At 43.8% G+C, this 838,345-nt stretch overlaps 1 protein-coding gene across 3 annotated transcripts; it reads right to left on the bottom strand.

The window, feature by feature from the left end:
• Positions 1-167,891: 167,891 nt before the first annotated feature.
• khdrbs2 (KH domain containing, RNA binding, signal transduction associated 2) lies at positions 167,892-713,390 on the bottom strand. 3 transcript variants are annotated; one of them, XR_011889050.1, is made up of 16 exons: positions 713,184-713,390; positions 564,080-564,204; positions 503,951-504,067; positions 422,920-423,066; positions 363,116-363,243; positions 359,601-359,787; positions 270,603-270,685; positions 230,830-230,888; positions 214,178-214,261; positions 212,123-212,174; positions 207,592-207,796; positions 207,306-207,485; positions 198,052-198,179; positions 193,040-193,277; positions 168,191-168,528; positions 167,892-167,942 (listed from the first exon to the last, which is right to left on the bottom strand). XR_011889050.1 is itself a non-coding variant. In XM_072278088.1 (11 exons), the coding sequence occupies exons 1-10, from the start codon at positions 713,272-713,274 to the stop codon at positions 212,164-212,166; spliced, it is 1,032 nt and encodes a 343-aa protein (XP_072134189.1). In that variant the 5' UTR covers positions 713,275-713,390; the 3' UTR covers positions 207,759-207,770; positions 212,123-212,163. The 3 variants fall into 3 exon arrangements, 2 of the variants coding, with proteins under 2 accessions (XP_072134189.1, XP_072134173.1); XM_072278088.1 differs by lacking the exons at positions 167,892-167,942; positions 168,191-168,528; positions 193,040-193,277; positions 198,052-198,179; positions 207,306-207,485 and having other exon boundaries at positions 207,759-207,770; XM_072278072.1 differs by lacking the exons at positions 167,892-167,942; positions 168,191-168,528; positions 193,040-193,277; ... (2 more) ...; positions 207,592-207,796; positions 212,123-212,174 and having other exon boundaries at positions 213,709-214,261.
• Positions 713,391-838,345: the final 124,955 nt, after the last annotated feature.

The raw sequence follows: 838,345 nt of genomic DNA, 5'->3' as shown, positions 1-838,345 counted from the left end.
ACATAGAACAGTACAGGCCATTGGGCCTACGATCTGTCAATCCTTTAATTTACTCAAAGATCAAACTAACCCTTCCCTTCCACGTAGACCTCAATTTCTCTTTCATTCATGTGCCTGTTTAAGAATCTCTTAAATGTACCTAAAAATACCCCTGGCAATGCATTCACGCACCTATCACTCTATTTTTAAAAAGCTACCTCTGATTCCCCCCCCCCACCCCCGCTGTACTTTACTCCAAATACCTGAAGGTTATGGCCTTCTTTATAGCCAATTCCACTCTGAGGAAGTCCCTGGCTGTCCACTCTTTGTCTCTTTAACATCTTTCTTCAGATATATAAAGAGTAAAAGATAGGTGAGAGTAGATATTGGACTGCTGGTAAATGACACTAGAGCAATAGTAACAGGACAAGGAGATGGCGGATGAACTGAAGAAGTATTTTGCATCAATCTTCATTATGGAGGACACTGGTAGTATGCTGGAAGTTCAAGTGTGTCAAGGAACAGAAGTGAATGCATTTGCTATTAGTAGGGCGATTGTGCTTTGAAAACGAAGGTCTGAAGGTAGATAAATCACCTGGACCAGATGGTTACACCCCAGGGTTCAGAATGAGGTAGCTGAAGAAATTGTGGAGGCATTAGTAAATATCTTTCAAGAATCAATAGATTCCAGCATGATTCCAGAGTCTGGAAAATTGCAAATGTCACTCCACACAGAAGAAGGGAAATTATAGGCCAATTAGGAAGGTGTTGGAGTCAATTGTTAAGGATGAAGTTTCCTTGCAGGCACATGACAAGATAGGCCATAGTCAGCATGGCTTCCTTAAGGAAAAATCTTGCCTGACGGATCTGTTGGAATTCTTTGAAGAAATAACAAGTAGGATAGGTAAAGGAGAATTGGTTGATGTTTTGTACTTGGATTTTCAGAAGACCTTTAACAAGGTGCTACACATGAGGCTGCTTAATAAGAGCCCAGGGTATTACAGGAAAGATTCTAGCATGGATGGAGCATTGGCTGATTGGCAGAAAGCAAAGAGTGGGAATAAAGTGATCCTTTTTGGATTAGTGCCAGTGATTTGTGGTGTTCCACAGGGGTCTGAGTTGGGACTGGTCTTTTTATGTTGTATATCAACAATTTGGATGATGAAATTGTGGCCAAGCTTGCAGATGGTACGAAGAGGAGCAGGTAGTGTTGAGGAGGCAGAGAGTCTGCAGAAGAACTTGGATAAATTAGGAAAATTGGCAAAGCGGTGGCAGATGGAATACAGTTTTGGGAAGTATATGCTCATGTACTTTGCTAGAAGGAATAAGAGCATTGACTATTCTTTAAATGGGAAGAAAATTTAAAAAACCAAGGTGCAAGATGATCTGGGAGTCCTCATGCAGGACTACCTAAAGGTTAATTTGCAGGTTCAATTGCTGGTGAGGAAGGCGAATGCAATGTTAGCATTCATTTCAAGAGGACCAGAATACTCAAAGATTCAAAGCACTTTTGTTATCAAAGAATGTACAAATTATACCTCTTGAAATTTGCCTGCTTGTAGGCAACCACAAAGCAAGAAACTCGAATAACTAATGAAAAAGTAAAAAAAACACTACTCAGAAAATGAGAGAGAGAAAAAAATGTGTTGTGTAAGAAGCAAGCCAATGGCATTCTGAACCAGAATGGGTCTCAGATCTCCAGGAGCAGCCAGAGTAGACCTAAAGGTAAGCCTTGGTGCCCAATTTTCACAGCAGCTGGATCAGTTCACATCTTCGTCACCGCAGAGAAAGGAATGAACATCCGTGGGAGAGCAAGCAAAATCAGCACGATCCTTGTCTCTGTACCTAACACTCGGGCTTCCAGTCTCTCTGGCTGACATTTAAATTGTCCAAGCACTGAGTAGTATCATGTTCCAGGACCCAAATCCAGGCGCCCCGATACGCCTGGGCCACTTCACCTGAATCTCACCAAACTGGTTCAGCGGTTGGAGCAATCCAACCTCGCACCTGTGTTAGGTGGAGGGGCATCGAAACTCCTCTTCATCAAATGCTCTGGAAATTGCTCACTCAATCTCCAGTAGCAATACAAATACTGTCTATGAACCAGTAGCTGGAACACATAGCACCTTGCAATGTCCCAGCACGCTCATCCCCTGAACCAGCCTCGCTTCTCCCTGTGGTGACAGTTCACCACAATTTGCTTCATGAAAGATATTATATGTAGTGTTTTTAGTTAATTCTCTTGCCTCATGATTTACCAGTAAGCTGTTGCACATCTTCAGTAGCGCCATCTTAAACTGGAAGGATGTAAAAACAGGCTTTATAAGGCACTGGTGAGGCCTCATTTCGAGTATTATGAACAGTTTTGGGCCGCTGATTTAAGAAATGATGTGCTGACATTGGAAAGGGTTCAGAGGAGGTTCATGAGAATGATTCTGGGAATAAAAGGGTTATCACATTAGTAATTGAAGTCTCTGGCCCTGTACTCGGTGGAATTTAGAAGAATAAGAGGATGGGAGGGGGATCTCATTGAAACCAATCAAATGTGAAAGGTGAAGATGAGTGGATGTTAAGAGAATATTTCTTCTTGTGGGGAGCTTAAGACCAGACAGCAGAGCCTCAAACTAGACAGATACCCATTTAGTACAGAGATGACAAGGTATTTCTTTAGCCAGAGGGTGGTGAATCTGTGGAATTTGTTGCCACAGACAGCTGTGGAGGCCAGGTCACTGGGTGCATTTAAGGTGGAGTTTGATAGATTCTTGATTAGTCAGTTCATGAAATGATATGGGGAGAAGGCAGGAGAATTGTGTTGAGAGGGAGATGATATAGTGGAGTAGACTTGATGAGTCTAATACTGCTCCTATCTCTTATGACCTTGTACATCTCTATCAAGTTTTTCATCCTCCTTCACTCCAAATAGAAAAACTCTAGTTCATTCAACCTATCTTCATGAGACATGCTCTCCAATCCAGGCAGCATTCAGTTAAATCTGCTCTGCACCCTCTATAAAGCTTTCATATCCTTCCTATAATGAGGTGATCAAAACTGAACACAATTCTCCAAGTGTGGGCCAACCAGAATTTTATGGAGCTGCAACATTAATCATAGCCCTTGAACGCAATCCTCTCAGTAATGAAAGTCAGCACACCATATGCTTTCATAACCACCCTAGCACTTGCAGACCCCAGTCAGTTTGGATTGGCAACAACATCGACTCCGCAATTTCCATCAGCACTGGTGCACCACAAGGCTGTGTGCTTAGCCCCCTGCTCTGCTCTCTTTAGACTTATGACTGTGTGGCTAAACGCAGCTCCAATGCCATATTCAAGTTTGCTGACAACACCACTGTTGGGAGCTGAATCAAAGGTGTTGACGAATGAGGATACAGGAGGGAGATTGAAAATCTGGCTGAGTGGTGCTACAACAATGATCTCTCACTCAATGCCAGCAAGACCAAGGAGCAGATAACTGGCTTTAGGGGGAAACCAGAGGTCCATGAGCCACTCCTCATCCAATGACCAGAGGTGGTGAGGGTCAGCAACTTTAAATTACTCAGTGTTATAATTTTGGAGGACTTGTCCTGGGCCCAGTATATAGGTGCAATTACAAAGACAGCACAGCAGCATCTCTACTTCCTTTAGGAGTTTATGAAGATTTAGCATACATCTAAAACTTTGACAAACTTCAAAAGATATGTGGTGAAGGGTATATTGACTGGCTGCATCACAACCTGGTATAGAAACACCAATGCCTTGCAATGGAAAATCCTACAAAAAGTGGATACGGCACAGTCTATCACAGGTAAAGCCCTCCCCACTATTGAACACATCTACATGAAGCATTGTTGCAGGAAGGCAGCTGCCATCATCAGAATCCCCACCTCCCGGGTCACTCTTTCATCTCACTGTTGCCATCGGGAAGAATGTACAGGTGCCTCAGGACCTACACCACCAGGTTTAGGAGCAGTTATTCCCCTCAACTATCAGGCTCTTGAACCAAAGGGGATAACTTCACTCAACTTCACTTGCCCTATTAAATTAATGACAAAATGATAGTAAAATTAGTTCGACCATGAATGGCTTACACTTATCTGCTCTAAGGAGAAATAAAGAATAGTAATATGGTGGTTTGCTGGGAGAATTAAGAGAATTTTCTGTCCAGGGAAACAGTAGAGACTGCCTCATGAAATATATTTGAGCACAGTGAGATTTTGTATAGCAGGGAAATAAAGGTGTGAAGGCGGGTATGTGGAGTTGAATCCACAACCAGATCAGCCATGATCTTATTGAATGGCAGAGCAGGTTCGATTGTCCAGCTGGCTGATTCCTTCTCCAATATGTGCAAGTTGAAAATGAAAACCGCAGCAGCTTTGTGGAGATACAAGAGATCAGCTCCACTGCCCGAGGATAAAAGGCGGCAGCGATAAAGAGCTTTAAATGGCTGTCAGTCCAGACATAGAAAGTTTGGAGAGGACGGGACTTCAGTCAGGTCCACTGCCTGAGGATAAATGCCAGCAGAGTGTCAAGACAGCGAGAAAGAGCTTTGACCAGTGACCAATCAGCATTTGCAATTGATTAGTAAAAGCAAATTAAAGGAAGGCAGGCCAAGCGCAGCGGCCATTGTTTGAGTGGACATAGAATGGCTTTCTTGAGGCTTTAGCTCTTCGAGGCTTCTACAAAGAGTGGCTACAGTCGGAGAAAGAAAGGAAAGACAAACTTTTTTTTCCATCTCTTCTTTATATTTGCTCAGCTAGGACAGTAGAGATGCCAAGCAGGACAGTGAAATGCTTCTCTTGCAGGATGTGGGAAGGCAAGGAGACCTCCAGTGTCTCTGACAACTACAACTGCAAGAAGTCCGTCCAGCTGCCGCTTCTAACAAACTGTTTAAGGAGTTGGAGCAGGAACTGGATGAACTCCAGATCATTCGAGAGGCTGAAGGGATGATAGATAGGACATATAGTGAGCTAGTTACACCCAAGGTGCAGGACACAGGAAACTGGGTGACAGTCAGGAAGGGAAAAGGCGTTAAGGAGCCAGTGGAGAGTACTCCTGTGGCCAACCCCATCAACAACAGGTATATCACTTTGGATACTGTCAAACTGGGGGGGGGGGGGGGAGGGAATGACCAAACAGAGGAAAGTCACAGCAGTTGGGTCTCTGGCACAGAGTCTGCCTCTGTGACTCAGGAGGGAAGGGGAGAGAAGAGGCACACTTTGGTGATAGGCAATTCGTTAGCTAAGGGAAAGGACAAGAGGTTTCATGGGCAAGAATGAGATGCCCAGATGGTACGTTGCCTCCTGGGTGCCCTGGTCTGGGATTTTTCAGATCGAGTCCCCTCAGCATTTTTAAGTGGGAGGGTGAACAGCCAGAAGTTGTTGTCCACATAGCTACCAATGACATGGGTAGGATGACTGATGAGGTTCTGCATAGGGAGTTCAGGGAGTTAGGTGCTAAGTTAAAGGGCAGGACCTCCAGGGTTGTGATCTCAGGATTGCTATAGAACTAAGAAGATTATACAGTTTAACGCAGCGGCCCCCAACCACCGGGCCGCGAGGAGGCGATATGAGTCCGCTGCACCTTTCCTCATTCCCGGTCACGGCCACTGTTGAGCCATTACGCATGCGAGGTCATTACCCACGCATCATCCGTGTCAGGGCGGGAAGGTGATCAACTCCTCGAGCTTGCAAATGACGGCGGGCTGAAAAGTGTGTTTGACATAACATCTCTGCCGGCATTCTGGATCAAAGTCAAGGCTAAATATCCTGAGATAGCCACTAAAGCACTGAAAACGTTGCTTCCATTTCCAACATATCTCTGCAATGAATGCAACGAAAACTAAACTGCGGAATAGACTGGACATAAGGAACCCCCTTCGAGTATCGCTGTCTCCCACCACCCTTCGATAGAACCGTCTCGTTGCAGGAAAACAAGCCCAGGGCTCCCACTGATTCAGCGATACTGGTGTGTTCCAATGGTTTTATATGTTCATACGGGGAAAATATGTGCTGTGCGTTTAATATCCAAACGTTACTTAAAATGTTATGATGCTATTGACTTATAAGTGACCTATATAACCATATAACAATTACAGCACGGAAACAGGCCATCTCTCCCCTTCTAGTCCGTGCCGAACGCTACTCTCACCTAGTCCCGCCGACCTGCACTCAGCCCATAACCCTCCATTCCTTTCCTGTCCATATATCTATCCAATTTTTCTTTAAATGATTATACCGAACCTGCTTCTGCCACTTCTACTGGAAGTTCGTTCAATGCTTACTTCAAGCTCCCCGATAATTGACTTATATTCATAAGAGGAAAATATGCGCTCGGTGTTTAATATTAAATTCGTTAGATAAACCTTATTAGAAACAAAATTGAGTGTATTACCCACTTATCACCTACATTCCGGTAGTGGTTAACACCCATCCCCACGAACAGAATCGCCAAAAAGGATTTGCTGGGGGGGGGGGGAGAAACGGCAGGTCACGACTCGCATGCGCATTGGTGCACGCGCAAGGCTTCATGATCATTGTAGTCTTTTGAGTAAACAACGCATTTGACTGCATTTGTCCGTTGGCACCCTACCTACCCGCCCGCCGCCCCCCCCCACCCCCCGGGTCGGCCGGTCCGCAGTGCAAAAAAGGTTGGGGACCCCTGGTTTAACGCATGGCCTAAGGAGTTGGTGTAGAAAGGAGGGCTGTCTTCCAGGGAAGGTGGGACCTGTACAGAAGGGACAGTTTTCACCTGAACTGGAGGGCAATTATTATCCTAGCGGGAAGGTTTATTTACGCTGCACAGTGGGGTTTAAACTAGAGTTGCAGGGAGATGGGAACCAGAGTGCCAGAACAGTTAGTGGAGAGGTTGTGGAGGCAGATGTTGGTAAGCCCTCTGGCAAAGTCAGGAATCAGAAGGTTGAGCATGGTATGACTAGTGCCTTAAGTTGTGTATATTACAATGCAAGAAGTATCATAGGAAAGGTGGAATATAATGCTGAAGATTAGGTAGCTGATTTACAAACAAAGGCAATGTGTAGAGAGGAGAGGCTGCTGAGAGGGCAAAATTGTAGTCAACAGGATGAGTTGCAACGTAAAAGGCGGACAAAATTGAGAAGAGTGAATACAGGACTGAAGGTGCTATATGTGAATACGCCCAGTACCTGTATATGGAATAAGGTAGATGACATTGCAGCACAGTTCTAGATTGGCACATATGATGTTGTAGGCATCAGTGAATCATGGCTGAAAGATTATAGCTGGGAGCTTTTTTTGTCCAAGGATACACATTGTATTGAAAGGATAGGCGGAGAGGGCAGCATTGCACTGTTGGTAAAAAAAAATAATGAAATCAAATCATTAGAAAGAGATGATTTGGAGGTGGAAGGTTGTGGATTGAGCTAAGGAACTGCAAGCGTAAAAAGACCCTGATGGGAGTTGTATACAGACCCCCAAACAGTAGTAAGGTTGTGACCTATAAATTACAACAGAAGATAGAAAATGAATGCCAAAAGGGCTATGTTACAATAGTCATGGGGGACTTCAATATGCAGGTAGATTGGGGAAAATCAGGTTGGTATCGGATTACAGGAGGGTGAATTTCTAGAGTGCCTACAAGATGGCTTTTTAGAGCAGCTCGTGATTGAGCCCACTTGAGGATTAACTGTTCTGGATTGGATGTTATGCAGAATTAATTAGAGAGCTTAAGGTAAAAGAACCCTTGGGGGAGGTGATTATAATATGATTAAATTAACTCTGAAATTTGAGAAGGAGAAGCTAAAGTCAGATGTATCAGTATTACAGTGGAGTAAAGGGAATTACAGAGCTATGAGAGAGGAGTTGGCCAGAATTGATTGGAAAAGAACACTGGCAGGGATAATGGCAGAGCAGCAATGGCTGGAACTTCTGAAAGCAATTTGGGAGGCACAGGATATATGCATCCCAAAGGGGAAGAAGTATTCTAAAGGAAAGGTGACATGACCATGGCTGGCAAGAGAAGTCAAAGCCAACATTAAAGCCAAAGAGAGGGCATTTAATAGAGCGAAGTGGGAAGTTAGACGATTGAGTAGCTTTTAAGAACTAATAGAAGGCAACTAAAAAAAGTAAAGAAGGTAAAGATGGGTTATGAAAGTAAGCTAACCAATAATATTAAAGAGGATACCAAAAGTTTCTTCCTATACTTAAAGTGTAAAAGGGAGGTGAGAATGGATGTCGGACCACTGGAGAACAATGGAGAGGTAGTAATGGGGGACAAGGAAATGGCAGGGAACTGAATAAGTAATTTGTATCAGTCTTCACTTTGGAAGACACTAGCAGTATGGTGGAAGTTCCAGGTGTCAGCAGGTTACAATATCTAGAGAAAAGGTTCTTGGGAAAGTGAAAAGTCTGAAGGTAGATAAGTCATCTGGACCAAATGGTGTACACCCTAGACTTCTAAAAGAGGTGGCTGAAGAGATCATAGAGGCATTAGTTATGATGTTTCAAGAATCACCAGATTCTGAAATAGTTCTGAAAGACTGGAAAATTGCAAATGTCATTCCTGTCTTCAAGAAGGGAGAGTGGCAGAAGAACAGAAACTATAGGCCAGTTTGTCTGACATCAGTGGTTGGGAGAATGTTGGAATCAATTAATAAGGATGAGGTCTCAGGGTACTTGGAGCCACATGATAAAATAGGCCCTAGTCAACATGGTTTCCTCAAGGGAATGTAATGCCTGACAAATCTGTTGGAACTCTTTGAAGAAATACCAAGTAGGACAGACGAAGAATTGGTTAATGTTGTGTATTTGGATTATCAGAAGCCCTTTAACAAGGTGCCACACATGAGGCTCCTTAACAAGCTGGAGCACATGGTATTACAGGAAAGATCCTAGCTTGGATAAAGCAGTGGTTGATTGGCAGGTGATAAAGAGTGGGAATAAAGGGAGCCTTCTCTGGCTGACTCCCTGTGACTAGTGGTGTTCCACTGGATTCAGTGTTGGGGCTGATTCACATTATATGTCAATGATTTGGATGATGGAATTGATGGTTTTGTTGCAAAGTTTACAGATGATATCAAGATTGATGGAGGGGCAGATAGTTTTGAGGAACTAGGGAGGCTACAGCAGGATTTAGACAGATTCGGAGAATGGGCCAAGGGTGGCAGATAGAATACAGTGCCAGGAAGTGTATGGTCATGCACTTTGGTGGAAGAGATGAAAGGATTGACTTTTCTAAATGGAGATAAAATACAAAAGACTGAGGTGCAAAGGGATTTGGGAGTTCTTGTGCAGGATTCCCTAAAAGTTCATTTGAAGAGTGAGTCTGTGATGAGGAAGGCAAATGCAATGTTAGCATTTATTTCAAAAGGACTAGAATATAAAAGTAATGCTGAAACTTTATAGAGCACTGGTAAAGCCTCACTTGGAGTATTGTGAGCAGGTTTGGGCCCCTTATCTTAGAACAAATGTGTTGATACTGGAGAAGGTTCAAAGGAGGTTGACGAAAATTATTTCAGAACTGAATGGCTTATCATATGAAGAAAGTTTGATGGCCCTGGGCCTGTATTCACCAGAATTCAGAAGAATGAGGGGTGACCTCATTGAAACCTATTGAATGGTGAAAGGCCTTGATAGAGTAGATGTGGAGAGCATGCTTCCTATGGTGGGAGGGTCGAAGACCAAAGGACTCAGCCTTTGAAGAATAGAGGGATGTCCTTTTAGAGCAGAGATGAGGAAGGTCAAGACTTTACATATGTTTAAGGCAGAGGTTGATAGATTCTTGATCGGTCAGGGCTGGACTGGTTACGGGGAGGGGTGGCGCAGGGGGAAGGCGGGAGAAAGGGGCTGAGAGGAAAATTGCATCAGCCATAATGACATGGCAGAGCAGACTCGATGGGCCAAATAGGCTAAATTCTGCTTTTACATCTTGTGGTCTTATGTCTGATTGCATGAACATGGAAGACCTATCTAAATTGTATAAACAAATGAGTAATCCAATTGTTAAACATACCTTACGTATATGGTTTCAATTTCGAAAATTTTTTGGGTTGAATCAATTTATTTTAGCAAGTCCTATTATGTCTAATTTCTTTTTTCAACCTTCCACTATGGATCAAGCTTATTTAGATTGGAAAATCAAAGGTATAGTACGTTTTTGTGATTTATTTTTGGATAATTGTTTTATGTCCCTTGATCAACTATCTAATAAATATAATTTACCTAGATCTCACTTTTTTAGGTATCTACAGATTAGAAACTTTTTAATTACTGTTTCTCCTAATTTTCCACACTCTTATCCAATGGATATTTTGGAAAAAAATTTAGATTTAAACCTCTCTCAGAAAGGTGTTGTAGCAATTACTTATAATATAATTATGAACTTATGCCCTGATGTATCTAATAAAATTAAAACTGATTGGGAAAGAGAACTTAAGATTATTATACCGATTGAAAAATGGGAAAAAATTCTTCAGTTAGTTAATTCATCCTCTATATGTGCTAAACATGCGTTGATACAGTTTAAAGTAGTGCACAGGGCTCATATGTCTAAAGATAAATTATCTCGTTATTAACTCATATAAATTCTATTGGTAATAGATGTCATTCAGAAATAACTTCTTTAACTCACGTGTTTTGGTCATGTCCTTTGTTGAAAAAATATTTGATATTATTTCAACGGTTTTGAATATAGACTTACAACCTTACCCAATTACTGCTATTTTTGGGCTACCAATGATAGAATTAAATCATTTAACCTCTTCAGCTCGTCGGATGATTGCATTTCTTACTTTAATGGCTAGAAGATCCATTTTGCTGAATTGGAAAGAGATTAACCCCTCTACTATATTTCACTGGTTCTCACAAACTCTGTTGTGCTTAAATTTGGAAAAAATTAGAAATGTGGTTTATGACCCTTCCATTAAATTCGAAAAGACTTGGAGGCCATTTATTCAGCATTTTCATATGATGTAATTTGACCATTTCCAAACTTATTTTTCTTCTCTGTAATATTGGTTAGGAGGAACGGAGTCGCCGACACAAAGGTTTTTCATTTCTCCCTTCTTTTGTGATGTTAATACAGCCCTGGTCTTTTTTTTTTAGTTTAGTTAATTAATTCTGGTTAGATTAGTTTTTTTGGGGGGTGGGGAGGGTTATCTTTTTTTCCTTTTCCATGATTTTTATCTTGTTATTTTTCTTTGATTTGTATTATTCATTGATATCGTTTATGATTGGGAGTTTTGTCAATCATTTCTTTAGTTTTATATCTACTCATAGTAGTCATAGTAGTTATAGTCATACTTTATTGATCCCGGGGGAAATTGGAAATTATAACAATGTATTCCCAATAACTTTGTATTACTACTATGTCACGTTTATATTTTGTGAAATTAATTAAAAGATTGAAAAAGAAAGGAAGGCCTGAGTGTGCAGACCTATGTTAGGCACTACGAGCTCTATTGTGGTTGCAAATTAAAAGAGATGGGATTTCAAGGCAGCAATTTGAACAATATGCCAATCAACCTTTAAGAAATAGCTTCATAAGTCAAAACACATACTTCAACAGGTCTATGACAGTTTGTAAAATGAAAAATTACTGTTATTAATTACATTGTAATATGTAATTTTATCAACTGGTAAATTTGCAAAAGTATGTGTTGGAGACAAAAAATCATTTGTATAAATACATTCCCATTTCAAAGAGCTTTCTAAAGTTGTGCTTAAAATATTGCAACTTGACGAAGAATTTCTTTATTATAAGATATATTTTCACCTTTTCAAGCCAGTAAAAACTATGTGGAATAGTTTATGAAACTGATTTGAAGGTCGCAGTTGAATCGGTGCAGGAGGCCTCATGCAGGCACTGGAGTGAGCAATTTAACAGAGAAGCTTTTGTGGGATTTTGGCTTTTTTTTGGCATCGCAGTCACAATTCATTAGCAAAGGCAAATGAAAATAATGCAGGGACAAGCAGAGCGGCCATTGTCGGAGTGGATCAGTGTTAGTGTGGGGAGGCTTTGTGTCATCAGGCTTGGGCAAGTTAAATATCTGTTTCTTTATTCTTCAATCTTCATCTGTTAGTGCATAGTTAGAGCAGTGAAAATGACTCCAAGTGCTCTATTGTGTTCCTTGTGTGAGATGTGGGAATTTTGGGAGAATTGAATGGGGTGAGATGGAAATCGATCAGCCATGAAGAATGTTGGAGCAGGCTTGATGGCCCGAGTGGCCTCATTCTGTCCCTGTACCTTATCGTCTTAATACATCTAGTTTTCTACATTTCTAGTTTTCATGAATATACTCCCCAGTAACATAAACCTCTGGATATATGAATAATTCTTAAAATATATTAAGGTCCCACTTCATAGTTTATGACTGAGCATTTATGACTGGTTTGTGAAGATACTGCAGACTCTGGCTGTATTGTGGACTGGGCTAGCAATTGAGACTGACAATATTGGGAGCAATGCTGGATGAGAATATAATGAATCTTGTTTGGCCCAGGATTCTGAGTCTTGGAGGCAATGAGAGAGGGGCCTTTGTTATTTGTTGTGTTGGTATCAATGATCATCATGATTGCCTTGCCATTGCTAACTCAGAAACCTTTAAATGTTGTGAAGTCACACTGTCCTTGATGTAGATTATGGTATTCTGAAATAATGGCTTACATCATTTGTTGGGGAAGGGTGGAAGGTGGGGGTAAGAAAATTACTAAACATGCTTTCAATTTTGCCAAAATTTCATGCCATTGTGGATTGTAATGTAACTTGAGCAAAAGCAAAATTGTGTTTATCCCTGCATTAACAAATTGAAAGTGTTCTCATTGACATTAGTAATTGAAGTATGGTCTTTGAAATATGGACAAATTAGTCATTGGAGCTTACATTTGTAGCCACCCTTATTTGAATAAAAGCCATCATTTTCAAATGTCCTTTGTGATTAAGGTTGACTTGCTTCCACTTCAGTGAATTCTAAGATAGCTGGAGATGGCTGTGGGAACCACAGACTGTATCACTAGAGGGAAAGAGGCAGGTGGTGGGCTGGGCAAGTAGCTTAGGAGGTTTTATTCACTACTGGGTGTCACTGCCTCAGGTTTTCAAAGCTATCCTGAATGCGCCTTCTCCATTTTGAATGTCACGGTCTGAGGTATCAGTGGAGCTGTTCCCCTTAGAAGAAGTTTCGGTAACATTTCTTCCCACAGCTCCCCAGATGGGCAGTCTGATTGGGAAGTTAGACAAGCACACAGTGTGAAAGTCACAAAATGCAGCTGCAGATGATGCACGGAATGTGTTGTTAGATCACAGAACATACAGAAGTACAGCACAGTACAGACTCTTCGGCCCAGTGATGTTGTGCTGACCCTTTAACCACCTTCAAGATCAATCTAACCCTTCCTTCCCATAATACCTCCATTTTCCTTTCATCTATGTGACCTCTAGACACCTCTATCAAGTCGTTTCTCATCCTCCTTTGCTCTAAAGAGAAAAGCCGTAGCTCATTCAACCTTTTGTTTTATTTGAGAAAGCATAAATAAACTTGCCTTTTAAGCTTGTATCTTAAATTTCTAATTACAGGGATCATAATGTTTACTCCACACTGAGTTTAAGCAGCCTCACTGCATCATTACATCATCCAGAGAGGTCACTTGGCCTGTTGCATCTGTTCCCGCTCTTTCTAAGATAAACTGGCTGTTTGCTGTTCCTCTGTGGACTGCTCATTGTCCTGTCCATGTGTCTATCCAGTTGCCTTTCTAGAGACTGGATTTCCCCAAACCCTTCTGAGCAATTAGCTCTATTCTTCTGCACAGGTTTTTTTTTGAAATAGACAATTATATACTTGGATTTTATAGGACTCGAGAGAAATGTGGGCAGTGCAGCAAAAAGTGCAGAGTTAAAAGATGAGCCATGATTTCAAAAGGTGAAGCAGACTTGAAGGGATGAATGATTTACCCTTGTTCCTAAGTTCTCATATCCCCTTGTTATCCCCTTGTGCCTTACTTCACATCCATCCTTGAACCATCTGTTAAAAGCATGGTATGGTAAAATCTAAGGCAGTGGCAAAGTAGCGTAATGGTGAGTGCAACACTTTACAGACTCAGAGATCACTGGGATTCAATTCCTGCCACTTCCTTCAAGGAATTTGTCCATTCTTCCCATGGCCACGTGGGTTTCCTCTGGGTGCTCTGGTTTCCCTCCCACATTCTAAAAGACGTACAGGGTAGGGTTACAGTAGGTTGTGGGCATGCTCTGTTAGCACCAGAAGCCATGGCAACACTGCCACCAGTACATCTTCAGACTGTGTTGGTCATTGGTGCAAAATGACATGTTTCACTGTATGTTTTCATGTACATGTGACAAATACTGCTAATCTTTTAACAGTTTTCCACCTATTACCCTCTCCTATCAGACTTACATAGAACCTCTCCTCAAATATTTCTCACAGAGGAACACACCCTTACGATAGCAGGGCGGTAGCATAGCAGTTAGCTTGATGCTTTACAGCAGCCAGCTGTAAGATTAGTAACTGATTCTCACCGCTGTCTGTGAGCAGTTTGCACATTCTTCCCGACTGTGTGGATTTCCTCCTGCATTCTACAGATGTATGGGTTAGGGTAGTAAGCTGTGGGCTTGCTATCTTAGCGCCAGAAGCATAGTGACACTTGTGTCCACCCACCATAATCTTCGCCCATTTGACTTAAAGCAAAACAATGCATTTCACTGTGTTTTCATGTACATGTAACAAACAAAGCTAATCACTTTCTGTTTACTCAGTGTCTCCACACTGACTTGTGACTGAAATTCTGTCAGCCCACAAGTCATTACACAAAATCATTTCTGCACCAACCAGTACACTTGTATCCTTCCATGTATGTTCAAACCAGAAATGGACCCATCACACCTACAGTGGACTAATTGATGTTTTTTCCAACATCTGAATGGCGTGCTCCCATGGAAGAACATAAGAAATAGGAGCAGGAGTAGGCCATCCTTCCCTTTGAGCCTGCCCTGTCATTTAATGAGATCGTGGCTGATTTGTCCGTAAACTCAGCTCCATTTTCTTCCTTTTCCCCATAATCCTTAATTCCCCTACTATGTAAAAATCTATCTAACTGTTTCTTAAATATATTTAGTGAAGAAGCCTCAACTGCTTCCCTGGGCAGAGAATTCCACAGATTCACCACTCTCCAGGAAAAACAGTTTCTCCTCATCTCCGTCCTAGATCTTCTCCCCTGAATCTTGAGGCAATGTTCCCTAGTTCTAGTCTCACCTACCAATGGAAATAACTTTCTTATTTCTATCTTATCTATCCCTTTCAAAATTTTGTATGTTTCTGTTAGATCCCCTCTCATTCTTCTGAATTCCAGAGAGCATAATCCCAGATGACTCAGTCTCTCAAAAAATCGTAAAAGATACAATTTTCACTCACGTAAACACAAGGAAATCTGCAGATGCAGATGTTTTTCGGATCTCCCCCTCCCCCTCCCAGTTTCAGATCTCTTACTAGCTCTTCTTTCAGTTAGTCCTGACGAAGGGTCTCGGCCCAAAACGTCGACTGTACCTCTTCCTAGAGAGGCTGCCTGGCCTGCTGTGTTCATCAGCAACTTTTATAATTTTCACTCACCTTAATTTTAACATGTCTTGCCAACTTCAAAATTGTATACATAGGTGTATCTGAACCTGTGCAACCTTCTTGTAACTGGCAACACTTGGATCCTTCTTGTTTATCGCAGTGTTTGACCTTTTATTTTTCTACTGTCACTCCAAAGCTGCTATGTTTAGAATGGCAGGGCACTCTTTTGCTGCTCTGACTGATATTATTGATTACAGTATTAAGTACAGGAGCATTGAGTACTCTGAGCGCAGGAATTGGAACGTTATGTTGAAGCTGTGTCAGACATTGCTGAGGACTAATTTGGAGCACTGGGTGCAGTTCTGGTCACCTACCTACAGGAACGATATCAATAAGATTGAAGGAGTCAGGGAATTTACGAGGATTTAGCTGGGACTTGAGGGCCTGAATTACAGGGAAAGGTTGAATTGGTTAGGACTGTATTCCCTGGAACATAGGAGAATAAGGGGAGGTTTGATAGAAATATATAAAATTATGAGGGGTTTAGATAGGATAAATGCAAGCAGGCTTTTGCCACTGAGGTTGGGTGAGATGAGAACTAGAGGTCATGTGTTAAGGGTGAAAGGTGAAATGTTTAAAAGGAACATGAAGGGGAACTACTTCACTCAGAGTGTGGTGAGAATGTGGAATAAACGGCCAGTGGAAGTGGTGGATGTAGGTTTAATTGTGGACACCCCCCCGACCCATCCCATCCATGTACTTATCCAAACTTCTCCTTAAATAAGTACATGGATGGGGTGTGGTGAAGGGTGTTCAGATGCAGGTCAATGGGACTAGGCAGAATAATCGTTCAGCATAGACTAGATGGGCTGAAGGACTGTTTCTGTGCTGTAGAGTTTTATGACTCTATTTATGCCTCACTTTGCATAGATTACCTGTTGTCTAAGGAAGCACGCTGTGTGCATTTGGCTGTCATGTTGCAGAGCAGGTGAGTACATTGAATTGAATTGACTTTATTACTTCCATCCTTCATATACATGAGTAAAAACCTTTACATCGCCATCTAAATGTGCAATGTGCAATTATAGTGATTTATAATAAATATTATGTATAACAGGATAGTCAATATAACATAGAAATATAGCTGCATCAGCATGAATTAAGCAGTCTGATGACCTGGTGGAAGAAGCTGTCCAGGAGCCTGTTGGTCCTGGCTTTTATGCTGCAGTACCACTTCCCGGATGGTAGCTGCTGGAACAGTTTGTAGTTGGGGTGACTCGGGTCCCCAGTGATCCTTCGGGCCCTTTTTACACACCTGTCTTTGTAAATGTCCTGAATAGTGGGAAGTTCACATCTACAGATGTGCTGGGCTGTCCGCACCACCCTCTGCAGAGTCCTGCGATTGAGGGAAGTACAGTTCCCATACCAGGCAGTGATGCAGCCAGTCAGGATGCTCTCAATCTTGCCCCTATAGGAAGTTCTTAGGATTTGGGGGACCATACCAGACTTCTTCAACTGTCTGAGGTGAAAGAGGCACTGTTGTGCCTTCGTCACCACACAGCTGGTGCGTACAGACCATGTGAGATCCTTGGTGATGTTTATGCCAAGGAACTTAAAGCTGTTCACCCTCTCAACCCCTGATCCAGTGTTGTCAATAGGGGTTAGCCTGTCTCCATTTCTCCTATAGTCCACAACCAGTTCCTTTATTTTTGTGACATTGAGGGAGAGGTTGTTTCCTTGACACCACTGTGTCGGGATGATGACTTCTTCTCTGTAGGCTGCCTTGTTATTATTTGAGATTAGGCCAATCAATGTAGTATCATCACCAAATTTAATTAGCAGATTGGAGCTGTGGGTGGCGACACAGTTATAGGTATACAGAGATTAAAGGAGCGGGCTTAGTACACAGCCTTGAGGGGCACCTGTTGAGGGTCTGAGGGCAGGGGTGAGGGAGCTCACTCTTGCCATCTGCTGATGATCTGACAGGAAGCCCAGGATCCAGCTGCACAAGGCAGGGTGAAAGCCGAGGTCTCTGAGCTTCTTGTTGAGCCTGGAGGGAATGCTGAGCTGTAGTCCAGGAACAGCATTCTCACATAGGCATCCATCTTCTCCAGATGTGTAAGGACGATATGGAGAGCAGTGGCTATTGCATCATCTGTCGATCGGTTATGTTGGTAGGCGAATTGTAGGGGGTCCATTGTAGGTGGTAGCAAGCTGCAGATGTAGTCCTTAACCAGCCTCTTAAAGTATTGGCTGAAAAGCAGTCCAATATACCTTTAGACAGTCATATATAGAGGCATAGATTTGTGAAAGACACTATTTTTTCCCCAAGTAATCACAAGGAGTAAACATGGTTGGTTGTCATCGAACATCTATTGATTACTATTAACCTCCCAGTCACAATGAAAGGTTATCAGCCTGAAACAGTAGCTCTGTTTCTGGGTCTACGGGTGTGGTGTGAACACATCAGTGCTCTCCAGCTCCAGCACCTTTACTGGGACTTTGACTTGCTGCTCTGAGGATTGAGGGGTCTGCTAATGCTATACAGTGATACTGTGGATGCTAGTCTGGTTGCTTTCATTTCTCCTTCTAGCACCTGTAGAGGTTTGGATTTGTGTGTTTGTGTTGGATGGTATTGGAGAATATTGCTAACATAATGAGGAAGAAATAGCCCGCTAAAGGGTCTCAGGACTTAGTATTGTTTAAAATCCTGACTTCTTTTTCACCTACTGTGCAAAGGTGTCAATGCACGAGACTTGTCCATACATTTGTCCTTGGGGATGGCATGATGGTGTAATGGTTAGCGTAACATTTAACAGTGCCAGTGACCCAGGTTCAATTCCCGCCTCTGCCAGTAAGCAGTTTGTATGTTCTCCCCACGACCATGTGGGTTACCTCTGGGTGCTCCAGTTTCCTCCCACATTCTAACGGTGTACAGGGTTGTCGGTTCATTGACGTGTACGCCAAAGCATACAATATAATTGCATTAACGATCAACACACCTGAGAACATGCCGGGGCAGCCCCCCAGTCATGCCCACGCCGCACATTCATGCCCACGATGCTCAGCAGAGTACCACAACCAGGAACAACAACGGCAAAATGAATCAGCAATAGTAAAAGAAGCCCTTTTTCCATCCCGCTCACATACACAGACGGGCCTCGAACTGCAGGACAGGCCACCTCCAGCCCTTGTCCCTGGATGCGCAGACTCGCAGGCATCGAGCCTCCAACCTCAGGGCCTTCGTGACTCCATCGGGCCTCTACCTCTGGAGTCCAGACTTAGGAAGATATTTCTGGCCAATTCTCGCAGAGTTTTTTTTATTTCAATGGGTTTATGTCACGTTCATCGTGTTTTTGTCTTATAGTTGGTCTGGCAGCTTCCCGGCAAAATACAGTTTAGTTGGTCTCCACGGTGCTTAGCTGCTACAAGGTTACTCTCTGTCTTCATCCGCTGTCCATTTAAGCCCAGTGTTCTGTAGTTTACAGTATTATTACCAGTTCACTGCTGTCAGGAATGACTGAAGACACCCAAGCCTAATTGAGATTACCCTGATTATACATTCTTCACCCCAGCAGAGTGCAAACCAGTCACCCCCCTCGCTCCCCATCAGTACCAGTGGTGAGGAAAGCTTTACTGCTGACTTATTCCTTGTGGATAATGTCTGATCGGAGTGATGGCTAAGAGAAAGGAGACTATGACTCAAGCCATCGGTACAGAGAAGAGTAATATTGGGTTGTGCTTTTATTGTACTGGGGAACTGGGGATAACAGAAGGAATAAAGGACTCATTCATCAGATTGTAATTCCTGTCTTAAATCCCCAAAATAATATTTGAAGTTCCATCTTAATACTTAGTTTATATTAAATGTTGCAAAATCAGATTCACAGTTTTGTGAGTGAGTGTCTTCTGGGAACTAGTGCACAGATTGATTTATCCCAGGGAGAAATTCCAACAAGGATTTCCTTTATATGAAAAAAAAGATATCAGAGCCATGAATGGTTCATGTAATTTGGGACTGGGTGTTTTAGTTGCTATCCCATTGTTTTTGTGCAAAATAAATTTTAATTTCTCACCTGTAGCCAGTTGAGGAAACTTCCCTCACCTCCCGCCAATATTGAAGTGACTCTACAAGTCATGAAGGTTCTCAGTCTAGTGTGGCTAAGCAGACATGAGATATTCTGCTTTTATAGTTCTGCCAATGGCACATCACTGTGGGGAACAGTCAGCATCAGAGCTGGAACTAAAACAAGGCATGGACTACTACAGAAAACAAATATGCATCATGTTCAATCAGGTTGAGACTGATAAGTAGCGTTGGACTTAGATGAAATACATGGGGAAAAATGAATGAGTGTCCAAGAGGACACATCTTAGAAGGTTTGGAGCCCTGCCCTTTAATTCAGCCTAATGAGTTTTCATTCCCCCCACCCCCATCATAGGAAAGGCATCATTAAACTGGAAAAAATGCCGAAAAGATTTACGAGGATGCAAACAGGACTTGAGAATTGGACAGGCTAGGACTTTATTCCTTGGAGTGTAGGAGACTGAGGGTTGAACTTACAGGGCCGTATAAAACCGTTCAGGGCAAGGATAGGATGAAAACGCAGTCTTTTCCTCAGGGAAGGGGAACTAGAAGCTAACGAGCATAATAGGTGAACGATTTGAAAGGGACCTGAGAAGGAACTTAACGCAAGAGGATCTTGTGGCTGTGGAATGAATGAACTGCCAGTGAAAGTAGTTGAGACGGCTACTATGACAACGTGTAAAAGACGTTTGGATAAGTACATGGATGGGGAGGGGGGCTGAGGGTTTAGAGGGATACGAGCGAAGCCCAGACAACTGGGAAAAACTTGGTGGATACCATGATCAGCATGGACAAGTTGGACTGAAGAGCCTGTTTCTATACAGTCCTAGTCATGGTTTTAGTTGTAATGATCATACAGCAATAGCAATGCTATGGAACTGTTTCATTTCACTGTTGACTGTTCCCATTCCAACTATTTTTAGGCAAATCTCTGTCGTCAAGACAAATGAAAAAAGAACACACTTGTTCTGCTGTCGCTATCGATGCATTTCCTTGCAGCTAAACATATTCCCCTGGCCTGCTCTATTGCCTGTCAGGAGATATTACTTCATTCCAAGGTTTAGTTGTTTGAGGATCAGCTTACATTATCTATAATAACGAGGAGGAGAAGATGGCGGCGCGAGGCAGCGTGCGCGGCTGCTCCGAAATGATATTGTATTTGTTAAGTAGGGGCCGTGCACAATCCTGATTTGATGGAGACAGACGTGAGAAGCACGGAGGAACATCAGGAGAAACTTCTGAAATGCCTGCTTCGCTGCCGCTGCTACTGTGCGATCGAGGATCTCCGGAGGGGAAGGCCCCAAATCCTCGGCTTTGCCTATTGCCTGTTGCTGGGGCTGGGGTCAAAGCGCTCGGCAGAGATAGTGCTCGGTGTTGGAGGGCTGGTCAGAGGCTCGAAGTTTTTGGACAGACTCAAGAGTTGGCTATGGTCAGGTGCTTCCAGGGTGCTGCATCAGCAAGTTTGAGGCGCTGGAGGTTCATGGCAGGGAGAGTTTCTCCCTTCTACCATCTGTGTGAGATGATGGGACTTTCGAGAGACTTTGAGACCTTTTTTTACCGTGCCCATGGTCTGTTCTTTATCAAATTATGGTATTGCTTTGCACTGTTGTAACTATATGTTATAATTATGTGGTTTGTGTCAGTTTTTTTAGTCTTGGTTTGTCTTATGCTTCTGTGATATCAATCTGGAGGAACATTGTATCATTTCTTAATGCATGCATTACTAAATGACAATAAAAGAGGACTGCGTGTCCTCATAATCTAATCTAATAAATTAGCTGTGTTTACCAGTGCTATGTGATTGACCAGCCTTTACACATATTAATAATATTGGCCAAACTTCTCATTAACAGGTTTGGATGGTCAGCACAGAAGCCACATGGAGATGGTTTGCTTTATCATTCATGTAGTTTTAATATCTTAAATTTTTATTACAAGACTTTTATCCCAGCAATTCATAATCACGAGAGATTCTGCAGGTACTGTAAATACACAGCAACACACACAAAATGCCTAAGGAACTCAGCAGGTCAGGCAGCATATATGGAAGGGACATTTTGGGCTGGGACTCTTCCTGATTCTTCCACTTTCACACACTTACTTTGCATGAGTGGAACAGTTTGGCTTCTTTCCCCCTTCCTTACCAGTCTTGATGAAAGGTATTGGCCCGAAATATCGACAGTTTGTTCCTCTCCATTGAATCTGCCTGAGTTGCCGATTCCTCCAGCATTTCCTGTGTGTTTCTTTGGATTTCCAGCAACTGCAGAATCTCTTGTGCTCCTCCAGCATTTTGTTTGTTGCTTTTTTTTAATCCCAGCAGATATTGTATATGAAGCCCTACATCTGAAATAAATATACAAGTCTTATCTCCCTACTGGAGTAATGATATGCTTGCAGTTGAGGAAGAGCAGCAAATGTTCCCTGGGACAGGCAGTGTTTGTCCTATGAAGAGATGCTAAGCAGAATGGATTTGTGCTCCCTTGAGTTCAGAAGAATGACAGGTAATCTCATTGAAATGTACAAATGTTCTGAAGGGACCTGACAGGGTAGATAGACAATTGACAATTCCTCACAGGAATCGGGAATCTGATTGCTTACTCCTCTGTGATCTCATTTTTTAATTGACCATTTTTTCTCTAAAGCAAAGACCATGTTAAGAACATGAAAAGCCTTCCAACCCAGCCCCTGTGGTTGATTCTTCTAGGTTTCTTGAACTTTTCTGATTCCCCAGGGGACGCAAAATCAGGTATTAGCCATTCAAGCAAGAGGTGAGGAAAAAATTGTTTAGCTAGAGAGTGTGAATCTTTGCCCACGGCAGCTCAGTCACAGAGAACGTTCAGAACAGAGGGCATCGTAAAAGTTTCTAACCCCAGGCAGCTGATCTAATCAATCATCCCAACCCATCCCCTCCATCTATTGCCCCTATCACTGTACTGCACTATAAACACCTTAGAACTATTTTATAATGCTGTTCACATTGTAAATACATTCTGGCATTTATTTATGCACATCTTATTTCATATCTGCCCTCTAACATCATATGTATATTTGAATGTTGTTGTTTTTTATTGCATGTCACACCTTGACCAACACACCACAGTAAATTCCTAATACATGTAATGTATATGGCGAATAAAGTTGATTCTTGATCCTTGATCGGAATTCGAGGGATCGAAGGATATAGATTAGTGCAGGAAAATAGCACGGATTTAATAAGTCGTGATCTTATTGAATGGTGGAACAGGACAGAGGGGCTAATTGCAGTTGCTTGTTCCTCCATAACCTCATATTTTTAAGTGACCTTTTTTTTCCTCATAACAAAGACCACGTCAGGAACTTGAAAGGCCTTCCAATCCAACCTAGTGCTTGATCCTTTGAGGTTTCCCTAACCCCTCTGATTCTATGGTCTTGCTTAACTGTACTTACTAACAATATCCGACACATAGAATCTCAGTGCTTTTAAGCCTCCCAACCCCTTAATATTGCCGCACGAAAATATGCAGGTACTTAGTTTAAGCAAACATATTCAAAATATGGAGGCCAGTCAGATATTCAGATAGAAACTTACTTGAGCTGCTGGTGTTTATAACTTCTGTTGGAAAATAACCAGCTTTTTATTAAAAGCACCAGCAGAGGTGATGTGCAGAACTAATTAAGACAACGCTAATTTGTGCTACGTATTGCTGGAGGTTCTGAGAGTTCCAACATCATTTTGCACTAAAATTTATTTGCAGAGATACAAAAATAGCGCTGACTTGATGCATTGCTGTACAAAATGTCACCATGCTATTTCTAAGAGATTCACAATTAAAGCTGTTTGTACCAATTGTTGAGATTCACAAATTTGTTATGGGTGACAACCAAGCTCCTTTGTAATATAGTGGTGGTAAATTGTTAAGAGCCTCTGTATGACGTCACTTAAATCCCAATGTCAATCAAAGTACAGCCATTACAGCCACGGCTGCAGCCTCTGCATCAGAAGGTTACAGATTCAGATTAAAGATAACAGCCTGCACCAGACACTTGAGCTCAGAATTCAGCCCACCTCTCAGAGGTACTGTTTTTCAGGAAAGACACGAAAATGAGGCATAAGGAAAGCAGATTATCTGATCATTGTTGTTTGCAGAAGGTTACCACGCACAAATCTGCTACGGGGCTTTCAAGATCAAGATTTGTTTGTAGCTATTGACTTGGGTTCAATTTCTCGTTGTTAGTGAGGAGTTTGTACGTTCTCCCCGTGACTACGTGCCTTTGCTCTGGGTGCTCCAGTTCCCTCCAGCATCCCAGAAATGTACAGGTTAGTAGGTTACGTGGGTGTAATGAGATGGTGCGGGCTCACTGGGCTGGAAGGGTCTGTTACTGTGCTCCATCTCTAAATAAAAAACAAAAACAATATCACACAATCACTACACTTCAATGGACTTTAAACATTTTGGAATGTCCTAAGAACATGAAAGGTGACACTTTCGAGAAGTTCTGTTTCCTCAATAAGGGGAACATGAGGGGAACTTCCTCACTGAGGGGGTAGTGACAGTGTTGAAAGAGCTGCCAGTACTAGTGGGTGTGAGTTTGAGTTCAACAGTTGGATGGGAGGGGCATGGAGGTCTATGGCCCAGATGCTGCTGGATGGGACAGGGCAGAATAATAGTTTGCCATGGACTAGAAGAGCCAAGGGCCTGTTTCTGTGCTGTATGACTCATACAACATAATGCTTGACATAGGAACAGTGAACCTGGTTGTGGGTGACCAACTAAAGGAGGTTTTCCTTTGATTCTAAACAAGCAGTTGTTATAAAATAGACCATTCGTTTTATGAAAATAGCCAGTTTACCTATTCAACTTCTGACAGTTTGACAATTTATCCAACAATTCCAAATTAGTAATTGGCAGACCAGCAGAGTGATGACACTTTGTAATTCTGCACAGACACAGAGGAGAACAAGAAGACACCAAGAGGGTTCTTAGTGCTGGGCTGTCTGTTTGAAAGGGCTGTCCAATTAATCTGACTCTACCTTGTGACCCTATACACAATCACTGTAATAACTGTGGAATGTGCAACATTTTATATATATATATATATATATATATATAAAATGTTGCACATTCAGTATATATATACCGTAGATACAACCAGTGGCTACTTTATTACTTACCTCCCGTATGTTCACGTTCTTCTGCTGCTGTAGCCCACTCACCCATCTGGCACCAACAATCATTCCATGGACAAAGTCACCTCGATCACATTTCTTCCCCATTCTGATGTTTGGTCTGAACAACAACTGAACCTCTTGGCCATGTCTGCATGCTTTTCTGCATTGAGTTGCTGCCACATGATTGGCCAATCAGATATTTGCATTAATGAGCAGGTGTTCCTAATAAAATGGCCACAGAGTGTATATTTCTTATTGTAATTTATAGTTTTTTAAAATATATTGCATGGTACTTCTGCCGCAAAACAACAAATTTCATGATATATGTCAGCGATATCAAACTGATTCTGACTGTGCTATTGAAGTACCCAAGACTGTTGCATCTCTAAATACAAGTACCAAACCGACCTGGTGGCTATAGGGTCAGGCAATCATCGAAGGCCACAATCAGTCCATGTTGGCAGCAGCATCTCGAGTTCCATCAAGCTGAGCACCAGTGACCCGCCCCCAGGGCAGTGTGCCCAGCCTGCCGCTGTTCACACCGAGCACCGGCGACCCGCCCTCAGGGCAGTGAGCCCAGCCCGCCGCTGTTCACACCGAGCACCGGCGACCCGCCCCCAGGGCAGTGAGCCCAGCCCGCCGCTGTTCACACCGAGCACCGTGACCCACCCCCAGGGCAGTGTGCCCAGCCCGCCCCAGGGCAGTGAGCCCAGCCCGCCGCTGTTCACACCGAGCACCGGCGACCCGCCCCCAGGGCAGTGAGCCCAGCCCGCCGCTGTTCACACCGAGCACCGGCGACCCGCCCCCAGGGCAGTGAGCCCAGCCCGCCGCTGTTCACACCGAGCACCGGCGACCCGCCCCCAGGGCAGTGAGCCCAGCCCGCCGCTGTTCACACCGAGCACCGGCGACCCGCCCCCAGGGCAGTGAGCCCAGCCCGCCGCTGTTCACACCGAGCACCGGCGACCCGCACCCAGGGCAGTGTGCCCAGCCCGCCGCTGTTCACACCGAGCACCGTGACCCACCCCCAGGGCAGTGTGCCCAGCCCGCCCCAGGGCAGTGAGCCCAGCCCGCCGCTGTTCACACCGAGCACCGGCGACCCGCCCCCAGGGCAGTGAGCCCAGCCCGCCGCTGTTCACACCGAGCACCGGCGACCCGCCCCCAGGGCAGTGAGCCCAGCCCGCCGCTGTTCACACCGAGCACCGGCGACCCGCCCCCAGGGCAGTGAGCCCAGCCCGCCGCTGTTCACACCGAGCACCGGCGACCCGCACCCAGGGCAGTGTGCCCAGCCCGCCGCTGTTCACACCGAGCACCGTGACCCACCCCCAGGGCAGTGTGCCCAGCCCGCCCCAGGGCAGTGAGCCCAGCCCGCCGCTGTTCACACTGAGCACCGTGACCCACCCCCAGGGGTGGTGATCCTGATGGCCCCGACCTTCCAGCCAGTAATTGAAAGAGTCCAGGACGTTGTGCCCGGCCGTCTGCTCCACCTGGTTGTGCGCCTGGATGGCGTACCATTGCATTTTATCAATGTGTATGCTCCCAGGCGCGGTGTGATGCAGACGCGCCTATTCTGCCAGCTGTCCACCCTGCTGAGCTCCATCGATCCTGGGGATTGCGTCATCCTCGGGGGAGATTTCAATTGTACCCTCGAGGCGGAGGACCGTTCGGGCCTCCAACGCGACCCAGCATCAGCAAAAAAGTTAAAGGAGCTAGCAGGCTCCTTTGACTTGGTGGACAGCTGGCGGAATCTTCACCCCAACTCTAGCGCCTTCTCGAGAAGGTCTAGAGAAGGAGGTTCCAGGATAGACCACATTTACATCTCTTGGGCCTACGTCTCCCGCGTGTCGGCGTCCTCCATGCGGCCAGTGTCGTGCTCGGATCATCACCTTGTGTGGATGGAATTTATTCCACTACACCCTCGGGTGGGATCCGGGTATTGGCATTTTAACAACCGGCTGCTGGAGGACAGCCGATTCCGGGATTCGTTCCGAGCGTTCTGGGTCTCCTGGAAGGAGAGGCGGAGAGAGTTCTGCTCCCTACGGCTATGGTGGGATGTGGGCAAAGCCCACATCCGGTTTTTATGTCGGGAGTTCACTAGGGGGTCGACAAAGAGGCGGAGCTCTGAGGTTGAGCGGCTTGAGAGAGCGTTGCTTGACCTGGAGTCCCGCCTCGGTCCGACCGCTGGAGACCAGCAGCTGTGGCAGGAATACCAGGAGAAGAAGGACGCACTAAGGAACCTGCAGCTCCAGCAGTCCCGAGGTGCGTACGTGAGGTCACGGATCCAATGCTGCAGGATTTGGACCGTGGCTCACCCTTCTTCTACTCGTTGGAAAGGTGGCGGGGAGTTCAAAAGCAGCTAGTGGAGCTGCTGGTTGCCGATGGCTCCTCCATCACGGACCCTGATGGAATTAACAACGGAGTCCGTTCATTCTATCGGTCCTTATTCTCGCCTGATCCGTCAAATGCGGAGGCGTGTAATGAGGTCTGGAAGGATTTGCCTAAGGTCAGCCCAGAGGACGCAGTGCGTCTGGATGCCCCCCTGACTCAGGAGGAGCTGTCCACTGCCCTTCGGCAACTCCGGAGGGGCAAGTCCCCTGGTTTGGATGGACTGAGTGTTGAGTTTTATCAGGCTTTTTGGGATGTCCTGGGGGATGATTACAGCCTTGTCCTAGGGGGGAGCCTAGCCACCGGAGAAATGCCGCTCTCATGGCGAAGAGCTGTTGTGGTCCTACTGCCCAAGAAGGGAGACCTCCGCCTGCTAAAGAACTGGCGGCCGGTCTCCCTCTTGTGCGCAGACTACAAGATCTTCGCCCGGGCAATGGCCAACCGTCTGGGTTCGGTAATTGGACAGGTGGTCCATCCTGACCAATCTTACACAGTCCCGGGCTGCTCCATCCAGGACAATGTCCACCTAGTACGGGACCTGATCCACCTACTCCAGGAGACTGGGACCCCGGCAGCGTTTCTTTCTCTTGACCAGGAGAAGGCTTTTGACCGGGTGGACCACAGTTTCCTGGTGGGCACCCTGCAGGCTTTTGGGCTCGGACCACACTTTGTGGCCCGAGTTCGGCTCCTGTACTCTGCCGCAGAGTGCCTAGTTAAGATTAACGGATCATTGACAGGACCTATCCACTTCCGAAGAGGAGTGCGTCAAGGGTGCCCCATGTCCGGTCAACTGTATGCGATCTGTGTCGAGCCATTCCTCAGCCTTCTTCGGCGAAGGCTGACAGGTCTGGTTCTGCGCAAACCGGACATGGGGGTCGTCCTCTCGGCCTACGCCGATGACGTACTCCTCATGATGACAGACCCCTGTGACCTGCGGAGGATGCGCGAGTGCCAAGATGTTTTCTCGGCGGCATCCTCCGCCAGGATCAACTGGGCAAAATGTTCCGGACTCTTAGTAGGCCAGTGGCAGGTGGACTCCCTGCCGGAGGAGATGAGAGCTTTTGAGTGGAGCACCAGACGTCTTCTCTATCTGGGAGTCTACCTGAGTCCTTCTGGGGAGACCTGGCTGGCGAACTGGCAGGACCTGGAGACAAAGGTCATGGTCCAGCTAGGGCACTGGTCAGGCCTTGTCAGGGTGCTTTCCTATCGAGGCAGGGTGGTGGTCATAAACCAGCTGGTGGCCTCCATGTTGTGGTACTGGATGGTCACCTTGGCCCCCCCTGCCCCTTTTGTCGCGAGAATGCAGAGGAAGCTAGTGGACTTCTTCTGGGGAAGCAGGAAACACTGGGTCTCTGCAGCGGTTCTGAGTCTCCCAGTAGGAGAGGGTGGACAGTTGCTGGTGTGTGTACACACACGACTGGCGGCTCTCCGCCTCAGGACTCTGCAGAGATTCCTGTACGCCGAGCACCCTCCCAGGTGGCACGTGTTGGCGACTTTCTTCCTCCGGAGGGGCTGCTGCCTTGCCGAAGATATGCAGCTACCGCCGGCGGGCGTCAGCCGTGCTGCTTTGCAGAGGCTGCCAGGCTTCTATCAGGACCTACTGAGAGTCTGGAACATGGTTGCCTCAGGCCGGGAATCCCCTCCTCTGGCAGAGGGCGGGGTCCTGGCCGACCCTTGCCCTGCCTCAACGGATGTCGGTACGGCTCAGGTGTGTGGATCGACTCAAGCTGAGCTGCTCGTCGGGCCCAGACCCCGCAGCCTTACCCGAGAGACGAATCTGCACAACTTGAGCCGTCTCTCATCGACACTCACAATCCCATTCAGGGATGCAGGCAGGAGGTACCTTTATGGGCTGTTGCTCCACACCCTCCACTTCCTAGCCCTTGTCCACCATCCCGACACGCCATGGCGGTCGGTCTTCCCACCTGGAGGTGAGGGGGGTCCCCAATGGAAGTCCCTTTACAAGGGAGTCCTCCCCATGCACCTTGGGGATCTCGGCTGGAGGGTGCTGCACAAAGCGGTGCCCTGCAATAAGTTCTTTAGTCTGTACACGGATCTCCCAGCCGCGTGTCACTTCTGCGGGCTGGAGGAGACCGTGTACCATATGTACGTGGAGTGTGTGAGGCTGCAGCCCCTTTTGGTGTATTTGCGTGGGCTGCTTCTCGCCTTCTGGTTGCATTTCAGTCCCACCCTATTCATATATGGTCATCCAGTAAGGAGGGGGGCACAGAGGGATGAGGATGTCCTTGTCAACTTGCTCCTGGGGCTGGCGAAAATTGCCATCCGTGGCTCCTGGAAAAGGGTGGCAGGAGGTTCTCCCCGGGCAGACTGCCTGGCTATGTTTAGGGGGTATGTTTGTGCCCGGGTGAACATTGAAAAGGAATACGCACAGTCCACGGCGACCGTAGAGGTGTTCCGGGACCGTTGGGCTCCACGGGGTGTAAATGCCATCATTGATGAGGATGGCAATATATTGGTTTAATATGTATTGTCTGTTTGTAGTGTAGTAAATATGTTAGTCACTGGTTTTGTAAATATTGTATAGTGCCGACATTTGTAATAAAGAATTTTGTATTAAAAAAAAAGGACAGTGACGGTAAGATACAGGGTGAAGCTCCCCCTACACTGTCCCATCACATGTACTCAAAATAAATAAATAAATAAATAAATTAAAAAGGGCAGTGAGCCCAGCCCGCCGCTGTTCACACTGAGCACCGGTGACCCACCCCCAGGGCAGTGTGCCCAGCCCGCTGCTGTTCACACTGTTGACACGTGACTGTACTGTTACTCAGTTCCAGCTAAATCATCAGGTTTGCAGATGACACAACAGTGGCTGGCCTCATCAGTTTGGCGGTGTACGTGTATATAGCTGAAATGACAATAAACCTGAATGTGATCACTTTCCACTCCAACCTGCTCTCTAAGCAACAAAGGCATTTTGAGAAGAAGTAACACACTCCAAAGTTGCTGGTGAATGCAGCAGGCCAGGCAGCATCTCTAGGAAGAGGTACAGTCGACGTTTCGGGCCGAGACCCTTCGTCGGGACTAATGAAGGAAGGTTAGTCCTGACGAAGGGTCTTGGCCCGGAACGTCGACTGTACCCCTTCCTAGAGATGCTGCCTGGCCTGCTGCATTCACCAGCAACTTTGATGTGTGTTACTTGAATTTTCAGCATCTGCAGAATTCCTCGTGTTTGAGAAGAAGTAGATGTTGCTTAATTCCCTTTGCACTCCCATGTCAGCCATGCTGCAGGATGTGAGTAAGGGGACGTGAGGAGCAGAGTAAGGAAAGTCACGGACTATTTATCATTCTACTGAAGGATTGGCCTCCCCTTTATCTGATGTGTCATGCTCCACTTCCATGAGAAATTTCACATATTAGCCAATAGGAAAATTACTACCTGTGGCATTGATAGATTCAGGCATCCAGCACTGCAGAAAAGGAACAGAAGCCACCTTATCAGCACCAGGATGTGACAACAAACGTTAACCAGTTCAGCCAGTCACTAGGTCTCAGGTTCTCATCACAAAGTTTTGGACACATTGCTGAAAGACAAATGGAGGCCTATGTGGGAGGGACGAGGATTGTGTGGACCATAGAGGCCAGAATGGATCTCTTGAGCAAGTGGACTATTCTGGTGCTACAATTTTACCTGATTCTTCTTCCGATCTTCAAACAATTCTAAGCATACATGCACAAATGAAAAAAAGTTAGGAACATTAAGAACTTTAAAGATGAAAGGATTCACCCTTTAAACTGTGGGGGAACTATTGATAGGCAAGTTCTTCTTAATGACATACTTCTGCACAAAGTAATTATTGCACAAAGCTAATTACTGTTCGCTGTGTCCATACAATCAACAGCAGTTAATCTACTTAACAATTCAACTATTAGCGCTGACCCTGCTTCATACACAACTTCACCCACCATGGAGAAAGATATTTAAATATTTTCACTTGTATTTCTTCACCTTGTTTCTGACATCTTTCAATAGTGGAAGGGAACACAGTTTAGACCTGTTCAACCCTCTTTTTTTCCATGAGCATTGAGAACATTTTCATAATCCGATGAAGGTCATCTTTCACTTGTGCAAAGTAAGTAATGCATAAATTATCATTATTAAATATATCCAAAGGGATTACAACAGGTTTATCCAAGTATGCAATTATACTTGAGATCATTGTGTGTTCAAGACCTCTAGTTTAGCTATCTATTAATTTAACAACCCGTGACTAAATAGTCCAATTAATACTAATGAAGATAATAACATGTGCTGCTCTGTTCATAGATGTCAGCACGAAGTGAATTTCGTTCTCCTGTATGTAAGCTTTCCCTGTAACTTTTAAGTCCTAGTCAGTTAATTCAAGGTTCAAGATTGTTTAATGTCATTTCTGGTACATAAGGAGAACAAAATAATTGTTACTCTGGATCTGATGTAGCACAGAAAAAACACATTAAGATTTAAAAAAACACAATAATGTAAAAACATAATAAATATAAACAGATAAGATAGCTTCTGCATGTATGTCCATAAAGTGATGCTGAGCACAGGAGTGACTTTGACCAGAAATGATAAAGTAGTGGTGGTGGTGGGGTGGATTAGTGGGTGGAGGCACTGTTCAGTCTTAATGCTTGGGGAAAGTAACTGTTTCTTGTGTCTTGGCTTAATTAGTGGCACCCTTGCCTTAAGATTGGAAACTGTAGTTTGAAGTACTTCTCTTGTGGACATAACCAAGGCTGGCACCTCACTTCTTTACTGTAGGAAGCTCACCTTGCACCCAATACTTCAAAGTCCAACTTTGAGTTTCTTATCATATGCACAATTATTCAGGTACAATGGAAGACTTACTTGTAACAGTATAATTTTAAAGTTGCAAAGTGCATTTATTATCAAAGAATGTGTAAATTATACAACCTTGAGATTTGTTTGCTTACAAGCAGTCACAAAGCATGGAACCCCAAAGAACCAAATTTTTAAAAGTAAGACAAATCCCCGGTGCCCACAGAGCAAGAGAGGAAAAAAAACATCATGCGAACAACAATAGTGTTCTGAACCAAATTGAGTCCTTCGATCCAAATCCCCAGAGCAGCCCAGAGCCCTTTTATAGTCTTAACCCACCATGGGCAATAGAAAAGTCACTGTTGCAAACAGTGCAGCGAGCAACACTGTCATTATTTTTGACCCCTATTAGGCAGGGGTACACTTTAGTGTAGTCTGGGGTGACGTACCTTTTCTTTTTTCTTTTTTTTGGAACACTCTGCCATGGCGCACTCTCGCTCTCTCTCTCATGGTCTCTCGCACTCTCGCTTGCTCTCAAAAAAATTGATTTCCGTGATATTGTATGTAATTTGCGGGCATCAGGGAGCCACTATTCATATGTGGGAGGCTCCCAGAACTTCCGGGAGAGTTGGGATGTCTGCCCCAGAGTATCTGGGCTTTTGGATATTAAGCGATTCAAAGGCTAGTGCAGTTAAATGATTCCCCATAGTGACTGTATCTGAAATAATGCTGAATCATAGTAGTGGAAGAGCTTAGTGAGCTGGTGTCATAACAACAACCTTTTCCTCAGTGTTACCAACACGCATGCTCCTGTCTATATCAAAGATGTTGAAGTTGAGAGGGATAAGAGCTTGAAGTTCCTAGGTGTGAACATCACCAAAAGCCTGTCTTGGTCCAACTATGTTAATGGCAAAGTTCAAAATTCAAAGTGCATTTATTATCAAATTATGTATACATTATACAATCTTGTGATTTGTCTCCTAACAGGCTGCCACAAAACAAAGACAGCAAAAAAACCCAATATATATAAAAGAGAAGACTATGTAACACCCATTGTGCTGAGAATAAAAACCACACCATGCCGATAAAAAAGAACCCATAAAAATGAATAAATAACACCCAATGTGCAGTAAAAAAACATCACGCAAAGTGTAATCACAAGCAAATAGCGTTTCTGAGCTGAAGTCCACAAAGGGAGTCCCCTAGTTCAGCACAGAACCTAGTAAACGCTGTAGAGCAGGGATCTGAACTGGCCTGTGCCTCACCTCGGGCACCGACACCCTGGCCTTTTCAATCTTAACTCATCATCTGATCAACAGTTCTGGCGCTTGGATACCCTGGACTTCGCTGCCTGGATTTGGTCTGTAAATCTCCATCTGAACAATGTGTTCAGTCACGCTGATACGCTCTGGGACCTTGACCCCGCGGCTTGGATTTGGCAGGTGCCTGACCTTTCATGCTCTTCCAAGGTCTCAGCGACAGGCCGCCGCCTCGCCTTGCCTCGGTTCTGCCACATCAGATTGCCTCCAAATCCAAAGGGGTGACACAGACTACTACTTACGATGATCATTTGTCATAAAAAGTGTGGTTAACAAAGTATTTAATTGCAATCTTTGTTTCATTAGCCACCAGCCAGAAGTCACTGAGGTTTGTCAGCACCATCTGAAACCGGAAGTCACAGTCAAGAAAATTCACCGGTGCCTTTACTTACTCTGGAGGTGAAAGAAATTCAGCATGTCCCCATCAACCCTTACCTGTGTTTCGGATGTACCATAAAAAGCATCCTATCTTTATGCATCATGGCTTGGCATGGTGGTTGCTTTTCTACAGAAAAACTACAGAGACTTGTGTAAACACAGCACAGCACATCACAAAAACTAGCCTCTCCTCTATGGACTCTCTCTATACTTCTCGCTGCTTCAACAATGCAGCCAGCATAATCATAGATCCCAAACAAATGGGCAAGCAGGTGTGAGGGGCTAAATGGCCTATTCCTGCTTCTATTTCTTATGCACCTTCTGGGCAGTCCTCCAAGGGTTATTCCTGCTAATTAATTGTTTGTATTAGGGTGGTTGGGGTTAGGGACAGGGTTGGGCTGGATATTATTATGTATTATCCATATATTATTATGGATGAAGTTGGGGTTGAAGCTATGGTTGAAGTTGGTTTGGGTTCTGACTGGAGATGGCATTCAGGTTGGAGCTGCTGTTGGGGGTTTGGGGTTATCGCTGTGCAGGGATTATGGTTGGAGTTTGGATTGAAGCTATGGTTGTGGTTGGTTTGGTTTACAGATGGTGTTGGCATTAGTGTTAGGATTATGATTGGCATTGCTGTTGGGGTGAGGGTTATCACTGGAGTTGCCACTGGAGTTAGGGTTATCATTGATGTTGGGATTATGGTTGGAGTTGGAGGTTGAGGCTATGGTTGTGATTGATCTAAGTTCCAACTGGAGTTGGCATTATTGTTGGGGTTGGGATTATCATTGCCATTGGGATTATGGTTGGAATTGGCCTTGAGGCTGTGGTTGTGGCTGGTTTGGGTTTCAGTTTAAATTACGGTTATGTTTGGATTGAAGTTGAGGTAAGTTTCCCACATGAGCAGGAAAAACTAGTCATCACCTCTGAATCTGCTTATCTCAACAGTTCAAATGTCATTTGAAAACCAGTTGCTTTGATCAGTAATCAGACCAGTGTAGGTCTGCAGTTTAGGAACTGATTATTGCTTTCAAGAATTGAAGATTGATATTTTCTACTGTACTCTTTTTTTTATTGTTGGCTTCTGAGAATGGACCTGGACTGACAATAGACCAGCATGCCATTGTTCATATTATCTGATATTCCACATAGTTCAGAGCTAGTAGCTTTTCAATAAGTCTATGAAAGGACACAATGGTGAAAATGGGGAGTTGTTGATTTGAAGAACTCGCAGTAGAGGAAGATCGACGTGGTAGCTCAGTTGTTAGTGCAAGGCTTTACAGCGTTAGCAGTTAGGGTCCAATTGCTGCCATTGTATGTAAGGGGTTTTTAATCTTCTCCCCTGACTGCATGGATTTCCACTGGGTGCTCCGGTTTGGCACTGGATATGTATTGCCACTTGTGGGCAGCACCTGCACATCCTCAGAATATGATAATCATTGATGCAAGATGACACATTTCACTTTATGTTTCTATGTGCATATGAGAAAAAAAGCTAATCTCTATCTTTATCTTTATCTTTGGTAGATTTGCCTTGCCCTTAGTTTGGCATCTTTATTTTTGATGGCCTTGACCTTAGCTAGTTCATGCTGGTTGGTGGGGTGGGGGGGGGGGTGAGGGTGTCTGGAACCCATGCCTCACCTGCAGCCTATTTTCTGCTAAGTGCTTTTCTTTCAACACATTTCCCTCCCCTTCCCCCTTTGCCTTCCCGAAGGCATTGCCTCCCCCATTATAAGTTTGCTCAGGGCCCTGCGTACCATCGTAACAAAGCCTTGTGGGGTGGTGACCATCGTCCTGTGAGCCTGGACAGTATAATTTTCTAATGCGCTACATTGGAAAAACACAGACAATCCTGATGGAACTATGGACTTGAAAGAAATCCTTGGCCAAGCTGCTGGTCATTCTTTCGGAGGGAGGAAAGGGGGTTGTTTTGCTGTTATTGTTTTATTGCTTGTTGTGCTCTGTGTTGTTCGGCCAAGCATTCTGGGTATGCTGTGTTGGCGCTGGAATGTGTGGTGACACCTGCGGGCTGCCCCAGCTCACCTTTTGGTTGTGTTGGTTGTTAATGTTAATGACGCATTTCGCTGTATGTTTTGATAAGTAAGTCTGAATCTATATCCACTGCATTCTTACTCCCCCTTCCCTCCCACTTTTCTGAGGTCCAGGCCCAATGTCACCCCATAACCAGACTCCATGTTGCCCTCTTAATTCCCTCCAGGCCTCTAAACAAAGGTTTATCCAATTTCAGGAACATGTGTACAAATATACCCATATGTATATATACTGTATAAATAAAAATTCAGGTACATGCAAAATTAATTCCACGAGCTGTGAAATAACGATGGGATGAAGATAAATATTTGACGCATGAATCATGAAGGAGATGAGAAAATTACTAATGCTTTCTCCCTTCAGAGAATCAGCTCTGCTGGTGACCCATTTGAAACACCTCCTGCATGCAAATCTGCCTCTGCCTGATTCACTGCGATCAATGATTCCACTTAATGGGCAGATGGGGCAGTATTTTTCTTCCTTGCAAATCTCGAAGAGAAATTAGGTATCAGCATACCGTGCAAGTGACAATGTTCTTCTTAACTGTAGCTGGGGCTGTACAAATGAAATGCACTTCTCTAGACCATTTTCTGACCCATATATTTTTATAACACATATAAAACAGATTTAGCATTGACCTTCAGAAGGGAATCAGATACATACTTTACAATGAATAATTTGCAAACCCTTGGAAGTAGAACAGGGAGGAACAGTGAATGGATAACTCCCTCAAAGATTCCGACTCAAATATTGTCTTCTCTGTGTGCTGTAAAATGCTGAAAGTCAAATATTAACTTTAAATATTTCACTAATTTTTTGTAGAGAGCTTATCATGTCACACAAAGAGAGGCAAACCACCATATGGGGTGGATTGAGTATCTCAAAAACTGATGATCTCCTGGGAATCTTCAAGCACAACAGGCTCCAGAACTAATGGAGAATGTTGCAAAAAACGAAAAAAACATCCAGTAAGTGGCTGTTCTGTGGGTGAAAACACCTTGTTAATGAGAGAAGTCAGAGGAGAATAGCTGATAGGAGGGCAACAGTAACTCAAGGCAACACACACTAAATACTGGAGGAATTCAGCAGGTCAGGCAGCATCTATGGAAATGAATAAATCAATGTTTTGGACCGAGACCCTTCTTCAGGACTGAGAAGGAAGGGTAAAGATGCCAGAATAAAAAGGTGAAGGTTGGGGAAGGAGGCTAGCTGGAAGGTTATAATTGAAACCAGGTGGGTGGGAAAGGTCAAGGGCTAGAGAAGAAAGGAATCTGATTGGAGTGGAGAGTGGACCATAGGAGAAAGGGAATGAAGAGTAGACCCAGGGGTAGGTGATAGGCAGGTGAGAAAGGTCAGTGTGGGGAATAAAGAAAGGGGGGGTGAGTTTTTACTAGAAGGAGAAATTGATATTCATGCCATCAGGTTGGAGGTTTCCCAGGTGGATATAATGTGTTGCTCAATAACCATGCTCTACAACAATCGGGTGCAGAAGGGCATCTCTGAAAACATAATATGTTAAAACTTGAGGTAGGTGAGCTACAGCAGTAAAAGAGTACGTACATACACTCAATGGGTGCCTACAGGAGGTACCTAATAAATTGGGCACTGGGTATAGATCCACTGTATAGAAGAGATGCTTTTTACTACTTCTCCTCCGTCAGCAGAACAGTCCATGAATGCATGAACTGCACCTTGTTATTCTTTTTTATTTTGCATTATTTATTTATTTTTGTAAATTATAGCAATTTTATGTCTTGCACTTTACTATTGACACAAAACAATATATTCATATCATATAAATCAGTGATAAGAATCCTTATTCTGATTCTGTATGATGTGCTCAGGAATACTTTCATGGTGGTTTTGGATAATGTGGAGATGGACTTTGTCACACGCTATTGAACAAAATGTGAGAAATCATGAACATAAGGGATTCTGCAGATGCTGGAAATCCAGAGCAATACACACAAAGTGCAGAAGGTACAGCAGCATCTATGGAAGGGAATAAATAGTCGATGTTTCGGGCCAAGGCACTTCAAGGGTTATCATTTTAAATAATGTCATGTAAAGTCAGTACTACTCCCTCCGATAACGCCCTACCCTGGGTGGTTTGGAAAGGGCCTTGCAATCATAAAGGTACGATGCCTTCTTAGACATCTGCAGGCCCTTATCGACCGCCGGGGACGGGGGGCAGCTGTAAGTACCAAGAAGAGTTGACCGGCTGATAGAAAGGAGAAAGCTGCTGGAGGCCACGAGGGATTATTAAGTGGCAGATTTCCTTTGGGTGGTGGTTTGTGAAATAGATGTACAAAGCTGGGAGGCTTGGAAAGATAGAGCTAACCCGAGACGTCGAGGGGTGGCAGCAGACTCCTATAGAGCAAGTACCAGATGGGACAAACAGGGTGTTCTGTACAATCAGTGCGACCTCACTTTGTACCCAGACTGTGTGGTTAGAACATTGAACAGTACAGACCCTTCGGCCCACCTTTTAACCTACTCCACATTCAATCTAACACTTTCCTCCTATGTAGCCCTCCATTTATCATCCATGTACTTATCTAAGAGTCTCTTAACCATCCTAATGTATCTGCCTCTACCACCATCCTGAGCAGGGTGTTTCATGCACACACCAGTCTTGGTGTGAAAAATGTGCCTTGTACATTTCCCCTATACTTCCCTCCTAGCTCCTTAAAATTCTGCCCTCTGGTATTAGCCATTTCTGCCTGGGAAAAAGTCACTCGAACTATAATCCTTTATCATCTTATACACCCCCGACAGCCCTAGAGTCCTGCTAGGGCTGTGCTTTAAGTCGCAAGGCAAGGAAGCATACAGGAGTGAGGGAGATCAGCTGGTTGAGTGGTGACACAACAACAACATTGCACTCAATCAAGGTAAGATCAAGGAACTGATCATGGAAGTTGGAGAACACACACCTCATCAAACACCTCATCAAGGAGTCAGCAGTGGAAAGGGTGAGCAGCTTCAAGCTCTTGGAATAAGGGGTATAAGCAGGCTTATTTCCCTCAGGTTGGGTGAGAGGTCATAGGTTTAGTGTGAGAGGTGAAATATTTAAGGGGGATCTGAAACAGAGTTACTTCACACAAATGGTGCTGTCGGTGTGGAATGGTGGAAGTGGTAGATGTGGGTTCAATTGCAACATTTATGAGGAGTTTGAATAGGTACACGGATGGGAGGGGTTTAAAGGGCTTTGGTCCAGGTGCATTCAGATGGCCAGGAGGCAGAAGACCAAGCTGGTATGGTTTAGAGGCCTCTTTATGTGCTGCGAGGGGTGGTGGAACAGTCGGATAGATCAGGGACATTTAAAAGACTCTGAGATAGGCACATGGATGAAAGAAAAGTGGGGGGCTGTGTGGGTGGGAAGGAAGTCTGATCTTAGAGTAAGTTAACTGGTCAACACAACAACGTGGGCCAAAGGGCCTATACTATGTGCTATGTCCTATGATCCCTGACTTTATTGTCACCCTGATCCTTTCCACTTATCCTAATTCTGTCTAATGTCACCTTCCAGTGCCAAATTTTCCCTGATTACGCCCCTGTGAAGTTGTACACCGCATTTAAATTTAATCCCCATATCATGTTAAAAAGGGCTTGTGAATACAGAGCTCCTGTGATTGAAGTTCAGGCTTGAATAGTTCATGATTTTGCAAGGACTAGATACATTTACACGTAATAACTTCTTCCAAGCCTTGCTCATTTTTGTTGCCACCACAACACATGGACCCAGATGAAATCAATGTAGGTTAAAGGAAAATAAAGGACAAAACCAGTCAGTTATCATCAATGTCACTAAGTACCAAAATGATTTTTGTATAGATTTCTTAGTTCTTATAGCACATCATATAAAATAATAAGTACTTAACATATTCAAAGTCATTTTGGAAGCCTGCATATCACAAAAAATTTCAAAGTTCAAAGTAAATTTATTATCAAAGTACATATATGTTGCCATATACAACCCTGAGGTTCATTTTTTGCAGGCATACATGGTAAATCCACAAAACGCAATAGAATCAATGAAAGACTGCACCCAACAGGACGGACAAACAACAAGTGTGCAAAAGACAACAAACTCTGCAGATACAAAAGAAAAATTACATAATAATAATGATGAAAAACAAGTAAATAAATATTGAGAACATCAGATGAAGAGTCCTTGAAAGTCATTCCATAGGTTGTAGGAAATAGTTCAAAGATAGGGCAAGTGAAGTCATCCAATCTGGTTCAGGAGCCTGATGGTTGAGGGGTAATAACTATTCCTGAACCTGGTGGTCTGGGTTCTGAGGCTCTTGTACCTATTTCCTGATGGCAGAAGCAAGAACAGAGTATGGCTTGAATGGTGGAGTTCCTTGATGATGGATGCTGCTTTCTTGTGACAGCGGTCCTTGTAAACATGCTCAGTGGTGGGTAGGGCTTTACCCGTGATGGACTGGGCCATATCCACTACTTCTGTAAGGTTTTCTGTTCAAGGACATTGGTTTTTTCGTACCCGATGCCCTGATGCAACCAGTCAATATACTCTCCACCACACATCTGTAGAAGTTTGTCAAAGATTTAGATGCCATGCTGAATCTTCACAAACTTCCAAGGAACTGAAGGTGCTGCTGTGTCTTATTCATAATTGCACTTACGTGTTGGACCCGGACAGATCCTCTGAAATGATAATAGCAAAGAATTTAAAGGTGCTGACCCTCTCCACATCTGATTCCCCAATGCGGACTGGCTCAAGGATCTCTGGTATCCTCCTTCTGAAGTCAATAATCGGCTCTTTGGCCATGCTGACACTGAGTGATAGGTTGTTGTGGTACCACTCAGCCAGATTTTGGCTTGTTAGGTCATTTATAGAGGAGATTTATTCTCATAAGCCTGCTGATGACTGTTGTCCCCCTGCGTCGATCATTCTGGTCAGTCAACTGTGGCAAGTCTTTAAAGAATAATTTTTCTGTTATGGAGGCAGAGAGGTTGTCATCAATAGTTGTCATTCTAGCTGTCAAGGACCGAGCAAGCCATTGAATCTTCTACTCTTCAGGCTCTTTGGAATAACCATCCAATTACACTCAGACTCTGCTTAACGCTGAGGATGCATTGCTGGAAGGTGGGGTGTTATGTAAATCAGTGCTCTGCGGGGTCATTATAACATTACATAAATGGACATGTGTACCTGATAGGAAAAAAATCAAACCCGGGATATATGATATATTATTTTGTGTATACACAGTAATTTGTGGAGTAACAAACACACAAATAAGCCTAACCTGTACATCCGTGGAGCAGCAACACACCACAGCAGCAGTGGAGGGATGGGAGTGGTGGGTGCATCTTAGAGGAGGGACCGGGCTGTGGGTCCTCCTTTAACCTGGACCTCTTCAAGTAGGCATCGACATTTGACTGCCTTTTCTTTAAGTTTCCTCTCATGAAACAGTTCTCGGTAGCAGGGAATCATGTCAAGAACACCTCTTTGTCTTATTGCTTTGTTCCCAGTCAGGGCCATTATTGATAAACTGGTCCATGATTGTGTGACCGTGGTGTTGCTAGCACTAAGGAATTTTGTGGTGATGTTTCTTGCTGGCGTTACCTCTTCTCCATCCGTGTCCTCAGATTCACCCCAGGATGTGTTGCTCTGCCAGTTCTCGAAGCTGTTCCATATTAAGGCTCTCACCATGAGGATGCAGTTTCACATCCATGCTGATGCTCTTCTTAGACACCTTAGATGTACTGCCCTCACTGTAAGTTTCAGGACATTTTCCAGACATTATGGGTGAGAAAAATGGAATAAATTGGCAAGGGAGATAGAATTTTTACAAATGCAGGAGAGGCAGAGTGTGAACTAATATGTGATTGGCTGTGAGTGGCTAGGAGCATATGTAAAGCACTCTTATTAGCTGATTGAATGTTTACTGTAATGTTGGCTGCTCTTGAGAGGTTTTAAGTGTTGTTTAGAAAAAATTTCTGTCATTTAAAAAAATTTCAATAAAGAATTGAATAACTGCGTTGTAGCAAATCAGCGCTATGAGGGGTAGTGTCATCCGGGGTCTGAGTGTATTACCCCACAGTTCTTCCTTTAGCAAGCCTTGTCAGTGATTCCCCTCGAGTATTTATCTAAGTTTCTTTCAAGATGAACTGCAGAATCCCCTTTCCCTTCAGAACATTGAAACATGGTGTGAATGTGTTGCTTGTGTTAACAACCAATACAATCTAATGATGTGATGGTGGCAGCCCACAAGTGTTGCTACACATTCTGGCACCAACGTAGCATGCTCACAATATTCAGCAGGACAACACAGAACATAATAAGCAACAAAACATCAGCCAAACAAGTCCCATTCCTCCCTAATGCACATACACGGTCCTCCAATCCCAGAGCACACCATATTCGGCCTCCAGGGGACTTTTGGTTTTGCAGACGTTGGGCTTTGACTTCCCCAGTGGACACACAGAGACTTGCAGACCCAGGCTTCCCTAGACTTTTGGATTTCTGATTGTCCTTCATGCTTCAATCTTTGGTATCAACCCCAGGACTCTGAGGACCCTGAAAACTAGGCATCAAATTCCAGCCTTGCTGATGACAGGACCCTGAACACCAGGCCTCAAACTCCAGCCTTGCTGATGACACGTACCTGAGGGAGTCACTGTCACTTGTACCTTCTGCCCACACCGAACTCTGAACCCAGAACCTATTGACGACTCACTGACCTGTTAGGGAGTTACCACACCTCATCCTCACTGGTCTGCTGGCCTAACCTCCAATTACGGGTGTTCGACATCCACGTCGCTGGCCTTCAAATGCGGAGTGGAGGCCTAGACTCTGGCCTGACTTCTAATTCCCCATAACCCTCTCCCCAACCCTAGTCTGATCCCTAACTCCCCTCTTTGTCCCCCAAACCATCCCTACAAATCTAAAAGCAACTAAATCTGAGCCGCAGCCTTGACAGAGACCCCACCTCAGTGCCATCTTGACCTTCAGCTACTACTTTGCAGGGCAAAAAGGTGCATTGAGATAAGAATTGTGCTGACCAGTGATCTTTGGCTCTTGTGCTAATTACCCCTAATCTGGTTACTAACCCTTCCACCACACAAAATAATTTCTCTTGATTTATTTCATCCAAACCTAACTGTAAAACTACTTTCTTTTTAATACCTTGATGCAATTATATATGGAATGATCTGTTTGGATGGCATGCAAAACAAAAGCTTTTCACTGTATTTTGATACGACAATGATATGGTACAGTAGTGTAGAGGTTAATATAATGCCAATCTCCTGGCTTCAATTCCACTATTGTCTGTGAAGAATTTGTTTGTTCTCTCCATGACTGCATGGGTTTCCTCAAGGTCCTCCCACATTCCAAAGATGAATGAGTTGGTAGGTTAATTGGTCACAAAGATGTAATTGGGCAGCACAGGCTAACTGGACGAGAAGGCCCAAGGAGAGGATTGCTCTCTACAGTCAGAGAGGAGGTACCAGAGCCTGACACTCAGTGTTTCAGGAACACCTTCTTCCCCTCCACCAGTGGATTTTTGAATGGAAAATGAATCAACCCATAAATGCTACCTTACAATTTTCACACACAAGATGCTGGAGAAACTCAGCAGGGCAGGCAGTATCTATGTAAAAGAGTATAATCGATGTTTCTGGCTGTGACCATCAGAACTGGAGAAAAAAGACTCTCCTGGCGCTTATGCTTGCAAACAGACGTGTGTCACACTGCCCCTATACCTCCTCCTTCACTACCATTCAGGGCTCCAAACAGTCCTTCCATGTGAGGCAACATTTCACCAGTGAGTCATGTTGGGGTCATCTACTGTACCTGGTGCTCCTGGTGTGGCCTCCTGTATATTGGTGAGATGCGATATAGGTTGGGAGACCTCTTCGTCGAGCACCTATGCTCTGTCCACCGGAAAAAAACAGGATTTCTCAGTGCCCATCCATTTTAATTCCACTTCCCATTTCCATTCTGACATGTCAGTCCATGCCCTTCTTCATTGTCATGATGAGGCCACTCTCAGGTTGGAGCAGCAACACCTTATATTCTGTCTGGTTAGCCTCCAACCTGATGGTATGAACATCGAGTTCTCAACCTTCTAGTAATGCCACCCCCCTTACCAGTCCCCATTCTCATCTTCCTCCCTCACCTTATCTCCTTACATGCCCATCACTCCCTCTGGTGCTCCTTGCATTTTTCTTTCTACCATGGCCTTCTGTCCTCTTCTATCAAATCCCCCCTTCTCCATCCCAGCATCTCTTTCATCAATCAACTTCCCAGCTCTATACTTCACCCCTCTCCCTCTCCTGGTTTTACGTCTCTTTGTGGTTCCTTCTCCCCTCCCCCCATCTTCTAACTTTGACTCCTCATCTTCTTTCCTCCAGTTCTGATAAAGGGTCTCGGCCTGTAACGTCGACTGTACTCTTTTCCATAGATGCTGCCCGGCCCGCTGAGTTCCTCCAGCATTTTGTGTGTGTTGCTAGGATTTCCAGCATCTGCAGATCTTCTCTTGTTTGTGACCTCGCAATTTTGCTCTCTTGTTGCAGTACTTTTTTAATTTACTTTAAAAATACACACTCCGTGGCCACTTTATTAGTGACCTTCTGTACATAATAAAGTGGTCACTGAGAGTATGGTCATGGTCTTTTGCTGCTGTAATCCATCCAGTTCAAGGTTCATCATGTTGTGGGTTCAGAGGTACTCTTCTGCACACCACAGTAATTATACGAGTTTATTAGAGTTACTATCACCTTCCTGTCAGCTTGAACCAGTCTGGCTATTCTCCTCTGGCCTCTCTCATTAACAAGGTATTTTCGCCAACAGAACTGCTGTTTACTGGATGTTTCTGTTTATCGCACCTTTCTCTAAACTCTGTTGTGTGTGAAAATCCTAGGAGATCAGCAGTGAATTAGCCTGTATGGTATCATGATTGAAAGCAGCACACAGAAATGCTGGAGAAGCCTAGCAGGTCAAGCAGCATCTATGGAAATGAATAAACAGTTGACGTTTTGGGCCAAGACCCTTCATCAGGACTGGAGAGGAAGTGGGTAGAAGGTGGGGGGAGGGGAAGGAGTACAAGCTAGAAGGTGGTAGGTGAAGACAGGTGAGGGGTAAGATAAGTAGTTGTGGGAGAGGGGATGAAGTGAGAAGCTGGGAGGTGATACTGAGATGGGTTGAAGCTGTCACTTTCTGAACTTTGACCAAGTATAAGTCACCTGTCTAAACAGCTCCTTCAGAAGCACAGTGAGAAATCTTTACCAGGTGTCTCAAGGCATTGCACAGGAGACAGAGGTAAAGATTAAACACAAGAAATTCTGCAGTTGCTGGAAGTCCAGAGCAACACACACAAAGTGCTGGAGGAACTCTGTAGATCAGGCAGCATCTGTGGAAATGAATAGACAGTGGACATTTTAGCCTGAGACCATTCTTAGGACTGGAAAGGAAGGGGGAGGATGCCAGAATAAAAAGGTGGGGGAGGGGAAGGAGGACAGCTGGAAGGTGACAGGTGAAGCCAGGTAGGTGGGACAGATAAAGGGCTGGAAAGGAAGGAATCTGATAGGAGGGGAGAGTGGGCCATAGGAAAAAAGTGGTTTTCTCATTTGGAGCAGCAGCAATTTGTTTTAAACTTTAGTCAAATGCACATTGCGTACATTCCTGCAAATTCGTTTACCAAGGGAAAAAGAAAAACTGCAGACAGAGCTGACAATGGAAGGGAGATGAAAGCCTTCTGATGCCCAACTCATTTGGGGAAGCCCAGCCCTCTTGTTCTTTTAAGCACATGTTATGATTTAATCAGAAGCTTCAGCTGTTTATCTCAGCAAGCTGAAATTGCTGCACGCTGTGGAGGTTTGTCATGCTAATAGTCATTGTGAAAGCACTTTATGAGTTTAGTGATTGCTTTAAAACTGCTGAACAATGAATAGATACAGCACTTAACACACTTGTCTTGCAATGAGTTTGCCCTCAGCGAAAGCTAATCTCTATGTTCTACATGCGATCCTTGGTTAGTATTTGAGAACAACAGAAGGGGACTAGCGCTAAACCCACCCTATTGCTGGTTATCCCTCTCTTTAACCAATCCATTAATTTGTTAACCAGATTACTGAGATCCTCATGGGAACCCTGGCCTCACTCTGTCAAAGATATTCATTTTATGCTCTCCAATCCCAACTACTGGTAAAACTCCAGATTCAGGGCTTTGATATGAAATGTTAACAATAAATGAGGACTGTGTGTCCTCATAATCTAATCTAATTCCTTCCCTCACACAGATGCTACTTGATTTACTGAGTCCTTCCAGCAGGCCCACTTCAGAAGTGAAAGACACAGGGATGAAAGGGAGATGAGGAAGGAAATAGAGGGTTCAGGTCAAAGAGGAGACCACAGATAGGAAGCACTCAGGGTGACAGGGCATAAACTTGTCCTGTTGCACAGAAGGAATGTAGATGTTTTGATTAAAGATTAGCTTTATTTGTCATATGTGTCATATGTATTGTTTGCGTCAATGACCAACGCACCAACGCAGTTTGAGGATGTGTGGGGGTCAGCCTGCAAGTGTCTTTATGCTTCCGATGCCAATTTAGCATGCCCACAACTGACTAACCCTGACCTGTATGTCCTTAGAATAAGCCTGGGGAAAATGTACTAACTCATTAAAGACAGCAGCAAGTGTTGAGCCCCGATTTTTCAGCTGGTGCTGTAGAGTTTTATGCTAACCGCTATGCCAATGTGTACTGGGGGACCGCTGTGCGCCATGTATTGGTATTGGTTTACTATTGTTACATGTACCAAGATACAATGAAAAGCTTGTCTTGTATACTGCTCATACAGACCAAATTAATACACAGTGCATTGAGCCAGTATAAGGTAAAACACTAACAATGCAGAGTAAATTGTGAAAGCCACCAAAAAAGAGCAGGATAGGTAAATGATATAGTGCAAGGTGATAATGAGGTAGATTGTGGGGTCAAGAGAACATCTTTTTGTACAAGAGTCTGACAACACTGGGATGAACGCTGTCCTTGAGCACATGCTTTCAGAGTTTTGTGTCGTCTGTCCAATGGGAGAATATTTGGGAAAGGTGAGGTCTTTGATTCTGTTGGCTACTTTACGAATGCATTGAAAACTATAGGCAGAGTCCATGGAGGGGAGGCTGGTTCCTGTGATGTGCTGAAGTGTGTCCACAACTCTCTGCAGTTTCTTCCTGTCACATTCAAAGCAGTTGCCAGGCCACGCCATTATACATTCAGACAAAATACTTTCTGTAGTGTATCGGTAGCAATTGGTAAGAGTCAACAGGGACATGCTGAATTTCTTTAGCCTCCTGAGGAAGTAGAGATGTTGGTGAGCTTTCTTAGCCATGACATCATTGCAAGTGGACCAGGAAAAGCTACTGGTAATATTCACACCTAAGAATATCACCATTTACATTCACTTTACTGACTGCACTAATCAAACTGAGAGCTTCTCTCAGGCTACGTCCACACTACGCCGGATAATTTTGAAAACGCCGGTTTCGAGTAAAAACGACAGGCGTCCACACTAAGTATTTTTCAAAATATCTCCGTCCACGTTAGGCGGGTATTTGGGCGAATCTCCTCCTACTGGGCACGTGCAGGACACACAGACAACAAGCGAAGAGGAAACAGTATACTTGGTGCGCGTTTGTCCAGTTACAGAGTAGAAAAACTTTAAAGGAATTGCTCTTGGCTCTCGCACAGGAGGACTTAAAACTAAAAAAAACAAATACTGGAGTGTATGGAGGCAACCGACAGGGAGTTCACGGACAGTATGACCCAGCTGACGACGAACATTGGAAAACTGACTAACTCTGTTGCATTAATAAGGCACCTTGTTAAATGTATAAAACGTCTGCATCAGTGTTATCTTGTATTTCCATACAATGTTACATTAGGCTGTTACACATCTATTGTCAGAGAAGTACTTGCATAAATAGGTAAACCACCTTCATACAAGCAAGGACAGAAAACAGGGCGAAGTGAGTATACTTATTTATTCAGTAAGCTATGGGTCAACTGGCTTCAGTCTCGTCCGTCTGTTCTGAAATTGTTAGGTGGTGGCGTTCAAGAAAACAACGAACATCTGTTCCGGCATGTCATGACAGCGTTTTTAAATAGTCAAAAAAGCTCACTTTACAATTTAACTCTCACGCCGTTCACACAGACTGCGCGTTATAACAGCCGTACGACAGTGCTTGCGCAGTACCGAGCAGAAGCAGAAAAAAACGTTGTTGTGGTGTTGTCATGACAGCGTTTTTAAATCTCTCCGTTTACCCCGTACACACTACGCTGGATATTAAGCGTTTTCAGATTTATTCACTCTGGAGAGTGTTTTCGGAAATCTCTGTTTTCGGGGGCTGAAATCGCCGGCTCAGTGTGGACGGGAGGGCAAAACGAAGAGAAAAAGCAACGTTTTCAAAATTATCCGGCGTAGTGTGGACGTACCCTCAATTTAGCAGATGGACCATTTCGTGACCTTGGTACATGTGACAAATTTTCTCAAAAATCAATTCCACTTCTGATTGATGGTCTGCATGGATATGGTGGGCTGAAAGGCCTGCTTCTGGCTCTATGATATTCTTGAATGCTTCTGATGTAAAAACCTCTTCAGGCCTACCTCACATTAACAAAGCTGTGAAGGGCCACCTGACCCACAAAATGGCACCAGAGTGTGGGATGCTCTCTCACAGCTTTGAGACTAGTTCTGACTAGTTAATGAACCAATGTCCATCCGCTTTCTCACCTGTGAGTGATCTCACAGAGCTGTCTCCCAGAGGAGCAACAGAGTTAAAACATGTGTATAACAGAACATGCTACCCAACACATCAATCAGCATCTGCAGAGAGAGAAACAGATCTTTCATTTCATGGCAATGACCCTTCAGCAGTTCCTCAACCTAAAACTTGAGCTGCTTACAAAAAATATGCTGGAGGAACTCAGCAATTAGGCAGCATCTATGGAGGGGAATAAATAGTCAACATTTCAGACCAAAACCCTTCATCAGGTCTGGAAAGGAAGAGGCAAGGTGCCGGAATGAGAAGTGAGTTGGTGGGGAGGAGAGAGTTCAAGCTAGCAGGTGATATATGAAATCAGATGAGGTAGATGGTGTGTGGGTGGGGGAGAGGATGAAGTAAAAAATAGTTTGTCTTCTTTTGTACATTGGTTGCTTGTCAATCTTTGTGTGTAGTTTTTCATTGATTCTATTGTATTTCTTTGTTCTATGTGAATGACTATAAGTAAATGAATCTCAGGATGGTATATGATGACATATACATACTTTGATAATAAACCTACTTTGAATTTGAATACCTTTTTGGATCATTATTTTCTGCTTTTTATTACCGATGATTACATTTCCAGATTTTGCCATCAGCAAGATGTTCCTCTCTCTGCTCTGAATAGATGCAGATCCAGATCCTTCTTTTTAAAACCGACCTGCATTCCTTCGGGGTCTTTCTGCACTGGAAAAGGCTATTGGCTGCCCTTTGGGAGGAGATGAGGAAATGCACTGGAAAAGGCTATTGGCTGCCCTTTGGGAGAAGATGAGGAAATGCACCGGAAAAGGCCATTGGCTGCCCTTTGGGAGGAGATGAGGAAATGCACCGGAAAAGGCCATTGGCTGCCCTTTGGGAGGAGATGAGGAAATGCACTGGAAAAGGCCATTAACTGCCCTTTGGGAGGAGATGAGGAAATGCACTGGAAAAGGCCATTGGCTGCCCTTTGGGAGGAGATGAGGAAATGCACTGGAAAAGGCCATTGCTGCCCTTTGGGAGGAGATGAGGAAATGCACTGGAAAAGGCCATTAACTGCCCTTTGGGAGGAGATGAGGAAGTGCACTGGAAAAGGCCATTAACTGCCCTTTGGGAGGAGATAAGGAAATGCACTGGAAAAGGCCATTAACTGCCCTTTGGGAGGAGATAAGACGATATTCCAACCTTTCCAAGGTGGTGGCTGTAAAGGATGTCGCTCTGTCTGCCCATTGCTCAGGTGGCCCCTCCAGCTTCTCAAAAAACACCATTCACCTGTGGGGGTGGTGAAATACATGAGGAACAGAAGAGAGAAATCAGAAGAAAAAAACATTTAAGCAAAGACCAGAGCAGTTAGGCACAAAAGGAGATTGGTGTTACATTGATTTTAGTGCTAAAAGGGAACAGGATGATGAAAAGAAGAAACATAAAGGAATAGCAAAAGAAGGCAGTGAAAGTGAAAGAAGGCGGTGATGAAAAGAAGAAACATAAAGGAATAGCAAAAGAAGGCAGTCAAAAGGAACTGTATAAAATCAGTACTGGGAGAGGCTTCAGCTTAGACGCTAATCTACTGTATATACACTCAGTGGCCACTTTATTAGGTACACCTGTACACCTGCTCATTAATGCAAATATCTAATCACCCAATCATAAGGCAGCAACACATTGCATAAAACCATGCAGGCATGGTCAAGAGGTTCATTTGCTGTTCAGACCAAACATCAGAAGGGAAAGAGATGTGATCTAAGTGCCTTTGACCATGGAATGATTGTTGGTGCCAGACAGGGTGGTTTGAGTATCTCAGAAACTGCTGATCTCCTGGGATTTTCACACACTACAGTCTCACAGAGAATGGTGTGAGAAATAAAAAGAGTAAGCAGCAGTTCCGTGGGTGAAAATGCCTTGTTGATGTTAAACGTCAGAGGAGAAAGGCCAGGCGGATAGGAAGGTGACACAATCACCATCAGCACAGGCTGTGTGCTTAACCCACTGCTCTACTGGCCTTATACTTATGACTGTGATGCTAAGTACAAATCTAATGCTGTGCTTAAGCTTGCTGATGGCTTGACCTTTGGGGCTGAATTAAATGTGGTGTCAAATCTACTTGACCTTTGGGGCTGAATTAAATGTGGTGTCAAATCTACTTGTAGGAGGGAAATTGAGAATCTGCCTGAATGATGCCACAACAACAACCTCTCACTCAATGTTCACAAAACCAGTTCTCATCAGGGGATCAGTGATGGTGGGAGTCAGCAACTTTAAATTCCCGGCCATTATTATTTCAGAGGATCTGAACTGAGTCCGGTTTAACTGCTGTTACAAAGGAAGCATATGAATGCCTCTACTTTTTTAGAAGTTTACGAAGATTTGGCATGTCATCTAAAATGTGGACAAACTTCCATACATTTGTGGTAGAGAGTATAATGACTGGTTACAGCCTGATATGGAAACAGTAATGCCCCTGAATGGAAAGGACTACAAAGAATAGTGGACACAGCCCAGTCCATCACAGGTAAAACCGTCCCCACCATTCAGCACATTTACAAGTGGCGCTGTCACAAGAAAGCAGAATCCATCATCAAGGACCCCCACCACCTAGGCCATGCTCTTTTCTCACTGCTGCTATCAGGAAGAAGGTACAGGAGCCTCAACACTCACATCACTAGGTTCAGGAAACAGCTATTACCCCTCAACCATCAGGCTCTTGAACCAGGAGGGATAGCTTCAATCTCCCCAGCACTGAACTGATTCCACAACATATAGATTCGCTTTTAAGCATGACAGCTCATGTTCTTGGTACTTATTTTTTATTTGTTTATTATTATTATTATTATTTTCTGTTTGTATTTGTATAGTCTGTTGACTTTTACACATTGGTTGTTTGTCCGTCTCTGTCATGTGCAATTTTTTATTGGTTCCATTGTGTTTACTGTGAATGACTGCTAGAAAATAAATCTCAGGGTTGTATATGGTGACATATACTGTATAATAAATACTGTATACTGATAATAACTTTACTTTGAACTTTGAAATCTCCCCTCATTCTCCTACACTCCAGTGAGTAAAGCTCTAACTTACTCAATCGTTCTCTATAACGCAGTTCCTCAAATCTGATTGATCTCTTTCAATCTGATTGATCTTTTTCCTGTAGGTAAGTGACCAGAACTGCACACATTACTCCAAGTAAGAGCAGACCCTTGCGGATGTGAGAGAGCAGAGCTGCAGGGGATGCAATGGGACTGATGGGCTGATTGGTCTCCTGCATAATAGTTCCCGGGTTATGAAGATGTTATTGAATCGTAAGTGTTACTGGTGGCTGAACTCAAGGTTAGCATTGGAGCAATCACACAAACACACACACTCACACACAGAGACTCTCTCTCTCTCTCTCTCTCACACACACACACACACACACACACACACACACACACTATCAGCATTGCCCTTGGCATTTTCCTCGTGAACCCCCCCCCCTCATATTTTTGCTATTCACTCTGCAGCACCCAGCATCAAACCAGTGTGCCCCTCTTTGAGGTTCCTCTGTTTTCTTTTGTCAGAAGGTGATGAGTCTGTGGTATTCATTGCCACAGATGGCTGTGAAGGCCATGCCATTGGGTATATTTAAAGCAGAGGCTGACTTGTTCTTGATTGGTAAGGGCATCAAAGGTTTCAGTGAGAATGCAGGAGAATGAGATAGAGAGGGAAAATAAATCAGCCATGATGAAATGATGGAGTACACTCGATGGGCCGAATGGCCTAATTCTGATCCCATGTCTTATTAAAGTGCAAAATAAATTTATTATGTGTTACCATATACTACCTTGAGATACATTTTCGTGCAGGCATTTACAGAAAAATAAATATGATAACATTTTCAAAAAAACTACATAAACAAATACTGACAAACAACTGCTGTGCAGAAGTATGTCTTGTGGTCTTACGGAATAGTGTTCACACTAAGAGTCAGAATACCAGTCACATGAGGGCAATACTATGGTAATGACAATTAAATACTCTGTGTACTTTCAATTTAAGTGGTGACTCCTCTCGATTTTTATTTCCTGTTATCCATGCCACTTGAGAGTAAGCAAATACATTCACTTTGTTGAGAATTAGAGACCAAACACCAGCCTCTAAAAATGATTTATTTGCTGCCATTTGGTAGTGGGTTCATTAATGATTTTATTTTATGACGATTCTCTGTTCATCTCTCCTGATTCATCAAGTCAACTGCGGGAGTTATGATCTTCATTTATACCTCACTGTGAGGCCTCTGCCCATAAAATCTGAAGTGTTATAATTACTCTTTGTGCTGGTTCCACAGTTTGCAAGTCTGATTTACACATTAGTGAGCAACAAGTGGTGGTTGGGTCAACCAGATTCGTGCCTGCTCTCACTCTGTGGATCATCCAGTTTGCTCATGTCACGGTCTAGTTCTGCCCACATAGTCAGCCCAATGGCATTGTTGCAGGGTCTGCAGCGACCTCTGACTCTGCCCCATTGCAGCTGAAACTACCCTCAGACTACTCTGCAAATGTGAGGTCCTATCTCACCTCAACCCTCAGCCACACCCCTCCCCCAACTCCCCTTGTTTGCTGTCCTAATCTGGGATTTTAAATGAAGTAATTTACAAGGACATTGCTGAGATTTAAGATAATGAGATCATGGGAGCAGAGTTACTCCATTTGGTCCACTGAGTCAGCTTCACCATGGCTGAATTATTTTCCTTCCCAACCCCATTCTCCTGGTAACCTTTGACAGCTTGATTAATCAAGAATCTATCAACCTCTGCTTTAAGTATAACCAATGACTTGGCCTCTACAGCTGACTGTGGTAATGAATTCCACAGATTCACCATGCTCTGGCGAAAGAAATTCCTTCTCATCTCTGTTCTAAAGGGACATCCTAGACTCGCCTACTATATGAAACATCCTCTCCAATATCGTTTCAATATTCATCAAAGTTGCTGGTGAACGCAGCAGGCCAGGCAGCATCTGTAGGAAGAGGTGCAGTCGACGTTTCAGGCCGAAACCCTTCGTCAGGACTAACTGAAGGAAGAGTGAGTAAGGGATTTGAGAGGGGGAGGGGGAGATCCAAAATGATAGGAGAAGACAGGAGGGGGAGGGATAGAGCCAAGAGCTGGACAGGTGATTGGCAAAAGGGGATACGAGAGGATCATGGGACAGGAGGTCCGGGAAGAAAGACAAGGGCGGGGGGGACCCAGAGGATGGGCAAGAGGTATATTCAGAGGGACAGAGGGAGAAAAAGGAGAGTGAGAGAAAGAATGTGTGCATAAAAATGAGTAACAGATGGGATACGAGGGGGAGGTGGGGCCTTAGCGGAAGTTAGAGAAGTCGATGTTCATGCCATCTGTTTGGAGGCTACCCAGACGGAATATAAGGTGTTGTTCCTCCAACCTAAGTGTGGCTTCATCTTTACAGTAGAGGAGGCCGTGGATGGACATGTCAGAATGGGAATGGGATGTGGAATTAAAATGTGTGGCCACTGGGAGATCCTGCTTTCCCTGGCGGACAGAGCGTAGATGTTCAGCAAAGCGGTCTCCCAGTCTGCGTCGGGTCTCGCCAATATATAAAAGGCCACATCGGGAGCACCGGATGCAGTATATCACCCCAGTCGACTCACAGGTGAAGTGTTGCCTCACCTGGAAGGACTGTTTGGGGCCCTGAATGGTGGTAAGGGAGGAAGTGTAAGGGCATGTGTAGCACTTGTTCCGCTTACACGGATAAGTGCCAGGAGGGAGATCAGTGGGGAGGGATGGGGGAGACGAGTGGACAAGGGAGTTGTGTAGGGAACGATCCCTGCGGAATGCAGGGCGGGGGGAGGGAAAGATGTGCTTAGTGGTGGGATCCCGTTGGAGGTGGCGGAAGTTACGGAGAATAATATGTTGGACCCGGAGGCTGGTGGGGTGGTAGGTGAGGACCAGGGGAACCCTATTCCTAGTGGTGTGGCGAGAGGATGGAGTGAGAGCAGATGTACGTGAAATGGGGGAGATGCGTTTAAGAGCAGAGTTGATAGTGGAGGAAGGGAAGCCCCTTTCTTTAAAAAAGGAAGACATCTCCCTCGTCCTAGAATGAAAAGCCTCATCCTGAGAGCAGATGCGGCGGAGACGGAGGAATTGCGAGAAGGGGATGGCGTTTTTGCAAGAGACAGGGTGAGAAGAGGAATAGTCCAGATAGCTGTGAGAGTCAGTAGGCTTATAGTAGACATCAGTGGATAAGCTGTCTCCAGAGACAGAGACAGAAAGATCTAGAAAGGGGAGGGAGGTGTCGGAAATGGACCAGGTAAACTTGAGGGCAGGGTGAAAGTTGGAGGCAAAGTTAATAAAGTCAACGAGTTCTGCATGCGTGCAGGAAGCAGCGCCAATGCAGTCGTCGATGTAGCGAAGGAAAAGTGGGGGACAGATACCAGAATAGGCACGGAACATAGATTGTTCCACAAACCCAACAAAAAGGCAGGCATAGCTAGGACCCATACGGGTGCCCATAGCTAGACCTTTAGTTTGGAGGAAGTGGGAGGAGCCAAAGGAGAAATTATTAAGAGTAAGGACTAATTCCGCTAGACGGAGCAGAGTGGTGGTAGAGGGGAACTGATTAGGTCTGGAATCCAAAAAGAAGCGTAGAGCTTTAAGACCTTCCTGATGGGGGATGGAAGTATATAAGGACTGGACATCCATGGTGAAAATAAAGCGGTGGGGACAGGGAACTTAAAATCATTGAAAAGTTTAAGAGCGTGAGAAGTGTCACGAACATAGGCCGGAAGGGATTGAACAAGGGGTGATAAAACAGTGTCGAGGTATGCAGAGATGAGTTCGGTGGGGCAGGAGCAAGCTGAGACAATAGGTCGGCCAGGACAGGCAGGTTTGTGGATCTTGGGTAGGAGGTAGATACGGGAAGTGCGGGGTGTGGGAACTATAAGGTTGGTAGCAGTGGATGGGAGATCCCCTGAGCGGATAAAGTCGGTGATGGCGTGGGAGACAATGGCCTGGTGCTCCTTAGTGGGGTCACGATCGAGGGGTAAATAAGAGGAGGTATCCGCGAGTTGTCGCTGTGCCTCGGCAAGGTAGAGGTCAGTACGCCAGACTACAACAGCACCCCCCTTATCGGCGGGTTTAATAATAAGGTTAGGATTAGTGCGGAGGGAGTGGAGAGCAGAGCATTTGGAAGGAGTGAGGTTGGAATGGGGACGAGGTGCGGTGAAGTCGAGACGGTTGATGTCCCGTTGGCAATTAGCGATAAAGAGATCCAGAGCAGGCAGAAGACCAGAGCGGGGTGTCCATGAAGAAGAGGAGGGTTGAAGACGGGAGAAGGGGTCATCGGTGGGGGTGGAAGAGTCCTTGCCGAAGAAGTAGGCTCGGAGACGGAGACAGCAGAAGAAAAGTTCCGCATCATGGCGAACATGGAACTCGCTGAGGTGTGGGCGAAGGGGGACAAACGTGAGGCCCTTACTAAGAACAGAGCGTTCTGCCTCCGACAGTTGAAGGTCGGAGGGGATGGTAAAGACCCGGCACGGATGAGAGCTGGGTCCCCCGCCCCCCCTTGTCTTTCTTCCCGGACCTCCTGTCCCATGATCCTCTCGTATCCCCTTTTGCCAATCACCTGTCCAGCTCTTGGCTCCATCCCTCCCCCTCCTGTCTTCTCCTATCATTTTGGATCTCCCCCTCCCCCTCCAACTTTCAAATCCCTTACTCACTCTTCCTTCAGTTAATCCTGATGAAGGGTCTCGGCCTGAAACGTCGACTGCACCTCTTCCTACAGATGCTGCCTGGCCTGCTGCGTTCACCAGCAACTTTGATGTGTGTTGCTTGAATTTCCAGCACCTGCAGAATTCCTGTTGTTTGCGTTTAAATTCACTACTGCGAAGCCTCTTCCGGTGATGCCTACACCGAAGAAGTTTAGATCCTCCCTTCGACGGGAGTTCAGTGAAACCATCTCTCACTGCTCCCCAACTGTAATTTCTTCGGCTCTTCAACTTTTCGACCACACTTTGACTCAGACTCGCTATCACAGCCATATATCCTTTCTTGGAACGTGCCTCCGTCGCCAACTCACTCCAGTTGGCTTTAGGATTCGTTTCCAAGCCTCTCAGTTTGGACCTTCTGAGGATCCCAGGTACTCACATTTTATTGACTCTGCCTCTCGCCGCTTCTCCCGTCAAGCTCTGAAGGCGACTGTCTCCGCCATGAGGAGGTACTTGGTGTCCCTATCCCAGACCCTTCCACACCTTCGGGACACTTTCTTCGCCGTCTGTAATGGTCCTACCCGTTATTTCATCCTCCGTCGGATTCACGCCTGCAATCGCCGTTTTTTTGACTTTGTCATGTTAGGCAAAGATCGCAAGATCCTACATCTACGGACTCCAGAGCCTGCCGGCCCCGACGCTAGCAGGCATGAACTTCAGATTGCGGCCCCTGCCACTGATCTCGGCGGCTCCAACACCTCAGGGCATATTCAAAACCCGGACTCCAGCAACGACCATGGACACCTTCACAGCGATTGCGCAACCACCAACTGCGACGCCAGCCTTGAACTCCAGGCCGGGTCTTTATGTTCCGCTGTTGTGACTCCCGTCTCCCCTTCCCCCACCAATACCCTGCAATCCCGTCTCCTTCAGATCCCACCGTCAGCTCCTGGGTACTCAGAGGCTCCATCTTCCTCTCACCCCAACCCTCCCCTCTCCATTGACACCCCCAGCCTCCCCCTTCCGCCTCTGATCCCAGCTCTCAAGATTCCAGCCTTGAATTCCAGGCCGGGTCTTTATGTGCTGCTGTTGTGACTCCCGTCTCCCCTTCCCCCACCACCACTCCGCAGCCCCGTCTTCCTCAGATCCCACCGTCAACTCCTGGGCCCTCAGAGGCTCCATCTTCCTCTCACCCCAACCCTCCCCTCTCCACTGACACCCCCAGCCCCCCTCCTCCCCCCCTCTGATCCCAGCTCTCATCCGTGCCGGGTCTTTACCATCCCCTCCGACCTTCAACTGTCGGAGGCAGAACGCTCTGTTCTTAGTAAGGGCCTCACGTTTGTCCCCCTTCGCCCACACCTCAGCGAGTTCCGTGTTCACCATGATGCGGAACTTTTCTTCTGCTGTCTCCGTCTCCGAGCCTACTTCTTCGGCAAGGACTCTTCCACCCCCACCGATGACCCCTTCTCCCGTCTTCAACCCTCCTCTTCTTCATGGACACCCCGCTCTGGTCTTCTGCCTGCTCTGGATCTCTTTATCGCTAATTGCCGACGGGACATCAACCATCTCGACTTCACCGCACCTTGTCCCCATTCCAACCTCACTCCTTTCGAACGCTCTGCTCTCCACTCCCTCCGCACTAATCCTAACCTTATTATTAAACCCGCCGATAAGGGGGGTGCTGTTGTAGTCTGGCGTACTGACCTCTACCTTGCCGAGGCACAGCGACAACTCGCGGATACCTCCTCTTATTTACCCCTCGATCGTGACCCCACTAAGGAGCACCAGGCCATTGTCTCCCACGCCATCACCGACTTTATCCGCTCAGGGGATCTCCCATCCACTGCTACCAACCTTATAGTTCCCACACCCCGCACTTCCTGTTTCTACCTCCTACCCAAGATCCACAAACCTGCCGGTCCTGGCCGACCTATTGCCTCAGCTTGCTCCTGCCCCACCGAAATCATCTCTGCATACCTCGACACTGTTTTATCACCCCTTGTTCAATCCCTTCCGACCTATGTTCGTGACACTTCTCACGCTCTTAAACTTTTCGATGATTTTAAGTTCCCTGGCCCCCACCGCTTTATTTTCACCATGGATGTCCAGTCCTTATATACTTCCATCCCCCATCAGGAAGGTCTTAAAGCTCTACGCTTCTTTTTGGATTCCAGACCTAATCAGTTCCCCTCTACCACCACTCTGCTCCGTCTAGCGGAATTAGTCCTTACTCTTAATAATTTCTCCTTTGGCTCCTCCCACTTCCTCCAAACTAAAGGTCTAGCTATGGGCACCCGTATGGGTCCTAGCTATGCCTGCCTTTTTGTTGGGTTTGTGGAACAATCTATGTTCCGTGCCTATTCTGGTATCTGTCCCCCACTTTTCCTTCGCTACATCGACGACTGCATTGGCGCTGCTTCCTGCACGCATGCAGAACTCGTTGACTTTATTAACTTTGCCTCCAACTTTCACCCTGCCCTCAAGTTTACCTGGTCCATTTCCGACACCTCCCTCCCCTTTCTAGATCTTTCTGTCTCTGTCTCTGGAGACAGCTTATCCACTGATGTCTACTATAAGCCTACCGACTCTCACAGCTATCTGGACTATTCCTCTTCTCACCCTGTCTCTTGCAAAAACGCCATCCCCTTCTCGCAAATCCTCCGTCTCCGCCGCATCTGCTCTCAGGATGAGGCTTTTCATTCTAGGACGAGGGAGATGTCTTCCTTTTTTAAAGAAAGGGGCTTCCCTTCCTCCACTATCAACTCTGCTCTTAAACGCGTCTCCCCCATTTCACGTACATCTGCTCTCACTCCATCCTCTCGCCACCCCACTAGGAATAGGGTTCCCCTGGTCCTCACCTACCACCCCACCAGCTTCCGGGTCCAACATATTATTCTCCGTAACTTCCGCCACCTCCAACAGGATCCCACCACTAAGCACATCTTTCCCTCCCCCCCCCCCCCGCATTCCGCAGGGATCGCTCCCTACACAACTCCCTTGTCCGCTCGTCTCCCCCATCCCTCCCCACTGATCTCCCTCCTGGCACTTATCCGTGTAAGCGGAACAAGTGCTACACATGCCCTTACACTTCCTCCCTTACCACCATTCAGGGCCCCAAACAGTCCTTCCAGGTGAGGCAACACTTCACCTGTGAGTCGACTGGGGTGATATACTGCGTCCGGTGCTCCCAACGCGGCCTTTTATATATTGGCGAGACCCGACGCAGACTGGGAGACCGCTTTGCTGAACATCTACGCTCTGTCCGCCAGAGAAAGCAGGATCTCCCAGTGGCCACACATTTTAATTCCATGTCCCATTCCCATTCTGATATGTCTATCCACGTCCTCCTTTACTGTCAAGGTGAAGCCACACTCAGGTTGGAGGAACAACACCTTATATTCTGTCTGGGTAGCCTCCAACCTGATGGCATGAACATTCACTTCTCTAACTTTCGTTAATGCCTCACCTCCCCTTCATACCCCATGCTTTATTTATTTATTTATTTCTCTTCCCCTTTTTTATTCTCTCTTTTCTCTCCCTCTGTCCCTCTCACTATAACTCCTTGCCCATCCGCTGTGCTCCCCCCCCCGCCACTTTCTCTGTCTCTAGGCCCCCCGTCCCATGATCCTCTCCCTTCTCCAGCCTCGTATCCCTTTTGCCTATCACCTGTCCAGCTCTTGGCTCCATCCCTCCCCCTCCTGTCTTCTCCTATCATTTTGGATCTCCCCCTCCCCCTCCCCCTCCCACTTTCAAATCCCTTACTAGCTCTTCTTTCAGTTAGTCCTGACGAAGGGTCTCAGCCCAAAACGTCGACTGTACGCCTTCCTAGAGATGCTGCCTGGCCTGCTGCGTTGACCAGCATTTTTTTGTGTGTGTTGCTAAAACAATTAATGCTTCGGGTCTGGGCCCTTTGATCAGATGCTTTCATCTCATAGAGTGTTATAGTTCATCTTCAGTTACTGAATCTTCACAAAGATTTAGCCCTGATTTGGATTTAGTATTTCTTACGCCATTTTGTAGCATCACTGTGTTATCATTATTAAATTTTGATTAAATTATTAATTCAGGTTAAATGTGTGAATTCTTAAAACATTCTAAGCTGTGTACACACTTCTGGGCCAAATCTGTTTTATTGTGATTTTGCCTTCCTGTTATTGAAATTCATGATATAATCCCGTATCTTGATAAATATATTTCGTTTTGATAGCCAGAAGGTTTATCCTGTTTGCTCATGATGAGACATCATCCAATCTAAATGCTCAAACCTTCATTTTATGTTTATCGGATCAAATGATTGCCTCAGTAACAAAAAGATTGCTTTGATGTTTATGATCACAATCATTTTGGGAGCAGCAATAGGTTGGTACCCAGGCACACTGAGTTAAAGTCACAGATGATTCTTTATCAGCTGAGCATGATAGATGTCCCCATTTACGGAGTGCTTGTATAACTTCTTGATCTGCCATGGTGTTGCTCATCCACGGGATTGCGAAGACTGGAATATGGTCCTATCAGGAAAGGCAGGAGAGTCCCACATCCTTGCTCAGAGAACAAAAGGCTATGGGATACAAGAGATTCTGCAGATTGAAAACCTTGAGTAACACACGCAAAATGGTGAAGAAACTCAACTGGTTAGGCAGTATCTAGGGAGGTAAATAAACAGTTGATGTTTCAGGCTGATAAAGTCTTGGTCCAAAAACATTGACTGTTTTATTTCCCTCCATAGATGCTGCCCGACCTACTGAGTTCCTCCACCATTTTGTGTGTGTTGCAAAAGGCTGATGGATGACCTGATTGATTCCCTTCAGATTCTGAAAGAGATCATTTAGGGTGACGTAGATATCAGAAACCTTTATACCACATATCAAAGATCAAGGATCAACTTTATTCACCATATGCATTGAAATGTTTAGGGAATTTACTGTGTTGTGTTGACGTGACATGCAACAAAAACATTCAACAATTATAAATAAAGAACTATATAAAAAATAAAGTTAGAGGTTAAAGTATGGATATGGAATAAAATTTGCATAAATACATAAATACCAGCAATGTAAACAACATTATAAAAAGTGGCTTGAAGTGTTTACAGCACAGTGGAGTGATTGAGGTAATAGATAGAAGGGGTGGGGGCAGCTAACTAGAATGGTGGATCAGATTAACTGCCTGGGGGAAGAAACTTTAACAAATAGTGCAGAATGTACATAAATTCAGTAAAATCTGATATTCTGCATTCTTCCGACATCCTGATGGTTCGGCGTACTCATTAGTCTGAAGAATGAGCTCAAGTTCCAGAATACAAAGCCAGGGAAGCAATTGGATATATATGAAAATGACGAAGGGAGTGACTCCAGCTAGCAAGCTGTAACAGCCTCAACTGATTGGAGCTGCCAGACTCACATCACCTCAATGATTCTGGAAAAAAGGGTTGAACTAATATATTTAAGACATTTAAATTTAAAGCACTTGGAGGAAAGTATAGAGCGGGAGTCCGAGGTCGTTTTTTTTTTACACGGGGAGTGGTGGGTGTGTGGAATGTATTGTCGGGGTGGTAGTAGAGGCAGATACATTAAGGACATTTAAGAGACCCTTAAATAGAAACATGGATGAAAGAAAAATGGAGGGCTATGTGGGAGGAAAGGGTGAAGTGATTTTAGAATAGATTGGTAGGTCAGCGGAACATCATGGGCTGAAGAGCCTGGACTGTTCTGTGTTCAGCTTCAGAGCTGCCAATTCCCAGATGTGAGATTTTATCTCCAGGCAGCCAGCCTACCTGGTCAAGCAGCCTCAGCCCCTTTGCAACATAATGTATTTTACTCTCCGGAAAGCTGCACACCTGCTTGACCTAAACAACCTCATGGCCCAGTTTCAAGGAAGAATTAACCTTTGCTAAGAAGGCAGCATCCATCACTAACGACCTTCAACTCATCACTACCATCAGGGAAGAGGTACAGGAGCCTCAAGACTCACACACTCAGCGATTCAGGAGCAGGTTCATGAACCCAAAAACACTGCCTTATTATTCTTCTTTGCACTATTTATTTATTTTAGTAACTTGTAGCGGTAATGAATCTGATTCTGCTTCTGCTTAAACTGTCTCAGTTCTGAAGCATTCTCCTCGCAGTCACTCAGTTTAAACAGCACCTCTCAGTTCAATCTCACGGATTTAACCAAATCATTCGGCATGAACCCAGGTTAATTGTTAAGTTACAATACTGTGGTTTGGTTGAAATTGTCCTGCAGGCATCCACGAGGAAACAGGAGAAATCAGGGAAGAGGCCACGCAGAACCACTAAACTCAAAAACAGTTATTTCCCCCAAGCCATCAGGCCGAGCAACATGTCCACCCATTAACCCACCCCACTGACCCCAGAACTACATACACATCACCTAGCATCACTTTATGTACATACAATCAGTCTGTGTATGTAACAGTTACTTGTACATTGTGTTTTATAGAATTGCTTTTATATTTATATTTACTGCTTTTTAGGGCTCTTTATGGTTATTGTGCTTTTTTTGCTGCAGATCTCTGAAGTGGCAATCAATTTGTTCTCCTTTACTCTCATGTACTGGAGAAAGACAGTAAACAGTCTTGAATCAAGTCTAGAATTAAATAACTACATTAAAAGTCAGCAAAAGCAGGAAGGCTAAAGGGCTCCCTCCGGTTGTTGTTTATTAATTTAATTTAGACGCTCTTCCGACGCAATGAGCCCACACTACCCAATTAAACCCTTGTGACCAATTAACCATATGACTCTGGAATGTGGGAGGAAACCAGAGCACCTGGAGGAAACCCATGTGGTCATGGGGAGAATGTACTGGAATGTACTTACAGACAGTGGCAGAACTGAACACGGGTCACGGGTGCTAACGCTGACCGCTGCGCTACTGTGCCATCCATTATTACAATGTTCCAACACTCAGCATCAAAACTAGGTATATTTCATAATTGATATTTGGAAGCAATTGATAAACTACATTCTGTGGCTTGCTCTCCATAGAAGTGAAATGAACTGGATTACGCTGTCTCTCTGCATCTGAAGGAAAAATAGAAAACAAAGAGACTGTAAGACTATACTGCCATCTTGTACTGTCTACTGCCAAAGGCAGGCTGCTAAGCATCTTATATTTGCTATGACACAGCAATATCGACTTCAGTTCTTTGGCACAATGCTACTGTAACTAGTAGCTACACAGGCCCCAGATTGTCATTTGAAGACCTTCAGCAAATGAGAAGTCAGCTGTGGCTCATTGGTTAGCATCATTATCAATGAGTCGAGGTGATGTGGATGCAAGAGCTGGAGATTTCAGCTGCAAATCCTGCTTAGCGTATTGAGTAACACAAACAACTCAGCAGCTCAGAGGGATAAGCAGTCAGTGTTGCGAGCCAAGGCATACTGGGTATAGAGCAAGTTCAGTTTGAGGTGGCAGTTTTTGACCGTAAGACCATAAGATATAGGAGCAGGATTAGCCGTTCGTCCATCGAGTCTGGTCCACCATTTAATCTTGGTTGATCCATTTTTCCTCTTAGCCCCAATCTCCTGCCTTCTTCCCATATCACTTCATGCCCTGACCAGTTAAGAATCTATCAACCTCTGCCTTAAATAAAGACTGGCCTCCATAGCTGCATGTGGTAATGAATTCCACAGATTCACCCCTCTCTGGCTAAAGAAATTCCTCCTCATCTCCATTCTAAAAGGACACATGTCTATTCTGAGGCTGTGTCCTCTGGTCCTAGACCCTTCCACCATAGGAAACATCTTTGCCACATCTACTCTGTCAAGGTCTTTCACCATTTCATCAGTTTCAATGAAGTCACCCCTCATTATTCTGAATTCTGGTGAATACAGGCCCAGAACCATCAAATGTTCTTCATATGACAAGCCATTCAATCCTAAAATCATTTTTGTTAAGTTCCTTTGAACCTTCTCCAGTTTCAGAATGCCCTTTCTAAGATATGGGGCCCAAAGCTGCACACAATACTCCAAGTGAACCTCACCAGTGCTTTATAAAGTCTCAACATTACATCCTTGCTTTTATACTCTAGTCCTCTTGAAATGCATGTTAACATAGCATTTGCCTTCCTCACCACAAACTTAACCTGCAAATTAACCTTCAGGAATCCTTCACAAGGACTCCCCAGTTCCCTTGTGCCTCAGAGTTTTGAATTTTCTCTCCATTTAGAAATAGTCTACACTTTTACTTCTACCAAGATGCATGACCATACACTTCCCGATACCATACTCCATCTGTCACTTCTTGGCCTATTCTCCTAAGTTCTTCTGTAGCCTATTTACTCAAAACTACTTGCTTCTTCACCTATCTCATATCATTCCCAAACTTTGCACAACAAAGCCATCAATTCCATCATCCAAGTCATTTTCATATAATGTAAAAAGAATCGGTCCCAACACAGACCCCTGTGGAACACCACTGGTCACTGGCAGCAAACCAGGAAAGGCTCCATATATTCCCTCTTTTTGTCTCCTGCCAATCAACCACAGCTTTATCCATGCTAGTATCAGTCCTGTAATACCATGGGCTCATAACTTGTTAAGCAGCCTCACATGTGGCACCTTGAAAATCCAAGTACATACCATCAACCAATTCTCCTTTGCCTATCCCACTTGTTATTTCTTCAAAGAATTCCAACAGATTTGTCTGGCTAGGTTTTTCCTTGAGGAAACAAGGCTGACTACAGCCTATTTTATTATATACCTCCAAGTACCCTGAAACTACTTCCTTAACAATCAGCTCCAACAAATTCTCAACCAATGAGTTCAGACTAACTGATCTATAATTTCCTTTCTTCAGCCTCTCTCTCTTCTTGAAGAGTGGAGTGACATTTGCAATTTTCCAGTCTTCTGAAATCATTCCAGAACCTAGTGATTCTTGAAAGATCATTACTAATGCCTCCACAATCTTTTCAGCCACCTCTTTCAGAACCCTGTGATACACACCATGTGGTCTAGGTGACTTATCTACCTTCAGACCTTTCAGTTTCCCAAGAACTTCTCCCTAATGTGTGTTTCACACTGCTTGTGTGTTCCACAGTGAAAACTGATGAAAAACATATATTCAATTTGCCCTCCATTTTCCTTGTCCCCATTACTACCTCTCTAGCATTGTTTCCCAGTAGTTCAATATCCATGCTTAGCCCTCTTTTACACTTGAAGAAACTTTTGGTATTCTCTTTAATATTATTGGCTAGCTTACTTTCCTATTCCATCTTTTTCTTCGTAATGACTTTTAATTGCCTTTTATTAGCTTTTAAAAGCTTCCTAATCCTCTAACTTCCCGTTAATTTTTGCTCTATTACATGCCCTCTCTTTGGCTTTTACGTTGACTTCGACTTCTCTTGTTAATCACAGTTGTGTCATCTTGCCTTTAGAATACTTCTTAGACTTTTAGGTGTACAGTGCCTATGAAAAGCATTCACACCCCCCCCCCCCGGGAAGTTTTCTTGTTTTATTGTTTTACAGCATTAAATCAGTGGATTTTAATTTGGCTTTTTTTGACACTGATCAACAGCAAAAGACTCTTTCGTGTCAAAGTGAAAATTGATTTTTAGAAAGTAATGTAAATTAACAAGATTTCAGGGTGAATTCTGTCATATTATGATCACTTACCCTGAAGGCTTTTTCACCTTAAGCTCTCTAATCAATTCTGGTTCATTGCACAACACAAAATCTAGCATAACTGATCCCCTGGAAAGCTCAACCACGAGCTGCTCGAAAAAGCCATCTCGTAAGCATTCTTGAAAATCCCCTTCTTGGGATCCAGCGCCAACCTGATTTTCCCAATATGCCTGAATATTGAAATCCCCCATGACTATTGTAATATTTTGCATGCATTTTCTATTCCCCACTGTAGTTTGTAGACTGCATCCTTACTACTGTTAGGGGTCTCTATACTACTCCCATCATGGTCTTTCTACCCTTGCAGTTCCTTAGCTCTATCCACAAGGATCCAACACCTTCCAACCCCATGTCACCTCTTTCTAATGGTTTAATTTCATTTTTTACCAATGCCTTGCCCTCTGTCTTCCTGCCTGTCCTTTGAATACAATGTGTATCCTTGGATGTTAAATCCACAGTTATAATCTTCTTTCAGCCATGATTCAGTGATGCCTACAACGTCATACCTGTCAATCTGTAACTGTGCTACAAGTTCATCTACCTTATTCCATTTACTGTGCGCATTCAAATATAACACTTTCAGTCCTGTATTCATCATTTTAGATTTTGTCCGCCTTTTACATTGCAACTTGTTGGCTGCAATTTTGCCCTCTCATCAGCCTCTCCTTGGTAGGAGTCTCACTACACATTGACTTTGTTTGTAAACTAGCTACCTCATCCCCCTGCCAAATTGGTTTAAACCTTGTCGAACAGCTCTAGCAATCCTGTCACTCAGCTGGGTCACTCAGTGGAGGCTCTGTCGATTGGGTGTAAAGGAAGCCACAGCATAGGGCTACAGGGGAGACACATTGGTACAGCACTTTGAGCTGTCTCCTTGTAGCTCCAGCAGGTCAAGTCAATCCTGACACCTGGTCCTGTCAGTGTGGAGTTTACATGCTCTCCCTTGACCACGTGGCTTTTCTAGGGTTCTCTGGTTTTCTCCCACGTCACAAAGATACGTGGGTTGATAGGTTAAAGGACTGCTGTGGATTGGTGGAGAGGATTCGGACTGGTTGCATCACCAATGCACAGGATGAAAAGATCAGCAGAGGGTTTGTAGGGTCAGCCAGCCCCATCATGGACACCAGCTTCTCCACCATCGAGGACATCAAGACGCAATGCTCAAGAAGGCAGCATCATTAAAGACCCTCCCTGTCCAGGACATGACCCTTTCTCATTATACCATTGGAGAGGAGGTACAGAAGCCTGAAAACTCTCATCCTTTCAGTATCTCCAGTTGAACTCTGTCTTTTTGTGTGTTTCCCCTGAGCTGTCAGTCTGTGGTTTTGTATTGCCACGTGCTCCTGCTGTACTCTGGCCCCTGTATTACTGAGTACTCCGTCTCTCATCTGCTTCTCATTATGCCACCTGTGTCTCTTTGGGCTCCACCTATCATCTGCCTCTCTGTGTATTGCTCAGTGTATCAGTCCTGTGTTTTCACCCATTTGTTGCCAGATTGTGCCAGTGAGTTTTCCTGAACCTTTCCAGCATTTGTATCTGAAATCTGTCCGTCCGAGTGGCGACTCTGCCTGCTTCCTGATTCTGGTTTTTGGATTTCTCTGGATGTTTTGATCTCTGCCTGAACTTTGACGCTGATTTTGTTTGCACCTTGGGATTTGTTACACAATTAATATCACTCTGTGCACAGTACTGGGTCTGTGATTGGATCCCTGCTCCAGCGTCCTGACAGTACAATCTGGCCAGAATGGATCCAGCGGACCCTGGTCATCTGAGGGCTGTCCTGGAACAATAGGGAGTGATGACGGTGAGACTCCAGGACCAGCTAGAGTCTGCATTCAGGGCAGCGGAGTTGCTTTATGCCGATGTAGCCGATCTTATGGCCCAGACTCAGTCACTCCAGCTGCCTCAGAGTGTCCATCAACATTCTGCAACTGCATCTTCCACCCCGCCCTCTGCGTCCTTGCATGCTCCTGCTGTCCAAGAGCCCTGTCTGCCTCTTCCAGAAAAGTACTCGGGTGAGCCCGGTACCTGCCGCTCTTTTGTTTCCCAGTGCACCCTCATTTTTGAAGTACCACAACCAACATTTCCAACTGATGGAGCCAAGGCGGCCTACGTCATCACCCAACTGTCCGGTCGGGTGAGAGAATGGGGAACAGCCGTCTGGGAGGCAGGCTCACCTTTCTGCAGTAGTTTTCAGTTATTTTCTGAGGAGATGAGAAGTGTTTGATCGCTCCAAACATGGGAGAGAGGCTGCCCGTGAAATGCTGCACATGTACCAGGGGTGCAGATCTGTCAGATTACGCCATAGAGTTCCGGACCCTAGCCATCTCCAGTGCTGGAACTCGGAGGCACAGTATGACATCTTCCTGAACGGCCTCTCCGAAGACATTAAAGATGAGCTGGTCACCCAGGACCTTCCTGCCACCTTTGAAGCCCCGGTGGATTTGTCATAGTCATAGTCATATTCATACTTTATTGATCCCGAGGGATCTGTATTGATGTTCACCTTCAGCAGCGCCGCAGAGGGAGGGGTTCCAGAGGATTCCTGGGGGCACTGGGTGAGTTCCAAGCTCCTCGTCAGTCTACATTGCCCGGCCGCTTGCCCCCGTCTACAATTCCCGTTCCAGAGCCCGAAGCTGTGAAGGTTGACTGTACTCACCTGACACTGACTGAAAGACAAAGGAGAATCAGCACCCGTTCCTGACTGTACTGTGGCCAACCAGACCACTTCATCTCCCCCAAGTGGCCGCGTGTATTCTCTGTCCGTACCTGAAACAGAAGCCATGAGTAAGTGAATTCAGGAGTCTCTGGCTGCAGGCATCATGCAGCCGTCTTCGTCCCCTGCTGGTGCCAGTTTTTTCTTTGTTGAAAAGATGGACGGCTCTTTGCATCCACGCGTTGATTACCGGGGACTGAATGAAGTCACTGTTAAGAACCGTTACCCTCTTCCGCTCATGACCTTGGCATTTGAACTACGACAAGGAGCCTCAGTTTTCACCAAGCTTAATCTCCCCAACACCTAACATCTTGCCGCATCCGCGAAGGGGACGAGTGGATGAGCGGAAGACAGACTTCAACCACCTCAGGCCATTACAAGTATCTGGTCGTGTCATTCGGTTTCACCAATGCCCCCGCTGTCTTCCAAGCCCTGGTAAATGACATTCTCAGGGACATGCTGAACTAATTTGTTTTTGTGTATCTCAACGACATTTTGATTTTTTTCTAAGTCCCCTGCTGAACACACAGGTCACGTCCGCAGAGTTCTCCAGTGCCTTCTGGAGAACCAGCTCTTTGTGAAGGCTGAGAGATGTGAGTTTCATCGCAATACCGTCTCCTTCCTGGGGTATGTAATTTCAGGTAGTTCCATTCAGCTGGACCAACGGAAGGTCAAGGTGGTGGTCAGATGGCCCCAACCTTCAACTTGGCGGGAGTTGCAACGCTTCTTGGGCTTTGCTAACTGCTATCGCGGCCTCATCAGAAATTACAGTACACTGTCTGCACCACTCACTGCTCTTACCTGATCTGCTGTCAGATTCTCCTGGTCCCCCGCTGCTGAAAAAGCATTCTCTGACCTGAAGGAACATTTCACCTCTGCCCCCATCCTGATTCAACCTGACAGCGACCGGCAGTCCATTGTGGAGGCGGATGCATCTGACATTGGTGTAGGAGCTGTTCTCTCGCGGCTCTCAGCCAAGGATGAGAAGGTACACTTCTGTGCTGCCTTCTCTTACCGCCTCACCCCCATGGAATGGAATTACGATATCGGAAATCGTGAGCTGCTGGCTGTGAAGCTAGCTCTGGAGGAGTGGAAGCATTGGCTGGAAGCAGCCAGGGTGCCAATCTTAGTCTGGACTGATCACAAGAATCTGGAATATATCCGTACAGCCAAGCGTCTCAACTCCCGTCAAGCTCATTGGTCCATTTTTCCCAAGATTCAGTTTTACTCTGTCCTTCCGCCCCGGTTCCAAGAATGGAAAACCTGATGCCCTCTCCTGGAGCTTTCCCTCCTCTGAGACCCCTGAGGTCCCCGATGACATCCTCCATGCTCACTGTCTCGTGGATACAGTGCAATAGGACATTGAATCCATTGTGCAAGCTGCTCAACAGAGCGAGGCAACCCCTAGTCAATGCCCCACTAACCATGTTTATGTTCCCAGCTCTGTCAGCTCACAGGTATTGTAGTGGGGTCATTCTTCCCGGTTATCCTGTCACCCTAGAACCAAGTGTACTCAGGCCTTCATTAGTCGGTGGTTCTGGTGGCCCTCCATGGGAGATAACATTCGCAACTTCATCTCAGCCTGCTCGGTCTGTGCTCAAGGCAAGAACTCTAACTGGTCACCCGCTGGTCTGTTACAACCCCTGTCTATCCCCAAGAGACCCTGGTCCCACAATGCCCTGGAATTTGTCACCGGTCTTCCCCCATCAGATGGTAACACCACTATTCTCACAGCAGTTGATCGTTTCTCCAAGTCTGTACACTTCGTTCCTTTACCGAAACTCCCCTCGGCCAAAGAAACAGCCAGATTACTAGTACTGCATGTTTTTAAATTACATGGTTTACCTGTAGATGTTGTGTCAGACAGGGGCTCTCAATTCACATCCAGCTACTGGAGGACACTCTGTAATCTTCTGGGTGCCTCTGAGTCTGTCTTCGGGATTCCACCCACAGACCAACGGCCCGACCGAGCGGGCCAACCAACAGTACTGCAGTGTCCAGTCTCCCAGACCCCTCTGCGTGGAGTCAGCAGCTACCCTGGGCCGAGTACGCCATAAACTCACATCCGTCCTCATCCACCGGTCTGTCCCCATTCCAGTGCTGCCTTGGCTACCACCCTCCACTGTCTCCTGCTCAGGAGGAGGAGGTTGGCGGTCCATCTGCCGAGGCATTCATCCACCGTTGTCAGTGGATGTGGAGACAAACTTGCTCTGCCCTTCTCCGTGCCTCTGCTAGGATCAAGCGTCTGCCATCACTCCGAGACCCCATGTTTCCGCCAGGGACAGCGTGTGTGGCTTTCAACCCGAGACCTGCCCCTAAGGGTGGATTCCCGCAAGCTTGTCCCCCCTGCTTCATCGGCCCCTTTCCCATTGCACAAGTTATCAGCCCTGCTGAAGTCCATCTCAAACTCCCCTCCACTCTCTGCCGCGTAAATTTCACCTTCCATGTGTCCCGCATCAAGCTTTTCATGAGCCACCCCCTGTGTCCTGTCCCCAAACACCCCTGTAAGGGGTTTCTGCTTTTATGTTACTGTGTAGGCTAATTAAAATGGCTTCTTTGTTATGTTAACTGCTGAGAAAGTCCTCCCACTAGCAGTTTGTTTGGATTATGTTATTGATAAGAGAATGAACGAACCAATTGGGATAGATGTTATTCTTTCTGTGTGTCTGTAAGTTATTGTGATGCGCGGGATTTTGGGCAGAAGGCACGACAGAGAGAGAGAATGGACAAGGTGCAGTGAGCTGGCTAATGGGGTCGGACCCTGAGCAGGAGTCCGAGGTCCAGGGTCTTCGGCGAGGAGAGGAGACGGAGACCAACTCGTGTGGAGTGTCTGGTGACCACTGTGGGTGGTCCCAGGCGGCAGGTCAAGGTGGTCATAGGGGATTGAATAGTGAAGAGAGGATCGTTACTAAAGCTCCAACTGTTTGTGCACGAAGAGATTGAACTTTGATAAGTGTGGCACCTTTTATTTTCCTTTTATATTTTATCTCTATTAATTATCTAGTTCCAGGAATATCTATAAACTGTAATTCATTTAATCGCATATGGTGTATTGTCTGTATTTGGCGGGGTGGGTACATCACACCGCATCCACACAAACTTGATTACCCAGTTTGGTGGGGCCAAGGGCTGTTTCCCTAGACGACAGTGAGTCGAGCTACACCCCCTCCCCCACGGCTCATTGATGGGTCAGAGGCCTTCACGGTGCATCAACTGCTGGACGTTCGTTGCCGGGGACGTGGCCTCCAGTACCTTGTGGACTGGGAGGGCTACGGTCCTGAGGAGAGGTGCTGGGTCCCTGCCGGTAACATCCTGAACCCCTCTCTCATCAGGGACTTCCATCACCAGCACCCAGCTCTGCCTGCCCTGACACCAGGAGCCATCTGTGGCCGGGGGCAGGGGGGGGTACTGTCAGTACTTCCAGTTGAACTCTGTCTTTTTGTGTGTTTTCCTCCCAGCTGTCAGTCTGTGGTTTTGTATTGCCATGTGCTCCAGTCCCCGCTCCTGCTCTACTCCGGCCCCTGTATTACTGAGTACTCCGTCTCTCATCTGTTTCTCATTATTACCTGTATTGCTGCCACCTGAGTCTCATTGTGCTCCACCTATCACCTGCCTCTGTTTGTTGCTTGGTGTTTTTCAGTCCTGCGTGTTCACCCATTTGTTGCCAGGTTGTGCCAGTGAATTTTCCTGAACCTTCCCAGCATTTGTATCTGAATTCTGTCTGTCTGAATATTGACTCTGCCTGTTTCCTGATTCTGGTTTTTGGATTTCTCTGGATGTTTTGATCTCTGCCTGAACTTTGAGCTGACTTTGTTTGCACCTCGAGATTTGTTACTCAACTAATATCACTGTGTGCACAATAGTGGGTCTGCGATTGGATCCCTGCTCCAACGTCCTGACACATTCAATGCTTTAGGAACAACTTTACCCACTGCTGTTGGATTCCTGAGTCGCCCATGAACCTGTGTAAGTTACCTCATTATTCTTTCACAATATCTATTGGTCTGTCTATTCATTGATTCATTCAGTTATTTATTTATTGTAACTTGTATTAATCTTTGTCTTGCACTGTACTGTGGCCACAGAACAACAAATTTCACAGACTATTGTTTGTGGTAACAAAGTATTCTGATTCAGACAGTTGATTGGAATGTGGAGATAATAAACTGGGATTAGGACTAGTCCTGTTGAAGGATTTTGGCCCAAAACATCAACTACACTTTTTTCCATAGATGCTGCCTGGCCTGCTGAGTTCCACTAGCATTTTGTGTGTGTTGCTCGGATTCCCAGCATGTGCAGATTTTCTCTTGTTAAGTGGTGTAAATGGATTCTTGGTGACTGGTAAGGATTCAATGGGCCGAAGGGCCTATTCCTGTGCTGTTTGACTATGTGGTGGTGAATACAGAATCTAGCCTGGTGTCCTATTCCCTAATGTCCTTCTCTGATCATCTCCTTGTTATAGTAGAGAGGTTTGTGAATTCCTGAGAGCCCAAGAGGTTAGAAGAGAATAGCCAAACTGGTTCAAGATGACAGGAAACATTAAAGACTCAAATAACCATGCATAACAACAGTAGTGTGCAGAAGAGCATTTCTAAATACACAAGACATCAAACATTGAAGTGGATAGACTACAGGAGCAGAAGACCTGAACATACACATAATGAATATATGGAGGTACCTAATAAAGTGGCAAATGAGTGTATATAAAGTATAATTTAAAAACTTCCAGCAGAACTCAATTAATTCAAGATCACCCAACACAGACTTGATCTCTTACAGCTGTTGATCCCTGAAGTCTCTCCAATTGAACTGCGGCCTCTGTTCCTGGGCCAGGCCTGAGTTGATGTCAGTCCAGTCAGCAGATTCTCCAGGATAAATGTTTGAGAATTGCCACAGCTTTCTGCTCTGTCACCAGATCTCACGACAAGCTTTTTGAAGTGTAGTGTGAAAATGAGTGCTGGAACAAGTGTCTGTGTGTGTTCCTGACCCATGGAGTTCTGCCAGCAGCTCATTTTATACACCTGAAGGTTCCAACATTTGCCATCTATTTTTTTTTAATCAAAATTAACTTTTATTCATAACTTTAACTTTAAAATTTATAAGAATAAACCATTTTCATTCTTGCCTTTTAATTTTTATTCCTAGACAATGCACTACGTAAATATAGACAATTCCATTTTAAAGCCCATAGGAGCCGAATGAGCCATTCAGCCCATTGAATCTGCTCAGCCATTCCATCTTGGCTGATTTCATTATCCCTCTTGACCCCATTCTTCTGCTGCCTTCCTATTACTTTTGACACCCTTACCTATCAACCTCCACTTTAAATATACACAGACTTGGCCTTCACAACTGTCTGTGGCAATGAATTCCACAGGTTACCACCTCTGTTCTAAAGGGATGTCCTTTAGTACAGCAAAGTACAGGCTCTTTGGCCCACAATGTTGTACCAACCCTTTAACCTTCTCTAAGAGATTCCTCCTTCTGCTCTTCTACAGGGATGTCTTTCTGGTTCATGGTAAAACACTTGCTTTTTATTTCTTAAAACCAATAGGACTACTACCACAGTGGCCGCCTGGTGCGGAAAACTACTACAATAATTCAGAAGCTTCCTCACCCAACCTGGCCCCTCCTACTCCAGTAGCAGAATTTATTATCAAATATATATGTCACCATACACTACCCTGAGACTCATTTTCTTGCAGGCATTCACAGTAGAAAAAAGAAATACAAAAGGAACAATGGAAATCTACACACAAAGACAAAACAACTAATGCGCAAAGGGCAAACTGTGCAAGTACAAATAGTAATAATAATGAAAACATAAACAGGAGCAGGAGTCGGCCATCTGGCCTGTCAAGCCTGCTCTGCCATTTAATAAGATCGTGGCTGAGCTGGGCATGGACTTATCTCCACCTACCTGCCTTTTTCCCCATAACCTTTAATTCCCTACTATGCAAAAATCTATCTAGTCTTGTCCTGAGTATATTTATTGAGGTAGCCTTCATTGAGCAGAGAATTCCGCAGATTGACCACTTGCTGGGAAAAGCAGTTCCTCCTCCTCTGTCCTGATAATAATGATAAATAAAACTGAGAACATGAGGAGTGGAGTCATTGAAAGCGAGTCCATAGGTTGTGGAGTCAGTTCAGTGTTGAGGGGAGTTGTATTATGCACGCCGGTTCAGGATCCTGATGGTTGAACCTGGTTGTGTGGGATATGGGGCTCCTGTATCTCCTCCCGATGGCTGTGGTGAGAAGAGAGCATAGCCTGGATGGGGGGAGGCCTTGATGATGGATGATTGTTTCCGGTGACAGTGCTTGCTCTTTGTAGATGTGGTGGGGAGGCCCTTGCAATGGCTGCACCAAGCTTCAGTACCCTGGAATGTGTCAGAGGGCGGCGTGCCTCAATGGACATCTCGATGAGCCGGCAGTTGTGTCTCTAACTTGAAGGGTATTACTGCTGTCAGGTTGGAAATGTGATTCGCAACTTGCACACAGTAAACCTAGAGTGACCAGACATTCCATAAACCTTGCATTCTCCCAACAGACACAATGAGGATTTTCCATATCTCTTATTGGAAGGATGGAAGATCTACTGGGATGGATGTTCCTTCTTATCCATAATCCGTATGCCTGGGAGACCCGTGTACACAAGGAGCAGGGACTTATCCATGAGCTCCTGTTAATTAATGAGATTGCTTTATAACTGAAATGGTTCTGTTTCTCAAGAGAATTAGGCTGATTTCAGCTTTTTGACTGTGCAAAGGAATAAAATTGCACAGAAAGAGAAGTCAACTTTTTAATTTAAAAAAAAAAATATTGATCTGGGAGTGGAATAGACAATCTAATATCATTGTGTCAAAACATAGCACGCAAATTACAAGCAGCTTGACTACTTAAGGGATATCAGCTTTTTTAAATTGCCAGTTTAAGAGTGGGCATGGTTTGCAAAATGTAAGAATAAGTTTTTTATTGCCTACTGTAGTTATCTATGACACTGGTTCCAAGCAAGCTGGAGCTGTGTTTTGTAGCATGCCCTGTTAATTAGACTTCCTTTGGTCTTTCCACTGCAGCTTGCAGAGAAAGTGAGCTGATAACAGGGCAACAGGGGCGGTGGGGCAACTGGTACCCTGGTGGGTGACAGCAACAGCAGAAATGCTCTCTGCCCATAACCAAACAACGGAGAAAGAAAACAGCAGGGGAGGAAACATGTTGCATTAAAATAAAATCTGGAGTTTTCTAGCTGGCTTCATCACTGACTGGCATGGAGGCTCCAATACACAGGATCATTAAAAGCTGCAGAGGGTGGAAAACTCAGCCAGTTCCATCATGGGCACTATACTCCATATAAAAAACACTGAGAACATGAGATGCAGAGTCCTTGAAAGTGAGTCATTGTGTTCAATGATCAGCTCAGTATTGAGGTGAGTGAAGATATCCAGTTCAGAAACCTGATGGTTGAAAGGTAATAACTGCTCCTGAACCTGGTGGTGTGGGACCTAAGTCTCCTGTAGCACCTTCCTGATGGTATCAGAGAGAGCGAACATGTCCTGGGTGGTGGGGATCATTGATGAAGGATGCTGTTTTCTTGTGGCAGCGTTCCTTGTAAATGTGCTCAATGGTGGGGAGGGCTTTTCCTGTGATGGACTGGGCTGTATTCACCATTTTGTAGGCTTTTCTGCTCTTGGGTATTGGTGTTTCCACACCAAGTTGTGATACAACCAGTCAGGATACTCTCCACGGTGTACCTATAGAAGTTTGTCAAAGTTTTGGATAACATGTCAAATCTGCGTAAACTTCTAAGAAAGTGGAGGCATGGCTTTGCTTTCTTTGAAATGGCATTTACCTGGTGCTAGTGATGCTCAGGAATTTAAAGTTACTGACCCTCTCCATCCCTGTCCCCTAATGAGCACTGGGTCATGGACCTAAAATTTCTTCCTCCTGTAGTCAATAATCAGCTCTTTGCTTTTTCTGATGTTGAGCGAGAGGTAGCTGTTATGGTATACGTGTATATCCACTATAAGAATATTGGTTTTGGTTAATCTGGCCATTGGTTAATCGGGACAGCTGTTTATTTGGTTCAACTCTTAAAGAACAAAAACTAATCGCAAAATTAGCCAAGATTCCCTTCACTTATTCAGGGCATTATGTCGCTTAAATGGGATGGGAGATTGTTGCCGAACAATTTCTTACTAGAGTCAGACAAGTGCATTTGTGTGGCCATTAGACACTACGCTATGCTTGGGCCATAGGATATGGGAGCAGAGTTAAGCCATTTGGCCCATTGAGTCTGCTCCGTCATTTCATTATGGCTGATCCAGTTTCCCTCTCAGCCCCACTATTATGCTGTCTCTATGTATCCATTCATGTCCTTTCAACCTCTGTTTTAAATATACATAAAGACTTGGCCTCCACAACTGCCTGTGGCAAAGAAGTTCACAGATTCACTACTCTCTGGCTAAAGAAATTCCTCCTCATCTCTGTTTTTTAAAAAGTACGCACCTCTATTCTGACAACACGCAAAATGCTGGTGGAACGCAGCAGGCCAGGCAGCATCTATAGGAAGAAGTACAGTTGACGTTTCAGGCTGAGACCCTTTGTCAGGACGTATGGAAAAAAGAGATGGTAAGAGATTTGAGAGGGGGAGACCCAAAATGATAGGAGAAGACAGGAGGGGGAGGGATGGAGCCAAGAGGTGGGAAGTTGATTGGCAAAAGGTATATAAGGCTGGAGAAAGAGTATCATAGGATGGAAGGCCTTGGAAGGAAGAAAGAAAGGAGGAGGGGAACACCAGAGGAAGATGGAGAACAGGCAAGGAGTTACTGTGAGTGAGAAAGGAGAAGAAAAAAAATAAAAATTAGGGATGGCATAAGAAGGGGAGGAGGGGCATTAATGGAAGTTAGAGAAATCAGTGTTCATGCCATCAGGTTGGAGGCTACCCAGACGGAATATAAGGTGTTGTTCCTCCAACCTGAGTGTGGATTCACCTTGACAGTAGAGGAGGCATAGACATAGCAGAATGAGACTGGGATGTGGAATTAAAATGTGTGGCCACTGGGAGATCCTGCTTTCTCTGGCAGACAGAGCGTAGATGTTCAGCGAAACGATCTCCCAGCTTGCGTCGGGTCTGGCCAATATATAGAAGGCCGCAGCAGGAGCACTGGATGCAGTATATCACCCCAGATGACTCTCAGGTGAAGTATCGCCTCACCTGGAAGGACTGTTTGGGGCCCTGAATGGTGGTGAGGGAGGAACTGTAAGGGCATGTGTAGCGCTTGTTCCACATACATGGAAAAAGTGCTGGGAGGGAGATCACTTGTTCCGCTTACAAGGTTAAGTGCCGGGAGGGAACAAGTGCTACACCTGCCCTTGCACTTGTGTACCAACTAACTGGAATCCACCTCTCCATCATAAGGGCATTTTTTAAAGGCAATATCTTGAGAAGGCATCATTAACGACCCTCCCCATTCAGAACATGCCCTCTTCTCATTATTATTGTTAGAATGAGCCTGGAGATCCCAGCTCTGTATTTTAGAAGTAGCCTCTTTCCCTCTGCAATCAAATTTCTGAATGGTTCATGAACCCATGACACCACTTTGTTATTCCTCTTTTGCACTATTTATATATTTCTTGTACCTTAATTATTGTAAAGTGTTATGCCTGCATTGTACCACTGCAACAAAATAACAGATTTCCAGTATGTGGTCTGGATGTATGTTTGGAGCCAGAATCAGAGTCTGGGGCCGGATCGGGGCGAAGGGCCAGTGGGGCATCTGGGGCCGGATCGGAGCGAGGGGCCAGCGGGGTGTCTGGGGCCGGATCGGAGTGTCTGGGGCTGGATTGGAGTGAGGAGCCATCGGGGTGTGTGTCTATAACTGGAGTCCGGAGTGTGTGGAAGAAGCTGGATTTGAAGAGCAGGTTGGGTGTGTGAATGGACCTGGAGTCTGAACTGTTGGTGTTATGTGGTTGATGTTGGATCCAGAATGCGGATCGGAGGTGCAGCTGGACCTGGATCTGGAGTGTGGACTCGGTGAGTGTGCAGAGCTGGAACGGGAATCTGGAGTGTGGGCTCGGTGAGTGTGCGGAGCTGGAACGGGAATCTGGAGTGTGGGCTTGGTGAGCGTGCGGAGCCGGAATCTGGAGTGTGGACTCGGCGAGCGTGCGGAGCCGGAATCTGGAGTGTGGACTCGGCGAGCGTGCGGAGCCGGAATCTGGAGTGTGGACTCGGCGAGCGTGCGGAGCTGGAATCTGGAGTGTGGGCTGATGTACAGTAGGAGTTGGAGCCGTTTTGTTGATTAGAGATGTAGCTGGTACTGGGCTCCAGAATGCCTGTTATGATGGACATCCAACTAAAAGTCACGAGCAATAACCTACCCATCCATGGGTAATTCAGATTTATTTATCACAGTGTGTGTCATGCGCATTGATAACCAACACTCCTAGGGATGAGCTGGGGGCAGCCAGCAAGTGTCGCTCTACACTCCAGTGCCAACATCTCTGTGGCCTGAGTAGCAATGCCAGCAGGTTGTATTGTTTTCCATGGGAAGTCTGTGGTCTTATCCCGTGTGGAAAATCAAGGACCTTAGTGTCAGCATTTCACTTTGTAACAGGGAATTTAGGACATTTGTGGAATCAGTTCAGGCTTAAGGGGTAATATGTTGTAGCTATTATAGCAAAATGTCTGGAAGCTAGTTGTGATTGGAAGTTAAGTACTCTTTCTGAAAAAAGAAAGGACAGGGAATTAACGGTAAAAGAGGGCTTCCCTTGGTGATTACTGTACTGTGTTACATTGAGTGTAAGAAGTGTGCCGAGGTTTCGAGAGGTGGATGGGATAATCAGCAGGGACTGACGGATCAGTGAAGTCATTAAACTTGAAGTTTTCTGCAAATCTGATGGTAAAAATAAAGCACAGATATGCACTGCACTTAGAGAGATGAGACAGAACAGTATACAAGGAAAATGTGCTTTCGAAAAAGACCATAATTTTCCCATAAATGAGTAAAGCAGAGGAGTTTAAAACAGGAAATTGCAACCCATATCCAAAGCAACCTTTTTGGAACTATCTATTTCAGAATCAACAATAACAGTTATTTCCAGATTGGGTATCAAATTTGTTTAGTAAACCTGATTGAGTTTAACTGCAGGGGCACATTTATCTAAAAGTGGTCATATCCTGATAAAATTTTATTTTGTATTCACACAGGGGAAGCTTCAAGCAGTTATTTTGATTCTAGATTTTGGCAAGGCTGAATTTATTGGGATGATTCAGAGAATGACAAAGAATTGAATGAAACTACTGTCAGATAAGATCAGCATAGGGAGTTGTTCAAAAAGTTTTATGCCCTGAGTTGCTGTCACATGATTGGTTGGTGGCTATTTACATTAACAAGCAGGTGTACGGGTGTACTTAATAAAGTGGCCACTGAGGGTGAATAGAATACAAAGGGAAAACATCAAATAGTAGGCATAGCTTTAAGGTGGGAGGAGATGAGATGTGTGGGTCGAGGTTTTTTTTTGATAGAGAGTGGAGGGTGCTTGAAGTGTGCGGCCAGGAGAAGTGGTGGAAGGACATATGATAATGTTTAAGGTACATGAATAGGCAGGGGGTATTGACCATTTGAAGCAGATGGGATTAGATTGAATGCACATCATGACTGGCACAGGCATCATGGGCCCAAGTGCGTGTTCCTGTTCCTGTGCTGCTTAATGTCTCCTGCTGATTCAAACACTCATTTTACTCACAGCAAGGTAACGGACCCTTATGGTGCAGTGAGTCTGCGCCACCCAATTACACCCATGTGGCCAGTTCACCAACTACCCTGTATGCCTTTGGAATACATACAGGGTCACAAGAACTTACAAAGTCCATACAGACTGCATCGGAACTGAACCCGGGTCACTGGCACTGAAGCATTATGCAAACTCTCCCCCTCCCCCTCCCCGCCCCCATACCTTTTAATGTTGTGAGAATATTTGTCACCACCACCCTCTCATGCAGTATACTCCAGATAATATTCATCATCTGGTTGAAAAAGAATTCTTCAAATCACCTCTAAACCTCCTACCCTCTACCTTAAGCTCACTGGGCCAGAAGGGCCTGTTACTGCACTGTAAATAAAATGTAAAAAAATTAAAATTTAACTAAAACACCAGAAACATGCTGAATTAAGAGGAAATTGAAAGCTTATGGAACACGAACAGGATATACATTGTTCCAATAGTGATATCTACAACTGGTATCATCCCAAAGTCACTACATAATAGCATTAAACAATTATGTCTGCACAGCAATTTTTTTGTAAATCTCCAGAAAGTCACAATATTGAACACCACTAGAGCAGACCGAAAGCTCCTAGCAATTGAGAAATAAGTGTGCTTGGCTGTGCCTGTACCTCCAGGTTTTACCAATAAATAATAAACAGTAAATAATTAACATTGAGTATATGAGTTTAGAGTCCTTGAAAATGAGTCTATGGGTTTTGGAATCAGTTCAGAGTCGAGTGATGTTATTCACTCCGGTTCAGGAGCCTGATGGTTGAAGGGTAATAACTGTTCCTGAACCTGGTGGAGTGGGACCTAAGGCTGCTGTATCTTCCTGATCCCAGCAGCGAGAGTAGGGTATGGCCTGGATGGTGAGCATTGTTGATAATGGATGCTGCTTTCTTATGGCAGTCCTCCTTGTACACGTGCTCAATGGTAGGGAAGGATTTTCCTGTGATGAATGTTCCTGGGTATTGGTGTTTTCATACCAGGCCCTGATGCAACCAGACAGGATACTCTCCATTGTGCATCGGTAGAAGTTCGTCACTGTTCCAGATGACATGCTGAATCTGTGCAAACGTCTAAAGTAGAGGTATAGCTGTGCCTTCGTTGTAATTGTATATACGTGCTGATTCCAGGACAGATCCTCTGAACTGGTAAATAAAAGTAAATACTTTTTGCCAGTCCTTTTAGAAGTTGAAGAGAACAAATGTATAGTTTTTCTGGGTATTTAAATGACACTGTTCAGTATTTGCAAGCTTTGAGTAAACAACCTGTGGTGTACAAGCCACCAACATCCAAACCCAAGGGGGCATTGATAACTATTCAAACAGCATCTCTGGACCTAAAGGAACCTTTTGAAGGATTAGAATCATAGAACACTACAGCACAGAAGCAGGGCTGCTAGTCCGTGCCAAACTTTTATTCTGCCGTGTCCTGTCAACCTACATCCGGACCACAGCCCTCCATATCCTTCCCTTCCATGTACCTATCTAAGTTTTTCTTGACTGTTGAAGTTTAACCCACATTCACCACTTCCACTGGCAGCTCATTCCACGCTCTCACCACCCTATCAGTGAAGAAGTTCCCACTTATGTTCTCCTTAAACATTTCACATTTCACCCTTAACCCATGACCTCCAGTTTGAGTCTCAGCCAACCTCAGTGGAAAAAGCCTGCTTGCATTTACGTTATCTATATTCCTCATAATTATGTATAACTCTAACAAATACCCCAACATTCTCCTGCGCTCCAGGGGATAAAGTCCTAACCATATAACCATATAACAATTACAGCACGGAAACAGGCCATCTCAGCCCTTCTAGTCCATGCCGAACTCTTACCCTCACCTAGTCCCACCGACCTGCACTCAGCCCATAACCCTCCCTTTCCTTTCCTGTCCACATAGCTGTCCAATTTAACTTTAAATGGCAACATCGAACCTGCCTCAACCACTTCTGCTGGAAGCTCGTTCCACACAGCTACCACTCTCTGAGAAAAGAAGCTCCCCCTCATGTTACCCCTAAACTTTTGCCCTTTAACTCTCAACTCATATCCTCTTGTTTGAATCTTCCCCCACTCTCCACGTCAACTCTATCCCTCTCATAAGTTTAAATACCTCTATCGTTTTCCACCCCCCCCCCCCCCCAACCTTTACGTTCCAACAAATAAAGACCCAACTTGTTCAACCTTTCTCTGTAACTCAGGTGATGAAACCCAGGTAACATTCTAGTAAACCTTCTCTGTACTCTATTTTGTTTACATCTTTCCTATAACATCTAACCTATTCGACTTTTCTCTATAATTCAGGTCTCTGCTTTCCTTCAATCTTATTGATATCTTTCCTGCCGGAAAATAACCACAACTGCACACAAAACTTCAAATTAGGCCTCACCGATGTCTTAAACAACTTGAACATAACATCTTGTACTTTTTTTTGAAGGGCATCCTCCTTCCCCACGTCAGTCTGAGCAACTGACTGATGGTTTATTCAATGCCTTCAGCATACAATGTATCATAGTTCAAAGTAAATGTATAATCCAGGCATGTAAATGTCCCCATTTACTACCTTGAGATTAATTTTCTTGCAGGCATTCACAATGGAATCAATGAAAATCCACACACAAACACAAATTGACAAACAACTGATGCGCAAAAGAAGACAAACCGTGCAAATACAAAAATCAATTACTAATTAAAATAAATCAATAATAAGTAAATAATACTGAGAACATAGTTATGGAAAGTTCTTAGAAGTGAGTCAATAGGTTGTGGAATCAGTTGAGGTGGTGAAGTTATCCACGTTGGTTCAGGAGTCCGATGGTCGTAGGGTAATAACTGTTCCTGAAAGTTGATGACACTTTGTCATGTGACAATCATGCAAACAATAATGCATCCCAATAACCAGGTTCCTGCCTTGGCATTTTATACAAATACAGGATCATTTAATCTGAATAGGAATCGTGAGATCTGGGGTTAGGTTGTTCCTCTGTCTGGAACGCACCAAACTATGACTTCACCAAATCCAAGTGCGTTCTGATACACCAACATTTAAATTTATTTATCATGTGTCCATCAAAACATGCAGTGAAATATGTCATTAACAACCAACTCACTGAGGATGACCACGATGTTTGGTAGCACGACACAGAACACAGCAAGCAAAAAAATGACAGCAGCCAAACAAGCCCCTTTCCTCCCTGCTGAGCTCCCTTAGCATTTTGTGTGCGTTGCTCCCCTTTCCTCCCTTCCACCCTGTCAGAAAGTATTCTGGAGTTACGTGAATATAGCAGATATTAATTCAAACAAGAACCGGTTTTCATTTTTTAATGTAAATTGCAAGCAGTAAATTAAAGTTAAAAGCACAGGGTGGCCCACAGACTTGGGATGTGGTTTGCTAAATGGTAACCATGAACTACATTTGCATATGCATCAACCAAATGTTAAGACAATGGATTTGTGTTAATTGCCTTGCAGCCACCATGGGCTTAAGGAATTTTCACTATTGTGAACATTGTGAATGTTGTCTAAACTCAGAGGTTTTCAATTAATTTGTACCAGCCAAGGTATTTGAACATTCAGAGGTATCACCCACTGTAGATATGCAATTCAAAGGATTCATTGTCAACACTAAGAATTGAAGTAAATGATGTCTTTGTAAATATTGAAACTGTATTGAATGTCCCATTGGTCTGGAGTAAAAATGTGATATACCTTTGAGTTTGTGAGACTCTGTAGAGCAGCGGTCCCCGACCACCGGGCCACAGAGCGTGTGCTACCAGGCCGCGGCAAAACGATATGATTTGGCGATATGAGTCAGCTGCACCTTTCCTCATTTCGTCACACCCACTGTTGAACTTGAATGCACACGAGATCATTACCCGCGCGTCATCCGTGTCAGCGCGGGAAGGAGATCAACTCCTCGAGTTTGCAAATGACAGCGGGCTGAAAAGTATGTTTGAATGTCTGCTGGCATTCTGGATCAAAGTCAAGGCTGAATATCCTGAGATAGCCACGAAGGCACTGAAAACGTTCCTTCCATTTCCAACATATCTCTGCAATGAATGCAACGAAAACTAAACTGCGGAATAGACTGGACATAAGGAACCTCCTTCGAGTATCGCTGTCTCCAATCACCCCTTGATAGGACCATCTTGTTGCAGGAAAACAAGTATTCAGCCCAGGGCTCCCACTGATTCAGCGACATTGGTGTGTTGCAATGATTTTATATGTTCATACAGGGAAAATATGTGCTGTGTTTAATATCCAAGCGTTACTTAAAATGTTATAATGCTATTGACTTATAAGTGACTTGTATAACCATATAACGATTCCAGCACGAAAACAGGCTATCCCTGCCCTGCTAGTCCGTGCCAAACTCTTACTCTCACCTAGTCCCACCGACCTGCACTCAGCCCATAATCCTCCATTACTTTCCAGTCCATATACCTGTCCAATTTTTCTTTAAATGATAATATCGAACCTGCCTCTACCACTTCTACTGGAAGTTCGTTCAACACTTACTTCAAGCTCCCCTGTCCTCCCCTGATAATTGACATCACTTTATTCATGTGAGGAAAATATGCACTGTGTTTAATATTAAATTCATTAGATAAATCCTTTTCAGAAACAAAATTGAGTGTATTAGCCACTTATCGCCGATATTCTGGTCGTGATTACCCCCCCCCCCCCAAACAGAATAATGAAAAATGATTTTCAGAGAAAAATCAGTACGTACACATGTGCACTGGTGCCGCACAAGGCTTCATGGTCTTTCTTGGGGTAAACACAATGTACTTGACTGCTACTCTTGTTCGTTGTCCTACCCCCCCCCCCCCCCCCCCCCCCCCCCGGTTGGCCTGTCCGCAAGAATATTGTCAATATTAAACCGGTCCACAGTGCAAAAAAGGTTGTGGACACCTGCCGTAGAGTGTCTGCAGAAGAATGCCTGCATGTTTCGATGAATAAGACTTCTATACCACCATCTTCAATGTCCCCAATGACTTGGGTCGTAGCCACAATGGCACCCACCCAACCGTGTACCTACACAGTCTGCCAACACTAGGTTTCTCCATTCTTAGAATCACAGACAGTGGATCTTTGACTTGTCCAACCAGGATTCTGGTCAATGGGCCTCAACTCCTGGACTCCAGATTGACCCTTGGACCCCGGCAATGTTAGCTTGCATATTTCATAATAAAATAACAAAATGTAACTTCTGTCATCTTTTTCAGTTCACCATGCACAGTCTGAACTGCCTTTTCCACCGGGCTGTTGGAAGCTGGATGTACACACTTGACTCCATTCTTTCTGATGAAGCTGCCTGCATAGTCCGCTGCATGCTGTATAACAATGGAAGATCGTGCATCAAGAAAATCTTTGGACTCATCCCTTGAGTGATAGAAATCTTCGAAAAGATTGCTCCTTTTCATTGCATCATGATAATTTGTCTCATAAATGTACCTGCAAAATGCACGTGCAGCTTTGACCAAGGATTGTTCAGGAAAGAGGCTACACAGCATTAACACCAGGACGACTAGACTCAGTTATCTCCCCCAAGCCATCAGGCTGATCAACATCTCCACCAGTAAATCTCATACCTACACTGACCCTGTCACTGCCAAAAGCTGCTAGCTAGAAGAGTTCCTCTTGAAGAGTCACTTTATCACTTTCTCACTTCCTGTCAGTCACCTTATGTACAGATATTCCTGCACCAACATCTCTATATGTACATACAATCAGTCTGTGTATATAAGCTAATTCTATGTATCTTCGGTTGTCCATTGAAATCCGATGACAATGTCCACTCCTTTAACGGTGAGATCGTTGATGACTATACAGTCCTATCCTGGACCCACAAGCTCTATTGCAGGTGGGACATGTATATGTGGTAGTGGTGGTGGTCATGGTGGCAACCATGGCTGCATTTCTCCTGGCTCTCTTCTGCTGTCTTCTGGTTGTTCTTTCCATCTCCAGAATACAAGCTCCGTCCCTACACAGCTGTCGCCAAGTGGTGCGGTCAGCAGCAACCTCCTCCAGGTCCTCGGGTCTGATCTTACACTTCCTTAAAGCATTATTCATCTGATCCTTATAGCGTTTCTTCGGCCCTCCAGCTGAGCGTCGACCATGGGCCGTATAACACTCTATGGGGTGGCCGACATGCGGGGATCCTTATCACGTGCCCCAGCCACTGCAGCTGATGCTGGGTGATGATGGCCTCAATACTCCTGCAGTTGGTCTTTACAAGTATTTCAGTGTGAGGCACCCGCTGACGCCAGGTAATTCCCAGGATGTTCTGGAGGCAGCTTATGTGGAAGCGCTCCAAGGACTTGATGTGGTAGCTGTAGGTTACCCAAGCTTCACAGCTATAAAGGAGGGTGGTGACACAGACCGCTTGGTATATGACAACCTTTGTGGAGGGATAAAAGCTCCTGTTCTGGAAGACTCTCCGCCAAAGTCTCCCAAAGGCAGCTGATGCCTGTTTAATGCGGCTCTGGATGTCGTTGTCAATGCCGCGATCCTTAGAGAATGCTCCCCAGATATTTGAAAGGTGGCACTACTGACAGCTTTTCATCACCAACAGTGAAGGCAGGTAGAGTGGGTGGGACACTGGTACTCCATTGGCAAACCACGTCTGTCTTGGTGGTATTGACAGTCAGCACCATCCTGCTGAAAGCTCTCACTGCCACAGCAAGGACAGTCTGAAGATCCTCTGGAGTATGGGCCACAAGAGTACAGTCGTCTGCATACTGCAGCTCCAGGACCCGCTCCCTACGGGGTTTGGTGGTTGTGTGGAACCTCCTGATGTCAAAGAGGTTGCCATCGAATGTGATGTCCACTGCCACACCGTTGCTGTCTTCGATCTCGTTGTGGAGGAACTTTGTAACACACGAGGAAGATGTTAAAGAGCACTGGTGCTAGCACACACCCCTGCCTCACCCCTGTGCGTACAAGGAAGTGCTCGGACTCCTGTCCTCCTATGGTCACCCGAGCAGTCATCCCATCATGGAACTGGCGGAGGATGTTAACAAATTTATTGGGACAGCCAAACCTGAGGAGGACATCCCACAACTACTCTCTTTGCACAGTGTCGAATGTTTTGGAGAGGTTGACAAGGGCCATAAACAGGTCCTGACGTTGCTCCCGGCACTTTTCCTGAAGCTTTCGGGCTGAGAAGATCACGTTGATCGTGCTCCTGTTCTTCCTAAATCCACACTGCGATTCAGGCAGCATTGACTCGGTGATGTTGCTGATGAGTCTCTGAAGCATCACCTTAGCCAGGACCTTTCCAGCAACAGAAAGGGGTGGTATGCCCCTACTATTGCCGCAGATGGCCTTGTCACCCTTGTTCTTATAAATGACAATGATGTTTGCATTTCTCCATTGTGGGATGTTCTGATCAGTCCAGGTCTTGGTGATGTACTGGTAGAGGGTGCGCATACACATGTACTGTCCGTTCTTCAGTAACTCAGCAGGGATATTGTCAGTGCCAGGGGACTTGTTCTTAAGGGAATGGACAGCTGATAGAACCTCCTGGAAGGTTGGTGGTAGATTGAAGTCGTGGATAGGAGAAGTTCAGGCAGTTTGTCCAGGATGGTGGGGTCTGTATCAGAGTCCTGATTAAGCAGGGTGTTAAAATGCTCAGCCCACCTCAGCAGAATGGTATTCTGATTCTTCAGAAGTATTAGATCATCTGCTGTTTTCAGGGGATTAACGCATCGATTTATTGGGCTGCAGATGGTTTTGACAGCATTGTAAAAATTATGCATGTCATTATTATCGGCAAAGGACTGGATTTCATGTGCCTTTTCAGTCCACCAAGCATTTTGTATGGCCCGTATTGCTTTTTACACTTTCCTCCTAGCTGCCTGCCAATGCTGTCTGATGCTGATGGATGAAGGGTTGTCTAAAGTTGCCCGGTGTGCTTTGTGCATGTCCTTAAGCAAGTTGAGGATGGTGTCTGAGTTATTGTCAAACCAGTCTTGGTGGTTCCTGCTCTTATGGCCAATGGATTGGGCTGCTGCCTCAGAGTGCAGAGCTGATATAGGTCCACTGTTGTTCCATGGTATTTACTGAGCTCAGACAAGGTTCCAACTCCCTTAGTTTCTCAGCTAGGATGTGTCGAAACTCACTTCTTGCTTCCATGTATATACAAGCATGTTCAAACAGTTACTTGTATACTATCACAGTGTGCACTGGCAAAGATGGAACCCAGGAGCAAAGGAAATACAGACCTCCATGTAGAGACGGCAGACAGAGTTTATACATAGGACAATAGAGCATAGGGCAATACACACCGCAAAATGAAACATTCTGAAAACTAGGACCCTGCGATAAGAGCTAAGGAATGTCTCCTCAAATAGTACAGGTGACTTAGAATCCCTGAGCTTATTAAAAATAGAATTAACAAGGTTATACAATTAACAATACTAATTAAACAAGAATTACCCAATTAATGTGCTTGAGAAACCTGGAGCCCAATGCTCTCTCGTTCCCCGCACAGGCCCAGGGAGCTCATTACAGTACCCCCCCCCCCCCCCCCCCATGGCCATTACCTAACAGCCCAGTGAGAACTCCAGATCCCTGCAGTATTTGAGGGTATGTCCACACTACGCCAGATAATTTTGAAAACTAAGCTTTTTCTCTTCGTTTTGACCCTCTGTCCACACTGAGCCGGTGTTTTCAGCCCCCGAAAACGGAGATTTTCAGAAACTGTCTCCAGAGTAAATAAATCTGAAAATGCCGTAATATCTGTTGTGTGTACAGGGTAACCGGAGAGATTTTAAAACGCTGTCATGACAGCACCTCAACAACAACGGTTTGCTGCTTCTGCTTGGTACTGCGCAAGCTGTTATAACGCACAGTCGGTGTGAATGGCGTGAGAGTTAAATTGTAAAGTGAGCTTCTTTGACTATTTAAAAACGCTGTCATGACGTGCCGGAACGTAACCTAACGAGACGGCAATGAGACTGAAGCCAGAAGAGTTAGAAACGTACTCACCAAATACTCTGACCCATAGCTTACTGAATAAATAAGTATACTCACTTGGCCCTGTTTTCTGTCCTTGCTTGTATGAAGGTGGTTTACCTATTTATGCAAGTACTTCTCTGGCAATAGATGTGTAACAGCCTAATGTAACATTGTATGGAAATACAAGATAAACCTGATGCAGACAATTAACAAGGTGCTTTATTATTGCAACAGAGTTAGTCAGTTTTTCAATGTTCGTCGTCAGCTGGGTCATACTGTCTATGAACTCCCTGTCGGTTGCCTCCATACGCTCCAGTATTTGTTTTTTTTAGTTTTAAGTCCTCCTGCGCGAGATCCAAGAGCAATTCCTTTAAAGTTTTTCTACTCTGTAACTGGACAAACGCGCACCAAGTATACCGTTTCCTCTTCGCCTGTTTTCTGTGTGTCCTGCGCATGCCCAGTAGGAGGAGATTCGCTCAAATATCCGTCTAATGTGGACGGAGATATTTTGAAAAATGCTTAGTGTGGACGCCTGTCGTTTTTACTCGAAACCGGCGTTTTCAAAATTATCTGGCGTAGTGTGGACGTAGTCCGAGACAGACCTTGGGATCTTGAGACAGGCCTGGGTAACTCATGACAGGGCATGTAAACTTAAGACAGTCTTAGTAAACTCGAAAGAGACCTGGTAACCTGGAGACAGGGCTGGTAAACTCGAGTCATTGAATAAACCTTGGAAGAAAGCCTTGAACGTAGACTAGAAAAGCTCTGAACATGGACCAGAGAAAAGATGGCATCCTTGCCTCCAGCCAAACAATGTCAAAGGCACTGTTCAAACTCCGCTGGGTCCATTACATCGCGGGGTCCTTCTGTCGTGGCATGTGCTGGCAAAGATGGAACCCAAGTGCGCAGGAAAGACTGTCTCTCACGTAGAGACAGCAAACAGAGTTTATACATAGGAATTCTAACAGAGCAGCATTGGCTCGAGCAAGTGACACTGCAAGATGAAACATTCTTAAAACTAGGACCCTGCGATTACCGCTAAGGAACTTCCACTTAAATAGTACAGGTGACCCAGAATCCCTGAGCCTATTTAAAAATAAACTTACCAAAGTTAAACAATTAATATTTGTTAACCAACAATTAATCAAAGTTAAGGTGCTCTGGAAACCTTGGAGTCCAATGCTCTCTGGCTCCCCACAGAGCTCATTACAGTACACCCCTTCCTACAGTATAGAATGTTTTATAGGATTGCTTTTATACAGTACATGCTGTATAAAATTCTACACCTGTGAGGGAGGATCACACCTCACCATGGTAACAAGCTTTAGGCTGTGACTGGAGGATTGACTGACCTGCGATGACACAACTTCAAATGGTCTCACCAGAGCTGCTTGTACCATCTAAGGATAACAGAGGAAATTGATAAAAGTAGAAGTGGTGGAATATCTAAAGGATCAGGTATAATCCAGCACTGGGACTTTCAAATCTTGTTTCATGAATGCTCAATGATTGTCACCCACCACTGGATTGACTATATAAATGTCCCCTATATAAATGACTGCATGTTGAGTGAGAGATACAGAAGTGAATCACATTTTCAGAACAGATCCTGCAACTGTGGTCTATTTATCTCCAGCTGGGCAACTTTCAGCTTCATATTGCTGAACGGAACCAATATTCCACAACGAATTGCTGGGTCAGTAATTAGAAAAAAAACCTTTCCATTATCCATGAGTTATTCCAGTGGGAATACACATTTTGTTACTTGTAAGTGAGCTTTTAATGGCATGGTAAGCCATGATTATTGCTTTCCCTACTCTCTGATCTTGAAGTCTAAATTTATATTTGGTTTGTAACAGCTTCAGACAAATGTTTGAAAATATAATGAAATTTACAGCAATAAAAGTTATTTCTATTTTTCAAACTGGTTATAATGTTTACTTTTTTAACATCTATTTATTAAATTTATTTATGCTTTGTATAATGTTTAAATTATTAACTAAAACATATAAAAAACAAGAAATTCTGCAGATGCTGGAAAGCCAGAGAAACACACACAAAATGCCGGAGGAAATCAAGGTGGTCAGGCAGCTTTATGAAAACGGATAAAAAGTTGCATTTTGGGCCGAGACCCTTCTAAACATACTTCTAAATATAGTAAAAAAACAAACAAAAAAAAATGTACTTTTCATTCCCAGTTTGTTGTCTTTGAAAATTCTTCAATCCGACTGGCTGTTGAACCTCTTTAGTGACATTAGCTAGGCGCTAGGGTTCCTGTTGAACAAACACTTAGAGGACCATCATCAGAAAAATCTAAACTGAAGAGTGCATCTAGACTGCATTTTTGAGGTCTATTTTCTTTGAGGTCACTGGAAACCAGCATTCATACTATTATAATAATTAGACTAAAGATTGGTCGGGTTTATAAGTAATGTAGATAGGAGCAAAAAACCACAAAGTCAAATTGAAAACAAAATGAGCTGCTATCTTGAACTGTCCTTCTGATGGATAGTTCTTCTGGAGAGCTCCATCAGACCCTACACTGCTGTTGTGTGGAGAGTTACTCAGAGATGTTGAAAGAATGGTAATATACCTCCGCATCAGGATGGTGTGAAGCTTGAAGGGGAGTCTGCAAAGGGACAGAGAGATTGCAGGCCTTTGAGCTGTTGTCAGTGTGGTCTGGACAAACAACTGCATTGCATTTCATTGCAGCTATGCATTGCAACCACCATGCGCTGCTGGTGGACAGATTTTAAGTTTGTGAGGTCATTTTTTTTAGGATTAAAAAGGGAAAGACCTGACTCTATCAGGCTACAACCATCTGGCTCCTGAACCAGTGGGGATAACTTCAACTCTGAACTGATTTCCCCAAACTATGGGCTCACTTTCAAGAACTCACCTCATGTTTTCAGTATTAGTTATCTACCTATTTGTTATTATTATTATTTCTGTTATTTGCATAGTCTGTCTTTGTCACACCTCGCTATCAGGTATGGGTAAGTGTGCCCAATGAGGGTCACCAGCTGGTGGGAAAAAAACAGCTGGTAAGCCACAACTTATGTCAGTGCCTGGGGTTTTATTTAGTGCCAGGTGGAGGAAAAAAAAGAGCAAAAGCTGCCTAAAAGTTGTGAAGACAAAGTATTTACAAATAGACAAATTTTCAAAAAAGGTACAAGAATTTACAAATATACTGGGGCTTTCTCCATGCCACACTGTTGTTAACTTTCCAATATAACTAATCACCACCCATCAAATCCGATCTGTCTGTGTGGGGTGTACTGCACCTGCTCCCACTAACCCAGGCATTATTTTACGACACCCCAAACTGTCCCTCATGTCTTCTGGGGCGGTTCTGCTGTCTACAGACCAATGTAACGGTGTGAGTGAAAATGAAACTGCTTGGAATGCCTCTGTCTAGAATCTTTATTTTTATAAACCAGTAGAGCACGTTAACTGAAGGGATTGTTTTGATTAGCCAAACTAGTGACTGTTTCACTGTGGGGAGGGGGAGGGGGAGAAGGGTGTGTAAATGGTGAACTCCCAAAATCCCAAGAACAGCACAATGGGAGGGCAAAGTGTGTGAACTACTGGGGAAACTAGACCAGGGACAGTACGAGGAGGAGTGACTAACCATGGCAAAGGGACAAGGTTAGTGGGAGACTGTGCCGACATGTTCTGTTACAGTCTTTTGCACGTTAGTTGTTTGTGTAGTTTTTCACTGATTCTATTGTATTTTTTGTTCTACAGTAAGTGCAAAAAAATTGAGTCTCAATGTAGTATTTGGAAACATATGTAGTTTATTTATTTGAACTTGAACATTAAATGGGGTAAAGTTAAGAAGAAAGGGGGTTCAATGAAATAAGGTTCCATGTACATGGGTCACTAAAATATTCAGATGCAAAGAATGGCAATCATAAATTATTACTGGATTGCAATGCTTTGTACTCCAGAAATCAGGACTATAAAGGGAGGGGGGAACCTTTGATGTAGTAGCTTAACATCTGACTCTGCAGAAGCTTTCCAGTCTTTATGAAGCACACAGCAACAACACACTGGAGTACTGGAAACCTGCCTGGACAAGGACAGATGCAACAACTCTCAAAGAGCATGACACTATCCAGCACAAAGCAACTGACTTAATTAGTTCTGTTTCAATGATCCAAGACTGCTTGGACAGTAAATCTGAGGCACATGATTGTATGGGAGTCCTTAACTTGCCAGCATTTCTAAGAGCCACTGTGGACAATTGCAGGGTGAACTGCAAACAAATCCAGCAAAATGCATGCCTCAGCATGAATCTCACCAAGTTTATCACTAGAATTACTTGGAACCATTCCAGAATCACTAGATTCTCTAGTGGTTCCGGAGAACTGGAAAATTGCAAATGTCACTCCACTCTGGAAGAAGGGAAGGAGGCAGAAGAAAGGAAATTATGGGCCGATTGCTCTCACTTCAGAATTGGGAAGATATTGGAGTTCATTAATAAGGATGAGGTTTAGAGGTACTTGGAGACATATGATAAAGTAGGCCAAAGTCAGCATGGTTTACTTAAGGGGAAATTTTGCCTGACAAATCAGTTGGAATTCTTTGAAGAAATAACAGGCAGGATAGATGAGGAGTCAGTGGATTTTGTTTACTTAGATTTTCACAAGGCATTTGACAAGATGCTACATGTGAGGCTGCTAAACAAGATAAGAGCCTATGGCATCACAGGAAAGATACTAGCATGGACAGAAGATTAGCTAACTGGTAGGACAGCGGTCCCCAACCACCAGGCTGCAGACTGGTACTGGGCCGCAAAGCATATGCTACTGGGCTGCGCGGAAACGATACGATTTGGCGATATGAGTCAGCTGTACCTTTCCTCATTCCCTGTCACACCCACTGTTGAGCTTGAATGCACGTGGGGTCATTACCCGCGCGTCATCCATGGCAGCGCGGGAAGGTGATCAACTCCTCGAGCATGCAAATTACGGCAGGCTGAAAATTATGTTTGACATGACATCTCTGCTGGCATTCTGGATCAAAGTCAAGGCTAAATATCCTGAGGTAGCCACGAAAGCACTGAAAACATTGCTTCCATTTCCAACATATTTCTGCAATGAATGCAACGAAAACTAAATTGCAGAATAGACTGGACGTAAGGAACCCCCTTCGAGTATCGCTGTCTCCCATCACCTCTCGATAGGAACGTCTTGTTGCAGGGAACAAGTATTCAGCCCAGGGCTCCCACTGATTCAGCGATATTGGTGTGTTGCAATGGTTTTATATGTTCATACGGGGAAAATATGTGCTGTGTGTTTAATATCCAAATGTTACTTAAAATGTTATGATGCTACTGACTTATAAGTGACTTATATAACCATATAACAATTACAGCACAGAAACAGGCGATCTTGGCCCTTCTAGTCCGTGCCGAACGCTTACTCTCACCTAGTCCCACCGACCTGCTCTCAGCCCACAACCCTCAATTCCTTTCCTGTCCATGTACTTATCCAATTTTTCTTTAAATGACAATATTGAACCTGCCTCTACCACTTCTACTGGAAGTTCGTTCAACACTTACTTCAAGCTCCCCGGTCCTCCCCTGATAATTGGCTTATCTCTATATTCATGCAAGGAAAATATGTGCTGTGAGTTTAATATTAAACCCGTTAGATAAACCCTTTTAGAAACGAAATTGAGTGTATTAGCCACTTATCACCTATGTTCTGGTTGTGATTAACACCCCCCCCACCCCCCGAACAGAATCGCCAAAAACGATTTGTAGAAAAAAAAATTGGCGCAAGGCTTCATGGTCATGGTAGTTTTTCCTCGGGGTAAACACAACGTATTTGACTGCTACTCTTGCCCGTTGGCAACCCTACCTGCCCCCCCCCCCCCCGGGGTCGACCGGTCTGCAAGAATATTGTCAATATTAAACCAGTCTGCAGTGCAAAGAAGGTTGGGGACCCCTGTGGTAGGAGACGGAGAGTAGGAATAAAGGAAGCCTTTTCTGGTTGGCTGCTGGTGACTAGTGGTGTGCTGCAGAAGTCAGTGTTGGGATTGCTTTTTTTTCCAAGCTTTATGTCAATGATTTAGATGATGGAATTGAAGGTTTTTTTGGCTGAGTTTTGCAAATGATACAAAACTAGGCACTAGGCGGAGGGGCAGGTGGTGTAGAGTCTGTGGAAGAATTTAGACAGTTTGGGAGAATGGAAAAAGGTTCTGCCTCATTCATTTCCAGTCTCAGCCCGAAATGTCCACTTTGTTCCCCTCTATACAAATGACCCGAGTTTCTCCAGCATTCTGTGTGTGTTGTTCAAGATTTCCAGCATCTGCAGAATCTCTTGTCTTAACACTTCATTAACAGCATCTCAGAACAGGTTGAAAGCTAGGCATGCAGACTGAGTAAAGGGTTTAGCTGTAGTAAAATAAATATATGAATAATTAAGCAACTTGCATATGAATAATTAAAATGACTCCGCGAGATATATCGATAAGCTGTTGCTAAATAGTCTAGCTGATTCTTAAACATGCTGGAAGCAGTCAGCAACACATCAAGAGTTGCAGTTCTGAATCACATTTAAATCACTCTGCTATTCCTTTCATTTCCAACAGATCTTGAAATATCCTTTAGTAAAGCTAGGTCCTAATAAGACCAACTCTCAAATTCTGTCATCAGGCTGAATTGAGAGCTCGACATCCATTTCCACAAGTAATAACCATTAGTCTTCCATTACCCTTTCCAGAAGTAATTACTGTTAAATGGGCACTTAATGCTTCCTTTCAGCAAGGGATCAAATCTGAGGTCCTGGGGGCACAGATGGAGAATGGATGGGCTATGCTGAAGACTTCCAATTTTGGAGAGAGCACACAGAACGATAGGAAGCACTGATCTCTCTTGTGGGATGTACTTCTAGCAAACAAAACAAAAAGGGAGAAAGGAGGTAGGATTAAGTTGTGTGCAATGCAGCTGAAAAATTGTGCAAGGCTGAATATCTGGATATAATTTTGTGTTGCATGTAGGATTACAATGCACAGTGCCGAAAAATGCCTATGAGTCTTCCCTTCCATGGTCCACTGGTCTCTCCAATCAGATTCCTCCTTCTTCAGCCCTTTACCTTTCTACCTATCTCCTTTCAGCTTCTTACTTCATCCCCCCTCCCCCAGCCACCCACCTTATCCCTCACCTGGTCTCTTATCACCTGCCAGTTTGTACTCCTCCCCGTACAAAATGGTGGAGGAGCTCAGCGACTCGGGCAGCATCTATGGAAAGGAATAAATATCTGATGATTTAGAATGAAACCTTTCATCAGGACTGATATTCAAATGTTTCTTCCTTCCCATAGATGCTGCCTGACCTGCTGAGTTCCTTCAGCCCTTTGTGTTTGTGACACCAGTTAGTCTGACTGCTCTACGATGGTGTTTCTCCTTCACACCAGTCCCCTCCTATCCCTCTTCATTTCACTCATTTCGTATACGTTCTAGAAAACAGAACGATACCACACAGGAACAAACCCTTTATTTCATGGTGACTGTGTTGAGCATGGTGCAAGATTAAAGCAATCCCATCCCCCAGCACATGAGCATACCACTCCATCTTGCATATTCATTTAACTTTATTGAACACCGCTGTTGTACCTGTACCCGATATTCTCCCGGGAGGGGGGAGAAGATGGCGGCGCGACGGCAGCGCGCGCAGCCACTTTGGTAATGAGTATCTGTGATCTGTCAAGTAGGGACCGTGCACAATTCCTGATTTGATGGAGACAGACGTGAGAGCACAGCGGAACATCTGGAAAACTTCTGAAATGCCTGCTTTGCTACCGCTGCTACTGTGTGGTAACCGGAATCTCCGGAGCTGAAGGCCCTGAAATCCTCGGCTTTGCGTGTTTCAGCAGCCGGGGAGAGGTCAAAGGCCCTCGGCAGAGGATGGCGCTCGGGAGCCCGTATCGGAGAGGCTGCTCGGAAGCTAGGAGTTTTCGGACGGATGGACTCAGGGTCGGCTGCTTCCAAGGTATTGGCAAGTTGACGGTGCCTGGAGGATTATGGCAGGGAGTTTCTCCCTTTTGCCACTTGCTATCCGGGACTCGGGGGGTCGATGACTCGGGACTTTGAGACTTTTTTTTACTGTGCCTATGGTCTGTTCTTTATCAAATTATGGTATTGCTTTGTACTGCTGTAACTGTGTGTTATAATTATGTGGTTCTGTCAGTGTTAGTCTTTGGTCCGTCTTGTTTTCTGTGATATCACTCCAGAGAAACATTGTATTATTTCTTAATGCATGTATGCATTTCTAAATGTCAATAAAAGAGGACTGAGTGTTCTCATAATCTAATCCATTTCCACTCCTGGCAATGCACTCCAGCCACCTCCCGATCAGCAACAACACACACACAATGCCAGGAGAGCTCAGCGGGTCAGAGTCGGGCAGGAAATTAGCAGTCAACGTTTTGGACCGAGACCCTTCATCAGCACCTTTCCTATTTACTCCAGCACCTCTACTTTCTTAGACGGTTGTGCAGGTTTAGCATGTCATCTAAAACATTGACAAACTTTGATACTTGTGGTCAAGATGGCACCTGTGTACAATGTTCCTTTGGTTGACATCTTCTGGATGGACCATGGAACCATATATTTCACTTCCTGTATGTTTTTTACCTTTTGTTTTGGATGTGAGTCTGGAACTGTTGCAGCCTACGAAGGAGTCCTTCATGCTGGAGTCCTGCCGAGGGGTTTCAGCCCGAAATATCAACTGTACTTTTTTCCATAGATGTTGCCTGTTCTGCTCCATTATAGAGCAAGAGGGGGAACGACAGTCACCAAACTGTGTATAATATTATGCAATTTCATTGTAGTAGCACTTTCTGCATGTTAATTAGTTAGTTAGTTTGGAGTGTCCTGCGTTTAGTGATACATAGAACAGCTCAGTTCCTCCTGTTTTGATTGATCAGGATGATGTTTTTACTGACTCTGACATAGAAGGAGAGCATTTCACCCATCAGCTTCAAGCTTGGTGTCCAGAGAGAAATTTTATCAGTCCTATTCCATCTTCTCTCCGTTTTCCTGTACCGCAGCACCCCGCCGAACTGCGTGGCCATTGAGCCGTGCCCACCTGTGCCTTGCCCCGTCTGCCAGCGGACATGGTGGACCAGAGCCTTTCCCCTGCTCAGTGCTCACTGCAGGGGCGGCAGGGCTGGGCGAGGAAGCCCATCAATTACTGTAGTAGGAACAGGAGTGGTAACGGTGCTACTGATCTGTGACGAAGAACATAAAGAATAAAAAGTTCAAAGTGCATATATGTCACCACATACAACCCTGAGATTCACTTTCTTGTGGGCATACTCAGTAAATCCTATAAACATAATATAATCAATGGTATTGCATGATTTATTGTTGTAAATTTTTTTTGTGATGAATAAAGTTTATCTTGTTTTTTTTAAAAAAAAAAGCACCTCAACAACTTATTCCCTCTCCACAGTATAGGGTTCAGCTACTGGAGAGGGAGGGGCTGGGTTTGGTGAGGAAGCCCCTCAATTATTGTAACAATATACCACCCCAGTGGTACCCCAGTAGGTAGTGGGTAGTGGCTCCATATGTCACTACTACAGGGCACAACGACCCTGCCTCACACGAGTCCCGGGCTCAGCTGGCTCCGGCTGACAGTACCTGGTATGGGCCCCTATCCAGGGTTACGGATCCCACTGCCTTGTGGGTATCTTCGGGAGAAGAGAAGGCCTAAGGAGTAAACCCTATGCAAATCCCGAGTGGAGCCCCTAAGCTGGTTGGATGACGTATCATGTCACCTCCCGGCAGCTCCTGCAGCAAAGCTGATGCCAAATGTACTGCTTCGCTTTCCTTTGGACCACATCCGCGAGGCTGAGAGGGGGATCTTGATGTCTGGGCAGCCCAGGATCTCCATATTCATTGCCCAGGTCTGTGCTCGGGGGGGGGGCATCCATTGTCTACTTAGACAGAGCCATTAATTAACTAACACCACCCCAGAGGGCCACACAAGTGACAGCAGTGCTATTGATGTGTAGGAATGGAACAGAGCGGTACAGAAAGCATTGACTGGGAATGTAAAGAAAGAAAAGGCACTGAACAATTTATTCTTGTAAATATTTTAAAATTATGAATAACATTTATTTTGATTTTAAAAACTTATTTCCTCTCTCTCGGTCCGTCAGCTCCCTTCCTATTTTTTTCCACTTGCTGAAACTAAGGGGTAAAATATTTAATCCACCAGCAAATACTCAGTAAGTGGGGGGAAATTGGACTATCCAAAGGAAAACATAGAGGTTGGGATCGAACTGGAGTGTGAAATAGCCACACTAACTCCTAACAAATGTGCCACTCATAAACTTCAGTGAATATAAGCCTAAACTGGCCAAACTTTCCTCAATTGTGCATCCTAGGTATCACCCTAGCAAGCTTTCTTTGAATTGCTTCCTGTGCATTAGTATCCTTAAATAAAGTGACCAATATCATACACTAATTATGGACTTCAGGAAGGCAAAGATGGGAGAACACACTCCAATCCTCATTGAGGGGCCAGCGGTGGAAAGGGTGTACAGATTCAAGTTCCCGTGTGTCAACCTTTCAGAGGATCTGTCCTGGGATGAACCCATTGATGCAATCACAAAGAAGGCATGCCAACAGTTATACTTTATCAGGAGCTTGAGAGGATGCCAGAAATTGATGTGTCAGGGGCAGAAGTGAGTGTATTTGCAGTTACTAAGGAGAAGGTGCTTGGGAAGCTGAGAAGTCTGAAGGTAGATAAGTCACCTGGACCAGATGGACTACACTCCAGGGTTCTGAAAGAGGTAGCTGAAATGACTTTGGAGGCATTGGTAATGATTTTTCAGGACTCACTAGATTCTGTAATGTTTCCGGAGTACTGAAAAAATTGAAAATATTACTCCATTCTTTAACAATGGAGGGAGACAGGAGAAAAAATTAAAGGCCAGTTAGCCTTGCTAGCAATACCCAGATCCTGAAAATGAACAGCAACGTGTCTGTTTTTTGTCTGCTCACTAAACTTATCTCTTCGTAGCCTCCTTACATCCTCTTTAAATGGACGTCTGTACTTAGGTACTGTAAGTGCCAGCATACACCCACTACTCTGCCAGGAATACTTGCAATGGCTTGGCCACGTTCATTGGATGGATAACATAGAGATTCCCAACGATATTCTGAACTGGCTGTTGCATCACCTCTTCAAAATCTTCTTTTATAAACGTACTTTTTATGATCGCCGTTGGCCTGATTTATACTTTTGTGTAGCCCTACACCGTAGCGAGCATACGTCGTTATGTCCGCGTTGCTCTGCAATTCACTGCCAAAACGCTAGTTGGTGGTGGGGTTTCTATGCCACCGGGTTGAGTTTCTTTGTGAGAGACATGGACGAGGAAATTCATTTCAAATATTTTTAGATATCGGCAGGTAGATTTTACGATTTGGTTCATCGTCTCCAACCATTTATTTCGCATCAGTGTACGGACATGGCGGAGAAAAGCCACCGGAAATGCGTAGGAGGAAATGCGATGCTACCAAGTGGACCAATCACAGTTGTTGCAGTCTGCGTCACCGCGATGCGTGAGTTACATTTTTGGGGAGGTGCATGTCACCTTATGGCGTAGGGTACACTGTACCTACGGCATACATTTGATGCACAAGTATAAATCAGCCTTAACAGTGAGTGATTAGGTTAGGACTTTATCCCCTGGAGCGTAGAAGAATGAGGGGAGATTTGATAGAGGTATATAAAATTATGGTGGGTATAGATAGAGTGAATGCAAGCAGGCTTTTTCCACTGAGGCAAGGGGAGAAAAAAACCAGAGGACATGGGTTAAGGGTGAGGGGGGAAAAGTTTAAAGGGAACATTAGGGTAGGCTTCTTCACACAGAGAGTGGTGGGAGTATGGAATGAGCTGCCAGACGAGGTGGTAAATGCAGGTTCTTTTTTAACATTTAAGAATAAATTGGACAGATACATGGATGGGAGGTGTATGGAGGGATATGGTCCGTGTGCAGGTCACTGGGACTAGGCAGAAAATGGTTCGGCACAGCCAAGAAGGGCCAAAGGGCCTATTTCTGTGCTGTAGTTTCTATGGTTTCTATGGTTCTATGATCCTCAGTCACTTTTCTTGACACTGTATTAATATGGAATGCTATGAGTCCGATTCACTGATTTATTGGCGGACAGCAGGGGCAGATGCAGGAGAGATACTTGGCCTTGGTTGCAATGAGAACTAGGCCTCTAGTCGCGGTGTCACTTTCCAGGAGAGGGGCATCAGAGTTGGTGTGCTCCATTGGAGGCTGTGTGGTTTGGCACCAAACTGGGGTTAGTGCTGCCCCCCCAGTGTTTGCTCAGCAGAAGGCAAGCTGTTTTGTGTTCGACTGCAGACAGATGCAACATTCGTGGAACACACACAAAATGCTGGTGGAACCAGGCAGCATCTACAGGAAGAAGTACAGTTGACGAAGGGTTTCGGCACGAAACATCGACTGTACTTCTTCCTATAGATGCTGCCCAGCCTGCTGCGTTCCACCAGCATTTTGTGTGTGTGGCTTGAACTTCCAGCATCTGCAGATTTTCTCATGTTTGCAACATTCGTGGAGTTATTTTTTTATTTGACTGTATTTTACTGATATCTTGTATGTGCTATACGTGCCTTGTGCTGTGTGTGACTGTTGCTACTGTGGTTTGTATCTTGGCCCTGGAGTAATCTGTTTAGTTTGGCTGTATTCATGGGTATTCACGTATGGTTGAATGACAATTAAACTTAAACTTGAACTTGAGAATGAGAATCAAGCTTATTATCACTGATATATGTCATGAAATTTGTTGTTTGAGGCAATATTCTTCTTATTGTGTCCACGGACAGTCAGAACTGGACACATTTTTGCACCTTGTTGTTGAATTTGGCAAGATCTGCAACAGTCCAGGGTTCCCGTAGCGATGGGCATTGCAGGAGATGTTGCATAGTTTGTGGCTCAGTTCCACATTCACAAGTTGTCGGGCTGGTTGTATATCCCCATTTGCTTAGTGACACCTTTGAACGACCTACACCAGTCCTAAGTCTATTCAGGCACTTCCAGGTTGCCCAGTTGCAATTAGCTCCTGGGAGAAGGCTTTCATCCGGTGGAATTCCCATCATTGGGCTTTGTTTGAGACTGGTGAGCCGGTCTTTCCACAAGGTGATGCAGGCTTCAGATGGGGTTGGTTGTAATGGAACAACACTGTTCATGAAGCTCTTCCTTGACTTTAGGCGGCTGGGTGTAGGTGTATGACCATGTAGAAGATGCCTCTCATCTGATGCTTGACGGAGTCATTCTTTCTTGCTGGCTGGCTACTGTTCTTCTTATATCAGGGGGAGCGATACCCGCCAGGATATATAGGCTGTTGGTTTTAAACAACCCGTGATAAGTCGGCAGCTTGCATTCAGAACGGCATCCATCTTCTTAGCATGAGTAGATCTTTCCCATGCAGGGCAGGCGTATTCGACAGTGGAATAGCAAAGAGCAAGTGCACTGGTTCGCAATGTTTTCAAGCTTGCTCCCCATTTTATGATAAGTTTGAGGCAATAGTATAGTATAAGACATAAAAATACTATAAGTTACAATTAACAATAAAGAAATAGTGCAAAAGTGAGGTGGCATTCATGGGTTCATGGACCTTTCAGAAATCTGATGGCAGAGGGGAAGAAGCTGTTTCTAAAACATTGAGTGTTGATTGTCAGGCTCCCCCGTAGCTCCCTGGTGATAGTCATGAGAAGAGGGCCTTACTGAACATCCATGCCTAGACAACCACGGCCATTGATTCAGACGATAGACAGAGAGCCATCGAGCGTGGCCTCCTCTGAAAGGCATCGGAAGAAGCATGAAGAAATAGCCAAAGGGAACAGGTTTAGAGAGAACAGAGCCCAACAAGTTCACACCTTGCTAGCACCATGGCTCTCCACTGCAATATCTGTGATAGGGATAACTAAGGTCCTTCGGTTATGCTGGTTGAAGAAGACCTGATGCTTATCGCCCTATCTTTTTGTACTTCTTACACTGTCAGTTATTGAGATGCACAGCACAGAAACAGGCCCTTCAGCCCAACTTGTTCATGCTGACCTTTCTGCCTATCTCCCCTAATTTCAGTCACCCACATAGGCCCTTCTGTACCTTTCCTATTGTTGTACCTTAATTACATTCAAAGCTAATCACCTCAAAGTCTATGATTTTAATGTATATTTCTGATACATTAGGTAATCCACAACTATGTGATTCAAGTTCCTTGGGAAAATTACTTTATTGCATTATACGGACTCTATGCAAAATTACTGCATATTCTGTTTCACGGTACGGAAGACAAGATTAATTCAAGCAATTTTAAAAATTATTCATGCAATATATTGTAGAAGAGATCACTTGGAAAAAATGAGTTATATCACACTTTATCTTGGAAGGTTAGGGTAAGCTTCTTGGAAAGATAGGAAATATGTTAAATGGTGCTCTACAGAATTCCAGATGCAGGTGAATTCCTGCTGAGTGTTACGGAGTCAATTTATGTTTGACTATCTGCCACTATTCTTTTGCTGATCTGTCTCTTGGCTTATTAGACAACTCCACCATCACACCATTATATACTGAGTGTGTGTTCATGGTCCTCTGCTGTTTTAAGCCCATCCACTTCGACATGTAGTGTTCAGAGATGCTCACCTGACACCACTGTTATAATGGTTATTGTCACCTTCCTGTCAGCTTGAACCAGTTTGGCCATTCTCCTCTGACTTCCCTCATTAACAAGGTAGAGTTACCATTCACTGTATGTAACACACGTAAAAGTTGCTGGTGAACGCCAGGCAGCATCTCTAGGAAGAGGTACAGTCGACGTTTCGGGCCAAGAATCTTCTGTTCTTTACATTATCCTCTATAAAATTCTAGGCACTATTGTGAGTGAAAATCCCAGCAGGTCAGCAGCTTCTGAGATTCTTGAACTACCCTGTCTGGTACCAACAATTATTCCATGGTTAAAGTCACTTAAATCACTTTTCTCCTCATTCTGATGTTTGGTTTGAACAACAACTGAACATCGTGACCATGTCTGCATGCTTTTTGCATTGAGTTGCTGTCACATGATTGGCTGATTAGATATTTACATTAATGAGCAGGTGCACAGGTGTACCTAATAAAGTGGCCACTCAGTGTAATTCTTACTTAAGTTGAAGACTGTGGTTTGATGTTCACCTTTCACTGAATGAGGTGTCCAAGGAGGTGTAGCCCCTCTGGTGAAGGGGCTTGTCGTGTCCATTCTGGCTCAGCTCACTCACAATTGGGCCTCATTGGACCGTCCGCTCTCTCCTGTGGTTCTGCATGGCTGTTTGCATGTGACAGCGGCCACACCCCAATACACCACTTGGACAGGCAGTTGAACCAGCTGAGGGTAGCCAGTGGACTCGTGCCTCGGTGAGATAGGGACATGCCTGGTGGGTGGGACAGATGAGATCAACACTGAGATCCAAAGGCAAGGGAGGCGGCTCTGTGATGCTTTGTGGAGGGTGAGCAGCAGGACAAGGCATAGAAGAAGTCATGGTCATCCATTGCAATGAAGGAAATCACCAGTTTGTGATGACTATTCGTACCACTGGACCCAGACTTCCAAGGTCAAGAGAGTGGAACTGCCCCAGTGCAATGGCTTTTCCGCTTTAAAATCTCTCCCACAAAGGCCTCTTGTCATCGTTGGCTATGACGGACAACTATCAGTGTTTACCTTTAACAGTATCTGGAGTTCTATCATATTGTGGTCACTACCTTCAAGGGAATCATGAACCACACCATCTCCCATTAATCTGAACTCATTACTCATGACCAAACCTGCCACACTGTTTGTGGGATCTTTCTGTGCATAATTTGGCTCCTGTGTCACACTACAACAGCGGCTACCTTTCAACTGCAGTTGTGTTCCAACATTGTTTCACCGACTGCAGGTAGCTGTGACGTAGACAGTCATTTCCCAACATATTCTCTGGCATTGTTCATCCCAGTATTGCTGTTAAAGGATAAAAATAATCTTACCGGAGATCTGCAAAATTCCTCTGCTGAATCTACTGTGTTCAGTTCTGGTCACCTCATTATAGAAAAGGATGTGGAAGCTTTAGAGAGTTGAGTTACCAGGATTGGAGGACATGTTTTATGTAGATAGGTGGAGTGAGCTTGAGCATTTTTCTTTGGAGTGAAGGAGGATGAGAAGTGACTTACTCGATAGAGGTTTACACGATGATAAGAGGCATAGGTTGAGTGGACAGCAGACTTTTTCCCAGGGCAGAATGCAGGAAGGTAACGGGGTGATGTCAGAGTTAAGTGTTTTACACAGGCGGGCAGTGGTAGAGGCAAATACACTGAGGGCATTTAAGACACTCTTTGAGAGGCACATAGATGATAGAAAAACAGAGGGAGTGTTTAGATTGATCTCAGATAAGGTTATAATGTTAGCACAGTATTGTGGGCTGAAGGGCCTATACTGTGCTGTAATGTTCTATGTTCCATGTCCAGATGTTTTGCTTTGCCTAGGGAGGCGACCAGAACTGAACACAATACTCCAAGTGTGGTCTAACCAGGGTTTTATAGAGCTGTAACATTACCTGATTATTCATCCAGATTAAACTCTATCTGCTGTTTCTCTGTCCAAATTTCTGAGAGATCTCCATCATGCTCTGACAAATTTCTCACTATCTATAATTCCACCAGTTTTTGTGTTGTCCGTGATCTTACTAATCTGACCTCCGTATATTTCCATCCAGAGCATATCATGAAATATATATGAAAGAGCAAAATAAAACCTGAAGGAACAACTGGGTCGCAGAATGATGATGTGCTGAAAGAGAGTTTGGTCTCTCCAGAGGGATGATTAAGTGAGCAATGACCAAGACTCAACCCAGCTACTGTGCCATAAATGTGTGTGTTGACCTCATAATTCTCGCTGATTAGAGTAAGTCTTCCTTTGGAGAATTCAGGGTGTTAATGTACACTGACTGATTGATGAGATGAGAATCATTTCTGATCATACCCTGGGTGAGCAGATAGTTTCACCTTCCAGTGACAATCTACACCAGATGCATTTATTCAGTGCACTAAAAAGTCCTCACGCTTTCCACAGGAGAGCCATAAATCAGAACTGAACACCAAGATACATAAGGAGATATTGGTCCCTGTGAACAAAAACTTGGTCGAAGAGACATCCTCACTGTAAATGAAAAGCATAGGAAAATATGGGTCAGTATGCTAGCGAGGCAGCAAGTGTAACGCTTTACAGTGCAGCGATTGGGGTTCCATTCCTGTCACTGGAGTTCATGCATTCTCCCTGTGCATGCATGGGATTCCTCTAGTTTCCTTCCACACCCCAAAGACATATGGGTTAGGATTCGCAAGTTATAGGGACAATATGTTAGTGCAGGAAGCATGGTGACACTTGCTGGCAGCCCTGAGCATATCCTCAGACTGCATTGGTCATTGATGCAAGCAACGCATTTCACTATATATTCTAATGTACAGATGATGAATAAAGCTAATCTTTTAAAAAACCCCTGATGGCAAAAATCACAGGTAACCTATGCCAGGGGCAGTACTTTGGGGGATTATTTTATTTTTATTTTGAGATACGGAATAGGCCCTCTGATCTAACAAGCCCAGGCTACCCAGTTACACCCAGGTGACAAATTAATCTTCGGAATGTGGGAGGGGCCTGAGCACCAGCAGGAAATCCACATGGTCATGGGGAAAACGTAGAAACTGTTTAAAGACAGCACTGGAATTGAACCCGGGCCATTGGCATTGTAATAGCCTTACAGTAACCATGCCACCCCAACTCGCATTGACTAGTTCACTAGGGTGAATATCACCTCCATTCTTTTTCTGAAACACCACTGCTCTGTGTGTGTGTGTGAGAGAGAGAGATAGAGATAGATTGAGATTGATAGATTGATTTAACATTACACTTACTCCAAAAAATGGCCCTTCTGCAGTAAAAGTCCAATAATCGGAATGTGACAGTGCAGGAGTAGCAGATTTTTTGGATTATTGGATGTTTCCCAATTCTCCATTAGTACCCAACATACACTGTTGTCTGTCTTATCATTTTATGTTAGACAGCATTGTAAGACATTTCATTACCAATGAGTTTAAAGAGAACAGGATTCTGGAATACAATCTGCCTTTTTTTTAAGATTAATTTTATTTTTGACATGTGCATTGAAACATACGGTAAAATGCACCAACACAGTTATATGAGCTGGGAGGAGCCCACAATTATTATCAGAGTACTGGCACCAACATAATATGTTCACAACCGCTGACTAACTCTAACCCATCCGCCTTTGGCATGTGGGAGAAAACCAGAGCACCTGGAGGAAACGGACACTGTCATGGGGAGAACAGGTAAACTCCCTACAGATGGCAGCAGGAACTGAAACACGAACACTGAGTGCTGCTGTTGTAATAGTGTCATGGTTAGCACAACTGCTGTACAGCAGCAGCTGTAAGGTCAAGGTTCGATTCCTGCCGCTGTCTGTAAGGAATTGTTGTTTCCTGTACGGGTATAAGAGCAAGGAAAATTTCTAACTGAGATATTTGCCTCTTTGCATGGGGTCTAAGAAGTTATCATGACAGTAGTTATGGCTATTATTAACCATTTTCCAATTAAGCGCAAAAGAAATGGGAAAGAAATTTTTGGTTGATTCACATTATCTTATCTTAGAAAGCCATTTTAAATATTGTGTAAATTGAGCAGTCTGTATGAGTAAATTTCTTTGCAAACTTTGCAAACAACCTATTGAATGTTGCTAAAGTACTCTGCATTTCATAATAACAAAAGGATCAGACATTAAAAATGAAATGGCCAAAAGAATTTATTCCATTGAAGATGGGATCTGCACACATAGGTTTCTGGATAATAGAATTTCTTAGCATACAGTAGGGCGGGTTTATTTGGGCTCCGCATGAATAAAAATATAGTTATTTTTATGTGGTGTTATTGTATTCAAAGTGCACAGAACAAGGAAAGGATTTCAACCCACCAGAAAGTCAATTTATTTCTCTCCGAACAAATTGTCAAATCTTCTAGGTAGATTACCATTGGTTATACTTGTAATACCCGGAAACTTTATGATTTTTTTCTTCCATCCCTGAGGATTGCCTCAGCCAAATTTCAGGGTATCAATCCATATTATAAGCACAAAAAGATACCAGAAAGCATTGGATCAATGAAGTGAAAATAATTCTCACAAGCTGTATCCTCCTTGATCAGATATTCATCTAGCTCTTCCTGAGGTGGTTTATGATGCGAACAGTATTGACAAACAGGCAGTGGAAGCAGCATAAGACCACAAGACATAGAAGCAGAATTAGGTCATTTGGCCCATCGACTCTACTCTGCCAGTCGATATTGTCCATCTCAACCACGCTCTCCCGACTTCTCCTCATAAACTTTGGTAATACTGTGTTGTTAATGCAACAGGACATCTACAGGGGGTTCTACAATTGAAATAAAATTAAAATTGTATTAGGGAGGTTAGGAGATTAAAATAAAGTCCGCCTGAATGGATAAATTTTAGGAGGAATTTCAAAGACGCAAATAGATGCTGGGATATACGGATGGCAGGAAATGGTGTCTGAGAATGGTGCTGAAGGTAGCTGGAGAATTTGCCTCCACTGTCAGGGAAAGAGAAATGAGTAGTAGTCCAGAAGGAATAGCATGAAGGAAATGTGGTTGGAAGAGACTGAAAAGCTAGAAAAGGATATGGATATATCTAATTAGTACGAAAATTCTGAATTGATGGCTGCATTTCATGTACAACTCAAACGCAGTGCATTTGTCAACTTCATTCACCCCAAAACTGAAAAGATTCCAAAACCTAAAGACTCTATAACTCATGTTCTCAATATTTATTGCTTATTTATTTATTATTTTTGTATTTGCATTTTGCTGTCTTCTGCACATTGAACCATCATTGATGTGTGTGGTTTTTCACTGATTCGATTGTGTTTCTTTATATTTACTCTAAATGCCCACAAGTGAGATATATATATATATATATATATACATACATACACTTCGATAATGAACTTACTTTAAACTTTGTGCTCCACTCTGAAGTTGCAAGCTTGACAAATTTCTGCATTTATCATTTCCTTTGCACCAGATATTTTAAATGGGGTTTGAAAGTTTGCAGTTCATTTCATGTTAATTGGCACCATGGCATAAGAGTAAATTCAGTCTGAAAACTTTATTTTTACCTGAGGCACTTCAGAGGGTTGTCGAGGTGCCTGAAGGTGCAATGAGGGAGTTAATGAACTGTGGACCAGATGGTCAATGGGTGGCCAGAAGAATCTGAGTAGTGGGTCAGCTGTATGGGAAAAATGACAAAAAGAGAGGACTGAATTTGCGGGTTGGAGGATCAGCGAGGAATGAGTAGGGCATGGGAAATGTGGCAGATGGAGTTCAGTCTGGAAAAGTGTGAAGTGATTCACTTTGGAAGGTTGAACTTGAAGGCAGAATGCAGGGTTAATGGCAGGATTCTTAACTGTGTGGAGGAACAGAGGAACCTTGGGGTTCACTGTTGTAGAGCCATAAAGTACCACACAGAAACAGGCCCTTTGGCCCATCTAGTCTGTGCCAAACCATTTAAACTGCCTACTCTCATTGACCTGCACAGGGTCCATTGCCCTCCATACCCCTACCATCCATGTACCTATCCAAATTTCTCTTAATTGTTGAAATCAAGCTTGCATGTACCACTTGTGCTGGCAACTTGTTCCACACGCTAACAACCTTCTGAGTGAAGAGGTTTTTCCTCATGTTCCCCTTAAGCTTTTCACCTTTCATCCTTAACCCATGAACTCTAGTTGTAGTCCCAACCAATCTCAGTGGAAAAAGATGGCTTGTATCTACCCTATCTATACCCCTCATAATTTTGTATACCTCTATCCAATCTCCTCTCACTCTTCTACGTTCCAAGGAATAAAGTTCCAACCTATTCATTCTTTCCTTATCGGTCATGTCCTCCAATCCTGGCAACATCATTGTAAATCTTCTCTGTACTCTTTCAACCTTATTTACATCTGTAGGTAGGTGACCAAAACTGCACACAATACTCCAAATCAGGCCTCACCAACCTTGTATACAACTTCAACATAACATCCCATCTTCTGTACTCAATACTTTGATTTACAAAGATCAATGTGCCAGAAGTGTTCTTTATGACACTTTCCACCTGTGCCGCCACTTTCAATGAATTATGGACCTCTATTCCCAGATCCCTTTGTTCTACCACACTCCTCAGTGCCCTACCATTTACAGTGTAAGACCTACCCTGGTTAATCCTACGGAAGTGCCAAACTCCACACTTACCAGCACTTGTTAGGTTTAGAAACTTCAAAAATTAATCAAAAGAAAAACACGGAAGTTGGGGTAATGGATCTACTTTGTTTTACTTGTACTGAGCCACGTGTATATGATGTGGTGGCGTTATGATATACTTTTACATATAACTCATAATGAATTAAGGAAACAGCAAAGATTGCTTAATCAAACAATATATTTACAGCATTATTCAAATACAGACATCCAAAACAGTAAATTTTAAATAGCCCCATTCAGGCCTAAAGAGTTAATCGCTGCGGAGGATTTCTTACTCTTGCGGGATAATGTCTTTCCTAACAAGGCAGGGTCACACTGCTTGGCAGGAGAAACTTGAGGCTATAAAGGAATCTCAGGTTCTGGGACCTCCTCCGTGGTGGTTGTAGGAGTTGACTCTGGGACTGCAGGAAGTGGTTTTGGCCGCTCTGGACATCTTTCTTCTCCAACAATTGACTCTGCTCTTCTCGACTGATTGATATGTTGTCTCCAGATCACATCGGACACAATCTCTACAGTGTAGGAGAGTGGCACAATTTCTGTCCTTAATCTTTTCAAGTTCCCACTTTTCACAATCTCTGTAGTTCCTTTGCCAGGACTGCTTGTCCAGGAGTGAAACTTTAGAACTCCTCAATCTGTCTCTGCTCTTTGTTCTGCAGACTCCTGAGATTGGGTTTGAGGAGATCCAAGCATCAGTAGGAAGGATGACCTAGGAACATATCTGGTGAGTTGTTGGTTGTGGAGTGTGCTGCATTGTGAAAGGCAAGGAGGAAATTGGTGAGCTTCTGATTCAATGTCAGGGTAGTGTGTTCTGCTGACGTTGCTTGCAGTGTGTTCTTTAGCCTCTGGACAAAGCTTTCCACCAAGCCATTTGTAGCTGGGTGGTATGGGGCAGGTGCAAAATGTCTTATTCTATTCATTTTACAGGAAAGACTGAAGCTGTTCTGCAACAAACCATTGTCACTGACTAAGTGTCTTAGAACACCACTCCTTGAAAAGAGGCTTCTGAACACAGCTCAGTGTGTGGAGCTGTACTGGAAGCTATTGGGAACACTTAGAATCTAGTGTTTAACAGGTTGGCAATTCTTTCTCAAATCTTAAAACACCTTCCCTTGGATCACTCTTCTTTATAAAATCATCTACTTGACGCAGTAGTTGACAGATTATAGCTCTTTGTGTGAGAATGACATTTTGAAACTCATTCAGAAGCCCAAGTTCATAGTAAATAATGTAAATTGGATCAATTATTTCATTAATGGATTTATATTAGATACTGATGAGCATGAATCTTTGAGAGCTCATAAAAAAGCTCTCTTCTGTGCATCATTTTTATCTGCTGTAATTATCAACCTGCTCTCTCTTACCATTGAGACACCAGCACTGATAGAAGATTTTAAATCAATGTGGAAGTCAGGACGGGGAAGATTTATGGAGTGGAAGTCTGAATCAGAATTAGAATGAGAATCATGTTTATTATCATGACATGCTCTCAGTGACCACTTTATTAGGTACCAGTAGTATATACCGGTATGACATATAATAAATATATATACATATCAAGCATATAATTACAGAAGGCCTCAAATCCCTCCACTTCTTTCTTGACAAAGGAACCAACCAACCCCCCTCCACCACCACCCTCCTCTGTCTGGCAGAACTGGTCTTCACCCTGAACAATATTTCCTTCGGCTCCTCCCACTTTTTCCCAACCTGGGCGGTGGCCATGGGCACTTGCATGGGCTCAAGCTATGCCTGCCTCTTTGTCCGCTATGCAGAGCGGTCTATGTTCGAAGCCTTCCGCTGTTATACTCCCCAACTCTTCCTCTGCTACACTGACGACTGCACTGGTGTTGCTTCATTCACTCATGCTGAGCTTCGTCAGTTTTATCAACTTTGTCTCTAACTTCCATCTTATCCTTAAATTCACTTGGTCCATCTCTGACACCTCCCTCCCCTTTCTTGATATTTCTGTCTCTATCTCTGGAGACAAGCTTCATTTCCACCACATCTGTTCCCATGGTGTGACTTTCCTTTCCAGGACATTACAGAGATCTTCCTTCTTTAAAGAACAGGGTTCCCCTCCCCTATACTATTGATGCTGCCCTCACCTGATCTCCTCCATTTCTCATATATCTACACTCACCCCATCTTCCTGCCACTGTCATAGAGCGATAGAGTCCCTTTTGTCCTTGCCTCATCAGCCTCCACATTCAACACGTTATCCTCTGCAATTTCTGCTATCTCCAAAGGGATCCTACCACTAAACATATCTCAACCTCCCCCCTCCACTTTTTCCACAGAGATTGATCTCTGGTGGCCAGACATTTCAATTCCCATTCCCATTCCCATTCCAACATGATGATCCATGGCCATGATAAGGCCACCCTTAGTGTTGTGGAGCAACACCTTATATCCCACCTGGGTAGCCTCCAACCTGGTGGCATGAATATTGATTTCTCCTTCTGGGGAACAAATTTCCTCCTCCCCCACCTTCCTCCATTACCCACTCTGACCTTTCTCACCTGCCTATTACTTCCCCTGGTTCCCCTTATTCCGTTTCTCCCATTGTCCACTCTCCACTCCTGTCAGATTCTTTCTTCTTCAGCCCTTGACCTTTCCCACCCACCTGGCTTCACCAATCACCTTCCAGCTAGCCTCTTTCCTCTTCCCCCACCTTTTTGTTCAGCCATCTTCCCCCTTCCTTCTCAGTCTTGAAGAAAAGTCTTGACCTAAAACATCAACTGTTTGCTCTTTTCCACAGTTGCTGCCTGACTCATTGAGTTCCTCCAGTATTTTGTGTATGCATATACATATATAGAATTCCATTTAATTAGGAGACATTGGGACAAGTAACTTTTGGCCCAATTAAGGGGCTGATCCAATTAAAAAGACAAACTGAGTAACAAATTATGTATTTAAATGAAATGCAGAACAAGCTCAAATACTACCAATAGCACCACAGTACCATAAAACTATAAAACTAATAGTTATTGACAGTTTGGTCCAAAACGTTGACTGTACTCTTTGTCTAGATGTGGCCTGGCCTGCTGAGTTCCTCCAGCATTCTGTGTGTGTTGCTCAGATTTCCAGCATCTGCAGATTTTCTCTTGTTTGCGATAGCTCCCAATCAGGGTCTTTTTACCCTTCAGTTTCTTAACTCTACCCACTAGGATTCTATATCTTCTGATCCTATGTCACCTCTAAGGATTTGCTTTCATTTTTTACCAACCAAGCCACCCCACCCCCGCTGCCTACCTGCCTGTCCTTTTAATACAATGTGTATTCTGGGAATATCCAGTTGTTCTGTAGAGGAAGGTGGAAACAGCTGGTGCTCTGGGCTTTATAAAAACAAATGATGAAGTTCTTGTTCCCTAATCAGCCACTGACCTCCCTCAAGAATGGGCATTGTTTATCATGCAGCTGGTGTCAGTTTATGTATGCTGTTGTTTCAATGAACATTGTAGCCAGAGTGAGCTGCTGGAAACATGGAAATGCATCATTAACATTGTTTTGACTGACTGAAAATGAGCAACGAGGGAAGTATAAAGGTCTTTATTCACACAGCAAACCATCAGGACCGAGAGAGTCCAAGAGGATCGGACTCTTCTGACACAATGTTCTATACTTCTTCAACACAAAGGTAACAATACATTTCAGTCCATGACCCATTAACCTCCTCGAAGTTCAATCTCCTACATAGCCCTCCACTTTTCTACCATCCATGTGACTATCTAAGGTGCTCTTCAACGTCCCTAACATGTCTGCCTTTACCAGCACCCTGAAGCACCATGCATTTATTGCTTCACTCTGAGTTCCGGACACAGGTCCTAGGTTGTACCTTCTACAGACAGTTTCTGTTGGTAAGCTTCTGCAGACTAGGTGAAAACACAAGATGTACTGGTGCGAAATGCCCAGGTCAACTTCCCAGTGATCACCAATTCACCTGGAGATGATCCCTAGTGTTATCTAATTACTGCACCTTAGACCTTGCATCTTGCTGTCTACCTGCACTGCTCTTTCTCTGTATCTGTATTGTAACAATTTATTCTGCACCCTGCTATTGTTCTCCTTCAGAACACCGTTATAATTAGTTCATTATTATAATGGTGGATGGGATACGAGGTTTTCATTGTACTTCAGTACAGCTAGTACAGGTCCTTCAGCCCATAATGCTGTACCAACTCATTATCCTACTCAAGATAAAGTTAAACGCTTCCTGCCTACATCACCCTCTATTTTTCTTTCATGTATGTGCCTATCTAAGAGTCTCTTAGATGTCCTGAATGTATCTGCCTCTACTGTCACTCCTAGCAGAGCATCCTACACCCCCACCACTCTCTCTGTAAAAATCTTGCCTCTGATGTTCTCGCTTTAATTTTTTCCATACACCTTAAAGTTATGGCTTCTTAATTTAGGCATTTCTGCCCTGCGAAAAAGTCTCTGACTGTCCTCGTGAGACAATAATAAATGTACATATAGCAACTGTAAATCAATTTACTGATGTTACTTCTGTATGCAAATCGAGCATAAAACACAGGTAAATTCATCTACTTCCTGTACATACACTGCGTGGCCACTTTATTAGGTACATCTGTACAACTGCTTGTTAATGCAAAGATCTAATAAGCCAATTACGTGCAGTAACTGAATGCATAACAGCATGCAGACATGGTCAAAAATTTCAGTTGTTGCTCAGACCAAACATCAGAATGGGGAAGAAATGTGATCTAAATGACTTTGACCCCAGATTGATTGTTGGTGCCAGATAGGGTGGTTTGAGTATCTCAGAAACTGCTATCTTCTGGGATTTTCATGCACCGCAGTCTCTAGAGTTTACAGAGAATGGTGCAAAAACAACATAAAAATATCTAACTCCCTCAAAGATTCTGACTCAAATATTGTCTTCATTATGTGCTCTAAAACTCTGAAAGTCAAATATTAACTTTAAATATTTCACTAATTTATTCTGTAACGTACTCTGTATGCTTATCATATCACAGAAAGAGAGGCAAAACACCGGATGGGGTGGTTTGAGCATCTCAAAAACTGATGATCTCCCAGGAATTTTCATGCACCACAGCCTCCAGAATTTACAGAGAATGGTGTGAAAAACAAACAAACATCCAGTAAGCTATAGTTCCATGTGCGAAAATGCCTTCTTAATAAGAGAAGTCAGAGGAGAGAATGGCCAGACTGGTTCAAGCTGACAGGAAGGTGACAGTAACTCAAATAACCACACGTTACAACAGTGGTGTGCAGAAGAGCATCTCTGAATGCACCACAAGTTGAACCTTGAAGTGGATGGGTTACAGCAGCAGAAGCTGATGAACATACTCTCAGTGGCCAGTTTATTGGTACAGGAGAGCCATAATAAAGTGGGCACCGAGTGTATGTTCTTTATTCAGGGTTTGTGCAGGAGTCTCAAGATGTTGGCTTAGGAAGCCAACAGCAAAATTTATTTCTATTTCAGACAGTTTGATTTTGCTTAACTTTATAATCATAGCTGCATTCTGGAGCAAGATTTTATTTACAATAACTATGTGATTTTCCAGCAAAACAATTGTGTGGTTCTGAGATGGGCCTTCCTTCCGAATTTGAACTTGTAAATTGCTGCAAGGGCTTGGCTCCTCAGGTTGAAAGTTGTATTTTAAATCATTGTCTAATAACCTTAGTCTAGCCATTATGGAGAGTGGGTTGGCTTGTGTAAATACTGTGCAACACACTTTAGCACATGAGCTGTGACTAGGTGCACTCCGACACGTTATTGATGCGTATTCATATTTACAGCAATTCATGTACTCGCAATGCCTATGGGAGCAGTAACACTTATGTAAACCAATACCGATGGGTTCGTAGCCAGGACCTATTACTGAGGGAGCTGAGCGGCTGTTTACTAGGACCAGGATGTCATCATCTACATTTTTCTACAAAACACTAAGCTGCAGCTGTTTCCGTTCCTCCACTGAATGAACATAGCTGGACAAGATTATGATTAGCTTTATTTGTCACATGTATATTGAAACATTGAAACAACTGGGAAGTATACAAAGTCTTTATTCTTAGAGTCATATAGTCATAGAACACTACAGAATCAGATTTAATATCAGTGACATATGTCATGAAATTTGTTAACTTTACAGCAGCAGTACAATGAAATACATGGTAAGTAAATATGGAGTATGTATATGTTTTTAAATAGTTAAGTTAAAATAAGCAGTCCAAAATAACAGAAATTAAGAAAGTGGTGAGGTAGTGTTCATGGGTTCAAAGTCCATTTAGAAATTGGATGGCAGAGGAAAAGGAGCTGTTCCCGAATCCCTGAGTGTGTGCCTTCAGACTTCTGTACCTCCTTCCTGATGGTAACAGTGTAAAGAGGGCATGTTCTAGGTGGTGGGGGTCCTCAGTGATGGGTGCCGCCTGCCTAAGGCACCAGTCGAAAGATGTCTTGGGTACTGCACAGGCTGGTACCCATGATAGAGCTGACTAATTTTACAGTTTCTCAACCTATTTTGATCTTGTGCAGTAGCCCCCTCCACCCTCCAAACCAGACAGTGATGCAGCCTGTCAGAATGCTCTCCACGGCACAATTGTAGAAGTCTTTGAGTGTTTCAGTTGAAAAACTAAACGTCCTCAGACTCCTAATGAAACATAGCCGCTGTTTTGCCTTCTTTATAGCTGCATCAATATGTGGTGTCCAGGTTAGGTACTAGAGCTATTGACACCCAGGAACTTGAAGTTGCTCACTCTCTCCACTTCTGTTCCCTCTATGAGGATTGGTTTGTGTTCCCTCGTTCTACTGTTCCTGAAGTCCACAAGCAGCTCTTTAATCTTTCTGATGTTGAGTACAAGGTTGTTGCTGTGACACCACTCAACTAGCTGGTATATCTCGCTCCTGTATGCCCTTTTTGTCACCATCTGAAATTCTGCCAACAATGGTTGTATCATCAGCAAATTTATAGACGCTCTTTGAGCTATGTCTCACCACACAGTCATGGGTGTAGAGAGAGTAGAGCAATGGGCTAAGCACACACCCCTGTGGAGCACCAGTACAGCACAGAGACATGCCCTTTGGCCCATCTAGTCTGTGTCAAACTATTATTCTATCTAGTCACATTGGCCTGCACCTCCTCCCACCCATGTACCTATCCAAATTACTCTTAAAAGCTGAAATCGATTCTAAATTCACCAGTTCCACTGGCAGCTCATTCCACACTCTCATCACTCACCCTTAACCTATGATCTCTAGATCTAGTCTCACACAACTTCAGTGGAAAAAGCCTGCTGGCATTTGCTCTAGCTATACCCCTCATAATTGTGTAATTCACCACATTATCAGCCATACAACAATGGACCCAGCACCGATCCCTGCAGCACATCACTGGTCACAGGCTTCCAGTCAGAGAAACAACCATCAACTACCACTCTGTGGCTTCTCCCAAAGAACAATATCTAATCCAATTTACTACATCATCCTGAATGCCAAGGGACTAACCCTTCTTAACCAACCCCACACGTGGGACTTTGTCAAAGGCCATGCTAAAGTCCATGTAGAGAACATCCGCTGGCTAGCCTTCATCAACTTTCCTGGTAACTTCCTGAACAAATCTATAATCTTCTCAACACAAAGGTAACAATTAACGACTAACTCCAGTTTTAATTGTAACAATCACCTACTTAAAATTAATATTTTGAATATAGTCAGGTAAATTTGTAGAATTGCATATTTACAATGGTAGAACATCCCATCGCAGAACCCTTTTGAATATTCAATACTGGTGACTGTTACAAAAGCCTCTGAGTACAAACTGCAAACACCCAAAATATAGCTATTTTGTTACAGAGTTGAAGGACAGATCCATGTGTATACAACTCACTAGAAGGTTTAGTGACAAAACAGACCTGTCTCGAGCTGTGCATTAAGTGGTTTGGATACACATTTAACAATGTGCTAATAGCAGGAAGATATTTCTCCTCATCCCAGCTGTAAAGGGACATTTCTTTATTCTGAGGCTGTGCCCTCAAATCTTAGACACTCCAATTAGTGGAAGCATCTTCTCCATGTCTACTCTATCCAGGCCTTTCAGTAATGGTAGGTTCCAACACAACCTGTCCCCATCCTCCTGAATGCCACTGAATAAAGGTTTGGAGGCATCGAGTGCTCCAAAATAAGTTTTGAAGGTGTGTGTATGATTGAAGCTCTGTGTGTGTTTGTGAACGTGCATCTGTAAGCTTGTCTTACAACACTGGTCGCCTCATTATAGGAAAGTTGTGGAAGCTTTAGAGGACATTTGCCAGGATGCTGCTTGGATTAGACAGCATGCCTTCTCAGGATGGACTGAATAAGCGGCTTTTCCCTTTGGAATGAAGGAGGATGAGAAGTGACTTGACTGAGGTGTGTAAGATGATAAAAGGCGCAGACAGAGTGGACAGCCAGAGAATATTTCCCAGGCTGAAAATGGCGAATAGAATTCAATAGGTACATTTAATGTCAGTGAAATGTATATAATATACATCCTGAAATTCTTTTTCTTTGCAAACATCTACAAAAACAGAGGAGTGCCCCAAAGAATGAATGACAGTTAAATGTTAGAACCCCAACACCCCCTCCCACATATAAAGCACCAGCATAGGAACAAACCCCCCCCACCCCCACCAGCAAAAAAACATTGGTGCCCCCCACCGAGCACTCAAGCGGCAGCAAAGTATCAATAAAGACACAGACTTGCAGTACTCCAGAGATGACTTGTTCACCCGGTATTCGACATACCAGAGTGTGTGTGTGTGTGTGTGTGTGTGTGTGTGTGTGTGTCTCTCTCTCTCTCTCTTTCCCCCCCCTCTCCCTAATAAGGGAAAAAGAGGTGTCCCCGTTTCACAGCGAGAAGGGAGACATAACAAAACAACTCGCTGTTTTAGGGTGTTAAAAGTCTGTTGTGTTGCTTTTTCCGAGATCTATGCCCAAAGAACTTGGGTTTTTGGGCACACAGCCAGCAGCCAGCTTGCTGCTTTCGATCTTCCGTGTACTCCCACAACATTTCAGGCGGTGGCACTGGCCTCAAATCTGTTCACCTCCAGAGCCACGAAAATCTGGGGCACCCTGAAGGCCAACAAGTCTTCTAGGCCGCGTCCTTGGCATATCGAAAAGCGGCCAGTTGTGAGGCCCTGAGAACAGATCCCATTTCCACAAAGAACCGAAGTCAGCTTGTAACTCCAGATCAGAGTCTTCAAAAGAACCCTGAAAGGGACTACTACTACTACTACTATGCCGACTCAGGCCTAGGGGGCTGGCGCCGGGCACGATGACGGACTCTCCACTTCTCCCTCTCCCTCATCAGTGTGTTCAGTTCATCTACATTAGTCACGCCACTGTCTTCTAGGAATGTGTTGACCATAGTCTTGGGAGGGTGCCCAGGGTTCATCCTCCGGTGCTTGGGCTCCCATAGGATGACTAGGCTGGCAGGTAGCTCGGGGTGGCGTAGACAGTGCCCCGCTAGTTGCAGTCTTCTCACCTCAATTTTAGTGGAGAGCATCCACTTGAAAGGGAAAAGGATAGAAATAGAGCTGTTTCCGAAGATGCAAGCAAAGGAATCGCCATTAGGTGCCATCATCTTAAGCTCCTAAGCTCCCCAAGGAAGCATAATCATAATTTTAAGGTGACTGGAAGAAAGTATAGGGAGGATGTCAGAGGTAGGTGTTTTACCGGAGTGGTGAGTGTGTATGTGGGACACAATGCCAGGATTAGTAGTAGAGGCAGATACCTTAGAAATAGAGAAGACTCTTATATATGTAGGCAGATGTTGGAATCTGGGAAAAAACTGTTGTACTGTTCTAAATTCCAAACTCACAGGAAAATTGATACCTTGGGTGAGGAAGTGCCCATGCAAATGAGTCGGTAATGATACCAGGACTGTGAGGGTTACAATGTGAGAACACATCGCCTGGGCAGAGCTTACTTTCCCTTCATGCTCATTAAAGGAATCCATATGACTGATAGAGATAACTTCTTTCCTGTCCCATGGCAGAGTTGAGGGGTGTGGAAGGGGACGGCTACAGAATTTTGCTAGATTTATGACTGTGTGGCTAAGCACAGCTCCAATACCATTTTTAAGTTTGCTGACACACCACTGTCGTAGGCTGAATCGAAGGTGATGATGAATCAGCATATAGGAGGAATGTTGAAAGCCTACCTAAGTGGCTGACTTCAGGAGGAAACAACGGGAGATCCATGAGCCAGTCCTCATTGGAGAGGGACAGCAACTTTAAATTCATCGGACTTGTCCTGGACCCTGCAGGTAAGTACAAATACGAAGAAAGCAAGGCAGTGCCTCTATTTCCTTAGGAGTTTCTGAAGGCCTGGCCTGACATCTAAGACTTTAACAAACTTCTACAGTTGTGTGGTGGAGAGTATATTGACTGGCTGCATCACAGCCTGGTATGGAAACACTAATGCCCTTCAATGGAAAATTTTTACAAAAAGTAGTGAATGTGGCCCAGTCCATCACAGGTTAAACACTCCCCACCATTGACCATATCTACATGGAGAACAGTTGCAGAAAAGCAGCATCCATCATCAGAGACCCCACCACCCACTGCTGTCATCAGGAAGAAGGTACAGGAGCCTTAGGACTCACACCACCAGTTTCAGGAACAGTTATTACCCCTCAACCAAAAGGCTCTTGAACCAGTAACTTCACTGAACTTCATGTGTCCCATCATTTAAATATTCCCACAACCCATGGACTCACTTTCAGGGACTTTTCATCTCATGTTCTCAATATGTATCACTTACTTGTTAGTTAGTTAGTTTATTTATTTATTTTTGTATTTACACAGTTGTCTTTTATGAGATCATTCTCATATGGACCCTCTGCAACGCAAGTACATCCTTGCTTGGATATAGGGCCCAAAACTATTCATAATACTCCAAGCACAGTCTGATCAATGCCTTATAAAGTCCTTGGTTTTACACTGTGTGCCCACTTTATCAGATAGGCCTGTACACCTGCTCGTTAATGCAAATATTTAATCAGCCAATCATGTGGCAGTAATTCAATGCATAAAAGCAAGTAGACGTGGCCAAGCTGTTCAGACCAAACATCAGAATGGGGATGAAACGTGATCTAAGTGACTTTGACTGTTGGTTGATTGTTGGTGCCACAGGGGGTGGTTTGAGTATGTCAGAAACTGCTGATCTCCTAGGATTTTCCTGTACAACAATCTCTAGAGTTTACAGAGAATTGCCTGAGAAACAAAATAAAAACATCCAGTGCATGGCAGTTTTGTGGGCAACAACACATTGTTAATGAGAGAGGTCAGAGGAGAATGGCCATACCAGTTGAAGTTGACAGGAAGGTGACAGTAAATCAGATAACCACATGTTACAACAGTGGTGCGCAGACGAGTACCTCTGAACACAAATATCGAACCCTGAAGTGAATGGGCTACTGTAGCAGAGGACCACAAACATACACTCAGTGTCTACTTTATTAGGTGCAGGAGGTACTTCATAAAGTGACCACTCTGCATACTTGCTGCCAAACATCTGATGCATTTTATAAAGCAAGAGATTTGGCATGAGAATAGGGAAAACCATGTTACCTTCTGCCTGCCTATCTTTCCTAGACATTCTTCTCACTGACTGACATGACAGACAAGTGGAAGACACTTGCCTCTTCATTCAGAATTGACCTACACCCTGGTCCTCAAAGTTCAAAGTAAATTTATTATCACTGTCACCATGTACAACCCTGAGATTCATTTTCTTGTGGGCATACTTAATAAATCCATAATAAAGTAAGAACTACAATAGAATTAATGGAAAACCACACCAACTTGGGCACCAACTGTGTAGAAGACAATGAACTGTGCAAATACAAAAAAGAAAAAAATAATTATAAGCAATAAATATTGAATAAATGAGATGATGAGTCCATAGGTTGTGGAAACAGTTCAGTGTTGGGGTGACAGAATTTAAGCACCAGAGCTCCAGAGCCTGATGGTTGAGGGGTAATAACTGTTTCTGAGCCTGGTGGTGAGAGTCCTCAGGCTCCTGTACCTTCTTCCTGATGGAAGAAGCCAGAAGGGAGCATGCCCTGGGTGGTGGGGGTCTCTGATGATGGATGTTGTTCTCCTGCAACAATGCTCTGTGTAGATGTGTTCAATGGTGGGGAGGGTTTTCCCTGTGATTAACTGGGCCGTACTCACTACTTTTTGCAGGATTTTCTGCCAGTATAATTGAAGACTGCTGAAGTGAGAGGTTAAACATCTCAGTGAACACTCCAGCCAGTTGATCAGCTCAAGTCTTTAGTATTTGGCCAGGTACCCCATGAGGGCCAGATGCTTTTCGTGGGTTCACCCTCCTGAAGCATATTGGTCTTAGAGACTGAAGTCACAGGATCACTGGGGGCTGTGGGAGTTCATGATGGTTCCTCCATGTTTTAACAGTCAAAATGGGCATAGAAGGCATTGAGAGCATCTGGAATTGAAGCAACGTTGTGGCCTGTCACTTGGTATAACTTTATAAGAGGGGACAGTATTCAAGTCCTGCCACAGCTGTTGAGCATCCTTCATTGATTCAGGTTTAGTCCAGAACTGCCACTTCACCCATGAGATGGCTTCCAGAGATTGTACCTGGTCCTCTTGCAACTTGCTTGACTATATTTCTTGAGGGCCTCTGATCTGGCCCTCAGCAGACTGTGGATCTCATGGTTTATCTCATGCTCCTGGTTGGGGAAGACTGAATGATTTGATGAGGACATACTTGTCTACAACTGTGTTCATAAAGTCTGTGACGACCATGGTGTATTCATTCAGATCCACAGATGAAACCTTGAACGTGGCCCAGTCCACCGACTAGAAGCAATCCCATAGCCACTCCTCTGCCTCACCCCTTAGTTTGCTCTTTCACCTCTGCCTGTAAGTAGGTAAGAGAGGGACAGCCAAGTGATCAGATTACCAAAATGCAGACTGCATGTGGAATGACAAGCTTTCCTTATCTTCCAACCCTATGTCACTTCTTTCTAAGGATTTGATTTGACTTTAACTGAACAGAGCCACCCCACCCCCTCTGCCTACCAGCCTATCCTTTCGATACAACGTGTGTCCACAGATGCTGAGCTCCCAATTATGATCTTCTTTGACTCAGTGATGCTCACAACATTACACCTGCTAATCTTTAACTGTGTTACAAGATCATCTACCTTTATTCCATATACTATGTGCATTCAAATACAACACCTTCAGTCTTGGGTTCACCACCTTTTTCAATTTTGGGCTCCTGTTGCACTTCAACTCATCCCACTGACTGCAATTTTGCTGAATCATCTGGCTGTCCTTCCTCACAGCCTCACTACACACTGCATGTAGCTGTACGCCAATTGCCCCATCTTCAGCCCTATCGCTCTGGTTAGTACTACAGTGGTCTAGTTTGCTGGGACCTCTGGTGTTACCGGTTATATGCTGATGGTAATTGGGCTTCTTCAAAACAAGCTTGGTTGAAGCTCCCGACTATGATTTGAAATGCATTGGGATGGATTATTTCTTGTTTGGAGGTGGCATCATGCAGTATCTCAAGCGCTTGATTATGGTCAGCCAATAGTGGTATGCAAATACTGGTGAGGATCATGAATGAGAACTTCCTGGGTAAACAGAATGGACAGCATTTGATCATTAGATGTTCAATGTTGGGGGAACACAAGCTCAACAAACCCACCACATCAGAGTATACGAGGAGTTATACAAGGAGTGCAGATGACAGAAGATGGGAACAGGTTTAACAGTCAAATTCAAAACAAAATTAGATAAATATTTGAAAGCTATAAATTAGCAAGGATGTGGAGAAAATGGTGGGATATTTTACGCTACTTGGATAGATCTCTCAAAGACTGGGCACCAGTACCATGGGGCGAAGAACTTTCTTCTGTGCTGTGCGATATAATAAACCCATAAATGCTGTTATAATCACCTCTGCCAATTAGCCGAGGAGAGAAGTCATTACTTGCCGATAGAAAACAATCAGCTTCTGAGCAGGGCATGATCTCTTGGTTGGAGACAGATATCCTGACTCAAGTATAAAGGAGCAAATTAAGTTTATTTAACAGAGTAAAAACAGAAAAGCTCTGGATGTTAGAACAAATGCTGGAAGCATTCCATTTGAAAGAATGTGATTACTCTTCAAAATGCAGTCCGGTCACACATTTGTCCTGAACCTACCGGCAACAGCTCTCCAGTTGTGTTCACTGCTCTTGTACCTACTCAACCCACACTTCCCACATGAGATGTATTTGTGTTGATGTTCTCTGAAATCCATTCCAGAGTGATGTCACCCGCGCAGAATTCTCTGTATGGAATATCATCACCCGAAGGTGCTGGACCAAGTCCCATTCACACAAACTTAAAACAAAATGCTTCATCAGGCAGATAAGCAATGCTTTTGGCTCAGCTGGTTGTCAAAAGTTCTGAGGTTCTCTGATATTCAAACGCACATAAAAATTAATCAGTTTTATTAAAACACTTAAAGCAATAAAACATTTAAGTGGTTAAACTATTGCTATTGGTTTATTAAATAAAGTATAAAGTATTATTGTCACATGTATCAAGATACAGTAAAAGGCGTGATGATATACTCTCTCCACATTTTGGTTTTGGAGATTGTTTTAAAGAGGAGCCTTAAAGGAGGAAGGAAAAATGGAGTGGTAGATACATTAGGGATATTTAAGAGGCTCTTAAGCACATAGACGAAAGAAAAATGAAGGGCCAGATAGGAGGTAACAGTTAGATTGATCTTAGAGTAGGTTAAAAAGGCCTATACTGTTCTATGTTCTAAAACAAAACTAAATCCATTGTAGTGCAAAATGATCATAGTTTTGCTATCCTGAGGTAGTGACTAATGATATGCAGGTGGGTTCAAGACCAAATGGTTGAAGGGAAATAGCTGTTCTTGAACCTGGTGTTGTAGGATTTAAGGATGCTGTAGCTCCTACTCGAAGGTTTTTGGAGCGGGAGGGAGAGCAGCCAGATGTCTTGGTACATATTGGTACCAACGATATAGGAAGGAAAAGTAAATAGGTCCTGAAAAGAGAATTTAAAGAGCTAGGCAGAAAGCTGAGAAGTAGGACGTCCAGGGGAGTAATCTCTGGATTGTTGTCTGTGCCATGTGCCAGTAAGGATAGAAGCAGGATGATTTGGCAGATTAATGCGCAGCTGAGAATCTGGTGCAGGGGGCAGGGCTTCAGGTTCTTGGATCATTAGGATCTCTTCTAGGGAAGGTCTGACCTGTACAAAAATGACGGATTGCACCTGAACCTGAGGGGGACCGATATTCTCGCGGGCAGGTTTGTTAGAGCTGTTGGGGAGGGTTTAAACTAATTTGGCAGTGGGTGGGAACCAGAGTGATGGGACTCAGGATAGGATCGATGGTAAAAAAGCCAAGATAGCATGCTGTCAGACTGCCAGGAAGGGCAGGCAGATGATGGGACAAAATTGCAGCCAATTGGGTGAGTGTCAGTGATTAGGGATGCAGAATCAAAAAGAGTAGCAAATACAGTATTCAAGGTGTTATATCTCAAAGGAGGAACTGTAAGAAATACGGTGGATGATCTTGTTGCAACACACATAAAAGTTGCTGGTGAACGCAGCAGGCCAAGCAGCATCTCTAGGAAGAGGTGCAGTCGACATTTCAGGCCGAGACCCTTCGTCAGGACTAACTGAAGGAAGAGTGAGTAAGGGATTTGAAAGTTGGAGGGGGAGGGGGAGATCCAAAATGATAGGAGAAGACAGGAGGGGGAGGGATGGAGCCAAGAGCTGGACAGGTGATTGGCAAAAGGGATGCAAGAGGATCATGGGACAGGAAGTCCGGGAAGAAAGATGGGGGGGGGAACCCAGAGGATGGGCAAGGGGTATATTCAGAGGGACAGAGGGAGAAAAAGAAGAGTGAGAGAAAGAACGTGTGTATAAAAATAAGTAACAGATGGGGTATGAGGGGGAGGTGGGGCATTAGCAGAAGTTAGAGAAGTCGATGTTCATGCCATCAGGTTGGAGGCTACCCAGATGGAATATAAGGTGTTGTTCCTCCAACCTGAGTGTGGCTTCATCTTTACAGTAGAGGAGGCTGTGGATAGACATGTCAGAATGGGATGTGGGATTAAAATGTGTGGCCACTGGGAGATCCTGCTTTCTCTGGCAGACAGAGCGTAGATGTTCAGCAAAGCGGTCTCCCAGTCTGCGTCGGGTCTCACCAATATATAAAAGGCCACATCAGGAGCACCGGACGCAGTATATCACCCCAGCCGACTTACAGGTGAAGTGTTGCCTCACCTGGAAGGACTGTTTGGGGCAAAAGGTACCGAAGCATTCAGGCTCTCACACCCAGACTATGTAACAGCTTCTTCCCCCAAGCCATCAAACTCCTCAATACCCAGAGCCTGGACTGACACCAACCTACTGCCCTCTACTGTGCTTATTGTCTTGTTTATTATTTATTGTAGTGCCTGCACTGTTTTGTGCACTTTATGCAGTCCTGGCTAGTTCTGTAGTCTAGTGTAGTCTTGTGTTGTTTTACGTAGTTCAGTGTAGTTTTTGTATTGTTTCATGTAGCACCATGGTCCTGAAAAACGTTGTCTCGTTTTTCCTGTGTACTGTACCAGCAGTTATGGTTGAAATGACAATAAAAAGTGACTTGACTTGACCTAACTTGTGTGTAGGTGAGGGGAAGAATCCAGGGTGAAATTGATGGGAATATGGGTGAATAAAAGATGGGACTAATAAAAGATCAGTACAAGTATGTGCTCGTTGGTACTACACAGTGGGGTGAAGAGCTCGAACTTGTGAGTACTTGCAGCAAGACCCAAGGATTTAAGGAGCATTGGGAGAAGGACTGGTGTCTAAGAACATTTTTTTTCATCCAGTGGCCACTTTATTAGGTACACTTGCTTGATAACAAAACTATCTAATCAGCTAATCATGTGGCAGCAACTCAGTGTGTATAAGCATGCAGACATAGTCAAGAGATTCAGTTGTTGTTCAGACCAAACATTAGTATGGGGAAGAAATCCAATCTAAGTGATTTTGACTGTGGAATGATTGTTGATGCCAAGTGGGGTGGTTTGAGTATCTCAGAAACTGTTTCTCCCTTGGGATTTCTATACACAACAGTCTCTAGAGTTGAAAGAGAATAGTGTGAAAAACAAAAAAAAAACATCCAGTGAGTGGCAGTTCTGTGGGGAAAATCACCTTGTTAATGTGAGAGGTTTGAAGAGAATGGCTAGACTGGTTCAAGCTGACAGGAAAACAACACTCAAATAACCATGAGTTACCACAGTGTTGAGCAGAGGAGCAGCTCTGAATGGACAAAATGTCCAACTTTGAAGTGGGTGGGCTACAGCAGCAGAAGAAAATGAACATACCCTCAGTGGCCACTTTATTAGGTACAGAATGTAGCTAATAAAATGGCCGCTGAGTGTAAGTTTGCATTGAAGATCTGACAGCTCCTGCCTGCAAATTCAGGCCAGCTGGTAGGAGAGTTTAAACAGAAAGACAGCTACTCTGTGCTTTTCATGACCTGTGAATATTTCGAAGTCCTTCAGAGACAATGAAATACCTTCTTAATGTGTCTTCTTTGTGGTATGTAGTAAATGCAACAGATACTTACAAGCATGGGATTGCGAGTGTGAATTGGGATGATGTTTTTGCAGGGAAATGTACTATGGGCATGTGGTCGATGTTTAGAGATCTCTTGCAGGATGTTAGTGATAAATTTTTCTCGGTGAGGAAGATAAAGAATGGTAGGGTGAAAGAACCATGGGTGACAAGTGAGGTGGAAGAAGGCAGCATACATGAAGTTTAGGAAACAAGGATCAGATGTGTCTATTGAGGAAAATAGGGAAGCAAGAAAGGAGCTTAAGAAGGGGCTGAGAAGAGCAAGAAGGGGGCATGAGAAGGCCTTGGCGAGTAGGGTAAAGGAAAACCTCAAAGCATTCTTCAATTATGTGAAGAACAAAAGGATGACAGGAGTGAAGATAGGACCGATTAGAGATAAAGGTGGGAAGATGTGCCTGGAGGCTCCGTTGATGTTGTCTGATCTTCTGAGTATTTCCAGCATTTTCTATTTTCATTTACGATAACCAGCATTGATGCCACTTTGGCAACATGGTAGCACAGTGGTTCAAAGCTCAGAGGAAATTTATTATCAAAGTACATATATGTCACCATACATAATCCTGAGATTCGTTTTCTTGCGGGCGTACGCAGTAAGTCCAAGAAATGTAATAGAATCAACAAAAGACTGCAGCCAACAGGACAGACAAACAACCAATGTTCAAAAAACAACTAACTGTGCAAGTAGAAAAGAAATAAATATTGAGAACACGAGATGAAGAGTCCTTGCAAGTGAGTCCATAGATTGGAGAAACAGTTCAGTGTTGTGGTGAGTGAAGTTGTCACCAATGATCCAAGAGCCTGATGTTTGAGGGATAATAACTGTTGCTGAATGCTTTACAGTGCCAACTATTAGGGCTCAATCCTACCACTCTCTATAAGGAATTTGTACGTTCTCCCTATGGTGTGAGCTTCCTCTGGGTGTTCCAGTTTCCTCCCACAATCCAAAGACATGAGAGTTAGGCTATTAAATTGTGAGCATACTACGTTGGCACTGGAGGCATGAAAGCACTTGCACATCCTTGGACTGTGTTGACCACTGACACAAACAATACATTTCACTGTATGTGAGAAATAAAATTCATCTTTTAACATTGGCACAGAATACAACTTCCTGAATTCTCTGAAGAGCAGCCACTGGTGTTGGGTTAATGTCCCATCAGAAGCAAATCACTGCAGCTCTCCCTCAATTATTCTGGAATAACAAGCCTGAATGATATATTGGGCCCTCTGCCCTGAAACTTCATAAACAGCCCCTAGGGTGCTTATGTGCCTGGATGTGGAAGTCTCTTTGTTAATGTGCAATAACAGGGGAGAACTGGATTATGACAGACAACGTGCATAGTAGAATGGAAGTGTTGGCGTGCATTTTCTGAAGACCATGTCAGAGTTATTTAGAAGCACAGAATTCAGGAGTATTACTGCAAAAAAAAATTGTTTCACGCACTTCAATTTTTATCAAAGATTGCCAAGATTAATTAATTTATTTTCAATACAAAATGAAGTTTATGAACAAAGTCAAAGCAGCAACACAGGCTAGAAATTGTGTTAACAGCTGATGATGACTTAATGCATTCATAAAGTGTTCCACTGTGTATTATTTTAATGAAGATGTCAACCTGTTTATTTTGATTGGATTAATGCCTCTGTTGGAAGAGAGAAAAATGTCAAACATTAAGTGTTCCATTTGTTACAGTCAGTAACTGTGTGTTAAGATTTTTGGTCACCAACAATATACCTCAAAAAGGTGAAAAATTGAACCTTCAAGTGCCTCTCTCTAGAGGAATACCCTTCATGGATACTTGCACCTCTTTTTAATGTTAGAGAGATTAAAACTGCCTATTCTGGCACAGGCTCTGAACCTGCCTCCAGGTTTTCAAGGAGTTTAGGAGACAGACTTAGCTTACGAAAGAGCACAGTTGGTTTCAGATGTCCCATTCCAGAGCCATTGTCACTAGTAACAAAGATGAGTCAGCATACAGAAGGTTACATGGTCGGTACAACATTGTGGGCTGAAGGGCCTGTAGGTTTCTATGTTCTATACAGAGAGGAGGTAGAGAGACTTGTCAAATTGTGCGAGAACAACCTGAGTTCAACACGGACAAGACAAAAGAGATGAATGTAGACTTCAGGAAGACATAGGTCAACCTCTCAATTGCACATCAATGGCTTTGCCGTGGAAAGAGTGAAGAGAACAAAGTTCCTTGTATGCACATGTGGATGACATAACCTGGAACCACAACACCTCACTAGCCAAGAAGGCACGGGAGCGCCTACACTTTCTGAGGAGACTGCGGTGCAAGGCTTCCCGCTCCAATTCTTACAACTTTGTATAGGAGTACCATTATGTGTCCTGTCTGCCTGCATCATTGTGTGAAAGCTGCAAGATGTTGGACTGCAAGACCCTACATAGAATAGTGAAAACTGGGCAGAGGATCACCAGGGTCTCTCTCCTCCCTATTTGTGACATTTACTGGGAGCATTGTAGATGAAGGGCCTGAAGGAACATTGACGATCCCTACCACCCATCCCACAATCTCTTTGACCCACCACCATCAGGACCAGGACTGCAAGAATGGGTAACAGCTTCTTTCCTCAGGCTGTGAGACTAATGAATACCCTGCCACCATCGCAGTCTCATCACTAGGGCAGTGAGTTGTATACTGTTTACCTGGGCTCTGCACTATATGCTGTTTAGAATTATATTTTACTGATTTATGGTAATATTTTGGCTTATGTGCTCTGTGTGATGGATCCTTTTCACTTGGTTATACAGTATATTCAAGGGATGATTGATAAGTTCGTGGCCTAAGGTAGAAGAAGTTAATTTTAGAAAACCTAGCACATTTATTTTTCAACATAGCCCCCTCCTACGTTTACACACTTAGTCCAGCGGTTGTGGAGCATACAGATCTTGGACCTCCAGAAGGTGTCCACAGCAGGGGTGATTGATAAGTTCGTGGCCTAAGGTAGAAGGAGATGAGTTATACAGCTCTCGTTACATGCACATGTAGTTCAACTCTGAATGATTATGCAGAAAGTTTGAAGTTAATAACTCATCTCCTTCTACCTTAGGGCACGAACTTATCAATCACCTCTGCTGTGGACACTTTCTGGAGGTCCAAGATCCGTACGTTCCACGATCGCTGGACTAAGTGTGTAAATGTAGGAGGGGACTAGGTTAAAAAATAAATGTTTTCTAAAATTGACACCTTCTACCTTAGGCCATGAACTTATCAATCACCCCTTGTATGTACAGCCAGATGACAATGGGATATCCAGGGAGATATACCACTTCTAGTGAAGAGCTTGTCATGTGCATTCTGGGGCAGCTTACTCACCTTCGCCCCCACTGGATACTCAGCTCTTACTCGTGTCTCCAAGTAGCTCTTTGCATGCGGCAGCAGCCCCACCTCGGGACACCGCTTCAATAGGCAGGTGAGGGCCGCCGGTATGATAGGGGCAAATCTGCTCCGGCAGACTGGGCAGATGAGATCTACAGTGAGGTACAATGGCCAGGAAAGTGGTTCTGCGACTCTCCGTGGAGAGCACTGGGCATGACCAGCCACAGAATGCACCATGGTCATCCACTGAAACCAAGGAAGACCCCAGTTTGCACCACTGGATCGGGAGTTCTGAGGTTGAGAGAGTGGGACTGCCCTTGTGCAACGGCTTTTCCGCTTTAAAAACTCTCCCAGGCAGGTTTCCTGTCATCACTGGACATGACAACCACCCACCACTACTACAATAAACTTGAACTTGAAAACCTACGATATCTGCTCTCTCCAGTTAGCACAATGCTGTTACAGCACCAGTGATATGCAGTTGGGGTTCATTTACTGCTGCTGTCTGTAAGGTGTCTGTATGTTCTCTCAATGTCCTCCCACATTCCAAACACATATGGTCGTGGTCAGTGAGTTAAGGGCGTGCCATGTTAGCGCTGAAAGCATGACACAGGCGGGCTGCCCAGCACTAACCTCGCTGATTTGATTTGACACCAATGATGTATTTCACTGTATGTTTCAATGCACATGTGACAAATAAAGCTGATCTTTGATCTTCTATAGCAGTATTGAGGGAATGCTGGACAATCAGAAGGCATTCTTTTTTTGGATAAGACATTAGACAAAGGTCAGTGTGCTCTCAAACGGCTGCTGCATTGTTATCAATTGTAGATGTAATGCGATCCTTTACCCATCACAATATAACATGAAAACTTTTATCTGATTAGTGATTCTAAATCCCAGGATTTCTGCTTTGAACTACCAGCACTTCTTTGCCCAGCAGGAAGGGCGAAAAGTAGCTCAAAATGAACACACAATGGCCACTTTATTAAGTACACCTGCTCGTTAACGCAAATATCTAATCAGCTATTCACGAGGCAGCATAAAGCACGCAGTCATGATCAAAGGTTCAGTTGTTGTTCAGACCAAACATCAGAATGGGAAAGAAATGTGATCTCAGTGATATTGACCGTGGAATGACTGTTGGTGCCAGACAGGGTGGTTTGAGTATCTCCTGGGATTGTCACACACACCCAGTCTCTAAAGTTTCTAAAGTTTACAGAGAATGGTGTGAAAAACACACAAACATCTGGTGAGCAGCAGTTTTGTGGGCAAAAACGCCTCGTTGTTGAGAGAGGTCAGAGGAGAGTAGCCAGACTGGTTCAGGCTGACAGGAAGACAAAAGTTTTGAAATAACCATGTGCTACAACAGTGGTATGCAGAAGAGCATCGCTAAATGCACAACATGTCAAGCTTTGAAGTGGATGGGCTACAGCAGCAGAAGTCCATGAACATACATTCAGTGCCACTTTATTAGGTACACGAGGTATCTAATAAAATGGCCATTGAATGTATGACCAACAGCATGAGATTACGTTTAACTATTACCAACTTGACCATATGCAAAGCCAATCAGCAATACAAAAAATTAGCTGGCACTGCCATATTTGGTGAGTTGGTGTCCAAGATGGTGGCTACGGTGTTTGGCATCCCATCTTGTGTTTTGTTCCTTACGCAGCCTGCTTCTCTGTGTTGTTGTGCTTGTAACATTGTAATATAGTAATAAAAGGCTTTCACATTCCTGCTTTCTTCTGGGAATGCCTTAGCTTCTCTACTCTCTGGATTCTTTGTTAGTTGTGCCTTTGTAGGTCTGTCTCCCACAACGGATTCGGTGCTTCAACTTCCCAATATATAATTGGCTGTTTTTCTTTTTCTCTCTGTCCCTCTTCCTCTACCATAGCTTCTCTCTTTCCCTACACCAATTAAACACAAAAGTCAGCTGAGCAAAGCAAGAAACAGCTTCAATTTGCCAACAAAGTGATTTCATTGAATTGCCCTTGTTGTAGTTACAGTATGAGAAAAAGCCCATGGAAAGCCAAAGTCATTGGTGTTGAATACACTGCCGTGCAACTCTTTCCCTGTTCTCCAAATGTTTAGGGGAGAAAGCTAAGAAGCAGTGGATAAAACCAACAATATTTATAATACATTCCCATGAACAGGAAGAAAATAACCTGGGTCATAATCAGTTTATAGCAAGTCTGTTTAAAGTGAAGAATGAGTTTAATACAGCAAACGGAACCGTGAACCAATAGAGTGCTGAAGTTTATGAAATTGTTTGATAAGATGAATGCAGGTGAGATATATCATACTGGGGCAGTGCGGTAGTGTAGCATTTAGCATTACAGTGCTAGCAATCGGACGATCAAGGTTCAATTCCTTCCGCTGTCTGTAAGGAGTTTATACATTTCCCCACTACCACGTGGGATTCCTCTGGGTGCTCCAGTTTCCTCCCACAGTCCAAAGGCATATGGGTTAGGGTAATAAGTTGTGGACATGCTATGTTGATGCTGGAAGCATGTCAATACTTGGGAATTGTGTTGGTCGTCGACACAAACAACACATTTCATTGAATGTTTCCATGCACATGTGACAAATAAAGCTAATCTGTAACCTTAAACATGAGAAAGTCTGCAGATGCTGGAAATCCAAAGCAACACCCACAAAATGTTGGAGGAACTCACCAGGTTAGCCAGCACCTATGGAAGTTAATAAACAGTTGACGTTTTGGCCGTGACTCTTCTACAAGATCTGTAACCTTTATCTTCAGGGGACACTTCGAAACTGACCAACATTAGAAAGCTCTGGGAAATAAACACCTAAGTAGGCAGCATTGAAAGACTAGATAAATGGGAAGAAGTATAAAACATTGTTATGCTGATGGAGTTAGATAAAGATTGTTGGGAAGGGCTCATGTGGAGCACATTCATCATTTTAGGCTCGAAGGACAAAATGACCTTTAACTGTGTTGTTTACTCATTATATAACTCAACCCATTTGTAGTGTTCCTTCTTCAAAAAGCTTCCCTGTAACAGCATATATTGTTACTATTATTATAGCCATCATCATAATTAATAACACAGAGTTCCTATTTACAAAGGACAAGGATTATTCTGCCCGAAGCTGCTGAGGGAGGGATGGGATTTTTTGGATCAGGGGACCAGAATCAGGTTTACTATCACTGACAAAGTGTCATGAAACTTGTTGCTTTGGGGCAGCAGTACAGTGCACTGAAGAAAACACTATAAATTACAAATGATACACACACAATTATATATATATAATAAAATTAAATAAATAATGCAAAAAGGGAGGGAAAAATAGTAAGGTAGTGTACATGGGTTCATTGTCCATTCAGAAATCTGATGGCAGACGGGAAGAATTATGGAGGGGTACAGACCCAGGATGCCATTAACTCTACCAGTGTCTAGGAATACCTGGTGTACCCATCCAAATTGGATATATTTTGCTGCTCTTTCATGATTATTGGTTGCAAATCCTGAGGTCCTACTTGTAGGAGAACCTTCACCAGAAGGAGAGAGAGGTAAAAAAGATGAGCTTTATTTGTCACCTGTAAGTTGAAACATACAGTGAATTGCACCATTTTGTGTCAACAACCACACAGTCCAAGAATTTGCTGGGGCCATCGGGCAAGTGTCGCCACACTTTTGGCGCCAATGTAGCATGCCCAAAACCTACTAACCCTAAGCCGCAAGTCTTTGGAAGGTGGGAGGAAACTGGAGCACCCGGAGAAAGCCCATGCAGTCACAGGAAGAATGTACAAAGCTTTACACTGACTACTGTGCTACCATGCTGACATCAACCCCAACCCCATCCAGCAGGCTGAGAAAACAGCTCACCAGACGATTAGGATGGGAAATAAGTGGTGACTTTGTCAGCAATGTCCATAATCAGTCATCTGGGAGAGCTGCACGCTCGTCTAATTCTACTACTCTGTCACTGGGATTTGCTCTCAAATGTTAAAAATTATGTTCACGTGCTTTTCCCTTTTCCCATAGTGGTAATGCCTAATATGAGAGGACACAATTTTAAGGTGATTGGAGTAAAGTATATGGTGGATGACAGAGATGGGTTTTATACACAGAGTGGTGGGTGTATGGCAGGCGCTGATGGTAGAGGCAGATAATTTAGGAACATTTAAAAGACTCTTACATAGGCACATGGATAAAAAAAAAATGTGGGAGGGAAACATTAGCTCAATCTTGGAGCAGGTTAAAAAGTCAGCGTAACATGGCAGGCTGAATGGCTTGTCCTGCTCTATGTTTCCTTGTCACCGAACCTCTACCACTGCCTATCCTATCCCGTTCCCATGCCATAAGTGCAAGAGTAGCCTTAGCCTCTTTTTCTGTCTTCCTGAACTACACCTGGAGTTACCTCAGGAATGGAGCAGCTGGACTAAGCAATCAGTGCTAACTACCCTGAGAAAACAGGGGTTTGCAACCCACTTACCTCCACCTATCATTCTGAACTCTGGTGGTAGTTTGCATGCCCTTTCAAGTGCATGTTATTCTCATCACCTGAGCCTTTCTGGCTAAATGCTATATCTTCATTCCATAAGACCATACCACATAAGAGCAGAATGAAGCCATTTGGCCCATCAAGTCTGCTCCTCCCGTCAATCATGGCTGATTTATCTTCCCTTCTGCTTTCTTTGATTCCCCCTACTAATGAAGTACCTGTCAGCCCCTGCATAAAGTATACCCAATGACTTGGCTTCCACTATCCACCACAGATTTGGGTTAAACTGTACCTGGGAGTTCAGACTAGATCACCTATTTCTTCAAAGGAGGGGAAATACTCTTGAAGGAGCTTCGTCACTTGAGGTAAACTTGGGAAGCTGGTGTAAATAATCCCTTGACTGAAGGTCCATGAACATTTGCCTTATAGATGCTATGTGCATGATTGCTTTTAGGCATTTGTGTTATTCTGAATTTTTAAAGGGCACATTGGCTCATTCAGTGTGGACTTGTTCAATAAACACTGTCAGAGGTGGAAAGTGAGAATGTGAGCGGGAGTTCAGATTTATTTATCACATGAACATTAAAGCTTACAGTGAAGTGTGTCATTTGTGTAAACAACCAACACACGGAGGGATGTGCTGGGGCAGCCCACACGTTCTGGCACCAACATAGCCAGAGTTGGGTGAGAAAAGCACTGAAGGGGAAGAATGCTGACAGAAGCAGAAACACGAGAGTTTCTGCACATTCTGGAAATCCAGAGCAACACACTCTCAAAATGCTGGAGGAACCCAGCAGGTCAGGCAGCAGCTGTGGAGAAAGAAATAGAGTTAATGTCTCAGGTTGAAGACCATTTGCTGTATTATAAGTTTTCAGTCTATATCATCAACCTTCTTTCTTTCCACCGATACTGTCTGACCATCTGAGTTCTAGTATTTTCTGGTTTTATTTCAGATTACCAGTATCTCCAGTTTTTTTTTTAAGATGCTCAGCTAGTAACAGCAGTGTGTCTGTTATTGAAATGAATAGAATAAATTCGATCCAAGCAGGCACAAAAAGAGATTCTGCAGAACCTGGAGATCTTGAGTAACACCCTCACACAATGCTGGTGAACTCAACAGGTTAGATAACACCTATGGAGGGAAATGAACTGTTGACCTTCTGCCCCCTTCCTTTCTAGTCCTGATGAAGGCCTCGGCCTGAAGTGTCAACTGTTTATTTCTCTCCATAGATGCTGCCTGAACGTCTGAGTTCCTCCAGCCTTTTGACTGTGTTGCTCTATCCTTGTAGGGGATATTTTTGTCACAACCGTGTCTGCAATTTATTTCCATTTCAAATGCCACATTTGAAGGTGGTAACAGAGAGGCTCCTAGGAGATCCAGGCACTCACCAGCTCCAATACCCACTGCTAACTCAAAATCTCACGGAGGGCCACAGCATGCAACGAGTGGGAGGAACCAACATAACAACAGCACCACCTTTCTTTCATTGTTCCATCTTTAACATTGGTAAATATCAGGAGGTTCCTTAGAGCAACACCAGCAGACAAAATCTGAGACAGGATTACTGAACAGTTCATCGCTGACGAGATGAGCAGAAGGGCCCATTTCTGTTCTGTATTGCTCTGTGACTAAGGGAGATTGTAAATGAGATGAGTCAATGCTTCATTAATGTGGAGCACAAAATGCTGGAAGAACTCAACAGATCAGGCAACACATCTATGAAGGAAATAACCACTGATATTTCTGGCCTCTGCCCCTTTCCCTTCCAGTCCTGATGAAAGTTCTCGGATATATTTACGGCAGAAGCTGATAGATTCTTGATTGGACAGGGCATGAAGGGATATGGGGAGAACGCTGGAGACTGGGGCTGAGAGGGAAATAGATCAGTCATGATGAAATTGCAGAGCAGACTCAATGGGCCAAATGGCCTAATTCTGCTCCTACATCTTATGGAAAAGCCAGCTGTTTCTTTTTGCCTTCATAGTTCCTCCACATTTTGTGTGTGTTGCTTATTTAATGAGGAAGCTTTTAAAGAATATGTTAAAGGTTGTCATTGTCATGGCTATCCCTCGAGGTTGAGGATGATGGTCTCCGTTCTGTTGATCTATTTATGGGCTCTCAAGTGGCTTATGAGTCCAATCTTGGCTTTGAAAGTTCTTCCGCATTCAGGACAGGTAGTTCCAGATGGCAGATCGGGTTTTGGTTGTTGCTGCCTCTCTTTCCATTTTCTTCTCTTTTCTTCTAATTCTGCACATCTGTTGGCTTCGAAAGTTGCTGTTCCTTCTTGGATGATGACTTGCCAGAGTTTCCTGTCCTTGGCATTGGTTTCCCAATTGTTGATGTTGATGTTACATTTCTTCATGTTGGCTTTTAAGACTTCTTTGAATCTCTTCTGTTGTCGGCCTCTTTTACGTTTGCCTTCTTTAAGCTGGGAGTAGAAGATGTGTTTCGGCAGATGTTTGTCTTTCATCTGAACAACATGACCGCTAGTTGGTTCTTGATGTCATAGGCTTCAATGCTTGTTGTTTTTGCTTCATTTAGCACACCGACGTTGGCTCTTCTATTTTCCCAGCTAATATTTAAGATGTTTCAAAGACAGCGTTGATGGAACTTTTCAAGTGCCTTCAAATGTCGTCGGTATGTTGTGCAGGTTTCTGATGCATACAGGAGTGTTGGGATCACCACTGCTTTGTACACTAACATTTTGTTGTCTGTTCAGATGTCACGATCATGAAAGACTCTTGTTCGGAGACGTCCAAAAGCTGTTCCAGTGCAGTTAAGACAATGTTGGATCTCGTCATTAAGGTCGACATTGGAGGAGAGGTGACTTCCAAGATATGAAAAGTGGTCCACGTTTTCCAGGGTTATTTCGCCAAGTCGAGTTGATGGTTCTATCCGATTTGTCTCAGTTGGTGACGGTTGGTAGATGATCTGAGTCTTCTTGGAATTGATGGCAAGTCTAAGTTTGGACAGTTGAAGGCAGTCAGAGTCTGTTGTAGGTGGTTTTCTGAGAGAGCTGCAACACTTGTCATCTGCATATTGGAACTTGATGAGGGAACTCATGGATGTCTTGTTTTTGGACTTGAGACGGGCAAGATTAAAAAGTCTGCCATCTGTTCTGTAGGCAATTTAACGGGAGATGATGGCGGCGTGACAGCAGCGCGCGCGGCCTCTCCAGTGATGAATATCTGTGATCTGTCAAGTAGGGGACCGTGCACATTCCTGATTTGATGGAGACAGATGTGAGTGCATAGCGGAATATCTGGAAAACTTCTGAAATGTCTGCTTTGCTACCGCTGCTACTGTGTGGTAACCGGAACCTCCGGAGCTGTAGGCCTCGAAATCCTCGGCTTTGCGTGTCTCAGCGGCCGGGGAGAGGTCGAAGGCGCTCGGGAGGCTGTAACGGAGAGGCTGCGCAGAAGCTCGGAGTTTTTGGACGGATGGACTCAGTGTCAGCTGGGGTCGGCTGCTTCCAAGGTATCGGCAAGTTGACGGTGCCTGGAGGTTTATGGCAGGGAGTTTTTCCCTTTTGCCGCCACTATTGGGGACTCAGGAGTCGATCAACTCGGGGACTTTGAGACTTTTTTTTACTGTGCCTATGGACAGTTCTTCATCAAATTATGGTATTGCTTTGCACTGCTGTAACTATATGTTATAATTATGTGGTTTTGTCAGTGTTAATCTTTGGTCTGTCTTGTTTTCTGTGATATCACGCCGGAGAAACATTGTATCATTTCTTATTGCATGTATGCATTTCTAAATGACAGTAAAAGAGGACTGAGTGTTCTCATAATCTAATCTAAAAAATTTTGATTCCTGGGGGTAGGTCATCCTTGATAATGTGGATGATTGTCGCAATGAAGATGGTGAATAAAGCTGGGGCAATCACGCATCCCTGTTTTACTCCTGATCTAACTTGAAAAGGCTCACAGTTACTGTTGCTGACCACGAGAGTCTCAGGATTCGAATGTACTTTTCAGGGCATCCATAGGTAGCTAGGACATCCCATAGGAGTTCCCTTGATACCGAGTCAAAGGCTTTGGTGAGGTCGATGAATGTCACATACAAAGGTTGAAGTTGTTCACGACATCGTTCTTGTAGTTGTCGTGTTGTGAAGATCATGCTGATTGCTCCATGTGATGGTCTAAAACCGGCTTGTGTCTCCGGAATGATCTTCTTGGCTAAAGGTTTGAGCCAATTGTTCATGATGCGGGTGAGGACCTTTCCTGCTGTTGCTAACAGGGAAATTCCACGATAGTTTCCGCATTCGGATCGATTGCCTTTCCTTTTGTAGATGGTGACGATTGCTGAGTTTCTAAAGTCTGCTGGTACGTCTTCATTTATCCAGATCTTGATGAGAAGTTGATGCAGTTGGTAATGAAGCGGGTTACCTCCAATTTTTTAGACCTTGGCTGGTATTCCATCGAGTCCAGCAGCCTTGTTGTTTTTCAAGGTTTTGATGGCTTCCTTGACTTCTTCAAGTGTTGGTATTTTGCTTAGGGAGTTGTCAATGGGCTGCTTTGGAATGTTGTTAATCAGATTCCTGTCAAATATGACGGTTTGATTTAGATCATCTTCAAAGTGCTCCCTCCATCTAGAATTGATGTCAGCATTGCTCTTCAAGATGGTTGAACCATCTTTGCTTTTGAGCGGGACTTGACTGTGAGTGGATGGGCCAAAAATAGCTTCAGTTGCGTTGAAAAAGCCTCGAGTGTCATTGGCGTCTACTAGTTGTTGGATTTCCTGAGCTTTCTTCCTCCACCATTGGTTTTTCAAGTTTCAGGTGCTCTTCTGGACTGCAGCCTTGCATTCCTTATAGCGTTTCCTTTTGGTAGCCGATTGTTGGTCATTTTGTAAGGTGTTGAAAGCTTTTCTCTTTTCGTCAATGAGTTGTTGGGGTAGTTTGTTGTTATTGTTGAACCAATCCTGATGTTTTTTTACCTTGAACCCAATTGTTTCTTTGCAGGAGGTGACGATAGTGTTCTTCAATTGATTCCAGTGTTCTTCTACAGTTGGTGGGATTTGTTGAGGCAGTTGTTTTTGAAGATTTTGTTGGAACTTCTGTACATGGTTGATGTCTTGAAGGATGTCAACATTGAATTTCTTAATATTGTTCTGATTTTGATGTTTTCTTTTGGGCCGAATCTTCATTCTCATGGTGGACGAGATGAGTCGATGGTCCATCTAGCACTTGTCGGCACCAGTAACAGCTCTTGTTATCAGTACATCTTGTTGGTTCCGAGATTGTACGATGATGTAGTCGATGAGGTGCCAGTGTTTGGAGCGTGGATGCTGCCAGGAGACTTTGTTAAACGTAGAGGGAATCAAAGAACTGCAGGTGCTGGGAATCTAACATAAAAGCAGAAAATGCAGAAAATATTCATCAGAGACTTTGTATGTTTTGTCTCCTAAGTTCTGACGATGGATCTTCAATTTGAAAAAGTTGTCTGTTTCACCCCTCATAGATGGTGTGTATGTGGAACGAGCTGCCAGGAGAAGTGAGTGACAGCAGGGGGTATAATGACAATGTTAGTAAGCCAGGTACATGGAGAGGTTTAGGGTTATGGTAAAAGGGCCAGTTCTGGTAGACACCTTGGTCAGCATGGATGAGTTGGGCCCAAGAGCCTGTTTCCATGTTGCATAACTCTGAGTGTCTGCCACCTCATCTGCAGAGTATTTCCTGCATTTTCTGGTTTTGAGGAAGAGACTGGTGTGAAGACAGAGCAGCTTATGGGGACAGAAGGGTCTTAGCAATGAGGGCACAGAAGAACGTGGAAAAACTGGTGGGATTGGAGAATTGTTGGAGTGGCGGAGGTCACAGATACAGTGTGAAGAGGCTGAGGAAGATTTGAAATTGAGAAGGATCATTTGCAAACAGAAATTTTGTTCGACTGGAGGCCAAGGCAGGGCAGGGATTCCCAGGGGTAATGGGTGGACCGGACACCCAACAATATAGACAACAGAAGGAAGGAGGGCAGATGGTGGGAGGGCATTTAGTGGAAGAGGAGGGGCACCCCTCATGTTCTGACCAATCCTTCAACATCTATCATTAAAACCTTTAATTACCATGTGCACTAACTGGCTGCCAGGTTCCCAACATTCCAATGATGGCCACACTTTAAAAACAGCTTATTAACTGTAAAGTATTTCAGAGTACAGATATGAAAAAGTGAATCGTAAACACAAGAAATTCTGCAAATGCAGGAAATCCAGAATAATACACAAAATGCTAGACGAACTCAGCAGGTCAGGCAGCATCTACGGAAAGGAATAAAGAGCCAATGTCTTGGGCTCAGACACTTCATCAGTCCTGATTCCTTTCCATAGAATGGTGCTAATAAGTTTGTGAACCCTTTAGAATTTTCTGTATATCTGCATAAATATGACCGAAGATATGAACAGATCTTCACCTAAGTGCTAAAACTATATAAAGAAAAAAAAATTAAATAACACAAAAACATTATACTTGTTCATTTATTTATTGAGAAAAATTATCCAATATTACAAATATTTTCTGGGGAAATCATGTAAACCTTTGCTTTCAGCAGCTGGAGTGACCCCCTTGTACAGCAATAACTTTAACCAAATATTTCTGGTAACTGTTGATCAGTCCTGCACATCGGCTTGGAGGAACTTTACGTCATTCCTCCTTACAAAATTGCTTCAACTGTGGGATGTAGGTTGGCTTCCTTACATGAACTGCTTGCTTCAGATCCTTCCACAACATTTCTATAGGATTAAGGTCAGGACTTTGATTCGGTCATTCCAAAAAACAAATTTTCTTCTTTTTAAACCATTCTGTAGTTGATTTACTCTTGCCTTTCAGGTCATTGTCTTGTTACATTATTCAGCTTCTATTAAGCTTCATGTGTTGGACACATGACACCCTGACATTCTCCTGTGAAATGTCGTGATACAATCTGAACTCATTGTTCCCTCAATAATTGCAAGCTGTCCAGGCTCTGAGACAGCAAAGCAGCCCCAAACCATGTAACACACATATAAGTTGCTGGTGAACGCAGCAGGCCAGGCAGTATCTCTAGGAACAGGTACAGTCGACGTTTTGGGCCGAGACCTTTCGTCAGGACTAACTGAAAGAAGAGCTAGTAAGAGATTTGAAAATGGGAGGGGAGATCCGAAATGATAGGAGAAGACAGGAGGGGGAGGGATGGAGCCAAGAGCTGGACAGTTGATTGGCAAAAGGGATACAAGAGGATCATGGGACAGGAGGCCTAGGGAGAAAGAAAAGGGGAAGGGGGGAAAAAGCCCAGAGGATGGGCAAGGGGTATAGTGAGAAGGACAGAGGGAGAAAAAGGAGAGAGAGAAAAATAATGTGTGTATATAAATAAATAACGGATGGGGTACGGGGGGAGGTGGGGCATTAGCAGAAGTTTGAGAAGTCAATGTTCATGCCATCAGGTTGGAGGCGACCCAGACGGATAAATAAGGTGTTGTTCCTCCAACCTGAGTGTGGCTTCATCTTTACAGTAGAGGAGGCCATGGATAGACATATCAGAATGGGAATGGGCCGTGGAATTAAAATATATGGCCACTGTAAGATCCTGCTTTCTCTGGCAGACAGAGCTTAGGTGTTCAGTGAAACGATCTCCCAGTCTGTGTCACGTCTTGCCAATATATAGAAGGCCACATCGGGAGCACCAGATGCAGTATATCACCCCAGCCGACTCACAGGTGAAGTGTTGCCTCACCTGGAAGGACTGTCTGGGGCCTTGAATGGTGGTGAGGGAGGAAGTGTAAGGGCATGTGTAGCACTTGTTCCGCTTACAAGGATAAGTGCCAGAGGGAGATCTGTGGGGAGGGAAGAGGGGGGATGAATGGAGAAGGGAGTCGCGTAGGGAGCGATCCCTGCGGAAAGCAGAGAGGGGGTGGAGGGAAGGATGTGCTTAGTGGTGGGATCCTGTTGGAGGTGGCGGAAGTTATTGCGAATTATATGTTGGACCCAGAGGCTGGTGGGGTGGTAGGTGAGGACAAGGGGAACCCTATTCCTAATGGGGTGGCGGGAGGATGGAGTGAGAGCAGATGTGCGTGAAATGGGGGAGATGCGTTTGAGAGCAGAGTTGATGGTGGAGGAAGGGAAGCCCCTTTCTTTAAAAAGGAGGACATCTCCTTCGTCCTGGAATGAAAAGCCTCATCCTGAGAGCAGATGTGGCGGAGATGGAGGAATTGCGAGAAGGGGATGGCATTTTTGCAAGAGACAAGGTGGGAAGAGGAATAGTCCAGATAGCTGTGAGAGTCAGTAGGCTTATAGTAGACATCAGTAGATAAGCTGTCTCCAGAGATAGAGACAGAAAGATCTAGAAAGGGGAGGGAGGTGTCGGAAATGGACCAAGCAAACTTGAGGGCAGGGTGAAAGTTGGAGGCAAAGTTAGTGAAGTCAACGAGCTCAGCATGCGCGCAGGTAGCAGCGCCAATGCAGTCGTCAATGTAGCGAAGGAAAAGTGGGAGACAGATACCAGAATAGGTTTGGAACATAGATTGTTGCACAAAGCCAACAAAAAGGCAGGCATAGCTAGGACCCATACGGGTGCCCATAGCTAGACCTTTAGTTTGGAGGAAGTGGGAGGAGCCAAAGGAGAAATTATTAAGAGTATGAACTAATTCCGCTAAACGGAGCAGAGTGGTGGTAGAGGGGAACTGATTAGGTCTGGAATCCAAAAAGAAGAGGAGAGCTTTGAGACCTTCCTGATGGGGGATGGAAGTATATAGGGAGTGGACATCCACGGTGAAAATAAAGCGGTGGGGGCCAGGGAACTTAAAATCATCGAAAAGTTTCACAGCCTGAGCCCAAACCATGTTGCTCCTTCCACTATGCTTCACATTTGCCATGAGGTTTTGGTGTTGGTGAGCAGTGCCCTTTTTCCTCCAAACATAGCAATGTTCACTTCTGCCAAGAAGTTGAACTTTTGTATCACCTGCCCACAGAACATTGTCCCAGAAACATTGTGGAATATCCAGGTAGTATTTTACAAACTTGAGGTGTGTAGCAATGTTTGTTTTTGAGTAGTGGTTTCCTCCATGGTGCCCTTCCAAAACTAAATGTTTTTCTTCTTGTGGACACATGAACAGAGACCTTAGCAAGTTCTAGAGATTTCTGCAGGTCTTTTGCTGTTACCCTTGGTTTCTTTTTCACTTTCTTCGGCATTACAAGTTGTGCTCTTGGTGTGATATTTGCAGGTTGCCCACTCCTAGGGATAGCAGCAACAGCATTGAATTTCCTCCATTTGTAGAAAATTTCTCTTACTGTAGACTGATGAACACTCGATCCTTAGAAATGCTTTTGTAGCCTTTTCCAGCTTCATGCATCTCTACAATTCTTCTTCCAAGGTCCTCTGAAAGTTGTTTTGAGGCATGAACAGATGTTTCCTGAGAGAAGCAGGCTGTTAGTAACCTGACTTTGTGTGTCTTTTTTATAGGGCAGGGCGCCTCTACAACCCACACCTCCAATCTCATCTCATTGATTGGAACACCTGACCCCAAATAGCTTTTGTAGAAGGCATTACCCCGGAGGTTCGCATACTTTTCCAACAAATACATGTAATATTGGATAATTTTTCTCAATAACTAAATGAACAAGCATAATGTTTTTGTGTTATTCATGTAACTGGGTTCTCTTTTATCTAGTTTTTGGACTTGCGTGAAGATCTGATTACATTTTAAGTCATATTTATGCAGAAATAGAGAAATTTCTACAGGGTTCACAAAATTTCCAGCACTACTCGGCCTGAGAAGTTGATTGTACACTGTATTCTTTTCCATAGATGCTGCCTGGACTGCTGAGTTCCTCCAGTATTTTGTGTGTGTTACTATGAAAAAAATGAGTCTTCCTGCATTTCACTGGGCACCTGGTCCAGCAGACAAGTTCTGCTCTTGATTCTGGATATTGCCTGTGAGATTTCTGCACTCCTCCAGTCTATAATCTGGCTTCTTCTTCCTTCCTTCCTTTCCAGTCCTGAAGAAGGGACTCAGCTGGAAACTTTGACTCACACAAAATGCTGGAGGAACTCAGCAGGCCAGGCAGATCTATGGAAAAGAGTGCAATTAACTTTTCAGGCCGAGACACTTCACCAGCCCTGCTGAAGGGTCTCAGCCCGAAATGTCGATTGTACTCTTTTCCATAGATCTGCCCGGCCTGCTGAGTTCCTCCAGCATTTTGTGTGTATTGTTCGGATTTCCAGCATCTGCAGATTTTCTTTTGTTCGTGGTTGGAAACTTTGACTGTTTATTTCTCTACATAAATGCTGCCAGTGTTTTGTGTGTGTTACCATGGATTTCCATCAACTGTAGAATCCCTTGTGTTCATGACTTGCTGCTCCACTGCAAAGTTTCTTCAAGGTGTGTCTACCCTGAAAAAGCTTATATCTCTTCGACTGGAGTTCAGTGAGGCCCTCTCACTGCTCCCCCTCTGTGAGCTGGCTTCTGCTCTCTTCCTTTCCAGTCCCGATGAACGGTCTCAACCCAAAACATCAACACTACATTCCTCTCCATAGACTCTGCCCTACCTGCTGAGTTCCTTGCAGCATTTTGTATTATATTATTCTGGATTTCAAATAGCTGTGGAATCTCTTGTTTCTGGTCTCCAGCTGCCTAAGTTGAGGAACTCCTCCCTGAGCCTCTCTACCTTCCCTGCATCCACTACAGCCTATCTCACAGTTCCAACTTTTTGTGTCATGTCTATCTCCTTATGTGATTTGATGGAACATCTTTCAGAAGGAACTACTACGCTTAAAATATAAAATCAAATTATTGTTCTTGAGCCTGTCTGCTTTGAAAACAGTTTATGAAGTTCCACATTGAAAGAAATTCCCTGAGAACTGTAGAGGAAGTAATGTGTGATGCTGTTGGCTGAAACCCAGGTAGAGCCTGATATCCTGTCCCTGTCAATCAAGTCAAAGCTGGAGGTGGGGCTACACCACTTATTTATGTACAGTGGCATGCAGAGGTTTGGGCACCCCAGTCAAAATTTCTGTTACTGTGAATAGCTAAGCGAGTAAAAGATGACCTGATTTCCAAAAGGCATAAAGTTAAAGATGACATATTTCTTTAATATTTTAAGCAAGATTACTTTTTTATTTCCATCTTTTAGTTTCAAAATAACAAAAAAGGAAAAGGGCCTGAAGCAAAAATTTGGGCACTCTGCATTGTCAGTACTTAGTAACACCCCCTTTGGCAAGTATCACAGCTTGAAAATGCTTTCTGTAGCCAGCTAAGAGTCTTTCAATTCTTGTTTGGGGGATTTTCACCCATTCTTCCTTGCAAAAGGCTTCTAGTTCTGTGAGATTCTTGGGCTGTCTTGCATGCACTGCTCTTTTGAAGTCGATCCACAGATTTTCGATGATGTTTAGGTTGGGGGACTGTGAGGGCCATGGCAAAACCTTCAGCTTGCGCCTCCTGAGGTAGTCCATTGTGGATTTTGAGGTGTGTTTAGGATCATTATCCTGTTGTAGAAGCCATCCTATTTTCATCTTCAGCGCTTTTTTTTTCACAGACGGTGTGATGTTTGCTTCTAGAATTTGCTGGTATTTAATTGAATTCATTCTTTCCTCTACCAGTAAATGTTCCGCGTGCCACTGGCTGCAACACAAGCCCAAAGCATGATCGATCCACCCCTGTGCTTAACAGTTGGAGAGGTGTTCTTTTCATGAAATTCTGCACCCTTTTTTCTCCAAACATACCTTTGCTCACTGCAGCCAAGAAGTTCTGTTTTAACTTCATCAGTCCACAGGACTTGATTCCAAAATGCATCAGGCTTGTTTAGATGTTACTTTGCAAACTTCTGACGCTGAATTTTGTGGTGAGGATGCAGGAAAGGTTTTCTTCTGATGACTCTTCCATGATATTTGTGCAGGTGTTGCTGCACAGTAGAACAGTGCACCACCACTCCAGAGTCTGCAAAATCTTCCTGAAGCTCTTTTGCAGTCAAATGGGGGTTTTGATTTGCCTTTCTAGCAATCCTACCAGCAATTCTCTCGGAAAGCTTTCTTGGTTTTCCAGACCTCAACTTGACCTTCACCATTCCTGTTAACTGCCATTGTTTTTTTTAATATAATTTTTATTGAGTTTTCAAAGTAAATACAAGAGAAAAAAGTATCTACCCTCCCCCCTTCCCCTTAACTCTCCCCCCCCCGATATATACTACTACCTAAAGAGAAAAGAAAAAAAAAGAACTGCCTGAATATTGGAAGGTTTCCGCATGCTGCATGGGATTAAAAATAAATTTTATATATATTTGTTACTTTCCCCAAGGAACCAAGATTTTTATCATATCTAAAACATTACTTAGCTTCTCAACTCTCATATTTCCCTGGGGAATCTCTTTGAACTTCACCATGTTGCTATGTTTTTCCCTCCCAATCATCCAGGCAAAAAAAAAAAGATGAGATACAAAAAAAGAAAAAACAAAATACCCCCCCCCCCCCACTAATGTTGTGAATGATAAGATACACAACACTACCCCCCTCCATTTTGTGGGTCGTGGCTATTGCCACGTTTGCACACATGAATAACGTAGCGATTGGTCAGTGTATCTTCCAGCTCCCCCGTAACAAAAAATCGTATATATATATATATATATATATATATAAAAAAGAAATTAATGTCATTATTCCCAGCTAGCATTCCTCAAATTTCAACCTTTCTTCCCCTCCCTCATATAATTAATTATATATTTATATACTCATCCACCTAAAAATCCAACAGGCCTATTCCTTAATCCATTCCTTATCTTCAATCCATCTCGCTCCCCTGGGTTTGTTCTTGTATCTGGTGAATATTCAAAGAATCTCGCACAAACTCCAAAATGATAGGAGAAGACAGGAGGGGGAGGGATGGAGCCAAGAGCTGGACAGGTGATAGGCAAAAGGGATATGAGAGGATCATGGGACAGGAGGCCTAGGGAGAAAGAAAAGGGGAAGGGGGGAAAAAGCCCAGAGGATGGGCAAGAGGTATAGTGAGAGGGACAGAGGGAGAAAAAGGAGAGTGAGAGAAAGAATGTGTGTATAAAAATAAGTAACAGATGAGGTATGAGGGGGAGGTGGGGCATTAGCGGAAGTTAGAGAAGTCGATGTTCATGCCATCAGGTTGGAGGCTACACAGACGGAATATAAGGTGTTGTTCCTCCAAACTGAGTGTGGCTTCATCTTTACAGTAGAGGAGGCCGTGGATAGACATGTCAGAATGGGAATGGGATGTGGAATTAAAATGTGTGGCCACTGGGAGATCCTGCTTTCTCTGGCGGACAGAGCGTAGATGTTCAGCAAAGCGGTCTCCCAGTCTGCGTCGGGTCTCGCCAATATATAAAAGGCCATATCGGGAGCACCGGACGCAGTATATCACCCCAGCCGACTCACAGGTGAAGTGTTGCCTCACCTGGAAGGACTGTTTGGGGCCCTGAATAGTGGTAAGGGAGGAGGTGTAAGGGGCATGTGTAGCACTTGTTCTGCTTACACGGATAAGTGCCAGGAGGGAGATCAGTGGGGAGGGATGGGGGAGACGAGTGGACAAGGGAGTCACGTAGGGAGCGATCCCTGCGGAATGCAGAGAGAGGGGGGGAGGGAAAGATGTGCTTAGTGGTGGGATCCCGTTGGAGGTGGCGGAAGTTACGGGGAATAATATGTTGGACCCGGAGGCTGGTGAGGTGGTAGGTGAGGACCAGGGGAACCCTATTCCTAGTGGGGTGGCGGGAGGATGGAGTGAGAGCAGATGTACGTGAAATGGGGGAGATGCGTTTAAGAGCAGAGTTGATAGTGGAGGAAGGGAAGCCCCTTTCTTTAAAAAAGGAAGACATCTCCCTCGTCCTAGAATGAAAAGCCTCATTCTGAGAGCAGATGCGGCGGAGACGGAGGAATTGCAAGAAGGGGATGGCGTTTTTGCAAGAGACAGGGTGAGAAGAGGAATAGTCCAGATAGCTGTGAGAGTCAGTAGGCTTATAGTAGACATCAGTGGATAAGCTGTCTCCAGAGGCAGAGACAGAAAGATCTAGAAAGGGGAGGGAGGTGTTGGAAATGGACCAGGTAAACTTGAGGGCAGGGTGAAACTTTTCCTTCGCTACATCGACGACTGCATTGGCGCTGCTTCCTGCACGCATGCAGAGCTCGTTGACTTTATTAACTTTGCCTCCAACTTTCACCCTGCCCTCAAGTTTACCTGGTCCAACCTCCAGGTCCAACATATTATTCTCCGTAACTTCCGCCACCTCCAATGGGATCCCACCACTAAGCACATCTTTCCCTCCCCCCCTCTCTCTGCATTCCGCAGGGATCGCTCCCTACGCGACTCCCTTGTCCATTCGTCCCCCCCATCCCTCCCCACTGATCTCCCTCCTGGCACTTATCCGTGTAAGCGGAACAAGTGCTACACGTGCCCTTACACTTCCTCCCTTACCACCATTCAGGGCCCCAAACAGTCCTTCCAGGTGAGGCAACACTTCACCTGTGAGTCGACTGGGGTGATATACTGCGTCCGGTGCTCCCGATGTGGCCTCTAATATTTTGGCGAGACCCGACGCAGACTGGGAGACCGCTTTGCTGAACACCTACGCTCTGTCCGCCAGAGAAAGCAGGATCTCCCAGTGGCCACACATTTTAATTCCACATCCCATTCCTATTCTGACATGTCTATCCACGGCCTCCTCTACTGTAAAGATGAAGCCACACTCAGGTTGGAGGAACAATACCTTATATTCCGTCTGGGTAGCCTCCAACCTGATGGCATGAACATCGACTTCTCTAACTTCCGCTAATGCCCCACCTCCCCCTCGTACCCCATCTGTTACTTATTTTTATACACACATTCTTTCTCTCACTCTCCTTTTTCTCCCTCTGTCCCTCTGAATATACCCCTTGCCCATCCTCTGGGTCCCCCCCCACTTGTCTTTTTTCCCGGACCTCCTGTCCCATGATCCTCTCGTATTCCTTTTGCCTATCACCTGTCCAGCTCTTGGCTCCATCCCTCCCCCTCCTGTCTGCTCCTATCATTTTGGATCTCCCCCTCCCCCTTCAACTTTCAAATCCCTTACTCACTATTCCTTCAGTTAGTCCTGACGAAGGGTCTCGACCTGAAGCGTCGACTGCACCGCTTCCTAGAGATGCTGCCTGGCCTGCTGCGTTCACCAGCAAGTTTGATGTGTGTTGCTTGAATTTCCAGCATCTGCAGAATTCCTGTTGTTCACACAAACTCCTCCGCTTTCCGGTAATGGTCAAAAAATCTTTTTTCTCCACCAGTCAAAAAAATCTTCAAGGTTGCAGGATAACGCAATATAAATTGATAACCGTGATCCCATAGGGCTTTTTTCACTGGATTAAATTTCTTCCTTTTCTTCAAAAGTTCATAACTTATGTCAGGGTAGAAAAAAATTTTCTTTCCTTCTATCATCAGTGGCCCTTTTCTCTTCTTGGCAGTTTGGGTAAGCCGCCTGTAGAATCCTTCCTTTGTCTTGAAATCTTAAGAATTTTATTAAAATTGATCGTGGATATTGGTCATCTTGTGGTTTTGGTTTTAGAGCTCTATGTACCCGCTCAATTTCAATTGATCGGTCTTCCTCTTTCATTTGCAAGGTTTTCGGGATCCATCTTTGAAAAAATTCTATTGGATTATCTCCCTCTATACCTTCTTTAAGACCAACAATTTTAATATTATTATGTCTACTAAAATTTTCCAACACGTCCACTTTCTCCAAGAGTCGATTTCTTTCCGTGTTCCAGACGAGCACATCATTTTCCGTTTATTCCAGTCTATCGTTAATATGCTCCATTGTTCTTTCCATCTTCCGAAGTTTCTTATCCATTTTATCCTGTCTTTTCATAGCTTTATCATAGCACATCTTCACTTCTCTAAGCTCTATTCTTAATTTTCTTAGTTCAGCCATTAATTGCAATAAAGCCTCTCTTATGTCTCCGTCGTCTCCTTTACTTCCAGTCTCTTCCAGTTCTTCCTCCTCTTCTTCATCTGTGTTCTCTGTGGAATCCAATTCTGACTCTGAGTCGCTTTCAATTGCAGTGGCCGTCGGTTCTTGTAGTTTGAGTTGTGTCGATTTGCGCATGCGTACTTCTTTGTGCATGTGCAATTCCGGCATCTTCTTCCCAGGGACCGCTACCGCCGCCATTTCTCCCTGTTCTTCTACGCCAGAGATAAAATGCGTCTCCTCTGAAGGAGATCCAACCTGAATCCGAGGCTCCATCGCTGCAGTTAGGCCCTTTTTCCTTCCCATCTCGCGGCGACTTCACAACAACAGACTTCTTCTGTTGCGGTTTACGAGGCATATCGTAGAGTAGTCTTACGAAGTTTATAAGTAGTTTTCCGAAAGTATTTATTAACTTTACTTTGTTTAAACGGTACTTTGTTGATTTTTTACGGGAGAGCTGGATTTACACGCCTCAATCCCAGGTCATCACGTGACGCCCCCCAACTGCCATTTCTTAATTACATTACGAACTGAGGAAACGGCTACCTGAAAATGCTTTATCTTCTTATAGCCTTCTCCTGCTTTGTGGGCATGATTTATTTTAATTTTCAGAGTGCTAGGCAGCTGCTTAAGAGGAGCCCATGGCTGCTGTTTGTTGGGACAAGGTTTGAAAAGTCAGGGTATTTATAAAGCTCTGAAATTTGCATCACCTGGTCTTTCCTAAGGATGACTGTGAACAAGCCATAGCCCTAACAAGCTAATTAAGGTCTGAAACCTTGGTAAAAGTTATCTGAGAGCACAAATCTCTTGGGGTACCCAAACTTTTGCATGGTGCTCCTTTCCTTTTTTTCACTCTAAAATTGTACAAAACAAAAATAATACACTAATCTTGCTTAAAATGTTGAAAAGAATGTGTCATCTTTAACTTTATGACTTTTGAAGATCAGTTCATCTTCTATTCACTTAACTATTTACAGTAACAGAAATTTTGACCAGGCATTCACAAACTTTGCATGCCCCTGTATTTAGAGATACAGTGTGGAATAAGCCCTTCTGGCCCTTGAAACTGTACCGCTCAGCAACCCCGGTAACCCTAACTTAATCACACTACAATATACAGTGACTAATTAACCTCTTCAGTACGTATTAGGACTGTGGGAGGAAACCAGAGGGGCCAGACAAAACCCACGCATTCCATGGGGAGGAGGTTGAGACTCCTACAGAAGATGCCAAGACTGGACTATGAGCTCTGATGCCCCGAGCTGTAATAGCATCGTATTAACGGCTAAGCTACCATGGTGCCCATGGACATATGATTAGTTCACAGACTAATGTCACTGTTCTATACCCTCCTTTGATTGAAGGTCATTCAATAAGCTTCCAGACATTTTCCAATCTCCCCTCTCCTATTAGGCAGAAGATACAAAAGCCTGAAAGGACGTACCACCAGCTCCAGGACAGCTTCCACCCCACTGTTAGGAGACTACTGACTGGTTCCTTAATAAAACGCGGACTCCTGACCTCACAATTTACCTTGTTATAATCTTGCACTGCACCTTCTCTGTACTGTTGCACTTTATTCTGTATTCTGTTATTGTCACTACCCAGTACACTGTACCCAGTACATTGATCTTTATGAACAATATGTAAACCAAGCTTTTTACTGTACCTGAGTACATGTGACAATAATAAACCAATTTCAGTCCTAACATTGCAGTGATCTGCGATGAGTACTCGATGGAATCCTTCATCCAGTGTGCAAGGTCACAGGGGTCCTCTAGCCTGGGTCATTATCTTGTGAAAAACCTACAAAGAAAAGGAAAATCAGCTGGGGAAAAAAACGTCCACCTTCAGCAGACAGAATCATAGAAAGCATTGTGTGTGATACAAATAAAAACTGAAAATGCTGGAAGCACTTAGATCAGATATAATCTGCACAGATTCAGACAATGAGCCTTTTGTATTCTGTTTTTCAATGATCATATGTGATATACACTCAGTGACCACTTTATTAGGAGCTCCTGCACCTAATAAAGTGGCTGCTGAGTACACGTTCGGGTATTCTTCTGCTGCTGTAGCTAATTCAAGGTTCAACATGTTGTGCATTTGGAATTGCTCTTCTGCAGGCCATTGTTGTATCACATAGTTATCTGAGTTACTATTGCCTTCCTGTCAGCTTGAACCAGACCGGCCATTCTCCTCTGACCTCTCTCATTAACAAGGCATTTTTGCCCATGGAACTGCGGCTCACTGGATTTTTTTGTTTCTCGCACCACTCTCTTTAAACTCTAGAGACTGTTGTGTGTGAATATCCCAGGAGATCAGCAGTTTCTGAGACACTCAAACCACCCCGTCTGGCACCAACTATCATTCCATGGTCACAGCATTGGGAATAAGGTAGGTGATCTTGCATGGCAGTTAAAGATTGGCAGGTACGATGTTGTGCACATTGCTGAGTCATGGCTGAAAGAAGATCATAATTGGGAGCTGAATGTCCAAGAGTACACAGTGTATCCAAAGGATAAGCAAGTAGGCAGAGAATTGCAGGGGCCAGAGTGGCTCTGTTCATAAAAAAATTAAATCAGAACCTTAGAAAGAGGTGAGATATGATCAGAAGATGTAGAATCTTTGTGGGTAGAGTTATGAAACTACAAGTGTAAAAAGGCCCCAATAAGAGTTATATATAGGGCTTCCAACAGTAGACAGAATGCGAGCTACAAATATAATGGGAGATAGAAAAGGTTTGTAAAAAGGGGAATATTTTGGATTTTAATATGCAGGTAGATTGGGAAAATCAGATTGGTGCTGCAGCCCAAGAGAGGAAATTTGCCTACAAGATGGCTTTTTAGAGCAGCTTGTGGTTGAGCCAACAAGGGGAACAGCAATTCTGGATTAGATGTTGTGTAATGAACCAAATTTGATTAGAGAGCTTAAGGTAAAGGAACCTTGGGGAAGCAGTGATCATAATAAGATAGAATTCATTCAACAATTTGAGAAGAAACTAAAATTGAATGTATCAGTATTACAGAGGAGCAAAGGGAATTGGAGGGACATGAGGGAGGAGCTGGCCAAATTGGATTGGAAGGGGACACTAGCAGGGATGATGGCAGAACAGCAATGGCTGGTGTTTCTGACAGCAATTCAGAAGGTGCAGGAAAGATACATCCCAAAGATGAATAAGTATTTTAAAAGGAGGATGAGGCAACCGTGGCTGGCAAGGGAAGTCAAAGACAGCATAAAGGCAAAAGAGAGGGTATATAATAAAACAAAAATTAGTGGCAAGGTAGAAGATTGGGAAGCTTTCAAAACCAACAGAAGACAACTAAAAAGCCATAAAGAGAAATGAAGAAATATGAAGGTAAGCTAGTCAATAATATAAAATAGGATACCAAAGTTTTTTCAGATACCTAATGAATGAAAGAGAGATGACAGTGGATATCTGACCATTGGAGAATAATGCTGGAGAGGTAGTAACGGTGAGCCAGAGAAATGGAGCAGGAATTTAGTAAGTATTTTGTAGCAGTCTTCACTGTGGAATACACTAGCAGAATGTCAGGATTGTGAGACTGTCTGGGGGGGGGGGGCGGGGGGGGCATAAGTGAGTGTGTTACTATTACTAAGGAGAAGGTGCTCCAGAAGCTGAAAGGTCTGGAGGTAGATAAGTCACCTGGACCAGATGGTCTACACCCCAAAGTTCTGAAAGAGGTAGCTAAGAGATTGTGGAGGCATTAGGAATGATCTTTCAAGAATCACTAGATTCTGGAATGGTTCTGGAGGACTGGAAAATTGCAAATATCACTCCCAAAAAAAAGGCCAGTTAGCCTGACTTCAGTAGTTTGAAAGATGTCAAAGTCTATTATTAACGATGAGGTTTCAGGGTACTTGGAGGTGACAAAATGGGCCAAAATCAGCATGGTTTCCTTAAGGGGAATATCTTGCCTGACAGATCTGTTTGAATTCTTTGAGGAAGTAATAGGCAGAATAGACAAAAGAAATTCAGTGGATGTTGTTTACTTGGATTTTCAGACAGCCTTTGATAAGGTTCTGCATGTGAGATAAGAGCCCATATAACACAGGAAAGTTACGAGCATGGATAGAAGATTGGCTGGAGGCAATGAGTGGGAACAAAAGGGCCTTTTTCTGGCTGGCTGCTGGTGACTAGTGGTGCTCCATAGGGGTTGGTCTTGGGACCGCATCTTTTCACGTTATATGTCAATGATTTGGATGAAAGAATTGGCGGCTTTATGGCCATGTTTGCGGATGATACAAAAATAGGTGGAGGGGCTAGTAATGCTGAAGAAGCAGGGTGTCTACAGAAGGACTGAAAAAAATTGGAGGAATGGGCAGAGAAGTGGCAGATGGAATTTAGTGTAGGAAAGCGCAAGGTCATGCCCTTTGGTAGAAGAAATAAAGGCGTGGATCCTTTTTGAAATGGGGTGAAAATTCAAAAATCAGAGATGCAGTGGGACTTGGGAGTCCTTGTGCAGGATTCCCTGAAGGTTAACTTGCAGTTTGAATTGGTGGTAAGGAAGGCAAAAGCAATGTTAGCATTCGTTTTGAGACAACTAGAATACAAAAGCAAAGGTGTAATGCCGAGCTTTACAAGGTATTGACCAGACTGCACTTAGAGTACTGTCAACAGTTTTGGGCCATTTATCTAAGAAAATATGTGCTGGTCTTGGAGAGGGTCCAGAGGAAGTTCAGAAGAATGATCCCAGGAAAGAAAGGGTTCACATATGAAGAGCATTTGATGGCTCTGAGCCTGGACCCGCAGGAGTTTAGAAAAATTGGGGGGGGAGGGGGGTGGGATATCATTGAAATCTATTGAATATTGAAAGGCTTAGAGTGGATATGGAGAACATGTTTCCAATAGTAGGGGGAAGTCTCGGATTAGAGGGTACAGCTTCAGAATAGACGAACGTCCATTTAGAATAGAGATGAGGAAATATTACTTTTGCCAGCGGGTGGTGAATCTGTGGAACTCATTGCCAAAAATGGCTCTGCAGACCAAGTCATGAGGTATACAGTGGCATGCAAAAGTTTGGGCACCCCTGGTCAAAAGAGTGCAGAATTTCATGAAAAGAACACCTCTCCAACTGTTAAGCATGGGGTGGATCGATCATGCTTTGGGCTTGTGTTGCAGCCAGTGGCACGGGGAACATTTACTGGTAGAGGGAAGAATGAATTCAATTAAATACCAGCAAATTCTGGAAGCAAACATCACACCATCTGTAAAAAAGCCAAAGATGAAAATAGGATGGCTTCTACAACAGGATAATGAACCTAAACACACCTCAAAATCCACAATGGACTACCTCAAGAGGCACAAGCTGAAGATTTTGCCATGGCCCTCACAATCCCCTGACCTAAACATCATCGAGGATCTGTGGATAGACCTCAAAAGAGCAGCGCATGCAAGACGGCCCAAGAATCTCACAGAACTGAAGGTTTTTGCAAGGAAGAATGGGAGAAAATCCCTCAAACAAGAATTGGAAGACTCTTAGCTGGCTACAAAAAGTATTTACAAGTTGTGATACTTGCCGATGGGGGTGTTACTAAGTACTGCCATGCAGGGTGCCCAAACTTTTGCTTCAGGGCCTTTTCCTTTTTTGTAATTTTGAAACTGCAAAAGATGGAAATAAAAAAGTTTTCTTGCTTAAAATATTAAAGAAATGTGTCATCTTTAACTTTATGTCTTTTAGAAATCAGTTCATGTTTTACTCGCTTAGCTATTCACAGTAACAGAAGTTTTGACCGGGTGCCCAAACTTTTGCATGCCACTGTATTTAAAGAGGAGGTTCTTGCGTAGTAAGAGTATCAAAGGTTAATGGATAACACAGCAGAATGGGATTGGGAGCATTAATAAATCAGCCATGATTGAATGGTGGAGCAGACTTGATTCTGCTCCTATGAACCTCTTGACCATGACTGCATGCTTTCATGCATTGAGTTGCTGCCACATGATTGGCTGATTGATATTTGCATTAATGAGCCGGTACAAAGGCGTGCCTAATAAAACGGCCACTGAGTGTAGCTGGTTAGTCATTATCATCCTTCTGTAGAAAGATACTCAGTGCCAGATATTCACTATTTCCAATATCCAATAAGACTCTAACCACAATCAAACATCAAAAAATACAAAGCCTGTAAATATGAAAAGATAATATAAATTCTGGAAACCAGCATCAGGTATCAGAAATGGAAACAATGTTAAAATTTCAGATCAAAGACTCTTGGTGAGAACCTCCAAAGATGCTGCCTGTCCTGCTAAGTCTTTCCAGCATTTTCTGTTTTTATTTAAGAGTCTAATTAGTTCTCCCTTGAGAATTAATGTTACTGTCATTTGCCAACTCCATTATTATCAACAGCATTTGGATCACTTAACTGGGAGAGTTACCATTATCACTCCAGAGCAGATCAAAGATTGTGATCCTGACACTACTCAGAATTTTCACCACGTGATAAGATTTACTCGTCCCTTTCCTGGATGAGTGCAATTCCAACATTACTCAATAACCTCCACATCAGCTTAAACAGCTGACTCGCCTGATGCCCCAAGCACTATCCTAAACACTAGAGATTCTGCAGAAGCTTGACACCCAGAGTAACATACACAAAATGCTGGAGGAACTCAGCAGGTCAGGCAGCCGTTATAAGAAGGTGGCAAGAACACTTCCACGAGCTGCTGAACAGGAACAATCACTGATGAAGCACTGGGCAGAGTACACTCTCGACCCATGCTATTCGAGGTAGATGCTCCCCCTACTCTTCATGAGGTCATTAAAGCCATCAAACAGCTAAAACCCAACAAAGCACCAGGGCCTGAATGTATTGCAGCCGAGATCTACCAGTATGGTGGTCACACACTAACTCATGCCTGCACCAGCTGTTCACAAAGTTGTGGGGAGCTACAGAACTACCACAAGATGTCAAAGACGCATCAATCGTGACCATCTACAAGAATAAGGGAGACAAGAGAGACTGCAACAATTACCGTGGCATCTCTCTTCTGTCAGTTGTGGGAAAATGCCTCACTAAGATCATCGTTAGACGCTTGATGTCCAACATCAGTGACAACATCCTTCCAGAAAGCCAGTGTGGTTTTCGAACAGGCCGTAGTACAGTGGACATGATCTTTTCACTGAGGCAGCTCCGAGAGAAATGTGTTGAGCAGCAGAGAAGTCTCTATGTCACATTTGTTGATCTAACCAAAGCGTTTGATACTGTTGGTAGGTTTGGCCTGTGGAAGCTCCTACCAAAATTTGGTTGCCCCCCATGCCTAACCAACATCATCCGTCAGTTCCATGAAGGCATGGAAGGATGCATCAGCATGTGTGGTGAGTTGTCAGACCCATTTCCCATCAGCAACAGCATAAAACAGGGTTGTGTTCTGGCTCCTACTCTGTTTGGACTATTCTTCACTGCTGTTCTTCAAGATACCACATCAGACCTGAAGTCAGGGGTCTTCCTACAAACGAGGGCTGATGGCGGGCTCCTCAACCTCACAAGATTAAGAACAAAAACAAAAGTCAGGGGCATTGTAGCGCATGAGCTACAGTTTGTTGATGACTGCCCACTCTCTCAAAGACTTGCAGGAGATCACCAGTTGCTTTGCCAGTGCAGCCAAAAGCTTCGGACTGACAATCAGCTTGAAAAAGACAGAAGTTTTGTACCAACTGGCTCCTGGCTCAAGCTACGAAGAACCAACTCTTCTCAATGTTGTCAACAAGTTTTGCTACTTGGGTAGCGTAATAACATCCTCAGCTTCTCTGGATGCAGAGATTGAGTTAAGAACTAGAAAAGCCTGCTTTGCCTTTGGTGAGCTGAAAGATGAGTTTGGTCACAGAACATCAGACTGGCCACCAAGTGCCAGGTATACAGGGCTGTTGTCATATCAACCTTGTTTTACGGATGTGAGACATGGTGCCCACATCAGAGACACTTATGCCAGCTTGACCAACTGCAGCAGAGTCACCTACGTTCTCTGATGAAGATCACCTGGCAAGACAAGGTCTCCAATACTGAGGTCCTCTCTTGAGCCGGAATGCCAGCAGTTTCAACCTCGGTGATGTCAGCCCAACTGTGCTGGGCAGGACATGTTCTCAGAATGCCTGATGCATGACTGCCCAAGGACACCTTGTATGGCCAACTGTCTAGTGGTACCCGAAAACGAGGAGACGAGTGACTACAGTACAAGGATGTTCTGCACAGGAGCCTAAAGAAAGCTGACATTACCCCATCAACATAGGAGGGTCTGGCTCAAGATCGCTCACAGTGGAAGGACGCCATCAGAAAAGCTGTGGGCGCTGCTGAGAACAAGCTCAACGAGGCAACAGAGGAAAGGCACAGGAAGCGCCACAACAGAGCTTCTGCCCCTGCTGCCGCTCCAGGCCTCACCTGCCAACTATGTGGCAAGCAGTGCCTGTCAAGGATCGGCCTGTACAGCCACTCCAGGACGCACATATCAAACCCCACTAACTGACTGAAAGGAACCATCATCATCCTATGGGATAGATAGCGAGAGAGATAGACAGAGAGAGAGCGATAGATAGATATGAGGGGAACAAACAGTCGACATTTCGGCCCATCAGGACTGGACAGGAAGGTCAGTATAAGAAGGTGGGGGTGGTGGAAGTAGTACAAGGTTGCAGTTGATAGGTGAGAACAGGTGAGAGGAAAGGAAGTGATAAGCTGGAACGGGATAGGTGAAGAAGGTAAAGGGCTGAAGAAAGAGGAATCTGATAGGAGAGGAAAGTGGACCAATGGAAAAAAGGGAAGGAAGAGGGGCACCAAAGGAAAGTGAGGAGAAGAGAAGGGGTAGGACGAGAGCCAGAATTGGGAATGGAAAACAGAGAAGAGCTAGGGGGTTGAAATTACCAAAGGTTAGAGAAATTAATGTTCATGCTGTCAAGTTGGAGGCTACCCACTCGGAATGCGAGGTGTTGCTCCTCCAACCTGAGTGTGGCCTCATTGTGGCAACAGAGGAAGCCATGAACCAAAATGTCACAACAGGGATGGGAAGTAGAATTAAAATGGATGGCAGAATTAAAATACTGGGAAATACTACCTGTTGTGAGGGAACAAAAGTGTTTAATGACTATCCCAAACACCTCTAAAGCAGCTACAATATGTAACAGCACCTCCCAAGCATAAGCCCTCTGAAGGGAGAAAACGGGAAGTGCCTCATTCCATAGGCTCCCCTCCAGGACTCACACCATCCCCACCTGAACACATGTCACTGGCCCTTTATTGTCATGGGATCTAAGTCCTGGAACCTCCTTTCCAGGAGCTCTGTGGGTGGACCTTCACCAGGACTGAATATGTTCATGTTGGCAGCTCTCCACCACCCTCAACTAGGAATAGAATTTAACACTGAGATTAGGGAGAGATTAAAGACCATCTTTATTTCTCTCATGTATATCAAAACATACAGTGAAATGCATTGTTTGCATCAAATTAGTGAGGACTGTGCCGGGGGCAGCCCGCAAATGTTGACACGCTTCCGGCTCCCAAATAGGATGCACACAACTCACTAACCCTAACCCGTATGTCTTTGGAAGGTGGAAAGAAAGAGATGCAGTCACAGGAAGAACGTACAAATTCATTACAAACAGTGGTGGAAATGAACCCCAATCAGCGATTACTGGCACTGCAAGGTGACGTGTTAACTGCCACGCTACTATGCCATCAGAGATCACGTCAATTACTCTCTCGTCCCACCAATGAACAAAAAAAAACCTGTCTAAAATCTGGTTTATTGTAGCGGCTTAATGTCCTTTTATCTCATTTCATCACCCTCCTAACAAGCAAAAGAGAAAGCTCAGCACTGGCTGAATAAAACAAAACAAGTGCCTGGATGCCTTAATGGGCAATTCTTTTAGATTTCACTCCCAACAGAAAGGTGAACTCTGTCTACACAGGGAGTAGAATGAGACCCCAAGCACCTTCAAAGTTCAGAGAGCAGAACTGCAGTATCAGCTATTAATCCTTAGCGTTGGAAGCACTGCTGAGATTTATAATGCACAGCCGTGGTGGGAGTACACTTTGTAGGCTTTGCAATATTGTTTTTAGTATGGCTCAGTTACTTTGCTGTCAATCAATAATTAATGGCGTGCTGAAAGGCCTCAGCATCATGGAATTTAATTGTTATCCCACCAGCGCAGTTGGCTGCATAACTACCCAGAAGTGAAGAATGGAGTGCCTGTGCTGCACAGATATTCCCGTAATGCTGCTTGTGTTACCTTACCCAGCATCATTTGATGGATTGTGCCTGTCTTGATGTGTGCACTCAGTGCACCAGAGCCCCACTTCTCTGTATTTTAAACCCCTTTGAAGTGATCCTGAGATCTCACCAACACTTGCTGCTCGGCAACACCGCCACGCTGTGCAGGACATGCCAAGGGAAGCAAAAACTCCCTCTCATCAGAATTCCCCAGCCAGCATTTGATATTGTTAATCAAGGCTACCAAGATCTGAAATATCTTTGCACATATTATGGATCTCAATGTGATGAACGGAATGATGAGCGAACATTAATGCTATAAGACAATAGAGCTGAAGTATCTTAAAGCAATTTTAATCAAAATCTCTCTCAGTTGGGACAGTTTATAATCTCTTTGAAGCTGATGATATATTACAAAACCCTACCTTGACAATGAGATACGAGGCTGTAATGTAGCCAAAGGGGTCAGGTGAAGAAATAGACAATACAAGGTTCATCATCTCCCAGTGTTCATTTAAGCTCAAAGGGTTTGCAATGTAGCCCTGTGCTCAAATAGAAGAATAGTGCACAGAGGCCATTTGGCCCATCGTGTCTGTGAAACAGCTATCAAAGTAGATCTGAACAACAAAAAGGTCTGTAACATCCACTGTCCATTTCCTCCCAAAGATGCAGAGTTAACAGAAAACAGTACGGCACAGACAGCCCTTCAGCCCATGATGTTGTGCCGATCTTTTAACCTACTCTTAAGATCAATCTAATCCTTCCCTCTTATAGAGCACTCAATTTTTCAATCATCCATGTGCCTATCTAAGATTTTCTTAAATACCTCTAATTTATCTCCCTAACTATTACCTCCGGCAGTGTGTTCCACCAGCATCTTGCATGTTGCTCCAGATTCCAGCATCTGCAGTCTCTTGTGGCTCCAGTTAGATCCCTTATGCTACAAATTCTTCCCCATATGGACTAAGGACATTTATTTGGTTATGAGTCATCATCATTGTCATTATGTGCTGTGTTGTATGATGTGAGGGATCATGGCCTTCCATCTGTATTTCACCTGAGAAGTTCAAATAAGCTCTTCAAAACTTTTGCTTGTCCAATGTTTTGCACACTGCTCAGATAGATCAATTCATTACACCAGTGCATTGAGGTAGTACAAGGTAAAAGGATGAAGAATTAACTGTTATAATTGTAGAGAAGATACAGTGTAGGTAGATCTGTGACTAGTGGTGTGCTACAGGGATCAGTGCAGGGTCCATTGTTATTTGTCATCTATATCGATGATCTGGTAATGTGGTAAATTGGATCAGCAAATTTGCTGATGATTCTAAAATTGGAGGTGTTGTGGACTGTGAGGAAGACTTTCAGAGCCTGCAGAGGGATTTGGACCAGCTGGAAAAATGGGCTGAAAAATGGCAGATGGAGTTTAATACAGACAAATGTGAGGTATTGCACGTTGGAAGGACAAACCAAGGTAGAACATACAAGGTAAATGGTAGGGCACTGAGGAGTGCAGTAGAACAGAGGGATCTGGGAATACAGATACAAAATTCCCTAAAAGTGGTGTCACAGGTAGATAGGGTCATAAAGCGAGCTTTTAGTACATTGGACTTTATAAATCAAAGTATTGTGTATAAGAGTTGGAATGTTATGGTGAGGTTGTATAAGGCATTGGTGAGGCTGAATTTGAAGTATTGTGTGCAGTTTTAGAAACATAGAAAATAGGTGCAGGAGTAGGCCATTCGGCCCTTCGAGCCTGCACCGCCATTTATTATGATCATGGCTGATCATCCAACTCAGAACCCCGCCCCAGCCTTCCCTCCATACCCCCTGACCCCCGTAGCCACAAGGGCCATATCTAACTCCCTCTTAAATATAGCCAATGAACTGGCCTCAACTGCTTCCTGTGGCAGAGAATTCCACAGATTCACCACTCTCTGTGTGAAGAAGTTTTTCCTAATCTCGGTCCTAAAAGGCTTCCCCTCTATCCTCAAACTGTGGCCCCTCGTTCTGGACTTCCCCAACATCGGGAACAATCTTCCTGCATCTAGCCTGTCCAATCCCTTTAGGATCTTATACGTTTCAATCAGATCCCCCCTCAATCTTCTAAATTCCAACGAGTACAAGCCCAGTTCATCCAGTCTTTCTTCATATGAAAGTCCTGCCATCCCAGGAATCAATCTGGTGAACCTTCTTTGTACTCCCTCTATGGCAAGGATGTCTTTCCTCAGATTAGGGGACCAAAACTGCACACAATACTCCAGGTGTGGTCTCACCAAGGCCTTGTACAACTGCAGTAGTACCTCCCTGCTCCTGTACTTGAATCCTCTCGCTATAAATGCCAGCATACCATTCACCTTTTTCACCGCCTGCTGTACCTGCATGCCCACTTTCAATGACTGGTGTATAATGTCACCCAGGTCTCGTTGCATCTCCCCTTTTCCTAATTGGCCACCATTCAGATAATAATCTGCCACCAAAGTGGATAACTTCACATTTATCCACATTAAATTGCATCTGCCATGAATTTGCCCACTCACTCAACCTACCCAAGTCACCCTGCATCCTCTTAGCATCCTCCTCACAGCTAACACTGCCCCCCAGCTTCGTGTCATCCGCAAACTTGGAGATGCTGCATTTAATTCCCTCATCCAAGTCATTAATTTATATTGTAAACAACTGGGGTCCCAGCACTGAGCCTTGCGGTACCCCACTAGTCACCGCCTGCCATTCTGAAAAGGTCCCGTTTATTCCCACTCTTTGCTTCCTATCTGCTAACCAACTCTCCACCCACACCAATACCTTACCCCCAATACCGTGTGCTTTAAGTTTGCACACTAATCTCCTGTGTGGGACCTTGTCAAAAGCCTTCTGAAAATCCAAATATACCACATCCACAGGTTCTCCCCTATCCACTCTACTAGTTACATTCTCAAAAAATTCTATGAGATTCGTCAGACATGATTTTCCTTTCACAAATCCATGCTGACTTTGTCCGATCATTTCACCGCTTTCCAAATGTGCTGTTATCACATCCTTGATAACTGACTCCAGCAGTTTCCCCACCACCGACGTTAGGCTAACCGGTCTATAATTCCCCGGTTTCTCTCTCCCTCCTTTCTTAAAAAGTGGAGTTACATTAGCCACCCTCCAATCCTCAGGAACTAGTCCAGAATCTAACGAGTTTTGAAAAATTATCACTAATGCATCCACTATTTCTTGGGCTACTTCCTTAAGCACTCTGGGATGCAGACCATCTGGCCCTGGGGATTTATCTGCCTTCAATCCCTTCAATTTACCTAACACCACTTCCCTACTAACATGTATTTCGCTCAGTTCCTCCATCTCACTGGACCCTCTGTCCCCTACTATTTCTGGAAGATTATTCATGTCCTCCTTAGTGAAGACAGAACCAAAGTAATTATTCAATTGGTCTGCCATGTCCTTGCTCCCCATAATCAATTCACCTGTTTCTGTCTGCAGGGGACCTACATTTGTCTTTACCAGTCTTTTCCTTTTTACATATCTATTAAAGCTTTTACAGTCAGTTTTTATGTTCCCTGCCAGTTTTCTCTCATAATCTTTTTTCCCCTTCCTAATTAAGCCCTTTGTCCTCCTCCGCTGAACTCTGAATTTCTCCCAGTCCTCAGGTGAGCCACTTTCTCTGGCTAATTTGTATGCTTCTTCTTTGGAATTGATACTATCCCTAATTTCTCTTGTTAGCCACGGGTGCACTACCTTCCTTGATTTATTCTTTTGCCAAACTGGGATGAACAATTGTTGTAGTTCATTCATGCAACCTTTAAATGCTTGCCATTGCATATCCACCGTCAATCCTTTAAGTATCATTTGCCAGTCTATCTTAGCTAATTCACGTCTCATACCTTCAAAGTTACCCCTCTTTAAGTTCAGAACCTTTGTTTCTGAATTAACTATGTCACTCTCCATCTTAATGAAGAATTCCACCATATTATGGTCACTCTTACCCAAGGGGCCTCTCACGACAAGATTGCTAAATAACCCTTCCTCATTGCTCAAAACCCAGTCCAGAATAGCCTGCTCTCTAGTTGGTTCCTCGACATGTTGGTTCAAAAATCCATCCCGCATACATTCCAAGAAATCCTCCTCCTCAGCACCTTTACCAATTTGGTTCACCCAATCTACATGTAGATTGAAGTCACCCATTATAACTGCTGTTCCTTTATTGCACGCATTTCTAATTTCCTGTTTAATACCATCTCCGACCTCACTACTACTGTTAGGTGGCCTGTACACAACTCCCACCAGCGTCTTCTGCCCCTTAGTGTTACGCAGCTCTACCCATATCGATTCCACATCTTCCCGGCTTATGTCCTTCCTTTCTATTGCGTTAATCTCTTCTTTAACCAGCAATGCCACCCCACCTCCCCTTCCTTCATGGTTTTGGTCACCAAATTACAGGAAGGATATTAATAAGGTTGAAAGAGTGCAGAGAAGGTTTACAAGGATGTTTCTGGGACTTGAGAAACTCAGTTACAGAGAAAGGTTGAATAGGTTAGGACTTTATTCCCTGGAGCGTAGAAGAATGAGGGGAGATTTGATAGAGGTATATAAAATTATGATGGGTATAGATAGAGCAAATGCAAGCAGGCTTTTTCCACTGAGGCTAGGGGAGAAAAAAAAATCAGAGGCCATGAGTTAAGTTTGAAGGGAACAATGGTGGGGTGGGCTTCTTCACACAGAGTGTGGTGGGAGTGTGGAATGAGCTGCCAGATGAAGTGGTAAATGCCGGCTCACTTTTAACATTTAAGAAAAACTTGGACAGGTACATGGATGAGAGGTGTCGGGAGGGATATGGTCCAGGTGCAGGTCAGTGGGATTAGGCAGAAAAATGGTTCAGCACAGCCAAGAAGGGCCAAAAGGCCTGTTTCTGTGCTGTAATGTTCAATGGTTCTGTAAGGTACAAGGTCATAATACGGCAGAAGTTGTCCTTGAACTGGGTGGTACATGCTTTCAGGCTTTTGTACCTTTACCTGATGGGAGGGAGGAGAAGAGAGGATGTCTGGGATGGGTGGGGTCTTTGATTACGCTGGCTGCTTACCAAGGCCATCAAGGAAAACAGACCCTTTGGTCCATCGCGTTCATGCTGACCACCAACCACACATTTGCACAAATACGTCAATCCCATTTTTAAATTCTCTCCATATTCTCATCAACTCCTCCTGGATTCAGCCACTGCCCTACACACTGGAGGCAATTGACAGTGGTCAACTAACCGACCAATTGCACCTATCTGTGGTCCTGGCGGAAGTGTGCAAACCCTCACAGTGATAGGGTGAATGTGAAGACTCCACACAGACTGTCCGTAAGGACTGAACCCAGGTCAGTCTCTCTGTGATGTAGCAGCTCTACTAACTAAATCTCTGTGCCACCATCTTGTGAGTCATGGTCATTGTCATGTGTTTAATGGGCAATGTAACAGTGGAAGGATCATTTTTAGCTGCTTCTCTTTTTAAAAACCATTTCAATAAGAGTCCAGGAGTGAGTTGCCAGTACACCACTTGTTTCTCTGCGCTAAATCTACACTGACCTTACTGCGTTTGCCCCAAATGGCATCCAGTGGTTGATTCTGGTGCAGCCTTCTCTCCATTGAGGAGACCCCAGATAGACTGGGGGGGGCAGCTCATCAAGCACATCATTACCACCCATGTTCGTTTGACTTCCCATTCCGACGTATTGGTTCATGGACTCTTCTAACTGCCACAAAGAGAACATACTCAGGTTGGAAGAGCAATACCTTGTATTTCATCTGGGTAGCCTTCGACCTGTCAGTATCAATTTCTTTAACTTCCGGAAATTTATTCCCCTTCCCGCTTCTTATTTTTTCCATTCCTATTCTGGCTCCCCTCTTGCCCCTTCTCTTCTCCCTCTTGTGCTCCTCTTCCTTCCCTCATTTGCCCTGTCCTAGTCCACTGTCGTCTCCAGTTACATTCCTTCTTCCTTACCTCTGCTGGCAGAATTTCAAATGGTGACGAGGAGGCATACAGGAGTGGGATAGATCAGCTGGTTGAGTGGTGCCACAACAACAACCTTCCACTTACTGACATTCAGACCAAGGAGTAATTGTGGACCTCAGGAAGGGGAAATCGAGGGAATGCACACCAATCCTCATTGAAGAATCAGCAGTGGAAAAGGTGAGCAGCTTCAAGTTCCTGTGTCTCAACTTGGTGTGTCTCCAAAGATACTCGCAAATTTCTGCAGGTGTACCATGGACAGCATTCTAGCTGGTTGCATCACTTGTCTGGTACGGAGGGGTGAATACACAGGATCAGAATGAGCTAACCTGTAATGAATTATTTAAACAAACAAGAATGCTTAATCAAAAACATGTTAACAAGCTTACTCAAATATTAAATACACAACAATTAAGGACCCCCATCACCCAGGATATGGCTCTTCTCATTGTTACCATCAAGGATGGGGTACAGGGGCTTGAAGACACACATACAGTGCTTCAGGAACAGCTTCTTCTCCTCTGCAATCAGACTTCAGAATGGACAATGAACCCATGAATACTACCTCAGTACTTTTCCCTCTCTTTTTGCACTACTTACTTAAATTAATTTTCTTTCTTTTTTTAATATATTTTGGGATGGTACGGTAGTGTAGTGGTTAGCACAATGTTTGACAGTACAGGCGACCCAGGTTCAATTCCCTCCACTGACTGTAAAGAGTTTATACATTCTCCCTGTGACCACATGGATTTCCTCCAGGTGCTCTGGTTTCCTCCCACAGTCCAAAGACTTACTGGTTAATAGGTTAGTTGGTCACTGTAAGTTGATTAGACAGGGGTTAAATTGGTGGGTTGCTGATGTGGTGTGGCTTGAGGGCCGGAAGGGCTTACTCAAGGCTGTATCTCAATAAATAAACAAACAAATATACTTCTTATTGTAATTTATAGCTTTTGTTGTTACGTAATGGATCGCTGCTGCAAAGCAACACATTTCATGACATATGCCAGTGATATTAAACCTGATTCTGAGCTTCTTACTTCACCAAACACCCACCTTCCCCTTCACTTTACTCTTACCCCTGCCTCCACCTTATTCCCGCTTCTTCCTGCTTCCTCTTAGCACCGACGAAGGGTCTAGGCCTGAAATGTTGGCTGTTTACTCTTCTCCATAGTGTTGCTTAAGATTTCCAACATCTGCAGAATCTTTTGCGTTTACAGTGGGTGACCATGCTCCCTGTGAACCTCCTTCTACCTTTCGTCATCTCACTCTGTTGTCATAAATATATCCTTTATTTCCTCATATAATTTCCTGCCATTTCCTTAAGCACTTCTGCAACCATAGCTTATCTCTACACTCCATATCCACTCTTAAATGTGTCAAAGATTCCCTGTATTGTAAGGGAACAAGAATAATCGATTACATTCTGTTATGACAGCTGATGATGCTTTACGAATGTGATGACACAACAAAAAGTTCACTTTGATACACAAGAGCTGCAATGTGACTGTCAGCTGCATGTCAGACCATATCTTTCCATCCATCTTTCAATTTATCTACTTCCTACTTTCCACCCATCTATCTTTTTATTTTTTCTACTTTTTATCCATCTATTTTTCTACATATTGTGGCAGCTCTGTGTACAAAAGAACATATGAAATACACGGAGAAGGTTATCCAGCCCCTTGGGTTTGCTCTGTTCCTCTGTAAGATCATGTCTAATCCTTGACATTTGCATTGCCTTCCTGCACATCCCTTCATTTCCTTAATGTTTAATAACTTAACACTCTCTGTCTTGAACATATTCACTGACTGAGCCCCTACAGCATTCCTGTGCGAAGCATTTCAAAGACCACTGAGTGGGGGAGAAAAACCCTATGATCCTTATTTTAAGACTGTGACCATTGGTTCTAGGCACCCTAACTTGTGAAAAATTGACCTGCATTACAACTTCCATCGGCAGCTCGTTCCATACTCTCACTACCGTGTGAATTTAAGAAGATCCCCCTCAGTTCTCTTAAATATTTCACTTGTCACCCTTAACCCATGACCTCTAGTTTTAGTCTTATCTAACCCCAGTGGGAAAAGCCAGCTTGCTTTACCCTATCTATTCCCCTTGTAATTTTATATACCTCTATCAAATGTCTATCAAATGTCCCTCATTCTCCCACACTCCAGGGAATAAGGCACTGGCCTATTCAACCTTTCCCTATAACTCAGGTTCTCAAGTCCTGAAAACATCCTTATAAAGTTTCTCTATAGTCTTTTCATCTTATTGATATTTTTCCTATAGGTTGGTGACCAGGTAGGTAGATATGGTCTCACCCGTGTCATATATAATTGGAGCAAATCACCCCTACTCTTGTGCTCAAAAACTTTTGCAACACTGCGTCTTTTTAATTAGCTACTGTACCTGTATGTTAACTTTCGGTGATTCATATTAAAAGGACAACTGGTTCCCTCTAAACCCCATCACCTTTGATTTCTCATTCTTTGATTTTTCTCCATTTTTTTCTTAAAACTTTCTATTTTTTTCTAACAAATTATTCCTTTCTCCCTCATGCTTTTATCTATCATTTCCTTAAATTCTCCATTACCCACTGCCTGGCTGTGCACTTGGTAACCAATCTTAAACAGAGGACAGTATTTTATTCCATGGAGTGTAGAAGAATTAGAGATTTGATAGAGCCACTGTATAGAAAATTATGAGGTGTATATATAGCAAGTTTTTTCCACTGAGGTTGAATGGGGCTAGAAGTAGAGGTCATAGGTTAAGGGTGAAAGGTGAAATAGTTAAGCACAACCTGACAGGGAACCTTACACGAAAGTGGTGGATGCAAGTTTGATTTCAATATTTAAGAAAAATTTGGATAGGTATGTGGATGAGAGGATTATGGATGGCTGTGGTCCATGTGTGGGTCAATGGGGATAGGCCAAATAATCGTTTGGCATGGACTGGATGGGCCAAAGGGCCCATTTCTGTTCTGAGGTGCTCTATGACTCTACATCACTTTTATTAAGCAATACAGTATACGTGAATGCCACCTCTCTTTCTGTTTATGCATTATAGTACCTACTCACCACTAAAAAACATCTCTATCTCAGACCTTCCCCTCGCTTGGTCTTAGTCATAGTCATAGTCATACTTTATTGATCCCGGGGGAAATTGGTTTTCGTTACAGTTGCACCATAAAGAGTTAAATAGTAATATGTAAATTATGCCAGGAAATAAGTCCAGGACCAGCCTATTGGCTCAGGGTGTCTGACCATCCAAGGGAGGAGTTGTAAAGTTTGATGGCCACAGGCAGGAATGACTTCCTATGACACTCTGTGTTGCATCTCAGTGGAATGCGTCGCTGGCTGAATGTACTCCTGTGCCTACCCAGTACATTATGTAGTGGATGGGAGACATTGTCCAAGATGGCATACAACTTGGACAGCATCCTCTTTTCAGACACCACCGTCAGAGAGTCCAGTTCCATCCCCACAACATCACTGGCCTTACGAATGAGTTTGTTGATTCTGTTGGTGTCTGCTACCCTCGGCCTGCTACCCCAGCACACAACAGCAAACATGATCACACTGGCCACCACAGGCTCGTAGAACATCCTCAGTATCGTCCGGCAGATGTTAAAGAACCTCAGTGTCCTCAGGAAATAGAGACGGCTCTGACCCTTCCTGTAGACAGCCTCAGTGTTTTTTGACCAGTCCAGTTTATTGTCAATTCGTATCCCCAGGTATTTGTAATCCTCCACCATGTCCACACTGACCCCCTGGATGGAAACAGGGGCCACCGGTACCTTAGCTCTCTTCAGGTCTACCACCAGCTCCTTAGTCTTTTTCACATTAAGCTGCAGATAATTCTGCTCACACCATGTGACAAAGTTTCCTACAGTAGCCCTGTACTCGACCTCATCTCCCTTGCTGATACATCCAACTATGGCAGAGTCATCCGAAAACTTCTGAAGATGACAAGACTCTGTGCAGTAGTTGAAGTCCGAGGTGTAAATGGTGAAGAGAAAGGGAGACAAGACAGTCCCCTGTGGAGCCCCAGTGCTGCTGATCACTCTTTCGGACACACAATGTTGCAAGCACACGTACTGTGGTCTGCCAGTCAGGTAATCAAGAATCCATGACACCAGAAAAGCATCCACCTGCATCGCTGTCAGCTTCTCCCCCAGCAGAGCAGGGCGGATGGTGTTGAACGCACTGGAGAAGTCAAAAAACATGACCCTCACCCTTACCTATCATCTGCCAGTTTGTACCCCTTTCCCTTCCCCCACCTTCTTATTCTCTTTCTTTCTTTTTAAATCTTTTTATTAATTTTACAGAAGTACAAACTCAATAACAAAGTTGGTACACAGAGATTAGAAAAATATTCATCAACATATATAAAAAGAATTTTAAGTAACATAGACATAAAAGACTTCCAAACTCATAATGAGATTAAACATTAAAAAAGAAATAAAAAGAAAAAAAATATATAAACAAAAAAAACCCCAAAAGAAAAAAAAAACAAAACAGGGCTAGACCAACAGCTTATATCGGACACGTTCAATAATGTCGTTAACTCCACTCTTCTCCTCATATAATTTAAGTTTAGAAGAAAGATTCGGAAAGGTCAGATTACATCATATGAAAATGTTGCATAAAAGGTTTCCAAGTTTCTTCAAATTTAACCGAAGGGTCAAAAATATCACTTCTAATTTTTTCCAAATTTAAACTTAATATGGTTTGAGAAAACCATTGGAATGTAGTTGGAGGATTAGTTTCCTTCCAGTTCAACAAAATAGATCTTCTCGCCATTAAAGTAACAAAAGCTATCATTCGACAGGCTGAAGAAGACAAAGATCTATGTTCTACCATTGGCAATCCAAAGATTGCCGTAATAGGATGGGGTTTTAAATCGAAGCATAGAACTATTGAAATAATATCAAAAATGTCTTTCCAATATTTTTCAAAAAGAGGACAGGACCAAAACATATGAGTTAAAGAAGCCACTTCAGAGTGACATCTATCACAAGTAGGGTTTATATGGGAATAAAAACAAACTAGTTTATCTTTGGACATATGAGCTCTGTGTACTACTTTAAATTGTATTAAAGTATGTTTAGCACATATAGAAGAAGTACTAACTAATTGAAAAATTTTATCCCATTTCTCTGTAGGTAGGGAAAGTTGAAGTTCCCTTTCCCATTCATTTTTAATTTTGTCAGATATATCTGGCTGTAATTTCATAATTATATCATAAATTATTGCTATTAATCCCTTCTGCAAAAGATTAAAGCCTAAAATTTTATCAAGAGTGCCAGAAGGATTGGAAGTCGGAAAGGTAGGCAACGTAATATTTAAAAAATTTCTTATTTGTAAGTATCTAAAAAAATGGGATCTAGGCAAATCAAATTTCTCAGATAACTGCTCAAAAGACATAAAGCAGTTATCCAAAAATAAATCACGAAAACATATTATGCCTTTCGTTTTCCATATCAAAAAGGCTTGGTCCATTACCGAAGGTTGGGATAAAAAATTAGATATAATAGGACTTGATAACATAAATTCACTCAGGCCAAAAAATTTACAAAATTGAAACCATATTCACAATGAATGTTTAACTATAGGGTTGAAAATTTGTTTATTCAATTTAGATAGTGCAAAAGGCAATGAAGTTCCTAAAATGGAGGCTAAAGAAAACCCTTGTACAGAATGGCCTTCAAGGTTTACCCAATGTGGGCTTGGAGTTATATTCCAAAACATTGACTGTTTCCGTAGAAGATGCCTGACCTGCTGAGTTCCCTCCAGCATATCGTGTGCGTTATCAGTCTCATATCTGAAGGGCTTGACTTGTTTGGCCAACAACTGAGATGGAGACAAGTGCACATATTACTGATAGAAACAGAATGTACCTGTACGTTTCCCCCTCACCCAATCCCCAGTGATATACCCTCAAGTTGGCACTTTATCAGGTACAGCCACACACCTGCTGACTAATGCAAATATCTAAATAGCCAATCACACAGCTGCCACTCAATACATAAAAGTATGCAGACATGGTCAAGTGGTTCAGCTGTTATTCAGACCAAACTTCAGAATGGGGAAGAAATGTGATGTAAGTAACTTTTACAGTGGAATGATTATTTTTATACCAGATAGGGTAGATTGAGTATCTCAGAAACTGCTGATCTCCTGGGATTTTCATGTATAACAGTCTCTAGGGTTTACTGGGAATGGTGTGAGAAAACCATCCAGTGAGCAGCAGTTCTGTGGATGAAAATACTTTGTTACTGAGCGAGATCAGGAGAACAGCCAGACTGGTTCAAGCTGAGAGGAAGGCGACAGTAACTCAATTAAGCACGCATTACAACAACAGTGTGCAGAAGAACATCTTTGAATGCAAAGCACGTAAAATTTTGAAATGGATGGGCTATAGCCGTAGAAAATAACGAACATGCACTCATTGACCACTTTATTAGATACAAGAGGTAACTAATACAGTGGCCACTACGTGTATAAGAATAATTAGTAAATGCTAACTGGGACTCCAGAGATTCATATGAATGTTATTAAGACCACCATCAGACTGAGATGTCTGCAGGAGAGGGAGTGGTCAAAATTATTTGAATCGGGGACAAAAGTGAATGCAGATCATTTCTGACCTCAAGCATCTCTTCTTCACTGAAGGGTAGATTAAATACCACTTCATGCACTCATGCATAATAAGATTTGGTAATAAGATTTGGTATTTTCCAGGTGATGCTGACTATGTGCTTACAAGTTGCAAAGTCTGCTTATGTTGGTTTTAAGTGGCTGATTATGCTTTTCCCAGAACTCTGTTTTGGCTTTACTATTTTTTATTTTTGGAATTTTAATCCTTCTTTCCAAAAAAATTTGGAGAAGCAATGAGCGATTTTCTGCTAAAGGGCAGAATGATGCAGCCAATAATTTAATGGTGGAGCAAATGCTATGAGTTATTGTTCCTGGCAGACTCTGCTAAGGAGAACCATCAATGCTCAGCGTATCGACTTATATGCTTTGCTTTGTCCTCTTTGCACTGACCGATGTTGGCCAGTGAGTCGGATTGAAAACCTGATGGTGAACTTAATGGATGGAATGGGTTCTGTCCCAGGAGCACTGGACTTCCCCCCCCCCCCAATAACCATTAAACATCAAAAAGCTGCATGTACACCCATCTCATTCAAACATCCTCCAAAACTTCATCCATTTAAAATTCCTCTGTGTATTCCTGACTGTGACTGGAATCTCAGGATTCTCCCATTGCTGGTTTAGGCTCTGGATGTTAATGAACTTTGGCAGAGAAGTGGTCAACGTGGACATTTACCACAACCTAGAGTCAGGAACAGTTATTACCCTACAACCATCAGGCTCCTGAACCAGTGTCGATAGCTTCAGACCACCACTACTCTGAACTGAATCTATGACCTGCACACTCACTTTCAAGGACCATTTACAACTCATGTTCTCAGTATTAGAAGATGGGGGTGGGGGTGGGGGTCTCATTGAAACCTGTCAAATATTGAAGGACCTAGATAGTGGCAGTGGAGAGGATGTTTCCAATAGTGGGAAGTAGCAGAGTTTAGTATTAAAGCTCACAGCTTCAGACTACAAGGACGTCCCCCTGTCTAAAGAAATTTCTCCTCATCTCTGTTTTAAGACCACCATCTCTGTTCTGAGGCTGTGCCCTCTAGTCCTTGATTCCCACTGCATGTCGATTCTACCTAGACCTTGCAATATTTGTGAGATGTTGGTTCCAGGCAACAGCCCTTCCAGCCTGCTCACCACTGACTGCAAGTAGCCTGATGACTTGGCTGAGGAGAGTGGTGTGGGGAGCGTCCAAGTAAATCCAGATTGGTGTCAAAAGTGATTCACCAGATGCTGGAAATTTAAGGCAACACACACAAAATGCTGGAGGAACTCCAGGTCAGGCATTATCTATGGAGGGGAATACTGTTTGAAGTTGCGAGTGAGGGAGTGACATCTTGAAGGGTGGGAGCCATTTGAAAACTGAGAGTCTCGTCAGGAGTGAGTCATTGTTTGAACCAATAAAAAGAAAGGAAGGGTTAGAATGGTCTGGCTTTGCCTCAATAGTCTTGGGCAAGAGCATTTGCAGGCTCTAAAAATGATTACAGTAATTTTTTTCTCTGTTGGTACACAGCTGAGAAAGGTCCAGAGTTAGTGGTATGTTCCTTGTGTAAGAAATGGGAACTTTGGGAAACCTCCATTTTCCCTGATAACTACCCCTGCATGAAATGCTCAAACTGCAGCTCCTTACAGACTACATTAAGGAACTTGAGCTACAGCTTGATGGACAGGGGAGATTGAGGAGGCGGTAGACAGGAGCTGCAGGGAGGTAGTCACCCCTGAGTTGCAGGAGGCAGTTAACTGAGTGACTATCAGGAGAAGGAAAAGGAATAGGCAGCCAGTGCAGAGTACCCCTGTGGCTGATCCTCTCAATAATAAGTACACTGCTTTGGATGCTGTTGGGAGGTTGGGATGATCTACCAGGGAGAAGCCACAGAGCAGGTGTCTGGCTCTGTGGCTCAGAAGGGGAGAAGAGGCAAACTGCAGTGATTTGTTAGGGGGACAGAAAGTAGTTTCTGTGGATGAGGACAAGCTTCCTAGATAGTTGGTTGCCTCCTGGGAGCCAAAGTCAGAGACATCCCAGATTGAGTTCACAGCATTCCTAAGTGAGAGGGTGAGCAGCCAGAGGTTGTAGTGCACGTTGGTACCAATGACGTGGGTAGGAAGAGTGCCAAAGTCCTGCAAAGTCAGTTCAGGGAGTTAGGTGCTAAAGGACAGGGCCTCCAGAGTAGTGATCTCAGAATTGCTACCCATGCCACGTTGCAATGAGGCCCGAAATACGAAGATCATACAGTTTAACATGTGGCAAAGGAATTAGTGCAGGATGGAGGACTTCAGGTTTTTGGATCATTGGGCTCTCATCCAGGGAAGGTAGGCCCTATACAGAAGGGATGCTTTGCACCTGAAGTGGACGGGGTTTAATATTCTAGAGGGAAGGTTTGCTAGTGCTGTGGTGGTGGTGGTGGGGGGGCGGGAATGTAGTTTAAACTAGAGTGGCAGGAGTGGAAACCAGCGTACCAGAACAGATAGTGGATAGAGGAGTGGTTGTGGACGAAGGTGCTGTTAAGCCTACATAAAAGGTTAGAAATTGAAATGCTGAGCATGGCGGGAGTAGTCTTCTGAGCTGCAAGATGTGTTTTGTAGAAAGACAGATGAGCACATAGCCGTTAGTGAGACTTGGTTTGCAGGAGGAGTAGGACTGTCAACCCAGTGGTCCAGGGTTCCGTTATTTTAGACATGATAGAGCAGGAAGGATTAAAGGGGGGAGAGGTGGTGGTACTCATCACAGAAAAAATCATGGCAGTGTTCAGTCAGGACAGACTGGAGAGCTCGTACAATGAGGTTTTATGGATAGAACTGAGGAATAAGAAAGGTATAACCATGTTAATAGGACCACCCAACTGTCTGGGGGAATTAGAAGAACAAATTTGTAGAGATATTGCAGGCTGTTGCAAGAAACATAGCTAGTGATTTTAACATTCCATATACTGACTGGGGCTCCCATAATGTAAAAGGGCTGGAAGGGAAAGAGTTTGTCAAATGTGTTCAGGAAAGTTTCCTTAATTAGTACACAGAAGTCACAAGTAGAGAAAGTGCGATGCTAGAGTTTTTATTAGGGAATGAGACAGGGCAGGTGACAGAAGTTTGTATAGGGGAACACTTTGCATCTATTAATCACAATGCCATTCATTTCAAGGTAATTATGGAAAACGATAGCTCTGGTCCCCAGGTTAAGATTCTAAATTGGAGAAAGATCAATTTTGATGGTATCCGAAAGGATCTGGCAAATGTCGGTTGGGACAGGGTGTTTTCTGCCACAGGTGTATTTGGTAAATGGGAAGCTTTCAAAAATGAATTTTGAGAGTAGCAAGTTTCTATATATCTGTCACAATGAATGGCAAGGATTACAGGTTTATAAAACCTTGGCGTTTGAGAAAGACTGAGGTGCTGGTTAAGAAAAAGGAGTGGGATAGCAGGTATAGGCAGGCAGGAAAAAAAATGAGGTACTGAGGAGTATAAGAAATGCAAGAGAAAACTTAAGAAGAAAATCAGGAGGGATAAAAGACATGATGTTGCTCTAGCAGACAAGTTGAAGAAGAATCCTAAGGGCTTTCACAGATATACTAAGAACAAAAGGATCGCAAGGGACAAAATTGGTCCTCTGGTAGATCAGGGCTGTAATCTATCCAAAGAGATTGGGGAGATGTGAAATGGATTTTTCTGTATCCATATTTACTTTGGAGATGAACAGATTCTGTAGATGTGAGGAAATGCAGCAGTGAATCACGGACCCTAGAGATTACAGAAGAGGTAGAGTTTACTGTCTTGAGGCAAATTAGTGTGGATAAATCTCTGACTCTGTGGGAGGCAAGTGCAGAATTGCAGGGGCCCTAACAGAGATATTTAAAACATCTTTAACCAGGGATGAGGTGCTGGAAGATTGGAGCATCGCTAAAGTTGTTCTATTGTTTAAGAAAGGCTCTAAGAATAAGCCAGGAAATTATAGGCCAGTGACTCTGACTTCAGTAATGGGAAAGTTACTGGAAAGTATTCTAGGGGATCAGATATATGAGTATTTGGATAGACATGGATTGATTAGGGATAGTCAACATGGTTTTGTGCGTGGTAGGTCGTGCCTAACCAATCTTACAGAATTTTTGATGATGTTACCAGGAAAGTTGATGAAGACAAGACAGTGAATGTTATCTGCATAGACTTTAGTAAGGCTTTTGACAAGGTCCCGAAAGGGAGATTGGTCAAGAAAGTTCAGTCTTTTGGTATTCAAGCTCAGGTAATAAAGTGGGTTGGTCATTGGCTTTGTGGAAGAAGCCAGAGTGGTTGTAGAGGGTTGCCTCTCTGACTGGAGGTCTGTGACTAGGGGTGTGCCACAGGGATTGTTTTTCGGTCCTTTGCTATTTGTCATCTGTATCAACGATCTAGTGATAATGTGGTAAACTGGATCAGTAAATTTGTGGATATCATGAAGATTGAGGGTGTAGTGAATAGTGAGAAAAACTATCAAAGCTTGCAGTGGGATCGGGATAGCTGGAAAAATGGCAGACAAGTGTGAGGTGTTTTACCTTGGGAGGACCAACCAGGGTACGTCTTACACAGTGTGTGGTAGAACAGAGGGATCTGGGAATACAGATCCATAATTTCATGAAACTAGCAACACAGATAAGATAGGTTGTAAATAATGTTTGTTGGCACATTGGTCTTCATAAATCAGTGTACTAAATACAGGAGTTGGGATGTTATGTTAAAATTGTATAAGATGGTGATGAGACCTAATTTGGAGTATTGTGTGCAGTTTTGGTCACCTCCCTACAGGAAAGATGTAAATAAATGGAAGGAGTGCAGAGAAAATTTACAAGGATGTTGTTGGGACTTGAGGACCTGAGTTATAGGGAAAGGTTGAAAAGGTTAGGAGTTATTCCCTAGAAGGTAGATTGAGGGGAGATTTGACAGGGGTATACACAATTATGAGAGGTATAGATAGGGTAAATGCAAGCAGGCTTTTTCTCTGAGGTTGGGTGAGATTATAACTAGAGGTCATGGGTTATGGATCAAAGAGGGGGGGAACCTTCACTCAGAGGGTAGTAAGATAGTGGAATGAGCTACCAGCACTACTGGGTGGACGCGTGGTCAATTTCAACATTTAATAGGAAATTAGTTAAGTACATAAGTAATAATGAGACAGCCTACAGAGAAGAAGTCATCACCCTGCCACAGTGGTGTCAAGAAAACAACCTCTCCCTCAATGTCGCAAAAGCAAAGGAGCTGATTGTAGACTACAGGAGGAATGGAGACAGGCAAACATGACATCAATGGATTAGGGGTTGAGAGGGTGAACTGCTTTAAGTTCCTTGGCATAAACATTGCTGAGGATCTCACGTGGTCTGTAGGCACAACAGCAGCACCTCTTTCACCTCAGACGGTTGAAGAAATTTGGTATGGGCATCAAAAGCCTGAGAACTTTGTACAGGGGCACAAATGAGAGCATCCTGACTGGCTGCATCACTGCCTGGTATGGGAACTGTACTTCCCTCAATTGCAGGACCCTGCAGAGAGTGGTGCGGACAGCCCAGTGCATCTGTAGATGTGAACTTCCCACTATTCAAGACACTTACAAAGACAGGTGTGTTAAAAAAGGCCCGAAGGATCATTGGGGACCTGAGCCACCCCAAACACAAACTACCATCTGGGAAATGGTACCGCAGCATAAAAGCCAGTACCAGCAAGCTCTGGGACAGCTACTTCCAGCAGGCCTTCAGACTGATTAATTCATGCTGACACAACTGTATTTCTATGTTATATTGTTGTACATACTATTTATTATAAACTACTATAAATTGCACATTGCAATTTAGATGGAGACGTAATGTGAAGATTTTTACAACTCACTTATATGAAGGATGTAAGTAATGAAGTCAAGTCAATTCAACGTGAGGGTTATGGAGGGCTATGGTTTGGTTGCAGGTTGATGGGACTAGGGAGATCAATGCACTTGGAACAGACTAGATGGACAAAGGGCCTGTTTCTGTGCTGTACTGTTCTAAGACTCTAAACCCTTTAGCGGGATTAAAAGGAAGCCAGCGTAAAAAAAGTGAGGAGACGGATGGAGTAAAAGCAGGCAGGTGATAGGTGAGTCCAGATGAGGGGGAAGCTGGGTGGGTGGAGGAGGGTGTTGATGTGAACAGCTGGGAGCTGATAGATGGAAGAAGTGAAGGGCTGAAGACGAAGGAATTTGATTGGAGAGGAGAGTGTCCATGAAATGAAGGGAAGTAGGAGGGGTCTGTGGCCAGAGAAGGTACAATTCAGTTCAGGTCACCTCATATAAGGATGAGGAAACCTTAGAGAAGGTGCACAGGAGATTTACCAAGATGCCGCCTGAATCAGAGAGCACGTCCCATGATGATAGGTTGAGTGAAGTAGGGGTTTTCTCTTTGGAGCAATGGAAGATGAGCGATGACTTGGTAGAGGGCTATAAGATGAGGAGGATAGATAGAGTGGACAGCTACTGACTTTTACTCAAGGCAGAAATGGCTGATATAAGAGTGCTGAATTTTAAAGTGATTGGAAAAACTGAATACAAGGGATGACAGAGAAGAGTTTCTTACACAAAGTGTGGTGGGTGCTTGGAATGTGCTGTCAGGGCTGGCGGTAGAGGCGATATGTTAAGGACATTTAAAATACTCCTAGATAGGAAAATGGATGAAAGAAAAATAAAGGGCTACATGGCAGGGAAGGGTTAGTTTGAACATGGAGTAGGCAAAAGTTCAGCATACCACTCTAGGCCAAAGGGCGTGGACTATGCTGTTATGCTTTGTGTACAGGGAAAGTACAGTGCAGGTAAACAATAAGGTGCAAAATCATAATGAGGTAGATTGTGAGGTCTAGAGTCCATCTTATCATACTAGTCTGATTCCCTGATACCGCCATTTGACCCATCATGTCTGTGAAACAGTTATCAAAGTAGATTCCGAAAACAAAAAGGTCAGAAGCACCCATTGTCTATTTCATCCCAAGGATGCAAAGTTAACGGAGAACAGTACTGCACAGTACAGGCCCTTCAGCCCGTGGTGTTGTGCTGACCTTTTCACCTACTCTAAGATTGATCTAACCCTTCCCTGATAACCCTTATAGGAGCCCTAATAACCCTTAAGGAGCCCGGATAATCAATGCTGTTTGTCGCTACAGAGATCTGTGCCCGCCAAAGGACATGCCCATAACTGTATTGCCCATGTGGTGGAGGATTATGCTCACTACCTGTTTCACAGCTTTGAGGCCATTCTGAGTCACCGTTGCTCCTTGCTATACCACCCAGTGAGCTGCTGCATTACAGAGGCCTCCCACACTCAAGGACAGAAGGCACTTTCTGCTTTTCCATCAACCCACAGGAGCTGGGAGGGCGCTTGATCTACTATCCCTTACAGATTTCCTCTGTAACTACCTGCTGTTGGAGGTAGCAGCCTTTCGTCCTTCTTGCACTTAGCACATGCCACCCATGGCCACTGAGTATCACCGACCCGAGCAGCCCCCGTCATCACTGCAGCATCCGTTCATTCAGTGAGACGCAACCAGAAATTGGATGAGCGAACACAGTCCAGTGTAGCACAGGAACAGGCTCTTTGGCCTATGGTGTTGTGCTGAACTAATTAAGCTAATGACACCCAATTAAACTAATTCCCTCTGCCTGCACAAAATCCGTATCACTACATATCTCTGTGCCTCGCTAGGAGGCTCTTCAACACCTCAATCGTATCTCTCCTTCAGCCCAGTCCTGGCAGCACATTCCAGGCATCCATCACTCTCTGTGTACAAAGCTTGCCCTGCATATCTCCTTTGAATTTTCCACCTCTCACCTTAAACGCATACCTAGAGTATTAGCCATGTGGACCTTGGGAAAAAGATACTATGCCTCCCATAATCTTACAAACTTCTACTGGGTCTCCTCTCAGTCTCCAAGTGCTACTTGTATTGTATGTCCCTTTAAGAGTTGGCTGCCCAAGCTCCAAGGCTGAACTTAGTTTCAGCAATAGAAATAGAGATTGATACAGCACAGAAACAGGCCCTTCGGCCCATCGAGTCAGCACCTACCATCAATCACCCAGTTACAGTAGTCCCACTGTACTCCCCAGATATCCCAAGCACCACTTTATGTTGCTAAATAAATCTGCCATTTTAGGGATGTATGAATCGGAATTGGTTTGTTTTGTCACATGTACTGAGATATAGTGAAAAGCATATAGATCAGATTATTACACAGCGCACTGAGGTAGAACAAGTTAAAGCAATAAAAATGCAGAATAAAGCATAATAGTTACAGTGCAGTGCAGATAAGTAAGATGCAAGAACATAACAAGGTAGATTGTGAGGGCAAGAATCTAGCTTATACTAGGGAACTACTTAATAGACTTGTACAGCTGTCCTTGAGAAAATGGAGCATCAGGAAGAAATTCTTGCATTTTCAGGGACAATATGCCAATTCCACACAGACAGTACTGGACAGCAGGATTGAACCAGTGTCTGTGGTGGTTCTACTAACTACACAATTCCGCTACGCATTATACTGAACCTGACATGGCACAACGGAATGGGGGAACAGGGGAACACTGATCATGAATCTTGCAATTGAACACTTTGATCTTTAAGGAACTTCCAGGAATAGCATTAGGGTATCACACAATGCCACTGAAAGGTTTACACAAGATACACAGAGCCTGGAATCTGGAGCAAGAGACAATGAAGATACACAGAGATCACCACCTCACCTATCCGGTTCTGGTGACAAATGCCTTTCACCTCTCCCCAGTGGTTCCCATTATTACCCCCTTTACTTATCAGAGTTCAGTACCCGTATCTCTTTGTATCACCCTTCAGCATCTGTCTCCCATCTTATCACCCTCTAGCATCTGTCTCCCATCTTCACATTCCTCTCCCCACCTTGCTCCATTTGCCTCTCATTCTCTTTCTCTGTCTGCCTCCATCTGCCAGTCCCTCAGCTTCAGCTCTGCTCCCCTCCCCTCCCCTACCTGCCTGTCATGTTTCACCCCTTCCTCAGGAGTCCACCAGTCACCTTGGGTTCCTGTCTCATCAATTCCCCATCACTTTATACTGGTCACGTCTCTTCCCACTCGGCCTTTCCTCTTGCAGATGCTGCTCCTCTAGCACATTGTTGCTACTGAAAGATGGCCATTTAGTTTCTAGACAAATTGTTTTCTGCTGTTATGTTTTTATGAAGTTCTCCTAAAACTTCAATATTATAATTTTGCAGTTTTATTTTGTTTCAGGGAATGCACATTCCTCTATTATGAGGAAAAGGTCCCAGGTAAAAAGTATAAGTTGCTGACCTTCAGATATGAACTGGCCCATTGGGCCAAGTTCACTTCCTGAGGACTACTGTTCACACTCCGCACTCTCCCGGTCTGAATACATAGCATCTATGTCATTGGCATCCTGGACTTCAGTGAGAAGCTTCTGAGCAACAATATTAAATAGGATATAATGGAGAAGGCCCACTCCCAAATCTACTCAGACAACCATGAAAGGCAGCTAAAGTCCAGCCACCAGCTGGCTGTCAAAGCAGACAGTATCTTTAAATGTCTCTGATATTCCAAAAACATTAAAAATACCATAAAAATGAAATAAAGAATATAAACACTTAAAATTGTTATTCTTCAAACAATAAGATCAACTAAAGCAGTTAAAATTTTTTACAAATAATTTAAAGTAATAGAATAGACAACGTTCATGCCACAAAATGGCATGTCATAAATGTTGCAGCATCTTAGCACCATACATTACCTTGAATGCAATCGAAAGGTTTGATATGTTAAAGTGCTTTAGATTTGCAATGACTATGTACAATAAATCTCAAGCAATTCAGTACACAATTTTTCCAAATACTTCCCCAATATCTCACTAATACTCATTGAAATTGGGGAGCCCACTGCCCAGCCAGATCCTACTCTATTGTTGGCTTCCTGACTGAGTTTGGGACTACAGGAGTCCCAGAGAGGAACACACCAACAATCCCATTCAGAAGTAACACTTCCCTCATATATCAGCTTTTGTATTACTCTCAGATTCACTTACACTCTCTAGTCAGCAGGCATCAAGAAATAAGTTTAATTAAAGTAATGTGGAGTCAAATCCGTCATGGGCACCAGCCTCCCCAGCATCCAGAACACCTTCAAGGAGCGATGCCTCAAAAAGTTGGCATCCATCACCCAGGCAATGCCCCCTTCTCATTGCTACCATCTGGGAGGAGGGACAGAAGCCTGAAGGCACACACTCAACAATTCAGGAGCAGCTTCTTCCCTTCTGCCATTCGATTTCTGAATGGACGTTGAACCCATTAACACTACCTCACTACTTCTTTTGTACTACCTGCTTACTTATAAATATATATACTTCTTACTGTAACTTACAGCTTTTATAATTATTTATTGCAATGTACTGCAGCTGCATAACAACAAATTTCACGACATATGCCGCTGATTGTAAGCCTGATCCTGACTCATGCAACACACACAAAATGCTGGTGAACGCAGCAGGCCTGGCAGCATCTCTAGGAAGAGGTACAGTCGACGTTTCAGGCCGAGACCCTTCGTCAGGACTAACTGAAAGAAGAGATAGTAAGAGATTTGAAAGTGGAAGGGGGAGGGGGAGATCCAAAATGATAGGAGAAGGCAGGAGGGGGAGGGATGGAGATAAGAGCTGGACAGGTGATTGGCAAGAAGATACAAAGCTGGAGAAGGGAGGCTCGAAAACGAATCCTGAAGCCCACTGGAGTAAGTTGGCGGTGGAGACACGTTCCAAGGAAGGATATATGGCTGTAGTAGCGAGTCTGGGTCAAAATGTGGTCGAAAAATTGAAGGGCCGAAGAAATTATAGATGGGGAGCTGTGATGGATGGTTTCACTGAACTCCCATTGAAGAGAAGATTTAAACTTCTTCAGTGTAGGCATCACTGGAAGAGGCTTCGCAGTAGTGAATTTAAAAACGCAAACACGAGGAAATCTGCAGATGCTGGAAATTCAAGCAACACACACAAAATGCAGGCCAGGCAGCATCTACAAGAAGAGATACTGCTGGTTTTTATTGTGCTAGACTCTGGTCTTCACTGTCATACCTGATGTTGTTCTCTCACCTGTGGCTGAAGAAGGATGAACAGTCCAAAGAGTATCCTGCAATACTCCCCATCTCTATCCACTCTGGTGAGCTTTCTTGTGGTTCTCAGTTCTCCAAGGCTCCTTTCCCTGGTGTATTCTACCCGGTTTGTAAAGGGAAATATCTACCCCATTTCTTTCCCTCTCATGGTTACCCATATAGATGCATTACAACGACAAATAATTTATCATTTATCATAGAAAGCATTCTACCTCGATGCATAACTTGATATGGCATCAGCTGTGCATGTGACCACAAAAAACTGCTGAGGTGTAGACACAGCTCAGCACACCATGGAAAACAGCTCCCCAGACTGTATAAGCAGCCAGCGTATTCCAAACCACCACCCACTGGGGACATACTCTGCTCTCCCCCTCCCATCGGGCAGAAGGAGAGCCTGAAAGCACATACCACCAGGCTCAAGACAGCTTCTGTCCCACTGTTACCCGACTCTTGAATGGATCTTTTGTATAATAAGATGGACTCTTGGTCTCACTATTTACCTTATTATAAATTTGCATTTCATTGTTTACATGCACTGCATTTTCTCTGTAGATTTTACACTTTATTCTGCATTGTTATCTTTTAACATGTTCTGCCTCAATGTAATAATTTGACTGTATGAACAGTATGCAAGACGAGCTTTTCATTGTATTGTGGTAACACTGATACCAACCTCCTCTGGAAAGAAAAGTTTTGACTTTTCAAGACTATTATCTAAAACTCTGGTGTTTACTAGGGCTGGGCTAATTTTGCTTTGGTGCGGTAGCATTAAATAGATGATATTAATTCAACCACTTGTCACCCACTGACGAAATACTTCTTCTCATTTTGATTTCTGCTGTGATTATTACAGCCCAATTGATATTCCCCTTTTACGCCATCACCTAAACTGGAAGAATTTGCAGCATTATTCACAAGATATCATTCTGTGCCAGACCATTTGTTGTTCTTACGCCTCAAAGCTGACTTTAAATAACAGTGATGAAATGGCTTCCCTGTTCTCCAATTAGTGTGTTGCATTTAACCTGGATAGTTAAAAATATCTCTCACCCCAAGTGCAAGATATCTTGTTCCAAGTTCATGAGAAAGGTGCCTCTATGCAATGAAATGCCTTGATTTTACAGGATACAGCAATTAAGGATCAACTTCACTTGCCATATACATTTACATGCAGGGGTGCAGTGCAGCCCGAGAGCGTCCGGCACCTCTTTAAGAAAAAAGCCAAAATAAACAAGCTAATTGATCAGGTGCCGCCCAGGGTGATTTGAGTATCTCAGAAACTGCTGATCTCCTGGGATTTTTACGTACAACAGACTCTGGAGTTTACAAAGAATGGTGCCAAATACAAAAAGAAAATCCAGTGAGTGGTTGTTCTGTGAGAGAAAACATCTTGCTAAATCCACTCGCTGGATTTTTTTTGTTTTTGACACCATTCTTTGTAAACTCCAGAGTCTGTTGTGCGTAAAAATCCCAGGAGATCAGCAGTTTCTGAGATACTCAAATCAGCCTGGGGGGCACCTAATTAATTAGCTTGTTTATTTCGGCTTTTCTGTTAGAGGTGCCGGACACGCTCCAGCTGGCACTGCCCCGCTGTTTACTTGTGTTAGGAATTTGGTGTGGTGTGTGTTGGTCAGGGTACGACATGAAACAGAAAACAACAATCAACAAAGAATAAATTATATATAAAATAAAATTATAGGCTAAAATACGGATATGGAGTAAACTGTGATTAAATACATAAATGCCAGCATATATTTACAATGTAAACAGCACTGTAAAATTGGTTTGAAGTGTTTACAGTGCAGTGCAGTAACTGGGGTAATAAATAGAGAAGGTATGGGGGACTAACTAGGATGGTTGACCAGATTAACTGCCTGGGGGAAGAAACTTTTAAGATAGCATGAAGTTTTTGTTTTAATAGATCTACAGCGCTTTCCAGAAGGAAGCTTTTGGAAAGGATGTTTGCAGGCTGGGTAGTGTCCACAGAGATTTTTCCTGCTCGCTGCTTTATCCTGGACCATACAGGTCCTATTGTGATGGTGGTCTGCAGCCTTTCCTGTTGACCTGACAGTTCACTGTGGTTTTTGTGTATAGTGAGAGGATGCTGCATCAGTGGACAGTAATGGCTGATGTGAGGGTGTTCTCTACGTTGGCAGTGTAGAATTAGAACATAGAACAGTACAGCACAGTACAGGCCCTTCGGCCCACAATGTTGTGCCGACCCTCAAACCCTGCCTCCCATATAAGCCCCCACCTTAGATTCCTCCATATACCTGTCTGGTAGTCTCTTAAACTTCACTAGTGTATCTGCCTCCACCACTGACTCAAAGCAGTGCATTCCATGCACCAACTACTCTCTGAGTAAAAAACCTTCCTCTAATATCCCCCTTGAACTTCCCACCCCTTACCTTAAAGCCATGTCCTCTTGTATTGAGCAGTGGTGCCCTGGGGAAGAGGCGTTGGCTATCCACTCTATCTATTCCTCTTATTATTTTGTACACCTCTATCATGTCTCCTCTCATCCTCCTTCTCTCCAAAGAGTAAAGCCCTAGCTCCCTTAATCTCTGATCATAATACATACTTTCTAAACCAGGCAGCATCCTGGTAAATCTTCTCTGTACCCTTTCCAATGCTTCCACATCCTTCCTATAGTGAGGTGACCAGAACTGGACACAATACTCCAAGTGTGGCCTAACCAGAGTCTTATAGAGCTGCATCATTACATCGCGACTCTTAAACTCTATCCCTCGACTTATGAAAGCTAACACCCCATAAGCTTTCTTAACTACCCTATCCACTTGTGAGGCAACTTTCAGGGATCTGTGGACATGTACCCCAAGATCCCCCTGCTCCTCCACACTACCAAGTATCCTGCCATTTACTTTGTACTCTGCCTTGGAGTTTGTCCTTCCAAAGTGTACCACCTCACACTTCTCCGGGTTGAACTCCATCTGCCACTTCTCAGCCCACTTCTGCATCCTATCAATGTCTCTCTGCAATCTTTGACAATCCTCTACACTATCTACAACACCACCAACCTTTGTGTCATCTGCAAACTTGCCAACCCACCCTTCTACTCCAACATCCAGGTCGTTAATAAAAATCACGAAAAGTAGAGGTCCCAGAACAGATCCTTGTGGGACACCACTAGTCACAATCCTCCAGTCTGAATGTACTCCCTCCACCACCACCCTCTGCCTTCTGCAGGCAAGCCAATTCTGAATCCTCCTGGCCAAACTTCCCTGGATCCCATGCCTTCTAACTTTCTGAATAAGCCTACCGTGTGGAACCATGTCAAATGCCTTACTAAAATCCATATAGATCACATCCACTGCACTACCCTCATCTATATGCCTGGTCACCTCCTCAAAGAACTCTATCAGGCTTGTTAGACACGATCTGCCCTTCACAAAGCCATGCTGACTGTCCCTGATCAGACCATGATTCTCTAAAAGCCTATAGATCCTATCTCTAAGAATCTTTTCCAACAGCTTTCCCACCACAGACGTAAGGCTCACTGGTCTATAATTACCCGGACTATCCCTACCACCTTTTTTGAACAAGGGAACAACATTCGCCTCCCTCCAATCCTCCGGTACCATTCCCGTGGACAACGAGGACATAAAGATCCAAGCCAGAGGCTCAGCAATCTCTTCCCTCACCTTGTGGAGCAGTCTGGGGAATATTCCGTCAGGCCCCGGGGACTTATCTGTCCTAATGTATTTTAACAACTCCAACACCTCCTCTCCCTTAATATCAGCATGCTCCAGAACATCAACCTCACTCATATTGTCCTCACCATCATCAAGTTCCCTCTCATTGGTGAATACCGAAGAGAAGTATTCATTGAGAACCTCGCTCACTTCCACAGCCTCCAGGCACATCTTCCCACCTTTATCTCTAATCGGTCCTACCTTCACTCCTGTCATCCTTTTTTTCTTCACATAATTGAAGAATGCCTTGGGGTTTTCCTTTACCCTACTCGCCAAGGCCTTCTCATGCCCCCTTCTTGCTCTTCTCAGCCCCTTCTTAAGTTCCTTTCTTGCTTCCCTATATTCCTCAATAGACCCATCTGATCCTTGCTTCCTAAACCTCATGTATGCTGCCTTCTTCCTCCTGACTAGATTTTCCACCTCACTTGTCACCCATGGTTCCTTCACCCTACCATTCTTTATCTTCCTCACCGGGACAAATTTATCCCTTACATCCCGCAAGAGATCTCTAAACATCGACCACATGTCCATAGTACATGTCCATAGTAACTGCAGCACTGTGGCCTGGGGAAGATGGAATTTTACCATCTAAACACAAAACTGCATCAGCCCATACAGAAGAGATCAACAAGACTCTCATGCTGCATAATTGAGCAGGTAGCACCTTGAAAATTCTTCCTTCGTACTAATGTTCCTTTTATGTTGTAACCTAACAAGATCAACTAAGCAAAAAGAAGTTTCAAAGTCAATGTCAGCTTCCAATGTAATTATATAGTTTTGCATAGACTGCACAACACGCCCTGAATCCTGGTCTGCCATGACTGCATTTCAAATTCAAATATTTTCTCTCTGATATTAAAGCACAGTGACAGCACATTATTCAGTGGTTCCCTCAAGCATATAGCAGCTTTTGTTGCCCAGTACTTTTTTTTATATATTTCAAGTGTGTTACATTCATTTTTCATCTTAACAATTCTGCACCCACCTCTCTTTGAAGTGAGGGTAGCTTTTCATCAGCTAAGCTTACAATTACCTGTGCAGGTTCCTGCTGAGTTCCCTGTTCTTAGTTAACTGCTGGCATCCAGCAAAAGAAATTGTGAAGGATTGCAGAGGTATTTCGATGACAATAACCAGTAATGAAAAGGAATGCTATTGATATATTGCAAACATTGTTTTGTAGAGTCATAGGACAATACAGCACAGAAGGAGGCTCTTTGGCCCACCTCGTTCCTGACAAACTATTGTTCTGCCCAGTTCCATCGACCTGACCCGGACCATAGCCACTCATAACCCTGCCATCCATGTCTTTTTCAAAACCTCTCTTAAGTGTTGCAATTGGACCTGCATCCATCACTTTCACTGGCAGCTCGTTCCACACTCTCACCACAGTGAAGAAGTACCCCCTCATGTCCCCTTAAATATTTCTCCTTTCACCCTTAACCTATGACCTCTAGTTCTGTTGTCATCCAACCTCAGTAGAAAAAGTCTGCAGGCATTTACCCTATCCACAGATTCACCACCCTCTAGCTAAAGAAATCCCTTTTCGTCTTTGTTCTAACGGGACATCCTTTTATTCTGAGGCTGTTCCACTCTCTCTTTCTCCTGTGCTGACAGGCTGTAAGGCAGTTTGCTATCCCCCCCCTAATTCTAGTCGCATTAATGATTTCCAAAATGTCTTAACAAATACTGATCCAATTTATTTAGCAACGTAGTGGAAAGTGATCCAAGTCCTGGGATGAAGTGCGAAGTTGGAGGCCCAATGTCTGTGAGTCTGATAATGCGGTGACAAGGACTGGAGGTCTGGAGGCGGCCTGTCTGGGTGTGTGAGTGGGGGGGAATGGGAAAGGAGCTTGTTTTGCTGTTGTTGTCATGTTTGTTCTGTTGTTGCTGCTGCCTGTGTTGTTCTGCTGAATGTTGTAGGCATGCTATGTTGGTGATGGAATGTGTGCGTGCTGCCCCCCACCACGGCCTTGGGTGTCTTGGTTTTAACATTTCACTGTATGTTTTGATGTACAGATGATAAATAAATCTGAATTGGACTGTGCCATCAGGATGCACCTCTTCCACGGAGCGTGTGGCTTACATACCTGTCTAGCTTCATTACGAACTGGTAGGATAATTACAATCCCAACACATTTAGCATCATAATGAAAACACAATATTGATTACAAAGCACTTACCTATCCTATACCACTCTCTTCTTTCAAATGTCTCAGTCTATTTTCATCCAATTTTATATTTCTCCCCTGCCAATAGAACTCACATTTGAATTTTAGAACAGGGACATCTACACAATTGAAATGTTTCCTCGACGTTGATTGAAAAATAAATCCTATTCCTAAATGGCTCAGCAAAGATTTATTAGAACTGTCTCATATTATTCTGTCAACAGTGTCAATATGCCAATGAAATTCCAGTGCCCTCATGTGAAGGCATCGGAATGGCGATGCCCAGAGTTTGTAGCGGGGACGACAGTGAGATGTAGTTCTGCCACAATCCTCCGTTGTGCCAAGCCTCACCAAGGTACACCTTCACATTTACAAGGGTTACACATCAAAGTTGCTGGGGAATGCAGCAGGCCAGGTAGCATCTCTAGGAAGAGGTGCAGTCGACGTTTCAGGCCGAGACTCTTCGTCAGGACTAACTGAAGGAAGAGTGAGTAAGGGATTTGAAAGACATTTACAAGGGTGTTGGTCAGTACCAAGCTCAGCTCTGGGGATCGGGGTGAGGGCTGAGTAGTTAAAGAGACAGGGGCAATGATCAGGCAAGTGTCCAGTTAGGGAATTATAAACAAGTAACAGACACAAAATGCTGCAGGAACTCAGAAGGCCAGGTAGCATCGATGGAAAAAGAGTACAGTCGATGTTTCGGGCTGAAACCCTTCGGCAGGACTGAAACGCCAACTGTACTCTTTTCCATAGATGCTGCCTGGCCTGCTGAGTTCCTCCAGTGTTTTGAGTGTTCAAAGGTCCAAGTTAATGTCAGAGAAATGTATACAATATACATGCAGAAATGTTTTTTCTTCGCAAACATCAACAAAAACAGAGAAATGCCCCAAAGAATTAATGACAGATAAACCTAAGTACCCCAAAGTCCCCCCCAGCTCCCCAGTGTAAGTGGCAGCAAAGCAACAATCCCCTCTCCCCCCACCGGAAAAAAAAAGCATCAGTACCACCACTGAGCACTCAGCGTGAGCAAAGCAATAGCCAAGACACAGACTTGCAGTTCGTTTCATCTGGTATTCAACATACCACAGGTTCTCTCTCTCCCTAATAAGCGAGCGGGGAGACATAACAAACAACTCACTGGTTGACGATGTTAAAAATCCGTTACATCTCTTTTTTTGAGCTCTGTACCTGATGATCGCAAATCCTGACTCCCCTGACGACACATGGGTCTCCTACCATGACACCGACCCTCGATTCACCTGTCTCCAGAGCCCCGAGATCTTAGGCTTTCGAATTCGAGCCGGACTCTCAGGCCGAACCCTTGGCATGCTGAACAACGGCCAGTCCTGAAACCCCGAGAACGGGTCCCATTCCAGCAAAGAACCGAAGTCAGCGTGTAACTCCAGGTCAGGGTCCTCGAAAGAACCTTGAAAGGGAAACAAATAGATATTAAAAATGGAAAGAGCTGTTTCCGAAGATGCAAGCAAAGGAGTCGCCATTTAGCACCATCTTAACTTCGAGTGTGTTGCTCGGATTTCCAGCATCTGCGGATTTTCTCCTGAGGGAATTGTAGATTGTAGATTTGGGGAGTAAGTGAGTCAGGGAACTGGAGAAATGGGCCAAATGTGGACAAATGGGATGAGCTTAGATGGGAATCTCGGTGGGCATCGATCAATTGGGCCGAAAGGCCTGTTTCTGTGCAGTATGACTTGATGATTGTATGGGATTTGTTGACAATGGTGGAGGGGAGCACACCGAAACGTTGGCGGGGCCTCGGAATGTGGGATTGGAAGGATCACACAGTTGGAGGGTGGGGGAAAGAGCCCAAGGGGAAGCATCATGTGACATTGGGAGGTAAAACACCTCGGCTGTGTACATCAAGGGAATACACACTCCAGTCCCATGTGACATTGCGAGGTATGCCGAGGGAATACACAAATCCGTGAGATTGGGACGGCTCTCCCACCCCAAAACCCAGTTTGTGTCGATGCCGTGTAATTTGCTACCCTGTAACAACTCAGTGCCAAGAAATAACAGACAGATTATAAGGAATTATATTTATGAATTGTTACTTAACTAAAGGGTTAGTAAAGAAAGAAAAACAAAAAGGGGCCATTATAATTAAACAGTCAAATGTGCATAAGTTGGAGTTCAACTCTTCCCAAAATTCATATTCACCAATCCTCAGTCGATCTTGGAACCTGGCTCCATCCACCGCTGGGTCGAATCCTACGGCTGGTCCTCTGCGGTGTCTCCTCTCTTCATTTCCCACTGAACAAAAGGACCCAGCTCACATTTCAAAGCACCCATTACTTCTAACCATAACCCAAACACTGCTTCTATAGAAAGACCATTAGGTCAGCAGTGAAACCTTTCCCAGGGTGTTACAGGGGTGCTGGCTTTATGCATAGCTGGGAAAGATTGTGGTGTAAGGAGAAGGACAATACCTCAGAGTTGTTGCAATTGAGTTTCCATTGCCCTGCAGATGACCAAAGCTGATCACTCCTGGAAATTCTTGATTTCAGTTCCCCTGCACTGTTGCATTATTTATTTATATTTTTATTTAGAGATACAGGCCCTTCCAGACCAACGTGGTGTCCAAGTACACTCATGTGACCAATTAAGCTACTAACCCCTATGTCTTAAGGTGGTGAGCCTTGTCTGGAGCAGGATTCCACTGGTACAGCAAGGACTCACTTCAGTTAAACCCCAAGGGATGAGCCAGGTCACGTTCGGCTCTGATGGAGTACTAGTCATGGAGCACAGAGGAACATCTTTTCGCTCTCCAAATATCTAGCATCTACTTAAAAGAATCCTGCACAAATCCCATCTTACTCTCCCCACATTCCTATCACATTCTCTCTGATTCAAAATTCAAAGTAAATTTATTATTAAAATACATATGTCACCATATATGACCATGAGGTTCATTTTCTTGTAGGCATACTCAGTAAATCCAAGAAACACAATAGAATCAATGAAATACCGCACCCAACAGGACAAACCACCAATATGCAAAAGACAACAAACCGTGTAAACTAATAAATAAATAAACAATAAACATAGCGAACATGAGATGAAGAGTCCTTGAAAGTAAGTCTATAGGTTGTGGGAACAGTTCTGTCGATGTGGGTCATGAGGCTCCTATACCTTCTTCATGATGGCAGCAGAGAGAAGAGAGCATGGTCTAGATGGTGGGGTTGTTGAGGATGGATGCTGCTTTTCTGCGACAGCGCTCCAAGTAAGTGTGCTCAGTGGTAGGGAGGACTTTACCCGTGATGGACTGGGCTGTATCCACTACTTTTTGTAGGATTTTCCATTCAAGGGCATTTGTGCTTCCATACTAGGCCATGATGCACCAGTCAGTGTTCTCTCCATCACACACCTACAGAAGCTTGCAAAAGTTTTGGATGTCATGCCAAATCTTTGCAAACTTCTGAGGAAGTAGAGGTGCTGCCATCCTTTCTTCATAAGGGCATTTATGTGCTGGGCTCAGGACAGATCCTCTGAAGTAATATCACCAACGAATTTTAAATTGCTGTCCCTCTCCACCTCTGATCCCCTGATGAGGACTGGCTCATAGGCCTCCAGTTTTCTCCTCCTAAAGTCAGTATCAGCTCCTTATGGTGCACCTCTGCTGATGGACTTTGTGGAGATTTCTGCTAATCAGAACTGACTGGGGACTGCAAGTGAGAAAACTGAGGATCCAACTGCACAAGGAGGTATTGAGGCCAAGGTCTTGAAGCTTATTGAGCTGTAGTCAATGTAGAGTATCTTGATGTATGTTATCTTCACTTTCCAGATGTTCCAGGTTTGAGCGAACAGCCAATGAAATGGCATTTGCTGTGGACCTGTTGTGATGGTAGGCAAATTGGAGTGGATCGAAATTGCTCCTCAGGCAGGAGTTGACATGTTACATCATCAACCTCTCAAAACACTGTATCACAGTGGATGCAAGTACCACAGAATGATAGTCATTGAGGTAGGTTACCACATTCTTCTTAAATTCTTATATTCTGCCTCTAACCTGCACACCAGGGTAACTTACAGTGGCTTCACATCCCCTTTACAGGCAAAGAGGCGTACTGCAAGGAATCTGGCCCTTTGGCTTGTTAAGTCTGTGTCAGCAATGAAGATTAGGTTCATGTTCAAGTTAATAGACAATAGACAATAGGTACAGGAGTAGGCCATTCAGCCCTTCGAGCCAGCACCGCCATTCACTGTGATCATGGCTGATCATCCACAATCAGTATCCAGTTCTTTGATTCCGCTATCTTTAAGAGCTCTACCCATCTCTTTCTTGAAAGCATCCAGAGACTTGGCCTCCACAGCCTTCTGGGGCAGAGCATTCCATATATCCACCACTCTCTGGGTGAAAAAGTTTTTCCTCAACTCCGTTCTAAATGGCCTACCCCTTATTCTTAAACTGTGGCCTCTAGTTCTGGACTCAACCATCAGCGGGAACAGTGGGAACGTGTTAAATAATCATCCAGCCATTCATGAAAATAACCAATTGAAACAGCGTTCCTCCAGGCCACGGTACAAAAGGTATTACCAACAGCATGCAGCACATAGCACATATGGCTATAGTAGCAGAAAACATAGTTACAAAAAAAAAAGCACAAATAATTAATGCTACACTACTTTGCCGTCCCCGCTTGCTCTCTTCATTGTCTGGACCAATTTGTGCTCCTTACTTGCCTGATGGTCCAGTTCTTTTTGATGTAAGGTGCCATGTGCTATTGTATTTGGAGCTGAGTGCTATATGATTGGAACCTGTTCTGCTGTTCTGTCAGCAGAAGTGCGAGATTTAAGGCTGCCTGTAAACCCCTGGGCACTTTATTCATTATTTCTGCTTTGGATGCTATTTATGTAGTTTCACACTGAATGTGGCACGGTTGGGTTACGTGGGTGTAAGAGATCATGACAATCACTGTGACACCGGTCCTGAAGGTTTTAGCGTCCTGTAGCTTGTCTCTCACAAGGTTAGCCTTGCTTCTGGAGATCGTTACTGCAAACGTGTCTTGCATAATTCATTTAGCAGAAAGGTGTTGAATGCAAAGTAGCTTTAGGAGAACAGACAACTATAAATGGAACCGTGTAAATGGTGGCTTAGTGGTAACACTCTGTCCTCTAGCTCAGCAGATCCAGACGTTCAAAAGATCAGAAGATTCTGCAAATCATAAATAGCAGAAATCCTGCAAATGCTGGAAATCCAAAGCAACACACAAAGTGCTGAAGGAACTCAGTAGGTCAGGCAGCATCCACAGAAATAAACAATCAACATTTCGGGTCAAGGACAGGAAAGGAAGGGACACCGGGGGGGGGGGGGGGAGGGGTGGAGAAGGAGGAGTAACTAGGTGATAGAGTGGGTGGGAAAGGTAAAGGGTTAGTTCCTCCAGCACTTTGTGTGTATATTAAACAATGCCAATGCTATGGGCATGCCATATGCATTGCCTCAGGGCCCAGGAGCGCATTTCTGACCACTCGACAGGGTGTGATACACTGGGAGTCTGTTGACATTGTGTGCTGGTAGGTACGTGAGCAAGGTCTGTGAAACAGTTGGAGCCATGTCCACCTCCCTGACAGGCTCAACAAGACCAGGGCGAGATCCCTGCCCACCCACAGTGCCAGGAAAATCTCACTGCACATGGCTAGTGATTCAATGCCAGGCAATGCCAAGGGAGCATCAGGCAGGAGGGGCAGGAGCCCGAAAACACACACTACATGTTTTAGGAACAGATTCTTCCCCTCCACTATCAGATTTCTGAGTGGACCATGAACACTACCTCACTCTTTGCTCTCACTTTTCCCTTTTTACATCATATTTTTATGTCCTTATAGTAACCAATAGCAATTTTTTAAGTATTGCACTGTACTACTGCCACAAAATAATGAGTTTCACCACAGTGATGTTAAACTTGATTCTGATTCTGGGAACATGATGGGGGCCGGGGGGGCGGTGGAACAGGTTTCTACTGCGCCCCAGTCCCAGGTCCCCAGAGATACGAGATTCTGCAGACAATGGAATCTGGAACAAACTGTTAGGGGAACTGGCTGCTGTCGCCACCTTTCGACCTCCACGCCCCGCCCCCCGCACCAGCTTTGCCTTTTTCTTTCCTTGTCTCCTTCCATCCATCACCCACGAACCTCTACCTCCCAAATCCACTCCGCCCCTTTCCCTACCTGTCTCAACCTACCCGTCATCCTTCATACTTCCTCAGTCCGCCAATCGTCTCCTGGATCCTGTCTCACCACTTCTTTCCTGCCTCTTCTCTATATTGGCACTCTTCCCCATCCACTTTCACTCCTGATGCAGGGTTTCAACCTAAAATTAAAGTGTGAGATCAAGATTAAGATTAAGAATAATTAAGATCCGTCCTGTTGGATGTGGTCTTTCATTATGTTCCTTGGATTTACTGAGTATGCCTGCAAGAATACAAATCTTGGAGTTCTATGGTGACATACATGTACTTTGAAAATAAATTTACTCTAAACCGTCAAAGACTAGGAGAAATGTGCGAGGCAAATTCATAAAAATCTGTGGAGGCTCAAGGTCAACTCAGTATTGGGAAACAGAGTCTGGGGTTCTGAATACCTTGTGCTATGTTCAGGAATTAAAGGCAATTGAGGCAGGTTGGATGAATAGGGTTCAGCTGGCAGAGCAGAACAGATGGCTTCTACCCAGACAGGTATTTCTTTTGAGAGTTGAAATGAAAGTTTGCAAAGAACCAATGCATAATTTTTATTAGTAGCAACTTGCAATGACACATTGATGAAATAGGAGGCATTTGATTCCTCATTTAGGACAAGATCTCAGTGAGTCCCAAACTACAGACTGCTGCTCTTTCCTGAAGTCCAGGAAGAGGTTCACAATGGGTTGATTCGAAGCACCATGGGCAAGTCTCCAGAGCCAAAGAAGTGTTGATAGATAGGGAGACGGGGAGCAAATTCAGCAGTACATTCATGAAGCTATACTTCATCAGCAATTTGAGGAGGTTCTGTATGTCAACAAAGACTTTTAGATGTACAGTGGGTAGCATTCTGACTGCTTGTATCATGAACTTGTATGAAAGCTCCAATGCGCAGGGTTGGAAAAGTCTCAGAGGGTTGTAGGCTCAGCCTGTCCCATTACGGGCACTAACCTCCCCACCACCGAGTACATCTTCAAAAGACCATGCCTTAAGAAGGTGGCATCTATCATTAAGGACCCCCACCAAGAGTCACTAGTTATAAATACAGTGGCATGCAAAAGTTTGGGCACCCCGATCAAAATTTCTGTTGCTGTGAATAGCTAAGTGAGTAAAAGATGACCTGATTTCCAAAAGGCATAAAGTTAAAGATGACACATTTCTTTAATATTTTAAGCAAGATTACCTTTTTATTTCCATCTTTTACAGTTTCAAAATAACAAAAAAGGAAAAAAGCCCAAAGCAAAAGTCTGTGCACCCTGCATGGTCAGTACTTAGTAACACCCCCTTTGGCAAGTATCACAGATAGTAAACGCTTTCTGTAGCCAGCTAAGAATCTTTCAATTCTTGTTTGGGGGATTTTCGCCCATTCTTCCTTGCAAAAGGCTTCTAGTTCTGTGAGATTCTTGGGCCGTCTTGCATGCACTGCTCTTTTGAGGTCAATCCACAGATTTTCGATGATGTTTAAGTCGGGGGACTGTGAGGGCCATGGCAAAACCTTCAGCTTGCGCCTCTTGAGGTAGTCCATTGTGGATTTTGAGGTGTGATTAGGATCATTATCCTGTCGTAGAAGCCATCCTCTTTTCATCTTCAGCTTTTTTTACAGACAGCGTGATGTTTGCTTCCAGAATTTGCTGATATTTAATTGAATTCATTCTTCCCTCTCCCAGTGAAATGTTCCCCGTGCCACTGGCTGCAACACAAGCCCAAAGCATGATCGATCCACCCCCGTGCTTAACAGTTGGAGAGGGGTTCTTTTCATGAAATTCTGCACCCTTTTTTCTCCAAACATACCTTTGCTCACTGCGGCCAAAAAGTTCTATTTTAACTTTATCAGTCCATAGGACTTGTTTCCAAAATGCATCAGGCTTGTTTAGATGTTCCTTTGCAAACTTCTGACGCTGAATTTTGTGGTGAGGACGCGGGAAAGGTTTTCTTCTGATGACTCTTCCATGAAGGTCATATTTGTGCAGGTGTCACTGCACAGTAGAACAGTGTACCACCACTCCAGAGCCTGCTAAATTTTCTTGAAGGTCTTTTGCAGTCAAAGGGTGGTTTTGATTTGCCTTTCTAGCAATCCTACGAGCAGTTCTCTTGGAAGTTTTCTTGGTCTTCCAGACCGCAACTTGACTTCCACCGTTCCTGTTAACTGCCATTTCTTAATTACATTACGAAGTAAGGAAACGGCTACCTGAAAATGCTTTTTTATCTTCTTATAACCTTCTCCTGCTTTATGGGCATTATTTATTTTAATTTTCAAAGTGCTAGGCAGCTGCTTAGAGGAGCCCATGGCTGCTGATTGTTGGGACAGGGTTTGCGGAGTCAGGGTATTTATAAAGCTTTAAAATTTGCATCACCTGGCCTTTCCTAACAATGACTGTGAACAAGCCATTGCCCGAACAAGCTAATTAAGGTCTGAGACCTTGGTAAAAGCTCAAATCTATTGGGGTGCCCAAACTTTTGCATGGTGTTCCTTTCCTTTTTTTTCCACTCTAAAATTGTACAAAACAAAAATAATACACTAATCTTGCTTAAAATGTTGAAAAGAATGTTTCATCTTTAACTTTATGACTTTTGGAGATCAGTTCATCTTCTACTCACTTAACTATTCACAGTAACAGAAATTTTGACCAGGGTGCCCAAACTTTTGCATGCCACTGTATAATTACTATGTGATTTATGTACAAGAAATATAAGCACTGGTACAGTACAATATCAGCCATAAATACAATGTCCAGCTGAAGCTAATTTATGCCTGTGGGTTAATAATGGGAATACATTCACGATATCAATGGGAATGTTGAGGAGCTCAGATCTCCCTTGGTCTCAAGCAAGTAATACAATCATGAGTATATTTTGAGGCTGAGGTCATTCAAATAAAGCTCATGTCCAATTAGACCTGGTAATGTTATTTATCACTGCATTTCCTTGCAGCGGCAAATTTTAAAAAAATGTCTAAAACCTAGCTAGAGCTGGATTTTTCTAACATTACTTTTGACACAGTTCTGTTTTAAAATTTATTATCGTGAGTTTTCTTTTGGTTATCACGTAAACTTCAGGGAAATGGATCGTTCTCCATAATGAACTCCATACATTCTCCATAATAAACTGCAACTGCACTGTGCTGTGACTGACTAACACTGAGCCACGTGGAAGCTGCAACTTGGGAAAATGAAGGTCTTTATTTGCATAGCAAACCTCCAGGAGAGAGAGTCCAAGAGAGTCTCATTCTCCTGACACGATGTGTTGCACTTCTTCAACACAAAGATAATAATAAACAATTAACTAGTTTCAATTGCTGTGATTACCTACTTAACTTTGACATTTCAAAAACAATCAGGTAAATTTACAGAATTATTTATTTTCAATGGTGCCATAACCCAACCAGCTGAACCCTTTGAACATTCAAGACCAGTATCGGCTCCAAATACTGCTAAATACAAAATATACCTCTTTTGTTACAGTGTTGAAGGATGTCTCCACGAATATACAACTAAACAGGTTAAGTGACAAAGCAGATCTGCCCTGAACTGTGCATTAAATGTCAGGGATACACCCGTAACAATACACTAATAACAGGAACACTCATCTAGTCTTCTCCTTTGTAGTTACAATGGGACAGAACCAGATTGGCCCACACCACAAAGTACCAGTTCGGAAGTTAAATTGTGTACAGGTTTTAATTCCTGCTTGCATATTCCATGTCTTCCATTTCTGCCTGAGTCTCTAATCTATGCACTAGTGATGCTGTTGCAATCAGGTTTTCATTGAAATCAATGCTAACATTTCATTTGCCTTCCTTACTAATGACTCAACCTGCAAGTTAATCTTCAAGGAATCCAGCATGAGGACTCCCAACTCCCTTTGCACCTCTGATTTCTGAATTTGATCCCCCATTTAGAAAATAGGCTACACCTTTATTCATTCTGCCAAAGTGCATAACCATACACTTCCCTACACTATATTCCATCTGCCACTTCTTTGCTCATTCTCCTAATCTGTCTAAATCCTTCTGTAGCCTCCCTGCTTCCTCAGCGCCATCTGCCCCTCCATCTATCTTTGCATCGTCTGCAAACTTGGCCACAAAGGTATCAGAGTTGAAGACAGTTTACAAATACTTGTTCATGTTAAGCCATGTGCAAAATGATGAGAGAGTTCTATTTGATATAATTAACTGAGATCAAGGTAGATTAAGGGGAGATTAGACTTGACATGTTAAGATAATTAGATGTTTTGATAAGATAAATACTGAGATATTATTTCCACTGTCTGAAGAATCAATACCATAGTCATACAACACAGCAGAACAGGAACAAGCCCTTCAGCCCCTCGAGCCTATTACTCTGTCTCAACCCATTGACCCTGCCCCTCTCATCCATGTACTCATCCAAATTTCTATTAAATTTTGCAATCAACCTTGCATCCACCACTTCTGCTGGCTTTTCTTTCCATACTCACATCACTCTGTGAAGAAGTTCCCTCTCAGATTTTCCTTAAGCACCTCACCTTTCATCCTGGGCCTAACACCTGAAGTTCTAGTGTTACCCGACCTGCTTGCGTTAACCAGTGGACAGAGACTGATGACATTTGAGCCAGAGGGGAAATGAGGAGAATGGTTATTTTGATCTTGAGGTAGGGTGAAGCAGAAACAAAATGTCATAGGAAACCTGCTTGAAAAGGAGAACAAAACACAAGAGGTTTATCAGAATAGGCCTGTGAAAGGAACTAATTGATCACACCCCTGCAAAGAGCTGGCGGGGCCATGGTGGTCTCTGGTTCTGCAGACCTCCTTGGTTTGCTTCTCAGCTAGCATGGGGTAAGATATAATTTGGCACCGTCATCCTCACCTTGGACCCTGGTCTTTATTCCTAATAAAAATTATTTACAAGAATGAACAGTGCACTGCTTCTTCATTCTTGCATTCCAAGTCAACGCTTTCAGTGCGGTTCTATTCCATTCCTTAACACCAATAAGGCTGTTACTACTCAAGTGCCTCTCCCCCCCCCCCCCCCCCACCGGATGGTACATTACTACAATAATTGTGGGGGCTTCCTTATCCAACTCCAGTGGCAGGAGAGCCCTACACTGTGGTTCTTCCCCACCGAGGCCTTGTGGTGGCTGCAACAAGCTTCAGTGCCTTCCTCAGCACATACTCTTGCAGCCTGAAAAGTGCCAGTCAGCAACATTCCTCCAAGGGGATCACAATGTTCAAAAGTTCATAGTAAATTTATTATCAAAGTCGTTATATGTCACCATATACTATCTTGAGATTAATTTTCCTGCAGGCATTCATAGTAGAACAGAGAAATACCATAGAACCAATCAAAATATACACAAATAAAAACTGACAACCAATGTGCAAACGAAGACAAACTGTGCAAACAAAATACTAATAAATAATACTGAGACGTACTGGCAGACCAACAAGCGTCTTTCACTGAGTTGATGACCTGCCAGCAGCACTTGATGTTGGCCTCTCTGTGTGACACCGGTGGCAAATTGCTCTGCTCCATTAGTGTACTGAAGAAGGTTAATTATCATCATTGGACCTGAACCATGTCCAAGTGATTAGAGAGACTGAAAACATTGAACTAAGCCACAGCTACAAAGGAAATGGCCCCTTTGATGCTTTTGACTATTGGGGTTATGTAATCACTATATATATAAAAAAAATTCCATTAACAAAGCAAAATGAAAGGATGTAAAACAACTGAAACTTGTACACCAACATTCCAATCAACAGAAAGACATCACTCACCGAGCAACATCCATTGTTCGATCCATCTAATAATGAAAGGCTTTGGTGAATTTCTGATGACCGACTCAAAGATTGCTCCTGTTGCCCCTTCTATATTTTAATCCATACAGAATAATAAATACTGTAAGGCTTTGATGAAGGGATTGCTCAAATGTATACATAACTTGCAGTCTCCAGAGGGTGAATAAAATTCTGGAAAGCACATTACAGAAGGCTTTGGTGACAAGCCTAAAAGTGATTAGAAAGAATTCTCTCATGGCTAATTTCAGAAACTGCTTTTGAATTCCCACAGATGAATATGAAATCAAGTGTAATTTGAATCTTTAGCACATATCCAATCATCTTCATTAGGCCAGCAGCAGCACCACCCAGGGGACACTCATTTACAAGTATTGTGTTTCAACACTCCTTTCCTCATTAATTAATTCAATTCAGTTTAGCTTTTCTGCCACTTAGGAAATAGAATGTGTATTTTTTTAACCTAAGATTTTAGCGATCTTTAATATTGAACGAGATTTAATATTACAAAGAGATTTTAGAGGGATATGGATTGTGGGGATAGTTTAGATGGGCATCTGGGTTAGCATGGCTGAGTTGGGCTGAAGGCCCGTTTCCCCACTGTTTTACTTTAATGAGGGGTAATCTGTCAGGACACTGGAGCAGGGATCCAATCGCAGACCCAGTACTGTGCACACAGTGATATTAGTTGAGTAACAAATCCCGAGGTGCAAACAAAGTCTGCGTCAAAGTTCAGGCAGAGATCAAAACATCCAGAGAAATCCAAAAACCAGAATCAGGAAACAGGCAGAATCAATATTCAGACGGACAGAATTCAGATACAAATGCTGGGAAGGTTCAGGAAAATTCACTGGCACAACCTGACAACAAATGGGTGCAAACACAGGACTGAAAAACACCAAGCAATAAACAGAGGCAGGTGATGGGTGGAGCACAGTGAGACTCAGGTGGGAGCAATACAGGTAATAATGAGAAACAGATGAGGGACGGAGTACTCAGTAATCCAGGGCCGGAGTAGAGCAGGAGCGGGGACAGGAGCACATGCCAATACAAAACCACAGACTGCCAGCTAGGGGGGAAAACACACAAAAAGACAGAGTTCAACTGGAAGTACTGACAGTGTTCTCTCCCAAAGTCAAAGTAAATTTATTTTCAAAGTATGTACATGTCACAGTGTACTATGTTGAAATTCATTTTCTTGCAGCTATTTACAGGAAAGAAGTACAATGTAATTTATGAAAAAATACACAAATAAAGACTGACAAACAACCAATGTGCAAAAGACACACTTCGAATAAAAAAAGTATTGAGAACGTAAGTTCTAGAGTCTGTGAAAGTGAGTCTAAGGTTGTGCAATCAGTTCAGAGTTGAGGTGAATGAAGTTATCTACAGTGATTCAGGAGCCTGATTTTTGTAACAGACTGTTAAATGTATCTGCCTCTACCACTATTCCTGGCAGCGTGTTCCAAACAGACACCACTCGCTGTGTAAAAAACCTACCTCTGACCCCTTATACTTTCCTCTAAACTTCTTGAACTTATATCCCCTCGTTTAAGCCATTTCTACTCCGGGAAAAAGTCTCTATTTGTACCTTTTATCATCTTGTACATCTCTTCTAAGTCACCTCTTATCTTCCTTCGCTCCAAAGAGAAAAGGCCTAGCTCGCTAACCTGTCCTCATAAGACATGCTCTCTAATCCAGGCACAATTCGATTAAATTTCCTCTCTAAAGCTTCCATTTACATCTTACAAGCCTTGTAACTATATTTCCCCATTACTAAACTCTAACCCACCTACAACAGGACTGGTGCACCATTTGCCTTCCTTCCCACTTGCCATACCTGCCTGCTAACTGTTGGCGACCGATGCACATGAACAGTGATGGCCTTCTGTACCCCACTCATCTGACATTACAGATGTTGGAGAAAACACAGAAACTTAACGTGTTGTCCCACAGATATCTATACTGAGCCCTGATTTTAACTATGGAATGATGGAATTAGTTTTTACGTTGCTGTGGCTGGACCATAAGACGCAGGAGAAGAATTAGCCATTCAGCCCATCAAGTCCACTCTGCTATTTGATCATGGCTGATTTATTTTCCCTCTCAATCCCTTTCTCCAGCCTACTCCCTGTGACCTTTGACACTCTTACTAATGAGGAACCTCCTCATTCTTCTAAATTCCAACAAGTACAGGTCCAGTGCCGTGAAATGCTCCTCGTTCATTAACCCTTCCATTCCTGGATCATTCTTGTAAATCTCCTCTGGATCCTTTCCAATGCCAGCACACTCTTTCTCAGATATAGGGCTCAAAATTATTCACAATACACCAATGACTTATAAAGCCTCAGCAAGCCTCAGGATTACTGTCTTGCTTTTATATCCTAGTCCTCAACCATCAGTCAAAAGTAGGACAAAGTATAAATACACTGTTTCTCCTTTTTGTATATATATTTTTTATATCATGAATAACTTTTGAAATTATAAAGAAGTATAAAGCCTTCTGTAAGATATTCATAAGGGAATGCTGCCAGCTGGCACAGTTAAGGCTGCAGGAGTACATTCTGCGAGATGCACTGAAACTCAGTGTGGCCAGTGGAAAGGCTTTATGGGGAAGGACTACACACGGAGGGGCGGAGTTGGCTGGGGAAGAACTCCAACCATTACACTGTTACACCATGGCCTGGTATTGAAACAGCAATGCCCTGGAATGGAAAAAGCTACAGAGAGTGGGGATACAGCTCAGTCCATTACAGGTAAAGCCCTCCAGACCATTGAATACATTTACATGAAGGGCTGCACAAGCAAACAGCATTCAGGTCATGCCTTCTTCTCACTATTACCATCGAACAGGAGGTTCAGGAACAGTTATCACCCTACAACCGTCCAACTCCTGAACCAGCGTGGTTAACTTTACTCACCACTACTCTGACCTGATTCTCTGACCTACAGACTCACTCTCAATGTCTCTTTAGAACTTATGTTCTCAGCACTAATTTTTATTTGCACATTGGTTGCTTGTTAGTCTTTGTTTATGTATAATTTTTCATAAATTCTATTGTATTTCTTTTTTCCTGCAAATGCCTGCAAGAAAGCCCAAGGTAGCATCAGGTAACAAATACATACATATATGTACTTTAACAATAAATGCCATCAGTCATCAAGGCCCAAATATCTGGAACTCCCTGCTTAAAGTTCCCCACCTCTCATGATCTCACTCCATCTGTCTCTGACTAATCTTTCAGTCACCTGCCTTAATCTGTGGCTCAGAGCCCGATTCTCTTTGAAAACTGCTCCTGAACATTCTGTAAAGGTACGGAAAAAATTACAAAAGCAAAGATTTAAAGATTAAGTAGTAGCTTTATTTGTCAAAATGTAATGAACTGCATCGTTTGCATCAGAGACCAACACAGACAAAGACGTGGGGACAACCCGCAAGTGTTACCACTCTTCCGATGCCAATAGAGCACACCCACGACTTACTAACCTTAACCATGTCTTTGGAATATGGGAGGAAACTGGAGCACCCAGAGGAAACCCACACCATCACAGGGAGAAGGTACAACTCCTTACGGACAGTGGCGAGAACTGAACACTGATTTTCTGATCATTGACGCTGTAAAGCATTAGGCTAACAGCTACACCATCATACCGCAGATTCTGGAAACTGGAAATAAATCATAAAACATTAGAAGTAGTCAGCAATTCAGGCAACTTCTGTGAGGAGAGAAATATTTAAAGTTTTAGATCAACATCCTTTTGTCAAAACTCACATGTTGTTATCAGTGCAAGTTGTTGTCAATCTGCCCATCCAGTTTCCTTCTCTCAACCAGCAAGATCTTTCTTTCACTGGCCGAATGGTGAAGAGCCGCACGTTTGTTTTCCCCTTAATCCCGGGATTTCCTGCCTCCACATACCAATCATGGCTCCCTGGACCATGTCTAGGATCAGACTGGAAGCAATCGGACAGGCAATGGCCTGTAAGCAAGTATATAGGAAGCAAAAAGAAGGATGAAGAGATAGGGATGTGAAGAATTAATCAAAACAAAATCTTAGAGAATTGGTTGAAGGAGAGTTATTAAATGACAAAATTAGTGAGAAAAAGATGGATTAAGACAAGCAAAGAAGTTAGAAAACATGTGTGTATGCATGTATATATAATTGGAATTTATAGTATTTTGTTACGTATTGCACTGCACTACTGCTACAAAGCAACACATTTCAGGATACATGTCACTGTTAATAACCCTGATTCTGATCATGACACCATTTGAATCACTGCCTGGTATGGAGACTCCAATGCACAGAAGAAGCTGCAAAGGTCTGGAGACCCAACCAGCTCCACCATGGGCACAAACCTCCCCACCACTGAGGACATCTTCAAAAGGCAGCATCCATTTACATTTTTTATTGTAACTAGTAGTGATTTTTTTATGTCTTGCACCATACTGCTGCCACAAAACATCAAATTTCATAATATATGTCAATGACAATAAACCTGATTCTAAATGGTGGCCGACCTGGCAGGGGAGAAGACTCTCCTCTTTAGCAGAGGTCTCTGGACAAATGTAGGCACATTACTCGAAATGTAGAGCAGTCAGTCCACTGTTACTACTGTCGAATGGCTTGCAGTTCTGGTTGTGCGTTGAAATGGTAACTGTTCCCTTCTCCACTGATGCTGCTCACCACCACCACCCCCACCACCCCCCGAGCTTTCTTGGCAACCTTGTTTCCTGATCTTCCATTAGCTTCAACTCCAGTATGAAGAACAGTATAAAGAACTGGGAGACGCTTCTATCTGTATTCTCTCAATCCACAACCCCCCACCCCCCGGCTAAAAGGAGAAGCTGTAGTTGATTAGATTCCAAGTACTGATTCCACATCTTGCAATTCTGTTTGCCAATTCTACCTCATTCTATTAACCCATGCTTGACCTGCCTATTAGAATGTTAAAGCTAAATTACTCACAGTTTAAGATCTGACACACATACAGTTAAACCTTCTATCAACAGGTAAGACAGCCAAATGAAGATAACAGGCCAGACGATCTGTAAAGGAGCAAGCTGCTTTTGTTGGTTTTGACTCACACCTTCATCTGAGGGGGGACTTCTTCACTCAGAGAGGGTGGGAGTGCGGAATGAGCTGCCAGCGCAGGTGGTGGATTGCAACGTCTAAGAGAAGTCTGAATAGGTATATCGATGGGAAAGGTATGGAGGGCTGTGGTCCGGGTACAGGTAGATGGGAGGAGGCAGAGAAAGAGATAGGCATGGACTGGTTGGGCAAGGACCTGTTTCTGTGCTGTGCTGCTCCATGACCTGATTCTGGCATGGTTCCAGAGGACTGGGAGATTGCAAATCACTCCACTCTTTAAGAAGGAAGGAAGGCAAAAGAAAGGAAATTATAGGCCAGTTCGTCTAACTTCTGTGGTCGGGAAAGTGTTGGAGTCTATTATTAAGGATGAGATTTCGAGGTACTTGGAGACGAATGATAAAATAAGTCAAAGTCAGCATGGTTTCTGTGAAGGGAAATCTTGCCTGACAAATCTGTTAAGAGTTCTTCGAGGAAGTAACAAGCAGGGTGGACAAAAGAGAGGCAGTAGATGTCATTTACTTGGATTTTCAGAAGGCGTTGAATAAGGTGCCACACATGAGGCTGCTTAACAAGATAAGATCCTATGGTGTTATATGAAAAATACTGGCATAGATAGTGGAATGGCTGACAGGCAGGAGGCAGCGACGGGGAATAAAAGGGGCCTTTTCTGGGTTGGCTGTGGTGACTAGTGGTGTTCCTCAGGGGTCAGTATTGGGTCCACTGCTTTTTAAATTGTTTGTCAAAGATTTAGATAATGGAATTGATCGCCTTGTGGCAAAGTTTGTGGATGATATGAAAATAGGAGGAGGGTAGGTAGTACTGAGGAAGCAATGCAATTGCAGCAGGACTTAGACAAATTGGAAGAATGGGCAAAGAAGTGGCAGATGGAATACAGTGTTGGGAAATGTATGATAATGCATTTTGGTAAATGGAACAATAGTGCAGACTATTATCTAAATGGGGAAAAGGTTCAAACATCAAGAGGTGCAGAGGGACTTAGGAGTCCTCATGCAAGACTCCCAGAAAGTTAATTCACAGCTTGAGTCTGTGGTAAAGAAGGCAAATGTTGCCATTTATTTCAAGGAGAATAGAATGAAAAAAACAAGAAGATAATGCTGAGCCTTTATAAGACACTAGTCAGATTGCACTTGGAGTACTGTCAACAGTTTTGGGCCCCTTATCTCAGAAAGGATGCATTGTCATTGGAGGGAGTCCAAAGGAGGTTCACGAGGATAATTCCAGGAATGAAGGGGTTAACATATGAGGACTGTTTGGCAGCTTTGGGCCTGTACTCACTGGAATTTAGAAGACTGCGCGGGGATCTTATCGAAACCTACTGAATGTTGAAAGAACTAGATAGGGTGGATGTGGAGAGAATGTTTCCCATGGTGGGGTATCCAGAACTAGAGAGCACAACCTCAAAATTGAGGGGTGACCCTTCGGAACAGAGGTAAGGAGGAATTTTTTTTAGCTGGAGAGTAGTAAATCTGTGGTATGCCCTGCCACAGACCGCAGTGGAGGCCAAGTCCGTGCGTATATTTAAGGTAGAAGTTTCCTGATTGGTCAGGGCATCAAAGGATTATGGTGAGGACACAGATGTTTGGGGTTGAGTGGGATCCGGGATCAGCCATGATGAAATGCTGGAGCAGACTTGATGGGCTGAATGGCCTTATTCTGGTCCTATGTCTTGTGGTCTTATGGACTTTCAAAGAGTGAGGGAAAATCTCATTGAATATGGAAAGGCCTAGATAGAGTAAATGAAGAGAGGATACTTCCTATAATGGGAGAGTCCAAGACCAGGGGGCACAGCCCCCGAACAGAAGGATATCCCTTTAGAATAGAGGTGAGGAGGAGTTTCTTTAGCCAGAGGATGCTGAATCTGTGGAATTCATTGCCACAAATGAACTGGCTGTGGAGGCCAAGTCATTGGCTATATTTAAAGTGGAGGTTTACAGGTTCCTGATTAGTAGGGGCATCAAAGGTTATGTGGTGAAGGCAGGAGAATGGAGTTCAGGAGGATAAAAAATTAGCCATGACGGAATAGCACAGCAGACTCGAATGAGCTGAGTGGCCTAACTCTGTTCCTATGTCTTAATGTCTTATGAGTCTATGACTAAGTGACCAAGCGGCACTCAATCCAACAAACAGTGGAAATGATTGGCTTGGATGTTTTTCTTGTAGTTGCAAGACCCTGTTGGACATTAGTAATATGGAATACTGGAAGTCAATGTTCACTGGTTCATTGGTGAGACTGACTTGGGCGGGGGGGGGGCACTGGGTTGACTTGGTTGCTGCACGGAGAAGGCCCCTGTGCCTTGGAGTTGCCTGTTGCGGTCACTGGTGAAAGACACTGAAGCTGGCTGGGTGCTGCTGGATTCCGTACTGGCCCCTCCTTTTGGTGTTGCCCTCCAGTGTTCGCTCCCAGGTAGACAAGTGGCATTGCATTCTTCTGTCGCTGCACGTATGCAAAATGAGGAACTGCTGCGGCTTGCAGAAACATGGCTCCAGGACACTATCCGTGCATCATCAATCTGCAGGCCACGATACTCGGGGATTTGGGCTATTTTATTATTTTTATATATATTTCTTGTAACTATGTTTTTCTGCTATCACAATTAGGTGTGCTATATGTGCTGTGTGCTGTATGTGACTGTTGGTACTGTGTTTTGTATCCTGGCCCCAGAGAAATATTGTTTCATTTGGCTGTATTCCTGTGTTTGGTTGAATGACAACTGAACTTGAACTAAGTACACATATTTGTTATTGGCCTTGTAGAGAAAAGTTCCTGCAAAATAGCTAGCATGTGCTGATGTTAATGCAGTTTCTTTAAAAACAAGATGAGTTTGCACGTTTTAACAGCAATGATGAACACACCGAAAATTCTGGGGAACTCAGCAGTTCAGGCAGCACCTATGGAGACGAACAAAGAGCCCAAGAAGAATTCTCGGCCCAAAACATTGGCTTTTTATTCCTCTTCATAGACGAAGCCTGACCTGTTGAGTTCCCCCAGCATTTTGTGCATGTGCATGTGTGTATGTGTGTGTGCGCGTGTGTGCGCTTGCGCGTGTGTGTGTGTGTGCGTGCGTGTGTGTGTTGATCTGGATTTCCAGTACCTGCAGAATCTCTTTTGTTTATGATCTGTTGCTGGAATTGTGTGATTGGATTGATCACAGGGTATATCTTTGAAACTTGATTTGGGGTTGCATTGCCTACCTGAAACTTAAAGCGTGTCCTGATTTTTCACGGTTAACCTACTACTGGACACCTAGAAAGGAACAGAAATAGAGAATAGGCTTCATCGATAGGAATAGACAATGGCTACAATATAAGCACTACAGACTTCAATACAGAGACCTCAAAGCATTAAAATTACACTACTAAATAAATCTTAGCATGCATCTCCAAGTGCAAGATCGTGGTCTGCACAAACTAAGTAATTTTGTTACTATGAAAAAAGTAAACCAATCGCAAGGACAAAAATGCCGTTGTTTCTATGTCTAATGACAGCTACAGTATATCACAATCAATAGTTCTTTGGCTTAGCCTGAGAAAAATGATTGGTCGGTAATTGTTTTCGGGTTTTTGGTTTTACAGTGCAGTTTACACAATTAAAGTTTTAGCAAGAGTTGCATTACAATTATTGGTCATTTTAGTTTTGTTTATAGGAAGCAGGGTTATATCAGGAAAGGAAACAATGATGTGATCATTAGTTATTGCTAATTAGCCATTTTAATAACCTAGAATTCCTACGTTTATCACATTTTGGAAGGTTTACTTTTTTAACTGACAGTAACTGCGTCATTTGTAAATATTTAAAATAACTGTTGCATATGCAGCAAAATTATAGAGTTACTATTAGTGTTACCTTGTATTTGCAGGGTGTTTAACGTTTAGTCATCCTTTGAGTCCTGCCGTATATTCTCTTAATAATCAGCCATCATGTCTGATTGCCTCTTAAAGATAAATCAGCCCCTCTAAACTGCTTTCACGAACGGTGAAATTCAGATACATTAGCACTGGAAATTGCAAATAAAGTTTTTTTAAATGTGAAGGTCAAACAATTGGGCAGTGACATTGATGATTTTCCTAGTAAAGACAACTATTATCACTCCGGTAATGCATTAAATGCCCTCTTGTGAGTGAAGACAAGAATGGGTTTCCATGTAAAATGCACATTATGATGGGATATTTAATGCGTAGGAAAGTTCAACGCACCGAGGGCTAGGCATTTAGACAGAATGTAGCGGGAAGAGATCTTACCTCATTAATCTCCGTTACATTGTCATGAGAGACATGCTAATACAAACAAGTCAATTAAGAGTTTTGCGTTTAGTAAGATAGTTTAAAATCCATTTATTGCTCTAACAGTTTCTGCATTAAAGTTTTCTAAAGATCAATCAAGTAAGCAGATTATCGTGTTAACTTCTTTTTAAAGTTATTTACATCCCAATGGGTGTTAAAACCGCTTTTATATCTTACACAATATAAAAACCAACTCTAAGAGTTAGGTTTGGTTTATAATTGTAGCAAACAGTTTAGGCATTCCTGCAGAACAAAAGAGGCAGACATTTAAGAACTAGAATGAAATAATTCCAAATTTTAGTTCTTTACAAAAGAGTTCAGCTTTATTGGCAAAATGTATTTGACAAATTAAAGTCACCTATTTAGATAAGCTTACACATGGAACTTTATGCACTTTTATTACCACATACAGGTAGAAACACTAAACAGATCACCTTAATAAAGTTAGCTCCATACATAGCTGATTGAGTTAAACTCCAATAAACATCATTTTTTTAAAATTAAATTTTACAAATTAAATATTGAACATCTTAAACTGACAAATATTAGAAGAAGACAGTTTAAAACAACTTATCTACAGCTTGTTTATCACCTATTTCAAAGAAAAAATCTTGTTACAGTCTTCTATTACCCCTAGACAAGCATTTATCTTTAACTGGTGAGCTTAGAAACTTAAAACTTGTCACCAGTTCATGCTAGTTGAACATTACTTCTACACATAGAACAATGAAAAATCATTTGAAAGGAACAGCATCCTTGTCGAATGATGTGGGGACTGACTTGTTCATTCTATAAGTTACTGTCATAAAATAATGACAACTTCCATTAAAGTTTTTTGGGAATAGGAGTGTATAAGGGTACCCGAGACAAGCTATCTCTAGGCAAGAAAATAAATGAATATTACTTGTCTTGCAGTTGTAATCACTGAGCTGAGGTCATAGGACAAGGGCAGCCTTCAATATCTACCATAGGGATGTTCTCTGTATGTCCCCCTTGACCGTGGGATCGGTGCTTTCAGACTCGGTCGGGAAGCCACCCATTCTTCTTTACCTTGCAAACAGAAAGGCAAATGCAAGTCCGAGTTGAAGGAACGAACATACAATGGAAGAGCATCATTTCCTAAACAAAATCTCTTTAAGAGCTAGTGGGTCAGATCTACATCTTCTGGGAAGAAGGGGAGCAAGTATTTCATCATCGTGGAGAATTGGACCTTCCGATTAATAAAGCCAATACAACAGACTGTTTAATGTTGAGTGCTACAAAAAGTGTGGTGTTCTAGCTCAGCGGTTAGTACAACACTATTACAGCCTCAGCTGTAAGATTGGGGCTAAATTCCTGCTGCTGTCTGAAAGGAGTTTGTTTGTTCTCCTTGTGACTGTGCGCGTTTCCTCCCACATTGCAAGGATGTAGGTTAGGGTTAGTGAGTTGTGGGTAAGCATCGCCCAGCAAAATCCTCACTGATTTGATTTGATGCAAGTGACGCATTTCACTGTCCGTTTCGAGGTACACGTGACAAATAAAGAAAATCTTTAAAAACACACCCAATGTATCTGGAGCATCTGTAACTTCTGTATTGGTTTAAAAAAAATGCTGCACATCCACTGAACTGGCCACAAAACTACTGTAAATAGCTGTCAATCGCATTTCTATTCTGGGTCTCTAAAAATTGTGCTGGATACTTTGCACGCACACCAAAAGCTTTACAGCATAACTTTCTTTGTTAGCACTTACTGAGGAAGTCTCTGCTGTATCCCAAAGGAACAACTGTTCTGCAAAGCCTCAGCTATTTTAGATCTGCTGCTTACCACAACTCCCTCAAAACATTTTTAGCTACATTGATAATCTGGTTAGAACTCAAACAATATTAAGGGATGCACAGAGTCACAGAGCACAGCAGCTCAGTAACAGGTCCTTCAGCTCAGCTGGTGGCTTTATGCCGAGTCCTGTCTACCTCCACCTTGACCATAACCCTCCATACCTCTTCCATCAGCTTTTCTTAAATGACACAATGGAATCCACATCTGTTGGCAGCTCATCCCACACTTGCACCACCCTCTGAGTGAAGAAGATCCCCCTCCAATTCCTCTTAAATATTTCACCTCTCACCCTAAATGCATGACCCCCTAGCTCTAGTTTCAGATAAACTGAGGGGAAAAAGCCTGGATGCATTCACCGTATAATTGAGTACACCTCATTGAGATCTCCCCCCACTCTCCTATGCTCCAGGGAATAAAGTACTAACCTGTAGGAGCAAACAGAAAGGGATCGTTAATGTACATAAAAGCTTTGAAATATCACTGAAAATGTGCTCCAGACTATTAAGGTGGACTGTAGGAGCAAACTAAAAGGCCACATGGAGTTGGCATTCAAAATAAGTGGTCAACTTATTAAAAACTAGCACGCACCAGTCGAAGCCGATCTACCTGAGCATGAATTCGATACAGCTTTGACATTCTCAGTTGATGATATTACCAGTAAAACTACATTTTGATAACAGAACGGTGGCTACAGGAAGACTTAATTAATTACAGACTAGGCCCTGATAATAGAATAAAATGAAATCCATTTTTCTGTTAGAACAATGGGTCCATGCTATTAACATAATCAGTGAAATTCCTGAAATTTGGGTGTCGTTGCTGCTGCATTCCATGTCTCTACCTTTGTCTGTGGTTCTCTGTTACTGCAGTAACACAATCCACGTCCCTATTTACTAATTATTGGCCCTCACTAATCTTTCCAAATTGAACATTTTCCTATAACTCAGGTCTTTCAGTCCTGGCAGCCTCCATTTACATTTTCTCGGCACTCTTTTAAGCTTTTTGATACCTTTCCTGTAGGTTGCTGACCAGAACGGCACACGTTACTCTAATGTACTTTAATCTGAAAACTACTTGAAAGCAAATATTTTCCAAAATGTTGTTTGATCAACCTGATTCATGAAATCAAAAGATTTGCCATTAGAACACAGCACCTAGAACACTCCAGCACAGTACCGGCCCATCGGCCCACAATGTTACGCCAACCTTATAACCTACTTATTGTATAACCCTACAACCAATAAGCAAAGCAGTTTGTAGAAAGAAATTTAAACACAAGAGATTCTGCAGTTGCTGGAAATCCTGAGCAACATACAAAATGTTGGAGACAATGGCGAATGATACTTCTCTGGATTGACACTTTGTACATGGGTCACCAACTATTCCAGGAGCTTAAACCTTACTCCACAATCCTGGTGATTTTGTGGAACTGACAGAACTCAGAAAGGAACAACATACTTTAGGAGGATGGGCAGTGAGGTGGAGCACAGCTTGCGGGGGTAGGGTGGACAGGGGAAGCTAAAGCGAACAGGAAGACAAGGGAGAAGAGGTGAGGGAAGGAAAAGCAGGAAAGGAGGGAAAGGAGATGTTGGCGCAGTAGCACTGCGGTTAATGCAACGCGTTACAGCACTGGCTGTAAGATTACAGCCGCTGTCTATACGTCCTCCCCGTGACTGTGAGGGTTTCCTCCACTTGCTCCAGTTTCCTCCCACATTCCAAAGATACACGGGTTAGGATATGAAGTTTTGGGCATGCTACATTGGCGCTGGAAACACGGCAAAACTTGCGGGTTGCCCCCAGCACAATCTTCGCGGATTTGATGCAAACAACACATTTCACTGCACGTTTTGATGTACTTGTGATAAATAAAACTAATCTTATGGAATGGGAGAGAAAGGGGGGAATGGATTGGGGGAGGGGAGAACAGGAGAGGGGTAGGAGAGGAAGTAGAATGGGAGATGGGGCAGAGAGGAGGTTGAGAACAGGAGAGGAGGCAGAGAAAAGAGGGGATAGAAAAAAGGGGAAGAAGAGGAAATGGAGACAGGACAATAGGAAGCATAAACAAAAGGAATGGGGTAAGTTGACATTTCAATCCTGATGAAGGATGTTGGCCCAATACATCCATAGATGCTGCCTGACGTGCTGAGTTCTTTCAGTATTTTGCGTGTTGCTGTGAATGGGAGAGGAGCTTAGAATGAACAGGAAAAATCCATGTCTCTGACCGTTTCAGCCTTTGTCTGTGCTCACAATCCATCTCCCTTTTCCCTCTATTTCTCCACCTCCTTCTCCCCCTTTCCCTATGCCCCCATCCCTCCCTCCTCTCTGGCTCTCACAATTACAAGATGCAGTAAAACTTGAATTTCCTGGTTTTACTTAAAGGCCATTTGAACAAAATGCAAATTGACCAAGAGTCTAGAATTAGTTCACAGCATTGATATTTTGATTTTGAATAAAACGAGCATTTGTTAATCATCTGTGTTTCATGTGGGAGCTGCTGAGAACAAACTGTATGGTCACCTTAAACTTGGTCTCACACTGTTAATGAGATATTCACATATGGAATTGTGAAGTGTGTTTGGGAATGGATCTAGAAATTAGTTCTAGGTTTAAAAGGTGCCTGCGCGTAAGACCATAAGACAATGAAGCATAATCAGGCCATTCGGCCCACTGAGTCTGCACTGCATTCCATCATGTCTGATTTATTATCCCCCTCATCCCCATTCTGCTGCCTTCTCCCTGTAATCTTTGATACCTCTAATAATCAAGAATCTATCAAATTTTGCTTTAAATATATCCAATGGCTTGGCCTCCACAGCTGTCTGTGGCAATGAATTCCAGAGATTCACCATCCTCTGGCTGAAGAAATTTCTCCTCATCTCTGTTCTAAAGGGTCATTCTTCCACTCTGAGGCTGTGCTCTCTGGTCCTAGAGCCCCCCTCTATAACCATAACCCTTTCAATATTCAATAGGTTTCAATGTCCAGTAACCCATATAATTGCGGATACAAGGGGGTCTTTTAAGAGCCTCTTAGATAGGTACATGAAGCTTAGAAAAATAGAGGGTTATGTGTGTAACGCCCTGGGAAAGGTTTCACTGTTAATTTAATGGTTGTTCTGTAGCAGCAGTGTTTGGGTTATGACTAGAGATAACGGGGGCTTTGGAACATTCTGACGTCCAATGAAGGGAGTGTTTTTTTTCTGGTTGTGTGCCTGAGAGCGAGTTGTTCAATTTCTGCCTACATCTTTTGGCTAGAGAGGCAGCTAAATTGTTTGTGGTGCAGAGGGGCCATTCAGGCTGCTGAGGTGGATCAGTTAAGAATGGACCAGATAGCAAGGGGCGCCCAGTCCCAGGACCTGATCGCTTGGGGTCTCCAAATGTCTCGTAAGATGCGCTCCCCCCCCCCATTGTTTGTTGAGCTGATCGGAGAAATACGAGAGGAGAATGCGTCGGAGGCATGGGAGGCCTCCATCAGCAGATTACAGTCCTCGGTAGTGGTTCCCTGCGGTGAAGTGACCACGGATAGCCTGCCCCAGGGAGTGGTAGAGGGGATTGTGACAGAGTTGAGAACTGGGATGTCCCAGTTGTAATCAACAGCACAGATTGGAGTTGAGTAACTGGATCCTATACCGGGTCACGTCACCTCCGGACCGACCTCGGCACTCCCAGCTGGTTCTGCCTGAGAAGTATCGGAGGATGGTGTTGAAGTCACTTTATGATGATTCTGGATATTTGGGGGTTGAAAACACCTATGGATTACTCAAAGATCGGTTTTACTGGCCTCGAGTGAAGCTCGAGGAATATAGCAAGTCATGCATTCGATGCATACGGAGGAAGACGCTGCTTATGAGGGCAGCTGCCTTGTCTCACTTGCAGAGTGCGGGGCCCCTGGACCTGGTGTGTATGGATTTCCTGTCAATACAGCCAGATGCCAGCAACATGGCAAATGTCCTAGTCATCACAGATCACCATACCAGATACGCGCAGGCTTTCCCTACCAAGGACCAAAAGGGGGTCCATGGTGGCCAAAGTGTAATGGGAGAAGTACTTAATTTATTATGGCCTCCCCAGGGGAATAAATAGTGATTAGGGACGGGATTTCAAGAGTAGGCTCATCCATGAGTTACTGAGCATGCTCAGAGTCGAGAAGTCAAGGACTACTCCCTATCACACACAGAGTGATCCCCAGCTCAAGAGGTTTAATCGGACCTTGCTAGACATGCTCGAAACCTTGGAGATCAGCAAGAAGAGCAGGTGGAGTCAACATATTGGACATCTGGTCCATTGCTACAACTGTACACGAAATGAAGCTACCAGGTACTTGCCATATTACCTGATGTTTGGGCACGAGGCGAGGTTGCCCAACGACCTTTGTTTTGGTACTGACGAGGACGACCTACTACCAAACACTCATCTGAAGTATGAGTCTGATGTGAGAAGGGAGCTGAAAAAGGCTTATGAATTAGCTGAGGTCGCAGCTGCCAAGCAGAATCAAGGAAATAAGAGGAGGTATGATCGAAAGGTGAGGTTCTCCCAACTCCTGCCAGGAGACTGAGTGCTCATAAGGAATTTGGGGCTACCTGGGAAACACAAGTTAGCTGACCACTGGGCGGCTACGCCCTATCTGGTGGAGAGTCAGATGCCAAATGTATGAGTTTTCCGGGTGAAACCAGAGGATGGGAATGGGCCTGTCAAGATTCTCCATCAGAACCACCTTCTGCCTCTGGGACAAGAGGTGCAGGTGGATCCAGAGCCCGACCTGGAGCCTACACCTAGTGAGAGGACTCTGCGGTGATGCTGGGCGACTGAAGGACCAAAAGCAGGTGAGATTAGACTGGCCCCTGCCTCTGAGTGGGGTACTGATTCAGAGGATGAGGAAATGGGGGTCTGGTATATGCTGCCTTTTGGTAACTCCCCACTGATTGAAGAAGAGATTCCCAACCCTTCTCCTGTTGAGTCAGATGAAATCAGGGGGGCTATCTGTGGACAGCTGGGGGTTCAGCGGGACCCTGCAAGGGGTGAAGTGGGACTCGGCCAAGGGACAGAGGGATCTGAGTTGCAGGAGGGAACGAGTGATAAACCGGGAAAGGCCTCACCAAGTATCCCCAGTAGTGTTGGAACATGAAGAAGTAGTTGAGGGGTTATGGAGGTCTCAAAGAATCAGAAGACCACTGGATAAGCTGGCCTTTATAGCACCAGGGGAACAGAGGGTGGCTCCTACCGCTTTGGGGAGCTATGTCACTGCCTTTTACACCTGGGTTGAACTTTGTGGTTTGCAGGAAGGGTTGGCAAATTATTTCAAAGTCATGAGGACATGATTAAATCTGGTGGGGGGGGGGGGGGAGAGTGTAACCCCCTGGGAAAAGAGTCCCTGTTAATGTAACGGTTGTTCTGTAGCAGTGGTGTTTGGGTTATGACTGGAGATAATGGGGGCTTTGGAACATGCGCACTCCAATGAGGGGAGTGTTTTTCTTTCTTGTGTGCCCGAGAGCGAGGGATTTGTGGGTTTTTTGTTCGGCGGAAGATGGAGAGAGAAGATGCTGGAATGGAGAGGTCGTAGGCTCCAGGACGGAGTGGACTTGGAGTGGGGCCGGGAGTCGACGACACTCGGAGGAAATCAATGGAGAACTAACAGTAATTGACAAAAATCACAGAAGAAAACATTAGTGTATGCAACCAAAAGCTTGTGAAGATGTGAAGGAAAAGCAAGAGAAGCTGATCCAGCCCCTCAGAAAGCCTGCACCCATTTCCAACTCTACTCGCTGTACCCCTTCATACCTTTGCTTGTTCAGGATCTATCCTTAGCTGCATTTAAAGACTCTGCTCCCAGTGAGGCAGAGAGTTCCAACACTCCAAGAGAGAAAAAAAAGAATGTTTCTTCATCTCTGCCTTGAGTACACAGCAGCTTATTTTTAAACGGTGACTTTGAGTTCTAGATTCTCCAACAAGAGGATATACTCCCTCCACGGCAAAACATACACAATGCAGGAGGAACTCAGTGGGTCAGGCAGCATCTATGGAGGGGAATAAACAGTCGAAGTTCAGGCCAAGGCCCTTCATCAGGACGTGATCTGCACATCTTGGTCATGGAGACTTTTTAAAGAAGAGCCTTAAAGGAGGAGGAAAAGATAGAGAGGTGGAGGTGGAGGTGGTCTGGGATGGGAACTTCAGAGCTTGGTGCCTTGGCTGATGAAGGCATAGAGCATCAATGTGTAGGATCAGTGATGGCTGTGCTACCCTGATTCCCAAACCACAGCAGTATGGCACTTTTTCAAGGTTTTATAACAAAGTCAAAGTCAAAGTAAATTTATTATCACAGTACATATACACTTAGTGGCCACTTTATTAAGTACACCTGTACACTTGCTTGTTAATACAAATATCTAATCAGCCAATCACGTGGTAGAATCACAATGCAAAAAAAGCATGGAGACATGGTCAAGAGGTTCAGTTATTGATCAGACCAAACATCACAGTGGGGAAGAAATGTGATCCAAGTGACTTTGACCGTGGAATGGTTGTTGGTGCCAGGTAGGGCGGTTCGAGTAACTGCTGATCTGCTGGGATTTTCATGCAGTATTCTCTAGGATTTACAAAGGATGATATGGAAAGCAAAATAAAAACCTTGTTAATGAGAGAGGTCAGAGAAGAATGTCCAGACTGGTTCAAGCTGACAAGAAGGAGACAGTAACTCAAATAACCATGTGTTACAACAGTGGTGTGCAGAACAGCATCTCTGAATGCACCACACATTTGACCTTGAAGTGAATGGGTTTGGAACATAAGATGCTGCCTGTGTACAACACTCCTTCGGTCGACATCTTCTGGACAGATCATGAAACCATATATTTTACTTTTATCTATTTTACGTTTTTTTTTGTCTTGGATGTGAGTCCGGAACTGTTGGGAGCCTGTGATTTGCTGTTTGGAGATCGTTTGGGTGTACCCGCGCTCTGCAGTCTCTGAGAGGATTTGGGGAGACAGAGGCAGTGGCAGCATGCGTGAACCTCATGGTGGGCAGGCTGCAGGACGGGGTGTGAGCCGACGTTCGACTCCATTTCACTGACTAAAGTTTCCATTGTTCGCCAATTAAAGCAACAAAGGAGATTGAAACATCGAGGCGAATGTGGAAGTTGCAGGCTGCCTACCTTTTGATCGCAGGGGATTGCTCTGCTACTAGAGAGGGGAGAGCTTGCCACTGTGCTCGGAGAATATTATCTGGGTCTTTTGTGTTTTGGATATGGGTTTGAACTATAGACTGTTTTTCAGTTTTATAGTTTTTTATAGTCTGTGTCTTTTGTCTGATCTTTCTTGTTTTTTGTACGGGGGAGGGGGATTTGGGGGTCGATGTGCCTGTTCGTTGTTCTGTGTGGGGAGGAAGGATTTGGGGTTTGATGATTGTGCTGCTTTTCTTTTCTTTCTTGGTTTTGTGGCTATCTGGAGAAGAAGAGATTCAGAGTTGTATACCTTCATAATAATAAATGAACCTTTGAACCTTTAACAGCAGCAGTAGACCATGAGCGTACACTCAGGAGGTACCTGATAAAGTGGGCAATGAGTGATGTCACCATATACTACTCTGAGATTTCTTTTCTTGCAGGCATTTACCAGAAAATAAAACAATAGAATTTATGAAAAATTATACATAAAAACTGAAGACTAACAATCCACATGGACATGAAGACATATTGTACAATTTTTAAAAAATAGCATTGAGGAAATGAGTTGCAGAGTCCTTGAAAGTGAGCCTGTAGGTTGTGGGATCAGTTCAGAGTTTAGGTGAGTGAAGTTATCCACACTGGTTCAGGAGCCTGATGGTTGCAGGGTAATAACTCTTCCTGAACCTGGTGATGTGGGACCTGCTGAAGGTGTGGTATAACTATAGAAGGTTAGAGCGAACGAGAGGCCAGAGGGTATGGAGAGATCTGTGAGAACTATAACCACACGTCTCAGACTGTTATATCAATTGTATTTACTTCTGTTGGCCTCATTGCTCAGTAACAGTAAAAAGGGTGAAGCTCATTTTTTGCTGGTGGATTAATAGCACTGGCCTACTTTTCCTGACCTGTGATCAAACTTTGTCAGAAAAATCCAGCTAGACTTCCACTATTTAAAGTGCTACAATCTATTGCATTACTGCAAATGAAGTTTATGGTACCAACAATGGCTCAGTGGTAGCACCATCGAAGAAGTCTGGGCCCAGCTGTTTTCAGAGACACCAGTCATGAATCCAGGCTGAAACACCTACTGGCACCTTGAGGGGGCAGTACCCTGGGAGACGGAGGGTGGGAGGAACGGTGGAGCTGCCTTCTTTTCAACGAGACATTACTCTGAGGCTAAGTCTGCTCCCTCAGATGAATGTAAAAGTTTACGTTATACTTTGGCAGAGTACAAGGTTAATGGCAGGGTTCTTGGCAGTATGAAGGTACATGGGGATCTTGAGGTCCATGCCCATAGATCTCTGAAAGATCCTGCGCAAGTTCATTAAGTGGTTAAGAAGGCACATGGAGCATTGTCCTTTGTTAGTTGGGGGATTGAGTTCAAAAGCCGTAGGGTAATGTTGCAGCTCTATAAAACCCAGGTTAGAACATACCTGGAATATTGTGGTAACACACACAAGATGCTGGAGGAACTCAGCAGGCCAGGCAGCATCTATGGAAAAGGTCACAGTCAATGCTTCGGGCCAAGGCCCTTCACCAGGACTCAGACTGTGAACATTGTGTTCATTTCTGGTTGTTTTGTTATAGGAAGGACGTAGAAACTTCACAGAGGGCACAGAGGCAATTTATCAGGATTCTGCCTGCATCAGACAGCATGTCTTTTGACGACAGTCTGAGAAGGCTAGGCTTTTCCCTTTGCAATGAAGGAGGATGAGATGTGACTTGATAGAGATGTACAAAATGATAAGAGGCATTGATTGAGTGGACAGCCAGAGACTTTTTCCTAGGATGGAAATGGCTAATGAGGGAGCACATTGTGAAAGTGATTGGAGGAAAGTATAGGAGTCAGAGGTAGATTTTTTTTGCCAGAAATTGTGGTGTGTGTGTAGAACGTTATTTTTAAACAGTTCTAGATTTTCCAACGAGAGGATATACTCTCCACATCTTGATCACGGGGATCGTTTTAAGGAGGTAAAGACAGAATTGTGGATTAATTAGAGACATTTAAGAGACTCAGATAGGCACGTGGATGAAAAAAAAATAGAGGGCTATGCGGGAGGCAAGATTTAGACTGCTTTTAAGAGTTTTATTTCTTTACTTATTTGGTGATACAGCTCTGAGTAGGCCATTCCAGCCCTTTGAGCCATGCTGTCCCAGCAACCCCCGACAAACCCAATTAACCCTAACCTAATCATAGGAGAATTTATAATGATCTGAACAAATTCTGAGCTCTGGTATGTTCTGAGCTGTAATAGCATGGCGCCCACTGCTACGCCACTGTGGTGCCCCGAAGTAGGTTAAAAGGTCAGCACAACATTGTGGGCTGAAGGGTCTGTACTGTGCTGCACTGTTCTATGTTCTATCTTTGTCAAAATTCAACCCTCACAAACCTATCTCACAGCCACTTGGAAGAGTTTCAGGAAATCAGTTGCATTGATCGCATTTTCAAAGGCACTCAATTGGCTATAGGAAGCTTTGGGATCTCCCGAGATGCAGGAAGGAGCTCAGAAATCTAAGTCATTCACTGCATGCCTTCTATAAAGAGTGTGCTGTGCGTGCATTTAAGCTGGGAGATGAGAAGGTGCTCAGAACCTGTGTGTGGAACAAAGGTACCTGGGCGTACAAGTGCACAGTTCCACTGAAAGTAGCCACACAACCAATTAGGGTGACTAAGAAGGCATTTAGCACACTGGACTTTCTTCAGTCTAGTTTTTGGGTTTAGGAGGAGGGACACGTTGCAGTTATACAGCATAAGTTATTGGTGAGACTGCATTGTGTACAGTTTTGATCACCCTATATAGGAAATGCATTGTTAAGCTGCAAAGGGTTCAGAAGAGATTTACGAGGGTGCTACCTGGACTAGAGAGCCTGAGTTATCGGGAGAGATTGGCTATGCAGGATCTATATTCTCAGATATACAGGAGAATGAGAGGCGATCTCATAGAAGTTTATAAATTCATGAAGGGTATGGCTAGGCGGATGGTCGTAGTCCTTTCCCCAGGGTTGACTAGTCCAAAACTAGAGGGTATAGTTACAAGGAACTCCACCTTCACTTTGTCCGTTGTAAAAGGCAGGATCTCCCACTGGCCACCCATTTCCATTTGAGTTCCTATTCGCACACTGACATGTCTATCCACAGTCTCCTTTACTGCCACTATGTGGCAGGTTGGAGGAGCAACACCTCATATTCCATCTGGGTAGTCTCAAACTGATGGCATGAACATCAATTTCTCTAACTTCCGGTAACTACTCCCCTTTGCTCCCCCCCCATTAATTTTTCCTCCTTTCTGGTGGCCGTCTCACCCCTTCTCTTCTCCTCCATCATGACCTGCTCACCACCTCCCCCTGATTCCCCACTCTCCCTGTTGTCTCCTATCAGATTCCTTCTTTCCTTCCTTCACTTTAGCTCTTCCAACCATCACCCACCAGCTTCTTACTTCATCTCCCCTCCCCACCCACACCTCTTCCACCTCACCCTCTTCCACCTATCACCTTCCAACTTCTTTCTTCAACCTCCCTCCCCACCCACACCTGGTTCCACCTGTCACCTCCCAGCTTCTTACTTCATCCCCCCTTCTCATCCTCACCCCTTCCACCTCACCCTCTTCCACCTATCACCTCCCAGCTTCTTACTTCAACGTCCCTCCCTACCCACACCCGGTTCCACCTGTCACCTCCCAGCTTCTTACTTCATCTCCCCTCCCCACCCACACTCCTTCCACCTCACCCGGTTCCACCTGTCACCCACCAGCTTGTACTCTTCCCATCCACTTTCTTATTCTGGCTTCTGCCCCCTTCCTTTCCAATCATGAGTCGCGGCCAGAAACGTCAACTGTTCATTCCCCTCCAAAGATGCTGCCAGACCTAGCGAGCTCCTCCAGCACTTTATGCGGGTTGGGCAACATTTTGCAGTCGAGATCCTGCACAAGGACTGTGTGTGTAAAGGGGAGAGGGAGGGGTGAAACGGACTGGAAGGTGCTGGGTGGAACCACTATGGGAGAACCATGATGGGGGAGGTGGAGAGGTGGAGTCAGGAAACTGTGACCCATGGGTGATAGTTAAGGAAAGAAGAGAAAAAGGGGGCACATTGAACCACGACGGAACTTCGTCGATGGGCTGAGGAACACAAATGGGTGGGTCAGGTGATAGGGTGTTTTTGCTGTTGCTGTCTGGTTGTTCTGCTAAATATGGCAGGCATGCAATGTTGGTGCCGAACGTGGCGACACTTGTGGGCTGCCCCCAGCACACCCTTGGCTGTGTTGGTTGTTAACACAAATGTCCCATTTCACTGATCGGTTCAACGTACAAGTAATAAATAAATCTGAATCAAATCTAACTGTAGAGGTGGAAGGAAAAGAGTCAGGAAGATGCTAAGTGGAGACACAGGAGGCTGGTAGGTAAGGAAGGTATAAAGTAAGTAAACATTACAATGTTTATTTTTCTACTTGTGTCATAAATGCAGCTTATTATTTGTTAATTTATTTGTGGCAATATTACTCTATGTGCTGTACTGTTTACTTCTTAACCTGTGTCGTAAATGCACCTTATTATTTCAAGATTCAAGATAGTTTAATGTCACTTCCTGTACACAAATGTAAGGGGAATGAAATAATTGTTATTCCAGATCCAATTCAGCACAGCACAAACCACAGGAGATAAAGAACACAATAATAATAATTATAAAAACACATGTGATAAATACAAATACATTATGTAGCTTATATATATAGGTTGATTGTATGTCCATAAAGTGACGTGAGGCTGTACATAAGGTGACTGACAGGAAATAATAAAGTAGTGGTGGTCTGGGTGTAGACCAATTGGACTTGGCAGTATAACAGTTCAGAATGAACCAGATGGGCTGAAGGGCCTGCTTCTGAGCTGTAAGGAAACGCTTTTGATGAAGACTGAAATAAAAAGAATAGAAGAAAGTGCCTCTGGGCTTATTCAGCCCACTTACTGCAGATTTTCATGGGAAGTGTGACACTGAGTGGATTTGCGTCAGTGTAAGTATAATTGCAAGTGGGATAATGGCAGGTTTTCAAGCTGATCTATTATTTCAGTAGTAAAGCAGCATGAGTTCTCTATGTCGTTGGGGCATTATACTCAGCCAACTTACATTTTCATAGCACCTCTACATGGCATGTTTTCTAAAATGGTCATAGAAACATCCAAAAGAAGTTGGCATTGTCGCAGAGCTGATTCTGCATTTTCTAGAAGTTTCTCAATTTCTCTGCAGCAGGTGCCACACCATTAGAATCTGGCTATTCACAGGTTACGTCTTATCATTGGAATGTGGTTTGTCTCTCGTCTGTGTATGAGATGATCACAATTTCTTTGTCTTCGTTCTTTGTTCTTGTAACAGTAAAATGGACCTAACCATTAAGTTTTATGCCTCATTCTTGACTTCCAAAGACTCTCTTGGTTTGTATCACCAGACCCAACATAGGGTATAGATAGGGTGAGAACACAGTCATTTTCCCATGGAAAGGGACGTAAAGACTAGAGGGCATAAGTTTAAGTTGAGAGGAGAAAGGTTTAGAAGGGATCTGAAGGGCAGTTTCTTCACATGTTGAGTGGTGTTTATATGGAACGAGCTGCCATAGGAAGTATTTGAGGCAGGTGCAATAGGAACATTTTAGGGATATTTGGACTTAAGGAAATGGATAGGTAATATTTAGAGAGAAATGGAAATGGGACGGGTGGTTACTTGGGCTGGCATGGACCAGTTGAGCTGAAGAGCCTGTTTTATTGCTGTTGTCATCTACGTGTCTCTGACACTGAGGGACTGAGCCCAGTGTAACTGCCTCACAAGCACCTCACAGCTACATTGTTTGGGGAAGCATAAGTGATGATGACCAATTGTAAGTGTACTGAACTGATGGTATAATGAATATTGAAAAAGACTTGCGCTGGTTATATTTGCTGCATAAATTATTAAAAAATACATTTCTGAAATTAAAAGTAAACAACCTTGTTTAAGAAACATCTTCATTAAGGAAAGATAGAGGTTCAGCCAAAGAATTCCAAGCTTGAACTTCAAGCTGGTCTGGTTGATGGTATAGGTGTCAAAAGTGGGCTGATAAAACCTGAGGTTGGACATGGAACAAATTTAACCAGGATTAAAGAGATTAGAAATTAAAGATTAGCTTTATTTATCACATGTATATTGAAACATACAGGGAAATGCATCATTTGCTTCAAATCAAATCAGCAAGACTGAGCTGAACAGCCTGCAAGTGTCGCTAACATAGCATGCCCACAACTCACCAAGGCTAACACATATGTCTTTGGAACATGGGAGGAATCCAGCGAACCAGGAGGAAACCCATGTGGTTATGGAGAGAAGATACAAACTCCTGACAATCAGCATGAGGAATCAAAGCCCAATCTGGCACCAGAATAGCATTACGCCAAATGCTATGCTACCGTAAGGTAGGAAAAAAGGTGAAATCTGAAGGGATTAGAAGGTGCATAAGATTTTTAATGGAAGGGATGCCTGTGTAGAAGTCACTGCAATTTAACATCGCAGGGGATGGGGAACAGGGTGAACTGGACTTGATGTGTGGTCAGACACAGCTGAGTTTTACGGATGGGTGTTGGAACTGAAAGAGAATTAAATAGGTGGGACTGGGAGCAAAGGCATGGATGAGTGGTTGGGTGCGATTGGAGGCAAAGGGAAAAATTACTGAGGGAAAGCTGGCAGACTTTTAACTGCTGATGAAAAAGGGTGCATGGCTCACAGGCAGCAAGCTGGCAAGGCTGTGGATTATCTGGCTCAACATTAATGTCTAGATGATGATGATGATGGCTACTGTCCTGGCACTGCTTTGACAAGGATGTGTTGGCATCTGTGGAATTCACTGCCACAGATGGCTGTGGAGACCAAGTCTTTGGGTATATTTAAAGCAGAGGTTGTTAGTTCCTGATTAGTCAGGCCGTCAAAGGATATGGGGAGAAGGCAGGCGAATGGGGTTGAGTGGGATAATAAATCAGTCATAATGGAATGGCAGAGCAGACTCAATGGTCTGAATAGTCTAATTTCTGCTCGTAATGTCTTATGGTGTTATGGAATGTTGGTTAGAGTCAACGGGCTGGCCAAAGGTGATTTTGTGCAGTCTGAAGCCATGTTTTGTTAAAGTAAGTCCAACTGTTAAACTGTAGAGAAGAAATGTCCTCCCCCTGAACCAGGATTATCAGGAGCAACACACAGAAAGACCATTAAGGCCCAACAGTTCACACAAACCTCTTGCTATCCCTTTTCACCTTACCCTATCAACACATCATTACACTCCTCTCTTCCTCAGTCAGTTCCCACAAGATGTCATTTCTGCATTATCAGTTCCCACAGAAAGCCATCTCTGCCATTGTCAGCTTCCACGGAAAGCCACTTCTGCATTGTCAGTTCTCACAGAAAGCCATCTATACATTGTCAACTCCCACAGAAAGCCATTTCTACATTGTCGACTCCCACAGAAAGCCATCTCTGCCATTGTCAACTCCCACAGAAAGCCATCTCTGCCATTGTCAACTCCCACAGAAAGCCATCTATACATTGTCAGCTCCCTCAGAAAGCCACTTCTGCATTGTCAACTCCTACAGAAAGCCATCTCTGCCATTTCCTCTTTGGTCTGATGTCATTGCCCTTCATTATTAGCAACATCTTAATTGAAAATAAACAGGCACACAAGAGAAAGATGATCATGCTAATAGTTCACCTCTTCTCCTTATAGTATTCCTCCAGCAATTTGTGTGTGTACTTTGTTGATGAACCAAACGCACAACACTAACCACCACTACTCTGTACCTACTGTGGTGGTGATGACTGTTGTGCTGGTTGGTAAACTGGCACAACGCTAAGAAAAGCTCAACACCATGATCACGTTAATCATTTTGCACTAAAACAAACTTTCATTTTGTTCTAATTGTGTTTTTTTATGTACAAATCATTTATAATTCATGGTAAAAACACAAACAACAGGAATTCTGCAGATGCTGGAAATTCAAGCAACCCACATCAAAGCTGCTGGTGAACACAGCAGGCTAGGCAGCATCTCTAGGAAGAGGTACAGTTGACGTTTCAGGCCGAGACCCTTCGTCAGGACTAACAAAGTCCTACGTTAGTCCTGACGAAGGGTCTCAGCCTGAAACGTCGACTGTACCTCTTCCTAGAGATGTTGCCTGGCCTGCTGCGCTCACCAGCAACTTTGATGTGGGTTGTTATAATTCATGTTTATGTTTTTCTTGTGAATGCTGTTTATCTGATGCTATGTGCCTGTGATGCTGATACAAGTAAGTTTTTCACTGCACTCGTTAATACATGTACTTATACATACGATAATTCAGTCAGCCTTGACTTTGACTTTGTTCAATCTCTAACCCCAGCCATAACCGAGATTAGAGGTACTCAACTAGTACGTGGACTTTTCAAAGCAGAAATGCAGCAGATCCTGCAGAAGCTGGAAATCCAGTGTATCACACACACAGTGCTGGAGGAACTCAGCAGGTCAGGCAGCATCTATGTAGAGGAGTAAAGAGCCAATGTTTCAGGCCAAAACCTTTCATCATGACCTAAAGCTTTGGAAGCATCCACTTCCTAATGCAGACTCAATCATTAACAAAGAGAAAATGGAACTGGGTTTACCATAACTGTTGTAGGTCTCTTCACTTGTTCCATGTCCATAGTCATAATATTCAGGGCCACTGCAATGTCAAAAACAGAGGATAAAGTGAAAAACAACTCCTTGGAAAACAGAAACTTGTATACTGATACATACATCATTATATATGTATGTATCAATTTAGTATTCTCTCTCAAAGTAAGTACCATTTTATTGACAGGACTGTTCTATAAGATGCAGTGCACTTATCACAGAAGTTGTCCATCTAAGGCACTGAAACTGTATTTTCTGCTCCTCTGGGTTAATGAGAACATGGACTGAGTCACGTGCAGCACTTACAACTTTAGATTCACCAAAAGAACTTTGTGGATGATACCAGCTGCTTCCTGACCTGGAAGCTTTTGACTGTCATCAGCAGAACAGTTTGAATTTGACAGCATGGAGGTTCAGCTGGTACAAGTTATGGCTCAGATAGGTACAGCCTTTCCTAACAGGTCATTCAACAGGGAAACAAACTTTCTTAATCCAAACCTTGAATCAACTGGACTCTACCATGTGGTGGAGAGCCACACAAGTTCACTCGCTGGTTCTATTTGCAAGTTAGTGACTGCATTGTTTTACCAGGAAGAATCTACCGTGTTGTACATATTTGTGAACTCCATTATTGGATAATAACTTCATAACTGTAAGTAAGAACATCTGACTAATGAATTAATATAAATCACTGATTAATTTTATTAGCGTATTTTTTATGGGTGGGGGGGTAGACAACTTGTGTAAATTGGTCTGTTTTTTCAGTCAGCAGAGCTCAGTCTCATTGTTCTATGATAAACTATTACCTGAATTTTGGGTTGTTTTTAAAGCCCTTTGGCCTGGATCTTTCTCAGTGAGGGTGGTTCTGTGGAGCGATCTCTGTCTAGTTTTGTTCAAAACTGCTGAAGGAGGAACAGTCGGACATAGACAGTGAGTATACCTGAACGGACAACGTCAGGACTTGTGTGCACAAATTCTGAAGTCATTCAGCAAATGCGATGAAGACTCTCAGCCTGAAATGCCAACTGTTTGTTCCCTCCGTAGATTCTGCCTGGCCTGCTGAGTTCATCCAGCATTTTGATAACACTTGTATATGTGTATATCCAGAGAACAGGAACCATTTGGGGTAGAGTAGGTCCTCCCGGCCCTTTGAGCCAAGCCGTCCCAGCAAGCCCCCACAAACCCAGTTAACCCTAACCTAATCATGGGACAACTTACAACAACCAATTAACCTACCCAGTATGTCTTTAGACTGTGGGAGGAAGCCAGAGGACCCGGGGAAAACCCACGTATTCCATGGAGAGAAGATACAGAGACTCCTTGCAGAAAGGCACCAGAAATGAACTCCAAACTCTGGAACGTGCCGAGCAGTAATAACGCCACACTACCACGGCACATCAACATTATCTCAGAGTCCACCTCCCAGAGACGGCAGGCGTGTCACAACGTTCATTATCATCTCTTTGAGGAAAAGTTAAAATGTTCAGCAGGCCATTCACAACCTTTGACACCAACTATCATTTCGGGACAATTCCGTTGAAGCTTGAAGCAAACTGGTGAGTGCTATAGTATATTAGAGAGAGATAGAGAGAGAGAGAGAGAGAGAGAGAGAGAGAGAGAGAGAGATGGAGATGGAGAGAGAGAGATGGAGAGGGAGAGTGAGAGGGAGGGAGGGAAGCATGCAGCGTTTGGAAAATAGAGCCACTTGGAGGATGGCTGCCGGTGGTGGTCTGATGTAGACGGGGTGTGTGAGGTCTCAGACTGGAGAAGAATCAATATCACCGTGCTACTGAGCTGGAGGTCGTCTCAGAGACTGAGGGGGGAAGCAGCATTTAAGGCCAAGGAAGGAGCTATTCAGAATGATCAAAACATACAAAAACATGGAACATTACAGCACAGTACAGGCCCTTCTGTCTATGATGTGCTGACCCTTTAACCTACTTTAAGATCAATCTAACCCTCCCCTCCCATACAGTCCTCCATTTTTCTAACATCCTTGCACCTATCTAAGAAACTCTTAAATATCCTCAATGCATCCGCCTCTACTACCACCCATGGCAGCAGGTTCCATGAACCCAGCACTCTCTATTTAAAAAAACTTAACTCTGACATCCCCGCCATACTTTCCTCTAATCTCACCTTAAAATTACACTCTCCTGTGGACCCCAAGATCCCTTGTTCCTCCATACTGCCTAACATCCTGCCATTAATCCTGAACTCTGCCTTCAAGTTCCAACATGCACAGTGTCAGCTGTATGCCTTATCATTGAACCAACAAGGGCATAGGGTTAAAAGTTGCAAGGTCATGTCCGAGATCAAACCACCAATACTGTGCCAGCTTTTTAAAAAAATTGATCTTAAAAAGCAAAATAAAGGCATGGTTCCAATTCCACTGCACATGATCGAGACACTGGATGAATCTGCCAAATTAATTGTATTTCTCAGAACTATTCCTTCCTTTCTGCAGTGGACACAAGAAGTTTGGACTCGCAGCAGGAGAGGGAAGCAGCTAGAACAATATGACAGGGAAGTTGAGCATGTATCAGTGTGACTATGAGGTTGACAAAGCTTCTCAGCTGTTGGTCACTACATTGGATATAGTCTATCAGTAGAACGGTAACCAGCAGGGCTGTTCGTGCCAGGCTCTGGTCAAACATATTAATGAAAACAGGAAGAAGGCAAGTCAATGACTATACTTCACCAGGAGTTTGAGGAGATTTGGTATGTTGCCAAAGACTCCAGCAAATTTCTACAGATGTACTGTGGACAGCATTCCGACCTGTGGTATCACCATTTGGTATGGGGGTCCAATGCAAAGGACTGAAAGGGGCTGCACAGATTTGTAGACTCAGCCAGTTCCATCATTTTCAAAAGGTAGTATTTTACAAAGGTGGCATCCGTTATTAAGAACCCTCATCATCTGGGACGTGTCTTCATTTCAGTGCTACCATCAGGGAGGAGGTACAGCAGCCTGAGGACACATTCAACATCTTCCGCGCCACCATCAGATTTCTGAAAGCGGTCCTCGCCCTTCCTCTTTTGCACTATTTATTTAAGTTATTTCTTATCGTGACGTATAATATTTGTTAAGTCTGGCACTGCACTGTTGCCACAAAATGTCAAATTTCACAAGATCTGTCAGTGCCAGTAAACACAATTCCAATTCTGAATGGCTGCAAATCACTCTCACAGCCTGATTACAGCTGAGACTGGGTCTTACTATTTGGTCCGCACACAACCCATCGCTTTCCTAGTGCTAGATGTCCACAAAGGCAGGCTGCCAACTGGCACTTTCCAGGACGCAGGAGCATGTGCTGAGGGATGCACTAAAGCTTGGTGCCCCACCTCAAAGGCTTTGTCAGGAGGGACCATGGTGAAGGGTCTGATCAGCATTGGATTGAGGCCTAGGTTCTGTCTCAAACACTTCATAAATTCATTCTGTTGGCTAGGCAGGGAAGGACCAGAATGCAGGGTTCTTCTGCTACTGGAGAGGTAGGGGCTAGGTTGGGTGAGGAAGCCCTCAATCATTGTGGAAGTGTACCACACCAGAGGGCAACATGAGTGGCAGCAGTACAGCAATAGAACAGCACTGAAAATATTACCATGAATGTAAGAATGCAAAGCAACTGCATGGTTAATTCTTGTAAATATTTTTATGATGAATAGAACTAGTTTTGATAAAAATGATGCATTCTGTAAGAGAAAACAAGAATTTGTATTCTGTTTATTGTCTGAAGCTACGTGTCTGTGATGCTGCTGCAAGTTTTTCACTGACCCTGTACCTCACCGTAGTTGGGCACATGACAATAAACTAGACTCGATGTTGCACACTGAACTTCATATTGGATTAATTTTTCAAATGCAGAGAAAGGCAAGTGCTGGTTGCATTTCCAGCACATACTATGGTGAATAAAGAATATTTATGGAATAAAAAGTTTAAGCCTGCCCTTCCCGTATGAGAGTGAACAGGGTCAACTCTTCACTGAACTTTCTGGGCTGTAGTGACCCAGTGACAGCTTGAGGCTCCTGCCCTGTCCCCCCCTCCCCATTTTCTAGCAATGCCAGTTTAGGAATTTCCACTAGCATCACAGTGAGGCAGTGGCTAACAGCCCCACTCCAGAACCAGAAACATTCAGTTGGGGCTGACTCTCCTGGCATTAGGGCTCTGCACTCACACAGTAGCTCAGTTCACATTTACTGTGACCTTAATTTAATGAATCTTCCCCGGCCAATATCTATCCGAAAGAGAATCAGAATTAGATAGGTTTATTATTTATTTATTGAGATTCAGCGCAGACTGGGCCCCTCGAGACATGTCGCCCAGCGATCCTCCAATTTAATCCTAGCCTAATCACAGGGCAAGTTACAATGACCAATTAACCTACCAACCAATAATCAAAATTATCACCCAGTGTAGCCTGGGTGAGTAACTGCAGTACGCTTTGTAGACAGTATCTCTACAAAGGCAGAATCAGTTTGTTATCACTGACAGATGTTGTGAAATTTGTAGTTAGTATATGTTTCTTATTGTAATTTATAGTATATTTTACGTATTGCATTGTACTGCTGATACAAAGCAATAAATTTGACGACTTACATGCGCACACATTTGCCGTACATAAATAAATAAGCAGTGCAGAGAGACAGCAAAGATAGCGAGGTTGTGTTCATGGGTTCATTGTCCACCTGACAGCAAAAGGGAAGAAGCTGTTCCTAAAACATTGAATGTGTGTCTTCAGGCTCCTGTACCACCTGACTGATGGTAGTAATGAGAAGAGGGCATGTCATGATTGGTGGGGGACCTTAATGATGGATGCCGCCTTTTTAAGGCCTTGATCCTTGATGGAGCGGAGGCCAGTGCCCACGATGGAGCCGGCTGAGTTTGCAGTTCTCTGCAGCTTTTTCCCAATCCTCTGCAGTGGTCCCTCCATACCAGATGGTGATGCAAGTCTGGTCACCATCAGCGGACCCTCAGTCAACACCACTGAAAAATGGATTATCAAGTGGTTACAGTATTGCACAAAAGTCTTTGGCACACACATGTATATGGTTAAGCGCCTAAGACTTTTGCATAGTACTGTAGTAAGTTTATGTATTGCACTGTGATGCGGCCGCAAAAAAAACAAATTTCATGACGTACGTGAGTGATAATAAACCTGATTCTGATATGGATTACTATTGCAGACTGAGAGTGGGGAAAAGGGGACAGAGAGAGAGGAATCGTGGTTGGGAAAAGGGGAAGGGAGAGGAGAGGGAATGGGAAGTACCAGAGAGACATTCTGTAATGATCAATAATTGGAATCAAATCATCATGCCTGGTGTCTCAGGGCTGGGTGTGTCTGCACCCACACCACCACACCTGCCCCTCCTGACACTCCTTCTCTGCCACCTGTCCCACCTCACTCCACCCTCACCATCCCACCACCCTTTGCTCCCTCCAGATTTACAGTCATTCTCCGCTCCAGGTTGACAAATACAGTACTGTGCAAAAGTCTTAGGTACCCTAGCTATATATATGTGCCTAAGACTTTTGCAGTGTTGTAACCGCATCACCTTTGATAGGATCTTGCTGTGCAGAAAATGTCAGCAGCGTTTCCTGATATAACGAGAATGATTCCACATTGTAAGCACTTCACTGGTTGAAAAATGCTTTGCCATTTCTAGGGGAGTCATTGCAAACATTAGAGAAACCATAAGTTCGTTTTCTTTTTTGTGGCCTTAAGAGCTCTTTTCATTTGAAAGCACTGAGAAGAATCAAGCCCTCCAAAGGGAGAAACTGAAAGCAAGAAGCTTTGCTCTTCACTGATGCAGTCTGTGAGAATAGGAGGAGTTTTCCTGGGAGCGGATAAGGAAGGAGATTGTTCTTTGAAAGGACTGACTTCAAAGGGTGTAGATAAGGTACTTTAGTACAACTACTTCAGCAGCATACATTCTGGTGCCATTGGTGAAGTGAAGAGCCACAGACAAAGTAAATAAGGAGGAACTGCTTCACTGACAGGGGTGCATAATGTGTAAATAGCATGAGCACCAGGTGAGAGAAGACACAGATTTCCACACAGTGAGTTATTATAACCCAGCATGTACCAATGGACATCAACCTCCAAGATTACCTTGAAAACTGCCTTTTCCAAAAGCTCCGTTCTGGAAAGCACATTGGAGCTCGGAATCAGGTTTACTATCACTGATATATGTCATGAAATTAGTTGTTTTGCCGTAGCAGTACAGTACAATACATTAAAAATACTATAAATTAAAATGAGAAATACAGAATACAGTACATAGAGAAGATAAATACGTAGTGCAAGAGGAGAGCAAAGGTAGTGTTCGTGGGTTCATTGTCCATTCAGAAACCTGACGACAAGGCGAAGAACCTATTAAAACAAAAACTTCACACCATCTTATAAATTTCTTACCCCAGACAGTTAATCTGATCAACCTTTCCAGTTAGCCCCTACCCCCACCCCACCCCCTCTGTCTATTAGCTCAGTCACTGTACTGCACTGAAAACACTTTAAACCACCTTTTAAAAATGTTTACATTGCTGGTATTTATGTATTTATGCACATTTGATTCCAAAACTGTACTTTAATTTCTAACTTTGTTTTTTAAATATAATTATTTATTCTTTATACCTGCTGAATCATGTTGCTTTTTTAGCATGTCATATCATTAATAATTTGCTGATGACACCATTGTTGTTGACCAAAACAAAGGTGGTGATAAATTGGCATACCGTATAGAAGTGAGATTGAAAACCTGGTTGAATCAGAATCAGATTTATTATCACCGGCGTGTGATGTGAAATTTGTTAACTTAGCAGCAGCAGTTCAATGCAATACATAATAAAGAAGAAAAAACAAATAAATAAATACATCTTATTCAGTATATGTATATTGAATAGAATAAAAATCGTGCAAAAACCAGAAATACTGTATATTAAAAAAAGTGAGGTAGTGTCCAGGGGTTCAACGTCCAATTAGGAATCGGGTGGCAGAGGGGAAGAAGCTGTTCCTGAATCACTGAGTGTGTGCCTTCAGGCTTCTGTACCTCCTACCTGATGAAAACAGTGAGAAAAGAACATGCTCTGGGCGCTGGAGGTCCTTAATAAAGGTCGCTGCCTTTCTGAGACACTGCTCCTTGAAGATGTCCTGGGTACTTTGTAGGCTAGAACCAAGATGGAGCTGTCTAAATTTACAACCCTCTGCAGCTTCTTTCGGTCCTGTGCAGTAGCCACCCCCCCCCCCCCATACCAGACAGTGATGCAGTCTGTCAGAATGCTCTCCACGGCACATCTATAGAAGTTTTCGACTGTATTTGTTGACATACCGAATCTCTTCAAATTCCTAATAAAGTATAGTCATGTCTTGCCTTCTTTATAACTGCATCGATATGCTGGGACCAGGTTAGATCCTCAGAGATCTTGACACCCAGGAACTTGAAGCTGCTCCCTCTCTCCACTTCTGATCCTCTTATGAGGATTGGTATGTGTTCTTTCGTCTTACCCTTCCTGAAGTCCACAATCGGCTCTTTCTTCTTACTGACGTTGAGTGCCAGGTTGTTGCTGCGACACCACTCCACTAGTTGGCATATCTCACTCCTGTACGCCCTCTCGTCACCACCTGAGATTCTACCAACAATGGTTGTATCATCAGCAAATTTATAGATGGTATTTGAGTTATGCCTAGCTACACAGTCATGGGTATGTAGAGAGTAGAGCAGTGGGTTAAGCACACAACCCTGAGGTGCACCAGTGTTGATCGTCAGCGAGGAAGATATGTTATCATCAATCCACACAGATCGTGGTTTTCCGGTTAGGAAGTTGAGGATCCAATTGCAGAGGGAGGTACAGAGGCCCAGGTTCTGCAAATTCTCAATCAGGATTGTGGGAATGATGGTATTAAATGCTGAGCTATAGTTGATGAACAGTATACTGACGTAGGTGTTTGTGTTGTCCAGGTGATCTAAAGCCGTGTGTAGAGCCATTGAGATTGCATCTGCCGTTGACCCATTGTGGCGACAGGCAAATTGCAAAAGGTCCATGTCCTTGCTGAGGCAGGAGTTCAGTCGAGTCATGACCAACCTCTCAAAGCATTTCATCATTATAGATGTGAATGCTACCGGGCGATAGTCATTAAGGCAGCTCACATTAATCTTCTTAGGCACTGATATAATTGTTGCCTTTTTGAAGCAAGTGGGAACTTCTGCCCGTAGCAGTGAGAGGTTGAAAATGTCCTTGAGTGCTTCTGCCAGTTGGTTGGCACAGGTTTTCAGAGCCTTACCAGCTATTCCATCAGGACCTTCTGCCTTGCGAGGGTTCACTCTCTTTAAAGACAGTCTAACATTGGACTCTGAGATGGAGATCACAGGGTCATCAGGTGCAGCAGGGATCTTCACAGCTGTAGTTGTGTTCTCCCTTTCAAAACGGACATGGAAGGCGAATACCTCCACACCAACAATCTCTCACTCGACATTAGCAAAACCAAAGAGCTACAGGAGGAGGAAACTGGAAGTCCATGAGCCAGTCAGCATGAGGGGATTGGATATGGAGAGAGTCAGCGACTTTAAATTCCTTGATGGTATCGTTTCAGGGAATCTGTCTTGGATGACGCCTTTAATCCAGGTCACGCTCGCTTCTCACTGCTGCTATTGGGAAGGAGGTGCAGTAGTCTTATGTCCAAAACCAGCAGGTTCAGGAACAGTTATTTCCCTTCAACCATCAGGCACCTGAACTGGCCTGGATAACTTCACCCACCTCAGCTCTGTACTGATACCACAACCTATGGACTCACTTTCAAGGACTCTACAACTCATGTTCTCAGTGTTATTTATTTATTTATCTATCTATCTATTTACTGTCATTTTCCTGTATTGCTTAGTTTGTTTTCTTTTCCATATTGGCTGCTTGTCTTTGCTTGTGTGTAGTTTTTCATTGAATCCATTGTGTTTCTTTGTATCAACTGTGAAAGCTCCCAGGAAAATGAATGTCAAGTTAGTATATGGTGACATATACGTACTTTGATAAGAAATCTACTTTTAACACATTGCAGCAAATTCCTTATATATCTAATTGTATATGACAAATGAAGTTGATTCTTGAGTCTTGAAACAGTTGTTTGTGGGGGTGATTAATAATTAAAAGATAGGTGGAGGGTAATGTTGAGGAAACAGAGAGCCTGCAGAGATACCTAGATAGTTTAGGGCAGTGGTTCCCAACCACCGGGCCGCAAAGCATGTGCTACCGGGCCGCGAGGAAATGATATGATTTGGCGATATGAGTCAACTGCACCTTTCCTCATTCCCTGTCACACCCACTGTTGAGCTTGAACGCACGCGAGGTCATTACCCACGCGTCATCCATGTCAGTGCGGGAACTTGCAAATGACAGCAGGCTAAAACATCTCTGCCGGCATTCTGGATCAAAGTCAAGGCTAAATATCCTGAGATAGCCACGAAAGCACTGAAAACATTGCTTCCATTTCTAACATATCTCTGCAATGAATGCAACAAAAACTAATTTGCGGAATAGACTGGACATAAGGAACCCCCTTCGAGTATCGCTGTCTCCCATCACCCCTCAATGGCACCGTCTTGTTGCAGGGAAACAAGCCCAGGGCTCCCACTGATTCAGCGATATTGGTGTGTTGCAATGATTTTATATGTTCATACTGGGAAAATATGTGGTGTGTTTAATATCAAAACGTTACTTAAAATGTTATGATGCTATTGACTTATAAGTGACTTATATAACCATATATCAATTACAGCACGGAAACAGGCCATCTCGGCCCTTCTAGTCCATGCCGAACGCTTACTCTCACCTAGTCCCACCGACCTGCACTCAGCCCACAACCCTCAATTCCTTTCCTGTCCATATACCTATCCAATTTTTCTTTAAATAGTAATATCGAACCTGCCTCTACCACTTCTACTGGAAGTTCATTCAACACTTACTTCAAGCTCCCCGGTCCTCCCCTGATAACTGGCTTATCCCTATATTCATGCGAGGAAAATATGTGCTGTGTGTTTATTATTAAACCCGTTAGATAAACCCTTTTAGAAACGAAATTGAGTGTATTAGCCACTTATCACCTATATTCTGGTTGTGATTAACACCGCACCCCCCCGAACAGAATCGGCAAAACGATTTGTAGAAAAAAATCAGCACGTACACGCTTGCGCAAGTCACGCATTGCACTGGTGCCTGCGCAAGGCTTTGTAGTAATTGTAGTCCTTTCGCGGTAAACACAACGTGTTTCACTGCTACTCTTGTCCGTTGGCAACCCTACTGCCCACCTCCCCCACCGGTCCGCAAGAATATTATCGATAACAAACCGGTCCATGTTGCAAAAAAGGTTGGGGACACCTGGTTTAGGGGAATGGGCAAAGAAGTGGCAAATGAAATACAATGTTGGAAAGTGTATGGTCATGCACTTTGGTGGAAGAAATAAACAGGCAGATTATTATTTAGATGGGGAGAGAATTCAAAATGCGGAGATGCAAAGGGATTTGGGAGTCCTTGTGCAAGATACCGTAATGGTTAACCTCCAGGTTGAGTCGGTTGTGAAGAAGTCCAATGCAGTGTTGGCATTCATTTCTAGAGGTATAGAATATAACAGCAGGGTTGTGATATTGAGGCTCTATAAGGCACTCGTGAGACGACATTTGGAGTATTGTGTGCAGTTTTGGGCTCCTTACTTTAGAAAGGATATACTGACATCGGAGAGGGTTCACAGAGGATTCACAAGAATGATTCCAGGAATGAAAGGGTTACCGTATGAGGAACATCTGGCAGCTCTTGGGCTGTATTCCCCAGAGTTCAGGAGAATGAGGGGGGATCGCACAGAAACATTCTGAATGTTAAAAGGCCTGAAAAGATTACTTACGGCAAAGTTACTTCCCATGGTGAGGGATTCTAGTACAAGAGGGCATGACTTCAGGATTAAAGGACGTCCATTTAGAACAGAGATGCGGAGAAATTACTTTAGTCAGAGGATGGTAAATCTGTGGAATTTGTTGCCATGAGCAGCTGTGGAGGCCAAGTCATTGGGTGTATTTAAGGCAGAGATAGATAGGTTCTTGATTAGCCAGAGCAACAAAGGGTATGGGGAGAAGACAGGGGAATGGGGAACACTGGAAGAATTGGATCAGCCCATGATTGAATGGCGGAGCAGACTCGGTGGGCCAAATGGCCTACTTCTGCTCCTATATCTTATGGTCTTATAGAAGACCTTATGGAAAACAAGAAAAAATCTGCAGATGCTGGAAATCCAAGCAACACACACAAAACACCACACACAAAATGCTGGTGAAACGCAGCAGGCAAGGCAGCATATATAGGAAGAGGCACAGTCGACGTTTCGGGCCGAGACCCTTCATCAGGACTAACTGAAAGAAGAGATAGTAAGAGATTTGAAAGTGGGAGGGGGGAGATCCGAAATGATAGGAGAAGACAGGAGGGGGAAGGATGGAGCTAAGAGCTGGAAAGTTGATTGGCAAAAGGGTACAAGGCTGGAGAAGGGAGAGGATCAAGGGACAGGAGGCCCAGGGAGAAAGAAAGGTGGGGGGAGCCCAAAGGATGGGCAAGGAGTATAGTGAGAGGGACAGAGGGAGAAAAAGGAGAGAGAAAAAAAATTAATAATAATAAAAAATAAATAACGGGTGGGGTATGAAGGGGAGGTGGGGCATTAACGGAAGTTAGAGAAGTCAATGTTCATGCCGTCAGGTTGGAGGCTGCCCAGACGGAATATAAGGTGTTGTTCCTCCAACCTGAGTGTGGCTTCATCTTGACAGTAGAGGAGGCCCTGGATAGACATATCAGAATGGGAATGGGACGTGGAATTAAAATGTGTGGCCACTGGGAGATCCTGCTTTCTCTGGCGGACAGAGCGTAGGTGTTCAGCGAAATGGTCTCCCAGCCTGCGTCAGGTCTTGCCAATACATAGAAGGCCACACCGGGAGCACCAGACGCAATATATCACCCCAGCCAATTCACAGGCGAAGTGTCGCCTCACCTGGAAGGACTGTCTGGGGCCCTGAATGGTGGTGAAGGAGGAAGTGTAAGGGCATGTGTAGCACTTGTTCCGCTTACAAGGATAAGTGCCGGGAGGGAGATCGGTGGGAAGGGATGGGGGGGACGAATGGACGAGTGAGTCGCGTAGGGAGCGATCCCTGCGGAAAGCAGAGGGGGGGGGAGGGAAAGATGTGCTTAGTGGTGGGATCCCGTTGGAGGTGGCGGAAGTTACGGAGAATAATATGTTGGACCTGGAGGCTGGTGGGGTGGTAGGTGAGGGCCAGGGGAACCCTATTCCTAGTGGGGTGGCGGAAGGATGGAGTGAGAGCAGATGTGCGTGAAATGGGAGAGATGCGTTTGAGAGCAGATTTGATGGTGGAGGAAGGGAAGCCCTTTTCTTTAAAAAAGGAGGACATCTCCCTCGTCCTGGAATGAAAAGCCTCATCCTGAGAGCAGATGCGGTGGAGACGGAGGAATTGCGAGAAGGGGATGGCATTTTTGCAAGAGACAGGGTGGGAAGAGGAATAGTCCAGGTAGCTGTGAGAGTCCGTAGGCTTATAGTAGACATCACTAGATAAGCTGTCTCCAGAGACAGAGACAGAAAAATCAAGAAAGGGGAGGGAGGTGTCAGAAATGGACCAGGTAAATTTGAGGGCAGGGTGAAAGTTGGAGGCAAAGTTAATAAAGTCAACGAGCTCAGCATGCGTGCAGGAAGCAGCGCCAATGCAGTCGTCGATGTAGCGAAGGAAAAGTGGGGGACAGATACCAGAATAGGTTTGGAACATTCCATAAAGCCAACAAAAAGACAGGCATAGCTGGGACCCACAGGGGTGCCCATGGCTACACCTTTAGTTTGGAGGAAGTGGGAGGAGCCACAGGAGATATTATTATGAGTTAAGGACTAATTCTGCTAGACGGAGCAGAGTGGTGGTAGAGGGGAACTGGTTTGGTCTGGAATCCAAAAAGAAGCGGACAGCTTTGAGACCTTCCTGGTGAGTGATGGCGGTATATAGGGACTCGACATCCATGGTGAAAATAAAACGGTGGGGGCCAGGGAACTTAAAATCATCGAACAAATTCAGAACATAGGTAGGAAGAGATCGAACAAGGGGGGATAAGACAGTGTTGAGGTATGCAGGAATGAGTTTGGTGGGGCAGGAGCAAGCTGCACACACAAAATGCTGGAGGAATTCAGCAGGCCATGCAGCATCTGTGGAAAAAAGTACAGTCGACATTTCGGATCGAGACCCTTTGGCAGGGCTTCATGGAGGTGTATGAAATCATGTGCGGCATAGATAAGGTGAATGCCCACACTGTCGGGGTAAGACAGGCTAAAACTGTAGGCGGCATGGTAGTGTAGTATAGTGTAGTGGTTTACAGTGCCAGTGTTTGGGATTCAATTCCTGCTGCTCTCTGTAAGGAGTTTTTACAGTCTCCCTGTGACCGTGTGGGTTTCCTACAGGTGCTCCAGTGTCCCCCCATATACAGGTGGGCATGCTGTGTTGGCTCTGGAAGCCTGGTGACACTGCGGGCTGGCCACCAGCACCGTCTTGGCCATTGACGCTAACGATGCATTTCACTGTATGTTTTGATGTACATATGACAAATAAAACTAATCTTTTAAATGGAGATTTGAATAAAACTGAACAAGTTTATCCTCCTTGAATAGCACTCTCGACTTCAATGAAGGCACAGGCAAGGTTGCAAAATTTCAAAGCACAAAGGGAGAATCACAAGGCTTCCAATAAGGAAGCTTTTCAAATATGGGAGAAGGTGGAATAACAAGATCAGCACTGAACACTTCGCACAAAGGTGGTGGATGTTAAGTTAATTTAAAAGTTTAAGTCTTTAGTGAGAGTTTGTCAAGCAAGTGTTATAGTCTGATAGACTAATACAGTACAGAGGCAGGCCCTTTAGCCCAATTGACCCAAGCCGACCACTGAATTCTCCTTGCCAGCCCCAGCTTCAGTTATAATCCTTCATGTACCTCTCCAAATGTATCTTAAATGTTGTAATTACTGCAACATTACCCACAGAAGTAGACCAGTAGAGTGCAAGAGCAGGCTCTTCAGCCCACAATGTTGTGCCAAAATGATGCCCAATTATACAGATCCCTTCTGCCTGCACAATGTCCTATCCTTCCATTCTCTGTGCCTATCTATGAGCCTCTATCATATCTGCCTATATCACCATCCATGGCAACAAATTCCAGGCACCCACCACTCACTGTGTAAAAAAACTAGTCCCGTACACCCTCTTTACAGTTATCCCCTCCCAGTTTAGATGCAAGCCCCCTAGTATTAGGGCCATGTTAGAGGACTCTGTCAAATGGTCAAGCTATAGCATCTGTAGTTCAACATCAGAAAGACAAAGGAGATGGTGATAGACTTTAGGAGGACTAAGCCTGCACTGCTCCCTGTTACTATTGACGGTGAGGAAGTAGATGTGGTGAGGACCTACAAGTACCTGGGGGTGCACCTGGATGACAGATTTGAGTGTAGCACCAACACAGAGGCTGTGTACAAGAAGGGCCAGAGCTGCCTCAGAGGCCCTTTGGAGTAAGCAGACCTCTCCTTCACATATTCTACTCCGTCTGTTGTCGCCAGTACAATCTTCTATGCAGTGGTGTACTGGGACAATAGCACCAACACGGATGATGCCAATAGGCTCAATAAACAGAATAGAAAGGCTGGCTCTGTTATAGGAGTCAAACTGGGCACCCTGGAGGCTGTGGGAGAACAAAGGATCCTTCGGAATATCCTGGCAATTCAGGACCATGTTTATCACCCTCTGCATACCACTTTGACTGAACAGAGGAGTACTTTTAGTAATTGACTAAGACAACTGCACTGCTCCAAAGTGTGCTATATGAGGTCATTCTTACCCTTGGTCATTATGCTCTATAATGAGTCAACCTATAGCCAGGGAAGTGATGACCCCCTCCTGTTAGACTGTTTCTGGTAACTTAATTTTTATTCTTTCTTACTTCTCTAGTATCTCTATATTTGTATATCTGCACATTTGTAATGCTACTGTGATACTGTAATTTCCTTTGGGATTAATAAAGTATCTACCTATTAGACAATAATTGTCACATGGCTTAATTGGGCACCCAGAGCTCAGAGTGACCAGATGGGCCTGCAACCGTGCTGTACCACTGAATAAATAAATAACTTCCAACCCCGGGAAAAAGATGCTGGCTGTCCAAGTACGCTTCACAGAATTATATACATTTTTGTCTGGTCTTACCGCAGCCCCTGCCTCTCCACAGAAAACTACCCTAATTTATCCTTCTCCTTATAGCTCATGTCCACTAATCCAGGCAGCATTCTGGTAAACCTCTTCTGTACCCTTCCCAAAGCCACATGGACTAGCTTACACTTAACTTTGCAAAACGTTCCTCATAAAAATAGAAAACAGTCGTGTTTACATGTCAAATGTGCACTGAAAAAGAAGCCATGAATAATTTAGTGCTTGAGTAATATCCACACATGAAAAGAGGATTCAAATGATACTGATCAGTTTTTAGAGTCCCTATATAATGAGAGTGGAAAATGAAGAATAGTCATTGCTGTAACAGTGTTATAAATATCTTTGCTTGGAAATTCAAGTCAGGATTCCTAATGTTCATCCAGAGGGAACCAATTGCCTCAGAATTTGAATAATAACATACTTTCTAACTTTTTAAAAATGTTCCAATATGTCAAATGTAATTCAAAGTAGCACTAAAGCATCAAGTAATGTGTCCACATTAATTGCCAGCACTCAAGTTATTTGCTTAGGATTGCAGGCGTTTCACAAAGCACAAGCATACAGCGGTACCTAAATCAAGAGCATCACATAGCACAACCCTCTAGGTATCACATTACTAAATGTTAAAGGTGTTCCAGATGGTAGGTACAGAGAAACTATTTCTTCAGATGAGAAAATCAAGGACGTACATTCAGTGGCCATTTCATTAGGCATACCAATACACCTGCTCATTCATGCAACTATGTAATCAGTCAATCATGTGGCAGGAACTCAATGCATAAAAACATGTAGACACAGTCACAAGGTTCAATTGTTGTTCACGCCAAACGTCAGAATAGGGAAAAAATATGATCTATATGATTTTTACCCATGGAATGAATGTTGGTGCCAGACATGCTGGTTTGAGTATCTCAGAAACTGCTGATCTCCTGAGATTTTCACACACAACAGCCTCCAGAGTTCACATTGAATGGTTTGAGAAACAAAAAAGAAATCCAGTTTGCGGCAGTTCTGTGGGCGAAACTGCCTTGTTAATGAGAGAGGTCAGAGGAGAATGGTCAGAGAGGTTCAAGCTGACAGGAAGGCAACAGTAACTCAAGTAACCACATGTTACAACAGTGATGTCCAGAACAGCGCCTCTGAATGCACAACATGTCAAACCTTGTAGTGGATGGTCTACAGCAGCAAAGATCACAAAACATACACTCAGTGGCCACTACACTATGTGCAGAAAGTACCTTAGAAAGTGGCGACCAAGTGCAAATCAAGAGCACCTCATTACAATGGATCCTGAGTGAGGATCGATTGGTCTTGCGCCACTGGTACGTTTTTGTTGGTCTTGAAGTCGAGGTGAGTGATTTTCGTGATGTTTCTCTGGGCTGTGCTATGAATATATTCTCTTAAGAGATTGGCTTTATTTGCAACATATACATTGAACTATTGAAACGTACAGTGAAATGGATTGCTTGTGTCAGGGATGTGCTGGGGTAGTCTTAAGTGTTGCTATGGTTGCGGTGCCAAAATAGGAAGCCCACAACTGACCAACTCTAACCCATTAGACACAGGAGCAGAATCAGGCCATTTGGTCCATCGACTCTATTCCGCCATTTGACCATGGCTGTTTTATTATCCCTCTCAACCCTATTCTCCTGCCTTCTCCCCATAATCTTAGGCATCCTGACTAATCAAAAACCTATCAACTTCCGCCTTAAGTATATTCAATGTCTCAGTCTCCACTGCCATCTGTGGCAATAAATTCCACAGATTTACTGTTCTCTAGTTAAAGAAATTTCTCATCTATTCCAAATGGATGTCCCTCTTTTCTGAGGCTATGTCCTCAGGTCCTATATCTTTGAATATAGGAGGAAATCGGAGCACTTGGAGGAAACCCACATGGTCACGAGGAGAAAATACAAACTCCTTACAGAAGGCAGCAGGAATCGAACCCCAATTGGTGATTGCTGTCACTGTAAAGCAATTGCGTTAACCGCTATGCTACCATGCTGGAACGTCTCCCATCTTGTAAAAGTGTAGTTTATTTTGAGTAACACTTGCAAGGCTGATGTTCCCTCTCCCATCTGTGAATGGATAACGGGGATAGTAATGGCTGCACGGAGCAATCACACTATTAACTAGGCAGAAGAACAACGACTTGCACTGCACTGCTCAGAGTAGAATAACAGCACCATCAAATTCCCACACCTGTGTTTTGGAGGCTGTTTCCCTCCCCTCCAGGCTGTTAACATAACAGATATTAACAACACAAGAGATTCTGTAGACGATGGAACCCTTCAGCAACACACACAAAAAATATTGGAGGAACTCAGCAAGTCAGGCAGCATCTACGGAGAGGAGCAAACAGTCAATGTTTCAGGCCAAGACCTTCCATCAGGACTGGACAGAACATAGACCAATGGAGCACAGGAAATGGCCCTTCAGCTCACAATGTTGTGACAACCCAATTAAATTAGCAATCTAATGGCCAACTAAAGTAATCCCTTCTGCCTACACAATGTCCATATTCTTCCAGTTCCCTCACATTCATGTGCCTATCTAAACGTCCCTGAAAAGCCTCTAATGTATCTGCCTCTACCACCACCCCAGGCACGCTCCACTCTCCGTGTAAAATAACTTGCGTCTCACATCTCCTTTGAACTTATTCCTCTCATGTTAAATGCACACTCTCTGGTATTAGACACTTCAACTCTGGGTCAAAGATCTGTCCATCTTTGCCTCTCATCACAGATATAAAGCTGCCTTGGAACTATTGACTTGTGACCATGGGCTCCAAGGAACCCAAACTGGAACTATGGAGCAGAGAGCCCATTACAAGCTGGGAACATTTCACGTAGATTAGACAAGATGCCACCCTCAAGCAGCATCCTGGACTGACTACACTCTTTGATATGTCACTGATAAATCGTGCCACAGGATCTATTAAAGACATACCTGCAGCTATAATCACTCAAATACTGCTTTAAAAAGAGATGTGGGAATAGTGGGCTTTGTCTGAATTGTTGCTGTCATAATCCAATTGTCAGCAGATTGTAACTGATGAGCCTACTTCCAATTGAGTATGGCATATTAATCTTCCATTTGCTTGACAAGTATCAGAACTCTGACGCATATCAATTCATTTAGGCTTTCTCAGGCAAAATATAAACATGCAAAATGCATGTAGAATGCAGCCCAAAGAAAGGGCAGGCTGATGTTAACCCAGTGTGCACTGTAGCTGATAGTAAAATAAGAATAAACATGGGATTCTGTAGATGCTGAAAACCCAGAGCAATGCATAAGAATTGCTGAAGGAACTCAACAGGACAGGCAGCATCAGTGAAGGGGAATAAACAGTCAATGTTAGGGGCTTAGACCTACCATTAGCAATGGAGAGGAAGGGGGAAGAAGCCAGAATAAGAAGTGGGGGGATAGAAAGGAGTACAAACTGATAGGTGATGAGGTAGGTGGGTTTCAAAATGCAGGTAGATTGGGAAAATCAGTTTGGTGCTGGATCCCGAGAGGGGGAGTTTTAGAATGCTTGTACTATGGCTTCTTATAGCAGCTTGTGGTTGAGCCCAGTAGGGGATTAGCTATTCTGGATTAGGTGTTGTGCGATGAACTGGAATTGATTAGAGGAACCCTTTGGGGAGAGTGATCATAATATAATTGAGAAGGAGAAGCTAAAGTCAGATGTATCAGTGTTACAGTGGAGTAAAGAGAATTACAGAGGCATGAGAAAGGAGCTGGCCAAAATTCATTGGAAGGGAACACTGGCAGGGATGAAGGCAGAGCAGCAATAGCTGGAATTTCTGCAAGCAATTCAAAAGGTGCAGGATAGATCCATCCCAAAGAAGAAGTATTTGAAAGGCAGGATTATGCAACTTCAAGAGAAGACAAAGCCAACATAAAAGCCAAAGAGAGGGCTTACAATGGAGCAAACATAAGTGAGAAGTTAAGAGAATTGGGAAGCTTTTAAAAACCAAAAGAAGGCAACTGTACAACTTTGAACTAAATAAAAGTCATAAAGAAGGAAAATGTGGAATACAAAGGTAAGCAAGCCAATAATATCAAAGAGGATACAAAAAGTTTCTTCAGTTATATAAAGTGTAAAAGAAAGGCAAGAGTAGATATAGAACCGCTGGAAAATGATGCCGGAGAGGAATAATGGAAGTCAAGGAAATGATGGATAAACTGAATAGGACTTTGCATCAGGCTTCACTGTGGAAGTGCTGACATTGGAACTGGTTCAAAGGGGGTTCATAAGAATTATTATGGGATTGAAAGGCTTATCATATGAGGAACATCTGAGGGCTCTGGGCCTGTACTCATTGGAATTCAGAAGAATGAGGGGAGACCTCACTGAAATCTATCGAATAGACTTAGGAGGGGGGAGGAGCTAAGATGGTGCAAGAGGGCATCTTCTTCGAGCTCATCCACGAAACAACTTAAATTCTTCTCTTTAATGTCTCATTTTTCCTTTTCAAGATGGCCGTGGTCCTGTCAGAGTCTGTGATCTACAGCTGCACTCAAAGCGCGGTTCTATATGGTGGTGAGTTCCTGCTTCTGGAGCTTGCTGCCTGGCCATTTTTGATATCTCCAGGAGTGGCCTGGAGACCACACGCCTTCAGGGTGTGTCCTCAGGCAGCCTTTGTGGATCGTTTGATTCCTTGCCAGTGTTGCCAACTAGAATGCTGCACAGATCAAAACATCATGACAGTGGGTGTGACTCTCAGAGGCCTCTGCAATCGGGTGATCGCTCTCTCTCTCTCTCTCTCTCGATGGCGGGAGTGGGGGAGAGAGTCTGAAGATCCTCAAGTTGGGTGAACTCGAATAAACATTGCTTCAGGTTGTAACATTGAAACAATGATCTATTGGTCTCTCTCTCTCTCGCTGTGGAAAGGTGACATCTCTCTGTCCCTTTAAGTGAGAAAGAACAAGCTGTGGCATGTTGAATTGTTGGATGAACAATAATTTTTGTGGGACTGTAGATCACAGTCTCCCTTTGGGGGCTTTGCTATTGCTTGCTTGGTGGGTGGTGGGCACTGTTGCTTCCTGCTTGAACAAGTGGGGGGAAGGGGGAGGGGGACAGTTGATGCTTTGCTGCTGTTTGCGCATGGGAGGGGGTGGGAGGGGCTTTGTGGTTCTAATGTTTTACTGTCATTCATTTTTTGGGTTTTCTTCCATTTCATGGATGGCTGCAAAGAACGAGAATTTCAGGTTGTATATTCTCTGATATTAAATGTTAAAGGATAGAGTGGATATGGAGAAGATGTTTCCTACAGTGAGGGAGTCTAAGACCAGAGGGCACAGCTTCAGAATAGAGTCTGTGTCCACTCAGAATGGAAATGAGGAATTTCTTTAGTCAGAGAGTGCTGAATCTGTGGATTTTGTTGCCATAGATGGCTGTTGAGGCCAAGTCATCGGGTATATTTATGGCAGAGGTTGATAGATTCTTGGTTAGTCAGTGCATGAAGGGATATGGGAAGAAGGCAGGAGATTAGGGCTGAGAGGGAAATGGATCAGCCTTGATGAAATGTTGGAGCAGAGTTGATGAGTCAAATGGCCTAAATTTACCCCTATATCGTATGGTCTTATGAGAGAAAAAACAATAGGAAAGCTCTTTCAAAGAGCTGGCAAAGTCATAATGGGCCAAATTGTCTACACCACAGATACAGGTGTTCCAGCCCGCCCACTCCACGCTGAAGTATTAGTCTGCCTACTCCCATCAACCTGGACTCAGGCCTCCACACACCATCTCATTTATGTACTTAATAGAGTCCTTTTCTGTGAATCACTAGACTGGGAAGCACCTTGCGTTATTATCTACATTAAATATATTTGTTGTTTTGATGTTGATTACACTCTGTAAATTCCTTCCTTTGCTGCATTCTAGCATTTTTTCCCAGCGTTAATTTGCTCTTCTGAGACATTGCACATGTGAGAACAAACATTCAAGCAGTATTTAGAAAGTCACAATTCCTTTTTTTAGCGCTTGAAATTCCTTGGTGTCCACATTTCCGAGGATCTCACCTGGTCCCTGAACTCCTCCATCCTGATCAAAAAGGCGCAACAGTGCCTTTATTTCCTGCGGAGCATCAAGAAAGCTCCGGATACTGACGGACTTTTACCGCTGTACCATTGAGAGCATACTCACCAACTGCATCACAGTGTGGTACGGCAATTGTCCCGTATCGGACCGCAAAGCAATCCAGCGTGGTGAAAACTGCCCAGCAGATTATCGACACCCAATTGCCCACCATTGAGAACATCTACCATAAACGCTGCCTGGGCAGGGTGAAAAGCATCATCAAGGATGTATCTCACGCTAACCAGGGACTTTTTACTCTCCTCCCGTCCGGTAGGTGCTACAGGAGCCTCCGCTCCCGCACCAGCAGGCACAGGAAGAGCTTCTTCCCTGAGGCTATGACCCTGCTGAACCTCACATCAGAGCGCTAAGCAGTATTGTACCCATATTGCACTGTCTCAGTACATTTATATTTGTGTGCTGTAGCACTTACTTTTTATTCGCAGTTATTTTGTAAATAACACTATTCTTTGCATTTTTGGTTAGATGCTAACTGCATTTCATTGGCTTTGTATCTTTACTCAGCACAATAACAATAAAGTTGAATCTAATCTAATCTAATCTAACTTTGATTCCAGCCAGGAACGTTGTCTGAGAGATGAAGTGCTCCCTTTATATTCTGATACCTTTACCTCAGTAAATTAACAAAAGACAATAATAAATCAAAAAAGTATAAGGGCCAGTTTTTCAAGATTTGCAGGTAGAAGGATATCTTCTTGCAAATTTTAACAAAAATAACTTTCTACAATATCAGAGTGCCTTAGAGTAATGAGCTACCTCTGAAATGTAGTCACAGTTGTGATGTGAGCGTCAAAGCAGCATTTCCCAGTGTACAAGTTCCTTGTGTGCGGATGATGCGCTGATGGTGGATCAGAGTTTGATATCAGCAAGGAGTCTGCGGAGAACCTTTGCTTCTCCCTGACAGGGAAGTCAGTACCTTCGTGTAGCCCATCTCCTGTGAGATGACACCACAAGCTAAGACAGTCCCTCCTTTGACAATAAATAAGAACTGCCTTTTTCTTATCAAGTGAAAAGTCTTTCAAACTTGACATTGTAAGCACCCATCATCTCTAAGTCAACGTTCCTGGCTGGTATTAAAGTGATCAGGAATCTCAAACACTAAATGTACTCAAGAGATGTATATGAAAATGCTGGAAATCCAAAGCAACACACACAAAACTCAGCAGGTCAGGCAGCATCTACAAAGAGGAAGAAACAGGGGACATTTTGGGCCAAGAACCTTCAACGGGACTGAAAGAAGGAATTATGACTTTCTAAGAATTTCTTGCATTTTTTGTTTCACTTATGGGTAATATCTCAGGAGAGCATTTTCAAATTGAAAAAGTGTTCAATTTATTATCAAAGTACATATAATATGCCACATACAACCCTGAGATTCATTTTCTTGCCGATATACACAGTAAATCCAAGAAACATAATCAAATCAATGAACGACCACGCTCAACAGGAGGGACAAACAGTGAACGTGCAAATGACAACAAACTGCAAATACAAAACCAAAGGAAAATAATAATAATGAATAAATAAGAAATAAATACTGAGAACTTGAGATGAAGAGTCCTTGAAAGCGAGTCCAAAGATTGTGGGAACAGTTAAGTGATGGAGCAAGCGAAGTTGAGTGAGGTTATCCACACTGGTTCAAGAGCCTGATGAATGAGGGGTAATACTGTTCCTGAACCTGGTGGTGTGGATCTTGAGGCTCCTGTTCCTTCTTACTAATAGCAGCAGCAAGAAGGCAACATGGCCTGGATGGTTGGGATCCCTGATGATGGATGCTGCTTTCCTGCAAAAGCAATCCGTGAAGATGCGCTCAATGGAGGGAAGGGATTTACCCGTGATGGACTACCTTTCTGTAGGATTTTCCATTCAGCTGATTGGTGTTTCCATACCAGGCTATGATGCAGCCAGTCAATATACTCTCCACCGCACATCTATAAAAGTTTGCTAAAGTTTTAAATATCATACTGAATTTTCACAAACTCCTAAGGAAGTAGAGGTGCTGTCGTGCTTTCTTCATAATTGCACATATGCTGACCCAGGGAAGGTCCTCTGAAATGATAACACTGAAGAATTTACAGTTGATGACTATCTCTACCTCTGATCCTCCAATCAAGACTGGATCGTGGACCTCTGGTTTCCTCCTCCTGAAGTCAATAATCAGCTCCTTGGTTTTGCTGACATTGACTGTTGTTCTGTCACCACTCAGCCAGATTTTCAATCTCCCTCCTATATGCTGATTTGTCACTGGCTTTGATTCGGCCAACGACAGTGGTGGCATCAGCAAGCTTAGATTTGGCAATGGAGCTATGCTTAGCCTCATAGTCAAAAGTGTAAAGCAAGTAGAACAGGGGGTCCAAGCACATAGCATTGGGGTGCACCTGTGCTGATGGAGGTTGTGGATAAGATGTTGTTGCTAATCCGATCTGACTGGAGTCTGTAAATGAGGAAATTGAGGATCCAATTTCACAAGGTGGTTTTGAGGCCTAGGTCTTAAAGCTTATTGACTAGTTTTGAAGGGATGATGATATTGATTGCCAAGCTGTAGTTGATAAAGAGCATCCTGATGAATTCATCTTTGCTGTCCGGATGTTCCAGAGTTGAGTGAAGAACCAATGAAATGGCATCTGCTGTTGACCTGTTGTGCCAGTAAGCAAATTGGAGTGGACTCAAGCTGCTCCTCAGGCAGAAATTGATCTATTTCATCACTAACTTCACGGAGCGCTTCATAACACTGGATGTAAGCGCTTGTGGATGATCGTCATTGAGGCAGGAAAATAGTAAAAGAAGGAAATCACAGAGTATAGTTGGTACCAAAAATATTATCTTTAATGTAGGAAAAAACTCAAGGCACCTTCTGGGTTGCTGATTCATAGATGGAAATATTGGGATTCATAAGACCCAGTGATATATAGAAGGAGATATAAGTAGCTGATGGTCAGTATGAACATGATGGTCTGAATAGCTATTACCATGCTGTATGACTCTACATTGAAAAAGATAGCCAGTGTCCAAGAAGGTAAGTATTGAGGAGTCTGAGTTGGATAGCCTATCCTGGTCCAAACACATTGATGCCGTGGCCAAGAAAGCACAGCAGTGCCTCTACTTCTTCAGGAAGCTAAATAAATTTGGCATGTCCCCTTTGACCCTCATCAATATTTATTGATGCACCATAGAATGTATCTTACCTAGATCATAGCTTGGTATGGCAACTGCTCTGCCTGTGACTACAAGAATCTGCAGAGTTGTGGACACAGCTCGGCACATCACAGGAACCAGCCTCCCTCCATGGACTCTCTCTATACTTCTCACGGCCTCAGTAAAGCTGCCAGAATAATCAAAGACACCACCCCACCCAGAACATTCTCTCTTCTCCCCTTTTCGAAAGGGCAGAAGTTATAAAAGCCTGAAAATACATACCACCAATCTCTGGGACAGCTCTAGCCCACTGTTATATGACTATTGAATGTTTCCTGATGTCAATAAGCTAAACTCTTGGCCTCACGATCTACATTGTAATAACCTCGCACTTCACTGGTTACCTGTACAGCAGTTCCTCTGTACTGTAACTTTATTCTGTATTCTGTTACTATTTACCTTGTACCATCTCTATGCACAGTTGTAATAATGAATTGATCTGTATGGAAGGAATATAAGACAAGTTTTCCAATGTACCTTGGTACATGTGACAATAATAAACCATTTATCAAGTGAAGAAGTGGAGTTTAGGTGAGTGTGTAGTGGGTGAATCCATACATAACAGTGCACTCGAAAGGGTCTAAGAGGGAAGTGAGCCGAGGTGGGATAGCTGGAAATTAATCAAGTAGAGACTTCTCTGTCGCTGTCAATCAGTAAAACTGATACCATCAACTTGGGACAAGTTGGCGGTAAGGAAGGCAAATGCAATGTTAGAGAACTAGAATATAAGAGCAAGGATATAATGATGAGGCTTTATAAGGCATTGGTCAGACTCCACTTGGAGTATCGTCAGTAGTTTTAGTGTCCCTTTTCTAAGAAAGGATGTGCTGGCATTGGAGAGGGACAAGTGGAGGCTCACAAGAATAATCCTGGGAATGAAAGGGTATGACAAGCGTTTGAAGGCTCCGGGCCTGTACTTGCTGGAGCGTAGGAGAATGAAGTAGGATCTCACTGAAACCTATCGAATATTGAAAGACATAGATTACACGTGAAGAGGATGTTCCTTATAGTGGGAGAGTCTAGGAACAGAGGACACAGCCTCATTGTACAAAGGTGACCCTTAAGAACAGAGATGTGGAGGAATTTCTTTAGCCAAAGGGTGGTGAATCTGTGGAATTCATTGCCACTGATAGCTGTGAAGGCCAAGTCATTGGGTATGTTTAAAACGGAGGTTGATAGGTTCTTAATTAATAAGGGCATCAAAGGTTGAGGAAAGAAGGCAGGAGAGTGAGATTGAAATGGATAATAATTCAGCCATGATGGGATGGTGGAACAGACATGATGGGCCATGTAGCCCAATCCTGCTCCTATACCTTACGGTCTTATCATTATTGTGATCATTATTGTTCACAGTTCTGCTTACTGCATTATAAAAGGATATGGAAGCTTTGGAGAGGGTGTAGAAGAAATCTGCAGGATGTTGCTTGTATTAGAGAGTATTAGTTATAACAAGAGGTTGGACAAACTTGGGCTGGAGGTTGAGAGGAAACCGGAGGGAAGTTTATAAATTTATTAGAGGAATTAATAGGGATGGTAGAGACTTTTTCTCAGGGAAGAAGAGCTTTAAGTTGAGAAAGGGCAAGTTAAAAAGAGACTTCTGAGGCAATTTTTGTTTTACCAGAGAGTGATGGGTGACTGGAAAGCACTGCCAGAGGTGCTGCAAGGAGACATGATAGTAACATTAAGAGGGATTTAGACAGACACGTGAACAGGCAGCAAGTGCAGGCATGTAGACCATGTGCAGACAGATGGGATTCAGTTTAATTTGGCACTGTGAACAGTACAGACATTGTGAGCTAAAAGATTGCTCCTGGGCTGTACTATTCTATGTTCAATCTCAACTCCAGCAACAAAGCTAGAAACTAGCCCTCTTTTCCAAAGTTCCCTAAATACTGACAAACTAGAAACTACCACCCTCCACATCCCCTTTCAATTTTCTTTTTTTTAATGAAATTGGCAAGTCCTGTTTATGTGTGAATTCTGTCCGGGGCCTTTGACCACCACATGAGTGATGTGTAAAAGTCAAAGCAGCACGACAATGAACACCACGAAGTTTTCTTGATCTGTACATGTTACAGAAGGTCTCTACAGTGTGGACATACAGGTAAACAATAGTTCTTTTTATATATAAACTATAGACGGTTGTTACAGAGTTGATGAAATTATAATGAACACCTGCTATATCCTGACATTTGTTTAAAATGATGAGGTAATTTGCTTTGTGGTGATATTGCTATCAATATCAGGAGATTTAGGAAGCTGTATATACAGCCTTAAATGTTGAAAATTCATGGGAGATGTACAGCAGCATACAAAAATGCTGGAGGAACTCAAGAAGCATCTATGAAATTGACATTTTGGGTTGAGACTCTACATCAGGACTGGCGAAGGATCCCGGCCCGAACTATTGACTGCTTGTTCCTGAATTGGAATACTATTTACTCTACCACCCACGTACTGGATGCTGGAGCTTTTTTTTTAACAAAAAGGCCATGTTCAGCCCGTGTTGGCAGCAATGTCTCTAGTCCCATCATGCTGAGCACTGGGGCTCCCCAGGGCTATGCTCAGCCCACTTACCCATGTCGCAGGACTCAGCTGAAACCATGTCATCAAGTTTGCAGATGATACAACAATGGTTGGAGTCATCAATAATGATGGATGAGAGGGAGTACAGAGAGGAAGTGGAGTGGCTGGTGGACCGGTGTGAGAAGAACAACCTACACCTGGATGTGGAGGAGGCCAAGGAAATCACTGTGGACATCAGGAAGGTGCAGATGAACCATTCTCCTCTGCGAGGCTCTTCCCCACCCCTCAACATCTTAAACTGAATTTTATAGGAGCACTATTGAGAGTGTCCTGGCAAGCTGCACGTCCATTTGATCTGGGAGCAGCCGAGCATTGGATTGCAAGTCCCTACAGCTGAGAGGATCATAGGGGTCTTCCTACCATCCATCGGGGGGCATTTATCAGGAGTGCTGCGTACACAGGTCCCTGTACCAGAAAACCATGTATGATCTGTGGTGGGCTATTTCAAGGGCAAAGGGACAATTTTGAACGAGGTTGGATGCGACATCGGATACACGGCAACTCTGGCAGGGTTTGCAAGACATTACTTCCAACAAAGCAAAACCCAATAGCATAAATGGCAGCGATACTTCACTACCAAATGAACTCAATGCCTTCTGTGCCCACTTTGAAAGTGAGATTACAACTACAGCTGTGAAGATCCCTGCTGCACCTGATGATCCTGTGATCTCTGTCTCAGAGGCTAACGTTAGGCTGTCTTTAAAGAGTAAACCCTTGCAAGGCAGAAGGTCCCGATGGAGTACCTGGTAAGGCTCCGAAAACTTATGCCAACCAACTGGCGGAAGTATTCAAGGACATTTTCAACCTCTCACTGCTACGGGCAGAAGTTCCCACTTGCTTCAAAAAGGCAACAATTATACCAGTGCCTAAGAAGAATAATGTGGGCTGCCTTAATGACTATCGCCCAGTAGCACTCACATCTACAGAGAGGTTGGTCATGACCAGAATGAGCTCCTGCCTCAGCAAGTACAGCGACCCATTACAATTTGCCTATCGCCACAATAGGTCAATGGCAGACACTATCTCATGGCTCTTTGCATGGCTTTAGACCACCTGGACAACACAAACGCCTATGTCAGGATGCTGTTCATCGAGGACATTTACAGTCCAGTTCATCGACTATAGCTCAGCATTTAATACCATCATTGCCACAATCCTGATTAAGAAGCTGCAGAACCTGGGCCTCTGTACCTCCCTCTGCAATTGGATCCTTGACTTCCTAACCGGAAAACCACAATCTGTGTGGATTAGTGATAACATATCCTCCTCACTGACGATCAACACTGATGCACCTCAGGGGTGTGTGTTAGCCCACTGCTCTAGTCTCTATATACACATGACTGTGTGGCTAGGCATAGCTCAAATACCATCCATAAATTTGTTGGTGATACAGTCACTGTTGGTAGAATCTCCGATGGTGACGAGAGGGCATACAGGAGTGAGAATGGTATCGCAGCAACAACCTGGCACTCAACATCAGTAAGATGAAAGAGATGATTGTGGACTTCAGGAAGGGTAAGACAAAGGAACACATACCAATCCTCATAGAAGGATCAGCAGTGGAGAGAGTGAGCAGTTTCAAGTTCCTGGGTGTCGAGATCTCTGAGGGTCTAACCTGGTCCTAACATATCGATGCAGTTATAAAGAAGGCAAGACAGCAACTGGACTTCATTAGCAGTATCAAGAGATTTGGTATGTCAACAAATACACTCAAAAACTTATGTAGATGTACTGTGGAGAGCATTCTGACAGGCTGCATCACTATCTGGTATGTGGGGGGGGGGGGGAGCTACTGCACAGGATTGATAGAAGCTGCGGAGGGTTGTAAATCTAGTCAGCTCCATCTTGGGTACTAGCCTACAAAGTACCCAGGACGTCTTCAGGGAGCGGTGTCTCAGAAAGGCTGCGTCCATTATTAAGGACCTCCTGCACCCAGGGCATGCCCTTTTCTCACTGTTACCATCAGTTAGGAGATACAGAAGCCTGAAGGCACACACTCAGTGATTCAGGAACAGCTTCTTCCCCTCTGCTAACCGATTCCTAAATGGATATTGAACCATTGGATACTACCTCACTTTTTTAACATATAGTATTTCTGTTTTTTTGCACAATTTTTAATCTATTCAATTTACATATACTGTAATTGATTTAGTTATTTATTAATTATTATTACTGTTTTTTTCTGTATTGTTTTAATGTATTGCATTGAACTGCTGCTAAGTTAACAAATTTCATGTCACATGACAGTGATAATAAACCTGATTCTGATTCTTTGTATTATTAAGGATTCTATCCATCCATCCAGCGTCCTCTTTGACTTTCTACCATCAGGCAGGAGACACCGAGGCGCAAGAACAATAAGAGTCAGGATGGGAAACAGTTTCTTCCCTCAGGCCATTATGTTTCTGAACTCCCTGCTGCATTGCATTCAAAATGTCACTGGTTAATCTGTTCTGTACCTTACAATAGTTAACTTATACACTTTAGTCTGTGTATTTATGTGTAATTCATCTGTATTTTTATCCTTACTTTCTTAAGTTATTGTCTGTTATGCTTTACACCCTAGTTTGGAGAACTATTGCCTTGTTTCACGGTACATGTGTACAGTATATAGCTGAATGACAATAAACTTGACTTGACTTATTCCTTTCTATAGATGCTACCTGATCTGCCTAGTTCCTCCAGCATTTTGTATGTTACTCTGAATACCCATGATCTGCAGTACTCTTCTGGTTGGGGGAGGGGTGATACACAATTTCTTTATGTGCAGTGAGCTGTTCTGACCTGGAATGAAAGGTTTGCAAGATTAGAGGAACCAGAATCCCACAGTTTCTCAGAATGGAAATGGGATACAGTATATGTTTAAAAATTAAGTACAATGGAGAAAGCAGACATGTGGGACTAATTGTCTAGCTCTTTTAAAGAGCTGGTGGTAAGATTGAATATTTACATTGCTATTACATCATTTGCTGTAGTAAGATTTGTCAAATGGGAATACTGAATAAACAATACGTTTCCCACCTGCTATTTATCTGGGGAAAGGTTTCATAAACAATGACGAACATTTAATTCCAGCACCAACATAAGGAACGCACAGAAAATCCCAGAGGAGCTCAGCAGGTCAGGCAGCATCCATGGAGAGGAATAAACAGTTGATGCTTTGGACTGAGGCAATTGATCAGGACTGAAAGGAATTTGGAAGAAGCCAGAATAAGAAGGTGGGGGGTGGGGGGAAGCGGTACAAGCCATAAGGTGACAGGTGAAGTCAGGTGAGGGGGAAGCTAGGTAAGGGGATGAAAGGGAATCTGATGTCACCACCCAGCAAGAATTTGATCACCTTTGCTCAAAAGGAGAAATCAAGATTCCACCCATCACCGACTCTTACTGACTCAGTCCTACTGGTCTAACAGCTGCTTGTGTCCTATCAGAATCTCATCTTAGAATGAGCTCAGAATTAGGGTTAGTACCACTGACATATGTCACGGAAGCTGTTGTTTTGTGGCAGCAGTACAGTGCAGGACAAAAAAAATATTACAAGTTACAAAAAAGTACAAAAGAGGAATAGCAAGGTGTTGTTCATGGGTTTACGGACTGCTCAGAAATCGAATGGAACTATTCAGAAAGCTGATGGAAGAGGGAGAGAAGCTGTTCCTAAAACAATGAGTGTGGATCTTTCAATTCACACTCTACATTCAACACACCCTTTCTTCCTTTCTCTCTCATCTGCTTTCCCTGAAAGTTATTTGTTCTCTTGCCCCGAACAACTCCATACAGTTCCTGAATTAAGTATGTCATTCACAACATAGCCAATCTCCCAAAAACCCCAGACATGGAAATGCTTTTTCATAACAATTGTCCAATAGTTATCTTGAATTTGCATTTCCTTCGATAGGCCATAAGATAGATCTCTGCCTCTTCAGATCGCTTCCAGTTATTGTCCCTGCTTTCACTTTGAATAAGAATTAATGATCTTGAAATGTTTAGAAAATGTTATCACATTTGGTGCAATCAGGCTTAATCAAGTCACTCTGTTTTACCATTAAATCAAACACATTCTTTCAATTGATTCATTTATACATTTCCATCAAACTATAATTAAGTATATGAGGAACATAAAAATTGAATTCTTTCCTTAATAAAATGCTGTCAGTAAATTGTTTTGGTTATATAATAGCATTTTAGCCTAAAAACATCCAAATTTTCTGTAATATTTCATTAAGGTCAATGGTAAAGGTTATTATTGAAGACTGATTTGTATTAATACAGTATCATACTGCTAAATTCAAACTTTCTGTAGTGATAATGTTTATGAATCATCCAATAATTTGAATTATGACATACCGCAAATTGAACAGCAAAGTTAATGGGAATTTTGTTTTAAAGGAAAATTGAACTTAAGGACATGATTTAAGCAGTGGCTTTGAAATAAGAGGAGCAGGTAAAATCCTTGCATTACTCTGGATCCTTTGCATAACTAACATCAAGGTTTGTTTCAGGGACACTTCCTGTGTTAGAGTGTCAACACCTCCAGTGGTGGCCTTCAATCATCATGAGCAGTCACTTTTTGGCTGTACAAGATTTAAAAAGAGCTCGGGGCCCCTGAGGACTTTTCAGTGCATTTCATTCACAGTGATCTGTGAGGGCACTTGGCAAAGGCCGGTAAAAAGAATTTAGGTTAAAGCAGAGTGGCCATTGTGGGAGCAGCCATTGTGTGAGAGGGCCAATGTTAGAGTGGCTAGGTTTTGGCTCAAGCGGCTTATACAAGAAGAGGTGAAGGCTCTAGGTAAACGTCTCTTTCTTTGTCTATTAGTTACATAGAAACATAGAAAATAGGTGCAGGAGTAGGCCATTCAGCCCTTCGAGGCTGCACCGCCATTTATTATGATCATGGCTGATCATCCAACTCAGAACCCTGCACCAGCCCTCCATACCCCCTGATCCCCGTAGCCACAAGGGCCATATCTAACTCCCTCTTAAATATAGCCAATGAACTGGCCTCAACTGTTTCCTGTGACAGAGAATTCCACAGATTCACCACTCTCTGTGTGAAGAAGTTTTTCCTAATCTCGGTCCTAAAAGGCTTCCCCTTTATCCTCAAACTGTGACCCCTCGTTCTGGACTTCCCCAACATCGGGAATAATCTTCCTGCATCTAGCCTGTCCAATCCCTTTAGGATTTTATACGTTTCAATCAGATCCCCCCTCAATCTTCTAAATTCCAACGAGTACAAGCCCAGTTCATCCAGTCTTTCTTCATATGAAAGTCCTGCCATCCCAGGAATCAATCTGGTGAACCTTCTTTGTACTCCCTCTATGGCAAGGATGTCTTTCCTCAGATTAGGGGACTAAAACTGCACACAATACTTCAGGTGTGGTCTCACCAAGGCCTTGTACAACTGCAGTAGTACCTCCCTGCTCCTGTACTCGAATCCTCTCGCTATAAATGCCAGCATACCATTTGCCTTTTTCACTGCCTGCTGTACCTGCATGCCCACTTTCAATGACTGGTGTATAATGACACCCAGGTCTCGTTTCACCTCCCCTTTTCCTAATCGGCCACCATTCAGATAATAATCTGTTTTTCTATTTTTGCCACCAAAGTGGATAACTTCACATTTATCCACATTAAATTGCATCTGCCATGAATTTGCCCACTCACCCAACCTATCCAAGTCACCCTGCATCCTCTTAGCATCCTCCTCACAGCTAACACTGCCGCCCAGCTTCGTGTCATCCGCAAACTTGGAGATGCTACATTTAATTCCCTCATCCAAGTCATTAATATATATTGTAAACAACTGGGGTCCCAGCACTGAGCCTTGCGGTACCTCACTAGTCACTGTCCGCCATTCTGAAAAGGTCCCATTTATTCCCACTCTTTGCTTCCTATCTGCTAACCAATTCTCTATCCACATCAATACCTTACCCCCAATACCGTGTGCTTTAAGTTTGCACACTAATCTCCTGTGTGGGATCTTGTCAAAAGCCTTTTGAAAATCCAAATATACCACATCCACTGGTTCTCCCCTATCCACTCTACTAGTTACATCCTCAAAAAATTCTATGAGATTCGTCAGACATGATTTTCCTTTCACAAATCCATGCTGACTTTGTCCGATCATTTCACCGCTTTCCAAATGTGCTGTTATCACATCTTTGATAACTGACTCCAGCAGTTTCCTCACCACCGACGTTAGGCTAACCGGTCTATAATTCCCCGGTTTCTCTCTCCCTCCTTTTTTTAAAAAGTGGGGTTACATTAGCCACCCTCCAATCCTCAGGAACTAGTCCAGAATCTAACGAGTTTTGAAAAATTATCACTAATGCATCCACTATTTCTTGGGCTACTTCCTTAAGCACTCTGGGATGCAGACCATCTGGCCCTGGGGATTTATCTGCCTTTAATCCCTTCAATTTACCCAACACCACTTCCCTACTACCATGTATTTCGCTCAGTTCCTCCATCTCACTGGACCCTCTGTCCCCTACTATTTCTGGAAGATTATTCATGTCCTCCTTAGTGAAGACAGAACCAAAGTAATTATTCAATTGGTCTGCCATGTCCTTGCTCCCCATAATCAATTCACCTGTTTCTGTCCGTAGGGGACCTACATTTGTCTTTACCAGTCTTTCCTTTTTACATATCTATAAAAGCTTTTACAGTCAGTTTTTATGTTCCCTGCCAGTTTTCTCTCATAATCTTTTTTCCCCTTCCTAATTAAGCCCTTTGTCCTCTGCTGAACTCTGAATTTCTCCCAGTCCTCAGGTGAGCCACTTTTGCTGGCTAATTTGTATGCTTCTTCTTTGGAATTGATACTATCCCTAATTTCTCTTGTCAGCCATGGGTGCACTACTTTCCCTGATTTATTCTTTTGCCAAACTGGGATGAACAATTGTTGTAGTTCATCCATGCAATCCTTAAATGCTTGCCATTGCATATCCACCATCAATCCTTTAAGTGTCATTTGCCAGTCTATCTTAGCTAATTCACGTCTCATACCTTCAAAGTTACCCCTCTTTGAACCTTTGTTTCTGAATTAACTATGTCACTCTCCATCTTAATGAAGAATTCCACCATATTATGGTCACTCTTACCCAAGGGGCCTCTCACGACAAGATTGCTAATTAATCCTTCCTCATTGCTCAAAACCCAGTCTAGAATAGCCTGCTCTCTAGTTGGATCCTCGACATGTTGGTTCAAAAAACCATCCCACATACATTCCAAGAAATCCTCTTCCTCAGCACCTTTACCAATTTGGTTCACCCAATCTACATGTAGATTGAAGTCACCCATTATAACTGCTGTTCCTTTATTGCACACATTTCCAATTTCCTGTTTAATACCATCTCCGACCTCACTACTACTTTAGGTGGCCTGTACACAACTCCCACCAGCGTTTTCTGCCCCTTAGTGTTATGCAGCTCTACCCATATCGATTCCACATCTTCCCGGCTTATGTCCTTCCTTTCTATTGCGTTAATCTCATCTTTAACCAGCAACGCCACCCACCTCCTGTTCTTTCATGTCTATCCCTCTTGAATATTGAATATCCCTGAACGTTGAGCTCCAATCCTTGGTCACCCTGGAGCCATGTCTCTGTGATCCCAACTATATCATAATCATTAATAACAATCTGCACTAGTTATAGCTAGTGTGGTGAGAATGGGTCTAGGGTTGGAGGTATGTTCTTTGTGTGAGAAGTGGAAGCTCCGGGAGACACCTGATGACTTTGCAGAGTACCTCTGTGGTCGTTCTTCTCCATAATAAGTACATGGCTTTGGAAACTGTTGGTGGGGATGACCTACCAGGGGAAAGCCACAGCGACCAGGTCTCTGGCACTGTGGCTCCGAAGCGTGGTGGGGAGAAGAGGAGTGCAGTAGGGATAGGGGATTCCATAGACAGAGGAGCAGACAGGAGATTCTATGGACATGAAAGAGACACCTGGATGATATGTTGTCTCCTAGGTACCAGGGTTTAGGGACATCTTGGATTGGGTCTATAGCATTCTAAAGGAGGGCGAACAGCCAGAAGTTGTGGTACATATTGTTACCTCCTTTAAACTTTCTCCCTTCACCTTAAAGCCATTTTCGAGTATACTTCTGGAAATTTCCCCCATTTCCATCCAGGGAAAAAGACTCCGATTATCTGAGTATTGAATACAGTTTAGTTGTTTCATTATAGGAAGGATGCTGAGGCTTTGCAGAAGGTGCAGAAGAGGTTTACCAAGATACTGCCTGGATTAGAGAGCATGTGCTGTAACTAGAGATTGGACAAACTTGGAGTTGTTTTCTGTGGGGTGGCGGAGGCTGAGTGGAGATCTGATAGAGGTTTATAAGATTATGAGAAGCATAGATAGACCAACAGTATCTTTTTCCCAGGTTTGAAATGCTTAATACCAGAGGGCATCAATTTAAGGTGAAAGGGGTAATTTCAAAGGAAATGTGAGGAGCAAGTTTTTTTACATAGCGAATGGTGGGCACTAGGAATGTGCTGTCTGGGATGGTGGTAGTGGTAGATACGCAAGGTCTCTTAAGAGATGCACATGAATATGAGGAAAATGGAAGGATGTGGACATTGTGTAGGCAGACAAGATTAGTTTAGCTGGCCATTTGATTACTAATTTAATTTGTCTGGCACAATATTGTGGGCCAAAAGGCCTGTTCCTGTGCTGTACTGTTCTACGTTCTTTCTACCCTATTTCTGCCATGAATAATTTTATACACTTCTGTCAGATTGTCTTTCAGCAGCCAACACACCAGAGTACACTCTCTAATCCAGACACCATGCTGGTGAACCTCTTGCACTGCCACACCCTTCTTGTAATGCAGTGACCAGAAGTACACACAATACTCCAAAAATAGCCTAATCAAAAATTTAAACAGCTGCAACATAACTTCCTGACTTTTATACACAGCACCCCGACTGATGAAAGTAACTATGGCATACACCTTCTTTACCACTTTATCTTCCTGCATTGTCACTTTGAGGGACCCATGGACTCCACTGTCTATAAGTAGATCCCAAAGATTGCTTGTTGTGGCACATTCTTTAAATAGACCATGACTGCTGAGTAAACACACTTCCTTTGCATTAAATTATACTGCTGTGAGCCCTGAAGCTAGTTCCCTTAATCCCCAACTCGCTACTAGCATAGCGGTGTCAGTCCACGACCTTTATTTGTCAGGTTAATGCACTGTTTAATATTTAGCACACTTTTTACCACTTTAGTTTTCCTCCTTTTCTTTTTTGTGTGACGAAGGACATCCATGGATGGGTGTTGGGCCAGCAAATGCTGTGGACAAGGACCAGTGAGGACGAGGACTGGTGGACTCCAGGTCAACCAATCCCCCCCAGGTCAGGGGAGCAAAAGCTGCTGACCTCCGAGGTAGGTGAGCCGATGAGTCTGGAGTTCGAGGTCCCGCCATCGGCGAGTGCTAGGGTTGATACTGAATATCGAAGCCTGAAGTTTGATTGGAAGTCCAGATGTTGAGGCCCAATGGCTGAAGCCCTGGGTCCAACAGTCTGAAAGTCCACTTGGGTTGTCAGAGGTCCACTGGCCACGAGTCCACTGGAGGCCCCAAGGCCTGTACTGGGTTTGGAATTCCGTCTGTATGAGAGTTGGTGGGATGGAGGGAAGGGGTTTGTTTTGCTTGTTGTGTTCTGTGTTGTTTTGCCAAGAATGTGGGCCTGGTAAGCTGGCGCCAGAATGTGTGGCAACACTAGCAGTTTGCCACCAGCACATCCTTAGGTTGCCAATGGAAATGACGCATCTTACTGTATGTTTCAGTATACATATGATAAAAATGACACCTCTTACTGTATGCTTCAATGTACATAAGATAAAACAAACTGAATCTTCTTGAGCATTTCCTCGGGATTGCTGTCACCTTGATTTTGCATGAGCTGGAGCCAATGTGGGAAATGCAGACTCTGCCACTAACAGGGCAGGATTTGGGTGGATAGTATGTGAGGTGGTCCATTCTATGCCGCCTACATGGGTGCCCTCTAACATTTACAATAGTAGGAGAGTCTAAGACCATAAGGCACAGCCTCAGAATACAAGGATATTCTTTTAGAACTGAGATGAGAAGGGATTTTGTTAGCCAGAGGGCAGTGAATCTGTGGAATTCATTGCCATGGACGGCTGTGGAGGTCAAGTCATTGGGTCTATGTAAAGCAGAGGTTGATAGATTGTTGATTAGAAAGGGCATCAAAGGTTATGGGGAGAAGGCAGGACTATAAAACCATAAGACATAGGAGCAGAATTAGGTCATTTGGCCCATCGAGTCTGCTCTGCCATTCCATCATGGCTGATTTATTATCCCTCTCAACCACATTCTCTTGACTTCTTCACATTAGGAGAATGGGATTGAGAGGGGAAATAAATCAGCCATGATTGAATAGTGGAGAAAACTCGATGGTACAGTGACCTAATTCTGCTGCCATGTGCTATGGCTTCTGTGCTCCCTATGCATGGATTCAAGGCTCTCAATGCTATCCTGAATGCTCATCTCTGCTTTGAACAGTCATGAGCCAGAGATCTCCAGGAGCTAGTGTGGATGAGGAGTCATGAGGGGCATAGGTAGGATGAATGCACTCAAGTCTTTGTTCAAAGGGCTGGGGACTCAAGAGCTAGAGGGCATAGGTTTAAGATGAGTGGGGAACGACCTAATAGGAACTTGAAGGGAAACCTTTTTATATAAAGGATGATTTGTATGAGGAGTGAGCAGCCAGAGAAAGTGGTTGAGGCAGATAAATTAACAATACTTAAACGACAGTTCGACGGGAGCATGGATTAGGTGGTTTAGAAGATTCACAGTGAGATTAGCTTGAGTGGAGATATTGGTTGACTTGAACCAATTGGGATTGCTACCACCATCAGACAGGAGGTATAGGAGTTTCAGGTCCCACACCACCAGGTTCAGGAACGGTTAGTACTCTTCAACCATCAGGCTCTTGAACTAGTGTGACAACTTCACCCACTGCAACTCAAAGTTCAAAGTAAAATTTATTATCAGAGTACATACATGTCACCACATACAACCCTGAGGTTCTTTTTCTGCGGGCATACTTAGCAAATCTATGGAACAGTAACTGTAAACTGCAAACATCAGGAACTGTAAACTGTAAACAAACTGTGAAAATGCAGATATAAGTAAACAACAAAAAATAACGAGCATGAAATAACAATGTAACAGAGTCCTTATATGAGTGTAGTCAGCCTGCTTCTGTTCAAGAGCCTGATGGTTGAGGTGTAGTAACTGTTCTTGAACCTGGGGCACTTGTACCTTTCACCTGATGGCAGCAGTAAGAAAAGAGGATGGCCAGGGAGGTGAGGATCTTTGATGATGGACGCTGCTTTTCTACGGCAACGTTTCATGCAGATGTGCTCAATGGTTGGGAGGGTTTTACCTGTGAAGTACTGGGCTGAATCCAGTCCCTTTTGCAGGATATTCCACTCAAAGGCATTGATGTTCTCATACCAAGCCGTAATGAAGGCCTTCAGCACACTTTCCACCACACATCTATAGAGGTTTGCCAAGGTTTTCGATGACACACCGAACTGAACTCCGAACTGATTCCAGAACCTAGACACTCCCTTTCAAGGGCTCTACTACTCATGTGCTCAATATTATTTATTTAATATTTTCTTTGCACTATTTATCTTCTTTCGCACATTGGTTGTTTCTCAATCTATGTGTTATGTATAGTTTTTCATAACTGTTATTGTATTTCTTTATTTTCCTGCAAATGCCTGCAAGTCAATGAATCTCAGGGTAGTGTGTGGTGATATCCAATGTACATACTTTGTTAATAGTTACTTTGACTTTGTTTCTGTGCTATGGATGTTACATTTCCTTAAGGAGGTTTTAAACACATCATTGAATCTGTGTACCTGGCGATCTCTTCCCGTGACAGCTCTGAATTGATTACTTTTGATACAAGTCAGATATCCCCCCTAATGACAAAGTACCACAGAGCTGAGTTCTTATATCCACCTGCATTTGGCAGATGCATCCATGTCATAACACTTAAGCATCTGCAGGACCTGCAATTTATAGCAAACTTGTTATTCTCTCCTTCACAGTTCTGACAAAAGGTCTTTGTCTTGAAATATTAATCTCCTTCTCCACAGATGCTGTCTGACCTGATGAGGGCTTTTAGCATTTTCTGTTTTTTTTCTTTCAGATTTCCAGCAATTTTAGTCTTTTTGAGTTTCACGCAGTTTAAAGATCATAGTGGGGGTCCTGGCCTTCTCCCCTCAGTTCTATTATTGTGTTCATTCCTGTACATGTTTCTTTTGAACTCGTATTCCTTCCTTCATCTCACTGCTTGACTTCTACTGCAGGGAAAGCCACGGGTAACAGACTTGCAGTGCATGGTTCATGGACTGGTGGTGCAGATCAGCAATGATTTATCCAATGGCAAAGCAGGAAAGAGGAACTGGATGACCTTCACCTGTTCCTAAACCGTTGACCATACTTGACCATGTGGATGATTTTGCACATTTTGAGCTGTTATTTTGTTCAATTCATTTTGAGTCTTCGTAACGTTGAGACAGAACATCAAATGTAATCAGAATGCAGATGGAACAGGATAGAATGAATTTTACTCACCTCTCCACTTGACTTGCATAACTATTGTCATAGGTATCATAGCTCTGGTCATCATAATCACCTCCATAGCCATCGTCATATCCCTGCAGAGGCAAAAATACATAAATCAATATGGTAGATGTTTCTTTGATTCGCTGTTTACAGTCGTAAAGCATTATGCTCTAATCCTTGCCAGCCTTGGCCCATCTAATTCTTGCCAGCCTTGTTTTCTGCCTGGTCCCATACACCTGCACCAAGACCACAGCACTCCACACCTCTTTTACCAACTTCTCTTAAATGCTCCAATGGAATCCACATCTACTGCTTTCTCTCGAGCTCATTCTACACTTGCCCTACCCTCTAAGTGAAAAAGCTGTCCATCAGATTACCGTTAAAGATCTCACCTTTCACACTAAATCTTTGACCTTTAGTTCTAGTCTCACCCAACCTTAGATTAGATTATGAGGACACTCAATCCTCGTTTATTGTCATTCAGTAATGCATGCATTAAGAAATGATACAATGTTCCTCCGGTATGATATCACAGAAAAACAAGACGGACCAAGACTAAAACTGACAAAAATCACATAATTATAACATATAGTTACAACAGTGCAAAGCAATACCGTAATTTGATAAGAGCAGACCATGGGCACGGTAAAAAAAAGTCTCAAAGTCCCGATAGCCCCAACATTTCACGTAGACGGTAAAAGGGAGAAACTCTCCCTGCCATGAACCTCCAGCGCCGCAAACTTGCCGATGCAGCACCCTGGAAGCACCCAACCACAGTCCGACTCTGAGTCCGTCCAAAAACTTCGAGCCTTCGACCAGCCCTCTGACACCGAACACCGAGCACCATCTCTGCCGAGCGCTTCAACCCTGCCCTGGCTGCCGAGCAACAAACAAAGCCGAGGATTCAGGGTCTTTCCCTCCGGAGATTTCGGATCACACAATAGCAGCAGCAGCAAAACGGGCATTTCAGAAGTTTCACTAGATGTTCCTCCGTGCTCTCACGTCTGCCTCCATCAAATTAGAATTGTGCACAGCATCCTATTTTACAGATAACAGATATCATCACTGGAGAGGCTGCACGCGCTGCGTCGTGCCGCCTTCTTCTCCTCCTCCTCCATTAATGGAAAAAGCCTGTCAATACCCCTCATGATTTTGTATATCTCTCTCAAATCTCCCCTCATTCTCCTATGCTCCAGGGAATATGGTCCTAACCTATTCAACCTTTCCCTTTAACTCAGGTCCTCATGTCTCAGCAACATCCTTGTAAATTTTCTCTGCACTCTTTTATGCTTATTGATTTGCTTCTTGTAGGTACGTGATCTGAACTGTACACGATACACTAAAACTGGCCTCACCAATATCTGTACAACTTCAGCATGATATCCCAACTCCTGTACACAACGCTCCGGTTTATGAAGATCAATGAGCCAAAAGCTCTCTTTACATCCCTATCTAACTGTAACACCTCTTTCAAGGAATTATCAGTCTGTATTCTAAAGTCCCTTTGTTTCACTGCACACCTCAATACCCTATAATTCACTGTGTAAGACTTACCCTGGCTTGTCCTCTCCCACCTGTTGCCCCCTCCTCCTTACTCTGGCTTCTTTCCCCCTTCCTCTCCAGTTCTGACGAAGAGTCTTGGCCAGAAAAGTCAACTGAAGAAGAAGCTTTTGGGATTCTACTGAGGGCCATATATAACCATCTAATGTATATAGAACTGAGATGATGTTTCTCCGAACAGGGTGTAAAACATGATAACACACAATAACTTATGAAGGTAAGGATAAAATCTACCAATGAATCACACATAAATAAGTGCATTAATATTAAATATTGTAAGGTACAGAACAGATTAACCAGTGACACTTCGAATACGATGTGGCAGGGAGTTCAGAAGCCTAATGGCCTGGGGAAAGAACCTGTTTCATATCTTGACTGTTATTGTTTTTATTCATCATTGTCTCCTGCCTGATGGCAGAAAGTCAAAGAGGATGCTGGATGGATGGGTGGGATCCTTTATAATACTAAGGGCCCTGTGTACGCAGCGCTCCAGATAAATGTCCCCAATGGATGTTAGGGAGCCCCTTATGATCCTTTCAGCTATTCTCGCAGTCCTTTGTAGGGACTTCTGGTCCAATGTTCAACTGCTCCCTTATCAGATGGAGATGCAACTTGTCAGGAGATTCTCAATGGTGCTCCTGTAGAACACAGTTAGGATGGGGATTGGGGGGGGGGGAGCTTTGCTTGCCTCAATCTTCTTAGGAAGTGGAGGTGCTGCTGTGCCTTCTTGTTCAGGCAAACAGTTATAGACAAGTGTGTCCTCACAAAATCATTTGGCCTTCCCCAACCAGAAGCTCTGGATAAACCAGGAGATGCACAATCTGCTGAGGGCTAGATCAGAGGCATTCAAGTGTCGTGACAAGAGAGTTACAAGAGTCTAGGTACGATCTCTGGAAAGCCATCTCATGGGCAAAGTGGCAGTTCCGAACTAAACGAATCAATGAAGGATGCTTGATAATTGTGACAGGGCTTGAATACTGTCAGCTCTTTTAACGTTAAATCAAGCAACATCGGTGGCAACAGGGCCTTGCTTCCAGATGAGCTCAATGCCTCCGATGCTTGCTCTGACCGTCAAAACATGGAGGCACCTTAACAAACGCCCATAGCCCCCAGTGATCCAATGATCTCAGTCTCTAAGGCCCATGTGCGAGCAGACTTTGCGAGAGTGAGCCACGGAAAGCATCTGGCCCAGATGGGGTATCTGGCCAAGTATTAAAGACCTGTGCTGATCAACAGGCTGGAGTCTTCACTGAGATCTTTAACCTCTCTTTTCAGCAGTCTGAGGTACCTACCTGCTTCAATTATAGCAGTGCCTAAGAAGAATGCAGTAACTTGCCTCAATGACTATCATCCAGTTTCACTTGCACCCACAGTGATGAAGTGCTTTGAGAGGGTGGTAATGAAGCATATCAATTCCTGCATGGGAAGCAACTTGCATCCACTTCAAATTGTCTACCAGAGCAACTAGTTCACAGCAGATGCTATTTCATTGGCTCTTCACTCAATCCCGAAACATCCAGACAGCAAAGATGCATACATCAGGATGCTCTTTATCAACTACAGCTTGGTATTCAATATCATCATCTCCTCAAAACTAATCAATAAGCTCCAAGACCTTGTCCTCAATACCTCCTTATGCAATTGGATCCTCAATTTCCTTACTTGCAGATGCAAATCAGTTCAGATTGGCAACATCACCTCCACAATCTCTGTCAGCACAGGTGCACCACAAGGCAGTGTGCTTAGACCCTGCTCTATTCGCATTACACTTATGACTGGGTGGCAAAGCACAGCTCCAAAACTATATTTAAGTTTGCTGACAACACCACTGTCGTTGACTGAATCAAAGGTGATGACAAATCAGCATAGAGGAGGGAGATTGAAAATCTGGCTGAGTGATGCATAACAACAATCTCTTATTCAATGTCAGCAAGACCAAGGAGCTGATTATTGACTTCAGGAGGAGGAAACTAATTGTCCACGAGCCTGTTCTCATCAGGGGATCAGGGTGGAGAGGGTCAGCAATTTTAAATTCCTCAGTGTTATCATTTCGGAAGACCTGTCCTGGGTCCAGGACTTAAGTGAAACTACAAAGAAAGCACGACAATGCCTCTACTTCCTTCGGAGTTTGTGAAGATTCAGCGTGACATCTAAAGCTTTGACAAACTTCTATACATGTGTGGTGGAGAGCATATTGACTGGCTGGAAACACCAATGGCCTTGAATGGAAAATTCACAAAAAGTAGTGGATATGGCCCGCTCCATCACAGGTAAAGCTGTCCACACCACTGAGCACATCTACACAGAGCAGCGTGGCAGGAAAGCGACATCCATCATCAGGGACCCCCACCACCCGGGTCACACTCTCTTCTCGCTGCTACCAGCAGAAAGAAGGTACAGGAGCCTCAGGATAATAGTTATTACCCCTCAACCACCTGGCTCTTGAACCAAAGGGGATAAGTTCATTCAACTTCACTTGCTCCATCACGAAAATGTTCCCACAACCTAACGACCCATTTTCAAGGACTCTTTAGCTCATGTCCTCCATATTTATTGCTTTCTTGTCTGTCTGCCTGCCTGTTTGTTTGTTTGTTTATTTTTGCTTTTAGTACTTGCACAGTTTGTTTTTTTGTACACAATTTGTAGGCCCAGTTGGTGCGACCTTTTATTGATTCCATTATGGTTATTGGATTTATTGAATATATCTGAAAGAAAATAAATCTTAAGGTTGTATATGGTGACATATACTGTAGGTACTTTGATAATAAATTTACTTTGAACTTTGAACCTTGAAATGCAATAGAATCAATGACAAGCTAGCTTTGATGATTATCCTCAGCACTCAAACAAAAATGACAAACCATCAATGTGCAAAATGAAGACTAACTATACAAATACCAAAAAAGCAAATAATAATAAGATTTTTGAATCTTGATATTAAATCCCTTGGACAATAGGCTGAAATATAGAGGAACACACATAATGCTAGAGGAACTCAGCAGGTCAGGCAGCATCTATGGGAAAGAGTAAACATTTGATATTTTGGGTCAAGACCCTTCTTTGGGACTGAAAGTTAAGGTAGGGGTGGGAGAGATGCCTGAATAAAAAGGTGGGAGAAAGAGTAAAATATACCAAGTTTACTGTTGTGACAAGTGAGACTTGTACAACACTGATTACCAGAATGGTAAACTCTGAATTGACCACAGTGACTAACTGGCAAATCTAAATCATAACAGAGTAACTCATCTTCCAATACTTATCAAAGTTGCACAATCTTAAATTAAAACTGATGTCCCTTTTTCTTTTTTAAGATTAATCATATTTGTTTGGTAGTACTGAATTAAATGTGAAACGATATAGATTTATAATTTATTTTGCATTAGCAGAATTTCCATCAAGCAATATTATGCTGATGTGTGCACATTTTGGTACTGAACACTTTCAATGTTAAACTTTAATTTTTGCTCCAAGCACCAAAAAATTACAGAGTGAATGTTGGCGGATCATTGTCAAACATTATGATTTGATTGATGTTATTGAGACTAATTTGTTACTGGAGATAAGACCTACAGATCGTAATCAGTAAGGATAGGCAGTAATATCTTTGCCTTGATTTTCCTCAACACTGGTGTTCTGAGAGCCCTACACTACTCCCTGTGCACTCCTGACTGCATGGTCAGATTCTGCTCCAACTTCATCTATGTTTACAGATGATACCATCGTAGTGTGCTGTATCTTAAACATTGATGAGTACCGGAAGCAGATAGAGAGCTTTGATATGAGAGCAGATATGACGTCATGACAACAACCTGTCCCTGAATGTCAGCAAATCAAAGAGCTTGGTCCTTGACTGGAGGAGGTGGTGGTGGGGGACGTGCATGCTCCTGTCTACATCAACAGTACTTAAGTTGAGAGCTTCAAGTTCCTAGGAGTGAACATCACCAGTACCGTGTCCTGGTCCAACCATGTTGATACTACAGCTAAGAAAGCTCACCCAGTGCCTCCCCTTCCCCGGGAGGCTACCTTACCAATTTTCATCACTGCACTGTAGAAAGCATCCTGTCTGGATGCAGCATGGCTTGGTATAGCACTGTGCAGCTCTGGACCACAGGAAATTGCAGAGAGTTGTGGTCGCAGTTCAGTATTTCATAGAAAGTAGTCCCTACTCCATGGACTCTGTAAATACCTCTTGCTGCCTCAGTAAAGCAAGCAAAATAGTCAAAGACTGCAGGCATCCTGGACATTCTTTCTTCTCCCCTCTCTCACTGGAACCTCGTTATAATCCTGCATCTTACTACCTGCCTGCACTGCACTTTCTCTGTAACACTTGCTCTGCTCTCTGTTACTGTTTTATCTGGTACTACTTCAATGCATAGGTATAATGAATTGATTTGTATGAATGATATGCAAGACATGATTTTCACTACACCTCAGAACCTGTAAAAAAAATGATTTACAAGCTGTTGGGAGACTTGAACCTTGGAACACTTGGGAGTACTAGACACACAGATGTACAGTAACTCCAGCAATCTCAGACCTCGATCTCATGTCAACAAAGCCTAGGCTTTAATAATGGTTTATGGTCAGCAAATTGCAGGGCAGCATCTACACCACAGAAATGCAATAAGGACAATCTTTCTATAAACACACGAGATTCTGCAGATGCTGGAAATCCATGGTAACCACACAAAATCTGGAGCAGCTCAGCAGGTCAGGCTGCCCCAATGGAGTGGAATAAATAAGCAACTGACATTTTGGGCTAAGACCCTTAATCAGGACTGAGGGGTCTGAGTCTGAAATATCCACTGTTTATTCCTTTCCATAGACAGTGCCCAACGATCTTTTCCAAGCCGGTATTACTGTTGCAAAAGGAGCTCCTTGGACCTTGTTCCACTTACCCAATCAGCGTAACTTTTATATTCATTTTTTCCTGCAGTATTTTTATCCAGCTGCCCTTTCAACTGCTCTTCTACAAGATGACTTTGGAGTAACGTCATTCCACTAATTTAAGTGACCTCCTGAAGCCCCTGGATTCTGCAACAGTTCTTGAAGAACAAATGGACATTCTATGTGTACATTGGTAACACCAAGTTTCACTCGATAGCTAGGAAAAGGTTCTAGAGAATGCTGAGCGGAGGGGTTTTTGTGACGGGCACTGGTGTAGGTCAAGGTCTTTTTGTTGGGAGCTGGGAGGAGACAGGAGAGAAGGCGGCTGAGGATGCTGTCCCTGTTGTACAAGGTGCTTTGTGTAGATGAATGGCTTCAAGGAGGAAGGACCAATATTCCCGTGGGGAGCCTGTTTGTTTGAGATAGATTTCGAGTGACATTTGGAAGGTGGTGTGTGCTTTCACGCACACCGAGGGTCCACCGCGTGAGTTAATTGGACCTTGGACTTCCTGACTAACAGACCCCAATCAGTTAAGTTAGACAACCTCTCCAACTCCACTCTCACCCTGAACACCGGCGTGCCTCAAGGCTGTGTGCTGAGCCCTCTTCTGTACTCCCTTTTCACCTATGACTGCGTTCCTGTACATGGTTCTAACTCCATAATCAAGATTGCAGATGACACCACGGTGGTTGGCCTGATCAGAGGGGATGATGAGACGGCCTACAGGGACGAGGTCCAGCACTTGGCTGCGTGGTGTGCCGACAACAACCTGGTCCTTAACACGCAGGAGAGCAAGGAGATCATTGTGGACTTCAGGCATGTTAGGAGCCACACTCACGTCCCCATCTACATCAACAAAGCTGTAGTGGACCGTGTACCAAGCTTCAAATTCCTTGGTGTCCACATTTCCGAGGATCTCACCTGGTCCCTGAACTCCTCCATCCTGATCAAAAAGGCGCAACAGCGCCTTTATTTTCTGTGGAGCATCAAGAAAGCTCCCCTCTGTCCCAGGATACTGACAGACTTTTACCACTGTACCATTGAGAGCATACTCACCAACTGCATCTCAGTGTGGTACGGCAATTGTCCCGCATCGGACCACAAAGCACTTCAGCGTGTGGTGAAAACTGCCCAGTGGGTTATCGGCACCCAATTGCCCACCATTGAGAACATTTACCATAAACACTGCCTGGGCAGGGCGAAAAGCATTATCAGGGATGCATCTTACCCTCCTCCCATCCGGTAGGCACTACAGGAGCCTCCGCTCCCACACCAGCAGGCACAGGAAGAGCTTTTTCCCTGAGGCTGTGACCCTGCTGAACCACACATCACAGTGCTAAGCAGTATTGCACCCATATTGTACTGTCTCAGTACTCTTATATTTGTGTGCTGTAGCACTTACTTTTTATTCGCATTTATTTTGTAACTAACACTATTCTTTGCATTTCTGGTCAGATACTAACTGCATTTCATTAGCTTTGTATCTGTACTCGGCACAATGATAATAAAGTTGGATCTAATCTAATGTAAAGACAACTTCAAGATGAACTCCAATTTATGTGCACATTTGACTGTTTAACTATGGTGGGCCCTTTTTATTTCTTTCTTGTCTTTAATAACTGCTTGGTTATGTTAACGTTCATAAATATTCTTTCTTTGTAATTGTATGCAGTGTACAGTCTGTTATTTCTTGCCAACGGGCAATTACATGGGGGCAGTAAATTACACAGTATTCACACAAACGCCTCAGGTGGGTGAGGCATCCCAGCCACACAGGTTTGTTGGGACCAAGATCATACCTACTCTGGAAGTATGGAGCCTGAGGAAGCTGGTGAGTCCGGTGGCTGTTAGCGAGGGGCTAATGAGCCGCATCTCTAGAGACGCCCAGTAAGAGGGGTTTCAGGCAAACCTGTACTCCTGCTTGTTAATGCAAATATTTAAACAGCCAATCATGTGGCAGCAACTCAATGCAGACATGGCCAAGAGGTTCAACTGTTGATTGGACCAAACATCAGAATGGGGAAGAAATGTGATCTAAGGGACTTTGACCATGGAAGGATTGTAGGCGCCAGGTGGGGTGGTTTCAGTATCTCAGAAACTGCTGATCTCCTGGGATTTTCACACACAGTCTCCAGGGTTTACAGTGAATGGTATGAAAAACAAAAAAAAACATCCAGTGGGTGGCAGTTCTGTGGGCAAAAATACCTTGTCAATGAGAGAGGTCAAAGGAGAATTACCAGGCTGGTTCAAGCTCACGGGAAGGTGACATTAATTCAAATAACCATGCGCTACAATAGTGGTGTGCAGAAGAGCATTCCTAAATGCACAACATGTCAAACCTTGAAGCGGATGGGCTCCAGAAGCAGAAGAATGCCCTGGATTCCACACGGGTATCTGATAAACACACACTGAGTGGAACTCACCCCCACCTCCACTGGCTCTAAACAGTCCTACTGCACGCCCTACAACTGGTTGGGCAGGAAGTTCAAGATTACTCATGGGGCATTCTAAGTCATTGCTTTGGGTCTCTGTCACAAACTTCGTTCTCTTTCCTTAGCAAATATCTGAAAATATATCAGACTGTGTGCAAACTTGGTGCCACTGTGATCCCTGATTTCCTGATTTTTAAAATTCATTTTCAGGATATGGGTATTGCTGGTCAAGCCAGACATTCTGTTCACTCATATCTGCCCTTAGAAAATAGGGCGGCCCTGTAGCATAGCAGTTAATGTAACTCCTTATGCGCCAGCATTCCGGGGTCATTTCCTGCCGCTGTCTCCAATGACTTGGTAATTTCTCCCAGAGACCATGTGGGTTACTCCAGCGGTACAGTGGGTTACTCCAGCGGTACAGGTGATGGAAGGAATGAATGTTTATGGTGGGAAGTGGGATGTTACACAATCAGGCTGTCCTGATAAAGGGTCTTCGGCTGAAACAGATGCCGAGTTCTTCCAGTATTTGTGTGTGTTGTTAGGCTGTGGGGAAGAACCCAGTCATAGGGCACAGGCCCTTTGGCCCATCCATTCCTGTTATTCTGCCCATTATGGTTCCGCACTTGAACCATAGCCCTCCATGGTGTTGTTCTCGTGTCCATGGTTTCACTACAATCACCTTTATTGAGCTTGGTAACATTGTCAGATTCTGTCCATGGCTCAGCATGTTTGCGGCTGACACTTGTATTCATACCTTTGGTTATCTCCAAGCCTAACAATTTCAATGTAGTCCTCTTTACATCTCAGTCTGTGTCAGCCTCAGATCATCTTAGTCTTTCCTATACCAATTATATTAACTACCCTGGGCCCCACTTAAGTGAGACTTTCATTTTAAAATTCTCTTATTATTCATCTATTCCTTTTTGATTAAGTGTTTTTGACCTGAAACATTAATTCATTTGCTCCCTGCTCGGCCGAGTTTAATCTCTTCCCATTGTAGAATTTTCCAAGATCTTTGCACTCCTCCAACGACAGCATCTGTTCACCTTAGAATGTGTTCATTCCATCAGTGCCTGGAGCAAGCCAGCTCCCAAGGCCCTCTGGTCTGGAACTTCTTCTAAGGAACATCCTCACCTCTCTCTCCCTTTCTGACTTCCTTAAAACTTATCTCTTTGGCTAAACTTAGGGAAAGTTTCAAAAGGTTAGGACTTTATTCCCTGGAGCATAGAAGAATAAGGGGAGATCTTAGAGAGGTGTACAAGACCACGAGAGGTAGAGATAGGGTGAATGCATGCAAGCTTTTTCCCTCGAAGGGAGAAGACATTCTTTCTTCTCCCCTCTCCCACTGGACAGAAGATACAAAAGCCTGAAAGCACATACTACCAGGCTCAAGGACACTGTTATCAGACTCCTGAACAGACCTCCAGTGTGATATAATGGACTCCTGACCTCACAATCCACCTTGTTATTGTTATGATCTTACACTTCGTCATTTACCTGAATGGCACTTTGTCTGTAGCTGTTACACTTTATTCTGCAATGTTATTTTTTTTACTTTATTGTAGCTCAATGCACTGTGTAGTGTAATGATTTGATCTGTATGAACAGTATGCAAGACAAGCACTTCACCGTTTCTGGATACACGTGACAATAGTAAATGAATACATTAACAGACAGCAAAAAATATACTGCCTGTAGAAGAAAAGACCTAATTTAGCTAGTGCTGGAACATTAAATACTAAAATAATGCCTTGTAAACATATTCAGCCCCCAACCCTTTGTTCACATAAATGAGTATTACAACCAGGGATTTTGATCAATTTAACAGAAAATTTTTATTTCTGAATCACATGCTCCTTTTTTTCACAGTAGAGCCCCAAAACAGGGAAAATTGTAAAGCGTGAAAAGCTAAAAAATCAAAAACTGAAATGTCAGTAGTTCAAAGCTATCCAACTCAATTTGCTCAGTGCTTAGTTGAACCACCTCTTGCAGCTATTACAACCAGTAGTCTTTTTGAAAAAGTCCCTATTAGCTTTGCACAATGTGATGGAGCAAGATGTGTCCATTCCTCCTTGCGAAATTGCTCAAAATGTGCCAGGTTAGTTAGGGAGTGGTGGGTGACAGCAATCTTTTGGTCTTGCCTGAGAAGTTTGATCAGGTTAAGGACAGGAGTCTAACTGGGCCACATCAGTTTTCTTCATTTGAGGCCACTCAACAGTTGCTCTGGCAGTGTGTTATGGGTCTTTGTCCTGCTGAAAGATGAACTTCCTCCCCAGTTTAAGCTTTCTGGCAGAAGCTAGCAGGTTCTCCAGGATCTCTCTGTATTTAGCAGCATTCATCCTCCCATCAATCTTAATCACATTTCTAGTCTCTGCTGCTAAAACGCATCCCATAGCATGATACTACCTCCACCATATGTTACAGTAGAGATAGTTTTGTCTGGCTGATGTGCAGCGTTAGATTTACGTTTAGTATTGAGGTCAAATAGTTTCACTTCAGTCTCATCTGAACATAAGATCTTCTTCCACATCTTTACACTATCTTCTAAGTGACTCTTTGCAAAGTGTCTGGGCAGGCATATGCTTTTTTTTAGCTAGGGCTTCTTTCTCACCACCCTTCATAAATACCCTTTTCGTGTGAGGTCTTAAAGATTGTGGAGCCATGAACTTCATCTCCACTTGGAACCAGTGACCTCTGCAGCTTACTCATAGTGACTGTTGGCATCACAATAGCCTGTCTTACAAATGCGCCGGTCGTGCATGCAGCCTGGTACAGCCGTTCCGATCTATTCTTACTTTCTTCTTCTTACTTTTTAATTTACGTTATTTTTTGTATTTTTTTTCTCACGGTAACACGTAGAAGCTGCACCCTCTCTAACATGCTGGTAGAGAGAGTTTTATTTGGGTTTTCTTTAGCGCTGGAAATGGTTACATCCCCACACGCGGGACAGAAGCAAGGTCGCATTGTGTATTCCACGGAGCAGCAAATACCGGCCGGTTTAGCGAGCAGAGCGGCGGACACCCCTGCTGAAATCCGGAGGAAAACACACAGAGGATACAGAGGGGGATCACAGAGTTGAGGAAAGAGGACCGGGTCGAGACAACAGAGACTTATGGAGAAGAGGAGTTCGGTGGGTAATACCATTCCAGCTGACCGGAAGTGCACTGAGAGCTGTAAGCGTAAAGGAGCTGGGTGCTTATTGTTCTGGCTAACAACAGATGGTGCAATCTAGGTCATATTACGATCAAGGAACGTGTTTGCAGACTGGATATTGAACTTTTTACTGTTGGACCGGCCACATTCCACCAAGATTCAACACTTGGCGGCACAGGAGGTTGTTCCTGCCCGTGGCCATCGAATGTGCAGCTCTTCCCGTGGAGGGTCAGACACCCTGAGCCAATAGACTGGTCCTGGACTTATTTTCCATCTGGCATAGTTTGCATTTTGTTGTTTGATTGTTGGTGGTTTTTGTATTGCTATATTTACGCTCTATTCTTGGTTGGTGCGGCTGTAATGAAACCAAGTTTCCCTCGGGATTAATAAAGTATATCTACCTATCTATCTAAATATCATTCTTCTCCAGTGACTAAGTTTAGAGAGGCTGCCTGATCTAGGCAGTGTGGCTGTAGTTTCATATGTTTTCCCTTTTTCATGATGGACTACACTGAGCTCCGAGTTCTGTTCAGTGCCTTTGAGATGGTCTTTCCCTAGATTTGTGCTTTTGTATTATCATTTCCCTGACTTGACTTGAATGCTCTTTTGTCTTCATTTTGGTTTGATTTGTTAAAAATCTACTATACTGTTGGACCTTACAGAGAGCATTTACAGTTTACAGCATTCTTATGAGCTCATTGAAAACAGATGATCCTCCAATTTTCTACATCAACAAGTTGGGTGAGTTGGTAAGGTAATATACAGTATTGCAACTGAGGGAAGTTAGCATAGTAATTACAAAGGGGAGGAATACTTTTTCAGCCTCACAATTTTGGTTTTTAATTTTTAGTAAATTGTTGACAGGCTTTGGAATTTTCTTTTGATTTGTCATGATGCACAATGTTGTGTAGATTAGGCTCAAAAAATCCTACTTCAATATAGTTTAAATTGAGAAAACGAGACAGTGAAAGGTGAAAATAACTGTGGCGGCTGAATACGTTTTCAAAGGCACTGTATACATGCTTTCACATGGCACATGTAACTAAAGGGGCTACTGATTATTTTCAAATTTTGATAAATTAATTAAACTTCAGAAGTGAACTTGGTAACCTATACTGAACAGAACACAGCACTGAGCACATAGCAATAAATAATGACAAAGTGGAAATGTAAAAATTTGACTCTCTGCAAAAGTCAATTGTATTCATTTCAGGAAGTTTTAGTTGACTCAGCAGTTTTGATGAATTATATAAAAAATAAAAAAAAGTTTCACTCTTTTTAAAGTACTTGCTGACTGTGACTTTTATGACACTTGCTGTTCCTAAAGATTGATCATGTTTAACTCCATTACCAAAATAGTTGATTTCTAATGAATCACTCTGGCAACAAAGCCCATAGAACACAGAGTTCTCAGTACTAATAATGGCAGTCAGTTGCCTCGACATTTATCAACTACTTTCATCCCAGGGATTGTCTACAACAGTTGCGTTCAGCTTTAAATCAGCTCAATCTATGACAGAATATTTGGCAAAAGACTACATTTCCTCAAACTTGCCAACTTTAATGTCATCTTTTTCTATTCTCTGAAACTTTACTCAAAGCAAATTTCCAATCTCCGACTCATTCTCCTCGTCCACAATTTCCCCACCCTCACCCAAAATCACAGAGGATGATATTGACTGTAAAATCGTCCAGCTGGGGAACTTAATGTGATTAAGAGATTTAGTAGAAGTTATGTTGGTAGCAGTGGAGATTCACCAGTTTCATCAGTAGAGGTGTTGTACTGTAAGGACAAGATGCATTGTCAAAGCTTGCACTGGATTCAGAAGACTTAAGTTGTGATATACTTAAGATACTTAAGGTGATGTACTAATGTGAGGAGGATAGGTAGAGAGAACATATTTCCTCTGCTAGGTGAGTTTAAAATGAGGAAGCATTATCTTAACATTACAGAAAAACTGTTCAGTGCTAATATGTCACAAAAAGAGCTGGTCCTTTCTCTCAGCTAGTTCTTCAAATCAAAACGGATAAATATTTGTTATAATTCAGGCTAACGGTTACAGAAACACGCCAGGTAGATGGAGTTCTATTCCTCTCTTTCCAGATTTGATCCACTCTATCACTGTTTGCTGGGGACTGCAGAGGCTGAACCTCAAGGTTTTCCATTTCCTTCTTAACCACCTGTCTCAATTATTCTCATCTCCAAGATCTGTCTAACCAAGGTTTGGGATGACCTTCCTAATGTTCGAATTCTAGTTCTCATTCTAGTTTGAGCTCTAGTCGGATATCAAGGCCTAGTGTTCAGAGTCCCATCATCAGCGGGTCTGGACTTCGGGGCCTAGTGTTCAGTGATCAGCTGGTCCTGGGTCCATGCCAAGGATTGCAGCCTGAAGTTTGCATTGAAAGTCCACAAGTCATGGCACGTTGTCTGGAACCTTGTGTCTGTGAATCTCCGTGAATCCACTGGGATAGTTGTCTGTGTGTCTGTGTCTGATTGCGCATCCGAATCTGGTTATGTTGGAGGCTGGAGGCCGAAGAATGCAGACCATCTTGGGGTTAGAGGACTACATACGTACGTGGGTGAGAGGGAGGATAGGGCTTGCTTTGCACTTGTGGTTTTGTTGCTTGTTGTGTTCTGTTCTGCTGAGCATTGTGGGCATGCTATGTTGGTGCAGAATGTGTGGCATTTCTTGCAGGCTCCTCAGTAGACCCTCTGGTGTGTTGGCGGTTAACACAAATTATTATTATGATTATGAAGACATGTAGTTCTCTTTTATTGTCATTTAGTAATGTATGCATTAAGAAATGATACATTATTTCCTCCGGTGTGATATCACAAAACACAGGACAAACCAAGACTGAAAAATCTGACAAAACCACATAATTATAACATATAGTTATAAACAGTGTAACAATACCACAACTTGATGAAGAAGTTCATGAGCACAGTAAAGTTCAAAGTTTCTCAAATGTCCCACGTCTCACGCAGACGGGAGAAGGAAGAAAAACTCTCCCTGCCATGCCGACGACAATCCGACTCTGAGTCATCCGAAAACTTAGAGCTCTGATCAGCTCTCTGACACCGAGTACTGAGCGCCACCTCTGTCCGAATGATTCGACCTCCTTCTCGGTCGCCAAAAGCAGGCAAGGCTGGGGATTTTGAGGCCTACCCTCCGAAAGATTCCTGATCGCGCAGTAACGACAGCAGCGAACGGGCGTTTCAGAAATTTCTCCAAATGTTCCTCTGTGCTTTCACGTCCAATCTCCATCAAATCAGAATTTACCTTCTTTGTAGATAGGTCGTTTGTCAGTGTCTATTTATGTACAGTTTTCATAAATTCTATTGTATTTCTTTATTTTCCTGTAAATGCCATCAAGAAAATGAATCTGAAAGGAGCATATTGTGGCATACTTGTACTACGATAATAAATTCATTTTGTATTTTGACATTGAGGACACTCAAAACACCTCACCTGGTCACTCAAGAAGACCTCTGGCTTACTGCTGGTGTTGTTGGCTCTGAGTTAGAAGATTATAGGGTTTCCATCTCTACACAACTGAATATAACCAAAGACCCACCCCCCCCTCCACTCGCGCCACCCCAGATGCAACAGCATGTACCACCAGGTTCAAGGACATCTTATATCTGGACCCAAAATATTAATGCAATTACGAAGGAGGCATGCTGGCAGCTATACTTCATTAGGAGCTTGAGAAGATTTGGTATCTCACCAAAGACTCTAGCAAATTTCTACAGAGGTTTAATGAAGAGCATCCTGACTAGTTGCGTTACTCTCTGGTGAGGAGGGGACAATGCATAGGATCAGAAAAAGTTGCAGAGGGTTGTAATCTCAGTCAGTTCTATGATGGGTACTAGCCTCCCCACCATCAAGACCAGCTTCAAAAGGCAATGACACAGATGCTGCCCGACCTGCTGAGAACCTCCAGCATTTTGTATGTGCTGCCCTGGATTTCCAGCATCTGCAGAACCTCTTTTGTGTTTAAACATTTAATTATCCAGTCTAAACCAATCAAAGCCTCACAATAATATGCAACTCAGTTTGGAAGGTGCAGGATAGATACATCCCAAAGAAGTGGTATTCTAAGGACACAACCATGGCTTACGAGGGAAGTCAAAGCCAACATGGATGCTTTCATGTCCATTCTCCATCAAATCAGAATTGTCCACGGCCCCTATTTAACAGATACAATATCATTTTTCACCGGAGGGCTGCGCACGCACAGGCGCGCTGCCATCTTCCCCTCCCGCAAATGATTCATTTCATGGTATGCTTCAATTTAGGTGTGCCAAATAAACGTGAATCTTAAATGTTTGGCTTTGTTGGACATTGGCTTTTCCAGAAAAGCATAAGACATAGGAGCAGAATTAGGCCATTTGGCCCATTGAATCTGTTCTACCTTGTGAATATGGCTGCTTTATTTTCCCATTTAGCCCAAATTCTCCTGCCTTCGCCCTGTAACCTTTGACACCCTTATTAACCACGAACCTATCAGCTTCTGCTTTAAATATACTCATTTTCTTCACAGCTTTGTTCACCAATGTGTATTTACATAATGGGGGCAGAAGAGACAGTGACAATGGAGTTTGTGCAAATACTCAGTACATCAGGCAGCATCTATGGAGGGAATTGTATGCTGTGGGTCACAACCCTTCCCCTGGACTCTATTTGTACAACTTCACCAACACAGCATAATATGGCCAATTCTTGGCTGATCCCTGACATGGCAGAACAAGGCCTCTTTTGAGGGGACAGTCAGTGATGGGCCGTAAGTGTTGATCATTCGAACAAAGATTTGCTCCAAGATGCATCACAGCAACATCACGAAAAATAAATCGAGTACTATGTCCGTAGAGTAAGTCAAGACAAGAATCAAAAACAAAAATGAAAAATACATTTTTCTTTACACAGCGGGGATATTAAGGTTTATGAGGAAAAGTGGATATGTAGAGCTGAGTCCATGGCCAGATCAGCTATGATCGTATTGAATGGCAGAGCAGGATTGACGGGCCTGCTACTGTTACCATTTCTTATGCGCTAATGACAATTAGTCACTGAGAGGCCACGGCCCTCCCAGGCACAGAATTTGAAAGATTCATGACTCCAGTGAAGAAATTTCTCCTCACCTTAATTCTGAATGGAATGCTCCATAATGTGAGATTATGATCCCAGATTCACCTCCACTAGCCATGTGAAACATTATCTCTGAACTATTCCTGTCAAGCCTTTCAGAGGCTTTGGATGTTTCAATAAGAACTTGCTTTGAGTGTACATTTTATTGAATGCATGGGTCTCCTGAGGATGTGTAACATTAAATAGCTGGGAGAGCCGTGGCCACTTAGAAGTTTGAGTAGAAGCGTGTACATTTTGTTACTGATGTGTGACCGAGATGAAAGCTCTCGGATTCATTACAACAGAAGATGCACTATGTAAAAGGCATTGTAGTTACATTAACCTGCCTCTCCTTCCTCAGATGCCATGGAATTCACTCATTCTTGCAGACTGATGTATCAGAGGGTTGTGTCAAGTTCAAGCCTAATTGTCATTCAACCATGCATGAAAACAGCCACACGAAACAACGTTCCTCCGGGACCAGGCTGTAAAACACAGCACCGACAATCACACACAGCACACGGCAGCTGTAAACAGTAAAGCATAACTCACACTAAAAAATCTATTATAGCCCAAGTCCCTGAGTGGCGCGTCCCGTAAATTGATGGTGCATCGGTATTATTGTCAAATAGAACATGGAAGGGTACAGCGCAGGAACAAACCCTTTTGCCCATGATATTGTGCCAAACTATTTAAACTAAGTAAAATGCCCAGTTAAACTAATCCTCTCTGCCTACACAACAGCCAAATCCCTCTATTCTCTGCATATACATGTGCCCATCCAAGGACGTCTTAACCGCTTCTATCATACTTGCCTCCACCACCCCCCCTGGTAGTACAGTCCAGGCACCCACCATTCTCTGTGTATTACCACCCCCCCCCACCCCCGCATCTCCTTTGAATCTAGTCCCTCTCAATTTACATGAATGCTCTCCACTATAACACATTTCAACCTTGAGAAAAAGAAACTAGCTATCTATCAACAGCTCTCATAATCTTACAAACCTCCATCAGATCTCCCCTCAGCCTCCGCTGCTCCAGAGGGAGTAACTCAAGATCGCACAACCTCTGCTTATAGCACATGCCTTCTAATCCAGCCAACATCCTGGTAAACCTGCTGAATAATCTGACCGAGCTTCTGCACTTGCTGCAAATCTTCAGCAACATGCACAAAACGCTGTACAACATTTTCAGCATGTTGCAGGAACTCAAGCAGCATCTATGGAAGGAAATGAACAGTTAGTGTTTCAGGCCAAAGATCTTGGCCTAAAATATTGATTCTTTATTTCCCTCCATAGATGCTGCCTGACCTGCTGAGTTCCTCCAACATTTTGTGTAAATAGTTTGACTACTATGATTAAAGGCAGAAGGGTGGATCTACATTGACAGTGATCAATGTAACTGGTGACAATATTAATATAAAAATTAGAGAAGGATTAGGATTGATTGCGGTTTGAAACTGTTGGAGCCTGTGATGTGCAATTTGGAGTTCAATTGAATGATTTAGCGCTCTGCTGTCCCAGGAGAGGACTGAGAGCACGAGCTGCATCGTGGCGAGGACCAGAGATGGGGCGCGGGGGTCATAAACGACTCCATTTTGAAGCACCGAGGAAGATTGTAGCATTGAGGCAAATGCAGAGGAAATCAGCGGCCACTCTCCATGGAGTCACCAGCAGTTGGTAGTCAAGTCAGCAGCATTCAGACCCGGCGTGTCAGTTGCTCTTCACGGAAGGACTGAGTACGTGCGGCCATTTTCCTCCATGCTGACGAGTGGATGTATTTGAAATTCTGAGATTTATGTATTATTGAACAGTAGTTTATATTGGTCTCCTTCAGCTTTCTGCGTTTTCTTTCTTGTTGCCGACTGGCGGATGGATGATACATTACATTTTGTGCGAGGGAGGGGTGAGAGAATAATGGTCTGATGTTCTTGTTGGTGCTTTTCTGAGTGGGCGATCTGTTAGTTTTTGTGTGTAAGAGAGGGGTTGGGGGTTTGATGCTATGGTTGCTGTTCTGTTTTGGGAGGGAGGTGATATGTTAGTTTTTTTGTGCAAAGGAGGGGGTGAGGTGTTTGGGGTTTGCAAGTTTTGTTTCTTTTACTTTTTTTTGTGCTGGGCGGGGGGTGGTGTTGATGTCTTTCCTTTCAACAACTCCCATGGTTTTTCTGTATTTCATGGCTATCTGGAGAAGATAAATATCAGAGTTGTTTTGTACATGCATATTTTGACAATAAAATCTGGAGTAACTTCTGAAATGCCTGCTTTGCTGCCATTGTTACTGTGCATATGAGAATCTCCAGAAACGAAGGCCCCAAATCCTCGGCTTTGCGTATCGCCTGTTGCCTGGGCCGGGGTCGAAGCGCTTGGCAGAGAGGGTACTCGGTGCTCGGTGTTGAAGAAGTGGGTCAGAGGCTCGGAGTTTTTCGGACAGACTCAGAGTCGGACTGTGGTCGGACGCTTCCAGTAAGCTGCACTGGCAAGTTGGCGGCGCTGGAGGTTTACCATCTGCGTGAGATGATGGGACTTTCGAGAGACTTTGAGACTTTTACTGTGCCATGGTCTGTTCTTATCAAATTACAGTATTGCTTTGCACTGTTGTAACTATATGTTATAATTATGTGGTTTTTGTTAGTTTTTAAGCCGGTTTGTCATGTGTTTTCGTGATATCATTCTGGAAAAACATTTTATCATTTCTTAATGCATGCATTACTAAATGACAACAAAAAGGGACTGTGTGTCCTCATAATCATAAATCAACCTTTCAACCTTCGATTATTGGCAAAATATTTGTGATTGGAGGGGTGATGGGGAGAAACATTTCCATGTAATGAGCTGTTCTGATCTGCAATACATTGTCAGGATCAGGGTAGATAAGTAATGAAGGTAGACTTCAGCAGGATAACTTGAAGTTGATGGATGAAGTAACACTCAGTTTATTGAAAATGTAATGATCCATAAATGCCTCCACAATTTTCTCATTAATACAATTAGCACTAATCAGAAATTAGTGTTCAGATTACTTTGTTCCTAGTTAGCCTTCGCCAGACAATCAAGAACAATAAAATAAACAGATAAATAAGGTAGCTAAAATAAATAATAATAAAATGCAATAAAATCTGGTCTTTGGAATATCTTAGCCGCTGCATGAATTTACTAAATATAAACTGTTCTTCAAACATAATGTAACATTCCACACTACATATAAGAGTTAATTTGCTCAAAGTCAATAGGTTAAAAGCCAAGGAAAGCAAAATACTAAACACTGTTTATCCATTGAATCTTTTCACAAGCTTATGAGGTCTTTTTACTTCAAAAATATACTTAATTCATGATAAAAATAGAAATAGAAAGAAGAAATAGTGGTCAGACATTTCGTAGTGTGAACTTCAAAGAGAGAAAGAAAAAGCACAAACATAACATTAATGTCATCATGTGGCCCTCTGGAGTGATACTTCTTCCACTGATCGAGGGCATATATATCCCCTCCTACCCCACCAAACTCCCGCTGCTTTGTTTGCAGTAGCGGAAGGTAGCTAGACTGTGGTCCTTTCCCTACAGAGTCTTAGTTTTGGCTGTACTGAGCTTCAGCGAATTTGAATTTGCATTTATTTAAATCTTACATCCACTCCACAACGTGAGGAGTAAAAATCTTTGCATTAATACTCAGACGCAATGTACAGTCATGTGAACTTATAAGTCTGATGGCTTGTAGAAAGAAGCTGTCCCGTAGCCTGTTGGTCCTGGCTTTAATGCTGCGGTACCATTTGCCAGATGGAAGCAGCTGAAACAGTTTATGGTTGGGGTGACTGGTGTCCCCGATGGTTTTCCAGGCCTTCTTTATGCACCTGCTGCTGTAAATGTCCTCAGTGGAGGGAAGTTCACATCCACAGATGTGCTGGGCCGTCCCTATCACTCTCTATAGTACCCAGCGATCAAGGTTGGTGCAGTTCCCGTAACAGGCCAGTCAGGATGCTTTCAGTGGTGCCCCTGTAGAAGGATTTGAGGGCTCATGCCGAACTTGTTCAGTCGCCTGAGGTGGAAGAGACGCTGTCCTTTTTTTTTGCCACACAGCCATGCGTACAGTCCAGGTGAGATCTTTGGTGATGTGTATACCCAGCAACTTGAAACTACTCACCCTCTCAACCGCAGTCCCATTGATGTTGATCGGGGTGAGCCTGTCTCCGTTCCTCCTGCAATCCACCATCAGCTCTTTTGTTTTTTGGACACTGAGGGACAGGTTGTTATCTTGGCACCACTGTGTCAAGGCGTTAATCTGTCCTCTGTAGGCTGTCTCGCCACCACTAGAAATAAGGTCAATTAATATCGTGTCATCTGCAAATTTGATCAGCAGATTGGAGCTGTGTGGCGTGGGTGTAAAGAGAGCAGAGGAGGAGACTCCGGACACAACCCTGGGGTGCACCTGTGTTGAGGGCCGAGGGGCAAAGATGAGGGAGCCCATCCTTACCACCTGTCGGCGATCTGACAGGAAATCCAGGATCCAGCTGCACGAGGCGGGGTGCAGGTCTCTGAGCTTCCTCTCAAGTCTAAAGGTAATTATGGTGTTGAATGCTGAACTGTAGTCCAGGAACAGCATTCTAATGTATGCATCCCTCTTCTCCAGGTGAGTGAGGACGGTTTGTAGTGTTGTGGCTATGGCGTCATCAGTAGAGCGGTTCCGTCGGTAGGCAAATAGGATTCCTCAGTAGATGTCTGTAAGGGAGTGCAGCCTGAAATGTTGCGTTCCCTTACAGATACCTGTGTTCCTGGGAGCTCAACAAGTCTCTGATACCCTCCCCACCCCCAAGCGCTCTGATTCCATTTAATACTTGAAGAGAACCTGCTATGCAGAATCTGTGAGAACCACAGAAACAGGCCCTTCAGCCTATTATTATTATTCTGCATAGTCCCTTCAACCTGCACCTGGACTATAGCCTTCCATACCCATCCCTTCCATGTACTTAGCCAAATAGTGTTGAGATCAAACTCACATCCAGCACTTCCACTGAATGCTCCCACCACCTCCTAAGAGTTCCCCTTCCTCTTCACGTTCCCTGTAAATATTTCACCTTTCACTTCTAAACAATGACCACTAGTCTCACCCAACTTCAGTGGAAAAAGCCTACTTGCATTTACGAATCTATAGTGCTAATAATTTTGCATACCTCTATCCAATGTCCCCTCATTCTGCTGCTCCTAATCTATTCAATCTTATCACTCAGGTCCTCAAGTCCCAGCAACATCTTTGTAAATTTTCTCTGTACTCTTTTAATCTTATTGACATTGTTCCTGTAGGTAGGTGACCAGAAATGCACATAATACTTCAAATTTGCCCTCACCAGCTTCTTATACAGCTAGGTAACCTATTTCAGAAAGGGGGAATGCAGGGTAGATCTTGTCTACTTAGTTGGAGAGAACTCCCATCTTTCTTGGAAAGGTGCCATGCAATGTATTTACCTGTAAGGGTGGATGGCTCTGGTAATAAAATTCAAACCTCCAAGGTTATTTGTGGCTCAGCATCAGAATCAGGGAGTCATCACTGGGATACAGTGAATGGCCACCTTATAAAGTGGCACCAGGAGTGGGTCCTGCTATGCTGCTATAGCCCACCCACTTCAAGATTCAACATGTTGTGTTCAGAGATGCTCTTCTGCACACCATTGTTGTAATGCATGGTTACGTGAGTTACTGTTACCCTCCTGTCAGCTTGAAGCAGTCTGGCCATTCTCTGACCTCTCTCATTAACAAGGCGGTTTCACCCACTGAACTTCCACTCACTAGATTTTTTTTCTTTTCCACTATTCTCTTTGAACTCAATCTAGAGACTGTTGTGTGTGAAAATTCCAGGAGATCACCAGTTTCTGAGACAGTCACACCACCCCAGCTGGCAACAACAATCATTCCACGGTCAGCCACTTGGATCACATTTCTTCCCCACTCTGGTGTTTGGTCTGAACAACAACTAAACCTCTTGACCGTGTCTGGATGCTTTTATGCACTGAGTTGCTGCCACCTGATTGGCTGGTTAGATGCCTGCATGAATGAGCAGGCGTACAGGTGTAGCGAATAAAATGGCCACTGAGTGTATGTCATGGAAATTTGTTATTTTGCAGCAGCAGTAGAGGGCGATACATAAAAGGTTACTGCAAGTTACAATAAGTAATGTATAAGAAAATAAATAAATAGTGCAAAAAAAGAGCAAAATAAGGAGGTTTAACCTGTAAAGATGATGTTGGCAATCACAGCCTTGGCATTAAGTAACAGTAGCCCAGAGGTAATAGAAATGACCTAATGACTTCCTAAATAACTGACACCAATTTCACTGTCTGCACTCTCACTGTTTGTTATCGACTGGAACTTTCCCAGAACTGTGCCTATGCATACCCTTGCTTTGTTATTTTCATTTTACCTTCCCTCCAGGGACAAGCACTGGATGCCCGGAGGCAGCCTGCCTTGGGGTTGGAAGAGTGTGTGTGTGTGTGTGTGTGTGTGTGTGTGTGTGTGTGTGTGAGAGAGAGTGTGTGTGTGTGTGAGAGAGACAGAGAGAGAAAGAGTGTGTGTGTGTGTGTGTGTGTGTGTGTGTGTGAGAGAGAGAGAGAGAGAGTGTGTGTGTGTGTGTATACGCGTTCCGGTTTCCTCCCAGATCTCAAATCAGGATTGTGCGTTAAATAGCCTCTGAAGATGTGTAGGTGAGCGGTGGAATCTGGGTGGAGTTTATGGGAGTATATGCACTAACATGGGATTAGTGTAAAGCAGGTGATTGATGACTGGCAAAGGCTTCACGCTGAAGGGTCTGCCTCACTGACAACACTGCACAGTGAAAGAACAAATTTTTACAGGTCCATACAGCAGAGCGTAAACCATGGAAGCGTTCCGATCTTTCGATCAAACTCAAGATATTACACTGTCTTTCTTTCTTTGCCTCAGTTTTCTGTCATATTTCATCAGTCCACTGAAACACTTAATTAAATCGGGAGATGGAAGTTATTCACTTGGAATTTTAGAAGCCATTTGATGACACTCTATTTATGAGGTTATGAGGTTGATTAAAAAGATTTAGTATGTGCAGAGTTAACGGCAAATTAATTTGACTGAGCAAGGAGGTGCTTATTGGCAGAGAGCCACTGACAAAATCCTGCAAGGCTGAGTTCTGGGTCCCTGCCCTTCCTTCACCTGGTAAGTAATATGTAGGAGGGCAAGTTAAGAGCCAGTATAAAATGTGATGATGACAGCTTTTATGGCCTGGAGGTGGGTGTGCTGGCGAGACTAGCATGTACTGCCCATCTCTATTTGTCCTAGAGAAGGTGAAGTTGGCTTGTGTTATCTGTGCAGCAAAGCAATCCCGTAGGGAAAAGTACTCCAGGACTTTGACCCCACCACAATGATATACTTACACAAAATGCTGGAGGAACTCAGAAGGTCAGGCAGCATCTATGGAAAAGAGTAAACAGTCGACATTTTGGGCAGAGACCCTTCATCAGGACTGAGAGGGAAGCTGGGAGATGTCTGAATTAAAAGATTAGGGGAAGGGAAGGAGGCTAGCTAGAAGATGATAGGTGAAGCCAGGTGGGTGGGAAAGGTCAAGGGCTGGAGAAGAAGGAATCTGATAGGAGAGGAGAGTAGATAATAGGAGAAAGGAAAGCTGCTCTGAAATCACCTCCCAATCTCCTTAAGTCCAGTGAGAGAAATCTCGACCTGTTTAACCTTTTCTCACAGGACAATCCCTCCACACCAAGGCTCGTTCAAGTGAACCTTCACTGAGCCACCTCCAATGAGATAATCTTTTTTCATGAAATAAGAGGATGAAATTATTCATGGTGCTCTGGGTGTAGTCTCCATGGTGCTTTGTTGCAGGAAGACTTCCCAACTGTTAAGACTCAAACCCTCTTGAAATAAGGGCCAACGTTCCATTAGCCTTCCTTATTACCTGCTGAAATTGTGTGCTGGCTTTTTGTGTTTCGTGCACAGGGCCCCTGCACATCCTTTTTCCCTTGTGAGTAAGGCTCTTTCTTTGCCTTCCTTCCAAAGTGGATGCCTTCATGTTTCCCTACAGTCTACTCCACATGCAGAATGCAGAACACGAATGCTAGCATAGTTTATTCTTTTGGCTAATTCTGAGTGCATATATTCTGTGCAATTTCTCAAAATCTTATTGTTTTCTCCCAAATTCCTGTTGCTTCACCTCATCTTTCTACTTTTCTGTGATTATGTGTAGCTTATAACCGATGCATCAAGATATTAAGATCTTCATTTTTATCTTCATTTCTGGTACTCATTTGGAAAACCAATTAAGTGGCCCCTTATTAACCAAATTAATGAGATATAAATCAGGCACTAATGTAGCTGAAGTGAACAGAATCCACGCATCTTGGCCTTTGAGCTATAAAATGCAAACTGCGACTGCTATAATCAGAGATAAAGTGATTAAGTGTGGCACTCTGGAGCAGTAGATAGTGTTGATGCCTCACAGCTTCAGTGATTCTCATTCAAACTTAAGCCCAGGAGTCAGCACACTCTCTCTGTGACTGCTTATGTTTCTCCTCATTTCCTCCCATATATATGATGACTGGTGGGTTAATTGCCCAATGTATCTTCCCACTAGAGTGGGGGGCTGGTATGAGAATCAGGGGGAAGCTGACTGGTAGGTGTGACAGGACAGGCCACGTGGAAATAAGTGGGGGAATGGGAATGATGGGACTGTTCCAAGAGCTAGCAGTGGCTTCATGGGCCAATTGGCCTCCTTCTCTGTTGCATGTAATATGCGACAAGTTTTCATGAACCAGTAAATGAGAGGAGATGAGGATCACATTGAAATCTACCTAATATTGAAAGGCCTAGATGGAATTCACGAGGAGGTGATGTATCCTATAGTGGAAACATCTTCTTCATGTGCCTAGATAGACGGGATTTGGAGAGGCCGCTTCCAATAGTGGGAGAGTCTAAAACCAGAGGGCACAGCCTCAGAATAAAAGAATGTCTCTAGACCAGAGAAGAGGAGGGGTTTCTTCAGCCACAGGGTGGTGAATCTGTGGAATTCACTGCCACAGATAGTTGTGGAGGGCAAGTCACTAGGTACACTTAAAGTGGAGGTTGACAGGTAAAGGCGTCAAGGTTACAACGCAGAAGACAGGAGAATGGGGTTGAGAGGGATAATAATAAATTGTGGACCATACTCGATGGACCAAATTGCCCAATTCTGCTCCTATGTCTTATCATCTTAAATGGGAAAAGGCAGCTAAGGTTTGGGGGAAAAGTGAGGTTCTATCCAAAGCGTTAGGTTCTGTCTGAGAAGATTTTAAGAAAAATAGTAGGAGTGAGAAACAAGCTACCATTTTGCTGGTAAACTAGCAGAGAAAATTTGAGAGCAACCAAGTTATTATATTTTCATTGTGATTTGCAATATAATCTTCATGCTGTGACTGTAATGGAACAACATTATCTATGGCATTGTACTTGAATGATTTCAAGTTTGTGACCCAAAATTAATAGGAGAATGGAACAGGCAACACATTGTATAGAACATAAAACCAGGTTAACTGGATGCTTACAGTCATTAGGGAAGTAAGTGTGCTCAGGATGTAGCTGGGAATGTGACAGATTAGTGCTGAATTTTAATCTCCTTGATCAGTAATAATCGGTTTAACAGTTCCTTTCTCTTGCTGGTGATGAGGAATCAATTATAATAATGGCAGGTTAGCTCCTGGTGGCCCTAGATCCTCAGTCCGTTTGCTTCCTGTAATTGGCCATACGCTCAGTGGCCACTTTATTAGGTACTCCTGTACACCAGTTTCTTAATGTAAGTATCTAATCAGCCAATCACATGGAACCAACTCAATTCATAAAAGCACGCAGGCATGGTCAAGAGATTCAGTTGTTGTTCACACCAAACGTTAGAACGGGGAAGAAATGTGATCTACGTGACTTTGACCATGAAATGATATTTGGCGCCAGACAGACTGGCTTGAGTATCTCAGTAACTGCTGATCCCGTGGGATATTCATGCATACCAGTCTCTAGTGTTTACAGAGAATGGTGCAAAAAAGCAAAAATCCAGCGAGGGGTAGTTCTGTGGGCAAAAATGCCTTGTTAATGAGAGGTCAGAGGAGAATGGGCAGACTAGTTTAAGTAAATAGGAAGGCAACAGAAACTCAAATAACCATGCAGTGGTGTGCAGAAAAGCATCTCTGAAAGCACAGCACGTCGAACCTTGAAGTGGATGGGCTACAAAAACAGAAAACCATGAACATAAACAACACACACAAAATGCTGGAGGAACTCAGCGGGCCAGGCAGCATCTATGGAAAAGGGTATAGCTGACACTGCAGGCCGAAACCCTTCACCAGAACTGAAGGAAAAAAAGAGAAGGCAAAGTAAGAAGGTGGGGGGAGGGAATGAAGAAATACAAGGTAGTAGGTGATAGGTGAAACTGGATGGGGGGAGGGGTGATGTAAAGAGCTGGGAGGTCGACTGGAGAAAGAGATAAAGGGCTGAAGAAGGGGGAATCTGATAGGAGAGCACAGAAGGCCATGGAAGAAAGGAAAAGGGGAGGAGCACCAGAGGGAGGTGATGGGCAGGTAAGGAGATAAAGTGAGAGAGGGAAAAGAGAATGGGGAATGGTGACGGAGAGGTTGGGGGTGGGGAACCATTACTGGAAGTTCGAGAAATTGATTTTCACGCCATCAGGTTAGCTACCCAGGCATAAGAACATAAGAAATAGGAGCAGGAGGAGGCCACCTGGCCCATTGAGCCTGCTCCACCACTCAGTAAGATCATGGCTGATCTGACCATGAACTCATCTTCACCTACCTTTTTTCCACAACCCTTAATTCACCCACTATGCAAAAATCTATCCAACCTTGTCTTAATTATATTTACTGAGGTAGCCTGCACTGTTTCATTGGGCAGAGAATTCCACAGATTCACCGCTCTCTGGGAAATGCAGTTCTTCCTCATCTCTGTCCTAAATCTACTCCCCCCAAATCTTGAGGCTATGTCTCCTAGTTCTTGTCTTACCTATTAGTGGAAACAACTTTCCTGCCTCTATCTTATCTATCCCTTTCATAAGTTAAGATGGAATAAAGGTGTTGCTCCTCCAGCTTGAGTGTGGCCTCATCGTGACAGTAGAAGAGGCCATGGACTAACATGTCAGAATGAGAAATGGGAAGTGGAATTAAAAAGGGTGGCCCTGGGAGATCAAATGTTTTCTGGCAGACAGAGCAAAGATACTCGGCGAAATGGTCCCAATCTATGTTGGTCTCACCAATATACAGGAGGCGCATCGGGAGCATCGGATACAGTAGATGACCCAACAGACTCACGGGTCAAGTTTCAGCTCACCTGAAAGTACTGTTTGGGGAACTCCCTGTTGACTTGGCCTGAAAACAGTTGACTGTTTACTCTTTTCCATAGATGCTGCCTGGCCTGCTGAGTTCCTCCAGTATTCTGTGTGTGTTGCTTGGATTTCCAGCATCTGCAGATTTACTCTTGTTTGTGATTAAACCATGAACATACACGCCGTGGCAACTTTATTAGGTGCAGGGTGCTGCCAAAAAAGGCAGCTTTGACTACCACTCCCTATGTAGGACATGAGCCACCACTCTGAATCCCTACCGCCATGTGACAAAGGTGCTGTCAATGCATGAATGGTGATACATCTGCTATTTGACCAAAATACTTGAACAGATAAAGTAGTGGCCTAGCAGGAACACTTTTAGGCAGTTTGACTGATCAGACTAGGATGGATTATCCAGACAGTTTGTCTGCAGGTGACCACAAGAGGCCACAACATCTTTGCCTGGAGTACACACAGAAGTATACAATAAGGTTCAGATTACGATAAGAGATTAAATTAAACGGTTTCAGTCTAATGGTTGGAGTTAGGTTACATGCATTATCATAGAAACACTCCGGAAAAAGTGACTCAATCAGTCACAGATTGAGGTGTGGAAGCAGAGTTACATGAAACCGGAACAGGTGAAAATATTCTTAAAGGTGTGGGGAAACAGGAAGGTTCTGGGTGGTGAACACACCTTAACAAGAAATTAATTTACAGTTTGGTCCTTCTGCAGGGTCTCAGTCTGAAACCTCGACTGTTTATTCCTCTCTGTAGAAGCTGCCTGACCCGCTGAATCCCTCCAGTATTTTGCAGCTGTCGCTCCAATTTTCAATCTGAAGGCTTTTGAAGAGTCCACTGGGAGTGTCAGGGATTAATTTGGTCAGAGGATCATACAGCATAGGAATATTGGCCGTGTATTCCCGAGGTAGCTCTGCAATAGATTGCTCCAATTAATTTGACTACCTCTGCTCTTCGTCCATGGCCCAGCAATGTTCTCCAGCATCCAATCCCTTTCAAAAGTTGCGACTCTCTGTTTTCACCACCCTCTCATTGCAGCTCCCAAAATTCTGACTTTAATTCTGCTTCTTTTACCAATTAATTTAAATCAGTATAGTTAGCACTCCGCTGTCATGAGAAACGCTTCACCTTACTTGTTTTTAAAGCTCTCAGTGGTCTGGGAATGAAGTACATCGTGAATTGCTTTGATTTTATAATCCTGCTCGAGCTCTCTGGTCTTCTTCTGCTGATCTCTTAAATTTAAACTATCTCCCTCAAAGGATAACTGGCAGGTGAACTTTTTTTCTAACTACACTCCTAAACAGTGGAATTCAAAACCTAAAACTATAAGGAATGTGGACTCAAATGGCACTTTTAACATTGGCTCAAAACCTATTTATTTAACTTTACTTCTAACTAATATAGTTTTGCCTTTTATTTTTACGCTCACACTTTATCCCATTGTAAAGCACTTTGAACTGCACCATTCGTATGAAAAGTGCTCTGTAAACAAGTTATTATTATTATTATTTACTCTACAAAATCCCTATGTAATCCTTTGTCTTCCTACTGAGATCTCCACCAGCACAGAAGCCGGTTTGAATCAGTCCATGTAATACCAAAGAGTGGCCCAGAGCATGAGATGCAGCAAAGGCTAGGAGACCGACTGTGAGGGATCATTTGGAGTTACGACATTATGGATAGCATAACTACGGATAGACTAAAATGAAAACCAGTCTTCAGGAAATAAAAGTTCTACACAATTTAACTACTAGGTGATACTTTGTGGCTACTGAAACCAACTATTGGTGTGGGACCTTCTGATTCTGTCCCATTGAAACTACTTAGGGCAAGACGATAGATAAATACACCCGATGAAGGGTCTCAACCTGAAAGGCTGACGGTTTATTCCTCTCCGTGGATGCTGCCTGACCTGCTCAGTTCACCTACCAGTTTGTGTTTGTTGCTCTGGATTTCCAACATCTACAGAATCCTGTGTAGGTGAATGTTCCTGCTTTTAGCACAGTGTTGACGGGGCATCCCTGCCACTCAATGAGTAGTTAGGACAGGTCTGTTTTGTGATTTAACCTTCGGTTAGATGTATATTCATGGAGATATCTTTCCACACTGTAATAAAAGGGGTATACTTTGAAGTACTGTATGTACTCTGGCTTTTGGAACAGACACCAGTATTGAATATTCAAAAGGGTTCTGCGAGTTGGGATGTGCTATCATTGGAAATATGGAATTCTTTAAATTTACCTGACTGTATATGACATGTCAAATTCAAGTAGGAGATTAAAACAATCAAAAATAGCAAATGAAATCACTTATTGTTATCTTTGTGTTGAAGAAGTATAAAACATCATGTCAGGAGAATGAAATTCTTGCCTGGAGGTTTGCTGTGTGAATAAAGACTTTCTATTTCTCAAGTACAGCTTCCATGTGGCTCAGCTTTAGTCAGTTACAAAATACAATGAAGACCTGAGCTTCAGAACAAGCCAGGCTGAACACTGACAACATCAAAAATTGCTCAGGGATGTCCTGTTCACAAAAGCAATCGAATCTGGTTACTCACTGATCAGTCAATCTACTCCCAGTCATAACCACCAATAACCAACTTCAAGATGCCCAATTCAGACCTTACCAAGACCATGTAGCTTCAAACTTCACCAAAGCTTTGATGAATACACTGAAAGCAAAGGGTGTTGGTTAAGTCCTGGCAATTTAAAAATAAACATGGTCACTACGGAATGAGGGTGTATAAATAAGAACTGTCCTTATTCAGACCACTAAGGTTGGAAAACTCACTACAGATACATTTCTGGGCATTCTAGTATGGGCACCATTTGAAGTGGGTTTTGCATCAGGAAGAGAAAAAATGCTTGGCGAACCACAATTCTCACTCACTCAGAAGTCAGCAGGGTTTGATCTCCTCCAAGAGGCACAGACTCCCAGAAATGTGTAAAGGCAAATACTAAAGGCAGAGGTTTAAGGTAAGAGTGGGCAAGTTTAAAGAACATTTATGTGGGACATTTTTTCATACTGAGAGTGGTAGGTGCCTGGAACACCCCACCAGGGAAGATATATAGTAGCAATGATTTAGAGGCGTCTTGTGGGCAGGGAATGGAAGGAAAGGTATACATGCAGAGGCAGATGCAAACAGATTAGTTTGGCACTCTGGTGGGCATAGAGGTGACGGGCCAAAGGGTCTCTCCCTGTGTAGTACTCCTCTTTGTTCCAAAATAACTGCTATCTAGACAACCTTGCTCTCCACCAAGCACAGTCAATTCTTTTGTCCTCTCCACCCCTCAGCTTCTCTACAGCTTAAAACCCTCATTTCTTTTCACTTTTACACGTCTGATGAAGGACGACAGATTTGAAATATCCATTTTGTTTCGCTCTCAACAGATGCTGCCTGACCCACTAAGCATTTCCAGCACTTGCTGCTTTCTTTCTATTTCCTGTATCTGCAGTTGTCTCGCAGTACAATCTTTCTTTGCACAGGAGGGCATGAGTGACTGATCGCAGGCAGTTCCAATAACCATTCCCTGTGAATCATCGCTAGGCTCTCGGCATTGATCTCACTACTAATTTGATGTTCTCTGCAAATCCTGTGTTCAAACCATGCATGTTAGCAAGCCTGAACTTCTATTACATTGCTTAACTGTAAAGCTAGAGTAATTTCTGAGGGATTTGAATGCAGTTTCTTGTTTACCAGTGTCAGAAGCCATGCTGCAAGATCTCTGCACTTCTTCCCTGCTTTGTGCTGTTGACAGGGCTCACTTTATTTCCTTTTTATTCTACAAGAGACTCATGCTTTTATTGATTTTTAAGAAAATGGTGTTGCTGTAAACTGATTTCTTTCCCTGTTTATGGAAGGAGTTTTAAAGGAGGCAATTATGGATTTTAGGATCCATAATTTCCTCTGTAAAACTCCTTGCAGAATACTCCACCTAAGTTGATGGTCATCTAACTTTGCTTTAGTCTTATTTGCAGCATCTATGGAGGGGAATAGACAGTGGATGTTTCGGGCCAAGACCTTGCATCAGAACAGCAACACATTTAAATAGCACCTATAACATGGCAGAGCATATAAAACCACTTCTCATGAGCATACATTCTGCATCACTTTATTAGGTGTCAAGGCTCAGATGAGCTCCTCTGTATACCACTGTTGCAATGCGTGGTTACTTGATTTACCATTGCCTTCCTGTCACCTTGAACCAGTCTGGTCATTCTGCTCTGACCTCTCTCATTAATGAGACGTTTTCACCCACAGAACTGCTACTCACTGGATTTGAAAAAAAACATTTTGCATCATTCTCTGTAAACACTAAAGACTTGTGCATGAGAACCCCAGGTAGATAAGTCACCTAGACCAGATGGACTACACCCCATAGTTCTGAAAGAGGTAATTGAAGAGATTCTGGAGGCACTAGTAATGATCTTTCAAGAATCACTAGATCCTGGAATGGTTCCGAGCACTCTGCAGTGTAAATTGTCACTCTGCTCTTTAAGAAGGGAGGGAGACAGGAGAAAGGAAATGATAGGCCAGTTAGCCTGACTTTAGTGGTTGGAAAGATGTTGGAGTCTATTATTAAGGATGAGGTTTCTGGGTACTTTGAGGCACATGATAAATAGGCTGGAGTCCGTATGGTTTATTAGGGGAAATCTTGCCTGACAAATCTGTTAGAATTCTTTGAGGAAGTAGCAGGCAGGATAGAGAAAGGAGTGTCAGTACATGCTGTTTATTTGGATTTTCAGAAGGTACCATACCTGAGTTGCTTAACAAGACAAGACCCACAGAGTTACAGGAAAGATACTAGCATGGATAGAAGATTGGCTGACTGGCAGAAGGCCTATTCTGGGTGTCTGCCAGTGACCAGTTGGTGTGCAGAAAGGGTCGGTGTTGGGATCACTTCCTCTCGTGTTATACATCGATGATTTGGATGAAGGATTTGATGGTTTGTGGCGAGAACGTGGATGATATGCAGATAGGTAAAGGGGCAGGTAGCACTGAGGAAGCAGGATGTCTGCAGATGGACTTAGACAGGTTGGGGCAAGTTGGAGATGGAATATAGAGTAGGGAAGTATATGGTCATGCACTTTGGCAGAAGGAATAAAGGTGTGGACTATTTTCTAAATGGGGAGAAAATTAAAAAATCAGATGTACAAAGGGAATTCTTGTGCAGGATTCCCTAAAGGTTAACTTGTAGGTTGAGTCGATGTTGAGGAAGTCAAATAAAATTTTAGCATTCATTTCAAGAAGACTAGAATACAAAATAGGATGTAGTGCTGAGGCTTTATAAGGCATTTGTCAGACCGCACATGGAATATTGTGAGCAGTTTTGGGCCCCTTATCTAAGAAAAGATGTGCTAACATTGGAGAGGATCCAGAGGAGGTTCATGGGAATGAATCCAGGAATGAAAGGGTTAACGTAGGAGGAGTGTTTGTTGGCTCTGGGCCTGAACTCACTGGAGTTTGGAAAAATGAGGGTGGGGGGGAGAATCTCATTGACACCTATCGAATATTGGAAGTCCCAGTTAGAGTGGATATGGAGAGGATGTTTCCTTCAGCAGGAGAGTCTAGGACTAAAGGGCACAGCCTCAAAATTGAGCAACAGCTATTTGAAACAGAGATGAGGAAATATTTCTTAACAGGGAGAGGGTAATGAATCTGTGGAATTCATTGCCACAGATGGCTCTGGAGGCCAAGTCCTGGGTGTATTTAAGGCGGAAGTTGATAGGTTCTTGATTAGTCAAGGCAAAAATAGTTACAGGGAGAAGGCAGGAGATTGGGGTTGAGAGGGATACTAAATCAGCCATGATGGAATGGTGGAGCAGACTCGATGGGCCAAACAGCCTAATTCTGCTCCTGTGTCTGATGGTGTTATGGGGATCAGCAGTTTCTGAGGTACTCAAAGCACCGACACAAACCATCATTCCATGGTCGAGTTCACTTAGATCACATTTCTTCCCCATTCTGATGTTTCATCTGAACAACAACTGAAGCTCTGACCATATCTGCATGCCTTTATGAACTAAGTTGATGCCATGTGATTGGATGATTATATATTTGCATTAATCAGCTGGTGCACAGGTGTACCTATAAAGTGGCCACTGAGTGTATTTGTTGGTTTGTGGCAATAGTACAGTGCAAATTATTAAAAAAACACTATTGGTTACAATAAAAAAAGCATGCAAAAGAGCAATATTAAGTTAGTGTTTATGGACAATTCAAGAATATGATAGAGGAGGGGAAGTAGCTGTTCCTAAAACGTTGAGAGTGGGTCTTTAGGCTCCTGTACCTCTTCCCTAATGGTAATAATGAGAAGAAGGTATGTCCCATATAGTGACTGTCCTTCACAATAGATTCGCCTTCGTGAGGCACTGCCGTCAGAAGATGCCGTCCACGGGGAGAGTTATGCCGGTGTTGGAGCTGGATAAATCTACAACCCCTTTTTCGATCCTATACATTGGAGGTTACATCCTAGCTGGTGTAGCAACCTGTCTGAATGCTCTGCACCCTACATCAGTAGAAATTTGCCAGGGTATTTGGTGACATATCAAACCACCTCAAGCTTGTAATAAGCACAGCAGCCAGCGTGCCTTCTTCATGATTACATCAATATCAACAGAACCTTGGAGATGTTGATGCCCAAGAACTTGAAACTGCTCACCCAATGCCCTTCTTTGCCCCAATCCCTACAATTTATTGACCTTTGTTCAACAAACTGAGTGATTGAGCTTCCAGAGTCCTGTTTGGTAGGGAATTCCCATGGTTCATCACCGTTTGGGTGAAGAGCCACCTTCTCCCTTCTGGTCCGGACTGGACAGCCTCTTTACCTGAGATTGTGAATCCTGGCTCTTGACACTCCAGCAATGGGAAGCAGTGACCACATACCTGGACAAAGCCATTCTGGATGCCTCCCAGGGGAAGAAGATATGGGAGGTGGGCAATGAGGATTTGAAAGGTGAGACGGGTGGAAACAAAAATATGGACTTGGACTCTGGTGGATGGAACGAAAACACAAATTTGGGCTCCAGTGAGCAGAATGAAAACACAGATTTGAGCAGTAGTGGCAACGGGCTTCTTTGCCTCTGCTGTTTCTGGAGCCTGCAGTTTCCAGGAAGCTTTGCAACCTTTCAGTGAATAGCTCCTCTGTCACATTCTCTGCCCACACCACTTCTGTTTAATGATCTTCCTCCATCAGTCACACGGTCACCAATTTGCAAGACGCAGCTCCACAGAGGTGCGCAGCACGCCACAGATTACACAGGGACACAGCTCTGACTCCAGAATCATTAATCATTGACAGGCACCTGGGAGATACAACCAACAGGACACAATTAGCCGCTACAAGGGCAAAGATTGTGGCAGGCACGCAGGTCTCAGGGAGAGAGAAAAAAATGAATTTTGCAACTAGGCACATGTGGTAAACCCATCAGGTTTAGTGTCTGGAAATTTATTCTGCCGCAGGAAGGAGAGATTGCTTTCCTCCTCGGCATGAAGCTGTTCTATTTGTTCGAGAAGCCGTGTTAACATGACCTTTACAAATCAGAATAAAAGACAGGGTTCAAGCAGCACACTTCCCTCTGCAGAAGAACATCGGGCTTTCCGTAAATAATATGCTACTGCTAGAAAAATGCAGCATCTGACTGCTCACTGGAGTTGTTTTTATTTCAGGGAGAGAATTGAATAAAGACAATTGTTCACGCGAGGCACGATACCATGCTTCTGGCAGAAATCTGAAATGGGGACTAAAAGATCTGAGACACACACAGTTCAGCCAAATGCCTATAATTAAGAATAACAGCATCTAACACTTAATTTGCATTCAATCCATGAGCACTTATATGTAATGATATATTTGTAACAGCACAGAGGGAGACAGTTTGAATCATTATAGTCCTGCCATCTTCCAGGTAACATCCCCATTCTTCTCATCCCCTTCTCCTTTATTTTTCTCTCACTCATGCCCACCAAATTTGGTTATTTTTCCACCTTCCCCAGAGCTACTGGTGCAATTCTACACCGCCATCACAGATAGCATCCTCACACTAGATATTACTGTCTGCTTTGATGCAGCGTCCTCTCACAATACACAAAAACTACAGTGAACTGTCAGGTCAACAGGAAAGGCCACTGGCTGCAGACCACCATCACTGCAGGACTTGGATGTGTCCAAGACAAAGAAGTGGGCAGGAAAAATCATTGCACACAGTACTCACCCAGCAAACTGCCTGTTCCAAAAGCGCCCTTCTGAAAAGCACCATAGGGCTATTAGAACACAAACTTCACACCATCTTTAAAGTTTCTTCACCCAGGCAGTTAGTCTGATCAGCCATTCCAGTTAGGCCTGCCACCCCCTTCACAGCACTGCACTGTAAACACCTTAAAGCACTCTTTATAACGCTGTTTACATTGCAAATAAATGCTGGCAGTTTTTTATTCATGTCCATTTGATTCCAAACCGGTGCTTCTAACTTTAATTTTATATAACTCTTTATTCTGTAAAAATGTCGAATGTTGCTTTTTTGTTGCACATCGCACCTACACACCACAACAATTTCCTAATTACCGTAGATTCTGGTTAATTGGGATACATAGGGACCAGTACATTTTGGCTCAATTAAGTAGCTGTCCTTATTAGCCAGTTCCATGGAAAAAGTTTAAAAGGTATATAAAAAACAAACTGCAATTTAACTGAGTAGCAAGTTATGAATTTAAATAAAGTACACAACAAATTAGAACGTTACCATTGCCTCGTACACGATGATGACAGGAAACCTGTGCAGGAGAATTTTTAAAGTGGAAAAGTTTTGCAGTTCCACTCTTATAACCTCAGAAGTATGGGTCCAATGGTATGAATAGTGGCCACAACTGGGGTCTTCCTTCGTTGCAATGGATGGCCATGACGTCTTCTGTGCTTTGTCATGCCCTTCGCTCTCCCAGTGTTGCAGAACCACCTGGTTGGCCATTGAAACTCACAAAAGATCTCATCCGTCCAGTCTACCAGAGCAGACTTCACATGCTAGAACAGACATGTCCCTATCTCACCGGGGTATGGGACTTGCCGGCTACCCTCATCTGGTGTAGTTTGCATGGTGAAGCAGTGTACTGGAGTGCGGCCACTGTTGCGAGCAAACAGCTACTGTATTTGGAGCCAAAGGTGAGAGTGGAGAGTCCGGTGGGGACCAAAGGTAATATTCAAGATGATTTTCAATACCTTCAAATTCTTCATAGTTCATAACTTGTTGAATTAGTGAAATCATTTCATTTTCAATCCTCGCAGTTTCTGGCATTTCCAAGCCTGAATGCTTGAAACTGCAGTGAAGTAGTTCCGAATTGTCTTATTGCTTATTTCTCACCATCTATCGGTGTCAACAATCACTACTTTTTGGACATAAACACACACAACTGACGCTATTTAAAAACTGTTCTCTCTAAGCACAGTGTAGTATCTAACGGCTGCACAAGTGTGCGTGATTGACGCTAGTTAGAAACTGTTCAGCAGCAGTCTCCTGTCCCAATTAAGTGGCATAGTGTCCCAATTAAACAAAGGGAATCCCAGCTATCTTTTCGATCAGCTTTTGTTCTTTAAGGGTTGCTCCAAATAAGCAGCTGCCCCGATTAACTGATGGTCCAATTAACCGGAATCCACTGTATATGTAAATGAATATGGTGAATAAAAGGAGGTACAAGAGGCTGAAGACACACACTCACATTTTAGGAACAACTTCATTCCCTCTTCCATCAGATTTCTGAATGCCCCCTGCACCCGTGAACACCACCTCATTATTTTGTTCTCCTTTTGCACCAATTATTTTTTATGTATTTCTTATTCTAATTAAAGTAATTTTTTATGTATTGCACTGCACTGCTGCTACAAAACTACACATTTCACAACATACGTCAGTGATTCTAATTCTGAATTCTGGGCATGGCACTTTCTCACTGGAATGAGGCTTGAGCTCAAAGGGAAGAGTGCTACCAGGTGAGCTTGGCTTAACGTGTTGTGGAAGTCAGTATCGGCACGAGGGTTCTAATGGGAGATAACTCTTGTGTCTTCCTCTGCGGAGGCTACCTACCCTGCTGAGTGCCTGCAGTACTTTCTGTTTTACCTCAGATTCAGAGCATCTGCAGGATTTTCTTTTGTTTTTGATGGTTTCTCTTACAGGATACGAGAGGATGTTATTAAAATGTGTGAACTGTTCTGTTTTGAGAAATCGTACATACACCATGCAAGTGCTGTGTGCTGCTACCGCAGAAAATACACAAAAAATATAACAACAGCCGCAGAGTGAGAAGAGGAATTATCATTCTTCCCACAGATGCAGTCTGATTGGCTGGGTACATATTTTTGCTGAGTATTTATTTCTATTTTTAGATTTTCAGCATCTGCAGTTAACTTTCATCTGCACATAGCCACTGGTTAAATTTTGATTAAGTTCTGAGATCTATAAACTACTTTGGCACAATGGCTATGAATGAAACCTTGCTATGATGTATGCCTGTATGTTGTACAATGACAAGTCACAGTGGACCGAGCGTGGACCAGTCAGTGAATTGAATCTCACTCCCTGTTGCTGTGGAACCAAGCAGATAACATTTCAGACTACAGACCCTAATCCTGACCACAGTTTGTTGTATTCTAAATGAGCAAGGCTGTACATTTTAAGCTCAAGAGATTCTGCAGAAACTAGAAATCTTGAGTGAGAAGATCACTCAAATGCTGGAGGAACTCAGCAGCCGGGCAGCATCTATGGAGGGGAATAAACCATCAGCACTTCCTGTGACCCTTCATCAGGACTGGAAAAGAAGGGGGCAGAAGCCAGAATAGGAAGGTGGGGGAGGGGAAGGAGTACAAGCAAACATGTGAGGTGAGACCAGGTGAGGGGAAAGGTAGGTGGATGGGAGAGGGAGGATGAAGTAAGAAGCTGGAAGGTGATAGGTGGAAGAGGTAAAGGACTGAAGAAGGAGGAATCTGATAGGAGTTGGCAGTGGACTATGGAAGAAAGCAAAGGAATCAGGGAACCAGAGGGACGTAATGGACTGGTGGGGAGAAGAGGTGAGAGGGAAACCTGAAAGAGAAACAGAAAATGAGAGACTGAGGAAAGGGGAAGAATTAGTGGAAAACAGAGAAATGAAAGCTCCTTCCATCAGGTTAGAGGTCACCTAGACAGAATATGTGTTACTCCTCCAACCTGAATTTTGCCTCATCCAAACTTCCAACTGCAGATTGTCTTGTATTTAAAATTTACAGCCTTGCTCACTTGGAATACAACAAAATGTAGTTAGCTGTTGAGAAGACACAGATAACTAGAAGAGAATAGTAAGTTGGACGACTGTATCAGGGAGAGTTGATGCAGGCATGTAGCTCAGGGTATAGGTCCTGGGGAGACATAAATCAAATCTGGCAGCATAACCACAGACACAAAGTGAAAGGTCGTGGACACAAACTGCTCCAGGAGTGACCTCTGATGTGATACAACTGCAAACTCCAAATGGAGTTAACAGACCATGACGGGACAGCAAAAGGTGTTGGATGTAAGACATGCCTCACCTGGTTAGATTCAGTGAAGGCAACACACTCAGGGCTTGTGGGACATGGTTCAGAGATAACATTTAGCCCAATGGACAAAGAAAGTTTCAGAAGAAAATTAACAAAAGCATTTTCTCAAATACCAGAGGGCTGGCAAAGATAAGACATGGGAGCAGAATTAGGCTATCTGGCCCATCAAGTCTACCCAGCCATTCTATCACAGCTGATTTATCATCCCTCTCAACCCCATTCTTCTGCTTTTCCCCATAGCCTTTGATGACCTGCTAATCAATGAGCTATCAACCTCCGCTTTAACTACCCCCAATGACTCGGCCTCCACAACAGAGTGTGGCAATGAGTTCCACAGATTCACTACCTTCTGGATAAAGAAATTCCTTCTCATCCTGTACTAAATGGACATTGCTCTATTCTGAGGCTGTGGCCTTTGGTCCAAGCTCCCCCACTACAGGAAGCAGCCTGGGTCCAGCATAATGAAGAAAGCTCAGCAGCACCTCTACTTCCTTAGAGGCTGTTGAAGGTTTGGCATGACATCTAGAACTTTGACAAACATATATAGATGTACAGAAGAGAGTATCCCAGCCTGGTACAGAAATGCCAACGCCCTTGAATGGAAAAGTAGTGAATACAGCCCAGTCCATCTAAAGTCCTCCCCACGATTGAGCTCACCTACACAGAGCACTGCCACAGGAAAGCAGCATCCACCATCAAGGGCCCCACCATCCAGGCCATGCTCACTTCCCAGAGCTGCAATCAGGTAGGAGGTTCAGAGAAGACTTAGGACCTACACCACCAGGTTCAGGAACAGTTACTATCTCTTAACCATCAGGTTCTTGAACCAGAGACGATAACTTCACTCACCCCAACACTGAAGTGTTCCTACAACCTCTGTGCTCACTTTCAAGGACACAACCTCATGTTCTCGGTACTTATTGCTAACTTCTTTATTATTATTATTTTCATTATCACTTTCTTTTTGTATTTGCACAGTCCATTGCCTTTTACACATTGGCTGTTTGTCCATCTTGATTGTGCTGCCTGTCATTGATTCATTGTGTTTCTTTGTACTGTATTTATTAATTTACTTTGAGCTTTGTATACCAACTGGCCCGTCCTCAGCCCTATCACTCTGGTTCCCACCCACCTCTTTCACCTCAGACGGTTGAAGAAGTTTGGTATGGGCCCCCAAATCCTGAGGACTTTCTATAGGTGCATGACTGAGAGCATCCTGACTGGCTGGTATGGAAACTGTACTTCCTTCAATCACAGGACTCTGCAGAGAGTGGTACGGACAGCCCAGCGCATCTGTAGATGTGAACTTCCCACTATTCAGGATAATTACAAAGACGGGTGTGTAAAAAGGGCCCAAAGGATCATTGGAGACCCAAGTCACCTCAACCACAAACTGTTCCTGCTGCCACCATCTGGGAAACAGTACCACAGCATAAAAACCAGGACCAACAGCCTCCAGGACAGCTTCTTCCACCAGGCCATCAAACTGCTAAATTTATGCTGACACAACAATTCTATGTTATATTGACTATCCTGTTGTACATAATATTTATTATAAATTACTGTAAGTTGCATATTCCACATTTAGACAGAGATGTAACGTAAATTTTTCCCCCTCATGTATATGAAGCATGTAAATAATAAAGTCAATTCAATTCAATTCAATCCACTCACCACAATGACCGCAGTGCCACACATGATATCACCTTAGTGACAGGACATATGCCAAGGGTGTGTTGTGATCTGTACAGTGAAGCTGCTGGATAAAGGGTAGCGTTGGTCTGTGGAAGGCAGTCTCAAGCAGGTAATGGGCAATGGGGGTGTAGGAAGTAGCAGTGATACCAAGGCCAGGTACCACACCATCAGGCCTTGGACAGCAGCTGTGTGTGTGTTATTGGTGACACTTTATATTCAGAAACAGTCCCTTATTAGGTCTGTTTCTGTAGAGTTCATTCACAGTGAAAGGAAACGCTAATGTGGTGCTTAATGGAATAGCTTGTATCTGTGTAATGAAGGTGCAGTCTGTGTCAAACATGATATACTGCAGTGTTTTCCCCTTGTTGGACATGGAAAAGTGTCAAGATATTTCCACTCGATTCTGAAGCAGCACCAAAGAGGCACAGGATATGATGGCAAGCATAGGGCCATAACACCGTGATCAGTTACTCAACGGAGGAGTGTGAGGCATGGGTTCAAATCCCCAATGTCAGCTGGCGAATACAAATTCAATTAAACAATCTGGAATAAAGTTCAGAATCAGAATCAGCTTTATTGTCACTGACTTAAGTTGTGAAATGTGTGGTTTTGTGGCAGCAGTACAGTGCAGGGATAGCAAATTATTACAAGCTACAAAAACTAAATATTGTGAAAGAGGAATAGCAAAGTAATGTTCGTAGTGCATTCAGAAATCTGATAACAGATGGGAAGAAGCTGTTCCTAAAATGTGGAATGTGCGTCTTCAAGCTCCTGTACCTCCACTCTGAAGGTAGCGATGGGAAAAGGGCATGACCTGGATGGTGAGGGTCTTTAACCATGGATGCTGCCTTCTTGAGGCACAATCTTTAGAAAACGTCCTCGATGGAGGGGAGGCTTGTGCCTGTGATAGAGCCAGTTGTAGTCTACAATCCTCTGGAGCCTCTGACGATCCTGTGCATTGGCACCTCCATACCAGACAGTGACGCAACCAGTCAGAATGCCCTCTGTGGTACTTCTGTAGAACTTACTAGTTTTTGGTGGCGTATCAGATCTCCTCAAACTCCTAATGAAGTATGGCTGCTGGCATGCCTTTGTCATGACTACATCAATATGATGGGCCCAGGATAGACCCTCTTAGATGCTGAGGCCTGGAACTTGAAACTGCTCCCCCCTTGCACTGTTGACCCCTCGATAAGCAGGTTTCAGTAACGATGACCATAAACCCGCTGGATTGATTCATTACCATTGTTTTAGTAATGGAAATTGTTTCCATGATCCCAGTATCTCATGTGACCCCAGTAGCACAGGACCAATAATGACTTCTACCTGTAAATTCCACTCATTTGCTATCTGCAATTGAACAATAAGGCTCGTTGTTTGAAGACTATTACAGATGGGTATTAAATGCTATCATTGTTAGGGACACAAATGGTATGAAATGCTGTCCTTGTCCTTGTCAGTGATATTCACATTCTATGAATAAAGAAGGAACTAAAGAAGGAAGTGAATTAAGAGTGTACTGTCAGTCAGTGCACTAATCCAGTTCACAAAGAGCAACGGAGCACTAACCAGGGTAATGTTCTCAGTTGACTATGGCTGAGGAATGAGAGTTCTTCTGCTCATCTTTCTAAAGCCAGCCACTGGGTCCTTCACAGCTGCCCGAAGAAGTGCTTAAAGTTTCATCTGAAGAACTATAACTCTAGAAGGCACGAGTTTATTGATTCCAGCCCGGTAGCAGATAGCCAAAGACAAGCTGGCCATGGGGAGGGAAAGGTCTCACTCCCTGCAGGTCCATATTGGGCTAAAACACTTCATTCTCTCGGCCAGAGCCTCTTTCAGCCATCTCCTGACCCTTATCTGTTGTCAACTACAGAGGGCTGCAACCTTCCACTTTCTATTCAAATACCTCCAACGATCCAGCACCCATAACCCTCTGGGTGGAGAATTCCAGAGGTTCAGCGGCATTGGTGAGGAGGAGGACTTTCCTCAGTCTACACTTCTAACTCCTTTAGGTCTTTGAGGGTCAGGCAGCATTTGTGGAAAGATGCTCAGGGTGAGAACCATTCATCAGAAGGGTCTTTCACCTGAAGCATTAGCATTAAATCAAAAGTAGGTTTTCTGTTTCGGTCAGCTTTCAATCTCGCTGTTACTTGTTCATCTTTACAGGCTGCCTGAGGCTGGAGAGGTCAGCGTTTATTCCCTGTCGTTAAATGCCCTTGAAATAAGTGGCTATGTTTAACAACAGGGCCAGTGTGAAGTCACATACAGGCCAAGTGGAGTAAGGACAGCAGACCATCACCCAAAAAAAAAGTAAAAATCCTAAACCAGATTTAGTCATTTTATGGTCAATAATTTCTTTTCATTCTATTACTGGATTTGATCACCACAGCAGCCAGGATTCTATGCTAAAGGCAGAAGAAGCCGAATCCTTGGAATTTAAATTCAGCTCGACCCTGCCTTGGTCCACCTGGACAACAGTAATACCTATGTCAGGCTGCTTACGGCTCAGCGCTCAACACCATCATCCCCTGACGATGGTGTTGCAAAGCAATAAGCCTCAAAACCTGGGCCTCTGTACCTCTCTGTGAAACTGGATCCTTCAGTTCCTCATCAGGAGACCACAGTCGGTGGATCAGAAATACCATTTCCACCTTGTTAATAATTACCACAGGCGCACCTCAGGGATGCGTGCTTTGCCTGTTGCTCTACTCTCTGTACACCTCTGACTATGTGGCTAGGTACAGCTCAAACACCATGTATATATTTGCTGATGACACAAGTGCTGTTGGCAGAATCTCAGACGCTGATGAACAGGTAAATAGGAGTGAGATATATCAGTGAGTTGATTGGCGTTGCATCAACAACCTAGCACTCAATGTCCGCAAGGCTAAGGAATTGATTGTGGACTTCAGGAGGGGAATACATCCCAGTCCTCATCACGGGGTCAGCAATAGAACATAGAACATAGAATAGTACAGCACAGTACAGGCCCTTCGGCCCACAATGTTGTGCCGACCCTCAAACCCTGCCTCCCATATAAGCCCCCACCTTAAATTCCTCCATATACCGGTCTAGTAGTCTCTTAAACTTCACTAGTGTATCTGCCTCCACCACTGACTCAGGCAGTGCATTCCACGCACGAACCACACTCTGAGTAAAAAACCTTCCTCTAATTTCCCCTTTGAACTTCCCACCGCTTACCTTAAAGCCATATCCTCTTGTATTGAGCAGTGGTGCCCTGGGGAAGAGGCGCTGGCTATCCACTCTATCTATTCCTCTTATTATCTTGTACACCTCTATCATGTCTCCTCTCATCCTCCTTCTCTCCAAAGAGTAAAGCCCTAGCTCCCTTAATCTCTTATCATAATGCATACTTTCTAAACCAGGCAGCATCCTGGTAAATCTCCTCTGTACTCTTTCCAATGCTTCCACATCCTTCCTATAGTGAGGTGACCAGAACTGGACACAGTAAGTGTGGCCTAAGCAGAGTTTTATAGAGCTGCATCATTACATCGTGACTCTTAAACTCTATCCCTCGACTTATGAAAGCTAACACCCCATAAGCTTTCTTAACTACTCTATCCACCTGTGTGGCAACTTTCAGGGATCTGTGGACATGTACCCCGAGATCCCTCTGCTCCTCCACACTACCAAGTATCCTGCCATTTACTTTGTACTCTGCCTTGGAGTTTGTCCTTCCAAAGTGTACCACCTCACACTTCTCCGGGTTGAACTCCATCTGCCACTTCTCAGCCCACTCCTGCATCTTATCAATGTCTCTCTGCAATCTTTGACAATCCTCTACACTATCTACACCACCACCAACTTTTGTGTCATCTGCAAACTTGCCAACCCACCCTTCTATCCCAACATCCAGGTCGTTAATAAAAATCACGAAAAGTAGAGGTCCCAGAACAGATCCTTGTGGGACACCACTAGTCACAATCCTCCAATCTGAATGTACTCCCTCCACCACCACCCTCTGCCTTCTGCAGGCAAGCCAATTCTGAATACATCTGGCCAAACCTCCCTGGATCCCATGCCTTCTAACTTTCTGAATAAGCCTACCGTGTGGAACCTTGTCAAATGCTTTACTAAAATCCATATAGATCACATCCACTGCACTACCCTCATCTATATGCCTGGTCACCTCCTCAAAGAACTCTATCAGGCTTGTTAGACATGATCTGCCCTTCACAAAGCCATGCTGACTGTCCCTGATCAGACCATGATTCTCTAAATGCCCAGAGATCCTATCTCTAAGAATCTTTTCCAACAGCTTTCCCACCACAGACATAAGGCTCACTCATCTATAATTACCCGGACTATCCCTACTACCTTTTTTGAACAAGGGGACAACATTCGCCTCCCTCCAATCCTCTGGTACCATTCCCGTGGACAACGAGGACATAAAGATCCTAGCCAGAGGCTCAGCAATCTCTTCTCTCACCTCGTGGAGCAGCCTGGGGAATATTCCGTCAGGCCCCGGGGACTTATCTGTCCTAATGTATTTTAACAACTTCAATACCTCCTCTCCCTTAATATCAACATGCTCCAGAACATCAACCTCACTCATATTGTCCTCACCATCATCAAGTTCCCTCTCATTGGTGAATACCGAAAAGAAGTATTCATTGAGAACCTCGCTCACTTCCACAGCCTCCAGGCACATCTTCCCACCTTTATCTCTAATCGGTCCTACCTTCACTCCTGTCATCCTTTTTTTCTTCACAGAATTGAAGAATGCCTTGGGGCCAAGGCCTTCTCATGTCCCCTTCTTGCTCTCCTCAGCCCCTTCTTAAGCTCCTTTCTTGCTTCCCTATATTCTTCAATAGACCCATCTGATCCTTGCTTCCTAAACCTCATGTATGCTGCCTTCTTCCACCTGACTAGATTTTCCACCTCACTTGTCACCCATGGTTCCTTCACCCTACCATTCTTTATCTTCCTCACCGGGACAAATTTATCCCTAATATCCCGCAAGAGATCTCTAAACAGCGACCACATGTCCATAGTACATTTCCCTGCAAAAACATCATCCCAATTCACACCCGCAAGTTCTAGCCTTACAGCCTCATAATTTGCCTTTCCCCAATTAAAAATTTTCCTGTCCTCTCTGATTCTATCCTTTTCCATGATAACGCTAAAGGCCAGGGAGCGGTGGTCACTGTCCCCCAGATGCTCACCCACTGAGAGATCTGTGAACTGACCCGGTTCATTACCTAGTACTAGATCTAGTATGGCATTCCCCCTGGTCGGCCTGTCCACATACTGTGACAGGAATCCGTCCTCGACACACTTAACAAACTCTGCCCCATCTAAACCCTTGGAACTAATCAGGTGCCAATCAATATTAGGGAAGTTAAAGTCACCCATGGTAACAACCCTGTTATTTTTGCACCTTTCCAAAATCTGCCTCCCAATCTGCTCCTCTGTATCTCTGCTGCTACCAGGGGGCCTATAGAATCCCCCAGTAGAGTAACTGCTCCCTTCCTGTTCCTGACTTCCACCCATATTGACTCAAAAGAGGATCTTGCTACATTACCCACCCTTTCTGTAGCTGTAATAGTATCCCTGACCAGTAATGCCACCCCTCCTCCCCTTTTTCTGCCCTCTCTATCCCTTTTAAAGCACTGAAATCCAGGAATATTGAGAATCCATTCCTGCCCTGGTGCCAGCCAAGTCTCTGTAATGGCCACTGCATCATAATTCCTTGTATGAATCCAAGCTCTCAGTTCATCACCTTTGTTCCTGATGCTCCTTGCATTGAGGTACACACATTTCAGCCCTTCTACCTTACTGTCTTTACACCATTTATTCTGCTTCTCTTTCCTCAAAGCCTCTCTGTATGTTAGATCTGGCTTTAGTCCATGCACTTCTTTCACTGCTCTATCGCTCTGGGTCCCATTCCCCTCGCAAATTAGTTTAAACCCTCCTGAACCATGCTAGCAAACCTACCTGCAAGGATATTGCTCCCCCTCGAGTTCAGGTGCAACCCATCCAATCTGTACAGGTCCCACATTCCCCAGAACAGATCCCAATGATCTAAAAATCTAAAACCCTGCTCCCTGCACCAACTCCTCAGCCATGCATTCAACTGCCATCTCCTCCAATTCTTACCATCTCTGTCACGTAGCACTGGCAGCAGTCCTGAGAACATCACCCTTGAGGTCCTGTTCTTCAGCCTTCTGCCTAGTTCCCGAAACTCACACTTCAGGACCTCATCCTTCTTCCTGCCTGTGTCATTGGTCCCAACATGTATCATGACTTCTGGTTGCTTTCCCTCTCGTACCAGGATGTTGTGCACCCGGTCAGAGACATCCCGGACCCTGGCACCCAGGAGGCAACAAACCATGCGGGTGTCCTTCTCACGTCCACAAAATCTCCTGTCTGCTCCCCTGAGTATAGAGTCTCCAATGACGACAGCTCTCCTCTTCTCCGTCCCACCCTTCTGCACCACAGGATCAGACTCAGTGCTGGAGACCATGTCGGTCGTCCCTGCCAACAGTATCCAGGACGGTAAACTTATTATTCAGGGGAATGGCTACAGGGGTGCTCTACACTACCTGTCTGCTCACCTTCGCTTTCCCCCCTCTGACGGTCACTCAACGACCTGCTTCCGACAGACTAGGTGTGACTACCTCCCTGTAGCTCTCATCTATGACTGCCTCATTCTCCCTTATGAGTCGAAGGTCATCCAGCTGCTGATCCAGATTCCTTACACGGCCTTCCAGATCGCCCAGCCGTATGCACTTTTGGCAGATGTGACTCTGCGGGAGAGGGGAGTTCCCCCAAGACTGCCACATCTCACATGAGAGGAATATCACCATCTCAGGAGACATTGTAAAAACTAACTGCGAGCTAGCTTGTCCTCCGCCTCTTCTCGTTGAAGCCCCTAGAAAGGGTGAGCAGTTTCATGTTCCTGGGTGTTAAGGATTTCTGAAGATCTATCCTGGGCCAAACATATTGATGAAGTTATGAAGAAGGTATGTCAGGAGCTACACTTCATTAGGGGTTTGAAGAGATTTGGTATGTCATGCCAGATTAGTAAAGGAAGGTAGGGGCAAGTGCAGCAGCCGTTGTCTGTGGACAGTGAAGAACGGTGATCTTAAGGCTGTAGCTCATCGAGGCTTCACTCCGAGAACGCAAAGGAAAGAAAAGCTCGTTTTTTCCTTTATATCTGCTCAGTTAGGACAGTAGGGATGACAGGTGGGATAGTGAAATGCTCCTCTTGTGGGATGTGGGAAGGCAGGGAGACCTCCAATGTCCCTGACCACTACAACTATGAGAAATGCATCCAGCTGTAGCTTCTAACAGACCGTGTTAAGGAGTTAGAGCTGGAACTGGACGAACTCCAGATCATTCGGGAGGCCGAGGGAGTGATAGATAGGACATATGGGGAGTTAGTTACACCCAAGGTGCAGGACACAGGAAACTGGGTGACAGTCAGAAAGGGGAAAGGGGTTAAGCAGCCAGTGAAGAGTACCCCTGTGGCCACCCCGCTCAACAACAGCACTTGGATACTGTCGGGGTGGAGGGAGGGGGGAATGACCTAACCAGAGGGAAGTCACAGTGGTTGGGTCCCTGGCACAGAGTCTGCCTCTGTGACTCAGCAGGGAAAGGGGGAGAAGAAGCAGGCTGTACTGGTAGGGGATTCGCTGGCTAGAAGAATGGACAGGAGGCTCTCTGGGGCATGAACGAGATACCCAGATGGTATGTTGTCTCTTGAGTTCCGGGGTCCAGGATATCTTGGATCGAGTCCTCAGCATTTTTAAGTGGGGGGGTGAACAGCCAAAGGTTGTGGTCCATGTAGGTACTAATGACATGGGTAGGATGAATGACGAGGTTCTGCATAGTGAGTTCAGGGAGTTAGGTGCTAAGTGAAAGGGCAATAATAAGCTCTAGGTTTGTGAGCTCGGGAATGTTATGCTGGCATTCATAGCAAGAGGATTCGAGTACAGGAGCAGGAAGGTACTACTGCAGTTGTACAAGGCCTTGGTGAGACCACACCTGGGGTATTGTGCGCAGTTTTGGTCCCTTAATCTGAGGAAAGATATTCTTGCCATAGAGGGAGTACAGTGAAGGTTCACCAGATTGATTCCTGGGATGGCAGGACTTTCATATGATGAAAGACTGGATCGACTAGGCTTATACTCTCTGGAATTTAGAAGATTGAGGGGGGATCTGATTGAAACGTATAAAATTCTAAAGAGATTGGACAGGCTAGATGCAGAAAGATTGTTCCCAATGTTGGGGAAGTCCAGAACGAGGGGGTCACAGTTTGAGGATAAAGGGGAAGCCTTTTAGGACCAAGATGAGGAATAACTTCTTCACACAGAGAGTGGTGAATCTGTGGAATTCTCTGCCACAGGAAACAGTTAAGGCCAGTTCATTGGCTACATTTAAGAGGGAGTTAGATATGGCCCTTGTGGCTAAAGGGATCGGGGGTATGGGGGGAAGGCTGGTACAGGGTTCGAGTTGGATGATCAGCCATGATCGTACTGAATGGCGGTGCAGGCTCAAAGGGCTGAATGGCCTACTCCTGCACCTACTTTCTATGTTTCTATGTTACCTGTGCCACATGTCAGTGAGGCAGAACTAGGAAGATCTTACAGTTTCATACATGGATAATGAGTTGGTGTAGGATGGAGGGCATAAGATTTTTGGATCATTGGGCTCTCTTCCAGGGAAGGGGGGCCTGTACAGAAGGGTCATCTTGCACCTGAACTGGAGCATGAAGGTTTTTTAATGCTGCAGATCAGGTTTAAACTAGAGCTACAGGGGAATGGGAACCAGAGTGCCAGAACAGTTAGTGGAGAGGTTGTTGAAGCAGATCTTGCTAAGACCTCAGATAACGTTAGGAATCAAAAGGTTGGGCATGGTGCTTCTTAATAACTGAATGCTTCTTTTTCCCCACACCATTCTTGAGCAACACACACAAAATGGTGGAGGAACTCAGCATCTATGGAGAGGAATGAATGGTTGACGTTTCAGGCCGAGACCCTTCATCAGAACTAAAAAGGAAGGAGACAGAAGCTAGAATAAGAAGGTGGGGGAGGGGAATGAGTACAAGCTGGCAGGTGACAGGTGAAACCAGGTGAGATGGAAAGTGGATGGGTGAAGAAGTGAGGAGTTGAGAGGTGATAGGTGGAAAGGTAAAGGGCTGAAGAAGAAGGGATTTAATAGGAGAGGAGAGTGATAGGGAAGGAGGAGTGGAACTAGAGCAGCGGTCCCCAACCACCGGGCCACAAAGCACATGCTACCGGGCCGTGAGGAAACGATATGAGTCAGCTGCACCTTTCCTCATTCCCTGTCACGCACTGTTGAACTTGAAAATAGGGTTGCCAACTGTCCCGTATTTGCCGGGACATCCCGTATATTGGGCTAAATTGGTTTGTCCCATACGGGACCGTCCTTGTCCTGTATTCCCCCCACTAAGGTACAGCGTTCCTATGAAACCCTTCATGCCAAAATGGCGCAAAGCGAAGAAGCAATTACCATTAATTTATATGGGGAAAATTTTTGAGCGTTCCCAGACCCAAAAAATAACCTACTAAATAACACATAAAACCTAAAATAACACTAACATATAGTAAAAGCAGGAATGATATGATAAATACACAGCCTGTATAAAATAGAAATAATGTATGTACAGCGTAGTCGGGAAGATTAAGCCAAAACCGATTTGTGGGAAAAAAAAATCGGCACCTACGTGCATGTGCACGTCATACATGCGCACACAGGTGCCCGCGCAAGGCTTCATGGTCATGGTAGTCTTTCTCCGGGTAAACGCAAGTGTCCCGTATTTGACTGCTACTTTTGTCCCTTATTTGGGAGTGAGAAAGTTGGCAACCCTAACTGTAAAAAAACATGTTGAAGTGAGTTTAACCCTACTTGAACACCCACCCCGGTCAGCCGGTCCGCAAGAATATTGTCAATATTAAACGGGTCCACGGTGCAAAATAGGTTGGGGACCCCTGAACTAGAGGGTGGTGATGGGCATGTGAAGAGAAGGGGTGATATGGGAAGTACAATGGGGAATGGAAAAAGTGAGAAGTGGGAAGGTGGAGAAAGTACAGGAAGCTAAGAGAAATCAACGTTCATGCCATCCAATTTGAGACTACCCAGACACTCGGGATGAGGTGTTATTCCTCCATCCTGAGTGTAGCTTCATTGTGCAGTAGAGGAAAGGGCGAAAGAATATGCTGAAAACCTTCCTGAAAAGGTTTACCTTTATTTGTACCACGTACACTGAAGCAGCGAAACATACAGTGAAATACGTCGTTTTGCATCAATGACCAACACAGTCCGAGGATTGTGCTGGGTAGCCCACAAGTATTGCCACACTCCCGGCACCAACATAGTATGCTCTCAACTTATTAACCCTGACTCGTACGACTTTGCAATGTGGGAGGAAACTGAAGCACCCAGAGAGACCCTTGCGGTCTTGGGCAGCATGTACAAACTCCTTACAGACAGTGGTGGGAATTGAACCCCAACTTTGCAGCAGGCACTGTAAAGTGACCAACCACTTGCAACCTCCAGCCTACTTCCAAGCTAAGTAAAGGAGGTGGAATAGCGATGGTATTGAGAATATTGGGAGAGGTCCTGTGTGAGTAGTAGTGGACAGAGAGGGCATCAGTTGCTTCCCTCTCCACCTGCTCCAGAGGCTGCTGTATGCACCTTGTCTTCAGAACTAGAGTGATTGCAGATCTTCTGTAATCGCTAGGGATGGCCTGAGAAGAAGGGTAAGCCTTTTGACGGCCCTTCAGTTCAGCTCCCAGGGACAGAGATTACATCCAGCCTGCTTCCGAGCACTGACATCCAGTGAGTGAGGCAGTGTGTACACTGTCCAGAACACTAATCATCACAGCTACCACCCCCTGCACTTGGCCAAGCACCCAGGTGTTGGCCGCACCTCGGCAAGCAGCTTGCCAGTCACAGTCCTAAAGCAAGTTGCAGAAGAGGGCTGTTAGATGGGGAACTTTAAATGGTGTCCCCACATTAGGCAGTGGTTGGGTGCATTCTCACCTCCTTTTACACTGGGCAGTCTGGTCTGTGTTTGAACATTTTTAGTACCTGTCACTGGTGGGTCTGCGATAAGGGAGATAGTGTAGAGGGAGTATCAGACTGCCCGACAGACAGTACTGGGCAGTGTAGCACTATCACTGTGATTAACACCAACCCTGCAGGATGTTGATGCCAGAAACCCTCCCTTGTACCCAGGGCCATGTTCAACTCACAGTCACAATGAGCCCAACCCAACCCCACCAGCAGCCCTCCCCATTGTCCCAACCATGACTTTCCAACCTCCAAAGGCTAGCTTGTCTCGATATTTAGACTGGGAAATCTGTGGATGTGGTATGCCACAGAAGCCTGTGAAAATAAGCCTTGAATCTCAAGGTTCCTTTTTGATGGAAGCATTAAATCCTTTGATCTATTATTTATATCCAAAGGCAGGCAAGGGGCTGTAGTCATGGCAACAGACAGCACCTCCAGCTTTCTCCAGTAATAAATCAGATCATAGATAGTTTGTATCTTCGTCCATCCTTCCTGTTTCCATACACTTGACCAGCTTAGGGAGACCAAAGGTGGGGTTCTGGTGGGACTAAGGAGAGCAGCCAATGTCAAGGACACGCCAGGAGGTGAGGGCTTTGACACAGAGGGACTGCAGTCAGCGTCAGGTGAGACACTTCAGTCAGGGATCGGGGGGTCAGCAAGAGATCAGGATTGTGATTTCAATCAGACATCGGGATTGGGGGTCAGTGAGGGATCGTAACTCAGTGAGACATCAGGGTCAGGAGCCTAACTGAGACCAGGAAGGGATGTGGTGTTTTAGATGGGGCAATCACTTGCAGTGGACCTGTGTTGTTTGCATGGGAGGTTCAGTGGGCAGAATGGAAGGGTATTCTTGGGGTCATAAACAGGTTACCTGGATGAACATCAGGACCTTGGCCTCGTATAATCAGAACCTTAATAAGTTCAAGACCTTGGGGCCTGGAGGGAAGTTTGGTCAGGGTCATCAAGTTCTGAGAGTGTCGGTGATTAGGGTCTTGACCTGTATCTCCAGGGCAAGGGTTACAGACAGGACTGGGTGTTGCGGTGATTGACAGCATATTGCCTGGGATCTCAAATGATCAAAGCAAAGTGTAGGACTTAACTCAAAGCGTCCAATCCCCCCCGTGTTCTAACAATCTGTCTGCTCAGAAAAGCATTAAAAAACTTCATAGTTCTATGTAAATTTGTTATCAAAGTACTTTTATGTTACCATATACTACCTTCAGATTCATTTTCTTGCAAGCATTTAAAGGAAAATAAAAGAAATATAATTTACAAAAAACTATACATAAACAGACAAAAACTGACAAACAACCACTATGCAAAAGACGAACTGTGTGAATAAAAAATAAAACTAAGAAAATGAATTGAACAGCCCTTGAAAGTGAGTCTGTAGGTCACAGTAACAGACGCCGATTTCCAGCATCAGCAGATTTTCTCGTGTTTGTGATTTTGCAGACCGTAGAATCAGTTCAGAGTTGTGGTGACTGACGTTTTCCAAGCTGGTTCAGGAGCCTGATGGCTACGGGGTATAACTGTTCTTGAGCTTGATCGTGTGGGACCTAACACTCCTGTAACTTGTCCCTGATGGTAATAGTGAGAAGAAGGCATTTCCTGGATGGCGGGGCTCTTTGATGGTGGATGCTGCTTTCTACAGGCAGTGCTCGATGTAAAAGTGCTAAGTGATGGGAGGGCTTTTCCTGTGATGGATTGGACCTCATCCACTACCCGCAATGCCTGGGCATTGGTGTTTCCATACGGTGCTGTGATGCAACCAGACAGTGCACTAACATGCTCTACTTTCCACTGCTGTGCTCCAACTGGAATACCAGACAGGAGACTGACTAGTTCGAAAGTACCACTGATGTATGCTTGGTTACAAACTCAGGGAAACTCTGGTAAATATCCAACCTGATTCGAGGCAGGCAATTCTGTGCTTCACTCTGGATAAAGTCAATGCTCAATAGTGTGAGGCTGCAGACAGAAGCATCAAATTTCAAAGTAAAATTATCAAAGTACATATATGTCACTATATACAACCCTTTGATTGATTTTCTTGTGGGCGTGCTCAATAGATCCATAATAGAATAATAACCATAATGAAAAAACTGTAACAACTTGGGCAGTCAACCAGTGTGCAAAAGGTAACAAAATGCAAATACAAAAAGAAAGAAATAATAATAATAAACAAATAAGCAATAAATATCACTAACATCAGCTGAAGAGTCCTTGAAAGTGAATCCCTAGGTTGTGGGAACTCTTCAATATTAGGGCAAGTGAAGTTGAGTGAATTTAGAAACATAGGAACATAGAAAACCTACAGCACAATACAGGCCCTTTGGTCCACAAAGCTGTGCCGAACATGTCCCTACCTTAGAACTACCTAGGCTTTACTCATAGCCCTCTATTTTTCTGAGCTCCATGTAGCCATCCAGGAGTCTCTTAAAAGACCCTATCGTTTCCGCCTCCACCACCACCGCCGGCAGCCCATTCCACATACTCACCACTCCCTGCGTGAAAAAACTTACCCCTGACATCTCCTCTGTACCTACTTCCAAGCACCTTAAAACTGTGCCCTCTCGTGCTAGCTACTTCAGCCCTAGGAAAAAGCCTTTTACTATCCATGGGATCAATGCCTCTCATTATCTTGTACACCTCTATCAGGTCACCTCTCCTCCTCCTTCGCTCCAAGGAGAAAAGGCCGAGTTCACTCAACCTATTCTCATAAGGCATGCTCCCCAATCCAGGCAACATCCTTGTAAATCTCCTCTGCACCCTTTCTATGGTTTCCACATCCTCCCTATAGTGAGGCGACCAGAATTGAGCACAGTACTCCAAGTGGGGTCTGACCAGGGTCCAATATAGCTGCAACATTACCTCTTGGCTCTTAAACTCAATCCCACAATTGATGAAGGCTAATACACCATATGCTTTCTTAACCACAGAATCAAGCTGCGTAGCAGCTTTGAGTGTCCTATGGACTCGGACCCCAAGATCCCTCTGATCCTCCACACTGCCAAGAGTCTTACTATTAATACTATATTTGATCTACCAAAATGCACCACCTCACACTTATCTGGGTTGAACTCCATCTGCCACTTCTCAGCCCAGTTTTGTATCCTATCAATGTCCCGTTGTAACCTCTGACAGCCCTTCACACTATCCACAACACCCCCAACCTTTGTGTCATTAGCAAATTTACTACCCCATCCCTCCACTTCCTCATCCAGGTCATTTATAAAAATCACAAAGAGTAGGGGTCCCAGAACAGATCCCTGAGGCACACCACTGGTCACCGATCTCCATGCAGAATATACCTGTCTACAACCACTCTTTGCCTTCTGTGCGCAAGCCAGTTCTGGATCCACAAAGCAATGTCTCCTTGGATCCCATTCCTTCTTACTTTCTCAATAAGCCTTGCATGGGGTACCTTATCAAATGCCTTGCTGAAATCCATATATACTACATCTACTGCTTTTCCTTCATCAATGAGTTTAGTCACATCCTCAAAAAATTCAATCAGACTCGTAAGGCACAATCTGCCCTTGACAAAGCCATGCTGACTATTCCTAATCATATTATACCTCTCCAAATGTTCATAAATCCTGCCTCTCAGGATCTTCTCCATCAATTTACCAACCACTGAAGAAAGACTCACTGATCTATAATTTCCTGGGCTACCTCTACTCCCTTTCTTGAATAAGGGAACAACATCCGCAACCCTCCAATACTCCGGAACCTCTCTTGTCCTCATTGATGATGCAAAGATCATCGCCAGAGGCTCAGCAATCTCCTCCCTCACCTCCCACAGTAGCCTGGGGTATATCTCATCCGGTCCCAGCGACTTATCCAACTTGATGCTTTCCAAAAACTCCAGCACATCCTCTTTCTTAATATCTACATGCTCAAGCTTTTCAGTCCACTGCAAGTCATCACTACAATCACCAAGACCCTTTTCTGTAGTGAATACTTAAGTAAAGTACTCATTAAGTACCTCTGCTATTTCCTCCGGTTCTATACACACTTCCCCACTGGCACACTTGATAGGTCCTATTCTTTCATGTCATATCCACTTGCTCTTCAGATACTTGTAGAATGCCTTGGAGTTTTCCTTAATCCTGCCCACCAAGGCCTTCTCATGGCTCCTTCTGGCTCTCCTAATTCCCTTAAGCTCCTTCCTATTAGCTTTATAATCTTCTAGATCTCTAACATTACCTTGCTCTCTGAACCTTTCATAAGCTTTTCTTTTCTTCTTGACTACATTTATTACAGCCTTTGTACACCACGGTTCCTGTACCCTACCATAACGTCCCTATCTCACTGGAACATACCTATGCAGAACTCCACACAAATATCCCCTGAACATTTGCCACATTTCTTCCTTACCTTTCCCTGAGAACATCTGTTCCCAATTTAGCTTCCAAGTTCCTGCCTGATAGCCTCATAATTCCCCTTACTCCAATTAAACGCTTTTCTAACTTGTCTGTTCCTATCTCTCTCCAATGCTATTGTAAAGGAGATAGAATTATTATCACTATCTCCAAAATGCTCTCCCACTGAGAGACCTAACACCTGACCAGGTTCATTTCCCAATACCAGATCAAGTACAGTCTCTCCTCTTGTAGGCTTATTTACATATTGTGTCAAGAATCCTTCCTGAACACACATAACAAACTCCACCCCATCTCACCCTCTTGCTCCAATCGATATTTGGGAAATTAAGATCTCCCACCACGACAACTCTGTTATTATCGTAAACACGAGGAATTCTGCAGATGCTGGAAATTCAAGCAACACACACCAAAGTTGCTGGTGAACGCAGCAGGCCAGGCAGCATCTCTAGGAAGAGGTACAGTCGACATTTCGGGCCGAGACTCTTCGTCAGGACTAACTGAAGGAAGAGCTAGTAAGAGATTTGAAAGTGGGAGGGGGAGGGGGAGATCCAAAATGATAGGAGAAGACAGGAGGGGGAGGGATGGAGCCAAGAGCTGGACAGGTGATTGGCAAAAGGGATATGAGAGGATCATGGGACAGGAGGCCCAGGGAGAAGGAAAAGGGGGGGGGGGGAACCCAGAGCATGGGCAAGGAGTATAGTCAGAGGGACAGAGGGAGAAAAAGGAGAGAGAGAGAAAGAATGTGTGTATATAAATAAATAACGGATGGGGTACAAGGGGGAGGTGGGGCATTAGCTGAAGTTAGAGAAGTCAATGTTCATGCCATCAGGTTGGAGGCTACCCAGACGGAATATAAGGTGTTGTTCCTCCAACCTGAGTGTGGCTTCATCTTTACAGTAGAGGAGGCCATGGATAGACATATCAGAATGGGAATGGGACGCGGAATTAAAATGTGTGGCCACTGGGAGATCCTGATTTCTCTGGCGGACAGAGCGTAGGTGTTCAGCAAAACAATCTCCTAGTCTGCGTCGGGTCTCGCCAATATTGGGAGCACCAGACGCAGTATATCACCCCAGTTGACTCACAGGTGAAGTGTTGCCTCACCTGGAAGGACTGTCTGGGGTCCTGAATGGTGGTAAGGGAGGAAGAGTAAGGGCATGTGTAGCACTTGTTCTGCTTACACGGATAAGTGCCAGGAGGGAGATCAGTGGGGAGGGATGGGGGGGACGACGAATGGACAAGGGAGTCGCGTAGGGAGCGATCCCTGTGGAAAACAGGGAGGGGTAGGGAAAGATGTGTTTAGTGGTGGGATCCCATTGGAGGTGGTGGAAGTTACGGAGAATAATATGTTGGACCCGGAGGCTGGTGGGGTGGTAGGTGAGGACCAGGGGAACCCTATTCCTAGTGGGGTGGCGAGAGGATGGAGTGAGAGCAGATGTGCGTGAAATGGGGGAGATGCGTTTGAGAGCAGAGTTGATGGTGGAGGAAGGGAAGCCCCTTTCTTTAAAAAAGGAGGACATCTCCCTCGTCCTGGAATGAAAAGCCTCATCCTGACAGCAGATGCGGTGGAGACGGAGGAATTACGAGAAGGAGATGGCATTTTTGCAAGAGACAGGCTGAGAAGAGGAATAGTCCAGATAGCTGTGAGAGTCAGTAGGCTTATAGTAGACATCAGTAGATAAGCTGTCTCCAGAGATAGAGACAGAAAGATCTAGAAAGGGGAGGGAGGTGTCGGAAATGGACCAGGTAAACTTGAGGGCAGGGTGAAAGTTGGAGGCTAAGTTAATGAAGTCAACGAGCTCAGCATGCGTGCAGGAAGCAGCGCCAACGCTGTCGTCGATGTAGCGAAGGAAAAGTGGAGGACAGATACCAGAATAGGTTTGGAACATATATTGTTCTACAAAGCCAACAAAAAGACAGGCATAGCTAGGACCCATACGGGTGCCCATAGCTACATCTTTAGTTTGGAGGAAGTGGGAGGAGCCAAAGGAGAAATTATTAAGAGTAAGGACTAATTCCGCTAGACGGAGCAGAGTGGTGGTAGAGGGGAACTGATTAGGTCTGGAATCCAAAAAGTAGCAGAGAGCTTTGAAACCTTCCTGATGGGGGATGGAAGTATATAGGAACTGGACATCCATGATGAAAATAAAGCGGTGGGGGCCAGGGAACTTAAAATCATCGAAAAGTTTAAGAGCGTGAGAAGTGTCACGAGCATAGGTAGGAAGGGATTGAACAAGGGGGGATAAAACCGTGTCGAGGTATACAGAAACGAGTTCGGTGGGGCAGGAGCAAGCTGAGACAATGGGTCTACCTGGACAGGCAGGTTTGTGGATCTTGGGTAGGAGGTAGAAACGGGAAGTGCGAGGTGTAGGAACTATAAGGTTGGTAGCAGTGGATGGGAGATCCCCTGAGCGGATAAAGTCGGTGATGGTGTGGGAGACAATGGCCTGATGCTCCTTAGTGGGGTCACGATCGAGGGGTAAATAAGAGGAGGTATCCGCGAGTTGTTGCTGTGCCTCGGCAAGGTAGAGGTCAGTACGCCAGACTACAACAGCACCCCCCCCTTATCGGCGGGTTTAATAGTAAGGTTAGGATTAGTGTGGAGGGAGTGGAGAGCAGAGCGTTCGGAAGGAGTAAGGCTGGAATGGGAACAAGGCGCGGTGAAGTCGAGATGGTTGATGTTCCATCGGCAGTTAGCAATAAAGAGATCCAGAGCAGGCATAAGACCAGAGCAGGGTGTCCATGAAGAGCAGGAGGGTTGAAGACGGGAGAAGGGGTCATCAGTGGGGGTGGAAGAGTCCTTGCCGAGTCCAAGTGAGGGGCCATAACTAGCCCTGAACATGGTGGTGTGAGTCCTGTAACTTCTTCCTGATGGCAGCAGCGAGGAGAGAGCATGTTCTGGGTGGTGGGGATCCCAGAAGATGGATGTTGTTTTCCTGCGACAGTGTTTTGTGCAGATGTGTTCAATGGTTGGGAGGGCTTTCCCATGATGAACTGGGCTATATCCACTAATTTTGTGGGATTTTCTGTACAAGGGCATTGGTGGTTCCATACCACTGCATATCTACAGAAGTTTGCCAAAGTTTCAGATGTCATGTCAAATCTTTGCAAACTCCTAAGAAAGTAGAGGCGCTGCTGTGTTTTCTGCATAATTGTACTTCGGTGCTGGGTCCAGGACAGGTTGCTGAAGCTCTCCAACTCTGATGCTCTGAAGAGGACTGGCCCATGGACCTCACCCGAATAGACTTCTTCACCACATCCTTCCTGACATCAATCTTCAGAGTCTATGGTTGGTTGGGCCTAAACACCACGAAACTCACTGGCTGGGGGCAGCATAGATAAAAATGGACAGCCAGCACCTTTATTTCAGGGAGGAAATGGCTAATACCAGACGACGTTCATTGAAGTTGCGTGGAGGAAAGCTTAGGGGAGATGTCAGAGGAAAGTATTTTACATATAAAGTGGTAGATGCCTAGAACACACTTGCAGGGATGGTAGTAGAGGCAGATTCGTTATGGATATTTTAGAGGCTCTTAGCTAGGCACATGGATGAAAGAAAAATGAAGGGTTATGGGTTATGTAGGATGGGAGGGTTAGATTGATCATGCAGTAGGTTTATCTACGTTGGCGGCACAGTAGCATAGCAGTTAGCACCATGCTTTACAGCAATACCTGTAAGATCAGGATTCGACTCCCACCACTGTCTGTAAAGGGTTCTCCCCGTCACCACGTGGGTTTCCCCCCACATTCTAAAGATGTATGGTTCGGGTGAGCGAGTCGCAGGCATGCTGTACTGGTGCTGAAAGTGCGGCGTGCAGTCCTCACTGATTTGGTTTAACGCAAATGATGTGCATCACTGCATGTTTCGACATACATGTGACAAATAAAGCTAATCCCTTTAGGTCAGCATAACATTTTGAAAGGAAAGGCCTGTGCTGTGCTGTACCATTCTATGTTCACTTGCACAGCATGGGTAAATGCAGTGGCCAACTAACATAATTACCCACACGTGCTGGAGCACCCGCCGGATATCTGGAGGACCAAGCAGGCCGTGACAAGACAAACAGAGACAGCACAAGAGGTCAGGATTGAACCCAGAGTCCATGGAGCTGCGAAACAGCGGCTCCATGATCTGTGCCACGCTATCACCCCCACACATTCAAAACTGTCAGTGCTCCTGAAACCTCTGGCATTGCTGTCCTATGTTGACTGATGCTGTGAGGAGGACAGAATGACAACCACTGCTACTCTGCAGTTCCCATGGCTGCTTCTGTCATTTAAAAATAACACCTTGAACTATTTTTTGTACCATAATTTGCAGAGAGGAACACAAACTCAGACCCAGTAACTACTCCCGCAGCTGTGTGCTACGGTTGTCATTTTAATTGCAAAAACAGGACTCACAACCATCAGGTGAGGCGCAAAGACACCAGATAAACCCTGTGGCTCCATTCCAAGGGCAATAACGCATAAGGTTCCACCAGGTTAGGCAGCGTGACTGGTGGGAGAACTTACAAGCAGGTAGCGTGGACAGTTCATCGTATGCCTGGCAGGAGAACCGATTGCTTATTCCCTGTTTACAACCCATCATACATTACAACAACCCGTCCTCTCTTCTGTCGGAGCGCAATTTGCATGTTTGCTCCGACAACTGATTTAATGGTACACTTTATGTCACATCTCATTACTCTTGGCCAAACATCATCGAATTTACTCCTTTTGTGGCTGTCTCTGAGGTGCTTTAAAAATGCTAAACAGCGCAAAATATAATTTGCTGCATTTTCTTTGTGTACGCGTGTGGTCGCATAGGTTATTCTGTCCTTTCTATGCTTAGCGCACAGAGTAAACAACATTTAGACCATCCCCTGTTTGCTTTGCTCCTGCACCATCTGCAATTTCTGCCACGGGCCGGTCTTGCTGAATTTAACCTCTAGCAATGTTTATCCAGCTTGCTGCTCTTGAGACCGCAAAGACGGCTTGTTCTGGTGGCAACATGACAAAATGAGGCTACGGTTTTGCATCCTTAATAACTTCTGTTCGGCTGCGGCAGCAATTCAGTCCCTGGCACATCCTGACGGTGCCAGCTCTCCTTCACCAGCAGGCTCAGTGCTTGTGCGCAGGTCACGGAATCAAAGAAAGTTTAATCAGATTCTGAATCAGATTTAATATCACCAGCATATGTCAGGATAGTTGCTGTTTTGTGGCAGCAGTACAGTGCAACAGATAAAATATACTATAAATTATAAGGTCAAAGTTCAAAGTAAATATATTATCAAAGCACATACTGTATATGCCACCAAATGCTGCCCTGAGATTTATTTTCATGGGGGCAGTCACAGTAGTACAAAGATACAATAGAATCAATGAAAATTTACAAAGACTGACAAGCGAACAATGTGCAAATAGACTGTGAAAATACAGAAAATAATAAATAATAGTAGTAATAATGAATAAGTAGTATTGAGAACGTGAGTTGCAAGGTTCTTGAAAGTAAGTCCACAGGTTGTAATCAGCAAAGAGTTTATTGTTGACGTGAGTGAAGTTATCCGTGCTGGTTCAGGAAGCTGACGGTCGAAGGTAATAGCTGACTTCTGAAACTGGTGGTGTGCAACCTAAGGCTCCTGTATCTCCATCCCCATGATACAGTCTTTCCTGATGGTGCGGTCTTTCATTTATTCTGTTATGTTTCTTTGTACTTACTGTGAACACCCGCAAGAAAATGAATCTAAGGTTTGTATACGGTGACATAGATGTAGTTTAATAATAAATTTACTTTGAACTTCGGCTTTGAATGGTAACAGTATGACGAGAGTACAGCCTGGATTGTTGGGTTGATACATATAAAGAAAATTAAATAAGATGTGCAAAACCAGAGGTGGGGTTCATGGATTCATTGTCCATACAGAGATCTGAAGGCAGAGGATTACAGTACAGGTAGAGACCACTTGGTCCCTTGTGTCGGCACCAGCTCTCCATTGGAGCCACCTCTGGTTCTGCCTCTGCCCCATTCTCGCTAACCCTCGCAGGTTTCTTCTCACCAGTAGTACAGCTACTAGGACTTGATGTTCCAATCCCTATGGTAAGTTGGCACTCTCGATGTTGGCAGTGGGCTTGGAGTGGTGACAAGGAGGGAGGGTAGGTACATCATCAAGGTCTTCAAGGTGGGCACCGTCCTTCTTTGATGTTTCGTTGATAAGCCCACGATGTCTCCAGAGGGTTCAACGGTGCTACCTGGCATCCCACATATACCCCTCTCAGTTCCATACCCTCATGTCTTCATCCTGTAGCCCAGTTGTTGTCTTTCCTTTTAATCCAAATCCAATTGCTGCTTTCTTCTGGACTATCCAGACAAATAACGCAGATCATTCTTTGCTTTTCATTTTTTTGGACACAGGCACGCAAAAGGTTCGTCACTCCTGGACTAGAAATAAACAGGCTTTTCACCACGAGTAAAACTAGAAGTGGGATGTGACCTATAGAAGTAGAAAGTGCACAGTGATTGAAGGAAACACCGTGAAGTACACTGATTCAGGACTACGTACCAGGCATTTAGCACAGGGAAGTAGAAGCTATTCATTTACACTGATGGCTCTTTAATGCACTACCTAACTTAATGACCGAAGGAGAAATGAAGCCAAATTTTAAGAATAGATGAGAAAGGTTTTTCAAGGAAATTGTGACATTACCTCACGGGATTTCACTAGCAATGTGATAATGACTTTGCCAACAAAAACAACTGTGGTTGAACACCAGCGATCTTGGGAAAAGGAACGTAGCAGCAGCAGTGACAGGAACAGTTTCACCTTCCATCAGACAGTGACACTCACTCCCAATCTCACTGTCCGTCTCAATTCAGGAACACTCAGCCCACCTCTGGCTTCTGCCGCTCCGTTTTGCTCTCCAGCCATCCCACACCCACACCCTCACCCTCCCCATTTGTTGAGCTGCTCTCCAAGTCAATATCAAAGCAAATTTATTATCCAGGTATGTCTATGTCACCATATACTACCCTGAGACGTAAGAGAGTTTGCAGAGGCTGGAAATCTAGAGCAACACATACAAAAATTCTAAAGGGATTGGACAGGCTAGTTGCAGGAAGATTGTTCCCGATGTTGGGGAAGTCCAGAACAAGGGGTCACAGTTTGAGGATAAAGGGGAAGCCTTTTAGGACCGAGATTAGGAAAAGCTTCTTCACACAGAGTGGTGAATCTGTGGAATTCTCTGCCACAGGAAACAGTTGAGGCCAGTTCATTGGCTATATTTAAGAGGGAGTTAGATAAGGCCCTTGTGGCTAAAGGGATCAGGGGGTATGGAGGGAAGGCTGGTACAGGGTTCTGAGTTGGATGATCAGCCATGATCATACTGAATGGCGGTGCAGGCTTGAAGGGCTGAATGGCCTACTCCTGCACCTATTTTCTATGTTTCTATGTTGGAGGAACTCAGCAGGTCAGGCAGCATATATTAGCATCTAGTGGATGCTTCAGCCAAGACATTTCATCAGCGGGAAGCAGCCGGAAGAAGGTGGAGGGGGTGTAGCTGTATCAGCCGGCAAGTGATAGATGAGACCAGGTGAGGCAGAGGGGGCGAAGAAGCTTTTACACTCTATTCTGCATTTTTATTGACTTTCCTCACTCTACCTCAATGCATTGTGTAATGATTTGATCTGTACGAACAGTATGCAAAACAAGCTTTACAATGTATCTTGGCATGTGACAATAGTAGACCAATACTAACATCACTCAAGTCATGAGTAGATCTAAACCCTAGGTGAGAACGTCATTACTGAATGTAACAACTGGAAGCTCTACTTCCTTAGAGGTTTGCAAAGATTCGGCATGTCATCTAAAACTTTGACAAACTTCTATAGAACCAACCTGGCTTGGTATAGAAACACCAATGCTCTTGAATGGAAACTCCTACAAGAAGTAGTGGATACAGCCCAGTCCATCACAACTAAAGCTCTCCCCAACATTGAGCATGTGCACATGGAGTGCTGTTGCAGGAAAGCAGCACCCAGCATCGAGGATCCCCACCACCCAGGCGATGCTCTCTTCTGACTGCGTCAGGAAGCCATCAGGAAGAAGATGCACAATGCCAGTTCAGGAGCAGTTGTCACCCCTCAAACATCAGGCTCTTGAATCTGAGAGGATGACTACACTCAACTTCACTCTCTCCGTCAGTGATCTGTTCCCGCAACCTATGGACTCATTTTCAAGAACTCTTCATCTCATGTTCTCAATATTTATTGCTTATTTAACTAATATTATTATTATTTTTTAAAATGCTTCTTAACTCAAACTGATAAAACCTGAGGTATGGGTATAGCCAAGCACATTCACTTCTCAACAGCTAGGAATGTTCGGACTATTCTAGTGGTGTTTAGTATTGTGGCTTTCTGGAGATTTACATAGATATTGCTATATAGGTCTAATTGGTTAATGCTATTGTGCACTGACTTTAGCATGATACCAGTTGTAGATTTTATCGGGACAATGCATACCTTGTTCATATTCCATAGTCTTTCAATTCAGCATATTTCTGTTGTTTTTCACTTATTGATTTCTGTATGTTATGTATGTTTGGAATGGCTAAATCTATTAAATAAGTTATTCTTGCTTGTTTATCGTGTAATATTCTATCCAGACGGTTATTAAGGATTGTCCTATCTGTAATAATGGATCAGTCAGAATATAATTTGTAGGACTCTGACTGTAAAACTGGATTAGACTTGTATTTACAGTAAGCTATGGGTGTCTTATGAGTTTGTATTTAAAGCAAGATTTTGATAAATGATATTTGCCACTCGGTTATTACTATAATAATTCTTCTTCCTCTTCCTTATTATATTTTTATTTTCTCTCAGCTCACTCTGGTAAAACCTGAGATATGGGCATAAACAAGCACACTCACTTCTCAATTGTGGAAACTTTCTGACTACTGTAGTGGTGTTCTGTAGAGTTACACAAATATATTGCTAAGTAGGTCTAATTGTTGAATGCTATTGTGTAGTGCCTTTGGGAAGACACCAGTTGTAGATATTACTATCAAGACAATGTATACCCTGTTCACGTTGCACAGTCTTTCAGGTTCCTCTTTTAATTCAACTTATTTCTGGTGTTTTTCACTTACTGATTCCTGGAAGTTATATGTGCTACTATATTGAGTAAGTTGTTCTTATTATTACTATTATTATTTCTTTTATTTTCTTCCTTTTTCTATTTGCACAGTTTGTTGCTTTTTGCACATTGGTTGTTTGTCCGTCCTGTTGGGTCCAATCTTTCATTGACTCTGTTGTGTTTCTTATATTTACAATGAATGCCCATAAAGAAAATGAATCTCATGTTGTATATAGTGACATATATGTACTTTGATAATAAATTTACTTTGAACTTTGAGAGCTATTTGGCGCTCTACCAAGTCCAATTACAAAGAGGCAGTGCTTGGAACAGAGTTAATGTTGCATGCATCTGGACAAGATTGCTTAGAGGAGTGAGGTGCGATAAAAAGTTAGCACAAGAGACTCTGTAGATGCTGGAAACCCAGGGCAACACACACAAAATGCTGGGGGAATTCAGGCAGCATCTAGGGAAATGAATAAACATTCAACATCTGGGCCAAGGCCCTTCTTCAAGTTCCTCCATCATTTTGTGTGAGATAAAGAGTTGTCCTGAATTCAACAAGCCCCAGATTCAAAGTGTGCACATACAGTATGTTTTCATTTTCTTTGCACAATCAGTGAACTAGTTCTTCATTTGCACCTGTTTCTATTTAACAGCACTGGTGTTTTTAATGAAGTCAGCTTCTTTCCTTTTAATGTGACCTTCTGAGCTACAACATCGACGGGAGCAACTGTGTCTTGTGCATCCATGCAGGGCTGTGGTGCCTAATTGGCTTACTTTCCTGCCCTCTAGTACTGCAAGTCAGCCCTTCAAGGGACGCTGTTCCACTGGACCCCAGGCTCACAGCTGAAGGTCTGTAGGTGATCTTGTCTGGTGCCTGCAGCTGTTCAGCTAATGGGGAAGGACATCCCTGTACAAAACTCACAAATCCCACTTTGGCAAACTGCATGTGAACAGCTTCAAGTTCCTGGTCGTCAACATCTCTGTAGATCAAAATATTGCGGTATTTACAAGGCACGCCAGCAGCTATATTTCATCAGGAGTTTGAGAAGGTTTGGTGGGTCACCGAGGAAGTTTTGACAGATGTACTTTGGAGAGCACTCTAACTGGTTGCATCACAGCCTGGTATGGAAGGGCCAATGCAGAGGTTTGGAAAAAGGCTGCAGAGCAGGTTGTAAACTCAGCCAGCTCCATCATAGGAACTTGCCACCTCACCACATAGGACATTTTCAAAAAGCTGATGTTTGAGAAGGTGGAAAGCATCATTAGGAGCTAGGATATAAACACAACAGATTCTACAGATGCTGGAAATCCAGAGCAACACACAAAACGCTGGAGGATCTCAGCAGGGCAGGCAGCATCTATGGAGAGGAATGAACAGTCGACAAGGGTCTGACCTGTTGAGCTCTCCCAGCAGTTTGTGTGCTGCTCCACCAGGACATGGCCTTCTCATTAATATCAACAAGGAAGAGGCACAGGAGCCTGAAGACACACACTAACCATTCCAGTAATAGCTTCCTTCCCTCTGAACAGACAGAAGGTGCAAGTACCTTGTTGACTTGTTCCCACACCTGCAGCAGGCTCCTGAGATGGGCTGCATGCTTGAACAGATGACGCCAATGCTGCTTGAAGGAAGCAGGAACCTTGATTCTGCTTGGTCATTCAATAAGACCAAGGCTGATTTTGGCTCCAGGTTCCTACCCCCTTCCCATAATAACGAGCGCTCATGTCTTTGGTGTTCTCCTCTAATTTTTTATTCAGTTCTGTGAATCAACTATTGCCTTATCTTAAAAATCATGTTAGCCTAAATTTAACTGAAGCTTCTTAAAGGGACTACTCCACAAAAACAATGTCCTAAAGTGCAGATATCCCAATTTAGCTATTATTTTCCATCTACTTCCAGCAACGCTGGAACAAGATGTGCATCTCTGTACTGAATATCTTCACCGAGCTTTGAACAGAGGGTAGTGACTCAGGAGGATGCTGTGGTTGGCATGAACCAGTTGGACCAAAGGGTCTGGTTTCTGGTCTGTGCTACTCTACGATCTGCTCTATGGTAAAGGGTCTCAAAGATTCACATCCTTTATGAGAATTAATTCCTCCTTAGCACAATCTAAAATAAGCAAGCATTTAGCTGTATCACATGGGAAACAGCTTGACATCATCTAGCCCATCATATTTCCTCAAGATCCCTAGAAGGTCAATAAGATCACCTCTCATTATTTTAAACAGATCCAAACCACTTAGGCTTTCCTGGTAATCCGACTCCTCCATCCCAGGAATGAAATCAACAAGACTTCCATAAGACCATAAGACGCAGGAGCAGAATTAGGCCATTCAGCCCATTGAGTCTGCTCCACCATTCCATCATGGCTGATCCCGGATCCCACACAATCCCATACACCTGCATTCTTGCCACACAGTTTGATGCCTGGACCGATCAGGGAACGATCAACTTCTGCCTTAAATATACCCATGGACTTGGCCTCCACCGCAGTCTGTGGCAGAGCATTCCACAGATTCACTACTCTCTGGCTAAAAAAAAATCCTCCTTATCTCTGTTCTAAAAGGTTGCCCCTCAGTTTTGAGGCAGTGCCTTCCAGTTTTGGATACACCCACCATAGGAAACTTCCTCTCCACATTCACCCTATCTAATCCTTTCAATATTTGGTTGGTTTCAATGAGATCTCCCCATATTCTTCTAAATTCCAGTGAGTATAGGCCCAAAGCTGCCAAACGCACCTCTATGTTAACCTTTCATTCTCCCAATCAACCTCACGAACCTCCTCTGGACTCTCTCCAATGACAACATATCCTTTCGGAGATAAGGGACCCAAAACTGTTGACAATACTCCAAGTGTGGTCTGACTAGTGTCTTATAAAGCCTCAGCATTATCTCCTTGCTTTTCTATTCTATTCCTCTTGAACTAAACGCCAACATTGTGTTTGCCTTCTTTACCACAGACTCACCTTGTAAATTAACCTTCTGGGAGTTCTGCACGAGGACTCCCCAAGTTCCTCCGCACTTCTGATGTTTGAAGCTTTCCCCATTTGGATAACAGTCTGAACTATTGATCCTTTTACCAAAATGCATTATCATACATTTCACAACACTGTATTCCACCTGCCACTTTTCGGCCCAATCTTCCAATTTGTCTAAATCCTGCTGCAATCGCATTGTTTCCTCAGCACTACCTCACCTCCATCTATCTTTGCATCATCTGCAAACTTTGCCACAAAGCCTTCAATTCCATTATCTAAATCTTTCACAAACAATGTGAAAAGTAGCGGTCTGAATACTGATCCCAGAGGAACACCACTAGTCACTGGCAGCCAACCAGAAAAGGCCCCTTTTATTCCCACTCACTGCCTCCTGCTGTCGGCCATTCCTATATCCATGCCAGTATCTTTCCTGCAACACCATGGAATTTTTTCTTGTTAAGCAGCCTCTTGTCTGGCACCTTCTGAAAATCCAAGTAAATGACATCCACCGCCTCTCCTTTGTCCACCCAGCTTGTTACTTCCTCAAAGAACTCTAACAGATTTGTCAGGCAAGATTTCCCTTTACAGAAACCATGCTGACTGACTTATTTTATCATTAGTCTCCAAGTACACCGAAACCTCATCCTTAATAATAGACTCCAACACTTTCCCGACCTTTGAGGTTAGGCGAACTGGCCAATAATTTCCTTCCTCCCTTCTTAAAGAGTGGAGTGACATTTGCAAAGCAGCAACATCTATCATTCAATAAACAGAACTATAATGTATAATAAACTATACATGTTACTCAGTGCCTGGCCTTGCTGGTCCCCTGTATTGGGAAAGCAAGACTTATTTACTCTGAAACTTTTGGTCTTTGCAGCAAGTGGGAGTGTTACAGTGAGGGAGATCAGTATTGAGGGAGTGTTACAGTGAGGGAGATCAGTACTGGGAGTGTTACAGTGAGGGATATCAGTACTGAGGGAGTGTGACAGTGAGGGAGATCAGTACTGAGGGAGTGTGACAGTGAGGGAGATCAGTACTGAGGGAGTGTTACAGTGAGGGAGATCAGTACTGAGGGAGTGTTACAGTGAGGGAGATCAGTACTGAGGGAGTGTTACAGTGAGGGAGATCAGTACTGAGGGAGTGTTACGGTGAGGGAGATCAGTACTGAGGGAGTGTTACGGTGAGGGAGATCAGTACTGAGGGAGTGTTACAGTGAGGGAGATCAGTACTGAGGGAGATCAGTACTGAGTGAGTGTTACAGTGAGGGAGATCAGTACTGGGAGTGTTACAGTGAGGGAGATCAGTACCGAGGGAGTGTTACAGTGAGGGAGATCAGTACTGAGGGAGTGTGACAGTGAGGGAGATCAGTACTGAGGGAGTGTTACGGTGAGGGAGAACAGTACTGAGGGAGTGTTACGGTGAGGGAGATCAGTACCGAGGGAGTGTGACGGTGAGGGAGATCAGTACCGAGGGAGTGTGACGGTGAGGGAGATCAGTACCGAGGGAGTGTGACGGTGAGGGAGATCAGTACCGAGGGAGGGTTACGGTGAGGGAGATCAGTACCGAGGGAGCGTTACGGTGAGGGAGATCAGTACCGAGGGAGCGTTACGGTGAGGGAGATCAGTACCGAGGGAGTGTTATAGTGAGGGAGATCAGTACCGAGGGAGTGTTATAGTGAGGGAGATCAGTACTGAGGGAGTGTTACAGTGAGGGAGATCAGTACCGAGGGAGGGTTACGGTGAGGGAGATCAGTACCGAGGGAGTGTTACGGTGAGGGAGATCAGTACCGAGGGAGTGTTACGGTGAGGGAGATCAGTACCGAGGGAGTGTTACGGTGAGGGAGATCAGTACCGAGGGAGTGATACAGTGAGGGAGATCAGTACCGAGGGAGTGTTACAGTGAGGGAGATCAGTACTGAGGGAGCGTTACGGTGAGGGAGATCAGTACCGAGGGAGTGTTATAGTGAGGGAGATCAGTACCGAGGGAGTGTTACAGTGAGGGAGATCAGTACTGAGGGAGTGTTACAGTGAGGGAGATCAGTACTGAGGGAGTGTTACAGTGAGGGAGTGTTACAGTGAGGAAGATCAGTACTGAGGGAGTGTAACGGTGAGGGAGAGCAGTACTGAGTGATTGTCACAGTGAGGGAGATCAGTACTGAGGGAGTGTTACGGTGAGGGAGATCAGTACTGAGAGAGTGTTACAGTGAGGGAGATCAGTACTGAGGGAGAATTACAGTGAGGGAGATCAGTACTGAGGGAGGATTACGGTGAGGGAGATCAGTACTGAGGGAGGATTACGGTGAGGGAGATCAGTACTGAGGGAGTGATACAGTGAGGGAGATCAGTACTGAGGGAGGATTGCAGTGAGGGAGATCAGTACTGAGGGAGTGTTACGGTGAGGGAGATCAGTACTGAGGGAGAGTTACGGTGAGGGAGATCAGTACTGAGGGAGTGTAACGGTGAGGGAGATCAGTACTGAGGGAGTGATACAGTGAGGGAGATCAGTACTGAGGGAGGATTACAGTGAGGGAGATCAGTACTGAGGGAGGATTACAGTGAGGGAGATCAGTACTGAGGGAGCGTTACAGTGAGGGAGATCAGTACTGAGGGAGTGTTACAGTGAGGGAGATCAGTACTGAGGGAGAATTACAGTGAGGGAGATCAGTACTGAGGGAGTGTAACGGTGAGGGAGAGCAGTACTGAGTGATTGTCACAGTGAGGGAGATCAGTACTGAGGGAGTGTTACGGTGAGGGAGATCAGTACTGAGGGAGTGTTACAGTGAGGGAGATCAGTACTGAGGGAGTGATACAGTGAGGGAGATCAGTACTGAGGGAGTGTTTCAGTGAGGGAGATCAGTACTGAGGGAGGATTACAGTGAGGGAGATCAGTACTGAGGGAGGATTACAGTGAGGGAGATCAGTACTGAGGGAGTGATACAGTGAGGGAGATCAGTACTGAGGGAGGATTATAGTGAGGGAGATCAGTACTGAGGGAGTGTTACGGTGAGGGAGATCAGTACTGAGGGAGAGTTACGGTGAGGGAGATCAGTACTGAGGGAGTGTAACGGTGAGGGAGATCAGTACTGAGGGAGTGATACAGTGAGGGAGATCAGTACTGAGGGAGGATTACAGTGAGGGAGAATTTGAGTGAGAGAGTGTTACATGAGGGAGTGTTACAGTGATAGAGTGTTACATTCGGGACTGCTCTGGTGAGAGAGTGATACAGCGTGCTAAGGAGAAGTACATGTCTGGTGCAGGGAGGGAGTTTTGCCTTTGGGACATCCTGAGGCTGTGGCAAGTGTTATCTTAATGCAATCCCTCACTCTTTCTCGACTGAGAATCTTCAATGCAACACTGCTACTTTTCTCAGATCTATTTACTGTCTAAGAGATCCGTCTGATAGTTTAATGAGATGATTATTCAGCCACCTCCTGAGGTTGTGTAAAATCACTTCAGGGCAAATGATAAAAGCAGCAGTAAAGAGGCACAAGAGATTCTGCAGATGCTGGAACCTCAAATGCTCTCTCTTCTTCCCTCTCCCACTGGGCAGAAGATACAGTATAAAAACCTGAAAACTATAAACTACCAAGCTCAAAGACAGCTCCTATCCCACCTTTAATTAGACTCATGAATGGACTTCTTGTTCAAAAGATGGACTCGTTGGCTTACAATCTACTTCCTAAGATCTTACCCTTAACTGCACTCTTCCAGTAGCTTTTACATTTTATTCTGCATTGTTATTGCTTGACCTTATTCTAGCTCAATGCACTGTGTAATGACATGATCTGCACAAACAGTATGCAAGACAAACTTTTCACTGTAGCTGACAATAATAAACCAAGACTGATACCACTAGCAAAATGCCGGTGGAACTCAGCAGGTCAAAGGTCCAAAGGTCCAATTTAACAGCATCTGTGGCAATGCTCAAACTTCAAAATACATTTATTATCAAAGTATGTATACTTTACACAACCTTGAGACTCATCTCCTTACTGGCAGCTATGAAACAAAGAGCCCCAAAAGAATCCATTAAAAACAAAAGTAGACCATCAAACACCCAGTGTGGGGATGTGGGCAGAGAGAAAGAGTGAAAGAGAGAAAGAAAAAGAGAAAGAGAAAGAAAGAGAGAGAGAAAGAGAGAGAAATAGAGAGAGAAGGAGAGGGAGAGGGCAAGGGAGAGGGAGAGGGAGAGGGAGAGAGAAAATCAAATTGTGCAAACAATAAAATAAAGCAAATAGCATTCAGAACTTACAAACATGAGAAAATCTGCAGATGCTGGAAATCTAGAGCAACACACACAAAATGCTGGAGGAACTCAGTCGGCCAGCAGCATCTATGGAAAAAAGTAAACAGCTGACTTTTCGGGCCGAGATGTTTAGTCTTTTCCAGAGATGCTGCCTGGCCTGCTGAGTCCCTGCAGCATTTTGTGTGGGCTCCTTAGCATTCAGAACTGAACTTCACAAGGCCAGGCATCACTGCACCCGATCCAGAAGTCCACGAGTTGCAGACCACAGCCTCAGTCGGGGCAGAGACGAGCAAACCCTGCCAGAAAGCCAGGCATCACTGCAGATGATCCAGAAGTCCACAGCTTCAGTCCAGCACAGAGTTGAGTAAACCTTGTGGAGCAGCGAGCTGAACCGGATTGCCAGTTGCCTCTGACCTGGTCACTCTGATTTCAATTTGCCTGATCTGCTGAGTTTCTTGAGCATTTTGTGTGTGTTGCAATAAAGGGAACTTTGTGGTTCAGAGCCCTGATACAGTATAGACATATTAAGCAGGTAATAAGCTGCTGGAGGAATTCAGCAGGTCAGGCAAACTGATGAAGAGAATTGAACGGTCGATATTTTGGGTTGAGACCCTTTATCTGTCACTCTCTTGTTTCTCTGTATTAACAGTCACATGATCTTGGAATTCACCCTTGGAAAAAGCCTGAATAATTGAATCCAAGCACGGGGCCTGTATGGTGCTATACAGCTCTATGTTTCACATTAAGAAGTCAAGGCCTGTGATGGGGAAAAAGTGGGGCAAAGCCCAAAGCTGGTCTCCAGATGTCTGCAAGTCTGAGAGTCCGGAGTCAAGAACAGGAGTCCCGGAGGAAGCCCGTACTCGGTTTGGAGGTCTGTCCCTGTGTGTGAGGTGGGGGGTAGAAATGGGGATTGTTTTGTTGTTGTTGTCTTGCTTTGTTTTTATGTTGTTCATGCTGCTTGGTTTGTCGTTCTGAATGCTGCAGACGTGCTATGCTGGCGCCGGATGTGGTGACACTTGCAGGCTGCCCTCGGCACATCCTTGTGAAGCGTTGGTTGCTAACAAAAATGAATATTTTCTCACCTTACGTTATGAGAAAATATGTGAACCTGAATCTGAATGATCAGCACCAATCCCTAAAAATCCTAATGCAAGACCCAGTGTTGACAAAAAGAGCATTAGCTTGGTTCAAACAAGAGTTATAGAACGAAACAATAGATAGCAGGATGAGGGCCTTCTATTTTCAGACCACTCTTCATGTGAGCTACTTCTACTCCATCCTTTCCTCTTAGCCTTGTCCTTTTCCTCTCAAGTATTTATTCACTACCTCCTTAAAAACACTTTTGACTCTACCTCCAGTACCCTTCCCCTCAGACTCTCAACTCTCCTATTAATGAAAACATTCTCTCCACGTCTATTCAGTCTAGGCCCTTCCATATTCGGCAGGTTTCAATGAGATTCCTCCCTCATCCACTGAGTACAGGCCGAGAGACATCAAATAGTCCTCATACGTTAAACCTTTCATTCCTGGTATCATTCTTGTGAATCTCTTCTGGACCTTCCCCGGTGCCAGTACACACACAACGCACTAAGATGCCACCTGACCTGCTGAGTTCCTCCAGTGTGTTGTGCGTGTTGCTTTGACCCCAGCATCTGCCGAGTATTTTGTGTTTCCGGTGCCAGTACATCCTTCCTTCAGTAAGAGGTTCAGAATTATTCACAATATTTCAAATGAGGTCTGACGAAACCCTCAGCAGTACATCCTTGATTTTATCTTCCTCTCGACATGATCTTCCTTGACGTCGTCACCATGGATACAAGAATCTCATGTTTCGTCTCCTGGTCCACCAAAGCCTTCCCACCACAGGCCAGGAGCATGAACGAATCACCCTCCACCTACCCTGGATGAGTGTGGGAAACAACAGCACACGGTAAACGGCATGCTACGGAGGGCAACGCAGGCCAGCTTCATCAGTGACCACCCTGACCGTTTTCCTCTCACCCCATCCATGCTACAACATGTTGGGGAGCAATGCGATCGTACTCCTGCCCCTCACTGCACACCCGGCATACAGAGGGATCAAGTTTGTTGAGTAAGAAATAACCTGAAGATTATCTGAACTGATTCTACGACATACAGAAACACTTTCAAGGACCCTGTACAACTTATGTTCTCAGTATTATTTTTATTTGTACACTTTCTTCTGCACTTTGGTTGTTTGTCTGTTTATGCATAGCATTTCTAAAATTCTACTGTATTCCTTTCTTCAAGATTTTTTATTGTCAGTACGAGTGTAATGGACAACAAAGTGTTACTCTGGATCTGATGCAACAAAAAAACAAACAATAAGCATAAAAACACAATAAATATAAATATAAAAGCAATCCTATAAAACACAATGTACAAGTAACTGTTATATACACAGACTGATTGTATGTACATAAAATGATTCTGGGTGAAGTGTACGTAGTGGTGGTGGGGTGGGTTAATGGGTGCAGGTGCTGACCAGCCTGACGGCTTGGGGAAGTAACTGCTTTTGAGTCTGGTGGTCCAGGCATGATGTTGCTTTGCCTCTCCCTTGATGGGTGTCAGACAAACAGTCCCTGAGCAAGGTGTGTCGGTTCCTTTGTGATATTTCTAGGTTTTTCTGGCACCTTTCTGTTTTCTGTAAATGCCTGCAAGAAAATTAATCTCAGGGTTGTAGGTGATAATAAATTTACTTTGAACTGAACTTTGAATTTTTTTTAAAGTGTGGGGGAATGGCTGGCCTTGTGTATTTTTGCATTTTGAGCCCTTACAATGTATAAAGTGCATGTTGTATTTGCTCACAAAATAGTCTGACTGCCAGGTGACATGCCAATGAGAATTGCTTTGGGATGTTACTGAGAAAAAAGAGAATAACTTTTCCTACGTGACTAAAATGTCCCCATAGTTTTGCTAATTGGCTGAATGCAAAAATCTCACAGAAAATAATGACCCAAGCATAAAGCCAAAGCTAAACAGGAATGGCTTAAAAACAACAAAGTTAATGTCCTTTAGTGGCCAAGTCAGAGTCCAGACCTCAATCCAATTGAGAATTTGTAGCTGGATTTGAAAAGGACTGTTTGCTCATGATCCCCATGTAATCTGACAAGAGTTTGAGCAGTTTTGTAAAGAATGGGGAAAAATTACAGTGTCCAGATGAGCAAAGATGATAGAGACCTATCCACACAGACTCAAAGCTGTAATTGCTGCCAAAGGCGCATCTACTAAACACTGACTTAAGGGAATGAGTAATTATGAAATCAATTATCTTGTGTTTAATAATAGTAAACATTTAGATCAATTCATAGAAATGTAGACCAATTTTCACTTTTACACGAGTCTTTTCTATTGATAAGTGCCCAAAAATAGCCAAATTAAATCCAATTAATTTAATACTGAATTCTCCAACTCCCGGTAATTCCCTCCCCCTCCCTTCCCCCATCCCAGTTTCACTCTGCCCCCTCCTCCAACTGCCTATCACCTCCCTCATGGTTCCGCCTCCTTCATCTACCTATTGTGCTTCCCCCTGTTCCTCCTTCACCTTTCCTGCCTATCACCTCCCTGCTTCCCCTCCCCCACCCCTTTATCTTTCCTTTTACTGGTTTTTCACCTGGCACCAACCAGCCTTCTCCTTCCCACCCTCCCCCCACCTTCTTTATACCCCCCTGCCCCTCCCCCTTCAGCCCTGACGAAGGGTCTTGGCCTGAAACGTTGACTGTTCGTTTCCACGGATGCTGCCCGCCCGACCTGCTAAATTCCTCCAGCGTGTTGTCCAAATTAAATCCATTGTGATTCAATATGGTAAAATAATTAAACATGAAAACTTCCGGGGGGGGGGGGGGGGAAGGTGAATACTTTTTATAGGCATTGTACACAGAGCAGCCTGTTTCAACAGCAACCATTCCCTCTACCCCAACCCCCCATCAGCATGCTACAATTTGAGGGGGAGTGATGTGACAGTCTGGAAGGACAAGGTTGGCAGGTGCATGAGGGACGCCTGCACCTTCCATGTAATTCACCATGACCATTAAGACTAGAAGACATAGGAGTAGAAGTAGTTCATTTGGCCTTAGGTATCTTGGCTGATTTATTTTCCCTCTAAACCCCATACTCCTGCCTTCTCCCCATAATCTTCAAAGCCCTTACTAATCAAGAACCTATCAACCACTTCAAATATACTCAGTGACTTGGCCCTGCAGCTGTCTGTGACAATGAATTTTGCAGATTCTTCAGCAGTTTGATCGGGGCACGAATGAGCAAGTGCATGGACGTCAGCAGGTGGGAACAGCGAGAAGCGTTTAAAAGGAGACAGCCTTACAGAGCTTTGGCTCAACAGGGCTTCAGCGTTAACGGGTCGAGGCGAGGTAGCTTGCCAGAGTAGAATACAGACAAGAAGTATGTTTGTGAGACCGGTGTACTGTACTGGGTTTAAGATGTGGGATGTCTGGGAGACTCCCGGCCTCCCAGATGGCCACATCTGCACCAGGTGCGTCAAGCTGCAGCTCCTTAGGGACCGTGTCAGGGAACTGGAGATGCAGCTCGATGACCTTTGTCTGGTCAGGGCAAGTGAGGAGGTGATAGAGAGGAGCTCTAGGCAAGTAGTCACACCGGGGCCTCGGGAGACAGATAAGCCAGTAACAGTCAGGAGAGGGAAGGGGAAGGGCAGGAGTCAGATACTAGAGAGCACCCCTGTGGCTATCCCCCTTGACAATAAGTACACCTGTTTGAGTACTGTTGGGGGGGACGGCCTACCTGGGAGAAGCAACAGTGGCTGCGCCTCTGGCACACAGTCTGACGCTGAAGGCAGTAGTGATAGGGGACTCTATAGTTAGAGGGTCAGACAGGTGATTCTGTGGACGCAGGAAAGAAACTCTGATGGTCATTTGCCTCCTAGGTGCCAGGGTCCGGGATGTTTCAGATCGCGTCCAAGATATCCTGAAGTGGGAAGGAGAACAGCCAGAGGTCGTGGCATCTATTGGTACCAATGACATAGGCAGAAAAAAGGAGGAGGTCCTGAAAACAGACTATAGGGAAGTTAGGAAGGAATTTGAGAAGCAGAACCACCAAGGTAGTAATCTCGGGATCACTGCCTGTGCCATGTGACAGTGAGTAGAGGAATAGAGTTAGGTGAAGGATAAATGTGTGGCTGAGGGACTGGAGCAGGGGGCAGGGAGTCAGATTTCTGGAACATTGGGACCTCTCTTGGGGCAGGAGTGACCCGTACAAAAAGGACGGGTTGCACTTGAATCCGAGGGGGACCAATATCCTAGCGGGGAGGTTTCCTAAGGCTATTGGGGAGAGTTTAAACTAGGATTGCTGGGGGGGTGGGAACCAAACTGAAGAGACAGGGGACGAGGCGGTTGGCTCACAAATAGGGAAAGCTTGGAGACAGTGCGAGAGGGAGAATACGCAGGTGATAGAGACCGATGGTATGAGGTGTGTCTATTTTATTGCAAGAAGTTTTATGAACAAAGCAGATGAGCTTAGAGTGTGGATCAGTACTTGGAGCTATGATGTTGTGGCCTTTACAGAGACTTGGGTGGCTCAGGGGCAGGAATGGTTACTTCAAGTACCAGGCTTTAGATGTCTCAGAAAGGACAGGGAGGGAGGCAAAAGAGGTGGGGCATGGCACTGTTGATCAGAGATATTGTTACAGCTGTAGAAAAGGACGAGGACATGGAGGGATTGTCTATGGAGTCTCTGTGGGTGTAAGCAGATAGGGAGGCAGGTTCTGGAAAGATGTAATAATAACAGGGTTGTTGTGATGGGAGATTTCAGTTTCCCAAATATCAATTGGCATGTCCATAGAGTGAGGGATTTAGATGGGATGGAGTTTGTTAGGTGTATTCAAGAAGGTTTCTTGACAGAATATGCAGATAAGCCTACAAGAGGAGAGGCTGTACTTGATCTGGTATTGGGAAATGAACCTGGTCAGGTGTCAGGTCTCTCAGTGGGAGAGCATTTTGGAGATAGTGATCACAACTCTATTTCCTTTACCATAGCATTGGAGAGGGATAGGAACAGATGTCAGGAAAACATTTAATTGGAGTGAGGGGAAATATGAGGCTATCAGGCAGGAGCTTGAAGCATAAATTGGGAACAGATGTTCTCAGGGAAATGTACAGAAGAAATGTGGCAAATGTTCAGGGGATATTTGCGTGGAGTTCTGCATAGGTACATTCCAATGAGACAGGGAAAGGATGGTAGGGTACATGAACCGTGGTGTACAAAGGCTGTTGTAAATCTAGTCAAGAAGAAAAGAGCTTATGAAAGGTTCAAAAAGGTAGGTAATGATAGAGATCTAGAGGATTATAAGACTAGCAGGAAGGAGCTCAAGAAAGAAATTAGGAGAGCCAGAAGGGGCTATGAGAAGGCCTTGGTGGACAGGATTAAGGAAAACCCTAAGTCATTCTACAAGTATATGAAGAGCAAGAGGATAAGATGTGAGAGAATAGGACCAATCAAATGTGACAGTGGAAAAGTGTGTATGGAACTGAAGGAGATAGCAGAGGTACTTAATGAGTACATTGCTTCAGTCTTCACTATGGAAAAGGATCTTGGCGATTGTGGGGATGACTTACAGCAGACTGAAAAGCTTGACCATGTGGATATTAAGAAAGAGGATGTGCTGGAGCTTTTGGAAAGCATCAAATTGGATATTAAGTCACAGGAACCAGGCGAGATGTACCCTACGCTACTGTGGGAGGTGTGGGAGGTGAGGGAGGAGATTGCTGAGCCTCTGACAATGATCTTTGCATCATCAATGAGGACAGGAGTGGTTCCGGAGGATTGGAGAGTTATGGATGTTGTTCCCTTATTCAAGAAAGGAGTAGAGATAGCCCAGGAAATTATAGATCAGTGAGTCTTAAGTTAATGGAGAAGATCCTGAGAGGCAGGATTTATGAACATTTGGAGAGGTATAATATGATTAGGAATAGTCAGCATGGCTTTGTCAAGGGCAGGTTGTGCCTTACGAGCCTGATTGAATTTTTTGAGGATGTGACTAAACACATCGATGAAGGAAGAACAGTAGATGTAATGTATATGGATTTCAGCAAGGCATTTGATAACGTACCCCGTGCAAGGCTTATTGAGAAAGTAAGGAGGTATGGGATCCAAGGGGACATTGCTTTGTGGATCCAGAACTGGCTTGCTCGCAGAAGGCAAAGAGTGGTTGTAGACGGGTCATATTCTGCATGGAGGTCAGTGACCAGTGGTGTACCTCAGGGATCTGTACTGGGACCCCTACTCTTCATGGTTTTTATATGGATGAGGAAGTGGAGGGATGGGTTAGTAAATATGCTGATGACACAAAGGTTGGGGGTGTTGTGGATAGTGTAGAGGGCTGACAGAGGTTACAGTGGGACATCGATAAGATGCAAAACTGGGCTGAGAAGTGGCAGATGGAGTTCAACCCAGATAAGTGTGAGGCGGTTCATTTTGGTAGGTCAAATATGATGGCAGAATATAGCATTAATGGTAAGACTCTTGACAGTGTGGAGGATCAGAGGGATCTTGGGGTCCTAGTCCACAGGACGCTCAAGGCTGCTGCGCAGGTTGACTCTGTGGCTAAGAAAGTATACGGTGCATTGGCCTTCATCAATCGTGGGATTGAGTTTAGGAGCTAAGAGGTAATGTTGCAGCTGTATAGGACCCTGGTCAGACCCCACTTGGAGTACTGTGCTCAGTTCTGGTCGCCTCACTATAGGAAGGACGTGGAAACCATAGAAAGGGTGCAGAGGAGATTTACAAGGATGTTGCCTGGATTGACGAGCATACCTTATGAGGATAGGTTGAGTGAACTCGGCCTTTTTTCCTTGGAGCGATGGAGGATGAGAGGTGACCTGATAGACGATAAGAAGTATTGATTGTGTGGATAGTCAGAGGTTTTTTCTCAGGGCTGAAATGGCTAGCACGAGAGGGCACAGTTTTAAGCTGCTTGGAAGTAGGTACAGAGGAGATATCAGGAGTAAGTTTTTTTATGCAGAGAGTGGTGAGTGCATGGAATGGACTGTCAGTGACGGTGGTGGAAGTGGATATGATAGGGTCTTTTAAGAGACTCCTGGACAGGTATATGGAGCTCAGAAGGATAGAGGGCTATGGGTAATCTTAGGTAATTTCTCAGGTAAGGACATGTTCGGCACAGCTTTGTGGGCCAAAGGGCCTGTATTGTCTTGTAGGTTTTCTATGTTTCTATGTTTCCTATCACTCCCTGGCTAAAGACATTCCTCCTCAGCTCTGTTCCAAAGGGATGTCCTTCTAGTCTGACGCTGTGCCCTGTGATCCTAGACACTCCCACTACTGGAAACATCCTTTTCATGTACAGTCAATATAGCTCTTTTAATATTTGTTAGGTGTAAAGTTCAAAAGTAAATTTATTTTCAATTTACACATATGTCACTATATTCTACCTTAAGATTCATTTCCTTGCAGGCATTCACAGTAAATACAACAGTCAATGAAAAACTTCAAAGACTGACAAACAACAACAACAGTGCAAAATAAGATAAACTATGCAGTAAGTAAATTGGTAAATAGGTAAACAGATAAATACGTAATTCTGAGAACCTAAATTGTAGAGCTTTTTAAAGTCCATATGTTGTGAAATCAGTTCAGAGTTGAGGTGATGCTGGAGGAACTCAGTAGACCAGGCAACATCTGTGGAAAAGAGTACAGCTGACGTTTCGGGCCGAGCCCCTTTGAGTTGAGGTGAGTGAAATTATTCACACTGGTTCAGGGATTTGATGGTTGAAGGTTTCAGTAAGATTCCCCGCCCCACCCCCAGTACAAAATCCACACGGGCAGCTGCCAAGGTCAGGGCTGAAGCCTGTCTCTGGAGCTGTTGGGCAGTGGTTCTACCAGCTGAGCCACTGCCTCCTCAGCAGCCGGCCAGCATCGAGGGAAAGGGCAGTTCAGTGCAACCTGTTCAATTGTACCCAGGAGCTCTTTCCAGTCTGTTTCTGGAGTCAAACAACACTTCAGTAGTGTGTTTTATATGGAAGGAGATCATTCTGGGTTAATTTGCTTCTAGCCATATGTTGCATCTGCCGAGACAAAGGAACTAACGAACCAGGGTTCACATTAATGAGCCAGTTTACATGTTAATGTGCCAGAGGAATTTATCAGTTAATGAGCCAAGGGTGTTTGCATATTAATGAGGTGTCATGAATATGTAGATCAGCCATTTTATATGTGAATGTACCAGAGGAGTTACATGTGATATGGTTACGAGCCAGAGGGATTTACTGACAAGGGATTTGGTTTGAGAGCAATGGTGTTTAAAATGATTTTAGGGAAATGTGTTCAGTGTTCTCTGTGCAAAAATCAAAGCAACACACACAAAGTCCTGGAGAAACATAGCAGGCCACGCAGCTTATATCGAAAAGAGAAAACAGTTAATGTTTTGGGCCAGGACCCTTTATCAGGACGTCTGAAATGTAAAGACTGGCTTTATTTGTCACATAAACATCAAACATATGGAGAAATGTATCGCTTGCATCAACGACCAAAAAGTCTGAGGATGTGCTGGGGGCAGCCTGCAAGTGTCACCATGTTTTTGGCGTCAACACAGCATGCCCCACCTTACCAACTAAGGTTTTCGGAATTTGGGAGGAAACCCACACAGTCACAGGGAGAATGACGAGGGTAAAGCAATGGATGTTGTCTATATGGACTTCAGTAAGACCTTTGGCAAGGTTCCATACGGAAGGTGAGTTAGGAAGGTTCAATCGTTAGGTATTAATATTGAAGTAGTAAAATGGACTCAGCAGTGGCTGGATGGGAGATGCCAGAGAGTAGTGGGGGATTACTGTTTGTCAGATTGGAGGCCAGTGACTAGTAGTGTGCCTCAGGGATCTGTACTGGGTCCAATGTTGTTTATCATACATATTAATGATCTGGATGATGGGGTGGTAAATTGGATTAGTACGTATGCATATGATACTAAGATAGGTGGAGTTGTGGATAATGAAATAGGTTTTCAAAGCTTGCAGAGAGATTTAGGTCGGTTAGAAGAGTGGGCTGAAAGATGGCAGATGGAGTTTAACGCTGATAAGTGTGAGGTGCTACATTTTGGTAGGACTAATCAAAATAGGACATACATGGTAAATGGTAGGGCACTGAAGAATGCAGTAGAACAGAGGAATAATAGTGCATAGTTCCCTGAAGGTGGAATCTCATGTGGATAGGGTGGTGAAGAAAGCTTTTGGTATGCTGGCCTTTATAAATCAGAGCATTGAGTATAGGAGTTGGGATGTAATGTTGAAATTGTGTAAGGCATTGGTAAGGCCAAATTTGGAGTATTGTGTACGGTTCTGGTCACCGAATTATAGGAAAGATGTCAACAAAATTGAGACAGTACAGAGAAGATTAACTAGAATGTTACCTGGGTTTCATCACCTAAGTTACAGAGAAAGGTTGAACAAGTTGGTCTTTATTCTTTGGAGCGTAGGTGGTTGATAGAGGTATTTAAAATTATGAGGGGGATTGATAAGAGTTGACGTGGATAGGCTTTTTCCATTGAGAGTGGGGGAAATTCAAACAAGAGGACATGAGTTGAGGGTTAAAGGGCAAAAATTTAGAGGTAACATGAGGGGGAACTTCTTTACTCAGAGAGTGGTAGCTGTGTGGAATGAGCTTCCAGCAGAAGTGGTTGAGGCAGGTGTCATTTAAAGTTAAATTGGATAGATATATGGACAGGAAAGGAACGGAGGGTTATGGGCTAAGTGCAGGTCCGTGGGACTAGGTGAGAGTAAGAGTTCGGCATGGACTAGAAGGGCCGAGATGGCCTGTTTCCGTGCTGTCATTGTTATATGGAATGTACAAACTCCTTACAGACAGTGGTTGCTGTAAAGTGTTCCTGTGACTGCTACACCACTGTGCTGCCCCATGTAGAACTTCAAGGGTCAGGGAAACATACAAACTGCAGTTAGAGAGTGACCCTTCAAGCTACGAAAGGGACGTGGTGAGGCGGACAGTGAGAGGCTATTTCCACTGCTGAGACTGGGTCAAAAAAATGGAGCTAGGATTTTGAGGGGTGGCTACAGGATGCTCTACAATCTGGTGGTTAACATAAATTTACAACTCTGTTTGGTAAACCACAATAGATGTGCGGCCATAAGGTGACCACAAGCTGTCTGAGGTGGTCGTGTGACTTACAAATGTGATAAACATTTTCTGTCTATCTTAATTCTGGTAGTGTAGTGGCTAGCATAACTGCTTATAGCATCAGTGATTTGCAGATTGTAATAACTGCTCCTGAACCTGGTGGTGTGGGACCCAAGGCTTTTGTACTTCCTGCCCAATGATAGTAGCGAGAAGAGAGCATGGCCTTGGTGGGAGGGGTTCTCGATGATGCATGCTGCTTTTTTCTGGCAGTGCTCCTTGTAAATGTGCTCAATGATGGAGAAGGGCTTTCCCTGTGACGGGCTGGGCAGTATTCACCACTCTCTGTAGATTTTTCCATTCCTGGGCATTGATGCTTCCATTACCAGGCCATGATGTAACCAGTCAGGACACTCCCCACTGTACATCTATAGAAGTTTGTCAAAGTTTTTGGTGCCATGCTGAAACTACATAAATTTCTGAGAAATTAGAGGTGTTTTAGCAGCTTCTGCAAGTAGATCTTATAAATTACAGCATTTTAAATATGAAGAAGAACACAATAAAGAACGGAATAAGTTAATCTTTTTTCGTCTTGGCCATGTTCAGCCATGCAATAGAATCAGTAAAATCTAACGCAGGGGTTGGCAACCTTTTTGTCTCTGTGGGCTGGATCATGCATTAATGAGCGGACGGTGGGCTAGATAAATGCCATAGAAAACTTGAAATACGGGAATTATCCATTTAAATACATCTAGTTATGTTTTGCCTCAAATTAATGAATAACATATGCTAGAAAATCACTTGTGCTTAAGGTTGCCTACCCTTGATCTAACATAGCTGTTCTGCCTGATCCCTGTATCCTCAGGCAAAATATCTATTGATCTCAGCATTGAATGCATTCAGTGAAATCACACCTAGTCTTCTGAGAATGAGATGTATAAAACATCACCTCCTCTTGGTAGTAGCAACAGTGCAATCACTCGAGTCGAGTAAGATGTTCTCCACAGGGGTTGTCTATGGGGGGGGGGTCCTCATATGGCTGTCAAGGCTGATCCAGGATCCACGTATTCTGGTGCAGTGTGGGCAAGAGTAAGTGGTGGCTGTGGTTAGTAGTTGGGTCTTTTGGTTCAGTCTCTCCTCTCACACATGCCGCTCGTTCTCTGTGGGACAGCAGATGTTGTTCCAATGTAGCACAGCTCCCCCTTGAACAAGATTTTCTCCAGGAGTATGTATTGATTGCAATGTCTTCCCAGTTTTTAGAAGTAATGTTGAATTTCTTCAGGCTAATTTTGATGTTATCTTTGGAGCATTTCCTATGCCCGCCAAATGAAACCCGCCTTCCTTCAACTGGGAGTAAAGGGTCTGATAAACATCCGGATGACGTGGCTTACCCACTGGAGTTGGTGTTGCTTTATCACGGTGCAGGTGCTTTTCCTATCGGCCTCCTCCACTATGCTGGTGTTAGTGCATCTGTCCTTTCAGCTGATCCTCAAAGTCTTTTGTAAGGAATTTGGGTGGCATTGTTCCCGGGCTTTCAGATGCCTACTGTAGGTGGTCCATTAATGCAGGAAGGACGATTGCTCTATTGACCAAAAAGTTTTGTTTGGACCTGTAGGTTGTGGTCTTCAAAGACTCTTAATGGAGCCTACGCAAGATTAAGGAAAAGACCACAACCACTCCTCTCAGTACCAAATAGATAACCCATCCCCCACCCCTTAAAGCCCCATTGCCAGTTCAGGATTTTCTAAACATAGGAAACTGCCTCTTGAAACAGATTTTATACAAATGGTTACTGTGGCTGTGTATATGTGGGGTTTACAATTACTTTATTAGACACTGGAGAGTTTGAATATAATCCCCAAAGTAAAGACTACTCACTGAATGAAATAGTACAATTTACAGCCATGGTTGTTAATCAATTTACCATTTGCAGCCCTTGTAGGCCTTCCATAAACTACCAACAGCTGTGCAAAACTCACTTATGGTTATCCCTGTGGCAGAGAGTTACTTGTCGGTAAATACAGATTCTCTGTACCTCACTGATCATTATTACAAGGGCTGATTCCTGTAACAATACAGTATACACTGCTTGTGATGTTCATATTTACATGTTCCTACTGTGCATGTGTGCCTTTCAGTTATATACGTTTGAAGAGCGGTACTAAGGAATGATTACTTTACTGGAAGCCAGGTTGATTTCCCAGCCATGTGACAATGAAACAAGTAGCCAAAGACCCCTCACATCTGTATCATTCTCTCTTCTCCCCTCTTTCATCAGAACACAAGAGCATAGACCCCCAGACTCAAGGGCAGCTTCTACCCTGCTGTTACCAGACTCTCGAATGGAGCTCTCTTACACTGAAAAAATAACTCTTAATCTCCGGGCTGTGCCCTTAACTGTGTATTGAATATTTCAATAATATTTGAGCAATCTTGTATTAGTTGATTATGCATTCTTGAATTTGAATTGTCTTTATTATTTACATCCTTCATATACATGAGGAGTAAAAATCCTTACGTTACGTCTCCATCTAAATGTGCAACTACAGTAATTTATAATAAATATTATGTACAACAGGATAGTCAATATAACATAGAAACACAGTTGTGTCAGCATGGATTAAACAGTCTGATGGCCTGCTGGAAGAAGCTGTCCCGGAGCCTGTTGGTCCTGGCTTTTATGCAGCGGTACCGTTTCCCGGAAGGTAGCAGCTAGAACAGTTTGTGGTTGGGGTGACTCGGGTCTCCAAAGATCCTTTGGGCCCTTTTTACACACCTGTCTTTGTAAATGTCCTGAATAGTGGGAAGTTCACATCTACAGATGCACTGGGCTGTCCGCACCACTCTCTGCAGAGTCCTGCGATTGAGGGAAGTACAGTTCCCATACCAGGCAGTGATGCAGCCAGTCATTGTGCCCCTATAGAAAGTTCTTAGGATTTGGGGCCCATACAAAACTTCTTCAACTGTCTGAGGTGAAACAGGCGCCGTTGTGCCTTTCTCACCACACAGCCGGTATGTACAGACCACGTGAAATCGTCGGTGATGTTTATGCTGAGGAATTTAAAGCCGTTCACCCTCTCAGTCCCAGATCCATTGATGTCAATAGGGGTTAGCCTGTCTCCATTCCACCTGTAATCCACAACCAGCTCCTTTGCTTTTGTGACACTGAGGGAGAGGTTGTTTTCTTGACACCACTGTGTCAGGGTGATGACTTCTTCTCGGTAGGCTGCCTCATTATTATTTGAGATTAGGCCAATCAGTGAAGTGTCATCAGAAAATTTAATTAGCAGATTGGAGCTGTGTGTTTGCTTAAATAATTAATTATGAGTTATATATAAAATACATTAACTGCTAATGTCATCACACTACCACATGATGCGATAAAAGTAAAAGTTACACCAGTATTTTTGCACTCCGGTCTCTTCCTGTGAATTAATTTAATGTTATGAAGTTACACAACACCCTTGAACTTTACTGTATATATCTACAAACGTTTGTACCTGCACTGCACTTTCTCCGTATTGGCAACAGTATATTCTGCATTCTCTTCTCCTTTTACTGCCTCAAAGTAATTATTTGGAACAATCGGTTGTAAGGAAAGAGTTAATTTTGATTCCACCTTGGTACATGTTAAAATGTGTAATGCAAAATGGAGGATTGTAAGACAAAATGGTGTCATCTTGGAATGCGGTATTGGTCCTTTTCCCCCTTACAGACCTATGTTCTGTCTCTACTTCGAACGCATATCGTTAAGATTTGATACCAGTGAAGAATATTTTCTCCATACACACCCGCTGTCTCCGTTTCTAAGTCGTGTGCGTTCAGGCTGAAGGCCACAAGAAATTAAAAAGGAGTCCTGAAGCATATAATTTCTTAGGCTGGGACTCTCCCTTAGGCTGGTTCGTGACTAATGCTAAGAGCTAAAGATAGAGACAAGGACATCAAGAGAGAGAAAGAGAATGAAAAAGCAGACAGTCACCTGCGCTTTCCTCGGGTAGTATATTGAGTGGTGTGAGTAAGTACGGTTTCTTTTACTATGTAACTTTAATAAGGTAACTTTCATACATATACAGTACCTCCTTTGTTAGCAAATAGCCTTTTGCTGTTGAGTCAGAAAAGAACTAGAAATGAAATTTTAAAAATAATTTTTGTTCAATGTAAAACAAGAAAGCTTTTTGTTGTATCTGGGTACATATGACAATAATAAACCAGTACCAATCTCCAATACACTGGCCCTTCTGATCTGCAGGGCCTGTTTTCCCAAAGGTCACTATTTGGTTTCAACACCCCAATGTCACCACTGAGTACTCACGTATTCGTCGTAGGCATCCTCTTCTGGTGGAGGAGGAGGTCGATAGCCCACAGCCCCTGGTCCTCCCCTTCCACGGGGTGCTATGGTGCTCCTGCCTGCATGGGGAGGCAGGGGAGCCCCCCGCACCGCTGGTGTAGCTCTGGGAACTGGAATTCCCCGTCCTGGAAGAAGTGCACTGGCACGTCCCCTGGAAAGAACATGGGAACAGTTTACATATGGGGGGGCGTTGGTGAGGCTGACATTAACTGGCCAAACCTACATTCTGGGAAAGTTAGTGTTGGTCCGCAGCTCAGAATCTGAATCACCGACTTTTCTTGTTTTGTGGCAGCAGTAAAATGCTGAAAGTTGCAAAATTAACCACATAACTAGCACAAAAGATGAATAGTGAGGTAGTGTTCATTGGGTCATGGACTGTTCAGAAATCTGAGCGGAGGGGAAGAAGCTAAAATATACAGTATATGCTTTTAGACTCCTGGACGCTGTTGGACACAAATTAGTTTAGGGAAGGAGGGAGGACAGAGAAATACAAACCCACTCACGGAAGGGGAAAGGAGCTGAACCATTTCAGAGGCAGGTCAGTATTTGAGGGTGTGGAGTCACATGGAGACCGGAGCAGATGAGGTGGCCAGGTTCCCTATACAGAAATTCTGCAGGGAACAGCGGGAATTTCAGTGATCACTTTTACTGAGCTCACCTTCATATGACCAGAAATGGTGTGGAAATAGAAAATGCTAGAAACGCTCAGAGAGTCAGGCAGTACCTGTTCAGAAAGTAAGAAGAAAATGTACTGAGGAAAGGTTTCGGACCTGAAAACTTAACTCATCTTCTTCCACACAGCCAGCCTGATCTATTGAATATTTCCAGATTTTCTATTTTTTTCAGATTTCCTAAATCTCCAATAAAATATTGTGGTGATGATTTTAACCAACTATGTCCCACTATTAACAGGTTAACAATTCCGGCAACATAATTGGTAATTTATTACACCCACATCAAGTATTAAAATTAACTTGAAATTTTATGTTCAATAAACGCCAAAAACACTCAATAGTAGCAACAAGCTCCAGTGCAGATACTGACACATATCAATTCAGAATCAGAATCAGGTTTAATATCACCTGCATATGCTATGAAATTTGTTAACTTTACAGTAGTAGTACAATGCAATAACATGATAAATATAGAAAAATGAAATTATAGTAATAATATATACATATATTAAATAGTTAAATTAAAATATGTAGTGCAAAAACAGAAATAAAAAAGTAGTGAGGTAGTGTTCATGGGTTCAATGTCCATTTAGGAATCGGATAGCAGAGGGGAAGAAGCTGTTCCTGAATTGCTGTGTGTGTGCCTTCAAGCCTTTGTGCCTCCTTCCTGACAGTAACAATGAGAAGAGGGCATAGGTTGGTGGGGATCCTTAATGATGGAAGCTGACTTCCTGAGGCACCAGTCCTTGAAGATGTTTTGGACACTACAAAGGCTGGTTCCCATGAAGGTGCTAATTGTACACTTTCTGCGACTATACTTCGATCTTGTGCAGTAACTGCCCCCCTCACATACCAGATGGTGATGCAGCCAGTCAGAATGCTCTCCACAGTAGAAGTTTTTGAGTGTTTTAGGTGACAAACCAAATCTCCTCAAACTCCTAATGAAATATAGCCGCAGTCTTGCCTTCTTCACAGCTGTATCAATATATTGTTACTACATTAGGTCCTTAGAGATACTGACACCCAGGAATTTGAAATTGCTCAGTCTCTTCCACTTCTGATCCCTCTATGAGCATTGGTATGTGTTCCCTTGTCTTACCCTTCCTGAAATCCACAATCAGCTGTTTGGTCTTGCTCATGCTGAGTGCAAAATTGTTGCTACGACACCACTCGACTAGTTCATATATCTCGCTCAGATATCTCAACCATAGAGGGTGACTGTGTGTGTGTAAAACTTTTCAACACACGGGCAAATGGGAGGGAAGAACTTGCTGCTTGTTTCAGTGTGAAAGAGTGAACACTGTGTTTACTAGTGTTTATGAACACGCTCATAAACACAGGCATGAGCATGCTCACACAAGTACACACTCACATGTACACACAAAAGATGTTCTCAATCACACACAAAGGCACAACTGGGCGAGTATGCACCCCGTATGCTTGCATACACATATGCACATGCGCAATTGCATATATACTGTACATATATGTATGCACACAAAAACAAGCACACCAATGTTCACATACAGGCTCACATAAACAAATACCGTGTAGAATCGAATGTCAGAAGCCAAATAAATTTATTCGTCGTAATAAAACACGCTTTTTCATCACTCTATCCTACAAACTTTTAAATGAATTCCTCTTTTCCTGATGAAATCTACACACAGATTTGTCATGGGGCTGTTGTGGACACTGGACCTCACTAAACACTGAACTATACTGTTCACTAGACCATTCTAGACTGACTATTCCAGACACTCAGTCATTCTGTTCACAGGGCCAATCTGTTCATTGAGCTATCCTAGATACTGGGCCATTCGAAATATTGAACTGTTCTGGGCACTGGGCTATGCTGGGCACTGGGCCATTCTGGGCACTGGGCTATGCTGGGCACTGGGCCATGCTGGGCACTGGGCCATCCTAGACAATGGGTCAGTCTGGTAACTGAGCCATTCTAGACACAGTCCATTCTGTTTCACTGGGTTATTGTAGACACTGGGACATTTTGACACTAGGCTATTCCAAACACTGGGCTTTACTGGACACTGTGCCATTCTGTTCACTGGGCCATTCTGGACACTGGAGCATTCTAGCCACTGGACCATTATGGACACTGGGTCACTCTAGACACTGGACCATTCTGGATATTACACCATCTAGACACTGGACTGTTCTAGATATTGGGCCCTTCTGAACACTGGGTCCTCCTCCTGCTCCGAGTATGCAGGGAGCCTGCTGCTGGGGCAGTGATTACACCCCTTCATGAGGCAGCAGGGACTATTACCCAACTAGGACAAAGACAGCATCATATGGAAGGATGGCATTGTGTAATATTCAGTGCGATCTTCTAGAGTATTCAATCGTTTGAGTAGGTCAAGTTTTCCAGATGCTTTTTCCTTAATGCTTTATTGTCTTTTCTAGGGCAGGGAGATGGGGGGTACCTGGGTAAATTAGAAACTGTGCGGGCAGCTTGAGGGACCAACTGGTCACTTTGCTTTTTCGAGGTTCTGCTTAAAACCTCCTCAGAAATGTGCAACACACCAACCGACTGCTAGGATTCCCTGGCCCACGACAGTTCAAAGGGGAGGAGAAACTTTTTGGATGGTACTGAGAATTAGGAGATGTCCATCAGGAGTACAAAGGGCCTGTCCAGGCAGTGGATGAACACACCTCCAGCCCCAATTGTGGAAGGAGTCTGCCTCCCAACTTTGGCTTCCTTGGCCACTTCAGAACCACAAAACCAGAGTGCAGGTCAGTCATCCCTGACACTGACAGACTGCCTGAGGAGACTGGCAGACTTACCTCACAGTGGGTGTGAGGGGTGCTCGGAGTCCTCGCCCACGAGCTCCCCGCCCTCGACTCGAATCTTCTGAACCATTTAGGTATGAGAGTTCCCTCAACTGCTCCTGGCGGATTTCATCATTATAATCCTGCAAACAGAAACAATAACTTTAACTTTCACCCTTGGCTGTTCATCTTGTATTCTTGTTTTGGCAATTTCAGCAAACAATGTTATTTTAGTTCAGGTTTCCTGAGGATTTGGATGGTTGCTGTTTGCAGCCGTTCCTGACCGGGTACTTCCCATTTCACAGTTTCGCTAGTATAACCGTCAGAAATGACATTAAATTACAAAGGTTTCCTTAATATTTAAAGACTATATCAAGACCAGTGCATGATTAGAAACACAAGAGATTCTTCAGATGCTGGAAATCCACAGTAACAGACATAAAAAGCTGAAGGAATTCAGCAGGTCAGAAAACATCTATGGAGAGGAACGTACACTTGACACTTAGGACCAAAATCCTTCATCAGAGTTGGAAAGGAAGTGGTAGAAGCCAGAATAAGTGTGACAAATCTTTCGGACTCATCGGGACTTTCCATAGATGCTGTCAGACCTGCTGAGATCCTCCACCATGTTGTGTGGGCATGATTAGAAAACAGTTTCTTGTTCATGAACAGGAGACTACAGTCCCACTATCCAAGATAAACAGGATATGCTATCTGAACAACTACTGCCCAGTGGCACTGACATTCACCATCATGAAGTGCTTTGAGAGGCTGGTCATGGAATACATTAACTCCAGCCTCCCAGGCAACATCAACCCACTAGAGTTCACCTGCCACTGAAAGATCTGTCTTGGGCCCAGCATACTGATGCAATTATGAAGAAGGCACGCCAGTGGCTATACTTTACTAAGAGTTTGAGGACATTTTGATATGTCACCGAAAACCAGCGGATTTCTACAGATGTACCACGGAGCGCGTTCTGGCTGGTTGCATCACTCTCAGGTATGGAGGCGCCAATGCAGAGGATTAGAAAAAGTTACAGAGGGTGGTGGCCTCAGCCAGTTCCATCATGAGCACTAGCTTCTTCACCATCAATGGCATCTTCAGAAGCGATGGTTCAAGAAGGTGGCATCCATCATTAAGCACCCTCACTATCCAGGACATGCTCTCTTCTCATTACTACTATCAAGGAAGAAGTACAGGAGCCTGAAGGCACACATTCAATGCTTTAAGGACAACTTCTTTCCTCTCCGCTATCAGATTTCTCAACGGTCCATTAAACCATCAACATTACCTCACTGTTTTGCACTCTTTTTGCACGATTTATTTTTTATACATGCTTACTGTAACGTATAATAATCTTTATATCTTGCATTGTACTGCTGCTGCAGAATGAATTCCTAGGAGGGAACATCACCAATAGCTTGTGCTGGTCTAAACATGCAGATGCCACAGCCACGAAAGCTCATCAATGCTTCAACGTTTTCAGGAGGTTAATGAAATTTGGCATGTTCCGTCAACCCTTATCAATGTTTATCGGTGCGCCATAGAAAACATCCTATCTGGATGCATCACAGTTTGGAATGGTAATAGCTCTGCCCATGACTACAGAGAGTTGTGGACATAATGGAAACTAGCCTCCCCTTCATGGACTCTGTCTATAGTTTTTCCTGCCGAAATAAAGCAGCTTGCAGAATCAAAGATCCCACCCACCCTGAATAACTTCTCTTCTTCCCTCGCCCACTGGGCAGAAGATACAAGAGCCTGAAAGATTATACCACCAGACTAAAGGATGGCTTCTATTCCACTGTTATGAGACTACTGAATGGTTCCCTTCTATAATAAGATGGACCATTGACCTCACAGTCTACCTCATGATCTTGCACCTTATTGCCTACCTGCACTGCACTTTCTCAGTAGCTGTTACACATTATCTGCATTCTGTTTTCACCTTGCTCTACCTCAATGCATTGTGTAATGATTTGATCTGTATGAACAGTATGCGACACAATCTTTTCACTGCGCCTTGGTAACTGTGACAATAATAAACCATCTAAAAGTGGAGGTTGATAGGTTCTTGATCAGTGGGGTGTGGGACAAAGGGTATGGGGAAATGGCAGAAGAACAGGATTCAGAAGGATAGTAACTCAGCCATGATTGAATGGCGAAGCAGGTTCAATGGGCTGAATGGCCTAATTCTGCTCCTATCTCTTCTGTGGTCATTTGAACTAAAAATGACCATTTAACCTATCTAGGTTATGCTTGTGATTCTGCTCTCAAAAATCTCTCTCTCATCTGTTTCATCTTGTTCTGACAACAAAACCTTTCATTCCTGTCCCTCTAATCCTCCCTTCAAATCAGGGGTTTCCAACCTTTTTATGCCATGGACCAAGACCATTAAAGAAGGGGTTTGTGGACCTCAGCTTGGGAACTACTGCCTTGGTGCTCATTTGCTTGAACTACTTCTTGTGGTTCTACATTCTAAGCATTTACTGGGAGAGAAGATTCTCTTGAATTTCCTAGAGAGAGAGAAAAAAGCTTCAATGCTGGAAATCTGTTAAGTAAAATGAAAAAGAAGGAAAATTGGCAGCATGTCTGAAAAGAAAAACAGAGTTGATGATTCAAGTCCATGGTCCCCAGTCCCAGACGTGAACATATATATGTACCCTTTGTCCGCCCACTACAGCTACATACTTTCAGGATTCCTGTCAGGTATCATAGAAGATTCTTGGGGTCACATTACAGTGATATTTGCTTCCAAAATACATTCAGTTGCCACTTTATTAGGTACACCTGTACACCTGCTCATTAATGCAAATATCTAATCAATCATGTGGCAGCAACTCAATGCATAAAAGACATGCAGACATGGTCGAGAGGGTCAGTTGTTGTACAAACCAAACATCAGAATGGAGAAGAAATGTCATCTACATGAATTTGACCATGGAATGATATTTGGTGCCAGACTGGGTGGTTTGAGTATCTCAGGAATTGCTGATCTCTTGGGATTTTCACGCAGAACAGTCTCTAGAGCTTATACAGAATGGTGCAAAAAACAAAAAAAAAATCCAGTGAGCAGCAGCTCTGTAGTGAAAACACCTTGTTCAGTGGAGAGATCAGAGGAGAGGATGGTCAGACTGGTTCAAGCTGACAGTTACTCAAATAACCATGCGTTACAATAGTGCTAGGTAAAAGCGCATCTCTGAACACACAACACAGAAATATAGAAAACCTACCGCACAATACAGGCCCTTCGGCCCACAGAGTTGTGCCTTAGAAATTACTAGGCTTACCTATAGCCCTCTAATTTACTAAGCTCCATGTACCTATCAAAAAGTCTCTTAGAAGACCCAATCGTATCCGCCTCCACCATCATTGCCAGTAGCCCATTCCACACACTCAGCACTCCCTGAGTAAAAAACTTACCCATGACATCTCCTCTGTACCTACTCCCCAGCACCTTAAACCTGTGTCCTCGCACCTTAAACCTGTGTCCTCTTGTGGCAACCATTTCAGCCCTGGGAAAAAGCCTCCGACTATCCACACGATCAATGCCTCTCATCATCTTACACACCACAACACATCAATCCTTGAAGTGGATGGGCTACAGCAACAGAAGATCATGAACATACACTTTATTGGGTACAGGAGGTGCTCATAATGTGGCCACTGAGAGTATAGTTCTATAAGCTCCTGAATCCTCCTTTCTTTTCTATGGTACAGTACAATCCACTTCACTTTATTTCCACTTTTCTCTTCACTTTAGGAGGCCATTCAGCCCACTGAGTCTATTCTGGCTCACAGAGCAATCCCATTCCCAGAGTTATTTTCTCTGAGATCTTTTTTCTATCAACAACCAATAACCCCTCTTCTCTTCCCTTCCCTGATACGTTTGGGCCTATTTTCAGTGGCCATCTAAGCTACCAACCCACACATCTTTAGGATGTTGGAAAAAAACCAGAGCATAGTGAACAATGGAGGTCGGGAATGGGTGATGCATGAAGCAGCACCCATTTTGATTTAACTTCCCATTCCAATATGTCGATCCACAGCCTTCCCTACTGCCACAATGAGACCTCTCTCAGGTTGGAAGCACAATACCTCATATTCTGTTTTGACAGCCTCCAACCTGATGGTATGAACATCGATTTCTCTAACTTCCAGTAATTTGTCCCCCCTCCCTCCTCTCTGTTTTCCCATTCCACAATCTGGCTACCTCTTCTTTTCTCCCTACCTGCCCATCACCTCCCTCTGCTGCCTCTCTTCCTTCCCTTTCTCATATGTTCCATTCTCCTCTCCGATTAGATTCCTTCTTCTTCTTTAGCCTTTTACCTCCTCCACCTATCACCTCCCAGCTTCTCACTTCATTCCCCCTCCTCCACCCACCCACCTTCCCCCTGGCTCCACCTCTCACCTCCCAGCTTCCCGCTTCATTCCCCCTCCTCCACCCACCCACCTTCCCCCTGGCTCCATCTGTCACCTACAAGCTTGCACTGGTTGCCCTGTCCACCCACCTTCTCCTTCTGGCTTCTTTGCCCTTGCTTTCCAGACCTGATGAATAGTTTCAGCTTGAAAGATCGAATGCTTATTCCCTTCCTCAGATGCTGCCTGACCTGCAGAGTTGCTCCAGCATTTTGTGTGTACAGCTCTACAATCAGTACTTCTGGGCTGCCCTATTTCAGCAGAACCCCATTTGCAGGCTGTTTGCTCCCAGAACCTCTTGTGAATAGATGATGCAGCCCAACACATCTCATATAATTTCTATTTATATTATATCATTATGCAGTCTTAACCCAAAATGCAGGCAAAAATAGACTGCTAAAGCTATTGGTTTAAAAAGCTACAATATTACAAAGCTATAGCTCTGATAATGAATGGATCTGGGATGCAAATGATTAAAAAAAATGCTTAAAGGGGGCTTCAAAATATTATTAATCATACAAATAAGGACATAATTTACAATACTAGGTTTGATAAGTATAAAATTAGTGAATGATCTATGGTTTGGAAGAAAGTGTACAATGTATGAGACCCAATTTAGCAATGTTTTAATCTTATGGAATGACACCAAAGGAGAATCTTTGAAAAAAACATAGACACAAGCGATTCTGCAGGTGCTGGAAATCTGGAGCAACACACAAAATGCTGAAGGAGCTCAGCAGGTCACACAGCATCTATGGAGAGGAATAGACAGTTGACGTTTCGGGAATGGAAAGGAAGGGGGAAGAAGCCAGAATGAGAAAGTGGGAGAAAGAGGAAGGAGTACAAGCTAGAAGGTGATAGGTGAAGCCAGGTGAGAGAGGGGGAAGAGGTGAGAAGCTGGGAGGTGATAGGTGGAAGGGCTGAAGGAGGAATTTGATAGGAGAGGAGAGTGAACCAAGGACAAAAAGGAAGAAGGAAGAGTGATGATAGACAGGTGAGGAGAGGAGGTAAGAGGGGAGTCAGAGTGGGGAATGAAGAAGAGGAGAGGAGGTTGGGTGAAAAATACCAGAAGTTAGAGAAATTGATGTTCATGCCATCAGGAGCACCGACAGAGGGGAATAAACAGTCGATATTTTGAATCGAGACCCTTCATCAGGACTTGAAAGGAAGGGACAGAAGTCAGAATCTTTTGAAACTGGAACTGTTAGGTGCTCTTGCCTGTTTTTTTTCCTTGCATGCTCAAACTATAGTTTCTGTTATTCCCTTTGGAATCAGCAGTTACAGCCCTTTCACTTTTCAGATTACACTGTACTTCAGGGAAAGAATTCTTTACCCCACTCATTTTGGCAAATAGTAAATCAGTGCTCGCTCTCTGGTTATCTTTCTAGTCTTCAGAGGCAGTTAATAATTTAGCCTGATTAAAAGTTTATTGCTTTAAAGATGTTCACAGAACAGAAAACAGAAGAGTTGGTAGAGGAAAGAAATCTGTAACCAGGAGGATCACATCTTGTTCCAGACAAAATCTGCGGAGTCCAAGCTGACTGCCAGATCAAGTAAACAAATAGAGTGAGGAAGTGTGAGGTGTTAGCTTTAACAATAATAGCTGAGCACAGATTAGTACAGAAAGATTACACACATCTCTCCAAGGGTATGTGCTATTGGACCCAATTACTGTACAGCAAGAATGACATGTTTTGAAATGACAATTAAACCTATCTAGCAATGAGATGTCACTGGTTTTGGTCATTGCTGCCCAAAAATATTACATCTCAAGCAGATATTCTTTATATTTTCAAAGTTCAAAGTAAATTTATTATCAGAGTACATATATGTAACCTATACTACCCTGAGATTAAATTTCTTGTGGGTATTCACAGTAAATACAGAGAAACACATGTAACGCCCTGGCAAAGATTTCACTGTTACCGTTGTAGAGTATTTCATGTAATGGTCTTTCTGTAGAAGCAGTGTTTGGGTTATAGAACACAGAACATAGAATAGTACAGCACAGTACAGGCCCTTCGGACCACAATGTTGTGCCAACCCTTAAACCCTGCCTCCCATATAAGCCCTCACCTTAAATTCCTCCATATACCTGTCTAGTAATCTCTTAAACTTCACGAGTGTATCTGCCTCCACCACTGACTCAGGCTGTGCATTCCACGCACCAATCACTCTCTGAGTAAAAAACCTTCCTCTAATATCCCCCTTGAACTTCCCACCCCTTACCTTAAAGCCATGTCCTCTTGTATTGAGCAGTGGTGCCCTGGGAAGAGGCACTGGCTGTCCACTCTATCTATTCCTCTTAATATCTTGTATACCTCTATCATGTCTCCTCTCATCCTCTTTCTTTCCAAAGAGTAAAGCCCGTGCTCCCTTAATCTCTATATCATAATGCATACTCTCTAAACCAGGCAGCATCCTGGTAAATCTCCTCTGTATTCTTTCCAATGCTTCCAAATCCTTACTATAGTGAGGCGACCAGAACTGGACACAGTACTCCAAGTATGGCCTAACCAGAGTTTTATAGAGCTGCATCATTTCCTCATGACTCTTAAACTCTATCCATTGACTTATGAAAACTAACACACCATAAGCTTTTTTAACTACCCTATCTACCTGTGAGGCAACTTTCAGGGATCTGTGGATATGTACTCCCAGATCTCTCTGCTCCTCCACACTACCAAGTATCCTGCCATTTACTTTGTACTCTGTCCTTCCAAAGTGTACCACCTCACACTTCTCCGGGTTGAACTCCATCTGCCACTTCTCAGCCCACTTCTGCATCCTATCAATGTCTCTCTGCAATCTTTGACAATCCTCTACACTATCTACAACACCACCAACCCTTGTGTCGTCTGCAAACTTGCCAACCCATCCTTCTACCCCCACATCCAGGTCATTAATAAAAATCACGAAAAGTAGAGGTCCCAGAACAGATCCTTGTGGGACACCACTAGTCACAATCCTCCAATCTGAATGTACTCCCTCCACCACCACCCTCTGCCTTCTGCAGGCAAGCCAATTCTGAATCCACCTGGCCAAACTTCCCTGGATCTCATGCCTTCTGACTTTCTGAATAAGCCTACTGTATGGCACCTTGTCAAATGCCTTATGGTTAGAGATAACGGGCGCTTCGGAATGTGAGCCATCCAATCAGGAGAAAAGGCTGGAGCAGCTGTTTTTTTTTTGTGCCGGACACCAGTGTGAGCTTTTGTCTTTGTGCGGCGGGAGATGAAGAGAAGATACTGGAGAGAACTGGTCGTAGAGTTCGATCCAGTGGGGACTATGATTCGATGGAGCAAGGTGTGGGAGTCTACTGAGGATCCGTGAATATGACTTTTGGAAGAGTTGAGCTTCAACTAGTGCACATTTGACTGTTTAATATTATAATGGGCCCTTTTTGTTTTTTTAATTTCTTTTCATTACTAACCCTTTAGTTAATATTTCAAAAAATACCTCCTTTGATTATATGCAGTGTGGTGTCTGTTATTTCCTGGCAACGAGTTGTAACAGGGCAGCAAATCACACAGCATTCACACAAACCGGGGCTTGGGTGGAAGAGACATCCCAATCTCACGGATTTGGCAGAACTGGAGTGTATACGTCCTAGATGTACATGGCAGGAGAATGGTGGGTCTTCCGGCGTTGAGTTGGGAGACTGCCAGCGAGGGCTAACAAGCCATTTCCTGAGATGCCCAAGAAGAAAGGGGGTTCACACAATAGAATCAATGAAAAAAGACGGACAAACAACCAACGTACAAAAGACGACAAATTGTGCAAATCCGTACAAATAGAAAAAAACTAAAAACTATAAATATTGAGAACATGAGTTGTTGGGCACTTGAAAGTAAGTCCATAGGTTGTGGATGTAGTTTAGTGTTGAATGAAATTATCCATGCTGGTTCAAGAGCTTAATGGTTGTAGGATAATAACTGTTCCTGACTGATGGTGTGGGACCTAAATGTTTTATTTTAGTTTCATTAAGGTTACTAAAGCATTAATCCAATGAGGTGCATCTCCCTCCTGATGACAGCTGCGAGAAGAGAGCATGCTAATATTAAATTATTTTCGTATCAATATTTGTTCTCATGCAATATTTTGAATGTAATGGTATGTTCCCTCAAATACTGTGTGAAATAAAATGTGTGGGATCTGATTTGTTTCAATACTGCCCAGTTTTTCGATCATTTAACTACTTTGCAATACATGTTTCAAAATTACAGATGCAGGTGAACTAATTTCACTTTGAGCAAAGGAGTTATTTTCCGGTGCAGGCACAATATAATGACAGAATATTGCTGAAGACTGGCAAAAGGCTCACTTGCCAGGATTTACTGGGGTCACGCATGTACAGTGCAGCTCATCCCTGGAATAAGGTGCCTGTTCAGGCTTTTTCCACTTCATTTCCTTAATCCATCAATTCAGAGTAACGGGGAAGTTTAAGTTTCTAAGCCTGAGCCAGTCAAAAGTGAGCTGTGGTGTGACTAATTGAAGACATTTATACCATTATACTAGAGATTAATGAGTTGGAAGAAGTTTAATGCAAGGGACTACAAATTTTCTTTTTTTTAATAAGTACACAATTCCATATCAAGGAATTAAGGAGGTACCAAGTTGCCTGCACTGGCATCATTAGAGGACAGTTTCTTATTGAGCATAGTCAGCTCCAGAGCACCTTACAATGTAGTCTACGCTGTAGATGCAGAGGATCAAAGAGCTCAGTGGCTCTGCATCTTAATGAGGACTTCTGTCCAGTGGTTGGAGGACTGCCTATGTTTGTGTGGGTGGGAGGGAGGAGAGGAGCTTGTTTGGCTGTTGTCTGGTGGGTGGATAAGCTGTAGAATCTGGGGTGGAGGAGGAAGTGGGCATCATGGAGAGAATAAAATGGCATTGGTAGGCTTAGTACTTGCTGGTGGGCCTGCACTCGGTGAGCTGAGAGGCCTGCTTTTGTGCTGTATGACCCCATCATTTTACACGCATTATACCTTTTGGAGTGTTGCCAGGAACTAGTCCGTGCTCTCCTGGGAATGCACCTCATCAGGTTAATGCTTTAGTAACATTAATAAAACTAAAATTAAGATGAACATATTTCACATCTGAAATAAAAACAGAAAATGCAATTCTGGGTTATGCTGCCTGACATGATATTGTGATGTTTCAAGTATATTTTGTTAGTAACAGAACCCAAGGCTAAAACCACAATTAAGTAAGTTCCAGTTCTTATCATCTCTCCACAATCAACCAGCCCAACTGGAGAAGCAAAGGCACCAGCCATCAGCTCTCCGAACTACACAGATACCCTGGTTTTTCCAGTGGCCCAGGACTCGGCCCTTCTCAAATCATGGAGTCCAACTCAATGATTGAGACCTTATCCCCACCTCTATCTTCTGAAAATCACCGCCACCCTGTCAAGCCCTGAAAAAGGTCCTCAAACTGAGTAACCTGAGCAGTAATTTCTTCAACACAAAATACTCTGCAGATGCTGGGGTCAAAGCAACACGCACAACATGCTGGAGGAACTCAGCAGGTCGGGCAGCATCCATGGAAACGAACAGTCAACGTTTCAGGCCGAGATCCCTCGTCAGGACTGTAGAGGGAAGGGGCAGAGGCCCTATAAAGAAAGTGGGGGGAGGGTGGGAAGGAGAAGGCTGGTAGGTTCCAGTGAAAAACCAGTAAGGGGAAAGATAAAGGGGTGGGGGAGGGGAGGCAGGGAGGTGATAGGCAGGAAAGGTGAAGGAGGAATAGGGGAAAACACAATGGGTAGTAGAAGGAGGCAGAACCATGAGGGAGGTAGTAGGCAGCTGGGGGAGGGGGCAGAGTGAAATAGGGATAGAGGAAGGGAGGGGGAGGGAATTACCAGAAGTTGGAGAATTCAATGTTCATACCAAGGGGCTGAAGACTACCTAGATGGTATATGAAGTGTTGCTCCTCCAACCTGAGTTTAGCCTCATCATGGCAGTAGAGGAGGCCATGTATGGACACATCCGAATGGGAATGGGAAGCAGAGCTGAAGTGGGTGGCAACCGGGAGATCTTGTCTGTTGTGGCGGAAGGAGCGGAGGTGCTCGATGAAGCGGTCCCCCAATCTGCGTCGGGTTTCACCGATGTACAGGAGGCCGCACCGGGAGCACCGGATGCAATAGATGACCCCAACAGACTCACAAGTGAAGTGTTGCCTCACCTGGCCCTGAATAGTGGTGAGAGAGGAGGTGTAGGGACAGGTGTAGCACTTACGCTTACAGGGATAAGTGCCGGGTGGGAGATCCGTGGGGAGGGACATGTGGATCAAGGAGTCGTGGAGGGACCGATCCCTGTGGAAAGCAGAAAAGGGTGGAGAGGGAAAGATGTGCTTAGTGGTGGGGTCCTGTTGAAGGCGGCGGAAGTTGCAGAGGATAATGTGCTGGATCCGGAGGCTGGTGGGGTGGTAGGTGAGGACAAGGGGAACTCTGTCCCTGTTATGGTGACGGGAGGATGGGGTGAGGGCCGAAGTGAGGGAAATGAGGAGATGCGGGTGAGGGCACCACTGATGACCGGGGCTCTCCTGAGGCTTTCAGTGAGGAGTCACTGAGCAAAGCAGTCACTAAGCACAGGGCAGCAGCATGTGCCCTCAACTGCAGTATATCCTTGCCAGTGTCTTTAACAGCTCTTAGTAACATTGCAAACCCCACGATTATTACCTATTGGAGGATCGTCACCTTGTCGTGGTGGAGAGTTTTGTCAGATCCTGAGATCCTGAGACAGATGCCACCAGGAGCTTAGCCACCTGGCGCTTAGCATCTACAAGGGTCACCCATGGTGGAAAGGTCAAGAGTGACGTTCCAGACAAAGCGTGATCCAACCAGGATCTCAATGGTGGAGCTGGTGGAAGATGATATCACATCACAACAGCAGTGAAGGTGGAGGATGACTGCAGCAGTGAAGGATTCCCAGTCGTCTTGCCTTACATGCCACTGAACCCTGACCCCAATCTGTCAAGGATCATGAGGTGTCTGCCCACACACCAGCCTCTCCACATTAAATAAAGTTACACACAGGCGTTCTCCATTAAGGAATCCAACCTACATCCCGAAGACCCCCCAGGAGAACATCATACACAGCTTGAGTGATTGCCCAACTGCACTACCATCTTGACTATTACCTACGCTATGGTTCCATTGTCTCTACATTCCTAAAATTCCATTGTGCTTGTGTCTCCTACAAACACTGTAGGCCATTCATGGAGATAGCAGGACTCCATAACACGGCTGCCTCCAATATTCCAAGTCAGTTATTGTTCCAAATTAGGACTACTACTCTGACCTCCCCTTTTAATGGTGAGTGGAGGAGGAGATGGTCACCCTCCAGCCTCGGCCAACACAGCTGGGAAGTTGTACTGACAATGTCTGCGTTCCAAAAAAATAAATAAGAAGCTGAGAGATTGGTTTAGGAAATTCTCTAATGCTCCTAAAATTCAAACACGTAGGGATATTATCTATTTATTTTGGTAGAAGTAGCCATTGTCAGTAACACCAAAGCATGGCGATAGACTACAGGGAGCAGGCTGGATATTGGTATTGGGTGTGGATTCATTTTTGCGGGAGTGTGGGGGCATTTGTTTTTGCCTATGAGCTCACAGTATCTTTCTAATTTCAGCTATCAATGAAGTTATTTTGGCAAAGGCTTGTATTTTTACTCTGAATTCATCTTCAGGCATAATGTTCGGGAGGTAGGCATGTTTTTGAATCTTACAGTTAGCATTGACTATAACAATCCTCTGCCCTTAAGGCTAAAGAATATTGTTTCAAAGGTGCTATTATTATGCTGCGATGCAATCCGTCAACTCTCTCAGTTCACTGCACCCTCTTCTAGATTAACTCTTTCCATGCCTACCAGGAAATCTATCTTCCCCAGAATCAAAATCCAAACTCTTTTCAACTTTTACTTGGTCAAAATCAGAGTCACAGAAAACTACAGTACAGAAACAGGCCCTTTGACCCATCTAGTTCATGCCTAATTATTAATCTGCCTCATCTCATCAACCTGCACTCTGACCATAACTCTCCATACTCCTCCCATCCATGTATCTATCCAAGTTTCTCTTATATGCTGATATCAAACCCACATCCACCACTTTCACCGGCAGCTCAAAGCACACTCTTACCACCCTCTGAACGAAGAAGTGCCCCCTCAGGATCCCCTTAAACCTTTCACCTTTTGTCCTTAAAGCCTGACCTCTATTTCTTGTCTCACCCAAACTCAATGGGAAAAACCTGCTGGCATTTACCCTATCTATACCCCTTATAATTTTGTGCACCTCTATTAAATCTCCCACCGTTCTCCACTGTTCTGCACTGACCATTGGACATCCATCATGTTCTTCTATGTAACATTGGGGTGTACAAAATCACGATTCAGATTTATTTCTCACATCCATATTAAAATAAAGGCCGGAGGAGAGAGAAGCAGCGCGCCACGCGTGCGCAGCCCTCCGGTGAAAAATGGTATCATATCCATTAAATAGGGGCCGTGGACAATTCTGATTGATGGAGATGGATGTGAAAGCACAGAGGAACATCTGGAAAAATTTCTGAAATGCTCGTTTGCTGCTGTCGTTACTGTGCGGGCAGGAATCTTTCGGAGGGAGGGCCTCAAAATCCCCGGCTTTGCCTGCTGTTGGCGACCGAGATGGAGGTTGAATCGTTCGGATAGAGATGGCGCTCAGTACTCGGTGTCGGAGAGCTGATCAGAGCTCGAAGTTTTCGGATGACTCAGAGTCGAACCGTGGTCGGGTATGGCAGGGAGAGTTTTTCTTCCTTCTCCCGTCTGCGTGAGATGTGGGACATTTGAGGGACTTTGAAATTTTACTGTGCTCATGGACTTCTTCATCAAGTTATGGTATTGTTGTAACTATATGTTATAATTATGTGGTTTTGGTAGTTTTTTTCAGTCCTGGTCTGTCCTGTGTTTTGTGGTATCACACCGGAGGAAATATTGTATCATTTCTTAATGCATGCATTACTAAGTGACAATAAAAGAGGACTGCACATCTTCATAATCTAAAAAAAAATACAGAGAAAAGCATCTTTTGCGTTAACAACCAACACCTTCAAGGATGTGCCGGGGGCAGCTTGCAGGTGTCAGCACACGTTCCAGTACCAACACAGCATGGGCACAATGCTTGGCAGAATGCAGAACAGAACAAGTGACAGAACAATGACAACAAAGCAAGCTCCAGTCCTCATTCCCACCCTCCCACCCACGCACATAGATTTCTCCAACATTCGGCCTCCAGCAGTCTCATCCCAACTATTCACAGTTTCACTTGCACCGTTAGACAACAGAATGCAAAACAACTCAAGCACAATGCTAGAGGAACTCATGCAACTCATCCAACACCTTGAATAGTCTGATGGGAAAGGCTTTGTTACCTTAGACTCCAATAACCTAACTTAAAAATTTCAACGTTTAAATGATCTGTGGCTTGCTCTATTTCAGTAAACTGCTCTGGTACAGTAACCCAAAGCCTTTTCCAGTTCTGTTCTCCTGTGCAATTGCAAGTTCCTTCATCCACTTGCATGAGTAACCAATTGGCCCATCGTGAAATTGTTTCATTATACTCAGAATCAGAATCACATTTATTATCACTGACATATGTAATTTGCAGCCATACAGTGCAAAACATAAAATATACCATACAATAAGAAATATACTAAAAAATAAACAAACAGTGTAAAGAGAGCAAATATTAGTGAGGCAATGTTCATGGGCTCATTGTCTGTTTGGATATCTGATGGTGGAGGGGATGAATCTGTTCCTAACATGTTATGATCCTGATAAGACCATAAGACATTGGAGTAGAATTAGGCCATTTGGACTATCGAGTCTCTCTGCCATTCCATGGGGGATGGTTATCAGAAGGTAGTAATCCTTAATGATGGATGCTGCCTTTTTGTGGCATCACCTTTTGAAGATGTTCTCGATAGCAGACTAAGAGTGCATTTTATTTAGATGAGCTTTTGGAGCGGGAAGAGGATATGGAGGCAGATAGAAAGATCTCGACCCAAAATGTCGATTGGCCATTTCCCTTCACAGAGGCTGCCTGACCTGCCGAGTTCCTCCAGCAGCTAGAGTTTTGCTGAGAGAGGAAGAGACACAAGAGGGAAGTGATATGATGGGGGGGGGGGGCTGATTGAGGAAAAAGAGAAAGATAGATGGAATGAAAAAGAAAGAAAGAGAGATAAATGTTTTGAAGGAGAGAAGTTGTAGGGAACTGAAAGGGTGAACGGAGTGAGAGGAAAAAGAAAGAGAAAAAGGATAAGAAAGAGGGGAAAGGAGAGGGAAAGATGGGGCAATGAGAGTGAGAAACAAATCCCAGGGTTAGCTCTCCTCCCTCTCACAAACAAACCTTTCTTTGCTAACTGGTATCTATAAATCCTTGGTTAAAACCTTGCTGACTACGATGTATTTAATGGAAAAATTGAAGAAATAAAAAAGTGCCCTTCGCGATGCTACTGTGCCTCATGAGATCATAAACTGCCCTTGTACTCTGTGTTGGAATTGGTCACATTGACTGTAATCGCAAGGAGTCAAGCTTGCAGTCTGACTAAAAGTCAGTCCAATGTACGTCACAAACCATTGTTTCCACCAAATGCTATGATTGGACTGACTGAAAGTATATCTTAAAGCTGGTCCACAGTTTTATAAGTCCTCAGAGCATTAGGCTCTTGAGTTTAATTGAATTGTCAGCTGCAAGGATAACATGATTTATGTGAATTTTTTTTAGACTTCAGTCAGCCATTTGCTGCTCGACCAGCTGTTGCGACACCGGGCTTGAGTGTCTTCATGTGATCGATTTTGATTCAAAGAGAAAGGTAGTTCCGTTCAGAGAAATGTCTGAATAATTGCAAAGATTCACCTGGCATCTAACACAAGCAGTGAACAAGTGGTTTGGTTCAGTGGCACAGAATGACTGAAGAAGACAGATTGCCCTTTCAACAAACCCGATGTCTAACCGACCAATTGCTACACTGTCATCAATGGGATTGGCACAGTGGTACAGATTATAGAGCTGCTTCCACACAGCTCCAGCAACCCTGGTTAAACTCTGAGCCCCAGTGCCCTCTGCATGGAACTCGCATGCTCTTTCTCTGACTGTGTGAACTAGCCTCACATCCCATAGTCACGTTAGTTGGTGGGTTAATTGGCTGATGTCAATTGCCTCTGATCTGTTGGTAAATGCTAGAATCTGCTAGGGTGAGGAGGGGGCTGGAGGTGGGAATTGATGCAAATGTAGCGAGAATGGGATTAAATGGGTGCTTGTTGGCCAGCATGGACTTTTTGCGCTGAAGGGCCAGTTTGGGTGTTGTAATGTAATTTACCTTACTAGCAAAATGATTTAAATTTTCATTGGTGCTAAATATAGTGGGCTCATACAGAAAGTCATGAGGCCTGGGATCCACGGAAACTTGGCTACATTGATTCAAAATTGGCTTGCCCACAGAAGACAGTGGATGGTAGTAGACAGAGCACATCTGGTCTAGAGGTTGGTGAGCAGTGGTGTTTCACAGTGACCTATTCTTGGGACACCCTGTCCTTTGTGATTTTTGTAAATGAGTTGGATGAGGAAGTAGAGGGGTGGGTTAGTAAATTTGTAGATGACATGAAGATTGATGGTATTGTGGAGAGTGTAGAAGATTATCATAGATTACAATGGGACATTGATAAGATGCAGTGTGAGGCAGAGAAGTGGCAGATGGAGTTCAATCCCGAAAAGTATGAAGTGGCACAATTCAGAAGATTGAACTTGAAGGCACAATACAAGATTAGTGGCAGAATTCTTAGCAGTGTAGAAGAACCGAGAGATCCTGGGGTTCAAGTCTATTGATCCCTCAAAGCTGCCATGCAAGTGGCTAGTGTGGCTAAGAAGGCATAGGGTGTTCTGGACTTCATTAGTCAGGGGATTGCGTTCAAGAGCAGTGAGGTAGAGTATGGTGCTCAGTTCTGGACGCCTCATTATAAATAGGATGTGGAAGCTTTAGAGAAGTTGCAGGAGAGATTTATCAGGATGCTGCCTGGATTACAGCATGTTTTATGAGGAGAAGTTAGGCTTTTTTCTCTTTGGAATAATGAAGGATGAGAGACAACTTGATAGAGGCATACATGATTATGGACAGACATAGATGGAGAGGACAGCCAGCACCCTATTCCCGGGAAGGCAGCGACCAATACAAGAGAAAATCTTCGATGGGAGGAAAGTTTAGAGGAGATGGCAGAGGATTTTTTTTGGTGAAGTGGTATGGATGCAGAGGTGGCCTCCATTTTTTAATAAAAAGATTAGTTTTATTGTCACTTCTACAATGAAACATACAGCAAATAGTGCTGCTGGTTTCAATGACTAATGCAGCTGAGGATGTGCTGGGGTTGGCCCAAAAAAGTCACCATTCTCTGATGCCAACATAGCATGCCCACCACTTAGTAATCTTAAATTTCCTGCAATATCGGCAGAAACTGGAGTATGCAGAGGAAACCCATGAGGTACAAACTCTCTACAGTTAGTGGCGGGAATTGAATCTTCATTGCTGGTGCTGTAAAGCGTTATGCTAACTGCTACTCTACAATGCTGCCCCCACCCTGATGCCATCTGTGGGTAGCATTCACCCTGCGAGAAACTGGAAGTTGTACATTGGTCAATGACTTGGGAGACCACCACAACCACACAGCCAACCCGAGGGGGTGGCTGCCACCTGGAGCCAAGTGGCAGCAATCGTGTTAAGTTCCCTGCCTTTCCCCTCACAGGGCAGACCTCGCTGCCAGTAACACTTGGCTGCTCGCCGGCCTGCCCATGTTGGCAGCTAATTCAGCCACGATTGTGTTATGCTGTGCAGCTGGTTCTGTTGGCTGGCTCCCAGCTGGCCAACGCAAGGCCCCTGTTCCTGCCCACCTACTGGTGAGCATTGAGGGATGTCAACTCTAGCTTTGTTCAGGGTGAAAACAGCACCCACCTAACTCCAGATTTACCCAAATAACCCAGGCCGACGCGAGAATGCAGCACGGAGGGGGTAACAGACCCTTCTGTCTCCAATAAGGCATCAAAATCAAGATCGCAGGTCTTCGGTTTCCAGCCTCCAAAGCACTCATCCCAACTATTTGCAGTTTGACTTGCACCATTAGACAACAGAAGGCGACACAACTCAAACACAATGCTGGATGGCAAAGGTTTTACTGTCATGGCTTCCAATAACCTCATTTTAAACTCCCAGTGCTCAAATGTTCTGTGGCTTTGTCTATTTCTATTTCTGTAATCTGTTCTGGTCCAGTAACACAAAGCCTTCTCCAGTTCTGTTCTCCTGTGCAAACGCAAATTCCTTCACCCACTACTATGACTAACCAATTGGCCCATCGTGAAATTGCTTCATTATACTCAGAATCAGAATCACGTTTATTATCACTGACATATGTTGCAAAATTTGTTGTTTGTAGCACCCGTACAGTGCAAAACATAAAATATAATAAGAAATATATTAAAAAAATAAATAAGTAGTGCATCAAGACTTCATCTTATGGAGAGTCCAAAGTTGCTATGTTTGGAAGATGAAGGATTATTGTGGAAATATCTTTCACCCAGCAAGCTCCTAGGAAACAGCAGTGATATAAAGCAGACCAACGGTTTTCTTTATCCTCTGCTGCCATTTGAAAGGGACAATGCACAGATGTAACACACATCAAAGTTGCTGGTGAACGCAGCAGGCCAGGCAGCATCTGTAGGAAGAGGTGCAGTCGACGTTTCAGGCCGAGACCCTTCGTCAGGACTAACTGAAGGAAGAGTGAGTAAGGGATTTGAAAGTTGGAGGGGGAGGGGGAGATCCAAAATGATAGGAGAAGACAGGAGCAGGAGGGATAGAGCCAAGAGCTGGACAGGTGATAGGCAAAAGGGGATATGAGAGGATCATAGGACAGGAGGTCTGGGAAGAAAGACAAGGTGGGGGGGGACCCAGAGGACGGGCAAGAGGTATATTCAGAGGGACAGAGGGAGAAAAAGGAGAGTGAGAGAAAGAATGTGTGCATAAATATAAGTAACAGATGGGGTACGAGGGGGAGGTGGGGCATTAGCGGAAGTTAGAGAAGTTGATGTTCATGCCATCAGGTTGGAGGCTACCCAGACGGAATATAAGGTGTTGTTCCTCCAACCTGAGTGTGGCTTCATCTTTACAGTAGAGGAGGCTGTGGATAGACATGTCAGAATGGGAATGGGATGTGGAATTAAAATGTGTGGCCACTGGGAGATACTGCTTTCTCTGGCGGACAGAGCGTAGATGTTCAGCAAAGCGGTCTCCCAGTCTGCGTCGGGTCTTGCCAATATATAAAAGGCCACATCGGGAGCACCGGACGCAGTATATCACCCCAGTCGACTCACAGGTGAAGTGTTGCCTCACCTGGAAGGACTGTTTGGGGCCCTGAATGGTGGTAAGGGAGGAAGTGTAAGGGCATGTGTAGCATTTGTTCCGCTTACACGGATAAGTGCCAGGAGGGAGATCAGTGGGGAGGGATGGGGGGGACGAATGGACAAGGGAGTTGTGTAGGGAGTGATCCCTGCGGAATGCAGAGAGGGGAGGGAGGGAAAGATGTGCTTAGTGGTGGGATCCCGTTGGAGGTGGCGGAAGCTACGGAGAATAATATGTTGGACCCGGAGGCTGGTGGGGTGGTAGGTGAGGACCAGGGGAACCCTATTCCTAGTGGGGTGGCGGGAGGATGTGTGAGGATAGTGAGAGCAGATGTACATGAAATGGGGGAGATGCGTTTAAGAGCAGAGTTGATAGTGGAGGAAGGGAAGCCCCTTTCTTTAAAAAATGAAGACATCTCCCTCGTCCTAGAATGAAAAGCCTCATCCTGAGAGCAGATGCGGCGGAGACGGAGGAATTGCGAGAAGGGGATGGCGTTTTTGCAAGAGACAAGGTGAGAAGAGGAATAGTCCAGATAGCTGTGAGAGTCAGTAGGCTTATAGTAGACATCAGTGGATAAGCTGTCTCCAGAGACAGAGACAGAAAGATCTAGAAAGGGGAGGGAGGTGTCGGAAATGGACCAGGTAAACTTGAGGGCAGGGTGAAAGTTGGAGGCAAAGTTAATAAAGTCAACGAGTTCTGCATGCGTGCAGGAAGCAGCGCCAATGCAGTCATCGATGTAGCGAAGGAAAAGTGGGGGACAGATACCAGAATAGGCACAGAACATAGATAGTTCCACAAACCCAACAAAAAGGCAGGCATAGCTAGGACCCATACGGGTGCCCACAGCTACACCTTTAGTTTGGAGGAAGTGGGAGGAGCCAAAGGAGAAATTATTAAGAGTAAGGACTAATTCCGCTAGACGGAGCAGAGTGGTGGTAGAGGGGAACTGATTAGGTCTGGAATCCAAAAAGAAGTGTAGAGCTTTGAAACCTTCCTGATGGGGGATGGAAGTATATAGGGACTGGACATCCATGGTGAAAATAAAGCGGTGGGGGCCAGGGAACTTAAAATCATCGAAAAGTTTAAGAGCGTGAGAAGTGTCACGAACATAGGTCGGAAGGGATTGAACAAGGGACAAGGCACAGATGTAAATGGGCAGAGATTTAAAAGAGATCTAAGAAGTACCATCTTTACACAGAGGGCAGTGACTACCTGGAATGAGCCGACAGAAGTAGTTCTCAAGGCGGGTACAAATGCAGCATTTATGAGGCACATCTGGAAAGGTACACGGAGGAGAGGGGCTTGCAGGGTTATGGCCTGAACATGGACAACTGGGCCTAGCAGGAGGTATGCTGTGGTTGGCATGGAGCAGTTAGCCTGAAGGGCTAAATCAGTCATGATCTTGTTGAATGCCTACATCAACGGTGTTGGGGTTGAAAGGGTTGAGAGCTTCAGGTTCCTTGGAGTGAACATCATTGCTTTGAGTGAGTCTGTTCGGCACCCCCAGCACTGCTCAGTTCCACCCAGCCCCTGGTTGTTGTGGTCTTGGAAGGGGGGATGGTGCTGGGAAGGTGTTGGTGTAGTGAAGAGGCACACAGAAATGCCCCATTCCCACTGAGCAGAAGATGCCTGCAGCCCCACAACAGCCGGCAGGTGTATGGGGTTGACTGGAATCCTGGATCAGCTATCATGGAATGGCACAGCAGAATCGATGGGCTGAATGGTCTAATTCTGTTCCTATGTCTTATGGTCTAAAACCTGTCCCTATCCATCCTACAGCATGCAAACAAAACGTTGGAAGAACTGAGCAGGTTGGGCAGGACCTATGGAAGAGAATGAACAGCCGATGTTTCAGTTTGAAACCCTTCATCAGGACTGGGGTCTGACAGGACTTCATCAGCCAGTCCCAATAATGGGTCTCGACCCGAAACATCAACTATTCATTCCACTCTATAGATATTGCCTGACGGACTGAGTTCTGAACTTTGAGTTTCTCTAGCACTTTGTGTTGTGTTGCTCCAGATTTCCAGCACCATCTCTTGTATCCAAACCATCTAGCCAGTTTCTCAAACACTCATTCGTATGTATAGCCTGTCCATTCATCAGGTATTCATAATCTGGGGGAGGACCGGGACTTTACAGAAAATCAGAAGCCGTTGTATTGCTGGTATTAAAACAAAGCTGACTGCAGAAGGTAGAGTTTTCCAGTCTGAAGATAAACATGCAAATCTCCCAGTTCCCTCCCAGCACCAGATGGTAGATTTAATGGCTGGTGATATAATGTTTGTGAGCCTACGTGCTGAGAAATTGGATCAAATGGCATTTCTTTTCCAGCACCAAAGGACTGAAAATTAATCTGACTCAGATGGAGATAAATTTGAGATCATCTTTGAATTAAGTAACACCTAGCATGAGCTCACAAGAATATATCTGATTTTAACCCCTCCACCTCCCCTCTTCTGAATGAAGGGCCAATGAAACTCTTCCCAGCAAGAAGCACGTCTGGCTTGATCGCAGCCAGACTGCCCACTGCCTAGTCCTTTTTGCAATCTCAAAAAGACTGCTTGAGCTGCTGCTCCCAACCGCAGGGTCTCAGAAACCCCCTCCTGATCACAGGAAGACTGAGCAGACCCTTTTACAGACTGATCAATTATCCTCCCAATCAGAGTCTCTCCTCCCACTCACGAGACTGACCAGTTACCCCACCCCAATCACAAGACCCCCTGAAACCGGCAGATGCTGGAAATCCAGAGCAACACACACAAAATGCTAGAGGAACTCAGGAGGGTAGGCAGCATCTATGGAAAAGAGTAAAGAGTCGACATTTGGGGTCAAGACCCTTTGATCCCTCCTCTAGCATTTTGTGTGTGCTCTCCTCCATGGACTCTGTCTATACTTCACACTGCCCCAGTCAAGCAGCTCGCCAGCCAATATCCATCCCCCCGAATATTCTCTTCTCCTATCATGCGAAAGATACAAAAGCCTGAAAGCACATACCACCAGGGTCAAGGACAGCTTCTATCCCATCGTTAATCAAACTCTTGAATGGACCTCTTGTAAGACAAGATGGACTCTCGGCCTCACAATCCACCTGCTTATGATTTTGCATCTTATTGACCACCTGCCTTCACTTTCTCTGTATCATTATTGCTTTCATTTGTTCTACCTGAATGAACGGTCTAATGACTTGACCTGTATGAACAGTATGCTTTTCCCAGCATCTTGTTTCATGTGACAATACTAAACCAATACCAATACAAACAAACCGCGCCCATTGAATGTGTGGACATACATGTACAGCGACAGGTTTGGCAGGAGATGTTGTGCGGTAGTCTACAACAACTGTAGCTAAGTGGTTGCATGGCAGGCATTCTGTCTCTGACTCTTCTGAGCAGGGCTGAGCTGTGAGCACAATCAGCTCTGTCAGCCAGATTTTTATCATCCATGCAATCCACCACCTTGGCACTCACTGCCCTAGAACACGGACAAAGTTTGGACCTCTACAATGCACTGTCTGTGAAGCAAGTCTGTAACAAGGAAGCACATGGATAGAGTTATAACAACCTCTGTGAGTCCTTACTCAATGCACATTCTACCCAACTTTTAATTAGCACTGTTTTCATTTCACTGAGGCTACAGTGAATATTAGAAAAATAATTATAGATAGTAGCCAAGTATAATGTTTCTCCCTCGTGGCCCTTGATGTTGTCTCAACTCACGACTGTAAATTAAACCATCCGTAATCCAATAAATCATTTCCACCTCAACCCCATGAGGATGATTGGCTCTGAAGGACGCTTTAATTATTTCTTGAGGTGATATGAAGTGCTTTTGCAAACACAGGTCACTGCCACAGGCAACAGCAATGCTGGAGAAGCGAGCATTTCATAGCCTGTACAATTCCAGCATTCGACGTGTGCTATCTACTCCCAGTGGCCACTTTATTAGGTACACCTGCTCGTTAATGCAGATAATTAATTCACCAATCATGGTGGCAGCAAATCAATACATGAAAGCATTTAGATGTGGTCAAGAGGTTCAGATGTCGTTAAGACCAAAGATCAGAATGGGGAAGAAATGTGATCTAAGTGACTTTAACCATGGAATAATTGTAAGTAGTGGAAGGGATGGTTTGAGTACCTCAGAATTCTGATCTCCTGGGAGTTTGAAGGGAATGGGATCCTGTTGAGGGTGAAGATAGAGTGGAAAATGATGTTCCTGTGATCTGAAAGGGAGTGCAGGAACTGAGGTTCTGGTAAGCGGGAATGGAATGTGGGAACTGAGATCCGGTGAGTGGGAAGGTAGTGTGGGAACTGGAGTCCCGGTACGTGGGAAGGGAGAATGGGAACTGGGGTCCCGGTGCGTGGGAAGGCAGTGTGGGAACTGGGGTCATGGTGAGTGGGAAGGGAGTGTGGGAACTGGGGTCATGGTGAGTGGGAAGGGAGTGTGGGAACTGGGGTCATGGTGAGTGGGAAGGGAGTGTGGGAACTGGGGTCATGGTGAGTGGGAAGGGAGTGTGGGAACTGGGGTCATGGTGAGTGGGAAGGGAGTGTGGGAACTGGGGTCATGGTGAGTGGGGAGGGCGTGTGGGAACTGGGATCCCAGTGAGTGGGAAGGGAGAGTGGGAACTGGGATCCCAGTGAGTGGGAAGGGAGTGTGGGAACTGAGGTGGTGGTGAGTGGGAAGGGAGTGTGGGAACTGGGGTCATGGTGAGTGGGGAGGGCGTCTGGGAACTGGGATTCCAGTGAGTGGGAAGGGAGTGTGGGAACTGGGATCCCGGTGAGTGGGAAGGGAGTGTGGGAACTGGGATCCCGGTGAGTGGGAAGGGAGTGTGGGAACTGGGATCCCGGTGAGTGGGAAGGGAGTGTGGGAACTGAGGTGGTGGTGAGTGGGAAGGGAGTGTGGGAACTGGGATCATGTGAGTGGGAAGGGAGTGTGGGAACTGGGGTCCCAGTGAGTGGGAAGGGAGAGTGGGAACTGGGATCCCGGTGAGTGGGAAGGGAGAGTGAGAATTGGGATCCTGGTGAGTGGGAAGGGAGAGTGAGAACTGGGATCCCGGTGAGTGGGAAGGGAGTGTGGGAACTGGGGTCCTGGTGTGTGGGAAGGGAGTGTGGGAACTGGGGTCATGGTGAGTGGGGAGGGCGTGTGGGAACTGGGATTCCAGTGAGTGGGAAGGGAGAGTGGGAACTGAGGTTGTGGTGAGTGGGGAGGGACAGTGGGAACTGGGATCCCAGTGAGTGGGAAGGGAGTGTGGGAACTGAGGTTGTGGTGAGTGGGGAGGGACAGTGGGAACCGCGGTCCCAGTGAGTGGGAACTGGGGTCCCAGTGAGTGGAAAGGGAATGTGGGAACTGGGATCCCGGTGAGTGGGAAGGGAGTGTGGGAACTGGGATCCCGGTGAGTGGGAAGGGAGAGTGGGAACTGGGATCCCGGTGAGTGGGAAGGGAGTGTGGGAACTGAGGTGGTGGTGAGTGGGAAGGGAGTGTGGGAACTGGGATCATGTGAGTGGGAAGGGAGTGTGGGAACTGGGATCCCAGTGAGTGGGAAGGGAGAGTGGGAACTGGGATCCCGGTGAGTGGGAAGGGAGAGTGAGAACTGGGATCCTGGTGAGTGGGAAGGGAGTGTGGAAATTGGGGTCCTGGTGTGTGGGAAGGGAGTGTGGGAACTGGGGTCCTGGTGTGTGGGAAGGGAGTGTGGGAACTGGGGTCATGGTGAGTGGGGAGGGCGTGTGGGAACTGGGATTCCAGTGAGTGGGAAGGGAGAGTGGGAACTGAGGTTGTGGTGAGTGGGGAGGGACAGTGGGAACTGGGATCCCAGTGAGTGGGAAGGGAGTGTGGGAACTGAGGTTGTGGTGAGTGGGGAGGGACAGTGGGAACTGGGATCCCAGTGAGTGGGAAGGGAGTGTGGGAACTGAGGTTGTGGTGAGTGGGGAGGGACAGTGGGAACCGCGGTCCCAGTGAGTGGGAACTGGGGTCCCAGTGAGTGGAAAGGGAATGTGGGAACTGGGATCCCGGTGAGTGGGAAGGGAGTGTGGAAACAGAGGCTCTCATGAATGGAAGAGAAGGAACCATTATCAGGTGATACAAAATGACCTGAATTATTTGAGTTTATTGGAATTTATACCTGCCTGTGACATTCTGACTTTTTTTAACAGCATTTCAGCTGACATCATTGGCTGAGGTTTCAGTGAGAAGAATACTGTGCCGGTGCCTCTGGGACTGAGTGCTTGACCCCAATCTCCAGAATCCTACTCACATCCAAAAGAAGAATAACTGACCATCTCTCTGTGACACCAGGACACTGACTCAGTTTACTGTGATATCACCCCTCATCTATCACCCACCTGCTCTTGCTCCAACCCTTCCACTTACCTTTTACACTGGCTATCTCCCCTCTTTTTCTCTTCAGATGAAAGGTTTGGATGCAAAGCATTGACTGTCTATTTCCTTCCAGTATGCTGCCTGACCTGACCGACTATATCCGTCCACTATTTTGTGTCATTCCTTGATGTGACATCTCCTACAATGGAACTACAGCAAATAGGAAAGACTGAGCCTCCATGCTAAGCACAGGAACAGCGGAGCTGGAAAGCCAAGTGCCCTGGCCGCTGGAAACTGAAACAGAGAACACTCAGGAGGTCAGGCAGTATCCTGGTGGAGAGAAACAACAGTAAATGGCCCAGGACAGTGTCTCTTCAACAGAATCTTCTAGGGCAGGGGCGGTGAACTTTTCTGGGAGCGTGCACCCAAATTGGTAATAATATTCTAAAGAACTCTCAGTGCAATTTTGAGCTGAATCTATCGTCAATTAATGAATTAGTAACAATAATAATGAACTTTTTTTTAAGAAAAAGAGATGAGTTCTGCTAGTTATTTATGTGCATTAATTGTTTTACTATTAATAAAAGTATAACCCAGACGGAATGAAACAAATGAAGCATTTTAGAAAATCTGTTCAAAAATTATTAATCTTTTAAAATGTCAATTGAAAAATAAATTCATAGATTGGTATCATTCCTCATATATAAGAAAAGTAAGAGTGAAATTATAAGCTTTGGTAGATATTAATAAAATAACAAGGAAAGGAAAATAATCTCACACCTAACACTGAGGGAACTCAGCAGGCCAGGCAGCATCTATGGAAGGGAATAAAGAGTTGACATTTTGGGCTGAGACATAAACACTTCAATCTCAGTAAGATTTTGCCAGATTGTTAAAAATCATTTGCTGCCTCGTTCAGCAATCAATATAATCATCATGTATCCTTTTATTCTACATGGAGTTTAAAGATTGAGGAACAGGCATCGCAAATTGGAGCCAATAAATTTTTTTGTGAGCTACCTTGGGCATGCGTACCCAAGGTTCGCCATCCTTGCCTAGGAAAGGCATTTCATATCTCCATAAGACCATAAGACAAAGAAGCAGAAGTCGGCCATTCAGCCCATCGAGTCTGCTCTGCCATTTTATCATGAGCTGATCCATTCTCTCATTTAGTCCCACTCCCCCACCTTCTCACCATAATCTTTGATGCCCTGGCTACTCAGATACCTATCAATCTCTGCCTTAAATACACCCAGTGACTTGGCCTCCACTGCCGCCCGTGGCAACAAATTCCATACATTCACCACCCTCTGGCTAAAAAATCTCTGGAGCTGCCTAACTGCAGGAAAGGAGGCAAGAGAGAAAATCTCTGAAAGATCCAGGCAACATTCCGATATCTTCCAGCCAGGCGCGATGTACTATGCTGAAGAATTGTTCAGACGAGAGTGTTAAGTGAGTGTGATCTCACTTATAATTTACTCTTCTAGTCAACTGGGTTGCTAAACAGTGAACAACAGATGTCAGTGCAGTATATCATGGAAATAAAGACTTTCACTTAAAAAAAATCTCTTCACAGATCTCTTTCAGATGTCTCCAAAGGTTTGCCAGTTAATAAAACCTTTCTGGATACAACCTGTGCAGTGAGGCCGGGCACACACAGGTTTCTTTATGTAGAAAGAGTGACGCCAACATTCGAGGCTTGGTTCATGGACACAATAGAGGCGACAGGCCCTTTTAGTTCAAGTATCTGAACCAATGCTCTCTTACTATATGGGCAAATTTTTGCATTTAAATAACATCTTTTATGTAGCAAAATGTGTTACGAACAAAATTTCAACACGTTGCTATGTAAGGTTAGGTAACTAAATTGAATTAACTTTATTTCTTACATCTTACATGAGGAGTAAAAATCTTTACATTATGTCCATCTAAATGTGCAATGTGCAATTTATAGTGATTTGTAATAAATAGTATGTACAACAGGACAGTCAATGTAGCATAGAAATACAATTGTATCAGCATGAATTAATCAGTCTGATGGCCTGGTGGAAGAAGCTGTCCTGGAGGCTGTTGGTTCTGGCTTTTATGCTGTGGTACTGTTTCCCAGATGGTAGCAGCTGGAACAGTTTGTGGTTGGGGTGACTTGGGTCCCCAATGATCCTTCGGGCCCTTTTTATGCACCTGTCTCTGTAAATGTCCTGAACAGTGAAAAGTTCACATCTACAGATGCACTGGGCTGTCCGCACCACTCTCTGCAGAGTCCTGCGGTTGAGGGAAGTACAGTTCCCATACCAGGCAGTGATGCAGCCAGTCAGGATGCTTGGTCACAAGCCTTAATATATGTTAAAGAAGAAAAGAGAAGCAGTGAGCTTGGAAGGAAGCCCGAGCTAGGGCTTTGTCAGCTGAAGGCAAGGTTACAAATGGTGGAAACCAGAAGTGCCTCCAGCATTGTCAAAGACCCCCTCCTGTCCTTCCCATAATCCATTTGACCTCCTGCTGTCAGACAGAAGTTACTGCAGCATAAGAACCAGAACTATCAGGCTGGGGAACAGCTTCTTCCCCCAGGCTGTTAGACTTCTTAACATTCTGCTGCCACCCAGCACACAAGTACTGTACACACTGTCTGAATGCCCTGCCTCACCCTCACTCCCCAACTCACAGACACACTAGCAACCCGCACTGGTCACGTTTCATCTTTTTATTGTTCTCATGCTCTCGATTTTCTCACTAACTTTCAATTCCCTGGTCCTGACTGCTTCATTTTCATCATGGATGTCCAATCCCTATACACTTCTATATCACATCAAGAAGGTGTTAAACCTCTCTACATCTTTCACAATAAAAACCAGCCAGGTTTCCTCTACCACCACACTCCTCCGTCTGGCAAAACTGGTCCTCACCCTCAACAATTTTTCCTTCAACTCCTTCCAATTTCTCCAGACTCGAGGAGTAGCTACAGGCACCCACATGGGCCCCAGCTATGCCTACCTCTTTGTTGACTATGTAGAACATTCCAAGATTCCCAACTCTTCCTGCGCTACATTGATGACTGCACTGGTGCTGCATCATGCACCCATGCTGAGCTCATCAATTTCATCAACGTTGCCTCTAACTTCCACTCTGCCCTTAAATTCATTTGGTCCATTTCTGACACCTCTCTGCCCTTTCTTCATCCCTCTGTCTCCACCTTCGGAGACAAACTGTCAACCAAAATCTTTTACAAACTTACCGATTCCCACAGCTGTCTTGACTATATCTCTTTCCATCCTGTCTCCTGTAAAAATGCTATTCCTTTTTCTCAGTTCCTTCTGCTCCACCCAGCTCCCAGGACGAGGCTTTCCTTTCCAGAACATCAGAGATATCCTCCTTCTTCAAAAACGGGGTTTCCCTTACTCCACCATTGACGATGCCCTCACTTGCATCTCCTCCATTTTCTGGGCATCTGCACTGACCCCATCTACCCACCGCCTTAACAGCGGTAGAGTTCCTCTTGTCCTTACCTCCCAGCCCACGAGTCTCCACATTCAACACGTCAATCTCCGCAACTTCTGCCATCGCCAAAGGGATCCTACCACCAAACATATCTTTTACCTTCTCATCCTCCGCCTTCTGCAGGTATCGCTCCCTCTGTGATTCCTTTGTTCATTCGTCCCTTCCCACTAATCTCCCTCTTGGCATGTATCCCTGCCACTGGCCTAAGTGCTACACCTGCTCATTTAGCTCCTCCATCATCTCTATTCAGGGCCCCAAACAGTCCTTCCAGGTGAGGCAACACTTCACCTGCCAATCTGCTGGAGTCATCTATTGTGTCCGTTGCTCCTGATGCGGCCTCCTCTACATTGGTAAGACCCATCATAAACTGGGGGACAACTTCATTGAGAACTTCCACTCCATGCCTCTGGCCAAACATTTTAATTCCCATTCCCAGCCTGACATGTCAGTCTACAGCCTCCTCTTGTGCCACAATGAGGCCACCCTCAGCATAGAGGAGCAATACCTTATATTCCATCTTAGTAGCCTCAAACCTGATGGCATGAATATCAATTTCTCCTTCCGATAAAATAAATTTCCTTGCCTCGCCTCCTTTTTCTGTTCTCCACTCTGACCTCTTACCTCTTCTCACCTGCCTATCACCTCCTCCTGTTTCCTCCCCTTTCTCCTGTGTTCCAGCAGAATCTGCTCTCCTATCAGATTCCTTCCTCTCCAGACCTTTGTCTTTCCCACCCACCTGGCTTCACCTATTACCTTCTTGCTATTCTCCATCCCCTCCCCCCCCACCTTTTTATTCTGGCATCTTCCCCCTTCCTTTCCAGTACTGATGAAGGGTCTTGTCCCAAAACATCAACTGTTTATTCATTTCCACAGATGCTGCCTGACTTGCTGAGTTCCTCCAGCATTTTGTGCGCGTGGCTTAGGATTTCCAGCATCTGTAGAATGTCTCATGTTTATCTTTTATTGCTACTATTTCACATATTTATACCACAGCTTGTTTTGTTAGAATAGTGCCAGTAACATTATAAAGTCTTACATAATCACTCACCTCGCACTTCCTATCAACCTGTCAATCTTCAGGCCACACCCTTTTTTAAAAACAGGTATAGAGTGTGGAAAAGGCCCCTCCGGCCCAACGAGGCACACTGCCCAGCAACCCACCTATCAGCCTTTACCTAATCACAGGTCAATTTACAATGACCAATTAACCTACTAACTGGTACGTCTTTGGCCTGTGAGAGAAAACCGGAGCACCCAGAGGAAAGCCACACGCTCATGGGAAAGACGTACAAATTTCTTACAGAGGACACCGGAATTGAACTCTGAACCCTGACGCCCTGAGCTGTAATAGCATCGCGCTAACTGCTACGCTACTGTGGCACCCTCAATGCTAAGTTATCTTACTCCTTCCCCTTCAACATGGTGAGCCACACATTCGTAATAAAGCTCAACACTTCCAAACTTTGGCCCACTTATTACATTGTAGCTTTACAATATTAACGAGTTCTTTATTTCTGACAGATTCTCTGAACCTTGCTGTCTTATCTCTGGTTTTACTCACGTTGCTGTCCTGCTAAGTGAGATTTCCAATTATAACTCCACACATTACCCTACTAATCTTCCACTTTCCAAAAATCACCAATCCTTCCGCAATACTTTTTATCAACCGACTAAAGAACTCTGCACTAAAGTGTCTTTTAATTAGGTTTATACACTTAAGTTCAACCTCACTTCAACAGTTCACCAGTCCAAATTGATTTATTCCTCCTTACTAATCAGGCAAAAGCTAAATGTTATTATCACGACAATATAAAGGGAAATCAATAGCAGTATATTATTAGGCCATAGGGTAATCTGATTTAATCTTCCCTTAGAGAAACATCTAGGGTCACCAACCATTCAAATTGCTCTGTAATTTCCAGGAATCAAAGGAACACAACCTAGACAGGATGACTAATCCCAGACGAAATAAAATCACTGTGCCATTATATAAAAATAAATGTTTTCAAGGCACCGACCATGGAAATATGACCTATGGTCAATTAATGATACCTGGAATGAAAGGGTTAATGTATGAGGAGCATTTGATAGCTTGGGCCCTGTACTCACTGCAGTTTAAAATAATGAGGGAGATCCGTTTGAAACGTATTAAATGCTGAAAGGTCGAGATAGAGCAGATGTGGAGAGGATGTTTCTTATAGTGGGGGATTCTAGGACCACAGAGCACAGCCTCTGAATAGAAGGATGTCCCTTTAGAAAAGAGATGGGGAGGAATTTCCTTTAGGCAGATGGGATGAAGCTGTGGAATTCATTGCCAGGTGGCTGCTGAGGCCAGGTCTGCTATTTAAAGTGGAAGTTGATAGGTTCTTGATTACTAAGGGTGTCCTAGATAATGGGGAGAAGGCAGTAGAATGGTGTTGAGAGGGATAATAAATCAACCATTATGGAATGACCTAATTCTACTCCTGCATCTTCTGGTCTAAGACTTTGCTGACCAATAGACATTAATTTACATTGATCTAATTTTATTCTTTTCAGATGATTTTAAAATTTTATTTACTTAGAGATAACCAACACCAAAGCTGTTTACAAGAAGGGGAGGAGCAGACTACAGTTTTTAAGGAAGCTGAGATCCTTCAACGTGTGCAGCAGGATGTTGGAGATCTTTTATCAGTCTTCTTTGCCGCTTTTTTTCCCCATCTGTGCTGGTGATGTAAAAATACTAAATAAACTTTTGAGTTAGTGGTGGAGAGGAGGTCACTAAAACAACCCATTATCCATCATGGACAATCGGGCATGTCCTCTCCATAGCCTACTGAATAAGCAGTGGAACACCCTCTCAAACAGGCTCATCCAGTGCCGCCATCACAAGGATCATTACAGGAAATCTTTCCTATCAAATGGAATAAACAGATACAACAGTTCATCTCTGTGCGACAGGAGAACACACTTCACAGTGCAATAGTCTCTCTTTTATTATTTCAGACATTATTATTGTGTATATTATTCTGTACTTTATTATTAATTAAGTCTGCACACTGCTAAGTGCGTTTTTAAATGTTGCTGCTGTAACAAAAGAATTTTCCACCCAGGATCAATAAGGTACTTAATATTATTATACAGCACGGTAACAGGCACTTCCGGCCCAAGAAGCACGTGCCACCCAATTACACCCATGCGACCAATTAATCCACTAACCCTTATGTCTTTTGAATGTGAGAGGAAACCATAGCATTCAGAGGAAATCCACACTGTCATGGGGAGAACATACAAACTTCTTATGGACTGCGTTGGGAACTGAACCCAGATTGCTGGTATGGTAATAGCATTACTCTAATGGTTGCACTTCTGTGCCACCTCATCCCTTCAACTTCTCTCAGATTCTACCACTCACCAACCTGTTCAGCGCAATTTACCCATCGATCTGCACGTAGAACATTACAGCACAGCACATGCCCTTCGGCCTGCAATGTTGTGCTGACACACCATTTCTAAAATTGATTAATTCATGAGGACAAATAAAGGTTGCTTGATTATATGTGTCAGCTAGCCTTGCAGATCAATCTTCAAGAATGACAGGTTGCCAAGCCAAGTTCAAGTTTACTGGCATTCAACCATACACATGTATACGCCTAAACAAAACATCGTTTCTCTGGGGCCGGGGCCAGCGTGCACAACACAGTGCATACAGTCACACACAGCACATATAGTTACAATCCAGCACACACAGGCACAAAATAGCATCAGCACAAGTCCCAGAGGGGCATGGCCTGAAGGCTGACAAGTTGACAGGAACTGCGAGGTGGAGGTATACAGTAATGTTACTGGCACAATCATAATAAAGCAAGCAGTCATATAAATATGTGAAACAGCAGTACAGTATTGAAAGACAGAAAGTGACCAGTGCAGGATGAGGGTGTGTCTGTGAGGTGGGGGGGGGGCGAGGGGGAAGGTCGGGTAGTGGCACTGCAGTTGGAAATGCAAGTTCCACCCTCAGTCAAGTCTTTCTCACTAGTGAAACCATCTCGATATGTACTACCTCAGCATGTTAGCTGCCTCGGTCAGGTCACTCCTCATTCTTCAAATCTCCAAAGAATCCAGACCTAAACTCTCTTGACAGGACAACACTCCCATCCAATGAGTGAGATTGGTGACTCTCCTTTGCACTGCCTCTAAATGCGACTATAACCTATTTGTTCAGGGATGGGGCAGGGAGCAAACTGCTTCACCAACACCATGTCCACACTAGGCATCTGTTCACTTCTGTTCAGTCCTGGATTGAGCCAATGCAAGAACTACAAAAATGTCCTCTCTCAGATGTAGCAAGAGAGGACTCTGAACTGAAATCCACTTCTTCCCACCTTTCTTCTACCTCATTCTTATAGAACATAGTAGCGCGACCACTCGAGTCGAGAATGTTGTACTCCCAATGGGTTGTCTGTAGGAGGGTCCTCAGGCGGCCGTACAGCTGATCTGGGATCCACATATTCTGGTTCAGTGTGGGCAAGAGGAAGTGGTGGCCGTGGTTAGTGGTCGGGTACTTTGGTTGTTCAGTCTCTCCTTTTGCACCGCTGCTTTGTTCTCTGGGGCACAGCAGAGCTCTTTCTCATGTAGCACAGCTCCCTCTTGAACAGATTACCTCCAGGTGTATCTATTTAGAATTTCTTTTAGAACTGGCTCTCACCTTCAATAATTTTTCTTTGAGCTGCTCCCACTTTCTCCAGACTCAAGGGGTAGCCATGGGCACCTATATGGGCCTCAGCTACACCTGCCTCTTGGTTGACTATGTGGAACTGGCCATGTTCCAAGCCTTCCTTGGTACTGCTCCCCAGATCTTCCTCTGCTATGGTGGCTGATGACTACATTGGTGCTGCTTCATGCACCCATGCTGAGCTCATCAATTCTATCAGCTTCAACCTGTCCTTAAATTCATTTGGTCCATTTCTGATACCTCCCTCCCCTTTCCAGATCTCTCTGTCTCCATTTCTAGAGACAGACTGTTTGCTGACATCATTTATAAACCTACTGATTCCCATGGTCATCTTAACTATAGCTCTTCTCACCCTATTTCCTGTAAAAATGCTGCTACTCCACTTTTGATGCTGCTCTCACCCGCTTCCCCTCCACTTCCCGAACATCCCTGCTCACCTCAGCCTCCTGTCATCTGAACAGCGATAGAGTTCGTCTTGTCATTACCCACCACCCCATGAGCCTCTGCATCCAACACATCACCCTCCACAACTTCTGCCATCTCCAAAGGGGTCCTACTACTAAACATATCTTTACCTCCCCACTCTCTGCTTTCTGGAGGTATTTCTCCCTCCATGATTCCCTTGTCCATTTGTCCCTCTTCATTAATTTCCATCTCGGCACTTATCCTTGCAAGCAGCCTAAATGCTAACCTGCCCATTCACCTATCCCTCACCTCCATTCAGGGCTCCAAGCATTTGTTCCAAGTGAGGTAACACTTCACCTGCGAATCTGCTGGGATTGTATACTGTCTCTGGTGCACCTAATGCGGCCTCCTTCACATTGATGTGTGTGTATGTGCCCTTAACTCCTGGTGGAGTTGTCGGGGCTCCGTCATGACAAGCTTTTGGTTTGCTCATCGTATGGAATATCTTGGGCATCTGAAACCTGGTGGAGCCCATCCCTCTCCAGGTTTTTTTTTTACGAGGTCGAGTTGTTAGCTCGACACTCAATCCAGGCATGGATGGAGAGCGTGCAAGGGAACCGGCCGGATTCGAACTCGGAACTTCTCGCCCCAAAGTCTGGCACTGATGCCACTATGCCACCAGCTGGTTAATGGCATCCCTGGGTGGGCATTGATGTGACCTGTTGTAAATTTGAGGACCCCCTTTTTTCAGCACCTCCACTGCATCTGCTAAAAGTGGAACTTCCTGATGGCCAAACATTTTAATTCCGATTTCTACTTCCATTCCAATTTGTCAATCCACGGCCTCGTCTTGTGCCAAGATGAGGCTATTCTCAGGGTGGAAAAGCAACACTTCATATATTTTGTCTGGATAGCTTCCAACCTGATGGCATGTATATTTAAACGCAAACAACAGGAATTCTGCAGATGCTGGAAATTCAAGGAACACACATAAAAGTTGCTGGTGAACGCAGCAGGCCAGGCAGCATCTGTAGGAAGAGGTGCAGTCGACGTTTCAGGCCGAGACCCTTCGTCAGGACTAACTGAAGGAAGAGTGAGTAAGGGATTTGAAAGTTGGAGGGGGAGGGGGAGATCCAAAATGATAGGAGAAGACAGGAGGGGGAGGGTTGGAGCCAAGAGCTGGACAGGTGATTGGCAAAAGGGATACGAGAGGATCATGGGACAGGAGGTCCAGGAAGAAAGACAAGGAGGGTGGGGGGGGGGGGACCCAGAGGATGGGCAAGGGGTATATTCAGAGGGACAGAGGGAGAAAAAGGAGAGTGAGAGAAAGAACGTGTGTATAAAAATAAGTAACAGATAGGGCACGAGGGGGAGGTGGGGCATTAGCGGAAGTTAGAGAAGTCGATGTTCATGCCATCAGGCTGGAGGCTACCCAGACGGAATATAAGGTGTTGTTCCTCCAACCTGAGTGTGGCTTCATCTTTACAGTAGAGGAGGCCGTGGATAGACATGTCAGAATGGGAATGGGATGTGGAATTAAAATGTGTGGCCACTGGGAGGTCCTGCTTTCTCTGGCAGACAGAGCGTAGATGTTCAGCAAAGCGGTCTCCCAGTCTGCGTCGGGTCTCACCAATATATAAAAGGCCACATCGGGAGCACCGGACGCAGTATATCACCCCAGTCGACTCACAGGTGAAGTGTTGCCTCACCTGGAAGGACTGATTGGGGCCCTGAATGGTGGTAAGGGAGGAAGTGTAAGGGCATGTGTAGCACTTGTTCCGCTTACACGGATAAGTGCCAGGAGGGAGATCAGTGGGGAGGGATGGGGGGGACGAATGGACAAGGGAGTTGTGTAGGGAGCGATCCCTGCGGAATGCAGAGAGAGTGGGGGAGGGAAAGATGTGCTTAGTGGTGGGATCCCGTTGGAGGTGGCGGAAGTTACGGAGAATAATATGTTGGACCCGGAGGCTGGTGGGGTGGTAGGTGAGGACCAGGGGAACCCTCTTCCTAGTGGGGTGGCGGGAGGATGGAGTGAGAGCAGATGTACGTGTGTCAATGTAGCGAAGGAAAAGTGGGGGACAGATACCAGAATAGGCACGGAACATAGACTGTTCCACAAAGCCAACAAAAAGGCAGGCATAGCTAGGACCCATATGGGTGCCCATAGCTACACCTTTAGTTTGGAGGAAATGGAAGGAGCCAAAGGAGAAATTATTAAGAGTAAGGACTAATTCCGCTAGACGGAGCAGAGTAGTGGTAGAGGGGAACTGATTAGGTCTGGAATCCAAAAAGAAGCATAGAGCTTTGAGACCTTCCTGATGGGGGATGGAAGTATATAGGGACTGGACATCCATGGTGAAAATAAAGCGGTGGGGGCCAGGGAACTTAAAATCATCGAAAAGTTTAAGAGCGTGAGAAGTGTCACGAACATAGGTCGGAAGGGATTGAACAAGGGGGGATAAAACACGCATGCAGAACTCGTTGACTTTATTAACTTTGCCTCCAACTTTCACCCTGCCCTCAAATTTACCTGTCCATTTCCGACACCTCCCTCCCCTTTCTAGATCTTTCTGTCTCTGTCTCTGGAGACAGTTTATCCACTGATGTCTAATATAAGCCTACTGACTCTCACAGCTATCTGGACTATTCCTCTTCTCACCCGGTCTCTTGCAAAAACGCCATCCCCTTTTCGCAATTCCTCCGTCTCCGCCGCATCTGCTCTCAGGATGAGGCTTTTCATTCTAGGATGAGGGAGATGTCTTCCTTTTTTAAAGAAAGGGGCTTCCCTTCCTCCACTATCAACTCTGCTCTTAAACGCATCTCCCCCATTTCACGTACATCTGCTCTCACTCCATCCTCCCGCCACCCCACTAGGAATAGGGTTCCCCTGGTCCTCACCTACCACCCCACCAGCCTCCGGGTCCAACATATTATTCTCCGTAACTTCCGCCACCTCCAACGGGATCCCACCACTAAGCACATCTTTCCCTCCCCGCCTCTGCTTTCCGCAGGGATCACTCCCTACGCAACTCCCTTGTCCATTCGTCCCCCCCATCCCTCCCCACTGATCTCCCTCCTGGCACTTATCCGTGTAAGCAGAACAAGTGCTACACATGCCCCTTACACCTCCTCCCTTACCACTATTCAGGGCCCCAAACAGTCCTTCCAGGTGAGGCAACACTTCACCTGTGAGTCGGCTGGGGTGATATACTGCGTCCGGTGCTCCCGATATGGCCTTTTATATATTGGCGAGACCGGACGCAGACTGGGAGACCGCTTTGCTGAACATCTACGCTCTGTCTGCCAGAGAAAGCAGGATCTCCCAGTGGCCACACATATTAATTCCACATCCCATTCCCATTCTGACATGTCTATCCATGGCCTCCTCTACTGTAAAGATGAAGCCACACTCAGGTTGGAGGAACAACACCTTATATTCTGTCTGGGTAGCCTCCAACCTGATGGCATGAACACCGACTTCTCTAACTTCCGCTAATGCCCCACCTCCCCCTCGTACCCCATCTGTTACTTATTTTTATACACACGTTCTTTCTCTCACTCTCCTTTTTCTCCCTCTGTCCCTCTGAATATACCCCTTGCCCACCCTCTGGGTCCCCCCCCACCCCATCTTTCTTCCCGGACCTCCTGTCCCATGATCCTCTCGTATCCCTTTTGCCTATCACCTGTCCAGCTCTTGGCTCCATCCCTCCCCCTCCTGTCTTCTCCTATCATTTTGGATCTCCCCCTCCCCCTCCAACTTTCAAATCCCTTACTCACTCTTCCTTCAGTTAGTCCTGACGAAGGGTCTCGGCCTGAAACATCGACTGCACCTCTTCCTAGAGATGCTGCCTGGCCTGCTGCGTTCACCAGCAACTTTTATGTGTGTGGCATGTATATTGATTTCTTTCCGTAAAAAAAAAATTCCTTCCCCCTCCCCTTTTCTTCTATTCCCCACTCTAGCCTCTCACCTACATCTGGGTCCCTCCTCTTTCCCTTCGTCCTATGGTCCTCTCCTATCAGATTCCTTCTTCTCAAGCCCTTTACCTTTCCTTCCCACCTTGCTTCACCTATCATCTTCTAGCCAGCCTCCTTCCCCTCCCCACACCTTTTTTATTCTGGTGTCTTTCCTCGTACTTCCAGTCCTGAACAAGTGTCTCGGCCCCTAACGTCAACTGTTCATTCATTTTCATAGATGCTGCCTGTCCTGCTGAGTTCCTCCAGCATTTTGTGTGTGCTGCTTTGGATTTCCAGCAACAGCAGACTTTCTCATGTTTATGATTTTGATGCTATCTTTGAAATGTTTCCTTTGCTCACCAGGGGCTTGCTGACTGTGCTTCAACTGGGAGTAAAATATTCACTTGGAGGCACAACAACTTGGCATCCGGATGTCATGACCTATCCATTGGAGTTGGTGTTGCTTTATCGTGGTGAAGATTCTGTCTGTGTTGGCCTCCTGCACCACACTGGTGTTAGCGCGTCTGTCCTATCAGCTGATCCTCAAAATCTTTATGAAAGATTTTTGCTGCTATTGTTTCAGGGTTTTCAGGTGCCAACTGTAGGTGGTCCATGACTCCTTTCCACACTGGGATCTGGGATGAATGTAGAACAGTACAGCACCAAACAAGCTCTTTGGCCACGATGCTGTGCTGACATTTTACCAACTCCAAGATCAATCTAACCCTGGCCTTTCACATAACTCTCCACTTCTCCTCAATCCATATGCCAGTCTAAGAGTCTCTTAAATATTTCTAACACACCTGCCCTGTGCTCTATCCTTAGCAGTGTGTTTCATGCACTTCCCATTCTCTGACACCCTCTCTATAGTTTCTTCCAATCACCTTAAAATTATGTCCTCTCGTATTAGCCACTGCTACCCAGGGAAAAAGCTGTTGGTTGTCCACTCTATCTATGCCTCCCGTCCGCCTTCATTATAAAGAGAAAAGCCCTGGCTCGCTGAACATTCCTACGTAAGGCATGTTCTTTAAACCAGTAAATCTCCTTTCCAAACCTCAACAACCTTCCTATAATGAGGTGCCCGGAACTTAATACGTTCAGAAGCTCTACAATCAGGAGGAAGCTGTTTGCTTTTTGTACGCTAGATGTCTTTAACCTGGTGATATTGACAACACTTCGCATGGGTTGCCTTCAATTGACTAATCCAGGGAATCTCTCCATAAATTAATTGGAACAATCACCACTCACTGTTGCTCTGCTGCCTATTGATTATTAATTGCATTATTAAGGGGCTAACGAGGGCAATCCCAACTGTTCTGCTGTGGACCACTTACCAACTGCAAGCAGACAGGCTAATTATTGAAAACAGACAGTGCGAGCTAATTGGATGTGAATCTGCATTCAGTGGCCACTTTATTAGGTATCACCTGTACCCAGTAAAGTGGCCACTGAGTGTATGTTTGTGGTCTTCTTGTGCTGTAGCCCATCCACGTCAAGGTTCGAGGTGCTGTGCTTTCAATGATGCTTTTCTACACATCACTGTTCTAATGTTTCATTATTTCAGGTTGAACTAGTTTGGCCATTTTCCTTTGATTTCTCTCATTAACAAGTCGTTTTTTTGCCCACAGAACTGCTACTCACTTGCTGTCTTTTTTGTTTTTCACACCATTCTCTGTAAACTCTAGAGACATGAAAGTCCCAGGAGATCAGCAGTTTCTGAGATACTCAAGCCATCTTTCCTGGCACCAACAATCCTTCCACGGTGAAAGTCATTTAAATGACATTTCTTCCCCATCGAGATGTTTGGTCTGAACAACAAATGAACCTCTTGACTGTGTCTATGTGCTTTTATGCAATGAGTTGCTGCCATGTGATTGGCCAATTAGATGCTTGCATTAACAGTCAAGTGTACAGGGGTCACTGAGTGTAAATGTTGAAGTCAAGGATTTGGGACAAGTTCAGTCTCTCCCTATTTGGCAGACCCTCAGAATCCAGGATAACCTTTTCCCAAAAAACAAACTGTTGGAGCAATTCAGCAGGTCAGTTAGCATCTGTGTCAAAGGAAGAATTGTCAAAATTTTCGGTCGAAACCCTGCAGCAGGACTTTTTCAAACTCTAGCCTATGACTTCTCGGGTGGCTGATGACCCCAGTGTGGGGACCAGACTGTTCCACAGGTGGGGTCTGAGGTGGCTGGTGGGACAGGTAGGTTGCTAGTTTGAGGTATTGGACTCTTTACACCACTTACAGTGGACTTCTGATACAAGATTAAATTAAAGATTAGCTTCATTTGTCCCATCTTGATTAAAATATACAGTGAAATGTATCATTTGCATCAAATGAAACCAGCAAGGATTGTGCTACAGGTATTGTCATGCTTCCTGTGCCAACATAGCATGCTGACGCATCCTAACCTGTATGTCTTTGAAATCTGGGAAGAAACTGGAGCACCAGAGGAAACCCACATGATCACAGGGAGAACATAAAGACTTGCCAGACAGCGGCAGGAATCGAACCCCAACTGGTAATCGATGGTGCTATTAGGCCATTGCACAACCGTGCCACCCCGTTCATGACTGTGAGATTCTAAATATCAACCAGAATAGTCAGAATCAGAATAAGGTTCACTATCATGGATGTACATTGCGAAATTTGTTGTTTTGCAGCAGCATTACAGTACATAAGAAATACCATGCTACAAAAATTAGTCAATAGTTCAAAAGAGGAATAGTGAGGTAATGTTCGTGGGTTTGTGGACTGTTCGGAAATCTGATGGCAGAGTGGAAGAAGCTGTTCCTAAAGTGTCGAGTGTGTGTGTTCAGGCTCCTGCACCGTCTTCCAGATGGTAGTAATGAAAACGGGGCATGTCCTGGATGGTCCTTAATGACGGGTGCCACCTTCTTGAGGCATCACTTTTTGAAGATGTCCTTGATGTGGTGGGGTGGTCAGCGATTCCCAGGGGATGATAACGATAAACATAGAAAACCTACAGCACAATACAGGCCCTTCACCCACAATGCTGTGCTGAACATGTACTTCAGAAATCACTTAAGAGTTACCCATAGCCCTCTATATTTCTAAGCTCCATGTACCTAACCAGGAGTCTCTTAAAAGATCCCATCATATCCACCTCCACCGTCGCCAGCAGCCCATTCCATACACTCCCTGCGTAAAAAAACTTACCCCTGACAGCTCCTCTGTATCTACTTCCAAGCACCTTAAAGCTGTGCCCTCTTGTATTAACCACTTCAACCCTGGGAAAAAGCATGATGTTGTGAATCTTCAAAGGGAGCCTTCAGCACATCCTTTAATCTTTTCCTTCTGTCTCCCTGATGATCATGAGCTTGTGCCTGTTATGTTGGACAGTGAGAGCCGATTGGCTGTGAATCTGTAACCATCAGGATAGTGGATTTCAGCTCAACTCCAGTTTTTAGTGATAGAAATATATGCTGAAGACAAGGATTTAGGACAAATTCAATCTTCTTCCTCAGTATTTCCTCAGGAATAAGAATAACTTGCTTCCAAAGTAAAGACTGTTCAAGAGCTTGCGTTTGATTTGGAAGTTTGGTGTTGGCCATTTGAACAGCTATGCTCGCCCAATCTAATGTACAAATGTGCTGTCACAAAACAGGCAGTTTTCTGGCTATGCCGTTGTACTTGTACAGAGTAAGCACTTTTTTTAACCTTACAAAAATCTGCCAACTTTTGGAACTCCTCCTCTTTGAAAATTGTGTGGGATATAGAGCAGTTGGCACTTTTTTTTGTTGCTTACATTGTTATTTGTGGAGTGTATGCCTTAACTTGTCCTGATGAAGGGTCTCATTCTGAAACATAAACTATTTTCCTGCCTAACCTGCTGAATTCCTTCAGCATTTTGTGTGTGAAGCCTTAATCAGTAGAGTCATAGAGTACTACAGCACAGCAGGCCCTTCAGCCCATCTAGTATATGGCGAACTATTATTCTGCTTAGTGCCATCGATCTGCACCTGGACGGATCATAGTCCTCCATAAACCCCTGCTTCATGCACTTATCCAAGATGTTGTATTTGAACCTGCATCCACCATTTCCGCTGGCAGCTTTCACCACCCTCTGGTTGAAGAAGTTCCCCTCAATGGAAAGTTATCAAAGGGTAAAAATAGTGCATTGTTTCCACTAGTCATCAGGTAGTTTGCCAGCTTCTTCCTATCAGTGGTACCAAAATAGGATAGTTCAGATTTGACCAAATAGGTCCAGGATTGCATTTTAACACATAATAAATTTCACTGCTAACCAAGCATATTTTTATTGGCAAAATAATTTAGAGCTTCAGACAATAGAGTAATAGAGGTTTGAATAAAATAGAAAAAACATTTATGACAAATGTCAGTTGCTGAATTCAATCAGAAACAGGCAGAATAGCCTTAAAATTCTCCTTAATGGAGACATCGATCATGGAACAACACCCTTTGCCAACTCACTTACTGAGTTTACAGTGGCATGCAAAAGTTTGGGCACCCATGGGCAAAATTTCTGTTACTGTGAATAGCTAAGTGAGTAAAAGATGAACTGATTTCCAAAAGGCATAAAGTTAAAGATGACACATTTCTTTAATATTTTTTATTTAAGATTACTTTTTTATTTCCATCTTTTATAGTTTCAAAATAACAATAAAGAAAAAGAGCCCGAAACAAAAGTTTGGGCACCCTGCGTGGTCAGTATTTAGTAACACCCCCTTTGGCAAGTATCACAGCTTGTAAACGCTTTCTGTAGCCAGGTAAGACACTTTCAATTCTTGTTTGAGGGAATTTCACCCATTCTTCCTTGCAAAAGGCTTCTAGTTGTGTGTGATTCTTGGGCCGTCTTGCATGCACTGCTCTTTTGAGGTCTATCCACAGATTCTCGATGATGTTTAGGTCGGGGGACTGTGAGGGCCATGGAAAAATCTTCAGCTTGCACCTCTTGTGGTAGTCCATTGTGGATTTTGAGGTGTGTTTAGGATCATTATCCTGTTGTAGAAGCCATCTTCTTTTTATCTTCAGCTTTTTTTTTACAGACTGTGTGATGTTTGCTTGCTGAATTTGCTGGTATTTAATTGAATTCACTCTTCCCTCTACCAGTGAAATGTTCCCCGTGCCACTGGCTGCAACACAAGCCCAAAGCATGATCGATCCACCCCCGTGCTTAACAGTTGGAGAGGGGTTCTTTTCATGAAATTCTGCACCCTTTTTTCTCCAAACATACCTTTGCTCACTGCGGCCAAAAAGTTCTATTTTAACTTAATCAGTCCACAGGACTTGTTTCCAAAATGCATCAGGCTTGTTTAGATGTTCCTTTGCAAACTTCTGACACTGAATTTTGTGGCGAGGACGCAGGAAAGGTTTTCTTCTGATGACTCTTCCATGAAGGTCATATTTGTGCAGGTGTTGCTGCACAATAGAACAGTGCACCACCACTCCAGAGTCTGCTAAATCTTTCTGAAGGTCTTTTGCAGTCAAACAGGGGTTCTGATTTGCCTTTCTAGCAATCCTATGAGCAGTTCTCTTGGAAAGTTTTCTTGGTCTTCCAGACCTCAACTTGACCTTCACCATTCCTGTTAACTGCCATTTCTTAATTACATTATGAACTGAGGAAACGGCTACCTGAAAACGCTTTGCTATCTTCTTATAGCCTTCTCCTGCTTTGTGGGCATCATTTATTTTAATTTTCAGAGTGCTAGGCAGCTGCTTAGAGGAGCCCATGGCTGCTGATTGTTGGAACAAGGTTTGAGGAGTCAGGGTATTTATAAAGCTTTGAAATTTGCATAACCTGGCCTTTCCTAATGATGATTTAGTGAACAAGCCATCGCCCTAACAAGCTAGTTAAGGTTTGAGACTTTGATAAAGGTTATCTGAGAGCTCAAATCTCTTGGGGTGCCCAAACTTTTGCATGATGCTCCTTTCCTTTTTTTCCATTCTAAAATTGTACAAAACAAAAATAATACACTAATCTTGCTTAAAATGTTGAAAAGAATGTGTCATCTTTAACTTTATGACCTTTGGAGATCAGTTCATCTTCTACTCACTTAACTATTCACAGGAACAAGAAATTTTGACCAGGGTGCCCGAACTTTTGCATGCCACTGTAGTCAGAAGCAGGCAGAATAGCCTGAGAATAACATTTTATACAGAAGTGTTTCATGGAGTTGCATTCTTCATGCTTATTGTGATTCAGAGAGCAATCATTTCATTCTCCTTTACAGTCGTGTAATAAGGAATGATAATGAACAATCAGCAAGCCTGAATCATTGACCGTGGAAACAACACCTTTAGCTGAGAGTCTGCAGAAACAGGCAGAACAGCCTTAAAATAATCTTCCAGAAAGTCATCGACCATGGAAACAATAGCCCACAGCCTGCGCTGAACAAGAGAACCCACAGTTACATTAATTCTATTTTATTCTTCTACCATTCCCATCAAGATACCACGTCCCCCCCGCCCCCCACACCCCAATTCCCTCAGAATAGTTTCATTAGCAAAGAACGTAAGACGGGCAAAAGTAAAGAGCAATGGACTGATATAAAAGAGAACTCCAAAATCCTGTCTGGGCAGATACAAAAGAACAGAACCAGTGGGCTAATTAGTACCATGGCTGCAAATTCTCTCACAGAGGGCAAAGGTGTTGAGCCAATGTCTTCTATCTGTCTTCCTAGAGAAAAGGAAGTTAATGGGCAGGACAGGGATGGTGGAAGTGGATATAAAAGACAAGATAAAAATAGACTGAAAAGGTGTGCTAACTAGGTCGCTATCAGTCAATGTTAACAAATCACCCCGGCGAGTGTGGCTCGGGAGACAAATTGGAATGAAGGTAATAAAAACTTTGCAAACCGGTAGTTATCCTTGGGATTATCAGGTTTAAACCCCTCCCCCACATCCACTACCAATTCTGCTGAAATGCCCAAAGTTGAGGGCAGTGCAGAGGGTGGTAAAATAAACCTAGTAATTCCAAACCAGTCAACCTAACCCCGGGGAGGGGGGGAGAATAAATGTGATCTGAAGTAGCAGAAGTCAATAAGATATGGATTTGTTAAAACTTTGACAACTTGGTGAACACGGACAAGTAGATGTTTCTGGCTTCTGCCCCCTTCCTTTCCAGACCTGATGAAGGGTCTCAGCCCGAAAATTGACCATTTATTCCCCTCCATAGATGCTGCCTGACCTGCTGTGTGTTGCTCTGGATGTCCAGCGTCTTGTGCTTATGAGCAGACGAATATAGGTATTGGTTTATTATTGTCCTAAGACACAGTGAGAAGCTTGCCTTGCATATTGTTTACACAGTGCATTCTGCTAGAATAAGTTGGAACAATAACAATGCAGAATAAAGTATAAAAGTTACCAGAAAAAGTGCAGGTAAATTAAACGATAAAAGTGCAAGATCAAAATGAGATAGATACTGAGGTCAGGAGCCCTTATGAAGCCTGTACAGCAGTCTGATAACAGTGGGATAGAAAATGTTCTTGAGCCTGCTGGTACGTGCTTTCGGGCATTTGTATATTTTGCTGAATGGGAGAGGAGAGAAGACAGAATCAGAATTATTATCACCAGCATGTGATGTGAAATTTTTTAACTTAGCAGCAGCAGTTCAATGCAATACATAATATAGAAGAGAAAAAAATAAATAAAATAAAAAAATAATAAATACATAAATCAATTACACTATACGTATATTGAATAGATTAAAAAACGTACAAAAAACAGAAATACTGTATATTAACAAAGTGAGGTATTGTCCAAAGATTCAATGTCCATTTAGGAATGGGATGGCAGAGGGGAAAAAGCTGTTCCTGAATTGCTGAGTGTGTGCCTTCAGGCTTCTGTACCTTTCACCTGATGGTAACAGTGAGAAAAGGGCATGCCCTGGGTGCTGGAGGTCCTTAGTAAAGGATTCTGCCTTTCTGAGACACCGCTCCCTGAAGATGTCCTGGGTACTTTGTAGGTTGGTGCCCAAGATGGAGCTGACTAGATTTACAACCCACTGCAGCTTCTCCTGGTCATGTGCAGTAGCCCCTCCATACCAGACAGTGATGCAGCCTGTCAGAATGCTCTCCACGGTACATCTATAGAAGTTTTTGAGTGTATTTGTTGACATACCAAATCTCTTCAAACTCCTAATGAAGTTCAGCCACTGTCTTGCCTTCTTTATACCTACATCGATGTGTTGGGACCAGGTTAGATCCTCAGAGATCTTGACACCCAGGAACTTGACACTGCTCACTCTCTCCACTTCTAATCCCTCTATGAGGATTGGTATGTGTTCCTTCGCCTTACCCTTCCTGAAGTCCACAATCAGCTCCTTCGACTTACTGACATTGAGTGCCAGGTTGTTGCTGCGACACCACTCCACTGGTTGGCATATCTCACTCCTGTATACCCTCTCGTCACCACCTGAGATTCTACCAACAATGGTTGTATTGCCAGCAGATATATAGATGGTATCTGAGCTATGCCTAGCCACACAGTCATGTGTATACAGAGAGCAGTATATAGGACTAAGCACACACCCCTGAGGTGCGCCAGTGTTGATCGTCAGCGATCACCAATCTGCACAGATTGTGGTCTTCTGGTTAGGAAGAGTGAATGTCCGGGGTTGTTGAGGTCTTTGACTATGCTGGCTGCTTTACTGACGCAGGGAGAAGTATAGTCAGAGTCTATGGGGGGGCGGGGAGAGGTGTGGTTTGGGGGTATACCAGAAATGTGCAGCAGAGATTGTATAAAAACCACCATATTGGTTGAATTATACTACACTTTGGTTTGGATGACACAGCCATGGGAACATTTTCCAATACACGCCCCAACAGTCAGTGTCTCCTTCATTGCTAACACTTGAGACAAGCCCAGGGGAAGTCTATGGCCAACTCAGTGGGGTGGTGGGCCACTTCCACCACAAACTCTTTGACGTCCACTTCTCCATTATGTCCTGTGCTGTTTTGGGGAACCTGAGAAATGAGATGAACACCAGATCTTTTTGTTTTACTGAATGCAGCCTTGGTGGAACTGATTCAGATTCTATTTATTTATCACATGTACATCAAAACATACAGTTAAATACACTGTTTCCACTGACTAATGCAACTGAAGAAAGAGCTTCTTCTGATGGTTTTCTATGCTGTCCTCTTCGATGTTTTAATTTGATTCTGGAGTTTACCAGTTTGTGCTGGAAGCAGTTATCCAACAGACATTGGCTACATCACCAAAGACAACTGGCAATGAGGTGAAGGTAGACAATCACTGGGGCAGATGTACAGTACACACATCATCTCTATCCATGGTGTCTTTCACCGAGAGCTTCCTGCAGGGCAGACGATGCACTGGAGATGAAGACCTAGAGTCCTTCATCAATGGATCACTGGATTCCGTGATGAACCCACTCCTACCATACCCACAGTCGGACTTCCTGTGAACCAGCCCATCGACATTCGCTGAGCCCACAGCTGGTATTCAGCCTGAAACCATTTTCACAGTTAATCTTCTTTTGTTCCACTTAGTGTCTTATTTTCTTCCTTTTAAGTCTGGAATGACTCTCCAAACTTTTGTAATCACAAAAGCATTCAGTTGCATCAGGCAGTCATTTGCAGTATAATATTTTGTGCATTTATGTAATGCTGTTCAGTGGAATAAAATCTTTATCTAGTGGGGACTATCTGAAAAAAAACATTCTCTTCCTTACTGTTTGATGCCAAGGTCTCACAAGCAGTCGAAGGAAGCAAACAAAAAAAAATGACAAAGTAAAGAGGGCACGAGTATTGTAGCAGGCAACACTGAAGGCTGAAGGTAACAGTGGCTGAGACAGCAACTGACTGAATGAATTAAAACAATGAAGGATTTAACAAGAGATAATGTATTCTGATGTTTCACTCCTTTGTGATTATATCTCGCCTTAGTTTACAATTTACAGTTCATCCTGCTGAATTATTTTTGGTACAAAAACAAGTTTATTACAGTTACTGCAAAAAAAATCACTATAAACTACAATAGCTAAACAGCAACTAAATGAAATATTCCCATCCTCAATCAGGATACAATATATCTCCCTCCTACCCCCAGTGCCCACCGCTCCTGGAACACCTCCAAGATGCCTGCAGACACTGTGTGTTCTTTTCCCGGGAATACGCTGGCTTAATTGCCAGACAGTCAGCTCGGGTGGAGCCCTCGGCTGCCCACCTCCATGACACACAGATAGATAGTTAACCAAGGCCCAGCAGCATGGCCACCGAGACACGCTCCTGTTGCCATGGCCTTCTCAGCACTGGCTGACCAAGTATGAAAGAGATGGTGCTTAAAATGGAACCTGAAGGTGAGGAAGTGCCCCGTCCTGCTGAATTACTGTGGTTCGAGTCCATGGCCCTGTTGTCAGCCCAGACTGCCACTGGGCCCCATCCCATCTCGATGTTACAGCAACTGCTCTGCCCGTGACTACAAAGGACTGCAGAGAATTATGGACACAGCTCAGCATATCATGGAAACTTCCCTTCCCACTCTGGATGAGGAAATCTGTGGATGCTGGAAATCCAAGCAACACACACAGAATGCCAGAGGAAAGCAGTAAACAGTCAAGGTTTTGGACCAAGACCCTTCATCAGGGCTAGTGAAGGTCTCAGCCCGATATGTCAATTGTTTATTCTTTTCCATAGATGCTGCCTGGCCTGCTGAGTTCCTCCAGCACTTTGTGTGTGTTGCTCCCCTCAATGGGCTCTGCATACACCTCACTGCTCGGTAAAACAGCCAGCATCATTAAAAACCCCACTCACCTTGGGCACTCTCTTTTCTCCCCTCTCTCACTGGGCAGAAAATACAAAGGAATTAAATCCCATACCACCAGGTTCAAGGTCACTGTTGTAAGATAACTGAATTATTCTTTAGATTCTTAACTTCACAATCTTTCCCTCAGACATCATTGTCTACCTGTATTGCACTCTCTCTGTGACTGTAACATTTTATTCTGCATTCTGTTACTGTTTGACACGCCACTACCTGAGTCCACCATTGTAATGAATTGATCTGTCATTATCAGTGTGCGAGACAGGTTTTTCATTGTACTTTGATAAATAAAACAATAACATATCAATTTACCAGTGTAGTGCATGGCCCTGATGTGAGTTTGGTTCAGTTTATAGCGCACAGCTCCATTGTTACGCCCACAGTCTTTCTTCAAAGCCAGAGGATGGTGCTTTTCAATCCTACTCCAGTGCCCTGATTCCAAGCTCTTAATAAACCCATTGCTTGCAATATTCAGGAATTATTCAATTGTGATTTAGTATTGTAATATTAGTGTTAACAATAATGCTTCAACCTCTTCAATGCACCTTATGCAACTTGCCTCTACCACCACACTGGCAGCATGTTCCACACATCCACCAGTCCATGTATTTAAAACAAAACTACCTCTGACATCCCCCTTGCACTCTCCTCCAATTACCCTCAAATTAAGCCCTCTCGTACTGGGCCAAATGTTGCAAGAGATAAGAAGGTACAGGCTGGTACCATAACAGGATGGAGAGGTACTGGGGTCAAAATTGTTATTTTTTTGAAAGGGTCTTAAAGGGCATTAAGAGGGCTACCTTCTCTGAGGCTGGTTTGCCACGTGGTAACAGTGGGAGGGAGGGAGAGACGGGGGGGGCAAGGGAGGGAGAAGGGGAAGGAGAGAGGGAGATGGGGAGAGGGAGTGAAGGAGTGAGGGGGTGGGGGAGAGGGGGGAGGGGGGAGGGGGGGAGGGGGGAGGGGGGAGGGGGGAGGGGGGAGGGGGAGGGGGGAGAGGGGCGAGAGGGGCGAGAGGGGGAGAGGGGGAGAGGGGAGAGGGGGAGAGGGGGAGAGGGGGAGAGGGGGAGAGGGGGAGAGGGGGAGAGGGGGAGAGGGGGAGAGGGGGGAGAGGGGGAGAAAGAGAAAAGAGAGAGGGAGAGAGAGAGGAAGAAGGAGGGAGCGAGAGACTGGAAAAGATGTCGGACACTTGCATTTCTCTCTGTCAGGATACTGTGTGGTGTAGCTTAGTGACTGGTTGATTAGTATTATTTTCTCTCTTTTACTACTTTATTAACTATTTTCTCTCTTACTGTACTTTATTCTTTATATAATCAGGCAATTTGTTATGATATTCAATACGTAATGCGTTTGAGGAAACCTCTTGCTGTTGAATTAGAAAAGAACAAATTTTAAGATACTTAAAATGTTCTGAAAATCTGATGGGCACCAAGACTAATAACTAATACATCTTCTAATTCCTCATTTATGCAATTAACAGAATTGAATTTCTCAGCCACTACGATGGGATTTAATTAATATGCTCTGGAGCATTACTGCAGGGCTGCAGATTATTGGTGCTCTGACATACCAGTATGTCAGCATACTCAGGAGGAGAGGGAGATAGATCTGTAATATTCTGCCAGTGAGGAGGTGGGGGTGTGTGTGGAGGGGCTTGTGAGAAGTGCTATTACCACCAAGCCCACACTGATTTAAGAATACTTGCAGCACAGAGATTTCGTTCTGTTTACCTTACCACATCTATTTTGTCTGAGAAATAAATTAAGGGGAGGGACAACACTGGGGGTGTTGTCAAGAATTAGATCAGCCACGAGTGCAAATTAGTAATTTCTCAGTGCAAGTTATTTCACTGTTTTACCTGCAAGTACACAAAGGTATACACTCAGTGTCCAGTTTATTAGGTACACTTGTACACTCGTTCAATAATGCAGAAATCTAATCAGCCAGTCGTGAAGCAGCAACTCAATGCATAAAAGCATGCAGACATGGTCAAGAGGTTCAGTTGTTGTTCAGACCAAACATCAGAATGGGGAAGAGATGTGATCTAAGTGATTTTGTCCATAGACTGATTGTTGGTGCCAGATAGGGTGGTTTGGGTATCTCAGCAACTGCTGATCTGGGATTTTCATGCACAACAGTCTCTAGAATTTACAGAGGAATGGTGTGAAAAACAAAAACAACCAGTCAGCAGCAATTCTGTGGGCAAAAACGCATTGTTAATACAGAGGAGAATGGTCAGACTGGTTCAAGCTGACAGGAAGGTGACAGTAACTCACATAACCACTTGTTACAACAGTGGTGTGCAGAAAAGCATGGCTGAATGAACAACTGTCAAACCTTGGAGTGAATCATCTATAGCAGCAAGAGACCACAAACGTGCACTCAGTAGCCACTCTGCATACAGCATAAAAAGAGACCATTCAGCCCAATGTCTCCATTCTGACCTTACTATACATCAGTCATAGCAACATTTCCTCTCCCTTCCATCAGGGTTGATTCCTGATGAAGGTGGCAGAGTTTGTCATCAAAACATCAATTATAATTGATACCTGTAACCGGCTGGAAGCCCAAGAAGAGTTTATTCGTCATATACGCCAGGACAGCACTAGGTCCTTTTTCATTTCCCCTCCCTCTTCTTATCCAGCTTCCTCTTGCTACCAGTCACCTCACCCATTCCACAGGGCGGCAGGTCTCACATGCACCTTATTGTTTTGCTGAACTTCACTTCCCCTATAGCTGTTACACTTTATTCTGCATTGTTATTGTTTCATCTTGTTCTGCCTCAACGCACTGTGCAGTGATTTGAGCAACACAAACAAAGATTTTCAACATCTGCAGCATCTCCTGTGTAATGATCTGATCTATATAAACAGTGTGCAAGGTAAGCTTTTAATTGTATTTTGGTACATTCGACATTAATAAAACAATTCCAATGCTCTCCGAGGAGAAGGAGTTTCACTCGAAGTGATTTGACTTATTAGAGACGATCCCATATTAATGGTCTGTGCTTTTGGTTTCTCCTAGAAGAGGAACTGTCACCTTCTGATTAATCTAACTGACACACCAAACTGTAAGTCCAGAGACATAAAGAGATGGTGCATGCAAACAGGCTCTTGTGCCCACATCAGGCTGTGCCGACCGTCAACCACCCAGTTACACTGATCCTATTTGTTAATTCTCCTCGCATCTCACTGCCACATTCTTTCACTCACCTACACACTACAGCAGCAAATTAACTCATTAACCAACATGCGAGGAACCAGAGAATCTGAAGGAAACCCAAGCGGTCACAATAAAAAGGTGCAAACTCCGCTCAGGTCAGAGCTGAACCTGTCTCTCTGGGACTGACAGGCCATGGTCCTGCTAGCTGCGCTGCCCACTTGTTTGATACGGATTCCTCTCGACACAGAGAATCTCGGAATTCTTCAGCAGGTCAGGCAGCATCAGTGGGGTGAGGCATAGAGATAATGCTTCAGGTCAAAGACACTTCATTAGAGATAAAGAACACAGAAGTAGAGCACAGTACAGGCCCTTCGGCCCACAATGTTGTGTTAACCCTTTAACCTACACCAAGATCAAACTAAACCTTCCCTCCTACATAGCCCCCCATTTAGCTATCATCCATGTGCCTACCTAAGAGTCCTTTAAATGTCCCTGATGTAACTACCTCTACGATCACCCCTGACAATGTGCTCCACGCACCCACCACTCTCTGTGTAAAAATACCTACCTCTGACATTCCCCCCCCCCCACCCAATACTTTCCTCCAATCATCTTAAAATTATCTTGTTTTGTATTAGCCATTTTGCTCTCGGAGAAGTTGGTGCAGTCCATTCTATCTATGCCTCACTGAGAAGTGCATTATCATTTTCCGCACTTCTATCTAGTCTCCTCTCATTCTCCTTCATTACAAAGATAAATGCCATAGCTTAACCTATCCTGATATGTTTTCTAATCCAGACAGCATCCTGGTAAATCTCCTCTGCACACTCTCTAAAGTTTCCACATCCTTCCTATAATGAGGCAATTAGAAATGAACACAATACTCCAAGTGTGGTCTAACCAGAGTTACCTCATGGCTGTTGAACTGAATTCTCCTGGCTAATGAAGGATAATACAGCGTACATCTTCTTAAAAACTCTATCAATTTGTGCAGCAACTTTGAGGGTGTGGGGGGGATTTATCTGGGAGAAGGAATGTGACACGGTGGAAGTAAAGGAAGAGTGACTAGCACAAGCACAATGCACAATGGTGGTGTTGGCTGAGAGAGGGTGGCGAATGGATGGCTGGAGGGATGTCAATAACGAAAGGATAATTATTTCTAAAATCCCAGGAAGGCGCCGAACACTAGCCTCCCTGCCATCGAAGACATCTTGAAAGGCAATGCCTCAGAAAGGTGGCTTCCATCCGAGAGGAAGGTACAGGAACTTGAAGACATACCCAGCGATTTAGAAACAGCTTCTTCCACTCCGCTATCAGATTTCTGAACAGACGGTGAACACTACAAGGGTCCTGACGAAGGGTCTCGGCCTGAAACGTCGACTGCACCTCTTCCTAGAGATGCTGCCTGGCCTGCTGCGTCAACCAGCAACTTTTATGTGTGTTGCTTGAATTTCCAGCATCTGCAGAATTCCTGTTGTGAACACTACTTCACTATTTTTGCACTACTTACTTACATTTTAAAATATATATTCCCTTTTTGTTATTTAATGTATTGCCTCAGAACGAGAAATTTCATGGCATATGTCAGTGATCATAAATCTGATTTTGATTCTGAAGTACTAAATACTCCTAATCATTTGACAGTAAATGCTCCGTACATGAGATGGTTAAATTCTGTGGTAAGCCTTGAAGGTTGTAGTGTACCAAGAAAATGAGAGGGTCTTACTTAAGTTTACATTGAGCTTCACTGGAACATTATGGGAGGTCAAAAAGAGGTAGGTGGGGAACTAAACTGACAGGCCCAGAGTAATGAACCTCAGGACCACCCCTGTAGACTGAATGTTCCACAATCAGGGCAAGCAATCTTCAATTGGCTTCTCCAATGTAGTAGGGAGCACATCGATAGCACCTGGATTTAATAGTCATTTGGAAGCAGTGCAAGTAAATTGCCTGAAAGTTCAAGGTAAACTCTTTATCAAAGTATGTATATACTACCTTGAGATACATTTTCTTTCAGACATTTACAGAAAAATAAGGAAATACAATAGATTTTTTGAAAAACTGTACATAAAGACTGACAAACATCTAAAGTGCAAATTGCAAACAAATTGTGCAAATAATAAATAAAAATAAATAACTAAATAATGCATGACTTGTAGAGTCTTTAAACTGAGTCTTTAGTTACACAGGTCTCTTCACCTGTACGGAATATTTATGTCCCTGGTCACTGGGAAAGCAGCAGGCAGAATGGCAGGTGTAAAAATCCCCTGTAGTTACACAGGAAGATGTCATGAGACAGGGAGTACATATGAGTGGAGATGGAACGGTTTCTCTCTGAAATGCTACCAGGGGAGAGGGGAGCGGGGAGCAAAAGGCAAGGTGTGTTTGATGCTGACGTCAGGTTGGACAAGTTGGAAATTGCTGAGGGTGGCCCACTGAATGTGAGAACTGTCTTTCTGCAGTGAGACGTGTTTGAAAGCAGGATTCTGAGGAGATCAAAGAGACATGGCTATCTACAGTGGAGGGGAAAGGATGGCTGAGGTAAATGACATCAGATGGACTGGAGTGGAAGCTGAGAAAGGAGGTTGCTTTTCTGCACTAATAATTCTGGCATCATCCTAAAGATTAGCTCTATCTGTCACGTGTACGTTAAACACACAGTGAAATGCGCTGTTTGCGTCAATGATCGCCACAGTCCAAACATGTGCTGGATAGCTCGCAAGTGTCAACACGCTTCCAGCGCCAAAACAGCATGGGCACAACTTACTAGCCCCTAATAGCCCGTATGACCTTGCAATGTGGGAGGAAACTCGAGCACCCGGAGGAAACCCACAGTCACAGGGAGAACGTACAAACTTGTTACAAACAACAGGGCGAATTAAACCCCAATCACTGGCACTGTAACGCATTAGACTAACCACTATGCCACCTATCCTGCTTATAATAATAGAGGTCTGAACTGTAAATGTGAACTAATTAACACGCTGCCCAAATTTGACATGAAAATTCAGCTTTTGAAACAAAAATGTGAGCAGTGCTTCATGACTTTGTTTCACAGTTAACTTCACGTTAAAAAATGTTGGTTTTGTATTCATTTCAGCAGCTCCAATGCCAGCACATCTTTCCTTTGATAACGGGCCCAGAACTGCTTGTTATATTCCAAGTGTGGTCTGACCAATGTCTTCTAAAGCCTCAGCATCACACCCTTGTTTCTATTTCTCTCGAAATGAATGCTAACATTGCATTTGCCTTCCTGACCACTAACCTAACCTGTAAGTTAGCCTTTAGGGAAACCTGCGCAAGGACTCCAAAGTAGCTTTGCAATTGTTTTTTGAATTTTCTCCCTGTTTAGAAAATAAGTCTATTCCTTTATTTCTTCCACCAAAGTGCAGGAAGCGCACTTCCCTACACTATATTCTAACTCAGCGGCCCCCAATCACCGGGCTGCAAAGCATGTGCTACCGGGCCACGAGGAAACAATATGATTTGGTGATAGTAATCAGCTGCACCTTTCCTCATTCCCTGTCACACCCACTGTTGAACTTGAACGTACGCGAGGTCATTACCCGCGCGTCATCCATGTCAGCGCGGGAAGGAGATCAACTCCTCGAGCTTGCAAATGACGACGGGCTGAAAAATATCTTTGACATAACATCTCTGCCGGCATTCCGGATCAAAGTCAAGGCTGAATATCCTGAGATAGCCACGAAAGCACTGAAAACGTTGCTTCCATTTCCAACATATCTCTGCAATGAATGCAACAAAAACTAAATTGCGGAATAGACTGGACATAAGGAACCCCCTTCGAGTATCACTGTCTCTCGTCACCCCTTGATGGCACCGTCTTGTTGCAGGGAAACAAGCCCAGGGCTCCCACTGATTCAGCAATATTGGTGTGTTGCAATGATTTTATATGTTCATACAAGGAAAATATATGCTGTGTTTAATACCCAAACGTTACTTAAAATGTTATGATGCTATTGACTTATATAACCATATAACAAATACAACATGGAAACAGGCCATCTCTGCCCTTCCGGTCCGTGCCGAACGCTACTCTCACCTAGTCCCACCGACCTGCACTCAGCCCAAAACCCTCCATTCCTTTCCCGTCCATATACCTATCCAATTTTTCTTTAAATGATAATATTGAACCTGCCTCTACCACTTCTACTGGAAGTTCGTTCAACACTTACTTCAAGCTCCCCTGTCCTCCCCTGATAATTGACCTATCACTGTATTCATGCGAGGAAAATATGCGCTGTGTGTTTAATATTAAATTCATTAGATAAACCCCTTTGGACACGAAATTGAGTGTATTAGCCACTTATCACCTATATTCCGGTCGTGATTAACACCCCCCCGCCCCGAACAGAATCGCCAAAAACGACTTGTAGAAAAACATCGGCATGTACACGCATGCGCAGGTGACGCATGCGCACTGGTGGCCGCACAAGGCTTCATGGTCATTGTAGTCTTTCTCAGGGTAAACACAATGTATTTGACTGCTACTCTTGTCTGTTGGCAACCTTACCCCCACTCCCGGGTCCGCCGGTCCGCAAGAATATTGTCAATAATAAACCGGCCTGCGTTGCAAAAAAGGTTGGGGACCACTGTTCTAACTGACACTTTTTTGCCAATTCTCCCAATCTAAGTCCATCTGTAGACTCCCTGCTTCCTCAACACTACCTGCCACTCCACCTATCTTGGTATTATCTGCAAACTTGGCCTCAAAGCCATTAATTCTATCATCCAAATTGTTGGCATATGACGTGGAAAGAAGTGGTCCCAATACCAACTGCAACAAAACACCACTAGTCACTGGCAGCCAACCAGAACAGGGCCTCTTTATTCCCACTCTTTGCCTTCTGCCAGTCAGACAATCTTCCATCCATGCTAGTATCTCTTCTGTAATACCATGGACTCTTTTCTTGTTAAGCAGCCTCATGTGTGGCACCTTGTCAAAGAATTTCTGAAAATCCAAGTAAACAACACTCAACACTCAAAGCTGCTGCGCGGGTTGACTCTGTGGTTAAGAAGGAATACAGTGTATTGGCATTCATCAATTGTGGGATTGAGTTTAGGAGCCGAGAGGTAATGTTGCAGCTATATAGGACCCTGGTCAGACCCCACTTGGAGTACTATGCTCAATTCTGGTTGCCTCACTATAGGAAGGACGTGGAAACCATAGAAAGGGTATAGGATGTTGCCTGGATTGGGGAGCATACCTTATGAGAATAGGTTGAGTGAACTTGGCCTTTGCTCCTTGGAGCGACGGAGGATGAGAGGTGACCTGATAGAGGTGCATAAAATAATTGTGTGGATAGTAAGAGGCTTTTTCCCAGGGCTGAAATGGCTAGCACGAGAGGGCACAGTTTTAAAGTGCTTGGAAGTTGGTACAAAGGAGATGTCAGGGGTAAGTTTTTTTTTACGCACAGAGTGGGAGTGCATGGAATGGGCTGCTGGCGACGGTGTTGGAGGCGAATACAATAGGGTCTTTTAAGAGACTCCTGGATAGGTACACGGAGCTTAGAAAAATAGAGGGCTACGGGTAACCCTAGGTAATTTTTCAGGTAAGGACATGTTCGGCACAGCTTTGTGGACCAAAGGGCCTGTATTGTGCTGTAGGTTTTCTATGTTTCTATCACTCCCTGGCTAAAGACATTCCTCCTCACCTCTGTTCTAACGGGATGTCCTTCTAGTCTGACACTGTGTCCTGTGATCCCAGACTCTCCCACTAATGGAAACATCCTTTTCATGTACAATCAATATAGGTTTTCTATGTTTCTAACATCCACTGACTCTCCTTTCTCTATTTTGCAAATTATTTCCTCAAAGAATTCCAACAGATTTTTCAGGCAAGGTTTTCCCTTAAGGAAATAATGCTGACTTTGGCCTACTTTATTATGCGCCCGCAAGTACCCCGAAACCTCATCCTTAATAATTGTCACACAGTCTACACACCGTCCTTACACATCTGAAGAAATGAAGGATGCTTATGTGAGAATGCTGTTCTTGCTCTACAGTTCCGCATTCAACACCATAACTCCCTCCAGGCTCAACAAGAAGCACAGAGACCTCAGCCTTCACCCTGTCTTGTGTAGCTGGATCCTGGACTTCCTGTCGGATTGCCGGCAGATGCTAAGAGTGGGCTCCCTCACCTCTGTCCTTCTGACACTCAACACTGGTGCCCCTCAGGGCTGTGTACTAAGCCCCCTCCTTTACTTCCTGTATATCCATGACTGTGTTGCCACCCACAGCACCAATCTGCTAATTAAATTTGCTGACGGCACTACACTGATTGGCCTAATCTCAAATAATAACGAGGCAGCCTACAGAGAAGAAGTCATCATCCTGACACAGTGGTGTCAAGAAAACAACTTCTCTCTTAATGTGGCAAAAACAAAGGAGCTGGTTGTGAACTACAGGAGGAGTGGAGACAGGCTAACCCCTATTGACATCAATGGATCTGGGTTTGAGAGGGTGAACAGCGTTAAGTTCCTCGGCATAAACGTCACTGATGATCTTGCGTGGTCTGTACATACCAGCTGTGTGGTGAGAAAGGCACAACGGCGCCTGTTTCACCTCAGACTGTTGAAGAAGTTTGGTATGGGCCCCCAAATCCTAAGAACTTTCTATAGGGGCACAATGACTGGCTGCATCACTGCCTGGTATAGGAACTGTACTTCCCTCAATCGCAGGACTCTGCAGAGAGTGGTGCAGACAGCCCAGTGCATCTGTAGATGTGAACTTCCCACTATTCAGGACATTTTCAAAGACAGGTGTGTAAAAAGGGCCCGGAGGATCATTGGGGACCGGAGTCACCCCAACCACAAACTGCTCCAGGTGCTACCATCCGGCAAACAGTACCGCAGCATAAAAGCCAGGACCAACAGACTCCAGGACAGCTTCTTCCATCAGGTCATCAGACTGTTTAATTCATGCTGACACAACTGTATTTCTGTTATATTGACTATCCTGTTGTACATACTATCTATTATAAATTACTACAAATTGTACATTGCACATTTAGACAGAGACATAATGTAAACCTTTTTATTCCTCATGTATATGAAGGATGTAAGAAATAAAGTCAATTCAATTCAATTCATCTTCTACACCTCTATCAAGTTATCCCTCTTCCTCCTTCGCTCCAAAGAGAAAAGGCCTGGCTCGCTCAACCTGTCCTCATAAGACATGCTCTCTAATCCAGGCAGCACTCCTGGTAGATCTCCCCTAACCTTCTCTAAGCAACCAACAAAATCACTAACAATGAGGTATGGCACAGTGGTGCAGCAGGTAGTTCAGCTGCTTTACAGCTTCAGTGACGCTAGTTTGATACTGACCCCACGTGCTTCAAGCTAACACATTCATTCTGTCACTGTGCGGGTTTCCTCCAATATTCCTAAGGTGTGTGGTCAGTAGATTAATAGCCACTCTAAGTTGATCCTAGTGGAAGAACTATTGGAGTGGTGTTGATGTTGGGGCGGCACTGTTAGTGTAACCCAGCAGTCAGGGTTCAATTCTCACCACTCCCTTGTAAGGAGTCTGTATATTCTCCCTGTGACCAGGTGCTCTGGTTTCCTCCCATATTGCAAAGGCATATGGATTAGGGTTAGTGACCTGCGGGCATGCTGTGTTGCTGCCAGAAGCATGGCACCACTTGAGGACCGCACCAGCACATATTCCGACTGCACTGGTCACTGATATTTCCATGTACCTGTGACAAATAAAGCTAATCTTCAAGCTTTTGAAGTTAATGGGAGTAGGTCACAGGGAAAATTCGTGGGGAGTGGCATTGCTCTGGGAGCTGGAAGGGACTCAATGGGCTGAGTGGTCTCCCTCTGTATGATTAAGTTAAACTCTACAGCACCGCAACATTGCTCCACCTCTTCAGTCTCCTGTGTGCAGCAACCCTTCTGCCACCCAGCCTCCCACATCACTGTTCATCACCTTGCCAAATTCCTGTGGCTCATTAAGTTCAAGGTAGCAACAGTGACTCCACGGGAGCACCCCGTAGGTGCCAGTTGGCGCATTAGCCCGCGATCACTAACAGAAAAGAACAACTACTTCAGAGATCTCTAATTTGCGTGTTGTCACTGCAGGAGGAGACACTACAGTGAGGCAGCGACAGAAGCGAGCGTGTTAAAGACCAGGGAACTTACTGGAACCAAGAACTTCTTCACCTCCTCCAGGGCGTGGCTCATGCGTGAATATGCCTCTCCAGCTGGGACAAAGACTTCAATCAGCACGTGGAGGTCATCCCCTAAATGTGCGTACTTGGCCTCTCCACTTTTCCTCAGTTCTTCTTCCTGCCCAAAGAACAAAAATGAATGAAGGTTTTTAACATAGAAAGGAAGCACATGTATTCACAGAACGCAGACCAGGAAGAATTCTCAGCCTACGTGTGGTGGCCAATTTGCAGGCAGGACCAATGGACAGCAATGATCATTGGCTCTTCAGGGGACTTCATGAGTTCAGGGATGTTCATCCCTCTCATCAGTCTGCTTGCTGCCAGCCACAGACATCCTCAGCCAGCTCGGTCAGTGGTGGTGTTACCGAGCCTCTTTTGGTAATGGACGGTGAAGTCCCCATCCAGAGTACATGCTGTGCCCTTTTGTGTCAATAAGATTGAAAGAGTGAGAGAAAATTGACAAGGATCTTGTTGGAACTTGAGGACCTGAGTTATAGGGAAAGGATGATTAGGTTAGGACTTCATTCTTTTGAATGTAGGCGAATAAGGGGAGATTTGATAGAGGTATACACAAATGTGAGGGTGTACATAGGGTAAGAGCAAACAGGCTTTTTTCATGGAGGTTGGGTGAGACACGAACTAGAGGTCATGGTTTAAGGCTGAAAGGTGAATTATTTAAGGGAACCATGAGGGGAATCTTCTTCACTCAGAAGACAGTGAGAGTATGGAACGAACTACCAGTAGAAATGGTATCACAGGTTTGATTTCAAGATTTAAGAGTAATTTAGATATCTACATGGATGGAAGGGTTTTGGAGGGCTATGGTCCAGGTGTGTGTGAATGGCATGAGGCAGAATAAGAGTCTGGCACAGACTAGATGGGCTGAAGAGCTTGTTTCTGTATTAAAGTGCTCTATGACTCTAATTTTAGTGTCCTTCTGAGGAGATAAACTGATTCACTAGCTGAAGGAGAGCAATAGGGATAATGAACAGGATTTAATTTGTGACAATCTGCAGTCCCTCGGTAGAACATGAGCTTGTATCCCTGGATTATTAACTCAAGACACTGGATTAGCAGATTTGCAGTGTAACTCTACAGTGCTTTACACAGACACACATCTCCTCTCTCCACAGATGCTGCCCGGCCTTCTATTTTGTTACATTTACAGTGGTTGGACAAAATCCCAAGTCCCAGTGATGTCTGACTCATGTCAAGGGAGTTCTGCATCATAGTTCATTAGGAATGAATGACTAGATCCAAATTTATTTCATCCCACTGAGATTATTTATTATGGTACACATTATCATTTATTATACACTCAGTATTATCTGTCTATGAACTTGCACAGTTTGTTTTCTTCTGCACGTTGGTTGTTTGTCAACCTTTGTGTGTAATTTTCATTGATTCTATTGGGATTCTTAGTTTACTCTGAATGCCTGCAGAAAATGAATCTCAGAGTAGTATATGGTGACATATACGTACTTATAATGAATTTAATTTCAACATTAAACTACAAGCTTTGTTTAGCATAGCTGCAGGGCAGGCATTAAAAACAAATGGTGACAATATTCTAGTTAGAGAAAAACATGTAGAGAACCAGAGTGGTGAGAGAGGCAGAGACATTAGGGCCATTTAAGAGACTGTTAGATAAGCACACGGACGATTGAAAAATGGAGGACTATATGGGAGGGAAGGATTAGATTAAATTTAGAGGAGGTGAAAAGGTCGGCACAACATGGTGGGCCAAAGAGCCTGTATTGTGTTGTAGTGTTCTGTGTTCTATATACAAAGTGCTGGAAACAGGCAACATCTGTGGGGAGAGAAACAGTTCACAGTTCAATTGCAGGATGCTTCTGATGGAGTCAGATCTGGAACACTATTTCTCTTTTCACAGATGCTGTCTGACCTATTGAGTGTTTCAAGCATTTTCTGCATTTTATAATTTCAGAATTCCATCATCTTTTAATTTTCATTAACAATTTTAGTTTGTTGGATTGTTAAGTACAGCACAGAAATGGGCCCACTGCCTTCTCACCGATTGTCAAAGACATATTTGTACTAATCTGTTTATTCTCCCCATCCTCTCACTCTCCTCCTGCAGGTTCTACCACTCGCCTGCACACTAGTATTGACTCACAGGCGTCAATTAGCCTGCAACTCTTACATGGTTGTCATGTGGGAGGAAACCAGAGTATCCGGAGGATATCCAAGTGGCCACAGGGAGAACTGTACTTTCACCAGACAGAGAGCCCCCCAGGTCAAGATCGAACTTGTGCTGCTGGAGTGGTGAGACAGCTGCAAGATCTACAGCACCACACTGTGCTGCCCTCACTGACCCACATTGGCCGCATTTTCACTTTAAATTTAAATAACTAGAACTAGAGGTCAAAGGTTAAGGGTGAAGGGGCAGCTTCTTCACTCTGAGGGCGGCGCGAGAGTGGAATGAGCTGCCAGCGAAGCGGTGAATGTGGTTTTGATTGGAATGTTTAAGAGAAGTTTGGATAAATACACAGAGGGGAAGGGCACAGAGGGCTATGACCTAGGTGCAGATCGGTGGGACGAGGGAGAACAATAGTTCGGCACGCACTAGACGGGCCAAAGGATCTGTTTCTGTGCTGTAGTGCTCTATGGCTCTGTGACTCCATGGCTCCAAACAATCTGGACATAACTCTGAGCAACTCTGTGTAAGGAATTTGCCAGGGAGGGATGAGGAAGACAAAACATGGCCCGTGTACAAAAGGGAATGTGAAGTGGATTGGTCCTCATTTTAAAACCTTCCGTAATTCTCTTCCTGGAATGATAATTGTGGTGTGCAGGAAGGGATGAGAGGATGAGATTTGATAATGGATCACTACTAAGTCAGCACAATGAACAGGAACATTTAACCTCATTTTACCAAAGTGTTCTGATGAAATCAGACTAAAAACATACACACAGTAACGAGTACCCTGACTGGTTGCATCACGGCCTGGCATGGAAACATCAATGCCCAGGAATGGACAAGTCTACAGAAAGTGGTGGACACGGCCTAGTCCATCACAGGCAAAGCCCTCCCTGCCACTGAGCACTTTTACACGGAGAGCTACCCCAGGAAAGCTGCGCCTATCATCAAAGACACCCACCATTCAGACCATACTCTCTTCTTGCTGCTGCCACACCAACAGGTTCAGAACAGTTATTAGCCTTCTACCATCAGGCTCTTGAACTGGCATGGATAACTTCACTCACCTCAACTCTGAACCGACTCAACACCCTAAAGGCTCACTTTCAAGGATTCTAGACAACTCACGTTCTCAGTATTATTTCTTATTTACACAATTTATCTTGTTTGTCAATCTCTGCTGATGCATAGTTTTTCATAAGCTCTATTGTATTTCTTTATTTTTCCTGTAAATGGTTGTTAAGAAAATGAATCTCAAGCTTTTATACGGTAACATATACATATTTTCATAGTAAATTTGCCTTGAACTTTGAATAGCTCGGAAAAGAGAACACCGCCTTAAACTATCTGAGTGAATGACACCACACCAAACCCTTCTCTGGACTTTAGCTGCCAGGAAATCTAATATTAAATGGTAAAAGAAAGGTCACACTGGAGCAGGAACACGTTTAAACAGAGCCTAATCTGAGTTAAATGTTTGTGGTTTAGAACTGCAGAACTTCCCAGAAAACCTGAGGACCTGAGTTATAGGGAATCGTAAACACAAAATAATCTGCAGATGCTGAGGTCAAAGCAACAATCACAACACGCTGGAGGAACTCAGCAGGTCGGGCAGCATCCGTGGAAAAGGTCGGTCGACGTTTCGGGCCGGAACTCTTCGTCAGGACTGAAGAGGGAAGGGGCAGAGGCCCTATAAAGAAGGTGGGGGGAGGGTGGGAAGGAGAAGGCTGGTAGGTTCCAGGTGAAAAACCAGTAAGGGGAAAGATAAGGGGGTGGGGGAGGGGAGGCAGGGAGGTGATAGGCAGGAAAGGTGAAGAAGGAACAGGGGAAAGTTTGAATAGGTTAGGACTTTATCCATGGAGTAGCAGAATGAGGGGAGATTTGATAAAAGTGTTTAAAATTATGAGGGGTATAGACAGGGTAAATACAATCAGGCTTTTTCTACTATGGTTGGGTGAAACTAGAACTAGCGGTAACACACATAAAGTGCTGGAGGAATTCAACAGGCCAGGCAGCATCTATGGAAAAGAGTACAGTTGACGTTTTGGGCCAAAGCCCTTCAGCATTTTGTGTGTGTTGCTTTGGCATCTGCAGATTTTCTTGTGTTTGTGCTAGAACTAGAGGTCATGGGTTAAGGGTGAAAGATGAAATGTTTAAGGGGAACGTGAGAAGGAACTTCACTCAGAGGGTGGTGAGTGTGGAAGAAGATGCCAGCAGAAAGTGGTGGATGTGGGTTCAATTTCAACATTTAAGAGAAAATTGGATAGTTACATGGACTGGTGGGGGAGGAGTGGCATCAAGAGCTACGGGTCCATGTGCAGATGGGATAGGCAGAATAATAGTCTGGCGCACACTAGGTGTGCTGTGGTGTTATATGACCTTCAGAACATTAGCAGTAAGTAAGGCTTCATCTTGAGAGTCAGAGTACTTCAGAAATGTTTTCTGCCTGGGTGTTATATAAGCTGGTGTGCAGGGACTGGAATAGGGAACTCCCTCATCTATGTTCATGAAGGCAAATTCTTTTCCCAGGTTTACAAGGATGTTGAACTCACACCTAGATGTAATGGCTGAGTTAAGGTAAGTAATCAAATTTACAATCAAAATCAGGTTTATTATCACTGATATGTGTTATGAAATTTATTGTTTTGTGGTGCAGTACATTGCAAAATGTAAAAAATTACTCTAAGCTAAAATAAATATCATGAATATATATATATATATATACAGTTACAAAACTTGAATAGTGAGGTAGAATTTATAGGTTGTTGTACCATTCAGAAATCGGATAGCAGAGGGGAAGAAAATGTTCCTAAATTGTTCATCTCTGGTGGTAGTAATGAGAAGAGGGCATATCCCAGCTGGTGAGGGTCCTTAATGATCAGGCACAGGGGAATTATGGCCTGCAGTAGATGTGTCTACATTAATATTTCTGACTGGTGACCATGCTCAAACCCTCTCTGAGGAAGCAAGTTACAGCGTAGGGAGAATCCACAGAGGACAGGCAGGGGCAGGAAAGGGAGAAATTAGCTGAGTGTACGTACGTGGGAGGATAGGGGCATTCCGGATTTCGGAGTTCACTTCCCGCGCCATCCGGAAGGCATACGTACATTCTCCCCGTGAGTTTCCTCCGTGTGCTCTGGTTTCCTCCCACAATCCGAAGATGTACCGGTTAGTAGATTAATTGGTTATTGTAAACTGCCCTGTGATTAGGCTTGTGCTAAATAGGTGGGTTGCTGAGCAGTGTGGCTTGTTGGGTAAAGGAAATGGTAACGTCAGACACTGCACTCACACTTTATGATGCACATCGATAAGTTGAGGAGAGCAACGTCAACTGCTGGAGAAGAAAGTTGTCCAGAGATGTCAGGACCACTTCCTGCAGTCCCAGAGCCAACTCCCACATCCACCACAGAGCAGGCCCCAGAACCTGAGATTGTCTCACAGACCCAAGTCTCACTGCTCAAGCAGAGCGATCCCCTAAGTCAGGAAAGACCTTACCTCGTAAGAGTAAGAAAGCCACCACAGTGATTGAAGCTTTAGACCTGAATGTGACAACTGAAATTTTATTATGCTGTGGATGTCTATCTGGCAGTTGTATTATACGGTATACTGTTGAGATACATTCTCTACTAAGTTGCAGTTTACCGCTAAGCAGGGAGTGTTGCGTATTTAACATTTCAGTAATATTTGAGTAATATTTAAATATTAAATATTCTTGTTCATTTACATAATATATTACAAGTTATATGTAAATTACATGAATGGGATACCTCATCATGCCACCATGTGATATGTGCACACCTCACTTAAAGTAAAAAACAAGGTTAGACTCGTATTCTGGGCTCTCCACATTTTTCTTTTAAATTAGTTTTATGTTTTGGAGTTACAAAACGTAACACTCAGGACCGAAACGCTGACTGAAATGATACTGGAAAGTACCAAAGAGATGTTCATACTCACACCACGGCTGCCTTCAGCCCCGGAACATATTTATTTACATTGAACTGTGCCAACTTCCTTATCTTCTTTTTGTTTGAATCTTCTTGAACCGATCATATATTTTACAAGTTAGACATTTGTGCGCTTGACTGATTTGCTGTCAGGTCAGAATATTTTTATACTTTATTACTGTCACTTTGAGCCCAGCACAGTTTAAATACTGTAATAGAAAAATAGATGAGCAGCAGAATGAAAAATCTGCAGAATTGTCTGTCCTATCAATAATATTTTATGGGCTGTCATCTTGGTGAAACCAAGGAACTATAAAGAGAGCAAACCGATTACTTAAAAAGCTACTTCTTTAGATCTTCTCTGACGGTCTTGGGTAGTAACTGCGCTGGCTGAAGAACAGACATAGAACAGTACACCACACTACAGGCCCTTCAGCCCGCCATATTGTGCCAACCTATTAAAGCACTCAAAGATCGATCTAACTCTTCCATCCCGCATAGCCCTCCACTTTTTCCTTAATCCATTTGCCTATCTAAGGGTGTTTTGAATCTCAGAATCAGGATTAATATCACTGACATATGTCCTGAAATTTGTTGTTTTGCAGCAGCAGTACAGTGCAATACATAACAATAAGATATAAATTACAATAAGAAGGCTATTCAACAAAAATAACTAAGTAGTGCAAAAAGAGAGGAAAAATATTGAGGTAAAGTTCATGGGTTCATTGTCCATTCAGAAATCTGATGGTGGAGGGGAAGAAGCTGTTCTTGAAATGTTGAGTGTGCATCTTCAGGTTCCTCTACCTCCTTACTAGATCAGGGGTTCCCAACTTCTTTATGCCATGGATCGATACCATTAAGTAGGGGTCCATGGACCCCATAGTGGGAACCCCTGTCCTAGATGGTAGCAATGAGAATAGGGCATGTGCTAGGTGATGTGGGTCCTTAATGACTGATGATGCCCTTTTGCGGCATTGTCTTGAGGTTTCTGGGAAGGCTAGTTCCCATGATAGGGATGCTGAGTTTACAACTTTCTGCAGGTTTTTCCTGTCCTGTGCAGTGACCCTCCAAAATATACAGTGCTACAACCAGTTAGAATGTTCTCCAAAGTACATCTGTAGAAATTTCAAATGACATTGGTGAAATACCATTTCTCCTCAGACTTGTAATGTTGAAGCTTTATAAAGCACTAGTGAGGCCTCACTTGGAGTATTATGAGCAGTTTTGAGCCCTTTATCTAAGAAAAGATGTGCTGACATTGGAGAGGGCTCAGAGGAGGTTCACGAAAATGATTACAGGAATGAAAGTGTTTTTGTATGAGGAGTTTCAATTGGCTCTGAGCCTGTACTCATGGAATTGACAAGAATAAAGAGGGAAATCTCACTGAAATGTATGGAATATTGAAAGGCCTAGATGGAGGTGGGGGGAATATAGAACCAGAAAAGAGGGATGTCCATTTAAAACGGTGATGAGGAGATATTTATTTAGCCAGAGGGTGGTGAATCTGGGGGATTTGTTACCACAGGCAGCTGTGGAAGCTAAGTCATTAGGTATATTTAAAGTGGAACTTGATAGATTCTCGATTATGCAGGGAAAGGTTACAGGGAGAAGGCAGAAGAATGGGGTTCAGAGGGAAAATGGATCAGCCATGATGAAATGGCAGAGCAGAGTTACTGGGCTGAATGGTCTAATTCTGTTCCAACAGTACTGTGAAAATGTCTTAGGCACATTTATATAGCTAGGGTGCCTAAGACCTTTGCACAGCACTGTATTTGTCAATGTAGAGCAGAGAGCAAGTCTGTAAAACTGGCAGGAGCAAAGCATGTTAGGATTGGTCAGGGTGGACTGCTGTGGGAGCGGTGTGGGGCAGGTGGCAGAGAAGTGGTGGGGGTGCAGTCACACCCAGCCCTGAGACACCAGGCAAGGTCACTTGATTCCAAACATTGGTTTATTGATCATTATAGAATGTCTCTCTGGTGCTTCCTACTCCCTTTCTCTCTTCCCAACTATGATTCCCCTCTCCCTGCCCTCTTCCCACTTTCAGTCCACAATAGACCCATATCAGAATTAGATTTTTCATCACTCACGGCTGTCATGAAATCTGTTTTTTTTACAGTAGGAGTACTGTTCAATACATATAATTACTAAGGAACTGTGCAAAGGTCTTTGGGATACTCACTGTATATATGCACCTAAGACTTTTGGAACAGTACTGTATGTCTTATGGTCTTATGATCTGAAAGAAATATAGCCACTATTATGCCTTCTTTGTAATTACATCAATATGTTGAGCCAGAGTAGATCCTCAGAGATATTGACTCAGGAACCTGAAACTGCTCACCCTCTCCACTGCTGGTCCCTCTATAATGACCTTACTGACGTGGAGTTGCAAGGATGTTGCTGTGGCACCACTCAACCAGCTGATTTATCTCGCTCCTGGATGCCTCCTCGTCACCATCTCAGGTTCTGCCAACAACAGTTGTGTCAAATTTATAGATGGCATTTCAACTGTGCCTACCCACACACAATTGTGGGTGTAGAGAGAGTAGAGCAGTAGGCTTTGCATGCATCTTGAAGTGCACCAGTGTTGATTGTCAGCGAGGAGGAGGTGTTATTTCCGATCTGCACAGATTGTGGTCTCACAGTGAGGGAGTCAAGAATCCAGTTGCAGAGGGAGGTACAGAGACCCAGGTTTTGGAGCTTGTTGATTAGAACTGAGGGGATGATTGTATTGAATACTGAGCTGAAGTCAATAAACAGCAGCCTGATGTATGTATTAATATTGTCCAGGTGATCCAAGGCCGAGCGGAGAGCCGGTGAGATTACATCCACTGTAGACCTACTGTGGCAATACTCAAACTGCAGTGGGTCCAGGTCCTTGCTTAGGCAGAAATTGATGACCAACCTCTCAAAGCACTTAATCATAGTAGAGAGTCATTGAGGCAGCTCACCCTGCTCTTCTTGGGCACAGGTATGGTTGTCACCCATTTGAAGCAGCTGGAAACCTCCAACTGCAGCAGTGAGAGATTGAAGATGTCCCTGAACACTCCCACCAGATGGTTCAGTTTGGTATGTAGGAGGCAATGGCCTGCAAACCCTGCCAGAGCTGAGATGCATATGATTCCATCTCTAGCCTCGACTGCAATTGTTTTCTTGCCCTTAAAATAGCCATCCATAGGTTGTACCTGGACTTCTTGTATAGTTCTGGATTACTGGTCTTGAATGCCACAGATATAGCCCTTAGCAAACTGCAAATTTCCTTGTTGATCCACAGCTTTTGGTTCGGCACACATTTATCCGCATGAGTCTTGATGAAGTCAGTGACAACTGTGGCATATTCATTCAGTCTCAAAGATCAATCTCTGAATATTGTACAGTCCACCAACTCAAAGTAGACACCTCCACCTCCCTTGACCACACCTTCTTGGTCCTTACCACTGATACTGTGGTTTTCAGTCTCTGCCTATATGCTGGGAGTAGAAGCACAACCGGGTGATTCGACTTTCCAAAGTGTAGTGTGGGACGGCATGGTTAGCATTCTTGATTGTAGTATAACCGTGGTCAAGTGTGTTGGCTCCTTTGGTTTGACAAGTGAAATATCGGTGGTAGTTGTTCAGAGACTTTGTCAAGTTGTCCTGGTTGAAATCTCTCACAGTGATAGGGAAGGCATCAGGGTGTGCAGCTTCCTACCTGCTGATTATGTTGCTCAGCTCCCTCAGTGCCTGCCTGATGTTAGCTTGAGGTGGAATGTACACCACTACCAGGATGATGGCAGAAAACTCCCAAGGAGGTAATATGGACAATATTTGACTGCTAGATGTTCCAGGTGGGTTGAGCTGGACTGAGACAGAACTGTCATGTTTTTGCACCATCATGAGTTAATCATAGAGCATACTCTACTTCCTCTGTCTTTAAAAACTTGAGCCATTCTGTCTTCGCGGAGAATTGAGCCATTGAGTTGCAGTGCTGTGTCTTAAATGGCTTGTTTCCATGAAGCAAAGCCCCAGCTTTCCCAGATGTCCATCTGGTACAGCAATCTTGCTCTGAGGTCTTTAATTTTATTTTCCAGAGACTGTACGTTCGCCAGCAGGATAGTCGGGAATGGAAGTCTAAGGCCTCTGCATTTCAATCATACCTGTAGACCAGTGCATTGCCCCCTCTTCTGTCTTCGTAAAGAGGACCTGTACCTGTGTTCCAAGTCTTCCATGCAAGGTTCATCAATTCTGAGTTATCAATAGATTTTTTACGTGTTAAAATGATGCTGCTTACTGAAGCATGGCTGTGAATCTTCCCAATGTATCTGTGTCTATCACCACCCCTTGCAGTGCGTTCCATGTATCAACCACTCTGTACAAAGAACATAGCTCTGATATTCCCCCAATACTTTCCTACAATCACCTTAAAATTAAGCCCTCTAATACCATTAATTTATTAACCATACGAAAAAGTCTTTGGCTGTCCACTCTATCTATGCCACTTATCATCTTATACACCTCTATCAAGACACCTCTGGCTCCCCTGTTGCTACAAAGAGAAAAGCCCTAGCCTATTCAATCACTGAACTGTTTCGAACATGGTTTTGCACAGGACTGACAGCAAAGGAATAGGGTGCTGGCTTGTGTAGGGTGCCACGATTTTACAGGGTTGTCTGATTCAGGCCCCCAGAACCCTTTGCTGAGACTGTTGGGGATGGCTTAAACTAATTTGGCAAGGGGATGGGAACCAGAGTGATAGGGCTGAGGATGGGGCAGTTGGTAATATGAGCAGATATAGTGTGTAGTTGCAGTGCAGCATGGGGACAAAGTCAGAAAGGGTGTTAAATACGGCCTGAAGGTTTTATATTTGAATGCACTCAGTATACTGAATAAGGTAGATGAACTTGTGGTGCAGTTAGAAATTGGTAGATATGATGTTGTAGGCATCACTGAGTCATTGCTGAAGGAAGATTAGAGTTGAGAGCTTAACATCCAAGGACACACATTGTACCAAAAGGACAGGCAGGTAGGCAGAAGGGGTGGGATAGCTCTGTTCACAAAAAAAATCTAATCCTTAGAAAGAGGTGACATAGAATCATAGAACATACAGCACAGTACAGGCCCTTCGGTCCACAATGTTGTGCCGACCCTTAAACCCTGCCTCCCATATAACCCCCCCACCTTAAATTCCTCCATAGACCTGTCTAGTAGTCTCTTAAATTTCACTAGTGTATCTGCATTCCATGCACCAACCGCTCTCTGAGTAAAAAACCTTCCTCTAATATCCCCCTTGAACTTCCCACCCCCTTACCTTAAAGCCATGTCCTCTTGTATTGAACAATGGTGCCCTGGGGAAGAGGGGCTGGCTGTCCACTCTATCTATTCCTCTTAATATCTTGTATACCTCTATCATGTCTCCTCTCATCCTCCTCCTCTCCAAAGAGTAAAGCCCTATCTCATTAATCCCTGATCATAATACATACTCTCTAAACCAGGCAGCATTCTGGTAAATCTCCTCTGTACCCTTTCCAATGCTTCCACATCCTTCCTATAGTGAGGTGACCAGAAATGGACACAGTACTCCAAGTGTGGCCTAACCAGAGTTAACCTAATCGAAAGATGTAGAATCATTGTAGGTAGAATTAAGGAACTGCAAGGATAAAAAGACCCTGATGCGAGTTATATACAGGCCTTTAAACAGTAGACAGGATACGGACTGCAAATTGCAATAAGAGATAGAAAATACATGTCAAAAGGGCAATGTTATGATAGTCAGGCGATTTCAATATGCAGATAGATTGGAAAAATCAGGTCGGTGCTGATCTCCGATCCCAAGAGAGAGAAATTCACTAAGGGACCAGCTACTCTGGATTAGGTATTGTGTAATAAACTGGAATTGATTAGGGAGCTTAAGGTAAAGGAACACGTAGGAGAGAGTGATCATAATATGATAGAATTCACCCTGTAATTTGCAAGGGAGAAACTATAGTGAGATGTATTATTACAGTGGAATAAGGGGTTGTTACAGCCAGGGATGGTAATGGAGACAAGCACCTACTACTTACTAAGTGGTCCCAATGGCGTGTGCCTCAAACAGCCTCTGACAACCAAGTCCAGCTCCTGGCCTTCACGTCTGGCTTAGCTACTAAGCCCGACAGAACCGATTCTACTGACAGGAGAGGGGGCAAATGCGGGTTACTGGCACCTTAAAACCAGTCACTTCAGGCGGATGGGGCTCATCAGCCGTGGTTAGCAGATCATCTTGGTTCTAGGAGAAGAAAAACTCTGATCTCAAACCTCCACTGCCTTGTGGTTATACCTACTCATGGAGAAGGCTTCGGAAGTAAATCTCGAGGAAAAAATCTGGAGTTGGAGTCTCTGAGGCAGTCCTACGTTGAGTTCAATGCTGACAGGCAACTCCTGTGATGCTGCTGGTACTAAATTGTATCAGTCTCTGCCGTTCCTTTGCACTTATCAGATGCGTAGAGAGGGGGAGCTTGCCATATGGGCAACAGCGTTCTCTCCATATCATACTAACCAGGCCTGCGTATCTAGACAACTAGGACTCAATATCCATAATCGACCCTGACTAATGGAAGCCCCACTCACTCACTTGCTCAAGAGGAATTACAGAGGCATGAGAGAGGAGCTGGCCAAAGTTGATTGGAAAGGAACACTACCAGGGATGATAGCAGAACAGCAATGGCTGGAGTTTCTGGGACCAATTCAGACAGTGCAGAATAGGTACATGCCAAAGACGACGAAGTGTTCTAAAGGCAGGATGATGCAACTGTGGCTGAAAAAGGAACTCAAAGGCAACAAAAAAGCAAAAGTGTGGGCATATAATAGAGAAAAATTTTTGGGAAGTTAGAAGATTGCGAAGCTTTTACAAACCAACAGAAGGTAACTAAAAAGTTTTTTTTAAGGGAAAAGATGAAATATGAAGGTAAGCTAACCAATAATATACGTAAAAGAGGATGCCAGAAGTTTTTTCAAATATACTGTATAAAGAGTAAAAGAGAGGTGAGAGTAGATATCAGACTGCTGGAAGATGACATTGCGGAGGTAGTAACAGGGGACAAAGAAATGGTGGACGAACTAGGTAAGTATTTTGCATCAGCCTTCATTGTGGAAGACATTCGCAGTATGCCGAAAGTTCAAGAGTGTCAGGGGGTAGCAGTGCAGTTGCTATACCTGGGAGAAGGTGGTTGGGAAGCTGAAAGGTCTGAATGTAGATAAGTCACTACCTTCCTGGATTCTGAAACCAGTAGCTGGAGAGATTGTGGAGGCATCAGTAATGATCTTTCAAGGATCAACAGACTCTGACATTGTTCTGGACTACTGGAAAATTGCAAATATCACTCCTTTCTTTAAGGAAGGGAGGCAGAATTAAGAAAATGCTAGCTCAGTTAACCAAGCTGACTCAGTGGTTGGGAAGATCTTGGAGTCAATTGTTGAGGATGAGCTCTCAGGGTACTTGGAGGCACATGATAAAATAGGCCAAAGTCAGCATGGTTTCTCAAGGGACAATCTTGCCTGACAAATCTGCTCTAATTATTTGAGCAAATAACAAGCAGGATAGACAAAGGAGAATCAGGGGATGTTGTGTACTTGAGTTTTCAGAAGGCCTTTGACAAGGTGATGCACATGAGGCTGCTAAACAAATTAAGAGCCCATGTTATTACAGGAAAAACACTAGCGTGGATAGAGGATTTAAACGTAAACAACAGGAATTCTGCAGATAGAGGATTGACTGATTGGCATGAGGCAAAGAGTGGACATAAAGGGAACCTTTTCTCGTTGCTGTTGGTGACTGGTTGTGCTCTGTAGTGGTTGCTGCTGGGACCAATTTTCTTTACGTCATATGTCAATGACCTGGATGAGAGAGTTGATGGCTTTGTGGCCAAGTCTACTGACGATACCAAGATGGGTTTTGGAGCAGATATTTTGAGGAAGCAGGTAGGCTGCAAAAGAACTCAAACAGATTAGGAGAATGGGCAAAGAAGTGGCAGACGGAATACAGTTTCAGGAAGCGTACAGTCATGTACTTTGGTAGAAGTAAGAAAAGTACAGATTATTTTCTAGATGCAGAGAAAATTCAAAAACATGAGGTGCAAAGATACTTGGGATATCTTGTGGAGGATTCACTGAAAGTTATCTTGTAGGTGGGGTCAGTGGTGAGGAAGGCAAATGCAATGTTAGCATTGCTTTCAAGAGGAACTAGAATGTAAAAGCAAGGATGTAATGCTGAGGCTTTATAAGGCACTGGAGAGGGCTCACGATGCATTGTGAGCAGTCTTGGGCCCTTATCTGAGAAAGAATGTGCTAACATTGGAGAGGGCTCAGAGGAGGTTTATGAGAATAATTACGAAAATGAAAGTTTTATCATATGAAGGACACTTGATGACTCTGGGCCTGTACTCAATATGTAGGTAAGCCTACAAGAGGAAAGGCTGTACTTGATCTGGTATTGGGAAATGAACCTGGTCAGGTGTCAGTCTCTCAGTGGGAGAGCATTTTGGAGACAGTGATCACAACTCTATCTCCTTTACCATAGCATAGGAACAGACAAGTTAGGAAAGTGTTTAATTGGAACAAGGGGAAATATGAAGCTATCAAGCAGAAACTTGGAAGCGTAAATTGGGAACATGTGTTCTCAGGGAAATGTACAGCAGAAATGTAGAAAATGTTCAGGGGATATTTGCGTGGCATTCTACATAGGTACATTCCAATGAGTAAGGGAAAGGATGGTAGGGTACAGGGACCGTGGTGTACAAAGGCTGTTGAAAATCTAGTCAAGAAGAAAAGCTATGAAAGATTCAAAAAACCAGGTAATGGTAGAGATACAGAAGAATATGCTAGCAGGAAGGAGTTTAAGAATGAAATTAGGAGAGCCAGAAGGGGCCATAAGAAGGCTTTGATGAGCAGGATTAAGGAAAACCCCAGGAATTCTACAAGTATGTGAAGAGCAAGAGGATAAATGTGAGAGAGTAGGACTTATCAAGTGTGACAGTGGAAAAGTGTGTATGGAACTGGAGGAGATAGCAGAGATATTTAATGAATACTTTGCTTCAGTATTTACTACGGAAAAGGATCTTGGCGATTATAGGAATGACACAGCAGATTGAAAAACTTGCGCATATAGACATTAAGAAAGAGGATGCGCTGGAACTTTTGGAAAGCAACAAGTGAGGTAAGTCTCTGGGACCGGATGAGGTGTACCCCAGGCTACTGTGGGAGGCGAGGGAGGAGATTGCTGAGCCTCTGGCAATGATCTTTGCATCATCAATGGGGATGGGAGAGGTTCCAGAGGATTGGAAGGCTGCAAATGTTGTTCCCTTATTCAAGAAAGGGAGTGGAGATAGCCCAAGAAATTATAGACCAGTGAGTCTTACTTTAATAGTTGGTAAGTTGATGGAGAAGATCCTGAGAGGCAGGATTTATGAACATTTGGAGAGGCATAATATGATTAGGAATAGTCAGCATGGCTTTGTCAAAGGCAGGGCGTGCCTTACAAGCCTGATTGAATTTTTTGAGGATGTGACTAAAGACATTGACAAAGGTAGAGCAGTAGATGTAGTGCATATGGATTTCAGCAAGGCATTTGATAAGGTACCCCATGCAAGACTTATTGAGAAAGTAAGGAGGCATGGGATCCAAGGGGACCTTGCCATGTGGATCCAGAATTGGTTTGCCCACAGAAGGCAAAGAGTGGTTGTAGACAGGTCATATTCTGCATGGAGGTCGGTGATCAGTGGTGTGCCTCAGATGCCTTTTCTGGGACCCCCTTCTCTTTGTGATTTTTATAAATGACCTGGATGAGGAAGTGGAAGGATGGGTTGGTAAATTTGCTGATGACAAAGGTTGGGGGTGTTGTGGATAGTGTGGAGGGCTGTCAGAGGTTACAGTGGGACATCGATAGGATGCAAAACTGGGCTGAGAAATGGCAGATGGAGTTCAACCCAGGTAAGTGTGAGGTGGTTTACTTTGGCAGGTCAAATATGATGGCAGAATATAGTATTAATGGTAAGGCTCATGGCAGTGTGGAGGATCAGAGGGATCTTGGGGTTCGAGTCCATAGGACACCCAAAGCTGCTGCGCAGGTTGACTCAGTGATTCAGAAAGAATATGGTGCATTGGCCTTCATCAACCATGGGATTGAGTTTAAGAGCTGAGAGGTAATGTTGCAGCTACATAGGACCCTTGTCAGGCCCCAGTTGGAGTACTGTGCTCAGTTCTGGTTACCTCACTACAGGAAGGATGTGGAAGCCATGGAAAGGGTGCAGAGGAGATTTTCAAGGACATTGCCTGGATTGGGGAGCATGCCTTATGAGAATAGGTTGAGTGAACTCGGCCTTTTCTCCTTGGAGCGACGGAAAATGAGAGGTGACCTGATAGAGGTGTATAAGATGATGAGAGGCAATGATCGTATGGATAGACAGAGGCTTTTTCCCAGGGCAGAAATGGTTGCCACAAGAGGACACAGGTTTAAGTTGCTGGGGGGTAGGTACAGAGGAGATGTCAGGGGTACGTTTTTAACTCAGAGAGTGGTGAGTGTGTGGAATGGGCTGCCAGCTACGGTGGTGGAGCCGGATACGATAGGGTCTTTTAAAAGACTTCTGGATTGGTACATGGAGCTTAGAAAAATAGAGGGCTATGGGTAACCTTAGGTAATTTCTAAATAAGTACATGTTTGGCACAGTATTGTGGGCCGAAGGGCCTGTATTGTGCTATAGGTTTTCTATGTTTCTACTCCCTGGAATTCAGAAGAATGAGTGGGGAACTCTTTGAAACATATCGAATGTTGAAAGGATGTAGAGACTCTACCCCAGAGGTCATTGCCTCAGAATAAAGGGACAATCATTTAGAATGGAGATAAGGAGGAATTTCTTTAGCTGGAGGACGGTGAATCTGAGGAATTCATTGTTATAGATGGCTATGAAGGCCAGGTTATTGGCTGTACTTACAGCTGAGGTTGATCGATTCTCGGTTAGTCAGGGCATGAAAAGTCATGGGAAAATAGATCAGCCATACAAAATGGCAAAGCAGACCCAATGGACTGAATGGCCTAATTCTGCTCCTCTGTCTTATGGTCTAACCCTGAGCACAAGGTGTGGCCGTACTCCTGAAATCGCAAGCAGTATACGGCGCCAACGATCAATGATCAGAACTGAACACCCACCACTGCCTGTAAGACGTTTGCATGTTCTTCCCACGACTGTGTGCTCCAGTTCCTTCCCACATTCAAAAGATGTACGGTTAGGGCTAGGGAGCTGTGGGCATGCTACGTTTACACTGGAAGTATGGCAACACCTGCAGGCTGCCCCCAGCACATCCTCGGACTGTGTTGGTCGTTGATGCAAGTGACACGTTTCACTCTATTTCAGTGTACATGTGACAAATAAAGCTAATCTTAATCTTATTTTAAAAAACTGAGGGCAGTAACATAACAGAGGGAAGAGGGAGGGCACATGAGGGAGAGGAATTTTTTTGCAAGGTACACTATAGTGAGACAGCTGCTGAAGTGAGAGTGTGACTTTTAAAGACTAGTGAATGTACAGGGGCCTGGAACTTCACCTCTTTCAGTGCTTGGCTCATGCAAGAATATAAACCCAATGCATTCTGAAAATGCTGGAAAACGTGAGCAATACACACAAAATGCTGGAGGAACTCAGCAAGTCAGGCAGCATCTATTGAGGAGAAAAAACAGTTGATATTTTAGGCCACGATGAAGGGTCTCAGCCTGAAACAGTGATTGTTTATTCCCCTCCATGGCCACTACCTGACCTCCAGAGCAACACACACAAAATGCTGGTGAAACTCAGCAAGTCAGGCAGCATCTCTGGAGGGGAATAAATAGTCGATGTTTCTGACCGAGACCATTCATCAGGATTGGAAAAGAAGGAGGAAGAAGCCAGAATAACAAAGTGAGGGGAGAGGAAGGAGTACAAGCTGGCAGGCAATAGGTGAAAGTCTGGGTGAGCACATGGTCAAAGAGTCAGAGAGCAGGGGAGATCAATTAGCACATGGAAGTTATCAACTAAATGTGTGCTTTTGGTTTTAAAATTCAGCAGGTATTATAATCAGGTTAAAATAAATTCTCATCCAGAAACATTCTCATCGAAAGGCCTTCAACAAAATGAGGCTGTCTATTCTCCATCAGGGACATTTAACTAAACCACCGTTAGTGAAAATCTGGTCAAGACTCCTGCCAATTCTAAACTGATTGAACACACATAGCATCAAACAAACAGCAACCTATTACCACCTGGCAGTATAAACACATTCAAAATTAGCTTCAAATTAAAGTGTTCCTTTTTGACCATGCACTTGGAAACACAAACATAGCGACCTATTCAACAGGGATGTCAGTGAATCAATAGAAGACAAATAGCAAGAAATCGTGTTAGACATCGTTTGCGTACAAAATAACAGCTTCAATCGGCAATTAAAAGAATTCCAAAGCAAATGCCAAAGGCATGTGGTTGCCTGTGCTTCGTTTTAACACAGATCCAAATTATGACATTATGTTTTTCACAGATGTGCTTCTGTTAATCCCAGTAAATTAAAAATGTGCATGCTTGGTATCTAAATCTAGTTTAAAATAGAGCGAGTATCAGTAGGGCAACGCTGTGTCCTCTGATACGGGGCATAGAACATTATGGGCCAGTAGAGGCCCTTTGGCCCAAGATGTTGTGCTGCTCTTCTAACATACTCTAAAATCAATCTAACCCTTCCCTCCCACATGTCCCTCCATTTTTCTTTTATCTATGTGCCTATTTAAGGGTTTTTAAAGACCCCTAATATATTTGCCTCTATACCACCCAAGCAATGCATTTCATGCACCTACCACACTCTGTGTGAAAAACTTACCTCTGATATCTCCCCATACTTTCCTCCAATCCCCTTCAAATTTCAACATCTTCTACTCCTCTATCAAGTCATCCTTCATCTTCCTTCACTCCAAAGAGAAAAACCCTAGCTCGATCAACTTATACTCATAGACATGTTATAGACAACTTATAGACATGTTCTCTAATCCAGACAGCAACCTGGTAAATCTCCTCTGTATCTTCTCTAAAGTTTCCACATCCTTCCATAATGATGCATCCAAAACTGAACACAATATTCCAAATGTGGTCTAACCAGGGTTTTATAGAGTTGTAACATTTCCTCAATGCTCGTGAACTCTAGCTATCCTGTGGTTAATGAAGACCAACACACCATATGTTTTCTTAACAACATTGTCATCTTGCGTAGCAACTTTGACAGTTTTATGGATGTGGACCCCAAGATCCCTCATGTGAAGCTTTGGTTTGTGACATGTGAAGTTTTTCTGAGAATCACTGGGATCTTCTGTCGGAAACAATGGAGACTATCACATTACTAATAGTGTGCTTTCATACAATGTGCCCAGTGCAGGATAACATCACCAGCCACCGTTTTGGAGTGTTATCAAACAATATTCTACATTGAACCATACGTAGAAAATGCAGAGGATACGATACCTGGTTTAGAGGACATGCCCTAAGAGGAAAGACTGAGTGAACTAGGCTTTTTCCTGTATGAAGCGAAGGAGGATGATAGGAAACTTGATAAAGGAGTACAAGACTGTGGAAGGCATATATAGAATAGGCAGATGCCACCTTTTTCTCAGAGTGACAATGGCCAATACCAGAGCATAAGGTGAGTGGAGGAAAGCTTAGGGAGAAGTCAGAGGTAGATTTTTTCAGAGAGCGTTGTGGATGCCTGGAACACACTGCCAGGGGTAGTGGCAGAAGCTGATCTCATGGGGAAATTTAAGTTACCCGCAGATAGGCACAGATACAAGAAAAATGGAGGGGCATATTTAGGAAGGAAAGGTTAGAATCTAACAGTTAGATTGATTGTAGAGTCAGCATGACAATGGGGGCCTAAGGGACCCACAGGGGGAGATATGAGGGCAGATCACTGTAGCCATGGGTTTGAAGAGAGAATTCCAGAGGACATGGCAGCCAAACCACAGCAGTGAAAATCAGCAATGTGAAAGAGGTCAGAATTGAAGGCACACAGAAGGCTGAGGGGCAGAATGGTGCAGCGGTTAAATTACTGGGCTGGTAATCCAGTAGACTTCAAGCTAGCAATCCAAGGATCTGAGTTTGAATCCCACCACTGACACTTGTGGGATTTAAATTCAGGTAATTAATTTGGAACAAGCAAAGACTAAACTCGTTACTAATGACAGATTGTTATAAACACCCAGTTGGTTCAATAACACGTTTCAGGGTAGGAAATCTCCTTCAAAAGGAGGAAATACCTTCTGAAATGGCCTAAAAAGATGATGGGATGCCTACAGTAGAGAGGGCATCTCACTACCTTCTGTACAGTAATAGGACAGAGCAATACCTTTATAGGTTTATTGCAAAAGAACACGTGCTTTTCTTCATTAGAATTGATCTGCTCTGTCCTTACTTATTTCCTTAATGTATCTGTATCTACCAGAGCAACACACACAAAATACTGGAGGAGCTCAGCAGGTCAGGCAGCATCTACTGAAATGAACAAAGAGTTGATGATTCAGGCCCACACCCTTCATGATGCTGCCTGACCTGCTGAGTTCCTCCAGCATTTTGTGTATATTGCTCTGGATTTCCAGCATCTGCAGAATCTCTTGTATGCATAATTCTACCACAAGCCTCTGTCCATCCTCCTCACAACCTCCCTTTATATCAACAGCAGACTTCGATATCTTACTGTTGATCATTTCTTTCCAAATACTGATTTAGATTGTAAACAGATGGGGCTCCATCACCAATGGCACCCAGCATCCCAAACCTAAGAATGACCTGTTTATTCTGAATTTCAGTTTCCGTTCTGGTAATCAATCTTCAGTCTACACTGGTTTCTTCAGATTTCTGAACAGTCCACACACCCATGAACCCTGCTATTCCTCTTCTGCACTCTATTTATTTGTTTAACTTATGTTATTTTTATGTCTTGCACTGTATTGCTACCACAAAGCCACAAATTTCGCAACATTCCTGAAGTGCAGGAGAATAAGAGGAAATTTGATAGAGATATACAAAATTCCCTTGAGGGGTACAGATAGGTTAAATGCAAGCAGATGTATTCCACTGAGGTTGGGTGCGACCAGAACAGGAGGTCATAGATTAAGTGTGAAAGGTGAAATATTTAATGGCAATCTGAGTCTTCACTCAGAGGGTGATGGGTGTATGGACCAGCCACCGGTGGAAGTGGTGGATAGGGGTTTGATTGCAACATTTAAGAGAAGCTTGGATATGTACATAGATGGGAGGGGTAAGGAGAGTTACGGTCTGGGTGCAGGTTGATGGGATGGGGAGAATAGCAGTTTGGCATGGACTAGCTTGAAGGGCCTATTTTTGTGCTGTAGTGTTCTGTGACCCTACATGTGAGTGATAATAAACCTGATTCTGATTCAGGTGTATTATCACTAATCCTATGTATTCAAACTTTCTTGGTAACCACTTGTGTAGTATCTTATTGAGGCCTACTAAACATCCTGATACACCACATCCACTGGTTCACCTCCTGTACTTTGTTTTCCTTGGATTAAAAACCCTGATTTCAAACTGAACTAAATCACCTTTCAGCCTTAATATAAAATTCTATGCGATTATGATCACTCTTCCCTAAAGGGTCCTTCACTGCAAAATTATTAATTAACTCTATTACTATCACAGTACCAAATCTTGTATTGCCTGTCCCCTTGCTAGCTCCTCAATATATTAATCTAGAAAATCAACTTGTGTACATACCATGAATTTCTTCTCCACACTGTTATTACTGAATTAGCTTGCCTAATCTAAATGTGCATTAAAGTTTCCCATGATTGCTGTGCTCCTTTTATTTCATGAACCTCTAATTTTCCAATGTATTATATATAATGCTCTATATTACCACTACTGTCTGGAGACAACTCACAGACATCCCACCACGGTATTCTGTTGGTGTTTCTAGGTAAACCCCTCCCTCCTTTACCATTTTGCCATACTTCCCAAAAGTTAAATATCCTAATTCCTAACCAACTTTGCAAACGTGTCTCCACAACGGTTATTGAAGAGCATCCACTTATCTTTCACATGTGGCATGAGTTTATCTGTGATGTAGAGAATGCTGCCTGCATTCAGATAAAGAGTTGTTCGTTTTGTCTTTCAATCATTTTATCTCTACTCCGACTCTAACAGGAGGTAAATTCTCATGTTTGCACACTCCGTCCATTCCTGCTAGACTCGAGCAGCAGGCACAGGAGCACAATTATGCCACTTGAGCTATAAGATTGCTCCTCCATTCAATCAGGGCTGATTTATTTCCTTCTCAATCCATCCATAACCATTGACAGCATTATTAATGAAAAACCTAAGAAACCCCTCTTTACATATACCAATGACTTGAACTCCACAGCCATCTGTGGCAATGCATTCCACAGGTTCACCATTCATCAGCTAAATAAGTACATCCTTATCTCTGTTCTAAACAGGTGCCCTTCTATTCTGAAGTTTGCCCTCTGGTCAGAGATTCTCCCACTAATGGAAACAGTCTCTCCATGTCCACTGTATTCTGGTCTATTAATATTCGATAGCTTTCAATGAGAACCATCCCCATTCTTCTAAATTACAGCGAGTACAGGCCCAGAGCCATTAAATACTCCTCATTGATTAATTAACCATTTAATTGCCAGGTTCATTCTTGTAAACCTCCTCTGGACCCTCTCCGATGCCAGCATATCCTTTCTTAGATTAAAAAGGGTTAAGTAGGCTGGTTGCTGGGCAGCGCGGCTCATTAGTCAGACTGTTCTGTGTCCTACCTCTACATATGGGGCCAAACCTGCTCACAATACTCCTTTCCCATTTCACTGATCACCTTGCAAGAGTCACAGAGAAACGTAGGACAGAGGAGGCCCTTCGATGTTGATCAAGAACCGTCCATTTTTACACATTCCGACCATCATCATCATCAGGTGTCAAGCCCAGTTTGAGCTTTGACTGCCATGGCCCACACACTCCTGTTTTGGGTCAAGTGGATCAATTCATTGGTATTCATTTCCAGTTCTCTGGCTGCTGTCTCCAACATCATTTGTCTTTGTCTTCCTCTTGCTTTCTTCTCTTTAATCTTTCCCATTCCCGTGCATTCTAACTCCTCTTTCCTAGTCACATGTCCAATGAAGTTACATTGCCTTTTCATGATCTCATACGTTATTTCTCTTTTTGTGTTTGCTCTGTTCATGACATTCTTGTTAGATATTTGCTTCGTCCATGATATTCTGACCATAACCCACTTCATTCTCTCCACATTCCCATCCACTCGCCTCCACACAAGGGGCAATTAATCTACCAACCCACACATTTTTGTGATGTGGGAGGAAACTGAACTAAATCCACATGGTTACAGGAAGGAATGTACAAATTCATTGCAGGCAGGCCCTGATATCTAGATCAGACCAGGGTCACTGGATCAGCGAGGCAGCAGCACTACCCGCTGTGCCACTGTTCCGTCCTTTAATGTTCAAAATTTCTCCTCACCAGAACCTCCTGAAAAAAGCCCGCCCTCCACTTCTTCTAGTTAGTTTAAATTCTTAATGGCAACCCTAGTTACTCAATTCCCTGATTAACAGAAAAACATCTCAAAGGAAAATCTCACATTCATAAATCACTCAAAAATGCCATGCAAGTTGTATGGTGATAGAGGCAGATGCCTTTGGGACATTTTGGGACTCTTAAATGACACATGGATGAAAGCAAAATAGAGGGTTACATAGGAAGGCAGATTTAGATTTTTCTTGGAGCAGGTTAAAAGGTTGGCGCAACATTGGAGGCCAAAGGGCCTGGACTGTGCTGTACTGTCTACAATATTTTCTAGATCATTAAAAACTCTCCCTTTGCCCAATACCAGTGCCATGACTTGAAACCCACAATAATCTTTGAAGCATTAATTTAAATCATGGATTTTGTTAATAATGTGTCAACTTGCACAGGGTTCATATTGTGCTGTTTAAAAGACCTCAGCTATTCATCGTCCTTCAGTATAACATCCTTCTTTGTCCCATCTATATCTTTAGTTCCCACTGGGGCCAACACTTCAATCTTTCTCCTCCCACTCCTGGAAGGCAACACAACCTTTGGGCTTTGGATTTGTGTATACAAAGAACAGAATCCATCAACCTGACGATGCAGTTCTATTTCATTCCAACATTCAGTTTGCCCTCACAGTTTGAACTGGATTCCTGTATTGAGTGGTGTGCCTGCTTATTCTCCAGCAACAAGCAATTGCTGGAGGAACTCAGCCGGTTAAGCAGCATTCTTAGGAAGGCAGGAATTGCTATCCCTGCCACAGTGCTGCTGCCTGTACTGCCAATAATTCCTTTGCTCCCACAGATGTTGCTTGACCTCTGAGTTTGTTGTTCCAGATTCAGGTTTCAGCAATCTGCTTACTCCCCAACTGGTTTTTGCTTTCAGCTAACTTCACATGAACCTTAAACAAATGCAAGAATGCAAGGACTAGGCTTCCCTAACACTGCCTCTGGATTCCAGTCTTTGTCCTTGCATCATCACAGCCTCCTGCCCTTGTCCACACACTAATTTAACAAATATATGTATCTAGCCATATTTGTCAAGGCAGTGTTGTGAGAGTTAATGGAAACCTACAAACACATCTGCAGTAACTGACTACAGCTCAGAGTTGCTGAGCTAGAGTCTGAGCTTTGAACACAGTGATACGTCAGAGACACCTAGTTCAAAGAGTCATGCCTGCTATATTAAGTACTGGAGATTCGATGTGCGGATAACGTGAGGCAAGAAAGGCGAAGAAGGGGTATACAAAACATAACGGATCACAGGTCCGCCCTGCGCATCAGTGACAGCGATGCCTCCCTTCCTGATAGGGTGAACGTCTGCTATGCACATTCTGACACATTGAATGACGTGGCATCATGGAAAGCCCCCTCTCCTTCTGAGGAACAGTCTGGTCACGGCCAAGGGGAGGAAGATCCTAGACAGGGTAAAGCTGCGGGGCATGCCTGGTCAGGTGCTGAGAGATTGTGTGGCCCAACTAATGGGCATCTTTGACACCCCTTTGCGAAAGTCCATTGTCCCTGCTGGCTGCTAGGCAGCCACCATCGTTCCAGCACCCAAAAGCACAATGGTAGCTGGCCTAAACAATTACCGCCCAAAAGAAACAATTGTTCCTTTTGGTTCTATATATGTATAGTCAGATGACAATAATCTTGAATTTGAACTCAAGAGAGGCAAAGAGGATGATCCAGAAGGCAATTTTAGAGAAATCTCAGTGCATGCATTTGTTTACCAGATATAATGTTCAGCTGAAAGTAGCTGAAAGCAAGAACCCCAATAGGACCACAACCTTGTAATGGTTTGGAAGCTTGTTTACCTCAATGACCCGGAGAGCTATGTTGGCTGCAGTTAGGAGTCTTATGCTTTGACTCTTGGTAGGTTCACCCATGCCAAACAGGTCAAAGGATAGAAGCTAGACTAACAGTAGTTTTGGGGGTTCAGTACAGGGATAACAACCCTGACTGGTCAAAGCAAAATTGTTACAGAAACAGCATCTATATGTGTGTGCAACGACATTCCTCAGTCTCCATCCAGGACTTGCATGATTGACAGTAGTGAAAACTGAGAGGAAGCAACTGGCATGAGGAAGGAAGCCCACAACACCGCCAAAACCAAGAGCAATATTGTTTTTTGGAATGTACGATCAAAGTACAATACTGGCAAGCTAACACAAACAACTGCAGAAATGCGTCGTGGCAACCCACCTGCACATATACCAGGTGTCAGTGAAAGCAGGTGGACAGGGTCTGGCAGACTAGAGGCAGCAACTGCCGAAACAGTTTTATACCTGGGAAGGGAAGGTGGTCAGCATCATGATGTCATTTTGTTGAAGCGCTTATTGGAGTAGAAACCAATCAACAGCAGGCTGATGACAGACCGTCTGAAAGGGAAGCAAGCGAACACGACTGTGACTCTGTGCTATACTCCAACTAACAATAATGACATTGAAGAAAAGGATGTCTTCTACAAACGGCTGCAATTGGAAAAGCAAGAACTAGTTGGAGAATAAGCAAGTGGAGACAAAAGAGACAAGACACATGTAAGTGAAGCTCCTCAGAGGGCTGTTAAAGGGGCCCTTGTAGACAACACAATGTCTCATAGGAAATTAGGCTCTGGCAGCTGAAGCTTTCGGTTAATCTGTGTCAGGAAATGTAGAGGAGGTTTGACCCAAGCACAGAGCAGCGGAGACAATTCAGCAGTGAACAATGACTTTAATAATAAACTGCAAAATAAGAAGCCACAAGAGGCCACAAAACAAGTCAGAACAGATAGTAAACTCACAGGCAACAAAGTAACTGAAGGCTAGAAGCAACTAGGCAACTGGTTGAGCCTGGCTGGTTTGAAGAGTAAATAAGGATTGTGGTTGAGAGCTGGGTTTAAGTAGACTGCAGGAGATGAGTTGGAACGGGGTGGCCGGTGACTCCAGTTAGCTGGACAGAGACTGGGAGCAGCCTGCCTGTGCGAGCCTGACAGGAACCTCCCGCACCTTCCTATGGCCAGAATTCAATGACTCAGAGCAATCTGCTAGAACTCCTCGATCAGCGATGGATCCAAAATGAAACTGAATGGCACCCAAGACCTATCCTCCAGGCAGTTTCCTTCCCAGTCGACCAGGTTCCGTACGCCTTGTCCATTATGAAGTGATCCATGTATACTGGACCACCTTCCACCATCCTTGGGACTTTGAGTGGGTTGAGTGCTCCATGAACAACTGGCTTGAGGCAGGACACGTGGAAGGTAGGTGTGATTCTGAGGGATGGTGATAGCTGGAGATGGTAAGTGACTGGGCTGATGAGATGGTCGATGTTAAAAGCCCAGTGAACCAGGCAGAGACCTCGTGGGAGTCGGTGCACAGGGGCAGATTTCGGGCAGACAGCCAGACACAGGCCCCAGGCTGGAGTAGTTGGCAGCCAGGATGGCTCTCAGTGCCTCTTCCAAGCACTCCAGCATCGGCTAATCAGGATCCTGGCTGCTGGCTCCTCCGCAGGAAGCAACAGGGTTTGGTACCAATGAAGTACCTCAAACAGTGATGTACCCGTGGCACAGGAGGTGTGTAGATTCTGAGACAGATCAGCCCAGTGCAGATACTTCTTCCACTAGGAAAGGTCGGAGGTGGTGAAACATCACAGAAGCTTCTCCTCTTGCTGCCTGGCCCTCTCTGAATTACCATTGGTTTACAGATGACAGCCAGAGGATAAACTCACTGAGGAGGGAGCAGGAGGGCTTGCCAGAAGCGGGAAATGAATTGTGGGTCTCGGTCTGACACAATATCAAGGGGGAAGCCATGGAGGCAAACCACGTATTGGGGGACCAGGTCCACTGTTTCAGCAGCTGACGGAAGTTTGGGCTGCCTGGAATCATGATCGCCATGGCTCCATTGGAGGGTGGCAAACCGGTGACGAAATCCATGGTGATGTTGGACCACCAGGGGCCACAGGAGCCCAGGTGGCTGCTGGTTGCAGGAATTGGACTGGGCACATTGAGGGCAAGCGGTAACAAACTGATGTACATCTGTGATCATGGTGGACCAGGAGAACTGGTGGCACAGATAATCCAGAGGCAGTTGTGCACCTTGATGGCCAGAGAGTGGTGAGGTGTGGGCCCACTGGAGTGCCTCAGAGTGCACGGTCGCAGCATGTACACGCAGTTGTCAGGTGTGTTTGCTGGAGCAGTTTCATGTTGTAGGACCTGGTGGAACTGGTTCTCAAGGTCCCAGATGATCAGGGTGAGGATCTGTGAGGATGGAATGATGGGCTGAGGGTTGATCTTTGTTTCAGTTGGGTCAAACTTTGTGACAGGGCATCCGCCTTAGTGTTTTTAAAACCAGGTCGCTAGGCAATGGTGAGATTGAATTGCTTGAAGAAGAGGGCCCAGTGTGGGTTGAGTTGGCAGGTCTGTTGAATAGATATGAGGTTCAGGTGGTCAGTGCTCGGTGTTTCCCAACAGCCAATGTTTCCACTTCTCCAAGGCTCATTTGATGGCGAGTACATGCAGTTGTCAATATCTCCTACTCCATAACGGCACTGTGTAGAGTTGAACTTGTGCGTGAACTTGCATCTGATCCTTGCTGGGAAGGATGGCCTTGGCGCCCATGTCAGATGCGTCCATTTCTACTACAAAAGGTCCGGGGTGGTTCAGATAGCAGAGAATGGGAGAGGTTGTGAAGCGTCTCTTAAGTTCCTCGGAAGCATGGTCTGTCGTAACAGACCAGGTTACCCGCAAAGTAGGTAACTTAGAGGGAGGTGAGAAGAGCAGCGATTTAGCTGCAGTTCCTGATGAAACAGCGGTAGAAGTTGAAGCAGCTCAAGGATCATGGTAGCTGTTTGAGTGAGTGTGGTCATGGCCAGTCATCGACAGAACACACTTTCTCTGTGTACATGGTTACGTCCTGGGGTGGAAGGACATAACCCAGGAAGGGTGTGGAACTGACTTGCAGTACAGCTGGTTCTTGAGGAGACACTGAAGGACTGAATGGATGTGACAGACATGCTCTTGGCAGTCCTTGAAGAAGACGAGGATGTCATCAAAATAGACAAACACATACCTGTGTAAGTTGTCTCGGAGGATCTCACTGATGATGGCTTGGAAAACAGCAGGATAGTTGGGAAGTCTGAAAGGCATCACCAAGTGGCCAGTGGACAAACGTTGTCTTCCACTCATTCCCCGACAAATGCTGATTAGGTTCCACGTGCTCTTTGGTGAAGATGTGGGCCCCGCGGATTGTTTCAAATGCACTATCCATCAAGGGGAGAGGGCAGCATTCTGAATGGTGATTCTGTTGAGACCGTGGTAGTTGATGCAGGGACAAAGGCCCCCATCTTTCTTTTAAACAAAGAATATTGAGCCGGCTGGGAACTGAGATGGTCAAATGAAGCTGTGCTGTAAAGCTTCGGTGATGTAGTCATTCATGGCTTAGGCCTCAGGAGGAGAGAGGGAGAAGAGATGACCTCCGGGAGGGGAGCTAACCAGGAGGAGGTCGAGTGCGCATTCATGTGGTCTGTGAGGTGGCAGGATGATGACTTCCCTTTTACTGAAAGCAATAGCGTCTTCCAGGGAAGGCAGCTAGTCTTTCAACTTGTGATGATAATGGGACAGCAGCACTTCCGTATTCAAGCCACACTCCGCCATGACGGTCCTGAATTCCGCGGTGTAATCCAGTACAGAGTATGAGCCTTGACGCAGGCAAAGCATCTGACCTGCTGCCTCCTTTCCAAATCTTGGATGGTCAAAAACCTGGCACGTGTCAGCGATAAAATCTTCATACGGATTGCAAATGGGAGTTTTATTTCCCCAGTTAGCGGCTGCCCAGGTCAGAGATTACCTAGTCAAGAGAGAAATGATGAAGGTAACCTTGGGTCAGTCTGTAACACACAGAGATGGCTGGGGCCTGAAATGTAAGGCACACCAGGGCAGGAAGTTGCAGCATCGCGTTGGGGATCCATTGAGGAACTCAGGCTCTGAGGGAGGAGCTTCACCGGCACGAGGTTGCTGTGATGGGATGGAGAGTTGATTGAGAGTGGTGAGCAGATGGTCAATGATTTCCTGCTGCTTCTGATCACGTGTTCCTGTCGATGGACACCTTCCTTTAGGCAAGCAAACTCCACTGGATTAATCATTGGTTCATTCAGTCTGCCAAGATCAAGTGGCAGGTGATTTCTGTTAGCTGGGCGGAGACTGGGAAGTGCATGCCCATGCAGGCCTGACAGTCTAGTACTCATTTGCCCAGAAAGGGAAAAACTGAAGCTGCTAAAAGGCAAAGCAGAAGTGAATCAGAATGCAAAAGGTGAATTGGAACAGGTCTCAACGTATGGACACCATTCAGACCCTGGCTGGTGGAGTAGAGCAGGTCTCAACATAGGGACACCATTCAGACCCCGGCTGGTGGAGTAGAGCAGGTCTCAACATATGGACACCATTCAGACTCTGGCTGGTAGAGTGGAGCAGATCTGAACACATGGGCACCATTCAGACCCCGGCTGGTGGAGTGGAACAGGTCTCAACATAGGGACACCATTCAGATCCCGGCTGGTAGAGTGGAGCAGATCTGAACACATGGACACCATTCAGACCCTGGCTGGTGGAGAGGAGCAGGTCTGAACACACGGACACCATTCAGACCCCGGCTGGTGGAGAGGAGCAGGTCTGAACACATGGACACCATTCAGACCCTTTTCCAGCTTTGGAAAAGGACATGAGGCTGAATTCAGCAACAGTTCTATAGTCAGCACCGATCCAGCCTCTGCGCTCGTGTCCTTGAGAAACAGGAAGTGACCCTCTCAAGGCTATGTTTGAGGATGTGAACTAAGGCTCATTACATCCCCAGTAATCCCCTGAGCCTGAAGGCAAATTTAGCCTGAACTGAGCAACTACCAGTTCAGTCTGGTCAATTCTAGCACAGGCAAACTTGAGAATCTCGTTGAGGAATTCATTAAACAACTTAATTAAAGACATAAATAAGCTGTCAGCCTGGGACTGTAATTGGCAAATGAATTTCAATATAGATAAGGGAGGTGGTACATTTTGATGGGATTTTTTTTTACTTAAGCATGGGATGCAGACTTCACTAGCAAGACCAGCATTTATTATCTGTGCCTGTGTATACTTGAGGAGCTGTTGATGATTGAACTTCTGTTAACATTGCTTCTGTGAGTGACGATACTCCCACAGTAATGCTGTGGAGGGAACTCCGGTACCAAAATGAAGGAACAGTGACATAGTTCCAAGTCAGGACAGTTTGAGAATGCGAGAGATTTGCAGCTGGGAGTTCCTGCTGAAAGAGTCTTTGAGAATAACTGCAGCGGATTTTGGAGATGGTACATAACTGCAGTTACTGTGTACTGGAGTGGTGGAAGGAATGAATGTTCAGAGTAGAGGGTGCTGTGCTGGTCAAACAGAATACTCAGGAATGTAAAGCAACAAAGAGTAGTGGACTCTGCCCAATACATCCCTCCCCACCGTTGGTAGTATCTAGGAGAGGCACTGCCTCAAGATAGCAAAATTTATGATCAAAGATCCCCACCATCCAGGCCACACCATCGTCTCACAGCTACCGTTGGACAGGGGGTACAGAAGCCTGAAGTCCCACACTGCTGGGTTCAAGAACAGTTACTTCACTTCAACCATTCATTTCTTTAATCAACACACACAACCTGAGTCACTAGCTCAGTATAGCAAAACATTGACAACGCTGCACGACAACGGACTTCATTATTTCTTTTGGTTTTAACTGTGTTCTTTCTTGTATTGTGTATAATTTATGCTTTTCTTTTAAATGTTGCTTATCTGATATTATGTGTCTGTGATGCTGTTGCAACTAAGTTTTTTATTGTACTTGTGCATGAGAATAAATTTGCCTTTGACTTTTGTTTCTTTCTCTGAATGGTGTTGAGCTTCTTGAGATGTTAAAGATGCACTCACCTAGATGAGAGGAAAGCATTCCGACAAATCCTAACTTGTGCCTTATAAATGGCAAACATACTTTGAGGGTGCCTGGAGTTGAATCACACACCACAGAATCCCCAACCTTTGACCTGGGCTTATTAGCCCAATATTTATGTGGATGATCCAGTTGAGCTTCTGTTCAATAGTGATATTGATGCTGCAAAACTAGTGACTTTAAATATCAAAAGAATGAGATTACATTTTCTCTTGATGGAGATATGACAGAGTACATTACCTGTGTCTCATAGACCCTCAGTGAAACAAAACACAAAAACACAGAAATCTACAGCACATTACAGGCCCTTTGCCCCACAATGTTGTACCGACCATATAACCTACTCTAGAAACTGCCTAGGATTTCCCTACTCCATAGCCCTCTATTTTTCTAAGCTCCATATACCTATTTAAGAGTCTCCTAAAAGACCCTATTGTATCTGCCTCTGACACCGTCGCTGGCAGTGCATTCCACTTTGTGAAAAACTTACCTCTGACATCCCCCTTGTACCTACTTCCAAGCACCTTAATACTATGCCCCTCGTGTTAGCCATTTCAGCTCTGGGAAAAAAGCCTCTCATAATTTTATACACCTCCAGCGGGTCACCTCTCATCTTCCATCGCTCCGAGGAGAAAAGGCCAAGTTCACTCAACCTATTCTCATAAGGCATACTCTCCAATCCAGGCAACATCCTTGTAAATCTCCTCTGCACTCTCTCTATAGTATCCATATCCTTCCTGTAATGAGGTGACCAGAACTGAACATAATACTCCAAGTGGGGTCCAACTAAGGTCTTATATAGCTGTAACATTACCTCACGGCTCTTGAACTCAATCCCACAGTTGATGAAGACCAACACAACACACATCTTCTTAACAATGTTGTCAACTTGCACGGCAGCTTTGTGTGTCCTAGGGACATGGACCCCAAGATCTCACTAATCCTCCACACTGCCAAGAGTCTTGCCATTAATATTATATTGTCTTCAAATTTGACCTACCAAAATGAACCACTTCACATTTATTTGGCTTGAACTCCATCTGCCACTTCTCAACCCAGTTCTGCATCCTATCGATGTCACGCTATAACCTCTGGCAACCCTACGGACTATCCACAACACCCCCAACTTTTGAGTCATCAGCAAACTTACTAACCTACCCTTCTACTTCCTTATCCAAGTCACTTATAAAAATCAAACAGAGGAGAGGTCCCAGAACAGATTCCTGTGAACACCACTGGTCACCCACCTCCATGCAGAATACGAACCATCTACAACCACCCTTTACCTTATGTAGTAAGCCAATTCTGGATCCACAAAGCAAAGTCCCCTTGGATCCCATGCCTCATTACATTCTGAATGAGCCTTGCATGGGGAACCTTATCAAATGCCTTAATGAAATCCATATACACTACATCCATTGCTCTACCTTCATCAATGTGTTTTGTTACATCCTCAAAGGATTCAATCAGGGTTGTAAGGCATGACCTGCCCTTAAAGCCATGCTGACTATCCCTAATCAGATTATGTCCCTCCAAATGGTCATAAATCCTGCCTCTCAGGATCTTCAACAACTTAATCACCACTGAAGTCAGACTCACTGGTCTGTAATTTCCTGGGTTATCTCTACTCCCTTTCTTGAATAAGGGAACAATGTTTGCAACCTTCCAATTATCTGGTACTTCTCCCATCCTTATTGATGCAAAGATCATCGCCAGAGACTCAGCAATCTCCCTCACAGTAGCCTGGGGTATATCTCATCCAGTCCTGGGGACTTATCTACCTTAATACCTTTCAAAAGCTCCAGCACATCTTCTTTCTTGATGTCTATACATTCAAGTGTTTCAGTCTGCTGTAAGTCATCCCCACAATTGACAAGGTCCTTTTCACTAGTGAATACTGAAGCAAAGTATTCATTCAGAGCCTCCGCTACCTCCTCTGGCTCCATGACATTTCCACTCTCGCTCCTGATTGGTCCTATTCTCACATGGCACATCCTCTTGCTCTTCACATATATGTAGAATGCCTTAGGGTTTTCCTCAATTCTGCTCACCAAGGCCTTCTCATGGCCCCTTCTAACTCTCCTACTTTCATTCTTGAGCTTCTTCTGGGCACCCTTGTAATTTTCTAGAGCTCTAATAGTACCTAGTTTCTCAGACCTTTCATAAGCTTTTTTTTCTTCTTAACTAGATTTTCTACATCCATTGTATACCATGGTTCTTTTACCCTGCCATCCTCTCCCTGCTTCAGTGAAACAGACCAATGCATGAACGCCTTGCAAATGTTCTCTGAACATTTGCCACATTTCTGCTGTGCATTTCCATTTGGCCCATTGACTCTGCTCCGCCATTCAATCAAGGCTGATCCAATTCTTCCAGTCATCACAACTCCCCTGCCTTCTCCCCATACCCTTTGATACCCTGGCTAATCAAGAACCTATCTATCCCTGCCTTAAATGCACCCAATGACATGGCCTCCACAGCTGCTCGTGGCAACAAATTCCACAGATTTACCACCTTCTGACTAAAATAATTTCTCCACATCTCTGCTCTAAATGGACGTCTTTCAATCCTCAAGTCGTGCCCTCTTGCCCTAGACTCCCCTACCATGGGAAATAACTTTGCCATATCTGATCTGTTCAGGCCTTTTAACACTTGCAATGTTTCTACGAGATCTCCCCTCACTCTCTTGAACTCCAGGGAATACAGCCCAACAGCTGCCAAACATTCCTCATACAGTAACCCTTTCATTCCTGGAATTATTCTCGTGAATCTTCTCTGAACCCTCTCCAATGTCAGTATATCTTTTCCAAATAAGGAGCCCAAAAATGCAGACAATAGTCCAAGTGTGGTCTCACGAGTGCCTTATAGAGCCCCAACATCGCATCCCTGCTTTTATATTCTATACCTTGAGAAATGAGTGCCAACATTGCATTTGCCCTCGACACCACTGACTCAACCTAAAGGTTAACCTTTAGGGTATCCTGCACAAGGACTTCCAAGTCCCTTTGCATCTCTGCATTTTGAATTCTCTACCCATCTAAATAATAGCCTGCCCATTTATTTCTTCCACCAAAGTGCATGACCATGCATTTTCCAACATTGTATTTCATTTGCCACTTCTTTGCCCATTCCTCTAAACTACCTCAGTCTCTCTGCAGACTCTGTTCCCTCAACACTACCCACTCCTCCACCTATCTCTGTATCATCAGCAAATTTAGCCACAAATCCATTAATCCCATAGTCCAAATCACTGACATACACCGTAAAAAGCAGTAGAACTCCACTGGTAACTAGCAGCCAGCCAGAATAGGATCCCTTTATTCCCACTCTCTGTTTTCTGCCAATCAGCCAATGCTCCACCCACGCTAGTAACTTCCCTGTAATTCCATGGGCTCTTATCTTGCTAAGCAGCCTCATGTACGGCACCTTGTCGAAGGCCTCTGAAAATCCAAGTACACCACATCTACTGCATCTCCTTTATCTACCCTGCTTGTAATTTCCTCAAAAAATTGTAGTAAGTTCGTCAGGCAGGATTTTCCTTTCAGAAAACCATGCTGGCTTTGGCCTATCTTATCATGTGCCTCCAGGTACTTCATAATCTCATCCCTAACAATTGATTCCAACAACTTCCCAACCACAGATGTCAGGCTAACAGGTCTATAATTTCCTTTCTGCTTCCTCCCACCCTTCTTAAATAGCGAAGTAACATTTGCAATTTTCCAGTCATCCGGTACAATGCCAGAATCTATTGCTTCTTGAAAGAAGATTGCTAACGCCTCCGCAGTCTCTCCAGATACTTCCTTCAGAACCTGAGGGTGCATTCCATCAGGTCCAGGAGATTTACCCACCCTCAGACCATTAAGCTTCCCGAGCATCTTCTCAGTTGTAATTTTCACTGCACAAACTTCACTTCCCTGACACTCTTGAATGTCTGGTATAGTGCAGGTGCCTTCCACTGTGAAGACTGATGCAAAATATGCATTCTGTTCCTCTGCCATCTCTGTATGTCTCATTACAATATCTCGTGTCATTTTCTATTGGTCCTATATCTACTCTCAACTCCCTTTTACCCTTTATATACAGTACTTTAAAAAGCTTTTGGTATCTTCTTTCATATTAGTCACCAGCTTCCTTTCATAATTCATCTTTTCCTTCTTAATGACCTTCTTAGTTTACTTTTGCAAGTTTTTAAAAGCTTCCCAATCCTCTATCTTCCCACTAGCTTTCACTTCCTTGTATGCCCTCTCTTTTGCTTTTATTTTGGCTCTGACTTCACTTATCAGCCAATCAGCCAATGCTCCACCCATGCTAGTAACTTCCCTGTAATTCCATGGGCTCTTATCTTGCTAAGTAGCCTCATGTATGGCACCTTGTCAAAGGCCTCTTTATCAGCCACGGTTGTCTCCTTTTTCCATTCAAAAATTTCTTCTTATTTGGAATATATCTGTCTTGCACTTCCTTCATTTTTCGCAGAAACTCCAGCCACTGCTGCTCTGCTGCCCTCCCTGCTAGTGCCCCTTTCCAGTCAACTTTTGCCAGTTCCCCTCTCATGCCATTGTAATTTCCTTTGTTCCACTGAAACACTGACACATTGGAACTTAGTTTCTCCTTCTCAAATTTCAAAGTGAATTCAATCATATTGTGATCACTGTTCCCTAAGGGTTCCTTAACCTTAAGCTCTCTTATCACCTCCGGATCATTGCACTACACCTAATCTACACAGCTGATCCTCTAGTGGGCTCAACAACAAGCAGTTCTAAAAAGCCATCTCTTAGACAGTCTACAAATTCTCTCTCTTGAGGTCCAGTACTGGCCTGTTTTCCCAATCCACTTTCATATTAAAATCCCCAACGATTATCATGACATTGCCCTTCTAACATGCCTTTTCTTACTCCTGCTGTAATCTGTAATCCACATCCCGGCTGCTGTTTGGATGCCTGTATAGAACTGCCATTAGGATCATTATACCCTTGCATTTTTTAACTCAACCCATAGAGACTCTACACCTTCCGATCCTATGTCATCCCTTTCTAATGATTTAATATTATTTCTTACACACAGGGCCACACCACCCCCTCTGCATACTAACCTATCTTTCCAATACACCGTATATCCTTGGACATTCAGCTCCCAATGGCAGCCATCCTTTAGCCAAGTTTCAGAGATGGCCACAATGTCATACTTGCCAATCTGAAGCTGAAGTTCAAGATTGCCCATTTTATTTCTTATGCTGCATGTATTAAAATATAACACTTTCAGATCAATATTTGTTGCTTTCTGTTTTAACTGCACCATACCTCTATTGCCCTGTAAATCATCCCATTGGCTGTGATTATGCCTTATCTCCTGCCTGTCCTTTCTAGCATCTCTGTTGCATGCTATCTTTGATTTATTTCTGTGAGAACATCTGCTCCCAATATATGTTTCCAAGTTCCTGACAAATAGCTTCATATTTCCCCCTCCCCCAAATAAAAGCTTTCCCATTTTGTCTGTTCCTATCCCTCTCTGATGGCACGGTACAGGAGATAGAGTTGTGATCACCTCCTCCAAAATGCTCTGCCACCAAAAGATCTGACAGTTGACCAGGTTCATTTCCCAATACCAGATCAAGTACAGCCTCTGCTCTAGTTGGCTTATCTACATATTGCATCAGGAAACCTTCCTGAACACACCTAACAAACTCCACCCTATCTAAACCCTTTGTTCTAAGGAGATGCCAGTCAATACTAGGAAAGTTAAAATTGCCCATCACAACACCCCTATTATTATTGCACCGTTCCAAAATCTGCTCCCCGATATCTCTGCTACTATTGGGGAGGGGTCTACAAAAAACACCCAGTAGAGTTATTGCCCCTTCTTATTCTGACTTCCACCCAGAATGACTCAGTAGACAATCGCTCCATGACTTCCTCCTTTTCTGCAGCCGTGATCTATCCCTGATTAGCAGTGCCACGCCCCCAGTTGTTTTGTCTTCCTCCCTGTCCTTTTTGAAACATCTAAAACCTGGCACACTCAGAAGTCATTCCTGCCCCAGAGACATCCAAGTCTCTGTAATGGCCACAACATCATAGTTCCATGTCTTGACCACGATCTAAGTTCATCCACCTTTCTCATGATATTCCTTGCATTAAAATAGACACATCTCAAACCATCTGTATGAGTGCTTCTTTGCTCTATCACCTGCCTATCCTTCTTCATAATCTCCCTACAAGCTGCACCACTTCCTTAGCCAGTCACTCATCTGCGCTATCTTCCTGTTCTGACCTTCATTAGCTTGTGGCCACTGGGAGTAATCCGGAGATCACCACCCTGGAGGTCTTACTCTTCAGCCTCCTCCCCAACTCCGTAAGTTTACTGCGCAGGACCTCTACCCCTCTCCTGCCTATGTCATTCATACTAACATGTTCCACAACCTCTGGCTACTCACTCTCCCCTTCAAGAATATTCTGCAACTGCTCAGAGACATCCTGGACTCTATCACCCCGGAGGCAACACACCATCCTGGCGTCTCTTTTGCTGCTGCAGAATCTCCTATCTGTCCCCCTATCGAGTCACCTATGACTACTGGTCCGCCTGACTTCACCCTACCCTTCCGAGGCTCAGTGCCAACCACAGAGCTATTGGTCTGGCTGCTGCTATCTTGCCCAGATAGGTCATCCCCCTCAGCAGTATCCAAAGGGGTATATCTGTTGCTGAGTGGAATGGCCACAGGGGGACCTTGCACTGACTTCTTTCTCCCTTTACCCCCCTTGGTGTTTACTCATCTGCTCCTTGAATTCTGCACTCTGGGTGTAACCACCTGCTCTACCTCCCAAATGATCCTAAGTTCATCCATCTCCAGCTCCTTAACGTGGCCTTTCATGAGCTGGTGTTGGCAGCACTTCCCACAGGTGTAGTCATCAGGGAGACCATCAGGTTCCATGAATCCCCACATCCTACAGGAGGAGCATTCCACCGCTGTATCTTCCATCCTACCTGCACAGTACAATGGGCACCCAAGACCAAATCTTCTAAACCGCGTCTTTGGCCTCAGCTTCTTCTTGTCGAAGGCTCTTGAGTTAAAGCCTGACACTCCTAATCTCACCACTGGCCTACACCGAACAATGGCCACCCCGCTTGCCCCTTCTGGACTTTTAATTAATTCGCCATGCTGTGTTCCCAATGCCGATTGGACCTCTGGAATGTCCGAACGCCTGCTACGCTCTCCTTTTGTACAAGCTTCACCGACCTGCGAGTAACCTCTTTGAAGTGTTCTGCTCCTGATGCTGACTGGAAGGCTGATCAAAACTTATTGTACGTAAAAATGGGAACAGAACATTGTGAATCAATAATGAACACTTTCTGACCTTATAACTCAGGGAAATTCATTGATTAAACCAATGAAAATGGTTGGGCCAAGGACTGGCTTGGGGACAAAGTGGATAGATCTTCAGAAAACAAAACCATATTCTCTTGCTCTGATATAAGTCCAGTCAGTGGAGAAAACACCCCTCAATGCCTATTGATTTCAGGGCTCCTTTATACCACACTCCATCGAATGCTGCTTTGCTGTCAAGGGCAATTACTCACAACTCCTTTGTCCCCTTCCAACCATGGTTGTAATGAGGTCAGGAGTGGACCAGTCCCACCAAATCTGAAAATGGGCATTGGTGAGCAGAATACCGATGAATACTTGATAGAACAGCCAATATATATTTCTCAGAGATATAGCACAGTAACAGGACCTTCCAGCCTCACAAGCCTACACCACTCAATTATAGTAGTAGTAGTAGTCATACTTTATTGATCACGGGGGAAATTGGTTTTCGTTACAATTGCACCATAAATAATAAATAGTAATAGGACCATAAATAGTTAAATAGTAATATGTAAATTATGCCAGGAAATAAGTTCAGGACCAGCCTATTGGCTCAGGATGTCTGACCCTCCAAGGGAGGAGTTGTAAAGTTTGATGGCCACAGGCAGGAATGACTTCCTATGACGCTCTGTGTTGCATCTCGGTGGAATGAGTCTCTGGCTGAATGTACTCCTGTGCCCACCCAGTACATTATGTAGAGGATGGGAGACATTGTCCAAGATGGCATGCAACTTAGACAGCATCCTCTTTTCAGACACCACCGTGAGAGAGTCCAGTTCCATCCCCACAACATCACTGGGCTTACGAATGAGTTTGTTGATTCTGTTGGTGTCTGCTACCCTCAGCCTGCTGCTCCAGCACACAATAGCAAACATGATAGCACTGGCCACCACAAACTCGTAGAACATCCTCAGCATCATCCAGCAGATGTTAAAGGACCTCAGTCTCCTCAGGAAATAGAAACAGCTCTGACCCTTCTTGTAGACAGCCTCAGTGTTCTTTGACCAGTCCAGTTTATTGTCAATTCATATCCCCAGGTATTTGTAATCCTCCACCATGTCCACACTGACCCCCTGGATGGAAACAGGGGTCACCGGTGCCTTAGCTCTCCTCAGGTCTACCACCAGCTCCTTAGTCTTTTTCACATTAAGCTGCTTTCACATTAATTATGCCCATGTGACCAATTAACTTGCTAACCCATACGTCTATAGAACGTGGAAGGAAACCGGATCACCCCAAGGAAACCCAAGCAGTCACGGGGAGAGCGTACAAACTCCTTACAGACAGTGGTGGAGTTGAACCTTGGTCGGTGGCACTATAATAGCAATACACTAACCGCTACACTACTTTTGATTTTGATTGAGGATTGAAAGTAGACTGGTTGGGCAGTCATTCATCAGGCAGGATTTGCCCTCGTAACTAGTAAGAATTTTCCACATTGTGGGGTACATGCCAAATTTAGTTTCAGATTTACTTATCACATGTATATCGGAACATACTGTGAAATGTGTCATTTGCATTAACAACCAAGTGACCAACACACCCAAGGATGTGCTGCAGGTAGCCCGCGAGTGTCGCCACACAACATAGCATGCCCACGATGTTCAACACAACACTGTACTGTACAAACCCGTAGGGTAACTGTGTTGGAACAGCTTGGCCCAAGGTGTGGCTAGCTCAGGAGTGCAGGTCTTCAGTACTATAGCCGGGATGCTGCAGATCCCACTGCTGTTGTAGTAGCCAGTGCTTAGCATTTCTTGATGTTATAAGGAGTGAATCAAATTGGCTGCAGACTGGCTTCTGAAGGCGGACATCTCAGGAGGAAGCCAAGAGAGATCACTGCTGGCTGAACACAGCCCTAAAGCCTTGTCTCTCATAATCGCATGCCATCATTGAGAACAGGGACATTTTTGGCTCTGCTTAATAATCCAAGACCATTTACAACAGAATGTGAAGGAGAGAAGAGGTTTGATCTGACCACAGGGTGTAGGACCACCCAGCCCTACTGAATACATTTTACTTCTGCAGTTCAGAACATGTGTAGCCTGAGGTGCTGCTTCACCAGGCTGGGACAACTCACACAACATGCCGGAGGAACCCAGCAGGCAGAGTACACTTTTAGGTATATATAATGATGCTCATAGCATGCTCTTCTACACTCCTCATCGACCAAGCTTTTTGCAAGTACACTTGCTAGTTAAGAGTTTGTGTAGGACAGTAGACCTTTAAAGGATATTTTTAAAAGTTGTAAGCCCTGGTAATAAATGAGACACAAGAGATTCTGCAGATGCTGGAAATCTTGAGCAACACACACGAAGTGCTGGAGGAACTCAGCAGGTCAGGAGGGGAATAAACAGTCAATGTTTCAAAGAGTCTCAGCCCAAAAAATTGACTCTATTTCCTTCCATAGATGCTGCCTGACCTGCTGGGTTCCTCCAGCATTTTCTGTGTGTTACTGTTTATAAAAGAATCAAGGACCACCACCAACCAGGACATGCTTTCTGCACACTGCTGCCTTCAGAAAGGAGGTACACGAGCCTCAGGTCCCACACCAATGCGTCCAGGAACAATTATTACCCAAATATCAGGCCCCTAAACCAGTGTGGATAACTTCACTCATCACTGAACTGATTATACACCCTATGGACTCACTTTCAAGGACTCTACAACTCATGTTCTAGGTATTATTTATTTATTACCTGGGGTATATGGGGTGTCAGGGAGGGGTAGCACCTCTGGTGGGGGAACATGTCGCGTCCTTTTCAGGGCGGTTAGTCCACCTTTGGTCCCCACCTGGCACTCAGCTCTCACCTGTGGCTCCTCATAGCTGTTTGCATGCGACAGCGGCCACACCCCGGGCAACGGCTTCGACAAGCCGGCTAAACCAGGTGAGGGTGGCCGACGGGTCTCAAACCCTCGGTGAGATAGGGAGTTGTCTATCCCAGCATGTGAAGACAGACTCCGGCGGATTGAGCGGACGAGACCAATGGAAGGTCCAACGGTCAAGAAGGTGGTCTCTGCAAGCGTCATGGAACGTGTAGAGCAGGACAAGACACAGAAGACGTCCTGGTCATCCACTGCGCCTAGTCCCATCTCCAGCCGTCTAGACTCTGTCTGGCCACTGGATCCAGATGGGAATTGGGAAGAGAGAGTGAGGCTGACGCTGCGCAACTCTCCCTCACTTAAATCCAAGTTACGCGCTACACGATGGACGAACAACTGAATTTATTACCATTTCTATTTCTTCATGTTTTTTATTTACACATTTGTCTTTTGCACATTGCCTGTTGTCAGTCTTTGTAGTTTTTCCTGTTGTATTTCTTTGTTCTTCTGTGAACTCGTACAAAGATGAATCTCATGGGAGTAACACTCTATATGTGCTTTGATAATAAACTGGGATTCACTCCTAGACTGGCAAACTTGGGAAGGAAGTAAGCTTTGGTTCCAGGCTCAGTTAGCCTGTTTTTGCCGCCATATGAACTGCTCTAGTTTCCTCAATATATAATCAAGATGCAGAGGCCGCAAAGACAAACTTTTACAACAATCATACCAAACTGAGGATTTAAAGATGGGTGAAGTCTGAAGCAGGTTGGAGTAACAGGTACACAAGAGATTCTGCAAATGCAGAACAAGACTCACACCAAATGCTGGAGAAACTCAGCAGGTCAGGCAGCATCTATGGTGAGGAATAAACAGTCGACATTTTGCGCCGAGAAACTTCTTCAGGAGCAACAGGTAGTTGTGCTGCAGTCTGATAAATGCTGTGGGGGGGGGGGGGCGGGGGTTGATAGTGTTGAAGTTCAGAAGGTGCTGGAAAAACCAAAAACTAGAGTCGTGGTAATCTAACAGGAAATTCAAGCGAGACTGCTGAGTAGGTGTAGGTTATGAACTGGTTAAGGAGATTATCTGAGTGAAACATAATGAATGGGACAGCAGGTTTAATGACAGAGTGAGAAGGCAAAGGCTGGTGGCAGCGTTGCAGGGAATGCAAACTCTGCCTGAATAGATTCAAAGTTAAAAATAAATTTATTATCAAAGTACATACATGTTTCCAAGTATTACCTTACAATTCATTGTCTTGGGGGCATTCGCAGTAAGTACAAAGAAACACAACAGAATCATTGAGAAACAACACACAAAGGCGGAAAAATAACCAATATGTAAGAGGAGACAAACTGCAACTACAAAAAATAATGCTAATAATAAATAAGTAATTAATAACATTGAGGTCTTGAGCTGTGGAGACCTTGAAAGTGAGCCCACAGTTTCTGGAATTGTTCAGTATTGAGGTGAGTGAAGCTATTGACTCTGATTCAGAAGCCCGATGGTTGTAGGGTAAAAACTGTTCCTGAACCTGGTAGGGTGGGGCTTAAGGCTCCTCAGCCTCCTTCCTAATGACAGCAGCAAAAAGAGAGAATGGCCTGGATGGTGGGGATGCTGCTTTCTCGTGGCAGTGCTCCTCATCAATGTGCTCAATGGTGGGGAGGGCTTTTCCCATAAGGGACTGGGCCATATCGACTACTTTTTGCCAGCTTTTCCAGTAGAGAGATTTGGTGTTTCCATACCAGACTGTGATGCAGCCAGTCAGGATACTCTCCACCCACAAAAAGTACAGAAGTAGCATATTTCCATGTAAATGCGTCAATTTACTATGGAGACCAGGAAAGTTGGCAGTGCTATACAGACCTGCAACTAACACAAAGACTAGGACATGTTGCATTTTGCTCTATTGTTATTCATGGTACAAAATACTGCAGTACTCCTCAGGGAGTTAGTTCATGAAGAATCACACTGCGCACTGCTCTGAAAATGACTAGGCTGAGGGTTGGTAAGGCCAATACCTGTACAGGCTTCACCCTGACTTAGACACAGCGCTCAGCTTTGGTTGAATTAATGCTCTACTACGTATCAACTATATTGCGAAGCTTTTTAATGGCATTCAGATTTTCACTGACTTAATAAACAGTTGTATAACAAAGCCCAGAAGGGTTAGCCTTTAAAAATCAATTTAAACAAAGCAGTATGATACTATTCCATTATAATTACTGTCAGAGTACAGTGTTTTATAAAGGGATTAAAAGAATAACAAATTAAATTTTGTCACCTTAATGCCCTTTGTAAAATTGGCAAATATATTCATTTCAAAAAATGAGTTCAATTTAATTTGAACTCTTAATAAACAAACATTGATTTCAACTTCTCTATTATTGAAACAACATTATTTCCTCTGAATAGACTGGAAGCAAATTATGGTGAATTCTGTCTAGAGATTGAAGCTCCCTCTCTTTTGATGCACAGTACAGGCTTAGAGCGTAGCACACAGCTAATAGCCAATTGGTGAGTAGCAATAAAACAGCAACTTTGATGGAAAAGTCGATTACAAAGTCCTTTAGATAGTGTCCAGACTGATTCACGTGCCAAAAAGCTCCCCAGGGGCAAGTGTCTGCAGGAATCTGGTGGGAAGGGAATCAGTGCTGAAAGGACTCTGCCCATGGCAACTACAGGGCAGAGGTAGGGAAGGCAGCCAGGGGAGAATACTGCGCATAATCCCTCATGCCTGGGCATCCCATGTGCATTGGACCATTGTGCCGAGAGTAAGCTAAGCAATCAAGAGACTATATTGGCCCAGGGAAACTTGGGAATTTGTCGGTGACTTTCAGAGTCGGAGTTCTATGTGGCCAAGAGGAGTGGATTCCAAAGGCATCACACCCCTCCCTCCTGGGATTTGTGAATCAGTGAGGGCACAGTCTGAGGCCTAGAGTTTGGGTACCAGTATCGCTGTCTGGTGTTCAAGGCCTGGTGTTTGGTGATTAGCATGTCCTGGGATCGCTGCTGAGTATGGAGGCCAGGGTCGAATCGGAAGTCCAAAAGTTGAGGCCCATTGGCCGAAGTTGAATTTGCAAAGCTCCGTGAGTCTGCTGGGGAGGTCGAAGACTAGTGCCTGCAGGCCCAAGTCCAAGTCTGCTGGAGGCTGGAGCCCAGAGCCCTGAGCCCTGACCTGAGGTTAAAGGACTGTGTATATGCATGGGACGGAGGGAGGGAGGAATGGGGCTTGTTTTGCTGTTGTTGCTTGTTATGTTCTGTGTTGTTTGGCCAGGCATTCTGGGTGTGCTATGTTGGTGCCAGAATGTGCGGCGACATTTGTAGGCTGCCCCCAGTACAACCTCAGGTGTGTTGGTTGCTAACACAAACGGTGCATTTTACTGTATGATTCCATGTACACGTGATAAATAAACTTGAATTCTGCACCACATTTGTAAACAATATTTTTCAAACACATTTTCTGAGCATCATGTTATCACTGAATGATACTGACATTTCTCCTCAAATTGTCTCCATACATCTTCCCTCCCTCCCCCAAACACCAATCTTTCTCTAGAATCTGCACCAGGCAGATGTCCTCAGTTTTTACTGTTATTACTACAAATCAGTGTGAAGCTCCTGTAACAGGAAGAGCAAACAATAAATACTAGTGCCCTCTGGCCTTGGAGGCTATGTAGAATCTCCCGCAGTCTACGATGGTACTCAGGTACGTAGCTCCAACAGTACAATGGAAAGCAATAGACACAAGAGATTCTGCAGATACTGGAAATCTTAAGCAACAGACATAAAATATTGGAGTAACTCAACAGGTCTGGTATGAAGGGGCCAGGAACCAGAATAAGAAGGTGGGATGAGAGGAGGGAGTACAAGCTGGCAAGGAATATGTGAGACCAGTTGAGGTGGTGGGTAGGGGGGGGAGGGGGAATTAAGTAAGAAACTGAGAAAAAGGTAAAGGGCAGAGGAAGAAGAAATCTAATAAGAGAGTTAACAGTGGGCCATGGAAGAAATGGAAGGAGTAGGGAAACCAGATGGAGATGTTGGACAGATGAGGAGAAAGGGTAACCAGAATAACGAACGGAAAACGAGAGAAGGGGGGGATTTAGAGAAATCAGTGTTCATGCCATCAGGTTGGAGGCTACACAGATGGAATATGAAGTGTTGCTCCTCTAACCTGAGAGTGACCTAATCGTGGCTGTAGTGGAGACCATGGACCAACATGTCAGAAACGAATGGGAATCAAAATTAAAATGGACGGCCACTGGGAAATCCCATCTTTAGTGCAGGACAGAGTGAAGTTGCTTGATGAAGTAGATGAGGAGCTCCAGGAACGCTGGATAAAGTAGATGGTCCTAAGAGCACTCAGTGTAGACCTAAGTGGTCATAAGGAATAAATGCAAACTGCACACAGACAACACCTGAGGTCAGGATTCAACCCAGGCTGCTGGGCGCTGTGTTAGCGTAGCAGTTAGTGTGATGTTATTACAGCTCAGGGTTCAAAGTTCAATTCCAGCACCATCTGTGAGGAGTTTGTATGTTCTCCCCATGAGCGTGTCGGTTTCCCTTGGGTACTCCAGTTCCCTCCCACAGTCCAGAGGCGTACCGGTTAGTAGGTTAATTGGTCATTGTCAATTGTCCTGTTATTATGCTAGTGTTAAATAGATGGGTTGCTGGGCGGTGTGGCTCAATGGGCTGGAAGGGCCTAATCCACACTGTATCTCTAAATAAAACAAAGTAAATAAAAACACCTCATATTCTGGCAACACACATCAAAGTTGCTGGTGAACGCAGCAGGCCAGGTAGCGTCTCTAGGAAGAGATATGTTCACCTCATATTCTGTCTGTGTAGACTCCACCTCTCTCCCTACTTTCTCCATTCCCCATTCCCCTCGTAACCCTTCTCTTCTCGTCACCTGCCCTTTAGTGCCCCTCCTCCTTCCCTTTCTCCCATGATTCTCCTCCTATCAATCTCCTTTTTCAGCCCTTTACCTTTTCATCCTGTCATCTCCTAGCTCTAACTTCATTCCCCACCCCCCCCCCACCGGCCACCCACCCACCTTCCTCCTCACCTGGTCTCACCTATCACCTGCCAGCTCGAAATTCTTCCCCTCCATCCACCTTGTTCTCCCTTCCTTTCCAATCCTGATGAAGGGTCTCGGCCAGAATCATCGACTTCTCATTCCCCCTCCATAGATGTTGCTAACCTGCTGAGTTCCTTGAGTATTTTGTGTATCTCCCAAAAATTTGTTTCTTAGTACCTAACTGAGCACCTGTGAATTGCCCCTAGGTGGTAGAACAATCAAGTGACGACAGGAAGAAAGGGTTGGAATGGTGTTTTCAGATGAAGGGCATATGGAAGAGAACAGACTATCCTGCTTCAAATGTAGTGCCTGTATTGTGACAACTCTCAAGTCTAACCAGTAACTTAGGGGAGTTCATTTAACTTCCATAAGCTTTGTCTCAGTTAGGGAAATCAGTAGAAATTAGGCAGTGTCTTTATTTTGTTTAGAGATATGGCATGGTAACAGGTCCTTCCAGACCAATGAGCCCACATTGCCTAATTACACCCATGTGGCTAATTAACGACTAACCCATTCTCCGTCCTTTGGAATGAAGGAGGTAACTAGGGCACCCAGAGGAAATCCACGTGGTCACGGGAAGAATGTACAACCTCCTTACAGACAGCAGCGGGAATTAAATCGGGGTCGCAGGTCCTGTAATAACATTATGCTAACAGCTATGCCACCGTGCCATCAAAAGGAGATGAGGTGGAGACCTTTCAGATGGGACGGGAATTCCAGATGGGAAGAGCCAGGCAGTTGAAAGCACAGCCATAAATGGGCGCTACGGTAACATAGCAGTTAGCATGACACTATTTCAGCTTGGGGCATTCTGAAGTTTGGAGTTCAGTTCCACTGTCCTCTGTAAGCAAGTCTGTATGTTGCTTCCTGTGCGCGTGTGGGTTTCCTCTGGGTGCTTCAGTTTCCTCCCACAGACAGACTGGATGGTAGGTTCATTGGTCATTGTAAATTGCGCCCTGATTCGGTGAGGTAAGTTGCTGAACGCGCAGCTCGAAGGGCCAGAAGGGTCTGTTCCACGCTGTATCTCTAAATGACTAAAGTAAATAAATGCTGGGGAGATGAAAAAGTCAAAGAGTGTAAAACTTTTTTTATTTATAATATTGGTACAGATGGGATCTCAGTCAAGATGACCCATTCTCAATGATCCATAAATCAGCAAAAAGGAAGAAAAATACCTCATTTAAAACTGTCTTGAGCAAGGGATGTTTCCAAATCAGTCTGCAACCAGCAAGGCCACATTCAAAGCGATGGGCTGAAGAATGGATGCCTTGGTATTTCACACTTTTATCTCTGCTGTTATTGTTCCAGCCACCCTGGAAACCACGAATGTCAGGACAGGTGTTGCTAGGCAACGCACGGTACATCAGAAGCAGCCAAGCTTCCGATTTGGCCCATTGATCGACAGCTAATGCAAGATGTAGGTTTCCGGCCTTTTTTTAAAATTCCACAGCAGAGAGAGATTTATCAGTAATAAAGACCACCGTGGTGTTGCTGGAGGCATCAGTGCCTGTGACAGCAATTAGCAGCCATTTTTGTTTCTTCCCTTCACCCAGCCTGCACACACTCCCTAGGTCAGGTAACCCCAGACAGTTCATCAGTCAGGTGTCTCCCCACTTGTGCTCTTAAGGCTGATACTGTTCTCCTCCATACAACAGGTGATCAACTTAATTTTGAACCCATTTTACATTCTTTCATCTCTTTTGCATCATCAGTGCCTTCTCCTAGGCCTGGCCAACTGGGCTATTCATTGATCCAGGCAGCTGGCAGTTGAGGGTTCTGCCTGAGCTGACTGCCTGCCCTCTCTGGGTCTCTGGGGCTACATGTTCCCAGAGGAGGAGCATGCGGTGTCCCCGGGTTTATCGGGAGCTTTCCAGGGCCAGTGGGTGCCACGGGGGCTCGAGTGTGCTCTGGATAGAGATGACCGTGTTATAGTTTGGAACTATTGGCTGTTCACAGTGTGAATGATGGAATATTGTAGACTGTAATGATGTGATACTGTAATCTCTGGATATATAATCGTGACATGGTAGCATAGCTTTACAACACCAGTGATCAGTAGAGAGTTTACATTCTCCCTCTCGGTGCTCCAATTTTCTCCCACATTCCAAGACATACAGGTTAGGGTTAGCACACTTTGGGCATGCTATGTCGGAGCCAGAAACATGGCGATACTTATGAACTGCCCCCAGCACATTCTTGGACCACGTTGGCTGTTGACGTAATTGGATTGGTGCATTTCACTGTACGTTTCGATGTACATGTGACAAATAAAGCTAATCCTTAACCAATCTAAACCTCTTGTGGAAAAGAAAAAAAATAATCAGGTGTTACTGGTCTGAGAAATGGAAAGCTCCAATCCAGCTTGTAGCCTTTAGGGTCTGAGTGGGGGAGGGGCAAGTTCCATATTTCCACAGAACTTCATGAGGGAAAAATTTCATCCTGAAACTCATGCCCCAGATCACAAAGGGTACCAGGGTAAATAAGGGGAGATTGGATAGCGGTACAGAAAATTATGAAAGGTATAGATTACCCGGAACGTAGCAGACTGAGAGGAGATTTGACAGAGGTATATCAAATTATGAGGGGTATAGTCAGGGTAACACAAGCAGACTTTTCCCACTGAGGTAGGGTGAGACTAGAACTAAAGGTCATGGGTTAAGGGTGAAAGGTGAAATATTTAAGAGAAACTCAATGGGGAAACTTCACTAAGAGGGTGGTGAGAGCATGGAACGAGCTGCTGGCGGAAGTGGTGAATGAAGAAATTTTGGACAGGTACTTGGATGTGAGGGGGTTTGGAGGGTTATGGCCCAGGTCAGATTGATAGGACCAGGCAGATTACTTTCTCAGCACAGACTAGATGGGCTGAAAGGCCTGTTTCTGTGCCGTAGATTCTACCCTTTACCAGAAAAATACACTTCTTTTCTGTCTGCTCTGGTACACTCTCATCCTTTATATGGAACTGAAACAGTGGGAAGAGAAATTCAAGATAAATTCTAGTGTACAATGTCAACATAACAAATAACTCATTCTCAGAAGCCAGGCTGATTTCTAATCTGTGTTCGGAATGTTATGACCAACTCTACACCATTTGTCAGATAATATTCCTGATACCACAACTTCCTTTCCAGCGACGGTGCTACAGAATCTCTTTACTGGTGAAGACTTTTGGGAGGTGGCATGGAAAATGCAAGAGTGTGAGTCTGCACTGCAGGCTGCCAGTGCCAATGGAACTCTGAAAGCTAGGATGAATTTCCTCAGCAACACACACAAAAATTGCTGGTGAACGCAGCAGGCCAGGCAGCATCTCTAGGAAGAGGTACAGTCGACATTTCGGGCTGAGACCCTTCGTCAGGACTAACTGAAAGAAGAGATAGTAAGAGATTTGAAAGTGGGAGGGGGGAGGGGGAGATCCGAAATGATAGGAGAAGACAGGAGGGGGAAGGATGGAGCTAAGAGCTGGAAAGCTGTTTGGCAAAAGGGATACAAGGCTGGAGAAGGGTGAGGATCATGGGACGGGAGGCCTAGGGAGAAAGAAAGCGGGGGGGGGGGGGAACAAATGGATAAGGGAGTTGCATAGGGAGCGATCCCTGCGGAAAGCAGAAAGGGGGGGAGGGAAAGATGTGCTTAGTGCTGGGATCCCGTTGGAGGTGGCGGAAGTTATGGAGAATTTCCTTAGAGTTACTTCACAAGCATCAGGAGCAAGTGTCCTCTGTAACTACACTACCAATATAAGCAATCCACAGAAGAGAGTAACACACCAAACACTGAGGGAACTCATCCGGTCAGGCAGCATCTGTGGAGAAACATGGATTGTCAACGTTTCAGTCCATGAGCTTTCATCTGGACTGGGAATCAAGACTTCAAACAACTTAGATGAAAGGTTTTGACCTGATATGTTGACTGTCCATTTCCCTCCCTCCATACGTTGCATGACTAGCTGAGTTCCTCCTGTGGTTAGTGTGTTGTTCCAGGTTCCAGCATCCACTGACTCTTGTGGATGCAGAGAAGATGCCTGAACAGGCATCAGCTCCGGTACAAAACTAAAACCCAACTAAACTTGCCCTGACTGTGGATCCGAACCCAGCCCACACCCTACTCAGAAGTATCTGTGGAAGAGTGGAAAGGATCTTGCTCAGATGCACCTTTCCTAGTTGTTGTCAGTGAGAGAGGACACGTGTGGTAAAGCTACATAGGGCATCTTATGCCAGGACCCTATAGGCTGACTCATGCCCAAAGCTTTCAGCAGAGACCTCACGTGTAGCAATGTCCCTATAACAGTGCCAGTAAAGGCCAGAGGTATATTGCCAATTAAATCACATTGTTCCCAGTGTCTACAGGCAAGATTTCTGGAGCAGTTTCCATTCTGTGAAAGCTCTCGGAAATAAAAATCCTATTGAATACTGGTCACACGTATTGATGGAATGCAGAGAGTAATTGGCACGAAGCCAGCTCTCTCAAGCAGTAACTGGCTTTTCTATGTGATCACAAAGGTATAATTAATTACTGGGCAGGACACTTAAAGGAACTCTGAAGTGAAGTTACAATACAGAACATAAAACGTTATGATGACGTATAAGCCCCTCGGCTTGTGTCAACATTTTAATATATTCTAAGATTAATCTAACCCTTCCTTCCACATAGCTTTCACACTTCTGGATTGAGCTCCATCTGCCTCTTCTCAGCCCAGCTCTGCATCCTACTAATTGTCCCATCGTAATCCTCAACAAACATCGTGCCATCTGCAAACTTAATGACCCACCCTTTCACTTTCTCATCCAAGTCATTTATAAAAGTCACAAAGAGCAAGGGATCCCAGAACACATCTTTGCTGAACACCACTGTTCACAGACTCCAGGGAGTATGTACCCCATCCATCACCACCCTCTGCCTTCTGAGGGCAAGCCAATTTTGAATTCAATATACTTGGATCTCCAATCTGTATATAGATAACAGAAAGGCTATAACAATGGACTCCAAAAGAAAACATCCATTTACAGGATCATCATCATGAAGCACATGGGCAAGATCTGGAGAAGACGAGTCAACCTCTTAGGCCGAATCTCCCTCCCACGTATTGGGTCACTTCCACATTTCCAGATGGGCCAAAATCTTTGGTTTCCCTCAAGTGATCATGATAGTAGAAGGAGAAAGACTTAATGGGAATTTTGACTGGCCATAGAAAATAGTGACAATGTAAAACCAAGAGCCATGAGTTACGGTGACAGGTCCCTAGAGAGTCCACATGAAGTGTATGATTTCTCATGAATATAATGTATGGCTCCTATTTCATCCCCACCCCACACGGACATGAGTACTCATTTAAACATAGAAGATACACACACACACACACACACACACACACACACACACACACACAGTACAGTTTTCTTTGCTATACTTTGAAAAATCCTCCTTTATAATCTAGAAGTAAAGCATCACTAAGAGCTATGCAGGGTGTTTTGATATCATTATGAGAAACTAAAATTAATGAAATCATCAGAGTTATACAATTATATTAAATTAGAAAAAAAACAGTGAACGAATCCATTAATATTCAGCTAAAATCAAAGAAGGACTTTGTAGAAGATGAGTGGGAACTGGTGATTATTGTTAATGGTGGCCGGAACACCTTAATGGAAACACCTGTTTTGGCAAGGAGAGTAATCCCTTAATATAGGTGTTAATATAAGGAATCTGTTCATTTCCTATACTGATTATTTTCCAATCTGTAATACCATACTCATCTATAACTATTACTGCATAATTAGATACTGGGAATAACTATTACTGTATAATTAGATATATGGACCTCTTCTAATGTCACTGCTGAACTCATGCCCACTCCACATGCTCTCCCCTCTGTACAGGTATTCTGTACCTGTCTGTGTCGTCACTGTTGGGCACACATGTAAGGTAACTGGTCGATACAGTTATAAGGTCGCAGTTACAAACACCAGAAGTCACTAACATACACATGATTGTACTGCCACAGCAAAGCTTAATGGTCCCTGTAACATGTGTATATGTTTTATGCCATGCTTGTGTGGTCTTGCCACTGTGTGGTGCGCAGCTGTTTGTAGATGCAGTGGTTTTGGATAGGCACACTGATACACCACAGAACAATACACTGTACAGGCCCTTTGGCCCACAATGTTTAACCTACAATAAGATTAATCTAAGCCTTCCCTCCCACATAGCCTTCCAGTTTTTTTGTCATCCACAAGCCTATCTAAGAGTCTCTTAAATATCCCTAAAGTATCTCCTTCTACCAACAACCCTACCACACACCCACCACTCTCTGTGTAAAAAAAACTATCTCCCTCCTACATTTTGTTCCAATAACCATAAAGTTATGCCCCCTTGTATTAGCTACTCTGTGATGGGAAAAAGTCTCTGGCTATCCACTCTGTCGATAACTCTCATCATCTTTTACGCCGATAGGAAGCACTGATAAACGTTCCAACTGGCAGTTCTTTACACATCTTTAAGATACAATTTATCCATTCATCGCAGGAAACAATTAAATATTTAATGCTCTGTGTGCTTATAGCTAGTTGGCCCATCAAGTCTGCTCCATCATTGCATCATGGCCGAACTATTATCAAACTTCGAAGTACATTTATTATCAATGCATTCTACTGTATATACAACCTTGAGATTTGTCTTCCTGCAGGCAGCCACAAAGCGAAGAGACACAATTGATCCCACACAACAAAGACCATCAAACACCCAATGCGCAAAGGAAGAACAAGGTGTGCAAACAATAAAAGAAGTAAACAGGTAACACCCAGAACATGAACTGCAGGGTCCCTGAAAGTGAGTCTACAGCCATGGAGCCAGTCCAGCACTGAGGCGAGTGGCAATGGTTGCAGGCCACAGTTACAGAGACTCTTCAGCACCGAGGTGAGTAAACCTCCTAGCGTAATGGTTCATCTTTCGCCCTCGGCCTTGACCTTTTTAATCGCTGAGCTGTGCTAAACTTGACCAAACATTGTTTTTTTTTCGCGTTCTTGGGCCAGGCCCCACTTCCTCATTCTGGCCCCAAGTCCACTCCAGCAATGGCCAAACATTGGTTCAGTTTCTGCTCTTGGGCCTTTGGGCCTCGCCATTTTGATCCGGCTCCAGGGCTACTCCGGCAATGGCTGCCATGGCTGTACCTGCACTCTTGAGAGGCCAGTTCCCAAACCCTTCAGGATTTCCCTCTCAACCCCATTCTTCTGCTTTCTCTCCGTAACCTTTGATGTCCTGAGTAATCAAGAACCTATCAACTTCCACTTTAAAGATACCCAATAATTTGGCCTCCACAACTGTCTGTGGCAAAGAATTCCACAGATTCACCACTCTCTGGCTAAAGAAATTGTTCCTCATCACTGTTCTAAAAGGGCAAGTTTGTATTCTAAGGCTGTGCCATCTGGTGCAACACTCCCCCAGTTCAGGAAACATCCTCTCCACATCCACTCTATCTGGGACTTTCAATATTCGATAGGTTTCAATGAGATCCCTGCTTATTCTTCTAAATACCAGTGGGTATAGGCCCCGAGCCATCAAACACTCCTCATACATTAACCCTGTCATTCCTGGGAACACTTTCATGAACCTCCTTTGGACCTCTCCAATGCCAGCACATCCTTTCTTGGATAAAGGGCCCAAAACTGCTTGTAATACTCCAAGTGTGATCTGACCAAAGCTTTATAATTCATCATCTGCTGAGCACATTTGGCAAATATTTGCTCTGTAGACTGCTGGAATGGACTGTTTTACACACGTAAAGGGATCTGGGCCAAACACAGGAAAATAGAACTAGCTTAGGTAGGCATGGACAAGTTAAGCAAAGGCCCTGTTCCATCCTGACTGTATGCCCATACCTTCTACACTACACACACCATACAGTTACTGCTGCATTTACCTGTGGAAGAATAGGTGTTCAACACTCCGTGGAGAAGAGCAGTATCTGGAGAACTCACTGCAGTTCTCATCAAGCATTATTTGTCACATCTACATCAAAACTTACAGTGAACTGCATCATTTGCCTCAAATCAAATCGGCGAAGAAAGGGTGAGCATCTTCAACTTCCTGAGCATGAAAATCTCAGAGGATCTATCCAGCGGCCAACATACAGTTGCAATCAAAAGAAGGAAATGCCAGTGGCTGGACTTCACTATGACTAGGACTTAGGTATGTCACCAAGGAGTCTAGCCAATTTCTACAGCTGTACTGTAGACAGCATTCTAACTGGTTGGACCACTGCCTGGTACAAGCACTCCAATGCACAGGATTAAAAATATTGCAGAGGTTACTGACTCACTGGCAACAGTCTGCCAACCTTCGAATACATTTTCCAGACCCTCTCCATGTCCTCTTCTGAATACTACCATCAGGGAGGAGGTACAGGAAAATGTACACTCAACGTTTTAGGAACAGGATTCTTCCCCTCTGCAATCAGACTTCTGATTGGTCCATGAGCCATGAACAGTACCTCACTATTTGCCTCTTTTGGCACAACTTTATTTTTAATACATATTTCTTATTGTAGCTCATATTTTAAGTATTGCACCATACTGCTGCCGCAAAACAACAAATCTAATGACGTATGTCAGTGCTAATAAACGTGATCTTGATTTAACAGTGGGTAGCATTTGCGTACAGGCAACAGATTTTGGTAGTTATGGAAAAAAATAAAAAAAGAGTTGAGTATTTAAAACAGTTTTGAAACTAAATAGTTGATGAGTCTTGTTTGAAACTACAGGATGAATCTATGAGTTGTTTAAACCTCATTAATCACAATTAGTTTATCTGTTTGGCAAAGTCTTTGGTGTGTTTTACCTTTTGCTACATTTCCTCATTACACCCCTACAGTAGGTTAATGTCAAATATAAAGAATAAAAGGTGCATGTTTGGGAGAGGATAAGCTGCAGGAGCAACAGGTAAACACAGTGAGGGAGAAATGGGAGTGATGGGGCTGGCATGGACATACTAGGCTGAATGGCCTCTTGTACTGTCATGACTGTAAGAAGGGATTGTACGGTAGCGCAATCTCTTTACATATGGTTACGGTTACTGAGTTGTGGGCATGCTATGCTGACGTCAGAAGCACGGTGACACTTGCGGGCAGCCCATCACAATCCTCGCCGATTTGGTTTGAAGCAAATGATGCAGTTCACTGTAAGCTCTGATGTATATGTGACAAATAATGCTAATTTATCTTTATAAAAAAGAATTAAGTATCAGATGAAGTGTTGGAGCAAGCAATTATGATTTTCAAAATTCCAACATTAATATGTTGGGCTACTCTCCTTTGGGGCAAAGAGAGACTTCACAACCCTTTAATCAAAGTTTTCAGGGCTTTACAAAACTAAGGCAAATAAATTGTCTGCTGTGGTTGAGAAATTCAAATACCAAAGGACACAAGTTAAAAATTAGCAATAAGAATGAGTTTTTTTTCCATCGGAAGGCAATTAACTTGTGAAATTAGGTAACAGGGGAAGCAAGTGCAAAGGACAGTTTAAATAGGCTAAAGAGAAATTCTGATTAATTTCCAGAGAGAAAGAGAATGAGGAATTCTAATAATATATCACCTTTTTACACATGGATGTCTCAGATGGGTTTGCAGAATAAATTATTTTTGATGCAAAGCTATTCTGTGTTAGTAACATTTTGTAGCCAGCAAATGAAATAAATAAATAGTCTGCTGCTGGAAGTGAAATTGCTGTCCACAGAGCACAGATGCTGAAGGAAGGCTTGATGGAGGTATTCAAGCATTATGAGGAGTAATAATGAAGCGGATTGGGAGAAATGGTATACAGTACTAGGACACTGATGGCCACTGAGTACGGATTTAAGGCAGACAGCTAATGAAGCTAAAGGGAGAGAAAGGGAGCTGAGGTAGTGCAGAACATTGTTCTCACCTGGAGTGCACTGCTTGAAAGAATGGTGGAAGATTAATTAGACACTTCCGAAAAAGAATTCAATAAATATTGGAATTTTTCAGAGCCAATGATAAAAGGAATTGAAAACCGCCAGATGAATAAGGCAGGGACTAACTGTTGAAACCCTAGGCCCCATTCTTCATAGACTTGACAGAAAGCTAAGCAATTCTCCCTGCATTTCTGGACATTCATAAGAAAATAAGAAACAGAAGCAGGAGTCAGCCATCTGTGGACTCAGCTCCACCTACCTGCCTTTTCCCTATTGCCCTTCATTCCCCAGCTGTGCAAGAATCTACCTAACAGCGCCTTAAATATATTGAACAAGGTAGCCTCTACTGCTTTCCCGGACAGTGAATTTCACAGATTCACTACTCTCTAGGAAGAGCAGTTTTCACCATTCAGCACACTTTTCATTACACACGTATAGAACTCCGCAAAGGTTTTTGATGACACGCTGAATCTCTGCAGAGTCCTGAGGAACTAGAAGCACTGTTGTGCTTTCTTCACAATTATATGATGGGTCCAGGACAGGCCTTCTGAGATAGTGACACCCAGGAATTTAAAGTTGCTAACCCTCTCCACCTCTGACGAGTACTGGCTCATGGAACTCAGGTTTCCCTCTCCTGCAGTCTCCAATCAGTTCCTTGGTCTTATTGACACCTGAGTGAGGGGTTGTTATTACACCAGTCAGCCAAATATTCAGTCTCTCTCCTGTATGCTGATTCATCACCCCCTTTGATACAGCCCACAACAATGGTGTCATCAGCAAACTTGTATATGGTGTTGGAGCTGGAGTCAGCAACACAGTCACAGGTGTGGGGTAAGTACAAACCCCTCTGGTGCTCTGGAGCTGATGGAGAATTTGGAGGAGATGCTTTTGCCAATCCAGACTGACGAAGTCTACAACTGAGGAAATCCAGGCTCCAGTTGCACAAGGGAGTACTGAAGGCAGGTCTTGGAGTTTTCTGATCAGTTTTGAGGGGATGATGGTGTTAAACACTGAGCTGTAATTGATAAAGAGCATCCTGATGTATGCAGCTTTGCTGTCCAGATGTTCCAGGGTTGTGTGAAGAGCCAATGAAATAGCATCTGCTGTGGACCTGTTGCTTCAGTAGGCGAATTGGAGCGGATTCAAGTCACCATTCAGACAGGGGTTGATTTGCTTCAACACCAACCTCTCGAAACACTTCATCACTGTGGATGGAAGTGCCACTGAGCAATAGTCATTTCGACAGGTTATTATGCAGTCTTTACCCAGTATCAGAGTCCATGGGGTTGGAAACTGGATCAGAAGTACAGGAGATACACCAAAACAAAAATGCGGCTAATTTAAGCTTAGGTTCCTGCCACAAGCCTATTACAGACCCACTTTCCTCATTCTGTGATAGTCCAGTTGGACACAAACATAGCTTAAGGGACTTAAAGATATGAAATTAAAATAAGCTGTTTGAGCATTCGAAGCCCAACATTGATTAATGTTTTATATTGGAGCTGCACATCCCTTTTTTCAGTAACGATGACTTTGCCAATTATCTGAAAGTTGTGCCCACCAGTTTCCAAGCCTGCTGCCAGTGAAAACAGTCCTTCCTTCCTTACTCTGGTAATGACCCCTGCGATTTGCTACCACAACTAAATGTTACTCCTGCTTTCTGTAAGGCAAACAATCCCAAGTTTTGTAGGCACTGCATGCAGTGGGCAGCACGGTAGCATAACACGATTCAGCACCAGCGACACTGGTTCGTTTCCCACTGCTGCCTACAGGAAGCTTCTGCATTCTCCCTGTGACCGTGTGGATTTCCTCGGCATGCTCCGGTTTCCTCCCACATTCCAAAGACGTACGGGTTAAAGATAGAGATTAGTTTCATTTAGCGTGCACCGTCGCACTCTCAGCACCAACACAGCATGCACACAACCCTTTAACCCTGTCTGTCTGTGTGTATTTTTGGGATGAGTGAGGAAACCGGAGCACCCAGAGGAAACTCACACGGTCATGGGGAGAACGTATACACTCCTTACAGACAGCAGTGGAATCGAACCCCAATCAGCGATTTAGCGCTGTCACGTGATTGCCCCAAGTGCTACACTGCTGTGCAGTAGGTTAGCAGCTTAACTGGTCACATGGATGTAACTGTGTGGCGCAGGCTCACTGTTACCATGCTGTAGCTCTGAAAAAAACTGCACTTCATGCTCAATTCTAAAACACTGTAGGAAGAAGGAATGGGAAATGAGATCAGCCAGATTTAAAATGAATAATCTCAAAGGATTCAATACCCTTCTCTTCTGTTCGTATCTCGGCAAATCTCCTCTGCGCCCTAGAAGAAAATTTTCCAAGCAGCAACAGGCAGTCAGTATCCTGGTACAGTTTCTCCCACGTTATCTACACTCGATTTATATACAGCCAGTACACAGGAATGAATGTTCGGAAGACCAGTGGAATGGTCAGACCACACTTGAAGTATTGTGAGTAGCTTTGGATCCCAGATCTAAGAAAGGACATGCTGGCATTGGAGAGGGTCCAGAGGCGGTTTAAGCGAATGATCCCAGAAATGAAAGGGTTAACGTAGGAGAAGCATTTGATGGCTCCGGATAGAGGTGTACACATTTATAGTTGCAGACAGGCTAAATGCAAGCAGGCTTCTTCCACTGAAGTTGGTGAGAACTAGAGGTTGTAAGTTAAAGGGGAGGTATTCAAGGGGAACCTGAGGGGGACCTTCTTCACTCAGTGGGTGGTGTGAGTTTGGAACAAGAATGAAGTTTGGATGGCAACATTTAAGAGGAGTTTTGAAGAGTATACGGATGGAGCAGTATGGAGGGCTACAATCCAGGTACAAGTCAATGCAGAACTACAGTTCGGCACAGATTAGATGGACTGAGGGGCATGTTTCTCTGATGTAGTACTCATCTACCGTATGACTTCTACTAGAAACCAACAACCAGCATCAGCCTTCCGGGTGGGAGTAACAATTCTCTCCTGGATTTAATGGTCCCAAATGCTTCTAACCTTGACTGGATGAAATTTCAAACTCACAACCTCTGGAACACCAAACTATCTTTGTCATCACAGGGAATTATCAAAAAGAGTTTTACTTTAATTTCTCCCAATTATCACCAGGGGCCTTGAAGTGCTTCTATTTTGAATTTTAAGTTGCTTCATCACTGCACACTTTCAATGTCATTATTAGCTTATAACAGCTATTGCTTGGAATGCATCACCACAGGCATTTGAATGAATTTCTTCTGTTAAGCAGTTTAGGAAGCTCATTAAACCTCATCTCTTTGAAATGAAGTTGTTCACGTTATTTTAATCGGTATGTATTGAGTTGCATTAAAAAGCCATCTGGTCCCCTGTGTTTCCTATTTTCAAATGTCAATACATACTTCTGACTGTTGTTAGGAGGACAGAATTCATGTCCCCGAGGGAATCTTTACTAACAGATTTTTGTTTTATCTTTTGTTTTTGGACACCAGTACTATTGACTTTAAATACATGCTAAATCTAAAATGTATTTTGTTTATCTTCACTTTTAGGATCAGCATTTCTCAAGATTAGGAGAGAGGTTAGTAGAGCTCAGCAGTTTATGTGAATTCTTAGGATTTTTCCTTGGTTCAATTACACACACTGAAGCCATTCAGCCTTTTATACATATACTAGCATTAACAAACTACTTAGTTAGTTCTGACACTCTACTCCTTCCTCAAAGCCCTGAAACTGTATTCCTTCACTACAAGAGCCAAATTCTGGTACGAAAATTATTATTAAGTATGTTTCCTGCGTTCCTTCTGCAACACATTTCGGATCAGCACCACTGAAAGTGGCCACTCACACACTGCAGGGAGGAGGGAGGGGCGGGAACATACTGCAGAGCGTGGAGGAACTCAGTCAGTCAGGCAGTACCTATGGGGACGGGAATAAACTGCTGTCATTTCTGGCTTCTGCCTCCTTCCTTTTCATTTCTGAAGTGTCCTGACTTGAAACACAACTGTTTATCCCATGGCCTGCTGAGTTCCTCCAGCGTTTTGCATGTACATCTGCAAAATCTCTTGTGTCTTTAAAAATGGTTCCTGGCTGCTCTGGCAATTACCTTGTTACATATCCTCCCTCCAAAGAAAACAGCTCCTTCCATCCACTCTGCTGGACGCAAGGGCTCTGGTGAACTGCGGGCGAGCTAACCAGCGTACAGATATTTTGTATCTGTTTCATTGTGGGAACAACCCTTCCTACCATTAAGGTCATCTTCAATGACATGCTTCAAGAAGGCAACATCTGTCAATAAAAACGCTTACCATATTGGTCATGTCCTCTTCTCATTACTACCATCAAGAAGGAGAAACAGGAACCTGAACTCCCACACCACACCTTAGAAGTAGGTTCTTCTCCTCTGCTATCAGATTTCTGAACCCAGGAACACTACCTCACTCTTCTACTTCCACACTTGTTATTTATTTTTGTAATTTAGAGTGATTTTTATGTCATGCACTGTACTATTTACACAAAACAACACGTTTAACGACAGATGTTGGTGATAATAAACCTGATTCATATTTTACCACTCTCCTGGTGGCGAGGGTGGTAAAATGACTCGACATCAAGTTTATTTCGATTTTAAATCACATACACTTACAGTCACACACTCTGTGAGGTATACAATAAGCCATCAAGAAGATGCATTTGCAGTATATAGTGCCTTCAATGAAGCAAAGGGGTCAGTTTCAATGCTTCCATTGATTTACAAGGCTGCTTCTCACCTTTCGCTCTCTTTTAAACCCGTATTCATCCAAAACTCCAAAGCCTTTCTCCATAAACTGATTGGGTCCAATCAATGGGTCACCTTTACCCCTACAACCTGCCGACAGCTTATTGTTCCTCCTGTTATGATGTCCTGTTCATCTCCACTGTTCTAGCTGTGCCTCTGGCAGCCATTCTTTTTACTGCCAAGACCCCTGGTATGGCATATTCATTTTTCTTTTCTCGCTCTCTCACACACACACACACTCACTCTTCTCTCTCTCTGTCCCTCCCTCACTCTCCCTCTCTCTCTTTCACTATCTCTCTCTAAAAATCTATGATGATCTCAAACCCTTGGGACTCTGTTAGTCTTAGGTTGTCAGATTCTCCAGACTACTGGATGTTACTCCTATTAATACCCAATACAGACATTTTTTAACCATGTGAGGCAGCACTGTACTTTTCAGTGAGGCTGGTGAATTTCAGGCAAGTAAGAAATATGACAAGTTGAGTTTCAGGTTGAATGCCCCAGACCACCCCAGCTCCACCCACATTCCATGCCCCCTTCAGGAGCACACATCCACCCCCCCTCACAGGTGAATCGGTGGAATTCACTGCCACAGACAGCTGTGGAGGCCAAGTCATTGGGTATATTTAAAGTGGAGGTTGATAGCTTATTGATTAGTCAGGGCCTCAAAGGTTATGGGGAGAAGATAGGAGAATGGGGTTGAGAGGAATGAATCAGCCATGATCATATGGCAGAGCAGAATCGATGGGGCCGAATGGCCTGATTCTGCTCCTGTGTTTTATGACCGGATTCTGGGTCTCAGCCTAAAACTGTGACTGTCTGCTTCTCTCCACAAATGCTGCCTGATCAGGTGAGCTCCTCCAGCATCTGGTTTCTTGCTGCTGATTGTCATTCCTCCTTTTGAGATTGGTTTAGCAAGTCCTTCAAGAACTGATGTTGATGACATACATCGTGCATCACAAAAGTAAACTGCATTTATGTGGCGACCTAATCACTGCAAAATAAGGGGTGGCATGGTAACACAGTGGTTAGCGCAATCGCTTTACAGCATTCAGCGATCAGCAGTAGGGGCTCGATTCCCCCTGCTGTCCATAAGGACTTTGTACGTTCTTCCTGTGACTGCATGGGCTACCTATGAGTGCTCCAGTTTCCTCTCAAATTCCACAGGTGTAAGGGTTAGGGCCAATTGTGGACCTGCTACATTGGCACTGGGACATAGCGACACTTGCTCACATCCTCAGATGGTTGTTGGTCACTGACACAAACCACACATTTCACTACATGTTTCAATGTACTTGCAACAAATAACACTGACCTTTTATCTCCTTAAAACGGGCTAACTTAGTGCTCAGGCATCACTTACAACAGACTCTTACTGCTTATGTGTGCCCTTGCTGTGCTTGTGTGTTTCCGAAGTTAAAAAACAGTGACCTCTCTTTAAAATTACCTCACTGGCTGTAGAGGACTTTGGTACATCCTGAACTTGTGAAATGTGCAGCAGAAATTTAGGCTTATTGATATTTCAAACATCAACATACTTATGACATGATTTCTCAATGATGAAATTCACTCCTGGACAAAATTAAATGGACAAGCAACAGTTCTACTGAGTAACTGACAATCTGTCTCACACTTTCCATTTCCTCCAGTTTAACAGACAACTATCCATTTTCTGCACCAAACATTATTCACGTTTCAATTTAGTTTGCCAAGCTGCATATCATTTTTTAAAGTTCTTCATCTCCCTACGAACTTTATCAGTCTTCTTGTGGCGCAAAACTGAACACATAGTCCGGTGTCCTCATTAAACCTAATGCGACTAGAGATCTCTATCCTTATATCATTTCATAACAGTGTAAACAGCACAGGCAACTTATCAGAACTCAAGAGCACTTACTAATCAGATAGACTTTTATCCATTTATCATCACTGTGATTTCTATTACCGGCCCAATCTCCAATTCAGCTGGTTGCTTTCCCATTAATTCTCAGCCTTTATCTCTTTAAAAGCCTAAGAAGCAGTAGCTTATCAACGTATTTTGAAAAGTACAAGTATATTCTGTTCTCCAGATATTATCTACCCACTAATTCAGTTAGTGATGTTAATAAATTTATGAAGCATGGCTTAGTGCTTTTAACATCAAGCTTTTTTTTATTGCTTCTGTGCTATTTTGTGGTCAGACTGAGGAGGACTTGAGTTTTCACTTCCAAGGATTAAAAAAATTTTCAACAACCTTTTGGCTTGTTGGAAGTATCTAGGCAATATGATGAGAGGAGTAAACTGTTATCACATGGGCGGCCTGGGATTAGACCGGTAACCAAGATGTTAATTTATGATTCAACACAAAAAGAATCTTAGCAAGTCAGGCAGCATCTACGGAGAGCAATGAAGTTGAAGTTTCTGTTTCAAGTATCTTCAGTTCAACAGACAATACCAGGCAGGCCAGATGAAGGGTCCCAAACACAAAACATCAAGGTCAGGTTAGGGTTCACAGACAGGGATATGGAAAAGCTAGAGGTCAGGCCTCCACTCCACACTCTGTGTTTTACATTTGAAGTCTTGCGAACCAGACAGGTGATGAAGGACATGCCTCCACTCTGTGCTTTAATGCCAATGACTAGGAGTTCATTTGAGCAGGAAGCATCAGGGCTGGTCAGTTGGGGGCCCAGAGTTTGAGCCTGGAGTTCAGGTCGATAACAAAGATCGGAGCCCAAAGCTGATCAGTTGTCCAAAAGTTGAATGGAGACTGGAGGCCCAGACGCCAGTCCTGGAGTTGGAGTTGGAGTTGGAGTTGGAGTCGGAGTCTAAACCGATTCTTGCTCTTGGAAAATCTAATCAGCAACTGAACGTGAACACAGGAAGCTTCAGGTAATGATCACCTAAACCTGAGACATTCTCAAACAGCACACATCAAAGTTGCTGGTGAACTCAGCAGGCCAGACAGCATCTCCAGGAAGAGGTACAGTCGACGTTCTCGGCCTGAAACCTCGACTGCACCTCTTCCGACAGATGCTACCTGGCCTGCTGCATTCACCAGCAACTTTGATGTGTGTTGCTTGAATTTCCAGCATCTGCAGAATTCCTGTTGTTTACATTCTCAAACAAATAGCCATTTGTTATGTAAAGGACATGGACTCTGAACTGATTCTTGACTCTGGGACAATCTAATCAGAGCAATTCTCAGAAATTGTTCTCAGAGGAGCAGCTACTTGTTATGTAAAATGCCAGACCTACCAAAGAAGCTATCTGTAATCTCGCAAACCCGAGGAAATCTGCAGATGCTGGAAATTCAAGCAATACACATCAAAGTTGCTGGTGAACACAGCAGGCCAGGCAGCATCTCTCGGAAGAGGTACAGTTGATGTTTCAGGCCGAGACCCTTCGTTAGGACTAACTGAAAGAAGAGCTAGTAAGAGATTTGAAAGTGGGAGGGGGAGGGGGAGATCCAAAATGATAGGAGAAGACAGGAGGGGAAGGGATGGAGCCAAGAGCTGGACAGTTGATTGGCAAAAGGGATGTGAGAGGATCATGGGACAGGAGGCCCAGGGAGAAAGAAAAGGGGGAGGGGGAGAAAACCCAGAGGATGGGCAAGGGGTATAGTGAGAGGGGCAGAGGGAGAAAAAGGAGAGAGAGAAAAAGAATCTGTGTATATAAATAAATAACAGATACCCTCTAGACCTCTTGAAATGAATGCGAACATTGCATTTGCCTTCCTCACCATCGACTCAACCTGCAAGTTAACCTTTAGGGCGTTCTACACAAGGACTCTCAAATCCCTTAGCATCTCAGATGTTTGGATTTTCTCCCCTTTTAGAAAATATTCTGCACATCTATTTCTGCTACCAAAGTGCATGACCATGCATTTTCCAACATCATATTTCATTTGCCACTCTCTTGCCCATTCTTCTAATCTGTTTAAGTCTTTCTGCAGTCTACCTGTTTCCTCAACACTACTTGCCCCTCTTCCAATCTTCATATCATCTGTAAGCTTGGCAACAAAGCCATCTATTCTATCATCTAAATCATTGAGAAAAAATAAGCGGTCCCAACACTGACCCCTGCGGAACACCACTAGTCACTGGCAGCCAACCAGAAAAGAATCCTTTTGTTCCCACTCGCTACCTCCTGCCAATCAGCCAATGCCCTAACCATGCCAGTAACTTTCCTTTAATGCCATGGGCTCTCAACTTGGTAAGCAGCCTCAAAAGGCCTTCTGAAAGTCCAAATATACAACATCACTGCATCCCCTTTATCTATTCTACATGTAATCTCCTCAAAGAATTCTAACAGGTTTATCAGGCAAGATTTTCCCTCAAGGAAACTATGCTGACTTTGTCCTATCTTGTCTTGTGTCACCAAGTACTCCATAACCTCATCCTTAACAATTGACTTCAACATCTTCCCAACCACTGAAGTCAGGCTAACTGGTCTATAATTTCCTTTCTGCTGCCTTCCTCCTTTCTAAAAGAGTGGAGAGACATTTGCAATTTTCAAGTCCTCTGGCACTATGCCAGAGTTCAATGATTTTTGGAAGATCATTACTAATGCCTCCATAGTCTCTGCCGCTACCTCCTTCAGAACCCTAGGGTACAGTTCATCCAGCCCTGGTGACTTATGCACCCTTAGGTTTTTCAGGTTTTTGAGCACCTTCTCCTTGTAATAGTAATGGCACTCACTTCTCTTCCTTCACATCCATCAACATCTGGCATACTGCTAGTGTCTTCCACAATGATGACTGATTCAAAATACTCATTTAGTTCATCTGCCATCTCTTTGCCCCTCATTATCATCTATTTGCCTCATTTTCTAGTGGACCTATATCCACTCTAATCTTCCTTTTTTTTTACAGACTTGAAAAAGCTTTTACTGTCCACTTTGATATTGCTTGCCAGCTTGCTTTCACATTTCATCTTTTCCCTCCTAATGATTCTTTCAGTTGCTTTCTGTAGGGTTTCAAAGGCTTTCCAGTCCTCTATCTTCCCACTAATTTTTGCTTTATTGTATGCCTTCTCTTTTGCTTTTACATTAGCTTTGACTCCCCTTGTCAGCCATGGTTGTACTATTTTGCCATTTGAGTATTTCTTTGTTTGTAGGATACATCTATCATGCATCTTCCTCATTTTTCCCAGAAACTCACACCATTGCTGCTCTGCTGTCACCCCTGCCAGCATCTCTTTCCACTTTACTTGGCCAACTCCTCTCTCATACCACTGTAATTTCCTTTACCCCACTGAAATATGCTACGCCAGACTTTACTCTCTCCCTATCAGATCTGGCAACTCAGGTTCAAACCTGACCGTGGGTGTTGTCCATTTAATGAACATATGCAAGAGCAGACGTTTCAGTCAAGTAAGAGGGGGAATTGGGTTGGGGAAGATGCTCTGATATCCAGCATAGACAACATGGGTTAAGTTTCATCTTTGTTCTACACAGAATAAACTCACGTTTTGCCAAACCATATAAACCTACTCCACAATCAATCTAATTATCCCACCCCCCGTCCAGCCCATAGCTCTCTGTTTCTTTCATCCATGTGCCTATCTAAGAGTCTCTTAAATCTCCCTCATGTATCGGGTTCTGGCAACACCCCCAGCAGTGCATTCCAGACACCCACTACTCTCTGGGTAAAACACCTACCTCTGATATCTCCCCTAAACATTTCTCCACTCACCTTGAAAGAACGTCCTCTGATATTGGCCTGGGAAAACAGCGTTAGCTGTCCACTCTATCCAATTTTTTAAAAATTAAGTTTAGAGATACAGCATAGTAACAGGACCTTCTGGCTCAATGAGCTCGCGCCACCCAATTACACACATGATCAGTTAACCTACTAACCTGTACATCTCTGGAATGGGGAAGGAAAATGGAGCACCCGCAGGAAACCCGTGGAGAGAACGTACAAACTCCCTACAAGGAATTGAATCTGGTTCACTGGCGCTGTAATAGTGTAATGCTAACTGCTACATTACCGTGCTGCCCCAGTAGTATAATTTCGTTACCACTTTACTAATTGTTAGCTAATTGGGGAGTGGGGCAGTGTACGAACTGTTATGTTTGAGCAATCGGCTCCCACTCTACAGTCTGAGCTGCTGGCAGCTGCTCAACTCACTAAAACATTCACACTTGCAAAAGCATGAGAACAAAACTTCACCACTGGATTACCAAGCCATGGCTAACACTTTAGAAAACATCCCCCGACCCCCAAGGACAAGCAATATTAATAACATTTTCTAAAGGCCGCATAAAATAGATCAGGCAGAAAGAAAAAGATATTTAGAACTGGGGTTGGTGTTCCAAATCAATTTACGACCAGGTGCCATTTTATCCTTTACATCTCATTAATATAAAATAAGATTAGCACGATACGTTAATACTAAACAGTCTTTTAACAGAGCTCAATAAAATAAATACAAGAGATCAATTCAAGTCACCTTTTATTGTCATTTCGACCATAACTGCTGGTACAGTACACAGTAAAAACGAGACAATGTTTTCCAGGACCATGGTGCTACATGAAACAATACAAAAACTACACTGAACTACGTAAAAAACAACACAAGACTACACTAGACTACAGACCTACCCAGGACTGCATAAAGTGCAGAAAACAGTGCAGGCATTACAATAAATAATAAACAAGACAGTAGGCACAGTAGAGGGCAGTAGGTTTATAATTATAAATAAATAGAGGTGTCAGTCCAGGCTTTGGGTATTCAGGAGTCTGATGACTTTGGGGAAGAAACTGTTACATAGTCTGGTCGTGAGAGCCTGAATACTTCGGTGCCTTTTGTCAGATGGCAGGAGGGAGAAGAGTTTGTATGAGGGGTGCATGGGGTCCTTCATAATGCTGTTTGCTTTACGGATGCAGCGTGTGGTGTAAATGTCTCTAACGGCAGGAAGAGAGACCCCGATGATCTTCTCAGCTGACCTCACGATCCGCTGCAGGATCTTGCGATCCAAGATGGTGCAATTTTCAGTTCAGTTCAGTTTTTGTTTATTGTCATTTAGAAATGCATGCATTAAAAAATGATACAACGTTCCTCCAGAATGATATCACAAGAAAACACAGGACAAACCAAGACTAAAACTGACAAAACCACATAATCATAACATATAGTTACAACAGTGCAGAGCAATACCATAATTTGATAAAGAACAAACCATGGACACGGTAAAAAGAAGTCTCAAAGCCCCGACAGACTCATCATCCCACACAGGCGGCAGAAGGGAAGAACTCTCCCTGCCATGAACCTCCAAGCGCCGCAAGCTTGCTGATGCCACACCACTGCCGCCTGTGTGGGATGATGCCACCCACGCCTGCGTGCACCCGACCGCAGTGGGCTCTCAGTCCATCCGAAAACTTCGAGCCTCCGACCAGCCCCTCCGACACAGCCTCTCCGAGCATCATCCTCTGCTGAGCACTTCGACCCTGCTCTGGCCGCCGAGCAACAAGCAAAGCCGAGGACTCAGGGCCTTCTCCTCCGGAGATTCTGGACCACAGAGCAGCAGCAACAGCAAAGCAGGCATTTCAGAAGTTTCACCAGATGTTCCTCCGTGCTCTCATGTCCGTCTCCATCAAATCAGGATTGTGCACGGCACCCTACTTGACAAATTGGAGTGGCTGTTGCGAGCTGCGTCGCGCCGCCATCTTCCCGCCAGATTTCCGAACCAGGCAGTGATGCAGCTGCTCAGGATGCTCTCAATACAACCTCTGTAGAATGTGGTGAGGATGGGGGGTGGGAGATGGACTTTCCTCAGCCTTCGCAGAAAGTAAAGACGCTGCTGGGCTTTTTTTTGCTATGGAGCTGGTGTTGAGGGACCAGGTGAGATTCTCCGCCAGGTGAACACCAAGAAATTGGTGCTCTTAATGATCTCTACGGAGGAGACACTGATGTTCAGCGGAGAGTGGTCGTTCTGTGTCCTCCTAAAGTCAACAACCATCTCTTTTGTTTTGTTCACATTCAGAGACAGGTTGTTGGCTCTGCACTAGTCCGTTAGCTGCTGCACCTCCTCTCTGTATGCTGACTCATCGTTCTTGCTGATGAGATTCTGTAGAGGCTGGAAGTTCAGACTAACACAGAGAAAATGCCAAAGGAACTCAGCATGTCAGGCAGCATCTACGTACAATCAATGTTTTGGCCTGAAGCCATTCATCAGAAGGGATGGTTTACACTGAACTGGAGGGAACGAATATCCTCGTAGGGAGATCTGCTAGTGCTGCACGCTGGGGTTTAAACTGAATTCACAGGGGGATGGGAAGCAGAGTGCCAGAACAAATAGTGGAGTGGTTGTGGAGAAACCTTACATATAAAATCAGGAATCAAAAGTTTGAGAACGATGGGACTAATATTCTGGATTCTGTACCGGATGCTGCGATTCAGATCGATGGGTTTACTATACACCATCAGGATAGATCTATAAAGTCTCCCAAAAGCAGAGGTGGAGGAGTATGCCTCATGATTGACTCTTCTTGGTGCACAAATACATCAATGCTGTCCCAATTCTGCTCATCAGACCTGGAATATCTAACAATTAAGTGCCATCCTTTTTACTTACCACAGGAGTCCCCCGGGGTCATTTTGGTAGCAGTATACATTCCAACTCAGGCCAATGTCAAGAAGGCTTTAGACAATCTGAGCAATGGGATCAACATGCACAAAACAGCGCACCTTAACGCCTTCACCATTGTTTTGGGAGATTTTAACCAGGCCAGTCTGAAAAAATCACTAACCAATTACCATCAACAGATCACTTGCAATATCAGAGGAAACAACACACTGGACCATTGCTACACCACCACCAAGAATGCCTACCATGCTATTTCACGCTCTCACTTTGGGAAGTCTGATCACCAAGCTGCACTTCTGCTCCCTGAGTACAGGCAGAGACTGAAGACTGCAGCACCAGTAGTGAGGACCAAGAAGGTATGGACAAGGGAAGCACAGGAGCGCCTACAGGATTGCTTTGAATCGGTGGACTGGACTGTATTCATGGATTCATCATTGAACCTGGATGAGTACTCTGCAGTTGTTACCGACCTCATGGCAGAAGGTCCCGATGTAAGGCTCTGACAACCTGTGCCAACCAACTAGCAGGAGTATTCAAGGACATTTTCAACCTCTCACTGCTACGGGCAGAATTTCCCACTTGCTTCAAAAAGGCAACAATTATACCAGTGCCTAAGAAGAATAATGTGAGCTGCCTTAGTGACTATCGCACGGTAGCACTCACATCAACAGTGATGAAATGCTTTCAGGGGTTGGTCATAATTAGACTGAGCTCCTGCCTCTGCAAGAACCTGGACCCATTGCAATTTGTCTATTGCCACAATAGGTCAACGGCAGGTGCTATCTCAATGGCTCTCCACACAGATTTAGACCACCTGGACAAAACAAGCACCTATGTCAGGATGTTGTTCATCGACTATAGCTCAGCATTTAATACCATCATTCCCACAATCCTGATTGAGACGTTGCAGAAACTCTGTACCTGTCTCTGCAATTGGATCCTCAACTTTTTAACCAGAAGACTACAAACTGTGCAGATTGGTGATAACACATCCTCCTCACTGAAGATCAACACTGGCGCACCTCCGAGGTGTGTGCTTAGCCCATTGCTCCACTCTCTATACACAGGTTCCCCCGCCATCCGAAGGTAGAGCGTTCCTATGAAACAGTTCGTAAGCCGGAATGTCGTAAAGTGAAGAAGCAATTACCATTTATTTATATGGGAAAAATATGTGAGCGTTCGCAGACCCAAAAATAACCTACCAAATCAATGCCAAATAACACATAAAACCTAAAATAACAGTAACATATAGTAAAAGAAGGAATGATATGATAAATACACAGCCTATATAAAGTAGAAATACTTTTCTACAATCATTGCTGCACTGTCCACCGTAGCGAAAAACTCACACAAGTGCTCTCGGTAGAAACACTCTCTCCAGTAACCTTTAAGCTATGAAGCTACCAAATCATACCAAGTAACACGTAAAAATACATAGCCTATATAAAGTAGAAATAATGTATGTACAGTGTAGTATGACTTACCGGAATCGGGAAGACAGCGCTGAGCACAGTGATGATGGTGTGTTAGGCTGAGTCATTGGAGGTTGGGGTGGTGCAGTGGTCCCCACCCTCCGGGCCGCCAACCGATACTGATCCGTGAAGCTTGCAGTGGTACAGCGGTAGCCGGAATGCACCCAGCACATCTTTTAAGAAAAAAGCTGAAATAAACAAGCTAATTAATTAGGTGCTGCTCGGCACGTAAATGTCGGCCCAGATTAGAGGCAATTTTCCATTGAGTCACCTCTTACCTGGGCCGACATTTACCTGCCGGGCGGCACCTAATCAATTAGCTTGTTTATTTCGGCTTTTTTCTTAAAGATGTGTTGGGTGCGTCCCGGCTACTGCTGCATTCTCCGCGGCAATGTATTGGTCCGCCGCCTGGGGGTTGGGGTGGTGGGACACTGGGGTGTCATCTCATCGTCGTCTGTTTCCATCAGGGCACGTAGGTTATCTTCTCCTATGTCTGCCTGCTTCGATGTCGAAGTTCGAGGTTTGTCGTCTTCTGTGGCTGATGTGGAAGGCTTGAAAAACAGTATGCTTCACTGCTTAGCCTTGTGCATTTTTCTATCATACAGTTCTTTGTAAGCACTCAAACCATCTTGCAAATATGCCCTAAACCGACGTACCCTTTCAAAATTAAAGTCGTACTTTTCTGCAATTATTGCAGTGAAAATCTCATGCAGTTGTTTCACATTCAGTTCCTGGACGACTTCACTTTTGGTCCATTCGCTACTGCATTCGGTTTCGATTGTTATCCTTTCCTCTTCCAATTGCATCAGCTCTTCATCTATCAGTTCTTGGTCATGGGATGCCAAAACCTCTTCAACATCATCTTCGTCAACTTTCACAAGCCAAACTCACTTTGTCCTTACTTCGTTCACCATGATCAAAACGCTTAATTATGTCTAGTTTTACACTAAGCGTAACACCCTTACGAGCTCTTTTAAGCTTTTCCGATACTTTAGAACTCATTTTGCTAACGGATGCTCACAAGCACGTATTTAAGCAATGCCGGTTAGAATGCAGTCCCGGGGAGGAGCTTGGCTGCTCGGGGCGCGCGTTGCTTTTTCCACGCACTGCCTTTTTCATAACAGTGAAAGCACCTTCTGTTAGCGAAAACGGGTAACTAATGTAGGTCTTTCGTAACAGCGAGGTTTCGTAAAGCAAACGCTCGAAAAGCGGGGGGCACCTGCACACATGACTGTGTGGCTAGGCATAGCTCAAATACCACCTATAAATTTGCTGACGATACAACCATCATTGGTAGAACCTCAGCTGGTGATGAGACAGCGTACAGGAGTGAGATATGCCAACTGATGGAGTTGTGCTGCAGCAACGACCTGGCACTCAACATCAGTAAGACAAAAGAGCTGATTGTGGACTTCAGGAAGGGTAAAACGAAGGAACACATACCAATCCTCATTGAGGGATCAGAAGTGGAGAGAGTGAGCAGTTTCAAATTCCTGGGTATCAAGATCTCTGAGGAACTAATCTGGTCCCATTGTATCGATGTAGTTATAAAGAAGGCAAGACAGTGGCTATACTTTATTAGGAGTTTGAAGAGACTTGGCATGACAACAAATACACTCAAAAACTTCTATAGATGTACCGTGGAGAGCATTCTGAGAGGCTGCATCACTGTCTGGTATGGAGGAGCTACTGCACAGGACCAAAAGAAGCTGCAGAAGGTTGTAAATCTAGTCAGCTCTATCTTGGGCACTAGCCTACAAAGTACCCAGGACTTTTTCAGAGAGTGGTGTCTCAGAAAGGCAGCATCCATAATTAAAAACTTCCAGCACCCAGGACATGCCCTTTTCTCACTGTTACCATCAGGTAGGGGATACAGACGCCTGAAGACACACACTCAGCGATTCAGGAACAGCTTCATCCCCTCTGCCATCCGATTCCTAAATGGACATTGAACCCTTGGACACTACATCACTTTTTAAAATATACAGTATTTCTGGTTTTTTTTGCACGTTTTTAAAATCTATTCAATATATGTATACTGTAATTGATTTACTTATTATTATTTTTTTTCTCTTCTAGATTATGTATTGCATTGAACTGCTGCTGCTAAGTTAACAAATTTCACCTCACATGCCGGTGATACTAAACCTGATTCTGATTTTAATGCAAGCAGCATTGTAGGAAAGGCAAATGAGCTTAAGGCATGAATCAACAAGTGAAATTATGATATTGTGGCCGTTGGTGAGACGGTTGCAATATGGGTAGGACTGGGCAGCTTAGTATTCTGGGTTCTGTTGTTTTAAACGTGATAGAACGGGAGGAATTAAAGCGGGGAGGGGTGGCATTAATAGTCAGGGAAAATATCACGGAGTGCTCAATCAGGACAGACTGAAGAACTTGCTTCCCAAGGCTATATGGGTGGAACTGAGGAATAAGAAACGGATAACCACATTAATGGGATTATATTATACACCACCCAATAGTCAGCAGGATTTAGGGAAGCAAACTTGTAGAGAGATCGCAGGCTGTTGTAAGAAACATAAGGTTGTGATAGTGGGTATTTTTAACTTTCCAAATATTGACTGGGATTCCCATACTGCAAAAGGGCTGGATGGGAAAGAGTTTGTCAAATGTGTTCAGGAAAGTTTCCTTAATCGGTACATAGAAGTCTCAATAAGAGTGAGTGCGAGATACTAGATCTCCTAATAGGGAATGAAACAAGGCAGATTACTGAAGTTTGTGTAGGGGACCACTTTGCACCTAGAGATCATAATACCATTAAGCTTCAAGCTAATTATGGAAAAGGATAGGCCTGGTCACCAGGTTGAGATTCAAAATGGGAGAAAGACGAATTTGAATGTATCAGAAAGGATGAGGCATAAGCATGCTCACAACTTAGTTAATTCTAACCCATATACGCCTTTGGAATGCCGGAGGATACCAGAGTACCTGGAGGAGACTCAAGGGGTCAGGGGAGAACGTGCATTCTCCTTAATGACAGCGATGCAAATTGAACCGATTGCCCCTGCTATAAGGCATAGCGCTAAACACTACGCTACTATGCCGCCCATTTAAAATGGGAACTGAACCAATAGCCATTTCCCTTGTGGGAAAGAGTGGGCTTTTTCTAATCTTCTCCAAGGTCATGACAGTAGATCAGGAGAATGCCAGAGAAATTCCAGTTGTATGTGTGGAAAGAAAAATAATACTCTAATTTCAAACTTTTTAGTTAAATGTCAGTATTTTAATTTAAAGGGTGATGAAAAGGACATTTAAGCCAATCTTACACAGACACACAAGTAACAGAAAAATGGAGGGTTATGTAGGTGGAAAAAGTTTGGTTGACCTTGGCAACGTACACAAAATGCTGGAGGAACTCAGCAGGCCAGGCAGCAACTATGGAAAAGAGTAAGCAGTCGACGTTTCAGGCCGAGACACTTCATCAGTGTTGGCACAACATCGCAGGCCCTGTACTGTGCTAAATTTCCATGTTCTAATATCTGGCATTCTCTACCTCAGAGAATTGTGGTTAGTGTAGTACCAGAAGTACTTAAAGTGGAGGTAGATGAATTTTGGAAGATCTGGGAACTAAGGACAAGGAGGATCTGGCACAGGAAGAGGAGTTGAGGCCTTGGGTAGATCAACCATTGAATGGCAGGCAGCCATTGAGGAGCTAGGTGAACTTCTGCTATTTTCTTGAGTAACTGGAGTTCGCAGGGCCAAATGAAACTTACCAAGTTCATTGCTTAGTTGACCGTCTTTGTCCTAGAATGTAAACACAAGACTCTACAAATGCTGGAAATCCAGAGTAACACACACAAAATACTGGAGGAATTCAGCAGGCCAGGCAGCACCCATGGAGAGGAATAGACAGTCGATGTTTCAGGCCAAAACTGATCCTGATGAATGGTCTTGGCTCAAAATGTCGACTGTTTACTCCTCTCAACAGATGATGCCTGACCTGCTGAGTTCCTCCAGCATTTTCTCTTTGATCTAGTACAACTAGGTTGAGAAGGCCACTGTTGATTACACCCCTCCATAGCAATCATGGTTGTTACATCTTTCCTTCTCTCTGTTGGAACCAACAGTCTTGATATAAAGTCAGAAAGAAAGGCACCTCTGACCGACAGAACCCCCTCAGTACTGCATTGGAATGAACACATGGATCTTTATCCAACTGTTTAGATTTATTCGGAGGTTAACTTTATTTGTCACATATACATTGAAACATACAGGGAAATGCATCATTTGCATTAACGACCAACACAGTTCAAGTATGTACTCGGGTAGCATGCTAATATCACCAAGTTTCCCACTTCTTTCTCAATCTACAAGACTCATTCACAATTCTAAACAGAGAATCACAAACCAGGAAATGCTGGAATGATGCAGCATGTCAGGTTTATCTAAACGAATATAAGCAAAGCTGAGGAGTTTCATGCTGTCATGATCTTATAATTACTGATTATTTAATTAACTGAATTCAATTTCTCTAATCTTTAATTTAATTCTCTGGATTACTTGCTGAGTGTCTTCACACCTGCACTCCCATTTCTGAAAGTAAATAAAAGATTAGGGGAAACAAATTAGGAATTCAAAGAAAGAAAAAGATTGATCTGTAATATATTGAAGACTTGTACAGTATCACTTGCTCTGGCAGCTCGTTCCACACTCACACCACCCTCTGAGAGAAGAAGAACTCCCTCAGATTCCCCTTAAATATTTCACCTTTCACTCTAAACCTATTACTTTTAGTTCTAGTCTTCCCCAACCCGAGGGGAAAAGCTGACTTGCATTTACCCGATCAATACCTTTCATAATTTTGAATACCTCTGAGATCTCCCCTCATCCTCCTAAACTTCAGAGAATAAAGTCCAAACTAATTCAACCGTTCCCTATAACTCAGGTCCTCAAGTCCTAACAACATCCTTGTAAATTTTCTCTGCACTCTTTTAAGTTTATTGATACCTTCACAGCAGGTAGGTGACTGGAGTGCAATGCATGTCCTCCTGGGGTTACAAACACCCAGCTAACAGACACCATATGTATCTGAATGGTGGACCAGTCAGACAGATGTGGATGGAATTCCTGGGCAGTGGCATTTCCTACTGGGCAAGAATGGAGCATTTCTGTGTTCTTTTCTGCCCACCAACACCCCTACCAACCACCCTGCCACAGTTGAGGGCTGGATGAAACCAAGCAGAACTGGAGGCACTGAGCAGATCCACTCACTGAGTCAGTGAGAAGGGCTGAAGGCCGCTCTTCCCTTGCCTGCCTGCTCTCCCATCACTCGCTCTTTCTGTATACTTACCCACACACTGCTCTTGTTCATTTTCGACTCCCAGTCAGTTCCAATTCTCAGGAATGGAACCCTGATCATAACCCGGTGACTGCCTGTACCATTATTCCCATTCTTCACTTGCTTCCACACCACCCCCTATGTGTCTCTCCTGCTACCAACCTACACAGAGGTCTAACTATTCACCTCATCTTTGGGATGGGCTTAGGAATCAGGAAAACCCATGTGATCAGAGGCAGAACATGCAAACCCCACACAGAGAGTGCCAGAGGTCAGGATTGAACCTGAGTTGCTGGAGCTATGAGGCAGAAACTCCACTTTAAACTGAGAAACAAGAGCAGCATGTTAATATAGTGGTTAACGCAATGCTTTATAGCACCAGCGTTTGGGGTTTAATTCCCACCAGTGTCTGCAGAAGTTTGCACATTCTCCCCATCACATCATAGGTTTCCTTTGGGTGCTCCAGTTTCATCCCATGTTCCAAAGACATTTCTGTTCTGTGGTGCTCTTTGACTATGACGTACAGTATGTAGCCATGCTATGTTGGGGCCAGAAGCATGGCGACACTTGAAGATTGGGTTGGTCATTGACGCAAGCATCACATTTCACTGCCAGTTTTGATGTTTCAATGTACATGTAACAACCAAAGTTAAACTTTTTCTTTATAAATGTTCCACCCCTGGAGCAATGGCTGGCACAGCTTGCGAGAAAGAGAGTGCCTCTCTTTGCCTAGGTCAGTCTGTAGTGCCAAGTCCACAGAAGACATTTTGAAAACAGCGTACTCCCGCTGTTTGGGTAACAGAAGTTAATTCTTATGAAGGTCACAAATCACTCACTGCCAACAAAACTGAGATACAGAATAAAGATTCACTCTTACAGAATTTATGTGAGGAAAAAGCTTACTAAATAAATACAAATTGAGAAAAAATAAATATTGAAAATAAGAGATTCTGCAGATGCTGCAAATCTAGAGTAACACACACAAAATGCTGGAGGAACTCAGCAGGTCAGCGAGCATCTATGGAGGGGAAAAAAGAGTCAATGTTTTGGGTTGAAGCCCTTCATCAGGCCCACAGCCACATGCCCTTCACGGCAACCCTGATGAAGGGTCTCAATCTGAACATCAACTCCTTATTTTTCACCACAGTTGACTCTTTATTCCTTTCCGTAGATGTTGCCTGACCTGCTAAGTCTCTCCAAGAAACAAATATTGTCAACTTCGTCAAGGGTTCGCTTTGTAGAAAATCATGACTTCATTGGAACACAATGCCTGCCTCGCATGGGGTGTACTGGACGAGTTTTCACAAATGTTTTCATGAATGACAACAGCTACACATGCAGCCAAAACAGGAGAGTAGCAGGATAAACCCAACATTTGTTCTCTTTGCCATCAACTATTCCCCCAGCCTGGCTGAGAATATACACTTGCCTGAGTTTTAGGACCTTAGTCTGGTGCCATAACACACTTTGGCACATTACAGCAAACAGTAATAGACTGGAACATTGTGTTGTCAAATCCGACTGATTGTCTGACTACTAGATTCATGGCATGCTTCGCCTGATCGTTAACTCTGTCTGGAAAATCTCCTTAATGAGAATTATATGAAGACGCTTACAAGGGGTGTAAAGATGATTAAACCCATAATTCCAAAAGTCAGATGCTTGCATTTCTCTTGGGCCATTATCTGAAAGCTGCCGTTTAACTGAGAACTGTTAAACTGTTTACCATCACTGCAAAGAGTTAATTGAAAAATGAAGAGGCTTTAGACATCTGTTTGCAAAGGGCTCTCCTGCAATGAATGGTTGCACTTCAGTGCCAAGCTTCTGAACTGCTCAACTTTTCCAATTCTGATCAGTCGGAAGCATCAGTTACGTGAAATTGTTGAATTCCACATTAGGTATAGAAGACTGCCTTGTGCCCAGAAGGAATGTTAGTTGTTGTTCCTCAAGCTTACGTTATATTGCACTAAAACCATGCAGGTCACAGAGACACAGGACAAAGCAACATTTGTAAGTTGAAGTGACAGGCAACTGGAAGCTCAGGATCGCCCTTGGGCAAGGGCAATACGGATGAGCAATAAACACTGGCCTTGTCAGTGATGCTCACTTCCTGAGAAACGAGGACCACAGGTTATAACCTATCTCTCCCACGTCAACACCAGATGCAGAGGACCCAGCGGAGAAGAGAGGTAAGCCAGAGCAGTGGGCCAGACTCTCAGATTTAACTGCAGTCCTGTTAGTGACATAAACAAAAAAAATGCTACGATCTCCATGAGATACACTGCTGAGTTTTACTAGGTAAACAGAACCAAAGACTGATAATGTTAGCTTAAATATTTGCTGTTCAGAGAATGTTTCCAAACAGCTCTTGTAGCTGAATTATTTTTGACAACTTAATGGCACAAGTTTAGATAGGTAATTTAACATCGGAATATTTATTCATTTGTGGAATAGTTCCACCTTACCTCATATAAACATTTCTCTTATGTTTGCAAACTATTCAACATTTCTCCCTCACTCTCTCCTCTCCTATCAGATTCATTCTTTTTTAGCTTTCCCACCTAATCACATCCCAGCTTCTCACTTCATCCCCCCTTCCCCCACCCAGTTCATTTCATCTATCACCTTTCAGCTTGGATTTTCCGCTACCCCCATGTTCTTATTCTGGCTTCCTCTCCCTTCCTTTCCAGTCGTGACGAAGGGTCTCATCGCAAAACGTTAACTGTCTTTCTCTAGATGTTGTCTGATCTGCAGTATTTTGTGTGTGCAACTCTTGATTTCCAGCATTGGTGGACTTTCATGCTTAAAAAAAATCACTCATCTGGAACAACCTATTGTTTGCTCCTGCTCCTCACATTCCTCCTCTCCTGTTTCGACTGGTTATCCTTTGTCTACCCTTTCTGTCCAGATGAAGGGTCTCAATCTGAAACATTCAAAGGTGCTGCCAGTCCTGCTGAGTTCCATATTTCTTACTTCAGATTCCAGCATCTGCAATCTATGGTTCCCACTGAAAACCTGGGCATACCAGAAAACTGTAAACACAAGAGATTCTGTAAATCTTGATTAACCTTCCATATCTTTATGTCTTTCTTCGAACTCATCATTCTTCACCCGAGGTACTTGTAGTCAAAGACTTTCTTAATGGTATCATTCTTTATGGTCTTGAGAGTACCTTTGTTGCAGTTAAATGCCACGTACTCTGTCTTTTTAGAGTTTAGGTGAAGTCCAACTTTATTGCACTCAATTTCCGATCAGTCGGAAACATCAGTTACGTGAAATTGTTGAATTCCACATTAGGTATTAGGTCGAACCTGACCAGAGGGCTTAAAAAGAGGATCTTCGTAGCAGTCATAGAGTCCATTCTCAAGTACGGATGCGAGATGTGGACACTCACCAAGACTATGCAAAAGTCTCTAGACGGTTGCTATACACGAATGCTCCGGATGGCTCTTGACGTGTGTTGGCAACAACACATGACGAACGTCGAGCTCTATAACGATCTGCGGATGCTCACCACTAAAATCGAGGCGAGAAGACTGCAACTAGCGGGGCACTGTCTACGCCACCCCGAGCTACCTGCCAGCCTAGTCATCATATGGGAGCCCAAGCACGGGAGGATGAACCCTGGGCGCCCTCCCAAGACTATGGTCAACACGTTCCTAGAAGACAGCCGCGCAGCTAATGTAGATGAACTGAACACACTGATGAGGGAGAGGGAGAAGCGGAGAGTCCGTCATCGTGCCCGACGCCGGCCCCCTAGGCCTGAGTCGACGTAGTAGCAGTAGTTAACACGCACAAAAAGCTGGGGTTGATTGGTTCTTAATTAGTAAGCGTGTTCAAGGTTACGCAGAGAAGGCAGGAGAATGGGGTTGAGAGGAACCCCATGATGGGATGGCGGAGCAGACTCAATGGGCCAAATGGCCTAATTCTGCTACTATATTTTATGGCCTAAAATGCTTGAAGAACAGCACATCAGGCAACGTCTATGGAGAGGAATAAATTGTCGACGTTTCGGGCTGAGACTATTATCAGGACTGAAAAATAGCCTGTTTTGGAAAGGGAAGGTCACATTCACGGAAAAGAACCATCGCACTAATTTGCCGTCAGATATGGCCTCACCTTGGCTTTATCCCTCATTGATCCTTTGCCCAGGATGGACATTTTTGCACCTGTTTCTTCCTGTAGCCTCTTCAGTGAATTGCCTCGAGGTCCCAGCAACTTCCCCACAAAATTAAACTGCAAAAAAAAGAGAAAAATCGTGTTTCACACATTGGAAGATCTCAGCTGAAAGGTTCTGGGCTTTGAGCTAGCACTCATATTGGCCCATGGATAACACAGTACAACCTTGATTGTCTGAAAATAGACTTCCACAGAACAAAACACAAAGACCATCATTTCAAAATCACTTCTGATAACTCCTGAAAATGGACCGGACACAATGGTCTGGCAGGTTGGACATGATCACTGAGCTGAATGCATGTGAAATTCCTTCACTGTTTCACTGGAAAAATTACAGTACTTTTGTACCAGCAGTCAACATTGTAGGCAATGTCAAGGTATTCACAAGGTACTTCCAAAGTTCAAACATTCAAAGTAAACATTATCAAAGTACACATTCGTCACAATATACTACCTTGAGATTCGTTTCTTGCAGGGATTTACAGGAAAATGCAATAGAATTTGTGAAAAACTATGAACAACAAAAACTGACAATCATTGTGCAAAAGAAGACAAATCGTGCAAATATTAAAAATAACATTAGAGACTCCCAGACTCACCTGACATTCTTCCATACAATCCCTGTAACCCATTCCCTTCCCAATACATCACACTGCCAAATCTTGCACACTCCTCCTCTGGTCTGCTCGCTCACTCCTGATCGACTGAGGTCGGCACCTTCCCTGGTCTGACCAATCAGCACAGAGGTACAGAGGCCTGTGCATCATGGTCCCAACAACCTGACCTTACACCAGCATCCCCAGCCACAGTCATCTCCTGAGGCAGAGGAGAGGTCTCAGGTGCTATATACATCACTGATGGCTGCTTTCTCTACCAAAGTGCAAAAAAAAACTTAATATTAAGGAAATGTCATGGTATGAGATTAAACTAGACAGAACTAATTAGAACTCCAGTAATCCAGCACCCATGGGACTTTGCTGGTGCTTGCCTAGCAATACTTCTGGACCATTAGATTTTATTCCTGTTAATACCCAACAAACATTTTTATTTCAGGTTATCTCATGTTTATGGTTTTTACCTACCTAAGCTTGAAAGTGTGCAGAGAAAATTTACAGTACGAGGATTTTTCTGGGATTTATGGACCTGAGTTATAGAGAAAGGTTGAATACAGTAGGCTAGGACTTTATTCCCTGAAATGCAGGGGAACAAGGGGAGACATTATAGAGGTGTACAGAATTATGAGGGATAAAGATAGGCTGAATATATGCAGGCCTCCTCCCCTCAGGTAGGATGAGCCTAAAACGAGAGGTTATAGGTTCAGGGTGAAAGGACTGGGGGTAAATAGAAGATTAGGCCAACATGGATTAAGTGAGCCAAAGAGTCTGTTTCTCTGCTATAGAAGTCTATGACTCTTCCATTGACAGCATGGGTTTCTTCTGGATGCCCCTTTATCCCAAAGGAGTGTGGGTTGGTAGGTTAATGGGTATGTTAACACTTACACTTATGACTGTGTGGCCATGCACAACTCCAATGCTATATTCAAGTCTGCTGACAGCAACAGTGTCGTTGGCCAAGTTAAAGGTGGTGACAAATCAGCATATAGGAGGGAGATTTAAAACCTGAGTGATCCCACAACAACAACTTTTCACTCAATGTCAGCAAGACCAAGGAGCTGATTATTGACTCAGGAGGAAGAAACCAGAGGTGGAGAGGGTCAGCAACTTTCAATTCCTGGATGTTAACATTCCGTTGGACCTGTTCTGGGCCCAGCATGTAAGTGTAATTATGAAGAAAGCACAGCAGCACCTCTACTTCCTTAGGAGTCTGTGAAGATTTGGCATGAAATCTAAAACTTTGACAGGCTTCTGTAGATGTGCAGCAACTGCATCACAACCTGGTATGGAAACTCTAATGCCCTTGAATGGAAAATCCTACAAAAAGTAGTGGGTACGGGTACGGCCCTGTCCAACATGGGTAAAGCCCTCCATTGAGCACATCTACATGGAGCGTCGTCACAGGGAAGTAGCATCCATCATCAAGGAATACTGTACCACCACCCAGGCCATGCTCTCTTCTCAATGTTGCCATTATGAAGGTCCAGGAGCCTCAAGACTTACACCACCAGGTTCAGAAAATGTTTTAGAGACTTGGGCTATTTTGAGGCTTTGGAATTTGGAGGAGTGGTGTGTGTGTGTGTGTGTGCGTGTGTGTGTGTGTGTTTTCATGTGATTGTGCATACATCTTTTGAGAGAGAATTAGACAACTGTTCAAAGAGCAATGTTCACACTATTGGAGGGTAAGAGGACCAGACAGTTCCAGTTATGGAACCAGGGTCCTTACAGTGCATGGAAAGTTGTAACCCATAATGCTTAAATGTTGGCATTTGCCGCAAGGGCAAAGTTAACTTGTATCTATGAGAAGCAGATCAATGTTTCATACAAACCACACCATTATTATACCACTCATTCTGTCTCTAAGTTCATCTGCTGCCAGCGATAAAACATAGACATAATAAGTTAAGGGTATGATTGATGGATCTCGAATAATCCTAACAAAGCTTGAGGCAAAAAACAAACCATTCCAACTTTTAAAATAGCCCAGCTCGCATATCACAAGAAAGCAACAATGAACTCAACTAAATCAATTTTGCACACTCACTATGCTGCTTTAGAGAGAAAAAAATACTGGCTTATCAAACGGAGAAGCAGGCTGGCTATTTTTTAACCTTGCAATTCAAAGGGTGTAACAATCCAGATCTTCCGATGAGAAACCAGCAGTTCTGCTTGGAGCAAAACACAAAATGCTGGAGGATCTCAGCAGGTCGGGCAGCATCTTTGGAGAGGAATGAATAGTTGATGGATCAGCTCAAGACCCTTCATCAGGACTGGAATAGAAGGAGGCAGAAGCCAGAATAAGAAGATAGGGTGAGGTGATGGAGTACAAGATAGCCAGAGATAAGTAAGATGAGGTGAGGTGGGTGGGTAGGAGAGGGGGGAATGAAGTAAGAAGCTGGGAGGTGACGGGTAGAAGAAGTAAATGACTGAAGAAGAAAGAATCTGACAGGAGATGAACCAGAAGGTGAAATAGAAAAAGAGAGGAGGAGAGAGGGCAGAGATATTACTGGAAGTTAAAGAAATCGATGTTCATGCCATCAAGTTGGAGGCTATTGAGAAGGAATATGAAGTGTTGCTCCTCCAACCTGAGTTTGGCCTCATCATACCAGTAGATGTCACAGCCAATGCACCCGAGGGACAGTCAACTGTGGTACTACAGGGAATGGGGGGGGGGGGGGGGGTCAGTCTCAGTATGCACAGTAAGATCCCACAGCAGCAATTCGAAAAAACCAAGGGATTGTTTACTCATGACACTAACCAGAGGCTAAGTCCTGGAACCGACTTTGGGATAAATCCTACACTCACCAAATTTGTGCCAAGTGATCTGCTCCACCTGCCACACGACACTATCACGGCACAGCCCTGACATCTGCCCTCAGGCTCCTGACTCCGTGGATTGGCAGTTCAGGGCTGGGAGAGGGTTAGTCACAGTTCAAGCAGGGACCATTGTCTGTGTTCAGTCCAATGGAATGCTCTATCTCCCTAGTAATCAGTGTGGGGCTCAGTGTAAGGGAATGGTTTGGCTTATAACAAGCACACCACCAAAATTCTACAGATGTGCTGTTCCAAGTAGCCTGACTGATTACATTATGGTCCGGTTCATCTATCTGAATGCACAGGAACCTAAGAAACTATGGTCAGTATTTAAATCAGCCCAATACTTCACTGGCACATCCTTCCCCACCATCTGCAGTATCTACAAGATACTGCCTCAAGAAAGAAACGTCCATGATCAAAGATCCCTACTACTTTAGCCAAGTTATCTTTCTGCAGCTACCAGCGGGCAGGAGGTTTGAAAGGGAGAATGAAACTACACCTGTATCCCTGCTGCATCTGATGAACCCTCACAAGGCGTCAGGCCCTGATAGGTCTCCGAAAACCTGTGCCAACCAACTGGCAGGTCTGAGCAAGAACATTTTCAATCTCTCACTGCTGTAGTTGGTGGTTCACACCTGAGTCAACAAGGCGACAATCACATCAGTGCCTAAGAAGAGCAGGGTGACTATTGCCCAGTGCCACTCACATCTACTGTGATGAAGCCCTTTGAGAGGATGGTCAGGGTCAGAATTAACTTCTGCCTAAGCAGGGACCTGAATGAGCTGCAATTTGCCTATTGCCACAATACATCTACAGCGGATGCCATCTCTCTGGCTCTCTACTCAATCCTGGATCACATTGTCAGTAGTAATTCCTACATCAGTCTGCTGCTTATTGCTTACAGCTCAGCATTCAACACAATCATATCCTCAGACCTAATCAACAAATTCCAAAACATGGGGCTCTGTTCCTCTCTCTAAAACTGCACCTTTGGCATGTTCACCGGGAGACAACAGTCTGTATGGATCAGAAATAATATCTCCTCCTTGCTGACAATCAACACTGGCGCACCTCAAGGATGTATGCTTAGCCCACTGCTCTACTCTCTCTACATCCATGTTTGTGTGGTTAGGCACAACTCAAACGGTACCCATCAATATGCAGATGCCACAATTATTGTTGGCAAAATTTCAGATGGTGACGAGGAGGTGTACAGGAACACGAAAGATCAGCTGGCTAAGTGGTGTTGCAACAATAAACTTGCACTCAACATCAGTAAGACCAAGAACCTCAGGAAGGGGAAGTCAAGGGAACACACATCAGTCCTATAGCGAGATCAGCAGTGGAAAGTATGAGCAGTTTCAAATTTCTGGGTGCTGGCATCTCTGAAGATCTATGCTGGGCTCAACATACTGATGCAATTACAAAGAAGGCATGACAGTGGCTATATTTCATGAGGATTTTGAGGAGAGTTGGTACATCACCAATGACACTGACAAATTTCTACAAATGTACTGTGGAGAGCATGCTAACTGGTGGCATCGCCATCTAGTATGGAGGGGACACTGCACGGGATTGGAAAAGCAGCAGAAAATTGTCAACTCAGCCAGCTCTGCCGTGGGCACTAGCCTCCCCAGCATCAAGGACACCTTCAAATGGCGATGGCTCAAAATCACAGGAGACTGCGAGCCAATGTTCAACTCCATTTCACCGGTTAAAGCTTCCATTGTTTGCTGACTGAAGCGACAAGGGAGGTTGCAACATGGAAGTGAATGAGGAAGCTTGGAGATTGTTTGGGTGCTTCAGCGCTCTGCAGTCTCTGACAGGAATTCAGGAGACAGAGGCAGCGTGTGCGAATTTAGTGGTGGGACGAGGGACAAGGTTTAAGCTGTTGTTCGACTCCATTTCACCGATCAAAGATTCCATTGTTTGCCGTTTGAAGTGAGAAGGGAGACAGAAGCATCGAGGCGAGTGTGGTGGGGTGAATGCCAGCTGCCTGTCTTTTGATGGCTCTGCTATGGATAGGGAAAGATCTACCCCTGGGCCCATACAGTTTTGCCCAGGTTTCCTGCGTTCTGGATATGGACTTGGGCTACAGACTTTTTTTCAGTCTTACATATTTTTTTATATTCTGTGTTTTTTGCAGGCTCTATCTTGGTTTTTTTTTGGTATCGGTACGGGGATTTGGGGGTCAATGTGCCTGTTCCATTGTTGTTCGTTTTTTGTGCAGGAGGGGGATTTTTGGGAGCTGATGAACGTGCTGCTTCTCTCGTCTTTCTTGGTTTCATAGCTACCCGGAGAAGAAGAACTTTGATAATAAATGAATCTTTGAAATTGGGGCCGAGTGGAAAAATGGATCAATCGTGATGAAATGGCGGAGCAGACTCAATGGGCCAAATGGTCTAAATCTGCTCCTGTATCTTACGGTCTTATCTATCATTAAGGATCCCCATCATCCAGGATATTTCCTCTTCTCATCAGGGAGTGGGTACAGGAGCCTGGAGACACACACTCAACATTTCAAGACAGTCCCATCAGATTTTTGAATGGACAATGAACACCGCCTCACCATTTTGCCTCTCTTTTTGCACAACTTATTTAATTCATTGTTTTATTTATATACTTACTGTAATTTATATTTTTTTATTATCTATTGCGATGTACTGCTGCTTCAAAGCAACAAATTTCACAATATTAAACCTGATTCTGAGGTTCAGAAGCCTCGTCCCACACCACCAGCTTCAAGAACAGCTACCTCCCTTCAAACATTCAGTTCTTGAATCAACCTGCCCCCCCCCCCCAGTAGAGCAATAATATGACCACTTGGCACTTCACTGCATTTCTTTTTACTCCAATTGTGTTCGTTCTTGTAAAAATTGTGTATAATTGATGTTTTTCTTGTGAATGTTACGTAGCTGATGCCATATGCCTTTGATGCTGTTGAATATAGGTTTATCATTGCACCTATGTACTTGTGATGTTAATAAATTCAACTTTGATATGGGGTAAAGGGCAGGTAAATGGACAGAGTCAAGGCAAGGGTAGGATGGCCTCTACAGATATCACTGAAACTTGCTCACTGGATGATTCCCGACACATAACGGCTTGATATGACTACTGCTCTGCACGTGACTGCATAAAACTGCAGAGTTGTGAACACAGCTCAACACATCACAGGAACGAGCCTCCCCTCTATGGACTCTGTCTATATGTCTCACTGCCTCAGTAAAGCAGCCAGCGTAATCAAACACCCCCACTCGTCTCATACATTCTCTCTTCTCCCCACTCCCATTGGGCTGAAGATACAAAAGGCTGAAAGCACGTACCAAATTCTCCAAGAACACTAGCCTTTTGTTTCTATCCCACTATTATCAGACTATTGAATGCACCTCTTGTACAGTAAGATGGACTCTTGGCTTCACAATCTATTCAAATGATCATGCACTTTGTTATTTACCTGCACTGTACTTTTTTGGTGGCTTTTACATTTTTAATCTGTATTGTTATTGTTTTACCTTATTCTACCTCACTGTACGGTGTAATGGTTTGATTTGTATAAAAAGCAAGCAAGACAAGCTTTTCACTGCAACTTGGTACATGTGACAATAATAAGCCAACACTAATAAACCAATACTAATGTACATTTTTGTCAAGGCAGCTAGAGAATAAAAGTTGCTCAAACAGAGACCAACAAAGGTTCAAAGGTTCAATTTAACGTCAGAAAAATGTATACAATATACATCCTGAAATGCTTTTTCTTCACAAACATCCACGAAAACAGAGGAGTGCCCCAAAGAAAGAACGAGAGTTAAACATAAGAACCCCAAAGTCCCCCCCAGCTCCCCTCCCTCGCATAAGTGGCAGCAAGCAATGATTCCCCTCCCTCCACCAGCAAAAAAAGCATCAGCACCCACCAGCAAGCACTCAAGCATGAGTAAAGCAATAGCAAAGACGCAGACTTGCAGTTACCCCAAAGACTTTGCACTTCACCCCGCATTCGACGTACCATAGACTCCCTCTCTCCCTAATAAGGGAGAAGGAGGAGTCTCCGTTTTCCTCCAGCGAGCGGGCAGACATAACAAACAACTCGCTGGTTTACGATGTTAGAAGTCCATTACGTCGCTTTTTCCGAGCTCTGTTCCCAAAGATCCCAACAGCATCAGGTATAAAATCTGTATGGTACAGTAGTGTAGTGGTTACCGTAATACTTTCCAGTGGCAGTGATTGGAAGAACTGTGTTCAGTTCCTGCCGCTGTTTGTAAGGAGCTTGTGCGTTCTCCTTAGTTTCCTCCTGGTGCTCCAGTTTCCTCCCACATTCTAACGACATACACGTTATGGTTAGTAACTTGTGTGGATGATATGTTGTCATGGGAAACATGGCATGGCATGGTAACAATTATGGGCTGCCCCCAGCATCTCCTTGGACTGTGTTGGCCCTTAACACAAACATTTTTACTGTATGCTTCGATGCACATGACAAGTAAAATTAATCTTTATCTATCTTCACAAAAACATATGATAGAATGAGGCTAACAGACATTGGCCAGATTGGTTCCTGGAATTTGGAGGGGATATCCAGTGAAGTGAATAAGGCAATGACAAACCACTTCTGTTGAAAATTTTGCTAAAATCAACCATGGTCAAAAGACCATGATCTGCCCTGTCACATGACACAGCGCATAATGATAATGTTAATTCAGTGCAGAGAGATGAGCAAATTGTATCTAAACTCTCTAAAGCTTAGAAGGACACAACGCAGTCTCACAGAAACACAAATCCTTACAGAGACAAACAAAGGAGATGCAGGGTAATGTTTCCCCTTGGCTGGAGTGTCTAGAAATTGGAAAGGGGGCGGGGGTGGGAGATATGTTGGAACTCATAGTCTCAGACTTGGAGGCCAGCCATTCAGGAATGAGATGAGGAAACATTTCTTCACAAAAAGGGCAGTGATTATTTACAATTCTCCTTGCAAGAGGTGGCTCAGGCACTGAGTATATTTAAGATAGGATGATGTATTTTCAGATATTAGAGAGTCAAAGGACATGAGGGAAGCACGGGGAAGTGGTGCTGTGCTGAAAGCTCAGTCATCATCTTACTGATTGGCAGGGCAGATACAGGGCCCGAATGCCTTCTCCAGCTTCAGTGTCTCTCGTTATGATGGGTAGCTCACAGCTCAGCTTGCCAGGAATTTAATTAATGTTGGTGCGAGGAACAGAAAATGGCTGGGAGGTTTGCTGATTGAGGGGAATTCTAATTGTGACTGGTGTCTGTGAGCAGTAGCATTGTACTCAGAGTGGAAAGAGCTGATAGGAAGTGAAAGCTGTTCAATTTAATGGTGAAGCAGAAACGACGATTGATCATAAACCACGTGCCCCTCTGCACCCGGTCCAGGGTTGCCGTCTCAGTACCTCAGGAGGACAAATCACACTCCTGAGGACTCCAGCTCAGAATCGGAATCAGGCTTATTATCACTGACACATTCTGTGTGTTGTTTTGCTCAGCAGTACAATGCAATACATAAAATAAATTACTGAGGGTCAATAAAAAAAACAAATAAATAAGTTTGCCATGCAAATGGAGAACAGAGTAGTGAGGTAACATTCATGCAGTTTCCTCTGGGATGAAAAGAAGTAGTTATCTATCGATGGGTTCACACACCATTCAGAAATCTGGTGGTGAGGATCCTGTGCAATGGCACCTCCAAACCTGATGGTGAAGCAAACAGTCAGAATGCTCTCCATGGGACATCTGTACAATTTTGCTGGAGACTTTGGTGACATACCAAATCTCCTCCAACTCCTAATAAAATATAGCCACTGTATAACCAGAAGTGGTATTGCTTGGCTAGAAAGTTAAATCCAAATCCCATGTGTCCTCTGAAATGACAGATCTGAGCATGGTTCCAAAGAAGTGCCTGGGTGTTATCCCTTAAATATGCCCCAATGTTGGCTACCCAGCAGAGTGTTATACGGCCAGCTACATCATGGTCGACGCTCAGCTGGAAGGCCGAAGAAGTGCTATAAGGATCAGATGAAGAATGCTTTAAGGAAGTGTAAGATCAGACCCAAGGACCTGCAGGAGGTTGCTGCTGACCGTACCACTTGGCGACAGCTGTGTAGGGGCGGGGTCCGTATTCTGGAGATGGAAGGAACAACCAGAAGACAGCAGAAGAGAGTCAGGAGAAATGCAGCCATGGTTGCTACCACTACCATATATACATACCTGCAATAGAGTTTGTGGGTCCAGGATAGGACTGTATAGTCAAAGATCTCACCGTTAAAGGAGTGGACGTTGTCATCGGATTTCGACGGACAACCAAAGAAGATGCCAGTGTTTATCCACTGATGGTGATGCTCTGAAAGTGTGCATTAGAGCAAAGGGTCCCGAGAACACAGTTCCATAATTCCTTGAAAGTGGCGTTATACAGTGGCATTCAAAAGTTTGGGAACCTCTGGTCAAAATTTCTGTTGCTGTGAATAGCTAAGCAAGTAAAAGATGACCTGATTTCCAAAAGGCATGAAGTTAAAGATGACACATTTCCTTAATATTTTAAGCAAGATTACTTTTTTATTTCCATCTTTTACAGTTTCAAAATAACAAAAAAGGAAAAGGGCCCGAAGCAAAAGTTTGGGCACCCTGCATGGTCAGTACTTAGTAACACCTCCTTTGGCAAGTATCACAGCTTGTAAATGCTTTCTGTAGCCAGCTAAGAGTCTTTCAATTCTTATTTGGGGGATTTTCACCCATTCTTCCTTGCAAAAGGCTTCCAGTTCCATGAGATTCTTAGGCCGTCTTGCATGCACTGCTCTTTTGAGGTCTATCCACAGATTTTCGATGATGCTTAGGTTGGGGCACTGTGAGGGCCATGGCAAAACCTTCAGCTTGTACCTCTTGAGGTAGGCCATTGTGGCTTTTGAGGTGTGTTTAGGATCATTATCCTGTTGTAGAAGCCATCCTCTTTTCATCTTCAGCTTTTTTTTACAGACGGTGTGATGTTTGCTTCCAGAATTTGCTGGTATTTGGTTGAATTCATTCTTCCCTCTATCAGTGAAATATTCGCCGTGCCACTGGCTGCAACACAAGCCCAAAGCATGATCGATCCACCCCCGTGCTTAACAGTTGGAGAGGGGTTCTTTTCATGAAATTCTGCACCCTTTTTTTTCTCCAAACATACCTTTGCTCATTGCGGCCAAAAAGTTCTATTTTGACTTCATCAGTCTACAGGAGTTGTTTCAAAATGCATCAGGCTTGTTTAGATGTCCTTTTGCAAACGTCTGACACTGAATTTTGTGGTGAGGACACAGGAAAGGTTTTCTTCTGATGACTCTTCCAAGAAGGTCATACTTGTGCAGGTGTTGCTGCACAGTGGAACAGTGCACCACCACTCCAGAGTCTGCTAAATCTTCCTGAAGGTCTTTTGCAGTCAAACGGGAGTTTTGATTTGCCTTTCTAGCAATCCTATGAGCAGTTCTCTCAGAAAGTATTCTTGGTCTTCCAGACCTCAACTTGACCTTCACCATTCCTGTTAACTGCCATTTCTTAATTACATTATGAACTGAGGAAACGGCTACCTGAAAACGCTTTGCTATCTTTTTATAGCCTTCTCCTGCCCTGTGGGCATCATTTATTTTAATTTTCAGAGTGCTAAGCAGCTGCTTAGAGGAGCCCATGGCTGCTGATTGTTGGGACAGGGTTTGCGGAGTCAGGGTATTTATAAAGCTTTGAAAATTGCATCACCTGGCCTTTCCTAAAGATGATTTAGTGAACAAGCCATAGCCCGAACAAGCTAATTAAGGTCTGAGACCTTGGTAAAAGTTATCTGAGAGCTCAAATCTCTTGGGGTGCCCAAACTTTTGCATGATGCTCCCCTCCTTTTTTTTTAAACTCTAAAATTGTACAAAACAAAAATAATACACTAATCTTGCTTAAAATGTTGAAAAGAATGTTTCATCTTTAACTTTATGTCTTTTGGAAATCAGTTCATCTTCTACTCACTTAACTATTCACAGTAATGGAAATTTTGACCGGGGTGCCCAAACTTTTGCATGCCACAGTAAGTAAAGAGGGCCATAAAGATAGTGCGTGACATATTGGGACACTGAGTAGAAGAGTTGGGATACTATGGTGAAGTTGTATAGATGTTGGTGAGGCTGAATTTGGACTATTCTGTGCATTTCTGCTCACCTATCAAGAGGAAAGATATCAATAAGCTTGAAAGAGTGCAAGGAGATTTTGCAAGGATGTTGCTAGGACTTGAGGACCTGAGTTAAGAGAAAGATGAATAGATCTGGACTTTATTCCTTAGAGCCTAGCAGAATGAGGGGAGATCTTATAGAGGTACACAAAATTATGAAGGATATTCATAGGGTGAATGCATGCAGCCACATTTCCCCCCTGAGATTGGAGGGAACTAGAAGTCATAAATTTAGAGCAGGGGTTCCCAACCTTTTTTATGCCATGGACCAATATCATTAAGCAAGGATCTATGGACCCCAGGTTGGGACCCCTGGTTTAGAGCAAAAGGTGAAATACTTAAGGGAAAAAAAGTGGTAACTACTTCACTCAGAGAGTGGTGCGAGTGTGGCATGAGCAGCCAGAGGAAATGGTAGATGTGGGTTCAATTGTAACATTTAAGAGAATTTTGGATAGGTACACAGAGAAGATGGATATGGAGCACTACGGTCCAGATGGAGGAAAATGCAGTGAGGCAGAAGACTTGGTTGGCATGGACTAGATGGGCTGAAGAGCCTGTTTCTGTGCTATAGTGCTCTATGACAAGCAAATTCTTTGGCCAATAATAGACTCACTTGTACAATCTTGCTCGGTGCAGACTGACAGTGGCCTTTCTTGCATTGCAAAAGTGACACGTCTCCAAAAGAAGCTGATTCGTTGCAAACATTTTGGAATGTCATTCAGTCATAAAAGAACACTTGCGAAATACAAACTCTTGTCTCCCTTTAATGGAGCATTTAACAAGCCAATGAATAAAGCAAACTCCTCCTGTTGAGATTTCTATTTCTATCTTACCTCGAGTATTCCTGCAGATTCTCCAAGTACACTGGCCTTTTGTTTTATGGTTAAGAAGTGTACTGTGCATTTCGTTCAAAGAGCCAGCACTGCATACAATGGACAAATGGAAACAGAATTGGTTTATGGGTTTGTCACATGTACTAAGGTAGAGCGAAAAGCTTGTCTGCAAACTCTTCATACAAATCCAATCATTTGTTTTGTTGCTTGTTATGCTCTGTTTTGTTGTGATCTGTGTCATTCTGCTGAGCACTGACGGTATGATATGCTGGTGCCGGAATGTGTGGCAACACTTGCAGCTGCCCCCAGCACACACTTGGGTATGTTGATTGTTAAACCAAACAACACATTTCACTGTGTGTTTCAATATACACGTGATAAATAAATTGGAATGCTGAATCTTGAATCGTTCATTACTCAGTGCATTGATCAAAGTAAAACATTAACAGCGTGCAGAATAATGTGCAACAGCTAGGAGAAAGTTCAGTGCAGGTAGACAGTAAGGTGCAAGATCATAACAAGGTAGATTCTGAGGTTTGCATGCTATTTACTGAACTAGGAAATGGGCCTCTTCTATGCTAAATGATCCTACAGAACAAAGGAAGATAAATTTGTGAAATATTGGATATAAAGATTATTGCATGGCCACAGCTTAGAGTACTAATCCTAACCCGTACGACTTTTTGGAATGCGGGAGGAAACCGAAGCATCTGGAGGAAACTCAGTCACGGGGAGAAGGTACAAACTCCTTTCAGCCAGTGGTGGGAATTGAACCCTGATCGCTAGCACTGCCAAGTGTTGTGCTAAGCATTTGGCTTCTGGCTATCTACAGTGCCATACTACCTGCGAATGGTACTTTGAACCTCAGTGTTTCTGCTCTGTCAGTCTGTGACAGATAACACCATCGTTGCCCAACACATATAACTTTTCAAAAACTTATTAGCTTTCAGTGACCTGTGGTCCCATAACAAAGAGAGAAGGGCACTGAACAAAGCATGGTTCTGAAGATGAAACATGATTTCATTAATCAAAGACCAAGGGTCAAGCTAGCTTAGAAGACAAGCTACTGAATAATTGAAACAGCCAATGTGGAAACCCGCACTACAGATGTGTTAGTTCTGGGGAGCCACACTAGTGTAGTGGCCATGACAGCTCAGGGCACCAGAGTTCCGAGTTCAATTCCATCTCTGTTTTTACGGAGTTTGTACTTCCTCCCTGTTTCTACACGGATTTCCACCGGGTACTCCAGTTTCCTCTCACAGTCTGAAGACTTACCAATTAGTTGGTCATCATAAATTCTCCTGTGCTTAGGCTAGGGTTAAATAAGTGGGTTGCTGGGTGGTACAGCTCATTGGACTGTAAAGGCCTGTTCTGCACTATATCTCGAAATAAATAAAATTAACACAGATTAGGGGTGCAGAAATCACCTAGCAGTACAGGACAAACAATTTTCACAGCCCTGCCAACTTAATTTCCCAAACCCCTTTCCCAAATTTCTCTGCCTCCATTCTGAAGTACAACTGCAATGATTCCTGAAATCTTCCACAGATTTTTTTTTCCCTAACCATCACACTTACGAGCTGCAAATATTAATGGAGACGTGAAGGTTTTCTTTCATGGTTTTTTCCACTAAATTAGAGACTGCAAAACTGCTAAGCTGCAGTTTATTTCAAATACTGTAGAACTTTAGCAAGTATTACATCCAGAACTAATGCGGGGTGGATATCTTTTAATTAGACCTGCTGTGAAGATGAGAATACTAATTGAAATCTTACAAAGAGTAAATGAAATAAAAGGAACTAAATTCTGTAAGTGAGCGTGTAAGCACTATCCAATGTTCTTCTGAGAGGATCGTCACCATGTCGTGGTGGAGAGGACTATGTGTTGCTGAAATTCTGAGAGGGATGCTGCCTGGAGTTTAGCTCCTGGGAGGATCACCCACGTTTCAGAGTAACTGCAGAAAGTTCCTGAGGGGGAGAGTGAACAGTCGCAATTGTACATGTTAGTACAAACAACACAGGTCGAGCGAGGGAGGGATGATGTCCTGCACTATGTATTTTGTGTGTGTTGCTCAATAGTTTGGGCTTCTGTAGCACATAATTAAGTAGGGACTACCACCCTTCCCTTCACCTGTTTTCACCCCTTTCAACCTTCTGGTTCCATCCACCCATTTCACATACAGGCTGCATTCCTCCTCACCAACCACACCTCCCCCCCCCCCCCCCCACCACGGTCTGGTTCCAACTGTTGTTCACTTCTACCCTAATGGCTCCACCTCTCCTCGGATCGTCACCTTGTCATGGTGGAGAGAGGTTTGTGAGCTCCTGAGATTTCAAGAGCAATGCTGTCTGAAGATTAGCTCCTAGGAGAGTCACCCATAGCGGTGAGGTCAGTGGGGAAGCTCCAGACAAAGAGGGAACCAACCAAGTCCTCAACAGAGGAGCAGGTGAAAGATGATTCACCAGAGGCTATGAAGGGACCCCAGTCATTTTGCACTCCATGTCACCGGACCCTGACACCAATCTGTCAAGAACTGTGTGGTGAATGAGCATGTACTGGCATCTCCACCACAGTTCTCCATTAAAGGAGACAATCCCTTTGGAGAACATCATAATTGACTCAAGTGATTTCTCTACCAGAGTCACTGAAAAGTACAGCACAGAAACAGGCCCTTTGGCCTATCTAGTCTGTGCTGAAACATTTAAATAACCTGCTCTCATCAACCTACAGCGAGACCATAGCCCTCCATACCCCTACCATCCAAGTACCTATCTAAACTTTTCTTAGAAGTTGAAATCAAGCTCGCATGCATCACTTGTGCTGGCAGCTCATTCCACATTCTCACGACCCTCTGAGTGAAGAAGTTAACCCCTCATATTACCCTTAAACTTCTCACCTTTCACCCTTAACCAATGACCTCTGTTGTAGTGCTACCCAACCTTAGTGGAAAAAGCCTGCTTGCATTTACCCTATTTATACCCCTCATAATTTTGTATACCTCTATCAAATCTCCCCTCCATCTTTTACATTCCAAGGAATAAAGTCCTAACCTATTCAGTCTTTCCTTATAATTCATGTCCCCCAGTCCTGGCAACATCCTTGTAAATTTTCTCTGTACTCTTTCAAACTTATTTATATCTTTCCTGTAGGTAGGTGACCAAAACTACATACAATACTCCAAATTAAGCCTCACCAATACCTTATACAACATCAACATAACAGACAATCTCCTGTACTAAATACTTTGATTTATGAAGTCCAATGTGCTGCAAGCTTTCTTTATAGCTATTACCACTATCCAATATCACACCACTCTACTAAGAAATGTACTTCGATATTGAAAAATATGATTTCAATTCATTGAGCATTCTCATTTATATGAAATTTATATCTGCTACCCTATTTATTTTTAAGCGGTCCAAGACTCTTATCTTACATAAACAACCTTTTGGCAAATGGCCTTTTTGCACATTAGGAACTCAGTAAAGATTCTCTAAGTTGACAGCAGCATCAGACAGTGTGATGCAGAATTTTATTTAATGATCAAACTAATATTTGTTCAAAGCTGAATGAGCACATAACGCAATGCAATGATATTCAATACTTTAAGAAACTTTATACGAGTGTGTACATGGACTGTAAATTCATTAAACATGCTAAAACACAAAACACAGCTCTAAGTCATTTGGTCTTTTAAAGAATTCTCCAATTAATCTTACAACTCATAGATGTTTGACCATGAAAAATATATCTAACTCTCCAAATAAAAGTTAACACTGAATCTGTTTTCACCATAAAATAAATTCTCATATGCTCTTTAGACCATTTGCCGATCAGGTTACATCATTGACTTGCCTACTGATCCCCTTTCATCTACTATCTCTCCCATGTCCATCTACTTTTCTTCAACCAACAATACAGAAAAATGCATAATGGACAATCAACCCATAAGCACGTCTTTGGGATCTGGGAGCACCCAAAGGAAGCCCATACACCACATGGAGAACATGCAAACTCCACACATGCAGCACCCAAGGTAAGAATTGGACCTTATTTCTATCTTTAGTATCCCTATTTTTCCCTTTCAGGGTCCTCCTGAAGACGCTGACCTGGAGTTACACACTGACTACAGTTCTTTTCAGGAATGAGACCCGCTCTTGAGGCTTCATGACTGGCCATTATTCAACATGCCAAGGCATGGCCTAAGAGCTTCGCTCACCTTCGGAGGTCCAAGATTTTGTGGCTCTGGAGATGGGGGGGGGGTCAAAGGTCAGTGTCCTGGCAGGAGATCGGTGTGTCATGGAAGTCGGAAGATCTAAGGCTGTGTACCCAGAGACCTGAGATCTTTGAGCACAGAACTTGGAAAAAGCGATGCAATGGACTTTTAACATCGTAAACCCGAGAGTTGTTTGTTATGTCTCCTCATGCTGGTGGGGAGGGGGGTGATCTTTGCTTGCTGCCGCTTACACACAGCAGGGAGGGGAGCTGGGGGGGGGGGACTTTGAGGTTCTAACATTTAACTTTCATTCTTTGGGGGCAGTCCTCTGTTTTCATGGATGGTTGCGAAGTATTTCAGGATGTATATTGTATACATCTCTCTGAAATTAAATGTACCTTTGAAACCTCTGATACCCTGCGAGGCAGCTGTGCTTACTGCTATTCCACAGAGCTGCACTACACCACAACACTGACAAGGCTTTATAAGGCAATAGTTAGATCACACTTGGCGCATTATGAGTAGTTTTGGGCCTCATAACTACGAAATGATATGCTGAGATTGGAGACAGTCCAGAGGAGGTTTATGAGAATTATCCTAGGAATGAAAAGGTTAATATTTGAAGTGCATTGACAGCTCTGGTCCAGTATTAACTGGACTACAGAAGAATGAGGGGAGATTGCATTGAAACCAACCAAACATTAAAAGGCTTGGTTAGATTCGACGTAGAGAGGATGTTTTAAATAGTGGGAGAGTCTGGGACAAGAGGGTACAGTTTTAGAATAGGACATCCCTTTAGAACAGAGGTGAGGAGGAATTTCTTTAGCCAGAAGGTGGTGAACCTGTGGAAATCATTATCACAGCAGCGGTGGAGGCCAAGTACTACATTTGGGTATATCTTACACAGAAGATGATATGTTCTTAATTACGGGGAGAAGGCAAGAAAATGGACCTGAGAGTGAAATACATCAGCCTTGATCAAATGGTGGAGCAGACTCGATGGGCCAGATGACCTAATTGCATTCCTGTACCTTATGCCTATTCTTGCTATTATTTTGACAAGGCCCAAGATTTTGGATACCAACTGAACGCATTGTTTGGTGTACTAAATGCACTCTGAGTATTCTACCAATTGACTAAACATACACTGAAAGCAGCACTGCTTTGCAGTATGCTGAGAAAAGTGCTCTAAAAGAGCCAGCTGGGAGTTGCACCTTTGTTACACTGACTCCTTGCAAGAGATCAGAAGGAAGTGCAGGAAATAGGATCCTGGTGAGTGGGAAGAGAGTAGCACAACAGTGTAACGCCAGCTGTAAAATTGGAGTTCAATTCCCACAGCAGTCAGTAAAGAGCTTGTACTTTCTCCCCGTGACCACACAGATTTCCTCCAGGTGCTCCAGTTTCCTCCCACATTCCAAAGACATACAGGTTAGTGTTAGTAAGTTGTGGCCATGCTATGTTGGCAGTGGAAGAGTGTTTCGATGCAGTACCATAAGACATAGAAGCAGAATTAGGTTGTTTGGTTCATTGAGTCTGATCTGCTGTTCCATCATGGCTGATTTATTATCCCTCTCAACCCTACTCTCCCGCCTTCTCTCCATAACCTTTCATAACCTTACCAATCACGAAGCTACCAACCTTCACTTTAATATACCCATTGACTTTTCTGCACAGCCATCTGTGGCAATGAATTTCAGTTACACTTCTCCCTGATTAAAGAAATTCCTCCTCATCTCTGTTCTAAATGGATATTCCTCCGTTCTGAGGCTGTGCCCTCTGGTCCTAGACTGCCCCACTACTGAAAACATCCTCTCTATTTATGCATGTGACAAACAAAGCTAATCTCTTACCTTTAAAAAAAAACAGGATTCCTGTGTGGGAATTGGGGTTCCCGTGTGGAAAGGAAGTGTGGGAATTAGGGTTATGGGAGGTGGGGAAGGAGCATGGGAGCTGGGGTCTCAATAAGTTCAAGAAGAGTGTAGCAAACTTGACCTGGTGAGCCAGATGCCAAACAGTCAGGCATTCCAAACAGCTGGATCACAGATTCAACTGCATTGCAATTGGTCACAGTACATACAGCACACACAGAAACTGTGGTCTCACTACTTGAAGCTGGTGTTGCTACGCTATGTAAGCCTCTGCCATCCCACCTCGCGTCACTCTTTCAAATTAAACTACCCCTTCAGAGACAAGTCACACCATAAAAATAAAAAGATGGAAACAATGGGAGCTGACATTTGATAACTCATGGCTTTGATGTAACACCCAGTGGCCACTTCATTAGGTATATCTGCTCGTTAGTACAGCTATCTAATCAGCCAATCATCTGGCAGCAACTCAATGCATAAAAGCATGCAGACATGTTCAACAGGTTCACTTGTTGTTCAGACCAAACATCTGAACGGGGAAGAAAGGTTATCTAAGGGACTTTAGTGCTACATGGGGTTTGAGTATCTTGGAAACTGCTCATCTCCTGGGATTTTCAAGCACAACAGTCTCTAGAGTTTATGGAGAGTGGTGTGAAAAATTAAGTAAAACATCCAGTGAGTGGCAGTTCTATGGGCGAATACGACTTTTTAATGAGAGAGGTTAGAGGAGAATGGCCAGACTGGTTCAAGTGACAGGAGTGCGACATTAATACAAATAAACACGCGTTACAACAGTGGTGTACAGACCAACACAGCTGAACGCACAACATGTTGAGCCTTGAACTGGATGAGCTACAGCAGCAGAAGACCACGAACATATACTCAGTGGCTACTTTATTAGGTACAGGAGCTACCTAGCAAAGTGGCCACTGGCTGTATGGTTCATAAACAATTACTCAAAGCAGGCAGCAGTTCTTTCTGAGGGGCACTGCAGAGCTTTGGTGATTTCCCTTTCTGCTCTTATTGCCAAACCAATGGCAATGAACCACAGTGCCTCATCTAAATGTGAGAAACTTGTGAAGAGAGAAAGGAATGGCATCAGTTTCTATTCATCAATTTAGTAAAGGGTGATCAGCAAAATGTAGAAAATTGACAGAATGAAGGATTGCTTAAGCAGAAATTTGCATATCTCTCATTCATACATTACTGCAAGATTCTGGAACCTCAGTCGCAGACCAGAACTACCTATATGCCCATGGCACCAGACTCTGCAGATGCCGGAAATTCAGAGCAACACACACAAAATTCTGGAGGAACTCAGCAGGTAGGCAGCATCAACGGAGAAGAATAAAACAGTCGACGTTTCGAGCTGAGACCCTTCATCAAGAGTGGATAGGAGGGGAGAAGAAGCTGGATTGAGAAGGTGGGGTGAAGGGGAAGAGTACAAGGGGGAGGGATGGAGCTAAGAATTGGAAAGTTGATTGGCAAAAGGGATACAAGGCTGGAGAAGGGAGAGGATCATGGGACAGGAGGCCTAGGGAGAAAGAAAGGGGGTCTGGGTAGCCTCCAACCTGATGGCACGAACACTGACTTCTCTAACTTCTGTTAATGCCCTTCCTCCCATTCTTACCCCCATCCCGTATTTATTTATTTATTTATTATTTATTTATTTTTTTTTCCTCTCTCTGTCCCTCTCACAATAACTCCTTGCCTGCTCTCCATCTTCCTCTGGTGCTCCCCTCCCCCTTTCTTTCTCCCTAGGCCTTCCGTCCCATGATCCCCTCCCTTCTCCAGCCTTGTATCCCTTTTGCCAATCAACTTTCCAGCTCTTGGCTCCATCCCTCCCCCTTCTGTCTTCTCCTATCATTTCGGATCTCTATCTCCCCCTCCCACTCCCAAATCTCTTACTATCTCTTCTTTCAGTTAGTCCTGACGAAGGGTCTCGGCCCGAAACGTCAACTGCGCTTCTTCCTATGGATGCTGTCTGGCCTGCTGCGTTTCACCAGCATTTGGTATGTGTTGCTTGGATTTCCAGCATCTGCAGATTTCCCTGTGTTTCTGTCTTACATTCTACTTTCTAAACTAGGATTACAGAGTATTAGCCATAGGGAGAGGAAGCACAAACTTCAGTAGTAAAGACAGCAAATGCATATTAGCATTTATATCAAGAGGACTAGAATACAAAAGTACGGATACAGTGCTGAGGCTTTACAAGGCATTGTTCAGACTGCATTTGGAGGATTGTGATCAACTTTGTACTCTTTTTCTAAGAGACAACATTCTGGCATTGGAGAGGCTCCAGAGAAGATTTCTGACAGTGATCCTGGAAATGAGGTGTGTTTGACGACACTGGCCCTGTACTCACTGGAGTTCATGAGGGGGGATCTCATTGAACATAAGGACATAAGAAATAGGAGCAGGAGTAGACCATCTGGCCTGTCAAGCATGCTCCGCCATTCAATAAGATCATAGCTGATCTGGCCATGGAGTCACCTCCACCTACCTGCCTTTTCCCCACCTTTAATTCCCTACTATGCAAAAATCTAGCACCAGGCCTTTCTACCAAAAATGATAGAAAGGCCTGGTGCATTGTGGGAGAATATTTGACTTGCTCTCCTCGCCACAGTATTTATCTAGCTGGTCCAGTGCTGGAACTGATGTCTACGGCAGGGTAATTACTGAAGATAATGTCTTAAATATATTTACTGAGGGAGCCCCCACTGCTTCATTGGGTAGAGAATTCCACAGATTCACTACTCTCTGGGAAAAGAAGCTCCCCCTCATCTCCATCCTAAATCTACTCCCCTGATCTTGAGGCTATGTCCCCTAGTTCTAGTTTCACCTACCAGTGGAAACAACTTTCCTGCCTCTATTTTATATGTTTCATAATTTTACATGTTTCTATAAGATCTCCTCACATTCTTCTGAATTCCAGCAAGTATAGTCACAGGCAACTCAATCTCTCCTCATAATCTAACCCCCTCATTACTGGAATCAACCTCCTCTGCACCTCCTCCAAGGCCTGTACATTGTTCCTCAAGTAAGGAGACCAGAACCGCAACTGTACCCTGTACATTTGCAGCATAACCTCCCTGCTCTTAAATTCAATCCCTCTAGCAATGAAGGCCAACATTCCATTTACCTTCTTGATAGCCTGCTGTACTTGCAAACCAACCTTTGTGATTCATACCCAAACACTCCCACTGTACAGTAGCAAGCTGCAATTTTTTATTATTTAAATAATAATCTGCTCTTCACTTTTCCTTCCAAAGTGGATGATCTCGCATTTATCAACATTGTACTCCATCTGCCAGACCCTTGCTCACTCACTTATCTATATCTCTGCAGACTCTCTGTATCTTCTGCACAATTTGCTTTTCCACTTGAAACTTGTTAAATATCAAAAGGCCTAGACTGAGTCGATGTGGGGAGGAGGTTTCCAAAAGTGGGAGAGGATGAAACCAGAGGGCATAGCCTCAAAATAGAAGGATGTTCCTTTTGAACAAGGATGAGGAGGAATTTCTTTATCCAGAAGGTGGTAAACCTGTGGAATTCATTGTCATAGATGGCAGTGGAGGCCAAATCAATGGGTATATTTAAAGTGGAGCTTGAAAGGTTCTTAATTAGTAAAGGCATCAAAGGTTATGGCGGGAAGGCAGGAGAATCGGGTAGAGAGGGATAACATAATCAGTTGTAATTGAATGGCAGAGCAGACTTGATGGGCCAAAAAGCCTAATTCTGCTCCCATCTCTTATGGTCTTATGTCTTAACGTGGATTGCTTTGTCTGGAGCTCTGGAAGTCGGGGTGGAAATGTCAAATATTAGATATAGCTTAAAGGTGAGTTTAAAGGAGATCTATGAGGCAAGATATCTTTACACAGAGAGTAGCAGGGGCCTGAAATCAAAGCCACAGCTTAAGATGAGCGATAGAAGTGTTTCTATTTTTCCACTCCACAGACGCATTTGTGGTTCTTTGGTGGGATAAAATTGAACTGATGCTCAATCTGTTTGCAAAATATGTTGGACATCCACTGAATGGCTTCACTGTATAGTACACGCGGGGGCTTTGCGTGTCCGGTGCACGAGGGGGCTTTGCACATGTAGTACATGAGGAGGCTTTGCGTGTCTAGTACATGTGAGGGCTTTGTGTGTTTTGAACACGAAAACACTTTGCGTGTCTAGTACACAAGGAGGCTTTGCATGTAAAAGCAGCCCTTAAGGAAATTGAAGAAGTGAAGAAAATTGTATCTAATGTAATTCATTTTATTTCTGGACATACTTTGGAAAAAGGACATTTTCAGAATTTAGTGAGGAAGATGAATTCACTGTACACGGGACTACATACCTTTTATTAGACACACCTGTACTCATTTGCCTATTAGTGCAAATATCAGTCAATAACGTGGCAGCAATTCAATGCATAAAAGCATGCAGACATGGTCAAGAGGTTCAGCTCTTGTTCAGACCAAACATCAGAATGGGGAAGAAATGTGACCTAAGTCAGCCAATTCTCAACGGGGGCCATGTGGCACATATGGCCCTGGCACATTTGAAGGGGGCCACCAACTGAAAACTGAGAGAAGGGGTGCCCCAAGGGTTTATGGGGACCCTGGTAACTGAACCGATGAAATACCCAAGCAGCAACCTTCATTGGAGTCAATAGTTTCCCTCCTATTTATAATGTGACACATCTCAAGAACATACACAAGGATATGCAAGACAGATTTAATGACCTGTTAAACCTCGGTATCCCGGATTGGATTTTGAATCCATTTGAAGTACAACCCACCCAAGTTGAGGCAGAAATTCAAGAGAGTTTGATTGATCTTCAGAGTGATATAACTGCAAGTCATCAGTTCAGTCAGTTTCAAAAAGATTTTTGGTTCAAGAGTGATATGCTGAATAAATTTACAACACTGTAGGAAAAAGCCCAAAGCTTTTTTATTGCCTTTCCCTCAACATATTTGGTTGAGAGCGGATTCTGCAAGGTAGTTTCCTTGACAAAATCCAGGAACAGAATTGATACCGCAATAAGAGGTGACCTCCGACTGTCATTGTCTAATTTGGAGCTCGATATCATGAAACTTGCAGAAAAGCACCAAGCTCAAGGATTGCATTAGGCCTGATAGATGTTTAATTTCACACAGCCTTTTTTAAAGTTTTGTCCAGTATGTCAGAATGTTCAAGTTTCCTTGGCGTTAACAAATGATTTTCTGTCTATCTGTTCGTGTTGTATCCCTGTTTGAAAGAAGGGCCCTGGAACCTGAGAAGAGCTCCTAAGGCTGTCGTGGCCAAAAAAAGGTTGAGAATCACTGATCTTTGACCATGGAATGATTACTGCTGCTAGACGGGGTGGTTTGAGTATCTCAGGCTACGTCCACACTAAACTGGATAATTTTGAAAACACCGGTTTCGAGTAAAAACGACAGGCGCCCACACTACGCATTTTTCAAAATATCTCTGTCCACATTAAAACGGATATTTGGGCGCATCTACTCCTACTGGGCATGCGCAGACACATCTACAGAAAACAAGTGAAGAGGAAACTGTATAATATTTACGTTTCCGCGCGGCATTGTGCTATTTCCATTGGTCAAAGACTAGAGTACCAACAACAAAAGTGAAAGAAAGTTTTCAACAATGTCTTTGAGGAATACAAAGAAAACCTCTGCTGGAAAAAGCAGACTAGACTTCTTCGTTTAGAAAGACAATGAAGACGAGCTGTTTCTGCGAGTTACGAACGACTAGAAATTCAGCAAAGGAGTGGAGAACGTGGAGACGTTTAACTCCAAACGAACTATTAACATAGACAATAAAGTAAACAACACATGCATGAAGCCGTCCTCTACCCACGATCAACAAGAGAGTGGAATCTTCTGCCGCCAGACCTGCGCAGTATTTCTGACATTAATATTTTTAAAGATAGACTCAATCAAATCAATTTAGGGGATCTAGTCAAAAAAGCTCACTTTACTATTTAACTCTCACGATGTTCATACCGACTGCGTGTTATAACAGCCGTCCGGCAATGCTTGTGCAGTACCAAGCAGAAGCAGAAAGCTCCGTTTTCAGGGGATGAAAACGCCCTTTCAATGTGCACAGAGGGTTAAAACGAAGAGAAAAAGCTTTATTTTCAAAATTATCCGGTATAGTGTGAACGTAGCCTCAGAAACAGCCTATCTCCTGGAATTTACTTTACACCGCAAGCTGTCAGAGCAGTGCAGCCAGGATAATCAAGGACACGACCCACCCAGCCACCACACTTTTCGTCCCTCTTCCCTCTGGGAGAAGGCTCAGGAGCTTGAAGACTCGTACGGCCAGATTTGGGAACAGCTTCTTTCCAACTGTGATAAGACTGCTGAACGGATCCTGACTCGGATCTGGGCCGTACCCTCCAAATATCCGGACCTGCCTCTCGGTTTTTTTGCACTACCTTACTTTCCATTTTTCTATTTTCTATTTATGATTTATAATTTAAAATTTTAATATTTACTATTTTAAATATTTTTAATATTTAATATTTGTAATCCAAGGAGCGGGAAGCGCAGAATCAAATATCGCTGTGATTATTGTACGTTCTAGTATCAATTGTTTGGCGACAATAAAGTATAAAGTATAATTTTCACACACAATGGTCACTAGAATTTACAGAGAATGGTGCGAAGAATAAAAAAAAATCAAGTGAGTAGCAGGCCTGTGGGTGAAAATGCCTTGTTAATGAGAGGAGTCAGAGGAGAATGGCCAGACTGGTTTAAGCTAACAAGAAGACACTGGTATCTCAATTAACCATGCATTGCAACAGTGGTATGCAGAACAATCTCTCTGAACACACAATATAATGAAACTTTAAGCGGAAGGGCTACAGCAGCAGAAGACTATGAACATATTAAAATACACTGAGTGGCCATTTTATTAGGTACCTCCTGTACCCAAGAAAATAGCCACTGTGTGTATGTACAATCTTGAACAGCAGAAATTCTGCAGATGCTAGAAATCCAAAGCAACACACGCACAATGCAGGAGGAGGTCAGCATTCTTCCAGCATTTTGTGTGTGCCATAGATGCTGCCTGGCCTGCTGAGTTCCTCTAATTTTTTTTTGTATTGCTATGTACAATATTGTTTGTTGCCTTTGTCAAGGTTCTGTTCTTAAATTATTTTTTTGAGTGTCTGGATGAAATTCATGTGTTATTGACGAATGAAGGCTTCCTTGTCAAGAGTTATATGACATTTTGAGGATTTGTATTTGATGCTTTTTTGCAAATTTCTCCTCACATTTAAATGACACCAAATTACAGGGATCTGGACATTTGATGTTATATTTGATAATATGAAAGCCTTTGAAATCAAACTGGAAGTATTTAAACATGATGCCGAAGATGGCACTTTAAAATATTTTCCAAACCTAAAACTGGTATTGAAATACCGGAAAGGACAGACATTCAAAGCCTTCCAGGGCAAGTTTTGAGCATTTTTCCAGAAGGGTCCTACAACAGAATGCCTGGTGAACATGTACATGACTTCACCTCACCTAACTGATTCTGATAACGATCTGGTCCATTACTGGCTCATGGTGTCTTCTCAGCTACTTGAGGTGCAGGGATACTGATATCCAGTGGGGCTGGCATGGTTGTGTAGCAGTTACCGTACACTAGGACAGCACCAGCGATCCAGGTTCAATTCTGCCCGTGTCTGTGAAGTGTTTATGTGTTTTCACAATGACCACGAGGGTTTCCTCAGAGTGATGAATCTCTAAAAAAAGAAATGGGTCCTCTCTGTCCAATTTTACAAGGGTAGTATTCCTACCCCAATGGATTCAAACAACAGTCACAGAACATCACTGATAGAAAAGGCTATTAAAGTCATTTAAGGTCAGGCAGTGTATATGGAGAGAGAAACAGAGCCAATATTTCACGTCAAAGGATCTTCATTAGGACTGAGGAAAGGTCTTCAGTCTGAAGTGTTAAGTGAGGAAGTCTTTGTTAGTTCTGGTCCTTTTTCCACAGATGTTGTCTGACCCGCTGAGTGCTTCTACTGTTTTCTGTTTTTATCTCAGGTTTTCAGCAGCTGCAGTTTTTTTTGTTTCTCCGTCTGCAATTAAAGTTATTTTTTGGATCTACTCCTTTTGATAATCACAAAAAGTCACCGTTTTGTGATGAGCTCACTGTGTTAGTTTCCCGCTGTTACTCCAGTGTCACTCACTATCTGGTTGCTCTTGTGTGCCAACATATCAAAGGTAACATCAATTATCATTTACTGTGTGTGCTTATAAAATAACACATTACCTTTCATCGTTCAGAAATAAGGCTGAACCAGGACCACAGTGGAAGTCAGTGCAACGGCTTGTAGGAGAAAACAGGTGAGAGAGTCAAGAGTAGCAGCATCTTACGGAGAGTGTCTATTACGACAGAGGCGTGAATAAACACGACTGTTGAGGACCACTATTCCTCCGTGTCTTTTAAACTATACCCTCCGTGTCCTGGGAGTATTAGACAGGGAGAGTGGAGGGACCTTTTCTCTGTTCCTATCCCATGCTTTCACTGTCCTGGGAGTGTGTGATAGGACAGTGTTGAGGGAGATTCACTCCATGTCTAACCTGTAATGTACCTATCCTGGAGGAGTATAATAGGACAATGTTGAGGGAGATTTACTCTGTATGCAACCTGTAATGTACCTGTCCTGGGAGTGTGTAATAGGACAGTGTTGAGGGAGATTCACTCCATGTCTAACTTGTAATGTACCTGCCCTGGGAGTGTGTGATAGGACAGTGTTGAGGGAGACTTTCTCCATGATAAATCTGTATTGTACCCATCCTGGGAGTGTGTGAAAAGCGACCATAAGACCATAAGATATAGGAGCAGAAGTAGGCCATTCGCCCCATCAGGTCTGCTCTGAATTCAATCACAGGATGATCCAATTTTTCCAGTCATCCCCACTCCCCTGTCTTCTCCCCACAACCATTGATGCCCTGGGTAATCAAGGACCTATCTATCTCTGCCTTAAATGTACCCAATGAATTGGCCTCCACAGCCGCTCGTGGCACAAATTCCACAGATTTACCAACCTCTGACTAAAGTAACTTCTCCGCATCTCTGTTTTAAATGGACGTCCTTCAATCCTGAAGTCGAGCCCTCTTGTCCTAGACTCCCCTAACTTTGCCATATCTAATCCGTTCAGGCCTGTTAACATTCAGAATGTTTCTATGAGATACCCTCTCATTCTCCTGAACTCCAGGGAATACAGCCCAAGAACTGCCAGATATTCCTCATACAGTAACCCTTTCATTCCTGAAATCATTCTCATGAATCTTCTCTGAGCCCTCTCTGAAGTCAGTATATCGTTTTTAAAATAAGGAGCCCAAAACTGCACACAATACTCCAAGTGTGGTCTCACGAGTGCCTTACAGAGTCTCAACATCACATTCCTGCTCTTATATTCTATACCTCTAGAAATGAATGCCAACATTGCATTCGCCTTCTTCACCACCGACTCAACCTGGGGGTTAACCCTTAGGGGATCCTGCACAAGGACTCCCAAATCCCATTGCACCTCTGCATTTTGAATTCTCTCTCCATCTAAATAATAGTCTGCTTGTTTATTTCTTCCACCAAAGTGCATGACTTTCCAACATTGCATTTCATTTGCTATTTTTTTGCCCATTCCCCTAAACTGTCTAAGTCACTCTACAGGCTCCCTGTTTTCTCAACACCACCCGCTCCTCCACCTATCTTTGTATCATCAGCAAATTTAGCCACAAATCCATTCAACCCATAGTCCAAATCATTGACATACATCATAAAAAGCAGCGGTCCCGACATCAACCCCTGTGGAACTCCACTGGTAACCAGCAGCCAGCCAGAATAGGATCTCTTTATTCCCACTCTCTGTTTTCTGCCAATCAGCCAATGCTCCACCCATGCTAGTAACTTCTCTGTAATTCCATGGGCTTTTATCTTGCTAAGCAGCCTCATGTGTGGCACCTTGTCAAAGGCCTTCTGAAAATCCAAGTACACCACATCTACTGCATCTCCTTTTTCTACCTTCTTGTAATTTCCTCAAAAAATTGCAGTAGGTTAGTCAAGCAGGATTTTCCTTTCAGGAAACCATGCTGGCTTTGGCCTATCTTGTCATGTGCCTCCAGGTACTCCATAATCTCATCTCTAACAATCGATTCCAACAACTTCCCAACCACTGATGTCAGGCTAACAGGTCTATAGTTTCCTTTCTGCTGCCTCCCAGCCTTCTTAAATAATGGAGTAACATTTGCAATTTTCCAGTCATCCAGATTCTTGATTCTTGAAAGATCATTGTTAATGCCTCCGCAATTTCTCCAGCTACTTCCCTCAGAACCCGAGGGTGCATTCTCTCAGACCACTAAGCTTCCTGATCACCTTCTCAAGTCGTAATTTTCACTGCACATACTTCACTTCCTTGACACTCTTGAATGTCCGGTATACTGCAGACGTCTTCCACTATGAAGACTGATGCAAAATATGCTTTCAGTTCCTCTGCCATCTCTGTGTCTCTCATTACAATATCTCCAGCATCGTTTTCTATTGTTCCTATATCTACCCTCAATTCTCTTTTAACCCTTATATACTTTAAAAAAAAAGTGTAGAGGGATACCTTTTCTGTGTCTCACCTGTAATGTACCTGTTCTGGGAGTGTGTAGTAGGACAGTACAAAGGGAGCTTTACCAATTCTCTCTATCTAATCTATTTCTTTTCAAATAACACAGCTTTGTTAATGTGTTTTTCCATGGCCAGGATGCATTCTTTCCTCTGCAGTGCACAGCAGTCCTGGTTTGCTGGTCTCCAGCAGATACCATGAGACCAGGAAACCAGGCTGTGATGCCACTTCCAACTAGAACAGACTCCCATGCATGCTTGCACTACAGTTCTCACAACCAACCTCAAGGCAACGTCGACTTTCAGTTTTGCGAGCCCAAGTGCCTGGCTCTGCCAGCAACAACACTGAAATCTCCGGATCCACATTATTCTTAAAGAAAAACAGAAATCACTCAGCAGGTCGGGCAGCATCTATAGGGAAAGAAGCAATGGTAATGCGTCAAGTCAACAATCTTTCCATCGTTCTGTCAAAAGGTGCTTGAAATGAAACATTAACTCGGTTTCTCGTTCCACAGAAGCTGCCTGATTTGCTACACTGAGTGTTTGTGGCTTCTGCTTTCATTTCAGATTCCCAGCATCTACAGTATTTTTTTGGCTTTTTCATTCCCCAATTTCATTTTGTTGTTATTATCAGACCTAGCTGCTGGGAGGGAGTGTATAATCATGGAAAAAGCTCTTAGACTATAAGACATAGGAGTAGAACTGAGCTATTCTGCCCATCGAATCTGCTCTGCGATTCGAAAATTTAATTTCCCTCTCAACACTACTCTCTCGCCTTCTACCCGTAACCTTTGATGCCCTGACCAATTAAGAACTTATCAATCTTTGCTTTTAATATACCAAATGACCTGGCCTCCAGAGCAGTCTGTGGCAATGAATTCCACAGATTAACAACCCTCTGGCTAAAGAAATTCCTCCTCATCTCTGTTTCAAAGGGACATCCTTGTATTCTGAGGCCGTGCCCTCAGGTCCTAGGCTCCCCCAATATCGGAAGCATATAGGAATGACCGGTCTGTCCTGGGGTCAGAGTGCCTATCTATGTACTTAGGTGGGTGGCTGGGAGTGTCGGAGGGAGGAATGGAGCTTGTTTTTCTATTGATATCTTGCTTCTGTCTGTTGTTGTTTAAAGATAAAGTTTAAGCTTTATTTGTCACATGTACATTGAAACATACAGCGAAATGCATCGTTTGCTTTAAACCAAATCAGCGAGGATCGTGCTGGCGTCAGTCTGCAAGCGTGTTGCCAAGCTTCCAGCACCAACCACTACACCACTGTGCTGCCCCATGTTTTTGTTGCTTGTGTTGTTCTGCTGAACACTGTGCGCATGATGTGTTGGCACCAGAATGTGTGTCAGCACTCGTAGGCTGCCCTCACCACATCCTCCACTGTGCTGGTTGTTAGTACAAATGACACATTTTACTATATGTTTCAAAGTACTTGTGATACATAAATCTGAATCTGAATGGGTCACAGTTACCTGCAATAAACAACAAACTTTGTCATTTCTCTACAGATCTGATTTTTTTATTATCAAAATAAACTTTATAAAAAAAATTACAAGAGTAAACCGTGTAATGTCTTTTCAAGTTCAAATTCAGTTTACTGACATTCAATCGTATGCATGTATACTGACAAATGAAACAATGTTCCTTCAGACCAAGGTGCACAACAAAGTACATATAACCACACACACAATACAAAGTAATATTACCACAAATAAATTAACAAATTATAAAGTCCATTTACGACACTTAAAAAGTAAACAGTGTAACACTACTGGCACTCCATGTGTTAATGAGACCTGGCTGCTGGCAGGGAGTTTGGCAGTGTCATGTCCTGGGGTAAGGTGCTATTTCCCATCCTAACAGTCCTGTATCTAATGCTATGGTAGAGGGTCAAAGAATCTGTTGGAAAGATAGGAGATATCACTGACGATGTTGAGGGACCTGCTTACACAGTGATCATGATAAATATCTCTGATGGAAGAGAGAGCCTGGTGATCCTTTCTTTCATTATTTACATTCATAGTCGATGCTTTCTGTCCTTTTCTATTACATTCCTAATAGGACAGCCCTGCTGCCACTCATCTGGTACCCTGGGATGCATTCCTCCACAGACATCTTGAAGTGCTGCCAGACCAACAACGCTCAGGCAGACCAAAGGGTGTCTTTCACCGGGTTGATGATTGGTTGGTTGTTAGGTAGGTGTTTGTCTGTTTGTGTGTGTGTGTGTGTGTGTGTGTGTGTGTGTGTGTGTGTGTGTGTGTGTGTCCGTGTGTGTGTCCATATGAGTGTGTGTGTCCGAGTGTGTGTCCGTCCCTGAGAGGAGCCCATAGATCAGCGAGTTCTCTGTCACGCAGCTGCCCAGGATGAACATCTTTCTCCACACCCTCTTTGCAAAGAGGTGAGCTCCAGTCATTTTCTTACTACAGTCCTACAGTTCAGATGCATTAAACAGGCAGGTGTAGGCTCCCAGAATAGCGCAAATCTGGATGAAAGCCATAAAAAAGAATCTTCATCTGAAAACCCCTTAAAGAAGAAACGAGAGGCATCCAACTGACTGGAGAATGAAGTTCACTGAAGTTGTCTGCCTGATGCATTTGAGACGGTGGTGCTATCTTTTACAATTAAAATCAAATGTCAGGTTACATTTTAAAAACAGATTTGAAATGAAATGAGTAGCATCAAATCTAAAACTCACTCTAAAGAATGGATTTAATAGACCAATCATCTCCCAATATAAACTCTGAGGGAGTGACAGCATAAAAACCAGACTAATTCATATACTGTTAATATTTTTGCAAATAAAATAAAATGGATGGTTGATCCAAGTTTTACCTGCTTGATTCTGTTTGATGAAATTCAAAGGCAGTATAGGCATTCTGGTGCATCTCTATCCTCCAGCAGCCATTCTAAACATCATCTTAACTTTACCAACTGTGGAGCCCTTACTCACCAGCCAGTATCAAGTTTGCTGCTTTCAGACCCTAAAATATAGGAGCAGAGTTAGATCATTGGACACATCGAGTCTGCTCTGTCATTCCATCATGGCTGATTTATTATCCCTTTCAATGCCACTCTGCTGCCTTTATCCCAGAACCTTCAACTCCTTGACTAATCAAGAATCTATCAACCTCCACTGTAAATATACCCAAGGAGTTGGCCTTCACAACCATCTGTGGCAATGAATTCTACAGACTTAATACACTTTGGCTGAAGAAATTCCTCTCCTCATAAGTTAACCCTTTCATTCCAAGAATCATTCTCATGAATTCGCACTGGACCCTCTCCAATGCCAGCATGTCTTTTCTTAGATAAGGGGCCCAAAGCTGCTCACAGCACTCCAAGAGCAGTCTGACCAAAGCCTTATAAAGCCTCAGCACTACATCCATGCTTTTATTTTCTAACCCTCTCGAAATGAATGCTAACACTGCATTTGGTTTCCTTACCATTGACTCAACCTGTAAGAGAACCTGTAAGTTAATCTGTAAGAGAACCCTGCACGAGGACTCCCAAGTCCCTTTGCACCTCTGATTTTAAAATTTTATTCCTGTTTAGAAAATAATCTACGCCTTTATTCATTCGACAAAAGTGTATGACCGTACACTTTCCTGCACTATATTCTATCTGTCACTTCTTTGTCTATTCTCCCAATCTAAGGCCTTCTGCAGACTCTCAGCTCCCTCAGTAGTCTGAATTCAAGGGGAGATGTTTCTAGATCTCTACAAGCCGTTGGGTGAAGAAGTCCCTATTCATGGCCTGCTTTGAATTTGCTTGGCCACCTTGCCCTGGATTCACCAGAGAAAATTGTTTTCCTCTATCTATACCAGGGGTTCCCAACTATTTTTTGTGTCATGGACCCCTACCATTAAGCAAGGGGTCCGTGGACTCCATGTTGGTAACCCCTGATCTATACTATCGCTTCCTTTAATCACCTTAATCTACCAAAGCAATGAATCCTTGACCTTTGATACTCAATGAACCAAAAGCATAGTCCCTACAGCCTCTCCTGTGTTATTTTGCTGAATTTGTGGCCTACCTCTCCAAGTGTGATATATCCTTCCTGAGATCTGAGGCTTGGATCTGAACACAATGGTTCATCCCAGAGCATTAAATATCCTACTACTATTTGCACCAATTTGGATTGCCATCCTCCAGAGATAAATACAAATGAAAATTACAAAACAATTGCAAGAGCCTGAATCGTGAAATAAAACATAAGATGTTCCAAACACTCAGCAGGTCAGGGAGCATCTGCACAGTTAATATTCCGGATCAAACTGAGCAGCATTTTGATCAGAGACACTAATTCTGTTTCTCTCTCCACAGATGCCACCTGACCTGCCAAGTGTTTCCAACATTTTCTGATTTAACTTAAGATAAAGGCAGTTACGGACCATGTCCACGACTTTCCTTCATCTGGTCCAGTTAAACAGCTTCTATTTTGTGTTATTCTGTATTTGCATTGTAGTAGATCTTGGTGCACCTGTTATACGGCCACATCATCTATGGTTGCTGTCAGTCACTATTACATCTTGATTGTTATATTCTTATCGTCAGAACTGGGAAAGAGAGGCTCAGAAATGGTGGGTTTAAGCTACAAAGAAGGTGAGCAGGAATGGATGGACAAAGGGAATATCAGTGATAGGGTGAGGTCAGATCAAAAGGATGAATTGGAATATGTTCAGCATGTCCCACAACCCTGCTAAAACCAGCACGTAACACAGAGTAATCATCCTCTAATTGTTCCCTTTAATCTACTTGGCCTGGTCTCACCTATCAAAGATATTCACTTTATTCGACCCGCTCCTACCCCACTGAATATGTTCTCTCTTTCCCCGTACTGGTGAAGGATCTTTGGCCATTTTCCTCTCCAGAGCTGCTGAGTATTTTCAGAGTTTTCTCACAATCATAGGCCAAAAAAACACAAAATTAGGCCCTTCGACCCACTGTCTGTCCTAAACTCCATAATCCATTTACAAATGGATAACGCCACTCACCTCAACACTGAACTGATTCCACAAACTCATTATTAAGGACTCTACAACTCATGTTTTCAGCATTATTTATTTATTTGCTTATTTACTTAGTTGTTTTTATTTGTATTTGCACAATTTGTTACCTTTTGTAACTGATTGTCTGTCAGTCTTTGTATGTAGTTTTTCATTGATTCTATCGCATTTCTTCCCCCAGATTCTACCACCCACCTATACACGTGGGGAGATTTACAGTGGCCAATCAACCTACTAACCTGAATATTTTTGAAATCTGAGGGGAAATCACAGAACCCAGGGTCAAAGGGAGAATGTGCAATCTCTACACAAGACTGAACTCCAGCACTTCCAGCTATGCTCAGTCAATTAATCCACAACTGAAGCAGCTGATGGCACAGTTTTTGAAAAAAAACACTGGGAAACCACATCATTCAATCTTTGGGGTAGACACCAAAAAATTCTGTAAGTAGATACAAAAGCAACCTAGCACAAGAAATAACACCGCAACTAACTACAGAAAATGCCAAGGATATTCTACAGGTTCGGCAGTATATTTAGAGAGAAAAAATAGTTTGAATATTTCAGGTTGAACACCAGTCTCTGTTCCTCCCTCTACAGATACTGCCTAACCTTTTAAATAGCCATAGAATTTCCTGATTTTATTTCTGAGAACCCGTGTCTGCATGGTTCTATTTTTCGTCAGTTATCTGAAGATGTCCATGGTCACTTTTCATAGGGTTGGTAGGAATGGAGTGGTGGAAGCAGGGAGATAGTCAGAGTCATACTTTATTGATCCCGAGGGAAACTGGTTTTCGTTACAGTTGCACCATAAATAATTAAATAGTAATAAAACCATACATAATTAAATAGTAATATGTAAATTATGCCAGGAAATAGGACCAGCCTATTGGCTCAGGGTGTCTGACCCTCCAAGGGAGGAGTTGTAGTTTGATGGCCACAGGCAGGAGTGACTTCCTATGACGCTCTGTGCTGCATCTCGGTGGGATGAGTCTCTGGCTGAATGTACTCCTGTGCCCAACCAGTACATTACGTAGTGAATGGGAGACATTGTCCAAGATGGCATGCAACTTAGACAGCATCCTGTTTTCAGACACCACCATCAGAGAGTCCATTTCCATCCCCACAACATCACTGGCCTTACGAATGAGTTTGTTGATTCTGTTGGTGTCTGCTACCCTCAGCCTACAGCCCCAGCACACAACAGCAAACATGACAGCACTGGCCACCACAGACTCGTAGAACATCCTCAGCATCGTCCGGCAGATGTGAAAGGACCTCAGTTTCCTCAGGAAATAGAGACGGCTCTGACCCTTCTTGTAGACAGCCTCAGTGTTCTTTGACCAGTCCAGTTTATCGTCAATTCGTATCCCCAGGTATTTGTAATCCTCCACCATGTCCACACTGACCCCCTGGATGGAAACAGGGGTCACCGGTACCTTAGCTCTCCTCAGGTCTACCACCAGCTCCTTAGTCTTTTTCACATTAAGCTGCAGATAATTCTGCTCACACCATGTGATGAAGTTTCCTACCGTAGCCCTGTACTCAGCCTCATCTCCCTTGCTGATGCATCCAACTTTGGCAGAGTCATCAGAAAACTTCTGAAGATGACAAGACTCTGTGCAGTAGTTGAAGTCCGAGGTGTAAATGGTGAAGAGAAAGGGAGACAAGACAGTCCCCTGTGGAGCCCCAGTGCTGCTGATCACTCTGTCGGACACACAGTGTTGCAAGCACATGTACTGTGGTCTGCCAGTCAGGTAATCAAGAATCCATGACACCAGGAAAGCATCCACCTGCATCGCTGTCAGCTTCTCCCCCAGCAGAGCAGGGCGGATGGTGTTGAATGCACTGGAGAAGTCAAAAAACATGACCGTCACAGCGCTCGCTGGCTTGTCCAGGTGGGCGTAGACACGGTTCAGCAGGTAGACGATGGCATCCTCAACTCCTAGTCGGGGCCGGTAGGCGAACTGGAGGGGATCTAAGTGTGGCCTGACCATCAGCCGGAGCAGCTCCAGAACAAGTCTCTCCAGGGTCTTCATGATGTGGGAGGTCAGTGCCACCAGTCTGTAGTCATTGAGGCCGCTGGGGCACGGCGTCTTCGGCACAGGGACGAGGCAGGACGTTTTCCACAGCACAGGAACCCTCTGGAGACTCAGGCTCAGGTTGAAGACATGGTGAAGTACTCCACGTAGCTGAGGGGCACAGGCTTTGAGCACCCTGGTACTGACACCATCCGGTCCTGCAGCCTTGCTTGGGTTGAGATGTTTCAGCTGTCTTCTCACCTGTTCAGCTGTGAAGCCCATCGTGGTGGTTTCGTGTGGGGAAGGGGTATAGTCATGAGAGCAGGGTGGGGGACTGTGAGGAAGGGTAGGAGGGGAGAGTGGAATATGTGTTGGTTGGGGGCCGACAACAGATGACTCATGGGGGGGATAGGCAGGGGCCACAATGTCAAATCTGTTAAAGAACAGGTTAAGTTCGTTGGCCCTGTTCACACTGCCTTCAGCTCCTCTGTTGTTAGTTTGCCGGAACCCAGTGATGGTCCTCATCCCACTCCAGACCTCTCTCGGGTTGTTCTGCTGGAGTTTCCGCTCAAGCTTCCTCCTGTACCTGTCTTTAGCCTCCCTGATCCTGGCTTTCAGGTCCCTCTGTATTGCCCTCAGCTCCTCCCTATTTCCATCTCTAAACGCCCTCTTTTTAGCGTTCAGGATGTCCTTAATGTCCTTTGTTACCCATGGCTTGTTATTTGAATAACAAAGGACAGTTCTTGTTGGAACATTGCAGTCCACACAGAAGTTGATGTAATCAGTGATGCACTCTGTGAGCCCATCAATATCCTCTCCATGTGGCTCACAGAGTCCCTGCCAGTCTATCACCTCAAAACAACCCTGGAGCGCCTCATAAGCCTCCTCCGACCATTTCCTCACTGTCCTCGAGGTTGCAGGTTTACTCTTCACCAGAGGCACGTAGCAGGGTTTTAGATGCACCAGGTTGTGATCTGACCTTCCCAATGGGAGGAGGGGAGAAGAGCTGTATGCATCCTTAACGTTAGCATACTCAAATCCAGAGTCCTCTCCCCTCTGGTTGTACAGCTCACATACTGCGTGAAGTTGGGCAGTGTTCTAGCCATGGTAACCTGGTTGAAGTCGCCCGAGATGGTAATGAGGGCACTCGGGTGCTAGGTTTGTAATCTGGCTATGACGGTGTAAGTGATGTTACACGCCGACGTCAGGTTGGCAGAGGGAGGGATGTACACAACAACCACAATTGCATGTGAGATTCCCCTTGGCAAATAATATGGCCGGAGTCCAACAGCAATAAGTTCAATATCTGGGCTACAAACACGTTACTTGATTGTAATATGGCCAGGATTGCACCATCTGTTGTTAACCAGCACAGCAAGCCCCCCTCTTTTACGCTTACTGCTCTCAGTGCAATTCCGGTCAGCTTGAACACTCTGGAAGCCCTTTATGGAAATGTTTTGGTTGGGTATGTCCTCATGCAGCCACGTTTCAGTAAAACACATAACACTGCACTCCTGACATGTTCTCTGACTCCTGGCTAGCGCCGTCAACTCGTCCATTTTATTACCCAGCGATCTCACATTGCCCATAATGAGAGAGGGGAGACATGGCTTATAACTCCTCGTCTCCATAAGTCTCTATTGTCTCGACCCGGTCCTCTTCCCTCGCCTTTTTGATCCCCCTCTGCATCCTGTGTGTGTTTTCCTCCAGATTTCAGCCAGGGTGTCTGTTGCTCTGTTCGCTAAACCGGCCGGCATAAGTGCAATCAGCTGGTCCCTGGAATAAACAATGCGACCATACTGCTGTCACGCTAATGAGACGTTTCTGAATGTAACTATTTCCAGCGCTAAAAACCCAAATAAAACTCCCTCCACCAGCATGTTAGAGAGGGTGCAGCTTCAACGTGTTACCGTGAAAAAAATACAACAAATAACGTAAGTTAAAAAAGTCTAAAAAGTAAGAAAACTAGACGGAGCGACTGTAACAGGCTGCATGCACGACCGGCACTTCCGCACACCGAGATGAACTGGGAAATTGGGTGGAAAAAATTCTTTCCATTTCAAACATTCTTAATGATCGTTGTTTGTGTCTGGCAGGTGATGGTTGAAAACGGTAGGACAGGCATCAGATGAGCATTACATTCTAATAAACGGCTCCCTATAACTTGCAAGCCCAATTACCTTCACTAAACTGGATGGAAGTACAATATTCAGAGTAGGGAGATAATGTAACACCTAAAGAAATGGTACTCCCCAACACCAACTTGTCCCATTATCTCCTGAAGAGGAGTATTAAAGACAAATATTAACTGTATTTATCGGACATACGTACTCCAAAACATACAGTGAAAAGTGTTGCTTGCATCCACAAGGATTGTGCTGGGTAGTCCGCAAGTGTCGCCATGATTCCAGTGCCTTTGGCATGTGCCAGGAAACTGGAGCACTTGGAGGAACACCAAAGAGAACAGGGAGAACATATAAACTCCTGACAGACAGCAGCAGAAATCAAACCCACATCTCACAGCTGGTGCTGTAAAGTGCTGCACTAACTACGCTACTGCAAAATTATTTTACTCTATTTCTCCTTTTTAAAATGCTCACTGGCCACTTTATTGGTACACCTTTACATCTGCTTGTAAATACAGATGTATGAATATTGTAACAGCAACTCAATACATAAAAGCAGGCACTCATGGTCAAGACATTCCATTGTTGTTCAGACCAAACATCAGAATGGGGAAGAAATGTGATCTAAGTGACTTTGACCGTGGAATGATTTGATTGCAGGTGCCATCCTGGGTGGTTTGAGTATCTCAGAAACTGCTGATCTTCTGGGATTTTCCACACAACAATCTCTAGGGTTTAGAGAATGGTGTGAAAAACAAAAACATCCATTGAGCAGGAGGACGATGGGCAAAGCCACCTCATTAATGAGAGAGATCAGAGGAAAATGGCCAGATTGGTTCAAACTGACTGGAAGGCAACAGTAACTCAACCCTTTCCCCCCACTGGTTTTTCACCTGGCACCTACCAGCTTTCTCCTTCCCACCCTCCCCCCACCTTCTTTATAGGGCCCCTGTCCCCTCCCTCTCCAGTCCCGACGAAGGGTCTCGGCCCAAAACGTTGACTGTTCATTTTCACGGATGCTGCCCGACCTGCTGAGTTCCTCCAGCGTTTTGTGCGAGTAACTCAAATAGCCACACAATAGTGTGCGAAAGAGGATTTCTGAAGGCACAACACGTACAACTTAAACTGGTTGGGCTTCAGTAGCAAATACTACGAACACTCAGTGACCACTTTATTAGGTACAGGAGATAGCTAATAAAGTGTCCACTGAGTATATAGTATGATATATAAACATTTAAAAAGGCAAGCTCTTTTAGTAATTACTACCAATAAAATTCAGTGTTTTCTTATCTGTATTTTGGTATCTACAGTATCTTTAATCTGTATTTTGGTACCAGGTTTAGGAAGAATTACCAGTCAAGCTCTTGAACTGAAGGGGATAACTTCATTCAAATTTACTTGCCCCATCACTGAAACATTCCCACAACCTATGGACTCACTTCATCCCACCTTCTCAATATTTATTGCTTATTTATTATTATTACTTTCTTTTTGTATTTACACAGTTTGTTGTCTTTTGCATGCTGTTTGAATGCCCACTTGGTGTGGTCTTTCAATAATTCTATTATGGTTATTATTCGAATATGAATTTATTGAGTATGCCAGCAAGAAAATGAATCTCAAAGATTGTATATCTAATAATATTTATATTGAACTTTGTACTATATTCCAAGAGTTGACATCAATAATTTAAATGACTTACTGCATTGCTTAGGTTTTCTCCCCAAATAGCTCCTTTGGGGCAAGGCTTTTGGAATAAATAACATTCACGGTTGAATGTTAAGAACAAACAAACCTGCCTCCTTTGATCTTAGAAAGGCCCCCAGTGCTTCACAGCAATCTGTGAAATGTAGACACTGCTCAAATATGTATAGGATGTATAGGATTAATGGACTCACCGGCGGTTCCACTGAACCAGAGAATTGTTAACAAATATGTAACATTGGGTCTATTGACCCAATTTTAGGGATCAGCAGCCCCTTTGACATTGGATAAAATAGTAACTGCAGATGGAGACAGCTCACTGTACTGAGGATTTTAACATCACCCAAAAGCAAGCATAAAACCTAAATTCAAGAGCAATCATCTGGAACAAGACTTCAGCCTGTCATTTTGCTTGTTATTTGTGGGCAGACATAATAATATCTTCTTAATATTTTGAGGCTAATGCATTCCCTTCTGCTCGAACTCATCCTGTTCACAGAAGCCACACTGCACTGTTTCTACCTCCTACCTAAGATCTACAAACCTGCCTGTCCTGGCAGACCTATTGTCTCAGCTTGCTCCTGCCCCACCGAACTCGTTTCTGCATACCTCGACACGGTTTTATCCCCCTTTGTTCAATCCCTTCCTACCTATGTTCGTGACACTTCTCACGCTCTTAAACTTTTCGATGATTTTAAGTTCCCTGGCCCCCACCGCTTTATTTTCACCATGGATGTCCAGTCCCTATATACTTCCATCCCCCATCAAGAAGGTCTCAAAGCTCTTCGCTTCTTTTTGGATTCCAGACCTAATCAGTTCCCCTCTACCACCACTCTGCTCTGTCTAGCGGAATTAGTCCTTACTCTTAATAATTTCTCTTTTGGCTCCTCCCACTTCCTCCAAACTAAAGGTGTAGCTATGGGCACCCGTATGGGTCCTAGCTATGCCTGTCTTTTTGTTGGCTTTGTGGAACAATCTATGTTCCGTGCCTATTCTGGTATCTGTCCCCCACTTTTCCTTCGCTACATCGACGACTGCTTCCTGCATGCATGCTGAGCTCACTGCATGTTGAGCTCATTGACTTCATTAACTTTGCCTCCAACTTTCACCCTGCCCTCAAATTTACCTGGTCCATTTTCGACACCTCCATCCCCTTTCTAGATCTTTCTGTCTCTGTCTCTGGAGACAGCTTATCTACTGATGTCTATTATAAGCCTACTGACTCTCACAGCTATCTGGACTATTCCTCTTCTCACCCGGTCTCTTGCAAAAACGCCATCCCCTTCTCGCAATTCCTCCGTCTCCGCCGCATCTGCTCTCAGGATGAGGTTTTTCATTCTAGGACGAGGGAGATGTCTTCATTTTTTAAAGAAAGGGGCTTCCCTTCCTCCACCATCAACTCTGCTCTCAAACGCATTTCCCCCATTTCACGCACATCTGCTCTCACCCCATCCTCCCGCCACCCCACTAGGAATAGGGTTCCCCTGGTCCTCACCTACCACCCCACCAGCCTCCGGGTCTAACATATTATTCTCCGTAACTTCCGTCACCTCCAACGGGATCCCACCACTAAGCACATCTTTCCCTCCCCACCTCTGCTTTCCGCAGGGATCGCTCCCTACGCGACTCCCTTGTCCATTTGTCCCCCCCATCCCTCCCCACTGATCTCCCTCCTGGCACTTATCCGTGTAAGCAGAACAAGTGCTACACCTGCCCTTACACTTGCTCCCTTACCACCATTCAGGGCCCCAAACAGTCCTTCCAGGTGAGGCGACACTTCATCTGTGAGTCGGCTGGGGTGATATACTGCGTCCGGTGCTCCCGATGTGGCCTTCTATATATAAGCCAGACCCGACGCAGACTGGGAGATTGTTTTGCTGAACACCTACGCTCTGTCCGCCAGAGAAAGCAGGATCTCCCAGTGGCCACACATTTTAATTCCACATCCCATTCCCATTCTGAAATGTCTATCCACAGCCTCCTCTACTGTCAAGATGAAGCTACACTCGGGTTGGAGGAACAACACCTTATATTCCGTCTGGGTAGCCTCCAACCTGATGGCATGAACATTGACTTCTCTAACTTCTGCTAATGCCCCACCTCCCCCCGTACCCCATCCGTTATTTATTTATTTACACACATTCTTTCTCTCTCTCTCTCCTTTTTTCTCTCTCTCCTTTTTCTCCCTCTGTCCCTCTGACTATACTCCTTGCCCATCCTCTGGGGTTTTTCCCCCCCTCCCCCTTTTCCTTCTCCCTGGGCCTCCTGTCCCATGATCCTCTCATATCCCTTTTGCCAATCACCTGTCCAGCTCTTGGCTCCATCCCTCCCCCTCCTGTCTTCTTTCATTTTGGATCTCTCCTTCCCCCTCCCACTTTCAAATCTCTTACTAGCTCTTCCTTCAGTTAGTCCTGACAAAGGGTCTCGGCCTGAAACGTCGACTGTACCTCTTTCCTAGAGATGCTGCCTGGCCTGCTGCGTTCACCAGCAACTTTGATGTGTGGTGCTTGAATTTCCAGCATCTGCAGAATTCCTCGTGTTTACTGCTCTGGGAGATTTCACACAGATCCGTTCTATATCTGGAAATCTCTCAATAAGGGGTCCTACTCAGAACTCACAGCTATGCATTTCCATCCAATGCTGCACCGAGGCGCACCTATTGAATGAGCTCTTTTTCTTCATTCTCTGCAAAGCACTCAGTGGCCACTCTTCTAGGTACTTCTAGTACCTAATACAGTGGCCACTGAATGCATATTAATGGTCTTTGCTGCTGTAGGCCATACACTTCAAGGTTCAATGTGTTGTGTGTTCAGAGATGCTCTTCAGCATACCACTGTTGTAACGCCCAATTATTTGAGTTGCTGTTGCCGTCCTTAGCTTGAACCAGTCTGGACATTCTCCTCTGACCTCTCTCATTAACAAGGCATTTTCACCCATATTACTTCCATTCAATGGATTTTTTTTTTGTGTTTTTGCACCATTCTCTGTAAACTTGCTGTGTTTAAAAATCCCAGAACAGTAGTTTCTAAGATATTCAAGCCATCCCATCTGGCACCAATCATTCCACAGACAAAATCACTTAGATTGCGTTTCTCCCCATTCTTATGTTTGGTCTGGGCAACAAATAAACCTCCTGACCATGTCTGTGTGCTTTCAACAGCCTGTCGATTATAGGGAATGGAGGAGAAGAGTGAGCACTACTGGGGTGCCTTGGCGCAGCACTGGATGAAAAATAGACAGCTCATGAATTTTGGATTCACTGAGTTAGCCTGGCCTCAGAGGTTGGGAAGATGTTGGAGGCAATTGTTAAGGATGAGGTGATGGAGCACTTGGTGACACAGGACAAGATAGGATAAAGTCAGCATGGTTTCATTAAAGGAAAATCTTGCCTGACGAACCTGATGGAATTCTTTGAGGAGATTACAAGCAGGATAGATAAAGGGGATGCAGTGGATGTTGTATATTTGGATTTTCAGAAGGCCTTTGACAAGGTGCCACACATGAGGCTGCTCACCAAGTTAAGAGCCCATTGTATTACAGGAAAGTTACTAACGTGGTTAAAGATTTGGCTAATTGGTTGGAGGCAGCGAGTGGGAATAAAAGGATCCTTTTCCAGTTGGCTGCCAGTGACTAGTGGTGTTCTGCAGGGGTTGATGTTGGGACTGCTTATTTTTATACCATATATCAATGATTTAGATGATGGAATAGATGGTTCGTTACCAAATTTGCAGATGATACGAAGAATGGCGGAAGGGCAGGTAGTGTTGAGGAAACAGGAAGACTGTGGAAGGACTTAGACAGATTCGGAGAATGAACAAGGAAGTGCAAATGAAATGTAGTGTTGGAAAATGTATGGTCATGCAGTTCGGTGGAAGAAAAAAATATATAGACTATTTTTTAAACATGCAGAAAATCCAAAAATCTGAAATGCAAATGGGCTTGGGAGACCTTGTGCAGAACACCCTGAACATTAATTTGCAGGTTCAACGGTGGTGAGGAAGGCGAATGCCATGCTAGGGTTCCTGTATTGTGGAAGACGTCCTGCCTCGTCCCTGTGCCGAAGACGCCGTACCCCAGCGGCCTCAATGACTACAGACCGGTGGCATTGACCTCCCACATCATGAAGACCCTGGAGAGACTTGTTCTGGAGCTGCTCCGGGCGATGGTCAGGCCACACTTAGATTCCCTCCAGTTCACCTACCAGCCTCGACTAGGAGTTGAGGATGCCATCGTCTTCCTGCTGAACTGTGTCTACGCCCATCTGGACAAGCCAGCGAGCACTGTGAGGGTCATGTTTTTTGACTTCTCCAGTGCTTTCAACACCATCCGCCCTGCTCTGCAGGGGGAGAAGCTGACAGCGATGCAGGTGGATGCTTCCCTGGTATCATGGATTCTTGATTACCTGACTGGCAGACCACAGTACGTGTGCTTGCAACACTGTGTGTCCGACAGAGTGATCAGCAGCACTGGGGCTCCACAGGGGACTGTCTTGTCTCCCTTTCTCTTCACCATTTACACCTCGGACTTCAACTACTGCACAGAGCCTTGTCATCTTCGGAAGTTTTCGGATGACTCTGCCATAGTTGGATGCATCAGCAAGGGAGATGAGGTCGAGTACAGGGCTACGGTAGGAAACTTTGTCACATGTTGTGAGCAGAATTATCTGCAGCTTAATGTGAAAAAGACTAAGGAGCTGGTGGTAGACCTGAGGAGAGCTAAGGTACCGGTGACCCCCGTTTCCATCCAGGGGCTCATGTGGACATGGTGGAGGATTACAAATACCTGGGGATACGAATTGACAATAAACTGGACTGGTCAAAGAACACTGAGGCTGTCTACAAGAAGGGTCAGAGCCGTCTCTATTTCCTGAGGAGACTGAGATCCTTTAACATCTGCCAGACGATGCTGAGGATGTTCTACGAGTCTGTGGTGGCCAGTGCTATCATGTTTGCTGTTGTGTGCTAGGGCAGCAAGCTGAGGGTGGCAGACACCAACAGAATCAACAAACTCATTCATAAGGCCAGTGATGTTGTGGGGATGGAACTGGACTCTCTCAAGGTGGTGTCTGAAAAGAGGATGCTGTCTAAGTTGCATGCCATCTTGGTCAATGTCTCCCATCCACTACATAATGTACTGGGTGGCACAGGAGTACATTCAGCCAGAGACTCATTCCACCGAGATGCAGCACTGAATGTCATAGGAAGTCATTCCTGCCTGTGGCCATCAAACTTTACAACTCCTCCCTTGGAGGGTCAGACATTCTGAGCCAATAGGCTGGTCCTGGATTTATTTCATAATTTACTGGCACAATTTACATATTACTATTTATTATTTATGGTGCAACTGTAACGAAAACCAACTTCCCCCGGGATTAATAAAGTATGACTATGACTATGAGCATTCATTTCAAGAGGTCTAGAATACAAGAGCAGGAATGTGATGCTGAGGCTTTATAAGACACTGGTGAAGCCTCACCTTGAGTATTGCGAACAGTTTTGGACTCATCTAATAAAAGATGTGCTGGCATTATGGAGGGTTCAGAGGAGGTTCACAAGGATGACTCTGGGAATGAAAGGGTTATCATATGAGGAACATTTGATGGCTCTGGATCTGTACTTGCTGGAACTTAGAAGGATGAGGGGGCATGTCATTGATACCTTTCGAGTGTTGAAAGGCCTAGACAGAGTAGATGTGGAAAGGACATTTCCCATGGTGGGGGAGTCTAGGACAAGAGGGCACAGCCTGAAGATAGCGGGGCATACATTTAAAACTGAGATGCGGAGAAATTTCTTTGGCCACGAGATGGTGAATTTGTGGAATTTGTTACCACAGGCAGCTATAGAGGCCAGGTCATTAAGGTGGAGACTGACAGGTTCTTGATTGGCCATGGTATCAAAGGTTATGGGGAGAAGGTTAAGGAGTGGAGAAAAAAAATCAGCCGTGACTGAATGACAGAGCAGACTTGATGGGTCAAATGTCCTAATTCTGTTCCTATGTCTTATGATCTTATGAGTTTCTGCCACAATTGGCTGATTAGATATTTACATTAACAAGCAGGTGTATAGGTGGACCTAATAAACTGGCCACTCAGTGCATTCAGAGTATCCAGAAGCCAGATACAGGCACTGTAATGCGTTATGCTACCATGCCACAGTACTGGCAATAGTCACCACTGAAATACAATGACTACAATGTCTCTTCCCAGTAGAACATGGGCAGTCTTTTGGAAGCAATCAGTAGCATTCCATTTGCAAGTCAGCTGACTTAGATTGCCAGTCCTTTAACATCCCTGGGCAAAAGGCCTTGAACTCTTGATCCGTCAACAGTGGGAGCATCCTCAAAACACTGACTGCAGTGGTTCAAGGCAGTTCATTGGCTTGTGTGATAGTAATTAAGAAAATGCAATTAATTTCCAATTAATTTCAAGGACTTCGAACCTCAATAGAACCTTGACAAAACCTACTTCTCACCATTTAGAAAAGTGAGAAGCTTCAGATTTCTCTTTGCACATCCTGCCGGTTTACTTCACGTTTGGTGCTGATGAGTTCAAATGATTAGCACGTGAGAGTTACAGTGATCAGTGCCCACGTTCACTTTTCCTCTTTGGGTGGTACAGTAGCGTACCGGTTCTCCTAACGCTACTCAGAGTGCCAGCGACGCTGTCTGCATGGAGTTTGTACGTTCTCCCCACGACCGCACGAGTCATTCCAAAGCTGTTTGGGTTATTAGGTTAATTGTTCACATGGGTGTCATTGGGTGACATGAGCTCATTGGGCCAGAATTGGGTGTTAATGTGCTGTATCTTTAAATAAGATAAATACATTTTCCTCATGGCCAAAAAAGGAGGGTATTCAGTCCAACACCCTATGCCAGTGTTAAGAGTAATCTCACCAACTCCATTGCTGATTTATTCCCTATAATTTATTTTCTCTGATTTGACTCATCAAGTCCTCCCTGACTTTCCCACCAGGGCTACTCACTACAGGCAACGTTGAAGTCACCAAACTTCACTCTTTGGGATGTGGGAAGAAACCGCCCAACCAGGGAAACCCATGGAGGTAGTGGAGAGAACATGCAAAATAAAAACAAAAGTATAATGCCAAGGCTTTAAAAGGTGTTGGTCAGACCACATTTGAATACTGTGAGCAGTCTTGGGACACATATCTACGAATGGGTGTACTGGCATTGGAAAGAGTCCAGAGGAGTTCACAAAAATGATCCCTGAAATGAAAAGGTTAGTGTATGAGGAATGTTTTACTGCTCTGGGCCTATACTTGCTGGAGTTTAAATGAATGGAGGGGCAGGGGGGCTGAATCTCACTGAAGTCTACTGATAATTGGAAGGCCTAGCTAGAGCAGACATAGAGAGGATATTTTAAATTGTGGGAGAGTCTAGGACCAGAGGGCACAGCCTCAGAACACAAGGAGATCTACCTCTGTTAGCCAGCCAACATATCCACACCTAGATATTAAGTCCTACACAATGAGTTTTTATTTTCTGCCATCCTCTTTGATCCAGCACATTGTTATATCCTTTTGAGGAATCTAACTGTAAGATATCCACCAGTTCCCTTAATCCATGTGTCCGTGAAGCACAGGTAACTTCCTAAAAGCTCTACATAGTTAGTCAAATGTCATTTCCCCTTCATTAAAGGTCACATGCACATCAAAACATACAGTGAAATGCGTTGCTTGCATCAACAACCAACACAGTCCGAGGATGTGCTAGGGGCACCTTCGAGTGTTGCCAAATGTCTGGTGCCAAAATAGAATGCCCACAATTTACTATCCATACATCTTTGAAATGTGGGAGGAAACTGGTATGCATGGAGGAAACACACATGCTCACCCATGAGAAAGTACAAAGTCCTATTGACAGTGGCGGAAACTGAACTCATGACGCTGGTGCTGTAAAATGTAGCACTATTGTGCCACCCTCACATTGACTTTCCCCATTATCTTCATTTTTTAAAAATATGACCTACTGTAATATCTCAGTCACAATAGCTACTAACATTTTCCCCATGACAGGTTCAGCTAACTGACCTGAAGACTCCTGCTTTCAAACAAAGGAGCTACCTTGCTATTTTCCAATCTAATGGACCCTTTCCAAATCTAGGGAGCTTTGGGAAGTTAAAACCAGTGCATTAACTATCTCACTATAAACACAAGAGATTCCACAAATGCTGAATATCCAGAGCAACACAAACGAAAATGCTGGAGGAATTCAGCAGGTCAGGCAGCATCTATGGAGAGGAATAAACCTGAATTGCCCGAAATGTTGGCTCTTTATTCCTCTCCGTAGATGCTGCCTAACCTGCTGAGTTCCTCCAGCATTTTGTGTGTGCTATTTTAGATCTCCAGCATCTGCAGAATTTTCTGTGTTTATGAATATTTATTCCTCTCCATGGAAATTATCTCACCAGCCACTTCAGTTAAAACTCTAGGAGGAAATCCATTAGGACCAAGAGACACAGTCCACAGCTCCCACAGCTTGCTTGATACCATGTCTTTCATGGCTACAACTTTGCTGAATTCCTCCCTCTCACCCAACCCTCCCAACTACTGATTTACAACTAGTTCAGGGTTGTTACTTGTACTATCTCTGGTGAAGACCAGTGCAAGACATGTCCCTAATTCATCAGCTGTCTCCTTTACCATCAATAACTTGCCTGGACACACTTTCTGTAGGACCAGTGCACACTTGGCTAACTTTGCTCTATTTTAACTGCGAGTGAGATGTGTGGGAAGAGCCAGAGTCCAGAGTGTTTGCAGCCTCAGCTGGGGTGGCTGGTAAGAGCTGGGGCCAGAAACATGGATAAATAGAACATAGAACATAGAATAGTACAGCACAGTACAGGCCCTTCAGCCCACAATGTTGTGCCGACCCTCAAACCCTGCCTCCCATATAAGCCCCCACCTTAAATTCCTCCATATACTTGTCTAGTAGTCTCTTAAACTTCACGAGTGTATCTGCCTCCACCACTGACTCAGGCAGTGCATTCCATGCACCAACCACTCTCTGACTAAAAAACCTTCCTCTAATATCCTCCTTGAACTTCCCACCCCTTACCTTAAAGCCATGTCCTCTTGTATTGAGCAATGGTGCCCTGGGGAAGAGGCGCTGACTATCCACTCTATCTATTCCTCTTATTATCTTGTACATCTCTATCATGTCTTCTCTCATCCTCCTTCTCTCCAAAGAGTAAAGCCCTAGCTCCCTTAATCTCTGATCGTAATGCATACTTTCTAAACCAGGAAGCATCCTGGTCAATCTCCTCTGTACCGTTTCCAATGCTTCCATATCCTTCCTATAGTGAGGTGACCAGAACTGGACATAGTACTCCAAGTGTGGCCTAACCAGAGTTTTACAGAGCTGCATCATTACATTGCAACCCTTAAACTCTATCCCTCGACTTATGAAATCTAACACCCCATAAGCTTTCTTAACTACCCTATCCATCTGTGAGGCAACTTTCAGGGATCTGTGGACATGTACCCCGAGATCCCTCTGCTCCTCCACACTACCAAGTATCCTGCCATTTACTTTGTACTCTGCCTTGGAGTTTGTCCTTCCAAAGTGTACCACCTCACACTTCTCCGGGTTGAACTCCATCTGCCACTTCTCAGCCCACTCCTGCAACCTATCAATGTCTCTCTGCAATCTTTGACAATCCTCTACACTATCTACAACACCACCAACCTTTGTGTCGTCTGCAAACTTGCCAACCCACCCTCTTACCCCCACATCCAGGTCGTTAATAAAAATCATGAAAAGTAGAGGTCCCAGAACAGATCCTTGTGGGACACCACTAGTCACAATCCTCCAATCTGAATGTACTCCCTCCACCACCACACTCTGCCTTCTGCAGGCAAGCCAATTCTGAATCCACCTGGCCAAACTTCCCTGGATCCCATGCCTTCTAACTTTCTGAATAAGTCTACCATGTGGAACCATGTCAAATGCCTTACTAAAATCCATATAGATCACGTCCACTGCACTACCCTCATCTATATGCCTGGTCACCTCCTCAAAGAAATCTATCAGGCTTGTTAGACACGATCTGCCCTTCACAAAGTCATGCTGACTGTCCCTGATCAGACCATGATTCTCTAAATGCCAATAGATCCTATCTTTAAGAATCTTTTCCAACAGCTTTCCCACTACAGACGTTAGGCTCACTGGTCTATAATTACCCAGACTATCCCTACTACCTTTTTTGAACAAGGGAACAACATTTGCCTCCTTCCAATCCTCCGGTACCATTCCCGTGGACAACAAGGACATAAAGATCCTAGCCAGAGGCTCAGCAATCTCTTCTCCCACCTCGTGGAGCAGCCTGGGGAATATTCTGTCAGGCCCCGGGAACTTATCTGTCCTAATGTATTTTAACAACTCCAACACCTCCTCTCCTTTAATATCAACATGCTCCAGAACATCAACCTCACTCATATTGTCCTCACCATCATCAAGTTCCCTCTCATTGGTGAATACCGAAGAGAAGTATTCATTGAGGACCTCGCTCACTTCCACAGCCTCCAGGCACATCTTCCCACCTTTATCTCTAATCGGTCCTACCTTCACTCCTGTCATCCTTTTTTTCTTCACAGAATTGAAGAATGCCTTGGGGTTTTCCTTTACCCTACTCGCCAAGGCCTTCTCATGCCCCCTTCTTGCTCTTCTCAGCCCCTTCTTAAGCTCATTTCTTGCTTCCCTATATTCCTCAATAGACCCATCTGATCCTTGCTTCCTAAATCTCATGTATGCTGCCTTCTTCCACCTGACTAGATTTTCCACCTCACTTGTCACCCATGGTTCCTTCACCCTACCATTCTTTATCTTCCTCACCGGGATAAATTCATCCCTAACATCCCGCAAGAGATCTCTAAACATCGACCACATGTTCATAGTACATTTCCCTGCAAAAACATCATCCCAATTCACACCCGCAAGTTCTAGCCTTATAGACTCATAATTTGCCTTTCCCCAATTAAAAATTTTCCTGTCCTCTCTGATTCTATCCTTTTCCATGATAGTGCTAAAGGCCAGGGAGCGGTGGTCACTGTCCCCCAGATGCTCACCCACTGAGAGATCTGTGACCTGACCCAGTTCATTACCTAGTACTAGATCTAGTATGGCATTCCCCCGGTTGGCCTGTCCACACACTGTGACAGGAATCCGTCCTGGACACAGTTAACAAACTCTGCCCCATCTAAACCCTTGGAACTAATCAGGTGCCAATCAATATCAGGGAAGTTAAAGTCACCCATGATAACAACCCTGTTATTTTTGCACCTTTCCAAAATCTGCCTCCCAATCTGATCCTCTGTATCTCTGCTGCTACCAGGGGGCCGATAGAATACCCCCAATAGAGTAACTGCTCCCTTCCTGTACCTGACTTCCACCCATACTGACTCAAAAGAGGATCTTGCTACATTACCCACCCTTTCTGTAGCTGTAATAGTATCCATAAGACCATAAGACAAAGGAGCAGAAGTAGGCCATTCGGCCCATCGAGTCTGCTCTGCCATTTTATCATGAGTTGATCCATTTTATTCTATTTAGTCCCACTGCCCCGCCTTCTCACCATAACCTTTGATGCCCTGGCTACTCAGATACCTATCAATCTCTGCCTTAAAGACACCCAATGACTTGGCCCCCACTGCTGCCCGTGGCAACAAATTCCATAGATTCACCACCCTAGCATGCCACTTTAATTGGGACAATTAGGGATGCGTTATGGGTAATAAATGCTGGTCTGGATAGCAATCCCCTAGTCCTAAAAATCAAATCACAAAAATGAGACACTTTTCCAACAAGATGAAGTAAGCTTATTCCTGCACAGAGGGATAAAATGAATTGAATGCCAATGTTAAAATCTTGAATCAATGTTTGGGTTAATTTGTACAACCAGCTGGACATCATCCTTTGAAAATCCAATTGCAGAACTTTGGATTAAAGACATTCTTTTGAGAGAAGTAATTGTGTAATTTCTCAGCCAGCCAGCAGAATATAACCGTTGCAAGATTTGTGCAGTCATATCTCGTGATCAAGACGTGCCTTATCTCTTTTGCCTCCAATCAGCAACAAACTCTGCTAACTAAAATTGGAACATTTATGTTCCTTTTCATTTTGACCTGGGAGCTTTTCTCTGCTGTCTGCCCTGGTCAGGTTTACAGAGTGCAAATTTACAATCACAAACTGGCCATCCTGTGAACTGAGAGTTGATACTTATCAAGCCAGAAATATTCTTGTAGGACTTTGACATTTCAAGAAATTGCAATTAAAATATTAGAATATTAGGAATCTTTACTTCAAACTGCAGCCCTTTTAATGGCCATTTTAAATATTAAAAGACTAAAATATTAATGTTTTATCAGTCCATCAATCAAAATGAGCTTCTTTACTGCACTGAAGATTTAGGTCATAGGAAATTGTGTGAAAAGGAAACCCGTCTTTTTAGAGGAACTAACATGAAGGGCCAGGATAGAGGGAATGATTCAGAACCTGGAACCGCACTGTGGTTAACAATGTGGCCCTGAAATGACCAGGAACAGACTGGCATCTGTATAAATGGGTGGCATGGTAGCGTAACGGTTAGCACATCGCTTTACAGTCCCAGGATCACAATCAGGGTCCAATCTCCACTGCTGTTTGTAAGGAGTTTGCGCATTCTCCCCATGACCCTGTGGATTTCCTCCAGGTGCACTGGTTTCCACACACATTACAAAGAGGTGCAGGTGAGGGTTAGTAAATTGTGGGCATACTACGTTGGTAGCAAAAGTATGGCAACACTTGCAGGCTTGATAAAGTTTAAGGGAATGGGGGATTCTCAGATCCCTGTAAACAATGAATTAAGTATTGACTACGTTTGTGACTGCAGTGTGTTTGAATAATGTCTCACAGCTGCCTTCTTTGGAGCAAGATGATTAAAGTTCGCCCAGATCCACATAGATGTCTCTGGGCTTTTCACACCTTTTGATCTTGACATAAAGCAGTACCTGATAGAAATTAGCCAGAACATTCCTTTCTTAATTAAAGCATAAATTTGACAGATGTTCTTATCTTAGTAATTAAGTTGTGGCTCCAGCAAACCAGGTAGGACATTCTTTTCTTTAATAAAGATGGCTGGAGTGTCTAACAAATTGATAGTACTTTTTTTTAATCAATAGTCCATTGACTTGGCCGGAATAGTTATCAAACTGATTGTTCTCTGTATTAATAATCCATTGACTTGACCGGAATGGTTATCAAACTGATTGTTCTTTTGTATCGGTGGCCTTGTAACTGCCGGGGAGATGAGAGGGGGTCTCTCCCTGATGTCGGGACTAAGTTCACTTGCCGGCTGAGCTCGAAGAAATAAACGGGTGAAAAGATAAGTAACTATCTTTTTGTGCTGTCGTTATTTGATCCAGCAAAGTTACAGGCTGCCCCCAGCACAATCTTCAGAGTGCACCGGCCACTGACACAAACAATGCACTTTATTGCATGTCTCGGTGTACAAGTGAAAAATAAAGCTAATCTTAAACTGACCTCAGAAAACACTGGCTGGAGCTGGAGCTTATTCTGGATTTGAACTGGGTTGGAGTGATCAAGCCTTGTGTTGGCCATAAGGAAGCGAGTGTACTAATTGGTCAAGTGGTTTTCTCAGGAGTCTCATTTAGTCACACCATTGCCTGTAATCCAACTTATACTGTGCCAATTGAGCCAGGTTCTGAGTGCTTGGTGATTGTGCAGAAGGATCAGTAGTGCCATTCTCTGAACAGAATCCAGCATTAATATCCAGACACTCAAATCAGTTTCATTAAAATGACAAGAGATCAACATTAACTCTCCTGGGACTTATGATTGAAAGTAATATAATCGTGGTGGAACACTCATTTACAGGATGTATACTTTTAGGCCTGATTTGAATCACAGCCAAATTTCAAAGCAATCTTGACTCAATTTTCTCCAGCTGTTTTAACTGGTATCTTTTACGTGCAGTCTCTTGTAATCCAAGACTACACACACAATTAGCATTTACACGCAATAGCCACTTTATGATATACTTTCTGTGTCTAATAAAGTGGCCACTGTGTGTATGCTCGTGGTCTTCTGTTGCTGAAGCCCATCCATTTCAAGGTGTGACATGTTGTGCATTCTGAGATGCTCTTCTGCTCACCACTGTTGTAACACGTTGTTATTTGAGTTACTGTCACCTTCCTGTCAGCTTGAACCAGTCTGGCCATTCTCCTCTGACCTCTCTCATTAACAAGGCGCTTTTGCCCACAGAACTGCCACTCACTGGATGTTTTTTGTTTTCACACCATTCTCTGTAAACTCTAGAGTCTGTTGTGTGAGAAAATTCCAGGAGATCAGCAGCCTCTGAGATACTCAAACCACCCCATCTGGCACCAACTATCGTTGAACTGAGATCACATTACTTCCCCATTTTGATATTTGGTCTGAACGGCAACTGAACTTCTTGACTATGTTTGCATGCTTTTATGCATTGAGTTGCTGCCACGTGATTTGGTGATTAGATATTTGCATTAAGGAGCAGGTGTACAAGTGTACCAAATAAAGTGGCCACTGCGTACTGTACTGCAGTATTTATAGTGCACTGCATTCAGTGTTCAGAGTCTGGTCGCCTCTTCATTAAGGGAAACCAAACATTTACTGGGTGAGTGCTTTTTGCAGGTCTGTATTCAGCCCACAGGGACGACTCTGAGCTTCCCATTGCCTGTCACTTTATTTCACCATCCCATTCCACTCTGACCTCTCTACTGTAACGCAACAACAAGGCCCAAAGCAAGCTTCAGGAACAACAGTGATCTCCCATCTGGGAATGCTGTAGCCTCTTAGACTTAATATTGGATACTATGATTTCATGTATCAGTTATCTATTGGCTCAGTTTATTTTCTTTTTTCTCTTTTTTATTTATTTCTCTCTTTCTCTGGAAGTGGAGTGTGTGCCCAGTCTGAACTGCCAGTTATGTCTTCCTGCTTTGAATTTCACCACCTCCACATTCAGCTGTTCTTCTGTCTTGTTCTCACCCACTAACTGCTCTCATTCACTCATTAACATGATTACCTTGCTTACAGCTTATCCAGTATCAACCTCAGTATTACCTAATCAGAAGTTTCCCCCTCCTCTAATCAGAATCCGGTTCATTGATTTATCACATATATATGCTATTTCAGAAATATAGTGAAGTGTGTCATTTGCGTGAACAACCAACACAACCTAAGAATTTACAAGTGTCGCTATACATTCCAGTGCCACATAGCATGCCTACAATGTTCAGCTGAACAACACAAGAGAATCTCTTCTCTTCTCTTTCTCCCACCCACCCACTCACACACAGACAGGCCTAAACTCCAGGATAGACCTCGTCCGAGCTTCCATCCTCCAATCCCTGGCCCAGACTCGCAGACATCGGGTCTTTGACTTTCAGAGCACCCCATCCATGAGGCTTGACCATCGGACTTCAACTTCTAAACTCACCAACTTCGGTCTTTGACCTCTGGGATTTAATCTTCAGTATCAACCCTAGGACTCAACGATCACAGGACTTTGAACTTCAAGCTTTGAATTCAGACTCACATGGACTAACAATCTCACGCATTCTCCATGCCAAATTAACAGCATTGTTTAGTCTCCTTCCCAGTTCTAACAAAGGGTCTCTGACATTAACTCATTTTCTCTTCTCATGGATGCAGCTGTCATGACTTGCAGAGTATTTCCAAAATTTTCTGTTTTTGATTTAGATTTCCAGCATCTGCAGTTTTCTTGATTAGCATTTATATTTATATATTTCACTGCAATAGAATTTGCCTTAGTGTTTCTCACAAAATACTAATGGAATGGGAAATATTAGGGCAAGCAACTAAGACAAATCCCTGCTGTGCCAGCTTTGCAATAACATTTTAAAGTGAACTTCAAAGTAAATTTTATCATCAAAGTACAAATTTGTCACTATATACAACCCTGAGATTCATTTTCCTGTGGGCATACTCAAAATCTATAGAATAATAACTAAAACAGAATCAATGAAAGATCAACCAGAGTGCAGAAGACAACCAACTGTGCAAATGCAAATGTAAATAAATATCAATAAATAACGAGAAAGTGAGATAACAAGATAAAAGGTCCTTAAAGTGAGATCACTGGTTGTGGGAACATCTCAATGGATGGACAAGTGAGTGTAGTTGTCCCCTTTTAATCAAGATGGTGTGGGTAAGTAACTGTTCCCTGAGCTTGATGGTGCGAGTCCTGAGGCTCTTGTACCTTCTACCTGATGGTAGCAGCGAGAAAAGAGCATGGTCTGGGTGGTGGGGATCCCTGATGAAGTGGAGAGGGAACGGATTCCAAATGTGAGGGGCTCAGCAGATGAAGTCACGATGGTTCAGCACGCGAACACCTGAGACACTGGGAGTGCGGCACCCTGGCCTTTTTGAAGGGTGGTGGGACTGTGGAAGGAATAGGGAGAGGAAAGTACACAGAGATATGCGGAAGACTGGGAATTTTAACATCAAACCTAGATCAGATATTTTACACAGGGGTGAAGGGTGAACCACTGATAAACAGGCTGGAACAAATCCAAAGGAGAACATTCAGAGGTGTGGAAAGGGCTGACTGATCACAACGGGTGGCCAGCTATACCAGCCACGGAAAGTAATGGATCCTTTAAAAAAATCAATAGTGAGAAAGAAGCTAAAGTGAAGGATGGTTGAAACAGTGACAAATCGTAGAGAGCACAAGTCAACAGGAGCATAGGCAACTCATGACAATGAAGTGAGTTATGGTGGGAGCTCAAACAATAAGCCAATGAAGCCTGTTATGAGTGGAGGGAGAAGCAGCAATTCCTTCCTAGGTCAATGTTCTTGAAATGGTCTGGCTGTATTTTTACTTGTATTAAATGACTGAAAAGCTGCTTCACCCAGAGGGGGTGAGAAGGTGGAAAGATGGCTGAGCAGATCAACTCAGATGCCCTTAAGAGTGAAGTGGACAGTGTCCGCTTCTACTTGCTGAAATACTATGTACTGTACACGTTATGACTTCCAATCCTGCAGCTGTACAGAAACTCCATTCATCCAGCACACTCAGGACAGAGGTAGTGCCAGACCAGCAGATTTTCCAGGCTATTGCCCACTCCTTTCTTAATATTCCAATACATGTTTCATTCACCTTTTGTTTATATGGATGTATCCCAGAAACATTCCATTGATGTATTTCAAGCGAGCATAGGTAACAGCACCTGGCATTAGAAAGAATCACCTTTCAATGAGCTGCCATAGACTTGATGGGCCAAATAGTCTCTTCCTATATCAGTGGTCCCCAACCTCCGGGCCGCGAAGAATGCAGGGGCGCAGTGGTAGCCGGAGCGCACCCAGCACATCTTTAAGAAAAAAGCCAAAATAAACAAGCTAATTAATTAGGTGCCGCCCAGAAGCCAGTCTTCATTAGAGGAACTGAGGTGGAGAGGGTCAATAACTTTAAATTCTTCGGCATTAAGGATCGACGTTTCTCTCTCTGAAAAGTGTCAAGAGGATCTGTCCTGGGACCAGCACGTAACCGTCATTACAAAGGGAGCACGGCAGCGCCTATACTTTATTAGAAGTTTGTGTAGATTCAGCATGTCACCTCGATCCTGACAGCCCAGTCTTTTCAATCTGTCTGGGCTGACGTTTAAATTGACCAAACAATGGAACAGCTAAAGGTTCCAGCGCCCTGGAAAGAGGAGTGAACATCGCGTTGAGCAAGTGAAATCGGCAATCACCTCTGATCTGGGCCGATATTTATGTGCCAGGCGGCACCTAATTAATTAGCTTGTTTATTTCGGCTTTTTTCTTAAAGATGTGCTGGGTGCGCTCTGGCTACCGCTGCACCCCTGCGTGCTTCGCGGCCTGGTATCGGTCTGCGGCCCAGAGGATGGAGACCACTGTCCTATATCATAAGAAGTTACCAGCAATGTGGTGACTATATAGTGCCTTCAGTGCCATTGACAATGGGTGGATTCTTAGATAGATGTTTCTGTTTGTGGAAGAGAACAAAACTAGAGGCCTTACTATATGCTTGTTAGTAATAACTCTGATACAGCAGACCGGAGGAGTACTGGTTAACAAGGAGTGGTTAGAAATGAGTGCCACAGGAAATAATTGAGGTGAACATTATAGAGACGTTGGAAAAATACAGTATTGCAAACAAATACCAGGTAGTTACAGGAGATAATCAGACTATTCTGCTGAATTACACACACTGCTTCTCAGAGTCAGTCAGTTTCCTATCTGACTTAGTCAGATCTGCCTGCCCTTCTGGTATCCCTCTAAAACTTTCCTATTCATGTAGCTGTCTAATTGTCTTGTAAAGTGCAGCCACCTCTACCAGCTCCTCTGGAAGCACATTCCATATCCCCACCACCCTCTGTGTGGGAAAAAAAAATCAGCCCTTCAGATTTCCTTTAAATCTGTCCTCTGTCACTTTAATTCTATGCCTTATAAGTTGAGACTCCCTGATCTTGGGAAAGAATATTGTGACCATTCACACAACATGCACTAAATGCTGGAGGAACCAGCAGGCCAGGCAGCATCCATGGGAAGGAGTAAACAGCCAACGTTTCAGGCCAAGACTCTTCATCAGGACTGGAAAAAAAGATGAGAAGTTAGAGCAACAAGGCAGGGGAGGGGAGGAAGAAGAACAAGGTGGTAGGTGACAGGTGAAACTGGGAGAGGGGGAATGGTAAGTAAAGATCTGGGAGGCTGACAGGTGAAAGAGATAGCTGAAGCAGCTTGTTGTGTCCTCGAGCAAGGCACTTAACCACACATTGCTCCGGCATGTTAATAGGCCAGGTTGGTGCAGTGTGGACAAGACAAGATAAAGGGCTGGAGAAGGAGGAATCTGATAGGAGAGCCGAGAAGACCATGGATGAAATGGAAGGGAGAACAGCACCATAGGGAGGTGATGGGTAGGTAAGGAGATGAGGTGAGAGAAGAAAATGGGAATGGTGAAGTGGGGGGGGGGAGAATCCTGTTTTTACTTATCATCTACCACCTTGTATATCTTCCTCCCTTCCCCCCACCTTCTTGCTCTAACCTCATCTTTTTTTTCCCAGTTTTGATGAAAGGTCTCGGCTTGAAACACTGACTGTTTACTCTTCTCCTTAGGCCTGCTGAGTTCCTCCAGCATTTTGTGCATGTTGCTTGAATTTCCAGCATCTGCAGATTTTGTCGTCTTTGTGCCCTTCATGGTCACCCTCAGGATTCTACACACCAGGGAAAAAAGTCCCAGCCATAAAACCAAGAGAGGTAGGAAGAGAATTAGGCCATTTGCCCCATCAAGACTGCTCCATCATTCCATCATGGCTGATTTATTATCCCTTCCAACCCCATTCTCTTGCCTTCTTCTGTTAGCCTTTGACACCCTGATTAATCAAGAACCTTTCAACCTCTGCTTTAAATATACCCACTCACCTGGCCTCCACAACTGTCTGGGCAATGAAATCCACAGACTCACCACTCTCTGGCTAAAGAAATTCCTCATCTCTTTTCATAAGGAACTCTGGGGTTGTGCCCTCTGGTCTAAGACTCTCCCAGTATTGGAAACATCCTCACCACATCCACTCTATCTAAGCAGTTTAATATTCGATGGGTTTCAATGAGATCTCCCCTCATTTTTTCTAAACTTTAGTGAGTACAGACCCAGTAGCAACCTTATGAATCTCTTCTGCATCCTTTCCATGTTAATAACATCCTTCCTATCCTCACCCCATTCTCCTTCATCTGATCTTCCCTCTTTTCTACCTGATGTGTTCATCCTACTCGCACGTGTGCCTTTTCTGTAGCCACTCCGTGTAACAGGCAGGAAAAGTGGGTCCTGTAATTGATGTTTGTTGAGAGAAAGTCAAAGGATAGCTTATATGAGCCATAATCCTGAAGTTTAGGCCCAAAAATGGGTCACTGCAATGCCATAAATTTCATATAATACATTAAGCAGTTATTATTGGTTAAGTGCGGAGGCAAGTATATGCCATAGGAAGAGATTATGCTGTTCGTACCTTTGGATATTGTTTCACTGGGATCAGCACCCGCTCAGCAAGTTTAATGTTTTTGTTGCTGATAATATCAAGGTATTGCTTCTCTTCTTCCTTCTTTGTGTCGCTATCCTGGAATTGTTCAATTTCTGCAAAGAGATCAAAATACATCAAATTTAATGAAGAGTTTGGTAAGACAATTAGAATGTCAAACAGACAAATAACTTGCTGCTTTATTCAATGGTCAGCTAGTTATGCACACCTTCCAACTTTAGGGTACTCATTTGTGGTCCAATTCGGGTGTTAAAAAGGCCCAAAGGGGTAGAGTGAAACCACTTCGCCTGGCAGAGGAATGATAGTCAATGGTGTGGTGATGTGTTGACAGAGCAGAAAAAGCCGGACTTCAGACCATTAACCTGAAATGGTGGGTTGGGTCAGACAATGTCTATGAATCCGCAAGTCTGCAGGAGGTGGTGGAGGCCCAAGGTGGCTGGACTCTCCTGGGGTTGAGAAATGTGTGTGCGTGCATGTGCGTGTACGGGTGGGTGGGAGGGAGGAACAGAGGCTTACTTTGCTGTTGTATTGTTGCTTGCGTTCGGTGTTACACTTACAACGCCACACATCCATAGGATGCGTTGGTTGTTAATGTATTTCGCTGTATGTTTCCACGTGATAAATAAATGAATCAGAATCTGAAACCCACACATTTCACTGTATGTTTTGATGTTTCGATGCACATGACAAATAACGCTAATCTTTACTCCCTGAAAGTCCAGCATACTCTTCATCAACCAATTTTATCTGGAAATAAATGCAACAGACAGCACAGATTTAGTCTATTCAACTCATATTACTATGCCTTTATTGATCAACCATACAAGTCTCCTCCCAGTCTATCTCATCTCAGTGGATCATTCTAAACCATTTCCTTTCTCTCTGTACATGCCTAGTCCTCTTCTGGAGGTACCTCCACTATCTGCCTCAACCACTTTCTGTGGTACAGCACCGCACATTGTAATTACTCTCCAACTAAAACACTTATTAATGGTCACCGGTTTTGGAATCCCCCCCCCCCCCCAAACATTTCTAAAGGAAATGGGTCCAATCCGTTCAGTCTTTCTCCGAGCTGGAATGTCTCTTTAAGAATCTCGATGGGGTATTTCCACCAGAGACACCATGTCTCATTGTTCATGTTGACTGCACAGAAATCTAATGGCTTATTCAAGTTTAATGCAACTTCACTTCTTCACAATTGTATAGCTTTTGTCAGCATCTGATCCGTCATGCTGATTTTAATGATTTATTTACCTGCATCCTGAGATCCCTTTCCTCTTTAATCTCATTCTAACATATTTACCTATATGAAGTCCAGCTGATCTCAATATTGCTCATTCTCCAAGTCTGCCACTATTGCCTTGTGCTGTTGCACATCTTCTCAGCACTAAGCACATTCTTCTGTTTATGAGCCTGCATAAGGTTACACTGGGAAGGCAGAAGAATGGGGTTGAGAGGGAATAATAGTCAGTTGTGATGGAATGGTGAAGCAGATTCGATAGGCTCGATGGCCTGGTGCAGCTCTGATGTTTTATGGTATTATATTAATCCCATCTTCTAGCAGTTAACCTGTAGCCCATAGCTAATTCATGTGTTTATTGAGACACCAATTAAATGCTGTCAGCATCTGTTCCCACCACTCTCTCTGGCAGTGCATTTCAGGTGCTCACAGAGCAGAAATAGTCCCCCTCACATCCCCTTGAAATCTCCTGCCCCTTACCATAGATCAACCTCTTCTAGTTTTATTCACCTCTGATGTAGTTGACAAGAACCCTCAGGAGAGATTTCCTGTGCAGTTTTATCAAAATGCTACCAGCATCAGACATACTGTAGGAGGAGAATTAGGATACTTGGCCTATTCAGTCTGCTCTGCTATTCAATCATGGCTGATTTATTGTCCCTCTCATCCCCTTTCTCCTGCCTTCCCCCATAACCTTTGATGCCCTTACTAATCAAGAACCTATTAACCTCCGCTTTAAATACACCCAGTGACTTGTCCTCCACAGCTGTCCGTGGCAACGAATTCCACAGATTCCCCACCCTTTGGCCAAAGAAATTCCTTCTTATCTCTGTTCTAAAGGGACATCCTTGTATTTTGAGGTTGTAGTCTCCACACCCCCTCTACCTAGACCTTTCAAAGTTCGATAGGTTGCAATGAGATCCCCCTCATTCTTTGAAACTCCAGTGAGTACAGGTGCAGAGCTATCAAATACTTACACATTAACCTGTTCATTCCTGGGATAATTTTCGTGAACCTCCTCTAGAGCCCCTCCAATTTCTTAGATAAGTCTATAAATGTTTATTATGTGTCTCTCATCTAAACCATCAGTGTAAATCATGTATGAGATGATCCCAGTGTAGACTGGAGAACATCTTCTTTCTACTTTGCTCCCATTTATTTCTCCAGCCAGAATAATTATCTGAGAAGTCAGTGGTGGAAAAGGTGAGCAGCTTCAATTTCCTGGGTGTCAACATCTCAGACACTACAACACATTGATGCAATCAGGAAGAAGTCACACCAACAACTCTACTTTGTTACGAGATTGAGGAGATTTGGTACAACAAAGATTCTTACAAATTCTATAGATGTACAGTGGAGAGCATTTTGACAGGTTGCATCACACCCTGGTATGGAACCTCCAATGCATAGGATCATAAGAGACTGCAGAAGGTTCCAGGCTCAGCCAGCTCCATCACGGGCACAACCCTCCCCATCATCGAGGACATCTCCAAGAGGCAGTGCCTCAAGGAGGCACCACCCATTATTAAGAACCTCCACCATCCAGGAGGTCTCTTCTTGTTACTACCATCCAGACAGGAGGTTCAGGTGTCTGAAGACACATACTCAACATCTTAGGAACACCGTGTTTCCCAATACCATCAGATTTCTGAATTGTCCACGAAGCCATGAATGCTACCTTATTAATCCTTTCTTAAGCTGCTTGTTAATTTTTATGATTTCAAGGTTTGAAGTTCAAAGTAAATTTATTATCAGAGTATGTCACCATATACTACATTGAGAATCATTTTTTTGCAAGCATTTACAGGCAAAAATAAATAGAATTGTATGAAAAAGTATTCATCAAATACTGACAAAGACCAATGTGCTAAAGGCAAACTGCCCAAATAAAAATAATACTGTGAACATGAGTAGGAAGGAGTCCTTGAAAGTGAGTCCATAGGTTGTACGATCAGTTTAGAGTTGAGGTGAGTGAAGTTATCCACACTGGTTCAGGAGCCTGATGGCTGTAGGGTAATAACATATTCCTAAATCTGTTAGTGTGAGATTTAAGGCTCCTGTACCTCCTGCCCAAGGACATTAGCAAGAATAGATCACGGCCTGGATGGCGGGAGTCTCTGATGATGGTTGCTGTTTCTTGTGGCAACAATCCATGTAAATATACCAAGTGGTGGGGAGGGCTTTGCTTTTGATGGTCTTATGTCTTTGCACTGTACTGCTTCCACAAAACAAGGTGGTTCACATCAGCTAAGCCATAGGTCAAAGAACACTACAGCACAGAAACAGGTCCTTCAACCCATCTAGTCCATGCTCAACTATTAATCCGCCTAGTCCCATCGACCTGCACCTCCACATCCCACCCATCCATGTACCTATCCAAATTACTCTTAAATGTCGAACTAGAATTTTCATCCACCACTTCTGCTGGCAGCTCGTTCCACACTCCCACAACCCTCAGAGTGAAGAAGATCCCCCTCATGCTCCCCATAAACATTTCATCTTTCACCCTTAACACATGACCTATAATTATAGTCTTACCCAACCTTAGCGGAAAAAGCCTGCTTGCATTTATCCCATCTATTACCGTCATAATTTTGTATACCTCAATCAAATCTCCCCTCATTCTCCTACATTCTAGAGAATAAAGTGCTAACTTACTCAACCTTTCACTACAAGTCTGGTGCTTAAATCCCAGCAACATCCTTGTAGATTTTCTCTGCACTCTTTCAATTTTACCGATATTTTTTCCTGTAGGTTGGTGACCAGAATTGCGCACGATATTTCAAATTAGGCCTCACCAAAGTTTTATACAGCTTCAATATAATATTCCACATCCTGTGACTAACCTCCTTTGTGGGGCCTTGCCAAAAGCTTTGCAAAATCCATGTGGACAACTTCCTGGTAACGTTGTCGAAAAACTCATAGATTAGTTAGACATGTCCTACTGTGCACAAAGCCATGTTAATTATCTCTAAATAGCTCTTATCTATCCAAATACTTATAATTCTGGCTCCTTAGAATACCTTCTGATAACTTACCCTCTACTGATGTTAGGCTCACCATCTTAATTTCTGCACTAGCCTGAAAACAACGTGTCCCAATCCACACTTGCCTGAACCTTTCTGATACCATCAAAATTGGCCTTGCTCTAATTTAGAATCTCAACCCATGGACCAGACCTATCTTTTTCCATATTTACTTTGAAACTAATGGTATTGGGATCACTAGATGCAAAGTGTTCCCCTACACAAACTTATGTCACCTGCCCTGTCTCATTCCCTAAAAGCAAATCAAGTATCACACTCTCTCCTTGGGAATTCTATGTACTGATTAAGGAACCTTTCCTGAACACATTAGACAAACCCTATTTCATCTGGTCCTATTACAGTATGGGAGACCCAGTCAATATGTGGAAAGTTAAAACCAACTACTATAATAATCTATGCTTCTTGCACCAGTCTGCAATCTCTCTGCAAATTTGATCCTCTAATTCCCATGGACTGTTCGGTAGCCTCTAATATAGTCCCATTAACATGGTTATACATTTCCTATTTCTCAGTTCCACTCAAAACACCTCACTAGACAAGTTCTCTGGTCTGTCCTGACTGAGCACTGCCATGACATTTTCCATGACTAGTAACACCACCCCTCCCCATTTAATCCCTCATACCCTTTTGTGTCTTAAACAATGGAACCCTGGAACATTGAGCTGCCAGTCCTGCCCTTCTGCAACTGTCTCACTAATGGCTACAACATCATAATTCCAGGTATTGACCCACGCCGAGCTCATCTGCTTTTTCTTGCATTGAACCTCAGAGCATTAGTCCCACCACGCTCAACTTTTCAATTCCTGACTTTGTATGTAGGTTTAACAACATGTTTCCCCATCACCACCTCACTATCTGCTCTGGTTCCCACTCCCCTGCAACTCTAGCTTAAATCACTTTCCCCCTCCCCCCACCCCACCCACGCAAAGCACTAGTAAACCTTCCCACAAGGATTTTAGATCCCAGCCTCCCCCCCCCCCCCCCCCCAGTTCAGGTTCCTTCTGTACTTTCCCTGGAAAAGAACATAACGTTCCAGAAATCTGAAGCCCTCCTTCCTGCATCATTTGCTTCGCCACGTGTTAAACCCTGGCACCGGGAGGCAACATACCATCCAGGAATCTCATTCTAATCCACAGAACATCCCGTCCATTCCCCTAGCTAACAAATCCCCTATCATCACAGTGCCTCTTCTAACCCACCCCCCCATCCCTTCTGAACCACAGAGCCAGACTCTGTGCCAGAGAACTGACCACTGTGGCTTTCCTCTGTTAGTTCAAACCCCCAACAGTACCCAAAGCTTTTACTGAGGGGGATGGCCACAGGCATTCTCTGAACTGGCTGCCTATCCCCTTAACCCTCTTGACAGTCACCCAGTTACCTTTGTTCAGCACCTCGGTTGTAACTACGTCCCTGTATGTCCTGTCGATCTACCCCTCAGCCTCCTGAATGATCCAGAGCTCATCCAGTTCCAGCTCCAACTCCTTAACACAGTCTGCAGCTGTTAATTGTCATTCAACCATACACAGGAATACAGCCAAACAAAACAGCATTCCTCTGAGACAAAAGGGCAATACACAGTAACAACAGTCACACACAGCACATATTACACAAATAGTTATGACAGCAGGAAAACATATAGTTACAACAATAATAATATAAATGATAATAAAAATACAGCCAAGTTCTTGAGTGTCACGGCCGGTAGAATGATGATGTATGAATGTTGTCCTGGAGCCATGTTTCTGCAAGAACAAGGCACAGTAGTTTCGCATTTTGTGCAAGTGCAACCACAGACGAACACAATCCAGCTCGTCTTCCCGGGAGCGAACACTGGAAAGCAGCACTGATGGAAAGAGCTAGGCCCCAACTCAGTGTGGAATCCAGCGACACATAGCCAGCCCTGGTGTACCCTTTGTTGGCAAGCCCGAGGCACAGGACCCTCATCCGCGCAACAACCGGAGCAACACAGCTCCCCCACCCTCAGTCTCTCCATTCAGACATACAGTATTCTACATTACCAATGTCCAAAAGGGTCTCGTGATCACAAGAGAAACATCCACCCCAAACACTTCGACTGTTTGTTGGCTCACGCACCACCCGAGTGGCTGAAACAGGCTGCAACATGGTGCACGAAAAGTCCAGCTCCATCATTATCTAGCAACTCGCTGGTGGGATACACATGCCATATTTGATGTTCTTGATGTCCAGCGGTGACTTGTAATCATAAAAAATACATAAAAGGATGAACAGTTGCACCTTTGTTTGGACCCAGAAAGGCCGCTGCGTCAAAACACACCCCCATCTTACCGGAAACTGAAGGCACTTCTTGCAGGTGTAGTAGTCAGGGACACTGGAGGTCCCCCTGCCTTCCCACACTCCAAAAGAGGAGCATGTCAGTGGTAATATTTCAGATACTGATTCCGATTTTTCTCTTTCTCCTCTGCCTCCTGTAGCTTTAGTTAATGTGACTCTTCATTCATCTAACTTTTCCACTCCACATAGCATAGTCATCACCACGAGCCTCTGACATGGTACTTTATCCAAGGGCTTTGATAAATCCAAGTGTATGACATCTGTCATAGTTGACTGCTACCACTTCAAAGAGTTCCCCAGGATTAGCTAGGCATAACATAGCCTTATAGGAATCATGCTCCCTATACAGTCATTACACTTCCTGCATCTACGTGGCCTTCAGTCACATATTCTGTAGAGATTACAATATCTTCCTACTATTGTGTGAGACCAATTGCTCTATCCCTCAGGTTTTCCTCGTCCTCCCTCGCTATACGCAACAGACTCGGAAGTAATGATCTCAAATTATTAGCAACACTTTTTTGTTGCCATGAGGCCACATACAGAGGGAAAATTTCCTCTGAAGGGGTGGCTTTCAAAATGAGAGGATGCTGCTTTAATGGGACATACTTACCATCCTCAATGCAGACAGGGACCATACCACTGAGTAGGGCAGCGTGTAGTTAGTTCTAAGTAACACATTAATTTAGTAACATTAGAAAACCTAATTTATCAAAAAAATCTAAAGGAATAAGGAGAGAGAGAGAGTGAGGAATAGACTAACAGAGATTAGAGTTACACTCTCAGTTATGTAAATTTCTTGACTATAAAGATATCAAGGTTCAAAGTAAACTTCTTATTAAAGTACATATCTGTCACCATATACAATCCCGAGATTCATTTTCTTGCAAGAAGTACAATGGAATCACAGAAAAGCTATTCACAAATACTGACAACCAACCAACCAACCTGCAAAAGGTTTACCCTTTTCCTAAAAAGGGGAGTGACAAACTAAAACATTTTAAACATGTCAACACACACAAAATGCTGGAGAAACCCAGCAGGTCAGCAGCATCTGTGGAGGTAAATGAATAGTTGATACAACAGCCTAAGACCCTTCATGATAACAGCCACTGATCAGCCAGTGCCCTTTTCCCAGGGCAGAACTGACTAACACCAAGGAGCATAACTTTAAGGTGATTGTAGGTAAGTTTAGGGGGACATCAGACATAGGCTTTGTACACCGAAAGTGGTGGGTGTATGGAACGCGTTGCCAGGGGTGATGGCAGAGGCAGATTCATTGAAGACTCTTAAAGGTCCCTTGGAAAGGCACATGGGCGAAAATAAAATGAAGGGCTATGGGGGAAGGAAGGGGTAGATTGGTCTTGGAGCAAGTTAAAATATTGGCACAATATTTGTGGGCCAATGGCCTGTATTGTGATATACTGTTCTACGAAACGTCGACTGTTCATTTCCCTCCATAGATGCTGCCTGTCGTGCTGAGTTCCTCTAGCTTTTTGTCTATGTTGATCCATATTTTCAGCATCTTTCTCCCTTGTATCTCCAGTGAATCACATGTGTATTGTTAGGATGAAGTTGAGGGTCAAAATGGATGTAGTAACTTGTCATAGAGCCATACTGCACAGGCACAGACTCCTTGGCCTGCCAAGTCCTTGCCAAATATCAACCAGCTATTTCCGTTAATCCCATTTATCTATTTATTCTCCCACATTCTCGTCAGTGGTTCAGACTCTACCACTCTCCTAACACGAGGAAGAGTTTACAGTGACCAGTTAACCTACCAACCTACGTATCGCCGGGATACAGGAGGAAACCAGAGCACCCAGAGCAATCCTGCACGCTCTCAGGGAGAACATACAAACTCCACACAGACAGCAGCTGAGGCCAGGACTGACCCAGGAATTGTGGTGCTGAGAGGCAGCGCCTCTATCAGCTGCGTCAGTTTTTATTTTATTCAGAGATACAGCACATTAACAGGCCCTTCTGGCCCAATGAGCCCGTGCCACCCAATTACACCCATGCGGCCAATTAACCGACTAACCCGCATGAGTTTGTAGTCACAGACACATGGAGCATGCCAGCGCAGAAACTAGCCATTCAGCACACTCAGTCCATGTTGGCCTGGTCCACCTGTACCCAGACCACAGCCCTCCATATCCCTTTCATCCATATACCCATCCAAACTCCTCTTAAATGGTATAATTGAAACCGCATCTACCATTTCCGCTGGCTGCTCGTTACACACTTGCACCATCCTCTAAGCAACCAAGTTTTCCCTCCAACTCCCCTTAAATATTTCACCTTTCACCCGAAACCTATGCCTCTAGTTCTCATTTCATCTGACCTCGAGGGAAAAAGGCCTGCTTGCATTCGCTCTACACGTGGCCGCAGGAAAAATGTACAAAATTCCTGATAGACAGCGGTGAATATTGAACCTGGGTCACTGGTGCTGTAATGGTGTTACACTAACTGCTACACTACCATGCCGCCCCTTTTAAACTATTTCAACATTAAAGGGGTGCCTTAAAATCATTGAATTCAATTAGCAAAGGAACGATGGATGATACAAAACATTTAGGAGGCAAAAGGGAAAGGAAGGGTGGGGGAGGGAGGAAATACCATTGCACAACAGAAGCATAATGGCAGCAATAAAGGCATCAAACCAGTAGTTCATGCAGATTGCAAGACAGTAAGGATCTGGAAACCTAATTGGATTTTATTGAAAATAGCTAAATAATGAACAGGAATTGGACGGAGAAATGTGTAGAGAAACAATACAAACATCAGGAACAGAATGATAATCATGCAGAAAGGTATTCAGGATAAGGATTAAAGATCTTTTAATGATGAGCTTTATTTGTCACCTGTACATTGAAACATACAGTGAAATGTGTCAAATCAAATCAAATCTGTGAGGATTGAGCTGGGGTATCCCTCAGGTGTCACCACGCTTCCAGCGTCAACGTAGCAGACAAGAGAAAATCTGCAGGCGCTGAAAATCTAAGCAACACAAGCAAAATGCTGGAGTCTGGCAGTATCTGTGGAAAAGAGTAAACAGTCGATATTTTGGGCTGAAACCTTTCATCAGGACTTCAGAAAAGAAAAATAGCATGCCCATAACTCACTGACCCGAACTTGTACGTCCTTGGAATGTAGCAAGAAACTGAAGCACCCAGAGGAAACTCAGACGGTTACGGGGAGAACATACAAACTCCTTACAGACAGCAGTGGATATTGAACCCCAGCTAAAGCAATGCACTCACTGCTATGTTACAGAGCCAGCTAGGCTAAATAAAGCTCCCAGGTAGTGATCGGCAGAGAGGTCTGCCCCTACTCATCTCAGATACATGAGTCAGAATGTTCTGTTCTGGTACAGGAACATCCCTCTCGACAAGTTCCTCCCCTCCATTTCTCCCTACTACCATACCAGCTGGACCAGTATCATCATTAATAAACAAAGGAAATAGCAGACTCCACAGTTACTCCACGTGTCAATTCTGTCCCTTCTTTGATGCACTATCAATTACTCCAAAAGACTGGAAGTAGAGCAAGTACTGGAAGACTTTTATTAACAGTAAAATGGATCCACGTCCATGCTGTATGTCTGTCCTGGACTGAGGGAGGAGCAGTGACACAATTGCCTTTATTCAGGGGTCTGTGGGAGGAGCCACAGGAGCAGTCAGCAGAGGGGCGTGTCCAGGTGTGTCCAGACGGGTAACCCAGTTACAACCTATATACATGGTTTACCACATTCACCCCTCCTTTTTAAAAAGAAGAGTCCCGCGGGGTGAAGTGGCTGACAATATTTACAAGAAGTATATTTACAGGTCAAGCCTATCAGGTGGTCGGGTCCGTCGCTGTGATCTACATAGCACCGGCGGTGATTGCACCGGCAACGGCGGTTGTGCTGGCTCCAGCCTGACTTGAGGTGTCAGCACGTTAGGCGTCGGTAATCCCTCGTGCGTGTGCGTTGTGCCTGGTATGGGAGTGTCATGTGGTGCCTGTGTAGGGCTTGGAGTGCGCGGTGTCTCATGGGTATATATATTGGTGGGTACGGGGTTAATAGTCACCACGGAGTGTTCAGGGTAGGGGCCCGGTGCTCCTGCAGGCGCCAGGTTGCGGATGGAGACAGTGTCCTCCCGCCCATCAGGTAAAACCACGTAGGCATACTGGGGGTTCGCGCAAAGTAAGTGAACCTTCTCGACCATCGGGGAGTACTTATTGCTCCTTGCATGTTTTCGGAGCAGCACTGGCCCCGGGGACGTCAGCCAAGTTGGTAGGGTGGTCCCAGTGGTCGACTTCCTGGGAAAAGAGTTGCTAATGAGGGGTGGCATTGGTGGCCATGCATAACAGAGAACGGATGGAGTGGAGTGCCTCAGGAAGGACCTCCTGCCAGCGAGAGACTGGCAGTCCCTTTGACCTGAGGGCTAAGAGTGTGGCTTTCCACACCATGGCATTCTCCTTCTCCACCTGTCCATTCCCCCGAGGATTATAGCTCGTGATCCTACTGGTTGCAATTCCCCTAGCCAGCAGGTATTGGTGCAGCTCGTCACTCATAAATGAGGACCCTCTGTCACTGTGGATATAGCATGGGTATCCAAACAGAGTGAACAGCTTGCGCAGGGCTCTTATGACTGACATGGTAGTGGTATCGGGGCAGGGGATAGTGAAGGGGAACTCCGAGTTCTCGTCGATTACGTTAAGAAAGTACACATTGCGGTCGGTGGAGGGGAGGGGGCCCTTAAAGTCAACACTCAGTCGCTCAAAGGGGCAGATGGCCTTGATGAGTTGTGCCTTTTTGGGTCGGTAGAAGTGTGGTTTGCACTCTGCGCAGACTTGGCAGTCCCTGGTCATCGTCCTGATCTCAAGGGAGTAGGGCAAGTTCCAGGCTTTCACAAAGTGGGAAAGCCGGGTGACCCCCGGGTGGCAAAAATGTAGGGCATATAGCCAGTTGATCTGCGTGCTGGCGCATGTTCCCCGGGATAGGGCATCGGAGGGCTCATTGAGCTTCCCAGGCCTGTACATGATGTCATAGTTGTAGGTGGAGAGTTCGATTCTCCACCTCAGAATTTTATCAATTTTTGATTTTACCCCGCTGTTGGTTGCTAAACATGAATGAGACTGAGCACTGGTCAGTCAGCAGGGTGAACTTTTTGCCAGCGAGATAGTGCCTCCAGTGTCTAATAGCTTCCACTATGGCCTGGGCCTCTTTCTCCACTGCGGAGTGCCGAATTTTAGGGCCTTGAAGAGTACAGGAGAAGAATGCCACTGGTCTTCCCGCCTGGCTGAGGGTAGCAGCCTCGGAGGCGTCACTCTCTACTTAGAAGGGAATGGCCTCATCCACCGCATGCATTGCTGCTTTGGCAATGTCCCCTTTAATGCGGCTGAAGGCCGCGCGGGCCTCAGCTGAGACGGGAAATGTGGTGGACTTGACCATGGGGCGGGCCTTGTCTGCTTAGTTAGAGACCCATTGGGCGTAATTTGAAAAGAAGCCCAGGCACCTTTTGAGGGCTCTGAGGGTGTTGGGAAGAGGGAGTTCCAACAGGGGGCGCATACGGTCTGGGTCAGGACCAATGACTCCGTTCTCCACGACACACCCAAGGATAGCAAGTCTGGTGGTTCCGAACACACACTTGTCCTTGTTATAGGTGAGATTGAAAGCTTTGGCTGCTTGGAAAAATTTTCGGAAGTTGTCATCATGATCCTGCCGGTCGTGACCGCAGATGGTGATGTTATCCAGATATGGATATGGGAACGTGGCCTTCAGTTGGCACTGGTCCACCATCCGGTCCATTTCCCTCTGGAAAACAGATACAGCATTCGTGACACTGAAGGGGACGCGCAGGAAGTGATAAGGCCTGCCGTCTGCCTCGAAGGCGGTGTAAGGGCGGTCTTCCCAGCAGATGGGGAGCTGATGGTAAGCGGATTTTAGGTCTATGGTCAAGTACACCTTGTACTGTGCTATCTGATTGACCACATCCGCGATGCGGGGCAGAGGGTACATGTCAAGCTGCATGAACCTATTGATGGTCTGGCTATTGTCCATGACCATCCTATTTTCCTCCCCGTTCCAAACAATGACCACTTGCGCCCTCCAAGGACTTGTGCTTGCCTCAATGACCCCCTCCCTGAGCAGCCGCTGCACCTCCGACTTAATAAAGGCTCTGTCCCCCGCGCTGTACCTCTTGCGTTTAGTTGCCACAGGTTTACAGTCAGGGGTCAGGTTGGCGAACAGCGGTGGGGGAGGGATCCTGAGGGTGGAGAGGCCGCAAGTGGTGTCGGTAGTGCGGCTGTTGGCATGGTGTTGGGTGGGATGTGCAGGTCGGTGTGTGTGTGTGTGGTCAGTAGTGGGGTAGGTGATGTATTCCTACAAAACTGGGGATTTACGACAGTAATTGGTGGGAGGGGCCCATCATACTCCATTGTCACGCTTTTCAGGTGGCTCTGGAGTCGAGCCCCAATAGCACAGGGGCACACAGTTGAGGCATAACCAGTAACGTAAAGTCTCGATATTCTGTGCCCTGCACCACTAGCGTCGTTACACAACCTCCCCCCCCGCCCCCAATGTCTGTTGTATGCGACCCGGAAGCCATGGTGACCCTATGACTTACCGGCCGTATCGCGAGTCCGCAACGCTGCACCATGACCCGGTGGATAAAACTCTCCGTGCTGCCCGTGTCAAACAGGCAGCTTGTCCTGTGCCCCTCCACCAGGATGTCCATCATTGACCTTGCGAGCTGGTGGGGAGTGCTTATGTCAAGGGTCATGGAGGTCAGGGTTGAGTCGCTGTCTTGGTCCGGTGCTGTGGGGTGCCTAGTGAGCACCCGTGGGTCGTAGGCGGTGCAAGGTGGCACCGACCAAGATGGCCGCCTCCATGTCTCGCACATGGTGGCGGCGTGCAGGCAAGATGGCGACAGCCAAGATGGCAACCCCCATGCCCCATACACGGCGCTGCTCGATCCCGCTCGCGGTTTGGACTTACAGGCCTTGGTGAAGTGGCCCTTCTTTCCGCAGCTGGAGTAGGTAGCTTCTCGGGCCGGGCAGCGTTTCTGGGGGTGCTTCTCGAGTCCACAGAAGTAGCACTTTGCAGACTCACGACTGGCAGCAGAGGTGGTCGATTTGCCGGAGGGTTGCAGGGTGTGCGGCGTCCACGAGGTCGTCAGGAGATTGCGTGCCGGGACAGCGTCAGAGTTGTGCAGAGCGGCCTCCAGCATGTCGACCAGCTCAATCGCCGAATATAAGGTAAGCTCAGCATGTTCCAGCAGCCGATGGCGCACATACACTGACCTGGTCCCCGTGACGAAGCATCTCTTACTAGGAGTTCCACATGCTCTTCGGTCGTCAGCCCCCGGCAATCGCAGGCCCGCACGAGTGTCTGTAGGGTCTGGACAAACTCAGCGCTCCACTCTCCGGGCCGCTGCTGCCGCGTCGCTAAGCAACGTTAGGGATAAATTTGTCCCGGTGAGGAAGATAAAGAATGGTAGGGTGAAGGAACCATGGGTGACAAGTGAGGTGGAAAATCTAGTCAGGTGGAAGAAGGCATCATACATGAGGTTTAGGAAGCAAGCATCAGGTGGGTCTATTGAGGAACATAGGGAAGCAAGAAAGGAGCTTAAGAAGGGGCTGAGAGGAGCAAGAAGGGGACATGAGAAAGCCTTGGCCAGCAGGGTAAAGGAAAACCCCAAGGCATTCTTCAATTATGTGAAGAAAAAAAGGATGACAGGAGTGAAGGTAGGACCGATTAGAGATAAAGGTGGGAAGATGTGCCTGGAGGCTGTGGAAGTGAGCGAGGTCCTCAATGAATACTTCTCTTCGGTATTCACCAATGAGAGGGAACTTGATGATGGTGAGGACAATATGAGTGACGTTGATGTTCTGGAGCATGTTGATATTAAGGGAGAGGAGGTGTTGGAGTTGTTAAAATACATTAGGACAGATAAGTCCCCGGGGCCTGACGGAATATTCCCCAGGCTGCTCCACGAGGCGAGAGAAGAGATTGCTGAGCCTCTGGCTAGGATCTTTATGTCCTCGTTGTCCACAGGAATGGTACCGGAGGATTGGAGGGAGGCGAATGTTGTCCCCTTATTCAAAAAAGATAGTAGGGATAGTCTGGGTAATTATAGACGAGTGAGCCTTACGTCTGCGGTGGGAAAGCTGTTGGAAAAGATTCTTAGAGATAGGATCTCTGGGCATTTAGAGAATCATGGTCGGATCAGGGACAGTCAGCATGGCTTTGTGAAGGGCAGATCATGTCTAACAATCCTGATAGAGTTCTTAGAGGAGGTGACCAGGCATATAGATGAGGGTAGTGCAGTGGATGTGATCTACATGGATTTTAGTAAGGCATTTGACAAGGTTCCACACGGTAGGTTTATTCAGAAAGTCACAGAAGGCATGGGATCCAGGGAGGTTTGGCCAGGTGGATTCAGAATTGGCTTGCCTGCAGAAGGCAGAGGGTGGTGGTGGAGGGAGTACATTCAGACTGGAGGATTGTGACTTGTGGTGTCCCACAAGGATCTGTTTTGGGACCTCTACTTTTCGTGATTTTAATTAACGACCTGGATGTGGGGGTAGAAGGGTGGGTTGGCAAGCTTGCAGACGACACAAAGGTTGGTGGTGTTGTAGATAGTGTAGAGGATTGTCAAAGATTGCAGAGAGACATTGACAGGATGCAGGAGTGGGCTGAGAAGTGGCAGATGGAGTTCAACCCGGAGAAGTGTGAGGTGGTACACTTTGGAAGGACAAACTCCAAGGCAGAGTACAAAGTAAATGGCAGGATACTTGGTAGTGTGGAGGAGCAGACGGATCTCGGGGTACATGTCCACAGATCCCTGAAAGTTGCCTCACAGGTGGATAGGGTAGTTAAGAAAGCTCATGGGGTGTTAGCTTTCATAAGTCGAGGGATAGAGTTTAAGAGTCGCGATGTAATGTTGCAGCTCTATAAAACTCTGGTTAGGCCACACTTGGAGTACTGTGTCCAGTTCTGGTTGCCTCACTATAGGAAGGATGTGGAAGCATTGGAAAGGGTACAGAGGAGACTTACCAGGATGCTTCCTGGTTTAGAGAGTATGCATTATGATCAGAGATTAAGGGAGCTAGGGCTTTACTCTTTGGAGAGGAGGAGAATGAGAGAAGACATGATAGAGGTGTACAAGATAATAAGAGGAATAGATAGAGTGGATAGCCAGCGCCTCTTTCCCAGGGCACCACTGCTCAATACAAGAGGACATGGCTTTAAGGTAAGGGGTGGGAAGTTCAAGGGGGATATTAGAGGAAGGTTTTTTACTCAGAGTGGTTGGTGCGTGGAATGCACTGCCTGAGTCAGTGGTGGAGGCAGACACACTAGTGAAGTTTAAGAGACTACTAGACAGGTAGATGGAGGAATCTAAGGTGGGGGCTTATATGGGAGGCAGTGTTTGAGGGTCGGCACATTGTGGGCTGAAGGGCCTGTACTGTGCTGTACTATTGTAAGTTCTATAGACTGTGTTTACCGGCCGCAGGTATTGTCTTCTGAGGGCGCTCATTGCGCTGCTGTAGCTTGGCTGGTCTCTAATCATTGAGTAGACCTGTGGACTGACCCTGGAGAGGAGAATTCTGCGCTTCACGGCAGACTCGGTCACTTCAATCTCCTTCAGGTATGATTCGAAGCAGGCTAGCCAGAGTTCGAAAGCGTTTTCGGCTTCAGGTGTTTGTTGGTCGAGGTCTAACTTGTCGGGTCTCATACCTTAAAAGGTTGCATGCCTTAAAATTACTGTTAATAAAATTGATGCACTATCAATTACTCCAAAAGACTGGAAGTAGAGTAAATACTGAAAGACTTTTATTAACAGTAAAATGGATCCATGTCCAAGCTGTATGTGTGTCCTGGACTGAGGGAGGAGCAGTGACACAATCGCCTTTATTCAGGGGTCTGTGGGAGGAGCCACAGGTGCAGTCAGCAGAGGGGCGTGTCCAGGTGTGTCCGGACAGGTAACCCAGTTACAACCTATATACATGGTTTACCACATTCTTTATCAGGCCATCACAGATCTCCCTAGTGTAGGTCATCCCTGGAGATCTCTATATATCAGAATAAAACTTTAGTCATAATAAAAATGTACATAAATAGACCATGAAATACCTTTTTATTCTTAAATACAGTCAATACGTTCATTACTGCTCTGTTATATTCCCTAATATCGATAGAACTGTTGCCGTTGTGGGTGGTACAACACTGCAATAACTGAGGGGCTTCCTCACCCAACCCGGCCCCTCTCTCTCCAGAAGCTGAGGTGCTCCCTCTTGCGGTGGCCGTCCTTGGATAACGAACAGGTTCCATTCTTACAGATGTCCATACATCAAATTTGTTTGCAAAATGGAAGATGCACAAAAATCGCTCGCTTTGGTAACCGTATCTCCACTTTATTGTAATGTATTGTAAAGTACATAAGACTGATAAGAAGGAACAATTACTAAAAATGGATAGGAGAGAGAGGAAGGGGGTGGAGAGAGGGGGGGGCGGAGAGAGAGGAGGAGAGGAGGAGAGGGGCGAGGGTGGGAAGAGTGGGTGGAGAGGGGGTGAAGGGGTGAGGGTAACAGGTAAGGGGGTGGAGGGGGGAAAGGGAGGGGAGACTAGCTTTACAATTGTAGGAATGAACACCTGTACATACTTTTGAATTAACAACATTACGGTAGCGCGTTCATATGTGTGTCAGTAATTCAGGTGTTCTTAACCCTGTATTGGACTCCAATAACATTTACACAAATTCTGTAGAATGGTGGGTGCCATATTTGGCACAACTAACTTTTCTGCTACCTCACAGCTTCAGTGACACAGGTTCAATCCTGACCTCCGGTGTTATCTGTGCGGAGTTTGCATGTTTTCTCTCTCACTGCCTGCATTTTAACTGAACGCGCAGGCGCCCTCCCGTATTTCAAAAATGTGCCAGTTGATAATTAGCCCTTGCAAGTTACCCCTGGTGTGTAACATTGCAATGCAACAGTGTACAATTCAAGCTTTTCACTGTGTCACGGTATATGTGACAATAATAAGACAATATTAACAACAATATAAAGCTGCACAGGCCAGCGGACAAACAGCATTTGGACATCTGAGGCTGACCAGTCTCACAGGTGGGTTTTTCTTAGATAGCTAGCTGAGACCTCTTTCCAAAACCCACTAACATTAAGTATCTGCATGCAGGACAGTCCATTAAATCTCAGGGGGCTTGTGGGATGTTTGGGACTAGTGGGGAAATGGGCATATTCTGTGAGGCAGATAGGGCTGAAACGGCATGTGGTAAGGAAATGTGCAATGTGATGATAATACATCAACTCTACTGAAACCTTTAACAGTACGCTATTAACGGGAAGCAACTGGAGCCAAGAATGGTTTCAATAAGTGAAAAGTCCTACGTGAGAAAAATCCTTCACAGGCTGCGACATAAATATTCATTATAGTTAATTGTTTAAAAGCAGGAATTGATGGATAAAAATTACTTCAAATTTAATCAAAAATGCTAATTAGTATTTTATCAGCTGGAGGAGCAGTAACTGATTTCTACTCTATTCCACCCTGAGTGCATCTTAATTTGAAAATGAAAGTGGGTGCAATTATACCGCAATTATTAAAAGAGGAAGTTACGACGCACAGCAACACAATACTGATAACCAGAAAGCAAAAAGAGAATTCTTTCTAAAGCTGTTGCCCCAGAATTTAGCTTTACAATTTTTAAGAAAATTATCTGCATGAATAAACACAATGACACAAATGCAAATCAGTATCACAACCTCCAGTCAACCATAATGTGTAAACGTCATTCTTCAGCCTTTGATCTGGATCAGATTACTTGACGTAATTTGTTGTCAGCAACACGACACAAAATAATTAATTTTCAAATGAATGAGCAATGCTATGGACGGTGGGATATTTTAAACTTGTTTATGCACCCAGTGGCCACTTTATTAGCTCATTGGTGCAGATAACTAATCAGCCAATCACGTTGCAGCAACCCAATGCATAAAAGCATGCAGACAAGTTCAAGAGGTTCAGTTGCTCAGGCCAAACATCAGAAAATGGAAAAATCAGAAACAAAAACCTCATTCAGTGAGCAGAAGTTCTTTGGGTGAAAATGCCTTGTAATGAGAGCGGTCAGAGAATGGCCAGATTGGTTCAAGCTGACAGACAAGAGTGGTGTGCAGAAGAGCATCTTTGCACACATGTTGAAACTTGAAATGGATGGGATACAGCAGCAGACCATGAGCATACACTCAGTGGCCACCTTATTAGGTACCTACTGTTTATATGCTATATACTGAGCATACATCTATGTAACTGATCTAGTGTAGAGCAGTGATTCCCAATCGGGGCAGTACCACCCCCCACCCCACCCAAGGAGGTGGTGACACATCCTAAAGGTGCATTAGGGGAAACAGGAAATAGAAGTTGTTGGGGGGGCTTCTTGTGAGGGGCAGTAAGCGGAACCCTAATTTGCACAAGACCTGACTGACCGTTAATAGAGCAGGCATTTATGAGGCACTGGAACACGGGAAGAACCATAGCTCTGCAGGTGGTCAGCACTCATTGTCACAACGCACCTGAAACTTGGCAAACTCATTCAACCGTAGCAACCAAACAGGCTTTATTGTGGAAGCATAAATTAGCAACCAGGGTGCCCAACAGTTCCCCTTGACTCGCAACATGGAACGAGTTCATGCAATTTAACAGTTGGTAAGTCAAGCACACCCTCTCAACTTTCCCTACAGAGCTATGAAAAACAGGTCACGCAACAACACAGTGCAGGCGGGAACCAAATGGAGAAATAGAGCCGATCACTGAGCTTACTGACCACCAGGATTCCTCCTGAGGTGCTCAGAGCAACCTCGGTTTCATATGCACGGTCAAGAACCATCTTTAGGGATTATGAAACCTTACATGATTTGTCAATCATGCTAACAGGAATACGGCCATACGATATAGGAGCAGAATTAGGCCATTTAGCCCATCGAGGCTGCTCCACTATTTCAAGGCTGATCCATTTCCCTCTCAGCCCCAATCTCTTGCCTTCTCTCTGTAACCCTTTAAGCCCTGAGAAATCTAGAACCATCAGCCTCTGCCTTAAATATACCCAAAGACTTGAACCATGATCCTATTAAATGGCAGGACAGCCGGCAGGACCTCGCCATGTTCCTAAAACCCTTGCAGATAAACATAATATTTTCACTGGAAATGTCTGAAGTGGCTGTGTAGAGGGAGCTTTATTCTGTACCAAATTGAATCTGGTCTACGTTAGGAGCATTTGATGGAATGGTGTAGAGCAAAATTTAATCTATGTCCAATCCATTCTGAATGCCCTGAGGATACTTGCTGGAAGGACATTGAGGGAGTTTTATTCTACACTCAGTAACTACTTTATTAGGTACATCTGCACACCTGCTTGTTAATGCAAATATCTAATCATCCAATTATGTGGCAGTAATTCAATGCATAAAAGCATGCTGATGTGGTCAAGAGGTTCAGCTATTGTTCAGACCAAACATCAGAATGTGGAAGAAATGTGATCCAAGTGACTTTGACCATGGACTAATTATGGTGCCAGTCAGGGTGGTTTGAGTATCTCAGAAATTGCTGACCTCTTGGGATTTTCATGCACAGCAGTCTCTAGAGTTTACAGAGAATGATGCGAAAAACAAAATAACATTCATTGAGCAGCAATTGTGTGGGCAAAAATGCTTTGTTAATAAGAGAGATCAGAGGAGAATGGTCAGACTGGTTCAAGCTGACAGTAAGGTGACAAGAGCTTGGAAACCATGCCTTAACACAGTGGTGTGCAGAACAGCATCTGAACATGCCTTGTTGAACATTGAAGCGTATGGACTATAGCAGCAGAAAACCATGAACATACACTCAGTGGCTACCTTATTAGGTAGCTTGCTGAACACCAGCTCTATCCCAACTAACATTCAGATTCCAATCTGAATCCTTGTCAACATAATTTTTGCTGTTGTGATCGTTTTCATCTTCGCCCTGCCATTCCTTTGCATGTCGCTACCATTGTTTCATCCATGTCAATTGCTGCCGTCGTCAAAATCCAATAGGCATTCCCAGTTTGTGTTAATTGTTTATTTTAATTTAGCCCCATTAATAATGGACAAATATGTATGGCGTGACCTCTATGAGTCTGAAGGCAGTGAAGTCTGGAATTCTAATCCCGCTCAGAAACAGAAACTACAGTAAGTGCGTCAATAGAATGTTACATGCATGCAGTATGGTTTTATTCTACTCCCGTCAGATCAGCAACTCCCCATGTGTCTTATTTGTAATACTGTACTGTCTAATGAAGCCCTGAAACTATCAAGATTGCAAGAACATTTCCGTAAAAGACACCCTGAAAAGGCTACTTATGGTATTACTCAGTTCCAGAAGATGAAAGAAACATTTGAAAAGTGTTGCACACTTAAGTCTTTTGCCAAGCTAAAAAATTACCTTGACAGTGATCTCACTGCTTTTTATAACATTTCCAAAATGATAGCAAAGTGTGGAAAGTCTCATACAATTGGTGAAAGATTAATGCCTGCTGCATCAGAAGTGCTCACCACTGTTCTCAAAATGGATACCAGTATTTTAAAATCAATTCTTCTGAGTAATAACTGTAGCTCATCGTATTGATGAAATGAGTGAAGACATTGAGTACCAACTATGCACAGAGCTACAGAATAATAGAATTTGATATACAACTGGATGAGTCAACTGTGTGAGACAATGAGGCATTGCTAATGGCATATATATTGTTTATCAAAAATGGAAAAGTTTATGAAGATTCCCTTTTGTAAAAAGTTAAAAACAAGTATCAACTGAGAATCAATCTATGATGAGCTCAAAATGTATAGAGGATAGAAGTATTCTGATTAGGAACGTGATTTCTTGTACAACAGATGAAGCACCATATATGACAGGTTGCATGCTGGTTTAGTAGCATTTATGAAAAAATAAATTCAAAGTTTGTTTGAGATCCATTGTGTAACTCATCATCACCTCGCAGCCAAAAACCTCAGTCAGCGACTTTTTTTAAGCATGACTCTTATAATGTCTATCAACAAAATTAAAGCTCATCGATTAAATGGCAGAGTATTTCATCAGTTATGTCAAGATAATGAAGAAGAGTTTGAATGCTTGCTTCTTCACACTGAAGTGTGTTAGTAGTTAAAAGGTGACTGCTTAAAACATTTCTTTGATCATTTTGACAAGAGCTTGGAAAGCAAGATTGAACTTCTATGTGGAGATGTGGCATACCTAGGTGATCTGTATGACAAAATGAACAACTGAAATATGAACCTGCAGGGTGAGAGTTTCAATTTAATACAGACAAAAAGAGCATTATCCACTTTAATTGGAAAATTGGAAATATATAAGCAAAACATTGGGAGAAGCATGTTTTCACAGTTTCCCCTGTATGGCAAGTATGGCACTCTCTTTTATAGATGGTTATTTGCAAGAGTACTGCTTACACCAGCAGTCAATGAAGGATTTTCAGAATCAATTCAAGGATTTGAAGGACCTGGAAATTCTGGACTGGATAATTAACCCATTTCTTTGCAAGGTGGAGGAACAGGAAGAAACTTACAAGAAGAAATGATCAAAATTCAGAATGATGAAGAAGCAAAAATGCTTTTCCAAAATGTTGGTTTTTGTACATACTTACACTGTCATACGTTTCTTGGCCTTTGGGAAGAGCCAAACTGCTCTTCATTGCATTTCCATCCTCCTACCTTGTTGAAAGAGGCCTTAGTACAGTGAACCACATACTCACAAAAAACAGAAACGACTTAGACATTGTTACATGTTGCAATTGAACCATTTCATTTTGATTCTGTGCTTGAAAATTATGATCTGTACTGAGAGCCAGTCACTGGGAGATACTATAGAGCAAATACAGATGCCTAAACCAATGGATCTCCACGGCAACTAACCTGCCTAGAGTTGTGCTCAGCCAGTTCAAACAAATGCTCACACGAAGACCCATGGGGAGATATTCAGGCAAGCAACTAACTGTGAGCTAAAACGGCCAAGTTTTCAAGATATTCTTAAAGAAGAAGAAAGAGCCTGAGATCTTTAGGGAGGGTTATAAGATTTCGGAAAGCAAAGGAGATAACAACCTAAGGTGTTATTGGAATGCTATTTCTACAAAAGGCCAGGAAAATGGAGGATACACATGTTGAACTTTGCTGTGCCATCTAGTGATCTGAAGGTCGTGAGTTTGAGCCTCAGCCGAGGAAGCGTGTTGTGTCCTTGAGCAAGGCACTTAACCACACATTATTCCTGCCCATTTATAGCCCAGTGGCAGCGGTTGGTGCAATATGGACAAGACAAGACAACAGTACAGGAAAAGGGTGCAAAGGTGCCAGGAACCAGGACACATCTGCATAAAGGACAGAAGGATACAACAACAAAGTTTTACAAGTACTTAACCATATAACAATTACAGCACGGAAACAGGCCATCTCGGCCCTTCTAGTGCGTGCCGAACTCTTACTCTCACCTAGTCCCACCGACCTGCACTCAGCCCATAACCCTTCATTCCTTTCCTGTCCATATATCTATCCAATTTTACTTTAAATGACAACATCAAACCTGCCTCAACCACTTCTGCTGGAAGCTCATTCCACCCAGCTACCACTCTCTGAGTAAAGAAGTTTCCCCTCATGTTATCCCTAAACTTTTGCCCTTTAACTCTCAACTCATGTCCTCTTGTTTGAATCTCCCCCATTCTCAATGAAAAAAGCCTATCCACGTCAACTCTATCTATCTCCTTCATAATTTTAAATACCTCTATCAAGTCCCCCCTCAACCTTCTACGCTCCAAAGAATAAAGACCCAACTTGTTCAACCTTTCTCTGTAACTTAGCAGATGAAACCCAGGCAACATTCTAGTAAATCTTCTCTGTACTCTCTCAATTTTACTGACATCTTTCCTATAATTCAGTGACCAGAACTGTACACAATACTCCAAAATATAAATGAACTACATTTATTTACAAGCGACCAAACACCTAACAACTTTAGAAAGACTCAACAATGAACTAGCTGAGTGAGCTTCAGTGAACAATGCTTGGTGTCTATTACCCTTTTGTTTTCAACTAACGGAGACATTAACATCAATTTGCCAATAATATTGCTTAGTTGCTACATTTGGCTAACAGGAAATCCAGATCTGCATTTCAGTTTTGGAGAACAAAATTTTAGAAAACAACACAGAGATTGAGTATGTGAGTTCAATGCTTAGCACAGGTGTACCTCCTGCAAAGGTAACAATATACCATGCAAGTAGGTCTTCAGTGTTTGATTCTAAACTTTGCTCCGTTGAAGCCTCAACTCTCACCATCTTAGATACTTGAAGTTCTGTATTACAACGGAAACATCCCGACAAGCATGTCAGAAGGAAATAATTATAAATTCTTACAAAAGTGAGCTCATTACCCACTAATCTCTATATAACTTAAAATACTCCCAGTAACCTTCCCCATTAACTTGTTTGTCAACAGCAAATCGCACCATAAACTCAATTGTGCATTGCTCCCTATCTTTCTTTCTATCTTTCTTATTTATCTTCAGTTCTCCATGCTGCTCTAACTCTAGTGTCTTAAGCATCCCAAATTTAATCACTCCACGATCAGGAGCAATAAATAGCTAAGTCATAAGACCATAAAACTTCTCTGCCCCAGAAGGCTGCGGAGGCCAAGTCCCTGGATGCTTTCAAGAAAGAGCTGGATAGAGCTCTTAAAGGTAGCGGAATCAAAGGTTATGGGGATAAGGCAGGAACTGGATACTGATTGTGGATGATCAGCCATGATCACAGTAAATGGCGGTGCTGGCTCGAAGGGCCGAATGGCCTACTCCTGCACCTATTGTCTAAAACATAGGAGCAGAATTAGACCATTCAGTGATCAAGCCTACTTTGCCATTCAATCATAGCTGAATGATTATCCTCATTCTCCTGCCTTTTCCCTGCAACTTTTGATGCCCTTTCAAATCAAGAACCTATCAACCTCCACTTTAAATATACCCAATTAAGGCTGGAAGTAATGCAGAAAACACAGGAAATACTCAGCAGGTCAGGCAGCAACTGTGGACAGGGAAATAGACTGAATGTTGCAGTCCGGAGCCCTTCCATCAGAGCTGCAGAACATTGCAGATAGGTTTGATGATGTGAAGCAGCAGAGAAGATAAGGGAATATCAAGGTAAAGTAGAAGGGAAGTGGGATTAAATGACAAAGAGACCGACAGGATAAGGTGACGGAGCTCAACCACCCTACTCACAGAGAATGATTCAGCTTTGCCACGTGCTCCTGCTCCCCACTTGTGTCCTGTGCTCATGTTTTCTCATGACCTGGATGGAAACTACTCAGCCCCTGACATCTATGCCATATCTCAGCAGTCATAGAGTCATAGCGAAGTACAGCACTGAAACAGGCCTTTTGATCCAACTAGTTCATGCCAAAGCCATTTAAACTGCCTACTCCCATCGACCTGCACCGGGAACATAGCCCTCCATACCCCTACCATCTATGTATCTATCCAAACTGTCCCATTTTCCTGTCCATTCCTTAAAGCCCCACTCACCTCTTCCCACTCCGCTCACATCCCTATCTGGTGAATTTGTGGAATTCGCTGCCACAGACAGCTGTGGAGGCCAAGTCATTGGGTATATCTATACCAGAAGTTGATGGGTTCTTATCAGTAAGGGTGTCATATGTTACGGGGAGAAGGCAGGAGAATGGGGTTGAGAGGGATAAAAAATCAATCCTGATAGAGTGGCAGAGAAAACTCAATGGGCTGAATGGCCTAATTGTGAGCTTATGTTTTATGGTATTATAAACAGCCCCCACCCCATACCAGTCTATTGGTCAGTGGCAGTCACACCTGACTTCAAGGTGAGTGGTCCCAGGTTCAATTCCAGCTGGCTTCTTGCACACTTTCCATCCGTGCTGGGCTGAGCATCAAGCTAGCAACGCAACCTCATAAACAGACAAATGCTAAAGAAATGTCAAGATGCCACAAGGCACAGAGAAGGAAAAAAATACCAGTTTATTAGCCAACCAGCATACCTTTGACAAGTAAAGGGAAATCAGAGCACTCGGGAGAAATGTACAAACTCCACACAGCTGGCACCCAAGGTCGGGATTGGACCTGGGTCTGTGGAGCCGTGAGGAACCAGTATGCCTTGTGGTGTTCCTGTGCCACTTATCCTGTTTCTGCGCCTCTTATCCGGTTCCTGCTTTGGCCTTAAAACAATATCCAAACCAATTTTCCAGTTAGAATGGGATTTACAGCACAGTGAAGTGCTTTACTCATTAACATCAAACTTCTTAAAATGCTGTGGAAGGCTTGTGAAGGTAGAGGATAAAATGAATGCAGCAAAATACAGGGAAATCCTGGAGGAAAACCTGATGCAGTCAGAGAACTGCAACTTGGGAGAAGATTTGTTTTCCAGCAAGACAATAGAAGTTATTGCCCAGCAATGGCCAAGTCAGAGTCCAGACCTCAATCCAATTGGGAATATGTGGCTGGACTTGAAAGGGCTGTTACTCATGATCCCCATGCAATCTAACAGAGCTTGAGCTGTTTTGTAAAGAAGAATGGGGAAAAATTGCAGAGACCAGATGTGCAAAGCTGATAGAGACCTATCTACACAAACTCAAGGCTGTAATTGCTGCCAAAGGTACATCTACTAAAGACTTGAGGTGGGGTGAATATTTATAATATTTATGTAATTATTTTGTGTTTTATATTTGTAATTAACTAGATCACTTTGTTGTGATCAGTTTTCACTTTGGCATGGAAGACTGATTTTTTTGTTGATCAGTGTCAAAAAAGCCAACTAAATCCACCGTGATACAATGTTGTAAAACAATAAAACATGAAAATTTCCAGGGGTGGGTAGGATGAATATTTTTATAGACGCTGTACATAGTAGTTACTTGTACATTGCTTTTTATAGGAGCTTTCATATTTATCTTCATTGGGTTCTTTCTGCTTATTGTGTTTTTATACTATATTGGATCCGGAGTAACAATCACTTGGTTCTTCATGACACTCATGCACAGAACAATGACAATACACAATTTTGAATCTTAACCATATAATTTCACAATCAAAGACCTCACAGACTACCTCGTAATGATCTTGCACCTTGTTGTTCATCTGCACTGCACTTTCTCTGTAGCTGTTACACTTCTGCATTCTGTTATTGTCTTACCTGTTCTACCTCAATTCACTGGGCAATGATCTGATCTGTACAAACAGTCTGCAAAACAAGCTTATAATGTCTGTGACGATAATAAGACAATATTAATACCAATATAAAGCTGCACAGGCCAGCAGCATTTGTGGATATCTGAGGCTGACCAGTCTCACAGGTGGGTTTGTTTCCCTTAGATAAGCAATAGATAGCTATCGGCGATCTCTTTCCAAAACCCAATGGCATTAAGTATCTGCATGCATAACAGTGCTTTCAAAATAAAAACAAGACTGACTCACTTAATACAGAACCAGATTGCCAAGCCCAGTACAATGACTGGTGACTTTGACTTGATGTGATCGATGCAATAACATACGAACTAGGCTATTCAGCCCCTCGTGTCAGCTTCACCATTCAATAGGATCACAATGATCTTTTACCTAGCCATTTAAACGCATCGGTTAGCAACTTAATTTATCATGAAAGGAGTCTGGTAAAATGTTTTTGTTCCAGTTATTCAGTATCATGGGAGAAGCATTCATAAAACAGAACAATTATCCACAACCTTCAATTCCAATGAACTCCAAGCCTCAGTCATGAGTGTAGATCCCAATTGCTCAAAGAGAGCGTAGAACAGTACTCCTTTCACAATAAATTAAGTTTCTAAGTAAATTAAATAATCTCATCATAGATTGATCCTCTGTTGATATTTTTAATTTTTTACAGAAGACAATCTCTTCGTAAACTTTTGCATTTTTGATAAACTGTACATATGTCATTAGCAATGCCCCATTGTCTCGCACAGTTGACTCATCTAGTTGTATCGCAAATTCTGTTTTTTGTAGCTCTGTGCATAGTTGATACTCAATGTCTTCTCTCATCTTATCAATACGATGAGCTACACAGTTATTACTCAAAAGAATTGATTTTAAAATACTGGTACCCATTTTGAGAACCGTGGCGAGCACTTCTGAAATAGCAGACATTATTAATCTTTCACCATTGTATGAGTTTTTCCACACTTTGCTATTATTTTGGAAATGTTTTAAGAAGCAATGAGAACACTATCAAGGTCATTTTTTTTTAGCTTTCTTAGCAAATGACTCGAGTGTGCAACACTTTTCAAATGCTTCTTTCAACTTCTAGAACTGAGTAATACCATAAGTAGCCTTTTCAGGGTGTCTTTCACAGAAGTGTTCCTGCAATCTTGATACAATGCAGTATTACAAATAAGACACACGGATTGTCGCTGATCTGACAGGAACAGAATAAAACTATACTCAAGGTATGTAACTTTCTGAAGTTTCCTTTTCTTAGCAGGATTAGAATTCAAGACTTCACTGCCTTCAGACTCACAGAGATCGCGCTGTACGTATTTATCCATCATTGATGGGGCTAAATTAAAATAAAAATGAACACAAACTGGGAATGCCAATCGGATGTTGATGACATCAAGTTGACATGGTTGGTCAGGTTTTGTGCCTCAAGCTAGGGTGCCGCTTACCCCAACCCCCTGACCCCCACAAGTACACCACAAGACAACTTCTATTTCCCTAATGCCCCCTTAGGATACGTAACTGGCCCCCTGGCGGGGTGGTGATACAGTCCCCATTGGGAATCACTGACCTAGTCTGAGATTAATCTAATCTTCTCCTCAAAACATCCGTGTACTGCGCTCTTCAGTTCTACTGGAATGGCTGTTGCACTGAGTCCACACCAACCATCAACACCAATCTGACAACTAACCCAGCTGTATTTCGTTCCCCACAAACTTATCAACTCCCTAAGGTTCTACAACCCACCCACACAGTGGCCAATTAGCCTACCAACCTAAATGCATTTGATAGGGGGGAGAAAACCCATGCAGGAGGTGCAGACTCGTCACATATGCCTTCTTCTCATTGCTACCATCAAAGTGAAGGCAGAGGAGCCTAAAGAAACACAATCAACTTTGTAGCAACATTTTCTTCCCACCATCAGATTTCTGAATGGTCCATGAACGCTACCTCACTTTTTATTCGCTTTTTGCACTTATTTTGTTATATTTCTTACTGTAACTCAGTATGTACTGCATAGTACTGCTGCCACAAAACAACAAATTTAACAGCATACGTCAGTGATAATAAACCCAATTCTGATTATGACTAACCACCCTACTGTGCTGCCTTTAAAGCAACATACAAATCAAGACATTCAGGCATTTAAGATTAGCTTTGTTTGTCACATGTACATTGGAGCATACAGTGAAATGTGTCATTTGTATCAAATCAAATCAGCAAGGATTGTGCTGGGTAACCCACGTGTCACCATGTTTCTGGTGCCAAAATAGCATGCCTACAACTCACTAACCCTAACAGTACACCTTTTGAAATAGAACATAGAACATAGAAATTTACAGCACATTACAGGCCCTTCGGTCCACAATTTGTACTGACCATGTAACCTGTTATAGAGACTGCCTAGAATTTCCCTACTGCATAGCCCTCTATTTTTCTCAGTTCCATGTACCTATCTAAGAATCTCTTAAAAGTACCTATTGTATCTGCTTCCACCACCACCACCGGCAGTGCATTCCACACACTCACCATTCTGTGTGAAAAACTTACCCCTGACATCCCCTCGGTACTTATTTCCAAGCACCTTAAAACTATGCCCCCTCATGTTAGCCATTTCAGACCTGGGAAAAATCCTCTGCCTATCCTCATGATCAATACTCGTCATCATCTTATGCATCTCTCATCCTTTGTCTCTCCAAGGAGAAAAGGCCAAGTACACTCAACCTATTCTCATAAGGTACGTCCTCCAATCCAGGCAACATCTTTGTAAATCTCCTCTGCACTCTCTCTATAGTATCCACATCCTTCCTGTAGTGAAGTGACCAGAACTGAACACAGTACTCCAAGTGGCGTCTGACCAGGGTCCTATATAGCTATAACATTACCTCACAGCTCTTATTCACACGGTTGATGAATGCCAACACACCATGCACCGTTAACCTGCCCAGCAGCTTTGAGTGTCCTATCAACACGAACCCCAAGATCTCTCAGATCCTCCACACTTCCTAGAGTCTTACCATCTATATTATATCCTGTCCTCAAACTGGACCCACCAAAATGAACCACTTCACACTTATCTGGGTTGAAGTCTATCTGCTACTTCTCAGCCTAGTTCTGCATCCTATCGATGTCCCGCTGTAACCTCTGACAACCCTCCAGATTATCCACAACACCTCCAACTTTTGTGGAAGGAAATCAGATTACCGAGGAGACCCAGAGCCCAGAGGAAGCACACATGGTCAGGGGAGACTGTAAAATTCCTTACAGTCAACAGGGAACATCGAACCCTGATCTTACGTCTGGCACTGTAAAGCTTTTCACTATCTACTACACTGCCATGCTGTGCAGGCCTGGTCAGTGGCAAGTGGCATTCCCTCCACAAAACTGCAAGGTAATGGCCGTCTCCAAGAAAGGAAGGCCCCCTTGCCCCTTATATTCAATGTCATTACCATTGCTGAGTCCCCCAACAGAAACATCGTGAGGGTTGTTACCAGCCCGATCCTCAAACAACACTGCTAAGCAGACATTACAGCCAGAAGGACAGGACAGTGACTCATAGAAATTGTGGACATTGTGCCTCGGATAGTGGTTTATTGAGTTCATAGGGACGGTTTTGGAGACAGAGAGGGGAGTTAGGGGTCATTTAGGGTTTAGAGATAGGAATATGTTGAAATTAAGAGTTCAGACCTCCAATTCTCTGCACTTAAAGGTCAGGTGACGAAGGATGTCTAGAGTCCAGGCCTCGGCTCCTTGTCCAGTAATGTGGATATGGCGACAAAAGGCTTCTGCAGCCTAGGCCTGTGCTTCACGCTCAAAGGCCAGCAACACGAAGTGGTGGCAAAGGACATCTGTGGATGCTGCACTGACCCAGGTCAGTAGGTCCCAGGATTGGATATCTGTGCGAGCAGGAGGCACGAGGGCCAGTCAGTTGGTGAACTTGGGAGTTCAGGGTCCCATTACTGGCTAGTCTTGCGGTTGATACCGAAGGCTGAAACCTGAAGGTCAATGTGAAGTCTGGAAGTCAAAGCCTGTTGGCCGAAGCCTGGAGATGGAGGACTGTCTGTATGTGTGTGGGTGAGTGGGGGACAGAGGAAAGGGGCTTGTTTAGATATTGTTTTGTTGCGTGCTGTGTTCTATGTTTTTCTGCCAAGCATTGTGAGGCTACGTTGGAGCCAGAATGTGTGGTAGCACTTGCAGTCTGCCGCCAGCACATCCTTGGGTGTGTTTGGTTTTTCAGTGTACTTGGATAAATAAATGATTCTGAATCTGAAGTAGTGACACCCCACAAGCCTGTCCATCATCTACAAGGCACAAACCAGAACATCTACCAAATACCTTCCACTGAACTGGACAAAAGGAACCCAACAAATGTCAGGAAGGTTGGCACCATCCAGGACAAATTAGTCCATTTGACTGCCGCGAACATACATTCCTCCACCACTGCAGTGTGTGCCATGTGTAACATGCAGCTGAGATACTCATTCAGACCACTCTGACAGCACCTTCCAAACCCACCACCACTGCTGGGACAAGGCAGCAGGTCCATGGGGAAGGTTCCTCTCCAAGTCACACATCATCCTGCCTTGGAAATGTCCTGCCAGACCTTCACTGTCACTGACTTTAAATCCAGGAACTCGCTCCCCACCTGCCCGAGCTACAGGGGTGAGGAGGTTGCGTTCCTGGAAAATGGTCCACACCACAATTCCCCTTTATGCAAAGCCGCACCATCTGCGAATGTGACAAGGAATGCGAGTTGAAAAACAAAGCTTTTTTGATGGAGTGTTATATAAATAAACCTTACGTTATACTCCATCGCAACAAGCCAAGAACCAGCACTGCATCCTCCACTCGCATGACATGCTTCTCTGCGATATTTACATAAAACTGAATATATTTGTGATATTTTTGGAAGAAGTTCCAGCAGAGAACAAAAGGTCAGAATTACTTCAGTAACACACAAAACAGGGATTATTCAAACAATGTGCATTTAGATGTTACGCATCCATTGCAGTCTGTTCAGTTGAAAAGTACCGTGGAGGTAAAAACAGCAGAGCCACACACTTCTTGTAAAGTTGCAGATGTCTGGTACAGGGCAGGAAGAAAGGAGGAATTAACTCTCGCAGTTCTGCAAACTATATTGCTACAGTTTCACAGAAGGACAGGATGCCTCCTGGGTATGCTAACTGCGAGATGAGGGAGCTCTATGCAACAAACCTCCACAGTGATATACTGAAGCACACAATCCCATCATCAATATTCATGCATTACAGCATGATCAACAAGACTGGCTGTTGCAATGTCAACCAAGAATACAAGGTCTGTTGCATTAAGGAAGGATTGATGGCTTTCCTTCTAATGATGAAATCAATGTAAAAGAAGCAGGACAAGGTCATTCAGTCTCCAGTGACTACTCTGCCACTCAATGTAGTCAGTGAAGTTTAGACGAATGGGGGAAGAATCTCATTGAATCCTAATGAATATTGAAAGAGCTAGATCGAGTGGACATAGAGAGAATGTTTCCAATAGTGGGAGAATATAGGACCAGAGGGCACAGCCTCAGAATAAAAGGATGTCCCTTTAGAACCGAGATAATCTTGAGAATTTCTTTAACCAGAGTGAGGTGAATCTGTGGAATTCATCGCCACATATGATTATGGAGAAAAGGTTATGGGAGGAAGGCAGGAGAATGGGGTTGAGAGGGATAATAAATCAGCCATGGTGGAATGGTGGAGCAGACATGAATGGCCAAATGACCCGATTCTGCTCCTACGTCTTATGGCCTTATGATCAATAAGATCATGTCTGATCTTTCATTTTTTAGTACGAACTCTGCAATAGCTAAATACCTTTCAGTCTCTATTTTGAATACACACTGGCTCAGCTTTCATAGACCTCTTAGGTAGAAAAATTCCAAAAATTCACCATCCTCATGGTCAGGAAGGGTCTTCTCATCTCAGTCTGAAATGGCCAACCTCTCTGTGAAACCCAAACAGGAAATCACTGTCCCTGCATCCAGCCTGCTAAACCCCACAAAGAAATGTTTCAATGAAACCTTCTAAACTTGAGGATTAGTCTAAACTCATGGGCCAACTCCATTCCTCCCAGTATCAGTCCATTAAGCCTTCATTCCACTTCCTCTGTTGTTAAGTATGTCCCTCCTTGGATAGGAAGACCAGGCTTGTGTACATACAATATTATGCAGGCAAGATGCATATGCATATTCAGGACAAGATGTTTTGTGCTCAAAACTCTTGCAAACATCATGTTTGCCTTCCTAAACACAGTAGTTTCTGCAGATACTGGAGATCCTGAGCAATACACACAAAATGCTGGAGCAGCACTGCAGGTCAGGCAGCATCCATGGAATAAATAGTCGATATTTCATTCTGAGACCCTTTGTCAGGACTGCACAGGACAGAAGCCAGAATAAAAAGGTTCCTTACTAGATCTGATGAAGGGTCTTGGTCTGAAACACCAACTTTTTATGCCCCTCCTTACATGCTGCCTGACTTGCTGAGTTCCTCCAGTATTTTATTGATCCTTGCCTTCATAACTACGTTCTTTTCCTGACTGTTAAATTTCAGAGATTTGTGTGCAAGGACACTCACGTCCTTTCCAATGCCTTCAATCTCCTGCCATTTATAAAATAGTCCACCTATCTATTTGTTCATGACCTCAAATGTTATGACATTATATTCCACCTGTCCTTGTACATACAGCCAATCTGTCTCTCCCTGCCCATAAAGTCCTCCTGCCTCCACCCTGTAAGCTCATGTTACCACTCTGCTCTGATTCACTAACGAACCCAGATATGACACACTTGATCTCCTCATTCATCTCACGGATTCAGATTGTAAGCAGCTGGGGTTCCCCTTAACAGCACCAAATTTGGCACTATCTCCAAATCTAAAACTTCCTGTGTTTCACCCACTAACCAGTTCTTGATCCATTACTGTGTATTACCCCTTCACCATACTCTGCCCTCAACTTTTATGCCATGAATCTTCTGTGGGAGCTTACAAAAGCCTCTCTAAAAGAACCAATACACCACATTAACAGGTTCCACCTTCTCCATCTTGCTGGTCACAACGTCAAAACAAAAACTGAGCAGTGAGATGTCCAGTCAAGATGGTACCAGCATACAACGCTCCTTGGTTGACATCTTCTAGATAGCTCATGAAAATGTCTATTTTTCACCTTAAGTGTGTTTCTAGGACTGTTAGAGCCTGCAACTTAGTTTGGAGATCATTTGAGTAATCCAGCACTTTGCTGTCTCTGAGAAGATTCCGGGAACCAAGCACGTACTAGGACAGCCTCGATGCGAAGGAACTTCAAGTCGATGTTTGACTCCACTTTGCCAGCTAAAGTGTTCATTAATTGTCAATTAAAGCATTGAGGAAAATTGCGACATTGAGGCAAATGTAGAAGGCGAGCAAGAGTTTAGTGCCAACCGCCTTCCTTGTGATTGCTGCCGGAGAAGGAATCTGTGAGCGGCCTATCGCTGCGTGGCTCACTGTGGCAGGAGAATAGGCCTCTCTGCCTCATGTGATGTTCCTCTCTTTCGATGAACATTGGTGATATCAGAGGATGGTATTGTGGTTCTGCATTTGATTGGACAATTGCGTTTATGGAATGTGGACCTTTTCAGCCATTTTTTTAAAATGCTTTTTTTTTATAAATTACCTATTCCTTTTCCATTTTGTTGTTCAAGGGGAGGGTGTGTGGTGGTTGAGGTTCTGCTTCTTTTTTGTGCGGGAGAGGGAGAAAGTGGGTTTCATATTTCTCTCTGAATGACTTTCCTGTTCTTCCTTTGTTTCATGCTATCTAGAGAAGACAAATTTCAAAGTTGTGTATATGTGCTTTGATGATAAATGACCCTTTGAAATGCCACATGTGAACAGATCTTCACACTCACTGACCAGTGAGGTACCACTGCCCTCACTGAGCAGTGAGACCCACTTGTGAACAGATCACTGTCCTCACAGATGCAGACTGCTGCTTACAATGGACACCTGGCTGTTCTCATTAGCTTCTCATGATTCTCCTCCGACAGCGAGATATCACAAGTTAGCAGATCGCTGCCTGATGGAGCCATGAACCTTCTCACACCATGATGCTCACCACTCCACAGAAAGATGACTCTAAAGGGAAGCATGAAAGCACCAGAGATCAGATTCCTGTGACTCAGGATTGTTCAGCTAAGTAAGCTCTGGGTCTGGAGGTGTCTTGATGTTTGAACATTAGACTCAGTGGTCACTTTATTAGGTACCTCCTGTACCTAATCGGGTGCTTGATAAAACACACCCAATTCCCACCAGACTCTGAATAATATTTCTCTTTCAAATATGAAAGCTCTGCTACACAAAATAGTTAGATTAATTTCATTTCTACCATGTTTGTCTTGCAAAGAGTGCAATTACTCTCCAGTGTCCAGCTGACTACAATTTCACAGAAGGATTCCTATTTGCTTTCACCTCAACAATACTGACCAGTCCATCTCTGCGGAACGGTCTCCTGTGAGAAGGGGGGCGGAATCTAAGCAAGGTTACCTGGTGAGATTAAACACTGGCTCCATGTTGCCCATTCTCCAGGAGCCCCTGTTTATGCAGGGGGACTGACAACAGCAGGATCAGGTGAGACCATACGACACAGGAGCAGAATTAGGTCATGCAGCCCATTGAGTCTGCTCTGCAATTCCATCACAGCTGATTTATTATCCCTCTCAATGCCACTCTCCTGACTTCCCCCGTGACCTTTAACACCCCTACTGATCAAAAACCATCAGCATCCACTTTAAGTATACCCAGTGATTTGGCCTCTACAGCCATATGCGGCAACGAATTCCACAGATTCACCACCCTCAGGACTCAGAAATTCCTCCTCAGCTCTGTTCTAAAGGGAGTCCTTCTATTCCTTTTGGGCACTTTTTCCACTATAGGAAACATCCTCTCCACCCACTCTATCCACTCCTTTCAATATTCAAAAACGCAAACAACAGGAATTCTGCAGATGCTGGAAATTCAGGAACACACATCAAAGTTGCTGGTGAATGCAGCAGGCCAGGCAGCATCTGTAGGAAGAGGTACAGTCGACGTTTCAGGCCGAGACCCTTAGTCCTGACGAAGGGTCTCGGCCTGAAACATCGACTACACCTCTTCCTAGAGATGCTGCCTGGCCTGCTGTGTTCACCAGCAACTTTGATGTGTGTTCCTTTCAATATTCAACTGGTTTCAATGAGATGCCCTCTCATTCTTCTAAACTCCAGAGAGTATGGGCCCAGAGCCATCAAATGCTCTTCATCTGTTAACCCTTCAATTCCCCGATCATTCTCGTGAGCCTCCTCAGGACCTGAGAGAACATATGAATAAGTATGGGTCACACAGTAAACTGTGAAAAATCAGTGAACTGAATCAAACACAAGGCCTTCAATGTTGATATTTCAACTGTCAGACTGTCAACAACTCAAAATGGTTTATTTATGGAACAATGGAGAGTGAACTCCATTTTATCCTCCTCAGGCATGCCTCACTGCTGAATGCTTGTGGATCCAATAACGTTGTCACTGACTATATGTTCGTGATCTTCTGTTGCTGTAGATCATCCACTTTGTTTTGCAATATACTGCTGCCACAAAACAACCTATTCCACGAGATACGCAGCTGATATTAAACCGGATTCCAATTGGTCTGAACAAGTGACCCTGTCTGCATGCTTGTGTGCATTGAGTAGCTGCCATGTGATTGGCTGATTAGACATTTGCATTAAGGAGCAGATGTACAGGTGTACCTAATGAAGTGGCCACTGAGTGTAGCCAGAAATGCAAGTCCCTCTATGCACCCCCAAGTCATCATGGTAATTCTGCTCTTACAGGCTTCGCTCTAGGTCATTATTGGTCCATGGGCTCAAGATCTTCAGAGTGCATTTTGTGCCAAGGCTGAAGGTCTTTAAACCATGTGCAATAAGTTGGAAGCCTGATTTAGTACAAATCCCAAGTCAAGGCTGCAAAGAATCATTAGTGCTTGTTTTGTGATGTAGTGTTTTGTGATCTTGCTGAGGAGAAGGGTGTGAGGGATTATTATGCATCACCTGGCTTCTCCTGGTTGACAAATGGATGAGTAGGTTGGTGTTAAATGTTGCAGTGCAGAGCCTCATTTAGCAGACCCATTACACTAAGAATCGTGCCTGATGAGGTCCCCTGAGCCCTTACAGATAATGCCTTCCTCTCTACTGGGAGAGAAGACTGATATACTTAGCAGGGACTTCCACCATCATCATCAAACCCCAAGTATCTAAAAGTAGGGAGGGGGAACAGGGTCAGAAAAATAGGTCACACATCTAAGACAGGTTATAAGAAGAATTACTTCTCTGAGAATCATGAATCTTTAGAATTCTGTAGACTAATGAGTTGTAGAGGCAGAGCGTTGTTAATATATTCCAGGTGGAGATTGACAAACATATGAACTACAAGGGATTCAGGGGTTGTGGAATCAGTTTAGACTTGAAGTGAGTGAAGTTGCACATGTTTGTTCAGGAGCATGATGGCTGAAGGGCAATAACAATTCCAGAACCTGGTGCTGTAGGACAAAAGGCTCCTGTATCTCTGGCCCAATGGTGGGGGTCCTCGATGACGGATGCTGCTTTCTTGTGGCAGCGCTCCTCTGAAGTGTAGTCACGGTGAGGAGGGCTTTGCTTGTGATGGACTAGAAAGCCTGGCATTTCTCCTCAGGACAGCAAATCATAGTCAACCAGAACAAATAGGACCAACACCAGCACGTAAACTTGCTTTTGTCTGGAGTTGCAAGAAGAAAACACAGTGAGGGAAAGGGAGAAATCAAACCTAAAGGTAGAGCTATCTTCATCCATCTATCCACAAAATCCCATACTTGCAAGCATTTCTGGTCTCCATATTTAAAGAAGGATATATTTGGTTTGGAGATACGACAGAGATTGGGTTAATTATAGACACAAGAAATTCTGCAGAAACTGAAAATCTTGAATAACACATAAAATACTAGTGGAACTCAGCAGGTCAGGTGGCATCTAGGGAGGGAACTAAACAGTCGACGATTCCAGTCCTGATGAAGGGTCTCGGCCTGAAATGCCGACTGTTTATTCCCCTCCATAGACGCTGCCTGACCTATTGAGTTCCTCCAGCATTTTGTGCGTGGTGCTTACTGGGTTAATCATTGGAATGAAGTCAGTGATGTATGAAGAAGGGAAGTTGAGCAGTCTGGAAGTCAAAAGAAGGAGAGGTGATCTTATGTAACAAATCACATTCTGAAGAGAAGTGACAGGGATGAAGCTGAGAGTATGATTTTTTCACTGAGAGTATCCAGAAGTGGGGGGGGGGGGGGGGGAAGGCAGGGTCAGAAAAGAGGGTCACGCATCTAAGACAAGATATAATAAGAATGGCTTGTCTTCGAGGATCATGAATTCTATACACTAGTGAGCAATGAAGGCAGAGCATTGGAATATATTCCAGGAGGTGATTGACAGATATATAAACTACAAAGGAGTTGGGGGTTTGGGGACACCAAGAGAAATTGGTATTGAGGCTGAGATGTGATTGAATGGTGCCGCATGTTTGTCTCCTCCTGCTGCAGTTTCAATTGTTCTTTTATCCTCAATTCAAATAAACCAACATTTCCTAGTGTTGACTACGTGCACCATTAAAAAAGTCTAACACAGAAGATGCGAGATTTCATTCCTGCCCATTGGGGTTACAGCTGATGGAAGAGACTAGAAAAGGCCAGGATTACACGTCTTCAACAGGCTACGCAATGTTTGACGGAAGTGAGTGCAACTGTGAAGGGTGGAATAGATGAAGCCAAAGCTGATTGGCCAGTGGTTGTAGGAGTCATTGAACGGAGGGTAGAAATCTAAAGAGTTCGCTAAACAAATGTAACGGTTGTAGGAGAAACCATTTCAGACAAGCGGCTATGATCCAGAATCAGGTTGTGGGTACAGATTTGACAATAATTTCAAAAAGGAAATGGCAAAACATACAAAGGAGAAAAAACTGCAGAGATGTGGGGAGAGAGGAACTAACTGGGTTGCTCTTTGGAAGAAGCAGCATAGACTCAGTGTTGTGATTGCTCATCCTTTGTCTCTTTATATATAATTATTTTTATATATATTTTGTTGCTCCATCGCTTTTGAAGATGGTTGTTTATTGTTGCATGTTGTTCCCTGACCCACACACTACTGCACATCAACGTATATGGCAAATAAAAGTTGATCCTTGATCCTACCACTGAAAACTTCTATGAAACTGAAGTTATGGCTCTGGAATAAAAGCACGAAATGCTACAAACACTCAGCAGATCAGGCTGTACCTGCAAAGACAGAACCAGGGTTAATGTTTCAGGCTGAAGAACCTGTGCCTCTGGGTTCTGCTATGGTACTTTGTTTCCCTGGAAGGTGGCTTTCCAAGATGACTTTCAGGGAAACAACAAAGTCCAAACCTCTACTGGACATCCATGGCACACCCCTAGTCACCAGGGAGAGTAAAGCAATCCAATAACAGTCCAAAATTACAGGCTTAAATCAAACACTGGAACCACTTGGAGTTAACAGTACCTGTAATGTTAGGGGTTTATGGGGTTAACTGCTGGAATCCCATCTCCCGGGTAATTGAGTTCAACACTCTGGTACTAGATTCCAGAAAAGGAGATTAGAGTCAAATCATTACAATTGTCGATCATGTAGAACCTAAAAGGACACCTGATACTGCAAGGGAATAAAGCAGGTGGGGGCAAGAATAACAACGAGACCTGCCATTAATCCTATACAAGGTAAAAGCAATGTCAATTTAGTACTCATTTGAAATATTCCACATGTAGATGACAAGTGATGGCAGGATCATTTCTCATATATAAGGCTAAACTCTGTTCTAATGCTTTTAAAAAAGCAGTAAATTTCAAGATTACCTGGGAAATCCCCATCTGACAGGACAAAGAAAAAATGCAATTTTGAAAATGCCAAATATCAAAAGAGATGATGAGAAAGTGCAAATAAAATCTAGGAATTATTACTGAGAAATTGAGCGATGCAAAAAAAAAAATGAATTGCTTATAGAAGCAAGATGTTGAATGCATACCGTAATGAAGTCTGAGGATAATAGGCTCTTTCAAGTGATCAGAGAAAGGAGGGAATGGAAACAAAGCTAAACTACATTAAGAGAAACAAGAAGCAAGAAGTCAAGGTCATTTGAAGATAGTTTCATTGAAGGAGTGTGAGGTGGGATGGTGAGACTTAGGAGAACTGCTGATTTGGATGAGACCACAAATGCAATAAAATCCCGATAATTTTCTCAACAAGCATATGGAAATCCTAATGGCTCAGTATCTACAGTGGAGAGGATTCTAACTGGTTGTGTCACTGTCTGGTATGGGGATGCCAACACACAGCATCAGGAAAAAGCTGCAGAGGCTTGTAAACTCTGCCTGCTCCATCACATGCACTAGCCTCCTCACTATGGAGATCATATGCGGGAGGAGAAGATGGCGGCGTGACGCAGCGCGCGCAGCTCTCCGGTGAAATGATATCGTATTTGTTAAATAGGGTACCGTGCACAATTCTGATTTGATGGAAACAGCCATGAGAAGCATGGAGGAACACCAGGAGAAACTTCTGAAATGCCCGGTTTGCTGCCGCTGCTACTGTGCGATCGAGAATCTCCAGAGGGAAGGCCCCAAAATCCTCGGCTTTGCCTGCTGCTGGCGGCTGGAGTCGAAGTGCTTGGCAGAGATGGTGCTCGGTGTTGGAAGGCTGGTCAGAGGCTCAAAGTTTTCGGACGACTCAGAGTTGGACTGTGGTCGGGCATGGCAGGGAGAGTTTTCTTCCTTCTCCCGTCTGCGCGAGATGTGGGACTTTCGAGAGACTTTGAACTTTTTTTTTTACCATGCCCATGGCCTGTTCTTCATCAAGTTATGGTATTGCTTGCACTATTGTAACTATATGTTATAATTATGTGGTTTTTGTCAGTTTTTCAGTCTTGGTCTGTCCTGTGTTTCTGTGATATCACACCGGAGGAATATTATATCATTTCTTAATGCATGCATTACTAAATGGCAATAAAAGAGGACTGGCGTGTCCTCATAATCTAATAATTCAATCTAATATGCAAAAAGAGATGCGTCAAGACATGAAGGAGCTTCGCCATCAGAGCATGCCCTCTTCCCATTACTACCATCAGGGCGGAGGTACGGGAACCTGAAATGCACTGAGCATATAGGAACAGCTCCTTTTCTTCCACCATCTGATTTCTGAATGGTCCAGGAACCCAGGAACTCTACCTCACTAGTTTTGCTCTCTTTCTGCACTATTTATTTATTTTTTTTATATTCCTTTTTGCAGTTTACAGAAATTTTATTTTGCATTGCAATGTACTGCTGCTACAAAACAACAAATTTCACAACATATGTCAGTGATAAACCTGATTCTGGTTTAGATTCCGGCTCTGATTCGGACCCACCAGGTACTATATTTAGAAATACAGCATGGTAACATGCCATTCTGGCCCAAAAAAACCCACATCCCCCATGGGACTAATTTAGCTACGTCGTTGGGGTGTGGGAGGAAACCAGAGCACCCAGAGGAAACCCACATGGTCACGGGGAGAATGTGCAAACGCCTTACAGACAGTGGCAGAATTGAACCTGGGTTGCTGCCACTCTAATAATGTTCTGCTAACCATTATGCTACTACACTGCCCTAGTCATGCTTATCATGCTTTACATTCACCAGAGCCTCAATTCCTGCACTCCCTTCCAACTCACTGTGCCTCAGTTCTTGCACTCCCTTTCAGTTCACTGGGATTCTAATTCTCATGCTGTTTTTTTATATTTGCTGGGTTCGCTGGAAGATTTATCATAGCGCGTGACATTTAACAAAGACGAATTGTAAATGAATTAAATTATTAAAGTTAATAACACCCAATAGTCTATCAAAGCTGCTAATCTGGCACCACCAATTCCCAATCATGCAGGATTACTGGACTTCTCCACTAAATATGGAAGATGAAGGTCATGGGATACATAAGGTGAAAATTTTGCATCAGAGACTTAAGGAACCTAAACCAGTACAGGTTGACAAAAACAAGAACAATGAGCAAATGCTGCCAAGCCTGTAACAGGAGAGAGTAGAGTAATGCTTAAAACTATTTACATAATATGTAGAATGGAAAATCATCCAGGTACCAATAGAAAAATGGAGTCTGGAGGGAACTGTAGCAGGGAAAAGAGTTTAGACAGCAGAGGAGTTGAGGCGAGCAATGTTTTAGAGGTGGTGGGGTGGATATGTGATCCAAAACTCAGCATAAAGCTAACATTGATTCAAACTTAGGCAATGGAAGGGAGGGCTGGTGAGAACTACATGGAGATCTGAGGTGTACTGTAGTGGAAATGCAGTGCTGGGTAGGGGTTGAAGCTCTTAGGCTCTCCTAACAAGAGCTTTGTTAGGTAGTGTTATGGACTGAAAGCATAAATACCAGATATTCTACAAACGCAACACACACAAAATGCCTAAGGAACTCAGCAGGTCAGGCATCATCTATGGAGAGGAATAAATAATCAACATTTCGGCTCTTCATCGGTCCTGATAAAGGTTTTTGGCCTGAAATGTCGACAGTTATTCCTCTAAATAGATGCTGCCTAACCTACCGAGTTCTTCCAGCATATTATGAATGAAAGCTTAGAGCAAAGAAAGCGATCGCCATGATCTTATTGAATGCTGGAATGGGCCGGGCAGGCAGAACTGCCGTCTGTCTTGATCTACATTCTTCATCCTTAAAGTACAGTATTGTTTGTGAATAAATGTTGAAAGTGAGAATTGCATGAAATACGTGAGACGTGGATCACTGGAGGGTAAGTTGCTAACTTTGTGGTTCAGAGTGGGAGGGGAAGAAGAGCATTGCGTTCTTTAAAGGCAGCAGGCTAAATTAAGGCCATAAAATACAGCCTGTGCAAGAAGACTGTATTTCCTACTGAATGATCTAACATTGATTTATGCAATTGGAAATGATTAGCCATGGGTTGTAATAAATCTTAACTACAGCAATACAAAATATAATCCAACTCTTACTCTACTCCGAAGGAAAATTAAGTTTCCTTCACGAAAAACACATGCATGTCCAGGAACAATCTACCAAAACATAGCTTAAACAACTCATTGCTCCTATTGATTGTGTTTCAATTTTACAACACATGTCACAAGGTGCTTTATATCAACTGTTAGCAATGTCTTCAACAATTTATAGCTTAAGGAACAATCTATAGCTTGAGAAACAACAGTGATCGTTTCTACTGTGCTTATTGCTTGCAGCTAGAAAAATCCATCTCACTAATGCAATGTATTATCTTCCTGGTGTCTGATGGATTTGGCACTCAGCATGACTTTTGCCACTGGTATGATACAGAACAAAATTCTGATTTTAGATTTTCTGTTCCCTTAGCCCCCTCAGGGAAATCACATCAGTTGCCATATTAATCCATCTACTGCATTTCATTGAAAGAGTAATACTCTATTATTTTTAAGCAATGTCCTCACACAGCATCCTGGTCCCTACGTAACAGGAGATTTTAACTCTCATATGAAACCACTCCTGGGCTGTTCTGGCTATGAATCTCAGACTGGTAGGACAGGCGTACGTCATTTGGTTCCTCTTCTTGCTCTGTCACCCGAGGACTGCTGTCACAAGATAGCAGTATTCATCATCAAGGCCCCCCACCATCCAGGCCATGCTCCCTTCTGGCCTCTGCCATCCGGAAGGAGGTATGGGAGCCTTAGGTCCCATGCCACCAGGTTCCAGAACTGTTATTTATCTTCAACCATCAGACTCCTGAACCAGCGTGGATAACTCCACTCACCACAACTGTGAATTATTTTCACAACCTAGACTAATTTTCAAATATTCTACAGCTCCTGTTCACTGTATTATTTATTTACTTACTTTTTTTGTTTACTTGCACAGTTTGTCTTCTTTTGAACACTGGTTGCTTACCAGTCTTTGTGTGTAGCTTTTCATTGACTCTGTTTTATTTTGCCCTGCTGTGAATCCCCACAAGAAAATGGCAACATATACGTACTTTGATAATAAATTTACTTTGAATTTTTTCTCTTCACTAGAAGGATGAGGATTGCTAGATAGACATGTGGATGTAGAATCCACACAAATGTTGTTAGATACCCTTGTCAATACACAATGGTTCCAAATCATTCACCTAATGCCAATGGTCTGGTTTGGTTTTGTGCAACATTTTGAAAACCTTAGTGCAGCAATGGGTACTATCTCTGTGCCAGGAAAACTTAAGGACAAAATTATTTAGTGATAAATGAAGAACTTTTTCTGTGCTTCCAATCTACTCAACACTCAAACTTGGGACTGCCCAGTGCTTGTTCGACAGGACAGCAGGAACATCCCTCACTTAGAAAGCATCTACTGGCATCCAAATGCTTAAGCTAATGGACAAATCCAGGTGGTAACAGAATTCTGAAGGGAACTGAACGAAAATCAAAGGTCAGGACATAACGTGATCAACATTTATAATTCCAATAAATCATTTCAATGGTGAAACAATAAAAAAAACAAAAAAGATTCAGAAGTGAATTAAACTTAGATAGATCGAGTTAAACAGGATCGAAACAGGCTTTTTGGTCTAACTGGTCCATGCGGACCAAGGTGCTCATTGAAGCTAGTTCTACTTGCCAGCATTTGACTTGTAAACCTCTTCTTTCCTTATCCAGATGGCTGTCCAATTGTCTTAAAAGTTATTATACCCACCTAAACCACTTCCACTCCAGTTCATTCCACATAAATACCACTCTCAGTGTAAAAAAGATGCCTCTCAAGGTCCTATTAAATATATTCCCTCTCACCTAGTTCTTCAATCCCCAACCCTGGGAAAAAGACTGAGAGCATTCACCCTGTCTACCCTCAACATGATTTTATGCATCTCTATAAGATCACCTCTGTTTCTCCTACACTCCAAGAAAATAAAGTCCTAGCCTGTCCAATGTCTCCCTATAACTCAGTTCTTGGAGTCCTAGAAACTTGTATATATGTTCTGCTTTCAGAAAAAATATCTTTTAAAAAATCTTTTCTATAACAGGGTGACCAAAACAGAACAAAACTTCAAGTGCAGTCTTACCAGCATCCTGTACAACTACACTAGACCTCCCAGCTCCAAACTCAATAACCTGAAAAATAAAGATCTGCATTCCAAAAGCCCTCTTCTCCACCTGGTCCCCTGTATCTCCATTTTCAGAGAATCATGTACTTGTACTAACTCCCTCTGTTCTACAACACTTCCCAGGGCCTTACCATTCACTGCGAAAGTCCAACCCTGATCAGATTTTCCCCAAAGCAACACGTTCTACTGATCTGAATTAAACTCCATTTGCAATTCCTCAGCCGATCAAGATCTCCCTTGTAAGTTTTGATAAACTTCTTCACTGTCTACTATACCACCTAGTTTAATGTTGTCTGCAAACTTATTAAGTATTTCTTATACATTTATATCCAAATTGTTGATATAGATGACAAACAACAATGGGTTCAGCACCAAATCCTAAGGGACACCACTAGTCACAGGTCTCCAGTCTGAAAAGTGACCTTCCCCCATCACCTTTCTCTTTTCTACCATAAAGTCAATTGTGTATCCAATTAGCCAGCTCACCATGTATTCCTGGTGATCTAACCTTTCAGAAAGCATACGGTGCATTGGCCTTCATCAATCGTAGGACTGAGTTTAAGAGCTGAGAGGTAATGTTGCAGTTATATAGGACCCTGGTCAGACCCCACTTGGAGTACTGTGCTCAATTCTGGTCATCTCACTACAGGAAGGATGTGGAAACAGTAGAAGGGATGCAGAGAAGATTTACAAGGACATTGCCTGGATTGGGGAGCATGCCTTATGAGAATAGGTTGAGTGAACTTGGCCTTTGCTTCTTGGAGCGATGGAGGATGAGAGGTGACCTGATAGAGGTGTATAAGATGATGAGAGGCATTGATCGTGTGGGTAGTCAGAGGCTTTTTCCCAGGGCTGAAATGGTTGCCACAAGAGGACACAACACAGATTAAGTGCTGGGGAGTAGGTACAGAGGAGATGTCAGTGGTGTTTTTTTACTCAGAGAGTGGTGAGTGCATGGAATGGGCCTGCCAATGGTGGTGGTGGAGGCGGAATCGATAGGGTTTTTTAAGACACTTCTAGATAGGTACATGGAACTTAGAAAAATAGAGGGCTATAGGTAACCCTAGGTAGTTCTAAGGTAAGGACATGTTCGGCACTCGGCACAGCTTTGTGGGCCGAAGGGCATGTATTGTGCTGTAGGTTTTCTACGTTTCTAAGTTTCTAAAGCCTACCATGTGAAATCTTATCAAAGGTCTTACTGAAATCCACATCTAACTCCATCAACTTCCTTAATCACCTTATCAAAAAAACTCAATCAAGTTGGTAAGACATGATCTCCAATATATAAAGACATGCTAACTAGCCCCAAACAACCTGTCTTTCCAGACACGTAATTATCTTATCCCTTAAAGTTCTGTCCAATAGGTTATTGACCATAGATGTTTGACTTATAGTCTTTGGTTCTCAAGGTTTTCCTTCCTGCCCTTCTTAAACAAAGGAACAATATTTGCTACTCTCTAGTCTAATGGTGGGGTGTATGGGGTGTCTAGGGAGAGGTAGCACCTCTGGTGGGGGGCCAGCCGTGCCCTTTTTCAGGGCAGCTCGTCCATCTTTGGTCCCCACCTGGCGCTCAGCTCTCACCTGTGGCTCCAGTAGCTGTAGCAAGCGCAGTGGCCACTCCCCAGTAAACCGTTTCGGCGGACCGGCCAAACCAGGTGAGGATAGCCGACAGTTATTTGACCCTCGGTGAAGTAGGGGATTTGCCTGTCCCAGTGTGTGAAGTCTGACCCTGACAGATGGAGCGTAGGAGACCGACTAATGGTCCAACGGTCAAGAAGGCAGGCCAGCAGGCGTTGGTGGAGCACTAAGAGCACGGCAAGGCACTTAGGCGTCCTGGTCATCCACCACAAGAGGTGGTGCTCGCTTTAAACTCACCCAGCAGTAGGCAAAGGCGAACCATGGCTGTAACCTGCCGAGTACGTGATTCCCCAATATGTCAGAGTGGCATGGAGGGAAATTATCCGCCAACTGGAATTTCCAGATATGACCTAAAGTGAGCGAGCGAGTTTAATGGTACCTCAAATGTGGCTAACAATGAGGCTAATACGTCAGTCAGACTCTCAAAATTTCATCTCCAATTTCCTACAGTGCTCTTGGATATACCTGGTTAGGGCCTGGAGATTTATCTGCATTCACACATCTTAAGATGTCAAGCAACTCCTCAGTTGCCATGTGGACTATTTCAAGGCCTCTGCATTAAATTGCCCTTGTTCTGCCATCCTTTGTGTCTTTCCCCTCAGCAAAATATTCATTGGTGACCCTGCTCATCTGCAGTCCTTCTAGTGAAGGTATTAACAATAAATGCTGTTGACCTGGGAAATAGTAAGGGATTACTTGAAGGATTTAGTGGTGACCATCTAATATATGATGGTTGTTCTGATAAGGGAAGTACCTACACACAGTGATGACTGTATCAGGTCCACCTGCTCATTAATGCAAATATCTAATCAGCCAATCATGTGGCACCAACTCAGTGCATAAAAACATGCAGACATGGTTATGAGGTTTGTTAGAGTGGGTTTTTTTGGGTAGATGATTCGTTTACACTTAAATGACTTTTGCCACCAGACTTCTATTTGACAAAGTACTGTGGATTGAGTCCACAACAATGCGCGTCCTTAAAAAGGTGTGAATACCAGATGCTTCTGGCGCCATAGTTTGACCTGATGCTGTAGTTTCGAAGACAGTATTATCTATACTTCATAAATATTAATTGTCTTCTATGTTAGCACATAAAATGCCAAATAAATGTATTGTGGATTTAACTAAAGGCTGTAGATACCAACCCAGACATGTTGGCGTCGGAAGGAAAGGATGAAGTCAGAAGGTGTGATGTTTGCATGTAGCTTCAAAAGGAAGCATTGTCTATAACTTTTTAAGTAGCGATTGCCTTTGTGTTTAGCATATAAATATCGAGCCCATATTGGGCTAGCAGACCTTTCTACCGAAAGCGTCTCCGTCCGTATGAAGCCTGCTGTACCTTGTTGTGTCGAATAAAGAAGCTGCTTTGTATCTACCAGTGACTCTGTCTCTCCAGTGATTTCATCCACACTACAACAAGGTTCAATTGTTGTTCATACCAAACGTCAGAATGGGGAAGAAATGTGATCTAAGTAACTTTGACTGTGGAACGATTGTTGGTGCCAGACTGGGTGGTTTGAGTATCTCAGAAACTGCTGATCTGGAATTTTCATGCACAACAATCTCTACAGTTTATAGCGAATGGTGCGAGAAATTTAAAAAAAAATCCAGTCAGTGACAGTTTTGTGGGCGAAAACGTTTTGTTAATTAAAGAAATCAGAGGAGAATGGCCAGACTGTTTCAAGCTGACAGTAATTCAAATAACCACATGTTACAACAGTGGTGTGCAGAACAGCATCACACAAGTTGAATCTTGAAGTGGATGGGCTGTAGCAGCAGAAGACCACAAACATACACTCAGTGGCCACTTTATTAAGTTCAGGAGGTACCCAAAAAAGAGGCTACTGAGTGTGTAACTCAAGCAAGTACACTCCAACACCTTCCCATTAAGGCCTGGCTGATGCTTACACTACTCACAGTCAGTGTTTTAAGAGCAGTTGCTTCAAGATTCAGGATCGTTTAATGTCATTTCCAGTACACACGTGTAACAGAGAACAAAATAATTGTTACTCCAGACCCAAAGCATAGTGGTTGGTGGTGTTGATCAGCCTTACTGCTTGGGAAAAGTAACAGTTTTTGAGTCTGGTGGCCCTGGCGTGGATGCTATATAGTTTCCTCCCTGATGGGAGTGGGACAAACAGTGCATGAGCAGGGTGGGTGGGATCCCTCTTGATGTTACTGGCCCTTTTCCATCACCTTACTGTACATAGGTCCTTGATGGCAGGTAGGCTGGTGCCAGTGATGCTTTGAGCAGTTTTGGTTACCCATTGAAGAGCCTTCCAGTCTGCCACAGTGTAATTTCTCTGCCGTTAGATTTCTGAGGGGTTCATCAACACATTTCACAATGTATGTTACTGATAATAAACCTGATTCTGACGTTTGCCGAGCTTGGCAATTAGCTTGCAGGTGTTTCATCACCAGTTGAGGCGACATCCTCAGTGCACAGTTGTTGATGTTTCTCTCTGGGAGTGCTCATGTTTATCTCGGCCGTTTGCTTGCCTTGGTACTGACTGGCTATCCCTTCAGTTGACCTTTGAATTCTGTTTGTTTCTTTGGCTCTTAGGGGTTCATAGATGGCATCTGTTTTCATGTGTTTGTTTACCATAAGATATAGGAGAAGTAGGCCATTTGGCCTGTCGGGTCTGTTCCACCATTCAATCATGGGCTGAGCCAATTCTTCCAGTCATCCCCACTCCCCTCTCTTCTCCCCATACCCTCTGATGTCCTGGCTAATCAAGAACCTATCTATCTCTGTCTTAAATGTACCCAATGACTTGGCCTCCACAGCTGCTCGCGGCAACAAATTCCACAGATTTACCACCCTCTGACTAAAGTAATTTCTCTGCATCTCTGTTCTAAATGGACGTCCTTCAATCCTGAAGTCGTGCCCGCTTGTCCTAGAAACCCCTACCATGGGAAACAACGAGTTATCATGCTTCTAAAATTTCTCGTGCCTGCCTCCTGTTTGCCTGTGGCAGAACCTCTGCAGTGTCCCAGTTAAAATCGTGTCCTTCTTGGTCTTCATGTACCAAGTCTGGAGCTCAGGGCCTGAAGCTTGGGCCCTCATTCATCGTCACTGGCGAGGCCTGGGTCGATATCTTAGATTGTAGTCCAAAGGTCAGTCCAGATCAAAGACTGAACTTCGATTGGAAGTCCAGAAGTTGAGGCCTGATGGCCGTAGCCCCAAGTCTGCAAATCTCTGGAGGTTTGCTGGGGAAGTCTACAAATCCACTGGAAGCCAAAGATGGCCTGTCCTGGGGTTAGAGGGCTGTGTGTGTGCAGAGGTGGGTGTGAGAGAAGAACAGGCGTGTTCTGCGTTTATTGTTTTGTCACTCGGTGTCGTTCTGCCGAGTGTAGGTGGGTATGCTATATTAGTGCTGCAACATGGCAACATTTGCAGGCTGCCTCCAGCACACCCTTGGGAGTGATGCTTCTTAATGCAAATAACGGATTTCACTGTATATATCAATGTAAATAAATTCATCTGAACAGAGTGATAATCACTAAGTCACCTGCTGTTTAGCATAAAGTATGGTAAACTTAACACAAATGTCTGCACCACATTGTAGCACTAGGTTTTGATCTGCATATTTAAACAGGATATAGAGGCACTGACAAAAGCAGATCAGAGATCAGTCAGGATAAGTGAGGTGGTATTTGGGGTGGTCCATACTTGGACTGCACGGTGGCATAGTGGTTAGTGTAACACTATTACAACCTCACCTCCAGCAGCCAAGGTTCAATCCCACCACTGTCTGTAAGGAGTTTGTATGGCTCCCCTCCCATGATTGCGTGCGTTTCCTCCGACTGTTCCACTTTCTTCCCGTGTTCAAGAGAACAGGTAAACTGATCACCTGGATGTAACTGGGCAGCATGCGCTCACTGCATTGGAAGTGCCCACCACCATGTGTGCTGTAGCTTCAAATAAAACAAAGAATGGGGAGTTTACAAACCATTGGGAAACATAGTGACAGAATTTTTTATTCTTCAGAAAAGTGAATGCCAAAGGTGACCAGAAGTTTCAAATTTCCAAACAGGTTTGCTGGTGCAGTTAAGAATGTCTTCGTTTCTGGAGACGTCTATAACTGGAATAAAATCCGCTGGGGGAATTCAGGCATTTCTTTCCCAGCAGAGTGGGGAGAATATGGAATAGGCCAACAAGGAGTAGCTGAGAACAGGTGAATTTAAGAGGAAATTAGTTAAACACAAGGGAGAAAGGAACACAGAGTCTGATGGCTGGAGAAGATGAAGCGTCACCACATTTCAAAGGCTTACCGAGTGAGATAACTTTAATTTGACTTTGCTTAGCTACCATATTGCTCTTGCTATCTGACCATGCCAATCCAGGGTTTACTGCAGAGTGTAAAGACACCGGCTTAGACCAGTTTATCAGACAGCAGGCGTCTGTGCTGAAAAGCCATTGTAATTCTATGCAGAGTTGGTGACCCTCATCGACAGTAGTTATTTGCTTGATTACAATTGAGCTCTGCACATGCGGGCTGACAGCTGACTCATATGGTGTGAAGTGTAATTGTTACTGTGCCATTAACCAATGTACTATTTCTGTTGATAATTTGATTGCTTCACTCTGCATATATCACAGGAATAATATTTTATCTGCGTCAGAAAGTGTGTTTCAGAGATAAAACTTTAAACAGTAAGTTCTAATTAATTTGAATGTTAGTTCCAAAAGTACAGGTTTGTGATCTTGTATTTTTTTTGAGGCTGTTGTACAGAGGCCACCTTAAGACATCAGTTTTGTTTCAGTGGTAGCTCATGTCTCCCTGTCCTGTCACCGGCTTCATTCCAGACTACCTCTGGGGCAGCAACCACTGCACTTTTCCCAGGGATGTTGCCTTTCACTTGAAGTTGGAAGGGTTAAATATTTGCCCTCATCTCCGCCCTTGTCCCCACATCCTAACCCCCTTGCCAACATCACTCAAACTTCTTACTAATGTGATGGTCGTGGAGTCACAACAACAAACTTGCAGTCAAATGTGAGAAAGACTAAGGAACTGATAGTGGACTTCAGCAAGAGGAAGTCGAGAGAACAGCACTTATTGAGGGATCAGCAGTAGAAAGGGTGAGCAACTTCAACTTCCTGGGTGTTAAGATTTCTGAAAATGTATCCTGGGCCCAACATATTGATGCAATTATAAAGAAGGCACGCCAGCAGCTATATTTTATTAGGAGTTTGACGAGAGTTGCTACGTCACCCAAGGCTCTAGAAATTTTCTACAGATGTTCTATGGAAAGCATTCTGAGTGATTGCATCACTGCCTGGTAGAGGCACCATTGCACAGAATCAGAAAAAGCTGCAGGGTTATAAACTCAGCCAGCTCACCATGAAGGACATCTTCAAAAGGCGATGCTTCAAAAGAGCAGCATACATCATTAAGGACCTTCACTACCCAGGACATGCCCTCTTCTTTCTATTAAGATCAGGGATAACGTACAGGAGCCTGAAGACACACACTCAATATTTTAGGAACAGCTTCTTCATAGTCATAGTCATACTTCATTAATCCTGGGGGAAATTGGTTAAATTGGTTCTTCCCCTCTGCTGTCAGATTTCTGAATAGACCATGAACACTATCACATTATTTTGCTCTCTTTTTGCACGAAGTATTTACTTTTTTATATTTCTTATTTATGTATAGCACTATGGTGCTACCACAAAACAACAAACTTCACAACATATGTCAGTGACAACAAACCTGATTCATCAACACAAGTATGTGATGTAATAAAATATCATTTCATTAACGATCAAATCTTAAAGTAAGATAATGAAAACCTGAAGAGTGTACATAATGTGTCCTTTCAGGATATACATACAATGAATCATACAAAGACTCTGAAGGTCCTGACAGGGTGGACTCAACCAGTTTTGGGAGAGTCTGCAACTGGGACCACTGTCTCAAAATAGGGGTTCAGCTGAGACGAGACAAATATTTTCCCTTGGAGGGATGTAAATCTTCAGAACTCCTCCTCGAAGGCTGGATGGCGGAAGGGGAATCTCACTTGGGACAGATTTTGATGAGCAAAGGGACGAAGGGTCACGGTAAACAGTCACGAATGTGAATCAATTCAACCATGTTCTTATTGAATAAGGAAGCAGGCACCAGGGGCAGAGTAATCCACTCCTAGCTCCAATTCCTGGCGGCATTGTGTAGTTAAGGTGAGAGGCAGAGTTGTCCCCTGTGCTTGTTCCCCTTAATAATAAGTATACTACTTTGGATATTGTTGAGGGAGATGACCTACTGGGGGGGTGCCACAGAGACAGGTTCTCTGGCAGTCAGTCTGGTGCTGTGGCTCAGAACGGGAAGGGAGAAGAGGACTGCGGTAGTGATAGAAGATTCTATAGTTAGAGGAGAGACATGAGATTCTGTGGGTGTGAAAGAGACACCTAGATGGTACATTGCCTCCCGGGTGTTAGGGTCAGGAAATTCTCAGACAGGGTCCAGAAGGGTCTAGAGCAGCCAGAAATCTTGGTGCATATCAGCATTGATGACATAGGTAGGAAAAGGGACCAAAGTCCTGAAAAGAGAATTTAGGGAGTTAGGTAAAATGCTAATACCCAGGGTAGTGATCTTTGGATTGCTGCCTGTGCCACATGCCACTGAGGGTAAGAATAGGCTGATTTGGCAGATGAGTGCATAGCTGAGGAACTGATGGAGGAGGCAGGGATTCAGATTTCTCTTCTGGTCAAGATGGTGCCAGCAAACAATGATTCTTCTGGCAACATCTTCCAAGTAGCAAAACTTTCCAATGATTACACTTTTCCATGCCTTCTGCCTGCTCTTTTTGTCTTATTTCTGTTATGGAAACTGTTGGAGACTGTGACGTACAGTTCGAATCTTGATCGAAGGATCCAGCGCTGTGCTGTGGCCGGAAAGTTGCCCCGTGGTGATCAGAGATGGTAGGGTGCTGACAAGGTCTGAGAACACAAGCTGACTCGTAGAAAAGACCAGAGACAAAGTGTAGGGTCATGAATGACTCCATCTCAAAGTGGCGAGGAAGTCTGAATCATGCAGGTGAATGCAGAGGGGGTCAGTGATGGCTCCCAACCAGTCAGTAGCTGAATTGGCGGATTCGGCCCCAGATTGACAGCGTTAGCACCTGGGTCAGGTGCCACTCTTTACTGAATGACTGAGTTTGTATGCAGACTAAAAGAAGTTTCCCGTGTTCTGAGATTTATTGGACTGTACTTTATTTTGGTTTCCTTCCGTTTTTTGGTGTTTTCTTTCTTGTGGATGATTGATGAAGAGTGATCTGTTAATTTTTTTGTGTGTGGTGGGGATTGGGGTTTGTCACTGTTCTTTTCTGTGAGTGAGGTGGTCAGGGATTATTATGTGTTAGGGGATCGTTGACTGTTATTGTGGCTGTTTTTTTGCTGTGGGCAAGGGGGGATTTTGGGGTCTGCAGGTTTTATTTCTTTTCTTTCTCATGTCGGTTGGAGGGGGTGGTGTTGATGTCTTTTATTTCATTAACACCCATGGTCTTTAGAAACATAGAAAACCTACAGCACAATACAGGCCCTTCAGCCCACAAAGTTGTGCCGAACATGTTCTGTCCTTAGAAATTACTAGGGTTACCCATAGCCCTCTATTTTTCTAAGCTCCATGTACCTATCCAAAACTCTCTTAAAAGACCCTATCGTATCCGCCTCCACCACTGTTGCCGGCAGCCCATTCCACGCACTCACCGCTCTCTGAGTAAAAAACTTACCCCTGACATCTCCTCTGTACCTACTCCCCAGCACCTTAAACTGTGTTGTGTCCTCTTGTGGCAACCATTTCAGCCCTGGGAAAAAGCCTCTGACTACCCACATGATCAATGCCTCTCATCATCTTATACACCTCTATCAGGTCACCTCTCATCATCTCTCACTCCAAGGAGAAAAGGCCAAGTTCACTCAACCTATTCTCATAAGGCATGCTCCCCAATCCAGGCAACATCCTTGTAAATCTCCTCTGCACCCTTTCTATAGCTTCCACATCCTTCCTGTAGTAAGGCGACCAGAACTGAACACAGTACTCCAAGTGAGGTCTGACCAGGGTCCTATATAGCTGCAACATTACCTCTCAGCTCCTAAATTCAATTCCACGATTGATGAAGGCCAATACACCATACGCCTTCTTAACCACAGAGTCAACCTGCGCAACTGCTTTGAGGGTCCTATGGACTCAGGGCCCAAGATCCCTCTGATCCTCCACACTGCCAAGAGTCTTACCATTAATACTATATTCTGCCATTGTACAAACGTGTATTTGACCTACCAAAATGAACCACTTCACACTTATCTGGGTTGAACTCCATCTGACACAACCTGTCTTTCTATATTTAATGGCCATCTGGAGAAGACAAATATCAGAGTTGTACTGTACATGCATATTTTGAAAATAAAATGAACCTTTGGATCCTTGAGATCTCTTCTGGGGAAGGTTTGATCTTACAAAAGGGATGGGCTACACCCAAATCTGAGGGGACCGATACCCTTGCAGGCAAATTTGCTAGAGCTGTATCGGAGATGCAAGGAGATGGGAACTGGAGTGATAGGGGCAGCTGGTACACAGCAAGATGCAATACGCAGTGAAACTGTCAGGAAGGACAGGCAGATGATAGGGCAAAATTACAGTCAGTGGGATGAGTTCCAGTGTAACATGGGGACAAAATCAAAAAGGGTGATGAACACAGGCCTGAAGGTGTTATATTTGAATGCATGCAGGATACTTAATAATGTCAGTGATCTTGTACTGCAGTTCGAGATGAGCACGTATGGCGTTGTGGGCATCACTGAGTCATGGCTGAATAAAGATCACAGTTGGAGCTTAACATCCAAAGATGCACATTGTCTCGACAGGACAGGCAGGTAGGCAGAGGGAGTGGAGTGGCTTTGTTTGTTAAAAAATGAAATCAAATACTTAGAAAGAGATGACATGGCATCAGAAGATATAGAATCTTTGTGGGTAGAGTTAAGAAACTACAAGGGTAAAAAGAATCTGACGGGAGTTACATACAGGCCTCTGATCAGTAGCCAGGATATGGGCTAGAAAGGTCATATCAAAAGGGTCATGTCATGGGGGATTTCAGTATAAAAGGAGACTGGGAAAAATCAGGTTGATGATGATCCCAAGAGAGGGAATTTGTACAGTGTCTACGAAATGGCTTTTTAGAGTAGCTTGAGGTTAAGCCCACTAGGGGAAAGGCTATTCAGGATTGGGTGTCGTGTAAAGAAACAGATTTAATCAGGGAGCTTCAGGTAAAGGAACCTCAGAACCCAATAATCATAACATGATATACTTCACCCTAAAATTCGAGAGGAAGAAGCTAAAATCTTATGTACAACAGAAACATAGAAATCTTCAGCACATTACAGGCCCATCGACCCACAATGTTGTATTGATCATGTAACCTACTCTAGACACTGCCTAGAATTTCCCTACTGCATAGCCCCCCTATTTTTCTAAGCTCCATGTACCTATCCAAGAGTCTCTTAAAAGACCCTATTGTATCCACCTCCATCACTGCCGCTGGCAGTGCATTCCACGCACCCACCACTATGTATCAGTATTACAGTGGAGTAAAGGGAATTACAGAGGCATAGGAGAGGAGCTAGCCAAAATTGATTAGAAGGGGACACTCGCAGGGATGATGCCAGAGCAGCAATGGCTAAAGTTAATGGAAGAAATTCAGAAGGTGCAGGATAGACACATCCCAAAATAAAAGTATTCTAAAGGCAGGATAAGACAACCGTGGCTGACAAGGGAAGTCAAAAACAACATAAAAGCAAAAGAGAGAGGCTTATAATAGAGAAAAATTTGTGGGAAGTTAGAGGATCGTGAAGCTTTCAAAAACCACCAGAAAGCAACTAAAATAGCCATAAGGAGGGACAAGATGAAATATGAAGGTAAGCTAGCCAATAATATCAAATGTTTTTTCAGATATATAGGGAGTAGGAGGAGGACGGGAGTAGGAGGAGGATGGGAGTAGAAGAAAGACGAGAGTAGACATTGACCGCTGAAGAATGACACTGGAGAGGTAGTAATGTTGGACACACTGAATAAGTATTTTGCATCCATCTTTACTATAGCAGTATGCTGGAGTTACAAATGCGTCTGGGGGCAGGAGTGAGTACAATTGCCATTACTAGGCAGCAGGTGCTTGAGAAACTGAAAGTTCTGAAGGTGAACAAGTCACCTAGACTAGATGAACCGCACCCAAAATTTCAGAAAGAAGTAGCTGAAGAGATTGTGGAGGTATCAGTAATGATCTTTCAAGAATCACTTGATTCGAACATGGGTCCGGGGGAACTGGAAAATAGCCAATGTCACTCCACTCTTTAAGAAGGGAAGAAAGTATAGGCTGTTAGCCTGACCTCAGTGATCGGGTACTTGTTGCAGTCAATTGTTAAGGATGAGGTCTCACGGTATTTGGAGGCACATGATAAATAGGCCAAAGTAAACATGTTTCCTTAAGAGAAAATCTTACCTAACAGATCTGTTGGAATTTTTTGAGGAAATATCAAGCAGGATGTTGTTATTTGGATTTCCAGAAGACCTTTGACAAGGCATCGCAAATGAGGCTGCTAAACAAGATAAGAGTCCATAGTATTACAAGACGATTGGATGACTGGCAGGAGGCAAAGAGTGGAAATAAAGAGAACCTTTTTTTGGTTGGCAGCTGGTGACCAGTGGTGATCTGCAGGGGTCACTGTTGGGATAGCTTTTTACATTGGAGGTTAATTATTTGATTCATGGAATTGATGGCTTTGTGGCCAAGTTTATGGACAATATGAAGGTTTGTGGAGAGGCAAGTATTGTTGAGGAAGCAGGAAGACTGCAGAAGGACATAAACAGATTAGGAGAATGGACAATGAGGCAGTATTGGGAAGGTATGGTCATGCACTTTAGTAGAAGGAACAAAAGTGTGAACTATTTTCTAAGAAAATTCAGAGATTCAAAAATCTGAGGTACAAAGGGACTTGGGAACCTCATGCAGGATTCCTTAAAGGTTAACTTACAGGATGAGTCAGTGCTGAAGAAGGCAAGTGCAATGTTAGCATTCCTATTGGGAGGACTGGAATATAAAAGCAAGGATGTAAGCTGAGGCTTTATAAGGCACTAGTGAGGCTATACTTCAAGTATTGAGTAGTTTTGGGCCCCTTATCTAAGAAAGGGTGGACTGACATTGAGGAGAGTTCAGAGGAGGTTCATGTGAATGACTTTCGGAATGAAAAAGTCATCATATGAGGAGTGTATGATGGTTCTGGGCTTGTACTCGCTGGAATTTAGAAGAATGATGGGGGATCTCATTGAAACCCATTGAATGTTGAAAGACCTAGATAGAGTGGATCTGTTTTCTATACTGAGGGAGTCTAGGACCAAAGAACACGACCTCAAATAAAGGGACATCTATTTAGACCAGAAATGAGGAACTTCTTCAGCAGAAGGTGGGTGTATTTAAGTTGGAGGTTCTTGATCAGTCAGAGTGTGAAAAGTTATGGGGAGATGGCTGTAGAATGTGGTTGAGGGGGAAAATGGAGCAGCCATGGTGAAATGGAGCAGACTTGATGGGCTGAATGGCCAAATTCTGCTTCTATCTCTTATGGGTTACTGTGGTACTGGCTGAGTGGAGCTCATGGCACTGATGACACAAGATCTTCCTGTGAATTGTTCCTGGGTGGCTGATGAATGAGGCTTAAGAAATGTTTTGATAGACATCTGAATGTCACTACTATACTTCATCTAATAACCTCCCTACAACCTGAGGGAAAGCAAAAGCCCAAGCTCCAGATGTCCCTCATCACCGTCCATAGCGCTGGCCTTCAAGCACACCCACACCCTTAGTCTGTACTGGCTGCTCACACAAACAACAAATTTTACTGTGTGCTTCAATGTATATGTGATAAATAAATCTGAATCTGAAATACTTAAGAGGAGTCTGCGGGACAGCCTCTTCACTCAGAGGGTGTATAATGAGCTGTCAGCGGAAGTGGTTGCAGGTTTGACAGCAATATGTAAGAGAAGTTTGGAATAAGTACACCGATGGGAGAGGTATGGAGGGATATGGTCCAGGTGTGGGTCAACGAAACTAAGCAGGATCACGGTTCGTCTTGGACAAGGAGAGCCTGTTTCTCTACAGTAGCACTCTTTAACATAATGCAGTACTTTCCAGCAAAGGCCTAATGTTGGGATTATTGTCTGTGATAGTGGTTATCATGTTCGCCATGTGACACGATGCCTTTGAAAGTCATTCTGTGGTTGTGATACTGCTGATGATGGTTTCTTGCTCTCCCTGTGACTTCAGTTGCTTACATTTACTGGATTGGGCTGTAGAATTATGATTTCTTTTGTAATTCAAATTTGTTGTACTTCTTTGTATTTTTAAACAAGACCCTAAGCCAGAGGCACAGGATTTGGCATTTGGCACTTTGAGTCTGCTCCACCATTCCTTCAGGCCTGATTTATGATCCCTCTTAACCTCATTCTCCTCATAACTAATTAAGAACCTATCAACCTCCACTTTAAATATACTCAATGACTTGGCCTCCACAGCCTGGCCGCTGGCTGAAGAAATTCCTCCTTATCTCTGTTCTAAAGAGTTGTCCTTGGCCTTTCACCTATATACATGTAAAGGTTAAGTGAATTTTCCAGTAGCTGAGGTGCCATTACCTCTGTATTTTTCTGGAAACCTCTTGGTTTCAGTGGATGTCACAGTACTTGAACCTGGCTACCTTATTGGTGAATTGCTATCTCTAATCAGAAGACTATAACTACTTTTTAACATTTTCTTTCCTTTGTCTGTCTCGAGGTTTCTTCGTCTTTGTAGCGCTTAATAAAATCGCGTAAGCAATAAGAATCATGCCTCATTCATGACTTCCGACAACCTTTTTGGATGGCAGAAACTTCAGGATCCATCATCTCTAACAAATCCTCATTAGCAGGATCTTCACTGTGCAATTCCAACAACTCCTCCAGTTAATCCCTGTCTAGCTAATTAAACCAAGCTTTATTTGCCAACTTGGCAGCAACCTCTTGGAAGTTTTTCAGGTTCTTAAGCCCATTGGAGCTGTGTGTACACCCTGGCCAAAATATCTTGTCAACTCCATTCATTCTGATGCGCCCATGACTATCTTGTTCAAGATATGGTCAGCAGTGAAACCTGACCTGAATTATGGAACTAGCCCTAGGACGGTTAGTCTATTCTGCAACAATTAAATGGTCGCCATCTCTTTCGTACTTTACTTAATTTTCATTTCTAATTGAATGCTGTGTGGAACAGACTTGAAATTCACCATTATCCATTCTATTATACAGATCTGAATTACAGGGAGACGCTGAATGCATTTGGACTTTACTCCCTGGAGCAAAGGAGAAAGAGGGGAGATTTAAAAGAGCTAGATAAAATTGAGTGATATAGGCAGGGTAAATACAAACAAGCTTTTACCGGTGAGATTCAGTAAAACTAGAATTAATGGTCATGAATGATAACTGAAAGGTAAAATGTGTTTTAAGGGGAATGTGAGGAGGAATTTCTTCACTCGGGGAGAGGCGTGGGGGATCTATGAGAGTGTGGATCAAGCTGCCAGCAGAAGTTGTGGATACGGGTTCAATTTCAACATTTAACGGTTTAGATAAGTATGGATAGGAGGAATATTCTGCAGGTTGACAGGACTAACAAGAAGAATCATTCAGTATGGACTAGAAGGGCCAAATGACCTTTTTCTATGCTGCAGTACTCTATGACTCTATATGAGACAATTTAATTAAATTCTACAATGCCACAACAAAATTTAAGTTACAGGTAGTACTTGGGTTACAAATTCCCAACTTAAGGGAATACAAACAAGCTCCCACAATATTATTAAAATTAAATCTAATATATAAACATACAGTGCCTATAAAAATATTCACCCCGTCCTTGGAAGCTTTCATGTTTTATTGTTTTACAGCACTGAATCACAGTGGATTTAATTTGACTTTTTTGACAATCGAGAGAAAAAGCCTCCTGTCAAAATGAAAACAAATTTCTGCAAATTACACTAAATTTATTATTATTAAACAAAATAATTAATTGCATAATCACTTATCCCCTTCAAGTCAGTATTTAGTAACTGCAACTTTGGCAGCAATTACCACCTTGAGTCTGTGTGGATAGGTCTCTATCAGCTTACACATGGACACTGTAATTTTTCCCTATTCATCTTTACAGAACTGCTCAAGCTTTGTCAGCTTGCATGGGGATCATGAGTGAACAGCCCTGTTCAAGTCCAGCCACAAATTTTCAATTGGATTGAGGTCTGGACTCTGAATTGGCCACTCCAGGACATTAACTTTGTTGTTTTAAGCTATTCCTGTGTAGCTTTGTTTTTATGCCTGTGGTCATTGGCTTGCTGGAAAACAATTCTTCTCCCAAGTAACATCTCTCTTGCAGACTGCATCAGGTTTTCCTCTAGGATTTTCCAGTGTTCTTCTGCATTCATTTTACCCTCTACTTTCACAAGCCTTCCAGAGCCTGCTGCAGTGAAGCATCCCCACTCTTTCCCACTCTCCCATGAAGCTCACAGGCAACTATCATATACAGTCTCTCCTATCTCAGCCAATGAAGCTTGTAACTCCTCCAGGGTTGTCAGAGGTCTCCCTCACTGGTCCCCTTCTTGCATGGTCACTCAGTTTTTGAGGACAACCTGCTCTAGGCAGACTTACAATTGTGCCATATTCTTTCCATTTCTTAATGATTGGCTTAGCTTACTCCAAGGGATATTCAGTAACTTGGAAATGTTCTTGTGTCCTGACTTGGGCTTTTCACTAACCTTTTCTTTTTGCAGAGGTGTTTGGATTGTTCTTTCGTCTTCATGGTGTAGCTTTTGCCAGGATATTGACTCACCAGTAGCTGGATCTTCCAGATACCGGTGTATTTTTACTGCAATCAATTGAAATGCCTTGACTGCACACAGGTGAACACTGTTCAACTAATAATGTGACTTCTAAAACCAATTGGCTGCACCAGTGATGATTTAGTGTGTCACAAGAAAGGGGGCAGGTGAACACTTATGCAATCAATTATTTTGTGTTTTATATTTGTAATTAATTTAGATCACTTTGTAGAGATCAGTTTTCACTTTGTCATAAAGGGTCTTTTCTGTAAATGTATCAAGAATATTTCTTCAGTTTGCTATCAAATCTGGTTTAAATTCATTCTTATTCAGCCAGCTAAGAATATATTGGATTGGGATATAGAATTGTTATTTTCTTGTAGTTTAATTTCCTAAGCATGCTTGTATTTTTATATAATTATCTATAAACATGAAATTGTTCATTGTGTTTTCCAGTGGTTGCAATTGCCTCTGTATTTACTATCGATTTGTAATTCAGGGAGCGGGAAGCGCAGAATCAAATATCGCTGTGATGATTATACATTTTAGTATCAATTGTTTGGCGACAATAAAGTATAAAGTATAATGCACATTGTCTCCTAAAACAAGGTCACTGCATTCCCAAAATACATATTTGGAACACAAGAAATTCTTCAGTGGCTGGAAATCTTGAGCAATATGCACACACAAAATGCTGGAGGAACTCAGCAAGTCAGGCAACATCTATGGAGGGGAATAAACAGTCCACATTTCCGGCCAAAACCGTTCTACCCCATTCCTTTCCAGTCATGATGAAGGGTCTCGGCCTGAAACATCAATTGTTCGTTCTCCTTCGTATATGCTGCCTAGCTTGTTGAGTTCCTCCAGCATTTTGACTGTGTTGAAACTTACTAAGAATAATATTTTGGTATTTTCATACAACAGTGCTACAGTTTCATATTGGAAATGTAAAATCGTTCAAATTGAAAGAACACGTTCTGACACTAGGGTAGCACAGTAGCATAACTGGTAGAGCAGCAACCTCAGAACGCCAGAGGCACGGTTCAATCCTGACCTTAGATGTTTTCTGCATGAGGTGCTCCTGTCTCCTCCCACACCCCAAAGATGTGCAGGTCAGTTGGTTAACTCTCCAGTGTAAATTCTCTGTAGAGTGTACTTGAGTGACAGCGACTGGGGGGGGGGGGAGTTGATAGCACATGAAGGGAACAGGATTAAAGTAAGATTATGTAAATAGGCGGCTGATGTTGGCACAGACTCACTGGACCAAAGGGTCTGTTTCCATGCTTGACTCTACGATTTTACATTAGTAAAGTCAAACGATATTAAATTTCAGAGCCGATTTAATGCATGAGCCTGTTTTCTGCCAATCACACAAGCCTTGAAATTGGATTCTTCAACCCCCATTTCTAATGCGCAAACTGTGCAGGAAAGGTAACTCTATCCATCTTACTTTACGCCTCTACTTTGTGAGGAGGCTGAAAAGAGCACATTAATACTCACCAACTTCTACAAATGCGCAACTGAGAGCATGCTAACGTACTCTGTCACCGTGTGGTACACAAGCTGCACTGTGGCAGACAAGAGGGCTTTACGATGGATAGTTCAAACTACCCAATGCATCACCAGCACCAACCCACTCGCCGTCCAGGACATATATACAGAAAGGTGCTAGAAAAGGGCTGGCAATATCTTGAATGATCCCACCCGCTCTCCGCAAACAACATACATCAAAGTTGCTGGTGAACGCAGCAGGCCAGGCAGCATCTCTAGGAAGAGGTACAGTCGAGATTTTGGGCCGAGACCCTTTTCCTTCAGTTAGTCCTGAGCTAGTAAGAGATTTGAAAGTAGGAGGGGGAGGAGGAGATCCAAAATGATAGGAGAAGACAGAAGGGGGAGGGATGGAGCCAACAGCTGGACTGTTGATTGGCAAAAGGGATATGAGAGGATCACGGGACAGGAGGCCTAGGGAGAAAGAAAAGGGGAGGGGGAAAAAAAACCCAGAGGATGGGCAAGGAGTATAGTCAGAGGGACAGAGGGAGAAAAAGGAGAGAGAGAGAGAAAGAATGTGTGTATATAAATAAATAACGGATGGGGTACGAGGGGGAGGTGGTGCACTAGCGGAAGTTTGAGAAGTCAATGTTCATGCCATCAGGTTGGAGGCTACCCAAATGGAATATAAGGTGTTGTTCCTCCAACCTGAGTGTGGCTTCATCTTTACAGTAGAGGAGGCTGTGGACAGACATATCAGAATGGGAATGGGATGTGGGACATAGCAGAATGTCACATGATCCTCTCATATCCCTTTTGCCAATCACCTGTCCAGTTCTTGGCTCCATCCCTCCCCCTCCTATCAATTTGGATCTCCCCCTCCCCCTCTCAAATCTCTTACTAGCTCTTCCTTCGGTTAGTCCTGACGAAGGGTCTCAGCCCGAATCGTCGACTGTATCTCTTCCTACAGATGCTGCCTGGCCTGCTGCGTTCACCAGCAACTTTGATGTGTGTTGCTTGAAATTCCAGCATCTGCAGAATTCCTCGTGTTTGCGCTCTCCACAAAGACAGTTTGTCCCACTCCCATTCGGGAAAAGACTACGCAGCATCCATGGCAGGACAGCCAGACTCAAAAACAGTTACTTTCCCCAGACCATTAGGCTGATCAAAATCTCCACCCATTAACCACCCCACCACCCCTGTCACCACTACTTCTTCATTTTCTGTAACAGTCACCATATGTAGATACCTGGACCCGAAAAGCACCGAGCGTCACTTCATGTACATACAATCAGTCTACACTCAGTGGCTGTTTCATTAGGTACAAGAATGGATCCTGGTGTAGTCTTCTGCTACTGTAGCCCATCCACTTTGAGGTTCAGAGATGCTCTTCTGCACACCTCTGTTGAAGCGTGTAGTTATGTCAGTTACTGTCGGCTTCCAGTCAGCTTGAACCAGTCATGCCATTCTCCTCTGAGCTCTCTCACTAATAAGGCGTTTTCGCTCATAGAACCGCCACTCACTGGATGTGTTTTGTGTTTCACACCATTCTCTGTAAACTCTAGAGACTGTTGTGTGCGAAAATCCCACGAGATCAGCAGTGTCTGAGATACTCAAATCATCCCATCTGGCGGTAACAGTCATTCCACAGACAAAGTCACTTAGATCACATTTCTTCCCCATTCTAATGTTTGGTCTGAATGACAACTGAAACTCTTGACCATGTCTGCATGCTCTTTTGCACTGAGTTGCTGATTAGATATTTGTAGTAATGACAGAGTGCATACGTACTTAATAAAGTGGCCACTGAGTGTACATATATAAGCTAACCTTATGTAGTTATATTTATCGTGCTTTTTATTGTGTTCTTCATGCTTATTGTGTTTTTGAAGCTACATCGGATTTGGAGTAACAATTGTTTATTCTCTTTTCTGACGAACTGAAGAATGACAATAAACAATCTTGAGTCTTGCTAGGTTCTAATTGTGATTATTCTCTGGTAAACAGCATCCTCTGGATAATTGTTCTGTGCACAATTCACCAGTGTGTGGCTGACATTCTTCAGTTATCAGCCATGCAGCTAAAGCCATTATTAATGAGGTGCCTAACATTTTCTTGTTTAACAACATATATCAAGGTGGATGGGTACAACCTTTGACCCTCCTTGAGAATTCCTGACAGAAATAGCAATGCAATTGTAACCAGATGAAGTGGTCTCCATCCTGTTGTCAGCCTTCTGCTCTCAGCACCTGCAAGTCTCTGTTTCCGGTGCTCAGGAGAATGGAACCTCAGCCTTGGTTGCACACCTTCACTGTTTTACAAAGCACAGCGGACCACATCAGTTCCTCCCCAGTCCTCTCACAACTCAGTCATGGACAGGTCCCAATTAAAGCAGAAATAGGAGCACGTGCACATACATGGGAAAGTGATTACATGCTAGTGCACTTACACAGGGGAGAACGTGTGCAATGCACACACAGCACAGAATGTGTACGGTGCACATACAGGGAGAGCACACGTAAGACCCACATACAGTGGAGAGTGCCTGCACACACCCACACTAATGCCACATACACACACACACACACACACACACACACAGCATTCTCCCTCCCCTTCCACGCACACCGCCCGTGCAGTTGTCCACCTTCGTCGCAACCACAAGAACAGGGTCTAGGGCAACAATGGGCATCTGTGAGCTTTACAAACAGATCCTGACAACCGGGTCCTCTACGAGTGCACGATTCTGTGTGCACTGTTACAGAATCTTTTCAGAGCATTGGACTGAATATCAGTGGAACATTCAGCACATATGCTGTGCACCAAAACAACTCAATTTGATTGTTAAACAACAACTCCCTCTTGCATTTAATGGAGCCAATAATCTGTGACTCTTGAGAACTTGCACATTAAATGTCAGCCTACTGCAGGCTCGGATTTTACACTGTGAGTTTTCCGAGTATTACTTCCCTTATCACAGCAAAAGAAGCTTCCCCTTCAACATGCTGCTGTCAATTTGGACCTGACAGTGCTGCAGGAAACTAACTGTCTCCCCATTCTTACACTCTACGGTGTTAGGAAGCAAACCCTTACATACAACTGACGCAATTCTTCATTTTGTTCCTCATAAGGACCTCATGTGCAAACCAAACTTTCAGGGACATTATTTACTTAACACTATAGAACTGCTTCATTGCCACAAACCCAGCTAAGGTACGGAACCAGAACTTTTCTATTTAACCTTCAGTAACCAAGGGCAGCTACCAGGAAGTTGCCAAGGGCGAACTCCATTAACTGATAATAACCCATCTGCTGTCACAATAAATATCAGCCAGGTACAGTCCACAGAAGGTTTTTGCTTGGGTTTCGATGTCTAGGCAATTTTTAATGCTGCTTTGCATAAATACCTGAAAGATTCAAGATCCAAGTTTGTATATTGTCATTCTTCAGTACCCGAGTGTAAAGGAGAACAAAATAATTCTTACTCCAGATCCGATGCAGCATAAAAAAAATACAAAAAGCAAAAAAAACACGATAAAAAAATAAATATAAAAGCAATCCTATAACACATAATCTACAAGTAACTGTTACATACATGGACTGATTGTAGGTACAGTGCATAAGGTCAGACATCCCACCTCTCCCGGAAGTTCCGGGAGTCTCCCACATATGAATAGTGGCTCCTTGATGCCCGCAAATTATATACAATATCATGGAAATCAACTTTTTTGAGAGCGAGCAAGAGCGCACGAGAGCAAGCAAGCGAGAGAGAGCGAGCGAGAGAAAGCAAGCGAGAGCATGCGAGAGAGAGCAAGCGAGCTCGAGAGCAAGCAAGAGCGCGAGTGAAAGCAAGTGAGAGAGAGTGAGCGAGAGAAAGCAAGTGAGAGCACGCGAGAGAGCGCGAGAGCAAGCAAGAGAGCGCGAGAGAGAAAGCAAGTGAGAGCGCGAGAAAGCAAGCGAGAGTGACCGAGAGAGAGAGAGAGAGAGAGAGAGAGAGAGAGAGAGAGAGAGAGAGAGAGAGAGAGCACTCCGTGGCAGAGTGTTCCAGAAAAAAAAAGAAAATATAAAACGTATGTCACCCCAGACTGCACTAAAGTGTACCCCTGCCTAATAGGGATCAAAAATAATGACACTGTTGCTCGCTGCACTGCTTGCAACAGTGACTTTTCTATTGCCCATGGTGGGTTAAGACTGTAAAAGACATGTTGAGGTGAGTTTAACAGGTGTCATTCATTCATTAGCATAACTAACGTTATTTAAACTAGCTGACTAGCTGCTAAGGAGCTACTCTATTGCAGACATCCCACCTCTCCCGGAAGTCTCCCGCAAATTGATGGTGCTACCTCCCTGAAATCAGTTTTTGCAGGGTGGGATATCTGGTAAAGTGATGTGTGTACGACGGTCCTGTCGGATGGCCTTGGCCCGAAACGTCGACTGTACCTCTTCCTAGAGATGCTGGTGGCCTGCTGCGTTCACCAGCAACTTTGATGTGTGTGTACGATAGTGCTGTATTTGCAAAGCTTTAGTTTCTGAATTCCCTGAAACCTAGAAACACTGTGTAAGAATTTAAATAATGAGTGTAATACCACTATTGGGAGCTGGAGAAGCTGCTGCATCTCTGCGCACCACCATTTTGTCTAAAAGGAAGGGAGGATTGTGGGAAGGAACAGAAGTCACCAGATAGGTAAGGAGCATTTTCAGCACTACCTCACCTACATCCTATCCCAGGACGATTTGACATTTTTTCAAGGATTCTCTGATCAATGCTGGTTTGTATATAGAAAGGCCATCACTGAGTAATTTGACTCATTATATGACATTAGCATCGTTGCACGGCTCTGTTTCTGTGCTGCTTTAATCTATGACTATGATAACAGGAGTTACTTTAAGTTCTTCCTGTGATAAGGACGGCGAAACAAGAGGGCATAGTTTTAAGGTGAGAGGAAATAGCTTTAAAGGGATAATATATACAGAGAGGTTAATACTTTGGATACAGTTACAAAATTCACAAGACATTTAGACAGACATCAAAAGCTGTAATGCTGAGACTTTATAAGGCATTAGTCAGACCACACTTGTATTATTGTGAGCAGTTTTAGGCCCCTTATCTAAGAAAGGATGTGCTTACATTGGAGAGGGTCCAGTTTAGAAGAATGATGCGGCAGGGGGGATTTCATTGAAACCTATCAAATATTGAAAGGCCTAGGTAGAATGGACGTGGAGAGGATGTTTCCTATAGTGGATGAGTCCAGGATCAGAGGGCACAACCTCAGAATAGAAGGGCGCCCATTTAGAAAGGAGCTGAGCAGAAATTTCTTTAACCAGAGGGTGGTGAATCTCTGGAATTCATCGTCACAGACGGTTGTGGAGGCCAAGACATTGGGTATATTTAAAGCAATGTTCCTTGATTACTAAAGGTATCAAAAATTACGGGGAGAAGCAATGGAGTTGAGAGGGATAATAAGTTACACATGATGGAATGATGGGAAATGTCCTAATCTACTCCTATGTCTTATGATCTTAAAAAAATATATGTAGTCAAGGCATGGAAGGAATACAGCTGTAATGCAGGAAAAATGGCATTAGGATGGATGGGCAAAATGGCAACATGAAAATGCTGGGCCATGGGCCTTTTTCTGAGCCACACAGCTCTATGACTATTTATGTTTTCAATACAAATAACAGCTTTATCAGACAGTTTCACCCACGAGTATGCCATGTTGCCACGGAAGCGTGGTGACACATGTGGGCTGCCCAGCACAATCTTGCTGATTTGATTTGTTGCAAATAACTCAAACTGTATGTTTCAATACAAATGTGACAAATAAAATGAATCTTTATAAAATCTTTGTGGGGCAATGAGACTGCTGGGTCTCTCCCGAAATGGGATCACCTCTGTTTCATTCTGATTCTTCAGCAGTAATACCTGCACAGACCCCTTATCAGGCAGGCCTCTCACAGATCCAAACACCCAGACATCACCAGCATTGAAAGCCTCTTCCCACAGCCAACAGCAAGCTGATGGCAGGCAGTAAAAGGAGTAAGGGTCAGGAAACCTCTACATAATGGGCTGGGCACAGGGAAGAATATTTCACAGAGGTTTATTGACTCAGTAGATGAGGAGGGAATGCACCATCAAGTAGGTTTAAGCAAAGTGCCAGAAATTCAAAAAGGGAACAAAGGGAATTTTACTTTAAACAGTAAATTGCTATGACCTGACCCACACCAACAGTCGTGGAATAGTAAGCTTCAGAAGACTGAGATGTATACTTGAAAAGGAAAATTCCTTAGGGCTATTGGAAAAGGGCAAAAGAATGCAACTAATTAGTAAAAGAATCAATAATAATTAAAAGAATTCGAAGTGCCAGGCCAGGAGTTAAACTTAACTAGACTAGTCACATACATCCTGTAACAAGAAGAGCAAGAAGGAGCCCAAGGTCTCCTTTTTTATAACCTTAGAAGTGACTTTTATTGGTATGGTAGTGTAAGGGGCAGCACAATAGCCTAGCGGTTAGTGTAATGCTTTGCATCTGTAAGAACAGGTTTCAATTCCTGCCAGTCTCTAAGCAGTTCATAAATTCTCCGTGACTTATGAGGGCAGGTTGAGCAAGCTAGGGCTTTTCTGTTTGGAGAGGAGGAGTGTGAGAGGTGTACAAGATGAGTGGCACAGATAGAGTGGGCAGGCAGACACTTTTTCCCAGGGTGGCAACGTTGTAATTTTAAGGTGAGTGAGTGAAAATATAGGGTGGATGTCAGAGGTAGATTTCTTTTACACAGAGTGGTAGTTGCAGCGTTGGCGGTAGAGGCAGATACATTAGGAATATTTAAGAGACTGTTAAATAGGCACATGGATGCAAGAAAAATGGAGGGCTATAAGTTAGTTTGATCTTAGAGCAGGTTAAAAATTTGGCACAACATCATGGGCCAAAGGGCCTGTACTGTGCTGTTCTATCACCAAACCTGTGCACAGTATTCCAGATGTGTCCTCCCTAGCACCCTATCCAATTGTAATGAAACCTCTTTACAGTAAAGACAAACATGCCATTTAGTGACACTAGAGATTATGCAGATGCTGGAAATTCTGAGCAACAAATACACCATGCTGGAGGAACTCAGCGAAGTCAGGCAGCGTCCATGGAGAAGTTTCATGTTGAGATTCTTCATCAGGCCGTTCATCACAGTAGGTATCTCAACTCCCATTTTACCATCTCAACAGCATGCTCTATCATTACTTGCTGAGTTCCTCCAGCATTTTGTGTGTGTTGCTCCAGCTTCCAGCCTCTGTAGTCTCTCATGTCTCAGTTATATTCCCACTAGTCTCACAGTAGCCAGGCTTCAGAAGTGCTCCAACAGTTGTAAAACTAATTGGTTCATCATTATTATGCAAGTGCAAAATGTGTTCTCAATTATATTCATTCTGCACGAGTAGTGAAGCTCTCACACTGGAACATCTTTTGCTCTGCCATAAGCACTCAAGTAGGTGCAAGTCACTGTTGTGTGCCACAGACAATATTCGATGGTGTGTCTCGCTGCCCCAGCAGTTACCCTGCCACACTGATAGCTGCCAGGTGGGCTGTGATGGGAAGAGAGACACAGAAGAATTGCATTGACGTACCTGTCGATGACTTGCAGAAAAGCTGGTTGCCCAGGCACAGAAAGTACACTTAGTTCTTCGCAGGCAAAGCCCTCACCAGCACTGAGCACATTTATTTCCATAAGAAGGCAGTGCCCATCACCTCAGACACGCACCACCCAGACCATGCTCTCCTCTTGTTACTACAATCAGGCAGGCAGTAAACAAGCCACAGGACCCACACCACCAGGTTCAGGAACAGTTCTTACCCCTCAACCATCAGGCTCTTGAACCAAAGGGGATAACTTCACTTGTCCCATCATTGAAATATTCCCAAAAACAATGGACTCACTTTCAAGAACTCCTCAACTCATGTTCTCGATATTCGTTGCTTATTTATTTCTTATTATTATTTCTTTCTTTTAGTATTTGCACAATTTGTTGTCTTTTACACATAGGTTAAATGCCCAATCTGGTGTGGTCTTTCACTGATTCTGTTATAAACTCACATAGTTTATAAGCTGGAAAACATGGACCAGAACTGAAGAAGCCTCTCGGATGAGTGGTGAAACATCTTCTAGACAACACAGCAAGTCCAGTTGCCTTGATTTACTCCTGCTTGAAATCTCAAGTACTATATGACAAAGTATACAGTATATACTTGGATAGTGAATTTACTTACAACTTTGAACTGTCCCGGGTAGAAGAGGCTCAGTAACATTGAATGGAGCAGTGTGTTTCAGATCACTTCCCTTACTAACACTCAGGCTTCTTGCCCAGTAAACCCCTGTATTTGTCCAGTGAAACATTTCAGTCCCAGCTTGACATCTTTTGCTCTGCCATAGGCGCTGAAGTAAACGCAAGCCACTGTTGATGCTTCCCCAAGACCCAGCTGAAGGGTTACTTCAGTCTGAGCTCCAGTGAAGGGTCTCATCCTGAAATGTCGATTGTTACTCCTCTCTTGGTAATCATCAAGTTAGTACCGAAGTTGCTCTGTGTCTTGTTTTGACATTAAATCTCTAGAAGGGTCAACATTGACACAGATGGAACGGAACATATTTGCTGCACCAGACCTACCAGATACTCAGAAAACTCAACATTGTGATTTGATTCTTTCTTGTGTATTAACTATCACACTGTAACAACAACTTGCATTTATATAGCACACCCCGAATGCCACCCTGGGGCTAAGGGTTAACGCCAGCAACCCAGATTCAATTCCCACCACTGTTTGCAAGGAGTTTGTACATTCCCCCCGTGAGTTAATTGGTCACAGAGGTGTAACTGGGTGACCCAGGCTCGTTGGGCTGGAAGGGCCTGTTACTATGCTGTATCTCTTCAAAAGAATTTAAATAAAACGCTCCCCCTTAGATGGGACAACAACTAGAGATCACGGATGAAAGGGTGAAAGGGGAACAGATGGCAAAGCTCTTCACTCAGAGGGTGGTGACAGTGTGGAATAAGTTGCCAGTGCAAGTGGTGCACGCAAGCTCGATTTCAATGATTAAGAGAGGTTTCGATAGGTACATGGGTGGTAGGGGTACAGAGGGCTATGGTCCCGGTGCAGGGCGATGGGAGTAGGCAGATTAAATGGCTCAGCACAGACTAGATGGGCTGAAGGGCCTGTTTCTGTGCTGTACTTTTCTATGACTCTGTGATCTTCACAGGAGCTTTACCAAAAAAAAAACACAAGACAGACGGTCTGCTGCACAAGGCAACTTCAGAACATTTGGTCAAAGGGACCCCTTAAGGGTGGCAGGGAAGTTGGATCCTCAGGCCAAAGCACCTGAGAAAACATCGACAAAAGGCAAAAAATCTTTAGGAAACGTTTGTGACAAACATTAGAAATGATTACACTGAGGTGTTCTTGAATGGTTCAAATGAAGACTTACACTATTGTCCACTGTATTTGCAAAAATTATAAAGGGATGGAGATACTACATTTATTTTGCGAAGACAGGTAGGCAGTGAACAAACAGGAGCAATCTCTAACACAAGTATCTGAAGGAAAGTGTGAAGTTGGCCCCATTGTTTCTAATGTATCTGACCATATCTCCATCCCTGACAGGGCACTCGAGACACCCACACTGTTTACGTAAAGAACTTTACCTCTGACATCACCCCTATACTTTCTTCCAATCACCTTAAATGATATCCTCTTTTATTAGCCATTTCCACCCTGGGATAAATGGCTACTTAATCTATGTCTCTTAACATCTTGTACACCTCTATTAAGTCACCTTTCGTACTCTTTCACTCTAAAGAGAAAGGCACTTGCCCACTCAAACTTCCCTCATAAGGGTAGAATAGCCTCATGTCTATCTTGGAGTCAAATATAATTCTTCCCTTAAACCTATTGTGTAAAGGTTAAAAACATTAATTTATGGCAGGAAAGATGCTAACTGTCCCACAAGAGGCTTTCCTACCAGCATCTGGTGCAAGCAAGGAACTGTCATCCATCTGATCTGAGCAGATGCAAGAAACAGCATAGCAGAAGTATCCAACAATACAGTGATGATCAAAAAGAAAGACATAGCACCATTCCCAAGCTCAGGAAATCACAGAATGGTTAGAGTACAGAAGCATTCTAAAATAGTTTGTACATTATGAAGTACCCTTAGAATTATAGTCACTTTTTTTTAAGTGTAGGTAATCCAGAAGGCAGTTTTGGGCACATACAACACATACACACAAGAGATTCTGCAGATCCAGAGTAAAGCACCCAAAATGCTGGAAGAACTCAGCAGGTCAGGCAGCAACTATGGAGCAAATAACCAATCAATGTTTTGGGCCGAGACCCTTCATTAGGACTGGTGTTTCAGCAGACAGTCTGACTTCCAGTGATACTGTTTGTTGAATAAATATCAACCTGGACACTAGGGAGAAATAATTCCGCTCCCCTTCTTTGACATGCTTCTTTTTTAAAGATTAGCTTTATTTATCACATGTATATCCAAACATACAGTGAAATGCAAACAACAGGAATTCTGCAGATGCTGGAAATTCAAGCAACACACATAAAAGTTGCTGGTGAACGCAGCAGGCCAGGCAGCATCTCCAGGAAGAGGTGCAGTCGACGTTTCAGGCCCAGACCCTTCGTCAGGACTAACTGAAGGAAGAGCGAGTAAGGGATTTGAAAGTTGGAGGGGGAGGGGGAGATCCAAAATGATAGGAGAAGACAGGAGGGGGAGGGATAGAGCCACGAGCTGGACAGGTGATAGGCAAAAGGGATACGAGAGGATCATGGGACAGGAGGTCCGGGAAGAAAGACAAGGCGGGGGGGACCCAGAGGATGGGCAAGGGGTGTATTCAGAGGGACAGAGGGAGAAAAAGGAGAGTGAGAGAAAGAATGTGTGCATAAAAATAAGTAACAGATGGGGTACGAGGGGGAGGTGGGGCACTAGCGGAAGTTAGAGAAGTCGATGTTCATGCCATCAGGTTGGAGGCTACCCAGACGGAATATAAGGTGTTGTTCCTCCATCCTGAGTGTGGCTTCATCTTTGCAGTAGAGGAGGCCGTGGATAGACATGTCAGAATGGGAATGGGATGTGGAATTAAAATGTGTGGCCACTGGGCTCCCAGTCTGCGTCAGGTAACAAGGCAACACTTCACCTGTGAGTCGGCTGGGGTGATATACTGCGTCCGGTGCTCCCGATGTGGCCTTTTATATATTGGCAAGACCCGACGCAGACTGGGAGACCGCTTTGCTGAACATCTACGCTCTGTCCGCCAGAGAAAGCAGGACCTCCCAGTGGCCACACATTTTAATTCCACATCCCATTCCCATTCTGACATGTCTATACACGGCCTCCTCTACTGTAAAGATGAAGCCACACTCAGGTTGGAGGAACAACACCTTATATTCCGTCTGGGTAGCCTCCAACCTGATGGCATGAACATCGACTTCTCTAACTTGCGCTAATGCCCCACCTCCCCCTCGTACCCCATCTGTTACTTATTTTTATACACACATTCTTTCTCTCACTCTCCTTTTTCTCCCTCTGTCCCTCTGAAAATACCCCTTGCCCATCCTCTGGGTCCCCCCCTCTTGTCTTTCTTCCCGGACCTCCTGTCCCATGATCCTCTCGTATCCCTTTTGCCAATCACCTGTCCAGCTCTTGGCTCCATCCCTCCCCCTCCTGTCTTCTCCTATCATTTTGGATCTCCCCCTCCCCCTCCAACTTTCAAATCCCTTACTCACTCTTCCTTCAGTTAGTCCTGACGAAGGGTCTCGGCCTGAAACGTTGACTGCACCTCTTCCTAGAGATGCTGCCTGGCTTGCTGCGTTCACCAGCAACTTTTATGTGTGTTGATACAGTGAAATGTGTCATTTGCATCAAATCTAGTCAGTGAGGATTGTGCTGGGGGAAACCCACAAATCTTACTGTGCTTCTGGCTTGAACATAGCATGTTCGTAACCCACTAACCCTAATATCACGTCTTCGGAACGTGGGAAGAAATTTGCAGCACCTGGGGTAAACCCACGGGGGCACAGGAAGAATGTACGAAGTGCTTCCAGATAGTGGTGTTAATTAAACCTCAATCTGACAGCTGGCACTATAAAGTGTGTGCTAACCACTATGCCACAGAGCCAGCTAGGCTAAATAAAGCTCCCAGGTAGTGATCAGCAGAGAGGTCTGCCCCTACTCATCTCAGATACACGAGTCAGAATGTTCTGTTCTGGTACAGGAACATCCCTCTTGACAAGTTCCTCCACTCCATTCCTCCCTACTACCATACCAGTTGGACCAGTATCATCATTAATAAGCAAAGGAAATAGCAGACTCTCCAATTAATGACAGATTTTTGGAAGGTGGGAGGAAACCAGAGCACTTGGAGGAAACCAAAGCGGGCATGGGGAGAATGTACAAACTCATTACAGGCAGCAGCAGGGATTGAACCCTGACTGGTGATCGCTGATGCTTTAATAATGTTACAATAACCGCTAATCTACCATGCCATTCTTCACGTTGCTGTTACGTCATGCCCGCTTTCCAGAGCACTGTTTGGTAACTGGATTGAAGACAAAGATCTATGGCTCAGTAACATACACAGCGTTCCAGCTTTAAGCCATGAGCTCACTTAGCTGCACTCACAAGATCAGAAGACCATTCATCCCCTTAATGTTACAGCAGTTACTACCCCTCAACCATCAGGCTCTTGAACAAAAGGGGATAACTACACTCAACTTCATATGCCACATCACTGAAATATTTCCACAGCAAGTGAACCTACTTTCAAGGACTCTTTAACTCATGTTCTTGTTATTTATTGCTACTTATTTATATTAGCATTCACACAGTTTGTTGTCTTCTGCAGTCTGGTTGATTTTTCATTGATTCTGTTATAGTTATTATTCTATAGAATTGTTGAGTATACTCACAAAAAATGAATCTCAGGGTTGTATATGGTTACATATACTATGTACTTCAACGATGAAATTTACTTTCAACTTTTTGAACTTTGAAACTTCATGACCAAGCTTTCACCTCAGTGCCACTTTCATGCACTAAATTTTTACTCCCAATCTCTGCCTCAACTAAACTCAGCGTCTGGGCTTCCACAGACCTTTTGGATAAAAAATTCTAAAGATTACTCAGTAATAGCATGAGTGAGTAGGGGCACAGTACTTAATGCCAAATACAATTCATTGCTCAATCTTAGAGTCATGTAACACCTCTGATGAGGTATTTTATATCTGCCCAAGATGGAGGAATAATCTCCCATCAGAGAAGAGGCTATGTAGCATCCTCACAAGGACCACCAGACATAAAAACAGTTACTTTCTCCAAGCACCTCCACTACACACTCTCAACCACCGCCAACTTATCACTTCCTGTCAGTCAGACTATCTACAGACACACCCGTCTTTACATTTATAGTAAATGCTTTCTGTACTCTTCTATTCCATTCCTACACATCAATAGCACTGTTGCCACACATGTGGCCCTCTGGGCTGATACAATACACTGCAATGATTGAGCGGCTTCCTCACCCAACTTGTCCTCTCCCTCTCCAGTAGCAAGACAACCCTATACTGTAGTCGCTCTCCACTGATCCTTTGTGGTGGCTGCACTGAGCTTCCCTCAGCACGTACTCGTACAGCCTGGAACGTGCCAGCCGGCAGCATTCCTCCTGCGGACATCTTGAAGTGCTGCCAGACCAACCACTTTCAGGCAGACCAACGGGTATCTTTCACCGAGTCAGTGATCTGCCAGCAGCAACTGATGTTCATCTCTGTGTGTGCAGCCTTTGCATTAAAATAACAGGTTGAAACTTGCAATTCCAAACCTGATACTAACCCATAATTATAGGCGCTGCAGTTACAGCCACTTCCCAGTTTTTACACTAGTGTTAGGGAACAGTCTTATTTTTAAAGCAGGGCATATAGTTGCACCATGGCCAAACAAAGCAGAAATGACAATGGTCTGAAAATAATCACCATAAAATTATTGAAATAGGCCCATAAATTATGTATATTTTAATGTAAATTACAGTCTGCTATCCGGAACAAATTAACTAGCATTGTTATTGCACTATATACATCATGAATTTGGAGTGCTTTGTGTAATCACGATGATGCAAATTAGCTGACAGAGGAGAATGAGTTTGAAGCACCTCATAGCCAATTGCTTAACCTGTTTTCGGACACGGCGTCACTGAAGTGTCCTTCGCCCTTTCTCAACAGGGGTCGGGACATGGTCCAGGTTTATACTGACATTTGTCAACACGGCACTCATGTCAGAACAGGTGCCTCTTTTATCTTCTTTAAGATCCCTCCATAAGCAGCACGAAGGAATAAATCAGTGAGAGCATTTGACAAGGACCTTCCCTTGAGCTTTATGACAGCTTGCAATGTCATACAAAGCTACAACTTATCCTAGGCATTGCTGATGAGGGCAAAAACATAGTCTGTTTAGTCCTGATCACTACTCAGACCTCTGAAGCATTTGAAGTGCATCACATGGTTTCAAAGGCCGCTGATATCAAGAGTGTCCTTGATTTAGTCAAAGTAAGTTTATTTTCAAAGTACGTATACACTCAGTGGCCACTTTATAGGTACAGGAGTGGAACCTGTTGCAGTCTTCCATTGCTGTAGCCCAACCACTTCAAGGTTTGACATGTTGTGCAATCAAAGATGCTCTTCCTCACACCACTGTTGTAACACATGGCTTTCTGAGTTACTGTCATCTTCCTATCAGCTGAAACCAGCCTGGCCATTCACTGATTTCTCTCTTTAATGGTGTTTCTGCTCACAGAATTGCCGTTCACTTCATGTTTTTAGGATTTTTGTACCATTCTCTGTAAATTCTAGAGTGTGTTGTGTGTGAGGTACTCAAACCATCCCGCCTGGTGCCAACAATCGATCCATGGTCACAGTCACTTAGACAACATATCCTCACCATTCTGATGTTTGGTCTGAATAACAAATGAACCTCGTGACCATGTCTGCATGCTTTTTGCATTGAGTTGCAAACGCATCATTGGCTGATTAGATATTTGCAATAACAAGTAGGTGTACAGGTGTACCTAATAAAGTGGCCACTCTGTGTTTGTTACCACATACTACCTTGGGATTTACTTTTTGCAGGAGTTTACAGGAACATAAAGAAATACAAGAGATTCTGCAGATGCTGGAAATCCAGAGCAACACACACAAAATGCTGGAAGAACTCAGCAAGTCAGGCAGTATCTAGGAAGGGGAATAAACAGTCAATGTTTTGGACTGAGTTCTCATGAAGGGTCTCAGCTCGAAATTTTGACAGTTTATTCCCCCTCCATAGATGCTGCCAGATCTGCTAAATTCCTCCAGCATTCTGTATGTGCTGCTCAAGATTTCTGGCATCTTCAGAATCTCTTGTGTTTATCAGCCTCATTGGAGGGGCCTTAGTTGTAGTAGATAACCAGTGACTTTCATTATGACTGATCACACTAGTTTCTCTCAGCTGCTCATCCAAGCACTTCCACATGGAAATATTTTACGAGTCAGGAACTATGCATCCTACCACAAAGTCATTCACAGTCCATTTTTCCTGGACATTGGATGCTTTTGCAAATACATTCTACCAGTGAGATGAACATACTGGCATTGCTGCCCAATGCAGCCATGGCTCAGTGGGCAACACGCTTATCCAGAGTCTTGTGGGCTCAGCCCCGGTACAGAGAGCTCAGTGCAGGATTCCAGTTGGCAATCCTGTCTGGTTGGAGGTGTTACCCTAAATTAATCATCTTTATTGTCTCTCAGCAGGCTGGTTCTGTTCTGAATAGTAGAAATATTGTCCCAACACCTGTAGTCAATATTTATCCCTCACTCAAGGTCTTAAATAAATACTTTGTCAGTATTTATCCAAAAGAACATGGAATTTAGTTAGTTCAAGGGAAGGTACAGTGACATCTTGGAATGCATCAACATTACAAAGCAAGAAGTGTTGGAGATTTTGAAGGGCATAAGGTAGATAAGTGTTGGTGTGTGGTTAAGACGTTCGTCTAGTGATTTGAAGGTCACTAGTTCGAGCCTTGGCTAAGTCATAGTCTAGTCGTACTTTATTGATCCCGGGGGAAATTGGTTTTTGTTACAGTTGCACCATAAATAATTAGATAGTAATATGTAAATTATGCCAGGAAATAAGTCCAGCACCAGCCTATTGGCTCAGCGTGTGTGTCTTTGAGCAAGGCACTTAACCACACATTGCTCTGCGACGACACCGCTGCCAAGCTGTATGGGTCCTAGTGCCCTTCCCTTGGACAACATCGGTGGCATGGAGAGCGGAGACTTGCAGCATGGGCAACTGCTGGTCTTCCATACAACCTTGCCCAGGCCTGCACCCTGGGAACCTTCCAAGGCGCTAATCCGTGGTCTCATGAGACAGACAGATGCCTATTAAGATAGATAAATTCTTAAGTGCATCCTAGGATGTTATGTTAGAAAGGGAGGAAATGGCCAGGGTCCTGCAGAGATTTTTGTATCTTCATTAGCTGCAGGTAAGGTATTGGAGGATAGCTAATGTGTGCCGAGGAACTACAGACCAGTGAGACATCAATGTTGGGACTCAAAGGGACGAGAAAGGACTACTTCATAAAATCAGCATTGATCTAAGTGTGGGAAATCATGTCTCATAAAGAACACTTATTTTTTGAAGAGATAATGAGAAGTACTGTTGAGGCCAGGGTGGTAGGTATTGTCAATGTGGACTTAGCTAGCAAAGTCTCTGACAAAGTTCCACATGATAGGCTGGCCAAGAAAGTTAGAACACATCAGATCCAAGTGTTAGCTAGCAAAATGGACACCAATTGCGTTGCTACTAGGAGGCAGAGGGTGGTGGTGTAGGGTTGTCTGTGACCTGTGGTATGCAACAGGGATAGGTGCTAGGTCTTCCATCAGATTTGTCAATGATTTGGATGAAAATGAAGATGGCACGAAAGGGAAGTAATGAAGAGGAGGAGGAAGGCTCTACAGCTGCCCCATATATCACTGGCACCAGTCTCCCACCATTATGGATCTAGATACAGAAAGGAGCTGGAAAAGGGCCATTAACATCATGAAGAATCATCCCCACCACATTCCTGGATGGTTTGCCCCACTCCCATTAAGGAGGAAGTTATGCATCCTCCATGCCAGAACCAGCAGACTCAAAAAGTTGCTTTCCCCAAGCAGTAAGGCTGATCAACACCTCCACTAAATAACCAACCCCCTCCATATCTCCAGCCATCACTAGACAAACATCAACCATCATTTCTTGTCAGTCACCTTATGTACAGATACTCCTGTGCCTTGTATCACTTTATGAATGTACAATCTATGAATATGTTATATTATGTATTTAAATTGATTGTGTTTTTATTATTATTGTGTTCCTTATCTTACTATTTTTTTGTACTACATCAGATCCAGGGTAACTATATACTTTGTTTTCCTTTACACTCATGTACTGGAAATGACATTAAACAATCTTGAATGATTGTAGTTTGCACAAAATACTAGAATTGTAGTTTGCAGAAGGTACCAAAAGTTTTGGTAGAGTGGAGAGTGAAGAAGGTTATCTTGGGTTATAACAGGGTGAAGGTCAACTGGGAAAATGGACAAGGGAATGGTAGATGGAATTTAACACAGCAACTGTGAAGTGATGTGTTAAAACGCAGCGCAGGGTCCACACAGTGAACGGTAGGGCCCTGGGGAATGTTGAACAATAGAGACCTAGAGGTACAAGTACATAGCTCCTTGAAAGTGGAAACAAAGGAGGACAGGGTGGTGAGGAAGGTGTGTAGAACGTTTGCTTCACTGGCCAAGGTAACAGCAGGAGTCAGGTTGTTAGGTTAATAAGGCCACACTTGAGTGCTGTGTGCAGTTTTGGTTGTATAACAAGAAAGATGAGATCAAACTAGAAAGGGTGCAGTAAAGATCCACAAAGATATTGTGCTGATTGTAGGACTTGAGTTACAAGGAGAGATTTGATTGGTCGGGCTGTTTCCTTGGAGTAAAGGGGGCCGAGAGGTGACCTGACAGAGGAAATTCTGAGAAGTACAGTTAGGGTAGGGAGTCTGAGTCCATTCCCTTGCTAGGCCTGACTATAACTAGAGGGCATTAGCTTCGGGTGAGGAGATCTAAAGGGAATCTGAGGGGTGCAATTTTCAAAGAGTCATTTGGATAAGCTGCCAGAGGAGGTGTGCAGGCAGGATCTGTGACAACATGTAAGAGGCATCGAGACAGGTACTTGAATGAGCAGGGAAGAGAGGAATTGGAGAGGCGCCTTTTCAGATCTCATGGCTTTCCCCAAACTCTGGAGAACAAAGAGGATGAGGTTACACAGAAGAAATTTTGAAGTGTGTTGTAAACCTGGGTTCCACAGCCCCTTCCCACCCAGATCCTTTAGCTTAGACCCATGGGCTGGATGATGTGGCCTATCCTGTCATCTTGCTAATATGGTCTGCTTCATCAAATGGACCTTAAAGTGGGTGTGAATTATTGCAGGCAGATAAGATCAGTATAGAAAGGTACTATAGTCAACAAGGACACGATGGGCTGAAGAGCCTGGTTTTACATCTCTATCATCACAGCAAAAAGAGAAACAAAACTGTCCATACTATCCTGAAAAAGACAATCTTGTCCAGTCACAGAAACTAGGCAGGCTCAGGTGCCTGGTTAGTACTTCGTTGGAAGAACATTTGGGAATACCAGGTGCCTTAGGCTTTTAGGACAGCATGGTAGAATGCATTAGCTTACTGCTACTGTAGCACCAGCAACCCAGGTCCAATTCCTGTTGTTGTTTATTTACAGCCTGTACATTCTCCCTGTGACCGCATGTGTTTCCGGTTTCATCCCACATTCCAGAGATGTACTGATCAGTAGATGAATTGGCCACATGGATTTAATTGAGTGGCGCAGGCTCATTGGGCCAGAAGGGCTGTTACCGTGCCGTATCTCTACACAAGAATGAAATAAATAACAGTAAGGTTGATGGAAATGCCCACTAGTATTCAGCATGTTGTGTGGAGAAATAAAAAGAGGCTACACCCACCCAAGAGGTGAAGCAACACCTCAGTTTAAAATCTGATCTGAACCATGTTACCCGAGTGCAGCAAAACAACAAAACATTAGCTTTGTTTCTCCCTCCCTCAAAGCTATCTGCCCTGCTGGGTTTCTAGCACTGTCTGAGGTTACCTCACAAAAAACAGACACTCTGCTCATTATTTCATGGCTAACCTCAATACCTGCTTATGAAATTGGCCAGTCAGTATCTCCTCCACAATCATCATCAGCACTGGTACAATACAAGGTTGTGTGCTTAGCCCCCTGATCTACTGTGTCGCTCAGCACAGCTCCAATGCCACAGTTGTTTGCTGACGACACCACTGTGATAGGCCGAAGCAAAGGTGGTGACAAATCAGCATATAGGAAGGAGACTGAAAATCTGGCTGAGTGGTGCCACAACAATAACCTCTCTTTTCAACATCAGCAAAACACACAGTTTAACGATTGATTACAGGAGAAGGAAACTGAGCTCTATGAGTCAGTCCTCATCGGGGGATCAGAGGCAGAGAGGGTCAGCAACTTTAAATTTCTCAATGTTATTATTTCAGAGCATCTGTCCTGGGTCTAGCACATAAGTGCCATTACAAAGAAAACACAGAAGTGCCTCTACTTTCTTCGAAGTTTGCGAAGATTCGGCACGTCATCTAAAACTTTGACAAACTTCTATAGATGTGCAGTATTGACTGGTTGCATCATGACCAGGTACGTAAACACCAAAGCTATTGAACGAAAAAGCCTACAGAAAGTAGCGGTTACAACCCAGTCCATCACAGATAAAGCCTCCCCACCACTGAGCACATCCACAGGGTACTGTCGCAGGGAAGCAGCTTCCATCATCAGAGATCCCCCACCATCCAGGCCATGGTCTCCTCTCGCTGCTGCCATCAGGAAGGAGGTACAGGAGCCTCAGGACCCACACCACCAGGCTTTGGAACAGCTGTTTCCTCTCAACCATTAGGCTCTTGAACCAAAGGGAATAACTTCACTCACCCCATCACTGAAATGCTCCCACAAGCTATGGACTCACTTTCAAGGACTCTTTAGTTCATGCTCTCAATAGTTATTGCTTATTTATTTATTTTTATTTATTTGTATTTGCACAGTTGTCTTTTGCATATTTGTTGTTTATCTGTGTTGTTGGGTACTATCTGTCATTGATTCTATTGCGTTTATTTGTATTTACTGTGAATGCCGACAAGAACAAGAATCTCAGGATTGTAGATGGTGATATATGTGCTCTTTGATAATAAATTGGCTTTGAACTTTGAACTTTAATTGCAACCATTCCCACTACAAAATTGACAGGCACATCTCGTATGTAGTAAGTGTGACAGTAGGTATTGTTTGTAACGTGCTGCCGGCACTATACAAATGCAGTTTGTTTCCTTCTTTACAACAAACAGTTGGTGCGGTGTATAACACTAGCTCTAATTGGCTACATTTAAAAATACTTAAAATTTGGGCTTTAAATGTATAGAGTTGCTGGCTACTGAAGGCAACACCAGCTGATGACTGTGATTCAGTGGAACGTACACTCCCAGCCAGACACTTGCAGCATTCAAAACCCTCATTTTAGAAGAGGAGTGTGTCTGCTAAGAGCCAGAGTGCAGGGAACGATAAAGGTGGCCATCTTATGCTAGCAGCACAGTCACTCGCCTCCAGCGAACAGTGACAAAGGGGAGACTGCCCACTGCCTCAGGAAAGCAGCCAACACGATCATGAATACCTCCCACCCTAGTCATTCTCTCAAACCTGAGGGGCAACTTTTACACACAAGGGGTGGTACACATATATATGGAATGATATTTCAATGTACATGTGACAAATAAAGCTAATCTCTTTAATCTAATATCTTCATGCACTGAATGGGAAAAGCAGCAATATCTGCTGCTCACCTTCATTGTAAAAGCATACATCGTCATTTGCTCTATTGGCAGAGCTGGACTCCACCATCCTCACAACTGAGGAACAAAGGTAGGTTTTGTTACATAACAGATCCAAAACCAGGCAGAAAACAGCATGCCACCTAATCCAAGGGATCGTACAGATCAGTAAAGACAAGAGTGATTTATCACTTGGCTGCAGTTTGACTGGGTCTCTGAGAAGGTCCCTGGGGCTGTAAATGTTCTGCTCACATAAATCCCATTGGAATTGCTCTTTTCCAGATAACACGGCTTTCCCCAGACTCTGGAGAACCAACAGGAGTTTACACCAAAGAAAAATAAGCTTCATAAAACAAACCTTAAAGCAGCATTCACTGGAAAATTCGCACCGACATCCTGAACCAAACACTTTGTAATATTTTTTGTAGTACCTTTTAATCACAAACAGAATCCACACTGACTTAAGGTTAAGGTGAAAACAGAATAGCATCAACCAGACATAGACAATTCCTATTACAACCAAAGACAGAAAAATTGGCCACAATTAGTTGTTTCCCCCAGGAATGGAAAAGTCTACAGAAACTGATGGATATACCCCACCTCATCATAGACAAAGCCCTCCCTGCCATTGAGCACATTCAGGAGCACTGCCACAAGAAAGCAGCATCTATCAACAAGGACCCAACCATCCAAGGCCACGTTTTCTTCTCATTGCTACCATTGGGCAGGAAGTATGGGACATTTAAACTTCACCTATTACCTTCCAGCTAGCCTCTTTCCCATCCCCGTCTTTTTATTTTGGCATTTTCCCCCTTCCTTCTCAGTCCTGAAGAAGGATCTCAGCCCGAAACGTCAACTGTTTATTCAATTCCACAGATGCTGCCTGTCCTGCTCAGTTCCTCCAACATTTAGTGTGTGTTGGTTGTGTCCTCACCACGAGGTTCAGGAACAGTTATTACCCTACAACTATCATGTTCCTGAGCAGGAGTGGATAATTTTATTTATCACCACTCTGAACTGATTCTAAGACCTACAGACTCACTTTCAAGGATTTTTTACAACTCATATTCCCAGTATTATTTTTTTATTGGCACAGTTTTTCTTCTTTTTGATAATTGATTGTTTGTCAGTCTTTGTTTATACATAGCTTTGATAAATTCTATTGTACTTCCTTATTTTCCTGTCAATGCCTGCAAATACATGAATCTCAGGGTAAAACTTGTGATCTATGTACTTTGACAATAAATTCGCTTTGAACATTGAATACTCATTTTGTAAGCAGAGGAAACCTAAAACAAGCTAACAGCCAGCCATACCATACCTCATCTGTAAGCTGGAGGTCAGTATGGGGATAGGGCGTGGGCCGCTGCTGGGTAGATCTTCAGGAGGTTGAGAATGCCCTAAAGTCCTATCATTCCTCCAGTGCTGCTGTTGCCATCAGAGCCAAACTTTCAACATGCTCTCCAATGAGTAGACGGAGAAGACCACAGGTATTTCTTTGTTTGGTTTTATAACTCATACCGCACAATTCTCTGGGAATCATCGTCTTTCTATATCTATTAGTACATAGCTAGTCACTGACAATGGGCCCAGAGGTAGCGGTATGTTCTTCGTGTGAGATGTGGGAACTCTGGAAGAGCTCTGGTCCCCCTGATAACTACAGCTGCAAGTGCATTGACCTGCAGCTTCTCAGAGAGGGTGTTGAGGAACTGGAGCCGCAACTGGATATCCTTCGGCTCAGATAGGAGAATAAGGAGGTGATAGAAGGAACTACAGGGAGCTAGTCACCCCTAAGTTGCAGGAGGCAGGTGGCACTGAGTCTGGCCCCGTAGCTCAGAATGAAAGGGGGAGAAAAGGGTGCAGTAGTGATAGGAGATTCCATAGTTCGAGCAGCAGACAGGAGATTCTGTGGACATGAAAAGGAGACATGGATGACATTTTGTCAGGATCAAGGATGTCCTGGATTGAGTCATAGCATTCTAAAGGGAGACAGTGTGTATCCAGAAGTGGTGTACATATAGGTTCCAATGTCATAGAGAGGAAAATGGAGGAGGTCCTGAAGAGAGAATATAGGGAGTTACTTAGAAAGGTGAAAAGCAGGACTTCCAGGGTAATAATCTCTGGATTGCTGCCTGTGCTGTGCACCAGTGAGATTAAAAACAGGATATGGTAGATGAATGTATGGCTCAGGAATTGGTACAGGGAGCAAGATTTCAGATCTTTGGATCATTGGAATCTCTTCTGGGGAATGTATGACCTGTACCCTAGGGAGACCAATATTTTTGTGGGCAGGTTTGCTACAGCTGTTGGGGAAGGTTTAAACTAATTTGGCAGGGGGATGGGGCAGAGAATGGGGCAGTCGTTATACAAGTAGGTGCAGTATGTAGTGACACTTTATGGAAGGACAGGTAGATGATAGGTCTACCTATCGAGGGTACATAATATAGCAAAAATTAGTGAGTCGTTTGAGGATTGGGAAGCTTTTAAAAACTAGAAGAGCCATAAGAAGAGAAAAGATGAAATATGAAGGGAAGCTAGCCAATAATATAAAAGATGATACCAAAAGCTTTTACAGATATATAAAGAGTTAAAGTGAAGCCAAAGTGGATAACTGACTGCTAGAAAATGATGCTCAAGAGGTAGAAATGGGGTTCAAAGGAATGATAGATGGTTAGTAAGTATTTTGTGTCAGTTTTCACTGTGGAAGATACTAGAGTATGCCAGAAATTCATATTCTGGCAAATGAGTTAGGGGGCAGAAGAGAGTGTAGTTGCTATTACTGAAAGAAAGTGCTTGGAAAGCTGAATGGTCTCAACTGGACCAGATGGACTTCACCCCAGGGTTCTGAAGGAGGTTGCTGAAGAGATTGTGGAGGCATTAGTAATGATCCTTCAAGAATCACTGGATTCTGAAATAGTTCCAATGGACCTGAAAATTGCAAATATCACTCCAATCTTTAAGAGAGGGAGGCAGAAGAAAGAAAATTATAGGCCAGTTACCCTGACTTCAGTGGGTGGGAAGATGCTGGAGTCCATTATTACAGATGAGGCTTCAAAGTACTTGGAGGCACATGATAAAATCGGCCTCAGTCAACATTGTTTACCTCAGGAAATTTTGCCTGACAAATCTGTTGGAATTCTTTGAGGAAATTACAAACAAGATAGACAGGAAAATCAATGTATGTTGTGTACTTGGTTTTAATGCCTGGCTGGAGGTAAAGAGCAGGAATAAGGTGGGCCTTTTCTACTTGGCTGCCAGTGACTAGTGGTATTCTGCAGTGGCTGGCACTGAGACTACTTCTTTTCACAGAGATTTGGATAACAAAACTGATTGCCAAGTTTGCGGACAATACAAAGACAGGTGGAGGGGCAGGTAGTACTGATGAAGCAGGGAGGCTGCAGAAGGACTGAGAAAAATTGGGAAAATGGGCAAAGAAGTGGCAGATGGAGTATGGAGGAAGTAGGGAAGTGTAAGGTAATTCACTTTAGTGGAAGGAATAAAGGACAGACTCGATGAGCTGAATGGTTTAACTCTGCTCCTATGTCTTATAGTCTTCTTATGTATTGCCTTTTGGATAACAGGAGCACAAAAACCAGCCCAATTGCTCCTTGCCTCAGCGTTTCCTCACCCTTTCATCTTAAGCATGGACATGTTCCCCAACGTTTATGTGCAACACAGACATGGGACATTTACAGCACAGTACACAATGTTGTGCCAGCCTGTTAACCTACTCTACCATCAACCTAACTTCTCCCTCCCACATTATCCACATGCCTATCTAAGAATTTCTTAAATGCCCCTAATGTATCTACATCTATCACCACCCTTAGCAGGGCGTTCTACACACTTGCCACTCTCTGTGTAAAGAACTTACCTCTGACATCCCTCCTATACTTTCACCTTAAAATTATACTCCCTTGTATTAGTGATTTCCGCCCTGGGAAAAAGTTTCTGGTTGTCCATTCAATCTTTCCCTCTTATCATCCTGTACACCTCTCACCCTCCATCGCTCCAAAGCCCTATCTCGCTAAGCCTATCTTCGAAAGGCATGCCCTCTAGTCCAGACTCCTCTGTATCATCTGTAAAGATTCCACATTTATCTACCCCTCCATTGTATGCTCATGTACCACGGTAGTGTAGCGGATAGTGCTGCTGACTCACTGATCCAGTGACCCAGGTTCAATCCCCACCTCCGGTGCTGTGCCTGTTTCTTCCGTGACGCAGTGGGTTTCTCTGGGAGCTTCCGTTTCCAGCCACATCCCAAACTCTTGGTTAATTGCCCACTGTAAATTACCCTATACCGTAGGTCAATGGGAAAGAGAATCAAAGTAGGTTGAATGGGCAAATGAGAGAATAAGTGTAGGATATAATACTGACCGTATATAATAACCGCACACTGTCACTGAATTAGAGAGCATGGCTACTGGATAGACAGCATGTCTTATGAGGATAGGTTGCACATCTTTTCTCTTTGGAGCCAAGTAAGGTGAGAGATGACTTGATACAGATATAGTGTACAAGATGATAAGAAGCATTGACAGAGTAGACAGGCAGAGACTTTATTTTCCCCAAGTACACTTGGGGGCATAATTTTAAGGTGATTGAAAGAAAGTATGGGGGAATGTCAGGGGTAGGTGTTTTACACAAAGATTGGTAAGTGCATGGAACGTGCTGCCGAGGATGGTGGTAGAGGCAGGTATTTTAGGGACATTTAAGAGATTCTTAGACCGGCATATGGATGAAAGAAAAATGGAGGGCTTTGCAGGAGGGAAGTGTTTGACTGATCTTGGAGTAGGTAAAAAGGTCTTCACAACGTAATGGGCCGAAAGGCCTGTACTGTGCTGTACTGCTCTGTGATTCTGCTGTATGCTCTATCTACCCTTGATATTTCTTATAACCCCAACCTCCTTTGCTCCAGTGAGAATGTGTGTAGCTGATCCAATCTCTCCTTGAAACTAAAACCATTGATCCCAGGCAAAAGCCTGGAGAATGTCTTCTGCACTCTCTCTAACGCTACCACAATTTCCCTCTGATGAACTTTCTGGGGGAGAGACAGAGGGAGGATCCAACTCTTTTCAAGTCTAGTAAAAGCTCCAGTTTGGATTTAATAAGGATGTTCCCTGGTGCAAATAAAACAAGTTGGTTTTAGAAATGAAGCTGGGAGAGTGACTTTAGATAACAATGAATAAAATGCCAAGATCTGACACTTCTGAGCTGTAGATGCAGTGACATTCTGCAACTCTGGGAGCCGACTTAATTTGTGTCTGGAGCTACGGTTAAAGTTTCTTTGTTGCCACCCAATAACCTGCAGAAGAACCAGCACCATCCACATTCCTGCTGCCTTCATCCACTGGGCATTAATAATCAATCAGGAGTATAACAGGTTGCAAACCCCAGACTGGAGGCAGTTAATCAGGCACACTTGAGAGCATGGCACTTAGATCCCCTGGCTGCTCTTGCACAAAAACAAATGGTTTTCAATTTTTTGTTTTAATGATTGCATTGTGCAGTTTCAAACACAGGACAAGAGGAAGCTTTTCAGCTGAGCACAAACCGTGTACATTCAGTGACCACTTCATTAGGTACGGAAGTAGAATCTGGTGTGGTAACCCATTCTCTTCACGATTGGATGTGTTATACATTCAAAAATGCTCTGCTGCATGCTGGATATTTGAGTTACTGTCACCTTCCTGTCAGGTTAAACCAGTCTGGCCATTCTCCTCTGACCTCTCTAATTATCAAGGTGTTTTCAGCTACAGACTGCCACTCACTTGATGTTTTTCACATCATTCTCTGAAAAACTCGAGACATTGGTGTGCGTGAAAATCCCAGGTGATCAGCAATTTCTGACATACTCAAACCACCCCATCTGGTAGCAATTATCATTCCAGGGTCAAAGAAACTTAGATCACATTTCTTCCCCATTCTGATGTTTGGTCTGAACAACAACTAAACCTCTTGACTATGTTTGCATGCTTTTATGCACTGAGTCACTGCCACACAATTGGCTAATTAGATATTTGCATTAACGAGCAGGTGTACAGGTGAATCTAATAAAGTGGCCACTGAGTGTATGCTGTTGGCAGGAGCGCATGAATGCTTACTGTAAGATGTCAGTGTGTTCTGACGCAGTGACCTCTCTGAGTCCAACCAGGGCCGGATTAAGCGGGGCCTGTAGCATATGTTATAAAGTGGCCCTAAATTTTAAAAATGCACATAAGTATTAAAACATAAATTATTTACTTGCATAGTAAAGTAATTCAGTTTTTTCATTTGCTATACAGCCAGATAATACGACAAATGTCTGACACTTCAGTAACAGTATTACTTACATGTAGGTATCAATTTCAAATATCAAAAGTAACAAACCTACAATTTAAAAGTTACACTTTCTAGATTTAGCATGAGCAAATTTGTTGACGATGCTGGAAATGTCTATTTCATGCAGAAGTTCAGGTTCAATGCTCATTAGAATAAGATTGTTCAGTCTGTTTTGACCCATGGTGCTCCTTAGTTCATTTTAAATCCTATTCAGTTTTGAAAATGAGCATTCTCCACTGCAGTTGGTAACCATGAGTGACAAATAGATACGCAAGGCATTTTCTACATTTGGAAAACATGACTCCAAAGAATTGTCAGTAATCAAACGGTACAACTGTAACTCTACAAGGTCTTGTTTGGCAGCAATATGAGAAGCAAGATCAGTTTTCAACAGTTCAGTAAACTGCACAAATTCTTCATCAAAACTTTCTTCCATATCTTCTGGATATGATTTAATAAGATTTGATGACCTCTTTACGATCTCTTCAGGTGTAAACGACTATAACTGATGAACGAATCCAAAAACACCATTCACCTTTAGATAAGCTTTCTGCCTTTTTGACAGGGCAGAAAGCAAGCTGTCAATAATGGCAAGAAATGTTCCGCTTTTAAACTCCTGAGAAGGTGTTTAAGATTCAACAAGTGGATCAAGAGCATTGGAACCACTGAAATCATCATACGCGCGATTTTGCTTGTGTTTTCTTCGAGTTTGCTGTTGATATTCTTCACACTTAGTCAGATCCTTGGCTTTTTGCTCAATGTCCGAAAAAGCAGACCGCATAGCTTGAATACATCCATGCAAAGATTCATAGAGTGCACAAGTTGAGTTCAAGTCTTGGCCAGAAGATTGCAAAGAAGCACTGGTCATTTAAAAATGCTGTAATACTTGATCCCACAGTATGACCATTATTCTTGTTTCCAACTTCATCATGGTTGAAAGTAGTCCACGAGCCTATTGTCGACACTCTGCCTTCTGATCGTTGTTATTCGAAATGCCATCCAAGACGTGTTTTATTGCGGAAAAGCTGTGTAAAAGTGCTTTTGTTATATCTGCACGAGCTGACCACCTGGTATCTGACATTCTTTTCACAACGGACAAATAAGCACCACCATCAGATAATGCAGCAGAAAGGAGACCCACCAATAAGCAGAAGCAGAAAAAAAATGTGTACAGGCTTTCTACAAATTGAAAGAAAATTAATGCTTCTTGACAACATTCAGCAGCACATTTCAGCTAAGTAGCGGTATCAACAAAAACTAGTGAACAATAACAGATTTATGTGACTGTTGTGGCTATGAGCGCGTGTGGATCACATGCACTCAACAACCAAATAGGAATAGTGTTCTGAAATTCATCTGTTTAGTTGCTTATTGAAACTCATTTCAGTTGGGAAATACAGGGTGAAACTCACAGCCTAATCCGATCTTGTACGTTCCTGAGCTGGTTCGGACTACCTAAAAATCAGGTAAAAAATGAGGAATCATGAACTGGGTCACATAAAACTGTTGAGTCGCACATCCCTTGTCACAGGCTCAACGTGGCGCACCCTCCAGCGGCTTGGGAGCGTGGGAGATAGCACAAAGGTCACCACAACACAGCAAGGAGCCAACGCACGCCTGCACACACATACCATGTAGCATGCAGCTCCCCAACATGAAAACAACAGCGTTGCCAGATCGTTGTGAGAATGCGGTGAGATGCCGATTTCACCAGACTGCAGCTTGCAAGCATTTAGTGCAGGTCCCGTAGCATATGCTACTTTTGCTACTAGGTTAATCCGGCACTGGGCCCAACTGAAGGTGTACCTGTTCATCCTTTATGTCATTTGTACGATTGCAAGACACTTGCTGGTTATAAAGAGCCTGAAGTCCTACAGGTCTGTGAGTTGCTCAATAGTGGAGGAGCTGGACTTGGTAGAGACCTGGTTGATGCCTGCTACAGAACGCTATCTGAGGTGGTGTGCAGTCTAACAAATAGCACAAGTGATTGTCTTGGATATTTTTCTTGTGATCACAAGTCCCCGTTGGACATTGGCAATGTAGAGTACTGCAAGACTGATGGCGGGGGAGCTGCATGGCTTTAGTTGTAGCGCAGACTAGGCCCTCATGCCTGTAGAAGCTGCCCAGGACAGAAGACATTAGAGGTAGTGTGGCACAACGTCCATGCTGGGCTGTGGGTTAATGCCCGCACCCTCCCATCAGTGCTGCCCCCAGTGTGCACTTGATGGAAGACAAGATGGATTGCATTTATCTGCAGGCTTCTGCGGGCTTGTTCTTGCTGCCAGCATCCATGTACCATCAATCCACAGGACACAACTCTCAAGTACTTGAGTTATTTTTTTTGGTGTGACTGCATGTTTACTGCTATCTTATTTGTGCCTTGTGCTGTGTATGACTGTTGGTATTGTGTTTTGCACTTTGGTCCTGTTTCGCTTGGCTGTAATCACAGGTTGAAGCAAGGTACCAGGGAGTGGGCAGTCACACAGAAACAGCTGCTAGGAGCTACGCGTGGAAGCTGAGTGTCCAGGGAGGAACCAAAGGTTAAACCAGGTGAGGCCTCACACTCCAGTGGAGAATGAAGGGCGTGACAAGACACGGTCATCCACTGTAACAAAGAAGACCCCAGTTGTGATGACTACTCGTACCACTCGACCCAGAAGTCAAGAGAGTGGAACTGCCCCAGTGTAATGGCTTTTCCACTTTAAAAAACCCTCCCGCACAGGTTCACTGTCATCATCAGATACGACGGACAACCACAATTCATAGATATTCATGTTTGGTTCAATGACAATTACACTTGAACTTGAACTAAGTCAATTACCGGAAGAAGTATTAACCAGCTTATTTCAACTGGCATAATAGCAGAGAGCAAGTCCGGTAAACATTGGGCTACTAATCAGCCTTCTCCTTTGTCTACTAGATCCTAGCGTCCTGCATTTTAAGAAGGAAAAATCTTTGCGGCTAAAGGCAATTTCTATCACTGCCTAAACAAAGATGGACAAAAGACAGGGCTGATATGTGATGTGACATCTCATTAGGCTCTTAGGGTTTTGTTTCGCTGCTTCAATATCGACTTGCGGCTTTAAAAGAAATAACCGTTGTTTACTTAGAAAGGGAGGTGAAAATCAGCAAATCTCCAATTGAGCTAATCCATCACCAAGTTGTCACAGGGTCAGGGAAGGGACTTATAGGGAGCCGTTCCCTCTGGTGATTCCTGAATAAACTGCTAATCAGCACTATAAAATGAGCATTGCAAAATAAACTTAAAAGAGTCTGCAGATGCTGGAAATTCAGAACAACACACACACACACAAAATGCTGGAAAAACTCAGCAGATCAGGCAGCATCCATGGAGGGGAATAAGCAGTCAACATTTCAAACTGAGACCCTTCATTAGGACTGGAAAGGAACAGAAAGGGGAGAGGGGAAGGAGTACATCTAGAAGGTGATAGGCGAAACCAGGTGAGGGGGAAGCTGGGTGGGTGAGGGAGAGGGAATGAAGTGACAAGCTGGGTGAAAGAGGTAAACAGCAGAGAAAGGAAAATGATACACGAGAAGAGTGGACCATGGGAGAAGGGCAGCAGATGGAAGTGACGGACAGGTGAGGAGAGAGGGGGTAAAGGGGAGCCACAATGGGAAATGAAAATGAGAAAAGGGGGGACAAATTTTTGCAAGTTAGAGAAATTGATGTTCATGCCTTCAGGTTGGAGGCTACCCAGAAAGAATGAGGTGTTGCTCCCCCAACCTGAGAGTGGCCTCACTGTGGCAGTAGAGGAGGCCATGGTCCGACATATCGGAATGGGAGTGGGGAGTAGAATTAAGAAGGTTTGCCAGCAGGAAGTCCTGCCTGTTGTAGACGGAGTGAAGGTGTTCAACAAAGTCATCTCTATTCCTAACCTTTAGCAGTAGTGATGGGCACAAACTAATCATAATTCTAAAGATCCATCCAATCTGAAGCAGAACAGGGAATGGAAAAAGAAAGAAGGGAGAGGGAAATGGGTAAGAAAGTAAAATGCTTCAATCCACAATGAGCAGGATGTGATTCACCTTCCTCACGGATAAGTTCAGGAATTCTCCAAGGTCACATTCATCACATTCATTCCCGTCATGTTCACAGAGAGGCTCCTTCACCCCAGGAAGCAACACCCCGCAGTCTGCAGGCAGGGATCAGCTAATTTCAACAGTCTGGGAGCATGGGCAGGCTCACGAATCATCAGCACATTCTTAACCATCTGCAAGTTACTCTCCTACCCCTCTCACTATCTTATTCTGGCTTCTTCCCTCTTCCTTTCCGGTCCTGATGAAGGGTCACGGCCCTACACATTGATCTGTTTATTCCTCTCTATAGATGCTGCCTGAGCTGCAGAGCTCCTCCAACATTCTGAGTGTGTTAGAACGCAGCAGGTCAAGCATCTATGGAGGGGAATAACCCTGTCCTGTAATCTCTGCAAAACCAGCAGCGGTACCAGTGAGCACCACAAATTTCAGGGGTTGGCTTGCAGTGTGGGTAGGAGGCATGTGAGTGTAGAACCCGTGTAAGCTTACTCCATTAAACTTAGCTTGCAATCACATATGGTAGTGTAGTGGTCTGCAACTGCTTTAAAGTGCCAGTGATCACCGATCAGAATTTGATTCCCATTGTTGTCTATAAGGAGCTTGTTCATTGTTCCTGTGGCCGTGTGGGTGTCTTCCAAGTGCTCCATTCAGCCCATTGGGTCTGCTCCACCATTCTACCATGGTTGATTAATCATCCCTGTCAACCCCATAACCTTTGGCACCCTTGCTAATTTATTTTATTTAGCTATACAGTGCAGAGTAGGCCCTCAGCCCTTTGAGCAATGCCACCCCAGCAACCGCACAAACCCGAATAACCCTAACCTAATCATGGGACAATTTACAATGACCAATTGACCCACCCGGAATGTCTTTGGACTGTGAGAGGAAACTGGAGGACTCAGAGAAAATCTATACCTTCTATGGGGAGAACGCACAGAGACTCCTTACAGAATAGTGCTGGAATTGAACTCCAGACTCCGGAATGCCCCGAACTGTAATAGAATCACGCTAACTGCTATGCCTGTGGCTAACCAGGAAGCTCCATTGCCCTCCCACGTTCCAAAGACATACAGGTTAGGGTTAGTGAGTTGTAGGCATGCTATATTGGTGCCAGAAGCATGGCGACACTTGCAGGCTGCCCTCCAGACAATCCTCACCGACTGGTGTCACAGCTCACTGTATGCTTCAATGTGACAAATACAGTTAATCCTTAACCGTGTCTTAATGGCAGCCCAGTCTTCATTGAAGAATGGGCAGATTTACTGCAATTAAACAAGCGCCGAGCTGAAAAGTGGCAACATAAAGGAGCCTTTTCTTGACGCTCTGGAAGACTGCTCGAAGTCCACCCCTCTGGACAATCAGAATGTGGAAACTGCTTCGTCAACTTTTTGAGAACTGATCTACAACACTGCTGCTGATTCTGGAGCATGCTACCGGAAAGCACAAGGGCTGCTTTGGAGAAAACTGTGTCGACATCAAACAACTGCAGGATGAGAAACATCATCTCCACAAAGATTTCCTCAATGATCCCAAGCCCATCTCAAAGAACGATGCCTTCAATAAACATACAAAGGATCGTAAAACACAAACTGCAGCAGACATAGGATTCCAGGCTAAGCAATAAAGCTAATGAGATCCAGGCGTATGCAAATAGGTATGATTTAAAGAAATTCTACGCTGCACTAAAAGAAGACTACGGCTCCACATCATCAGGAGCATCCCTTCTCCTTAGTGCTGATGAGGACCTATTGATATAGACAAAAAGAAAATTCTTCATAGGTGGGCTGAGCACTTTAACAGTATTCTGAATTGTCTTTCGATTATAAATGACAAAGCCATCAATCACCTGCCCGAAATACCTGTCAATGAAGCACTGGATGTTCCACCGTCCTCAATCAAAACCCAGAAAGCGATGCTTCAGCTCTCCAGAGGCGGAGCTCCTGGATCAGACTCAATACCAGCTGAGGCCCACAAGGAAGGTGGTGTAGTGCCAGCAGAAAAGATTCATCAGCTCCTCCGACTCATCTGGCAGCAAGACACAATTCCACAGCAATTTAAAGATTCATACATCATCCACATGTACAAACAAAAGGAAAATTGACAGTCCTGCGACAACTATCTGGGAATATCCTTGATGTCTACTGCAAGCAAGTTCTTTGCCAGGCTTCTTTTCAACTGTCTCACACCACGCCTTAACCAGGGACTCCTACCAGAGAGCCAGTGTGGATTCTGGAGAGAATATGGGACACCAACATGGTGTTTGCTGCAGGGCAGCAGCATGAGAGATGTCAGGAGCAAAACACCACCCTGCTTTCCTGCTATGTCCATCTGACAAAGGCCTTCGACACTGTGAGCAGAGAGGGTCTGTGGAAAACCATGGCAAAGTGCAGATGCCCAAGGAAATTCATCACCATGGTGCAGCAATCCCATGATGGCATGCAAGCTAGAGTTCAGGACAATGGTGAGACATCCCCAGCTCTTCCCTGTCTCAAACGGGTCAAGCAGTCTTGACACCAACACTATTCAGTCTGATGTTTTCACCATGTTGACTGATGCCTTCAAAGACGGCGATGTAGGCATTGGCATCAGATTCCACACTGATGGGAAACTGTTCAACCTCAGGAGGCCCCAAGCAAAAACTAAGGTTGTGAGAAACATCATCGGACTTCTTTTTTGCTGATGACTGTGCCCTCAGTGCTGGTTCTAAAGATGATATTCAGCACTGCGTCGACTAGTTTTCTGATGTGCGTACCAACTTTGGGCTTACCATCAACACCGAGGAGACTTAAGTTATGCATCAGCCAGTTCCAGGGAAATCAGATGTTGAGCCAAACATCATAATCAATGGTCAAAGACTCAACCCAGTGAACAGGTTCACATATCTTGGCAGCACACTGTCCCAGAACGTCGTTATTGATGATGAAGTAAATGCCAGGATCATCAAAGCGAGACTTTATACCAATGTCTGGAACAGAAGAGGCATCGTAAGCCCACAAGCAAAGCTGAAGATGTATAAGGACTCTGCTTTACACCTGACAGTATACCAACAGCAGCCAAGAAACTGAACCATTTCCACACAGTCTGCCTCAGGAAGCTTCTCTTCATTACGTTGCAAGACAGAATCCCTGACACTGAGGTACTTACCAAGGCGGGCCCACCCAGTATCTACGCCATTCTGATGCACACATTGCTCATATATCAGACTATCGGCTGCCCAAGAGACCGCTTTACAGCAAACTACAGAAAGGAAAGCATTCCCATGGAGGTCAAAGGAAACGCTATAAAGATACCCTGAAAACTTCACTAAAAGGCTTTGGCATCAACCTAGATACACAGGAACATACTGCCCAGCATCAGGCTGAGTGTGCTCCTCCCTTCAAAGTTCAAAGTACATTTATCAAAATACGTATCCATTATACAACCTTGAAATTTGTCTCCTTACAGGCAGCCAGAAAACAAAGGCATGGTCAAGAGATTCAGTTGTTGTTCAGACAAAACTTCAGAATGGGGAAGAAATGTGATCTAAGTGACTTTGACCATGGAATGATTGTTGGTGCCAGTTGGGAGTGGTTTGAGTATCTCAGGAAGTGCTGACCTCCAGCGAGTTTCACACACAACAGTCTCTGGAGTTTACAGCAGCAGCAGATCACACCGGGTCCTGTTCCTGTACCTAATGAAGTGGCACTGAGTGTATGACAACAGCAATCACCTTCGATTTCTGAAGATCATGGTTTAATAAGAACTAAATCCTAATTAGGAAAGTTCTTTTTTTTGTGTATTGTTTCAGAGATGTGTTGCTTGGTGATACTCATCTACCTCAAGTTCAAATTTAGTGACATCTGAGTGTACGTATACTGTATACAAACAAACGAAACAAAGTTCCTCCAGACCATGCTGCCCCCACACAAGATGTATCTCTCTCACACACACACACACTAAAATATTATACTATAAATAAATATAATTCTAAATACACGTAGTAAGGTGCAGCACAGATAAACAGTAAACAGTTCACTGTCATAATGAGACCTCGGTGGTGGCAGAGTATTCATTAGTTTCACAGCCTGAGGGAAGAAGCTGTTACCCAGTTTGGCAGTCCTAGTCCTGATGGTAGTGGGTCAAGGAGATTTTGGGATAGGTGGTAGAGATCTTCAACAATGTTTGGGCCCTTCATCTACAACGTTCCAGGTAAAATCCTCTTGGTGGTTTTTACTGTCCTCTGTAGGGTCTAGTGGTCTGATGCCTTGCAGAATCCATACCACATAATGATGCAGCCACAGTACACTCTCGATGGCGTTCCAGTAGAAAGCTGTTAGAATGAGGGTGGGGAACCTTTGCACAACTCAATCTCCCTCGACAAAAGCCCTAGACTTCAGAACCAAGGTCACCTAAACCTCTATAGTTGAGCTGGCAACCTCAGCTGAGCACTAAGTCAGCATTAGCTTGTTACTGAAGTATACATTAGCTTCATTTGTCACGTGTACATTGAAACATACAGCGAAATGCATCGTTTGCATCATAACAAATCAGGTGGGATTGTGCAGCAGGCAGCCTGCAAGTGTCGTGCTTCCAGCACCACCATGGTTCCATACCCACAACTTACTAACGCTAACTGTACAGCTTTGGAATGTGGAGGCAACTGCAGCACTCAGCAGAAACTAATGGGGTCACAGGGAGAACATAGAAACTCCTTAGAAACAGTGGCGGGAATCGAACCCTGATCGGTGAAGCTGCCACTGGAGAGTGATTGTGCAAACCGCCACACAACTGGGCCTCATACATAACATCTGCCAAATGAAGCTCCCTCTACCAACGCGCCTCCACTGAACAACTCTACCGCGAAACTGAAAAGGGTGGACCACTTCCCACATCTCCTGAGCCACTCCTCTCAGTGAAGGCACAGATTGATGTCGAAATTTGCCTTGGTTTTCAACAAAGCAGCACAACCTCTTGCCTGTGAGAAAGGGAATTTGAAGATCAAGACCTCTACCTGAAACAAAACTCACAATGTAGTGGACAAACTAATTCCCTACCTTCCTTTGACTTGGACCAGTAAATCTCCAAACCCTTTGGCAGGCTAAGTGATCCATTGTCACTGTTCTCTCCCAGATCACAATCCCCAGCATTAAGGACAGGATTACAGGAACTGATTACACCCCACCAGCTCTCTTGACCAGGCCGTGGCACTTGACTGGTTGATTCCAGATTCCTGAAACAGAAAGTCAGTTCCAAGATCTGTCACTGGAACAGCTTAACGGGTAGAGGGAAGAAGGATGTGCTCAAATCTACCTTAAAAAAAAATGCCACGTCTTTACTGACTCCAAGGAAGTCCTGGCACAAGACTAGTCAAAGTGGAGAAGAACGCGGGATGGTGTTGAGATCCTTGAGGCCTTGCAATGCGAGCACACAGGCGCTCAGGCATAAGAAATAGATGGAACACCACCACCCTACAAATTACTCACTCAACAGTCCTGTCCTGTATATGACAGAAGTCTACAGTTTCCACATTGGTCTCATGGGCCACCTTTCAAGCCACTGACCCAGATTGGAAGCAAGTCATCCTCAATCCTGAGAGAACAAGATGGCATAGTAGTGTGGCAGTTAGTGCATTGCTTTCGAGTGCTTGCGATCAAAGATTCCTGTCTGTAAGGAGTTTGTACATTCTCCATGGGTACATGGGTTTCCTCCAGGGCTTTGATTTCCTCCCGCATTCCAAAGGTGTACAGTTAGCTTTAGTGCATTGTGGGTATGTTATGTTGGTGCTGGAAGCATGGTGACACTTGCAGGCTGCCAAGCACAATCCTTGCTGATTTCATTTAATGCATACAACATATTTGTTGTGGAATTGTGCAATTTGTTGCCACATGCAGCTGTGGAGGCCAGGTCATTGGGTGTATTTAAGGCAGAGATTGATAGGCTCTTGATTGGACATGGAAGGCCAGAAACTGGGGTTGAGAAGGAGATAGAAAACAAGGGTCAGCCATGACTGAATGGCAGAGAGGACTCGATGGGCCAGATGGCCTAATTCTGCTCTAATGTCTTATGGTCTTATATTTCATGGTATGCTTCAATGTACATGTGACAAATAAAACTAATCTTTAATCTTAACAGCCTGAGAAGCAATACTTTAGGGTATATTCAAGGGAATGGCTTCAAAATATGCAGATCTGAAATTGTTTACATTAATGATAACATCGGTGGTGTCTTTTGTATAATTGCCTGTATAAATTCATACAAAGATCTAATTAATGCACATGAACTGAGTTTGAAATAGTCTAGATTAATAACTATGTTTCAAAGACAGTTAACTTAATCTTCAAACAACAGGAATTCTGCAGATGCTGGAAATTCAAGCAACACACATCAAAGTTGCTGGTGAACGCAGCAGGCCAGGCAGCATCTGTAGGAAGAGGTGCAGTCGACGTTTCAGGCCGAGACCCTTCGTCAGGACTAACTGAAGGAAGAGCGAGTAAGGGATTTGAAAGTTGGAGGGGGAGGGGGAGATCCAAAATGATAGGAGAAGACAGGAGGGGGAGGGATGGAGCCAAGAGCTGGACAGGTGATAGGCAAAAGGGGATACGAGAGGATCATGGGACAGGAGGTCTGGGAAGAAAGACAAGTGGGGGGGACCCAGAGGATGGGCAAGAGGTATATTCAGAGGGACAGATGGAGAAAAAGGAGAATGAGAGAAAGAATGTGTGCATAAAAATGAGTAACAGATAGGGTACGAGGGGGAGGTGGGGCCTTAGCGGAAGTTAGAGAAGTCGATGTTCATGCCATCAGGTTGGAGGCTACCCAGACGGAATATAAGGTGTTGTTCCTCCAACCTGAGTGTGGCTTCATCTTTACAGTAGAGGAGGCCGTGGATGGACATGTCAGAATGGGAATGGGATGTGGAATTAAAATGTATGGCCACTGGGAGATACTTCCGCTAAGGCCCCACCTCCCCCTCGTACCCCATCTGTTACTTATATTTATGCACACATTCTTTCTCTCACTCTCCTTTTTCTCCCTCTGTCCCTCTGAATATACCTCTTGCCCATCCTCTGGGTCCCCCCCCCTTGACTTTCTTCCCGGACCTCCTGTCCCATGATCCTCTTGTATCCCCTTTTGCCTATCACCTGTCCAGCTCTTGGCTCTATCCCTCCCCCTCCTGTCTTCTCCTATCATTTTGGATCTCCCCCTCCCCCTCCAACTTTCAAATCCCTTACTCACTCTTCCTTCAGTTAGTCCTGACGAAGGGTCTCGGCCTGAAACATCGACTGCACCTCTTCCTACAGATGCTGCCTGGCCTGCTGCGTTCACCAGCAACTTTGATGTATGTTGTTGAGTTAACTTTATCTTGTTCACTCTATTGTCACTCAACGGGCTCTCAATCCCGGTGCCCCAGTGATATGACCCGTCCTCATCAATTAAACAAACACAAGCAGATCTCAGCAAAATGAACAGAGCAAAACAAATATAGGCTTATGCAGACAGTAAGGTTTTCTGTAACTGAATTCTGAAATGATCACTGGGAAAGTGTAATAACACTTTGAAGTTGATATCTCTCATGAAAGTAGCAAACATCATGAATAACCATGGAATATGATCTCAGCTTGTGAGTTGGCGGCATATTCAACAGAAACCCATAAGCTTCATATCATGTATTGGTTTCATGCCCTTTTACTGAACAAATAATTTACCAAATTAGGTGTAACTTTAACTTCACTTGTGATCCAGATTTTGTTAATCTCAGGAAAGCAACAGTGAAGTCATTTATTTTGTCTACCCTTGCCCATGAACATTTTTAATGGTTTATTTATTGAGATATTGGCACAGTAACAGGCCCTTCCGTCTCAACGAGGCTGCACTGTCCAATTACACTCACGTGATGTAACCAATTAACCTACTGACCCATATGTCTTTGGAACGTGGGAGGAAACCAAAGCACCCTGAGTAAACCCACGGAATCAAGGGGAGAATGTACTAACTCCTTACAGACAACAGCAGAAAATGAACCTAAGTCACTGGTGTTGTAACACAGTTACCATGTTCTGGGAAAAAGAATTTAATATAAATGTTTTATTTTTACAGCAATTCACATATTGAGGTTAACAGAACACAGAAATATGGATGGCAATTTCTAGCATCAGCGCGTGGAGAGCTATACACAGAAGTTGAAGCATTTCAGTCCAAGTTGCATCAAGTCTGTAGAATATTTGTGGGAATCTCAGCAAGGGAATCATTGCTGAAGGAGACAGAGCAAGTGAGTCTGCTCTACTTGTCTGAAACAAGCAGAGACGCCCAGAAGCCTTGGTCATCCCAGTGCAACTCGCCTCCTAACAAACTGACAATTCTTAGCTGCAAACAATTTTCCCTCCATTGAAAATTTATAAGTGTGGGGTCTCAGTCCATTAGATTTTAATTATTGCCTGTGCTTTAATTATTGTCATGATTTCTTACTTATTTATATTTTCTTTGGAGATACAGCACAGTAATAAGCCACTGTGGTCCAACGAGCACGTGAAGAGTGAAGGCCATCGCCCTGCCACCTCTCCGTGACCTTCCCTACCCACCATCACGGTGTTTCACTTTCCAGTCTCAACCACCGCTGCTAACTCACACTTATCTCCTGTTGACACTCTTTTGCCATCAACAAATCAAAAGTAATGAGTTTGAGAAACAAGCTGCGGGAAAGCTGCCAACAAGAAAATGCTAAAGATTTCGGAAAACAAAACAAAACATCTGGAGCGATCAGTTCAGATTATCCACCGAGTACAGGAGGCCCTTGGCCTACAGGTGTCCAGAACTACCAGCCTGAGCATAACCCCAACTCTTTTTTGGTGATGTGTCAGATCAAGTGTCAATCACAACACGGCCACCTCTGAGTCCAGTAGGCAGTTATCCCACAGCATGCACAGAATTTTGGCAGAAGCTCCAGGTTTATGGAGGGAATTCTACAGCTTAGGGTCCAGTAAGCAGAAGTCCTAAAGATTTCCAAAGTGGAAGAATAAAATGAAATCTGTTTTACAACATTGAAAATACATTTATTTGCTAATTTTAAGTTAATGTAAAAATTTCTTCTTCACACCTGCATTCTTTCACTCCGCTTTGAAAAAAATGTTCCTCAGTTCTCAACGAATTGAGTTGGGTGGGAGAGGGTAGAGAAAGGGGAAAGAGAAGGAGCGAAAGGGGGAGGGGGAGAGCAGAGGGGGGAGACAGAAAAGTGAGAGACAGAGAAATGGTGGGGGAGAGGGGGAGAGGGGGAGAGGGGGAGAGGGGGAGAGGGGGAGAGGGGGAGAGGGGGAGAGGGGGAGAGGGGGAGAGGGGGAGAGGGGGAGAGGGGGAGAGGGGGAGAGGGGGAGAGGGGGAGAGGGGGAGAGGGGGAGAGGGGGAGAGGTTAAATCCTATTTACACACTTTGCTCTGGGACAATGGAAATAAATGTTTTGAGTATTCTGGGCATACTAAATGCCTAATGGGAACATTATACCAGCTGCAACTGATAGAGCAGAAATAAAGTGATAGATCACAAGTTTAAACTCTGTTAACGGTGATATATGGTATCATGTTTATGGAGTTAGTATCAATTCACACTGTGTGGCCTCCCTAAGTCGATGTAATAAAGGTTATTTGTCTCATTGCCAGTTCCACAAGGATGTGAAATACCTGAAGGTACAATGAAACAATAAGTACAATGTGGGGACATAAAGCACAATGACCAACTACCAACACCAGCACCAAGAGTAACATCCACATGAGCGTTTAAAAGATTTTTATATCTGTATATTTTAATAATGGTAGGCAACAGGACTAAGGGCACACTTATGTTGAATTACAGCAACTAGATTTAAGTGGAAACCTCTCAGTGATCTTGACAGAGAGGGAAAAAGCTGATTCTATTGGTTAAAGCACCAGTGACCAAAGGATTCAGAGTTTAAGGCATTTGGTGAAAGGAACAAGAGACACAAGATTTTTTTTTCTTTTTACACACTGAATTTCCCTGAAAAGATGTTGGGAGTGGATTCAATGGTTCAAAGATTTAATTTAATGTCAGAAAATGCATCCAGTATACAACCCAAAATCCTTACTCTTTGTAGACATGCATGAAACACAGTGGAAAAAATGAATGACAGAAAACAGTAAAACCCCAAAACCCTCTTCTCCCCTCCCACACATCAACCCTCCCCTCCACTTGCTCCAGCAGAAAGCATCAGCCCCTCCACCTACCAAGCAATAGCAAGACTCCACAGACCAACACCTGAAGTCCATCAACACCCAATGTCCATCCCAGCACCTCAACAGGCCCTCTGTGTGAGTGAGTGAGTCGGGAGGGGGGGGGAAGAGGAGAGAGAAGGAGAGAGAGAGAGAGAGAGAGAGAGAGAGAGAGACACACACACAGAGACAGAGACACAGAGACAGAGACAGAGACAGAGACAGAGAGAGAGATCGCTCCTGCCATAGTGAGAAGGGAGGCCAACAGCTCGCTTTTTCAATTTATTTCGAGAATCAGCAGACTCTCTCACTATCGAGAGAGGGAGAGAGAGAGAGTGAGTGCTCGCTCGAATGCAGTGGCCTCTGACAGCGAGGCCCACTGTCTCAATGTTTCGATCTCCCACAACACTAACATTGGTGAGGAATCGGGACATTATTAACTTTCAACTAGGAGCTGGATAAATACTTAAGAGTTATAAATTCATGGAACACTACAGCATAGAAACATGTTCTTCAGCCCACCTATTATCACCAAACTACTATTCTGCCTTGTTCCAGTAACCTGCGCATGGACCACAGCCATCCATACCACTCCCATCCATGTACCAATCCAAACTTCTCAAATATGACAATTGAACCTGCCTCTACCACATCCACTTGAGGGGGAAAGGGAGAGGAACTAATTGGCTCAGTCTTGTAGATAGCCCACAAAGACTGAAGGGCTGGATCATCCTAAGGCCCAACTGGCCGGCATCTTTTACACTTCAGCATCCTTTACACGGTCTCCTGTTCACCAGATCATCTAATGTGCCCGATGCAGCTGAACACATAAGACAGCGTATTCAGCAGCTGCCAAGCTAATGTTGCCACAAAGCAAGGATGGATGTAGGTGGTGACGGCAAGCAAATCAGAAACCTCACTCACCTGTACCCTGTTTGATGACACAGATTTCTCCTTTCTCCAGAAAAGAACCTTTAAGATCAGCTAACAAGGAGGGGAGTTCAGTAAACCGGCTCTGAATTAAGCTCACAGCTGGTGCCGCTGGTACCCAGATGAAACCATAGTGGAGTTGTGATCTCGTTCCCGTCCTGCAGATTGAAGGCTAATTCCTACCAAGCAGAGGTTGCCTTTGAAGACAGATAAGGAAGCACGGGCACACTCCCTGTGATCAGTACGTGGAGAATTGATCTCACTGAGTTGGAAAATTTTCCCATAGGAATGGGAAAGAGTTATTTCTGCACTTAGAAAAGCCAAGATGAGTGGGCAGTGCCACAATGGAAATAACTACATTCAAGCTCTGTTTGAAGTTTTTTCCAGAACCAGTAAGAAATAAATATGCTCCAGTATTTTTATTCAGACATACAGCACTTCAGCACAATAACAGTCGATCTAGTCCAATTCTCCCTAGACCCATCAACCTGTACCTAGACAACAGCCCTCCAAACCCCTCCCATTCATGTACTTATTCAAATTTCTCTTAAGTATTGCAATCAACCTGCACCTAACACTTCCGTTAGCGGCTCATTCCACACTCTCACCAACCTCTATGTGAAGATCATCCCCCCCATGCTCCCCTTAGATATTTTACCTTTCACCCTTAACCCATGAGCTCTAGTTCTAGTCTCACCCAACCTCTGGAAAAAGCTTACTTGCACTTACCCTATCTTTAACCCTCATAATTCTGTATACCTCTATCAAATCACCTCTCATTCCCCTGCTCTCCAGGGAATAAAGTCCTAATATACTCAATCTTTTCCCATCAGGTCATCAAGTCCTGGCAACATCCTCGTCAATTTTCTCTGTACTCTTTTTAGGGCAAACCTCCTTCCCTTCAGCCTGCTCAGCTGTTCTGTAAAATGCTGGCTCATTCTTGGCCACAACTGTACTTTCCCAGCTGACATTCAATTCGCCATCAATCACTCCTTTAGCACATTTAGAGACCGAGCCTCCACCGTCTCCTGTGGTTGAGAATTCCAACACTCTCCGATTCAGATTTGCTTATCACACGTACATGGAGACAAACAGTGAAATGTGCCAATTACGTTCACAAGCAACACACCTAAGAATGTGCTGGGGACGGCCCACAAGTGTCGCCATACAGTACAGCAACAATATGGCATCCCACAATGCTTGGCAGAGCACAACAAACAAACAAAACAACAGCAAAACTTGTCCCTTTCCTCCCTTCCATCCTCACTCACAGTCACCCACATATATAGATAGTCCTCTAGCTCCAGGATATGCCTTCAGTCTCCAGGCTTTGGCCATTTGTCTTCACTTTCCGGACTTACGAGCAACCTTCTGAAAGAACTCTCCGAAGGAAGTTCTCTTCTCAATCCTAAATAGCTGGCACTTTTTCCCTAGACTTTGTCTCAGGCTGAGCTCTGTGCTCTTCAAACTAAGGAGGGATTCTTACAGGAATGAAGAGGTTGATCCCAGATAATAACTTTGAATTGAATTGTTGTTTGAATTAACCATAACTGTTGACTTTGAGATTGCGTAGACAAGCAGTATGAACGCTCCAGTCTCCAATAGCTCAATGATGCGCCTGTAATTTGGATTTATACCAGAACTCTGATTATTACTGCTCCATCACAAGTTCTATGTCTTCAGCCACCAAAACACAACTCTGGCCTTCCCTCCCTTCACCTCTCTATCTCTCCTAACTTTCCTCCACCTTAAAGACTCTGAAATCTATCCCCAACCAGATTCTTGCACCCTGTCTAATACCCCACATTCAGCTTGTGTGAAATCTGCATGACATCATTGAAACACGAAACATTAACTCTGTTTCTCCCTCCACAGATGTTGCCTGACCTGCTGAGTGTGTTTCTCTTTTTGTTTTTATTTCAGATTTCTCGAATCTGCAGTATTTTGCTTTTGGGTGACATTTGGTTTGACTATACCTATTATGTTTAGAGTCAGAGTACTACAGCATAGAAACAGGTCCATTGTCTCATCTAATTCACGTTGGCCTGGTCTGCATCGTCCCATCTCCCTGCACCCAGACCATATCTCTCCACAATCCTCTTATCCATATACCTATTTAAATTTCTCTTAAATGTTACAATTGAACATGTCTAGGATGTGAAGGTTCTCAGTCATCCAGGTCATTGTTTATCAAGCATTAGTAAATCACGGCAACTGGACTTGCTGTGTTGTCTAGAAAACGTTACACCACTCATCCAAGAGAGTTCTTCAGTTCTAATCCATGGTAGGTAGTTCTCCACCTTGGCTGTATATCTACACCAAAAGGGTAAGGGACACCCCTCTGATGATCACAATGTGTACATATTGGACAGGGAAGACAGGTGGTTTGAAATAGAGCTTAAAGAAGCCATCTTTGTCAAACTGGAAAACCAATCCCTGAACTGAGGGGGTGAGGTACGACATCACCTACCAGCTACTTACAGTGCAGTCCTAACATCTCCACCCTGGCGTCCTCACAATGGTTCACACCTCCATTCATGCAAAGATAAGACTTGTGACCCTCTCATTGCCTCTACAACCGTTAATGATCCTCATATGATTGCTATACCTTTAAACAAATCACAGAGTTTATAAACCAGAAAACTACCCACCATGGATCAGAACTGAAGAAGCCTCCCAGATGAGGGGTGAAACATCCAGACCACACCGCAAGTCCAGTTGCCTTGAGTGGTACAAGTTACAATTGAACCTGCATCTACTACTTCCACTGGCAACTTATTTCGCATTCCCACCACCCTCTGAGTGAAGAAGTTCTCCCTTAGGTTCCCCATAAATATTTCACTTTTCATCATAGATATCAGGTAATTACATAACTGGCCGATACATTAGGGGAACAAGAAACATTTAGGTAAGCACACGGATGATAGAAAAATAGAGGACTACGTAGGAGGGAAGAGTTAAATTAATCTTAGTGTAGGTCAACAGCTTGGCACAGTATTGTGGGCCGAAGGACATATAATGTCCTATGCTCTATGATGTCTAGTTCCAGTCTCAGGGGAAAAGCCTGCCTGCATTCACCCCAGCTATATCTCTATAATTCAGAATCAGGTTCAATATCACCGGCGTATGGCATGAAATTTTGTATACCTCTGTAAGATGTCTCCTCATACTCCTGTGCTCCAGGGAATAAAGTATTGTAAAATAAAATAAAATAAAAGGAATAAAGCAGAGAGGTAAATATGATTGTTTTGTATTTGGTCCTGATACAGGGTATCAACTGGAGACATCAACACAATCTCTTTTTTAAGATTTAATTTATTTAGAGATACAGCACTGTAACAGGTCCTTCTGTCCCAACGAGCTCACACAGGCCAATTACACCCACGTAGCCAATTACCCTACTAACATGTACGTCTTTGGACTGTGGGAGGAAACAGAGGCACCCGGAGGAAACCCATATGGCCTCAGAGAGAGTGTACAAACTGCTTACAGACAGCAGTAGGAATTGGTAACCCTGGTCTCAAGCACTGTAAAATCATTACACTAACCACCACACTACCATGCTGCCACAGACGCTGCTTGATGAACTAAGCTCTCCCAGCAGCTCACACATTTTGGTACAAGATCACTGTTAGTTATCTGGACTGCTCCATCTTCGGGACAGCCACCATCCAGTTCATGCTCTCTTCTCACTGCTAATGCAGACAAGGAGGTACAGGAGCCTCAGACCCCACACCACCAGGTTCAGGAACAGTTACTACCCTTCAACCACCGGACTCTTGAAGCAGCAGGGACATCTTCACTCACCTCAATACTGAACTGACCACTGAACACAACCTATGGACTCACTTTCATGGACTCTACAATTCATGTTCTTAGTATTACTTATTGATTATTATTTTTTTTTTGTATTTGCACACTTTTAACATTGGTTGCTTGTCAGTCTTTGTATGTGGTGCAGTTTTTCTTTGATTCTATTCTATTTCTTCGTTCTACTGTGAATGCCTGCAAAGAATTAATCTCAGGGTGGTAGAAGGGGACACATACGCACTTTGATAATATATTTACTTTGAACTGTAAACATTGCCTGGAAGCAATGTGGAATAACAACACGGTTATTTGTTAGAGCAGAAAAGAGCTATTGAGATGTGTGGCTACTGGGATTGGTCAGAAAAATGGCAAACTGTTAGGCAGCTACACCATTTGTCTGTACAAGCACCACTTCTGTAATGGCTAAAAAAATAACGAATCAGCAAGAACTGAATTAAAAGGTAAACTATTCTATGTCTGTGATAATTGCACCCTAATAAACATGCACCATCAACTTAAACACGGAGAACACATAGCTTAGAAATGATTGCCTGCAAGGAATGGCAGCTATAGCAGATTACCTTGAAGACGGAGAGCTGAATATATTGCAACACATACGACAAAACTCCAAATAAAGCATTCATCACCATTAAAAACACATTGTGTTTCATCTATCATCCCACTTTTTCCATCTCAAGTCATTACTTCAATTCATCCCTTAATGGGTGGAACATCATTCTGGCAAAAAACATCACAGACCCAATATTTCATTCATTGAGGAATAGTAGGAGAGGAATTATGAATGTGTTTCCTAGCAACATCGATCATGTGCAATCTTACAAAGATGGGAACCAAGGTCCTTTTGCTTCCACCAACTCGGTCGTCACTTGGTACGAGTTCCTGCCTAATTTTAGCCTTCCGTTCAGTTAGTTGAGAGCTGACACTGCCTTGTAGTAAGGAAAGGTCTAGGGATGAAGACGCTGGTTCATACTCACCCACTGTTAAACCAACGTACACATGCTACATTTCCTTCCCATTTACTTACTGTGCTGTATCACAAGACATTTACATTTTGAGATAAGCACTTCCAACTGGTATTTGAATGAATTTTGAACTTTCATCCTGCCCTTAAATTCACTTGGTTTATTTCTGATACCTCTCTTCCCTTTCTCGATTTCTCTTTCTCCATCTCTGCAGACAAACTGTCAACCGACATCTTTTATAAAACCTACTGAGTCCCACGGCTATCTTGACTTTTACCTCTTCCCAACCGGTCTCTTGTAAAAATGCTATTCCCTTTTCTCAGTTCCTTTGTCTCTGCCACATCTGTTCCCAGGATGAGCCTTTCTTTTTCAGGACATCAGGGATATCAATTTTCAAAGAACAGAGTTTCTCTTCCTCCACAATTGATGCTGCTCTCACACACACATCCTCCATTTCCTAGACATCCACACTCACCCCATCTTCCCTCTGCTTTAAAAGGGATAGAGTCCCTCCGTTTCTCACCTGCCACCACATGAACCTCCAAATCCAACACATCATTCTCTGCAACTTCCCCCACCATCAAGAGGATCATACCACCAAACACATCTTCACCTCCACTTCCCCCCACCCCCCGCTTACTGCAAGGATCCCTCTTTGATGCCCGTGCCCATTCATCTCTCCCCACTAATATCCCTGCAAGCAACAGGAATGCCACACCTGCCATTCACTGCTTCCCTTACCTCCAATCACTTGCAAATCTGTCAGGGTATACAGTGCTCCTAATGAAGCCTCCTCGACATTGGTGAGACCCGAAATAATTGGAGGACCACTTTGTCAAACAGCTTCACGCTGTCCACCAAAAGCAGAATTTCCTGGTGGCCAACCATTTTAGTTCTTAGCAACACACATAAAGGTTGCTGGTGAATGCAGCAGGCCAGGCAGCATCTATAGGAAGAGGAACAGTCGATGTTTCCGTTAATGCCCCACCTCCCCCTCGTACCCCATCCGTTATTGCCTATCCTCCGGGCTTCCCCCCCTTTCTTTCTCCCTAGGCCTCCTGTCCCATAATTGTATCATATCCCTTTTGCCAATCAACTGTCCAGCTCTTGGCTCCATCCCTTCCCCTCCTGTCTTCTCCTATCATTTCAGATCTCCCCCTCCCCCTCTCCAATCTCTTACTAGCTCTTCTTTCAGTGAGACCTGACGAAGGGTCTCGGCCCGAAACGTCGACTGTACCTCTTCCTAGAGATGCTGCCTGGCCTGCTGTGTTCACTAGCAACTTTGATGTGTGTTGCTTGAAATTCCAGCATCTGTAGTTTTCCTTGTGTTTGCATTTTAGTTCTTATCCCCATTTCCATTTCAATTTGTTGGGCCTCTTTTGCCATGATGAAGTCACTCTCAGGGTGGAAGAACAATATCTCATATTTAACCAATTTCCCCCGGGATCAATAAAGTATGACTATGACTATTCCATCCGGGTGGTCTCCAACCTATTGGCATAAACATCAATCTCTCCTTCCGGTAATATTTTTGTCCCCTCTCTCTTCCCTCTTCTATTCCCCATTCTGGTCTCCTACTTCTTCTCACCTGCCTGTCACCTCCCACTGGTGCCTCTCCTCCTTCCCTTTCTCCTATGGTCCACTCTCCTTTCCTATCAGATTCCTTCTTCTCCAACCCTTTACCTTTCCCACCCATCTGGCTTCATCTATCACCTTCTAACTTGTCCTCCTTTATATTCCTTCCTTTCCAGTCCTGAAGAAAGGTTGCGACCCGAAACGTCAACTGTTTATTTATTTCCTTAGATGCTGCCTGACCTACCGAGTTCCTCCAGCATTTTGCGTGTGTTGCTTTGAATGAATTAATGCTTATACGCTTACCACGGGAATGCACCCTCTCGCATGACACATATTAACCATATAATGTATATGCTCACTGTTACCAGTGTCTGCACAGGAATGAATCTTATGTGATAAATATTAGCCATTGTTGTATATGTCTACAGTGAACAAAAGATTTACATTTACAAAGCAGCATTCACTGCCTCAGGACATCCCAAATTCCATGACAACAGTGAAGGATTCTTTGAGAATCATATATGAATCATAGGGCTGTCCAGAACAGAAACAGGCCCTTTGCTCACCATGTCCATGCTGGCCACCGTACTTACCTACACTAACCCTATTTACCTACATTTACTACAGAGGCTTCAAAGTCTTAGTGACTGAAGTGCTTTTCTAGATGCTTTATAAATGCTGTGAGAGTACCTGCCTACACCACTTCCAAAAGCAGAGTCAGTGTTTCATATTCCACCCACACACAGTATGAAAAAAACCCCTTACATCCAAGCCCTCAGGTTTTACATGCTTGGAAAAAAGAACTATTTTTATCTACCCTATCTACCCCCCCCCTTATAATTTTGTACACCTCCATCAGTCTCCCCACAGCCCCTCTGCTCCATGGAAAACAAACCCAGACGATGTTGGCACTGGAAACATGACACTTGGCAGGCTGCTCCCAGCATGTCCTCAGACTGTGTTTATTGTTGCCCTTCACTATATGTCCCAAATTACACGTGACAAATAAAGCTAATTCTATCAGTTTCTCTTTATAACTAAGATTCTCCAATCCAGGGAACATCGTGGTGAATCTCCCCTGCACTACTTCCAGTGCAATTCCATGCTCGTTATAGTGTGCTGACCAGAACAGCACACAGAGCTAAGACACAGGTATACAAGGACACAATAAATAGGAGCTGGAGTCGCTATTCTAGCCTGTTGAGCCTGCTCCGCCATTCAATAAGATCATGGCTAACCTGCTGTGGACTCAGCTCCACCTACCTGCCCTTTCCCCATAACCCTCAATTCCTCTGCTATGCAAAAATCTATCTAAGTGCATCTTAAGTCTTTTAACGAGGTAGTGTCTACTGTTTCCCTGATCAGGGAATTCCACAGATTGACTACACTCTGGGAAAAGTAGTTTCTTCTCATCTCTGACCTAAATCTATTCCCCTGAATCTTGAGGCTATATTCCTTAGTTCTAGACCCACTTACCAGTTGAAACAACTTTCCTGCCTCTATCTTACCTATCCCTTTCATAATTCTATGATACACAGATTAGGCCAATCACACAGAAGTACATGTGGAAATCTTTCTCACTGCAGAGGGTAGAAATAATCAGCAACTAAGACCTTGGTGGAAGCAGTCAGGATTTTCAAATAGAAACCAGGTAAACTTCAGCCAGGCAATAACGGAAAGGGAGGGCAACATGGGAAAAAAAGAGGAAGGGGAGAGGCTGCATTGTACTGGGAGGTAACACATCATCCTGGGCAGCACAATAGTGTAAAGTGTAGTAGTGAGTGTGACGTTATTGCAGTGCCAGTGTGGAAGTTGCAGCAAGGTAAGGCAGGGATACGTTACAGATAGTGTGCAGTCAACACAGGCAAGTGAGGCCTTTGAAGGGCATAGCTTCCCTTTACACAGCAGGGGGCTGGGGCCATTTGGCATAGAGACAAGATAAAGACACCCCAGATAGGGGGCAATTACTTTACAATCTTCGAAGTATCATCGGTTATTAGCTTGTAGTTTCTATTGACTTTTACCACTTGCATTGTGAACGGTGACTGATCATGCAGATATAAAATGTGAACATACACAAGGTTACCAAACAGTAATATCCATAACCCTTACTCAATTCTGTATAAAAGTGCTTTGTTCAAACTTCAGAACAGAACAGGGGCCATGTGTTCTCCTTGTGCACAAATAAATAAAGTGTGATTGAGGAATGAGCATGAGCTTCCAAAGTCCAGTGAATTGACGACGACACCAGTGACCCAGGTTAAATTTCCACCTCTGTGAGCAGTTTGTACATTCTCCCCATGACTGTGTGGGGTTTCTCTGGGTTTTAGTAGGTTAGTAGGCTTAGTAGTTAGTAGGTTAGCTGGTCACGAGTTTAATGGGTGGCACAAAGGGCCTGTTACTGTGCTACATCTCGAAATAACATTTTAAAAATAAAGACCTGGTGATTCCTTGAGGGGCTGAAGTGACTTTGTCCGTGGTTTTAACAGTAGTGTGACCATGATTCTAAAAGGATTTCAGGTGATAGTATTTTTTTTTACTTACAGGGCGATAGTGTAGCACAAACGCCAACTAACTCAGGGATGTGCTTCGACCACTGTTCTACTCCTTCTACACTCATGACTGTGTGACTATGCATAACTTAAATGCCATCTATAAAAGACACCAATGGCAGCATTGTTGTTGGCAGAATCTCAGATAGGACTGAGGAAGCATATCAGAGGAGATAGATTGGCTGGCTAAGTGGCGCTGCAACAACAACCGTGCACTCAACATCAGTAAGACCAAGGAACTGATTGTCGACTTCAGGAAGGAGAAGTCAGTAGAACACACAATAGCGTTCATCGAGGGGTCAGCAATGGAAAAGATGAGCAGCGTCAAGTCTCTGGGCATCATCATCTCAGAAGATCTATCCTGGGCCCAACAAATTGATACAATCTCGAAGAAGACTTTAACTCATTAGGAGTTTAAGAAAATTTGGTACATCACCAATGACTCCAGCAAATTTCTAGATTTCTATCGTGGAGAGCATTCTGATGGGCTGCATCATCACCTGGTATGGAGGGGCCACTACACAGGATCAGAAAAAGATAGAGGATTGTAGAATTAACCAGCTCTATCATGCACAGTACCCTCCCAACCACTGAGGACATTTCAAAAGACAGTGCCTCAAGAAGGTGGCATCCATGAAATACCCTCACCATTCAGGACTTGCCCTCTTCTTATTAATACATCAGGGAAGAGGTACAAGAGTCTGAGGATGGACAATCAACGTTTTAGGACAACTTCTTCCACTCTGCCATCAGATTTTCTGCATGATCCAGGTAGACTACCTCATTATCTTGCTCTCTTTTTGCACTATTTCTAAATATATTTTTTTTGTAACTTAGAACAGAGAACATTAACGTACAGCACAGTACAGATCCTTCAGCCCACGATGTTGTCCTGACCTTTTAAGCTACTCTAAGATCAATTCAACCCTCCCTCCTAATGTCGATTTTAACTATCATCCATATGTCTATCTAAAAGTTTCTTAACTGCCCCTAATGTACCTGCCTCTATCACCATTGCTGACAGGCTGTTCCACACACCTGCCACTCTGCGTAAAGAAGTTACCTCTGCCCCCCCCCACCCCCACCGTACTTCAGTACTTTTTTTTATGTATTGCACTGTACTGCTCCAGCAAAACAACAAATATCATTAAAAACATTCAGTGGCTATTTTATTAGGTACATCTGTACAGCTGCTCGTTAGTGCAATTATCTAATCAGCTAATCTTGTGGTAGGAAGTCAATGCATATAAGCCTGCAGATCTGGCCAAGAGGTTCAGTTGTTGTTCCGATCAAATACCAGAACTGGGAAGAAATGTGATCTAAGTGACTGAACGTGGAATGATTGCTGGTGCCAGACAGGGTGATCTGAGGATCTCAGAAACCGCTAATCTCCTGGATTTTCTCACACAACAGTCCTTAGAGTTTACAGAGAATGGTGCAAAAAAAAAAATCATAAAACATCCAGTGAGTGGCAATTCTGTGAGCGGAGATGCCTTGCTAATGTAAGGTCAGAGGAGAATGGCCAGACTGGTTCAAGCTGACAGGAAGGTGACAGTAACTCAGGTAACCACGTGTTACAACTGCGGTGTGCAGAAGAGCATCTCTGAATGCACAACCACGTCAAAACTTAAAGTGGATGGGCTACAGCAGAAGACGACCATATACAGACAGTTAGTGGCCACTTCATCAGGTACAGAAGGTACCTAATAAAGTGGTTGCTGTGTGTATCTCAGTGATAATAAACCTGATTCAGAGCCTGATTCCAATTGTATATGTCTTGTAAAAGGACTTCGAAAATAAATGGCAGAAGGCATTTGCAATGATCCCAGATTAGAGCTAGTGGAACATCTTTTCCTCCCTTGCATATAAAGGATCAGAATTCTATCATATGCACAAGTCTGTATAATGCCAGTTTCCTACTTTATTTACCCAAGCCACGTAATGTACTAGTTCTGCTCTAAGCTAATTGACACAAAATTACACTATGACTCAAGTGAAAATGTGCTAATTTCTCTTGACAGAGTTATTCAAAGATGAAGTCACACACAAACATTACAACTGCATTCATTTTAATCAAGTGTGTTAATACAATTAACATTCACAGAAGAGAAAACATCAATATGACAGCCTTTCAGTTAGATCCTCAGCTTGCAGTAAGCACTTTGCTTCCAGCACGCAATTAGTTCGCTGTCAGCTAAAAGATGCACAGTTAGTACTTAGATTACAGTTGGCAATAATTTTTAAAATGAAGCTGGTCATGAAATCAACAAGGCACTTTAAACAGGGCGAAGATTAAACTTATTCATTTGTCTTTCAGAATTCACTATCCTTTTATTCCATTATTCCCATGGGTTACAGCCAGATGAATTAATACACTGGGAGCACTGCACTCAGATCTAGTCCTCTCATTATGAGAAAGTTGTAAAAGCTTTAGAGAGAACGCAGACGAGATTTATCAAGATGCTGCCTGGATTAGAGAATGTCTTATGTGGATAGGTTGAATGAGCTAGGCAGCGGAGAAGGATCAGAGGTTGTATATGGTTATAAGAGGAATAGATAGAGTGGACAGCCAAGGTGGAAATGGCTAACATGAGGGAGCATAATTTTGGAGGAAAGTATAGGGAGATGTCAGGGATAGGCTTTTTTTTTAATACACAGAGTGGTGGGTGCATAGAACACACCGCCTGGGGCAGTGGCCTAGAAGCAGATACATTAGGGACAGTGAAGGGATTCTTTGATAGGCACATGGATGGAAGAAAATTGGAGTGCTGTACGGGAGGGAAAGGTTAAATTGATCTTCGAGTAGGTTAAAAGGTTCGGCCGATGAGGCCTGTACTGTGTTGAAGTGCGTCATGCTCTTTGGCTCCCTACTGGAAAAGGTACTCTTATGTTACATGAGCTGTCCTCTTCCTTCTTTCCCTTGTCTCACTCTTCCAGAAAGTCAGCAAGCACATACTCCGCACACAACAGCCCCTCGGTCCCTACTTGCAGGTGTAATTGTTCGTACCATGAACTGCTTGACTACAATTTCAGTTCCACACACTTGTCCCTTTGGCTCAAGGCAGATCTGCCTAATGAACCCAAGTATATACTCGTCGATATTCATCACTTTGCTACCGGTGGTCATGTCGTCAGCTGCCTTAACTCTAATGCCCTTGGAATTTTCTCCCTCTCATGATACACTGGTAGGTTAATTGGCTTCTCTAAGTTACCCTTTAGGAAAAGAATACCACGGCAAGTGATGGGCATCTGAGAGCAAATCACTGGAGAAATAAGGAGGAAAGGAATAGGACTAATGAGATTGCTTCGCTAAGAGCTAACATGGACCCAATAGGCAGAATGGCCTCCCGTGTGGTTAATAAATAAGTAAAGACATTTCTTAAAAGTTACCTGCTGGCCAAGCTTGTGGCTGCTTCCGGTAACAATTTATTTCAAGGCTCAGTGTCAAATTTTATCGCTCATGCTTCAGAGATGCACCTAGAGGCACTTTATTACAATGAAGGAAAAGGTATCGCATGCAAATTGTTGTTGTTTGGTTTCCTCTGCCCTCACTTGCTGACAGTCCTAAAGCTTAACTGAGCTGCCCAATTATAAGCAGGTAATTGAACTGTGCAGGCAAAGACTGGCATTTCTTACACCTAGATCTCAAAGATGCTCAAGTTGGTCATAGAGTCATGAAGTCGTAGAAGACCACAGCACATAAACATGCCCTTCAGCCCATCTAGTCCTTGCCAAAACTATTTAAACTGCCTGCTCCCATTGGCCTGCAGTACGACTGTAGCCTTCTATACACATACCATCCATGGACTCTACTGAAACAGTGAAATCGAGCTCACATGCACCACTTGAGCTGGCAGCTCGTTCCAGACTCTCACAACGTTCTGAGTAAAAGAAGTTTCCCCTCATGTTTCCCTTAAGCTTTTCACCTTTGACCTTAACCCATGACCTCTGGTTGGAGTCTCACTCAACCTCAGTGGAAAAAGCATGCTTTGTATTTACCCTATCTATAACCCAAATCATTTTGCATACTTCTATCAAATCTCTTCTCAGTCTTCGACATTCTAAGGAATAAAGTCCTTTCCTTATAACTCAGGTCCTCCAGACCAGCCAACATCCTTGTAAATTTTCTCTGTACTCTTTTAAAGGACAGGGAGGGAATGAAGGATCATAGGAACCAGGTAGGAAACTGGATCTGAGGTCAACAGCGACCATGATATTGATTGGTTGAAGAGGCTTCAGGGTCATACAGCCTAGTCATATTTTGACCGTTATTTTATTTAGAGATACAGCAGGGTAACAGGTCCTTTTGGTCCAGTGAGCCCACACTGTCCAATTACATCCATGTGACTAATTAACCTACTAACCTGTACTCCTTTGAAATGCGAAAGGAAAACAGAGCACCCAGGGGAAACCCACAGGTCACAGGGAGGACGTATAAACTCCTTACAGACGGCGGTGGAATTGATCCAGGTTTGCTGGCACTGTAATAGCATTTGGATAAAAAGGAATGGATAACTATACAAGTCCTTTTCATTGTAGTGGGCATGCACCTGTGTTCTTTCAGCTTCAGATTAACTTTACGCTTCCTTAACATAGCTATCAACCTAATAATGCCTCAGACTGCTTGCAAGAAAATTTACTATGGCAAAAAAAACCAGAAAATGCTCAACAGATCAGACAGCATCTGAAAGGAGAGAGTTGAAATTTCACTTCATGTGCACAGGTCACCATAGTGTTCTGATAAAGTCAGCAACATGAAATGAAGGTGCTGCCTGACCTACAGATCATCTCCAGACCTTTCTGTTTTTACGCCAACACCTATCGTACTTTGTTCTGGAATTAAGTGACCACTGGTTTTTCACTCTGAGAGATGCTTCCCTGAACCACCCAGGCATCCCAAATGTCCCCAAGGTAGTTAAAAAAAACTCTCCATATTCTAGCTTAGTAGAACTTGGCTAATTGTTCTGACATTCCCTGCAACATCTGAAGCTATTATTTTCCACTGATTGCAATATTCATGTGCTTTCACACCCCAATTCCATGTTGACCTTTCCTAATAGTATGAATACAGTCTTGCCTTGGCAGAGTCAGAATCAGGTATATTTTACTGACACAAGTCATGACATTTGCAGTGCAGGAATAACAAGTTATAAGTTACATTACTGAATAACTAAATAGTGCAAAAGAGGAAGTAACGATCTGGTATTTATGGGTTCCGGATGGTTTGGAAATCTGATGGCAAACTGATTACTGAAATGTTGAGTATGGGTCTTCAGGCTGATGGCAGTAATGAGAAAAGGGCACGTCCTGGATGGTGAGGTTCCTTCATGATGGATGCCTCCTTCCTGAGGTACTGCATTTTGCAGATGTCCTCGATGGCAGAGGGGGTTGTATCTGTCAGATGATTGTAAAGTCACCGAGATTACGATCATCTGAAGCCTCTGACAATCCTGGGCATTGGTGCCTTCATACTATAGAGTGACGCAACCAGTCAGAATGTTCTCCAGACTGTAGAAATTCAAATACACATTTCCTGTAGAAATTTGCCAGCACCTTTGGTGACATAGCCTTTGCTGTCAATCTCCTCAAATTCCTAATGAAGTCTAGCCATATACCTATTGTATTAGGCTTACTGAATAGACATTATTGTACTTCCCCATTCCATACCAGCTCCTCAGTGGATGATACCCCAAACTCACCCTAGCTTCCATATGAATTGTTAAATTCAATTATCAACACAATTGGTCCTTTCTCGAAGTGTCAGAGTCAAATAGTATGGAAACAAGTCAATTATCCTACTCTGCTATGACCATCAACCAGACAATTACATTAACTCAAATGTTCCCATCAACAACCCCCCCCCCCCAGTTCCTACCACTCACTTATCATGGTCAATTAACCCATTAACCTGAGTGTCTTTCAGACATGGGTGAAAAGCAGTGTACACAGAGGAAATCCATGCAGTCACAAGGAGAACGTGCAAACTCCACATCGACTACTAAAGGGTTTCAGCCCAAAACATCAGTTGTATTCTTTTCCATAGAATCTGCCTGACCTGTTGAGTTCCTCCAGCAATTTTGTGTGTTGTTCAGATTTCCAGCATCTGAAGATTTTCTCTTGTGCGATTAGACTACTAGAAGTGAAAGGTACCACCCAGTTCATCACAGGCAAAACCATCCCCACCATTGAGTATACTTACATGGAGCACGGCCACAAGAAAGCAGCATCCACCCATCAAAGGCCCCCACCATCCAAGCCATACTCCCTTCTCGCTACTACTATTGGGTAGGAAGTACAGAGGCCTGAGGTCCCACATCACCAGGTTTAGGAACAGTTATTACCCTACAACAATCGGGCTCCTGAATTCACAACAACTCTGAACTGATTCCTCACTCTCAAGGATTCTTTACAACTTATGTTTTTTTATTATTATATTTGCATAATTTGTCTTTTGTTGGTTGTTAGTCTTTGTTGATGCATGGTTTTTCACAGATTCTATTGTACTTCATTATTTTCCTGTAAATATCTGCAAGAAAATGAATCCCTGGTTAGCATATGGTAACAAACACTCAGTGGCTACTTTTTTTTCAGGTACCTCCTGTAGCTAATAAAGTAACCACGAAGTGTATGTTCATGGTCTTCTGCTGCTGTAGTCCATCCACTTCAAGGTTTGACATATGCGTTTAAAGAAGCTCTTCTCCACACCACTGTTGTAAGATGTGATTATCTGAATGACTGTCACCTTGTACCAGTCTGGCCATTCTCCTCTGACCTCTCTCGTTAATATGGCATTTTCACCCACAGAACTGCTGCTCACTGGATGCTTTGTGTTTCTCGCATTGTTCTCTGTAAATTCTGAAGAATGTTGTGCATGAAAATTCCAGGTCGGCTGTTTTTAAGATACCCAACTCACCCAGTCTGACACCAACAATGGTCAAAGTAACAGATCACATTTTTTCCCCTTCTGAACAACAAGTGAACCTCTTGACCATGTTTGCATGCTTTTATGCAATGAGCTGCTCCCACATTACTGGCTGATTAAACTTTTGCATTAACGAGCAGTATACAGATGTAACTAATAGAGTGGCCACTGAGTGTATAGGTATTTTGATAATAAATTTACTTTGAACTTTGATAGCTCCAGAGGCCAGGTTTGAAACTGCATGTGTGAGGCAGCAGTCTACTAAGAGTACTTCTACTTCTCAAACAAAACAAATTATGGTCCACCTCCGGAGACTAGGTACAAACTTCTAGTGCAGTAGTCAAATTGAACGCTCAGCAGAACAACACAGAACACAACAAGCAACAAAACAACAGCAGCAAAGCAAGTTTGTTCCTCCCTCCCACCCACACTCGTACACAGTCCAGGACAGGCCATCTTCAGTCTTCAGCCTCCAGTTGACTCAGGCTTGGACTTGCATTGCTGGACCTTCAGCTTCTCCAGCAGACTCAAAGACTTGGTACTCCAGACATGGTTCTCGATTCTGCATTTCCAGTTCAACCCTCGGGATTTGATGCTTGACATTGACCAATCACTAAACACTTGGCTTCGAACTCTGGGCTCTCCAATAACCTGACCTCTGATTACTCCAGCCACTGAGAGCATGTACAACTGCCTACAGTGGCCACAAGGAAAGTGTCTGCAGCTTTTTAAAACAGCACACAACTGGCTGCATTTGACTTTCAGCATCTGTGGGGATTGAATGTTAATTTAGATGCATGTGCAATGCAAATTCAGCTATCTATAGATAATACTGCTACGTAAGCAAATCTGGCACCAAGCGTTGTGTAGACCAGGCAGAAAATCAGAAAGGAGATGACTCATTGTTTATTTTTGGAGCTGGTCTGTTGCAAATTTCTTGTTAACTAGACCAATCAGAATAAAATCCTGTTCAACTGTGAAAAGCACTTCTGGATCTTATACATTCCTTTGGAAGGGGGTGGGGAACCTTGAATTTTAACATAAAATGTAGCATGCCTTCAGCATTGCGCTAAGGATCAGTGGGCTGTTGTAGCCATGTCTGCTTCGTCGACAGACTCAATGCCTTGACAAGACATTTTTTTATTTATGGATACTAGCAATACCTACATCAGGTGGCTGTTTATTGACACAGCTCAGCATTCAACAGCATCCTACAATCAGTACTAATCAGCAAGCTCCAAATCCAAACCTCTGTACCTCACTCTGCAACTGGATCCTTGATTTCCTTATCTGGAGATCACAGTCAGTGCAGATCAGAAATAATATCTCCTCCTCATCGCCACCCAATACTGGCACACCTCAAGAATACGTGCTTAGTCCGCTCACAACGCTCCCCACACCCATGACTGTGAGGCTAGACACAGCTCAAACAACATCTATAAATTTGCCAATGACACCATTATTGTTGGCAGCATTTCAGGGTGGCGAAGAGGCATGCAGGATTGAGACAGATCAGCTGGATGCGTGGTGTTGAAACAACAACCCTGCACTCAATACCAAGGAACTGATTGTGGGCTTCATGAAGGAGAAGCCGAAGGAACACACACCAGCCCTCATCAAGGGATCAGAAGTAGAAAGGGTGAGCCGGTCCAAGTTCCTAGCTATCACAATCTCTGAACACCTATCCTGGGCCCAACATATTGATGCAATTACAAAGAAGGCACGACAGCAGCTATATTTCATTAGCAGTCTGATGACAACTGGTATATCACCAACAACTCTCACAAATTTCTACAGATGTACCGTAGAAAGCATTCTGACTGGTTGCATCACTGTCTAGTTTGGAGGGGCCACTGCACAGGATCGGGGAAAGCTGCAGAAAGTTGCAAAGTCTGCCAACTCCATCAGGGACACTAGCCTCCCCAGCATTGAGGATATCTTCAAAAGGCGATGCATCCATCACTGACGGTCACCATCACCCAGGACACGCCCCCTTCTCATTGCCACCATTAAGGAAGAGGTAAAGGAGCCTAAAGTCACCGACTCAACGTTTTAGGAACAGCTTCTTCCCTACCGCCATCAGATTTCTGATGGACATCAAACCCATGAACTATTTTTTTCTCTTTTACTCCTCTCTTTTTGCACTGCTTATTTAATTCCTCTTTTATATACATTTCTTATGGTAATTTAGCTTTTTTAATATGTATTGCAATGTACTGCTGCTGGAAAACAAAATGTTTCATGACATATGGCAGTGATATTAAACATGATCCCGATTCAGCTCCAACATAGTAACAGGCTCTTCTGGCCCAATGAGCACATGCCACCTTATTACGCCTACTAACCTTCTACATCTTTGCAATGGAATGTGGGAGGAAACCAGAGCATCTGGAGGAAACCCACGCGGTCACAGGGAGAACACAAAAATTCCTTACAGACAGCAATGGGTTACTGGCACTGTAATAGCTTTACACTGACCATTACGCTACCATACTGTCCCCAATTAATGGAGGAAAGCCAGTACTTGCCACTTTCTGATGAAATCTTACATGGACACAAACTCTTTGGCTCTATTGGTCCCTGCTGTGTTGCCCAGCAAACTGGTCCCATCTGCCCACATTTGGTACCTAGCTTCTCCTACTGCTGTACTGCTTTTTTTTTTTTATTTTTCTATTGTGTCCCCCTCAACCATTATTTCTAGCAGATCATTCCAAATATGCACCACCCTTTATGTGAAGAAGTTGTCCCTGATGTCACTTTTAAATCTCAACCCTCTAATTTTAAATCTATCCTCTCTTATTTTCAGCACAGCCTCCCTGGGAAAAAATATACCTTGTAATTTCACCCTGTCTATGCCCCCATAGCTGTATCAGATCATCCCATGATTTCTTACTTACTAGGAGTAAAAATCCTGTCTAAGCAATCTCTCCTTGTAATTCAGGTCCCCAAGTCCGGGCAACATCCACATATATCTTTAGTGCATTCTTCATTGTTTAATAACACCTTTCCTATAACAGGGTGATGAAAACTATGCACAAGACTCCCATTGTGGCCTCACCGCTTTAAAATACAACCTTTACTAAAATTGTCAAATGGTACCCAAAATCAAACCAAAATCATGCAGGGTCTATGAAAGGCAGAGTTCACTAAATTTTCTAAATAACATCACACACCAAGTCCTGGTGGAACTCAGCAAGTGAGGTAGCATCCATGGAGGTTATTAAACAGTTGGTGTTTCGGGCTGAGAACTTTCTGATGAAGTTCTCACTGTCTATTCCCTCCATTGACGCTGCCTGACTTGTCGAGTTCCTCCAGCATTTTGTGTGTGTTGCTCAAGATTTCCAGCATCTGCAAAATCTAAATAGTATTTAAATAGTTTCTAAATAGTATGGTGTGGGATTGATTTATGCAGTGGCTTTTCAGAATGATTAAACTTTTTGCCTGAAATGGACTGAAAGGATATTGGAATTCCCCGAAACCAAAATTAATGTCCAAATCAGCTTAGGGATTAGCACAAGAAGCACCAGAGCTTGCTACAGTCAACTGCGGGCGGGGGGAGTGTGGGAAACAAGAGGCTTTATTTACAATCACAGCAGAAGACAGCGATTCAGCCCAGAGTTATCCAGCAGATAAGCAGAAGAGATTTTGCAGATGCCGGAAATCCAGAGCAACAAGGCAATATGCTGGAGGAACTCAGCAGGTCAGGCAGTATCTCTGGAGGGAAATAAGCAGTCGACATTGTGGGCCGAGATCTTTCATCAGGACTAGAAAGGAAGGGGGAAGAAGCGAGAATGAGAAGGCTGGGGATGGGAAAGAGTAGAAGCTGGCAGGTGACAGGTGAAACCCAGTTGAGGGGGAAGGTGGGTGAGCGGGGATGAAGTGAGAATTTGGAGGTGATAGATGGAAGAGGTAAAGGGCTGGAGAAGCAGGAATTTGATAGGAGAGGAGAGTGGACCATGGGAGAAAGGGAAGACAGAGGTGATGGGTAGCTGAGGCGAAAGGAAATTGCAAGGGGGAGACAGTATTGGGAACAGAAAAAGAAAGAAGGGTTAGGTGCGAGTAATTACCAGAAGTTAGAGAAATCAATGCTGTACCATCAGGTTGGAGGCTACCAAGATGGAAAATAAGGTGTTGTTCCTCCAACCTGAGGGTAGCCTCATTGTGGCAGTATAGGAGGCCATGGGCCTACAAATCAGAATGGGGATGTGAAGTAGAATTCAAATAGGTGGTTAACAGGAAATCCCGACTGTTGTGGTGGACAGAGGGAAGATGCTTTGTTTATAATCTCATTAAGTCAGTCAAAGTATTTCAGGAGACCAGGAAGCTGCTTACAATGATAAAGTGAAAAACCAAAACTGTAGATGTTATGATCGGAAATGAAAACAGAAAATACTAGAAATACTCGAGGTAAATCTGCGTCTGTGGGAGGAGAGAAATAGGATCACCATGAAATGTCAACTCCGCTTCCCTTTCGGATGGATGCTGCCTGACCTGCTGAGTGTTTCTATCACCTGATGAAGGGTCTTGGCCTGCAACGTCAGAATCAGAATCAGGTTTATTATCACCGGCATGTGACATTAACTTAGCAGCAGCAGTTCAATGCAATACATAATCCAGCAGTGAGAAAAAATAATTAATAATCAAGTAAATCAACTGAAGTATACGTATATTGAATAGTTTCAACATCCATTTAGGAACCGGATGGCAGAGGAGAAGAAGCTGTTCCTTAATCGTTGAGTGTGTACCTTCAGGCTTCTCTGTATCTCCTACCTGATGGTAACGGTGAGGAAAGGGCTTGCCCTGGGTGCTGGAGGCCCTTAATAATGAATACTTTGTAGGTTGGTGCCCAAGATGGAGCTGACTAGATTTACAACCCTCTGCAGCTTCTTTCAGTCCTGTGCAGTAGCCCACCTATACCAGACAGTGATGCAGCCTGTCAGAATGCTCTCCACAGTACAACTATAGAAGTTTTTGAGTGTTTTTGCTGACATGCCAAATCTAATAAAGTATAGCCGCTGTCTTGCCTTCTTTATATCCGCATCGATATGTTGGAACCAGGTTAGATCCTCAGAGATCCTGACACCCAGGGACTTGAAATTGCTCACTCTTTCCACTTCTAGTCCCTTTATGAGGATTGGTATGTGTTCCTTCATCTTACCCTTCCTGAAGTCCACAATCAGCTCCTTCGACTTACTGATGTTGAGTGCCAGGTTGTTGCTGTGGCACCACTCCACTAGTTGGCATATCTCACTCTTGTACACCCTCTCGTCACCACCTGAGATTCTACCAACAATGGTAGTTTCGTCAGCAAATCTATAGATGGAATTTGAGCTATGCCTAGGCACACAGTTATGTGTATATAGAGAGTAGAGCAGTGGGCTAAGCACACACCTAGAGTGTTGATCGTCAGTGAGGAGGAGACGTTATCACCAATCCGCACAGATTGTGGTCTTCCGGTTAGGAAGTCGAGGATCCAATTGCAGAGGCCCAGGTTCTGCAACTTCTCAATCAGGATTGTGGGAATGGTCGTGTTAAATGATGAGCTATAGTTGATGAACAGTATACTGACGTAGGTGTTTGTGTTGTCCGGGTGGTCTAAAGCCGTGTGGAGAGCCATTGAGATTGCGTCTGCCATTGACCTATTGTGGTGATAGGCAAATTGCAATGGGTCCAGGTCCTTGCTGAGGCAGGAGGTCAATCTAGTCATGACCAACCTCTCAAAGCATTTCATCACTGTTGATGTGAGTGCTACCGGGCGATAGACATTAAGGCAGCTCACATTATTCTTCTTTGGCACTGGTATAATTGTTGCCTTTTTGAAGCAGGTGGGAACTTCTGCCTGTAGCAGTGAGAGGTTGAAATGGTCCTTGAATACTCCTGCTAGTTGGTTGGCACAGGTTTTCAGAGCCTTACCAGGTACTCCATCTGGACCTTCCACCTTGCGAGGGTTCACTCTTTTTAAAGACAGCCTAACATTGGCCTGTGAGACATTGATTACAGGGTCATCAGGTGCAGCAGGGATCTTCACAGCTGTAGTTATATTCTCCCTTTCAAAGCGGGCATAGAAGGTGTTGTGTTCATCTGGCAGTGAAGCATCGCTGCCATTCATACTATTGGGTTTCACTTTGTAGGAAGTAATGTCTTGCAGACCCTGCCAGAGTTGCCATGCATCCGATGTCGCCTCCAACCTCATTCAAAATTGTCTCTTTGCCCTTGAAATAGCCCTCCACAAATCATACCTGGTTTTCTGGTACAGGCCTGTGTTGCCAGACTTGAATACCACAGATCTAGCCTTCAGCAAACAACATATCTCCTGGTTCATCCATGGCTTTTGGTTTGGGAATGTACAGTAAGTGTTTGTGGGCACACACTCATCCACATAGGTTTTAATGAAGTCGGTAACAACTGCAGCATACTCATCCAGGTTTGAAGATGAATTCCTGCATACAGTCCAGTCCACTGATTCAAAGCAGTCCTGTAGGCACTCCTGTGCTTCCCTCGTCCGTACCTTCATGGTCCTCACCGCTGGTGCTGCAGTCTTCAGTCTCTGCCTATACCTGGGGAGTAGAAGTACAGCCAGGTGATCAGACTTCCCAAAGTGAGGGTGTGGAATAGCACGGTAGGCATTCTTGATGGTGGTGTAGCGATGGTCCAGTGCGTTGTTTCCTCTGTTATTGCAAGTGATCTGTTGATGGTAGGTGCTTAGTGAATTTTTTCGGACTGGCCTGGTTAAAATCTTCCAAAACGATGGTGAAGGCATCAGGGTGCACTGTTTTGTGTATGTTGATCCCATTACTCAGATCATGCAAAGCCTGCTTGACATTGGCCTGAGGTGGAATGTATACTGCTACCAAAATGACCCAGAGAACTCCCGTGGTAGGTAAAAAGGACAACACTTTATTGCTGGATATTCTAGCAGTAAAGTGCTGTCCTGGCGAGCAGAATAGGGACAGCACTGATATATTTGTGCACCAAGAAGAGTGGATCATGAGGCATACTCCTCCACCTCTGTTTTTGAGAGACTCCATAGATCTATTCTGATGGTGTATAGTAAACCCGTTGATCTGAATCGCTGCATCCGGTATGGAGGGGGTTAACCAGGATTCCATGAAACAAAGGGACACATGCGGTCCTAATATCCCTCTGATTCAGCACCTTAGCTCTGAGATCATCGATTTTATTCACCAGAGACTGCACGTTCACTAGTAAAATAGTCGGTATAGGGAGTTTAAAACTCCGTTTCCTTAAACGCACTTTTAACCCTGCTCTACACCTGCGCTTCCTCTGAGGTGTCCTACATGGGTGCTTTCGACCACAATCGGTGTTGTTTCCATTGGTTTTAAGCAGCAATAGTTCATTTAAACGCATTAAGACATCTTTGTTGACGGTACTGACCTTGGAAGCAGTTGTGCTTTTTAGCTGTATCAGGCTGAATCGAGAATATTCAATCGTATCCATTGAGAGTACTGCTGCTACTCGAGACATACCTAGGCATCCTGGAAGTAAGATATACTTATATAGAGTAAACACTGACTCTTTATTTCCTTCCACTGATGCTGCCTGACCCGCTGAGATCCTCCAGTATTTTATGTGCGTTGCTCTGGGTTTCCAACATCTGGAAAATTTCTTGTGTCTTTCTGTTTTTATTAGCTCATGTGTAGAAATTTCTTGGAAACCAGAAAACTGATGCTGCTTTTTCTAACTGAGCTCTGCTCACTGTTCTTTAAATCAGCCTTCATTGTTTCCCTAGTTGACCAGCAGAGACTCAGCTCTTCACCGATAAAGCACAATAAATATTTACTTGTGTTGGCGCGTGGGCAAGTGGTTAAGGCGTCGGTCTAGTGATCTGAAGGTTGCTAGTTTGAGCCTCAGCTGAGGCAGCGTGTTGTGTCCTTGAGCAAGGCACTTAACCACACATTGCTTTGCGATGACACTGGTGCCAAGCTGTATCGGCCCTAGTGCCCTTCCCTTGGACAACATCAGTGGCGTGGAGAGGGGAGACTTGCAGCATGGGCAACTGCCAGTCTTCCCTACAACCTTGCCCAGGTCTGCGCCCTGGAAACCTTCCAAGGCACAAATCCATGGTCTCACGAGACTAACAGATGCCTATTTTATCTTGGAGGCAACCTGTCTCATCTATCTGTGACTGTGGGACAGTGCGCATGACAAGCCCAGCTGGATAGCCTGTAAAGCCGCTCCAGTGACTCACACTCAATCCGACCTTCCATGCTGTCCAAGTGGAATCTGCATATTCTCCCTGTGACTACATAGGTTCCCTCTGGAAGAGGCAACACCTCGTATTTTGTTTGGGTAGCCTCCAATCAGATGGCATGAAGATTAAATTCTCTGATTTGCAGTAGTTTCTTCCCCCTCCCCTTTCCCTCTTTTTCTATTCCCCATTGTGGCTCCCTTCTTACCCCTTCTCTTCTCCTCACATGACCATCAACCTCCTCCGGCGCTTCTCCTCCTGCCCTTTCTTCCATGATCCACTCTCCTCTCCTTTCAGATTCCTTCTTCTTCAGCCCTTTAATTCATCCACCTATCACCTCTCAGCTTTTCACTTTATCCCCCCTCCCCTACCCACCTACCTTCCCCCTCGCCTGGCTTCACCTGCCCGCTTATACTCTTTACCCCCCTCCCACTTTCTTATTCCAACTTCTGCCCCTTTCCTTTCCAGTCCTGATGAAGGGTCTCAGACCGAAACATCAGCTGCATCTTTCCTCCATGGATGATCTGCTGAGTTCCTCCAGAATTGTATGTGTTTTGCTTTGGGTTCCCTCTGGATATTCTAGTCCCCTTCCACATCCTAAAGATATGCAGATAGATAGGTTAAATAGCCACTGTGAACTGCAGGGGTAGTTGGTGGTAGTGTGTTGGCGCGTGGCCAAATGGTTAAGGTGCCGGTCTAGTGATCTGAAGGTCGCTAGTTCGAGCCTCAGCTGAGGCAGCGTGTTGTGTCCTTGAGCAAGGCACTTAACATAGCTCTGCGACGACACCGGTGCCAAGCTGTATCAGCCTTAGTGCCCTTCCCTTGAACAACATCGGTGGAGAGGGGAGACTTGCAGCATGGGAAGGGCACTTAGGGCTGAAACTGCCAGTCTTCCATACAAACTTGCCCAGGCTAAAGAGCCTATTTCCATGAGGGGTGATTCTGAACATGATCTTCTCCCCATCACCTTGCTCAAATGAATCAGATACCTTAAAATTTCACCTTCACCATGCACGGACCCCAACTCAAGGAGAATCTCTACAGCAGCCCCAAACCCTTTAACCCTAGTTTTGCAAATCTAACAATGCCATTACTTTGATACTTTCATTCTGGTTTCCAAACTCCTCAGGTTCCACCTCCAGCTACACATCCTCCATCCTACCACTCCTCTCAATCACCCACTTTAAAAAATCAGAAGGAGGGAGATCAGGGTTCAATTCCTGCCACCGTGGGTAGGGTGTATGTATGTTCTCTCTGTGATCTTGTGGCTTTCCTCCAGATGCTCCAGTTCCCTCCCACATTATTTTAAAATCCAACAGAAGGCAACTGAAAAAGCTATAAGAAGGGAAAAGATTAAATATGAGGGCAGACTAGCCAATAATATAAAGCAGGATACCAAAAGTTTTGTAGTTATATAAAGAGTAAACGGGTGGTGAGAGTTGATATTGGACCACTGGAAAATGATGCTGGTGAGGTAGTAATAGGAGACAAAGAAATAACAGATGAACTTAATGGGTACTTTGTACCTGTCTTCATTGTGGAAGATACTAGCAGTGTGCCAGAGGTCCGTTTGTGTCAAGGAGCACGACTGAGTGCCACTGCTATTACAAAGGAAAAAGTGCCAGGCAAACTGAAAGGTCTTAATGCGGATAAGTTACCTGGGCCAGATGGATTATATCCCAGAGTCCTGAGTGAGGTTGCTGAAGAGATAATGGATGCATTGGTCATGATCTTTCAAGAATCACTTGATCTGACATGGACTGGAAGATTGCAAATGTCACTCCACTCTTTAAGAAGGGAGGAAGGTAAAAGAAAGGAAATTATAGGCCAGTTAGCCTAACCTCAATGGTTGGGAAATTGTTGGAATCTATTATTAATAATAGACTAATGATAAAATAAATCAAAGTCAGCATAGTTTCTCTCAAGGGAAATCTTGCCTGACAAATCTATTAGAGTTATTCAAGTACGTAACAAGCAGGGTGGACAAAGGAGAGGCAATGGATGCCATTTACCTGGATTTTCAGAAGGTGTCTGATAAAATGCCACATATGAGCCTGCTTAACAAGATAAACTCCTAATGCGTTACAGGAAAGATACTGGCATGGATAGAGGAATGACTGATAGGTAGGAGGCAGCAAGTGGGAATAAAAGGTGTCTTTTCTGGTTGGCTGCTGGTGATCAGTGGTATTCTCAAGTGTCAGTATTGGAACTGCTACTTGTCACATTTTTTGTAATATTGTTTCACTGTACATATTAAACAAATCAGGGAGAAAACACACCCTTGTCTAATGCCTCTCGATTTTCGTAAACTGACTCAGTGAAACAATATTACAAAAGTAAGAGACATCTTGGAAATCAAAGTTGGCGGTGAAAACATCAATAATTTCAGATATGAGGATGACACTGTGTTAATTGCAAGTATGGAGGAAGAACTACAAAACTTAATTGATATAGTTGTTGAAGAAAGTGCAAAAGTGGGTCTATCTATCAATTGCAAAAAGACAGAATGTATGGTGATATCCAAAAAGACGGAGAATCCCATCTGCAGGTTGAAAATGAACGGGGAAGACATAAAACATGTACAGAACTTTTGCTACTTAGGAAGCTAGTTGACATCAGATGGCAGGCGTGACATGGATATCAAAAGAAGAATAGAGATGGCAAAACACACCTTTACGAGAATGAAGAGTATACTAAACAACACTAAATTAGGCATGATGACTTGTCACATTGTTCGTCAGTGATTTAAATAATTGAATTGATGGCTTTGTGGCAAAGTCTGCAGATAATACAAAGATAATCGGAGAGGTAGGTAGTGCTGAGGAAGCAAAGTGAATGCAGAAGGGCTTAGACAAATTGGAAGAACGGGCAAAAAATGGAAGATAGAATACAGTGCTGGGAAATGAATATTTTGGTAATATGAACAATAGTGTAGACTATTATCTAAATGTGGAGTAAGTTCAAACATCAGAGGTGCAAAGGGACTTCGGAGTCCTTGTGTAAGACTCCCAGCTAGGGTGCCTAAGCCTTTTGTACAGTAGTAATTTTATATATTGCACTGTACTGCTACAAAAAAAATCATGACACCTGAGTGATAAGTCAGATTCTGATATGGATCTCAATTGTGGACTGAGAGTGGGAAGGGAGCAAGGAAAGGGAAATCATGGTTGGGAAAAAGGAGGGAGTGTGAAGCACCAGGGAGACATTCTGTAATGATCAATAAACCAATTGGCTGCAATCAAATGACCTTACCTGGTGTCTCAGGGTTGGGTACGTCTACACCCATGCCACACCACCCCCTCTGCCCCAGCACTCCTTCTCTGCCACCTGTCCCACATCGCTCCTGTAGCACTCCACCCTCGCCATTCCCAACATCCTTTGCTCCCACCACAAACGCTCTCTCTTCGCTCCATGTTGACGAATACAGTACACTGCAAAGTCTTAGGCACCTCAGCTATATATACATGTGCCTAAGACTTTTGCACAGTACTGCATATATGACAAATGAAACTAATTTTGAATCTTTAAAACTTTTAAAAAAAGGATTATTTAAAATGCTGCACTGACTTACTTCTCACAGTGCAGAACAGCTACAAGGGGAATTCAAAGCGTGGTTGCAGAGTGATTGAATATCTTTTGAAAATCACATCCTGCAGCATCAGCCTAAATTACGTGCTTTAAGTGTGTAGTGTGAGGCTGCAACTTACTACCTATTAGCTGGGCTATTGCCACTGCATCAGCCTGACACTTGGCAATGACTGCGCTTTGCAACATGAAGACAACCATAAATTCAGTTCACTAATTCATCGAAGGAAATTTGTGTCAACAGTAATAAAAGATAAAATAATCTAGGACCAAGGAAACAAATTACAGGGTTTATCAACACTGTCTGAGCCTAAGCCAATTATAAACTGACGATATTAAATAAACAATGTAATAATTACTGACAAAGCATCAAGCTGTAATTCTGAATCGATTTTCCTCCACTAATCCTCACTGATTGATATTAGAAACCAGTTGAATCCTTTCTGACACATTAAAAATTGGCATTAGATAATGCAGGAAAGAGGGAAAGCGGTAGTGTAGCAGTTAGAGTAATGCTTTCCAGCATCGAGGATCATGATCAGGGTTTAATTTCTGCTGCTGTTTGTAAGGAGTATGTACATTCTCCCTGTGACCACGTGGGTTTCCTCCGGGTGCTCCAGTTTCCTCACATATTCCAAGGACGTTCCAAAAAGCTACGGTTAGTAAGTTACACACATAAAAAATGCTGGTGAACGCAGCAGGTCAGGCAGCATCTACAGGAAGAGGTACAGTTGACATTTCGGGCCGAGACCCTTCGTCAGCACTAACTTTCAGTTGCTTGAAATTCCAGCATCTGCAGACTTCCTCGTGTTAGGGTTAGTAAGTTGTTGGGCATTCTATGTTGGTGCTAGAAGCATGGTGACCTGCGGGCTGCCCCTAGCACAATCCTCAGACTGTGTTGGTTGTTGACGCCTTTCACTGTATGTTTTGATGTACGTGTGACAAATAAAGCTTATCTTAAAAAAAAGCAAACTGCATAGCTCAAAACAGGCATTAGTTGAGTTTCTGATGGAATGGAGAATTAGGTTCAAAAATCATAAACTTTCTTGCAGTGGGAACACCTCAGGCAGAAATCCAGCCAGGGCAGAAGGAAACACCACTAATCAAATGGTAATTATGATCTGAGTTTGTTCAGGGAAGGGTGATGTATTCTCAGAATGGGAGCTGTGTTCTTTGTGAGGTGGTCATTTGCCTGCAGTTGTCAACAATGTTCAACACTGGAGCTTATTTTATGAATTCTGCATTCCTCTTCTTGCATGACCTACTCACTTATCACAACGACATGACAAACCACTTTAGTTTCTCCTCTGAATACATCAAGAGACAAGCATCAGTAATTCACTTCTTTTAGAGAAACATTTGTACCCCTTCACCTCAGCATGGGGTCTAGTTTGGGTTCCAGTTCCCTAACCCATGAGGAAGTAAGATAGGCTGAACTGACTAAGGATGGCTGGTATTCTTTCTTGCAGCATGTTAGTGAACTAGACATTTTTATGACAACCTAGTGTTTTCATGCTTACCAATGCTAATGTAGGCTCTGAATTTTATGTCAGATTTAATTAATAGAAACTTCCGAACATCTATGGTGGAATATGAACTCACATGTCTGGATCATTAGACAGACATCTGGATAGCTAACTTCCAAGCCACCATATCATTTATAACAACCCAATGAGTGGATAGTTTCTCATTTTAATACTTTATCATAAATTCAGTGCATCTAACAATGCAGCACTGCCAAGGAGCCACGCAGTGGTGAGATGGATGGCCCAGATCTTCCAGCTCAGAAGCAACAGCTCACATGGTGAGCCAAAGGGCCACCTGGTAGTGACTGTGCTTGGAACAAGTGAAACAACTGGTAGCCATCTGGTAACTGGTGAGACATCTCACCTTATCAGTCAGCACCAATGCCCAGGAATGAAAAAGTCTACCAAAAGTGGTGGACATAGACCAGTACATCAGAAGCAAAGCCCTTCCCATCACTGAGCACATTACAAGGAGCGCCTCCACAGGAAAGCATCATCCATCATCAAAGACCCACAATATCCAGGTCATTGCCCAATATCCTGGCGGGGAGATTTGCGAGGGCTACTGAGGTGACTTTAAACTAGAATGGTTGTGGGGTGGGAATCAAATTAAAGAGACTAGGAGAGAGGAGGTTAGTTCACAACAGGGGGATGGGAACAAGTGCAGAGAGACAGAGGGGTGTAAAATGAGGGTAGAAGCAAGAAGTAGTAAGGTGAAAAGTAAAAGTGGCAGGCCAGCAAATCCAGGGCAAAAATCAAAAAGGGCCACTTTTCAATTTTATAATTGTATAAGGGTTAAGAGTGTTGTAAAAGCAAGCCTGAAGGCTTTGTGTGTCAATGCAAGGAGCATTCGTAACAAGGTGGATGAATTAAAAGTGCAGATTGTTATTAATGAATATGATATAGTTGGGATCACAGAGACATGGCTCCAGGGTGACCAAGGATGGGAGCTCAACATTCAGGGATATTCAATATTCAGGAGGAATAGACATGAAAGAAAAGGAGGTGGGGTAGCATTGCTGGTTAGAGAGGAGATTAACACAATAGAAAGGAAGGACATTAGCCGGGAGGATGTGGAATCGATATGGGTAGAGCTGCATAACACTAAGGGGCAGAAAATGCTGGTGGGAGTTGTGTACAGGCCACCTAACAGTAGTAGTGAGGTCAGGGATGGTACTAAACAGGAAATTAGAAATGTGTGCAATAAAGGAACTGCAGTTATAATGGGTGACTTCAATTTACATATAGATTGGGTGAACCAAATTGGTAAGAGTGCTGAGGAAGAGGATTTCTTGGAATGTATGTGGGATGGTTTTTTTGAACCAACATGTCGAAGAACCAACTAGAGAGCAGGCTATTCTGGACTGGGTATTGAGCAATGAGGAAGGGTTAATTAGCAATTTTGTCATGAGAGGCCCCTTGGGTAAGAGTGACCATAATATGGTGGAATTCTTCATTAAGATGGAGAGTGACATAGTTAATTCAGAAACAAAGGTTCTGAACTTAAAGAAGGTATGAGACGTGAATGAGCTAAGATAGACTGGCAAATGACACTTAAAGGGTTGACAGTGGATATGCAATGGCAAGCATTTAAAAATCGCATGGATGAACTACAACAATTGTTCATCACAGTTTGGCAAAAGAATAAATCAAGGAAGGTAGTGCACCCGTGGCTGACAAGGGAAATTAGGGATAGTATCAATTCCAAAGAAGAAGCATACAATCACCTGAGGACTGGGAGAAATTCAGAGTGCAGCAGAGGAGAAAACTGGCAGGGAACATAAAAACTGACTGTAAAAGCTTTTATAGACATGTGAAAAGAAAAAGATTGGTTAAGACAAATGTAGGTCCCTTACAGTCAGAAACAGGTGAATTGATCATGGGGAACAAGGACATGGCAGACCAACTGAATAACTACTTTAGTTCTGTCCTCACTAAGGAGGAGATAAATAATCTTCCAGAAATAGTAGGGGACCGAGGGTCTAGTGAGATGGAGGAACTGAGGGAAATACATGTTAGTAGGGAAGTTGTGTTAGGTAAATTGAAGGGATTAAAGGCAGATAAATCCCCAGGGCCAGATGGTCTGCATCCCAGAGAGCTTAAGGAAGTAGCCCAAGAAATAGTGGATGCATTAGTGATAATTTTTCAAAACTCTTTAGATTCTGCATTAGTTCCTGAGGATTGGAGGGTGGCTAATGTAACCCTGCTTTTTAAAAAAGGAGGGAGAGAGAAACCGGGGAATTATAGACCGGTTAGTCTAACATCGGTGGTGGGGAAAGTGCTAGAGTCAGTTATCAAAGATGTGATAACAGCACATTTGGAAAGCGGTGAAATCATCAGACAAAGTCAGCATGGATTTGTGAAAGGAAAATTATGTCTGATGAATCTCATAGAATTTTTTTGAGGATATAACTAGTAGAGTGGATAGGGGAGAACCAGTGGATGTGGTATATTTGGATTTTCAAAAGGCTTTTGACAAGGTCCCACACAGGAGATTAGTGTGCAAACTTAAAGCACACGGTATTGGGGGTATGATATTGATGTGGATAGAGAATTGGTTGGCAGACAGGAAGCGAAGAGTGGGAATAAACGGGACCTTTTCAGAATGACAGGCAGTGACTAGTGGGGTACCACAAGGCTCAGTGCTGGGACCCCAGTTGTTTACAATATATATTAATGACTTAGATGAGGGAATTAAATGCAGCATCTCCAAGTTTGCGGATGACACGAAGCTGGGCGGCAGTGTTAGCTGTGGGGAGGATGCTAAGAGGATGCAGGGTGACTTGGATAGGTTAGGTGAGTGGGCAAATTCATGGCAGATACAATTTAATGTGGATAAATGTGAGGTTATCCACTTTGGTGGCAAAAACAGGAAAACAGATTATTATCTGAATGGTGGCCGATTAGGAAAAGGGGAGGTGCAACGAGACCTGGGTGTCATTGTACACCAGTCATTGAAAGTGGGCATGCAGGTACAGCAGGCGGTGAAAAAGGCAAATGGTATGCTGGCATTCATAGCAAGAGGATTCAAGTACAGGAGCAGGGAGTTACTACTGCAGTTGTACAAGGCCTTGGTGAGACCACACCTGGAGTACTGTGTGCAGTTTTGGTCCCCTAATCTGAGGAAAGACATTCTTGCCATAGAGGAAGTACAAAGAAGGGTCACCAGATTGAGTCCTGGGATGGCAGGACTTTCATATGATGAAAGACTGGATCGACTAGGCTTATACTCACTGGAATTTAGAAGATTGAGGGGGGATCTTATTGAAACATATAAAATTCTAAAGGGATTGGACAGGCTAGATGCAGGAAGATTGTTCCCGATGTTGGGGAAGTCCAGAACGAGGGGTCACAGTTTGAGGATAAAGGGGAAGCCTTTTAGGACCGAGATGAGGAAAAACTTCTTCACACAGAGAGTGATGAATCTGTGGAATTCTCTGCCACAGGAAACAGTTGAGGCCGGTTCATTGGCTATATTTAAGAGGGAGTTAGATAAGGCCCTTGTGGCTAAAGGGATCAGGGGGTATGGAGGGAAGGCTGGTACAGGGTTCTGAGATGGATGATCAGCCATGATCATACTGAATGGCGGTGCAGGTTCGAAGGGCCAAATGACCTACTCCTGCACCTATTTTCTATGTTTCTACGTTTCATGTTCTCTTTTCACGTCGATCATCAGGAAGGAGGTGCAGGAGCCAACACCACCAGGCTCAGGAAAAGTTTACAACCATCAGGCTCCTTGACCAGCGTGGAAAATTTCACTCACCTCAACTCCGAATTGACACCACAACCTACCGAATCACTTTCAAGGGCTTTACACCTCATGTTCTTGGTGCTTATCATATCTTACCTGTTTATCTATTTATTTGTACAATTTACCTTCTTTGTAGATAGGTTGTTTGTCAGTGTCTATTTATGTACAGTTTTCATAAATTCTATTGTATTTCTTTATTTTCCTGTAAATGCCATCAAGAAAATGAATCTGAAAGGAGCATATTGTGGCATATATGTACTACAATAATAAATTCATTTTGTATTTTGACATTGAGGACACCCAAAACACCTCACCTGGTCACTCAAGAAGACCTCTAGCTTACTGCTGGTGTTGTTGGCTCTGAGTTAGAAGATTATAGGGCTTCCATCTCTACACAACTGAATATAACCAAAGACCCACCCCCCCTCCACTCCCGCCACCCCAGATGCAACAGCATGTACCACCAGGCTCGACATCTTATATCTGGACCCAAAATATTAATGCAATTACGAAGGAGGCATGCTGGCAGCTATACTTCATTAGGAGCTTGAGAAGATTTGGTATCTCACCAAAGACTCTAGCAAGTTTCTACAGAGGTTTAGCGGAGAGCATCCTGACTGGTTGCATTACTCTCTGGTGTGAAGGGGACAATGCACAGGATCAGAAAAAGCTGCAGAAGGTTGTAATCTCAGTCAGTTCTATGATGGGCACTAGCCTCCCCACCATCAAGACCAGCTTCAAAAGGCAATGACACAGATGCTGCCTGACCTGCTAAGAACCTCCAGCATTTTGTATGTGCTGCCCTGGATTTCCAGCATCTGCAGAACCTCTTGTGTTTAAACATTTAATTATCCAGTCTAAACCAATCAAAGCCTCACAATAATATGCAACTCAGTTTGGAAGGTGCAGGATAGATACATCTGCAAAATTGCAAATGTCACACCACTCTTCAAGGAAGGAGAGATGCAGAAAAACAGAAATTACAGGCCAGATTGTCTGACCTTTGGTTGGGAAGATACTGGAGTCAATTGTTAAGGATGTGGTTTCAGTGTACTTGAAGGCACACAATAAAATAGGCTGAAGTCAGTATGATTTCCTCAAGGGAAAATTTTGCCTGACAAATCGGTGGGAATTCTTTGAAGAAACATCAAGCAGGATAGACAAAGGAGAATCAGTGGATGTTGTGGACTTGGATTTTCAGAAGGCCTTTGACAAGGTACCACACATGAGGCTGCTTAACAAGTTAAGTGCCATGGTATTACAGGAAAGATCCTAGCATACATAGAGCATTGGCTGATTGGCAAAAGGAAAAGTATGGGAGCCTGTTCTGGTTGGCTGCCCCAGGGTTGGTGTTGGGATCCCTTCTTTTTACATTATATGACAATGATATGTATGATGGAATTGTTGGCTTTGTGATTACGTTTGCAGAGGAGGAGAAGATGGCGGCGCGACACAGCTTGCACGGCCACTCCGGTGAATGATATCTGTAATCTGTCAAGCAGGGTGCTGTGCACAATTTTGATTTGATGGAGACAGACGTGAGAGAACGGAGTAACATCTGGAGAAACTTCTGAAATGCCTTTTTCACTGCCGCTGTTACTGTGTGATCCTGAATCTCCGGAGGGGAAGGCCCTGAGTCCTCGGCTTTGCTTGTTGCCCGGCAGCCAGGACGGGGTCGAAGCGCTCAGCAGAGATGGTGCTCTGTGCTTGGTGTCAAAGGGCTGGTCGGAGGCTCGAAGTTTTTGGACGGACTCAGAGTCGGCTGGGGTTGGGTGCTTCCAATGCATCGACAATTGTCGGTACCTGGAGGTTTATGGCAGAGTGAGTTTCTCCCTTCTGCCACCTGCTATTGGGGACTATCGAGAGTTGATTGGAACTTTGAGACTTTTTTTTACCGTTCCCATGGTCTGTTCTTTATCAAATTATGGTATTGCTTTGCACTGCTGTAACTATATGTTATGATTATGTGGTCTTGTCGTGTTAGTCTTTGGTTTGTCTTGTTTTTTTTGTGATATTACTCTGGAGAAACATTGTATCATTTCTTAATGCATGCATGCATTTCTAAAATGACAATAAACGAGAACTGAGTGTCCTCATAATCTAATCTAAGAATCTAAAAAGATAATATAAAGGTAGGTGGAGGAGCAGGTTAGTGTGAGGAAACAGAAAAACTGCAAAAGGAGAATGGGCAAAGAGAAGACTTTTTTTAAAATGAAGAAAAAAATTCAAAAATCCAAGGTGCAAAGGGATTTGGAAGTCCTCATGCAGGATCCCTGCAAGTTAATTTGCAAGTTGAGACATTGGTGAGAAGGGCAAATGCAAGGCTAGCATTCATTTCAAGAGGACTACAATATAAGTGTGAGGATGTAATGCTGAGGCTCTATAAGGCACTGGTAAAGCCTCAGCTGGAGCACTGTAAGCAGTTTTAGGCCCCCTATCTAAGCAAGGATGTACTGATACTGAAAAGGGTTCAGAGGACATTCCTGAGAATGATTCCGGGAAAGGGAAGCTTATTACACGAGGACTGATTGATGGCTCTGGGCCTGCACTCACTGGAATTCAGAAGAATGAAGGGGGAATCTCATTGGAACCGATTGAATCTTGAAAGGCCTTGACTGAGTTGATGTGAAGAGGATGCTTGCTGTGATGGGGGTGTCTAGCACCAGAGGGAACACCTCAGAATAGAGGGTCATCCATTTAAAACGGAGTTGCCGAGAATTTTTTTTTCGCCAGAGAGTGGTGTATCTGTGGAATTCATTGCCACAGGCGGCTGTGGAGGCCAATTTAACTGGTAGGTTGATAGGTTCTTGATTAGTCAGGGCATGAAGTTTTACAGAGAGAAGGCAGGAGACTTGGGCTTAGTGGGAATTAGATCAGCCATGATGAAATGGTAGAGCAGACTCGATTGTACAAACGGCCTAATTCTGCTCCTATATCTTATGGTCTAATAATTCCTAATTTAAAATAAAATCTCAAATTCTAACACTGATTTTTGATTGCTGTCAGTAAAATGTATGTTCTCAAATACCCACAAAATTTTCTTGCACAGTATTAGAAAAACAAAAAAAAAGGACTTGGCTGAGTTTTCACTTAAAGTATTTAAATTTAATTTACTGTTCCCTATGGCTGCCTCTTTGGTGGGTTTAGTCAATTTCATTAAATATAATCCTGTTAAAATAAATCAGCATGCATGATATACACTTGGTGGCCACTGAGTACAATTCTGTATGTTCGTGGTCTTACACTGCTGTAGCCCATCCACTTCAAGGTTCAACATGGTGTGTATTCAGAGATATTCTTCTGCACAGCACTGTTGAAATGTTATTTTTGAGTTCCTGTCAGCTTAAACCAATATGGCTATTCCCCTCTGACCTTCCTGATTAACAAGGTGTTTCTGCCCACAGAACAACTGCGCACTGCATGGGCTTCTGGTTTTTCACAGCATTCTCTGTAAATGCTAGACTTCTGTATATGAAAATCCTGGGAGTTCAGAATTTCCTAGATACTCAAACCACCCTGAATGGCACCAACAATCATTCCGTGGGCAAGATCACTTAAATTACATTTCTTCCTTATTCTGATGTTTGGTCTGAATAACAATTGAACTTCTTGACCATGCTTGCATTAAGCCGCTGTCACAAGATTGGCTGATTAGATATTCGAATTAACATGGTCTATCTAATAGAGTAGTCAAATAGTATATGTCAGTGAAAATAAACCTGATTCTAGTGAGAGAGGAACAGGACTGATATCCCAAAGTTCCAGGACATAGAGGTTTCAGGCATGACAGAGTGGGATACCAAAGGAGTGGTGGAGTTATATACTGTTTAGGGAGAATGCCACAACTGTGCTATTGCACTAAATGAGGACATCCAGTAAGGCCATAAAGATAGAATTTAGGAACAAGACAGGTGGGAATATATTATAGGACTCCCAATAGTCAGCGTAAGCTCCAGGAATAGCATGCAGGCAGATCATGGAAAGATGCAAAAACAACATGTTTATTAAAGTGGGTCTTTCTAACTTCCTTAATATTAACTGGGCCTCCTTAGATTGGAGAAGATTCTGAGGCACAGTATTTGCTATTTTATTATTTCGAGGCACAGCACAGAACAGACCCATCCAGACCAACAAACCATACTGCCCAGTAACACACCTACTTAACCCTAGCCTCATCACAGGACAATTTACAATGACCAATTAACCTACTAATGGGTACATCTTTGGACTGTGGGAGGAAACCGGAGCACCTGAAGGAAATCCATGTGCACGTGGGAAGGACGTACAAACCTTCTTACAGAGGACACTGGAATTGAACTCTCAACTCCGACGCCCCAAGCTGTAATAGTGTCACACTAACCGCTATGCTACTGCGGTGCCCCAAACTTGATAGAGAATTGGTTGGCAGACAGGAAGCAAAGAGTGGGAATAAACGGGACCTTTCCAGAATGGCAGGCAGTGACTAGTGGGGTACCGCGAGGCTCAGTGCTGGGACCCCAGTTGTTTACAATATATATTAATGACTTAGACGAGGGAATTAAATGCAGCATCTCCAAGTTTGCAGATGACACGAAGCTGGGCGGCAGTGTTAGCTGTGGGGAGGATGCTAAGAGGATGCAGGGCGACTTGGATAGGTTAGGTGAGTGGGCAAATTCATGGCAGATGCAATTTAATGTGGATAAATGTGAGGTTATCCACTTTGGTGGCAAAAACAGGAAAACAGATTATTATCTGAATGGTGCCCAATTAGGAAAAGCGAAGGTGCAACGAGACCTGGGTGTCATTATACACCAGTCATTGAAAGTTGGCATGCAGGTACAGCAGGCGGTGAAAAAGGCAAATGGTATGCTGGCATTCCTAGCAAGAGGATTTGAGTACAGGAGCAGGGAGGTTCTACAGCAGTTGTATAAGGCCTTTGTGAGACCACACCTAGAGTATTGTGTGCAGTTTTGGTCCCCTAATCTGAGGAAAGGCATTCTTGCCATAGAGGGAGTACAAAGAAGGGTCACCAGATTGATTCCTGGGATGGCAGGACTTTCATATGATGAAAGACTGGATTGACTAGGCTTATACTCGCTGGAATTTAGAAGATTGAGGGGGTATCTTATTGAAACGTGTAAAATTCTAAAGGGATTGGACAGGCTAGATGCAGGACGATTGTTCCCGATGTTGGGGAAGTCCAGAACGAGGGGTCACAGTTTGAGGATAAAGGGGAAGCCTTTTAGGACTGAGATGAGGAAAAACTTCTTCACACAGAGAGTGATGAATCTGTGGAATTCTCTGCCACAGGAAACAGTTGAGGCCAGTTCATTGGCTATATTTAAGAGGGAGTTAGATAAGGCCCTTCTGGCTAAAAGGATCAGGGGGTATGGAGAGAAGGCAGGTATAGGGTTCTGAGTTGGATGATCAGCCCTGGTCGTAACGAATAGCGGTGCAGGCTCAAAGGGCCGAAAGACCTACTCCTACACCTATTTTCTATGTTTCTATTTCTATATAAGGAGGGATAGTCAACATGACTTCAGGAGTTCCTATTTCACAAATTTGATTTGAGTTCTTTTTTTAAAAGGCAGGTTACAAAGATGATTGATGAGTGTAGGTCTGGGGATGTTGTCCACAGGGATTTGAGTGAAGCATTTTATAAGCCCCTCCCCCACAACAGTAGGCTGATCCAGTGGGTTAAGTCACAGAGGATCCACAGTGAGTTGGTAAACTGGAACCGAAATTGGCTTGGTCATAGAAGAGCAATGTGGTGGAAAGATGCTTTTCTGACTGCAGGTCTGTGCCAGAAGTCAATGCTGAGACCTCTGTTGTTTTATCAATGATTTCAATGAAAATTCAGGTGGCATGTTAGTCATTTTGTAGATGACATGAAAATTGGAGGAACCATGAATAATAAACAAGATTGTCAAAAGATAAAGCAGACCTGAATCTGCTGGAAGCCAAAGATTACAGAGGGCCTTGGAGTTTGAGGGTTGTACTATGTCCGTGGGTGGGAGGGAGGAACAGGACTTGTTTTGCTACTGTTGTTTTGTTGTGTTCTCTGTTCGTCTGCCCAACATGGTGAGCATGCTATGCTGGTGCTGGAATGTGTGCGATGACACTTGCGGGCTGATACCCCAGCACATCCTTGTTGGTTGGTTGTTACGCAAATGACACATCTCATTGTATGTTTTAATGCACACATGACAAATAAACTTAAATTTTGAGGATACAAATCAGTTGCAAATTTGGATGGAGAAATGATAGACTGAATTTAACCGAGACAAGTGTAATTACTGAAGGTCAAGTGCAAGAGCAATGTACAGCAAATGGCAAGATCCCTTAGAGCAGAGGGAGCTTCAGGTGGTGTGTAATTTTAAAATCAGGGCTTGGCAATTCTGATAAGAACACAACTATGGCTTCTTTTTAATACAAGTGTGAAAATTCAAAATCCTTCTCCAAAAGAGCGCAATTGTCAGACCCAATGTTTTTAGCCATGCAAAGGTGGGCTGACACCAGGAAATGGGGGCAATGTTCGGTCATTTGTGATCCAACTAAAAGGTAGAGCAGACCTGAGTAGAATGATCTATCCCCTAAGCAAATGATGGTGGATTCGTGACCACAAGCAAAACTGAAATAAGAAAAGATCACCAAACACAAAACGCTGCAGGAACTCAACAAGTCAGGACAGGAATAAACAGTTAATGGTTTGGACCAGGATCCTTCAGCAGGACTGGAAAGGAAGGGGAAAAGCCAGAATAAGGCGGCAGAGGACGGGAAGAAGTACAAGCTGGAAGGCAATAGGTGAGATCAGGTGAGGACAAAGTGGGATGGGTGAGAATGAAGTGAGCAGCTGGGAGCTGATAGGTGGAAAAGGGAAATGGCTGAGGGAGGAATCTGACAGGAGAGGAGAGTTAAGTATGGGAGAAAGGGGAGGAGGAGTACCAGAGAGAGGTGATGGGCATGCTAGAAGAGAAGGGGTAAGAGGGGAGCCAGAATGGGAAATGGAAAAAGGAAAAAGAGAGAAGGAGAGTGGGGAGAAATTATTGGCAGATAGAGAAATCTATGTAATAAAAGATCAAATGAGGACAAGTACTCATAAATCTACATTGCGTAGGTCAAACACCTTGCTGAGCATTGCCATAACCACCACTTGCTCTGAATTAATGGAGTAGCGTTTTTCTACTTCCACTCTCTCATCGGAGACATACAGCGCAGGTCAGGCTCATCGGCCCTATCCATTATACCCTTTGCTTTAAAATAAACACACTTCAGATGGAACAAGTCTCGAGCTCCCTAAAGGTTGGAACAGAAAAATCCCAGAACCTGGCAGGTCATGCTTGCTTTCATCACCAGTAAAAGTTAGGAAGTCAAGTTTCATATCTGCATAAAATGTTACCCAAGCCACACCTGTTCTTTTATTATCACTTTATCTAAGAAACGATATACAGTCTATGGCAACTTTATTAGGTACACCTGCTCCTTAAAGCAAATATCTAATCAGCAACTCAATGCGTAAAAGCATGCAGACATGGTCAAGAGGTTCAGTTGCTGTTCAGCTCAAACATCAGAATGGAGAAGAAATGTGATCTATGTGACTTTGACCATGAAATGATTGTTAATGCCAGACAAGGTAATTTGAATATCTTGGAAACTGCTGATCTCTTGGGATTTTTATGCAGTCTCTAGTCCAGAGTCTAGATTTACAGAGAACGGTGCAAAAACAAAAAAAAAAAATCCAGTAAGTGGCAGTTCTTTGGGCAAAACGCCTTGTTATTGAGAAAGGTCAGGAAAATGGCCAGACTAATTTATGCTGACAGAACAGCGACAATAACTCAAGTAACCATGCACTACAGCAGTGGTGTACAGAAAGGCATCCTTGAACGCACATGTCAAACCTCAAAGTGGATGGGCTACAGCAGCAGAAGGCCATGACTATACACTCTGTGGCCACTTTATTACGTACAGGAGGTTCTTTATAAAGTGGCCAATGAGTGTACACAGCCAATACGAAAATCACCAAAGCACTAGGAAGCATATCAATCTGTTGCCCGGTTTCTGTGATAGGAACAGCTTTGCAACTCACTGTTATCGAGGAGAAATTCCAACAGTCGAACAGTTAAATGGGAAATCAGACAGTGAGAACCAGGCTCTCAACGGCTAAAGAGACTTACTGCTGCCTTTCTTGTTCACAGGTGCCACCAGCACCTTGCTGACAGCACCCAGCTATACTGGCATCTACAGTGGGTTCCAGTCCAAAATCTCACAGGAATTCTGTTAATAAGTAAGTAGCAGCTTGATAAATAGCAAGTGTCATTCATTCACTGTCCCAGACCATGTTATTTAAACTCCAGTAAACATCAGAATTTCAACAAGCTTCCAGAATACAATAAGGCAGTAAAGGCAAGTCAGAAAGCATATGTGGAAAGAAAAACTGAGTTATGTTTTGGGTTAACCTGAAGTGCCAATGCAGTTTCCGTCTCCACAGATTCTGCCTGGCCTGTGAATATTTCCAGATTTTTTAAATCCCATATTTCCAGTTTTTACTTATTTTATTTAGAAATAGAACACAGTGACAGGCCCTACTAGCCCAATGAGCCCATGCTGCTCAGTTACATCCATCTGATAAATTAACCTACCAAACCATACAAATTTTGAATATGGGGAAAATCGGGGCAACCCAGAGGAAACCCACGTAGTCACGGTAAAAAAAAACTCTTTACGGACAGCAGCGGGAATTAAAACACATTGAAATATTCATTCGTATGTAACTTTGTTAATATTCCCTCTTGTACACACTACAGACTGTACACAACTGGCTGTCATGCCACAAGAGAAAATCCTTTCATTTCGACCCAACATGACAAGAAAAGCGAGTTCATCTTTCTGTACCATTACCAACACTGCCTTTTAATGGTCTTACATTAGAAAAGTATTTGCAGTAGTTTTTAAAAAAAAGTCTAAAACCAGAAAATATCCCTTGTATTCGCAACAATATTCCAGATGCAATTAGGAAGACGCGCGCGTTCCAGTACTGCGACCGTCTTAAAATGATCTTCTGACAAGACAAAGCCAAACACGGACTAACAGAGAGCGTTTTAACATAATTGAGAGTTGGCATACTGCCAGCACAAAAACTCTGTTACTAAAGCTTCTTAATAACTGAGTTCCCGTCTGTTCCTCCTTTCTTATCAGTATCGCTCAGTCCGAGCGTCAATATTTGTCTTTTTTTGTGCCAACTCTCTCCACATCCCATTTCAACAACCAATTTACGCCCACAAATATGGTTTCATTCACCTGACAGAATACCCCAGTAATGAGTCCCCATCCACCGCTACCCTCCGCCTTAAAGGGAATGTCAATTGTAGCTGGTGTGAGCTACATCATAACACTTCCCGCTCTCCAGGAATTCATTGGAATTTGGCCGAGGGAAGAGTCCACGTTAGTGTCCTTTAACCCGTCGGGCAAGCACCCAGAAAATACCGAGTTTGCAACAGCCGTGTAACTGAAATGAGGGTCTGGCCAGACATCACCGTGCAAGATTGTCTCCGATATCTTACGCTGACCGCTCCACCCTTCTTGCGCGTCGCGCTGCTGCCCTCTACAGCAGAGAAACAAGACTCCAGCGCTCGGGACCCCCACCATCCTGACCTACCGGGAACTTGTTCTCGTTAATTTTTAAGGTATCTAACACAATACAGACGGCAATTGCGGAAGTGGTGGTGTATAAAAAAACCCAAAGGGGGCAATGCATTCGCAGCAACGAAACTCAGTGTCTTCCTTTACAAAGCACGCACACAGACCGCAGAAAGCTTGGAATTGTACAGGTGGCGTGTGTGTGTGTGTAAAAGACGCACAATACGAGACATACAAGCGCACGTGCATGTCTGTGTATATAATCACGGGCATATTCATTTGCAAGACTGAGACATTCTGTGCATATGGAGGTATGTAAAGACGCACATATAGATTATGTGTACATATGTGCAAATACACAAGCATACGTTTACATAATAGTGCATGTATATATTTGTGTGTACATTTAGGTATAACGCGTGTGTGTGTACATACAGACATATCTGCATATGGATACAGGTTCATATAGTTACGCACATAGGCACAAGTGAAGATGCACATATACATTATATATGTACATATACGCAAATATAGGCAGATTTACATATGTGTATATACATGCATCTAGTCTCATATATAGTTACGCATGCACATATATCTAGATATACCACGCACGCATTACCAATATATCAATGATGACTTCCATCAGTGTGTCTAACTACACATGCAGAGCTAACAGCTGGCCGCTATTTGCAGCCCCTGGGCCACATTAACTGCAGCAACAGCTGTTACAATTGATGCTGGATCAATTCAGCTGAATTATGGACATGGTGATTTACCATCCCCACCAACCCAAACACACATCATAGAAGAACTCCAAGCACCAATAAACATAAAAGAACCGCCACTAGTTTGTAGGTCACCCGCAGGGGAGGGATGTCTGTTTTTATTTACAAACAACGTTGATTCTTTTATATCAATCAATGCAAGAGCTAAGCGTTTCCTTCTCCGGACAACATGTTCATTCCCGACAGCACAACTTACCTTCCGACAGCAGACGCGTAGCGTGAACAAAAGAGGGATCCAGAGTGTCTTTCTCTGCCATCAGCTCTGGCAAATATTTCTCTCTCTGCATTTTTGTAATATGATTTTAAATTTATATTTATGCGTTTTAAAAGTTAAAATCGATTTCTACTTCTCTGAACACACACATCTGATTAAGCCGCTTCACGTCTGCACCAAGTGCACCGACTCGGTTGCACTGACTGCACACAACAGCATCCCAGCTCGCGCTCTCCGCCAGCTTCCAGTAAGAGCCCGCCTTTACATGACGGTGATTGGGTGTAGTGCAACCGTCCGGAAGCGAATTCAAATACTTATTGGTTAGCCTCTGTGTCATCAAGAATGAATGACAGGGCACAGGGCAGCGGCGGTAGCTGGTGGCGCTTTGTTATCCCGTTTTTTTAAAGTCGAGACGTCTTTTAAAAACATTTTGCGCACCTTTTATCTTAATTCGCAGTACTGAAATTGCTCCTTCGTCCATTCGTGCCAGCAGTAGAAACGTCAAATTAAAAATGATACACCCAGTACAAAGCGGGCCGATTGTATTAAACGGAAAATACATTGCAAAGTTGCTCCGGGCTTTGCTATAACGGGTGCACAAGTTGGTGCATAATTGATATGCCTGAAAAATGCTGATCTATACATTAAGACCTAGGCAACGTGGTCACTTAGGATATTTACTTCAGTCAGTTTCGTATTTTAATTACGATTAATGTTACAAGCGCGACATTCCACAGACGCCAAGCGCGCAGCGAGCAGATAATTGCAAACACCGAAGTATATTGCTATAGTGTTTAACTACATAAATATGTGATAGAAAGATAAATGTACGTCCACAGTATTCTGCCGAAGTACTGTGCATATCATAATGAAGCATTGCATCCGTGTTAATCGAGCACTATAAGATTCGAACATTAATAAGGTTAATATTTCAAAAAAACACCCAACACCCACTAAATATGTGGTGGGGGGGGGGCTAATTTTAAGACGTTATTAGATTCAGCCTTAGCTTGAAGCAACCTATCTACCTTATTGTAAATTGAACTTTTGGGGGCGATGTGAAGAACGTGCGTAACTCAAAACGGATTGCAGTAGGGAAATAATTCTCCTTTCTCTGCAATGTATTATTGCAGCGTCCTTCCGCAACCGGTGTTGGGAGCAGCGGGAAGAAGTAGCTTGCTCCCGATCAAATCGTTCCTTGAACACACGTTTCAACTATTTTCTATGTGAACGGTGCTGCTTGCTTCCGCGAAAGAACAGTGAGTGAGGATGCGTTTTACAGTTTGAGCTGTTCTACATAGCGATTCGATTTTATCTTTCAGTAAAATGTTGGCTAAATGTTCTGAAAGGAAACGTTTGCAGAGCGAATACTGCTCGTTTACACATGGGCACTGTGTGTCGGTACTGTAAGAGTTTATAACAAGTCAACCTCGGGATATTTAAAGATACCGAGAAGTTACCGGAAGCAGTGTCTCATCTGCATCTTGGAGCTACGGGGAGGTAGTCACCCCAAGGTTACAGGAGACTGATAAATGGGTGACTGTCAAAACAGGAAAGGGAAAACGTCAGATCGTGGAGAGCACCCTGTGGCCGTCCCCCTCAACAATAAGTACTCCATTTTGAGTGCTGTTAGGGTGAGGTGAGGTGAGGTGAGGGTGGGGGTGGGGGGGAATGATCTACATGAGGAAAGAAACAGTGGCTGTGCCTCTGGCACCGAGTCAGGCCCTGTAGCTCAGAAGGGTAGGGAACTGAAGAGGATGGCAGCAGTGACAGGGGACTCTATAGTCAGGGGGACGCGAAAAAGAAACACGGCTTGCCTCCCAGATGCCGTGGTCCGCGATGTGTATGAACGCATCCGCAATATCCTGAAAACAGAGCGTGAGCAGCCAGAGTCATGGTACTTAGTGGTACCAATGACATGGGTAGAAAAAAAGGGAGGAGGTCCTGAAAGCAGAATGCAGGGAGTTAGGAAGTAATCTCTCCTGGGACAAGTGTGACCTGTACAAAAGGGATGGGTTGCATTTGAATCCGAGGGGGACCAATATCCTCGGGGCAGGTTTGCTGGAGCTATTGGGAGTGACCATAAGACAAAGGAGCAGAAGTCGGCCATTCGGCCCATCGAGTCTGCTCCGCCATTTTATCATGAGCTGATCCATTCTCCCATTTAGTCCCACTCCCCCCGCCTTCTCACCAAAACCTTTGATGCCCTGGCTACTCAGGTACCTATCAATCTCTGCCTTAAATACACCCAATGACTTGGCCTCCACTGCTGCCTGTGGCAACAAATTCCATAGATTCACCACCCTCTGACTAAAAATATTTCTTCACATTTCTGTTCTGAATGGGCGCCCTTCAATCCTGAAGTCATGCCCTCTCATACTAGACTCCCCCATCATGGGAAACAACTTTGCCACATCCACTCTGTCCATGCCTTTCAACATTCAAAATGTTTCTATGAGGTCTCCCCTCATTCTTCTAAACTCCAAGGAATACAGTCCAAGAGTGGACAAACGTTCCTCATATGTTAACCCTCTCATTCCCAGAATCATTCTAGTGAATCTTCTCTGTACCCTCTCCAACGTCAGCACATCCTTTCTTAAATAAGGAGACCAAAACTGCCCACAGTACTCCAAGTGAGGTCTCACCAGCACCTTATAGAGCCTCAACATCACATCCCTGCTCCTATACTCTATTCCTCTAGAAATGAATGCCAACATTGCATTTGCCTTCTTCACTACCGACTCAACCTGGAGGTTAACCTTAAGGGTATCCTGTACGAGGACTCCCAAGTCCAGTTGCATCTCAGAACTTTGAATTCTTTCCCCATTTAATTAATAGTCTGTCCGTTTATTTCTTCTGCCAAAGTGCATAACCATACACTTTCCAACATTGTATTTCATTTGCCACTTCTTTGCCCATTCTTCCAATCTATCCAAGTCTCTCTGCAGACTCTCCATTTCCTCAGCACTACCGGCCCCTCCACCTATCTTCGTATCGTCAGCAAACTTAGCCACAAAGCCATCTATTCCATAATCCAAATCGTTGATGTACAATGTAAAAAGAAGCGGCCCCAACACAGACCCCTGTGGAACACCACTGGTAACCGGCAGCCAACCAGAATAGGATCCCTTTATTCCCACTCTCTGTTTCCTGCCAATCAGCCAACGCTCTATCCACGTATGTAACTTTCCCATAATTCCATGGGCTCTTATCTTGTTAAGTAGCCTTATGTGTGGCACCTTGTCAAAGGCCTTCTGAAAATCCAAATATACAACATCCACTGCATTTCCCTTGTCTAGCCTACTGGTAATTTCCTCAAAAAATTGTAATAGGTTTGCCAGGCAGGATTTTCCTTTAAGGAATCCATGCTGAGTTCTGCCTATCTTGTCATATGCCTCCAGGTACTCTGTAACCTCATCCTTGACAATCGACTCCAACAACTTCCCAACCATCGATGTCAAGCTAACAGGTCTATAATCTCCTTTTTGCTTCCTTGTCCCCTTCTTAAATAGCGGAGTGACATTTGCAATCTTCCAGTCCTCCGGAACCATGCCAGAATCTATCGACTTTTGAAAGATCATCACTAATGCCTCCGCAATCTCCACAGCTACTTCATTCAGAACATGCGGGTGCATTCCATCTAGTCCGGGAGAGTTATCTACCTTTAGGCTATTCAGCTTCCTGAGTACTTTCTCTGTCGTAATTGTGACTGCGCACCCTTCTCTTCCCTGCCACCCTTGAGTGTCCGGTATACTGCTGTCTTCCTCAGTGAAGACTGATACAAAATACTCGTTCAGTTCCTCCGCCATCTCCTTATCTCCCATTACAATTTCTCCAGCATCATTTTCTATCGGTCCTATATCTACTCTCACCTATCTTTTACTCTTTATGTACTTGAAAAAGCTTTTAGTATCCTCTTTGATATTATTTGCTAGCTTCCTTTCATAGTTAATCTTTTCCCTCTTAATGACCTTATTAGTTTCCTTTTGTAAGGTTTTAAAAACTTCCCAATCCTCTGTCTTCCCAATAATTTTTGCTTCCTTGTATGCCCTCTCATTTGCTTTAACTTTGGCTTTGACTTCACTTGTCAACCACGGTTGCATCCTTTTTCCATTCGAAAATTTCTTCTTTTTTAGAATATACCTGTCTTGCACCTTCCTCACTTCTCGCATAAACTCCAGCCACTGCTGCTCTGCCATCTTTCCCGCCAGTGTCCCTTTCCAGTCAATTTTGGCCAGTTCCTCTCTCATGCCACTGTAATTTCCTCTACTCCACTGAAATACCGACACATCAGATTTCGGCTGCTCTTTTTCTAATTTCACAGTGAACTCAATCATGTTATGATCACTGTCTCCTAAGGATTCCTTCACCTCAATCTCTCTAATCACCTCCAGTTCATTACACAATACCCAATCCAGTACAGCCGATCCCCTAGTGGGCTCAACAACAAGCTGTTCTAAAAAGCCATCTCGCAGACATTCTACAGATTCTCTCTCTTGAGATCCAGTGCCGACCTGATTTTCCCAATCTACTCGCATGTTAAAATCCCCCAAAATTATCATGACACAGACCTTCTGACAAGCCTTTTCTATTTTCTGTTGTAATTTGTAGTAGAACATAGTACATAGAACATAGAATAGTACAGCACAGTACAGGCCCTTCAGCCCACAATGTTGTGCCGACCCACATCACTGCAGCTGTTTGGAGGCCCATAAATAACTGCCATCAGGGTCCTTTTACCCCTGCGATTTCTTAGCTCAACGCATAAAGATTCTGCACCTTCCAATCCTATATCACCTCCTCCTAATGATTTAATATCATTTCTTACCAATAAAGCCACGCCTCCCCCTCTGCCTACCTTCCTATCCTTCCGATACACCGTGTATCCTTGGACGTTCAGCTCCCAGAGACATGCATCCTTTAGCCAGGTCTCAGTGATGGCCACAATATCATACCTGCCAATCTGTAGCTGTACAACAAGATCATCCACCTTATTCCTTATGCTGCGTGCATTTAAGTATTACACCTTAAGACCAGTATTTGGTAATTTTCGCTTTGATTTCACTGCAACTTTATTGCACTGCAACTCATCCCAATGGCTACAAATTTGCCCCATCACCTGCCTGTCTTTCCTGACATCTTTACTGCTCACTATCTTAGATTTATTTCTGTTTTCCCCTTCCTCTGCTCTGTCATTCCGGTTCCAATCCCCCTGCCAAATTAGTTTAATCCCTCCCTAACAGCTCTATTAAATTTTTCCGCCAGAATATTGGTCCCCTTCGGGTTCAGGTGTAACCTGTCCATTTTGAAGAGATCCCAATTATCCTAGAATCTGAAGCCCTGCCCTCTGCACCAGTCTCTCAGCCATGCATTCATCTGCCTGATCCTACTATTCCTGCCCTCACTAGCACGTGGCACAGGTAGCAATCCCGAGATCACTACCCTGGAGGTCCTGCTTCTCAGCTTCCTTCCTAACTCCTGGAAATCTCTCTTCAGGACCTCCTCCTTTGTCCTTTGTGGTTTAAACTATAGCAGAGAATGGATACCAGTATGATAGAACTGAGGATGAGCCAGCAGGTTTACAAGTAGATGATGGGTGTAATATGAATGTAAGGCAATGATTGGGCAGACAATGCAATTAATTCAATTGCACCACAGAGGCAAAATTCAAAAGAGCAAAGAATGCAGAACTGAAAGTGCTGTATTTAAATGCACATAGCATTCGGAATAAGTGGATGAATTTGTGATGCAATTCGAGATTAGTCAGTATGAAGTTGTAGCCATCATTGAGCCCTGACTGAGAGGAAGTTGGGAGCTTAACATCAAAGGATATTCTTTGTATCAAAAGGATGGGAAGGAAAGCATAGGTGGTGGTATGGCTTTGTTGGTAAGAGATGGAATTACATCTTTAGAAAGAGGTGACATAGGGTCAGAGAATGTTGAATCCTTGTGTATGGAGTTAAGAAACTGCTAGGGTAAAAAAATATATTATGGAAATCATATATAAGCCTTGAAATAGTAACCAAGATGTGGAGTTGAGACTGCAAAGGGAGCTAAGATGTGGGGCTGAGATCTCAAAGGGAGCTCGAAAGGGCATGGAATAAGAGTAATATCACAATTGTAATGGGGGACTTCAATATGCAAGGGGATTGGGAAAATCAGGTTGGTGTTGTATTGAAAGAGAGGGAACTTGTTGAATGCTTGCAAGATGGTTTTTAGAGCAGCTTGTACTTGAGCCTACTCTGGGAAAGGCTATTTTAGACTGGGTGTTGTGTAATAATCCAGGTTTTATAAGGGAGCTTAAGGTAAAGGAACCCTTAGGAGACAGTGATCATAATCTGATTGAATTCATACTGCAACCTGAGAGGGAGAAGCATAAGTCACATGTATCAGTATCGCAATGGAATAAATGTAGCTACAGAGGCATGAGAGAGGAGCTTGCCCAAGTGGATTGGAGGAGGTTACTGGTGGGGTTGATGGCAGAGCAAAGGTGGCTGAAGTTTCTAGGAATAGTTCACCAAGTGCAGGATAGTTATGTCCCACTGAAGAAGTTGTTCTCAAATGGAAGGAGTAGGCAACCATGGCTGACAAGGGAAGTTAAGGACTGCATAAAAGCCAAGGAAAGGGCATATAATGTAGCAAAAGTGAGTGGGAAGTTGGTTGATTGGGAAGTTTTTAAAATCCAACAAAAGGCAACTAAAAAAGCCAAAAGAAGAGAAGAGATGAAATATGAGGACAGACTAACCAATAATATAAAGTAGGATATCAAAAGTGTTTTCAGTTATATGAAGAGTAATAGGGAGTTGAGAGTTGATATTGGACCATTGGAAATTATGCTGGTGAGATAGTAAGGGAGGACAAAGAAATGGTGGATGAACGGATGGGTACTTTGCATCTGTCTTCACACTTCACTGTGGAAGACACTAGCAGTGTACCAGAGGTCCATGAGTGCTAGGGAGCATGAGTGAGTGTCATTGTTATTACAAAGGAAAAGTGCTAGGCAAACTCAAAGCTGTTAAGGTGGATAAGTCACCTGAACCAGATGGACTACATCCCAGGGTCCTGAGAGAGGTCACTGAAGAGATAACAGATGCATTAGTCATGATTTTTCAAGAATCACTTGGTTCTGGCATTGGTCCCAGAGGACTGGAAGATTGTAAATGTCACTCCACTCCTTAAGAAGGGAGGAAAGCAAAAGAAAGGAAATTATAAGCCAGTTAGCCTAACTTCAATGTTGGGAAAGTGTTGGAGTCTATTATTAAAGATAAGGTTTTGAGGTACTTGGAGACTAATGATAAAATAAGTCAAAGTCAGGATGGTTTCTGTAAAGGGAAATCTTGTCTGACAAATCAGTTAGAGTTCTTTGAGGAAGTAACAAGCAGGGTGGACAAAGGAGAGGCAGTGGATGTCATTTACTTGAACTTTCAGAAGGTGTTTGATAATGTGCCACACATGAACCTGCTTAATAAGATAAAATCCCATGACATTACATGAAAGATATTGGCATGGATAAAGGAATGGCTGACAGACAGGAGGAAGCCAATGGGAATAAAGGGCCTTTTCCGGTTGGCTGCCAGTGAATAGTGGTGTTCCTCAGGGGTCAGTATTGGGACCACTACCTTTCACATTATTTGGATAATGTAATTGATGGCTTTGTGGGAAAGTTTGCAGATGATACGAATATAGGTGGAGGGGTAGATAGTTCTGAAGAAGCAATGCGACTGCAACAAGACTTGGACAAATTGGAATAATAGCCAAAAAGTAGCAGATGGAATAGAGCGTTAGAAAATGTATGAAAATACATTTTGGTTAAAGGCACAATAGTGCAGACTATTATCTAAATAGGGAGAAAATTCAAACATCAGAAGTGCTAAATTGTAAGACTCCCAGAAGGTTAATTTACAGATTGAGTTTGTGGTCAAGAAGGAAAATGCAATGTTGCCATTTATTTCAAGGGGAATAGAACATAAAAACAAGGAGATAATGCTGAGGTTTTATAAGACACTAGTCAGGCCTCACTTGGAATATTGTCAACAGTTTTGGGCTCCATATCTCAGAAAGGATGTATTGTCATTGGAGAGAGTCCAGAGGAGGTTCATAAGGATGATTCTGGGGTTAACATATGACGAGCATTTGGCAGCTTTGGGCCTGTATCAGTGGAACTTAGATGAATGTGGGGGAATCACATTACAACCTACCGATTGTTGAAAGGACTAGATAAGGTGGATGTGGAGAGGATGTTTCCTATGATGGTGGTATCCAGAACTAGAGGGCACAGCCTCAAAATTGAGGGGTGACCCTTTAAAACAGAGGTAAGGAGGAATTTTTTTAGCCAGAGAGCAGTGAATCTATGGAATGCTCTGCCACAGACTGCAGTGGCTAAGTCCTTGGGTATATTTAAAGCAGAAGTTGATAGTTTCTTGATTGGTCAGGGGATCAAAGGATATGGCAAAAGGCAGGTGTGTGGGATTAAGTGGGATCCGGGATCAACCATGATGGAATGGTGGAGCAGACTTGATGAGCTGAATGGCCTAATTCTGCTCCTATGTCTTATGGTCTTATGGTCTTATCTGGTTTTGCTAAGACGCAGATAATAGTGGATCAGTGGGTGGAGCTGCTGCCTCTTCGCTGTTGCTACTCATTCAATCCAAACCCCTGGTGCTGTCTGTAGAGTTTGCCTGCTCTCCCTGTCATCACATTGGTTCCTTTCATGTGCTCCCTTTCCCCCACCTCCACCGGAACTCCCTACACACACATATCAAAATTGTTCAAGTTTGGTAGGTGTCACCCACCCATCCCTGTGTGCAGGTGTATGGTTTGAACCTGGGAGGAGCAGAGGGCAAAGTGGCAGGAATAAAATGGGATCAGTGTGGGATTTGTGCAAACTGGTACTTGATGGTCAGCATGTAGTCAGTGGGCCGAAGGGCCTACTCTATGCTGTATGACTTTCTGAGAAATGTGAGTATCTCATTGCAAGATGTTTTATAACTCTAAATTGCCAATCTGATTGCCCCTGGTTCTGCTGTCCAGTGCTAACACCCTGATCGAGTTTTATAATCAAAACTCACCTACAATTCCCTGGATTTAAAATCCTTGCTGCCTGGTGATATGGAATCTGATGAAACTGTTTGTGAACATTACCAGAGATAGATTAGAACAGGATGAGAGTTGATGAGCGAATTACAAATTGAGGACACGAGATTCTACAAATGCTGGAAGACTTGAAGAAAATGCAAAATGCAGGAGGAGCTCAGCAAATCAGCCAGCAACAATGGAGAGGAATAAACAGTCGACATTTCAGACTGTGTCCTGATGAAGCGTCTCAGCCCAAACTATCGACTGCTTATTCCCCTCCATCAGTGCTGCCTGACCTGCTGATTTCCTCCAGAATTTTTTTGTGTTGCTATAAATTGAGGAAAATCTTTGGTGATAACTATAATCCTTATTTTTCATCAATAAAAGTGAATGTCTACTTGTCTATGCAGGTGATCAAGTTCAAGTTTACCTGTCATTCAACCATACACATATATACAATGTACATACAACCATACACATATATACAATGTACATTCAACCATACACATATATACAATGTACATACAACCATACACATATATACAATGTACATACAAGCTGCAAAACACGGTTCATACAGTCACACACAACACACAGTATATAATTACAATCCAGCACATACTTTCACAAAATAATATTAACATAAGTCCCTGGGTGGCAGGGCCTGAAGCTGGTGTTCTGGGTGCATAGTTAATAGAGTTGTCTCACAGCTCCACTAGAAATTGGAACAGAGTTGAACTTTTATGGGCTGCTTGCAATCCTCCAGCTCCAAGTATGGATTTCAAAAAGATCTTGATCCATCAGCCCCACATACCCACAGAGGACTGGCTTCCATCTTCTCAGCAGTCTACAGTCGGACAAAATGTAGAATGGCCTTTGAAGAATTAAACTGAGAAGACCAGTCCAGAGATTGTGGCCTCTTTGTAAGGTTCCTGGATCAGGCAGTGGAGATAAAAGATGATTTGTTAGCCACTTTGAAGCCTAAAAGGCCCTATGGTTTATTGACAGAGGAGCAGAGACAAGAAAAAAAATCAAAATAACTGCAGATGCTGGAAATCTAAAATAAAAGAGAAATGCTGAAAGTGCTCAGCAGGCCAGGCAGCTTCCGTGGGAGGAGAAACAGAGGTAATGCATCAGGTGAAAGACCTTTCAACAGGAGTGAGCTATCCCATTCCTGGTGTTTGTTGTGCCTTTCATTAAGATCATGACCGATCCTCTACTTGAGTGAGTGCTCTTTCCTGCACTGTATCCGTATCCCCTGATAGCCTGCCATGAATGAACTCCGCATCCCTTTAGGGTAGAGAAATCCAAAGATTCGGCCAACACCCTCACTGTGAAGGCACCTCTCCTCATCAGTCCTGAATGGTCAACCCTTCATTCTGAGACTGTCTCCTTTGGTTCTAGACTCCTCCTCAGTCTGTGAAAGCATCTCCTTTGCATCTAGCCAGCCGAACCCTGTAAGAATGTTGTAAATTTTAAAGTGATCTCCTCTCATTATTTCAGATTCTAAAGAGTACAGTCCCAGTTTACTCAATCTCTCCTCATTGAACAGACCCACCATCTCTGGAACCAGTCCAGTGAAATTTCACTGCAGCCACTCTATGGCAAATGCAGTCAGAGGCCTCCTGTTCTTAATAAAGGGTCATTGAATATATTTCTGCATGTTTATGCTCCTCTGGTACTGTGACCCATCCACTTCAAGGTTCAACAGGTTGTGTATTCAGAGATGCTCTTCTGCACACCACTGTTGTAATGTGATTATTTGAGTTACTGCCAACATTTCACCCTCAAAAATGCTGCTCATTTTATTTTTTTTTGTTTCAGACAGAGAATGTTTCAAAAAACATAAATCATTCTGTGAGCTGCAGTTTTGTGGGTGAAAATGCTTTGTTAATGAGAGAGGTCAAAGGAGAATGGCCAAACTGGTTCAAGCTGACAGGAAGGCAACAATAGCTCAAACAACCATGCATACAACAGTGAATTGGATTGACTTTATTACTTACATCCTTCACATACAGGAGTAAAATTCTTTATGTTATGTCTCTGTCTAAACGTGCAATGTGCTATGTATAGTAATTTGTAATAAATAGTATGAACAACAGGACAGTCAATATAACATAGAAATACAGTTGTATCAGCGTGAATTAATTAGTCTGATGGGCTGGTGGAAGAAGCTGTCCTGGAGCCTGTTGGTCCTGGCTTTTATGCAGCAGTACCGTTTCCCGGATAATAGCAGCTGGAACAGTTTGTGGTTGGGGTGACTCAGGTCCCCAATGATCCTTCGGGCCCTTTTTACACAGCTGTCTTTGTAAATGTCCTGAATAGTGGAAAGTTCACATCTACAGATGCGCTGGGCTGTCTGCACCACTCTCTGCAGAGTCCTGCGATTGAGGGAAGTACAGTTCCCATACCAGGCAGTGATGCAGCCAGTCAGGATGCTCTCAATTGTGCCCCTGTAGAAAGTTCTTAGGATTTGGGGGCCCATACCAAACTTCCTCAACCGTCTGAGGTGAAAGAGGTGCTGTTGTACCTTTTTCACCACACAGCTGGTGTGTACAGACTACATGAGGTGGATGCTGAGGAACTTGAAACTGTTCACCCTCTCGACCCCAGATCCATTGATGTCAATAGGGGTTAGCATGTCTCCATTCCTCCTGTAATCCACAACAAGCTCCTTTGTTTTTGTGACATTGAGGGAGAGGTTATTCTCTTCACACCACTGTATCAGGATGATGACTTCTTCCCTGTAGGCCACCTCGTTATTGTTTCAGATTAGGCCAAGCAATGTAGTATCGTTAGCAAATTTAATTAGCAGATTGGAGCTGTGGGTGGCAACACAGCCATGGGTATACAGAAAGTAAAGGAGGGGGCTTAGGACACAGCCCTGAGGGGCTCATGTGTTGAAGGTCGGAGGGGCAGAGGTGAGGAAGCCAACTCTTCCCGTCGGCCGATGATAAACAAAAAGTCCAGGATCCAGATGCACAAGGCAGGATGAAGGCTGAGGTCTCTGTGCTTTTTGTCAAGCCTGGAGGGAATTATGATATTAAATGCTGAACTGTAGTCCAAGAACAGCATTCTCACATAAGCATCCCTCTTCTCCAGATGTGTAAAGATGGTGCGTAGAGCTGCGGCTATTGCATCTTTTGTCGATCAGTTGTGTTGGTAGGTGAATGGTAGGGGGTCCAGTGTGGGTGGTAGCATGCTGCAGACGTGTCAAGCATTTGCTTATTATTGAGGTGAGTGCGACAGGACGCCAGGCTTTTTAGGTAAAGGGACAATGGTGAATGTTTTGAGGCAGGAGGGTGCTCTACAGTGGGAGAGGGAGAGATTAAAAACACACCTGCCAGTTGTGCCGCACACATCCTGAGTCCCCTCCCCGGGATGCCGTCTGGTCCTACAGCCTTACAACTGTCCACTCGTTGGAAACATCTGCGTACTTCAACCTCAGAGATGACTTTGGCGGCTCTCCTCAGGGGTTCAGTGTTGGCAACATCAAACCAAGCGTAAAAAGGAGATAGCTCATCTGGGAGAGAGGCAGCAATATTGGAAACACCACTGCATTTAGCTTTGAAGTCTGTGACGGTGTGCAGACTTTGCCATAAACTGCGTGTGTTGTTGGTGGAGAGTTGTGTCTGGATCTTGTCCCTGTATTGCCGTTTCACTGCCTTGGTGATTTTGCGTAGATCGTAGCTGCAGTCCCTGAGCTCCTGCTGGTTACCGGCTGTGGTGTGCAGGAGAGCATCTCTGAACACACAATACATCAAACCTTGAAGTGGTGGGCTAGAACTGCAGAAGACCACACCGGTTTCCACTCCTGTACTGTACCTAATAAAGTGGCCACTGACTGCACTTTTCCACAGTAACAAAGGGCTTTGAATTGTGAACTTAATAGCCAACTGAAGCAGCGGTCCCCAACCACCGGGCCGCAAAGCATGCGCTACCGGGCCGCGAGGAGACGATATGATTTGGCGATATGAGTCAGCTGCACCTTTCTGCATTCCCTGTCACGCCCACTGTTGAGCTTGAACGCACGTGAAATCATTACACACGCGTCATCCATGTCAGCGCGGGAAGAAGATCAACTCCTCGAGCTTGCAAATGACGGTGGGCTGAGAAGTATGTTTGACATAACATCTCTGCCGGCATTCTGGATCAAAGTCAAGGCTGAATATCCTGAGATAGCCACGAAAGCACTGAAAACGTTGCTTCCATTTCCAACGTATCTCTGCAATGAATGCAACGAAAACTAGATTGCGGAATAGACTGGACATAAGGAACCCACTTCGAGTATCGCTGTCTCCCATCACCCCTCAATGGCACCGTCTTGTTGTAGGGGAACAAGCCCAGAGCTCCCACTGATTCAGCGATACTGGTGTGTTGCAATGATTTTATATGTTCATACAAGGAAAATATATGCTGTGTGTTTAATATCCAAATGTTACTTAAAATGTTATGATGCTATTGACTTATAAGTGACTTATCACTATATTCATGCGAGGAAATTTTACGCTGTGTGTTTAATATTAAATTCGTTAGATAAACCCTTTAAGAAACGAAATTGAGTGTATTAGCCACTTATCACCGATATTCCGGTCGTGATTAACACCCCCCCCCCCCCCGCCGAACAGAATCGGCAAAAAGGATTTGTAGAAAAAAATCGGCGCGTACACGCATGCGCAATGGTGCCCGCGCAAGGCTTCATGGTCATGGTAGTCTTCTCAGTGTAAACACAACGTATTTGACGGTTACTCTTGTCCGTTGGCAACCCTACTCACCCCCCCCCCCCCACCCAGTTGGCCGGTCCGCAAGACTATTGTCAATAATAAACCGGTCTGCGGTGCAGAAAAGGTTGGGGACCCCTGAACTAAAGCACAATACAGCCACACCGTAAAACTCAGGAGGCTGAGGGCAAGCTGCCATTTACGTGAGGCACTGACCAAGCAACATGAACTGTCCAGCAATGTCAATTGTATCATGACCCTACTGCAGGTTTCTGAGTCCTTTATATATTTGTAACAATTGGTGTCATTAAATTTGCTGGTAAATCTCCAGAAAAATAATCTGGGCTATTAATTGTTTGGATTGGTAACTCTCCTTATGTTCTTGATCTCCAAATCCTGAACTTCAAAGGGCTCTACTAACACAATTGCTCTAATTAGTCAACCACATCTGATTTAAGTTCTGAGGCAATTAATCACTGTTGAAAACTGTCAGAACTGGCAGACTCGAGTGCTAAAAACATTGTAACGTATGCCTGTATTCTAACGAGATGAAGTTGGCACCACAGGTCCGTGAACTGTTTTTATACAGTTGTGGGTTGTGGAGCGACACCAGTGAGGTTGTCCTTAATTGCCTGCTGCTGAACGCCCTTGAGGAGGTGGGGGCCTGTTGTCATTTGGAACCACAGCTCAGAAGCCTCCCGAGTTCAAAAAGGATAGAGGGAAGGAAGATCAGGAGGTCATCACATCAATGAGACAAAACGACCATTGACAAGATTGTCACCTCTTGTATTGCTCGGTAGGTTAACCTAACACTGCTGCCCTGACACAGTGTTTCAGTGAAGGAGATGGGAATTGACTCTGAGATCACTGTGAACATAGGTGTACGTAGAACATAAAACAGTATCACACAGTGCAGGCCCTTCGGCCCTCAATGTTGTGCCAACTTTTTATCCTATGCTGAGATCAATCTAACCCTTCCCACTCACATACCCCTCCATTTTTCTTTTATCCATGTGCCTGTCTAGGAGTCTCAAATGTCCCTAAAGCACCACCACCCCAGGCAGCACGTTCCATGCACCCACCACTCTCTGAGTAATAACTTACCTCTATACTTTCCTCCAATCACATTCAAATTAATCCCCTCATAATCACAAGAGATTCTTCAGATGCTGGAAGTTCATAAGAACAAATAAAACATGCTGAAGGAACCCAGAAGGTCAGGCTGCATCTATGGAGAGGAATGAGCACTTTGATGTTTTGGGCTGAGACCCTTCTCCAGGACTGGAAAGGAAAGGAGAAGAAGACAGAATAAGAAGGTGGGGAAAGGGGAGTTTCTGCCTTGGCAAATACTTTCTGGCTGTCCACCCTGTCTATGCCTCTTATCATCTTGTATACCTCTATTAAGTCACCTCTCATTCTCCTTCTCTCCAAAGAGAAAAGCCCGAGCTTGCTCAGCTAACTTGAAAAGAATTCTCTCTAAACCAGAAAGCATCCTAGTAAATCTTCTCTGCACCCTCTCTGAAGCTTCTGCACCCTTCCTATGATGAGGCAACCAGAACTGAACCTGTCGAGTGCTCACAGAGACTCCCATGCTGAGAGGTGTAGTCTTTGTGTATATGGTGCGATGGAAATAAATGGGATCCCAGACTGTGCTGAACTGCCTAGTGTGAGGAACAGGTTCTGATTGACATGGATTTCCATTGGGAACACTGGTCCAAGGTAACCAGGGGGTGATGTCAGTCATGGTAACGTCTCTGGTGATATAGAGGCAGCAGCACCCAACCTCAGAGAGACTGGTGACCAGTACTGGACTCCAGTGATGACTGGTACTCTCTCAGTGAGAACATCAGACAGCAGCGACCAGGAACAGGCTCCTTGGTCCACAATCCTGTACCAAACTAATTGAAATACCAGTACTAATTAAATGCCTTACTGGACCAATCCCTTCTGCTTACGCTTACACAATAACCATATCCCCCCATTCTCCACACATTTATTAACCCATCTAAAAGCCTCATAAACACCTCTATCTTACGAGGGGTGATTGATAAGTTTGGGGCCTAAGGTAGAAGGAGTCAATTTTAGAAAACCTAGCACATTAATTTTTCAACAGAGTCCCCTCCTACATGTACACACTTAGTCCGGCAGTCGTGGAGCATACGGATCCCTTCTTTGTAGAAGTGGTCCACAGCAGGGGTGATTGATAAGTTTGTGGCCTAAGGTAGAAGGAGATGAGTTATACAGCTCTTGTTACATGCACGTGCAGTTCAACTCTTTGAGTGAAAATGCAGAAGGATGAAGTTTGTCCTCATCTCCTTCTACTTTAGGCCACAAACTTATCAATCACCCCAGCTGTGCACAACTTCTGGAGGTCCAAGACACCGACTTCTACAAAGAAGGGATCCGTATGCTCCACGACCGCTGGACTAAGTGTGTAAATGTAGGAAAAATAGATGTGCTAGGTTTTCTAAAATTGACCCCTTCTACCTTAGGCCACAAACTTATTAATTACCCTTCGTATTTGCGAGGTTTAGCGAGCAGAGCGGCGGACACCCCTGCTGAAATCTGGAGGAAAACACACAGAGGATGCTGAGGGGGATCACAAAGTCGAGGAAAGAGGACCGGGTCGAGACAACAGAGACTTATGGAGAAGAGGAGTTCGGTGGGTAATAAAATGGACGAGTTCACAGCGCTAGCCAGGCGTCAGAGAACATTTCGGGAGTGCAGTGTGATGTGTTTCACTGGAACGGGGCTGCCCGAGGACATACCCGATCAAATCTTTTCCATGGACGGCTTCCAGACCGTTCCGGCTGACCGGAAATGCACTGAGAGCAGTAAGCGTAAAGGAGTTGGGTGCTTACTGATCTGGTTAACAACAGATGGTGAAATCCGGGTCATATTACGATCGAGGAACGTGTTTGTAGACCGGATATTGAACTTTTTACTGTTGGATTTCAGCCACATTCCACCAAGATTCAACACTGGGCGGCACAGGAGGCCGTTCCTGTCTGTGGCCATCGAACTTGCAGCTCCTCCCGTGGAGGGTCAGACACCCTGAGCCGATAGACTGGTCCTGGACTTACTTTCCATCTGGCATAGTTTGCATTTTGTTGTTTGATTGTTTGTGGTTTTTGTATTGCTATATTTATGCTCTATTCTTGGTTGGTGCGGCTGTAACGAAACCCAATTTCCCTCAGGATCAATAAAGTATATCTATCTATCTATCTATCTAACCATTAATGCTGGCAGCACATTCTAGGTATCCACCACTCTCCAAGTAAAAAACTTGCCCTACACATCTCCTTTAAAGTTATATCCTCTCATCTTAAATGTATGCCCTCTAGTGTTAAGCATTCTGATCCTGGGAAGAAGATACCATGTATGTATTCTGTTGATGCATCTCATAATCTGACTTCTATCAGGTCTTCCCTCAGCCACTGCTGATACAGAGAAAATAACTCAAGTTTCCCCAATGGCTCCTCATAGCATAGGCCATCTAATCCAGGCAGCATCCTGGTAAACCTCTCCTGCAGCCTCTCCAATGCTTCCACATCCTTCCTATAATGGAGTGACCAGAAATGAATAAATACAAAAGATTCTGCCAATGCTGGAATTCTTGAGTAACAAAACAGGAGGGTGGATAAACTTGGAAAAACTCAGCAAGTCAGGCAACATCTATGGAGAGGAATATACAGTGGAAGTGGCTGCTTTCAAAACACAAGTGGAAAGTAAGTCAACTAAAGTTGGAGAATTTGATACAGAGTCTGGCAGGCTTCAACGTGTTCAAACAGATCTCAGCTGACAACCTATTGGATAATTTATTTTCTAAGATTGTCTGAATAAATTTGAAATAGATATAATGCTCTGAGCACTACTTTACTATTTGACACATTAGGCAACTGACTGACACCATATGTGAGTTTTGTGGGACTGGTCAGTAGATGGATTTTATTAGGTCAGATACAGGCCATGAGGTTTATAGGGTCTCTGCTGGTGTTTCTCCTTCACACCAGCTGTTACGTTTTGTAACTTCAAAACATTAACCTAATTCAAAATAAGACACTGGAGTCCAAAACGTGGGTGCATACTTCGTCTTTAATGAGGTGCGCATATATCATGTGGTAGCAAAATGACATGCAATTCACGTATCTTTACATATGACCCATAATTAATTATTTAAGTGAACGTAAAAGCTTAATCAATATACGTACAGTATATATTACTCAAAAATATCTGAAATATTAAATACATAATGCTGTTCCCTGCTTAGCTATAAGCTCCAACTCAACATAGAATGCATCTCAACTATATAGCATATTATATAGTATAACTACTATATACAGACATACACAGCATGGTAAATTTTAAATTGTCCCATTCAGGCTTAAAGATTTAATCGCTGTGGAGGATTTCTTATTCTAGTGGGATAATGTCTTTCCTGTCTCAGAAAGGCAGCGCTCATTATTAATGACCTCCAGCACCCAGGGCATGCCCTTTTCACATTGTTACCATCGGGTAGGAGGTACAGAAGCCTAAAGGCGCACAATCAGCGATTCAGGAACAGCTTCTTCCCCTCTGCCATCCAATCCCTAAATGGACATTGAATCTTTGGACACTTACTTTTTTAAAAATATACAGTATTTCTGTTTTTGCACGTTGTTGAAAATCTATTCGATATATACAATTGATTTACTTGTTTATTTATTATCGTTATTGTTTTTATTTTTTTTTCTCCACTAGATTATGTATTGCATTGAACTGCTACTGCTAAGTTAACAAATTTCATGTCACATGCCAATGATAATAAACCTGATTCTGATTGTGATTCAGATTCTGACAATGGGGATTACTCTCCTTGGCAGATGAGATTTGTGGCTGTGAAACAATCTCAGGTTCTGGAGCCTCCTCCGTGGTGGTTGTAGGTATTGACTCTGAGACTGCAGGAAGTTGTTCTGACAGTGGTAGCCACCTTCCTTCTCTCATTTTCTTCTTCTAAATTGTACATCTTGATCCTGGTGCATTTGGTTCACTGGAATATTCTCTTATTATCCTTCTATTTCTCCCTTTACAATTGGATCTCTCCTCTTGGTTTCCTCATTTACATCATCTGATGAATCCTCTGTTTTCCTATCTCCATTGACTCCTTTCTTCTTGGCCTTCCATTCATCTAGCTGGGCTTTGGTCTTTGCATCTACTCTTACAAGTAGCATATTGTCTCCCATTTGAAGTTCATGCATTAATCCTAATACACATATAGAGTAGATTCTGATTCTTAATACTCACAAAAGCTGAAACCTTGCAACTTTCCTGAAGCTCCTTGAACTCTCTTCCAGCTTTTCACAGGTAACTGCCTGATTAACATATCAGAAGCTTTCTCAGATATGTTGCCTAAAAAAACTGCTGTAATTGGACCACTGCTTTCATAAATTTCACGCTGACTCTGAGCAACACGGTCCTTCCTTTGTCCAATATGCTTTCTAACTAGAGGCACAGAGGTCGGCACCAACACCTGTATGTCCTCTGATGGACGTCAGTTCATGGTGTTCGGACTGGAGACAGTTGTAGCATCATCCAGTACCCTTCCTAATTCTCTTTCAGTCAACTTCACTGCAGGGGGTGTGCATTCAAATGGAGGATGGATTTCCAATCAAGTTTTAGTTGTCTCAGCCAATCACATCCCCGCAATGCTGGTCCTCTTGTTTTCACCACATACAAACTCAGTGTGGCTTGAGGGTTGCTGTACTTCACAGTTACAATGTCATCCTCACAGGAGTTATCTCTTCTCCAGTGTGAATTCTTAGTTGGGTATCTGCATGCTTCAATTCAGTATCTCTGAAATGCCTCTCAAACTCATATTGTAGAGTGACTGGAACAGCTGAACCATTCCATTTCCATTTTAATTAATTTGCCATTCACTTCTGATGTAAACCATGTTGCTTCTCTGTTATAGGGTCATAGAGAGGTACAATGCAGAAACAGGCCCTTCACCCCATCTAGTCCATGCCAGATTCCAACAACCTATAGCAGGACCATAGTCATCCATATCCCTACTATCCACGTACCTATCCAAACGTGTCTTAAACCTTGAAATGGAGTTCACATAGACCATTTGCTCTGGCAGCTCATTCCACATTCTCCTGACCCTCTGAGTGAAGGAGATTCCCCTCATGTTCCCCTTAAACTTTTCATCTTTCACCTTTAACACATGACCTCTGGTCGTAGTCCCACCTAACCTCAGTGGAAAAAGCCTGCATGCACTTCCCCTATCTATACCCCTCATAATTTTGCATACCTCTATCAAATCTCCTCTCAGTCTTCTATGTTCTAAAGAAAACGGTCCTAACCTTTCCAATCTTTCCTTGTAACTCAGGTCTTCCAGGCCCAGCAACATCCTCGTAGATTTTCTCTGCACTCTTCCAACCCTGTTTACATTGTTCCTGAAGGTAGGTGACCAAAACTGCACACGGTACTCCAAATTAGGCCTCAGCAATGTCCTGAAGAATTCAACATAACATTCTATCTTCTGTACTCAATGCATTGATTAATGAAGGCCAATGTGCCAAAAGCTTTCTTTACAACCCTATCTACCTGTGATGCCACTTAAAATAAATTATGGACCTGTATTCCCAGATCCCTCTGTTCTACCACACTCCTCGGTGAGCTTTGTGTTCAGTATCCAATACCTACCATAGTTGGTCCGACCAAAATGCAAAACCCTTGTCTGCATTAAATTCCATCTGTCATTTCTCAGCCCATTTTCCAGCTGGTCCAGATCCCTCTGCAAGCCATGATAGCCTTTCTCACTGTCCACTACACCCCAAATCTTGGTGTCTGCAAATTTGCTGATCCACTTAAACAAATTATCATCCAGATCTTTAATTATAGATGACAAACAGCAACAGACAGAGCACTGATCTCTGCAGCACACCATTAGTCACAGTCCTCCAGTCAGAGAGGCAAACTGCTACTACCATGCTCTGGCTTCTCCCACAAAGTCAGCGTCTAATCCAATTTACTACCTCATCTTGAACGCCGAGCGACTGAACCTTCTTGACCAGCCTCCCATGCGGGACCTTGCCAAATGTCCTACTAAAGTCCATGTAGCCAACATCCATTGCCTTGCCTTCATCGACTTCCTGGTAATTTCTTCGAAAAACTCTATAAGATTGGTTAGACATGACTCACCATGCACAAAGCCATCCTGACTATCCTTAATCAATCCATGTCTGTCCAAATACTTATTCACCTTGTCTGCTAAAGCAACTTCATGCCTTCTTTTTGTCACAGTCCTAACCAGTAATTTCCCATTTTCTCCTAATTCCCTTTGATTGTGTCACAGTTCCGACCGTTAATTCCCCATTTTCTCCTAATTCCCTTTGATGACGGCACACCTGGTTTTCATCAAGACCTGCAGCATAAGAACCCCGGCTTTGCACCCACTAGTTGCCAGATCATTGGTTTTGCCAGTGTGGTAATTAACATTTTGTGGCCGCTTAGGATTGTGTGTCCTAAGTTTTGCTTCAGTACCAAGATTTATCTGTGGAACTCAGTCTTTCTGTGTCAAGATCAGTTTTCTAAGTTCTACTACAGTTACGAGGTTTACCTGTGAAACCCAGTCTCTCTGTGTCAAGATAAATTCTGCCTGTCTCCTGCCTTCCTGCTCTCCCTCCTGTTTGCTGTTCAATGCTCACGCCCACGTCTGCATCCTAACTACATCTCCGTGCCTGTGTCCTGTGCTTGGGTTCGCCTCATTCGTTGCAACACTTTTAGCCCTCCGGATTTCTTTCTCAAGCATTCTCTTGCATTTCTTGTACTCAATAAGCACTTTATTTGTTCCTACTTGCTATGCACCTCCTTTTTTCTTTTAAGCAGGGCCTCAATATCTCTTGAAAACCAAGATTCCCTATATGTGTTATCTTTACCTTTTATTCTGCCAGGTACACAGAAGCTTATACTCGCAAAATTTCACTTTCAAGGGCCTCCCACTTTCCAAGCACAACTTTGCCAGAAAGCAGCCTGTCCCAATCCACACTTGTCAGATTATTTCTGAAACCATCAAATTTGGCCTTTCTCCAATTTAGAATATCAACCCACAGACCAGACCAATCTCTTTGCATATTCTCCTTGAAACTATTGGCAGTGTGGTTGCTGGATGCAAAGTGTTCCCCTACGTGAACTTCTGTCACCTGTCCTGTCTCATTCCCTAAAAGCAGATCCAGTACCGCATGACCTCTTGTTGGGACTTCTGTGTACTGATGAAGAAAACTTTTCTGAACACATTTGACAAACTCTACCCATCTATTCATTTTACAGTATGGGATTATTAATTTTCACATTGTTAATCTCAAGGCTACACAATTCTGTGTCACTCTCATCATTATCAGATTTTTCATCAACAGCATGCAGATCAATACTCTTTTTGTAAATGCAACTTGAACTTGTATTTTTTTCTCTTCTTTGTGCAGTCTATTTATTTTTGTTTGCCTGACACACTCTTTGTATGTGTCCTACTCAGTTTCATTTTCAGCAAGTTTCACCCTTAAATCTGCATTTGTTTGGTATACGTGAGCACCTGCCACAACGATAACACCATTTGTTTGGCCAGTGTGCTTTTTATTTAGAAGCTGCAATTTTTTTCACCCTCACTTTCATTCCTGACTGAGTCTCAATTGCATCTCTGCCTGCGGTTTCCATTGAAACAATAATTTCCACTGTTCTTTTAATTGTAAGCTGTGCTTCAATTAGGAGCTGTTATTGAATGCTTTCCTGTAAGATTCCACAAACTATAGAACCTCTTAGTGTATCATTAAGACAATTACTGAACTGACAATGCTCAGAGAATCTCTTCAGTTTAGTCAAGTATGCTAAAGTCGACTTCCCTTCCCTTTGATTCCACTTATGAAACCTAAATCGTTCTGCAATCAATAATGGCTTTAGTTCTAAATGTTCCTGCATTACTTTTACAATTTCACCAAATCTCATTTCTGCTTTTTAAAATGACAATTATCACCTATTACTCAATTTATGAAGCTGTGAATTCAGCCGTTTTTAAAAACTCAATCATATCTTCCCTTCCGAAGAACAGATACTTTTTCTAACTTGACCATTTCTCATTGTGTTTTATTTCATTTCGAACGTCTCACTGCACTTTAACAGGTCGGTAGCTATGTCGTGTTCATTTTATAAATACGCTTTGTACTTTGTCACCGATGTTATGTTTTGTAACTTCAAAAAGTTAAACTAATTGAAAGGAAGACATGGGGGTCCGAAATGCAGGTGTATACTTTGCCTTTATTTGAAGTGAGACTCGCACGTATCATACATATGCAATTAATGTATTTTTACATACAAACATATAACCTGTAAATAGAGGGGGTGGAACTTAGCAGACAATGGTGCCTAAAGGCGACTCCTTTACTTGCATCTTTGGAAACAGCTCAATTCCATCTTTAATATCTCTATTCTTCCCTTTCATGGTTCTTTTGAAGACCCTGACCTGAAGTTACATGCTGACTTCGGTTCTTTATGGGAATGGGACCCACTGTCAGGGTCTCACGACTGGCCACTATTTGATATACTAAGGACGCGGCCTAGAAGACTACCGCGCCTTCAGGGTTTTGGGATTTCATGTCTCTGGAGATGGGCGGACTTGAAGTCGGTGCCTCCCCAGGAATCTGGTGTGTCGTGGGAGTACAGGGAAGATCGAAACCAGCAAGCTGAATGCTGGCTGTGTCCCCAGAGACCTGAGTTCTTTGGGCACAGAGCTTGGAAAAAGTGAAGCAACAGACTTTTAACATTGTAAATCAATGAGTTGTTTGTTATGTCTCCCCTCTCGCTGTGAAATGGGGGAAGCCCTTTTTCCCTTATTTGGGAGAGAGCCTGTCGTATGTCAAATTACCGAGTGAACGAGTAGCCATTGGGGTACTGCAAGTCTGTGTCTTTATTGATACTTTGCTGCACGCTTGAGCGCTCGGTGGTGGGTGCCGATGCATTTTTTGCTGGTGGGGGAGGGGGAGGGGTTGTTGCTTTACTGCTGCTTATGCGTGGGAGGGGGGAGATGGGGGGGCTTTGGGTTTCTAACATTTAACTGTCATTCATTCTTTGGGGCACCCCTCTGTTTTTGTGGATGGTTGTGAAGAGAAAGAATTTCAGAATGTATATTGTATACATTTCTCTGACATTAAATGTACCTTTGAAACCTTGAAAATAATTATTTAAACAAACAGGAAAACGTAATCAACCTATCTATATATATGTATACACAAGATTACTAAAATATAACTTAAATATTAAATAGACATCACTGGCTTTCTCCTGTCTCATTTTACCTCACCTTATCAGTATCATCTTCTTCTCCTTTCATCCTGAGACATTTATCCATTTCCCATATCTATACATGATGCCCCTGTTGGTAAGCTTCACATTCAAAGTTGAAAGGAAATTTATTATGCAAGTATATATATGTCACCATATGGTAGCCTGAGATTCATTTTCTTGTGGGCATTCACATTAACTTCAAAGAAACTCAATAGGGCTCAATGAAAAATTGCACACAAGGGCTGACAAACAACAAATTATGCAAATACGAAAAAAAAGAAAAAACAAAAAAAATTAAAAATAAGTAATAAATGTTGAGAAGATGAGTTGTGGAGGCCTTGAAAGTGAGTCCATAGGTTGTGGAATCAATTCAGTGGAAAGTCCTCCCTCCTCAGCTTCCAACCAAATTTTTTCTGACTGCCTTACACAGAGTTGTAGTAAACCCAGGCAGACCCATCTTCTCTACGTCCTTATAATAGAGCCCCTTCATTATATTCTCTACTGAACTAGTTTCATGGAGTTACTACTCCTTTCAAAATAATTATCCCTGAGACTGATTTCCTACTATTGCACTGGAAGTCCACTAAATGCAAATCATCTTGACTCCCTTTTCTTAGACGCATAAGCATGGCTACTCGTTGCATTTAAACCATAAAACCAATGAGATAATTGAAATAAATCTGCAAAGGACCTGCACTGTGACATTGCAGTGCCATAGCAAGCACAGTGACATCGCAGGATATATAGTGCAGGTAGGCCACTGAGATGTTGATTGAAGCACTGAGACCACACCTCGAACACTGTGTGCAGAACTAATTTCGTTATTTAAGGCAGGATGTTAATGCATTGGAAGCAGTTCAGAGAGAATTCATTAACCTAATGTTTAGAACGGGTGGGTTGTCATATGAAGAAGGGCTGCTCAGGCCAGGCTTCTATCTGTTGGATTTTGGAAGAATGAGAAGTGACTTGATTGAAATATCGTATGTAAGATCTTGAAGAGTCTTGACAGGATAGATGTGGAGAGGATATTTTCTCTTATGGGAGAATCTCAAATTAAGGGTCACTTTTTAAAAATAGTAGGTCACCTTTTAAGACATTTTTTTTTCTCAAGGGAATTGTAAACTTGAAATTTTCTTTCTCCAAGGGAGGATCCTGAACACCAGCTCACCAACATCAGTCAGCAGTACAGACACTTCCTTCCATCCTCTGATTCCACAACCTATGGACTCACTTTCAAGGATTCTACAGCTCATGTTCTCAGTATTATTTATTTATTTATTATTTGCATTTGTAATTAGTCTTCTTTTGCACTTTGATTGTTTTTCAGTCTTTTCCTCTGTGCAGTTTTTCATTGATTCTGTTGTATTTTTTGTTTTATTGTGAATGTCTTCGAGAAAATGAATCTCAAGGTAGTATACCTTGATGTACACGTTCATTTGATAATAAATTTACCTTGAACTTTGAACTCCACTCGGAGTGCCGAAGTCTCACAGCCCTTTGCAGTTCATCAGTGAGCCCGTCGCTCCATTTGGATCAGCCACTAACCAGACGGTAGGATCGACTGACTGGCCAATTCCTTCTAGTGGCCAGGCACCCATTCAGCAATAAATATTTGCACTGAAATTGAGTATTTAATATAGGAAAATGGCTCAAAAAAGTTTCACATAAACATTGTAAAACAAATTTTAGCACACAGTCGCTGTGAAGTGAAATGGGGATGGGTGACTGCAGGCTTGACTGAGTGATTACAGGAAGTCTTACACTATACATGCAAATAAATAGCAGTAAGCCACTGGAGTCTACTCCATCATTCAATAGGTTAATAACCTCCTGCTACCACTGGAAATCTTTCATCCCCCCCACCCCCCAGCTTAACCAGAATCTAATGACCTCTGTCTTAAATATATTTGTTCAGGCTCTTTGAGGAAGAGAGTTCCAAAGATTCAGAATCTCTTGAGAAAATATAGCTTCATCTCGTAAATAAACATTCATTTATTTTTAAGCAGTGAACATTAGTTATTAATTAATTCTCCCTCAAGAGGAAACATTTTCTCTGCATACACCCTTCCATGACCCTTGGGATCTTATTTATGACAAAGGTGTTTTCTTAATATTAAGATACAGAGCAGATTCGGCCCTTCTAGACCTCTGAGCCACACCACCCAGCAACCCACTTTTTTAAAGCAACACATGCAAAATGCTGGGGGAGCTCAACAGGCCAGACAGCATTCATGGAAAAGAGTAAACAGTTAACTTTTCAGGCAGAGAACCTCCATTAGGACTTGTGTTTGTGAACCCACTTATTTCATCTTAGCCAAATTGGGGGCAATTTACAATGACCAATTAACCTATCGACTGGTATGTCCTCATACAATGGGAGGAAACCGGGGCACCCGGAGGAAACCCACATGGTTACGGGGAGAAAGTACAAACTTCTTACAGACAGCGAAGGAATTGAACCCAGGTCACTGGTACCATAAAGCGTTATGCTAAACACTACGCTACCGTGTCTCCTCTCACACTTCTAACTTCTATCAGATGCAAATACAATCAGTCCACCCTTTTCTCAGAAGGCAATTTGCCCATTCTAGGTATCAGTCTACTGTGATGACTTTGAGAGTTTGGTCATGGCTAGAATCAACTCCTGCCTAAGCATTGACCTGGACCTGCGGATGCAACCTCGCTGGCTCGCTACTCCGCCTTGGATCACCCGGACAATAGCAATATCTACAGTACACCAAGCTGCTGCTTATTGACTTTAGCTCAGTGTTCAACAGTGTTCGTACCCTTAGTTCTAATCAAAAAGGACCAAAACCTGGGCCTTTGCACCTCTGCCTGCAACTGGATCCTTGACATCCTCACAATGAGGCCAAAGTCTGTGCACATTGGAAATAACATCTCCTCGCTGACAGTCAACACTGGCGCACCCCAAGGATGCGTGCTTAGACCACTGTCCTACTCTCTCTGCACCAATGATTATGTGGCTAGGCATGGCTCAAACACCATCTATAAATTTGCCAATGACAAAAAATGTTGTTGGTATAATTTCAGAGGGTGATGGGGAGGCATACAGGACCAAGATGGAGTGGTGTCACAGTAAAAACCTTGCACTCTGTATCAGTATGACCAAGGAATTGATTGTGGACTTCAGGAAGGGGAAATCGAGTGAACACACACCAGTCCTTATCGAGGGATCAGAAGTGGAAAAGGTGAGCAGTTTCAAGTTCCTGGATGTCAACATCTTCGAGGATCTATCCTGGGCCCAAAAAATTGATGTAATTACAACAAGGTTACAACACCAGCTATATTTCATTATGAGTTTGAGGAGGCTTGGTATATCACCAAGGACATTTGCAAATTTCTACAGATGTTCCACAGAGAGCATTCTAACTGTTTGCATCACCATCTGGTACAAAAGGGACACTGCAAAGGACTGGATAAAACTGCAGAAAGTTGTAAACTCTGTCAGTCCAGCATCAGTACTAGCTTCCCTAGCATCCAGGCCATGCGTCAAAAAGGTGGCGCCCGTCATTAAGGATCCCCATTACTCGGGGTATGCCCTCTTTATATTGCTACCATCAAGGAGGAGGTACAGAAGCCTGATGACACACATTCAATGTTTAAGGAACAGTTTCTTCCCCTCCGCCATCAGATATCTGAATGGACAATGAACCTATGAACACTACCTTAGCATTTTTTCCCTCTCTTTTTGCATGACCTATTTAATTTAATTTTTTTAATATATACTTCATATTGTAATTTACAAATAAAACCATAAAGCCATGTGATATAGGAGCAGATCTGACCCATTGAGTTTGCTCCTTTCTTCCTCTCAGCCCCAATCTCCTGCCTTCTCCCCATATCCCTTCCTGCCCTGATCAATCAATAATTTATCAACCTCTGGCTTTAATATCTGCAAGGACTTGGCCTCAACAGCTGCCCGTTGCAATGAATTCCACAGATTTACCACTCTCTGACTGAAGAAATTCCCCCTCATCTCCATTCTAAAAGGATGCCCCTCCATTCTGAGGCTGTTCCCTCTGGTCCTTTACTCTCCACCCCAGGAAACATTCTCTCCACATCTACTCTGTCAAGACCATTCACCATTTGATAGGTTTCAATTAGGTCACCCCTCATTCTTCTGAATTCTAGTGAATACAGGCCCAGAGCCATCAAATGCTCTTATTGCAGGCTGTTCAATCCTGGAATCATTTTGATGAACCTCCTTTGAACCCTCTTGTGTGTCAACACATCCTTTCTAAGAGAAAGGGCCGAGAACTGCTCACAATGCTCCAAGTGAACCTCACCAGTGCTTTATAAAGTCTCAACATTACAGCCTTGCTTTTATATTCCAGTCCTCTTGAAATGAATGCTGACATCACATTTGCTTTCCTCATCACAGCTTCAACCTGCAAACTAACCTTTAGGGAATCATGCACAAGGACTCCCAAATCCCTTTGCACTTCAGATTTTTTCCTATTGAATTTTCTCTCCATTTAGAGAGTAGTCCATGCTTTATTTCTTCTACCAAAGTGCATGACCATACTTTTCCTGACTTTATATTCCATCTACTACTTCTTTGCCCATTCTCCTAATCTGTCTAAGTCCTTCTGTAGCCTCTCTGCTTCCTGAAAACCACTTGCCCCACCAGCTTTCTTCGTGGAATCCGCAAAGTTTGCAACAAAGCCATCAATTTGATCATTCAAGTTATTGATACATAATGTAAAAAGTAGCGGTCCCACACAGACTCCTGTGCAATACCACTTGTCACTGGCAGCAAACCAGAAAAGGCTCTCTTTACTCCCACTCTTTGCCTCCTGCCAATCAGCCACTGCTTTATCCGTGATGGTATCTTTCCTGTAATACCTTGGGCTCTTAACTTGATAAGCAGCCTCATGCATGGCACCTTGTCAAAGGCCTTCTGAAAATCCAAGTACACAACATCAACCAATTCTCCTTTGTCTTTCCTGCTTGCTATTTCTTTAAAGAATTCCAACAGATTTGTTAAGCATGATTTGGTTGCTATAGTAGGTGATTTTAACTTTACACACATTGTCTGGGCCTTCCATGCGACAAAAGGACTAGTTGGGATGGAGTTCGTTACAAGTGTTCATCAGTGCGTAGAAGTCCCAATGAGAGAGTGCGATACTGGATCCACTATTAGAGAATAGAAACATAGAAACATAGAAAATAGGTGCAGGGTAGGCCATTCGGCCCTTCGAGCCTGCACCGCCATTCAGTATGATCATGGCTGATCATCCAACTCAGAACCCTGTACCAGCCTTCCCTCCATACCCCCTGATCCCTTTAGCCATAAGGGCCATATCTAACTCCCTCTTAAATATAGCCAGTGAACTGGCCTCAACTGTTTCCTGTGGCAGAGAATTCCACAGATTCACCACTCTCTGTGTGAAGAAGTTTTTCCTAATCTCGGTCCTAAAAGGCTTCCCCTTTGTCCTCAAACTGTGACCCCTTGTTCTGGACTTCCCCAAAATCGGGAACCACCTTCCTGCATCTAGCCTGTCCAATCCCTTTAGGATTTTATACGTTTCAATAAGATCCCCCCCTCAATCTTCTAAATTCCAGTGAGTATAAGCCTAGTTGATCCAGTCTTTCATCATATGAAAGTCCTGCCATCCCAGGAACCAATCTGGTGAACCTTCTTTGCACTCCCTCTATGGCAAGAATGTTTTTCCTCAGATTAGGGACCAAAACTGCACACAATTCTTTCCTCAGATTAGGGGACTAAAACTGCACACAATGAGACAAGACAAATGACATAAGTTTGTGTAGGGGAACTCTAGGCACCTAGTGATCATAATGCCATTAATTTCAAACTAAATGAGGAAAAAGGTAGGTCTGCTCCATGGTTCGAGATCCTAAGTTGGTGAAAAGCCGACTTCCAATTTTTATAGCATCAGAAATGATCTGGAATGTGTGGATTGGGGCAGGCTCCGGCAAAAGCGTACATAGTAAGTGGGAGGCATCCAAAAGTGAAATTTTGAGAGTACAAAGCTTGTATGTGCCTGTCAGAATAAAAGGTAAATATAATAAAGATTTTATGGAACCTTGGCTTTCAAGAAATTGAGGCCCTGAATTAAGAAAAAAAGGAGGTGTGTAGCAGGTATAGGCAGGTAGGAACAAGTGAGGTGCTTATACAGTATAAAAAATGCAAGAGAACACTTAAGAAAGAAATCAGTCGGAATAAAAGAAAGGATGAGGTTGATCTAGCAGGCAAGGGGAAGGGAAATCCTAAGGGATTCTACAGATATGCTAAGAGCAGCAGGACTGCTGGCGACAAAATTGGTCCTTTGAAAGATCAGAATGATAATCCATGTGTGGAGACAAAAGAGATGGGGGTGATCTTAAATTAATTTTTTACATCTGTATTTACTCAGGAGATGGTCACAGAGTCTATAGAAGTGAGGCAAAGCAGCATCAAGCTCATGGACCCTATACAGAAATCTGAGGAGGAGGTGTTGGCTGTCTTGAGGCAAATCAGGATAGATAAATCCCCAGGGTCTGACAAAGTGTTCCCTCGGACCCAGTGGGAGGTAATTGCAGAAATTGCCGGGGCCCTTGGAGAGATATTTAAATCATCCTTAGGGATAGGAGAGGTACTGGAGGATTAGAAGATAGCTAACACTGTTCCTCAATTTAAGAATGGCTCCAAAAATAAACCAAAAATATATTGACTGACTAGGGATAGTATGCATGGCTTTGCACATGGTAAATCGTGTCTAAACAATCTTATAGAGCTTTGTGAGGAAGTTACAAGGAAAGTTGATGAAGGCAAGGCAGTGGATGTTGTTGGCAACCTCTGCCTTAAATATTTGTAAAGACGTGGCCTCCACAGCAGCTTGTGGCAGCAAATTCCACAGATTCACCACTCCCTGCGTAAAGAATTTCCTCCTCATTTCTGTTCTAAAAGGACACCCCTCTATTCTGAGGCGGTGTCTTCTGGTCCTAGGCTCTCCCACCATAGGAAACATCCTCTCCATATTCACTCTATTAAGACCTTCCACCATTTGATAGGTTTCAATGAGGTCACCTCTCAATCTTCTGAATTCTAGTGAATATAGGCTCAGAGTCATAAAACACACTTCCTATGGCTGTTTAATTTTGGAAAAATTTTCGTGAACCTCCTTTGAACCCTCTCCAGTGTCAGCATATCCTTTCTAAGATAAGGGGCCTAAAACTGTTCACAATCTCCAAGTGAAGCCTCACCAGTGCTTCAACATTACATCATTGCTTTTATATTCTAGTCAACTTGAGATGAATGCTAACATCACTTTTGCCTTCCTCACCACAGACTCAACCTGCAAATTAACCTTTAGGGAATCATGCACAAGAACTCTTAAGTCCCTTTACGCCTCAATTTTTTTTGTTCTTTTTTCATTTAGAAAACAGTCCACGTTTTTTTTTCTTCTACCAAAGTGCATGACCATGCACTTCCTGACACTGTATTCCGCTTGCCACTTCTTTACCCATTCTCCTAACCTGTCTAAGACCTTCTGTGGTCTCTCAACTTTTTCAAAACTACCTGTCCCTCCCCCATCTTCATATCATCCACAAACTTTGCAACAAAGTCATCAAAGTCATGGACATATAACATAAACCGAATCTGTCCCAACACAGACTCCTGTGGAACACCACTAGTCACCGGCTGCCAGTCAGAAAAGGATCTCTTTATTCCCACTCTTCTTTACTATTATGTATTGCACTGTACTGCTGCCACAAGCTAACAAATTTCATCACATATGCCAGTGATATTAAACCTGATTCTGATTCTGATTCAGTTCCATAACTTTCTCTGAATGGCTTCCTAAATGCATTGACCCCCCCCCCCACCAAAACTGCACAAAACACTCCCAATGTGATATTACTAATGCTCAGCTGAACTAAACCCACACCTCCGTACTTTCATATTTGATTTCCCTCACAATAAACAATAATGTTCTGTTAGTCTACTTCATTACTTGCTGTACTTACACGTTCACCTTTGGCAAACCATCCACACAGACTCCCAGATCTATCTGTACCTTAGAGCATTGCAGTCTCCCACCAGCACGGCCATCTCTCACCACTTAGATGATATGATTCTTTCTCATTTTCCCGCCAAGTTGGACATGCTCACATTTTCCAATATTGTACTCCATTTGTTAGAATTTTTCTCATTTACTAAATATAACAGAACCTCTTTGTCATTCTTAATGTGTTGTTCTGCAGAGCATTGTGGGCATGTTATGTTGGCTTCAGAATGTGTGGGGTCACTTGTGTGCTGCCTCAACCTATCCTTGTGTTGGGGCAGATGTGCAAATGATGCATTTCACTGTAAGTTTCCATGTATACCTGATAAATAAACTTGAATCTTGAGCCTCAAATTCAAAGTAGGTATGAATGCATGTAGATAACACAGCAGTGATATGCATTCTAGAGTACCGAATCAGCAATGAAGCACTGCAGGGTAGTCCTGAGGTCTTACAAGGTATTCTTAACAGCAAGTTCTTTTTTTTCAATAAACTATTTAACCAGTCAAACTTTAACAGAACCCTAGAATCCTGTTGCCGTCTTCACTTCAGGTGTCTGATTGCTAAGTCAGAATCTGGGGGCTGGCTTGTTTCCAAATTCACCTTAATGCCAGTTACTTTGTTTCCAAGGAAAATACATTTATCTCCACTGTTCTATACAGAGATCCTGGGTGATAGACAACCAATGAGTATGGGTTTTGATTCTTTCCAGACTCTCCGCAAGCACCCAGCGCTCAAATAAAAAAATGATGAACAGTAAAATACCCGTGAAGGATGCATCAACCATATCCTCCAACCTGTGTCTGGGCCAGGTGAGGCTTCAGTCACTAACTCCTTTGTAAGCCAGATATGCCGGCCACTGAGCCTTGTTTTCAGTCTTGGCATTTTGTGTAGCAGCAGTGTTCTCATTACTGATTAGACTTCCTAACAACACACCCAGCGCATCTATTCTTGAGACATCCTATCTTCCCACAACTAACAATGATAAACACTCTCAAAACATGGGATTCTGATTCTTGACTATTAGGCACACACCCATTCCACCAGTATTTCTCATTGAAGCTTATTGGATGTTGTAACTCTAGATACAGTGGACATGGAGAGGATGTTTCCTGTAGTGAAGGAGTCTAGGACCAGAGGGCACAGCCTCAGAATAGAAGGATGTCTCTTTACAACAGAGATGAGGAGGAATTTCTTTAGTCAGAGGCAGTGAATCTATGAAATTCATTGCCACGGATGAATGTGAAGGCCAGTTCATTGGGTATATTTAAAATAGAAGTTAATTAGCAAAGGCATCAAAGGTTCTGGGGAGAAGGCAGGAGAATGGGGTTGAGAGGGATAATAAATAAGCCATGATGGAATAACAGAGCAGACTCAATGTGCCAAATGGCTTAATTCTGCTCCTATTTCTTATGGTCTGATAGCATTTATGCTGCTACTGTCTGAATAATGTGAAGGGAATGGGAAGGGAAACCATTTTATGATTATACCCATGGAATTACTTGCATTTCATCCCCTCTCCTCCACCTTCTTATTCACGCTTCTTCCCCCTTATTTTCCAGTCCCAATGAAGGGTCTCAGCCTGAAACATCAACTGTTTATTCCCCTCCATCGATGCTACCTGACCTGCTGATTTCCTCCAGCAATTTGTGTGCTGCCCTGGATTTCCAGCATCCCTGGTCTTTATTATTGGTGCAGAATCCTGGCTGTCTATTATTGCTTGCAGTCATGCATTGGAGATTACTTTTCACTTCCGGGTGATAGATATGGATTGCTGGAAAGATGCCAGCCTTGGTTTTCCCAAGTGATAGGGCTGACATTATTTCTAAAATGAGGCATTCTTTTGAATGGACAGTAGGAGCAGTATCACATCTGTCTTTGACACCTCTCACTTGGCTGTGTAAGGCCTATGTTTGTCTCAGGTAGTGGCTGGTGTGCAGTAAATCCAAGGACATCGAAGGATAATTTATGAGTACATTTGCATTACATAGAAACATAGAAATCTACAGCACATTACAGGCCCTTTGGCCCAGAATGTTGTGCGGACCACGTAACCTCCTCTAGAAACTGTCTAGAATTTCCCTACCGCATAGCCCTCTATTTTTCTAAGTTCCATGTACCTATCGAAGAGTTTCTTAAAAGACCCTGTTGGATCCACCTCCACCACCATCACTGGCAGTGCATTCCACACACCCACAGCACTCTTTCACCTTGTACCTACTACCAAACACCTTAAAACTATGCTTCCTTGTGTTAGCCTTTGCGGCCCTGGGAGAAAGCCTCTGGCTATCCACATGATCAATGCCTCTCAGCATCTTATACACCTCTGTCAGGTCACCTCACACCCTTCATTGCTCCAAGAAGAAAAGGCCAAGTTCACTCAACCTATTCTCATAAGGCATGCTCCCCAATCCAGGCAACATCCTCCACACTCTCCCTATAGTATCCATATCCTTCCTGTAATGAGGTGACCAGAACTGAACACAGGACTCCAAGTGCGGTCTAACCAAGGTCTTATATAGCTGTAACATTACCTCATGGCTCCTGAACTCAATCCCACAGTTGATGGCCAATACACCATACACCTTCTTAACAACACTGTCAACCTGCGCAGCAGCTTTGAGTGTCCTAGGGACATGGACTACAAGACCTTGCTGATCCCTCCACACTGCCAAGAGTCATAATATTGATATTATATTCTGTCTTCAATTTTGACCTATTGAAATGAACCACTTCACACTTATCTAGATTGAAGTCCATCTGCCACTTCTCAGCCCAGTTCTGCATCCTAGCGATGTCGTGCTGTAACCTCTGACAACCCTCCAGACTATCTTCAACAACCCCAACTTTTGTGTCATCAGCAAACATACTAATCCACACTTCTACTTCCCCATCCAGGTCATTTATAAAAATCACTAAGAGGAGGGGTCCCAGAACAGATCCCTGCAGAACACCACTGGTCACTGACCTCCATGCAGAATACGAACCATCTACAACTACCCCTTGCCTTCTGTGGGAAAGCCAATTCTGGATTCACAAGGCAAGGACTCCTTGGATTTCATGCCTCATTACTTTCTGAATGAGCCTTGCATGGGGAACTTTATCAAATGCCTTAATGAAATCCATATACACTACATCCACTGCTCTACCTTCATCAATATGTTTTGTTACATCCTCAAAGAGTTCAGTCAGGTTCGTGAGGCATGACCTGCCCTTGACAAAGCCAATGTGTAGAAGATTAAAATGTGATCTGATTGGTGAACACAAGAGATTCTGCAGATGTTGGAATGCTTGAGCAACACACACAAAATGCTGGAGGAATTCGGTAGGTCAGACAGCATATACGGAAATGAATAAACAGTCGATGTTTTGTGCCGAGACCCTTCATCAGGGCTGGATAAGAAGGGGGCAGAAGCCAGAATAAAAAGGTGGGTGGAGGGGGAGCAGTGCAAGCTAGAAGGCGATAGGTGAGGCAAGGTGAAGGAAAAGATGGGTGGGTGGGGGAAGTGGGATGAAGTAAGACGCTAAGAGGGGATAGGTTGAAGAGATAAAGGGCTGAAAAAGAAGGAATCAATTGGAAGGGCACAGTGGACCATAGAATCTAATTGAGATGATTAAAATTGTCAGTTTGGTATATCGAAGAAGGCTACTGCTCTGATGTTCAGAACAAGTAGACATGTGGTTAAATGAGAGCTAGATGGTTCGGGGTGCTGTGGGAAGGCCTCCTTACACAAAGGGAAGTAGAGATCTCCCCCACACGCTGTGAAGCCGGAGGTGGGCTGAGTTAGAACAGTGTCAAATGAAAAAGCTGGAACTGCAATTAGGCTTTTCTGGCTAAGAATAATTAAGTTGTGTTACTGTACTGATATGAGGGGCCAAGTGGCCTACTCCTGCTCTATTTTCTTAGATGCCCAGGTGAAGCCATTGTTAACTTTGTGTACATGTTTAACCTTGGAGACAGTGGGTTGGGATTGAATATGTGTTCATATTTTAAAAAAGTCTTTAATTGACTGTCATCCTATCCACTTCCAAATGTAGAGCAGGTTGTTTGTGGGTGGGGAGCACCCCCCCCAACACACACATCCCACCAGCTCAAAATCACTAACCCGTTATATTAGCCTTTGTGCGAGCCAGATTATGCACACAGAAAACAATGAATTGACTGTAAATCAGGGCTTGCAACACTCTGCAAGTTGAAACAAAGCCTCAATGTGAGTGATGCCAAATCTATACAACAATTGGCTGCAAACTTAAACTTTCTGATGACTCCAGAGGCTTTAACCACATCTGTTAATCTACTCCCCACAAACAAGAGGAGCAGAAATTCTGTCTGGAGTTCCCCAGTCACTCTCACATGGATGGATTTCTCTGGCCTGGAGCCCAGGGGTATGGTTTTGGATTCTGAAGGAATCCTAAGATTAAATCCAATACCGGAGTTCAAGTTCAAGTTTATAGTCATTCAACTATGCACAGGTCTACCGCCAAACAAAGCAATGTTCCTCTGCACCAAGGTGCACAGCACAGTTCCTATAACCCACACACACAACACATAAAGTAATATCATCCCTAGTAAATTAATAAATAATGATCAGGTTGATTGTAGAGTAGGATTATAGAGGTTGATACAACATACTGTAGTTTTCTATGTTCTATATAATTCGTTGGGTTTCCAACAATGGTCCCAGGTTCATTGTGGACCCCTGCAGCATTAACCAGCAACCCAGCAAGAGCGCAGTTTGTGGCCACTGACTTTCACTGGGAAAGAACGAGGAATGCATAATTACGGCTTGGCTAATTCAGGTCTTCTGCCTGTATAGCTGAGCACGTTTCCCTGAGCTGCTGAGGTCGGGCCTTCACCACAGCCCATCAGATGTCACCTCAATACGAGACCTTTGAGGAGTCCGAGAAATTGTTGGATGAAGCACCGACTCTTGTCAATGACTGGCACCAACTCAGAAGAACCCGTTTAATTTACATCAGTCTGTCAAACAGAAAAATGATTTAGGATTGTTTCCTTGTAATTAGATTTTCTTGTGGATAAACACAGCCCATTGATCCAACTCCATTTCCCAAATGACTTCAAGGCATGTTGTATTATAATCAACGTTTCACTTTAGGGTTGCTCCAAAGGAACATTAAGGTCCTGCTTTAAGGTCATTTGCCTTCAATTAAAAGATCAACAGTTCCCTCAACTGAGCACAAGTCTAGGTTGAAGCCCTTGTTTCACTCTGTTTACAACATCAGTGGCAGAAAATGGGAGATCATCGGTTTCTGTTAATGGCTCTGAGCCTGCCTTATCGGCAAGCCATGCAGATTGATTCCATGGGTTCCTGCTTGCAGTTTGAGCCTGACAAGCACAATCCAATCACCCGGCACAGATGACCCAACCAGACCGCTGTACAAGTCGAGACACTAGGAGAGATTCTGCAAGTGCTGGAATACTGGAATGACACACACAGAATACTGGAGGAACTCAGCAGGTTAGTTAGCATCTCAAAGTTCAAAGTTCAAGCTAATTTATTATCAAAGTACATTCAGTATATGTTACCATATACTACTACTGAGATTCATTCTGTGGAGGGAAATGGACAGTCAACATCTTTTCTTCACAAACATCTACAAAAACAAAGGAGTGCCCCCAAAGAATGAATGACAGTTAAACGTTAGAACCGCAAAGCCCCCCCGACTCCTCCCTCACACACATAAGCAGCAGCAAAGCAACGACCCCCACTCTCCCACCAGCAAAAAAGCATCAGTGCACCCCCCCCACTGAACATTCAAGCGTGCAGCAAAGAATCAGTAAGGACACAGACTTGCAGTACCCCAAAGACTGCTCGTTCACCCAGTAATTCGTCATACCATAGGCTCTCTCTCTCCCTAATAAGGGAAAAAGAGGTGTCCCGTTTCTCAATGAGAGAGCAGACATAACAAAAAAACTTGCTGATTTATGATGTTAAAAGTCTGTTGCGTCACTTTTTCTGAGCTCTGTGCTCAAAGAACTTGGGTCTCTGGGCACATAGCCAGCAGCAAGCTTGCTGCTTCTGATCTTCCATCTCCCACAACACATCAGTCGGCGACGGTGACACCAGGCTTGAATCTGTCCGCCTCCAGAGCCACGAAAATCCGGCACCCTGAAGGCTCACTGGTCTTCTAGGCCGCGTCCTTAGCATATTGAATAGTGCTCCCCAACTCTTCTTCCACTCCATTGATGCCTGCATTGGTGCTGCTTCATGCACCCATGCTGAACTCGTCAATTTCATTAACTTTGCCTCCAACTTCTACCCTGCCCCTAAATTCACTTGATTCTTGATCCGTTTCTGACACCTCCTTCCCCATTCTCAATCTCCTTGTCTCCACCACTGGATACAAACTGCCAAGTGACAGTTTTATAAGTGACATCTTTCATAAACCTACCGATACCCACAGCTATCTTGACTATACCTCCTCCCAACCTGTTTCCTGTAAAAATACTATTCCCTTTTCTCAGTTCCTTCATCTCCACCACTGGTTTTCCCAGGATGAGGCTTTCCTTGTTCATTTGTCCCTCTCTGAACTTATCCCTGCAAGAGGCCAAAGTGTATACCTGCTTTGTCAAGCACCTCCGCTCCATCTGCCAAAAGTGGAATTTCTTGGTGGTCAAATATTCTAACTCCATTTCCCATTCCCTTTCTGACATATTGGCCATGGCCTCCTCTTGTGCCACAATGAAGCTACCCTTAGGGTGGAGGAACAACATCTTGCATTCCATCTGGGGAGGCTTCAACCTGATGGCATGAATAGTGATTTCTCCTTCCCCCTTCCCTCTATTCCCCACTCAGGCCTCTTATCTCTTCTCACCTGCCTATCACTTCATGGTGGTGCCCCTCCTCCTTCTCTTTCTCCTATGCTCTACACTTCCGTCTTATCAGATTCTTTCCTCTTCTAGCCCTTTATCTTTCCTACCCACATAGCATCACCTATCACATTCTAGCTATTCTTCTACCCCTCCCCCCACCTTTTTATTCTGGCATCTTCCCCCTTGCTTTCCAATCCTGAAGAGGGGTCTCAGCCTGAAACGTTTTTTATTCATTTCCATAGACACTGCCTGACCTGCTGAGTTCCTTCAGCGTTTTGTGTGTGTGGCTTTGTTTATGTCGTTTTTCATAAATTCTGCTTATTTGTTTCTTTCATGTAATGCCTGTAAGGAAATTAATCTCAGAGTTGTATATGGTAACATATGCATACTTTGATAATAGATCTACTTTGAACTTTGAACACAGTTCACGTGCCATTGTATCTCTCTCTCTCTCTCTCTGTCTCTGTCTCTCTCCTTAAAAATCAAAGCTCCTTTTAATGAAGGTTTCGGTCACTTGACCCCACACCTCCAAATATGGCTAAGTATTTTACTTCATAAGTTGTGGGAACAATTCAGTGATGGGGTGAGTGAAGTTACCCCCACTAGTTCAAGAGCCTGATGGCTGAGGGGTAATAACTATTCATTAACCTGGTGGTGTGGTTCCTGCTTTTCCTGTACCTTCTTCCTGATTGCAGCAATGGGCTCTTGGTGATGATGCATGTTGCTTTCCTGTTACAGTGCTCTGACTAGATGTGCTCTTTGGTGGGGAGGGCTTTACCCATGATGGACTGGGCCGTATCCAGTACTTTTTGCAGGATTTTCCGTTCAAGGGCTTTAGTGTTTCCATACCAGGTCATGATGCAAACAGCTAATATGCTTCCAACACAATTCTGTAGAAGTTTGTCAATGCTTTAGATGATTTGCCAAACCTTCGCAAACTTTCAAGAAGGTAGAGGCACTGCTATGTTTTCTTTGTAATGGCAGTTATGAGGGATGATTGATAAGTTCGTGGCCTAAAATAGAAGGAGTCAATTTTAGAAAACCTAGCACATTTATTTTTCCTACATTTACACACTTAGTCCAGCGGTCGTGGGGCATATGGATCACTTCTTTGTAGAAGTTGGCATCTTGGACCTGCAGAAGTGGTCCACAGCAGGGGTAATTGATAAGTTCATGGCCTAAGGTAGAAGGAGATGAGTTATTAACTTCAAACTTTCTGCATTTTCACTCAAAGAGTTGAACTGCATGTGCAGGTAACAAGAGCTGTATCTCCTTCTACCTTAGACCACGAACTTATCAATCATCCCTGCTGTGGACTACCTCTACAAAGAAGGGATCCGTATGCTCCACGACCGCTGGACTAAGTGCGTACATGTAGGAGGGGACTCTGTTGAAAAATAAATGTGCTAGGTTTTCTAAAATTGACTCCTTCTACCTTAGGCCACGAACTTATCTATCACCCCCCATACATGCTGGAACCCTAAACAGATCTTCAGAAATAATAACACAGAGGAATTTATTGTTGTTGACCCTCTCACCCTCTGATTGCCCAATGAGAACTAGCTCATGGACCTTCAGTTTCCTTCTGCTGAAGTCAATAATCAGCTCCTTGGTCTGGCTGACATTGAGAGGTTGTTATTACGGCAGCACTCAGCTCCACTCCTGGAACCCCTTACTATAGATCGGGAAGAAATGGCAATGGACAAAGCTGTATGTGGTGGCTTTCCAAAAGGTAAAGGAAATGGTGATGTCAGACACTGTACTCACACATCATGATTTACATTGTCCAGTGAAGATTGCCTGTGACAAGGCAATTTTATAGTATAGATGCAGACATGTCTGAAGTTATAAGTGATGCCCATAGCCTTTACATTATGTTCCCTTACCGCTGAAGAGAAAAATTATGCACAGATTGACAGAGAGGCCTTGAGTCTGGTTTGGTGTGTAAAGCTTTTTAACCAGTACGTGTATGGTAAAGAGTTTACCCTCATTACTGATCATCAACCACTAGTGTCCATTTCAATCCACAGAAGGGAGTTCCACTAACAGCAGCAGCGTGAATGCAGAGATGGGCTCTGTTTCTTGGAGGACACAACTACCAGACTGAATTCAAGAGGACAACTAATCATGGAAATGCTGATGGATTGTCCCAGTTAACCTTAGAATTGGAAATATATGAAGAATTTACAAAAAGTTACAAAATTACAAAACATTGTTTGATTAAGCATTCTTTGTTGTTTACATATTTAATTATGAATTATATGGAAAGGTCACATTATCATTATTACGTGTTATGTCATATGATGTGGGCAAACATTGTGTATGACCATGATCTTGGCAAGTTCTACAGAACTGGTTCTTCTGGGCAGTGTCTTTACAAGACATGTAACCCCAGCCATTATCAATACTGTTCAGAGTGTCTGCCTGGCGTCAGTGGTTGCACAACCAGGACTTGTGATATGCACCAGCAGCTCATATGACCCCTGCTACCTGCTTCCATGGCTTCATGTGGCACACCTTGCCCAATGGTGACTTGCAGAGAAGTAGAGTAAAAGAGCACCTTACACCTTGTTTAGTAGAGACGTATCTCCACCTCGCCACCCAATATGTAAAGGTAGTGTACATGGATGGCATACATTCTTATGCATGAGATACATCCATGAGATTTCTATGGCTCTGTGATTTTCTTTCAATTAGTTTTATGTTTTGGAGTTACTTCTTAGGCACCAATGGTCTTCTTAGGCACCAATATATTTGAAGACTCCTTGAAGCAGTTGGGTACCTCAGATTGCCAAAGTGAGAGGTTAAAGATATTGGTGAACAATTCAGTCAGATGATCAGCACAGGTTTTTAATGCTTGGCCAGATACCTCATCTGGGTTCACCCTCTTGAAGGGTGCTCTCATGTCAGCCTCAGAGACTGAAATCACATGGTCATCAGGGGCTGTAGGCCTCCATACTTTGATGGTCAAAGCAAGCATAAAAGGCATTGAGCTTATCTGGGAGTGAAGTCTTGATGTCAGTTACTTCACTTGGTTTCACGTTGTAGGACATGATAGCATTCAAATCCTGCCACAGCTAATGAGCAACCTTCAGTGATTCAATTTGGTCCAGAACTGCCACTTTGCACATGTGATGGTTTTCTGGAGATTGTACCTGGATATCTTATGCTTTATTTGGTTGCCAGAGAGGAGAATGTCACTGATCTGACTCTCAGGGCATTGCAGATCTCATGGTTTACTCAGAACTTTTGAATGGGGAAGATTCTGAATAATTTTGTGAGTCACATTCATTTACAACTGTTTTTAGAAAGTCCGTGACAACCATGGTATATTCATTCAGATCCTCTGATGAACCCTTGAACACCGCCCAGTGCACTGACTTGAACCAATCCCTTATCTGCTCCTCTGCTTCCTGTAACCACCTCCTTATCTCTGGGGCCTTGCTCTTTAGCCTCTGCCTGTATGCAGGTAGGAGGAGGACAGGCAAATGATCAGATTTCTCTAAATGTAGTCAAGGCAAAAACAATAGGTATTTCTAATTGTGCCATGGCAGTGGTCAAGTGTGTTTGGACCCCTGGTGCTGAAGGTGATATTCTGATGATAAATGGGCAGAAATTCCCTCAAAGAAGCTGACTGAAGTCCCCAACAATGATTTGAAAGGTGGTGGGGTAGGCTGCTTCTTGTTTGCTGATGGTGGCACACGTTACCTTGAGTCCCTGCTTAACGTTGGCCTTTGGCAGTATGTAAACTGCGGTGAGGATCAAGGGAGAAGAACCTTCTTGGTAAGTAGAATGGTCGACTCTTAATCATTAGATGTTCCAGGTCAGGGGAACAAGAATGCGACAGAACTGTTGTATCCAAGTACCTCAAAGAGTTTATCATGAAATACACCTCCCCATTTTTGACTTCTCTGAGTCAGCAGTCCCTTTCATTCCGTGTATCAAGAAGCCCTGTGGTCTTAACAATGTACTCGACATGTCTGGAGTGAGCCGTGTCTCCATGAAACAGAGAATTCCTCATTTCCCCCCAATACAGCAATGTTTCCTTTCATTCCACAACCTTGTTCTCCAGCAACTCTACATTTGCTGAAAAGATGGTGGGTAGAGGATGTTTCATGCCCTGCCAATTTAGTCTGGCTTGGAGTCCTTCCTTACTCCCTCTCTTTTGGCCAAGGCGATGTACCTTAATCCGCTTAAAGGTGCCATATCTACATGCATGAGGGTTAAGTCTGCCAAGTCCTTCAGAAGATTGTAAAATTGCTTGTTTGATCAAAAGTAGATTACTTAAAGGGAAATTACAGGCTGCAGATTGCAGTGAGAATAGTTTAGAAGTATATTTAGAAGTTTGTAAGCTGCCACAACATGTTTTTGTGTTTCACCAGTGGCATCTTGCCTTGCTTATTTTAGGTATTCTTCCATTTCTACATTCACCAGACCAAAGGATATTGGTTCTCTCTCTTTCTAGTCTATCCATCCATGAAATACCTTTAATGGCTTGATCCTGTCACCCACGTAACTTTTATATTTTTTAGTAATAGTCCTCTAGTAATTGGATATGATGAATTCAGCAGATGGCTATGCAAATCCAACAATGTGAGATGTCTTGCTGAGTGGGGGTATATCCGAGAATATCTCAAGGTCTTTGGTCTGAGGAATGGTTTATTGAAGTATTTCATGAAAATGCCTTCCCAATCAAAAAAAATATTAAATGTGGCATTACTAATAGATAGGGTGGTAGAGAGACCTTTTGGCATATATAAATCAAACTATTGAGTACAGGAGTTGGTATGTTATGTTGAAGTTGTATAAGATGTTGGTGAGGTTGAATTTAGAGTACTGTATGCAGTTCTGGTCATTCACCTACAGGAAAGATATCAATAATTATAATTAATTACTATTTAATTATTTATGGTGCAACTGTAGCGAAAACCAATTTCCCCCAGGATCAATAAAGTATGACTATGACTATGACCATGACTAAAAGAGTACAGAGCTAATTTACAAGGATGTTACCAGGACTAAGGACCTAAGGTACAGGGAAAGTTTAAATAGGTTAAGACTTTACTTCTTGGAGCGTAGAAGAATGAGGGGAGATCTTATAGACCTATACAAAATTATGAGGGGTATACTGTATATGTAGGGTGAATAGATGCAGGCACTCACCCCTCAGGGTGTGTGAGAATAGAACTAGAGGTTACAGATTTAGGGTGAAAGGTGAAATATTTAAGGGGAACCTGAAGGGGAACTTCTTCACTTAGAAGGTGGTGCGAGTGTGGAACAAGCTGTCAGTGGAAGTGGTAGATGCAGGTTCAATTGTAACATTTACATTAGATTTGTTTATTAATCACAAGTACATCAAAACATACAGTAAAATGCATTGTTTGCATTAACAATCAACATGATCTGAGGATGTGCTGAGGGCAGCCGACAAGTGTCATTTAAGTGAAATTTGGATAGGTCCATCAATGCGAGGAGTTTGGAGGGATATAGTACAGGTGTAGTTAGTTAGGACTAGGCAGAAGATTGTATCGACATAGACTGGATGGGCCAGCAGTGCTGTAGTACTCTATGACTCTATGATTCGATCATAAAATAAGATCTAACATACTGAAGTGTTCCTGGACAAAAGCTCTCTCAGAGAGGTTAATGGACAAGTTGTAATCTGAGCTTGGTTTTGGATAGAAATAATTAGCGTTTACATGTTCAGTTGTTTCAACAGCTCTGAAGACGAGGGTGACTTGCAATAGCAAAGCCAAGGTGAATAGATGGAATTAATACTGGGATCAACTGTGATCTGTTTGAATGGCAGAAGATGCTTGGGATGAAAAGATTCAAGGATCTACTGCTGGTCTCCATGAGGAAATGCAAAATCCTTACTGACTGTTGGGAATGTCTAAAGGAGGACCATTGGAGAAGGCTTTTAGAACCTGGAGTTCAGGCCTCAGAAACATACTTTTCTTGCGTTACTACTGGATTTAGATTTAGATTTAGATTATGAGGACACTCAGTCCTTGTTTATAGTCATTTAGAAATGCATGCATTAAAAATGATACAATGTTCCTCCAGAGTGATATCACGAAAAAAAGGACAAACCAAAGACTAACACTGACAAGACCACATAATTATAACATATAGTTACAGCAGTGCAAAGCAGTACCATAATTTAATAAAAGAGCAGACCATGGGCACGGTAAAAAAAAGTCTCAAAGTTCCGATTGACTCCCGATAGTCCCCGATAGCAGACAGCAGAAGGGAGAAACTCTCCCTGCCATAAACCTCCAGGCGCTGACAACTGTTGATGCATTGGAAGCACCCAACCCCAGCCGACTCTGAGTCCGTCTGAAAACTTCGAGGCTCCGACCAGCCCTTCGACACTGAGCACCGAGCACCATCTCTGCTGAGCGCTTTGACCCCGTCCCGGCTGCCGAGCAACAAGCAAAGCCAAGGACTCGGGGCCTTCCCCCTCGGAGATTCTGGATCACACAGTAGCAGCGGCAGCGAGAAAGGCATTTCAGAAGTTTCTCCAGATGTTCCTCCATTCTCTCACGTCTGTCTCCATCAAATCAGGATTATGCACAGCACCCTACTTGACAGATTACAGATATCATTCACTGGAGTGGCAGCGCAAGCTGTGTCGCGCCGCCATCTTCTCCTTCTCCACAAACCTGCCCACCCTATTGCTCAAGTCCTGCCCCATCATGGAAGTGCCTGTGCTTCCCACTTTGGCCTCATCGGTCACCTCAGTACCCACAGAACTGGAGTGGAAGGAAGCCATGCTCAATCCCAAGGGACAGCCTGGAGGAAGAGTGAATGGAGGAGGGAAAATAGGCTGTGGGGTAGAAATTGGACAGGATGAAGGTCATGTGATAGCCTTTGAAAAGGTGGTCATCATTCAATTCACAATGGGCAGGTTAACTTGCATTGAGTAAGTAATGCACTCCAGGTAGAGCACTAAAACAAGGTGAGAATAGTGAAGCAGTATCAGGATAGGCTTCAAAGGAGAGATGTGTGAAGTTGCGTTTAAGAAAGATCAATGGTGACCTGGAACTCAGGATATAAAATTATTCTCTGTGTTCTTCAAATCTCAGTGAGGAGTGCCTTTGACAGCTCATTCTGTTGTGCCAGCAATGTAAACAGATGTAGCTGCAGCTCTCATTTCTCTCAGCAAACGTTCCTCCCACGAACCTTTAGCTAACTAGGTCCTGAACCCTGCAGTTCTTGTCCCTGCAATTCATGCACCTCTCCTGCTCTCTTTCCTCACTTATCAATCATTAGAAATAACCTCTCTGACCAAGATTCTGGGTCTGAAAGTCAGATTTTGACTGATTTTGATCCTGTGAAACGTCTTGAGCCATTTTAGTACATAAATGTTATTGCACTTAAAAGATCCATATCTTTTAAGAACATAGAAATCTACAGCACATTACAGGACCTTTGGTGGACAATGTTGTGCCAACCATGTAATCTACTCTAGAAACTGCCTAGAAATTCCCTAGTGCATAGCCCTCTATTTTTCTAAGCTCCATGTACCTATCTAAGAGGCTCTTAAAAGACCCTATTGTATCCTCAACCACCACTGCCCCCAGCAGCGCATTCCACGCACCCACCACTCTCTGTGTGAAAAACATACCCCTGACATCCTCTCAGTACCTATTTCCAAGCACCTTAAACCATACCTCCTTGTGTTAGTCATTTCAGCTCTGGGAAAAAGCCTCTGGCTATCCACACGATCAATGCCCCTCATTATCTTATACACCTCTATCAGGTCACCTCTCATCCTCTGTTGCTCCAAGGAGAACAGGCAGAGTTCACTCAACCTATTCCTCAACGTAAATGTCAGCCCAGATCAGAGGTGATTGCTGATTGCATCGCCTCTGATCTGGGCTGACATTTATGTGCCAGGTGGCACCTAATTAAATAGCTTGTTTACTTCAGCTTTTTTCTTAAAGATGTGCTGGGTGCGTTCCGGCTACTGCTGCACCGCTGCATTCTTTACGGTAACGTATCAGTCCGTGGCCCGGAGGCTGAGGACCACTGCTCTGTGGTATCTACATCGTTCCTGTAGTGAGGTGACCAGAACTGAACACTCCAAGGGTCTGACCAAGGTCTTATATAGCTGTAATGTTACGTCATAGCTCTTGAACTCAATCCCATGGCTGATGAATGCCAACACACCATACACCTTCTTAACAACACTGTCAACCTGCTCAGCAGCTTTGAGCGTCCTATTGACATGAACCTCAAGATCTCTCAGATCCTCCACACTGTCAAGAGTGTTACCATTATTATTGTATTCTGTCTTCAAATTTGACCTGCCAAAATGAATCATTTCACACTTATCTGGGTTGGTCCATCTGCCACTTCTCAGCCTAGTTCTGTATCCTATCGATGTCCTGCTGTAACCTCTGACAACCCTCCAGACTATTCACAACACCCCTAACCTTTGTGTCATCAGCAAACTTACTAACTCACCCTTCTACTTCTTCATCCAGTCATTTATAAAAATCATGAAGAGAAGGGGTCCCAGAACAGATCCCGAGGCACACCACTGGTCATCGACCTCCATGCAGAATATGACCTGTCTACAACCATTCTTTGCCTTCTATTGGCAAGCCTATTCTGGATCCACAAAGAAAGGTTCCCTTGGATCCCATGCCTCCTTACCTTCTCAATAAGCCTTGCATGGGAACCTTATCAAATGCCTTACAGAAATCCATATACACTATATCTACTGCTCTACCTTCATCAATATGTTCTGTTACATCCTCAAAGAATTTAATCAGGCTCGTAAAGCATGACCTGACATTGACAAAGCCATGCTGACTATCCCGAATCAGATTATGTCTCTCCAAGTGCTCATAAATCCTGCCTCTCAGGGTCATCAACAACTTAATCACCACTGAGGTCAGACTCACTGGTCTATAATTTCCTGGGTTATCCCTACTCCCTTTCTTGAACAAGGGAACAACATTTGCATTTGCAACCCTCCAACCCTCCGTTACTTCTCTTGTCCCTATTGATGATGCAAAGATCATCACAAGAGGCTCAGCAATCTCCTCTCTCACCTCCCACAGCAGCTTGGGGGTATATCTCATCCAGTCCCAGTGACTTATCTAACTTAATGCTTTTCAAAAGCTCCAGCACATCCTCTTTCTTAATGTCTATATGCTCAAGCGTTTCAGTCCACTGTAAGTCATCCCCACAATTGGCAAGGTCTTTTTCCCTGGTGAATACTGAAGCAAAGTATTCATTAGATACCTCTGCTACCTCCTCTAACTCCATGCACTCATGTCCACTATTGCACCTGATTGGTCCTATGCTTACATGGTTCATTCTCTTGCTCTTCACATACTTGTAGAATGCCTTGGGGTTTTCCTAATCCTGCTCACCAAGGCCTTCTCATAGTCCCTTCTGGCTCTCCTATTTCCATTCTTAAGCTCCTTACTAGTAACCTTGTAATTTTCTAGAGCTCTAAGAGTACCTAATTTCTTGACCATTTCGTAAGCTTTTCTTTTCTTCTTAACTAGATTTTCTCCATCCTTTGTACACCATGGTTCTTTAACACTACCATCCTTCCCCTGCCTCAATGGAACATACCTATGCAGAACTCCATGCAAATGTTCCCTGAACATTTGCCACATTTCTGCCATGCATTTCCCTGACAACATTTGCTCCCAATTTACGCACCCAAGTTCCTGCCTAATAGCATCATATTTCCCCCAGCCCAATTAAATGTTTTCCCAAATTGTCTGCTCCTATCCCTCTCCAGCACTATGGTGAAGGAGATAGAGTTGTGGTCACTGCCTCCAAAATGCTCTCCCGCCGAAAAATCTGACACCTGACCAGGTTCATTTCCCAATACCAGATCAAATACAGCCTCTCTTCTAGTTGTGTCAGGAAACCTTCCTGAACATACCTGACAAACTCCACCCTATCTAAACCCCTTGCGCTATGGAGATGCCAATCAATATTAGGAAAGTTAAAATCTCCCATCACAACAATGCTATTATTTTCACACCGATCCAGACTCTGCTCCCTATCTGCTCCTCGATATCCCTGTTACTATTGGGGGGGAGTGTCTATAAAAACACCCAGTAGAGTTATTGCCCCTTTCCTGTTTCTGACTTCCACCCACACTTACTCAGTAGACCATCCTTCCATGACTTCCTCCTTTTCTGCAGCCGTGACACTATCCGTAATTACAATGCCACGCCCCAACCTGTTTTTCTTCCCTCTCTGTTCTTCTTGAAACATCTAAAGCCTGGCACACTCAGCAGCCATTCCTGCTCCTGAGACATCCAAGTCTCTGTAATGGCCACAACATCATAGTTCCGCGTATTGATCAACGCTCTAAGTTCCTATGTTTATGATACTCCTTGTATTAAAATAGACACATCTCAAACCATCAGGCTGAGTGAATCTTTGCTCTAACATCTGCCTATCCTTCCTCACAAACTCCCTACAAGCTGTCTCTACTTGTGCTCCAACCTCCTCATCCTCTGCCTCTTCACTTCAGTTCCCACCCCTCTGCAAATCTAGTTTAAACCCTCCCAAATAGCATTATCAAACCTCCCTGCCAGTATATTGGTCCCCCTCAGATTCCAGTGCAATCTGTCCATTTTGTACAATCACACCTACCTCAGAAGAGGTACCAATGATCCAAAAATCTGAATCCCTGCCCCCTGCTCCAATCCCTCAGCCACGCATTTATCCTCCACCTCAATTTATTCCTATACGCACTGTCACGTGGCACAGGCAGCAATCCCAAGGTTACTACCTTTGAAGTCTTGCTTCTCAGCTTCCTTCCTAACTCCCTCTATTCTGCTTTCAGTACCTCTAACCTTTTTCTATCTAGGTCTTTGGTACCAATATGTACTACGACCTCTGGTTGCTCTCTCTCCCATTTCAGGCTATTGTGGGCGTGCTCAGAAACATCTTGAACCCTGGCACCTGGGAGGCAAACTACCATCCTTGTTTCTTTTTTGTGCCCACAAAATCGCCTATTTGTCCCCCTAACTACAGAGTCCCCTATTATCACTGCCATCGTCTTCCAGAAGCACAGTCACTGTTGCTTCCCCCAGGTAGATCCCCCCCTCCTCCAGTAGCAATCAAAATGGAGTACTTATTGTTAAGAGGGACAGCCACAGGCGTGCTCTCCACTACCTGACTCCCTCCCTTCCCTCTCCTGACGATCACCCACCTATCTGTCTCCTATGGCCCCAAAGTGACTACCTGCCTGTAGCTCCTGTCTATCGTCTCCTCAGTCTCCCGAACATGCTGAAGGTCATCGAGCTGCAGCTCCAGTTCCCTAACTCGGTCTCTAAGGAGCTGCAGCTCGAAGTACCTGGTGGCCATCAGGGAGGCTGGAAGTCTCTCAGAAATCCCACATCTGACACCCAGAACAGAAAACTGGCCTTGCAGTCATACCTACTATTCTTGTTAGAGGGGGGAAAAGTAATCTACTTCACCTAGGTCCATCCTTGCCAAAGCCGTAAAGAGCCAAAGCCCTACTACTCTGACCTACACTACTCCGACGACTGCTCCGCTAGACAGTGTCTCTCTTTATTTTGAAGCTCTGTCATGATCTGTCTGTCATCTGAAAAGGTCCAAAGGTCAGGCAGAGACTGAGTAAGTGACATTTCCTAATTTGTTCATTGATGGTTGTGTCACACATCTTCAGATTTTCAATTAAGTGAAATGTATAGATGTACTGTGCTCTGACACAAAGTATGAGCATCAATTGTAATGTCAACTCACTCTATGGGGCCCAGGCAGGTCCTTTCCTCCTGTAAGAAAGCAAGCCAACAATGTGAGGCTCCAACTCTTAATTCAGAATCCATGACATTGACAGGGAACGTTTACAAGGATGTTGCTGGGACTTGCAGACCTGAGTTACAGGGAAAGTTTGAACTGGTTTGGACTTTATTCCCTGGGTGATAGGATAATGAAGGGAGATTTGATGGAGGCATACAGAATTATGAGGGTTACAGATAGGGTGAAAGCAAACAGGCTTTTTCCACTGAAGTTGGGTGAAATTAGAATTAGAGGTCATGGGTGATGGGTGAAAAGTGAAATATTTAAGGGGAACATCTTTAGTCAGAGGGTGGTATGAGTGTGGAATGAGCTGCCAGCAGAAGTGGTAGATGCGAGTTTGATTGTAACATTTAAGAGAAATTTGGATAAATACATGGAAGGGAGGGGTATGGAAAGCCATGGTCCAGGTGCAGGTCGATGGGAGTAGGCAGAATAATAGTTTGGTATGGACTAAATGGGCTGAAGGGCCTGTTTCTGTGTTGTAATCTATAACACTATATTGGGTCACATCCCATACTGATGGTTCAGATTATCACGCTTAACTTCGGGAAGGAACCCAGCGTGAGTCAATTGTTACTTGCAGGTTCCAGAAGGTAGAGGCAGTCATTATAGCATCTGAATGGAAATTCGACACTGTAGGAGGTGAAGGATTGCTTGTTAGATATGTTTCTCATTCCACCTCAAGAAAGAAATATTTCTACACTAATACATGCAGAGTGCTGAAGGAACTCAGCAAGTCAGGCAGTATCTATGGAGGGAAGGTATTGTCCAGGTAGAGATAATTTACAAATGTTGTGCTGTCAGCTCAGACAAGAAAGACCTTTGAAGAGCACAGCTTCCCTTTGCACAGCAGTAGACCAGAGCCATTTGGCAAGATAATGATGTAAATGCAAAATTCTGGGGTGATACTTAGTCAATTCCTTTACTAATTCTGAAAATATTACTGGAGTTTAATGTGTAGATTATATTGGCTTTTAATACCAGTACTATTGTGGTATGATTGGTGGTTGATTATGCAAATAAGGAATTTGAACATACAAAAGGTTACCAATTGTACAGTATCTGTATCCAACTAGTCAATTTTGTATAAAAATAGCATTTCTTTGTTCAGACTTCAGTGCAGTGTGGTGACATGGGCCAACTGTTCTCCCTGTGTACAAGAAAACATAAAGTATGATTGAGGAACGAGTGCAAATTTACAGAGTCCAGTTAATTGACGGTGACAATTCCCCTCCAGAAATGTCACCTGACTTACTGAGATCCCTCCAGCATTTTGTGCATGTTGCTCAAGATCTCCGGCATCTGCAGATCACTAATATGTAACATTTCTACAGTATCTTTCATGACTTCAAGATGCCCCAAAGTGCACCACAACTAAAGCTGTGCTTTCCAAATCAGGCCATCGTTTAGAATATAGGAGATGTGGTGAACAGTTGGTGCATTACAAAATTCCAGGTACAAACCTTTAACTTTAGTGATTTGGTGGAAAATGAATGATCAGGAATCAGGTGTTTCAATCGCGTGTATTCTAAGCGTTCCTTAGATGTCAAGGACTCACTGAAGAGATTTAACAAGCAGTAGATAAAACCCTATTAAAGATTAAAGATTAGCTTTATCTGTCTCATGTACTCGGAAACCCAAAACAAACTGTGAAATGTGTTGCTTTGCATCAAAGACTAACACAGTCCAAGGATTTTGCTGGGGGCAGCCCGCAAGTGTTGCCACACTTTTGGCACCAACACAACATGCCCATAACTCATGAACCCTAAGCTGTACATCTTTTGAATTGGGATGGGATCTAGAGTCCCCAGAGGAAACCCATGCAAGCATGGTGAGAACATGCAAACTCCTTGCAGCCAATGGTGGGAATTGAACACCAGTCACTGATTGCTGCTGGGTAAAGCGTCTTACTAACTCCTATGCCACTGTACTATCTTGGATGATGCTTGCCCTCATCTCATTATCTCATCTTCTTGATTTTTATTGCTTATGTATTACAATTATTTCTTTGCTTTTGTATTTGCACAGTCTATTTTCATTTGCATACAGGCTGAACACCCAAGTTGGTGTGGTCTTTCACTGATTCTATTATGGTTATTATTTTGTTATGGATTTATTGAGAGTGCCTGTAAGAAAATAAATCTCAGGATTGTATATGGTGACGTATATGCACTTTGATAATAAGTTGAATTTTGAACTTTGAACTTTTGAACTCGGTGTGTCAGTTGAGGCCAATTGTAGACCATTAGAGGTTGACCTGATTGAGATCAGCTAACCCAACAGAAATTCATCCCGAATGCTATTACCTTCCTGGTGCTTTTGGCACAAATCAATAGCAATCACGTACATCCCTGGTTTAAGATTGGGAGATCAAAATAAAAAAAATGAGACTGTATTTTATTGTCATCAGTCTTTGTTGAATGCATCTTCACACATCTCTCTCTTTATTTGGAGCCTGCTGTTATCCTGCTGCAAAGCGTTCACTTCATTTTAGTGCACTGCTTGCTGTGTTTTACTCGATGCCATGTATTTTACTGAAAGCTAACTAGCTCTCTCATCTACAAAATCCCACCTGTAAGCAAGGGTGGTGAAGACGTGGAGTTCACTATCACATCAAGAAGTTCATGTGAATAGTGGAAATGCATTTAATGGACAGCAGAATAGGATGGTATGGTAGTATAGTAGTTGGCATAATGCTGTTATAGTGCCAATGACATGGGTTCATTTCCCACCTCTGATCGTACCATTCTCCCCAAGGATGGTGGGTTTTCTCTGGGTACTCTAGAACCCTCCCACATTCCAGAGATATATGAGCTAGTAAGTTTATAAGTCACACGGTTGTAATTGGGCAGTAAGGGCTTATTGAGACAGAAGGGCCTGTAACCAGGCTGTACCTCTAAATAAAGTACGAAGGAAGGAGGAATATGCTAGTGAAAAGGATCTTTGAGCCTAATGTGGACCACAACTACTAGCAGAGATGAGTTGGGCTGATGGCCTGTTTCTGTGTGCCATTCTGACCTTATTCCTACAATGCTCAGCAGAGCGCTAGCTGCAGGAGACCCATTCTGGACCAGTGGACACCTTGTGAAGTCCAGCAGTCCAGCAGCAATTTATACAGATTTTCCAGTTCCTGGCTGACAAGTATGCCAGCGTCTATACACCACTTCAGTCATGTGTGAGTATGTGATGCAGGGAAATCAGCTGTGGACATAAAAGTATGTATGTTTTAGATTGTTAAATTTAGCTTTATTGTCTGAAGTCTGAGAATCGAAGTCTAATCAGAATCAGAATCAGGTTTATTATCACTGGCATGTGATGTGAAATTTGTTAACTTCGCAGCAGCAGTTCCATGCTACACATAAAATAGAAGAAAAAAAATAAAAAATAATAATAAATAAATTACAGTATACATGCATTGAATAGTTAAAAAAGTGCAAAAACAGAAATACTGTATATTAAAAAAAGTGATGTAGTGTCCAAGGGATTTGGGAATCGGACGGCAGAGGGGAAGAAGCTGTTTCTGAATCACTGAGTGTGTGCCTTCAGGCTTCTGTACCTCCTACCTGACAGTAACAGTGAGAAAAGGGCATGCCCTGGGTGCTGGCAGTCCTTAATAAAGGACTCTGCCTTTCTGAAACACTGCTCCTTGAAGATGTCCTGGGTACTTTGTAGGCTAGTACCCAAGATGGAGCTGACCAGATTTACACCCTTCTGCAGTTTCTTTCATTCCTGTGCAGTAGCCCCCCCCGCCCCCATACCAGACAGTGATGCAGCCTGTCAGAATGCTCTCCACGGTACATCTGTAGAAGTTTTTGAGTGTATTTGTTGACATGCCTCTTCAAGCTCCTAATGAAGTATAGTTGCTGTCTTGACTTTCTTTGTAACTACATCGATATGTTGGGACCAGGTTATATCCTCAGAGATCTTGACACCCAGGAACTTGAAATTGCTCACTCTTTCCACTTCTGATGCCTCTATAAGGATTGGTATGTGTTCCTTCGTCTTACCCTTCCTGAAGTCCATAATCAGCTCTTTCGTTTTACTGACGTTGAGTGCCAGGTTGTTGCTGCGGCACCACTCCACTAGTTGGCATATCTCACTCCTGTATGCCCTCTCATCACCACCTGAGATTCTACCAACAATGACTATATTGTCAGCAAATTTATGGATGGTATTTGAGCTATGCCTAGCCACACAGTCATGGGTAAATAGAGAGTAGAGCAGGGGGCTAAGCACACACCCCTGAGGTGCGTCAGTGTTGATCGTCAGTGAGGAGGATACGTTATCACCAATCCACACATTGTGGTCTTCCGGTTAGGAAGTCAAGGATCCAATTGAAGAGGGAGGTACAGAGGCCCAGGTTTTGCAACTTCTTAATCAGGATTGTGGGAATGATGGTATTAAATGAGGAGCTATAGTCGATGAACAGCATCCTGACATAGGTGCTTGTGTTGTCCAGGTGGTCTAAAGTTGTGTGGAGAGCCATTGAGATTGCATCTGCCGTTGACATATTGTGGCGACAGGCAAATTGCAATGGGTCCAGGTCCTTGCTGAGGCAGGAGTTCAGTCTAGTCATGACCAACCTCTCAAAGCATTTCATCACTGTTGATGTGAGTGCTACTGGGCGATAGTCATTAAGGCAGCTCGCATTATTCGTCTTAGGCACTGGTATAACTGCTGCCTTTTTGAAGCAAGGGTGAACTTCACCCCATAGCAGTGAGAGGTTGAAAACGTCCTCGAGGGCCGGCTGGTGGCGCAATGACATTGGTGCCGGACCCGGGAGTGAAGGTTCCCGGGTTTGAAACCAGTCGAGTCCGCTTTCCATCCGTGCCCGGTTGAGTGTCGAGATCGCAACTCAACCTCGTGAAATAAAGGGAAAAATACTGTGAAAAAATGTCTGTGTGAGGAGTGGCGCGTCACACAGTCTCTCTCTCGTTCCGCGCCCTATAAAAAGCCGTGAAAAAGACATCATCACGGATGCACGCATGGACGCATGGATGCACACGCACACACACACGCAGAGACTCGCATGCACGCAGGCATACGCCAAAAAAAAAAGAAAATGTTCTTGAATACTCCTGCTAGTTGGTTGGCACAGGTCTTCAGAACCATACCAGGTACTTCATCAGGACCTTCTGCCTTGTGAGGGTTCACTCTCTTTAAAGACAGCCTGTCGTCGGCCTCTGAGACAGAGATCATAGGGTCATCAGGTGAGCAGGGATTTTCACAGCTGTAGTTGTGTTCTCCCTTTTAGTGTGGGCATAGAGGGCAATGAGTTCATCTGGCAGTGAAGCATCGCTGCCATTCATGCTGTTGGGTTTCGCTTTGTAGGAAGTAATGTCTTGCAAACCCTGCCAGAGTTGCCGTGCATCCAATGTTGCCTCCAACCTTGTTCGAAATTGTCTCTTCGCCCTTGAAATAGCCCTCTGCAAATCATACCTGGTTTTCTGGTACAGGCCTGGGTTGCCAGACTTGAATGCCACAGATCTAGCCTTCAGCAGATGACGTACCTCCTGGTTCATCCATGGCTTTTGGTTTGGGAATATACAGTAAGTCTTTGTAGTCACCACCTGAGATTCTACCAACAATGGTTGTATCATCAGCAAATTTATAGATGCCATTTGAGCTATGCCTGGTCACACAGTCATGTGTATACAGAGAGTAGAGCAGTGAGCTAAGCACTCACCCCTGAGGTGCAGTAGTGTTGATCGTCAGCGAGGAGGAGATGTTATCACCAGTCTGCACAGACTGTGGTCTTCCAGTTAGGAAGCTGAGGATCCATTTGCAGAGGGAGGTGTAGAGGGAGGTGCAGAGGGAGGTACATAGGCCCAGGTTCTGCAACTTCTCAATCAGGATTGTGTGAATGATGGTATTAAGTGCTGAGCTACAGTCGATGAACAGCATCCTGACGTAGATGTTGGTGTTGTCCGGGTGGTCCAGAGTCGGGTGAAGAGCCATTGAGACTGCATCTGCCGTTAACCTATTGTGATGATGGGCAAATTGCAATGGGTCCAGGTCTTTACTGAAGGAGGGGTTCAGTCTAGTCATGACCAACCTCTCAAAGCATTTCATCACTGTCGATGTGAGTGCTACTGGGCGATAGTCATTAAGGCAGCTCACATTATTCTTCTTCAGCACTAGTATAATTGTTGCCATTTTGGAGCTAGTGGAAATTTCTGCCCATAGTAGTGAGAGGTTGAAAATGTCCTTGAATACTCCTGCCAGTTGGTTGGCACAGGTTTTCAGAGCCTTAGCAGGTACTCCATCTGGACCTTCCGCCTTGCAAGCGTTCACTCTCTTTAAAGACAGCCTAACATTGGCCTCTGAAACATAGATCACAGGGTCATCAGGTGCAGCAGGGATCTTCACAGCTGAAGTTGTGTTCTGCCTTTCAAAGTGTGCGTAGAAGGTGTTGTGTTCATCTGGCAGTGAAGCATCGCTGCCATTCATGCCATTGGGTTTTGCTTTGTAGGAAGTAATGTCTTGCAGTCCCTGCCAGAGTTGTCATGCATCTGATGTTGCCTCCAACCGCATTTGAAATTCTCTCTTCGCCCTAGGAATAGCCCTCTGCAGATCATACCCGGTTTTCTGGTACAGGCCTGGGTTGCCAGACTTGACTGCCACAGTTCTAGCCTTCAGCAGATGATGTACCTCCTGGTTCATCCACAGCTTTTGGTTTGGGAATGTACAGTAAGTCTTTGTAGGGACACACTCATCCACACAGATTTTAATGAAGCCTAAATGTAGAGGCCTGATGTAGTCATGAGTGTTGGGGTCTCTGGGGTCAGAGGTCTCTGTGAGTCTGGAAGTCGAGGCTCAAAGGTCAAAGCTGTGATCAGCGAATCCTGAGATGAATTTGAAGGGCTAAAGTCTGAAAGTTTGCAGGCAAGGTCTGAAGGCCCGGAGGCAGCCTATTCTGGGGTTGGAGGTGCACGTGTGTGTGTGTGTGTGTGTGCGTGCGTGTGTGTGTGTGTGAAATTGAATGTGGTAAAAGGCTTGATTTACTGTCGTCATCTTGTTTTGCTATTGTTGACTTGTTTTGTTGTACCTGGTGCTTGCGTTGTTCTGTTGAACACTGCATATGAACATGCTATGCTGGTGCCACAATGTGTGGCTACACTTGCAGACTGTCCCCAGCACGTGATTTGAGTGTGCTGTTGTTAATGTAATTGACACATTTCAGTGTATATTTTGTGTACATAAGATAAGTAAACCTGAATCTGTGCATGCTTTCTAAGCTGATGAATTTCTGTTGCATTTTTTCAACATTACTTTCTTGTAACACATCCTCAGTTTGAATGCCATATCTGTTCCCAGAATGCAATACCTTTGAGTTTCAGCAACTGGTGAGGTCGTGAGTCAGGGTCTCACTGGCTGTCAAAGCCATTCTGGTGGTGCAGCTGGCTACAAGATCCAGTTCTACAGTAACGTCGAAGGAGCCAGTGTCCCAGTCCACAGCAAATTCAGTCAGAGGAAAATCTGTTCAAATTATTACACCTGTCGATACAACAAAACGCGGTTTAATTTATTATGTGGTATGCTTAGAAAAATCTATTCAGGAGTATGTTCATAGACATAAAACTAAGTAGGATTTTATTAATGTTTAGAAATCATTATTGGTTTTCTCCACTCACATACACAAGTCATTACATAACACTGAACAACCTCTGCTCTTTTCATAGCTTTCAGATTATGGAAGTTAGATTTAACTTGTGTCCAGCCAGTGGTCACTTTATTAGGTATACTGAGTGTACATTTGTGGTCTTCTCATGATGTAGTCCTCCACTTCAAGGTTCAACCTGTTATGCACTCAGAGATGCTGTTTTGTACACCACTGTTCTAACGTGCGATTACCTGAGTTATTGTCACCTTCCTGTCTGCTTGAATCAGTCTGGCCATTCTCCTCTGACTTGTCTCATTAACAAGGCATTTTGCCCACAGAACTGCTGCTCACTGGATGATTTTTTTGTGCTATCCTCTGTAATTCTAGAGACTGTTGTGCGTGAACATCCCAGGAGATCAGCATTTACTGAGATATTCAGACCTGGCACCAACGATCATTCCATGGTCAAAGTCACTTATGTCATATTGTTTCCCCCTTCTGATGCTTGGACTGAACAACAATGAACTTCTTGACTATGTTTGCATGCTTTTATGCATTGAGTTGCTGCCACATGATTGGCTAATTAGATATTTGCATTTTCTAGATCTTTGTCATGACCTAGTTTTTAGAACCTTTCGTAAGCTTTTCTTTTTTTCTTGGCTGGATTTTCAACAGCCTTTGTACACCATGGTTCCTGTACCCTACATCCTTTCCCTGTCTCATTGGAACGTACCTTGACAGAACGTTACGCAAATAACCCCTGAACATTTGCCACATTTCTGTTGTACATTTCCCTGAGAACATCTGTTCCCAATTTATGCTTTCAAGTTCCTGCCTGATAGCTTCATATTTCCCTTACTCCAATTAAATGCTTTTCTAACTTGTCTGTTCCTATCCCTCTCCAATGCTATGGTAAAGGAGATAGAATTGTGATCACTATTTCTGAAATGCTCTGCCACTGAGAGATCTGACACCTGACCAGGTTCATTTCCCAATACCAGATCAAGTATAGCCTCTCCTCTTGTAGGTTTATCTACATAATGTGTCAGGAAACCTTCCTGAACACACCTAACAAACTCCACCCCATCTAAACCCCTTGCTCTAGGGAGATGTCAATCAATATTTGGGAAATTAAAATTTCCCACCACAATAACCCTGTTATTATTACACCTTTCCAGAATCTGTCTCCCTATCTGCTCCTCGATGTCCCTGTTACTATTGGGTGGTCTGTAAAAAACACTCAGTAGAATTATTGACCCCTTCCTGTTTCTAACTTCTACTCACAGAGACTCAGTGGACAATCCCTCCATGACTTCCTCCTTTTCTGCAGCCGTGACACTCTGATCAGAAGTACCATGCCCCCATCTCTTTTGCCTCCCTCCCTGTCCTTTCTGAAACATCTAAAACCTGGCACTCTAAGTAACCATTTCTTCCCCTGAGCCATCCAAGTCTCTGTAATGGCCACAACATCATAGGTCCAAGTACTGATCCACACTCTAAGCACATCTGCTTTGTTCATGATGCTTCTTGCGTGAAAAAAGACACATCTCAAACCATTGGTCTGAGCATATCCCTTCTCTGTCACCTGCCTATCTTCCCTTTTGCACTGTCTCCAAGCTTTCTCTATTTGTGAGCCAACCGCCCCTTCCCCTGTCTCTTAGGTTCGGTTCCCATCCCCAAGCAATTCTAGTTTAAACTCTCCCCAGTAGCCTTAACAAACTTCCCTGCCAGGATATTGGTCCCCCTCGGATTCAAGTGCAACCCGTCCTTTTTGTACAGTTCAATTTTATTGGACTCCAACATCTTCCCAACCACTGAAGTTGGAGTAACTGGCCAAAAATTTTCTTTCTTATGCCTCCCTTCCTTCTTAAAGAGTGGAGTGACGTTTGTAATATTCGTCTTCTGCAACCATCCCAGAATCTAATGATTTTTGAAAGATCATTACTAATGCCCCCACTATTTCTTCAACTACCTCCTGGGTTGTAGTCCATCTGATCCAGGTAACTTATCTACCTTCAGACCTTTCAGTTTCCCATGCATCTTCTTCTTGTCATAGCAACTACATTCACTTCTGCCCCGTGACACTCTCTAATTTCTGGCATACTGCTAGTGTCTTCCGCAGTGAAAACTGACACAAAAAGATCATGCACCATTTCTTTCTCCCCATTACTACCTCTCCAGTGTAATTTTCCAATATCCGCTCTCGGCTCTCTTTTACTCTTTATATATCTGATAAAACTTTTGTATTAATTTTTGTATTATTGGCTAACCTCCCTTCCATATTTCATCTTTTCTCTCTTGTCACGGACCCCGTGATGGGGATAAAGAACCAGCAGAGATGGAAAACACTTTGGAATCTCGTATTGCTATAAACTAATAATATTTATTAGTAACTACACAATTACAGTAATATAAATGTAAATAAATCAAACAGGTTAGCAATAATTATATATAAAAGTAAGTGTGGAATATATATGTGTGAGAAAACCAAGCTTCGTTAAGTCTAGGGGTAAAAAGATACAGTCTTACAATGTTGAGTAAAGTTCAGTTCAGTTCAGTTCGTGGTATTTAGTTGAGTAGTGATGGAGAGAGAGAGAGAGAGAGAGAGAGTGAGTTGATTCTTCAGGTGAGCTGATACCATCGATCTTCTCGTTGTCCTCCGAAATCCTTTACAAGTCACCGACTGTGACTTTAACCAGGGGAACTGGTCTTCTGTGGTGGAGCTATCACCCAGGCGAGGGTAGACACATAGACAACTCCCCACCAGTCAACCCCTTCTTCACCGATAGAATAGCAATTTGGATCGATCCGCCTGATCGATCCTCCAAAACCCACTTTTTCTGCGGGCACAACAATGCTCATTCAGTGTCCAGATCATGTGTCCTGTGTCCTGAGGTCTGTATCATCTCACCTCCCATTTATTTCACCAGGCTGAGCATCACCTGTCATTCAGAGTCTGTCTGTAAAGGAGTGCACAAGCAGGCAACCTGTCCTTGGAAGTAACATCAACAACCAGTCTTCGGTCACCATAGCAACCTTCGAGCTGCTCGGTGCTGTCTCTAACTTCAAACTCAGTAAAAATCCAAAGTTACTTCCAATGCCATAAAGTGACAGTCCAACCGTTAATCTTCGTCTCTCTCTCTCTCTCTTTTCAAAAGCAACATATCGGTGGTAAATAACTCTGTCTCTCTCTCCTTTCCAAACAAACCATCAACGATACATGTCTCTCTCCAAACAGTTAATAGGGGTACTCCTGGATCCCCTCACACTCTTAATGGGTTTTTCAGTTGCCTTCTGTTGGTTTTTAAAAGCTTCCTAATCCTTGAATTCCAACTTATTTTTGCTATATTATATGCCCTCTCTTTTCATTTTATGCTGCCTTTGACTTCCCTTGGCAGCCACGCTTGCCTCATCCTTCCTTTAGAATTTTTTTTTAATTTTTGGGATGTATCTATCCTGCATCTTCTGAATTATCCTGAGAAACTCCAGCCACTGCTGTTCTGACATCATCCCTGAGAGAGTTCACTTCAAATTAACTTTGGCCAGCTCTTTCTCATGCCTCTGTAAGTCCCTGTACTCCACTGATACATCTGACTTTAGCTTCTCCCTCTCAAATCGCAGGGTGGATTCTATCATATTGTGATCACTGTCTCCTAAGGGCTCCTATCCCTTAAGCTCCCTAATTAAATCTGGTTCATTATACAATACCCAATCCTGAACTTCCTTTCCTCCAGTGAGCTCAACAACAATCTGTTCTAAAAAAAACTCCTTATAGACCCCAAATTTCCTCTTTTGGGATTCAGTATCAATCTGATTTTCCCAGTATACTTGCATATTGAAATTGCACATGACTGTTGTAACATTGTCCTCTTTACATGCCATTTCTATCTCACATTGTAATTTGTGTTCCATGTCCTAGCTGCTGTTTGGAGGCCTGTACATAACTCCATTGAGGTCTTTTTACCCTTACAGTTTCTTAACTCTACCCACAAGGATTCTATACCTCCAATCCTATGCCATTTCTTTCTACCTGCCTGTAGTTTCGATACACTGTGTATCCTTTGTTGTTAAACTCCCAACTATGCTCTTCTCTCGACCACAACTCAGTGATGCCTACAATGTCATACCTGTCAATCTCTAACTGTGCTACAGGTCATCTACTTATTCCATATACTGGGTCACTCAAACATAACACCTTTAGTCCAGTATTCATCACACTTTCCGATTTTGCCCCATGTTACACTCAACTTATCCCACTGACTGCAATTTTGCCCTGTCTTCCTCACAGTGTCACTTCGTGTACCAACTGCCCCACCCTCAGCCCTCCAGCCCCTTTTCCCCTGCCAAGTTAGATTAAACCCTCTCCAACAGCTCACAAGGATATTGGTCCCTCTCGGGTTCAGGTGTAACCCATCATTTTTGTACAAGTCCTATCTTCCTCAGAACAGATCGCAATGATCCACAAATCTGAAACACTGTCCTCCACACCAACTCCTTAGCCATGCATTTATCTAGCGAATCATTCTATTCTTACCCTCACTGGTGCATGGCACAAGCAGCAATCCAGAGATTACTAACCTGGAAGTCCTGCTTTTCAGTTTTCTACCTCAGTCCCTACGTTCTCTCTTCAGGATCTCCTCCCTTTTGGTACCTATGTTGTTGTTATCGATATGTAAGCTGCCTTCTGGCTGTTTGCTCTTCCCCTCTAGAATGCCGTGGACATGATCCGAGATATCTCTGACCCTGGCACATCGGAGGCAACATACTATCCGGGTGTTTCTTTCATGTTCACAGAATCTCACCTGCTCCTCTACCTGTGGAATCCCCTATCACCACTGCACTCCTCTTCTCTGCCCCCCCCCCACCCTTCCCTTCTGAGCCACAGAGCCAGACTCAGTGCCAGAAACCTGCTCATTGTGGCTTCCCCCCAGTAGATTGTTTCTCCATCCCTCACGGTGTCCAAAGCAGTGTATTTATTATTGAGGGAAATGGCCACTGCACAGTCTAATCTCTTCCTCTCTCCTAGCAGTCACCCAGGTACCTGTCTCCTGCAACTTCAGCGTGATTGCCTCCTTGTAGCTCCTAGATATCACCTCCTCATTCTCCCATATGAGCTGAAGGTCATCCAGCTGCAGCTCCAGTTCCTTAACATGGTCTCTAAGGAGCTGCAGCTCGAAGCACTTTGTGCAGATGGAGTTATCAGGGAGACAGCAGGTCTGCCGGAGTTCCCATGGAGAACGTACCATTAACCCTGGACCCACTGCATTAGCTATGTACCGCTCAACACAGAAAGAGAAAAAAAAAACTTACTAGTAACTTACTTACAGCCTCTGCCTGTTCTTGCCCAAGCCTATTCTTGCACTGATGAGCTAAGGCATGACCACACTAATGCTGTCTGCTCACACAGTGGCCCCTCCTCTTACATCTTGCTTCTTTTTATTGTCCTTTGCCGAGTGCCGAATAGATTGGTTAAGCTCTTTGAAACATTCCAAAAGGCCCTGACCTCTTTTAAACCTTGCATCACATCAGCTGAACAAGCAACTGCTTGCGATGGTTGCAGCTCACTGAAATATAAGCAGATTTTTATAAATGTTTATAAAATTATAAGCCAAGATCTGTTTGTAAGCATTTCCTGCAGCAGGAAGTATCACAAATGGAGAATATCCAGGAAAGACGAGATTAGTTTTGGGCCATAAGAAAACTACAACAACACACCAGAACATACTCAGTTATTCAGTCATCTTGTGATGGAATTGGAAATGAAATTGGTTTATTATTGTCCCATGTATTGTGTGATAGTGAAAAGCTTGTCTCGCATACTGTTCATACAGATCAATTCATTACACAGTGCATTGAGGTAGGACAAGGTAAAACAATAACAAAATGCAGAATAAACTGCAAAAGCTACAGAGAAAGTGCAATGTTGTTGACAATGGAGTACAAGAGGTAAATTGTGAGGTCAAGATTATATCTTATCCTACTAGGGAACCAGTCAGTAGTCTTACAACAGCAGGGTTGAAGTTGACCTTCAGCCTGGTGCACATGCATTCAGGCTTTTATCAGATATATGACATAGGAGAAGAATTAGGCCATTTGGCCTATCAGGTCTGCTCTACCATCAACACTGATTCTTCTCCAGGATGAGAAATGGAAGAAGAGAGAGGGTCCAAGGTTGGTGGTGTCTTTGATTATGCTGATTGCTTTACTGAGGCAGCGAAAAGTGTAGAAAGAGTCTACTGAGGGGAGGCTGGTTCCTTTGATGTGCTCAGCTGTTTTCACAACTCCCTGCAGTTTCTTAGTGGCTTCAGGCAGAGAAGTTAATATACTAAATGATAATGCATCCAGATTAGTATGCCAACTTTAATGTGGTTCTGATGAAGGGGCTCGGCCCAAAACATTTTAATCCTTTCCATAAGTGCTGTCTGACTTGCTGAGTCCCTCCAGCATTTTGTGCATCTTGCTCAAGATTTCTATCTTCTGCCAACTCCCTTAAGTTTATGTAATGCATCCAGATAGAATGCTTTCTATGGAGCATTGATAAAAATTGGTAAGGGTTGATAGGGACATGCCAAATTTCCTTAGTTTCCTGAGGAAGCAGAGGTATTGGTGAGCTTTCTTGATCATGGCATTTATGTGGCCAGAGCAGGAACCTGAAGCTCTCAATCCCCTCAATGTCAGCAGCATTCACAAAGACAGGAGCATGTGCACCAACTCCATCCTGAAGTCAAGGACCTGCTCTGTTCTTTTGCTGACGTTGAGGGGAAGGTTGTTGTCATGATATAATGATTCAACTCTCCATCTCCATCCCCTGTACCCCAATTCATCATCACTTAAGAATAAAATTCTCAGTTATGTGCTACTTCATAAATGATTTTAAATTTATTTTGCAAATGACTTTTGATTTGTGATGAGAGAAAACAGAGTTTGCCGTGCTTGGGTGGGTGCCATGCAGGATATTGAAATGTTTTCACATTATGTCCATAAGTGGCTTTTGAACCCATTGGTTAGATTACCATGTTACTTCTGATTTCTCAACAAATTAACATGAGCAGACATGCTGATAATAGGAGACATTCTCGATTCTGCTCTTTAATGGGAAATTGCACAGGGTATTTTATAATTTCAGAAGTTGGATGGATTGCAGTGGGTCAAGAAAATGACACACCATGACCTCCTCAAGGGCATCTGAACATGGACAATGAATGTTGGCCTGCTCAATGACAGTCGGATGCTAAAGGCAATGCATGAATAAATAAAATGTGGGTAAGATTTACATTGTTGTTCACAGACACATCACAGAATGCCAGAGTCAGAAACACAAGAGATTCTTTAGATGTTGGAAATCCAGAGTAACACACACATGCTGGAGGAACTCAGCAGGTCAGGCAGCATCCAAAGAAAGGATTAAACAGTCAAAGTTTTGGGCTGAGACCCTTCATCAGGACTGGAAAGGAAGGTGGAATAATGAGGCAGGATGTGGGAAAGCCTTGTGTCAAACATGCTTTAGTGCATAACTAAATCCATTGTAGACATCGAGATGAAGGACCCTTTAAAGCTGCGGTTGTATCATCAGGAAATTTATAGATGATATTTGAGTCATGGGTATAGAGGGAGTGGAGTAGTGGCAAAGCACACACCCCTGAGGTGTGGCAGTGTTGATCGTCTGCAAGGAGTAGGTATAATCACCAATCCACACAGGTTGTGGTCTTCTGTTTAGGAAGCTGAGAATCCAATTGCTGAGGGAGGTACAGAGGCCCAGGTTTTGTAGCTTATCGATCAAGATGGTGGGAATGATGGTGTTAAACACTGAGCTATACCTATTGAACAGCATCCTGACATAGGTGTTTGTATTGTCCAGATGATCTAAGGCCGTGTGAAGAGCCATTAAGATCGTATCTGCCGTAGACTTATTCTGGCAATAGGCAAATTGCAGTGGGTTCAGGTCCCTGCTGAGGCAAGAGCTCATTCTAGCCATGACCAACTTCACAAAGCATTTCATCACTATAGATGTGAGTGCTACTGGGCAATAGTCATTAAGGCAGCTCACATTATTCTTCTTAGGCACTGGTATAATTGTTGCCTTTTTGATTCAGGTGGAAACTTCCAACTGTAGCAGTGAGAGACTGAGAATGTCTTTGAATACTCCCACCTGTTGGTTGGCACGAGTTTTCAGGGCCTGACCAGGTACTCCATCAGGGCCTGCAGCCTTGCGAGGGTTTACCCTCGTTAAAGGCAGCCTAACATCAGCCTCTGAGACAGAGATCACAGGGTCATCGGGTGCAGCAGGGATCTTCACAGGACATATAGAGAGGTAGCTACACCAATGGAGTAGGACACAGGAAATTGAGTGACAGTCAGGGAGGTGGGAGGGAAAGGAGTTAAACACCCAGTGCAGAGTACCCTTGTGGCCATCCCCCTCAACAACACTTTTCATACTGTCAGGGGGGAGGTGGAGGATGACCGAGCAGAGAAAAGTCACAGTGGTTGGGTCTCTGGCACTGAGTCTGGCTCTGTGATTCAGAAGGGAAGGGGGAAGAAGAGGCAAGTTGTGGTGATAGGAAGCAGAAAGGAGGGGCTATGGGCAACAGCAAGGTTGCCTCCTGGGTGCCAGGGTCCGGAACTTCTCGATCGAGTCCTCAGCTTTTTTAAGTGGGTGAGTAAACAGCCAGAGGTTGTGGTCCGTGTAGGTACCAATGTCATGGGTAGGATGAGTAACGAGGTTCTGCATGGGGAGTTCAGGGAGTTAGGTGCTAAGTTAAAAGGCAGGAGCTCCAGGGTTGTGATTTCAGGATTTCTACCCATGCCACGTGCTAGTGAGGCCAGAAAAAGGAAGATTATACAGTTTAACACATGGCTAAGGAGTTGGTGCAGGAGGGAGGGCATAAGATTTTTTGATAATTTGGGCTATCTTCCAGGGAAGGTGGGACCTGTATGATTTGCACCTGAACTGGAGGGGGCTAATATTCTAGTGGGAAGATTTACTAATGCTGCATGGTGGGGTTTAAACTAGAGTTCTAAGGGGATGGGAACCAGAATGCCAGAACAGTTAGTGGAGAGGTTGTGGAGACAGATGTTAGTAAAACCTCAGACAAAGTCAGGAATCAAAAGGATGAGCATGGTGTGAGTAGTGTCCTGAGCTGCGTATATTTCAATGCAAGGAGTATTGTTGGAAAGGCGGATGATCTCCGGGCATGGATCAACACCTGGAATTATGATGATGTAGCCATTAGTGAGACTTGGTTGCTGGAGGGGAAGGACTGGAAGCTTAGTGTCCTGGGGTTCTGTTATTTTAGACGTGGCAGAGCAGAAGGGCTTACAGGAAGTGGGGTGGCATTACTAGTCAGGGAAAATGTCACGGTGGTACTCTGTCAGGACAGACTGGAGAACTCATCTACTGAGGCATTTTGGGTGGAACTGAGAAATAAGAAGGGTATAACCACGTTAATGGGGCTATATTACAAACCATCCAACAGTCCGTGGGATTTAGCTGAACAAATTTGTAAAGGGATCACAGATCGTTGCAAAAAATATAAGATTGTTATAGTAGGTAATCTTAACATTCCACCTATTGACAGGGAATCCTGTACTGTAATATGACTAGATGGGATTCTTTGTCAGATGTGTCAGGAAAGTTTCCTTAATCAGTACATAGAAGTCCCAACGAGAGAGTGTGTTGTATAATACAATATAGACAAATATCAAAGCTGAACTTTGCATCTAGTGACCACAATGCCATTAGTTTCAAAGTAAATATGCAAAAGGTAGTTCTGGTCCTGGGTTGAGATTGTAAATTGGAGAAAGGCCAATTTTGATGGTATCAGAAATTATCTGGCAAACATGGATTGAGACAGGCTGTTTTCTGGCAAAGGTGTACTTGGTAAGTGGGAGGCTGTCAAAAGTGTGTGCCTATCAGAATAAAAGGTAAACATAACAAGTTTAGGGAACCTTGGTTTTCAAGAGATGTTGAGGCCCTGGTTAAGAAAAAAAAGAGGTGCATAGCAGGTATAGAGGTGTTTATGGAGTATAAGAAATGCAGGGGAAAACTTAAGAAAGAAATCAGGAGGGCTAAAATAAGGCATGAAGTTGCTCTAGGAGACAAGGTGAAGGAGGATTCTGCAGATATGTTACGAGCTATAGGATTGCAAGGGACAAAATTGTTTATCTGGATGGAGGAGATCTTGAATAATTTTTTTGCATCTGTATTTACTCAGGAGAAGGAAATAGTCTATAAAAGTGAGAAGTATACAACATCAACTTCATGATAAATCCCCAGAACCTGACAAGGGCTCCCTCAGGCCTTAGGTGAGGCAAGTGCAGAAATTGCAGGGATCCTAACAGAGATATTTAAATCATCCTTAGCAACAGGAGGGGTACCAGAGGATTGGAGGATAGCCAATGTTGTTCCACTGTTTAAGAAAGGCTCTAAACAGAAAGAAGGAAATAACAGGCCAGTGAGTCTGACATCAGTTGTGGGAAAGTTATTAGAAGGTATTCTAAGGGATCAGATGTATAAGGATTTGACTGATTATGGATAATCAGGATGGCTTTGTGCGTGATAAGTCATGTCTAGCCAATCTTATAAAGTTTTTCAAGTAAGTTACCAGGAAAGTGGATGAAGGCAAGGCAGTGGATGTTGGCTACATGGACTTTAGCAAGGCATTTAACAAGTTTCTGCATGGGAGGTTGGTCAAGAAGGTTCAGTTGATAGGCATTCAAAATGAGGTAGTAAATTGGATTTGACATTGACAGTACATCTGTAGAAATTTGAGGATCTCTTTGGTAATATACCAAATCTCCTCAAACTCTAATGAAATATAGATGCTGTTGTGCCTTCTTTGTAATGGAATCAATTTCAACTTTGTAATGGATAGACCTTCAGAGATGTTGACACCCAGGATATTGAAGCTTTCACCATTTCCACTGCTGATCGCTTGATGAGGACCTATGTGTGTTCCTTTGACTTTCCCTTCCTAAAGTCCATAATCAATTCCTTGGCATTACTGACATTGAGTGTAAGGTTGTCACTGCGACACCACTCAATCAGCTGATCTATCTTGCTGCGGTATGCCACCTCATCACCATCTGAAATTCTGCCAACTTATTCATTTCCATAGATGCTGCTTGACCTGCTGAGTTCCTGCAGCATGTTGTGTCTGTTGTTCTGCCAACAATAGTTATGTCATTGATAAATTAATAGATGGCATTTGAGGTGTGCCTAGCCACACAGTTATGGGTGTAATTAGAGGTGCTCTAGAATTGATTATCAGTGAGAAGGAGATGTTATTTCTGATCCACACTGACTGTGGTCTCCCAGTGAGGAAGTCGAGGATCCAGCTGCAAAGGGAGGAACAAAGGCCCAGGTTTTGGAGCTTGTTGATTAGAACTGAGGATATGATAATGTTGAACACTGAGCTATAACCAACAAACAGCAGCCTGGCATAGGTATTGCTGTTATCCAGGTGATATAAGGCTGAATGGAGAACCAGAGAGATTGCATCTGCTGTAGATCTGTTGTGGCAATAGGTAATTTGTCGTGGGTCCAGGTGCTTGCTTAGGCAGGAGTTGATTCTGGCCATGACCAACCTCTTAAACTACTTCGTCACAGTAGATGTGAGTGGAACTGGGTGCTAATCATTGATGCAGTTGATCTTGAACTTCTTGGGCACTGGTATGATTGTCATTCTTTTGAAGCAGCTGGGAACCTTTGACTGCAGCAGTGAGTGATATAAGATGTCCTTGAACACTCTTGCAGTTGGTTGGCACAGCTTTTCAGTGCCTTACCTGGTACATCATCTGGTTGTTCTTTCCATCTCCAGAATACGAACCCCGTCCTTACACAGCTGTTGCCAAGTGGTACAGTCAGCAGCAACGTCCTCCAGATCCTTGGGTCTGATCTTACACTTCCTTAAAGCATTCATCATCTGATCCTTATTGTGCTTCTTTGGCCCTCCAGCTGAGCATCGACCATGATGTAGCTGGGGTAGCTGACGTGGGGGCATCCTTATCACGTGCCCCAGCCACTGCAGCTGGCGCTGGGTGATCATGGCCCCAATACTCCTGCAGTTGGTCTTTACAAGTATTTCAGTGTGAGGCACCCACAGTATTCTACATTGCTAATGTCCATCAGGGTCTTGCAGTTGCAATAAAAACGACCGAGCCGGTTATTTCCACTGCTTATTGGACTGCGCTCTGCCTCCGCGCACTACCTTTTGACGCCTTCTTCCCTGAGTGGCTGAAGCTGGCTGCAACACAGTGTGCAACAAGTTCAGCTCCACCACTGTCAAGGAACTTGCCAGTGGGATAGATCGGCCATCTTGATGTCCTTAATATCCAGCGGTGTTTTGCAACCATAAAAAAGATTTGAAGGACAGACCATTACAACTTTGTCTGGACTCAGAGAGGCCACTGTGCCTGAGTGCAATGCCATCTTACTAGAACTGATGTAGCGCAATTGCTAATCTGGATCTGATGCATTACATAAACAAACCCAATAAAATAAAGTACACAATAATTTTAAAAAATTCAATAAATATAAATACTTAAGATAGCTTATAAACATAGATTGATTATATGTCCATAAAGTTGCAATGGGAGATGTGTGTCTGCATATACCCATGTCAGGACACTGACAAGAAATGATAAAGTAATGGGGGTGGGGGACGTGGAGGGGTGGTTTATTGGGTGGAGATGTTGATCAGCTTTACTGCTTGCGAAGGTAACTGTTTTTGAGTCTGGTAGTCCTGGCATAGGTCCTACGTAGTCTCCTCCCTGATAGTAGTGGGACAAACAATCCATGAGCAGGGTAGGTGGGAACCTTCATGATGTTGCTGGCATTTTTCCGCCACCTTTCTGTATATATATGTCCTTGATGGCAGGTTGGCTGATGCCAGTTATGCACTGGGCAGTTTTTACTACCCATTGTAAAGCCTTCTTGTCTGCCACAGTGCTGTTTCCATTGCATACAGTGAGGATGCCCTCTACTCTGCATCTGTAGAAAGACCTGAGTATAGATGTGTATAGACCTGCCCTCTTCAGCCTCCTCAGAAAGTAAAAGTGCAGGTGAGCTTTCCTGATTGTGTAGAATGTGCTCTGGGACTATGAGAAGTTGTGTGTGATGCATATTCCATAGAGTTTGAAAGTGTTTGCAGTTTCCACTGCTGTGCTACTGATATTCAGAGGGGTGTGAGTGGTACAAGTTCTCCTGAAGCCAACAACCATCTCCTTTGTCTTGAGGAAGAGGTTATTTGCCTGATGTTAGGCCTCTAGCTCTTCCACTTCCTGTTTGTAGGCTGTCTCATGGCTGTTGGTGATGAACCCCACCAGTGTTGTGTCATTGGCAAAATAAGTGTCATTACTCGAGTGTTTGGCCATATAGTCAGGTGTGAGCAGAGTGTACAGCAATGGGCTCACCACACAGCCCTGGGGTTAAGGATGATGGGGGAGAGGAGCAATTGTGCACCCCGACTCTCTGAGGTCTGTTGGTGAGGAAGTCCAACACCCAGTTGCACTCGGTGTGTTTAGACCAAGAAGCAGGAGCTTGTTTACTAAAATTTGTGGGAAAATAGTGTTGAATGGAGAACTGAAATCCAGAAAGAGCATTCTGACTGAAGTGTCCTTGTTTTCTAGGTGTGTCAGGGCCAGGTGCATGGCATCTGTCGTAGAGCGGTTCTGTTGGTAAGCATATTGATTTGTGCCCAATGTGACAGGAATGGAGGTTTTGATATCATAAGGTCAGTTGCTATCCCCTCCCTTTCATGGTAGTTTCTTATATTTTGCACCTGTCATTGTCCCATCACGTGCATGAAACTGTAGATAGTTTCTCCACTATATTTATTTGGTGAGACAGAGTGGAACAGTCCCTTTTGGCCTGCCGAGCTGTGCCACCCAGCAACCCACTGATTTAACCCTAGCCTAGTCACTGGATAACTTACAATGACCAATTAACCTACTAATTGATACATCTATGGGCTGCAAGAGGAAACTGGAGCACTCTGGGCTTGTATTCAGAAGAATGAGGCAATGACCTCATTGAAACTTAACGAATGGTGAAAGGCCTTGATAGAGTGGATGTGGAGGGGATGTTTCGTATGGTGAGAGAGTCTAAGACCAGAGGACACAGCCTCAGGATAAAGGAGCATCTTTTTAGAACAGAGATGAGGGGGAATTTCTTTAGCCAGAGAATGGGAAATCTGGAATTCTTTGCCACAGGCAGCTATGGAGGCCAAGTCTTTATGTATATTTAAGGCGGAAGTTGATAGGTTCTTGATTGGTCTGGCTTGAAGGAATATTGGGGTGGGAAGGCAAGAGATTGGGGCTGAGAGGAAAATCGAGTCAGCCATGATGAAATGGCGGAGCAGACTCGATGGGCTAACTGGCCTACTTCTGCTCCTATATCTTATGGTCTTATGGTCTGATGGTCTTACCTCTGATTTTAGCCTGAACCCATTAGGTAAGGGAAAATTGGTCAAAACTCACAACACATCACAACCCAGATCCTTATAAAATGTTTATTAAAAGACAAAGAAATGTAAATGCCAACAAAACTATTATTAACACAACATAGATGCGCTGTTGGGGAGTAAGTTTGTGCCATCAGCATTCTAAAAGTTATGAATGCTTTTTGCCCCTAATGTTTCTATTCACATGCACCGAGTAGAGACCCAGTGAAATTAAAGCCATCTTGTTAACTTGATGATTTGTAACTTTGCAGGCATGTCACATGGCAGATGATCCGAGGAAAGGCTGTGTTTGCATTAACAAATTCTCTAAGGGATTTTCTTTCCAGCCTACAGCTTGCTTGTGTAGGAACGTTGATAAATTTTTCACCAACTTTGGTTCACTTTTGAGTTATGTATTCTTGCTGAATGAATGCCTATGCAACTGCGAAATTGCCGTGTCTGCAGATTCCTCCTAAAGTTATGGAACATGTTCTTAAACCTCAATTTATCCATCAAATGGAAGCATTCCAACTAATTCAAGATTTTCAGTCTATTTTCTGCCTAGTTCTTCAATAGTTAACCACGATGCCTTGTTACCTGCCACTGCATCAGTGCTCCTCATAATCTGCTAAATTGTTTTTCATTGTCTGACACAGCTTCAGGGATTTTCTTCAACTCACTGCCTGCACTGGCACTTTGAAAGAGCTTTCCAATTAGTTCCATAGCTTTTCAGTCTTTTTTTTCAAGCATTTACAGTATACCCAAATTTGCTCAATAAATTGTGAATGAATATACTTCCTCCACACTTTCAGACAGTATATCTAGAGCATGATAACTCATTATGCAAAGGCATTGCTCCTCACAATCAGAATCCATTTATTACCAGCAACATATGATGTTCCGCGTCAGCAGCGCAGTGTGGTCTGCATAGGGCATGCCATCTAGGTACATAACTCACATCTTCCCAGACGGATCCTTTACTGCCAGTTGAAGGAAGGTCAGCGAGCTCCTGGCTGCCAAAGGAGACACTTCAAAGATAATATCCAATCAGCCTAATGAAATTCACCTGAAAACATTTGAAAACTGGGAAGACATTGCACTCAATAGATACACCTGGAGGAAATCGGTTCAAGAGGGAGCTGTGCTAAGTTGGAACAACCTCTGCTGTGCCACAGAGAACAAGTGGCAGCCGTGAAAGGAGAGACTGAAGAACCAAACGATCCAATCACAAAGCACAGCCACCACATACTCTTACCCTCAATGCACCAGAATGTCAATCTGATTGGCCTCCACAGGCATCAGGGGGCCCACCAATAGACAACACCTTAGCAGAACATCATATGCATCTCGAGTGATTGCACAACTATTGTGGTGCAATGCAAAATGGTAGCAATAAGAAGAGGGCATGTCCTGGATGGTGAGGGTTCTTAATGATGGATACCGCCTTCCTAAGGCACCGCCTTTTGCCGCAGTGGTGGGGAGGCTAGTGCCCATGATGGATCAGACTGAGCCTGCAACCTGCTGCAGCTTTTTCTGCTCCTGTACATTGATGCCTCCATACCAGATGGTGACGTGACTAGTCAGAATTCTCTCCACTGTACATCTATAGAAATTTGCAAGTCTTTGGTGACACACCAAATCTCCTCAAAACCTAATGAAATATAGCTGTCTCTTCACTTGTCTTGTCAATGCTTTTCTGTTCAGTGTTCACTGATAAGTGATCCTCCTGCCACTGAAACCAACTTCTAATTTCAACCCCATTAAGTGTTTAGTGGTTTTTGAACATCCCTCCAATCTGTAATTTTACCTTCTCCAAGCAGAACAATCCCAGATTTACTGTTCTCTTCTCATGACCAAAGCCTCTCAAGCTAGATAATGCTGGTAAGGTTGGACAGTGAGTTCCATATGATTATATAACTGAGGGTATCAGAATGTAACATTGATTCATGATGTTGTTGGCTTGAACATGTCCTCATTATTACATACACTCAGTGGCACTCCATTAGTTACACCTGCTTTTCAATGGAAATATCTAATCAGCCAATCATATGGCAGCAACTCAATGCATAAAAACATGCAGTCATGGTCGCAAGGGTCACTTGTTGTTCAGACCAAATATCAAAATGGGAAGAAGCATGATTTCAGTGATTTTGACCCCAGATTGATTGTTGGTGCTACATGAGGCAGTTTGAGTATCTCGGAAACTTCTGATCTCCTGGGGTTTTGACACACAGCAGTCTCTAGAGTTTACAGAGAATGGTGCAAAAAACAAAAAAGAAATCAAGTGTGCAGCAGTTCTATGGGTGAAAATTCCTTATTAATGAGAGAGGTCAGAGGAAAATGGCAAGACTAGTTCAAGCTGAAATGAAGGTGACAATAACTCAAATAACCATGCATGACAACAGTGGTGTGCAGCAGTGCATCTCTGAAAGCACAGCATGTCGAACCTTGAAGTGAATGCAGAAGACCACAAACGTCCACTCAGTGGTCACTTTGTTATGTACTCTCCTGTATCTAATAATGATCCTGAATTACAGTGTCTACCTGCACGGCACTTTCTCTTTAGCTGTTGCACTTTATTCTGCTTTCTTATTGTTTACCTTATACCAGCTCAACGCACTGTGTAATAATTTGCTCTGTATGAACAACATGCAACACAAGCTTTTCACTCTGTCTTGGGACATATGACAATAATAAACCAATGTCAAAGATCTAGTGATTTCCCAGCGTATATGACAAATAAACTCTTCTCAGGCTTCCTGTACCTGTACCCAGCTGGAAGCCTAAGAGTTTAAACCAATACCAGTTTCAACTCCATTTCCAATTCTATGGCCAAGCTTTTAATCACCTACCATGAGGTGAGTGGATGTTAAACCTTAATCAATCTATATGAATACTATGCAAGGTTTTCACTGTGCATTGGTATATGCGCAATAATAAATTAATTTCAATTCTAATTATTTGTAATCTTGTTGATTTTTTTTTTTGCTCTATTAGTGTGTAATGCCCGGGTAAAGATTTCACTGTTAACGTTGTAGGGTATTTCATGTAGAAGTAGTGTTTGGGTTATGGTTAGCGATAATGGGTGCTTTGGAATGTGAGCCATCCGATCAGAGGAGCGGAATCTTTTTGTGTGCCTGACACTGGTGTGAGCTTTTGTCTTTGTTCGGCGGGGGATGAGGAGAGAAGATGCTGGAGAGAACCAGTCGTAGGATTCAGTGAGGATGGTGATTTGATGGAGCAATGTGCTGGAGTTTACTGAGGATCGGTGAATATGACTTTTGGAAGAGTTGAGCTCTAATGTGTGCACATTTGACTGTTTAATTATAATGGGTCCTTTTTGTTTTTTCCTTTCTTTTCTTTACTGACCATTTAGTCAAGATAATATTCATAAATATACTTTCCTTAATTATATGCTGTGTGCAGATCTATTATTTCCTGACAATGAGTTGTAACAGGGTAGCAAATCACACAGCACTCACACAAACTGGGGTTTGGGTGGGAGAGATGTCTCAATCTCACAGATTTGACAGGACTGGAGTGTGTATTCCCTAGACCTATGTGGCCCGAGACTGCCAGTGAGTGTTAGTGAGCGAGCCATTTCCAGAGAAGGCCGCGAAAATGGGGGTGGGGGTGTGTGGTTTAAGTTCATAACACCTAGTGTCTAAAGTTCTGGTCTCCTCATTTCCTTACTATTTTTCTCCTCTCCTTTTGCACTACTAATTTATTGTAATTTTTAATATATGTATATTTATTTCTTACAGTAATTTAGAGATTTTTATCATTATTGCGCTGTTCTTGCTGCCACAACAAATTTCATGACATGCGCAAACAATATTAAACTTGATTATAGTTCACATATTGCATTGTTTGAATCACAATCCTGTGACTTTCTCCAGATTCTTTGGTGCTTCAGTAGAAGTCTGATGGAAAGAGATAATACTTCAACTTTTTTTAAAGTCCAGGCAAATAGGCCTTTCTTGATTTACAAGAGATCTGCATTCCTGGAAACCATTTCTCTTTAAAACAAAATTTTGTAAATTATAAAGATTGGAAGAAATTCATTATGTGTTCCTTGATGCAAACTTTTCCCAAAGTGCACTTTTCCTTATAATGAAAAAGAGATTAATAAATAGAGAGCATTTACTCTATAAATCCAATGGCAATATTGTAAACAGAGCATCCATAAGGTGAGAAATTCCAGGAGTTATATTTATTGTGCACCTGCCAACTTTCTCCTCTAAGTGCAAACTCAAAGCTCTTGCCCTCAGTAACTTCACTGTATCTACTCAAATGAAGCTGAATTTTAGCTCAAGTATGTTCATGCCTTAGCTTCACATCTTTTACTAACACCTACTAAAATTGACCAGACTTATCAAACTCCTGTTGGCTCCAGGAATTTACATGATATGAGGCAGAGATTTGCAGTTTTCTGGAACATGAGGAAAAAGAGCAGGAATAGTTCAATAGAACACTTCAAGCCTTCTCCGCCACTCAAAAAAATTATGTTGATATCAGTTTCCTTCCCTAAATGATCCTTAACTCAACTGTGCTCTTAATCTTGAATACAGAAAATCCAATGTTTTGCTGACAGATCTCTTTGGTATGAGAGTCCCGAGGAAGTTCATAAGAATGATTCCAGGAATGAAAGTGTTAGTGGGGAGTCAAAGACCAGAGGGCACACATTCAGAATACAAGGATGTCACTTTAAAATGGAGATGAGGAGAATTTTCTTTAGCCAGAGCAGGGTGAATCTGTGGAATTCATTGCTACAGATGGCTGTGGGGGCCAAGTCATGGGGTATATTTATAGTGGGGGATGATAGGATCTTGATTAACATGGGTGTCAAAGATTCCGAGTAGATGGTAGGAGAATGGGATTGAGAGGGATAATAGATCAGCCATGATTGACTGAATGGCCTAATTCTGCTTCTATATCTTATGGTTTTATAGTATAGAGAATTCTGAAGACTCACAGCATTCTGAGAGAAGGACCTCCCCCTCTGCTCTATCTTAAACAACCAATTTAAGAATCCTGAGATTGAAGCTTCTGATTCTAGATTACCCATCCAGAGAGGGAAAAAAACCCTCAAACTCTCTGTGTCTCTCAGATTCCTCTATGTTTCAATCAGATCACTTCATTTTTATTGTCTTCAGTGTGGAATGAATGCTTTCTGATTTATCTACTTATTGAGCAGTCTCCAAGGTGCCATAACTGAATGAAGTACTACAGATGGGAGATAACCAAGGCTCTGTACAACTGAAGCATCATATCAATTCCCAAATTAACCCAGCCACTTGGGAAAAAAATCAACTTTTCATTAATCTTTAAGAATGATTTTTGTGCCTGACTATTACTTTGTGTGTGTGGGCTCCCAAGTGTCTTTGCTCCTTTTCAGTTCCTACTGCCAGTGTACAGAAATTCATCTTTGAAAAATCTAAAGAGGATGATTTCATAGTCATAATACATATACAATGTAATATTGTCTGTGAAAAGATCCTCTCTTCTGGTTTTCATTTTCTGATTCTGGCTGAGATCATTCATGACCTTCTCCATCTTATTGATTATTGGGTTAACCTGCCGCTGAATTCTGTGTTAAACTCTGTGTTAAACTATAATTATGAATTCCGCTGAATTCTGTGTTAAACTATAATTATGTCTTTTTTTCTCTAGTCCCTAAATCCCGTCTGTGAAGAAAACTAGCGATAGTATTCAGAGTGTCTCCAAGAACTCAAGCTGTGGACATACCTGATTTACCCCCACACTCAGACCTTACACCAGTCAGTTGGCTTTAAGTACCATTATCTTTTACTGGAGTCTCTTGGGCCTAAGTCACAATTAAATGATTTGAGGGTTAGAAAACTGAACACGTTGACTCTGCAGACTAGGAAAGGGTCTTAAATTAGCTACCTACACTCAGTGCCTACTTTATTAGGAACACTAATATTCCTGCTCATTAATGCAAATATCAAATCAACCAATCATGTGACAGCAACGCAATGCATAAAAGGATGCAGACATCATTAAGTTCACTTGTTGTTCAGACCAAACACCAGAACGGGGAAGAAATGTGATCTAAGTGATGGACCATGGAATGATAGTTGGTGCCAGCCAGGGTGGTTTGAGTATCTCAGAAACTGCTGGTCTCCTGGGATTTTCACACACAACTGTCTCTAGAGTTTACAGAGAATAGTGCAGAAAACAAAAAAAAATCCAGTGAATGGCACCTTGTTAATGTGAGTGGTCAGAGAAGAATGGCCAGACTTGTTCAAGCTGACAGGACAGTGGCAGTAACTTCAAAAACCACACATTACAACAGTGGTGTTCAGAAGAACATCTCTGAATGCACAACATATCGAACCTTGAAGTGGACAGGCAAGAGCAGCGAAAGACCACTGATATACACTCAGAACACAGCCTCAGTATAGAAGGCTGTCCATTTACAATAGAGATGAGGAGGAATTTCTTTAGCCAGAGAATGGTGAATTTGGAATTCTTTGCCACAGGCAGCTGTGAAGGCCCAAGTCTTTATGTATATTTAAGGCAAAGCTTGATAGATTCTTGGGGTTGTTCAGGGTATGCAGGGTTATGGAGAGAAGACAGGAGATTGGGGATGAGAGAAAAAATGGATCAGCCATGATGAAATGGCAGAACAGACTCAATAAGCCAAATAGCCAAATTCTGACCTATTGTCTTATGGTCTTTAGTAAATATGAGAGGTACAAAATAAAATAGCCACTGAATGTATATTACAGTGATAATTGGACCCAAACCTGACTTAGATATTTAATTTTTAGCATCAAGTCTAGAAGAAATACTATATAAATGCAAATTCCTCTTCCTTGTTTTCTTCCACTGCATCCTTCTTTCATTCTATCTTTTATCTCCTCTCCTTGCATTCTTTCATCCCGTCCTTTGTCCTTTTTTTCTTTCCTGTCTTTCCTGCATCTTTTCTTCCCCTCCTGCCTTTCTCTCCCTTCTCAATCTATTTCTCCCCCACATACTTCCCTTCCATTCATTCCTTCATTCATGCCCAGCATTCAAAGTGTCAAAGTTCAAAGTGAATTCATTATCAAAGTTCCTATATATACTACCTTGAAGTTCATTTTCTTGCAGTCATTTACGCATTAGCAGCAGACCAACTAATTTGCAGAGAGAGAGAGAACTTTGCACAGGTCGGGGAGAAGAGTTTAATAAAGGAACATTCTGCAGGCTTGGTGCATTAGCAGCGGATTAATCAATTCACGATTCATTAATAAGTAAAGCAGGGTCAAAGAAGAGTGGCCATTGTGTGAGTGGACCGGTATAGGAGTGAGAACTTAAGGCTTTGGCTCAAGGGACTTCAGTGGGGAGGCACAGGTAAGTAGCAGGTAAAGCTTTTGTAGTGGTTGAATAAAAACTCACTAAATTACAGCTAATTAAATAAAGGGATGATGCACGATCAGGTGCTGTGCTGTAGCTGCATGATGTGGGAGCTGGTGGACCCCATTGTGGTTCTTGGTGACCACATCTGCAGCAAGTGTTGGCTGCTTGAGGAACTCAGGCTCAAAGTTGATGACCCAGAATCTGAGCAAACACTGTGGCACATCAGGGAGGGGGAGAGTTACCTGGATTCTCTGTTTCAGGAGGTAGTCACACCCATTAGATTGGCTGCCAGCTGCCTCAAATTCGGTCAGGGACAAGAGGGTGTGACTGCGAGTAGGTTTCAATGAAATCCCCCTGCATTCTTCTAAATTCCAGTGAGTACAGGCCCACAGCTGCCAAATACTTCTCATATGTTAACCCCTTCATTCCCAGAATCATCCTCGTGAACGTCTTCTGCATTCTCTCCAATGACAACATATTCTTTCTGAGATATGGGGCCCAAAACTGTTGATAATACTCCAAGTGTGGCCTGACTAGTGTCTTATAAAGGCTCAGCATTATCTCCTTGCTTTTATATTCTATTCCCCTTGAAATAAATACCAACATTGTATTTGACTCAACCTGTAGGTTAACCTTCTGGGAGTCTTGCACAAGGACTCCTAAGTCCCTCTGCACCTCTGATGTTTGAATTTTCTCCCCATTTAGATAATAATCTGCCCCATTGTTCCTTTTACCAAAAAGCATTATCATACATTTCCCAACACTGTATGCAATCTGCCACTTTTTTTTGCCCATTCTTCCAACCTGTCTAAGTCCTGCTGCAATCGTATTACTTCCTCAGCACTACCTACCCCTCCATCTATCTTCATATCATCCACAAACTTTGCCACAAAGCCATCAATTCCATTATCCAAATTGTTGACAAACAATTTGTAAAGCAGAGGTCCCAATACTGACCCCTGAAGAACGCTACTGGCCACTGGCAGCCAACCAGAAAAAGGCCCCTTTTGTTCCTACTCACTGCCTCCTGCCTGTCAGCCATTCCACTATCCCTTTCAGTATCTTTCCTGTAACACCAGAGGATTTTATCTTGTTAAGCAGCCTCATGTGTGGCACCTTATCAAACACCTTCTGAAAATCCAAGTAAATGACATCCACTGCTTCTCTTTTGTCCCCTCTGCTTGTTACTTCCTCGAAGAACTCTAACTGATTGTCAGACAAGATTTCCTTTTACAGAAACCATGCTGACTTTGACTTATTTTATCATTAGTCTCCAAGTACCTTGAAACCTCAATAATCATAGACTCCAACACTTACCCAACACTGAGGTTAGGCTAACTGGCCTATAATTTCCTTTCTTTTGCTTTTCTCCCTTCTTTAAGAGTGGAGTGACTTTTAAAATCTTCCAGTCCTCTGGAACCAATGCAAGAATCAAGTGATTCTTGAAAGATCTTGACTAATGCATCCATTGTCTCTTCAGCGACCTCTCTCAGGACCCTGGGATGTAGTCCATCTGGTTCAGGTGACTTATCCACCTTAATAGCTTTGAGTTTGCCTGGCACTTTTTCCTTTGTAATAACAATGGCACTCACTCCTGCTCCCTGACACACAAGGACCTCTGGCACACTGCCAGTGTCTTCCACAGTGAAGACAGGTGGCAACATACCCAAACAACAGGAATTCTGCAGATGCTGGAAATTCAAGCAACACACATCAAAGTTGCTGGTGAATGCAGCAGGCCAGGCAGCATCTCTAGGAAGAGGTACAGTCGACGTTTCAGGCCGAGACCCTTCGTCAGGACTAACTGAAGGAAGAGCTAGTAAGAGATTTGAAAGTGGGAGGGGGGGGGGGAGATCCAAAATGATAGGAGAAGACAGGAGGGAGAGGGATGGAGCCAAGAGCTGGACAGGTGATTGGCAAAAGGGATATGAGAGGATCATGGGACAGGAGGCCCAGGGAGAAAGGCAAGTGGGGGGGAACAGAGGATGGGCAAGGGGTATAGTGAGAGGGACAGAGGGAGAAAAAGGAGAGTGAGAGAAAGAATGTGTGTATAAAAATAAATAACGGATGGGGTACGAGGCGGAGGTGGGGCCTTAGCGGAAGTTAGAGAAGTCGATGTTCATGCCATCAGGTTGGAGGCACCCAGATGGAATATAAGGTGTTGTTCCTCCAACCTGAGTGTGGCTTCATCTTTACAGTAGAGGAGGCCGTGGATAGACATGTCAGAATGGGAATAGGATGTGGAATTAAAATGTGTGGCCACTGGGAGATCCTACTTTCTCTGGTGGACAGAGCGTAGGTGTTCAGCAAAGTGGATGGGAGAGAACCAGTGGATGTGGTATACGTGGATTTTCAAAAGGATTTTGACAAGGTCCCACACAAGAGATTAGTGTGCAAACTTAAAGCACACGGTATTGGGGGTATAGTATTGATGTGGATAGAGAATTGGCTGGCAGACAGGAAGCAAAGAGTGGGAATAAACGGGACCTTTTCAGAATGGCAGCAGTGACTAGTGGGGTACCGCAAGGCTCAGTGCTGGGACCTCAATTGTTTACAATATATATTAATGACTTAGATGAGGGAATTAAGTGCAGCATCTCCACGTTTGCGGATGACACAAAGCTGGGCGGCAGTGTTAGCTGTGAGGAGGATGCTAAGAGGATGCAGGGTGACTTGGATAGGTTAGGTGAGTGGGCAAATTCATGGCAGATGCAATTTAATGTGGATAAATGTGAGGTTATCCACTTTGGTGGCAAAAACAGGAAAACAGATTATTATCTGAATGGTGGCCGATTAGGAAAAGGGGAGGTGCAATGAGACCTGGATGTCATTATACACCAGTCATTGAAAGTGGGCATGCAGGTACAGCAGGCGGTGAAAAAGGCGAATGGTATGCTGGCATTCATAGCAAGAGGATTTGAATACAGGAGCAGGGAGGTACTACTGCAGTTGTACAAGACCTTGGTGAGACCACACCTGAAGTATTGTGTGCAGTTTTGGTCCCCTAATCTGAGGAAAGACATCCTTGCCATAGAGGGAGTACAAAGAAGGGTCACCAGATTGATTCCTGGGATGGCAGGACTTTCATATGATGAAAGACTGGATCAACTAGGCTTATACTCACTGGGATTTAGAAGATTGAGGGGGGAATCTTATTGAAACATATAAAATTCTAAAGGGATTGGACAGGCTAGATGCAGGAAGATTGTTCCTGATTTTGGGGAAGTCCAGAACCAGGAGTCACAGTTTAAGGATAAAAGAGAAGCCTTTTAGGACCGAGATGAGGAAAAACTTCTTCACACAGAGAGTGGTGAATCTGTGGAATTCTCTGCCACAGGAAACAGTTGAGGCCAGTTCATTGGCTATATTTAAGAGGGAGTTAGATATGGCCCTTGTGGCTAAAGGGATCAGGGGGTATGGAGAGAAGGCAGGTACAGGGTTCTGAGTTGGATGATCAGCCATGATCATACTGAATGGCGGTGCTGGCTCGAAGGGCCAACTGGCCTACTCCTGCACCTGTTTTTTATGTTTCTTAATCTGAATCCCTGCCCCTTGCTCCAATTCTTTAGCTGCGCAGTTATCTGCCACCTTATTCTATCCCTATCCTTGCTGTCGTGTGGCACAGACAGCGACCCTGAGATTACTACCTTTGAGGTCTAACTTCTCAGCTTCCTTCCTAACTCCCTGTATTCTTTTTTCAGGATCTCCTCCTTTTTTCTTCCTATGTCATTGGTACCAATATGTACCACAACTTCTGGCTGCTCACCCTCCCTTTTCAGGATATTGTGGACGCATCCAGAAATACCTCAGACATCTCGGATGGCATGGCCCTTCAAGCTTGCTCCCTCATTCAATAAGACCATGGCTGTTCCCACTCCCTTGTTTCCCTCTTTTTGCACTATTTATTTATTTTTTGTAACTTTTAGTAATTTTATGTGTGCACTGTACTGCTGCTGCTGCAAAACAACTAATCATACAACAAAAAATACAAGATACTTTGCAAATCCTGGAACACACACAAAATGCTGAAAGAACCAAGCAGGTAGCATCTATGGAGAGGAATAAACATTTGATGTTTTGGGCTGTGACCCTTCATCAGGACATATGTCACAATTTCATGACATATGCCGTTGATAATAAGCCTGCAATTGATTCTGTTACCATATCCCCACATTCACCCCACACTCCTTGTGTCTAGAAATCCATCTGAATCTTCATTACATCTGTTCAGCAGCCTGGCTTCCACAGCCTTCTTCCTGTGGTAGAAAATTCTGAGATCTGATTATCCTCTCAATGAAAATATTTCTCCTCATCTCACTCCTGAATGCCTTTGCCATTTCCTGAGAATCCACCAAGGAGAAACAATGCCCCTACATCCATCTATAAGGCCATAAGATATAGGAACAGAATTAGGCCAACCGGCCCATCGAGTCTGCTCCGCCATTCAATCATGGCTGATCCTTTTTTCTCTCCTCCTCAACCCCAGTTCCCGGCCTTCTCCCTGTAACCTTTGATGCCATGTCTACTCAAGGATCTATCAATCTCTGCCTTAAATGCACCCAATGACCTGGCCTGTACAGCTGCATGTGGCAATAAGTTCCAGAAATTCACCACCCTTTGGCTAAAGAAGTTTCTCCACATCTCTGTTTTGAAAGGGCGCCCCTCTATCCTGAGGCTGTGCCCTCTTGCCCTAGACTCCTCCACCACAGGAAACATCCTTTCAAAGATTCAAAGGTCCAACTTAATGTCAGAGAAATGTACACAATATACATCCTGAAATGTTTTTTCTTCACAACCAACCATGAAAACAGGAATGCCCCAAAAAATGAATGACAGTTAAATGTTAGAACCACAAAGCACCCCCCCAGCTCCCCTCCCTCTCTTGCATAAGCAGCAGCAAGCAACAATCCCCCTCTCCCCACCAGCAAATAAAAGCAACATCTACTCTGTCTAGGCCTTTCAACATTCGAAAGGTTTCAATGAGATCACCTCTCATCCTTCTGAATTCCAGCGAGTACAGACCCAGAGTCATCAAACATTCCTCGTATGATAAACCCTTTCATTCCTGAAATCATCCTTGTGAACCTCCTCTAGACACTCTCCAATCCAATCTAAGATGAGGGGTCCAAAACTGTTCACCATACTCAAGGTGAGGCCTCACCAGTGCCTTATAAAGCATCAGCAATACATCCTTGCTCTTGTATTCTAGACCTCTTGAAATGAATGCTAACATGGCATTTGCCTTCCTCACCACTGACTTGACCTGCAAGTTAACCTTTTAGGGGTTCTGCACAAGGACTCCTTAGTCGCTTTGCATCCCAGATTTTTAGATTTTCTCTCCGTTTAGAAAATAGTCCACAAACTTATTTCTACTACCAAAGTGCATAACCATGCATTTTCCAAAACTTATTTCATTTGCCACTTTCTTGCCCATTCTCGTAATCTGTCTGTCATTCTGCATCCTACCTGTTTCCTCAACACTACCTGCCCCTCCACCAATCCACCTGCCTAGTCCAGCTCTGTTTGAATTTTGTACATCAATGAAATCCCCTTTTGCTCTTCTAAACTCCAGTGAATAAAAGGCCTGGGTGACATATGACAAGTTCTTGTTATCTCCAAAGTCAAATGGGTGAATCTTCATTGTGTTCCCTCTATGCCAAGTCTTTGAATATCTTGAAGAGAGAGTTGGGTAGATTCTTGATAAACTAGGAGGTGAAAGGTCATTGTGGGTGAATGGAAATGCAGAGTTAAGATTACAAACAATTCATGACTTTACTAAATAGTCAATAGTCTTGAGTGACTATCGTTGTTTTCAATTGTTAAAACTTCTCAGTTCTGGTATTACGTTGTAAATCTTTTACAGAGCTTCAACAACGTCTATCTCTTTGTTAGTTTGCGACCCAGAAATATTTACAGTTTATCCAAATATGGTTTAATCAAAGGTCAAAATAATTTCAACATATTGTTGGTTTTGTTTCTTGGATTTATCCCTTTCAAAATGAATTAGTGCCTGTTTGCTTCCTGATGGCCTTATTAACCTGTGCCTATACTTGCAGTGATTTGAGTATCAGAACTCCTGAATCTGTTTGTTGTCAATGTTTTTTTTTCCAAGAAAATATCCCCTCATTTTCCTTATTGCTCAAATGTTTCACTCATCTATCATTTTGGATACCTGCTTCTTAACTACCACGTAGTCTGCAGACTCTATAAGATGTCATTTTGTATTTTTTGTTGATTTCTCTGGAATGATTGTTGTGGTGACACCTGCAAATTTTGTAGTTTGATCTTCTATTTTTCGACTACGTTTAATATACCGACAGTTCAGAAACACCTACCATGTATTCATGAGGTCTCCAGGCAGTAGGGGCCTTTTAAAATCATTATCGATGCTTCAATATTGGAAATGCACCAGGCAAGCTCCGGCAGTTAACAACAGGAATGATGACTAGGCCATCTATTGCTTTCTGATTTTGTAAAAAATTGTGAGCACTTTTGGGCACCTTATCTAAGAAAGAATGTGCTGGCATTAGAGAGAATTCAGAGGAGGTCCATGAGAGTTATCTCAGGAATGAAAGGGTTAATATGAAGAGCATTTGAGGGCTCTGGGCCTGTACTCAATGGATTTAGAAGATTGAAGGGGGATCTCATTGAAATTTATCAGATATTGGAAGACCTAGATTGAATAGACATAGAGAGGATGTTTCCTATAATGGGGAAGTCTAAGACTGGAGCAACAGCCTCAGCTTAGAAGGACTTCCCTTTAGAAGCAAAATGAGGAGGAATTTCTTTAACCATAGGGTGGTGAATCTGTGGAATTCTTTGCCATAGAAGGCTGTGGAGGCCAAGACATTAGGTATATTTAATGCGGGGGTTGATAGACTTGATTGGTAAGGGTGTCAAAGGTTACGGATAGAAGGCAGGAGAATGGGGTTGAGAAGAATAATAAATCATTCATGATGAAATGGCAGAGTGGTCTTGATGGGCCAAATGGCCTAATTCTGCTCCTATGTCTTATGTTATTATGATCTAAATTGAAATAAGATAGAATATTTGAAAATTTAGCTTGGATTTGAAGGCCAAATATTTTTTTCTCTCATTCCTTAAACCTCTACATATTCATAAAGAACACATTAACACGTTTACTATAAATAGTAATTAGGGAACATATTGCATAGCGGGATGCTGCAACTATACATCCTGTGAATTTGCATTCTCACTGGGAAATTGTGTAATTGTGAATTCACTTCCACTATATTGAATTACTTCTCATTTCTCTTGGGACTGGGGATGGCCATGGGCTCTGAAGTGACTGCTGAGGCCAATGTGGGAACTGTGGGCTCCTCTGCTCAAAGGGAAGAAAGGGTGGGCAGGTGGATAGTTTGTGAGGTGACGCGGGCCTTCCATCACTTGCACAGGACAGATGGACCTGAGCTCCTCTGTGACATAAACAATTTATGAAGATTAGCTTTGTTTGTCACATGACATCAAAACACAGAGTGAAATGTGTTGCTTGCATCAGTGAACAACACGGACTGAGGATATGCTGGAGGCAGCTCACAACCGTTGCCATACTTTCCAGCGCCAACATGGTATTCCCACCACTTACTCACCTGTTCGTGTTTGGAATGTGAGAGGAATCCGGAACACCTGGAGGAAACGCACGTGGACATGGGGAGAACATGCGAGCTTCTTGCGTGCAGTGGTGGGAATTGAACCCCACGGCCGGTGCTGTAAAGCATTATGCTAACTGCTAGTCCACAGTGCCACCCTTTTCTGGAAGCTCCTCTTCCACTTTAAGATGTCAGAGCAGAAATTCCCTGCAGTCAGTGGGGATGTTGCACATGTTCAAGGTTTGGAGAATTTCCTAGAAGTTCGTTTCCTATCTTCCTGGTTATCTTTTCCCATGGTAAACCTCATGAGAGAGAGTGTTTATGGGAGTCAGTTGTCTAGCATACACTTAGTGTGGCCTGAGTACTGGGGATATTGGCCCAGAAAGGACATTATTTATGAGGGATATGGCACTGATCCAAGACTAGCACAATTCCCACTGTAGAATATCTCTATTGTAACAGTAACTGAAACATGATTTACTACTGAGTCCCAATTTGGTTCAAGTAGGATGACAAGAAGATTGAAATATAATTCTTATAAAACTTAGGCAACGAGCCCCCTGATGATCAGTTTTACATCCAAGACCATGCATGAGGTTAATTTCATTCTCTCTGTCTCTTATTGAATGAGGATGTCTGGTAGCAGCAGCGAGTGGCTGTCAGGCACCTGCCCTCTGAGGGATCGGCACTTGGTTAATTTCACAAAATCCCGGTCGATTGACTGAGGAGTGAGGCTGAACGATAACAGACAACTGAGCTGTGTGGTGCAAGCTGATCGCTGGTTGATGTGAAATTGAACCATATGGAGCAGCAGGTGGTAAAAAAGAATTCAGGAGTTCTGTCACACATACCTGGCAGATCTCCAAGACAGGCATAAATCTGGACCAGGGTGAATGCATGATGAAACCAAGTTGCAGAAAGAAACGATAGGTTTTGGATTGAAAAGCAAAAAAGAAAAGCTCGGCACCATACTTCAGAATATACAGTCCTGATAACTGGCATAAAATGTTGGCATTGGGGATGAAGCAACTACACACCATTTTAGGGGTGCTCCACATGTCCATGAAGTTTTACACCACAGAAGCAGACTACTTGGTCCCACTCAAGCCTTCTCCCTCACACTTCATCTAGCCTGCCATTATATTTATTTATTCCTTTCTTTCTCCATCATTATTTCACTTCATCTAAAGTTTTAAGATTTTACTCCACTCAGCTGTGAGTTACAAGATCCATGTTAGATATTTCAGCATTTTTCCCACTAGTTTTCCCACATCTGTGGTTCCTTAAGGTTGTCATAGCTGGGGGATATAGTGGGGATAAGTTCCTGCTATCTACTAAATGCTCCCAATGGTGTGCATCTCAAAGAGTCTCTGACAAACAAGTGTAACTCCTGGCCTTCATGTGCGGCTTAGCTACCAAGCCCGGTGGAACTGTTTCTACTGACAGGAGAAGCGGCAAAGGCAGATTATTGGCATCTTAAAGCCAGTTGCTTCAGGCAGATGGGATTCATCAGCAGTGGTTGGCAGCTCATTTAGGGGAGGGAAAACTCTGATCTCAAACCCCTGGTGCCTTGTGCCTATACCCACTTTGGAAGTAAGCTCCGAGGAAAAGTCTGGAGCTGGAGTCCCGAAGGCTGTCCTACGTTGAGTTCAATCATGACTGGCAACTCCTGCGATGCCACTGGTGCCAGACTGTTTTGGTCTCTGCTGTTCCTATGGATTCATCAGCTGCATGGAGAGGCGGAGCGTACTGCATGGGCAACAGCCTGCTCTCCATGTCATATTGCCCTGGCTTGTTTGCATACTGGCTTGCATATCACAGACAGCTAGGACACAACATCCATGGTGACCCTGACCAATGGAGGGACTGATCTGTGTTCTGCGTTTCTTCCTTCCCCTTTTTATAAAATTACAGGGAAACATTTTCCTGCCTTCCATCTGTAGGAATTATTCCAAGATAGAATTGAACAAAGAATTTCTACTTGTGGATTGGCTAGTAAATAATATAGGCAAGGCCTCAGGAATCACTACATACAGAATAGGTAAACTCAAGACTGAGCAAAGATGAACAGAACAGAGGGTTCTTAACTAGACAAACAAAACAAGGCATTTGTGCTCTGATGATGGAAACAAGACATAGGTGAAAATAATGAACTAATAATTAGGAGGAGGAGCATCAGAGCTGTGAGCATTCTGGTGCCCCCAGGTGGTCAAACTGAGGCATGACTGATTTATTTGTCACATATACATTGAAACATTTCTGCATATAGTGAAATGCATCATTTGTGTCCAAGCAAATCAGTGAGAATGTTCTAGTCAGCCCGCAAGTGTCGTCATGTCTCTGACGCCAATGCAGCATGCCCACAAATTATGAATCTTAAGCATGCATCTTTGGAATGTGTGAGGAAAGCAGAGCAGCTGGAGGAAACCCACGTGGTCACAGGGAGAAAGTAAAAACTCCTTGGACAGCAGCAGGGATTGGACCCTGAAACTTTGGGGCGTATATCATCTGAGAAGTTGATGTAACTGTTTTTGAACTCTTTAACATCTCCTGTAATGTTTCTTTGTTACTATTATTTATTTTCTCCTTTGTAATGGGTCTTTGATTCCCCGTTATCTCTGGGAAGACAGATACTAGGAACTTGTTTAATTCCTCTGTCATATGCCTATTATCCATTATAAATGATCCCATCTCTGTCTGAAAGTTCTCATGAGCACTTTCCTCATTACATGCCTTGTTTTAATTATTATCCTGCCATCACAATATGCTATTACCCATTTCTAATTGTCCTTGGTGCTGAGCCACCTTGTTGAGCTGTACATTTCCACGGAACATTAAGTTGGCTCTCAACCTCATTATCTACTTTGTTGTGACCTTGCAGCTTATTGTCTACCTGCACTGCACTTTCTCTGCATCTATAGCATTTCATTCTGCACACTGTTATTGTTTTACATTGTACTACCTTAATCCACTGTTGTAATGAACTGATCTGTAGGGATGTTACACAAAGCTGAATTTTTCATGGCACTTCAGTACATGTGACAATAATAAACCAATTTACTAATCTGCCGATACTCAGTCGTTCTGATGAGCAATACACACTCAGTAGCCACTCTATTAGTTACAGGAGGTACAGTACCTAATAGAGACTACTGAATGTGTTTATGTATGTTCACAGTCTTCTGCTGCTGTAGCCTACTTCGGGATTTGACATGTGTTTAATTTCTGTGTTACCATCACTTTCCTGTCAGCTTGAACTAACTTGGCCATTGCCCTCATCCACAAAATTCTGCTCCCTTTTTTTCACTCCATTCTGTGCAGATTCTAGAGACTCCTGTACATGAAAATCCCTGGCAATTAGCAGTTGCTGAGATACTCAAACCATACCGTCTGGCACCAACGATCACTCCACGGTCAAAATAATTTAGATCACATTTCTTCCCCATTCTGAGCAACAACTGAACCTCTTTCCCATGTCTGCATGTTTTTAATCATTAAATTGCTTGCACATGATTGGCTAATTATATATTTGCATTAATGAGCAGGTGTACAGGTGCACTTAATAAGATGGCCACGGAGTGTATTTCCAGGTCAGGTTGCTGTGGGATTGAGAGGGAATCCAGCATGTGGTAGCATCCCCATTCACCTGCTGCTCTTGTTTGTCTTGATGGGAAAAGCTGTAGGAATGGGAGCTGCAGTCGGGGCAGGCATCCTTTGCCAGCTGCTGCAGTAGATTTTGTAGATGGTGCGCACTACCACTACTGTGCGTCGATGGTGGAGGGAGTGAATGCTTAGGGTGGTGGATTGGGTGCCAATCAAGATGTAGCTGGGCTTCTTGAGGATCATTAGTGCGACACTGATCCAGGCAAGTGGAGAGTACCCCAGCCCCCCCGCAAAAAGGAGGAGACTCAGTTATTCAGTGTGGTGAAGAAGATGTTTGGTGTGCTTGCCTTCATCAGTCAGAGCAATGGATATGGGACCTGGGACATAACTTTGCAACTGTAGAAGCCAGTGGTGAGACCACACTTTGAGTATTGTGTGCAGTTCTGGTCATATTCAAGTTCATTTAATTAACACATGAATGTACATTGAAATATGTACAGTGAAATGTGTTGTTAGTGTTGATGAACAACAGCAAAGCAGACCCCTTCCCTCCATGATGTTAATTGTTTTCTGACTGCAAAGTTCTAAACACAACTCAAAATCATAAGCCTTATCTGATAAAGAAAGTGACGGGTACCCTCACTAAAGGCAGGTTATACTGTAAGCAGCTACCCTAAAAGGCTAGTTCACATCTCTGTTTATCCCCATGGTGACATTAGCTGCCAAAACTCACCATTTGTATGGTGGGTCCCCTTTCCCTGCTGAGGAAGAGATACTTCCAGCTCACAAATTAATTTAAACACAGTTCATTTGTTTTTAGTGTACATGTATGAATTTAAATATTTTTAAAACGTATTTAAAACTCACAGAAGAATTCCAAATTGTACACCATTTCTAAAACACAAAGGATTTCCAAAACATGGGAATAATTCCTATAAGCTAAAAGGACATACCAATAATTTTCAGATTAACAAATCATCCATCTCAGAAATCAAAGGCAAAGGAATGGATTCTGGTTCACCCTGTCTTTCTGTCATTCTTCTTGATGTTCCTTGACCATTCCTAACAAGCATCATCGTACATTTATACTGTATCTTTTCATGGGTGATTTCACACACGTGTGATATTTTTTCAGATACCTTTTCACACAGATGGTCTAAGAACTTCTGGGGACAGAGTTCCCAGATACTCACAAGTAATGTTGTAAATCTTACTCTTTGAGTACACAAATCTTCCAACTATTAATAGATCGGCTGTTTGATGTTCTCAGTGATAGTATCAATCTGTCTGCCAACCTCCTGGAACTAAATAACTGAGCCAGGGTTGTCTGATTTGATGGAGGCCAATTAACATAACATTGTCTTTCACTGCATCAGTTCTGTGCTCTATAGACAGTGCTGTTGTTTGCAAAGCTGTTCTTTTAGCTTTAGGCTGATATTTCTGACCACTTACATTAAGAACTGAAGACTGGCTCCCATTTACAACAAGAAACTGAACAAAGAATATTGGTTAGAAGTTTAACTTACTCAAGAACAACTCTTGATCTCTATGTCAGCTGCTGTGCTGGAAAGCTGACCTTGGAAAGCAAAAAGGCCTCCTGGCCCTGGACGGTAAATATCCATCACACCATGAGGGGCATAGATAAGGTAAATAGTCACAGTCTTTTTTTCCAATTATAGGGAAGTCTAAAACTAGAAAGCAGAAGGTTAAGATGAGAAGGGCAACGTTTAAAAGGAAACTGAGAAGTAGATTTTACTCACAGAGGGTGGTGCATATATGGAACAAACTGAATGAGGAAGATGTAGATGCAGGCATAATTACAATGTTTGAAAGACATCTTAAGAGCTACATGGATAGGAGAGGGATATGGGCCAAATACAGGTAAATGGGGCTAACTCTTGTAGACAGCTTTGTCAGTACTGCTGGATCCTGGTGTTTTTGCCATCCAGAGGTTCTCTGGAAGTCACAAATGAAGCATTCAATCTTGTTGGTTACACACACAAACTGCTGGAAGAACTCTGCAGGCCAGGCAGCATCTATGGAAAAAAGTACAGTCGACATTTTGGGCTGAAACCCTTCAGGACTGGAGAAAAAATGCTGAGGAGTAGATGTAAAAGGTGGGGGCAGAGGAGAAAGAAATACAGGGTGATAGGTGAAATTTGGAGGGGGAGGGATGAAGTAAAGAGCTGGGAAGTTGATTGGTGAAAGAGACTGTACTTTGGTAGGTCAAATGTAAAAAAACCCTTTACAGTGTTGATGAGCAGAGGGATCTTGAGGCCAAAGTTGATACTGTAACTCTCTGACCTACACAGGTCAATAGGGAGGTTAAGAAGACAAATAAACTGCTTGCCTTTATTTGTGAAGGAACTTAGTTCAAAAGTTATAGCTTTATAAATCTCTGGTCACCCCATTACAGGAAGAATGTTGAGGCTTTGGAGAGGGTGCAAAAGAGGTTTACCAGGAGGCTGCCTGGATTATAGGACATGTGATATACCGAGATGTTGGACAAACTTGGGTTGTTTTCTCTGGAGTGGCAGAGGCTGAAGGGAGATTTGATAGAGGTTTATAAGATTATGAGAGTCATAGATAGGGTGGACAGACAATATCTTTCTCGCAGGGTTAAAATGTCTAGTGCTGGAGGGCATACATTTAAGATGCGAGGAGGTTGTTTCAAAGGAGATGTGAGGTGAAAGTTTTTTACACAGAGTGGTGGGTGCCTGGAATGTGCTACCTAGGGTGACAGTAGAGGCAGGTACTTTAGAGATGTTTAAGAGACTTTTAGATAGGCATATAAACGTGAGAAAAATGGAAGGATAGGGACATTGTGTAGGTGGAGGGGGTTAGTTTAGTTGCTTATTTGATTACTAATTTAATTGGTTCGGCACAATATTGTGGACCGAAGGGGTTTTCCCATGACTTACTGTTCTATATTTTATGTTCGTTTAAATCAATCAATAAATCAATAAATTTAAAAAAAAAAAAAAAAAATATATATATATATATATATATATATATATATATGCGATGAAAATCAAAGGCTTGAGATGCTGGAAATCAGAAATAACACCAGACAATTCTGAAAACTCTCAGCAGGTTATTAAGTGTTTTGGTAAGAGAATTAACATGAATAGATTTACAGATTCAGTTTTTATATACAATAAATTTCCAAAGTTTACCCTCTACATTGTTCAGATTACCTTGTTGGGTTCTGACTCCACAACTCTCAGAGTATCTTGTTGCCTCACAGTGCCAGAGACCTGGTTCAAGCCTGACCTCGGGCACTGTCTTTGTCGAGTTTGCATGTTCTTTCTGTGACTCTGTAGGTTTCCTCTGAAGCTCCTGATTACTCCCACATGATGCACAGATTGGTAAATTAATCAGCCACTGTAAATCTTCTCTAATGTATAGGAGAATGGGACAGCATTGTAATGGTTAGCATAGAGAACATAGAACATAGAAAACATACAGCACAATACAGGCCCTTCAGCCCACAATGCTGTGCCAAACATGTACTTACTTTAGAAATTACCTAAGGTTACCCACAGCCCTCTATTTCTCTAAGCTCCATGTACCTATCCAAGGGTCTCTTAAAAGACCCTACTGTAGCCATACAGTGCCAGAAATCACCAGTTGGGGTTTAATTCCTGCAAGGAGTTTGTATGTTCTCCCGAAGACTTTCCTCCAAGTGCCCTGGTATCCTCCCACATCCCAAAGATGTACAGTTAGGGTTAGTGAGTTGTGGGCACACTACATCGGTGCTAGAAGCGCAGTATCATTTGTGGGCTGCCCCCAGCACAATCCGCAGACTGTGTTGATCTCATTGATGCAAAATGACACATTGCACTGTATGTTTCAATGACACATTGCACTGTATGTTTCAATGTGCATTGCCCTGTATGTTTCAAGCTGCCTAGTACAATCCTCGTTGACTTATGCAAATGTTACATTTCACAGTGTGTTATGATTTTTTGATGTACAATAAAGCTTTATCTTCATTCTAACATTCTGTGAAATTGATTAGAAGGTGGCGAGAATAGAAGTTGGATCAGTGTAGATAGTTGGTTGATTAACTCGGACTCAATGGGTCGAAGGACCTGCTTTCTCTCTCTGGTCTCCATAGTGAATGTCATTGGATAACCTGATGGCTGGAAAGTGGTGAAATGTTTCTACCCCACACACTGTATCATGTCATGGTAACACTGTGGTTATGACTAATAACTGTAATGAAAACTGTCATCTTTGTAGCTCAGTGTTAATTGGCAGGTGCAATAGAAATAATAACAGAAAATCTGGGAGCATTCAGCAGGTGGGGTAGCAGGTTTCTTTGAAAAGAAAGACAGAGTTAACATTTCAGGTTGATGATCCCTCATTTTCAGATCTGACTTCCAGTACGTGCAGGTTTTGTTTTTCATTCTCTTTCACATAGAGTTTGCATATAGAAAACAGGACGGACATTACATGACTGTTCATTAATATTAAGAACAAGATCGTTTTCTATTTGTTAGTTGTATGTCAAAGCACAAGAGTGAGATGTGTTGTTTGCATCAAATCAAGTCAATGAGGATTATGCTGAAGTCTCACCAAGTGTCACCACGCTTCCATTGTTAACATAGCTTGCCCACAATGTACTAACCCTGACTGTACGTGTTTTTGGGATGTGTCAGGAAACCAGAGCACCCAGAGAAAACCCACGCAGTCACAGGGAGAATGTACAACCTCCTTGCAGAGAGCAACAGGAATCGAACCCTGATCTTACAGAGCTGCACCGACCACCACTAACGTGCCACTCCTTGCCTTTCTCCAAAGCACTGTCATTACCAAATGGTGGGAACTGTGACAGTTGATTTCTAAAGATTACCCTCTGGCAATCAGTAATAGATAAATAGATAGATAGAAATATATACAGGTATCGAAAGTCCGAGGAATACAGGGTAAACAGAAAGGAAACCAATATAGTCCCCTGTGGGGCCCTAGTGCTGCTTATAGCCATGTCTAACACACAGCTCTGAAGCTGCATATACTGTGGTCTGCCAGTCAGGTAGTCCATTATCCAGGATAGAATGAAAGTGCCAATCTGCTTTGAACGGAGCTTTCTCTTGGTAATGAGGGCTGTATGGTGTTGAAGACACTTGAGAAATCAAAAAACATGATCCTCACAGTGCTGTCCTGCTTATCCAAATGGGAGCAGACTCTGTTCAGCAGGTAGATGACAGTATCATCGACTCTAATGTGCTCTTGGTAGGCAAATTGCAGGGGATAGAGAGCTGATCTGACCAGGGGTCAGAGGTGAGCCAGCACCCACCACTCTAGGGTCACATGATGTCAGGGTCACTGGACAGTAGTGATTGAAGACTTTCAGTTGGCCCTTCTGGGGTACTGGGACCACAGATAATGTTTTCCACACCGTCAGGACCCTTTCCCGGCCGAGACTCAGATTGAAAATGTGCTGGAGAACTGCACACAGTGCTCAGCACACTCTTTCAGGATCTCGGGGTTCACTCCATCCAGTTCCATTGCTTTGCCATGTCTGAGTTTCCCCAGAGCCCTTCTCACCTGCTCAATAGAGATGGTGAGTCTATGATGACTGGGGAGTTGGTGGAAAGTAGGGGCTGGGGGAGGTGAAGATCAGGACCATACCAGTTGGTATGTAGAGATATAGGTGCAGGCATAAATGCCACTCATTATCTTAGTTCTCCTGATGAAGGGATGAATATTGGATTGAATATTAGGGAACAAAATCTTGTTCTTGTTTGAACCATTGGCATGGGATCCTTTTCATCTAACTTTGTGGCTGGATGTTACCTTAGCTTAACCTCTCTTCTGAAAGATAATCCCTTCAAGGTTTATTAGGTTATTGTTGTCACATGTTCCATGATGCAGTGATATACTTGTCTTGCGTACTCTTCATACAGATCAGAACGTTATACAGAGCATTAACGTAGATCACGGCAAAACAGTAACAGTGCAAAATAAAGTGTTACATTTGCAGAGACAGTGCAGTGCAGGTAAACGATAAGGTGCAAGATCGTAACAAGGTAGATTGTGAGGTCAAGAGTCCAACTTATCACATTAGGTAACTATTCGATAGTTATTTAACAGTGGGATAGAAACTGTTTTTTAGCCTGGTGGTGTGTACTTTCAGGCTCATGTATCTGCTGCCTGATAGAGGAAGGAAGAGAATGTCCAAGCTGGGTGGGGTCTTTGATTATGCTGGCTGCTTTACTAAGGCAGCGAGAACTACAGGCAAAGCCCGTGGAGGGGAGGCTGGTTTCTGTGACGTGCTGAGCTGTGTCCACAACTCTGCAGTTTCTTGTGGTCATGTGTAGAGCTGTTGCTATACCAAGCCACGGTGCATCCAGGTAGGACGATTTCTATGCCGCATCAATTAAAATTGGTAAGGATGGACGAGGACATGCCAAATTTCTTTAGCCTTCTGAGGAAGGAGAAGTGTTGGTGAGTTTTCTTGACCATGACATCTGTGTGGTTGGACCAGGTGATGGTCATTAGATAATTCTTCCAAATAGTGGAACCCTTCTGTATTTTTTATTTCTGAAATGAAATGAACCTGGGATGAGAAACACAGAATGGTTTTATAACTAACACAGAAACAGATTAGCATTCATTACAGTCTGCCACACTAGAGCAAGATCACACTTGACAAAGCACATTTTCTCCTCTCTGCAGGTTCCACTCATCAGAGAAATGCTGAAATGAAACAACTTAAATGGGTAAAGATTTGATATTGTGACAGGTTTCGTGACCTACCCTTTACAAGGGTTGCAGCTCATTGCAACGATACTCATAATGTTTATTTCTCTATTATTTACAGATGGAATGAAAATGATTGAAGGGGGAGGGCACCTGAGACAGATGGTCAGCGTTTGAGGAGAAAGTTCGGAAGGAATTCAACCAAATAACATTCACAACATCTTCAAAAGGCGAAGCCTCAAGTCAGGTCAAGTCAAGTGAAGTTTATTGTCATTTAACTACATACATGTATATAATGTATAGAGAAACAAGACAACCTCTCTCTGAACCAGGGTGTAAAGCACAAAACACATGATAACTTAACAAGGCAAAGATAAAATCTGTGGAGGAATCACCCATAAATAATGAACTAAAGTGCATTGATATTAAATATTGTAAAGTATGGAACAGATTAAGGAGTGATGCTTTGAATACAAAAAAGGTGTCATCTATCATTGAGAGCCCCCACCACTCAAGACATGCCCTCTTCCTATCACTACCATTAGGGAAGATGTACAGGAGCCTGAAGACATATACTCATTGTTTTAGGAACAGCTTCGTCCCCTCTACCGTCAGATTTCCGATCAGACAATGAGACCACTTCATTATTCTTTTGCTCTCTTTTTGCACTACGTATTTAATGTTATAATATTTCTCATTATAACTTGTAATATATTTTATGTATAGCACCATACTGCTGCTGCAGAACAACAGATTTCACTACGTACAGAATGTCAGTAATAATAAACCCGATTCTGATTCATCAAGACGTCCCGCAGAGCAGCCCATTTAGTTCCATCCTTCTGAATCGTAAAATGGAAAATGCAGCAATCAATGTCCTGCAGATCAACTGAGTTAAAAGTTTTATGCAATGTACATAGACACATGTTCTTCATCCATCCTGGGGAAGGGTCTCTACCCTAAACATTGATTGTTTATTCCTCTGCTCAGATTCTACCTGACTTGTTGAGATCCTCCAGCAGGGTGTGTGATGCAATATACATATTCAGCTTCAGGGGTTAGCTGAGCGACCTGTGTTGACCATTAAAGATTTTAAGACCATAAGCCATAAGGACAGAATTGGACCACTCTGCATATCAAGTCCGCTCTGCCATTCCATCATGGCTGATTTATAAACACTCTCAACCCCATTCTCCTGCTGTCTCCCCATAACAAATAAAACAAATAAAAGTTTTCCCCAATCAGAAACCATGGATGAACAGAGAGGTTTGCCTCCTGCTCAAAGCCAGAGATTCAGCCTTCAGGTCTGGAGACCGGGAGGCTTACAGCTCAGCCAGGGCCAACATGAGGAGGGGAATCTCTCAGGCTAAACACACGTACAAGCAGAGGATTGAGGAGCATTTCAACTCCTTGGAACCTTGGCACATATGGCATGGCATACAGATTATCACAGACTTCAAACCACCTAGTACTGTGCCCCCTTCCAGCTCTGTTTCCCTTCCTGATGAGCTCGCTTTGACCGAGGGAACAAGGAGGTCACCCTCAAAGCGGATCTCCCACCTGGTGAACTGCCTCTCTCACTTTCCACCTCTGATGTTTGTGCCATCCTGAGCAGGGTGAATATACAGAAGGCAGCTGGTCTGGATGGAATACTTGGCCATGGGCTCAGAGTCTGTGCAGGGCAGTTGGTCAGGGTCTTCACGGACATTTTCAATCTGTCCCTGGCCCAGGCAGTTGTCCCCACAAGCTTCAAGATTGCCACCATCGTGCCAGTGCCAAAACATTTCACTGCCATGGGCCTGAATGACTTCTGTCCAGTTGTACTCACCCCCATTATTGCAAAGTGCTTTGAGAGACTGGTTCTATCACATCTGAAATCCTGTCTGCCCACTACCCTGGACGCCCATCAATTTGCCTATTGCACCAACAGGTCAACAGAGGACGCCATCTCCACGGCACTTCACTCTGCCCTGACCCACCTGGACAGCCCCAACTCTTACGTAAGAATGCTGTTCATTGATTTTAGTTCAGCATTCAATACTGTGATCCCCTCCAAGCTGATCGCCAAACTTCGTCAGCTTAGTAATTGGACCTTGGATTTTCTGACTAACGGACCCCAATCAGTTAAGTTAGACAACCTCTCCTCCTCCATTCTCACCCTGAACACCAGCGTGCCTCAAGGCTGTGTGCTGAGCCCTCTTCTGTACTCTCTTTTCACCTATGACTGCATTCCTGTACACGGTTCTAACTCCATAATCAAGTTTGCAGACAACACCAAGGTGGTTGGCCTGATCAGAGGGGATGACGAGACGACTTACAGGGACAAGGTCCAGCACCTGGCCGCGTGGTGTGCTGATAACAACCTGGCCCTTAACACCCAGAAGATCAAGGAGATTATTGTGGACTCCAGGCATGCTAGGAGCCACACTCATGTCCCCATTTACATCAATAGAGCTGTAATAGAGCGTGTATCAAGCTTCAAATTCCTTGGTGTCCGCATTTCCGATGATCTCACCTTGTCCCTGAATTCCTCCATCCTGATCAAATAGGGGCAACAGCGCCTTTATTTCCTGTGGAGCATCAAGAAAGCTCACCTCTGTCCCAGGATACTGACAGACTTTTATTGCTGTACCATTGAGAGCATACTCACCAACTGCATCTCAGTGTGGTATGGCAATTGTCCGTATTGGACCGCAATACACTCCAGCGTGTGGTGAAAGCTGCCCAGCGGATTATTGACACCCAATTGCCCACCATTGAGAACATCTACCATAAACGCTGCCTAGGCAGGGTGAAAAGCATTATTGAGGATGCATCTCACGCTAACCATGGACATTTTACTCTCCTCCCATCCGGTAGGTACTACAGGAGCCTCCGCTCCCCACCAGCAGGCTCAGGAAGAGCTTCTACCCTGAGGCTGTGACCCTGCTGAACCTCACATCAGAGCGCTAAGCAGTATTGCACCCATATTGGACTGTCTTAGTACTTTTATATTTGTGTGCTGTAGCACTTACTTTTTATTTGCAGTTATTTTGTAAATAGTACTATTCTTTTGCACTTCTGGTCAGATGCTAATTGCATTTCATTGGCTTTGTATCTGTAGTTGGCACAATGACAATAAAGTTGAATCTAATCTAACCTAATCTAATCTAATCTAATAACCTTTTTATGCCTTTGCTATTCAAGAACCTATCAACTCCACTTTAAATATACCCAATGACCTGGTTTCCACAGACATCTATAGCTAGAATTCCACAGATTGACGACCTTCTGGCTAAAGAAATTCCTCCTCTTCTCTGTTCTAACTGCTTCATTCCCAGGATCATTCTTGTGAACATCCTTTGGATCATCTCCAATGGCAGTACGTCATTTCAGAATCAGAAACAGAATCGTGAAACATACCAGAATTGATTGTGGTTCGGTGCTGACCATAAAACACATGACAATACCATAACAAACAGCACAATAGCAACTAGCAATTTGCAAGACAGTAGTGCAAACAGCCATGAGCGATCAACAATTAGCAGAACGGTCACATAGCATATGTCAGTAATCAAACTGAAATAAATATGAACAAAAGAATAGACTCAATAATTATCAACAGAAGAAGGAGAACAAGAAAAGCCATTTAATGGACCATGCACAAAATGAGTGAGTTTCGCTGAGGAGCTGGATAGCTGCATGAAAGCAGCTTCGGAGACGATGTGTGGTTCTGATGGTGATGGGCTTGTAGCACCACCCTGATGGCAACTTGGTGAATGGGTGACTGCTAGAGTGGGTGGAGTCAGCAGTAATTTTTACAGCTCTTCACTCTGGCGATGAAAAGATCTTTTAATGTTGATAGTTGACAGCCAATGATCTTCTCCACTGAAGAGAAGAACAGAAACTCGGACTTGGAGAGGGAGGAGGCAGCGGGAATCCAAGTTGTGATTGAGGTGGTCCTGTTACGCCTTTGATTGCTGAATTTTCTCCTCCATTTAGAAAATATTCCACACATTTATGCTTTCGCCTAAAGTACATGACCATATACTTCCCTATACTGTTTTCCACCTGCCATTTCCTTGCCTATTCTCCTAATTTGTCTAAATCTTCTGCAGCCTCCCTGCTTCCTCAACACTACCTGCCACTCCACCTATCTTTGTATCATCCACAAACTTGGCCACAAAGCCATCTGTTCCAGTATCCAAATCACTGACGTATAATGTGAAAAGAAGCAGTCCCAATACTGACTCTGGCAGAACACCACTAATCTCCAGCAGGCAATCAGTAAAGGTTCCCTTTATTCCCACGCGTTACCTCCTGCCAGTCAGCTTATCTTCTTATTTTATGGCAAGACTTGACCCCACGGCATTCTGTTTTAGGTACAAAGGTCAGCATACAGACTTTAGGCTGCTCTGCAGGCTTTCAAATAGATCATTTGGAAGCATCTCTGTTGTCATGACGTTCACTCACAGTTATAGCCCCAGGTCCAGAGTGCCTTTGCTTCCATTTACCATAGAGGGTCTAGAACTATTTTTAATTGACTTTTTCAGCCCATTGTGGTCTGCAGACTACAGTTTTGTATGCCTAATGGCCTCTGTTCACACATCATTACCTAGAATCCTGATACAGGTGAGCAGAGTAATGAACATGCAATTCCAGAGGTTAATGGTGTAATTGACATCATTTCCAGAGGTTACATTGAAATAACTCCAAGACATTTTGGAATGCACCATTTCCTACATTCCCAAAGTACATTTCTAATATTACTCTGCTGCTCTGTATGGAACACAGTAACATTTCCAATCTGTCTGCGCCATTACACTTGTGGTACACCTGATTTTATATTTGTGTTAATAACCAACACCGTGGGACATTGTTAGTGTTGGTGTCAATGCGAATGAAAGTTGTTTGTGTGCTTTGCACCACAATTATTTCTTTATTCAATTATGAGGCACTAACAAGTCAATTTTCGCAGCATGATTAATGCTATATTTCTGCATCGTTAATCATAGTGCAAAAATACAAAAACCCTGCTGACACAGAAGCTGTTTAAACTTTCAAAAACTGGCTGCAAATTGCCTTTTTGGAAAGGAGAGAATTCCCTGTGCAAATGTGGGTGGCTGTGGTGCAGGTGGAACTGGGGAATAAGGTCCATATTAGTTGGTCCAATTCCTATATCTCTTCGAAGGGTTAGTACACCTTGTGGTGCCTTGCAACAATTGCTCAATGAATCATCAGAAATCTTAGGTGTTGGGACCAGATATACTATGAATTATGCAGAGGAGGATATATCCAACTTCGAGGTCAATGGCATGCTTGATGTTCCATCAACTAAGAAAATTCAGCTTATATTATGTTTTGTATATCATTCTCACTACTCAAGATGTGAGGGAAAATCAGGCCAAGTTTTGGTAACAGGTGACATCAGTTTACGAGAGAAGTTGAGCTCAGACTGAGAGCCAATAAAGACAGAGAATGATGGAAATACTCGGGCAGCAGTTGCAAAGAGGGAAGCAGAGTTACTGTTTCATTAGATGTTCTTTCTCTACAGGTGTTGCCTGACCTGCTGTTTATTTCCAGTATTCCCTGTTTTTATTTCAAATATTCGTCACCTGCACCATTTTGCTTTTGGCCGAATGGTTAAGGCATTGGTCTAGTGATCTAAAGGCCGCTAGTTCGAGCCTCAGCTGAGGCAACGTGTTGTGACCTTGAGCAAGGCACTTAACCACACATTGCTCTGCGACGACACCGGTACCAAGCTGTGTCAGCCCTAATGCCCTTCCCTTGGACAACATCGGTGGCGTGGAGAGGGAAGACTTGCAGCATGGGCAACTGCTGGTCTTCCATACAACCTTGCCCAGGCCTGCGCCCTGGAAACCCTCCAAGATGCAAATCCATGGTCTCACAAGACTAATGGATGCCTATTATTATTACTGTGGGAGCTTCACTTCCAAATGATAATTATCAAAATCAGAATCAGATTTATTATAATTGACATGCAGTACATTGTGGAGTTTGTTGTTTTGCAGCAGCAAAATACAGTGAAATGCATAAAAAATACTATAAATTACAATAATAATATATAGTATGTATTATACTTTTTATAGTATATAATGCAGAGACAGCAAAATAGAGACATAAGGTTTATGGGTTCGTGGACCATTCGGAAGTTTGATGGTGGAGTGGAAGAAGATGTTCCTGAAAACTTGAGTGTGTCTCTTCAGGCTCCTGTATCTCCTTCTTGATGGCAGCAATGAGAAGAGGGCATGTCCTGGGTGATGGGGTTCCATAATGATGGATACCGCCCTTTTGAGATATTACCTTTTGAAGGTGCCCTTGGTGCTGGGGAGGCTAGTCCCCATGATGGAGCTGGCTGAATTTACAACTTTCTGCAGATTTTTCCAGTCCTATGCAGTGACCCCACCATACCAGTTGGTGATACAACCTGTTAGAATGCTCTCCACAGTACACCTGTAGAAATCTGCTAGAGTCTTTGGTGACATATGAAATGTCCTCAAACCTCTAATGAAGTATAGCTGCTGGCCTGCCTTCTTTGTAATTTCATCAATATGCTGGGCCCAGGATAGATCCTCAGAGATGTTGACACCCAAGAACTTGAAGCTGCTCACCTTTTCCACTGCTGACTCCTCGATAAGAACTGCCATGTGCTCTCCCGATTTCCTCTTCTTGAATTACTTAATTCAGGCACCGTTTACTACATCCTTCTTCAAGGGATGAGGGGTTCATAGTCTGAACCATTCATAGTTGTCCCTGAGAAGGTGATGGTGAGTTGCCTTCCTGAACCTTGAGGTGCTTGAGGTGTGGGTACATCTACAATGTTGTTAGGGAGGAAGTGCCAGGACTTTGACGCAGTGAGTGTGTGCTTCATGATAAACTCTCAGTGGTGCTCTGATGTGGCAGTTTTGTCGAACTTGTGTTTCCCTGACCTTGATCACCTAATGGTCAAATGCTGTCAGTTCTATTTAACTAAGGAGTTCTCATCTATGATCCTCACTGGAGTTAACATAACACCAGTGGCTGACTCTAATCAAACGCTTGAGAAACTGCATGATACCATTTCCAAACAAGAAACGGTCCATCCCAATGCATTTCGAATCATAGTCAAGGGTTTCAATCGGGCTTGTTTGAAGAAAACCCTGCCCAATTACCATCAGCATATAACCTGTAGCACAAGAGGTCCCAGCACAGTAGACCACTATTGTACTAAGATAAGGAACGCCTAACATTTCATACCCAGACCGCATTTCAGAAAATCAGATCACTTAGCTGTCCTTCTCCTACCTACATACAGATAGAGGCTAAAAATTAAAGCTGCAGAGATTAGGACAACAAGGAGGTCGTTGCAGGAGGTAGAGGAACGGCTGTGGGATTGCTTCAAGTCAGTGGACTGGGCGGTGTTCAGGGACTCATCTGTGGATCGGAATGGATACACCATGGTTGTCATGGAATTTACTAAAACATTTGTGGATGAATGTCTTCCCATAAAATCATTCAGAGATTTTCCCAACTAGAAGCCCTGGGTGAATCATGATATCAGCAATCAGCTAAGGGCCAAATCAGAAGCATTCAAGCCTGGTGACCACGAAAGTTACACGAGGCCCAGGTATGATCTCCAGAAAGCCATTTCATGGGCGTAGTGGCAATTCCAGACTAAATTGAATTAACAAAGGGTACTCGAGAGATGTGGCAGGGCTTGAATGCTATCACCTTTTATAAAGTAAAATCAAGCAACATAGCTGACAACAGGACTTTGCTTTCAGATGAGCTCCATGTTTGCTTTGACCATCAAAACATGGAGGAACCATCATGAACTCCTGCAGCCCCTGATGATCCTGTGATTTCAGTCTCTGAGGCCGATGTGCAAGCAAGCTTCGAGAGGGTGAACCCATGAAAAGCATCTGCCCCAGACAGAGGTACCTGGCCATGTACCAAAGACCTGTGCTCATCATCTAGTTGTTGTGTTTACTGAGGTCTTTAACCTCTTGCTTTGGTAGTCTGAGATACCCTACTGCTTCAAGTAAACTTCACTTATATCGGTGCAACCTCCCTCAGTGACTACTGCCAAGTATGTCCATGTGGTCATGGGGAGAATGTACAAACACCTTACAGAGAGTGGTGGGGTGTTACTGGTGCTGTAATAGCGTTATACTAACTGTTAGACTATTGTGCCACCCCACCATAATCCCCTCCTGTTAGCAGGCTTTCTTTGGGGTCTTGTGGTTGAGGCTGTCCACACTCCAGTGCCAGTTGTGTCCCTGATGGCTGGGGTACCTCCCGATGCTATAGAGAACCTTTCCCCAAGCTAGTAAGCTTTCAATGCAGCCTGATCCTCTATGAGCTGATCTCCAAAACACTTTTCTGTTCACAATCTGCCTCAGTAGCTGTGCTGAGTGACAGGCAAGATGCTGAAGCCTAATCTGGTTAAGCCATTGCTTATTAATGTACTTATTAAAACAGCCTGAGTACTCTAATTCACATTTACAATTTATATTATGGATGCACGCACTGTGATTCCTAAAGGCAAAGAGATTACTTAAGAAGCTTATCATGCACACTGGATCACAGCACTATCCTCAAAAGATCTCTTGTAGTTCATAGTTGGACAAAAACCTTTTAAGCCATAACTCTAGTAAGGAGTGCAAAAAGGGGGATCATCATTCAACATGATAATGTAATCATTACAGCAACATGATTTGTGAAGCAACGCATATTGCAGTGAGGCATCCCAGGATGACCATAAGAACATTATCATATGAAATAAATTACTTAGCAGCATTAGGAGGTGTTGGGTCAAGTGACTGAAACCTTTATTAAAAGGAGCTTTGATTTTTAAAAATTGACTTAAAACACAGAGATACAATGCCATGTGAACTGTATCCAAAGTTCAAAGTAATTATTATCATATGTTACCATATACAACCCTGAGATTAATTTCCTTGCAGGCATGTACATGGCAGAAAGAAATAGAACAGAATTTATGAAAAACTACATATACGAAGCAATGCTGGAGGAACTCAGCAAGTCGGGCAGCATCTGTGGAAATGAATAAACAGTTGATGTTTTGAGCCGAGAGCTTTTGTCAGGATTGGAAAGGAAGGGGGAAGCTCCCAGAATAAACAGGTGCAGGAAGGGGAAGGAGGATAGCTGGAAGGTGATAGGTGAAGCCAGGTAGATAGGAAAGATAAAGGGCTGGAGGGGAAGGAATGACAGGAGAGAAGAGGGGCCCATAGGAGAAAGGGAGGAAGAGACCCAGGGGAGGTGATAGGCAGGTGAAGATGTAAGAGGTCAGAGTGGGAAATAAAAGAAGAAGGGAGGGGGAGAGGGAAATTTTTACCAGAAGGAGAATCAATATTCATGCTATCAGGTTGGAGGATACCCAGATGGAATATAAGGTGTTGCTCCTCCACCCTGTTGGTGGCCTCATCTTGGCACAAGAGGAAGCCACGGACCGAAATGTTGGAATGGGAGTTAAAATGTTTGGCCACCGGGATGTTCCACAGAGGTGCTTGACGAAGCCGTACCCTAATTTACAATGAGTCTCATTGATGTAGAGAAGGGTCCATTGGGAGCATTGGACACAATAGACAACCCCTGCAGGTTCACAGCTCACAACAGATGAAACCAGTAGACATAAAACAAAGATTGACATCCAATCAATGTATAAAAGAAGGCAAACTGCAAATAAAATATAATACTGAGAACATGAGTTGTAAACAGTCCTTGAAAGTGTGTCTATAGGCTGTTTACAACTGGAGGAACTCAGAAAATCAGGCAGCATCTATGGAGAGGAGTGAATAGTCAACATTTCGGGCTGGGACCCTGAGACGTTAGGGACATTTAAGAGACCCTTAAGAGACCCAGGGTTCTGAAAGAGGTGGCTGAAGAGATTGTGAAGACAGTAATAATGTTCTTTTAAGAATTATTAGATTCTGGACTGGTTCCAGAGTACTGGAAAATTGTAAATGTCACTCCACTCTTTGAGAAGGGAGGGAGACAGAAGAAAGGGCATTATACACCAGTCAGCCTAACTTCAGTGGTTGGGAAAATGTTGGTGTTCATTATCAATAGTTGGCCATTTGGATGATAGAAAAATGGAGGGCTATGTGGGAGGGAGGGGTTATTGATTGTAGGGTAGGTTAAAAGGTTGGCACAACATGGTGGGCCGAAGGGCCTGTACTGTGTTGTTTTGTTCTACATTCTATGTTTTCTTCCTCAAGCGAGTAATTCTTCCTTTACCTGCACTTATATCTAATATACATTAAGATCATTTCCTCGCTTTTGCCAAGAATACTTGAATCTTTGATCTTGCAGCATGGAGCTAGGTGTGTGAGTGTCTGCTGAAAACCAGCATTTTTAATAAAGTGGCGGTACGCAGAGATGCAACAGCTGCCCTGGCTCCCAATAATGATGCTAGTTTTAAATTCTTGCATAGTATTTCAAAGTTTCTAGTCAGGGATTTCAGTCAACCAAAGCTCCGTGGATACAGACAGGGTAAAATCTGCAGATGCTGGAAAGCTGAGCAACTCACACAAAATGCTGAAGGAACTCAGCAGGCCAGGCAGCACCAAAATGTCGACTGTACTCTTTTCCACAGATGCTGTCTGGCCTTCTGAGTTCCTCCAGCATTTTGTTTGTGTTGCTCTGTGAATACAGAACATTGAACTCTTAGACAAAATTACTTCTAATCTGCCGGCAGCAGAGTGGTGATCAATGGACTAGGGATTCTACAGTCACCAGGCCTGGTGAAAGCAACCTGGCCTCAGCGGCTGAACCAAGGGAACGCCAGACACATGGCAAGAGGAAGCAGAAACATGGCAAGAGAGCTGGGGCACGAGCAGGCTGAGAGCCTACGTGACCAGGCCAGTGATGCTATCACTTTTCCGGGCTGACGTCTGCTCGCTAGAACATAAAGTGTACTCTCTGAGACTGAGAACGAATGCACATGAAGAGATGAGAAATGGCTGCATTCTGGTTTTCACCGAAACATAGCTAAACAACAACATGCCCAGCTCAGCATTTCAACTCGATGGGATGACTCTGTTCTGTGCTGATAGGAACTCCCAGTGACAATTCAAAGGAGTTGGAATCTGTGTGTACATTAACAAAGGCTGGTGCACAAACTTATCTGTAATTAGCAGTCACTGTTCTGTGGCAACTGAACATATTTCAATTAAATGCCAGACACATTACCTGCTCAGGGAGTTTACTGCTGTGTTTGTCACCACTGTCTACATCCCCCAACTGCCAAATATGCACTGGCAGAGCTTTATAGTATCATCATCCCGCTACAAAGCAAGCATCCGGATGGTCTCAGTCAGGAAGACTTGCACTGTGTGGTCTAATGAGAAATCTCTATGCTTCCGGACTGTTTTGAATGGTCTAATTGTCAGATGTTCAATGAGGCCACCATACAAATGGAGAAGACACAGACTTTGAAGAATAAGCCTCATCACTGACCGGCTACATTTGTAAGTGTGTAGATGCCGTCATTACCTCAGGAATGGTCATCTGACGGCTCGATCCGAAGGCTGAACGCGGAGGTGCGCTCCTTACTAAAAGCGGAAGGTGCTGTCTTCAAGTCTGGAGACAGAGCAGCTCTCAGGGCAGCCATGAGAAACCTTATCTTTGGCATCAAGGAGGCAAAGATCACCTACACACAAAAGTTTCAGGAACATCTCTCCAATAGTGATCCCCAGTGTATGTGACAGTACTGACTACACTGGAGAAAACAGCTTCGACTATACCAGTGATGCATCCCTCTCTGATGCTCAAAACATCTTCTATGCACACTTCGAGGCATGCAACACCACACTAGCCACAAAAGCTACCCACCCCCACCCCCCCCACCCCCCAGCTGAGCAGCCACTGTCTGAAATAGCATCAGGCATGAGAAGGAATCTACCGAGTATCAATAGCCATAAGGTTGCCTGGGGACAACATCCCAGGCTGAGTACTTAGGCAGTATGCACCCCAGCTCACCGACATCTTCATGGACATCTTCAACGTGTCACCAATCCAGGCTGCTGTCCCCACATGCTTCAAATCAGCCACCATCATCCCCGTACCAAACAACTTTACAGCTCAGAACTAAACAGCAATTGCCTAGTGGTGCAGATGCCCATCATCATGAAGTACTTCAAACGGCTGAACTCCACTCCTACTATAGTGGACAATCGCTAATAGGGGTTCCCAACCCTTCTTATGCCATGCACCCCTACCATTAACCGAGGGGTCCATGAACCCCAGGATGGGAACCTTTGTCCACTGTTGTAACCCATGCTTATTTGAGTTATTGTCACCTTCCTATCAGTTTGAATCATTCTGACCATTCTCCTCTGACCTCTCTCATTAACAATGTATTTTCACCCACAGAATAGCCACCCACTGGTTCTTTTTCACTTTCACACCATTCTCCGTAAATTCTAGAGACTGTTGTTTGTGAAAATCCCAGAAGATCGGCAATTCCTCAGATACTTAAACCACCCTGTATGGCACCAACAATCATTCAGAATCAGAATCAGGTTTATTATCACCGGCATGTGACGTGAAATTTGTTAACTTAGCAGCAGCAGTTCAATGCAATATATAATATAGAAGAAAAAAATAAGTAAATCAATTACAGTACACGTATATTGAATAGGTTTTAAAAAAAGTGCAAAAAACAGAAATACTGTATATTAAAAAAAAGTCAGGTAGTGTCTAAAGATTGAAAGTCCATTTAGGAATGGGACGGCAGAGGGGAAGAAGCTGTTTCTGAATCACTGAGTGCGTGCCTTCAGGCTTCTGTACCTCCTACCTGATGATAACAGTGAGAAAAGGACATGCCCTGGGTGCAGGAGGTCCTTAATAATGGACGCTGCCTTTCTGAGACACCGGTCCCTGAAGATATCCTGGGTACTTTGTAGGCTAGTACCCAAGATGGAGCTGACTAGATTTAAAACCCTTAGTAGCTTCTTTCGGTCCTGTGCAGTAGCTCCTCCCATACCAGACAGTGATGCAGCCTGTCAGAATGCTCTCCACGGTACATCTATAGAAGTTTTTGAGTGTATTTGTTGACATGCCAAATCGCTTCAAACTCCTAATGAAGCATAGCCGCTGTCTTGCCTTCTTTATAACTACATTGATATGTTGGACCAGATTAGATCCTCAGAGATCTTGACACCCAGGAACTTGAAACTGCTCACTCTCTGCACTTCTGATCTCTCTATCTGGATTGGCATGTGTTCCTTCATCTTACGCTTCCTGAAGTCCACAATCAGCTCTTTCATCTTACTGATGTTGAGTGCCAGGTTGTTGCTGTGGTACCACTCCATTCATTGGCATACTTCACTCCCGTACACCCTCTCGTCACCCTCAAAAGTTCTACCAACAATGGTTGTATTGTCAGCAAATTTACAGATGGTATTTGAGCTATGCCTAGCCTATATATGTGTATATAGAGAGTAGAATAATGGGCTAAGCACACACTCCTGAGGTGCACCAGTGGTGATTGCCAGCAGGGAGGTTATGTTAAGTTTTCTGATGACTCTGCCATAGTTGGATGCATCAACAAGGGAGATGAGGCTGAGTACAGGGCTACGGTAGGAAACTTTGTCACATGGTGTGAGCAGAATTATCTGCAGCTTAATGTGAAAAAGACTAAGGAGCTGGTGGTAAACCTGAGGAGAGCTAAGGTACCCGTGACCCCTGTTTCCATCCAGGGGGTCAGTGTGGACATGGTGGAGGATTACAAATACCTGGGGATACGAATTGACAATAAACTGGACTGGTCAAAGAACACTGAGGCTGTCTACAAGAAGGGTCAGAGCCGTCTCTATTTCCTGAGGAGACTGAGGTCCTTTAACATCTGCTGGATGATGCTGAGGATGTTCTACGGGTCTGTGGTGGCCAGTGCAATCATGTTTGCTGTTGTGTGCTGGGGCAGCAGGCTGAGGGTAGCAGACACCAACAGAATCAACAAACTCATTTGTAATGCCAGTGATGTTGTGGGGATGGAAATGGACTCTCTGATGGTGGTGTCTGAAAAGAGGATGCTGTCCAAGTTGCATGCCATCTTGGACAATGTCTCCCATCCACTACATAATGTACTGGGTGGGCACAGGAGTACATTCAGCCAGAGACTCATTCCACTGAGATGCAACACAGAGCGTTACAGGATGTCATTCCTGCCTGTGGCCATCAAACTTTATAACTCCTCCCTTGGAGGGTCAGACACCCTGAGCCAATAGGCTGGTCCTGGACTTATTTCCTGGCATAATTTACATATTACTATTTAATTATTTATGGTTTTATTACTATTTAATTATTTATGGTGCAACTGTAGCGAAAACCAAATTCCCCCGTGATCGATAAAGTATGACTATGACTATGACTATGTTATCACCAATCCGCACAGATTGTGGTCTTCCGGTTAGGAAGTCGAGGATCCAATTGCAGAGGGAGGTACAGAGGCCCAGGTTCTGCAACTTCTCAATCAGGTGGGAATGATGGTATTAAATGCTGAGCTATGGTCAATGAACAACATCCTGACATAGGTGTTTTTGTTGTCCAGGTGGTCTAAAGCCGTGTGGAGAGCCATTGAGATTGTGTCTGCAGTTGACCTTGCGTGGCGATAGGCAAATTGCCACTGGTTTAATTGTTGCCTTTTTGAAGCAGGTGGAAATGAGAGGCAATAGCAATGAGAGGTTGAGAATATCCTTGAATACTCCTGCTCGTTGGTTGGCACAGGTTTTCAGAGCCTTACCAGGTACTCCATCTGGACCTTCCACCTTGCGAGGGTTCACTCTCTTTAAAGACAGCCTAACATTGGCCTCTGAGACAGAGATCACAGGGTCATCAGTTGCAGCAGGGATCTTCACAGCTATAGTTGTGTTCTCCCTTTCAAAGTTGGCACAGAAGGTGTTGAGTTAATCTGGCAGTGAAGCATTGCTGCCATTCATGCTATTGGGTTTCGCTTTGTAGGAAGTAATGTCTTGCAGTCCCTGCCAGAGTTGCCGTGCATCCGATGTCGCCTCCAACCTCATTCAAAATTGTCTCTTCGGCCTTGGAGTGGCCCTCCGCAAATCATACCTAGTTCTCTGGTACAGGCCTGGGTTGCCAGACTTGAATGCCACAGATCTAGCCTTCAGCAGACAATGTACTTTCTGGTTCATCCACGGATTTTGGTTTGGGAAAGTCACTTAGGTCACATTCCTTCCCATTCTGATGTTTGGTCTGAACAACAACTGAACCTCTTGACCATGTCTGCATGCTTTTATGCATTGAGTTGCTGCCACATGATTAGCTGAATATATATTTGGATTACAAGCAGATAGTCATAGTCATAGTCATAGTCATACTTTACTGATCCAGGGGGAAATTGGTTTTTGTTACAGTTGCACCATAAATAATAAATATTAATAAAACCACAAATAGTTAAATAGTAATATGTAAATTATGCCAGTAAATTATGAAATAAGTCCAGGACCAGCCTATTGGCTCAGGGTGTCTGACCCTCCAAGGGAGGAGTTGTAAAGTTTGATGGCCACAGGCAGGAATGACTTCCTATGACGCTCTGTGTTGCATCTCGGTGGAATGAGTCTCTGGCTGAATGTACTCCTGTGCCCACCCAGTACATTATGTAGTGGATGGGAGACATTGTCCAAGATGGCATGCAACTTAGACAGTATCCTCTTTTCGGACACCACCGTCAGAGAGTCCAGTTCCATCCCCACAACATCACTGGCCTTACGAATGAGTTTGTTGATTCTGTTGGTGTCTGCTACCCTCAGCCTGCTGCCCCAGCACACAACAGCAAACATGATCGCACTGGCCACCACAGACTCGTAGAACATACTCAGAATTGTCCGACAGATGTTAGAGGACCTCAGTCTCCTCAGGAAATAGAGACGGCTCTGACCCTTCTTGTAGACAGCCTCAGTGTTCTTTGACCAGTCCAGTTTATTGTCAATTCGTATCCCCAGGTATTTGTAATCCTCCACCATGTCCACACTGACTACCTGGATGGAAACAGGGGTCACGGGTACCTTAGCTCTCCTCAGGTCTACCACCAGCTCCTTAGTCTTTTTCACATTAAGCTGCAGATAATTCTGCTCACACCATGTGACAAAGTTTCCTACCATAGCCCTGTACTCAGCCTCATCTCCCTTGCTGATGCATCCAACTATGGCAGAGTCATCAGAAAACTTCTGAAGATGACAAGACTCTGTGCAGTAGTTGAAGTCCGAGGTATAAATGGTGAAGAGAAAGGGAGACAAGACAGTCCCCTGTGGAGCCCCAGTGCTGCTGATCACTCCGTCAGACACACAGTGTTGCAAGCACTCATACTGGTGTACAGGTGTACCTAATAAATTGGCCGCTGAGTGTATCAACTGCAAAAATAGGTATTGCTGTTGTGTACTTATACCATTTACATCTCAATTAATTTTGGTCATTCACTGGAAAACTAAATTTGCTCTATAAATGTTCTTTATCATTTTTCTTTATTCTTTATTTAATTATTTAAATTACTTTCAATTATTTTTAAACATATCTGGTTATCAGAGTCATTGGTGGTCTAAAGACCAGATATCTTCAAAAACAATTTAAAAAGAAAATTAGTCTTTTGGCGGCAGCATCATGTTGACTGGAAGACTTCAATATATTTGTTTGTAGCAATTACATTAGCTGTAAATATACGTGTATAGGTGTGACATTTTGTTTTGTGAATTTTTTGATAAATGATAAATTGGGTAATTTTATGGAGATGTGTGATATACCACAGAACAGTTGTTTGAAATATAAAATAAAATCAGAATTAGAATCAGATTTATTATCTCTGACATATGATGTGAAATTTGTTGTCTTGCAGCAGCAGTACAGCGCAAAGAGATAAAAATCTAAAGGATTTGTTGATCAGAAGACTTCAGGATAGTTCAAACACTGGGCGTTAGCTTCTACCTCCCGAAGCCCAGCTGCTCTCCACAGACTGCTCCAGCCAGGTCTTGAGGCAATTAGGCCCATGGGCCGCAGGGATCAAACGTGAGGTCAGGGCTGGGTCCCATCTGCCGCAGCATAATTTCCATCCCATGCAGTGATGCAGCATTTTAGGATATTAGGAAGCTCCCTGCTATTAAGATGAGTATAGATGTGCATAGTACAGCAGTTGTCAATGTTCAGTGCAATTTACCCTCATTTCTAATCAACAAGCTCCAAAACTAGGCCTCTGCACCTGAATCCTTGATTTCCTCACCGGGAGACCACAGTCAGTGCAGATTGGAAATAGCTTCTCTTTCTTGCTGACAGTCAATACTGGCTCACCTCAAGCATGCGTGCTTTGCCCACTACTCCACCCTCTCTACACCCACAATTGTGCGTGGGTAGGCACAGTTCAAATGGCATCTATAAATCTACCAATGACACAGCTTTTGCTGGCAGAATTTCAGATGGTGACGAGGAGGCATACAGGAGCAAGATAGTTCAGCTCAACTCAAGGAGTTCAGCTCAAGACCAAGGAATTGATTGTGGTCGTCAGGAAGGGGAAGTCAGGACAACACATACCAGTTCTCATCGAGGGATCAGGAGTGGAAAAGGTGAGCTGTTTCAAGTTCCAGGGTGTCAACATCTTTAAAAATATATCCTGGGTCCAACTAATTGACGCAATTTCAAAGAAAGTATGACAGTGGCTATATTTCGTTAGGAGTCTGAGGAGAACTGGTATAGAATATAGAAAATAGAACATAGAAATCTACAGCACATTACAGGCCCTGCGGCCCACAATGTTGTGCTGACCATGTAACCTACTCGAAAAACTGCCTAAAATTTTCCTACCACATAGCCTCTATTTTTCTAAGCTCCATGTACCTATCTGAGTCTCTTAAAAGACCCTATTGTATCCGCTTCTACCACCTTCGCTGACAGTGCATCCCACACACCCACCACTCTCTGTGAAAAACTTACCTCTTCCTTGTACCTACTTCCAAGCACTTTAAAACGATGTTCCCTCATGTTAGCCATATTTTTATTTTCTAATGTCACCAAATCTCTTGCAGTTTCTACAGATGTACTGTGGAAAGCATGCTAACCAGTTGCATCAATGTCTGGTATTGTGGGGCCACTGCACAGGACTGGAAAAAGCTGCAGAAAGTTGCTAACTCAGTAGCTCCATCATGGGCACTAGTCTCTTCAGCATTGACTCAGAAAGGTGGCATCCATTATTAAACACCTCCTTCGCCCATGACATTCCCTCCTCTCACTGCTACCATCTGCGCCAGGATGCATGAAAAGAGCTGCTTTTTAATCAGGGTGGTGATCAAGATTTTGAAGGCAGAGTTTCACGGCAGTTCCTCTGATTTGAGGAGTGACCAATCAGCAAGCGGCAGTGCATAAAAAGAGCTACCTTTCATTGAGCTCCACGTTCTAGATTTAAAAAGCAGAGCTTCGAGCTAGTTTTCCCTGAGTTGGACAAACCACACCATGTCATGGTTCCGTTTGGTTGTTCCCCTTTAACGCTCCTTTCTCCCTGATTATGCCCTAATTACAGCCATTAGATTTCCAATTGCTGCTAGTTTACTTAATTATGGTACACCTGGTTTGCATCAGAGACTGTGAAATAAGTACGATGGTGTCACTACACAGGTCACCAGTTTGTTGGTTTATTCTTGTGTGATACTTTGTTCTATTGTCTGCTTTGAACCGTTAGTTCCAAGTTCTGCTCTAGTTTCTAGATAATCCCTGTAGATCCTGTCTCCTTGTCAAGATTCCTCTGGTTTGCTGTCCTATGTTCATGTCTACGCCAGCATCCCCAACTCAGTCAACATGCCGGTGTCCTGCACTTGGGTTCTCCTCAGTTGCCCCGTGCAACACACCAGGGATGTGTGAAAAGAGCTACTTTTTAACCAGGGTGGTGACCAAGATTTTGAAGGCAGAGGTTTGTGGCAGTTTTTCCGATTTGAGGAGAGACAAATCAGCAAGAGGGATTCCTTAGAAAGGGCTGCGAAGAATAGTTCAAGTTCAAGTGGAGCAGCCATTCTTTTGGAGTGTGCCAGTCTTTAGAGTGGCTTTGGCTCATCAGGTTTAAGTGCCATCAGACTTGGGTGAGGTAGATTGTCTTGTAAGTTACTCTCTGTTCTTAGTTGTTCATTCCTGATCTATTAGTGCATAGTGTGGTGAGAATGGTTCCAGTGGTAGTGTTTTGTATTGTGTGTAGGATGTGGGATGTCTGGGAGATGTTCAGTCTCCGAGATAGACACATCTGCACCAGGTGCACCATGCTTCTGTTCCTGAGAGAACATATTAAGAAAATGGAGCTACAGCTCAGTGACCTTCGGCTGATATGGGAAAATGCAGAATTGTTAGACAGGAGCTACAAGGAGGTAGTTACCCTTAGCTTGCAGGAGACAGTAACTGGGTGACTGTCAGACCAAAGAGGGAAAATGCACAGCCAGAGCAGAGTACACCTATGGCCATTCCCTTCAATAATAAGTATATACAGTACCTTCAGACACTATTGAGGGGGATCACCTGCTGAGTCTCTATCACTGAGTCTGGTGCTATGGCTCAGAAGAGCAGAGAGGTGAAGAGGATTGTAGTGTTGATAGGAGATTCCTTAGTCAGAAGAACAGAGGTGAGGTTCTGTAGGTGCGATAGAACCTCACTGGTGCCAGGACTAGGGATGCCTCAGATCGTGTCCATGGCATTTTCATGGGCGAGGATGAGCAGCCAGAAGTCTTGGTACATATTGGAACCAATGACATAGGTAGACAAGGTGAGGAGCTCCTGAAGAGAGATTTTAGGGAGCTAGGTAGAAAGCTGAGAAACAGGACCTCCAGGATTGTAATCTGTAGATTGCTGCCTGAGCCACGTGCCAGTGAGGGTAAGAATAAGATGATTTGGCATGGGAATGCATGGCAGAGGAACTGGTGCAGGGGGCAGGGGTTCAGATTTATGGATCATTAGGATCTCTTCTGGGGAAGGTACGACCTGTACAAAATGGATGGGTTCCACCTGAACCCATGGGAATCCAATATCCTTGTAGCCAGGCTGGCTAGAGTCATCTGGGAAAGTTTAAACTAATTGGAGTGATAGTGTGGAAGATGAGGAAGTTGGTTTACAAACAGTCAATATGTAGTGCGACTCCAAGCAAGGAGAGGCTGATGAGAGGTCAAAATTGCAGTCAACAGGATGAGTGGCAACATAAAGGGCAGACAAAATTGAAAAAGTTCAATTTAGGACTTCAGGTGTTATGTTTGAAAGCGTGCGGTATGTGGAATAAGGTCGATGAACTTGTAGTACAATTACAGATCGGCAAGTATGATGTAGTCATCACTGAATCATGGCTGAAAAAATATTATAGCTCAGCTTAATATCTAAGGAGACACATTGTTTCAAAAGGACAGGCAGGAAGGCAGAGGGGGTGGCATTGCTCTGTTGGCAAATCATTAGAAAAACATGACATAGGGGTGGGAGGTGTTGAATCATTGTGGATAGAGCTAAGGAACTGCAAGGTAAAAAGACCCTATAGGACTTGTATACAGACCCCCAAACGGTAGTAAGGATGCCATCTACAAGTTACAATGGGAGGTAGAAAATGCATACCAAAAGGGCAATGTTACAATAGTCAAGGGGATTTCAATATGCAGGTTGATTGGGGAAAATCAGATTGGTGTGGGATTCCAAGAGGGGTGTTTCTAGAATGCCTATGAGATGGCTTCTTAGAGCAGCTCGTGGTTGAGCCCATTAAGGGATTAGCTACTCTGGATTACATGTTGTGCAATAAACCAGAATTAATTAGAGATCTTAAGGTAAAAGAACCCTTAGGAGAAGTGATCATAATATGATAGAATTCACTGTGAAATTGGAGAAGGAGAAGCTAAAGTCAGATGTATCAGTATTACAGCTGAGTAAAGAAAATTATAAAGGCCTGAGAGAGGAGTTGTCTAGAATCGATTGGAAAAGAGCACTGGCAGGGATGGTGGTGGAGTAGCAATGGCTGGATTTTCTGGAAGCAATTCGAAAGGCAGAGGAACTATACATTCCAAAGAGGAAGAGGTATTCTAAAGGCAAAATGACACAACCATGGCTAACAAGGGAAATCAAAGCCAACATAAAAACCAAAGAGAGGACATGTATTATAGAAAAAATTAGTGGGAAGTTAGAGGATTATGAAACTTTTAAATATCAACAGAAGGCAACTGAAAAATTCATTAAGAAGGTAAAGATGTAATACAAAAGTAAGCTAACCAATAATATTGAAGAGGATTCCAGAAGTTTCTTCAGATAGATAAAGTATAAAAGGGAGATGAGAGTGGAAAACAATGCTGGAGCGGTAGTAATGGGGGACAAGGAAATGGCAGATAAACTGAATAAATATCTTGCATCAGTCTTCACTGTGGAAGACACGAGCAGTATGGTGGAAGTTCTAGGTTTCAGGGCTCATTAAGTGTGTGAAGGTACCATAACTAGAGAGAAGGTTCTTGGGAAACTGAAAAGTCTGAAGGAGATAAGTCACCTTGACCAGATGGTATACAACCCTGGCTTCTGAAAGAAGTGGCTTGTGAGATTATGGAGGCATTAGTAATGATCTTTCAATAATCACTGGACTCTGAAATGGTTCTGGAAGACTGCAAAATTACAAATGTCACTCCACCTTTCAGGAAGGGAGAGAGCCTGAAGAGTGGAAATGAGAGGCTGTCTGTTAGTCAGTCTGACCTCAATGGTTTGAAAGATGTTGGAGTCGATTGTTAAGAATGTAGTTTTGTGGTACTTGGAGGCATATAATAAAATAGGTCATAGTCAGCATGGTCTCTTCAAGGGAAAATCTTGCCTAACCAATCTGTTGGAATTCATTGAAGAAATAACAAGCAGGATAGACAAAGGGGAATTGGTTGATGTTATGTACTTAGATTTTCAGAAGGCCTTTGACAAGGTGCCACACATGAAGCTGCCTAACAAGCTATGAGCCCATGGTATTTCAGGAAAGATTCTAGCATGGATAAAGCAGTGGCTGATTGGCAGGAGGCAAAGAGTGGGAATAAAGGGAGCCTTTTCTGGTTGGCTGCCAGTGACTAGTGCTGTTCCATGGATGTCTGTGTTGGGATCAATTCTTTTTACGTTATATGCCAATGACTTCAATGATGGAATTGATGATTTTGTTGCAAAGTTTGCAGATGATATGAAGATAGGCAGAGAGGCAGGTAGTTTTGAGGAAATGGGGAGGCTACAGAAGGACAGACAGATTAGGAGAATGAACAAAGAAGAGGCAGATGGAATACAGTGTTAGGAAGCACATGGTCATGCACTTTGGTAGGAAAAAAATGAAAGGGTTGACTATTTTCTGAATGGAGAGAAAATACAAAAATCTGAGGTGCAAATGGATTTTGGAGTCTTTCTGCAGAATTCCTTAAAGGTTAATTTGCAGATTGCATCTGTGGTGAGGAAGGCCAGTGCAATGTTAGCATTCATTTCAAGAGGATTAGAATATAAAAGCAAGGATCTAATTTTGAAACTTCATAAAGCACTGATGAAGCCTCACTTGGAGTATTTTGTGCAGTTTTGGGCCTCTTATCTTAGAAAGGATGTGCCGAAACTGGAGAGGGTTCAAAGGAGGTTCAAAAAATAATTCCAGGATTAAACAGCTTGTCATGTGAAGAGCATTTGATGGCTCTGGGCCTCCATTCACTGGAATTTAGAAGCATGAGGGGTGACCTAATTGAAACCTATCAAATAGCGAAAGTCCTTGATATAATGGGTGTGGAAAGAATGTTTCCTATGGTGGCAGTGTCTAAGACCAGAGGACACGGCCTTAAAATTGAGGGGCACCATTTTAGAATGGAGATGGGGTGGAATTTTTTTTTAGCCAGAGAGTGGTGAATCTGTGGAACTCATTGCCACTGGCATCTGTGGAGGCCAAGTCTTTAGGAATATTTAAGGCAGAGGTTGATGGATTCTTGATTGGTCAGGGCATGAAGGGATACGGGGAGAAGGCAGGAGACTGGGGTGAGAGGAACTTTGATCAGCAATGATGAAATGGCAGAGCAGACTCAATGGGCCAAATGGCCTAATTCTGCTCCTATATCTTATGGTCTTATCACAGAGGAGGTAGATGAGCCTGAAGACGCAGATTAAACTTTTCAGCAATAGCTTCTTCCCCACCGTCACTAGATTTTTGAATAGATAATGAACTCATGTACATTACCTCAATTTCTTTTTGCTCTCTTTTTTCGTTACTTATTTAATTTAAAACTTTAGATATACAGCATTTCTTATTGCCATTTATAGTGTATTATTGTTATATATTGCACTCTACTGTGGCTGCAAAACAACAAATTTCACGGCATATGTCAGTGCTATTAAAACTGATTCTGATTTGATAATGGCGAGAGAAAATGGACACACCCGGTCATTACAGGCAAAGCAGTTACATGGAGTTATTAAGTGTGGTTACGTGGAGTATTGTCATGAGAAAGCAGCATCTATCATCAAATACTTCCAACACCCATGGAATGCCCTTTTCTCGCCCTGTACCGCATGGTTCAGGAACAATTAGGACCCTACAACTATCATGTTCCTGAACTGCTGAGGATACCTTCACTCACCTCAACTCTGAACCGATCCTACAACCTGTAGACTCACTTTCAAGGATTCTTTACGACTCATTCCCAGTATTAATTTTGTTTTATTTTCACTATTTGTCTGCTTTTTCAAGTCAAATCAAATCAAGTTTAATTGTCATTCAAACCACACATGGATACAGCTGAATGAGACAGCGTTCCTCTGGGGCCAAGGTACAAAAACATACACGCACATTCAAAATAATGAGAAAGGGAAAAAAAGAAGATAGTCATGTAAGAAAACGAGTTTTAATCTAAGTTTGTGAGTGACAAGTCCTGCCAATTGATGGTTCCTGGCTGTCCAGTCTGTACTTCTGCCAATCTACCACCAGAGGGCAGCACTGATGGGAGAGTTCACTCCCAACCAAGCACGAATACCATGCTACAACACAAGCCTGAGGACTGAGGCTTAGTCCTAGCTACAGCTGAGGCAACACAGCTGCCTCACTGCCTGTCTTACCACAAAACAAGAAAAGCAGGCCTGCGGCAATCTTTGTCCAACTGGGTTTTGTGATCCCAAAAGAAACGTCCAAGACAGTCATTCATGGTTTCACTGCATGCCACCTTCGTGCTAACTCAAAGGCACCAACTCTGGTGCCTCTGAGTAGCAGGCAGCAGTGCTTCCGAACTCAATCTGGCTTTTCCTGTGTCCTGACAGCCCAACTCAAATCCCCCAGCCTGATGGCCCAGCTTGAATCTCCAGTCCTGATGGTCTGTCTCAAATCTCTAAGCCTGATTGTCCAGCTTGAATACCCCGGCCTGTTGTCTCAGCTTGAATCCCTTGGCCCAACGGCCCAATTTGACATTCCCGGCCTGACAGCCTGTCTCGACACAGATAATCTCGACTTTTCATATTGGTTATTCATCAGTCTTTACTTATGTTTGCCTTTTCATAGATTCTATTGTATTTCTTTATTTTTCCTGAAATCTAAATTTATTTAAAAAAATAAATCAAGTACTTAATTATTGAAAGTGAGCTCAACAGTTTTTAAATGTAGCTGGTTATCAATGTCATCGTAAGACAGCAGTAAGGGCCTTTGGCAGCAGAGTGTTGATCAGAAGACTTCAGCATTGTTCAAACATTGGGGTCTCAGGTTCTCTCTCCTGAAGCCTCAAGGTGGAATATGATAAAATATACGCACTTTGATAATAAATTTACTTTGAACTTTGAAGTTGAACTTTTGTTAATGGAAAATTAAAGTGTTAGCCAATAGGTGTCACTGATTGAGATTGTGTTGTTGGCCTCAGTCACATTGAAACAAGAAGTACAGGGGTGGAGGAGCAGTTCACAGTAGAACATCAAAAGATATTGGTCACATTGGAAAAGAACATCCAAATGCAACAGGTCTCTCTTCACAGCGCTTCTTTCAATTACTGGGCAGGAAGGTGCATCTAACACTCGAGAAATGCTTACAACCCGCAACATGAAACCTCTCACATCTTTATTTAGAACAATTACTAAATCTGTGAGAGCAACTTATTATTTGTGCAAAATTTATACAATGACTAAGATATTAATATGCAAATCATGTCTGCAAAGAATTTTTAATTTATAATTAGTGAAATGCATATTTATGCAAATAATTGATTGCCGAGTGATACGCTGTGCGAGTGTGACCATTGAAAAATGCAAATGCCAAGGGTGAGAATTTCATCAGTGTAATAAATTAATCTGCTATTCAAAGTGTGCTGTCTTCATGATTAAATGTTCATTACAGATGGCAGGGAGTGGCATTACTTGCTACAAAATAATCCATATGAAAACAATTACGGAATTTTGTGGCCCAGAAGCAGAAAATCTGACAGAACTTGTTAGAATTTCTCAGCAGTTCTTGCATCACCGGTGGAGGGGTGAGGGGTGAACATTTTGGGTGAACCCCTTTTAGAAGATATTTTGAACACTGATAAGCTCTAAAATATGAAGATGGGAAGATGGAAGGCTTGGGGGGTGGGGGAATAAGGATGCCCTGGTTTATTGAAGCTCCTGTGCTTAAGTGACCAGAGCACCTTTACCTGGCATGGGAGCAGCAGGGATGGAGTGGGGAAGGAATGGAGAAGAGCTGGAAGTGGCACGGTTGCTCTTTATCTTGACAATCTTCTCCAGATTGTTCACCCCTCACCCTGCACCTGTGATGCATGAACTGCTTTCCAGATTGTTCCACGTAGGACAGTGCAGCACAGTCCAGGCCCACTCCAAATTCAATCCAAACCTTCCTCCATTCCCTTCCCTTTCATCCATGTGCCTATCAAAGAGTCTCTTAAATGCCCCTAGCTGTGGATGCTGGTGAATCCAAGTAGGGTCTTGAATCAGACTGTGGGTACAGCATGGTAGCGGAATGGTTAGCACAAGGCTTTACAGTACAGATGACCTGGGTTCAATTCCCAAGGCTGTCTGCAGGGGGTTTGTACATTCTCTCCATGAATGTGTGGGTTTCCTCCAAATGCTCCAGTTTCCTCCCACAGTCCAAAGATGTGCAGGTTGGTAGATTAATTGGTCATTGTAAATTATCCCACAATTAGGCTAGGGTCTATGTGGGCACATGGCCAAGTGGTTAAGGCATTGGACTAGCGACCTGAAGGTCGTGAGTTCGAGCCCCAGCCGAGGCAGCGTGTTGTGTCCTTGAGAAAGGCACTTAATCACACATTGCTCTGCGACGACACTGGTGCCAAGCTGTATGGGTCCTGATGCCCTTGGACAACATTGGTGTCGTGGAGAGGGGAGACTTGTAGCATGGGCAACTGCTGATCTTCCATACAACCTTGCCCAGGCCCGCGCCCTGGAGAGTGAAGACTTTCCAGGTGCAGATCTATGGTCTCGTAAGACTAACGGATTATTTTTTTTTAGGCCAGGGTTAAATAGGTGGGTTGCTGTGTGGCGTGGCTCGCTTGTTCGGAAGGGCCTACTCCAAGCTGTATCTCAATAAGTACATAAATAAATAAACTCAGACTCATACTCAAAATAAACAAGATGACACATCAAAATCCAAAGGCAAAATCACAAACAGTTGTACTAGAAATGGAACTCCTGCAACTGAGTACTGAGTGCTCTGTACGAGGTCTTTAAGTACAGACCTTCCATGTAAGAACCTGGCGTCTGTGGAATTGGGGGGCTGAAATTTGGATGCCTGCCGCTGTTCAGTCAGGAACATGTCACTAACGTATTTGCCTCCAGAGTCACCCCTGGCAGCTCTTTCCACAAACCTACCACTCCCTGTGTACAAAACCTACCTCTGACTTTCCTTCAATCACCTTAAAATGGTGCCCTTTCATATTAGTCATTTCTACCTTGGGAAAAGGTGCTGGTTGTCCACTCTATCAGTATCTCATACCATCTTTAAACCTCTATCAAGTCACCTCTCCTCAACCTGTCTTCATAAGAGATGCTTCCTAATCCAGGCAGCATCTTGGTAAATCTTCTCTGCATGCATCCATCC

Source organism: Mobula birostris, chromosome 2, assembly GCF_030028105.1.
Source record: "Mobula birostris isolate sMobBir1 chromosome 2, sMobBir1.hap1, whole genome shotgun sequence".
NCBI classification, from domain to species: domain Eukaryota; kingdom Metazoa; phylum Chordata; class Chondrichthyes; order Myliobatiformes; family Myliobatidae; genus Mobula; species Mobula birostris.
The sequence above is the reverse complement of the archived record's forward strand: the minus strand, read 5'-3'. Positions and strand labels throughout refer to the sequence as shown.

What these genes read in the sequence shown, in the direction of transcription:
- khdrbs2 (XM_072278088.1), bottom strand. Translation starts at nt 713,274, where the DNA reads ATGCAGAGAGAGAAATATTTGCCAGAGCTGATGGCAGAGAAAGACACT. An exon ending in CAATGAGGGATAAAGCCAAG is followed by an intron (nt 423,067 to 503,950) that starts GTGAGGCCATAT and finishes TTCTTTGGGCAG; the next exon opens with GAAGAAGAACTGAGGAAAAG. An exon ending in AGAGACCTACAACAGTTATG is followed by an intron (nt 214,262 to 230,829) that starts GTAAACCCAGTT and finishes TCTGTTTGCAAG; the next exon opens with GTAAAGAAGAATGGGTGGCT.